This window comes from Eubalaena glacialis, chromosome 13, assembly GCF_028564815.1.
Source record: "Eubalaena glacialis isolate mEubGla1 chromosome 13, mEubGla1.1.hap2.+ XY, whole genome shotgun sequence".
Classification (NCBI taxonomy): domain Eukaryota; kingdom Metazoa; phylum Chordata; class Mammalia; order Artiodactyla; family Balaenidae; genus Eubalaena; species Eubalaena glacialis.
The window spans coordinates 53,144,694-54,151,280 of record NC_083728.1 but is presented as its reverse complement, the minus strand read 5'-3'; the positions used below and the strand labels follow the sequence as shown (position 1 = coordinate 54,151,280).

The window sequence follows — 1,006,587 nt, the reverse complement described above, 5'->3', positions numbered from 1 at the left end:
TCACCGAGGCCCGGAGGAGACGCCTGCCTGTTGAGCATCATACAGTGGCACCTGCACCTTCTCTTTCTCTTACTTCTATTGCTTACAACTCTGGTTCCCTTCTCCTCCACCATCTCATGTAGGTACCATCTTTGTTTTTTTTTTGGTAAGAATGCTTACTTCTATTCTTAGAAAATTTCACATACATGATACAAAATTATTAACTATAGTCACCACCCTGTACATTAGATCCCCAAAACTTATTCATCTCATAACTGAAGGCTTGTACACTTCTTAAAAAATTGTATGTTTCAGGTGTCCAGCATTACAATTCGACATCTGCACACACTGCAAAGTGGTCACCACTGCAAGTCTAGTGACCGCCCATCACCATCCAGTTGCCCCTTCACCCATTTCACCCAACTGCCAACCTTCTTCCCCTCTAGTAACCACTGATCTGATCTCTGTACCTATGAGTTTGTTTTTGTTTTATTTTGATTGTTTTGTTTTTTTAGATTCCACATATTGTGAAATCATGTATCAATAGTATGTGCTTTCTCTGACTTACTTCACTTAGCATATTACCTTCAGGGTCCATCCATGTTGTTGCAAATGGCAGGATTTCATTCTCTTTTATGGCCGAGTAGTGTTCCATTGTGTGTGTGTGTGTGTGTGTGTGTGTGTGTGTGTACCACATTATGTATATATATCACATCTTCTTTTATTTATTTATTTATTTTAACATCTTTGTAAGAGTGTAATTGCTTTACAATGTTGTGTTAGTTTCTGCTCTATAACAAAGTGAATCAGCTATATGTATACATATATCCCCATATCCCCTCCCTCTCGCGTCTCCCTCCCACCCTCCGTATCCCATCCCTCTAGGTCATCACAGAGCACAGAGCTGATCTCCCTGTGCTATGCAGCTGCTTCCCACTAGCTAGCTATTTGACATTTGGTAGTGTATATATGTCATTGCTACTCTCTCACTTCATCCCAGCTTACCATTCCCCCTCCCTGTGTCCTCAAGTCCATTCTGTATATCTGTGTCTTTGTTATTCCTGTCCTGCCCCTAGGTTCATGAGAACCATTTTTTTTAGATTCCATATATATGTGTTAGCATACGGTATTTGTTTTTCTCTTTCTGACTTACTTCACTCTATGACAGACTCTAGGTCCATCTATCTCACTACAAATAACTCAATTTCATTTCTATATATATATATATATATATATATATATATATATATATCTCACATCTTCTTTATTCATTCATCCTTTGGTGGACACTGGTTGTTTCCGTATGTTGGCTATTATATATAATACTGCAGTGAACATAGTGGTGCATGCATCTTTTCTAATTAGAGTTTTTGTGTTCTTTGGGTAAATACTCAGAAATGGAATAGCTGGATCCTATGGTAGTTCTATTCTTAATTTTTTGAGGAATCTCCGTACTGTTTTCCATAGTAGCTGCATCAGTTTACGGTCTCACCAATTATAGAGTTCCCTTTTCTCTACATCTTCTCCAACATTTGTTACTTCTTGTCTTTTCAATGATGACCATTCTAACAGGTGTGAGTTGAAGGCTTGTAACCTTTGACCAGAGTCTTCCCATTTTCCATGCCGCCCAGCCCCTGGTAACCATCGTTCTACTTTGTGTTTCCAGGAGTTTGACTTTTTTTTTGATTCCACATCTAAGATCATACAGTGTTTGTCTTTCTCTGTCTGACTTATTTCACTCAGCATAATGCCCTCAGGTTCATTCCATATTGTTGCAGATGATAGGATTTCCTTCTTTCTCTTCACTGAATAATATTTCATTGTGTATATTGTCCACATCTTCTTTATCCACTCATCCATCTCTAGACACTAATGTTGTTTCCGTATCTTGGCTATTGTGAATAAGGCTGCAATGAATGTGGGAGTGCTAGTATCTCTCTGAGATACTGATTTTGTTTCCTTCAGATATATACCCAGACGTGGGATTGCTGGATCATGTGGTAGCTCTATTTTTAATTTTTTGAGAAACCACCATACTGTTCTCCATAGTGGCTGCACCAATTTACATTCCCATCAACAGTGTACAAGGGTTCCCATTTCTCCATACCTTCCCAAACACTTGATATCTCTTTCTTTTTAAGAATAGTTATCCTAACAGGTATGAGGTGAAATCTCGTGGTTCTAATTTGCATTTCCTTGAAGATTAGTGATGTTGGGCACTTTTTGATGTACCTGTTGGCCATTTGTATATCTTCCTTGGAAAAATGTCTATTTAGGTCGTTTGCCCATTATTTAATCAGGTTACTTATTTATTGTTTGCTATTGAGTTGTATAGGTTCCTTACATATTTTGACTATTAATTTCTTATCAGATATATGGTTTGCAAATATTTCCTTTCATTGCATGGGTTTCCTTTTCATTTTGTTGGTTGTTTCCTTTGCTGTGCAGAAACTTCCTAGTTTTAGTCCCTCTTGTTTATTTGGTTTTTTTGCCTTTGCTTTTGGCGTCATATCCAAGAAATCACGGCAAAGAACAATACCGTGGAGTTTCTTACCTATATTTTCATCTAGGAATTTTATGGTATCAGCTTTTATATTTAAGTCTTTAATCCATTTTGAGTTAATTTTTGTGAGTGGTGTAAAATAAGGGTCCAGTTTCTTTTTTCTACATGTGGTTATCCAGTTTTCCCAGCACCATTTGTTGAAGAGACTATCTTTTCCCCATTAAGTATTCTTGGCTCCCATGTCAAATATTAGTTGAACATATTTTATAAGCATATACATAAATTAGGTTTATTTCGGGTTCTCAATTTGCTTCCATTGGTCTATGTGTCTGTTTTTATGCTAGTATCATACCATTCTGATTACTTTATAATATAGTTTGAAATCGGGAAGTAAGATGCTTCCAGCTTTGTTCTTTCTCAAGATTGCTATGACTGTTTGGGGTCTTTTGTGGTTCCATATGAATTTTAGGATTGTTTTTTTTCTATTTCTGTGAGAAATGCCAATGGAATTTTGCATTGAATGTATAGATGGCTTTGGGTAGTTGGGCATTTTAAGAATATTAATTCTTCCAATCCATTAACATGGGATATTTATACGATTATTTGCATCCCTCTTAATTTCTTCCCTCAGTCTCTTATAGTTTTCAATGTATAGTCCTTTTACCTACCTTGGTTAAATTTATTCCTAAGTATTTTATTGTTTTGATGCCATTATAAATGGGATTGTTTTCTTAATTTTTCTTTCCAATAGTTTGTTGTGTGTAGAAAGACAACTGATTTTTGTATATTGACTTTTTATTCTGCAACTTTACTGAATTTCTTTATTAGTTCTAACAGTTTTTTGGTGGAGTCTTTAGGGTTTTGCTGGTATATAATTGTTGATCATAGTCTCTTATGATCCTTTGTACTTCTGTGGTATACAAAAGTATTAAAGTCTCCTCTTTCATTTCTGGTTTTATTTGAGTCTTCTTTCTTTTTTGTCTAGCTAAAGGTTTGTCAGTTTTATCTTTTCAAAAAACCAGCTCTGAATTTTATTGATATTTTCTGTTGATTTTCTTGTCTTTATTTCATTTATTTCTGCTCTGATCTTTGTTATTTCCTTCCATCTGCTAACTTTGGACTTATTTTTCCCCCTATTTCCTTGAGGTATAAAGTTGCGTTGTTTATTTGAGGTCCTTCTTTTTTCTTAAGTAGGTATTTATCTCTATGAACTTCCCTCTTAGAACTGCTTTTGCTGCATCCCATAAGTTTTGGTATGTTGTGTTTCACTTTCATTTGTTTTGAGATTTAAAAATTTTTCCTTTTGGTTTCTTCTTTGACCCATCAGTTTTTTAGAAGTGTGTTGTTTCATTTCCACATATTTGTGAATTTTCTAGTTTTCCTCCTGTTATTTATTAGTAGTTTCATATCATTATGGTTGGAAAATATCCTTGATATGATTTCAGTCTTCTTAAATTTGTTAAGACTTGTTTTATGACCTAACATATGATCTATCCTGGAGAATGTTTTTGTGTGCTTGGGAAGAATGTGTAGTCTGCTGCTGTTGGATGGAACGTTCTGTGTATGTCTGTTAGGTTCATTACTATTTAAAGTGTAGTTTAAGTCCAGTGTTTCCATATTGATTTTCTGTCTGGATGATCTGTCATTGTTGAAGGTGGGAGTATCGAAGACCCCTATCTTACTGTGTTGTCTATTTCTCCCTTTGATCAATTAGTATTTTCTTAATATATTTAGGTCCTCCAGTGTTGGGTGCATATATATTTACAATTGTTATAGCCTCTTGATAATAAATTGACTGCAAGAAAGTGAGCATCACAAGAAAGCTAGTCACATGAATTTTTGGTTTCCCAGTGCATATGAAAGTTATGTTTACACTATACTGTAGTGTATTAAGTGTGTAATATTGTTATGTCTAAAAAAGTACATTCCTTAACTAAAAAATACTTTATTGCTAAAAAAATGCTAACCGTCATCTGAGTCTTCAGCAAGTTGTAATCTTTTTGCTCATGGAGGGTCCTGCCTTGATGCTGATGGCTGCTGACTGATCAGGGTGGTGGTTGCTGAAGGCTGGGGTGCCGTAGCAATTTTCTTAAAATAAGACAACAATGAAGTTTGCTGCATCAATTGACCCTTTCCTGAACAATTTCTCTATAGCATGCAATGCTATTTGATAGCATTTTAACCACAGTAGAGCTTCTTTCAGAATTGGAGTCAATCCTCTCAAACCCTGCAGCTGCTTTATCAACTAAGTTCATGTCATATTTTAAATCCTTCGTTGTCATTTCAGAAATCTTCACCGCATCTTCACCAGGAGTAGACTTCATCTCAAGAAACTACTTTCTTTGCTCATCCATAAGAAGCAACTCCTCATTTGTGAAAGTTTTATCCTGAGATTGCGAAAATTCAGTCCCATCTTCAGGCTCCACTTTTAATTCTAGTTCTCCTGTTCTCAGATGTTCTATAACATCTGAAGTTATTTCCTCCACTGAAGTCTTGAACCCCTCAGTCATCCATGATGGTTGGAATCAGCTTCTTCCACACTCCTGTTAATGTTGATATTTTGACCTCTTCCCATGAATCATGAATTTCTTAATGGATCTTGAGTGGTGAATCCTTTCCAGAAGGTTTTCAATTTACTTTGGCCAGATCCATCAGAGGAATCACTAGCTATGCCAGCGAAAGCCTTATGGAATGTCTTTCTTTCTTTTTCTTTTTTTTGTGGAATGTATTTCTTAAATAGTAACACTTGAAAGTAGAAATGACTCCTTCATCCATGGGCTACAGATGGTGTTAGCATATATAGTGTTAGCAGGCATGAAAACAACTTGCATCTCATTGTGCATCTCCATTAGAGCTCTTGGGTAACCAGGTGCATTGTCAATGAGCAGTAATATTTTGAAAGGAATCTTTTTTTCTGAGCAGAGGATCGCAACAGTGAGCTTAAAATATTCAATAAACTTCTCCTCTCTAGATACTAAAGTCCTGGAAGGCATCTTCTAATATAAGGCTGTTTCATCTCATTGAAAGTCTGTTTAGTGTAACCACCTTCATTAATGATCTCAGCTAGATCTTCTGGAGAACTTGCTGCAGCTTCTATCTCAGCACTTGCTGCTTCAGCTTGCAATTTTATGTCATGGAGACAGTGTCTTTCCTTAAATCTCATGAACCAACCTCTGCCAGCCTCAAACGTTTCTTCGTTTCTTCATTTCTTCTGCAGCTTCCTCACCTCACCCAGCCGTCATAGAATGAAGAGAGTTAGGGCTTTGCTCTGGATGAGGCTTTGGCTTAAGGGAATGTTGTGGCTGATTTGATCTTCTATCCAGACCACAAAACTTTCTCCTCATCAGCAACAAGGCTGTTTCTTCTTGTTTGTGGGCTCTCTGCTTCCTGGGGCCTTTAGCAGATGCCCAGTTGGCCCTGCAGCTTTGCCTCTGCCCTGTTCGCTGCCCCCTGTCCACCTTCACTGTCACGCTGGTCCATGTTGCTCCCACCTGGACGACCATGACCACTTTTGACAGGCTTCCTGCTTTCCCTGCCCACCCTTCCAGTCTGTTGTCTATGCACTGAATGATGTGAAACAAGCCACTTCCCAACTTAAAACCTTCCTTGGCTTCAGCTCCAGCCTCCTTTTCAAGGTCTGTAAAGTTCCCAGTGCCTTGTGTCCACCTGGCTTTCTGCCCCCCGCCCCCCGCTCCCCCTCCATTCATCCTCTCTGACCTCACCTCCAGCATCACCAGTGTGTTCTAGTTAGTCCAGGTCTTTCCTGGTCTTAGCACTGAAAGTCTGACATCCCAGGAAACAGGGATGGTTGGTCACCCTACGTCAACTCCCTCTGCTCTCAGACCTCGCCTCCCACTCCTCCCCTTTGTTCTTTGTGCTATTTACGTCTTTGACCTTTGTTTTCCGCATTTGAGCCAAGCTCCCTCCTACCTCAGGGCCTTTGCACGTGCTGTTTCCCTGCTGGAATTTTACTCTGTCTCCGGCTGGGTTCTCTAAAGCTTCAGGTCCCTGCTCAGTTGTAATAGTTCCAAGAGGCCTTTGTGAGCACCCAATGTTCAGGAGGATCCCTGTCCCTCCCACGGGTGCTCTAAGAGAACTCTGTTCTTTTCCTTGTGGCGCTTAGCGAAGCTGGACAGTCCACTCCCTGGTGTATGGCCTGGTTGCTGTCAGGCTCTTCCACTGGACTGCAGGCTCCTCAAGGGCGGGTCCATCTGTCTTGTTCACCGGGAAGCCCCAGCCCTGGGCGAGGGCCATGACTCTGTGGAGTAAATGAGTAAATGTACGTGGAGATGGTCACCTGCTCGGGAAGTCAGTTTCCATCTTAACTAGTATTTTTAGTCTTCTCACAGAGAAACAGGTGATTTTCTATTGCTTGAACTATTTTTTTAAAAAGTGAAAGTTTCTTATCATGATCCTCATTCCGTTAGGATTTCCCCAGATCTGCGGATGATTCGTGTAGATGTTTCTATCAATATTTGCTCCATCGACCTTCCAATTAACTCTTAGTTTCCTACTAGGAGGGGAGGAGGATAATAGCGTATCTTAGTGACAAAAGGATCCAACCAGATCTTTGCTCTGTCATGTGGGGGGCACGAAGGTGACCGGTTTCCAAGGCTGCGTGCCAGGGGCCTGGGTCGAGTGCCGTGTTTACCCCCTGCCGTGGGCTCAGACAGCCTCCTGGCAGGTGCCGGCACCCCAGATGCAGGTGGCTCTGGAAGAACACCGGTTTGAACTGCACAGGTCCACTTCCACAGGGATGTCTTTCAATAGTAAATATATATATATATAAAATAGTAAATACGATCTGTGGTTGCAGAATCTGTGAATGCAGAACCACGGATACAGAGGGCTGACTGTAGTTACACACGGATATTTGACTGCACAGTGGTCGACACCCCTAACCCCTGGTTGTTCAAGGGTCACCTGTACATCACTTGGAGTGAACGTACACTCAGTGGTTTTCCATCTGAGGCTTCAGGGCTGCCCTTTTTAAAAATTAAACAGACAAGTCTGTCTTCTCAGCCTCTGCTTTCTGTGGACCAGGGCAATGTTCCCTGCAGCCCCGGAGCAACACAGACTAGAATCAGGCAGTGGAGAGGTTCTCAAATCCACCTGCTGGTCACAGTCACTTGTTGACTTGGTTATAAAAACAGATTCTGGCGAGGGCAGTTCAGCACCTGAGCTGGCACGTGGTGTGTTTCTGATTTGGGAACTGCTTCTCTAACCAAGTGGTTCTCAAAGTGGGGTCACCAGACTAGCAGAATCAGCACCCCCTGGGAACTTGCTGGAAGTGCAGATTCTCAGGCTCCACCCCTGACCTGCTGAATTGGACACCGAGGGTGTGGCCTGGCAGCCTGTGTTGTAACCAGCCTCTAGCTGGTGCTGATACAGCTAAGCGTTGAGCACCACTGCCCTCACCTGTCCAGGTAGGAGGCCCGAGAGGCACGCACCAGGGTAACAAGCATCACATCTCTGGGTCTACCGGAGGCTCTTGGCCTTAGCTTTCTAGAACAGTCACCTGGGGAGTTTTTAACAACCCCAGTGCCCAAACTGTGTCCCAAGCCCATGACGTTCCCCAGGCGACTCCAGTGAGCAGCGAGGCTGAGAACCAGCGGGGTGGTAGACCTTGCGGTGCACTTTCCCCTTACAAAGCTCCTTAACCACACCCTCCTTCCCTTAAACTATAAAGATAATGCATGGGGGATAGTATCTTACATTTAAAAATGCTTTTGCAGACATGACCCCTGAGCTGGAACAACCTTGTGCTGTAGCCAGAGACGGATCAAGAAGGAAACTGACTTGCTCGAGATCAAAGAAATAGAGACTGGGCCATGGCTTGAGCCCAAGGCTTTGTTTATTCATTCGTTCAGCTGTCTATGTCAGCTATTGTACTAGTTTCCAGGCACACAAAGATGATGTAACTGAGCCCTGATCCCAGGATGCCCTGTCTGCTGAGAAGACGGGCAGACAGATAGACAGGTGTGCAGAGCAGAGTGGCGAGTGCTTCAGTCCAGGGTCTGGAGGAGGCTGAGCAAGATTTCCAGAGCTTTCGGGGGAAGTGACCTCTGAGGGGCATTTGCCGGGCAGCTTGCTTGGTGGTCGGGGATGTGCAGGGGTTGCTCAGGTATCAGCGGACAGCTTATACAAAGGTGCATCTGGAGCACGAACCTGGAGAAACACGGAGCACCCTGGGAACCTCAGGGAGATTTACTCTCTGGACAGAAGGCGTCATCCAAGACCTTGCAAGTCTTTCCCATCTGAGTCTTCCTGTGATCCATGAGCAGGTTATTCAATAAAATCGGGGCAGTATCTTGAAGGCAATACCAGTCCAGGTTCTGAACCATTTTTTGGTGGGATTCAGAGGAAATGGGCTTTGGTCTCAGGGTCTTGTCTCTGTCATCTGGGCCAACCACAGAGGAGGCTTTGCCTTCTTTGTGGCATTATGAGGGGGTGCCCTCCTGGGGGGCTCAGGGCAGGAGGTGACAAAAGCCGATGGTGTCCCAGAGCTCAGCATTTGTAGAACGTGGGGCAGAGGAGCTGTAAGCATCTGGGCAGAAGCCCCAGGTCTGGCTTCCGACGTCGTGGAAGTTCTTAGCGGTCGTGCCTTGGTCGGGCCATTGGACCTCGGAGCCTCTTTCTTGTCTGTGTGGTGGCCGTACCTCCCACATGGCATTGCTGTGGGGCTCAGGGTGATGGTGCCCAGGACCCCGTGCAGCAGGACGGCAGCTGCTCGGCCAGGGCTGTGTCTGCAGCGAGGGGAGAAGGGGCTGGGAGTGGGGATGGGAACTGGGCTCCGATCCGGAGCAGGAGGCCACGAGAGGCCTGCCGGGGGCTTCAGCTTCCGGGTTTCCTTCTGGCACACGTGGACGCAACTACTGCTGCTGGAGGAAAACATAAATACCACGTGGACAACTGACAGCAAAGAATGTTCTCCTGGCATTTCTCAGTACTTCCTGCAGATGGGGCGCTTCTAAGTAAGGGCAGGGAAAGAGGAGGCCCTCCCTGCCCGGAGGTGGTGGGTGAGTCCCAGAGATGGACAGACCAAGCTGTGCTTCGGTTGAGAGCAAGGTCTCAGGCATAATTACAATCCTGCCAACCCCAGAAGGCTTTGGCTCTGAACAGAGAGGGATCGTTTCCCCTCACACACGATATTCCGGACGCCCCTCCCCAAGATGATGATAACCCCTTTCAGTAAACTCACCTCTCAGAAAAGCAGTCTATATTAACAAAAAATAAACTGTTTTGGCATTTTGGGGCCAGTGATATGAAGACACTAGAAATATGGAGAAAGATCCCTGGGTTTCCAGGAGTGTGAGATTATGACCTATCATAATAAAGGGTTTAAAGGATTACATTTTAAACCTTTTTTATGGAAATAATTTCAAACTTACAGAAATGTTGTAAGAATAGTGCAAAAAAATACCCTTATATCCTTTATCCAGATTTGCCTATTGCTGACATTTTGCACCATTTGCATTATCATTCCTCCCTGCCCCCTTTGTATATGTGCAAGTCCAGGTGTCACATGTGCTTCTGATGGACGGGCTGTAGAGCAGAGGTCCCAATCACCACCCCCTTGGGTTCGATTAACTTGCTAGAGTGGCTCACAGAACTCAGAGAAATATTTAACTTACTGCATTACCAGTTTATTATGAAAGGATGTAACTCAGGAACAGCCAGATGGAAGGGATGCACAGGGCAAGGGGTGGGGAAAGGCTCAGAGCTTCCGTGCTCTCTCCGAGCTTGCCACTCTCCCCAAACCTCCATGAGGCTCTCCAGACCCTGTCCTTTTGGGGTTTATGAAGGCTTCATTACTTAGGCTCAGTTGATTAAATCACTGGCCACTGGCGATTGGTTCAACCTCCAGCCCCTCTCCCCTCCCCAAGATCCTTAAGTGAGGTCCAAAAGTCACCTCACTAACATAATAAAGAGACCTTTGTTGCTCTTATCACTTAAGAAATTCCAACGGTTTTAGGAGCTCTGTGCTGAAGACCAAATATATACTTCTTATTATAAACCACAGTATGACACCCGGTAATGTCCTTTGTTGCTACACTTTCACTCGGGATTCAGTCTAGGATCAGGCTGCCTTTCTGTAGCTTCTTTTTCCTCCAGACTAGCCCAGGAGAGATCACTTCCCTGCTGTGGGCCGTAGTTTCCTCATCTGTAAGATGTGGGGGCCCGAGTAGCTGACATCCGAGTTCTGTGATATCTGATGGCCTTTAGATATTTAATTGAAGTCCTGCTTTCTAGAGGGTTGGGAGTAGCTTCGTATTTGAGGGAGCTTACGTCTCATCACTTCCCTCTCTAAAACTGGACTGCTGGCATTGGAAGCAAATCTAAAGACTCTGTCCTGGTTTCTAAGAGATCTCAAAGGTTAATGGTTTAAAGTAATAATAGTAACAATGCATTTGGTGATTATAGCATATGGATAAGTGACGTGAATGACACAATGTCACCAGGCATGGGAGGGAAGATTTGGGAATCCTCTGTTATAAGGCACCCGCACTACATGTGAAGTGGTGTAGTGTTAATTGAAGGTGGACCTAGATTAGTTTCAAATGTATATTTTAAACTCTAGAGCAACTACTACATGTTTTCTATAAGAAGCCCATTTTAAATATAAAGACTCTGATAGGTTAAAAGTAGAGGGATGGAATAAGATATACCATGCTAACACTAACCAGAAGAAAGCTGGAGTGGCTGTGTTAATTTCTTCAGAATGAGGAAAGTTATTATGGGTAAAGAAGGGTGCTACTTAGTGGTAAGTGGGTCATTTCCCCAAGAAGACATTACAATGTATGCGCCTGACACCAGATGGTCAAAATACGTGAGGCAGAAATTGATAGACCTAAAATCAGAAATAGACCACCATTAGAGATGGAAACTTCAGCATCCCCCTGTCAGAAACTGACAGGTCAGGCCAGCAGAAAATCAATGAGGATGGAGTTGTCCTGAACAGCACTATCAATCAACTTGATCTAATTGACATGCACAGAATACTCCATCCACCACCAGCAGAATCCACATTCTTCTCAAGCTCGCATAGGACATTCATCAAGACAGACCACATTCTGGGTCATGAAACACATCTTAAATCTAAAAGACCAGCAATTGTACAAAGTTCTCAGACCACAATGAATTAAACTAGGAATCAATAACAAAAAAAAAATGTAGAAACTCCCCCAAATATTTGAAGATTAAACAACATACTTCTAAATAATTCGTGGGTCAAGGAAGAAGTCTTGACAGAAATTTAAAAATATTTTGAACTAAATGAAAATGAATATACAGCTTATTAAAATTTGTGGGAGGAAGCAAAAGCAGTGCTTAGAGGGAAATTTATAGCATAAATTCATATATATTAGAACAGAAGAAGGAGCTAGAATTAATAAGCTAAGCTTTCATCTTAGGAAACTAAAGAAGGAAGAGTAACTTAAATTTAAGGCAAGTAGAAGAAGAGAAATTAAAAATATATTCAGTCCATCCCCCAACCCTGAAAAAAAAGATGTGAGAAAGAAGTAGCTCCACTGCTTGGAGAAACAATTGTGATAGTAATCGTAATAATGACATTAACGATGGTGGTGGTAATGATGATGGTGATGATGGGTGATACTTCCATAGTGCTGTTTAGGTACCAGCACTGCTGTAAGCAGATCTCATGTGCTCACACACTTAAAACTTATAGTAATCCTCTGGGGAAAATACTAGTAGAACCCCCATTTTACAGGTAAGACACTGAGGCACAGAGCCATTATGTCACTTGTCCAAGGACACACGGCTACTCAGGAGAGGAGCTGGTATTTGAATGAGGCCATCTGGCTCCAGAAGAGGCAGAACCATGTTCCGTGGTTCCTATTCCGTGTCCTGTCCAGAAGAACAATGACTGGTCTTCTAGAACAACGTAAGTAGATTAGGAAGATGTAAAGGGTAGAAGGTGGGGCCGAAGATGCCATCACAGGCTGTGCAAGAAAGGCAGTTGCTCTTATGACCCTAGGGAAGTTGTTACTAATGTTTGAGAAATCACATGGGATAGGAGAGCTGCCAGGAGGTTTGTGGCAGGTAAGTTCTCAGCAGAAATTTGCTGGGGGAGTGCTACATGCTGTGCTCCAGACAGGACATTTATCAACAGAGGAGATGAAGTCAAGCTCATCAAGAGGGCAAATTTGTACCTGAAAGGAGAGCCTTGAGTGATGCCAGAACCTAGAGCTCACTTTCAATACAATACAGTTAAACAAGTTTATTTGCGTGAAATAAAACTTGCAAAATACAGGCCAGACAGGATCTAGGTGAAGAGGAGTTTCTGCAACAATGAACTTGGGGTTTAGCAAACCACAAGCTACAGATGAGTTGCAAGTATGATGTAGCTGCCAAACATCTGGTTCTGTCTCCAGCCTCACTGAAAGGGATCTTGTGTTTGTGCTAGCGGTTCTCAAGCTGGACCCCGCATCAGAGTGAAAGGACTGAAACATCTGAGTCCTGCCCCCAGAGATGCTGACTCAGTGAGTCTGGGTTGAGATGAGGGACCGAGAATGCTTAGAAGCTCTTGCAGTGGGATTGAGAACTACCGGTCTCACAGGCAGCTGCCCCAGAAGTGAAGTCAAGGCGGTTCTGAACATCAAAGTGGAGGGAGTGCGAGGAACTGGGCCATCCAGGGTCAGCCTGGTTCACAGTAGGGACCCGAGGCCAATCTCTGTCCAAAGATGCCTCCCAAAGCTGTTACTTCACTTTAGTCTTGGTTCTTCAAAGAACCCTTAACCTTGGTCAACTCCATATGCCAGAGGAGCCTTCCTCAGTTCTGGGCTTTCCCAGCTTTCATTAGAGATGCCGTGGGGATGACAGTGGTGGTTAGAAAAGTGTCTCGGAGGCAGCTGACACACAGCAGGTCCTCCTCCCCAGAGATGCTGTGTCTCTTCCTGCCTCTCCTTTGCTTGCTGCCCAGGTGTGAGGCGTATACTGTAGCCATGCAGCCTTCCCGGGTGGCGTGGTACCTAGCCTCTATGATGGCCCCTGAAGACTGTCACCTCCTGGTATTCAGGCCCTTGTGTAGTCCATCTTTCACTGACCTGTGTGATAAGTAGAACAAAGCAAAACTAATGATGTAGGACTTCAGGGGTAGGTCAGAAAAGCATTGCACTTCAACCTTGTTTTCTTGGGGAAGCCAAGCATCATGGTATGAGGACACTCAAACATGCAGTGCCCATGCTTGATCCCCGCAAGGAAAGGACCCAGCTATAGCACCAACCTGCCACTCGTGAATCAACCACCTTGGAAACGGATCCTCCTGCCCAGTGGAGCCTTCAGATGATGCAGAATCAGCGAACACCTTGCTGAACTGTCTCCACAACCGCACACCTCTGACCTTCTTATCACATGAGAAAAACAAACCACTGATCTAAACTCTAACCCATGGCCTGGCTGCCTGTGTTTTGTAAATAAAGTTTTATTGGAACGCAGCCACATTCATTTGTTTGTGTGTTGTCTGTGGCTGCTTCCACTCCACAGTGGCAGAGATGAGTATTTGTGACGGAGACTGTGTGGCCCGCAGCCTAAAATATTTACTATCTTATCTGGCCCTTGGAGAGAAAGTTTGCCAAGGCTTTATCTGAGCCATTGCTTTTTTGAAAAATCTTTACTGAAGTATAGTTGATTTATAATGTTGTATTAATTTCTACTGTGCAGCAAAGTGATTCAGTTTATATATATATACTTTTTCATACTCTTTTCCATTATGGTTTATCACAGGATATTGAATATAGTTCCCTGTGCTGTACAGTAGGACCTTGTTGTTTATCCATCCATATATAATAGTTTGCATCTGCTAATCCCAAACTCCCACTCCATCCCTCCCCCACCCTCAGCAACCACAAGTCTGTTCTCTATGTAAGTCTGTTTCTGTTTTGTAGATAAGTTCACTTGTATCATTTTTTTTTTTTTTTTTAGATTCCACATATAAGTGACATCATATGGTATTTGTCTTTCTCTTTCTGACTTACTTCGCTTAGTATGATCATCTCTAGGTCCATCCATGTTGCTGCAAATGGCACTATTTCATCCTTTTTTATTAAGCCATTGCTTTCTCCCCCTTACTTGCAGCTGAACACAATACCTAAGTGATGAGTGGTCCAATCCACAGGGCATTTGCTCTTGAAAAACCAGGTGACTCAGTGATGGGGAAGCTCATGGAGAATCTTGTCAGAAAGACCACCTGGCTTTCTAAACTCTGCACTGACCGAAGATTTTGTTCATCTACAGCATTAGTGAGGAAACAGAGTGCATCTTAGCTGCTTCAAGAGACTTTAATGAAAGGACTTCTTACAGAGGTGAGGGAGGGTCAGGAGAGCAAACACAGGACATTGAGGCAGCCAGAGGCGCTTGCCTCCTGCAGGCCTGTGGGGAGAAGGGAGGAAGTGCTGCCGGAGCCCGCTGGTGCCCTGAACCCCACCGATGCATTAGGATCAATGAATAATTATGGTTCGAGCTACCTAAGAATGCAGATCCAGTTTGAACGAGCTGCGTCAGGGCAAAATTGGGTGCTGGAGCAACTACCCAGAGGAGGTAGCCTCTGGAATCTCTCTTGCTGCAAGTCTACCGTCTGAGGAATTGTGCAGAGTAGCTTGTGGCCTCATCTCTCTGTACCATTACTGCCTCTTTACTTGATTTCGCATGAATAAACGGACTTTTTTCCATCTAATCGCAAATGCCCAAACCATGTTTTAGTTGTCATTTTTAACAGACTTTAAAACCACTAGTACTATCTATAATGAAAAGAGAAATGGACTTTTTGTAGCATTTTTCACCCCCAGGGAAGCCCAGAATGTTCAAACTCTCTCCAAAGTACAAAGGAGTCTCTTCTCTAGAGATTTCCCAATTTTATGTTTATTGGGTCAGAGCAAAAGAGCCCTTGAAAAACAGAACCAGACAGGGTCTTCTCCCACTGCCCTCCGCCCCCAATAGTCTTTGGCTCAGAGCCCTGCACTCCAGGTGGTCTCACCTGGTGATTTGCACACACGGCTGTGCTGACTGTTACTTTGGGTGTATTGATGGTCTTACGTGCCAGAGCAGGACTGCCACATTCCTTCTTTTGCTGAGACCCAGGTCCAGCCCCTGCCATGGTTCAGATCTTCCAAAAGAGGGGCCACAGATGCCTTCCCCCGGGCGGCTCCCGAGGACTCTGCCTGCGGTGCAAGCAGCTTCAGCGTAACCGCCCTGCTGTACACGGGCTTGCTTGCCGTTCCAGTTACTATTGCTATTTACAAATTACCCGAGAACTTAGCTGCTTAAGACAACCATCTTATTATGCTTAACAGATTCAGTGGGTCAGGAAGTTGGGCAGGGCATACCCGGGATAACTTGTCTCTGCTCCTTGATTTCTAAGGCCTTCCCTGGGAAGACTCCAGTGCTGGGGCAGGGGTGACTCCACACTTGGGGGCTGGAATCGTCCCAAGGCTCCTTCGCTCTCATGTGTAGTGCCTGAAGCGGGAAGACTTGAAGACTGAGAGAGCTGACACTCACCCTCTGCTTCCCCACGTGTTTGGGCTTCCTCAGAACATGGCGGCTTCCACATGTTGACCTTCCTATGGGCCAGCTCAGGCTCCGAGTTCTGGTGTCCAGTGCACAAGGTGAAGCTGCATGCCTTTTTTGATCCAGCCTTGGAAGTCACACAGCATCATTTCTGACGTTGTCTATTGCTCCAAGCAGTCATAAGCCCACCCAGATTCAAAGGAAGGGAAAACAGTCCCCACTCTCCCCGAAGGGAGCATCAAATAATTTTAGGGTCATGTTTTAAAACTGCCATACTTGCAAATGGGGGAGCAGTTTCCTGCGCCTGGTAGAAAGTGACAGAAACTTAAACGTAGCATTTTCTCATCTGGAGGTTGGAGGAGCCGACCCAAATAGATGCACACAGGGCAGGCTGAGTGGATTCTGTTGTCTGCAACTAACAACCCTGCCCGATATAAACTCTCACTAGCTCCCCTAGTGCTGTAGTGTAAATGTCGAACAGCAGACTCTTTGTCCCCCACTGAAAGCAAAACAAAGCGAAAAGCCCTGTATCATTTTGTGCCTCCATCAGCAGTGTATGAGAATTCCTACTGCTTTGTCTTCTTGCCAACACCTGGTTTTGTCAGCACTTTATTGATGTTGGTAAAAGAAGGAATATAATTTAAAAAAGTGATCCAATATCATAATGTGACTTTGGATGGGGACAAGACATTAACACACAAACACACACACACACATTTTTATAAAGCTTGAAATGCAGTTTAAAAAAAAAAAAAGCATGTTTCTTAGGTCTTTTGTGTCCAGCTCATTTTAAAAAAAATTTTTTATTGGGGTATAGTTGACTTACAATGTTGTGTTAGTTTCAGGTGTACAACAAAGTGAATCATTTATACATATACATACATCCACTCTTTTTAAGATTCTTTTCCCATATAGGCCATTACAGAGTATTGAGTAGAGTTCCCTGTGCTATACAGTAGGTCCTTATTAGTTATCTATTTTATATATAGTGGTGTGTATATGTCACTCCCAACCTCCCAATTCATCCCTCCCCAGCTCCTCATGTTTTTGACCTATATGGTCACAGATGAAGAATTTAGGGAAGTCTTCAAGGTATTGTTTGATTTAAACTAGAAAACCTCTCCAAATCTGTGGACATAGCTTCCCTAATTGTTCCTGTCTTCTCCTTGAAGAAGAAGGGCTGTCTCATCCTGTCCAGGACAGTTTCCTTCACATCCCGGATTGTCCTACGAATGTGGGAGGAGACTATGAGTAAAGCAGCTCAGGTATGAAAGTTCAAGCCCACGACCAGTCTGGAATTTAGTCATTTTCATGTTGAATCAGGAAGCACATTCAGAGAAGAGAGGCATATGGTTAGCAGCTAATTGACGGCCTTGGTGGAATTCTTATCAGTTCAGGAGACGGTGCTAATTTGAAACCATTGCCAGCTCCGTCTGTTAATGAGCTGTGCTCCTTCCCTCCACACTGCCCCCCCAGTGTCCTCCCTGACTCCCAGAGTCTGTTGCAGAACTGGATGAGGATTCCCAGCTGCTGGGGCTGGCGTCTGACCTCAGCTGCCCGGCTTCAGCTTTTCATCCACAGGGAATTTTCTTGTTTCACCATCCAAGGCAACATTCTCAGCACATGATCCCTGATGCCCAGAGAAATCCTTGGTTATCGGTGTCAGGGTCTTTTACAAAGGGACTAGGACCCAGTGTTGTGTTGTGTTTGCTGGTGTGTGTGCGTGTGTGTGGCAGGGACGGGGGAAATAGAAGGCAAGGTGGGTGACGAAGGAGGCAGAGGGGTGGTGAGGTCACTCATTCCAAAGGATCAAATAAATTACTTCCGGGTAGTCCATCATGTCAACATTTCCTGTTGCCTTTTCTTCCCTCCTTGGTGCTGACAACCAGACCCTTTGGGATCCGGTGACTGGAGGACAGGCACGCGCTGAACCGCTCAGGTCCAAGCAGCCCATACTCTGCCTCTTTAAAAGTAGACATAGGAATTGCATTCATTATCTTTGAGGCTTCCAGAAAAAGGAATTTTACTGTCAGGCCTCAGTGGAGGGAGTCCGTTCCCCTAACAGTAAGGAAAAGACTAAAACAGCACACAATGGGGCCTGTAAAGTGTGTCCTTCTTGTAAAATGTCAGACCCAGCCTGTCATCTGGTTTTAACTAACTTGCCCAACTACAGGCACGGCTATACTCACTCCTGAATTCCACGATGGCTGTTTATTCCTGTGTTTTCGCATCATTTGTGTTTGTGATTCTGAGGTGACAGATTTGATTCCCCTTGATTCTCCTCCCCACTCAGTGTTTGACCCAGAGTATCAGTTAGCTTTTGCTGTGTAACAAGCCACCTCAAAACTTAGTGGCTTAGAATAACACATGTTATTTTTAATTGACTTTATTTTTTAGAGCAGTTTTGGGTTCATAGCAAAATTGAGTAGAAAGTGCAGAGAGTTCCCATATACTCCTGCTCCTACACCTGCATAGCCTCCCCCACCATCAATACTCCCCACCAAGATGGTACATTTGTTAAAATCAGTGAACCCGCACTGAGACATCATTGTCACCCAAAGTCTACAGTCTACATTAGGGTTCACTCTTGGTGTTGTACATCCAATGGGTTTTGACAAATTGATGACATGTATCCACTATTATAGTATCATACAGAACAGTTTCACTGCCCTAAAACCCTCTGTGCTCCAGCTGTTCAGTCCCCCCTACGCCCGAACCCTGACAACTACTGATCTTTTTCACTGTCTCCATTGTTTTGCCTTTTCTAGAATGTCATATAGCTGGAATTATAAAGTATGTGGCCTTTTCAGATTGGCTTCTTTCACTTAGTAATATGCATTTAAGATTCCTCCATGTCTTTCCATGGCTTGACAGACCATTTCTTTTTAGTGCTGAGTAATATTCCATTGTCTGGATGTACCACAGTCTATTTTTTAACCTACTGAAGGACATCTTGGTTGCTACAAGTTTTGGCAATCATGAATAAAGCTGCTATAAATATCCAAGTGCAGGTTTTTGTGTGGACGTAGTTTTCAGCTCATTTGAGTAAATACCAACAATAGCTGGATCATACGGTAAGAGTATGTTTAGTTTTGTGAGAAACTGCCAAAGTGTCTTCCAAAGTAGCTGTATCATTTCACGTTCTCACCAGCGATGAATGAGAGTGCCTGCCTGTTGCTCCACATCCTTGCTAGCACTCGGCGTTGTCAGTGTTCTGGATTTTGGCTATTCCAATAGGTGTGGAGTGGTAACACATATTTTTCATTTCTCACGGTTCTGTGGGTTGTCTAGGTGGCTCTTCTCACATGGGCTGCTCAGCTGGGGCTGGGTGGTCTAGGCATCTCACGTGTATTTCTGGGGCCTTGGCCACAATGGCTGGGGCCTCAATCCATGCAGTCTCCTATCCTCGGGCAGGCTAGCCCCAGGCTTCCTCACATGGTGGTGGGACAGTTCTAGTAACAAGAGGGCACGCCCAATCGTGCGGCACTTTTCAAGCTCCTGTTTGTCTTACAGTTGCTACATCCCACTGTCTAAAGCAAGTCACTTGGCCAGACCCAGACTGCAGGGATAGAGAGATGGACTTCACTTCTTGATGGGTGGAGCTGAAAACTACTGTGACCCCATTTCCTCCATCTATGGCAGTTGGTGCCTGGGACATCTAACTCAGCAATGGGATAACCTCTGACACTACATTCGAAACCTCTAAATCTCCAACTCAGGAGTCACCCAGAGAAGCAGTTTCTTGTTAATACAGGGAAATATTACAGGAAGGAGATTAGATAATCTCATTCTTCTTTTCTAATCACCCAGTTGGTTTTGTTCCAAAGGGGTAGGCATCATCTCCTCGGATCCATTAGGAACTCACAGCCTCTGGTCTTAATGCTCCATAAAAGAAGAGCAATACATTAATTCTTGTCTTCATTTCTTAACTACTGAGAAAAATGTTGTTGAGTTTAGGGGGTGATAATAAATCATGCGTCTTCCCCTTCCATCTTTGGAATCAGTTGAGAAATTGATGCAAACAATGGGAATTGGAGGTCAAAGTAGCACCTCTGTTGCTGGCAGCCCTGGACCAGAGAATGTGGTTTGGGCGACAGCCGGACAGGGCTTCCTGCTTCTTCCCCTCCGGACTTGGGTTGCCCATGAGCAGTGGTACCTGGGTCTGCAGAGCAGGTCCACTGGTTTGGCCAGGCAAAAGAATTGTTGCCTCTCACGTTTCAGGTCACGGCAGTCAAGACAGAGGGATCAGAGCGGCGCTTGGGATCCTGGGGAAAATGGGCCACCCAGGATCTGTGTGGCTCTGGCTCCTGCTCCCTCCTCACCACCAGTCAGCCTTGGCCCTGCTGTTCCCACAGGTAGGAGTGGGGAGGGAGAGGGTGGAAGTTTAGGTGGACGCGTTCCTCCAATACTTTCTGTTCTGATTTTCGGGCAGTTTTTCTGTGTGCATAAATATTTAAAACCTCTCATTGAAGCATAATATACCTATAGAGAAGAGCACACATCATAAATGTATGGCTCAGTACATTTTTCCAAATTAAAGACACTCATGTAAACACCCAGATCAAGAATTAGAAAATTACCAGCCCTCTGGAAGCTGTATGAACTCCTTTTTGGTGGGGGGTGGGGGGTGGTGTGGGGAGTCTGGCTTCTTTTGTTCAAAATTATGATTGTGAGTTTCACTATGTTGTGTATAGATGTAGATTGTTAATTCCCATTGCTGTTTAGTATCCTACTTTGTGGATACCCTGTAATTTATTTATCCATTCTTCTGTTGATGGGCATATGGGTGGTTGCCAGATTTGGCAACACATTGTAATATGTGTCTTTTTTGAAAACAAAATGCAGGTATTTCTGGTTGCTATATCCCTAGAAATATCATCTGGGGCCCAGCAATTCCACTTGTACAGATATATCCAACAAAAATACCTAACCATTTTAGATACTGAAACCTCTTTTCCAGAGTGGAACCGTTTGGCGCTCCTGCTGGTGGCATTATGAGAGTTCCAGCTGCCACCTCCTTGCCTCCTAATACTTTGGAAAAGTCCAAAGTTCCTGTTCTATAAATGAGGGTGAAATACCAAGAGAGGGAGAAAATGAATCCCCCTATAATTGAAAAGGGAAAAAAATTTTTTTAAATAATTTTTTAAAAATTAAAAATGCACCAACCCTTCTTATTTTTTGGTGCCTTTCAGAATAAGTTGCAGACAATTAACAGATGGGGTCTTTTTAGGGGCAACACCACCCTGCAAGCAGAAGAGTGATTTATAATCTAACTTTAGAAATGGGAGATGCTCTCAAAGTCTCACCCAGCTCTTTGGAGGAAGGGTTTTGAGGACAAGAAGTTCCCCGCACAGAAATTGTGATAAAGCACCAATTAGTGGCTGCAGCAACGAAGTGGGAGCGTTTAACCTTTCAGGCATGCCAACAACATGCTCCTTAATTTGAAAACAGGGCACAGAGTGTTAGCAAGTGAAGAAGAGTGATTGTTCATCACTCAATTTGATGCATCTCCTTTGCAACAGAGGCGATAGAAGGAAGCCTCTCTGCTCCATTTATTCTGGCTTTCGTCTGACTTCTCAGAGGAAGGACCAGATGCTCTAATGAGGGGTACCAGACACTGAAAATATCTGGAGATCAGGAGAGAACATGCTGACAGCTTTCCCTTCGAGAAGCCTACCTCCCCTCCGAGCTCCTCGGGGCACTTTATATGCATTACCTGGCAGCAAGGTTTATTATCTCTTTTTGCAAACAGTAGAAAAGTGGTGCAGGGAGGCTAAAAAGGCTCACTGGAGGCTACAGGGTAGCCAAATGTTCAGCTCAAAATAGAAACCGAGAGCCCTGGGAAATTCAGACAGCCTGAGAGGGTCCTTTAATCTCTGGACCCTTCTGTGTCTTTTTAGACAATAAGCCTTTCCTTGAAAGAGTTCTTTCTCCCTAACGACAGGACTGCCAGCTCTCCTCCAGGATGTTGTAAAAGGGTGACATTTAACAGTGGAAATTGGAAACTCTAATTGACTTCTCCTACAGCAGAAAAACAAGTGCCCTGTTTTCCTTCTCTTGGCCCAATGTTTGTAATTGTCCCCTTGGGGTTCTACGTTGAGGGAAGCTGAAGAGGCAAAATAGAACAGTTCACTTGAACTGGTGTAGTTAGACACTTGAGATTTGTTTTTCCTGCACAGTGGAAGACGTGGAGAGGCCATTGAAGCAGACAGAGACACTAGACCCTGGCACCGAAGCAGCCCCAGAATCCCTTGCAGTGATAAATAAAGAGCTGGAGGTGAATCCTCCATTTCCAGATCTGGGTGAATGGGGGGGCCTAGGATTATTTGGATTGGTTGTGTTACTTGCTTTGGGTAATGGAATTTTAGCGGAAATGTGAGCAAAGTCTTGGCATGTACTTGTGCAGGAGGTCTTGCCTTCTTGTGTTGTGGTCTTCCTCATGAGAAGAACCTGCCCCCAGGAGCCTGCTGGTCAAGAAGAGTGAGAGACACTCAGGGCCTGGAGCCTAGCCCAATGGAGCACCCCCCCTACATTGGCCAATCCCTAGCCTCTCTGCAACCATGTAAGCAAGAAATAATTGCTTATTGCTGTGAGCCTCTGAGCTTTGTGGTGTTTGTTATGCAGCACATTATGTTATAGCTGACTGATACAGGGCTGATGAATGGAGAATAGGTAGAGAGAGATTCTTCGTGTGCTGTGGACAAAATTTGCCAGTGTTCAGCTTGGACTCATCACATAACAAGCACCTACTAACTGTGAGAGGAACTGAAATCAACAGGGTGATTGCATTTCATATATTTAAAAAAGAGTAGCACGAACCACACTATGTGTTCTGAATGTCTGGCCTGCCTGTGGATATCTTCTTTTTATAGAATTTCTTTTTTGAGCAGTTTTTTAAAGTTTTATTTATTTATTTATTTTTGGTTTTGGCTGTGTTTGGTCTTCGTTTCTGTGCGAGGGCTTTCTCTAGTTGCGGCAAGCGGGGGCCACTCTTCATCGCGGTGCACGGGCCTCTCACTATCGCGGCGGAGCACAGGCTCCAGACGCGCAGGCTCAGTAGTTGTGGCTCATGGGCCTAGTTGCTCCGTGGCATGTGGGATCTTCCCAGACCAGGGCTCGAACCCGTGTCCCCTGCATTGGCAGGCAGATTATCAACCACTGCACCACCAGGGAAGCCCTGGATATCTTCTTTTTAATTGACCGTAACTTTTATGAATCCTTTTCTAACAGTTTTTTTCCCATCTCTTCACTGGTCAGTATGTTAGCATCTATCTACAATTCAATACTGGGCTGAATCATGAACACTCATATACCCACCACCTAGATTCTACAATTAACATTTTGCTGTATTTGTTTTGTTACATGTCTATCTATCCATCCATCAATCCATCTTATTTTTTAATACATTTCAAAACAAGTTGCAGGTATCAGTACACTTTACTCTGTAGAGAATTTTGACAGATGTATATACCTGTCATCCCTGAAAGGCTCTTCAGGCCCCTTCCTAATTAATCTCATCTTCACGCCTCAGAGGAAAGACTATTTTGATTTTTTTCCATTATAGATTAGTTTTGCCAGTTTTAGAACGTCATATAAATGGAATTACATACTATGTAGCCTTTTGGCATAACATTTTTTTTTGAGGATTTTTGCATCTATATTCATCAGTGATATTGGCCTGTAATTTTCTTTTTTTGTAGTATCTTTGTCTGGTTTTGGTATCAGGGTGATGGTGGCCTTGTAGAATGAGTTTTGGAGTGTTTCTTCCTCTGCAATTTTTGGGAAGAGTTTGAGAAGGATGGGTGTTAGCTCTTTTCTAAATGTTTGATAGAATTCACCTGTGAAGCTATCTGGTCCTGGACTTTTGTTTGTTGGAAGATTTTAAATCACAGTTTCAATTTCATTACTTGTGATTGGTTTGTTTATATTTTCTGTTTCTTCCTGGTTCAGTCTTGGAAGGTTATACCTTTCTAAGAATTTGTCCATTTCTTCCAGGTTGTCCATTTCATTGGCATAGAGTTGCTTGTAGTAGTCTCTTAGGATGCTTTGTATTTCTGTGGTGTCCATTGTAACTTCTCCTTTTTCATTTCTAATTTTATTGATTTGAGTCCTCTCCCTCTTTTTCTTGATGAGTCTGGCTAAAGGTTTATCAATTTTGTTTATCTTCTCAAAGAACCAGCTTTTAGTTTTATTGATCTTTGCTATTGTTTTCTTTGTTTCTATTTCATTTATTTCTGCTCTGATCTTTATGATTTCTTTCCTTCTGCTAACTTTGGGTTTTGTTTGTTCTTCTTTCTCTAGTTCCTTTAGGTGTAAGGTTAGATTGTTTATTTGAGATGTTTGTTGTTTCTTGAGGTAGGATTGTATTGCTATAAACTTCCCTCTTAGAACTGCTTTTGCTGCAAGCCATAGATTTTGGGTTGTCGTGTTTTCATTGGCATTTGTTTCTAGGTATTTTTTGATTTCCTCTTTGATTTCTTCAGTGATCTCTTGGTTATTTAGTAACATATTGTTTAGCCTCCATGTGTTTGTGTTTTTTGTGTTTTTTTCCCTGTAATTTATTTCTAATCTCATAGCGTCGTGGTCGGAAAAGAAGCTTGATATGATTTCAGTTTTCTTAAATTTACCGAGGCTTGATTTGTGACCCAAGATGTGATCTATCCTGGAGAACGTTCCATGTGCACTTGAGAAGAAAGTGTAATCTGCTGTTTTGGGATGGAATGTCCTATAAATATCAATTAAATCTATCTGGTCTATTGTGTTATTTAAAGCTTGTGTTTCCTTATTAATTTTCTGTCTGGATGATCTGTCCATTGGTGTAAGTGAGGTGTTAAAGTCCCCCACTATTATTGTGTTACTGTCAATTTCCTCTTTTATAGCTGTTAGCATTTGCCTTAGTATTGAGGTGCTCCTATGTTGGGTGCATATATACATATACATATTTTAATTAATTAATTAGTTAATTAATTTTGGGCTGTGTTGGGTCTTCATTGCTGCGTGCGGGCTTTCTCTAGTTGTGGTGAGCAGGGGCTACTCTTTTTTGCGGTGCACAGGCTTCTCATTGCAGTGGCTTCTCTTGTTGCAGAGCACGGGCTTTAGGCACACGGGCTTCAGTAGTTGTGGCTCGCGGGTTCAGTAGTTGTGGCTCACAGGCTTCAGTAGTTGTGGCACACGGGCTTAGTTGCTCTGCGGCATGTGGGATGTTCCCGGACCAGGGATCGAACCCGTGTCCCCTGCATTGGCAGGCGGATTCTTAACCACTGTACCACCAGGGAAGCCCCATATATATTTATAATTGTTATATCTTCTGGGATTGATCCCTTGATCATTATATAGAGTCCTTCCTTGTCTCTTGTAACATTTTTTATTTTAAAGTCTATTTTATCTGATATGAGTATTGCTACTTTAGCTTTCTTTTGATTTCCATTTGCATGGAATATCTTTTTCCATCGCCTCACGTTCAGTCTGTATGTGTCCCTAGGTCTGAAGTGGGTCTCTTGTAGACAGCATATATATGGGTCTTGTTTTTGTATCCATTCAGCGAGCCTGTGTCTTTTGGTTGGAGCATATGATCCATTCACATTTAAGGCAATTATCAATACGTATGTTCCTATTACCATTTTCTTAATTGTTTTGGGTTTGTTTTTGTAGGTCCTTTTCTTCTCTTGTGTTTCCCACTTAGAGAAGTTCCTTTAGCATTTGTTGTAGAGCTGGTTTGGTGGTGCTGAATTCTCTTAGCTTTTGCTTGTCTGTAAAGCTTTTGATTTCTCCATCGAATCTGAATGAGATCCTTGCCAGGTAGAGTAATCTTGGTTGTAGGTTCTTCCCTTTCATCATTTTAAGTATATTGTGCCACTCCCTTCTGGCTTGTAGAGTTTCTGCTGAGAAATCAGTTGTTAATCTTATGGGAGTTCCCCTGTATGTTATTTGTCATTTTTCCCTTGTTGCTTTTAATAATTTTTCTTTGTCTTTAATTTTTGTCAATTTGATTACTATGTGTCTTGGCGTGTTTCTTCTTGGGTTTATCCTGCCTGAGACTCCCTGCACTTCCTGGACTTGGGTGGCTAGTTCCTTTCCCATGCTAGGGAAGTTTTCGACTATAATCTCTTCAGATATTTTCTCGGGTCCTTTCTCTCTCTCTTCTCCTTCTGGGACCCCTATAGTGCAAATGTTGGTGCATTTAACGTTGTCCCAGAGGTCTCTTAGGCTGTCTTCATTTCTTTTCATTCTTTTTTCTTTATTCTGTTCTGTGGCAGTGAATTCCACCATTCTGTCTTCCAGGTCACTAATCCGTTCTTCTGCCTCAGTTATTCTGCTATTGATTCCTTCTAGTGTATTTTTCATTTCAGTTATTGTATTGTTCATCTATGTTTGTTGGTTCTTTAATTCTCCTAGGTGTTTGTTCTTTAATTCTTCTAGGTCTTTGTTAGACATTTCTTGCATCTTCTCAATCTTTGCCTCAATTCTTTTTCCCGAGGTCCTAGATCATCTTCACTATCATTATTCTGAATTCTTTTTCTGGACGGTTGCCTATCTCCACTTCATTTAGTTGTTTTTCTGGGGGTTTATCTTGTTCCTTCATCTGGTACATAGTCCTCTGCCTTTTTCATTTTGTCTATCTTTCTGTGAATGTGGTTTTTGTTCCATAGGCTGCAGGATTGTAGTTCTTCTTGCTTCTGCTGTCTGTCCTCTGGTGGATGAGGCTATGTAAGGGGTTTGTGCAAGCTTCCTGATGGGAGGGACTGGCATAACATCTTTGATATTCATTCCTGTTGTGTCTATCAGTAAAGGTCCTCATTTAAAATATATATATATATATATATTTATTTATTTATTTATTTAGGCTGCTCTGGGTCTTAGTTGAGCATGCAAGATCTTCGTTGCCACATGTGGGATCTTTAGTTGTGGCCTGAGGGCTCTTAGTTGCGGCATATGGACTTCTTAGCTGCTGCATGTGGACTTCTTAGTTGTGGCATGTGGACTCTTAGTTGCAGCGCGTGAACTCTTAGTTGCGGCATGCATGCAGGATCTAGTTCCCTGACCAGGGATCGAACCTGGACCCTTGCATTGGGAGTGTGGAGTCTTACCCACTGGACCACCAGGGAAGTCCCAGGTCCTCATTTGTTTTTTAAAAATATTTACTTATTTTAGTTTTTGGCTGTGTCATGTCTTAGTTGTGGCACGTGGGATCTTCGTTGCGGTGCATGGGCTTCTCTCTAGTTGTGGTGTGGACTCCAGAGTGTATGTGCTCAGTAGTTGCAGCATGCAGGCTTAGTTGCCCCATGGCATGTGGGATCTTATTTCCCTGACAAGGGATCAAACCCACGTCCCTTGTATTGGAAGGCGGATTCCTAACCATTGGACCACCAGGGATGTCCCAATCAGGTCCTCATTTTTAAGTGAATAATTGCAAGATCTTTGCAGACTCTCTTTACATTTGGGCTTCTGTTACATGTACACAGTTATGGTAACCACTGTTAAATACTTGTACGAAACATCCTTCCAAAACAGGCATCACTCTTGCTTGTCTGTCAGAGATCTTGTTCTTTGGTTTTCATCCCCACCCCCCTCCCAGCTTAGCGTTGATAAATCTTTCAAAACTGCCGAGAGAATTTACGAAGATTTGTCCCACAGGCACAGTGTTTTTGACTTACTGAGTTCAGGAAAACTTAGGTGCTGACCCAGCTCTTACAATTAATTGCATCTGACTTTTTTCCAGGGGGTCGTCAGCAGTTTATCCTTCACAGGTCTCACATCGAGTCCAAACTGTGCATTAGTGGGAGTTGTCTTTTTACTTTGCTCTGCTCTGGTGGGGTGACCACAATCCGTAACAGTGAGTGGGAGGAAAGGAAAGAAAATAAGAATAAAGCGGCATTTCCTCCACAATAACTAAATGCCAGTGCTCAGCTTATTGGACCACTTTACCCCTTAGACTTAGCTTGAGATTTTAACTAGGCTGTTTCTAAAAATCAAAGCACACTGCGTGGTTCCAGCTTCGCTCTTGGACAAATCAGCGCAGCTGGAACTACATTTCCCAGAATTCCCCTCCCCGCAGACTTCTGGGGTTAGCGTGGTTGCTGACCTCGTGGGAGCCTTGGGAGACAAAAGTGATGCACCATGCGTGTCTTTCTACTGGAAAAAGGTGGGCACGGGTGCTCAGGTGCCGTTGAGCTCGAGGGAGCATCCCGGGTCCAGCTGGCTCGCCTGGTGAGCGAGGGCTTCCTCTGCCGCTGACCACTTCCCCAATGTCTGGGACGGGCTGCCGCCACGCTGCCCTCATACTCGGCCCCTGTGTAGCCAGCTCCCTACCCAACGTGGGGAAGGTCACATCCCTCTAACAGGTCCATAATCTGTGCCATTCTTACCCCTGCCCCTCGGTGGTCTCCTGAGTGGAGACACCCTCCTCAGAGGATGCGCAGTGTTCACTCTTGGTTCTTCCTTTTCCTTCCCGACATGCCGATTGGGTTCCACGCTCCTCCACGCAGCCAGGAGGTTAGGGAAAGCTGACTGAGTCCTGCCTCAAAGGTGACTTGGTGAACCTGTCCACTGAAAAAAAATGCACAACCTAAAAGCTGAGGATTATGTTTTATCTGGTGGACAAAACTGACGACTTAAGCCTGGAAGATAGCCTCTCAGATGGCTTTGGGGACTGTTCTGAAGAGGTGAGGGAGCAGCCAGCATATATAGGAGTTTTGCAACCAAAAACCCCCCCAAAAAACCAGGTAGTGGAACATCAAAAGGTTACTGTTCATTAAAGAAAACCTGACACCTCAAGTTAAGGAATTTAGCTGCTTTCCTTTGTATGGGAAGATCCTGAGATCATTCCTTTGATATGCACCTCAGCTCTCTAGGGTGGTTGTCCTGCTTTTCTCCATCCTGAATCCCTTCAGGGTGCACCGTCAGGGGTGGCTGTAATGGCTGAGGGCTTGATGGCCACGACATCCTTGGTTTACTGATCTGGCAGGTGACAATTTCCAGCCACAGACCTAAGCTGATCCTGGTAAGGGTAAGGAACACCGTCCTAGCCAGTGAGATGGGGGCAAAGTCGCCGAAGGACTTGGGGAGAATAGGCCCTTCCGGTAAAGAGAGAGGTGTAGGAGAAAATGGCTCTTTTTGTTGTTCTACTGAATGTTGCCCCAAAGTGTTGCCACCACAAGGGTCACTGGCCTTAGAAGAATGTGCAGCAGGATGATGGAAGGAAGGATCCTGGGTCCTTGAAGACTCATTGAGCTGCTCAAGGAACCAACCCTGGAGTAGCCAACGCCTACCGCTTGCCTGGGACTTGCCGGATTTAGCACTGAAGGTCCTGTGTCCTGGGAAACCCCGGTCCTGAGCCTGCCTGGTGGTCTGTCCCTCTAGCCCCGCCTTAAGACTTCTTTAATGGGAGATAATTCCCTTTACTGTTGAAGCCCGTTGAGTTGTGGCTGGTTTTGGTGCTTGTAGCTGAAAGCATACTAGATGGTGTAGGACAGTAAAAGAACATGCCTTTTGTTTCTGACAGTGGTTATAAAAGAGGTATTCTGAAAAATGTTTTGAATAATGTCAACATCATTGCAAAGCGCACTGCTTTTCGTAGAAACTTTGTGTTTTTGTTTGTTCAAAATCAGTTTTATTAATTTATAGGCAGGCATAACTTATACATTTTATCTAATTAAAAAAAAGTTACCACTTGGGCATACACATGGCATATGGAAAGATAAGTATAACTGTTTTATTTTAAGTATTTGCCTGACTTTGGGCCTTTAGCTGTGTCTTAAAATAAGAAGCCCTTACATTGGCCAGTGATGCCTTTTGGGAGTGTAAGAAAGGGGTGATCTCTGTTCTATATATTTAAAAGTCTAAGTTACTGGGACTTTAAAAATATATTTGTGTGTGAGTTTGGTGTAGTTCAGTGACTTTTTTTCCAGAAAGAAAGGCTTCCAGGGCTTGGCACTGTCTTCCTGTGGGTGTAGTTTATTAATATCATTATCGATCTTTGCCCTTTCCTCTGTCTACACCTGTCTTGGCTTGGGCTGCTATAATAAAAATACCATGGACTGGATAGCTTATAAACAACAGAAATTTACTTCTCACAGTTCTGGAGGCTGGAAGTCCCAGATCAGGGTGCCAGCCTCTTGGGAGAGCCCCATTACATGTTGCAGGCTGTGGACGTCTCATTGTATCCTCATGTTAGAGAGCAGAGAGGGGAAGCAAGGTCTCCTGTGACTTATTAGGGCACTAATCACACTCATGAGGGCCCCACCCTCATGACCTCATCCAATCCTAATTACCTCCCACTTCCTAGGACCATCACATGGTGGGGTTAGGGTTTCAGCATGTGAATTTGGGGGTTGTACAAACATTCAACCCATAACATTCTGCCCCTGATCCCCCGAAATTCATGTTCTTTTTGCATGTAAAATACATTCATTCCGTTCCCTGACCTCGCCAAATCTTAACTTGTTCCAGCATCAACTCTAAAGTCTAAAGTCGAAATTTCATCTGAATATCATCTAAATCAGACATGAGTGATGCTCAAGATATGGTTCATTCTGAGGCAGAATCCCTCACCAGCTGTGAACCTGTCAAGCCAAACAAGTTATGTGTTTCCAAAATACAACAACGAGACCGGCATAGGATAGACACTTTCATTGCAAAAGCGAGAAATAGGGGGAAGAAGGAAGGGGGTATGGGTCCCAAGCAAATCCAAAACCTGGCAAGGCAAGCTATGGGATCTTAAGGCTGGAGTACAATGCTCTCTTTGGCTCCATGCTCTGCCCTTCAGGTTGACTGGGTAATAGTCCCAAATCCGCTAGGGCAGAGGTGCTGTCTCCATAGCTCTCAGAGGCAGGGGTCTCACCCCCAAGGCTGTGCTAGATGATCCCACCCCCAATACTTTGGGCCAATGCCATCTGGCCTGTTGAAAACAAGGCATTCACCCCCTTTTTGAAACCAAGGAGGCAGCCTTGGTCTCTGAATTGCCTTTAGGATCATCCTTCCCTTGCTTTTCTTAGCCAAATCTTTAAGCTCTGCTTCCTTTTTGCTTAACAATTCTGTCTTGAAGTCGTTTCTGCCTTCTCACATTTTGCTACAGCCAGTCAGGAGGAACCAAGCCTCACCTTCCACACTGTGCTTAGAGATTACGTCAGCTAAATATCCAATTTCATTACTGGCAAGTTCTACCTTCCATAGAACACTAGAACATGGCCACAGTTCAGCCAAGTTCTTTGCCATTTTATAACAAGGATGGTCCTTCCTCTGGTTTCCAATACTGTGTTCCTCATTTCTGTCTGAGACCTCGTTAGAATGGCCTTTACCGCCCTAATTTCCACCAATATTCTGTTCACGATTATTTAGGTAGTCTCAAAGAAAGTTGAGGCTTTCTCTACAGCTCTGAACCCATCCTAAATTGCTGGTCCATTAACTCATGAGCTCAATAAATGCTTATTGTTTTAAACCATTGAGTTTGGGGGTGGTTCTGCAGCGTTATCACAGCAATTGATAACTAAGACAACTTTTATCCATCAGGGACAGCTGAATGGGCTGTCGGAAGGAGTTACATATGTTGGCTTTACAGGCAGTCATACCTTATACACTTTCACTCAGAAGTTACCCAATAATCACCCACTTAGGCATGCTTATGTCCTATTTAAAGATAAATGTTACCGGACCATTTTAAGTACATATGTGCGTCTTTAGGCCTTTAGCCTTGTCCAAAAATGGGGTGCCCACCTGAACCAGATCCCACCAATGGGATCTGGTCTCTGTTCCATATGTGTAACAGTCTCAAGTGAGTTATTGGGGGTTTTGGGAAGGGATTTTTGTATGAGTTTGGTGTAATTCAGTGGTTAAAGATGGGGCAGCATCCCCTAGATGACCATGTAACTTCTTTACAGTGGTTAGAATGATGCTGGGGTTGCTTCCCAGGATGCTGATGGGTAATCACATGTGACTACCTAAATTTAAATTAATTAGAGCTAAATAAACTTAACTCAGCTCCTCAGTCGTACTAGCCATATGTGGGTCTCAACAGCTACCACTTTGAACAACCCAGACCCTGAACATTTTCATTATCTCAGAAAATTCTGTTGGGCAGTGCTGGTCTCAATGCTTGTGTTCAACTTTCTTATTTACAGAATCTTTTTGGTCTAAACTTCTAGTTTCTACTGACTATTTGATTCTGACAGCCTCTCACTCTGTACCCTCTGGGAAAAATAAGTTATTATTGTCTAGGTTATCTTATAAAACTCAAGCTAGTCTGTTTTGACACCTGCAATGTTAAATATTCTCTTTGTTACAGATCACAAAGCTAAGCATTAAAGTGGAGTCTTTATTTGTTTACGTATACTGACAGAGGGAGCACCCCTTCTGCCAGGCAGAGTGAGGCTTGCGAGGGAGAGAGGGCAGCGGAGAGAACCAGTTTGAGTTTTTAAAACCCTAACAGCACTTCCCTGGTGGCACAGTGGTTAAGAATCTGCCTGCCAATGCAGGGGACATGGGTTCGATCCCTGGGCCGGGAAGATCCCACATGCCGCGGAGCAACTAAGCCCGTGTGCCACAACTACCGAGCCTGCTGCTCTAGAGCCCGCGAGCCACAACTACTGAGCCCACTTGCCGCAACTACTGACGCCCGCGCGCCTAGAGCCCGTGCTCCATAGCAAGAGAAGTCACCGCAATGAGAAGCCCGCACACTGCAACAAAGAGTAGCCCCTGCTCTCTGCAACTAGAGAAAGCCCGTGTGCAGCCATGAAGACCCAATGCAGCCAAAAAAATCAATTAAAAAAAAATAAAGGGAGTGATGGGCATAGAAAATGACCATTTAGCACACATCACACTGATGGGCCACAGACGGATGCAAACAGAAGTAGGCTGGAGTATGATATGAAACAGGATATGTGCAAAGTCTCAAAGTATCTTCCTGCAAGATACTTATTCATTACAAAGGGAGAAGCAGTAACTGCAGAGAGAGACCCAGTGGACATCACCTTAACCAAGGGATCAAGGTCAGCGTCATCAGCATCACCAGAGGTGGGACACACTGGCATCACGTACCCCCTGATATGATGCACCGAGAAGACACAAGATCACTTCTGTGGTATTCCTGCCCACACTCCTCAACCTAATCATCAGAAAACATCAGGCAGACAAAAAGTGGATTCTGGAGTCATTCTACTTCTGTTTAAACCTGGGTACCCTACGGACTAGTTGTGTGACTTTGGAAAGTCACTCCATTTCTCCTTGCCTCCGTTTCCTCATCTGTAAAAGGAGGATTAAACTTAGTACCCACCTCAGAGGATTATAAGGAGGATTAAGTGTGTTAATACATGTACGGTGCTTAGAACAGTGCCAGCTCAGAGTGAGGGCTGTTAGTGTGTGCAGTCATCATGTGAGACCAGCAGCATCTTCTGCTGATCTCAGGGATATTTGTTTCTTTTTTTTCCTTTTCACTGTGCTTCTGGAAGCTTTCTGATGCAGGCCCTGGTGCTGATTCCTCCTCCAAACAGCTATTTTGTTCTAACAGCATTTCCCACTCCACCCCCGGGCAGGCGAAGCGTGCCTTAAGGATCATATACTTTTGAAGGAATCAGAATATCTGCTCTCTCAGTTGAGAGAAAAGACAGAGGTGAGGACTTCCCTAGTGGTGCAGTGGTTAAGAATCCGCCTGCCAATGAAGGGGACACGGGTTCGAGCCCTGGTCCGGGAAGATTCCACATGCCGCGGAGCGACTAAGCCCTTGCAGCACAACTACTGAGCCTGCGAGCCACAACTACTGAAGCCCGTGCGCTTAGAGCCCGTGCTCCGCAACAAAGAGTAGAAGCCCGCGGGCAGCAACGAAGACCCAATGCAGCCAAAAAATAAAAAATAAAAAATAAAATTAAAAAATAAATAAATAAATAAATTTTATTAAATAAAAAAAAAAAGAGTTGAAAAGACAGAGCTCATGTCACCAAAGAACCTTCTGGGGCCAGTTTCTCTTATTCCCAACATGGGGTCCAGACCTCTCTGGGCTTGGCTTGTGGGACCTTGTGGTTTGGGGGGTGGTGGTGTGGATCTGCCTCACAATGACCTGAGCCCTCACCCCATGCCACATTTTAGCATCTGTTTGGCCAATAAGACTGCGGCACACAAACCAGTCTCATTCCCCACTTGGCCTTGCCTTTGATGTCACAATATGAACTTGTGGATATTAATCTGGCTACAGCTGCTCACAAACCAGTTGGCAAGGTCAAGAGGACCAGCACAGTAAGATGTGGAAGAGAATCGACCATCAACTCAAGATCAAAGCAGGGGATGGGCCTCAGGCAGGCCAGTTCAAGGAACTGGGTCCAGCTCGGGAACTCACCGTGCCACACCCTCTAGCGCTGTCAGAATTCCAGAGCTTCCCCGTGTTTGAGGACATCAGTCATCACATCAAAGAAGTGGGGGCCCAGCTGGTAAAGAAAGTCAATGCCATCTTTCAGTTGGACATCACCAAGGATGGGAAGACCATTCTGCAGTGGACCATTGATCTGAAGAATGGCTCTGGGAACACGTATCCAGGACCCGCCAGGCTCCCAGCGGACACTGTCTTCACAATCCCGGAGCCTGTCTTTATGGAGCTGGTTTTGGGCAAAATGAACCCTCAGAAGGCTTTCCTTGCTGGCAAGTTCAAAGTGAGCGGCAAAGTTCTGCTTGGCCAGAAGCTGGAGAGGGTTTTCAAAGACTGGGCTAAGTACTGAGCCTGCAAAAATACCTAGGAAATGACCAGCACTTCCCTCCGATTATAATGTTGAGCGGAAATCACGCTTAAGCTGAAGATTAAAACAAAAAGTATTCAATATTTTTACTCAAATTCTTCCTATTCAAGTTTAATTAATTTTCCTGCTGATGTGTAAATTTGGAGCGAGGGTTCTAGAGCAGTAAAGAGTATTGGAGTGTATCACCTAAAATCTTTGTCTTTTTCTTATCTTAGGTTCATTTATGTCATAATACGCTAGGGTGAAAGCCCCAGGTAGAGAAATGGGTGGTTTTGACGGTTGGATTTAAATGCTCCAGTGATTGAGTTCCTGGGACTTTTGTTTTGTTTTGAGTCTGGTGCTTTGGGAAAGAAGTGATAACCATCAGTGTGCAGGTCTGCATTCCAGTCGGTAGCTTGGTTCTTCGAGGAGACCTTAACACGGGTGGCAGCGTTCTAAGAGGGTGGGCTCCAGAGCTGTGTGGATGGAGTGAGGCCGTCGAGAGGATGCACTCTTGGCATAGTGTGATTTCTGATGGATTTAATTCCAGGAGGGTCAAAGGGCTTGAACGATGTTCTAGGCTCTTTGTGTTTAAACCAGAACATGCATCAGATTGCCTGGAAGCCCAGATTGCTGGGGCCCTCTCAGAGTTTCAACTCTGTAGGTCTGGACTGGGGAGATGTGCATCCCCAGGTGATGCTGGTGGGACCACCCTTGCAGAACCCCTGCTGCCGTTCATGCATAGCTCTCGGTATTGATCATAACTATTCTACTCTAGACCCACAAGATGCTGCCATCATATAAAGATCTCCTGCAGGCAGATTACACAGCCCGCTTGTGGGCCATCTCTGGAGTGTCAGGAGCTTGTGCGCAGAGCATTTTACAAAATCAGAGGTCATGCTGGGAGACTTTCCCTGCTGGGAACCCTCTCCATACACCGGGAGGGCTGGAATGAAGCGGCTGCAGCCTGATGTGGCCTCCTTGTGAGTGTGTGGGTCATTTGTTCCCATGTGACCAGTGTGTACCTTATCTTGTAGGTTAAATACACACAGTGTGGACCCTCTGAAACCTGCATGGGAGCTCCATGAAAATGGCCATGCTCAAACACATGCCTACCAAACGATCCAGCTATTCCATTCCTAGGCATTTTCCCAAGTACAAAAATTTGTACGTGAATGTTCACAGCAGCTGTATTTGTGATTGTCCCAAACTGTAAATAAACCAAATGTCCATCAATGGATGGACAAATCATGGTCTGTCGTATCCTGGAATAGTACTCAGCAATGAAAAGGGATGAGTTTTTGAAGTGGGCACAAGTACACAATGGATGTCAGAACTGTGCCAAGTGAACGAAGCCAGAGAAAACCAAGGATGTACCATATGATTCTATTTATATAACATAGTAGAAAATGCCAGCTGTAGTGGCAGAAAGAAGATCAGTGGTTGCCAGGAGACAGGGATGGATGGGGAGTGGGTAGGGTTGGGGGGGTATTATAAATGGCTATGAGGAAACTTGGGGGTGATGGATATATGTCCTGATTGTGGTGTTGTTTTCACAGGTGTATATGTAGGTCAAACATCAAATTGTGTGCTTTATATACACACAGGCAGCTTATTATGTATCAGTATAACTCAGTAACACTGTTTTAAAAGCCTCCTGCCTTCCATTCAAAATGAAGTTGTTATAAAGAGAATTCAAGACTTAATGCTTCTCTGGGTATGCGTCCTCTGACCTCATCTTGTGTCTGTCTTCCGCTTTCACTGACCTGATGCCCCCACACAGGCTCCCTAAGTTCTCCACGTCAGAACGAGGCAGAGCGAGTGCTCACTGCTGACAGAATCTCATTCTCTCAGAGGGACGCGAAGAGACCATGTGTTGAGTTGACGCTCAGGTCTGTGGTCAGGAGTCGCTGACGGTTTGGGAGTGGGACGCGGAGCACCCCCTAGTTTCTTGGCTCACCTGGGTCACTCGGCAGGTGAGGAGGTGAACAGTGTGATGCTGCCGCCAGCGCCCCCGCCCAGGGCCATGGTGGGCGTCTCAGAGGCTTCAGGTGACATCAGATACCGTTGATATCCACGCTTACCTTGCCTGGTCCAGGCCCCGCTGTTCAAGCTGTATTACAAGTGTCAGGCATGGCTGGGCAGGCGTTTGGGGGCTGCTTTTAGGGACATGGTTCGCCCGAGCCTGTTCCCTGAGTGGTCCTGCTCATACCTCTGGGGACTGGCCCTAAGACGGGGTTGCTTGGAGATGGGGAGGGGGTGGGGAGGGGAGTTAGGATGGGAGGGGTTACAGAGGGTCATGCCTAGACTGGCATCTGACCACAGCTGGAAGGGGCCTGTGACCCATCATCACTTGGGACAGAAACATGACTCGAACCAGTTAGGTCCCTTCCTCAGGAATTCGGAGCTGGGAAGCTGAGAGATTGAGCTACAAGCGGGCCGTGGGGATGGAACCCGAAAGGCTGGGATGTAGGAGGGGCGGCTGCCGTGGTAGGAGCTGGACAGGAGAGCCAAGGCTTGAATGAGGAGGGGGCTGGTTTCCTAGTGAGGGGAGGAGAGTCCAGGCCTCGGGAAACACACAGCAAACCCCTGTGCAGTCAAAAGAGCAAAATCACGTGATGCCAGGATGCCACATGGAGCAGCTAGACGGACTCAGATTTTGGAATCAGAAGCGTAGTTTCGAGCCAGTCACCACCTCACATCCACGTAATCACAGGGGATTAATGAACCGCTCTGGCCTCAGTGGCCTCATCTGGAAATGGGCCCGTAGCCCTGAAAACGTCAGGTTGTTGGGGGGCTGGGAGTGGGTCCCCCGCACTGTCACTGGGAGAGGTGGGTCTTCCCCGTGTGTGGATTCCCTTTCTCTTCTGGGTGAGGGGAGGGGGGTCCCTATTGCCTCCTGAAAAGGCCCACGCTCGGGGCCCTTCTGCCTTTTCTCTTACACAGGAGGTCACATCTGGTTCAAGACACACGTCTCTGTGTTTCTTGTTATGCACAAGGTTGGCCAGCACAGTGTTTTTAAAGTTTGAATGAGAATATTTTATACAAAAATTGGATTTCTGGATTCTCTTGAGGAGCTGGGTTATTTGGTCACACTGGGCCCTACTCCTGCCAAGCTTGGTGGCCGGGGGCCGGGGTGGGCCCTCCAGCCGGGCCAGGCCCCCCCCTGCGCTCTGCCTCCTTGCCCCCCAGGCTGTGTTGGCGGCCCCCCTGCCATCGAGACTACGCTGTTGTTTTCTCCAGCGGAGCCTGCTTTGCCGGGGTGCCATGGGTACCTGCCTTCGTGACCCCAGCTCCCGCGGTATGGGCCTCACTCTCACCCTGACGGAGCGACCCTGTGTTAGTGCCTAGTGCCGTCCTACAAATCACCACCAGCTCTGCAGCTGTAAACAGCACCGTTGAGGCTCTCGCAGTGTCTGCAGGGGGGCACTGGCTTCTCTGCTTCCGTCTCATCTTGCAGGCCTGAAATCAAGGTGTTGGTGAGGCTGGGCGCTCATCTGGGGCCTGGGGGAAGGATCTGATCCAGCTCCTCTGGGTTGTGGCCTCATTCAGTTCCTCATGGTTGTCAGCCAGGGATGCTCTCTCAGCTCCTGAAAGCCACCCACGTTCCTGGTCACGGGGCCCCTCCATCTGCAAAGCCAGCAGTGGCACGAGGGGTCCGTCTCAGGTCAAATCTCTCTGAACTCTTCTGCCTCTGGGTTAAAGGATGTGGGTGATTTCACTGGGCCACCCAGGTAATCCAGGATAATCTTCTCTCTTAATGTCAACTGATCAGTAACCTTAATTACACCTGCGGAGTTCCTTTTGCCACGTAAGGTAATGCTATGAGGACCGAACAATTATGCCCCCCTTCCACCCAAATTCACATGAGCGCTCCCTTTCTCCACCATGTGAGGACACAGCAGGAAGGCGCCACCTGCAAACCGGGAAGAGAGCCCTCAGCAGAACCTGACCCTGTGCCACCTGACTTCAGACCTTCAGCCTCCAGAACTGGAGAAATAAATGACTGTTGTTTAGGACACCCTGTCTACAGGGTTTTGTTGTAGCAGCCCCCGTGAGACAGGCAGTGTGTTCATGGGTATGATGTATCATCATATCCACAGTTTGGGGGATTGGGGTGTAGCATCTTCCTGGGGGCAGAATTCTGCCTGTCTCCCCCTTGAACCTACCATCTAAGTTCTACCCACCCTTCGGATCCTCCTCCAGGAAGCTGCCCTGATCCAGCTGTCATCTTCCCACCGTTCTTAAGTCCCCCCTTTTTTCCAGCCCTGGGTTCTGGCTATGGGTGGGCATTATCCTGTCTGGGTCAACCAGACATCTTGGTGGCCCAGGGCAGTCTCATTTCACACCGCTGTCCTTATTTGATGTTCAGTTGGTGGCACCCCCTTGGTCAGAGGGTCTCAGCCTGGATGACAGGTTACAGGGCTCGACTGCACACCCCCCAGTGCCGGTATGCCCCTGGGGGCGGGGATCAGTCAGGGCCTCGCCTGCTTTCACTTTATCTCATTCTCTTAATGCCTGATACCCGCTGTACATGCCAAAATTGCTTGTTGAATGAATAAACAAACTCCCTAAAAATTTTTCAAAAAACACACACATGGAAAAAATTCCAAATGGTACAATGGAGCACACAGAAAATTCAATTCTCATACTTCTCCTGACCCCCTTTTCCTGCTTTTGTACTCAAAGGCCCCTGCAGTTACCAGCTTCTTGTGTGTTCTTCCAGATGTGCACACACCCCAGTGGGTATGTTCCACCTCTCACCTTTTTGTTTCTATGGGAATGGCAGCTGGTCTCAGATGTTCCTTTCCACCGTGCATTTTAACTTATTCCAAAAGGTAACACATAGATCTCTTCTTCAAAGAATGACCACCTGAAGGGTCAAAGTTTAGACCTGACTTACCCAACTGAAACTTTTTTCATAGTCGCCTGTGTCCTTTAGGGAGAATCTCACGATGGGCTGCTTTACAAGTGAAGGATGCGAAATGGACTCCTCTACCTTGGAGGGGGATTTACTTCCCTTCGCTGTGTGAGCAGTCCTGCAACCCTCAGGAGCCGTGGGTCAGGCTGGGGGATGCCTGTACCTGTGGCTTCTCCTGATCTTTCTGTCCTTCTGGGCTCCGTCTGCCCGAGGCCTCACAGGAGTGCCTGGTGTGATGGGCTCCAGGGGGAGGATGCGAAGACCCTGCCAGGCACCGGGCCCTCCCTCTGGGTCCACAGTCCTGATCAGTTGACATCAGTAACCAGTCCCTCTGGGACCACACACGGGTTGTCTGAGCTCTCAGAGGGAGCCCTGGCTCTAAAGCAGGAATCACCAGGTAGAGCTACAGAATCAGGTACTTCTGCAGCCAGCAGACGTGGGAGCAGGAGAGAGTGAGGGACTCTGGTGGGTCCCAGGTTCACTAATAGGCATCCCAGTTTTCCCCATAGCCAAGAGTATTGCATTTATTTGCCTGAGCACGAAAGGAGACAGAAAATCTATTCTGATGAAGTATTTTTTAAATCACTTTTTGGTTAGAGGCAAGGAATCTTTCTCCTGGGAGAATGCCCCCACCCCAATTTTATGTGGATGTTAAGGAAACCCACACTTGTGAGATTTTCCGTTTTTCAGTGCCAGGTGATGACTGTGGACGGCTGATATGGAAGTGAGGGGCTCTTTCCAGGAACAGCCCTGAGGTGTGGGGTCGGCTCGGATGCTGAGCATCCTCAGAAGCTGGCTCTTCATCACCTATTCGTAGCCTGCTCTTCAGCTTTCCGGGGACTTGCCGCTCTCTGATTGGGCGGGTAGTGCACGGAAAGGCCTGCAGGCTGTCAGAACTCAGTACAACCTCTTACTGAAATCTTACCATTTCAGGGGTGGAATGGCTCATTCATGGCACCAACATTTATGGTGCATCTTCCCCGAGTGGGCTCTGTGCTCAGAGTTGAGATGCAGTGGAAGAAACACTCTCTCCCAACTCACGGAGACGACACCACCTTGGAAGGGGATCGGAGAGGCGAAAAGCACGCCAAGGCCAGGCTGGTGGAAGGAGTTAGGGCAGGCCCTGGGCTAGAAGAGCTTCCCTGGGATGCCACCTCCTTCAGCACAGAGAAGGCTTGGCCGCGCCTGGGGCCGGGAGGGGACGGAGCAAATGGCTCGTGGCCTGTGGAGGTTTCTCTGGGGTGCCCAGGCCAGGATGGAGACCAGATGGAGATTCCGGAGTAGTGGGGGCCCCACTGCCTCGCAGCTGATTTCTCCACCCGTCAAATGGGAACCGGGCAGCCTCAGCTCCCACAGGTGAAGCCATCCACACGAGATCCAGGACAGCACCAGCAACGAGGCAAGCTTTCCATTCTGGAGAGTCTGAGTTAGGTCAGGTTTGGGGTTTCAGCAGTGAGCCGCCAGGTTGCATTTGTTCACTGACTTATCCGTTCATCTAATGACCTTACAGCTCCTCTGTCATGTGCTGGGCACTCACGATATTAAGCGGGTGTGAACTGTTATTCACGAGGCCGGGGTTGGTCCTGGGTGGTCAGGACCAGTGCATTTCTCCTTCACCACACGCGTCATCCAACCTTCCGGGAGTCGCCACTGGTTCCAGGTGCTGGAGGACAGTGGCCAGCTAGCCCAGGGGCCTCCTCTCCCGGAGATTTTATTCTCGGATGCGGGCTGTGGGGAGACAAACAATAAACAGTAAGTGACCAGACAAGACCTCAGAAAGTGAGTATGATGAAAAGAGAAGCACAGGGGGACTGTGCCGAGGGGACGGGGTGGCCCGGGGCGCCTCTCTGAGCAGGGCTGCCTGAGTCTGCCGCTTAGGGAGCAGACCACGGACAAAGAGTCACGTGGGCGGTGGTCCCGGGAAACACCAGTCGGGGTGTGGGGACGTGAGACCGGGCAGGAGCTGCAGGGTTTGCATCTGAGCAGGTCACCACTGTGGGTGGCTGGGACTCAGTCCCACGGGGCATCCGGGGAGATGCTGGGGACGCAGCTCGAGCCTCTCACCCAGGACAGGGCGCTGTGGGCTTCTCAACCTGCCCCTTCAGTCTCTGGTGGGGGGCTGCTCCTGGGATGGGGGTGCTGACTCCCAGGCAGAGCGGGCTCCAGGGACCCGAGGAAGCCCTCAGGCAGCTGTGGTCAGCTGGAGAAGACAGGGGGCAGTGATAGCGGGACCCAGAGAGGGACCCTGGCGGGTGCTGACTCCCAGGCACCCCAGCACTGGGGGCTCTGATTCGTGCGGGCAGCAGGACATGTGGGTGCGAGCCTGGAATCTGGGGCCAGGGTGCCTGGGGCTGGGTCTCGTTCTGGCCACTTCCTAGTTGTGGGACCTCGGGTACATTGCTGTTATTTATTTATTTTAAAATATACCTGTTACAGGAGAAGTCTGCAAGCCCCAAGTGTGCAGCTCTCACAAACTTTCCCGAATGGAACAAACCCTTGCAACCAGCACCTGGCTTGAGAAACAGGACACCACAGCACCCCGGGAGCCCCCCTCACGCCCCTCCTGCTCCTCCCTCCTCAAGGGTGCCCACTGTTCTGACTTCTGACGTCATGGTGGTGCCTGCTTTTGTATTTTAGGTAAATGGCTTCTTCCTCCCAGCATCTTCCTCTTCCTTCTGTGTCTGAGCCCCGGGCACGTTTGTGGGACGTTATGGTTCATGCACTTTACTGCTGAGCGGTGTCCGTGGTATTCGGATTGTTTCCGGTTGGGGGCAATTTCCACCGGGGCTGCTGTGAACCTCCTTGTGTGTCTGTGTGATCGGAGGTCCCTCTCCATCACACACATTAGCGTGTGTTAGCGTCTCATCCAAGTTTGCAGTGACAGCCACCACGTGGCGTCTTGCACCCAGCAGGCGCTTCATGAGTGTTGGCAGAGCCTGAGTCGGGAGGCAGGGCAAGTCCAGGGTGGAGAAGCAGCCCGTGTTGGGGTCAGGCGTCTGGCTCGCTTGGTCTTTGATCTGCTCCGTATGCTGGGACCCCACCTGCTGGACCCCAGAAGGAAGCTCTGTCGGCAGGAAGGAGTCGAGCCGGTGCTCACCTGCCACACAGAGTCCCCACAGCAGATGCCGGAGATGCTCTTCTCCTTTACTTTGGGGAAAAAATTTCTTCCAGACCTGCGACTTGGATAATCACAAGAAACATCTGTGACCTCCTAAAAATATCTGCTTCGTGCCATTTTGTGGAGCACAATGTTTACATAGCCCCGCAGTGTAATTAAACGGGTGTTCAGTTAACTCTCAAGAACAGCTGGAGGCTCCCCAAGCCCACGATGGGATCTGCAGGCGCCTGTGAAGCGGGCTGCGCAGGGGACCCTGGCTTTCGGTGGGGCTGGGGCCTGGAGGGGCTATAGCGATGCGGGCCGGGGAGGAACCGGGCAAGAGACGGTGATGCAGGGCTGCTGGCCCCCTGGGCCATTGTATGGTGCTTAGTTCCATGTTTCCATCTGGCAACCCCTGGAACGTTTCCTACTGAGGAGAGGTTTTCCCTGAAAGAACGAATCAGAAAGTGCCTCATCCCTAAGTGGCTTTTTTGGCTGTTTTGTAGCCTGAGGAGACTAAGGGCGGTTAATGGTAGATTTTTTCTGGAACTGTTCATGCTTGTTTCCAGGGAACTACATATATTAATCAAGGTTTTAGCCAGGAAGGACTGGAGCTGCATGCTCTCTCTTTCTTTTCACCAATAAAGAGCACGGCTGAAGAAATATTTTGATGAAGGATTCCCCTCGCTTTTCAGCTGAGCAAGTTTATTTGAGTCCCCAGAGGCTTGCAAAGCAGGATCAGAGCCTATTAGGGTAGCGATCTCAGAACTCCTCTGAAGCCTGTGAGTCCGAAACATGAGCTGGTTGGGGGTGCGATTCTAGGGACTTTGGAGGAGAAGTCCGGAGCTAGGAAGAAGTCCAGGGACAGGGCCTCTCCCTTGATTACCCCTTCCTTCGGAATCCTGCTCTTCACGTGAGGAAAGGGACAACCCATTGTAAGCACGTATTCATTCATCAGCAATAATTGCTGAGCACCTACTACGTACTGTACCACTTGGCCCTTCACCGAGTATAAAGGATGCAGTGGTGAGCAGAATGGACATCTCTGGTCCTCAGGGAACTTCTGGTGTGGTGTCTGGCTACATACTCTGGTGAGGGCTCCGAAGGAGAAGCTGGATATGGTGAGGGCGGCTTCACGAGGAATGAGATCAGGGGAGTGAATGGGAGGTAACTTGAGGTGGGGCAGAGAAGAGACTACTCCAGGCAGAAGGAACAGCACATGCAAATGTCCTGTGGCTGGCAGTGCAGGATAAGCTCCAGGAACAGAAGACCAGGCCAGTGGGGCTGGAGCACAGCAGTCAGTGATGGACTGTGGCAGGAAGCTGGATGGCAAAGAAGCAGCCTGGACAGAAGGAGGCAGCTGGAGCCTGGCCCTCAGGCTGGGGCCAGGACTTTGCTGTCATCCTCATATGGTCTGAGGCTGGGACATGCCTGCTAAGATCTGGATGCCATGCTGGCTGGCCTTATCTTTTTCTGGAAGAGAAGATTGGGTTGGGGGATGACCCTTTCCAACTGGGTCCAAAGACTGGAAAGCTGGGATTTCCAGAAAGATTTAATTTTTTCCCCTGTCTTGAGATCTGTGACTCCAGACTCCTCCAAGCTCTGATGGTGACCCTCACGATGGAGGTGGCTCTATGACATCACTGGAGGGACAGTGACGAAAGGACCTAAACCCAAGACTCTGCTCCAGGAAACGGAGGGCTTCGTGTCAGTGTCTGTCTAGGCCGCGGCCTAATGGGTCCCTAATAGACTCAAGAGGAGAAACAGCCGAGGGAAGAAGGAAAGCCACCCCCTTGTGTTCCCAGTGGCGCCATCTTCCGAGTCTGCAGGAATCTCAAGGCCATGAATATGTAGCAAGGCGGTGGTGGGCAGTGGGCAGGCTGGCCCCGTGGGGCAGTGGGAAGTGGGCGGCAGGGTCAGAGGATGCTGGTGGCATCTTGGTTGTACGGCCAACCAGCTCTGTGACGCCATCCTTTCCTCTTCAATGGGCTTCTTTGTCTTCAACCCCACAATGGCGGGCATGACCCCAGCCAACCCCCACTTCCCTTGGATATTTATAATTCTAAAATAAACTCGGTATTTGGAAGGTAACTGGGAAAGGGGAGGTCAGCTCAGTGATAATAGTAAGAGGTGGCATTTAGGGCACATTGGTCTACGTGCCCAACACGTGCCTAACATTGCCTGCCTAACACGTATCACCTCGTTCCTTGTCACCTCTGCTGGGAGAGGTCCTGGAACGATTCCCACTGCTTCGGGAGGGTGAAGACCCGGCAAGGTCCAGGCCTCAGAAAGGTGATGGTGCTCCGCCGCCACTTCCAACGCATGTGACTAAAAACAAACAATGTGCACAACTGTAAATCAAGTGCAAGACAGACCGACCAAGTTCTGGGTCTATCTCCATGAGGACTAGTTGGATGTCTTTGAAATATTATTATGTATACTTTTGGTGACTTTTACGTGAATTTGAATGATGTGATTCTGAAATAGTTTAATATAAAAATAATAACAAAGTCTCACTTTAGGACCCAAATGTAAAATGAATACCAAGAACTTAAAGGTGGTCAGGAATTGCGCAGTTTCAAAGCCCTCAAGATAGAACGGTTTGTAAGCTGTGTTTAAGCTACTCTCCATGCCAGGGGGCTGCTCTCAGCTGGTAAAAGGAAAGCCCACCATCCTTTGTGAACACTGTGGAAAGCTTGGTCTTGACCTACATGAGCTGGGATCTACAGGAGGTCTTCAGGAAAGCGTATTTCGGAAAACAAAAAGCCCGAGTGCCTTTGCATTGCATTGAGTGCCTTTGAACTGCAAGTGGCCATGGGAGGGACCCGCTCTGCCTAGTGGGTCATAGGGGTGGGGGTGGGGTGAGAGACCAGGTGACTTGCACCAGGGCACAAGGTCGGGGTGGAGCTGGGATTTGAAAACAGGGCTGTGTCCTTGACCTCCTCCCATAGAATGGTGTAAAAAAAAAATCTAAGAGCTAAACAGGACTTTGGAATTCACCAGATCCAGGGTTTGCCTTTCAGAGTTGAGTAAAAGGAAATCCAGAGAAGAACTGAAGGACGCAGGGCCGTGGTTACCTTGATTCCCTGGGCTTCACCAGCTTTCCAGGGGAACTCCTGAAGGTGGGCCTGAGCTCTGTTTCAAGCTGGTTTCCAGCCTCGTGTGACCACCAGGAGGTCACTTGCCCTCTCTGGCTCCAGTCTCTCTTCTCCCAGGGAATCAGATGAGTTGGATTAAGTGTCCTTTCACATACCTTCAAGATGGAAAGTTCTCTAACTCTGATTCCACCCTCATCTCATTGAGCTAGTTCCCATGTGTCTTGGGAGGGAATTGGGGTGCTGGAAGGGGGCAGGCCCGGCGGGATGGGGTGGTGTAAGTGAACCAGGAATGCAGAAGCAGTCATTTTTCTAAGGGAAGTTTATTTAATAAAGAACAAATAAAATTTTCTTTCCTTTCTTTTCTCTTTTTAAAAAGAAATAGCCAGTATCAGAGCTCAAGGCAACTGACTAGGCATCCCATTAGTCATAAGGCTTTCTCACATCTCCAAATATTCTTTCTGAAGGTGGTCCAGTGTCTTTTTTTTTTTCAATTTTTTTTTGGCTGTGCTGCACAGCTTACAGGATCTTAGTTCTCTGACCAGGAATCAAACCCATGCCACCCTGCAGTGGAAGCACAGAGTGCTAACCACTGGACTGCCAGGGAAGTCCCTCCGGTGTCTTTTTTGCGTGGCAGCATACCACTTACTTACAGCCACAAAAACTGCATCACACGTGACCTCAGCGCTCTGTGGCTTGACGTGGTGCGGTTCATTCTCACAGACCCGCAGGCTGGCCACGGGGCCGATAGTCCAGGCGGACTTGGTTCTCTTCCTTCTGTCTTTCCTCCCCTCTTCCTCCTCCTCAGACCAGCGGGCTGGTCCAGCTGGGCGTGCTTTCCCCGTGGCAGCGGCACAGAGAGAAGACCTGACCAATCCTGTGTGCACATCCCTGGGCTAACATCCCACTGGCCACAGCGAGTCTCAGGGCCAAACCCAGGCCAGAAGTGGGGAAGTGTGTTTCCTGCAGTCAGAGGTGGGGGGAGAGAGTGGCATGTTGGGACAATAATTATCGTCACTGTCCGTGATTACGATGGACAGGCTGCGGTGGCTTTGAAACATGCCTACAAATTCTTCGATGCTCCTCCCACGGAGGGGTGGAATCTAGGTCCCCCTGCTTTGAACGCGGGCGGCCCCTGTGACCGCCTCAATGAATAGAATGTGGCAGAAGTGACCAGCGTGGCTTCCTAGGCTTCTGCCAGGGCCTCGTACCTGCTCAGCCTCGTGGGAGAAGTTCTGCCACCCTGTGGGAGACCCCACATGGGGAGACCAGGGAGCAATGCTCAGGGGTCCCCAGATTCCCAGGGAGGAGTCCTTGGAGAGGAACGCAAACACTGCATCTCTCTGAGCAAGAACTGCCCGGCCGAACCCAGCTAGCCCCCAGACTCTGGGCACAACAAATGATTGTTTTAAGCCATTTTTGGGGGGGGGGCGCTGCTGATTATGCAGTATTAGATAAGTAGGAAATCAAGGTTGCACTTGCTAACAAGGAATGGAACTCAGGGGTGAACAGCAGCTCCATCACTGTGCCCAACTGTGACCTTGGATAAGCCCTGTGACCCCTCTGTGCCTCAGCTTCTCCATCTGTAAAATGGTCGTGTTCCTGGCCTCAGAAGGTTGCTGTCACATTATATCAAACAGGTAGCACAGACCTGGGTCATAGCAGGTGTTCCGTCAATGTTGATGGAATAAATAACGCCTTGCTGGTAAATCTGGCTCCTAGGGTGTGGAGGAAGGGGGCCAAGACTGGCTGGGAGACACCGGGGCCACGGCGTTGGCAAACGTAGTGACTGCAGCATGGCCGTGGGTTCCCTGAGGCTGTGAAGTGCGGCTGTCAGTGGTTGCTGAGTGCGCTGTGTGTGCCTCCGATCTTCCCCTAAAAAGGAGTTTCTTGTACACATTTTGGCTCCTTCCTCCTCTTAGCTGCACCGTAATTCAGCTTACAAATATTCCGACATTTATTTATCCGTTCTACTGTTGGAGGGTAGTTTCCAGATTTGCTTCCCCTCTACCGATCTCCCCAGCATGCTAGAATTGAGGGCAATAAGGATGTTTCTTTTGTAAATTCAAATCCATCCCCCTCCAGCTGCCCACACTGCCCATGTGTCCTCACTGGCTACTCCAGCCTCTCCTGTACTGGGCCAGGTTTCAAGGGGTGGTGGGTAAGAACCCACTTCCCCTCCTCCCCCAGCCTTCCCTTCCAACTGAAGCCCAGTCTTGGAGGCTCTTTCCTTTCCCACTGTTAACATACAAGTACCCGGGAGGCATGTCTCTTGAGCCTTCTAAGTCGTCTGTGCCCAGAGAGAAGAAAGCCAGAAGACTTTTCCTAAGAACCTGTCTGGACCAGGGATCCAGGGATACTTGGTATCTGAGGGAAGTGGTTTTCTGTTTAAGGAGGAAGGGAGAGGGAAGTGCCAAAAAACGAGGGTGGGGACTTTGACCACAGACTCTCTGCAGCTCAAGGTTCTGCCTGACTTTGGCCCCGTTTGGGGCACTGTGATGGAGTGAGAGCTTGGATCTGGATTTGTTAAAGCCCAGGAAATAGTGCTTTCTTCAACCCAACCTAATCCTAAAGGGCACCTTTTTATGATGTCTCACTAAGGAATGGAAAACATCACAATTAAAACCGTGGCATCCTGCTTTCTTATTATTTAGAATGTATTTATTTATTTTATTTTATTTTATTTTTTTGGCTGCACCGCACGGCTTGTGGGATCTTAGTTACCAACCAGGGATTGAACCCGGGGCCAAGCAGTGAAAGCACTGAGTCCTAACCACTGGACCACCAGGGAATTTCCTTAGAATTTATCTTTAACTTATTGAAAGAACATTTTCAGACTCAATTACATGAAGATTTTATCATATATTACTCTTGGGTGAACATAAACAAATACAAGCAAAACAAATTGGTTAATGTATTGTAAATTTCTTAAAATCCAGAGTCTGATTTTTCTGATTCACTTTTGACTCCAAATTGTTGATTCCTGTGGTCCCCTCTTCCCCCTGACAATAGCATCCCAGTGCCCTCAAGAGCCTTCTTGATGTAGCAATTCTTAGTATCATCCACACAAGAACTGAAAGCCATTGGTTTGGGGCTCTCCAGCTGGCTTTGCAATCAGGGAAAGCTGGCCTGCTTCCAGTCTCCGCTTTGGGAGGGCTGCAGACCACAAATTTCCCCTTCGTCTCGCGCCCACCCCAGCCGGGTGCTCTGCTATTGCCGTGCAAGTTTTGATGCTGGTGCTTTTGACATTCAAACATGTACAGGCCACAGCGACTATATGACTGCTGGTTGTCAGGAAGTAGTTGTCAGGAACCTTTGATAATAAGCCGCATCTCACCCTCAGAGCTGTTAAGATGGGAAAAAAAGTGTGTCTTAGATTCGAGGCAATGCCACAGCCCTCCAGCTGCTTGCAGGTTGGCTTTGCCCTCCGCCAGAACCGTGACTTTCCAGAATGCTACTGCCTGGTCACGGATTGTGACCTCTGTCTGAATGCTTGGTTTTACTTCATCTTTCTGGAAATAACTGCATGTAAACTGGTGACATGGCTCCACTCCCCGCACCCCACCCAAGTAAACCTAGGAACACAGCTCAGTGATCTTTCTGGAGCAGAATGAAAAAGTCATATCAGACTTTAGACCCGGGAGATCTGTGGGTGTGTTCACCATCTAGTCAGCATCAGAGCAGCCCTGGGGGTGTCTGTGCGGCCTTCCCCTTCCAGTCCTAGCCCCCTCACGCGGGGTGACCCCCGGGTCTGGACTGACAGGCGTCCAGCCTGTGACAGAAGATGGAGCAAAGACCTAATTTTCTGCTTGACTGTCCGGGTTTGCCCAGGGCTATGCTTTAGCATTGGTGGATGGATGCTCTGTTCTTCACTGCTGCTCCGTTAAAGCACAGCCTGGAGACCCCTATAAAAAAGTCTGTGTGTGTTTTGGACAGGGTTCATTCAGAAAAAGGCTCAGACGATTCCCCAGGCGAACTTTCCTGTTTATTTTTATTGACTTGGGAGCCTGGAAATTCAGTGCTCATCTCCCTGGCTTCAGAGCTTGCCCAGGAAAGGGTCTAGAGGCTTATTTTCCTTTTTAGAGTTTCGTTGTGGATGACTCAGCCACATCCCAGCCACAGACTGAGGGCTCTGCCTCTTCCCCATATAGGTTTTGGGCAAATTTACTTTCTTAGTAAATTTCCTGGAAACGTGTAGGGAGAGATCCACTTTCATTGAGGAGATGCTCTGAGTTTTGGAGACGAAAACAAATGCTTCAAGTTTGAATGAAAGAGAAATAGTTTACTAGAGATGAAGGGAAGGCTTTTCCCGAAGCTCTGGGGAGAGGGAAGAAGGGGGAGGTGGCAGAGGCCTGGGGGGGTTGGCAGGAGACCCCCCTGTGGGAGTCTGAATCATTGATCTCAATTCTTCCCCCAGCCGTAGGATGATGAGCCCACACCCTTGCCATGGCCTCACGGATGGGGGGCTAACTGCTCCCCCCCGACCGCTGACTTTAGGTCTGCCCACTTAACTTGATCTGGCCAATGTGGTGTTAGCAGATATGCCCTGGATTGAGGCTGGAAATGCTCTAGGACAGCTCCTTAAGTGGCACAGGTCACCCAGCTGACATCCAATCTCAATGAGAAAGGATACAAGCCGGGCACCAAAAATGTGGGTGTATTAGTCAGGGTACTCCATGGATATATATATATATATATATATATATATATATATATATATATATATATGTATTATCTATCTATCTACCTATCTATCTATCTATCTATCTATCTACCTGTCTATCTCTCTATCTGTCATCTATCTATCATCTATCTATCAAGATTTATTTTAAGGAATTGGCTCACACGATTATGGAGGTTGGCAAGTCCTAAATCTGCAGGGTGGGCCATCAGGCTGGAGACTCAGGCAAGAGCAGATGTTCCAGTTCAAGTCCAAGAGCAGCCTGCTGGCAAAATTCCCTCTTGCTCGGTGGGGAGTCAGTCTTTCCTTGTATTCGGGCCTTCACCTGACTGGATGAGGCCCACCCATGTAATGGAGAGCAATCTGCTTTACTCAAAGCCCACCACTTTAAATGTTAATCTCATCCAAAAAACTCTCACAGAAACATCCAGAATAATATCTGACCGTATAGCTGGGCCCAGCCAAGTTGACACACAAAATTAACGGTCACAGTGGGCTTTAATCTTTCTCTGGCCCTGAGAATAAGAAACCCTTTTGCTCCCATCGGCAGGTTGTAAGTTACCAGTAAGAGGGCTAGCATCCAACCAGAGTGCTTTCCTTCACCTCTCATCTTACCCCAGTGGAAGTGATGGGGGCCACTGTGGAGGAAATTTCGGATTGGACCTACTGAATTCACTAAGCTTTGTCAAAATATAGTTGCTAACATTCTTTGAAAAATGTTTTACTGAATTATAGCATACATCCACAAGGTGCACAAGTCAGAACAGCTTGATGAATTTCACAAAGCGGACCAACACAAGATCAAAATCTAGACCGTGATGAGTACCCCAGAAACTGGAAGGTCACTATGCCCTTCCTAAGGGTCACCACAACCTCCCTTTCTAAGATCACAGATTAGTTTTGCCAATTTTGTACTCACGGCAGGTATATTTCCCAAAGATGGCATTACTAATCTACCCCTACTCTTCTGAAAACGTGGTGCTGATGTCCCTCCATTGAGAGGTGGGGTCTCTGTTCCTTCCCTGGGAAAGTGCGTGGGCCTGTGACTGTGGAAGAAGTGACACCATGTGGCTCCTGGGGCTAAGTTACAAAAGGCAACACAACCAGGCTTGGAACAAGTATCAGACCTTCTCAGTGTCTCTGTGTCTGAATCTGTCAAATTGTCAGGATGGTCATTTTCCCGAAAAGTAGCAGGAGGACGCATCCTTTACTCCTTGACACTGCAGGGTCCCAGAGCCTTTGGGGGTGCTCCTAGCGGGAACTGCACCCTTGCCGACGAGGTCTTGGGTATTTGGGCTGGAACAACCCCCTCAGGGCTAACCATGTCCAGGGAAGCTGCTGAGAGGTCGGAGATGAGGACAAAGCAGGCAGCAGAACCAGGAAGGAAGAGGGAGAGAAAGATGGAGAAAACAGAACCAGGGAGGGAGGAAGATGCGAAGGAAGAGAGAGCCACGTGCGACAGAGATTGGCCGGGACCTCAGTGGGCTGCTCCCGTGTGCCCGCATAGCACAGAACAATGAACTTGAAGGGGTCACGTGAGCCTCAGGTTCCTCATCTATAAAGTGGGATCATCTTCATCACCATCTACCTCCTTACGTTATCATGAGGGTCCATTGACATGACGGCTATCAGGTCCTTATCTTAGTGTCAGGGCAGGGCCGGGCAGTGGGGAGGAATCCATGTTTAATTAATGCAGTGAATGTCAAGCTCTACACAGATAGGAATCTGGATAGTAAATCACAAATCTTCCTCTGACAAACAAACAACAAATATTTTTCTCTGGAAAATATTCTGGCCAATGTTTTCATACGGTTACACATAAATGATCATTTTTAAAAATAGGCTATTACCAGGAAAATGTAATTGAAGCAGATGTGCTGACATAGAAGACACTTTGGAATCCTCCATCACCCCCGGGTGCTGCTGGGGCCACCGTTTGCCACGGGCAGTAGAGTCTATTGGTCAGAAGCTTATGCTCTGCCCTGAGTTCCAATCCAGGCTCTGCTGTTTATCAGCCGTACGACCTTGGCCAAGTCCCTGGACCCCTCTGAGCTTCTGCTTCTCATCTGTAAAACGCAAATAACGAGAGTGTCCATGACATAGAGTTAGATTGTAAAAGCTAAATGTGGTTAGTAGGTAAACCCTTAAACAAGTGTGGGTACCAACACTCAGTACTTACCAGCTGTCCTACTTGCAGTGGAGGGTAGGTCAGGTTGGAACCCAAAGGAAGCTTGGTCAGTAAATGCTGAAACCCATTTATTCCAGATCAGACCCAAGGGGATGGAATGCAGACTCTGACTCCTTCCTGCCCACGATGCCAGCCCTCACTGTTGATGCCTTGTGTCAGGATGGGCGGGGGACATGCGCCCACCTTGGGAGGTGGTCATGAGCACCTCGTGTGGGTGGCAGCCCTGGTGCCGGCCTTGGTTGACAGAAGCCAGCACCCCTCCCAGAAGGTCCGCATCAGGCAGGAGAGGAATGTGTGCTGGTTTCCCAAGGGCGGTGTCACCCCAGCCTTATCTCTCCTGCCAAGGGACCACACGTTTCCTCTGAAGGGTGGCCGCTCGCTCCTGGGGTCCCCCCAGCCCACTCCACCCAGCACACCCTGAGTGACCTCCAGGTGGCAAGAAGGTGGGAAAGAGGCTCCTGCCGTGAAAGGACCTGGGTGTCTGCAGATGGCTGTGACTCAGGAGCCACCCTCCCGGGCTCCACGTCCCTGGGCATCTCCAGGCCAAGGTGGCGGGAGCTGGTGTGACTGGCCAGCTGCATACGCTGCCCGAGGGACGTGCAGAGGCCGTGCCCCTCGGCTGTCCACCATGAGCACCATCTCCTGTCTGGGAGAGGCTCCGCCTTGTTTATCTTGCTGGAGCACAGGACCTAACCCCCAAGTTCTGGGCGCTAGTGCTCCCACCCTCCTAAGCAGCCTGGGTGTGGGCCGTGCCTTAGACCCTGCCCGTGCACATCACCCCCTCCATGTTCAGACCTCGGCCTGGGAGCTGGTGCTGGACGGAAGCAGAGCTGGACAAAGTCCACTCCGGAAGGGTGGTGACAGCAGTGGTGGGACCCATCCCATTCCCTGAGGCCACAAGGCCATCATCGGATGGTCCAGCAGCAGTGTCCACCGTGGCGGTGTCACTGTCGGGTGGCAGTCAGCAGCAGTGATGCTGTGCTGTTCATGCCTGCCACCCTCGAACCATCCTCTCTGTCCTGAAAGGTGTCCTGAGAGGTTGACCACTGTGGGCCACACCACTGGACTCTCTTGCCTTCAGGTTTCCAGTTGGGTCTGGTCCCTGGGTGGTACCAGAAGGAACAACAGAGGTTGAGGTGTTTCTTCCCTCCCCACTGCCTGCTGGGGCCCAAGTGTCTGGAAGGGACTGTGTCTTCCGTGGTTACAGCTCCGGACCAGGGTCCCTCCTCCGAGGCTCCTGCACTCACTGGGCTCAGATGGTCAGGACTCCCTGCCATCTCAAGGATCTGGGTGTTTCAACGTGCTTGCCTTTATTCCCTTAATCTTTCCCACTTTGATAAATTCCTATCTTGGACTTAAAAGACAGTCTCTGTTCCCCGTTTTTGCTGAACCCTTAAGACACTTCTCTGCCCAGACTTGGGTCTTGCAAAGTTCTTTTGTCTGCCGTTGACAGTGCTGAGATTGAAATGCTGTCCCATAGGCATCACGATGAAAGGGTGCCTTGAATTTAAGCCCACGTGGAGGGAACAGTCCTGGGGTGTTCTTTGACCAAAACTGTTCTATAAAAGCTATCTTGAGTCCGTGTTCATAGGTCTGGACTGTGTGATGAGTAGGCAAAGGGTCCTGTGGCAACTGTGGGAGGCTGGCAAGACTGCAAAAGGGCCACAGCCCTCCCTCGTAGTGTGACTTCACAGATCCTCCCACCCAGAGGGGGTTAGTCCTGTAGCCTTGAATCTGGACCTCGGACCTGCTTCAGCCAGTGGGATGAAGCGGAGGAGACGGGGGCCTGGGCCTGTGCGAGAGGCTGTGCCCGCTCCTGCTTGCTTTCTGCAGGCCCCGGCCCCCGCCGTGTGCGTCGGCCAGAGCTCACTGCCTAGGGAGGAGAGGCCCACCGCAACCGAGCTGCTGCCTCAGTTGAGGCCTGTGCCTGCGAGGGGCCGGGGTAGACCAGCCAAGCCCTGTGCACCTGGCTGCAGACACGCGAGGGCACCTGGCCCAGATCAGAACCACCCCGCTGAGCCCAACCTAAATTTCTGACCCACAGAATTGGGAGCTAAGTAAGTTGTTACTGTTTCAGAGAAATTTGTTGCAGAGCTGTCGCTGATTGGTTGGTACACTGACCTTGAGTGGCCCGGCAATACCTTCCAAGGGCGTGGCGGATGGGTGTGGACATGGGTCACATCAGGCTGTTCACAAGCCCCCATCACGAGCCTCGGTTCTCATTATGGGGGGTGGGAATCGAAGAGAGACTCCCTTGTTATGGAGCTCAGTGAGAGGACGACAACGGTAGCAGAGCCGTTGCTTCTGCCCTCAGTGTCTGGCTCTGAGCTGAGAGCCAGAACTAGCAGCGTTATCTGCTCTCAGTGTCTCGCAACACTGCTTCCTCTGTCCTAACTCCTCTGTTGCTTTTCCTGTGGAAGCAGCTGCCTCCACGCTTCTGGTGCGTCTGTGTTTCAAAGCTCGTGCCGTTCCCAGAAGACAGCCCGCAGAAGCACGGACTCCCAGGTCTGGACTGTTCAGCCGGCTGCAGAGCCATCCAGGAAGCAGAGGGAACCTGCCTCTGTGTTGCTCTAAATGGGCAACTAGCAAACACAATATGATACAATTGCCCCAAATTGGAAGAATTAACGCAAGGATGTGAGATGGATGGGAACGAAAGCCGTCATCGGGAAGAAAGCTGGCCAAGAATGGAGGGAAATGAGGATCCTGGGCGGCACCGGAGCCCAGGCTCGCTGCTGTGCTCCCCACACACTGCCCTCCCACAGGCCTCCCTGCTGCTGGGCGAGCTCGGAGGGCCATCCGTGCCCCTGTGCTCCGGGGGACCCGGGCCCAGATGTTTCTGGAGGAAAGGACGGTGCAGACCCAGGCTGGCTCCCTGCTGGCCACCCCTCCTCTCCCAGACGACCCGGCTGCTATTGGAATCCACATCCTGTGTCCACAGGGTGTCCTTAGTGTGAATTCAAGGGCACCGGCGTGACTGAGGCTGGTGTGCCCGTGTTGTGTTGAGGACTGGTGAACCAGCAAACTTTGTTGTTTCCTCTAGATTTCATGACAATTATACATTTATTTCAATCTTTCCCGATTGCCTGTAGGTTCCCTGAACCTACAGGGGTCTCTTCTGTTTACAGAGGGATCCCCAGTAACTGGTACAGTGCGGGGCACTTACTGGGTCATATGTATATACAATATGCATTGTAAGTCAACTATATGCGTCAATTTGAAAAAACAAGCAACCTTGTTTTTAACATCAACCCTGAGAGGGAGGGAGAGGGGAGACCGAGGCCGCCAGCAACTGTGGTGACCGCAGAGGGGGAGGGGCTGGAGGCAGGCAGTGAGCAGTTTTCTTTGCTTGGGGGGGTTTCTGTACTTGGGGGGGTCCCGAGCTAAATGACCTTTCAAAGTTAGAACCAGACTCCTCAAGAGACAGGCACTCGTGTGCTAATAGTAATCTGAGGTGAGGCTGGCTCCCCGGAGGTCTGTCTTATCTGCATTGGGGTGACCGTGTGATTATGCTCAAGTGACCCAAATGCGGGATCACAAAGACACGGGGCTCTGCAATGGACTCAAACTGCTCTCCAGAAAGGCTGACTCAGTGTCTGGTCTTCTGAGTATGTGTGAGGGACGTTTACTCTGCTCTTCTCAGCACAAGGAATCCTTAGGAAGTGATGGTTGGAGAAGGATATGTCATGTTGGGTCTCATTCATTGATAACCAGACCAAGACGATATGCTCATTTCGATATTTGTATTTCTTCTTTTGTAAATATTTTAATTTATTTGTCCTTTTTTTCTTTTGGGGTTTTAAAAATTGATTTTTGGGGGAAACCCTAGGTCAATTTTTATTTCAAAATGTCTACAAAGTTTTAATTCTCCATTATACAAATTATTTTTTATAATTCAGACATTATTCAATATGTCCTGTAGAAAAATTTTGATTTTTGAAGGCTCAATATGTTAGCTATTGAATATTAATTTATTTCTAAATTAACTTTATTTATTTATTTATTTATTTTGGCCGTGAGGTATGTGGGATCTTAGTTCCCCAACCAGGGATGGAGCCCGTGCCACCTGCATTGGAAGTTCAGAGTCTTATCCACTGGACCACCAGGGAAGTCCCTTGAATATTATTTTTATACTGCAGGCTGAACCTAAGTGACAGTTCCAGTTAACAGCAAACTCTTATTAGTTGGGTTATCTTTAAGTATTAAAGCCATCAACCAACTGTCTCTCCTCTGTGTTGCACATCTCTTTTTTTCTGGATTGAATTTGACTTTCAGCTTTGTATATGGGTTGCTTTTGTCATTCAGAAAGCTTAAATTTGATGTAATCCGATTTATCTTTTCTTTCATAGTTTCTTCTTTTAGTGCACAGAGAAAACTTCTCTACCCAAGATCATGTGGATCTCTATTAATTCTATCCTAGCTTTCTCTCTTACATCTAACTCTTGAAGGCAGCTGGAGTTTATTTGAGAGTCTGTTGTAAGGCAGGAACATACCTTTGTTTTTAGGAAATGGCATTTAGATACTTCAGTGGGGTCCTAGTTCCATACTTCCTGGGCAGGCATCAGGGAAAAGTTGCCTTCCAGCACTTTGGCATCTTTAGAGGTGAATCAAGTTAAACTCTGTGCTGCCTTGAGCCCTGGCGTCCTCTGGTGGGGTCGGGGTGGGCGGCGGTGGGGGGGCAGGCAGGGAAATAGTCTGCTGTTAATTGACAGCATGTTGCTGTTCCAGACCACCCACCAGACCCAGAGCTCAGAGAACAGCTCTAGGCAGGATGACCACACATTTATCATCCACCCAGGACACTTTTGAGAATGAAAGGGAGCACGTTAATAACTATGCAAGGCCTACAGGCTTAAACTGGGATTTTCCCAGGCAAAACAAAGTGTTTTGTTCCCCTACGTACAGGGGACCGACTCTGTCTCCTCTGAGGACTGAGGACAGGTGTCTCCTCCGTGTAGTGACAGGGGCATCTGGGCAGCTTACATTACTGACACCCAGCTTCTAGGTGAGCACAAGTTGACTGGCCAGACCCTTTGACAAATAAATATGTCTCTTTTCAGGGAGGAAGCAGGAGGAGGAGAGAATTGAAGAAAAATCGACGTATGTCCATTAGGATGCACGTTATTCCTGGGAGAAAGGAGGCTTGGGGTCACGTCCCCTTTGGAAGGGATGCTGGTCAGGGTTAGTTACATAGGAGATCAGTGGGCAATTGATGAACCAGTTTGCACACCCAGGGGTCCTTGCTAGCACTGAGTACAGTAATGAATTTCCCAGGATAAGAATGGCCTCGTTTTTCAGGCAAGAGGTGGTCTGATCGGTTTTCTGAAATAAGTGATAGGCATGAAGATTTCCCTGCCTTCCGTTTCTCTCTTTTCAGCACCAGAGCACCTCGTGCAGAGGCAGGATTGGGCATTGCAGGAAATTCGACCCATACTGTACACAAGCTCCTGCAGGCTCCAGCGGGCGATGCTGCTGCTTGGGTTTTTTTCCTGCAGAATCGTTGCTGCTGATATTGTGTGTGTGTGTGTGTGTGTGTGTGTGTGTGTGTGTGTGTGTATGTGTCATTGTGCCCCTGCTGCTTCATTTGATTGATAGAAGAAGGGGTTGGCAATGGCTTAGAAACATGATAGGGTGTAAATGAAAACAGAAGCTTGCCCTGGGAACAGGCTCCTGTTTGAAAGTCAACTGCTTCATCGAAGGTGGTTAAAAAGCACGCTCTGATGGAATCAGAATAAGTGGGGCAAGGTTTATTGTGTCAGTTGAGTAGGCGGGGGCAGTGGATATAGACGTTAGCTTTGCTTCCCCAAGACACACTATTCAGGGTTTACTTATTTCTCAACAGGGTGTGATTGAAAAGTGAGGCTCACATATATAGATGATGGCTCTGCAAACAGCAAAGGGTCGTATTGGTTTCCTACGGCTGCTAACAAACCACCAGAACATTAACGACTTGAACAAGACGAATTTATTCTCCTGTAGTCCTGGAAGTCAGAGGTCTGAGATCGGCTTCGCTGGGCTAAAGCCAGTTCCCTCTGGAGCCTCTGAGGGAGAGTTGGTCTCCTTGCCCTTTCAGCGTCCAGGGGCCGCCTGTATTCCTGGGCTTGCGGCCCCTCCTCTGTCTTCAGAGGGCATCTCTGCTTCCAATATGACAGCACCTTCTCCGACCCTCCTGCCTCCTTCTGATAAGGACGGTGACGATCACATCCAGATCCACCCACGTAGTCCAATCTCCGCATCTCAAGGCCTCTAGCTTAATCATACCTGCTAAGTCGATTTGCCGTGTAAGGTCACATTCCTGGGTTCCAGGGATTAGGATGTGACATATTGGGGGTCATTATTCATCCCAGCACAGGGTGTCTTGATCAGCCTTTTGGACAATAAATTCTGCATTCGGTCAAGGCCAATGGCTCCAAGCAGGCTGTTTCTCCCAGGACAATGGTGATGCCTTTGAATTTGACAGTGTTTTTCCTAATTTATGAGGGAAAACTGGAGGCAGCAAGGCTCCAAGACAAGGCTGCTTGGCAGCTCCTAAGAGGCTGAGAGCTTTAAATGCCAATGGACATACTGATGGAGGTGGACGCCGTGCACACAAGCGGAGGGAGCCAGGCGGTACGACGTTCAGAAGAACGTTTACCCAAAACAGGCTCCCAGATGTCAGAGAAGTTACAGACCACGGAGAGAGCAGTAGAAAACAGGGCTCAGTGTCCTAGGCGGCATCCCAAGGGAAGCAGCTGACGGCGGCCCTCAGAGCTGCTGGGACTCGCTGGTGCTCCCGGAACACAGCCAGCGGGGTTTTCAAATTCTGACTGGCTGGTTCCCTCTCCCAGCTTTAGAGCACCAGTTTCTCCTTGTATTCTGCCACTTGCTCCACTGCCTGCAAATGTGTGGGAGGTTTTGTGTCAGTCACGTCAGAGGGGACTTCACTGCTGTCTTTGCTTAGTCTCCAGCCAGTGGACTGGGTCCTCCTACCCCACGGATGCTTTTAGGTGCATAGAAACAGGCTTAGGGAACAGCCAAGGAAGACCCGGAGGACCTGCTATTTCAGGGTGGGACAAAGAAAGCCCAGACAGTGCCCAGACAAATGAAAATAGGAAATGTGTAGCCACTGTGAAAAATAGTACAGAGGTTCCTTAAAAAAATTAAAAATAGAACCACCATATGATCCAGCAATGTCACTTCTAGGTGTACATCTGAAAGAAATGAAATCATTACCTCGAAGAGATATCTGCACCCCCCCATGTTCATAGCAACTTTATTTACAATAGCCGAGACATGGAAACAACCTAAGTGTCCCTCAACAGATGAATGGATAAAGAAAACGTGGTATGTACATTCAATGGGATACTATTCAGCCATTAAAAGGAATGAAATTATGACACAACGCATGCTACAACATGGATGAACCTTGAAGACATTATGCTGAGTGAAATAAGTCAGATAGAGAAAGACACATACTGTATGATCTCACTTACGTGTGGAATCTAAAACAAAAACAAAGACAAAATGAACTCACAAATACAGAGAGCAGGTAATCAGTTGCCAGAGGTGGGGGGTGAGAGGTATGGGAAATAGGTGAAAGTGGCCAAAAGGCACACACTTTCAGTTGTAAAATAAATAAGTCCTGGGGATGTAACGTACAGCATGGTGATGATCGTTAATGATACTGTGTTGCATATTTGAAAGCTGCTAAGCAGTAGATCTAAGAAGTTCTCAACACAAGAAAGAACATTCTGTAACTACAGTAATTATAAATAATAAAAACAGAGCTCATTTTCTTCTAGTGAAAAAAATTCTGTAACTATGTAGGATGATGGATGTTAAATGTTCAGCAGACTTAATGTGGTGTTTATTTTGCAATATATACATAGATCAAATAATTATGTTGTACACCTGAAACTAATATAATGTTATATGTCAATTATACCTCAATTTTATTTTTTGGCTACACCATGGGGCTTGCAGGATCTTAGTTCTCCGACCAGGGACTGAACCCAGGCCCAAGGCAGTGAAAACACCGAGTCCTAACCACTGGACCTCCAGGGAATTCCCATACCTCAATTTTTAAAAAAGGAAATGTGGTTTGGGCAGCAAGTAAAACCCCAAGACCTTGAAAATCAAGGCTCCCTTTGGGGCATAAAAGAAGAAAATCCTCAGAAAACTGACAAAGGATGGCTGAGATGTTGTTCTCCTGGTGTTCCATGCCCCCACCAGAATCTCACACCCTGCCCCGCCACGACCCTTTTGACCATACAGGTGGCCATGATTCAACATACAGCATCAGGAAAACATTACTTTCTAAGTAGGCTGTGTGAGAGAATGAAAGGCTAGGCGCGCTTGATTCTGGTCTGAGTCGCCCTTATTAAGACTCCAGACTTTCATGGACTATCTGTAAAATGAAGGCTTTATCTAAACCAGTGGTTTTCAATATTTTGGGGTGTCAGGACCTTTTCCAGGAATCCCACACCAGTAGTTGTACTTTTTAGTTGAAAGACAATACAAAACCGTGGCGTCCTACTTGTGTTCCACCGAAAGTAGACACTCCGAGCAAGGACCTGAGTGCCAGGAGTTGGTCTGCAAGGTGATTCCACAGAAGCCCAGATGAGGGGGTGGGGAAAATGAGACTGGAAAGAGAGAGAGAGAAGCCAGTAAAGCGTGTGAGAATGAGCAGGGTCACTCCATGGGCAGTAGGGGCTCATCCTCTGGGGCCCCCTGAAGTGCTTCTCGAAGGGCAATCCCTGAACCAGCGCGTGGGCATCGGCTGGAAGCCTGTTAGAAATACACATCCTCAAGTACCCACCCCAGACCTACTGACCGGAAGCCCTGGTGGTGGGACTCAGCAATCCACGTTATTCAAGCCTCCCAGGTGATTCTGCTGCAACCTGATGTCTGAGAACCACTGGTAAAGGACACGCCACAGAACCGACCCATTGAGAGGTGGAGGGGTGGGGAAGCTGGGGTGATCACTCAGCAACTCTGTTCCTTATTAGTTGAGGTTGCTTGGTGACCTGGACCCCCTGACATCTACACTGCCCTGAGCACAGTCTGAGCAAGGTCCCCTGGTGCTGGGGAAAGCTCTCAGGAAGGGAAGCTCAAGGACACGGGTGCTTCAGGTGGGATGTTGCCAGGGTACAGGAACTGCCCACTGCAGCTGCAGGAAGACTCAAGAGCTTAGCTGAGGGTCACTGGGCGGGACCGCAAGAGAGTCTGCTACACATACTGAGAATTCCGTGGCGTCTATACATATTTACGCATAAAGATGCATATAGTGTGTGCATACATGTATCACTAGATTTATGGTTAGGGTTTAGTTAGAGGTGGAGGGGATACTTATACTCCTTGCTTATTTAAATCAGTATAGAGCTTGCATGTCCGTGGATTTACTGGTCACATGGTGTGTAATAATGTAATTTTGCCCTGTCACCCCTGTTGTAACTTGCGTGGAGAGACATAAATTTTTTTTCTTTTTTCTGTGTAAAATGGCTCAAGGAAAAGTCATCAGCTAGTGTTGGCCATGTAGGTGGAGAGAAGAAAGTTCTCAGCTGGATAAGAGACATAAGAAAAGTGATAGGCAGTGGTGTCATCTGTGCAGTATTTGGGGTGTTGGGATCACAAAGATGTTGGACGGTACCTCTTCCACATGTCTCCGTCTGCAGGACTCTGCCCTTTGTGGTTTCCAAGTTCTCCCTACATGGCATAGGGAAGGAGGCTGGCATGAATTAGGCAGCGTCCCAGCTCAGAGAGCTGGTGTACAAGGCACGGCTCTCGTCCAAATAGAACTGGGGTACCACACGGGAAACTGAGGCAAAGCCCAGTCGTCTGGTCCAAGCCACGTGGTAAGGATTAGGTGAAGGTTGATGGACATCGAGACATGGAGGGGGGCTCCCCGTTTGACGTTTCCCAGCTTATAATTCCACGACTAATTGCTCCACCCCCCTGGCTGCGGGAGTGGGGTGGTGTCTCACAAGGCTGACCCATTGTGTTCTCCAAGAAGTAGGTGCTGACTCAGAGTCAGCAGTGCAGAAGGCTCCCGGGGCAGTAACGCCGAGGAAAGAAAAGGAGGAAACGGAATTGGGTCAGGGGCATTGTCAGACCCAGATGCAGACCTGGCGACGTCTGGCCCAGCCCAGCTGACCATTCGAGGGGTGTTGGATAGAAATGTCTAGGCCCTTATTTGCATCGCTGCCTTGCTCCATCCTTGGCTGGACGTGAGCTCGGCTTAACCCCGAGGAGGTAAAGCTGGAGGCTGTCAGCAGGACCAGCGACATAATTTGCAGGGCCCAGGGCAAGATGAAAATGGGGGCCCCTGCTCCAAAAATACTAAGAAAGTCAAGATGGTGACAGCAGAACATTTAGCTAAGGATGGACCTGAGCCACTGTGTGGGTCACCTGGCCGAGAAGCCAGCCCTGACTGTAGCCGACCACACTGCTCGCACCTGCATGTGTGTCCTGTCTTGAAGGGGATCTGAGCAGGGCAGCCCCACATCTGCCGCAGGTCAAGACGTTCTGTGAAGTCACAGGAAGTAGCTCACTCTTTCCCCGGCTCTAAAATACATGCCCTTGTTCAGGACTAACTCGGGAATGGGTGCCTCTGACAGAACAAGGCTAGAGAAGAAGCTGATGTTGTTCGCAAAATAAGTGATGTTTTCTCAATTTATGGAGGAAGGAACAGAGAGAAGTAAGTTTTGATTACTTGCCAGGAGAAATGAGGCCATCATTTGGTTTGGCTGCAACATGGATCCGCTCCCTCCCCCCCCGCCCCCAGTCAGAGAATCCTTGTGACTGGTCCTCCGAGACCACAGGACAACTTTGAGTTAAGGCTTTATGGACCACGTGTTGACTCCCCCTCTGTGTGAGGGGAGAATAACATCCTCTCCAGAGAATGGAAATTGACCATTATTGGTCCTTTCCAGCAAAGGCCCTGAGTTGGTGGTATGATACCTACATCTAATTTTTGGAAAGAAGGAGGGAAATTTCCAGAAAGCTGTTAAGATTATGGCTGCCCTGGCTTCACTTTTTCCCTATTTTATTGAGATACAGTTGACATATAACGTGTTAGTTTAAGGTGTTTATGATGATTTGACATATGTATATATTGCAAAACGATTACCACATTAAGTTTAGTTAACATCCATCAACTCACAGAGTTATAATTTTTTTCTTATGATGAGAACTTTTGAGATTTACTTTCCTGGCAAATTTCAAATATGCAATACAGTATTGTTAACTATAGTCACCATGCTGTACATTTCCAGGACTTATTTATCTTATAACTGGAAGTTTGTGTCTTTTGACAATCTTCACCCATTTCACCCACCCTCCCACCCCCACCTTGGGCAACCATCAACCTGTTGTCTGTTTCTATGAGTTCGGTTTTTTTAGATTCCTCATAAAAGTGAAATCATATAGGATTTGTCTTCCTCTTTCTGATTCATTTCACTTAGTGTAATGCCTTCAAAGTCAATCCACGTTGCAAATGTCAGGATTTCCTTCTTTTTGTGGCTGAATAATATTCCTTTTTAAAAATATAAACTACATTTTCTTTATCCATTCATCTGTCAGTGGACACTTAGGTTGCTTCCATGTCTCGGCTATTGTAAATATGGCTGCAATGAACATGTAAGTGCAAATATCTCTTCAAGATGGTAACTTCGTTTTCTTCGGATACACCCAGAAGTGGGATAGCTGGATTATATGATACTTCTATTTTTAATTTTTAAAGGAACCTCCATACTGTTTTCCATAGTGGCTGCACCAATTTACGTTCCCACCAACAGTGCACAAGGGTTCCCTTTTCTCCATATCCTCACCAACTCATGTTATGTCTTGTCTTTTTTTTTTTTTTTAATATTTATTTATTTATTTGGTTACACCAGGTCTTAGTTGCAGCAGGCGGGCTCCTTAGTTGCAGCGTGCGAAATCTCAGTTGCAGCATGCATGTGGGATCTAGTTCCCTGACTAGGGGTCAAACCCAGGCCCCCTGCATTGGGAGCACAGAATCTTATCCACTGCACCGCCAGGGGAGTCCTGTCTTGTCTTTTTGATGATGGCCATTCTCACAGGTGCAAGGTGAGAGTCTCGCTGTGGTTTTGATCTGCATTTCCCTGAGGACTGCCCTGGCTCGATTTTTATTTTCAACTGTGTGTGTATGTTGATCATTCACACAGGTGCATGTCAGGGTGAATACTATTATTCTTGAAAAGGACATAAGTCAGGGAGAGTGGGGTTGGGTCCATGCTAAAGAAACTAGGAAATTTTCTTATAAATTGATGTTGGAGGCTGTAGTGGGTTCTGTGATGCTCTGTTCAGACCCACCTTATGAAGCCTAACCTCCCAGCTCCTAGGAGCGCTGCTGGCAGACAGCCCTCAGCCGTCAGCCCATTGGGGGATTGGCTGGTTCAAGGTCAGACCTTCCAAGGTCAGCCGGCCTCCAGGGATTGGTCAATGTGGGGTGTGAAGGCCCGATCCCCGGCCCCTCAGGAATTAGCTCTGATGGCCACTGGAGCCACAGAGCCCCCCCACCAGGGGGTCGGCTGAGGCCTTTGTTGAGACTGCACTGCAGCTCAGCTCTTCCCTCTTCCCAATCCTGCTTCCTCCCCTCGCCTCCCCTCCCCTCCCACAAACACTGATCCCAGGAGCCCTCCCTAAAGGCCTCCTGCAAGCTAATCTTCATTCCAGAGTCTGCTTTCTAGGAAACCCAACCTGGAATGGTGACATGACCCATGACCCCATGACCCCACGAGCTGGGCGGGTGCTCCGCTGTGTCCCGACACATGGGTTTGTCCTGGACTCAAAGTCTTCTGCTCAGCAGCCCTTTCTTAGTGGAAGTTCCAGGAAGCATCTGAGGTCTGAACGCTGATGTTTTTCTTAAGTCTTCACGGAGGTGCCAGTCACACTTCCCAGGGACGTCTCTGCTCTGCAGCTAGGGTAGGACTTCTGTTTTCTTTTAAATTGAGGTATGACTTGCATGCAGTAAAACGCACAGATTTTAAATGCACAGTTCAATGAATTTTGACTACTGTTTATGTGTGTGTAACAACACCCCCGTCACAATAGAAAACGTCTCCTTCCCCCCCCCCCATTTTCGTGTGCCACACGCCCTCTGCCCCTTCTCACCTCCCTCCTCTGGTGGGACCCCAGCCCCAGCACACACTCCCCCTTTTCCCATCCATGCCTTCACCTCCCCTCCAGGGTCAACCCCTCTCCTGCCTTCTCTCAGCATGGCTTTGCATGGCCCCTTATACAGGCTCACATGGATGGAATCATATGGCATGTACTGTCCTGTATCTGGTTTCTTTCACTTAGCATAATGATTTTCAGATCCATTCAATGTCTCACCAGTTCAGCTGGAGCTGCTGTGTATGTAAAAATACCATAGACTGTGTGCTTAAACAGCAGAAATTTACTTCTCATAGTTCTGGAAGCTGAAAACCTGAGATCAGGGTACAACATGGTCAGGTTCTGGAAAGAGGCCTCTTCCTGACCTGTAGATGGATGTTGTCTTCCTGTGTCCTCACATGGCAGAGAGAGACAGAAAGACAGACAGGCAGACACACACACACACACACACACACACAGAGCAATCTCTTTTACTTCTCTTCTAACAAGGGCACTAATCCCATCATGAGGGCTCCATCCTCATGACTTAATTACCTGCCAAATGTCCTGTCTCCAAATACCATCACATCAGGGATTAGGATTTCAACATGTGAATTTTCAGGGGACACAATTATTCAGCCCCCAGTGTCCAAGTTGTTGCATATGATACTGGTTCCATCTTTTTATTGCTGAGGAGAATTCCATTGTTGGGATGGACTGCAGTTTATTCACTTTCCTGTTGATAGACATTTGGGTTGTTTCTAGCTTTTACCTATTACAAATATTCATGTACAAGTGTTTTCATTTCTTTTGGTTAACGAGGGGTGGGATTGGTTATAGGTAAATATACATTTAACGTTATAAGACGTGGCCGAACAGTTTTCCAAAGTGGTTGCATTTATTTTCCCTTCCCAGGGTGAGAGATTGGTTCTTTGATTGTCTCTTGATTCACAGACTCAGTCAACATTAGAACAGGTGGTGATCTTGGAGTTTCTCATGCTTTTCTACCAAGTACCTCTAATGCTAGAAGAGAAGAAAATTATACTTTGGGAATGGAGAGAATGTGGCTTGAAGCAGCCAGCTGAGCACCAGTGGGTCTTGTGATTTACCCTAAAGGTCCCCTGTTCCCCCCTGACCACACCTTCCCTCTCCCCATGGCTAGATGCTCTGAGGTGAACCTCTGGGGAATTTGAGCCTGTTTCTCCAGAAGCATGCATCTAGTCACCACCTTCGTTTTACAGACTCAGGTGCAGGGAGTCCAGTAGCTTCTCTAAGGTGACACAGCTGCCTAATGAAACAGCCCATTGTTAGAACCCAATTTTCTTAACCAACAGCCAAGAAAGATGAAGTTGTACAGAACTGGGGCCCCTGGTCACTTCTCCTTATTCCTCAAGTCGGGGCAGGGAGAGGTCTGGCTAAACGCCCTCTCCTTTGCAGAGGGGGATTTCGCAATGTTTTAGGCTCCCACCTTGCTCCCCACTGGTGAGACCGTGGCCGCCAGTTCCCCTGAAAGGAGAAAGGGGCTTGAGTTTTCCAGACAAATAAAATCCCACCTTTTGCTTTAAGCAGCCTCAGGATGCACGCACACAGAATATTCACATGGATGAAACTGTTAATATACCAAAGGGGACGCCAGCAAGTGGCAATAGTGATTAGAAACGCAAATTTCAAACTGCGGGAAACTGCCCAGAAATAGCAGCCTCCTCCAACCCCCTGATGGGGAGAGGGACGTGTAAGGAGGGAAGGTAACAATGATGCCGGAGAATCTGGCTCTGTGCTGCTTCTGCAGGCATAGGAGTGCCTCTTCTTCCTGTTTTATGCAAGAGGTGAGCAGGGAGCTAGCCAGACCCAATCTAGGGGCAAATTCACATCATGGCAGCTGCACCCAGAGGGCTCTGCTGTGGAGGAGCTCTGAGCTGGCCTTAGGTATCCACCCCAGACATCAGTCCTCTGCAGACCCACTGTGCAGAGGGGTGAGCACCATGCCAAGGTGGTTTTGTCTCCAAGCATCTCTCAAAGGTGGAAAGAGACAGAAGACGTGAGTTCTATTCGTGAATCTGCCACAAACTGTGTAATTTTGGGCAAGACTTTTTGCATCTCACTGGAAGTGTTTCCTCATCTGTAAGAGAGAGGGTTATTTATTGACTCATTCATTTGTTCTATCCTGAACTCAGAAAAGCTATTAAGCACTTACTATGTATTGATACCTGGTCCAGTGATAGGCTCTGGAGATACGAGATGCATAGGTCAGGGCTGCGAAGCCCAGGAGCTTGTGCAGACGGCATTATTGCCCTGGTTCTTTATCCTGCTCTGTATCTAATCCTCCCTTTTGGAGTTTGATTTGGTAGCCCCTCTCGCTAAAGAGGTGGGGAAAAATTCTATTTCCCCAGTCCTTGACTTGCTTGGGATCACAGAATGTGGTGGAAATCACAGGGTACCACTTCTGAGCAAGCCTTGGCAGGTTTCCTTCCTGCCCTCCATTATTGCCATGAAAAGTGTATGCCCCCTGGTTCCAGGAGGAGGATGGGAGACCCATGGAGCAGAACCAAGCTGGCTGCAGCTCACCCAGATCAGCTGACGCCCAGTTAGCTCAGACACAGAAGCAAGCCAAGCCAAGATCAGCAGAGCCTCCAACCCAGACCAGCTTTTCCTAGCTGACCCATTTGGTACGCAGCATTATTGTGGCCATAGTTGGCAGCACAGAACTCTCAGGCAAGCAGACATTTCAACACAGTGGGACGAATACTTGGGAGACAGGGAATGGTGAGGAGGTGAGGTGGGCTATATAAATACAGAGAAAGGCATTTAGCCCAGCGTGGGACTCAGAGAAGGGTCAAGGAGGAGACGAAGCCTTCGCTAAGCCATGGAGAATGAGTAGAACACAGATGGAGTGGAGGGAAGGGGGGCTGGACTAGACAGAGGATCGAACACTGGTTGCTTGAAGTTTGAATACGAGTCACAGTTAATTTTATTTGACCTGCATAACATTTTGGAATTTTTCAATTAGTTGCCAACATTTAAAAATGGGAAGATTTCTTATTAAACTTCAGATTTTACTTTTTCTAAAAAAAATTGCAAAATCTGACATGGGTTTGCTTCCTTGCTTGGCAGAAACATCTTGGAGGTGAGTAGTGGATGCCTCTTTAGAAAGCATGTGTCCTCTCTGTTCACCGTGGTCCCTGGTCAGCCCACTTCACTGACTCTAAGGCTTCCTACTCCTGCAGACGCCTGAGTCTTCACGTCCTGAACTAGGTAATCTTCCTGGTCACTGAGGGTTCACGTTCACTTATTCCCTTAACTCTGTCCAGTGGAGGTTGTCTCATCTATTGTGCTTTTCCCCACAGCTATATTTTCTCTTTCCAAGATTTTGAATCAGTCTTTTTAATATGCATCTGTTCTTTTTCATATCATTTTTTTAAATTAAAATTTTAATTTTGAGGTAATTGTAGATTCACATGCAGTCGTAAGAAAGTACACACAGAGATCCTATGTGCCCTTTATCCAGTTTCCCTCAATGAGAACACCTTGCAAAACTATGGTCCAATGTTATAATCAGGGTACTGACATCAGTGGAACACACCCACCCATCTGATTTAGATTCCCTCAGTTTTCTTGTCCTCATTTGTATGTGTGTTTAGTTCTGTGCAATTTTATCACACACGTAGGCTTGTGAATCCACCAGCCCACTTATGATACAGAGCATTTCAAGCACCACAAAGATCCCTTGTGTTGCCCTTTTATAGCAATTCCCATTTCCCTCCCATTGCTCCCTGATGCCCCCCTCCCCCAATCACTAACTCCCGGCAAATATTAGTCTGTTTTCCATTTTTATAATGGAATTATACAATATGTAACCTTTGGGACTGACTTTTTTCACTCAGTATAATTTCCTGGAGATTCATCCAAGTTGGTTTATGAATAATTTATTCTTCTTTATTGTAAGCACGATCCATGGTGTGGATGTACCACAGTTTGTGCACCTGTGGAAGGATACCTGGGCTATTTCTAGCTTTTGGCTATTATGAATAAAGCTGCTATGAACATTCATGCATAGCATGAATGTCTCTGGGATAAATGCCCGAGAGTACACTTTCTGGATCATATGGTAATTGTGTGTTTAGTTTTTTGTTTGTTTGCTTGTTTGTTTTAGTTTTTGACATCTTTATTGGAGTATAATTGCTTTACAATGGTGTGTTAGTTTCTGCTGTATAACAAAGTGAATCAGCTATACATATACATATATCCCCATATCTCCTCCCTCTTGCATCTGTCTCCCACTCTCCCTATCCCACTCCTCTAGGTGGACACAAAGCACTGAGCTGATCTCCCTGTGCTATGTGGCTGCTTCCCACTAGCTATCTATTTTATGTTTGGTAGTGTATATATGTCCATGCCACTCTCTCACTTTGTCACAGCTTACCCTTCCCCCTCCCCGTGTCCTCAAGTCCATTCTCTACGTCTGCGTCTTTATTCCTGTCCTGCCCATAGGTTCTTCAGAACCTTTTTTTTTTTTTTTTTTGGATTCCATATATATGTGTTAGCATACGGTATTTGTTTTTCTCTTTCTGACTTACTTTACTCTGTATGACAGTCTCTAGGTCCATCCACGTCTCTACAAATGACACAATTTTGTTTCTTTTTTTTTATGGTTGAGAAATATTCCATGTACATATGTGCCACATCTTCTTTATCCATTCATCTATCAATGGACACTTAGGTTGCTTCCATGTCCTGGCTATTGCAAATAGAGCTGCAATGAACATTGTGGTACATGACTCTTTTTGAATTATGGTTTTCTCAGGGTATATGCCCAGTAGTGGGATTCTTGGGTCATATGGTAGTTCTACTTTTAGTTTTTTAAGGAACCTCCATACTGTTCTCCATAGTGGCTGTATCAAGTTACATTCCTTGGTTTCTGTGCATTACCAACAGTGCAAGGGAGCTCCTTTTCTCCACACCCTCTCCAGCATTTATTGTTTGTAGATTCTTTGATGATGGCCATTCTGACTGGTGTGAGGTGATACCTCATTGTAGTTTTGATTTGCATTTCTCTAATGATTAGTGATGTTGAGCATCCTTTCATATGTTTGTTGGCAATCTGTATATCTTCTTTGGAGAAATGTCTATTTAGGTCTTCTGCCCATTTTTGGATTGGGTTGTTTGTTTTTCTGATATTGAGCTGCATGAGCTGCTTGTATTTTTTGGAGATTAATCCTTTCTCAGTTGCTTCATTTGCAAATATTTTCTCCCATTCTGAGGGTTGTCTTTTGGTCTTGTTTATGGTTTCCTTTGCTGTGCAAATGCTTGTAAGTTTCATTAGGTCCCATTTGTTTATTTTTGTTTTTATTTCCATTTCTCTAGGAGGTGGGTCAAAAAGGATCTTGCTGTGATTTATGTCATAGAATATTCTGCCTATGTTTTCCTCTAAGAGTTTTATAGTGTCTGGCTTTACATTTAGGTCTTTAATCCATTTTGAGTTTATTTTTATGTATGGTGTTAGGGAGTGTTCTAATTTCATACTTTTACATGTAGCTGTCCAGTTTTCCCAGCACCACTTATTGAAGAGGCTTTCTTTTCTCCATTGTATATTCTTGCCTCCTTTATCAAAGATAAGGTGGCCATAGGTGCATGGGTTTATCTCTGGGCTTTCTATCCTGTTCCATTGATCTATATTTGTTTTTGTGCCAGTACCATACTGTCTTGATTAGTGTAGCTTTGTAGTATAGTCTGAAGTCAGGGAGCCTGATTCCTCCAGCTCCATTTTTCTTTCTCAAGATTACTTTGGCTATTCGGGGTCTTTTGTGTTTCCATACAAACTGGGAAATTTTTTCTAGTTCTGTGAAAAATGCCATTGGTAGCTTGATAGGGATTGCATTGAATCTATAGATCGCTTTGGGTAGCATAGTCATTTTCACAATGTTGATTCTTGCAATCCAAGAACATGGTATATCTCTCCATCTGTTTGTTCCAGCTTTAATTTCTTTCATCAGTGTCTTATAGTTTTCTGCGTACAGGTCTTTTGTCTCCTTAGGTAGGTTTATTCCTAGGTATTTTATTCTTTTTGTTGCAATAGTAAATGGGAGTGTTTCCTTAATTTCTCTTTCAGATTTTTCATCATTAGTGTATAGGAATGCAAGAGATTTCTGTGCATTAATTTTGTATCCTGCTACTTTACCAAATTCATTGATTAGCTCTAGTAGTTTTCTGGTAGCATCTTTAGGATTCTCTATGTATAGTATCATGTCATTTGCAAACAGGGACAGCTTTACTTCTTCTTTTCTGATTTGGATTCCTTTTATTTCTTTTTCTTCTCTAATTGCTGTGGCTAAAACTTCCAAAACTATGTTGAATAATAGTGGTGAGAGTGGGCAACCTTGTACTGTTCCCGATCTTAGTGGAAATGGTTTCAGTTTTTCACCATTGAGAACGATGTTGGTTGTGGGTTTGTCATATATGGCCTTTATTATGTTGAGGTAAGTTCCCTCTATGCCTACTTTCTGGAGGGTTTTTATCATAAATGGGTGTTGAATTTTGTCAAAAGCTTTTTCTGTATCTATTGAGATGATCATACTGCCCCAATATGCGTTTTTCTCCAAGCCAGAATGTTAAGGCTGTGGGGACTCAGAGGCAATCCGCCCCACATGGCCTTGGACCTCTTCCAATCTGGCCGTGGTCGGACTATCTGGGTAACCAGGGACCAGCCAGCATGGCGGACAAGTGAGAGAAGCCCTTTAAGGGCTTTGCAAACAGTAACACTTCTCAGCCTTTAGCCAGTTATGACCCTTCATGATTTTGACCTAATGGCTCGACTTTGGAATCTTCTGTCTATAAGAGTGCAGCTCTGCTGCACAAAGTAATTTCACATTTCATCCAATCCCTCCCACAATCTTATGAGGTGGGGACTTAGAAAGTGGAAAACCAGACTCAGGGGATGGTGAATAGCTCAATACCATTCATTGCCGAGCGGGCATCGTGCCCAAATCAAGGTCCTATGACTACAGTTTGTTCCTCAACTCCTTGTGTCTCCTTGTGTTTGCACTGTTTTGAGGAAGTTGCAGTGAGCATTCTGCGCTTACCTTTTGGGGGACGTGTGCTCTCTGGTCTAGCAGTGGAGTGGATTGTCAGGGCTGAGGACAGATGTACAGTCTGCCCTAATTATCTGTAGATTCTGTACTGAGAATTTGCCTATTTGCTAAAATGATTTGTAGCCCTGGAAGTCAATACTCACTCACATTTGCAGTCATTTGCCGGCATGCATGGAGCAGTGGAAAATTTGAGTTGCCCTCCCAGCTGAGGGCAAATGAGGCAATGCCCTGCCTTCTTGTTTCAGCTCTCAGACTGTAAACAACTGGCCTTTTCACTGTATATTTAGTGCCACATTTTGTGCATTTTGTGCTTTTTGTTGGTGATTTCAATATTTAAAATGGCCCCAAGCCTAAGGCTGAAGTGCTGTCTGTCTTCCTAAGCTCAAGAGGCTGTGCTGTGCCTCATGGAGAAATCACGTGTGTTAAATGAGCTTGGTTGGGGCGTGAGTGATCGTGTTGTGGGCTGTGAGTTCAATGCTAAGGAGTCAACTGTATGTACAAAATAGGTGTTTTGAGACAGAAACACACATAAAACAAGGTTATGTGTTGATCGGCTGGCAGCAATATTGTGACCAGAGGCTTGTGGGAACCTAAGCCTGTATTTCCCCACGGGAGCAGTGATGCAGCAGTCACGACGTCAGTGAATTCAACTTCAGTAAATCCTGCCCAACATTTTGCTAAAGTGATTGTACCACCAGGGGAGCTTTGAAAACTCCCCTTGGTCAGGCTACACCCAGATCAACTAAATTAGCACCTCTGGCAGAGGGACCCAGGGTCGATGGGGAGATCAGCTCGGTGCTTTGTGACCAGCTAGAAGGGTGGGATAGGGAGCGTGGGAGGGAGGGAGACGCCAGAGGGAAGAGATATGGGGATATATGTATATGTATAACTGATTCACTTTGTTATAAAGCAGAAACTAACACACCACTGTAAAGCAATTATACTCCAATAAAAATGTTAAGAAAAAAAAAAAAGGGCTTCCCTGGTGGCGCAGTGGTTGAGAATCTGCCTGACATTGCAGGGGACACGGGTTCGAGCCCTGGTCTGGGAAGATCCCACATGCTGCGGAGCAACTGGGCCCGTGAGCCACAATTACTGAGCCTGCGCGTCTGGAGCCTGTGCTCCGCAACAAGAGAGGCCGCGATAGTGAGAGGCCCGCGCACCGCGATGAAGAGTGGGCACTGCTTGCCACAACTAGAGAAAGCCCTCGCACAGAAACGAAGACCCAACACAGCCAAAAATAAATAAATAAATGAATTTAAAAGTGGTCCATATCAAAAAAATCTTTAAAAAAAAAAAAAAAAAAAAAAAAGCCAGTGTCTACCGTCACTGAGAAAAACACAGGAGAGGAGACAGGACAATCACAAGCTCGTGTAATCACAATAAATAGTTGTTGATTTCACGTGAATGTGTTCTTTTGTGTTCTTTTTATTCAGTATTTTACTCTCTTCGTCTTTATGTATGGTCTCCGCATATAAAAACATACAGTCAATGGGAAACAACAGTTGCTCACCTGGAACGTAAATGACAAGAACTACCCCCATAGCAAGCTGCAACTCTCACTCGATCACGGTCCTGAGCGTGAGGATAAAGAGCAAACAACCGCTTGGCCAACAGAAATAAAGAAGGACCTACGGGGCTCCCCTGCATCTCTCTGTACCTGTGGTCTTGAGCCAAGGCAGGGGGAGGCATGTAGCACTCAGAACAGCACTGCTGCAGGAAACCAAGGTAAGGACTGATTTCCAAATACAGAGGAGCAGCGCCTTGTTACCAGGAAATCAGTATCTCCTTCCCTCAAAGCCAGCAGGGCCAATTTCCAAAGAAGTCTGCACAAACTTAGCCAAGAAAAATCAGATTTGCTCTGTCCCTAGAGGATTAGCTGTTGTTGAAATTATTATAATCTTTTAGGTTAAATGGTGAGATCCACCTCTCAGTGACCAAGACAGTCAAGAGCTGCTAAAGGCACTTTAGCTGGCCCTCTGGCACCAGCTTCCCACCCTGGAGGCAAATACCCAGACACCTGAAGGTATCCATGATACCTCTGTATTTGCCTCCAGGGTGGGAAGCTCCAACCAGTAGTGTTCAGAGCTGAACTGGAAATTGCTGAAGGGGGTGTCTGGGTTGTTCAGTGGTTCTCAAAGTGTGGTTCCCAGACCACAGCAACAGCATCACCTGGGAACTTGTAGACATGCAAAAGTACCCCCCCACCCCGCCCTGCCTAACCCACCCCATAGGTTGCCAGACAAAATACAAGATGCCCACTTAAATGAGAACTTCAGATACACAATGATTTTTTTTAGTCTAAGTATGTTTCATGCAACATTTGGGACTAAGAACTAAAAAAAAAATATATTTTTTCGCTAAAATGCAAATCTAAAGTCATTTATTTTTATTAGCAAATCTGGTAACCATACACCCCAGACCTATGGAATCTGAAACTCCAGGGTTGGGGCCCAGAAAAGTGTGTTTCAAGGAGCCTTCCAGGTGGTTCTGATGCAGGCTGAAGCTTCAGAACTGTTGCTCTGGTTTCAGCTTCCTGTCTTATCTAGTTGACCTAGGAAAGGATTACGTCTGCTCTCCTCATATCTCAGTGGTTGGATTTTACTAGCAAGAAATATCTGAGACGTAAGCCCAAAGTTTCTCAAAATGGAACTGACTCATTATCTATTTCCCTGTGCTTCATGTTGGGCAGAGCCCTGATTTTAGAGTCTCAAAAATGGGCCTTCTCTCTAGATACAGGTGGATGCTTCAAGGTGCACACGCCTGGTTTTTGGCAACTGCGCCCTTTGCAGTTTGCTGCTGCATGGGACCTCTGACCAGACAGCTGGCAAGGCTGCCTGTGTCTGTGCCCCGTGGTGAGACTGGGGTAGAGACTTGTCTCCATTGTGGCCACAGCACAGTAGAGGCTGGGCTTTCTCACCTCCGGGAGCCCACCAGAGGCTTCTCTTACCTGGACAAGGGGACAGTTAATAGGAGGATGCCATCCCAGGACTCTTTCCTCAGTAGCAGCCACCACTTCACTAGGAACCCACGATTACAGAGGATCTGAGCAGCTTAGGTCCTGGGCAGAATAACTGGAGTCTGAGTAATGGTGATAACAGTGACAATGACCAGCATTTATTGGCACCTACTCTATGCCGGGCATTGTGCTAAGTGCATAACATATATAACATCTCATTGAACTTTCATAGTAACTTTGTGAATTCAGGACTGTTTCCCTCATTTTAAGGTAAAGAAGCTGAGATTTAGCAAGGGCATATAACTTGCCCACAATCTCGCAACGAAAAAATAGAAGATTTTTATAATCTTTTATAATCTTAATAGAAAATTAAGATTTGAACCCCCACTTATACATCTCCAGAGCTGTTGCTCGAAACCATGACGTCCATTGATTTCCTTTTGGGAAACTGACATTAATTAAATGCCACCGTGCTAACCACCACGTGCATTGGCCCATATTGAGCCCCTACTGTGTGCAGGCACTGTGCCAGGTGCTGTGGGAATCAGAGGTGACTTACAGTCCCTGTACAGGGGGTCATACACAGGTGGTGGAACAATATGTTTGAAATAACCAATATCTCTCACCGGTGCATTTATCCTCCCTTCCTGAGCCAGCCCTCTGCACTCAGGAGAGGACTGGGGCAGCAAAAAATACAAAAGAAAAGAGTCTCTCTTATTGGCTCATGAATTTTGGAGGCTTAGATACTTTGGGGAGTGGATAAAAGATTTAGGAAAACACTTCATGGGAGGAGCAAGTATTTTCCCTTTTCCCTTAGACTAGAAAAGGATTTCTAGAACAGGAGAGAGGGACAGGGATGGATCACAAAGGGAGCGGGTTCTTGGTCCTGTTTCCTGGGTCATGTCCTAGGGAGGTGACAGAGCCTCCAGATGGTTGTGTGGGCTATAAGAATAGGCTGGTCTTGGAGCCTGCTGCCAGGGAAGGGCTCAGAAAGTCCCCAGGATAGAAATGTCCCAACTAGCGTTTGGGCAGACCAGGCTTTGGATGTCCAAATGGAGTTTCCTGCACTTCAGCATGGCACAGTCCCAGAGGATGAACTTATATGTACCTAAAAAGGGCACTTGAAATAGCATCAAGAACTTTTAGACGTAAAGGAGCCACTGATGGGAATAAGGGATGTCTCCATGGCAACGTGCACAGTCCGCCGTTTACCTTAGTGCCCTTCAGGGTGGAGAGATGACACTGAAGACCAGATAACCCCTTCTCCAGTAATGGCACTAACTTTAACCCCCAAAACTTAGATACTATCCATGGGAAAGAGGAAGCGACCCCAAATGGACTGAGGTAAGGTTTTTGCTATCTAGGCTGAATGGGGACTTCAAATAGGAATTAAAGCAAGTTATAGAAAAATAGAAACAGTTACCTGCTCAATTGTTCCAGGAAAAATTGGGAAGACTTTGGAATTGGTGAGAAAGATCACTGAGTATCCTGTCTAGGGTACCCTTCCAGACTATCTTTACCTTTTATTGTCTTTGAGCTAGTTTACAGCTCTATAAGTTAAGCAAAACTATAGTAATTCAAATGACTCTTGTCCTCAGAAATATAAATAAATTGTTTCTGATGGAGATGCAATTAATTATTGCTCAATGAGTATTGGCCAGTTTTGTACCTCTTTGAAAATTCATTTCAGGATTTATATTGTCTATATATGTGCGTGTTTTCTTGAATTCTCTTTGGAGCCAATTATAGTATCTTACTGGTTCCCTCATCATTGATGAGTTAAGTAAATTTTTCATATGTATTCATTTTATAACTGTATGAGAATCATAGTTTTGACTTTGAAAAAAATTAACCTTAACTTTTGGTTTCTGGTCTGGTATGTAAGGAGCTTAGAAGTCATCCATTTTAAAAACTAGTAAAAACCTGAACAAACTGGAAAATCAGCAACTCTTCTTAGATTTGTCAGACAAGTGAGGTCACAGGGCAAACTGTTTCCTTCCAAATTGCAGAGATAGATGGGTGGATACAGAGAATCACAACTTACTGGAGCAGGAACCTCCATGGGAACCAGTTCCAGGGTAGGAAATCCTGAACTGTAATTGATGAATTGCCAGATGCTCGATGTGAACAAATCTGAGAAATAAAAACAACTCCAGGAGGGGGCAGTCATGGGGTGGGGAGGAGGAATCCCACACTTTTGTGAGTTTTACCTTCAGGAGCTCTACCAGGTTCTCACAGTGAAGAAGGGAGGAAAAAATCCCTTCAGCAGGAGGAACTGTTTTGAGATATGCCAGAGCATACTGTTCTTCTCAACAAGGCTTGCACTCAAATGACGCTATTTTTGCCAGAACCCAATCTTTTGGGGTTTTATGAGAGCCTAAATGTACTGGGGGAAGGGAAATACCAAACCCCAGCCCTCTCTAGCCACCCTGTATCACCTAAAGGGTGGGCAAAAAAACTGAGGAGCACTTGTAAAGTTCATAGCCAATGATTGAGTTTATATAAGGTGAAATGAATAACAGCAATGAAACAAGGAATAAAAGGGCAGAATTAAGAATGTTTTGTTATTATAAGGTACTTGTATTACCTATGAAGCAACATAGTGTCATTTGGAAGTGGACATGGATTAGTTGTAAATGTATATTGCAAACTCTATGGCAACAACTAAAAAATAGTAAAAAAGAAGTATAATTAGTTTGCTAAGAAAGGAGAGAAAATGGAATCACACAAAATGCTCAGCTAAAACCACAAACAGCAGAAAAAGAGTGGAAGACAAAAATAGGAATAAAGAAGAAGGGCAATGAATAGAAAACAGTAACAAACATGATAGATCCAACTATATCAATAATCACTTTAAATGTCAATGGTCTAAATACATCAATTGAAAGACAGAGGTTTTTGGTGGATCAAAAAACAAGACCCAACTATATGTTGTCTACAAGAAACCTACTTTAAATATGAAGGTCTATATACAGACTAAACATAAAGGGGTGGAGAAAGGTATACCATGCTAATGCTAATCAAAAGAAAGTGAGAGTAGCTGTGTTAATTTCAAACAGAGTGGACTTCAGAACAAGGAAAATCATCAGGGATAAAGAAAGGCATTACATAATAATTCTCCAAGAAGACACAACAGTATTTAATGTTCATGCACATAACCACAGAGCATCAAACTACATGAGGCAAAAACTGATAGAACTGCAAGGAACTAGATGAATCCACTATTATATTTGGAGAATTTAACACTCCTCTATCAGAAGTGAACAGATCCATAAGGCAGAAAATCAGTAAGGACATAGATGAACTCAATAGCACCATCAATTAACTGGATATAATTGACATCTGTGGACTACTTCATCCAACACCAGCAGAATACACACTCTCCTCAAGTTCATGTGGAACATTCACCAACATAGATCACATTCTGGGCCAAAACCCACCTTAACAAATTTAAAAGAATAGATATCATACAACATATATTCTCAGACCAATAACAGAGAATTGGAAAATTTCAAAATACTTGGAGAGTAAACAATGCATAAATCAAAGAAGAAATCTCAAGAGAAATTTAAAAAAATACTTTAAGTGAAATGAAAATACAATTTTGAAGATTTTGTGGGATGCAGTGAAAGCAGTGGTGAGGGGGACATTTATAACATTAAATGCATATGTTAGAAAAGAAGAAAGATCTAAAATGAATAATCTAAGCTTCCGCCTTAGGAAATTAGAAAAAGAAAAGCAAATTAAATCCAAATTAAGCAGAAGAAAAGAAATAATAAAAATTAGAACAGAAATCAATGAAATTGAAAATAGAAAGGCAATGGGGGAAAATCAATGAAACCAAATGCTGATTATCTGAAAAGATCAATAAAGTCAGTAAGCCTCTAACCAGACTAAGAAAAAAAGAGAGAGAAGACACAATTTACTAATATCATAAATGAAAGAGGGGACATCTTTACAGATCATATGGACTTTATCAGGATAATATAAGAATACTATGAACAACTCTATGCCCACAAATTTAATGACCCAGACGAAATGGACCAACTCCTTGAAAGACGCAATCTGCCAAAACTCACACAGGAAGAAATAGACAATCTGAGTAGGATTTTATCTAGTAAAGAAATGAAATCAATAATTAATAACCTTCCAGAACAACAAGTGCCAGGCCTATATGGGTTCACTGGTGGATTCTATCAAACATTTAAGGAAGAAATTACACCAATTCTCTACTCTCTCTTTCTGAAGATAGAAACAGAGGGAATACTTCCCAACTCATTCTATGAGACCAACATTATCCTGATACCAAAACCAGACAAAGATATTACAAGAAAAGAAAACTATAAACTAATATGAACACACATGCAAAAATCCTCAAAAAGTATTAGCTAATCAAATTCAGCAATGTATGAAAAGAATTATACACCATGATAAAGTGGGATTTTTCCCAGGTTTGCAAAGCTGGTTCAACATTTAAAACTCAATTAATGTAATCCATCACATCAATAAGCTAAAGAAGAAAAATCACATAATCTTATCAATAGATGTAGAAAGATAATTTGACAAAATCCAACAGCCATTCATGATTTTAAAAAGTCAATGAATTAGGAGTAGAGCAGAATTTCCTCAACTTGGAGAAGAATATCTACAAAAACCTACAGCTAACATATTGAATGGTCAGAAACTAGAAGCTTTCCCACTAAGACTGGAATAAGGCAAGGAGGATGTTCCCTCTCACTAATTCATTTCAACAATGTACTAAAGGTCCTAACTAATGCAATAAGACAAGACAAGGAAGTAAAAAATGTACAAATCAGAAGGAAGAAATAAAATTGTCTTTGTTCTCAGATGACATAATTATCTATTTAGAAAATCCACAAGACTTGACAAAAAAACAGACACAAAACCCCCAAAACTCCTGAAGAAAATAAGCAATTATATAGCAAGGTTGCAGGATATAAGGTTAATATACAAAGTCAATTGCTTTCCTCTGTATCAGCAATGAACAAGTGGAATTTGAAATTAAAAAACACATTACCGTTTATATTAGCACCCCACCCCAAAGAAATACTGAGGTAGAAATCTAACAAAACATGTACAATATCTATATGAGGAAAATGACAAAGCTCTGATGAAATAAATCAAAGAAGAATTAAAGAAATGGAGAGATATTCCATATACATGGGTAGGAAGACTCAATACTGTCAGGATGTCAGCTCTAACTTGGTCTATAGATTTAAGACAATATCAATCAAGTTATTTTGTAGATACTCACACACTGATTCTAAAGTTTATATGGAGAGTGGAGAGGTAGAGAACTCAGAATAGCCAACACAATATTTAAAGAGAAGAACAAAGTCGGAGGACTGATACTATCTGACTTCAAGCCTTACTATAAAGCAACAGCTATCAAACTGTGTGGTACTGGTGAAACAATGGACAGTTAGATCAGTGGCACAGACTAGAGATCCCAGAAATAGACTCATATAAATATAGTCTCCTGATCTTTGACAAGGGAATAAAAGCAGTACAATGGACCAAAGATAGTCTCTTCAACAAATGGTGCTGGAACAACTGGACATCAGCATTCAAAAAAATGAATCTAGACACAGACTTTACACCCTTCACAAAAATTAACTCAAAATGGATTATAGACCTTAATGTAAAATGCAAAACTATAAAACTTCTTAAAGATAACATAGAAGAATATCTAAGTGGCTGAAGTTATGGTGATGACTTTTTAGATATAACACCGAAGGCAAGACCTGTTGAAGAAATAATTGATAAGCTGGAATTCATTAAAATAAAAAACTTCTGGTCTGTGAAAGATACAGTTAAAAAAATGAGAAGATAATTCACAGACTGGGAGAACATATTTGCAAGACATATTTGATAAAAGACTTGTCCAGAACTTAGAAAGAACTCTTAAAACTCAAAGAGAAAATGAACAACTAGGTTAAAAATGGGACAAAAAGCAGAACAGATACCGCACTAAAGAAGATGTACAGATGGCAAATAAGCATATGAACAGATGCTCCACATCTTATGTCATCAGGGAAATGCAAATTAAAACAACAATGAGATACCACTATGCACCTATTAGAATGGCCAAAATTCTGAACACCAACAACACCAAATGCTGACAAGGATGCAGAGCAACAGCTTTCATTTCTGGTGGGAATGCAAAATGGTGCAGCCACTTTGGGAAATAGTTTGGTGGTTTCTTACAAAATTAACCACACTCTTACCATAAAATCCAACAATTTCATTCTTGGTATTTACCCAAAGGAGTTGAAAAGTCATGTCCACACAAAAACCTGCACATGGATGTTTATGGCAGATTTATTCATAAATGCCAAAACTTGTAAGCAACCAAGTTTTCCTTGAGTAGGTGAATGGATAAATAAACTGTGGTACATGCAGGCAAAGGAATATTATTTAGCAATAAAAGAAGTGAGCTATCAAACCATGAAAAGACATGGAGGAAACTTAAATGAATATTACTAAGTGAAAGAAGCCAATCTGAAAAGGCTACATACTGTATGATTCCAATTATATGACATTATTGCAAAAGCAAAACTATGGAGACAATAAAAAAAAAAATCAGTTGTTGCTAGGGGTTAGGGAAAACGGAGGAATGGCGAGGCAGAGCACAGAAGATTTTCAGGAAAGTGTAACTATTCTGTTTGATACTATGATGGTGGGTACGTGTCATTACATATTTGTCCAAACCCATAGAATGTACCACCTCAGGAGTGAACCAACCACAATGTAAACTATGGACTTTGAGTAATTATGATGTGTTAATTTGGGTTCATCAATTGTAACAAATGGACCACTCTGGTGGGGGATGATGATAGTGGGGGAGGCTGGGCATGTGGGGGGTGAGGGGGTATTTGGGAACCCTCTGTACCTTCCACTCAATTTTGCTGTGAACCTAAACTCTAAAAATAAAGTATATTAAAAAAAAGTCACCCAAGATGAACTCACACACTATGTTAATAGTTTTTTTTTTTAATCTCAGCCCTTGGAGTGTAGAAGGTGGGTACCTTGTTCTTGATATTTTCAAATTTGAAATACAAAATCTGAAAGATTTTTACACCCACGAATATGAGGACAGTAGCGTGTACTTTCCTTTATGCCTCATTTGTTCCCAAAAGAGCTAGAATAGAAAAGGAAATGAGGAGTCCCCTGGTATTATACCATTAGATTAAAGCATTAGAGGGGAACTTGCCAGGTTGTATGGTCATCAGTTTATGTGGACAGAAGGAGGGGACTAACATCACTGAGACATGTTGTCGGCCTTAGTTTTGTTTCTTCCAGAAGATGAGCCTGAGATAAGGATTGAAGTGCAAGTACTTCATCTGGGCAATGAAGGGCACCCCAGGAGGGGAGTCAGGAGGTTGTGCAAGGGAGGGAGAGCAACCACCAGAGAGCCTGTCATCAACTCGGCCGCCACTGTGGGCAGCTGGGGCTTGAGTCCACTGAGGAAACGGTCAGCCGGTATAGAAAAGGCCAGAAGAGTTATTGTCCTCAAGGGGGAAGGGAGCTGGGATGTTAAAAAAAATCCTCTAACACTTGTCTGAGTTGGGGGTTGAGACTCCTACCTGCTCCAGGTGTGTTTGTGGAGGAAGCCGAGGCATAATGCTCGTGCGGCAGAAGGGATGATTGGCTTTGTCTGGGACGTGGGCCGGTGGGTCAGGGAGACTAGGGTGGTGATGCTGAAGGGGGTCTTGGTGAAAGCTTTGTGGGCAAGAGAGGAAGAGTCTTCCAGAATGAAGGAATAGCACGTCCCAAGGACTGGAGGTGGGAAACAGCCTGGTGAGTCTAGAGGACAGTGAGTCATCTGTTCATCTGGCCATCTGGTCACCTGGTCATCTGGTCATCTCGTGCTGTGGAAGCCTGGACTCAAGGAAGGGCAGGTAGTGGAGGGATGGGCTGCAGCCCGGCTCAGAGGGTCTTATTTGTCTGGAATTTGCCCTATAAGCAAGGAGGAGGCATGCAAAGGTTTAAAATAAAGTCAGATTTGCCTTTTAGAAGAGTCTTTCTGGCCATGGTGGGGATGGAGGGTGGGAGGGACCTAGAGGCAGAAGGCCAGCAGGAGGGGGTGGAGCAGGTCTTAGGAGTGCTGTGGGGGGAGGGGAGTGACAGGGAGAAAGGATGCAGGCGTCTCTGGGTGGGGGGGGGGTGCACTCTGTAGAGGGAGGAGTTGCAATGGCTTCACTTTTTAAAAAACCAACAGCAGTGCCATGAGGTGGTTACTGTTTTTCTTTTAACTTTAAACTTTTGATGCAATCTCACATCTACAGAAGAGGTGTAAAAATATTTTTCCCGACTGTTTGAGAATAAGTTACAGACACAATACCCCTCTACCCCTTTATTCTTTACCCCTTTATTCTTTAGAGTATATTTCTCCAAAACAAAAATCCTCTTATAGAACCACTACCCCATTATAAAAATCAGGAAATTGAACATTTATAGAATACTATTATGTAGGTAGGCATCACTGGATTTCCATCCTTTGTAGCAGAAAAAAAAAAAAATCCTAGCTCAAACACTGTAATCAGTTGTCAGGTCCCTTAAATCTCCCACAGTCGGGAGCAGACTTCAGACGTTTTGTCTTTCATCACCTCGACGTTTTGGAAGAGTGTAGGCCAATTATGTTGTAGAATGTTCGTCATTCCGAGTTCCTCTGATGTCTTCCCATGATGAGACTCAAGTTGTGCATTTTTGGCAAGAATGTACAGAAGTGCTGGTGCGTCTCCTCAGTGCGTGATGCCAGGAAGCGTGGGACGCTGATCTGTCTCATTACGGGGAGGGATAACTTTGATCACTCAGTTACAGTGCTGTCTGCCAGGCTTCTCCGTTGTAAAGTGGCTATTTTCCCCTTGTAATGCATATGTGTCTCGTGGGGAGATGCTTTGAGACCAGGCAAACATCCTGCTATCACTCAGACTTTCCCCCTGAGATGGTTATTTTTAACCCACACTTTTCAGATGCAGAAACTGATGCTTGGAGAAATGAAGTGACTTGTCCAGCTCAGGATGTTTAGCAAGGAAAACTCTAGTTCGAATTTCCTGACTGTAGATCCCACCTATGTCTTCTCATCTCCTGGCTTCACAATGTCAGTTCCTAAACCCATCCCTCAGGTACCAGATGCCGCTGGCGCCCCAGCTGTGTCCCCTCAGCCCATGTGCTGCAGCCCCTCTTCCAGATCCCAGTACTCGAGGGCTTTGCGTGGCCATGGGCACCTGTCTGCCACCTGTGCCCACCGGCACAGCCCCTGGGAACAGCCCTCAACTCACTAGGGACTGCTCTCTGGGATGGGAGTTGCTGTAGAAATTCCTCAGCGACCCCGCCCACTGGGTGGAAAGCTTGGGGTGAATTCTCCCCTGTTCCTCAGATCTCCCTGGCTGGGTGGAGTTGCAGGCAGCCACAGCAGTGACCTGCTGCACAATTTACTCTTCCCAGCTTCCCTATATCATGCACCCCACATTGTTTCCTGGGATCACCTCCTAAATAAAGTGCTTGCACAGGGGTCCTCATCTCAGGGTGTGCTTCTGTGGGGAGCCAAACTGAGGCTCCTTGTGAAGTCTTGGGTTCCCTTCCCAAGACCCTTTCAGGGTCCCTTAAAAAGCAGGGTCCCCAAGAATGGGCACAGCCCTTGAAGGGGGGTTTGAGCAGGCCAGGTTTTTTCTACTGACATCCGAGAGGGGACCAGGAGGGGAACCCGAGCAATTATACCCTTGCTAAGCTTCAAAGAACAGGTCTGAGACGTTTGCTAGTACAGAGACACGGCTGAGAGTGTGAGCAGCCAGAAACCCGGAGTCTGAGCCGGCAGCCGGGCCGCCCTCTTGTCTCGCATCGGGGGTGAGTAGGACATGGAGTGCGGGTGTCGAGGTGGCTTGAATCTAGGACGTTGGGTGGACGCGTCCTGTGAGCCAATGTCTTGGGTGGGGCTCCTGGGAAGCAGCCTCTGAGATGACGAGCTGTGAGCCAGTGTTTTATTCGGGCAGGACTCTGGGGGAGACATTGGTGAGGGGTAAGAGTGCAATTTCAGGTGGAGCCCCAGTCTCAGCCTGAGCCCCTGGGTGGTTTGTCCCACCTCAAGGCCAGGGAGCGGGGCTTGAGCGTCCTGCACTAGGGCGGGCATCTAAACTCCGCGCGCGGATCGTGGTTCCCGAAGCGTAAGGGCGCTGGATGACATAGGTCCCAGGTGTGACCAGTGAAGCATAGGGCCCCGAAGCGGGGGTGGGCGCACAGAAATGGCATCTTAGTTTGCTAGGGCTGCCACAACAAAATGCCACAGACGGGGTGGCTTACGCAACAGAAATCTGTTTGCTTACCGTTCTGGAGGCTGAAAGCCCAAGATGAGGATGCCAGCGGGGTTGGATTTGGTGAGGCCTCTCTCCATGGCCTGCGGACACCCTTCCTCCCGGCAGAGCTGTCACTTGACTTTTCCTCTGCGCCCTGTTGCCCCTGGGGTCTCCTTTCTGATAGCGATGCCTGTCACACTGGACTACAGCCCCACCTTAATGGCCTCATTTTAATCACCTCCTTAAAGGTCCCATCTCCAAATACAGTCACGTTGGGCATTGGGGATTCAACCTCTGGACTTTGGGGGATACAGTTCAGCCCACAGCAAATGGTGAGGGGCTCTGAGGCCATCTGGGTGGAGCCTGACAGCGTCTGTGCAGGCAGACACCTCCGACTTCAGGTTGAAGCCTGGCTGTGCCTTCTTTAGCGACCACTTCACATTGTGGGTGCCTAGAAGGGGTCCTGTCACCAGAATCCCCAAGTCTTCCCAAGAGCTGCGCCCATCTCCCGGCTGCACACCACCAGGCTCTCAGTCTTCACTCATCTTTTTTTCTTGATTTTTTAAAAAAAGTTTTATTTTATATTGGAGTATAGTTGATTAACAATGATGTGTTAGTTTCAGGTGTACAACAAAAGTGATTCAGTTATACATATACATATATCCATTCTTTGTTTTTTTAGATTCTTTTCCCACATAGGTCATTACAGAGTATTGAGTAGAGTTCCCTGTGCTGTACAGCAGGTTCTTATTAGTTATCTATTCTATATATAGTAGTGTGTATATGTCAATCCCAAACCCCCAATATAGCCCTTCCCCCCACCTTCCCCCTGGTAACCATAAGTTTGTTTTCTACATCTGTGACTCTATTTCTGTTTTGTAAATAAGTTCATTTGTATCATTTTTTTTTAGATTCTGCCTATAAGCGATATGATATCATATGATATTTGTCTTTCTCTGTCTGACTTACTTCACTTGGTATGATAATCTCCAGGTCCATCCATGTTGTTGCAAATGGCATGATTTCATTCTTTTTAATGGCTGAGCTTAGGGTTGGGTACTTCTTGCTCTGCGCCCTGCAATAAATGCTGTATTTTTCTTCACCACAGCCCTGGTGTCACTAAACTGACTTTTACCAGGTATGGTTCCGTAACAGAAGGAAGACTCATTTTATCTCTGGGGGCTTCTTGATTACAACTCAGCTGGAGGTCAAGGCATTTGGCTTCCAGGGTGTGACTACCCCTCCGTCTCTGCAGCCATTTCCTCACAGACTGCTTGTAGCCCAGAGGAAACTCCTCCTTTTCCACCATTGCCACCCTACCCCCACCAGATGTCAGCTGGGGCCGCAGACACGTGGGGGCTTACCTGGGCCAAGTCCAAGATGCCTTCTCACATCGCCGCCACCTGGGGGCTGAGCTGGGTTGGCAGCCTCTTCAGCTCAGGGGTCTCAGGGTGGTTGACTTCTTAGATGGCAGCTGTCCTCACCCCCCTACCCCTGCCCCCTTCCCCCAGGGTGAGCATCCCAAGAAGACCCTGAGGAGCTGCAGGACTTTTCCCACCTGGCCTGGAAGTGACTCAGCATCCCTGCTGCCTCTATTAACAAGTGAGTCCCGGGGGTGAGGCCAGGGTCCCAGGCAGGGGACGCAGAGCCCGCCGCCTCTGTGGGAAGAGGGCTGACAGTTGGCAGATGGTTCTCAAGCCGTGACGGTGGTGGCGTGAATTTTCCACATTCTCTGTGTCTTCATAGACATTTTGGTGGAAACTTGGGAGAAGCCAGAGGAGAGTCTGCTTTCGTCATGTTTAGAGGAAGAATCACCTCCCTGCTGTTGTTTGTGGGGTCTGGTTTGTCCCCCTGGTAGTGGGAGGTAAGCCGGGCACAGGCCGAAGCAGAGGGCTTCCCCTTAGCCAGGCTGACACGTGGGGAGCACAGGAGGGGGAAGCTGGGGGCCTGGTCTAAACAAGGACTTACCTCAGTCTGGAGTGGACCTGCCATTCTGCATTTTAACGAGCTGCTGGGCCACTGGACCACACTGGGAAGAACAAGGGGCTAAGCCGGGCTTGTGCGCCGGATCCTGATGGCGTCAGGTTTCGCATGGGCCATAGGCTAGGAGTGGGCTTTATACTTTCAAAGGGTTTTAGAAGGACAAAGAGGAGCAGCTGACAGAGCCCATCGGTAGCCTGCAAACCTCACGCTGTTTACCATCTGGCCCTTTCCGGAAGACGTCTGCTCAGCCCTGATCTGAGCCGTCCAGAGTTCAAGCTGGGCTGGAGCTGTAGCTTCTCTGCTCTTTGGTCTGTCCCAGCTCCTGCGACCCACGTGGGGCCTTTGCCTGGGACCCTTGGGGACCCCACGTTGGGCTGCACACTCGGGGCTGCCTGAGAAAGCTCTTCCCCTTGAACTTTCACCCCTCTGGTCCCTCCCCCGACGGCCCGCCCACTAATGCTCAGCCTTCAGTGGGCCAGTCCAGCCTTCAGCCCTCACTGAGTGTGGAAGGGGCTGGGCTGGGGGTGAGGGTGGGATGGGACTGCTGCGATCCCCAGGGTAGAGGAGGGGGATGGGCTGGGGGTGGGAGTGCGGGAAGAGGCCGATGTGACCTTGGGGAGTAGTGTCTGAAGGGCAGAGCCAAGCTTTCACCCTGCCAGGATTAATCTCCCATACTTACCTCTCCTATATGTAGTAGCCGTGGTCATTTTAAAACAAGGCCTCTAATTCTTTGGTATTCCTCCCACTGAGAGGTAGGGTCTCTGTTCCCTTCCCTTGAATCTGGTTCCGTGACTGCTTGACCAGGAGAATACAGCTGCAGTGCTGCGGTGCCAGTTTTCAGACCCAGGCTGCTCCTTCTCGCCGCCGGCCTCTTGGGGTGTTGCTATGGGAACCCAGCTGCCATGCTGTGAGGAAGCCCAGTAGCCTGGGGGCGCCTGGGGGAGAGGAGGCAAGGCCGCTGGCCTCACCTGGCCACACCTGGCTGAACTCCCAGCGGACAGGAGCCCCGCCTGGGAATAATGGGAGTGAGTCATATTATAGCGGCCCGGTCCGGCCCCCACGTGGAGCAGAGATGAACTGTCCCAGCGCAGCCTGCCCAAACTGCAGATTTGTGAGCAAAACAGTTGACCGGTTGTTTTAAGTCACTGTTTTGCCGAGTAGCATTGGCTAACTGGGAGATTCACAGTGAATCTTTCTGTGCCTGGGCTCACGTGACAAGGCTCCCAATTGCTCTCCTGGGCCTGGGATGTATCACAGCCCAGGAAGCATAGGGTGACAGAGAGAGAATACAAGCCTCTCCTGCAACAGCTGGATAGGGAGGGCTCACTGGGAGATGACTCACCCACCTTTCGTAAATTCCCACCTGCTTTCCCCACTGGCAGCAGCACTCAAAGGCGATGGAAAATACATTTGTCACAAAAACAATATTCGACTGGACAGAGACACCATTAGAAGAAATCCCACCTCCTCCAGTATCCCCGCTAGGAGCAAATCATTTAGATGGGCTGTATTTCTCTTATAAATGGCCTTGGGTCATGAAGCTTTTCTGTTAGCACTTGGGGGTTTGGGGCATGTTTTCCCGTTATCCTAGTGTTCCTGCCCTAACGCTGCTCCTTAGGTATTCCTTTGCAGGAGGTCTGTTGTATTGACAGATGCATGTTGGGGGTATGTTTGCAGCACACAGTGAATTCTTTAAACCACCTCCCTCATCCACAGAGGTGACCTGTGTCAGCCATAGTTGCCCAATATGACCCCACCTCTCAGGGCCCAGTGGATCAAACTGGGGTGTGTGTGAGTAGGGGGCATGGGACACTGAGTCCAAACTGTGCTTGTGTCTGTCTCTGAGGGTGGTGGGGAAGGGGGAGGTCCAATGGCTCAAAGAGAAGGATGCAGCCACACACAGAGGCAAGTGGAGGCTGGGGGTGAAGAGAAATCCAGGGCTCCGTTCCAGCCCTTCCCGGCCTGACCATTCTTGCTCAGGACTCCCTGGAACCTGATGCCGAGCCTCCTGTGTTACTGATGCTAGCTTGAGCCCATTTCTGTTATTTTTCATCACATTGTTGTGCACAGAACTGTTTTCCCAGAGTCACTCTCCTTGACTTGTAGATGTAAAATGGGCCACGAACTGTGATCTGGGACCAACTTGCTCACGTTTGCTGAGCCACCGGCTCAGTTCAGGGCAGACAGAGATGAGCAGCACAGGGTCCTGCTATGTGCTCCATCTGGCCAGTCCCTGTGAGTCTGTAGAGAATTGCATTGTGGGAAGATCCTCCACCCCCTCAAAGGACGAGGTACCATGGCAACCATGAATGCCAGATCCTGAGTGTACCAAATTTTCATGCTTTTAGTTCCAAAGAAGAAAATTAAAAAGCCACCTAAATTTGCTTTCTCCCTTCAAAGGTTATTTTCTATTGAGGGAAAAATAAAAACAAAGTTGCAGAATTCTTTATTGCGAGGTACTTTTGGGGGCCTAGAGTGACCTTTTGAGCAGGTGGAGAGATCTAAATAAAAACACGAAATCTGAATAAAACTCTGAGACGATTGGATGAGGACCAAGTAATGTTTTTATTTAAGATTCCATCAATGCCAAGGGCAGAGGTTAACTGATAAATTAATTAATTCCCCAAGCAAGCAGGTATCGAGTGCTTGCTCCGTCCTGGCACTAACCAGACCAAGGGAGCCCAGGTGTGTGTCAGACACAAGGCTGGTGGGGTCTCATCTCCCACTAGCAGCGTCAATAAAAATGCACGTGTCTGCCGGCTCTTTGCTAGGAGCTTGGAGAAGCCAGAGGAAGTGTGAGACACTGCTCATTCCCTCCACGGCCTCATCATGCCCGTGGACTACGAAAGCTTATGTAAAAGGACAAAAAGCTCCAGCACAAAACGTGTTCCAAGTTCACATGGGTGGTGCAGATGAGACTTGTCTCTGGGACTCAAGAGGGAGGGCCCGGTGGGCTGGAGCGATCTCGGAAGTCTTCCTGGAGGAGGCAAGTTTTGACTTGTCCCTTAAATGAGAGATTTTTGTTGGGCGGAGAGATGGAGGGAGGGTGTTCCAAGGGGAGGGTGTTGAAGGTGACACAGTCTGTCCGTGTCTCAGTGGCTAGATTGACCGGCTCCTGTACTGGGAAGCCAGGCTGGGTGTGGGCTCTGGAGGCTCAGGGGACTGGACCTTACCCTTCAGGGAATGGGAAGCCATGACAAGTTTTGGAATCAAGAATGGCACATATGAAACTGGGCTCCAGAAATCTCATCCCACCAGGAGTTGACAGCCCAGGTGGAGTGCTGGAGGCCAGAGCCGTGTCTGGGGACGGATGCCGCAGCTGGGTGAGAAGTGCTGGTAATTTCATGAGTGATAGGACCATCTGTAAATGATGTAACAACGAAAGCTGTGGTTGAACATCTGGAATCACCTCTTCCCCGGGTCTGCCCGGCAGGGTTTTCTTCTGGGGGACTGACTTTATTATTTGATGTGATGGGGTTCAGGACACGCTACCCAAAAGATGGCACCTTGGCATATGGAACCTCCACAGCTGGAAGAGTTAGAGAAGCGGCAGAAGCAGGAAGGCCACTCTGACGCCCACCCCCACCTGCCCTCCCTTTTTCCCTGAAATAGGTCAGAAAACTCCCGTGTGAGAGATGCCCGCCCTGTGCCAAGAGGAAGGGAGACATTTTTAGCATCAGAGGTAGGGAACTGGGGCCAAGAAATCTGCAAGCAAACTTTGCTGAACTCACTCTCACCTTCCCACTTGTGTCTTCACCACGTGCTCCCCCAAACCCCCTTGTCTGGTCAATTCATCACAAATATATTGATTCTTCATCTACAAGGTATGAAAGCTTCCTGCTCTGGTCACTTCATTAGGTTTTCATTTTCTCGTGAAGGCTCCCGTGCACATGTGAAAATTCAAAAAAATGTGTATGCTTTTCTCCTGTTAATCTGGCTTTGTCAGTTTAATTTTTGGAGGCAGCCAAGGACCCTAAGAGAGCCAAGGAAAACTTCTTTCTCCCTTACAGATGCCAATCCCATTTACAGAAACCCCAATGACTATGGGCTTGACCAGGGAGGCTGCCGAATAGCAGGTGAACTTGGCCTGAGAAAGGCCACTGCAGTGTCCAAGAAATGGTGCTGGGCTGTATCCCAGGAGGAGACCAGGGTAGATGTATCACTCAGAGGGCTCGGAAAACCCAGCTGTCGAAGCTCGCAAATCTCGCAGTGTCGCGGGGGTGGTTAGTGCCCTGCCCATCTGCCCTCCCTGTCACTGTTCGGGCGTGCTGAGCGCAGCCTCCTGCAAGTACCTCCAGCTCTCCACTGGAGGGCGCTCTCTGGCACGCTTGGTTAGGGTGGGCAGGCGGAAGTTAGCGTCCCTGGGAATAGCCCTCAGCTAACGATGATGGTATTTGATGGGTACACACCCTACGTCCTCTCCCCTGTCCCAAAGTTGGGACAGCTCTGTGCCCTGTTGTACGCCGTCTCCCCGACTGCTCGGTGTGATTGACCCTCAGCTGCCCACAGGATGTCCCAATTCATCCCACCTCCTTTATTGGGTGGCTTGACTTCCTCCTCCCTGTAGCGGTACTTCCTGGGACCACCTTCCAAATAAACTACTTACACTCAAATTTGCATTTCAGGGTCGGTTTCTAGGGGATCCCAACCCAAGATGAATCAATCAAAACCAGATCCCCTGAAATCCTGCATCTGGACATTCTCCTTTAGCATCAGGCAAATTGGAATCACTGCTCTTTGGAGCATGAGTCCACTCTGGGTCTACTTGTCCGGATGCAGGTAAGTTACCGGTGGCTTGCTGTGGGATGTCCCGCAAGTTCCGTGCCTGCTCCCTCCCGGCCCCTACCTTCACTCTGAGTGTTGTAGTGTCTTCAGGTTTCTGTCAGTTGGGACTTTGCACTGTTTGGTAGCTCTATGGATCGAAGAGGGCGCATGGTTGCTCTGTGGCATTTGGAGGCAAGGCCAGATCTAGGTATGGAGGGTAGGTGGCAGCAAAGTCTTGGTCATGTCTACTGGAACTTATCCTCTTTTCCTTAATGTGCTGGAGATGAATTTCAGGCTCACTGCTCCAGGGGTTTGAAAGTCTTTTTCTTGTCATGACTCAGTCTTCCAAAAAGCTAGCATCCCCATCCTCAAACCCAGCAGTCTCCATAGCCATGTCATTTCTGAACTGTTTCCACTGTCAAGTTTGAACACTTAAAGCCAACAGTGGGATGATTCCAATCAGAGCAAATTAAGGAGGACTCTTAAATCTTACAAATCCACTTGTTTACACATCTGAGACCAACACTTTTTGGTGCACGTGAGTAAAAGTAATTTGTTAGCTCCCTTGTCTTTTCTTCGTTTCTCTTTCTGAGCCTGACTCTTCCATGACTCCTTAGAGAGAAAAGTCAATGGGACTGAATTGTTTCTGGTAACTGATCTCCAAGTAAGCAAATCAGACCAAGCCAGGGGACCTATAAAACAGCAGATGTGCATCAAAAAAGTCAGGCAATATGTAATTATGATTTTTTAAGATCAGAAGTGATTCTAAATAACCAGAAGTAATAGGACTGTTGTCCTTTGGGTAGCACAGTCGATTGCCAAAAGACTTATGAGGGCATTTTTCTTGGGCAATTTTAATCCCAATGATGTTTAAAACTTCTCTGTGAGGTCCTAGTTGAGCTCAAATCTCAGCTTGTGTGAGCTTCTAAAGTGGACTTTTATGATCTCAGCCATCAGCATGAAATCTTATTCATTTCTTTTTACATTCTCTTTGGACCTATGCTGATTGAGAAGGTAACTTTGAGGACAAAGTTAGAGCAGCACCGAAAGTAACCAGCCCAGCCTTTTTCATTCCAGAGACATCAGAAAATGTGTCTAGTACCAGAAGTTCTCTATAACATGCTGAGAAGTGGTGGGAGCCTTTGATGAAGGGGTGAAAGTGACTTTTGTGAGAGTGTTACCAACCAGGGTCCTTGGCATTCCTTAATCAAGGGAAATTGACAAGAGTCCAGACAAGAAATACAGGCAAGGCTTTATTGGGGCCCCTGCGGCAGCAGGAGGGAGTGAGAACAAGTAACAGGTTCCCCTGCTCACTCTCTGAGGGGGACGAGGGGGTTCCTTACATGGGGTGAGGGTAGGGGCGGGTCCAGGGGTCGGGCCAGAGGAGTGGCTTAGGTGGTCTGCCCACCCATTTGGTGGTGTTGTGTGCAAGGGGCATACACAGTTCCCTGCTTTTGCTCCCAACACCCTGTTTTTGCTCCCAGCTTTCAGAAGTGGCAGCTGGGTTTTTGGTCTTTTTGTATCTTGTTGTCCATAATTTGCCCTAACTGCATATGCACGCAGTTAGTTTTGGTCACTCATAGTTTCTTTGTATTTTGTTGCTGGCGGAGATGTTTGTCCAGGTGCAAGCTCTGCAGCAAAGGGTCCCAGGTCCCAGGTCCCAGCCTGTCTCAGAAGAGGGGAGGAGGGAGATTGGATAAAGTTACTAGAATGAGTACACTTGTGAACCATGCCCCTTTTTGCACTGGATCTCTAGAAATTACAGAAAATACATAAAACACATCTATTACACCTCTATAAAATTGCAAGTATAACCTGTATTAGCGTTCATGGACCTGAAATTATGAGGAATGCATGAAAGCCAGAAGGGAGATGAAATCAGATTGAAAGTGAAGTTCACTAATCAAGCCACGTGCAGGTGAGATTCTTTAAATGGTGGGAGCAGTCCAGGGGTGCTGCATGAGGGCTCCAGCAGAGCTCCAAGCTTGAGGCTGGGAGGCAGAGAGAGAGGGGTTCTTGGGGTCATCCGTCCAGGTGATTGATGGCGTATTGCTGGAGCAGCCAAGTGTAGCAGGCAGGTGGGAGCGGAGAGCATGGGTACTCAGGAAAGAGGGTAGTGTACCAGGTAGCTGCTGATATTATGGGTTGACAAGCTACTGACACATCTGACATAACATCTTGATATTTACCAAACACCTGTAGCATTCCCATGGAAGTTGGGAACAAGACAAAAGTAGCACAATCGGCATTACTATTAAACGTTGTACTGGAGGTCAGTGCAATAGGAGAAGTAAAAATGAGACATTTGGAGATGATACGATTACCTAGAAAATCAAAGAAAATCGAGTGACAAATTACCATAGATTTCTAGAAAGTGGTCTGGTATAAGATCAACATAAAAAAATCAAAAGATTTCTTCAACATTACCAATAATAAATTAGAAAATGTAATACTAAATAAGATTCCATAGCCATAAAACTAAAAAATATCTAGTAATAAATGTAACAACATGCAAGTTCTACATGAAAAAATTATAAATTCTTATTAAATGTCACCAGTTTGAGTAAGTGAAGAGTCATACTATTTCTATACTGTCTATTTTTCAATTCTCACTAAATTAATCCATACAATACAAACAGGATTTTAAGAAAGCGTATGATGAAGTGTATTACAGGGTTCTTGCCTTATCAGCTATAAAATATTGATAAATCATGATATGCATCACATCTATTATATACAATAAATTAGAAGCCAAAAGTACAAATAACTATAAACGTATTAGAAGAAAGTATAGGGACAGTTGTTAATAATCTTGAGATAGGAAAATTTTCTTAAGCAAGACACAAATTGCATAAGGCATAATTGGTAGATTTTGATGGATGACATGAAAATTAAAACTGCAGTAGAAGTGGTAGCACAAAACCATTGAATTACAACAATGTAATGACCAGAAAATATCTGTAACATAGGGCAGTTAAATCATTAATACTGTGAAAGGCTCTCCAAAAAGCAATCATAAAAAAGATAAAACAATGCTATGTAAAAATGAGTGAATCACAAAATTACCATATATTCAGAAGTGGAGATAAACTATCAATATATTCCACTTTATTTCTCCATGCCTGGTCTTCTCTCTCCAATTGGGCCTGTGTGATTTTGCCCACTCTAGGAAGCTTAATATGAACAAGTACATTACGTGGTTTCTTTAGGTTGATGCCAGTCTCATTTGGGTAAAATGCCCAGACTTTCTGTTTTCCATCCCTACCTCCCTCCTCCCTAAGGTGCAGCTGGGTGTGTGAGTGAAAGGGTGGCTTGTGTGGCCTCATGATGATGACAAGCAGAGGGTTTACCTGTTGACTTCTGGGTCCTCCCTCACGGTGCCTCAGTCCTTATATTGATGACTCTCCAGGTGCCACGTGTCCATCGGCCTCTGCAGCTCAGGTCTGCATCGCTGTCTCTCTCAGCCTGGTCAACACCTGGGGCCCCTTCTGGCTGACCAGGCCCCACTGCTGCCCTTGCTATGTCCCCCTTCCCCCGAGGTCTAGCTCTGTTCTCAAGCCACGTGGCCCATCCTGCCACTCCTACCTACGAGGAAGGGTTAGGGTTAGGGTTAGGGTTAGGTGAGCGAGCCACCTGGAGAGGCTGCAGGAAACTCTGGGTTCCAGCCCTGCCACATGTGGGGTTGCCAGATAAAATTCAAGATGCCTGGTTAAATTCAAATTCCAGATAAACAACAAATAATAATTTTTTAGTATAAGTATGTCCCAAATATTGCACATCTCAAAAATTGTAGAGTGCACAGTTATGTTACGGAGTCCAAGATCGCTCTGCTTGCCACACGACAGGCCAATGAATTGGAGACGAGGTGTTGAGGCAAGGAACGTGAACGAGAGGATGGCCGACTAGTGTCTCAAAATAACCATCTTATCGGGGTCTGGATGCTGGTTTCCTTTATGGAATCAGAGAGGGAAGTAAAGTAAAAAGGCGGAATAGAGAGGGAGAGGCAGGGAGGAAGTAAAGTAAAAAGGGCCATCAGTGTTGCAAAACATCTCCTGGAATGGCCAGCCTCCTGGAGGGGGTGTGTTAATTTCCTCTTTCTTGCAGCCATCCGCAGGTGGGCAGGGTTCCCTGAGGCAGGCCATCATGTATGATTATAATAACAAAAGCAACAAGAAGCAAAGGCTAAAATCAAAGAAACAGATCCAACATGGAGTCAAAATTGGCTCTTCCCTGTTACAATTACACAAAAAACGTATTCATTGTTTATCTCCCAAGGAGCTGAGGGCTGCTTGGGAGAGTTTAACTCAAGCCCCGCCCCCTTCCTCTGCCTGGCACTCGGCCACCTTGCACACTGGGTTGACTTGGGTGTGCCACCCCTGCTGGGGCCGCAGGTGAGCGCGGGGCCTGGCTCCTTCCACAGTCTGCAAGGGAAGCGAGGTTGAAGGTTCTGCTGCCTTTGGCTTTTCCCCCCAGTTTATACACATGTCTCAGCTCCTACAACCCAGAGCAATTAAACTAAACACATTCCTTTCTCAGCTGGAACTATCCTCCCTTCTCTTCCCCATCTCCAAGGTCCTCTCTTAGGTCCTCCAGACTCCTGAGGGAGGGAGATGAAGGAATTTAGAAAATCCCCTTTTCTCTGCACAAAGCCTGGATTTGGAGGCCATTACCTCGTCATAAGTCAAACCTCACAGACAGTTCTTCTCTAAAGAAAAAGGAAAAATCCGCTGTAAGATTAGAACGTTGCCCAGAGGGAACGCTGCATGTTTTATCAAAATGCAATGAGCAAGAATGATGATTTAAACCAAACCAAACCAAACCAAACCACACTTTCCCCACCCCCACCCCCAAACTCTGAAGTGGGAGCAGGAAAGACAGAGGAAATGTCCGAATCTAAACATTAATTCTTGGTATCACCGTTGTAGATAATTCTAAAACCCCTCCCTGGTCCCCAACCCCAAGGGTAGCTGAATTCCTCATGCTGACTAGGGAAAGTCGGCTAAGGTATAATTTTTCAAGAAGTTAGAAACGTGGCATACAAATATAAAATGAATACATGTCCGAGATTTTATTTAGCTCATTAATTATTGAAGGAGTCACTCAGTTGTTAAAACAGATTCAAATCAGAATTCGAGTTACAGAGAGTTATATTCTCTCTGGGACAAAATCCATCTGCATTGCTGCAGACAGGAACCATTTACATTGCTACTAGCTGTCTTTAATTTAACTGCTACCCCTACAGGCATGTAATATAGCCTAATCAATGGCAAGTCAATTAAAGGCATACACCTCTGTAGAATTTGATCGTGCCAAGGCAATGCCCAGACAGCCAGTGAAGGGAGACCCAGGGATCTCTTTTGCTCATTCTCAAATCTTGGACAGTTTTTTCCTGAAAAATTATAATATTCTCAAAAAAATGTTTAACCTGTTACAAATACTGAAAGATAATAAGTTCAAAGAGGAAATATAAATGGCTAATAAATACAAGAGTAAATGTTCAATCTCACCAGCGTATGCATGGGAAACCCATATTAAAACAATGTAAGAATTTTTATGAGTTACTCTCCAGGATGAGGAAGCAAAGATACCCATACTTTGATGTTGGAAGTGTAAATTGGTTACATTTTCTTGAGTACAATTTGGTTGTGTCAATTGAAATTTTAAATGTGTCCATCTTTGGCCCAGCCATTTCACTTATCGGTCTATCTCCTAAAGAAATATTCACAAACATGCAAATGAAGGATCATGAAGGCATCATTAATTCATGTATCCAATATTCATAAAGTGCCTACTGTATGCCAAGCTCAGAGATGCTTCTGAGAAATCAGTGAACAAACCAGGCAAAGATCCCTGCCCTCGTGGAACTTGTGTTCTCACGGGAGTAGATAGACAGGAAGCAATTAATATAAGGAAGGTGATAATTTTCTAGTATTTTAACGGTTTAATTTAAAAAAAATTTTTTTTAAATTTTTGGCTGTGTTGGGTCTTCGTTGCTGCGTGTGGGCTTTCTCTAGTTGCAGCGAGTGTGGGCTACTCTGCTTTGTGGTGCATGGGCTTCTCATTGTGGTGGCTTCTCTTGTTGCAGAGCATGGGCTCTAGGCACGCAGGCTTCAGTAGTTGTGGCTCGCGGGCTCTAGAGCGCAGGCTCAGTAGTTGTGGCGCACGGGCTTAGCTGCTCCGCAGCATGTGGGATCTTCCCAGACCAGGGATCAAACCCGTGTCCCCTGCGTTGGCAGGAGGATTCTTAACCCCTGCGCCACCAGGGAAGTCCTTCTCTAGTATTTTAGACCGTGATAAGTATGAGGGAGTGTAGGGCAGGAAAAAGTTTTCCTTGACCCTCTTAGGGTCTCTGGCTGGGTCTGAAAATTCAACAAAGATTAACAGGACAGAGGCATACAGATTTATTTGAAATATGTTTTCTGTGATGCGGGAACCTTCATAAGGAAATGAAGACTCGAGGAAAGCGTTAGACCTGAGTATTTTGATGCTGGGTTTGGTGAAGAGACAGTCTTAGGATGAGGAGTAAGAAAGACCATTGCCCCTCCTCTCCGATCTCTCCGCACCAGCACACCGCCCCATCCCGCTCGTCCCACCCTCCCCGCAGCAGAACTGAGAAGCAGAGACACCGAGAGCAAGGATAACGGAATCGGAATCCGAGTCAGCCTCGGTCTTGGGAAGGTGGAGGAAGCAGACAAACCTGGCTCGCCCTAAGGTGAGGGGGAGGGGGGTCACCGGAAAGGCGTGGGAACCTGGACGGGGATAGCATTTTCTCATAATACCTCTTGATGGAAAGTGAGGTTGTGAAGTCAGACATTGGTGTTAGCATTTAGGGTCCCCAGGGAAGCGCTAATTTTGACAGATCATGGAGGAAGCCGCTCCTGATTAGCACCCAAGGAAGCTAGTCCCGCAAAACACACAATCAACCCGGTGTCCTGAGGAAGGGGCTGGGTGTTTAATTCACTGTTCGGGTACCAGCCCCTCATGTCATCTTGAGCAAGTCACTCCGCTTTCCCAGGCTTCACTTTCCTTCTAGTGGTGAAAGGAGGGAACAGCATGGGTCCATTGTCAGCATCCGTGGGTCTATGCTTCCTCCTGTCTCGGGCAGCCTCACCCATTTCACGTTGGCAAATGTGTGCACCCCCTTCCTTCACCATGGTGGCAGCTCTTTGGCAACTGTCTGTTCCTGTGGTCTCTCTGGAAGAGTTCTTCCTGTTGACTCACGGCGCCAACCTCAGGGCGTGAGACGGAGGAGAGTGATGATCAGGATACTCCCTGGTGGTTGAGAGATGGGTTTGGACCAGGGTGAATCTGAGGGAGAGAACATTATAATGAGTGTGTGGGAGCAGTGAGACCATCCGTGGGATGGGAGGCACAGCTTAACGGAGATGCTTCCTGCTCCCCGTGTTCTCCCTGCCTGCTCCTCCAGGCTGGCTGCCCCCCAGAACTGTGCAACTTAATTATCTTCGCCGATACAGATTCATGGTAGTCCTTCAGCTTCCGAATGAGTGAAAAGAGAAACTGTGTGTGAGTCACCCAGGGTCTTCTTCCAAACCTTGCTGGAAACTAAGCTGTGTTTTTTATGACTTCTGTGCTTTGCAGGGGCTCTAATTTCCCCTGTTGTCAACCATTGCGGCACTTTAAATAGAAGAGTAAAACCACATGCCACATTAACCTTTGCAAATGACACAGCCAGATGACGCCTTCGTAAGCAGCGCGTGCTGATGCAAACATGGGCAAATGAGACACAGCTTTAGCTCTCTTAAAACTCATGCCCTCTGCTTTGCATAGCTTCCCCCCATGGCCCACGCGACACTTCGGAAGGGTCTCAGACAAAGCTGGCTCTGTCCTTCGCCCCTGGAGGTGGGGAGAGGGGCTGTCACAAACGTCCGATGTAGAGCAGGAGGGGGCGTCCGACCAGTTCTCACAGCCCCCTTGCTCTGGGCCACACCGACTCCCTCCTGGATTATTGCAGTAGCTTTGTGCAGGGCGCCTGTGTCGACAGCTGCCCCACAGTATATTTTCCAGCAGCAACCAGAGGGATCCTTTGACAACATAAGTGAGATCATGTCACTGCTCCTCAAAGCCCACCCAGGCCCCCATCTCACTCCGAGTACAAGACGAAGTCTTTGCGATGCCCTCTCCTGGCTCACGCTCCCTGCACGGGCCTTTGCACTGGCTGTTCCCTCTGCCAGGAATCCTCTTCACCAGATTTCCACAGGACCCCTTCCCTCACCTCCTTCAGGCTTTTATTCAAGCGCTAGCTTTCCATTGAGCTCTTTCCTGCTCTAAAGATGCAAATGTATCCCTCACATTCCCTTTCCTCTTTCTTAATACTTACCAACATCTAACATGCCACTTTAAAATTTAAGGCAAACGTCCACTGGTTATTTTCAAAATCACCAGTGTTGCATACAACATTTAAACAAATGAATTACATTTATGTCACATATATCATATATATGTGATCATATACATACATATATAATATACTATATCATATATAATTTATATACAATATATATTTTATCATATAATTTATATATAACTTATATAAATAAATTATATCTATATCATTAAATATATCATATATAATACTTATCACTATTATCATTTACTGTTTATCTCCCCCACGTGAAATAAGCTTCATGAAGATGGGACTTTTTGTCTGTTTTGTTCCCTATTCTTGGGATTATATACTTTGCATCAGTGTTTCTTACACTTTAACATGCCCGAGAATCACCAAGGGATCTCTCTAAAATGGAGATTCTAATTTGGTAGCTTTGGGGTGGGACCTGAGACCGCATCCCTAACAGCCTCAGGTGGCCCACACCTGGAATAGCAGGGCTGGAGTCCGTGTGGATCCCCGCCTAGAGCCAGGGCCAGTAGTTGTGTTCTTTCTAGCCAAGTTCAAAAGCCCAGGGCTGGGCTGATGGCATCAGAATCACGTGGGAGAGCTTTAAGGTACAGGTTCTGGGCTGTGATGTTACAGGTCAGCAGTAGGGCCTGGGAATCTTGTTTCGTGAAGCTCTCCAGGTGACTGCAATGCACATCCAGATGGTTACCCGCTGCTGGAGAGAAATTAAGAATTTCTTGCATGTGTGAATGTGATTCTGATTTTGCCAAATTGTCGTCTAGTGAGTACAGAATGAAAATTGATGTCTCGATTGAAAATCAAAAAATTTTCTTTTTCCTCCTTTGCATCATTTGGTTGGCCTCCAAAAGAATCTAATGATTTCAACAGAGAAAAAAGGAAAACGAGTATAATCAACTCAGAATATCCCCATTTGTCACTTTAAAATTCTATTTAGTGTTATGAAAATAACACAAGTGCGTGAGAAACAATTCAAACCATAAAAAGGTATACAATGAAAATCTAGTTTTTCTTTCACCCTGGATTTCCAGTCTCATTCCTTGGAGGAAATGATTGTCAACTGTTTCTTGTGAACATTTACAGAAAATTTCTAGACACACACACATTTTTTTTTTCTTGTTAAAAAAAAAAGGGAAATGTGACAAAGCTCTTGTCCCAGGCTTTTTCTTGTTTCTGTGTGTCTTGTTAGCCATGCATGGCAGGCTGTATTTCCTAAGATGGCTGCAACCCTGAGATGCCCTGAGACTGAGGTGTGGGACCTATGGTCCCTTCCTTTGAATCTGGGTGGGCTTGTGACTATGTTGGGAGTGACACCGTGTGATTTTTGAGGCTAGAACATAAAAAGTGATACCATCTGGTCCTCTTGGGATGCCCGGTATGGAACTCAATCACCATATTGTGGGGAAGTAGAGGGACCACACGGAGAAGCCGTATTTAGGCTTTTTTGGCCAACAGTCCTAGCTGAAGTCCCAGCCAACAGCTAGCATCAATCTCCAGAAATGTGTGGGCGTGAGAGTCAGATGATTCCAGCTCCCAGCCTCCAGACACTCCAGCATGAAGCGGAGATGGGCTGCCAAGATATTGGAGACAAAATTTCCTAATCCTACTTAAAGGCACCACAGCAGGGGTTACAGGAGGATAGTATTAAACTGAGTGTCACTCGTAGGTGACCTTGAGCCAATCAGTTTGTAGGCGCTACACCAGGCCAGGCAATGCTGCAGTAGAAAACAAGTCTTCACATCGTACAACTTGACATCGTCAATGTTCGTTTTTCACTCCCATTACAGTCCAGTGAATGTCAAGTGGCCCTCCTCCACATCATGACTCAGGGATCCAGTTTCCTTCCATGTGGTGGCTTTTCTATCTTCTAGAGCCTCCTTGGAATCCTGTACTGTGTCCTCTTCATGTAACTAGAGAGCCTGGAGGATGGCCTAGGAGATCTTATAGCTCTATCATTCTGCCCACAATCCACTAGCCAAGACCCAAGCATCTGGCCCTAGCCCTAACTGCGGAGGAGTCTGGGAGAGGTGGTCTGGACTACTCAGGGAGAGCATCCAGCGAGCTTTTGTCACACACTGCCTCTGTGTCCTCTCTGTGCATGAAGGCAGTGTAACAATACTGGCCTCACCAGGCAGCTGTGAGGATCAAAATGTAAGAAGTTGCCTTGTCTCTGAAGGAGTCGACAGGAACGTACACATTTTAGGTATTATGGTGTTTCCCATCAGAGAAGGATACCTGAGTGGATGGACACTTTTTATCATCATTCCGGGGTCCCTGTGGACAATGGGCAGTGATAATCCCTTGTCCCTCCCCGAGGCTATCCTATATCCTAACCACTGGCAACTGTGGCCCTAATACCAACAATCACTTCTCCCCAGTGGGGAGAAGAACATGTTACAAAGAGCAGCCCGCCCTCATGTTATTCAAGCTCAGAGAAAGGAGAGTCAGGAATGCAGCCAGTTCCTCACCAGGCAAAGTTCAAGTGGTGCATTAAGCAGAGATGCACTTGTTCTGTCTTCAGCTTCGTACTACGCTGGGGCCTACCCAGGCTCTGTTTCCATAGCAGCATGTAGACTTCATATAAACAAGAAAAAGATTAAGTTAAAGAAGCTGAAAACAAAGAATGTCAGTTCTTTCAGATCCTGGTTGTCCAACAGGCTTTCTCATCCATTTCCTCAGTAAGATGCTTACATTTGAGGGAGCCCAGTCTTTTCGTCTGTACGATGGTCATGATGATACCTGAGCTGCCTAGATTAAGCAGTAGTGGAGAGGATCCCTTAAGGAAATGCTCTGGAGGGGGCTTTATAAACCACATCAGGTGTACTAGGTCTGGGTGGGCAATGGTGCTTCTCCTACTATGTATTGCTTGAGAAGCAAGGGCAATGGCCTTGTCGTGCAGCTCTAAAAAAATCACAGCCGCTTTTCTGTTTATAAATTTTCTGTAGAAAACTTGGAAAATACAGGAAAGTCTAATTATAGCTTCTGTTTATTGAATAATTTCTGTATTCAATGGATTCACCCCCACAGGATGGGGAGTAGATCCTGCCCTTCTGCTTGCATAACAGACAGTGGAGCCGATCTGTTAGTGTCAATGCAGTTGTGCCTCTTGCTCTGTCCATCTGTTTCCAAAGCAAGCAGCTCAGCAATTTCACAGCATTTGTCCAGAGTCTTTAAAATGTCCATTTCCTTTGACCCTATAAATTTCTTTCTAAGAATATTTCCTGAATATATAATCCCAAACACAGCCCAGATTTATGGCCAAAGATTCAAAGATGGCCGCTGCAGGTTTATTTATAAAAAGTGAGAAGCTGAAAACGTAAATACCTGTCATTAAAGCAGTGGTTAAGTAAATCATGGAACATTCAGGCAGTAGAATATTATGTGATTCCTAAGAATAATATTTATGTTATACTTTTAATGATATCGGAAATTGTTCATTACATAAATATTCACAGGATGGTGAATGCTATATATAGTTTTATCTCAACTGTGATCAAAATGCATAGAAAAACGCCAGCAAAGAAATAGGCCAAGAGGAACTGTATTGCGTCTGGATGGTAGAAATATGAGACAATTTTGTGCCTTCCCCACCTCACCCCAACCCCTACCCCTGCTTTCCTGTAATACTTTTAAAAGTTTCTACATGGAACAAGATTAGAAAAAATAAATTGCTTAACAAAAATTTCAAAACTCTGCAAATCCCCTCTCACACTGATGTTCCCTGTTTCAATTTTGTCTCACTTGTTTACAATTTCATTTGCTTTTTCTTATAAATGCTATGTTGCCGTTGGTGCCATAAGCACTAGGTGAAATTCAATCCAAAAATATGTAAAAACTGGAGCCACCCACGCACTAAGTCTTCACCTGCAGAGCGGAATCTTCAAAGGAACTGAGAGGTAAGTGGTTCTCATGTTCAATTCCCACCTTCAGGCACAGGTCAGAAAGTACAATCAAATGCTTTACATAACATGCATCATATCTTTTGCAAACAAGATTAAGAGGAAAAGGAACTAAAATCATGGATCCAGTTTTAGCAGCAGCCTGAACCTCCATGAAGAATCAGCTCAACTTAGAGGACCAGTTTACTGAGGATGAGAACAGATCGGGTTTCCTTTAGAATCTGACAACCCCTGAGAACGTTCAGGGGAGTTTCATGTGAGTGGAGACTGAAGGTCCCTTCGAGGAATCTGCAGGGAGGAAAGTCAGTGCAACAACCTCCGGGAAGGATGTGCAAACCCCAGCATCAGAAGAGGACAAAACGTCCCAAACAGGACAAAGTGTTCCCAGCAGCCTCCTGTCTACCTCACCTGTTCTTGCTGGCTCCCCACAAAGCCCTCGAGAAGACTAAGTTCCATGTGGAATGACTTCTGAGCAGAAGCCAAAAAAGTCTGGCATGTATTAAATATCATGCAATTATCCATTTGTGCCAGGTGCAAAGGCAAGGATAGTATTTGCTCTAAGGGTCAATGTTTCACGAGGCCTTGCCGAGCCTTGACAACCGGGACCCTACAGATGTTCACCCTGCATCTTTCCTGGTGGGGGAGATGAGTCAAGCATAGATTTCTGTTATTAGAAATTGCCTCAAACCTCAAAATAAAATTGAGGTTTTGCTCAGAGGGTAGACTCTGTGAATGCAGTGGTGTTTGCTAATCCTGGGAATCTCGAGAGACCCACACTCAGAAGGGAGCTTTGTTTCTTCCTCGTCTTTTCTGACTAGTGTCTGACTGCAGATCAAGGAAGCCTGGTGAGAAGTCTACCACGGGCCTTAAACCTTTCTGGGACCAGGAGTATTTGTTAAGGAGGATGTCATACGTGGGATAGTCTAGTTTTGAGACTCAACCACACTTGACTTGCACTGAGAAGACTTTCATTCCCTTGTGTCTCTCATGATGTGGTTCCCGGTTCCCAGCTTTGGTCTCTCCTCCTCTGACCTCACGAGGGGCTCACCAGCTCCCCTTACCTTCCTGGGCGTGTTCTCAAATTTCCCTGGTGGTCTCTCTGACCAGTTCTGCTAAAGGCACTGCCTTTTTTTCTGTGCACATATAAGTACTTGTGGCAGGCCCTGTCATGTCTCCTGTCTTGGAGTCCCTTCTGTGGTGACCTGACTTGTACCCCTGCACCCTCCAAGTCCTGGAAAGCAGCTCTGCCCTTGCAGGATCCGTGGCAGATGTTAGTCCCTCCTTGGAACCCACGTCTAGGTCTTTCTGGTGCCAACCTTGCCTAAGTCTCACCCCCTCCCATTCCCTCCCCGTGGGAGGGTCGCCAGGACTGTTGTCACCTCTGCTATTTCACTTTGGGTCCCCAGCTTTCAGCTGCTTTCCTGAAATTCAACGTGTTATTGACCTACTCTGAGGACAGCTGCAGGGAGATACCTCCTCCTTAAAAAGAAGCTTTTTAGGTAACTCATTTCCACCCCTCAGACCCAGGAGGTGAGGGTGACTAACTCAGCTTGCTGCCGCCCAGGAGCTACTGCAGGTTCAAGAGTGGACTTCCGGGGGGGAGGGTTTTTCCCTTTTTCTTCTTTTATCCCCCCAGCTTGATTGAGGTATAATTGATTGAGGTATAATGGACAAATACAACGTTATATATTTAAAGTGTACAAGGTGGTGATTCGATTCATGTAGACATTATGAAGTGATTACCAAGGTCAAGTTAATTAACACCTCCATCACCTCACATAGGTACCCTTTTTTGTGGTGAGAGCACTTAAGATCCACTTTCTTAGCAAATTTCAAGTACACAGTGCAGTATTATTGCTACAGTCACTGTGCTATACATGGAATCCCCAGAGTTTACTCATCCTGTAACTGAGGTTTTGTACCCTCTCACCAACATCTCCCCATTTCCGCCACCCACCAGCTCCTGGCGGCCACCGCTCCACTCTCTCTTTCAATGAGTTCAACTTTTCCTTGTTTTCAGATTCCACATGTGGTACCATCCAGTATTTGTCTTTGGTTTAACATTAGCTTCTATTCATTCTGTGTGAGCGAGACTGAAACAAGATGCAGAAGCAGAGACAGATCTCCCTGCACGAAAGCCAGGTCATTCAGGAAAGAAAGACCAAACTGCGAGGATGATCTTGCAGCCTCTGATGGCTGGGATTGTACTGTCCAAGTATCCTCACTGACGTCATGAGATTTCACAGTCAACTGTGAAGCACGTGCATCTTCCTAAATAGAAAAACAAACCCCAGGTTATCCAAGGAGCATATTCTCCAGGTGTGGGGTAGCTGGACCACACAGCCCAGATCTTGTCCTCCCAAAAGTAACCTTCTTCTTGGAGATTTCTCACCCACGTTCTGGCCTGAGTAGGGACGCAGCCTTTCCCCTTAATTGTATATTTGAAAAAGTCTGACACTCAACAAAATTTCCTAAAGTCTTCCGGATTGTAAAATGGAAATATACACTGAAAGGAACCTAGATAATCCGGCTATAAGGTATGAGTTTTTTGGTTTTGTTTTGTTTTAGTTTATTCTTGGGATGCTTTGCAGAGGATGCACTCCTCTTAGGCCCCAGATTGCTGCTATATCAGATCCTGGGTGGATGTTGGGAAATCCACTGATGACTTTCAGCAAGGTCCATTGATGCCCTGTAATTGTAATAGAATGTTTGTGTGCCTGTGCATTTTTCTGGGAATGGGGTCCACAGCTTTCATGAGGTTCTCAGAGATGCCTTTGTATCCCCAAATGGCAGGTACCATCTTAGCCCCTATAACTGAGTCCCACATACCTGGATGTCTCAACTCCTCAAAGCCAAGAGATTAAAAGCAAGAGACATATGGGTCCTCTCTCTAGTTTCCTTCCTGGGCAATTGACCCCAAGAACAACCAGCTTTTTCAAGGGGGACCAAGCCACACCAGTAGACAATTCAAAACATAATTGCCCTAGAAAACGTATACCCCAACATTTGGGATCATGTTAGCCAGCCTCTGCCTGGCTCTTGACAAGGTCCCATACAAACCAAAGTTCATTGTTTTACGGTGTAAAAACAGGAGACAATTTTGTTTAAAACCCTCACATCTTTTCTTCCTGGACTTCCAGTGAATTGGGTTTTGAGAATGTTTAGCAAATTTTGTTTTTATAGAACCCAGTGGGGAGAACTTTAACTTTAACCTGCTTTATGTTCTCAGAAGGTTAGAACAATTAATACTGTGGAAACAATACCACGTATAGTCCCAGGGATAGCTGTGAATATAAAATGATACATTGGTTTAATTCCCCCAATGAATGGCTTATCATCTCTGTCAGCAGATGTGGCTTCATGTGTAGCAGACAAAATCACACGGATACTTTTCCAAAGAATCCACGTTGGGCTGGTAGGAGAATAGTGGCAAAATCACCTGTTCTGACTTGATCAAATGTTGTTAGTGATGGATGGGGTCCTTGCAAACTGAAATAACAGTTTTGAGGCCCCATGGAAAGAATGCTCCTCTTGGGATGGAGAGGCCAGACTTATGGTGCTGCATCGGGCACTAACCAGGTGTGTAAACTTTGGTAAGTTACCTGTTCTGTCTGGATGCTCACCTGGGTACTTGTCTGTAGAATGAGGCTCTCTGAGGTCCAGTGCAGCTCTGATTTCTGTGGGTCTATTGACTGTACAAATTTGAGTGATTCTGAAAAAGCCTGGGAGGGAACACATGGCCTTAAATGTGGGCAAAAGGAGCGAGGATTGGGGTTGAACTAAAACAGGTTCAGGCAATGGTTGGATTAAAAAATTATTGGGACAGTGATAATCTTATTTCACCATTTGGGATGTTCAAATGGACAATCCAAAATGTATCCAATGATTGTATAATTCCCCACCTGTCTTTGGCTCCATCAAAGGAAGCAAACTTGAGCTGGTCTCCAGAAACAAGAAGAGGTACAAGCACGTTTGCTAATTAGGGTCACATTTTCACATCTACCATCATCTATTTGCCCCAGTGCACATGCTTCTTTATCATGGCTGTGATCTGAAATGACAGTTATACATTGGACGACTATGGAATACATTTTAGGCTTATATTTCCCAGGAGGATTCAGATTCATGCAATGTCTACCCTCAGAGACACAGTGCAAGGTCCTAAGCCAGGGAAATATTATCTTTCTAAATAGCTCTACGTAGAGAATAATGGACATGCAGAGTGACCTCCACCTGCAGACTTTGGTCAGTGGTTTAAGCAATGTCCATGCAGTCCTGCCAATGATGTGCGTGCTTTTCCCACTTCTCAGTTGATAATTTATTGTTGGTTAAACCTGAAGCAACCTTGGCCCAGTGGTGATACGGTAAAAGTTGAGTGTCTCCACCTACAGTGTCTACCAGCAAACTCAGGTTTGAGTTTCAGAAATGTTTTTGATAGATGAAACTTACAGCGACCCCATTAAAACTTCCATCCAACAGAAGGCACCATGTATAAGTATTTCCCAGTGAGCCCCAGGATAGCCGAGGATACAGTAATATCCAGGTGAAGATAGAACTCAAATCATTTTATCCCTCATGTATTGAACGTTGTGCTTAGGCCCAGCCAGTGACCTAGAAATTCATGGCTAGAAAGGTGATATTTCAAAATGTTTCTGAGTAAAATAATTTCCAGTAAATGTTATCTTCAAACACAAGTATTATGCTACGCTTGACACAAATGCAAGTCAGATACAGAAAGCCTAACCTAAATGAGCTTAAAGGGGAGGTGAATTCATAAATAACCAGGACATATAGTGACATGGGTAGCAGGGGCCTTGAGGCAGTGGTGGAAACTGCCAGAGTTTCCATAGGACATGGTGCAGGAAACTAAGCTCAGCCTGGGTAGAAACCAGGTTGAAAGGATAGATTGGAGTCAAAACCTGTTCATAATGTTTTTGGCATTACAGGCTGGGACAACCTTAACCTGTAAAAAAAAAAAAAAAAAAAAAAAAAAAAAAAAAATATATATATATATATATATATATATATTCCCTCAACATGAACCTTTTTAAAGCTAACGTGTTGTCCCATAGACTCCTGTAGACCTCTTAGGCAGTTGGAGGCCCCTGTTAGTTACGAGGTTCCCGGGAGGCCATATCCCAGCTGGACTGTCTTTTGAAACTTTTGAGATATTTATTGAACACCTCTTATGAGAAGAGCTCTACAAAGCATTGCAAGAAATTCTAGGAAGAATCACCTTTGAGGATCTTGAACTGTAGAAACAATTATCATTATCTTAAGAAAGATGCAAGGAAAGAGAAAATAGATGCTGAAGAGGCATTTGACGACTGTCAATCTCTGTTTCTGATAAAACTCTTTGAACTAGAAAGAGACGGAAGGATCCTTAATTTGATAAAGATAGTAGTAGGGACACTTACGGTTTTGGGGGCCACTCCATGACTATTTTCTAATTGACAAGCAATTAGCATAACCTGTCCACTTCGCCACAGTGGCTGTTTAGGAATGAGTAAGTGACTGTCCACTGGGCCAGTGTGACATAAGGATATTGCTTCTGGCACCTGGGAAAGCAGCTACCTGGAGAGATGTTCTCTTTCTGTTATACGTGAACAAGAAAACATGCAGCCCTGAGAGGCCTCAGGCAGCCGTCCTGGGACCAGGGGAGGAAGAGACCTTGGACCTAAGACTGGAAAGAAGATGATGGGCTAGATCAAGCCTTGTCTGAACTTCGGGGGGGGCTTCTAATTTACTATATAGGCCAGTTTGAGTTTAGTTTTCTGTTACTGAAAACAGCTGAAAAATTTGCTAACTGATTAAAACATTGATCTTAAATTAAGTGGAAACATCACATTAAATGGAGAAACATTGGAGACATTCTCATTAAAGTCAGAAACAAGAAAAGATTACCACAGTTCCTTCTGAAATTCAATATTGCTTTATGTGGCATTAGCCAGTGAAGTAGGACACATAATGAGGAATGAGATTTGGAGGGGAAGACTTACAGAGGATATTATTATTATTTACCAATTGTGTTATTTTCTATTTGGAAAACTTAAAATAATCAACCAGAAAGCTATTGTAAGAGACTTCAGAAATATGGCTGGGAGTCAAATATAGGGGGAAAAAAATCTGTAATTCTCCCGTGTACCAGCAATAGTCAGTTATAAAATATGAAAAATGAGTTCACTCACAATTGTAACAAATAATACGTAGAACCCGGCTTTAAAATAACAACATTTTACAGAGGGCGGGCATTTCAGAAACATACTTGAATAATCTGCCATGTCAGTGTGAATGCAGCCCCCCTCAGACGAAAATGGTATACTCATTTTTGGAGCTCAGTGATGCAATGAATACCAAAAGCTTTAACAGCTTCAAAACACTATTTCCTAACCTTTATTTGTCCAGAAATTTATCCTAAGGAAGTTACTAAAGACCTGTTCAAAGATTTAGTTCCAAGGATGTTCACTGAAATGTCTTTTAAAAATACAGGAAATAATTAAAATGTGGCACAAAATGGATCAGGTAAATTCATTCTGGTATTTTCATACACAATGGGATAGTTTGCAATTATTGAAAACATGTTATAAAAGAGGATTTGTTGGTTTGGAAAGATATATATGTTTTTTTTCTTTTTCATATTCTTTTCCATTAGAGTTTATTAAAAGATATTGGATATAGTTCCCTGTGCTATACAGTAGGTCCTTGTTGTTTATCTATTTTATATATAGCAGTGTGTATCTGTTAATCCCAAACTCCTAATTTATCCCTCCCCCCTCCCACCTTGCCCCTTTGGTAACCATAAATTTGTTTACTGTGTCTGTGAGTCTGCTTCTGTTTTGTAAATAAGTTCATTTGTATCATATTTTAGATCACACATACAAGTGATATCATATGATATTTGTCTTTCTCTGTCTGACTTATTTCACTTAGTATGAGAATCGCTAGGTCCATCCATGTTGCTGCAAATGGCAAGATTTCACTTTTTTATGGCTGAGTAGTATTCCATTGTATAAATATACCACATCTTCTTTATCCATTCATCTGTTGATGGATGTTTAGGTTGCTTCCATGTCTTGGCTATTGTAAACAGCACTGCAATGAACATTGGGGTGCAGGTATCCTTTCGAACCATGGTTTTCTCCCTATATATGCCCAAGAGTGGGATTGCTGGATCATATGGTAGCTCTGCTTTTAGTTTTTTGAGGAACCTCCATACTGTTCTCCATAGTGGCTGCACCCATTTACATTCCCACCAGCAGTGTAGGAGGGTATATATGCTATAGTAAGTGAGAAAGAAGCTTACTAAGCAGTGTGCCCGGTGCAACCTCATTTTAAAGCAGACGTGACATGCCAGTCGGTGGGGATGGGGAGGGGAAGACTGCACTAGATGTCTTAGAGGATGTCACATAGCGTGGAGGCCACATGTGGATCTCGAGAAGGTGGGAGTTCTCAGGGGAAGGAAACAGAGAGCCAACAAGAAAGAAAGCTACTACGTGCTTTGTTTCTAATTCTCTGCCCCTGTGGTTCCACAGATATTCAGTAAAACGCACTTGGTGTCATTGGATTTCCTGTGGAGGGCACATGGGGCTGAGTTTCCTGCTGTGTCACTGTGGGTGGAGGAGTGTATTAGTTATCTACTGCTGCGTAGCAAACGGCTCCGAAACGTAGTAGCTTTTCTCTCGCGCAGCCTTGATGATCTTGCGCAGTTAGAGGGGCTTAGCTGGAAGGTGCTGGTTCAGAGTCGGGTGCTGTCCAGGCTTGACGGGAGCAGGAGGCCTCTGTCCCTCACCACGTGGCCTGTCCATCCGACTGCCCTCAACACGCTCCCGCCACAGCAAGGGGTCAGAGAGAGAGGGCGCACCCAAAGCTCTTCAGGCCAGTCTCGGAGGTCACAGGGCAGGAGCCACACAAAGGTGCAAACACCAGGAGACCACTGGGCCATCTTGGAGGCTGTGGGAAGAGAAGAGAGAGTTGGAGAAGGCGGGATGGGGAGGGAACCACGGTGATGTGAAGTCAGACATTTGGGAGGGACCACAGATAGTAGGCTGGATTCACCAAGCTGTGAAATTTGAGTTTGGAGCTAAGCTTACCTACATCTCGGAGGGTCACGTAGGCTCAACTTGCCAAATGGAATATACACTGGCTTGGCCGCAGTCTCTTGCTCCCTAATGGGGAAAAGTTGGGGGTCAGAGAGAACGCGTTTGAGATGGTGCTGGAGGGGATATGGATGGATGGTGTTAACTAGGGAACTGAGGGGCTGAGAGGCTCTCCCAGACTGGGGACTAGACTTAGTAAAGGTAGGAAGATGGGAGTGTTGGGGGAAAGTTTTATTTGAGCATAAAATATAGAGAAGGGAGTGATGGGAGAGACCCAGAGAAAGAGCTTCCAGGGAAAGTCTTGTCAGTCGTGCTAAGCCTGCAGGGGGTTTTCGGCAAAAAGGGACATAGTGAGACTCATGCTGAGTTCCTACAGCCATTCGGGGCCGTGGCGAGTGGAGGCCCACCGGGCAAGGGGGGAGGGGAGAGAGGAGAGCGTGCGGCAGGAAAAGAGGGTATTTGGAGACAAGCTGTTGGGCTTGGACGTGGAAGGTGAAGGAGCGGGGAGGGTTGAGGGTGACTTTCAGGCTCCAGTCGGGGAACAGTTGGACAGGGCTGCCGGTGGAAGCAGGGCCAGGTGGGTCAGGCCCAGCTTCGCAGGCAAGTGTGGGTTTGGTGTTGGCCACGTGGGCCAAGGAGGTGCGGAGTCAGCAGGGGACCGGGTGCCCAGTCCCGGGGGTCAGGCCGGGGTGGGGGTTATGCGGGGGTTGCAGGCTACTGCTGAGAGTGGAACAAGGAGCACGGGGGTGGGGCGACGGGGAGGGCTGGGGGCAGGAGAGGACCCTGGGGACCCCAGCAGTCTCGGCACCCACTGTGGGACCAATGAGGGGGGAGGGGCGGGGGGAGGGGGTGGGCTTAAGGCCAGAGGGGCCGTTGGCTCTGCCTGTGGAGAAACTTCAGTGCCTGGGGCCAGAGCCTGGGCACATCTGGTCATGGCGGGAGGCACATCTGGTCATGGCAGGAGGATGGCTGGGAGGGAGCGGGGCAGGGCAGGGGCAGCCAAGTGTCTGAACACAGGGACTGGAGAAGAGGGGCCTGAGAGGGACCACTGGAGCCCAGGATGCTAGCGTTGTGCTGCCTGAGTTCAAGCCCCAGCTCTGTGGCTTGCGGGCTGTGTGACCTTGGGCAAATCACTTAACATCTCTGTGCCTGTTTCCTCAGCTGTTGAATTGCAGGAAAAGTAGTATGTACCTCAAGGGTTGTAGTGAGGATAAAATGAGTCAATAAGTGTATGTTATGACATAATACATAGTAAGTGCTATGTCAAAGCTGCTGTTATATTACACATGACGTGTAGAGTATATATGAATGTATATGCAGTATAAAGAATATAAGGTATATATTATACAGTACATATAGTATGTATGTATTTTATGTACTATATAGAACTATTATATATGCTATACATTTAATTATTATAATAAATACTACTATTATAACATACATATAACCTACTATAGTATAATTGTGTTTAATATATTTAATAATATGTATTTTACTATTATATATAGAATACTATATAATTGTACGCGCTGCTATCATAGATATACTGCATATACGATTACTATAAAGGCTATTACTGTCATCATCATTACTTTATTTTCTTTTTTGTTTTTTTAATTGAAGTATGGTTGATTTACAATGTTGTGTATCATCATCTAATCATTATTATTAGGACCCTTTCAATGCCACAGATGCTGAGGGTAATGGAGAAGCAGAGAGAACAACACAGAACTTTTGATCCCAGATAGGTGGGTGAATGTTGACACTGACTAGAAATAAAGAATCTGGTGTGTGTGTGTATGCGCGTGTGTGATGAATGTGGCCTTAAACGCAGAACCGTAGAAAGGGTTGGTAGAGCTCTCACAGCCTTCTGGTTCAACCTGCTCATTTCACCGACGAGAATGACGCCGGTGCTTCCCTGAGCGGCCTCGGGCCCCTAACCCCTCCCTTCTTGCACACCTGGATTTGGTTGGAATCCGATGGATGTGGTCAGCACAGAGGTCAGGGCGGGGTCACAGGGGAGGTCCCCCACTGGAAGCTCTGTTGTCCTTCCTTTACTTGGGGTTCAACCCGACCTTCTCCTTTGGCCCCCTCCCCTCCCCACTTTCACTGACCATTTAGGGACTGCCTTCTGCCATCCAGGGCTGCTAATGTTTGCCTCTGGAGGGACTCCTGGTGGGAGGCTCAGAGAACAGTCAGGAATATTAGCAGATCAATGCTTCAAAACCCCGATTTAATACAAGAAGGAGCTGGAGCTTGTCTTGTCCTCAAGCCTCGGAACAGTGAGTCACTGTGTCCCTACTGGTCAGTTTCCTTAGCGACATCACCTTGTGGGAACGGGCAGATGGATGAGCTTCCGGGGGGGCATGTAGGATTCAGGACTGTTTTCCCGACCCCAAGGAGCCCAGGGATCGCTTGGTATTTCTGTCGAAGACCCTACTGAGGATCAAAACACATTCTCAAGACTTTCCCACGTCATCTTGGCTTGGAAGAAAAGATGGTAATTTCAGGCAGTTTGTGATTCTAGAGTTATTATGAAACATGTGTTTCCAGGTACATTTTGGGATGTTGTCAGAATAATTCTAACCACTGCCTTTTCTTTCCTGGATTGTTATGGGGCAAATCTGTGATCGATGCTAAGTTTGTCTTTACACCATCTCAGCCTCCCCACGCCCTGTTCTTCTCAGAGACCAGGGGCTCTCATGCTGTCCAGAGACCCCCAGGGTGGCCGACCACTGTGCCCTGCCCTCTCTGTGCATGCTCCCACCTCGCCCCTCCTCACCCTGCCCACCCCCGGCCTCCATCTCGCCTGGGTCATCCTTGGCCAGAGGATGTCTGGGCCAGGAGCAGGGCTGACTAGGGGACTTCACATGAGGATGAGGAGCACGAGGGCCACGGGAATCGGGTCCAGCAGCTATTCCCCCCGGATGGGGACAACCCCTGATGGGGACGTCATTTGCAGATATAAGGGGAAGAGTAAGACCTCAGAGACAACCGAAGCGAGGGTATACTGAGTCTGCCCCATCCAGACTGCCCTTTTCTGTAAGAGTGCAAGCAGCAGGATCTTGACTGTAATTTCCAATTGAGTCTTCCCAATTTGGGCACTTTTTCAAACTAAAGAATTTTTAGAGCATTACTTTGGAGTGATGGCGCCTACTCCAAACTGTACTAAACATTAAACTATAGCTACACACAACAATGTAATACTGAGTTTTTAAAAGTCTCAGCAAATAGCATGCACCATGACATACTTTTAATAAAATTAAAAGCAATTAAAGTGAAACAGCGTATTTTTAGAAATATATATGTGTTAAAACTATATGTAAGATGAAGCAGATGTTAAATCGGTGGTTACGTCAATTGTGGAAAGATGGGGGTAGAAGGGGGGAGAAGCACACGGGTAGGTGTAAATTATTGTCAACATTTTGGGTCTTGTGGTCATGCTGTAGTCACACCTGTGAATTATATTCTATTACTAAAATAATATACATTATAATAATTTAAATTAAAATGTACAGACCAATTATTGACCTGGTTAATGCCAATTCATATGCCAGATACTGTTCTAAGCACTTTATAAATGTCATCAACTCATTGAATTCTCGAAACAAACCTGTGTGGGAGGCATTATTATTATTTCCATTTCCTCGAGGAAACTGAGGCACAGAGAGCTAAAGTAAGTAACCCGACATCACAAAGATGAGCTGGAGTTCTAATCCAGGCTGTGGGTCTCCAGACTCCTGCTCTCTCAAGACTAGTATTAGGATTGATTCACTTCTGTGAATTTGAGGTCCATAAAGAAAGGGGAACAAGTTAACTGAAGGAACCAGCCTCTCGATGAGCAGGGGTAAATGTGCAGGAGGAGAGATGGCTGGCTTTTTGCAGGAGCAAAGCAGATGGTTTTGTAGAGGATAGCCTTGCAGTCAGTTACTGTCTCTACCCTCCCAGGCAAAATAATTGCACATCAGCGAGGTCGTTTTGGATTGATTCCAATAGCGGGAATTTTGTGACGTGGCTAATGGGGGGCAATCTGTTGCCTGAGCCTTTGATCTCCCTTCATGTCGAGGGGCTGAGCTGGTCTCCGGCTGGATGGACTTGGTGCCTCTCACTGTTCTGTCTCAAGATCTGTCATCTATTGAGCAAATATTTACTCCTTGAATTCACTTGTAACGTCTCCTGCAACAAAAATCAATATTTGTTGATAACATATCTGAGGACTGAATAGTGAATAGTCTGCCTGTCAATAGGAGGACCCATGAGGGAAGCCTGCTTTCCTTTTCCTTTTTTTCTTAATGTTAATGATATATTTTCATTCATTATGTACAAAATATCATTTCAACAGGAAATCACTATAAAAATTATCGAGATATTTTACATTATTTTTCTTATTCTTTCAAATTCAATGTGTAATATCAATATATACTTATAATACATCACAATTTGTTTTTTTAACTTTATTGAAGAATAATTGACAAATATAATTGTATATATTTAAAGCGTACAACCTGCTGATTTGACATACACAGCCCACTGCAGAATGATGACCATGATCAAGATGGTTAATACATCCATCCTCAGTGAACATGGGGTGCAGATATCTCTTCAAGATACCGATTTCATTTTCCTTTGTGTGTGTGTGTATATATATATATATATGTATATATATATATATACATATATATATATATGCAGGAGTGGGACTGCTGGATTGTATGGTAGTTCTATTTTCAATTTTTTGAGGACCCTCCATACTGTTTTCCATAGTGTCTGCACCAATTTACAATCCCACCAACTGTGTGCCAGGGCTCCCTTTTCTCCACATCCCTGCCAACACTTGTGATTTGTTGTCTTTTTGATGATAGCCATTCTGATAGGTGTGAGGTGATGTCTCATTGTGGCTTTAAGCCTCCTTTACTTTTAAGCCAGATGTTCTCTGTTTTCCGAGAGTGGTCTCCAGAACAGCAGGACTAACATTACTCAGGAACTTTTTAGAAAAGCAAGTTCTTGGGCCTCACCTCAGTCCTGCTGAATCTGGGCCTCCAGTGTTGGGGCCCAGCCGATGGTGTGCTGGTAAAGTTTAACAACTTGCTCTCTGAAAAAAATGCAAATATTTATGTATATAAGTTTATTATAAATTTTACAGGTATATAGGATAGTTAGCACACAATCTACAAATGATAATAATATAATATTCAACACTCCCTATTATAAATTTCATGTAGCAAATTGATTTTCACAGAATACTTTCATTGATTTTTGGGAAACTTTTGTATTAGAGACAACCTATGGTTGCAATTGATGAATAAGTGTAGTTGCAATGTGAATGTTGGTTGGTATTTTTGTTTAGATTGAGGAGTAAGATGAAAGTAAAAGAAATGAAGATATATGTTACGTTAGAATGTCACTTGTTTGTCCATGACATGAGCAACGTCTTTGCCAAATCAATAATGGTTTTTAAATACAAATACTGGAAGACTGTTTCCTCAATTTTTAAAATCTATTTTTGTTTTTTTTGCTATTCACAAGGTAATAGCTACAGGCTGACATGTTTAAGTTTAACCTGCATTATTAAAAATTCTCCATCATTTTCTTAAGTCTAGATGATCAACAAAATAACACGCCAAGTCCAGACCTGTGGCCTTTGCCCATTTCTGTGATGTAAATACTTCTTTGATGGCCAAGTTCATGACACCACTGAACGAGAAATTAGGAAGAGAGGTGCAGCAATGCACCATTTTATGCTGTTTCTACCACATGATCCAATAGATAGATGCCCTCAAGAGCAGTGTAACAGAAACATGAAGTAAAATAATTAGGAAATGCTTTTAATATAGTTAAAAACCATAATTTCTTTATTAAACATTTTTAGGATTTATTTTTTAATGATAACTGTGTTTCACAACTGGCTTGCAAAATTCCTGCAAATGTAACAATTGGCTCTCCGGAGCTGTTCTGAATTGCTCCAGGACACCACTGGGTCCAGTAATGTGTGTTTCAACAAGCCCTCCAGGTGCTTCTGATGACACTCAATTTGGAGAACCACTGCTTGAGCAGATGCCGAAGACAAGAAATGCATTTACCTGTAATTAACCTGGTGCTGCCTGCTTGGACCTGGCCAACCTGATGCTCTGCTTAAATGTTTAAGCAAATCCAGATTTTGGGAGGAAGGGAGGAGTATTGTCTAAAGGGGTAGAGAGGAATGAGAAGATGTTTCAACTTTGAATCTTTGATATTTTTCTTCCAGATTTGGCCCAGATTGGTAAACGATTAATAGACAGCCAAAGAAACCCTAGACCAAAATTGGCCCACTTTCATCCTCTTGAAACAAAATTGCAGCCAATGTAACTGCTCAAATGACATGTCTTCCGGAGTCTAAAAAAAACTGGTTGATTTATTCAATAAGTACTTCTTAAGCACCTACCATGTGCCAAGTGCTGTCTGGATACTGGCGATGCAGAACAAGACAGACCAGGACCTGATCTGAAGGAGTTTGTATTTTAGGAAGAAGAGAGTAAAAAAAAAAAAAAAAAAAAACCAAGTAAAAGCCAGATAAGCAAGATAATTGCTGGAACTATTATGGGCTACCAAGTAAACAGAATAAAATGATGTCATAGAAGGTGATGGATGGGAAGGGGCTAATTTTTGGCCAGGGTGGTCAGGGAGGGCCTCTTTGAGGAGTTGATGGTTCAGTGAAGAACTCAGTGGTGAAAAGAATCCAGCCAGGGAAGTACCTGGGCAAAGAGTGTCCAGGCAGAGGGGACGATAGTGGTAAAGGTCTTGAGGTGGGAGCAGCCTTGATGTGTCCACGGCCTGCCTGGCAAGGAGGCCAGGACGCCTGGGACAGTGTGACTAAGGTGAGTATGTTAGGAGATGTGTCAAAGGGCAGACCAACAGGGTCCAGAGCAGGTAAGGTCTTTGAGGCCACAGCGAAAGTTCTGGATTTCATTCTAAGTGATGGGAAGCCTTTGGAAGGCTTGAAGCAGGGGAGTGATTGGTCTTGTTTGTGCTTTAACAAGATCACTGGCTGCTGAGTGGAGAATGGGCTGCAGAAAGCAAGAGAGGAAGCAGGGGATGCATCGGGAGACTGTTGGAAGAGTCCAGGGACCAGACAATGCGGCTCGGAAAGGGAGCAGCCAGGTTCAGGAGGCATCACAGTCAAGAGCGGATTGGACTGGCTGAGGAATTGTGACAAATTCTTTGTAAGAACATGATGAACCATTAACCCTACCATCTTTAAGCAAAATGAACTAGAATTCTCTGTATTTATGCCTGCTAATGTCTTATCCACATCTGTCAATCTATCACTTTCTACCTTCTTCACAATCATGTTTACAGTGCCTTGGGAAGGTGGTGGCCTCTTAATTGGGTGGGCGGCTAATGAAGCATCACTCAGAAGACCCTCCATGAAGACTCAGTTTAATCCTCCAAGTCCAACCCCGAGCTTAGGTTGATAAGGGCCAAGCAGGAGTTAAGAAGAAAGCTCACCAGCAGCCCCTTGTGCACCTGTGTGCAGGTGGGGACAACTATTACCAGGGTGTGTCTGTTCCCTTCCCACCCTGCTCGAATTGGGCAAGTGGGCCCCGTGCGCAGATCTGGGGACCTGTACCTTTCCCGTGTTACCTGGCCAGGTTGTGGTGGGCACTTGGCCAGGAGTGGGCTCGGTTCCTGAAGGACACTGGCCTGCAGGCTGCTTCCCCAGTGGTTGGTTGACAATGTCCTTTGATGTATATGGAACAGGAGCTATCACTGAGAGATTCCCAGGGGTCCTCAGCCGGCTGCGGAGGTCAGTATGATGGTGCAGATTTTGTAAATTGTTCAAGATATGGTTTGTAGTCACTGATTAAAAAAACAAACAGAAACACCTCCTTTATCCACTATTCTCTGAGAATATGGCATTTCATGTAAATCCATCTTTCATATATGCCTTTAAATGTCCAGGCAACTATTACGCCATGACCATTTTTGAGCATTTTGGAGAGAAGTCTTTCTAAAGCAGGTGACTCTTAAGCAGCGTGTCTATGTGGTTTAACTCCCCTGCTGACTCACATTCACCATTGTGACTGTCAGTTACTGCTTCGCACTGTAATGCAGCGACACAGCGACTCCATGCCCAAGGAAGCTGACCTCTGTGTGAACTTAATTGTTCTGTGTAGAATTGGACCCTCTGTCCAGTGTTTTACATGATTAGCACCCAGGCTGAGAGTACCAGCAAACAGGGGTCACCCTTTGCTGTTCCTTGTTAGAAAATTGGTGCTTTTAAGAAGATGGATTTTACGGGGAGGTTTCGCCTGAGTTAGCTAGCCTGCTGTTACTGAAAGCAGAAGTTTCCAGAAGTGATGGGTATGTGGTTTTTTTAATCCATCTGAGTAGAAGGCACTATATGTGATCCACCTACATTCGTGTATTGTTTATCAATACAAAACCTTTTTAGTATTGGTCCTGGTTCATAGAAACAGGAATACAGATGAGTCATCAGGATGATAAAGAAAAACACCTCCTGGGTCATCCAAGCAGAAGCCGGAGGAAGAAATTTGACTGGGGCAGACCAGGAGCCCCCCAGGATGTAAAATAAGATCAGTGACATCCCTGAGTCACCAGTCCCTGCTACTCAGGCCACGCTGCCCTCTCACAGCCACAAGACGGGCAGCCACGCATGGACGCGCTGATGGGGAGCTTCGGGCAGTCAGTCACAGCTGTAATGCATCGCAGTTTTCTTAGACCTGGTTTGTGCATGAAAAGAACCTGGTTCCTCGGGGAGGTGACATCATGGAATCTTCTAGAAGGCCCATCACCCTGCTAGGATGTGTAGAAGCTGCCTTGCTCCAGAGTTTGTGATGAGAAGAATTTGATGCAGTCACTGACCTGAAAACATAGATGGTGTCTTTCTTCCAGTCCCTGGGTTTTGGCAAACAGAAGGCTCTCCCCAGTGCTCTGGGTCAGACGTCCTTATCTTTGGTAGCAGTTAAGCCTCCAACAGTAAAATCACAGGCAGCACTGGGACGAGATTCTTCCAACAGGCCAGACACCAGAAGGCGGCCTTCTGAACTGAAACAGAAGAGAGATGGACCAGGAAAGTGTCCCTGTTTTGCCTGCTGTCTGTTCCCCTCCTTTGGGGACATAAATGCTTCCTTTGCAGCTATTTATACACAGATGCAGGTAATCTTTTCTTTTCTAAAGGAAAAGATCAAAGATTGTCATTGTCTGGGTCACATCAAACACACAGCTTTGGCCCCTTCCTCTGTTTTCTGTGGTAATTGGCTGCGTGAGCCACCAATGAGGCAGGTGAGGATTGAATAGGATGGGACCATCTGGGCTTGGGCAAAGGCGCTTTCCCCGATGCGGGGCAGGGGGCGGGTAAGGAACAGGGCTGCCCTGGGCTATTGGCTCTTGCTTGAAGAGAAATCCACGGTCTAAAGACTCTCTTTCATTCCTTGTTTTTCCCCTAGACCCGAGGGACGGGCACTCCACCTGTCCTGTAGGGGGCGCTGTTGGCAAAGTCTTCGTGTCCTGTAAACCATTGAATTGAGTCTTCTGGGCCATTACTGACCTTGGTTTAAGGAGTGCTTTTGAGGAGTAAAACCCTGTGTTGGTTACAGAAACATGAGGAATGCCTAAACATTAAACAAGACAAAACCAAAACAGAACAACAAAACAACCAACCAAACAAAATACCCCCCAAAACAGCCTCCATACCACCCTCCTCCCTACCCCCAGCAATGTCAGCACGATCATTTCATTCCTGGTCTCTTTTACTTGGATATGTGCTTGTTTGCTTGTTGTGGGGAGGGGCTTACGGATTTCCTGAGCTGGAGATTATCCGTACTTTATGCCCAAATAATAGGGCCAGAAGATCTCCCTGTTTTCTAGGTGCAGGGAACACTGTCTGTAACCCCCAGCCATCCGATGATGCTTTACAAAGAGCTTTCTGAACACTGCATGTCATTTGTGGAGGGAAAAAAATGCCTGCATTTAACTTCTGTCTTCTAATCTTCAGCTGACAGAAACCGGGAAACTGCTCAATTTCATATGTTTACTTCAAAATACCCCATGTTAGCCAAGTGTCTGACTGCTCTGTTTTGCAAACGCAAGGCACCACCATCACACCTGCCCTTCTTTTCTCTCCCATCAGTGTTGGCTGATGCTTCTGTCCAAAAGGCAGACTTTCAACAAATTGCATCCTGACTGACTGACCTGGATTTCTGCGGGGAGCTGAACACTAAAGCCAAATGGATTTAACCAAAACTTGCTTTGCTGGGGTTTTTAGTCTCTTTCAGAAACAAGCCTGGGACATGTTTTATGAGACAGCTGAAGGATATTATTCAAGAACAATGGTACAAGCCAGAGTCACAGTAAAGAGGGTTTTAGGGTTGGATGAAACCTTGGGTTATCCGTCCCAAGTGTTCAGCTATTGAAGAAGACTCACGGGCTTCTTATGTGAGCATCTGTTGAGACCAAGTTTCTAGGTTCATTACACCGTGGTCTGCTGAAAAACTACAGCTGGTCTTTTGATTGTCTGTTCACCTGTTCATATTTGTTTTGAGCTCAAAACATACAGCTATTTCAATCCATCTAACCAAGGAGCCTGGTACCCAAAGTGAGATGTGGTCCCACGGACTTACTTCATCATGATCCTTGGTGGTGCTGGGGGTAAATCCCGGGATTCATAACCTTTTGACAGCTCTCATGGACCCTGGTCAAAGCCATCATCACCGACCACAGTGGCTTCCAGATGATTCTTTGGACTCCAGTCATTTCCTCTTCCAATCCAAATGCACTGTTTTCCCAGGCCCCGGGATTATCATGGTACTTTCCCCAGTCGAAACACTTGAATAGCTCCCTATTATTTTTCTAAAACAACCTTTTTAATTTTATAGAGGTTTTAAATTTACAGGGAAATTACAAAGGTAGTACAAAATTCCCAAGTACTGCAAACCCAGTTTCCCCTGTTATTATTTACCATTAATGTGGTACATTTGTCACAATAATGAACCAACACATTTACATTATTATTAACTAAAGCCCACACTTTATTTAGATTTCCTTAGTTTTAACCTAATGTCTTCTTTCTATTCCGGGATCCCATCCAAGTACCACATTACGTTCATCATGTCGCCTTAGGCTTCTTGTGACTGTGGTCGTTTCTCAGACTTTCCTTGTCTTTGATGATCTTGACAGTCTGGAGGAGGACTGACAAGGGATTTTGTAGGATGCTGCTCTATTGGGATTTGTCTGATTTTTTTCCCTCATAATTTTGTACTGTAAAGTTTCATGGGTTTTGGCAAATGCATAGTCACATAGTCATCATTACACTGTCGGTCAGCTAAATAATGGCCCACCAAGGATGTCCACATCCTCAGCCATGGAATCTGTGACTATATCCCTTTGTATGGTAAAAGGAACTTTGCACATACGATCAACTTGAGGCTCTTGGAGTGGGGAGATTATTCCGGGTTATCTGGATGAGCCCAATATAATCACAGGATCACAAGGGTCCTGATGCTTGGGAGGCAGAGCTCACGGTTGGAGATATGATGGAAGCAAGAGGCTGGAATGATGTGAGGAAGGGGGTCATGGTCCCAGGAATGCAGGCAGCCTCTAGAAGCTGAGATAGGCAAGAAGTGGATTCTACCCTAAAGCCTCCAGAAGGAATACCACTATGCTGCCCTGTTGGTTGTAGACTTCTCACCACCAGAACTGTAGGAGAGGAAATTTGTTGTTGTTGTTTTAAACCACTAAGTTTATGGTAATTTATTGCAGTAGCAATGGGAAATTAATATAGATTTTGGTACCTGGAGGTGGAGTGCTGCTGTAACAAATACCTAAAAATGTGGAAGTGGCTTTGGAATTGGGTGATGGGTAAAAGCTGAAAGGACCATGATAGAAGAGGTCAGGGTTGCCTTGAAAAGTCTGTTGGTAGGAATATGGATGTGAGGGCTCAGGAGGAAGCAAGAAGCATGAAAGAGAAAGCCCGTGTTGTCTTGTAAAATACCTCTATTGTCATAAACAGAACACTGGTGGAAAAATGAACATTAAAGGTGTTTCTGGTGAGGGCTCAGAAGGAAACGCAGGAGCACGTTATTGGAAACAGGAGGAACGGGGATCTTTGTTACGTAGTGGCAGAAAACCTAGCTGAGTTTTGTCCTACGGTTGTAGAACTTGAAAGGAATCCACAACTTGTAAGGGATGAATTTAGATATTTAGCTGAAGAGATTTCCAAGTAAAGTATTAAAAGCACAACCTAGTTCCTTTTTGCTGAGAAGAAAGAAATCAGTTGAAGAAAAGAATTGTTAAATAAAAGGGAAAAAGGACTTGAAATTTGGGAAATTTTTAACCTACCCAGATTGCAAAAGATTCCAAAATTAGAAGGTCCACTGCTGGGAAAGTGTGCTCTGGAAAGAATGCAAGGTGTAGCTGGACAAACTTTTGCTAGTATTTCAGAGGAAGAAAAGAGCACAGTTTTCAGTGACACACAGGGCTCTCTAAAGAGATTAGGTTTTTGACTCATGAACCCCCTCTGTCCTCTCAACAGAAGCCAAAAATAGGGATGGAATTACCTGGGAAAGATCTGTGGGAGAATCTCTTGTCTAGTGGAGTGAATCCCCACGACCTACGTGGGATTCAACAAAAACCTGCTGGTTTTTGGATGTGATACCAGCAGAAACACCACCAGCCATTATGTCTGTGGTAATTTGTTTTATAGCAATAGAAAACTAATATACCTCCTAATATACACCTACCTAATATCCGTGCTTCCTGTCTTTGTCGAAGTACCAAGTTTTTTTGTTTTTGTTTATTTTTTGCTTTTTTAAAGACTTTATTTGTTTAGAGCAGTTTAATATTCACAGCACATTGAGGGGAGATTGAGGGAAATGTCTCTCATACCTCGTGCATCCACAAGTGCATAGCCTCCTCCATACATCTGTACCAGATGATACATCTGTTACAATTGATGAACCTACACTGACACATCATAATCACTCAAAGTCCATAGTTTGCATTATGCTTCACTCTTGGTGTTGTACATTCTATGGGTTTGGACAAATGTATAATGACATGTATCCATCATTGTGGTATCATACAGAGTATTTTCACTGCCCTAAAAATCCTCTGCGTTCTGCCTGTTCATCCCTTTCCCTACCCACCAACCCCTGGCAACCACTGATTTTTTTTACTGTGTCCCTTGTTTTACTTTTTCCAGAATGTCACATAGATGGAATTAAATAGTATGTAGATTTTTTTTTAGATTGGCTTCTTTCACTTAGTAATATGATTTTAAGTTTCCTCCATGTCTTTTCATGGTTTGAGAGTTCATTTCTTTTCAGTGCTGAATAATATACCATATGTATATTACCACAGTTTATTTATCTATTCACCCACTGAAGGGCATCTTGGTTGCGTCCAACTTTTGGCAATTATGAATAAATCTGCTATAAACATCCATGGCAGGTTTTTGTGTGGAGATAAGCTTTTAATTCCTTTTGGTAAATATCAAGGGGTATAATTTCTGGATTATATGATAAGAGCAGCAGTTGTGCTCAGCTACTTTTCCCAACCTCCTTCCAACTGGAGAGAGTAAGTTCTGCTATTGAAAAATAAGTGGAAAATGGGACTTCTAGAATTGTTTCTTAAAGTAGAGGAAAAATGGCCAGGAAATGCCTCTTTGGTCTTTCTCTCCTTCCTTTTTCTTGTGCCTGGAATCTAAATAGGATGGCTGGAGATTAAGCCACCATCTTGGACCATGAGGATAAGCCATGGATGAAGCTGGAAGTCATGTGATAAGGAAGGTGGAACAGAAGGAGCTAAAGAACCCATGTCCTCAATGATGTTATACCATAACTGCTATACTCACTGTAGACTATCAACCCCTTGGACTGGGGTCTGTAATAGTTTTTCTTTGCTGAGTAACAAATTACCGCAAACTTAACAGCTTAGAACAGCACGAATTTATTATATCACAGTTTCTGTGGGTCCAGAGTCCAGGCTTGAAATGTGCTTGTGCTGTTGGGCTTGCCTTTTGCACTTCTGCCATCTCTGTGAGGAGAATATGCTCAGGATAGCTTCTGGTTAAGATGGATGAAAGGTACATGGAGCAGAATTGAACCCCACTCATTGTCTGGAGCCAAGCCCAGATAATCCCAGCCAAGGTCAGCCGTTCTTAGCCAAAATGCTGCTGTATACAAGAGTGAGAAATAAACGCTTATTGTTGTATGCCACTACAATTTTGGGGTATTTGTTACTCAGCAAGAGCTGACTAATAGCATTCTCATCTATTCTCCTCACTGCCAAAGTCTCTGTTGTGAAATGCAGACCTGGCTTGTTACTGGTTGGTGTACAGTGTCTGATTTTTCCTGCAGGATGAAATTCCAAATGCTTTTCCTGACCTGTGAGCCCTGCCTTGCCCAGTCGCAGCTTCTCAGTCCCATCTTGTTCCACCATGACCCTGACTCATATGCCATACAAAATATTTGAAGGTCAGAGGCATACTTTGGATTTTGACTCCTTCATACTTTTGTCTTCTCCTTCCTTCTGCCTGGACTCTCATCCCATACCTGCTTTGTCAATTCCTACTTATTCTTCAAAGTGAGCTCCACCCTGTGAAGCCTTGCTTTGCTCTCCCAGAAGTGGCCCACTGGTGACCCCATGGCATGTCACAGACAATGCTTTTGGAGGACTCATCCCATGGAGTTGCAGCAGATTGTGTCTGTAACCTGTTCTAGGCTGATCACTTTGGGGAAGTGGCTCTTTTATTTTTGCTCGTGTACCTTATGTCTCTGCCTAACTCTTTTCCTGGCACATGGTAGATGCTCAAAGCAGGTGTAATGAGCAAATTTTAAGGGGCATCATTTGGCAGACTGCCCTTCTAGGCAGTGAGATGAGCTTGTGGAGAGCAGATGAATTCTGAGGTCTCAGGCAAGCAGCATTCCTGTGGTTCTCAGAGTAACTCTGCCAGGGAAGGAGATGAGCATGGCAGAATCTGTGTTCAAGACTCTGCCGGCTCCATTCCAGGACAGATGAGGAAGCAGCAGGAGCACAGGACAGAGAGTCAGGAGCGCCAGCTTGCAACCCTGCCTTGTCACCAGCTTATCCCTTGTTTCTCTGAGCTTCAGGTTCTTAGCACAACAAGGCTCTTGGATTTGAGGGTCTCCCCAGGCCCTCCTGACTCTGCTATACACTTGCTGCATTCCATAAGAGTTTGGAAGCAAGCAGTCCCTCCAGAATTCCCCAGGTCCCCAGGAGGCATGCGGAGCTGTGTAAGATGCGGCAGCTGGATTATGGGAACCAGCCCCTTATTGTGGGCAGGGAACTTGGTTCTTACCAACGTCCCCTGTACGTGGACTCTTCTTATCTGTTTGCTGGTTAAAAATGACACCAAAACTTAGTGGCTTAAAACAATAATTTATGATTATTTCTCATGCTTTTGCAGGTTGGCTGGGATTATCTGGGCAGGCATGTTCTTGTGCAGTTGCAGTCAGATGGGGCTGGGCTGCAGTTATTTGAGGGCTTGACAGGGTTGGACATCCAAGATGCCTCATCCACGTGGCTGACAGTTGAGGCTGGCTGTCAGCTGAGGCTGTCACTAGAGCACCAGTGTGTGGTCTCTCCACGTGGCTTGGGACTTTCACAATATGGTGGCCAGGCTCCAAGTGGGAGCAACCCAAGAATGAGAGTCCCAGGCAGAAGTTGCAGGACTTCTTATTCTGTTTTTTAACTTTTTATTTTATATTGGAGTAGAGTTGATTAACAGTATTGTGATAGTTTCAGGTGTACAGCAAAGTGATTCAGTTATACATATACATGTATCTATTCTTTTTCAAATTCTTTTCCCATTTAGATTGTTACAGAATATTGAGCAGAGTTCCCTGTGCTATACAGTAGGTCCTTGTTGTTTATCCATTTTAAATAGAGCAGTGTGTACATGTCAATCCCAAACTCCCTAACTATCTCTCCCCACCACCCTTCCCCCCTGGTAACCATAAGTTTGTTCTCTAAGTCTGTAAGTCTGTTTCTGTTTTGTAAATAAGTTCATCTGTATTTTTTTTTTTTTTTTTTTTTTTTTTTTACATTTCGCGTATAAGAGATATCTGATATTTGTCCTTCTCTGGAAAGACTTCTTATGACCTTGGCTCCGAAGTCTTAGAAAATCATTTTTGCCCCATTCTTTTGGACAGGCCAGTCGCTAAGGCAGTCCCCCCACCTCTCCATGCAGGAAGGTTGAGGAACTTGCATCATCTTCAGTTCAGCCTGGGAATGTGCTGAGATATGGATCTTGGAGCTGGAAAATCTTTCGAGACTGGAAAAGCCCAGGTGATGTAGCTGAACATCTCAGGGTGCCTTGGAGGAGTGATCCTCAAGGCGGAGAGGGTTAGGAGAGTCTAGATCTCCTCCCATCTTTAATCATGGCACCTTTCTGAGGTTCAGCTTCAGATATTTTTTTTTAAAGCAGTTCCATGGCTTTTAAAGGTAATGTCATGACTGGGGTTCCGTGTGGGTCCCTAATGTCTGCTGAGTGAGTTGTTCCCTGGGGGCTCAAGGCCAGCGCAGGTGCCTGCAGCAGACAGATTCTCCGTCTAGGCTCGACCTTTTAAAAGGAGGTGCGTTCTTAGATTGGGGCTTCCCAGGAGCATGGGCAGAGCTCAGAGAGAACACTTCTCTTCCCATAGGAAAAAACACGCTTTGGACCTTCATTAAATTTCTCACTGGTCTTTAGGTCTTTTAGTGTCTGCTGTCAAAATTAAATACAAATGGAGACCAGAGCTGAGAATTCCCATAAGCCACGTAAGCAGAACTAAATCTAGCTTATACTTGGGCTATTTCTTATAAATGTCTCTGAGAATCATAAAAGAAACCTAGGTCACCTTCCTAAAAATGTATCAGATAATCACTTGAAACCAACCCCCTGCCACCTGGACACCCCCACTGTCATCACGCATCACTGTAAAGATGAAACAATCTCCCCATTTTCGCTTTATAAACAAACCATCCTGTAACGTCACGCCCCTGAGCGTCATATCAGTTTTAAATTTGAAAGCTCCCAGTTTGCAAACTGTTCTTAATATGCACAAGAAACTCTTACTAAGTACTATTTCTTAATCTAGTGATTTTACTTTTGCTACTTCTGGATTTGGGACACTGTTAACTCAGTTTTCCACTTGAAAATTGGGTCCACAGTTACACCCTGTCGCACCTGTCACACTTTTATCCTCTGGTGTATCATGAAATTTGAAGGGAGTTACTAACTGAAAACCCTTTTTTTTTTTTTTTTAAATTAATTAATTTATTTATTTTTGGCTGTGTTGGGTCTTTGCTGCTATGCGTGGGCTTTCTTTAGTTGCGGCGAGCGGGGGCTACTCTTCGTTGCGGTGCGTGGGCTTCTCATCGCGGTGGCTTCTCTTAGTTGCGGAGCGCGGGCTCTAGGCGCGCAGGCCTCAGTAGTTGTGGCTCGCGGGCTCTAGAGCGCAGGCTCAGTAGTTGTGGCACACGGGCCTAGTTGCTCCGCGGCATGTGGGATCTTCCCGGACCAGGGCTCGAACCTGTGTTCCCTGCATTGGCAGGCGGATTCTTAACCACTGCGCCACCAGAGAAGTCCCTGAAAACCCTTTTTGAAAAAGCCCATGGGCATCATCTTCCTGTGCTGTTAGTTGTCATTTTTCCCATTAGACTGAAATCTCTGTGTATCTCACTTGGTGCCTTATTTGCACACAAGCGGCTCTCCGTGGGGTTTAGACTGGAGTTGGAAGAATTGCGAAGCTCTAAACTGTCTTACTGTTTCCTTGGGAAGCCCTCCATGAGTCTCTGAATGGCCCCAAGTCCAGTGCTTTGAGGAAGATGTTTTGCTCCTAAAAGGGAGAGGGCTGTCTTTTCTCTCTTGATGGATTGGTGGCCAGGCTAGGTGACTCACCACAGGGGTGAGGGTGCACAGGGAGTGGGGAGGTCTTGGCTGGCCGAGCTGCCTGGGGAACTGCTCCCAGGCTGGGCTTGTCATACTCCTCGCCTGCTTTTAGTCATGGGGGTCATTGGGTTCTGGGGCACATGGCCCTGACTCTCCACTCTGAGAAGCGTAGAAAGATGGGTTGAGGACAGTCCAGGTCCAAAACCTGCCATAAATTTGTCATGATTCGACATGACAAAAGATTCCCTTGTAGGGCACTGCACTGCGTCTGTGTATTTGTGTGTGTCTGATGGAGGCCTGGGAAGAAGATAACTCGAGGACAGTTGGCTCCTCGACCACATGTTCTCGGCTCCTCTGGGTGTTCATGTCAGTGGAAAGAATGCAGAGCAATAACTGGTCCCTGGGAGGGCGGCACTCACCCTGCCACCTCCCTCTCCCTAGCATTAGCGCTTGGCTTGTTCTTCAGAATGATGAAGTTGAGTGGTTCTTTCTGGCACACGTGGCTGTCCCCTGGTGGGCCTGGTGGCAACAAGAAGGGCTCTTTCTGGGCTGATGCAGCCAGACAACGCTGAGGTCCTGAGTCATCAGTAACGGAATCTATCTTGGTTAGAGTCGAGTCTGAGACCACAGCTTGGGTGCAGGTAGTTTTCTGGGCGGTGATCCCAGGAGGCAGGAGGGTGAGGCAGGGGAGGAGAAAGAATCAAGATGAGAGTGTGCTAATGTAAGAAGCAGAGCTCAATTTTGCTAAGACGTCTGAGAAGCATAGAGCACGTCCCCCTGAAGGATGAGAGGCCAGGGCACTTACCACCAGCCTCTCATGCCCTCATGGTTGTGGGTAGCCCCCAGGGTGTTGACTTCCCTGCCATCCTGGCTGCTCTTGTGCTGGGCTTTGGAGGGTCCTGTGGTGTTGTAGAACAGCAGTCCCCAACTTTTTTGGCCCCAGGGACTGGCTTTGTGGAAGATAATTTTTCCACAGAAGGGAGAATGGGGAGGTTCAGATGGTAATGCAAGCGATGGGGAGCGATGGGGAGCCGTAGATGAAGCTTCGCTCACTCGCCCACCACTCACTTCCTGCTGTGTGGCCCGGTTCCTAACAGGCCGCAGACCGGTACCTAAGCAGTCCATGGCCCGGGGGTTGGGGACCCCTGTTGCAGAAGGTTCTAGGGTGGAAAAGTGGATACACTGGTGGGATGGGCTTGAGGTGAGAAGCTGTCAGTGAGAGGTGAGTCTGTGCTCTCAAGGAAATGCCCGTGAAGCAGGTTAGAATCAGAGGTGGGCTGAGTAGATGTGATGTAGGGCATCCTCTACTTTCAACAGGACTACCTCTGATGATCTCTTGAACCATAAGGAGCGATGGGCCCTTGGGACTTAATGAGAAGGAACAGGAGCAGTGGGTTAGGTGGTGGGCTTGACTATTTCTGCGATGTCTAGAATAGAATAGTTACTACTGATACGTAGAAGACCCACCACTATTGTTTGCTCCTGGCTCTATTGTTACCAACTTAATATGTTTTCTCATCTGAGACCAAAACTATCTATAAAAATATGTGCTTCGAATTTACCTTCAGTTTTACCATTTTTCACTCTTCATTTCTTTAAGCAAATCCCAATACTTGAAATACTTGAAGAGACAATGACCAAGAATTTTCTAAAGAGCACAAGCAAGAGGCTTGGTGTAACCAGATCAGGAAAAAATAAAACACACACACACACTCCGTAGTCAAACTGCTGATAAATCCAAAGATAAAAACTGGAAGGCAGCCAGAGAAAAAGAAATATTACATAAAGGAGGAAAAAAAAGACTATTTCTTCTGTTTGGCTCTCTCTCTCTCTTTTCTTCAATTACATGTCTGTCCTCTTGATAGTGTCCCACAGTTTCTGCAAGTTTGTTCTATTTTTTCACTCTGTTTTTCTTTCTGGGTTTCAGTATGTATAATTTTTATTGAACTATCTTCAAGTTCATTGATTCCTTTCTCAGCTGTATCCAGCCTGCCAATAAAGCCAGAAAAAGAATTAATCTCTGGAATTGTATTTTACATTTCTAGCACTTCCAGTTGACTCTTTTTGCTGCTCTGCTGAAACTCCCTGTTGGTTCATGTCCCCATTTGGTTCATTAGATTCATGTTCAATTTTCCCATTAGATTTTTCAATGTAGTCATCATAGTTATTTTAAAGTCTGTGTCTGACAGTTCCCACGTCTGAGTCATCTGAGTCTGATTCTATTGGTTGTTTTATCTCTCTACAGTGGGTTGTTCTTCCTTGCTTTTTTTGTGTATCCAAAATTTTTGATTGCATGCCAGACACTGGCTGTAGAAAGATAGTCAAGACTGAAATAAATCGTATTTATGCTCAGAAAAGGGCCTGACTCTCCTGTCAGGCAGTCAGCCCGGGTGGTTGAGTCAGTCTACGTAGGTTTTGAGTTTGCTTCCTCCAGGACACCACAGGCTTCAGACTCCTCCACCAGTGGGCTGCTGTTATCTTGGGCTTAGTGTAGGGATCGGAGAGCTTGGGGGGCGGGGTTCCTGTTCCACACTCAGCTTTCAGTGACACCTGTGTGGTCAGTTCTCCATGATCTTGACACCCCCCAGTAATAGATTGGTGCTCATGATGGGGAGGGGGGTGAAGAGTGTCTCATTTTTCCTGGTCTAGTCTCGGGCTTCTGCGGGGGCTGTGTGTCTCAGAGACAGTGATTTATCAGCACACCTCCCGCCCCCAACCCCCATGGAAATCAAACTCTGCAGCATTTATCTGTGTTGAATCTTGGTTGGGAGAGACGTTCCTGCCCCTCCCCCAGCAGCAGCAGACCTCTGCTCTGTATTGGTGCAAAGGTTCTGGTCTCAGGAGCATTTCCTCCCTACTCCAGCGGTTTAAGGTCATTGTTTCACCCGAAGGAGGGCGTGGGAAGTGGGCTGGGTCCAGCCCTCTGGACTGGAGGGGCAGCGGATCACCACCTGCACCCTTGCACCACCTTGGGATGCTTGTTGCACCCATCTTTCCCATGTGCTCCTGGTGAAGGCCCGTGGCAAAGAATTTGTGAGTGACTGTGAACTCTCATCGTGTCTGGGACTCCCAGTAATTCTAAACTGACATGCTGATCCACACTTGACTTCCAGAATTCATTAAAATTTTAGCTGATTTCTGCTCACCTGCTTCTATCAGCAGCTGGGCGCTGACGAAGGTGAGACAGGTTGTGTCCCATCTCTCCTCCATCCTTTGGAATTTCGTTCACTCAGCTACATTCAACTCTCTGATGGACTCAAAAAAATTACACTTTTGTAGGTTTCCTGGCCTTCCCTTGTTGTTAAGGTGGGAAGAAATATCCTCTTGAGACTTTGCACATACTCTGCGGAAGTGGGGCAGCTGTTATTTGAATGTCTATCATACACAGGACACTGGACTGGGTCCTGTTCCTTGACTTTGCACTGTGACTCGTACCATTTGACCAGTGCACCTGAAAGGCAGACAACTCTTTGGCCACCTTCTTGATTTGTGGAAAAGTCACCTCCTGGATTTCTCCACAGTCTTTGGGATAGTGAAGCCCATCTCAGTTCTGCACCCAGCATTCTGGGGTACCACTTGCCTGGGAGGGGACAGTAGGCACATCTATTTTGACTTCTGGGAGCAGAGTGGTGCAGTCGGAGGGGATCAGGCATGTAGTCAGAATTGCTGACTCCGTGACGGGATTGACCAGATGTCCCTTCCCTCAGGCTGATTCACATCGTCCAGCTGTGTGAGTTCAGGCAAATGCCTCCTCAGACCTGAGTCCCAGTTTGCTCGTCTGTAAGATCAGAGGTTGGACTAAATTCTCTTAGAACAGATGCCCTCCAGACCGTGATGGGCCAATGACTCTATCTGCACACAGGTGTTTTCTCATTCAAGACGTAATAAAAGGGCAGCTGTTCTCATGTGCGGTACGAGAGATGCTCTGCGTTGAAAGTGGTGCTCAGATTCAGGAAGTAGGAAACCACGGCTGAGCTCCTGTGGTTTCCAGACAGGGTTGGCACTCCTCCTGTCCACACCCCACCCCATTTCATCCAGCACAGCTCAGACCTCACAGAGTTCGCTTCCCGGGCTTCCCAACAAATGGCTGCTTGAAGGAAGCGTTTTATGAAAAAAAAAATTGAAATCCACTCAGAAATTAGATCCGTGGTTGCCGGGGGTGGGGGAAGGGATCAGCAGAAGGAGGTAAGAGGTTTGGGGGATAGAAATGTTCTGTGTGTTCATTGTGGTGGTTGTTTCATGGGTGTGTTGTGTGTATTTGGCAAAACTCATGGAAATGTATATATATATATATTTTTTTTTTTTGAGATGAAGAGTTTATTCAGTTTATGTTTCAAGGCAATTACATAATGGTTTATTTTGGTTAACATACTATTTGGTTGCACAATTAGTGCTATTAATCTATACCATCTCTTTACAAGTTGTTTTTTTACATTTTTAAAATTCTTATACAATTGTGAAAGGTTACTTTCCATTTACAGTTATTACAAAGTATTGGCTATTTTCCCCATGTTATACAATACATCCTTTAGCCTGTCTTACACCTAATAGTTTGTATTGCCCACTCCTGCACCCCTGTATTACCTGCCTGGCTCCCCCTTCCCATCCCTGTAACCACCAGTTTGTTCTCTATACCTGTGAGTCCGCTTCTTTTTTTGTTATATTCACTAGTTTGTTGTATTCCTTAGATTCCACATGTAAGTGATATCATACAGTATTTGTCTTTCTCTGTCTGACTTATTTCACTTAGCATAATGCCCTCCAAGTCCATCCATGTTGCTGCAAATGGCAAAATTTTGTTCTTTTTATGGCTGAGTAGTATTCCATTGTATATATGTACCACCTCTTCCTTATCCATTCCTCTGTTGGTGGACACTTATGTTGCTTCCATGCCTTGGCTATTGTAAATAGTGCTGCTATGAACATAGGGGTGTGTGTATCTTTTTGAATTAGTGTTTTTGTTCTTGGAACTGTATGTTAAAATGGGTGAAATGTGTTGTATGTAAATTATACTTCAATGAAGTTGGTTTAAAAATTGAAAGCCACTGCTTCAGATTAGTTTTTCTCAAATTTTTAAATATCCACACTCCTTTCGATTAGACTAAAAGCCTCACACTGTTCTTTAGTCACTTAGAATTTCAAAATAAATTGTAGTGGGAAAGAGCAAATCAAAACAATGGTAATTTTAGCATATACTCTGTATTTGGAGATAAGAATAATAAGACAGGTACCTGGCTTCCAACTACTCGGAACTTGTATTTGCATTTTATCCTTTTTACTTCATTTTTTGTGTGTGAGTAAGTGTGGTGTTGTAAAAATGTATATTATTGGTACAGTTGACGCTCCCTTGGTAACCACGGTTTCATCCCACTTCTCACCTCCCTCCCTGCTTTCCCTCCCTTTTTTCCTGGAGGCAAAAATGTGGAAGTTAGGTGTACATTCCTACAGTCCATTTTTGACATCTTTTCACATATATATATATATATATATGTATGTATACACACACATATGTACGTAAGAACAATACATAGTATTATTTTGAACTTTTATTTGTAAATTTATACAATCGGTTTCAAAATATACAGATCATTCTGCAATTACTTTTTTCAACTACCCTTATATTTTTGAAGTCTACTCATAGTGACATGTATCTAGGTCTAGGTTATTTTTCTTACTGTTGTGCAGATTTCCATTATACTAACATACCATAATTTAGTTTTCAATTTCCCTTTTTTCATTAATGTCAGGAGCAATGTGGCTACGATCTTCCTTTTGCATGCAGAGTGTTTCTCCAGGTTATGCCTACAGCTGGAATTCCTTGATCATGGGGCTAGAATATGCTTTTCCGACTACGCAGTGCATCCCAACTCCCACGCAAAGATTTTTTTTGGGGGGGTATATATTTATTTATTTGTTTTTAAAATTTATTTATTTATTTCTGGCTGCGTTGGGTCTTCTTTGCCGTGTGCGGGCTTTCTCTCTGGTTGCTGGGAGTGGAAGCTACTCTTCATTGCGGTGCGCGGACTTCTCATTGCGGTGGCTTCTCTTGTTGTGAGGCACGGGCTCCAGGCGCAAGGGCTTCAGTAGCTGTGGCTCGCCGGCTCTAGAGAACAGGCTCAGTAGTTGTGGTGCACAGGCTTAGTTGCTCCGTGGCATGTGAGATCTTCCCAGACCAGAGTTCAAACCTGTGTCTCCTGCGTTGGCAGGCAGAATCTTAACCACTGCACCGCCAGGAAAACCCCACCCAAAGACTCTGATGTTCACATTCTCCCTGCCTATTACTTTGGCTCCGAGAGTCACTGTTCTAGAACAGGGGTTGGCAAGTGTTTTCGAGAGTAAATATTTCAGGCTTTGCCAGCCAATGGGTAAAATCGAGACTACGATGTAGGTATTCATATAACCCTTTAAAATGTAACCATTAAAAGATGTAAAAACCATTCTTAGCTGGTAGGTATAAAAAAGCAGCGACTGGCTGGATTTGGCTCCTGCACTGGTGTTCACTGTGCCCTGCTCTAGACTCTTTCAGTTCTAGACAGTCTTCTAGTTCTAGTGTGAATTTACTAATAAACAGACAAATTAATACATGTATCCACCCATGCACACGCACACACACACACACACGCACAGTGTGAGAAGTTAGGTGGTCGGCACATGCACACGGGTGATTGAGGGAAGCCCCGGGGGAAATGGTGTCCCATTTCCTACAAAGTTGCTGATGCCATTGGTGTGTAAAAGCAGTGGACCTGAGAGTGGCTACATTTTCCTCCCCAGTTGCCTCTTGCCCCTCCGCTGGCCTGTGCCCCCGTCCTCCATGGGCACAAACACAGCAGTGATGCTCTGTCTTCCCCACACCCTAGGACTCGCTCACAAGGAATGTGACGTGTGCCTCGGGCGGGATCTCGCCTGTGATCTTGAGGATGAGATGCTGTGGGGTGTTTGGAGGGAGAACGTGGAAATGGGCGGCATTTGGAAAACACAGACATCAGGGAGCGTCGAATGCTTGACTTCATCTTTCTAAAGATGGGGTGGGGATGGGATATGGGGGCAACAACACATCCCACATTGTTCCCCAAGACAACTAGGAGGCCAGGGATTAGCCCTGGTCCTAGGCAGAACTTGGCATGGCCATTCCATCCTCCCAGTGGGACTGCATCCAGATGCACCCGGACAAGTGACATCCAATCTGCTCTTTCCCATTTCTGGGCAAGGCATCTCCATAATCTCCTTCTTCAGTGACTTAGAAGGTGCCCTCGGGGAGGTGACTAGCTTGGGGGACTGTGTAAGTGTCCTCGTTGGTATGAGGACAACTATGTTGTGAGGGAGGGTTGTGGGGAGGGGCAAAGAGGGAATGCGTGTGCAGGTGTGTGCACACGTGTGTGTGTCAGGGTGGGGTGGATAGGGACACTTTCCCTTTTCCAAGTGTCAACTCACACACAAAAGCACCCTTCCAGACCTCCGTGCCTCTCGGATTCTGTCAATCCCTCCCAACGTGAATCACTCCGACGCCAGCCTTCCTCTCCTGCCACCCTCCCGCCCCTTCCTGGCCACCTCTCCAGATTCTGAGACCCTTCTTTTATTCCCCTCAGCCAACACCCTCCCAACTCCCACCCCAGCCCCACTGGGTTGACAGGACCCAGAGAAGACATGACGATAAAGAAGGCCAATTCACGCAAGTTCTTCAAGACCCAGTGTCTAGACAGGGGCAAATCCCCCGAGTCTCTTCCCGGCCCCATCCCTGAGGGGTGGGACTTGTGTCCTGGCTGGACAAGGCAACCCCACCAAGAGGTGAGCTGGAGCCCTTCGAGCTGGTGGACTAGGTGAGGCTAGTGAGGCTTCTCTTCTGGAACTTTCAACCTCTGCCTGGGACGGGGAGCTGGCAGAGCTGTCAGGTGCATGTTTCCACCTGCTGGTTTTACCCTCTAGTCACTAAGCCTCATGCCTTTACCCAGAGCAGAAAGCTCAGCCGTGAACCCAGCTCCCCAGAGCTCAGAGTAGCTGCAGCCCGCACAGAGGGCTGAATTAGACTGTTTGCACCTTGGCTGATGTCTTCCAAACTGTCCTGTGGGTAATGGTGTTTATCCCCTGCAGAGATGGAGTGACGACGCAGAAGGAGGAACTCAGAGGTAGGAGTCCCGTGAGAAAACAAAGCTTGCTAGTGAACTGACCACCCACAAGTTTAAATATTTAAATTCTTGTTTTAGCTGAGGGAGGATGTATCATTACGTATTGTCAGGCTCTGCTGCTAAGTCCCAGCTCTGCAGCATGGAGTTCATCGGAGAGTCTTTTCTCCCCTCTATCCTTTACAGATGCTGCTCCTGGCCATTCACACGCGTCTCCCGCCCACTCTTGCCCTGGTGAGCTCTTAGTCACGGCGTTGACGTCACCCTCGGTGCCCTTCGGGGCTCCCGTGGGACTGGACTCCCCGCCTCGGAACTTGTCACAGTGGGTTGTAATTGCTCATGCACTTACCTGAATCCTCCACCAGATCAGAAATAGCTTCTTTGTTGCTGTCCTCACAGCCAGACACTGTGCCTGGGACCAGACTCAAAGAGAAGATGCCCGCAGAGCATCAGGTCAGAAAAACAAGAATAGCCGTCAAGCCGGGTGCACAGCGATGGCCAGTGGGGAGAGGCGGGAGGTCAGGAGCTGAGGACGTGAGGACCAGGCTTAAGGATGAGTTCCCTGGGCTGGAGTTCTAGATGCTGACCTGGAACCACACCGTACGGCCTGGACTTGTTCCCCAGCTGCCAGCTGAGGATGAGGAGGTCAGGCAGGGGTTTCGAGGTGCTGGGACAGCGCGAAGGCTCAGCGCTGGGCAGGCAGTGCCCTGAGCTGATTCTAGAGGCTCAGCCCGGGGGACGCCAGCCTCCAGGGTGGGTCCAGAGGATGGAGCAAACCCAGGGGTGGCTCTGACGTGGAGCTCTCGCAGCTTAGGCAGGTGAGGCAGACTAGGAGATGCTGGTGACCTGGCGGGTTCCCCTCCCACTGAGGTTGATGCAGGGCTGGGGTGCACTGCGGAGGAGCCAGGCCCGCAGGGGGAGGCAGGGAAGGACAGATTCGTGGCCTCCAGGGTCTGCATGGTGCTGGAGAGAAACAACGGCAAGGCTTTGATTAGGCCGAATCCCCCCAGAAGCAGACCCCAGGCAAGAGTCCCAGAGAAAGTGGCTTATTTGGAAGGTGGAGTGAGGCAGTGGCAGGAGGTGGCTGGCGGGGGGGCAGCCCAGCATCCCCAGTGGATGAAACGAGGTGGTGCCCGATGGGCTCCTAGAACTCCACCTCACCTCCGAGCCGCCCTGCACACGTGTCTGCCCGCCACTTCCTGCCCGGTGTTGGCTGAGAGCTGCCGTCTCAGGACAGTGATTTCTTCTCCCTCTCGGGTGGTGCAGTGATTTTAATGCCAGGCAAGGTGCTCGCAGAGTCCCAATGGGGCCCGAGGGCTGGGGGCGCCAGCAGCCTCAGCGTGAAGACTCCGCCCTGGAGCATCAGGCACCAGGGCGCGTTTTGGGCAGCTGCGCGCAGTGTGCCCATGGGTGCACTTCAACCTGGCTGTCGGCACGCCTCTTGCCCCATTGAACTGGGTGTCGGGGCTTCCTGCTGGATTGCGGCACTTGTGCAGAGACCCTGTCTTGATTCTTCTGTGTCCCTTGTAGAAGACCCTTGAGAGATTTTGATTGAACAGGACTAAACTCCCTCTTGGAAGGGTCAGAGAGGAGAGGAGACCCCCGGCTCATCCAAGGGTCCTGAGGCCACTGTCAGGGACCAGTGTTACCAGGTGGGAGCCTGACTCCCCTGATCCCCGTGAGCAGCCGCGGCAGCTGACGCTGTCCGCCAGACCCTGAACTCCCATCCTTACAGCCTTGACCTCAGGGATTCACCACTACCCCCGGAGGCGGGTGCTAGAGGCAGCCCCTTTGTAGAGAGGAGGAAAACTTGAGAGTCTGATGATCTGATTTCTCTTGAGCCTCTGTTCTTTGATGTCAGTGCCACGGAGGACCCTTACCTGCACCTTACCTATTACTGTGAGTGGGCAGCTCATCCCAAACCCGGGGCTGGTCGTGCCAGGTTGAGCTCGCGGCAGGACCCCTGCATAGTAGGAAGCAGAGATGGACCCGACTCCAGGTTTCCTGCAGCCCAGCCCTCATTTTACAACAAGGGGGAGGAGCGCCTGCTCCAAGGTTCCATAGCTGAGTCAGGAGCCCCCACCCAGAGATGCATCCACTCCTCCTCCACACAGCCGCTCCTGCTGATGGAAGGGCATTCTCTAAAATCATTTTGCTCATGTAGCCATTTTCTCAGTTGTATTTTCCCAGATGAATAGTGTGTGTGTGTGTGTGTGGACGTCTTATAGAATTGTCATTGCAATGTTTAGTCTAGGAGAAAAGGCCAATTATTGACAAGAATTCTGTGGCTATTAGGAAGAGCTTCTCGATGGGACCAAGGGCTGGACCTCAGGCAAGAACATGAGGGAGACAGAGGCAGCCCTGCCCTTGGGCGTCTGCAGGTCCCGCGCGGAAGAAGGGGTTGGCCTGAAGGCAGGGCCAGGCGGAGCCCGACTCCCTGGGTTCACAAGTCCTGCACTCTTATTCCAATATTTAGGGCACTGTCCAGGAGAATAACTTTGCTGCCGGAAAGCCATCTTTCTTCCCCAGATTTTTGGACGCATTTCGTTTTCCAGTTGTGAAACGTGGGAGGGATATTTTCCCGGCTGGGCCTGTGGAGAGGAGGGGCCCAAGGGAGGGGCAGGTCACGGTCACTCTCTGGCCGCCCGTCCTCCTCCCACACACTGGTCTCTGCTGTTGGCCGGGGAGAGCCCAGTGCTCCCCTGGCGCCCAGCCATCTCTTGCAGGGATGTTGTATCTCTGTCCTGGCGGATTCGGCCTCCTTCAGGCTCAGGTTTCCAAGAGACAGAAGACCTGAGTGTCCCCTTCTATACCTTCTATGTGTCCACATCTGACACGGAACTATTCTGAGGCTATTCATCCTGATGGTTCCCCTATATCATCTGTGTCTGGAATTAACCTGAAAAATGCCAAGCCTTTCTGTCATAGGTGGGGCCAGACCAACATTCCCAGACCCCACTGTCTCTGAGAACTGAGAGCAAGAGGGTCTCAGTGCAGGGGTCCCAGTGGAGGCCCCTTCACCACGCCTGCTCCCTCAGCAGGGCCCCCGCTGTGCCCACACGATGACATCTGGAGGAAACGCAGGCAGGAGGTGCTGGTGATGAAGGCAAACACGACTGCACCGTCAGCCACGCCTGGAGGGCTTACAAAATTACAGATTCTGGGAGCTTGTATCGGTTAGCTCTTGCTGTGTAACAACCTACTTCAAAACTTAATGGCTTAAAACATCTGCCATGTATTTAGCTCATGATTCCATGGGGCGTCTTCTGCTCTGTGCCTGCTCATCTGATCTTGGTAAGTTCACTTAAGCACCGTGGTCAGCTTGCAGGTGGACTGAGTCCTGGTTTGTCTAGGAAGGCCTCGTGCACGTGGCTGGTGGTTGGCAGTCTATCGGCTGGGCGACCCATGCAGCTGGGCCACATATCTTCAGCAGGTCAGCTGGGGCTTGTTCACACAGAGCCCCAGATCCAGGAGAAGCCAGAGGATGAGTCACAAAGAACAGGCGCCTTTCAAGTCTCTGCTAGTGTCACGTTTGCTGATGTCTTATTGGTAAACCAAGTCACAGGCACAAGCCCAGGGTCTTTGTAGGGTGGGACCTCCACAGGTTGTGGATATGAGAGCTGTGAGCTCACGGCAAGGGGGCATTACTGCAAACATCCACCACAGATTCTCACTCCAGACCCACAGAACCAAACTCTAATGGTGGCTCCAGGAATCCCTAGTTTTAACCAGTCCCCTGGGTGGTTCCCATGTGGCTGCTGCCAGGAAAGTCAGGCGGGACAGCTGGAAGCAATGATGGGTTAGTTGTGAGCTCAGAAGCCTGCAAAGGCAGGCAGGTGACATAATGTGTGACGTTGCAGCTGTAGGGTGACAGGGAATGTTCTGTCTGGGCAGACTGGACAGTCCGGGAAGGGAAGGAATTCTTAATGTACTGACCAGGCCAAACCACTCATGTCCAAGTGGCACACAGCTGTGAGCCAGTGTCCCTCGGTTTTATGATGACGATTTCCCAAATGTTAGAAGGACAGGTTGCCCTGGGGATGCGGGGCTCCGCATCACCCCACAGAGACCATGACTTTTGTCCCAGCGCCCGGCTGTCAGTGTTTACCCTGGGCAGCTGGCACTCAGGACCCTCCCGTCCTTCCCAGCTTGGACTCAAACTCACGTTCCTGCTTCAATCTTCCCTGACTGACCTCTCTTTATTTTTACTCCCCAGCAATTTAGCACCATATGACACATGTTTTCTGTTTACTGCTTTACTGCCTGCCTCTCTCCCACGAGAACACAATCTCCCGGACTCCTGAGCCTATTGTGTCTACTTCTGGACCCTCAGGACCTGGCATTCAGTGGGCACTTAATGACTCTTTCTTCAATGAATGGAGCCCCCTTGCTATTGGTTTTCATTTCGACTATTTCTCTTTGCCTCAGGAATGGCGCCAGCCTGGCCTCGAGCATCATCTCTCCGTGTTCGCTCTGCGGACTGAAGCCATGTGGATGGAATAGTCTCCGCCCATGTAGGCCCCTCTCGCCAAAGTCCATTTGCATCGCAAGAATTTTCTCTCTGGGATTCTCAGAGGTAGATGAAACCTCCTTGTTCCCTCCAAGCCAGGCCTCATGCGGAGGTAGATGGGGTGATGGGGGGCAGATGTAGGACCTGGGAGTAAAAAGGTGTTTGGAGACTTTTGCTTGGGTGTGCCTCTACTCAGCAGTGATTACTAGTAATTAATGTGTGAGGACATTTGAGTTCTACTCTCAGCAAATTTCAGTTATACAACACAGCGTTTTCAACTCTATCGCCATGTGTACATTAGAGCCTCACCCTTATGCATCTTACAGCTGGACGTTTATATCCTTTTACTAATCTCTTCCTACTTCCCCTACCCCACCGCCCCTGGCAACCACTTTTTTACTTCCTGTTTCAATGAATTTGACTCTTTTTTTTTAGATTCCACATATAAGTGGTACCATGCAGTGTCTGTCTTTCTCTGTCTGGCTTGTCTCAGCACAATGCTCTCAAGCTCCAGCCCTGTTGTTGCCAGTAGCAGACTTTCCTTCTTTCTCATGGTTGAATAGTACTTTGTTGTGTATATGTACCACGTCTTCTTTATCCACTCATCCACTGATGGACATTTAGGCCGTCCCCAGGTCTTGGCTGTTGTGAACAGTGCCGCACCATCCAGCATTTGAGACTAGAAGGACTGCGGCTAGGAGAGAGCTGGGTGGAGGGGGGAGAGGTGTGTGCACAGCCGCCACAGGGCACTCAGCTCAGCACATCACAGGGGCCCTTACTTACCTGGGGGAGCACTTCAGTTTGCTCCCCTGGATCTTACAGGTGAGGAAGCAGAGCTTCAGCAATGTTGGAACTCTGCCTGGGGTCCTAGAGCCAGCTCGAGACTTCCTCCCACCTCTCAGCGTGTTGGGTTCCCACCACACCATCATGTCCCCTCTCGTCCTAAAGGGCAGAGCAAGTCTGAATTTCCTCACCATGCCAAATTCTGACTTGACTGCCCTGAAGTAAACAATACACATGGGCCCTAAAACACTTTTAGAAAAAGAGGAAAGGATTAAAGCTTTTTACAAAGATAAACAAAAACTCATGGGAAGCTGGGATTCAAACTGTTCAAGAGGGAACCAGAACCCCCGACATGAACTCTCGAGAAACGAGATAGACACAGGGGAGCAGGAGGGTCCCATGGGGGGACTGGTGTTCTCCATCAGGGGAGAACGGAGGCTGGGGGAGAGCTCACGTGGGGAGTCGGGGACGATGTTCCCAGCACTTCCCTGGCTCTCTGTTCTCGCTCAGACAGAATCGTCCAGCTGCTTGTTTTCCATCTCTCTGGAGGTAGCGGGGAGCAGCCCAGGCAGTTTTAAATCAAGGTTTGCAGGCTGGACTTGGGGCGTGTTTCCAAAGGCCAAAGGTTTGAGGCAGATGCACCGTGTTCCCGCTCAGAAACCTGGGACTTTTTGGACGAGAAAATCTCCCATAAAACATGAGAATTCAGCAGCTCCTAGGACCAGAGAAGGTGCAGATCCAGGTCCTTTCCTGATATGCCCCAAAGCGCATCCAGATGGCTCGTGGGAAAAGGCATGCTCCTTCCGGTGCCGGCAGGGTGGCGCGCAGGGGTTTCCCATCATCTGGTCCAGGTGCGCCAGGTGGTGGCACTGACTGGGGCTCGATCCAAATGACACTTGTTCAGAGGAGATGCTCTCTGCTTCATTTGTGGAACATTGAGTCCCATCCCCACCCCCACCCTGCCTGGGGCCTGGTAGGAGGAGAGGCTGGTCCAGCCCTGCCAGAGCATCCCAGAAAGTAACCCGATCTTTGGTTTGAGCCGAGCTGCACAAGGACAGTGCTTGCTCAACCTTCCCGCCGTCCGCAGGGTCCTTGGCCTCCATATGGAAAGGCTGGTGCCTGAGGCCAATGGGATACTGATTCTGCAGGGGGATGGCAGGCAGGAAACGGCCTTTTGCCGGTGCCTCTCAGAGATGTCAGCCATCCTGGGGGAGCTTCTAAGAGACTAGGCTGGGGACAAGCGACCGATCGGGGTAAACAAAGGAGAAACAGTGGTGAGGGTGAAAGCTCAGCCCTATGCTCGAGAATTTGGGAGCTGAGCAGACGTGGAAGTGTTTCCTACTACAGGAATTCTACAGGGTTGGCCCAAGACCGAGAAAGGAATCCTACGGGGCTGCCGATAGGATTCATTGTCAACTAACCAAGCCCAGTGATGATTACCGAGGGAGGTAGAGGCACCTGCCAGCTTAACGGGGTTATTATGCACTTTTACCCACAAATTTATGTGTCCAGCCCAGACCTCAGCCCTCATCTCCAAGTCTGTCTATGCAGCTGCCTACGTGGCCTCTCCGCTCAGATGTCTAACAGGCGTCTGGTGTCCACACCCCCAAAACCCGTTCCTGACCTGCCAGCCACTCCTGAGCCCCCAGCCTTCCTGTCTCGACGGCAATGGCAAGTTCCCTCGGCCAGGGGCTTGGGCCGAACATTGTCCGGGCACCCTCTACTCAGCAACCGATCCACTCACCCCGTGGCTGGAAAATACATACCGTCGTACCAGGGTTAACGATTTACTTTCCATCATCCGGTGGAAGAGAAAGGGCTCCTCAGTTCTCAGGGATCGTGGAATTTCAGAGCCCAGGCTTTGCAGATTGGCCTGCGAACTATGGCTGCGGAACAAACAGCCTGAAACTCAGTGGCTTAAGACAATGACAATACTTATTTTGCTCACAGATCTGCAAATTGGAGGGCAGGGCTTGGCGGGCAGCCCGTCTCTGCTCCCACGGCGTCAGCCTGAGGACATCAGAGGCCAAGGCTGAAATCCTCACGACTCGTGTCCGGAAGGTGATGGGAAGGCGTGAGGCACCCAGGTGTCTGTCTCTGCTCGCCATCCCCTCCACGGAGCGATTCAGCCTGGCGACTTCAGGAACCAGGCTTCTGCCGTGGGGCTCGGAGCTCCGAAGACGCACGTCCCAAGGGAAACAGAGTTTCCGCCTTGCTGGCAGCTGAGTTACTTTTTGTGTCTTGACTCAGGACATCACACAGTGTCCCTTCGGCCCTGTCCTGTTGGAGGGCGTCATAAAGGTCCACCTCCATTTGGCCGTCTTTGCCACACAGATCTTTGCTTTTAGGTCTGTGGTGTGATGCTCCTCACGGCCCCAAGCTTGCAGTGTGCGGTGAAGATACCTATGCAGACCCAGAGATGCACCGGCTAATGACGGTGTGAGGGGGGCTCCTCCCGGGGCAGAGCTGGGAAGCACTCTCTTCCACCAGGGTGGTCGGGGGACGTCCCAACCCAAATGTTTGCACGAGTCCCTGCGCACGCTGTGTGGGGTCGTTGTTGAAAGAAGAGGAGGGTGCTTGGCCGGAGAAGAGAAGGAGAGACAAGGGGAGGCAGTGGCAGGGAGTCGGTCCCCGCCCGGCCTCTGGGGCTGTGCGGAATCCCCAGGGGGAAAACCAGAGACGAAAGGCAAAAGACGGTTCCCAGGAAGCACTTTTGTGAGCTGCCGAGCACAGGCTGCAGAGTTGCAGAGTCCACGCCATGAGGTGTAGCCCAGCCACGGGAGCACGGCATCCTGTACTGCTCTGGTACCTTGGGAGCTGGGGTCTGCAGAACTGTGGAAGGTGGGGCACCGACAGTGATGGGCAGGGACTCACAGGGGGCTGGAGCCGAAGAACGCAGGGGTGTTCATTCCTTTACATGAGGAAAACACCACTCTGGGCACATCCCACAGGCATGGAGGAGACGGAGGAGCCTCCACCACCAGGTGCCAGCTTGGAGTGATGTGAGTGTGTCCTCGTCATGTTCACGGTCAGGGCATTTGGGGAGGGTCATAGCATGTTCAAGATACAGTCGTATCGTAGCCATATGTGGTGAACTGTGATGGCAGTCATGCGTGTGTGTGCGCGTGTACGTGTGAGAAAGACCAAAGTCGGGTGGGTAGGACTGACATTTTTACCGAGGACCCCAGCCCTTCTGCAGCACGCTTTGGCACAGGAGACCACTCTTTCATGGTGTGTCTGCCACACCGAGAAGCCCATCATTTCTGTGGCTGGTGGGTGAATCTCAGTCAGAGAAGAGGAGATGGGAATTTTTGGCTGAAAAGAGACTGTAGGGTTTCTGTGTTTCTCTAAGGAAGATGTGATGCTCCTGAGACATCTGGGGACACCACAGCAGTCCTGGGCCTACCCAAAGGGTCTCTAACAATAGTCACAGGGGACTTGGTAATTCCTTCAGGGAAAATGATCAGACTTCTAACTGCTACAGTGTCCAATATATTTTACCATTTAAGGAAAGCTTTTTTCCTCCTTGTTTAGCAAAACACATTTACTTTTGAAAATCTAAGAAAAATTTGAATAGGTAAATCAAGAAAATAAAATCACCCTAAATCTTAATGCTCAGATATATCCAATATTAATTATAGATATATGAAAGGCATTAAACTATTAAATCATGAGTACTTGCATTTCTCCCCTCCTTTTCTGAGACAGGAGGTCTTTATTATACTGGGTAGGGAGATGGGTGGGAAAGAAATTTGGACAAGCTGAGAGGCCCAAGCTGATCTCTCTGTATAAAGGCATGGAGATGCTCTAAGGAGAAGAAGATAAGAGATGGGGAGGAATTTGGAGGAGGTGGGGGGCGAGAAGAGAAGAAGAAGGAGGAGGAGGAGGGGGAGGGTATTAGAAGGAGAATATTAGTGAGTAGAAGAGAGAGAGGTGAGTAATGAGGCTGAAAGTCTGGGAGTTTGGCGGGGGCGGTCAACAAGATCAAAAAGAGAAAGAGAACGAATGCAAGTAGCTGTCGTGTGGAGTAAAATTTTGAGGAAAGGAAAGGATGGCAAAAGAAATGTTTAAAAGAAATATTTGTTACAAACACCACTAGAAACCTTCAGTAAAGACATGCATTACTCTTCAATTCTGGCTTGAAAATGCCAGCCATTTTAAAGCCTAAAGATGACCCAGTTTTATTTGGTATATTTATATCCGTCTCTATAATCCCATATTATTTTTAAAAATCAAAGTGAGGTCTTATTCTATACTTCCACTTAACAATATGTATAGAACATAATCTTTAATGATCACACAATACTCCAGTGTGGGAATGTACCATAATTTATTTAGCTCATCTCTCATTGGCAAGGTGGGTTATTTCCAATTTTTAAAATTATTCTAAGCAATATTGCAATGAATAACTTTATTAGCAAATCTTCAAGCACATATATGATGATTTCCATATATGATGATTTCCTGAGGACGCATTTCTTGAAGTAGTTTTGCTGGATCAATGGGAAAATAAAATGTTATAGCCTTTGATACGCATTACCGGACTGCCTTACAGAAAGGTTGACTAATATTCTCCCATTGGGTGGATAACGCCCAATCTATTGATCCTAAACTATCTTCCCTTGTTCTGTAAGTACATCCTAATGGTAATTCAACTAGAATGTAAGCTCCAGGAAGGCAGCAGCCCTTTCTGACTCTACGTAGCATAGATCTAAACACATAATGGGAACAGAATAAATATGTTGGGATGAATGAGTGATTGGTTGGATGGATGGATGGAAGGATCTGGACTCCCCAAGAGCAGGTTTCTACTTCTCTAAAACCCTCTAATGTCTGGTACACTGCCAAGCACAGGGTAGGTGCCTAACACCGAATCCTCTGAGGAAGTTGGTCTCTGTCCAAACATATTGCCATTGGGAGTCAGTCAGACATTCTATCCATTCTAAGAAAGCAGATTGTTCACTTGACCCTGAATCCAGAAGGAGTCTATGGCCCCAAGAAGGAGTTAAACTCCTGGGAGGATTGGGTCCCAATCTTTACTGCATCATCCATCCCAATGACCTCTGTCAGGAAGTTCCTCTTGGGTGACCCAACATGAGTAAATCGTTATCTTCTTCCAATAACAGATCAAACCACCCTTTGGACATTCCTTCAAGATGCTGTGTTGTGGAGACAGAGGGAGGGAGGGATGGGAGGGATGGGAGGGAGGGATCCAGCACAATGCCCGGCACAAGGTTGGCTCCCAAATGGTGGCTGTTACTATGATCAAACCAACACCATCGCTCTTCAGTGTCACCCCCAGTCTTGTCTACTCAAGAAAAAAAGGTAAATAATTAACATTTTGTTAGTTTTGGAGTTGAACCCTCTCCATGCTGCTGTGACTCAGGTACATTTTTTTCCATTTTGCAGCTCAGGAAACTGGACTTTGGAGAGGCAAAGTGACTTTCCTGTTTTCTCACGATTATTAGTGGTCCGTCTGACTTGGGGAGAGATGTGTGCAGCGTCAGTGCCAGTCACTGGCCAGGCTCTCCGAGCACAGCTGCCTCTTTGACCCATCACAGACAGAGGGCAGAGCTGCTGGTCTCAGGTGCACGGCCAATCACCTGGGTGCTTGTAACGTTCCTCCAGAAGATGGGGGCTCTTTTCATCACAGCCTCTCTGACAACGAGGCAGTCAGAGGCCAACCCCGTTTAAGACATTCCTGTGAAGTCAGTCAGATGAGTTGTGATGGCTCAGGCCAGACACCGTCTAGGAGAATGAGGTCGTCTCCTAAAAACACTCTCCCCAGCATCAGGGGCGGTTCCTGGGAGGAAAGGACAGGAGTCAAGCGTTTGTCACGTCAGGTGGAAGTAAAATGATCACAGTCTCCTGTTGAAAATGAAACCCAAAGGCCGGGTTTTTTCTGTTGGTTGATTCCAGGTGTAGATCTGGCACTTTATTTGGTCCAGATTTGTCTGCTTCTTTTTTTTTTTTTGACTACATGAATTTATTTTTTATTAATTCTATACATTTCTTTGTCTATAATATAAATACAGGGATTAAAATTTTTTTTCAACATCTTTATTGGAGTATAATTGCTTTACAATGGTGTGTTAGTTTCTGCTTTATAACAAAGTGAATCAGCTATACATATACATATGTTCCCATATCTCTTCCCTCTTGCATCTCCCTCCCTCCCACCCTCCCTATCCCACCCCTCTAGGTGGTCACAAAGCACCGAGCTGATCTCCCTGTGCTATGCGGCTGCTTCGCACTAGCTATCTATTTTACGTTTGGTAGTGTATATATGTCCATGTCACTCTCTCACTTTGTCCCAGCTTACCCTTCCCCCTCCCCATATCCTCAAGTCCATTCTCTAGTAGGTCTGTGTCTTTATTCCCGTCTTACCACTAGGTTCTTCATGACTTTTTTTTTTTTTTCTAACTCCTGAGCTGAAGGCAGACGGGGAGTTCTGGGCAGCACAGACCATTGTTCTGTCCTCTCAAGCCCCATTACTTTGATCCTCTTTCGTGTTCTCCCAGCGATGCTGGTGGCAATGGAAAAGGGAATTAGCTCAAGTGGAATGGTTTTTCCCTTTGTATGTGTGAGTTTTTGCTTGTTGGGAACTTTGTTGTGAACCAGATCTCAGAGACTAAACAGCAGCTGTAGCAACCCTGGCGTTTAGGGGTGAAGGGTGGTGTCTGGGGAGGGAGAGCCTTCTGTTTTCTTGTGTCAGCTCTCAGAACGTGGTTGCTCCGGGGGAGGTTGTGTCTGGCACCGTAACTTGTCCAGAGGACGCTTCCAGGGACAGTGCAGAGCCGAGCTGGGCTGTGGGTGGAGGTGACTGCAGCCATACATACACAACAGACAGAGGTTTAGGCTTATACGTTGGGGCTTGCTCTCTTGCAATAACCGTGTTCACAACTCTTCCAACCTGATTTTTGTGTGCGTCTAATTAGGTACTTGAAAGATGGCGTCTGTGTGACAGCCAAGGCTGCAGTGCGAGTCTGAGTGAGTCATGCACCACATGGAGCTTCGTCTTCCATAGAAAGTGGGAGCCGATGATGTCCTAGGTTAGGACAATAGAGGTAAAAGTGCCCAGCACTTAGTGGGCATGTACTAAATTCTCAATTCCATCTTTATTTCTTTGGCATTGGTCTCCTTTCCAACTCTCTGGACTACCTGACATGGACGACTTTTAGGTGGCGAATTGTAAGGACAGTCCTGACAATCTGTGCTGCTTGACTTGCTGCCTTTCCTAAGGCATCCAAGGTCATCTTCTTAGGAAGTCTGAGAGACAAACCTCAGACTGTGTTCATTCTTTCCCAAATGGAAAATGGAAAAATGTGGTCAAGCATCCAAATGTTTGGTCTATAAAATGCTCAGAACATTCAGATGTTTGGTGTTGGGAGGGCAAGGTGCCATGCGAGCATGTGAGTGTCATAAAATCACAACTGGCCCAGCCATTGGGATCGTTGGTTTTAATCAGGTAACCCAGGAGAAATAACCCAGGCCTTGTGGTTTAATTCATTTCTTCTCTTCCTTAGAAAACTTTATATTTTATCCTTACTCCAGAAGGTTATAAAGAAGGTTGCTTTGAAGTTAGTTCATTTGTAGTGGCTGGTTGGTCTTCTTAGAAACTGTATAAATATGTGACTTTATAAGGATTCACATTTGGATACTGGCTCCTTGTTTAGACCCAGCTAGGTCCAAAGGAAATTCTGGATTTGCCTTAGAGAAAAACGAAAATACATTATTTGTTTTCAAGATTGTGTAATTTTTTAAAAGCTAGATCCTGTTCAGATCTTTCATCTATACCTTAACCAAGAAATTTTCATTTTTCATCTTCCTTAGAATATAGGCTTATTTTCAATGCTATTCACAGATGAAAGTCATAATGTTAAATATTGCTCTGAAAAAAAAAGAAACAGAATAAAAAATTCCCATCATCAATGTTCCCTTCATCCATGGAGGTGGAAAGGGTGCTGAGGTTGCGAGATCCACTCTGGTGGGTTACTTGCATTGATGATGCACTTTTTCACTCCTCTCACTGTGGGCAGAGCCTTCTGCCCCCCACCTCCACCCCCATGCCTGGCTCAGCTATGTGACTTGATTTGACCAATGGGTTGTTAGCACATGTGATGGGTGACACAGCAGAGGCTGGAAAAGTGCTTATGCGTTGGGCTTGCTCTCTTGAAATAACCATAAGAACATACCTGAGCTGCTTGGTGGAGTATTACACCTGAAACATGGTCCCATCCTCCCTCATGCCAGCTGAGGCCATGATGACAACCATGAGAGTCCAGCTGAGAGTAGCCAGCCGACCCACAGCTGACCAGATGCGTGAGCAGGCCCGACTGAGATTGGCAGAAAGACCCAGATGACCCACAGACCCAGGAGCAATAATGCTTACATAAATAAATATTTATATAATTATTAACAACTGTTACTTCAATCTACTGCATTTGGGGGTGTTTTGTTACAGAGCATTGTTGCAGACTCATACACTGTTGTCCACACTGCCCTGTGCCCTGAAATCTCACGGACTTGCATCATCCACACTCTCTATGTGACAAGGCGTGTGTCACTCCCTCTCCTTGAGCATCACCTGAAATATGGAGGAAACAACTCCCGTCTGGCAGGATGGTGGAGCAGGTTGGTATGGATCACCACCAAACAACCCATAACAGACCCTTAATAAATAGGGACCACTGCTGCCTTCATCTCTGTCGAGAACAAATGGACCAGTCAGGCAGCTGATGTTTGCTTGAACCACCCTGGTTTTTACAGGGACTCTTGGTTAAAGTCCTTGGGGAAAACCCTGCCAGAGAGAAAACCCTGGGATGTCCTTCTTGGAAAACAGAAGAAATTTTACTGCCAGTAAATAACCTTTGAATCTGGACTATCATTTTAGCCTCAGTTTTCATCTGTGGTCTTTGAGAGAGGATAAGGTAGGGACAGAAACAAACAAATAAACACATAACCAGGGAAATTTCTAGACCAAATTAGTGTCTTTAATGCTGAGCTTTTGGATAGCCATGCAGGACCCACTGATTGTCTCTGAAGCAAGGATATTTGAGTTGCAGAGGGAAACGTATATAGTTTAGGAAGATAAATTCCACCACCTCAATAGGTCTGTTAAAGTGGACACAAGGAATTGAGCATCTGGGTCCCAGTTCCTGGTTGATGGAGCTGTGGAACTGTCCTTTGGGGTCCATTCTGTGTTTGTTTCTGGCTAAGATATGAGAGCTGACCAGTGAGAAAAAGGCCATGTTTGCGCTATGTTCTAATATGTTTCCATGCTTTGAGACCTCTGTATTCCCAAAATACCATTCAACAGAAGTCTTAACAGTTCAACTTTCTGCAGAATTCATCCAGCATTAGAGCATGGCTGAACATGAATACTTAAGAAATGATTGTTGGATGGATAAATGAATGGATGAATGGATTTACCCTTGCCCCAAGATGCTAGTCTTCTACAGACACCGATAAGACCGTTGACTAAGCAAGGTTGGAATCTTTGGATGTGCACACAGAAAGGGGGGTTAGGACACTTTGTTCGGTTCTCTCAATTGATGAGGAAATAGTCTCAGAGAGATGAAGTAGTTTGGTCTCGGTCACTCAGGCAGTGATGTGCAGACTTAGAGATGTGCCCGGGGTGAGAATCCAGCTCTCCCATCTGCCATGCCAGCGTTCTTTCCATTCTGGCCTTCTGGTCCTTCACCTGATATTCTCTTTTTATTGCCAAGTTACAACGTATGGCCCAGGTAGTGTGCTGGGCTCTTCCACATTCCTAGCCTTTTACCTTTACTGTGTGTACTCTTTCCTTTGGAAAGTTCCTTGAGTTGTCAGAATTTCCCTAAAGTCCTGGATTTCATAATTGTATATGTGTATATTTATAATTATTTTTATGTAATATACAATATATGAATAATATATATAAAATGATCCAACCACTGCACAAAATGACTTTCTCCATCCGTTAATTAAGCTACGCCCATCCCACTGGGGCCTCATCGTTTCCGTGGTAACTAACGCACTGCAAAGTGGGGAGCTCTGAGAGGAACTTGGTAGAGGATTAAAAACAACACCATATATGAACATAAATAAAATGTGCTTTTGGAGGGGGCGCGGGAGAGGTCCATAATGTTCTTAATGGAATGTCTGCTTAGGAAAATCCCCGTATCTGACTCACAGCTTCGCTACTCGTAGCAATCAAAACTCTAGCATCCGAGGCTTCACATCCTTTCTGCTAATGGTGTGGAGGCGCAGGGGAGATATTTGCAACTTGTTACGGACGGAGGAGTAGAACGGAAATGTTTGGGTTTCCCATTTTTCCATTTGCCTGGAGATTCTAAAGCTTCCCACCCCCGCTGCACTTGCCCTGTAAATCAGCCGTGCGAATTACCTCCCCGTGCCTGGGGCTGCTGCTGAATCACTAAGGACCTTCCGGACCTGGACATCCGGTTGTCTGGACTTCTTTCTTCCTTTTTTCTTTTTTCCTATTCTGTTTTGATTTTTCTCTCCTTCAGCCTCCCTTCTTTTTCTCTTTTGTCTCCCCCTCCCTTCGATTTTTCTTTTCTGTGAAGCTTCTAGCATCCGTCTTCCTGTGGCTCCTTACTTTGGTCTGAGTTGCCCATGTGGCCGTCCTCCCTGGTACTTAGTTGCTGCAATCACTTGCCTTACCCTCCCTCCCACCAGTCCCCGGGCAGCAGCTCTGTCTCCTCCCGGCTCCCAGCACAGTGAGTGATAGCTGACCCATTGACCCACTGGCCTAAGCCAGTGGTCTTCAAATGTGAGCTTGCATCAGAATCTCCTAGATCTCTGGGCTCCAGCCCCGTAATTTCTGACTCGGTAAGTGTAGGGCGGGAAGGCAACTGAGAATTTGCATTTCTACTAAGTCCCCAGGGGGTGCAGCTGCTGCTGGCCCAGGGAGCACACTTGGAGAACCATGGGCCCAAGTCAAGCATGGACCCTCGATCATTTGACGTCTTGTGATTCCCTCTCTCTCTCTCTCTCTCTCTCCATGTTTAGCAGAATTGCTGTCATGCTACACACAGTTTTGCATCCTGCTGGTGCACTCCACCATTACCCAGGGATGGTGTTCTCCGAGCCCCTGTGCAGACCAGCTCTGAAAAGTTAAATCTTGCTTGAGGGCAGTGGTAATGAGAAAAAGGGTTTTCCTTTCTCTGAACCAAGTCGAAGAATTTACGGCAAGTGAGTCGAGAGTTTCAGCTGGAACAGCCGTGCTCGCCGCAGCTTGCTTACACTGACCTGAGCTCAGAAGTGAAGGCAAGACGCAGCCCAGCGTCCCACGGCCAGGATGTGCTCACGTTTCACCACCGATGAGCTGAGCTACACCCCAGAGGACAGGCAGGGCCTGCGACGCGTCCTGCCGATGGCCCAGGAAGGGGGCGCTTCGTGCACAAGGGGCGGCAGGGTCAGCCTGCCTGTTCCAGTCTGCGATGGGTCCTGGAGGCACTGGAGGAGGGGGTCCTCGGTGCTGACGTGTGAATCGGCGCACAGAGTGGCTGCAGTGGGCACGGGGCAGCCTGCGAGGACATCAAAGGCACACCCAGGGGATAAGTGCTTCTGCATGAAGAAAGTGCCCAAAGGGTCTCACCTCCATTTCCCATAGGGTTTTTGATAACAAAATATGTGATTTTAAGGGGAGACATCTTATCCTTGAAAGACAACCCCATGGCATCCCCAAGAACACGAAGTGGTCCATGTCTGATTTCAGCCACCGCTGGGGGGAACGTCTGTGCAAGCTTCAAGGGTGTGAGTGTGTCCCGGCTGCGTGTCTGTGTGTGTGTGTGTGTGTGTGTGCACCAAACTTTGGCCACTGTGGCCAATTCTGGCATCTTGGAGGCTGGGGGAGGAGCAGCCACCTGTGGTGCCTCCTACATGCCCCTGTGCTCGGGAGACCAGCAGCCCTTGTTCTTGCCATTTAGGGAAGAGGCCAGAGTTCTGTGGTAGGAGCTTCCCGTGATGGGGACAGAAGAGCTGGTTAAAGCCCAGACTGGACGGAAATAGCTGCCAGTGACCTTGCCTGCAGCTCTGTTATGTCAATTTGAAATGTCCCAAGTTCTAAGGTTTCTCCGGGGAGTAATCAAGGCAACCTGCTCTCCTTTCTTCTATAAAGCCACGTATCATCCCTCCTCCCTGATGAGACGTTCAAGGACGTGTCTGCACTTGGTCCTATTTCATCCCAGAGAAAATAGAAGCACAGACTGAGGAAGGCTTTGCTCAAAGTGGGGGTGAGGCCCCAGGGTGCGAGGAGCTGGGAAGGGAGAGGGGAGGGAGGAGAAGAAAGAGGGACACAGACAGAATGAAATGGAGAGAGGGGTGGGAAAAGACATGACAGGAAGGGGCATAACGGATGGAAGACTGGGAGGCAAGAGGCACTCATGGCTGCTCCCAGATTCCGTAGGCCCCAGAGCAGAGGGGGCACAGCGCTCCTGTGTCCAGGTGGGTGTGGTTATCTGCCATCTCCTCCAACGCGTGCAGTAGATGGAACTCCAGGGGGGCCACTGATTAGCTGGACCCTAGTGGAAAGTGCCTGGATCCTTGCCTGCCCCATACAATAGCTCCATGCTGGGAGGCAAAATGGAAAGAGGTATGTGGGACCACCCTGAGTTTTAGGGAAAAGGCTGAAATAAAACCAGGGTCCAGTCATCCGTCATTGCTGGTGCCTTTGTGAACACAGAGGATGGCAATTCTCCGTGGACTAAGTGAATGGACAGCTGACTTCTCATCTTCTGGATTCGGCTATTTACGTTTCCTTTTGGGAATCTGCTCCTCTTGGCATTTGATTCATTTCAGGCTGAAAGAGGTTTTGCTTGGGTTAGCCTTGGTAGCCATGTTCATCTCTTTAGCATGAATTGACTTCTGACTCCATAGTTATCCTCTGCTCTGCACCAATATCCGTCTGGTCTGTCGTCAGCTGGGGGATGGGCTGGTTTGGAGGGTCCAGGTGGCTTCTTCTCAAAGCTGATGTCTTGGCAGGAGTGGCTGGAAGGCAAGGCTCGGCTGGACGGTTGACTGGAGCACCTGCATGTGACCTCTCCAACCTGCAGCTCGGGGACACCAGGAAGGATGTTCTAGGGACCAGGAGGAAGCTGCAACTCTTCCGATCTTCCCCTGAATTCCCAGAACATCACACTGCCCTATTCTCTTTGTCAAGCAAGTCGCTAAGGGAAGTACTGATACAGGAGCTGGGGTTAGTGTAGGAAGGGAGATGTGGCCATCTCTCCTCCACCTCGTCTGCTTTACATTCTCTTTTCTGTAGCAGTCATCACCGTCCACCATGCTATATAGTGTACTTATTTATTAGGCTCACTGCTTATCGTTAATCTAGCCACATCTGAATACAAGCTCTGCAAGGGCAAAGATCTTTGTCTATTTTCTTCACTGGTGTTTTTCTTCACTGAGCACCTAGAATGGTGTCCGAAACATAGTAGGTGCTCAATTAATACTTGTTGAATGGGGAATGAATTATACTTCATTTATTCTTCTCACTACCCCTTGAAAAAGCTACTATTATTATCCTCATTTTACAGATGAGAAATCGAGGCACAGAGAGGTGCAGTCACTCATTCACAGTCACACAGCTAGTGAGTGGCAGAGTCAGGGCTTGAACCCAGGTCTCTCTGATGTACTTTTTTTTTTTTTCTGATGTACTTTTGTAGATCAGAAACTAATTCAATTCCAGCACGTAAGAGGGCAAGCAAAGAACAGTAATCATGGCCTTTCCTTGCTTCTCAGGCCAAATAAGTGACTGGCTGGGGCTCCCAGTTTTCCCTTGAAATGGTTCAACTTATGCATTAGCTCTGCCTTCTTTTTTACCAGAAAGACCTACAGGAAGATGGCTGTGGGGGTGAGCTGCGGCCTCTCTCAGCGCCGCTGGCACTGACAGTCAATATAGGGGCCTTGGACATGAGAGACGTTCCTCGTTTGATTATGAAGTCAAGCCCGGCTGAGCTGTGATAAGCTGCAGCTTTCTGCAGTCCTGTTGAATAACTCTGTGTAACATCCTCTTGGCTGTCTGTAGACGTGACACACGGTCTTTGTGTTTGTTAAGACGACGGCACAACCTAGGGGACAATGTCGCTGAAACCACCCCAGCGGGCGGAGCCCGATGTCCACAATCTCACCTCCCTTCCTGTCCTGTCCCCTTCTCCTCCCAAATGTCAAGCTTTCCGGTGTCTCCAGGGAGAAGCCAGTCTCCCTGGACGCTCTTTGATCTCTGCGACGGCTTTGGTGAGATGACATTATATGACCTTGTCAAATCTGGTGAAACCCTCTCCTAAGTATGAGTATTTTGGTGCGTGTGGTTTCCTCCAGGCTGGAGGGTAGGATTCTGGCACTTGGAGACTCTCTGTGGCTTGTGGAGTGTTGCTCTTTTGTCCCAGCTCTGAGAAACCCCTCTTTCCCTGTCCCCTCTGCTGCGATGCAGCCTGTGTAGGGGGCTGGCCTGATTGCTAATTGGTGGCGCTGGGCCCCAGGGGGAAGAGATGTGCAGGGCAGAGTGGTACCAGGTGGATGATGGAAGCCGTGGCCCAGTGGGGTTGTGATGTAGCTGGGGTAACAAATAGGGCCAGTAGAAGGTGGCAGAAAGCTACCACTCAGCGGGATGGGTTCCAGAAAATTAATGATTGGGGGCAAAATTAGATTAAGGACCAGAAAAAGCCAATAAGTGAATCAGAGATTAGAACAGATCTAAGGCTCAAGGCTGGGGCCATTCATTCATCCCTGGACTTATTCTTTCAGCACCGCTTACAGAGGGCAGACTGGGTACCCAGCACTGCGCTAGGGGCTGCGAATGCAAGGCTCAACCAAACAGTCTCGTTCTCACCCGCGTGGAGTGTGCAGTCTACCTGGGGAGGCTGTAGGTGAACAAGCTGATAGATACACGCTTACAAGTGTGGTGTGTGTGTGAGACAGAAGGATGGGAGGGGCCGTACATGGGGGGGGGGGCGTGCTTTCTGAGGAGACCCAGGGGAAAATATGGCTAAGCTGGAAGAAGAGTGGCAGGAACAGCCTTCCAGGCAGAGGGAAGGGCGTTTGAGAAGGTGATGAGAGTTTGCACGTTTCAGGAATTGAGCGAAGTCTTGTGGGGGAGGCAGATGTTATAGAGAAGCTGGGGTGGGAGCTCCGGCACAGCTGCACCTCAGGAGGATTTTATGGGTTCAGCAGCCACTGTTGCAACTTGTACCCCAATAACTTCTTAACTGTGCTGTGCAGTTCCTGATTCTCTGTAGAGAAAACAGTGCAATGCCCACTCTTCTGTACTTCTGGATGCCTCTTCCAGGAAGCCCCTCTGTATTCTCTGCTAGAACCGGCTCCTCTAGGGTTCTAGGCAGGCACTGCACACACAGCACCACTAACTGTCTTGTGTGCCACACGTCTGCTCCCTTACAGGACTTTGTCCTTAAAGTCACCACCATCTAATTCCAGAACACTTCCCTCAGCCCACAAAGCCCCCTGTACCCCCCGTTCTCACTCTCCTCGCCCCAGTCCCCGGCAGCCACTAATCTGCTTCCTGACCTGCCTCTTCTGGGCATGTCATGTAAGCAGAGTCACACAGTATGTGTCTCACACCCTTCGCTCCCACCGCGAGCTCCGGTCGGGGGCGGTCTGGCCACGCCTCCCCTCAGTGGTATCAGGTTCAGCCGCTCAGCTCTCCTGGTGCAAACACGCCTGGGTCCACCCTTGACCGCTGGGGGACAGGGTGGGGGGGTGTGCCCCTCCCCTACGTCTCAGGTGGACGATTCAGAGGTGCGTTCCTCACAGTCCTCAGAGCGTCCCACCGGGGAGGAGCCTGGGTGCTGCCGGCGGTGACCGGCTCAGTAAGGTTTAGTCGGATCAGCGCGTCTCTGATGACGTATCTTAGGTGGTGTGACGTATCTTAGGTGGTGGCCCCGTTTACCCTCAGCCACGTGCTGATCAACGGGAGCCGGGGCTGAGGATGCTTCTCATCCAAGTCCTGACACACGCCTGTTACAAGGAGCCCTGGTAGGGCCCGGTCAGAAGTCCAGAGACCAGCCCTGTGGGGTTACCTTTGGACAGGTCTCTCCCCAACTCTGGCCTCCAGTGTTCTCACAAGTAGAGTAGGTGGTCAGTCTAGTGGCTCCTACGGCCCCCAGTGGCCCTGAGATGTGGTCCTGAATCCACACTCTCTCCCTGGTGGAGGCCACTGTTGGCCCCGAGGGGATGCACTCTGCTTCCTGATGGCCGTGTCCACCAAACTTTCCAACCTCTGACTCTCATTCTCTGCCAACAACGCTGATGTCCAGACTCCCAGAAAGAGGGCTTCAGGACCCACGTTGTCCAGAAGGTGTGGCCGTAGAGTGTGGACTGGGCCGTGCCCGGATATCAGCCTGACCTGGAATCCTGCGACCCTTGCTGGAGGGCAGGGGGAGACCTCGATGGAGCATCGGTGCCATGTTGCAAACTCAGTCAAAGCCAATCCCAAGGGCATCTGCAGGGCAAAGGCAGGATTTCTCCAAAGGCATGGCTGTAGTAGCGCAGAGGCCGGTACCCACGTCTGCTGCACACACAAGAGTGTCAGAACAGTGGCACTGAAGTTTCCACAGACAAACTCTGGGCTTTTCTGCCCCAGGGATCAAACTGACTCACATTTATCCAGAATGATTTGCTGCTGGTTTAGAAATTCAGGTTTGGAGACCAGGACGTTTCTCAAAAGGGCCCAGAAAGAGCTGGAAAAAATAATCTGTTTGGTCACTTGCCCTCGACCACAGTAGAAACTGGTAGAATGAGTCACGGCTCCTGGGGAGGCGGCTCCCTGCAGAAGCCGTGGGGGGAAGCACTTCTCTGGAAGCATCGGCCAGGGTCAGGGTTTCTGGAACAGGCTGGGAACTCGATAGAAGGAGATTTGGAGGCTGCAGGTGCGCTGGTCAGACGGATGGGTGCCAGAGGGGGATAGATCCGGACGTAGACCCCCAAGGAGGAGGGAGGGAGGCGGGCCTGCCCTGATGGGGCGCGCACCAGAACTGGGGCTTTTGCAAGTGACTCAACCTCTAGCCCACGACTCACGCCCTCCTCTCCTGTTTTACTCCACGCGTGGAGCACCTACTGTGTGTCACGCCCTGTGTGAGACTCTAGTACCTTAAGTGAATACGACCCCGAGACCACCAAGGTCATTGTAACTGTTAATTCTATATAACAACTAATGTTAATCTGATAGAGATCTTATAATACGCTGGATGCACGATTTCTCTTTCTCACTGTGACCTTAAAAGACAGGAATAATAATGCCTACATTTTATAGAGAAGGGACTTGAGTGTCTGAGAAGTTAAATAGTTAGCCTTAGGTTACGACTAGTAAAGAGGAGCTGGGGGAGGAAAATCCATTAGACCAGTGCATTCCAGTGGAAATAAAGTGAAGCACAGGAGTAGTTTGAAGTTATCTGCTGTCCACATTAAAAGCAGTGAAAAGAAACAGGTGAGATTAATGTCAATAAAATATTTTATTTAACCCAATAGATCCAAAATATTATCTCCACATGTAACCAACATAAAGATTTTTGATAAGCTATTTTACATTCTTTCTTTGCACAAGTTGTGGTGTACATTTTACCCCTGACAGCACATCTCAGCCGGGACTAGTTGATTTCAAGTGTTCCTCAGTCGCACGTGGCCCGTGGCATCCATATGGGACAGGGTCGTTCTAAGGCGGACACAGGGCTTTGATGGAAGCTGGCCAGGAGGGTAGGGGGCACTCCCGAGATGCCCCTGTGTCAGAGATGCTTCTAGGCAAAGTGCCACCTAAGCTGGACCTAGGGACATAAATGCCACACCACTGTCCCCTGTTGGAACTGAAGCATCTGCCGAGAGTGGAAGTGCCAGGGGCAGGCTGGGCGGCAGGGAGAGCAGGGTGTGGCCGGCCACACGTGCCACCCCAAGGAGGCCAAGTGTCACTCTGCTCCAGTGTGGACTTGTGACACGGTGACATCACCAAGGGCTTGCTTCTCGGGAGACGACTCGGGCCGCTGTGTGTCAGCTGGATTGGGGTGGGGGAAACAGGGAGACCGGGAGGGCATCTCCGTGGGCAGGAGAGCAGTGTGGGAGAGCTGCCCTCGGGCAGGGGCTGGGCGTGCAGCAGAGACACTAGGGCTGGACTCTGGGGTGAGCTGGGTTTGGGGTGAGGGCGAGGGGAGACTCCAGCAGGCTCCCATCCGCAGGGGAGTGTGCTTTTTCTGCAGAAATCCTCAGAAGCAGGACTAGATGCTCAGGAATTTGGAGCCCGCCCGCTCTGCTTTACAAACAGAGACCGAGATGCAGGAGGCAGCTAGAATTCCCTTCAAATGACCTTGTCACCTGTGTCCCCTCCCCAGCGCAAATGGTCTGCCTCCTTCTGCCCACTCCCCTGCCTGTACTTCTAATGAACGTGGCTATTTCTGTTTGTTTCTCCCGACGGCTCTCTGCTGTATTGGGAACACCTTTCCGTGGGGTCACCTGGGGAACTGCCGTCCGGAGCACAAGGTTAGAGAGACCGAGGCTCACACACAGAGCTCCAGCCACGGCTCCCACGTGGCTCCTCCTAGCTGGGTCCCCCATCGTTTAATGACAGTCGTGGTTCCACTTACGTCGAAGTGCCCCCCTTGCTGTGAGGGGCCTGAGGCTCTGCGTTTCCAACAACCCCCAGGGGTACTTTCGCTGCTGGCCTGTGAACCGCACTGGGGGTCCAAGGGGCCAGAGCCTGGCTCTCAGCCTTGGCCACTCGCCAGAGAATCTCCTGGAGAGGCTGAACTTCCCGACGCCGGGGCTGTGCCCCTGGCCAGTTAAAGTGGAACCTCGGAAATGGGCCCCAGGCCTCAGTCACTGTTGAAGCTGTGCTTTTGCTCTCCCTCTGGATCCAGCCTCCTGTGGGGAGGCTGCAGCCGAGAGCTTGGACACCAGCAGGACAAGCTCCGTCCTCAGCCCAGGCCAGCGGCTCAGCCAGAAGCACCCGGAGCAGAGACGAGCTGCCCCACGGACCCTGCCTCAGTTCCTCACCCACAGCATCATGAGCTGGTGTTTTTAAGCCAGATGGCTGTGGTTTGTGAGCCTCTGAGCCTGGGGTGATTCCTTGTGCAGCAGTAGCTGACAGGTACGGCCCCAGGACCATAAATGCCCCCAGAGGGGGACCTGTGTTGGTTCACACTTAGGACCCTATGTGCCTAGCAATTAAGTAGGGATCCGGAGAACACTGGGGAAACACTGGACGCCAGGGGAGGCCAAAGTGAAGGGCACAGTATTGTCCAGGCCAGTGAAAGGCTGGACGTGGAGGCTGGTTGTTTGGACATATGTTCAGGGAAAACCAGGAGAAAATGGGCACGGCTGCCCTGCTCTCTGGAGGAGTGTTGCCTCCTGTTCCTCGGCCGGTTCTGCCTGCCGTCCTCCCTCTCCACGCTCTCTCCACCATCCAGACACGGCCCAGCTGCTAGGAGCGACAGTCAGTGAAGGCCCCGTGGCTTCAGGGAGCTCCCTGCAAGGTACTCAGGGTCACAGCTGGCCTCCCGTGGTGTCTCCATGGTGACTCAGGCTCCTGTGGGTCTCCCGGGGCCATGGCTCACATGTCGTTGCCAAGGACGCCCGGATTGGGCCCTCGGTTCCCTGGGCTGGGGGATTGGTCAGTGTCCGCGGTGGCCCAGGAAGAGGAGCGCTGGGGTCCCAGGCAGAGTTTGCGGTCACAGGGGCCCTTGGGGGCAGCAGCTCCTGGCCAGTAAGGCCTGACCCTTCTCTGGGACACGGGCCCAGCTCGAGGGTGCGGGGCGGGAGCTGGACCGAGAGGATGAGCCACAGTGGCTTTAGCTCCTCTTGGAGGGTCTCGTTAGGGCTCCTCCTCAGCAGCCTCCAGAACCCTCTATCTTAACTGTGGAGGACGAAGCCCCAAGGGCGGGCCTGGGGGATGCAGAGGTGGGGTCTGCCTGCCTCCACTCCCGGCCTTGGTGTGAGTGGACACAATGATGCAGCCTCCCCTGGTCCTTCTCCAGTGGGTCCACACCTCCTCTGAGGGTACTTCCTCCTTCCAGAGGAAACGTCCACTCAGCCGGTGCCAGGGTGGGCACGTGAAGACCTCTTTGGGTTGGCGAGGTTGTTAGGTGGCCCCTCCAACAAGTGGCCCACAGGCCAGTGTCAGGCCATGAACTCACTGGTCCCAGTTGGTGACAAGATGAGCAGTTAGAAATTTTGACGGCATTTCAACATTGCTGCAGCATCCACGCTTGTGATGTTGTATTTTACAAAAGTGTCAGTTCATGATGGACTGGAAATCAAATAACATGGCCCCATCACCATGGAGAAGGAACACTGTGCGGGGAACCCTGGGCTGCGCGTGGAAACACCACGAGAATCACTCCCGGGAATCCCCCACCTGCCGCGTGGCCCTGAGTTTATGCTAATGAAGCAGTGAGGATGGCGGTCCAGTTCCCCAGTGTTCTGGCTAAGTCCAGCTCTTTCCACTCTGAGCTCTGCTCTCCAGTGTTTCTCAAAGTGTGGTCTTCGGGCCGGTGGCATCAGCACCATGTGGGCGTGTGTTAGACTCCGTCTTCCCCAGACCCCCTGCATCAGGAACCCTGGGATCGGCCCAGCAACCTGCTTCCACAAGCCCTCCAGGGGACTCTGATGCTCACTTAAAAACATCATTACAAGACGAATGGATAAAGAAGATGTGGTATGTATATACAATAGAATACTACTCAGCCATAAAAAAGAATGAAATGATACCATTTGCAGCAATATGGATGGACCTAGAGATTATCATACTAAGTGAAGTCAGCCAGACAGAGAAAGACAAATATCATATGATATCAGTTATATGTGGAATCTAAAATATGACACAAATGAACTTATTAACAAAACAGAAACAGACTCAGACATAGAGAACAGACTTGTGGTTGCCAAAGGGGAGAGGAGTGAGGGAAGGATGGAGTGGGAGTTTGGGATTAGCAAATGCAAAGTATTATATATAGGATGGATAAACAACAAGGTCCTACTCTATAGCACAGGGAACTATATTCAATATCCTGTGATAAAGCATAATGGGAAAGAATATGAAAAAGTATGTACGTATGTATGTATAGCTGAATCACTTTGCTGTACAGCAGAAATTAACACGACATTGTAAATCAACTGTACTTCAAAAAAATAAGTTTAAAAGAACATCATTACAGACACTTTAAGTCTCTGCTTCTTTTGAACAGGTACTTCTTGGAACCATATTCCAAACCTCAAGGGCAGAGACCCAGAATTCTACGTCTTCTGTACCTTCTGCCCAGAGCTGAGACGGGGCTGAAGAAACCAGCCACCGACAGACCCTACCTCCAGAAGTTTCCTCACAATGCCTGTACCCATTACATAGCTGGACAAACCGAGGAGTGGAAGAAGCACGATAATACTTATTTTAGGACCAGACAATGGAAGAATTGGGGTGAAAGGTCTCTCCCCCCCACAACCCGGCATCTCTTCCACCAGGAGTGGAGAATAACTCCTCTTCAGAATCTTGTCTTCACTAATTTTACCACCCCGATGGCTTCCCAGACCCTGAGCTTGCTGGTTGTGGCCTTTTGTAGCATCTGTCAGGTCTTTTAAATTTACAAACAACAGGTTGAGAGGTGATTCACTGTGTTTGGCAATTTGGGCAGTGAAATCTGACCTCTGCGATGTCACTGCACTGCAGACAACACAGAGACAGCTTTGGGCATTTCTCACATGAAGAGACACTGTCACCATCTTTCTAGACCATCCCACTGGCCCTCGGTCGTTAAGTGGTGTCGTGGCACAGCCCTCAGAGGACTGAGGGGTGGGACCACCCATCCTGATGGTGCCGGGGATTCGGGTGGAAGGGCTGGGAGGTGGGCCCTCCTGCCCCTAGGCCTCCAGGTCTGGGGGAGTGACGGCCACGTGGCTCTGGGTCTTGGAGCTCCGTCCGGCCCATGGCCTGCTGAGCGAGGGAGAGAGAGGATGGGGAGAACATACGTGAGCTGGCAGGTTTCCTGTTCTCACCACCGACTAATTGGCGTAACTCAAGTCAGGATATGGCGCGGAATAGCCGCGGGGAAGCAGCTGGCTCCCACGCTGAGGACCCCAACACCCCCTGGGGTCTGACCCCCTGTCCTGGCCTCTCCTTCCTCCGAGGGGAAGAGAGGGTGTCAGGTCCTAAAGCAAGGCCACCCCTCACTCCTGAAACCCCCTTGTTCAGCCCGGGAGGGCAGGTGGCCTCCGAGCTGGCAGAACTCGGGGGACGCTCAGGATAATCCAGAAAAAGCCACTCCTCTCAAGATCCTTCATTTAATCCCACCATTTGCCATGTGAGGTCGTATGTGCAGGTTCCAGGGATTAGGAATCGGACGTATCTTTGAAGCCACCATTCAGCTCACAACAGATGGGAATCATAAGATGTGCTTTGCTCACTGCACAAAATTGTTGGCAAGATCCAAGGACATTTGCAGTAAAATCTGTGTTGAAACCGAACAACTCCCTTCAAATCTTTCTCCTTAGTGACTTCTAGAAGAATGCAAGAGGCAACATAAAAGTGAGTTTTTGCACTGACAGCCAGGATGCTTACAGGCATGGCACCACTGAAATAGGGGTTGGCACGAGGGAAATTTGTTCTGGCCTCAGTCCCCTGGATGTCACCGGCCTGGCTGCCTCTGTTGCTATCACAGCCATGCTCTGACAGCAGCTGCTTGAGTGTTTTGCTGAAAAATTAGACAAGGCTAAAACAATGTGAGGGTTGTAGCCCTCTTGCAGTTTTGCAAACTCAGCAAAGATAACTAGATTTGCTTTGTGTGCAGAATACCGTTGCCTCTGGCAGGAAGCCCACAGTATCTTTCCATTAGGAGAATCCAGCGTCCAAATTAATGGCAGAGATGAAGGAGGGTCGGGATGGGGGAGGGGGTAGGTCAGGAGAGAGAATGACGAAGGTGACCGTGGGGCGTCCTGGTTCCAACTGGAATCAGGTGGCAAATTTAAAGTCCCAACACCTGAGCCCCACCCCAGAGCTTCTGATGTAATCCTGGGTGTGGCCTGGGCAGCAGAGAGATTGTAAAGTTACCTGGATGATTCTAGTGTGCACTAGCCATGTTCCAGATCACTGCACGAGGCTCCGGTTAGGAGGCGGTTATAACTCCATCCAGGCATGGGGGACATGGTCTCAGGTTGGCGGGTTCAGCCAGGTCACTGGATGGGGAGAGGGCAAACTGGGGCTTTCCTTGGGAGTTCTAAAGGTACACACACAGCTTCCCGGGTGATGTATATACAAAACAGGAGCACCCCTGCTTACCAGGTTTCTCTGGATTTGGGGAGCTGGTGATGTGGTCCCTGGGGACAAACTCGCAATCAGTGCTTCTCAAACTTCAAAATGCACGTGAATCACCTGGGGATTTTCAAGTACAGATTCGGATTTGATAGCTCTGGGGATGGGGGCAGGGCTGAGAGTCTGCATTTCTGAAAGCTCCCCGTGCAAGGGGCACAGATGTGATCTGCTTTAGCAGCCCATGCCATCGGGCTTTGTCCGGGAACGTTTTGGAATTCAACGGGGCTGCTTCTAGCAGCAGCAGCAGGATCTATTAGGAGCTTGTGAGAAATGTGAATTCTTAGGCCCCAGCCAGGCCCTCTGAGTCAGGATTCAGGGGTGACACCTGGCAGTCTGTGGTCTGACAGCATTCCAGGCGATCCCGATGAACCCTGTGTTTGAGAACTGACTTTTTAGGATGTTGAGGCGGCATAAAGCTTGCTTATAACCTGCCCACGGCTGAGGGCACGTGACAGGCTGGACACGGCTCTGAATTCTCAGGAAGCCCTGAGCAAAACCGGGGGCTCCTGAGGGGCCTCCTAGGACGCTGTGATGCCAAGAGCCCGTGGGTGACTCAGCACCCTTCTCAGCCCCGCTCTTGGGGGCCCGGCACCTCTTTCGCAGGCCCTTCCAACCCCAGATGCAACAGCTATTTAAAGTCTCAGCTGAATAATATTTTCCACCGTGAGGCACAGACTTGACTTAGGGGTCCTTTGGAGTTTCCCAGGGTCCTGCTTCCAGCTTATCTCTGACTTGCCTGGACCCGAATCCCTGAGACACATCACCCGTCTCTGTTTTTCCCTCCTAATTGAGGCCTAATTGAGGGGGAGGGAGGGGAGGAGGGAGGAGAATGACCTAGAAGTCCCCGGTCCTTGCAGAAAGCTGCCCAGAGCACACGTGACCTTCACAAGCCTCATTCATGTGAAAGGGTGGCTGCATTTGCCCAAATTCACACAGCTTGTCTGGGACGTCCCGGGTTTCAGATAGAAATCTCTGGGCTCAGAGGGCTCTTTGTCGCGACCCCACTGTATTTCAGGGGAGCCTCTCGACCCCCCACTCCATACTCCTCCTGCCCAGGCTTTGAGCCCACCACCTTCAGGGATGGATGTCAGATTTGGGTTAGCGAATTAACTGCCGGGGCAACAGGCCTATTCCCTGACATGTGGGCAGTGGAGTTTGCAAAACACCTCCTGAGAGACGGGGCGCCCGTCGGCATCCCTGGGCTGCATGGCAAGGCCCAGGCTGCCCCTTGTCGGGCTCCCAGCAGTGGCTGGCACACGGGCCCCCTCCCCAGAACTGGGACAAAAGCAGCCCCTGCTCTGGTGCCCCCAGGACCAGTCCAGACACCCAGGTCCAGCGGCCTGCTTCCGGGCCCTCCAAGAGGGCTCGTCTGCTTGTGTGGCCACTGTTCTCGGCAGCACCTGGGACACTGGCCCTGAGCTGGAGGTGCACCCCTGGGGGTGGCGGAGGCGGGGGTGGGCAGAGGGCCAGTGGCCTGGGCTGGATGAAAGCCTAGGGGCTGGGCTTTGTCCTCCCCATCTGCCCGCCAACTCTCGGGCTCCTGGGAGATCCGGGCCTTGGCCTGATGGAGGGGCCCATCGCAGTCACACACTGGCCAAGAGGGGGCTTGGGCTGAGGCGCCGTGTCTCGTGAAGCAGCAGAGTTAACGGCACGGCTGTTAACAAGGCCTGAAAGCAGCCGGGCCTGAATCAGCCTCCAGACTCGGCAGCTGTAGGGTCTGTGGAGGCTCCGGCGGCTCCCTGTGACCTGGTCTCCTCAACTGTGACACGGACACCCTGTGAGCACACATTTTGTTGTGAGCGCTAAAGGAACCGTCACGTGGAGAGAACTTAGCTCAGGGGTTGGCAAAGGGCTGCAGAAACAGCGTTTTGTTCCTGACAAGGACTTCATGAGCTGAGGAGCCCCACTGGAGATGGAGAAGGTGTGTCTGAGGACGGATATGGGCTTTGGGGGTCAAGAGGGTGTGCCCCTTCCTGGCACACGCGTGCACACACACACACACACTCACCCCACAGGGAAGGACGGCGGTGGCTGGCGTGCAGAGGACATTAGGCGTCAGTGCTCAGGCTCTGAGCTTCTACATATGCTCGTGAAGCCCCATGAGGAGGTTGGGCTCCAAGGGCAGGGGAGACCTGAACGGGCTGCCCAGGTGGGACAGCCCCTTTGTGCACCGGCCAGGCTCTGCAGGGCCAGGTTGAAACAGGGCAGAGTTCTCAGGTATCCCTCCAAGTCCCCTGGGACCTTTCTGGGCCCCTGAGATGCAGGCAGATTTGACGGTGTCCTCAGTGGTGAGGACACGGGGCATGTGGACCACCAACCCAAGCCTGCTGGGAATGCAGCCGTGGCCGAGAACCAGGCGGGGCCGGGCAGCTCTGTAGACCCCAGGCTGGGCAGATGCCGCTTACGGTCTGGAGAGCTCGTGCCCCCTCCTTGATGCTGGTGTGCCCGCCTCCCCGGTTTTATCTGAGCTCCCCCGGGAAAAGGAAGGCAAGGGAAAAATCCAGACTAAATCTGCAATTACTGAGTTGATTCTGTTATTTGGGATAGATTAGGCTTCCTCACCCCCACCAGGAGGAATGGGGTCCAAGCGCGTGACTAAGTGAAATTTTCGTAGCACCAAGGCTGCATCGGTGCCCCGCGTTCCAGACCCGGAAGTCCATACCTGCCACTTCTGAGCCTCTGTAGTTCTCTGGAGACTAATCCCCTGCTAGGCACGTCCACTTCTGAGGGTTTCTGCGAACTCCACCCAAAGGACAGCGGGCGGAGTGTTGCAAAGGTGAGAGGTCATCTAGGGAAGAGCATCCCATGGGTGTCACCGAGTCCCACAAATGTCAGAGGTGGGGGGCAATGCGGAGGTAAACCGAGGGGGTCATCCTGAGAAGACGGCCCCCATGCTAGTTCTAACTCAGTTACTGTGCCACACAAAGTCCTAGACATCGTCTCCTGTCACTGTTAGAGATGCATTAATACAGGTGAGTAAAAAGCTCTTGAGCAAGTCATCCTGGCTAATTCTTCTAATTGGAGGGCTTTTTTTTTTTTTTTAAGCCTGTAGACACTGCCTTGGGAAGTTACCCAGCACGAGACTGTCAAAATCCCCTGTTTACAATGTTAGAGTGTCACGTTTCCAAATGCAACTTTCCTTTCACAAAGGAGGGGGTCGACTGCTTTTCTGTGCCGGGTTTGGCCACTTGAGGAGCAGCGTTTCCACCTGCAGGTGGGTTCCCCCTCCCCTGACACCCACCCGCCTTCAGTGTGTCTCTCATCCCCGGTGACTGCTTCGCCCCTTGCTGGGCTCTGAGGCCCTTCTGGGGCTCTGGTCCTGCCTCATGATGTGGGGAGAGGTTTAGAAAGTTCAGGCCAGTTTAAAAGCTTTGGTTTTTCTGTCCAAGAAGTCTGGATTCAAATCCTTGTCTACACACCATGCCCATGACTTGGTGATTCAAGTTAGTTGGGTTTTCTGCTGTGTGAGATGGGCGGGGGGTGGGGAATGCTACTGGTTCCTAACTCGAGACTCAGCAGCAGGGCTGCCGGGCTGTACGCTATGGGTCCACTTCAGTTCCCCCCGACCCCGTCTTCTACAGTTGTTTCTCTGGGTGGATGAGACTAAGCCCCCATCAGCAGAGGTTGCGGTTGAGTGAGACATGCACGTGTTAGTTGATTTGCTACCATGTGCGTTTTCAGGGCTTGGGTACAAGATATGATCAAGCACCCATTATGACCACTGAACTCTGATTGTATCCGTGGTGGACACAGGGGCATGTGCCCAGGTCCCCCTCTGGGGAGGACTTGCTTCCCATCCGTGGGGAAGGCGGTCAGCAGGCTGCCCTCAGCTGTCAGCTCCCCCGGGTCACACCCTCAGGGATGACCTATGTCTTGTGTCCAGTGACAGAACGAGATGGGGAGTGGAGGGCTGGCCATTTCAGCCAGACCTGGGGCAGCTCGGAAGGCACCATTCATTCCAGAACTCCCCGCCAGATAGGCCTGCCTCACGGTTTGACTGCTCTTCTGCCCAATCCTACTTCCTCTGCTTTCCTTTACAGTATTGATCCCTCATAAGCACATTGACCCCTCCTAAGCAAATTCCAGCTCTGTGACTGTTTCCTCTGTAAAACTAAACGTGTGAAAATGTCTGCTGGGGAAGCAGGGTGGGGAAAGCTGGTCCCATATACCCATTTGTGACTAAACACCGTCAGGAAAACATGGGGGGGCTGCAAGGCGAGTGAAAGATGCCAGAGTTAGGAGCCGGAGTCCCTTTTGTACCTCCTCCCTTCCCTCTCAGAAGAGAGCAGATGCGCTGGAAGGTGAGTCCATGCCCTCTCCTCTCGGGGGCCCCGACACTTCCCCACATGTATCCATTAGCTGTCGCTGAGTAACAAACCAGCCCAAGACTCAGTCTTTGGGCCAGTTCTCAGGGGGCTGGAAGGGCCCTGGTGGAGGGGCTTCTTGTGGGAGGGGGGTGTCTGGGGTCACAGAGGCTGAGTAGCTCTTGTTTTGGTTCACTTTCTGCTGCCTTTTCACTCTGTGTGTTACACACACGAGGGTTCCTTCTGTTCTCTCCCTGACATGCTGCAGGTGCTGGAGAGAGAACCATGAACAGGGTCCAGACGCCCTCTTACCTGTCAGCTGTAGTGGAACGCTACTGAGAATGCATCTGTAATCATGGCTCCACCTTTCCTTCCAACTTCCGGTCACATGACCTTACTGGATGACGTCCAGCATTTTATCCTGCATCCCTTCCATCACATAGGCTGCCATGTGGCTGCTGGGCAGCACCTTTCACATCTCCTGTTAGGCACACCTGTGTGGTCTGTGTACATCCTACTTAGAAGCTTCCTTTGCTTTCCCAGTGCATTGCTGGCCTTGGAGCTGTTAGGTGAATTCTCATCCCTTCCCTTTCTCTCCTGGGTCCTTTTTTTTTTTTTTTTGTAATTTTATTTTGCTTTTATGTATTGGTTTTTAAATTTGTTTGGGTTTTAATTTTAAATTAACATACAGTAATATGAAGTTTTGGGGGCACGCAATTCTATGAATTTCAACACGTCTATAGATTCTTGTAACTACCGCCACGATCAGGATAAAGAATGGCTCCATCACCCCTTAAAACGCCCTCATGCTACCCTTTTATAGTCTCATTCTTCTTTTCCACCTAACCCCCGGCAACCACTGATTTGTTCTGCATCACTTGTTTTGCATTTTTGAGAACGTCAAATAAATGGCATCTTACGTTAAATAACCCTTTAAGACGGGCTTCTTTCACTCAACATAATGGTCCTGAGGTCTATCCAAGTTAATGCGAGTATCAATAGTTCATTTTTTTTTCTTTTTACTAATGAGTAGTGTTCCATTGTATAAATGTGCCCGTTTGTTTATCTAGTCCCACACTGAATTGAATTGCTTCAAGTTTGGGGGGTTCTGAATAGAACTGCTATAAACATTTGTGTACAGCTTTTTATGTGAACATAAAATGTTTATTTCTCTAAGGTAAATACCAAAAGATGGATTATGTTTAACTGGGTACATGTTTAACTTCGTAAGAAACTGCCAAAGTGTTTTCCAGAGTGGCTGAACCATTCTGTGTTTCTCCTTGTAATGATGTTCCACATCCCTGCCAGCATTTGATATCATCGGCAATTTTAAAAAACAGCTTTATTGAGGTGTAATTCACACGCCATACAATTCACCCATTCAAAGCATACAAATAGGTTTTAGTATATTTGCAGATACTTGCAACCACAATTTTAGAACATTTTATCACCTCAAAAAAAAAATCTTGTATCCATGATCTCTTAATCTATGGCCTCCCATCCCCTCCGTTTCCTCCCTTCTCACCCCCCAGCCTTAGCAACCAACAATCTACTTTGTATTCCATAGATTTGCCTATTCTGGACGTTTCATATATATGGAATCATAGAAAATGTGATATTTTCTTTCACTTAGCGGACAGTTTTCAAGGTTCATCCATGTTGCAGACTGTATTGCTACTTCCTTCTATTTTATGACCAAATTATATTCCATGGTATAGATATACTACATTTTATTTATCTGTTCCTTGATTGATTGACATCTGGGTTGTATCCAGATTTCTGCAATTGTGAATAATGCTGCTGTGAACATTTGTGTACAAGTGTTTGTGTGGATAAATGTTTTCAGTTCTCTTGGATATATACTTAGGAGTGAGATTGTTGGGTCATATGGTAACTCTATTTTTAATCCTTTGAGGAACTGCCAATATGTTTTTCAAAGTGGCTGCACAATTTTACATTCCCATCAGCAGTGAATGAGGGTTACAATTCTCCACCTTCTCATCAATACTTGTCATTATTTGACTCTTCGATTACAGCCATTGTGAGTGTGAAGTGGTAGCTCATTGTGGTTTTGGTGTGCATTTTCCTAATGACTAATGATGTTGAGTATATTTTCATGCGCTTACTGACCATTTGTATGTCTTCCTTGGAGAAATGTCTGTTCAAGTTCTTTGCTTATTTTTAAAATTAGGTTGTTCCTCCTTTTGTTGTTGAGTTGTAAGCATTCTTTATATATTCTGGATACAAGTCCCTCATCAGATATATGAATTGAAACTATTTTCTCCCATTCTGTGGGTTATCTTTTCAGTCTCTTGAAAATGACCTTTGCTGTACAGAAGTTTTAAATTTTGATGAAGTCCAATTTATCAATCTTTTCTTTTGTTGCCTGTGCTTTTGGCATCATATTTAAGAAATCATTGCCACATCTAAGGTCATGCAGATTTGCCCCCATGTTCTGTTCTAAGAATTTTATAGTTTTAACTCTTAAACTTAGGTCTTTAATCTATTTTGAATTAACTTTCATGTGTGATGTGCACATGAAAGAGTGCACACTTTATTGTGTACGTGAAGTGCACATGAAGAGTCCAACTTTATTCTTTTGCATATGGATATCCAGTTGGCCCAGAACCATTTTTTTGGAGACTCTGTTCCCCAATCAGTGGTCATAACACTCTTGTTGAACATCAATTGCCCATAGATATATGAATGTATTTCTGGACTCTTAATTCTGTCCCGTTGATTAATATGTCTACCCTTATGCCACTACCATACACTGCTTTGATTACAGTAAGTTTTTAAATCAGAAAGTGAGAGTGCTCAAAATTTATTTTTCTTTTTGGATTGTTTTGGCTCTTCTGGGTCCCTTGCAATTCCATATGACTTTTAGCATAAGATTTTTCATTTCTGCAAAAACACTCCTTGGAATTTTGTTAGGGATGGCATTGAATGTGTAGATTACTTTGGGAAATATTGCCATCTCAACAATATTGAATCTTTCCATCCATGAACACGAATTTCTTTCCATTTATTTAGGCCTTCTTTAATTTGTTCAGTTATATTATCTTTTACAATTACATATTAATCTGTACTGGTGCTTTTTGTTTGTTTGAATAAAATTTGCTTTGGTCCCTTGTGTTCACCCTGAAGAACCTTTGTTAGTGTTTTTTGTAAGGCAGATCTGCTAACAACACATTTTCTCAGTTTTTGATCTGACAGTACCTTTATTTTTGAAAGAGGACTCTGCTGTCTTAGGATGCTAGTGGACAGTTTTTCTTTGATAACACTTTGAACGTGTTATCCCACTGCCTTTTGACTTCCATTGTTTCTAACAAGAAGTCAACTATTTTTCTTATTGGTGTTCCCTTGTAAGTGATGAGTATTTTTTTCTTGCTGCTTTCAAGATTTCCTCCTTGTCTTTACATTTCAACATTTTTACTGTGATTTGGCTATTTGTGGATCTCTTCATATTTATCATACTTGGAGTTTGTTGAACATCCTCAATGTATAGATTGTTTTTCAATAAATTTGGGAAGTTTTTCAAAATCATTTCTTCGAGTATTTTTTCTACTCCTTTCTCAACCTCCTTTTCTTCTGGTAATTCCATTACGTGTATGCTGGTGCGCTTAATGATGTTCCACACGTCTCTGAGATGTTCATTTCCCTTCATTCTTTTTTCTGTCTGTTCTTCGGATTGCATAATCTCTATCAACCTATCTTCAAGTTTGCTAATTCTTTCTTCTGCCAGTTTAAATGTACCCTCAAACCTCTCTAGTGAGTTTTCAATTATTATACCTTTCAGTTCCAGAATTTCCATTTGTTTCTTTTATATAATTTCTATTGCTATTGATATCTTCTACTTAATGCAACATTGTCATCATATATTCCTTTACTTCTTTAATCATAGCTTCCTTTAGTTCTCAAACATATTTATAATGGCTAATTTGAAGTCATTTTCTGTTAAATCTGACTTCTACTCTCTCTCAGGCAGTTTCTGTTGCCTGTTTTTGTTTTCTGGTGTATGAGTCATACTTTCTTGTTTCTTTGCCTGTCATAATTTTTTTGGGAAACTGGACATTTTAGATAACATATTGTAGCAATTCTGGATATTGGTCTCCTGCCTCTGGGACTCACTATTGTCATTTGCTTGTTTACTTGTTTAATGACTAGCTGGATTATATAGTGAAGTCTATTTCCCTCTTCCCCTCCCTCCTTGCTAGAATGTGAAGCTTCTGGTGGTGCTTCCTGGGAGCATATCCTTTGGGAAGCCCACAATCATCCTGGAATGACAGTAGTTTTATATGATTTCAGCTCTTTTTTACATTTATTAGGTCTGTTTTATAACTCAGGATTTGGTGTACATTTATGAATGTTCCTTGTGCACTGGAAAAAAATGTTGTGTGGGGATGTTTTATAAATATTTATTAGATCCAGTTGTTCAATGGTGTCTTTCATTTCTTCTACATCTTTGGTGATTTTCATTCTACTAGTTTTATCAGTGACTGTGGGAAGAGTCCTGGAGTTTCCAACTGTAATTGTGCATTTGTCTACTGTTCTTTCTGTTCTCAGTTTCTGCTAACGGCTATTTTGATGCTTATTTTTTTGGTGTGTGCACATTTAGGGTTATTATGTCTTCCTCTTGAAATAATATTTTATCACTATATTATGCCCTTCTTTATCCTTAATAATTGCTTTCCTCTATAGTCTACTTTGTTTTTATGTTAATAGAGCCACTGTACCTTTCTTTTGATTAATTTTGCATGCAATATCTTATTCCATCTTTTTATTTATAAGGATATCATTATATTTGAAGAGAGTTTCTTTCAGGCAGCATATAGCTGTGCCATATGTTTGTTTGTTTGTTTTTCCTATTTATTCTGACAATATCTTTCACTTTTACTTGGTGTGTTTATAGCATTTACATTCAATATCATTATTGGAATTTTGGATTTAGGGCTTTCTTTTTACTATTTTTTTCTCTTTGTTCCCTCTGTTTTTTTCATTTCTCTGTTCTTCATTTCTTGCCTTCTTTTGGGTTATTTGAACATTTAAAAATATTCCATTTTAATTTATCTATTTTGACTCTATATCTTTTCTTAGATAATTTAGAGGCAGCTCTAGGGATTACAATATACATACTTAATTTTTCATAGTTCACTAAGAATCAATATTTTACCACTTTGGGTAAAATGTAGAAATCCTTACTGCTATATAGATCTCTCTGACTACTCTTCTTTATCATGTAGTTGTCTTATGTATTACATCTATGTACATTGAATACCCCATGAGAAAGATGTTATAATTTTTGCTTTTCACTTTCAATTGCAAATGTATTTTAAAAACTCAAGAGAAGAGTTGTATATTGAGCTGAAGAAATTTCTTTTGCAATTCTATGAGAGCAGTCCTACTGAAAATGAATTATCTTGGTTTTTCTTCATTTGAGAATGTCTTTATTTTACCTTCATTTCAGAAGGATACTTTCACTGCATATAGAATTCTGGGTTGACAGTTCTTCTCTTGCAACACTTAAAAAATATATCCCTTCCTTTTGGTGTTTATGGGTTTTGATGTGAAACCCATTGTTCCCATATAAGGAATGTGTCACTTTTCTCTGGTTGCTTTTGTGATTTTTTTCTTTGTTTTCAGCAGTTTGATTATGTTGTATCTGTGTGTAGAACTCTTTGGGCTTATAATGTTTAAGGTTTGTCCATCTTCTTAAATCTGTACTTTTATGTCTTACATCAAATTTGGGAAATTTCCAGCCATTATTTCTTCAAACATCTTCTTCTGCATTGCCTTCTTTTTACTCTCCTTTTGAGACCTAGATGACATGAATGTTAGACTTCTTAGTATTCTCTCACAGATCCCTGAGGATCTCTTCTTTTTTTTTTTTCAATCTTTTTCTCTTTGTAGTTCAGTTTTTATAATTTCTATTGATTTACCTTTAAGGTCATTGATTCTTTCTTCTATCACTTCCATTTTGCTATTGAGCCCATCCAGTGACTTTTAAAAAATTGGTTATTGTATTTTTCAGTTATAAATTTTATATTTGGCTCTTCTTTATAGCTTCTGTTTCTTTGCTGAGATTTCTTATCTTTTGATTTATTTCAAAAGTGTTCACACCTACTTGTTGGAGCATTTTTATAATAGCTGTTGAAAGTCTTTATCAGATAATTCCAGCTTCTGTGTCATCTTGGCATTGTCATCTGTTGACTGTCTTTTCCACTAAGACTTGTGATTTTCTTGGTTCTTCCTATGTCACGTAGTTTGGGGTTGTATCCTGGACATTTTGAATATTTATGTTATGAACTATGGATCCTTAAAAATCATATATAGAATGTTGATATTCTTATTTAACCAGGCAATCAACCTTGTCAAGCCACAAGTTCTCACCAGCCTCTTTAGTTATGTTTTCAATGTCAGTCACACTTTCAAATCCCTTCAGTGCTGTCTGCATCTGTCCCGCATATGCTTACCCAGTCCCATCTGGTATCTGGGTGTGGTCTATCCAATGGTTCTGTTCTTGAAGTCTATGGTATGCTTTTCATTTTCAGATCCATGCATGTACAGCTTTATGGCTAAGCTCAAGAATCATAACCAACGTATGTGGTTGCTTTCCTGACGTCTGCCTGGCTGTGGATTCCTTAGTACTTTCCTGGAGTACTAAGTTTTCCTGGAGCTTCCCCTTTGTGGTCCTTCTGCCAGAAACCTGGCTCTTTATTTATCCTGCTCTGCCACACCCTTCCCCCAAGTGCACCATTCTCTGGGGTCAAGCAGCAGGAGGACAGAGAGAAAAGAAGCAATGGAGGTTCACCCTCCCACTTGGGATCACAGCTTCTCCAATTGGTGAGGAAAGTTTTCTTCCTCAAAGCTCTGGGCTCTATAGGCCCTGTGATTTTTCTATTGGCACCAGATCTTTTAGAAGCTGGACTGTGAGAGAATGGAAAAAAGAACAAAGAGGGGAGGGTTTCCATGGTTTCCATGCTCTCTCTGAGAGTTAGGAGACTCCTTTTTCCACTCTACAAGCCGGGACTTGAGGCTTCTTCTGGAGCTGTCTTGTCTATGCCTATGCCCACATCCAGGTTTTAGGTGGCATTGAATCCAGGCCAGAGAACCCTGGAAGAAAAGAAAATGGCAAATCATTGCCAGTCCAATCGCACTTGAAGTCTAGTCTTCCTTAATCTGCTTGCCACTGTTTCCTTTTCAGAGTCCTCAAACAGCTACTCTATGCCTTCTGGTGCTCATTGTAGCTACTTCCAGTGCTAAGAACAACCTGGAATGTACTTACTCCATTTTACCCCAAACTGGAACCTCCCCTGGGTCCTTTTCTTGCCTTTTGGAGGTCACTCTCATACTTCCCTCATTACTGAAAAGTACCCTTGTGATCCCTTCCCCTTGTACTACTCCTTTACTCATAAGGAACACTCCAACAACAAAATCTGTGGTTAAGCTAAACCAGAAGTATTGTCAGCCATAGAAGCCCCTCTACCTAGGATGGAACAAAAGATCCAGACCCCTTCCCCTATGACTATTTGTTAGCCAGGTCCTAACCCAAACATTTGCTGAGCAAGAATTACATAATTGGATCAACAAGGATCAATAATGCTCCTTGCTGACCGCTGGGCATTTACCTTTTCTTTTTAAAGCAAATAGGAACTAGATAAAGAGGATGATAAGATACAGTTGTAATAATCTGCCCAGAGTGGGAGGAGAGAAAGATTCAACCAATATTTGTTAAATTCATAGCAGTACAAATTGGTACAGCCTTCTTATAAAGGAGTTTGGAAAAAAAAAAGAAATGTTTAACTGTTCATATATACATACATACTTGGGAATTTATCCCAAGGAAATAGCTCTAAAAACGAAGCTAAATACTAAAAAGATGGTCTCTGATAGCCAAGCATTGGAAATAGCCCCAATGTACCCAAACTAGGGAACATTTCATTAAATTATAAATAATATATATGTATATAAATATATAATATATATAATATATAATTATTATAATTATAATATAAATATATATTATTTATATAATATATAATATATATAATATAATATAAATATTATATTAATTATAATATAGATAATTAAATATAATTATTATAATTATAATATATAATATATATATAAAGGTATATAAATAGTATCATATGGAATATAGTCATGTAAAATGAATATTTTGAGTATTGTATAGGAGCATACGTAAATGGATCAGTTATCTGTTGCTGTATAATTTTAACACTTAACTAGACTAGATTAATATTTTTGTTGCTGAAAGGGACCAAAAAGCTGTGGGTTCTACCCAAATGAAAGGCAGAGAAAAGGAAGTTTCAACAGAATATTGTTGAAGCCTATAATTAAATAAATATAATTAATTACTATAATAAATTAATTAAATAAAAATCAAAACATTTCATGTTTGTACCCAGCATGTTAAAAAAAAACTCCACCAGTTACTTTTATATCACCACATTATTTAATCCTCAGTAATTTTAGCAGTTTTGTTAGCAGAGTTCTTTTGGGGGGGAGGGGGTGTCTAAGTATGCAAGCATATAATCGTCAAGTGAAATTACTTTTATCTCTTTAATATTAGTCCTGAGTATTTTATCTTAAAGCATTAGGGAAAAACCTTCAAAACAATGTTGAATAACCATAGTGATATAGGAAAATCATTTCCTATTCTAGAATCTTTAACATAATGTATTACATGAATAATGTAAAGGAGAAAAAATATGATTATAGCAAATCACATTTAGCAAATGCTAAAAAGGCATTGTATAAAATTCCACATTCAATCCTTTTAAAAGTTCTAAGAATAGTTTGAATAGGAGGGTACAAAAATGATAAAAGAAAAAGTATTTCCCCAAAGCAACTAACAAGCATTTTATTTTGTATGCCACTATAATAAAATCAAAATAGTCATTTAAAATGACTCTAAGTATATTATGTATCATCATTTAGTGAATAGAGTTCAAGAATTATTATGTTAAATTGAATATCCTTGAGAGTTCTCATTACTTTTTTTTTAAGGTTCATCTTTTGGGGCCATGTCAATGAACTCTTTGATTAACCCCAGGTCATGAAGATTTTCTTCCATAGTTCCTCTAAAAGTTTGATACTTTTACATTTTACACTTAGAATTATGATCCATTTTGAGTTAATTTTTGTATAAGGTGTGGGTTTAGGTTGGGGATTCCTCTTTTTTGCGTGTGGATGTTAGATTGCTGTTTTTTTTGAGAAAACTATCCTTCTGCCATTTAATTGCTTTTGCATTTCAATTTTGCTATTCTTAGTCTCTTAAAAATCAGTTGGCCTTTTTTGTGTGGGTCTACTTTTGGCTCTGGTTTTGTTCTACTGTCTTAATTACCATAGCTTTATTAAAAGTAGGTCTTAAAGTCAGGCAGTGTGATTCCTCTAATTTATTCTTCTTTTTAAAAATGACTTGGCCATTCTAGTTCCTTTGCCTTTCTCTATATATTTTAGAATCACCTCATTTATAGCTACAAAAAATTCTGTTGGGATTGTGACTTATATTGTCCAAATTCCATGTGACATTAACTTATTCACTAAAAAAAAAAAAGTGTTCATCTGGGAATTAAATCATCTTTACATTCCTGGAATAAATCCTCTGTAGTCATGGTTTATCACCCTTTTAATATACCAATGGATTCAACTTTGAATGTTTCATTGATAATTTTTTTGCCTGTATATTTATAAATAAAGTTAACCTAGAGTAGCGTTTTGTTTTGTTTCTGTTTTTGTTTTTGTACATCCTACATAAGTTTTTGCCAGTATGGCTAAGGTAGCTTCATTGAATGGATTTAGTACATTTTCCATCTTTTTCTATGGTCTGGAATAGTTTGATAGAGGAATTACACATTTTTTCCCATAGAAAAAATTTCTGTGTCTCTTCATATATTGGTTTTGTGTCTGGGTGTTGGATTCTTGGAATACTGCCCTCATTCAGTCACCCTTAAACATTTTCCCATAGTCTTACCTCTGGTGTTGTAGGCAAGGTGGCTGATGCCAGCCCATTTTTTTCCATTGGAAGTAATCAGTCATTTCTTTTTATAAGCATGTAATATTTTCTTTTCCATAATTGGAATTCAGGAATTTCATCAGGAAATATATATGGAAGGTTTGGGCTTTTTAAAATATTATGATTAATTTTACTTGGGGCTCCTCTGTCACTCCTTTAACCTGAAGACTCAAAACTCTTTTCTTCTTGGAGAGATTTTTCTTTTATGATTTCCTTATTTATTACTTCCTCATTTGTTCCCCTTTTCCCTTCTAGTAAACTTTTACTATTCACATAACCTGGCCTGTCCTCCAAGTCTCTTTTCTTAATTCCTTATGAATTCCACATTTATAAAATATTTCTTCCACTTGACCTTCCAAAAGAGTAATTTGGTTCTCTACAAAGACTACTTCTTCTCAGTTGGTCTACTGAACTTGTAATGTCAGAAATAAGTCCTAGAAAAATTTTTTGTTCTGTGTTAAATTGAATGTTCTTGGGAGTTCTCACTTGCTTTTTGTTTAAGATCATCTGTCTCTTCCATTAGCTCTATTTTGATAGTAGTCATCTGTTCTCCTTGATAAATTTAGTTTTCTCTCTCAGGTTGCTAAATTTCCTTAATTTGGTGGTTCTCACCCTTGGCCACATATGAGAATTACTCCAGGAGGTTTTAAAAATCCCCAAGCCCGGGACACAGTAAAACCAATTAATGAAGAATTTCTGGGGGTGGAATTCAGGCATCAGTAGCTTTTAAGGCTCCCCAGGTGGTTCCAGTGTATCAGCCAAGGGTAAGCACCTCTCTCTTAAATGGTTCTCATTTATCTATTGATGGGTGGGTATTCCCTTAGAATTTGTAGAGGTTATAGCTTTGGTGTCTCAACTGGCTATTTTTGCTCTAGTGAGGTGATGGTGGAAAACCTGGAAAACTGTTCACTCTGCTGGAAAATGGGAGAAACCTCTCTGTCTCTGGGTCTCTTTGGGGACAACTCACAGTCCCCCCCATCCACAGGGACTGGTGTCATTGCACTTCCATGTGCATCACACCTTCAGGTTCACATTAGTCTGTGGAGTAGTCAGGCTTTCTAAGGACCACATGCAGCAGGGTGAATGGGGGCAGGCAAAGACCTTCTTTTTGAAAGTGATCTTGGGTTGTACTTTGCTAGTTGTGTTATTCCAGATTGGAAGATGGGGAAGGGAAGTGAATATCCATGCATGTAAGCAGCCATCTTTGCAGAATCCCCTCTGAGATTCTCCTTAGTAATTAAAACTTTATTACAATTTAGATTTTTAGGATCAGATGATCAGTGTAAATGTCAAATGTCTATAGTCTTAAACTGAGTTCATAAAAAATCCATGTACATATACACAACAACATGGATGAATCTCAAATGCATTATGCTAAGTGAAAGAAGACAGACGTTAACAAGGCTACACATAGTATGATTCCATTTCTATGACATTCTGGGAAAGACAAAACATTGGGGCAGAAAACCTATCAGTGGTTGTCAGGGGCTGAGAGTCAGGGAGGATGCTGGCTACAGAGGGTCACTGGGGGGGAATTAGAAGTGACTGAGCTCTTCTATATCTTGATTGTGGTGGTTACATCAGCATATGCATCTGTCAAAACTCATAGAACTGTGCACTCAAAATGGTACATTTTTTTTTATTGAAGTATAGTTGATTTACAATGTTGTGCCCATCTGTGCTGCACAGCAAAGTGACTCAGTTATACACATATAGATATTCTTTTTTATATTTTTTTCCATTATGGTTTATCACAGGATATTGAATATAGTTTCCCATGCTATACAGTAGAACCTTGTTGTTTACCATTCTAAATGTAATAGTTTTCATCTACCAACCCCCAATTCCCAGTCCATCCCTCTCCCTCCCCCTCCCCCTTGGCAACCACAAGTCTGTTTTCTCTGTCTGTGAGTCTGTTTCTGTTTCATAGATAAGTTCATCTGTGTCATATTTTAGATTCCACTTATAAATGATATCTTATGGTATTTGTCTTTCTCTTTCTGACTTACTACACTTAGTATGATAATCTCTAGTTGCATCCATGTTGCTGAAAATGTCATTCTTTTTTATGGCTGAGTAGTATTCCAAAATGGTACATTTTATTGCATGTAAATTACACCTCCATAAACCTTCGTGGAAAAAAATCCCATGTACCTCCTCCATTGTACTGAGATTTTTTGCAGATTTCCCCCAAACCTCACAGGCCTCTCAACCTTTGTCCATTCTACTTGCCTGCTAAGGAACTCCCATTTAGCCTCCTCTAGGAAGACATCTTCATGTCTGCAAGATTCCTCCTTGTGTTTCTCTAACACCCAGTTCTTCCTGCTCTCCCAGCTCTCCTTCTGTGGGGTTGCAGGAGCTTGTCTCTGTGTTTGTATTCCCTGATAGACTCTAAGTCAACAGAAGCTTGGATTTCATCTCATTTATTATTGTGTCCCCATCACCTCACTCACTTCCAGTTACTCAGTCACCTATCAACTTGGCAAAGGCAAGGTAGGTACCACCCAGCACATATACCGATTTGCCATGAACTTGTGTTTCCAGGTGTAACAGGGAAGAGCCAATTTTGACTCCATGTTGGATCTGTTTCTTTGACTTTAGCCTTTGCTTTTCGTTGCTTTTGTTATCATAATCATACATAATGGCCTGCCTGAGGGAACGCTACCCACCTGTGAATGGCTTCAAGAAAGAAAAAATTAACACATCCCCTCCTGGAGGCTGGCCATTCCAGGAGATGTTTTGCAAGGCTGATGGCCCTTTTTACTTTACTTCCTCCCTGCCTCTCCCTCTCTAGTCTGCCTTTTTACTATACTTCCCTCTCTGATTCTATAAAAGAAACTGGCATCCAGATCCCGATAAGACGGTTACTTTGAGACACTAGTCTGCCATCTTCTCCGTCTGCCGGCTTTCCGAATAAAGTCGTATTCTTTGCCTCAACACCTCATCTCCGATTTATTGGCCTGTCGTGTGGCAAGCAGAGCAAGCTTGGACTCAGTAACACAGGAAGCCCCTAAAAAAGTCAGGAAATGTCCCAGAAATTACTTGCAAAATCCTTGCACTGGAGCACATGTGCTTTGGCTGTGGAGCTCACAGAGCATCCACCTGAGTTTTCCAACCTGAGCAGGGGTACCTCAAGGAAGATATTTTGAGAAGACAAAAGTGAGTTCCCTGAAAATCCATGGTCCGTAACACCGCATTCATTTTTATAGCTGTAATCCACAAGAAAGCTTGTCCTATTTGCTTTCCTTCCTTGAAAAATATAATTTCAGAGACTGATGAAAAATGCTTTCAGCACTAGAAGCAGTACTTCTGATTATGGCCGCCTTTGTGCTCGTCTCTCCCCAGTGGAAACATTGCCAGGAAAGATGGGAAGATCTATGGAAGCCCCACAGCCCTGATTTTTTATCTCCCCAAAAGCTGTCTGCTCTAATCAAATGCTGCATTTATTGTGAAGAATTTGAAGGCCGTGGTAAGGCTAACAGAAGAGACATGATAACTTTGAAGCATTCGCTATAAAGCTGTGGTACCTAAACAAATATGGACCCACCCACCCGTCTCTGCTTCAGAATCACATTTCTTTTCCTTCGGATTCCAAGCCAAAGGCACCTTGTAAAAGCTCTTAGTGAAGTTGGGAGATGTCCTATTGTCCTCTTAATCTCTGCTCCCAAGGAATTCTTGTTCAAGATGGAAGAGAGAACACTTCCATTGGGAGAAGGGGCCTGTACCTCCCCCAAGGGCTGAAGTCCACGGAAGTGTTGCAATCTCAAGCACACCTCCGGTGAGCAAGAAGTGTGACCTCCTCTAACTTCTCTTTTTTTTTAAAAAATTAATTAATTTATTTTATTTTTGGCTGTGTTGGGTCTTCGTTGCTGCACACGGGCTTTCTCTAGTTGCGGTGAGTGGGGGCTACTCTTCGCTGCGGTACGTGGGCTTCTCATTGTGGTGGCTTCTCTTGTTGTGGAGCACGGGCTCTAGGCGCATGGGCTTCAGTAGTTGTGGCACGCAGGCCCAGTAGTTGTGGCTCATGGGCTCTAGAGCACAGGCTCAGTAGTTGTGGCACACGGGTTTAGTTGCTCCATGGCATGTGGGATCTTCCCTGACCAGGGCTCGAACCCGTGTCCCCCGCATCAGCAGGTGGATTCTTAACCCCTGTGCCACCAGGGAAATCCCTAACCTGTTTTTAACTGAATTAATTTCTCTTTTGCATTTGGCTGGGCAGTGGGAACTTGTGCTTGGTTGTTTCAGGGTTTCTCCTCCTTTTACTTCAAGATTGCGTCTCAGTTCTGGGAAACTGCAGAGGTCCAAAGTGTCCAGACGTTAGGTGTAAAGGGAGGCTGTGATCTTGTGATTTGTAATTATAAATATACATATATCAGTCTCTGGACCTGGTTCCTGACACAGTGCTCCTAAAACCCTTATTCATTCCTAAGGGACAAGAACACTTGGAGTATCTCTTGTTCCAGTGTTTGGTCTTTGACCTTGGTTCCTGACACAGGGCTCCTGAAACCCTTGTAATTTCCTGAGTCATAGGAGTGTCTTTTGTTTTAATGAGGTGACTGGGTGGCTCCTGGATGGGGGCTGGTCACTGGGAAGAACAAGCCACAATTAGAAGCTTGGAATTTTCAGCCCACCCTCCATTCTCTGGAGAAGGGAGAAGGGCTGAAAATGGAGTTAGTGATCCATCACAGCTACATGGTGAAGCCTCCATAAAATCCCCAAAGTATGGGGTTTGGAGAGCTTCCGGGTTGGTGAACAATCCATGTGGTGGGGGGTGATACACCTCAACTCCATGGGGACAGAAGCTCCTGTGCTCAGGACCCTCCCAGACCTCACCCCATGTTTCTCTTCCCCTGGCTCTTCGTCTGTATCTTTTATCATATCTTTTAACAAACTGGTAAACGTAAGGGTTTCCCTGAGTTCTGTGAGCTGCTCTAGCAAATTAATCGCACCTGCGGAGGAGGTCATTGGACCCTCTGATTTGTCACCAAATTGAGTGGAAGTTGTGGGTCACCTGGGGACCTACTGCCTGTGATTGGTCTCTGAGGTGGGCTGGGAGCAGTCTCGTGGGGCTGAGCCTTTAACCTGTGGGATCTGATGCTATCTCCAGGCAGATAGTGTTAGAATTGAGTAAAATTGTAGGACACCCAGCTGATGTCACAGAGAATTGCTCGGGGTGGGGAAAAGCCTCAACACATCTAATGATCAGAAGTGAAGTGCTTTGTGTATAAAATAGACCCACAGGAAAGAAAAACATTATAAGGCAGAACTGGGATTTTCCCTCCACAGGTGGAAAGCTGGGTTTTCCTTTTTAGAGACATATTCCATTCTCTGTTCTTATTCCCTCACCATGTAGTTCATCCCACGTGGCCCTTGGTCATTGACTCATGCAGGTCATTGCCTCCCAGACCTCCAGCTCCATCACTGTGTCCTCCTTCAACCCAGCTGCTGGATGGATCTCTCTCTTCCTATCACTGGGTACAGGGTTTCTGAGGTTATCTTGACCCACTACTTAGATGCTCAAGAGCTGTCTCTTCCTCTTCTTATGAGAGCACTAATCCCATCATAGGGCCCCACTCACACGACCTCATCTAAACCTAATAACCTCCCGAAGGCCCCACCTCCAAACACCATCACAGCCTCTTCTCTGTCTTAGGTCCTGGAGGCATTTAGCAAGTCCTGCAGTTCCCGGGTCCATCAGCAAGTGAGGCACAAGGTCCCTGGCTCTTCGGAGTCCCAGTTATGGTCCCCAGCTCCTAACTTACCTGAGTGGAGATGGATGGGTTGTGGGGCCCAAGTCCCTGTCTCAGGGCAGCCACGGGACTCTGGGCCACTAGATGTCACACAAATATATATATGAAATTGCCAATTTTATTGGTCCAAACTGGTTTAATAGTAGCAATTTCACACTGAGTTTAATTAAATAGACTAAATGCAGTGTGGGCCAAACCTACCAAATCACAACACACAACTTTCAGTCTGTCCACCAACTTTGCAAAGACTTTTGTTGAAATGTTTCTAGCAAATTGGATTCCTCCTTGATGACATTTAGTTGTTCTTGCAAACTCATCAGAAGGTGTCGTGCTTGTCTATTTTGAACAAATTGTTTCTAAGCCAGTGACAGTCTTTGTTTGGAAGATTGTTGAAAAGGTTATAAAATGCTGTTCCAAGTTTTTAGAGTGTGGCGGGTGTAGAGTTTTTACACGTAACACACATGATGAAAGAAAAGTCACATAATGTTGGGAACACATCCCAACACCTTTGATAAAAATGCTGTCTTCATAGCACACCTCTCTTTAAAAAAGCAGTTTCTTTTCACTCTTTGTTTAAATGTCATCTTTACCTTGACTGGACATGTGTGGAACTTCTTTTGAATAGAAATCTTTGTCAGATAGCAGAATAGCGACAGCCACTTGTCATCTCAGGAAAGGTCAGCAAATCTGAAACACTTGTCTTTGTAAAAGTAAAGTATATAACTCATCTTTAAGTCTGTCACATCTTTTAAATACTTTGCTGTGAGATAACATACAAGAAGCGGCATATGACACAAACAAGTTTCAAAGTGGGTGCCTTAGTTTGCTCAGGCTGCTGTAACAAAATACCACAGACGGGGTCGGTTAAGCAACAGAAATTTATTTCTTACTGTGCTGGTGGTTGGAAAGTCCAAGATCAAGGTACAGGCAGACTCAGTGTCTGTTTAGAGCCTGCTTGCTGGCTTCCAGAAGGCCACCACCTGGCTGTGTGCTTCTGCACTTTCTGTGATGGGTGCTCATGGGGACCACGAGCTCTCACATCCCTTGCTCTATTTATAAGGGCACGAATCCCATCAAGGGAGCTTCACCTTCATGACCTCATCTAAACCTAATCACCTCCCAAGTCCTACCTTCAAATATCATCACACTGGGGGTTAGCACTTCAACATACGAATTTTGGGGGACCACAAACTTTCAGTTCATTATAGTCTCCTTCTGTTATGAAGTATGGTAAACATTCTACTTCATCTTAAAGGTCTTAATCTTATAAGTCTGCCCATATTACTGACATCCTATAGCTCTGGCACACTTCTGGCTGCAACAAACTTGTTGTAGGAGTTTGCCTATGAATGAGGCAGCGAATGAGTGTGTCTTACATGTAGCATTATCTTGGCAGCCTTACCCCAGAATTCTTTTTTAACTTCATAAGACCTTGTATTTAATAAAAAACTCAGTTGTCAAGAGTATATCTTTCCTTGCACATCTTTACTGTAGTTACTCTCCAAAAGTACCTCTTGTAGATTTCATTACTGAAACCAATCTGTCAAACCCCAGATGCTAAAGCCTGTTAGAAACATCTGTGTTTGATCTGTTTACAACCTCCCGCACTGCCACGCTTGTTCCAATGCTTGTTTCTTCAGCGGTGTGTTCTCTGAGTGTCTGCTGACAAAGTTATGAATTTTAGTTTGTGACCATATTGTCCTCTGTGCATTATTTTAGTCATTTTTTATTGTTGTGGGAGGACAAGTATTATTCCAAAGCTAAGTGACTTTTTGTCCAACACTAACGAATAAAAAGATTCTTGAAATTTTGTAAAGTCTCTGGACAGAGGCTTTAAATATCAATGAAAAAATATCAATATTTGTCTTCTTATTTCTGATGCTTTAAAAAATGTCTTTCTAAACAGGATGGCTTCATTCAGCCATTCTCAATTTAAGTAAGCCCCACAGATAATGATTTGAGTTATTTTTCTGAGTTTCTCCAAGGAAGATGCAGCACTAGCTAGTAGTTGATGTTTTAGGGCATTAGGACTTAATTTTCTGCAACTCCAGATGAGAAAGACTGAAAAAAGTCTTCAGACAAAATATAATTTAGGGTTACATCTATTATTAGTAATAGTAGATATAAATGTTTATTTTAAATAGGCTTATTTGAGATAAGTAAAAATCACCACTAACCCTTTTGCATTATAAAATTCCCATCCTTCCTTCAGAATCTCCGGGGACATGCCTGGCGTATGGATCTAGTGAAGAACCTATGTCATTCCATGGAGTAACCATTAGAAGGCTGAAATCTTTTCTATGTCTTTGAAAAAAATATATAAATATAGGTTTAAGTACTAAATTAGTTAAATATTTTCTTTCTATACCCCAGAGAAGTGTCTGCCCTATTTGCTGGGGTGTGGGTACCTCATCTTGGAAATCACTGGTTCTTTGTCCTTTTTGAGTCACCATACAAGTTTTCATTGAGAATTGAGAAATTGTGGAGGGGGGATGATTATGAAGTGTTGATTTATATAATAGCAAAAAGCCAGGTGGACATGGATTCCCAGGAAAGTGTGGGAGATGGCTCTCTTTGTTATGCAGCCTCATTGCAACAGCGCCCGACTCATGCAGAAGAGGATGTCCCTGTAAAGGAGCTGCAGTGCCTTGATCCTGGTTTACAGAACGAAAGTCAAGCAGCAGAACCAAACCCAACCTGCCACCTGGAACTAAGCCCTGTTGAACCCAGCAGAGCCACAGCTGGCCTGCAGGTCCGTAAGGAGTATCAGCAAAATGATGGCAGATAAACTTCTGAACGTGAGGTCTGAGCGTGCTCAGCATTGATAGCAGCCTCGAGGACCCATGTGTTCTGCTACCCTAAGTTCTGCAAAGATTTGTCAACACAGAAGCACCCGGATGCATACCACCATTCTCCAAGCACTTCTGCTCAGAATTACTTGGCCGTGACTTGGTTCCAAAGTGTATTGGTTTTGTATCACTGTAACTCATACATGTGGCTGTTGAATACTTGAAATGTGGCTGGTAATGTGTTGTTAGTAAAAGATATGAACTAGATTTAGAAGACCTAGTGCCAAAAAATGTAAAATAGCTCATTAATAATCTTTACATTTACTACATGTCAAAATTATAATCTGTTAGAGATATAGGATTAAATTAAATACATTATTAAAATTTAAAAAATGTATTGGTGTTTGGCAACTATGTCAGACTTTGAGCCACTCCCCAAATACACCTGATTATTTCTCATCATTCATGCCTTTGGGATGGAAAATGCATTGGTCTGGGTTTCGTCAGGGAAACAGACTCACTAGCTATGTTACAAGGAAAAGGGATTGGGGTTTACACAAATGCAGGGGCAGCTGAAGGAGTGACGGTCTGAAGGCTGCAGCGGAAGGTTGGGGGAAACCGTCAATTATAACTCAGAGCTAGAAAGACTGGATTCTCAGATGTCTGAGAAGGGCCGCATGGAGCTGCCAGAGCGTAAGCCTGAGATGAGGTCTGCTACACAGCCATGCTCGACAAACCTGCTGAGTGTGACAAGGTGACTTCCCAAGATTCATGGCCCCTGCTTTACTCTGCCTTCTTCCCATGCACGTTCTTCTCAGTGGTCATGAGTCTTTATCATTCAAACCCGGACCCTCTCAGGGAAGATGGTGTGGCTCCCAGTCTTAGGTGGGACTTCTGGTGGCGCCAGCTGACAACAGACGATTTGACCAGAGGACTGACATTTGTTATGTGTTTACTTTGTCAGCTTCCCACCCAGGGCTTTGGGTACCTGACTCTACTTCTTCTAATAACACGGAGGAGTAGGAGTCCCCCACGTCCTCAGATGCTTAGAGACAAAGCCAGGGTGGGCATTGGGACTTCCCTGGTGGTCCAGCAGTTAAGACTCCAGGCTTCCACTGCAGGGGGCACGGGTTTGATCCCTGGTTGGGGAATTAAGATCCTGCATGCCTCTCAGTGCGGCCAAGATAAAAAAAAAAAAAAAAGGACAGGAAGACAGGATGGGTGCTCCGAAGCCCACGCTCTTGCCATCACATCTCACAACCGCCCATGTAGATCCCTCCTTACTACCTGGTGTTGTCAGGGGTCATACGCCTGTCTCTTCTACTGGACTCCAGTTTTCTTGGAGAGGGGCATCTCTCTTATTCACCTATGATTCTTCCATTAATTGGAAACTTTGTATACTTTAGTATGGCATCTGTATATAGAAGGAGTTCAATAAGTATTTTTTTAAAACTCAATTGTTTAGATCTATAAACAAGAAGCCAAAAATGTACATGAGAAGGTGGATAATCAAACTCACCAATAAATACCGTTCTTCTTCCCTGTCATTTAGGGTCTGTGTATTTTGAAACAGGAATTCTTGCCAAACTCACCAAAGCCATTCTCTTGACACCAGGCTGGACTCCGCTCCAACCAGATGGAAGACCAACTTTTATTTAATTAATTGATTTATTTTAAGATTCTCACTGTCTCTCCTGAATTTGCCCAGGAATACGAAGAAAAGGAATGGATGGGACCAAACATTCTGTTGCAGTCCATCCTCCAACAGCACATAACTTCCCTGTGATTTGATGGACTATTTGCATTTAAGAAAAGCATCTGTGCACTTGGTCTCTGGAATTTGCTTTCATTCTCAACCCCACCCAGTCTGTCTCTCCCAGCTTCTAAAAATACAATCTTATTTTTGCTCTCCTTTCAACTTGAAACAGACATCAGATATACACATCTCATACCATTTACACCCAGAAGGCTGTCGGCAGAGGCGCTTGGGGAGAGAGTGTGTTTAATCTTGAGAAGGAAATAGAATGTGTACACAACCAGCAAACTGAAAGGTTTCACCTTGGCTCTGGCGTCCACAGCCCCCATGCGTGGTAGCAGCTACCGAGGCTTAGCTGTGAATCTCCATCATTGTCAGAGTCTTGTCAACGAGAAGAATTGCTAAGGCTTTCCTGCTCCATAGACTCTGAGCCTAGCCAAGCCACCAAGCCATCACTTGCCGGGGTTGCTGGTTCAATCCAGTTTGCTGACTACACTGGGGTAACCCTAAACCACACATCAGAAGGCATCATCGGTACCCTGAGGGCAGAAGTGCCTGGACCCAGGGGTGGTGTCATTTGGTGGAGTCGAATGTCCCTGGGAGGGTCAGACAATTCAATAATTATCAGATAATTCAATATTTACCCCCCCCCCATCACCATCCCAGAAGCCGGCTCCTGTAGCAAGAAGCTGTGCTTTTTCCTCACAGCTTTTGAGAAAGGGCAAAGCTTGTGTTATATTCCCTGACATACTTAAGTGATTTGAAGAGGGAAGACAGGCCACTTTTACATTTTTTACAGGGTCACTGCTGCTAGTTCCTTTTCCTCCTCCCCCTCCCCCTCCTTCCCTTCCCCTCCTCTCCCCCCTCCTCCCCCTCCCTCTCCTCTTCTCTTTCTCTTCCTTCTACTTCAATGATTTTGGAGTTACAAACTAAAATGACCATAGACTCAGGCACTGCTGGTGAAAGTTACATCTTTATTAGATGTAGTTTTTATATATATAGTGCAACCCAGCAATTCCACTCCTAGGAATAAACCCACCAGGAATGCATACATTTGTGCATCAAAAGACTTGTACTAGAACATTCCCAGCAGTGTTTTACATACAAGCCCCAAACTGGAAATAACACAACTGTTCATCAACAGTAGAATTAAGGACCAATTTGTGCTGTATGTAGCCAGTGCAGTCCCACAGCAATGAGAATGAACACAATGAAACCATATGTCACAACATGAATGGATCTACGAACATAATGTTGAGCTTAAGAAGGCAGGCATGAAAGAATGCATATTCCTGGGCCCGACTCCAAGTACATAAATTCTGAAACCAAGAAACGTTCACTGATGGTGTTAGAAGGCAGGATGGGCCATGGTCTGAGACTGTAAGGGGCCTAAGGAGGCTTCGGGGCAGGGTGGCTGCTGGGATGTTCCAGTTCTTGATCTGATTACACTTGTGTGTTCACTTTGTATAAGTTCTTTGAGCAATACAACAGTCATTTGTGTGCTTTCCTGTCTATCTACATATCTTACTGCAATAATATTAAAAAATATGAAAAATAAAAACACGAAGACCATGAAGACAGAGCTTACTTACATGGGGTTTTTTTCCCACAAATTGGCCATCTGCAGAGACAGGAGTTGCTGATGAGCCCCCCACTGCCCACGTACTTGGCAGGGTCCTCTAGCCTGCGGTCCCTCCTCTTCTCCCCGCCCTCAAGCCCAGACTCACCTTTCCCCTTCCCTCTAATCTCACACTACAGGCCCACAGCTACCTCTCTTTCACTTTCCCACCTGCCGGGGTCCCTAACACTTCGGCTCCGCTGCTGTAACTGTGGGCCTGCAGTCCGGGCATTGACAGGGCTGGCCTTGTGCATTGGTAGCGCCTGGTACATGTTGAGGGCCTCGAAGCAAAACCTCAGCTCTTTAGGTCTCTGCATATCCCTGTGGTGTCTGAAATCCCCATGTTACCCAGCTCTTTTAGACGGTGGCATTGTACGCTCCTACTCAAGTGTTAAAGTGGACGAGGTGCACTGACGCAATTTTGTAATCCATCTATCAGCCAGGCTCTCCTTAAGGCTCCTGTGAGCCAGGGAACCTTCAGCCAACGCTTCTTCTGGAGTGGTCATCAGACAGTTGACCTTGAAGCTTTGAAGAATGGCCCAGACATTTGGGTGTCCTTTTGTGTTTAATAATTGTATTCCGTCTTTCTTGACATAAATTGTGGGTACCAGAGATCTATCTAGTGGAGTGGTTTTTCCAACTGTTTTTTTTTACCTGCCATTTTCCTTCTTCAAATGCTGGGTAAATTAGAAGCACAAATACTTGAGATAGATGAGGGCAGAGTTGTTGGGCGGCGGGAGCAGGGTCTCCCAGAGCCCTCCCAGCTCCTCCCTGTGGCCCCCAAGGCCAGTGTTCAGGTCCGTTTGGGGGCTCTGGGGAGCTGAGATCAGAACACCAAGGATCTTGTCCAAGCTTCTCATTTACGGTCTTGGAGAGTGAAATGACCAGCTCAAGGTCACTCTGGCAAAAATGGCAGAGCCACGTCGAGAACCTCCCTCGCCAAACAGGGCTCTTACCTCTGTCACAGGAGGAAGGTTGGTTTTCCTTCTTGCCTCAACATTTGCAAGTCATCGCTCCTTCTCTGTGTGCACGTTGAGTTCTTGAAGTCCAGCTTCTCCCCAGACACTTGTAATCCCTGTTTTAGGCGTGGAGGTTTGTACCAGAACAAGGTGCTGGAAAATTAGTCCACGTGCTTGAGATCAGTCCAGGAACTTGAGTCTTGGCGTCAAAATTCAGGGAGCCTGGAGAAAAGGCTTCTGCACAGATAAAAGACAGAAGGACTAGCTGGGAGAATAATTCAGGCCTAGACACAGACCTTAAACCTTTCTTAAAAATGAACTCAAAATGGATCATAGACCTACATGTAAAATGCAAAACTATAAAAATTCTCTAAGAAAATGTAAGAGAAAATCTAAGTGACATTGGGTTTGGTGTTGAGTTTTCTGATAAAACATCAAAAGCATGATCCATGAAAAAAAACCAAAATAAGTTAGACTTTATTGAAATCAAAAGCTTCTGCTCTGCAAAAGACATTGTTAAAAACATGAAAAGACAAGTCACAGACTGGAAGAAAATATTTGCACAACAAATATCTGATAATTCGTATCCAAAATATAAAAAGAACTCTTAAAACTCAACAATAAGAAAATAAACAATCTGGTTTTAAAATGAGCAAAAAAAATCTGAACAGACACCTCACCAAAGAAGATATATAGATGGTAAGTAAGTATATGAAAAGATGTTCCACCTCATACATAATTAGAGAATTGCAAATTAAAACAGCAAAGGTATCCCATTATACACCTATTAGAAGGGCTAAAATTCAAAAAACTGGCAACACAAACTGCTGGTGAAGATGTGCAGCAGCAGGAACTCCCATTCGTTGCTTGTAGGAACGCAAGATGGTACAGCCACCTTGGAAGACAGTTTAGCAGTTTGTTACAAAGCTAAACCTAGTCTTAACATATGATCTGACAATTGTGCTGCTAGGTATTTACCCAATGGAGTTGAAAACTGTCCACACACACATATACACTACCAAATGTAAAATAGATAGCTAGTGGGAAGCAGCTGCGTAGCACAGGGAGATCAGCTCAGTGCTTTGTGACCACCTAGAGGGGTGGGATAGGGAGGGTGGGAGGGAGACGCAAGAGGGAGGAGATATGGGGATATATGTATATGTATAGCTGATTCACTTTGTTATAGAGCAGAAACTAACACACCATTGTAAAGCAATTATACTCCAATAAAGATGTTAAAAAAAGAAAAAAACTGTCCATACAAAAACCTGCACACGAAGTTGTATAGCAGTTTTATTCACAATTGCCAAAAATTGGAAGCAACACAGATGTCCTTCAATAGGTGTATTGATAAACTGTGGTACATTCATACAATGGATTGTTATTCAAGATACAAAAAGACATGGAGGGAACTGAAATGCAAATTGTTAAGTGAAAGAAGCCAGTCTGAAAAGGCCACATACTGTATGATTCCAATTATATGATATTCTAAAAAAGGCAAAACTATGGGGACAGTAAAAATATCGGTGGTTGCCAGGGCCTCAGGCAGAGGGAGCACTGCGTATTGGGGGCTGGTTTAAAGCATATCGTACAGAACAGCACCCCAATCTCATACACCGTTGTCTCCTAGCTGTGCTGCACCTGAGCCCTCAGCACAGCTTTTCCAGTGCCTGTCATGCCAGCTGCTTCTGGGTGATGGGCACATGGAAAGACAAGTGAATTCCATGTGGGTATGAGCCCTTTGCCACAATTCCTCTGTAGTAAATCATGTCTTCTGAGCAGAAGCTGTGTTGTCTGTGAAACCATGGCAATGGGTCAGACATTTCCAAAGTTCAAGCACAGTGGGTCTGGCAGAAGTGCTGTTGGCAGGATGGCAGCCCTCCTGTGAGGACAAAGCACTGCTCCCACCAGGATGGGAAAGCCCAGTGTAGTCAACTTTCCACCAGCTAGCTGACTGCTGCAGTGTTTAGTATTGGCTGAAGCCACACGGAAGCCAGTGGGTTCTAGGGAGGTCATCCATGCTGTCCATACCCGCCACCTTTGGGGGAGATCCTGTTGGAGAAGGATAGAGAGTCACACGCTGGACCATGGAATCCCCAAATCAAGGTCTCCTGCTCCGAGACTTTCTCAGTGGTCTCTGATGTTTTCACACTTCCAGGCTCTTGTGGCCGCCTCCTCTCCCGCTGTCACGTGGAGCCCTCCTCATGATCTTCTCCATCGTCGGGGCCATGCGAGGTACCCTGTGCCCTTTCCAGCAGCGTTCGCAGTGTTCGCATTTTAACATCACTGTTTAAAGCGCTACTGAATGGAGGTGGCCCATTCCTCCGTGACCACAAAGTGGGGACCCTGGGAGCAGTTATTTGATTTGACTTCTTGGCTCTTGAGAATCACACCTGGGCAGCTGGCTTGCTGGCCAGGTGGACGTGGAAACCCCCGGGGGATTCACAGAGAAATTTGCAGGAAGCCTGATTTGCAGCAGTTCTTGGCAAATTTTATAGAATGAGCCAAAGAGCAACATGGCTCTAGAGTCAGAAAATCCTGGGTTCGAAGGCAGAATCTGGCAAGTCCTGGAGGGTATGACTTTGGGCAAGTTACAAACCCTCAGGGAGATTCAACTTCCTCTTCTGAAAATTAGGAAAAAGAGTGACCCCCCACTCCCCCGGGGGGTGTTGTTAGGAAGTTGGATATGATAGTGCAGGTCAATCACAGTGAGGGTCCAATGGCTGTCACCTGTGCTCTTTTGTCCCCGCGCTGCCCAGGGGCACATCGGACCCCGCCAGTCATCTGTGCATCATCCCTGCACCTTGCCAAACTGCAGAATCGACAGTTATGGTTTTGTTAAGGGGTCTCAGCACAGTGCGGGTGAGGCTGGGGGCTGCAGGATGAGTGGTGGGAGAGGGGAGATAGCTCTTGTCCCCAGAGGCTGGGCTCAGCCATCTTTGCTGTAGAAGGGGAAAAGTGGGTTAGTTTCAGTGATTTGCTGGTGAAGGCTCTGCCTGTGACTGTTTTATCGCCCAGGTTCTCAGCCCTGGAAAGACCGCCAGACTAGCGTGGTTTGGGAAAATTGTGGACGTCCTGTGTTTGTCCTCATGTCTCCAGCTAGTTTGTAAGTGCCTTGAAGGCAGGAACTGTTAGTTACATTTCTCTGATTACGCTGTGTGGGGCATCATATGCATGATCGTTTAATTTAATTCAGCAAATATTTGTTGAGCCCATACTCTGTCCCAGGCACGGTGCCAGGCACTGGGGATTCAGCAATGAACATTTGCTGCAAGGAGGCTTGAGTGAGTCCCTGCAAACTAAGGGAAACCCCTGGGGGTACACCCAGTGGGGCGTAGGCGCTGATGTCTCTCAGCCACTAGGGGGCGGGAGAAGAAGCCCTTTTGCAGAGCCTGTACCACCCCCGAGGCATTGCCTGGAGTCTCAGAGACCAGGCTCAGCAAACTACCTAAGACCCAAGAAGGCGGCAGGGGTGGGAACAGCACTCTTTGGGATTGTTTCTGAGCAATGAGCTTGGGGGTGGGTTTTGTTTTTTCCTTCTTCCCAAGGTATTCTGCAAATTGGAAAACCACTCAGTCATGCTAATTGTGACAGTGTGAGACCTCCGTCAAATTACTGCAGAGCCTGTGCTCTGGGGAACCCTGCCTTTTAAACTGAAAAACGTCTTCTTATACAATAATGAACATCTTTTACCAGCATAAACATGCACCAGAGGGCTCCCAAGAAAATGGCTTTTTCCCGTGGGTAGTTTTCTTCTTCTCCCCCATTCCCATCCCCCCACCCACTTTGGTCTAGAATAATTATGATACAACTGGATTATCCCTAGCTGATGGAGATGGTGGGGAAATCTGCTCAGTGTATGAGCCTGAGTTTCAGACTGTACCAGTTTCTCAGTCCTTGGGTAATTGTGCTGGAAGAGTTCATCACTCTCTGGGTTTTGAGAAATAGTCACATTCCTTTATTTCATTCTCAATTTTCTCAACTTTTTACGTTTATTAACTTCTAGGCATGGTTGCGTAATGAATAGGAAACTCTTGACTCTCTGTTTTCCCTCTTTTGCTGCTTTAAGTTATTCTCATCAGTGGTGGACTGAACCCTTGTCTGCCACTGGGGACCAGCTGGCGGGACGCAGGGGACTAACTGGCGTTTGGGATGGGGAAGTAGAGCTCTGAGGCCTGTCTGTACGAGCTCCAGAGAGAAAGAGTTAATCCAGTAGGTTTTATTCATGGCAGGCCACACAGTTAGTGTGACTGTTTGAACTTTCGCTGGAATTGCCTGCTCTGAGTGACCTGCTGCATTATTTTGGAATTATATCCTCCATGTTTGAGGGAAATAGCAAAGGGAATACATTTAATTGAAAACCAGCAATCACGAACTGTTCGGTCAACAAGACTTTATTGAGCATTTCCTAAAGTGCCGGTCGATGTCTGGATCCTGGGAAAATGCAGCCTGGCTAAAAGGATGTGGTCATGCGGTTGGGCCACATGGCTGTGAATCTTTGTTCTACTTCTTTCAGCTGGTGACCTTAGGGAGTTTGTGTCATCTCCTCGCCGCCCCCCCTCCTCCTCGGTGACCACTGAGACTTAAGCTTTGTTTGTTATCACTGCAGAACCGCAGCTGAAACTAACACATAGTGACCACCTCCTGTCCCCTGCCTTCCGCCTGTCTGCTGAGCCCTCCTCCGCCAGGTCTCCCTGCTGCCCGGACCCCTGCCCCCCTAGTGCCTTCAGGCCACCTCTGAGGGCAGGAGGGACCTTTGATCCACCCTGGCCTCCATCCTCACTTCTGTGCATAGCCTGGGTCTCTCGCTGACCACAGGAGTCCCCGCAACCCCGGCAGAGACACCCAGATCACAGATGCCAAACTCAGAGGACAGAGGTCAGAGTTAGGTGATGTCACGGAGAACACAGATGGACACACCCACTTTATACCTCACAGCCTCTGAACTGGAAACCAGGCTGTCCCAGTCCTATCGTGTCAGGAAGCATGGTGACCGCCCACGGCAGAGCAAGCCCAAGGTGAGGGGCGTTCGTTTTACAGTAACTGTCTCTCCGGACATTTTCAGACAGAAGAGGTCGCCTCAGGGTGTGTTCTGATAGACCGCTGGTCCCCAAGGTGCTCTGTGAAGGATGCTCTGTGGGCCAGGTTAGCTGGGACCACACCGCGCAAGGCGTTCCCGTCGTGAGACTCGGCGTGAACATCAATGCATCCAGGCTTTGAGATGTCCTGCAATAAAACAGCCCTCTAACTTGGTTTAACCAGACTTATTCAACCCTCGGCACATCTTCTTTTGTTTACTAACACCAGTAGGAACAAATTTAGGGAAATGACCAAATAGAGTGTTTATCCTTATTCGCACAACCTCTGACTTTCATAGCATGAATTGGAGCTAGACCGTAGCAGGAGGTCTACATTGGTTGTTGGGAACAGTAGAGAAAGTATAATTCTTTAAGGTGGGCACCTTAAGTGATTTTCATAGTTTCACACTGTTGTCTCCTAATGATGGTTAATAGGAAATAATGTAGTTAAATTTAGTAAATACTAATAAAGTGAAACTATTTTCCTTTTAATATAAGAGTATCAAGGACTTCACTGGATGGGACAGGATGATTTCGACATTGCACATAGTTATACCCACTTTTCGCAAAAATGTGTTCTGAAAAAATGTATAAATCAACCTATTGCAAATAACATCTCGTTTTCTCATTGGCTTACATTATCAGTAATGCTTTCATCTCAGCTGATACCAGTTTGGTACTTATTTTTTCCATCTTTTATCCTCCTAATGTTTCACTCAGTTAGCTAATAATCAATAAGCTCCTAAATGCACAAAGAAACCTAGTAGTGAATCTTTAAATAAATGTTCACTCTCTATAGATACCTTTTGTAGATTTGGATACAGAGCCTTCTACATTGTAAACATTTCCTAAATATTTTCTAAGTGAATAAGTAAATTTTTTCTTTGGATTTTCTTAGTGCAGCATACACCCAAACATGGGGAATATTTGAGCAAAACCTAAGTTTGTGTCGGCTGTCGGAAATGTATTTCTTGGTTGGAAGTCATTTCTTATTTTTAGAAGAAGTGGGAGCACCTGCAGACAGTGTGGATCTAAAGGTTTACCAGGATTCTTCTAAAGAAGTTCTCCTGGAAAGCAGGTTCCAGTAGAAAGTGGTGTTACGTGGTCAGGTTGGGGCAAGAAAATGAAACATACCAAGATCCTGAAGAGAGCAAAACGGGATAGAAGAGTGTGCTTCTCTCGAGAGACAGGCCGTGCAGTGATGTCCGCTTTGATTGTTCTGTCCTTTGCGCTAGCTCTGCGTCACACTGCACCTCGCGTCCCCTTTTGCGCTTGCCCAGTTCAGAAGCATCTGGGTGGGTCCCGCTGTCCATCAGCAGCTCTGCCTTCAGCGTCTCATGGCCCCTTGTAGACCTGCCCGCCCCTGAGGTGGCCTTCCTGTCGGCTGCGGAGAAACCCGCCCCTTCATTTGGGCAGTGCTCCTTTTCACACGCTGTGGGGACAGAAGCGACGTCACCACTGCATGGCCATGGCCACTGGCCTGGGCAGTGCAGAGGCCATCTCCTGCCCTGCTCTGCCCCCCTCCCAGCCGGGCCGCCTCCTCCATCCTCCATCGCCTGAGAGAAAAGGAAGGCCTGGCTGACTCTGGGCAGTGGGACCCCCTCCTGCTCTGCCGTCCTCCTTAGCCCAGCATCCTTCTGGGAGATTGGAAAGAGGTCCAGGCCAGCCAGGTGCCATGTTCCATGGCAGCGGCTCATGTGGGGCACAATGTCCAGATCCAGGAGAGGCACCAGAAACGTCAGCTGTTTACCTGGCTCAGGTATTTCTCCTTGGTGATGCCTGGAAGGATTCTTTTATTTTATTCTTTACATTTTCCGTTGGGATATAACATACCTAATGTGCCTAAAGTGCATTTAGGAGTGTATCAGTCTATAAAACTCTGCATGTGGTATTCTGTGCTAGTCAGCTCAGGCTGCCATAACAAAATTCCGGAGACTGAGCGGCTTAAACAACACACATACTTTCTGACAGTTCTGGAGACTGGAGGTCCAAGATCATGATGCCAGCAAGGTCCAAGGCTGGTGAGAGCTCCCTCCTTGGGTTGCAGACAGCCACCTTCTTGCTGTGTCTCCACACGGTAGAGAGAAAGAATGAACCTTAGGGGTCTCTTCTTACAGGAGCACTAATCCTATTATGTCAGAGCCCCACTCTTCTGACTTCATGTAACCTTAATTACCTCCATAAAGACCCCCTCTCCAATCCAGTCACGTGGGGGTCAGGGCTTCAGCATGTGAATTTCAGGGGGGTGTGATTCACTCCATAGCACGTGGTGTACACACCCGCATAACCAGAACCCAGAACAAGATTCACGGCCCTCCTGGATCCCTAGTATCCCTGGTTCCCCCTCCAGTCAATCACCCCCACAGGTAAACATTCTGACCTCCATCTCCATCAATTAGTTTTTCCCGTTTTGAATGTCCTGTAAATGGAGTCACACCACACATATACTTTTGTGTCTGGCGTCTTTTCCTCAACACTGTATCTGTGAGATTCGTCCATGTGGCTGTGTGTATTCATAGTGGGTCCATTTTTATTGCTGTGCAGCATTTCATTATATGAAGATGCCCCAGTGTATCCATTCTCCTATTGATAAAGCTGCTGTGGATACCCTTGTGTATGTCTTTGGTTGGGTACATACTAACAGTGGAATCACTGGGCCATATATATATATTTTTTGATTGGCACAGTAAGTGATTTACTATTCACAATAGCCCCTTGAAGTTGGCATGGTTACCCCCATTGTACAGACGAGGAAACTGGGGTTGAGTGGAGACAGAGCCAAAGTCTTAATCCAGAACAGTTTGATTTCAGAGCCCAGACTCTCAGCTCTTACTATCCTCTTAGAGGATTTCCCCCATCGTGGTGTTTCAGGGCTGTGCCGTAACATAGTGCTATAGACAGGCTGGCGTAAACAACAGAAATTTATTTTCTCACCCTTCTGGAGGTTGGATGGCCAAGAGCAAGGTGTGGGTAGGTTTGGTTTCTCCTGAGGCCTCTCTCCTGGCTGGCAGATGGCAGCCTTTTAGCTGTGTCCTCACATGGCTTTTTCTCTGAGGACACGCAATCCTGGGGACTCTCCTGTGTTCTAATCTCCTCTTCTTATAAGGACACAGTCAGGCTGGATGAGGGCCCACTCTAAGGGTCTCATTTTAACTTAATCACCTCTTTAAAGGCCTTATCTCAAATACAGTCACAGTCTTAGGTTAGGGCTTTAGTATATGAATTCTGGGGGGGACAAAATTCAGTCCATAACAGGTGGCTTCTCTTTTCTTTTTTTTTCTTTATAAATTCATTTATTTATTTTTTTGGCTGCATTGGGTCTTCATTGCTGCACTGGGTTTTTTCTAGTTGCGGCGAGCGGGGGCTACTCTTCGTTGCAGTGGGCAGGTTTCTCATTGCAGTGGTCTCTCTTGTTACAGCACGGGTTCTAGGCACACAGGCTCAGTATTTGTGGCTCGCGGGCTCTAGAGCACAGGCTCAGTAGTTGTGGCACACGGGCTTAGCTGCTCCACAACATGTGGGATCTTCCAGGACCAGGGCTCAAACCCATGTCCCCTGCATTGGCAGGCGGATTCTTAACCACTGTGCCACCAGGGAAGTCCCCCTGTTTTCTTTTTTTAAAATATAGTTGATTTACAATATTACATTAGTTTCAGGTGTACAAGAGTGATTCAATATTTTTACAGATTATACTCCATTTAAGGTTATTATAAAATATTGGCTATATTCCCTATGCCGCACAATATATCCTTGTAGCTTATTTATTTTATACATAGTAGTTTGTACCTCTTAATTCCTTACCCCTATTTTGCCCCTCCCCACTTCCCTCTCCCCGCTGGTAACCACTAGTTTGTTATCTATATCTGTGAGTCTGTTTCTGTTTTACTATATACATTCATTTGTTTTATTTTTTAGATTCCCCATATTAGTGACAACATACAGTATTCGTCTTTTTCTGCCTGACTTATTTCACTAAGCATAATACCCTCCAGGTCCATCCATGTTGCTGCAAATGGCAAAATTTCACTCTTTTTATGGCTAAGTAATAGTCCATTTTGTATATATAACCATATCTTTTTTATCCATTCATTTGTTGATGGACACAGGTTGCTATTGTAAACAATGCTTCTATGAACATTGGGGTGCATGTATCTTTTTGAATTAGTGTTTTCGTTTTCTTCAGGTATATACCCAGGAGTGGAATTGCTGGGTCATATGGTAGTTCTAATTTTAGTTTTTTGAGGAACTTCCATACTGTTTTCCACAGTGGCTGCAACAAATTACCTTCCCACCAACAGTGTAGTAGGGTTCCCTTTTCTCCACACCCTCACCAACATTTGTTATTTGTGTCTTTTTGATGATAAACATTCTGATGGGTGTGAGGTGATATCTCATTGTGGTTTTGGTTTGCATTTCCCTGATGATTAGTGATGTTGAGCATTTTTTCATGTGCCTGTTGGCCATCTGTATTTCTTCTCTGGAAAAATGTCTATTCAGGTCTTCTGCCCATTTTTAAATTAGGTTATTTTATTGAGTTGTGTGAGCTGTTTATGTTTTTGGGATATTAACATCTTATCAGTCATATTTCCAAATTATTTTCTCCCATTCAGTAGGTTGTCTTTTCATTTTAGCAATGGTTTCCTTTGCTGTGCAAAAGCCTTTAAGTTTAATTAGGGCACATTTGTTTATTTTTGCTTTTGTTTCCTTTGCCTGAGGTGACAGATCTGAAAAAATATTACTTAACTTATGTCCAAGAGTGTTCTGCCTATGTTTTCTTCTAGGAGTTTGATGGTTTCCAGTCTTACACTTAGGTCTTTAATCCATTTTAAGTTTACTTTTGTATATAGTATGAGAAAATATTCTAATTTAATCCTTTTACATGTAGCTGTCCAGTTTTCCCAGCACTACTTATTGAAGAGATTATCTTTTCTCCATTGTATATTCCTTTCTCCTTTGCTGTAGATTAATTGATCATAAGTGTGTGAGTTTATTTCTGGGCTCTCTTTTCTGTTCCATTGATCTATGTGTCTGTTTTTGTGCCAGTACCACGCTTTTTTTTTCTTTTCCTATTGAAGTATAGTTGATGTAAAATATTATATAAGTACCATGCTGTTTTGATTACTGTAGCTTTGTAGTATAGTCTGAAGTCAGGAAGTGTGATACCTCCAGCTTTGTTCTTTTTTCTCAAGATTTCTTTGGCTATTTAAGGTCTTTTGTTGTTCCATATAAACTGTAGGATTATTTGTTCTCATTCTGTGAAAATTATCATGGGTATTTTGATAGGGATTGCATTAAATCTATAGATTGCTTTGAGTAGTATAGACATTTTAATGATATTAATTCTTCCAATCCATGAACACAGGATATCTTTCCATATCTTTGTATCATCTTCAATTTCCTTCATCAGTGTTTTATAGTTTTCAGAATATAGTTTTTCACCTCCTTGCTAATTTATTCCTAGGCATTTTATTCCTTTTGATATGATTTTAAACAGGATTTTTTTCTTGTTTTCTCTTTCTGATAGTTCATTGTTAGTGTATAGAAAAGCAACAGATTTCTGTATATTAGTATCCTACAACTTTAGTGACTATATTTATTAGTTCTAATAGTTTTTTTTTTAAACATCTTTATTGAAGTATAATTGCTTTACAATGGTGTGTTAGTTTCTGCTTTATAACAAAGTGAATCAGTTATACATATACATATGTTCCCATATCTCTTCCCTCTTGCATCTCCCTCCCTCCCACCCTCCCTATCCCACCCCTCTAGGTGGTCACAAAGCACCGAGCTGATCTCCCTGTGCTATGCGGCTGCTTCCCACTAGCTATCTATTTTACATTTGATAGTGTATATATGTCCATGACACTCTCTCACCCTGTCACATCTCACCCCTCCCCCTCCCCATATTCTCAAGTCCATTCTCTAGTAGGTCTGTGTCTTTATTCCCGTCTTGCCACTAGGTTCTTCATGACCTTTTTTTTTTTTTTTTTTTCCCTTAGATTCCATATATATGTGTTAGCATACTGTATTTCTTTTTCTCTTTCTGACTTACTTCACTCTGTATGACAGACTCTAACTCCATCCACCTCATTACAAATACCTCCATTTCATTTCTTTTTATGGCTGAGTAATATTCCATTGTGTATATGTGCCACATCTTCTTTATCCATTCATCTGATGATGGACACCTAGGTTGCTTCCCTGTCCTGGCTATTGTAAATAGAGCTGCAATGAATATTTTGGTACATGACTCTTTCTGAATTATGGTTTTCTCAGGGTATATGCCCAGTAGTGGGATTGCTGGGTCGTATGGTAGTTCTATTTTTAGTTTTTTAAGGAACCTCCATACTGTTCTCCATAGTGGCTGTATCAATTTACATTCCCACCAACAGTGCAAAAGTGTTCCCTTTTCTCCACACCTTCTCCAGCATTTATTGTTTCTAGATTTTTTGATGATGGCCATTCTGACCGGTGTGAGATGATACCTTATTGTAGTTTTGATTTGCATTTCTCTAATGATTAATGATGTTGAGCATTCTTTCATGTGTCTGTTGGCAATCTGTATATCTTCTTTGCAGAAATGTCTATTTAGGTCTTCTGCCCATTTTTGGATTGGCTAATAGTTTTTTGATGTAAACTTGTGCCATAGATTTAAGAATTTATTTTTATTCAGTTAACTTAAGCATGTGTGAATTGGCACAACAAGTAAGTTTTAGCTGTAAATAAAACCTGAATGTCCCAGGTTTCAATAAATTGCATGTACAAATGGAAGTTTATTAACATCAAGTCTGATCACTATAGACTACCTGGCTTGAACCTGTGCTCTGCCACTGAAGTAGGGGTACTTGAGCCCTCGGTGCCTCAGTTTCCTCCTCTGTAATATGTTGATACTGATCATCATAGCTACTTCCCAGCAGTGGTGTGCTATTTGACATCCCGAGAAGATTGTTTCAACACCCTCTCTTCTATATGACAAAATAATATTTAGTATTAACCATGTAGTAATCATAATAACAATTTATTCCTTAATTTGTTCTTTAGTTTTTAAAACAATTAACATTAAAAAAGAAGGATTAAAATTCAACTGTAAAGATATTCAAATTTGATGAAATATTTCACGTCTGAACTAAAATTGTCATTTATCAAACAAAACTTTGCACTCAGTTTCCCTGTTTTAAATTTTAGTCACAAACAAAAACTCCATGTGGTGACATAGAATTGAAGTGACTTAAGTTCTGTGTCTTGGTTTTCACACTCACTGTGCTTTTCTCATTTCTCTGGAAGCTTTGCGCCACACACAAGCATATGCAGGACCACAGGCATTGGAGACACAAAGGGAAGACCAAGCCCCAAGCGGGAAGGGTTCCCAGTGGTTGTGAACTTACGCTTGAAGTGAACGTATGTTACTGAGTCTGTGTGTCAGAGGCCAAATCTAATATTGGGAATTCTCCTCTTTACCTTCCATGTGGAATACAATGTTTATTAAAGGGAAGTAATGAAAATGCGGTCATTGAAGCTTGCACCCTATTATTAAAACTTAGTGGTAACTACAGCAATTATTTCTAACCTAGACCAGCGTTTGGGGAGGAATATTTTATCACTAAAGCTATTCAGAATGACTGGCTCAGGGAAATAAGAAAAAAAGGAGATGGACTCTGGTTGGTATTATTTCTGCTCTGACTTTCTCTCCCGACAATGCATCTGCTTATTTTCTGCACCCGGGACAGAACCCTCCCCACGCCCTGCTCCTGGGACTCTGCTTCCTCCTGGGAGTCCTTTCTGCTTCCACTTTCTTCATCCAACTAGTATGTACTGAGCACAGCGACATGTGAATCACCCACCTCTGACACTGAGGCCGGAGAAGGAACAAATCAGGGCCCTGGGCCCTGTCTTGGGGAGGGAGCAAGGATAGATAATAAAAAGGAAACAAAGACTTATATCCTATGTCAGGAGTGAGAAATGCTGTGAACACTAATAACACAATTTAAGGAGGACAGAGAGATGGGGGATCCAATAGTTGATGGATGATCAGGAAGGCCTCTCTGAAGAAGGGACACGTGAGCCACACGTACGTCCAGGTAAACAGAGGCCCAGGCCGAGGAACCAGGCAGTACGAAGCCATTGGGAGGACGGGGGAGAGGGGAGCATCTCGGGAACAGGAAAGAGGCCCTGGGACCAGGGTCAGACAGGAGAGAAGTAGGGGATGAGGTCAGAAGCAGGGCTGGGTTGGGGGGCGAGGTCCTGTCAGCACAGCGGGGACACCGAATACTACTCTGGGGGAGATGGGAATTCCCTGGGGGCTCAGATTTGAGTGGGGGTCATGTCCTGAAATGTTTTATAGGAATCTCTGAGGAAGGCAAAGGCAGAAACAGGAGAGATCTCTTGGCAACAGCCCAAGAATGACCGAGGATCCAAGTGAGACATGAAGGTGGCTGAGCCAGGTTGTAACAGCGGAGGTGGGAGAAGTGGGAAAAGTTAGGTAGAGCTGCTGGATTTGCTGCTGGAATGTGTATGTGTGTGTGCGTGGGTGGGTGAGACAGAGACACAGAGAGATGGATGGTCAAGGATGACCACCTACAGGAGCTTTGGCCTGGCACCGGAAGGATGGGGTGCCTGCCAGTGCCTGGGCTGAGGAATACTGGAACACTAGGAAGAGCAGGTTGAGAAAGAAATCACCAGTTCAGCTGGTCATGCTTGGTTTGAAGTGCCTTTTAGACATCCAAGTGGGTGGAGGTAAAAATTCAGCAGTCATCTGTTTACATGCTGTGTAAGTGGGACTAGCTGAAATCACCTCAGAAGTGATGAGAAGGAGGGGCCCCGATGTTTAGAGAGTTAGGTAGGGGAGAAGCAGGTCAAGGCAACTTAGAGCAGCCAAGAGAGAGCCCTTCCAGAGGGTGGGGGAAGAAAGCGCTTTGTGGAGGAGGAAGGACAGATCTTGTATCACGTGTGCTGATGGGGCAGGAGGGATGGAGGTGAGACTGACCACAGGGTTCCCGAGGATGAAACCAACTGATGACCCTAGAGCAGGGCCAGGCCCATGAAGCACTCAATCAGCAACACCGTCACCAGTACTGAATAGTAATTGTATGGTTCTTAATATTTTAATAATCGTTAGTATAATAGTTTTACTTATTATTTATAAACCTTGTCGTTTACATCTGGGGTTGCTGTCTGTTAGGCAGCCAGTTAAACCCTTTCTACCATTTGAATAGGAGAGAAGAATGTTGATTCTTTCTCTGTTATGATTATCTCCAGTGTCTTGTCACACACTCCTGTGGGCCCACTCTACTCCAAGGGCAGCTCTGGCCTTGAAAGGACTTGTGTTCAGTCTTGCTGGCATATTGTTGTTTACCTCTTCTATGTTCTCTTACGTAAGCGTGTTGTGTGAGCACATTTCCCTGCTCTTTTACAGTTTTGTAATGAACACGGTGATGATGCATCCACCTTGATAAACGGCGAAGTGCATCCATCTCTTCCCTCTTTTCCTCGGCCACCTGTTCTTGGCTCCAATTTTTCCTGCCAGATGAGTAAGGATGTGTATGTAGCCCTGGCAAAAAATACTCAGGTGTCAATGACATGTATCACACAACCATCCAAGGGCAATGTCCCTCGGAGGGTCTAGGGCCCTTGTTTGAGGTGGTGAGAAGTTGCTCCGACACCTCACACCTACACCCCACAGCTCTCACGGGTGGAGAATGGACAGCCAGTGGTGGTTTATCTCCCCCAGTCTGGGGCAGTAGGCAGGATCCCGGTGTGAGGGTGCAATCAAACACAGCTGCTCTTCTGCTGCTGTGAACACCACCTGCCACCTGCCCGGCCCTGTCTGTCCTCCTCAGCCAGCCCTCTGGCCATTGCCCTGCTCAACGGCATCTCCACCAGGACAAAGATGACAGATGAGCCCATATCCACCTGGAGTCCTGGGGACAACCCGGACGAGGGCTGTTGGCCAGGACTCTTGAGTTTATCCACAGGCTTCATGGCGAATTGTAAGTCGGCTGCAATAAAACTTTGTTATCTGAGAGTGGGGGACAGAAACATGAACCGACTGGAGCCCAGGGTTGCAATGGGGAGAAGCTTGGGCCATTGATGTGCTCCTGCACGTGAATGGACCCCCAGGTGCCTCCCTGACGGGACTATCCCTCCACATCCCCACTTGGAGGCTGAATAACTGTCTCAGAGTGAACACATCCAGAGCTAACCCCCTGATCATGCCGCCTCCAAGGCTCTCCTCCTGCAGCCTTTCCTGCCTCAGTAATGGTGACCTCATCCTTCCACTGGCTCAGGCCCAAACTTTGCAGTCACTTTTGACTCCTTTTTCACGTTTCTCATTTACCACAAAATAAATCCCGAATCCAATCACTTCTCAAGACCTCTGCTTACCGATGGGTCTGAACTACCTTTATGTCTCACCTGGAATCTTCAGTGGCTTCATGACCCATCTCCCAGCTTCTACCCCTGCCCCTCCCCCTCCCTGCCCACTGTCTAGTCTCACCCAGCAGCCAAAGCGGTCTGTTTTAAATATGGCTGATCATGTCCACTCCCTGCTCAGAACCCTCAGACTGCTCCCATCTCACCCAGAGAACACCCAGAGTCCTCGCCACAGCCTCAAGGCCCCGCACCATCTGGTTCCTTTACTCCCCACCTCCGTCTTCTACTCCCCTCCCCTCGCCAGCTCCACCCTGGCCGCCCTGGCCTCCCGTTTGTTCCTGGAGCATGGCAGGCACAGCGGGCCACAGGACCTTTGCTCCTGCTGTTCCTCCTTTCTGGAGCCGTCGTCCCCAGTATTCACATGGCTCACACCCTCTTGCAATGCCGCCTTCTCAGTAGGGACTTTCCTCACTACCCAGTGTCAAATTACTACCCATATACATTCCTCCCACCTCCTCAGCTTTATTTTTCTCTATCACATACTCACCTGACAAACCCCAGCACAGAGCAAAAGGCTTAACAGCATGGACCCCAGGGACAGACCAAGGGGTTGCACGGCTTGATTTCATCATGTGGTAGCTCAGCAACCTTGGGAAAATTGCTTAACCTTCTGTGCCCCGATTTCCTCATCTGTAAAATGGAGATACTAGTACTGCCCACTTGATAGTGAGTTATTATTATTATTATTAATTTGTATTGTCTATCTCTACTCATTAGAACGTAAAATACCATGAGGGCAGGGGATTTTGTCTATTTTGTTCACAGCTGTATTCTTAGTGCCTAAAATAATGCCTGGAGCATAGTAGGTGCCCAGTTAATATGTGTGGAATAAATGAATGAATGATGAAAATATAAAGTAAGCAGTTCATTATCTGTTACTTTGCAAAGAAAAGCCTATTTTTATGATTTTTTTATATTTTAAAAAACTCCAAGTAATAGAGCAGTTTTTTTCGATGGAAATTCAAAACGATTCAGATGAATACACAATAAAAATAGTGAAAATTCTTTTCACATCCTCCTCCTCCTTCCTCCAGAGGTACACCCAGTTAAGTTTGCTTAGTAGCCTTTTCAAGACTTTTTATTTAGTTATGTATATGTGTCTCAAATAAATATATAGTTTTGCTTTATTTTAGATTTCAATAAATAGCAAAAGGCAGGAATTTGTAGTCTTTATGTAGTCAAATATATCAATCATTTTCTTCATGGCATTAGAAATTGTGTCTGGCATATGATCTTTATGACCCTTATATTCTTGTTTTTTAATAGCTATTTTTGCTTTGGGAGCTTTTAGAATTTTCCTCTTCATCCTTATAGGCCAGAAATTTACCAGTATAGGTCTAGATGTGATTTTAAAGTTATCATGCTTATAAAGTTACCATGCTTAGCATTTATTTTCAGTCTCAAGATGCATGCTTTTTTTTCAGTGCAAATAAATACTCTATTCACATTTCTTTGATTATTTATTCCTTTCCATCTTCTCTGATCCTTCCTTCTGGAATTCCTACCAGAATTCCTCCTACATTTTTCCTACAGGTCTCTCGATCCAAGTTCTTATATTTTCCATCTCTTTGTCATTCACCCATCTGTTTTGGCTACAGAGAATTTGATAAAGAGGAAAGATAGTAAATAAAAACACTTACTGGTCTGCTGCACGGCTTATCTGCTTACATAGAATATCTTTTGCAGGGTGCATGTTATTCAAGAGAGCAGTCATCTCTTTATCTGATAAAGACTTTGTGTCAGCTGGGGCCTCCTGGACCTTGAAACATTTAAAATTGCCTTGGACCCCAAACCCATGGCTCGTCGATGACCCAAGACCACCCCAAGATGTCTGTGGGTTCCCCGTAGGCTCAAGTTCTGGCGGCCTCATTGGACTGGGGTCACTGCTTTGTTGCATCAAGTATTTTCCTCCATGTGCTTGTCCAGGGGAGAAACTCAATCCCTGCTTCAGTTTAAAAGTTACCTTCACACGAAACACTGGAGGATGTTATGAAAGAGCTGGGGAGACGTTGCCTAATGGGTCACACCACAAACAATCTAATCGTGTCTTCATTCCTTTTCTTCAAAGTCCTTTCCAAATGCTCAGCTGCCTGGGGCTCCTCCGTGACTTGCCCGTCCTACAGCTTCACCGGATCCTCTCCCCGTCCTCCCTTCTCTCCACAGTCTTCCCCCCTGTTAAGCAGGTCACTCAGCTGCCTGCAGCTTCTGCTGCTACGAGATCATCACAAAGCATTTCTACATCCAGGGCAGACAAAGAGCTTCCCCGGACAGCATCCATTCTCTTTAAAAGGCAGTTTGGGTCATAAGTAACAATATTTTGTTTTGTTTTACATGGCTAGAGATGCTGCCTGGTGATTTTAATTGAATGATTTTAGCATTTCAAAGATGGAAAGGACCTTAACATTTTCTAGCAACACTAATGTAACAAATTACCCTTCTACGACTTGAGTCTGTTGTTTTAGAACCTCCCACTAAGTCCGTGTTTGATCTATCATAGAGCACCACCATGCAAAGCTGACACACCTGGACAGTTCCACTGTTTGTATTCCACCTAAAATCTGGTTTCTTGTGGCTTCTAGTTTTTTCCCCAGAGAGGTAAAGTCAACAGTGATGAGGAGTAACTCTGGGAAGTGATGAAGAAACTCTGAGCTTTTCTAGTTGACTAGGAAGAGGGTGTATCTCTTAGGAACTACATTTCGCTGCAAGTAATTGTGACTTTAAAAAGTAGACACCTATTTGTCTCATGTGAGAGGAAGCCTAGAGGTTGGGCAGCCCAGATTAGTTCAGCATATTGAGACATCATCTGTGACCCAGGGTCCTTCTTCCTTTATGCTTTTCCTTCCTTAGTGTATGGCACTGGTCCTTATAATGACAAGATGGCTGCCGCAGCTCCGGCCACCACTTGCTTATATCTTATTAGCCAGTAGTGTTTGCATGACCACACGAAGCAGTGAGAGTTGCTAGGAGATTAAGTTTTTAGCTTTCTCAGATTCTAATGTAGAGGCAAGCAAAGGAGAGGGGGATAAATGGAATCCAGGTGAGCTAAGGCACAGGGTCTCCCACACATGGTAATGGCTTCCAGGAACAAGGGGACACAGGAGAAAGCACATGCTTTGGCGGGGAAGGCAGATTTGTTTGGGGGCAGATTGAATTTGAGCTGCTGGTAAGGTTATCCCAAAAGACTGGTGGTTAGGTCTGCTCCAGCCTGGCCCATTTTACTGTTCCTTAACATAAAAGTGGCATAGCTAGAAACTCTTGGGTCAAGCCTACCTATTTGTAAATGGTGCACAGGACACGGCCAGGAAGTCAAGAAAGAAATCAAGGCACAGGTCTTGCCAGCCAGAATTTTCATCTCCTTGACCTTCATGATTGTCAAACAATACACACTTGACACATGACTGAAAATGGACCAACACGACTCATTTCTAGAGGTTTGGGGGACTACTGGCAAAAGGAAATGCATTTTTCACTTGGATTGTTGATATTTGGGATATAAGTGGAGCTACTGGTGGCCACTTGGCTACTATATGGCAAGATGGTCTTAGGAGGATGGCCCTGCATCTACCTCATGGCCAATGGACCCAACAAAATGGCATGTGGGGTGAGAAGGCAGATTCTTCTGGGTGCAGGTGGTGGCTGTGAGACTGGGCTGCCCATCCATAGACTAGAACACTTGGTTTTCCTAAAGCAGCAGTGCCAAAATAACAAGAACGAATAAGGTTTCATTAGAAATATTGTAATTTCTTACAACTGTTTAACCATTTTTACAGAAGGCAGATTCCATGCAAGATCTGAGGAAAAAAACAAAGCATGTAACAATAGATATTGCAGCATTGTTTTTAATAGCAAAACCCAGCAAAATGTAAATAGCCAACAACAGTGAAACAGACAGGTGAATTATGGCATGTCCATGCATGAGCATGTTATGTAGCCTTTAAAAATTATGTGTTGGGCTTGCCTGATGGCGCAGTGGTTAAGAATCTGCCTGCCAGTGCAGGGGACATGGGTTCGAGCCCTGGTCCAGGAAGATCCCACATGCCGCGGAGCAACTAAGCCTGTGCGCCACAACTACTGAGCCTGAGCTCTAGAGCCCGCGAGCCACACCTACTGAAGCCTGCACGCCTAGTGCCCGTGCTCCGCAACAAGAGAAGCCACCACAATGAGAAGCCCGTGCACGGCAACGAGGAGTAGCCCCTGCTCACCGCAACTAGAGAAAGCCCGCCCGCAGCAACGAAGACCCAATGCACCCAAAAATAAATAAAATTAAAAAAATAAAAATTATGTGTCAGACAATTTTTAGTGACAATGGAAAGTGCTCATGATGTAATGTTGATACAAAATTACATAAACAGTATAATTCTATTGCTATTTTTTTCTAAAAAGACAATTTGTAGATGTGAGAGACTAGCATGAAATACATGAACATATAATGTTTTGCTCTGGATGGTGAGATTATGAATAATTTTAATTTTCTTCTTTATCCTCCCTATATTTTCCAGTGAGTTCCTACTATCATGATTATGGGAAAAAAACATTATTATTTGTTTAAAAATAGGGAAAAAGAAGCACCATCTCTGGTCATCATTTCAAATCCATCCTTACCATTAAACTGTCTTTCCCTTTTCCCAGCACAGGGGGAATTCCACTGTGAATTCGATTTGAGCCTATATCCAAGTTCATCTTCATTGCTGGACCATAGACTCTTTGAGGGTGGGGCCCCCGCCTTTGTCTTTTCTGACCCTGTGCTGTCCTGTCTTGTACACCCTTAAAATCTGATACATATTTGTTGAGGTGAATTGCTGTGTGGAGCTCAGGCTGATATAATTAAGTGCCGTAGCAGGAAGAAAAATAAAGAGACAAAAAGATCCAAGAAGTCATCCTAGAGAAGGTTATCCCTGGCAGGACAGGAGGGTGTTCTGCTTTACCTCTGCACCTCGCTTTGTTCATCTGTGAAATGGGCATAACGGTGGCACCCTCTTCATGGCGTGCACGTGAAGATTTCACGAGTTAGCAGAGGTAAGGTCCTCGTGGAGGTGCTGGGCACACAGGAAGTGTGCATTGTTCTTACTGTCAGAAGTGCTTGGTCAGAGGCTGCCAGTCAGCCCTGCGTGGGGACTGCCTCTTCTGTTCCGTGATGGTGAACCTGAGGCTGTGTTTGGGCGCCGTCCCCCTCCCCATGTTCTGCCTTTCACTGGCTCACTCACAAACTACTTTACCCTCCGGGATCATAAACCCCCTGAAATTGGAGATTTATTTAACTTTATATTCCCTTCGATACGTGGCACCTGGCAGGTACTAAATAAAGCCTATTTAATTAACTTTAAAATAATGTATTTACTTCTCCTCCCAGGTGCCTTAATTTTTCTTTTTAAATCACAGCATCCCTTAAACCTTAGTGTAAACATTCTCTGCTCTCTGCAAGCCAGTTCCTAGAGAAAGGCACACTCGGCTTCATGGCTAAGGGCAGGACTTGGGCAACTGAACGGGAGGTCATTTGTCCAGGCACACAGCCGGGCAACAGGAAAGACACACTTGAACCCAGGTCCCCAGCTGGGATCCCCTCACTGCTTCCTGCCAGGAGCTAACCTTCAATGTAGAGAGGAAGGGACACACTTCTTGTTTCCTGTTTTCAGCCACCTGTGTGTGCACAGATCCCAGACACCCCATACACGCTCTCTCGAGTGAATATTTATTTATCATAAAATCCATTCATAGCCCCGGGCTGCTCAGTCACCCTTGCCCTACTTCTCTGGCAGGTTTGCAGGGAATGGAAGCCCATTTTTGAATTATTCACAGTTCTGGGTTCTGTTAGAGGTGACCTTCAGAGCATCAGTTGGGGAGGAGCCCTTGCTGCCTTCCAGAGCCAGAACCAGGAGTTTTTTTGGTACCCAACTCCACCCTACTTAATATAGATCTCAGTATAGATCACCACCACAAGGTATTCATGAAGTACAGGGTCAGCCCCGAACCGGAATTCTGTCTGTCCCACTCGGTGGCCTTTTTACATTAGGCAACCTCATTCATTTGCTCCGTTGGAATGTTTTCCTCCAGCGGGTGGCGGGGGGGGGGGTGGGGGGGGGGTGGGGGGGGGGTGGGGGGGGGGGGAGAAGACAGCCTGCTGTGACTTGCTTTCTCCCTTCCAGGAGCAAGGTGAGAATTCACATGTAGATGATCCCTAGCATTTTTCGAGCATAGAGGTGAATGGGCAATCACCATTGGCTCTGTTGATTTAGAAGCCTCTGGAGAACGCTTCCTGTTTGATCTGCTAATAAAAGTTCCACGTTTGATTGTTCGACTGTGGGTTGCTCATCATTTCATGACGGTATTGGAGCATATGCCTTGCTGGCTCATGACTAGCAGGCTGAATTGCCTGCCACCGGATGTCACAAATAATGCTGCTATTCAGAAGATGAGGGATGCTACCAGCAGGGCTCAGAAGTGATTTTTTTTAAATTAAAAACCTTATTTATATTTCCTCCAGAATATTACAAACCCCTCCAGGAGGAGATACAATGCTCTCTGTTTAGCTGGGGAGGCAGAGGAAACAAAAACCACATTATGTGTAACATCCCTGGAGCCAAACTACAATATTTCCCCCCGCATCGTAACTTGACGTGCATAATTATCTGTGCTTAGGAAAGAAAATGTAAGAAAAGGTTCAATGAACACCCACCTGGCTGTGGTGAATAATGTTCCAACAGAAGCAAAAGTTGAGGAGGAGGATTTAAGGGGAAGGAAGGAAGCGTGGTCTTGAACACCTTCAGGCGAGGAATGAGGAGAGTTGCCTGGAGCTGAAGAATCTCTTTCCGTCCCACCAGGGATGGGACATCCTCGAGCAGTCGCGTCATTGTTTCCACCCCGCCGCCCCCCCCGCCGCCCCCCCCCCCCCCCCCCCCGTGAACCACCATCAGTATCCTGCGTGTTGCTCTACCAAAGATCGGGATGTGACAGCTCCAAGGCAGCAAGACAAGCTCTGGGAGCACCTAGAGTCCCCCAGTAAAGGAAGAAGGAAGACCCCATTGTGGCCTTTAAGAGCGGCTCCAGTTCAGTTGGACCCACTGCACACATGATGTGGTGGTCTGCTCACATCCCTTGGCATCCGGCCCCGATGCCTCTCTCGTGGTAGACCGACTGCCCTACCCTCACATCAAGGGCACACGGAGACCCAGAAGTCGTTGACCAATGACTGATGGGTGTGGAAGTCTAGACACTCTAGCTATCCTGTCTTGCCCTCTCCGCCTCCACCCCCATAACTCGGGCAACTCTGATGCTTCCCCTGAGCCCCCCATGGAGTGAGTCAGAGCCCTTTCATGGGACTCGGCTGATACTGCACACTGGTCCCACCTTTCCATTCCCCTACTGGGTTTTCCCGGAACGTTTCCTAGGAAACGGCTTACATGAACCCCTGGGCCATGGATGATGGGCTTGGGGAGCATTCCCATGCGCCACAGAACAGGAGCCTCGGCTGATTGGAGCAGGGATGAGGGTCTGACCCAGAGCAGCCTGTCAGTAGAATGGCTGACCCAGGGAGCCTGCCTAACAGGACTGGTCCTGGATGTCAGCTGGTCACCCCCCGCATTGTTACCTGCCCTTGCTCAGTTCACACTGGAGACAACACAACTGGCTGTTAACCCCAGAAAGAGCGGAAGCAGCAACGGAGAGCAGTTGTCTCACCAAAATGGCGAAACCTTACACTAGTGGCTACTGGTCAGTGGGGCCACGGGACCACCTCCCAGCGTTTGAGCTCGTTTTACCCTGAATGGCCTCGTTCCTGCGTGTCCTCCAGTCTGCTGAGGCCTGGCTCTGGGGAGTCTGAAATTACTGTGTGCTTTTTTCTTCCTTGTATATAATCCTCCTCTCCACCCCCTCCCCCTGACTAACACGACCATGTCCCTTGCAAACTGAAAAAGCTTAACAAGTACAAAGAAGAATAGGGAAAAATAACCCCACTCATCATTCTAGGAATCAGAAATAGTACTACAGTCCCTATTAAACTTTTTTAAAACTTATATACCTAAGTGTATATAGTTTACAAAGTTAGGGTTGTATATTACATAACATGAGCATTTTCTCATGACCTAAAATATTCTTTATGTACATCCCTGACATACTACATAATATTTCATCACAGGATGAACCATAATTTATTAAATCAATCCTCTGATGGACACTTACGTAGCTTCCAAATGTTTACTAATATAAGTATTGCGGTGATGTCCATCCTTATACATAAATCTTAATGTCCAACTCTGAATGGTAAAATTACCTGCTCAGGAGGCACACACGTCCTGCAAGACTTCGTATGGCTGAGTCCATGGTTCCTACATTGGGCTGCTTGCTGGGGTCCCCTGGGGACCTTCAGAAAGTGCCAAGACCAGGCCTCCTTCAGAGATGGCGATTTGAGTGGTCTGGGGGGTGGTCAGGGCTTGGCATTTTATGATTTTTAAGGAGATTCTCAGCTGGTACTATTATAGGTGGGACTCACTGTGCTACATAGTTTTGAAGGCTGTTTAGCTTTGGTGAGGAGAGACTTTGATCATAGGAGACCTGTTGTGTGGGGGGAAGGAGGCACCAAGGCTTGGAGCATCTCCTTTGTTTCAGACCCAGCGCTCTTGGCCGAGGCTGGTGGCTGACTCTATGGCACCAGAGGCCAGGGAGCATCAGATGTTGCCTTCTTCTGCCCCTCACAGCATCCCCTTGCCTGATCTCATCCCTCTGTTATGCCAGCCTCCCTGCAAGTCAAGGGCTACCGGTGGTCCTGCCATGCCAATGGCCGTGCAGCAGAAGTTGACCTTGCCTCACAGAGACTGTACGAGAGACAGCAGGAGGCTGCTTGAGCACTTGCCTTTTGGAACTGGCTGTGGCCCCCTTGGCTGATACCCAGTCCCCCCAGCTGCCCAGGAGGAAAGGGAATGACATTATGTCCCAGATGTTCTGTTACACTCTCCCCATGTCCTGAGCTTTCCCATCGATTTTAAACCTTGTGTCCGACTCTGATGCTGAGGTAGCTAAGGGGGAGTGTTTCTGAACACCCGCAGTCAATCTGCCTCTTCACTCTCAGGTCTGGTGCCTCAGGTGGATGCCTGGAGCAGCTGGGGACAGGCTAGCCATGTGTGTCTCTCTCTCTCTCTCCCCACAGCTAGCTTGGGCTTCCTCACAGCATGGTGGTCTCAGGGTACTTAGAATTTACCATCTTGGCTGGCTTCCCCCAGAGCATGTTTTCTAAGAAACCTGGGTAGAATCTGTGAGGCTTTTTATGACCAAGCTGTGGAATTCACAGAGTCTCACTCCCACCACATTCTATTGGTCAAAAAGTGAGTCGCAGGGTCATCCCAGATTTAAGGGTGGGGACACACAAGCGTATGAATGCCACAGAATGAGGGTCACTGGGGAGCCATCTTTGGAGAGGACTCACCACAGCAACTCCGTGGGGTTGGGTGGGGCTGTTAGAGGTATCAGGAGAAGGTGATAGCATTCATGTCTTTCTCCTTTCCTCTCTCTTTTCCTACTCATCTAGCCTTCATTTTTCCAGCAAATTCTATCACATACACATTCACTCAGAGAGTGGTTGTAGGAAAGCAGAAAGCAAGAGTGACCTTACCCAAAAATCAAGTGAGGGACCTCCTCTGGGCTGAAATCCAGTGCTTTGCTGTACCGTTTTCCGCCAAACTTGATCCACTAGCTCCCTGATGTCTTACGTCAGGAGTTAAGGCTGAAGTTTCTGAGACCTGACATAACTAAGAGCACAGAATTGCATCCTTCTGAAATGCATCCTTCTACCAGGCTCCCCTACGAGCCCACAAGGCTACTGAGAAAACTACAGCTGTCCCTTCGGACCCAAGGGAGATTGGCTCTAGGACTGCTGTGGACACCAAAATCCACAGGTGCTCAAGTCCCTTATATAAAATGGCATGGTATTTGCATATAACCAATGCCCACGCTCCTGTACACTTTAAATCATCTCTAGATTACTTGTAATACCTAATACAGTGGAAATACTATGTAAATAGTTGCTGGAATCTGACAAATTCAAGTTTTGCTTTTTGGAAATTTCCGGATTTTTTTTCCAAATATTTTTCATCTGCAGTTTGTTGAATCACAAATGCAGAGCCCATGGATAGGGAGGGTTGACTGTATATCCAAGGGAAGTAGACATGGTGGAATCCAGTGACCACTTTATTAATGGTAGTTTGAGGCAAAACTACGATTTCTGAATTACCCCAGTGGGCAGATGGGAGGTGCCTTGTTCACTAGGAGCACATTTTTTTCAGGAGCACAAAAATCACTTAGAGCTCAACCACCCCTCCCAACTCGATCCATTCCCAATAAGAGGTATTTCAGTCTCTTCAGTGAAACCAGAAGAAAGACCTGGATATGTTTCAAACCTCTCTGAGGAAAATTCTGTGTGTGATGCTTCCTGTCACAGAGGTCACTGTTGACCTTGAGTGTGGGGACTGGTCGGGACCACTCCACTGGACAGCTCTAGGGGACACCTTGGATCTTGAGGAGTTCAAACCTCAGGTCACCATCTGCAAACTTAGCCCCTAAATCTGAGGCTTGGTTAACTTGCCAGGCAACTCTAATTCAAATCTGAATCACAAATCCAGATTTTAAAAATCACGGTGCCGGGACCTCCCTGGTGGTCCAGTGGTAAAGAATCTGCCTTATAGTGCAGGGGACACAGTTTGATCCCTGGTCAGGGAACTAAGTTCTCACTTGCTGTGGGGCAGCTAAGCCCGCGTGCCACAACTACTGAGCTTGCGTGCCTCAACTAGAGAGCCTGAGTACCGCAAGCTACAGAGCCCACGCACCCTGGAACCCGCAGGCCACAACTAGAAAGAAGACTGTGTGCCACAACAAAAGATCTGGCATGCCGCAACTAAGACCCAACGCAGCCAAAAATAAATAAATAAAATAAATAAATAAATAAATAATAAAAGAAATCTTTAAAAAAAAAAAATCACAGTGCCAAGCACATAGCCTGGGTGACAGACAGCAGGGGCTCAAAAAATACTTGTTGAATGAACGAATGATCAAAGAGATACAAAGCAATTTGCCCAGGGTCACACAGTGAATTAGCCAAGTGGTCCCCTTCCTCCTCTCTCTGTCCCCTGGAGGTACTTATTTTGAGGATATCATTCTTGTGGTGCTGACCTCTCTCTTCCCTGCATAGTAAGTGTCTGTGCAGGCGCCTTGTCTTTCTGGTTGGACAAAAGCTCCTCCAGGGCAGGCATTTGCCATATCCCCCTCTTCCCCACTTGGGAAGCCCAGCTGAGGGACCTGCACATGGTAAGAAATCCACAGTGTGTGTTCCCTCCAACGCTGTAGGCTCTGGGTCTTTGAGTCGGTGTATAAGGTTTTGGGTGGCTTCCCCTATTGTGTGGCTGTAAGTGTTTTGGTCACTTTTTGCTCTTGGTGCCTTCTAATTTGTGGCTTCAAAATTGCCAAAGGCAAGAAATCAAACACCAAAACTGAATGAGTGCGCACACACATGCACTCACACACACAGAGTCAATTCTTGTTATCTGTGGTTGTTGTGTTCTACAAAGTTGCCGTGAACACTGAATTAGCCAATGCTAAGCCATTGCTCCTGGAGGAAGTATAGGACTGGGTTCCCACAGAATAATCCAGAACCCGGGGCGGGCAGTCTGGGTCCTGACAAGGTGGTCCAAACTTGGTCTATCACTAAGACTTTGTGAGCCAGCAGATAAGTTGGTTTGGCTCAATGTTTAGTCACTTCCATGTGAACAAGTCCTGATTAATTTATCCACTTGATAAAAAGTGCCTCTTACTGTACTCTAAAAATGAAATACAAGCAATATTGCTTTTCTGTAATGACAGGAAACTCTCTGCCTGATGAGGCATCTTACAAAGGTCGCTTTTATGCAAACAGGCATACAGAAACACATACTGAGCTCCAGCTGTGTATCAGGCAGTGGAGTAGGCTTTGGAGATGACAAAATGAATACGTCAGCTTCAGCCTTCAAAGATTTCATGATTTCAACTTCTTTCAACTTCTAAGACATTGTTTCTGATAATTTACAAGGGAAAAATAATTTTCTTCTCGCTGCTTGTTTTACTTAGCTATTATTATAATAGCTCTGCATAAAAAACTATAGAGAGGTTACCAAAGGGGGAAGAGGTGGATAAATTAGGAGTTTGGGATTAACATATATACACTACTATATATAAAATAGATAGCCAACGAGGACCTACTGTATAGCACAGGAAGCTATACTCAATATTTTGTGATAACCTAGAAGGGAAAAGAATCTGAAAAAAATAGATACATATGCATGTATAACTGAATCACTTTGCTGTACACCTGAAACTAACACAACATTGAAGACCAACTATACTTCAATAAAAAAATAAAACAAACAAAGAAACAGCCACAGAGTCTTGGAGACATATAACAGCGACGTGCACATGAGCTGGGGTGGCTCTGAGGATCCCAGCTGGGCTCACTTTCAAGTCTGGTGTCGACTGAGGTTTGGCTGATCTAGACTGGACTTGGCTGGGCAGCTCTGCTTCTTGGAGGTGGGCTGGGATGGCTCAGCATCAAGCTACAATGGCTGGGGTCTCTGTTCTACATCTTTTTCATACTCCCTAGACCAGTGGGCTAGCCAGGCATGTTCTTCTCATGGTGATAGCTGAAGCCTCCGAAGGCACAGGCTCACTTCTGCCTTGTTCTGGTGGTCACAGCAAGTCACACGGACAAGCCCAAAGTCAAGATGGCAGGGAAATAATCTTCCTCTTTAGTGGGAGAGATTGCCAAGGCATACAGCAAAGGACATGAACATAGAGGGGGGTAGAATTGGAGCCAATAATGCAATCTAGTACACCCATTCACTGGTCTTAGATCTGCCTTCTAGAAATCCACTCGAACTTATGAGAGAGAATTGTTTAAAGGTGGCTTCTTCTTCTGCTTTGGGGTTGTTCCTCAGATGAACTTGGAGATCTTGTATGGCTCTCTCCTTTCCGGGTCTCACTTTCTTCAAATGGGGAGCCTGGCAGGAGCTATCTGGCTGTGAAAGGGCCCAGAAAACTGTCACTGGTACCTTCATGATGTGCTCCCATCATGACCTCTCTTGAGGCAGTGCTCTCCAAGTTGCACTCTGCAAATCGTTAATTCCAGAGAAGCCGACATTAATGGCAATGCGTTAGGTAGGAGGTTATCTTGAATTTGTGTACTTGCTTCCAAAACCACCCTGAGAAATGTTTGCATCAGGCTAATTTTGCCCATTCCTTTCGTAGGACTGTGTTCTGGTAATAGGATTGGACAGGCTACATTATTTCCTTTTCTGCTTTGCTAGAGAGAGATTGATTCTCTCAAAGTGAAGTATGCGGCAGCCCTTCCATTAAACAAACGAAACTGCTTAGGTTAGGTAGGCTACAAGAAGGAGCAGTGGTGTGTCCATCAACGTTTAACAGCCAGCTCTCTGGAAGAAAATGCCCCGACTTGTAGTGTTTGCAATTTCCGGGGTATAAACATTCCCACCATGGCTGATTTCAAGCTGCCAACGTGGTGATGTCTCTGAACACAGCCTTGGGAGGAGCTACGCCTGAATGGGTCCACTCTGCCACCCGCTGTGCTGTTGAGGTGGAAAAATGGGTTCATTTCCTGGGTGTTCTTAGGGAAAGAGGAGGTGGCTTTGTGTTCTCTCTAGATGGTCTTCGAAGTGAAAGTCAGGACTAAATGGATCAGGGTGAATCTAGAATGCTGACAAAAAGGGCTTTCTCTGGGATGGGGCTGTATAAAAGTGATAATAACATTGGCTACTTCTTTTCTGGTGCCTACATGCCCGGCACTTTTTTCAAGACTTAACGTGCATTGACACAATAACTCCTAACCACAACTCTGTGAGACAGGTTCTACTGGAGAATCTGAGACACGAAGAGTGAAATGGTGCGCCTCAGGGCACACTCATTAAGTCGAGACTGAGATTAGAGCCCAGAGTGCCTGTCTGAGTCATGAAGTTTTCTCAGAAGCTGGGGAAGTGAGCGCTGGGACCAATAGCTCTGCTTGCATGGCTCCCTCCAGCCAGTTGCCCTGGTCCACTTTCTTCATTAGGCAAGTGAACGCTTCCCCTGCAAGATGCAGGAATAAGAACTGCCTTCTCCAAGGATGACTGTGTGTCTGCCTGCCTGGGCTATGACTCATGTCTGTGGCCCAATCATAGGCTACATCCAGTGATGGGCAAACAGCTCACATGGGCTCACATGGGCCATTTGGTGGCTCTTCAGGAATTTTGCAAGCCATTATTAAAAATTAAATTGTGTAAACTTACAATTAAATGTACTATGTTTCTACTCATTACTTCCCAATAATTTTGCTATTATCAATACTCTTGAGGTTATTTGCATCTGTTGACCCATATGGTGGAAATACCCATTTCGTGTGGCTACTGTCACCTTTTCTCAACACCACATTCGGTGACGTGACACTGGTATCTTGAAGTCATTCATGGTGGGAATATTTACACCATGGAAATAAGCAAAACAAGGTTTGTTTTGCTGTTTTGTTGATTGGCTAGACTTAAGAAAGTGATGGAGAAAATATTAATAAGGCAGATTACACTTAAAGGTGTGCCATGTCTGTAATTGCTACACTGTGAAGAGCACAAAACTTCAAAAGCCATTTTTTCCAATATTTGAAAACTATTATTCATTCCAGCAAAGAAGTTGCTCACATCACTGATGAGCAAGTGACATTCCAACATGTAGTTCTGTCTTATTATTAATGTGAACAAAAATATCCACCAGCATTCGTAATAGAACCATACTCACTTGTCAATTGCAACCACAAGTTGACCACAGATACAAGAATTAGACAAAAATCAATGAAAGAAACTTTCATTTTTTGCCAAGATGGAGGAACAGGGAGCAGATTTACCCTCCCACCTGAAACATTTTTTTTAAATGGCCAGAATATATGAAAAGTGGTGTCAAGACATCTGTCACCAAGAAATGAAGGATAGTGAGAGACAGGAAACCAGGTGAGATCCATGGTTACCCCAGCTTACAGTCTGGAGAGAATATCACAGCAGCTAAACAGAGGAGGGGTCCATTGGAGGGGTAGGGGGCAGACAGAACCTAGTGGGCTCCCTGAGTTGGGGAGATGGAGCCGGAAGTCTGGAGATGCCATGATGGCCAAGAGAAGAGAGAGTGGCTCAGCGGGAACACTCCAGGGATCTTCAGAGCGTATCCTTCCAGTATTCAGGGGACTAGTGATCAGCACGATAGCTGTGCATTACCTGGTTTTACCTGGCTCAGGTTAAAGCCTACAGGGTTATGCATAAATAATTGTTACAGACTCTCTCTACAATGGAATAATGGGCAAAAATAGACAAGTGTAGTTTGAGATTGGATGCCTCCTTACACACTGCAAAAAAAATGGTAGATTAGATTTATGTATCAGTAGACACCCTTTAGAGTAATTCAGCTGGGCAATGAAAAAGCCAGGCTTGATTTATTTACAGCACACCTGGGATGCAGCATCATTAAAGGAGAGAGGTAGAAGGGCATGCAGTACTTCACAATGTGTCATCAGCTAACAGAAATCTTTCACCTAAACATCCAAGATGCAGATGTGGGTGTCACAAACAGACGTGGATGTCAGCCTGGGTCAGGGAGCTGGAGCCGAGGTTGTTATGCCTCTGGATTCAGAGTCGTGGACAAGCTGTCAACATCATTATGTCTCCATGGTACTTACTTAAAAGCATTTGTTGAGACTTTCAGTGTTGAAGTTAGTGCTCTAACCATCATGCTAGACGGCAGGGTGGTATGACAGGTATGGACATGTCCACTCAGGTTGGGAGCTCAGAGCCCCAGTGCTGAAGCCTCTGAGCATGGGAGGGGGAAAGCTGGCTTTTGTTGTTTCCCTGGAGTGTCACCCTGAGTTCCTGGCTGCTAGAAATTATGGTTATATCATGCCTTTAAATTCCAACCATCAAATCTGTGTGTAAAGCCACAGAGACTGTAAATCCTACTGCTACTGAAACCATATTTTTTCTGGGCTGTTGGTCAACCTGCCTTTCCAGACATATCTCCCTTAATAGGGGCTGAGGGTTACTTCAGATGAAAATGCAGGCTCAGAGGTAAAGGTATTTCCCAAGATCTCCCCAAATCTCTCAGTGATGCCTTACTCCAAAACTTGCATTTTAAACTTTCATGTTACATGATGGTTCTTAAGGAACGATAGCATAAAACATTATTATTTGTATAGTGTTTTACTGTTTTAACATTTACATCATTTGATTTAATCATGTGCACACTCAAAACCATCCCGTCGCATGGGTATTTTTAACCGGATTGTAGAGGTGAGGAAGCTGAGCTTCAGGCAGGTTGAGTGTTTTGTCCATTTGGGGGCTTGCAGGATGTGGCAGAGCGGGAATCAAAACTCTGGCGTTTCTGCACCAAATCCTAGTCTCTTCCCACTCTGCCACAAGAAGACGAGAGTGTTCTTATATGAAAGAGCACACTGAGTTTGGTGTGGTTTATTCAGAATATTAGAATACAAAGTTGTTCTTGGAAGCAAATGGGAAGACGTTATTTCAAACTTTTTGCAACATGTGCAGTGTTGTTGCCACTTCAATGAGTCATTTAAAAAGGACCCTGATCTTACACCATCCACAAAAATCAACTCAAAATGGATTTAAAAACTTAAATGTAAGACCTAAAACTGTAATACTCCTAGAAGAAACCATAGGGGAAAAACTTCATGACACTGGTCTTGGCAATGATTTCATGAATATGACACCAAAAGCACTGACAACAAAAACAAAAATAAACAAGTGGGACTACATCAAACTAAAAAGCTTCTGTACAGCAAAGGAAATAATCAAGGGTGAAAAGGCAGCCTACAAAATGGGAGAAAATATTTGCAAACTATATATCTCATAATGGGTTATATCCAAAATATATTTTAAAACTTATACAACTCAATAACAACAAAACCTAATAACCTGATTAAAATCTGGGTAAGGACTTTAATAGACGTTTCTCCGAAGAGGACATACAAATGGCCAACAAGTATAGGCAAAGATGCTCAACACCACGAATCCTCAGAGAAATGAAAGTGAAAACCACCAATGACAGATCATCTCACACCTGTCAAGATGGCTACTATCAAAAAACCAGAAGACAGCAAATGCTGGTGAAGATGTGGAGAACCTGGAACTCTTGAACACCATTGGTAAGGATGGAAAATGGTGCAAGTACTATGGAAACAGTATGGATGTTCCTCAGACAATCAAAACTAGAACTCCATATGATTCAGTAATCGCAGTTCTGAGTACTTACCCATAAGAATTGAAATGAGGATCTTAAAGAGATTCAGGCGTTCCTTACTTTATTGAGCTTTGGAGATACTGCACTTTTTTACAAATTGATGGTTTGTGGCAACCTTGCTTCAAGCAAGTCTATCTGCATAATTTTCCCAATCGCATTATTTTTTAATTAAGGTATATACGTTGTGTCTTTACACATAATGCTATTGCACTTGATAGACTACAGTGTAGTGTAAGCATAATTTTTATATGCACTGGGAAACCAAAAAATTCATGTGACTGCCTGTGTTGTGATATCCCCTGTACTGTGATATCCCCTGTACTGTGATATCCCTTTACTGTGATATCCCCTTTCTTGCAGTGGTCTGAAACTGAACCTGCAGTATCTCTGAGGTCTGCCCATACTAGCACTGCCATGTTCATTGCAGCACTTTTCACAATAGGAGAGATGTGGAAACAACCTAAATGTCCGTAGAAAGATAAATGGATAAAGAAAATGAGTCCTATAAATACAATGGAATATTATTCAACCTTAAAAAAGAAGGAAATCCTTCAATATGCAACAGGTCATTGTACTCAGTGAAAAAAGCCAGTCACAGAAGGACAAATATATGATTCTATGTATATGAGATAGAGAAAATAGTCAAATTCATAAAACTGAAGACTGGAGTGGTGGTTCCCAGGAGCTGGGGGAGGGGAAAGTGGAGAGTTATTGATATTAATCAGCAGGTCTGAAGTTTCAGGTAAGGAAGATGCATAAACTCTAGAGAGTTTATGCATCTACAACCTTGTACTACAGTCAACAATAATGTACTGTGCACAAAACATAAGAGGACAGATCTCATCTAAGTGTTCTTACTACAATAAAATTTTTTAATAAAAAAGAAACATAAATTAGGAGTTTGGCATTAAAATATACACACTGCAATAAATAAAATAGATAACTATCAATAACAAGGACCTACTGTATAACACAGAGAACTATACTCAATATCTTATAATAACCTATAATGGAAGAGAATGTAAAAAAAGAATATCTATATTTATATATATGTATATAACTGAATCACTTGGCTGTACACCTGAAACTAACACAACATTGCAAATCAACTACATTTCAACAAAAAATTTTTAAAAATCATGTAAGTGGAAAAAAAAAAGAAACACAGAACCACTTGACTTTTTAGAACAATATCAGAATGAAAAAAACAAACCAAACAAAAACAAAAAGAGAGGGAAAAAAAGGACACACATACTCAGGTCTGGAAGGTTTTCTTTGGCCTCCTGGGTTACACTTCCGGCACATCCCTATGGGCTGGCTGACTTGAAGCAATTTACTTAACCTCTCTGAGCCTCAGTTTTCCTGTCTGCCAATTGGGAATAACCTTGCCTCCCAGGGTTATTGTGAGGTTTAAGTGAGCTGATCCCTGAGATAAAACATTCAGGCTGATCAGGCTCAGGGGGCCAGAGAGCACCTGCAGGCAGAGTCACCTGCTGTCTGGTGCATGGCAGAGGCAGAGGGGTGTGGCCGGGCATCAGCGGTGAGCAGCATCCTCTACGGCCTCATGTACCCTTCCTGGCTGATGTGGATGGTGGGGGCCTGTGCTCAGGGGTGTGGAGTCCTGGGAAGAGACTAGACTTCTGCAAAGCTGGCAGGTGTGGGCGTGGGGGCATCCGGGGGGGTGGTGGTCAACGTCAATGTGTTCCTCCTGGAGGGCTGAGCCTGCAGGACCACACTCCAGTGGCGTTGTTATGCTGTGCTTGGAGCTCGCTCCTTTCTCAGTCAATGTAATGCGACGAACTTTCCCACCAAACACCGTTAAACATCTAGACTCCACTTTACCCTCTGCTTTCTCAACGTCACACAAGGCCCTTCATTATTTTAAGGAGTGAAATAACTCAGTTAAAATGTATTTGGAGAATTTTGCATCTCTGAGATGTTGAAAAATCTGAATAGGGAATCCCAACTATTTTGACTCAAAAGTAATAAAACTTTAGGTTTAAAGAATACAGTTGAAACACTTCCCACTTTAATTGGTCCATGCCCCTGTGCAAACACATCACAGACACTTAGGACCTGTCGGGGAGGCTGAGGCATCACCACGTCATTAGGGTACCTGGGAATTAGGGTACCTGGGTTCTGGTTGTAGTGATGATTCACACACTGGTGTCCTTGGGAAAGACAAGTTAACCCTCTGAATTTAGTTAAAAGTGGGTTTAGGATCATCTGTTGTTCAATCTCCATTTCTTTCTTCACTTTTAAATTTTAAAATTAAATACATGCAAAATAAGTTTTGTAATAAGAAGAGTCACAAATGTGTGAGATCCTATACTCACCACCCAGCTTAAGTGTTGAAATATTAACAATTTCTTTGAAGCTCTTATGCAGCCCTCCCATACCCTCCCGGCCTCTGGCCCCTCCTAGGGGTCATCACCACCTTGGGTTTTCTGTTTATCCCAACCTTGCTTTTATTTATAGTTTTATTACACATGTGAGTATCCGTAATCAACATGTTTAATTCTGCATGCTTTTTCACTTTAAAATTTGACGCGTACCTACCTATTCTTCTGGGACTTGTTTTTTCCCTTAACATTATGTTTTTGAGGTTCTTGCATTTTGTTTATGAGTTCATTCGTTTGCATTATTCTGTGGTTGTCTATTAAAAGACTAGACCGTATACCATCTAATTTCATGGTTTCTATTTGTCCAGTTTTTCTTTTTTCTCTATGCCTCCATTTTTCTGGATTGTTTTCTTTTCCTTTTTTTTTTTTTTTTAAGCTCCTTCAATTGGTTTGGAAGTTTTGCACTCCATGTTTAATCTCTCTGACTTCTTCTTTTTCCATCAGCCAAAGCAGTCTCTGCTTTTAAGGGCCCCTGTGATTGGATTGGGCCCACCTGCATAATTCCCTATCTCAAGGTCACCTGTTCTGTCTAATATGACCTAACCATGGGAGTGATACCTGCCATCCTCATAGGTTCCATGGATCAGGGCCGAACATCTTTGTGGCATCACGTTAGAAATTGTTCCGCAGCTGTGACCGTGTCTGACTAACAGGGTTGGCAGAAATGCCTCGACGTGACTCGTGAAGCTGGGTCGTGAGAGGTGACCCAGGCTTCCTCTTTGTGCACTGGCACACCAGGAAGTCAACTTCCCGGAGGCCACCATGCTGTGAGGAAGCCACACCACACACAGGGGTCACGGGGGGCCCTCCAGCAGGCAGCCCCCAGTCCTGAGGCATCCCAGGTGCGGCCCCAGAACTGTGAGGGGCCACCCCCCGCTGTGGAGTCACTCCCAGTCTTCAAGTCCCCCCAGCCGAGGTCCAGACGTAGCAGAGCAGAAACGAGCCAGCCCCCTGGGCTCTGTTCAAATTCCTGACCCGCGAATTCAAGAGCCTAACGAAATGATTGTCTTAGTCTCTCCTTTGGGTGTAATCTCTTATGCAGCGATGGTAACTGGGACAAATCTGAAGGTAGAAAAAAAAATCAGATTTTCTCACTGACTTTTATTGAAGGGCTGGGGTGGGAGGGGGTGGCACTGCTGAGCATATACCCTTTCCCCGGGGGCTTCTCATATGTGATGAAAAACACAAATTTAAGTATTATTTAAATATTTGTTGAGAATCCCCTGGTGGTCCAGTGGTTACGACTCTGCATTTCCACTGCAGGGGGGCATGGGTTCGATCCCTGGCTGGGGAACTAAGATCCTGCAAGCCGAGAGGCGTGGCCAAATAAATAAATAATAAATAAGTAAATATTTGTTATTTACATTTACCCTGTGCAGGGACACAGGTGCTGGATGGGGTTGGGGGAGCATCCCTCCCGCTGTGGAGCTTAGAGGCTAGTGAGGAAGAACCAAAAACGAAAATCCAAGCAGGTAAATATTCAAGATGCTTTCAGAATGTGACTGCGTCCAGTGGGATTGCTATATTAGGAAACACGTTTTGCATTTGCTGATGTGTGATTTCATTGGCAAAAACACTGGGGAAACACAGAAAACTGCACCCAGCTGAACTGAGCTGCGAAGGAATACAGTCAAGGCACACGCGTGGGCCTCCAACACCTGCCAGCTCCCTGGGCTCAGGGCGTTGGTGACCAGCCATGCCCGTGCATGGCTCCTGCTGTCCGATTCCAGAAAACCTCCCTCCACCCCATTCACAGTAATCACAAGCTACCACCCTGCCGACGTCCACTTCCACAAGCAAACTTCAGGCCTTTTTCTGGGTTAAGGGACACAGTTATGGTCATATTTATGTATTTCTCAACCACTCACATGTGTAAACCTGGGCCACCATTCTTATTAGGTTCCAGTCTTTTTTAATGTGTCACTGACATTTTTGAATGCTGTGCCCCAGGCCCATGGCCCTGTAAACCCTGTGGTTTGGATGGCATGATTCTGCACAGCTCGGCGATTTTCAGGAAGACGTAGGCCGTGTTGTAGCAAGACTGGCTGTACAAGAAGGATGCTGGAGATCCTGGGAGTCTTGGAGCGACAAGGCCACTGTCCCAGAGGCAGGAGCGGGCTTCATGTGCCTGAGGAGCAGGATGACTGCCTGACAGGGCAGAGGGCGACAAGAAAAGATAAAGAGGGGACAACCGGGGTGCGGGGGGGTGCTGGGTCATTTGGGACCTTCTAGTCCATAGTGAGGAGTTTGGATGGGGCACAGTGGAGGGATCAAATATACCATCAGCCTCATCACTGGTGGAGCTGGACCAAGGGGCACAGAGGAGGGGGAGGGGAGGAGAGGGGTCAGCTGTGTGCTGCCCCCTGTGGGCAGTTGAGTGCAAGGTCTCTCAAGGAAGCACCAGCGGGGGGGAAATGGGTTTCCCCCAACAACTTCAATTCACTTTTTTTTTGGCTTTGCACCAGCACACAGCCCAGTGCTCAGGGGTGACTAGGAGAAGTGGGGCATTCGCCCTGGGTGGCATCTTCACCATTACCTGGTCCCACCTCCACTCCAAGAGGGGAATGATTTACTTACGTTCATGATGGCAAACCTGGGTCTGGAAACCAGGTCTAAGTCTTGATTGATTCACTGATGACTGATTGATTGATTGGCAGTGGATGAAGGCACATATTTTCACTTTTCCGGGGGAGCAGTGCCTTACATTCCTAAGTTGTTAATAATACCCACATTGAAGGGATTTGAAGAAATTGTGTTTCTTGCCACCAATATCTGCCCATAAGCGTTATGAACTTCCTTGGCTACCTTAGAAATTTTCCATTATGACATTATTCCCATTCAGAAATGTTGGCGTCCTTGACTTTCTAATGTTCTCAAGGACAAAGCTGTGCTACTCTCTTTGATCTCCCTGTGATTGGGGTGCCTTAATTCTGGGAAGTCTTTTTCCGACACCAGGATGGGGTTTTAGTAGGGTTGATATGTAATTAGTGGAGGAATTCCAGGTGAGCTGTGAGTGGCAGAAGATAAGTACAGTGGCTCTATCCTATGGGTGGGAAAACCGAGGCAGTGGGGGAGGGTAACCTACAGCACAGCAGGTCTCAGGAGTCCAGGATGCATGACTCTACTCCTCTCTCCCACCACCTCGCTTCCTAAGCTACTCCTCACCCAGACAGAGGGACCAGCGCCCTCCAGGTTTTAGCCATCAGGTGATGCTGGTGGGCTCTTCCCTGGGCATTTAGTTTCTTCACACTGTTTAGGGATTCTGCCATGAACCGGAGGTCTCTCTTGGTCTTCAGTGAGGCTCTTCCTCCCCAACTGCCCATACCCCTCTTTCTTCCAAAAGGACCTGGTGTGGGAACTCGCGAGGACCTTCCCTGAGACTTGCCGAGCTTGCCCCATCATCCCTGCCCGTCTTCTGGCTCATCGCCACCATCCAAACCCCTCACATTTCCTAAGGCCTGGGTACATCTTGCTTCCGCCATGAATATCCCCAGTGATTCCAACACTTGCTGACTCCCCCGTCTACATAGGTCTGTAGTCTTTACATCCAAGTCAGAAATCTTTCATTGATGAAGAATAGATTCACACTCAGACGAGCTCAAGTTAAGAAATAACAAAATAAAGGTAGCCTATGGGAAATTTATTCAAGAATACAGCAAGGAATAGGCATGGCTGAATGACTAGGCTTCAGGATGGGTGTGAATGGGTCAATTCTGAGAAGGGAGCTGGCCTTTCCTGCATCTCCAGCTCCACCCCACTGCTCCCTCCTTATTTGTTTCTCTCTGTTATTTTTTTTTTTTTTAATTTATTTATTTATTTATTTTGGCTGTGTTGGGTCTTCGTTTCTGTGCGAGGGCTTTCTCTAGTTGCAGCAAGCGGGGGCCACTCTTCATTGTGGTGCACGGGCCTCTCACTATCGCTGCCTCTCTTGCTGCGGAGCACAGGCTCCAGACGCGCAGGCTCAGTAATTGTGGCTCACGGGTCTAGTTGCTCCACGGCATGTGGGATCTTCCCAGACCAGGGCTCGAACCCGTGTCCCCTGCATTGGCAGGCAGATTCTCAACCACTGCGCCACCAGGGAAGCCTGCTCTCTGTTATTTTTACCCAATCTTTACTTACCCATGGCTCCCCTGTCCTCAACTCGTGTTGCACACTGGCACCCACAACTGACCAGAAATCTTCCTCTCAATCTCTTGGTTCCAATTGTTGGGACAAGAAGACTTTGGTTGACCCAGTTTACCCTTTTGAACCAGGGCACACAAGCCGTAAGTCTGGCCAGCCAATGGATCACCCCACCTTGGGTCAGGTGTCCATCCTCACTCAATCAATGGTGACCCAAAAGATTAGGGTGACATGGCATGATGCCCATTGATCTGGGGGTGCATGAATGGAGGCCTCATTAAAGGGGTGTGTGCAGGGTAGGGGGTAAATTGGCATCTTCAGTTCCACAGAGTTTAGTACTTAATGGTCCTTGTAATGCTTCATACGTCTTACTCTTGCCTCCTTTATGAGATGAGCCTCGGCTGGCTCATCTGTCAAACAGTCCCTGTTCTGCTTGACCCGAATTTTCCACAGTGTTGTGGAGAGGATCAACAGAACTGATGTCTGTTTTAAACATGAAATGTCAGCCTGAGTGTCCAATGAAGGGCAATTGATTAAATGAATTAAGGCAGTCCTGTACAATGGAAAACTATTCTACTATTAAAATGAAGTAGCTGCAAAATATTTATGTGGAAGATGCTTAAAACATTGTTGTTGTTTTTTTTAAATGCTTGTGAGGTGCTGCATTTTAATTTATTTATTATTTATTTATTTTTGGCTGTGTTGGGTCTTCGTTTCTGTGTGAGGGCTTTCCCCAGCCATGGCAAGCGGGGGCCACTCTTCATCGCGGTGAGCAGGCCTCTCACCATCGCGGCCTCTCTCGTTGCGGAGCACAGGCTCCAGATGCACAGGCTCAGCAGTTGTGGCTCACGGGCCCAGTTGCTCCGCGGCATGTGGGATCCTCCCAGACCAGGGCTCGAACCCGTGTCCCCTGCATTAGCAGGCAGACTCCCAACCCTTGCGCCACCAGGGAAGCCCAAGACATTGTTAAATGGAAGAAAATGAATTCTAAACAGTGTAAACATGATGATTTTGTTTGTGAGCATGTGTACACACACACACACACACACACACACACACATTCATCCTTGTATATGGAAAGATGCTCACCAAAATATCAACAGTGATCCAACCTGGGTGGTAAGATTACTGATGATCCTAATTTTATCCTATTGCTTAGCTATATTTTAATTTAAACATTTATCGCTTTTGCAATAAGAAAAAGAAATGAAAGGAACTACAGTGTAATGCAAGGATGTAATTTCCTTAAGGATAAGCTATTTTTTTTTTTTTAGATCTCACTGTAATCAATAATTTGGGGCTCCCTTAAATCTTATCTGGAAAAGTTGTATATATATACATGTCTATGCCTGAATGTGTATGCATGTAAGAATGTGATTACCTTTCAAACTACACTGAATGGCTTTCTTAGGTTGGGCTTCCAAGGAGTCAGTAGTTTACTTGAGAGGTGATCCCGGGAAGTACTGATAGGAGAGCAGGGAAGTGAGACAGAGAATGGAAAAAAACCACAGCCTGTGTGTCATTGAGCACCTGGGGGGCCATCCTACTGGAGAACTCCGAGACAGCGAGAAACTTGCCTCAGAGTTGACTTCCCCAAGGCGCGGGGGAGCTGGGGCATTTGTCCACTACTCCTATCTGCTAACGGTTTAAGACTGCTTCCAGAGAGTGTTTCCTCTGGCACTTCCAGCCTCCAGTGCCCAGGCAGACAGGGCTCCAGGGACCAGCAAAGGCTCTTGGTCTGGCAAAGCCTCTTACAGTTGGAAGGTGTTGAGTTGACATATGCGAGAATGGTAAGTCTCGAGGGAATGTGAGCTGGGTACTAACAGCATCCTCTGTAATGGTGTTCTGCTTTTCTTACCAGCACTACCCCGCCGGGTTTTTCTTGAATTTCTGGCCTGGTGGGCCTGGCACTGTGGCAGGAGGAAGCAAGAAGGTCGAGGTGTAGAAGGCCTACAAGGGAAATGCTATGACTGTGCTTGTTGCTACCCTGTCACCCACCAAACGCCTGAGTGTTCATTTTGAAAGCTAACCCTCCCTGGTGATGCCGGGAGCATTTGAAACAAAAGTTGTGAAATCCAGGTTTCAACACGAACCCACTTTGGCCAGTGAAATTGAAGAATGCACCAGGAAAACAAGATGCACTTAGAGATGTTTATTTATGAGTTTGGCAGGGTCTTTTTTATTTTTTATGATGTGTTTGGACTCTTCTGCATATAAGGCAGATTCCATCAACCCGAGTCTATAAAATCTCTCGCCATTCATTTTATGATGTGTTTGAAACACCGAAGGCTGAATTATTAGTTGATGATTTGTCCTTTTGTTTTGACACCCCAGCTGGGGATTATCCTTCCAAAAATAGGGTTGCTAACTTCTTGGAGACCCGTGACCATGTTTGCTGGCTACACCTGTGCACCAGAACAAATAAATATTTATTTATTGGGCCAAGTGGGTAGCAACAGAGTTCTGGAACTTAGAAGATCTAGGAAGAACATAGACTTGTAGAACTAGACTAGAATCACACATTTTTCATTTTATGGTCGAGGAAACTGAGGCCCAAAGTAACCCCAGCAGGTGTGAGGGAGCATTGGAGTGAAACTCCACTGTCTCTTCCTGGGAAGTAGCCCATGCATGAGGGTTTGATTGGTTGGCTAGTAAACGATGCTGATTCTATAATTCCATGATTCATGTAAATTGTCCATCAGGCCCTGGTGTGGACTTTGATGGAGTCTCCCTCTCCTTGGCCACTGAGTGCCCTGGCAGTGATGTCACCCTCTGCAGCTTTCCTGAGTCTTTTCCTTTCTTAGATTCTCCTTCTTTCTCTCCTTCAGGAAAAACAGGCTGATTACATAAGGGCATTGCTAATCAGCTAGAACAAGTCATCCTGTGTTCCTTCTATAATATTTTGGAGTGTTAGGGATGATTTAAAGAGAAGAGATGGCTGGGAGCCTGTACACTTGCATTCAGGCTGGTCTACTTCCCATCCCTGTAGAGGCAATTTTGAGGATAAATTAGTTAATGTGTGCAAGGAAACCACTCTATAGTGAGATTGAGTTCATCAGAGGTTAAATGTTCAGAGGGAGAAAAGGAAGTGGGCCTCCTCCAGGATTCAAGCAGAACATCAGCTAAGGTCGAGGTACCATGTGTCAGAGCTACATGCCGGCTGGTGTAGGAAGGCAGGGGTTAGCACCAGGCAAGGATAAGGTGGGTGGATTCTGGAGCCCAAGCTTTGGCAGTGCATGTACAAATGGGGCTGAGAACTTTAGGTTACTAAGCTAAGAAAATAACCTTTTCAGCCTCCAGGCATTCATTGGTAAAACTGGGATAATTTTCTTTTATTTCTTGGATAGATTAAATAGGATAAAATAGACCAAGCACATAGAACAGTGCAAAGAATGTAGTAGCATTCAATAGATGTTATCTATTACCTATCTATCTATCTATCATCAGCATCATTAACACCATCAACAATAATGACAAAGTCATGACCAACAGACACAGCTTCCTCTTTCATCTCCTCCCAGAGGCTTTGTGTTTTCATGCTCATGCCTAGCTCTGTGCTCTTGCTTCCAAGGGAATTTTGAGCGGAGCTGTAGCTCACTTCCCTTGGCTGCTCCCTTCACCTGCTCTGCACCTGTACAGACAAGGGGCTCAATCCCTCTGTCCTCACCACCCAACCACCCATGCAAGGTCTCTGCAGGCACTTACTGCAGGCCCTCGGGGGCTTAGGGGGCCCATGGGGCAGCAGCACTGCAGCAGACCTGCTTTGTTCCTAACTAATAGCCATTCCTCCTTCTTTGTTAATTACAGAACCCCAGTTTTGTTTGTGGTGGTGACATCTCAACTGAAAATAGTCACTTCCTCAGACTCCCTTGTAGCTAGGAGTGTGACACACTCTGTCTAACAGGGTGAGCCTTTGCTTTCCTAATAGAGACACCGTATCCTGACTCCTTTGTTCTTTTATCTTCTTTCTGCCTGGGAGGTGATTGGGATGCCTGGAGGTACAGCAGCCTCTTTGTGACCATAATGGGGAAAAAAGCACATGCTAAGGAAGACAGAAAGAATTTTTGCTCTTGAGGACATTACAGAGCAGCTAGACCATCCCTGAATGTCAAATTTGGACTTACTGTCATGTAAAAAAAAAAAACAAAAAAACTTCCATTTGTTTAGGCCTGAGTCAAACGCTACCTTAACATGAAGACAAACGCCAGCCTAAATTGAAGACTGCATTTCCTGTTTTATTACACAGGTCTCCAGCTTTTTCTCCCAGTGTGGGGTCCAGCTTCCAGCTATGGTCCCACCTTCTATTCCCAGCCCCATCCTGATCAGCAACTCCAAAATTTCCTCACACTTTGTTATCCAGAGAAATCCAGTGCTTTTTACATCTTTATTTCCCAGTTCCTTCACTTCCTTAATGATTCATAAGACTTTCAAGGAAAGGAGCCCTATTGACATGAATTAGGATGCTTATTTACCTTGGGAGAGAGAATTGATTAAAGCTAGTATTATTCTATATTATATACATTTATAAGCATTTTGTAGAGTAAGATCATTCATTGCATGCTCATTTTAAATTTTTAAATAAACTTGCTTCATGATGGATAATCAGTGTGCATAGCGGGAAAGAGGATTCAGATTCAAAGAAAAGGACTAAGGAAGCTTTTTATTTCTGGCTCTGATAAACAGCCCAGGGAATTAAAGGGGTTTTCTTAAAAGGAAAAGAAAAGCCACTCTTTCCTTCAACAGAGCCGGACAATAGCTGTGTTGGAAAACAGAGACACATATTAAGGGTCTGGCCTTCTCTAGACAGTGCTGGGCTTGGCTTCACTTTGCATACAGTTAGGAAGTATAGTTATTCATATACGGAATTCTTTTAGAACAAAGATTTGCAGTTTCCCAAGCTCATGGTAGATTATATGTCTGCTTCTCTTGGTTTCACACGTCACACACACACACAAAATCATCTGATTTCTGGGCACAGGTGCGGGTCCTAGAGGCCTCACCCCCTGACCCCCATTAGAGGGGTTCATGGGTGGGGTCCCAGCTCTCTCCAAGGGACCAGCTTCAGCCACATCTTCGGATGAGTCCTCATCATGGGGCTGGCAGAGCAGGCTCTGTGCAACTCCCAAGCCGGCGGCCTCATAGCGCCTGTTCATTAGTATTCGGAAAGGTAAGTGCGGGCTTTTCCTGAGCACCTCCTCTGGGCCAGGCACTGCAATCTCAGTAACTCTGCCCTAAGCCCCCCGCAGAGAGCACTGCTGGCTCTGGGCGGACTGGATCCCAGAGGAGCCAGCTGACCTGTCCAGGTCACGTGCCAAGAGACCCAAACCCACCTGTATTAGACTCCAGAGCCTCTTAATCGCCATGGTGTGATGATCTGTTTCTCCTGTAGTTTATTTTTGGGCAACCTTCTCACATGAGAATAATTTTAATTTTTAATATTTTAATTAATTAATTAATTTATTTAAAAACTTTATTGGAGTATAGTTGATTTACAATGTTGTGTTAGCCTAGCTTCATTCTAAAAAAAAAGGTTTCACCATTAAGGAAAAGCTGGGGTTTTTTTTGTCCACACCATGTGGCTTGTGGGATCTTAGTTCCCTGACCAGGGATCGAACCCAGGCCCTCGGCAGTGAAAGCGCAGAGTCTTAACCACTGGACCACCAGGGAAGTCCCTGAGAATAATTTGAAACGTGCAGGAAAGTGTGGGAGACAAGTTCCCATGTGCCTCTCCATTGTGAACAACTGACATTGCCTTTGTTTCTGTTTTATTTTCTTTCTTTCCCTCTTGAATTCTAAGATTCACCTTTGGACTATGAAAAATTGTTTCTTTCCCTGCTTTTTTTTTCTTTGTCTTTAACCTTGGCCTGCCTGATACCTTCTTTTGAAGGGGAAGCCGACCTAGAACTGTGGAGAACTGACCTCTCAGAGAGGTGAACACTCCAGCCTGGGAGAGAGAAGGAAACCTTCTTGATTTGCAATATGTAAAAGCCTTCAACTGGCTCCTTCCGCCTCCTTCCGAAAATAGAACTTGTCCACTTAAAATGTAATGCTACCCACCCCAGGGAGTCCTCCTTCCGCCCGATCCCACTGTGCTGTGTGTGCGCAAAGAGCCAGCCAGGTGTCACCTGGAGATGAGCTTACGAGACAGTCACCGGGGAAGACTCAGCCAGGCTGCTGAATGAGAGAGTGTGCGTGTGTGCATGCACACGTGTGCACATGCATGTGGCGCTTGTCTCCAAAGGGTGTTTGTGTTTCAGTGGAGGCTTGTGCAGAGGCAACGAGAATCCCGGCCCGGGACTGTCTACGCTCGGCATTGGCGTCTGGTTGCTGTTGCTTTGTCTTTCAGGTTTGGGGACCTCTTGTTTGGTTTCCCTTGTCTTGTTCCAGATCTTAGAGGAAATGCTTTCAGTTTTCACCGTTGAGAATGATGTTTGCTGTAGGTTTGTCATATATGGCCTTTATTATGTTGAGGTAGGTTCCCTCTGTGCGCACTTTCTGAAGAGTTATTATCATAAATGGGTGTTGAATTTTGTCAAAAGCTTTTTCTGCATCTATTGAGATGATCATATGGTTTTTATTCTTCAATTTGTTAATATGGTGTATCACATTGATTGATATGCATATACTGAAGAATCCTTGCATCCCCGGGATAAATCCCACTTGATCATGGTGTATGATCCTTTTAATGTGTTGTTGGATTCTGTTTGCTAGTATTTTGTTGAGGAGTTTTGCATCTATGTTCATCAGTGATCTTGGTCTGTAATTTTCTTTTTTTGTAGTATCTTTGTCTGGTTTTGGTATCAGGGTGATGGTGGCCTCATAGAATGAGTTTGGGAGTGTTCCTTCCTCTGAAATTTTTTGGAAGAGTTTGAGAAAGATGGGTGTTAGCTCTTCTCTAAATGTTTGATAGAATTCACCTGTGAAGCCATCTGGTCCTGGACTTTTGTTTGTTGGAAGATTTTTAATCACAGTTTCAATTTCATTACTTGTGATTGGTCTGTTCATATTTTCTATTTCTTCCTGGTTCAGTCTTGGAAGGTTATACCTTTCTAAGAATTTGTCCATTTCTTCCAGGTTGTCCATTTTATTGGCATACAGTTGCTTGTAGTAGTCTCTTAGGATGCTTTGTATTTCTGTGGTGTCTGTTGTAACTTCTCCTTTTTCATTTCTAATTTTATTGATTTGAGTCCTCTCCCTCTTTTTCTTGATGAGTCTGGCTCGTGGTTTATCAATTTTGTTTATCTTCTCAAAGAACCAGCTTTAGGTCTATTGATCTTTACTACTGTTTTCTTTGTTTCTATTTCATTTATTTCTGCTCTGATCTTTATGATTTCTTTCCTTCTACTAACTTTGGGTTTTGTTTGTTCTTCTTTCTCTAGTTCCTTTAGGTGTAAGGTTAGATTGTTTATTTGAGATTTTTCTTGTTTCTTGGGGTAGGCTTGTATTGCTATAAACTTCCCTCTTAGAACTGCTTTTGCTGAATCCCATAGGTTTTGGATCATCGTGTTTTTGTTGTCATTTGTCTCTAGGTATTTTTTGATTTCCTCTTTGATATTTTCAGTGATCTCTGGTTATTTAGTAACATATCATTTAGCCTCCATGTGTTGTGTTTTTTACATTTTTTTCCCTGTAATCAATTTGTAATCTCATAGCGTTGTGGTCAGAAAAGATGCTTGATATGATTTCAATTTTCTTAAATTTACCAAGGCTTGATTTGTGACCCAAGATGTGATCTATCCTGGAGAATGTTCTATGTGCACTTGGGAAGAAAGTGTAATCTGCTGTTTTGGGATGGAATGTCTTATAAATATCAATTAAATCTACCTGGTCTATTGTGTCATTTAAAGCTTGTGTTTCCTTATTAATTTTCTGTCTGGATGATCTGTCCATTGGTGTAAGTGAGGTGTTAAAATCCCTCACTATTACTGTGTTACTGTCAATTTCCTTTTTTATAGCTGTTAGCAGTTGCCTTATGTATTGAGATGCTCCTATGCTGGGTGCATATATATTTATAATTGTTATATCTTCTTCTTGGATGGATCCCTTGATCATTATGTAGTGTCCTTCTTTGTCTCTTGTTGTCTTTATTTTAAAGTCTATTTTATCTGATATGAGTATTGCTACTCCAGCTTTCTTTTGATTTCCATTTGCGTGGAATATCTTTTTCCATCCCCTCACTTTCAGTCTGTATGTGTCTCTAGGTCAGAAGTGGGTCTCTTGTAGACAGCATATATATGGGTCTTGTTTTTGTATCCATTCAGCGAGCCTGTGTCTTTTGGTTGGAGCATTTAATCCATTCACGTTTAAGGTAATTATCGATATGTATGTTCCTATTACCATTTTCTTAATTGTTATGAGTTTGTTTTTGTAGGTCCTTTTCTTCTCTTGTGTTTCCCACTTAGAGAAGTTCCTTTAGCATTTGTTGTAGAGCTGGTTTGGTGGTGCTGAATTCTCTTAGCTTTTGCTTGTCTGTAAAGCTTTTGATTTCTCCATCGAATCTGAATGAGATCCTTGCCAGGTAGAGTAATCTTGGTTGTAGGTTCTTCCCTTTCATCATTTTAAGTATATTGTGCCACTCCCTTCCGGATTGTAGAGTTTCTGCTGAGAAATCAGCTGTTAACCTTATGGGAGTTCCCTTGTATGTTGTCATTTTTCCCTTGTTGCTTTAAAAAATTTTTTCTTTGCCTTTAATTTTTGTTAATTTGATTACTATGTGTCTCGGCCTGTTTCTTCTTGGGTTTATCCTTTCTGAGACTCCCTGTATTTCCTGGTCTTGGGTGGCTATTTCCTTTCCCATGTTAGGGAAGTTTTTGACTATAATCTCTTCAAATATTTTCTCTCTCTCTCTCTCTTCTCCTTCTGGGACCCCTATAATGCGAATGTTGGTGTGTTTAATGTTGTTCCAGAGGTCTCTTAGGCTGTCTTCATTTCTTTTCCTTCTTTTTTCTTTCTTCTGTTCCACGGCAGTGAATTCCACCATTCTGTCTTCCAGGTCACTTATCCATTTTTCTGCCTCAGTTATTCTGCTATTAATTCCTTCTAGTGTATTTTTCATTTCAGTTATTGTATTGTTCACCTCTATTTGTTTGTTCTTTAATTCTTCTAGGTGTTTGTTCTTTAATTCTTCTAGGTCTTTTTAAAACATTTCTTGCATCTTCTTGATCTTTGCCTCCATTCTTTTTCCAAGGTCCTGGATCATCTTCACTATCATTATTCTGAATTCTTTTTCTGGAAGGTTGCCTATTTCCACTTCATTTAGCTGTTTTTCTGGGGTTTTGTCTTGTTCCTTCATCTGGTACATTGTCCTCTGCCTTTTCATTTTGTATATCTTACTGTGAATGTGGTTTTCCTTTCACAGGCTGCAGAATTGTAGTTCTTCTTGCTTCTGCTGTCTGCCCTCATGTGGATGAGGCTATCTAAGAGGCTTGTGCAAGCTTCCTGATGGGAGGGACTGGTGGTGGGTAGAGCTGGCTGTTGCTCTGGTGGGCAGAGCTCTGTAAAACTTTAATCTACTTGTCTGCTGATGGGTGGGGTTGGGTTCCCTCCCTGTTGGCTGTTTGGCCTGAGGCGACCCAGTACTGGAGCCTACCCAGCTCTTTGGTGGGGCTAATGGCAGACTCTGGGAGGGTTCACACCAAGGAATACTTCCCAGAACTTCTGCTGCCAGTGTCCTTGTCCCCATGGTGAGCCACAGCCACCCCCTGCCTCTACAGGAGACCCTCCAACACTAGCAGGTAGGTCTGGTTCTGTCTCCTATGGGGGTCACTGCTCCTTCCCCTGGGTCCCAATGCACACACTACTTTGTATGTGCCCTCCAAGAGTGGAGTCTCTGTTTCCCCCAGTCCTGTTGAAGTTCTGCAATCAAATCCTGCTAGCCTTCAAACTCTGATTCTCTAGGAATTCCTCCTCCCGTTGCCGGACCTCCAGGTTGGGAAGCCTGACATGGGGCTCAGAACCTTCACTCCTGTGGGTGGACTTCTGTGGTATAAGTGTTCTCCAGTTTGTGAGTCACCCACCCAGCAGTTATGGGATTTGATTTTATTGTGATTGCGCCCTTCCTACCATCTAATTGTGGCTTCTCCTGGGTATCTTTTTTGGTGAGTTCCAGTGTCTTCCTGTCGATGATTGTTCAGCGGTTAGTTGTCATTATGTACTCTTTTGTCTGTCTTCTTTCCTTCAACATTATGTTTATAAGATCCATCCATCTCATTGTGTGTAGCAATAATTCTATCATTCTAGTTGCTGTGTGGTATTCCATAGTATGAATAGACTACAGTTTGTTTATCTATTCTTTTGTTAATGGAAATTTGAGTTGTTTCCAGTATTGGGCTATTGGGCTAAAGCTACTATGAACATTCACACACAGGTCTTTCTATAGACCAATTATTTTCTTCCAGGTAGTTTTTCCTCTGCCCTGCTTCCCCTCATTGAAGCATCTACTCCATTATGTGCTTGGGGGTGTATTTCAATAATTCTAAAGCAGAGAAAGGGAGTTTTCTTGCCTTAATTTTAAAAGTGTGTGCCCTTACAAAGTAGCATGGTGAAACATCTGAGGTCTGGAGGAGACAGGACTTCGTCTGCACAGACCCTGGAAGATTTGCTCGGATAGGAGTGGTCAGGAGAGATGCAGGGAGAAGGAGACACGCAGGGGTCAGTGGACCCCAGAGGAGGCAGACAGGATTCGATGGGGCCATGGGGCCAGAAATGAGAAAAATGTGAGCAAAGGGCTATGGAACTGGTCGAGTCTTGGTTACAAACAGAAAGCTCAGTTAAATTAAGGAGTAGAGGAATTTATTGACTGATCAAATCAAGAGAAAAGCATGGAACCATGATCAGAAAATGGGAAGAAGCTAAAGGAATTTAGGAGGCTGGACTGCTAGCCAAGGTCATGTCAAAGGAGTGGCCTGGTTGGGATGAGATGTGGATCCCGAATGCATGAGCTGACACGTTAGAGCTTGAGTGCATGAGCTGACACCCTAGACCTTGAGTGCATGAGCTGACACCCTAGACCTTGAGTGCATGAGCTGACTCCACCACTGCTGCCACCCTGGAGACTGGAAGGCACAAGCTGACGCCTTTGTCATCTGTGTGGCCCCTGGATGCAGATGCTGAGGCCACGGCCATCTCCAGGCCCTGAATACTGAGGCTGGACCACCACTGCCAGGTTGCATCTTACAGCCACCCTGGGACCTGGGTGCTGGGCCTGGCCCCCACCACTGCCACCCTGGAGGCTAGAGCTTTCTCATCTGGAATTGCCACTGGCACTGCAATAACACTGAACACCCCCACCCTGGCTGCCGGAATGGCATCTAAATAATTCCTGCCTCCTTGAGTCACTGGCTCCAGACTCAAGGACTGGTTTTTCTGAGGTCATGCCCACACACCCCTCACTGGGGAGGGGGAGAGTATCTGGTCTTTTATCATCTCTCTAGTGGGAGACAAGTGCTGTCACAATGGGGATTTCCAGACAGAACAAGGGGCGCAGATACTGGTCAGAGCAAAGCACCCCAACATTCAGCACAGTCTCCCCAAGGGCCTCCTTCAAGCGCCGGGAGCCACGTGTTGCGACCACACACACCCTACTCCATCCAACAGGCACCGTCTGTGACCTGCAGCAGGGCTTTTGTCAGCTGTCCTTGGACGTCCAGTGAGGACTCTTCCTCAACAGCAGCCAGCTGGTCACCAAGTCCTGGCTAATTGGGACCAATGTCTGCTTGTGCTGGAGCCTTAGCTTGGTGCCCACCCACTGAGGCCACCCCCATGGACCCCTTTCCACCTGGGAGTCAAGAGAAGGCAGTGAGGCCCGGAGTCCTAATGGGGCGCTGGTTATGGGAGGAAAGAGCTCTATCACATGAACTGCGGAGGTTTCCCCAAACAGACTAGCTAGCTGTTTATTGTAGGAACTACAGAACATACAATGGGCCGCAATCCATGGATAGTTCTCCTCCTTCTGCACTCTGCTCCATATACCTCAGCCATCATATTATTACTCTTCACTTCAAGATAGTGCAGTCTGTATCTGCATCATTTGAGGGCAGGCAATATACACGGGACCACTCTGACCTCCCCTGCAGAACTAGAGAGGGATGTTCCCCAAATGATCCTCGGGTGTGATCATTCACTAGAAGGACTCACAGAACTCACAGAAAGCTGTTATACTCATGGTTATGGTCTATTTCAGGCAAAGGGTTAAATTCAGCCAAGGGAAGAAGAAGGTCCAGGGTCCAGGAAAGTTCTGAACATGGAGCTGCCAGTTGCCCCCTCCCTATGGAGTCATGGACAGCCTCCCTTTCCTGGTACTGACATGTGACAGCATGCACGGAGTGCTACCACCCTGGGAAGCTTGCCTGGGCCGTGGAGTCCAGGGTCTTTACTGGGGTCCACAGTCTGCTCCCCATGTGGCTGAGCTCACTCTCAAGCACCTCGCCTCAGGAGGCTGAATTGCTACCACATGACCCAAAGCCCCTCACAATCACATTATTAGACTTTCTGGTGTGGCCAGTCCCGCCCTAAATGAAGACCCTCCTTTCAGGCATGACATTCCAAGTGTTGAGAGGTTACCTCCTAGAAGCAGAGGACAAAAGCCAGATCTCTCTTAGGGCAGGGTTAAATTCTTTACTACACAGTATCTCTAAATAAATGCAAGTTTAAAAAAATAACCACTACACAATTATCACACCTCAAAAATGTACAATAATTCCTTAATGTTATCACATAGCTAGTCATTGATCAAATTTCCACTTATTTTATGTATGATAAATTTTTAACAGTTTTTTGTTTGTTTGTTTGTTTGAATTAGGATCCAAGTAAGGGCTACATGCTGGTTGACAAGTATTTAAAGTCTCTTATTTTATAGGTACCCAATCCATACTTTTTCCTTGCAATTTATTTGTTGAAGAAACTAATCGTTTATTCTGTAGAACTGACCACAGTCTGGATTTCACTAACTGTGTGTGTTAACATGTTCCTCTGTCCCCTGTATTTCTTGTAAATTGGCTTCTGGCTCCAGAGGCTCAACAGATTCCTGTACTTCATACATGGTGGTGTGCTCTCCCTTGGGGGCCCCTGTTATCTGGCACCTCTGTTTTTGTGATGCTGGTAGCCATCAATGGTCATTGCTTACATCCAAGCAAGCACACTCACCAAGATGGGCACTCTTTCACACCCAGAGACAACAAGATCTAGTCTCATACAAAGAAAGGACCACCTCCCTCCTTACCAATATTCCCAGAGTCACTGGGCTAAGGATCGTTTGGCCCCCCTGGCTTATATTGTACACAAGTCCGATGGACAGCCACAGTGGTCCTCTCTTATCCACGTCGGATCTGCAGTCCCAACCTCGGTGAGCTTCTTTTCACCTGGCAGAAAGAGAAACGTTCTGCCTATAGCATCATACTGCTGTTTTACACCTGCAAAATCTAAGACCGAGAGAGGTTTAATGACATGTCCAAGGTCACACAGCTGATAAATAGCAAAGCCAGAATTTAAACTCAGGTCTGTCTCTTCCCAAAGTCCACACTCTTCCCCTGTCCCCTTGCATCTTAGGTAATAAGCTATGGGCACCTGTAATTAAGAAGGAAAAAGGGATGCAAGTCCAGTCTTTGACTTAGTTTTTTTTTTTTTATTATAATTAAAATAAAAGGTAGGCTCAGGGCACAAGTGGCCTTTGTGAAATAAAATACAGATGAATGAACCTGGAGCTGCAGGGGGATGTTTCTCAAGGTGAATGAGCAACGTGAGGGCACCCATGCAGAGCAGTGACTCATGAGTGCCTACAGGCACAGGAAGTGGTTAGGAGAAAAAGGCAGGGAAATTATTCAGCTCTACTCTTGTGAAAAATATCTTCCTAAAATGTGTAGCCTGGGAAAATGGAACATGGATCAAACAGAGAAAGCTGGAAGTTCAGAATCACTGCGGGGTGGCAATCCTTTTCTGTGCCACCAAGTACAAAACAGAACAAAACAAAAAGGTGCAGGTGATCATCCGACTGATTTAACTGCATTCACAGAATGCTAATTTTTCAAAACTTTGGAAGCTCTGGGCTTTAGAAACACCTGGAAATTGTACTTAAACTTTGAAATATACTTTTCTGCAGGCTCTTGGTTACTGGTCCCCCAATATGGGGATTATTCATCATGCTGGGAACACTGACGCCCTGCCTACCACCAGGCTTTGTGCCAATGTGCTGAGGGTGGGCAAAGCAGGAGGTCCCTGAGGAGGTGTGAGCAGGTGAAGACAGCCCAGCAGGTGGATGGCAGACGACCTGGATCAGCTGCACACTCACAGCTCCCTGCACGGGTGAGGGGTCGCTGAATATGTTGGAGGTAAGTGTGAGTTTGTGGGGCATGCTAAGAAATGTTATATTTATCAGAACAGAAACATTGAGGGAAATAAATCATTCTTTCCATAGTAAAATAATCAGGATCTTTGGTTCAAGCTTCAGTGTCATTGATATGCTTGTGGGAGAGTAATGTTTTGAAAGTAAGAAAAACCAGTAAGATTTTTATTTCTATTCCTTGTATATTACACAGCAACAATTTTGTAAAAATAGCCAAGTGAGGAGGAGGTGGAGACCCCCCTTGGGAAGGAGGCTTTGACATCCCAGCTGATGGGAAGTAGAAATGAGAGCCCCCAGGGAATTGTGGGAAGGAGAAGGGATGGTGATGGGGAAGATGGTGAGATGCATGTCCTGACTCCTCCCCCTTAGATTGGGGGAGACTTAGAAGCAGAGAACATTGGCCATGTTTCCCACGTGGAGTGAGAGCTCCTCTGATCAGGCCAAGAGGGAGAAGAGAATTCGAGTTAGCGCTTCCCTGAGCCCTTGATACCCCGGCGCCACGTAAGGATCCAGGCAGACCCCTGGGCTCCGAGGGTGGGGAATAGCGGTAAAGCCTTGGGAAATTGACAGAGGGGTTGCTGTGTTGGGGCAAAGTGACTCGTAGCCAAGAGCTGCAGGGAAAGTCACCCAGGCTGGGGACTGAATGTGAGTCCCAAACAGATTTTAGCACCAGAGAGGGCTGGGTTGGGAGGCTAAGTCAAGAGAGGAGATCCCAGGCTCTGACGGGGCCCAGAGCTGGACCACGCACCCACCAGCCACAATTCCAGCCTCCACTGCAAACAGTGGACTAGGGGCCTCTCCAAGGAGGCAGAGGAGCCACAGCTGGACCTGGACCTGTGCATGTGGGCCTGAGCTCCCTCCCCCCATCAGCAAGAAGCCCCCTCCTCAAACACCACATAACACCTGAGAAGGAACAGAGATTTAGAAGGCTAGCCATTAATTCAAAACACGCCGAGTTAAGGGGATTCTTCAGTATTTTGGTTCAAGTTAGAATTGACCAGCTTAGACCTGGTAGGATGAGTGTCCGGATCCTGTGGACGAGCTGCCTTCTTTGAATGTGAATTTGTAGTCTTGTTACATGGGAAAGCAGGGGTGAGATACAAGTGTCCTGACCTCGGCTCTCTAGGTTGAATTCTTGGATAGGTTGAGGGCAAAACTGAAAGCTGAGGGCATTTGACTCATGTCCCTTTAGAAACGTGGAAGGAGGTTGCTTCACAGGGCCCTCTGGACCCACACAGCGAAAATTCAGAGGCTTTGATTAGACAGCGAGCTTGAGTTTAGCTTCCAGGCTCTCCTTGTCTTCCCTGCAGCAAGGAAGTGATGCGTTAAGTTCTACACTGCATGGAGGGGTGTGGAAAGGAGTCAATGGTGCTGCAGCCAGCTTACCATGGGGGACATGGTGACTGGAGTAAAATAACTGATTGGTCTCCTTAGCTGAGGACCAGTCTCACGAGGGGCATCTGTCACTCCGTCCACATCCCATTGGCCAGAACTAGTCATACGACCAGACCCAGATGCAAGGGAGGCTGGGACATGCAGTCTTCTGTGTGCCCTGGAGGTAAAAGAAATGTTTAGTGAACACAGCACTGTTTTGGCTGCAGGACAGACCACAGGTGCACACGCCGTGCCAGCAAGAGCTGAGACGGCCAAGGTTAAGTATGGAAGTTTGCTGAACCCTGACAGATTCACAACTGGAGACCTCAGAAGGGATACTACCAGGGACACTGTCACCCCCTCAGCATGGGGACTCCATGAACAACTGCACAAGGACTCCCCCCACCGCAGTGTTCCCAAGAGAAGATATGCACTTCCTCATTCCCAGGTGCCATCTCAGGGAATAGAAGGAGGAGAGGCAGAATTTGAAAGACCCGAGCATTTACCTGAAAGAGACTATTATAAACTGAAGGAGACGGCTAAAGGCCAAAGAGAGAATTATTGTTCATTGTCAAGGTTGGTTCCCGGTTACCCTGAGGGGTGCGGGCAGGGAGGCTCCCTAGGGAGATTCATTCTCTTATTGTTAATAAGGAAGCCACACTTTCTTTCCCCACCTGAGTATGGAGCGTGTTCATGTGTGGCCTTGCACAATGTTTTATTTAGCTGAGCTCAAAATCCACACCAAGGAATGAGTTTCGCGTGTCCTCTTTTTTTTTTTTAAAGATTTTTTTTGATGTGGACCATTTTTAAAGTCTTTATTGAATTTGTTACAATATTGCTTCTGTTTTATGTTTTGGCTCTTTGGCCGCGAGGCATGGGGGATCTTAGCTCCGCGACCAGGGATCGAACCCGCACCGCCCTCATTGAAAGGCGAAGTCCCAACCACTGGACCGCCAGGGAAGTCCCCTTGCCTGGCCTAAGGTATGTGCCCACTGGGTTGCTCTCCTTTAAGACTCTTCCTGGAACTCTGATGTGGGACTTCTGGGGACAGGACCCCCCCTTGACCTGAGCTTTACCAAGAATCACAGCTTGAGGTCTGGAAGCAGGAGGGTGGGCAAGATGTCTTCTAGTTTAATTGGTCTATGGTAGGTAGCACAGTGTGCCTATCAAAAAATGTGACCGTCAATATTAGTTTAGCTACTGCAAGCTGAAAAGTCAGCTTCCCAGTAACAAAGAGGTAGTGTTTATGGCCAGAGTGAGGCATTAGGGACTTGTGGTGACTGTGGCAAAAAGACCCCATGTCCTGTCCAGCAATATTCAGATTCATTTAAAAAAAAGCGCAAACCACTAAGGGGTAACTAATGGATGTTCCCCCCACCTTACTCTCATCAGCTGCCAGCCCTAAGGGGCCCGTTCACCTTCCCTTGATGGGGACGCCCTCTTACCTGCTCAGCACATGGGCACCAGCAACCACATGGCCCAGAGGGGGATGACGTTTGTCTTCTCATCCCAGCGTAAGTCCTGTCTTCCCAGGTGATGTGCTCCATCCAGTATAGACCTCTTTCCAGTGGTTTAGAGTGTGAACAACCTGCAGAGAAACATTTGCAGGAGTGTGAGTTTGCTGCGTGCCTCTCATGACATCATTGTTACAGAACACGGCAGGCCAGCATCCAGACACACTGTTATCCAGGCTTTGGGATACCAGGGGATGGATGGACCCCCTGAAACATGTTGGGTTCTCCTAGCCCAGTTCAGTTAGTCGTCAGTGTTCATCTAGTATGAAGTAAAAACAGTTTTCCTTGCTCACATTAACTCCTCCTGGCCTATTCATAGAAAATGACACCTATCTTCAGAAGCACAGCAATGATATGGGCAGTTAAGATCCATACTGGGAACATGTTCGTTTCTCCCAATTAAGTAACAAATCCTACAAGCACAGCTCTGCTAGAACACAACAACTTCACGTTCCCCCAAAGAATACTTAACCTCTCACTCCCAACAGCAGCATCAGGTTAACAGTGAACCGCACCCCCCCCCCCAGAACACTGCATGGGCACTTGATTTATTCAAGCCCAATTTAAAGGGCCACGTGTTGAGTTCCTCTTGAGAGTTCCTCCTGAGTATCACATTCTAATACTTCTAGGTCAGAGAGTGACAGAGACTTTTAAATCAGTTTTTTTTAGGATTATGGGGAGAATAAAAGTGTTTTTTTCAAGGCTGGCTACAGTTTGAGCCACTTAGCTTAGGATAAAGGCAGAATTTCTTGTAAGGGAGAACCATTCTGTAATTTAGTTAAATAATTATAATGGGTATATATATGGGGTTAAATAAGGCCCCCCCAATTCATGTCTACCTGGAACCTCAGAATGTGACCTTAATTGGAAATAGGGTTTTACAGATGTAACTAGCTAAGATGAGGTCCTACTGGATTAGGGTGCGTCCTAATCCAATGACTGGAGTCTTTATAAGAAAAGAAAACAGAGACACACAGGGAAAATGCCATGTGACAATGGGGCAGGGATGTGTCTACAAACTAAAGAATGCCAAGAATTGCTGGTAACCCAGAAGCTGGAACGGGCAAGGAGGGGTCCTCCCCTAGAACTGGGAGGGAGTATAGCCCTGCCCACACCTGAGTTCAGACTTCTACCCTCCAGAGCTGTGAGAGAACATATTTTTGTTGTTTTAAGCCACCCAGTTCATGATAATTATTTTCAGCAACCCTAGGAAACTAATACTGTGTATTTGATTTTGAAAGGTGATGTCCCTTTGAGAATAGTTGAAAGTTTAAAAGAAGTTTGAAAGGTTTTTTTTTTAAGTTTTTTTTTAAGTTTAAAGTTAAAAAAAAATTAGAGCTCTGTATAATAAAGAATAGAAATTTTGAAGCTTTCGTTGGCAGGTGCTTCGATGAGGAAGGTGGGACAGAATTCAGGCATAGAATGTGGCAGGAAAGGTGACCACAGGAAGATCAATACCAGGAGAAAATCTTAAGGTTCACTTTGTCCTGGAACACCCCATGACATTAGGACACCATTACAAGAGTTTTGAAAATTATGGTATCTTTTACCAATGATCAGAAACAAGTATATGCTATAGAAAAGACACCAGCAAACCGGAGCTGGTAACTCTCAGTATTTGGGGAACATGCACTATAATGATGTCTGTGGGGAAAACGTCTGGCCAGACCACTTCCTGTTTGGCTGAGTATGTTCTCTGTGGGAGAGAAGCAGCTATACAGGTGCCCTGGAAATACAAGGCATGACTTTCTCATCCCTCTTTCTGTGCACTTCTCAGATGTTCTTCCAGAATCTGTGCCCCAACTCCAAACAGATCCCCTTGGACCCTGTGGTAGGCAGAGCAATGGCTCCCCAAAGACGTCCTAGTGCCTGGAAACTGTGGATATTGCCTTCAAAGGCAGAAGGAGTTTTGTAGATGTGATTAGGGTTGAGGACCTTGACATGGGGGGGGTAGTTTCCTGGATCACCCAGGTGGGTCCAATCTAGTCACATGAGCCCTTCAAAGCAGGGCACCTTTCCAGCTGTGGTCAGAGAGATGTGACATTGCTGGCTTTGAGGCTGGGGGAGGAGAGCCATGAGCCAAGGAATGGAAGAGCCTCCAGAATCCAGAAAAAGAAAAAAAAAGCATTCTCCTTATATTAGCCTGCTCAGGCTGCCCTAACAAAATAGCCTGGTGGCTTAAACAACAGAAATTTATTTCTCACAGTTGTGGAAGCTGGAAGTCAAGACCAAGTCCTCTTCCCGGCTTGTAGGGGGTGCCTTTTCTTGGTACATGCACACAGTGTGAGAGATCTCTCTCTCTCCCTCTTCTTATAAGGCCACTAATCCTATTGGATTAGGACCCCACCCCTATGACCTCATTTAACCTTAATTACCTCCTAGAAGCTCTAGCTCCAAGTATAGTCACATCGGAGGTTAGGGCTTCAACATATAAATTTGGGGTGAACATAATTCAGCTCTCCCCTTACCCTCCCCTTAGAGTCTCCAGAAAGGAATGCAGTGCTACTGACGCCTAGATTTTAGCCCAGTGAGATCCATGTTAGGTTTCTGACCCACAGAACTGTAAGATAGTAAAACTGTGTTGTTTAGCCATTAAGTTTGTGGTCATTTGTTATAGCAACAGAGAACCAGTACAGACCCCCTATCCCTCTCTTTGGCATCCTTCCATCTTTCATGGACTAGGTTTGCGATGCAGACTAAATGGCTACGTGCCCAGCAGTATGCTACACACAGCATCTCTTGTCCTTCAGCACCTACAGGGCCCTATGAGCGTACCTACAGACAAGTACTGTGGGCCCCTAGAGGGTAGAGATTGTGTTGGTCATGCCTCTGGTGGCCTAGTCCAGTGCATAAAACATAGTAGATGTTCAATAGGGATTTGTCAAATTAAAAAAAAAAAAAAAGGAAGGACATTGATGTTTAGAAAGGTTACATAACTTTCTCAGGATCATGGGATCTGATCTGTCCTTCCAAATGAAAGTCATACATTTCCCATCACAAGGTGTAAACCCCCAAATTATAGTCCTTGAATACAAAAGCCAGAGAACATATATTTATTCAATTCCCCCTGTCACAGGTTCTTTTTATGCATTTTTTTCATTTGGGTCTTAGGAGGCAGACATTAATTGTATTCATTGGATGGGTGAGAAAATCAAAACTCAGAGAGGTTAAGAAATGTTCTCCAAGTTTTAAGAGTCGTAGTTGTGGCAGAAACGATTTCAAAACCCAAGTCTGTTAGGTTTTTGCCCAGTCAATGTTTTTCCCACTGCCTCGCACTGTGCATGTAGTATTTATTTTCATTTGCACATGTTCATGAGTTGCCCTATGAAAGCAGAATCTTTGAATGTTCTCTTTGAATGTTCTAACTGTTCACCGTGACCGTGATCTTTCGAAGGCAGGAAGCATGTCTACTCCTTTCCTTTTATTCCGAGTGGCAGCTCATTTCAAGTGGCACATCACATACACACCCGGCAGCAGACTTCCTGAGTTTAACACAGATCTCAGAGGTATGCTTATACTAATTAGAGCTGCTTCAAAACTTTAGAACAGCTGGAAGTATTTTGTTCTAAAGAGCCACTCAGTCAAGACATCTTTTGGATGCTTGTCATACAAGACACACCATATGGAGGATAGAACCAAATCCACCTGGAGGCAGTACGCCCTGGTTGTTGATGCGTGGGTTCTAAAGTCGGACACGTCTGGCTTTCGATCCCTGGACCACATCACTCACTAGCTGTGGGACTTTGGCAAGTTATCCCACCCCTCTGAACCTCGGTTCCCCATCTCTAACACTAGTTCTTATTTCCCAGGTTTTGTTTGGTTTCACTTTATTTTGATTGGTTTTTGTTTTTTTGGGGGGTAAAGATTAAGAGAAATAAATGAGATGCTATTAGCATGGATCCTGGGACATAGAAAACACTTATTAAATGTTAGCTATTAGTAGTAGTAGTACAAAATGTAATATATGTAAAGTACTTATTAATATGATGTCTGGCATATACTGAGCACTGAAAACTATTATATGATATTATTAATAAGATGTGGTCACTGCCATTATGAAACATCAATCCAGATAAGATATAAGACTGACATGCAGAGATTTTAAAAGCCTCAGAGTGAGACTTCCACTTTCTGGTCTAGCATGTAAGGAGCTTGGCAGTCATCACTCCTGTCTTCACATCAAGGAAAAAGCTGAACTAGCTGAAAATCAACAACTCTTCTTAGATCCAGGTCACAGGGCAAACCACTCTCCCCAAAAACTGAAGGGACTGCCAGACACAGAGAATCACAACTTACTGGGCAGAATCCCAGGAGCAGAAAACTCCACAGGAACCAGTACTGAAGTAGGAAAACCGGAACTGTAATTGACAAATTTCTGTGGGGCTCAGTGTGGGCAGGTCTGAGAGTTAAAAACTCTGGGTCTTTGGCAGGGGTCCTCAGACTTGAGTGAGTTTTGCTTCCAGGAGCCCTACCAGATTCTCACTATGAAGATCAGAGAAAAATACCCTCATGCTTTTGGTGTGGGCGAAGAACAAAATACACATTCTTCTCAAGCTCACATGGAACATTCACCAAAGTAGACCACATTCTGGGACATAAACACACCTCAACAAATCTAAAAGAATAAAAATCATACAAAGTATGCTTTCAGACCATAATGAAATTAAACTGGAATTCAGTAACAGACATAGCTGGAACAGAATACTTGGAAAACCCAAAGAACTTGGAGGTTAAACACCATACTTCTAAATAACTCATTAGTCAAAGAAGAAATCTCAAGAGAAATTTTAAAATATTTTGAAATAAATGAAAAAGAGATTGTAACTTATCAAAACTTATGGGGTGTAGTGAAAGCAGTGCTTACAGGGAAATTTAAAGCATTGAATTCTTGTATTAGAAAAGAAGAATCCAAAATCTCTAATTTAATCTTTTACCTTAGGAAACTAGAAAAGAAGACCAAATTAAATCCAAAATAAACAAAAGAAAAGAAATAATAAAAATTAGAAGAGAAATCAATGAAGTTGAAAATAGGAATTCAACAGAGGAAGTCAACAAAACCCAACATTGGTTCTTTGCAAAGATCCATGAAACTGATAAACCTTTAGCTGGGTTTACTAAGAAAAAAAAATTAAAATTACTAATATCAGAAATGAAAGAGGAGCTATCACTAATCCTATGGAAATTAAAAAGATAATAAAGGAATATTATGAATAACTCTATACTGGCACATTTGATAACCTAGATGAAATAGACCAATTTCTTGAGTTTATTTCATGAGTCTAAAAATAAATCAACCACATCTATCATATCTACCAATCTACCACAACTCACACAAAGAACAAGAGATAATCTGAAAAGGCCTGCTAAAGAAATTGAATCAATAGTTAATAATATTCCAAAACAGAAAATACCAGGCCCATATGGGTTTGCTGGTGAATTCTACCAAATAATTAAGGAAAAAATTGCACCAATTTCCTACAATTTCTTAAAGGAAATAGAAGCAGAGTGCATACTTTCTAACTGACTCTATGAGGCTAGCATTACCCTAATACCAAAATCATACAAGACGTTACAAGAATGAAAAACTATAGACCAATATCTCTTGTGAACATAGATGGAAAAATCCTCAATAAAATATTAGCAAATTGAATCCAATACATAAGAAAGAATTGTACACCATGACCAGTGAGATTTATTCCAAATATGCAAGGCTGGTTCAGCATCTGAAAATTGATTAAATTAATTCACCACATTGACAAGCTAAAGAAAAAAATCTGATCATATTAAATGTAGAAAAAGCATTTGACATGGGTATATCCAGTACCCATGATAAAAATGCCTAGAAAACTAGGAATAGAGGAAAATTTCCTCAATTTGAAAAAGAATATCTATTTAAAAAAACAGCTAGGGAATTTCCTGGTGGTCCAGTGGTTAGGACTCCGAGCTTTCACTACTGAGCGCCCAGGTTCTATCCGTGGTTGGGGAACTAAGATCCCACAAGCCCCACAGTGTGCCTCCCACCAAAAAAAAAAAACAAAAACAAAAACCAACCAACCAACCAACCAACCAACAAACAAAAACAGCTAAAATCATACTTAATAGTGAAAAACTGGATATTTTCCTGCTAAGATCAGGAGCAAGTCAAGAATATCTACTCTTACCACTCCTATTCAAGATTGGACTGGAACTCCTAGCTCATTCAAGAAGACTAGAAAAGAAAATAAAAGTTATACAGATTGGGAAAGAAGAAATAAAACCATCTTTTTTTGCAGACAACATGATTGTCTATGTAGACAATTCCAATAATTCACTCCTGGACCTATAGGTAATTACAGCAATGTAGGAGGATACAAGGTTAATATACAAAATTTAATTGCCTTTCTATATACCAGCAATGAACAATTGGAATTTGAAATTAAAAGCACAGTACCATTTATATTAGCACCAAAAGAGGAAATATATAGTTGTAAATCTAACAAAATATGCATAAGATCTATGTGAGGAAACTCTGATGAAAGAAATCAAAGAGCTAAAAAAAATGGAGATATATTCCATGACAGATAAACATATGAAAAGATGTGTAACATCACCTATCACCAGGGAATTGCAAATTAAAACAACAGTGAGATACCACTGCACACCTATTAGAACAGCTAATTCATTCTGGTTCCTCCTGATCATTATTTTACTACATATCCTTTTGATTTGATAGACAAATCTATATTGGTGTTAATTATAAGTTAATTATAAGAAATAGAGTCTACATGGTTAATGAGTACCTTGCATATTTTTATAGGATCAATCGTAACCCCCTCCACCCCAATTCATATGTTGAAGTCCTAAGTCTCAGTACCTTAGGATGTGACCTTATTTGGAAGTAGGGTAGTTGCAGATGTAATTAGTTAAAGTAATATGAGGTCATTAGGTGTGCCCTAATCCAATATGACTAGTGTCCTTATAAGAAAGGGAAATCTGGACACAGAGACACACGCAGAATGCCACTTAAAGATGGAGGCTGAGATTGGGGTTATCCATCCACAAGGCCAGGAACACCAAAGATTGCCAGCAAACTACCCGAAGCCAGGCAAGAGGCACAGGACAGAGTCTTCCTCACAGTCATAAGAAGGAAGCAACCCTGCCAATACCTCGATTTCGAACTTCTAGCCTCCAGAACTGTGACACAATGCATCTCCGTTGTTTAAGCCACCCAGCATGTGGTGCTTAGGTACTGCAGCCCCAGCAAACTAATCCTGTGAGTCCATCAACATTGGCTCTTCCACAGGGATGGCTAACGGCGGTCCCCAGGATAGACTAGCACATGAATGCAGCTGGCTCTCAGTAGCCGCAGATGTGGAACCTGCAGAAACAGAGCGCTGACAGACAGTACGATGTCATTTTATGGAAGGGACTTGAGCATCTGTGGATTTTGGTATCCATGGGGCTGGGTGGGTCCTTTGGGTTACTTTTCAGGGGGTGGGCCTTTATCCAATATGACTGGAGTCCTTATAAGAAGAGGAAATTAGGACAAGGACATGCACAGAGGGAAGACCACGTAAAGACACAGGAAGGAGAAGATGGCCATCTGTAGGCCAAGGTAAAAAGATTAACTTCTGTTGTTTAAGTCACCCAGTCTGTGGTACTTTGTTCCAGTAGCCCTAGCAAATAAATACAGTGCAAATCAATCAGCAGCTCCGAGGCCTGGGTTTTGACTGGTCCTTGTCAATCGAGGCATTGGAATTCCTGTGAAAACAGTGGCTGGTTTACTTGTGAGAGCAATAGATTGTGTATTTAACCTTAATCTTCACCTATATTTACACCCTCATCATGGCTTCATCCTGAGCAGTGTGTACTTTCCTGCCCCTTGATTTTGGCCTTGGCCATGGGACTTGCTTTGACCGGCAGCATGTGGGCAGAATGGACACGGTGCCAGTTTCACACATAGACCATAAGAAGCTTTCTATGTTTCCATTTCTCCTCTTGCACCCCTGCCATTTCTATGACAATAACATGACTCAGCCTCAGGGCCTACGAGAGTGAGCGAGGTGGAGCAGAGCCTTCCTGGCTTAAAGTAGAGCCATTTGGTCAACCCAGCCTACATCAGCACACCCTCACCAACCTGCAGACGCAGGAGTGAGCCCAGATGACATTAGCAGATCTTCTTTCAGATGACTGCCAGCCACATGAGTAACACTCATTGTTAAATGGCACCAAGACGGGGTGGTTATTACACAGCATTTCATGGCAATAGCTAACGTATACAATGAACACGTGACCTGGGATTGTTCAATCAAGATGGAAACCGAAGATATGTTTTTCAGCATTGGGAAGAGTTGTTTTTTCTCAGAGGGAGCACATAGCGTGGAAATTTTTGACAGCCACCTTGTACCCAGCTTGCAGATGATACTGAGGAGCTAAACAGAAAAATGAAAGGAATCTGTGTTCTTATCAGCGTTGTTGAGCCACGAGATCAAATCAAACATAAGTCTTGAACTACCTCTAAAATACCCAGTTACACGAGCAAAGAAATTCCCTTGTTGTTTAAGCCCAAGTGGTTTAGATTTTCCATTACTTCAAAAATATAGACTCAGAACTTCTGGTTTCAGCTCCAACGTGTAAAGAGCTTGGAAGTGATCACTCCTGTTCTTACAACAGAAACATTCTTAGTAAACTGGAAATAAGCAGATTTTCTCAGACCCATCAAGGATTTGAAATCAGAGGGTAAACTACCACCCCCAAATTTGGAGAGATGGTGAGTGAACACAGAGACTCTGCTTACCTGGAGCAGAAGGTGCTGGAGACATAAATGGGTAGAAACACTTACAGGATGATTTTGATGAATTGCTGGAGGTGAGCATGGACTAGCTTGAGAGTGAGAAACTTCTGGAGTCTGAAGTCTTGGTGGGGGGCCCATGCTTTTGAGGACCTACTTTCGGAAACCCTACCAGGTTCTTATCATGAAGCCAAGAAAGATCCCCTCATGGCTATGACAGGAGGAAGGGAAAGCATTTTGAAATACGCCCAGAGAGTTCTCCAAAGCAAATGCTTACTCTTGAGGGGGAAAGATTTTACCAGAACCTAAGGGAAGGGAAAAAAAGCTAAGGAACCCTTGTGAAGGTCACAGCCCAGGGACATAGGCCTCTGAAAAGACTGAGATTTAATCAAATGATTACAGAATGCTTCCTCTCCCCAGCACCTTAGCACCACATCAATAGGGCTCCAGTATAACACTGGATTACAGCTGAAAGAGCTGCAAGGCACAGACTCTATTCAAGGAGCCGAAAGGCAACAGGAGAGATAAAAACAAAGATGCCAGACAAATTTGAAGCCTCTGACATCTACAGTTACAGCAAACATTAAACACAGCCCAACTCTTAGACAGATTAACACAGAACCTTACACTAAAGGCTTTTACCTCAGTTCTTATTACCCAATACATCATGTTCAACATTTAATAAAATATTACAAGGTATGCTAAAAGGCAAGAAAAAACACAGCCTGTAGGGAAAAAGGAAGCATTAGAACCAGATGCTTTTTAATTCCCTGGAATTAAAAATAACTATGATTAATATGTTACAGGCTGTAATGGAAAAACTAGACAACACTCAAGAACAGATGGATAATGTAAGCAGAGAGATGGAAACTATAACAAATAATCAAAAGGAAATCCTACAAATCAAAAGCACTGTAATAGAAATGAAGAAAGCATTTAATGGGCTCATCGGTATACTCAACACAGCCAAGGAAAGAATCAGAGAGGTTAAAAATGTGCCAGTAGAAAGTTCCCAAACTAAAATGAGAAAAAAGAACAATAACAACAAAAAAAAGGCAGAACAAAATATTCTAGAACTGTGGGGAAGTTCCAAAAGTTATAGCATATACACACTTGGAGTACCAAAAGGAGAAGAAAGACAAAGAATAAGATGAAGATGAAATATTTGAAGTAATAATGACAGACAGTTTTCCAAAATTAATGAGAGACACAAAACCACAGACCTAGGAAGCTCAGAGAACACCAAGATAAATACCCAAAAAATCTACACTTAGATAGACCATATTTAAATTACAGGAAACCAGTGATAAAGTCTTGAAAGAAGACACGGTGGGGGTGGAAGGGTCTTATCTATAGAGAAACAAGGATAGGAATTACAGAGGACTTCTCATCAGAAACCATGCAAGCAAGCAGACAGTGGCATGAAATATTTAAAGTGTTGAAAGAAAAAAATATAGAATTCTATATCAAGCAAAATTATCCTTCAAAAGTGAAGGAGAAATAAAGATTTTCTCAGTAAAGCAAAAACTGAGGGAATTCATTGCCAGTGAACCTGTCCAGACAGAAATGTTTAGAAAGTTCTTCATGAAGAAGAAAATTATACAAGTCAGAAACTTGGATCTACATTAAAAAAGGAAAAGCATCCGAGAAGGAATTTTTAAGAAGGTAAAATAAGAACTTTCATTTTTCTTGCTATTTTTTTCCACCTTCATCCATTCTGCAGACCCCCAACCCCCAGCCTCTAGTGATCACCAATCTGTTTTCTGTGTCTGTAAGTTGGATTTGTTTTAGAGTCCACATATAAGTGAAATAAAACAGTATTTGTCTTTCTTTATCTGACTTATTTCACTTCACATAATGTCCTCAAGGTCCACCTATGTTTTCTCAAATGGCAGGATTTCTTTCTCTTTTTATGGCTGCCTTTTCCTTCTTTTTTATCCACTCATCACTTAGTTTATTTCCATGTCTTGACTATTGTAAATAATACTGCATGAACATGGGAGTCCAAATATCTTTTCAAGAGACTGATTTTGTTTCCTTCAGATAAATACCCAGGAGTGCCAATACTAGATTATATGGTAGTTCTATTTTTATTTTTTTGAGGAACTGTCAGACAGTTTTCCATAGTGGCTGCATCAATTTACATTCTCACCAACAGTGCACAAGGGTACCCTTTCCTCCACACCCTTGCCAACACTTGTTGTTTCTTGTGGTTCCCCACCCCTCCACCTGCAACCCGTGGCTTGTAGGATCTTAGTTCCCGGACCAGGGATTGAACCTGGGCCCCAGCAGTGGAAGTTCCAAGTCTTAACCACTGGACCGCCAGGGAATTCCCACGTTTCTTGTGTTTTTGATGATAGCCATTCCATTGTGATTTTGATTTGCATTTCCCTGATGATTAGCAATGTTGAGCACCTTTTCAAATACTTGTTGGCATTTGTATGACTTCTTTGGGAAAATGTTTATTCAGTTCCTCTTCCCATTTTTAAATCAGATTATTAGGGTTTTTTTTTCCTATTGAGTTGTATGAGTTCTTTATATATTTTGTATATTAATGCCTTATCAGATATATGATTTGCAAACATTTTCTCCCACTCTGTAAGTTGCTTTTTCATTTTGTTGATGTTTTCTTTTGCCATGCAGAGGCTTTTTAGTTTTATGTAGTACCTATTTGTCTTATTCTTAATTGATCTTAAAGTATAACTGTTTAAATAATAGTAACAATGTATTGGGTGATTATAGTATATGGATACATGAAATGAAGGACAGCAATGCTATAAGGATGAGAGGGAGGAATTGGGAATATTCTGTTATAAAGTAGCAGCACTACATGTGAAGTGATGGTAGTGTTATTTGAAAGTGAACTTAGATTAATTGCAAATGTTTATTGCAAACTCTAGGGCAACCACTAAAATCTATTAAATAACATAATCTGTATGCTAAGAGAGGAGAGAAAATGGAATAGTATAAAATGCTTAATTAAAACCAGAGAAGGCAAGAAAGAGGGGAAGAAAGAAAAGAAACAAAAACAAATGTGATGAATAGAAAACAGTTATAAGCGTGGTAGATATTAATCTAACTATATCAGTATCAGTAAATGTGAATGTTCTAAATACCAAATCTAAAAGACAAAGATTGTCAGAGCAGATGAATAAAAAAGATTCAAATATACCTTGTCCACCAGAAATTCTCTTTAAATACAAAGGCTTATAAAAGTCGAAAATAAAGGGATAGAGAAAGATATATCACGTTAACATGAATCAAAAGAAAACTGGAGTTAACTACATTAATTTCAGATAAAACTGACTTCAGTTCAAGAAAAAAATGTCAGCTATAAATAAGGGCATTACAAAACAATAAAGGGGTAAATTTCCCAAGAAAGCATAACAATCCTGAGTGTGTATGCATCTAACATCAAAATATGTGAGGCAAAAATTAATAGAATTTCAAGGAGAAATAGAAAAATCCACTATTACAGTTGGTGACTTCAACACCACTCTTTCTGTAATTGATAGACAAAGCAAGTAGAAAATCAGTAAGGATGTAGTTGATCTGAACACCACCATCAGTCACCTTGACATTTATAGAATACTCTTTCCAATAACAGCAGAATACACAAACTTCTCAAGCCTACATGGCCCTTACACTAAGATTGACCATGTCCTATGTCATAAATCACACCTTAACACGTTTAAAAGAATATAAATCATACAAAGTATGTTCAGACCACAATGGAATTAAACTGGAAGTCAATAACAGAAAGATAGCCCCCAAATCCTAAACAGTTGGAAATTAAAAAAAAAAACAAAAACACTTCTGAATAACACACAGGTCAAAGAAGAAATCTCAAGAGAAATTTACAACTATTTTGAACTAAATGAAAAAGAAAATACAACTTGTCAAAAATACACATACCTCACTGTCACAGCCATCATGCTAGACTCCCAGAGAGCAGCCTGTGCTCTTCCAAAAATAAGGGTACTTCTTCACTAAAGCTGTCATCTAATCCCCATGTAAGGATCTGACTCAGTCACAGAAATGATACATTCCCTTCTGAGGTGGCTAGGGCACACAGACGGTCTTTGGTAGATCTGAGGGTCAGGCACACTGTGGTTGAAAACTTCAGAGAATAAGCTTTTGGAGAGCTTGTTCCATACAGAATGTTCAAATGCTGTCCTTTTTTTTTTTTTTTTTTTTTTAATAGACACCCTAACAAAGCTATAAATCTTTTCAGATCGTAAATTTAAAATATTCTAAAAGTGACTTTGCATCCCCCAAAGATCTGAGCCTCTAGTCTGCTAGTGCTTACTTAGGCATTTTGAGTTCATTTGGGTTTCACAGGAAATGCGGGCACAAAGTGTAAGGATGCATCAAAGTTTAGCTTTGACCTCAATACTAGGCTCTGATTTGCTTTTTGGCTTTTCCAGGTCTTAATCTTCGGAAGTCTAAATAGCCTAATTCATCTATTTCACCACTCTGTTTTGTAACCCTATCTTGTGTTTGATTGATGATCATGTGATTGTATAGAGACCACATATCTAATCAGAAACGACGCCACTTTTCCAATGCTGATTGGAATAAGACATGTCTTTTAGATTTATCTTTCATATTTGAATATTTATTTCCAGATATAGACAAGCATTTCAGATGTAGCTGTAGCTTAGAGCGAAAAGTCTCCAAATTTTGAAATTCTGTTAAAGTATAAATACTTTACTTATAAGAAGGAATAAATAAGAGAAATAAAATACTGCCTGCCTTATCAGTAAACTAAAGATGTCATCACTAGCCATTGCAGCCACCCTCCCACCACACCCCAGGGTGAGCCCTGAGGGAACTCAGGAAGGAAACAAAGAATAGCTGCCATCTAGCAGCCATCAGACTGCAGCCACTCTCCAAGGGTGCAGCTTGAGGAAACTCAGGATGTAAAAACATAGATAGCTGAGATGCATATTAAAGGAAAGATTTCGGTGAACCCAGACTCTTGCATCTTCCCGTATATAGAAAAGCGCTAAATTCCTTAACTTGAGATGTCTTGTTTTCTTTAATTAACAATCATCTTTTGATGTTCAGACTACCTGCCCTTTGTTGCAAAACTCCCATGTATCCTGGCTCCCCCACTCTCCTCCTCAAAGCAGTTTTCTCAGGGTTACTTGAGAAGTTGCCTCCTGGGCTTGAAGTCCTAAGAATGTCCGCTGAATAAAACATAACTCTCAAATTTTAGGTTGTAAATTTTTTTAGTCCACAAATGTATATTTATTGTTATAAGAGTAAAGTGTTGTAGTGATTAACGATCACTGAGAGTCATTAAACTTATGTATAAAAGTAATTAGTATTTTCAGATATTTTAACAAGAAAAGAGATTGGTAATTATTTGAATTTTTAAAAGAGAGGGTTTTAGCTAAATAACTGTAATATGGCCAACCTTTTTATCCTTTCTGAGCAAATGTTTATAAAAATTTGAATAATCATTGTATTAGTATGTTTGAGCTGCCATAACAGGATACTAAAGACTGGGTGACTTAAACAACAGGAATTTATTTTCTCATAGTTCTGGAGGCTGGAAGTCCAAGATCAAGGTGCCAGAGGGTTGGTTTCTGGTGAGAGCTCTCTTCCTGGCTTGTAGATGGCCGCTTCCTTGCTGTGTCCTCACATGGCCTTTCCTCTATACATGTGCTCCTGGTGTCTCTTCCTCTTTTTTTTTTTTTTTTTTTTGGGCGGCGCCATGTGGCATGTGGGATCTTAATTCTCCGACCCCGTGCCCCCTGCAGTGGAAACTCGGAGTTTTAACCACTGGACCACCAGGAAAGTACCTCTTCCTCTTCTTAATAAGGACCCTATTGGATTAGGGTCCCACTCTTATGACTTCATTTAACCTCAATTATTCCTTAAAGATCCTATCTCCATATGCAGCCATATTGGGGTTTAGAGCTTCAACATGTGTATTTGGAGGGACACAATTCAGCCAATAGTAATAATATAATGTAAGGGAAATAATAATAATAAAATGTTTGTTGTACCAGCATCCATAGCATTAAATAAAATTAACTTTATGAACTGTATTCATTTTTAATTACTTAATGCCATATAAGCTACAAGAAAAATTCTTATATGGGACTTCTTTATTTCTTATGATGACAGATTAAAAGCGGAACTTCAACTTTGCCACCTCAAGATTCACAGGGAAGAAAAAGATTCAAAAACTGTGATAAAACATCTTCAATCCAAATGTAATAAAAAAGAAAAGAAGAAATACTTTGAAGATTGTGAGACACATTGTTGTTACTTATAAAAATTCAAATCAACAGAATTCCAAGTGCCTTAAGAAGAAAATTCTTTAAATTGTTGAGTTAATAGGAGTTTAAGTTGTAAACAAAATATGTTAAGATAACTGTTTTAGATTGCAATCATTCTCAGTAGCTGTAGATGAAGCCATGGATCCGATGTGCAAAGTTCTTTCAAGAATATTATAAAAACCTTTTACTGAATTAAAAAATGCTATACTCAAAAAGATCAATAATTATTTAATGTGCCACTTCTATATCTTGCATCAGGCATTTGAAGTTGGGTGGGATCAGTCCTCTGAGTTTATTCTTCTCTTTTAATATTGTATTGGTTATTCTGGGTCTTTTGCCTCTCCATATAAATTTTGAAATCAGTTTTTCAATATCCAAAAAATAACCTGCTGAGATTTTTGATTGGAATTGTATTGAATCTATAGATGAAGTTGGGAAGAACTGACATTTTGACAATATTGAGCTTCCTATCCAAGAATACTGGAATATCTCTTTATTTATATAATTCTTTACTTTCACCAGAGTTGTGTGGTTTTCTCACATAGTTCTTATACATTTCTGTTAGATTCATATGTAAGTATTTAATTTTTTGAGTGCTATAAATGCTATTGTATTTTGAATTTCATATTCCACTTGTTCATTGCCGGTATATAGGAAAGTGATTGACTTTTGTATATTAACCTTGTATCCTGCAACCTTACTATAATCATTTTTTCCAGGAGATTTTTGTTGTCTATCCCTTCAGATTTTCTACAGAGACCATCATAACATCTGCCAAAAAAGACAGTTTTATTTCTTCCTTCCCAATATGTTTACCTTTTATTTCCTTTTCTCTTTTTTATTGCATTTGCTAGGATTTCTACTATGCTGAAAAGTGGTGAGAGTGGTGAAAGTGGACATCCTTGCCCTTTTCGTGATCATTGTGGGAAAGCTTATAGTTTCTCACCATGAAGTATGATGTCAGCTTCGGGGTTTTTTGCAGATATTCTTTATCAAGTTGAGGAAGTTCCATCTATTCCTAGATGGCTGATTTTTTAAATCATGATTCGGTGTTAGATTTTGTTCAGTGTTTTTCTGCATCTATTGATATGATCATGTGATTTTTCTTCTTTAGCTTGTTGATGTGAAAGATTATATTTATTTATTTTTGAATGATGAACCAGCCTTGGATACCTGGAATAAATCCCACTTGGTGATGGTGTATAATTCTTTTTATACATTCTTGGATTTGATTTGCTAATATTTTTTGAGGATTTTTGTATCTGTTTTCATGAGAGATATCAGCTTGTAGTTTTCCTTTCTTGTAAAGTCGTTGTCTGGTTTTGGTATCATGGTAATGCTGGCCTTGTGGAATGAGTTAGAAAGTCGTCCCTCTGTTTCTATCTTCTAGAAGAGATTGTAGAGAATTGGTATAATTTCTTCCTTAAATGTTTTATAGAATTCACCAGTGAATCCATCCAGGTCTGGTATTTTCTGTTTTGGAAGGTTATTATTATTATTTAAACATTTTAAAAATAAATTTATTTTATTTATTTATTTTATTTTTGGCTGCGTTGGGTCTTCGTTGCTGCATGCAGGCTTTCTCTAGTTATGGCAAGTGGGGGCTACTCTTCATTGCACTGCGTGGGCTTCTCACTGTGGTGGCTTCTCTTGTTGTGGAGCACGGGGTCTAGGCATGCGGGCTTAGTAGTTGCAGCATGCAGGCTCAGTAGCTGTGGCTTGTGGGCTCTAGAGCGCAGGCTCGGTAGTTGTGGCTCATGGGCTTAGTTGCTCCGCGGCATGTGGGATCTTCCCGGACCAGGGATCAAACCCATATCCCCTTCGTTGGCAGGCGGATTCTTGACAACTGAGCCACCAGGGAAATCCTAGGTTATTAATTATTAATTCAATTTCTTTAATAGCTATAATCATATTCAGATGGTCTATTTCTTCTTGTGTGAACTTTGGCACATTTCAAGGAATTGGTCCATTTCATCTAGGTTATCAGATTTGTGGGAATAGAGCTGTTCTTGATGTTCCTTTATTACCCTTTAATATCCTGGGATCAGTAGTGATGACCCCTCTTTCATTTCTGATATTAATCATTTTTCTTCTTCCATTTTTTCCTAATCAACCTGGCTAGAGGCTTACTGATTTTATTGATCTTTTTGAAGAACTCATTTGATTTTGTTGATTTTCTCTATTGATTTCATGCTTTCTATTTCACTGATTTCTGCTGTCATTTTTTTTCTTTCTTTCCTTCTGCTTACTTTGGATTAAGTTCATTTTCTTTTCCTAACTTCCTAACGTGGAAGGCTTTTAGATTATTGATTTTAGATTTTTCTTATTTTTTAAATATAAGCATTCAATGCTATAAATTTCCCTGTAAACACTGCTTTCACTGTATCCCACAGATTTTAATAAGTTGCATTTTAATATTCATTTTGCTCAAAGCATTTAAAAAATTTTTTTTCTTGAGATTTCTTCTTGACTCATGTATTATTTGGAAATGTGTTGCTTAATCTCCAGATATTTGGGGGACTTTCCAGCTATCTTTCTGTTACCGATTTCAATTTTAATCCAGCTGTGGTCTGAGAGCTTACTTTGTGTGATTTCTGTTCTTTTAAATTCATTAAGGTGTTTTTTATGGCCCAGAATGTGATCTATCTTGGTGAATGTCCATGTGAGCTTGAGAAGAATGTATATTCTGCTCTTGTTGGATGAAGTAATCAATAGATGTCAATTATACCCAGTTGACTGATGGTGCTGTTGAGCTCAACTACCTCCTTACTGATTTTCTGTCTGCTGATCTGTCCATTTCTGCGAGAAGGGTGTTGATGTCTCCAACCCTAATAATGGATTCATCTCTTTCTCCTTACACCTCCATCAGTTTTTGACTTGTCTATTTTGACACTCTGTTGTCAGGCAAAAACACATTAAGGCTTGTTATATATTCTTGGAGAACTGACCCCTTAATCATTATGTAATATCTCTCCTTATCCCTGATAATCTGAAGTGTGACCTGTCTGAAATTAATACAGCTACTCCACTTTCTCCTTATTAGTGTAATCATGGTATATCTTTCTCCATCTCTTTATTGTTAATCTATGCGTATCTTCAAATTTTAAGTGTGTTTCTTAGAGACAACATATAGTTGAGCCTTGCTCTTTGATCCACCCTGACAATCTCTTTTATTTGTTATATTTAAACCATTGGCTTTTAAAGTGATTATTGATACAGTTGGGTTAAGAGCTACCATATTCGTTATAGTTTTCTATTCATTGCTCTGTTTTTTGTTCCTATTTTTGTTCTCCTCTCTGTTTCTGATTGTGGGTTTTAGTTAGCATTTTATATGACAATTTTTTTTCCTTTCTTGGCATATCAGTTATACTTCTTTTGGTGGTTGCTCTAGAGTTTGTAATATACATGTACAACTAATCCAAATTCACTTTCAAATAATGCTACCCTCCTTCACAGTTAGTGAAAATAGCTTATGGTAACAAGATAATCCTAATCTTCCTGTTCATCCCTGTATCATTGCTCATTACGACAGTAATTCACATATATATTAATATATCTCACAATCAAGTACATTGTCACTGTTATTATTTTAATGAACTGTTGTCTGTTAGCTCAATTAAGGATAAGAAAAATAAAAGTTTTTAGTTTACCTTCACTTATCCCTTCTCTGGTGCTCTTCCTTTCTTTATGTAAACCCAAGTTTCTGAACTATATCATTTTCCTTCTCCCTGAAGAACTTCTTTTAACATTTCTTGCAGGGCTCATCTACTGGGAACAAATCCCCTCAATTTCTATTTGTCTGAAAAAGTCTTTCTCCTACACTGCTGAATGATAATTCTCTAGTGTTTAAAATGCCAGGTTGGAGTATTTCTCTTTCAACAATTTAAATATATCACACCACTCTTGTCTTGCTCGCATGGTTTCTGAAGAGAAATCAAATGTAATTCTTATCTGTGCTCTTCTATAGGTAAGGTGTCTTTTTGTCTGACTTCTCTCAAATTTTTTCTTTCTTTTGATTTTCTAACGTTTAAATATGATATGTCCTAGATGGCTTTTTGGCATTTATCCTGCATGGTGTTCTCTGAGCTTCCTGGATCTGTGATTTGGTGTCCAACATTAATTTGGAGGAAATTATCAGTCACCATTGTTTCAAATATTTCTTTTCCTTTCTCTCTCTCTTCTCTTTCTGGTATTCCCATTATGTGTATGTTACACCTTTTGTAGTAATCCCATAATTCTTGGATATTTGGTTCTGTGACTTTTTCCAGTCTTTTTTCTATTTGCTTTTCCATTTTGGAAGCTTCTACTGACACATCCTCAAATTCAGAGATTCTTTCCTCAGCTGTGTCCGGTGTACTAGTGAGCTCATCAAAAGCATTCTTCATTTCTTTTATCGTGTTTTCAATCCCTTGCATTTCTTTTAGATCCTTCCTTAGAATTTCCATCTCTCTGCTCCATCGCCCATCTGTTCTGACATGGTTTCTACTTTATACATTAGAGCTCTTTCTGTATTAATCATGATTATTTTAACTTGGTCTGAAAATTCCAACATCTCTTGTCATACCTCAGTTTGATTTTGATGCTCATTCTGTCTCTTCAAACTGCATTTTTTGTGTTTTAGTATGTCTTGTAATTTTTTCTTGATAGGCAAGATATCCTGGGTAAATAAAACTGCCATAAATAGGTCTTTAGTAAAGTGGTGGTGAGGTGTAAGGGGAGGGGAAGCATTCTACAGTCCTGTGATTAGGCTTTGGCCTTGCAGTATCCTGTGTCTCTGACCTGTGACCTTTGTAAATGCTCCTCAGTTCCCTCCCCCCACTCTCTTAGGTGGGACAGATGGCTAGAGTGGGGTGGAGTTGGGTATTCCCTGAGTCGTCTAGGCTCTGATAAAATCGTTTCTCTTGAGGACAAGCCTGATTAAGAAGAACAGAATGCTCTGTCATATTTCAAAGGGTTCCTTTTCCCCTCCCCATGCTAGAAGCATGAGGAGATTTTCCTTCAATTTCGCTGTGAAGATCTGGTCAAGCCCCAGGAGGAAAAAATCACAAAAGTGTAAGATCCCTCCTGTGACTACTCCACCCCCTGGACTTTTTAACTCTCAGACTTGCCCACCCTGAGCCTCCAGTGGTTCATCAATTACAGTTTGTATTTTCTACCTTGGTACTGGGTCCCTTCGAGGTTTGTGCTCAGGGGTTTCTGCTCTGGTAAGTTGTGATTTTCCGTATTTGCTTGTCTGTTTCTTTAATTTTGAGGGCAACAGTTTGCCCTGTGATCTCACTTCTCTTAATGGTTCTTAAAAGAGTTGTTGATTTTCCAGTTATGTTATGTTAAAAGACATAAGTCAAATTGTTAGGAAAGAGTGACAACTTCCAATCTCCTTATATGCTGAACTGGAAACTGGAAGTCCATATCCATGTAGATTTCAGGATCAACTTGTTTTTTCTTTTTTTTTTAAAATAGATTTATTTATTTATTTTCCATCTTTGTCTGTGCTGGGTCTTCGTTGCTGCACGCGGGCTTTCTCTACTTGCGGCGAGAGGGGGTTACTCTTCATTGCGGTGTGCGGCCTTCTCATTGTGGTGGGCGGCCTTCTCATTGTGGTGGCTTCTCTTGTTGCGGAGCACAGGCTCTAGGCGCGTGAGCTTCAGTAGTTGTGGTTTGCGGGCTCTAGAGCACAGGCTCAGTAGTTGTGGCGCATGGGCTTAGTTGCTCCATGGCATGTGGGATCTTCCCAGACCAGGGATTGAACACGTGTCCCCTGCATTAGCAGGTGGATTCTTAACCACTGCACCACGAGGGAAGTCCAGAATCAACTTAATTTCTGCAAAACGGCAGCTGATATTTTAACAAGTATGGCATTAAATCTGTAGATCAGTTTAAAGAATACTGCCATCTTAACAATACTAAGTTTTCCAATCCATGAACACAGGCTGTCTTTCCATTTCTTTAGGTCTCTCTAGTTTCTTTCAGTGATGATTTGTGGGTTTCCAAGGACTTGTTTTGCTAAATCTATTCCTAGTGTTTTATTTTTTTTGCAACTATTAGAAATGGAATTGTTTTAAATTTTTATTCTCAAATTGTTTATTATGATGGTGGAAATTCAACTGATTTTTGTATGTTGATTTTGTATCCTGCATCCTTGCTAAACCCATTCATTAGCTTTAATACTTTTTGTGCAGATTCCTGCCAATAGAAATACTTTGCCCTTTTCAATCTGGTGCCTTTCATTACTTTTTCTTGCCTGAATGCCCTGGCTAGGACCTCCAGTACCATGCTGAATAGAAGTTTTGAGAGCAGACATCCTTTTCTTTTCTCCCAGTCTTAAAGGGAAAGCTTCTGTATTTTACTATTATGATGTTTCATAGGGTTCTTCATAGATGCCCTTTGTTGTTTTGAGGAAGTTCTCTTCTATTTGTAGTCTGTTGAGTATTTTTATCATGAAGGGATGTTGGATTTTGTCAAATGGATTTTTGAATGTCAAACCAATCTTGTATTCCTGGGATTATTTACACTTGCTCATGGTGTATAATCCTTTTTGTATGTCTATAGATTCAGGTAGTTAGTATTTTGTTGAGGATTTTTTCATCTATACTCATAGGTGTTTTTTTTTTTTTCCCTGTGATGTCATTGTCTGGTTTTGGTATCAGAAAAATACTGGCCTCACAGAATGAGTTGTAAAATTTTCCCTCCTCTTCTATTTCTGTAAGAGTTTGTAAAGCATTCATTAAAATTCTTCCTTAAACATTTGGTAAAACTCATCTGTGAAGCCATCTGGTCTGAGTTTTCTTTGTGAGAAGTTTCTTGATTACTAATTTTATCTCTTGTTATAGGTCTATTCAGATATTTTATTGATTCTTGAGTCAGTTTTGGTAGTCTGTGCCTTTCTAAGAATTTGTGTATTTCATATGGATTATCTGATTTCTTGGTATACAATTGTTCACAGTATTTCCTTATGATTTGTATTTCTGTGGGGCTTGTAGCAGTATCACCTCTTTCGTTCCTTATATTAGTAATTTGAGTCCTCCCTTTTTGTGTTTTCTGGTCAGTTTAGCTAAAGGTTCGTCAATTTTGTTGATCTTCTCAAAGAACCATCTTTTAGTTTTATTAATTTTTCTCTATTTTCATAAATTTACTTATTCCCACTCCAATCTTTATTATTTCCTTCCTTCTTCTGGCTTTGAGTTTAGTTTGCTCTTCTTGTTTTTTGTAGTTTCTTAAGGTAAGAGATTAGATTATTTATCTGATTTATTTGTTTTTTTAAAATATAGGCATTTACAGCTGTAAATTTCCTTCTAAGGCTGCTTTAGTAGAATCTCATAAGTTTAGGTATGCTTTTGTGTGTGTGTGTATGTGTGTGTGTGTGTGTGTGTATGTGTGTTTTCTATTTTGTGTGTGTGTGTGATTTCTTCTTTGACCAGTTGGTTATTTAGCAGTGCCTTGTTTAATTTTCATCTATTTGTGAATTGCCCAATTTTCCTTCTGTTATTGATTTCTAATCTCATTCTATTCTGGTTAGAGAACATACTTTTCATGATTTTAATTCTTTTTAATTTGTTTAAACTTGGTTTTTATCCTAACATATGGTCTATTCTGGAGACTGTTCCACGCATAATTGTGAAAAATATATTTCCTGCTGTTGTTGGGTGGAGTGTTCTATAAATGTCTGTTAGGTGTAGTTAGCTTATAGTGTTGTTCAAATCTTTTATTTCCTTGTTTACCTCCACTATAGTTGTGCTATCCATTATTGAAAGTGGGCTACACAAGTCTTCAACTATTATTTTTGATTTGTCTATTTCTCTATTCTCTTATGCCATATTTTGCTTCATGTATTTTGGGTACTGTTGTTAAGTGCGTATACATTTACAGTCATTATATCTTCTTGAAGGATTGACACTTTTTATTATTATAATATGTCCTTTGTCTCTAGTAATAATTTTTTTGTCTTAAAGTCTATTTTATTTGATATTAATACAGCCACTGAGCTCTCTTTTTGTTACTTTTGCATGGTAATCTTTTTCCCACCCTTTCAGTCTCAACCTATTTGTGCCTCTGAATCTAAGGTGTGTCCCTTACAGAGAACATATAATTGAAAGATACTTTTTATTTCATCCATTCTGCCCATCTCTGCCTTTGAACTGGAGAGTTTAATCCATTTCCATTTAAGGTAATTAGGCAGGATTTATATCTGCCATTTTGCAATTTTTTCTCCCATTTTTCTATTTTTTATACTTTTTGTTTTCTATGTCTGATGTTTTTGTTTCTCTATTTTTCCATTATTGGCGTATTTTGTGTTAAATAGATATTTTCTAGGGTATTATTTTCATTTTCTTGTCATTTATTCTACTTTTAGAAAAAGTTATTTTCTCAGTGATTGTTTTGGGGACTATAATTAACATCTTAACAATATCTCAGATTCATACCACCTTAAATTCAGTTGTATATAAAAATTTTGCTCTTATATAACTCTATTCCTTCCCCCAGTGCTGTTATTGTCATCCAAATTACATCTTTATACATTGTGTTACCTTCAACACAGATAATTATAGCTTTATACAGCTGTCTCTTAAAACATTTAGTATAAAAAGGTTACAAACATACACTTATAGTGTCTTATATATATATACCTATGTAGTTATCTTTATCATGCTTGTTATTTTTTCACGTGGATTTGAGTTACTCTCTTGTGTCCTTTTATTTTAGCCTTAAGGAATCCCGTCAGTATTTCCTGTAGAGCAAGTCTACTAATGAAGAGTTTCCTGTTTTGTAAAAATCTGGCAATGCCTTAATTTCTTCTTTATATTTGAAGGATAGTTTTGCTGGATATAGAATTCTTGGTGGACAATGCTTTTCTTTTAGCACTTTGAGTTTGTCATCCCACTGCCTGCTGACTTCCATGATTTATGATGAGAAATCAGTTGTTAATCTTATTGAGTTGTCCTTGCATGTAATGAGTCACTGCTCTCTTACTGCTTTCAGTATTCTCTTTGTCTTTCAACACTAGGAAGTTTACAGCTTTGACTTATCCTTCTCTTCCTACTTGCTCAGAGCCTCAAGTCAGCCAGAAGTGAGAACTCAGGGCCTTCTTGGGTCATTCCACAGCACGGGTACAGCCCTGGGCATGCACACTGTCCTACACATGTGTGTGGCTTTCCATAGTCCCAGGAATACTGGGAGTTTTCAAAGCCCTGTATGAACATCTCATTCTGTATTTTTTGTTTCTAAGCTTTTGGTTAACCTAATGTTTGTCCCTGCTGTTATTCACTGCCATAGGCAGCTATGATGTTAAACAATTGTCACTGATTGTTTTCAACAAATTTCCACAGGTAGGAAGCTGTTTGTCTTTAATGAACTCTAAGTCAGGTCAAATAAAGAGAGGTCTTCTAGAGAACCACCAGGCATGTCAAATAATGACAACTGCTCCTTCCACTGGCTGCTAGGCTGCTTGTTCTCACTGTGACTGTGGGTTATTTGTTTTAAGGCTACAGTGGAGCTGAGACATGGGGGTGGGAACAGGGCAAGTTAGAATGCTATGAAACTTGCTCTTCTTATTTAGCTTCAGTCATTTTTTCTTGACTAAATGCCCTTCCCCCAAGATTGCTGGTTAATTTTCAGAGCCCTTAAAAAGTTGATTTTAATTACTTTCCCAGTGTTGGCATTGCTGTTATGGAGGGAAAGATTTTTGGACATATTCCCTTTACAATTCTTCTGCTCATGGAACTTTAAAGAGCCAGTGAAACACTGCCCAGGTGAGATTTTGCAGCACAGTAGAACATCTCAGTAATCGTATTACATATGATGATTACTATAATGAGGAACTCACAAAGATCAAAAGCCTTTATGCTTGTGACCACCATGGGAGGGGTTAGCAGTTCCTCCTACCAGAAAGTTGAATTTCCTGATAACTGTATACCACTATGAGTGATGACATAATAGCTCTCTATCTTAGAGAGAAGAAAGAAACTGAAATTTTTATGATTGAGAAAAAATGCACCTGCGGTTCTGACATTCTCCTAATCCTACATGTCATTGGAAAACCCAGAAATATCTCCTGGTTCCTTTCAGCCCTGTTTCTGGCAAAATATTCACTCATAGTTTTGGAACCAGAGATTGTTGCTTAGGAAGGAATAAGCATGATTGACATGTGGAGCAAGGAGCCCTTGTTGTTACTTCAGTGCCTCTGAGGTTTCTCTTAAATACAAAGAGAGAAGAATGCATGTTTTAAGAACAAAACCAAACACCTTTGAAGCATGAGGTTTTTAAATTGGTCACCAATAGCATAATACCCAGTAAGTCTGACCAAAGACTTCTCCAGGAAAACTATTTCAAGTGATCAAAGAAAAAAAGGTGGCTATCAAAAGAGTTTGTTAATACTAAAAAAAAATGGATGACTTAAAAATAAAAAATGCCATCTATTTCATTGTAAATAACTACCTCAGCTTGACTTATACACTTAACTAACACTAGGTTTGGGATCATGTAGGCAGTTAGTTATTAGATTTTCCAACTCTGAACAGCATTCTTGTCCTTTAAAGGCACAATTCTAAGTCTTATAATCCTTGATTCCTTAACTGGTAGATTCATATCTATGGAGAGGTTGTGAAATCTTATCTAGGAGATCTTGAAGTTGAGTGTTGCACTTGCAGCTCCCTGGGATTCCAAGATAGGACAGAACTACAACATGTAGAGGGGCCCTTTTGTTTTTCTGTCCCCGCCCCTCATTTATTATTTGAACATAGCTCCCCTCCCTTCTCAAATTCCCAGCCTGCTCACACACACTTAAGAAGTCTCCTCCAGTATTTATTAAATATCTCAGGGAAATGGTAAGTAACTTTTTATAAAATGGTTGAATACCACAATAATCATTGTTGGGGACAAGATCCACCAATGGATGCTAAAATTAATGCGTGAAATTTTGAGGAGAAGCAAGTTCACATAGTTTCAAAGTCTTACCTCCCTTGATATGATGCACTGAGTATTCAGCATCATTTCATTGCCAAAAAACGTTCGACCTCATGCAAATCATGAGAAGACATTAGACAAACCTAAATTGGGGAACATTCTACAAAATAAACCATCAGTACTCCTCAAAAGTGTCAAGATCATGAAAGATAAGGAAAAACTGAAGAATTGTCAGAGATTGGAGGAGACTAAGGAGAAAAAAAATAACTGAATGCAATTTGGGAGACTGGATAATTCTATCTGGAACAGAAAAAGGATATTAGAAAAAAAAAGTGATAACATTTGAATAAGGTCTGTATTTTAGTTAGTAGTGTTGTATCTGTGTTAATTTTATAGATTTGATTATCGTACTATAGATACCCAATGTAATAACCTTAGGGGAAGTTCAGAGGGGTCTACAAGAACACCGTACTATTTTTGCAACTTTCTGTAAGTTTAAAATTTGTTCAAAATAAAAAGTCAAAAAAAATTGCACACAATTTTTAGCATGTCAAAGGACTATTTTTTTCATTCCTTTGATCATTTTTTGTCATTCTACTCAAAAACTTGATATTTTTGGATATAATATTCTAATGAGAATATAGCTAATGCAGACTATGGGTGGAAACATTTTGAAAGAAAATAAAAAGTATTATACCAACGTAAGGTTGTATTCTCAAATTCTCATGCTGCTTTTTCAAAGTTTAATTTATACCCTGTTTTGTGTTTAAAATGCATTGTACACTGGTGGTGTTGTGAACTCACATAGTTTATGACAGGCGTGGGATTTAACTTAGATATTCTTCTTTTGAATACTTTCCAGATTGGAGGGACTCGCTATTCACAGCTGAACGTTTAATGGTGTAGCTGGAATTTTTATTCCTTAGGGACTTCAGAATCTATTGCTTGTAGACTAATTTAAATGCTCAAACATTAGGAATTTGGTTTTGTTGGTTTTCTATATTTAAGAAGTGTTTAAAAGCAAATGAGACACGGAAAGTTGAACAAAATAAAATGGTACATGCAATCTTGAGAGTTATAATTTGTAGTTAGCCATAACTAGGGGAAGTTATGAAGTCCCAGTCATCTCATCTAAGAGGAAGTACCAACCGAGTCCATGCTTCTCCATCTTAACGTGTACAGAAATCTTCTGTGGACTTGGTTAAAATGCAGATTCTGACGCAGCAGGCGCGCGGTGGGCTCCGGGATTCTGCATTTCCAACCAGTTCCCAGGAGATGATCCTGGTCCATGGACGACATTGTGAGTGGCAAGAACCTAAATGGCTGGAAAGGACACGCTATGTATGAGTTCTGTCTACTGCAGGTATACATTTTCAAAGTGGATTTAGTTTTAAACAAGTGAAATGTTTAAGTACCTTCAGGCAGTGCAACCGATAGCAAAATTTTGAGGAACTCTCTCCAATGAAACAAAGTCTGGAGGAAGGGAGTGCTGCGTGTGACGCCCCAGTCACCCCAATGTCAGGCGTTGCCTGAGCAGAAACTCGGAAGGAAAGAGACTGGATTCAGTCTGAGGTGAAGCTGAACCAGTCCACGCCCTGCCCGTAGGGTGGAAGCAAACACATCCCCAGGAGCATGTCTACCACCGCCACCAGGGGGCGCGCCGCCACAGCTTTTCCAGGCCGTCGGTGTGGACCGTCAACCTCACCTTGGGCGGCGCGGGGATGAACCGAGATAAGGAAACGGATACAGCACCTTACGGTGGTGGTGGGGCCATCCCACTGTTTCAGAACCTGACTCCGGATTTCTCCGGTGACAGGGACTTGGTGATGGGTAATGTGTAAACAACTCTTAGGATGTTACACTGGCGTTTGAGCTGGGCATGAATTGAATCCAATTCCAATCTGCGGTTAGATTCCAGGTGTAGGGGAGGCGGGGTTTGCGGTGGGGACCCTCACGCGGATAACACAGGGCTGTTAAAGTGAGAAGAGCGACTGACTTCGGCATCTCTTTCTTTTGAACGTTGTGTGTCTTCAGAAGGCCTCCTGGCTGCAAACATCCTGCCGAGGAAGGGCTGCCATCATCTTTCTAGTTATCAACGAGGGAAGAAACGGCCTGCACATAGATCTGTGGCCCAATTCGATGCACAAGTCCAGCTTCCTGCAAAGGCCGACCCTCCAGGGTGGGCTGCCCTCCTCGGCCATCTTCCGGCCCCTCAGAAACCAGCAGGGGCGTAGGGCAGCCAGAGAAGCGCTGGGTGCATGGCTCACGCAGGCAGGCGGGGCCAGCATCAGACCGTGTCAGTTCCCTTAATTTAAGTCAACTTGTCTTAACTACTTACACATGAACAGATGCTTTTAATTGTTCCTTATTTTTTAAATTAGAAAAATAGGACCTGCTGATGCCAGAAAAATAATTCTAAAAATAAAAAACACTATAAAAGTGAAAGTCCCTCCTCATTCACTAACCTCCACCCCAAATCCTGAAAGCCCACCTCCAGAAGTAACCATTGCTGACCACATGTATATATAAATATATTTATATGAAAGTATATATACATAGAGACATACACTCAAGTGATTTTGCTTAACTTTGCAAAAATGACATTATACAATTCATAATGCAGCTTGCTTTTGCCACGTAAGATGCATATTGTAGTCTATCAGGATGAGTTTTGAAACTTAAAAATGATCAAACATTTTACAGAACTGTCTTCTTCATTGAAAACAGGATTCCTAAGCCTAATATTTATATGTTAACAAAAATATGCCCCCAGGGCGCTTCTTAGCTCCCCCTGCCACACTCAGCATCCTGTCTGCCCTAGTCTACAGTGACAAAATAAAATGAGTGGGGTTTACATGTTTTCTTTCCGAATGATTCTGATAGAATGAGCAAATTGCTCAAATTGTGAATGCTTAATTTTTGTCCTCTGAGGATTTAAAATTTTAACCTCTTTATTATTTTCCCTGGCTCTGGATTATTATTTTTTTTATAGGACTTTTTTTTTAAATAGCACTTGTGTGAAACAGGAGACAGATGTAGCCATAGCTATAGGATATGCTTGTGTACTCTCTATTTCTTCCAAATAACCAAAATAAGTCAATTAAAAATATTGACAAAAAGGGGGTAGGTAATATATTTTTCCTTTTTAGATTTTCTCTCCAGGATCCACCAAAAAAAGATGCCAAGCTGTCCTTTTCTTTAGAACAACAGAGCTCAAACTTTAACACAGAAGAATCCCTGGAAGCTTCTGAATGATGGAGATTTCCAGGCCTCCTGAATCCCATTTCCTCAGGATGGGCTGGGAATGGATGTTATTAACAAGATCCCTTGTACTTTTTACGTCCACTGACATTGGACTGAAAGGATCCTCCATGGCTCTGCCCCAGCTGTGGGGGGTGGGGGAAGGAATCTTTCCTGACAGTACCTTAACTCTACTTTCCTCTCATTTAGAAGAAACAGGGGATGGAAAGAATGTACATGAACTGGGTTGTGCTTTTTCCATTAAAAGCTGCCTCCAAATTTTATGCTCATCTTAGGAATTCTTCTAGGCTTGTCTTGAAAAGCCTAACCCCCTAAGTTTGCCAGGTGACCGGCTGTCCTGCAGTTACCCCTGGGTGGTGTAACCGGTTTGAGAAGCAGCCCATGACTGTTTCAGTTTCAGCTGAAGTTCCTTCTAAAACGAGCCAATCTGGGAGGTCACTTGTCTCTGATCCAGAGGCAATGGTTTGGTTATTCTTGGCTTACACTAAACTTGGAAAGGAGCTGAAGCATCAGGTAAAAAACAACCTACACCTACGCAGCACGAGAAAGAAACAATCACAGCTCTACACACCCGTGTGGAAAGATCCCACAGAAACAAGGTTGAGAAAAAGCAGCCTCCATTCACCTGAAGTTCAACGATAGGCACCCATGACCCAGGGTGAGAGAGAGGTGGGAAGAGGGGTTACCTTCAGAGGGTTATCGCCTAGTGGGGGGTTGGCACGAGGGGGACTTCAGGGGGGCAGAGAACGTTCTAAGTCATGATCTGGAACCTAAGTACATTGTCCATGCACAGATAAAGTCATTGAGCTAAATGCTAAAGCTGTGTGCAGGTTATTATACATAAATATACTTCAATAAATTAAAAAAAAGATGATGGGCAGCTCTATGACAGTGGTCCACTAGGAAAAAATATCTACAGTCACATCCATGTAGTGAGTCCAGATCACTCAACAAATGCCAACCATTGGGCAAAAAGAAAATCAAAATTGGAAACAATTATAAAGTAACTGATTCACTTTACTGTACACCTGAAACTAACACAACATTGTAAATCAACTATACTCCAATAAAAATTGAAAAAAATAAAAAAATAAAACAAGCAGTTTCTTTTAAGTCCGTGTCTAACTGAACTATTAAAATCCTGTGAGCGGGGCTTCCCTGGTGGTTGCAGTGGTTGGGAGTCCGCCTGCCAATGCAGGGGACACGGGTTCGAGCCCTGGTCTGGGAGGATCCCACATGCCACGGAGCAACTGGGCCCGTGGGCCACGGCTGCTGAGCCTGCGCGTCTGGAGCCTGTGCTCCGCAGCAAGAGAGGCCGCGATGGTGGGAGGCCCGCGCACCGTGACGAGGAGTGGCCGCTGCTTGCCGTAACTGGGGAGGGCCCTCGCATGGAAACGGAGACCCAACACAGCCAAGAATAAAAAAAAAAAAAAAAAAAATCCTGTGAGCCCCACCTTGCTGAGAGGGTGCTCTCACACACCTCCCGACCTGGAGTGTGGACACATGCACCCACATCTAGGAGTGAACGTTTTGTGCTCTTTGAAATGCCGACAGCTCAGGAAGCATCTAAAGGACCAGTTTTACCAGCTTTTTGATGAGGGCATCAAACAAGGATGGGGAAGGGATAAGTGGTCAGGCGCCCCTCGGTGAAGCTGGGGTTTTGTTGGCATCTGAGTGACTGATGTGCAGGTGACACGTCTGGAGGTGAAGAGCAGCCAGACGGTTCTCCCAGGGCCGCAGTTGACCAGACCTGGCCTGAGATGGGAGGCCTGGGAGTTTGTGTCTAGGCAGACGTGAAGGGGGTGCCACATCCGAGGGCTGTCCCAGGGTCACCCATGCAAGAGTCTCTCCCTGTTCTCCCAACCACCGACACTCGGCCTTGTTGTGTTTGGAGGTGTTCTATGAACATTTAGCGTCTGTCCTTTCTTTACTTGGGTTTTGTCTCCCTGTGTGAGAGGTGGCCACAGCCAGGAGGCTGACTTGTCGCCTCACCAAGCAAGTGGCTCCCCTGATTTTCTCCTCTCCTCCGTCCCTTCCTCCCTCTCCATTGGTGGCTTGTCTAACAACTGGCATTGTCTGGCGTTATAGAGGCACAACCCTGCCTTGTTGTGGAAACTGCTCTGTCAGGTCTGGGCGCTTTTGGCTGGGAATGAGGCCGGAGGGCACAGAAGACCCTGGTGGTCTGGGCCTCACTCACTGGGCTGACATCAGCACGTGCATGTGGTCCTTGGTGATGGAGGCAGAGCGATGAGAAAGACGAACCACTTCTGTGCCCTCATAACCAGTCCAAAGTCTCTGCAGGGAACTAAAATTGGAATGATTTTAGGAGGTAAAAACAGGGGGCATGGATGGTGACCCCAGCATCCAACCCAGGGTGCCAGGCTGAGGAGGTACCGTGTCTGGCTCTTGGAAGGGTGCAGGCCCTGGCACATCTTGGGGTGTTGCTTCTCTTTCCAAGCAAGCGAATTCTCAGACTAATGTATCAGGGCCTGGAATTTTCTCCCCGAGGCTCTTTGCACAAAATGTGAGATCAAATGCAAACAGATTAAGAAATAAAAGGCAAAAGCTGCCTCGGGATTGATGAGGCTCCTGATGGTGAAAGATAAATAGCACATGAGTTATTTCAGCTCCTGCTCCTTCCAAAATTCAGTTTCCTGGGGGAGCTTCCAGAGACTGGGAGAGGGCAGGTAGGACAAAAATAACTGTTTTCCTGGGAAGAGGAGCTCACGGGGGGGCTCTGTCTCCCTCCTCCAGTGCTGCCAGAGGACTTGAGAGCCTGCTCCCCCCAACCCTACCCCCGCCCCCCAAGCATGCCTGCTGGAGGGAGGGGGTGCTTCCCTCCTGCGGGGGGAGCCAACCCTGTGCCGGGCGAGGGACCGACCGGCCGAAGGTGCTGTCAGGCTGGGGACCGGAAGTGCCTATTTTTCTTCTCTGGGTGGTTGGCTTCTCAGGGGTCTTTGTCTCTGCTACACCCCACTTTGCTCTGAAACCTGTCAAAATGAATATGAACTAAAAATCATTTCTAGGCACCCCGGGAGTGATCTCTCATCTCTCTGTCTCCCTCCCCTCCCCCAACCTTCCTCCCTTTCTTCCGGTCAGTGCAGGTGCGGAGAGCATTTCCAGGGAATTGCCAACTCCTGGTTTCTCCCCTCCTCCCTCCTGCTCCCTCCCCCGACACCTCTCCCACCCCCAGATTACACAATTCCTTGTGCCTGTGGCTCATTCCCTAACCCAATTAGTTCCAGATTCCCTCTCTCACTTTTAGTTTTCCTATTTACACGAGAAAAAGCGATTTGGGTGTCTTTCCCGGTTAGTTGAATAAAGGACAGTATTCCAAGCTCCTAAACTTTCCTGTCTGTGTCTCTGAATGTTGATGGAGAACCACCCTCCCCCGCCTTCAGCCTGGACAAACTTCCACGTTTAAATCCTCCTCGGTACCTGGTAACCAACCGGAGTGGGAGTGAAGGGTCAAGCACAAGGGCGTCGTAGGAGAGGTACATCCCGGAAGACACCAGGCTGAGAAAGGAGTAAAGGAATGATATGCCCAGGCAGCGAGATCTTCCAGGCTTGTTGGGTGAAATGACCCCTCTGTGGTAAGGAAGCCACCCAGGAAGGACTGTTTTGTCCTTTGCCATCACCTGCTGTCCCCAGATGCTGTTGGGTGTCATCTGGGAGGCGTGGGCTAGGAGGTCACCCACAGGTGGGAACACACTTGGACTCCGTGGGTCCTCCCAGACCTAGGAGTGGAGAAACCTGTACAGACCTTCCCTCCTTCCTCCTCATCTCCCTGGCCATCTGCAACTAGATTCCCTAATATGACCGGACTCCACGGAGAAAGTCACCTGGATTTCAGTGATCCTCTTTTGAACAAGCCCTTCTGTTTTCAGCCCTACCTCCTCCTTGGGGCTAGATCCACCATCCCAGCCAGGAGCCCAAGCCAGGTACCAGGGAGGAAGCCGGAAACCCCGGGAAGGAGGGTGGGTGTGCCTGAGACCACTAGGTGTCCTCTCTGCACAGGCACCTTCTGCAGGGCTGCAGGTGAGGGCTGGAGCAGAACTGGGGGCAGAGGAGTAGGGGGATTAGGGCTCTGACCTCAGGGGTGGGGGCAGGCAGGGGCCTCCTCCTGAGGTTGGCTGGGGACCCTCGGGACGCCTTGACCCGGGACAGGGCCAGCTGCCCCCCTTCCCTCAGCCACAGCCCTGGGCTTGGTCCAAGACGATCGCGAGTGAAGTGTGAGCCCGGGCCAGAGGGGGGAGCCAGGACATCCTCAGTGAGCCAAGAGCCTCCGGGGAGTCCTGTTCCAGATCCCGAGCCGGGCGCGCAGGGGGATCCCCGCAAGGGGGCGGAGGGAAATCCAGGAGGCCCGCGGGAGGAAGCGAGCCCGGCGGCCGGGCGCGCGCACCCAAGAGCACTCGCGGCGCCCTTCTCCGGGCACAGGGTGGGGAGGGGGCGGGAGAGACCCTCGGCTCCTCCGAAAGTTTCGGGCGAACCCTTTTTCCCAGAGAGCTGCCTCTCGGCTGCCCGTGTGTCCCGAGAGTGGGCCTCCCGCGCCGGCACGAGCGCAGGACCGCGCGCGGGGCTCCCTCCCCGGCTCAGTCTCCTCCCCACGCGCCCCCTCTCCGCCGGGCTGGCCAGCGCCGCCGCGTCCCCGCCGCTGCCCCCCGCCCGCGCCCGCGCCCGCGCCCGCCCCCGAGCCCGAGCCGCCGCGTCGCCGCAGGCTGCCGCCTTGCCCCGAGCTCCCGGCGCGCTCGGCCCCGCTCGGCCCCGGCCCCGCGCGCGGACCATGGAGTAGGCGGACGGCCCCGCGACGCGCTCCCGCAGCCCGCGAGGCCGGAGCAGCCCCGGTGGCCTCGCCCGCCGGCCGCGTTGGCCCGCGGCGGGTCCTCCTCCCGGCGGTCCTCCCCGCTCCTCCTCCTCGGCTGCCGCCGCCCCCGCCTCCCGGCCGCCCCCGCCGCCCCCGCCGCCCCCGCCGCGCCGCCGCCCGAGGCCGAGCGCGGACGCCGAGCGTGGGAGCCATGGAGCGCGAGGAGGACGGGGACCCCGAGCGCCGGGAGGCTGCGGCGCGGGCCGGCGGCGACGAGGAGGAGGAGGAGGAAGAGGAGGGACTGAGCGACAGCGACGACGAGGACGAAGACCGGGAGACCCGCGGCGGCTGTGAGGAGGAAGAAGAGGAGGCGGCGGCCGCCGGGCGGGAGCGCAGCGAGGACGCGCCGCCGCCGCCGAGCGCGGAGCTGCCTCCAGACGCCGTGCCCGCCGCGGCCGCCCGCGACCGGAGCGGCCGCCGCCCGCCGGGGCCCCAGCCGGGGCCGCTGCCCTGCCGCCCGAAGAGGATGCCGTCGCCCGACGAGGAGGAGCGCGAGCGTCGCCGGAGCCGCCGGAGGGACCTTTTGCTGAGCCAGATAGGCTTCCTGGCCCTGGTGGCGCTGCTGCTCTGGTCGCTGTCGAGCATGCAGGACCACGACGGTGAGTGCTCGCCGCCCGCCCCGAGTGGGCGCTGCGGCTCCGGCGGTGCCGGGCTCCCCGGCCGGGCCGGCGGGCGGGGGTGCCGGGCCGAGGACGCCCCCTGCCCCTCGAAGGGGGCCCCGGAGGCGAGGACCACGCGGTGAGGCCGCGGCAGGCACTCTGGGCGCCTGGCTGCCCTGGGAACCCTCACCTGTGCCTCCCGGCTCTGCCCTTCCTGCCACGAGCTGGAGGGACTGGGGGCGGCGGCGGGGACGGTTCGCTTACACGAGTGCCCCGTGGCCAGTAATAAAGTTGTCCTGGTGAGCTTCGGGCTCCTGTGCGCGTGACCACCTGTGCACTCCTTGGCTTGTGGAGGGAGGGCTGGTTGACTGGTGAGCATACAGTTCTCGAAAACCTCTCAGGCGGGATGGACTGGGTAGGAAGCTCCATCCCCGCCTTTCCAGAACAGGTGCAGGGAACTCCTGATAGGAAAAAAGTGCTGGCCCCCGGCTAGGGTTTGGGACTGGTTCTCTTCCATTGACCACTCGCTGGGAAGACGGATCCCTTTTGTGGACTTGCAGCTGGGGAAGAAGCCATTAGGCTGGACTGTCCTTCATTCTGTTCACTACTCTAAGGGTGCCCTGCGGTGGGAGCCCCCTTTACCCACTACTTCTGTCTTATTTTTGTCCTTGGCCTTTCTTGAGCTGAAATAGACCTGGTGGAGGAATGTGCTCAGAACAGTTGTCCACGGTAAAGAGTTTGGACCCTGGGTGTGCAGCTGTCAAAGAAACGGAGGAAAGTCTTGGAAGAATAACTGTTGTAAAACGGTTTTATGTCCCGGCCATTCAAGTGGCACGGTTCCTGGGAAAACAGCCATGGAAATGGTCGTGAGGAAAAGCAGTTCCAGATACAGGCTTTGGTGTTAAGATAGTTGGAGCTCCAATACAAGGTGTTATGAAGTGCAGAATGAAGGCATTTGGATAGTGATGGTCAAATATTTTTAAGGGTGCTATCAATTAAAAAAGGGACCTCCCCCAGTTGACTGTCTCGTGCCTGGTGGGGAAAGCAGATGGTCGGTCTTGGTCCAGGTCGTAGCAGACTTCAGCATATATGGTAAAAGGAGAGAGCCCGTCCTGGTCTTCAGTGGAGCCCTTGAGACTCCCGGGTTCTCTCCACTTCTCCTGGATCCCAGACTCTCTGGCCATGAGGACTGACATCAGGAAGGGGACCGTGCTGGGTGAGGGAGGCTCGACCTCTCCAAGGGCAGAGTCTGACCTGCCAAAAGCAGTTCCTGGCCGATTCTCACAAAGAGGGTTTTCATTAACCCCCTTTTCATCTTCTCAGTTTTGATGAGTGCAAAGCCAGTCCGTACTTCATGCCACCTTTGGAAAGGGGAGTTCCAAGTCACTTACATGCCGGCCATTTTCCTGCAGGTTGGGGTTCTCCGAGCCATCGAGTTCCACCACTTTCAAGGCTACAAAAGACATTTTTCTGGATAGAGGATGTGACCCAGATGGTTAAGTCCGTCAGTGGCAGGGGGCTGCCTGGGCCCTGGGAAAGCTGGGATGTTCGGAGGGAGGGGGGTGTCAGACACTCTGCAAGCTTGAAACTTGGTGACTAGATGTCATTTGGAGATGGACAGAAATGTTCCTGTTAGGGACTCATGCACAGCCCTTTCCTCCATACCTTCCCTTGATCTGTCTTCTCCTTCCTTCCATCCACATTCTTCTTTTTTTTTTTTTTAATTTAATTTTATTTTTCTTGGCCTGCACCATGTGCTCAGCATGCGGGATCTTAGTTCCCCGACCAGGGATCGAACCCGTGCCCCCTGCAGTAGAAGCACGGAGTCCTAACCGCTGGACTGCCAGGAAGTCCCCATCCACATTCTCCTTCTGCCTCTCCACCCCTCTCCACCCCCTCCCATAAATGTGGCGCTTGAGAAGACCCCCAGCCCAGTAACTGAAGATAACAATGAACATCAGTGGGGGGAGCGTGTGCCATCGAGCCGGCGGATGGCATGCTAGTTGTAATTCTGTCTCAGATCACCTTTTCTTCCACTAGATATTGATAATTTCATTACACGATGCACAGCAAGATTTCGCAAGGCCCAGGTTTTTCGAGACAATTTTTTAAGATACTAATTAATGTGTGTGAATCTGCAAGTGATTATTTTGCTTGAGGGGTTGCCATTCAGCATACTTAACCATCTGAATAATGACTTTTACCCCGGAAGCTTGGGGATGCTGTACTTGAGGGTCCTTCAGTATGGTTAAAATATTTGGAATTTAGCCTTGTTTTAAAGACACCGCGACTTGGAGAGGCCAAGTGATTCGCTTAAGGTCACACAGCAGTTGGGGAGCAGAGGAAGAAACCAACCCGAGGTGACCTGGCTCTTTGATCCCACCTGTGTCCCCTGGTATTCATGCCACCATCTGGGTGCAGCTTTGTAATATTTATATAACCACATAGGGGGGTACCTTCATAATGATCAAAGGTGATATTTTTATTTATTCACCTTGAAAACCACGAATGATTAAGTGTAACTTCTCAGAAGACTCTTTTCTAACACATATTGATTTTTCTTTTTTTCAAATAAAAAGGACAGTTCTTTTACCAAACCAGAATAGAGATGTGTGGAAGTTATGTTATATAATCTTGTATAACATTTCTAATTGTATGGAATCGGAGATCCCTTTCAGGACATCTAACCAAACTCAGTATAGATTCTTTCCTGCTCAGATGGGACAGGAGCATTGTTAACCTTAAGTCAGGAAGAATTAGCGCTGGAATCAAGAAAAATGTTAATTCTCACAACAACAAAAGCAATAATAATATTAACCGGAATTTGGCAGGCTCTTAAGTGCCAGGCCCTGGGCTAAGTCCCCTTTCTATGTGTTGCCTCCTTGAAGCTGCAGACACTTGAGCCTCCAGTGGTGGAGAAGGAAAGAAGAGCCCTCGGTGCCCTATTTAGTTGTTGTTGATGAAGACCTTGGTTTTGATCTGTTTTCAGAGCCAGTTGAAATAAGGTGTCAGATTTGCTAACGCGATTTTCTTTTATATTTTTGCAGTGTGAATGGATCACTTTGTATGTTTTGAGTGGTTTAAAAGTGTTTAATTTTTCTTTGCAGTAAGAAACCTGGTCCTCTTTTTCCATAAGTGGTGTGGACAAAGCCCAGAGGTCCTAACTTGGGAGTAATAAGAGACATCCCCTCCCAAAGGTCCCTAGGGTGGTGAATAGTGAAGAAGGACAGTCATACACAGGTATATACGTATAAACTTTGAGATACTCTTTGGCCCAGTTGCTGTTGCTACATAACAGATCACCCCCAAATAGTGGTGTAAAATGACTCTGTCATGTTTTTACTCAAGGATACTTTGTGTCAGGGACTTGGTCAGGGCCTAGTGGGGATGCCTCTGTTCCATGATGTCTGGGGCCTCAGCTGGAGACACTGAAGGCCTGGGGGACTTGACAGCTGGGTCTGCAGTCGTTTGGAGGCAACATCACTCCCGTGTCTGGGGTTGATGAGGGTTGTTGGCTGGACCCTCAGCTGGGCTGTCAACCAGAACACCTACGTGTGGCCTCTCCACGTGCCTTGGTTTGAACTTCCCCAGAGCATGGCAGCTGGGGTCCAGGAGAACAAGGTGGACGTGCCTGGCATTTTTATGTGTCAGCCTCAGGTGTTGCGTAGTACCACTGCCACTGTTTTCTGTTGGTTAGGGCAGTGACAGATGTCAACCTGAGTTCAAGGAGAGGGGGCATTGATGCCACCACTTACTCCATGGAGGATTGTCAGGTTACATGGTAAGGTGAGCACATGTGATGGGAGATACTGTTGTGGCCATCTTTGGAAAACCAGGATCTAAAGGGATGATAACTTAGGAGTGATTGTAGACATTCCCCAAGATGGTAAGAGGCAAATAATACATACATATATACACACACACACATATATGTGTGTGTATGTATATGCGTGTTTGTGGTGTGCATGTATGTGTACGTATATGTGTACGTATGCTTATATGTGCGTATGTATATGCACGTGTGTGTATATGCACGTGTATATGTATATATGTGTATTTATGCGTGTGTGTGTATATGTGTATATGCATATATGCATGTATATATGTGTGTATGTACACGTGTGTATGTATGTGTGTATGTATGTGTGTTTATGCGTATGTATGTGTGTGTGTGTGTGTGTGTGTGTGTGTATGTATATGTGTGTATACAATTTCTATTGAAATACCATCCAATCATGCTGCTCGCCTTACCTGGTTGGGTCCAGAGATGATATTTGAAGAGCGACTGCAGTGGGGATTTGAACTGCACATTTCAGTTGCAGAGCTGAGAGCTCACGTTTAGCTTTGTGGCTTCCCGCCCCTCAGAGCACCCTGACCATGACCTTTCGGTTCCTCCTGTGGCTTCCTGGGAGGCCTGGCTGGACTCTCCAGCTGTTTCTTCCCTCCCTGCCCTCCCCTGTCCGTGCATCACCACTCAGGCCTTTCTTCTGCTCCTCAGAAAGGGGACACTTCTGGTCCTAGACCTCTAGCGCCTGCTGGTCCCACTGTTACCACCCTAGCTAGTTCAGCCTGCATCCTTCACTTCCAGGCCCAAGAGCTTCCCGGCTAGACCAGGTCCCCCACTGGTCTGTTTGCTCGCTGAACACACTCTGTTTTACCTTTGTAGCATTTTGTTGGCAATTATGTGTTTCTTTGGTTATGATTTGAGTACCATCTCCTCTTCACCAGAGTCTAAGCTCCAGGAGGTCAGGGATCCTGTGACCTTTCCTCACCTTTGTCACCCCATCACCCCACCCAGAGTAGATGCTCAAAAGGCATTTGTTAAGTACAGAAGCTGTTTTGATGTCTGAGCGACAGTGCCTGTGATAAAACCTAGCGACTGTGTGTCAGAGGCCCACTTACAGGCACACTGTATTTTCATGATTTCTAATTCTGCCTCCAATCCAGCAAATTCAGTGTTGTTACCCATTTTTCATGGACTGACCCTGAGCTGAGAAAGGTGAGAACCTCCATCAGAGACACTTCATTAAGAGGCAGGGTTTGAATTCAAGCCTGCCTGCATCAGAGCTGCGTGCCTCTGCATCCCTAGCCCCAGCCTAGGAGGACTCGAATAGAAAATGGGAATCACACTGCCTTTTTCAGTCGACTCGGGAGTAAAGGAGTAACAGAAGGTTGCTTTCATAGAAGCAGTATTTTAGAAAAACATTCCTTTTCAACCTTTTCTATTTTCTGCCTAAACATATATAGATGTGTCTCCTTCCTCCTGGCTTTTCTTAGCTGCTCATCAACCCAGATTTTTCTCAAAGATTTCCTCCCCTTGTGAGTCTTAAATCCTTGTGGGAAGATTTTTTTTTACCCTGGAGGGTTGGCAAAGCCAAAAGAATTGCAAAACCAGCCATTTGCTAAGGATTCCAAGGCCTGGTGGAAGTTGGCTGATAGGATAGGATTTTGGCAACGCTCTTTTTCCTTAAGGAGATTTCTCTTCCTTGAGCAAAATAATTTCAGAGGGAGAAATAACAGTATGCAGACTTTTATAATGAGGGAACTAAGGTCCGGGGAGTTCAGAAAATGTCCCTGAAGTCTCAGAGCAAATGGGTAGTCCTGCCAAGAAGGGAATTCGAGTTTTTCTCGCCTTTTCCTGCCTTCAGTTTCTGTAGAGCTTATTTGGCAGTGGTTTTTGTTTCTCGTTTGCAGTGGTCTCAAACATGGTGTCATCGTGTGGGATTTGAGAATTTCAAGTATTGAGGATTCAGTGGAAGAAGGTTTTCTATGAGTGAAGCGGTGATGGGTACCTTTGGGCAGTTTAAATCATGGAGTCATGATTTCCCAGACTTGGATGCCATCTTCCAGGCTTCCTCTTCCTGTTAGGTCTCAGTCTACCTGCTGTTCTCTCTTCATTCTCATCCCTGGGCTGGTGATGCTCTTCATTGTTGTGAGTCCTGGGGGCTTCACCCTCCCTCAGTGGTCTTCCCAACCCTGCCCCCACTTTTGTAAACGGTCCCTTATGAAACTCCCTTAACAGCAGCAGTTTCTTCCCAGACCTGACCGGTGTAAGATACAGGGACCTTCTCGCCTTCATTCAGTAAACATGTGGCTGGGGTGACAGCTGTGTCTGAGACAGTTACCCAGAGTATCCTCGTGATGCTCAGACTTTAGTGGGAAGAGAGGCATTGAACAACTAATTTTCAAGAATTATGAGAAATACAAATGAGAAATACAACATGGCATGGAGGAGATGTTGGTGATCAGGAGAAGCTGGAACCTGGAAAATAAAGGAATTAGGTTGGTGAAGAATGGAAGACAAAAACAAACTTATAGAAAAATAGGTAAAAGAAATGGGAAGGGAATTCGCAAAACCAACCAACCAAACAAATTGCAAATGTCCAATAGACACAAGTAAAAATCCTCAGCCTTGATAGAAACCAGGGATATCTAAATTTTCAAATTATGGGTTATCATTTTTCAATATCGGACCTGCAAAAGTGAAAATGAAGTGTTGGCAAAGGTGCAATGGAGACCACGTCTCTCATTTACTGCCGGTGAAGATGTAAATACATTGGTACCCAGCGTGGTGGGAGGCTGCAGCAGGTTGATCAGGTGTTAGGCACAGACACTCCATGAAGCCTCAGCCTTTTAACGAGATCCATGTGTAGAAAGGGGAGAGGTGGGATGAGAATGCCAGTGCAGGGGTATTTGAGACTTGGATAGAAAGGCAGCTTGCCTGGACCCGTCCGTGACCGTGGAGCAGGTTGGTCCTCACCCTGTGAATCTAGAGCGTAGAGATTAGCTGAGTGTTCCAGGGAACAGGGGAAAGGCCCTTGTCATTTCTGGAGCTGTCCAGACCCATACAAGTTGCTTATTCAAATGGTGAGATCCAGCCATTATTCTTGCTTGTCAGTCAGTCTTCACTGCTGGGAGAGGGGGAACAAATAAAGTCAGCTCATCAGTGACCTAGTTCAGGGGAATTTCACATTGCAACTTTGTATTTTTCTTTTCATTTTTCTCTTTGTGCTTCTGCATTGTTTGGCCTGAGCAGAAGTCATTTTCACTTTGGTGACCTGAGACTGAACTTGTGAAGGACAGGAAGTAACGAATGGGTTTCTTGAGCAGAATTTTGACCTAAGAACAAAGGGCGTGGGCGACCAGAAGAAAGGGGGTGTCACAGTGGACATCAAGAAGTCACAGCGCCATTTTTTTATATATTCTTTTTCAGATTCTTTTCCATTATAGTTTATTCCAAGATATTGAATATAGTTCCCTGTGCATTACAGTAGGACCTTGTTGTTTATTTCATAAATAGTAGTCTGTATCTGTTAATCCCATACTCCTAATTTATCCCTCCCCCAGCCCGTTGTGCCTTTGATAACCATAAGTTTGTTTTCTGTGTTTGTGAGCCTGTTTCTGTTTTGTAAATAAGTTCATTTGTATCATTTTTTTAGATTCCACACATAAGTGATATTAAATGATATTTGTCTTTCTCTGTTTGGCTTACTTCACTTAGTATGATAATCTCTAGGGCCATCCATGGTGCTGCAAATGGCATTATTTCATTCTTTCTTATGGCTGAGTAATATTCCACAGTAGATATATACCACCTTCTTTATCTATTCATCTGTTGATGGACATTTAGGTTGCTTCCATGTCTTGGCTATTGTGAGTAGTGGTGCAGTGAACATTGGGGTGCATGTATCTTTTCGAATTAGAGTTTTCTCCAGATATATGCCCAGGAGTGGGATTGCTGGATCATAGGGTAACTCTGTTTTTAGTTTTTTTTATTAGTGCCATTTTTAAGAAAGAACATGAAATACGCATTTTTGGACATTTTGACTTCGATTACTGGTAGGACATCTAGGTGGAATATAGCTGATGATTGAAAGTCAAGATTATAAGTAGTTGCTACAGATAAAGGTCTGTGAGGTTATGCATGAGGGTGAAAATTGTAGCTTTGGTTAGTTCTGTGGGTCTCAATCTTCTGTGCCTGTTGTAATCACCGGGGAACTGTAAACCTCACGCCTGGGTCCTACCCCCCCCCCCCAGGGATTGTGATGTTATGCTCCAGGGTGTAGCCTGGGCATTGGGATTTTCCTGGAACTCACATATGTGTCTTTCTTGGTTTATTCCTTCATTTTTGGTATGCAGTTTTGGGATCACACACTCATGGTGCCTCCTAAGACGGGGGTGTGGAAATAACAAAACAAAGGTTTGAGACATTGTGGGCTTGAAAATATATTAATTCTACCCCCACACTTAGAAGGTCTTTAGGGTGCATCAAGGGTTTGGGTTGGAGCACATTTTCTTTAGAATTTTGAAGGCATGGCTCTTCCAGCCTCTGGTGTTGCCTCTGAGAAGTCTGACGCTGTCCTAGTTTTTAATTGTTTTGTATGAAACCTGTTTTTTCCTCTCTAAAAGCATGTGTGCTCTTTGCTTTGTTCCTGATGTTCAGTCCTATCACAATTAGATGACTGTTGAGGTTCTGTTTTCATGCATTTTCCTGGGTACACTTGCCTGGTTCTTTTAATCTGGAAACTTATGTCTGGGAACTTGTCTTTTGTTATTTCCTCCATCCTAAATTCTCTCTTTACTCTTTCTGGATTACTTATTATTTGGGTGTTTGACTTCCTGCATTGATCTTCTGATTTTCTTATCTCTTCTCTCCTGTTTTTTTCTCATCCTTTTACTCAAATTTCTTTAGGTTTTCTTAGCCGTATCTTCTAATTCTTATGCTGAGCTTTTGATTTCTGCTGTCATATTTTTAACTTCCAAGAGCTCTTTTTTCCTCTGAAAATTATTTTTGATACCATCCTGTTCTGCCTCATCAATACAGTATAATTTCTTATATCCCAAAGTATATTAATAGTAGTCTTCGAGGTTTTCTTTTCTTTGTATGGACTCTCTTTCTCCAAGTTGCTGTTGTCTGTTTGTTGTTATTTTTCATATTATGTGCTTTCTTCTTATGTCAAGGGATCTTTGGCCTCTACTCATATTTAAGTGAGGCCATTAACAAGAGGATTGGGAATTATGCACATAGGAGGGTCTGCTGATGGTGCCTCTGTAAGGTGATCTGACTGGGCCATGTCACTGGGCAATGCTCCTTTCTCTAGTTTTAGATCTTTATCATGGGGTGGTGAGATTTCCCAGAGGAAGGTCACCCAGTGCCCTGTCCTGTGGGCAAAGACCTGGTTACTTCCGGGAATCCAGTGGAGATGAAGTGGGGGTTGTGTGTATGTAGGGGTTGTTCAGCAGAAACACTCCTATACTCAAGGGCAATTGTGAGTATGAAAGAACTGACAATTTATTTTGATACATTGCAGGACCATCCCAAGCTGCTTGAAGTCTCCCTCCCTCCCTCCCCTCCTCCCTTCCTGCCCTCCTCCTTTTCTTTCTTTTAACTCCTATGCACATGAAACTGGAAAGAATTGTTGCCTCCTGGCATGGCTAATGGTCAGGGTAGGGGGAAGGCATAGTTTTTTACCATATCCTTTTTTATTACTTGAATTTTTTGTATTGGGATAATTGTAGACTCACTGCAGTTGTAAGAGAGAATATGGAGAGATCCCTTGTATGTTTCCTTCGATGGTAACATTCTTGCAAAACTTGAGTATAATGTCATAACCAGAGTAGCAACAGTGATGCAACCCACGAACCTTATTCAGATTTCCCGTTTCTTTTTCCAGCGCATGTGTGCGTGCACGCACGCACGTGTGTGTGTGTGTGTGTGTATTACATTCTATCCAGTTTTATCACCTGTGTAGGTTCCTGTAACCAACCCAGTCAAAATATTGGACTGATTCAACATCACAAGGATAACTTGTGTTGCCCTTTTATAACCACACACACTCTATGTACCTTTTTGTACAAAAGGAACAGTCATGTTAAGTAACTCCTATCACCTACTCCAAAAATAAAGCTAATTAGAAAATTATAACTTTAAGAATTAAGGGAGAGCTTGAAGATGGCAGAGGAGTAAGATGTGAAGATCACCTTTCTCCCCACAAATACATCAGAAATACATCTACATGTGGAATAGTTCCTACAGAATACCTACTGAACGCTGGCAGAAGACCTCAGACTTCCCAAAAGGCAAGAAACTCCCCACGTACCTGGCCGTGTGGCTGACAGAGTCTTGGAGCTCCAGCCTGGTGTCAGGCCTGAGCCGCTGAGGTGGGAGAGCCGAATTCAGGACATTGGTTCACCAGAGACCTCCTGGCCCCACGTAATATCAAAGGGTGAAAGCTCTCTCAGAGATCTCCATCTCAACACTTAAGACCCAGCTCCACTCAACGACCAGCAAGCTACAGTGCTGGACATCCTATGCCAAACAACTAACAAGACAGGAACACAACCCCACCCATTAGCAGAGAGGCTGCCTAAAATAATAATAAGTTCACAGACACCCCAAAACACACCACCGGACGTGGTCCTGCCCACCAGAAAGACAAGATCCAGCCTCATCCACCAGAACACAGGCACCAGTCTCCTCCACCAGGAAGCCTACACAACCCACTGAACCAACCTCACCCATTGGGGTCAGACACCAAAAACAACGGGAACTATGAACCTGCAGCCTGCAGAAAGGAAACCCCAAACACAGTAGGTTAAGCAAAATGAGAAGCCAGAAAAATACACAGCAGATAAAGGAGCAAGGTAAAAACCCAGCAGACCAAACAAATGAAGAGGAAATAGGCAGTCTACCTGAAAAAGAATTCAGAGTAATGATAGTAAAGATGATCCAAAATCTTGGAAATAGAATGGAGAAAATACAAGAAGAGTTTAACAAGGACCTAGAAGAACTAAAGAGCAAACAATGATGAACAACACAATAAATGAAATAAAAAATTCTCTAGAAGGAATCAATAGCAGAATAACTGAGGCAGAAGAACGGATAAGTGACCTGGAAGATAAAATAGTAGAAATAACAACCACAGAGCAGAATAAAGAAAATAGAATGAAAAGAATTGAGGACAGTCTCAGAGACCTCTGGGACAACATTAAACGCACCAACATTCGAATTCTAGGGGTCCCAGAAGAAGAAGAGAAAAAGAAAGGGACTGAGAAAATATTTGAAGAGATTATAGTTGAAAACTTCCCTAACATGGGAAAGGAAATAGTCAATCAAGTCCAGGAGGCACAGAGTCCCATACAGGATAAATATAAGGAGAAACACACCAAAACACATATTAATCAAACTATCAAAAGTTAAATACAAAGAAAAAATATTAAAAGCAGCAAGGGAAAAGCAACAAATAACATACAAGGGAATCCCCATAAGGTTAACAGCTGATCTTTCAGCAGAAACTCTGCCAGCCAGAAGGGTGTGGCAGGACATATTTAAAGTGATGAAAGGGAAAAACCTACAACCAAGATTACTCTACCCAGCAAGGATCTCACTCAGATTCGACGGAGGAATTAAAACCTTTATAGACAAGCAAAAGCTAAGAGAATTCACCACCACCAAACCAGCTTTACAACAAATGCTAAAGGAACTACTCTAGGCAGGAAACACAAGACAAGGAAGAGACCTACAATAATAAACCCAAAACAATAAAGAAAATGGTAATAGGAACATACATATCAATAATTACCTTAAATGTAAATGGATTAAATGCTCCAACCAAAAGACATAGACTGGCTGAATGGATACAAAAACAAGACCCATATATATGCTGTCTACAAGAGACCCACTTCAGACCTAGGGACACATACAGACTGAAAGTGAGGGGAAGGAAAAACATATTCCATGCAAATAGAAATCAAAAGAAAGCTGGAGTAGTAATTCTCATATCAGACAAATTAGACTTTAAAATAAAGACTATAACAAGAGACAAAGAAGGACACTACATAATGATCAAGGGATCCATCCAAGAAAAAGATATAACAATTGTAAATATTTATGCACCCAACATAGGAGCACCTCAATACATAAGGCAAATGCTAAGAGCCATAAAGGGGGAAATCGACAGTAACACAATCATAGTAGGGGACTTTAGCACCCCACTTTCACCAATGGACAGATCATCCAAAATGAAAATAAATAAGGAAACAGAAGCTTTAAATGATACAATAAACAAGATGGACTTAATTGATATTTATAGGACATTCCATCCAGAAACAGCAGATTACACTTTCTTCTCAAGTGCACATGGAACATTCTTCAGGATAGATCACATCTTGGGTCACAAATCAAGCCTTCGTAAATTTAAGAAAATTGAAATCGTATCAAGTATCTTTTCCGACCACAATGCTATGAGACTGGATATCAATTACAGGAAAAAATCTGTAAAAAATACGAACACATGGAGGCTAAATAATACACTACTAAATAACCAAGAGATCACTGAAGAAATCAAAGAGGAAATCGGAAAATACCTAGAAACAAATGACAATGAAAACACGACAACCCAGAATCTATGGGTTGCAGCAAAAGCAGTTCTATGAGGGAAGTTTATAGCAATACAATCCTACCTCAAGAAACAAGAAACATCTAAAATAAACAACCTAACTTACACCTAAAGCAATTAGAGAAAGAAGAACAAAAAACCACCAAAGTTAGCAGAAGGAAAGAAATCATAAAGATCAGATCAGAAATAAATGAAAAAGAAATGAAACAATAGCTAAGATCAATAAAACTAAAAGCTGGTTCTTTGAGAAGATAAACAAAATTGATAAACCATTAGTGAGACTCATCAAGAAAAAAAGGGAGAAAAATCAATAGAATTAGAAATGAAAAAGTAACAACTGACAGTGCAGAAATACAAAGGATCAGAGAGATTACTACAATCAACTCTATGCCAATGAAATGGACAACCTGGAAGAAATGGACAAATTCTTAGAAAAGCACAACCTCCTGAGGCTCAACCAGGAAGAAATAGAAAATATAAACAGACCAATCACAAGCACTGAAATTGAAAATGTGATTAAAAATCTTCCAACAAACAAAAGTCCAGGACCAGATGGATTCACAGGCGAATTCTGTCAAACATTTAGAGAAGAGCTAACACCTATCCTTCTCAAACTCTTCCAAAATATAGCAGAGGGAGGAACACTCCCAAACTCATTCTACGAGGCCACCATCACCCTGAGACCAAAACCAGACAAAGATGTCACAAAAAAAGAAAAATACAGACCAATATCACTGATGAACATAGATGCAAAAATCCTCAACAAAATACTAGCAGACAGAATCCAACAGCACATTAAAAGGATCATACACCATGATCAAGTGGGCTTTATCCCAGGAATGCGAGGATTCTTCAATATATGCAAATCAATCAGTGTGATAAACCATCTTAACAAAATGAAGGATAAAAACTATATGATCATCTCAATAGATGCAGAAAAAGCTTTCGGCAAAATTCAACACCCATTTATGATAAAAACTCTCCAGAAAGTAGGTATACAGGGAACTTTCCTCAACATAATAAAGGCCATATATGACAAACCCACAGCCAACATCATTCTCAGTGGTGAAAAACTGAAACCATTTCCACTAATATCAGGAAGAAGACAAGGTTGCCCACTATCACCACTATTATTCGACATAGTTTTGGAAGTTTTAGCCACAGCAATCAGAGAAGAAAAAGCAATAAAAGGAATTCAAATCGGAAAAGAAGAAGTCAAACTGTCACTGTTTGCAGATGACATGATCCTATACATAGAGAATCCCAAATATGCTACCAGAAAACTACTAGAGCAAATCAATGAATTTGGTAAAGTAGCAAGATATAAAATTAATGCACAGAAATCTCTTGCATTCCTATACACTAATGATGAAAATTCTGAAAGAGAAATTAAGGAAACACTCCCATTTATCATTGCAACAAAAAGAATAAAATACCTAGGAATAAACCTACCTATGGAGACAAAAGACCTGTATGCAGAAAACTGTAAGACACTGATGAAAGAAAATAAAGATGATACAAACAGACGGAGAGATATACTATGTTCTTGGATTGGAAGAATGAACATTGTGAAAATGACTATACTACTCAAAGCAATCTACAGATTCAATGCAATCCCTATGAAACTACTAATGGCATTTTTAAAAAAAATTATTTATCTATTTATTCATGGCTGTGCTGGGCCCTCGTTCCCGCACGAGGGCTCTTTCCAGCTGTGGCAAGCGGGGGCCACTCCCCATCGCGGTGCGTGGGCCTCTCACCATCGCGGCCTCTCCTGTTGCGGAGCACAGGCTCCAGACGCGCAGGCTCAGCAATTGTGGCTCACGGGCCCAGCCACTCCACGGCACGTGGGATCCTCCCAGACCAGGGCTCGAACCCGTGTCCCCCGCATTAGCAGGCAGACCCTCAACCACTGCGCCACCAGGGAAACCCACTAATGGCATTTTTCACAGAACTAGAACAAAAAATTTCCCAGTTTGTATGGAAACACAAAAGACTCGGAATAGCCAAAGCAATCTTGAGAAAGAAAAACAGAGCTGGAGGAATCAGACTCCCTGACTTCAGACTATACTACAAAGCTACAGTAATCTAGACAATATGGTACTGGCACAAAAACAGAAATATAGATCAATGGAATAGGATAGAAAGCCCAGAGATAAACCCACACGCATATGGTCACCTTATGTTTGATAGTGGAGGCAAGAATACACAATGGAGAAAAGACAGCCTCTTCAATAAGTGGTGCTGGGATAACTAGACAGCTACATGTAAAAGAATGAAATTAGAACACTCCCTAACACCATACACAAAAATAAGCTCAAAATGGATTAAAGACCTAAATGTAAGGTCAGACACTATAAAACTCTTAGAGGAAAACATAGGCAGAACAGTCTATGGCATACATCACAGCAAGATCCTTTTTGACCCACCTCCTAGAGAAATGGAAATAAAAACAAAAATAAAAAATGGGGCCTAGTGAAACTTAAAAGCTTTTGCACAGCAAAGGAAACCATAAACATGCCAAAAAGACAAGCCTCAGAATGGGAGAAAATATTTGCAAATGAAGCAACTGACAAAGGATTAATCTCCAAAATATACAGGCAGCTCATACAGCTCAATATCAAAAAACCAAACAACCGAATCCAAAACTGGGCAGAAGATCTAAATAGACATTTCTCCAAAGAAGATATACAGATTGCCAACAAACACATGAAAGGATGCTCAACATCACTAATCATTAGAGAAATGCAAATCAAAACTACAGTGAGGTATCATCTCACACCAGTCAGAATGGCCATCATTAAAAAATCTACAAACAAGAAGTGCTGGAGAGGGTGTGGAGAAAAGGGAACCCTCTTGCACTGTTAGTGGGAATGTAAATTGATACAGCCACTATGGAGAACAGTATGGAGGTTCCTTAAAAAACTAAAAATAGAACTACCATATGACCCAGCAATCCCACTACTGGGCATATACCCTGAGGAAACCATAATTCAAAAAGAGTCGTGTACCACAATGTTCACTGCATCTCTATTTACAATAGCCAGGACGTGGAAGCAACCTAAGTGTCCATCAACAGATGAATGGATAAAGAAGATGTGGCACATATATACAATGGAATATTACTCAGCCATAAAAAGAAACGAAATTGAGTTATTTGTAGTGCGGTGGATGGACCTAGAGTCTGTCATACAGAGTGAAGTAAGTCAGAAAGAGAAAAACAAATACCGTATGCTAACACATGTATATGGAATCTAAAAAAAAAAATGGTTCTGAAGAACCTAGGGTTAGGACAGGAATAAAGATGCAGACGTAGAGAATGGGCTTGAGGACACAGGGAGGGGGAGGGGTAAGCTGGGACGAAGTGAGAGAGTGTCATGGACAAATATACACTACCAAATGTAAAAATGGGTAGCTAGTGGGAAGCAGCTGCACAGCACAGGGAGATCAGCTCTGTGTTTTGTGACCACCTAGAGGGGTGGCATAGGGAGGGTGGGAGGGAGATGCAAGAGGGAGGAGATATGGGGCTATATATTTATGTATAGCTGATTCACTTTGTTATACAGCAGAACCTAACACACCATTGTAAAGCAATTATACTCCAATAAAGATGTTAAAAAAAAAAAAGAATTAAGGGAAATTCCACCACCAGTAATGTTATTCTACTCCAAAGACTGCTTGTAAGTTTTGGGAGGGGAGACAAGTGTAAGGAAGGTCAGTTTGCATTAGTGAAGTTAGGAGGGACGTTGGGGGGTGGTTCTCAATCCCTGCAGTTTGATTACTTTCAGGTACAGTAACCTGAGCTAACTGCCAGATAAAGGCCATGCACGGCTAGCTAACAGTTTCATTGATGAATAATTTTTTTCTGTCATTTGCACAATATTTCCGAATGAATGCTCTGTGAAAATAGTTCACTCAAGTACTTTGTTCCTCCAAGTAGTTTAGATGCTCTTTGAAACACTGCTTTCACCATTATTTGTTGGCTGTTATAGAATATTGGAGATGGAGATCTTGGGGACCTTGTATTTTAACATCTGATTTTATGTTTGAGGAAACTCATGTGAAAGAGAATTTAAATTGGTGCCAGAACCCTGGTTTTCTGACTTGTTGCTTAGTAAATACTTAAGAAAAAAATAGCAGAAAGGTCAGCTCAGAAGTATATTTAATGCAGATGGCCTGGGTGAAATTATTTCAAATTCAGAAATGTTTTTGAAGTGCTGGCATTTTGCTGGGAATTGTATGGCATGCAGTGTGATCACTAAATGGGGAAAATTAGGGAATTTTTGAGTGAGCTACTTCCTGTAGCAAATAAGAGACTTGTTTATTCAGAAATATTGGTTCTCGGGACACTCTTAGCTTGCTTTAGGAGGAAGTTAACATTTTGGCTTACCTTCTACCTGGGTAGTCACCTCATATAGCCGTGGGAATGATTGGTCGTTTTGGAAATTAGTGTCCATTGATTTTTCTTGTTAGGGGTCTTTGAGTTTACAAGATTTCAACTATTTTCATCCCTGATGTTGTAATTCTAGTCTGTGATCTGAACATGAGTTCCAAAGAAAGCAAAGTTTCCTAGGACCTTAACAACCCTGGCTTTGAAAATCTGATAGTGAAGACCTGCTGTGTGGGATTTTATGGTTTGGTCATTTGACATCACGAATGTTTGTTGGGGTATGTGCAGAAAGAAAACTCATTGAACCTACTTTTGATAAATCTGGGCATGAGGACAGGTCAGTTTCAGTGTTTTCCAACATTGTGGTATACTTCCTCCCTTACATTTTAAAATTGATGTAATACTGTATATAGTGTCTTGAATCGTGCTTTTAAAATTAAAAGCAACTAACATATAGTGGAACTGACTGACAGTCAGGATGCAGAACAGAAATATCACCCCTCAAAACTCCCTCAAACTATCCCTTTGTAATCACACCCTCCCCCATCCCTAAACCCCTTGTTTTCTGTTCACTATAGTTTTTAGAATGTCATACAAATGGAATTCTACAGTATGTAATGTTTTGACACTGGAGTCCTAGTTTGTTGAGAATTTTTATCAGAGGTGGATATTGAAGTTCATCACATGCTTTTTCTGCATTAAATGGTTGGATCCATGGTTTTTCTTCTTCAGACGGTTAATATGGTGACAAGGGTGTGTTTTTCATGGTATATCTTCCTGGATTTGAATTGATCATATTTTCTTGAGGACTTTTGCATCTATGATCACCCAGGATATTAGTCCTAGTTTTCTTTCCTTGTACTATCTTTATCTGGTTTTGCTGGGCTCATACAATGAAATAGGAGGTATTTCCTTCTCTTTTATTTTCTGGGAGAGGTTGTGCGGTGTTGATGGAGTCTGCGTTTTAACTTATCATAAACATTTGTCTATGGCATCAAACTTTAAACTTAATTTTTAATGTCTGCATAATGTTAAAAATCACAATATTTCTTAGTATTATGTGACATTTATTATACATTATATATTTATTACATATAAATATATGTATATATATATAATACTTATTACATATTAAGTGACATTTATTGAACACTGTTCAATGTTTGGGGCACTGTTCTAAGTGCTTTACCTGTACCAGTGGAGTAGGTACAATTATTATCTCCATTTTACATGCAAAGAAAAGTAAGGCACAAAGAGTTTAAGTCAGTTGCTCAAGCTCACAAAGTTTCTATGTGGCCAAGTAGGATTTGAACTCAGGCTGTTTGATTCCCCATCTCATGGTTTTAACTATGACATTGTACCCTCTGATTATATCAGAATTTGTTTTTTAGGCCTCACTTTGAGATATTTAGGTATTTTCCATGTCCTCACTGTGATGCATATTCTTGTCCTGAAGTCTTTGATCATCTCTGACAGATTCTTTAGGTGGGATTCCTAGAAGTGCTGTTTCAGTGTCAAAGTGCGTGCCCGTTGTAAAGGCTAACACACACCACTGTATAACTTTCCAGGAATTTGAACGAATTAGAAATTCCAACAGCACTATTTGAGAGTGCTCAATTGAGTGTTCTCTGCCAGAATTATTATAGTTATTTTATGTATTTTAAATTCAGTTTGATTGCAGAGAGACAGTATCTCATTGCTTTAGTTTGCCTTCCTTCTTTACTAGTAAAACTGAATATTTTTAAAGATCATTATTGGTCATTTATATTTTTTTCCTTGTGAGAAAAATTTGTTCCTGTCAGTTCTCCATTTTTTTTTCCTAGTGGGATAACTGTGTTTTTCTTAGTGATTTGTTTGAGTTCTTTATATATTCTGTATATAAATCTTTTATCCTATCTCATAAGTTTTGCCTGGATTTTTGGTATACAGAAGAAATTATTTTTATCTAGTCAAAATACTCTCTCTTTTCCCTTGTGTTTTTTTCATTGTTTTATTCTCAGATCCAGGATCTCAATTATATATATATGTATTTTTAAAATAAATTTATTTATTTTATTTATTTTTATTTTTGGCTGTGTTGGGTCTTCGTTGCTGCACGCGGGCTTTCTCTAGTTGTGGCGAGAGGGGGCTACTCTTCGTTGTGGTGCGCGGGCTTCTCACCGCGATGGCTCCTCTTGTTGCGGAGCACGGGCTCTAGGCATGCAGGCTTCAGTAGTTGTGGCACGTGGGCTTCAGTAGTTGTGGCACGGGGGCTCAGTAGTTGTGGCTCACAGGTTGTAGAGCGCAGGCTCGGTAGTTGTGGTGCACGGGCTTAGTTGCTCCGTGACATGTGGGATCTTCCTGGACCAGGGCTCGAACCCGTGTCCCCTGCATTAGCAGGCAGACTCTCAACCACTGCGCCACCAGGGAAGCCCCCTAGATGGATCTTTATTTCATATAATTTTGATCAGTTGATAGTTCTTCCCAGGGGCAGTAAAACCTACAACCCCAGTTTGTATCCTTCCCATGATTCTTCCTGTCTCTCTTCTTTTCTCTTGTTCTCCAGGAGGCAGTATACCCTCATCCCTCCCCTCTTCCCTGGTTGAGTTGCATTTCCAGGAATTGGGGGTCTGTGAGTAGATATAGAAACATGTATTCTTGGGGTGTGGGTGCCCTTGAAAGCAGTTTCTTTCAGCAGCTTGTTTCTGAGAGAGAGGCTCACACCTGGCGGTCCCTGTGTGCTTTTCCAGGTCCACCTGTCACATCCCATTCTTGTGTTTCAGGGACTCATCCACACTCAGTGTGTTTTATGTATCACTGTATTTTTTTCCAGTGGGAACTCAGGAAAGGGTGAATCACATGACATTGACTAATTATCATAATATCCCACAATGCCTTTCAGATGTTAGCTTAAAATTTCTAGTTTATTACAAGAAGAAGTTTAATTCATGGATAGAGGGATGCAGCAACAGGTAGGCTGATATATTAACCAACTGGTCATTGTGTTTTCCAGGTTCACACCTCTTTCACATATTTTACCTCACTTAATTATTTCCACAGAACCCTGGGTTAGGTACTAGTACCCTCGTTTGAGTCAAAGTGACACGCCCGAAGTCTAACACATAGGCAGAGGTAGTTTCCACTGTGCTAAACATCTCTGAAGAAAGAGGTTATTGAAGATTTCATGTTGGGGAGTTCAACCAGAAGCTGTCCCAGTGTGGTGGTCAGAATAATTCCCCCTCCCTCTCAGAGATGTCCATGACCCAATCCCCAGAGCCTGCGAATGTGTTCTGTCCTGTGGCAAGGGGGAATTAAGGTTGCAGGTGGGGTTAGGGTTGCTAATCAGCTGACTTTGAGCTGGGAGATGATCCTGGGTTATCCAGGTGGGCCCACTGTCATCACAGGGGTCCTAATCCATGAAAAGAGGAGGCAGGAGGAGTCAGGGAACGTGCTAGGATGGCGATACCATTACCGACTTGGAGGTGGAAGGGTGCCAGGAGCCAAGGAATATGGGCAGCCTAGGATCTGGAAAAGGCAAGGAAAGGGCTTCTCCCCTGGAGCCTCCAGAAGGAGCACGGCCCTGCCGACACTTTGAATTTAGCCCAGTGAGACTCCTGTTGGACTTCCTACCTCCAGAAATGCAAGATTTGGGTCTGTTTCAAGCCACTAAGTTTGTGGGAATTTATTACTGCAGCGACAGGAAACTAATATACTCAGCATATCAAGTAATGGCCATGATCTGACTTTCTGAAAAGCGAACAGGAAGTCCCGGAGTGGTCGACTCTGTATGCACCTCACATAGGCATTTACCTGAGCAGGTGCTGTGTCCTCATTTGATGTTCTGTGTAGGTGTTTTCTCATTATGTTGCTGCCACCTCTCCCCCTACAATGGGAACATCAGCTTTCTGGGAGCAGGAAGAGCCTGGTATGGAGGAGAAGCTCAATAAATATTTGTTGGATTATTTCTTTTTGCCCAAATGATATTGTACCAACTAAATGAGACCTGATTTGCATCCCGGATGGAATATGGCCAACTATATAAGTAACAAATAAAAAGAAAAAAGAAATTGAGTTAAAATTATCTAGGATCAAATATTAATTTCCAGTGCTCTTTCTAGTATTCAGTCATATGCATAAATATTTTTATATATTCCTCACACTCTGAATGATCCTCCCATAAAATAAGATAGGTGGTCATCATAAAATAAATACAATGCTGTACTTTACATTTTTGACTTATAAATATGATGTTTCATGTTGCATTTTTGGGACTTAACATACTTTAAATAAAGAGAACTGTCAATTTTTTGTAATTACCGTTTCACAGACTGGTTGACATTCCACTGAGTGTGTAGGACAGTCCACTGAATATATTGAATATATACATATATAATTAATTTATTGTTGATTATTGAAAATATTATAGTTTATTGAAAATATTTGATAACTATTAATTAAACACCGTTGTGCCTGAGTCTGTGTCACGTCACTGTGACTGTCTAGTTATTACTGTGGTTGTAGTCAGCCGGTAGGCCTGGGCTAACTGGTAGACCTGCAGACAATGCCTGTAGAGTTATAGGCCTTCCACATGTTTCTGTATAGAGCTCTGTCCACAAGGGTCCCTGTCTTAGGATGCTTTGAATGGCTCTTAAATTTTTGTTTAATTTATTCATAAGGCATTCTCTGCCTGGCATCAAGCATCCCCACCTGTCTCAACCTCAGATTGACCTTCTACCGAAAATTTTTCCTCATCAGAAATCCCCAGAACCTCTACAGGAACTGGAGGCAAAAGCAGAGTGTTAATGGGACAGTGATGACAAAGAAGAAATACCCACTTGGAACGCACATCAAGAGGGTTATGAGTATCAGACGAAGGCATCGCCTTAAAATATGTCACATGATGACCTTCACTTTTTTAAACAGACGTTTTGTTTTCCTTATCTTCTCTTCTTGACAGTTGCTTCGGTTTTCCTACATGCTGACTGCTCCTCTGATAGCAAAATAAGAAGGAAAAACAAAATTTTAACTGTTGACTCAATTTCGCAAGAGCAGTGACCAGTCTGGGAGTGGGGGAGGGGATCTCCCCAGGCTCCCTCTGGTTGTACAAGCCAGCAGTGTGCACTGAATTACAAACAACAGCTCTAAGCCTGTGAGGAGAAGGATGTCCCCTCCGAGGCAGATCTGGGCCGTTGTTTCGCCTAAGATGGCAAGAACATCATTTTTCAATCTTGAGCCAAGAAAGCCGTAAATGGACACATCTTGTCCTGCCTGGGAGGGGATGCTCCTAAAGGCTTCTGGGGTCCCACAGTGTCTCTTGATGGCTCTTTCACTTTGGTGTTTGGTTTATAAATGTTTTTGAGTCCATCGGGAGGTAAGGTGGGAAGGAAAGGAGGAAAGGGAGGTGAGAGGTGTGCTTGCCTGGGAGCATTCTTCTGATGAACCTTCCGAGTGTCAGCACAGAATGAAGGTTTATTTTAGGAGACAGCAGGAATGAAATCTTTTATGTTAATATTGTGCAGGACTGATCCATCTTGTTCCAGCCTGAAAGACAGTAATAGTTCACGATCCTCCTGCATCTTTGTAGTTTCTGCTGTGAAAACATCCATGGATAGGAAACTTGGCTCTTACTATTCATAACAGGAGTGCTGGACAGCGAGTCTGGAGACACGGGTTCTGGTCCCACTCCTGTAACTAACCAGCAGGTTCACCTTTGTTCTCAGTTTCCTCATCTGTAAAATGTGAGCATTTATGCTGAGTTGTGAATTTGTCCATGTAAATTGTCTTTACATTGGTAACACTAAAACGCTAAAATTCTATCGTTAATTTTAAATCACTAGCCTCCCGGAAAATGTTGGAAATACGCTTCCTTTGAAGGCTAATTTACAGCTGGACCTACATAGTTTTGCTGCTGAGCCGGCCCTGAATCATTATTCATTTTTATTTCATGAGAATTACTCTTACAAAGGTTGGTTTCACAGAGCCATTGAGATTGCATGGCTCTATGGATTTCTGCTGCATGTCATAAATTTTTGCTCCTAGAAGCCGGTAAGGTTCAGAGCCAGATCCTTGGATCAGTAACATCAGTATTGCCTGCACCCCCTGTGAGCTTGCTGGACGTGCAGAATCAGGGGCTCAATGCCAGCCTGCTGAATTGGAATCTTTGGGGACGGGAGCCAGGACACTGGGTTCTAACAAAGTCTCCTACTGCATGTGACGGAAGTTTGAGAAGCGCTGCTACAAGTCACGGAGCAGACAGGTGCTGGGATCTTCCCTCCGCACGTGTACAAACCCCAAGCGTACGGTTTGCTCCTTAGTGACTGTGCTTCAAACAGGCCTCGAGATGCCAGGATAGAGACCTTCCTCATTCTTGAAGCTCCTGCTGCCCCATTGAGGGCCTGAATGTGTTGAGAGGGAAATGCAGACCTCCTTGGGGTGGAAGGGAAGATGGGCTTCCTTTCCTTACAGGATGGCCTCCAGTCCATCCTCCTTGCCACCCCAGGGAAACATTTATTTTCACTAAGATGCCTACCTTCATCTTCAAGTGTGAATGTTACTAAAAGAAAACTCATGGACTTACCTCCTAAACCAGGGTCCCTTCACATTTGGGTACCCAGGTGTGATACCTGAGCATCCTGGGTTCCTGTGTCTTCACTACACCAGCATCCGGGAGGCTGGAGTTCTACATCTTCTTCCTTCAGTTTCTCCCTCATCTTTAAGCTTGTCTCCCCTCAGGTCCAGGTTCTTGTCATCTCGTACCTGCACCTTCTGGCCCCTTGTCTCTCTGGCCTTCAGCCCTCAGTCCCCTCGCTGCTGACCCTTCCAGCACGGGGCACTGAACCGAGCTTCCAGAAGTGGCGCTGGGATGGTGGCAGGTGCATCCCCACTGAACACCTGTTCGTATTTCCTGATTCTTCACTCCTTCTGGAGTGTCTTAGCTTGGGCTGCTACAACACAAATGCTCTAGACGGGGTGGCTAAAACAACAGACATTTATTTCTCATGGTTCTGGAGGCTGGTAAGTCCAGGATCAAGGTGGTGGCAGATTCCCTGTCTGGTGTGGGCCCTGTTCCTGGTACATGGACAGCCGTCTTCTTGCTGTGTCCCCATACGGTGGAAGGGGTGAGGGAGTTCTGTGAGGTCCCTTTTGTAAGGGCACTAATCCCACTCATGAGGGCTCAACCCTCATGCCCTAATCACTTGCCAAAGGCCCACCTCCTATTACTGTCACGTTGGGGATTAGGATTTCAACATGTGAATTTGGGGGGGGGGGGACACAAATATTCAGTCCATAACATAAAGTAAGGCGGATCCCTGAAGTCTGCAGTTGAAGCTTCCGGAATGTGACTCCAGCTTCACTTGGAGATGGAGCGCCAATTCCATAGCCTGTAGGGTCAAGGCGGCCTATGGCTTGTGAGTGAATTTGACAGGATGGAACCCTGGGTGGCAAACCAAAGGAAGCGACAGCTTTGCTCCTTCTTCCCGCATGGGTTGAGTGCTTATACTATGGCAGACTCTCCAGTATTTAATCCGACCCCTCTTTCAAGGCCTAACTCAACTCCTGTGTCCTCGATGCTTTATCTAATGGTGAACTTTTCTTTTTTTGAACTTGTTCATAATTAATTTGAAGTAATTAAACCAACTTTTATTGGGGCACCACTCTCTGTTGGTACCATAGGGAGCTAAGTAAGACACAGCCCCCCTAGTCCATTAGGGAAGTAGGATGTGTAAACAACAGATCCTAATGCCACATGTGAAGTGCCCTTAAGGAGAGTCATAGGAGTTTCAGGAAGGGGCACCAGCTCTGGCTGGCAGGGTTGGGATGCAACACACATTAGAGGTGGCTTGTGCATTCACCTTTTTAAATGAATTGTTATTACCGAAGAAATTCATGGGTTACTTCCTGCTTGTGAAAATTTAAGACATCACGGGTAATGCTGATGTTGTCTTGAGCCCCCTGGGTCTGTCCCCAATATCTGCAGCTGTGTCCAAAAGCCACACCGTAATTGGTTGGGCATGTCTCCATTTATGTACCTCTTTCTTTCTCTGTAGTAAATGGGTGGTATTTCGTTGTAGTTCAGTGGTCTCAGTCTGTGTATTTCATTGTGTCTGGCTTATTCTCATTCAACAATGTTAGAGATTGGTCTACCTCCTTTTCCATGTCAGAATAGCATGGCAGGGTATCCTGTGCAGGCTGGGACACCTTCCTCACCCCTCCCTGCTCTGCTCTCATCTCAGGGAGCTGCACTCCCTAGCTCCCTGGCCCTCTGACTTCCAGGCAGGTTCGGCAGGAGAAAGTGCAGGAGCGGGCGAAAAAAAAAGAGCATCTCCCTCCCCTCCCTGCTTGCCTCCCCTTTCCCTCCCCCGCTCAGGCAGCCTCCCTGGCTGTGACTTTCTTCCTGCTGGAAGCCCCTCCCTTCCTGGCTTGGCTCCTGAGCTCTGATAACACCTGCTTCTCCCTATGCCCCTCCCACCCTAGGGATGCTATCAGCTCCCTGCTGTTGCTAATCTCTGGGTGCCCCACCAGCCCCTTCAGCCTCTAAGCTACTCTGTCACCTGTACAGCCAATTCCCTGTATTAAATTCCCTCCCCTTGAAATATCTGGTGTGGCTTGTTTTCCTGTCTGTTCTGACTCATTCATCCGGATATCGCGGAGATGATTTTGCTTTTTAGCTCTTCCCATCGTGTTGGACATTTGAGTTGTTTTCATTGTTGTTTCCCCATCACAGTGCTGGAGGTGAACTAGGTGACACCAAGCAGTGGGGTTATTCACCTTTTCACAGGGACATCTATTCAGGTGGGTTCTGGATCTCAAATGCCTCCACGTCCCTGCAGTACATAGTGAGTTACTCTGCAGAGAGAAGAGTTGATGAAGTAGCTGTTGAACGAATGAACGAATGAATGAATTTCCATTTGCAGATGGAACAAGCATTGCCTAATTGACCTCAGGTGAAACACCCCCAGGCCTTTGGCTCTGTTCCATGGCCTGGTCACCTTGAACGGAGTCCAAGGGCCCCTTGCCCTAGAGAAGCTGATCCAGGAACCAGGGTCTGTTGCTTTGTTCAGGATCCAACACTGTGTCTAGGGGCAATGGTGTGGCTGGTGTAAAAAGAGAGCTACAGAGAAAACGCCTCCATTTCTCTACGACAGGGCTTAGGAAACCAGGTGTCTACCGTGATTTGGGAGAATGTTGTGACTTTGAGGGTGGGTGTGGGTGTTAATAGTGAGCGATGTGGGTTAAGACCAAAAAATAACTCAGGGGGGCGGCAAGCAGCTCATGCCTCTAGAAGCTTTGGGTCTCCATCCCTCCCTAGAGAGGCAGTAGGCTGGCCCATATTTCATGGTAAGCTTCTCTACTCTACCGCCATGATATTTTTATTGATAGATAAGAAACAAACTTACAATGAGCGTCTAGGGCATATTGAAAGGCTGACCGATGTAACAGAAGACCCATCGCCAGGAAAGCAGGTGAGGAGAAGGAGGGAGGGAGAGTCCCTTGGGGATGGTAGACGTTGTAGCTCAGTGTCTGCAGGTTAGTAAATCTTAACTTTTTAAACATAGTTGAGCCGGTGGAGTTTCCCCTGTTCGTCCTTAGGCTGTTATTCCCCAGACAGCTGCCCAGACAGTTCCAAGTCCTGCGATTAACTTTAAAAAGGAATATTATGTGATGCTTGGCCTGAAACGATGATAGTAAGAAATTATGGCAACACAACAAACACTGGATGAGCTCAGCCCTCATACCCACCCAGGGCAGTGATCACACGGGGTCCGCTTTTGGGGAGGATTCTTTAAACTTTGAGTTTAGAGCCCTCCAGGTTTCCAGAGCTGCAGACATTCATTCCTTTTTCTTGTAAAGCAAAGTTCTTTCTGTGGTGGAAGGGGAGGGTGTGGGGTTAGGAATCATGGTGTCCAGTGTTGCTGGCCAGGCAGTGGTGAGTTCTGGCTTGGTGGCGGATGGGGTATCGGTTTGGTCAGCCAGTGGTACTGTCTGCTCCTCTCCCAGCTCGGCCACTTGCCTTCGCCCGCCTGGCCATCTGTAAGTCATCCTGCAAAGGGATTTCATGAGAATTACCTTAGGACGAGGCCTAAGGTAAGTGGGAGTCTGTGTTTTCCGGGTCCAGCATCTGCTCAGGTCACATGCGAGCTCAGCTTTTCCAGTCTCTCTGAGGCATCCGGAAATTGGCGGGGCCAGGCTGGAATTTGGGGTGCACCTTTGACCCCTCACACATTCTCCTCGTGTGGTACCTCCACCTCTGGTTCTGTGTCACCTCAATACACACGCAGGGTAATTTGCATGAGAAATTGATAGCGGAGCCTCAGTGTGTGGCCGAATTCGGTTGGGTTGAGGTCTGCCCCCATGAGAGGAAGACTGGGCAGGGTGGAGAGATGTGAGTCACCCAGTTCTCACGTGGGGCTCTGATTTCGGCTCCTTCTCACCAGTTTCCCACCCCCACCCCTGCTTTCCCTCCCAGCCTCACTGTGCCTGAATTAAGCCCAGACCTGAGTCTTGCTTTCCTTGATTTCACTTCCAGGGTCTAAGCCCCTTCCACATTTTCTTCGCTGCCTTCTATGTTCAACCCGAGTCAGAAATGACAAGGATGGTTTCAGTGCAGAGAGAGTGTGATTCATTTTGTTACTATTAAAAACTTTAAAAAGTATATATATATTAAACTTCAAAATACATACACACAGAGAAAAGTGTATCTACGTAAGTGTATAGCTTGATGAATTTTCACAAACTAAACAGCAGCTGGCAGATAAAGAAACAGAGCAGGACCTGCACCCCTGAGGCCCTCCTTGTGGACCTTTCTGGTTACCCCAAGAGTCACGGCTGAGCCAACTTCTAACAGCATAGTTTTGCGTGTTTCTGTGTTATTTCACTGTAGCCTGTGTATATATTCTTTTGCTGAACATTATGCTTGTGAGATCCATCTACATCACTGTGACTGGTTGTAGATTATCCATTATCATGGCCACTTAGTATTCGATGGTGAGAATTGATGGGCATTTGAGTCATTTCCAGCGTTTGTCTCTTGTAAGTCGTGCTGTTCAGAACATTCTCGTACGTGCCTTTCTGTGGTCACCGTGTGCGTTTCGTTGAGGTCTGTGCCCCCCCAGCATGGAATCATGGGGTCTTGGGACGTGCCTGTGTTTGGCTTTTGTAGATCCTAATAAGCAGTTTTCCACCGTGGATGTGCCTTTGTCACGTGTACCTTGGATTTTAAAGCAAAGTGGACAATTGAGCTTGAACTCTGTGGTCCTGTCTGTTGGATTGAAAGGCTTTGTGGGCAAAGCAGAGCCAGGAGGGGTTGGAACTTTGGGATGGAGGAGTCGCTGGCACCATGGTGTCCCCACTGTTGTTTGGTGTGGAGGCAGGGGGTGGCCTTCTCTAGGCTGAAACAATAACCGCACAGTTATTATTACTGTTACCCATCCTTCTCTGCTTCTCCCTCCCTCCTCCTCCTCCTTCCTCTCCCTCCTCCTCCTCTTCTCCATAGACTTTGCTTTCTCTCTTCTCAGAACTTCTCCAGAAAGGAGTTGTGTTCCTATCCCTCCCCCGCCCCCCCCCCCCCACACACACTCCACACACCCGTGTGGGAGGACAGCTCCTGAGGTCGGGATGCAGCCTGGCAGTCGCAGTGTGGAGCAGTGTTAATTACACGGGAGACGGTGTGATTGAAATCACCGGAGCTCTTCAGGGAAAAGCTTATTTAAGGAGAGAAATGGTAGAGTCTTCCCAAGGTCACGGCGTCTGGGACGGGAACTGCCTGGGCACCCTCAGGGGAGTTGACGGGGGCGCCTCCTCCCCTGTCCCCTCCACCCCATGTTCCTGCTCAGGGTCCCAGGGTGCGCCCCCGGGACACTTGTTTGGGGGCGTTTCTCTGGGACTGGAGGCTGCGCCTCAGGCGGGTGACTGTCCCCACGCATGGGCTGCTTCCCCGGGGACGTCTGCAGAGGCCAGCTCAGACCCTAGGGGTCTCGGTCACGGTGCCGTGTGTCCTGGGGGCCCGCAGGCCACGTGGCCCTGGCCCAGGGCTGGACACGGGGCTGTTCTGGGGGGCGGCCCGGCTGGGTAAGCAGGCCCACAGCCCTCTGCCCTTGACCTCTGCAGAACCCAGGACTGGGAGCTGCCCCTTGGACGCTGGGAGGCACCTCGGTCCCTGGGGGGGGGGGGTCCTCATCCACCTCCTCCATCTCCTTTCTGCCCCTCCCAGGACCTGAGAGACAGTTTAATGAGGCGTGAAGATGGTGGTTTTAAGTGCCCGTTTTATGTTCTTCCACCCATCCGATGTCTGAGAAGATTCTGTTGACTCATAAGTCCATGTTAATAAAGCATGAATCTGTTCATTTTCCCTGGAAAATCGTCAAAGACCCACATGGCTGCTTTTCGGGGCTTTGGGTCGCCCCATGATGACTGGTGCTGCCAGTTGAGTTGTTTTTTTTTTTTTTTAAAGGAATTCCTTTATTTTTATTTTATTTTTTTATTTATTTATTTTTGGCTGTGTTGGCTCTTCGTTTCTGTGCAAGGGCTTTCTCTAGTTGTGGCAAGCGGGGGCCACTCCTCATCGCGGTGCGCGGGCCTCTCACTATCGCGGCCTCTCTTGTTGCGGAGCACAGGCTCCAGACGCGCAGGATCAGTAGCTGTGGCTCACGGGCCTAGTTGCTCCGCGGCATGTGGGATCTTCCCAGACCAGGGCTCGAACCCGTGTCCCCTGCATTGGCAGGCAGATTCTCAACCACTGCGCCACCAGGGAAGCCCCACTTGAGTTTTATATAACTGCAGCTGAACGCAGAGGCTGGTGGCATTTCCATCGGTCACTGCGGCCCTAACTGGAGTGGATCTGAGGCTTCTGAAACTTGGAAGCAGTGTGTAGATCCTCAGTACTGCGTCGACCAACCCCTCGGTGAGCAGACGTTTCCAGGGCTCTCCTGGTTCTTGGGTGCTGGGAGCTCCAGGGACTATGGTGGCCTGAACACGTGTGTGAAGACCTGCAGCCAGGCTCCAGGAGACCAGGGAAGCCCGCCCGGGTGCCGCCTGCAGTAACTCATCCTCCTCGGCAAGGAGTGGAGGAGTTACAGGGTGTCCGCCCGCTCTGGTCGGTAGGGCCTGATTCCCGGGCAAATGAGTTATGAGGGCGGGAAGCAGGTAAAGTGGAGTGAGGGCGGAGGCAGGCTGAGCTGGGGTCAGCTGATCCCACAGGGAGCTCCAGAGCAGCTACATCCAGAGTCGATCCTGTCTGGGGGCACAGGGGCTGCCTTTACCCCCCCCCCCATCAGCCACTCACTGGCCCCTGGTGGCCCCTGGCATGGGGCGCGGGCTTACCTGCCAGGTGAGGCGGCTGCTCTGGAGAAGGGGCAGGTGAGAGCCATTCACAGCCAATGCTCACCGCAGCTGGGGTGGTGTCCTCGAGGTGCAGGGGGGCTGGGCAGGTACCAGCAGTGAGCCTGCACCCCCCCATGACCTGGCCGGCGATGGGCCACCACCTCTCCCAGCCCCGTCCCTGGGAACCAGGCCTTCTGGACCCACCAGCTTGGGTCATGCCACTTGAACATGTCTCTGTGAGCCTGCTAGGACCTCGCAGTAGCTTTCCAGAAAGCAAACCACGTGGATCCAAGAAGCCCATGCATGGGGGCAAAGCTGGGCTTCAGACATAGGGCTGTGAGGAGCGGACAAGGTACGCAGGCCTGTCACAGCTGACAGCCCTGCATTCTGCTTAGTCCGTGGGCTCTGAGGGACCGGGATCTGTGCAGACACCCAGCGGGCCTTGGAGACTCCATCAGGTACCACCAGGACCACAGCTCTGCTGCCGGCCCCCACCGCCCCCGTGTCACCCCCTCTCAGGCTGGGGACCCTCTCTCAGGAGCGCCTGGCTCCCCTTCAGGCCGTTCCTCCGTTGTTGCGATCTTGAGGGTGGGGCTGGTGGTGAGGAAAATCTCTCCCAGGTCTCACTCAGGTCCGGGCAGGTCCGAATTCCGAAAGCTGAGAAAGTGTTCGCAGGTGGGTTTGCTGAGCCTGCCTGGGGTTCCCAGGGCCGCACTGATGAGCGGGTAACAGCTGCATCCCTTCTTGGTGAAGATGCTCCTTCCAGACTCATCTGGTGGCTCTGAATTCAGGGCTTTGGCGCACTTAGCTCTCATTGAGTGCCATCGGGATGAATAGTGAATCAGCATCCTGGACAGTAAGGGTCATCTTACTGCAGAATGGCTGCCCTTTGTCTCTCTGGCAAAAGGGTGCTGAGAAATGAATGTTAAGGGCTGTAGAAATGCTGAATAATAAGTGAACTTGATCCCCCCAGGCAGCAAGGTCTGAAAGGCTCCCTTTGATTGACCCAGTTATACCGTCAAGGTCCCGAGACTGGTGCTTTGGGAAAAGTGATTGGCTCCAGCATCTCCCTGCGTGCTGTGATGCTATCAGATCTCCACTGCAGACTTTCATCTTACCTGGGAGTTTTAGGTTTTGAGAATTAAAACTCAAAGGATTTCCTGGAAAAGGAGGAGGAAGGGAGGTGACCTGTGGGATGGGGAGTGGGTGTCCTGGAGTCCCAGATCTGAGAGGAAGGTTAGTTTACATCTCAGAGGGAGGGGGATAGCTTAGTCTAGGAGCAAGTCTGCATGGGCCCTGATGGAGTAAATAAAAACCCCAGTTTTTGTAGGTGTTCAGCTTCATTCATCCATGTACTTACCTGTTGAGTCAACAGACAGGTGTGGGATGAGGTCAGTTTTGCTAGCGTTGTGTTCAGGGTGTCCCAGTAGATGGGGGTTTGGACAACAGAGGCCTGGGCTGTGGGGAGGAGCCATTCTTTCCCCAGACTTTGTTGCCAGCAGCTGGGATTGCAGCTGACATTTTCTGCACAGTCCAGTGTTCAGAAAGGACGGGTCGGTTTTTAATTTTCTTTCTAAACTCATGGGGTAAGTTCCATCACTCCTTGTTAAATAATAATTTGCAGAGATGGTGGACCTCTCATACAGGTATAAAATGAACACATGTTAAAGATTTTATTCCACTCCTTGCGGATGAGGAATCTGGTAAGATGTTACAGACATTTCAAAGGAGAATCCACAAAGCAGACGCAGGGATAGATCAGGAAGATTGGAATGAATGTGCAAAACTGGACTCTTCCTCAGTTGGGGAGAGAAGTCAGGTGAACCTACTGAACAAATTTGCATGTGTAGACAGTAATTATTTCGCATCAATTTACAGAGCTGTAAAATAGCTCAAGGGCAAAGAAAAGGTAGGATCAAACATCCAGGAAAGGTGTGTACTAGACAATGCTTAGTTTTCTGTTGAAGTGCAAATTTTCCCCTGTACTCTTCTTAGTAAAGTCCAATTTTTAAGCATTAAACTTATTCAAAAAGTGCCTTTATTGTTCCTTTTTAATGTATAAGCAGCAATAACAAAATTTTTTGTTTTTCATTTGGGGATGCTTAATGTCTGTTTTTATGATACTAAAGCAAGGTTATTACTCTCCAAATAACTTGAAGAGCTATTTTGGAAGAGAATTACTGAACTTACCCTGTGGTTTCCTAGGATCTAAATTAATGAGTAGAAAGTATGATTTATAATTTTACATATATGATCTATAAGGTATTGGGTATATTGATAACATTGGAATGGTGAATCTGTGAACCAGAAATGAATTGGCTCAAATAACATAGAAGGTTCCGAATCGTAGCTGTTGGGGGGGGTCGGAGGTGGGAAGTGGGAAACATCTATATCATTCCAGAACACAGTTCTCCCCAAAGTAATTGCGAATTTCTTCATCCATTAATTTTTCGTCTCTGATAACTGTAAACGTAATGTAATTGAAACCAACATTTTTCACAGTTCAAAAGGACCCGGGATCCTACATGCTTCTATCTTGTCTGCCTTTCTGGAGTTTATCCTGAAAAGCTGTGTATTGTTACGAAAAATGGGAGTACTGGGGCATTTCAGGCAGGATTTAGCTTGCACGGCCTCTTTTGGCTTATTGTGAAAGCATTTCTTCTTGACCCTCTACTGCAGCCCTTGACATCGCTGATCCAGCTCTCCTGTCAGAAACCCAGCCCTTCTTTTCTTGACCCTTCACGGTCCCTGTTTTTCATCTTGGGGGCTATTCTCTGTGTCTTTCATTGGCCCCCCCTTCCACCCTCTTTCCATTTGCTCCTAGGATGCCACCCCTGGTGCTGTGTGCATCTCTCCCAGCCACCTCCCCCTGACGCTGCATCCTCCTCCAGAGAACACCTCCCCACCCCAGTTCACATGATCACCATCTTCAATCTGCTCAGGAACCCCACGCCAACATTTCCAGCTGCCGCTGGACATTTGCACCTGAATATTCTTACACTTCATACTCAGTATATCTAAAATGCAGATAATCCAATTTGTTCTAATGAAATGTTGCTCTTCTTTGAAAGTATTCTTCCACCCACTTACCAAACACTGTCAATTCTTTCTTCCCAGTGTCTCTCCTACCTGACTTTTCCTTTCATTGCATTGTTGAGCCATAATCCAGGCCCTCCCTTCCCCAGTGAGTCATTGCCATGACTTCTGCATTGATCGTCATTCAGTCAGTCTTCCTTTAGTGCCGTGAGTGGACACCATGAGCCAGACCCTGACCCAGCTGTGAGGGCTCCAGTGCTCAGGGTCCACTGAGGAGACAGACACCAGAGAGATACACTGTTAAGTGTGTCATCATAAGCCGAGATAAGAGCTAGGAGGTGTCAACGAAAAATGAATCAGTCCATCTAAGAAAGAAATGGAAAAATTTTTTTGAGCCAAATTTGAGGATTATAGCCTGGGAACAGCATCTTAGAAAGCTCTGAGAACTGTTCAGCCTGTTAGAAGTCAAGGCACAGTTATGTAAGTTTTTTTGAGACAGAGGGCTGTACATCAATGACGTATTATTGACAGGTTACATAATCCAGGTCTAAGCATCATCGTGGTGGGTCATGTGACCCTGTACAAGATCAAGGAGGAACGTAATCTTTTAAGGAGGGAGCTGTCTTGTGGATGCTGGGAGAATGTTGCTCTTTATGGTTGAGCAGGTATGTCTGCTGATTGTGGAAGCCTGGTCGATGCATAAGGCAGATCCACAGTGCACAGTGGGGGAGAGAAGAGGCCAAAGGGCAGAGAAGAATTTTTTATGTTTAGATTTTTCTTGTCTTACCATAAAATATGAACTTTATTTCACAAAGGAAATTGCTGCAAGAGCATGTAGTGGGAAACCCTGCATTAGCCTGGAGGGCCAGATAAGGCTTCTCTGAGGAAGTGATCACCGAGAGCATCTAAGAAACGAGTTGGCACTGAGTTCATGAAGGCAAGGAGCCCAGTGTTTCCCACGTCCTTGAGGTGGTTGGAGACTGAGCATGAAAGACCCACGTGCTGTGGTGAAGCGAGTGGGGCAGAGGAATGTGGGGGAGGGCAGGGCGGGCTGGTGCTACGATGCAGTAAGAATTCAGGTGTCTACATGGATGGACCTTGAGGGCATTATGCTAAGTGAAATGAGACAGAGAAAGACGAATACTCTATGATCTCACTTACATGTGGAATCTATAAAAGCCAAACTCATAGAAATAGAGAATAGAATGATGGTCGCCAGGGGCCAGGGGGAGGAGGATATGGAGGGATGTTGATCAGAGGGTACAAACTTCCAGTTGTACGATGGGTAAGTTCCAGAGATCTAATGTACAGCATGGTGACTATAGTTAACAATACCATATTACATGCTTGAAAGTTGCTGTGAGAGTTCTCACCATACACATTCCATACACACACACCTGTGTTAGGTAATGAAGGTGTTAACTAGCCTTATTGTGATAATCATTTTGCAGCATATATGTGTATCAAACCATCCTCTTGTGCACCTTAAACGTACAGTGTTATATGTCAATTATATCTCAATAGAGCGGGAAAACAAAAAACGAATTCAGGTGTCTCTTGTCAGAGCAAAAGGGAGTCTTTGAAGGGTTTAAAGCAGGAGGGAAATGACATGCCCAGAGAAGCCCTTCATTGTGACTGCTGTGTGGTGTCCAGAAGACACGATAACCTGAAAATCCTCCTGATCCAAAACAATAGGAAATGCTGGATAATATTATAGCCGAGCTAAACTTATTAGGAAGTAAGAGATGTCATTGGAACTGTCCATAGAGAGACGGCTGAATACTCAGGGAGCATCCTGGCCCTGACAGCTTCATCTTCTCTGCTGGCGTTGACCTATTCCAGTAAACAAGGGAGAAGGCAAGGCTGGGGGTGTAACTGGATTGGGGAAGTTTTCTGAGACCCTGACATGAAAGAGGAACCCTGTGATTAGTACAAGAGGGACCATGATATGTCTCCCCATGAAAGAAAATGCTAGAAAGTTTGTCTCTTCTGACCTGGGCTTTGGATGGGGCTGGGACAAGTCTTCTCCAAGAACATCTTACCACGGAAATGCCCCAAACTGGTTTGGGACTCTTTACATGACCTGGAACCCCATGCCAAGAAATTAGCAAAATAATGAGTCTCACACTGGTAATCACCCTGGGATTTCTAGAAGAAGCATCACAGTTTTCTCTGAAATTCGAAGTAGAATTAAACCCTAAAGAATGTCATATGACAGAATGTGTGTGTGTGTGTGTGTGTGTGTATAAAGAATTTGAAAATGTTTTAGATTGTATAAAGCAATATTGACCCTGTAAGTAGATCAATTTGGGCAGGTAATCAGAAAAACATTTTAAGTCTTTGTACTTTTGCCAGAAAGAGTGACTATATTGATTGATTACAATGTTATTAGTTTATTAAGTTAAATGTGCATGTTAAAAGTTATGGGGATTACTAAAATGATAAGAGTAGGATATATAATTTCCAAACCAATAGATGTAGGCACACACTACCCGAAAGACACCATTGGGTTAGATAAGATTGGGTATTATTATTCATTAAAATAGATTTTAAGGCAAAAATTATTCTTTGGGATAAAGAGTCAGTGTTTAGTGGTGATATGGTTAACTGAGAAGATGTAATAATTCTAAACTTCTAAGAACTTAATAATAGTCTCAAAGTAACAAAGCAAAAACTGATGGTTTTCAAGAAGAAACTGAAAAAAAAAAAAAAGAAGAAGAAACTGAAGAATCTGATGAATTTAGAATCATATTGAGAGATATTAATACAATTTTCTAAGTACAGTAAGTCCCCTGCATACAAACGAGTTCCATTCCGAGAGCGCGTTCTTAAGTCCAGTTTGTTCCTAAGTCCAGCAAAGTTAGCCTAGATACCCAACTAACACGATGGGCTATATAGTACTGTACTGTGATATGTTTATAATACTTTTCACACAAATAATACATTAAAAAACCACAGAAAATAAAACATTTTTAATCTTACAGTACAGCACCTTGAAAAGTACAAGAGTACTGAGCTTCTTAGCAGGACCAACTACATCACCACTGCTTTTATGCTTGCGTCTGGACATCCTGGGCTTGAAATAAAGATACTGTACTACTGTACTCTCTACAGTACTGCACAGTAAAGTACACAAAAGCACAACCACTTGTAGAGGATGCATGCGTGTGACAGTGTACGCCAGACATGTGAACTAACTTATGTGATGGGACATGTGAACGCACGTTCGCATCTTTGAAAGTTCGCAACTTGAAGGTTCGTATGTAGGGGACTTAAGGTGACTCATTGATCAAATAATAAAAAAGTCATTAAGGATAGGGAGGGTTTGAACAAAGGTTTTATCTGATGGACATATAGAGAGCACTATTCTCAAAATAGATAATACACATTATTTTCAACGTATATAAAATAGAACATATATAAGAATTTACCTTGTATCAGGCCATAATAAAGGTCTCAAAAAATGTCGCAGAATTGACATCATGTAGATTAAATTCTTTGATCAGAGAGACATGTATAACCTTGTTACATATAGTATGTTACACTATATTGTATTACATTGTATTTTATTATATCAGAAAAAAGGGAGAGTAAAAATAAATGAGTTAATTTTCAGTTTAGGAAGTTAGAGGAAAGAACAATAAATAAACCCAAAGCAATTAGAAGGAAGGAAATAATAAAAATAAGAGTAGGATTAATGAAATAGAAAACCAAGCTATAATCAATAGAATTACCAAAGCCAAAATTTGGTTCTTCATAAAGAACAATAAAATACACAGACTTATTGACAAGCCTGGCCAGCACAAATTAATAATATTAAGCATGAAAAGGGGTGCATAGATACAGCTATAGCAGAGATTAAAAAGAGTGACTCTCAAGATATTAGGAAACTCAGATGAAATTAGCATTTTTCAAGAAAGATGTAGCTTAACAACTTGACTGAAGAAGAAACTGAAAACCTCAAGAGCTGTGTAATATTAAAAATGTAATCAGTAGTTTAAAATATATTTATTCATCTGTTTAAATGCATTAATGTGATTTTCCTCACGAACAGATAAAAGAAGAGAAACGCGATCATCTCCACAGATGCAGGAAAATATTAAAAACTTCAAACCTATTACCTCTTTCTATCTTGATTTCTGTTTCTAGCTCTGCACACCAGGATTAACAGGCAGGTAAAGAGTATCAAAACCTTAAAATAAGTATGTAATCATTAAGAAACATTAAAAGCTCTTCCTTTAAAATTAGGAATAAGCAAGAGTTTTCTTTATCTCTTGTGATCAACTTTTTATCTGAGGTTATAGCCAGTGTGATAAGTCAGGAAAACAGTCAAAGGTGAAGGCATTCCAATGCAACAAATAAACTTAGTTACAAAACTTATGGTTACCAAAGGGGAAAGGGTCGGGGAGATAAATTGGGAATTTGGTATTAACAGATACACACTAGTATATATAAAATAGAACACCAACAAGGACCTACTATATAGCACAGGGAACTATATTCAATATCTTGTAATAACCTGTAAGGGAAAAGAATCTGAAAAAGACTATATATGTGTATGTGTGTATATACACACACATACATATATATATGTATCTATGTATGTATAACTGAATCACTATGCTGTACACCTGAAACATTGTAAATCAACTCAACTCCAATAAAAAAAGAAGATTGAGATCAACTTGGAAATCACTTCAAAAAAAGAAAGAAACTTAGTTACAAATATTGTGATTTTCTAATTTAAAAAATACAGATTATTAGAATTAATGAGAAAGTTCTTCCAGATTGTTGGATAGAAGCTCAATATACAAAAATCAATTTCCTGTCTATTCATCATCCACATATAAATAGAGCAACATATACCACTTAGAAAGCAAAGCCGATGCCCACACTCAGGTACTGTCTCCCTCTGTGAGGTTTCCCTGACCAGGCCACCTTCCTGCTTAGGTGCAGAAACTGTTCCTTGTACATCTCGACGCCCATCCTCACCAGAGTTCCTTCCTCAGTTACTTGGCTTCATAGTTTTCTGACTAAAAGAAAATTAAAAAGAAAAAAATTTAAATCCAATTTCTGCAATGTCTTCAGCTCTTTCTAGAGATCTCTGACTTTCCCAGTATACTCTTTAGGAGGCAAGGGTATAATTGCCAAGGCAGTAATTTTGTGGATGAAAATATGAGGCCCATAGCCACAGAAATGTTCGTTCCTGGAGACAGAAGATGATTCCCTGTCCTGTCCAGCACGGTAGCCAAGGGCCACAGGCAGCCAGTCAAGCACTTGAATGTGGGTTGAGGGATCTGTAAGTGGAAAATGGCCACCAGATTTTTAAGACTTGGTTCAAAAGAATGAGAATATCTCCTTAATAGTTTTGTATTGATTAATGTGTTGTAATGATAATACTTTTGATATACTGGGTTAGTTAAAATGAATTAGTAAAACTCCGTTTTCTTTTTTACTTTCGTAATGTGAATACTAGAAAATTTGTTACATGTGTGGCTTGCATTTGTTTTTTGTTGTTGTTGTTCTAGGTTTCTGATTCCTGCTTGTGTGGTTTGGGGTTAGTGCTTCATTTTCTCTCAGGCTTTTTTTCTCTTTTATAAATAGGGGTGATGAGTGTCTCATGCACCATAGATAGTTGAGAATATTCAGTGGGAGAAACCCATTCCCCAAATGAGTACTTGATAAATGGTAAAGGTTTATACCTGCACCAAATGGTTTTGTTTCTTGTTTGTTCGTTTTTGTTCCAGAGCACAGCATAGTCCCAGAATGAGGGGGCAAAAAAGGTCCTGGAGAAAATTGACCACATTGCTGGCATCTTGCTTATTTATCAGAGGCAGAGATCAGGACCAACCTCTAGGCAAAGTTTTGCTATTTGTCTTCTTTATGAGCTACTTTTAGAGATAATTCTGTGTGCCTGACATCCTTTTAATCCTGCCAGGGTTGTACAGAATGGTAAAAATGACCATGCAAGCTGGAACTATCCAAAGCAATCTTAAAACTCAGTGAGAAAAATGATGGCGGTTTTGTGAACTTGGAAGTTTTTTGTCCCATCATGAAAAACTGTCTCACTGTTGGTTATAGATGTATAGTGAAATGAATAGTAAAACTAGTATTTAGTACACTGAACTAAAAATATTAGAAATATCAAGAATTAAAGTGTTTCATTTCTTTGTAAAGAAACTTAGAAGAGTAGTTGAAATAGCGCTGACAGTATGGGCTGAGCATCTTTTCTATGCCTTGGTGAGCTCTTCCACCACTTTCTGAGTTTGGATTGGTCCCCAGTATTTTATCTTCTGCACGTTCCGTGTCATGAAGCATCTCCAAGAGTTCATTTAACGTGAAGCTCTTCACTGGCCTCACTGCCTCCAGGACATCTTCATCCTTTTGGTCCCAGCCACTCTCTTCATTTGTGCTGCTGAGTTTGTCTTCCCTACGTTCCTCTGGCTGCACCTCTCAAGTTTCTCCAGCCTCGTGAGTGTCAGCATCTCCTCGCTCAGCGTGTCTCCTTGGGGTCTTTCTTTTGATTACGCATCTTGTAAAACATCACATGGGTTTATCACTGTGAGACGGGGCAACACCACCGCACGATTTGCGGTCTGTTGGTGGCCCGAGTCACTGATGCAGTGACTGATCGTGGTGGGCTCTGAAAACAGTGATGTGCTGGCCGCTGATCATGGCATGCCTGTTATTTACATACTGACTGTGGACTCAAGAGCTAGCAGTGAGTTTGCGCTTTTAGCAGTTCCTCATGGCTAATACATCGTGGTAACGGAAACTCGAACTGTGTTGTTGGGTCACAGGTGTTATTCAGCTAAACTGTGGTGCCTGAAATTAGTGCCTCTGAGAACCATGCAGAATGAGGACTACCTGTTCCTGGAATGCTCAGAAGGTTATTCCTGGGGGGAGAGACACACCGTGCCCTTGATCTTTGCCTCTTGTCTCGTCTCATCTGGAAGGCCATCTTTCCTATTTATAGTTCTCAGACCTTCTCTTGTGGACATGCCATGTGTGCCGGGGGGATGTGTAGGGGTTGGTGATCATTAAGTCTTGACAACTGTGTGCTCCGTGTCCGTCTGTGCTGGGTGCTGTTAGGTGCTGGCGTGTTTTCTGGCAACTGAAAGTACCTAAAATTGTTCTCATTTTTGGTTTTTGGCAACTATCCAGCATATTTTCCAAACCACCACTTACACCATTTGCACTAGGTTTTAAAGTGACTTCTCACTGGCACAGTTTCCCACCGTCTTGATGCTGGGATGCACACGCTGTAGGAGCATCGCGTTCCTGAGATGGGGGTATGGTCTTGGCATGCCAGATGGGACGGTCCCCTTTCTAAAGCCAACAGTCAACTACTGGCCACAGTCTCAACTTGCATAGTTGATGGTTAATTATTCAAAGTATGTGTCATCCAAGCCAATCACATTTCTCAGCATCTTCTTTCTTGTGTTTTTAATTGAGCTGGGAATTATGGCTACCACACTCTAAAGGGTGTGTTATGGTTTATTCAGAATCAAGTGTCTTTGTCTGGAGGGTTAAATTCCATGGAAAAACTACTTCAACCAGAGGAAAGGTGTGGCCAGAGGGAGAGGTTTATGATCTTAGAGCTTTAAAAAAAATGTTTTAATCCTTTTGAGAGTCTTTGCCATTAAATACATTAAGTAGTTTTGACAAATAATGTATTTGCTTAAGAAATCGAAAACACGTTTTATTAAACATAAAATAATTTGGTTCCCTGCACCACTGGCTCCCAGTGGTGCAGGGAACCAAATGCTTATTGAGTTAGAAGTGTGCCAGGAGCTTTTATGTATCATCACGTGCAATCCCCGTAAGAGTTTTGTAAAATAGGAACCACGATCTGCATTTATACAGTTGGGGAATCTGGGACCTAGACAGGTGGATTAAGATGCCCAAGATCTTCAGTGTTAGAGCTGTATTTTCAGTTTTGAGTTTGTCTGATTCCAGAGTCTTTATTTATACTTTTCCGTATAGAAAGAATTGTAAATGCCTAGCATACTGGCCACCATTCTCTTATCCTGGTCACATTACAGACATCACTAATTGAGAACCGATTTATTCTCCCTGCCTTATGCCATGCTGCTGCCCATGAAGATGCTGAATGGTTCTTAGAATGGAAAATCCATCTCAGCCCCTAACTGAAGGGTCATGTGAGCAGAGAGATTTTAGGGATGTCCAGACTAGGGAGGCACTAGCATAGCTGCTGGTGGGCAGCTTTCAGGCCAATTTGGTCTCTCACTACTGTTGAGACAAAGGTGTCCCTCCCTCCTTCTAGTATTTTCCCTTTGCCCACTATTTCTATATTTGGGAAGCTAAGGGAGAGCTAAAGTGCTCCCGGTAGAATAAGCCACAGACAGGAAGGAAAATAATTATGAATTTAAATCCTGTCTGTTGAGCCTGTGTCTTGGTTTGGGTTTCCCTAAAAGCAGACCCTCAGACAAGGACTTGGGCACAGGAGGCGAGCCAGGACTTCCTCCAAGAGAGGGAAGGAGGAAAGTGAGACAGAGTGGGAGGACACACTGATAAGAGGTGCTGTCTTAAGCAGAATGCTGCCGTGGACAACTGGTCAACCCTGGACTTCTGGTAGGCTGTGTGAAATATGCCTTAGGGGCAGGAAGCAGGGGTGTTTAGCCACCATATCCAGTCTCCTACTGGGGGAGGGTTGCTCACATTCCTCCCCTCCCCCAGAATTAAATCTTCTAACACTTGTCCCTCAGCATCTGCGGGGGAGTCATTCCAGGACACCCCTGATACCAAAATCCACGGACTCTCAAGTTCCTTATATAAAACGGTGGAGCACAGTCAGTCCTCTGTATCCACGGATGCAGAACCCGCAGATTCAGCCAACTTTGGAATCCACAGTTGGTGAATCCGCGGATGTGGGGAGCTGTGGGTAGGGAGGGCTGACTGTACTTCTCAGCTGCTTCTGTGTTGATTAACCTCCCCTGGTGCTGGAGAGGGCCCTCAGGCAGAGAAGCGGCAGCTGCAGGCAGTGGGTGGGGAAGCCGGGGGCCACTGCATCAGGGATACTCACCCGGGGGCCTGGAGGGGTGGGCTTTCCCAGTCTGCCCTAGCTGGCTTCTGTTGGACGATTTTCCCAGAGAGTGGGCAGAAAGTTAAGCTGATCCCATTTCCCTCACTTTAGAAAGTCACCCAGATTCTTTATATTTTGAACCCCTAATGCCATGGGATGTACAGACCCCAAATGGCCTTTCTGTGTGGCCAGGCTACATTCTTAATGGTTGCAGCCCAGCAGAGTGGATTTGAAATTTATGGTGGTGGTTGATTCCATCAAAGACAACACAGAGCGCTCCTAATAAATTCCTTGTTATCTTTTACAACCATCTCGGGCAAGCATTGTTCCTCTCAACACCATGTCAGCCAGAGTGAATGTTACCCCAGACAACCATGAATTGAAGGCTAAAGAGTTTTGGGGCCGACATAACTAGCTTTGAAATGGAGCCAAAGAATCTTTCACCAGTGGAAGGGGCAGATCTGAGGCAGGGTGAACTCAGATGACCTTTGCCTTGAAGAGACCCTTAGCTTCGGGAAGTCCCTGAAATTGTGGGTAACACAGTCTTTGCCACCAAAGCTTGGAGGAAGAAGAAAAAGCAGTGGTGGTGACAGGGTAACGATGTATTTGTGGTAATAGGCGCTAATTAACCCAGACGGCTGATTTTAATCATTGCTGTCATTTGTTGAAATCAGCTAGCTGACAGAGTGGTACAGATTGATCTTTTCCAACAGGCAGATACTCAAAAACTCTATTTTTCCTTTCTACCTCTCCTCTTAGCTTAAAAAAAGCCTAAAATTAGAATAGGGACGCATTTTTTCCCAGAATCCCCTTAGTTTCCCTTGAGTTGTCTTGGTACATTCTTCTGTATGTGGCTTTGCTCACTGCATTGGGTGAACTAGACAGAGAGCAAGTCCAAATTTCTTAGTCGACAGTTTTTTTCATGGCTGCCATGATAAGCTTCTCCGGATCTTCTAGTAGAGCTTCAAGTATGGGGGCAGGGTCAACATACACTCAGCATTGCTGTGTTGATAGCTCTGTGTTACATGCTAAAGAGATGCATGAAGAGGTGGTACTTGATTTCACAGCCTCATGGGAGCTGTGTGTGCATTTAGATTTATAGAATTATACAATGGGTCCTTTGCCTCTCGGAGTGAAGCAAGGTCATGTGGAAACATCTGGGGCAATGCCTGGATGCTTGGTCTCCCCACGGGATTAGGCAATGGTGCTGGTCCAGTAGGCACCCCGGAAGTGGACAGAATGGTATCATTTATGGACGGCATCCCAGCATTTGCCCCTGCGGTCCACGGGCTCATCCGCCCTTTCCTATAGGAGTGGGTGGAGGAGGGGGACAGACCTGAAGCTTCCCCTCCCCTGGGTGTCCATCCAGGTGTCCCAGGGTCCAGCTCATGTCCTGGGAAGTTCAATCAGCGACCCCACATGTTGAGCGTAAGTGATCTGCCTCCGTTGGTTTGAGGAGTTGGTCGTTTTTAAGGCATTCTCACTGCAGGAGAGGCATGAAATTGTTTCAGACTGCAGGGTCTGATGAAGGCGTGCACGGCACATACTGGTGAGTCCCGTGTCAAGTGTCTGCCTGGCACAGCCCCAGCGCTACCCCCGGGGCCTGAGCTCTCTGAGCAGCGGGGTCGGAATCCTCTGCACTTCTCAGACCCTTGAGCCGCACCACCTGGCATTCACTTCCTCCATTGTCTCATGGTTGTTAATTTTGAGTCATCGGCATCTTTGCTGATAGGAACCGTGTCTATTCATGCTCCGTGGCCTTCCGAGGTCTTGGTAGAGGTTCCACCAGCAAGAAGCTGCGTGACGTGCTGCGTCTCTGCCCCGGTCCTCCTCAGATTCCCCATCAGACTCTTCTCCTCATGCACATCACCTTGTCAAGTGCGTACCGTGGGCCCAACCCAGTTTGGCAGGAAAAGGAGCTGAGAGAAGTATATGAAATGTTCCTTTCCTCAAAGAGCTTCTGGAATGGATGGAGAAATGAGGTATTCACATGTGAGAGAAACACAAGCTCTGACTTTCCAGAATTAAATAGGAGCAAGAGCAGCCCGGAAGTGGGAGGGCCAAGAAGGAAAGGCCTCGAGTGCAGAGAGGGCAGGTGTCATCACAAAGCAGGAGGGATGCAGGCTGCCCCGGCTCCAGGTGTGCTGTGGGCTTGGCTTAAGGGGAAAGATAAGCCGGGGCTGCTCGTAAGCCGAGCTTCACCATCATCCTCCTGGCAGGTCCAGTGCACGTGTTCTGAGTCTGTGCCCAAGGGCCTGGTGAGGGACAGTATGGAGCGGTGGGGACTGGGGTGAGGGCAAGAGGGCTTTCCTCTTCCAGAGGGGTGGAGGTGCCCCGCTAAATGCCTATGTGGCAGGTACTCAGGCCTGCCTTGCCAGGTCTTCTGGTTTTTCCAAAGAAGCTGGAAATCTGGCTTTTTGTATGAAATCGGGGAACTCTTGCAACGCTGTATGAACCAAACTAAACATATCAGCTAATCTTCAGCAGGATTGTGACCTTTGGCCTTTGCCATCCCAGTGTGTCCTCCTACAGGGTGACATCTCCGGGGCAGCCTGATATCCATCTCTCTTTTTTTTTAACATCTTTATTGGAGTATAATTGCTTTACAATGGTGTGTTAGTTTCTGCTGTACAACAAAGTGAATCAGCTATATGCATACATATATCCCCATATCCTCTTCCTCTTGCGTCTCCCTCCCACCCTCCCTATCCCACCCCTCTAGGAGGTCACAAAGCACCGAGCTGATCTCCCTGTGCTATGCAGCTGCTTCTCCCTAGCTATCTGTTTTACATTTGGTAGTGTATATATGTCCATGCCATTCTCTCACTTCGTCCCAGCTTACCCTTCCCCCTCCCCGTGTCCTCAAGCCCATTCTCTACATCTGCGTCTTTAACTGGACACCAACCAGCCTGACTGCCTTTGTATGGTCACCCCAGATGCCCCGGGGGGTCCCAGGGGGAGGTTAGGTCATGGGGACCCCACTCCATCCTCAGTGAGTAAAGGCTGGGGAGAGATGGCTCACCTGTGGGGAAACTGCCTTTCCCGCCCGCACTGGGCTGCTTGCTGTCTTGGGCTAGGATTTCAGGCAGTTGGGTGGGGGGTGGGGAGCATGGTTTTGGGGACAAAAGCAGTGAATCCAAGGGTTGTGGAGTCTGTCATTCCTCAACAACAAACTCAGCAGCTCTCCTTCCAATTTAATAAATCCAGACCCTTGTGGCTCATACAACAAGCATGATGACAAGTAATAATAACTCATAAGGAACATTTTTTTTGTCTTCCTGACTCATGCCTTTAGTATGGGAAATCTAGGCAGGAGTGGTCACAAGCAAATGTTCCCTGGAGCTGGAAGGTGTGATTCCAGAGACCGAGCTGTGTGGGCGGGGAGGTCCTCAGGGGTCCAATAAAGAGGAGGAGAAGTCGTGGGGAGAGACCTGGGCTCCCTGGATGTGCCAGGTTTCTCCAGGGAAGTGTGGTGTCAGGAGGCTGGATTCTGGAGCCCACTGCCTGGGTTCAGATGCCTGCCATGCTGCTTACTAGCTCTGTGACCTTGAGCAACTTACTTAACCTCTCTGTGCCATACTCTTTTCATCTTCAAATGCAGATAATAATAATTTTAAAAATCTCTCTTCTTTTTTTAAGTTTTTTGAGGAACCTCCATATTGTTTTCCATAGTGGCTGCATCAATTTACATTACCACCAACAGTGTACGATGGTTCCCTGTTCTCCACACCCTCGCCAACAATTTTTATTTGTGGTCTTTTTGATGATGGCCATCCTGACAGGTGTGAGGTGATATCTCATTGTGGTTTTGATTCGCATTTCTCCGATTATTAGCGATGTTACGCATCTTTTCATGTGCCTGTTGGCCATCTGTGTGTCTTCTGTGGAAACAAATTATTCAGGTCTTCTGCCCATTTTTAAAATCAGATTTTTTTTTGATACTGAGTTGTATGGGCTGTTCATATATTTTGGATATTAACCCTTTATCAGTCATATCATTTGTAAATATTTTCTCTCATTCAGTATGTTGTCTTTTTGATTTGTGGGTGGTTTCCTTTGCTGTGCAAAAGCTTTAAAGTTTAATTAGGGCCCATTTGTTTATTTTTGCTTTTGTTCCTTTTGCCTTAGAAGACAGATCCAAAAAATATTGCTACAGTTTATGTCAAAGAGTGTTCTGCCTATGTTTTCTTTTAGGAGTTTATAGTTTCTGGTCTTATATTTAGGTGTTTAATCCATTTTGAGTTTGTTTTTGTGTATGGTGTTAGAGAATGTTCTAATTTCATTCTTTTACATGTAGCTGTCCAGTTTTCCCAGCACCACTGAATGAAGAGACTGTCTTTTCTCCATTGTATATTCTTGCTTCCTTTACTGTAGATTAATTGACCATAGGTGCATGGGTTTATTTCTGGGTTCTCTGTTCTGTTCCATTGATCTATGTGTCTCTTTTTGTGCCAGGACCATATTGTTTTGATGACTGTAGCTTTGTAGTATAGTCTGAAGTCAAGGAGTGTGATACCAACAATTCCACTCCTGGGTATTTATCCAAAGAAAATGAAAACACTAATTCAAAAAGATACACACACCCCAATGTTCATAGCAGCACTATTTACAGTAGCCAAAATATGGAAGCAACCTAAGTGTCCATCAACAGATGAATGGACAAAATGATGTGGTGTATGTATACAATGGAATATTATTCAGCCATAGAAAAGAATGAAATTCTGCCATTTGTAGCAACGTGGATGGACTAGGAGGGTATTATGCTCAGTGAAATGAGTCATACAGAGAAAGACAAATACTATATGTTATCAATTATATGTGGAATCTAAAAACTAACACAAATGCATGACTATAACAAAACAGAAATAGATTCACAGATATAGAGAACAAACTAGTGGTTACCAGTGAGGAGAGGGAAGTGGGGAGGGGCAATATAGGGGTAGGGGATTAAGAGGTACAGGCTACTATGTCTAAAATAAATAAGCTACAAGGTTATATTGTACAGCACAGGGAACACAGCTAATATTTTGTAGTAACTTTAAATGGAGTATAATCTATAAAAATATTGAATCACTGTGTTGTACACCTGACACTAATGTAATATTGTAAATCAACTATACTTAAAAAAAAAAAAACCTCCCACAAAGGGTTGTGAGAATGAAAGCTGCTGTATATAAACTGCTTAGAAGACTATCTCATGCATAATAACTGCCATAGAAGTATTTGCTATTAATTATTATTACTGTGCATCTACAGAAGAAAGAATGCATCTGCTCTTTCCCATCAGTAGTGAATGCCTTTGATTCACTGGGTGGGGATCCACGGGCAACATTATTTCTAAGGGGTGGAAGTTCACCCACTCTCCTTAACCCAACAGACTCTCCTCCTGGTGTGTATGTATCTCCTCTCATGAGCACCCCATAAAGTAGGGGATGTGTGTATCATCCCTCTGTCATAGGGTCTCAGGGAAGGTGAGTGGTTTATTCATGGTGACCCATCACTTTAACCTTTGTTGCCTTTCAGCAGCTACTTCTGCTGGGAGTCAGCTGGTCCAGATGGTGGAGAGGTGCTTTCTTTAGGGTGACTGTGGGTGGTACCCCACCCTTGCCCCACTGGGCCTGTGCCCTGGTTGAAACAGAATGATGGCCAACCAGGTTGGGAGTGTTGTTGAGGAGGGAGAGTGGACCTCCGTGGATGTCTGTCTAGCCTGTTCCTTTTCATCTTTATCCTCTCTACGTGGCCCAGTGCGTAGGTGAGGAGAAAAAGCATGGTGCCGTCAGATGGGCCCAGCACTGGGGTTCACACTGAGATGTAGCCACTGACCAGCATGTGGCCTTGGACAAGTAATTGTCCTTCCAGGGTTTTATTTAATTTTCTAAAGAAAGATGACAGGATCTGCAATAATATTGGAGCCGTGAGCCACATGTGGCCACTGAGCAGTTCAGCTGTGTGCCACGTGTACAAGACACAGTGGCTTTTGAAGGTTTGGTACAAAAAGAGAGTGTAAAACGATTCATTGATAATTTTTATCCACACAATGGGACATTATTCAGTCATTAAAAGGAATGAAGCACTGATACTGCTTCAACATGGATGAACCTTGAAAACATTAAATCAAAAAAGCCAGTCCCTGGACTTCCCTGGTGGCGCACTGGTTAGGAATCTGCCTGCCAATGCAGGGGTCACGGGTTCGAGCCCTGGTCCGGGAGGATCCCACATGCCACTGAGCAACTAAGCCCATGCACCTCAACTACTGAGGCTGCACTCTAGAGCCCGTGAGCCACAGCTACCGAGCCCACGCGCCTAGAGCCCGTGCTCCGCAACAAGAGAAGCCACTGCAATGAGAAGCCCGTGCACCGCAACGAAGAGTAGCCTCCACTCGCCGCAGCTAGAGAAAGCCCACGCGCAGCAGCAAAGACCCAACACAGCCAAAAATAAATTAAAAAAAAAAAAAGCCAGTCCCCAAAGACCGCATAGTGTGTTATCCCAATGATATGAAATGTCCAGAAGAGGCAAATCCATAGAGACAGATTATAGATTAGTGGTTGCCTAGTGGGCAAGGGGGCAATGGAGAGTGACTGCTAATGTGTGTCTTCGGGGTGATGAAAATATTCAAAAATTAGATTATGTTGATGGTTGCACAGCTCTGTAAACATATGGAAAACCATTTCACTGTACACTTTAAGTGGGTGAATTTTATGGTATGTAAGTTATATCTCAATAAAGGTGATGAAATAGTTTTTATACTTATTGCATGGCGAAATGATAATATTTTGGATATATCAGGTTAAGTGAAACATATGATCAAAATTAATTTCACCTGTTGCGCTTTACTTTTTTAATGTGTCTGTGAGAAAATGTTAAATTGCATACGTGGCCTGCAGTGTATTTCTGTTGGACTGCACTGCACTCACATTCTCAAAGGACCTTCCTAGTTCCAAAATTATATTCTTCCACGAAACCCTCCCAGGTTTGGACTTCTGATGACTCATCTAGTACCATGGCTAAAACCCAACTTGAAAAAAAAGTTCATTTGGGTCTTTTTTTAAAACCATTTGCAAAAATAGGTTTTTAGAGAGAAATCCTGGAAGGAGACGCAGAGTCACGTAAGGTGAGCCAGAGAGCCGGGCTATCACTTTCTCCTGCCCCCATTAGCTTTCCAGAGCCATCTGTGACTGTGGACAGGGCTGTTTAAAAAAATTTACTGTCTGAGCCTCAACAATGGTTTCCTCAATCGATCCTCCTCTTGGAAAATTGACTCTGGGACCGCCACTGCCCAGAGGAACAGGCAGTAAATCTCTGGTTGGCGAAAGGGCTTAACAGTTGCCTGGCTGAGCCCGTGTGCCTGGCTTCCTCACGTCCTTACGGCCCAGCCGGAGACCACTAGAGTGTTCTCTATCCCCTAAAAGGCTCATTGTCAAAGCCCGAAACTTGACCTCCAATCTCACCTCCAAGGAGGGCTGAAGATGATCTTGGGAAGTGTCTTTTTCCTCTAGGAATGATTTACTGAAGGCCCATTCTCTCTCCTGCCTTTTGCTGGGTGCTGGGAAATTCAGAAGTCAGAGTTATAGCGCTTCGTGGAAAGACCTGGCTCCTGCGAGAACTGGGAAGTATCAGTGCAAAAAAGCCCCTGTACACGGCCTGTATTTCCCCTGTCCCCTGTGAGCTGGGCCTTGCCCCTTTGCTCATTCAATGACCTCTTTAAGACTGGAAGAGTCTCTGAGCCCTGCGGCCACAGGCCCTGTCCGCCCTGCATTCTGCAGCCTCTGCACCAGGGTAGGTCCCTGTTGGGAGTGCTGAAACTCCTTTACCTCTTTTTGTACCTGTTTTCATTTCAACAAGGGATGCCAGTGTTCACAGTTTTGAGGTCCTGGAGACTGGCACCCCTGTGCCACCTGCTCCCACCAGCCGTCACCCCGTGTCCTTTGATGGGCTGCTTCCTGCACCGTGATCTCTTCTCGCCCCTTTCAAAGTTTGGGCAGGGGCGTGGGGAAGTGAAGTCCTTCTGTAAAAACCACTTTTAACATTTCTTTAGGGAACAAGGCAAGAGGAAACTTCTTTAGTTCCTGGGCTTCTTTTGAATTAATTGAATTCACAGAGAAAGAGTAATTGAAACAGTCATGATGAGGAAGATAGGAGGGTGAACGGTTTCCTGTAGCTTTTCCACTAAGTCTGAGCTTTCCAGAGACCTCCAGAAAAGAATAAGCAGGCCTGGAGCTTGCACAGGGGGATAAAGCACAGGAGCAGAAAATTCTCTAAAGGCTTGGGTGGTCTGTGGGATGCTGAGTGACTAACGTTGAGGTCCTATCTCGTCCTGGCAGTAATTCACCAAAGGAACATGCCGTTCCTCTAGATTTCCATTTTAGCATCCGCACAGGGATAGGGCCTGTTTCACAATTGAATTAGAGTCAGGTACGTTCTCCTGTCAGGGTGATATCCAGAGGAGGGCTTGGAAATAGAGCTGTTCAAAGACAGTTGGCCTCTGAGCCGAGTCATTTCCTGGCTCTCCCAAGAGAGGACACTTTGCTGATACAGCTTTGCTACTGAAGGGAAGCCCTCCAGACTCCTCTGATGAGAAGATAAGTCCGGCCGAGGTTCTGGAAGAGGAAGTGAAACAAGTGTGGGGCTTGGGAGATGACGAGGAGCTGGGATGTCTTGCCTCATGTGGCAGGGGCGGAGGCTCTGGCATCCACGTGTACTGGTTCCGGAAGGGACGCTGCCTTGAGACTCTCTTCTCAACGATGGGTGTTTGTGATGCACTCGGCCACGGTGTGGGTACCACGGCACCCAGGGCCTTTTAGGCGTAGTGGATACGGTCTTGGAAGTAGAGCATGGCTGAGCCGCAGTACCCCAGCCGAGGTGTTGGACCACGCAGTGGCCCCTGGCCGGCCCCCTCTGGAGGGGTTCCCTGTACACATGGATCTTGGCCACGTTGCAATAATCTTTCTTCTTATCACGCTCAGATACTATATAGGGGATGCCATGAATATTCACGTACCTCTGGGACCTTCTGCAACATTACTTTCCCCTCAGCGTTTTATATGAAAATATCCGTCCATACAGAAACATGGAAGGAACTGGGCAGTGAACACTCGCATACCCACCACCTAGATTTCCCCATTAACGTTCTGCTATACAGCGTTTGCTACTTATTTTTGCCACAGTAAAATCATGATTCTCCTATCATATTTTACTTTTATAAAACCAGCCGTGTCCCTCCCATGTCTCAGATGGAAACATCAAGGGGAAGATTATACAAAACAGCATCTTAGTGAAGCTGAGGCAGGAATCCAGGCATCCTGAGCTTAGGGAGGTAAAGGGAAAGGAAGGATTCCCAGCGTGGGAGCTACCAGGCGAGGTGCCAGGCCAGGCTTTGCTGCTAAAAAACCAGAGGGCATCTAAGATCTGTGTCCTGCCTGGAATGTCCCCAGGCTGACCTTGGACTGGGTGCTGCCTGCGATCTACTTCAGGACTGGGACCTTGGGCAAGTCGCTGGCCTAGGGTCCAAGGGATTGGTTTCTCACAGGGGAAGTGGGAATAAGAACACCCACCTCCCAAGACTGTTGTAAGATGTGTGAAGCGTTGAGAAGCAAGACAAGGGCCCCAGTGGCACCTGGCAGGAGGTGGGCCCACGCAGGAAGTCAGACATCCTGAGTCCGGGTTCATGCACACCTCTGTATGGCACCCCGCGTGCCTTGCTCACGGGGGGGGGGTCCATTCATTATGCTGCGGAAGTTACAGCTGTATTGTGTTTAGAGATAGTGATAGCAAGAGCAATAGTGATTGTAAGGTTAAGGAAACCTGAAGCAAAGACAAAAACAACCAGAGATTTTAAATGTCCCAGTTTACAGCTCGGGCATTCTCTGTAGACATTTGTGGAAAGAGCTGTTACATCTGACTCCGGAGAAGAGAATTTTCTGGTTTATTGCTTCCCATAAAAGATGGAAGCGTGGAAGCTACGAGAGCGCTGCCCTCTGCAGCCCTTTGGAGACTCTGTGGGCCCCAAGGCCCTGGGCTTCCTGACTGTGGAGGACACGGGGCCAGGAGCTCTGCCCTCCTGAGTTAGGTGACCTCCCCGGCCCGGACCGACACCTCTTACTCGGTGACTTCCTGCTGATCATCTGGCAGTGGTGACAGCTCACGCCTGTCATCAGAAAGGATGGGATGAACTCAAGTCACAGATGCAGTGTTTCTAATTGAAAACCCCAGCAGGGTGGCCCCGCAAGAATAGGCTTCCCAAGCACCTGGGAGGCTCCATCCCCTCCCGGGGCTCATCACAGGCTTCAGGCTCCTTGTAAATCAAGTGACAGCGTTCAAGGTGCCTTTTGTGGCTTCGAGGAACTCTTCTGAGGAGGAGAATCCTCTTGGAGAGATGGGGATTTATTTTGGGATCCTCATCCTTTTCCATCCTTCTTTATTGCAGTTTTGAGCTGAGGGCTACTCGGGCGGGCTGTCAGCCTGCCGTGACGGTGGGTGGGGGAGACAAGGGGATGTGTGAGAACATGCCAGGTGCTGTCACTCACGCCGCAGGGTGATGCTGATGTGACCTGACGAGTAGTGGATCCCTGAAGGGGGAGACAGTGAAGAGCTTTCACTGCCTTTATTATTTTTAAAAATTTTGGTTTTCTACTATTATTAAAGGTACTCTCCATTTATAGTTATTATAAAATATTGGTTCTCTTCCCCATGTTGTACAGTACATCATTGAGCCTGTCTTATACCCAGTGGTTTGTACTTTTGGAGGTACAAACTATTGGGTGTAAGATAGGCTCACCACCTTTACTAAAAAGCTTTGGTCCAGGTAGGCTGGTATTTGGGACAGGTCACATGTGTGTAAGGCCAGCTTCTAGGAAGAGGTTCATGCAGTATAAGGTTGGAAAGCTGCAGAGCCAGAATTTGAACCGAAGTCTGATGTTTCTCAGGACAATACTTAGATCTTAACACAAGGTTTCATCTGATACATCAGTCATGACACTTCTTGCTGTCAAAAGCAGAAGACAATTCAAAATGCCTAAGGCATTGGGGGATTTATTAGAGGCTGTTTCTGCAGATAGGTTGGTGTCATCAACGGACCAGCGATGTCACCAGGGGTCCAGTTTCCTTCCCTCCCCTTTCTCCCTTCGTGTGAGTACACGATTCCGGAAGAGATGGATATGGCCCTTGGTTCCCAGAATCCCTTGTTGCATCACCCCTTCTCAGCCGGTGTGTGTGTGTGTGTGTGTGTGTGTGTGTTTGTGTGTGTGTCTTTTTATTGACCGCCTCTCCCTTGTTCCCTGCTTCCTTCACTTTTAGAAACAATGGAAGAGGCCTTTCACTTTCCCGTTTTCTCTCTGGCTCCCGGACAGAGGACTTACTGGCCTTGGCTGGTGGTGGCTGAGATGGATGGGATCTCTCAGGCTTTGGGAGAGAGAGTGGGCCGGAGGGGGAGACAGGCGTGCGCGGTGCAAACCGCACAGAGTGGGATGAGGAGCCCTTGGCTGGAGGCATGTAGCGGGTGGGCCCCAAATACTGAATTTTGATGATCATTTTCTGCTCTTCCTGGGGCTCTAGAAAATAAACAAAGCCTGATTCCTTAGGCAAATCCTGAATCAATAGAAATTCACTGGGAGGGATTCACGGGATGAGAGCAGGGGAGGTACTGCCATCGGGCTGAAATGACAGAAGCAAACCTGCCCTTGCTTAGGTGGCAGGTGGTGGCCTGGAAGGTGGTATGCGTCAGCCCATCCCCGTCTGGCCATTCGTGGGGTCGTTCCCTGTCTTCCCCTTCCTGTTGGTGGATCTCTGACTCGTGATGGAAACCCGGGGCAGGGGGGCATGGATGCTCCTTTCTCTCTGCTCAGCCTTGTTGCTCTCCTGTGGTGGGCGTCAGTTTCCAACTTGGAAAGCTGCAAGCAGCGTGCTGAAGAGTAGGAAAATGTGAGAACCAAGTGACTCTCCACCTAAAAGATACCCACACTTCCCGTCCCCTCTTTAGTCCTGTGCTCTCACTGGGAAGCGTCCAGAGGATATTTTAGTTCTGGCGTCAAGTTCCATGGTGAGAGAAGAGGGAGAAAAGGAAAACATCATTAGAAAATTTACGTGTGGCCCTGGACCAACCACATCTTCCCACTTGCTTCAAGAGAGACTGTTTCCAAGATGAGGCCAAGGTTACCTTCGGTAGCTGGCATCACTGGGCGTCCTTCGAGACACCCCTTCCACCCTCCTTCGGGTTCAAGCTGCAGCTGCAGCAGGCAGGGCAGTGTGGGTTCAGACTCTGCTGCAGTGACGGTGCTACCTCAAGCGTGGGCCACGTGTCTCTCTGGCTCGGGGTGTTCCCGGTAGGTGGGAGCTGACGTGGCCCACCCAAAAGTGCAGCCTGGAATTTGGGGGAGTTCATGCTCCTGGGGCTACCCTCAGTCAGGGGGTGATGAGAGCCACAGCCCTCATCCTGCTGGAGGACAATTTTGGGAGGAATCTTGGGTACATCTCCGAGCTTCCAGTGGGATGGTGTCCTAGTTGCCATGGCAGCAGCCATCATATACATCCTCCATTTATAACTTCCCTTATAGCTCCTGTTTCCCTTTCCCCATCTTGCTTTCCACGTGCCCTCACTCCTTCATCCTGGGATCCCCTTCAGAATAAACTACTTGCGCTCAAGTCTTTGTTTTGGACTTGGCTTTCAGGAAACGCAAACCAGGACGCCTCCCAACGTGGCAAATGCTGCATTGCAATCTAAATCATTACTACAATTTCACAGTGACATTTGAGGGTTTCCCTTGTTTGCCTGGGCCAGCCTCTGGGTATTTGGGGGGGTTGCACAGACTCTGTATCTCCACCATCAGGGGCCAGCCTTCACTCCTGGCAGCCTGTACTTGAACCCCTTGCAGAGAAAAGAAAGCTCTGGGTTTGGCTCTGCTCACCTTTGCATGCTGGCCGCATTCCTGGACTCCCAGCATCCATGCCCTCCTTCCAGTTTCAAGCTCACTGGGAGAGAGTGGGCTAGGCTCTCTCCTGGGAGCTCTGCTTTGATTGGCTTGTCTCAGTTACAGGCACACCTGGGAACCAATCATCATGACCTGCAGGATGTGGGGCTTTGATTGGCCAGGCCCTTAGTGAATGAGTGAGTGATGCACCACTCAGACCAGGTAGACAGGGTATGGGGGAGGGGTCGTTCCCCAAGGAAATTCCAAGGTTGATTCAAATTAGGGGAGAACGGATGTCGGCAGGGAGGGGTGCAGGCACCACACTCCAGTTTAGTTTAAAAAATTAATTTCTTGATGGAGATTTATTGAATCCCTCCTCTATGCAAGTACTGGGGGCCAATAAGAAAAAATTGGTGTCATCAGGCAGCTTACAGTCTAATGGAAGAAATAAGAAACGTATACAGGTGTTGGAACACCATGTGTCATCTGAAGCTGCTATCTCCGAACTATTGGAGAATGGATATTTTTTTAGAAATTGTGCATAATTAATATTGTAATATATATTATGTATACACATATTTAAACCTTGTATCTAACTTTGTATTTGTAAATTTTTCTGTTTAAAAGAGGGAATTCCCTGGTGGTCCAGTGGTTAGGGCTCCATGCTCTCACTGACGAGGGCCCAGGTTCAATTCCTGGTCGGGGAACTAAGATCCCACAAGGTGTGTGGCCAGACAAAAAATTTAAAAAAAATTAAAAAATAATAAAAGAAAAGAGGGACCTCAACATTACATAAGCTTCAGGCCCTACAAAACCTGGATCTACCCCTGACTTTTATATATCAAGAAACATAAAGTTAAGAGGAAGAAAGTAAAGATTTTATTAATAGAGCAAAACATTTCAATTTTACTGGAATATTATAATTATTAATATTGTTATGGTCCGTGAGTACTGTTTTATTGAGGACAACATGATTGAATATATTTAAATCATTTTTGAAAATATTAGTTCCATACTTTGAGGAACAGCCAGTTGGAAGTCTGTTTATTTTCATTTAAGGTTCAGTTTAATATTGACATTTAATGGCTGTCCTAACTGAAATAGATAATTCACCAAGATACACAGATCCAAATGGAAGAAAAGCATCATAGACCATACCTACTAAATCAAGACATTAATTTTTCAATTTCACCCACCAGTTATGCAAAAACTTTTGTTCACATCTTCCCATTTTTCCTGGTTTCAATCAATTAATCATGCTACTTTTCAGAAGGTGTTGAATTTATGTATATTTAACAAATGGATTCAAAACTCATTGAAACTCTTTGTGTGTGGAATGTTTTTAATCAGGTGACATAATTCTGCTTCCACGTTTTAAGGTGGAAAATATGATTGTTTTAGGTGCTAATTTCTGTCAATTTTGGAGGGTAACACAATTTCTTGATATTTGTTTTCAAAATGTTCTCTCCATAAAACAAATTTCTTTAGGAAAGTAGGTGCCTTTTCACCTGGTTGTTAAAATGTCACCTTGAAGGGTGTGTGTGTGTGTTCTGAAAATACCTGCTAGGTGCATCCTTAGCTGGTGGCCACAATGTCTTCTCAGAAAAGGTGGGCATATTTGTAGCAGTTGTCTTTTTGTAAGAGAGAAATGTGTAATTCATCTTTAAGTTCAACAGTTTAAAAGAATTCTTTGCCAAAAGATAGTCGGTGAACATCCGTATGGTAGAAAAAGATGGCATGATCATGCCCCCATCTCATTTCAAAATAGTGTTGTAAAGATTTTACTGTCTCAAATAATATCTGCAAATCTGCTCCACTGAGTACACGTAAAGGGCCCTATGCCGGACACTCTGAGAGCAAGTGAGCCCGGAGGGCCCCACATCCACCCTGTGCTCTGCCTTCAGGCCCCTCACCTACCTTGGGTGACAGTGCCCTTCTATTACATTAATTTTGGGGCATGCTGGCACGTGGGCTCAGTGGTGGTGCTACTGTCAGCCTGCATTATAAATATTAAATATGTAATAAGATTGGCACGTGTTACAGACGTGGGGGTTCTCATATTTTCTTCCCACTCTTCAATAAGTCATATAGCCCAGCCTCCTGGGGTACACAACGCTACCCAAGATTTTTTAAAAAATCCAAGCTCAAGGACTTTAGTAGTCAGATTATTCAGGCCTTTCAGTTTTCAGATGCAGCAACTGAGTTAAAGTGATTCAACTTCCCAATAGCCCACAGCTAGGGACAGATCTGGCCCTAGAATCCCAAGTCACCAGATGCCCAAGATGGCGAAGTCCTGAGACCAGAAGCCCAGTCCCCAGGGTCCTTGGAACACACCCATTTGCTTTAGTTAGTAGGGCAGTGAAGAAAGATGGAGCTGTTTGGAAAAGAGGAAGCTCTGAAACCTGGCTGCTGGGACCTGGTCTTCTCAAGCCTTTCGAGGCAGATGCAGGAGGAAGCGTCTCAGGGCGGCCAGCCAGCTCCGTGGATGCCGGAGCACGCCTCCTGCAGGGACTTGTGCTCAGCAAGGGGCCTTCCCGTTCCCTGCGGACGGGACCTAGAGGTGGAGAGCTCAAGCAGAGCGCTGTCCTGGGAACTTGAAGGTGCTCAGCGACTGATGTCTGTGAACAAATGGGAAAAGAAACACCCAGCCCAGCACTGGGCTGCAGAGCTGCCCGGACCCTACTGTGCACACACGTCATCTGTTTAAATGCAGAGTCTCACGCGGGGGGTCTGATGCCACATTTCTAACAAGCTCCCAGGGGAGGCTGATGTGGCTGGTCCAGGGACCACACTTTGAGTAGCAAGACTATCTAATGCATACAGTTTTGTCCGGGAACCCCGAGCACTTGGATTCTGTTTTAGGTTTGCCACTAAAATTCCCAGGCCTGGCATTTAAACTTAGCCTCAAATCAAGGGGCATGACCCCTGAGGGAAGATGTAGGGGTCTTTCCTGGGAATTGGGCAATGACTCCCCAGCCCCACCTTGAGGCAAGCGCTGTGACATTGTGGCTGTTGGACACCCACCGGGTTTCAGGCAGGGGTCGGGGGGAGGGGTGCAGGGAGGAGAATAACCCAGACAGCCTGGGTCTCCTGGAGCCTGGGACAGGTCGGGGTCTCAGGGCGGGGGGAGCAGCGGAGACCGTCAGTGATGAGTCCATCTGTGATGTGAGCTCTGAAGGAGAAGTAGCTCCAGGGCCTTGTGCTGAGGGGACGTCCTGGAAGGTCAGGAAGGCTGAGTGGAGGAAGGGGTTCTCCCTGGGAGCGGCCGGGGTCTCTCTGGGCTCCCCCACCTTGGCCTCCAAGTCTCACAACCAGACCTGCCTTGTTTTGCCCGACAGCCATGGCAGAACCTGCATCCGGGGCCAGTTCGGACTCTCGCCTTTGGGCTGGGTGCTTTGGGCTGCCCTTGTTCCCAAGGCTACTCTGTCATGGGCTCTGCCGGCCTCTGTGTCCTGGGGAGGGTGTGTGGCCTGGGCTGTGAGGGTTGGTGTCAGGAGGGAAGGGGAGGCACAGCAGCAGTCAGGACTTCTTGGGCTGCCCATTCCCTCCCGTGGGAGGGTTTGCACGGGGACAGGTCATGGGACCGGCCTCCTCGGATGCAGGACACGACTGGACAGCACTTGGTCCACAGCATGACCCAGAGCCCCGGCAGCCTGCTCCCGTTCTCCATCGGGACCCCAGCAGTGCTGGGCAGGGACCCTCTGCCCACGCCCTGCAGCCTCTCTCTGCCTCTTGTGCTTAGAAACATTGTCTTTTGGCAAATAACACTTGAAGCTGTTTCCCGGGGCCTGGGAGCAGCAGCTCAGACTCCACTGTGCTCCTTGCAGAGCCCCGCTCCGCGGCTGGGTGCTGCATTTCTCTCCTGCCCCCAGGAGATGCTCTTGCTGCGGCTGACCTTGCGCTCTGTGCAGGAGCCCTGCAGAGGGCGGGCATCGGCGGAAGGGCCCGTATCTGTGTGCAGGTGGCCAGGGGTTACTGTTCCCTCTTCCCATTAGAGGGACCGAGAAACCTCAACCTTCCATAGGGTTTTCCTCTTGAGTGGAGGTACGGCGCCTCGATACTGGGATGCGGTTTAAGTGCAGCCTGAGAGCTGCGGCTTGTGATCGCCATGGCGCAGCCGGAGGGCAGGAGATGGGGGACCCGCTGGGCAGGGCATGTAGATGCAGAGAGAGGAGAGGTTTACATGGAGTCTGTGGCCTCCCCGCAGCTCCGAGTTCTCTGGGTCTGCCCTTCTCTGTCTTTCTGGAAGCTTTGAGGCCGTGGAGGGACCCAGTGCCCAGGCCGTTCAGCCTCCGGCTTCTTCCTCTCCTGGCGGGTTTGGAGAGCTCGCAGCCTCTCCACAGTCTGTGCTCCTTTCCAAGGACCCAGAACCACTCAGAGCCACACTTTTCCTCCAGCTGGAGAATCCGTGTGAAGATCCACAAGCAAGGGCCAGCCCTGCCCTCCTCCCCCGTTCACCCACAGAGGGTGAGAACCTCGGCGGGTGGGGGGGTCAGGATGGTGGCCGTAGGGAGAGGGCGCTGGAGGGGCAGCTGCGCCCCACTCGTTTGCTGGAGAGTCTGCAGAAGGCGGTCTCAGGGCTGCAGGCTGATGCAAACCCGCCCTCTGACCCCGGGGTGAAGACCCGGGGCGCCCAGAGTGGGGACAGCTGTGTAAACTGCAGGGTGGGGTATTTATAGCCCTGCTGAGCACTCTGAGCCTGAGCCGGCCTGAGGGCCGCAGCCAGTCCTGCCGCCATGGGCTCTGTCACTTGTTCTGTTCACTGAGTTTTCTGGACCTTCTGTCCTCAGGGTTGCATTAGGCTCTGCAAGACTCAGTTTCCTTACCTGCTGCCCTGATCCTCTGGGTGGTTCTCTCCATCCCAGTTTTCAAGAAGAAATGCTGTGTTCCAGATCTGGGGGAGGGGAGAGTTAACATGACCCTTCAAGGGGGCCTGCTGACCCCAGGAGGCCACTTCCCCTGGGCTCCTGAGCTCTGGGACGAGGTGGGACACCCACAGCTGGGCTTTGGAGTCAGATCTGGGCTTGAGTCCCAGCTCGCTGCTTTACCCCATCAGTGAAATGGACGAAACTGCGGGGGTAGTGCGGTTTGAGAAGGTGCAGGACGGCTGTGGGCACATGGGCAGGGGCACAATTCTGATGCTGCTGCAGCAGACCTGCCTGTCTGCAGACCCTCATCTGAAAGGGGTCCTCCCCTCCTCAGAGGGTGGCAGCTCCACCTCTCCGCTGGGCCTGGGACCCCATGTGGGATGAGGGTGCACATGGGAGAAAGCGTGTTAGTCTTAGGGTGAAGCTGGGACGTGGGGCACCGAAGGAAATCCATTCTTGGGGTCAGAAAGCCTTGGGCTTTCCAAGCCCTGGTCATGGGGAGGCGGAGGGGGACAGGGAGACAGAGAGAGAGAGAGAGAGAGGGAGGGAGAGAGCGTGCACTAGCGAGCAGGACAGGACGAGGGCACAGCTCTGTAATGGAAACTTGGCTCCCAGCCTCACACTCTCTCCCTCCTTAGTGCATGTGCTTGAGTCTCAAGTTGAGGACCTCTTCCCCTCCAGCAGGCACCCCGCGCTATCTCCACGGCCCACCCCTGCCGCCCTGCTCGGAGCTGGTGACATGTGACATGTGAGCCCGCTGCCTCCCTCTTCACCGCCCCCACCCCCTCCCTGACTAATTAGGCCAGCTCGCCACTTCCAGGGTCTGGCAGGCGGAGCCAGGCACGCGGTGGATGGGGGCCAAGGGCTTTTGTTGACGTTGCTCAAGTGTAGCTTCGAGGAGCAGCCCCTGCCGAGCCAGGAAGTCCAGGGAAGCGGGGGGTGATGAGGGGAGAGCAGCGGGCGCCTCCCCCAATCCCCTCTGCCTTCCCCACTGCCCACCCACTCCTCCTCCCTAAATCCAAGACTGTAACCCTCCATGTTGTGACCAAGAGGCCAGCTGAGTCCCTGAGAAATCCACGCTCAGCCAAGCGTCCTGCATCCAGTGAGGTTTCAGGACCGTTTTCTTTTGTGTGTGTGATGCTTTCACGGGGTGATGCTCCTGACTTGCCACTGTTCCTAATAGTTTCTGGGGGAAGTAGGTCCAGTGAGACTGTCTCCGCCCCTCACCTATTATAAGGTGCAGGCTGCATTGTGGATCTGTCTTGCTATAGCTGAGTAATATGGCCAGATGGATTTCATCCTCTGCAGGGATCTACCAAGAATGTGGCTTTTGGGGTCACCAGACCTGGGTTCACATCCCCATTCTGCTCTTTGCTTGCTGGGTGACCTTGGGCAAGTCTTTTAACCTCTTTGTGCTTCGGTTTCCTTATTTGCAAGTGGAGTTAATAGTTCAAAATAAGATGTTAAGATGAAACATGGCGAAGAGTGGCAAGTTCTTTGCACATAATAGACACTCAATAAATGGCTATCATGATGATTATTAACTGGCAGTGGATGTGGCCATGGGTGGGTTCTGAGTTTAGGCAGATCACTTCTATTCTGACTTATTTACTCCAAAGGTAAGTTGACCCGAGAACCAACTGCCCTTTCCTACCTTACCAGCAGTTTTGGGGGGTTTTTTGACTTTTTTTTTTTTTTTGGCTGCGTTGGGTCTTCATTGCTTTGCGCGGGCTTTCTCTAGTTGCGGCAAGCGGGGGCTACTCTTCGTTGCGGTGCTCGGGCTTCTCATTGTGGTGGCCTCTGTTGTGGAGCACCGGCTTTAGGCGCATGGGCCTCAGTAGTTGTGACATGCAGGCTCAGTAGTTGTGGCTCATGGTCTTTAGAGCACAGGCTCAGTAGTTGTGGCGCACGGGCCTAGTTGCTCCGCAGCATGTGGGATCTTCCTGGACCAGGGCTCGAACCTGTGTCCCCTGCATTGGCAGGTGGATTCTTAACCACTGCTCCACCAGGGAAGTCCCTCACCAGCAGTTTTGTGAGGACAAAGAGAATGGGGTGTAATATCGTCACACGTGGTCCTCAGTGAGAAGTGAGTAAACGCAATGCTTTGCTTTCATCATTCTCATTTTCTCAGATTCTGGTCTCCACATCTGTATATCAGTGGTCAGTGGTCATATATATTTTTTTGAGATAAAAGTTTGTAGGTTTTGGAATCCAGAGGCGCTGCCTTAATGGTCTCTAATTCCTGAAGCTATTGAATCATCATGTAAAAAAGTCCTCTAATTTTCTGCTACAATAGCTGGCTTTATTTTTATATCTCTTTATTGGTATCAGCTTTTCTCTCAGAATTACAGAACCATGGAAATTTGGCCTAAGCAGGAACTTTGCAAGTCACTGGAAGGGATGCTTTTGCTTCTTTGCAGATTTTTAGAATCTTCCTGGAAGGCAGCTATGCTCACCACTATACAAACAACGCACATTGGGATCTTCCTGAATGTTAGGATTGCAGCACCACAGAGCACTTTTCTTTAACCCAGATTACAAGAAGAGCAGAACGGCCAATCTGTTTGTCTCGTGTAGGCTGGAAGATGCCATCGGCATCCGGCCCGCATCACTTTGTCCTCATGTCTTCAGTGCACATGGGCACCGTCCAACTTTCAGCACCTGCGTCTCATTATCTAAGGCCTTTTACTGGGTACCAGAGCCCACTTTGGTTGGAAGTGCCAGGGAATTAATGTCCCCTGGGAACAGCCTACATTCAACCCATGGCAGACCAAGAACAGGTAGATAAATACCCCAGCTCCCTCACCCCTTAGGTGTCTGAGTTGCATGTCTACACTGGCCCCCAGAGATTTCCAGAGGGGTCAAGTGCTAGTTCACCCATTTTAGCAATGGACTTGAAACACACCTCCAATGGCTGGCTCCCCGGCCCTGTCCCACCATGGCTGCTTCCTGAGATCACCCCCCCATGTAAACCACCTGTGCTCAAATCCTTGTCCTCAGGGGCTGCTTCTGCGGAATCCCAACCTGAGACAAACGGGGTGTCCTTCTCCACACTCTTAGATCCTTTATGATAATATGGTATAATATTCACATTTTAGGTCTGCCTGTTGAATTTTAAGGCAACTGACCTTATTCCTTCTTTATGAGTTTTTTGCAGTTTTTTTTCTCTGCTTGTCACTGTTCTTAATCCTAAGAATTAACCATTCAGGTGAACAAGACTACACAAATGCCTTGCTTTGACCTTGAAATATCTTTGGGATTGTCCTCACAGTTATGGCTATATATATATCTGGCCATCATGTAGGTTTCTGTATTTCAGAGTCTTAAGTTATTGTTTATTCTAGTTGGGCCCCACGGTCTACATTTTTTGGAGAATAAACCTAGGGGCTGTCCTAGCTAATGTGTAAAAGTTGTAATTAGCTACTTGATAATTTTACATGTGGAACAGGTTCCATTTGACTGAGGAAGACCTCAGTTTGTGAGCTGCGGATGTTACTGTGTGTCCTGTTGGCTTTAGGTGAGATGCCTACAAGCATTGTGATTTCCAGAAACTTCCATGAGTTTTACTTTACCCATCCACAAAGTGGGAATGGTTACTCTGACACATACTTACTGAGTACCTACTCTGAGCCAGCTGTGATTAGGTGTCAGACAGACAGCAGTGGACAAAGAGACAGTGCCCAGGCTCCCTCTTTCTTTCCTGAGCATTGTCATTGAGGTTCCAATTATATAATGAAAGTGACATTATTTAGGAAACTAAAATCCCCATGGAAATAGAGGAAAGGGTATGATGACCTTCAGCTCTTCATTGACCATTTCAGAACACTGTGCTGGTGTGGCTCGGTGGGGCGCACCCTCTGGCCTTTTGTGAAGGCCGCTGGGCCCATGAATTAGAACCTTGTCTCGTTCTTAGATCCATTTTCTGACCACAGCAACTCTGGACACTCGAGAGGTAGCCAAAGCCTCATGTCACATCTTTCTTGAGTTCCAAGCCACTAGAAAGAGCCATCTGTGCTTGCTGTTTCCACATCCCAGTGACCCTCTGAGGTCTCGCTCTGTTGTTTCTTTGCATTTGTCTTACATGATTTGTCCATGGCGGTCAAGGCCATCGGCCACGCTTTCCTTTTTGAAGTTCTCTTTCTGCTTACCTTCTGTGACACCACTTCCCTTGCTCTTTTCCTTCCTTTCATGATCTTTTGCTGAATGCTTTGACTCTACCTGCTCTCTGAAGGAATGTTGAGTTTCCCATGGTTTCTTCTTCCATTCCCTTCTCTTGAGGAAACTGCATCCATACACATGCCATACTCTTCCCTATTTGCTTATGATTCTCCTGATGTTCTGTGTAGCTTAGCTGTCTGCCCTGCAGTGTCTGCACCCACATTACCCGGGCAGCACACTGCCCTGTGGATGGTCCACAGACACTTCAGATCCAACACGTCCTAAGCAGAAGCCACCATATTCTCCCCCAACGGGCCCTTCCGTCTCTGTTCTTTATCCCGGCACTTCCATCCCCATGGTCATCTCAGCCGGAGACCTCAGCCCTAGTCACGCATTCAGTGATCGACTTTCCCCTTGTTCATGCTCTCATCTCGTGTTTACTGAAATCTTGTTATGTGGGATTCACTGGCCCAGGCTCTGGGCGTGTTGTTGTGGTGTCTTAGCCTGGGTGACCCCGAGAAGCAGATCCTGAGCAGGTGTTCAGTGGCAGGTGGTGTATTTGGGAGGCGGTTCAGGGAAGTACTGGTCACAGTAAAGGAGTAGATGCTGGTGGGTAGGTGCCAGTCACCCTGACTTAGTGCACCCAACCATGCCCTTTTTTCCCAAGTCCACGTTCAGTGAGGTCACGTTGGTAGCTCGAAATTGGACATGATGGGAATATTTACACCATGGAAATTGTCCAGTGGATACAAAACCAGGACTTTTTCACCTGGAGAGTTGGTTGTTCAACATTTCTCAGCATGTTATTGGGTGCAGGGAATTAAGACAGGGAAGGACAGCGGCCAATAAAGTGTGTTTTATCAAGAAAGTCACCTTTTAGACACCTGGAGAGTCATCCCAGTGGAGAAAACTGGATTCCAGTGTAGAACACACATTTCAGAGTCATCCCACTGGAGCGTGAGGTGTTTATACACCGCCCCCTCCCAGCCGTTGGCTGAGGGCTGCCGCTGTGGGACCCAGTAGGATCCAGGAGCCGAGGAAGCCCTTGGGAGCTAGGGGCAGGATGGTGAGCGACGGTGGTGAGAGGTCTAAGGGGTGTCGGCAAGACTGAGTGCTGATGGCTGAAGGCGCTGGGCACCCAGCCTGGGGAAAGGTGACACCCAGCTCTTAGTGATGCGTGGCTATGATCTCTTTCTCCCCAGACCTTGACTTCATGGACCTCATCGGGCAAGACAGACAGTGGACCGTGGGGAGGAAGTTAATGCAGGTGAATGACTCGCTGACTTCAGAAGATGCAGGGCCGCGGAGCAGCAAGAACTGCACTGAACCAGGTAAGACGGCGGCTGCACTGGGGGCTTCGCGCTGCGGGCTGGGCTGCCGTTCTCTCTGGTGGAAGCCCAGGAAGGGCCGGATGCTGTGTTTTTCCTTTGAGTTCTAATCCAGAGAGACTCTGAGGATATTTAGGGACAGGTGTCTAAGAAACTCAAAGGCAAGATCCCAGGGGACAATTCAAGTGTGTTTCTGCCTCTGTTTTCTTTCCCTCGGACAGTGGGGGAGAAGGTGAGTCAAAATACCGGTATCAAATGTGGATGCTGGTGCTACCCAGAGGGACACTGAGTCAGGAGCAGGATGGGTGAGGACGTGCTGTGGCGTCTTCGCTTTGATCCCTGGAATCCTCTCTGGCTGGTTGTTAATCGGGAGCCTTGTTTCTGTCACAGTAAAGGCACAGGTGTTGAACCAGATGCTCACCTGTGATGTTGAGCTCCTTGGAAGAAGTGAATGTTTGTTTATCAGCTATTATGTTTGATAGCTATTGTGCCTTTCCTCAGAACATTTTATGTCTGATGTTTCTGAACTTAAAGGGAAAACTAACATAGGGGGATGAAGAGGACTTGGAATGGTAAGGACTCAGCTCAGCCACATCTCAGGAAACGGCAGGTACCCTCTGGACGGCTGAGGTCCTGCTCCTTTAGACCCGAGGTCAGCAACCTTGTCCCGGAAAGGGCTAGACAGCAATATTTTAGGCTTTGCAGACTCGTTACTGTGTCTATAGTATATTTTAAAAGATTTTTATAATCCTTTAAAAATTTAAAAACCATTCTTAGCTCACGAGCTGTGGGATACACCAGGCCTGTGGCCACTTTGTCAACCCTGACATGGAGTTCTCAGATCTTGGGGGGGTCTTCCTTCCCTGCCTGGCGGGGTATTGGGTCTCAAGTGTGTGGTGAGCTCGACCACACAGTGATCCCACATGCAAAGGCCGGCCTCGTTTTGAGTGTCATCTTAGAAGGACATACGCCATCTTCATTGCAGCCCAAAGAGCCTTAGTCCTCGGAGTACAGAAGGTGAAATTGTGTGTCTGCGCTTTTTTGGGAAGGTAGATAGAGGTTCCCTTTCCCACAGCTGGAAGAACTAAAAATAGATTACCCCCTCCCGGCCAAAAAACAACCTACAACCTTACATGATCTATATCCCTTAAGCTAGAGAATTTAAGGGTTCCTGTGGCTGTTATTAATGCTTAGAAGGAATACTCTCGGAAGTGAGTGAAGCATGTGGCAGCTGCGTGAGCTAGAAATGAAAACTGGGGACAGAGGTTTCAAGTGCCCCACTGTGCAGACAGAGCCACGTGTCTTCTGAGAGCTGGGCATGCAGGGGCCTGGCCTGAAGGGCAGGTCATTGCTGTGCTGGGAACCCTGTTTGCTGATCTGGTCTTACAGCCGAAGATTTGTCAACATCTCTGCAACTAGTAGGCAGGCGGTGACTGGGATGTCAGAGACAGGAGATTCAGTACTAGGGGCCCCAGCCATTGCCTTGGGTGTACCTTCGTATGGGAAAGAATGGAGTCAGACAGATACAGTGCCCCGCTCTCGGGATTGGGGTCCAGCACTGCGCAGGGCCAGTGGTGATGGAGGGCTTCTGTTTCCTGTAGCTGGGATTGTGTGTTGGGGAGGTGGAGCTGTCTCTCTGTGAGTGGTGCTGCTTACTGTTTCAAGACATGCCATTCTCAGAGTGACAGGTGTAAAAGAATAAAGCACGTGAAAGCCATCGCAAGAGAGGAATGACTCAGCTCACAAGTAGAACAGAAGATGTCCAGGTTTCTAAAGAGAGCTCGAGCCCAGCACCTGCTGGTGTTGGCAGGGAGGGCACAGGGCAAGGAGGAGAGGAAAGCCTCTAGAAGGACAATGGCGGGGGGCGAACAAGAGCTCGTCGTGCTGCCGCGTAAGGCAGGTCCAAGAAGAACAAGGACGCAGGAGGAGCATCCTTGCTTTCCTCACCTGTGGACCACGACCACGGGCACTGGGCTTGATTTCTGGGGTCCTTGACTCCAAACCAGATTCTACAGGGAAGACGATCATGCCTGAAACAAGGGTCCTGTTCAAATCCTAGCACATCAGGGGCCTGCCTGGAGCCTCTGTCCTGCATGAAGCCTGCTATGACCGTTCTGTTTTCTGAATGTTTTTGGTATAAAATATCTCTAACTACACTGTCCGATATGGACATTCAGCGGCCCCTTAAGTTCAAATTAATTTAAATGAAATACAATTAAAAATTCAGATTCTCCGTTGCCCTAGCCACACATCAAATAGCCAGTGGCTGTGTGTGGTTCCTGGACAGCACAGAACATAGAACATTTCCGCCATCGCAGAAAGGTCCATTGGACAGGCTGGTCTTCAATGTCCATTTGTCTTTGGACGTATCTCCTGTCTTTCCAGCTCAGTTGCAAACATCTTGAGGGCAGAGAGTGGATATGTAAATCCGAGAGCCCGTCTCTTACCTGGGTCTTGGGGTCACACTCACCTGGGTTTGAATCTTGGCTGAGAAGCTGAGGGCAAGATAGTCAGACTCTCTGAGCCTCTGTGTGCTTCTCTGTGAGATGGAGGTGATCATTCCGACCTTCCGCGGCTACTGTGAGGGTTGGGAGTGACGTCATCAGGCGTGTGTACCCAGCTTGGTGCTGCGGATGGAGGGTCCACAGTGGGACCTCACTCCCAAATTTCCCACTGTCTGCTGGGGGCACCCATCCCTCCATCACAGGAGCATCAAGGAACTAAATACATTTTCCAGCCCCTTGTCTCGGGGATGGGCAGATGTGGCCTGTCTGGGTCAGTCCTCAGGCGGCCCAGGCCCGAGCAGTGGCCCGCTGGGTGGAGAGGCTCAAGCACCATCTTGTAACAGAAGATCTCCCCGTGTTGTTGAGCTCAGTGCCTCTGAGGAGCCCTCTGTTTCTATAAGAATGTCATCAGGTCATCGGGACTTCCCCGGTGGTCCAGTGGTTAAGACTCCGCCTTCCGGTGCAGGGGGTGCGGGTTCGATCCCTGGTGGGGGAGCTAAGATCCCACATGCCGCGCGATGAGGCCAAAAAAAAAAAAAAGAACGTCATCAAACCATTGTCACCCAGTTGCCTCGGTGCTCTTTCCAGAAAGCTGTCAGAAGTCTGCTCCTTACCCTTGACTGAACAGATCTTTTATGAAGAAAGTTGAGAGCACTCAGAAGATCCTGATTTTGAATTGAAACACAAGGGTATTCATCTTCTCTACCCCCAACCCACTGGAGGATGAGGGGACCAAGCTGGCGTGAGCCAAGGCCCGGCCAGAAAACGATGCCCAGCTGCCCTGAAGGGGCTGGAGCGCCCTGTCCGTGGTGGGTGTTACCCGTACTGGGGCGGCGTGGGGTTCTGCTCCCAGGGTCTCCTGTGTGGGGCTGGGAGGCGAACCATCTGGACCAGCCTCCTTCCTGTTTGTGACGGTGTCGCCGAGCGGGGCGCGCTCACAGGGGTGGTGTCAGGGCTCTGTCTGTGCCGAGGGCTGGGCGCTTACACGGGGGACCTGAGCGTTTGGGGGCCAGGCTGGCCGTGGGAGCAACCGTGTCAGGGTCACAGATGGGAGATAATTTGGCTCTTGTTGTAAAGTGTGCCTAGTGCTGCTCTGACGTCACAGGGCTTCTCGGGCTGTGTTCTCGGAACCCCTGGCTGGAGATGCCGTGGGTGTGAGTGAGGTTGATTCGGAGGCTGGCGATAGGGTGACCTGTGTTCTGGTCCTGAGAACGGTTGGGGGATGGGGCTGGCTTGCTTCGCAGACGTTCATTTCCTCACCTGGGAAACAGACCTGGGACTGCTTTATCCCATCTGTCCCTTCCGTTGCACAACTGCAATTGTTTCAAGCGATTTCAAGAATAGGAATTCACAAAATCTTCCACCCCCCAAGACGCCCAGCTCCACTTCCCTTAGTAAATTACTTCCTTGCGTTCCCAGAATCCCATGTCCTACTGTCCACCCTCCTTTTATCCTTCTCCCCCATCCATTTTCCTCTCCCTCCCCCTCCCCCTCCATCTCCTTCTCCCCGCTCTTCTCCCTCTCCCTCCCCATCTCCATCTCCCTCTCCCTCTCTCTGATAACCAGGAGCCCTGCGGGGCAGGGGCATTATTCAGTGGCAGTTCTGTCTTTGGTGGGTGTGGCAACCTTGAGATGGCTCACTCTTCACATGACAGCTGCCACTTTAAAGACATGTTGGCTGAGAAATATTCCATGGTATATATGTGCCACATCTTCTTTATCCATTCATCTGTCGATGGACACTTAGGTTGCTTCCATGTCCTGGCTATTGTAAATAGAGCTGCAGTGAACATTGTGGTACATGACTTTTTTTGAATTATGGTTTTCTCAGGGTATATGTCCAGTAGTGGGATTGCTGGGTCATAGGGTAGTTCTATTTTTAGTTTTTGAAGGAACCTCCACACTGTTCTCCATAGTGGCTGTATCAATTTACATTCCTACCAACAGTGCAAGAGGGTTCCATTACTCAGCCATAAAAAGAAACGAAACTGAGTTATTTGTAGTGAGGTGGATGGACCTAGAGTCTGTCATACAGAGTGAAATAAGTCAGAAAGAGAAAAACAAATACCGTATGCTAACACATATGTATGGAATCTAAAAAAATAAATAAATGGCTCTGAAGAACCTAGGGGCAGTACAGGAATAAAGACACAGATGTAGAGAATGGACTTGAGGACACAGGGAGGGGGAAGGGTAAGCTGGGACAAAGTGAGAGAGTGGCATGGACATACATACACTATCAAATGTAAAATAGATAGCTAGTCGGAAACAGCCCCATAGCACAGGGAGATCAGCTCAGTGCTTTGTGACCACCTAGAGGGGTGGCATAGGGACGGTGGGAGGGAGATGCAAGAGGGAGGAGATATGGGGACATATGTATATGCATAACTGATTCACTTTTTTTATAAAGCAGAAGCTAACACACCATTGTAAAGCAATTATACTCCAATAAAGATGTTTAAAAAAAAAAAAAAAAGACGTGTTTTTTTGGATTTTTTTTTTTTTAATGGCATTCTTCCCTTGCTCCTCCAAGACATGGTTTTGGTGAAAATTTGTAAGTTTTTCCTCTAGATCCGTATGAAAAAGACTGAGTTCCAGGCTCTAATTTTTCTGCCATCGTTCCAGCCCTCTGTGAATTTTTAAGGTTGTTTTCTTAGCCTGACACTGCGATTTCATCTCAAGCCTGGAAACATTGTCTTTTGGCAAATAACACTTGAAACTGTTTACTCAGATGACCTATTATGAGAAATTCAACTTTGAATAAATTCGATCCATGGAAAATTAAGTTAGCTAAATGTAATATTGAGGGTGGTACACAATTGTAGCAGAGATGGATTCTTGGGAATATTTATTGGTACACTTTGCAGAATTTTCTTTCTATGCTTTGCAGTCTGTTTCCAGAAAAAAAATCTATCATCTTTTGGTTTTTAGTTCTTTGATATTTTAAGGAAATGAGCTTTTCCTCAGAGTGCCTTTTTCAAAGAAACTTGGGAAGAAGGAAGCTATTTAAAATGATAGCCTTTGGCATGGGCTTCGCTCTGAGATCACTGTATTTTCTTTCTTTCTTTTTTTAAAAATTTTATTGGAGTATAGTTGATTTACAACATTGTGTTAGTTTCAGGTGTACAGCAAAGTGATTCACTTATACATATATTCATTCTTTTTCAGATTCTTATATAGGTTATCACAGAATATTGAGTATAGTTCCCTGTGCTATAGAGTAGATCCTTTTTGGTTATCTATTTTATATTTAGTAGTGTGTGTATGTTAACCCCAAACTCCTGATTTATCCCTCCCCCCATGTTTCCCCTTTGGTAACCATAAGTTTGTTTTCGAGATCGGTAAGTGTTTCTGTTTTCATTTTCTTCTGATAAAGTGCTCGGCTCCCTCCCTCTGCCTGGCTTGTAGGGTTTGAGGTCTCTGGGGATGGGGAAGCCACCCTGAGCCTTTGCTGCAGGACAGAGAGGCTGGTGGGCACTCGCCCCACGGGGCTGTGCAGGAATGTTTACTGGATCAGGTGGTTGTTTACTGGAGTGGCCAGAAACCACACAATCTAAGAGTCACATGTGAGCTGTCCTAGAGGAGAAAAGTCAGAGGTAGGGATGAGAGAAGCAATACGGGGTGAGTCCAAGGGTAGGTGCGGGCCATGAACAGAACCTGGAGGCCAGGCTTGGAGTGGCAAGCACGCGCAGGCTGGTCCAGGTACAGGCTGTGACCAAAAGGAGGGTTTGGATCCTGCTGTTCTTGAGTTTAAACCGTAACATCAGGGTCAGCTGGTTTAATACCACGGGGCTGGGCATGACCAATCTACAGAGCACTAAAGGTCCAAACCTCTCCCCTTTTGCATGAAAAAAATGAGACCCAGAGGGCATAAATGACCCCCATCTGTCCCCCATGGATAATCAATGCATGTCAAAATAATTATCTAGAATATCTGACCTTTGCATGATCTAGAGGAACACAGTCCTATAGAAATATAATGCAAGCTACAGATGTAATTTTAAAATTCCTAGTAGCTACATTCAATACTTGAAAAGAAACAGGTGAAGTTAATTTTAATACTATATTTGATTTAACCAGATATTTCCAGAATATTAGGAATGACAATTTTCAATCACCTCCGTGTTTTATCCCTGGGTTCAAACCCAGGAAACAACTAAGATTTTTTTTTAAGTTTTAAAATGTTTACTTTATTGTACTAGCTCACATAACTTTCACTAACTTCTCTCTGCAGTTGGAATTTTCATAATGATTCAAATAATTGCTGTTGACATTCTTAAGTGGAACACCTTACAAACTCATTGAGATCTGCTGTTTAATCTGTGTCAGATTCTTTACTGGATTAGGGTTATTGTAGTTGCTGTAACAAATAAGTCCTTTAGATCTTGGGGTAATATAAAAGAAGTTTCTTTCTTTCTCATGTGAAGTTCTGGTCTGTGGGTGGCCCTGTTGCTAGAGGTGGTCCATGGACTCTGGAACCTTCCATTTTGAGGCTCCCTGTCCTCACACTTGGTTTCCAAGATTACTGTGCTTCTCTGCTTTAAGGGGAAAGAACCAGGAGGGCTGTGCATAGCTGAGTTTTATGGACCAGACCCTCCCTCCCACTCACATTCCATTGGTCAGGACTCAGTCCATGACCACTTCTAACTGTAAGGGAGCCTGGGACATGGATTTTAGCCCAGTGCCCTGGAAGAAGAGAATGCAGTTTTTCCCCCCAGACTTGTTTCTTATTGAAAAAACAAACGTCTCAGTTTTCCTTTATGCCTATCTTATTTCAAAAGCAGTATACCCCCTGTATAGAGAAATCGTAACCCAAACTTACATCTTCTGAGGCTGGCCTAGCTCTTGGTTTAAGCTTCATGATTCTCACCTGGTCAGGTGACACAATTCGATTCTCTTTTCACCTTGAGAGGATCACAAGTCAGGTAGAAATTGTCCCAGTTGTGTCTGTTTGCAAATTGCATCTTTTCTTTGTAAATGCAAGGAGCCTAGGAAAAGCAGTGAGTGTTTGAGAATGTGTGAAGTCATTGGCTGTAATGTGGAAAGAGCTTGGGTTCCAGAGTAAATCCTAAATCTCAGTTTTGTCACTCTCGACCTATGTGATGCCAGGTGAGTTTCTTAAATTCTTTGAACCTCATTTCCGCCATCTGTAAAATGCAGGTTGAGATGCCCGTGCATGAAGTGACGTAAGCTTCGTAAAACAGCAAAACCTCAATCATAGTAGGTGCTTAATAAATCGTGGCTACGTTATCTCTGTTACCAGAAGGATCCTTGGGGGTCTTGTTTAAGAGAAGAATAAATGTTCATCCTCTAAAAATGCTTGAAAACCCCTGGTCTGGACTAACCCCTTGTTCCAGAGTGTCTGGGTGTCCAGACCACCTGTCCAATCTTCCTTGCACCTTGGAATTGCTTCCCTTTGGGTCAGAGGGTGACGCATTCATGCGGGGTCGGCCGCAGGTGAGCGCGTGGTGACAGTGAGCGTACCTGTGTGTGGAGGCCACAGGCAATGGAATGGGGGGGCTGGGGACACCCACCATGGGGTCAGCTCAAGCATCAGCCAGCTCCTGGCCCCACAGCTCTCCTTGGCTGCACCCTTGTGGTCTGTGACAGCAATGGCCATTTCTTCCTTGTGGCCAAGGAGCAAATGCGGCCCTGGGTGCGTCTCCAGCCCTCTGGGGTTCATTCTTGCCTGGTCCCCACTCCTGAACTACTTCTGCAGCAGCACCATGCCTGGGGTGACTGGGGGCTCTTTCCTTGAATCATGCATTCGGAACTTATCTTGTTCCACAGGTAATCTCGTTTCACTGATGATGCCAGGACCGAGGTCTAGAGGCGTGAAGGGGCGTCTCTAGGGTCCCCCTCTGGCTGGCAGCAGAGCGCGGACCAGCACTTGCATTTCCTGCCTTTTCTGGCCTCTGGCCCCAAGGCTGGGCTGTGTCCCCTCGCCTTTTTGTGAGCGGAGTCAGCCTGAAGTCACATCTGCGTATGGGGTTCCCCAGGAGGGCACCACTCTGTCCTCATCCGAGTGCTCTCAACTGCCTGAGGGCAGCGGTTCTCAAAGTGGGGCAGACCAGTGCCAGCAGCAGCCCTGGGAGCTTGTCAGAAATGCCCCTTCCTGGGCGCCACCTGAGCCCTGCAGGTCAGAATCTCTGGGGAGGGGGCCCAGCCATCTGGATTTCCTAGGCTCCTGTGGCGTGGCGTGTGCACTGCGTTGTGAGGAACCCCGGGGAGACTTCCAGTCCAGGCCCCGCCCCAGGCCAAGGAAACCCGAGTCTCTGGGACTGGGAGCCAGGCACCAGTGGTTGGAAAGCTGCCAGTGATGCCAGGGTGCAGCTGAGGCTGAGAGCACGGCCTGAGACCCCCTGCACGCCCTGGACAGCTCTGGTCAGCCGGCCCTGGGAGTCTGGCCAAGGGGAGGGTAGCTGGGCCTCATCTCCTTCTGCCCCTCAACAAACAAACTAACAAACAAACAAACAAACAGAGGGAGGGTGTCTGCCACATTTAAGGCACCAGGCCTGTCTTGCTGGGGGCTCCTCATCCATTCAGCATTTCTTGTGAGTCACACGGATAGTCATTCATTTGGAGACTCCATCTCGGGGGTCCCTGGGTTTTCTAAGATTTCTTCCCCTGAGAAACACCAGGGTGGAGTTTTACTTGGCAGTGTTTTAAAATGTGTGTTCTAAGAGGAAAGTTTGTAACAATAAAATCCTACCTCAAGAAACAAGAAAAATCTCAAATAAACAATCTAACCTTACAACTGGAACTAGAGAAAGAAGAACAAACACAACCCAAAGTTAGTAGAAGGAAAGTAATCATAAAGATCAGAGCAGAAATAAATGAAATAGAAACAAAGAAAACAATAGCAAAGATCAATAAAACTAAAAGCTGGTTCTTTGAGAAGATAAACAAAATTGATAAACCTTCAGCCAGGCTCATCAAGAAAAAGAGGGAGAAGACTCAAATCAATAAGATTAGAAATGAAAAAGGAGAAGTTACAATGGACACTGCAGAAATACAAAGCATCCTAAGAGACTACTACAAGCAACTCTATGCCAATAAAATGGACAACCTGAAAGAAATGGACAAATTCCTAGAAAGATATAACCTTCCAAGACTGAACCAGGAAGAAATAGAAAATATGAACAGACCAATCACAAGTAATGAAATTGAAACTGTGATTAAAAATCTTCCAACAAACAGAAGTCCAGGACCAGATGGCTTCACAGGTGAATTCTATCAAACATTTAGAGAAGACCTAACACCCATCCTTCTCAAACTCTTCCAAAAAATTTCAGAGGAAGGAACACTCCCAAACTCATTCTATGAGGCCACCATCACCCTGATACCAAAACCAGACAGAGATACTACAAAAAAAGAAAATTACAGACCTATATCACTGATGAATATAGATTCAAAAATCCTCAACAAAATACTAGCAAACAGAATCCAACAACACATTAAAAGGATCATATGCCATGATCAAGTGGGATTTATCCCAGGGATGCAAGGATTCTTCAACGTACGCAAATCAATCAATGTGATACACCATATTAACAAATTGAAGAATAAAAACCATATGATCATCTCAATAGCTGCAGAAAAAGCTTTTGACAAAATTCAACACCCATTTATGATAAAAACTCTCCAGAAAGTGGGCACAGGGGGAACCTACCTCAACAGAATAAAGGCCATATACGACAAACCCACAGCAAACATCATTCTCAATGGTGAAAACTGGAAGCATTTCCTCTAAGATCCGGAGCAAGACAAGGATGTCCACTCTCACCATTATTATTCAACATAGTTTTGGAAGTCCCAGCCATGGCAATCAGAGAAGAAAAAGAAATAAAAGGAATCCAAATTGGAAAAGAAGAAGTAAAACTGTCACTGTTTGCAGATGACATGATACTATACATAGAGAATCCTAAAGATGCCACCAGAAAACTACTAGAGCTAATCAATGAATTTGGTAAAGCTTCAGGATACAAAATTAATGCACAGAAATCTCTTGCATTCCTATACACTAATGATGAAAGATCAGAAAGAGAAATTAAGGAAACAATCCCATTCACCATTGCAATAAAAAGAATAAAATACCTAGGAATAAACCTACCTAAGGAGGTAAAAGACCTGTACCCAGAAAACTTTAAGACACTGATGAAAGAAATCAAAGATGACAGAAACAGATGGAGAGATATACCATGTTCTTGGATTGGAAGAATCAATGTTGTGAAAATGACTATACAACCCAAAGCAATCTACAGATTCAATGCAATCCCTTTCAAATTACCAATGACATTTTGTACAGAACTAGAAGAAAAAATCTTAAAATTTGTATGGAGACACAAAAGAATAGCCAAAGCAATCTTGAGGGAAAAAAATGGAGCTGGAGGAATCACACCCTGACTTCAGACTATACTATAAAGCTACAGTAATCAAGACAATATGGTACTGGCACAAAAACAGAAATATAGATCAATGGAACAGGATAGAAAGCCCAGAGATAAACCCAAGCACCTATGGTCAACTAATCTATGACAAAGGAGGCAAGGATATACAATGGAGAAAAGACAGCCTCTTCAATAAGTGGTGCTGGGAAAACTGGACAGCTACATGTAAAAGAATGAAATTAGAGAACTCCCTAACACCATACATAAAGATAAACTCCAAATGGATTAAAGACCTAAATGTAAGACCAGACACTGTAAAACTCTTAGAGGAAAACATAGGAAGAATGCTCTTTGACATAAATCACTCTTTGACCCACCTCCTAGAGTAATGGAAATAAAAACAAAAATAAATAAATGGGACCTAATGAAACTTAAAAGTGTTGGAAAGCAAAGGAACTATAAACAAGATGAAAGACAACCCTCAGAATGGGAGAAAATATTTGCAGATGAATCAACGGACAAAGGATTAATCTCCAAAATATAAACAGCTCATGCAGCTCAATATTAAAAAAGCAAACAACCCAATCCAAAAATGGGCAGAAGACCTAAATAGGCATTTCTCCAAAGAAGACATACAGATGGCCAAGAGGCACATGAAAAGCTGCTCAGCATCACTAACTACTAGAGAAATGCAAATCAAAACTACAGTGAGGTATCACCTCACACCAGTTAGAATGGGCATCATCAGAAAATCTACAAACAGCAAATGCTGGAGAGAATGTGGAGAAAAGGGAACCCTCTTGCCCTGTTGGTGGGAATGTAAATTGATACAACTGCTATGGAAAACGGTATGGAGGTTCCTTAAAAAACTAAAAATAGAATTACCATATGACCCAGCAATCCCACCACTGGGCATATACCCAGAGAAAACCATAATTCAAAAAGACACATGCACCCCAGTGTTTATTGCAGCACTATTTACAATAGCCAGGTCATGGAAGCAACCTAAATGCCCATCAACAGATGAATGGATAAAGAAGATGTGGTACATATGTACAATGAAATATTACTCTGCCATAAAAAGGAATGAAATTGGGTCCTTTGTAGAGATGTGGATGGACCTAGAGACTGTCATACAGAGTGAAGTAAGTCAGAAAGAGAAAAACAAATATCGTATATTAACGCATATATGTGGAATCTAGAAAAATGGTACAGATGAACCGGTTTGCAAGGCAGAAATAGAGACACAGATGTAGAGAACAAATGTATGGACACCAAGGGGGGAAAGTGGGGGGGCGGTGGTGGTGGGATGAATTGGGAGATTGGGACTGACGTATATACACTAATATGTATAAAATAGATAACTAATAAGAACCTGCTGTATAAAAAAAATAAATAAAATAAAATTCAAAAGAAATAAAATAAAATGTGTGTCTATGAGGGTCAGGAGGGAATGTCTCTGCCTGGACCTTAAGTGGCTCTGACCTTGCCTTCCTCACCTGGAGCCTCCCCAGCTCCCTCCCTCCTTAGCGGGGGCTGACCCAGGGGTAGGGCTGACCCACAGGCAACCATGGGCCTGAGGGCAGGGCCTCGGGGCACAGACTGCCTCTCCCTGCTGCCCTCCCATCCTGATCTGGACACCCTCAGGCCTGGGATGGCCTCTGGGAGCTTTGGGGTAGGAGGTGGCCCGGGGAGGGCCCAGCCTCTGTCCCCAGAGGCTCCCAGCAGCCTCCCAGGCCTCAGACTTTTTAAACAGGCTCCCAGGAACAACCGGCAGTGTGGCCAAGGGATGGGGGAGCGTGTGTCCGATTTAACCCCATGAGTGTGGTTCCCACTGACTGCACACTTGGGCATCAGGCAGTAGCCTGTTTCTCCCTCCACCTGGGGGCTCCCCATGGCCACCCACCAGTTTGCATCCCCTGGGACTGGCCTGGGATGATAAGGTTCCCTTCCCACCTTGGAGAGGAAGGTTAAATGAGTCCACGTCTGGGTTATCATACTGGCGCTTCTGAGGTTCCTGATATAGTGTGAAACCATTAGTGTGGCTGAAATTTCTATCATAGAACAATAAAATCCCTGAATTAAAGATTAGCAGCCTGTTTTAGAAGCTTACTCAGAACGAAGTGGATGTGAGCCCAGCCCAGTGGCTTATCCATCCCGGCCAAGACCTTGCACCCCAGTCCTGAGCCTGCAGCGGGATCTCAGGGCTCATGCCACTGGGGTCGGGGACGCTGGGCTGAGGAAAGGAGGAGATCAGGCTGCAGACCAGCGGGTCAGGCCACGCTGGCAGGAGCATGGGAAGGGGGTCTAAGGTCACTAAGTAGGCACTCAGAGTACCCACCCTGCCTCAGCATCATTTTGAGAACCAGGAGATAAGGGATATCCACGTTCTGTAATCATAAAGTACCTCTGGGTGGAGTTAGGGATGTGGTCCAGGGTCCTACAGACCCGGAGAGGAGTCCTGCTTTGACATCCATGGTCTGTGGGGCCCTGGACCAGTCACTTAACTTCTCCAAACCTGGGTTTCCTCCCCTGCGAAGTGGGGATAATTCATGGCACAAACAGAAAGGGTTGCCATGGAGAGTCAATGGAATAAAGTGTGTGAAGAACTTAGCACAAAGCAAATACCCAACTGTGAACTGATGCCCATTTCTGGAGCACCCACCATGTGCTCAGGGGTCCCACACACAGAGACTCAGTTAGTCATGCATAGGAGGATGTGGTTATTACTCAAGCTCTGATTAGGGCAGGGAGACTTCTCCTCTAGGAGGAGAGTAAAGTCAATCTGGCCTGTACTAATACTGTAATAGCTAGGTGGAAAGTAAAAATATTCTTAATTTTTAAAGCATACATGTTGGGCACATGAACAGCCTGTTAGCATCAGCCTCTGCCTCCCAGGGGACCTTTCTTGGGGAATGGGAATTCCACTTATGCTGTAATCTTGTTGACTGCCCTGGGAAAATCCATAGAAAAGTCACCAATGATGGGAATTTGGGTCTTAAGACTGAGTATGCAAGGTTGGGTGGGCAGAGTGGATATCAGCGGAAAGAGGAAGAAGAAGTGAAGGGCGGTGAGAAGGTGGGGAAGCAGCTGGGCTTGTTCTGTGCTCAGTTCTCTCCCCTTTCACCATGGTGGGTTTGCCCTTTGGACAAGCCTTAAGTCAACTCATCCAAAACAACATGGGCAACTGTCCTTCCATAGTCCAGAAACATAAATTTTCCCTACTGCCTGCACCATTTAACCACAAATACTAGACCAGTTCATTAAGTTAAATTATAATTTAATACTGAATTTAAAGGAAGGAAAGATGTAACACAGCTGTATCCATCCTTCTGCCAGGTGTTTTTTATCATTGACACTAGTTTCACACAGAACCTTGGCCTCTTTGCAGGAATCATTGTGTGTTTGTGGCTCACAGAAGGATGTTTCCTTTTATGGGGCCCAGGACAAATAATGTGGTGCCTGGTGGATCTGCTTAGCGGTTCCCAAGTGTACACAGTCTCTCAGTAGTAGCTGTTATGAATCTAGAATTATTGTCTTTTCAACGCCACAGTGTCATCTGTTGTTAAAATTTTGCATCCTCTCTCTCCCCATCCAGTCTCAAGAATCTTGCCTTTAGGTAGTTTTTTCCCTCACTCCAGCATTTTATTATGAAAATTTGCAAACATACACAGAGAAATTGAAAGAATTTTACAGTGAACACCCACAGACTCAGCACCTAAGTTCTATAATTTGCATTTCACTCTACTGGCTTTATCATGTTTATTCATCTCTCCACCCCTGTATCCATCCATGAAGCCATCCTATTTTCTTTTAGTGAATTTTGAAGTAATTTGCAGAAATAAGATACACGCCATCTCACATAGGTTTAGCATGTGTGTCATTAACGAGAGTTTATGATTTATTTACCCCTCTTTTTGGGTAACATTTATACACAGTGAAGTTTACAAGTCTTAAGTGTACCATCAATGAGTGATGACATATGCAAACTCCCGTGCCCAGCTTCCACCAAGATATAAGACATACCATCATGCCAGGAAGTTTCCTCATGTCCCTTTTCAGGAAATCCCCAGCCCAGCCCACCCCAGCACAACCACTCTTCTGATTTCTATTACCATAGATTAGTTTGTGCCTGTTCTACAACTTTCTATACACGAATCATACACTATGTGCTCTTTGGTGTAAGGCTTCTTAAGCAGCACGCTGTTTCTGAGATTCATCCGTGTTTCTGTGTGTACCTACGTCCTTGACTATACACGCACACACACGTACACACCATGCAGATAGACATGTATGCGTATAGATTACACATACACATGTGACACACTTTCCACACAAATGTTAATATGTTGGGTACATTTCTCTCCAGGAAGTGCCTTGTAGGATTTTGGTCACTTTTCTTAGATACTTATTTTAGGTCCACTTTCAAAGAGACTTTTGTGATGTCTGGCAAATTAGTAAGAGCTTTGGTTGGCCAGGGGAGGTTAGTTATTGACAGGGCCAGTCGTCCCTAATGTCCCCTCTCACTTCCCTCTGGAGCAGAACTGTGAACTGGACTCTGCAGCCTTGTGGTTGTGAGAAGGGAAGTGGAGGAGGGGGAGGGGAGGGGCCATCTCCCTCATCCTTAAGGCCTTATAACCTCTCCACATGCAACACTGCACATTCAGTGATTCAGTGATAACAGGAGGTGGGCGAAGAAGGGCCGAGAAGGTCCACAAAACGGTCTGATTCATTGAGTCAACAGCCATGCGTGTTCTGCTGTGGAAGCTGCTTCCTGGGGGTCGGCGTGGCATCCTTCCCCGCTGGAGCTGGGCATGCTCCTCATCACAAACAGCATCAGAGAGAGAAAGGGTTCCCTCTCTAAGCATCTGCACAGGGAACTAGATGCCTGGTTAGGGAAGGGGACCAGCCCCACACTCAAGTGGGAACTGTGTGGGTGTTAGGGTCTTTGGAAAGGCCGAGAGCCTTGTTTTCCCAGACAAGCTCTGTTCCAGCAGAACCCTTTGTTGGCCCAGATCTTCATTTATCTCTTGGTATTCCTTGTTTACTTGTCATTTCCTGACACACAAGTTGACTTGGAGTAGGTCCTCTGAGATGCACACACGACTATCCAGTGATGGCATACTCTGGGCAATCATTCATTTCTTGCTGTAACCATCAAGTACCTTGACTCAGTTCTGGTTCTGGTTCTCTTAGAAGCAGATGCTGAGGCAAGGGTTTTGGTTGCATGTAGTTTATTTGGGAGACGAGCCCAGGAAACACCTGGGAGCAGGGAGTGGGGAAGTGAGACAGGGGAGGGAGGGCAGGGTGGCCAGTGCCTGGCATGTCATCAGCCAGTTACCACTGTGGCCAGCGGGGTTAATGACCTGGGATAGAGTGTAGAAGACACCTCGATGTTCTCCCGCCCAGGGGTGAGGGAGCTGGGGTATTGATACACCGGCTCCTTTCAGTCACTGGTTGAGGGCTGTTCCCAGGTGCAGTGATGCCCTGGTACACCCAACCTGCCCCTTGCACAGGTGGAGCAGCGCCCAGGAGCAGAGACAGCCCCAGGGGAAGGAGGGCAGGTGCTGGCAGTTAGAAGTTGGGCCAGTGAGCACCCAAGAGCTAAGGAGATGGAAGGTGAGCAGGGCAGCAACAGCGATTGCTAAACACCTACTTCCCTGTTTCCAAGGGCATGGTTTCATGTTGTTGAATAGGTTGGAAAGCTCGTCCTAACCCAGCAACGGCAAGTAGCGGCACTTTGCACTTCCTCTGTGTGTGCATGGGTTTGTCTTGCTAGAAGAAGCCGTTGGATTCATCCCATTCGTTTTTACTGTATCATACTGTGTTTGTACAAGTGCTGACTGCTTGCCAGGCCCTACTGCCACAAGCAGCAGCTTAGGTGGACCCAACAGGGAGCCTTTCAGGCCCGGCCGAGAGCAGAGGGCTTTCGAGAAAACCAGGAGACATCCTTCCCTTCATCATTCATCTGACTGCCTCCGTGCCTGCGCTGGCCTTCGGGGGACCTCAGGGAAGCTCAGGACATGTCAAAATTGAGAAAAGGGGAAACCAAGAAATCCTACTTAAGCTCTTTCTGCAAGAAAACAGAGCCTTTGCCCACCAGGCAGATCTCTTCCTTTTGCAATCAACTAAAATAAAAGAATTCTTTCTAGAAATGTTGCTGGGGCCTGAGTGCTGGAACTTATGTAAACTCAGGGTCGAGACTGAATGTGAACCCTGAATGGAAATTGGGAAATGTGGTGTCACTGTGCACATGTGGCCCGTCCTTCGATCTCTGGCATATGTGTTATTTTAGGGGCATTCACTGGCTTTTCTGGCTTCAGAGTCAGAAGCCAATGTATCCATATCCCCAGGTAGCCGTTTAATCCCTCACTGGGCTCTATCTTGTGTGAAATGGAATCCATACTTTGCACAAAATCATCTTTCAACGTGACTTGATATGTTTAAAGTGGGGAACCCTGTAGCCCTGGTATTTGGGTCCTACGTGCTTTCATATTCCTAGAGCCCCCCAAAGGTGGGACTTCCAAAGGCTTCCAAAGGCTTCCCAAAAATACATCCAACTGAGTGATGTTCTTCAGCCCAAAGCCTGGCACAATGAGAGGTAATTCCCACCTGGAATTTGAGGTGTCTAGGTTCCTTGAAGGCTGAGAAATGTTGCTTGTAGCCCCCGAGGAGGACACCCCCGTATGGTGTTTCGAAACGTGCCCACAGGTGCTCTGATGTGTCTTTCGACATGAAATGGGCCTTGTTCTCCTCCTCTTGAATACGACTGGCCTCCGTGATTCACTTCTAACAGATGGACTGTGGCAGAAGCTCTGTGATCTCCAAAGCTGGGTCATCAAAGGCAATAGAGTTTCCACCCAGCTCTTTGTCTTGGGACGGTGGCTCTTGGTACCTGGCCGCCATGCTGGGAGGAGCGCAGGCATCACCGAGGCCACGGGCAGGTGCTCCAGATGACGGCCCCGTCGAGGGCCTTGCCGATATTGGACAGCCAGCATCGACACCAAGACGTGAATGGAGACACCCTCTAGACGACCCCAGCCTCCATCAGATGCAGACACACGAGACCCCCCTGAGGGAGAACTGCCTAACTGAGCCCAGTCACCCCAGAACCAGGAAACATAATAATAAATGGTTGTTGCTGTTTTGAACTGCCAATTTGGGCTGGTTTATTATGTAGTCGTAGTGACTGGTACCCGTGTCACTCTTGGTCATTATGCTAAAGAACTCCTGCTAAAGAACTTCTCCGCTGTTGATCACCTACTTCTTTTGTCTGGAGCAGTGACTCACTTCTTGCTCCCTAGGATCGTGTCTTGGTGTCTGGGGGGAAAGAGACAAGGACGGGCGTGTTTCTCGGATTTCCCGAGTCACCAGCTGGCCACCAGCTTGGCGACCTCGAGGCGGCATGAGGTTTCTAGCTGTTCCGACCTCAGCAGGTTGGGGGTAAAGGGCCTGGTTTGAGTCTGGCTGCAGGGGGGCGCAGCAGCTGCTGTCTCTCTCCATCACTCGAGATCACAGCAGTGGCGGCTGCCTTGGGGAAGCACCCTTCCGCGTCGTCCCGGAGCTCTGGGCTCCTGGGCTGGCTCTGCACACCTAACTGGCTTTTGTGTGGTGACCTCCATGATCTGGCCTCTGCCTGGGGAGCAGCCGGCTGGAGGGTGTGCAGCAGTGTGGCTCCACGGCCCCATCCAGTGCTTCAGGCCTGTGCAGTGCGGGTCCCCATGCACCCAGCCAGGGGGCTTCTCTCTCATGTCCCCCCCGTGCACCTCTCCTGGTTCAGCCCAGGAATGGCTCCCCCATTTCTTCACTGTGTTGGGGAGAAATGTGAAAATGCATGGGAGAGAACGTTGACAGTCTTGCAAAGGTGTTGCCACAATTGCCACAAACAGAAGGTACTACTGAGGGATTAATAAGCAGGTCCTGGGTCGGGCAGGAGCGGCACACCTACGCGGCTGCTTTATCTGCTCTGAAAACCGTAAGTTAGAGTCACAAACTCTCAACGCTCAGAGACTCTGAAAAATCATGTGGCCCAGCAGCCCATATAAGGCCTGAGTTCCCTTTGCAGCATCACTGGAAAGTGGTCCTCTGTCGTATCCTCGGATGTCCCCAGTAACAGGGAGCTCACTCCCCTCCTCCTGTGAGACGCCTTTTATTCCCTGGGCAACAGTGATTATTACAGTTGTCTTCCTTGTGCTGAACCAGAGCCATCTTCCTTTTAGTCATTCTGAGTTCTAAAAAATAAATCGTATTCCTGTTCCACATGGCATACCTGTAAGGTCAGCTTCAGGTCTTCCTTGTTTGGGTCTCCCTCCCTTCAGTTTTTCAGCTGCCCCCATCCTGCCCCCAGCCCCTGTGTGACAGGAGACCCCCCCCCCCACTATCCTGGTTACCTTCCGGGCCAAACATTAATCTCCTCTTCAACTCTTAAAAGTTATGTTTGAACAACACGTGAAGAAGTTGAACCTGATTCAATCACGCTCAGGTGTTGGATATAATTATTTCAGATGCAAACCCAGCATTCCTGAGCTAGGGTTTAAAGCCATAGGTTCTTTCCAGGGACAAGGGAAAGGGACCGGGCATTTGTCAGGCGCCTCCTTGGAGTCAGGGCTGGGCTAAATGTTCTACCTGCAGTGTCTCTGTAATGTTCCTACCATGCCCGTGAGTCAGGCATCCCTTGGGCAGCGGGGGGAGGGTGGCAGAGCTGGAGTGAAACCCACCACGCCCAGGTGCCCCTTCCAAGCACCTCGGCTCTTCCCTGTGCTGAACTCCAGGTGGGAATGTCGTGTTGATGCATCATTTCCACACGTGCTGGTCCTCGTCTGAGAGAGGTAAACACTGTGTGGGCAGGCAGCCGGGCTGTCTTGTTCACTGTTATATCCGCAGCGTCTAGAGTATTCCCTGAATGTCTCAAATATTTGCTGATGTTAATTCTTAGTTGAACAAATGATTGAATGAATGAACGGATCCTTGGAACTTCTTTGTGATGGTTGTTGTTTTTTTTACATTTTATTTTATTTTATTTTATTTTAATTAATTAATTAACTTTTTAAAAATATTTATTTATGGCTGTGTTGGGTCTTCGTTTCTGTGCGAGGGTTTTCTCTAGTTGTGGCAAGCGGGGGCCACTCTTCATCGCGGTGCGCGGGCCTCTCACTATCGCGGCCTCTCTTGTTGCGGAGCACAGGCTCCAGACGCGCAGGCTCAGTAATTGTGGCTCACGGGCCCAGTTGCTCCGCGGCATGTGGGATCTTCCCAGACCAGGGCTCGAACCCGTGTCCCCTGCATTGGCAGGCGGATTCTCAACCACTGCGCCACCAGGGAAGCCCCTTACATTTTATTTTAAAAGAACAAAAATTTTAAAACTATAAGGGAAAATATAACAAATTCCAACGTATCTGCTCTGGGAATGAATAAATGTTAACATTATTTGCTTTTAGTCTTTTTCCATTTATAAGAAATACAACATTGCAGACCAGGTGGACATTCTCTTTATTCACTTCCTCCAGACTTCCACCTTCAGAAACAACCATCAACCTTCTTTTGGTTGACCCATGTTTAATTTTTTGCCTCGTGTATTAGTACATATGAGCAATAAATAATATTGTTTGGTGTGCTTTCAAATTTACATAAATGTTATTTTACTAGACTAATAGTCTGCAATGTTTTTTCCATAAATATATTTTTGGGATCTATGTGTACGCACTAGTTCATTCATTTGAACTGCTGTCTTGTTTTCCATCATATGACTCTGTTGCCATTTATTTGTCCATTCCCCGGTATTACAGATGTGCGTTGTTTTCAGGTCCCTGCTGGCGGTAATTCATATTCTCCTCACCCTAAGTTTCAGAAAAGGGACCTTAGAGCCAGCAGTTAAGTGACCCGTCTAAGGCGTCACGGTTTTAACAGACACTAGAGGCAGAGAATGAACGAGACCTGTCTTCCGTCTCAGGCAGTGGTCTCTCTCACGATTCCACAGCTGTGTCCCTTCAGGAAAGGAGATGATAAAGTTGAAGGAAGTGAAAGAAAAGCTCCAGAGAGGAAATGACCATTTTTAGAGAATAGTGTAAATGTTTGATGCCAAATGAGGTCACCCCACGTATTTCAAGGCAGAGAACTGACCTTTGTGTGGTAGGAGGGTTGCCCCGGACTCGGGATCTTGTCTGTACCCTCCAGGGTGGCTCCCTGGGCAAACAAGACAGGATGAGTGTTACCACCACCTTGAAGCCAGCCTGCATTTCACAAAAACAGCAAGAGGCCCCGGTGACTTTTAATCTCCCAGCTCAGGGGGTCCCTGAGGGACCCCTTCTGTCTTGGGGGGCCCCATCCTTTTTTCCATTTCAACTGACTGTAGTGTCACCACAGAGCAGGTTTTGAAACCAGTTAACTTAAAAAGAGACTAATCATGTCTCGCCTCATTGCCCGTTAAAAACGAGGGCTTTGAAAACACTCCTCAAGCTTTACAGATTTACCAAAAGACGGTAGAGTTTCTGAGACAGTAATGACCTTCTTTTCCCTCCTCGAGGTTGGCATCACGGGCTTGAAGCCACCTGGCTCGGTTACTCGCTTTGGAGAGGTCCCGGGGCCATTCTCGTAACTTCCTGGAATTTCAGTCTCCTTGTCTTTCAGTGCAGATGCCGTTGATAACCACCTCCCTGCCAGACCAAATGGACCAGGAATGTGAGCCTCAGGGTTCCTCACTCACTGGGGCCCTGCCAAGATCTTCTATCTTAAATTTATTCATGATTTGATACGCTTTTTTATAAAGAGGGTCCCCCAAATTGTGTAAGCTTCGGCCCCAGAAGCCCTGGACCCGCCTCCTTGCATATAGGTTGCTGTCAAGACGCCTGTTGCATAATTAGTGCACAGTAATTGTGAGCCGTTGTTGGGATAATTATTTAATGAATAGTGTGTGCCGTTGAGTGTAACCCCATTCCTGGAACTGGGTCGGGGCTCAGTGAGTGGCAGCTTTGGTTCGTCTGTTCTCAGGTTCTGCAGAGTTCAGCTTTCCTAGGGTCTCCATCTTTGAGGACTCTGTGAGAAGGACCAGAGTTACTTTCTCAGGCCTCTGCCACAGATTCTCTGCGATAGAATAGATGAAAATCCTTTCATTCCTCAAGAGTTTTCCGCCTGTTTTCTCTCTTCTTTTCTCCATCCTCTGGCTCACCTGCGGGGTCCAGTTGACCCCGCGCCCCACGGGGAGGCAAGCAGACAGCTAGGCAGGAACACCAAGAGGCTGAGTGTCATCTTCTTCTGTGCTTTTTTCTCTTCTTAAAAGAACATGAGTATGGCAATGCCTCATCTAAAAGCTAATGGCAAAACATTTTACAGGAAACAAAAAATTTATGAGAGAATGCCAATTACCCAACAAAACAGTGTTTTTGGAGAGGATGGGATTGTCAAGGAGGGTGCAGTAGTGATGAAAAGTTTATTCTTGGGCATCCTCGGCGCCTTGGCTTCTTAACTAATCCACACCCTGCAAACTTGGACCAGGATCGTTGGGCCCCGACTGAATTTTTTTTTTTTTTTTTTTTAAGGAAAGAAAGGGAAGTCTATTTTTTTTTTTAAATTAATTTATTTTATGGCTGTGTTAGGTCTTCGTTTCTGTGTGAAGGCTTTCTCTAGTTGTGGCAAGCGGGGGCCACTCTTCATCGCAGTGCGCGGGCTTCTCGCTATCGCGGCCTCTCTTGTTGCGGAGCACAGGCTCCAGACGCGCAGGCTCAGTAATTGTGGCTCACGGGCCCAGTCGCTCTGCGGCATGTGGGATCTTCCCAGACCAGGGCTCGAACCCGTGTCCCCTGCATTGGCAGGCAGATTCTCAACCACTGCGCCACCAGGGAAGCCCCCGACTGAGTTTTAAGACCTGATGAGTTATTTTTCTCTTTCCTTCTTGAATGCAATGTGACAGTTGTGTTTCTAAATTTAACTCTTCCTGTTTTGGTTGCTTGCAATATTTGTTCACGGAAGACCTGTGTGGGATGAGAGCAGCTCTCCATGCAGGATCAACACCGCCAGCAGCTGTCACATCCCTGGGGAAGGAAGCCTGGGGAGGGATGGTCCCAAGGGCCTGGGGATTAGTACCTCTTGGATGTCACCTTTCTTTCTTTACAATGATATATATATTCCCCCCGGCCCGGGGTTAGTTCCTCAGGCTCCCCAGTGCACCCTTTTTTCTTAGGGTGTCCTGGACACTGCCTCTTTCATGAGGAAATGTGAAGGATGGTTGTTCTTTCTGTGTAATTCGGCAATGATGAGAAAAGATAGAACCTCAGTGAACAAGGTGTCTTGTTTGTCAAGCACTTTGCAGAGGAATATTCACCCCAGGAAACCTCCTGAGGGCAGGTCTTGGTCTGGCAGTTCCTGCTCTTCTCCCAGAGCCCGCACCAGGCCTTGGACAGAGTGGGCTCGTCTTGGATGTGTGGGAGATGAATGAATGGGCAGCATGCCTGTCTTTGGAGACCATGAGAGCCCAGCGTCAGCTGTGGTCCCCAGATGGGATGGGTCAGAGGAGGGCAGCTCCGTGGATGAGGAATTGGCTTCAGCTGTCCATCTTCCTGCTCAAAGACTCATAGAGCTAATTTAAATAAAACAAATAGTAACACTTGCCTGAGAAGTAGGTGCAGCCTGGTACATACTGAAAACGTGTTCCATTTTCCAGCAATCTGGCCTGACTTGGAAAACAAACCTAGGGGGAGGGGCTTCCACGAGCCGCCAAGCTGAGGAAATGGGCCGCCTGTTCTTGGAGACTTTCATGTGGAAGCCTCTGAGAACTTCAGGAAGAAACCTGTTTGAGTTTAAGCCCTCATTTTCCAAAACAATTGGGTAACAGAACCCCTTTCTGGTAATTCTTGTTAGCTTCCTTGGAGTCCAGGATTGCATAAAAAACACTCGGGGAAATGCCCATCCAGGTGAATGTGAATTATGTTGCCAACTGTGCTTTTCTATCCAAGACATACAGTTCCAACTGTTTTCAAAATCAGGTTGTGTTCCTCTGGGATGTCTCATTCTGGGCAACTGATTAAAATTATAGAGGTGCATGTCTTTGGTGCCCGGGAACCCTCTGAACTAATCATATATCTGTGGTGACCAAGCAGATGCTGGTTTACTTACCCTAACGCAGCACAGGAATATTTGCATTTTTCTTGTGCCTGATTTTAATGGAAACCAAGAAGTTTTGAAAGTGAAATGTCGTCATCTTTGTTTGTCATTATAGCTGTGTGACACAGAGTTCCCTCCAAAGGGGTATAAAGAGGGACCTTGGGAAGCGGACGGGGGTTTCCCAGGTGGATGAGGGCCTGGTTAGTTCTCTTCCCTTCAGACGGGCGGGCCATGGTTTAAACTGCGGATGGATCATGTTAAGCAGATTTTACTTCCACGCTATGAGGTTTTCTGATGGACAGATAAATGCTCTGAAAGGGGAAGGTCTTTTCGAGGCGTGTTGACCAACCCGATGTTACCAACTCCTTGACTTTTCGTTTCTTCAGCTCCACGGCTGTAAGCATTGCCACAATCGCCCTTGCAAAAAGAAAGCTCCTATTTAGACCGGGCGTGGTTTCATTTTGAAATTGCAGAAGACTAAAGACACTTTTATTTCCATATGCATTTTGAGAGTCCGGAAATCAAACTTGGAGTTCAGCTTTGCATTCTCCAGACCACTAGCTGGGAGGGGTGGCGTCTGGTTTCTTCCAAAAGCAGATGTTGGAGCCCCCATTGGCTGAGGGCTTGTTGGGATAGATTTTTTTACTTGATGCACCCTGCAGACCTTTGTTGAGCTCTTTTTTCATTAAAATGTCTGAAATCAGCTGTGTCATTTGGAACGTGGGGTGGAAAAATATGAAACTGGGCTGCAGTAGGGGCTTGATTTCATTGTCAAAGAGCCTGTATCATGACCTAACTACCTCGTTTATCTGGTATCATCAAGACATCTTTTCGAGCCTTGCACATCTAGAACTCAGCAGGTGTTTGTCGAATACGGTTGAATGAACTAAATGAAACATCCCATCAAATGTCAGACCATTTAAAAACGTGATAAGCATTTGATTGGTCTCTTTCTAAAGTAGATTCCATACATTCTTGCCTTCTGAGACCCAAGGCACTGAACGTAGATTGGACTTTAGATTGGACTTTCTCGTGATAAACTGGGGCCCTCATTTTGTTGAGAAAAGAACATAAGCATTGGTGACTAGACTTGAAATCCAGACACCCCCATTTTCTAGCTGCAAAACTCAATCAGATTTCCTAATCTCAATGACTGTTGACTTCTTCATCTGTCAGGGGAGTGTTGGTGCCTGACCCCATGGTGTTGCTAGTAGATTAAATTAACTAATGTAAATGAAGGGCCTCACCAGGTGGCTGGCACACTTTCTAGTCTTTTAATTCTCAAAGTGAAGCCCAGGGACCAATGCAACAGCTTCATCTTTTGGGAGCTGGTTAGAAATGTGGAATCTCACACCCACCCAGACCCGCTGACTCAGGGTCCAATATTAACATTTCCCCAGGTGATTCTGTGCACATCAAAGTTTGAGAAGCACAGGCCTAGAGCTGCCCTTTCCTCTCCTATTTGGGAGAGAAAGCACTGAGCCAGCTTCAGGGAGTCAAGGGGCTTTCTGGAAGGGGGCAGGGTCCTGAGCCTCCTGAGAAGTGGCCTACGAAAGGAGAGTGGAAACTGGGTTCTGGATTCTTCTCCGTGTAGGTGGGCTAATTTGAGATGGCCCCTTCTTGTTCATTTCTCAGCTGTCCACAAGCAGATGTAGGGTCATCGTTTGGGGGGTGTAGGGACAGGGACGCCCCTCCCCCCAGGAGAGCTGAGCTTCTCGCCTGTGCCCCGTGCACCCTGTGCTCTGGGAAGATCCCGGGTCATCCGCCAGGTCAGGGGGGTGGGGCAGAGCATCACCCTCTCTCCACTACAGCATCCAACCTGCCCAAGTCCTGACCCTGCACGGCGGGAGAGCCCAGCAGGTCCTGAGGGCCTGAAGCAGAGCCAGGTTCAATGCCAGAGGCAGCCCCGGGGGATGGGTCTGGCCTGCTTGGTCCTGGGGGAGCTGGTTCCACCTCCCAGCCACCTTACCCAGGAGCCTTGGCATCTAATCGCTGATTTTCTGTTTCCTGAGCAGATGGGCCCTCGCTTTCATGCTGCCCCTTCTAACATCGTTCTACCTTGTTCTAAACTCATGCTACTCAGTGTGGTCTGAGGACGGAGGCGTCGGCATGGCTGGGGGCTTGTCGGCCACCAGAAACTCAGGTCCACCTGGACCCACTGAATCTGAACGTGAATCTCACTCGTTCCTAACGATTTACGTGCACAGGAGAGTTTAAGCACCGGGCTAGTGTGTGCTCAGCAGTTATTAATTCTCTCTCCCTTTGTTAAACATTGTGTTTCAACAGGAATAAAGACACAGACGTAGAGAATGGACTTGAGGACACGGGGAGGGGGAAGGGTAAGCTGGGACGAAGTGAGAGAGTGGCATGGACATATATACACTACCAAATGTAAAATAGATAGCTATTGGGAAGCAGCCACATAGCACAGGGAGATCAGCTCAGTGCTTTGTGACCACCTAGAGGGGTGGGATAGGGAGGGTGGGAGGGAGACGCAACAGGGAGGAGATACGGGGATATATGTATATGTATAGCTGATGCATTTTGTTATAAAGCAGAAACTAACACACCACTGTAAAGCAATTATACTCCAATAAAGATGTTAAAAATATATATATTAAAAAAAAAACAACCCAAAACATTGTGTTTCAAATAAAAATGAATGAGGAGGCTCTGCTTAAGAGCTTGAGGAACGAAGTGCAAGATTTCGGGGAAGGGATTTCGTGGGTGCCGTCTCCTCTGTGTCTGGTCCAGGCCAGGCTGCTCCAGGACCGACCCGTGGTTACCTGGGAAGGAACCATGCTGCTCTGGCCACTTGTTCCTCATGCATGGCTGCCGCCCTCGGAACCCTGGCTGGAGACAGCCATCGCCTGTGTCACAATCTTGGGGCTGCAGGAGTGTAAACAGAGCGTGATGCCGCCGTCCGCTCTTACACAACCGCCCTGCAGTCCTGCTCTCCAGATGTTGTAGATGGACCCACTCTCTGCCACTTACACTTACCTGTTTCTTTAGCCGTGTTCAGCTTCTCCGGGGAAAGGTCAAAGGCAAGCTCCAAGGACAGCCGGGGGCTTTAAATCTTCTGGGAAAATGCCTTTTTTGAGGTCATTCTAAGCTGTGTTTATTTGCCTTCCTGGAGTCTCTCTGAATTTTTTTTTTCTCTCTCTGTAATCTTTCTTCCCTTCCTCCCTCCCTCCCTCCCTCCCTTCCTGCCTTCCTTCCTCAAGACCACAGTTTGGGGCCATTTGAGCCTCGGTTTTGGTTGCTCACATGCTCCTGTGAACTTGAGTTCAGATCTCGGAGGACTTTGGACGTGAACCTGACACATGTTCAAGGGCTCAGGGCCGGAGGAGAACCGGCTTCACAGTGGGCAGCTTTGGGCTACCGGGTCCACCAGTGGTTTCTCCCCATGCGATGAATCACTCCAGGGCCACACACAGGTAGTCAGGACGAGGTGCTGACTTACAGACAGACCCACCCCCGCCTGACTTTGGGGCTGGCGGGCCGTCTCCTGAGGGTGGGGGGCTTGGTCTGAAGGATGGGGCACATCTGGCTGCTTCCCTGCAGGGTGATGATCACTCTGCTGAAGCTGTGTGTGTGCACCTGGCGGGCTCAGAAGAGGGTGAGCACGATGGCAGGGGCAGGGGAAAAAGGCTTCCAGGAGGAGGCGTCTTTGAGTTGACAAGCATCTCCAGAGGAGAACAGCGGTTACATTCTGTCACCCCTGGGAAGACAATGGCGCGTGCAAGGAAGTGGGCGGTGGGATGAGCGCGGCCTGTTTCACATTAGCCACAGCACGCAGTTCCCTTCTCGCTGCCCTGGTCAGCACAGAGCGCATTCTGCAGCATCGGCTTTCAAAAGGATGACACCGAAGAAAGGCAGTTATAGTCGCCTGGGGTAACCTTGGCCCATCTGAGAACGTGGCTGCCCAGGCTCCGTTTGTGGCATGAGGACTTTTTTCCCTGATTCTCTCTCTTTCCTCTCTCTTGAGTAATGAGTAATTTTGCACCCATTTCCTGCTCGTGTTCTAATTCACATTCCAAACACTGGAATAGCAAATGGACGTGAGCGTATAATCTAAGAACAGTAAATTCAAGGTAGCCTACTGTCAGGATGGAAAACTACCCTGCCAACCAGGGCACTCGATTACTTTATGAAGGTGATGAGGTTATTTTTAAGTGGCAATGGATGTCCTTCAATTAAGTCACAGTATTGGAAGAGTGCTCTGGAGGCTAAGACCCAGGGCTCCGTTTTCCCTTTAGCAAAGGGCTCCTTTCTTACTCCTGATGTGCGTGCGGGACGCCGGCCAGCTGCCCGGCATGTGGGCAGGTGGAGGGGAAGGCGTTCCAGGAATCCATCCAAAGGTCCAGTAATATGGAAGCTTAGAACAGCTTAAGTATATATAGCTTTTATATCTTTGGCTCTTTTATTTATTTATTTATTTTTCTTTGGCTTTTTTAAATTGTAGGAGTCATTTAAGAACACACACTTAGCCTAGAAAATCCACACAGTATTGAACCCTGTAGAGTAAAAGTTAAATTCTTCTTCAGGCACGTGTCACCTCCTCCACCTGAGCTCCAGGGAGACAGTCGTTGCGAACGGGGCGGCCGGGAGGGCAGGATCCATTCAGGACCTCTTTTTGTTAATTCACAAGTGCAGAGAGAGAGATTATTAAAACATAGGCGGGACACGTTTTACACTTTATTTTGCTGTTTGCTGAACTGCTACCCCTGATGGGTTTGTTTTCTTTTGTCTCCTGCTCGCCTTTTTGTCCAGACCGCATGTGACACATGTGATGGGGAAGGGCCTGGGGTGCTGGTGAGCTTTATTTCAGCCCTTGCGTGAACTAGGAGATGCCACGTGCTTATACCATCGCTCAGCATCTCAGAGCCCCGCGGACCACCCTCCGAGGTGGAAAGCAGTCAGAGCCTCCCCAGGAAGATCTGGGGGGAGGCTGGTTTCTCCCATCCCAGGCACTGCACCTGCCTGGCACTGAATAGGCCCCAGGAGCCTGGGTGAGTCTGGAACCCAGTTCTGGACCAGGGCCCATCTCAACTCTGAGGTGAGGCCTCGACTTGCCTCTTGGAGGCCTTTCTTTTCTTAGTTGACTTGACAAGTCCGATTTTGAGATTGAACTGAGAATCTGGGGCGTGAAGTCTCCTGTGGCTGTGGTGTTCTGGCTGCTGGGTCCCAGTGGACACGTGGCAGCTTCTAGAGTCGGTCCTGGGGTTACGAGACGTGGGGCGAGTCGCTTTTGTGCTTGAACCTTTTCTTCTGCCCTTTTCCAGCCGGCGACAGGGAGGTGCCTCGCTGACAAGTTTAATCCCTCTGGGGCTTTAGAAACTTGTTGGGTGACCTCCCTGCCCCTCACTGGGAGATTCTATGATGCAGAGGGTGGGTGGAGGGTGGGCGATGCTGCACAGGTGGGCCGAACGATACGAGTTCAGGTATCGGGGCACAGGGAGGAAACCTCTTTCTGTGAGCATTTCCTGATGCTGTGCATGGACCAATCACCTGTGCAGGTATCCAGCTCCCCTTTATAAAACCAGGCGCTGTTGAAGGACGACAGAAGCTTTTGACCTGAAAACTCTTTGCCCCGAGTTTTTCTCTGGTTTTGTTGCAGGGTCAAGGGTCACAGGGCTGCAGACAGGCAGGTGTCCTTCCAGGGCCAGTATTTTCCGAGGAAGGCTGGAGTAAGGGAGCAGCTGTTGCCTGATCCTGTTCTAAGCATCTTCACTGGTGTTCTGGACACTTGAGTTTCCTCGCTTGAGTGAGGGTTTTCCCTGTCTGCTGGTTGAAGGGTGTTGCTGTGGAAGGTTCTTGGCTGAGCAGGCAGCCTTGTCCTCCCACTGCCAGGCACGCTGCCCATCCCACGGTCTCCCAGGAGGAGTGCCAGCGAAGGCTTGTCCTGACACAGTTTGGCGTTTGCCAGGCTGTGGCCTGTCAGTGTGTCTGGACACGGGCAGGAGGCTGCATCAGATGTGTGATCTACACGTGGTGTCTGCCCTGTGCAGAAGTGCAGAATCACGCGTCATCTGAAAACACTAACTACATGTTTCGGCCTTTTGTCAAAGGCCACGCAGGAAAAAATGCTGAAGGAGAAATTTGCTTTGATTTTATGGGTTATGGGGCCAAGCAGGCTGGCAGTCAAGTCACCTGCTTTTGGGGCACCTACATTGTGTCCCAGCTGGCGGAGATCATCTGTTTTGTTTTTGCCTTTTTGCAAAGAAAAGGGCCTTTGTGTCACTGTACTCAGACCCGCTCACCTCACACCTGTATCTGTTTCCTGCACTTTTACACATGATAGGTCGGTTCCCTCTGCACCCAGTAGACCTGTTTTTCCCTCTTTTCCACCAGAGTAGGAATGTTTTAAATGAGAAATGGAAAGTAGGCCCTGGGCAGCAGCCTGGCAGTGGCCCCAGGGCTGGTTTTCCAGAGCGTGTTGCTCTTAGGACCAGTTTTCAGGGCGGAGGGTGTGGTGAGCCTCAGAGACTCCCACTCAGGTACAAAGTAGGAGGCATGCATGGGAGGGATTTTCCATGTAGCACCAAATAGGAATAAGTGGAATGCTCTGGAGAGAGGTGGGGTCACGGTCCCACCCCAAGTAGGTTCAATGGCTGGGGGCAGCTTCTTGACCTTGCAGGGCTGAGGCCTCCCCTCTCTCCTGCTGTAGTCATGGTGATCTCACGGGAGGGGCTCTGTGCTCATAGTTTTACCATGATCACGCATGCTGGTGATTTTTTTGTCTGTGTGGATCCAGTGGCTCTGCTGGTAGGAGGGTTGCTACTCTGCTGGGTAGCACCGCAGCCAGAATCCCCAGTCCTCTTGTTCACGTGTGCACACAGATATTTGGAAGTGTGGGTGTAAGGGGTCCTACCCCTGCACGCTACCTAGGTAGCTGGGGAGAGATGTGAGATGGAGGCTCAGAAGCAGCCAGAGGAGGTAAGCAGGTCCCCAGGGTTTATGTGAATCAAGAAAGGGAGCCTGCCTGCAGCCACCTTGGGGGTGGGGGTGTGGAGCGCAGAGGACATCAGAGTCTGGCCTCCCGCGAGCGAGGACGTAGTCCGTTTGCAGGACAGGGCTTCCCTGTGTAATCTGAGCTACGGTTCATATATCAGTCAAATAAAAAAAATCCAATCTTGAAAATGTCCAGTAGTTCAGAAACTCTGGAATTAAGTCACCCCGACGGGAGCCGTAAATCGGCGGGAAGCTGAGTCACCCCGACTGCCAGGAGGCGGGTATGACCCCACCTGAGGTCAGAGGAGGTTGCAGAGGAGAAGGTGAGGAGGACTGAAGCCTTTTAGGGCACCCGGCTCTCTTAGCGACATTCTGAAATGCGGACTTCCCTGGATCTTCTGGGGAGCGAGTGAGGCTGGGCGGACGCCTCCTTCACGGGATCAGAGTCACCTTGTTTCTGTCTCAGCGATGCTTGCATTTCTCCTCTGCTCCCACGGTGACTCCTCCCTGACCTGCTGTGTTTACAGAAAAGAAGCAAAAGGGAAAAGGGCTCTTCGGGGCCAATCAGCCCGGCAAGGCCACCACCCTCACTGCTGTGAGCTGAGTGGTAGGAGAGACCTGGGTCCCCAGTCTCACCTGCGACCTGCCCGGAGCACCTGTCCATAGAAAGCAGACAAGGAAGAGCCACCGGGGCTGCCTCTCCTCCCTGAGTCGCTGTGATGGGCTCACACCCCTTTCGGGGTCCTTCTTGCCCTTCCCTTCTTGTCGGGGAAATAGGATTGCTTTTCTGGGTGTGTGGTCCCGGCTGGTGTTTCCAGGACACCTTTCTTCCTTTACGTTCCCGTGACCTCAGGCAGCCTGGCAGGGTGGTCAGAGCTGCTCTGGGTCTCAGGGAGCAGAGGCTGCCCGGCCCCGCTCTTGGTTCCTTCCCCCCGTCCACTCCATCTACTCCAAGCACTGGGCCCCACCCCTCCCGCTCACTCCTGCCCGCTTTCCCTGGAGTCAGAGCCCACTTCGCTCCCCTGGTGACAGGCCAGAAGGTCAGGGGCCTTAGTGGGACAGGACGGCGGTGAGGACCAGGGGTGAGGGGCGGTCATGCCACGGCCACTCACAGAGTTACAAGCCACCTCGAGGGGAGAGAGATACCCCATCTCCAAGGTGGTTTCTTTTCTCCTTTTGGGGCAGCCCCTGTGCTTACATGTTGACCTTCCCTTTGTTTCCAGCCTTGTCTGGACCTCAGGGCGCAGCTGTAAAGGGTCCTGGTCTGGGGACATGAGTGTCCTCACAGCTGTTCCAGGGGCCCCCCTAGTTTGCTGTCGATGAGTTCACCCCAGGGCTCTTCTTGGCCTCTTCCTGCCCTAGACTTTCCAGGCGGTTTCAGCTTCCTTTCGGGGAGTGGGACTAGACCACAGTGAAGCTAAAGGAACCCTGGGTTCCACTGTCCTGCAAGTGGGAGGTGGGAGATACTGGGAGGGACCGAAGAGGCTTAGTTCCTCATTCTGTGTGTGTGTGCGCGTGTGTGTGGTATTGTTAACATTTCTCTCAAGTCAGCACTTTCCAGCAGAACCGCCTGAGAGAACAATCAGGGCTTCAGGCGCAGCGCCTCCTGGGACCCGCTCCTGAAATGCGGGTGTGGCCCTAAGGCAGGTTCGGCCTCAGCAGGTGCGCTCCCCCCAGCCCCACCCCCGCCCCCTCCCGCAAACCTGCCCCGTCACAGGCGCTCCTCTGTATCTGCGGATGCGCTGCACTCACTGTTGGAAGTGCTGGGATGCTTTGCGGAAACGAACAAAGTAGACCCCTCACCCTGGAAGCACTGGCATCTGCAAGGCGAGAGTGGGGTTTAAAATACTCAGCAGTGACGAAGCGCGGCCCTGACAGATCAGAACCGGCTGCTGTGTCGGATGGAGCGAGAGCCCTGTTCTTGTCATTTGGATCATGGGGACGCGGTGCTGGGGGTGCTGGCGGGGTTTGGGGGAGCAGTTATGCACCACGTGGTACAGAGTGTTTTGATATTTTCACAACAGGTACATCGATCCATACCGTGTGCACAGGCACCTGTGCCCGTTTGACAGTGGGGCACGGGTCCCTGACACCTAAGGAATTGGTGCATGGGGCTCGCCAAGGGCAGCAGCAGCTGGTGGGTGGGGGGTTGCATCGGTGGGGACTCCCAGAGCTTCAGCCCACAAACTCCAGGGGGTGCTGGTTCTCCTGGGCCTGCCTGGCTCCAGGGCAGCAGCAGGGACGGACTGGAAAAGCAGGGTCCACCCAGCTTGCTCACCTGTAATTACGTTCACTTGAATCTGCCGGCGTGTCAAGGCTGCACCTGGAACCCAACGTGTCTAAAGGAAAGCTGGCCCGGGAAGTGCCGACACGCTGTCCTGTGCTGCAGCCGGTTCGTGGCTTTGTTGAGTCTTGTCGGGTGCAGAGAAGTCAGGCTGTCGTTTGGAGAGGTGGTGCACGCGTGTGTTTTGTGTTCCAGTCAAAATATGGTGATTTACTAACATCATAGAGGCCGAGTTACGAAATTAACATGAGGGGGTGCCCACGTGGCGCTTCAAAGATTATTTCCACCTCATTTGGGAGATGGTTGCAGAATCGCTATTGTGGAGCTCCTGGGTTTGGACATCTGCTTGTCTTTCTGGGAGGCATATTGCCCCTCATTTGGTTCATGCTGTGGTCCTTCCACCTCGAGTGTGCTGCTCTTACGGACGCTGAGCATTTCTGGCTCTGTGTCCACATCCTGTGTCGGGGGTGTCACATGTGCTTGATCTCTCTCTATGTCTATACGTAAGTGTGTGTATTTCCTCTGTGTGTTTTCCAGCACCATGAAGCAGTTCTCTAATTCCAAGTGGACACTGGGTGTCCTGCAGATTTGATCCAAATCCTGACACTATCCACCTGGAGAGCGTCAGATCCCACAGGTTAAGGGCTCAGTCCACAAGACTGCCCCGCTTCAGACACAGGTCACAAGTCTGGGGTGTCACCTGTGCTTCTGACCCACTGGCTATAAATTGGAGGTTCCTACCACCCCCTTCTTGGAGAAACATTTACTTACGTTTACCAGTTTATTTTAAAGGATATTGTATGCATCAATTATATCTCAACAAAAAAGTGGGAAAAGGCTTTTATAAAAGGATACAGATACAGCCAGATGAAGAGGTACACGGGTGAGGTCCTGCACAGAAGCTCCGTCCCCATGGGACTAGGGTGGTACCACCTTGCCGTACACGAATGTTTTCACCAACCTGGAAGCTCATCAACTCTTGCTGGAGTTTTGATAGAGCTTAATCTGCAGACCCTGCCTTCCCCTTCCCAGAGGTTGGTGGGTGGGGTTAAAAGTTCCAACCCTCTAATCACTTGGTCTTTCTAGTGAGCAGCTCCATCCTGAGGTTCTCCAAGGGCCCCACCTGACTCACCTCATTAGCCCCAAAGGGGCTCCTTAAGAGTAAGAAAACCACCCCCATCACTCAGGAAATTCCAAGAGTTCAGGAGCTTTTTGCCAGGACAGGGACCAAGACCAAATATATTACATTGAACATGTATTATTATTATTATCTACACGTATATATGTGTGTGTGTGTGTGTGTGTGTCTATATATATACATATAAAACTTATTTATTTGGCAAAATCATTTGAAAGTAAATTGCAGACAAACATCACAACTCTTTGTCTCTAAATACTGGGGGCTGATCTTCTAAGAATGTACATCCCCATCCACGAACACAATGCCACTCAAGAAATGGAAGAGCCACCTCAGAACCTTTTAAAACAATACAAATGAAGTTTTGATCAAATTAAGACCTGAGTCTCAGAAGCATGCAACATTATTAGTAATTTATTGAGCAGACATTTACCAAGTCATTGGTATGCACAGGTCACTACACTAGGCTTGGAACTAACGAAACAGAGGGCAGAGGAAAGACTGAATTGATAGATACTGAAAATACGTGAGGGGGAAAAAAATTTTGAGGCTCATGCTAAGTGACTTCAGTCTTGGAAAATTGAAAGCCATGTCTATTTCCAGGCTGTCAGATCATCCAGGAATCAATACATATCATCTTGAGGAGTAAGATTATCTTATTCCTTGGGTCTCTGAGACATTTGTTACATTTAAATGTGTTTAAAATAACTAAAATAACTAAAAGTGTGTCAGAGGACCGCCGAGAAAAGATGCTGTAGAGTTTCGTATAGCTCCCTTCCAATATGTTAAATAAACACAGCTCCATTTTCTGGTCAAAGAAATCATGTCAATAATATCTAATATGTACCCATATTGATATTTCTCACAGTTGTCCCCAAAAGCCTTTTATTGTTTTATTTTTAAAATCAGGGATCTAGTCAAGCTTCACATATTATGTGTGGTTGAGTCTCTTTAATCTACCTTATTTTGGAACAGTTTCTTGTCTTTTTCTTTTTCTTTCCTGCTGTTGACATTTTGACAAGTCCGGGCCTGTTACCTCATAGGGTGCCCCATGCTCTGGATTTGCCTGATGGGCCCTGATATGACACAGGGTGGACGTTTTTGACAAGAATTCTGCATAAGTGCCCTTCCCAGTGCATCTCATTGGAGGCATGATGCCAAGGTGTCCCGTAATTAATTCTGATCGGTTGGTGATGGTGCATGCCCTGGACTGACATGTGGCATTTGTGTCACTGCCCTGCTTCCCAGTAGCCTTTATCCCTGTGGCTTTAGCATCCGTGGATCGTCCTCACCTGGATCAGTTATTATATCAGGGTCTGCAAAACGGTAATTTTCCTATTCAGTCACTTCTTCTACATGAGCTGGCCTTCTGCCCAAAAAATGAGCCCTTCCCCCTTTAGCATCACCATGGAGTCTTTTTTACCCCCTTTTTTAAAACGTTCATTATCATAATTATTTTTTAAATATTTTTATTGGAGTATAGTTGATTTACAATGTTGTGTTAGTTTCTGCTGTATAGCAAAGTGAATGAGTTATACATATACCTATATCTATTCTTTTTAAGATTCTTTTCCCATATAGGTCATTACGGAGTATTGAGTATTGACCTGTGCTATACAGTAGGTCCTTATTAGTTACCTGTTTTATATAGAGTAGTGTGTATATGTCAATCCCAATCTACCAATTTATCCCTCCCCCTCTTTCCCCCCTGGTAACCATAAGATTGTTTTCTACACCTGTGACTCTTTTTTCTGTTTTGTAAATAAGTTCATTTGTACCATTTTTTTTTTTAGATTCCACATATCACATAGGCAGAACACTCTCTGACATAAACCACAGCAAGATCTTTTTTGACCCATCTCCTAGAGTAATGAAAATAAAAACAAAAATAAACAAATGGGACGTAATTAAACACAAAAGCTTTTGCACAGGAAGGGAAACCATAAACAAAACGAAAAGACAACCCCCAGAATGGGAGAAAATATTTGCAAACAAAATATTCGACAAGGGATTAATCTCCAAAATATACAAATAGCTCATGCAGCTCAATAACAACAAAACAAACAACTCAATCAAAAAATGAGTGGAAGACCTAAATTGACATTTCTCCAAAGAAGACATACAGATGGCCGAAAAGCACATGAGAAGATGCTCAACATCACTGATTATTAGAGAAATGCAAATCAAAACTACAATGAAGTATCTATCACCTCACACCGGTGAGAATGGCCATCATCAAAAAATCTACAAACAATAAATGCTGGAGAGGGTGTGGAGAAAAGGGAACCCTCCTACACTGCTGGGAATGTAAATTTGTGCAGCCACTATGGAAAACAGTATGGAGGTTCCTTAAAAAACTAAACATAGAGCTACCATATGATCCATCTTTTTTTTTTTTTTTTGATGAGCAAACTGCCCCAGTTTTGGCCACAGAGCCCATTCAAGCTGACAAGTCTGCTGATAACTTTCCAGAGTCCCTTCACCCTGCTCTTTCCTGCAGAGGTTTTTAGACTTTCAAAGACCTGGGATTTCTCTCTACCTGCACCTACCTGTTCTATGAAATCCACCTAGACTATAACAATTTTTCTTGTGATAACTGAACGTTGGTCTTAAAAATCTGACACCATCCCCAGGCCAGACCTGAGCCAGCAGCCATGAGCTCGTGGAAGTCACAAAGGCAAGCAAAGCCCTTCTCTGAGCTTGTTGGGATGAATCCTCCTTGTCAGCTAGAGCTGATGAAATGACAGTGAGACACAAAACACGGGGGCACAGAGACACCTCTTTGGATGAGTGGCATGTTCCTTGGAGGAGAAGGATCATCTTTATTCTTCCAGCCTATGAAGCATTGAGAAGACTGTTGTAAAAAGAATGACCTGGAGCGAAGTTTGACTGTAAATTGCTAACTGGTGGGTAGAGGGTGAGTGGGTCGACGACACAGAAGCCTTTGGATGGTCCAGCCTGGAGATGTTTTAGGATCTGGAGGTTTCACCCAGGTTGGGGGTTTTTGCCAGGGTTGTTCATTTCTTTTATATCGAAGACTTTCTCTGGTCAGGGCACCTCAAGAAGCAACGGGATCAGGTCCTGTAAAGCCAACAGGACTAGACGTGCATATTCACGTGACAACATGCCACGATGCCAGCAGCATCTTTAGGCCTCTGTCGGTGCTCTCACTCTGCATCCCACACCCCGCAGCTTCACCAGGAGGGTACCATGAAGGCTGAGGCCTAAGGGGGGACTTTTGCAACCACTTACACGTGTTATGGAACCTTCCATCAGAGGGGTCCTGGAAACCACACTTACCCCGGGAGAAGCTAAAACCAGGACCTCATTTGCCAAGAGGGCCGAAGAGTTGGCTTTAGCTGGAAAATTACTCCTTTCTCCTGCTCTGGTCTAAGAATTATTTTTTACAGCTCGGCCAACCATTTAATTGATGTTATTATCATCAACACCATCATTAGCATTCAAACAAGTCTACTAAATGAGGACCGTTTGCTTTCTAGTATGTCGGAGGCAAGACTACCTTGCTCCCAAGATCTCTCAGCGCCAGATGAGACCAGGCACGGCGGGTTCCCCACATGATGCCTGGTGCAGGATCGGAGCTCAGAAAACATCGGTTATGTTTATTGAACATATTTGGTTGCTGTGACAGTCTGGCTTTGGAACACTTCAGAATAATAAAAAATGCTCTTCCCAGGTCACTCAGTGGTTCCTCTTTTTTCAGTCATTTGAAATCTGGCTGTCTGCCCTGGTGGCTGATAACTTACAAATTGATGTCAGAGGGCTAATTTGACTGCCCCTCCTCCTCGTTAGAGGAGGGAAATCAGCCGGAATGCTGCTTTTCTTGGTGTTAAAACTCCACTCAGATCCATTTGAAACCATTTTTAGTTTTAATGTTTTCCTTGAGGACTGATAAGATCCACAGTGAGACTGGGCAGCAAACATATCATCAAATCCAAGTTATAAACCTTTTGACGTTTACCATGGGGCACTTTAAAAATATTTTTTAATTAATTTTTTAATAAATTTATTTTATTTATTTATTTTTGACTGCACTGTGTCTTCGTTACTGTGCATGGGCTTCTTCCAGTTGCAGCGAGCGGGGACTACTCTTCCTTGCGGTGCACGGGCTTCTCATTGCATGGCTTCTCTCGTTGAGGAGCATGGGCTCCAAGTGCGCGGGCTTCAGTAGTTGTGGCTCACGGGCTTCAGTATTTGTGGTATGTGGGCTCAGTAGCTGTGGTGCGTGGGCTCTAGAGCGCAGGCTCAGTAGTTGTGGCGCATGGGCTTAGTTGCTCTGGGGCATGTGGGATCTTCCCGGACCAGGACTCGAACCCGTGTCCCCTGCATTGGCAGGCGGACTCTTAACCACTGTGCCACCAGGGAAGCTACCATGAGGCACTTTTAAAAAAAATTTATTTTATTCAAGTATAGTTGATTTACAATGTTGTGTTAGTTTCTGCTGTACAGCAGAGTGATTCAGTTAAACATATATATACATTCTTTTTCATATTCTTTTCCATTATGGTTTATTACAGGATATTGAATACAGTTCCCTGTGCTCTACAGTAGGACGTTGTTGTTTATCCATCCTATATATAATAGTTTGCATCTGCTAATCCCAAACTCCCAATTCATCCCTCTCCCATTCCCTGCCCCCTTGGCAGCCACAAGTCTGTTCTATATGTCTGTGAGTCTGTTTCTGTTTTGTAGATAAGTTCATTTGTGTCAATATTTTAGATTCCACGTATAAGTGATATCATATGGTATTTGTCTTTCTCTTTCTGACTTACTTCACTCAGAGTATTAGAGTATGATAATCTCTAGGTCCATCCATGTTGCTACAAAACCATGGGGCACGTTCATTGCTCCAGTTGGTGGATGGGAAACTCTGCTTTTGAGAAAAGGTCTTTCTCTGATTCACACCAAGAGGTGTTACAGTCCCACAAACCAAGTTCACGGTCGCAGAGCTCTGTGGTCCCGGCTGCCCTGGTCATCTTCCTTTCTAGACTCCACACCGTGATAATTTGACATCGCCACTCATCCATTTAATCAGAGAAAACCAAGTTGTGGATTCATTAAAGAGATGCCCTTAGTCTATGTCTATGGAAGGCCAGTTATGCAGCTGGACATGGGGGAAAGTCAATGATCTTATTCTCCCAAGGATTTGAACAGTCAGATATTTGCATTAATATTGTGGCACATGCTGTCCCGGGGAACGTCTCAGACTTTGGTTCAGTGAGCTCATCCTCCCTGTATGTTCACGTTTCAGTCTTCGCCCTGGCAGTTGACAGCCCAGGAGCACACTTTTTGGTTTTGACAGCTCGTGGAGGTGAATGGAAGGTGGGGCTTTTTTTTTTTGAGGTGACACCGTCTCATTCTTAGCCCTGGGCGTCATCCTCTTGCATTCCTAAAATAACTTAGGTGGCCTTGAGGTCAAAGTGGGGTCCACCCCATCAAGAGAGGCGCCCAGACAGCAGCCTCAGCCCGTTTTCAGAGTCCACAGCCAGTCTCTAAGCCCTGCTCCCCCCTGACCGCCTCCGTGGCTTAGGATGCATGGCTGCCAGGACTGCAGGGGGTGGGGGTGGGGGGCTGTCTTTCCCTCTGAATGTGGTGCCCCCCCCCCCCACCCCGGAACATGAGCTCTTCCTTCAGCCAGGGTCTGGGAAGCAACAGATGGGATGCTCCAAAGAGGCGACGGGGATAGTTTCAGGAAAGATCCACTTACCAAGAAATGGGCAGGACGAGAGGACCAAGAGATGGTGCAGCCCCTAGAGTTGCCATAGTGAGGGGCCATCACTGCCTGGGCCTGAGGAGCAGAGGAGGGCAGGGCCCCCCAGCACCGGGAGCTGTGGAGGGGCTTCCTGACAGGAGCTCTGGGCTGGGAGGGCAACAGGGAGTAAGTGCCCTGGATGCTCTCCTCCCACTCTTTAAGCTCCTGCCAGTGGCCAAATCCGCCTAGGAACCAGAGGCCCTGGGAGCGGGGTCTGACCTCCTGGGGCTCAGAGCAGGGACGGGGGCCTAGGGACAGTGGGTCGGGAGGGGCAGAGGGAGAATCTCCAGCACATTCAGTTTTCCTTTTTTTAAAAAAAAAAAAAAAAAAGAAACACAGAACAAAGCTTGTTTCCTCTGTTTTATAGAAATGGATTCTGTGGAAAGCCAGGAAAAATAAATCAGGCCAATAATTAGGTTTCTGTTTAGAGATTCACTAGAACTGGACTTTGCACCAGGAGAGAGCGGTGGCCTGACCGTTTCGTGAAAGTTTACTGTTCCCTCCATTTATTTTGATTAACATTTCTTTATTTCTTTAATTTTATTTTTAAAATATCCTATTAATATTTCAGTATAGTATTAGATCATTTTGTTCTGTTCTGATTCACACAATGGGAAGAGAACTTCTGAAGCCCTGCCCGCTCGTGATGGCTGGAGTCTGGGATCCTGGGAGATACCTTGAGCGGATACCGTGAGCTTCTCCAGCTTCTGAGAGGGTCCGGTTGCCTCCCCACGTCCTCCCGCTCTGTGGCTGGGCTGGAGAGGGCTGCAGAGGCAGGTGGCGACAATGGCTTTGTCCCCAAAGTCAGGGCACACGGGTCACCAAGAGAAAGACCTGCTTTCATTTCCCTGTGCAAGAGTCCCCCCAGGTAGAGATGCCAGGGGTGGAATGCATGGGATGGCGTGGATGTCACAAGATTTGTTACCTGCACAGAACGTGTTGCTCTGTCTCCATGACTGTTTATTCCATTTATATGTGGGTTTTTAAAAAAACTGAAGTATAGTTGATTTACAGTGTTGTATTAGTTTCAGGAGTACAGCAAAGTGATTCAGTTATACATATACATAAATATGTACTCTTTTTCAGATTATTTTCCAGGTTATTATAAGATATTGACTGTAGTTCCCTGTGCTATACAGTAGGTCCTTGTTGTTATGTGGGCTTCGTCATTATCCTGTCATGAGGATGGTACTGATTTGCACTTGTCTGCATCCAGCCTCGAGACCCTCTGCGCATTCTTGGCTCACCATACTTTAATGGTCTGCTTGTGTATCCTTATTCTGTCCGCTTTTCTACAAGGTTGTGTAGAGACACGTTCATTCATTCCATCTGTATCTATTGGGCGTCCACCATGTGTCGCCGTTATGTGTTCTGAGACCTACGGACAAGGAAGAAAAAGCTGAAGTTCCTACTTTCCTGGAGTGTCCATCTGGGGTGGGGGAGGAGCCGTGAGGACAAACAAAAAACAGATACAAGTAAATGTAAAGGATGCTAGAAAATGGTAGTTGCTGTGAAAAAAACTGAACCAGGTAAGAGGTTTCTGTGCGTCTTCGAGAAGGTGACTTTCGATCAGTCTCTGAAGAAGGGGCAGGAGGGAGCCTTGGAGACATGATGTGTCTGAGGATGAGCATTCCAGGCAGAGGGGAGAGCCCAGCATGCTTGATGCGTCCAGGAGACAGGCGGGGACGGGGCAGAGTCAGTGTGGCAGGAGCGGGACGAGGTGGGAGGGAGGCGGGAGGTCAGAGGGCCTGGCAGAACTTCATCGCTTAGTGCCTTGGAGGCCAGTGAGGTCTTTGGCTTTTCCTATGGATGGAAAGCTGCCTCTTACTCCAAGAAGTGACGGGACCAGGCTTATGTTTTGAAAGGATCGACCAGAATGTGGGTTGATCATATAGTGTAGGGGGCAAGGGTGGAGAGCGGCAGACCTGGGAGATGATTAAAATGGTTTTGGCTCCGAGCAAGGTGGTGACCAGGGAGGGTGTCAGGAGACATTGGGCTTTGGCTCCAGCTTGAAGGCAACAGGATGTCCTGAAGGGAGAGATGCGTGTGGGGGAGAAATAGAGAATCTGGGGATTCTTGACCTAAGCTGTTGCAGGAGTCGGGGAGCAGGCTCTGTGGGGAGGTGTTAATTTTGAGGCGTGCACTAGGTGTTCAGGTGACAGTAGTAATGAGTAGGAGGCTGAAGTGTGCACCTGGACAGGGCCAGGCTGGAGGTAAGAACTAGGAACCCTGCAGCGTATCCAAGCCATGGGATGGAGGAGGTTCCCCCCGCGGAGCAACCATGGAGAGGGGGGGCCCATCGGGGAGCCTGAAAAGGAGACTGGGAGCCAGCAACAGGGCAGGAGGCACAGCGGATGTGGTCAGTCCTGGCAGCCCAGCACCTGGGAGGTGCGCGTGAGCAGGGGAGTTGAACATGGCTGATCCATCGGGTGACACCAAGGCCATCGGTGACATGCACGAGAGCAGTCTCGCTACTGGTGGGTCCGAGTTCCTGACTGAATGTGTTCAGAAGTGGACGGGACGGAGGAGAATTGGAGGCAGATCACATAGGTCACTCTTTTGAGAAGTTTTACTACAAAAGGATGAAGAGAAATAGTCTAGTATCTCATAGGAAAAACGGGAATGAGAAGAATTCTTACTTGTTAGAAAAAACCCAATATCCTTGTCTGCTGGTCGAATAGTCTCTGCTCACCTGGATGTAAATGTGTTGACTTTACAGAATCTTTTTCTTTTTCACTTAATACATTTATTCCTCTCTGCGTCCTTCCACAAGTGTGCCTTCCCTCTCCTCAGCAGATCCAAACCGTCATCATTCCTCTAGGAAATGCACAGTAAGACATCCTTGAGTTCCAGTTTTAGTACATCTGTTCATTGGGTGCATATAAACCATCTGACAGTGCTCAGCAGATAAGCCTGTTCTATTACTTTGATCATTGTAATATTTGATGGTTGTATTCTATTATATAGCCACGAAGCTATTTTTTTTTTAATTAATTAATTAATTTATTTTTGGCTACGTTGGGTCTTCGTTGCTGCACGCGGGCTTTCTCTAGTTGTGGCGAGCAGGGGCTACTCTTTGTTGCGGTGCACGGGCTTCTCATTGCGGTGGCTTCTCTTGTTGCAGAGCTCGGGCTCTAGGCGCGCAGGCTTCAGTAGTTGTGGCACATGAGCTTAGTTGCTCTGCGGCATGTGGGATCTTCCCAGACCAGGGCTCGAACCCGTGTCCCCTGCATTGGCTGGCGGATTCTTAACCACTGCGCCACCAGGGAAGTCCCTCACGAAGCTCTTTTGTATGTACTGTTATTAAATTTGTTATTTAGTATACAAGGGAATGGGAGCTATAGAGTCATTGTTTGAGGATGGTTCTTCTCCTTCACAGCTGCTTTACCCAGGTCTGTTAGTTTGTGGTTGAAACCATGTTCATGAGTCCTGAGTCTGTTGTTTGGCCCATCCTGTCCACTCCATACACAGTACGTCCTGTCCTTTTACCTGTGCCATTTCAAGGTCAAGATTTTCACCTTGGCAGCTTGCAGGGACTTCTGTGATCTGACACATGTGAAATCTTGCTTGCTCTAGCTTGGAGGCCTGTTACGTGGCTGGACATCCCTTGAGCTGGTTGAGATCTGTGCTTTAATAATCTGGAGTCTCTCAACATGATTTTAATTGAAAAGGGCTCCTTAACACACATCAGAAACCATTTTATCCTGCGTTTGTTGTAGCATGATTCTTGGGCTAACCAGATCACACGCTCATATTTTGAAACATAATTATGCCTTCATGCGGAACCGTCTTAGCTATTTGCAGGCACAAAGTGCTGGTGTCTCTCAGCCAAAGATTCCCGTGGGCAGGGCTGGCTGAGGAGGGTCTGTTGGGCCCTGGGTTTGGACATGCTAAGACTTTGCAGGGCTGGTTTCTCTTCACCCCGGAGGAGTGAAGGAACTTCGCAGAGCTGTGGCTTGGCCAGTTAGATGGCCCCCTAGGGTCCAGAGCCTCAGAGTGGAGTGCTATAGACTGCAGTGCTGTGTCCCCAACATTTATATGTTGAAACCCTAATTAGATTTAGATGAGATCATGAGGTTGAAGCCCCCATGATAGGATTAGTGCCCTTATAATAAGAGGAAGAGATCAGAGCCCTCCCTCACACTGAGAGGGTGACTGTCTACAAACCAGGAAGAGGTTCAGAGGTTGCAGATTCTGAAGCGCATGGCACCTTGACCTTGGACCTCCAGCCTCCAGAACTGTGAGAAATAAATATCTGTTGTGTAAGCCACCCAGGCTATGGTATTTTGTTACAGCAGTTTGCTATACCAAACCGACTATGACATGGGGGAATGCTCATTTTCCCCAAAGTCACACTTTAGGGAAAAAGGGCAACCAGGATCTTATGAATGTACTTAAAAGTTAGCTCTCTTTAAAAACAAACAACCCAACCGAAAAATGGGCAGAAGAACTAAATAGACATTTCTCCAAAGAAGACACACAGATGGCCAACAGGCACATGAAAATATGCTCAACATTGCTAATTATTAGAGAAATGCGAATCAAAACTCACACAGGTAACATCTCACACTGGTCAGAATGGCCATCATTAAAAAATCTACAAACAGTAAATACTGGAGAGGGTGTGGAGAAAAGGGAACTCTCCTACCGTGTTGGTGGGAATGTAAATTGGTAAAGCCACTATGGAGAACAGTATGGAGGTTCCTCAAAAAACTAAAAATAAAGTTGCCATATGATCCAGCAATCCCACTCCTGGGCATGTATCCAGATAAAACTATAATTCAATGAGATACATGCACCCCTGTGTTCATAGCAGCGTTAATCACAGCATTAATTAGTCAAGACATGGAAACAACCTAAATGTCCATCGACAGATGAATGGATAAAGAAGATGTGGTACATATATACAATGGAATATCACTCAGCCATAAAAAAGCATGAAATAATGCCATTTGCGGCAACATGGATGGACCTAGAGATTATCATACTAAGTGAAATAAGTCAGACAGAGAAAGACAAATACCGTATGATATCACTTATATGTGGAATCTAAAATACGGCACGAATTAATTTATCTATGAAACAGAAACAGACTCACAGACATAGAGAACAGACTTGTGGTTGCTAAGGGGTGGGGGTGGAGGGATGGAGTGGGAGTTTGGGGTTAGTAGATGCAAACTGTTACATATAGAATGGTTAAACAGCAAGGTCCTGCCGTATAGCACAGGGAGCTATATTCAAGATCCTGTGATAAACCTGAAGGGAAAAGAATATGAAATAGAATGTGTATATGTATGTATAACTGAATCACTTTGCTGTACACCAGAAATGAACACAACATTGTAAATCAACTATACTTAAAGTAAAAAAAAAAAAAAAATTAGCTCCCTTTACATAGGACTCAGCTTGAAGGGGCTCCAGTGGGACAAATCTGGGACAGTTTGAACACCAAAATATATAAGGACAGGAATGAAGTATAAACAATAAGAATCCATGATTCCATACTTACAATAAATAGATAAGCAAATAGAGAAACAAATGGGGAGGTAGATGCTAAACACTGACTGGTAAATGTAGAGAAGGTGCTGGGCTGGGAAAATCATAATTTTGCTATCATCACAGTAAGGATTGGATCAGGTAACATCATCAAATCTGGGGTGCAAAAGCTGGGGAAAAGTTTTGATGAGGAAGAGGCTATTTACATGGTCTTAAAATGTACCCCCCCCCCCCCGCCAGATTGCTTATAAATAGCAAGAGAAAATATAGTAACTTTGCAGTGAATAAATTCGATAGAGTGTTGACTGGATTACTGGAATTGACTGGATCAAAGTCAGTGTCACCAATGAGACCAGGTGGTCCAGAGGTGATGCTCCAGAAGGAAAGGTGACTTTTGCCTCCATCGTATTCTGGCCAGGAGTACACAACCTGAATCTAAGTATGAGGAAACGCCAGAAAACCCTGAACAAGAAACATCCCCTTTAAATGAGGAATTGTGTCCTTCACAAATGCCAGTGTCATGGAAGACAGAAAGGCTGTCCCCCATGAGAGGAGACAGGGCAGATTGGGCAGCTACGTACAGATCTTGACCAGATCCTGTACTGGAGGAAAAACTGACAAAGTTTGAATATGGACAGTAGATTGGATAAAATAATCATATCAGTGGTAAACTTACCAAAATTAAGTGTACCTTGGTCCTGTAAAAGAACGTCCTTATTGTTGGGAAAGAAGCATTGAAGTATTTAAGGGTACAGGGCCATGATGTGTGCAACTTACTCTGGAACAGTTCAGAAATACTGATGGCTGGCTGGCTGGCTGGCTGGATGGATGGATGGAAATAGATGGATATAGATAGAAATTATATAGAAAGATAAAGTGATAAAGCAAATAGGGAGCATATTAATAGGTGAATCTGGATAAAGGGTTTATGGGCGTTCAAGGTACTATTCTTGCAATTTTTCTATAAGTTTGAAATTGCTTCTGGAAAAAAAAAATGTTTAAAAAAGTGCCCCTTTGTTGATGGGTTGATTGATTCACCCATTAACACAGGATTTATGGAGCATCAGTCAGGTCCCATTTTCCGGGCAGTGAGCCACACACGCAGACAAGCCCCTGGTTCTCATGAAGCTTCTGTTCTAGGGGGAGGTGACAGAGTAAAGGAATATACAAAGAACACCAGAAAGTGTCAGGTGGTAATTGGTGCTACGGGGAAGGGAAACAGGGTCATGAGGTGGCGATGGGGTTGATGGGAGGGGTCTCGTTTAGGTCGGGGCCGCAAAGGGAATGTAAACCTGGTATGGGAAGGAGTTGATGCTGTATCCACCCAGGGAAGAACTTTCCAGGTGGAGGGACCGGGCACTGCAGAGACCCACCTGTAGGACAGAGATGCTTGTGGGACAGAGAAGGACATTGGGACTGGGGATTAGGGACAGGGACGAGTCAAAGCCTTGGGGGGCCGACCGTCTGAGGCCTCACCAGCCACAGTAAGGAGTTGGGACTTTATGCTAAATAGGAACGGAAGCTGATGGAAGGTTGGAAGAATGGAGGTGATGTTAATGAATTCATGTTTGCAAACATCGCTCTGGTTACCTCCTGGAGTATGAATTGTAGGGAAACATTGAGCAGGAGAGGAAGCCCGGGGGCCACGTCTGCAGCCCCCACCAGGACCAGGAGAGGCAGCCCAGGCGTCCCTCCCCTTGTCCGTCCTCCCCACCCCGACTGGTGTGACTCTGTCTTGGAATACAGGGTGACTGTGTATGCACATTGTGTCTTTTATACCAAAACACGTCTTTAGTGCAGTCACTCAGTGCCTCTCATCAACTCTAAAAATTGACCAGACTTCTTTTTCCAGCATGACTTTGGCAATGCCAAGAATGACAAGAATGCATCTCTCTCCAATTTTTTTTTTCTTTTGAGCTACTTTCAGGCCGGAGTGTTGGGGAAGAATAAATAGAAACCCAGAACATGACCAAAGAGGCCCCGTTCCACAGGGAGAAAACCACCCAAGATTCCAGAAAGTACTTGAGGGATCATGGGAGCCCCTAAAATAGGAGGGGTGACAAGGTGACATAAGTCCCGTGGGCACTCGGAGGCCTCTTGGAATATTTTAAAAGAAATAAAGGCTTTTAACCTGCTTCTGCTTTGTGCCATCAGCAACACTTTTCTAGAATCTGGAATCCTGAAGTCTGGGAGCTGGGACAGTTTAGGGAGGACACTGTAAATAGCCCTTGTTTTTGCTCCCGGTGTCAGATATACCGGGTTTTGTCTTTAGCAGCTGCAGGTGCCCGGGGACTGGGTTCTTTTGGCTGCTGGATGGCTGTTCTGTTGAGACGCGATCCTGTCAGCAGGTAGAAATGGGAGGCCTGGAGAAGGGGTCCTCCAGGGCAAGGGTGATTCTTCAGCGCACGCAGCTCTTGACCTTTAAATGTCAGGCCGTGTGTGTGTGGTGAGCGTGTGTGTGTGCGTGTGCATGTCTGGGGGGCAGGCAGATACACACCGGGACGGTGAATGTCTCTGGGAAGACATTTTCCTGGGACGTCAACTGTCCTAGTCAGATACTTTGATGGTCATGAAGAGTGGTACCCTTTTATCTTCCCTCTGCATTGGTTTTCTTGTTCTACAGCACTCACTCGCCCACTACAACCAGGGTGCCCAAATCAGGGTGTGTGAAGCAGGTTCTGGTGGGGGCTTAAAGGGCCCCAAACGGATGCTGTATGTGTGTCTGGGGGGAGGTGGGAGACTTGGCCTATAGTAGAGCAGTGTGGGAAGAGGAGAGAATCATACATTTCACCAAAGCGGTTTGTGGCATCAGTAAGAATCAGAGAACTCGGAAGGAATGGAATTTTTAAAAAAGAATAAATTTGTGTGTGTGTGAATTTGCATTTTGTTGAGCAAACAAAATGTAACTGAGTCCGGTCTTGCTAATTTTTATTTTTGGCAGTATGAATAGGTGAATTGATAACTGAACGTGGTAATTTCAGAAGGATTGGGGGGAAGAAGGCAACGTTAGCATGACTACTGCTTACTCTTTTGTAACCCTTCAGTGGTAGTAAATGATCCTCCAGTGAACATGATTTTGAGTTTTGAATGTAGTCACAAGGCCGTAGAGAAGGAATAATGTGAGATCTCACTGCCTGTTACCATCTATGGTGAAAGAAGACAACAAAAGAGATGGTTGCGCAACCCTGTGAATGTACTGGTGGCCGAAGGGGATCGGTTCCAGGACCTGCCTTGGGTACCAAAATCTGCAGATGCTCAAGTCCCTCGTATAAAACAGTGTAGTGTTTGCATGTAACCTATGCTCATCCTCCCTATACTTTATTTTTTTATTTTAAAATTTTTATTTATTTTAATTTTTTTGGCTGCACCGCACAGCTTGTGAGATCTTAGTTCGCCGACCAGGGATTGAACCCGGGTCCTCGGCGGTGAGAGTGCCGAGTTCTAACCACTGGACCGCCAGGGAATTCCCCATCCTCCCTATACTTTAAATCATCTCTAGATTACTTATAATACCTAATGCAATGTAAATGCTATGTAAATAGTTGCCAGAGCGAGGCAAATTCAAGTTTTGCTTTTTGGAACTTTCTGGAGTTTTAAAAAAATATTTTCGATCTATGGTTGGTTGAATCTTCGGGTGCAGAACTATATTAAAAAGGTTGACTTGCACATTTTAAATGGGTGGATTGTGTGATATGTGAACTGTGTTTGAATAAAGCTGTTAGGAAAAAAAGGCAGCAAAGGAGAAGTAGGTTTGACATGAAGAAATCAAATTTTTAAAAGTCACACTGGGGACAACACACACACACATGGGTGCTCGTAGTCTTCCATGTGATACAGTTTGCTTATTGTAAAGATGTGATATTGGCTGAAAGGTCCTTAAGCTGGACTCTGGGAATAGCTTTCAGAATCAGGGACTTACTGTCTTCGGTTTTCTCAATGGGGTCAAATGTCTTTTGAGGGTGGTTTGATTTTTGGAAACAGCTAAAATGATTCAAAGGTAGGTTTGGCAATTAAGCAAATAATCAAGCTGAGAAATTTCAACACAGTAAAATTAAAAAATTTAAAAATGCTATAGAGTAGAAGCAGGTATTTTCTTTTGGGAGATCACATATACTGACTCCATAAATGAGCATCTTTTTCTCCAGTGAAATTAACTGGTTTCCGAACACCGAGACCGGATGTCAAGATAAATAGGACCATCTTACGATTTGTGAACGACGCAGGCAGTTGTCTTAGTTGGGTTCCTCTGGAAGCCCACCCAGTCGAGCCAGTGCAGGGGGTGTTCCCAGCAAGGGAGCAACAGCAGGTGGGCAGCTGGGGCTCACTGTCACCGGGCATGTCTGGAAGCCCCTGGGGAACGCCCCCAAGTCACCCGAGCCAGGGAGCGAGGAATCCACTGATTTCCATGTGTCGTTTGTTGAGCGCTGCCAGACTGCCCTGCACGTGAGCCGAGGTGCTCTCCCAGCCAGAAACAGAGCCTTCAGGCAGAGTGAGAAGTGCTAGTAGCAGTTACTACTTTACTTTAGTCTAAATCAGCGCTGTCCAATAGAACTTTCTTTGATGGGTGACATGTTCTATAACCTGCATTGTATGGTAAGATAGCCACTAAACACTTTGAAATAAGACTAATGTGACTAAAGAACTGAACTTTTAATTTTATTTAATTTTAATTAAAAACACATTTAAATTGCTGCATGTGGCTAGCGGCTACCATCGTGGACAGTGCAGGTCTAAATAGAATTGTAGGAAACAAATCCATCATGGCCTCAAAGTCTCAAAATCAGGCATTAGGATGACTAGAATATAATGAGTGGTACCTAAAGATGTATTTTCAATGCGTCTTAAATCTTCGGTCTTTTGCACTTTAGCTGGATAGGTTTTCAGCATCTGTTAGCTGACACAGGTGGTACTTTGTGTGCTCAGCTAAAGAGAATTGCTAATTAATGCAATTCAGGTCTTTCAATGACTGCTGTAGGAAGGTTCTGTATCTCTGCATCCCAGCTCCGAACACAGAGAAGGGTCACATGTGAGAGCCTCCACTGATGCCTGTAGGACTGCCTGGTGCTTGACTCCGCCCAGGTCAAGGCTGCCCAGGTAAATATTGTTGCGAGGGGGTTACTGGAATTATTCATTTGGCTTGATGCCTATAATTGAAAACAGTAGTGGTTAGGCAATTTTGTTCAGTCCTTTTTAGCTTCATTATATTGAGCAGCTCTTGACTTTGGGGATGGTGTGATTGAATATGTTAATCAGATCCCTGGGTTAAGGGCATTCAGAAGACTATTCACACCTGTCTGAAAAGCAGACTGAATGGTCAACAATTAATTTTTATTGGAAACAGGCAGCAACAATATAGACCACAAATGACAAAGGTGAGGGAAACCTAACTTCATGCCATCTTTCTCCCCTCCCTTGCCCAAGGCAGAGATTGCTAATCAGTGCTCTTTCTTGTGGATCCAAGATAGAACCTCTGGGTCTTTCTTAACACAACACTCCTGGCAGACACTGCAAGTCAATCAAGGTTAGTATCTTCAGTAAGAATCAATGAGTCTCATACCTGACGGAAAAGAGTGGGTGATTCAGAGGTCACTTATATGTAAGAGACTTTTAATACACTTTTACTCGTTTTTTTTCTTGACTCGGGGGATGGAGGGCAGTAACTAGCCTATTTCCCCTGCCCTGTCCCTACCCACTAGGCTAGAGCTCAGCAAACTACCCCTGTTTCTCTAAGTAAAATTTTACTGGACATAGCCACGCCCAATTGTGTATGTGTTGTCCATGGCTGCTCTTTTGGTACAAGGACACATTCAAGACCACATGGCCTGCAAAGCTTAAAATATTTACTGCCCATCCCTTTATAGAAAAGTTTTCTGGACCCTGACTTAGATTCTTCTTTTGACTTTTTTACGGGGAGAAAAAATCTCTGCTTCCTTTCGGCACGGGGAGCAATTCGAGGAGTCTGTGCTTATTCCCTCCTGGACTGGGTGAAGCTGGTGAAACTTCCAATCTGCAGAATATATATGAACTTGATACATGGCCCCAGTGCAAACTTTTTAACCCCAACACATTGCTGTTAATGAATTACAGAGACAGAACTTCTGAGGCACACTCTGGAAGCTTGTGAGCTTGGGAGAAGTTGGCCTTGGGGTCACATGTTGGATCTGCCACTCAGTGTGTAGCCTTGGGCCAGTTGGCCCCTCTGAGTCTCTGTTTTTCATGAATAGGAGAATGTTACATCACAATCCTTATGAGTGGCTGTCGAGAGAACTTTGCAGGGATGATTAAATAAGAAAATGGACTACAAGTGCTATCCAAGGGCCTCACACATAGTAAAAGTCCATAAATGGGAGTTCTTCTCAAAGCAGCATGTTTTAGTAAATAAGATGATGGCCTAGGAGAAATGGCTTGCTCAGAACAAGCTCATATCTGCCATGTGAGTGTCTTGGGGAAATAGTCTCCCTTCATACTTTGGGAACCCTATTGTGTCTGTTAGCTATAGCTGTGTAACAAGCCACCCTAAAGCTCAAGTGTTTAAAATAATAAGCATTTACTGTGGCTTCTGAGTCCGCGGATCAGCTGGGTGGTGACACTGATCTGGGTCAGGGTCGACTGATGTCAGCTGAGTTGGTTCCTGGGCCTGTGGTCAGCTGGTGGTCAGCTAGGGGCTGGATGGATAGGGTGGTCTCATGTGTCTTGAAGCATCATTCCCACCACATTCTCTTGGCCAAATCAAGTCCCAAGGACAGCCCAAAGTCAAAGAATAGCTACCCCCAAAGATGGAATGAGCTGAAGAATCCGATTGGAAGGGGCGTGGACAGGGATGAATGAGGAACTGGGAACATTTTTTGTAATGGATCACATTGGCTCCTTCACCAAGATGATAAAATGTCAAGAAATTGCAGACATCATGCCTCTCATCCAAATGAATCGTTTTGTCAAGCATCCAGATATTTCAGCTACTACTGTTTAGCTTTATCTTAATGAGTATACAATCTCTACCTTTAATAGAAAGAAGCTATGAAGTGAAACTTTTGATGAGGAAGTTCTGCATGGCAAACCCCAGTTCTCACTTGCCCTGTCCTCCCTCAGACTTGGGCCAGCAGAGCCTTTGATGGGACCTTAATTTGGGGTCTGCCTCCCACGGTCTGTCATGTCATAGGGCCGCCAAACCTCAGGGCCCATTGGCTGGTTGCATAGCGGGTTTCCCTGACATTTTTACAAGCACCCCAGCCCTTGGATTCGTCTGCAGAGGAGCCCTCAAGCCCCCACGTCTAAGCCTTGTACAGCTCCCTGAGGCTGTGTCTGCTCACTGCCGCCGAGGCCACTTGAGAAGTGAAAATCGTGGCTGGATGGGGCACCGTCTTGGCCTCCGGGATCAGGCAGTCCTGGATGACGTGCTGGTTTGATCTTATTGACTCTTCAGTTTCAGCCAGTTGTTCGGAGTTGGACTAACTGTTGAAAGCATGAGGGGCTCAAGAGCTTGGACTCTGGAGTCAACAGAAGAAGGAAACCTGGCTCCACCACCTGCAGGTGTGACCTTGGGGAAGATGTTGACCTTGAGAGGCTGGGGGTCAAGACCTTGGGCTCTGGAGCCAGTAGAACAAGGTAACCCGGCTCCACCACCTGCAGGTGTGACCTTGGGGTAGATGCTGACCTCGAGGGCTTCGGGTTTTACATTAGTAAGCTGGGAGCAAGAACAGGGCTTATGATCTGGGGCTGCAGAGATGCCACGAGTTAGCACTTGGGATGCATCTGACTTCAGTGTGTGGGGTAAGCACTCACTTGATGACAGCTCTTATTATCGAGATTATTTTTATGGGTCTGACTCCAGTGTAGTGAGCCCCTAGGCGATTTTTAAGTCTGTGTTATATGCCCAGTTTTGCCTCTTTGAAGGGGTCTCCACCTCCTTTCTTAAGCCGGGTCTGGGAGGCCCTGTTTGAGTGGAAACATCCGTGGATTGCCATGAATATGTCATTTTTGATTCGCACAGGGACTTTTGGGAAGGGGGTGGCTTCTCTTCAGCAAAGGGACGGCTGCCAAGCTTGCTGAATCGTGGAAAGGCATCCTTGGACCTGACGCTCCCAACAAACCAGACCCTGTTTGTCATTAATTTGAATGCTTCCAGAGCGTCGTATCAAATCCGCCCTGGTGTATTCCCGTGGGGCGCTCATTGGGCAGTGGCTACGGTTTGGAAAACCCTCTGCAGTCCTCATTCTTATCGTGTGGGCCACGTTGCGGGGAGGGCAGTTATTTTTTGTCTCCAGGTAGCTGTTTCATTAATTTTTCTCCCTGCTCAGCATCTGTGTGGGTGTTTGCATTGTAGAAGGGAGCTCGTAACTCAATATACTTGGTGAAAATCCATGGGGATATTTATTCCTACGCTGTCTCTGAAACCGTGTAACAATTTATAGGAGAACACAATGTCAGTTCACTTATTTAGCTGTTCAGAAATTCTGATATTTCCTGTTTTCTAAGGAAAAGTAAAAGGAGCAGACTAGGAACACAGAAGCTAAGGGAAAGGGTGGCCATGTTAGAAGAAAGAGAAATGGCTTAATAAACATTGGTGTTCACATTGCACTTGGCTTCCACGTGGTGTTTCAGAGAGACCCCGCCCTGACCTACCTGCTGGGTAGAGCTGTGTTCTTAACCCAGGGCTGTGAGGTTTGCCAAGCCCTGCGGGCTGAGGACCAGAAACCGTCATGGGTGGGGACAGGGCTGGGCTGGAGACAGACTTTGTCGGGTCCTGACCTCGAGCTGAGTCGCTTGGACGAAGCTCTGAGTTAGTAACACCTTAAGTGTTCCATCCATCATGTGTAACCCGTGGTAGGTTGGATAGAGGGAGACAGAGGGATTCCAGACAGAAATAAAGTGAGTTGTGAATAATCCCCAAATGAAGTATTTGTGATGGTGCATGAAGCAACGGATGTTTGATGAAGCGACCTTTTAACCAGGACCCTCACCCCTGCACATACTCTGCAGCCATCTCTTGTCACTGGGACATGGGGCACGGGCAGGACCCAGGGGGTGGTCTCAGATCTTTAGTGTTAGGATTGTGTCTGTTATGGATTGAATTGTGTCCCCCAAAAAGCTATGTTGGTGTCCTAACCCTCAGCACCTCAGAATGTGACCTTATTAGGAGATGGGGTCTTTGCAGAGGTAATCAGGTTAAGATGAGGTCATGGGGGTGCACCCTAATCCAGTGTAGCATGTGCCCTTGAAGAAGGGGCCATTTGGAGACGATTCGCTTTCCCACACAGCAGAAACTAACACAACATTGTAAATCAATTAGACTCCAATACAAATTAAAGAAAAAATTCTGTACAACCAACAAGGACCTACAGTGTAGCACCGGGAACTATAGGCAATATTTTGTCATAACCTATAAGGGAAAAGAATCTGAAAAAGAATATATGTATATATGTATATGTAACTGAATCACTGCTATACACCTGAAACTAACACAATATTGGAAATCAACTATACTTCAATAAAAATAAACAGGTAAATTAAAAAAATAAATACAAATTAAAAAATTTAAAAAAAGAAGGAGGCATTTGGACACAGACCCAAGGAGACGCCATGTGAAGGTGAAGGCAGGGATGGGGTGATGCTTCTACAAGCCAAGGATGCCGAAGATGGGCAGCAAACGACCAGAAGCCGGCAGAGAGATCTGGGACAGCGTCTCCCCGTAGCCTCACATGGAGTCAATCCCCCTGATGCCTTGATCTTTGACTTCTAGCCTCTAGAACTGTGACACCTGTATTTCTGTTGTCTTAGTCACACAATTTGTGGTACGTTGTTGATGCAGCCCTAGCAAACATATACAGCTCGCATCGAGATAAAGGGCATGGATGTCGCACCCATCACCCCACTGTGCCGTGCAGAGGAAAGAGCGGGGGCTTGGGGACCAGGGATTTCCAGGTTCCCCCAAATGAGGCTGGGAACCATTTGGCAACTCAGATTCATATTTCTAATAAACACCCAGAAATAACATGACAAGATGTGGACTTCTGCCTCTTGTCATCTGGATTTTCTGTGTATAACAATAATGATAATATTAAAAGTACAGTTGTACGGCGTGCTTCGTTGAGGGAGTGACGTACCTGCACGGGAGAATTTACATTCAGGCCATGCTTTGTCTCCGCCACCAGTGAACGAAAGTCTTGTTGGGCCCATTTGTGAGGAAACTGAGGCTCCAGAGAGGAAGTGACTTGTGCGAGGTGAGTGAGAACCAGAGTTCAAGTCCAGGACTCTTGCTTTGCAGGATCTGTGATCTCCCCACTGTTCTGGGGGACAAGTGCCCAGCTGGGGCCACCTGGAGAATTCTGAAGGTACTGATGCCTAGGTTGTCCCCAGAGGGGCTGATTTAATTGGTCTGGGAAGTGACCTGGGCATGGAGAGTCTTCCAGTCTCCCAGGTTGAGACCCAGCACAATAGGAAGACCAACAAAGTATTTTAGGTTGAAATTTTTAAGTTAGCTTATGGAGAAGTTCTGACAGAGATTGGTGAGAATCACCTGGGGAATTTTTCCTTGAGTACAGATTTTTGCTCCTGCCCCGCCCCCCTGCCAGGCATACTGGATCAGAATTTCTATGCGTGGAGTCCAGGTGTCTGTATTTGACAAAAGGTCTGATGGTCATTTGAGGATCATACAGGTTTGGGTTCTGGGGTGTGTTCTAGAGGGATTCCAGACCATGAAGAACTTTATGTCTTCCTGTAAAGCCTGGGCTGTAACACCCTACCTACTGACCTAGGGAGTATGGCCGTCTGTTCACTTCAAAGATTCTAAAGGTAAATATTATAGTGTCACACAGAAAAGACCCGGGACTTAAAGATGGAGTAAATACTTTTGCATTGTAACTGGGTATAACTCCCTGCTACACAGGAAGCCTGTTTTGGAATTTTACAGAGTTTTGAGGAGGTCCACCAAATGGAAGAAGTTTCCCATTCCATAAACCCATAGAATGCAGCCTTTTGGACATCACTGGGCTGATTTCTCTGTTCTACACATGAAGAAACTGAAGCCCATAGAGAGCGTGGCCACCCATCTAATCCCTACAAAAGGTGGGTCTAGGATTGGAGGCTCCAGATACCAACTTTGATGTTCTTCTCGTTGTCTCTGTTTCTGACCCTGCACCCATCTGGCTGCAGCTCACTGACACAGCTCATTGACCACTGTGAGATCTGTGCTCTGGATGGGGCCCTTCCTGCAAGAGTCACTACGATGTGGTGACCAGCAAGGCTCTTCTTGGCTAGGACCTCGGCTAGAAGCCAGGGAGTCTGCCCAACGAGAGCAAGAAGAGCACGCTCCACGCTGCATGGCTCAGAGCAAAGGGGGTCAGGGCTTCTGCTCAGGATGTTCTGTGGAATGAATGACACGGCCTTCTCTGGAAGGTTGTCCACACCACCCTAATTCCGCACCCTGTAGACCTGTGCATGTCATCTTGCACACATCAGGGACCCTCTGTTCTGGGGGGTGTTCATCATGCTGTTTGGAAAAGAGACCTTGGAGAAGGAGTGTGATGTAGTGGAAATGAGCACAACATCTGGGCTTGGACTCCTGAGGTCTAAGTCTCAGCTCCACCCTTAATTGCATTAGATAAATTCATCTAATTTATGGGCTCTCCGGACTCTCATTTTCTCATCTCTAATAATATCTACCTTTGGGGTGTTTGTGAAGAGTATACAAGATAGTAAGTGTCGAAAAGCACTTTAAAGCTTTATAAGATATTAGTTATTACTGTTGTTATTATTATTGGATTGTTGGTCTGCATCAGGTCGATATGGAAACTCAAGATGGGGCACCAACTTTACTTTGTACCTTCAAGAAGAGTTAAGTACCAATTTCTATTTGTGGGTTTGGTTTTCTTTTGCTGGCTTTCAGAAAATTTAGAAATATAATGCCCTATACAGTAAGTTAAGCTGATTAGCTCTCTGTTCTCCTGAAGCTTAAAATCTAAGGCAGAAAATATTGGCAGTGACAAAGGTGATTGGGCCGTTGGCCAGAGCTGGTTCATTAATTAATCTGCCTTTATATCTTGCTCAAGCACTGTGGGAAGCTGGGACAGAGCCATGGCACCTATACCCTGCTCTAGGTGTACCCATCAAGATAAATTTCTGCTGAGTTGGCAGTGTTAATCTTTGGACATATCAGATGATCAGATAAGATCATATTCAACTGTAGAACAAACATACATTGGAATATCAGTCAGTTATTAAAAATCAGGTTGTTGAGTGTTGAGTGACATGGGAACATATTTACGATAAATGTTTTAGGTGCAAAAAAGCAAGTTACAATATGGAACTATAGGTACCAAATATTAAGAATGGGTTTCTGGTGGTAGAAAGAAGGTATTTCTGTTTTCATCTTTGTATCTGTTGGCATTTTTCAGGGAAATACTAATTCTGCCTGATGGTGGTGGCTTCTCTTGAATTGGGTCTTTTTTTTTTCCTTTGGTTTTGTTTGTTTGGTTTTGTTTGTTTATTTTTGTTGTTGTTATTGAATTGCATCTTGATGGATGCGTAGGAGTTGAAAAGGCAGGAGGGCCATCCTGAGGAATGGGAGTAGCATTTGTGGAGGCATAGAGGAATGAAAACCTATGGCCTGTTCTGGAAATGGCTGGGCCACATGCAGATGGTCAACCAGTTAGGGTTTGCAGCAAGGTCTGGCTGGAACAGAGAAGGACTCAGGTGCATTGGGAAGCAGTGTTGGATAAGTCCAGTGAAGCCGGATGATGGAGGGCCTTCCAGGCCTTCCAGGCCTGGATTTATTGCCTGTAAAGGGACAGGGGATTAGTATGTGTTGTATGCTTGTTACATATGTTGGAGCATAAGGGGCCTTGCCCCTGCCATGTTTCCTAAATCACTGGGTCATGGACCTCACCTGGGCCAATACTGATCTTGAAGTATTTTGGACCTCAGTCCACAGTCATGGAAATAAGCCCTGGTTTCTGAGCCTGGAAGGAATCATGGTGGACTTCTCTTCTGAGCATTGGTTTCTGGGTTGGGGAAATCAGCTGAATATCTGTGGGCACTGCCTCCTCCGGTGAATAAACAGGACATTGATCGATGGTAGGGAGAGAAGTAAACATGTTCAGGCCACAATAAAGGGTATTGCTACATTACTGAAAAAGTTTTTGTGTGCCGTTTTATTGTTTTAAATTTAATTTTTTGCTCCCTCATTATTTTTGAAATTTAGTAATAAGGTTGAGTTATATATCTGGCTGAGTTTCTAGCAGAACTGCCATTCCATCTCTGAACACTATGTGCAAGCATTCTGAATCCTAATTTCTACACCTGTGGATAGAGTGAAACCAGTGTTACCAGTTATAGCTTTGCGTATGCACAAGGTTTGGGCTTTGGTTGGGTTTTCCAAGAATCAGACTCTAATAGTAGGATTTGAATTTAACTAGTTTATTTGGGAGGTGATCCCAAGAAGCACTGGTAGGGGAGTGGGAAGTGAAACAGACAAGGCAAGGAAGCCAGCAAGCAATGTAATAATGTGTAGGTCACTTCTTTGGGCAACAGGGTTCAACTCCCCTGGGGGCCACTGGGAGCCTGCAGAGATACATGCAAGGTTGTCCCCCTCGAGGCGTGAGGACACTGGGGAACATTTATCAGCTAACCCATGTCCACCATTGGTTGAGGGTTACTTCTGGGGAATTAACTCCCCAGCACTCCTGGCCTTCTGCATGTAATGGGCTGAGCCTGCTCTGTGGCCAGAGAAAGCCCTCAGACAAGGATAAGTGGGTGCCAAGGGAATACGGGTGGAGTATCTACTACTCCATGTCACATGGAAGGCTTAACAATAAAAGTAATGGCCAGAAACTAGGTGCTTTTCCCCTAAGATCGGGTACAAGGTAAGGATTTCTGCTCTCACCACTCTTATTCAATATTATACTGGAAGTCTTAGCCAATGCAATAAGACAAGAAAAAGAAGTAAAATGCATACACATTGAGAAGGAAGAAATAAAACTGCCTTTGTTCACAGAAGTCATGATTGCCTATGAGAAAATCCCAAAGAATCAACAAAAAACCTCATAGAACTAATAAGTGATTATGGTTATGTTTCAGGATACAGGGATTCAAAAGCCAATTGCTTTTCTATATACAAATAACAAATAATTGAGATTTGAAATTAAAAACACAACACTACATTAACAGCAAAATAATGAAATACTTAGGTATAAATCTAACAAAACATGTGCAAGATCTATATGAGGAAAACTAGAAGACTGTGATGAAAGAAATCAAAGAACTAACTAAATGGAGAGATATTCCATGTTTATGGATAGGATGATGCAATAGTGTTAAGATGTCAGTTCTTCCGAACTTGATCTTTACTAGATTCAAAGCAATTCCAATCAAAATCCCAGCAAGTTATTTTGTGGATATCAACAAAGTGATTCTAAAGTTTATTCAGAGAGGCAGAAGACCCAGAATAGCCAACTCAATATTGAAGGAGAACAACAGAGTCAGACTGACACCGACTTCAGCCCTTACTATACAGCTACCGTAATCAAGGCAGTGTGATATTCACCTGAAACTAATTTAATGTTGTACATAAATTATACTTCAATAGAGAAGATTTAAGTAAATTTCTGTTGTTTATTAAAAAATACACTGTGATATTGGTGAAAGAATAGGCAAATAGATTAATGGAACAGAATAGAGAGCCCCCAGATTGGAAGCAACCAAGATGTCCTTCAATATGTGTATTGGTAAGCAAACTGTGGTCCATTCACATGATGGAATATTATTCATCAATAAGAAGAAATGAGCTGTCAAGCCACAAAAGAACATGGAGGAATTAAAAAACCTATTGCTAAGTGAAAGAAGCCAATCTGAAAGGGTTACATACTGTAAGACTCCAAGTATATGATATTCTGAAAAAGGCAAAATTATAGAGAGAGTAAAAGATCAGTGATTGCCTGGGGTTCCAGGGGATGGAGGAAGGGAGGAATAAATAGGTGGACCATTTAACCACATATATAAGATATTTAGAGTGGTGAAACTCTTTTGTATGATACTATAATGGTGGATACATGACATCATTTGTTAAAGCCCATAGAACTGTACAATACAAACAATGACCCCTGGTGTAGATTCTGGGCTTTAGATAATAATAATATATCAATATTTGTTCATCAGTTGTTATAAACGCATCGTACTAATGCAGGATATTCATAATAGGGGAAACTGGGCTGAGGAGGGACTGGGGGTGGCACATAGGAACTCTCAATTGTACATTCCACTCATCTTTTCTATAAACCTAAAATTTCTCTTAAAAAAGTCTATTAATAAATGAAAAAATAAAGCAAACATTTTATAGTCTGGAGTTTTAAAAGTATTAATATTTGTGAGTGATTAACTTATAAAATAAGTTAGAACAGTCCTGATCTTGCCCATAAAAAGTGATTCCAGGGTGAAGATGAAAGGGTGACGTTATCAAAATAAAAAATATTGTGGGCACGTATATGGTGCAGGAGAAGACCCTGGACTCAGGAGTGACTTATGCTGAGCCCCATCCCAGCCTGTGCCTTAGAAGCAGACTTTAGATGAGTTAGAAATTGGCTTCATATGGTAGTGCTATTTTTAGTTTTTTAAGGAACCTCCATACTGTTTTCCATAGTGGTTGTATCAATTTACATTCCCACCAACAGTGTAGGAGGGTTCCCTTTTCATCACACCCTTTCCAGCATTTATTGTTTCTAGCTTTTTTGATAATGGCCGTTCTGACCAGTGTGAGGTGATACCTCATTGTAGTTTTTGCATTTCTCTAATAATTAGTGATGTTGAACATCTTTTCATGTGTCTCTTGGCCATCTGTATGTCTTCCTTGGTGAAATGTCTATTTAGGTCTTCCGCCCATTTTTTAACTGGATTGTTTATTTTTTTGATATTGAGCTTCATGAACTGTTTGTATATTTTGGAGATTAATCCTTTGTCTGTTGTTTCATTTGCAAATATTTTCTCCCGTTCTGAGGGTTGTCTTTTTGTCTTGTTTATGGTTTCCTTTGCTGTGCAAAAGCTTTTAAGTTTAATTAAGTCCCATTTGTTTATTTTTGTTTTTATTTCTGTTACTCTAGGAGGTGGGTCAAAAAAGATCTTACTGTGGTTTATGTCAAAGAGTGTTTTTCCTATATTTTCCTCTGAAAGTTTTATAGTGTCTGGTCTTACATTTAAGTCTTTAATCCATTTGGAGTTTATTTTTGTGTATGGTGTTAGGTAGTGTTCTAATTTCATTCTTTTACATGTAGCTGTCCAGTTTTCCCAGCACCACTTATTGAAGAGGCTGTCTTTTCTCCATTGTATGTTCTTGCCTCCTTCATCGTAAATTAGGTGCCCATATGTGCGTGGGTTTATCTCTGGGCATTCTATCCTGTACCATTGATCTATATTTCTGTTTTTGTGCCAGTACCATACTGTCTTGATTACTGTAGCTTTGTAGTATAGTCTGAAGTCCAGGTGCCTGTTTCCTCCAGCTCTGTTTTTCTTTCTCAAGAGGGAGGGGATATGGGGACATGTGTATGCATATGGCTGATTCGCTTTGTTGTGCAACAGAAACTAACATGTTATTGTGAAGCAATTATACTCCAATAAAGATCTATTAAGAAAAAAGTCAGCTTCAGACTTCTCATATGCCAAGTGAGGGTGGGGCTGTGAAGGGAAGGGAGATGCTGTCTGTAAAGAGGTTAGATGACAGCCATTGGAACTCGGCTCCCTCACCCCTTGCCTTGCCTCCAGACCTCTCAGGGTGCCGTACACATGCTTCTCTTTGATCCAGTCAAGGGCTGTCCATCTTTGGCAGCTGGGCTGCCAACTGATGACAGACAGCGACTCTGACAGGTCACGACAAAGTGGAAATGGACCTGGCTCCTCAAGGACATCTTTTCAGGCTCTGCTAGAAGCCAAGGTCTCCCCATGTGGGGTTTCAGTTTCACACTAGCACTCCAGACTTTCTTTATGGGTGGCAAAGGCGTTTCACACTTCAGACGGACCTCTTGAGGATGATTTGCTTTCTACAAGGAGAATTGGGAATTCCCAGTTGATTGGAAGGTTCTGTTCACTCTCATTTTAGCACTTGAGGTAGAGTCTCCCATATGTGCAAACGCATCCATATGTGGACGAGCAATCAGTCTGGGGTAGGAGCTGAGCTGTCACTGGGTTGGATGGTGTAGATATGGATGATTTCCATCATCTCAGAAAGTTCTGTCGGACAGTACAGATAAGGAATATTCCGTCTCACTCACTAACTGCCTTTTTATCTCCTGCTTGCATCTGCTCCTTGCTGTGTGTGTGGTCACCACCCCAGTTCTGGCCCTCAGTGCCCATTAACATGCTGATTGATTGATTGATTGATAGAGCTGTCCCTTAACAAGGCTGGCAAAATGCTATACCTCTGGCTTCTCAGATGGCACAGCTGTGCCTCTGCTGGGCACTTGAGCTCTTACCAGGACCCCAAATCATTTGTACCACCCTGTCTCCTCCCATTCCCCAGCACGTGCCTGAGTGCATGGCACATGCACGCCAGGCTTCCTGCTGTCCTGTGAGCTCATCATTCCCCTCCATGCCCCTGTGCAAGGTCGCATGTCACCCTCCACTCTTGGAGTGGTCTCCCTTCTCTCCACCTGTCCTGTGAAAGTCTCCTCCATTCTGTGGCACACTTCTTAAATATCACCTCCTCAAAGAAGGCCTTCATGGCCACCCAACAAGATAGTTTCTTTCTCCAGGAAATTCTCTGACAATTTATTTTCCCTCCCTTGAGATACTGAGCACATCTTGCTTCAGGAAATTTATCTGTTTCATTACCCATCCTCACTTCCTCCTGGAATATACATCCCTTTGAGGACAAGTGCTCTGTCTCCTTCATCTGTGCAGACTAGCCCTATGCTTTGCCGAGCAATACATATTTTGCGAATTAAAAGACCCTCTGGCCAAGAAACAATCTCCAGAGTTACTTCTCCAAGAAGCTCTTTCCTAAACCACCTTAGGAACAAGCCAGCACACTTCCCCGGACCCCACGTAGGGAGACCCTGCAGGACTCCTATCTCACCCTGTCTCTCTGCCCCTAGACCAACATTTAGCCACACTGGTCATGTGTCCCCTTCTGCACACTAAGAGGATTGGCTTGTGTACCAGACACTGTTGATGCCCAGATTATGTCTCTCAGGCCTTATTCCTTACATGTGTACTGCCCATGCTTCTCATTGCCTGAACCTGAATCTCTTTGCCTGAGGGTTTTTGGATGTTCTCCAAAGCCCGAGAAGACCACTCTACCTGACCCACAAAGCAGACCAGAAGCTCCAGGGAATGAACATCCTTGGGAACAGTGCTCAACCAAGAACTGATGAGAGGTGGTGTATAGATACCCCAGCTCCATCTTCTGTTGTGTGGACGGCTCTGAGCTAGTGCTGTATGTGGTTTCCAGGAGGATTGAGCTTCCATCCCCACAGCCCAGCTGGCTTGATAACTTGACCCTTTGTTGGCTGCCTTGCTCCCCCATCCTGCTTCCCCACTATCAGGGTTCCCTTTCCCTCCCAGTAAACTAGCTGCCTTGAATCTTTGTCTCAGATTCTGCTTCTGGGGAACCCAATATCAGATTAAATGACTGCAAAGTCACCTTCATTTCTGACATTCTGGCTTCTTTGGTTTTGTCATCCTTCAACGGGCTCTGGTTGGTATTTTGTCTACACTGTTTGCTCCCTGTGAGGCATACATCCCTAAGCTCTTAGCTGGAATGATTGCTTCATTCATGTCATAGGGCTAATCCTTGGGAGTGACATGTTCAAGTGGGGACCCAGCCGGATGAGGAACATGCCTTGAGGCAGTGAGCACAATTGGAGGTCTCCAGGAATTCCAGAGAAAAGGGTGCGGTGACGTTCTTGGTGGCCCTAGCTCTACCTTAAGCCAGGGATTATTGAGAGTTACCAGATTTGCTGTTTCTAGGGAATGAATTTATATATGAAAAATGTGAAATACTCTTTTAATGTTAAATATCTTTTTTTCTGTAGTTCACAAAAAGAACATTTAATTAAAATAGAACTTGGTGGAAGAGATCAAAGTTACTTTGCAGAATTTCTTTGACAGACTTATTTTTATCTGAATTTACTCTTTCCTGAATTCATGCCCTTCTGTCCTCTCTTTTCATTCTTTTCCTTCTTTTCCTTCCTTTCTCTCTGCCTCTCCTTTTACCACTATTATTTGTGCTACTGTATTTAGATGATGTTAAAATGTTTTCTTTTTAAAATACATATACAAGTAATTTGATCTAACCGTTAAGCATTTGAACTCATTAGAACTTTCTAAACAAGACAAGGCCCTATCTGTGGCACACGTGCTGCTCTCTGACCTCCACGGCTATTGCCAGACATCAATAATCAATCACCATACCCTTCTCAACCCAGAGCTTAAAGAAGCCATTGCCGATTGATTGGCATTTGCATAGGAGATGAAATTTTCATGATTTAGTATAAATGATTAGAATAGGGAGACCAATTCAGACAGATACTTGATATGCCTGTTCCTTTCATGTATCCTTTGTTAGGAAATTGTTAGAAAAAAGGAGGGTTCCAGGACAGCTTCTCCTTGAGTTCTGTGGGTTGTGAGTCAGTCTTGGGTGCCGCACTGCACTAACCTGTTCATCACCTTGAGAGAAATCCAAGAAAGAGGAGAACCATGAGCTGAGTTTTCCCCTCTCCTCTGTCCCAGCCCCAGTGGCAGCTTACTGAAGATGTTTAACAATAAGTACAGATGGGATTCTTGCCCTTTCTCTCCTCCCATGGGTTTTATACATACTAATGCCGCCGGCTTTCCCCGTAAACTAGCTCCCAGGTCCCTTGATCACTGTCATCACCTCCCTCGGATGCTTTCACGCTGGGCTCTCTGCGATGGTCCCCAAGGGCTCAGGCCGGGGCTGGCCTCTATAGCGTGTTTCGAGACATTTTCCCTGCATCCGTGCCTCATCGGTCTTCCCCAGAAACCAGGCCTTGGCGTCAGGGGCACCTCCCACTGCTGCTCTGCCAACCCCGCTGCAGGTGCAGGCTGACTCCTGTAGATTTGGGGGGATCATGGCCTGCTTTTCAGAAGTCGCAGCTCACTCCTGCTCTTCCCTGTCTATCTCATCCCTGCATCGCGGGTTAAGCAGCATCTGGGCTGACCCACGGGGCTCAGCTGCTTGTTCTCTATCTGAGTCCAGACGTGACTCAACGGGATCCTGGGCCTCTGACTTTCTGGCCACCCCCATCGCTTATGGCTTCTTCTCCCAACTTGTCCTTGTGTCTCAGCCTGGGAATCAGCTTGGAGAACTTCTCCAGTGTTTGCTGCATCCCTGAGTTAACTCATTAAGCTTCTCACCAGCCCTTGTCTGGGCATCAGCGCTGGTCACTCGCAGCCTCCCCCAGATTCCTCTCCTGGGGTATTTGTCAGGGTCTTTTATGCCGCTGACACTGACCAGAGGTTTGTCTTTGTGCAGCCATCTTCTGTACCTCTCACGAGGCTCCAGGAAGTGCCTCTTGTTCAATTGCTCCGTGGCCTTGATTTCCCCCAGGTGATTGGTTTGGGTGATCAGTTGAACACTGTAATACCCAGAGATTCTGTGGGTTTTAACAGGCACAGTGTGTATGGAAGACTTCTTCAGACCCTTCACACTCCGCTGGCCGGAGAGTGTGGCTTCAGAAAGTCGTACCCTTGGCATCAGTGCATCAGGAGGAAATGGTGCCCCGCAAGTTCCTGGATGTCTCGGGTTCCTGGAGGGCAGGAAGATGGGGATTGACGAGCGCACGTTTTATTGAGGGAGAGCTCTCAACAGGACAAGGCAGGGGAAGAGGCCAAGAGGGATGCTTTCTCAGGCCAGGCTCAGCCTTGACCTGATGCGGGGGCGGGGGGGGGGGAATCCTGTAGCTCAAATCACACCCAGGATCGTCCCCGCTTGAGTTAGGGGTCTGAGGGTACTTGTATCAGTCAGTCCTTGGACATCCCCAGGGCTGGGGAACCCAGCCTTCCAGGGGGCAGTTCTGAGGACAGAGTCCCAGCTTTAGCCCCGGGAGCTGGGGGCTGTGGTACTAGCCACCACGGCCACGGCAGCTCAGGAGGAAGGAAGCTAGCAATTATTGCAAGGCTGCTGTGAGCGGGTGTGTGGGGAAATTCCACATCCATCCTCTCATTTAATTCTTAAAATGCCCCACAAACACAGCATTGTTTTCCCCTCGGTGGGATTCAGGAGCTTTCTGAGGTCTGAGAAATCAGGAGTGGAGGAGTCGGGATTTGAACCCAGATCCCTCTTTCTTGGTTTCTTTCCCCAAAGCCCCCAGTTGTCTACGCTGGACCTCACTGCTGAATTAATGCTGCACCAGGGACCCCAGTTTCAACATGTGGATTCTCAGCCCTTGATGGGGAAAATCATTACATAGGAATCTCCCGGACACTTTTCCCAAAAGTCATCTTTTAAAAGTCTGTAAGGCTCTCCTTCAAACCTATTTGCTTTTATTTATATGGTCACCCATGTAGAAGTCAAAACAAACTTCTTTGTCTGCTTCCCAAACAAGCCCACAATATATTCAAATCACCAGTTTGGGAGGTGGGTTAGCTGCAGGTGGGGAGAGACGGTTTAATCACAGCAATCAAAAAAAAAGATTAAGTCTTGGGCCATTCAGTGTAGAAAAACCTACAGTTTAACACTCTATTAGGCCCTGACAATGTCATTATATTACATCCCAGAATTAACTGGAATTCATTTGCTCAGTTTTTCAACAGACTTAATTTATTGACTACCTACCAGGTATCAGGTACTGTGCTAGAGAGACACAAGGATTACTGAGACATAGTCCTTGTCTATAAAGAACTTACATTGTAAAAACTGCTTAAAGAGGAAGCAAGTGTCTTCCCCTGAGCAGGGTCCTTTATTACATTAACCTGACTAATAAACATATATAAGCTGATAAGCTCATGAAAGGATGCACAGCATCATTAGTCGTCAGGGAAATGAAAATTAAATCTACAATGAGATACCACTGCACACTCACTAGAATGGCTCAAATTTAAAAGCTGATAATGCCAAGTGTTGACAAGGATGTGGAGTAACTGGAACTCTAATCTATGGTTGATGGAAATGTAAAATGGTGCAGCCACACTGGAAAACAGTTTGGAGTTTCTTATAAGTTAAACATACACTTACCATATGACCCAGCCATTGTACTCTTAGGTAGTTTCCCCAAAGAAATGAAAACATATGGTCATGAAAAGATATGCACATGAATGTTCATAGCAGTTTTATTCATAATAGCCCCAAACTGGAAAAACCCAGATATACATCAACTGGTAAATGGATAAACAAATAGGGGTACATGCATGTAATAGACTACTACTCAGCTCTTAAAGGAATGAACCACCAAAACATACAACAACGTGAATGGATCTCAAAAACATCATGCTAAATGAAAGAAGCCAGACACCAAGGGGTACATACCGTGTGATTCCATTTGTATAAAATTCTAGAAAATGCAAACTCAGAGGCAGGAAGGAGATCAGTGATTACATAGGTGCCAAGTGGGCCCATGAGGGATGCACCAAAAGGGACACAAGGGAACTTTGGGGCTGATGGAATCGTCCACTTTAAATGGCTGCAGTTTATTGCACGTAAATTATACTTCAGTAAAGTTGATTTTTCAAAAGCACCTAGCAACATACCTAGCTCATAGCAAATGCTCAATAAATGGTAGATTTAAGGGAAAAATACATATATGTGGCCCACCACCTGCCAGGTTCTCGCCAGCCTCACTCCTAAGATACATCACTTCTCCTTCTGTGGGCAGCAGTGGGATACAGAAACCCCCCACCGTCTTCCCTGTGGGGCAGAAACACTAACCCAACTCCCCTTTTCGGCGGCTCTGAGTGGCAGACAAGGCTGCTTCCTCCCAGAAGCAAGAGTGTTCTCTTCCATTTTGGCATCCTGTGACTTGGAGTCAGACTTCCCAAGGCCTGGCCACACCCCCAGCCAGGCTGAGTAGGGAAACCAGCCAGCTCCCCGAGCCTCTGCCCCACCCGGGCATCCTTCTGGCCTGAAGGGAGGAAGCTGCAGGTGGTTCTAATCACCAGATTACAGACTCAGCCTTCACTTGGGTTGCAGTTCATTTTGGAGGCTCCCTCACAGACTCGATCCACTGGTTGCATTTCAATCTGAGCTCAGAACAATTCACAAGCTAGGCCCTGGGTAAAAATCCAATAAAAGGAGACTGAGAGGAGACGGAATAAGGGTGATGGCACATTTGAAAATAGCTCATCTGGGCTCTGCTTTCTTTACCTGCTGAGATAAACAAGTGCAACTTTCCTTTCGTCCTTATAATGGGATCTGATTTTTATATCTGACCTCTCTGTCCTGAAGCTGTGGGGACCCCCAGGGACTGTCTGTAGCCACTGACCCAACTCTTCGGGGACCCCCAGCCCCTCTCCTCCTCCAGGGGTGCTTAACCCCATTGCCAGTCTGGTGAAGGATCTTGTTTTGAATACACAGGATAAAATACATAGGGCAACAGAAAGTATCAATATTTTACCTATGTTGAAATACAGTTATGGGCATAGTGAATAAACAACCTGGTGATGGAGTAATAATCTATGTGCTTCTTTATTCCCACGTTCAATAGCAAGATCTGGTGGAGGGTCTGATAACTACTGTCATTTTGAATTGCTGATGAGCATAAATGCTATCTTGAGATATCTGCACACTGTCATGGGCTGTAAAATACCTGACAGCTATTGGTGATAAAGGCAAAGAAATTGCTAATATACCATGTGGTTTGCTGCCCACATTCATAAGTAGAAGGAAATGCTGCATTTCAGGCAGAAGTTAGTTTAAAAGATGTATTCCTCATTCCTGTTCAGGGTCCCCTACATTCTCTCCATAGACCCCTTGGTTAAGAACCCCTGGGACTAGGACCAAACTCTCCTACCTGCCAGGCCTTCCCACTGGTCTGCCACCACTCTTGCCAGCCATACATCACCTCCTAAGTTAAAAAAAAACACATTGTGACAAAATATTTCAGACATAAAGATGTATAGGGAATAATAAAATGAATATCCACGTAGTCATCACTCACCTAAGAAGTAAACTATTGCAAATACATTTTGAAATCCCCTTTGGATTTCTCACTGCTCACATTTGCATTCTGTTCCCTGCCTCCCAGGGGCCACATTGTGTCTAGAACTGGGTGTTTGTGAACCTCCATATGTACCTCCAGGCTTTTATCACAAGCGTACATGTCCAGAAGCAGCATCAAGTATCAGCTGCATGTGTTTGAACTTGGTATATAAATTATTTCACACCCTGTGTGGCCTTCTGCAACATGCATTTCTCCCTCGATGTTATGTGCATGAGATTTGACCATGTCAGTGTCTGAGGCTCTAAGTCACCGACTTTCAAAGCTGCATGGTACCCATGGGGACGACTACATCATGGTTTAGTTAGCTGTTCTCCTGTGGATGGACATTTGGATTGTGTCCAGCTTTTCGACATGACAGGGCCACACCAAACACTCTTGCGGGTGTCTCCTGGTAAGATCAGTTTCTCGAGCAGTGGAATGGCTGGATGGTAGGGTATGTGCCTCCTTAGTTTTTATAGATTCCACCAAACTGCTCTCTGGCATGGTTGTATTGATAGATTTACACTGTCACCAGCAAGAGATGTGGGTTCCCATTGTTCTCCACTGTCATAAATGCTTGGTATTGTCAGACTTTTTAGTATCTGCCAGTCTGATGAAGTGTCTAAGTGTGGCTTTAATTTGCATTGCCCGGGTTACTGGCTGGAGTGACATGAATGGTGTCCCCCAAAGACATGAGGTTCCAACTCCTGGAACCTGTGACTATTACCCTTTAGGGTAAAGTTTTTACAGACGTGATTAAATTAAAGATCTCAAGATGAGGAGATTACCTTGGATTATCCACGTGGACCCTAAATGCAATCACAAGTGTCCTTATCAGAGAGAGGCAGAGGGAGATTAGACACCCACAGGGTAGAAGGTGATGCAAAGATGGAGAGAGTTTGGAGTGATGTGGCCACAAGCCAAGGAGCACCAGCAGTCTCCAGAAGCTGGGAAAAGCAAGAAACAGATTTTCTGGAGAGCCTCCAGAGGGAGTGAGGCCCTGCTGACTCCTTGACTTTGGACTTCTGATCCCCAGAACTGTGAGAGGACAAATTTCTGCTGCTTTAAGGCACCTGATTTGTGGTAATTTGTTACAGCAGCTGATCAAGTTCAGCTTCTGCTTACAAGTTTATTCCACATTTGCATGGTCTCTTCTGTGAATTGCTTACTCATAAATTTTGCCTGTTTGTTTCTTATGAACTGTAAGAGAAATTTACATAGTCTGGATATAAATTCTTTGTTAGTGTTATATTTTGTCCACGGCTTGTCTTTTCTCTGTTTGATGGTGGTTTTGATACACAGAAGTTTTAAACCTTAATGTAGTCAAATGCATCATTTTTTTTTCCTTTGTGGTTTGTGTTGTCTTTCTAAAAATGTTTTTCTTTTCTAAATGTTTTTCTTCCAGTTTTATTGAGCTATAATTGACATGCAGCACAATGTAGGTTTAAAGTATACAACATAATGATTTGACTTATATACATCATGAAATGATTATCACAATAAGTTTAGTGAATATTCATCATCTCATATAGATACAAAATTAAACAAATAGAAAAAAATGTTTTTCCTTATGATGAGAGCTCTTAGGATTTCCTCTCTTAACAGCTTTCATATATAACATACAGCAGTGTTCATTATATTTATCATGTTGTACATTACGTCCCTAGTACTTATTTATCTTATAAATGACTCTGTTTCTGTTTGGTTATATTTGTTCATTTGTTTTGTTTTTTAGATTACACATATAAGTGAAATCATACAGTATTTGTCTTTCTCTGATTTATTTCACTTAGCATAATACACTCTAGGTGCAACCATGTTGTTGCAAATGGCAAGATTTCATTCTTTTTTACGGCTGAGTAGTATTCGTGTGTGTGTGTGTGTGTGTGCGTGTATCACATCCTCTTTATCCACTTATCTATTTGTGGGCACTTAGGTTGTGTCCATATCTTGGCTGTTGTAGATAATGCTGCAGTGAGTATAGGGGTATATATATCTTTTCAAATTAGTATTTTCATTTTCTTTGGATAAATATCCAGGAGTGAAATTGCTGGATCACATGGTAGTTCTATTTTTCAATTTTTTGAGGAATCTCCATACTATTTTCTGTAGTGTCTGCATCAATTTACATTCCCACCAACAGTGCACAAGGGTTCCCTTTTCTCCACATCCCTACCAATACTTGTTATTTGTTGTCTTTTTGATAATAGCCATTCTGGCAGGTGTGAGGTGATAGCTCACTGTGGTTTTGATTTGCATTTCTCTGATTATTAGTGATGTTGAGCATCTTTTCATGTGCCTGTTGGCCATCTGTATGTCTTCTTTGGAAAGATGTCTATTTAGGTCCTCTGCCCACTTTTTAATACAGTTGTTTGTTTGTTTTTTGATGTTGAGTTGTTTGAGTTCTTTGCATATTTTGGATAATAACCCCTTATTGGATGTATCATTTGCAAATAGCTTCTCCCATTCAGTATGTGACCTTTTCATTTTGTTGACAGTTTCCTTTACTGTGTGAAAGCTTTTTAGTTTGATGTAGTCTCATTTGTTTGTTTTTGCTTTTGTTTCCCTTGCCTGAGGAGACATATCCAGAAAAATATTGCTAAGAGAAATGTCAAAGAATGTATTGCCTATGTTTTCTACTAGAATTTTTATAGTTTCAGGCATTATATTTAAGTCTTTAATCCATTTCGAGTTTTTTTTATATCTGGTGTGAGAAAGTAGTCCACTTTGATTCTCTTGCATGTAACTGTCCAGTTAGCCCAACACCATTTATTGAAGAGGCTGTCTTTTCCCTACTGTATGTTATTGCCTCCTTTATCTTAGATTAATTGCCCATATAAATGTGGGTTTATTTCTGGGCTCTGTAGTCTCTTCCATTGACTTATGGTCTATTTGTTGCCAGTACCATACTGTTTTGATGACTGTAGCTTTGTAGTATAGTTTGAAATCAGGGCGTGTGATACCTCCAGCTTTGTTCTTCTCTCTCAAGACTGTTTTGGTTATTCAGGGTCTTTTGTGTTTCCATACAAATTTTAGAATTATTTGCTTTTAGTTCTGTGAAAAATGCCATTGGTATTTTGATAGGTATTGCGTTGAATCTGTAGATGGCCTTGGGTAATACGGTCATTTTAACAATATTAATTCTTCCAATCCATGAGCATGGTATGTATTTCTATTTGTTTGTGTCATCTTCAGTTTCTTTAAAAAATTTTTTCTTATCGTTTTCTGATACAGGTCTTTTACCTCTTTAGTTAGATTTATTCCTAAGTATTTTATTGTTTTTGAATTGATTGTAAGTGGGATTATTTTCTTAATTTCTCTTTCTAATAGTTCATGGTTACTATATAGCCATCCAACAGATTTCTGCATATTAATTTTGTATCCTGAAACTTCACTGAATTCATTGATGAGTTCTAGTAGTTTTTTTGGTGGCGTGTTTAGGATTTTCTATGGATAGTATCCTGTCATCTGCAAACAGTGACAGTTTTACTTCTTCCTTTCCAATTTGGATTCTTTTTATTTCTTTTTCTTGTCTGATATGTTGCCTCTTGTTTAGGAAGTCCTTTACTACCCTGAGATCAGAGATACAAATATCCTGCTATTATCTTCTCAATGTCTCCTGCTATTTAGGAACCTGGCCGGCCCCTGCCTTTTGGGTGAGAGACCCCAGCAGGGGAAGCAAAGCCGCCCGACATTCCATCAGCCCATGGAGCACTGGCCTGGAAACTGGTGTAGCTTGCCTTTTTCACACCTTGATTTTGCCAAATGCCCATGCAAATTAGTTTGATGTTTAGCTTTCAAAGCTATATCTACTTTTGTACTTTTTAACCGTCACTTGTCATTTGCCACTTTTCAGTTACCACCACTGGTAGGTCCAACTAAGGCAGATTTGCCCCTTCTTCTCAGCTGTGAGTCGCCAGTATTGTTCTCCCCCTCGCTCCAACTGTATCATCATTTTTGTTTATTATTTGTCATTTCTAAAATTCCAGTAATGACAGTTTTATTTAGTCTTTTCCTGTTGATAATCCAGACCAAGTGCCATGACCTCAAATGCCTTCCGGGTGAGGCATGTGGTGTAAGAGGAAGGAGGTGGGTGTGTGAGCTCAGGGGTGGTTGCCTGGGGGTGAGTCCCATCTGAAATCTGATACTGGCCACACACATTCCACCTACCCACCTCACCTGGGCACATCCCACCCACCCACCACACCTGGGCACATGCCACCTGCCCATCACACCTGAGCTCTGGCTCCATGCTTGATGACCTGTTATAGATCGCCACCATGTACACTGTGACCTCATTTTGGAAAAAAAGAAGTAGAACCTCTAGCAAATAAGGTGACTCCTCTTGATTCCCTTTGTAGCCTTAACCAAGTCATTAACTACTCTGCATCCTTTGTGAGCTTTAAATGGGATTAGAGACTAGCTTACTTCTGAGGCCCCTTTCAGCTCATAAAAGTGTCTGATGACCCTTAAGAAATCCAAAGGTGTTCACTTTCACAGACTTCTCTATCTTACTTTTTTTAAAAGTGTGGTAAAATATGTATAACATAAAATTTACCACTTTAACCATTTAATGTATACAATTTAGTGGCATTTATTCCATTTACAATGTTGTGCAACCATGACCTCTTTCCAGTTCTGAAACATTTCCATCAACCTAAAGGATGACCTGTACCCATTAGCAATCACTCCCCACCCTTCTCTGCCCCCAGCCTCTGCAAAACACCAATCTGTCTCTATGGATGTGCCGATTCTGGATATTTTATATAAATGGGATCATTTATATATATATGTGGCCTTTTGTGTCTGTCTTATTTCACTTAGCATAATGTTTACAAGATATAATCTATCTATAATCATGCATCAATATATGTATATATAATCATGTATCAATATAGGTATATATATTATCATGTATCAATATATTATCACATATAAATATCAGTATTGGCATGTACCAATACTTCATCTGTTTTTATGGCTGAACTGGACAATATTCCGCTGTGAGCCTCTACCACATTTTGTGTATCTGCTCATCTGTTGGTAGACATTTGGGTGTTTCCACCTTAAGCCTACTGTCCGTGGTGCTGCACTGAACATAAGTGTACAAGTTTTTGTTTGAACGTCCCTATGGTCCACTTATTGAAGAGCCGCCAAACTATTTTCCACAGAAGTTTCACCATTTGTATCTTTTTTTGATCCTTTCTCCCCCAATAAGAGATTCTTATTCAGTCAAGTTGCCCCTGTTCTAAGATTCCTCTGTCTCTGTAAGCATCCTTCATGCCTGCTCACCCAGAGACTCTAGGAGACATTTGCTGCCAACAGTCTACATGGAGCTCCAGCACCTCCTCTCCCCATGGAGGGACCCATCGTGAGAGCCCCCCTCCCCACCCCCTACCCCAAAGAAAGCTGTCAACTCCTGTTGCCACTGCCTCACATGGGCATCTGGAGGGTGGGGGAGAGAACCTGCCCTTCCCTGTGATGTGGTGGGAGGTGAGCTTGTCCTCCACCCGGGAGGGATGTCATGGATGTGAGGCACCTCCATGGATTTCCATCATTGGTGCCCCTCCTTGTCCTCAAGGAGCAGGTCCCATGCACAGGCTTCAGCAAACGTGCAGTGAGGAGATGGTGACCTGGTCACCTGCGGATGAGGATGTGTCCCCTCTGATGAGGTCCTGATTCTGCTCTCTGACTGTCTGCTTGGAGACAGGACTGGTGCTTTGGAGATGGCTTAGTTAGGGTTCCCACCAAAATCAACGATTTGGGTACAAATAGATTGTTTAGGAGGTGATCTCAAGAAACACCAGTCGGGGATGTTACCATTGAGGAAGCTGGGCTTAGTTCCAGTGAGGACCCTCTGGGAGACGGTGTCGAGCCACTGACAGGTGAGGAAACTGGGGTGTTTATCCCTCAAATCTTGTCCACATAGGTTGAGGGTCACCCCAGCATTTCTTGTCTGCCCGTGTAGAGGATGCGCACCCACCTGGGCCCAGATAACATCCTCCGGCAGGGAGACGCGGGACGCCATGGGCATGGATGGAAACTGTCCGTGGAGACCTCCCGGGTGGTGCTGGCACTGCTGCAGGGAAGGGATGTTGAAGATAGTTCCGAGATGGAGTCCATACCTGCGTGTTGGGACTGCCTCAGGTCATCATGTTTGAAGTCAGATGAATGAGAAGGTCTTTACATCTCAACCTGTGGCTGTTTCAACATCTCAACATGGGACTGTCTCGCCAGGTCCTGTAAATGTCTGTACGTATCAACATGTGAGAATCTCAACATCTGGATCTGGGAACGTGTCAGCGTGTCAACCTGAGAATGTCTCAACGTTGAATATCTTGACATGTCAGTGTGCAAATGTCTCAACATTTCAACATGTGAACGTCTCAACGTCTTGACGTGTGGATGGCAACCTGTGAACGTTTCAACAGTCTTAATGCACCCATGTCTCAACATCTTAACATGCAAATGTCACAGTAGATCAATGTGTGATGTTGACATGTGAACCTGTGTATGTCTCAACATCTCAACATGCAAATGTCTTGCCATCTCAACGAATGATTGTCAACATAACAACACATGAATGTCACGGCACCTCGGCTCCAAAGAGTTGAGTGAGCCATTGTCTTCCTTCAAAACCCAGTCCCTCAGAACCCTGGTGAATACTAGCACACGGAAATCTTAACCCTTATGGAAGTTCTCTTCTTGTACAAACCAGCACTAGATTTTACAGGTGGAAAGATACTTGGTCAAGCTTTGTAACAGTCCGGTAGCTCTCCATTTATACAGAAATCAGGCTGCTGGCAAAATCAGGTACTCTCAAATCCTTATTGGGGGAAATGCGTTTCAGCCTCGTGGAAGAGACAACCCAAAGGCCCACGCACTTTCCTGAAAGTGGCTGTGAATTACTCTCACGATCCCACCCAGATAAGTGCAGATAAAATGAGGTCACAGATTAGAAGCAGAATCTCTGACACTTGTAAAGCTGACCTCAGGGGGAGGAGAAGGAAGTCCTGTAGAAAGTAGACTCCCTTGGGAGGGAGAGTGGAATTGACTAGGATGGGGGCCAGGGAACCTTCTGGGGCAGTCATAGTGGTCGTCATCTTGATAGAGCTTTGGGCTACAAAGGTGTATTCATTTGTCAGAACTCAGCGAATGTTCACTTAAGATTTGTGCATTTCATTGTATGTGAATTGCATCTTGATAGAAAAGTACCATAAACAAATATTGATTTGATAGGCATGCTGAAGAATTCAGGGAGAAGTGTGCTAATCTCTGCAATGTAATTTTAAATGCATTTTTTAAAAGACAGATTGGTAGATGGATAGAGGAATGGATAGATGGGTACCTGTGTGATAAAACAAGCCTTTTACAATGTTATGTTACAGGCTAGGTGGTGGGTTACGTTTTTTTCAAGTTTTTGGAATATTTGAAAATTTTCATAGTAAAATATTCTGGCAGAAAGTAGGCTTGTTAAATGAAAAAGTCCAGCCATTTGGGGCTGCCTTACTCACATCATAGACTTTGAGAACATTGCTCGATTGTATCTCATTTTTATGCCTCATACTCATTAATGTCCTGAATTATTTTTAGAAATCTTAAAATTCGGATCCCTGTGTATTTAAGATAGCAAAAGAGAATGTAATTACTATTGGAAATTTTCCATTAAAAATCTCTGCAAGGTCGATTCTTCATTAGGGGTAACCTTTAGATACCTGGAACGTCCCACTTAAGTGAAATTGCTCATTCCCTGACAGTACAGGACACATGAGATGCCATTTTAATTAGCATTTCTGGTTCATGGATGATCACATCATCTTACCTTTGACTTGGCTTCAGCGTTTTCAGGGCATTTTTACACGTACAGTTTCAGGGTTTTAGGGAAAGGGCTTTGGGGCTAGAGTCACCCAAGTTTGGATTCTATCTAGGTTGTCCACTTGCTGTGTGTGTGGCCATGGAGGCATTTCTTGATCTGTTTGATCGTGATGCTTTTATGTGACAAGCACACGATGAGGCCTAACATACAGGTTTCTCCTAAGACATAAGTCACATAATGCAGGCAAAGCCCATTAAGGAGCCTGACACGTAGTAGGCTCTTCATCGGGTGGAGCTGTCTGCCTCAGTTCCGTTCCCAAAGTCCCCATGACGTTTCTGTGAAGCAGAACGAACACTGTCTTACGCGTTTCCCAGAGACGACGGCTAGCATTTGGAGACATTCAATTACCTGCAGACCGCCAGCCATATGGGATCCCAGAGTAGAGGGAGGACTCGAACCTGTGTCTCTTAGTGCACTGCCGTTTCTACTTCAGCCAGTCTTCCCCCAAATCTAGTGAGATGATAAAGGAAGCAGAAGGAGGGTGTGAGGATGAACTGAACTGGAATCTCCTGTGGTCTCAGGAGAAAAAGGATGTTGCTCATGCTGCTGAAGGTCGAAAAGAATTTTGTTGAAAGTTATTAACATCCATGGGGGAACGGTAAAAAGGCAGGCTGAAATTACACAGCAGACCTGCGCAGACCTTGCCAAAATCTTTAAACATTTGAGCCTCACACGTGCCACCCAGGTAGCTTGGTCTGGGGCGACTGCCGATCATTTGAAGTCACACTGTTCGCACCAGCCACTGTCTTCCCATCGTCGGGAGTGTCCTGGATGTGAGGACAGCTCCCACATTGTCACATCCAGCTGCTCTTCACTCCATCCCCCGGGACCTTCACTGTCCTGCACGCCCTGCACTTCCCATCTGGGACCAGGCAGTGGTGAGGAAGCCGAGGGCACAGCTGAGGGCACTGGTGTTTGGAGACGTTCAGTGACCTGCAGACACCGACCCTGTGGACTTAGACCCTTCCAAAGTAGACGGAGGATTTGAACTCTCACCTCTGAGTCCACCGCTGTTTCTGCTTTAGCCAGTGGCAGCAGGTCAATGGTGCCATGATGGCCTTCCAAAGGGCCCTGGGTCCTTTACAGACATCTTCTTCTTTTCTTCCTTTCCCTTGGCCAAAGCTGTTGAGTTTCCGCACACAACGACTGAAGAACAGTTGTGTTACATACCAGACCATTCCCCTGGGACATCGCATCTGCCTTAGACCTGGTCGTCTTAGATAGCTTTATGCCAGACATTTCAGTTGGTTTTTTTTTAGAATGTAAATTTTTTTTATTGAAGTATAGTTGATTTATGATGTTGTGTTAATTTCTGCTGTACAGCAAAGTGACTTTGTTATACATATATATATATATATATATATATTCCTTTTCATATTCTTTTCCATTATGGTTTATCACAGGATATTGAATACCGTTCCCTGTGCTCTACAGTAGGACCTTGTTGTTTATCCATCCTATACATAATAGTTTGCATCTGCTAATCCCAACCTCCCAGACATCTCAGACATCTCAGTTTCAATGGAGGTTTGCCTATCTTCTTAAGTTCATCACCCAGAATTGGCTACTGGCTTTGTTTGCCGCGTAAAGGAAGAAAAAAGTGTCTACTTGAGAACGACGTCAACTGTTTGAGTGCCCCACCAGTGCTGAAAGGAGAGCCTGGAGCCCAGCGTGTGTGTCTGGTGGGGATGCCCATTCAGGGTGCTCTGTGGCATCACAGAGACCATGGAAGGAACAAAGTGAAACCAACCCCGGGAGAGGAGCGATGGCCAAAGAACACACACCCTCAAGGGGCTTATTGTTCTTAGAGCATGCTGGGGAGTTATGACAGACTGTTTGGAGCCTTAACAATCGCTTATTTTGTATTGGATGTTTTAAAAAAGCAAAGGGTTTTTTGTCCTTGTATGGTACACGTATGCCAGGAAAAATAGTTCCTGGAGAATGAAAACACCTCGAGGGTCAGTTTGCAACTTGAGAGGGGCCGTTGGGCCCTGTGGCCAAGATGCCATTTTCTCCTGAGTGATGCATATCCCGGGGGGTGGGGGGACACAGATGCGGCCAGGAGGATGGGCTGATGTGGGAAGGTCTCCCCTCTTCAGAGTGGGTACTGCGGGTGCCGTAATAACCTCACCCCTGGCCCGGAGGGACGTGGGCTGCAGAGTAGCCGGTGTCCAAAACCTAATGGGGAACAGGACTAGGCAGAGCCACGCTGGGCTGACGTTGCCCAGGCAGGCCTGATGTCCGCGTCTCAGGAGCAGTTAACGTGTAAAGCACACGTTGCCTCAGCGACCCACCCAGACTCCGGACCCCAGGTGTTCTCTGGGCAGTGCTGTCGTCTGTGGGGCTGAGAACGGGCCAAGTTGAGAGCTGTTGGGGGGATGGCACGGGGAACAGCAACAGCAATGGCAGGAGAACGGAGGAGCAGCCCAGCTTGCCGTCTGCCCGGGGCTCCCCAGAGACCACGGAGGGGCCCTCGGGCAGCTGCTCATGGTCTCCTGAGAATGACACGCCCACACGGCATGCGGCAGGGCTGCTGCTGACACATGCTCTCCTGGGAGGTCTTGCACTTGACGGCAAACGAGAAGGATGCTCCCCCACTGGCCTCTTCAGCCTGACTCTCCTTGCAGCAGACTTGTGGGCACCACAGGAATCACTCAAGCAGCGAGTGTTTCTCAAAATGCAGTTTTAGGACCAACAGTTCCCTGGGAGTGTGGGAGAAATGCATGTTCTCAGGCCCCGCCCCACCCCTCCTGAGTCAGGAGCTCTGGGGCGGGGTGGGCCCAGGAATCTGAGTTTTCCCACGCTCTCCGGGTGAGCCCGGTTGCACTCCTAGTTCAGGATCCAGGGATGGAGAGGAACAGGATGGCTCCTGCAGAGAATGGGGATTCCACTTCGGGTGTTTTCAAGTCTCTTTCACATTGTAGGTTCTCTCCGTGGGCTTTAGTGGGGTTTCTGTACAGGAGGGCCTTTAGGAAAAGTTGGGGCAGGATCTGGCTGGAATGGGGGCACTGGGGGATTTCTTTTGAGCTGATATACAGAAAAGCACAAGGTTGCTTCCTAAATGATAGGTTATAGGTCAATACAAGCAGTAATGTCTTTCTAATGATGTTTTTGTTCACACTTTACATAAGAATGAGAAGAACTCAGTGGTTCGTTTCCAAGGCTAGTCTTAGTAACCCTGGTCTGTGAGGGGTGGTGCTAGGGCCCCCGCCCCCAGCCCCTCCTTGAGGCTCCATCACGGACACGTCCATCCAATAGCAAAGGTTACCTGTTTCCTGATTCAGGACCTACCTTGTGAAAATGAAGATCCTTTTTTTTTTCTTTATGATTTTTCCCTGACACATGGGTCCAGGTATTATTTATTATCTGGTTTTGCTCCCTGCCTCTAGGCAAGGACTACATTTAAGCCAATTCAAACTTTGCAAGTCTTAAAAATCACTCTCTCTTTGCTCACCCCTTCCAGGTTTGCCCATGATCTGTTCTTATTTTTTCAAACTACAAATTGACAGGGTCATTGTGTGTGTGTGTGTGTGTGTACAGCGGAGCGGGGCTGGGGGGCAAGGGTGGGGAAGGGTGTCCACTTTTCCCCTTCCATTGCCAAGGGTCCTGATGTTCAGTGTGGAAGGTTAGCTTCTTTAAAGGCAAAGCAGTCATGGCAGCCCCTTGTGAATAGTTGTGCCTTCTGTTCATCTTCATCTAATTGTTCCTAAAAGTTATCCCAACCTTCCAGAAGTGAAAGTTACTGTGACTATTTTAAAGAACAGCTTTTAAATACTGCAGGCCCATGGCATACATTTAAGCCAATAATTATCTCCACCGTGAATTACTTTCATACAGAAAGAAGACCTCTGGAGATTTTTCTTTTCCTGTAGTTCCTTCATTTTAATGGGCTGTTGAGTGTGATTGTGGATCGTGGATTCAGATTCTCTTCCCCTACTGCCTCCCCACCCATCCCTAATGACTAGACTTTTTCTGTCCTCCAAAAACCATGGTATTCATCAACTCTCCAGTCCTGGAGGGGACCCCAAATTACGTATGCCCCTCTCTTCATGAAACCCTGAGTAATAATGACGGAATCATTGGTCACAGAGAGACCTTTGGTAACATCAGACTTACTTTATCAAAAGTTAAGGAAAACAACAGGAACCAACGATCAGGTTCCGTATTGAGGCAAATGTTTCAACTTGGTGAGAAATGAAGTGGGAAGAATTTGGAAGGTGAAAGGTCAGTAGAAGAAAGATAAAGGTCAAATGCCTCCCCTTCTTACCTGCCCACCCCCAGGTGTACACCCTGCACCCACCACCGTCCATGGGTGTGAATGGAGAGGATGCTCTGTGAGGTCCCAGCGTGGCTCTGACCCAGCTCCCTCTTCTTTGACATGGGGGGTGGGCATCGGCCAGCCCCCATCCAGGAGAACTCCCTGCGGAACAGAATGTTCTCTGCACTGTTCATCGCACAGAAGGCACTTGCCGTACGCGTCCCATGAGCACTTGACCTGTGGCTAGTGCAACTGATGAGCTAAATTTTGACTTTTATTTAATTCTATTTAATTTACATTGAAGTGGCCCCAGGTGGCTAGTGGCTGCCACTCTGAGCGGCGCAGAGCCTGAGGGAAGGAAGCAGAGTGGCCGGAGCGGGGCCAGCTCTTCCTCAGCCCCTGGATAACTCCTTGGGACGGTGGTACCAAAGCAGGCTCCCCACAGAGGAGGCTCTCCTCCATTTATGAAACCTGGAAGCTGAGAAAGGAAAATACCATGGTTTTGCAAAGAAATTGAGATAATTGAGGCTTGAAATTTTCACTGAGGTGAAACAGAGCTTTCCTTCATTATTAACAAATAGGCTTGGAATGAAAGCAGAGGACTCAACAGAAAGGCCTGCCTTTTTTTTCTTTTTTTCTTTTTTTAACCCTTCTTCATCCACTAGGGACAAATTGGAGAAAACTCTGGGAGTGTCCGGGGGCTTTTTCTTTTTTTTTTTGGACTAGGAAAAGGGTGGGGCAAACAGTCGTCTGATTAGACACCCAGCTTCTCGGAGTGTCTGTGGTCTACCTACCTTCCGTTTTCCCATCTGCTGAGCTGCACCTTACCTGGGAAGGGAGGGAATGAGCACCAGTTGGTTTTGCCCTTGTTGGCCATGTTCGGGAGAGGGTCTGGTGGGGAGAGGTGTGAAACATCCCCAAATCTGGAAGATCCTAGGTAGCCCTGTGCCCATACCACTTGGCATTGGTGAGTTCAGCATGTTTGTCTAAGAAAACTGCTCTGTTTTGGAATGTTCTTGATAATGATTAACCAGCATCCATCACTGGACATCTGCTGAGTAACAAGCTCTGTGTTTCATGCTATGAGATTCAGAAGAAGCATTAGTTACTACCACGGCACATGGCACCATAGAGTAGGAAAGGTAAAATACGTGCTCTTGGAATAAATGGTGGAAGAGGTAGCTATCCAAGTGTTAATTTTTCAGTAAAGAATAGGAATGTGAGTGTGTGTGTGTGTGTGTGTACACGCACACATTTAGCTAACACGTTGGTGGCAGTCAGTGGGACAAAAATGTTATTGGAGGGCAGTTAGATTCCTTTTAAACTGAGAACCATCTTGGCTGGTATCTCTACTGAGAACAGTCTTCTAAGTGGTGATCATGAATGCTGATAGGCAAGGTCCAGCCAGAGAGAAAACGGCGTAGACAGAGTTAAAAGTAGCCAGCTGGGGTCCAGAGACTGTGCTGGGAACCTGGCACCCTGCTTGTCTTTCCCTCCCTCTGACGTTGGCTCGCGTCACCAGCCTTCCTGGCACACCCCTGTGGCCAGTGTCTGCACTGGTAGCCTCTCCAGCTTGGCTCTGGCTGCGGGGCTGGTGTGTGCCCTGCGTACACACCGCGGGCCACTGCGTTCAGCCGAAGCCGGGCCTCGGCCCTCCTCCTGGGTGCTAAGTGGGTTCCACCCACCCCCTCTGCAGTCCCAGGCCCCCCGCTATACCTCTTTCCCCGGACAAGCAGCCATGACAACCGTTGGCCCCAGGACCCAACAGTGTAGCCAAAGGATGCTTTATTGAAAGAAGAGCACTTAGTAAAAGTTAAATCTCTTCCGAAACAAAAATGGGGCCTGTGGTCTGTCAGTGTCCAGAAATTTCTCAGTCCTGACATGGCAAAAGGACACAGCAGCCAGCTTTGGAAGGAGCGCTCACTGGCCAAAGCTGGGACAATTTGAAATCAAAATAAATAATGACAGTAACAGGTTACAACCCATAGAATAAGATAGGAATCTGTGAGTTCACATTTGAATCAGTGAATGGATGAATGAATGAATGAGATGGAAATAACTCTTCCTTTGTGTAGGAGAGATGGTGGAATTAGAAAAATCACCATATGGCAAGCATCATAATTGTTTCAAGCAAGAACCATAAATAGTACTACAACTAGTGACTAAATGCTTGATAAACAGGATATTTACATAGTCTTAAAGTATATTCCCACGGGATACTTACTAATTACAGAGGAGAAAATGGGAACTTGATAGTGAGGAAGCTGGCTGACCCTATCCTAACCGAGTGTAGGGACAGGTTGGCATCGTGCCTCCTGATGGGATGCCCTGGAAAGGGTGCACATCACTTCCGGGGTTGTCTTATCACAAGAAATCATCAGGCAAACCCAAACTGAGGGGTAGTCTACAAAATCTGGCCTGCAAGGGCATGAAAGCCCAGCAAGACAGAGCAGCCGTCCCAGTTTGGAAGAGGCTAAGGGGACAGTCCAGGTAAGTGCTGCGTGTGATTCTTGATTGAATCCCGTGCAGAAATGTTTCCTTTTCCTCTAAGACATGAGTGAGATAAGGAGCAAGATGAATCAGGTGTGTAGCTTCGATCATAGCATTGGTATCATTGTTTATGTCCATATTTTGACAGTTTTGCGGTGCTTGTGTAAGAGAATGTCTGTGTTCTTGGGAAGTACACTGAGCGGTGTAGGCGTAAAGGGCATGAGACCTGCATTTGACTGGAAGGGGCACAGGGGATCTGCTGGGGGTGATGGGATGCTCTGTCCCTTCGTTGGATTGTGGGTCACCAGGGAGTCTGCATTTGTCGAAACGTACTAACTCTACACTGAACTTCTGTGCATTTTCCCGTGTGCAAGTTATGCTTCACTGAAAAATTAAATCAGAAAAAATTGAACACTTTTTAAAAAAGACAATTCCAAAATTTTTTAGTGTGTAAAGCCATTGAGGTGGGTGAAAATCCTTCCGAAATGGCTACGTTAAAATTCTAGAGTTGTCCCTGATCCAAGCATGTTGATTTTTAAAAGTAATTCACTACTTCATGGTCGTATATGATTTCGCCTCCTAGCATTTTGCACAGTGAATATTAGCCAATTGTGATGATTGCCATCTTGACACTTCATCCTATTTGAGACCTGGCAGACAGGAAAGACATCTGTGCTACTAGGGGAGGGACAGAAAGCCATCCCAGTTCAGAACTTTCCAGGTGCTGACAACCTTGATGGAAACACTTTCCACCCTAGGAAACGCTCCTCCATCTACCAGGCCGGCTGCGGGGCTTGTGGTTTGGAGCCTGACAGTCTGCTTATTGGACTTTCCTTTTAAGGGACCCCAGCCAGCTCCCCGCTTTGATTGCAAAGGTTGGAGAATGTATTTGTTGCTTTTCAAATCACCCTCCTGTGCCAGGAAGCTTCAGGATGGTGTCATCTCTCCACCTCCGAGTCAGATGGTATAAAAATTTCATGCCAACCTCGCCCAACGAGAGGACGGGGAGGGCGGACGTGAAGTCAGGACTCTGAATCAGGAACAGAGGAAGCAGAGTCAGGGTCTCACCTGGACAGCACCTTACCTCCCTGTGCTCTGGCTGCTCAGAAAAGGAACCCGACTCCCACGTCCAGCCAGCACGCGGCTATCGGGAGCCTGGCAGGTCACTGTGGTGGTCCCTGTCCTTTATTACACGCTTGGGTTCCCGGCAGCATTTTGACCCTCGTTGCAGATGGTGACACTTGTTTCAGAGGCTCAGAGAGACCTAATCACTAGAGTCTGGGCTTTCTTCCCTCTTTTCCGAGGTTCTTCCCGGTACGTCACACAGCTTGTCTTTGCTTGGGTTCCCAGGAGCAGCCCTGAGCAAGGACTTAAATGTGGTCCTCAGTTTGGGAGGTGAGCCAGGGAAGGCAGGGAGGCCCTGGAGGGGGAGGGAGCAGAGGTATATATACACCCACTCCCTTAGTCATTGGTTGAGGGCTGTGGGGAGGGGAGTGTGCATCATTCCATCCATCACACAGTTGGGCAAAGAGATGTTGATGTTGATAGTGAAGTCGAGGGGGCAGGGACTGAGGAGGTGGGGGGGCACCCCAGGCTGTCTGTCAAGGGCCAGACCACATGGAATAGAGGCTCTGAGGGCTTTGAGGGGGAAAGAGCATCATGGCCTGGAGTCTGAGCCAGATCTTGGCATCGGATCCCTCTGCCCGGCAGCCAGTGACTGAGCCGTGGCTCAGAAAGGCAGTGGGAGGGGAGAGGGACGGAATTCTCTGATTAATTCCTTAAAAGGGGCCTAGGCTTCCCAGGTGCCTGCGGTGGGTAATAACCACCCCCCACCCCCCAATGTGGGGCAGGCTCCCTGACAACACTCCCTCCCCTGGGGGGAAAGCCTCAGGCTGCCCCTGCTTTTGAAGGTCCTGGATTTCCTTACCCTTGAGGGTGGGACCTGGGACCCAGTTCTAAGCCCATGTCTGGAAGCCTAGGCGCATGACACTGAGTGAAGTCTGTGACTCTGCATCTAAAATCCCTCCTGTGCTGCGGTTGTATTTGCTCGGCACCTTCTACTTCCGTGAAGAGGCAGAGACTGAGGGCAGGCAGGAGAGAGAACAGAAGAGGCCCCGGAGGAGGCGGGCGCATGACCTCCTGGCATTCTTAGTCGTTGCCACATTGCACCCAGCCAAGGCGGCCCTCTGAGGGTGAGGGATGCTTTTGGAGGAAGAAGAGCAGATTGAAAACAAAAAACAAAAAAAGGCTCATGTGGGAATAAAGGTCGTGACCTTGGCCTCATTGCAGTCCTCACCCAATTATGTCATTCGTATGTTTATTAAGAAAATGGTGAAACAAAACAAGGAACAAAACAACAGGCAGACATACCCAACCTCCCACCTCAGAGAAGCTTCCTGTCTGTTTCCCAGCAGTGGAATCTCCTGGAGAAAATGGGCATTCCCTCCTCTGAGTCCCACTGGCCCCTGTGACACTTAGACCAGGAAGGACAGGTCCCCAGGGAGAATCAGCGAATGTGGGGCTTTCACTCCACGCGCTCACCACCACCGAGCAGGGGACTTGGGAACAACCAGCAAATTTCCACCTTTCTCCTTGGCAGCCAGAATCACAGATTTAATCAGGTGGCATCAGAAGGCAAATATTTGGACCTGTCTATGGAAAGTTCTTGTGCTGCACCATTTCCTGTGGTGGCCCGGGGCTGGTTGGGACCACAAGGGAAATGAATTACATAGAGAGGGCACATGCCTGACTTAGTTCCCAAGAAAGAAAGAGAGAGAGAGAGAGAGAGAGAGGGAATGAGAATGAGAGAGACAAATCCTTTAGCTTTGTGACTTTTTGTCCCTTTTCATTAAAGGGAGATCCTGGCACTCGGCTCTGGTCGGGGGCCTGCAGATTGGCTCCCTGCCCTTGTCCCACTTTGTCTTTTCAAATGGATGCTGTTCGGTCTGGTTTTTGTTTGCTGCTGGTGTTTAGTTCCTGAGAGAGGATCTGACTTATACAAGCTAATTTTTCCCTCTGCAAAGGCCAAAGGGAAGCCAGCCAGAAGGAGAGGCCTCTTGCGGGGGCCCCTCTGGGTCTCGCCGGCATCAGCCCCACCGTCACCTCCCCTGCAAAGGCAGGGCCTGAGCCGGGCAGTTGGATGGGGAGCTGGGGGTCTGGATGAAGCAGTGCACCATATTGGTTTATGGCATCAGAAGTTCTGGAAACCAGAAAGGACTGGGACTCAGAGAGAGAGAGACAGAGAAGATGGACTTTGGCTTCTCAGAGAAGGGGGCTGGCCCTGGAGGGGACTCATGACTCTCTGACCCTCATCTCCAGCTCACCACATGCCTTTGGAAAATCTGGACCTTGTTTCCTCATTGGAAGAAGAAGAGCATGGTGCATTGTGACCTCTAAACCCCAAAAGGAGAACCAGGGGGAAGAGAGACAAAGCCAGGGGCCCCGGGCAGAGGGCCTGGGCTGGATGTGCTGCCAGCCTAGGGCAAGTCACTTAACTGCACAGAACCCCGTTGGTCCCCCTTGCATCTTCCCTGAGTGGCGGACGCATCTTGGGGGACCCTCGGAAAACCACCACTGAGGCCATGAGGATGTCTCAACCCCCTTGCCTCCAGGGTTCTCTGCCTGTCCCTCATTGGGTACGTGTAGCCAATAAACTCAGACAGCCTTCTGAGCGATCTGATTTATTGGAAGGTTTGAGGGAGGAGAATCACTTCTGAGGCTAAAACAAACAGGAGTAGATTATGCTGTTCATCTAAAATGTGCTTGAATTTTAAAGATGATACTTTGAGAATAATGCCTGTAAATGGATTCCATGCCTGCCTTAAACCACTTGTGACAGGAACCTGGCCACTGGTGTACCTGTTCTTCATCCCTCTGGTTGGGGCACCTGGGTGAACATTAGCTGGTGTATAAATACCCCAGCTCCCTCACCCCTGGGGCGAGAATAACACTGAGGTGTGTGGTCTATGCATTTTCCCGAGAATTCCCTGGGAACTGGGGTTAGGCCCCACTTACCCACAGTGATAACTGGCTTCCCGGCACATGCTTTACTGGCCACCTTCCCTTCCTGGAGTCACGTCCCCAACTCCTGCTGGCCCTCCTCCCCAAGTTAGTAACTTGCATCGGCATCCTTGTCTCAGAGTCTGCCTCTGTGAGAACCTGAACTAAGACCCAGATTCTTGGGCACCAAATCCTGGCTTCTCCCATCTGGGCAGCAATGTTTCCCCCACTACCTTCTGGGTGCAAATTCTCACCGAGCTCCTTAGAGAGAAGCCAAGCTGTCTTCCAAGGCTAAAGCCAAACAGTCTTAATAATACTGTGGTGCAGAGCATGTAGCTAAGGTCGGGGGATTTTCTTTCTTTCTTTTATTCTGAACAGAAAAGAAAGTGACTATACTCCCTGGCACACGCCCCATCCACCTCCCAGATCAGCACTGCTTCTTATCCCTAAAGGGAAGCTGGGGAGGGCAGAGACCTAGGAGGAAACCCCACTGTCAGAGCTTCTGACCTCGGAAGACTGGGCCCAGAGAGGTGACAGAGTTCACCAGGTTACTGCAGTTACTCTGCATGTGGCGTCACATTCTGTCAGGAGAGGAAGGGCTGTATCAAACTCAGCTGCAGATGTCGTAAAGCATGGAAAGTGTGCTGAGGCCACCTCTGTGCTGTGGCTTGGAAATGAAGCCATCTGTCAAGCCAGGAGGCCAGGCTGCAAGCCTTACTCCCCTGGGCTGGGCCTTGGCTAGGAGAGGGGGCGCTACTGAGACGGGGGGTGGTGGCGGGTTCTGCACCGCCTTGAAACACTCCTGAGAATCAGAGAAGTTGAGAAAAACACGTCGAAGTCTGCTGAGAAATGTTTTCCACGTTTGGCAAAGATGAACTAGGATTTGCCATGCAAGGGGAGAGGACCTTTTTAAGTAAAACAAGGTCTCCAAAATTCTTAGGCCTGTTTAGAAGCTTCTCTTGTGTGTCTTGAAAGAGGTTGAAACAAAGAGAAGGTGTTGAGGACAGCCTGGCTTTCTTAGTTAAAACTGATTATTGAAGTTGGATCTTTCTAACCCAATACAAGAAGCGTGTATGTGTGCACATGTGTGAAGGCAAACGTTGGAAGAAAATATATGAGGGTGAGGGAAAGTGGGCAGATAAAGAGGTCTCATGGAATACATTGTGGAACCCAATTTATATTTCCTGTAATGTTGTTTGTAATCTTATTTGTTGTTCATGAACTACCAGCGTAGGAACAATGTTTTGGGTGCTAAGCGCAGTTTCCAACAAGAAACCAAAAAGGGAAAGGAGAAATGGAGGCCTCTCTGCGTTCGAGATTGCTGCTTGCTGGTTTTCTGGTGAATGATAGTCATAGAAAAATGAGGAAGGAGAATAAATTGGAACCATCATACACAACAAGGGGCCAACATCCTCCCCGGCTTGCTTGTGACCCTGTTCTATCTGTGGGTCCTTAGCGTGGATAATTGTGAGCAGGCTGTCATTCTGGCCTTGCTGGGAGCCTGTTCCCAATTCATTATTTCACTCTCCTCCCGGAACAAGCCAAGGGAAAGACTGTGCCCAGAACCAGAGTGTTCCAGGTTTTCTGAAAGGTCACGGCTGCTTTTTTTCCCGGTCGCACCCAGTTCAGCAGACATGCCTGGACGTCCACGCTGTCCCTGTCACCGGGGCTTCTGGCTGACTCCGTTTCTTTGAGATAAAACTTCCCTCCTGGTCCAGTAGCATTCACGGCTGACTTGGCCACGAGACAGAGGACCCTGTGTTCCTCATTATTTCTGGATGAGAAGTCCCGCAGGCGAGTGGAGATTCAGGGCCAGGCTGGCTAGGTGGGGCAGGCCTCAGTGTGCAGTGGATTGTAGAAGCAGAGAGATAATTAAATTAAGAGCGCCAGGTGCAGGCATTGAAAGATAACTATGGGTGTTAATTATGCAGCCCGGCTTCATAGGCCAGTGTCTAGCGGAGGAAATGCCATGGGCCTGTCTGTCACGTGGCAGCTTGAAAGGCTTGGGGGAGAAACATTCATGGTTTCTAGAGAATTTGCCAGGGCTGCCTACTTGGGATTCTGGTGAAGCAGGGATTATGTATGAGTGGGAATGTGTGTGTTTTTTTCTATTTCACACTGAGCCAAGGTGGTCCTTTGGTGTGGGAGGTGGGAAGGGGGGCTTTGATCCACATAGAAATTTGAGTGTAGCAGGGAGAATGGTGGAGTAGGTTGTTTCTGATTTAGGCACTTCTGGAAGTATTTATTCTCTCTGATTTGAAATGAGTTTGATCCTAGGGATCTGGGGCAGTGTGTCCCCATCATAGACGAAGCGATGCATCTCACGGTGGCCTGCAACACACCCGTCAAGGGGTGTGGACACTAAAGCTGCAGCAGAAGCACGGCCACATCAGACACTGAATTTTTTTTTTTTTTAAACAAACACAACTTTACATGTTCTTTTTTTTTTTTTTTTTTTTTTTATTTATTTATTTATGGCTGTGTTGGGTCTTCGTTTCTGTGCGAGGGCTTTCTCCAGCTGTGGCAAGTGGGGGCCACTCCTCATCGCGGTGCGCGGGCCTATCACTATTGTGGCTTCTCTTGTTGCGGAGCACAGGCCCCAGACGCGCAGGCTCAGTAATTGTGGCTCACGGGCCCAGTTGCTCCGCGGCATGTGGGATCCTCCCAGACCAGGGCTCGAACCCATGTCCCCCGCACTGGCAGGCAGATTCTCAACCACTGTGCCACCAGGGAAGCCCCCATGTTCTTTTAATTAATTAATTAATTAATTTTTGGCTGTGTGGGTCTTCGTTTCTGTGGGAGCGCTTTCTCCAGTTGCGGCGAGCGGGGGCCACTCTTCATCACGGTGCGCGGGCCTCTCACTGTCATGGCCTCTCCCGTTGTGGAGCACAGGCTCCAGACGCGCAGGCTCAGTAGTTGTGGTACACGGGCTTAGTTGCTCTGCGGCACATGGGATCCTCCCAGACCAGGGCTCGAACCCGTGTCCCCTGCATTGGCAGGCAGATTCTTAACCACTGCACCACCAGGGAAGCCCCAGATACCGAATATTGAGCAAAAGAAGCCAGACCTTACGGTCCATTCTGCCTGATTCCATTTTGGTGCAGTTCTAGATCGGGTTAAACTGAGCTCTGGTGATGAACGTCAGGTCTGTGGCTGCACCAGGGAACTTTACAGGGTGACTGTATTGCTCTGTTTCTTTCTTGGACTGAGGGTTAGTTACGTGGATGTAAACATGTTTCAGAATACATTGGATGTGCACTTAAAATCTGTGCATTTCATTGCATGTAAGCTATTCGTCACTGACAGAAATGTGAAAAGACCTTCCAGTGCTGTGCCCTGACGTGGGTTTTGAACCCTGATCGGTCTCTCTGAGATTTCATGTTTGTGCTCCGTCCTCACCAGGCAGCCTTTCCCTGTTCACTGAGTTGTTCAGAAAAGCCTTTCATTAGATGGAAGCAGAGTCTAATGCCTGATGCCAAACTGCAGCCTTTGGGCCAAATCCATTCACCTCCCATTTGTGTAAATACAGTTGTATGGGAACACGCCCATTAGTGTATGCTGCAGAGATCCCTGGTCCACAAGCCTGAAATATTGACTGTCTGTCCCTTTCCAGAAAAGGTTTGCAGCAGCTTGGTCTAAAAGGATGGTTTCTTTTTGGAACTTCTCACTTCAGCCCTGTGTGGGCAGAGGTTTGGGACCGAGAACACTGGGGAAGAGTCAGGTAGAGATGTCACAGTTTAGATCAGTGGCTTCTCACCCCTTGGAGTTTGCTGGGCATGCTTGGTGCCGGGGACCGGTAGTAGAGTACAGCTTGGCCTATATAAAGTTTAAAAAAAAAGTTGTCTGTGTTGCTTTTGTTGAGGAGTGGGAGATAAATAAGGCCTGGAAGCTGTCCATGGCCAGAGCAAGACTTCCATTTTAAACGCTCAGCCTTTGCCTGTAAATTATCCCTGCTGGGAAAATAGAACTCAGCCAATTGCTTTTGAGAAAAGTACCTGTGGTCTGGGTGAGACCTGATCAATGTGGTTGGCAAGGTTTATTCAGTAAATGAAGTAGCACGTTGCACAGATGACCTGATGCCAAGGTTTAGGTTTGAATTTGGGGCTTCATGAGCCATTTTGTCGAAGATGCTGTTTATTGTTGTTGATTGTTTACAAAGGTTTAAACTTCCTTTTCTGCTTTACGTTCTCCCCCAGATGAATGCTCGTGACCAGGCGGGAACTCTCTGGACGGCTTGGTCATGTGGCACACGGGCCCCCAAGCTGAGTCTTTCTTCATTTTGCAGTTATTCTGTATTTCCTTCATCTGCCTGTTTCCTTATTCTGTAGTTAGCAGAAATAAAGTGTTAGGTCTTGGGGAAGAGGCATCAGTAGTTTTTTTAATGAAAAGAACTAAATGTGATCAGTATCACCTAAGCTTGAGATTCAGATCTCTGTTCTCCTTAAGAAAGGAAGAAAGAAAGAAAGAAAATATATATATGTATATATATATATGTATGTATGCCCGGAGCTAATTATAGACCCCAAGAGTCCACCTAATTGGGGACTTAAAAAATCAAGGCAGTGCTTTAGTGGTACATTAGCCTGTTCCTTAATGGCTCCGGGTTACAATGGCTACGAGCAGGTGAGGCATAATTGTTGGAACTGGAAAATTACTGTCTAACCGAGAGACTTTCAGAAACAAGCAGATGAGTCATGCGTGGTGGAGATGTGCTCCAGAGAGTGGAGTGGTACTGATTTGACCATGTGTCCTGTGCCTCTTAAGTGGGACCCATTCTTTCCGTCAATCGCGTATACATAGCGCCTCCTATGTGTCGGGCGCTGTGCGGTGCCATTTTTTACTTCTTTAGAAATGAGGGGTCCCAGGGCATGTGCTCATACTCACACACCTCTCACTTACCTTTATTAACTGGAGCATAATCAAGGATTATCAGGTGCTCAACAGAACTCAGCCAGCACTGCTTCTACTGCATGGTAGTGTCTAAAATAATTTTTAAGTCTCTACAAAAGCCTCCCTTCTCCCTCGGGGCCACTGCACCTGACAACAACAATAGCATCAATGGCCACTACACACACACACACACACACACACACACTCAGACAGACACACACACATCATAATCTGATGGTTTTTTCCTTATGGCTTCAGGTATGGATTTGGGATTGGGGGAGAATACGATATTTCAGATTTTTATAAAGTATTTCTTTTGTTAGTATTTGTTAGTGTTATTATAGAATTGCTAACAGTAACCCTGTGATCCAGATGCTGGCTGGGTAGTATTGAATATGCATTCATTCATCCATCCATTCATTAACTCATCTTGGTGGGACAGGTTGCCCTTTGCCAGGTGCCATCCTTGGGGCCAGGGAGTAGTTAATGAGCAAAACCAAACCCGGTTCTTGCCCACAGGGAGCTCACAGCATTGTCATAGGGGAGATTGGTGGTCATCAAATAATATTCAAATGTCTCTTTACCTGTTTAGTATTGTATAGTAGTGTGACACAGTACCGTGAGATCACGCAATGGTTTGGGGTCAGGAGGGGTTCATAGAAAAGAAAGTGACCCTGGGGCTGGAACCTACAGGAAGAAAATTGACCAGGTGAAGGTTGAGGGAGGTTGTGCAAAGGCCCTGTGGTCAGGAATGTGGCACATTGGAGGAACTGAAAGAGGGCTGCAGGGTGGGGAGGAAGGGGACGGGTTCCAGGTGAAGCTGGAGGCTCAGCGGTGATGCGACAGTGCAGGTCTCTGTGGGTCGTGTTCGGGAAGCAAACTGGATTCTGAGAACAGCGGGAGCCGCAGCAGTGCTTTCCCAGGGTGGATTCACGTCTGGAGAAGGTGCATCTGGAGCCACATTTGGAAGGATTGCTCTAGCCACCATCTGGTGTGGACTAGAAAGGAAGGCTTAGCCTGCAGTGACAGTGATGACTTTCCTGCCCGTCTGTTTTTCTTCTCTCGCTTTTCCTCTGGATGGTGGGCTTTGGGCTGACTTAGTCTCTGGTGGTCTCTGAGGAGAAGGACAGGTCATGGGTATTTATTAAAGGAAGGGTGGATGGAATATTCTGGAATAGTATTCCTTGGGATCTGGAATGAGTAGGAATATCATATACAGCATTAATGGGTGAAGCAGAGTAATTATGGTGCTGACAGGTAAACTGATGTCTGAAATGATTCCATTCACCAAACCTTGGCTGTGAAGGTTAAGTTCCTATTTTAAACCGGTTTTTCCTTTGACGTCCAGAATAAAGTGTAAGAGGTTTTACTTGGCAGCAAATCTTAAATGACAGAGCGCTGGGGAAGGATTTCCAACTCTTTGTAATTATGAGCCAGGCTAAGATCAAAATAGGTTAAGACACCCAGGTGATGAAGAGACGAAGGCGGAGGGGGGGATTGGGGGAGGGGAGGATAGAAGTACTTAACTCATCAGTGTCCTGCATAGATGTTGGCTGTTATTAACATTAGTACCACTATTACCAATAGGAGTGTGCTGCATCGCTCTCTCACCTATTGTATTTACTTATTCATTCATTCAGTTCATCCTTTCAGCAAATGTTTATTGAGCACCTACCATACCAGGTGTTAGAGAAGTAACACGGAGCAAAACTACCTTCTAGGTGCCATAAAGCTTATGTTCTGGTTGGAGGAGGTGAATAAGTAAATAAACACCAAATAAATAAATGCATTATCTGGCCAATGGGAATAAGAGCTGATTAGAAAAATAAAGCAAGAAAAGGGAATGGAGAGTGATGGATAAGATGGTCCAGGAAGGCCTCTCTGAGGAGACACTGTTGAGCAAAGATGGGAGTAGAGGGCATGGACTATGCAGATAACCAGGAAGCTGGAGCAGCAGGTGCAAAGGCCCTGTGGCAGGAGGTGCTTTCAGGACTTGAGAAGGAGGGAGGAAGCTAGCACGGCTTGGGGAGTGCTCTGTCCTGTGAGTGCTGAGCTTCTGTTATTGTATAAGCACAAATCCTTAATAACAGGCGTGGGCCCCTCTTCTGGGTGGAGGAGGTGGGCAACTCTGCTAGGAGTGATTGGCATCCACTTTCAGTTTTCTTTCTTTGTTCCCTGGGGCTCTGATGCCACCTCCCTCCCACTGGTTTCACGCGGCTTAGGTCAGCAGCCATTCCTATACGAGGTGAAGGTTCCCGGAAGAAATGTCTTGAGAGTTCTAGCAAGTCAAAGCGTTATTGTGTCTCCTTTTTGACAATTTTCAAGATTGACGAAAGTCCCCATTTGTCTAGCGACATGGTGACAGGAGGGGCAGGCGTCCTGTTGAACACGGAACGCAGAAAGAAGCAATGGGATTTGACGTGCTGAAGTAGAAATGCAAGGAAAGACATCTTTGGAGGAAATGGAACCACCCCAGTGACATTTGAGTTGTCTGCTCTGCCTTCAGTAGATGATGTTCCTTCCACGAGCTGAGTCTCTCCTGGGGGCCGGGAAGCATTCTTCAGTGTGTCAGCATCTCTGTAAACATGTCAACGATTTGTGTGATTCACTCCGCGTGCATAAAGGCTGTGATTTTGGCTGATCGATCGGGATGCCAGGGCCCGCAAATGTGGGAGAAAATGCCACTTCTTATCTGTGGGCGGAAATGTGAAAACCAGAAGCTCTCCCCAGGATGGTTGTTACACAGTGAACGATCGGAGTCCGTGAAAAGTTCCAGAAACTCGATTACTGTTGATGATGATAATATGATTAATTAAAGCCACGTAGAGATTAGTCTAATTTACCACAGTGGGAGGAAGAAAAAAAATTGGTTTAAAAGGAAAAGAAAGTGAGTTTTTTTGTTTTGTTTTGTTTTGTTTTGCTTTTGTTTTTTACCCCTGAGAGTCATAGTGATTAAAATTAAGCAGCTTCCTCATCTGTTTAGCGGAGGACCTGGAGAGGCTGTTACCTGTGCCCTGGGAGCCTGGGGGCTGGTGGACACGTGACGTGGACTCACGTGTCTTTCCTGATGGGGGCTCCCCAGGGCCTTGGTGTGACCAGAGTCTCTCTGTGCAGTGCCTTTCCCTCTGACCTTTCCAGGCAACGTAGAAATCTCTGGAACATACCAAGACAAGATAACTAAAGTGCACAAATGCGGAGGGGAAAAGAGGGTTTAATTACAGCCCCCCTCCATCGCCTGTTCTGTCTTTTCCCACCCAGAAATCAAGTGGTGAACAAACACAGCATATTGGGCCGAAGAGGACCAAGCCGGAGCCTCTTTGGCTGCAGCCGGTCCAGGCGATGGAGCTGCCGTTTGCTCGGGGCTCCAATGCAGTCAGTCGAGCAGCTGCCCCACGTCTCTATGGCAAAGCCTGCAAAATTGTGAGCATTCAGCTCTTACAATTACCACTGACTCGGCTGCCAAAACATATTTTCCATCCATTTCTGACAGAGGCTTCTGTTTAAATAGAGAGGGGAAGAGAGATGATGTCTTTTAAAAGTGATTCCAGCCCGATTCTCTGAGTGCAAGTGGTAAAGTCACCAAGTCCAGTTGGAATGAATTGATTTATCTTCTTTGGCAGCCCTGATCTGCACCCTCCCAAGAGGCTGGGCTATAAATGGGAGGTAATCATAATGATATACATATTTCTCTGGATGCTGCTTGGCTAATCCGGTTCATTTTCCGTAGATATTATCACTTCAGGCAGCTGCTATTCCATTGCTGGTCTTGAGTTCTTTGTTTAACCCTGTCCTTCAGGAAAAGAAATCTGGTGGTATTTTGAAGGCAGTTGAATTCAGAAAAGATACAGGAGGAGCCCACTCTCCTGTAACATTTTTCTATGGAAGTTGAGCGTTTTTGTTTTTTTTTTTTTTACTTCCACCTGGACAAAAATAGAATGATCGTTTATCCTGTGAAATGACATAAGCATGTACATAGCATACACATAATAATCAATTCACATGCGGGCCTAACATGCCCATAATAATCAGTTCCCATGCATGTACCGACGTTCTGTGTTTATATGTTGGATCTACGGGGCTTCCAGTTGCATTTTATCTGTTTTGTTTGATCCACTGGGTTAGGGGCTTCATTCGGGTGAAACTTGGTGTATTTGCATGACCTCCTCATTACCCCTGCTGACTCCTGCGTAGAAACCTTGAGAACCATTTCCCTCTTGACCTGTTTTACCCACCAACTGCTTCCACCCCAAAGCTGACAGCTTTCTGCAGGTGTTGCTTATTAATTTCTTATGACCTCAGCACTTTCAACTGTTCAGTGCTTTGTCTACTCTTTCCTTCGCAATTGGTCGGACCTCAAGGTTTCACTTGGTTTGGGATGGTGTCCTCATCCGTCTCTGTACTTTGCCCCCTCCCCACAGCATGCTTAATACACAGTCATTGAGTCAAACCTTTGTCCTTCCCCCAAATGGCCCGGTGGTTCTGTTGACCTTATCGGGGGGCTGTCCTGATCCAAGATTGCAGCCTTCACCATCACAGGCACCTTCTGCTTTGTATTGCCTCATGAGATGTGTTGCAACCTCTGATATCAGATATTTATTTGTTAATTTTTCCCCGTCCCCAGTATAAGCTTGATAAGAGGAGGGATTTGATTTGTTTATTGCTGATTTTCCAGCTTAGGACAGTGACTAACATAGCAGATACCCAATACATTTTTATTCAATGAAAATATAATAGCTTAACTACTCACAGACATAGATAACAAACTTATGGTTTCCAAAGGGGATAGCGGGGTGGGGGGATAAATTAGGAATTTGGGATTAACAGATATACACTACTATATATAAAATAAACAACAAGGATCTACTGTATAGCATAGCGAACTATACTCAATATCTTGTAATAACCTACAATGGAAAAGAATCTGAAAAAGAGTGTGTGTATATACATATATATATATTCAGTTATATATAACTGAATCACTCTGCTGTACACTTGAAACTAACACAACATTGTAAAGTAACTATACTCCAATAAAAAAAAAGTGAAGGACAGTACCAGACACTACTAGAATAAAAAAATATGTATATAATAGCTTAACTAATAGAAAAGAAAACATAAAACTTACCCGTACTCACAGCTAACATCATACTCAGTGGTGAAAGATTGAAAGCTTTTCCTCTAAGATCAGGAAAAAGACAAGGATGCCGTCTTTCACTACTTCTACTGAACATGACACTGGAAGTCCTAGCCAGAGCAGTTAAGCAAGAAAAAGAAAGAAAAGCCATCCAAAGTGGAAAGGAGGAAGTAAAATTTTCTCTTTGCAAATGATGTAATCTTCATCTAGAAAATCCTAGAGATTTTACCAGAAAAAACGAATTCAGCAAAATTGCAGGATGTCAATACTCCTCTAAGTAATCTACAGGCTTAATGCAACCTCTTTCAAAATCCCCACAGTGTTTTTTGCAGAAATAGAAAAATACATCCTAAAATTCATATGGAATCTCAAGGGACCCTGAATAGCCAAAATATCTTGAAAAATAAGAACAAAGTTGGAGATCTCACACTTCCTGATTTCAGAACTTATTACAAAGCTACATTAATTGAAACAGTGTGGTACTGGCATAAAGACAGGCATATAGAGCACTGGAATAGAATAGAGAGCCCAGAAATCAACCTTTGTACATATAGTTAAATGATTTTGACAAGGGTGCCAAGATCATACAATGGGGAAAGGAAAATCTTTTCAAAAATGGTGATGGGAAAAGTGAATATTCACATGCAAAGGAATGAAGTTGGGCCTGTACCTTATACCATATACAAAAATGAACTCAAAATGGATCAAAAACCTAAATGTAAGACCTAAAACTATAAAACCCTTAGAAGAAAACAGGGAGGGCAAAAGCTTCACAGCACTGGATTTGGCAATGGTTTCTTGGATATGACACCAAAAGCAGAGGCAACAAGAGTAAAAGTAGATACACTGGACCTGTGCAGCTAAGGACACAATCAATTAAGTGAAAAGGCAACCTACAGAATGGAATAAAATATTTGCAAATCATATATCTGATAGAGGGTTACTATCCAGAATATATGAAAAACCCCTGCAAGTCAACAACAACAAAAACCCCAAACAACCCAATTAAAAAATGAGCAAAGGACTTGAATAGACCTTCCTCCAGAGATGATATACAAATGGCCAACAAGCATATGAAAAGATGCTCAATATCACAAATCATTAGGGAAATACAAGTCAAAACCACAATGAGATACCACCTCATACCCGTTAGGATGACCGCAGTTAAAAAAAAGCAGAACATAACAAGCGTTGGTGAGGATGTGGAAAAATTAAAGCCCTTGTGCACTGTTGGTGGGAATGTAAATTGGTGCAGCCAGTATGGAAAGCAGTATGGAGGTTCCTCACAGATTAAAAATAGAACTACCATATGATCCAGCAATCCCACTTCTGGGCACATATTCGAAAGAATTGAAAGTAGGCTCTCAGAGAGATATTTGTGCACTCATGTTCATAGCAACGTCATTCACAGTAGCCAAAAGGTAGAAGCAAACGAAATGGCCAACCGTGAATGAATGGATAAACAAAATGTGTGTATGCATACAGTGGAATATTTTTCAGCCTTAAAAAGGAAGGAAGTTCTGACACCTTTGAGGACATAATGCTAAGAGAAGTAAGCCAGTCATAAAGAGACAAAGACTGTATGAAGGTATTCTAGAATAGTCACACTCATAGAAACAAAGTAGAATGGTGGTTGCCAGGGGCTGGGGAAAGGGGTGTTTAGTAGAGACAGGGTTTCAGTTTTGCAAGTTAAAAAACTCCTGGAGATCTGTTGTGTAACAATGGGAATAAACTTCATGCTTCTGAACTGTACACTTAAAAATGGTTAAGATGATACATTTTATGTTATGTGCATTTTACCGCAATTAAAAAAAAAACACCCATAATTCCACCACCAGAGTTGACCACTCAACGTTTTGCTGAGTAGCTACATTAGGTTTATAGATTTTTCTTTCCTATGCAAGTGTGTTTGAAAATATGTGTGTACATGCGCACATGCGCACATGCACACACACACACACCATTCACTGTGTTGGCCCGACAAGGTTGTAGGCACTTGGAAAGGGACAGATGGAAGGAGAGCGGACAGAGAAGTAATTGAATCATTACAGGGAAACCCGGCTGTGCTCTAGTAACTAAATGCTGAGAATGTTCTGCGGGGGCAGAGCAGGAAGGGTTTGCAAAGGAGGAGACATCTGAGTTGGGTTTTAAAGTATGAGTAGGAGTTTTACAGGCAGAGAAGGAGGATCAGAGCATTCCAGAAAGAGGGAAAGGCTGCGAGGCGTTTGGGAAACAGTGAAAAGGTCTGTGGATGTGCTGAAGTATTGGGATGAGATGGGCAGCAGTGGGGCTGGGCCTGGTTTGGGGGCTCCCATCTTCTAGCTGTCAGCCAGGGAGGTATCCCCCCGTCCCTGCCCCAGAGGTGGTTTTTTGGTTTTGTTTTTTTTTTAATAATGAGAATGACGTTTTGGCTGCGACATGACATTAAAAGGATCCCCAGGAACCAGTTGTCACTGCATAAGCTGCACAATAGCCTGTGATGGTGACCATTTACTGCTCTGAAAGAGGAAATTACCCATCACCTGGTGCTCCCAGAGGATTAAACTTTAATGTGTGTGGTATTCGCCGAAAGGATAGTCTCCCCTTTTTTGGTTGCTTTTCAAATCTACATACTTTAAAGTAGAACAAGCAGTGAGTCTATAGGATATATTAACCTTTATTGTCTAGAATGGTGCTACCTAATAGAGACATAACGCAAGACACAGGTGTAATTTTAAATTTCTAATAGTTACATTAAATAAAGTAAAAGAAACAGCTGAAATCAACTTTAATATTTAACCCATTTTATTACTTGTTGAAATAGTATTATTTCAACATGTAATCAATGTAAAGTCACTAATGAGGGATTTACAATCTCTTTTTTATTCAAAATCTCCTACACTTAACAGCACTTCCCAGCCACAGTGCTGGCACTCAGGAGCCACATGCCATTGGACAGAGTAGGTCTAGAACACGCAATGGTTTAAGAGAAAGAAGTAAGTGCCATGCATTCTCTAATCCTTTGATTGGAATAAAACATGATCAGTAGCAGCATCCATTTTAGAGACTTTGCTCACAGCGCAGATCAAATTACTTCCCTGGCATTTAGGAAGGTTTAAGCTGATGGAGTATAATTTTCACTGACACTTCCATTTGCCAGGATCATATGGTGTCTAAAAAATATGCAGTCATGTCAAATCATGGTAATTAGTGCCAGAAAAAACTTGCCAGGGGTAGGCATGTAGACTCCATCACTTCCCCTTGGCAACCCTGCATACGGATGTTCTTTTGCATTTTCATCCCAGTCAACAGAACTGAATTCTGCTTCAGGATACATCCACGTGGCCTGTGTTAGTAAGGGTGGGATTGAATTTAGCAGGGAACTTGGCCTGAAGGGTAAATGAGAAAGTGATCATTAATGTCACTGTTGGAGGTAACAAACACGAGACACTTTGATATGTACTGTATGTCATGTGTGCATTTCAACCCAACTCAATAGAATCAGTGCTTTCAGTCGCAATGTAAGCACATTCTCCCCGCTCTTCAAAACTTCCCTTGTTCCCTTTCTTGCATATTTTTAACATACAGATTTGGAACTCTTAAATCATACATTATCTTTTTCTCATTAGCAAAGTTTCTTCTGTAAGCCGTATGTTTTTCTCCCCTCAAAATACAAATGATTTGTTTTTCATCATAACCAGTTAGGTTCTTGCCAAAGGTATGAAATAATCATTTGAGATGCAAATCTTGACACTCAGCCTTCCAATCAAGATAACAAACTAGTTGGAAACCACAGCATTTGGAAAGAAAATGAGACCTAAGCCCAGGAGTTTAGCAGTGTTTTCAAACTTTGAACAAAAACAAAATCCTAAAAACAGCTTATTAGACAACAAACATTTATTGTCTTCCAAAGAAGGACTGGCTTTGTCTTTATCTCTTATTTCATTTTACCTTGAAAATATGTGCCTTTTTCAAAATGTTGGTGGTTATAAAGGGAAAGATTGTGCTTTTTAAAAAAGGGGTAGTTAAATAGATAAGGGAAACAAGGTGAAGACTTTCAAGTTTGAGGCTGGAGAAAACAGTGAGGCTGTTGCATCTATTATGTAAGTTGGAAGCTTCAGGTAAAGAGCATAATTTGGAACTATCTTTGTGATGCTGAAAGGGCTGTTAGTTCTTGATGCAATCTTATGAGAGCTTGAAGAAGGAGTATTGCAGCAAAAGCTTTGCTGTCTGAGGACCTCGGTCCACAGGAGGTGAGATTCCAGTAGGAAGTGAGACGCTAGTAGGAAATGAGAAATGTGGCTCATTTTCCCTCACCTACAGAGGAAATCAACACCATTTTCTTAAAATATTGCTTTAGAAGAATGTAACCTCCCTTACAGGCATTTTATACTTCTTTATTCTTTCTCTTAAATCTTTCCTTTCTGCTTATTTCAAGAATTGGAGCCTTTTCTCTTCTCCCATTGGTAATCATTTCCTTTGGGCTTATGATTTAACTTATAAGACTCCTAACTGACATGGCTTCATTACTTAATTTAACTTTAAAGTGCCATAATTTTTTTCTTCTTCTTCAAAGAGCCTGTTGGGATTTTGTTGAATCTGTAGGTCAAGTTGAAGAGAATTGACATCTTAACAATAATGAGTCCTGCAACACATGAACGTGGTGTATCTCTCCATTTATTTAGTAGTTTAATTTCTTTCAGCAATATTTTGTAATTTTCAGTGTACAGATATTTGCATTGATCTTGTATTCTGTAGCCTGCTAAATTAAATATTAATTTTAGTAGCTGTTTATGTATTACAGCTGTTTGTGTTAGTTCTTCTATATAGCGGATTGTGGTGTCTGCCAGTAAATACAGATTTACTTCTATCTTTACAATCTGAGTGCCTTTTATTTCTTTTTCTTGCCTTATTGCACTGGCTAGAGCTTCTGTAACATTGAACAGAAGTGGGGAGAGTGGACATCCTTGTCTTGTTCTGTATTGGGGGAAAGCATTCTAATCTTTCACCATTTACTAAATGTGAGCTCTAGGATTTTTCTAGATGCTGCTTATCAATTGAAGAAGTTCCCCTGTATTCCTAGTTTGCTGACAGTTTTTTTTTAAATCAAGAAAGATATTGGATTTTGTCAAGTGCTTTTTATGCATCTATTGAGATGATCATAAGATTTCTTGTTTTAATTTGTTAATATGGTGAATTGCGTCAATTGATTTTTGAATGTCAAACCAATCTTGACTCCTAAGATACATCTCACTTGGTCATGGTATTTTATCCTTTTTAAATATTGTTTGGTTCAATGTGCTAAAATTTTATTTATAATTTTGCATTTATGTTTACGAGGGATATTAATCTATAGTTATCTTTTCTTATAATGTCTGTGTCTGGTTTTAGTAGGTAGCAGATTAATACTGGCCTCATAAATTAAGTTGTATGGGAGCTGGAGGAGTTTATGTAGGATTGGTATTATTTCTTTCCTAAGTGTTTGGTAGAACTTACCAGTGAAACCATCTGGGTTGAGTTTTATTTATATTAAGGTTTTTAACTGTAAATTCAATTCATTTATTAGAGAGCTATTCAAATTATCTATTTCTTCTTGAATGAGCTTTAGTACCTTGTTTGTCAAAGAATTTTTCATTTCATCTAAGTTGTCAAATATATTGGCATAAAGTAGTTCAGAATATTTACTTAGTATCCTATTAATATGTATATAGAATCTGTACTGATGACACTTATCTCATTCCTGATTTGTAAATTTTACTGATAATCTCTAGAACCAACTTTGGGTTTCACCGATTTTCTCTATTGCTCTTTTGTGTGTTTCTTTTATATTTCGTTAATTACCACTCTGATATTTATTATTGTCTAACTTCTACTTACTTTGAATTTAATTGTTCTTTTTTAACCACTTTATTGAGGAATGATTGACATACAGAAATATCAAATGTACACAACTTGATGAGTTTGGAGATAGTTAACATCTGTGAAACCGTCACTACAGTCTATGTCATCAGCACATCCATCACCTCCAAAAGTTTCCTCCTGCCGTCTTTATTTATTTGTTATTGTTTTTTGTGTGATAAGAATACTTAACATAAGATTTATCCTCTTAGAAAAAATTTTAGTGTACAGTACAGTATTGTTAACTATAAACTCTATGCTGTACAGTAGATCTCTAAGACATATTCGTCTTACATAGCTGAAACTTTGTACCCTTTGACTCATACCTCGCTGTTTCCTTCTCCCCCCAGCCACAGGCAACCACTCTTCTACTCTCTGCTTCTGTGAGTTTGTTATAAGTGGTATTACATAGTACTGTCCTGTAGTTGGCTTATTCCACTTAGCATCTTCTCCTCCATGTTCATTCAGTTTCCACAAATGGTGGGACTTCCTTGTTTTTTAAGGCTGAATAATATTCCATTGTATGCACATACCACATTTTGTTTATCCATTCATCTTTCAATGGATGTTTAGGTTGCTTCCTTGTCCTAACTATTGTGAATAATGTTGCAGTAGACATGGGAGTGCAGCTATCTCTTCAAGATACTGATTTGAGTTCCTTTGAATATATACTTAGAAGTGGGATTGCTGGATCATATGGTCATTATTTTGGGGGACCACAACAAACTAAAAAGCTGCTGCAAAGCAAAGGAAACAATCAACAAAATGAAAAGGCAGTCTATGGAATGGGAGAAAATATTTGCTAACCATTTATCTGAGAAAAGATTAATATCCAAATTTTATCCCAATATAAAAGGAACTCCTACAACTCAACAGCAAACAAAGAACAAAACAAAACAAAAAACAAACTACACAAATAACATGATTAAGAAAATAGGTGAGGGAACTGAATACACATTTCTCCTAAGAAGACATGCAGATGTCCAACAGGCACATGAAAAGCATCACTAATCATCAGGGAAATGCACATCAAAACCACAATGAGATATCAGCTCACACTTGCTAGGATGGCTATGATAAAAAATAAACAAACAAACAAAGTGTTGGCGAGGATGTCAAGAAAAGGGAACCTTTGTGCACTGTTGGTGGGAATGCTTCATGATGTAACCACTGTGGAAAATAGTATGCAGGTTGTTCTTTGCCTAATTTTTTAAAGGTGGACGCCAAGGTGGTTGATTTGAAACTTTTTTCTTTTTCGGTATAGATATATAGTGCTATGATCTCCTCTTTGTGACATTCCACAAAGTTTGATATGTTTTTATTTTCATGAAGTTCAAAATGCCTCCTATTTCTCTGTATTCTTCTTTAACATGTGGCTTATTTAGAAATGTATTATTTTGCTTCCACATATTTGGGACATTTTTCAGATATCTTTCTGTGATTGATTTCTAATTTAATTCCATTGTGGATGGACAACAAACTTTGTATAACTTGATTCCTTTTACATTAATTGAGACTAGTTTTATGGCCCAGAATATGGTTTATTTTGATAAACGTTCTGTGTGCTCTTGCAAAGAACATGCTTTCTGCTGTTGTTGTGTGGCATGTTCTGTAAATGCCAATTAGGCCAAGTTGGTGGGTAAGGTTAAGTCTCCTATCTCCTGACTTACTTTCTGTCTGTTTATTATATTAATTATTGAGAGAGGGGTGTTGAAATATCTTTGTTCTCTGTTTTATTTTAGATCGTTTCTATTACTGTATCTTTAAGGTCACTAATCTTTACTTCTGAAATGTCCAGTCTGCCATTAATCCTGCCCAGTACCTTTTCACCTCAGACATGGTAGTTTTCATCTAGAGAAGCTCAGTTTGACTCTTGTTAATATCTTCCATGTCTCTGCATAACTTTCTGAACTATGGAATGCGGTTTTAATGTCCTTGCCTTCCAGTTCTAACATCTGTGTCAGTTTGGGGTTGGTTTTGACTGATCGCTTTATCTCTTCAATACGGGTCCTATCTTCCTGCTCTTTTGCATGACTGGTAATCTTTCACTGTTATTCAGACATTGTGAATTTTACCTTGCTTGGTGCTGGGTATTTTCGTATTCCTATAAATATTCTTGAGTTTTGTTCTGGGATCCAGTGGTGTTACTTGGAAACTTGAATCTTTGTCTCAGTATTGGCTTCTGGAGGAACCCAGATGAAGGCCAGCAACTGCATGAGATCATTTATAAGCATCAGGAAGGGCAGAATCAACTAAGACAGAAATCCCCCCCTTTTTTTTAAATTTATTTATTTTATTTTTATTTATTTTTGGCTGCGTTGGGTCTTTGTTGCTGTGTGCAGGCTTTGTCTAGTTGCTGCGAGCAGGGGCTACTCTTCGTTGTGGTGCACGGGCTTCTCATTGTGGTGGCTTCTCTTGTTGCAGAGCACAGGCTCTAGAGTGGAGGCTCAGTAGTTGTGGCTCGCGGGCTCTAGAGCGCAGGCTCAGTAGTTGTGGCTCGCGGGTTTAGTTGCTCCGCGGCATGTGGGATTTTCCCGGACCAGGGCTCAAACCCGTGTCCCCTGCATTGGCAGGCGGATTCTTAACTACTACGCCACCAGGGATGCCCCTAGAAATCCATTTTTAATGTGATGTTATGAAAGAGGAAAGAAAGAATTACTGCTCTAAATCTCTAATCTAAAGATTAGACAGAAGCCTTGAAGGAAATGATCACGAAATAATCAAATCCGTGATGAACTCAGTAGGAATAAAGCCCAAAATGAAGAGTCCATTTCAGGAAAGCAGATTTGCTTAGGTTTTCTCTCCAGCTACTTTTTCCCGAGCATTATATGAAAAGTGAGAGATGAATGCAGATATTGGAGCTGTTATTCAACAACCTTAACTTTTCTTTAGAAACAAATGAGCCAGAGTACCAGAAGGACAGAAATGATGCGAGACCAGACTCCAGAGTTAGGACTCATAGGGAATGAGGCCAGATCCTCCAGGAGTGGCCCAGCGACACCAGGGGCAGCCCTGAGAGGGCCAACATCCAAAGGAAGTTGTTAGCAAAGGGTGTGAAAATAAGGGAAAAAAAAAAAAACAAAAGAAAAAACCTAGAACATTTAAAATCTATGGGGTAGAAGGAAAGGATCAGAGAAGCTAGTTTCTTTGACAGATGAAAGCTTTTAAAATCTCACTGTGTCCTTTCGGAGAAGACCAGCAGTGAACTAGTTCCAGTTCCAGTGTTAGGAAGGAAGGTAAAGCCCAGATAGGGGACCATGTGGTCCAGGATGACCCAGAAATATGGCGTGTGTCAGGCTAAGCAGAAGCTAAAACAGTGCTGGCCAAAAAATGTTCCACAACTTCTTTATCTATTCATCTGTCAATGGACATTTAGGGTGCTTCCATGTCCTGGCTATTGTAAACAGTGCTGCAGTGAACATTGGGGTGCATGTGTCTTCTCGAATTATGGTTTTCTCTGGATATATGCCCAGGAGTGGGATTGCAGGATCATATGGTAATTCTATTTTTAGTTTTTTAAGGAACCTCCATACTGTTCTCTATAGTGGCTGTACCAATGGGATTGACATGTACACACTACTATATATAAAATAGATAACTAATAAGGACCTACTGTGTAGCACAGGGAACTCAACTCAATACTCTGTAATGACCTATATGGGAAAAGAATGTAAAAAGGAATGGATGTGTGTGTGTATGCGTGTGTGTGTGTGTGTATATATAAAACTGATTCACTTTGCTGTACAGCAGAAGCTAACACAACATTCTAAATCAACTATACCCCAATAAAGATTAAAAGAAAAACAAACCCCCCCAAAAAAGTTCTGCAATGGTGTTAAACGGTCTGTATCTGCACTCTCCAGGACAGTAGCCATTGGCCACATATGGCTACTGAGCCCTTGAAAGGTGACCAATGTGACTGAGGAACTGAATTTCTCATCTCATTTCATCACTGCGCTCTTAAGAACATGTGGCTAGTGGCTTCCGTATTAGACAGTCCAGATGTGGAAGGCACACCCCAGGGTAATTTGAGCTTTGAGACATCACACAAGACAGAGGATGAACCAGAGGACTGGGGAAGGCCTGGTGTGGTTTCTCTACTTTTACATGAGAAGTATGACCTTGGCCCTGGCTTGTCCAGTGTTTTTCAAGTACTTGCGATGGTACCCCCACAGTAATGAACTTACTCAGCATCTTATGCAACATCTTAATGCCTGTTAAATTTGTCATTCATTGCTTCAAGAAGCAGCTATTGGGTAGGACATGAATTCAGCTCTGTATGAGGACAAAGTTGTGAACAAAATAGACCCAGTATCTGTCCTCATGGAAATGATAATTTAGCAAGAGGAACAGACATAAGACCAAGGATGGCACCGATTTAGTTCACTTTAACTGTGAGAAGTACTCTTAGTAAACAGGACAGATGCTGTGAGAACAAAGAATAGGGTCTCAGACTCATCTGAGAACAGCAGGGGGCTTTGTTGAGGAAGTGACCTTTAAGTAGGAATTAGTCCAGCAAAGATGACGCCATGGGAGGCTAGGGAAGGGCATTCCAGGTGGAGGGAACAGCATGCAGATGGGTCCTGGGGAGTGAAGAACTTTGGGGTGTTCTAGGAACCATGAGATGCCAGTGTAGCCAGATTTAAGGAATTATAAATATTGTCAGGTGGTAGTGTCTCACCGACAAAAAGGTCAAGTGGTTTTTACTGCCTTTTATCATTAGCAGTGGAATTCTTTAGTCAAACGAAAAATTGTGGGAAGTCTACTAATCAAACAGATGAAGATGAAGGCAGGGTTCCTGTGCATCTCCTACACAGAAGCATCTCTGCAGAGCTTTGGGGCTCGACGTAACAGACTTGGAAACACTGCAGAGTCAGCTCCTGTCTTTTCACAGGTGAGGAGACCGAGGCTCAAGGCAAGTGTGTAACTTGATTAAGGCCCGGCAGCTTGAGGAGGGCAGAGGAAACCAGCACTGTGGTCGTCTGCCTCCCGCGCCAGCCCTCCCCCGCCCCCCCCGCTGCTGTGTGTTCTTTTTGCTTTACTGCAAAGGAAAACATTCTGAGCCTGTCACTGGGGATTCCTTGGAACCCCTTTCAGAATTCAGTTCTATTCAGCAACTAGTTTTGAGGACCTGTTAGATGTGCCTGTATCAGTTAGCAAAACAGGCCACGGTCCTTTGTGGAGCTAAATTTCCTGAGCTTGTGTTCAGACAGTGAAATCCTGGGCTGGATGAGCCCACAGCCATTCTAGCGGTAGAAATCCTTAGGTTCTTGTGACACAGCACTGTGGGCAGAGAAAGATGCCCTTATCCACTTGCCCTGGTGAGGGTAAAAGTGGAGAAGTCAGTGGTCACCGAGTGGTATTGAGTAAGTAGACTTTGGATGGGCGTTACCAGGAAACAGGAGACTATGGGGTCTCAGGCTTTCCCTGCCCTTCCACTGGCCCCTTCCCATGCATTTGTTCATTTGCGTCAGCCCAGGGTGAAGACTCGGGCATGAGTTTTAATCCAGTTCCAGGCAGACTTTGATGCGTTGCCGCGTGGTATGATGGAGCCCAGGGGTCGGGTTAGACAACCCATGGACAGTCAGGGGTGACTTGTTCCAGGTATGAGGCAGTCATCATGCAGTGTCTGCCACTCCTCATGGGAGTGCTGACCGATGACCAGTTGAAGATGTGAAGGGCTGTCCCCCTTCATGGAGCTGTGGTTCTTTCCCCTGGCATCCAAGCCAGGTGGCCTCCCACTCCTGGTTTCTTCAAAGCCTATCAGGGTTGACATAGTCTTATTTATTTATTTTTTTAAACATCTTTATTGGAGTATAATTGCTTTACAATGGTGTGTTAGTTTCTGCTTTATAACAAAGTGAATCAACTATACATATATCCCCATATCTCCTCCCTCTTGCGTCTCCCTCCCACCCTCCCTATCCCACCCCTCTAGATGGTCACAAAGAACTGAGCTGATCTCCCTGTGCTATGCAGCTGTTTCCCACTAGCTATCTATTTTACATTTGGTAGTGTATATATGTCCATGCCACTCTCTCACTTTGTCCCAGCTGACATGGTCTTATTTTTAAAAGCCCACTCATTTTCTTCCACTTTCTCTCTCAGGGTCCTTAGGACAGAGATAACAGAGGGTACAACACACCCCAAAGTGGTCCCCCCCCACCCCAGTGATTACTAGCCAGTGTCCCAGGCCATCCTCTGCCTGTGGGGTGCACTCTTGCTCTACGTGACTCCCTCTAGGAGTCAGGAATCGCCTCTGCCCCCAGCGTGTCTGGAGTCTTAATTCCAAGGTCTGGTGTTTTTCTCCATCACCTTGGTCACTGTGTCACCCAGAGGCCCACTCCTGGCATCCTCTCCAGCATGGGGGCAGGAATAGGGAGCTAGTGTGGATATAACTTAAACCAGGCTCCCAGTTCAGTGCTTCTTCCATCAGGCTCTTCAGGAAACCAGGACCCACCAGTACTACCAAAACATCAATCTCTAATCCATCTTTCCATTTCTTCTGTAAAGTTTACAGCTAGGAAAATCAGTTCATGTTTGAGAACACAAAATTTTGGTGAGCCTTCTATCAGCCTTCTGTCCTAGCTACCTCAAATTCCTTTTCAATTTGAGGTAGGACAGACACATGTAACCAAAATGCCATTGGTACCCTGGCCACATCGATGGAAAACATAATTGAAACATAAAAGGCAGAGTGGCACCTTGGGTTTGATCATAATGGTGGAAGCAGAATTTCAGCGGCATATCACTTCACAATTGTTGTTTTCTCTACATTTTCATCAAAAAATCATCCTGACATCAATAACCTAATTTCTAGTAGTACATTTGGCATCAGCACTGTTTCCAACTGGTTTAAAACAAAATCCCAAACCTTGAAGTATTTGAAGAATTTAAATTTTATTTCTACTAAGGAAAATTAGGAGTGTACACACCAGACAGTACATAAAATGTAGGTGTTTTTTCTTTATGTAGAGAGAACTTCGGGTGAAATAATGAAATCGTTTTAACACATGGATTTGCAAATATATTCATGTTTGTTCAGCGAATGATTTCCTGTGCTGAAGGTGTGTATTAATAAATATTCCGACAGCAAATGCAATTTCAAAAAAGAACCTCTGAAAACCTGATTTTGAATTGCCTCATGGAACTTGCTGAAATCTTGTACCTGCCCTTTCTTCTTTGTTTGATTGCTTTGGAGAACTTACAGTTCAGACTGAGAGGCTTACTGGCCTTCCACGATATTGGGGTGACATCACCCAAAGCACTCAGTATTTTAGCAGAATGTCAGTGTTCTTAAATATATATGATTCGTGTGTGTGTGTGTGTGTGTGTGTGTGTATGAGAGAGAGAGTACTTGAATGTTGGTACCAAATCAAACCCCATCCGGAAGATTCCATTCTCTTTGAAATTCCACCTGAGTATTCTTGTATTTGCTTACATGTGAGAACATTGGTGAAATGATAGAGGACTGGCAAGGTTGATTTAGAAACTGAAGAACTTAGAGTTCAATTTTAGAGCTTTTCTGCCTCTTCCTTTCATGAATTGACTTTTTTAATTAATTTTTATTGGAGTATAGTTGATTTACAATGTGTTAGTTTCAGGTGTACAGCAAAGTGAATCAGTTATACATATACATGTATCCATTCTTTTTCAGATTCTTTTCCCATATAAGTCATTACAGAGTACTGAGTAGAGTTCCCTGTGCTATACAGTAGGTCCTTATTAGTTATCTGTTTTATATATAGTAGTGTGTATATGTCGATCCACTTTTAGATCTTCATCCGGAGACCCAGTTGAATTCCATTCAAAAATGTTTACTGAGAAGCCATTCTCTGCCTGTCCACTCTGCAAAGGCAGGATGTGATGTGATTCCTACCTTAAAGGAATCTTCCGTCTCGCAGGGGAGAAAGACATGTGACAGATTTACTAGAATGGAGTGATGGCTGCAGTGAGCAGGGGAGGGTCGAGGTCCAGGAGTGTGGCAGAAAGAGCGAAAGGCAGCACGAAAGGGACATGATTAAATTTGAGGGCCTAGGGCTACAGCAGGGTGCGTGGCATTCCCCATGTTCTCCATGGCCAGTGCAGTCCCCCTGGCTGGAGTGAGGCAGTGCCATGGCCTCCCAGTGCGTGGGTGAGGTTATTTAGTTGCTTTATCTATTGTATATGAGAGGAACCTCCCACCCCACTTCTAAGGTATGAAGTTGCAAAGATACAAGCACAAGCCTTGGGGAAGGCGGGGGATGGATCTAGTAGGAGATGGCAGCTGGCGATGTGAAATAGTCCCAGATCCCCTCCACGGCTGTCACAGACAGACACCACTAATCAATCATGGCACTCTTTCCTGCTGATCTCTGACAAGATGATGGACCAGGCAGTTTCTACCAACCAGTAAGGTTGGTACCAGGAAGATACCTGTTGACTCTTACAGAGGGTCTGTTTCTGAAAACTGAGTAGAAAAGTGGGCGTTTATTTGGCTTGTTGATCCAGGGACAGTGGAGACTCCCAGGGACCAGAGCTGGTTCCTGTCAGTGAGTCCCTGGGCAGAGCAGCTTGGCCGTCCCGGAAGAGCCTTGGGCAATGGTGCCGAGAAGCTGCTAAAGAAGGTCCAAGGGCAAGAAGTAGTGACGGGTCCTTGGGGTCATCCCGTGAAATGATGGAGGTGGGAGATTCGGGGAGAGTGGGACGTGCCCTTCAGACGGCAAGCATTTGTCATTCTTTAGTTTCTCTGTGTCCCACTTTCCATCTTCCTCCTGGGAGTGAAGAAGGGGCGGGCTGTGCTCTGATGGTACTCACTCCAGCTGCTTCAGGCATCCAGGGAGGCCACTTGGCAAAGGGGGGCTGCCTTTCATGTCAGAAACAAAGAAGGGAAAACACAACAAAGTTGTCCTGGCTTCAGAAGAGAACTGCAGGAAAGATGCAGCAGAAAAAGGTCTTCAAGGAGAATAAATGTATCGCAAAAGTGTCTATTTTAGGAGTCTAGTTACTGGTAATTATCTCAGGCATGGGAAGGAAAAAAAAGGAGAAATCTAACCTACAACAGCACCAGTAATAATGAGAGTAATTATTTAGATATGTCAGTTCCCCCTGTGGTTCCCTTTCTCCACCATGTTGAACCATATATATATGTGCATATACTGAACCTTCTATAGTTTAGCAAGGAAATGTTGACAATGCTGTGTTTCTGTTGTGGTGTCTACACCCTAACTAACTCGGCAGAGGGTGTCAGTGAGATAGAGTAAGTCCTGGTGCCTCTTTCCACTTTCGTGGGGTTAGGGTACAGCAAGGCTAAGGACTGCTGATGCTTCCAAGGGAACCTTGCAGGTTTTATAGGATTAAACCTGTAAATCCAGGTGCCAGGCCCGGCCCAGGCCCTCCGTGTGTGCAGAACGAGGAGATCGGGGCAGGCCTGCAGGGGCAGCTGGGCCAGGCTCAGTGGGCTGAAGGGAGCAAAAACGTGGGCGTACATGTTGACATTGAGGGATCTGGGGGCAGGGTGGACCCATCAGGTGCAGACTGGGCTGTGCAGCTCTTGGACAGGACAGATGCCCTAAGGAAGAGAACGTCCTGTACCTGTTCTGACCAGTAAACTGGAGAAAGTTCAGGGCATGTTTGTGGCTGAGCCACCGAGTCAGAAGGATGCAGCCCAATTAAATCCAAATGTCTGCTTGGAGAAGAGGTTGAGGGAGAGAAATTCCTTACACAACTACAACCCCAGAGGGAAAACAACCCAAGTGTCAAGTTAGGAAATGATGCAATAAATTAGATCCATAGTATAAAATATTAGGCCACTAAATCATGACTATGAAGAATTTTAATAACATAGGAAAATGTTAATGATACTATATTAAGTTTTTTTAAAAAGAGCTAACTTTTTTTTAATAGTAGTACAATTATGTTAAAAATATATATACATGCACAAAACATATACAGAATAGAGTGGTCTCGAATGTTGATGGGGGATGTCTCTGGAAAGTAAGATTATGGTTATCTTTCATTTTTATACTTTTCTGCATCGTCCAGTTTTTGCATGTACATGCATTACATCTCCAATCTGAAAAATAAAATATATGGACCCTTTTTTGAACGCTGGAATTAAGATGAAATTCATTGCACAGATACTCAATTATAGAACAAGACAGAGTGGTGAGAAGAGGGACATTCCTTAGAAGAATGTTGAAAGGGGCCAGGGAACAAAGCAAGTGCCTTACAAGGAGCCGGGAGACTTTGTCAGAAAGCTTCTTAAGGCCTAGAAAAAATACTTACAAAGAAGCAAAGCAATGTGGTCCCCAGAGGGGGAAAAATTAAACCACCCATTTGCCAAAAAGCATTAGACAATGTCCTTGAGGAAACTGATCTGCTGTGCAGTTGTGACCCCAAAAGATAAAAAAGGATGGAAGGAAAAAAGGAAGGCATTGCTTTGCTGTGCGTCTCAGAACAGAAACTGCTGTGCTCTGTCCTGAGATGCTGCGTGAGACTCAGGCCATTTCACTGCAAGGACGGTCCGCGGAGGAGAAAATGCAGGCAGGGGAGTGGGAAGGAGACAGCTGGGGGGGGGTACTTTAATATTTAGCCCCCCCTCCCTGCCAGGTGCACGCGCTCTCCATCTTTAACAGGTGAGTGGTCAGATTTCAAGCCTGAGTCAGTCCCCCTCCCGCCTGGAGCCCCCCGTGGATCAGGGATGCAGAGATTGTGTTGTAGGAAGAGTGATGGTCATTTGAAGACAGACTTAAAAGAGGAACAACGCTGGATGTGGAAAGACTAGAAGAATGTATCAGATCGTGAAATGATGAAAAGGTGGGACAGCGGGACTATGCCACTTCCTCCCCTACGAGGCAGAAGATTATACGTCAGCGTTGCCATCAGGTCTGTGGCTTCCACGAAGGCAGAACCACATCCCGCCTTGCTCTCCATTGGAGCCCCAGCACCAAGGATCTTGTCTGTCACATAATAGGTGCTCAGGAAACACTGAAAATAAAGGGATGAAAGCATCCAGTGAACCATGAGTTGAAGGTACCTTAAGAGGTGACGCTATGAACAAATTCACTTATTCTTTCTACAGATATGTATTGAGCGTTTTCCTGTGCAAGACACCATCTTCAAAACCGATACGAGTTCATAACAAATTTGACATTGGAATGTGAAAGGGAGCGGAGGTGGGTGGTGTTTCTGGAAACACCTCTGCCCTTTTGAGGTGGAGTCTGGGAGAAGCCACGTGGTTCCTTCCTGGTTCCTTGGTCCCTCACGGTGGCCATGCATTGACTGACTTGCTTCTGAATCCCTTCCAGTCGGGTCGACTCTCGGGGGGGCGTGTCCTGGACCGAGCAAAGGTGGCTTCTCTGCTGGCTGGTGTGGGGAAGCCTGTTTTGCCCCGGGGTCATCACGATGTGAGTGACGTGACCCTCAAGCACATTCTTGCATCGGGGTACTCCCAAATCCCTCTTCTCCCAGACGTCGTGAACCACCCCTGTGTCCCCAACCAGGGCCCACCCCCTGTGTGTCTGGAAATGGTCCTTCTTCAAATTCCTCTTCAGCAGAGAGTGTGGTGTTTTTAGGGGCACAGACACCACTTGGTAGCACGAGTCTTCAGCATCCTCTGGTGCCATGTTCGTTGGCAAGAAAATGAAGTCGGTGTTTGGGAAACGTCAAGATATCATTGGACCTAGCGGCCTTGGCCATCACCAAGCAGCTTGATGATGGCTTCGGCCCTATTTTTGGGTCTGGATCTTTCAAGGGCGTCAGTGGCGAGACGTGAGTTGGATTTCTCAGGGAGGGGAAGGCTCTGGCCATTGGAACGGCCTCATTTCAAGGCAGGAGTGAGTCAGGCGAGCTGGAAGTAGAAGGGAGTTAAGGAAAATAAATAGGGAGCAATGGAGGAGTCACTGGGGAACATCGTATTTGCTTCACCCTCAAAGCTTTGGCCATCTTTCCATCAGCTTGGATAATTGTGGGTTATGGCTTTGAGAAGTGAAAACCCAAATGTTCTGCTTTAGTGGCCTCCGATACGGTCTCTCTCTGGCAGCTGCGCACCGTGGCTTTGGGCCTGGGGGTGTTGACTTTCCCTTGACACTTCCAAAATACTCACATTTTGTTTCTAATGTATTTGGTGAACTTCCTTTGTGTTCATCTCAGGATCTCACAGGGTGTAAGAAATGCACAATGTGAGCTACAGCAGGGTTGCCTATGGCCCCTCACTCCCCATACCTGTTCTTGTCGTGTTTTTAGCTGTGGGTGTGCATAGGGTCATAACCTCTCCTTATTCTGCAACAATGGGGGACACTTTTGAAGGTATTAAATGACAGTAGTGTTTAGTATAGCACTAGGCAGACTTCATACCCCAGAAAGTAGGAATTTAAAGTATTTGGCCTGTGAATTTATCTCATGCTATTTTTGTTCAGACTCATCCAAGGCATCTTTGTTTCATGCCTAATGAAATTATTCAGGCAGAGGGAGTGACCCAGACAAAGAAAAATGCGCTGGTTGGGATGGCAAGACAGAGCCGAAAGCTCACAGAGAAGACCTTCCTATAGGACAGAGATGGGAAAATAATGGAGAAGATTGTGACGATTACATTTCCCTCGTGGGTGAAATGCCAAGTTGGAAAATAAAAGGGGGTGGGGGGAGAAAGAGGCAGGGAGAACCACCATTTTAAAATTTCTCTTCGTAACGCTATTAACAAAATTAACCAGCAGATATCAAGCAGATATCAAGCTGGGAAATATTTGAAACAAATAGGACAGAACAAGAAGATTAATATTCCTAATATATAAGGAATTCATACAAATCAATAAGAAAAACATTAAGACCCAGAACAGATACCCGAGTAAAGGACAAACAAATACCCAAAGAGGAAATGCAAATGGAAAATCAACATACAACAAAACGTCCAGGCTCACTGGTTTTCAACAAAATGCAAATTGAAATAGCCAGGGCACATCATCTCCCCCACCAAATTAACAAAGATGCTAAGATGATGGTCCAGAAAAAGGTGCAGTCAGATAGAATGTTTTGTGCCACTCAGGCAAAGAACAGACTTTCTGGAAAACAGTTGGCCCGTACACACTGGCCCGTACACATCAAGAGCCTTAAAATATGTGGATGCCATTTGACCCTAAAAGTCAGCTTCTAGAAATGTATCTTGAAGAGGTCCTCGGAAATGTGAGCCCTCGTTGGTGTGCAAAGACATTTGTAACAGACATGTGGTTTATTAAAACACTAATTACAAAAGAGCTGAAATGCACCAAATTATGAGAACAGCTCAATAAGTATGGCTTTTCTGTTCCATGAAATATAGAGCCTTAAAAACGATGTGTGTGAAAAGTTTTTCATGGCATGGAAAAACTCAGGATAGAACATGAATAGAAAAAAATAGGAAACTATCACCACATATGATTTCACCTATATTTTAAAAATGTTCCACGTAGAACAGAAACCTCAGGCCTCATCCTTTCCTGCCGTGATGTGCTTCTTCAGAACCGTCGAGACTCTGAGCCTGGGTCATGCAGCCAGTTCCTGGGCACTGTGAATGACGCCCCCCCCGGACCCCCCAGGGAGGCTGCTGTCAGCCCTTTTCTTTCTTCTCAGAGGAATTCCAGCTCTGTTCACATAGTGTGGGCAAAATCTTATGACAGACCCCAGGGCCCAGTCCTGTGGATCCCTACATCAAAGTGGAGGTGGAAACAAATATTTCAGCCATATCATCCGTTTTCCCTTATAAAAAAAAAACGTAAATAGGTATTTGAAATTCCACTTAAAAAAAACAAAAACAAAAACACTTAGGATCGAAACAACCTTTCAAAACTAACTCTGGGGCCCCGTCCAGGGTCTTCTGCTTTCTTCTGGCATGAGGTGTTGTAACCCTGCACACGTTTCAGAGAATGTGCTCTGATTTGTCATCAGATTCTGTTTCCAGGAGGGGAAACCTAGGATATATAATTTCAGCCTCCAGTTAATGTATTAAATTAAAAGAAATGGCATCTTTCCTTCTGGATGTGAAAGGTGGTATACCAGGGTTTGTGGGGTCAGACAGACCTGGCTTTTTTTTTTTTTAATAAAAAATTGTATATATTTAGGGTCTACAGCATGACGTTTTGACACATATACACAGTGAAATGGTTACTGCAGTCGAGTGAATTAACACATTCATTCTCCTCCCAGAGTGACCTTTTGCGGGGGGTCAGAGCACCTGAGATCTACTCTCCTAACAGATTTCCAGGGTGCACTACAGCGTTCTTAACCACAGTCACTGCGCTGGACTTGACATCTCCAGAGCTTATTCATCCTGCCTGACTGAACTCTGGACCCTTGGAATTACGGCTCTCTCTCTCACGGCTCTGAGCTTGGAGGTGATGCTTAATTCTTCTGAGCCTCAGTTTTCCCATTCGTAAAGACAGACAAAAACAATAGCTAACGTTCTGTGTATTAGCCCTGGGCTGAATGTCTCACATGTATTCACTCACCTCACCTCTCACCACCGCCCCGAGGTGGGCTGTGCGTGAAGTCCGGTGACAAATGAGGAAACAGGCACAGATAAGCACAATAGTCTGCTGTGATTCACACAGCTTGTTAAGTGGCAGAGCCTGGATTCTCGTTTAGGAAATGAGGCCCCAGAGCCTGTGTTCTTTTTTTTTTTTTAAAGATTTTTTGATATGGACCATTTTTAAAGTCTTTATTGAGTTTGTTACAATATTGCTTCTGTTTTATGTTTTGGGTTTTTGGCCCCAAGGCATGCGGGATCTTAGCTCCCATACCAGGGATCGAACCCTCACCCCCTGCATTGGAAGGCGATGTCTTAACCACTGGACCGCCAGGGAAGTCCCAGAGAGCCTGTGTTCTTAACAGCCGTGCCCTGGCTGGTAGCATCTACCTCAAAGGATCCCCTGAGGATTAGGTGGAAGGTCATGTGACCCATTCCCCACTCACCCCCAATTCCAGACAATGATATCAGGGGAAGTCACACCTTGGGAGGAAAATTAACACTCCCTCCCTTTGACTGAAAAGACTTTTGCTGATAAAAGCCCCCCCTCCCCGTTTCACAGGTGAGGAAACAGAGGTCAGGGGAGTGGACTTGGCCATGGACACCTGCAAGTTGGCATCCTGTCCCAGTGATTCCTAATCATGGCTCTTTGCTTGGTGCCGTGATGCCTCCTTGATTAGAGTAAATTGATAGTGCAAGAGAGACTTAAGGAAAAGGTGGGATTTGAACAGTTCACTGATGAGAGCCTAGACTTAAATAGGAGGAGAGGAGAATAGGAATTATAGGTTTGGAAATACGAACATTCACTCATTCCCCTGCTTGGTGATTCTATTAATATTGAGCATTTACTGGTTCCTGGGCTCTGCGCTAAGTTTTTGAGAAACAGACACAAGGAGTCTTGCAAGGAGCTTCCAGACTAATGGGAGGGACATACAGATACCACACAATGTAACGAGTGATGTAGCAAAGCTTTGCATAGGTGCCATCAACCCAGAATCCACAGGAGTAATCTTGGAGGACTTCTTGGAGTAGGTGACATTGAAGCTTAATTTTTTAGGATGAATAGGAATTAGACAAGTGAGGGGAGATGGGAAAGACAGCACAGTCTGGAGGGCAGCATGCACAAAGGCCTAAGGCCGGAGAGAATATTAGGTGTCCAGGGAACTACGAGGAAATTCATGTGTATTAGACTGGAGAGGTAGATGGGGAAAAAAACGTGAAGGACCTTAAATATTAACAAATCAGATTTTATCCTGAAGACAGTAAGGAATGTCCAAAAGGAAGTAAGATGGTCAGATTTGCATTCTATAAAGAATTCCTCTGGCAGAAGTATAGAAAGTAGATCAGAGATGACATTTGACTAAATATGGCGCATTATATATTCCTTCACAAAACCCGTGGACGTGATAATAACATAAATTAAAAAGGCATCAATGGAAACTAATATAATGTTATATGTCAAACATACCTCAATAAAAAAAGAAAGGCCTCAATCCACAAGTTCTAAGAGAGCGGAAGCAGATAAGACGGGTCAACATGGTTCTACCACCTGTCAAGTGGAGGGACGGGCAATACCTGACTTAGCAGACAAAGCTGGACCCCCACCCCTGCAGGATGGGAACCAGGGGGAGCCAACCAGAAAGCAGCTGGTTCACTTTGAAGAACCTTTGAAAGGCTCAGGCGTCAACGTGCCGGGTACCTATGAAGGCGCAGACTTGAGGAAGGGCTGGAAACAGAAGACTCGGCTGGTTCTTTGTCAGAACAATGATGTAACCTTGTAAATATCCTCACCTCCCACACCACACAGTCAGGAAACCAGCCCCACCCCAGCCCCAGCAGAGAACCAAGGGCACCTTCTCTGAGATGACCCTGAGACGTTCTGACTCAGGTATCAGCTGAGCTGAGGGTGCTGGATGTGGCCCCATATTGCAGCAACGGGGGGTAAGTGAAAATCTGCATACTGAATGGCCAGATTCCTGCTTGCAGTCAGCAATGGGAGCCAGACCTGTACGCTCCAGACAGGAAGTTGGAGTGGGGGAGCATTTGGGGAAACTCATCAGCTAAAAGACCTACAGTATAATGTGGACATTTGAAGTCCCCTGAGAATTTGCTAGATCCCTGCCTGGTCAGTCTGCACTGAAGCCCAGAAGGAGACAGCCTCTTCCTCCCCAGAAACATGGCTTTCCATCAGCACTTCAGTGCCTTACTCAGATATGAATGAACAACAAGGGGTCATCAGACATTCAAAGGAGAAAGTCAGCAACCAAAGTGAGAAAGTAGGACAGAAAGGAATTTGATGGACAGAGAGAGTGTGGAACACATACGAAATATCCAGAAAATGGTGAGTTATAGCCTTGAATGTAAGAGAACTTATTGCACCCATGGAACAAGAACAGCAGGCTATAAAAAGGGACCTTCAGAGAACATAAAAGAAATCCTGGAAATAAAACATCTAATAGCAAAAGCAAAAAGTTCAACAAAAGAGTAGTAACATACAGTTGAGGAAATCTCCCAGAAAGTAGAATAAAACAAAAGTGGAATGGAATAAAGTAGAGGGAGAATTTTTTTTAAATCAGGGAATGGGTCTATGAAATCTAAAACCCAGATCAACATGAGTTATAGAAACAAAACAAACAAAAAACAGAGAATATGGGGCTTCCCTGGTGGCGCAGTGGTTGAGAGTCTGCCTGCTAATGTAGGGGACACGGGTTCAAGCCCTGGTCTGGGAAGATCCCGCATGCCGCAGAGCAACTAGGCCCGTGAGCCACAACTACTGAGCCTGCGCATCTGGAGCCTGTGCTCCGCAACAAGAGAGGCCGCTACAGTGAGAGGCCCGCGCACCGCGATGAAGAGTGGCCCCCACTCGCCGCAACTAGAGAAAGCCCTCGCACAGAAACGAAGACCCAACACAGCCAAAAATAATAAATAAATAAATAAATTTAAACAAAACAAAACAAACAAACAAACAAAACAGAGAATATGGAAAAGGAGAAGAAATTATCAAATAAAAAATACAAGAAAATGTCCAACTCACAGGTGGGAGTTGCCCACTTTGAAAGGACCCACTGAGTGCCCATAACAGTGGATTTAAAAAGACCCTCATCTCTAAATACCATTCCCCTTTAAAAGAACCAGAGATCCTTGAGGAAGTGGTTGATTGTAGATCTGGGGTAGGAAATATACAAGATGGAACTTGGGTCAAACCAGACAGCAAAGCAGTCATCGAAATCTGGGTCACGTCGGTAGGACTCAGGAGCCACTTTGGAGAGGTTTCCACTGGCCAAGGATGTGATGACTTGAGCCTCACTTAGAATAAGGACTGCACACATCAAACCACAAGTCCATCATGACACTTAAAAGGAGAACTCATTGGGTCACTTTTGGAAGATGCTAGGGAGCCAACTCCTTATCTTGAAAGCTGGTAAATAACAAGAAAGAATCAAGCATTTATTTTGTCTTCCTTGTAAAACTGTACCTCGGGTAACCAAACAGTTGATGAGAAGAGGGTTCTCTATCAAACTATTTCAACTAATAAACAAAAAAAGGAAGGGAAAGAATGAGAACTTCACCATTGCATTTCCTAGTGAAATTCAGGATCCAGGTAAGGTCAGTGGTTGTCACTGACAACACAAAAAGAGTGACACAAAGAGTGATGTGTGCCTCCCAATAGAAGTACACACCACTGCCTGTTGGCACCAACCAGACAGTGAAAGGCCAGTCTCTCCTTTTCCCGGCTCCCTAAGACAGAAGAGAAAACTTCAGGCTGAGGCTGAGTTTATTACCCAGTTTGCACAGGGACTGGGGATCTGGCATAAAGGCTTTTGCAGGTGATTGATTTAATCATTTAAATGAGTATGCTGGTGCCTCCAAGCAAAAGTCCCTGAACCTCTGCCTAGAAGGGATATTGGAGGTTTAACCCAGCTGTCCATCCATCAGGTGGGACAGCGCTGCAGCCCCTCAGGACCCCATGGGGAGGGGTGTGAAGGAGCCTCGCTCAGGGTGGCATAGTCAAAGCTGCTCACCTTTCCTACCTGTCCACGCCCCCCACACCCCAGGAAGCAGTGAGCCAAGCTCCTTATGCAGTGCCTCTGTCCACTTCTGCGGCTTTTAGAGAAGCCTGGGCTCAGAGAAGTGACCTCAAGTTCTCCTGTTGTCTTAGCTTGGGTTCCTCCAATGGCTGAGTGTAAACCAGGGCTTGGGTGTAGGAGCTGAGCCCAGGAAGCAGGGTGACGGAGGGAGGAAGGGAAACAGGAGCATCAGTGCAGGATGCATCAGGGGTCCAGTCACTGTGGGCAGCGGGGGCTTAGCCCCACTGGGGACCTCCGGGGTGACCCTCCAAGGGAGGAGGGTCATCCACCCATCACTTCCTCCATCGGCTGAGAGTCTTTGGGATGCTCACTCTCTGACCCTCTGGTTGGTCCCACTGAGCCCACTCTCTGGCCAGAGACCTCTTGCAGATGGGGGGACATGGGACACTGCCTATCTGGAGGGAACTGCCTGCAGGTGACCTCCGTGGTGAGTCAAGGTCAGCAGAGCCAGACTTCCTGGCTCCCGTGCTGTGCTTGTAAGCACTACACTGAATTGGTCTTGGGGTCTTTTATAAGGTGCAGACCTGGAGCTCGGGGAGAGAGGACAGGCTGACACGGCTGAACTTGCTTAAGTCCAGTAGGTGATGACTTGCAGGTGTCACATGTCAGGGGAGCAGGCACTTAGGTAGCTAGGGCTGTGCGTGGGTGCCTCTGGCATGATGCACCCCAGAAAGAATCAGGGATACTCTTCTGCTCCATGTGCTGGCTCCAGGACCTGGCTTCTGACCTGGGTAGTCCTCCCGAGTTTGGCATCTTTGGCAGCCATCTCTTAGATGGGGAAATTCTGCCCCTTGCCTGGCAGCTTTGGTGAAATGCTTCTGGCAGTTCTCAGCCTTGGCAACACATTACGGTCACCTGGGGGCCTTTCAAAAGATGGATGCTGCTGTCCCGTCCCCAGAGTGACAGAAGGAGGTAATTGGTCTGTGGTGAGTGCTGGCGTGGGGAGCTTTTAATGCCCCCCCGCCCCAGGTGTTTCTAATGAACAGCCACAGCTTATAAGAAAGTTCTAAAAGCTTAAGCAGGAAGTCCCTTTTGTAAGCAAGTATTATTTTAGCAATCAGGAAGGAATTTCTCACTTCTTTATGAAACCCCACCCACTAAGTGGGGTGGTGGGGCCGGTGGGGCGGGGGAGAAGGAGACTCAGCAGAGGCGTGTGTGAGCAAGTCCCTTTTTCCTGCAGGTCACTGGTAGAATCTGGGAGTTCCTACATGGAATTGATTAGTGATTGATAAGTGATTTGGAGAGGTTCACCATTCAGAAGCCCCTGTCTCTGTCACCTCCTGGCCGTAAAAGCCTGTTTACTTTCTGCTGTGCCTCTTCAACTCCCAAGCTTGGTTTACACATCTCTAAAATGAGGACGGGCAGGCTGCCCGAGAAAACGCACATAAACTGTGTGCCGAGCACGCGCAGGGCAGACGCGGGCAGCCCCCGCCCCACATGCAGCTGGGTGGACCGAGGGTGGTGCTGTGTTCTGGGCCACAGTGAAAAGGCGTGAGTGGCGCAGGGGATGTTCATTCCTCTGTGCGGGGCCGGGCAGCCGGATGCCATGCCAAGGAGACATTTGAGGAACCAAACTCGGGAGGGAAGATCGCCCTTCCTCCAGCTTTTCCTGCTCCACCCACTCAGCCCCAACTGCAGAAGCTGGAAGCCAACAGCAGTTCGAGTGCGACGTGATAAAAGACCTCCAGTCAGCCTGAAGGAGGTGGCTGGCTGTGGTCAGTAGGACAGAGGCATTTACACACTTTTAGGGTGCTTTCCCTCCCCAAGAGCAGTGAAGCAGGAGCCCCCAGAGGTGGGAGGGATTTCCTGGGCATCAGCAGCAGGAGGGTTTGCAGAATTGCTACCTCTGCTCCCAGGGTTCGCTTTCTGACTTGTTACGGGCACTGAACGGTCTTGGCCTTCCAGAACCCCGTGTGCTGTTATTCACAGCCCAGGATCATCCAGAGCTTGAGCAGAGCCGGACAGTTAGGGAAGCAGGCATCCTGCTATGTACAGAGGGCAGTGTATTCAGAGACATCCTTGTTGGCTCCCATGGTCGGTCAGTTCTGTAGACGTTGGGGGTGCCAGGTCCTGATGGTGCCATCAGGATTTGAAGCCACTTCTCTCTGGGGAGCCTACTGTTTAGTGCAGGACACTTGTCCAAGGGTTCATTTCTATGCACCATGATGCAGGATGTGTTAGAGGTAACACCAGCGCCTGGAGCGGGGTGGGAGGATGTGCAGAAAAGATGTTTGTCCAACAAGGAGTCTTCTCTGAGATGAGTTTAAAGGAGCAGAAGTTATAGTATGAAAAGGCAGGAAGAAATCCTTAATGGTGGAGGGGACCACATCAACCCTGGCAGAGTGGGGAGGAAAAGTGTGATGTGACAGAAGAAGTGCACACAGATGGGTGTGGATGGGGTGACAGGTGCAAGGGTTTGGGAGGTGGCGGGGTGACAAGAGATAAAGCGGGAGAGCGGGCGGAGACCAGACACCCAAGACCTTTTACTGGGTCAGAGTCTAGACTTCACTCTGTGAGCGATGGAGGTGAGGAAAGACTTTCTTGCTCTCCAACTTTTTATTGTGAAACTTCCAAACCTGCAGAAGCGTTGAAAGACTAGTACAATAAATAACTGGACACCCTACACAGGGATTCCCAAATTATTAACATCTGCCCATTGGCCTTCTCTCCTTCACTCTGTATTATTTTTCTCAGATTCTTTGAAAGCAGATTACAGACATCATGACTAAATACTTGAGCGTGGGTCTCTAGGAGGAATGCACGTTTGTTTTCCTACACGACCCCGATGCCATTACACACCCAAGGACTGAACTTTGATGGTACCTTGGATGTGTTATCTGACATCCGGTCCATAGTTAACTTTCCTCCATTTCCCCCAAAATGAACCTGACAGCTCTTCTGTTCTTTAAGTAGAGTCTGATCAGGGAGCCATGGTGCATCTGGGGATGTGGCTCTCAAGTCTCCTTCAACGTGGAACGGCCCCCAACTTCTTCTTGTGTTTGGTTTTTCCTGGTTAACGTTTGTTGAGAGGAGAGTGCAGGCCACTTGTGTATAGACTGTCCCCCAGTCTGGACCTGTGCGATCGTTCACTCACAATTAGACAAGGGTTAGACATTTTTGGCCAAAGCACCGCGTGGAGAGGCTTGGCCTTCCCGTTGCCTCACTGCAGGAGGCTCGTGGTGCCAGCGTGTCCCCACATTGCCTGGCTGAGTCCTTCCCTTGGTGTCACCAGGCCCCTCCATTGTGCAGACACGTCGTACCCTTCACATCTACGCGTGGGTCTGCAGCTCTGTCCTTCCTTCTCCATTTGCAGATTGGCATCCTCTCAGGAAAACCCCACACACCCCACTTTTTAAAAATCATCACTTTAGACAGGGGATTCATTTTATATTCAATGTGTCAGTGCCATTGTTAATTCATTAACACTCTTATGCTTGTGGATGCCCAGATTGTCGCAAACTGGGCCCCTGGGAGACCCCTCAAGCCAGCTCCTGGGTCCTCATGGGTCCCCGTTTGATTGAGCTCTTCCGGGATTTCTGCCTAAGTTGGTACTTTCGTGGCCCAGACTTGGAATTAACCTCTTCTCTGAGGAGCCCTGGTTCCTTTTCGTGAGGAATCATCATCAGAAACCATGGTTTGGGCACCGACTGTGCTCCATGACTACAGAAATGTCATTGCTTCCAGGTCTTCGGGTAGAGAGTGTGAGGAAATGTGTATGTTCTAAAACTTACAAGTTTATGCCAGTAATACCAATTCATCACAAGTTTCTTCCCCCTACTTCCGTTTCCCCACTTTGGTTCCCAAATATATTAACACATTCATTTATTTGCTGCATCCTACAATATCCACAAAGTCATTCACAGATTACTATACCAATAACACCACCACCACCAGATTTACTCAGTGAGAGGTAAGATTTCTTTGCAGGTATTTTCCTCTTTAGAATATATTCCACCAAGGGTATACAGTCCAAGTACCTGAATTTATTATTTGTGTGTGCAATTTATAAATGTGTACAAATAGATTCATCTGTATATAATTAGAGTTCACTTTTTCATCTGCAGTTTTACTTTTTGGAAATGTTAAGAAACTTACATTTCAAAAGTCAGTACTTAGGAAATTGTTTATGTAGCCAGTCTCTCCGAGGGATGGGCATTTGGTTGGTTCCAACATTTCGCTCTTGCAAATATTGCCACGGAGAATTACTTCAATTCATGAACATGCGTCATCCAGGTAAACTCCTAAAAATGGGGTTGCGTACTGATGGACAGAGGCACATGTGATTTTGTGAGATGTTGACACGTTCCCTTCCGTCCGGCTGCACCATTTGAGTTTTCAGGAGGTTCTGTTGGACAGTGGGTTTGAGAGGAAATGAGGTCAGACATAGGAGGTCCCCATGGCCGTCCAGGCAAGTGATGGTTCAGGGTCTGAACTGTGACAGTGGGACTGGGGTGGGGATGAGGGCCGACTGAGGGCTTTAGCTCTTGATTGGTTGCGGGTGGCAAGGGAATAAAAAAAACAGGAGGACAAGGGAATGAAGACCCCCAGGTGTTTGGGCTGAGGTCCACACTGAGACAGGAAACAGGAGGAGAAAGAAGATGTGTGCGTCTGTGTGGACCTGTATGTGTGTCTGTACGTGTATGCGTGTGTGTGTGCATCTGTGCATGTGTGTGTGTGTGAGCCTGTCTGTGTGTGTGCATGCACACATGTGCACGTGAGTTTGGGGTAGAGACGTGCAGAGCCTGGAGCATGCGTGGTACAGCCGGCAGCAATAAGCCCCTGACACGAAGAGGGCCCTGAAAACCACGATTATGGTTGAGACCAGTCCATGCACCACCTGGTGTCCCCAACCTCTGGACGCACAGGGAAAATGGTACATTTATTTTACTTTCCTCAGATGCACACATGGACCCACTGCTTGAAATTTACAGGTCCTTCACCCAAAAGGGCGTCTGAAGGTTGAGGAAAAATATAGTGAGCACATTATGTAAAATATGTAACTAACTGCTGTTAAAAAGTAAAGGGACTTGATGTTTCCCAGACCACACGTGGTTTCATAGCCCCCTTGCGGGCAGGAGGATGCCCACTGGTCCCAGTATGAGGCATGATGACTCTGGTTATGAAACAAGCTGCTGGCAGAAGGCCTCGTGGGCAGTTCCTGTGGTGCTTCTGTCCGGCAGAGACCTGTCCTTGTCCTCGTCCCCTGACTGGCCTGTCCTCGGCTGACCCAAGGGTGGTAAAGTGTCCGCCGGAGGCTGGGAGCACTCAGAGGCGGTGGGGGTCATTTCAGGGATGTGCTCCTCGGGGACCTACACAGGCTCCCTGGAAAGGAGCCCTTACCTTCCACCAGGAAGTGTGTCTTCACGTCCAGGGTAGTTTATGTTTGGCTAAAGGTGGGGCCCCCTGTGTTCATGCGCAACTTCACGGTGGACGAATCCCACTTTTAGAAGCTTGTCAACAATTCTGCTTTCCGCGCACACGTCAGCTAGCGTATTTGCAGGGACACATCAGGGATCCGCATTGCCGTCCTCCTCATATTTGAATTACTCAAATAATTGAGAAATTCCTTCAAGCACCAATTCAACAACGATAACTTGGTTTATCGTTTACTTTGGTTTTCATTGATTCGAGTGCAATCTTTCTAAAATCTTTCTCACCTCCTCACCCTGCCTAGCGCACGTGACGTAGTCATTTCTTAATAACTCAGTAGAATTAAGAGAGAATTCGCCTGGCCTGCTTGTGATGATTGCAGGTTCTGTCTGCTCTCTTCAGGGTTGGCTGCCAGCTGCTACCTCTGCTGCTGACAGCTCTTTTCACACCCGTATAACCTAGTCACCCTCCTTTCTGTTTGCTGACTTGAACATGCAGTGGACTTGGACACAGTGACCCATTCTCTGTAGTGTTAATACTCTGCATTGAAGAGGAGTCCTGAGGCCCTGAGAGACTTCTCCGAAATGAGTGCCTGACCAGGCTTCCTGGCACCACTCCAAGGGCTGAGGACTTCTCCCTGAGAGTGAGGAGGGGCAGGAAGTTCTGCGTCTGGATGGTGGAGTCCTACCTCTGCACTGGCCTACAGGTGTTCCTTTTCCTCGAAGTGATAAAACCTCCAATACAACTGACCCAAAAGAAGCTTCCAGTTTAATCAAGGCTGTGAATTCTCTCCTTTGAGGGGATGCGGGCAGTATGGGCAGTCCTCAGTCTGTCTCTGGGAGGCAGAAGAGAAGAGAATGGCTTCTGAGTTCGCACCTACGAATGGAGCTGTTACCTGCCTCGCCCAGATGGTGAGCGTGGAAGGGTTTTACCCGAGCCACGCGGCTACTAACACAAAATACCCTTATCTACACTTTGGGGCTACTTTAAATATATGATAGATGAGGTATGGTTTTCCAATTGTGATTTTCTCAGCTACAGCAAGTGTGGGACGTTTTCTTTCCATCTTCAAGTTCCCCCTCCCCTCTCCAGGGCTTCTTTTACCCACCTCTACCCCTAAACAATTTTAGAAGGAAATATAATGCTGTTTGAAAAAATCTGAAATAGGGTCCCCCCGGAGGGCTGTAATTACCAACAGCCAGAGTTTCACTTCTCTGAATGTCACCCAATGTAGGAAGAGGTGTGAACCATGTGGACAAAAGCAAACAAGTCTGCCGTCCCCCGCTAATCTCACCTTTACCTCTATAATCACCGAGAAAGGAATCCAGGGGCTGGGGTGTGAGGCTGACCCATAGGGAGCTGCCGACATTTGACCACTTTTAACACACACAAAAAATGCCAGTTTCCAGTGGTTTCACCTAGTGATTTCTAGGAGAAGAGAATCATCCTTGTTGTTCAGGGTTATTCAAGCAGTATTGCAAGATAATGCTGCACCTCTCATTTTTATGGTGACAAAATCTAGGAAATAAACGTAGGGAGTGCCGTGTAAATGAATGCAAAGGTAGTAAGTACACACAGCATCTCCACTGCTCTGTTTCCCCCCGTATCCAGGAGATACCGTTCTTTCTTGAGTCTGGTTCAGTCCGGGATGGAGACACACGTCCATGTGGAAGTTGGGAATTGAACTTGGATTTATTTTGTCATTTTAATATGCTGTCCCCTTTACTTGACAGTGAGTTTCGATGAGCACCGTCTTTGATGTACCGCTGATCTGCTAAATAAATACTGCCCTGGGCTGGCGGAACCTATAGACAGTGCCTCGCGGAGGCTCATAAATGTGCCCTCCCAGGAGCACTGCCCGGCAGTCACTCCGTCTTTATTTCCCACTGACCCATAAAAGGCATCGCCTGTGTGGCTGGTGACCACCTTGTCATCTGATTTGAAGTTAGGTCCCCCTAAAGCAGGGAGAATCTCCTCACAGCCCATCTCTCATGTTTAATCCAGAGCTGCAGTGGGGAAGCCTGTCTGCACAGCTTAGAGAAAGAAACCTGGTCCTGTGATTAAACAGATGCGGGATGAAAGCATTGCCGCGCTGCTGGCTGTGGGAAGGCATTCCCTGGGGGCCCTGGGGTCCGAGACCCAGGAAGAGGGGCTGTGCTTGGTCTCTTCCTCCCCACCCCACCCACCCTGCCGTGTCCTTTGCTCTAAGCTTCAGTTAAGCTCTTGCTGGGGTAAAGCCTGTCCTTGGTCGGGGTCCTGGGGCTCTCAGCTCTGGGGCATGGGTTTTCTCCAGAAGTGGCAAAGACATCGTGGGCTTTCCGGGCTCATCGAAGAAAAGAGGACAGAGGCTGAAAGCAGAGGGGACAGAATGTCTAAAGACAGTCCTCCCTTGGCTCCCTGCTCAGGAGGTCCTGTCTCCAACCAGACAAGGGGGCCCGATGCCCAAAGAAAGAAACCAGAGGAGTGAGGGGAATGGGGAGAGAAGGAGGAAAAGGAGTGGGGGCAGGAAGGAGGGGGGTGAGGGGAGAGGGACGTGGAGGCTGGAGGGGAAGGAGAGGTGAAGGCCGCTCTCCCAGGTGATTTGTGTGGAAATTAAAAACAGACCCTGGCCTGTAGGGTTTCCGCAGCCTTCATGGAGAGCGTTAATGGGGAAAATAGGGCAGAAAAACGCAGCTGATCCATGGTAGGCAGCCCTGCTCCCTTGAGAGCCCCCTACCCCAGCCTGTGACCGTACACACATATGCCTGCATACGTGCACAGGCGTGGATGCGCACTTGCACGGGGACACGCGTGCACAGGCACACACATGCACACACGCAGGCGGGATCACGCCCTGCCCCTTCCCTCCTGTTTTGAGTCTTGGCCTCTGCCCTTGACTCTGACCCTGGTCCAGAGGTGGGGTCTCCACAAGGTCCTGTCCCTTACCTGCTGCCTGCCCTCAGGACCCCGCTGGTCAGCTACCTCTGCCAGGATACGGGGCACACCACGGGCTTTAGGGTCAGGGCAGAGCAGCCTTTATACACCCGTGAAGGTTTTAACTGGCTGGTCAGCCGACAAAAAGGGAGTGTTGACACGAGTCTGGTGAGGCCTTGGGTTTTGCCCTTGGCTCAGCTCCCATGGGGCATCCCAAGGTCATCGTGGGAACCTCCGAGGAGGGACAGAACGTGCAGGGACTTTGTTAGGGCAAAGCCTGTAAGGAGGGGATCTGGGGAGGCAGGGGGGCAGCGTGGAGCAGGTGGGGGAGGAAGGCTTGCCGGAACCTGCTGCAGGAGGGCTGCGGCCTAGGAAAGGTTCCTCGGGGCCATCAGGGAATTACCGAGCCAAAGCCGGCCCTCAGGGGCACCCCATGTCTCCCAGGGACAGGCCTGCCTTAGTGACCCTGCTGATGTGGCCGTGCATCCCGCCCCCCGCCCCGTAGTCAGCAGGCGAGGTAGGTCGGGAGCTACCGGCCAGGTGCGCGGCCCCAAAGCAAACAGAAGTCGACTGAAACTGAGCCCCAAGGAAGAAGCTCTCTTTCATACTGACTTGAAACAGAAAATCAACAATTCAAGAAAGATGTTCACGTAAAAAAATAATTTTAGTCAAATAATCATTTGCTAACAAGGTGTTTTCTCCATCTGAATTCGGGGCGGGGGGCGGTCTCTGCACGGCCAGCTGGGCAACATGCAGGCCCCCTGTTCCCAGAACCGAGAAACGCCAGGATGGTAAGCTGAGTCAGGGGGCAGTTGGCCTGGAGGTACGGAGGACTTGCTGGGTGGCGAGGGGGGCTTTAAACATTGCACAGCGTTGTAGAATCATTTTGTTTTAGGGTCTTTAAAAATCAGGTTCGAATCCTATTGGTTTCAGATCAGTTGAATGACCCTGTCTCAGGGGAGAGGCTTTGTCATCCTAACTTCCCTGACGACCTAAATGCCCCTCTCCCCCGGCATTGGGCTGGGGTCAGCAAAAGGCATTGATGGGATGATGGGAGGTCAAGGTCTTCCCATTGAAGCCAAGGAAACATCCACAGAAACACAGCACTTAGCAAACGCCAACCCCCAAAGCAGGTAGTCTGAGAAGAGTCGTGGTCACCTGACATCATTCTCACGAAATCAAACAGGTGTATATGTAATCTTAAGGATCATCCTGATAAACAATGGAAAATTTCAGAGTTAAAAAAAGCACCCCGTCAATCACAGAAGGCAAGATGGTGCCTGACTATTTTTAGTCTGTGGTTGCTCTTTTCCCAAGATCATCTTTAATTTTGCCCATCTAGCTTTCTCTGCTGCCCACAATAATTCAGGTAGAGGCAGATGACCCCATGGAGAATTCCAGGCTGAAATCTGATTCCACCACTGCATGCATATCTCAGGCCCCAAGACATTCATAAGTGAAGGAAAAATGTCAGCAACAAAAGTGAAAGGAAGTCTTCGGTCAGGAACGGGGTCTCTCGTCTGACTGGGTAAATGTTACTGCAAAGACCCGTTCAGCTCTGCTGACCCCCCTAATAGGGGGAATGATTTGCCAGTTCTTAGTAGCCAGATGCATTATTGAGCCTGTGTTCACCAAAGCATCGTAAAACACTGATTTCGTGCTGTAAATTGCAAGAAGTATAAATCCCTGTGAATGTTTCAAGCTTTCAGTGAATTTTCTTTAAATGGTGGTGGTTGTAATTCTCTGTATCTTAACTAACCTTAAGACTATAGTTCCATTCTTCAGGTAGCTCCAGTTAAGATGTAGATATTTTATCCAGTGCAAGAATCTCAGGATTCTAATTGGAAGTCCTCCCACTCAGGATTTAATGGCATATGGGCTTTCTCCATGGTGTATCATCTGGAGGTATTTTAAGTTATGTGTGGGGCAGTATGGCCCCCCAATTTTATTAGTAGATTAATGACACATGACCAAATCCTTATACAGAAAACATTTATATTTTATTTTTAGACTTTGGGAGTTGAAAGTGGGTCAAATCCCAGAGAGCTCTTACACAAACTAATGAGGTTACAAAATCCAGATCCTCAGAAATCATGCTTTTGCAGTGATTTTAATGAATTTTCCAGAGGGAATGCACCAAGAGTTTTCCTTTGAATCAGGCAGTGACAAAGTTAGGTCACTTTAGGTAACTTTTCTCCAATATGCAGAGTATTAAACTTGCATCTGCATATCTTTGATTCTTTTTTCAATCACAACTGTTGGTTTTCTTCTTTGAAAAGCACAATAAAGATGAAGCACTCAAATTTTTCTGCCATCTTGTGGGAGGTGGATGTGGAGTTTGGTGAGAGTGACTTAGTAGAGACTTCTATCTTGCTTTAAACTAAAAGGTATATTTATAGAAAATTTGAAGTATGATAAAACCAACAGGTCAGGAGATGACTGCTATTGAAAGCACAGTTTGGTCCTCACAGCTCCCCAGAGAAGGGGGTGTGCCAGGCTCGCAGGGCCACATGGGGAAGCACCAGGGTGGGTCAGGAGTCAGAGGGTGAGGGGGTCTGTGGACAAAGCCTTTATTGTAGTCTCCACAGGAAGGAACAGAAGAGGAAGAGTGGGCAGCCTCAGGCTTGGCCTGTTTGGTTAGTCTCAGCAGGCTCTGGGGTATAGTGACTATCCTGGTTGTCCGGTACCTGGCCCTGGGTTCCAGATTAGGGCAGGTGGATAGTGGCCTGGAGGGTAAGAGCTCCACAAAGGAGGTGGTTGGCATGTGGGCTCTGGATCAATTGGCTCGCATTTGAATAGTGTGTTCATTTTTACTATTACCCACACATTTGCTCTAGGAGTTGGCTGACCCTGCGAGAGACCCTACCTCCTGGGCCAGCAAGGCCCTAGATGGCAGCCCATTAGCATTCAGAAAGTAAAAGACAGGACTCATGCACCTCTCCAAGCTGAAATTCCAGTGGTTTATCAAACAAGAGGAGTGAGGATTTAGAGCTACATTTGTGTTCACAGAAACCCCCATATAAGGGAAGTTTTCATGGGCATTAAAACAAAGAAATCACAGAACTTTATTCTCCCATGGAAGCCGGCAAACCTGGTGTTCATCAGCCTCTGCTGGTCACTCAGTCGAGAGGCCTGGGTGGCTCCGCCGGCTTTGAGAGAAGGGGGTACAGGGATGAGCTCCAGTGCGCAGGCTGGAGGGGGCAAAACAAATGAGTAAACATTTTCCAGGTGGCCTCAGCCCAAGAAGGTTTACACTGCAGGAATAACATTTCTATTGCTGGATGAGATGGAGAGTATTGTAGAGCTGCAGCCTGTACTGTTGGCTTTGGGGATGAATGACCTTTTTTGGGAGAACTTGCCATTTACTTAGGAAGAGGGAAGGTGGCTGTCCATGGTTCCTACCACGTGGCTCCCTGCCCACCCTTCTCTCTCTCCCTCTGCACACCTTGCGCGAGCTGCACAGCTGCCTCTTGGTGGTTATTTGTTCTCGGCTAATTACAGAATGAAGGGATTTTACAGTCTTTACAGCTAAGAACCCACCTTTTCCCTCTTTTCTTAGAAAAAATGGAGCTCATGCCTAATTAGAGAGTCCTGTAGGCAGGGAATCGAAAACACTGGTGCCCACGTGGAGGGAAGGAACCCCTTCCCTTTGGGCCGACAACATGCAGTGATTTCATTTTTTGTTTTAGAAGCTACATAACAACCCAGAGTTCCCTTGGCCACAGCCAAGAGTCCCCTTTCCTTTGCGTTGCCACTCACTCTGGGGTACTCAGCGCATCTTTCAACAGGTACTCTTTGATCAACTGATCCAATTACTCTGGCATTGGATTCTGCCAAAATGACTACAAAATGACCGTCCCTCTGTATTTGGGGACAGTCTGTAATGGAGAGAGAACAGAATTCCACGCCATGCAAGTCCAGGTGCAGATCCTGGCTGAGCCCCATACGAGCTGGACACATTTGGGCCACTTCCTCACCTTCCCAGAACCAGAATTTCCTCCTCTGTAACATGGGCCCGCCAGCACCACCTGCCTGCAACAGGAGGGTCAGATGTTACTGTTTGTGAAAGCCCTCGAGGGGGCAGACTTGTTTTTCTTTCTTTCTTTTCTTTTACCATTCACTTTATTTATTTTATTTTTTAATTAATTTTTATTGGAGTATAGTTGATTTACAATGTTGTGTTAGTTTCAGGTGTACAGCAAAGTGAATCAGTTATACATATACAAATATATCCCCTCTTTTTTAGATTCTTTTCCCATATAGGTCATTACAGAGTATTGAGTAGAGTTCCCTGTGCTATATACAGTAGGTCCTTATTAGTTATATCTATTTTATATATAGTAGTGTGTATATATCAATCCCAATCTCCCAATTTATCCCTCCCCCCACCTTCCCCCTTGGTAACCATAAGTTTGTTTTCTCCATCTATGACTCTATTTCTGTTTTGTAAGTAAGTTCATTTTGTTTTTCATGTCTTTTTAATATTTCTACATCAAACAACACAAAAGTATTTTGATTAAGAAAGGCACTTACTGTCACCATTTATTTTCTATACTCTAACAGTGAGGACAGTTTCAAGGAGAAATATTTTAGAAGGAGCTCCACCTGCCCACTAAAAATGTTAGGAATCCAGAAGGATCTATTTGCCTAGAGGTTGTGTTCACAGCTGGGTGCTGGGCCTTTTGGGGGGTGTTTCAGGGCAGTTGTTATGTGAGGAAAGGGCTCATGGTCAGCTTTAGAGAGCTGTTTCCCCAGGCACAGGGTTACCCAGTAGGATCCCCCTCCTGCCAGGCGCCAATGTGTGGACTCAGAATCTGAAGGTGATTGTAGTTTTCTCGTGTGTCCAATGAGAGTCGGTGACACCTTTCTTCATCGTAGGGTCCCCTCCAGCTGGGACAGTCAGTGGTTATAGGAGAAGCAGAACAAAGAGAGGTTTATCCTCGTACATCGTAGTGGTCACCCATACTGGTTCCGAGAACGAGGGCAGTGGTGACCCAGACGCTCGTTGCCCTGTGTCTCCGGTCTGCGGCTTGACCACCTGAAGCTCCTTGTCCTGAGTGACCTGCTGCCATCTCCTTGCTACCAGTGCTGACCCGGGCTCGGTGAGGAGACTGGCTTGAGGTCTTCCTCCCAATACTCATAAAGTGATAACAAGAGCTGACATTTATGGAGTATTTACCGTGTGCCAGATATTGTCCTGAGAACATGACACAGTCAGCTGAGTCCTATCCCCTATGTGAGGTGAGGACCAGTATTGTGGGGGCGTGTACAGACACACCACATTTGTATTCGCCCGGGGGAGGAAGCTGAGGCCCGAGCGGTCCGCTGCCTTTGCACGTGGTGGCTCCTCTTTCGTGATGCTCACGCTTTCACACTGAGTGGAGCTGCCTCTTTTTCATCCTTCAGATCCCAGGGGAAAAACACCTCTTCAGAGAAGCCGTTCCCAAGCTCCTGATCTAAGTCAGGTCCCGCTTTATTTTTCTCCTTTAGAGACCCCTTTTTCCTTCAGAGCACTCACAATAAATCTTCGTCATTCATTGAAATGTTTGTTTATTTGTTCCTTGCCTCTGGGCTCTGGCTGTTGGCTCCCCTGTATATTGTCAGTGCCTCTGCAATGCTTGTCAATCAGTAGGCGCTCAGTAAATACTGGAGGAATAATGTCCCTGTATGAGTGATGGTTTTATGGGGAGATCAAAAACAGATGGGCTGTGCCAGTGCGGGGAGGAGAGGGCAGAGGGAAGAGAGGGAAGAGGAAGGACCCCGGAGTCAGAGGGAAGAGCGAAAAGTGATCAGGGCAACAGGGTGCCCCCGAGACTCCCAGGAGGTGGTGGGAAGGGCCCCCGGCCCCCGTTTCGTGTGGGGTGAGAGTTTACGTCGGCAAGGCGAACATCCAAGACGGTGATGGGCGGTGGGAATCTGGGTTGTCACGGCTCGACCTACTCTGTGTGCTCTGTAGCACATGCATGTGTCCGAGGGGAGGTGGGTTTCAAACACAGGCGCTGGGGGAGCCCTCGTGCTCTGTGTGCTCTGGGTTCTGTTCCCCATCTCCATCCTCCTGCCCCTGCCCGCCGCCCTCCCCGCACCCCCGCTGCTGTTGGGGCCCAGCTGCAGACCATGCCTGCCTCTCACACCACGGTTCCAGAAAATTCCCCACTGCCGCTTCCCCCCCACGACGGTGAAGCCACCTTATGGAGGTCAGTGCTGTATTTTCAGAACAATATTCTGTGCGCAAGCCTCACTCCCCGGCAAACCCGAACCCGTGGAGAGCACAGTGGTATCCCTGACCAGCTCTGGCGTTCGTGCCCCGAGCCCTCTCCTCGCTTCCAGGTTGAACCCAGTGGCCCTGTGTTTTCAAAACGTGAACTGATCATTGAGAAAAGGAAGTCAATTGAGCTTGGCGGGTCCCCAGCGTCTGGGCACCGTGCTCTCAGCTGTGAAAGGACAGCGCTGGCCTTTGAGCGTACAAAAAGCGTCTGACAGAATGAAGTGGCTTTTCATCACTTTCAGGAGGATAAATTAAACCTTTAAAAGGAGGCCTTCATTTCAGGGAGGCCTGGTTTATACAGTGACTGTTTCTGAGTGATATAGCAAGATGATCTTGGAGACCCTTAAAGTTGGTTCCCCCGACCCATTGCCTGTTTGGGGGGCAGTAGGCAGTGAGACAGCAAGCCCTTCCTTGGCCTCTGTGCCCCACGGAGTGATTTTCAGACCTCACCCGTGGCTGACCAAAGTCCTTTGATCACGCCCAGAGCACAGCCAGGGCGAAGACGCCCTTTGGTCCTGGCTTTCTGGAATTAGAAGTAGCTTCCTTGAAAATAAGGCTTCTTGCCCCCTCGTTGGCCCTCTCTCCCCTGTACAGACGGTCCCTCTGCTGCTGTTTCCATCTCCTCCCTGGTGTCCACGGTCGCCGGCGGACCTGAGGCCCCCGAGCGCACGGAGGCTCCTGTCTGGACCGTGACCCCGTCGTTGCATTGATGTCACAGGGCAGCCATCCCTGCCTTGAGGGCCAAGCCTCCCTCATCCACAGCAATGTTCTTGTAAGTTTAAGGCCTTGTAAGGACATGGCAGCACATTTTTATCTTTGTATTTTTCCTTGGTTTTTTTAAAATTAATTTTATTTATTTATTTATTTATTTATTTATTTTTTGGCTGTGTTGGGTCTTCGTTTCTGTGCGAGGGCCTTCTCTAGTTGCGGCAAGCGGGGGCCACTCTTCATCGCGGTGCGCGGGCCTCTCACTATCGCGGCCTCTCTTGTTGCGGAGCACAGGCTCCAGATGCGCAGGCTCAGTAGTTATGGCTCACGGGCCTAGTTGCTCCGCGGCATGTGGGATCTTCCCAGACCAGGGCTCGAACCCGTGTCCCCTGCATTAGCAGGCAGATTCTCAACCACTGCGCCACCAGGGAAGCCCCTCCTTGGTTTTATATCATCTTTTTCTCCCGTAGAAAACAAACACACAAACAAAATCATATACTGGGAGAATAGGGTGGCCTCTCCATGTCGATTTGACTGGATTTCTCTAACTCAGAGATGTACTCGTGGAACATTTGTGAATGACATATATCTCATGTCATTTATGTAATTTTGTACAAATTTTGTGGGCACATGTAAGTGACTCCTCAGGACCTCACAAAAATAGAGTTATTAGTAATAGCCTGAATTCACCAAAAGCAAACCAAACTGATTTCCTTCCAAATGTCTTGCATTTTCCTTTTCTTTTGTTCATAAATTATGTCTTCGTAGAGTCAGAACATCTGGTGGATTTGATCTTTGTGGTGGGCAGTTCAGAGGTCTCTGAATGAATACGAACTTCCTAAATGGAATGCCTCATGGATCAGAGTGTCTGACTGGGCAAAGGACTCAGTCTTTCCATCCTCCTGGGCATCAGAAAAAGGGAGAGAAAGGTTGAACCATCATTGGTTCCACATTTAGCCAGCTTTGGGTGGGTGGTGGAGGGGTGAGGGTGATGTCAGTGGCTGGATTTCTGATTGGATACTGGCATTTTACAACTACATAAGAGGAAGTACATGTTCCTTTAGCTTTATTATATTTCACTGTTTCAAATATGGGGAAAAGAATCAGACCTAACCTTGACAGTTTTCTTTGCTGAAATACAGTGTTCTGAGAATCCTTGGGCATTGAAATCAGACATGACTCTAGCATTCATATTTTCTTCCTATGTGGGTAAATTTAACTTATTTCAGAGCTCAGAGATACCAAATGTGAATTGAAGAGCAAAACCATACTCCATGCTATACTTTTATCATCCTAGAGCCATCTGACCATCCACCGTACCTGCCAAACACCTATTCGTCAGTTTGGTGCCGTGTGGCCTTCAGAGGTGAAGGCTTTTGTCTGTAGTCTAGGGAGGAGCTGGTAAGGAAGGGGGCAGGGACAGAGAAAAGGGGATACCCACGTGTCCACAGAGCTGTTACGTCCGATTGTGGCAAATTCCTTCAAAGTCATGTGCTGCGGAGCCGTGAGGAAAATAATGACCCAGCCCCTGTGGTCCCCCCAACGAAGGGCAAGCTGTGTTCGGCACCACTCACTTGGCTCCCAAACCGTGAAGTTGGAGAGAGATGCTGACCACACCGCCATCCCCATACTGCTTTAACCAGGAGAGGTTGATTTACTTGGAAACATCCAGAAACAGATCCCGGAGGAGAGGCTGGCTGACTTACTCTTTGCAGAATGAGTACAATTCCGTAAGGGGGCAAGTCCAGGTTCGAGAAACCGGGTCAGAAGGGAGGAAGGAGGCAATGGTGATGGTGACCAGGGCTTTGGCGGGTGTCAGAGGAGGATGCGTGGAAGGTGAGGCCAGGCGGGGGGCTGCCGGGGCAGGCACAGCACTGGGGAGGTGGCAGCCGGGCTGCGTTTGGACTTAGACAGGACTTTCCTCAGACGTGGCCCACGGGCCGTGTGACTTGGATGCGTCAGAAGCCAAGCTCTCGGAGTTCGGCTGGATTCTGAGACTGTCATCTTAGGAATTTCATACTGCACCCCTGCAGTGTTCCAGACAGGACTGGGGAATGAGGCCTGGTCAGGCCACTTTTGAAATCGCCTCTGGAAACTTTAGCCTTTCTGCGGCCCCAGCGGGCCGGGGACTGGCTGCCCTCCTCCTGGGCTGTCCCTTTCTAATCCCACTTCTGATGCTGACAAACTCTGTGACTTTGGTGAAGTTATCTATCTTCCTGGGCCCCTGGCATCCCCACCTGGGTGCCGGAAGTAATGACAGCCGGCATCTCAGTGCCAAGTGCAGGACCCGTGCGGCCTGCTCTGGACACACCGCTCTTGTCTCCAGGAGAGGGACCCTGCACATCGAGAGCGAAGGAGCAAAGGTCGGGGGGCAGAGCGTCGAGGGAGTGTTGACTCACTGTTCACAGCCCCTCCCCTGCCAACCGGATCATTCTGCTTAGAGCCCCAGGAAAGAGAAATGCATTTACAAACTAAAAATAATATGTATGGATATGTACATATGTATGTTTGGTGTTTGTTTAAGCTATCTTACATTTTAGAGCAGCTTTAGGTTTACAGGAAATGAGTGGAAAGTGCCCATATACCCCGTCACCTCCACCTCCCAGTTTCCGCCATTATTAACATCTTGCATTGGTGTGGAGCATTTGTTACCACTGATGACCGAATAATGATACATTATTATTAACTAAACTCCATAGTTTACATTAGGGGTCACTCTTTGTGTTGTACAGTTCTATGGGTTTCACCAAATGTGCAGCGCCATGTATTCACCACTACGGAGACTACAGAAAATCCTCTGTTTTCTCCCTGTGCATCCCTCCCTCCTCCACAGCACCTGGAAACCACTGATCTTTTTACTGTCTCTATAGTTTTACCTCTTCCAGAATGTCATACAGTTGGAATCATACAGTCTTTTTAGACTGGCTTCTTTCACTTAGTAATATGCATTTAAGGTTCCTCTGTGTCTTTTCATAGCTTGATAGCTTATTTCTTTTTATCACTAAATAATATTTCACTGTCCGGATATTTGTTTATCCACTCACCTACTGAAAGACATCTTAGTTGCCTCCAAGTTTTGGCAATTAGGAATAAAGCTGCTGTAAACATTCACGTACAGGTATTTGTGTGGAGGTAAGTTTTCAACTCATTTAGGTAAATAGCAAGGAGTGCAACTGCTGGATCATATGGTAAAAATATGCTCAGTTTTGTAAGAAACTGCCAAACTGTCTTCCAAACTGGCTGTACCATTTTGTGTTTCCACCAGCAGTGAATGAGAGTTCCTGTTGCTCCACATCCTCACCAGCATTTGGTGTTGTCAGTGTTTTGGATTTTGGCCATTCTAATAGGTGTGGAGTGATATCTCACTGTTGTTTTAATTTTCAATTCCCTAATGACATATGATGTTGTGCATCTTTTCATATGCTTATATGCCATTTGTATATCTTCTTTCGGGAGTTCTGCCCATTTTTAAATTGGGTTGTTCATTTTCTTATTGTTATGTTTTAAGAGTTCTTTATATATTTTGCATTAACGGTCCTTTATCAGACATGTCTTTTGCAAATATTTTCTCCCAGTCTGTGGCTCTCTTCTCATTCTCTTGATGGTATCTTTTGCTGGGCAGAAGTTCTTAATTTTAATGAAATCTAGCTTATCAATTAATTATTTCTTTCATGGATCATGCCTTTGGTGTTATATCTAAAAAGTTATCACCAAACCCAGGGTCACCTAGGCTTTCTCATATGTGATGTTATCTTCTAGAAGTTTTATAGTTTTGCATTTTACATTTAGGTCTTTTATCCATTTGGAGTTAATTTTTGTGAAAGTTGTAATGTCAGTGCCTATTTTTACTTTTTGTGTGTGGATGTCTAGTCCCAGCAGCATTTGTGGAAAAGACTCTCTTTTCTCCATGAATTGCCTTTGTTTATCTTGTCAAATATCAGTCAGCTATATTTGTGTGCATCTATTTATGCATTGTCTATTCTGTTCCATTAACCCATGTGTCTATTCTTCCACCAAAATCACACTTTCTTAATAACTGTAGCTTTATAGTAAGTGTTAAAGTCAGGTGGTATATCAATCCCCTCTCTTTGTTCTTCTTCTCCAATATTATGTTGGCTATTCTGCATCTTTTGCTTCTCCATATGAACTTTGGAATCAGTTTGTTGATATGCACAAAATTATTTTCTGGGACTTTGATTGGGGTTGTATTGAATCTATAGATCAAGTTGGAATGAACTGATATCTTAACAATATTGAGTCTGTCTGCCTATCCATGAACATGGAATATCTTTCTACTTATTTAGCTCTTTGATTACTTTCATCAGAGTTTTCTAGTTTTCCTCGTGTAGACCTTGCACATATTTTATTAGATTTATACTTATGTATTTCTTCTTTTTGATGCTAATATAAATGTGTTGTGTTTTTCATTTGAAATTCCAATTGTTCATTGCTGGTATGTGGGAGAACAATTGACTTTCGTATATTAATCTTGTATCCTGCAACCTTGCTGTACAGGCATCCCTCAGAGATATTGTGGGTTCAGTTCCAGACCACCACAGTAAAGCGAATTTTGCAAAAAAAGCAAGTCACATGAACTTTTTGGTTTCTCAGTATATAAAAACGTTATGTTTATACTATACTGTAGTCTTTTAAGTGTACAATAGCATCATGTCTAAAAAAACAATGTACATACCTTAATTAAGAAATAATGCTGTTGGAAAAATGGTGTTGATAGACTTGCTTGATGCAGGGTTGCCACAGATCTTCAATTTGTAAAAAACGCAAGCTCTGCAAAGCACAATGAAGCAAAGTACAATTAAATGAGGTATGCCTGTAATCACTTATTAGTTCCTGGAGTTTTTTGTTGGTTCTTTGGAATTTTCTACATTGACAATCATCTAATCTGTGGGGGGAAAAAGACAGTTTTATTTCTTCCTTCCCAATTTGTATGCCTTTTATTTATTTTTCTTGTCTTACTGCATTGGCTTGGACTTCCAGCATGATGTTGAACAGGAATGGTGAGAGGGGATACCTTGCCTTGTTCCTGATCTTAGGGGAAAGGTATCTAGCTTCTCATCATTACTTTTACTAAGTCCTTCATATGACATGGAGTTGTGGGTGCTCTATTCATAGTCCCTTGGCACTCACTCCTCCTTGTCTGAGGGCTTTCTCTGGCTACAGATCCCAGGGTCAAGGACACAAGGGCAAGTTGTTTGTTTGGCAGTGCATTTCAGGGAATGGGAAAGTGAGACAAGGAAGGGAAGAGCACCGAGATAGGTGCATCACCAGGGAAGTTATGACCCACAGTTGTAACCACAGTTATAACTTCCAGACGATGCAATCTCTCTTGGTACTCTTCCTTTCCTTGTCTCACTTTCCCACTTCCTGGACTTCACTGCCAAACAAGTGACTTGCCCTTGAATCCTGTGGGTGACTGCAGCTTGGTCCCTGTGGGGACATGGGAGGTGGGGTGTAGAGCACACACAAGAAATGAGGACGTGGATGTTTATCCACAACTCCTGTCAGCTATTGGCTGAGAGGGGCCCTGGGGGACATTGAGCCCCTGGAGTTTCTGGCCGAGGACAAAGATGGCTTTGACAGTCAGAAGGATCCCTCGGGCAGAGAGGTGCAGGTGTCAGCAGGTGGAAGTCAGGCAGGTGTGTGCTGCATTGGTCAAGGTGAGGGGATGTGAGCAGCCCACCAAGAGCATCTGCTAAAACCTCTTACAAAAATGCCTTTTCTGAGGCTTAACTTATTTAGTAAGTATGTAAAAAGGAAAAAAAAAAGAGCACCTGCTGTGTGCCAGGTCCTGGAATCTCGTTCTGTCCATGTAACAACCCTGTGAGGAGCTGTTGTGACCTTTATCCCCACTCTCCAGATGTGGAAAGTGAGGCTGGTGGGGCTTCAGCACTAGAACTGACTCACCAGTCCAGGGCCCCAAGCTGCCTCTCAGAGAGTGTGGCTCAGTGACCCTGGAGAACATTCCGGAAGGAAAAGGCTGTGGGGGCAAAGAAAGCTTATTCTGAGCCAACTTTTGGAGGCAGCTACAGAGAGTGCTGGGAGCCTTTTAATTAAACATTGGAAAGCACAGGAGATTGAAAGTAAGCTGCTTCAATGGGAAAGCTAATATTTACAGATAAAAAAAGTATAGAAGTCTGGAGATCCAGGTCTCTCATTAGGTGCAGTATAATTACCGAGTTTCTGTTTCCTAGCAATAAGGACAAAGATGTTAATTCTGGGCCCACAGTTTACCCTGGATTTGGTCACTGGCTGAAGACTGTTGCCAAGGGACGTGTCTTCCGGTGTTTGATTGGAGGCTCATGTCCCAGGGAATTGCTGTGGGAAGGACGGAGTTACTTTTATCCTCTGCCTTCAGGTGACTTGGACGAGCCCTTTGAGCAGTGAATGTCAGAAAGGGAGAGTGCCCTTCATGTGACCTTGACTCATTCTATCAGCATGTCTGCCTACGGTGGGGATCTTTGGGCAACAAACAAAGAGACTTCAGCTTTGCCACCAACAGGCTGTTGGGCTTTGGACAAATCCATAGAACTCTCTGGATTTAGTGATTTTCTGTCAGGTCCTGTTGAGCTCTCTTAAGTGCATACGGCAGACAGGCAAACACACGGACAACAGAGCCTGTGCCCAGAGGCCCACACTGCACTCACAGGGCTCAGGGTCTGCTGCCAGCATCTGCCACCAGCTCATGTCACTTGTTGTTAAGTGGCATCCCCCAGGCCAAGCCTGGCGGTTTACTGCAGGGCCCCATTGTTCAACATCTCCCCCGTGACTTGGATGAGGGCCCTGAAAGCATCCACACCCACCTTATGGATCCCATAATGCTGGAAAGATGAGCCGAAAGCACATTGTTGAATTACTTAAGGTGGCTCTAGCTGCTGACATAGATAAGACCCCAAATTCCAGCGGCTTAACACCATAGAAGGTTACTTCTCACTCTTGCAAGGTCTGATGCAGTACTCAGCAGGCACCTTCCATACAGTGACTCAGGACCCAGGAGCCCTTGCGTCCAGTTCCTCCCGACCTAGCTCCTTCTGAGTCCTAGGGGAGGCCCACGGTAGCATCCACTCCCTCCTTTCAAAAGGCAGGATCCAGGGTCACCGCCAGTCCTGCCCAGGCCAGGAGGGCCAGACCTGGTCTCCAAACACCCAGCCCCAGCTCAGCTGCAGGCACGACACCAGATGCAGTGCTCTGAGCTTATCTTAGCATCACTAATCACCACATTGGTCCTGATGGCTGCCATAAATGGGTGCTTGTTATGCACAAGTCACTGATGCTTACTTTGCATAATCTTTTAATCTCAGGAATAAGTGTAAAATTGTCTTTATAATCCACATTTTCCAAAGTGAAAACAAAATCTTGGGTTTCAGAGAAGGTACGTGGCTGTTGCTCAATGCAAGCCTACTCCGGCCTTACAGCAGTGTCATGTGGATGGCGCACGACTTCTCTGAACCCTGAAATCACGGCACCAGACAGGTGGTTATTCGTCCTTTCTCCCCAGAAGAAGCCTTGAATGGTGCCCCACGTCCATGTTGTATCCCCTTGTTTGTGCCAGTGGTTAATCGGATGAGGCCCCCACGGTCACGGTCAGGGATGTGAGGCTGGACTTCACACCACCTTCAGGTCAAATCTGGGCCCCATCATTTGGTAGCAGATCATCCTGAAGCCTTAGTACAGTGTAGGTGACACTTGAGCCAGTCTCACAGGATGTTGTCCATCATTCAGTGAGATAAACCTGCAAAGCAAATTAGCACGGTCCTGGCACCTAGTACATGCTCCGTGAAGTATTAGTATTAGAGGGAGAGCAGAGGCCTGCAGGGCATTTCTCCTCTTCCTTTTAAATGGGGGTCCGGGGGAACCTCACATCCTGGGCAGGGAGAGAGAAGCTGGAGGCAGTCCCTCGGCAGCCCCTGTGTGCACAGCCCTGGGGTGGGTACCTTCAGGGACCCTGCCTGTGTGGTTCAGGACCCCCTGAAGCAGCAGAGTCGAGACAAGGGGTGGAGTAGTTCACTGGGGGAGCGATGGCAGGAAATAGAATTGGGGGCCGGGAGTGGGAGGTGGGAAGGAGGGAGCAGAGGAGGCTCTGTGGCATTAGAGCTGCATACACCACTCCTGGAAGCTGTCTTGCAGAGATGACGGCAGGGAGAGTCCTCCACCAGTCCTGCCCTCTGTGCAGCATCACTGGCCATGGCCTGCATCCCACGGTTGTCATCTTGGTACCTGCCTGTCCCCTTCAGCATGTGGTATGGTCTTGAGGGTAGTGGCCACTTTTCTCGGGACACCACTGGCCTATAGAAGACTTTTGTGCACACTTGGGAAAGGTATCCCTTGCCTGGTCACAGCGTTGGGAGCACTGGCTTAGTGAACAGGGGGCACCTTGGTTCACATTTTTTAAAGGTGCCCTTTGGTGGAGTACTTCTGGGGTCCTTCTAGTGTTCTATTTCTGGACCTGGATGCTGATGACCTGGGTGAAAATTTGTGAAAATCAATCAAACCTGGAACATTCAATTTATGCACTATTCTTATATATATATAATACTTCATTGACATTTACCAAAAAATATTAAAGGAATTAGAAAATATATTTAAAAAAATACCACTTCCTCCAGCTTAGCTTGGCCAAGGCACCCAGTGGCCTCTTCAGCCAGGGGCCCTTGTGCACTGCACATCCTACACAACTGTGCATGACCACCCTGACCTTACTCAAGGTCGTGTCTCTGGGGGGCTTCCTGTAACTGTGCCTGGCCCCTGACAGGTCATCTTGTCAATGGGCGTCCACTTGGTCTATTCAGCAATCGTGTTGGGTCTCTCCAGCCCTATGAGCAGAGCCAGCTCTTTGTCCCCTGCATTGCTGATGACAACTCAGCTGTGTGGCAGGCTCAGTGGAGAGGTCTCTTGTGCAAACTTGAGAGTTTTGTCACTCGAGCTAATCCCCTGCCTTTGTAAGAGCAGATGAAAGGCTGGCCAGCAGCCCCTGCGGGGAAGACGTTGTGAGTGATGGCTGCAAGTGCACGTGGGACCGGGAGGTTCTCAAGGTCATCAGGAGCTTACATGTTCAGCTGTTGCTAAATAACTTTCCACTGCTTTCTTAATGACTCCATCCTTTTCTGGTGCTGTTTCCCTCTTCCCTGCCTCTGGAGGGGACCACAAGCCACTGGATCGTCAGATCTCAGGCTGTCAGAGGAAAATCAAACTTTGCCTCTATTTCTTTTTTCTTCCTAGCATTGCTAGAATGGGCTTTCAGCCCCAATAAAGGGAGAGAAGGAAAAATTTACCAAGAGCTTACTTCCCCAGCCTTTTCTGCTTTTCCTGACACGCCTCTGTCTGTCCCCACGTTATAAGACAGGATTGTCTCGGTGGCTATTTTCAGGAGCCCACGCCACATCTCTTCCCAACACAAGGACATAATTCAGAGGAGCCCAGCTCCGCTCCAGGGAAGCATTGTGGGTGAGAGATAAGGCGCTTGGGGCTTATCCCACATGTGCAGTAGTTCTATTTCAGCCACAGACCGACGTTTGAGATGCCAAGGGGAAGAGATGGAGTACTTTTTAAAGAACAGGGTTAGAATTCTCCAAGGGTGGGGTTACAATTTATCAAAGACCTACTATCGGGCCATCAGGCTCCCAGCAGAATTTCTGTTCTAATTGTCAGAACTCATCAGTGGCAAAGCTTAAAAAAATGGAAAGCAGGTGGCTAATGGGGCCTGAGGGGTGTGTGGGTGGGGGAGGGGAGGCAGTGGGGAGAAGGATTATTAGGGAGGAAGGGAGGGTGTGGAGAGTGATGGCACAGTCTGGGATGCTCACTGGGGATGACTGAGGTGCTTGGCTGGGAAACGCCCAGAGGACAGCAGCCAACCCTCCTGCTGGGAGTGTTAGGCTCCGCCCTTCCGCAGGGCATCCTTGAGGGGCTGTGGGGCATCTGTTTGATCCCAACCCTGATCCCACCCTTTGGAGAGGAGAGTGTATTGATGGACACAGGAGCGCACTGTCAACCACCGGCGTCCTTAAGGAGCCTGAACAAGTTCTGGAGGGCCTTGGCTTCTAGTCTCAAACGAAAAGCTGCCAAGATTCCAAGGAGATGTGAGGAGTGGTTGGGGGTGGTTAACGCTGGAGGGGAGGAGCCTGGGGACGGAGGTGGTGGGTGTTGTGGTTCTTTTCTTAATTGAAATATAGCTGATTTACAATGTTGTGTTAATTACTGCTGTACAGAAAGTGATTTAGTTATACACATATATACATCTGTTTTAATATTCTTTTCCATTATGGTTTATCCCAGGATATTAAATATAATTCCCTGTGCTATACAGTATGAGCTTCTTGTTTATCCATTCTATATATAATAGTTTACATCTACTAATCCCAAATTCCAATCCTTCCCTCCCCCACCCCCCTCCCCCTTGGCAACCACAAGTCTGCTCTCTATGTCTGTGAGTCTGTTTCTGTTTCATAGACAAGTTAATTTGTGCCGTATTTTAGATTCCACATATAAGTGATATCATATGGTATTCGTCTTTCTCTGTCTGACTTACTTCACTTAGCGTGATAATCTCTAGGTCCATCCATGTTGCTGAAAATGGCATTATTTCATTCTTTTTTATGGCTGAGTAGTATTCCATTGTATGTATGTACCACGTCTTCTTTATCCACTCATCTGTCGATGGACATTTACAGGTTGTTTCCATGTCTTAGCTAATCTGAATAGTGCTGCAATGAACATTGGGGTGCATGTGTCTTTCTGAATTATAGTTTTGAATGGATATATGCCCAGGAGTGGAATTTCTGGATCATATGGTAATTCTATTTTTAGTTTTCTGAGTAACCTCCATACTGTTTTCTATAGTGGCTGTACCAACTTACATTCCCACCAACAGTGTAAGAGGGTTCCCTTTTCTCCACACCCTCTCCAGCATATGTTATTTGTAGATTTTTTTTTAATATCTTTATTGGGGTATAATTGCTTTACAATGGTGTGTTAGTTTCTGCTTTATAACAAAGTGAATCAGCTATACACATACATATATCCCCATATCTCCTCCCTCTTGCGTCTCCCTCCCATCCTCCCCATCCCACCCCTCTAGGTGGTCACAAAGCACTGAGCTGATCTCCTTGTGCTATGCGGCTGCTTCCCACTAGCAATCTGTTTTACATTTGGTAGTGTATATGTGTCCATGCCACTCTCTCACTTCATCCCAGCTTACCCTTCCCCCTCCCCATGTCCTCAAGTCCATTCTCTACGTCTGCGTCTTTATTCCTGTCCTGCCCTTAGGTTCTTCAGGACCATTTTTTTTTTCTAGATTCCATATATATGTGTTAGCATACGGTATTTGTTTTTCTCTTTCTGACTTAACTTCACTCTCTATGACAGACTCTAGGTCCATCCACCTCACTACAAATAACTCAATTTCATTTCTTTTTATGGCTGAGTAATATTCCATTGTATATATGTGCCACATCTTCTTTATCCATTCATCTGTCGATGGACACTTAGGTTGCTTCCATGTCCTGGCTATTGTAAATAGAGCTGCAATGAACATTGTGGTACATGACTCTTTTTGAATTATGGTTTTCGCAGGGTATATGCCCAGTAGTGGGATTGCTGGGTCATATGGTAGTTCTATTTTTAGTTTTTTAAGGAACCTCCATACTGTTCTCCATAGTGGCTGTATCAATTTACATTCCCACCAACAGTGCAAGAGCATTCCCTTATTTGTAGATTTTTTAATGATGGCCATTCTGACAGGTGTGAGGTGATACTTCATTGTAGTTTTGATTTGCCTTTCTCTAATAATTAGTGATGTTGAGCATCTTTTCATGTGCGTGTTGGCCATCTGTATTTCTTCGTTGGAGAAATATCCCTTTAGGTCTTCTGCTCATTTTTCAATTGGGTTGTTTGTTTTTTTTGCTGTCAAGCTGTATGAGCTGTTCGTATATTTTGGAAACTAAGCCCTTGTCAGTTGCATCGTTGGCAAAATTTTCTCCCATTCTGTAGGTTGTCTTTTCGTTTTGTTTACTGTTTCCTTTGCTGTGCAAAAGCTTGTAAGTTTGATTAGGTCCCATTTGTTTATTTTTGTTTTTATTTCTCTTACCTTGGGAGAGTATCCAGGTTCTGACTGAAGCATCTTCATGATGTCTGCCTCACATGCTCCCCGTCTCCTTGTGCTGTCTTTGCCATGTGCTCGGCGCCCCCGCGCTGTGCCCAGCGCCTCCTTTCCTTTATGCAGGACCCTGGCCCGCACTCACCCCCACCTGAGCCTGCTTCCCCTCCCTCGATGACTTGCAGGCCCTGCCCACTGATAGAACAATGAGGGCATCCAAAAACAAATGCCCAGGAGAGGGCTTTTGGGGATGGAGAGTGTTCTCAGGCTGCCCTTAAAAAAAGACTAAAAATATACCCGAAGACTTCATTTATTGCGATCATTTGGGCAAAAGATCGCCAACACCACGGACAGAGCCATTTTCCATGTTACAAACTGCTGTCTCCAAATTTTATGTGAATTACTCCTTGCAGAAATCTGGCTAGCTTGGTGACATGACCTTTTCATAGTTCAGGAGGTGGAGATGCTGGGGGTTAAGAAGTGTGCTCAAAGCCAGGGATTTAGAGACAGGTCTGATGTCATTGAATATTTACAGACCCAAGGTTGGGGGAGAGGCCGGCAGCTGGTCCTGCTCACTTCCCGACCATCTAAGGAGTCAACCGTTATCAGGCCAGCGAGGGGAGGACATATAGATGTTGTGTGGTCCCCAACCTGTGACCCCCCTGACCCATGATGGATTTTAGGTTCGTGGAGGGCATCTTTTGCCCTGGTCCTTCATTTCCTGGTTTGTGATAGGATTTCCAGGGCAGTGATTAAGGACTATGAGGTAGACAGAAGGGGTCTTGGATAGAATACAGCTGGTGTGTTAGCAGCTGGTTGACAGATTGCTTCAAAACTGTGATTAATGGCCTTGGGCAGGGGAGGAGTCCTCTCTCATGGCCCTTTTGACTCCAGCAAGTTCATCATTTTTACAAATGACAGTGAATGAGAAAAGTCAAGCCATAAAGAATTTCGCTGAAGACATAAAAGGCATAATTATCACATTTGCAAGAGACCCAAGGGTTGTAGTCGTAACCACAAAGCGTAAGGGAGAACCAAGGTTTGAGACTGTCTCCCCAGCCTGCAGATGAAGAAGATGAAATTTAATCAGGATAAGTGCAAAGTCCCACACCAACTATGTTCCCAAAACCAACTACACAAGTGCAGGGTGGGGAACTCTGGCTGAAAAGCAGTCTCTGTAGAGGGCTTGTACCTTCCGGTTTTCATCGTGTTCCTGTGATCAGATGGGGCTGAGGCTGTGCATTATTAGGAATGGAGTGTATGTGGTAGCATCGCTCTCAGAACTCCTGTTCTTCTTCCTTCCCTCCCCACCTCCTGCTCTGTCTCTTTTTCTCAGCGAGGCGGACTCTCAATGCCCCCTTGAAGACTTCCCCCTCACATCTCATGCCCATCCATGTGGATGGAACCACCACATGGTCCAGTGCAATGGAACCACCGTTATTGGTTCCTGAATTCCTGCTCGTGAGGAGAACTCATCATGCAAAGCAGAATCGGGATCTGGGGAGGAGGAGGGAGGGGAGAGCTGGGTGTTGGGGAAGCAGCCAGAAATGTCAGCTACTCTTTGATTCTCTGGTTCTCTTTTATCTTCCATAGAGCCTGGTCCAGAGTTGGGTCATCGGTGGGTTGGTTAACTATCAGATTTTTCCCCGGCCTTGGCCATGTGCTCAGCCTGAACATAGAGCAAGCCGAAAATGCCTGGAAGTTAATACCCCGGCAGCAATCTTCAACCCGTGATGTATAGGAGTTAGGAGGTAAACACCGGCTCCCCTGTCCCTTTGTGGAACTGTTCCAGGGTGATTCAGCCTCGTCTCTCAGAGCCTTCCCGGTGGGATTGAGCTCCAGCTGCCCATTGAGGTCACAAGCTCATGACCACACCTTGGACTGGCTTCCTTCCCTCCCAGGTCTCATGCCCCCACTCCCTTACTGCTTCCTGGGACCACTCCCCAGATAAACTACTTATCTTGGGGTCAGCTTCTGGAGGAATCCAAATGAAGATAGAGGCTGAATAATTCAAACTGCTTGGTTGGGAGACTGAAATGACGAGTGTCACCATAATATATAATCAGTTCCTTAAGTGACATTTATTAGGCTCCTATTATACATACTCCATATTAGACATTTTTACACAAACGAGTGAGCTGTCAGTTTCTAGTGTCCTGGGGAAGGTCAAGTAGGTGTATCCCACCTCACAAGTTCTCTCTGCGCTAGGCAGTGCAGCGTCCCCCATGAATCCTGTGCTCTGGTCTTTTTCCCCATCTGTATCCGTAGAACTTCTTCTTAACCTTGAAAGACCCTTTAGAAAATGAGATTTGATGGAATGCTGCTGTTTGGGGCCCCATGATTGGGTAGCCTTGGGAGGAGGGCTATGGCCAGAGAAAGGCATGTGTTCATTTCTTCTTGGAGCAAGCATCCATCCCCTTTTTCAAATCCTGCCATCTTGTCTTGAGATGGCCAGCATTTCAGTGGCAGACTCTCTCCCAAACTGCCGCTCTGCAACGCGCAGTGGCTTAGAAATCCTGTCACCCCACAAATCCCAAACCCCAGTCGTTGGGCCAGGCAGGCTGGCAGGACCAAGAGAGGGGCTGTGGGCGGCACCTTCAGCCTTGGGGGGGCCTTTGACCTGGGCATAAAGCGCTCCCCAGTGTTCACTCTGGCAGGCCCGCTGTGTTTGCAGTGACAAAAGATGATACTGCGAATTTGGGCAGAGCCCCCGTTAATGTCTTGGAAGCTTAAATATTAGATCCCGAGCTTTCTCTGGGGATTAATATAAGGGGAGGCGTGTGCCAGATATGGCTTCTCCGTGAGCTCTCTGATGCTATAAAAAGAAACACTGCAAAGGGCATCCAGAAAAACGTCTGAACTCAAGAAAAAAATGAATAATGTAGTACTTACCGACATGTGGTTTGGGATGTAAAGGGAAACCGTAGTGGCAGGATCCCAGATCTTCCTGGAGCCTCACGTTTTACGAGCAGAGTCTCCAGTCGTGGTGGTGGAATGTCCAGAGGAGGACAGGCCTCTGGGGCTTAATTTGCTGGGTGACCTGGGGCAGATCAGTTTACCACCTTGGGCTTGAACTTTCAGATGACGGAATTGGACTGGGTCATTTTCAAGCAGCATATCTTTTTTCATGATACAAATTCAGACTAAACTAAAAATTATTTATGGCCTACCTTTTTTTAAACTCAAATGAAAATGCTTGATTCGATTCTATTTGAGAAAATGTGTATTTAATTAGATGATTTCCTCGACTGAATCGAAGAACTCCAGGGAAAAAGTCAGCACTGCTTTTTAGCCTCTGAAACGTTCACGGCTGGGCGCTTTGAGAAGTGGTGTAAAGGGGGAAGCTTTCCAGTGTTCTGCCCTGACCTGGCTCTCTGGGCTGTCTGGGGAGGCCAGGCAGATGCATGCATCCTGACAGCTGCACATCACTCATCACAGGACCAAGGCTTCAACGCAGGCTCCCTCTGAGGACAGACACTCTCTGGGCCTGTGACTCGGGCCCGCCATGTGTCCCATCTGGAGGAAGGCGAGGGAGTCAGCTGGGTGAGCACGCAGAATGGTCCCCGGAGAGGCCCACGTGGCTTCTCCAGGAATTAATTACCTCCAGGCCATGGTAATTGAAAGTGGCAGCTCCAACTATAAGGCTTGGAGGTGGCAGAGTCTTGGGATTAGGTGCCCCCAGGCGAGTCACAGAGCATCTGGGGGGCGGCGATGGATCTGTTCCCCAGATTTGTCCTTCAGAAAGTCCAGATTGTACACACTTTGCAGTTACATAAGTATCTTTTTCTACGTGACTTCTGCACACCTGGGTTGGCAGGACTGGGTGGGAGCTGCAATAGGTCGTAGGTCTGGACGAGTTCTGGATTCATGCGTCCTACATCTTGCACAGAGGGTGGCTTCCAGCCCATCTCACGCATGTGCACACACACGTACACACATCACATGTATGCACATACACATGCATACAAACACGTATATACGCATATGCATGTCTCTCTGTGTGTCTGTCTGTATCTCAGCGATAGTGGAAAAAATTGCTGAGTTTTTAGCTGTATGAATTTTGTCAAGTCACTTGATGGACTTAAGAATTGTTATCTGTAGGTGCTTGAGAACTTAGGACTAGTTAACACACTTGCCTTGGCTCATTAGAGTGGTTAAAATATTAGTGTTATCATTGGACTCACTCAGAACTCACTTCTCCCCTCCAGCGTGGGCCTGGGGGTCCTTGGACTGTCCTGAGATTTTGGAGGACTGGTCCCAACACCGGCCTGTGGGAGGCTGTGAGCATGGTGGGTGATGGATCAGTCTTGCTCGACTTGAATTGGGTGATTGACATGGCTTACTGAGTTGGGTTGCTTTTAATGGAAAGTATATACAGTCAGATATATTTTAAGAGATATTGAAGGTAACCCTGAGCATCCCAGCCAGTCTTGCTATAGTCACCAGCATCTTCTTCCCGGTCACCAGCATCCCCTAAAATCACCGCATCCAAGGCTCATCAGATAAACCGGTTGAGTCACCGTGGATTTCTTGCAAGACCTCCTCATATTAGTAACCTATTCATTGCCGTTCTTCACATCTTTCAGTTGTGCCAGGAATGGGAACTTGGGCATGCGCCTGACACATTATTCTTTAATTTCTGGGTACATTTGAGACACCATGTAAATATGGATTGATTTTTATTGCACAGACTGTATTGACATCATGCAAAATTAAACAAACTCTTAGTACTGTGTAGAACCTTATAGGGCAGTGGTTCTTCCATCCAAATGCAACGTGTGAGCTTTGTTACATATTTAATAAATGGTCAGTAACTATTTTAATCTAATCAGTGTGCTGTCTCTCTGGGAGACGGCAAATACCAGGCAAGCCGCAATTTCTGCCGTTCCTCAGCCCTGCCAGCTCTCAAACTTTACTTTTGCCCATATGAATCCCCCGGCATCGTGTTAATATGCAGGTGATGACTCGGTAGGTCTGGAGTGGGACTGAGGTTCTGCATTTCTAACACGTTCCTAGGTGATGCTGATGCTCTGGTCTGTGGATCACTCTGCAGAGCAAGGCTCCCAGGAACAGGGGTGTGGAAGGAGCGGGGCCAGGGCTGGGGTCAGTGAGGAGCATCCGGGGCACAAAGACTAAGGAGGCGCTTGCCCTCAGAGTTATCCAGGCGCACCCGGGGCTGCTCGCCCTCTCTGCGTGTGCAAGTGCAGGCTGCCTTCGCCCCGAGGGCCGGCGCCGCCTTGCATGCTGTGCCTTGCTCTCCCTCGTTCAACGGGCCTGGCGGAGGGGGAGGCGTTCCAGCCGGGTTCTCACGGCTCTAGCTCCCACCCTGACATCCGGCCATGTGCCTCACACTCCCTGAGGCCGGCTCTCGCTTTGACCCCTCCCCCACCGAGGATGTACTTGACGCTGACGCTTTTCTCCGTTGTAGCCCGTGACCCTGGTTGCACACTCGGGGGCCTGCGTCTTTGGCAGGTGGCCACACGGCCCGTCCTACCGCCCACGCCTCTGCCGTCGTATAGTGACTGCTCTTCATTAGAGTCCCGGCCCTCCTACCTGTCACATCCCACGCCCTTGAAGCCAGGGGTCGGCACGTGACAAGTTTTCCGCCAACGAAATGTGGCAGAAGTGACGTGTGCTGTCCCCTGCGGGAGCTGTAAGAGCTGAAGGGGATTCCTCACGTCCTCCTCCCCACGAGGGGGTGACCGTGGGGGCGGAGTTGAGATGGAGCCTCCCTGAGTGATTCCCAGGGAGCTCAGGCTCCTGCCACCCCACGCCAGGCACGTGTGAATGAGAACCACCCGAGGTGTGTATTACCGCAGCGTGGCCTCGCCCACCCCAGTGATGCTGCCTGCTTAGGTGCAGGGTTACCTGTCCTCACGTAGGCCCATCACGCTCCGTTATGCAGGTTCAAGTTGCTGATTGCTCCTCCCAAGGTTTTCACAGAGGAACCCGCCTCCTGACTGCTTTGAGCTTGGGTTTGCTCCCGCGGTGTCCGGACTCCTCCTGGGCACTCTACACATTCCCTAAGGTGTGTTTGGAAAAGTTTTTCAGGCTAAGTCTGTTCTCAACATCCATCTTCCTGAAAAGGTCCCCTCTTGTTGATTTTCAAGCAACTGCCTCTTGCCATTGCCTTGAAAAAAAGAAAATATCAGTGAATGGAGTTGGGATTCTGGTTAAAGAATTCCATTGTTAATCAGAGGGAACCACTGACAAATCCCCTACACCCTCATTGATGAGTTCCAAGTAAGTGATGAGACCCGTGGGACCATCCTCCTCAGTGGACCACCCTCGACCTCTCCAAGGGTGGCCACTAAGGGTCTTTGTTCAATTAGCCCACGTGTTATGGACGCCTTTCCTTGTCAACATAAAGAGAAGTATTCCATGGCAGTTAATAACTGCGTGCCGTTGCCCTACCTGGATGCTCCATGTTTATTCCCCTAGGCTTCTCTGGTGAGGCACTTAGTTGACTCCCAGTTTCTCTGCATCGTAAACAGCACTGCATCCTTGTGCATCCACCTTTCCTGACACCAGATTCCTGGAGTGTATTTGCTGGGTCCAGTCATGACGGTGTTTCCTGAGTGAGCTCATGTGCATCGGGCTGGCTCCCCTCTTTGCCAGGGCGAGGGTGTCCTGCACAATCCCTCCACCAATTAACACTTCAGCCGTGATGAAATAACGTCGCAGGTGTCTGTTCACATATTTGTGTGGAGAAACACCCCCAGAACCCCTCCACTGAAGCATTTATCCCTCATCATCCTCTTTTTCTATCAACAAATATCAAGATACAGGAGAGCTTTTTACCATCTTTTCCGTGATCTGTTCTGAGACAGCTCCCCGGGCAAATGCAGAGCATGAATTAGAGGTGGTGACAGGAGAGGGATAGACAAGGGGTCGTGGACCATCACAGATGGTGGGCACCGTGGTGGGCTCAGCCAAGACAACGAGGGCGGGAGTGCCCTGCTGAGAAGCTGGACCGAGCAGACGGGCGGCCTCTCCTCTGCTACGTGTGCAGACTGAGAAATTCGGGAGAAGGTCCGTCTGGCAGGGGTGGCCTGGAGATGGAATTAGGGCTGAGAAGGGCATGGGGAAGGGAGGTAAGGGGCTCCTCCTGGCTGGGTGGGGGGTTCTGTGGGGAGGGGTCGCAGCCCAGGCTGCACTTGTCACCCACCAGGCTCTCCCAGGATTGCTGGGGGCAGCCCAGGTGGAGGTGGGCCGTCCTATCTGCTCAGAGCTGCTCTGTGAAATGCCTATGACTTACCCACCCTCCTCTGTGACCGCTGGCTCCTGAGGCCCTGAGTTCACATACATGTGCATGCACGTGTACGTACACATGCATACACACGGACACACATGCATGCACATACACGCACTGCCAGTCGGGGTGTGGCCCATCCGAGCGTGTGCTCACAAAGAGAGGGGCAAAGAGAGGGATGAAGTCAGCTGGGAAAGGACAGACCCTGCAGATTCCTGTCTGGTCTCAAACCAGATGAAGACCTCTCCTCGCTCATTTGCTCCCTGTCATTTTTCCTCCTGGGCCTGGTTTCTGGGGGCTGTTTGTTAGTGCTTAAAGTTGTTAAAATGAACAATAATAATAGCATATTCTATGTTCAGAGTACATTTCTCAGGAATTTGTCTCCCTTTTGGACAAGCCTTCATGTACATTGAAGCGTAGAGAAAAAAGGAGAGAGTGTGCCCATTATACAGGTTAAGAAACTAAGGCCCCCAAACACACCATGAGTTCTTCTTTTCCCAGGAAATCGTGGATGCTACTTAGACATTTGATCTTCTTTCACTTCTTCATTCCCTACTCAGTGTTTCTGCAGGGACTTTGGCCGGGATGCTGTAGGTCCAGAGCAGTGCTGCCCAAGAGAACCTTCTGCAGTGACGGACATACTGTGCACCAGTCCTGTCCAATACAGCGACACCCACCACACCGGCTGTTGAGTGCTTGAAACATGGCTAGTGCAACGGAGGACCTGAAGTTTTAATTTTACTGAAATTTAACTAGTTTAAATTTAGCTAGCTGCATGTGGCCTGTGGCTGCCGTATTGGACAGGCCTGGAGCATGTACAGGAAAGCGCACTTAGGAAGGCAGAGTTCATGGAGTAGATGGTAGGCGTTCCTGGGCGGCCTTCCATCTGGGATTCCTTCCTGGGAGCAGGTCAGGAGGGCGGAGCGGTGGAGAGCTGTGAGCACCCAGGGCTCATTAACAGCGTGAAAGCATCGGCAGTGTCCAGTCCTCCAAGAGAAACTTCCCACTTGGAACAGGTTCTCCCGTAAGGGACTTGGCCATATTTCTTTTTCCAGAAATATAAGATGTTTACTCACATTGTTTGCTAGAATGCATATTGTTTGCTGTGACCCGGCAAATGAGCAATGACATTTAGTTAAGACACGTCCCGCCAAAGCCAGAGTGGATGGTGTGCCTGTGATATTACTGATTCTATCCATATGGTCAATTCATGCTCGATTCTGGGGTCTTCCAGGAAAACAGGAAATCTTATCTCTGCAGAACAACTTGCAGTCTCCCCCAGCAGAAAATGAATTGGTGTGGCACAGCATGTTTCCGTTTTGTTGTCTTAAAACAGCCAAGCAAAGTCACTGCCCTGTCGTGCTCAGTGGTTTATCTCTGAGATGTCGTAGAATCTAACTGTGTTTCTTCTGGACGGCCCTTCTACCACTGGAAGCATATTAGAATCACCAGAGAACTTTAAAAATAACCCACTGAGGCCCAGACTCCACACTGGGCCAATTAAACCAGACTCTCTAGATGCAGCCTAGGAGCTCACATCTTTTGAAGCTACCGGGGAGCGTATATTGTGCCCCCGGGTGGTGCACCTGGCTTTCGGTGGTCTTTTCTGTGTTCCCCTAGCTGCCTAATATTGTATTTCATTTCCTTGTAAGCTGCCCCAGGTCCATTAAGAAGTAGACTGGTAAACCTTAAATAAAATTCTCCATCCTACCGGTTAGAGAAAGTATACCATATTTTCACCATATATAGAAGTTTAGCTTTTCTTGAATATAGGATCCCAAATGATAAATCTAAGCAGAATTGCTGTAAATGTCAAGTGATTGCATTATTTCAGACCGATTGTCTGCTACTACTCCCTACGATAGTTCTTTTGACCAGAAAATCTCATTGCCTCAGGAAAGATGCTTCAGACTTTCCCTATGTGGGGATTAAGTCAAATGCACCTAAGAAAAGAGGGCAGTGAGCAGCTACGATGCCTGCGGCGACATGGGGAAGGGAGTCCAGCTAGAGCCACCTCTTTTATCGGCCGATATGCAGTGGAAGTGGCCCGTGGGTGTGGTGTGTTTGCATCAGAGGGCAAAGCATAATCTCTGCTCCAGAGGGAAGCCTCTTGTGCTTCTGGAATATCGCCCTGGTCCTCCTTCCCTCAAAAGGTAATAAAGTATGTGCCTTTGCTGATTAGGAACAAATGTCAAGTGTCCACCATGATGGAAATCTCCGATTTCCATGGCTCTGATCCATTGCAGCGAGAGCTCATGAATCTTTAATGGCTGGCCTATATTTAGGGGCTTTCAGTGTCTGAGGGCGATAAAACGTCCCGCAGAGATAGACTTCTCCAAGTGCTCTGTCTTCTGCCAAGACTGGGGCCTATTTGAAGCACATCTTGTCTTTCTAATGCACAGAGATTCTGCTGACCACAAGAAGCTGTTCTGGACTTGAGATTAGATGATAAGACCTACCCCCCCAAGTGTTTATTAATTTTTCCAAAAAACATGATAGTGACTGTATACTACGTGTCTGGCCTCGTGCTGGACACAGTGGTGAATAAGACAGGGCCCCTGACCCCTGAGCTTATATTCTAGTTGGAGGAGGTAGACAACAGACAAGAAAACAAATAATTGAGGTAATTACAGGCTGGGATAATTGCCGTGAAAGCAATAAGCAGGGTGGTGTGACACGTTTTAAGCACAGAAGTGACATGAACTGATTTGCATTTTGAAAGACCACTCTGGTCACCAGGGGTGGGGGGCGAGGGAGAGATGGATCGCAAGGGGGACAAAAGTGAAAACCAAGACACCAATAAAGATGCCATTTCAGCGGTCCAGGAAAGAGATGGTAATGGCGGTAGGGGTGGAGGGAGAGGGCAGACTTGTAACCTACGTGAGAGGACAGTGACGAGGGCTTGCCAGTGATTTGGATGGGAGAGCAGAAGGAAAAGGAGCAAGAAAAACTCCTGAACATGTGGGTCAACAACTGGGTGGATTTTTGTAACTTTTCCCAAGACAGGGAAGATGGAGGTGTGGGTAGAAGGGACAGGTCTGGGGGGAAATATTGAATGTGCTGTCATCTAAGTGATCTAAGTATGGATGTCATCTAAGTGTAGATGTCCCTAGGCTTCTGGCATATCTAGAGGTGCATTTTGGAAACGTAGCTTATAGGTGGCATTTAGAGCTATGAGCTGACCTGGACAGACGTTAGAGATTGAGCCCTCTGGTCCTTCACCATGCGGATCCAGTAGAAGAAGTACCAGTGAAGGAAGCCAAGATGGAGTGGCCAGCGGGGAAGAAGGAAAAAAGAGCACGGCATCCTCAAAACCAAGAGAGGTCAGGAGGGTGGTCACCAGGGAAACAAGGTCAAAGAAGCATTCATTGAGATGCCTGGCACCGTTCAATCTATAGCAACATGGCAAGAGCAATTTTTGAGGGAGGTTAGAGGGTGGGGAGTGGATTAAATGATCAAAGAGTAGCCGAGTCCAAAAGTAAGATGAGGAAGTTGAGTTTACCCTTCTGCAAGTTTTTCTTTGAAAATGGAGGACAGAAATGGGGCAGCAGCTTGTAGGATGTTGAACTGGGGAAGGCTTTGTTTTTAAGATGAGACACTTTTGGATGGAGATTCTGGAACCTTTTTGTTTGCTGATTGAAATGATGGAGGAGAAAGGGAGATTCAGTGTTTCAGGAGCAGAGGGGAGACTAGGAGGGTAAAGTTGTCGACAGTCTGGGAGGGGATGAGACCCAGAACACGCGTTCCCTGACCTCCTTCTAAAGCAGCGGGGACACTCCACTTTAACAGCAGGAGGAGAGAGAGGATATGGGTGCCTCTGGGATCCGGTGGAGGAAGATGAGAGCCTGATTGCTCCTAATTTTTCTGAACATATGGCAGAGTGATGAGCTGATGGAGAGGATGCATTTGAGGAGAGAGAAGAAAGTATGAAGCCATCACCCCAAAGAGTGGGGAGCAAATTACATAGCAAACGTAGTCAGATTGCCTGCTCCCTGGGTGCCCCTTTGGGTTTTGGTGACCCCGTTTGAGGGGAGCCCTTCTAGCCCAGGTATGTCGTTTTTCTCTGGCCATGTCAGTTGCTCAGGGGTGGCCCATAGGAGGTAGAGGGTTGGCTTTAACCACAGTCTGAAGTTTTGTCACTTGAGTACCACACAGGACGAGAGGGGCCAGGAGGCTAGGAGATTTGAAAAAGAGTGATTAGAAGGACAGACAGTGGGACCTGGTGGGCCACAAGGGCAGTGAAGAAAGGAAGATGATGGATAGTGAAAAGGGGGTTTTGGCCCTGGGGGAGTGGTTCTAGAGTAGGTGGCCTGGACTGCTGGGAGGTGGTGGTCAGAAAGGATGCTTGTAACAAGGATGTTGGATGTTAGTGATGTCAATCACGATTACAAGAGTCAAGTCTTAGGAGGGACAGAGAACCTGGACATTGGAAGTGATAGGATCAGGAAAGTGAGAGGTCAGGGCCCTGAACCGCTGTCCCAGGGATGCTGACGTCACCATGATGATGCCAGGAGCAGAGATGGAGAAGCAGGGACCGAGCTGGGAGCCGAGGAGAAGGGAAGAGCAGCAGAGGGGAGCTTTGGTGGAGATTAAGACTCTCTGGGACACTTGAGTTTCCTCACTGTCTGGGCTGGGAGCTGGGGTTGTACTTAGTGCTGTAGAAGCTTTTTGGAGAACACGTCCCCAACCTTGAGGACTCCCAGCTGCTCCTGACCGACCTGCTGTGTGGACGAAAGTACAGCTCAGGGCCGAGCAGGGGGCACGCCCCGTGGCTGCCTTCCCTCCTGAGCGGTCAAGTCCACATAGTAGATGCGTTCACCTGGGGACGTCAGGGAACCTGAGGACCAGCTGGCTCTGCCAGGCCATCCCTGTGTGACTTTGGACATGTGATGCCACTTCAGTTTACTCATGTGTAACCTGAGAGGGTAAACGTACTTCTTGATCTAGATTTGTTCTTGCTCTGGCCTTCTATGTCTCTTCATGTCCACACCTGGCCTGAGGTCTCTCTCCATTAAGTCTTGAGAAAAACCAGCAAGCCTCAATTTGTTGAGTTTGATAAAGAATGCCATTAGTTTATGAGTATTGATGAATCAAAGGGCTATTGTCACAAGCCCATGCATGCATGTCACCTTGCCAACTTCAACTCCTTGAGCCTAAAAAGATTCCCATGCAAATGGGACACCCATCTCAGTGCCAAGGGGGTATCTGTCCACATAGACCTCCTCTCTGCAACCTTACAGGTGCTCTCAGCCCACCACGGACCTTCGGGTTGCCTGTGTGTGCACGGAGGTGCCCCATCCCGACCCTGCCCCTTCAGCGCCTTGGAGAGTCCAGCGCGACCTGCCTTGTCTGGTAGTTGGGGATTCAAACTGGGGCTCTAAGCCCTGCCTGCAGAGGTTCACCCAAACATCCTTCCTTTCCTTTCTGCTGTAGGACTAGTGATATATCTGGCTTCCCAAAGCGGAGTGGCTTGGCATGTGGCTCCGAGTTTGAGACAGGTGTCCTGGCGGGTCCCTGAGCAGGGCTCTTATCTCAGCGACTCTAGTGTGGGATTTTAAGGCTGGCCTTCCTTCTCTGAGAAGGGAGTGGATTGAAACAGGAGACCAGGCTGCACCATCCAAGTGTGAAGAGAGGGCTCTTCTCTCTCCAAAGCAGCTTTTGCTCAGACGCTAAAATACGGATGATATCATGGGCTGGGAGATGACTGCATGAAGTTTGCACACAAAACTCTTCCCCCTCCTTTGTACATACATGCACGTGTACGCACACACATGAACACACGCAGACAAGACCACTCATGGCTGATACTGGCACTGACAGCGCCAAATCCCAGAAATTAGACACAAGGGAAGACTGACCCACTCCCGTGTGTCCCCTGTGCCTACAGGTAGATCGCAAATGCAAGCGTCAGTTCATTCGTTTGTTTATCCCTCATCCACGTTAGTGATGGGAAACCCACATCATCCCCCCACACTTTGGAAGGCGCAGTCTGGTAGAGGTGAACACACACACACACACACACACACACACACACACACAGAGGCTGTATTGCCAGTGTAGTAAGTGACATAAGATACCTATCAGCCAAACACCATGGAAGTTCAAAGTAGGGTACATTTCTCTAGAAGGGGGATTCAGGAAGGCATCAGTGGGAGGTGGCATGGGGATACCTGTGAAGGAGCAAGCCCCCAGCAGAGCAGGTGTCAGGGGCTCGGAGGGCACGTCAGGGATTCTGCGCCTGTTGTGATGTTTTGGGGTCAAGATGTCTTTGAAGAAGCAGAGGGAGAAGCAGAGTGGGGGGGGGGGCCTCTGTGCCGACACTGCGCGTGGCAATCTGGCGGACAGTGCTGGGTGTGGCCGTGACTGTTACCCCCCCCCGCTGATGGCAGATCCCCAATTTTGCCCGATCTTCACTCTAAACTCTAAACAAACGAATGAACTATTTCAGTCACTCCATGAATGTGGTCCCAAAACATTCACAGAAATTGCTTCAGACTTCATCCTTAATTAATATGCCATTAAAATCAAGTTTGGCACCAGTTTCTTCCCTAGGGTTCATTGCTAATGCATTTCTGGTTTTGGTCTGGAAGCCAAAAAGCCAGGCGCTACCTCTGTGAACATTCCAGGTTGACTGAACATATCTAACTATGTATCTACTATCTAACTGAGATGGGGATGCCTGGTAAACTGGCTCTGGGAAGAAAAAAAGCCCCCGTTTGTGATTGGTAGCCTTTGCCGATTTCTTGGTGTAGATACTCCCACAATGGTCAATGTCAAGGTCATAACAATTTAACAAATGGCTTGTAGAATTTCTGAATGTTTAACATGTGGCTTCAGAGCTGGTCCAGGATGGACCGAGCCCATCACTGGGCGGAAGAAAGGGTGGGGATGCAGAAGTAAAAGCAGGAAAGTTCTAAAAGTTTCCTTCCCTGTGGCCTGCTGTCTCTGATAGCACTCCCCATCACCAGCTGCTATGTTTCAAATTAAAAAAAAAAATTTAACTGAATGGATGCAACCAGTTTATGTACCTATACCAAAAATTTCAAACTGTTCCTTTAAAATAGAGCAACATTTGAAAATTTGAAATATAAAGATAGGGACTTCCCTGGCGGTCCAGTGGTTAAGACAATGCACTTCCAGTGCAGGGGGGAAGTTTGATCCCTGGTCGGGGAACTAAGATCCTGCATGCCTCGCAGCGCGGCCAAAAAAGAAAAAAAAAAAAAAAATATATATATATATATATATATATATATATTAGTATATAAAATACCTATATAATAGTCTGCAAATCTCTGCATAACAGAGAGATTGTTGCTTTACAAAGGAATTTGCCATGTAGTTCTTTAAATACCAAGTAATCTCATGGTTTACATACGATTCAATTTTGCAAATATTTAGCTTACTGTTTCTTAAAATATTTGTCTTATATAAAGCAATGGTTCTTCATTTGGGGTCCATGAATCCCTAGAGGGATGCACTGGGGTGAGAGTTTAGGGAGTTCGTGGATGCTTTGCATTCATGCACATATGCTTTTTCTGTGGAGATGGTGGAGCTTTCAGCAAATTCTTCAATATGTTTATTACTTAAAAGGTAATGGACTCTGTCACCTGCCACGGGGCCCCATGTCATGAACATCATAAATGCATGGGTGGTCATGTCTGTGGATCCAACAAGGCATTTCAAAGTTGAAGGCGCATTTAACGTTGGTGCAGACTTAGTCTGTGTCACGGTCACCTTTACCTGCTGGAGAAGTTGTCTTGCCCTGAAGTAAGAGGCGGGACATGGACTTTTCAAGGTAGGGTCAGTCTGATGGTGACAGTGACAATAATGATGCCACCTCAGCTTTACAAATGTGGGAAAGAAACCAAGCCAGAAGCCAAAGCTCTTGACCTCCCTTCTCCGTTTGTTGAGGCCACTCTGCCTGTTTATGAGTCTCTAGGGTTAAAACACATGTGCTTTTCACCAGGGCTATGAGAAACAATCTTCCAGGACAATATTAATCACCAGGGGGTCTTACAAAAAGTTGATCTCAGGCTCCTGGCTCATTAGGGGAACCAAGTCCTCCCATCTGGCCTTCCCAAGGACTGGGGGATTTTCTGCTGGAGGAAGGGGATTGTGGCTGGCTGCCCCCCGCAACTCCGCACTTCCCAAGATGTCAGAGCCAGTTAAGCTGGGGCACTGCACCCCTTTCAGTCATGCGCGTTCCTGCCTGGGAGACCCCAGACTCCCAGACCGTGGTGGGGTCTCCCTGTCAGCTTCACGCTCACACATCTGTATAGGCCCCAGGTGTCAGCAGTGGTGGGAGATGCTCCTAAGGACCCCAGGAAGGCTGAGGAGGGAACATGGAGCCTTCAGGCCATAGTCTGGAACACTCAGCCTGTGTAGACGCTCTGTAGGTGTTGGGAGCCATGGGTTAAAACGGCTTGACCGCCATGTGGCGCCCCTACAGCATCTGGTCCCAGACTTAGCAACCGGCCTCTCCCCACCTCTCTGACCCCCAGAAGCCTAGCTTTGCCACAGATATTTTCTGAACCACAGATATTGCTGCTGAGACGTGGTGGGTCAGGGTTTTCCTTAGCCGGGGGCTCTAGTTACACATTCAGCAGCACGGAAAGCCTCACAACCACCAGACTCTTCAGGATGTTATTTAATATTTTTATGTTCAGGTGGTCATCGTTTAGTGAGCAGGATTAAATTCAGTTTGTAAATCACTGCTCGTCACCGGGAAACTCACTGAGAGAACGCAACACTTTGCTCTGTGATGACCACGTTGGCTGGACCTGGTGGGGGTGGAATTCTCTCGGGCTCCCCCATAGTGGGGTCAGTACGAGTTCTCGTCTCAAACTCAGTAAACACCCCGTGTGGTCAGACAGCCCATCTCCACTTGCCCAGCTCCAGGTGTGTCCCTGAACCACCTGCAGGTGATACTTCTGCACATCTCTGGGCAGGCATCTCATCGTCTGCAGAAACAGTGCTTTGTTTAAAAAATCATGAACAAATGATACATCTTCACAGGGTTGATATATAAATGAACACTATTCCGAGGCATGTGAGTATTTCAGTCTCAATATAGTTGCTGTATAGGGAATGTTTTTTCTCCATGAAATTTGTTTGAGAATCTATGGGATAATTTCTTTCTTTTCTTTTCTTAGCCTTCAGGATTTTAAAACACATGTTCCTTAGAACTCTGTAGAGCAAGCTAGACAAATACTACTTATTTACATTATAAAAGTAAGAGAACTGAGGCTGGGAGTTTATGGAATTGGCTAAGGTCAGAGGTCTAGATTCCTAGGGCACAGTCCACCGCCTGTCTGCCAGGGAGAAATAATAATAATAATTAAGCAGTGGTGGCACTGGTCATCACACCAATGACAGCTGACCTCCCGTGGGCATTTCCTGGAACTGTGCTCAGTCCTTTAGTTGGCTTTTCTTCTTTCATCCCACACCAACCCGTGACATCCGTAGGCACTAGCATTATTCCCATCTCCAGGGTCACCTGGCAAGTCACTCACCCTCGTCCAGGTAGCTGGGGCGCTGGGGTGCCGGGGTGCCAGGATCTGAACCAGCTCTCCCTGACCTCACTAACCCCTTCTAGTAGCATCTGTGCAGCCCACACAAGACCCTCCCCCCAGGAGCCGTCCTCGCTTCCACGGAGGGCCTGGGAGCTCCTTTGCAGATGCAGATGCGCTGAAGAGCTCCGGGCAGGGCCCCCGGGTGGTACAGGAGGGATGGGCACTTGGGCTGGCGCAGGCCTTGGCACCAAGAACCTCTCCCTGTTCTTTCCAGGCAGATCAGTCCTTAATTTGGCAGTTGGGTCTGCAGAGACTTCTAATTAAAAGATGGATTTTTTAAATGAACTTTTATTAATTCAGCAATCTGCCTGGTTGCTGAATTGTCATTTTTGCTAATAGAGAAAAAGGTTGGGTTTATTTTGCAGAACAGTGAAAGTCACTCAACTTAATTAAACTGTCTGAGGAGATTTTCTCCTTGTCTCACTGAGCTCGGGCCTGTCAGCCACAGTCGAAACTCGAGTCCAGCTTTTCTCCCGAAGTTGGGGTGATTTTGGTGGCAGCTGCTTCTGAAGTTCCCAGCGTGTTCTCCACGGCACCGACCTGAAGCAAAGCACATAGGGTGATGCATTTGCTACGCGGGGTTACCGAGAAGGCCCCCAAGTCCTCAGGGGACTCTCCCACTGCCCCTGGGCAGGGTAGCCTGGCAGCGGTGGAGGGACGTGTTTTATTTCCAACGGCTTAGAACTTTATCATAACCCAGAGTTTAGACTCTAACTGAGAGTGCCTGGAGGAAAATTAAGAATCCAGAACTGCTAAAGGAAACACTAACTAGATTTGGCAGGACATTAAAAGAAGTTTCTCTTATGAGCAGGTAGGAGTTGATCTCAGTGATGCAAAGATTGATTAATAGTGGAATATCTATCAGTGTCCTATTTTGTAGAGACGGGTCCCCATGGGGGGGAGAAAACATTATATGAAAAAATGTGATGTTAAAGGGAAGGGTATCCCCCCATTTTGAAAAGACTCTCCCTGATCCAACAATCATCAGTGGAGGTGACCAGAAAACACACATGGCCCATAAAAATCACAGCCATGATAAAGAATGGCCACCGTGATCATGTTTATTTAACATGCTCACTTCAAAGGTGCTGGTGAGTAGCTATTGTCAATAGAAGAATGAATATTATTTGAGGATAATGTAATTATATACCTAGAAAATCATAAGAATCTATTGGTTATCTTTTTTTTTTTTTTTTTGGCCGTGCCGCGAGGCATGTGGGACCTTAATTCTCTGACCAGGGATCGAACCCGCGCCCCCTGCAGTGGAAGCATGGAGTCTTAACCACTGGACCACCAGGGAAGTCCCTACTGGTAATCTCTTAAAATTAGTAAGAAAGCTTTAAATGGTCAGATACAAGATAAATATGCAGACATCAATAGCTTCCCCAAATATTGATAGTGACCAGTTAGAAGATACACCAAATCTTTTATTCAGATAATATCAACATAAAAAGTAGTAATATAATAACTAAGATTGACTTTAACAGTGCACAACCTCTATAAAGAAAATGTCAACATGTATCTAAATATATATTAAGATATTTTAATAAATAGGTTTCTTGGGGAGAAGATGGAAACTTATTTTTAAATCGTCTTTCCAATTCAGTTTAAAAATCTGTAAGATTTATTTTTGGTTTTACCCGAAGCCCTGAAAATATTTTGAAGAAGAGCAATGAAGGAACATTTTTTTCCCTACTCTATATGGAAATGTGTTTAACATTTTATTAAAGCCACAGCACTGAACCAGACAGGTAAATGGTACCCAGGAGATAGCCTGAAACTGACATTAGGACGTGAGCCTAATCTCTAACAAAGAAACAGCCTTGACCAAGGCAGAGAGGGGAAGGCTTTTTAACAGTGTGTGGGAAGGTCGGCAAATTACTCGGGAAGACTCCAGTTAGCTTTATGCCCGAGCACACGTGTAAGGTCCTCCTACCTCTCCCACTCCTCTGTCAGACCCCACACTCTACTCGCAGACGGCGGGGTGCGAGCTGGCTGCCCTCCCAGCCTCTTTCTCGCGGGCCTTGCCACTGGTTGCATGAATGGCTCTTGGAGGTCCATTTTGATGAGCAATTGCTATAACCCCAAGATGTTGGTGGTTAAGTCATGGTAAGTCTGAGCTCGCCTCGGGTGCAAATCCTGGACCTGATAGAAGACAGAGCTGAAGGCAGTCCTGGTGTTCAGACTACTTAGCAAATGACTTTAGTTATAAAATAGAGGCCTGAACGTAAAATGAGGAACTCTTAGAATGTAACATGGGAGAAAATCTACATGGCCTTGGGTTTAGCAATAACTTTTTAGATGCAACTCCAAAGACACAAGCCATGAGGGGAAAAAATGGTAAGTTTGGCTTTATGGGAAAAGAGTCTAAAAAAGAATAGATACATGTATATGTATAACTGATTCACTGTGCTGTACACCTGAAACTAACACAACATCGTAAATCAACTATAAATTTTTTAAAAATGGAAAACTTTGGCTTGGCGAAAGCCACTGTTAAGAGAATAAAAAGATAAGCCACAGACTGGGAGAAAATCTTTGCAAAACACAGATATGATAAAGGCCTAGTATCCAGAATATGTAAAATTGTACAACGTGTTGTTGGAGAGAATTAGGTGAGTGCTTGGCGGTGGTTGCTTCAAAGAAGGAGGGAATTGCGGTTGTGAACTTGTGGCTTTTGTCGGGGAGTGTTTGGGATGTCATCATCCATAATTACGGAAGCCTCAAGGGGTCTCTCCCAAAACACAAAGAATTCCATAGGCGGTCCCTGGAGGAGAGATGCCAGCAGTGCACGCTTGTTAATCCTCCTTTTCTCTATTTGTATCACCGTCCTGACTCTTCTGGGCACCGTATGGGATTTCTAGGAGCTGTGAGTTAGGCACAAATAACACTGCAAGGTAAGGACTCATCTTCCTTGTAGTGGTTGAGCGCACAGGACATCTGCTGAGGTGTGGACTGCAGCGTGTAGGACATCACAGTAAGGACTGTGGTCCCCCCTAGGTAGGCGGTTGAGCGGGGACAGGGTCACCACGTGAGCAGAAGTGAGCAGGAGAGATTGGAAAAGGAAGGATTAGAGCTGGAGAAACATGCTTGTCACCAACGCCCAATCACATGGACCGTGAAGGGCCTGCCCCCGATGGTCATGCGGTGGAGAAGAGCTGATGGGTGGAGGACATAGGCCTCCTGATTTGGAAGCCCCTGGACATGAGCTGGGTACAGCATAGGGAGACCAAATGATTCCAGATCTTCTGTTCGGAGCCTGTGTAGGGGCTGCCGCTATTTATAGAAATAACGAAAGCAGGAGAAAGAGGCAGGTGTTTGCAGCTGGAGAGACCTGCAGGGAATAAATAGATTGCCAATTTTAACTGAAGGCAAGCTAGGTCCACCAAAAGAAGGGATTTTAACTGCAGATTAATTTGCTACCTGGACGTATTTTTGAGTTACAGAGTTTCTCTTTTATTGTATACGTGTGTGTTGAACTCTTCAGAGAAAGAACTGTGCTTAACCCAGAGTTAAGAATCACAAGTATCCTAGTTCTTGGATGGCGGAGAGTTCTCAGCCAAGGGGTCACCAGCTCTCCCTGGCCTCACCTGTCAGGGGGACCCGGTGTCAGTGACACCACAGTAAAGGCAAGTGGCTTGATTAGCGTCTCTGATGATTTCTCCCATTTGCCAGCCTGGCACGTGAATACAGTAGAAACTCTGTATATACTCTATATCAAACCATTTAGACTTGATGCCAAAAGGAATTAAATGACTAATATTAGGCTTGGAAGGTATTGGAAGTGAATGAAGTAATGTGGTTGTCATTTTCACAAAGGAAATAGCCTCTAGAGGGAGATAGAAAACCCTACAGAGAAATAGAAGTCCCAGGTCCCTGGACATTCACTCCTTCCCTCGGACGGCCTTCAGAAGTCCCATCCATGGTGTCAGCAAGAAGGCCTCATTCATGCTCATTTATTGCCATTTGTCATCTTGATTATTTGTAGGCATTTCGTTTAGTGGTCTGAATCCAGAAATTATCTGTCCGGAGTCAGGAGCCAGAGGGTGACCTTGTATGGCAGCTCTGGTCTGTCCCAGCCTTCCTGCAAATGATAAATGACACAGCCCTCCCCAGACCCCCCAGGGAGAAATGAAGTGCAGGCTCAGGGCCTTATTGACTTTCCATAACAACAGATGCATCTTTAGGATTCTATTTTGATTTCAGAATTGACCTTCTGACCTGATTCAGGTCCGTAAATCAACTGACAGAATGTATTGCTGCTGCCCTTCCTGGCATGATCCTTCGTGCCATGGTTTTTTCTTTTTCTTTTTCTTTTTTTTAATTTTTTTTAAAGTTAATTTATTTATTTATTATATTTATTTTTGGTTGTGTTGGGTCTTCGTTTCTGTGCGAGGGCTTCCTCTAGTTGTGGCAAGCGGGGGCCACTCCTCATCGCGGTGCGCGGGCCTCTCACTATCGCGGCCTCTCTTGTTGCAGAGCACAGGCTCCAGACGCGCAGGCTCAGTAGTTGTGGCGCACGGGCCTAGTTGCTCGGCGGCATGTGGGATCTTCCCAGACCAGGGCTCGAACCCGTGTCTCCTGCATTGGCAGGCAGATTCTCAACCACTGTGCCACCAGGGAAGCCCCGTGGTTTTTTCTTATATTTGACATGGAGACTATCCATGGGGTTCAGGTACACCCCCTTCTCCACTGGGGGGCTTTCCTGATTTGTTTTTAAAAGGGGAGTGTCAGGGCCACAACCCTTGATCCGTTTGGTTTGACAAGTCAAGCTCAGAAAGCTATGGTGCGCCCCAAGTGTGACTGCGCTCCCGGGGACCAGCAGTGTTTCTCAGCCCCCCCTGGTGGGAGGGGGACCATTTCCACCAGCAGGAGTCTGGGCCCGCAGCTACTGTGGCCATGGGTCACTGCAGAGCTTTTATGCTCATGTAAGGTAAAGGTCAGGCCCGTCGGGCCACTCATATTACATGACAAGGAACCATAAACAGTAAGCACTTTGAGGGCAAGAACTGTCTCAAGTTCATCTCTGTCCCAAAACACAGCCCAGGGCCTGGCACAGTCAGCTCCCGTGGCTGAATAGGGACTCGGTGGCCTTGGTTACCAGTGTCGTCTCCTTAGAAGGTAGGCATTGCCCAGGCACTGTCTGAAGAACTTTTTGTTTCCTCCTCTAGAAAATCACACTGTTGTCTCCGCGTGCAGGTTCCTGGGATGCTGCAGAATTCTCCCAGGCCTCTGACAAGCCCAAGCCAGGTTCGCTCACCGGCTACCCCTGAGTGGAAAGATCAGGGTCCAGCAGTCACCGCCCCAGTCCTCTGAGTCTTCTGGAGCTGACATAGGCACCTGTGACTTCCTTTCCGCCAACCCCTGATTGGTTTCAGCCCCCTTGTCAGGAATGGCTGACCACGGGCAGGTCCACAGGTTAATTACTTGTTGCCAAAGTCTTTCACTTTATCCGTGTCGCACGTGGCTCTTCTTGGCTTTGTAATTGCTCCTCGTCTGCGTTTGTGGGGGAAGCCACCACCTCCCGACTGGCTTTCCTGGCATCTCTCTTATGCTTCCTGTTCTCACAGACATGGAGAGAGGACAGCCCTGCCCTTCTCTCCTGCTGTCTTAGCCTGGGCTCCCCAAGGACAAAGATGCAAGTAAGAGGTTTACCTGGGAGGTGATGCCAAGAGGCATGGGCGGGCCAGTGGGGAAGGGAGGTGGGCAAAGGAAATCAGTACAAGGTGCATTAAGGAGCAGGTAGCTTTTGTGGGCAGGTGGGGCTCAGCCCCACTGGGGAGCTCTGGGACACATGACGGAGGAGGAGGCCGGGGTTTGTTACCTCCCACTCCCACCCCTCAGTGGCCGGGGCTGCTCCGGGGGGCATCCACCCCCGGCTCTTCCGGTCTGCTCCACAGTCCCACCTGCAGGATGGGGGAAAGCCCTTGGGTGGAGGGTTTCTGCCCCTCACATGAGGACCACGAGTGTGCAGGGGACACGGCTGGGACACTAACAGCGTCTTAGGTTTTGAAGGAAAATTCAGCCTGGGGCTTTGGCTCCATACGTGCTGGCTAAGCGGACTGGGGCAGGTGCCCAAACTCTATGAGATGCAGTTCTTCCCTCGGTAAAACAGGGATGGTGGTTGTACATACCTGATACAGTGGTTGCAAAAACTGGGAAATGCATATAAAGCACTTCTCATGGGGCCTGGCTGAGAAGGTACAAAGACATCTTAGCCACTGATGGTGGTGTTATCATACTTGTCTTTTGCCGCTTGTTTTAGACTGAAATTTGTTGAACAGTGTGATCTGCAAAATTTGGAATTACTAGGAGATGTGAGGGTTTGGGTGTCCGGCCTTAAGATGAGTGAACTAAGAAGTCGTTTCACGTCTCTGGGCCCGTTTTCTCATTTGGAAAGTTTGAACTAGAGTGGAGACACGGGGGGCTCTAATCCTTAATGATTATCATGGGAAGCCATACTTTACTCCCCACTGTTCATTTTGCCTCTCAAACCCATTTTTGCACACCTTAGCGACCTTGGACTTAGGAACCACACTTACACCGTTGGACACACAGCTGCCTGAGTTTGGGGTTTTCAGAAAAATGGTACCAAATTTGAGGTGCACTTGCAGTAACTAATTAGGGACTTGCCCCGCTGGTGGTCCAGCTGATAGGAGGTGGGGTCCTCCACTCTAGACTTGGTTCTGTGTCTTTGTCAAAAAGCTAGCCCATTTAGCTCCTGAGACCCCACTCACAGAAGAATCCAGAATGTTCTGTAGACCCCGTATCCTTATCCTCACACTCAGCTGGGGGAAGACTCTGTGTGATGATTTTGGAGAACAGAAAAGTCCCAAGGGGACAGTTGACTTTGCTGAATTCCCTGGGGTAAAGGGCTGAGTCTGAGAGCTGAGTTTACTGCTCAGGAACATTTGGGTCCTGGGAGACCTGTCTTTCCTGGCACCAGGGCCTTAGTGTCCTCCTGGAAGGCTTCAAAACAGCAAAACTGAGTTATGTAAGAAAAATCCAGTAGGATTCAAAAAATGCATATTGACTCCATTTAATAACAAGGCTCTGAGAGTCCTCCGCGTTCTTGGCGGGAACGTTATAAATGCTTGTCCTTCCCGCTGCCAACAAGCTGCCTGGACTTGTCAGATGCCTTATGACTGCACTTGCGCAGGAGGAACGGCCACTTATGGAGCATGTTCAGGGCGTTGAGCACGTTCAGGGGGAGCTTGGGAGGCAAATATGAATGAGAGACAGTCCCTGCCTATGAGGGGTTGGAGTCCAGAGGAAAAAATGGGTATTTGAGGCGCCGCTCTCAAGAGAAGGCACTGCACTGCTACGTCTTGGCTGTCAGTGTGCGCAAAGTGGGTTGAAAGAAAAAGTAAAATAATGATGACGAACATGTATTGAGCAATTACTGTGTGTCCGACAGTAGATTTAGGACTTTACATGCCTCCATGCTTAACTAGGAGGCAGTGGCCACGATTTCAGGTGAGGACTTCGAGGCCTAGAAATGCCCAGCCGGAGGCAGAGTGAGAATCTGGGAGGCCTGGCTTCAGACCTTATTAGAAATCCACGCACCAGGGTGAGAAGAGTCTGATGGGGTGAAGGGAGCAGGGGCCTCGGAGATCTGGGTGTAGGGCCATCAAGCGTCTGGAGAATTCAGGCAGACTCAGATGTTTCAGCTGGGTGCCTGGGGAAGGAGCGGTCCTACCCGTCCATAAAGAGAATGCGGGATGAGAGCCCAGCGTGGCTCTGAGACAGGAGGACAGAGTGAGCCTGGTTGGGGATGGGTGGAGTTAGGTGTTGGTGGGATGGCAGGGATGGGGGTGTGCAGAGGGCTCCCTGGGGAGTCAGAAAAGTAAGGCCAGTTCACTGGGTGACCTTCCCACATGACCTCTTCTCTGCAGTGGCTTTGAGGACCTCCCCTATTTGACCTCTGCCCCGGGGTTCTCCTTTGAGCTCTAGACCCAGCTGACACCTCCTCCGGGAGAGCCATGGGGTCCTTACACTCCACGTGTCCAAACTGACCCCTTGACCACCCCCGGACCGGGCGCCCCTCCTACCTTCCGGTTCTCTGTGCCCCACTCAACCAGCCACGCACTGCTGAAGCCAGAGACCCGGACGTCCTCCTAGACCCGCCTCTCCCTCACACCCCACACCAGCTTCCTGCCCAGCGCTGCTGGCCATCCCTCCTTGCAAGCTCTCGAATCTTCTGGCCACACCTCCTCGCGGGATGCCTGCCCTTCTTCCTCTCTCCTGGGCTGTGCTGTGGTCCACGTGGCTTCCACCCTCCCACGCTTGCCCCATGTGACGGCCAGCGTGATCATCCCACAGATGGAACCTGATCAAGCTCCCCCTTTTAAAGAATGCACCAAAGGCGGCACTTCCCACCTGGCCCACCTGGGTGTGTGGTCTAGCATCGCCCCCTCCGCCTCACATGCCCTCACGCTCCCCTACTTCTCTCCTTCAGTCGCGTAAATACCAGGTCCATCTCCCTGCCTCCCGGCTGCACTAGGCTCTTTATCTTCCTGGACAGGTTTCCGTCTGCTTACCTGCCTCACCCCTGCTCTTCTTCCTCCCTACGTAGTAAGGGGGGGTCACAGCCCCCATCGTACGAGCTCCTAGAGCCCCAGGGAGCGTTCTCCTTGTGCTCATCCTAGTGGAAACCTTACCCTCATTAGTGAAATTAAATGATCAATCACTAGGCAGGAATCTCTCCGGATTTAGCAAACAGCAGACAGGTAACAGGTGCTCAACTGATGTTACCTGAGTGAACGAATGAATGAATGAATGAATGAAGCAAGCCCAGGATAGTCTCCCTTCTTTCCCATTTGGAGAGTGTTCTTGCCTCTGTGAGGACAGAACCCATCCCTTGCTGAAATGTTCCAGACAATGAGAAGCCTTTGCTGAGGTATTTCCTCCAGCCGCTGACTTGGAGGGACCTCAGAGATTTCAGGAAGGAGCCTGGGCAGAGTTTGAGGACACCCTGAGCATGGGCTCATTCGGTACCAGCCTCTGCCGCCGTGTGCACTGAATTGAATCACAGGGCTCCTGATCCAGCACGAAGACCAGCCCAGCAGGGGGGAAGTGTGCCGGCTTATGGGAATGGGCCATGGGGTGGCCCCGGCCTTTCCCTCTCTGAGGCGTGGCCTTCTGGCTGAGCTCACATGTCAGCACACCTCCTGTGTCCACTGCCGCCATCAAGGCTCTGCAGCAATAAATTACCTACTTATGATTAGCTTGTTTGCTTGTGATCAATGAGTGCTGAGCCAGGCAGATCAGAGCCAGTGAGCAGATCAGATCTGACTCATTGATCCAGCTTCCCCACTGACCAAGGCCTCCAGAAACACCTGCCCTCAGTCACCGATAATCCTCCTCCTACCCGGGCAGTGGAGGTTGACGTTTCACAAGCAATAGCTCCTTGGCAGATTTCTGGCTGAGCTTGGCTTCCCAAAGCAGTGGGAAGGGGAACCAAAAAAGAAAAAGAGTTCTTTGCCGTTGAAACAAATGGAAAAGAAGTTCTAGAGGCAGCCAGCCTGGGATGCTGGACACAGGATTTCGCTATCACATTTCAGTGGCTTGTGGGGTTGTGGAGTAGTTGTGTGTGTGTTTGAACCAAACCTAAATTTAGGGTTTGGGATATTTGGATCTGAAGGATAGATGGCATTTGTATCAGCTGTACCAGCTGTTTTTCTTGCCTCTGAGGTTAAACGATGTTCCAAATGCCCAAAGGCCCCGCCTCCTTGGTGCAGGCACTGGAGTCGCTGCAGCTGTGAGCAGGAGAGAAGCCGGCAGGTCTACGCAGCCAAGGAGGCTGGGGTCCACGCAGCCTAGTGCCCCAAGGCCTGAGCAGATGCGGCCGCTGTGTCACTGTGTCGGGGGCTTCGGGAAGGGCCGCTCTGCTCATGGCCAAGCTTTTTGCAACTGCAGGGCCAGCTGCTAGGAGTTTACCCTACAAATATACCCGTCCAGGTACACAAAGAAGTGTGTGTAAGAATACAGCAGCCCGACTTGTACAGCTAACAACTGGGGGCGGTGTAGGTGCCATCACCAGGGCCCTGGGTAGATGGGTCATGCCTGCGCCCCAGGCAGTGATGAGGCAGCTGACTTGATATGCCCACATGCAGAGCTTTCCAAGATATGTTAAAGGAAAATAGCAGCACACAGACCATGCTGCCATTTGTGTAAAATTAGCTACCATTTATGGAAAAGGAAAGGAGGCCCTACGTGTTTGTAGATGTCTAAGAATATCCCTGCCAGGGCCCCAGTTGGGCACCTGGTTGTCGCTGGGCCTGGCGTTGGGTGATTGGAGGACATCATTCCTTCTAGCAAGATTACTTTTCACAAGCTTATATTACCTATTCCAAAGAAGTGCATGCACGCCTAATGTAGGCATCCAAACAAACGTACACTTTTTCAGAGTTGGCTGTGATAAGGAAGGCCCAAGGCCAAGCAGCTTCTCTGAAGCCTCTTTGGTCCACGGCTCTGCGAACCAAACCACTGAGACTCACCCACTTGTAGAGACCCCCGCCCGCCCCAAAGGTCTTCCTCACACGGCCAGAAACACTCAGCCGGGGATGGTAACAATTTGAGACGCCTGTGGTCGCTGAGGGTTAGGATTTTTATGATTTTTAAAGAATATCCTTATCTTGGCCTTCCCTGGTGGCACAGTGGCTAAGAATCTGCCTGCCAATGCAGGGAACATGGGTTCAAGCCCTGGTCCGGAAAGATCCTAAAAAAAAATAAATAAATAATGTCCTTATCTGTCATTTATAACTTCATCTGTGTTTATCGAATCAGCTTGCTTTCCTCTTAAGACTTTTTTGAGGGTTTTCCTACTGCAGGAAGATGAGTTTCAATTGTGAGAGAAAAAGAAAAAAGAGGAGAAGCAATTTTGGGGCACAGGTGCTTGGGGGCGCAGAGCAGGGCTCATGCTGAGGGAATCTGGGGGCTTCAGAGGAAGCTGCACCCCAGCTCCCACCCAGAGGGGAGAGAGGAGGCCCCAGAAAGTGGGAAGCAGGTCAGGCTGGGGAGGGGGCCCCATGGCCACAGATCTGCTTTTTCCCCCAAAACCCCGCCTCCCTAAACCCACTTCGAGAGAGAGAACCCCCCTTCCAGGACAGACAGTGCCCCCTCCCTCATTCTGTTCGTTTGGGACCAACAGTGCTATTTCTTTTCAATTCTCCTATGTTTTGTCAATCCAGTGGCTTAATCATGGGGACATAAATATCTAAGAAAAGAGAGACTTGGGTGTGGTTTATGTTGTGGTTGAATTGGAAGAGAAAACCTGGGTTCCAGTGTCCCCCCTCCAGACCCCCTAGGCCTTGTAGCATCAATAAAGAATGTGATTCTGGGGACTTCCCTCATGGCACAGTAGTTGAGAATCACCTGCCAATGCAGAGGACATGGGTTCAAGCCCTGGTCCGGGAAGATCCCACATGCCGTGGAGCAACAAAGCCCGTGCGCCACAACTACTGAGCCTGTGCTCTAGAGCCCGCAAGCCATAACTACTGAAGCCCGAGCGCCTAGAGCCTGTGCTCTGCAACAAGAGAAGCCACAGCAATGAGAAGCCGGTGCACCGCAATGAAGAGTAGCCCCCGCTCGCCGCAACTAGAGAAAACCTGCATGCAGCAGTGAAGACCCAACGCAGCCAAAAATAAATAAATTAAAAAAAAAAAAAAAAAAAAAAAAAGAATGTGATTCTGCACTGGGAGCCTGGGAATTGAAGAGACTCCTGCCTCTTTGGGTGGTGGTTAGAGTTATAGACGCTGGGATCAGTCAAACAGGGGATTGAGTTCTGGCTCCAAATCCTTGAACGCAGTTGTTTAAATGCCTAAACCTCAGTTTTATTCATCTATAAAATGGGGACAATAATAAGAATACCTTCAAAGAAGAATTTGGAAGATCCATTCAGTAAATGCAGAGCATTAACTGTTTTTTACAGCTTTTCTTTGGCATCAGAACCAAGGGCTCCAGTGCTAAATAGAGTCCCTCTTGGACTGAATTAAATGCCCTGTGATGTGCTAAGAGGTTCTCAGAGTCTGGAGTCCTCCGGGCCACTGGGGATCCTCCTGCGTTTCTCCCGGGAGTACAGGAGGGCTCTCTATTTTCTCACCACCTTCACTCTCCCTCTCTTCTTTTCATAGTCCATTGTTTTCATTTCCGTCATTCCTTTTTTTTCACTGCACTCTGACTAAATCCGATTGGTTTTTTTTGCAGCAGAATCAATGCTTCTGAGTAATGATAACAGCACCTTATAATTTCCAAAGCAAAAATATCTTTTGCATGATTTGGTAGATGAGGAGACTGCAGCTCAGAGGAGATGCACGACTCGTGTGGTGGACACAGCTCTATAGAGAACTGCATCCCGGCTTGTGCACAGCTTAGCATCAGTATTAGAAGACTTCAAGAAATTCCATCTTGAGTCAATCCCACCCCCTAAACCTAGTGAGTCCCTGGGTAGAGAAGATGAAGGCAAAGGTCTGTATACTACACCCGCTGCCCAGCGACTTTACCCAGCTAGCCGTTAGCTACTGACCTTTAGAAATGCTCTCTGACCACCAAGATGCCGGTGCCTCTCGGAGGTCAGGAAGCTCTGTTCCAAGCCTTCTTAGAATGATGTCTCTTTGTGGTTAGCTGCTGCTTCAGTTTTATCATCAAATTCCCCACTGAGTTTTGTTTAGCTTGCTTTTTTCCAGTAAGGCTATATAGGTGGGATGTTTCCTTCTTCAAATTCGGGCTAAATTGGGAAAGGTATCGCTAATCCTCTCTGTATGTTTATGTCACTACATCCCAAACAAACCCGTCCATCATCATACCTCCTTCTCCAAAGACTGATGGGGAGGGGACAGTGTCACCAAGGAGACTTTCTTACACTAAGGAAGAGGAGGTAATGTGACTGTGCGTGTTGACTCTGGCTTTCCTCCCATGGTCACAGCTGCAATCACAGGACCTTGGGCAGTGCTCCGTTCCCTCATCCGGGCCAGGCAGAGGCTGGAGGGCAGGGGCTTTGGAGCAGAGCTGGACCCCTAACCTCAGCTCTGCTCCCTGCCCACCTTTGAGGGTTGATCGCACCTCCTTCTTCCTGCCTTGAACGCTTCATGGATTGGGCTGAGAAGTTAGGGAGTGACCCTTTACTTGGAAGGTAAATCAAAAACAGGGCAACGCTTTGTGGAGAACTTAACAGGTTGGGTTCTGTTCTCCTTCAGATCGAGAGAAAGATCTAAGAAAGTACCTCCCGTAAATGAGTGAGAAGGGCAGCCCAGCCCCACCCACCTCATCCTCCCAGAGGAGAAAACACCTGGGACTCTTGGCGCTCCATTCCAGGTGCCACCAGGTGATGCTTGTTTTCCTAGACTTCTCATTTCCGAAGTCTCTGTGGGCGAGCTCATTGGGAAATTGGCCAAACTACATTTCAGCCTAGTTACCAATGGGCAGAGTAGTTTAACTAAACTGCAGTCACCGAGATCGGTCACAGAGCAGAAACCTGGACACTTCCTAGCTGTTTTCCCTTTTTCTGCACTCAGAAAAATGGAATATTTCAGCTGCTCTTAGAATTTCTGGGGCAGATGCATGGCCTTACACAACCCATACATCCAAAACTCCTGCTTCCGAAATCTGAAAAAGAATGGATATATGTATACATGTGGCTGATTCACTTTGCTGTACAGCAGAAACTAACACAACATTGTACAGCAGCTATACTTCCATAAAAATTAATTTTAAAAAACCTCCTGCTTCCTATAACTTCTTGAGACAAAAGGGCATTGTGCCATGTTGTGATGGAGAATTACTAGACTCTCAGCCCCATTCACAGGGACTAATCAGTAAAGACACGGGCCCCCTTCTCCATATGATTGACCACTGGCTCCATGAGGTTTTTATTTTTTTTTCCTCAGTGTATATGGGCTTTCATATTTCAGAATCCTGACTTAAGATCATAGCTTTTAATGGCAAGTATTTCATTTTATTTTATATTATTTCATTTTAATTATGACGGCAGGATAAGGCAGCCCATGACTCCAGAAAATTAAGCAAACACCAGAGTAATATTTTCAACAAGGGTCATATCCTTTGTTCTCAATTCATAATTTACATTTACTAAATGCCTGAAGTTCAGTAGATACTATTATAAACATTTACATATTTTGCTCTTTTATGGATTTTTTCCCAATTAATTTTTTCAGATGAGCTCAAGGGCCTTTGGAAGAAAAGTTAAAAGTAGGGTGTTCCAGGATTCCGTCAGCCAAAAACCACTATTCAGAGACACCAGCATGCTTATCAGTGACGTTTTTAACTGCTGTTGAGTTTAATAGTGGCCCTGAGGGTCTGTGGGTCCTGAACTGTCTTTTGAACTTGGAAGAAAAATCAAATTATGTTCAAAAATGTTGGTGCTGGGTGTATTTTATGGCGTGTGGTCTTTTTAATCAACAGGCGGTGTGTCAGCATCCTGACGGTGGCTCCCTCTGCAATGCTCCATTCCCTTGACCCTACTGAATAACAGAGTCAGGTGTTGCCCCATTCTCTTTCTGAATCCAGCGCTAAATCTTGGAGGCTTTGGGTAGAAGGAAGTAGAAACTATCTTTGGGAATAGAGAGAGTTCGTATCATTTGTGTGCGTGTGACCTTGAATTGCTTACCTATCTCTAAATCTGTAAACTTCCAAAGATCCCTCCCAAAGAGATCCCAGAAACCATGCCTCCTGCTCACCGTTGGCCGTGTGAACTGTCCTCTTGAGCACAAGGGGCACCTTTCTCCCATCTGTCCCTGCGGACAGTAATGAGGTGACCATCAGTCTTGAGCCCAGGGTAACACCTCTTTAACGCACAGCCCGTGGCCCTTCGGGAATTGAGAGAGTGGCACCTAGTCGAGTCCCCACGGAAGAAACTCTTCTCAGACTCACAAGAAAGCTGGCAGTGGAAGCTGTCTCCTGACCCTCACTGCATCCTCCTCCAGCCACTAAGCCCAAGCGAGAGGCAGGTCAGAGCCCAGGGGTCCTCCTGGCTTTCTTTGTTGCTAAACCACCTAGTTTTCCGGGGAAAGAGATGTCTGGGTGCCCCCATGTTATCCTTCACAGAATTAACTACCTTAAAAAAGCTCCAAAGACAGCTATTTGAACCACTGAAAAAGCCTGACCGGGACATTTGCCAAAAGACAATAGTGACTCAGTGATTGATACAATTAGAGCTGATATTAAGATCGGCAGGTTAGGTACCCGTGAGCAAAGGGCTTGGGGCAGGTCCCCACCGTTGTCCACTGTGCACCACATCTGAAAGTGTCAACTGAGATGAGAGGAAACTCTGAAACCTTCTGACCTTGACAGAGTCATATGCGTCTTCCTTAACCTCTGGACCAAATACTTGCTTCCTGGTGATCAGGACAACATCATGGTTAAAGCGTGGGCTCTGGAGTCAAAGGAAACTGCGTTTTAGGTCTGACTCTAACTCTGAGGCCTTGGGCAAGTTGTTTGCCTTCCTGAGTCCAATCTTTTCATCTGTGCGATGGTGACAATTCCATTCATCTGCCAGGCTGCATGCATGGCCTGGCACCAGGGTCCAGCCCACCATACCCGATCGATACGTGGGAGGGCTTATGGTCATTCATCTGTCTCATCTGGGAGCCTGGGAATCCGAGAGGTCAATGCTGCCATAGAACCCCACTCACTGTGGACCTTTGACCCTTTAATCCCCAGACCAAGGTGCCTGTACTTAGTTGCCTGCATTCCATAGTTATATGTTTGCCACGTCCACATACTTCATGGATAATTATTTCCTTTACACTTTTCTTAAAGTAAACTCACTTTCAAAAAAATCTATTTCTTTTTAAAGGTGATTTTTAAATCCCTCTCTTCCGTAAATGAACGTGGATATTTTATAATAACAGGAAAATAACTATTAACGTGAAAAAAAGTTTGTCCTTGAATGGCCCAGCATCACCTCACACGTCCCTGGAAACACACCGGCGTTCCCGCGGTGCACACTCCCTGCTCTTTAAGTGTCATCCAACCCCAGCAATGGACTTCAACAGCCCTGTAGCTTGGGGGGCATTTACGAGTAAGGTATTCCTGATCTTTCCAATAATGTTTATTTATTTATTTATTTTTAAATAAATTTATTTATTTATTTTTGGCTGTGTTGGGTCTTCGTTTCTGTGCGAAGGCTTTCTCTAGTTGCGGCGAGCGGGGGCCACTCATCATCGCGGTGCGCGGGCCTCTCACTGTCGCGGCCTCTCTTGCTGCGGAGCACAGGCTCCAGACGCGCAGGCTCAGTAGTTGTGGCTCATGGGCCCAGTTGCTCCGCGGCATGTGGGCTCTTCCCAGACCAGGGCTCGAACCCGTGTCCCCTGCATTGGCAGGCAGACTCTCAACCACTGCGCCACCAGGGAAGCCCCAATGTTTATATTTTTGATGGCCAATGTCTGACTCTAGGCAGAGAATTCTTTCTAGACCCTGTGGTTGCTGGTGGAGCTGGCAGGTAGGTCTCTGAATTAAATGGTGGGTTCCGACCTCATCGCCATGGTGACAGGAATCCGTACCAGCTGACCAGGTGACCAAGTGTGTGGGGCTGAGTTACAGGTGTGAGCCATTTCTTTGTCTGTGGTCTCAGTGACTCTCATTCCCATCCCCTTGGGCGGGTCACACCAGCAGTACCATCCCAAATTACATCTCTGGCATCTCGGTTGGGAGGACCTGAAAACCAGGGAATGCCACCTACTGTGCATACCTTGGAAGAGGCACATGATGCAGTGAGGTGTATATATGTTAAAAAAAAAAAAAAAAGTGAGAAAGCTAAGCAAACAGGGTAAGCATTGCCTATTTCCTTACAGATACAGTGCCTGGTGCAGAGTATTTACTCCAGAATTTGTATCGAATAAATAAACCAGGTACTAAAACCATACTGTATAATAGCCATGCATCTACTGCAACCACCATTTACTGACTATTTTCTGCACTTTAGGACCAGGTTCAGGATAAAAGAGCAGAATAGTTGAAATGCAAAGTGCTCGTGGAATGTGAGGGGGTGGGTGGAGGGGTGGGGAATGTGGGAGTTTCTTAGGGAAAGAGGACCAAGCAGAAAATGGGAACACTGAAGGGGTCAGCAGTCGGTGTCAGGGGTCCAGCGTCAGGAGCGCACCTGTACCGCCCACAGCCTGCTCATCCACTGTCTTGACAGATGGTCCAGCCCGCCCCACCCCCACCCCCCCACCCCCCCACGCAGAAATGCGGCTGATTCTCCTGGGGCGAGCTGCGGGCAGACCACGGTGCTTCCTGCCTCTTTGGGTCCTCGGAAGAGACCTGATTTGTTGGGAAAATGCTCTCTTGGGCGTGCTTGCTGTACACTGTATCTCTTGGCTGTGGCTCCGTTGGCCTCGCTTGCCACATTCCAAGTTAAAATAGCTCACGCTCCTTCCGGGCGGGACCTAGCGGAGTCCCCAGGGCCTGGGGTGTAGATCTGTGTGGAGGGAGGGAGGGAGGGTCTGCGGTTGCCACTCTTCCTTTGGACGGGCATCTGTCCGCACCTCTCAGCCTCAGCCGCCAGGCCTTCGTGGGACCGGCAGAGATGCCACCTGTGTTATCTGAACATTTAGAGCCTGGGGTTATCCATCTGCAGTCCCTCCTGCCCAAATCAGTCATGTGATTGGAACTTTCTAGACATTTTTAATCCTTGCCGTGGAGGAGAGCAGTGTCTCCCTCCAATAGCGAAGTACTCCTGCAGTGACGAGGCTCAGACTCCAAGAGGACAAGAGGTTCAAAATTAACCAAGGAAAGTGATGCGAGCACTAACCTTTGGGGCATCTCAGCAGGGATGCCCGGTTCGTCCACATTCATTACCTTCCAAGTGATGGAATCATCTGGGAAATAAATTTCTTATTAAAATATAAAATCTCCCCAGAATCCCTCTTCAAACTTCAAAGGGAGATTTGGGGGAAGGAAATCCTACCCAATTTTAATTATTCCAGGGATGTTTGTGGTAGGGGGGCGGCAGGAAGCAGAATTGTTTCTTGGTGCCAAATCCAAATCTGCTTCTGTGCTATCAGTCGGTTTCCAGGGCACACAGCTTGGACTGCAGCTTTGCTCAAGCCTGGGGCTTCGCTCGGAAGAGAAGGAGTTAGAACCACTGGTCCAGCTCTGGCCTGCAGTGATTCGGAGGGAGAGAAAGAGGTGAAGCTTGCTCTGGTCATCCCTGAGGGCACGGGCACTCACCTCTCCCCTGGATGTGCATTTTACGTTTCAGTGAGAGACCTCATTCCCTTGGAGACTTGAGAGCAAAAGCCAACTCAAGAGGCTCTCTTGGGTTGGGTCCCTGAAATAGTGATTTATTGATGGACAGTTCTTATGCAAAGGGGAGTGAGACAGGCTCAGAAGGAAGAGTCAGCAAAGGCGTATTCTCAGCTGCATGCTGGCCTCAGCCTGATCCTGCTGGGACCAGAGGGCATGGATGGCACCATGGAGATATCCCACCTTGAGGCAGGGGTTGGCTGCACACTGCTCTTGAATCTTCCAGGCATTTAGGGTGAGGTGTCTTGCATCAGCAGAGGGCAGTTCTCAGGAGAAGGATGCACTCAACCTTCATGGCAGCGGGTGGTGGGTGCCCCAGCCCAGTGGAGGGGATCTAGGTAGCCACCGAAAGCATCCCCCACAGGGATGCTCCCTGCTGTCCTGCTTGACTTCACCCGGACTGGTTATAGTAAAACTACAAGTTCTTTTCACCTGGACAAGGAAGCACCACTCATCTGTCTGTGAGAGGTTCACTTTCCTTTCCAGACCATCATACCTTAGCAGGTTTCAGATGTGTTCTATAGAGGGATGGGGAGGAAGGTGGATACATAAGCTAATGTAGCTGGTCAAACATTATAGCTTTTCCCTCGGACCCAGCACCGCCAGACACGGACGTAAGCAGTCAGCTATTCATCCAGGCTTGTTAAAAATCAGGGCATAAAAAGAGCTGATTTCATTCATTTTATAACAATGCAGTTTCCCCCAGGAAAGGCAAGACTGGCCAAGATGTGTGTGGTCCATACCTTTGGTGTGAAAGATGTTTTCGAGACTTTTCTCCCTTGTATATGCCTGGCCCTCCCCCTGACTGTTACCGTGGTTCTCGCGTAATACCCACTTACTTATACTCTGCAGCGTAAGCATACTTAGGCTGTTTCCAGCACTTGCCTTTCTGTTATTTGGAAATGGTCACCAAAATTTACAACTTTTTCCGTTCCCAAACCCAAGTTGCCATTTCCTTTCACACCATGAGGTTCTGATCTCCAGATCCTCCACACAGCCCAGATTTGGGGCTGGGTGTTCTGTTGTCACCTGAGTCTGTTCCTGCTTCTAACAGACCAAGACAGAACCAGAAATCCTATTCTGTTTGGCTATTTGGATCTGAGCTTCCGGGTAAGAAGACTTTTTTTTTTTTTAAATGATGTGACAGGAGAACGCAGAAGTGTCTGGAAAGTGTTCAAGACCAGGGAAAACACTGTGAGAAGACGATCCCACTGCGTCCTCATGGCTCAGACAATTCAGATGTGCCCCTGGCTCCGTCAGTGGCACTAGCCGTGGAAACTTTGGCCACGGGTAGCTATTTCCGAGGCTTCTCCACTCGCCGCCTCACCCCATCTCGCTCTGCTTCTCCCCGCCCATGTCTCAGAGCAGGTCCAGTCCAGCGTTGTCCCGTCCTAAACCCCAGCCAGGGCATCTTCAGGCGGCAAGGACCCACAGGCAGGCTGGAGTCTCGATGAAGAAACGCCTGTCACTGAACACGAACAGGCCACTTCGGAGCTGATGGGCAGACAGGCGAGGTGTGTGGCTCATTTGGGATCCCGTCATTTGTAGGGAAGGGAGGACGGACTGCCATGCGCACACCCAGGGACGTGGGAACAAGTTGCCCCCCCCTCCCCTGCAGCTTGCACTCATGTGGCCTGGATCCCATTCCTGCGGTGACTGAGCGCAGGATTCCTTCGGGATGATCAAGGGGATGTTTGTGGGAGAAGCAGCATTCGTGTGGTTCCCGGGTTAGCCTGGCTTCCCAGAAACGGAGCCTGGCATGAGCGCTCATGTGAGAGTGATTTGGAAAGGGCTCCCTGGAAAACTGGTGGGAGAGCGAATAGTGGGACCAGGGAGGGTGGGGACGCCATGCCAAGCAGAGACTTTGGCTCAGAGGAGCCCTGGATGCTGGCTCTTGGGGGTGGAAACACCCTGGCGGGCCGGCGTGAGGAAATGGTGACGGGTCCGCGGGGAGGCGGGTGCAGCACAGGCAGGGCTGGCTCGGGTCCCTCCCAGCGACTTTCCGTGGAGTTCACGGGAGCGGTAACTGCGCCAGGACAGTACTTCCTCCGTGTCAAACCTCGCTCTGTTGTAAGCTGGCATCTTCCGGGAGCCCTGATACCAACTCTTTGCATCTTACACTGTGGGTCCCAACACACCAAAGCAGATATGGGGGTACCAGCATCCCATGGCCAGAAATGTGCAAAGCATAAGATGGCGCCCTGGGATGGAGCTCCTGCAAAAGGTGCCAACATGCCTTCCATCAGGATGTAGCTCAGGTCCCAGGAGAATCTAGGTCGACTCCTAGCTCATTCTCGGCCGATGACAAATGTCAAGATGCAGGTAGACTTTCCCAGCACTTACATGAGGCAAGAACGCTGGACCAGTCCCTTTTGGGGTGGAAGGGGCCAGAAAATTGTTCTGTCTGAATAGGAAGCCCTGGATGCAGAAAACTATTCACTGCAAAGCGCGTGGTGGAGCAGAATCCCAGACTCGACACAGTCCAGGGTTCTGTTTCTCTAGCCCGAGGCTTAGTAAACAGCTAATCAGGAAAGCTGACCAATTTTCGTCTTGGGTCCCATTCTGGGTTCTAATGTACCATGAAATTCAGTGCAATTCCACAGGCTCTTTCAGATTCTGGGTGAAGTCTTTTCTTTTGGAAAAAACAAAGCTAGGGTTTGCATAAGCATGTGCTTGATCTCTGTGAGCCTGGGGAAATGTGAGCTGAGCCCTGACTCGTGGATTCTGAAGAGGCTACTGTGGTGGAGAAGAAAGGGCGCCTGCCCTAGAGGGCCTGCCCCAGGGGCACGCTTGCTTTATGAACCTGGCCTCGGTTTCCCTCTCTGTAAAGCACAGAGCTGTGCGGGTAGCCATGAGAATTAGGAAAGGTCACATTAGGGAAGCAATGACCTCGTCATGCATGAATAGCTCCTCCTGTTTCCACTGGAGAACTTGGCTTTCATTCAGGGAGAAACACATGGAAGAGTCCCCACCTCATTAAAACCCAGACAGCTGTGCTCCTTCCACCTCCACACCTTGGTCTCTGAGTCCTCCCCACCTGGAGGGGCATCCTTAACGACCTCCCCTTCTTCAAGGCTCCACTCAGGACTAACTCACCCCGTGCAGCCCTTACGCACTGCTCTGGTTCATGCGGGCGCTTTAGTTCCTGACCCCAAATACCGCCTACTCACTAACCCATGTTCATGTAGCTACAGATCAATTATTAATGTAGTTATAGATAAAGTTATCATTTCAGACAGAGGGAAATAGTGGCAGAGTTCATCTTCCCAAATGGCTGCAACAATAACTCCAGGACCACTTGTGCTTCCAGAATCCTGTCCATCCCCCAACCCCCCACCAAAAATCTAGACAAAGAGTCTACTGCCCCATCCCCATCAGGGCAGTCAGGCCTTTGTAAGCATCTTACCTACAGAAGGTGGTAGAAATGCTCTGTGTGACTTCCCAGGATCCGTCATAAAGGGCTGTACAACTTCCTCCTGGGTCTCTGTCTTGAAACACGTTCCTTGTAGCTCTGAGCCCGTGTAAGAAGCCCTCACACTGAAGAGACCCTGAGGAAGAGAGAGGGGAGCCCAGGAGCCCTAGCAGTTCCAGCCCCTGGTGTCTGAGTCTCCCCAGCACAGGTGCCAGAAAGGCAGTGAGGGAGGGAGTCGTGTTTCCAGTCCCAGCCTCTAGGTCATTGCAGTTGTGTGAGTGGGGAGCTAAGGACCACTTACCTGGGGCCAATCAACCCCCAGAGTCCTGAGCCATAATGATAAAATGTTATGGTTGTCTTAGACGGCTACCTTTTGGATAGTTATTATTCAGCAATTGATATGTATCATATACACATACACATATGTGTGTGCACATATATACCTACATATATGTTTGGGGATATAGCCTGCTTTCTATTGTCCTCCAGTTTGTGTGTTTGCACACTTAAATCTGGCTTCCTCAACTGGGCTGCAAACTCCAGGAGGGCAAGGCTGTGTGGTCTGCGCCCTAGTTATCCTCTGCCGGAGTTAGACCAGCACGGTGGGTGTAACAACTACGCCGTGCATTGTTGAGTTAAATGGATGGAGAAACGTCTGTGTGCACATCTGTGTCCCTGGAAAGCCTGCTAGCATTACAGGATGCCTCTGTGATCATAAAGAAATCAGAGTCTTTTTGGTCTTTGAATCATTCTCAAAGGAACCTTGTACCCTTGGAGAGAACCATTTGCTTGAAATCACTGAGAGTAAGCCACTTGATTTGCTCTGCTTCTGGGTCATAGATAACACAGCTCTCGCCAGCCCTCCCACCTGTAGGCACCTGACCACCGGCCTCTTAGATTAGCCGGTGATTATGACGGACCTTGTTTCCTTGGTCCAGGACTGCCAAGGAGTTTGCCATTTCCATCTTCAGATGAAAAAGCAGCCCCTTTGCCCATCTCCTCATCTTCATGTTACCTAGGATATCAGAGATCTTTACGCAGTTAAGTTTGACAGTCTGGTCATATTTATTTGAGCGATGCAAGAAAACATAAACGTCGGAGTCGATCCTAGAATAATAATATTATTTGTTCCCTCCCACCCCCCAAAAATACATATCTCAAACATCAAAAGGGTCTTTCCTTTAAAAAATTATTTCAGTAGATTTTCTCCATCGATCTATATGAAATGCTCCCAAATTCGGTGTTTACATGAGAAAAGGTCAAAGAAGTAATGATATGAACTTCTTTTTCATCCTTTGAAAGTCTGCTAAGTCGTCCCACCCTACCCACCCGTCCAGTGTGCCAGGTGAGCTGCAGGCCCACATCCTTAAGTACGTGTTAAAACAGTCCTGGGGTGGTGGGGGTGGAGAGAGGATGCTCATTGCCTTTGACTAGCCTTTGCCTCAAATGGGCCCAAGATTTTTCCTGATTTATGACAGTAAATGCGTACGTTTGCCTCTGGCCTCTGTGACATCATGATGAAGTTTATTACATCACAAAGTTTATTACATCACAAAATTTATGCCACCGCCTCTGCATCTTCCTATCCCAAAATAATCATGTGGATTTCTTTAAGGAGTTCTTTGACTGTTTTCAACTCCAGCCAACCCTGTAATGAAATATAAGCACATAGAAAGACACAAGCTAGCCAGAAATGACAAAAAGTCCTAGACTCTGAAGGGGGCAAGCAGTCATTGACTTGTCACGGGGAATGTGAGGGAGTTCTGACACCAGAACAAAGTGAAACCTTTCCTTCTGCCTTGTTTTTAACACAGGTTCTGCTATTTATGAGTTTGGTCTCAACCAACTCAGGAACTGAGCAGAATTTTCCTTTTCTTCCTTTAAAAAAAAATTAAACATTACTACTTTTATGTGCTTTATGTAATGGCCTGATTTAGTCAAAAGTTTGTTTGCTGCCTACCTTTCTTTTCTGTTTCTGAAGCTTCATAAATTAGTCTGGACTTGGAAAGCCTTTATTAAACACCTGCCTTCTATTGCTGTGAATTCCAGTTTGCCAGCTTCATGTGTGACATCAAAATCTGACACTTTGGGGAACATGTATTCCTCCAGACTCCAAAAGGAAAGTGGGATGTGATTTCCCTGCTTTGGCTGTAACTGGTTTCTGATATCACTTTGCCTCCTAACACACTTTCTTGCTTCTGAGCCTTCGGGCATCACCTCCAGAGACATCAGAACTGCCACAGATGCGCCTTGACCTTGAAATATTTATAGCTGAGGGCTTTGGAAGCCTGCAGGATCTCTTCCTGAATCTTTCACTGTGCTGAGTGCACTATGTCCAATCCTTGGTTTAACCATATGAGTTGGTATGAAATTAGGTCACCTCCCAGCCCTTTCATCATAACTTGCCAGCCCATCCAGTGACATTCACTTTCCCCAGCATGCTATTTACCAGTGGGTCACACAGTTATTTCGGGCTGCATTAGTTCCATGGAGGACTTAATGCGGCTAGTAGCAAGTTTGGGGAACATGTCACGTGCATTTAGTTTACTGGAAATTTTCTGCAGCAGGTTATGATCTAGGATATATTCTGGACTTGACTTCCCATCATTGGATGCATTGGATTAATGCTCCTGTAGGAACAGTTATCAACTCTGAACAGAATAAAGAAAAACAATTGTTTAAAAGCTCTGGAAAGTGAATAGATAAAGCAAGCCAGAGACTGGAGGGTTTATGATGCTTCAGAGAAGGGAACCACACTGTGCGAGGGCCACACCCATTGGCTTTTCCCAGTGCAAATTCCCAGGATGTGCACTGCGTGAGGATAGAGCTCTAGCAGAGCTACACCCGTGATCTTATTGGGCTGAGACATCAGAGATTAGAGTGAGGAGCTCCCGAGCAGCTGGAATTTGGGGGACATCCCAGAAAGGAAGAATTCACAGAGGGAGAGCCCAAAACATGCATATAAATTCCCCTGAAATTCTTGACTGACCCCAAAATTGTGCATGCCTTCGGGGCAACTCCAGGCAGTTCCTGGGGACCAGCAGCTGAAAGGCTGGAACTGCTGAGTAGAGATTTCAGTAGCTACCAGCGCTGGGGAGACAGAGTTTGCAGTTCAAGTCGCCAAAGTTAAAGAGGGTTGCTTAAACAGCTCAGACTTTCCATTGAAAACCTACGGACCGTATATCAGGACTAAGAGTATAATAAAAATAGCCTTAATTAGAAAAAAGCCTAAGACCAGCACAAGAGATGACCCACCACTAATTTAACTTTCTGCTCCAACAAAACTCAACACTCTTCAGAGGAAAACAGCAGAATCCAGAGTCTCCTCAGTGCATCATCTTTACAGTCAAATATACAGTCAAAAATTACTAGACACACCTTAAGTAGATTCTAGATCCTCTTGCTTTGATCTGCCTGCTCCATACTGTGGCCAGTTTTGCTCTGCTAAATACCAGACAGGACAAGGCTTTCTTAAGATACCTTTTTTGTCATCAGTTCATATATACCCTTGGTCTATACCCTGAGAGCCTAGTTGGAGAACAAAGTCCATTGTGGAATCAAAAGGCATTTAGTCTCTTTCACTCAAAGCTGTAATGTGCCATTACTTGAGCCCAGTGATGGGCTAAGAAAATGGAGAGAAATGGCTATAAGAATTACTTTTTGTTTAGGATTAATTATAGTCCTCTTAATTTTCATTCATATTCAGTGACAGATATTTTCCAAAAGATGGATCCATGATAGTTGGAATCTAGACTTTGGATGCACAAACTTAATGATCCAACAAAAAAAGCCTTGAGTCCTAGTCTACCCTTCAAAGAGTTTCTGGTGTAACTAGAAGGTCCTTGAGTGTTTTGACCCCAAACCATAGGTAAATTGTCAAAGGTATCTAATGTATGGTAACATAAAGGGAAAATGGTTTCCTCCAGGTAACATCTTCATTTTTCCCTCAAGGAGAGTCCAGGGGTTGCCAAATACTAAATTAAGAGTAAATACAGCTTGTATTTTGCCAACTGAATTAGCCAATAGTTTGTCTGTTTATTTACATCTCTTCCTACAACTAGCTGTGAGTTTTCTTAGATATTTATTTTGTTATTATAGACTAGATTTCAAGATAATATTTTATAAATGGGTAACCACCTAATACATCTGCTTGAATATATTTGGCATATTTGGGCGATCATATTGAAACTTTTTTTTTTCAGTATGAGTTCTGAATATGTTGTTTTTAATTGAGATATAGTTGATTATTGAATCACTTTTAATCTCCCTCCAGCTTTTCAATGGATTATACTGGAAATCAGGTGCAGATCAAAGGAAATGACTGTTATCACTATTACCAGGAGTAACAAGGGCCAGTTATTCTTTCTTTTTAGGATTTTGTCAGCAAAGCTTCAGTGCAGGGAAATAAGAAGCACACATGCCCCCATTTCCTTTCCCATAACCATGGCAGACATTGTTAGCAGATCACGATGCTCTACCACAATGAACCCCATCCAAGATGCAGCCTAACAGTCAGTCATTACCAATCAACTGATGAACATATGAGATGAGATCTACTTTCTGTCCCTGAAATTGATGATCATGGAATAACATCATGGAGAAAAAGAAAGCAGGTTTTAAAAGGGGAAGTAGAGGAGAACTTTTAACAGTGCTTCTCACCAAATCCTTCTGCTAACTACCTTTCCATCTATAGACCAATAGAACACTAAAGGTTGCTTCTAGCTCTGAAATGTGATGAGTTAACATTTTAAAAAATCACTGATTTTGAAACTCCCAGTCATTTGGCATGCACACTTCATCTTCAGTAGAATAAATGCTTAAAGAGTGAACGTTTTCAACATAGATTCCTGTAGGGAATTGTTACATTCAAAAATAACTATTTTAATGACATTTCTTCTAAGAAAGTTTTTCACATAGCCTCATCCTCTCCAAGGGTGCTGAGAAGGAATGGACATTCTTTCCAACCCTCGTGTGTTGGAGCCATGTAGTGGGTTTCTGCATACATCAGAAACCCACTTGTTGGTCTGTATTTCTCTGGATCGAGAAGCAGACATGGGAACACGAGAGATGCAACACCTGGGTCAGACCCCAGTTCATCCATCCAAATGTTCTGTCTCTGCCATTGGCACCAAGGGGCATTTTGAGGAACAGAGCAGCCCAAGGAGAGCATAAAGTTCTGAACACCACAGTGTTATTTACCATAAATATTTCATTTCCTTTAATAAGAATTCATTACTGACACAGCTGTGATGATCCCACAGGAGCAACAACTGTGAGTGGTAGGCTCTTGCCTCTGCAAAGAGGCCTCCTTCCCTCTGTGGCCATGCCTGTGGCCTGAGAACACAGCATTATTCATGGGATCACTGTATTTTCTACAGTAGCTGCTGGCTCAGGCACTTGAGCAGCATGGATGCCTTGGTGTTTTATTATTGATAAAGAAATATGTTTCTAGTTCATCAAATTACATTTCAGGGCCCTGCCAGGCCAAAATTCTATGTAACTAATGACTGGGGTTCTTCAGTTGCAAAGAATGTCTGTTCCCTTCCAGGAGAAAAGCTTGTGGGATGATTGTTTAAAATCATTTGCCAATATGGACATGAGAAAAAGAGCTCTGGAGTGGAAATCAAGGAGCTTGTCATGGGTGTTGGATCAACTTCTGCACCATGAAAAAGGGGCAAAGACTGTCTCCCAACCTGCGTTCAGGAGGGAGGGGGTTCTGTGCTGCTGTTGATAATGCAGGATGCATCACTTCTCTATAAATGCATGGAAATGAGGCCATTATTGGAGGGAAAATTCACCTGAATATGGATGAATTCTCTGCTGGAAAGACTAACCTTTGTTGAAATGGAAGGGTACAAGAGTGCAAAAGTCCTAGCTCCCTCTGTCTAAATATGGATTTGCCAGAAGTAGGCCCTCAGGCAAACTCAAGTACAGGTTTATTTTGGAGATGGTTTAGATAGGGGAGTCGGGAAAGGAGACAGGGAGGGGAAGGCAGCCAATCAAAGGAGTGTTACAAAGCCAGTTGTCACTCTGGGCAGCTGGAGCTTAATCCCACTGAGAACTGTAGCAAACAGCACAGAATACGCCTCAGTTCTCTCAGCCAAGCGGTGAGGGAGCTGGGGTACTTATACACCCACCTCCCATCAGACTTTGGTGGAGGGCTTCTCCTGGGGCAAAGAGACATAGGGATTCTCCAGCTCATCCAGCCTGCAGGATCTGGGCAGAGCTCCCATCCTCAGCTTTGGAGAAAGCCCTCAGGCAAAGAGATGCAAGTGCTGGGGGTTACCCAGACTGAAAATGGTAGGACCCCAGGAAGGTGGGCAGGGCGTTGATGCCTTGGGAAACACCCCCTGTCCCTATTTCTCCTTCTCCATTATTTAATAGAGTAAAAGGACCTACCATTTAATCATTACTTACCTGATTCTAGGTACTACATATTTCATAAGTTTCATCACAATTAATCCTCATAATAACTGTATAAACTGCTATTGTTTTCATTCTCTCATTTGCACATTAAGAAATTAAGACTGGAAAAGGTTCAGGAATTTTTTCCAAGGCGACAGAGCTCATGAGTGGTGAAGGAGGGCTTCAAATCCAGGTGTTCAGGCTCTTATAAAACCCTGGCTTCCTGTGGTAAGCAAATGTCACCACATAAGCATTTGGCTGAGACGACCTTTGTCAGCGAATTTGACTCTGCTACCTTTTTGAGTAATAGTTTGAGGGGCCCTGGATTGAGGCTTCTGGTTACCATGACCCGTGTTACATCCTCCTTCACAGAGACGTTATCCACCATCTTGCTTCCACACACACATCAACCCATTTGAGTCCAGGACTTCATTTCTGGCTTTTGAAAGGGAAGACTTGCACACTTAAAAGTCAAGGAAAACAAATGGTCCATTTGCCTTTTCTAATACAGAGGGACCAACATGCTAGAAAGTCAGACCTCAACTATGACGTCTCCTCCATGAACATGGTGTGAACATGGGCTGGTTACTTGCCTTCTTTGGGCCTTGGTTTGCTCATCTATAAGTTGAGGATAATGATTCCTATCCCATAGAAGCAATGAAAAAGTGGTAAATACATATTTACAGTACTCCATAAAGATGAGTTCTGCGCTTCAATTCAGGACGCTTAAATTATTGGTGTGATTTCAGAGTTGAGGCGTCCCTTGCTTCCAGCCTAACCTTTTGTTCACTCATCTGTTAAATCCTCAATGATCAGGACTGTGCATCCTTTATCTTTCTGGGACTGGGCTTAAGTACAGTACCCAGAGTATGCATGGTAAAGGCTAAATAAGTACTTTTTTTTTTGCACAATTTTGATTTGTTAATAAATTTTCCATTGTTATTGACAGTCCTTAGAATGAGATGCAAATTCCACTGATGACCTCACAGCAGCCTGCACCCTCCTGTTGCCATCAGGCTCCCCCTTGTACCCCTGTGTTCTGCTCGACCTCACTGAGCCTGAAATGCCTGAAACTGTTCTTCTTTTTTTTTGTTTTTTAATTTTTATTGGAATATAGTCGATTTACAATGTTGTGTTAGTTTCAGGTGTACAGCAAAGTGAATCAGTTATACATATACATGTATCCACTCTTTCTGTTTTTTAGATTCTTTTCCCATATAGGCCATTACAGAGTATTGAGTAATTCCCTGTGCTGTACAGTAGGTTCTCATTAGTTATCTATTTTATATATGGTAGTGTGTAAATGTCAATCCCAATCTTCCAATTTATCCCTCCCCCGCTTTTCCCCTGGTAACCATAAGTTTGTTTTCTACATCTGTGACTCTATTTCTGTTTTGTAAATAAGTTCATTTGTACCCCTTTTTTTAGATTCCACATATAAGCAATATCATGATATTTGTCTTTCTGTGTCTGACGTACCTTACTCAGTATGACAATCTCTAAGTCCATCCATGTTGCTGCAAATGGCATTTTGTTATTTTTTTATTGCTGAGTAATACTCCATTGTATATATGTACCACATCTTCTTTATCCGTTCCTCAGTTGATGGACATTTAGGTTGCTTCCATGTCCTGGTTATTGTAAACAGTGCTGCAATGAACATTGGTGTGCATGCGTCTTTTCAAATTATGGTTTTCTCTGGGTATATGCTCAGGAGTGGGATTGCTGGGTCATATGGTAGTTCTGTTTTTAATTTTTTAAGGAACCTCCATACTGTTCTCCATACTGGCTGTACCAATTTACGTTCCCACCAACAGTGTAGGAGGGTTCCCTTTTCTCCACACCCCTCCAGCATTTATTGTTTGTAAATTTTTTGATGATGGCCATTCTGACCGGTGTCAGGTGAGCCTGAAACTTTTCAAGGTGTGGATACATCCACTTTCACAGATTCTTTTGCAGGTAATTTTGTTCAGGGGCCTTCAATCATGACAAATGTGTTCATTTGATCAACGAACACTCATTAAGCAACTGTTCTATTACAGGTGCTTAGGTAGGCACAGGAGATACAAAGAAGAATACATTTCCTCCAACCTTACCCACCCTTCCCCAGTCTAGTGGAGAAGACAGGAGAAACCAAAGGTTGCCTCGAGGCCTCACGTGCAAAATGCTCTAGGGATGCTGAGGACATGTTTGCTATTGCATTGCTTGGATATGCTGGGTAACAAACAGCCCCAAATCTCAGTGGCTAAGAAGCATACAAATGCTGTTTATTACTCATGCTACCAAATGTGCACATCAGGGGGATGGGATTCTGATATCAGTTACTCAGGGACCAGGCTGATGGAAGATTCATCCTGACAGATGTTTCCATGAAGGCTTAGCCAAGAACGCGCAAGGTAGTGAGTCAGACACTGGCTGTGAAAGTCTGCCTAGAAAGGGCCTGTCGTTATGTTCACATTTCATTAACCAAAGCATACGGCATGGCCCCATCTAACCATGCAGCGGGCCTACACGTGTGCTCCTTCCAGGTCTTGGAACAGGAAGAAATGGGATATTTGTCCACAGGCTGAAAGGCCACCCAAGTTGGAATCCGGTTGTTGGGTGTTTTATTGAACTGTCCCTCCCAGTGTCCTTTCTCAGCTAATAATTCTGTCCTGGGTGTACACAAAAGCTGTGTCCTGGGAGAAGGGCTCTCTGAGTCCATTCACTTGGTATTTGTCATTCTCTTTCGTGGACCCGGACCTGGTGGGTGCTACCCAGAGAGAGGTCCTGCCTTCCGGGAGCTCACAGGATGGTTGAGTCCAAGGTACGACTGCAGTTTGTTGGAAAGTCACGTGTTGGTACCCACACAGTATGACAGGGCCACCAAAAGAGGGTCGGGAAGGCTCTGTGGGAGGCTGAGTGTTGCCACACCTGGCAGACTGGGTTTCCCAGTGTTCGTGCCAGGGGACCAGGGAGCTGCAGGCGTCACGGGGGCGAGGGGTGGGGGAGCACCAGGACAGATCAAAGCGTCTAAAAGAGAAGCATGAGGTCACCCATTGCTGCCGGGGAGGAGTTGGGCAGTGTCAAGACCCCAGTCCTTGGTGCGATCCCCAAGGGGCCAATCAAGATGCTCTAGGTATTTTGTGATTAAAAAAATAAACAAACCCTGGATGAGAGAAAGGCGTTGTGTTGGTTGCAGCCGCACAGATTCCTTTCACTCCGGTGTTTTAAGGGAGCCGGGCCTTTTCAGGTGTGTTGATCTTCACTTTGGGCCGCTCCATTGGATCAATACGTAATTAGTACGTCTAAAGATGCCGTGAAAGCCCCTGCTGCGTTACAAAAAAACCCAAAAAACTCTCCATCCCCTTCAAACCTCCATTTAGACTCATCAAACTCAGGCCTCAGGAAAGCGGCCAGGAGAGAGAAGCAGGCCGCTGATTGCCGTTGCCTTGGTAAGGGGAATCCGCTCCCTCCAGGCTCTGTGGTTTCCATGGGAACAGCACTGCTTGCCTCTGCCGCCCCCGGGGCTGGCAAGATGTACTGGAAAGAAAATTGGGGGAGAGAGAGAGAGGAGCAGAAAGAGACTTTGAGGATTTTGAAGGTGTTTGGGGGAACCCTCAGCTGGATGTGTTGCTGTTCCTAGCATGACACGGGAACCTCGGGCTCCCGACAGCCCGAACAGGGAAGCACTTACCAGAGGCTCATGCACTCACGCAACTCCTTCGGGCTGAACGCCGCCCTGGAGAAACAGACGCAGAGGCCAGGCAGGCAGGAGTTGGTGACTGGTGGATTTTAACACCAACACTGTGAGGAATGTGTCCTCGGCCCCCTGCCGGGCAGCATCCCACCATCATTATAATTAGGAAGAAATGCAATAGGTACCCGGGAAGCATGGCGGGAGGTGTTTCACACACGCTGTCTGTGCTCTCCCCAGCAACATTGCACGGATGGCATCCACACATCATCTCACAGATGAAGGAGGTGGGCTCAGAGAGGAGAAAAGATAACCTGTGTGTGGTATAGGTGGGATCTGAACCCAGCCCTGATTCCCCATGGTGGGTTCTTACATGAAATCTAACCAACAGTCCCAGGGTAACGTTAAGTTCCCAACGATGGTGAGCATCCTAGCTCAGGCCTTAAGAAATGCCCTTGGTTCTTTTGGATTTGGATGCAAGGAGCACCGCCAAGCAGAGGGCAGCTGGGATGGCATCAGTACCGCCATCAGCTCTGCGGGAGGCACTGCAGGCCCCGCCTGGTTTTACAGATGAGGAAACTGAGGCCAAGAAGTGCTGGGCAGAGTCTTCCAGTCTAGCGGGCCACCCTGTCTCCGTTCACTCTTCTTGGTCAACTGCAGCTCTTCTGAAAGCGCCGTTTCTGGGGCGTGTCTGAATCTGTGCCAACCTCAGGTGGGGCTTGCTCGGCCTCAGAGAAGCAAGCTCAGCCACTGCCGGCAGCTCTTTTCTTGAACCATAGGGCCAGCTGGGGAAGGCTGACTCACTCCATCCCCGGTCAGTGTCCCAGTCCCCTCCCTTCAGAGCTCTTCATTCTGCGGACACTTATTAGGCACCTGCTGTATGCACTGACCGTACTGTGCGCGTGGACCGGAGGGAGCGGAGATGAGGAACCGCAGCCATTTTTCAGATGGGCCAACAGGCGGATTGAGGCCCGCAGAGGTGAAGTGACACGTCGACAAAGGCCACACCGTGGGAGGCCTGGGTGTGAACCTCACAGCTCCAGATGCCCAACTGAGGACGCTTTCCTGGGCCCAGGCTGACCCCTTCTTAGGGAGATTAAACACCATCACACCAAACTGCTTTAGAACCTGGACAGAGCAACGCTGTGTGAAATAACAGTGTGTGTACTGGTAGGCGCTGTGTGGGGTGCATAGGAGGGGCTGATGAGATAAGTCATGAGCACTGGGGGCCTCCCCCCAACAAAGCTGCTGCTCCAGTGGGTCTCTGGTGACAGGGCTGCTCCTGAGTCACATCCTCTGTCGCCAGGGTCGTCTGCTACTGCCCTTTGCAGATGAGCCAGCTAAGATTCTAACGTGGTGGATTCGATGCTTAACGTAAGAACGCGTTACAATGCAGCTCACTGCGATGCACTCTGAACGCTCAGGCCCTGCCATGCTGGACTCGGAAGGCACAGCACAACGGCAGTTTACCCAGACTTTTAGGCCCGGGCCCAGGGTCTTCCTTCTGCCACCTCCACCCCACGCCCCGCCGCTCTGTGCTGACGCCAGGTATGCATGAGCAAGTTAGGGGCTCTTGCTCCTATTCATAAAGACACCCTGTCCCTCTTCCCTTCCATTCCCTCACAAGGGCGCTTGGAGGATCATGGGTGTCCCCTGCAGACCCCATGCAGGCCATGCAGGCATCACCACGCCACGTGCGAGGATGGTTTCTTGATGCACCTGTGACTCTGTCTAGGGCCTTCTCTGCTCCCAGGAACACACCTGACTTGGCCAGTGCAGAGCTGAGCAGAAGTGTTAAGGGTCTGCCCTAAAGTGTTGAAGACAGCCTTAAACATGACGGATGGGTGTCCATGTATAGCCCCGGGACATGTTCTGTAGTGTCTCCCGGAGGGGCCCTGGCAAGTCTGAGCCTATGTATCAGCTCCTTCCCTTTCTTATCTTACCTCTCCACTCCCCTCCTGGGATCACCTGCTGGCCTTCAAACCGTTGTCTGGGGGCCTGCTCTGGAGGGACCCGCCTATGAAGGAAGCTCATCTCTTGGAGGGCAAGAGGAGACAGCCTCAGCTCAGTTGTTAAAAGAAGCCTCTTTTCGTGACCTTTTTCCAAAAGATGATGTATCTCTAAGAGGGAGCATAAAATATCTGCAGTATTGTCTGCAAGGTGTGCATCATTGTAATAATTTCATCGGCAGCCCGATGCATGTTTTCAGAGGGGCTGCCATGAAGGGGCGGTCAGAGTGGGAACCGCGTCAGGTGAGGCTTCCCAGGCATACTTCTCCTGGCCGCTCTTGCCACACGCCTGGGAGCCACCAAAGAAGAATTCTGTTGCTGTTCGGAAGCAAACCAATTTGAAAGCGTTTAACTAACTCTCCACTGCCTTGCATTCCCCCCAGCTGACCCCCGACACACCCACGCTTTGTCTCAGCCACTGCCCAGCCACCTTCAGCTCAGTGAGGAGGTCCGGCAGGGCCAGCTGCTCTGCTCACAGCCCCCAGCCCCCCTGCTGCTACACTGGGATCATCTCACGGAGAATTTCACCGATTTTCTCGTGGCCAGTCATGGGTTCCGACAGGAGGAGACACCCCTGACCGAGGACTAGGAGTTTCCGGCTGGTGATGAATCAGGCACTAGGCCAGGAAGAGGAGATCAAGATGGAGACACTGCCAAGCCTCCCACTCCCCAGAGAGAGAGAGAGGAGGGTCCCTGAGCCGTAAGGAAGGAGGAGCCTGAAGGAGAGTGCTGTGGTCCCCACGCCCACTCCCCCCTCTCGTCCCCCCCCACTCCCCCCCACAACACGTGCTTGGCCAGGACTTTGGACAGCATTCAGCCCCTCCGGCGTCAGCACTGGGCTCCGTGGGTCCTTCCCCATCCAAGGGCACAGCCCTCAGCCTGGTCCTGTCCGAGAGCCCCAGCCAGGTCCCAGGGTTGGCTGGGCATCCAGACCTCCGCCGAGACCCTCCCCTACCAAAACTCAAAGCCCAGAGGACCCACCTGGTCATGGTCATTCCACTCACTGTTGAGTGCCAAGGGGATTTAAAACCAAAACGCCTGGATTCAAAACATAAATGTATCACATACTGACATAGTACCCTTGATCGAACCATTCCTGCGGGTCCTGGCAGAGAGGCAGGGATGACGGAGCTGGCACGGTGTGGGCGCCTTGCAGACACAAGGCTGCCCGCACCATGGCCTTCACTCCCTTCATCTGCTGCCCTCAGCCAGGGTGGAGTAGGAGGGATGAAAGTAGCTGGCTTCCGTGTATCAGCGCCAGAGGTACCTCGATGCCCCCTCACTTTTCCCACCTCCTCCTCGCTGATGGTAAGCGGTCCCCACGCATGAATATTGTGCGTGGCACCCATCACAGGGCAGACCCTGGTTTCAGTTTCCCCAGGATGACGGCTGTCCTGATCGATACACTGACCAGGCCGACCAGCCAGTCTCCACTTCTGGGGGTAGGTGGGCAATGGGATGGTCACATTTACCCGGGAGCTGCCCGGCGCTGAAAAGCCCCATGGCAGCTGCACAGAGAAATGCAAAGGAACAAACAGCCCACCTGCTTCCCTCTGGGGTGTGGAGGCAGAATTTAGATCAGATCAGGTCCCCTGCTTGGAGGGGGCCCCCAGGAGGAAGAGGTCACCGGGTGGAGTAAGATGGCAAATAGATGCCGGGAGCCGGGATCACAGCAGTGAGGGTGGCCCCGGCCCATCTGCTGGGTGCGTGGTCCTCGTTGTGGACCCTCTAGGATGGTGTCCAGTCCAGCTGCCCCTCGGGTTCCTCGTCTACAGCGCGGGAGCAGCAGCTTTCCGTCCCGGGTCAGAGGCACAGTGGGTGCGAAGTGCAGGGCCCATGCCTGCCAGGAGCAGAGCTCACTGCGTGCGCCGTTGTCAACTCTGCACAAGTCTGTGTGGCCATCCTGCCCTCAGAGCCTCTGTCTCTGCCCAGCCCGGCCTGTCAGCAGCCAGCCCATCCCACGGGCGCTGAGAGTTCATACAGACGAAGGGCACATCAGGAAGGAGCAGCGCGGCTGTGGGCGGGGCTTGTCATCTTCAGGACCACGGAGTGGGGCGCAGGGTCAGCCAGGTCCAGGCGCACGGTGGGCCAGATGGTGACAGGAAATCTGGGCTCTGGGTGCCCGAGGGTGAGAGACAGACCTGCCCTGCAGGGTTCCCTCTCCTTCGCTTTGCCCTACAGCGGCCATCAGCGTCCTGGGCTTGGAAAGTGGGCAGAAAGGAAGATTTCTCGTGGTTTCTGCCCTGTACTGGACTCCCTGGGGAGGGGAGGGCAATGTGTTATAGAAGTGAGAGCTGGGAGGGAGTCATAAGAGGCCCAGGCCCCAGGCCAGGGCAGGAGTGGGACAAGGAAAGGAGGGACAGAGGGACGGTTTAGAGCTGGGACTTAATCCTGTGTGTGCCACGGACCCCTGGGTAATCCCTGAAGTCTGCAGACCTCTGCTCAGGAAAACATTTCAGTGTTTACAAGATGTGTGAGGTGACAGAGGGAGACTGATCCGCTGAAATGAAGTTGTCACTGTGTTAGAAGGTAGACCTGCATGATCGTGGTTCCCGTGTTTTCTCACGAACCCTTGGTCACAGGTGGCGGTCTGCAAGCCACCCTCACGCTAAAGTGATGAGTGAGCCATGCGGATGGCAGGACAGAGGATCATGAACGTGTCTCCTGGGGGCAGAGCCCGGGTGCTTCTAGCACAGCTGCAGTTTGTTGCCTCCATTCTTATCTGGAGGAAACACCAAATTCCAGTTAGAGATTTGTGAACATAAAGATACAATCTTTCCTCATCCAGGTTCGTGGACCCCATATCAGAATGAGGATGGCAGCGCTGTCCCAGACCTCCCGCCCTGAAAGTGTTGTCACCTGTACTGAGCTGGTTTTCTCTCTCCCTTCTGTAGCCCTGCACGAGTTCCCCAATGACATCTTCACCAACGAGGACAGAAGACAGGGGGCGGTGGTCCTCCACGTGCTCTGTGTAAGTACCCCTCTGGTGGCCCTGCCTTCAGGGCCGGAGGGAAGGCCTGGCGGGGGTCGGGGTGGGGCAGAGAGGTGCCCTCAGAGGAGTCTCCCCTCTTGTTCACATACCTGGTGGGGGGGCCTGTGAGCCCCAAGGAGGGCGATCTCCAAATGTACTTTTAAAAAAATGTTTTTATTGAAGTATAGTTGATTTACAATGTTTCAGGTGTGCAGCAAGGTGATTCACGTAATATACGTAATATACGTATATATATATGTGTGTATATATATACACGTACCTATTCTTTTTCAGATTCTTTTCCATTATAAGTTATTACAAGATATTGAGTATAATTCTCTGTGCTTTACAGTTAGTCCTTGTTGTTTATCTATTTTATATATGGAAGTGTGTATCCAAATGTACTGTTTCTAAGCGGCCACAGGTGTGTACGCTGGAAGATACCTGGATTTTTCTTTCCTTTATACCCATGCCCAGGGCGTGGGTTCTGAGGTCAGACAGAGCATGGGCTCTCTCTGCTGAAACGCCACCTTCTTGGGGAGGCCTTCCTTTCCCAACCAGCCTTTGTAAACTGCCTGTCTTTCCCCTTACCCGGCTTTGCTTTTCTCCACGGCACCGAGCACTCTGTGACATAATATTATAGAGTTATTTGCTTATTGCCCGTCACCCTCACTCACACATCAGCCCCATGAGAACAGGGATTTAGTTTTGTGCGTGGCTTCCTTCCCAGGCCTGTTCCTGGCACATGGTGGGGTCAAAGCATTTGTTAAATTCGTGGATTAAATGTAATGGCACGTAGTAGGTGGTCCATAAAAGTGTGTTCTGGCTCTTAATATCCACCACTGCCCTAGCACTTCGTCCACAGGCCCAGTGGCTTGAAGGCCTTTGATTTTCCTTGTCCCCATTCGGAGAGTTTGGGGAGGGTGCAGGGGTGAAGCTGTCTCGAAGGAGTGGCTGCAGAACGAGAAAGACCCAGGGCAGATGCTCCACTAGGTTCGTCACTGTGCTTTCCCATCTCGGTGGCATTCACTCTCCCCCAGAATGCTCTTAATTCCATTCTGGTTACTTATTGCTGGGAAACAGTCTCCAAATTTAGTGGCACACCCAATAACCACTTTCTGTTTCTCATCGGTTCCAGGGGTCAGTAGTTCAGAAAGGGCACAGAGGGGATGCTGTACCCCAGGATCCGGGGCCCGGGGTGGGACGATTCGGATGGCTGGTGGTGACGCCGATGGCTGGGGCTGGAGCCATTGCTGCTGGAGGAGCCCTCGGAGAAGGCTCGTCCACTCCCTTGTCTGCTGTCTGTGTCTGCGGTGCCCAGAGGACTAGCCCGGCTGCGACTGCTGACCAGAGCACCTCGGTGTGGCCCCTCCAGCGTGGCTCCACGTGGCAGCTGAGGGCTTGCAGAGGGAGGGTCACGGTGACAAGGAAGAAGCCCGTGGCCTGAATGGCCTGGCCTCGGAAGTCACACACGTCGTTTCTAGCGGCCTCTATTACAGTCACATATACACCATGACTCAGGGGAGGGGACAGAGACCTTACTTTTCCATCCACGCCTGACCTGAGTAGGTCAGTGGGCACACCCTGGGCTCTGGAGTCAGACCAGACGTGAGTTGGGGCCCAGTTCTGTGCTCCTTGCTTTGTGCGTGGCTTCTGGTAAGATATTTACCCTCTGGACCCATAAGTTGCCCTCAGCGTGACTCCCTTCCTGGTGAACGTCTTTCCCCACTCACCCCAACCGGCCAATACTCTGCCTGAAAAAAAGGCACGAGGGATCTTCTGTCAGCAAAGACATTCTCTAAAAATACCAAACGATAAAGCAGACTCTGCAGCCTCCTGCCCTTCAGGACAACTGCAGGCACAGAGCAGTTACTGTGGATGCCAGCTGCCACCCCTGGCACCAGGGAGCCTTCCCGGTCACCAGGCTGAGAAGGCCCAGGCACTGCGTCGGGTCCAGAATGCCCCAGCAGCCTTAGCGCCCTGATGCCTCGGCATCTGAGAGATGGGGCTTCCACTCTCGGCCTGGGCCCGAACAGCGCGAGCTTCCGTCTCCCAAGGCAGTGTTGTTGTCTGCCAATGGCGGGGCTCCAACTCCCACCGGGGTTCTGTGAATCCAGCTGAAGGCAGAGGAGGGTGTGTGTGCCTCATCCTTCGTGAGCCGAGGGTCCCCGTAAGGCCTCTGCCGTCTGTGGCAGTGCATCCCAGGCAGGCATGAAGGCCAAGTAGACAAACAAGGGTAATTTCCCCCTTTGCTTAAAGGTGCTTTTCCCCCCTTTGCTTAAAGGTGCTTTTTTTCCCCACGTGCCTAAAAGAGTGGACATAAGCCTGCAGCTTCACACTTTGTCATCACTGGTTCTGATTCCCATCCTTGGCCCTGGGCCCTGCATCATAGAAACCACAGGGCAGGGAGTCCAGGGGCCAAGGTCAGTGTCCATCCCTTCAAGACCACGCTCCAGGCACCCGGAATTTCAGAATTCTCCACCCAGGCAGCCTGTACCTGTGGCCAAGGCCTGCGCAGACCTCCTCCCCGGACCCACCTCTCAGAGGGAGGAGACCCCAGTGGAGAAGCCTGACCTGCTGCCTAGGGGGGTGTCCACGTGCAGGCAGGTGCAGGACGGGGCCAGGCTCGGGCCAGGAGGGGCCCCCTCTTCTCCACCTGTCAGGGTGGGCCTGCTGGTGGCCTCCCCAGGGCCAAGGAGCAAGTCTATGTTATCCTACCCTTGAGAGTATAAGCCCCCTGGGGGGACCTGAGCATCACGAGAAACCCTTGTGCAGCGTCTGACGAGTCGCAAAACAAAAGCTGCTCAGTCCCTGATTGTTCAGCACTGAGACAAACCATTCTTTTTACCCCTCCACCCACTATGGCACCCAACACATTTAAGGCGCTCAGAAATTGTCAGATGAACGTTGTTGGATGTAAGAAAGGCTGCCAGGGCTAACCTGAGCCGTTTCGGTGGCCAGTGGACAGATAAATGCATGAGTCAGAGCTGCAGGAGCTACATACAGATTCCTGCACTCAGCCTTCTGGAAAGCATCTCCAAGCCCCTGCAACATGGTGGCACCGGGCTGGACCCTTCTAAAAGCCTGGACACAGCTCACCCTGCAGGAGCCCGCTGTCTTGTAGGCAGGCCCACCTCTGGACCGCTCCCACGGTGTGTGAGCGTGGCCGTGGCCCCCCCAGTGCCGTGGGAACGCAGTGAAGCCTCCATCCAGTACTGGGGAGCAGCTGAGTGGGTTTGAAAAGTGGGCAGGCATTTTCTAAAGGAGAAGGGGGAAGGGATTCCAGGCAGGAACCAGAAACCCCTGATCGAAGATGTAGACCCTTGAGTCCAGGGGGTCTGGAGTGAGCGGAAACTAAGGTGGGAGGGTGGGAGGTACCAAGAGGTGACTCAGCTGCTGGCTTGGAAGTGCGGGGAAGCAGCCCCCAGTCGCCATCCCTCCTCGCCTGGGGAATTGGATCAGGCATGGCCAGAGGTGACCCAGAGAAGTCTGCTCCCCAGCCAGGCGACAAAGGTCCAGGAAGTCCAGCGAGGAAAGCTCAGGGCCACTTGGGTAGGGGTCCCAGAATCCAGGTACCTGAGGAACACTTCTCAGGGCATCATAAATGGGATGTGGGGACTCATCATCTGGCCTCCTCCAGTGAGGGGAGGGAAGCCCTCTGCGGGAGGGTCCCAGAGCTGTGTCCTGTCACCCCGGGCCACCCCAGGGAGAGGGCCCCAGGAACCGACTGGCAGTGATTTGGGGTCTCCACCAGAGCGCCTGAGCCTTTCAGAGTATATCCCAAAACCTCATTAAACTTCACATTTGCACCTAAACTCACATACCCCTTTCCACACAGACCCCGTGAGTTTGCTTTTCACGGGAGGCTTTTCACGTAGCTGCTGACCTCAGCCGGGTGCTGGCCTGTGGTCACAGGTGGTTCCGAGGACTCCCCGAAACAATCCTTCAATCTTACTTGTCAAAAAAGCTTACCTCTCTTTTTCTTTTCTTTCACGCAAATACTTCCCTCTTTTGTGTGAGCTTTGTGGAAATCACGTAGCCATTTCTGGTTAAAATTTCCCCACACTGTGACTTTAACTTTCCCTTGGCTCTTTTCTGGTTTTGTGGCTGTCAGAAATGCTCAGGCCTGAGATTGCACTAGAAAAAGAGCCCTTCCGACTCTTCTTTCCATATGGGTTCCTTCCTAGAGTGGAAATCCGTTGTCTGCGTAACTTTATCAACAATGATTATCCCCAAGGAAACACACTTGTCTGAGAACTTGCTTTACAGTCAGCCTGTTCTAATGTTGAGTTCCTGAAAGCAGTGTTCCTGGTCTGTGAGGAAATGTGCACCCTAGAAACTCATGGGCCCTCCCCCAAATGGACGAACAAGCCTGGAAATAACTTTCTAGAATCATGCTTTGTTGGTGATTTATAAATACCTTGTGAAATTTTGCTGCTTATCCTGCATGTAGACAGCTGAATCTTTGCGATTGTGAGCCGGGCTCCACATTTTCTCTTCCAGTGAAGAAGCTTTAAGTAATCAATATTTGAGATTCTTTCTCAAGACTGGTCTGTCTTTAATAAATCAGCCTCCACAGCAGAAGTAAATGCCCCCTGTGTACCTTGTCAGCTTTCGAAGGGATTCTGCCTAAGTTTTGAGCCTTCTTTTTGCATTTTTAGTGTGATTCCTCTCTTTCGGCGGGCAGAGATTTCTACATGCTTGGGTGTGAGGTGGTAAAGTATCGCACTCCTGGAAATGAACACGGAGGCCTTACAAATGCGAATTCTGCTAAGCGAGTCTGGAAGATAGGCTGCTAGCTGGTCCAGTGACTCAGACCCACCCATGGACCAGCCCAGGAAAGAAACATCAACGAGAATGTTTCTGACATCCATCCTTATATTCTAAAACCTAGACACTCTGTGCCCACGGAAGAGACTTCTTCCTCCGAGGAGCTGTTATGGTCACATCAGGCTTCCCAGGGTGGCCAAAGGGATGCTCAGGCCACCAGGAGGTCCCTGACCATCTGCCTTCAGCCAGCTCTGTCCAGTGGGGGGACTCCCTTGTCCATATCTCCATCCTCACTGCATCCCAGTGTCCAGTGTCCATTTTTCGTGGCTCCCACGTGAGGAGAGGAGGTGGGCTCCCAACAGCGTGGGTGTTTGAGAAGCACGGGCAGGAGCTGTGTGCTGGGCCATCATGCGAGTGTGCTGGGCCATCATCCGTGAGCTGGGCCATCATGCGAGTGTGCTGGGCCATCAGCCGTGTGCTGGGCCATCATGCGAGTGTGCTGGGCCATCAGCCGTGTGCTGGGCCATCATGCGAGTGTGCTGGGCCATCAGCCGTGTGCTGGGCCATCATGCGAGTGTGCTGGGCCATCAGCCGTGTGCTGGGCCATCTCTGCCCAGGGAGGTGCTCCAGGAGCAGCAACGGGGACCGTTCATGTCAGTCCCTGCAGCATCCCCATAGGATGGTGTCCAGGGCTGGATCCCCAAGGCTGGTGGTCTCCCCAAGCCCCCAGCACCTGTCCACATTTCTCTCCTCCTTCTCTGCCCCGGAAGTTTTTAATCTGGTCTAGGAATTGGGGAAACTCACTCTGTGAGCCTGCATCCAGATTCTCCCTTACTCCCAGATCAGCTTTCTGAACTCAGGAACTTGCTCACTTCTGTCTCGTGATTCCATGAAGACCTCCTGTCTCCCCAGAGCTGCAGAGGAAACCAATTGGCACTGGAGGAAGGCCCCTGGGACAGAGGTGGTGAAATGTGGTTGGGATTCGAGGGTGAGGCTGTTCAGATATCGTCCTCCCTCTGCAGTTGTGGTTTCTCTAGGTCCAGTCTGTATTTCCTTGATATCGCGGCATTGCCCGCCTAGCCCAAGCAGAGTGCCTGCGTGCCCTGGCTCTCTCTGTCCCGCCCCCTCCAGGCCGTCTCTGCCCCCGAGCTGGCCTTGCCTCCCCCTGGTGTCCTCTGCCCCTGCTCTGCTTGCTCACTCCCCGCCCCACCCGCACTCTTCACTGTCCCTTAATTCACAACCCCCAGAAGCCTCGTGTTTTTCCTGCCAGACCATGGGTCACCAGCCGACCTGACCCTTGGTCAGGTCTTCATCAGTCAGGGTGACTGAAGCACAGGAGGGTGGGCGGATCCTGAAGGGGGACTCTGGGCTTTGCAGCCTGCACCCTAACGGCAACCTAACCCCCCACCCAGAGCGAGGTGAAGGCTACTTTGGATGTGCTCCTTGGGAACCTGGGGGAGAGCCCATCTCAGGTGGGAAGGACTCCCTTCCTCTCCCTGACTCCTCCGAGCTCCAATCCCCTTTCAGTCCTGGGGGAGGGGGCTCTCTGGAAGGGGCCTCACTCGGTGGATGTCATTTCCTTGTGGGCTGGGCTGCTTCCAGTTATCTGTTTAATTATAATATCTAGAAAATGGTTTCCCTGGATCCAGTCCCTTCCCTGGGGCCTAGATTGCTTTTGTTAAGAGCCAAAGAATAGTTTATTTGAGATGTTTCCTGTTTCTTAAGGTAGGATTGTATTGCTATAAACTTCCCTCTCAGAACTGCTTTTGCTGCATCCCATAGGTTTTGGGTCGTCATGTTTTCATTGTCATTTGTTTCTAGGTATTTTTTGATTTCCTCTTTGATTTCTTCAGTGATCTCTTGGTTATTAAGTAGTGTATTGTTTAGCCTCCATGTGTTGGTATTTTTTACAGATCTTTTCCGGTAATTGATATCTAGTCTCATAGCGTTGTGGTCGGAAAAGATACTTGATACGATTTCAATTTTCTTACATTTACCAAGGCTTGATTTGTGACCCAAGATATGATCTATCCTGGAGAATGTTCCATGAGCACTTGAGAAAAATGTGTATTCTGTTGTTTTTGGATGGAATGTCCTATAAATATCAATTAAGGGAAGAGATATGGGAACATATGTATATGTATAACTGATTCACTATCTTATAAAGCAGAAACTAACACACCATTGTAAAGCAATTATACTCCAATAAAGATGTTAAAAAAAAAAAAAAAAAAAAGGCCCTAGCCTTTTGATGCCCCAGCCGGTTCTCAGGGGATGGAGGGGCTGGGGTACCAGCAGGAGGTGGAGGGGGCCCTTCCTGCCCCCCCCACTTGGAGAGGCAGCTTTGCATGTCAAAGCTCCACCTCAGCCCCAGGGGTTATTTTTAGCTCTCCAAGGCCATCCTTTTGCTTTTTTGGCCCTGAGACTCAACTTTACTTGTATAGACCAGCGCTACCTAGTAGAACTTTTTGTGCTGATGGAGGTGTTCTCTCTCTGCTCCTTCCAATATGGCGGCTGCTGGCCACCTGTGGCTACTGAGCATTTGAAGTGCGGTTAGTCTGACTGAGAGGTTAGTCTGATTTTAAATTTTATTATAATTAATATAAATTTAAATAGCCACAAGTGGAAGGGGTTCCCCTAGAAAACCTAGAGATGAATTCTAATTCAGCATCATCCCTCCCTTTGCTTATGTTGTCAACTCAAAATCACGAAGCAGAGGTGGCCGGGAATAAAAGGTCACCAGGAAAGAGGCGCTGCTCCTTTACCTCAGCCTCTGATGGATTTAGCAGCTCCAACAAACGGGATGCAGAGAAGGCACTGCCAGGCCACCAGGATGGGATGTTTGATGAGAGAGTAGGACACCGAGATTAGGAGTGAGAAAGTTTGTATATCACCAACATGCTGGGGGCTTTGGAACAAGTTACAGAACTTCTCCTGGCCTCAATTTCCACATCTGTAAAGTGGGAGCACATAGTAGATACTCAGGAAATGTTAGGTTCTTTAGTCTTCACCTTCTCCCCACCCCACATCCCTCTAAGGGCAGCTCACCTGTGCTTAACCCATCACAAAGGACCAGAGACAGACCCACTGGGAGACAGCCCCGTCCTTGAGAGCACCAGGACAGGGCGTGTCCCAGAGACCTCTGTGCAACTGGCATTTCCACCAAGCCCAGGGCTCTGCGAGAGGGGCTGCCGCAGGGGTTTTAACATTTAAGGGGACCCACAGGATCTGGTCAGCAAGGCCCTGGCAAAAACTCGCTGGCGAGGCAGACGTGTTTAGTTAAGGGATTTCACCCTGGAAGAGAAAAATGATTAGAGGAGCTTGTGGAATTTCCTGTTTACTCTTGTAAAAGTGCTGAGCATGTCCTTAATTTGTCAGTGTCAACTCAAAGCTAAAACTGGTGTCCAGAGAGGATTAGTACAAAGAGGGTAAATTATGTTCCGATAGATCTTAAGTTACTCACTCCTCTCCTTGCATGAGACCTAGTTCAGACGACCCAGGGCTGACCATTAGGCCCCATGGGCTGCACACAGGTTGGCTGGTGGTTGATTCTCCAGGACCCCGAGCTGGATATAAAGCCTGGCGGTTTAGAGCATGCATTTTGAGTGAAACCCACCTGAGTGTCAGTCCTGGCTTTTCTACCGATAAGCCGCGTAGCCATGGCAAGCTGCTTTACCTTGCCAAGCCTCAGTTTCCCCATCGGTCACTGGAGGTAAATGCAGCACCCACCTCATCTGGCTGCTTTCAGGAATGCATGAAGATAGGCGTGCAAAGCTCTTGGCAGAGCATCTGGCGCTGCCTGGATAATGCCCCACCTGTACCCACTTAGTATTTACAGCTTGTGCGTGCCTGCCTGACCCCCATCATCCAGCCCCCATGACTCTGGGCTTTTTCTGGTCCCCAGAGCCCATTCTACCAGAATGCAGGGCAGCGCAGATGTGCCAGGAAATCACCAGCCCCCAGAAGTAGCCCTCAGACAGAGAGGGGTTGGTGAATAAATACCTCGGATCCCTTGTGCCTCGGATGTGCTCACGGAAACGCCACCCTGTCTCCCGCAGTTGTCCAAGCAGGGATAAGCTCTAGGTGCCCATCCAGCATCTTGCTGGATAACACGCCCTGATGAGCTGCCCGTTCTTCCCCAACTCATTTTCTTGCTCTTCTCTGGGGGGCGCTTCCTGAGATTCCCCCCTCCCAGTTAAAAGACTTGCAATGGAATCCTGGAATCCGGTTCTGCTTCTGAGGCAAAGGCTGAATAGATATCACCTACCATTATTACTATGCACATCCGTTCCCTCTCTAATATTGAGCTGCATGAGCTGCATGAGGCTACAGGAGATGCAGAATTCTGAGACTCCAACCCGTTCTGGACAGGCACACACTAAGGTGCGACATGGGTTGATCTACTGTCTCTTTGGTTCACGTCCTGAACCCAGCACAAGAGAGAAAGAAGCTTGGGGGGGAATGAGCTTTGGAGCAGACAGTGTCACATTGGATCTTATGAGGAGCCCCAAATGGTGATGGGAGAGAGCATGCACATTGCTTAGACACCAAATATTTACCCATGGGGACTGGACACCCGCAGCCTGCTGTATGCTCCTCTTCATCTTATATATCTAACTTATCACTTGGTCCACCCTTCCCCACTCTAATTATTTTATTTTCCTTTATTTTCTTACATACAAAACAAACTTAATTTTTGTGTTCCTCTGAGATGACATTGCCAACAGTCCCAATTTGTGAATAATAGTTCTATACTGACTACAATTTTGTAGTATTTTTCCCTCTGTAAAGTATAAGTTCAAAAGCTAAACACACAATGAGATACTGATACTTAGCCTAAAGAACTAGTCTTTAGCAAACGTTGAACAAATCAATCTGGATAAAATAGCCCATTACATGCTCTAATTTATCAGAAAACACTCCATGTATTTTTTTTTGAATTTTATTTATTTTTTTATACAGCAGGTTTTTATTAGTCATCCATTTTATACATATTAGTGTATATATATCAATCCCAATCTCCCAATTCATCACACCACCACCCCCTGCCACCACTTTCCCCCCTTGGTGTCCATACGTTTGTCCTCTACATCTGTGTCTCTAATTCTGCCCTGCGAACTGGTTCATCTGTACCATTTTTCTAGGTTCCACGTATATGCGTTAATATACGATATTTGTTTTTCTCTTTCTGACTTACTTCACTCTGTATGATAGTCTCTAGATCCATCCACGTCTCTACAAATGACCCAATTTCGTTCCTTTTTTATGGCTGAGTGATATTCCATTGTATATATGTACCACATCTTCTTTATCCATTCATCTGTCGATGGACATTTAGGTTGCTTCCATGACCTGGCTATTGTAAATAGTGCTGCAATGAACATTAGGGTGCATGTGTCTTTTTGAATTACGGTTTTCTCTGGGTATATGCCCAGTAGTGAGATTGCTGGGTCATATGGTAATTCTATTTTTAGTTTTTTAAGGAACCTCCATACTGTTCTCCATAGTGGCTGTATCAATTTACATTCCCACCAACAGTGCAAGAGGGTTCCCTTTTCTCCACACCCTCTCCAGCATTTGTTGTTTGTAGATTTTCTGATGATGCCCATTCTAACTGGTGTGAGGTGATACCTCGTTGTAGTTTTGATTTGCATTTCTCTAATAATTAGTGATGTTGAGCATATTTTCTTGTGCTTCTTGGCCATATGTATGTCTTCTTTGGAGAAATGTCTATTTAGGTCTTCTGCCCATTTTTGGATTGGGTTGTTTGTTTTTTTAATATTGAGCTGCATGAGCTATTTATATATTTTGGAGGTTAATCCTTTGTCCGTTGATTCATTTGCAAATATCTTCTCCCATTCTGAGGGTTGTCTTTTCGTCTTGTTTGTAGTTTCCTTTGCTGTGCAAAAGCTTTTAAGTTTCATTAGGTCCCATTCGTTTATTTTTGTTTTTATTTCCATTACTCTAGGAGGTGGATCAAAAAAGATCTTGCTGTGATTTATGTCTAAGAGTGTTCTTCCTATGTTTTCCTCTAAGAGTTTTAGGTCTTATATTTAGGTCTCTAATCCATTTTGAGTTTATTTTTATGTAAATAAAATGGTGTTAGGGAGTGTTCTAATTTCATTCTTTTACATGTAGCTGTCCAGTTTTCCCAGCACCACTTATTGAAGAGACTGTCTTTTCTCCATTGTATATCCTTGCCTCCTTTGTCATAGATTAGTTGACCATTGGTGCATGGGTTTATCTCTGGGCTTTCTATCCAGTTCCATTGATCTATATTTCTGTTTTTGTGCCAGTACCATATTGTCTTGATTACTGTAGTTTTGTAGTATAGTCTGAAGTCAGGGAGTCTGATTCCTCCAACTCCGTTTTTTTCCCTCAAGACTGCTTTGGCTATTTGGGGTCTTTTGTGTCTCCATACAAGCTTTAAGAATTTTTGTTCTAGTTCTGTAAAAAATGCCATTGGTAATTTGATAGCGATTGCATTGAATCTGTAGATTGCTTTGGGTAGTATAGTCATTTTCAAAATATTGATTCTTCCAATGCAAGAACATGGTATATCTCTCCATCTGTTTATGTCATCTTTAATTTCTTTCATCAGTGTCTTATAGTTTTCTGCATACAGGTCTTTTGTCTCCCTAAGTAGGTTTATTCCTAAGTATTTTATTCTTTTTGTTGCAGTGGTAAATAGGAGTGTTTCCTTAATTTCTCTTTCAGATTTTTCATCATTAGTGTATAGGAATGCAAGAGATTTCTGTGCATTAATTTTGTATCCTGCAACTTTACCAAATTCATTGATTAGCTCTAGTAGTTTTCTGGTGGCATCTTTAGGATTCTCTATGTATAGTATCATGTCATCGGCAAACAGTGACAGTTTTACTTCTTCTTTTCCAATTTGTATTCCTTTTAGTTCTTTTTCTTCTCTGATTGCCGTGGCTAGGACTTCCAGAACTATGTTGAATAATAGTGGTGAGAGTAGACATCCTTGTCTCATTCCTGATCTTAGAGGAAATGCTTTCAGTTTTTCACCATTGAGAATGATGTTTGCTGTGGGTTTGTCATATATGGCCTTTATTATGTTGAGGTAGGTTCCCTCTGTGCCCACTTTCTGGAGAGTTTTTATCATAAATGGGTGTTGAATTTTGTCAAAAGCTTTTTCTGCATCTATTGAGATGATCATATGGTTTTTCTTCTTCAATTTGTTAATATGGTGTATCACATTGATTGATTTGCGTATATTGAAGAATCCTTGCATCCCTGGAATAGATCCCACTTGACCATGGTGTATGATCCTTTTAATGTGTTGATGGATTCTGTTTGCTAGTATTTTGTTGAGGATTTTTGCATCTATATTCATGAGTGATATTGGTCTGTAATTTTCTTTTTTTGTAGTATCTCTGTATGGTTTTGGTATCAGGGTGATGGTGGCCTCATAGAATGAGTTTGGGAGTGTTCCTTCCTCTGAAATTTTTTGGAAGAGTTTGAGAAGGATGGGTGTTAGCTCTTCTCTAAATGTATGATAAAATTTACCTGTGAAGCCATCTGGTCCTGGACTTTTGTTTGTTGGAAGATTTTTAATCACAGTTTCAATTTCATTACTTGTGATTGGTCTGTTCATATTTTCTATTTCTTCCTGGTTCAGTCTTGGAAGGTTATACCTTTCTAAGAATTTGTCTATTTCTTCCAGGTTGTCCATTTTATTGGCATAGAGTTGCTTGTAGTAGTCTCTTAGGATGCTTTGTATTTCTGCGGTGTCTGTTGTAACTTCTCCTTTTTCATTTCTAACTTTATTGATTTGAGTCCTCTCCCTCTTTTTCTTGATAAGCCTGGCTAATGGTTTATCAATTTTGTTTATCTTCTCAAAGAACCAGCTTTTAGTTTTATTGATCTTTGCTATTGTTTTCTTTATTTCTATTTCATTTATTTCTGCTCTGATCTTTATGATTACTTTCCTTCTGCTAACTTTGGGTTTTGTTTGTTCTTCTTTCTCTAGTTCCTTTAGGTTTAAGGTTAGATTGTTTAGAGATTTTTCTTGTTTCTTGAGGTAGGCTTGTATAGCTATAAACTTCCCTCTTAGAACTGCTTTTGCTGCATCCCATAGGTTTTGGATCATCATGTTTTCATTGTCATTTGTCTCTAGGTATTTTTTGGTTTCCTCTTTGATTTCTTCAGTGATCTCTTGGTTACTTAGTAACACATTGTTTAGCCTCCATGTGTTTGTGTTTTTATGGTTTTTTTTCCCTGTAATTGATTTCTAATCTCATAGCATTGTGGTCAGAAAAGATGCTTGATATGATTTCAGTTTTCTTAAATTTACAGAGGCTTGCTTTGTGCCCCAAGATGTAATCTATCCTGGAGAACGTTCCATGAGCACTTGAGAAGAATGTGTAATCTGCTGTTTTTGGATGGAATGTCCTATAAATATCAGTTAAATCTATCTGGTCTATTGTGTCATTTAAAGCTTGTGTTTCCGTATTAATTTTCTGTTTTGATGATCTGTCCATTGGTGTAAGTGAGGTGTTAAAGTCCCCCACTATTATTGTGTTACTGTCAATTTCCTGTTTTATAGCTGTTCGTAGTTGCCTTATATATTGAGATGCTCCTATGTTGGGTGCATATATATTTATAATTGTTATATCTTCTTCTTGGATTGATCCCTTGATCATTATGTAGTGTCCGTCCTTGTCTCTTGTAACATTCTTTATTTTAAAGTCTATTTTATCTGATAGGAGTATTGCTACTCCAGCTTTCTTTTGATTTCCATTTGCATGGAATATCTTTTTCCATCCCCTCACTTTCAGTCTATATGTGTCCCTAGGTCTGAAGTGGGTCTCTTGTAGACAGCATATATATGGGTCTTGTTTTTGTATCCATTCAGCAAGCCTGTGTCTTTTGGTTGGAGCATTTAATCCATTCACGTGTAAGGTAATTATCAATATGTATGTTCCTATTACCATTTTCTTAATTGTTATGGGTTTGTTTTTATAGGTCCTTTTCTTCTCTTGTGTTTCCCACTTAGAGACGTTCCTTTAGCATTTGTTGTAGAGCTGGTTTGGTGGTGCTGAATTCTCTTAGCTTTGGCTTGTCTGTAAAGCTTTTGATTTCTCCGTCGAATCTGAATGAGATCCTTGCTGGGTAGAGTAATCTTGGTTGTAGTTTCTTCCCTTTCATCACTTTAAATATATCATGCCACTGCCTTCTGGCTTGTAGAGTGTCTGCTGAGAAATCAGCTGTCAACCTTATGGGAGTTCCCTTGTATGTTATTTGTCGTTTTTCCGTTGTTGCTTTCAATAAGTTTTCTTTGTCTTTAATTTTTGTCAATTTGATTACTATGTGTCTCAGTGTGTTTCTCCTTGGGTTTATCCTGCCTGGGACTCTCTGTGCTTCCTGGACTTCGGTGGCTATTTCCTTTCCCATGTTAGGGAAGTTTTCAACTATAATCTCTTCAAATATTTTCTCAGGTCCTTTCTGTCTCTCTTCTCCTTCTGGGACCCCTATAGTGGAAATGTTGGTGCGTTTAATGTTGTCCCAGAGGTCTCTTAAGCTGTGTTCATTTCTTTTCATTCTTTTTTCTTTATTCTGTTCTGCAGCAGTGCATTCCACCATTCTGTCTTCCAGGTCACTTATTCGTTCTTCTGCCTCAGTTATTCTGCTATTGATTCCTTCTAGTTTATTTTTCATTTCAGTTATTGTATTGTTCATGTCTGTTTGTTCTTTAATTCTTCTAGGTGTTTGTTCTTTAATTCTTCCACGTCTTTGTTAAACATTTCTTGCATCTTCTCGATCTTTGCCTCCATTCTTTTTCCAAGATTCTGGATCATCTTCACTATTATTATTCTGAATTCTTTTTCTTGAAGGTTTCCTATCTCCACTTCATTTAGTTGTTTTTCTGGGGTTTTATCTTGTTCCTTCATCTGGTACATAGACCTCTGCCTTTTCATCTTGTCTATCTTTCTGTGATTGTGGTTTTTGTTCCACAGGCTGCAGGATTGTATTTCTTCTTGCTTCAGAAAACACTCCCTGTGTTTTAAATATTGGTTCTCGGTGGTTTTGCTCTTTGTCAAGTTTCATGATGATTTCCCTCTATCATCCTGCCCCTGGTGTAACATGGAGATTCCAGATAGGGGGTTCAAGTTTAATCAAAAACCTGACCTTAAAGTCCAGAAGCTTCCACACCCCAGGGACCCAGATCTGCAGCCGGTTCTGAGGACCGTTCCCTCCTTGCAGATCTGCAGCAGAAGAGCTCCCATGGCCCAGACATGTGTCTCAGGCGGGGGCCCCCCAGAAGCCAACCCTGAGACAAGGTCCAGGGAGGCACTTCATTGGGGGATGACCCCACCCTGGGGCATGAGGCAGAGAAGGAAAGTGGCCAGTGGAGGGTATGTGCTGCAGCCAGTTACCCTGCAGCAGGCGCTGGAGCTTATCCCTCAGGGACTGGTAGCTGGTGGAGAGCACGGGCCTCTGATGATGACCCGAACCGAGGAGAGAGGGAGCTGCGGTATTTATCCCCTGCCTCCTGTCGGGCACGGGCTGAGGGCTGCACTTAAGCAGGAGACGACTGCTCTGAAACCCTCAGCCAGTAGATGGATGTTGTTGGGATGGAGGGATGGAGTTCCAGGAGCGTAGGTGCCAACAACGAGGGCGGACACTCCCTGTCTGCCGAGACCAGTGCCAGCCACGCCACCCCAGATGGGAGCCAACTGGCACCTGTGCCCACACCTTGAGCTCACCCTCAAGATCTTCTCCCCAGCCCCACCTGGCTGGGAACTCCCGAGGCTGGAGACTGTCCTGCAGCTTTGCACAGTCTGTCTGAACCAACGGAGGTGGGCGGGTGGAGTGGAAAAATGATGTTATCAGTCGTCCAGTGAACGGGGAGGAATCTGCATGCAGCTCCCCAGTCCCAGCAACCCCCGTGTCCCCTCAGGTGTGCTGTGTCATCCCTCCTCCCCCACCCCAACCGCTTTTCTTTCTGTTCAGCCCACACATTTCCTTTCCTGCCAGCATAGCAAGGCTCTTGTCTTGTCTTGTCTGGGCTTTTGTTTCCTTTGGTGCGTCTCCTCGAGCACTGCATCTGACTTTGGACTTGACAAATTCTATTAGTCCTACCATTTCTCAGGATTAGTGAGAAGGGCAAGAGTGTAAACCACATGCTGCCTGTGTGGTCTTTAATGCTCTGGGCCTCAGTGTCCCCATCTGCGTATGAGGATAAGGCTAGCCGCGCCCTCATGGGAGTTCCGCTGTGGGTTAAGATAAGACGTGTGATGTGCTTGGTCCAGGGCCAAGCACAGAACATTAACCATCATTTTCATTGTTCTTCCCTGGATCCATCTATGGTCACCTCTTGCCTGGATAGTGACCATCACAGTGATCTTCCAGCTTCCTTCTGGCCCCTTCCAGTTAGAGTTCAGCACCACAGGCATCAGATTAACATCTCGAATGCGATGTCCAGGTCCTGCTTTGCTCAGGACTCTCCCCCCAGCAACGTCCCCACGGCCAGAGAGCCAGCTTGGCTGGGGCAGGGTTGGGTCACAGTCCGAGGGCCTGAGTTCGATGCCAGCTTCATGGCTCTTTAGGTACGTTGCCTCGGGCAAGTTACTTCGCTCCCCTTAGTTTTCAGTAACACGAGGATAATGACAGTGTCTGCATCAGAGAGCTCTCTGTGTGGGGGGGGAGGTGAAAGAAATCCATCCTCCCAAGCGCTTACATCACAGCCTGGTGCTAGAAAGGGCTGGGTAATTGTTGGTCATTGTTCTTATTCTTATTTCAAAGTGTCCCCACCATCCATGTGCCAGCCATTTGTCTTTTTTTCCCTTCTTCTCTGCACTCATATATCATAGTCTCACAAAATCAGATTCTTCCTCAACCCCCAAGGAATGCCAGGGCCTTCCTGCCCCCAGTTCCTGGCCAGGCCACTATCACCTTTGGTCTCCTTGGAATCCTCCTCTGAGCTCCAGCTGGATGCCATCTCCTCCTTGAAGCTTTCTCTTACTTCCCATAAGGAAAAGTGGGACTTTTCACTGGCTCAGATCTGCCCCTGCTCTGAATCCCCACTTTCTTTGTTTGTCTCCCAAGGACTGTCATGCAGGCCGCCCTCTGTTACAGTGCGTCTTACCTCTCCCCCTCCCCAGATTAGTGTGAGCGAGCATGGGCCACGCTGCCTTGGTGGCACCTTGCACGTAGGGACAGCTTATCCAAGGTGTGGGGTGTGCACGAGTGAATGAGTGACGTGTGCTTAATATCTTGGCTGCTGAGTGTAGGGTCTGCCCACTAGGCTGGTGGGTAAGAGTAAAGCAATGAAACTAATATGATGCTTCTTAAGGCTGGGCGATCCATCAATCCTGAGTATAATGAGATGGCCTTTTGGGAATGGACTTTATTGAGAGATGTGTCCTGAATTAAATGCTCAAGATACCCCAGAGTACAAGGCAGGAGAGAGTAGATTAAAGCAAAAACACCGATGCCACCTACTCCAGTTACCATGCCTTGCCTCTCTCCACGATGTCAGTGGCGCCAGGTAGCTTGGACTTTGCAGAGATCCAGGGACAGCAGAGACCCTCCCCTGCAGAGCTGTGTCTGTTTCCCAACTTCACAATGACTCAGCGTCCTTTCTGAACATTTGTACCAAGATGTAGCATCCAAACAAACATGTCATCGATGACAATCACAGTGTTCTCTTACGCTATTAAGTTAAATTCTTTCCCTGAAGTGTTGGCCTCTATTTACTGAGCTATTTAAATAGCTATCCTCTATTTACAGCAGCCAAAGCCAGTGCCTGCGTATGAAAACCACCCAAATGTGTTATCAGTTAAGGAATGGGCAGAGGTGGGGTTTGGGATGTCGTGGAAGGAGCCAGGCCTGTGTGTCTCAGACAGCAGGACTCCACTCCCCTCCCTTTCCCTGAGATCCAGAGAGTGTCTCACCCTCTTCAGAGGCTCCTGAAGATTTTCCAGAACTGTTCCCATTGCTAGTGCTCTCTTGTCCTTACACTTTAAGGAACCTCAAGGACCCCCAGAGATAACTTGCCCTTTCAATAGGCACCCCCTCTTTCATTGGGGAATTTGGGACCCGTTCCCAAGGAGCTGGCTTAGAGGATATTTGGAATAAACTGTCAATCATCGACCTTCCCACTCACTGTCAGCCAGGGACCAAGATGGCGCCCACCTACCCAACTCCTAAACCAACGTGTGTGTCCTTGGCTCCTGGGACACCTATGATGCTTTCTCTGAGAGTCTTGTTTCCTAAGGCGCGCTTCACCTTTCTCCCAAGGATACTAGGAGCTGTTTAAAGATAGATTTCTTGATGAAATGCTCTTTCACCTGGAAATCACAAAGCAAGAATGCAAGTTAGGTCCAACTGTGGCCTCATCCTTGGGCCTGTGGCTGGGATGCTCTTCGTGGATCCTTGTGATGTACTCTCAGAATACTGAGGACTTCCTGCTCCTTGCCCGGGAGTGGACTCCAAAGGTAATCATGGAATCTGTCTTGTCAGCTGTTTCATTAGCGCTCCGTACAAGGGTAGAAACCTGAGGATCTATTTTTTTCCCCTCTTGAACTTGTGAAAACTGTCTTTTCCTCAGCGCTGTGGACTACAGGGCTGAAGGCAGACGTGTGTGTTGGGCAGTTAGCAGAATGCTTTTCAGCATCTGAAGCTGTGATGGGCCCAGCAGTCTTGGCTTGTGCTGGGTCCTCTCATCCTCTCCTGAACACAGGCCCAGCTTCATTTGACTTCATTGCTTTCCTGTTTTACAGAGTTGGCTGGAGGCAAAACCCATTACTCTCCTCTGCAGAGGGCGGGTCCCGGAGGGTAATTTTATCCCCAGGCTCATGTGCACATACAGCACATCTGAATGCACACGTGACACACACAGATGCTTATCTATGGATACCATAACCCTCTTTTAAAAGACAATAGGAAAGAAATTTTAACATCTTAGGCATGATTACTTAAAATGGGATTCTGGATAAATAAAGGTGTGTGTGTGTGTGTCTGTTTTTAATCTCTCCCTTGGCAACTCAGAACTCCATTGAAGAGGGAGCGTAGGTTGACATGGAGTCGGAATACAGTTTGAAATGGAGCTGTGAGTTTTTAAAAGACAGCAACCTTTCATTCTCCCCTGAAAACCCACTTGCCCCTTGGCTTGGCCATCTCAGAAATCATTGCCGACGTCCATTGAGTGGCTCAGGTTGGAATCTTAGGAATCAGCTTTGGTTTCTTTCCTTCCCACCCCGCCCATCAGCAAGTCCCGGCCATTCCATCTCTAACCTGTGGCTCTATCCCAGTCTCCTGTCTATCTTTGCTGGCACGGCCATTATCCAGGCCACCATCATCCCTCCCCTGGACCAGCATGCCCTGCTCATGTCCACGTTCCACGTTATGGTCCAGGCAGTCCTTTAAAGACATACGTGGGGGTCGGGCTGCATGTTCTGGGTCTGCTCACCTCTCCAAATTCATGTCCCCCAACCCGCCCACCACACTTCCTCCCCACACACCTTCCTCGTGTTCCTTAAACATGTCAAGCTTGTTCCACCTTGGGTACCTGGGTGCACCCCTTCCTTCGATTCCACGTTGACCATCTCTTCTGCCATCTTGTGCGTTTTTTACACACGCCTCGTTTCTCACGTGCGAACACTCCCTAACCACCTGCCGCCTGAAAGTTTTGCTCCACTCTTTGCTGGCAAAGGAACCAGATTTTTCTATACCAAAAACGGCAAAAAGTGGATCCTCTTGTCTCCCTTCCTATAGTAAATAGACAAGTCAGTTCAGAGAGGAATCTGTCCAAACTAGAAAGAACTCAGTATGACTAACGAGATGATTTACTGTGTCATCCCTTATAAAATTAGCTGGCCCTCGTTTAAAAAAAAAAACAAAAACTGTTAGGAAGGAGAAAGCTCTTCTGTGAGTGTTTCTGTCTCTACGTGATTTAGTGATGGTGTTGGCATGGAGACGCAGCATGGGAAGGGAAGGAGGTGTCCTGCACTGTCAGATGCGGCAGAAGCTAGAGTGTTTCCCGTTGTGATATTTCTCATAACAAGGTGCAAAGAAGTAGCAGTTGCTGGGCATCAACAGGAGAGCGATGCTGCTTTGAATGCCTTCAAACCAGTTGAGTACCGAGGGGTCTCTCTCTGTTTGTCTTTGGGGTAAATGGGCGATGGCACCGTTCACCAAAGGAGAGAGAGTGTGGCTGGGAGAGGATGTCAGTATCTTAAGCTTGCTGATTTCCATGACGGCCCAGTGGTAGTGGGTCATTCTGTCCCAGAGCTACCGCTGTCCATCTCTATGACCTTGAGTAGGTCACTTGCCCTTCTCAGATCTTGGCCTCTTCACCTTGAAATGAGAAAAATGTTCTCAAGGCTCAGTCCAACTCCAAAATCCACAATTGGTGCGGGAAAAGGTGAAAGGGCTCCCGAGTGACTTCAAGCGTCCATCCCTGGTCAGCCGCAACACTGTCTGATTCCCTGGGACTCAGCCCCTTCCGAGGAGCCTGGGCTGCCTGGAAACACACAGGGGCATTGATATTATTGCCCAAGTGAAACTCACCAGGCGGTGGCTGGGAGCTGGAGCACTGGGGGGCAGCCAGGCACTCTTGGAGGCTCTGTACACAGGCTCACCTCCATGGCCCTGGCGTTATATCAAGTCATGTGACCGGTGTGGGCAGAACAAAGGCCCGCAGCTGCTTCATATAAGGAGCAGGACTTCTGTAGAGAAACAAGAGCCACTGCCCCCAAAATAACATTCATGGCTAGAGGCAAGGTGCTAGACAACTCCAGAATCAGTTTGCCGGTGGTCCGTATACTGCAGTCCGTTACCTGTGCACGAGCCCAAGGCATCAGGGTGGGAGCTGGACAGAAAGGTCCCCCGATAATGCTCAGCTGAAGCTCAGCCACCAGGGTAACAGGCCACTATTGCCCCCGCGCCATTTTTCAGCCGTCAGTGGACCTGGCAGTGGTCCAGGTGCATCAGAGAATTTCCCAGAAGCTCAGAAAAACAATCAACCAAGTAGTTACGAACTTCTCTCCCTTTAAGACGCTGACAAGGGAGAGCGGGAGAGAGCACCGTGGTACTTGTGAATATACAATGCACAAACACGGCGTCCAGCTGGTCCGCTCCAGGCTGTGAAGGGAAAGGGGAGGGGGAATGGCATTGGCGGGTGTCCTACCCCATGGAGAGGAGCATGCGGAGTCTTCCTCAAACCTCCTCCCTTAATCCTCCCATTTTATAAATGAGTCAACTGAGGTTTGGCAGAGTAAACGGTCCAAGGGAGCAAATTGCTGACATCGTGTTTAGACGAATGTTGCGTAAATATCTCGGGTTGAATCAAAGAAATAGTTATGGAGACGTTTGTAAGTGAGCGATGCGGGACGGGGACGTGGTCCTCACCTCCCAGGGGTCGGACATCTCGTAAGACGTGAACTGAGAAACATCACACAATAACGGAAGGTGAGATGCTCTGAGAGCACTGTGTGTGCATCAGCTTCTCCTGCTGTGAGCTGTTCTCGTTTCCGTTTTGCAGATGGATCGAGGCTCTGAGAGGGTCAGTGACATAATACCTAGGATGCAGGGATTATTTCCCCATTTCACAGGTGAGGAAACTGAGGCACTGAGAAGTTAGGCAACTTGCCCAGGGTATAGAGCTCAGGAGTGACAGCTGGGGTTGGACCCAGGTGCACGGCTCTGGAGCGGGGGCGGTGGGGAGAGAGGCCCCCTTCCATGGCAGTGACCTAAATGATGATTTTGGAAGGGCCTCCAGGCATGGTCAGTGAGCATGTTGTTTGCTCAGTTTTCAAAGCCTTTATTCTGGTCACAGCTCTAGGAACCTCCCAGTTCCTATAAGCTGCCAGCGGACCCGGGGGTTCTGGGGTAGCCCCGGGGACTGTGGCCGTGCTGCCAGGGCAGTGTCGCCAGCCTCGAGTCCAGCACCAGGGCAGGCTGGGCATTCTTGGATGGGCTTCACATCCCTCTGTGTCCAGACCCCTGAGTGCCTGCAGTCTGCCCACGTTACTCCCCCATCCACACGCCAAGGAGAGGGGCCATCAGGCCAGCCCTGGTTACGGCTCCAGCCAGGGCCCTGCCCTGCCCTTTGCTTTTACCCGAGCAGCCAGGCCGTGTGAAAGAGCAGGAGCCCAGGGCACGGGGTTTGCAGGGCTCAGCCGACTCTATCTGTGACCCTCGTTTGTCTGAGATTCCGGAAGCCTTTGAAGAGCACTCATGATAATTACAGAATTCCCACATATATTGATGAGAAACAGCTACATAAATAGCACAGCTTGGTATTTACAAAGTGCCAGTTTTCTGTAAATAGAGGATTTTGGCAACCTCTGCCAGGCAGCTCGTCCACCTCCTGGAGGCAGCACTTGTCTTGTTTCAGCTCTTTCCAGAGGCTGCTTCACATCACCTCGTGGTGGCCAGTCCCGTGATTTCAGCAGGTACATGGAAGCCTCCACGTGGGTGGGAGCCAAGAGCTGAGGCCCGCCCCCCATCTATTCTGTAGTGTGGGGATACCTGGTTGCCATCCGAGGGGTGTTGCGACCACCCTGCCACCATCTCTGCATAGACGCCTGACCCCCTTACAAGTGCTTGGGCTTCTCAGTGGATCTGTGGTCTACAGGCTGGAAATAAAGACTCCTTTATTGATCTGGAACAGCATTTTCCAAACTGTTTTCTCAGGACACTGCAGAAAGAAAGATTGCCATAGGTGTTGTGTGGACAATAGGATTCTTTAATCAAGTGTTCAGGAAATGCTAAGTTATTGTCTGATTATTTCTAAATGCAGGGTTTCTCACAAACTTTTAATGTGCTAATTTGGACCATGAATCTCCATATGGAAAGTATGATAACAGGGTTTACAGAACTGACCACAGAACTCTCCTTTTCACAGAGTATTTTACAGGAGTTTGCTAACATCCTACTTTGAGTAACAATGACTAACCACCCTCAGGGCTCATTAATGATCTCAGCACTAAAGGAATGATGTTGTATCAGTCAGCTTCAGCTGTGTAACAAAGGACCCTCCATTTTAGTAGCTTAAACCAAGAACACCTTATTTAGCTATGGTTCTGTGGGTCAACAGTTTGGGCAGGGCTCAACCAGGTGGTTCTTCTGGTCTGGGCTGGACTTCCTCATGTGTCTGTCATCAGTTGTCAGCAGCCAGGCAGCTTGGCTTTGGGCAGATGACGGGCTGTCAGCTGGGGCCACCTGTTGTGTCATCCTCCATCGAGCTAGCCTGGGTTTAGTCACATGGCAGCTGGACAGGGTCCCAAGAGATCAGTCAGAAGCTGCCCTAGGCTCCCTACTGGCATGGTGTCACCTCTGTTGCATCCTGTTGGTAAAGGCAATTCACAAAGCAGCTCCCATGGATCCAAAGCCAAGGAGAAATGAGCACGAGAAAATGAAGGCTTCCAAATTTCTGGGCAGGAGGGTCTTTGGGGGAGGTGATTTGGTTGGGAGAACAGGGCTGGGGTTCCTGTTGAAGCTGTGTGTGCGGAACAAAGAAACAGAGTTTTGGAACTAGATGGCATGTTTGTTTGGGGTGTCGGGAGCGGGAGGGCCTGCTGATGGAGATTACACAAGACTAAAACCACCCTAGAATCCACTTTTCCATGCCCCCACTGGAGGTGAGTCTACACTTCTCCCTCCCAATAAAATGGGATTCTCAGGCATCAAAGCCCAGCAATCAGAGACGACCAGGAATGCTCCTTCAGTCACTCCAGCACAAGGTTCAGTTCTTTTCATTGTTGCAGCAAGAGGATTGGGGGGGACAGGCCCAGAGGAGCTTCCAGAGCATCTCTGGAAGGGGGAGGTTAACCTGGGCCACACGACTCTGAGGAGAGATAGTAGAAGGAGGCGGAGGGTGCCTGGGTTGGATGCGTCAGAAAATGTGTACTGCTGGCGATTGGATTTCTCCGTGGTGTCTGTCCAGGAAGCAGGAGAGTGTGAGCAGGGATGCTGGTGTCACAGGATGGAGGCACCAGCAGTTGCCCCACAGGCAGGATGGGGGTCATTTGGGGCTTGAGATTTGGCTTTGTCTGCATCCTGTTAGACACGTTGCTCAGGATCTGTAGGCCGGTGTGGAAATGATAGAAGTCTGTCGGGAACACTGGGCTTTGGTCACCTGTGGGCAGATCTTTACATCGTCATAGGCCAGGATGGAAATCGGTCTGTTAGAGACTTGACCATGTGCCAGCCTCAGCCAGCTGCCATCCACGGCCCTGGGCTTCTTCAGTCATGTTGGAGGCATGGCAGCATCAAGAATGAACCCCCAAATGGGGAAAATAGTTGAGCCGGCAGGTGACAGCCTTGGCCCTCTGCTGGTCCATCCCATTGCCTACAGGAAACACTACACAGATGGACACTGCCCAGAGGACCCCTTGGTTGGTCAGCCTTGAAAGGAGCACATGCATTGGAAGAGTGACTCTTGGAATATCCCAGGACAAACCACTTGACTGCCAACAGGAATACCAGCATGCGGCTACCTGGCCCTGCTCACCTCATAGGCCTCCAGGGGAGTTTGTAGAAAATCATTCAGGGAGCACTTCGAGAGGCCACCACTAGCATGCGTAGTGTCTCCGGATGCATGACAAAATGGCGCCCCTTCCTGGGCAGAGCAGCCCAAACAGGGTGTAGAACTAAGCCACTGGGTAGAGGCTGGGAGCTCCCTCCCCTCAGCTGAAAGGCTTGTGCAGTGCACACACTGCACGGCTGTTCCCAGCAGTCTCTGCAGTCTTTGGAAGAAAGTTTTCTCTTCGTGATCTGTAGCAGCGTGAAAGCATGGTCATTGCTCTGCTTAGTTCAGTATTTTACTTGAGATCACTGTTTGCTCAAGCGCATAGCACTTAATAAAGAAGATTCTTTACCTTGGATCAATCAACCAACAAATACACAGTTAATCTCATTATTCACAGATTCTGCATTTGCAGATTGGCCTACTTGCTAAAATTTATCTGTAGCCCCCAAATCAATATTTGTGCGCACACTTTCTCAGCTTAGGTCGAGCGAGGCAACACTCGGCCTCCTGCCTGGGCTCTGATACTGTCAACGAGCATCCTACTCACAGCCCACTTGGTGCCACACTTTCCTCATCTCTGTGCTTTTAGGGGGTGATTTTGCTGTTCCCAGTTGCCTCCGAGCACAGTGCTGAAGAGCGGTCTAGGCTTCCTGCGCGTGAAGGCTGGGATGTGCCTGACGGAGAAAATACACATGTTAGAGGAGCTCCATTCTGGCATGAGTGACAGTGCTGTCGGCCATGAGTTCAGTGCTAATGACTCAACAGTGTGTGTTAAATAAGGTGTTTTTAAGGAGAAACACGGATAAAACAAGGTTCTGGGTTGATCCTTTGATGAAAACGTTGTGACTCGAGGCCCGCAGGGACCTGGCCCTGTATTTGCTCTTGGAGGAAGGGGTTGGTCCTCGCTCTTCGGTGTTTGTGGCAACTTGATGGACCGTGGCTACTGTGCACAGGAGGCTGGGTGGTGTCAGCATGGTCGCCTTGTACCTGCAGCGGGGCAGCGTGGTGGACCGCCCATCTCACCGCAGCGGGATCCCTGATTTCAGGACGCGCCTCATGTCAGCGGCGGGGTGGGGGCAGGACCGCACGGTAGTAGGCGGGTGGGCAACAGGAGACCTGTGTTGGGATTCCACCTCCCCCGAGGGCCGGGGCGAGACCGTGTACCTGTTACGTGGCCTTCCTGAGCTGAGTCTTCCCTCCTCGAAGACAAGAAGATAATATAACCTACAGCGAGAGGTTGCTGTGCGGATTAGATGGAAGATGTATATAAAACACTGGCCGGTGCTGGACTTCACCAGGTCCTCAATGAGTGTTGGCTCTTAAGAGAGAGATGACCCTGGCTTTTCTCAGGAGGAGCCAGAGAGCAGGGGCGGATCAGAAGAGGACCAGCTGAGACCATCCTTTTCTTTCCAGCACTTTGGATTTCCTGAAAGGTGGAGATGCCTTTGTTCATGTGCTAATACCAGTACCCCTTCAAGAGCCAAATATTAATGCATTTGGGACTATTTGTGTTCATGTCCCTCTACGTCAATGCAACGTTGAGAGTTAACGGTCTTTTCATTTGCATTGCTGTTACTGAGTCCAGCTCGTATGCACGACAGGCCAATAAGTTTGAGATAAGAGTTTTTGGGGCAAGGAATAGCGACTTTATTCGGAAAGCCAGCAGACCGAGAAGGTGGCTCCCCAAGAAACTTCTTGCCTGCGTTAGAATTCAGGCTTCTTTTATGCTAAAAGGGAAGGGAGTAAAGTCAAACATTTCCTGGTTCCTGTAAGCCTCCGGATGGGATTGTGAATTTCTCCCCCCCGCCACCGCAAGTCATTCACAGGTGGGCCTGGTCAGGATGTTTCCTGTGAGCTAAACAAAGGTATTTTAGCTTAATGCTCATTACCTGGGAGGCAGGGTTCCCAGAGATGGGCCATTACGTGTAATTTAAGCTCATAGGCAACATCTTTTTAGTGATGAACTCGTAATAGAATACAAAAGGTTCTTCCCTATTACATTGTAAGTTTTGAAACTGGGTCTCTCTTTCGTTAGTACAGCCTCATCCCCTGCAGAAGCCCCATAATGATGAGGGATTCTTATAAAAATCAGACCTTCTATACAAGGAGGACATTTCTCCTTTGTTCCTCATCCTGAATCGTATTTCCAGGCACCTGAGAGACAGGGCCCCTCGGGAAATGTGACACGTGCTCTGCACAGTTGTTTGCCCTCCTCTGGCTATGTTTGGGGCACCTGTATTTTACAGATTATATGAAATTTTCTGAGGTTCTAATTTCTCATGACTCTGGGTCTCTTCACTCTCCTTTCTAGTTCCTTTTATATCCTTTCTCTTCTTGACTGGCATTTTCAAGGAAGATTTTTTTCCCTTGTTTTTTGCCTACTTTAATAGCAAGAATTCCATTAGCCACAGACGAAGACCAAATTCCCTAACTGTGTCTGTCCCAGAGACTTCCAGAACTGTCACTTCTCCTCTTACTCTTCTCCATGCTCTTGTCCTCCTCCAGGCTAAGGGCTTTATCCTAACCAGAGAATCGAGTTCTAGCCTCATTCCCCATCCCTTCCAGGCTTATCCCTTTATTTCCTTTTTACACTTCATTACCCAGTGGCACATTCCCAAGGCTAGTGGTATTTTCAAAATACACACACACACACACACACACAGCAAAGGATGCTTATTCAGAATCTATTAAAAATCTGTTACAAATCAATAAGAAAAAAGACAGACAACCCCATAGAAGAAAAAGAGCAAAAGAAGTGAACAAACACTTCATTGAAGAGGACATTCAGATGGCCAGTAAATGTATGAAGAGTTGCTCAACTCCATTAGTCATCAGGGAAATGCAAATTTAAAAAGTAGTGCAGTACCAACTCCACATCCACGGGCACGGCTGAAATGAACAACTGGCAATCGCAAGCATTGACAAGGATGTGGAGCAACTGGAACTCCCATCTGCTGCTGGTGGAATTATGCATTAATGCAATCACTTAGTAAAACTATTAATATTTGGCAGTAAGGACTGAAGCTGAACAGCAATGTGGGGTTGCTCTGTGACCCAGCAATCCCATTCCTGTGCATCAATAGAAATGCATATTGTGTGTGCACCAAATGTACTAGAACGCCCATGGAAGCACCGTTTGTAATAGCCGAACACTGGAAACTATGCAAATGCCCATCAGTATTGGAAGGGATAAATAAATGGTGCTAATGTCACACAATGGAAGACTACACAGCCATGGTAGTGATCTACAACTACTTGCAACAGTGTGGCTGAATCTCACACCAGGGTACTGAGCCTGACACAAAAGAATGTGAACTGTATGATTCCACTTATATTAAGGTACAAAAACAGATATAAGTCAGGATAATGGTTAGTCTTAGGTGTTAGTGACTATGACGGGCTTGTGGGGTACTGGTCATGTTCTGTTGTTTCTTCATCTGGTTACTGATGCCATAGGTGGATTCAAGTGTCAAAATTTATCAAACTGTTCGATTATAATATTTCCATTATAATAACAAAGGAAACATAAATCAGAACCCTTGAGTCACTGGTGAAATGCAGCCTAAGCACAGAGACCGCTTCCTGCCTTCTGCAGCCCTGGGCGGCAACCTGGAGTGCACACCCACGCTGGATCTCAGCTGGCTGAGGGTGCTGTTCACACCAATGGCCCAAGAGCTCGCTGGGTCTGCTACTCACACTTCTCCTCCAGGAGTTCAAGTTGCCAGGGGCACAGCTGTTAGCCTCACAGTGTGGGTAGGCAGTTAGCGCAGACCCTGGGGGCGGGGACCAATCTTCTTTCGATACCGGTGGTTGATGGACGTCAGTACTCATAACACAGGCACAGTAAAAAAGCGTATACCTATTTGCTATAATCTGCTCCATTTTACAAATGAAGAAACTAAGGCTCAGAGAGGACAGGTAGCCCATCCAAGGTCACTCAGGAAACAAGTTCAGAATCAGAACTAGGGTCTCCCACACTCCAGAATCTGCCTTCTAAATGGTGGTCCCTTCTGCCAGGAGGAGGAGTGTGGGAGACTCAGTCGGTCCTGCTCTGGCACAACCTGCACAACCCAGAATGCTCATTTAAAATGCAAACTAGTTCTCTAATCTGCCTTGAAAATGCAAAAGCTGTTCCTTTACAGAAATGTGAAACCAGAAGGTTCTCAGAGGCCGGTAACACCAACTCCTCCACATTGTACATTCCAAACAGTATGGAAGGGATGAAGCCAGTGCCAAAATGAGGAATAAACATCCCATGTGTTACGTGTGGGTGGTTAATAGTGCATGAAGACTGGCGAAACGGATTTCCTGACATTCTGTGCTGCAGGAATGGGGAAGAGTTTGCATTTGATTTGCTTTTCCAAAATTATTTTCAGAAATGGTAAAGGAAGCTGAGAGGAAAAAGCAAAACATCTCCGACCTCCCTTTCCTTTATAGTGTAGTCCTAACTCATCTGTTACAATCACCAAAGATCAGTGACAAGTGTTAATAAAAAGAAAATCTCTTTAAATAGCAATGTCACTTTAAATGTATTTGAAATGTATAAACATTGAAGTAATTTAAAAATTACAAATAAATTAGTACTCTCCCATGCCCCTCCCCTGCTTCTTGTGGAATAACCCTGAAAAACCATGCTTGGTAAGAACATGAAATGGTGAAGACCTGAAAGCTGGCTGGTATAAGAAACCCCATACATTTAGCTCACGCATTCTGATTTAAAAGCAGGTTTTTACTCTCTTCTCCCTTTTGAGTGAACATATTTTGCTTAAACCTTCCTTTTAGACCAAACTCATGATGACTTGTGTGAAAGAGTTAATAATAGTAATAACGCTGACAATGGCAGTGCACTGGGAGACGTCTCTAGATGTTCAGGCTGCCCTAATCCTTCTCCATCCCAACACATGTTTTATGCTCTGGGGGATAGGTCTCCTGCTCCACCCAACCATCTCCTTTCTTTCTTTCCTGCTTCCTTCCCCGCTTCCTTCCCAAGTCAACGTAAAGCTTTCATTCACAAGTATTATTGTTTACCTTGTGCTGTCCCTGGTTATGACAAATCCTGAAGGAAGACGGTTTGGAGGTATAATCCAAGGATGCGGAAACCTCCCCCTCTCCCTTCCCCATTTGCCTGGAATCCCAGCATCCTCGCATCTCAGAACCAGTCTTAGGATGCGTGGTCTCATTCCTCATCAAAGTCATTTCTTGGGAACTTGGTCATTATTTCCAGAATGTCCCCGTTAAAATATAAAATGCTCACCTGAAATATAAGAAACGTTAGCATCATTAAAATAAAAGGGGTGGGGGGGGGGACGTGCTTACCAGTTGGGACTTTAGCAAGCAGGCCTGTGGGATGGGAGCTGTGTCCAGCTGGTCTATCCAAGTTCCTCTTCTCCCACATCCTCCTGGTTTGCAAGTCATCAGCTGTAAGGGATGAGTCAACACGCATTGTGACACTCTTACTAAGTGCAGGCAACCAGGCCTGCCAGGGGGTGGGGGCGGGGGCAAGAGAGTAGGGAGAGGATGAGGATAAAGCCTCCACTCCTGCCTCCAAGCGTTTACAGTTTGGCAGGGATCCAAACCAATGGCAACTCCAAATGAGACTCCAAGGGATCCCACCTGGCAAAACATTATCAAATCAACCAATCGGTTTGGGGGACCTGTAGCTGGGCTGGAAGGTGGAGTCAGAAGGGGAGAGATGGGGGCAATGTTGAGAGGCAACGCCCAGAGCAGGCACACCTGAGCTGGCTATTGAATGCTGAGGCCCAGGTGAAATTGCGCTCCTATCTATACAGAAACCCTGGAGCATGTGAAGTTGCCAGATGGTGCATGTGTCACTACCCCTGGAGGGGGCCCTGACAAGGAAAGGGAAAACTGGACACTGGTGGATTTTTGCAGAGAAACGGAGTTTTTTTTTTGAAGTGCTGGGTCATAGAAAATATTGAGACAGCTAGTGATGCCGGGCTGTCATTGGGAGCCTCCGAAGGACCTGGCCCACAAAGTATTCATTCAGCAAGTCTTTATTGAGGTCCTGTTATGTGCCAAGCAGGTGCTGGTGCTGGGGACACAAAGGCGAGGAACAGAGAGGTGACCCGGAGGCTCCTGCAGGAGCCCTGGGGAGGGAGCCCTGGGTGGGATGGGAAGTCTTCAGAGGCCATAGAGGAAGCACTGAATCGTGTGTTCTGGGAAGAACCAGGCACCACGCTTTGTAGGTAGCCGACAGCCAGTAAGTGTTGGTTAATTTGAAAAATAAACTAGGTTTCCAGGGACAGCTGGTTACCTAAGGGTAGTATCTGTGCAAAGAGGACGGCAAAGCTCTGAGCTTTAGAATCCAGTGTTGCCTCAGGTGCAATTCCTGGTGTAAACAGCAAGGTTTGCCTTTACATAGATTCCAGAATGTACTGACTGAAGTGAGCCATGCCCTCTGCAAAACAGTGTCCTGGAGGCCACACATTCATTCCAGTGACCTGCCCTTATCCCAAGAGTTGCAGAGCCCTTCCTTATCAGGGAAGAGTTTGGGATATATGAGTCCCTCTAGAAAATCAGGGTCCTTGTGTTACCTTCATTCTTTGTTTCCATCGCGAATATGATTATGTAGGCTGGCCATCCACTGGGTTCACATATTTTACCTCCAGAGAGTTTGGACCACTTTCCAAAATCAAAACTACCTACTAAGGACCTCATCTACCACATCTGAAGTTGTCAGAAAGGACCAGCCACAGGCTGGGAAGGCGATTCCAAATGACTGGTGACATCTCAGGCTCCTCCCCCAAGGGGTGCTGAGAGCTGCCCGGTGTGCACCTGGCGCCGTAGAAACCCAGCCAGGTGAGACCACACCCTGTCTTCCTGCGGAGCGGGGAAACTAGAACAGCCTGGAAGGTGGACGGTTCTCATTCCTTCTCTTCGTTCTGAGATTCTAGCCATCCAGGCAGGGCGCACAAATAGCGTCACCAGAGACCTCGAAAGAAAAAAAAAAGCATAAAAAGAGCACCTGAAATTCTAGCGCTTGTGCATAGATATGCAACCGAAAGTCTGCCCGAGTGGTGTCATTCTTGCCCCCAGAATGAAATTCTCCAAGGAGGAGGTGATGGGGGGGTGGTTGGTAATCACCACGCCTACTCCGCCTGTCTGGGGGCATCTCGTAGCAAAGGACAATAGCAAAATGAAGAACTAGGTGAGCATCTGACAATCACAGTGCCAAACTCTGATAGTTTGGTGGAAATATATGCACAAGGCCGAGGTGGCACAGTCGACACTATGGACCTGATACGCATGTGGGACAGAAAGAAAGGGAGCAGGCACACGCGCAGGTCATTTTGAGTGAAGCAACCTGCGCACTAGTAACTTGAACTCTGACCTCAGATCAGCTTCCCTGCAGGACACCAAGGGCAACAGGCAGGGGGATAGGAGCGGCAAGGAGGGATGCCGCTTCCTCCTAGCACCGGGTCTGAGGATAAAGGAGGAATAAGGCTGTGTATGTTCATCATGAACACAAGACCTAGCGGGAGTGAGCTCACATGGTGTTCAAGAACCACACAGCTCCCTTGTTAGGCTCAGAGTGGTGACGGAGGTGTGGGGAATACGTATGGGGAATAGGAGAAGGGGCTCGTTCACCCGAGATGCTTACAATGCAGGTGGGAAGACCACACATTGCTGCACACAGTTAGTCAACCCTCGGGAGCAGGTCTGAGTTGGTGAGTAGCTCAGACAGGAAGGGGGACAAATGCAACCCTGGAAGGAAGGACTCCCAGCTTCCATACAGGTACCATACAGGTACGCCTGAGCTCCGCATCAGAGCTGCTACCCTGGGGTCAGCTGGCCTCGCTCCCACCCTTGTTCAGAGCAGCTCCCTCTATGCACACTGTGTTTAATTAAGACCAGATAAAAGGGCTTCTGTTTTCCGACTCTTGCTCCCATGTGGAGTTGAAAGGAAGCAAACATCTAGGTCAGCCATACTCCCTGGCCCTTCCTGGGAAAGGAGGGATGTTATTACCGAGTCCCTCAGAGACAGGATTGGAGATGCAGAGTCTGGGTCCTGCTGCTTTGCCACCTCCCTCCCCCATCCCCCCGTGTATCCCGAGGCCACCTGCCCCCCACTGAGGGACAACCTGCAGCATGTCCACGGAGCAGGGATGAAGTGCAGTTTGGAGGCATGTACTTTTTCAGTTTCCTGGAAGAGACAGAGAACTGTTTAAGTTCCATTTTCCCTTTTACTGATACAAACTGATTTGTAGGATGCTTCCATTTCCTTAGAAGTAAACACCATTCCTTAAAATCCTCCAAGCAGGTAGCTGGCCTGAGCCTTTCTGCCCTGGCCCTTCCCCAGGATGTAGCCGGTGAGGAGCATTTTGTGGCTGGTGTGGAATCAGCCACACCCTCCCCACACCCCTGAGCATGTGGAGGAACCTGGGGCCAAGATGATCAGAGCTAAGAGGACTTTTCTGTGACGGCCAAAAATCAGGCCACAGTCTCTTGATGCCACATGATACCAAATCCTTTCATTCCTCCCCCTATTTTTGTTTTTTGGTTGTTTTAGAAATAGATTGTAAACCAAATCTCATCAATATATAAAACAGAGCTGCTTTCCAGAAGTTGCTGGAAGAACCAAAGCCATGCTCCCCTACCCCATCACTCTTTATCCTCCATCCCATTCCCACCCCTGCCCCCCACAAGGCAGGAAACACCAAGAACTGGGAAGCATGGTCTCCCTTCATTTTCAGGAATGGCAGATGAATCATTTTGAAGGTCTCTTCCAGTCAGAGATTCTCTTCTCTGTGGCGTAGTCACAAGCACTCACGCTCAAGCTCTCTGCGCAGAGGAGTAAATCCAGGCCTTGCCTCCGAAACCTGGCCCCTTTATGGACTCTCCTTGCTCTGAAATTGGAGCTGCCCTTCATGTAGTTGCAGAGCCTGGAAACCTGGTACCATCTGCCTTGCTGAATCCACTACCTGGCCTTCTCGGTCTTGGCTACTCAAAGTGCGGTCCATGGGCCACCAGTATGGGTGTCACCTGGGTGGCGGATAGGATGCAGAATCTCTGCCCCCCACCCCCCGCCCAGATCTACTGAATCGGAATCTACATTTTAGCAAGATCTTCTGGAAACTCGTATGCACATTACAGGGTGAGAAGCAAGTGGTACCCAGCTCTATTTACTTTCCATTTCTATTGCCCATTAACCCATGGGCTCTTGCCTCTGGATGGGACAGCTTTCTGGGGCCATTCACACTCCAGAGTCCTCCTCCGGATCAGGCTGAGGCTAGCATCCCCCCAGGTCCTTCCTTAACCACCCACGCTTTGCACCCCCGCCGTGTGCTCCCACAACTGTGACCTCCTTCCATTCCTTCAGTTGTCTATTCTCCCTTTTTGTAAGGTTAATTACTGTGTATCCCTAAGATCTCAGCTAAGGCATCACCTCCTCTTTGTAGCCTCCTGTGACCCAGATCGGATCACATCTCCTGTCTGTGTGAGCTAAGAGCACTCTGGACCTTTCCTCTGATAGCAGTTATCAGAATGTGTAATTATACATCTATTTATGGGATGGTTTGATTAACATCTGTCTCCCTGCTGTTCTCAGTTCTCCATGAAGGTAGGGACTGTGTCAGTTTCACTCGTCACTCTATCCCACAGCCTGACTTCAGGCCTGACACATCATGGATGCCCGCCAGGCATTAAGCTGAGCCAAAGAAGCCTGGTACAAAGGACTAGATGCTGTGTGATCTGTTATGTGAAGTTTCCAGAAAAGTCAAACTGAAGATATAGAAAGCAGATCATTGGTTGCTCGCATATGGGGGTAGAAGTAAGGAGTGGCTCCAAATGGACTTGGAGGAACTTTGGTGGGGGGGGTGGAAGTGTTCTAAAACTGGACTGTGGTGATTTTTGCACAGTTGTATAAAATTTGACAAAAATCATCAAACTGTACAGTTACATGGGTGAATTTTATGGTATGTAAATTACACCTCAGTAAAGCTGTTCGAAAATGAGTGAAATGAAATGAACCAGAATCTCACAGGTGACTACATCGACATGGCTGCTGTCATGTTCCCTCCCCACCCCCTTCCAGTGCAGAGATGTGCTTGTTCGGCACGGCTGGGTGAATGACCAGGTCCAAATCAACTCCCTCCCACACCCTCCCTTCACCCTGAGCCGAGCTCAGATGCAGGTGCTAAAACTGCAGTTCCTTTGATGGTGCCCCAGAGCCAGGGCAAGAGGAGATTCATGATTTCTAATAAACCTCAGCCCTCGTGGTAGCTCCACCCTCTCTCTAATTGGACAAATCTGCTTTGGGCACAGCCCAGAAATCAGGACATCTTTGTAGCGATCGCTGCAGAGTTTAGCAAAATAACCAAGTATTGGGAGCTGTGGTACAGTCAAGGATTCCCCCTTCCCTCCCAGATCATCAAAAATGCCCAGCCACTTTTAGTCATACTAGAATTCTTCTGACTGCATTCTTTTTTTTTTTTTTCAATTTTTGAAGTATGGTTGTGTTTTTGTTTTTGTTTTTAACATCTTTATTGGAGTATAATTGCTTTACAGTGGTGTGTTAGTTTCTGCTTTATAACAAAGTGTATCAGTTATACATATACATATGTTCCCATATCTCTTCCCTCTTGCATCTCCCTCCCTCCCACCCTCCCTATCCCACCCCTCTAGGTGGTCACAAAGCACCGAGCTGATCTCCCTGTGCTATACGGCTGCTTCCCACTAGCTATCTGTTTTACGTTTGGTAGTGTATATATGTCCATGCCACTCTCTCACTTGGTCCCAGCTTACCCTTCCCCCTTCCCATATCCTCAAGTCCATTCTCTAGTAGGTCTGTGTCTTTATTCCCGTCTTACCCCTAGGATCTTCATGACCTTTTTTTTTTTTTTTCTTAGATTCCATATATATGTGTTAGCATACGGTATTTGTTTTTCTTTTTCTGACTTACTTCACTCTGTATGACAGACTCTAGGTCCATCCACCTCACTACAAATATCTCAATTTCGTTTCTCTTTATGGCTGAGTAATATTCCATTGTATATACGTGCCACATCTTCTTTATCTATTCATCTGATGATGAACACTTAGGTTGCTTCCATGTCCTGGCTATTGTAAATAGAGCTGCAATGAACATTTTGGTACATGACTCTTTTTGAATTATGGTTTTCTCAGGGTATATGCCCAGTAGTGGGATTGCTGGGTCGTATGGTAGTTCTATTTTTAGTTTTTTAAGGAACCTCCATACTGTTCTCCATAGTGGCTGTATCAGTTTACATTCCCACCAACAGTGCAAGAGGGTTCCCTTTTCTCCACACCCTCTCCAGCATTTATTGTTTCTAAATTTTTTGATGATGGCCATTCTGACCGGTGTGAGATGATATCTCATTGTAGTTTTGATTTGCACTTGTCTAATGATTAATGATGTTGAGCATTCTTTCATGTGTTTGTTGGCAATCTGTATATCTTCTTTGCAGAAATGTCTATTTAGGTCTTCTGCCCATTTTTGGATTGGGTTATTTGTTTTTTTGTTATTGAGTTGCATGAGCTGCTTGTAAATCTTGGAGATTACTGCATTCTTTTCTCCTCTGAATTTGCATGGCTTTCTCAGTCATCCTGCAGATTAGTTCAAGCCCAGTACGTGGAAGAATGTGGCTCTAGCATGAAAGGTGTTGGCTTACAAGCCAGGCTGACATTCAGCCCTTCTCAGCATCGCTGATTGGGCCATATCTATTCTGATCTGCTGGTGTTTGTCCTTCCCTGGTGCTGCATAGTTAGAATGGCCTCTCTGCTTTCAAGGAACACGCTTGTCACAAATTAGAAGGCTTGGCCTGCAATGTAAGATATTTGTTTTCACATACACTGACACTATAAATAACGGCCTTGGAAGATCTGTGTCATTAATTAGAAGCTTTCTTTATCACTAATTTTCTAAAAATTTGACAGTGAGATGTTACATGGAGTCCACCTCTAAAGTAAATAGGCCAATGTGCCAGTTAGGGGAGGTTAATTACAGTGACAAATAGATCCTGTGTTAGTTTCCCATTGCTGTGTAATAAGTGGCCACAAACTTAGAAGCTTAAAACAGCACCTATTTATTTTCTCACCATTTGTAGGTCAGATGTCCAGGCACACTGTGACTGGGTTCTCTCCTCAGTGTCTCACAAGGCTAAAATCAAGCATCAGCCATCAACGGGGAATATCCTTAAGGCAGGTACCTATCACTCTTTGAATCTCTTTCACCAGGAAGAGCTCACCTGTGTAGGTTAGCCCCACCAAGAATTATCTCCCTGTCTGAAAGTCACCTGCTTAGAGATCTTAATTATACTGGCAAATTCTGTCTTTAGCAGCAACTATATTAGTGTTTGAATAACTGCGAGAAAGTGTATGTATATCACCAGGGCCGTCAGAATTCTGCCTACCACAGACCCCTAAATGCATCATGGCACAAACCGAACAAAAGACACCTCCTCCTCACACAACATTTCGAGGAGTGGAGTTAGCCCATTTCCAGGTCAGCCAAGGGCATGGACCCATGGGGCCTCTGCCATCTTCTACGTGTGGCTTCCAAGATCTTCCTGACCATGACAGCAGCCAGCAGAAGGGGTCGGACATGGAGGAGCATGATATGAAAGGTCTTTATGGACCAGGCGTGAGAGTGGCAGCCCATCACTTCTGCCTGCTTAAATTTGATCGGCTGGAACTCAGTCACATGATGGCACCTCACTGCAAGGGATGCTGGGATGTGCTGTCTTTAGCTGGGTACCACTTCCCAGTGGCATCTATACAGCCTGGTTAGGAGAGCACCCGTTTTTGGTGGATAGCTAGACATTCCTCTGCTACAATTGCTCTTTGGGGAAACAGTACGGAATGAATCCATCCAAATGAAGGATATTGTCCTCCAAGGTTTAAAGTTGACATGAAAGAACCAATATCTCACTTTTGACCAAAAGACAGACACCATTTTTAAAGATATCGACATACATATTACTCCTAACTTAATTTCATTGTATTTACTAGATTTCATCTCAAAAGCCTTTGATAGTTTGAAAAATCATATCCACTCCCAAATGATGAAGAGTTGAATGACTGGACTTTTTCTGAAGGATATGATACTCAAAATCTGAATTCCAAATATGTTTTGAAAGATAGAAAACTTGAGAAAAACGGTATCACCTCCCAAGGTGACTACTTTTAATTATGACATTAATTAGAAAATAAAAGTTCTCGATATTTTCTTTAAAAAAATCTTGTGTTTGACTCATACCTAATCATTGTCAGTCCTTCATATTAGGAAAAATTTTGTTTGGGTGAAATAAATATAAAGGTTCTGAATTGCCAAGACAGCATTTACTAAATTTGGTCTACTCAAATTTCTGAAAGTTACTTTCGCCATGCTATTCTAGATACAACTCAAGAATTACAGCAATTTCCTTTTTTTTCCCACTCCGCTTTTCTACTTTACATACTTCCTTTTGGTTCTTCAAAAGGCAACAGATAAAATAAATTTTAGAGGAAAAACAATTTTTCTAAGAATGTGCCATTTGAGAACCCCCAGACAATGCCCGTGGTATCAGTGACCTAATTTCTATTGTGTCCTGTAAGATTCAACACTTCTCACAAAGGAGTGAGGAAAAGGGAGACCCAGTGGGAGGATGGGGCTGGCAGTCGTTTTCAAAGACTTACCTTAGTTCATGCAATGAGGCAAATGAACAACTGGAAATTGAAAGAAGAATTCTACCTTCTTGACTTATGTGTAGCCACAAAATCACAATTAGAGAAGCTTGAGGTTTGGTGTGTTGTGTGTGTGTGTGTGCCCATGTGCACATGTCCGTGTGGACAAGAAAAGTGGAAATTCATTTCAACCTTTTATTTTGAACTTGAAGCCTAGCGGCATGTTGTCAAAATGAAATTAGGTCTTTGCACAAGGAGATGTCACTCCGAGCCTTCTCTCTGTGTCTGCTAGACCCGTACCTTGTACCTGTGTAGAATGGTAATCGCTAAGTCTGGTTAGCGAGACTTAGCGAGAGAGGAAGTGCCTTGAAAGTCATGAGCAGTTAAGGAACTAGACTGAAAAACTTAAAAAGAGGCAGTAATTCAGAGCAAATGAGGGTAAAGGTGAGCGTGGTAGGTACATTTGAACCAAGTTGTCAGTGAGGTCTGAGAGCAAATGAGAGTGGGGAGGGGACAGGAGAAGTGGAGCCACGGCTCAGGTGGGCTGTGCATCACTGGAGTTGTGTTCAGTTACAGGGGATAGAAAACTCAATGAAGAGTGGCTTAAACTCATAGGTGCCTATTTATCTCCAGGGAGGGATTTCCCAGGAGTCAGTTCAAGCGCTAGCGCCGTGCCTTTGCTGTGTCATTGATGTGCCATCTTTCTGGCTGGCAAACCTTCTCTTTGGTCCTCGTGGTTTCAAGATGGAGGCTCTATTTAGGGAAAGGACTGTTGGAGTCGTGATGTTAGAGGAATACACTGGGAAGGCGGAGGAAGTGATCAGGGTGGAAGGGATGGATTTGAGGTATTAATAATGACAAAGTCTACCATGGTGTGATTCCACAGGTGAGTATCTGAGGTAGGGTGGAGGATAAGACCCTTGGACGGGAAGAATTCCAGAAACGGGGAGTCAGGATGTTGAGAAGATCATCCACATCTATCGTATAATGAAATCTCCAAAAATTAAGACAGAAATGGTATTATTTTTTAATTAACGATCACTCCCTCTTCCCCATCACACATCCATATGACCTTCCACTGCCCTCGGGATGGGCGTAGGAGAACAAATTCCTTGGTGCAGTTGCTATAACACACCATGAGTCTCTTGTTTTTCTTCGTACTCTGCGTCCTCCTGGTCTCCTTTAGAGACCTCTAGAGACACACCGCCCTGTGTTGGTGGGACAGGCGACCTTTAGCCTGGGAACACTCTGTTCCTTTGGCTCCTGGGGACTAAAGGACTCCAACAGAAGGCCATTCTCCTGCCGATCACCCACCCTGTGGGGCACACTCTCAACTTTCCTCTTAACGAATCCTAGGATCGCTTTCGAGAGACTACGTTATTACCTTCTTTCCTCCTTCCCTTCACTCCCTAGAGGACCAAACAGCCTGACCTCAGCTGCATGATCCACTCTTGGGGCTCAAACTATATCAAAATCTCAAAAGCCAAAACATAAAAAATAAAACAAAAACTAGAAAGATGATTTTGCTGACTGTGTAAGAAGCTACTCACTTCCTTGCTGCTGGCTGTTTTATTGGCTTGGAAACAATTTTCAATTTAGTTACCTCTCACCTAAAAGATTTCCATTGCCTTAGAGATTTATCTTGAGAAAAACTTCTTTCTTTCTTTGAATGTCTCATTGTTAGTACATTCTGGAAATAATCCTCTCCCCGTAGGATACAAAATTGGGGCTCAGGCTTCAGCCAGGAATAGAAAAATTCCGCTAAGCCTCTCCCTTTAGCAGAGGAAAAAGCAGATAGGAGCAGCTCTCCTCCCACATCCCCAGATCTCTGCAGACAGCTTTGGTGTCTGCAAAGTAAAACTCAGCCCTGTCGTGTTGCTGTCTCCACAGCTGCCTCCCAGCTGAGGGAAAGACCACCCAATACATCCTGCTGATGTGGACATTATTCCAACACCAAATTGTTGAGGTCTTTAGAGCATAGCTGCTCCTCCCGCGGCCATCTCCTTAGAAGTTTAGGAATATAGAACAGGTCTCCCTACTTTCCCCCAGTTGTGGCGTTTCTTTCCATTATTTTGTGCCCCAATAGGATCCATTCCTTCACTGTTGACCAGCTGGATCTCTGGGCTCCAGCAAAGGGGCCTGATATAATTTCATTACAAAACAGCATCTGATTTCAGCTGATTCCATTCACTTCTGACCTGGAGGTTAAGCATTTCAAAAGATCTGGTTTTCTTCCTTCTGCCCCCTCTTGAAATTCCCTGTTTGGATTTGCTCGGCCACCTCCACTCTCCTGGGCTCATAACTCTCACTGTTGGGGAGGTTCCCTCCCGACTACCTTGGGTGTCAGTTTCTATGAACAAGAAGGGACAAGATTGGGTGACAGCCTACACCTGTGTCATCTTGCATCATCAGAGGAAAGAAGGGGGACATACTTACCAGAGTCCATAAATGCATACTCAGTAGGACTTTGTCATGTCCATGTGGTGGGCAAGAGCCAAAGGGTACAGTTCTCAGAGCTCGCAGAGACCCCAGACCGGCTTGCCTCTCCCTCTCTCCCTTCCTTTTCTTTTAATGTCTAGAGAGTTGTTCTGCCACATCATATGCGATTTACAGCAGACGGGCAGCCTGTCCACCTGTGTGTGCGTAATTGTGCGTACCTGTGTGTGTACACCTGTGTGTGGTGGATGGCAGTGGTAGTGGGTATTGATAGAACGCTTAAAAGCTGTGGGGAGAGGGTATGCAGATTACAGATACTATAAGGTGACTGCATCGCAAGAAACTGAGGTGACTTTCACAGTGAGAGGGATACCCTCGGCTCAGAAGCTGTGAGCTCTCACTCATCAAAGGCTAGAACGGCCTCTCTGAAACACAGCTGTGTAAACTTCAACAGGCTGGAGTCCAGATGGGAATAATCCTTACCTCTTCCTCAGCCCCTCAGGATGTGTCTCTGACATTGTGGGCACTCGGTAAATATTTAATAACAGAATGCCTGACGAGGTGTGTAAAAGGACCACGGATGAAACCATTTACGTGCAGTGATGCCATACATGAGCTGACTGTGGGATGGCCACCCCAAGCCTCTTAAATGATCTTATGCAAGTGAAGACGACACCCAGGACCAGGGGGGTGGGGCAGAGAGAGGGTGTGTGTTGAATGGGCAGGTCTGCCTTGGGATGTTTCCAGGAACGTACACCATGGAAATATAAAATGTTGGGGTATAAAAGAGAGGGCGCATTCAGAGAGCCAGACAAGCCGGTGCCCCTTTGGGTGATGTCGTAGGGAACTTATGCAGGTGGGCGGACCACCTGAGAACAGCCGGCAGTGTGGGAAAGCAAGGAAGATGATTCAGAAAAGGCAGACAGTGAATCCGAGGTGTTGATCACAAAGGCAGAGGAATGGGTCCAACGGCAACAATACGATTTGAGAAGAAATAACCCAAAGATGGAAAACGGGGCATTCTTTGTGCATACCCAGCGTAGCTGCCACCAGCCACAGGTGTCTCTGGAGCCCTTGAAGGGTGGCGTGTCCCAACTGAGGTGTGTGGTAAGTGTGGAACACACCAGATCACAAACCCCTAGTGTGGAAAAGGAGAATGTAAGATAACACATTAATATGTTGATATCAATTGCATGTGATATAATTATGTGATTATCATGTGGATATATTCAGTTTTTAAAAACATTAAATTAATTGCACTTGCTTATTTTTACTTGTTTTTTTTTAATTGGAGTATAGATGACTTACAATGTTGTGTTAGTTTCTGCTGTACAGCAAAATGAATCAGTTATACATATACATATATCCACTCTTTTTTAGATTCTTTCCCCATAAAGGTCATTACAGAGTATTGAGTAGAGTTTCCTGTGCTATACAGTAGGTCCTTGTTAGTTATCTATTTTATATATAGTAGTGTGTTTATGTCAATCCCAGCCTCCTCATTTATCCCACCCCTTCTTTCCCGCTTGGTAACCATAAGTTTGCTTTCTACATCTGTGACTCTACTTCTGTTTTGTAAATAAGTTCATTTGTACCATTTTTTTTAGATTCCACATATAAGCAATATCATATTTTACTTTTTTTGAACTAAAAATATTACTTCAAAAGTAGAAATTTGTAAATTGTATGTGTAGCTCACGTTATATTTCTCTTTGCTAGCCCTACTCTAAATGCACTTGCAGCAAAGTTTAGGGCAAGGGGAAGAGGAAGGGTGGGGAGAGAGTGTCATGGGAGTAGCAGTCATGCTGGGCTTGGGGTGAGCTTCCTGCTGTGGGCCGTTGGGCAAGCTACCTCATCTCGGTGAGCCTCAGTTTCTGCACCTGTAACACGGTGCCTGCTGACGATGTCAGTTTCATGGCGATGCTGTTACACCTGAGTAGGAAATCACGCAGAGCCTCTCACAGGACACCGTGCATAAAGCATGGGGTCCTCAAATAGCAGTTCCTATCCTCCCAGAGTAACACATCAGAGCATCCAGAGGCAGCGAGGCGGAGCTGAGATAAAGGTTAACAAACTCTGAACGTGTCTCGACTTTCTCCATGTCCTGGTTTTGCAGTGGACTGGGCAAGTGAAGAGAGGAAAGTCCATTGGAGAAGTCAAACGGAGGCGAGAAAGGACTTCCACCAGCCCACGATGACAAAGCCAGTCTACCTGGTTTGGAAGGAGCTGGGGATGGCAACACAGAAAGGGTCCTGAGAGTTAGCAGGAGAGCTCAGAAGGGCCCTGTCCAGTATTGCTAAAGGCTGCTCTCTCATGTACTTGGATTAAGCGGATACTTTTGCTTCTGTTAGGTAAAGCAGTGTGGTTTTCTAGTTCTGTGCAATTTTGGGAAACTGCTTTGAGTTAGACACAGCCTTGGCAGACTCCGGCATTAATAAACGCCCCAAACAGCTGTTAGCATCCCCGAAAAAGACAGCAAAACCTGTGCTTATTGTTCAGCTCAAAGACTCACAAGGAGGAGAGGAAGCCATGTACTTGCTGCTAATAAATAAGAGACATCACCTCTCAGAGAATGTCCCGCGATCCTGGTGGGGCTCGGCAGCAACAAAGGTGAATTCTTTCGGAGGCCCCTGGTGGTGATTGGACACTTCCTAACTAAAGGAAACTGAAGCCAAAGAACACTGATGGATGAGAAATCCATCATCCAATTCCGACCTGTCAGATTCACAGTTCAAGAATGGTCAATATGTCTTCTTTCATTAGTCTCAAGGAGGGGAAAGGAAAATAGATGCCTGGCTAGCTTAGGACAGCAGATAATCACCAGATTACTCCAGGCGGTGTCCCGAAAACCACCGGTCTGGAAAGAGTTCACGAGACCTGCTTCTCTTTGTAAATCGTATGTGTAGCTTACGTTATATTTCTTTTTGCTAGCGCTACACTAGATGCACTTGCAGCAAAGTTTAGGGAGAGGGGAAGAGGAAGGGTGGGGAGAGAGTGTCATGGGAGTAACAGTCGTGCTGGGCTTGGGGTGAGCTTCCTACTGTGGGCCGTTGGGCAAGCTACCTCCTCTCGGTGAGCCTCGATTTCTCATGCAGTGGCGCCCATGACTTGGTCCATCCCCCCAGGCGCATCCAGGCCCTGTTCAGTGGAACTCAGTTTCTTATTTATAAAATGAAGATCATCAGCACATCAAAGGACCTCCTCAAACCAGTTCTCTTATCTTATGGGGAAAAGGTGGCCCCAAACGTCATTCTGTAAATGACTGGAGGGCATTGTGAATTGCCCTGAGCTTTCAGGGACCCCTCTCCTCTGGATGGCAAATACACCACACCGATGGTTTCATCAACCCAAGCCGAGGAGATGCCGACCACCTGAAAGATGCACAAAAAGACATACTACGAGCATTGAAAATGGCCCACTACTCACATTCTTCACTGTGCGCCTTAGGCATAAAGGAAATTCCAAAATACAACTCCTTTCTCACTGGCAGTATGTTCTCGTGGGGAAATTGGTCTCGGTGTTAATAATCAGTTTGTCTTATTAAATTGTCCTCTTCCCTGCCCCATCACCCAAATGGGCAGAGAATTCCAAGTCAGCTGAATAATGTCACCATTGAGTGAAGCCACTTAATAAGTGTGGGCTTTCTTCTGGCAAACCCTAAATAATCTTGTCACATTGAGAAGGAGGCAATGTTTTTAGCCAGAGTGTAAAAATGTTGCTTTAGTAGCCAATGTGTTGAAAGGAAGGAAGAAAGGGAGGCAGGGAGGAAAGAAGGGAGGGAGGAAAGACAGTTTCAGCTTGGCAGCTCAGACAACTCAGATGTAACTCGCTTCTCCCACAGGTCCGTGACACCTGGTTGGGACACTTTTCCCCAAGACTCCCAAGTGGTTAGGTTCATGCCATTCTTCCTCTGTGTTGCATTTTCTCTCTTAAGGCACAGACAGGCCTGTGCTACATCCTTACTGACCTCAAAACCCAGAATTATAGAAAAGGAGTCTAATTAGAAAACACTACATGTGAATATTCCCCACACTTCTCCAAACCCAGTTTTTAAAAGTCTTCCCTTCACTCCCAGTGGCCTGAGATGTAGGGCCTTCTCCACCATCTGATTGGTTTTTCGGCCTCTGCCACGTGCTGCCAACGAGATACTCAGGCCTCTGGGCTTGTCCAGAGCCCCGGCCCTTTGGGGTCTGCAGGCAGCACGCTCTTCTTTGGCACAGCATCCTCGTGGGGCTCGGGTCCCTGGATGATTCCTAACTCTGCAGCTCACACACTCGTGAGGGCAAACTGTGGTTCTTTTCTCCCTACGTCTTCTTTGCTCTCCTGGGATGGTGACAACGTGACTTTTCTATGGCTTTTATCAGCCAGATAAAGAGGACTCTTCCACCTCCAAACACTCGTGAGATCCTCTTTCCCAGTCACCAATATACTGAGTCCTGCCCCCTTCGCCAGCCACATCTGTCCCATGGTGTGCTGGCAATGGCTCCACCTGGCTCACAAGAGCCAATCATGCACGTCTCTTTTTTTTTTTTTGCCACGTGGGATCTTAGTTCCCTGACCAGGGATCGAACCTGTGCCCCCTGCAGTAGAAGCACAGAGTCCTAACCACCGGACCGCCAGGGAATTCCCCCATGCACATCTTTTCCCGACTTCGCCATCACGGAGGTGGCCTAACATTGGCCATGGGGGTGGTATTTATACCATGGAAATCGGCAAATGCTGCGTATCAGGACTTCCCCTGCACCCAGAGTGTCGCTTACTAAACATCTACCAGATCATCACTGTGTCCATGTACTGGCATCACCACCTCAAACTCAACAGCCATCCCCAAAACCACCTGCCCACTTCCATTTTTCTTAAAGATGGGTTTCTTCCCCAAAAAAGTTAGACCTAAATTGAATGTTTAAAAACATAATCCTATTGTTGAAAAAGTTTAACAGTTCTTAGCAGTAACATCCCCGCTTTTTGAACGAAGACATAAGCAGAATAAATGTGTCTGTATATATATGTATGCATGTACATATGTATTTAGATGTGTATATAAAACAGGGAAAAACAGGTCGTGCTTGACTGAAGCATAACATAAGGTAGCAGATGGGTCGGGGGAGACATGAGGAGGGAGCTTCCCGTGCTTACCATGTCCTCATTTCAGTTTCCTCAAAGAAACAACAGACTCTCTGGGTCACATTTTGAGAAATGTGGAACTGCTTATTTTTTTGATCACCTTTATTGAGGTATAATTTGCATACTAAAAATCACCATTTTTAAAACTTTTTATTTAAAAATAACTTTAGACTTACAGAAAAAGCTGCAAACATAGCACAGAGAATTCCCACATACGTTTCACCTAGCTTTCCCTAATGGTAACATCTCCTACAACCAGAATACAGTTATCAAAACCAGGAAACTAACACTGGTATGGTACTATTAACTAACTACAGAACTTATTCAAATTTTACCAGCTTTTCGTTTTCTAGTCCAACCCAAGACCCCACATGGCATTTAGTTGTATGTCTCTTTAGTTGCTTTCAATCCATGACACATCCTTAGTCTTTCTTCATGACCTAATTTTGAAGAGTCCTAATTTTGAAGAGTCCAGGCCAGTTTGAGTTTGTGTCCTGTTTTCTCATGATTTGGTTGAGGTTATACCTGTTCAGATGAAATACCTCTGTGACCTGGTGCTCTTTTCAGCATGTCCCATGGTGGGGGAGTGGGGGTGACGTTGGTATGTTTTATTACTGGTGATGTAACCTTCATCACTTAATGCTTTTGAGATCCATGCATGTAGTCGTGTGTATGGGTTGTATACAGAGGGAGTTTATCCCATGTTATTGCCAGGTAGAATCCCATTGTACAGATGTACCACCATTTTTATCCAACCACATCTGGGTTGTTTCCAGATTAGTGTTCTTATGAAGAAAGCTGCTATGAACATCCATGTACAAGAGTTAGTGTCTACAGATGGTCTCATTTCTCTTGGGTAAATACCTGGGTGTGGTATGTAAGTGTATGTTCATCTTTTAACCTTTTTCCGACATGCATGTACCTTTTTGTATTCGCACCAGCGATGTATGAGAGTTCCTGTAGCTCCACCTTCCCACCAACACTCGATACTGTTGGTCTTTTTAATTTCAACCATTCTAGTGAGTGTGTAGAGGTATCTCATTGTGGTATTTACTTGCATTTCCCTAATGACTATTAATGTTGAGCATCTTTTTTTTTTTAACTTTATGAAATTAAAGAGTTATTATTTTTTTATAAATTTATTTAATTTATTTTTTGGCTGCATTGGGTCTTTGTTGCTCTGCACGGGCTTTCTCTAGTTGCGGCGAGCAGGGGCTACTCTTCGTTGCAGTGCACGGGCTTCTCATTGCGGTAGCTTCTCTTGTCGTGGAGCATGGGCTTTAGGCGCATGGGCTTCAGTAGTTGTGGCACGGGGGGTCAGTAGTTGTAGCTCACGGACTCTAGAGCACAGGCTCAGTAGTTGTGGCGCACAGGCTTAGTTGCTCTGCGGCATGTGGGATCTTCCTGGACCAGGGCTCGAACTCATGTACCCTGCATTGGCAGGCAGATTCTTAACCACTGCGCCACCAGGGAAGTCCTGTTGAGCATCTTTTAATGAGCTTATTTCTCATTCATTTATGTTCTTTAAGTGTCTGCTCGAATATTTTGCATGTTTTTAATTGTGTTGTTTGTCTCCTTATTTTTGAGTTCTAAGTGTTCTTTATATATGTTGAATACAAGTACTTTATAAATATATATTTTGCAACTTTTTTCCATGTCTGTGGCCTTCCTTTTCATTTTCTTAACAGTGTCTTTGAAGAGCAAGTTTTGTTGTTTTTTTTTAAATTTTATTTTGATGTGGTCCATTTTATCGATATTTTTCTTTCCTGGTTTTCCTTAAAAGTTTAGTGTTCTATCTAATAAATTTTTGTGTAACCTGGGGTCCCAAAGTTTTCTTCTATATTTTCGTCTTGAATGAGTTTCAAGTGGCAGTAGCTTCTGGTGGTTTTTTTTTCAGTTTCTCTGCCTACTTCCTTAACGCTTAATATAGAAGCCAATCCTCTTCCAATAGTTGAGTGCATGAAGAATCATGAATTTGGCCAGTGAAGGAGTGCTTGTAATAATCGTGGCAAATTTGATTCTTTTGTTCCATAAGTGCTCATGGGGTGGTTCAGTGGGGCACCTACTACTCACACTCTTAGTCTGGATGCTCCCAAAACAAACCCGGAAGCAAGGACTAGGCTGAAGACTGTGGTGTACTGGTAGACATTTAACAATTGGCTCTCCTGGGGGAAGAAAGCTGTGATTTGTAGCATTTGCTCATTTCCATGGTGTAAATACCTACACCATGACCAATTTTAAGCTACCAATACATCAACGAACTTAACAACACTGCTGAAAGTTTAATAACTGGCCCTTGTGAGCTGACACGAGCCTGCTCCAGCACACCGCCGGCTGCAGGAAGTTTATTTGAGGTGAAGCCCTGGAAGCAGAAGCGAGGGAGTGGAGGGGGGAGACAAGACAGGGAAAGGAGGGGAGCCAACCAAGGGGGTATGAAAGAGCTGGTTAACACTGTGAGCAGCTGGGCTCAATCCCACTGTGGCTCTTGGGGGAGCGGTGTAGACCCGACTCAGAATTGTCCAGCTGGGGCTGAGCAGGCTGTGAGTGTGTGCGGTGACCCCTACTCCTGTCTCTCTCTTGTTGATGGTTGTGCCCTTGTTATCCTGGGCACCTTCAGGCAGCTCTGCCCGTGGGCTGAGGAGAGCTCTCTAGCCCTGGAGGTGGCCTCAGGCAGAAACGCACGGAGCCACTGGCCCCAGGTGAGGTAAGAAGCCATCCTGGGTAGGAAGCTGCCAGGGTGTCTTAAGTTTTCCAAGGGGCGTCAACAGCAACTGCTCCACGTACCACACGCTTCTTTACACACTGGATTACCACTAGTAAACAACCCCCTGGGTCCCTCTAGGTCCATGGTCAAAGGCACCTTGTTTGGTGCAAACTGGCTGATAAAATGCAATGGAGAAGAGGTGCTTTCCGCGTCCATTAGGTAGTGCTTTCTCTATCAGCTCCTATCAGTGGATTCAAAGTCCCCACCTGACCAGACCCAGGGACACTGGCATTCCCTACAGGAGCCATGACGTTTATTTTTTCTTCCTTTCAATTAGTAGATTTTGTTTTCTTCAAAGAAAGGGCAAGGGAAAATTACTTCTTTGTCAGTTCTTAAAAAGACAGGTAATGGAAGTATGAAGAATAGAATACAATCAAATAATTCCCCCATCCAGGGCACTTAATAACTGGAATTATATATGGGGTGGGTGTGGGGATGTTTTACCAACCAGAACACAAGTCATATTCAAATATTTTCTTATGTCCAAAATGCTTCACTTGTGGTAAGATCTTGAGCTTGGGAAAGCCGTCTGCATTCCTGAGGCTGTCCCACTGACCTTGCGTTGTTGGCTGTCTGACCTAACGTTTCTGTGGTTTTCTCTGTAGATCAGAGACAATCTTATCATGACAAATAATAAGATATTTTCTTAAATGCAAAAGTCCCGTGTTTCTTGGGGCAAGAGGAAGTTGTTTGTGGTTCTGTCTTCTCTGCTGGGGAAACTTCCCACAGACGGGGAACAGATGGGCCTAGATTTCGACACCATCTGCTTTTCAGTTGTAATTAACATCGGATCCAGGGGTGGGTTGGATTTTACCATTGCGTTGGCCATCCCCATTGACCGCTGGGGAATCCTAAATCACGTGTTTGTTGGAATATGAAACTTGGGTTGGGTTTCCGTGGATAGGCAGCAGCTCTTATGAGAGGAGGAAGGAAAAGGAAACCCTTCCTGAGTGCCTGCTTCCATTTAAGTGGCCCCCAGATACAGTTGAAGAGAGGAAGATGCCTGCTCATCTTGCCTTGTGTCTGTGTAAAGAACAAAGCGTGAATGATTTCCTGAGTCCATTTCAGTTCAGTTGGTTCCACTTTTCTTACAAGTTAATTGAAATAATCATGACCCTGGCAACAGTAATATTATCCAGCATTTATTGAAGGCTTGCAACATTCCAGCTACGATGCTATGAATTTTGCATGCATTATCTAGTTTCAAAACAACCAGATGAGGGTAGGTATTGTTATCTTTCCCATTAAAGACAAGGAAAACTGAAACCTTAATGAAATTGAGATACTCACCTTGGGTCACACAGCTGAGATATGGACCAGGCTATCTGATTCCTGCTTCATAACCACGGTTCATCACAGCCTCCACCAACTTCTTTACACCGAGGGAGAGTAGGAGCAACCGGCCGGCAGCTTTCTTCCATTCCTGCTTTGTAGGTTCCAGGAGAGAATGCAAAAACTCAAAGCTGCCACTGTTCTCCAGTCCCTTTATAACCTCAGGGGAATTTCTCTCTCTTGTACTTCAGCGTGCTTTACCCCCATGCCTTGGGTTTTTAGTTGCAACTCTGCATCTTGCTTTTTCTGAGCCCTGGGGGAGGTGAGTGAAAACATGATTAAATTTTACCTCTCTGCCTTGAAGCCCCAGCTCCTAACGTTGGTGTCAGCATCTACAAACTGCAGCAAAAGTCAGTCCCCTTCTCATCATCAGTGGTATTGTTCCTCCAGCAATGGGGAGGATTTTTAGTAGAACATCTGAGAACATCTCTGTTTTGAGCCCTGATGCTTTCTAAGGGCACACCACATGAATAGAACACAAGAAGCACACCCAAGACCAGCAGTCATTCGTGCTGTGGTCCAGGTACAAAGGATTCCTTGGAATACCCTGAACATCAGCCCAGGGGAAGGACCCTCTGTGCCCAGCTAAGCTAATTGTCTGGCAAGAGAGGTTTTGAACCTCCTAGATAAAAGTCCATAGTAATCACCTGGGAGTGATTTTAGTGGATTGTCATTGAAGTGTGAAACTGAAGTACTGTAATATGAAGCTTTGGTCTGGCTTCGTTAACTGCACTAGATCTTAAGCAATAAAACGAAGGTCAGAGTTTAAGCCCCACTTAGACACACAGCCCCAGACTGGACCCCTACCCACAGCCATCCAGCCAGTTGGCGCTTTATACCAATCACAAGCGGGACGACCCAGGGTCACCCTCCACCACTAATGGGAAATCTCCTTCCACTCCCGGAGCACATGATCCTGGGTCAGTTCTGATAAGAGGACACAGTAAAGACACGCAGTTAAGGAAGTGGTTCCAACCTGGCACATCACCATGGCTTTCAACTGGGTGCCCAAAGCTAGATTGTGGGGTGGCCATCTGAGCACCTTCTCAAGTCACTGACCTACCAAGAGCACTAAAACAAGAAATATGGTGCTGCTTAACTCAGGTTCCCGCACAACGCAATTGAAGACAAATAAATTGATTCCCTCCACCTGAAGCAGACAGCCACCTATAATAGAAATGAAACAGATCTTCCTGCTTTTTGCTACTGCCAGCCTATTTCTATCACATGTACTTTGTAAGCACTCACATCATCCCACCAACTGAAATTTTATTTTTTTTTAAATTTTAGTGAAGTATAGTTGATTTACAATGTTGTGTTAATTTGCTGTACGGCAAAGTGATTCAGTTATACATATATATTGATATATATTTTTTTAATATTCTTTTCTATTATGGTTTATCCCAGCATATTGAATATAGTTCCCTGTGCTATGCAGTAGGACCTTGTTGTTTATCCATCCTATATAGAATAGTTTGTATCTGCTAATCCCAAACTCCCAATCCATCCCTGCCCCACCACAGTTCTTCCTTGGCAACCACAAGTTTTTTCTCTACATCTGTGAGTCTGTTTCTGTTTCATAGATAAGTTCATTTGTATCATATTTTAGATTCCACATATAAATGGTATCATATGGTATTTGTCTTTCTCTTTCTGACTTATCTTCTCTTAGTATGATCATCTCTAGGTCCAACCATGTTTGCTGCAAATGGCATTATTTCGTTCTCTTTTATGGCTGAGTAGTATTCCATTGTATATATGTACCATATCTTCTTTATCCATTCATCTGTCAATGGACATTTAGGTTGTTTCCATGTCTTGGCTATTGTTAATAGTGTCACCAGCTGAAATTTTAAAGTAGAACAATGCATAATGTGTTTTACTACCTAAATATTAGATATTAAAACTTTGAATTTACCAACAAGAAGTTGCCTACTTAAGAGTAATCCTTTTGCAAAAGAAACTTGAAAGAGGATAGCAATTACAGAAAAAATGGGGGGAAGATTTTGCAGAATATTTTTCAGAATATTGACTATGCCTGAATCAGCGGAAATGCATTAGTAAGAGGCTTGATTTCTATACACATTTTTTTATTAATGGAAGATGAGTTTCTCCTCCCCCCTCCACTAAATAAATGTTGAGTAAATATTTAAAGAGCATGGGTTTGAAGAGGCGCCAGATGATGAGCCCGCCTGAAGCACCCGTGTCTCGGGCCAACTCTGTTTTTGGAAGTCCTGGTTGCCTGCCCAGGATTCGCCTGCCATCCACTGTTTGATGTTATCTGGCAGCTGTGGTGCCCACAAGTTCCCAAGACTGTGTTTGGACAGAGAATAACAAAAAAATGACAGAAAGGCAAGAATGCAAATATCTTGATAACTTTAACCAGCCTGGTATCTTTCAAAGGCTCCGCATTGCACAATAAGCTTAGCTCTGACTTTGGCATGGAAATTCCTGCTGTATTGTGGTTTGCCTCGGAAAGGCTCGGCTCGGGTTACTAATAAAAGCTTTAAGGCAAGAAACAGGTTTCTCACCAACTTTGAAGTGAAGAGTTCCAGCATCTTGCAGTTAGTTGAGTAAATGTTGGAATTTCAAAGTCCTCCAGAAAAGTTAAATTCTCTATTTTTTACACTATATCCTCAAGGTAGAGGTCATTATCATTTTCTCAACGAGCCTGAAGAAGAAGAGGCCAGTGCTGGCAAACAAACCTACTGTTAGCCCATGTCACATGGGGTTTTCAGAACTCCCAGAGTATGTCACAAGGGTTTAGGGGCGATGGAAGAGGGGGGAGTTGCATGGAGAAGTAGGAGAGGCAGAAAGGGAAGAAATAACTCAAGGAAGCATGAGAGGTCTTGAGAAATCTTCAATCCAGTGAGCATCCTGAGGATTCAGACCACATCTCTTCTCTTGCTGCTGAAAGCAATTTGGGTTCAAACCATGACTGGCTTGGGTTGGAGTCATACAAATGGGGTTGAAGTCCAATTTCTGTTTTGTACTGGTGCTGTGACCTTGGGCATATATTCTCTCTGCCTCAATTTCCTGTCTGAAGGGTAGGGATAACAACAGTACCTACCTCATGGGCTAGTTGAGAGGATTAAGTTTTCAAGCAGTTCTGTGCTTAGTCATATGGTCAGTATGCTCAGTGGTCATGTGCTCAATGGTCAATATTCAAAAACTGTTAGCCGTCATCATCATCAGCATCATTATCTTTCTCATCATCACCACCATCATTATCATTGTCCTCATCATCATTACATCACAATCACTATCATCATCATCATCATCCTCCCCATCACCATCACCATCATCATCATCACCATTCTCACCACCACCACCATCATCATCATCACTGTCATCATCATCATCACCATCCCCACCACCACCACCACCACCACCACCACCACCATCACCACCATCATCATCGCCATCCTCCCCATCACCATCATCATCATCATCATCATCATCCTCCTCACCATCACCGTCATCATTACCATCCTCACCACCACCACCACACCACCATCATCATCATCACTGTCATCATCATCATCACCATCCACCCCGTCACCATCACCATCATCATCATCATCACCATCCTCACCACCAGCACCACCACCACCACTATCATCACCATCCTCCCCATCACCATCATCATCATCATCACCATCCTCACCATCACCATCATCATCCCCATCCTCACCACCACCACCACACCACCATCATCATCATCACTGTCATCATCATCATCACCATCCACCCTGTCACCATCACCATCATCATCGTCGCCATCCTCACCACCAGCACCACCACCACCACCACCACCATCACCACCATCATCATCGCCATCCTCCCCATCACCATCATCATCATCATCATCATCATCATCATCATCCTCACCATCACCGTCATCATCCCCATCCTCACCACCACCACCACACCACCATCATCATCATCACTGTCATCATCATCATCACCATCCACCCCGTCACCATCACCATCATCATCATCATCACCATCCTCACCACCAGCACCACCACCACCACTATCATCACCATCCTCCCCATCACCCTCACCATCACCATCATCATCATCATCATCCACCCCATCACCACCACCACCATCATCACCATCACCATATCATCATCCTCACCATCACCATCATCATCATCACCAGCATAATCACCACCATCACCATCTTCATCATTGTCCCCATCGTCATCCCATCACCATCGCTGTCATCACCATCAACATCATCACCATAACAACCACCATCACACCTTCAAAACCACTTTCATCATCACCATCATCATAAGGTTTTTCCAGTAGAGTCAACAGTGATTCCTGATCATCACAGATAGTCTGCACCTGTGCATCCAAATATCTCAGCCTAGAGTACAGGAGCCTCTCCAAACTGACCTTTGCCTATTTCTGCAGCCTCATCTGTCTCTGCTTCCTCACTCACAATCTGCACTCCAGCCATAGTAAATAATCTGTAGTTTTCAGCACAAACCATGATAATTTATGACACCATGTTTTATTCATCCTGTTCCCTTGCCTAGTCAATTCTGTCCTGGTTTCTTTGCTTGTCTAACTCATGCTCATCTTCTCAGACATGATAGAAGCACCATTTCCTCCAGATAGTCTTACCACACCCTTTCCCTCACTCTCTGAAACCTAGGTTCCGTATCCTTCCTTTAAGCTCACAGAGAATCCAGTGAAGAGCTCTGTGTTTAGCTTTAATACCAAATACTGTGCTTAGGGACTTCCCTGGTGGCTCAGTGGTTAAGAATACGCTTGCCAACGCAGGGGACATGGGTTCGATGCCTGGTCCCGGAAGATCCCACATGCCGTGGAGCAACTAAGCCCGTGCGCCACGGCTACTGATCTTGTGCTCTAGAGCTCGAGAACCACAGCTACTGAGCCTACGTGCCAGAACTACTGAAGCCCACGTGCCTAGATCCCGTGCTCCACAACAAGAGAAGCCATCGCAATGAAAAGCCCATGCACTGCAACGAAGAGTACCCCCTGCTCGCTGCAACTAGAGAAAGCCTGTGCACAACAACAAAGACCAAACGCAGCCAAAAATAAAAATAAAAAAATAATAATAAAATAAATTTATTTAAAAAATGCTGTGCTTACATATTTAGCAGACATGTTGGTGTTCCATTTTCCTGATCAAAGAATTGGGCAGTTGGACCCGACCTGACGTCACAGTGCTGACAGTTGACAGGTTTCGTGTGGTTGGCTGAGTGCTTTACAATTGTTGAATTCAACCATTCATTCAGGAAGTATTTATTGAGCACATACTGTGTGCTAGCCCTGTTCTGGGCACTAGGGATACATCAGAGGACAAGACAGACAAAGACCCCTGTCCTTGTGGAGCTCACATTCCAAGGAAGGAGACATACAATAAAATAAGCATCATAATAAGAATTGTCTGGTGTGCTGGAAGATAATCTGGGTAATGGAATAAAAGAGGAGGTGGAGCAGGGTCAGAAGTAGGAGTGGGGGGGGGGGTGCAGGAGAGGCACATTGAAGGGTCAGTGGGCTCCACAAGGGTGAGGTTTGAACAAAGCCTGAAGGAAACGAGAGACGGAGCCGTGTGGACGGCTGCGGAGAGAGTGGGGCAGGCAGAGAGAACAGCCAGTGCAAGGGCCCGGAGGCAGAGCCAGCCGAGCTCATTCAGGGAACAGTCAGGAGACCTGTGTGCCTGGAGCAGAATCCGCAAAGGGAGAGTAGGGGCAGCAGAGCGTCTGTACTCATTACTCAACATCAAGAGATGTTACCTGAGTCCGGATGTGCAGCTTCTCTCTTGGAAGATCAGAAGTTCTGGCCATACTAAGCACATATTCTCATGCAACGTTGGTCAGGGCAGAGCACAGCCTGCCCACCTGAGATGGGCGTCCACTGTCCAGTGAGCCACAGACCCTGCCCCATCCACGTGTCTCATCTCCACACCCTGCGGGCCCCTGTGGGCAGCTGAGGCCATGGCGCTGGGCAGCAGCCTCTGGCAAGGATGCCCAAACCCGCCACCACCTCCCTGCCCTCAGCCCTGCCTTGACTGTCCTCCTTTCCCTATGCCCTGATCTGTGCCTGTTCCGTGTAAGCCCAGTGAAGACTTCTGCTAGGCAATACTCTGAAAAGGAAGGAAGCCCACATAGATGAAAGGGAGTTTTCATTCCTGATTCTGCAAAGGAGACTCTTCCTTTGGAAAGAATGAATGGACTTCTCGAAATGTGTGCACATGCTTGTGGAGAGGGTTGCCGGGGGACCCGGGAAGCATTGCTCTCGCTCTGTCATACTTGTCTCCTGTCCTGACAGCAGGGCTTCAGGGGGATTTTATTTACTTTTTCAAAAATGAACTTATTAACCAAACCCAAAACTGTGTCTTGATCACACCACCTCACACCCAGTAGGATGGCTACTATGAAAAAAAAAAAACCCAAAAAACAGAAAATAACAAGTGTTGGTGAAGATGTGGAGAAATTGGAACCCTGTACACAGTTGGTGGGGATGTAAAATGGTGCAGCCACTATGGAACATAGTATGGCAGTTCCTCAAAAAATAGAACATAGAATCACCACATGATCCAGCAATTCCACTTCTGGGTATCTACCCCCAAAGCACTGCAAGCAGGGACTCAAACAGATATTTGTACACCATGTTCTTAGCATCATTATTCACAACAGCCACGAAGGCGGAAGCCACCCAAATGTCCAGTGACAGATGAATAGATAAACAGAATGTGTGTATCCGTACAAGGGGATGTTACTCAGCCTTGAAAAGGTAGGCCATTCTGACACCTGCTACAACATGTATGAATCTTGAAGACATTATGCTGAGTGAAATAAGCCAGTCACAAAGGGACAAATACTGTAAGATTCCCCTTATATGAGGTCCCTAGAGTATTCACATTCGTGGAAACACTAGGGATACTTTCTACAAAAGTAGAAAGGTGGTTGCCAGGGGCTGGGTTGAGGGGGAATGGGGAGTTAGTGTTTAATGGAGACAGTTTCAGTTTGGGAGGATGAAAAAGATCTGGAGAGGGTGGTGGTGATGGTGGGACAGCAATGTGCACACAATTAATGCCATTGAACTATACACTTAAAAATGGTTAAAATGGTAAAGATTGTGTTGTGCATGCTTACCCCAATAAAAAAATTAAATTTTTAAAAATCAAAAAATATTGAGAGATATAGGTATCTCTTTATAATATATATCTATACATATCTATATCTTTGTATCTGAATCTATATCTATCTATCTATATGTATATAGACAGAGAGAGAGAGAAGCATGTACTGGAGAAGTGGGTCATTGGGTTCACATCTTGCCTCTGCCACCTAGTAGCTGTGTGACCTGAGCCAAGTTAATGAACTTGGTCCCCTCTGCGAGGAGGCGGGATTAACCCAGTGCCCCGTCCTGCAGCCATTGTTGTCAGGGTCACTGGAGCATGTGTGTGCCCGGCCCCCAGGGAGCCCCTGTAAGGCCCATGTGGACATCAGCCCAGCTACAGAAACCTGTCCCCAGACCCTGCCTTTAGTGGATATTGAGGGGAAATGGCAGTTATCACCCCCACTCCCTTGACAAACTGACAACCAAGTGAAATAAATGAGGTCCACAGGGACTCTGGAGCCACTCTCAGAGTGGACCCTGTGCGAGAGGCATCTGGGGTGGGAGGAAGAGAGAGGAGAGAGAAAAAAGGAAAAGGACATTTCTCCAGAGTAGGCAGATCTCATTCCCAAGGCTCCAAAACAGTGACCCCAGTTGTGCTGACCTCCGAGAACACCGTCAGCCATGGGCTTCATCTGGGCATCGTGAGAGGCTTCAAGTAACATAGTTACAGGGTTTATGCCAATGAGCAGGTATATTAACATATACTCACTTCCTTTAGCATTTGAGTCCCTGTGAGAGAATCCTCTTCAGGTGGAAATGGTTCCAAAGACCTTCGGATGCCAACTACAGAAGGACTAGGGGTGGGACTAAGGGGGAGCGTTCCCATGTTCTGTTGGTCTCAGCTTTGAGAGTGATGCCCTGGCTGGGTATACACTCACCTGGCTCCCGTGGATGTTTCCCCAGCAGGAGCCAGTGTTGAGGCTGGGCTTGCCCTCCTGGTTCTATCACAATTGCAGGACACACCTCAACAACAATCCTCAGGGAAATTTGGAAAGACAAGGTTTATAACTCACAGATCCTGGGGGGTACATGGCATGTCCGGGGCCACACAGTGAGGTCACGGGGAGGGGGTGGGGGAAGAGAGAGAGAACAGTCTTGAGGTTCTGCCTTTATTGAGGTCAAGGATGGGGTGTCTAGGGTTGCTCTGGGTCGCTCTTTATTGGCGAATTTAAAACATAAGAGCAGGAATTATGGTGCAGGTAGGGAAAATCAAGGTCACTCAAGTGGTCGCTTATCTGGGTCACCCAGGATTTCTGAAAAGGGAACTTCCAGGGTGGGGTCACCTGTCTCCTCATCTAGTTGTATAGCTGGCGATGTGTTTACTGAGGTGGATGCCTTTGGAATGGATGCCGAATGGGGGCATCCATTAGGGGATCAAAGCCTAATGTCAGGCACTTATATTACAACCAGAAAAGCTCATGGCCAGGCACTTACACTACTGTCCCCACTAGACTTTGGGAAGACAGTTGTGTCTGAGAGTGGTCCAGCTTGATTTCATACTGCGTTTTGTTCCTTCCACAGTCTTCCTTAACCCACTTCCCTCTTGTTTTAATTCGGGCTGTCCTAGAAGCAGACCCTGAGACAAGCATTAGAATTCAGTAGTTAGGGACTTCCCTGGTGGTCCAGTGGCTAAGACTCCGTGCTCCCAATGCAGGGGACCCAGGTTCAGTCTCTGGTCAGGGAACTAGATCCCACATGCTGCAACTAAGAGTTTGCATGCTGCAGCTAACACCTGGTGCAGCCAAATAAATATTAAAAAAAAAAAGAAAGAATTCAGCAGTCACTTGGAGTGCAGGAAGTAAGACAGAGAAGGGACAATTGCTAATAAAAGGTGAGCGATGGAGCTTACAACACTATGGGTACCTGAAGCTTAATTCACCTGTGGGAACCCAGGCAGACAGCGTGGAGGGACCCCACCCAGGGGGTGAGGGAGCTGGGACTGATGCACCAACTCCCATCGGTCAAGTCTCAGGAAATTGAGGCAGATTCTGACCCTTGAAAGGCAGTAGAGTTCTCTAAATTAGTAACACCTGAATAATATGGCAGGCCCAGGGGGCACCCCTAGCCATCTGTTACCTTCCTCTTCCCTGCAGCCCTCATCCCCAGATCCTCCTGGTCAGAACCCAAGTCTGGCTTGAGGCTGTATTTCTCTGTCTAGTCACCAGGGCAGTGAGCACTTTCAGAACGATGGCCGTGGTGGTAGCAGAGACAGAGAATGGGCATGTGAGTCAGTCCTGCCATAACATCATGGGGCCACTGGACACCAAGCTTGTCAGGGGGGAGAATGATTTTTAAAGAAATAACTTTTATACCAAGTTTAATCATATATGATCACCTGAAGCTATGAAAAAGACAGAGAAGGAAAAAAGGTAGATTTTTTTGGTTATTATTCTAACCGTATTCCCTGGGAGATTAGAACAATTTCCACCAAGGCCAGAGTTCTATAGATCTTCCCTGGAAATTGCTTCTCCAGCACCACCTTCACTGAAATTAAAGACAGAGCAACACGAGTGCAGATGATGTAGTACAAGGAAATTGTCTGTGAAAATCTCTGACTGTAGATGCCACATAAAACGGCAGGGTTAATGTCATGCTGTTGGGATACATTTGCCCTCACAGTATGGAAGTCCTTATGTGTATCGACATTTCAGCTAGAGCCTGTTCACCTCCATTAAGCCACAGGCCATGACGATTTCCTGTTACCTTAGGTATTTTTCGGTTTAACCATTGTCACCAAAGTTCTCTAGTTTTATTAGTCCCAATCAACCTTTAAAATTGCCTGATGAGATAGAATTTATCTTTCAAAATCCCAGTTCAGTAACCACTTTCTCTGTGAAGCCTTCTTTGACCTCCTTCTCCCATGCCCAGCAGAATGAATCTTCTCTGCCCTGTATTGGTTAGGGAGGCACATGGCTGCAAGTACAGAAACCCCAACTAATGGTGACTGAGGCAAATAGGGGATTCATTTTCTCACAGAGTAAGAAGTACGGAGGGAAGTGGTTTCTGGCATTAGATCAGCTGGTGAATGGTGTTCTCAGGGCTCTGCTCCCCTTAACATGTTGGTATGTATTGTCATGCTTATTGCCGCGTGGTCACATAATGGCTGCTGGCATTCCAGACATCACATCCGAGTTCAAGGCAGGAAGAAAGGGTGACTTTAGTTGAATCTGTCCCTTATTCTCATTGCCCAAAATTGTGTCACATGACCATGGCTAGTACCAGGGAGGCTAGAAAAGCTGAGTATATTGTCATTCAAAGCAACAAGAAAGTTTGATTTCTTGGAAGTTACTTCTCATTATTATTGTTTTCACTCTGGCTCTTTTTATCACCTTGGCTGTAGCTGTTACCTGTTGCCACAATAATGCTGTGTAACAAATGGCCTCAAAACCTCAGTGACATACAACAATAAACATTTATTTAGCTCATGGGTGTTTGGGGTTCAGCAGAACTGGGTTGAGCTTGGCCAGGCTCAGCGGGGCTCGCCCGTGTCTGAGGCCGAGCTGCTCGCCAGCTGACCTTTGACAGCCTCAGCTGGGAGGGTGCGGATGACTGGCAGCAGCTGCTGTGCCAGTCATGCTATTCGGCCACTTCCCTTGACAGCTTCCGAAGGTGACACCAGCTACTCTGTGAGCACCCCCCACCTTGGAACCCATTCACTCCAGGTGAGTGGGACCCTCATTCTGTGCAAGCTTGGAACGGGGTAGAGAGGAACGTGTGAAGGACACTGATGCTGCCCTTCAAGAGAAGGGAGACAGATACATAAACCTGAAACATGGCCCGTGGTCGTGGCAGCACATGGTCGATGTCAAAGTACAGATGCCCTGTTAGGTTCCTGGGGAAGAGAAGCCCCTGTGGTCTGAGACTTGAGCTGAAGCTCACACAGGTGCCCCTCTCCTCTCCAGACACTGTCACTCATCTTTAGAACATGGCCCGCATTGGCCTTCCCTGGTTGCTGTAGCCGGGCTGCAGTTTCCACGTGGACCAATTTCCATGTGTGCGGTCCCAGGGTATTGGGCCAGCTCAACCGTTTTTGAGACGTCCAATCTGTCTTGTGTTTTGTAGCACACCTTGTAAAAATAATAACATTAAAGAACATCGTCTAACAACTCCCCATCTGGAAGTTTATCCTACAAATGCAAAAGGATATATGTTTAAAGATTTTTATTGCAACACTGGTTGTGGTCCATTCATTTATAAAGGAAAATAGGGATTCACTCAAAATACAGAGGTAGCGAGGGTTTACCCGTGTTCATGCTGATCACATTTATACTTGTATGTAAATGGTATATTTATGGACGTAGAGAATGGGCTTGAGGACACAGGGAGGGGGAAGGGTAAGCTGGGACGAAGTGAGAGAGTGGCATGGACATATATACACTACCAAATGTAAAATAGATAGCTAGTGGGAAGCAGCCGCATAGCACAGGGAGATCAGCTCCGTGCTTTGTGACCACCTAGAGGGGTGGAATAAGGAGGGTGGGAGGGAGACGCAAGAGGGAGGGGATATGGGGATATGTGTATACGTATAGCTGATTCACTTTGTTATAAAGTAGAAACTAACACACCGTTGTAAAGCAATTATACTCCAATAAAGATGTTAAAAATAAATATATAAATAAATAAATAAATAAATGACATTGGTGGCTGTGAAACGGCAGCCCCCAAAAGTGGATGGCTAGGATTCTGAAACCGTCCCTCCCTCTGCGTGGTTGGAGAAGACAGCTTATTAGTGGGCGAGCTGAAAATAGAAAGTGGAGATGGGGTAGCAGATCAGAAACGACCTCTGCACGGGGCGGCAGCCGGGCCCCATGGGAAGGCCTGGAGAGGGTGCTTGGCTGAGTTACGATGCTCTCTGAGGTGCCTGGGAGACGGGTCCGTCACGCCCTGCCTCCCGTGGGAATTAGAAGAACTGAGTGAGAGAGTCCTTGTGAAGGACCGGAGCAGGCCTAAGTTTCTGGCCCCACGAAGAGTGGCAAATATTATTAATAGTGATGGTATTATTATCCTTGTCAATGATGCTATTATTATATCCTTTGGAAATATAGGAATGGTCAAATTAATCCCCAAATGCCTCATTCTCTAAAATACGTGGACCAAGTGGTATTGATAGGACCATCGATATCACACTTCCAGGAGGCCCTCTGCCTCTTCAAGTTTGACTTTGTACCTTTGTTTTGTTCCTTGATACTGTTTTGCTTTTGTGTTTTTATTAGTAGTAGACCTTTTTTAGAGCAGTTTTAGGTTCACAGCATAACTGAACAGAGGATGCAGAGTTCCCACGTCCCTCCGCCCCCGTCACACACGCAGCACCGCCATCAATATCTTGTTCTGCTTTGTTTGTTTTTCCGGTGGGAACCCGATTTCCAGTGGGTAACATGGTTAGAAGAGAGTTTCTTGTAAGCAAAGTGGCATGCCACCCTCAGATGCCAGGAGGTGCTCTGCAGCTGGAAAGGAGCCCCATGGCCTGGCAGGCCCCTGGGTGTCAGAGGAGCTTTGTCACAGGGTATCTGAGGGTTGGCGTCCCCACCTCACGCTGTCTTGTGCACGGCACTAACTTGGCTTTCAACAGCCATCACCCTTGAAAGCACAGAGAGCCTGGCGGATCTATTCATTTCTGGTCCTAATCCAAGAGTTGACATTGCCATGCGTTAGATGGAGCTTCTTGCCTCAAAACAGGATCAATACATAATATTGGAACATGGTCTTGGAGAGAGAGTTTATGGACTTGTAAGCAGCATTGGGGGTTTTAGCCTGTTGAGTATGTCAGCTACGGACAGCTTATTTAGTTCTTGGTTAATCCACAGATGTGTAACTCTGTATTCCAATTACTGCATTTGGCTGTCCCTTCAAAGATAATGATAAAGCCTGCATAATATGGGATCAGCCAAATCATACGGCAAAAGAGAGTTTGAGTCCATTGCAACTTGGGAATGTATATTCTGACTCACCCACAAAGGTATAAAATACAGCACTAATTTTTTTTTTAATTGACATTTCCACTCTCCCCCCGAAAAAACACCCCATAGGCAAAAAACTTTGTACAGCTTATGAATAGACCAATCAGTAGAAAGTTATTTTTAAGGCTTCTCGGCATGGCTGGCTTCCCAGGCTCACCAGAGATTAGAAAAGTGTAAGAAAGAGTCCTGACCTCTCAAATCTCCCACCACCTACAAAAATCACATAAGAAACACAAATTCAAGGTGGACAAATCAGAAAATATGGATAGGAATTATAAAGTGCAGATAGAGTTATACCAACCAAGGGAAAAACTATTTTGATTTATGGTCTTACAAACTCTTATATGCAAATATCAATATATAAGTGTGTGTATATGTATGCACTCATATACATAGATAATTTAACAAAAAAGAGATTGTACACAATATTTTATAGCATTTTTTTATTTAATAAGGGATCGTAAATGCCTTTCCTTGTCACTAAATATGAATTTACATAATCCCTGTTAACAGTATTTCCTTGAATGATGAATCATTACTTATATAACCCACCCCCTATTGTATATTTTGTTAGGCTTTGGTAATTTATTATAATCATCGTTTTGGAATGAATATCCCTGTTGCATATGTTCCTGTGCCCTTGTCTGATACTTCCACAGAATCAAGTGTTAAGATGCACTTTAGAATCTTACAATCTGGTTGAAAAGACCAAACACATAGATGTGAAAAAGAGAACCAGTTCATAAAGGGGGAGGAGTGTCTAAATGAGTGCAACAGCCAGGAGTCAAAGGCCAGAGAGATCGTCTCATGCTTGAGTTGCTCCAGAAGGCTTCTAGAAGGACAGCTGCAAGTGACAGAAACGCAAATCAGCTTAAGTATCAAAGGCACATTATCAGCTCATGAAATTGGAGAGTCCACGTTGGTTTCAGGCTGAGCTGGGCCCAGAGTTCACGTGGCGTCACTGGGCACGTGTGTGTGTGTGTGTACACACGTGTGTATCCACCTGTCCCACCTCTTGGTTCGGCTCCTTGCTGGGTGAGCTCACTCTCAGGCAGGCTCTCTAAGACAGCTGCAGACTCAGGGAGTGCTTTTATCTCCAAGGAGAGAGGCCCCCTTTCCCAGCTTCTCTGTTGACCCCTGCCCGGCCCCTTGCAGACCTCTTGCCCACCCACCACTGCCTGATGGAGAATGGCGTGTTCCGGTGCCCAGCCTGGGCCCTGTGCCCGTGCCCTGTGGTGAGGCGGGTGGGGTATGTGATAGAGGCCCTTCCTGCAGAGCAATTAGCCAAAGGAAAAGATGCTGGGAGGTCAAAATACGAGAGAGCAGTGACTCCTGAGGATGCTGGAACTTGAAGGATGAGCAGCCACGCCCATTAAAAGTTTGGGGCTGCAAGTAACAGGGAAACTCCAAATCAAATGAGCCTGTTTGCCGGTATGTTATGCTATGAAGTCCAGAGGCAGGGGGTGGCTCAGGGACCATGTGATCAATGGCTCAGTGACGTCATTACATTGACTCAGGGTCAACTTCATCTCAAGTCAGAGTTCTCTCAATTTGTTGGCCAATGGCAGGCAGGACTCCCAGCTTCCGGGTCCACGGCTGCAGGGTGAGGACCCCCTCTCTGTGGCAACGACTGTAAAGCCTTTCCTGCCATCTGATTGGGCCAGCGAAGGTCACGTGCCCACCCCTGAACCAATAGCCATCCCTGAGGAATACTGCACCCTGATTGGCCTGGAGGAAAGGGTGGAGCCACCTTCCACATGGGAACAAAACTGGGGTCCTATTAGGAAGGAGTGGAGGATGGATGCTGAGTGGTCAACCAACAGTGGACTGCGAATAAGATCTCATGAATTAGAGAGGAGACATAGAGTTGGTTACGGTAGAGAAGTGATTTGTGGCCCAAAGGTAGAATTCCAAGGAATGCCTTGGTTATGGTTGACCAAGGATATGGAAGCAAGATTGCAGGGGCTGTCCTGCAGGGAACAGGAGCGTGAACAAACTCAGTAGGAAGTATTCATCTATTTGTTCCTTCATTGCACATAAATTTATTGAGCACCTACTATGCACCAGGCCCTGTGCTGAGTGCTGGGGATCAATGAGATAAAGTTCATACCCTCATGGACTTTTAGAGGGGGAAAGAGACAACAAACAAATTAATCAAACATAAAATAGGTCAAGAAAAACAAAGCAGAATAAGGGGGGTGAAGAGAAAGGGAAGGGAGGGGAGTCCAAGGCCCCTTGCTTTGATTGACATTAACCCAGGGACCTGAAGGACATGGAGAACGGAGCCAAGTTGATCTGGGGGGAACGTGTTCTGGGCAGAGGGAACAGCACGTGTAAAGGCCCTGGGGCAGGCATCCGTGGTGTGTTTGGGGACCTAGGAGGTGGACAAGGTGGGAGGGTGGGAGGTGGCAGGCATTGCAACGACTTTGTACATGGTGTAATGACTCTGACTTTAACCCCTTCTCTCCTCTCTTCCAGGCCATGTACATGTTCTATGCACTGGCGATTGTGTGTGATGACTTCTTCGTCCCCTCCTTGGAAAAGATCTGTGAGGTATGTGTCTGAGCCCCGGTACTGCTCCAGCCTCCCCCACTGAGGCCCTGGGGAGCCCTCCATGCAGCTGGGGTGGGATGGCCAGGCACCAGCATGCTTCAGAGCCGTGGGCAGCATTAGTGCAAAAAACATCTCCAATCTGCTTAGAATTTCAGTGTGCAGATCTGCAGTTGGGCTTTAACCCTCATGGCCAGTGGTCCCTGCCACATTGGGCATAACTCAAGGTACCGCCTGTGCCCTGCTCCTGCTTTCTTTGTCTTTAAGCCTGGTTCTTCCTTTCTCCCCTCACTTCCTCCATCTTCCTTGCTGCCCTTTCCTTCTGCCACTGCCGTAACCCTCCCTCGTGATTCGATTCGTGGGGTCCTCACAGAGTGAGAAGGCTTCAGCCATACCTCCACTGCCCTTCCTCTCCACGTATGTGCAGAGACGCTCCAGGCAGAGGCCTGAGAGGCAAGACGATGAAAGAACTGGCCACAGAGACCAGGAAATCAGCCGGGTGAACGCCAGGCTGAACACCCAGTTACACCCCTTTCATCTGAAAACACTTAGCATATCTAGAACTCGTTCATTCTCTTGCTTCTTTCATCTCTTTTTCTGGTTTGAAATGTAGTTTGCTTTATCTGGAAGCTTTCTGTTTCATTTTATTTTTAATTCAGAATCCCATTTGCAGAAGGGGTCTCTTCCCCAGATGCACTTCCGGTCCATCCAGAACACCTGCTCCTTCACGTAGCCTTCAGCCTGGGCTGACCCTCCCTTTCTTCCCTCCCTTCCCCCCCAGTGTCTGATTCGCTGGGTCTTGGGGGGGACAGTGGGGAACAGAAGTAGCATTTCTAATAAGTTCCCAGGTGATGTGGAGACTGCTGGTCTGGAAGACACACTTCGAGAACTGCTAACTGAAGCAGTTTCTTCCACATTCTGAAGTCTGTTAGTTTTGTGTACTTAAAGAAATAAAAGAGAATCATGCCACAGCAACCGTGGAGAGGCCCCGGGAGTGGAGGTGGGAAGTGGGAAAGGAAAATCAGTGAGCTGGTCTCTGAGATGGACGCCGGCCAGCGTGGAAGCCTTTTGCCCAAAGTGATTTAACGTGAGAACAGGGTCGCCTGATGGAGAAGAGGAGAAAGCACGGAAGCACCTGTAATCGGGGTCATCTGTGATGTCTGAAATCCACCATTTGGCAGTTTATTCCTCATGGGAAGCGAACTACTCTCTGTCCCACACGTTTTTTTAATAGCAACGTTAAGACCTTGTGCTGGAAATGTACATACAATTGTCAGAACGTGTTCTCCATTGAGGAGACCCATAGCACCTGTGAGCACAGCCCTTGGGGAGGAATCAAGGTGAAACACAGCGTGGGCCTTGCCATCACGGGGCCGTGGGATGTGGGGCAGCTCCAGAGTGAGACACAGGGGCAGGTGAAGCGCTGGAGCTGGAGATGCAGAGGGAAGAGGAGGTGAGAGAGTGACTCGGCCTTGGGATCGGGGAAGGGCTTGTGCAGGGGCAGGATGGGAGCAGCGGTCTCAGTGGCAACGTCTTACAAGGACGGATATTTAAGCCAAGAAGAGTCTGAGCAGGAGAACCAAGCTGGGAGAACCCGGGGCGGGACTCAGCGTGCGTGCATGTGGGGAGCCCTGAGGACGCCAGGCTGTGGCATCCGGAGGGAGCTGGGAAAGCTTCTGAGGACTGTTCCGATAGATGGAAAGGGTCCTGAGGCAGGAAGACCCCCCAGCTGGTGACTCTAAGCACCCAGTGCCAGGTGGCCAGGGCCAAAGTGAATGAGGGGTGAAAGGGGAGGGGAGGTGAAGGAGGAAGAAGCAAAGTGAGTGAACGACGGAGCCAGAGGAACAGGAGATCAGCCCGACTGTGGAGTCCACAGCTAATGCCCGAGCTGGAGCGGACACAGCAGGGAGAGGACAAACCAGCCACGGAGCGTGAGCGCTGTTAGGGTACCTGCCCGGTGAGACGAGCTGCCCGGCACCGCTCACAGCCACACCTTTCACCTTGAGGTATCAGCACCTCCATCTTAGGGTCTCTTCAGAACCACATGCAACGTTTAGCTTTTCAGTCAAGATCGAGGGAACCCAGGTTTCCAGGTCAAAATGCTCAGTAGGGCTCTGGCGGCAGCCTCTTGATGGTCATTCGAGCTGGTGGCCTTCGCCGAGGCCGTGCTGCCCCTCCATGGCTGAGCAAGGAAGTGCAGCTGTGGTGCCGCTGGGAAAAGGGACCAGGGACTCTTAGCTGGGATGCCCGGAGGGAGCTGGCTATTTCCTGACAGCCAGCAGCTTCCTTTCTATCAGGACTGGATGCAGAAAAGCTCCCCACACTACCCAGCCTCAGTGTCACGTGTCTTCTTGCAAATCACCTTTCGGATCAACAAACGGGGTAACCTGGACAGTTCATTGTGTAGCTTATCTTGGCGGGGCTCATCATCTCTTTCTGCTCATTCTCACCATCCCCCATACTCCCCCTACCCCGGGATTCAAGACTGCATTGAGAATGGGGGTGGGTTTCAGGAGGGTGACCCTCCCCACTCCCAGAAGCTTCCATAGCCTCCTAGACTCAAGGCTCTAAAACTGGTTACCAGGAGCCTGATGTAGCCCGAGATCATCAGCATAGTAATGAAAAAAATCAGAATGTTTTACATAAAAATGTGGATTTGGGGGTCTCTTTAAATAGGGATACTTGGCAACACAGAGGGCACTGAGCTTTTAAAAAGGAGGTGAAGTCCCACTTGCCTCACATGGCCCGTGCCCATCCCCCCATTATGTGTGCAGCCCCGGGGGCATTTGGCTTGGGATCCCTGGATCTTGTCAGAGCCTTTAATTGGAGGGAACATGTAGCCCCCTCCCTGATATTGCCCCAGAGAGGAGGTGTGGCCCAGCGGGGGGTGGGGGGGGGAGGGCCAGAGAGGCCCAGCTGGGGAAGAAGGGGAGGCTGAGGATGGACTGAGCTTGGGACCTGGGGAGTCCCAGTCACCTCCATTCCAGGAGAATCCCGACTCACCTGTGCTTTTGCTCCTCTGCAGCGCCTGCACCTCAGTGAGGATGTGGCTGGGGCCACGTTCATGGCAGCAGGCAGTTCAGCTCCAGAGCTGTTCACATCGGTCATAGGTAGGTGCCCACCTGGGGAACGTCTCACCCCTGACCTCCCTGAAGGACAGGGCCTCTGGAAACGAGAACCCTGAGACCCCCAAGGGGCAGAACACCAGCCTCCCACCCGCTGGGGTGGCTGTTATTATTTTATTAAAGTGATGCTTTTGCTTTGCATCAATGGGTCCCAGACCCAGTACCAATGGTCCTGTGGGACAGAGGGCCCAGCAGACATTAGCAAGCTCTCTCCAACCCCCTGCTGTTTCCTGTAGATCCTGAGAACAGTCTAATGTTTACAAAAGCTTCCCTGCACCCACCTTGGGTGCAGCCCACTCCAGCAGCCAGCTGATGTTGGTCTGTGTTTCAGGCGTCTTCATCACCAAGGGTGACGTGGGAGTGGGGACCATCGTGGGCTCCGCGGTGTTCAACATCCTGTGCATCATCGGCGTCTGCGGGCTCTTCGCGGGGCAGGTAAGACTGGCGGCAGAACGTGGCATGGGGAGGGGGAGGGGCGGCGTGGAGGTGAGGCCGGGGCCTGTCTCCCTGGAGCGCACCCACGTGGGGGCCAGAGGCCTCGGGCGGGGTGACGTGGGGTCTCACGCCCCAGGAGGCTGGCCCAGCCGGGACTGGAAACCCAGGCACCATGATTTGGTCTCCGTGACGATGGATCGTGGAGTGCGCAGATCCACGTGAATAAGTAACCAGCCCGCGAATCTGAACGTGTCACGCTCATTTTGATATGTTACTGAACTGAACTAGAATGATGTAAAAACAGTCTTAGGAATGGAAATAGAGTAAATGAGAGAGAGAGAGAGAGAGAGAGAGAAAATGACAGATTTTTTTTCTGCTAAAAACAATTTGCACTTGTCACACTTTGGGGCGAGTTCTCTCTTTTTCGACAACGATCAAGCATTTGACTTCTGTGTCCACTTTAGCTTACTTTGGGGGCCATGAGGGGCTTTGCATGCCTGCCTTTTATCTACAGAGACTATTCCACTGCCAGGAGGTGTCGTGGGGCCCGTGTCCATCTGGTGTCTGTCTTGGAAAGTCTTGGGAAGACACCCGAAGTCACCAAAGTAATGAGGCTGCTGGGCATCCGCAGCATTGCAGTGGGTGGCTGGGGGTTTGCAGTCACCCTGGCCAGCTCTGATGCCCTAGTTTCTTCGTAGGGAGATTATTCAGAAACACAGTCCAGAGCTCTCTGCCCAAACAGCCAGGACTCTGTATCTTCTAGGAAAAGCGACTTCTAGTCACTAGCCCATGAGGGTCCCCAACGTGCAGTATTGAGACACCGGGTGACCCCACCAGCCTCCTGGCTGTGGAGGGAGGATGCAGGGTCCTGCTAGAAGCGGCTGGTTGGTTTGCAGGGCTAAGGAAGCTCCTGCAAACCTTCTCCCACATCCTTTTCCAGACCCCTCGTCGTGTGGTCAGCTGGCCAGGGGCGCCCAGCTCGACCCAACTCTCAGGCAGACTCCAGAGTCTATAATGCCGGCTGCGCCCTGGCACCACTGCCCTCCGCATCGCTTGCTTTTCACTCCTGTCTGTCTTCTTTATGCCAACTGATTTGTCTGGGTTGCCTGGTGGGTTTGATGCTTCTGGGCAACAGGCAGAGGGACACCTTGATCTCGTCAGAGGTCGGCTCCAGAGCCCACAGGTGGATGCTTACTTCTGAGAGGAAGCTGCTGGGCAGCTGGGTCCATACGCGGTGATTGAGTTCCACCCAACTTGCAAGACTGAACATTTTCTTTCTTCATTCTTTCAGTCAGTTATCTCTTGTCTTAGATTTTGTGGACCCACGATGTGGCGTTTTTTTAGATCTCCTACAAATGTGGTTAGTATCGCAAAAAATGAGTGTCCGTCTTTGCCGTCGGGGCCGTCTGTACTTTCTGGTTCTCACCTGTGCCGGCCACCCTCTCATTGCCTCCCAGAGATGAAGTCACATTCTGCAGAGCCTGTGGCTGTCAGCACTGTCTTAATTAGCATCGTCACCATTAGCAGTATGAGTATTAGTGCTGTTGCTAGTTCATTAGTCATTCGTACCTGAAGCCTGATGCAAAGTCAGGCCCAAAGGGCGAGAAATAACGTAAAGAAATGAAACAACTGGCTGGAAAGTGCTGAGTAAATACCACGCAGCTAATTACGTAGGAGGTGGGTTGAATGCATTTGTGTTTCATAAGTTATTAGCAATGAGGGTGATCACTGGCTTGGTTAGAACAGAAAAGACACATTGCTTCTTGAACTTTAGCAAGTGCTGGTATCAGTCAGTTCACCCACCACCCCGGGAAGGTCTTTGCCAAGCTCATCTCACATGATTGTGGAGAGAAACACCAACTACCACGATGGTGTTAGGCGCAGCCCATGGGATGATTCTGGGGGCCGACCCTCCCTGCTGACTTTCCTTGTCCTGTGTCCACTCAGAGAGCTCCAAGGCCACCCAGCTCTCTTTTTCAGACCTTTGTAGAATCCCAGAAGTCTTCGCAGAGGGAGAAAAATGATGTTTTGGAAAGAACATGAGCCTGGGGATCAGACTGGCCTGGGTTTGAATCCTGACTCTGCCATTTGCTGACTGTGGAGCCTTGGAGAAGTTACTTTACCTCTCTAAGCCTCAGTTTTCTTGTCTATAGGATGGGTACAAGGGCATCTACCTCCTAGCATCTCTGTAAGGATGAAACATAACATGTTCAGCATCAAGCAACACCTGACCCACATGGTAAATGCTCAATAAAAGTTAGACGCATGATCAGCTCTCGGAAGAATAAGGTTCCCTGGGGTCCCTGCCACTAGATTCCACCCTAGGTCACTGCAGTAATTTGACCTACCCGTTGACAGAACTTTTTAATGAAATAGTGGAACAGGCACAGGATGCCTGGTGAGGAGGGACAGGAAAGTCAGGGAGAAGGTCTTCTAAATGAGAATCAAGAGGAGGAGGAGTTGGTAGAAGAATGATCTCAGAGGACTGGTCCTTGCCTCTGTGCTTTCTGATCAGTGGGAGGAAAACAAAAATCTGTGAGACACAGGCACTGCCTTACCTATTGAGAAGCCTTCCCGGGCAGTGGCGTTGGTACAGAGGAACGTTACAGCGAATGATGGATATGGGGAATTGAGCTGATTAATAAATCTAGTCGTGGGTCTCACTTAGCAGTGTTATTTACATTGCTCCACACTTTCATTTGCTGGGAGAATTACCAGTGAGTGCCCGTGGGCCTCTCTCTAATGTATCCCGGCATGAAGGGCTGCTTGTGACCAAGTCTGCTACCCATCTGAAATTAAAGTAATAAAGCCATAAGGTTTGAGTTCCTGTCTCAATTAGGGTTTAGATGAATTCGATGTAATTAAATGTCTGCTATATTTTCAGTTTGCAAACATAGCCAGTGCTTTGGTGTTCGCCTAAGGTACTTTGGGGAGTTTTATGGGACAAGAAGGAAATTGCTTCTTAGAAAGTGGCTTCTAGAGAAATTCTTGGCATCCCACCAAGACGTTTACAAGGCTGTGGTCCTGCAAAGTTTCTTTATGTAAGAGCAAAAAATAATAACAAAGAGAGAACCCCAAGCTCTGGAGGCAACTTGCTAATGTATCTCAGGGATTGTATTGAAAGAACTTCATGCCAGTTTTGCAAAACAACGTACTTATGAATTTAAATCTACCATTCAGAGTGTATTAAGCTTTAAAAGCATAACCACAGACAGACAGTAAACCGTTTAACTGAATCCCAGATACCGGACTTTCATATTCCGGTTATTACAGGCTGTCATGAGCCCCCTTGTCAGCTCTCCTGGATCCTAGAAACGTGCCTGATGTTCTTTGGTGAGGTCCACCTAATTTTGGCTGGGTTTGCCTTTCTTCAACTAACACCCTGTCCATGCCGGCCCCTTTACACAAACCCAGGCAGCACCCAGAGGTGGTGCCTCTGAATGGAAACCTGCCTTGGATTGGGTTCCCCCAGAAGAGAATCTAAGACACAAGTTCAAGTTCAAGTAGTTTAGCTAAAAGGTGATCCCAGGACAGCCCAGCCAGGAAGTTGGGGAGTGAGATAAGGAAGAAAAAGCAGCCGAGGAAGGTGTGTTCCCAGCAAGTCCCTAGTGTGGGCAACTGGTTTGACTGCTTCTGGGGGGACTGGGAGACGGTGTAGAACATGGCCTCCAAGTTATCTCACCCAAGGGGGAGGGAGCAGGGATGTTTATCCACCAGCCTCCCCCATCGTTGCCTAAGGACTGCCTTTGAGGGATGTGAATTCCCCAACATTCCAATTTTCTGGGCATAGGCAGGATGGACTTTGGGGTCCAGAGAAAACCCCTAAGCAAAGAGACATGTGAGGCCGGCTGTTGGAAGGACCTGAAATGGTAAAGGTGGGGAGATATGAGTGAGGTCCATAAAGCATGGCTACAAACTCAAAACTCAGCCTTCAAACATAAGCCGTCCAGTGGGTCTCATCTCCAGCTCCCTGGGAGAAGACAAGCCTCAGTGCCAGGCTGCCTCCCAAGAGCTCAGGGCCAGGATAGCTTGCACATAGGGAAAGCCCTTCCTGTTCAAAATAACAGCTGCCATTCTAGGTACTTTTGCTTCCACTTGGGATGCAGTAGACCTGAGCTCCCATGGGAGCACAAAGAGAAATCTGGATAAGGTAAAAATCATCCTTCTATATGGATATCAAGGAACAGTGGAGACAAGAAAGGCTTGATGAACTGATTTCTAGAGAGAGCAGCCCATCGTACGTGAGCTGTGAGCCCTGGTGGGTCTGGATGCAGGGGAGCAGCAGGTCCCAGAACTTCACGGGGTGGAGACAGGTCAGCTGAGCATCAGCAAGGGTGGAGAGGGGTGGGATGCACTGGAGTCTGAAAGACGATCCAGGACAACAATGCTTTGATCCACCCACCCCAGATCTGTTGAGAAAAAAAAACGGAAGTGAAGGCAGGGCCGACGAACAGAAAGAAATCGTTCCATCTGCCCCATCTCCCACCTTCTCCTGAGACCTGAAATGGAGGCACCCAAAGGGAATTGGGAATTTGCAATGCCAGACCAAACCCTGATAAGAACTGTGAGACTGGCCCTTCCTTAGGAAGCTGGATGCGGTTGGGCTGAGCCGAGGTGAGCTGACATTTGAACCCAGGCTGACATCTGAATAATCACCTCCTCCCTTTAGTCAACAGAGGAGAGAAGAGCTGGAAATTTCCAGAGGGAAAAGAACCAGTATTATTCTTCAGTTCTCACTCTTCCATATATAATTTCCAGGATGCAACAATAAATTACAGGACCTGTGAAGAGGCAGGAACAAACTTATAACCAAGGAAAAACAGCGGCAGAAGTAAACCACAGATGATCCAGATACAAGAATTGGCAGAAAAGAATTTAAACTGTCTACCATCTGTCTTAAATAGGGAAAGGTGGGAAGAATAAGTAAGGATGGGTAATTTCAGCAGAGAAATGGAAAAAATAAGAAAAACCAGATAGATGCTATATATGTTAAAAAATAATAAGTTACTATTTATTGAGTTTCACCAAACTGCAGGCACCACACTAGATGCTTTATAAATATTTGTAGAAATACACCCCCTGACTTTTAAGATAGTATTGTCCTCATTTACAGACAGGGAATTGAGTATCTGTGGGCAGAGGGCTACCATGAAGTAGTTCAGCCTGGATTTGAGCCCACATCTGCTGACTATAAAATCCATTCTCTTTCCACATGGGAAACTTATGAATTAAAAACCTCCAGATGTTATTATTGGGTTCTTATAATTATCCCTTAGCCCGTGTGTGTTCCTTAGAAATGTTGAGTGTAGGAGCTCGCGACAAAGCGAAGAATAGACATGCCAGCATGATGGTGGTGACCCAAGCTGGGTGATGGAAGCTCTCAGCCCAACAAGTGCTCATGTAGAAGCTCCTCTTGTAATCAGATGGCATCATCCTCTGCTGGGCTTACACTTCCACCAAACAGATGAGGGATTCAGGCTAAGAAACACAGTGAGAGGTCCACAGACCACCCCAGTTACCTGTACACCTTGGTTCCTGGCTTATTGTTCCCCAAACAAAACCCAACAACAAACACATCACCTATCAAGTTCCAGTTCTGAGAAGCATCCAGTTTCCCCAAGAGACCAGGGACTGAGGACAGGTGAGGCTGAAGACCTCACCCCGCTAGTTGCCAAAGCTAAAAATAGGAGCTGGAGGCCTGCCACCACCACTAGAGTGGGGGGAAAAAGGCACAAGGAAGAGAACGAGTGATCTGCGGAGAAAGGAAGGGGGCAGGTGCAGGTGGAGGCCTCATCTGGGAGGCAGGATGCTATAATATTTGATCCGGTGAGGAGCTGGAGAGGAGAATTTGTGGTGCAGGAGTAGACCAAGGCCAAGGTCAGGTCCAGCTGGTGCAGTCGCTGGATTCTCCCACATTCCAGGAAAAGAGAGTTTCTCCCAGTGTCATCTGCAGGCCGCCTGCCTCAGGAGGACCTTGTTGAAAGCAGATCCCCTGCCCTAGTCCAGACCAACTGAATCAGAAGAGCAGCTGTACCTGCTTGAACCCCATCTGCAGGCTTAGCTCTGCTCAATTCTCAGACCAAGCTTGACCTTGGGCAAGAGGCAGCCCTCCTTGGGCAGTTGGCCCAGGCAGCATAAATGGTCCCCTCTTGATGCCCCCATCCTGTGACTGGCTGTCTGCCTGAGGCCGTCTCCCTCACTGTTCCCTGGTGTCTTTTCCCTGGCCGGTCTCCCACAAGGCCCGGTCCTGATAGAGCCCCACACCTGACCTTTCCCTGATATATGCTGTTGTTCCTGGCCCAGGGTTCCTTTAAGGTCACCCACAGCTCTGTGCTGCTCCATCTCGATGGCCTCTGCATCCTCATCCCAGATCTCTGTGCTCGCTTTGACTTTGGCTCGCAGTACTTGTTCCTGGTTTGTTCTACTTCCTTGAAATGATCTCTGGAGATAAGATCCCACATGTAGATTAGGTAAGAGGTTTTTGGTTTCAGGTAACAAAAAATCCCCAACTCTAACTTGGCCTCTTAAATGATGGAAATTTATTAGTGTCTGAAAAATACAGAAGAAAATGGACATCAGGCATGGTTTGATCAAGACTCCAGCACCATTTTCTGTGATTCTCTTGTCACTAACCTCCTCTGTTCCCTTCCTCATACATGTTTTCCTTCATGGCACAAAAGGAGGGGGGGGCTGTAGCAGTTTCAGGCCTCATATTTCACACTGACCAGGAAGGAGGAGAATATCTCCCCACCCTTCATCCCTCACCTGGCATCATCAAACAAAAATCTGATTGGGCTGAATCAGGCCACCTGACCATCTCTGAACCAGTCACTGTGGCACAGGAACTAGAGTTACCCAGTTGGCTTAGATCACTCAAGAACCACCCACCCATTTCCTCCTTCTCCCCAGAGGTAAGGATATGATTGGTTCCACCTCAGATATATAGCTTTTGGTCCCTGGTTATCATAGAAAGCAGATAAATGACTACAGAACAAAGCCTGTGTAGTATCATGTACTGCCTCACTGGCTGTGTTCCCTGGGCTGGTGTAACATAAATGATCAAATGCATACAGATCCGTCACAGGTCTTTGTGTGGACATATGCTTTAATTTCTTTGGGGTAGATAACGCAGGAGTGGGATTGCTGGGTCATATGGTGAGTATGTTTATAAGAAACCACCAACAGTTTTTCAAAGTGGCTGAAGCCCTTTTGTATTCCCACCAACAATATGTGTATTCCAGCCACTCTGCATCATGACCAGCACTTGGTATTATCAAGTTGTTTTGTTTTAATTTTAGCCATTCTAGTGAGCATGCGTGGCACCTCGTTGCGGTTTTAACTTGCATTTCCCTGATGAGTCATGATGTTGAACATCTTTTCATGCGCTTACTTGCCATGCATATATCTTGTTTGGCAAGAGTCTGTTCAAATCTTTGCCCATTTTTAAGGGGGGTTTTCACCCTCTCATTCTGTGGTCCAGCAGTGTCTGTACCATGACACTCAACTACCCTTCTGAGACATTCTGTCCAATTCATTTGCACCTCCAAATCAGCAAAGACTAGGGCTGTTACAAATGCTTTAAAGTGATCGTGGCAATGTTTTGTTAGCTTTGTTGGATGCATTTGGGTTTGCAAGAGAGGTCCTCTGAAATGGCGCTCTTCAATCATGTGGGAGAAAATGGAGAGGTCACTTCCCTTTCGTCCCGCAAAGGGTGTAGCAGTAACGAGACCTGAGATGCATCCTTCCAGAACGTGAGGAGGACAGCAGGAGTCTCTGTGGCTGGGGATGAACCTTCCTTCCGTGTAATTAAGTCTCACGTTGCTCCTTAAAATGGGCGAAGGGGATAGAGTTTCAGGTCACCATCTAGGTCCTTGGAAATGCTGCCCTCGGTGCTGGTGAGGGCTTTCAATGTACAAGGAGCCCAGAACCTTACAGCTGTCCCAGCTGAGCGCCACCCCAAGAGGAAGGTCCGTCTTTAGGGCACAAATGTCATTTTCTTGTCATGATCATGCCCAGACAGACGCCACACCCCCCATGCTGCCTCTGGTTACAGCCAGACCCCCGCCCCACGAGCAGCTGAACCGGGGGCTGAAGGGTGAGTGGAGTGGGGACAGAAGCCTATCTGGCTGGTGGATGCTTGTTTAATTGTTTCTCTTGAACAAGCATCCCTAGTCGTCAGCCTGGCACTATTCTCACGGCATTATACGTATCAACCCCTTTGGTCCTCACAAGAACCCTCTGAGAAGGACAGTGTTTTTACAAAAGAGGAAACTGAGGCTCTGAGAGGCCAAGTAAACTGCCAGTCATAGAACCATTAAGTTGGGAGGCTTTTAGGGCTGTAGGGGTCCTAAAAGCACAGCAATGGGAAGATCCCCCTCCAGACCAGCTCTGCCAGTAGATCTGGACCAGAGGCCTCATACATTAAGCTCCCTCCATACCACAGCCATCCTCCCCATTCACAGCTCAGCACCTTCCCATCCCAGTAAAACCCGCCTCACCAAGGAAGCAGAAGGGCGTGACCCAGTGAAAAGGGAAAGGTGGGCCATCAAATGCCTCCTTCACCCCAAGGTAGCATGTGTGGCATCTGCTGAACTTCCGTTCTGGTGGGTCTGGCATCTTGGGCCCCGCAATCCACTCCTGAGCTCCCTGAAACTGCCAGGTGACCCCAGGCACCCCCAGCCTGGCCACAGAGACCAACTGCCCCAGCACACATGCCCTTAATTCACAGGCAGAGCCTGCAGAACTAGGGAAGGTGAAGAATTCCAATCAGGGCGTTCTAACTCCATCCCAGGTGGAAAGTCACTGGGAAACTTCCAAAGTAGAAGGGACCAGAATGTTAGCAAGTGGTGACTGTGCATGTGCAGAGGATGAGGAAGGCTGCTGCGTCTCTTCCCGTAGCCCGGTGTCCCCCGGAGTCCGCATCTCCCCTCCTGTCACCCCGCCCTCACAGGGCACTGCAGGGGCCATGACAGAACAGACCACATTTCACGCTTTGGGTACTACCGGCCCCCGAGGCCTGTGGCTATCCAGTACCTAGAATCACAAGCCTGTTTTTGCATAATAATATTAACTCAAGGTGGTTTGTTTCTTATATCGTCATCTGTGAATTTAAACCCATGGTAGTAATCCATGGATTGTGTTCTGGGGGAAATGTTTATTATATTTCTTCTTTGGGCAGTAAGTCCATTTATTGATTCAACAAATGTTTTCTGAAAGCCTGCTGTGTACCAGGCACTGTTCTAGGCCCTGGTGAGACACCAGTGAAGAAAGGACAGAGTTGGAGCAGGCTGTGGGGTGTTGAATATCCAACAGGAATGATGGATGGGTGGATGTGTGGGTGGATGGGTGGATGGGTGGGTAGATGGGTGGGTGGGTGGGTAGATGGGTGGGTGGGTGGATGGGTGGATGGGTGGGTGAATGGTTGGATGGATGGATGGATGGATGGATGGATAGATGGATGGATGGGTGGATGGATGGATGGGTGGATGGATGGAGAGAGGGATAGAGTCTGAGATAGTGGGATAGTGAATAGGGAGAGGGTATATGTGTCCAGGGGTGGTCAGTGCTGTGAAGAAAAATAAAGCAAAGTAAGGATTACAGAGAGTGGGTGGGAAAAGAGATATTGATTTATAAAGGATTTCCAGGGAAGATCCCTCTGCGAGCGTTGATAGTGTAATGGAGTGAGAAAATACCACTAAATTCCACTCCATAAAGAAAATGGCACCAAATAAAATTAAATGATTTTTGAAAGACTCTGGTTCCAGCCACTGTTTCAAACATTTGAGCTCCTCTTTGAGCAGAGGGAACATGCCGGCCAAGCAGATAGACCGCCATTGCCCCTGGGATGCTGTGAAAGGCTGGTGGGCTAACCTCGCAGGCTAGAGTGAGGAAAGAGCAATGCGAAGGGCAGCAGGAACCGCCATTGCCCCTGGGATGCTGTGAAAGGCTGGTGGGCTAACCTCGCAGGCTAGAGTGAGGAAAGAGCAATGCCAAGGGCAGCAGGAAGAGGTGTGTGCACTGACCACCCCCAGCCTGGCGATGATGGGATGCATGAGGAGGCTGCAGAAGTGAGGGAGATGATCGCGGTGCCAGGCTGTGAACTCCCTGAGAGCTCAGCCTCCCTCCACTGTTTCCCACTCTGTCCGCAGTGCCGAGAGTATTGCCCGCATATGGGAAGCACACGGTCAACTTTGATGCATTTACTAAGTGATGGCGATACCCTTGATACCAGAGAAGGGGAGGGTTGTTGTATGGATCAGAGAGAGAGTTCACGGTGCCCCACAGCTGGACACAAACGCGCCCAGGAGCTATTTGACCAGTGTCTGGGGCATTAGAAGATGTGTGGATGCATGTCACAACTTGCCATCAGGTGCCCCAAAGACCAGGTGAATTGAAACAACTTGAGACACAGTCTTGAAACAAATTGATTGGTGTTCTTAGGATCTCCACTCACTGCCTATTATGTGCAGAAACAGGGCATACAGAGTTGAGGAGGATGGGAAAGGTCCCGGCCCTCCTAGAGCTCCTAGACCAGTGGGGGGACACAGACAAAGAGTGTGGAAACCAATAAATGATCACATAATAGTATGAAGAAGAGACCTTGAAGGAAATGCATTGGGCAATGGGATGGGAGAACTGCAGGGGAAGGGGAGGGGCAGCTTTAGGGAGGTGGTCAGGGAAAGTGTCGCAAAGGAACCCCGAATCACGAAGGCAGCACCGTATGGAGACCTGGGAAAGAGAGTTACAGGTCGAAAGACTAGTTGGGTGTTCAGACAGGAACAAGCACGGTGTGTTTGAGGGTCAGAGAAAAGGCCAGCTTGGAGCCTAGTGAAGGAGGGGTAGGGGTGTGGCTGGGAGAGAGCTCTGGCAGGGACAGATCATGGTGGGGATTCGGGTGCTGTGGGAAGCTGTCAGAGGACTCTAAGCTGTAGAGCAACATTATCTGATTTTTCCTCTGGGAAAGTTCACTCCAACTACTCCGTGGAGAAAGGAACCCGATGGTGACAAGATGGTAGCGGGGAAACCAGTGGTGAGGCGTCAGTTGAAATCTGGGCAGTAAATATAAGAAGTGGTTGCTGGATTTAGAATATTTTTGGAGGTGACACCAAGAGGATTTGCTGGTGGATTGGAAATGGGGGTGATCGAATGAAATAAATCAGGGAAGATTCTGGGATTTTTGTCCTGAGCGATATACATGGGTCCTGACTCTACAAATGAGAACAAACTGGTCATGAGAAATTTGGAGAGTTTGTTTACAGAGAATAGACAGCCCTTTATCTAACATATTCTGAAGTCTCCCATGGTGTGTCAGATCCAGAAACATGGTAGGGTCACTGACACACACTGTGAGATTGTTTTTAATTGAAAGTTTGGTTGGCCATCGGTTACTCACTGGCCACTTGGCTGGGTGGCTTCTGTCACCAAGAGCCTGGCTCAGCCTTACCGAGCAGCCCCCCAGCTCTCTCCTGTTGGTGTCACTTGTGGGGAAGGACCTCATTAGCTCCTTCCAGGATCCCAGACACAGGGATACCTGAGTTCTGGACAGCACTGCCCGTCTCGTGCCAACCAGCCTTTGTGAATTTACAGTTGGCACCTAGGAGCTCATAGTCGTGATTTTGCATATGGTGAAGCCGGATCAGAACAGTTGAAATCCACGGCAGGTAACCTGGTGTGTCTTGACCCATCATAATCTCCATTGTCCCCTTCCCCCGCCCCTCCCCCTGCCCAACCTCGGTCCAGATAAAGCAGGGATATTTCATCAGATCATACTAGGCTGCAGTACCATGGGGTTGTCCAGACTCTCTGAGTTCCTGATGAGCCATATCACTACCCGCGAATTCATCAGGCAATAGGGACTCGGAGAAGCAGGGGAGGTGACCAAGGAAAATTTTGTTCTTTTGGTTTGGGGGGCTTTTTTTAATATAACAAAATACTTTTCTGGTCCTTTCTTTTTTATTCTGGCCAATCTCAATTTATTTATGTGAGGTAAGAATTTATTCCCTCCTCAACCTGAATCTCCAAGAGAAAGAAACAATAGTCATTAACCTTTCCAGATAGTGTGCGGACCATCTGGGGCAACAGGTGAGCTCATGTACCAAACGTCTGGCTTTTACAGGCAAAGGGAGATGGAGCAGTGGTGGGCCTGGGGCTCTCGCTCCCCTGACTCAACCACAGGGGATGCTCTTTCCATGGCAACGAGGGGAATTCTTCCTTTCTTGTAGTGGTCATACATGAGTGCCACTCCCCGGGAGATGGGAAAGAAAACAGCCTCGTGGGCTTTATTTGTTTGTGATTATTTTTCCAAGATCAAGCTATGGTTACAGTTGTTAGAATTAGGGTACTCAATATGGTAGCCAGCAGCTGGGAGATTCAAGGGCTAGGTCAGCTGTCAGATAACATTAGATCCTTGGCTTTAATCGTTTTAAGATCTTGGTCATCATACTGTAAACCTTATTTCTTACCCCTCTTGGTCTACCTTTGGTCACTGCAACATGCAGCTTCTAAAAACGGGTGTCCAGCATCCCCATGGCATCTTTGCTTCCTCCCCCCACTTTTTTTTTTAACAAAATACAACTTTCTTCTGCTCCCCATCTATTTTTCTATTTACTTTTATTTTAAAGTAAAGACAGTTTTCAGATTAATAGCTAATCTTTATTGGGATCTCAGCTGAGTTGATACAAGATTATATGTATTAACTTGTTTTAATCCTTATATCTACCATGGTGTAGATATTGGTTTTCTTCCTTTTATAGACGAGAAAACAGAGCCCAGAGAGGGAGGTGGGGAAACTTGCCCCAGACCACACATCCAGGAATAGCAGAGTTGGAACTCAGAACCAGGCAGGCTTGTTCTAGAATTTGTGTCCTTAATCTCTATGGGACTCTGTAAACCAGCAGAGCAAAACAATGCAGAGCACCGCCCCCACCCCAGCCCCCGTGGAAGGTCGTAGAACTTGTCTCTTGATTGGAGGAAGAGGCTGTCCTAGATTGTCAGACAGCTCTTCTGTATGGTCTAGATGTACAGGGCATGTCCAGGGCATCCTTGAAACTTTTTGTTTTAGAACCTGTTATAGAAAGTGCTGAGACGGGTGACCCGGGGGAGGGTGGGTGTTTCCAAGTGAGAAACAAGAGGATGTCTCCCTTTGGAAACTGAGACTCTTTTCTGAACGACGTTTACACGTGCCCTGACTATGGAGCGTCCTGGATGTGGTGGAGGACTAGATGGATTTTAAGGCTCTTTCTATCATCAGCTTCTAAAACCAACCCAGCCCCGTGAGCTTCCCTAGCACGCAGTGGCGGAGGACGAGCCCTTCATTGTCCCTGACGTTGGCTGGCATTGCCCTGAGTGATGTGTCCAGCCCACTCTGCCCTTGTTCTCCATTCTCTCTTTTGTAAGGGAATCAACTCTGTTTCAGGGACGAGGAGGAAAGATTGAGGGGACAGCTAGATGGGTTTTCACTCATGTTAGGGAGGCAAAGGTCAGGCGTGTCCCCGGTGAAGTGTTTGCTTTCCTTTCTGGCATCTCTTGCACTGCCTCTGAGGCCCCCGTGAGCCTTCCTGAGAGAAAGCCTCAGTGCCTTCCCCACAAAGCTGTGAACAGAGCGGAGACAGGACCTCTGTCGCTCTTACCCCAGCGGTGGGTCACCTTCCGCCCTCTCTGCCTCTCCTTGCCCCCGGCTCCAGCCCCCAGCCCCCGCCAGCTCCACCTCGACAGACACGAAGTGTGATTTAGAAGGAAAAGAGGCCTTACGAATCATCAGGTCTCTGGCCCCGGTTTGGCCAGGGCTGGGGCTAAGTTCACTTCATCCCAGTCCTGGGCTGAAATTCTGTGGGGTTTTGGTCTGCGTGTTCCTGGCCACCACGCATCATCTGCCCACGGACTGGCCAGGCTGCTCAGCGGGGGATGATGGTGTGTGCAGACTTTTTACTTCTCCGACTTCAGGGTCCCTGATGTCTCTCTGTTTCCAAAGAAAAGAACAGTGTGGAAGCGGGGTCCATAGTGGATATTTCTGAGGTCGTTTGCAGGCTTTTGGTGCTCATGTATCAAGCAAGCTCCATCAGAGATGGAATCAATAGACTCCATAAATAGTTCAAAATGACTTCGTATCTGCGACCAAATCCTTTGGGGGTCTGAACACCTGTTTGCCCAGTAGGCTGGCTGTTGTCAAACCACTTAGCTGTTGTTTGAGAGCAGGAATTCCTTGAGCCATCAGAAGAAAGAAGTTTCCTGGAGCTTGCAGAGGTCCACGTTTTCCCTTCCGTTCTTTTTTTAGTTTTTTATTCATTAAATTGCTTGTTTGTTTTGGAGCCAAGGGTTCTGGCACGGCCTTGGAGCCATGCGTGCATACGATCTGAAAAAACTGCTGTGACTTCCTGGGGTGCCGGCTCCAGCTTCCTCGGTGCCCCGTCCACAGAGCCTGGTGCAGAGGGAAACGTCCAGCCTTCGCCTCTGTCATTTCTGGGTCTGCACTGAGCCCCATCGCTCCAGGTCGTGTAAGGATTTCCAAGGAAGGCCTGGGACTCCAGTAGCTGTTATTCTTTGAAAGGCAGCAGAGGTCTTTACAAGCCCCGACAGCACCAACGTGGTCTAGTGATTTATTCCATCAGTGCGTATTTCCTGAGTGGTAGTTCCAGCGTTTGGGGAGGTGATGGTGGCAGCACAGACCCCTGAGTTCTCCTAGTGACTATAGTCTAGCGGAGGGAAGACCGATGGTAAACAAGGACCCAATACATCAGCAAGGTAATTTCAGACAGAAGTAGTCTGACGTTAGTAAAATAGGGTAACGTTAGTGACCAGCAGGGAGCGAGGAGGCTGCAGTGGAGCCACGGCAGATGGTACAAGGCCACGCTGGGGCTGAGACCTGACTGGTATGAGGGAGGAGCCACGTGGCGATCTAGAACGTTCCAGGCAGGTGAGGGAAGCAGAGAGAAAGCCAGTGCTGCTGGAGAGCAGGGGCCCGGGGGAAGGAAGACCTGGGGGCCAGGCGGGCCTGGCCTGGGCTCCTGAGACCTGGTGAAGGGTTTGCTTGCGATCAGGACCATGTTCTAGGAAAATAATTAGGGGCATTTTCCCTGGGGAGACGTCACAGAGGGCGGAAAGGAATCGGAAATTCGGGTGTTACCCGAGATCTCTCCAGGTGTTAGATGGCATGTGCGGACCTTGCTAATGTCACCCAGGTGTGAGTCTCCACCACAGCCGTGGATGCCAGGGGCAGTGGAGGAGGGTTGGCTCAAAATCCCCGGTTGCTGGCTCTGAGGAATTGCTCCCCCCGACGTTCCTCTCCCCGCCATCCCTCGCGAGCTCCGTGACCTCCATTCAGTGCCCCTCCCACCCCCTCAGCCTCTGTTCCATTCCTGAAAGATGATGAATACATTAACCTTGGCCGTCTTCTCCTCACTCTCTTATTCCCAGTCTTATCCGTTTTTCCTTCAAATTCTCAGCATTACCATCTTCCTGGTGAGCATCTTGATCAGCTGGTCCCCGGCTCTAGTGATTGCCTCCCCCCACTCGGGGGCCCGTTCTCCTCCACTCCCTCGCCCGCATCAGAACACTTGGTCTGAACAAAGTTTATGGTATTTCCAGGTCCAAGAGTTAAATCGGGAAGTCCCGTTTGGGTGCGGAAATATTGGAATTTGGTTGGGCTGTCAGGAGGTTTATTATGAACAGCAGGTTGGAATATTCGTCCATGGGGGGGCCACTTTGTTGGTCCACCTTCCACGGTTAAGTAGCCGTCTCTTCTGAGTTGTAATTTGTCAGATTTCTGTTAAAGCTGTGCTTCCTCTACTTCCCAGACTCTGTCCATGGTGCCTAAGCTGAGTGTCCTCCCAGACTAGAGTTGCCCCAAATCCTAGCGCAAGGGGGCAGGCTTTATTGAGAGCAAGGCGCTGCTCATGCATTTCCTTATTTATTCCTTGTAATAACATCAGGGTAAGTTTAGTCCAGTTTGGAAAATGAAGACATTTGACAAAGGTGGTAGGCAGGCCCCAAGATGGTGTTCCATTGACCCCAGGCTCCTGGTGTTCAGGCCTTTTGGTTCCCTTCCCACACTGAACAAGGATCATCCACGTAGCCAGTAGTATATTGTGGAAAAGGCAGTGTGTGTCATCTGAGCTTGGCCGTAAAACCATAGCACTAGAGCTTCTGCATCCCTTTCTCTCTTGGGTCACTTGCCATGTTGTGAGGACACTCAGGCAGGCCTGTGGAGAGGTCTACCTGGAGAGAAACTGAGCCTCCTGCCAACAGCACAAACTTACCTGCCGTGAGACTGAGCCACCATAGAAGCAGCTCTTCCAGCTCCTGTACGTCATCGGATGACTGTGGCCCCAACCTAGTGAGACCGTGAGCCAGAACAACCCCACTTCCAAATTCCAAACCCTCAGAAACTCTGTGAGATAATGTTTATTGTGTTACGTTGCTAAATTGGGGGGTAATTTGTTACACAGCAGTGGGTAACTAATACAGTCAAAGTTACCCCCATTTGACAAATGACAAAGCAGACATCAGGGATTTCCAGCAAATGACAGAGCAGGAAATCATGACCACATCCGTTTCACGGACAAATCCATGCTCTTACCTCCCTGCATAGCTGCCTGTGGCATCATACTTTTGACAGGCAAGCAGTATCAGGAAAATGCAACAGACCACATTGACTTCATCTCAGTCCTGAAGTGGTCCTAGATTTTGGGAACCCTGAGATAGCATAGAATGAGCAAGGGGATGATGTCACAATTTGTATGAAGTGTTTGATTGATCAGATTTAATTAAAGCTCCGTACTCACCCAGTTCAGCCACAGCTGGCTGATGTTTAAAGACTTTTTCACCATGTTTATTTCTATTTCTTTCTCTTATAATTTTTTAAAATCACTTTAGTCCACAGCTTAAATAGTCTGTTTCCAATTAGGACTTCTACTAAGCTTTCTCCACAAAAGAGGTCTTTTCTTTGCTTTCTTTTCTTTTCTCTTCCCCTTCCTTCCTTCCTTCCTTCTTTTCTGCCTTCCCTCCCCCCACCCATTCTCCCTTCCTTCCTTCCTTCCTTCCTTCCTCCCTCCCTCCCTCCCTCCCTTCCTTCCTTTCTTTCTCTCTTTCTCCCTCCCTCCCTCCCTCCCTTTCTTCCTTCCTTCCTTCCTTCCTTCCTTTCTTTCTATAAAATGTAGCCTTGCTGCTAGAATTTCATAGCAATGTATGAGTTTCGGAAGCTGTCGTCATCTGATTCTTAGGATTTGCAGCAATTTATATTCACTGCCATTAAGAGATGAAGGTTCAACCCCACAGCCTGCCGTTCTCATTATTGTCAGATTTGCTCATCCAGAGCCGTCATACGTGCCGTCTTCTTTGGGGGAGACATTCTTTACAGCATGGGCTTTCTGATACCTACCTGCAGAGTCTCTGTTTAGTGATCTGATTTTTCCACATCTTCCCGGCAAGTTACAACCACCAAATTGTTAAAGCTTCCGTTTTCCCCACAAATCAGTCTGTTGAACTTGCCAAACCAAAATAAAACAGTACAACTTAAGAGCTTTGAAAGGAAAACAGAAATTCCACCTATTGGGCTGCTTTTGTTCCAGCTCCTCCATCCGATGACGGCTGGAAGCAGCAGCTAGAGATTCCATAGAACTCAGAGGAAGAGACTGCCCCTCCCTGGTCCTCCGGGTTCTGACCAGCTGTGCCCACTTTCTGAAGCCAGTTCTGACACCCAGCTCGCACCCCTAGGCTGGGAGTAGTCGTTTCCAAAGCCTGGAATCACCTTTGGGTGAGGCCTCGTGACGCCCCTCACCCAGACTTGCTATTTGGCCCTGGTCAGCAACTCAGCAAAGGAAAGTCGTCCGAACTAGGCAGCCTCACACTTCGATGTCCTGAGATAAAGCAGGCCTGTGGCATCGTGCCCGGAGCCCCGTGCTAACAGACTCCTTAACTGAACGTGGTCCTGGGGTGCAGGGGAGAGTGACTGCCCACTTGGGTTCCCCGTGAATGCGCTGCTCACCAGTGTGTGTGTGTGTGTGTGTGTGTGTGTGTGTGTGTGTGTGTGTGTGTGGACTTGTCTTGTTTTAGGTACTGCTTGCTGAGGCCTTAGAGCTCCCAACACGGGGTAGGGCGACTTATATCATTTAACTGAGCTGCTTACAGCAGGGATGATTCTGGCAGAGACTGGTTCAGTGTCCGTAGAATTAATGGCAATTGGTATTGATTTTATTTTTTATTCTATAGCTCAGAGTACTTAAAAAGTATTTGGTGCTGAAATGCAGAAACACCCATTTAACTGTAGGGGATTTCAAGCTCCAATTAAGCTCCAAGACCTCTCACTAAATTTGAATGTGAACGACTGCTTGGCAAATGGTATTCATCAGATTCTGATGGGTGAATTTTTAGAGCCCAAGGAAGGGTGCTAACTACCCTCCTCTCTGTCCATAAACATAAATAGAAGGCATGTGTGCACCCCTCACGGGTGGGAGGGAGATCAAAGGGGCACCGAGCATGTAGGACTGAGGGTGTAGAGAGAAGAAAGCCCGGGAGGGTCATGAGCCACAGAAGAACGACCAGGGGGACGGGTGGACCGATGCTCAGTGGGGCAGGCGGTGGTTGTGTGGCTTGCCCACACACATGGCTAGTTACTGCCCCACTATGCATGGAACCGCGCGGCCGTGCTTCGAGCCCAACCCCCTTTGGCCATTCCGTTGTGTGTGGCCAAGCTGGGCTTTATACATGGTCCACCTGTTGGTCCTGCCCCGGTGCTGCCCCTCCGGGCCCTTCCTGAATTAACAAAGAGATGCGTATGCACGAAGCAGAGAGGGACATGCTGCCTGGGTCCAGACAGTTATCTTCAAGGAAGCCACCAGAAATATGAGTCAACTCGGAGATATTCTTGCAGAACCTATGTCCTGTGACATGCCTGTTCTCCTGCCCCCACTCCCTTCAGGCTCCTCAAACGTCTCCTCCTGGACACAAATCCAGTGAGCTCTTCCCACCGGGCATCCTCTTCACCTGCTCTGCTCTGCAAAATGCTTTCTTCCCCCTGAATCCTCACTTCTCTCACCCCAGTGGGCACATCCCTCCCCGACAGAGCCGCCCTTAGTCCCATCCCCCTCATATGGGACAGACTGATGTGGTCTCGGGACCTCAGCTTCCTCTGCTGGGCACCGCACTCTCCATCCCTGGCCTTGACTTTTCTCGCATCCTCAGGACTTAGTTTGCAAATGGGCTGCCAGACCTTTCCAACCTGGGTCCTCTGGGACAGCCTCCAAATCAAGGTCTAAACCTTGAACTAGACTCTACCCATTGACTATTAGTATTAGTCTGGGTTCTCCAGAGAACAGATGTGTATATATAAACAGATAAATCATATACACTATATATGCAAAAATATATGTGTATATGACTTACCATAAGGAATCAGCTCACACTATTACGGAGGCTGAGAAGTCCAAGAGCTGCAGGGTGAGTCAGCAAGCTGGAGGCCCCAGGAGAGCTGATGGTGTAGGACACTCAGGTCCAAAGGCCTGAGAACCCCGAGAGCTATTGATGTAAGTTCCAATCCGAGTCCAAGTCTGAAGGCAGGAGACCAACGTCCTAGCCCAAAGACAGGCAGAGAGAAAGAATTCTTTCTTCCTCAGCCTTTATTCTCCTCAGGCCCAGGCACCCACCCACAGTGGGGAGTCTCATCCGGAAACACCCTCACGTTCATGCCCCGAAATAATGTTTAACCAACTATCTGGGTACTCGTGACCCAGTCAAGCTACATGTAAAGTCAACCATCACACCCTCCCCCCCGAGTTCTTCAGGTGCATTGAGTGCATCCCTTGCTTTCTGTCGCTCACAATTTAAGCCTCAACCTCATGGCAGACTCTCCATGTCCAGCCCATTGTCAAATCTGATCGATTCTTCCATCACAGCATTTCTTGTATCTGTCCTTTCCTTTCCAAGTCCACTGACACCGTCCGACGCAGACCTTCACTCTTGGGCACCTGAACTACCAGAGGCCCCTCACCCCGTCTTTCTGCTCTTTTTCCTCTCTTCCTCAAATCCATTTTCACATTGATTAAACTTCGTGAACCTCCCCTTGACCTCGTCTCTTGCCTGCAAGGCCCATCTTGCATGGTCATTTCCCGTTTCTGGCTGGCTTTAACCCATCCACACTTAGAACAGAACTGAACCACTGCTTATTGTGCCTCAGAGTCTTACCTCATTCAAGTGCTTCCTCGTGTGCTTTTCCTCCTGACTGGAATGCCCTTCCTCATCTCTGTTCATGCCACACCATCCCCCAGTTTTGAAACTGCATGTCACTTTTGTTCTACAAGTATATATTCGATGTCACCTCCTGCAAGAAGCCTTCCCTGATTTCACCAGGTGGACATAATCTTCTCTTCTTCAAACTCCCATAGCAGTCTTTTCAGTTTTATTTTGTTATTCATGTCTGTCAATGATCATCTCTAACAGACTCCTAAACCTGTCTGTCCAAACTGATTCTTCTGGTATATACTTCTTTGGTGATGGTGATACAGGGGTGAGGGTGTCGAGAAAATACATCAACATGTGAATATTAATTAGCACTATGAGATGTAAATATGTGTCAAGACAGCAAACAATGTGAAGTTATAGGTTGGTAAATGATTACCAAATGAATGGTACAGTTTTCAAGATCCCAGCACATTTTTCTATAGCAGGAGTTAAAGACTGTCCTTCGGTGTCTGTGTCCCATCAGCACATGCCGTTCTATGAAGAGGCATAACTCAGTAACTTTTTTTGCAAATTAGCAACACTTGCTGCATGTTTCAGGTGTGCTTTTGTTGTCTCTGTAAAATCACCATGTCACAATAAGGCTTCAAGAAAGAAGAATGATGACGTGCTTCTTTTAAGTGCCAGAAAGAGGGTATCATGTATGATGGAGCCAGGGGCCCTCGTTGATCTGCATCCAGTATTCATTATCCAAGCCCCTGCTGTTAGCAGTTTGCACAGGGAGGCAAAGTTCCCAAAGCACCAATATTCACTAATGAGCAGAGCGCTTGAAAAAACTGGCCTCCCTGCCATACAACTTTCCCTACTTAACAATAGCATCTTTTCCCACCCATTACCTCAGCCCCTGTGTCCAGTTTATGGGTATTTGTTGGACGTTCTAACATCCCATAAAAATGCAGATTTCATGAAGCTGATGTGTTGGAGAATTGTTCTCACCCCAGTCACAAAGACGTTAATACATGAGGATCTCACAGTTGAGGAAGAAAATGAGACAAGGACGATGACACAGGCCCCATAATCCTTCCAAAAAGAATCGTTCAAATGTTAAAGGATTAGGACAGAGACTTGGAAAGCTTGATGAAACTCTTGAATATTTTCCCCCAGACTCTCTCTATGACTAAGGGAAAATAAAGCATGGGGGGGTGGCGTTGTAATCCCATGTCCTTCCGCCATTTTATGGGGAAATTACACCAAGGGACAAGCAATGCTTGATTCCAATCCTGTTCATTATAGCAAGCAGGGCGTGACTGCTCTTAGAACATACATTTTTAGGGAAACATTAGGTCCATAGGTTTTATTTCTCAAGATAAAAAAAAAGAACTTTTTTTACTTATGCAACTTCCTCTCATTTCAAGTAGTTTACGTGTAGGCGTCTTTTTCCTCTGCTAGCTTTCCGCATGTTTATTATCTTTAAATAATGGGAGAGATTTCTTGCTCTGAAAAAGAACTTTGAGATCCAGAAGTGTTCAGTGTGGGTGTCTCTGTATTCTCGGGAGTTGGTGGAAGTGATAACAGTAATGAACTTTGCAGTGTTTGCCATCAGTTGAGGGAGCATTTGTTCGTCTTGGTCATAACCACGAATCCTCGCTTTATACTCACCACATCAATATGCCAGTGTTGGACTGCATACCGGGAACCTGGGTAGAAAACTGCTTATTTGTTCTCCTTGTGAGCTCGCTACCGTCCGTCGCTCCCATTCCAATGAAATAAAGCTCTTCCCGAAAGTTGGTGCTTTTTTCTTATTCTGTCTTTGCTTTTTCTTCTCTCCTCCTCCTCTTCTCACCCTTGTCCTCCTCCACTTCCTTCTTCTCCCTTTGTTTTTGTTCTTTTTGGTTTTTGTTTTGTTTTTCTACCAAATATTATTTCACTTACACAGGGGTACATTGGGACCTTTCAGCTACACTTTCTGTTCTTCAAGATGTAGAACATTAATGCTGATAGACCTTACCTCTAGCCCACTTCACTCAGTTGACAGATGAGGAAACTTGGGCTGGAGTCAGGAGGGTAGAGCTGGATGGGGCCCCGCCCACTTGTTCACACATGCACCTCCCCACCCCACTCATCCACAGCTCAAAGCCACGTACATCCCCCAGGCAGCTGCCTATCCTCCTCCTGGTAAGGATGGCCAAGAAGAGGAATCACACAGACCTAGGGGACGCCGGATATTGAAGACTTCCCCCCAAATCCACTTTTATATTCCCCAGAAGTAGATCCTCAGACAAAGATTCTAGAGCAAGTAATTCGTTTGGGACCAGATCCCAGGACACTCTGGTAGGACGGTGGGAAAGAGAGACCACAGAGAGAAAGAAGGCACCCAGGCACTTCCCTAGTGGCGCAGTGGTTAAGAATCCGCCTGCCAATGCAGGGGACACTGGTTCGAGCCCTGGTCCAGTAAGATCCCACATGCCGCGGAGCAACGAAGCACGTGCGCCACAACTACTGAGCCTGTGCTCTAGAGCCTGTGAGCCACAACTACTGAAGCCCGTGCGCCTAGAGCCCGTGCTCCACAACAAGAGAAGCTACTGCAATGAGAAGCCCGCGCACTGCAACGAAGAGTAGCCCCTGCTGGCCGCAACTAGAGAAAGCCTGCGCACAGCAATGAAGACCCAACGCAGCCAAAAATAAATAAATTAACTAATTAATTTTTTTAAATAACATTAAAAAAAAAAAGAAGGCACCCAAGGTTGTGCTGTCAAGCAGGTGACTGCTCTGGACACTGGAGACTCAGTCCCACAAGGGACCCCTGGGAGGGCATGGGGGTATGTGCACATCAATTCCCGTTAGTCCTGGTGGAGGGCTGCCCTCCCGGGGCGGGGGACTCCCCAGCACTTCAGCCTGCTCTAGGTGAGGGCAGAGCAGGCTCTGGCAGCTGGCGAACCTTCAGGCAAAGTCACAGGTGCTGGAAGTTGGGAGACCAGCCTATGTGTGTGGAAGTGATTGGCGCAGGAAACCAGCCGTGATCTCCACGCACCACATCCCAGAAACTCACCGCAGAGGGGCAGAGTCCACTCCTACTGTCATGGAAAGATACTGGTTTTACAGGTGCTCAGTTCCTTTTTCAAGACGGGTGGGAGGAAGGGGAACCAGAATGCAAAGTGACTCCCGCCCGGAAGGAATCCTTTGGGGAAAATCTCCTCAACACACAAAATGCTGCTAATTCAATAAGTTTGTGGACTAAGTTTAGGATAAAAGATGCATCTCATCCAGCCTGTCTCCACTGCAAGATTCTACACTTCTCTGCCTGTTTGTCAGTCTTGAAAGTGAAGGTTAAATCCATCACTGATGTGGTTCCTGGGACAGAGAGAGGAGAGGCAGTGGCTATAACTGTTCGAGAGATTCTTTGCAAACAGTCATCCATCTGATACCTTAACTAGGATTCCTGATTCCTCAATCAGGACTCTCTGAGCAGAAGAGCCTCCATAAGTGATTGACGCCCTTTTCATCCATAAAGCCACTGGAGGAATGGATAGACTTGGGGAAATACATCTGACTGCTGCTGAGCCTTTGGTCAAGGCCAGACCCTCTTCGAAGTCTTTTTGATCTTCAGGAATTGGGGTCGTTTTTTCCTCTTCAACAGCCCTCCACAAATCAGAACTTCTTCCAAAATGAAAACATAAGAGTCTAGAATCTTCGGGTTCAAAGGACATTAGGGAGTTTTCAGGCCACATTTTCTCCCAGTAGAGTAGCCCTCGAGTGGGCTCCTGATTGCACCCGAATCAGGCCTGTGCCCCTCGCTTCCCCGTACCTGCTCTCACCAGAGTCACAGTGACCTCCAAGTACCTGAATCTAAGCTGGCTCTCAGCCCTCTTCTTACCTGATGTAACCGCGGTACTTAGCACAGTGCTTCGCTCCTGGAAGCGCTTTCTTCCCTTGGCTTCTGGGCTGCACACGTCCTGGCTCTCCCCCCTCTCCCCGCTGCCCCTTCTCGGCCTCCTTGCTTGGTTTGTCCTCACCCTCACCCCCCAACCCTCACTGGACTGAACACCAGAGTCTCTGCCCTCTGACCATTTCTCTTTTCTCTCCACAGTCGTGTCCAGGCTGTGGCTTTAAATACCACCCCATGCTGATGACTCCAGACCCCTGTCCTCAGTCAGCTACGGGACATCTCAGACATGTCCAAGCCTGGGCTCTGGACTCTTTCTGCAAATCTGCTCCCCTGACAGGCTCGTCAGTAAAGGGTGTCTCCATCTTTTTAGGGGCTGAGTCATCCTTAGTTGACTCCATACCCCATATCCTGTGTCCAGGTGATCAAGAAACCCTATTGGATCTACCTTTAAAATACAGCCAGGATCCAACCACTTCTCACCACCTCCACAGCAGCCACCCTGGCCGAGTCACCATCGTCCCTCCTCAGGATGGCTGTGGCGGGCCCCACAGTGGTCCCCCTGCAGCCAGAATGACGTTTGCAGGTCTAAGGTGGAGCTGTCACCGCTCTGCTTCAGCCCCACCTTCGGGCCCATCACACTCAGAGGAAAAGCTGGACACTGGCCTCCGGGGCCTCTGCCCTCGTCTCCTACATCCCTCCCTTCACTCCCTTCTGTCCAGCCTCACTGGGCTCCTCACTGATTCACAGACACACCCCAGCTCCTGCCTTTGCACCTGCTCTTCCTTCTTTCAGGACCACTCCTGGCCCAGACAGCCATGCTCATGCTCCCACATCCCTCATTCGTTATTCAAATGTCACCTCTCATGAGATCTTCCTGTCATCCCGCTGAAAAGGTCACACACATCCCCACCCAGAGCTCTCAATCCCCTTTCTCTTGTTTTTCTCCACAGTAGGTATCATCACAGGACAGGCTATATCATCTACTCTATATTCATATGTTAGAGACCTTCCTCCCATGGGATGTGAGTGTGAAGGGGCCGGTGAGTTCATCAGTGTTGCTTCCTGCTGTGTCCCCAGCGCCTTAACAGTGTTTGGTATCCATTTGGCAACTGACTGATGGAAGGACAAATCTCACAATCAAGTGTCCATCCATCCTCCGTGACTTGTCATTCAGTGATGCCAAGCTCACCGTTTTGCAAGGTGCTTCTGTGAATTTTTGGAAGACTTCTTCTTTATGCTGCTGGGCTCAAATCTGCCTCCTTCCTTGGTCCCATGTCTGCCTTCACTACCAAAGTGAAATACATCTCTTCCCTGCTTAATCAATAATGAAACCCCGATCTCAGATCAACCTCAGATCCCTCCACCCGGGATGGGAACTGCGCCCCGGCTCTCTCAATTCTCCCTACTACTCTTCCGGAACTTGGCCTCAAGACACCTGTTCCTCCTCGGAATGTTCATGCATGGTCAGCATCTCCATCCCAGCGCGCGGTCCATACCTGGAGGATATTGTGCACTAGGTGTGTCATGACCGATGCTGGGCACGGGGAGATGTTGACCTCTTACCCATCCCATGAAATGCCCTTTCATGCACCTGGAGGCTGCATCGGTCTGTGTACCAGTTGGGTCTCATTCTTGGCTCATGGGAACTTTGGAGCAGCTCCAATCTGGTGCATGGGTAATTTTCCCATGCACCACCCTGTTCTATATTTAGGTGCGAGAATTTTTTGCATTCATCCCTCTCACACTGCCCTTGTTTGTCTTAGTACAGGCTGTTGACATCTTTTTAAATCTTGATTCTCTCACACGGTGCTCTCTGTCTCCCAGTGGTACGTGTCCACGGATCTGATAAGCAGTTTCAATAGTGTGATGAGGGTGGAGGCAGTTTACATCTGGTGTTTCCAGTGAAGACTGGTCTTTCTCCAAATGGTAGATATGAGTGCTGATGAGAATAGGGCCAGAGCAGGTGGCCTCCCCCCCGCCATGAATGTCGATCATCTTTGGATAAGTGGCAACCTTGAGAACGTGTGTCTCAGATTTCTGACTGCAGTAGGAGTACAGGCGTACCCCATTTTATTTCTCTCTGCTTTAACGTACTTTATTGCATCTTTTGCAGATTGAAGGTTTGTGGCAACCCTGCAGCGAGCAGGTCTGTCAGGGCCATATCAGACATGCTCACTTCATGTCTCTGTGTCACATTTTGCTAATTCTTGAAATATTTCAAACTCTCCACTAGCAAAAAGATTACAACTCTCTGAAGGCTTAGATTATGGTTAGCATTTTTAGCAATAAAGTGTTTTTTGTTTTTGTTTTTGTTTTTGTTTTTTTTAACATCTTTATTGAAGTATAATTGCTTTACAATGGTGTGTTAGTTTCTGCTTTATAACAAAGTGAATCAGTTATACATATACATATGTTCCCATACTCTTCCCTCTTGCATCTCCCTCCCTCCCACCCTCCCTATCCCACCCCTCTAGGTGGTCACAAAGCACTGAGCTGATATCCCTGTGCAATGCGGCTGCTTCCCACTAGCTATCTATTTTACATTTGGTAGTGTATAAATGTCCATGACACTCTCTCACCCTGTCACATCTCACCCCTCCCCCTCCCCATATCCTCAAGTCCATTCTCTAGCAGGTCTGTGTCTTTATTCCCGTCTTGCCACTAGGTTCTTCATGACCTTTTTTTTTTTTTCCTTAGATTCCATATATATGTGTTAGCATACTGTATTTCTTTTTCTCTTTCTGACTTACTTCACTCTGTATGACAGACTCTAACTCCATCCACCTCATTACAAATACCTCCATTTCATTTCTTTTTATGGCTGAGTAATATTCTATTGTATGTATGTGCCACATCTTCTTTATCCATTCATCCGATGATGGACACTTAGGTTGCTTCCATGTCCTGGCTATTGTAAATAGAGCTGCAATGAACATTTTGGTACATGACTCTTTTTGAATTATGGTTTTCTCAGGGTATATGCCCAGTAGTGGGATTGCTGGGTCGTATGGTAGTTCTATTTTTAGTTTTTTAAGGAACCTCCATACTGTTCTCCATAGTGGCTGTATCAATTTACATTCCCACCAACAGGGCAAGAGGGTTCCCTTTTCTCCACACCCTCTCCAGCATTTATTGTTTCTAGATTTTTTGATGATGGCCATTCTGACCGGTGTGAGATGATACCTCATTGTAGTTTTGATTTGCATTTCTCTAATGATTAATGATGTTGAGCATTCTTTCATGTGTCTGTTGGCAATCTGTATATCTTCTTTGGAGAAATGTCTATTTAGGTCTTCTGCCCATTTTTGGATTGGGTTTTTTGTTTTTTTGTTATTGAGCTGCATGAGCTGCTTGTAAATCTTGGAGATTAATCCTTTGTCAGTTGCTTCATTTGCAAATATTTTCTCCCATTCTGAGGGTTGTCTTTTGGTCTTGTTTATGGTTTCCTTTGCTGTGCAAAAGCTTTTAAGTTTCATTAGGTCCCATTTGTTTATTTTTGTTTTTATTTCCATTTCTCTAGGAGCTGGGTCAAAAAGGATCTTGCTGTGATTTATGTCATAGAGTGTTCTGCCTATGTTTTCCTCTAAGAGTTTGATAGTGTCTGGCCTTACACTTAGGTCTTTAATCCATTTTGAGTTTATTTTTGTGTATGGTGTCAGGGAGTGTTCTAATTTCATACTTTTACATGTACCTGTCCAATTTTCCCAGCACCACTTATTGAAGAGGCTGTCTTTTCTCCACTGTATATGCTTGCCTCCTTTATCAAAGATAAGGTGACCATATGTGCGTGGGTTTATCTCTGGGCTTTCTATCCTGTTCCATTGATCTATATTTCTGTTTTTGTGCCAGTACCAAACTGTCTTGATTACTGTAGCTTTGTAATATAGTCTGAAGTCAGGGAGCCTGATTCCTCCAGCTCCATTTTTCGTTCTCAAAATTGCTTTGGCTATTCGGGGTCTTTTGTGTTTCCATACAAATTGTGACATTTTTTGTTCTAGTTCTGTGAAAAATGCCATTGGTAGTTTGATAGGGATTGCATTGAATCTGTAGATTGCTTTGGGTAGTATAGTCATTTTCACAATGTTGATTCTTCCAATCCAAGAACATGGTATATCTCTCCATCTGTTTGTATCATCTTTAATTTCTTTCATCAGTGTCTTATAGTTTTCTGCATACAGGTCTTTTGTCTCCTTAGGTAGGTTTATTCCTAGATATTCTTTTTGTTGCAATGGTAAATGGGAGTGTTTTCTTAATTTCACTTTCATATTTTTCATCATTAGTATATAGGAATGCAAGAGATTTCTGTGCATTAATTTTGTATCCTGCTACTTTACCAAATTCATTGATTAGCTCTAGTAGTTTTCTGGTAGCATCTTTAGGATTCTTTATGTATAGTATCATGTCATCTGCAAACAGTGACAGCTTTACTTCTTCTTTTCCGATTTGGATTCCTTTTATTTCTTTTTCTTTGATTGCTGTGGCTAAAACTTTCAAAACTATGTTGAATAATAGTGGTGAGAGTGGGCAACCTTGTCTTGTTCCTGATCTTAGTGGAAATGGTTTCACTTTTTCACGATTGAGGACGATGTTGGCTGTGGGTTTGTCATATATGGCCTTTATTATGTTGAGGAAAGTTCCCTCTATGCCTACTTTCTGGAGGGTTTTTATCATAAATGGGTGTTGAATTTTGTTGAAAGCTTTCTCTGCATCTATTGAGATGATCATATGGTTTTTCTCCTTCAATTTGTTAATATGGTGTATTGCATTGATTGATTTGCGTATATTGAAGAATGCTTGCATTCCTGGGATAAACCCCACTTGATCATGGTGTATGATCCTTTTAATGTGCTGTTGGATTCTGTTTGCTAGTATTTTGTTGAGGATTTTTGCATCTATGTTCATCAGTGATATTGGCCTGTAGTTTTCTTTCTTTGTGATATCTTTGTCTGGTTTTGGTATCAGGGTGATGGTGGCCTCGTAGAATGAGTTTGGGAGTGTTCCTCCCTCTGCTATATTTTGGAAGAGTTTGAGAAGGATAGGTGTTTAAAGTGTTTTTAATTAAGAATTTTTAGACATAACACCATTGCACACTTAATAGACTACAGTATAGTGTAAATATAACTTTTACATTTGCGATATCTCCGAGGTGGGCCTGTAATTGACTGACCGCCCTGGCAATTGTGTTCTGAAATCCATCACAGCATCTGGGCCAGGACAATGCTTGCCCCAGGCTCTCCCAGGGATGCTAAGTAGTCCTGGGAGACCTGGGACTCCTCTAACCAGTGACTTTGATTTGAGGTCTCCCTGACAGCCAAACTCTTAGAACTTAGACTTAAACTTAGAACATAGACTGCCACCTAAGACACTTTTACATCCCGAGCTGTCTACAATATTCCCCTGAGTCTGGTAACCCCCATCTGGCTCTGCGGTCAAGCAGAAAATCGCCCTTTGTAGTCTTTGCTGATTCTGCAGAACTGTAGGGGTTGGTCGGCGTGGCATCTTGAAAAGCTTGCGATTAAGAGTGTGATTAAGAGTTTGAAATTTGGAGTCACACTGTTGGGACTGAATCCCACCTCTGCCACTTGCTACCTGTATGACATTGAACACATTACTTAAATTTTGTGTGCCTCGGTTTCCTTGTCTGTCAAGTGGGTTAATAGTTTTTACCTTGTGGGGTCATTGTGACAGTTACATGAATGAATACATGTAAAGCACTTAGAACGGCACCAGGTGTATCATAAATATTCAGTTAAGGTGACCTCTGACTATGCTCTTGCCCAGGCAGTATCTTTCTCCTAAATGCATTTCCTGCAGGGCCCAGCCCAAGCCCTTCCTCTCCAGGCTGTTGTCCCTTCGTGCCGCCGGCCCATCAACTCCCCTTTACCCAGACATTGGTCTTCATCTCAGAACCTTGCTCTGGATCCCATTCTGCTTTTCTTCCCCACTTTGCACATGTTCTTCTGGGTCGCCCAGCTCGCCTGTGGGCACTGGGCGCACACGTGCACTCCTATATTTCTGTCTTCCACACAGTGGCTGATGCACGGCAGGCTCATATTAACCAAGGACCAGCTCACACTGTCAAATCAGGAAAGCGCAGTCTGTGGCTCTGAGGCCCCTTGGGATGCCTTGTGGATTCTGATTAAACTTCCTCCAACTCTGCAGCTGTCTGTGACCTGGCTTCTGTTGACCCACATGGATCCTTGACTTGGATCTCTCTGCTAAGAACACCGAGACCGATAATGAAGGCTGAGGCTGAATCCCTAGGAGTGTTCAAGGAAGATCAAATGATCCCCTGGGTTAGCATCCAACAACCCAAATTGAAATTTGCTGGGGGCATGTGCGTGTGCACGAGTGTGTGTGTGTGTGTGTGTGTGTGTGTGTGTTTTGATTAGTGAATCCTCTCATTTGCTCATCATCCAAGCCATAATCCCTTTTTTAAGCCATAATCTTTTAAGCTTTAATCTCACAGATTATGTGGTCTTTAGCTTCATCTTTGAACAGACCTCTGTGAGATAGAGGATCTTTCCCACCAGGGGGTTTAATTCCTTTTCCAGTTGGTTTTATTATTGTTTGGTGTAGTTTGGTTTATGTTTGGGTTTTGTCTCATTTTTTTAAAAAATCTATCAGGGAGAGATGAAATCAGGGAGAGTCTAGACATTTTAAATGAATTAACGACATGCTATCACCAGTCGGGTTTTCTCAAGCAGACACCCACCAAGACGGAGTTCTGGGAACAAGGTGTTTTTAGGGATCAGTACCTATGAAGGGAAGGGGGAGGGAGATGAAGTCTGGCTGCAGTGCAGGTTCTCCGAAGCCTCGGCCAACCTGGCAAAGAGCTCTGGAACCAACACGGCCCACTTTGTACACCGCGTGTCTCTCAGTCAGTGGACGAGTACCACCCAGGAAGGCCGTGACCTCGGGCAAGGCTGCTGTCTGCAGCTGAGGCAGATCCAGCCCAGGGGAGCTGCCAGCTGGAGGCCACCGGATAACCTCACCCTGGAGCTGGGCAGCAGGTCCTTCCGACCCTCTGGACAGAGCCACCCAGGACCTCTGAGCATCCACACGCACCTGGTCAGGGGAGAGCATGGTAGGGAAGGTGGGGTGAGTTCTCGGCAACATTTTAGCAAGTGCCGTGACCCCCCAGTTCTCAGGCCCACTGTCCATTCTGCGACGGCTGGCCTAGATCTGCCCACTGTGCCACCCAAACAGCAGGCACTTGAGCTAGGAATGGAGTTGCTCTGTTCAAATCACCCTAAGAAAACGGGTTCCAGGAAGTGTGTGATTATTCAGAGGGTACTGGAAGGCCTAGGAGCTGTTGAGGAGTTTTCATCAATCAGTGCTGAGCCCCATCCATAAGGATGCCAGCACCCCTCCGGCATGGCAGTCCTCCTGAAGACTGCTTCAGCCAAGTTGCCCAAACCTGGTTCTGTCCCAGGTGCTGCTTATGTAGCTTAGAACTCTCTCCCGGGCCTCTTCAAGGAATGAGAGAAAGGAGAAAGCAAACCACCTCTGCAGGTGCCTCAAGCTCCCCATTGGGTGGGAGATCTATGGATCTGTCACCTGCTGTTTCATTCATCCGACATTTACTGAGTGCCTGCTTGTGGCGGACCGTGCAGGGGAAGCCCATGTCCTCGCGGGCCTGGCAGCGGGGGAAACGTCTGGGCCGCCCATCACCACTCTGGATTGCATGCGGGTCAGGTGGATGTGGCCCCAGCCCGCAGAGCTTAGAGTCTTAACGGGACAAAGCTCCAAATGAAGCTGATGTCGGGCTCCTCTAGAGCAGATCCTTTGGGCCGCTTCGTCTGGACTCCGTCCTCTGATGCGTTGTGGGCATCTAGACTGTGCCAGTGCATCTGGGCCCACACACCCATGGGCACTTCTGAGTTTCCAGAGATGCTGGGACAGAAGCCCCCGGGACTGTGGCAACCAAACGTCCAGGTCCTTCTTCCCGCTGCGCTCACCACCAGCCAGCAAGGAACATAAGCGGCCCCCGGTCTCAAAGCTGCGGGACTCTTGAGATGTCCAGTGGGGCCCGATTCGTGCCTGAGGTCTTTTCTTCTCACCATGGATGCCATCCACGACATTTGTTTCTGGCAGATCTGGGAGGACAAATGGGGGTGGAAACCTGCTGTTCTAACCAAGCCTTACTGTGGGGGGCAGTTCAGGGTCCCCTCCGAGGTCAGAGCCAGGGGTTGTCCAGGGCGGGGGGTAGGGTGCGGGGGTCTGCCAGCCAAGGTCTGAATCACAAACCACCCGCATGCCCACATACTCTCAGCACCACCGCCGGGCCGGGACACTTTCTGCCTGTGTCACAGCAACAGCTGTAAAAAGAGAGATTTAATCAAAAGAGCGGTGGTGCCCCAGGGGACTGTTCGGTCCTCAGTTCAGCTGAGGCTTCAGGTTACATAACCGCCGGGGTAATGAAGGCGGGGAAGTTCCGAGGGGCCATGGGATTTTTCTTTTTGATCTCGGACTTCCAAGCCAGATCCCAGGGAGCTTTAAGTCTCCCGTCGTCCTATTTTAAATAATCTCCTTTCAGGTGTTCTTTTTTTCTGCCTCACTTGGATTGGCTTCTTCTAGCATTTGCACTGAGCATCCTCCTTGAAATGTGCAGGGGAGGAGGGCCAGCCTGTCTTAAAATGCATTGGTTGCTGCAGGGGGCAGGGGGAGGCAACTGGGAAGAGGGTCGCTGATGGAGACCCCCAAGGAAACTCTCCCAGTTTCCAGCCCCGCGAGTGGGCTGGGTAAGAATGCCCACCAGAGGCAGGCTGCCTGGGTCCAGATTCCAGTGTCACCACTGCATTCGTTTGCTGGGGCCACCATAACAAAGCACTGCAGGCTGGGGGCCTTAAACAGCTGAAATTGATTTTCTCACAGTTCTGCAGACTGAAAGTCCAAGATCAAGGTGTCTCAGAGCTGGATTCTTCAAGGCCTCTATGGCTTGGAGATGGCCGTCTGTCTTCTGCATCTTCACATGGTCTTCCCTCTGTGCGTGTCTGTGTCCTAATTTCTTCTTAGACGGACACCAGTCATATTGGATTAGGGCCCATTCATATGACCTCATTTTACTTTCATCACCTCTTTAAAGGCCCTAACTCCAAATTCAGTCACATTCTGAGGTCCTGGGGGTTAGAGCTAAAACACGTGAATTTGGGGGACACAATTCAGCTCATAACAACCACGTACTAACGTGGTGATCTTAAGCAAGTAATTTTTATGCTTCTGTGCCTCTGTTTCTTCATCTGAAAAATGGGCACAGTGATCACGCCAGCCTCATGGGGTTTTTGTGAGGATTAACTGAGTTAATAACTCATGACTTATGTATGAATTAGAACAGTGTGAGGAATTGTTATTTCGGGGGGAAGCAGAGCGAATTCTAAAGGCACAGCCTTTTCACTCTAGAGATCCATTGGGAAGAGACATGCCCAGCTCCATCCTCAGATAATGGAAAGGGTCCGTGGTCAGTTATTTTTACTGTTTGAGAGTACTGAGTGGTTCCAGTTCTTCCAAACCAAAGTGTAAAGCCATGGTAGGTGGACCCCCGGGGCAGCACTCCTGTCCACCTGCAGTGGCTCAACATGTGGCAGCAAATCCCTTTACTTTTCTCCCATCAAAAAATAGAGTCTGCAAATAGCATTATTTCATTCTTTTTCATGACTGATTAATATTCCACTGTATATATATACCACATCTTCTTTAATGCCATTTGCAGCAGCATGGATGGACCTAGAGATTGTCATACTGAGTGAAGTAAGTCAGATAAAGACAAATATCGTATGATATCGCTTATATGCAGAATCTAAAAAAAAAATGATACAAATGAACTTATTTACAAAACAGAAACAGACTCACAGACTTAGAGAACTGAACTTATGTTTACCGGGGGGAAGTGTGGGGGGAAAGGATAGTTAGGGAGTTTGGGATTGACATGTACACACTGCTATATTTAAAATAGATAACCAACAAGGACCTACTGTATAGCACAGGGAACTCTGCTCAATATTCTGTAACAACCTAAAAGGGAAAAGAACTTGAAAAAGAATAGATACATGTATATGTATAACTGAATCGCTTTGCTGTACACCTGAAACTATCACAACGTTGTTAATCAACTCTATTCCAAAATTAAAAGCTAAAAAAAAAAAAAAGAGTCTGGTTACCTTCTCCTTGACTGTGGGCTTGCTGGTGCTTCCCTTCCAGCAAACACAGTGAGGCAGAGGTGACGTTGCGTGGCTTCCCAGATGGGTCCAAAAAGGCAGTAGGGCTTTCCCCCGGCTCTCTCTCGGTTTCTCGGGACATGGACCTTTGGAGTCCTGAGCCACCGTGAAAGAAACCAGCTACCCTGAAGCTGCCATGCTGGAGAGATGATCCAAGGTTAGAGAGAGATGCCCAAGGAGCCCCAGATTTCCTGCCCCAGCTGTTTGAATGTGTCCATCCCAGAAGCCAGACATGAGAATAAGCAATCCTGTTTCATATGATTCCAGCCCCCTCCCCGATCCTTAAGCCACCACAACCGATGCCCACTAGAGCAGAGACAAGTGGTCACCGTGGACCCACGGGGTCTGTGAACATGGGTGTGGTTGGTTTATGCCACCACATTATGGAGTAACCTGTTACACAACTGACAAATCTGGAGCCCCAACTTAGCTGAAATCCAGCCACTTCTGGCAGGCTTTGTGGGGGGCTTCTCCCGGCTGCAGCCCCTCCCTTGGAGCACTGGGGTGTAGATCTATGATAAAGAGCTCTACAACCTGGTAATGTTTGTGTTGGGTTGAGTTTATTGAAAACTGGCAGAAGGAACTTTTGTTTACTGGCCATGACAGTTGGTCTTAAAAAACCAGTTCTCATTATAGCTTGTCTTGAGAGTAATAAATTATGGGTGCAAATTAAATGATAGCAAGGGAAAATCTTAACTGATCGGAAGGTTGATCAAGAAGGAAAACACAGAGGGTGGGGAATATCTATGGTTTTAGGACACTTTATTCTGAAGGAAAAAAATCACTTAGGACCCACCAAAAGGTCACAAAGCCCCACCCCCTCTCCCCCCAAAAGGCCCTCCTTTGCATTTTCAGAGGAACTAGACCACTTTTTCCCCCTGGTTGACCCACTCCGTAATCCCCAACCTTAACTCAGTAACTGGGAGTTTCACCAAAATCTGCCTCACCTGAGGGTCTCCCAGCCCATCCCAGCTATAATCCTGCAAAGCTTCCCCACGTCACCTCAACGCCTTAGCAGATCATTTTATCATCAGGGCAGCTTTCAGCATGTTAGAAATAAGAATAAATGGTGATTCCTTTCCCTTTGGGATAGAAGAAGGGATGAATTGAGGATGTTTAAGAGTCTGTGTGCTGGCAGTCCTCTTTGGGGGAGAAGCTTGATGAGATAATGATCGCACTTCAGTATCTCAAGTTCAAAGCTCTTTCAATCCAGTACGTTCTGCAGTGCTCTATAATGGGAAACCTTATAGATGGTGAGAGATGAGGCATTCTTGAGGGAAAGAGATGGGAAGAATAAGAACTGACATCGCCAGAACGTTAGCTGTTTGACGTTACAGCTTGACCATGGGCTGAGGTTCACCGGGGTGGGGTGGGGGCAGGCAGCTGCAGGGCCACCCCAGCTGTCATCGGATGTCACTGGGATGGCCAGCACATTGATGGGGGAAAGCAGATGAGACCCCGCCTGCTGGCACATTACTGGGTCTTCTGTCTTGTGTTGGCAGAGCAGCTGGATGGGTAATTCATTCACTCCTTACCTGAGAAATGAGGCTTGAGCTTCTGTCCTGGGTGAGAGATGAGAAAGGAGAGTGAGAAAGGAAGGTGAAGGAAGCTGCAGCTCTGGCCTCATTCTGAGCCCGCGTTGTGAAGACAGACAGAGAGAGGTAGAGAAGGCTGGGCTTCTAGCTCTCGTCGCACCTGCCAGAGTAAATGCTGCCAAAGCCCAAAGACATTTTTCAAGGGCCCTACCTTAGTGTCCTGCAGAATAAAATATCACTGGCCCTGAAAAGGTCTCTTACTTGAAAAATAAAACTTTCTGTGCTGCCAGTCTCTTTCTGGTTTGGGTTTGATTTGAAATGTGTCTTTCAGATTTTCTGTTCTCTTTCTTCAGGGGCCATTTGAGAGTTCGTTTTCCAGAGTCTTCACCCTCAGGAATTCCCTGAAGGTCCAGTGGTTAGGACTTGGTGCTTTCAGTGCCGGGACTGGGCTTTGATCCCTGGTTGAGGAACTAAGATCCCTCAGTGCGGCCAAATTAAAAAAAAAGAAGTCTTCACCCTCACAGTCTGGAGGTAACAAAAGAAGCCAAATAACACATTTTCTAACAACCCCCCCAAAATTCCACCAAACTTCCTGTCCTTAAGGGTCCCTCTTGATTGACATCTGTCCAGTTGTGGCTTTCTCTGTTCTGACAGCAGTCCCGCAAGGATGCTTAACTGGATTTCCAGAGGTTGACATTATCAACCCAATAGATTCAAAATAGGTGCATTTCCCCTATATCTCTTAGCTTCTTAAATAGTTAGCCCCACTCACCCCCTCAACAGTACCCCTTAGCTCTTAAACCTCACTTCCTCAGGCTGTGTTTATGGACAGAGGGGTTTGTTTTGTTTTGTTTAACTAAGGCTACTTCATATTGTTCACCCCATAAGGAACTGGATCTTGACATTGTTTTTCAGAAAGTTGTTGTCCTGGACCAGTTGCCCAGTGTTGGTCCTGGTCCCTCCAGGAGTAATACCTAATTCCCAAACGTGAAGTGAAGTGTTCCTTTTTGTAGGACTCCTATCCCTTAGGTATGTCCCAAGTGTCTGTTTACTTCTAAACCAGTGTTTCTCAAATTTTAATATGCATGTGGATCCCTGGGGGTGTAGTTAACATGCAGCTTCTGACTCAGGAGGTCTGGGGTGGGGCCTGAGGTTCAGCATTTCTAGTCGGCTCTTGGTTGGTGCTGCTGCTGCTACTGTTTCCCAAACCACACTCAAGAACAAGGCTGTAACTTCATTCTTTTACATGTAGCTATCCAGTTTTCCCAGCACCACTTATTGAAGAGACTGTCTTTTCTCCATTGTGTATGCTTGCCTCCTTTATCAATGATAAGGTGACCATATGTGTGTGGGTTTATCTCTGGGCTTTCTATCCTGTTCCATTGATCTGTATTTCTGTTTTTGTGCCAGTACCATACTGTCTTGATTACTGTAGCTTTGTAATATAGTGTGAAGTCAGGGAGCCTGATTCCTCCAGCTCCGTTTTTCTTTCTCAAGATTGCTTTGGGTATTCGGGGTCTTTTGTGTTTCCATACAAATTGTGAAATTTTTTGTTCTAGTTCTGTGAAAAATGCCATTGGTAGTTTGATAGGGATTGCATTGAATCTGTAGATTGCTTTGGGTAGTGGAGTCATTTTCACAATGTTGATTCTTCCAATCCAAGAACATGGTATATCTCTCCATCTGTTTGCATCGTCTTTAATTTCTTGCATCCGTGTCTTATAGTTTCCTAACACCATACACAAAAATAAACTCAAAATGTATGAAAGACCTAAATGTAAGGCCAGACACTATAAAACTCTTAGAGGAAAACATAGGCAGAACACTTTATGACCTAAATCACAGCAAGATCCTTTTGAACCCACCTCCTAAAGAAATGGAAATAAAAACAAAAATAAACAAATGGGACCTAATGAAACTTAAAAGCTTTTTCACAGCAAAGGAAACCATAAACAAGACGAAAAGACAACCCTTAGAATGGGAGAAAATATTGCAAACGAAGCAACTGACAGAGGATTAATCTCCAAAATATACAAGCAGCTCATGCAGCTCAATATCAAAAAAACAAACAACCCAATCCAAAGATGGGCAGAAAACCTAAATAGACATTTCTCCAGAGAAGATATACAGATTGCCAAAAAACACATGGAAGGATGCTCAACATCACTAATCATTAGAGAAATGCAAATCAAAACTACAATGAGGTATCACCTCACACCGGTCAGAATGGCCATTATCAAAAAAATCTACAAACAATAAATGCTGGAGTGGGTGTGGAGAAAAGGGAACCCTCTTGCCCTGTTGGTGGGAATGTAAACTGATACAGCCACTATGGAGAACAGTATGGAGGTTCCTTAAAAAACTAAAAATAGAACTACCATATGACCCAGCAATCCCACTACTGGGCATATACCCTGAGAAAACCATAATTCAAAAAGAGACATGTACCCCAATGTTCATTGCAGCACTATTTACAATAGCCAGGTCATGGAAGCAACCTAAGTGTCCATCGACAGATGAATGGATAAAGAAGGTGTGGCACATACATACAATTGAATGTTACTCAGCCGTAAAAAGAAATGAAATTGAGCTATTTGTAATGAGGTGGATGGACCTAGAGTCTGTCACAGAGAGTGAAGTAAGTCAGAAAGAGAAAAACAAATACCACATACTAACACATATATATGGAATCTTAAAAAAAAAAAAAAAATGATTCTGATGAACCTCGGGGCAGGACAGGAATAAAGATACAGACGTAGAGAATGGACTTGAGGACATGGGGAGGGGGAAGGGTAAGCTGGGACTAAGTGAGAAAGTGGCATGGACGTATATACACTACCAAATGTAAAACAGATAGCTAGTGGGAAGCAGCCGCATAGCACAGGGAGATCAGCTCGGTGCTTTGTGTCCACCTAGAGGGGTGGGATAGGGAAGGTGGGAGGGAGACACCAAAGGGAGGGGATATGGGGATAGATGTATACGTATAGCTGATTCACTTTGTTATACAGCAGAAACTAACACAATTGTAAAGCAATTATACTCCAATAAAGATGTTAAAAAAAAAAAAGAGCAAGGCTGTAGGGCATTTCCCATCTTCTGCTCTGTCTATCTTGCCCAGCACCACCCACTCCACCCCCTTTCCTTCAGAAATCCTCCTCTCTGCTCGGCTGCTCCTGCCGGATCATTACCATGAGGCGCTGAAGCCCAGAAATGCCACATCTCCTTGTTGCAAATGCAGACCTGTCACTTTCATCAGACGTCAAGCATCCATGCAGCCCCTTTCTTGCGTCAACATCAGGGAAGATGCACTAAGGTGCTGGGTCCCAGGCACCTCTCCTTAGGGAGCTCCTGCAGAGTTTCTGCTGTGCACTTGCAAGGTCAAGGGCACAGAGAGAGAACCAGATGAGAAAGCAGGAAGGGTTCGGGGCTGCACTGGGCCAGTGCCACAGCCTTCAGGAACTTGAGAAGAGCAGTTGGACTGGATGCGGGCTGGGGCGCTGGGGCTGGATGCTGAGAAGATGCCTCAAGCGGCAGGTGAGATGGAAAGTGAACACAGACCCACTGGAGGGATGAGATGGGCCGAGAGGAGGCTGGCCTGCTGACGGCTGAATGTCGACCAGGCTTCAGAGGATGCCAAATGGGAACCTGAGACAGTGTGTCTGGGTAACATCCAGGGTCTGTGAGTGAGCTGGTACCAGTGCCTGGAGAGAGCTCTCTGCTTGTCCTGAAACACAGCCACAATGCACACCCTCGAGGAAGGGTTTCCGATCTGAAAGAGCTGAGAAATGAAAACCCGTTTGAGGGAGCAGGGTCCAGAACGTTCTCACTCTCATTCTTGACGTCTGTGTAGACACCACGCTTTTGGCTCAACTGGGGAATAGAGTCTCTGAAAGCCGACATCACATTCCCAACATGCTGTGCTATTTTCCAACCCAGGAGCATAAAGATGAGCTCACTGTAAGTTTTCTGTGGGGCTTGGGGGTTAGGTTTGCTTTCTTTTTTAAACAAGAGAATCTACCAGATGCACTGAGTTGAGTTCCGAGTCTTCGTCCACCAAGAGAAAGGGGCTCCCATCAGCAGCATGGGCTGTGCGCTCTGTGCTCTGGGGAACTTGCCCTGGAGGCTTGAAAACCACAGGCCCATTTCGCTCTCGTCCATTTGATTTTGATGGCGGCAACTCTCATGCCCTAAAACCTTTCTCAAAAAGCGTGGGTCTTGGCACTAGAAATTTAACTTTTAACTTTCTGTGCTGACTGCCAGGCTCGGTGTGCTCAGCTCTGAAGCAGGAGCTGCAGGAGAGGCAGCAAGCCCATGGCCCCCTTTGCCGAGGCTGAGCCTATCAGTAGGCTCCCTTTTCTTTCCCATTAATTAATTAATTAATTTTTGGCTGCGTTGGGTCTTTGTTGCTGCACGCGGGCTTTCTCTAGTTGCGGCGCGGGGGCTACTCTTCTTTGCGATGTGCAGGCTTCTCATTGTGGTGGCTTCTCTTGTTGTGGAGCACAGGCTCTAGGCGCACGGGCTTCAGTAGTTGTGGCACGTGGGCTCAGTAGCTGTGGCTCACGGGCTCTAGAGTGCAGGCTCAGTAGTTGTGGCGCACGAGCTTAGTTGCTTTGCGGCATGTGGGATCTTCCTGGACCAGGGCTCGACCCCATGTACCCTGCATTGGCAGGTGGATTCTTAACCACTGCACCACCAGGGAAGTCCTAGGTTCCCATTTTTAACGAGTAATATTCATTAAAGGTTCACGATGTCCTGGGGTTGGTCAGCACACTGCCCTCTAGAATTGTGCTGTCCAGGATAACAGCCACTAGCCACATTTAAAATTTAACTTAATTTAAATTTAAAATTCAGTTCCTTAGCCATACCAGTTCCATTTCCGGTGCTCACAAACCGCTCGTGGATAGCAGTGACCATAATGGACAGTGAAGATTCTAGACTGTTTCCGTCATCACAGAATGTTCTGTGGGACAGCTGCTTTAGGACTTCTGCACACACATTGCCTCGATACCCTGTGCTGGATGGAAAATGGGCCTATCCAAACGTGAGCCAAATATCTGGGGAAGAAGAGCGAGTATGTGCCTAAGAAGAGAGGCCACACCTGGATCAACCCAGGTGGGCTGAGCTACCTACCAGGTGCAGACCCCTGCTGGCCAGTCACATTCCTGTGTTTTGGGAGAAAGAGACAGCGCTGAAGAGTTTACTTAATTCTCCACAAAAGCCCCCCCTTTTAATTTTTATTTATTTTATTGAAGTATTGTTGATTTACAGTGTTATGTTAATTTCTACTGTACAGCAAAGTGATTCAGTTATACATATAGATACATTCTTTTCAAAATATTCTTTTCCATTATGGTTTATCACAGGATACTGAATATAGTTCCCTGTGCTATACAGTAGGACCTTGTTGTTTATCCATTCTATAGATTACAGTTTGCATCTGCTAACCCCAAACTCCCCAAAACCCCTTTTTCTGAACTAACTTAACAGCTCTTTCTCTTGTCAGGAGGCAGGACATAGACCTCCCTAAAAAGAGCCAATGCCTCAGGAAGTCTTTTCGGGCTTCACCTGCTATTATTTTTCTTCAAGAACTTACTTGCTTTGACTAGGTGCCTCCAGCTCTTGTTTTGAGGCCTCTTTACCTGGCATGTGCCTTTCCACCCGTCCCTACTCTCTGATGCATTGATAGGACTCTGCTCGGTTGATCTTGCCTTAACCTCTGAAGAGCTTTTTCTAAACTTGCTCAGTGACTGCTATGCAGTCCGTGGGCCCAGAATCCTGGAACCCAGGCCTAGAATGGTGCCTCACTTATCTGGGAAGGAGGTTGACACAGACATATTGGCTGTGTCAAAGTAAAGCTGTGTGTTTGAGTCAGCTATTGCTGTGTAACAAGCAGCCCCTAAATCTCAGTTGTATGCAACAGCAAGCATTTATTCTCACATATCTGTTCATTCTGGGGCCACGATTGAGACAGCAGCAGCTACTCAAAAGAAGGTCTTCTCATGGTGATGGCAGAAGTATAATAGGGCAAGAAAAATATGCCAGACCTCTGAATTCTAGGCTCAGAACTGGTGAACCGTCACTTCTGATCTCATTCCAATGTCCAAAGGACTTGGAAAGTACATTCCACCTTTTATAGGAAGAATTGCAAAGTTATTTGAAATGGGGTGTTGCTCCAGAGTGAAGAATCGGGGTCAATAATTCAGTCTGAGACACTATGCTAGACCATTTATCCAGATCTTAGAAAGAGAAAGTGAGCTCATACTCACTCTATCCTGATTCAGTGTATGAATTCTGGATAATGTCCGTTCTCTATTGCTGTGTAACAAACTATACGAAAAGTTACAACCATTGTATATAGTTCATAATTCTGTGGGTCAGCCATCAGAGTTCAGGTCAGTGAGATGCTCCTTCTGGTCTGGGCTGCTCTCAGCTGCGTTTGTTTAATGTCGCAGGCTGGGAAGGCTGCACCTCACATTCTCCAGCAGGCTAGCCCCAGCTTGCTGGTGGAAGCGTTCCCACTGAGAGCCAAGCTCAAGGCCTCTAAGGACCTAGGCTTGGAACTGGCACCCCAGCACGTCTGCTGCATCCAGTGGCACAACAAATCAGACCAGATTCTGGGGATGGAGGAGGGAATAGAGTCCACCTCTTGATGGGAAGAGCTTCAAATAATCTAGGGTCATATTTGCAGTTTACTAGATAGATCCAGGATACATATTCCACAATTGGAAATAAAAATATAAGGCTTGGTCCCCATCCAAAGTTTACCACATAAAGTCAACCTGAGGAGCGAAAAGTATAAGTGCAGGTAGAATTCAGAGAAAGATGTGTCTCTTTCCTCAATTTCTCCCTATGCAGTAGGGGCGTCACTGCATGCCCTGTCTTACTTGGTGAGTCAACATTTAAAAGCATTTGACATTATATAATATACTATGATGGCAGCCAGTCATTATTAATCCAGCATCACTCCCGGAACAATTCACTAGGTCTCATCCAAGACGATTTCCATGAAAGTCCAGCCCCAGCGAGTACCACCTGTCAGGTCTTTTCTAAGGGTTGGAGTTGCAGCTGCTCATAACAGCTGTCAACAACAGCTGCAGCAGTAACACTAAACTACAAGTTACTACACTTTCATTTTTCCTAGGAGGCCAAGTGACTACAAACATATATTGTGTCCTTTATCCCAACAGGAGTATATTTATTCAGGAACAGTTGGCATGCAAGTAGTAACTCCTTAAATTATATATCTTTACCATGGAATCCCAGTTTTCCTTTTCATTCCACCAAGAGTTTTAATGCAATACTCTCTTACTTCAGATATTTTTAATCTCTTCATCTGGTTCAGATTTCTTTTGGATTGCCCTTTCTCCATATTTGCTGGATTCTATTTTTCTTCCCATTTATCTGTGGGACTAGTTTGTTCACTTTTCATACTTTAGCCCACCATAGCTTTGTAGAGTGTTGATGAATTTGTTTTAGTAACAGTTATTATTTTTGATATTACTTGGATTTATAAAATAGTTCAACTTAGTAATAGTCACTTAGTCCAATAAAAATCCATCGGAATTCAGAATGAAAGGTAAATTAATGTTTCTTGAGTGCCAACTACATCCAAACTCCACAGTAAGCCTTGACAGTAAGCCTGTTCATCCTCATGTCAGTCTTAAAAGAGGAGGGTTGTTATTTTCACGTTTCAGCTGAGAGAACTGAGGCTCAGAACAGTGAGCCTTTCCTAAATTCTCGGAAGAGAGTAAAGAAGAGCAAGAATATTATTTATGTCACTTTTCATGATGACAAAGTTGTGACATAAGTGAGACATAGAGTAAGTCAGAAATTCCAATTTTTTCTCAAAACCATCCACTTTTGTATTTTGTTCATCATAGGTGATGAAAGATGGGTGTTTAATTGAACAGAACCAAATCCATCTTTAGGGTACCAGTGTAATTTATGTCAAGAGGAAGTGATTAGTTTTTGGTCTTATCCTCCTGGGTTCTGATTATGTCTTCCCAGGGAAACGTAAGAGACATGAAGCTGAAGTAATTAGTGCGTCCTTGTGAACTGTCAATGCCAGCGCTTTATATACTCTACATAAAACCTGAAAACTTTACATAAAATTACTCTGGGAGTCTTACTCCACCCACAAGTATTCTAACCACCAGGCATCAGGAGGAAGAATAAACAATATTGATGTAGAGGGAAAAAATTGGCTTCCAAGGCCTGTCTTCCAATTCTGACAAGGCTTTGCTTATTTCAGTTACTAACAACATGCCTATTTGATCCTTCTCCCTCCCACCCACCTTTCAAAATGAATACGAGCTGTCACGAAGAGCCAGTTGAATACAGAGAAAAGATCATATAGCAGGTCTTAGGGGAGATCATAGAGAAGAACTTGGATCCCAAACTCCTAACTGGGGACTCTTCCTACAAGGTTATACAACCAGGAAATGCCTGACCCACTGGAGACCTTCAGGTCGACCAGGAGTGAAGCCCATTAGAGCCATTCAAACTCCCTTGTTACCTGCAAGGCAAGGGTAAGCTGGGACAGTGTCAGTGTTGGAGTCTGAGTGCAACAGGCATTTAGGGAAGGTCCGAGGAAATGAAGGCACTCACATGGGGTCCCTTCTACTGAAGGATGAAGCTACCTGTTCCTGTTCTTTCTAAGAAGCGGTACTGTTGCACACAATCCATTCTTCCCAGTCACCATCTCCCCATTTTTCCATGTAAAAATATTGTTATTGTTATTCTGTTACATCTGGATTTTCTGCTTTGTTAGACTACCTCTCCCACTATCACCATAGCATCTCCACCTTGCAAGATTTGGGCTTTTTGGAAGAGGAGAGAATTCCTTTACAGGCAGACCTCAGAGATTTTTAGGGTTCAGTTCCAGACCACTGCAATAAGGGGAATATCACAATAAAGTAAGTCAGGAATTTTTTGGTTTCCCAGTGCATATATAAAAGTTATGTTTACTATACTGTAGTCGATAGGTATGCAATAGCATCATGTCTAAAAAACGGTGTACCTACGTTAATTTGAAAATAATGCTGTTGGGGAAATGGCACCAATAGCCTTGCTCAACGCAGGGTTGCCACAAACCTTCAATTTGTAAAAATCACAATATCTGCAAAGCACAATAGAAAAGTTCAATAAAACGAGGTATGCCTGTACTTAGTTTCAGCACTCATAGGCTTAACATGATTTTTGACCGTTCTGCTTTTAGAAACCTCAAGGCCACTTATACCTTTTATGGACATAAAGGAATACTGACTCTTGTGTTTACAAGGCAGATGGGCTGAGGATGGATGAAAAGACACAGAATGAAAACTATTCAATATTCTTGGGGGAGGAGGATTATGATGAAATAGATAAAGGAACCACACACTGTAAGGTACAAGGAAGAGAAGACTAAGCCATTCCTGACCAATATTATTTTAATCGTTCCACTACGTTAGTCAGCAGTGGAAGGAACCCCACAGTGCCTTCCCTTGAGAAGAATGTTCAGTTGAGTGATTAGTGAGATATTTATCTGCCACAGTCATTGAACAAGTATAAACACTGGGTAATGATAAGAGACAGGATTTCGTAAGCAGACATGGATTAGAACAGGTAGCAGCAAATTTGAAGTAACTTTAAAGGAAATTTTAATTAGCTGCCAAGTTGAACAGATACCTTAAGGAAATACCTGCAAAAGTGGAAATGCTCTTATCATTGATGAGTAGAGAAAGCATCAGAGTGACAGTAGCAAGACGGTGGAATAGGAAGCCCAAGGCACTCCTTCCCCCATGGAGACACCAACTTAACAACAATAACGTGGACCAGGCACCCCTTCCTCTATGGAGACACCAACTTAACAACTATATATGGTGTACGAACCATATATTGCCTTTGTGAGAACTTCAAAAGCCAGTTGAAAGGTCACAGCACCCCAGGTGAGTGCAATGCCAAAAAGAGGTGCATTGGGGCAGGTAGGAAAGTCCATTGCACTTACCTGCCATACTCCATCCCCTCCAGTGCGGTGCAGCATGATCAGGAGAAAACTCCCAACTCACTGCCCCTCCCTCTGGAGGGAAGAGAAAGGTGGAACGCGTGTCCAGTGTTCTGGCTTTTTAGGGTGCTGCCCAAGGGACCAATTTCTGTCTTACCTGACTCAGATCACCAACAGGGAAAGCAGTAGCGACCTTGGATGTCTGGGGGGGCCACTGAGAAGGAAGGTGAACCCCTTGACTTACCACAGCACCAGAGAGATTGCAGCATCACACATAGACACCAAGGGGAGCTCATGAGTAGAAACAGGCACATTTCTCCAGCTTGGAAAGTACACATACAAGCCTAGAGAAGACGCGACCCCAGAAAAGGTTTGAGAAACCTATAGAATCTCTTGCTGGGCTGCTTGGTGACGATTTTTCCCTGTGTCGAAACAATCTGTAAAGACTGGGAGAAGTGGCTATTTTTTTCAGATGCCCAAATCTCAACAGAAGATCAAAAGGCACACAAAGAAACAGGGAAACATGGTCAAATCAAAGGACTGAAAAATAAACTCCAGAGCCTGACCCTAAAGAAATGGAGACCTATGAATTGTCTGACAAAAAATTCAAGGTGACTATCACAAAGATACTCAATGAGCTAAAAGAGAAAACAGATAACTAAATGAAATCAGGTAAATAATAGATGAACAAAAGGAGAATATCAACAAAGAGAGAGAAACTATTAAAAAAGAACCAAACAGAAATTCTGTAGCTGAAGAATAAAGTAACCGAATGGAAGAATTCATTCAATTCACAGGAATGTTTAGAATAAGCCAAAATACAGCAACTCTCCTCTTTTTTAAAATTACATTTTAAATTTTATAGCGTCCTAAGGCCTCTTGCCTCTCTTTCTGTCCCATTTTGACAATCAGGAAGAGCAGAGGAAATAAATGTGGTAGAAACATCATTCTGTGTACTTTCGCATCCGTGGGATTTGTGGAGAGGGAGGGTAGGTTGAAATTATGGGCTTAAAGAAGGATTTTGCAATTATCTTTCATTCCGTTATAATTAGTAAGCCTCTCTGTGGGCAACGCAGGGACTGTTTGACCACACTTTAGTCTCAGAATTCAGTGTTACAGCATTCTTGAGGACCAAGAATGGGTCCCGAGTTTCTGTAAATTTGGACTCTACGTACTGCCCAGTCCACACAGCCCAACCCTCAGCCGTGCTAAGGCTTCTCTGTGCGTCAGCAGGAAATCATGCAGGAGTTAAAAGCGTGAGCACGGGTGAGCCTGGAGAACATTATGCTGAGTGACATAAGCCAGACACAAAAGGACAGATGTCGTATGATCCCACTTACATGAAGTACCCAGAGGAGTCAAATTCACAGGGAACAAGTAGAAGGGCGGTTGCCAAGAGCTGGGGGAGGGAATGAGGAGTGAATATTTAATGGGTACCGGAGTGTTGGTTTGCGAAGATGAAAAAGTTCTGAAGGTGGATGGTGGTGATGGTCTCACAACATTGTTTTTTTTACTCTTTCAGTGACTTTAAATTGATAGCCTATTCATTTACAAAATTCACTTATCCCGTTCATTTGCTTAATAGCTAGGATTCAAAGTGTTAAAGATTCGATTTACCTAAGTGGAAAAAAAGACTAAGTAATCATTTTTAAGCGCCGTTTCCGAAGACTATACCCCATGTTTCAAAATTATTGTTTGTGCCTTTAAATGACAATACTAACATCCTACTAACGACCACATTATTCACTAATGCCACTGAACTATACACTGAAAAGTGGTGACGATGATAATTCTTATGTCATGTATATTTAACTGCAAAAAAAAGAGTTTAAAAAAAATACAAGCAACATGGGCTTCAGACTCTGGCAAATGTGGACCTAAGTCTGCCACTTTCAACCATGGACCTCGGGCGAGTCCCTCTGCTGTTCTAACCTCTGTTTGCCTCTCTGTAAAATGGGAGTGACCACAGTCAACCACACAGGATTGTTGGGAGAGATGGAGTGTGAGGCAGGTTCATTAAAGACACCCACTCCCCAGGCACTGCCTCGGGTACAGGGCTTTGGGACCCCAGCTGGCCTAAGGAAAGCAGGACATTTTTATGTCAGGAAAAGAATTTGAAGCACACTCTGATTTGAACCCTTGCTGGGCATGGAATCGGTCGAGGTCAGGGCCGCCTGGCACCTGGCACGTCGAGGTTCATGCTAGGACAAGTGTATTAGTTTCCTACCACCACTATCACAAAGTACCACAAACTTAGGGACTTAAAACAATACAAATTGACCTTCTGACAGGTCTGGAGGTCAGAAGTCTAAAGTTAGAGCGTCGGTAGGTCTGTGTTTCTTCTGGAAGCTACAGGGGAGAATCCAATGCCTTGTCTTTCTCAGCTTCTAGAGGCATCTGCATTCCTTGGCTCTGCCCCTTCCTTGTATCACTCCAGCCTCTTGCTCTGTCATCATGTCTCTCACTACTCCCTCTGACCCTTCTCCTTCCCTCTTCTTGGGGCCCTCGTCATTACTTTGGACCCAACCAGGTAATCCAGGAAAATCTCCCTGTCTCAAGATCCATGATTTGACACCTGCAAAGTCCCTTTTAGCATGGAAGCTAATACATCCTCAGGTTCTGGGATGCTGACGTGGACGTCTCTGTGGGCCATTGTTCAGCCGCCACCCCAGGCAGTCTGTTTTTTCAGGAAACCATCAAACTGCCCCTTACTTTGCCCCTGAGCCCAGCACAAAGGGTGAAGAGCAGGACGGCTCTGGGCACGCTGTCCTAGACAGTCTTTTAAAAACGCTCAGCCTGGTCCTGGAACTTCTTGCGTTGTTTGGATTTGACAGCCGGGCCGGGTAGACTCTACCTGCCACGTGGGAGTTTGTCTTCCCTGGGCGTTGTAAGCTCCTGCAAGATAGGGGCCCGCCTTCCATTTTATTTTTATTACTTGAGGCAAAAAGAGTCTTATATAATGCTTACAAGCCTGGGCTTTGGAGTCTGTCTGCTGGCTCCACGACTGGTTACACAAGCTTAGCAGGTGACCGTGATCCTCGGTTTTCCACATCTGTAAAATGCAGACAACATCATGTAGCACTGCATGCGTCAGCTGGGGCTGCCTTAGCAAAGTACCACAGACCGGGGGGATCAGACAACAGAAATGTATTTTCTTACACGTCTGGAAGCTAAAAGTCTGAGATGCAGGTGTTGGCAGGGTTGATTTATTCTGAGGTCTTTCCTGCTGTGTCTTCATGTGGTCCTCCCTCTGGATTTCTTTTTTCTTTTTTTCTTCTTTTTTTGGCCACGCTGCGAGGCATGCAGGATCTTAGTTTCCCAACCAGGGATGGAACCTGTGCCCCCTGCGAATTCTTAACCCCTGGACCGCCAGGGAATTCCCCAGATTCCTTCTTCTTATAGACACCAGTCACATGGAATTAGCGCCCACCCTAGGAACCTCATTTTAACTGAATTACCTCTTTAAAAGCCCTATCCCCAAATACTGTCCCATTCTGAGGTCCTGGGAATTAGGGCTACAAAATGTGAATTTGTGGGGCGAGACACGACTCAGCCCATGACAACCACCCGCCTTCAAGAGCTGCGTGGGAACGAAATGCACTAAAGCCTGTAGAGAAGAGTCATTAGGATGGTGCCTGGCACTTGTAAATATTCAATGAACGGCTACTGCTGCTGCTATTCTTTCTCAAGGAAGTTAGCCAGCACTCCCTCCCACCCCTTTCTATATCTGCTATAAAATAGTTCACACGTTTATAAGAGGAAAAAAAGCCTCCTGTGCCTTCCGTTTCCTTTGGAGTTCCCTACTCAGCGTTTATTTTTATGCTCATGGCCGGACCTAAGTACTGAGTTGCTGCCAGTCAAAAGGGATGTGTGTTGTTTGCTCCACGGTAATGGAATTTATATGCTGTAAAAGGAAGCTGCTTATCTCTTTGAAATGCTCATTATCAAGGCATGCCTGAGTCACCTTCTTCAGTGCAGCAATGCTGGCTTTGATTTTCACAGACCACTTTTGGTTGGCTCATGCCCTTTCACTGCTGGGATCTAGAGTTTTGTCCTTCATAGAAGAATTGAGAAAATGAGTCTCGCATTGACAGATCCCTGTCGCCCAGCTGGCACCAGGAATTCTGCCGGGGAGACTCTTGGCCCTCTAAGGAGGAAATGAAGGGCTTTGCACTAGGTGGATACAGATACTCACCTGTATCAAAAGACTTGTGCCAGAATAGTCAGAGCAGCTTTAATTATCATACCTCAAAACATCTCAAATATCCATCGACAAGTCAGTCGATAAACAAATGGAATAATGATCAACGATAAAAAGGAACAAATTATTGATACACACAGCATAGACGAAGCTCAGAAATATGCTGAGTGAAAAGAAGCAGATGCAAAAATGCACACAGTGTGTGATTTCACTTATACGAACTTCTAGAACTGTGAAAACTAAACTATGGTGATCGAAACCAGATCAGCGATCGACTAGGTGGTGATTGGCTGGAAGGGGGATAGGAGACGCTTCTGTGGGTGACAGAAATGTTCTGTGTCCTGACCGGGGCGGGGGGCGGGGTTACATGGACATACATATTTGTTTATAACTCATTCAGCTGTACATTTTAAATGGATGCATTTTATTGCTTGTAAATGAAACTTCAATTTTTTTCTTTAAAAAGCAATCAACAAATAAAACAACATCCAACCAAATAGAAGAAAAGTAATCTCATCAATTTCACAGCCCATGAAATTAGAAAAAGAGACATTTGACTACATTTTTCGTATTTGTGCATATGTTTATCTCACAGGCACAGGCTATTTCTAATTCACTGATGGCTGTGGAATGTGCCCATTTTTGAGCAGAGGATCTATCTCTTTATCTGGTTGGTTCTCAGGAGGGATGCTTACCTCCCCTGTCTACATGCTTGTGGAAGTAAAGGCGTGATGCACAGAGGGAGTGAATCCATCATTTCCCGGACACCAAGAATAGTCTAGAAACTTTCATGAGTTTCTACAGGACAGAAATCAGATGTGATTGTTTTGATCCAGAGCAGGGAAAACTTCCATCCAGAGCACCTGTAGGAAGGGATGAAGGTGGAGATGGGTGCACTTGAGGGATGTCCTGGGTCCTGGAGGAGATCTCAGAGCTTCCAGCACAGAATCAGAGGGTGTGGCGTGTGAGTCGGGTGGTGGGGAAGGAGTTATCAGGGTCATTCATCAAAGGACCCTGTTTGCACCTCGGACATCTATTGCTCTGTAACTAGCCACCCAAATTAGTAGTGTGAAATAACAACCATTTAATTCTCAGTAAGTCTGTGCTCTGGGAACTTGGACAGATCCCAGGAGGGATGGCTTGTCTCCGTTCCACAGTGTCTAGGGGAACACTGGAAATACTAGGGATATGCAGTGTCACTGGAAATGCTGTACTGGCTGGAGGTGACCTGATTGGCTGGGATCATCTGGAAGATTCCTGGACGGGGTGACTTGAGGCTGGGCTCAGCTGGAACCGTCACCTGGAGCACCTGCCTGTGGCCCCCCTCCCCACGTGACTGGGGCCTCCTCACACCATGGCAGCTCCAGGGCCTCAGATGAGTTTCCCAGCAGCTCAGGGCTCTGAAAATAAAGCAGACACTCTATGGCCTCTTGTGACCTATCCAATTCCGTTGTACTCTGTTGGTCAGAAAGCCACAAGCCCACCTGGATTCACAAGGAGGGGTCATAGAGCTCCAACTCCTGATGAGAGGCGTGTCCAAGAACTTGCGACCATGTTTGAAAACCACCCTAACTCTAAAACAAGTGAATCAGTTGACCCTTTCCCATCTCCATCAACTGACTACTGGCTTTCCCAAGGCAGAACCAGAAAAATGGTCTTTAAAGCAGGGGAAGATCTGTCTAGGGAGACTTGTGACTTCTGCTACAGGAGTTTGTGGCTGAGAACGCCAAGTCTGAGCTAACACAGGACGTGTACCATGTCCAGAATTATAGAAGACTCATCAAGTAAGTAGTCAGGTAAACGCACTCAGGTATTACATCCCCTCTTTGGGGCCCTACAACACTGACCACCACCCTAAAGGGAAGCTTGCCTACCTGCATACCCTATGTACCTTCACAGAGCTAGCAATCAGCTCTCCCATTTAGAGGAACTGGGGGAGGTAGGCCCATTCACCTGCAAAGAAAACTCAGGCTAGTTGTCATATGACTCGGCTGTTAGTTCATATGTATGATCAAGCTTCCAAAGACCATCAGGCATTTGAGTATCTTTCCCAAAGGAAGGATCAAAATGGACAAACAGAACAGCTGTCCACCAAGAAACTAAAGATAATTCAGGTGACAGAAATGAACTTTAAAAAATGTAATTCGTATCCTCATGAGTTTCACAAGGATATTGAAGCCATAAAACCAGAACAGGCTGGTATTTAAAAGGTGTGGGGTTAGGCAATCAATAAAAAGGTAAAAAGAAATTGTTTTTAAAAACTTTTTTTAAGATTTTGCACTTTTTTTCTTTTACATTATGGTTTATTACAAGACATTGAATATAATTCCCTGTGCTATACAGAAGGACCTTGTTGTTTATCTATTTCATATATAATAGTTTGTATCTACTAATCCCAAACTCCTAATTTATTCCTCCCCCCTTGTTTTTAAAAATTTCAATGTGATTCCCAAATGTTAAGAATATGAAAAGGACTAAAATAATAAAATTGATATACTGCTGACCAGAACAGACTTGAGAGACACAGGAATCATTCAGAGTAGGAAGAAAAAGTGGCGGGAAATATGATAGAAAAATTAAGAAACATGGAAGATCAATCTGGGGGCTCCAGTATGAAATCTAACTGGAGTTCCAGAAGAAGAGAGAGCAGAAATTGGAGGAGAGGAAGTCAACAAATATACAATAGTAGGAAATTTCCTCTCAACAGAAGGAAAACATACATCCACATATTGAAAGAGCTGACACAGTGGCAGACACAAAGAATGAAAGTAAACTTGTACTTAGCAACATCTGCATGAAATGTTTAAACATCCAGCCAAAGATCCTAAAATTTTCAGAAAGGAAATAGGTCATGTACAAAGGAATGGAATTGGACTAACTTCAGACTTCAATTGGCAACACTGAATGCCAGAAGACAACAGAACTATACTTTGAATGTTAGGAAAGATAATGAGTTTGGACTGAAAATTCTATAGTTAGCTAAACAAACAATCAAATGGGAGATAAAATAAAAATATTTTCTAGCAAAAGCTTCAGAATTTTACCTCTCACTTAACCTTTTTTAGGAAGCTGCTTAAGAATGTGCTCCAGCAAAATAAGGGTAAAATCTAAAAAAGAAGTTGGCAAAATTAACACAGAAGTCCAATGAAAAGAAATCCTAAAAAGCCAGCTGAGCAAGCAAGTCTAAAAAGGAAATGCTCCAAATTTTCAAAGAAAGAGGGTTCTAAGGTCTCCAAGAAGATGAATGGAATTAATTGCAAGTCATATAAAAAAAAATGTAAGTGTCTTCACATGCTGGTAATATGGGGAAGAAGGCACATGTTGAGTCTCCCAGCAAGGAAAGAAATATAGTTTCCAACTCCAAGACAAAAAATCTATGCAAGAAATGTACTGTGAATATATAGTGCAAACTAAAATATGGAATAGTTGTTTTTTAAGAATGATGTTTAAGGTAATAGATTCTCCTTTATCTTGACTAAAGAACATTATCTTTGGAATGGCAAGTGGGTCGTGGCATTGACCCACAAGAAAAGATTACGTTCTGAGCACACTATTTGAGTGGGAATATTCACTTACTAGTAGTAATAATGTGACTGCTATTTATTGTTTTTCTACATTTAGACTCAACCTTTAGATAAAACATAGACAACTAAAAGATGGTGATAGACTAGAATGTAAATGTTTTTAACGTTGACAACGTCAAAATCGAGTTATACCTGAGAGAAGTTTAGAACGTAGAAGGTGGGATGAGGAGGTGGCTGAAGGGGGAGATGTGAACGCTCTTGCTCTACCTAATATGGAATGAAGAAATACTTCCAAAAGCTAATGGAATGTGAAATAGAGGAAAAAACCTTCAGAGATATATTAGCGCACATAATAATAATATGCCTTTCAAATATTAAGAGAATAAGGGGATGTAAGGAAAGATATAAATAAGTTAATCTTTACTTTTCATAGTGGGATTCAATAGATGATATCTAAAATGGATAAATCTAGAAAGAGCTATTATGATCCTTTTATTTGTCATTAGGAAATAAGAACAAAACAACTAAAAATGAAAATAATTAAAAGTGTACACTGCTGGCAAGAAGGAGGGGTGAGGAAGCTGTTTTTCCTTGTAGACCCTTAAGTACTTATCTAATTTTTTTGTGCAATTTAATTTTCTTAATATGGAGATAAAGTCATTAAGATAAGCCCGAGAAGAACTAACTCAAGTATACAGGAGAGGAGGAGGAGGAACAAGGGAGAAGAGAAACACCAAGAGTAGCTGTCTCTTATTACATAGGCTTTAATCAGAGTTCTAAACCTGTTACATAGATCAATGCATTTGATCCTCATAATAACCCTGGAGGGCGATGCTGTTATTAGCCCCATTTTGAAGATGGTAAAGCTGAGGCACAGACATAATAGCTTGCCCACAGTCGTATGCCTGGGAGTGTGGGGGCTGGGATTTGAGCTCAGAGACTCTGGCCAGGGGTCCTGTTCTTCACCATCTGCCCTACTGCTTTTCTCGTGTTTCATAGTGAGAGGTCAATAGAAACCAATATATAGAGGTAGAAGCAAATTAGTTGGTATTAGTTTTGTGACACCTAAAATAACCCAAAGCAGAAATTTTAGAATGGTTACCTCTGGGGAGTGAGATGGGGGTGAAGGGCAAGGACAGGCAGAAGATTTTTATTTTCACGCACAGTCAGTTGTACTGCTTGATTTTTTAAAACCATAATCATCACTTTTATATTTGAAAGTTTATCTTACACAAGACCTACAAATTTCAGTGGATTATTAATTGCAAATCAGATAGAAATAGGAAGAAGTTTATGAAAACAGTGTATGACCCTTCTGTCTCCCAAGATTGGAAGTAATTTGTATAAATGTGCATGACTTAGGCAACCAAATGCACCCTTAGGAAATTTGATTTAAACATTTTGGGACTTCCCTGGCGGTCCAGTGGTTAAGACTTTGCCTTCCACTGCAGGGGGTGTGGGTTTGATCCCTGCTCAGGGAGCTAAGATCCCACATGCCTCGGGACCAAAAAACCAAAATGAAACGTGAAACAGAAGCAATATTGTAACAAATTCAATAAAGACTTTAAAAATGGTCCACATCAAAAAAAATTTGTTTAAATAAACATTTTATTAAGTATTTGATTCATTTGAAGGGAACTATATTAAAACTTTCTTGCTAATACTTCTATCCAACTTTAAGGCTCCAGACAATGATTAGACTTTATCAGTCTTGTGACTTAGTAAAAGTGAAGCTATATGACCTTTGAGACCAGCTCATAAAAGGCTATGCAGCTTCTGCCTGTTCTCTTGGGACACTTACATTTGGAGCCAATAGCCCTCATTTAAGCGGTCTAACTGCCCCGAGGCTGCCACACTGTGAGGAAGCCCCAGCCACAGGGAGAGACCATTGGTAGGTTAGGCCAGTAGCCCTAGCTGGGAACCCAGTTGACAGCCAACACCAGCCACCAGCCCCGCCAGTGACAAAACTTCCGATGATTCCAGCCCGCCACCTTTGAGTCTTTCCAGCTAAAAGTGACACCCAGCAATTCCACACTTCTTGTTTTATCCTGATGTGACTCTCAAAGTAAATTTTTATTCTAAATCTAACAGAGATATTAAAACAGATCTACTTTATAAGCAGACTGATGGATGGCAACACTACTAGTGTGTGGGCTCTGAAATATTCATAAGGAATAGGTAAAATCTATGGTTATTTCTCAAAATCTCATACACATAGGTGGGGTTTCCTTCTGCGTTGTGTGGGACAGGGGATGCCTGGTAGTTTCTCATTTCTGATTATCTGGACATCCTGCAGCCTAACAGGTGGTAGTAGCAGGATGGGGCAGTGGTCTCAGCCCCTGCTGGATTTAGTAATCACCTGGGAAGATTTGAAAAATCCCAGTGGCCCAGCGAGAGCCTGGCTCAGCTAACTCAGCATCTCCGGGGGTGGGACCCAGGCATGAGTGTTTCCTAAAGCTTCCAGGTGATTCCAGTGTGCAGCCACAGTTGAGAGTCTGATTCAAAAGGCCTGGGGTGGGCCCAGGAATCTATTATCAAACAGACCCAGGTCATTCTTATGATCAGCTAAGTTGAATAATCCCTGGCAAAGGGGTAACTGTGTGGGCTCCACAGGTATTCAGACCTGGTTCAAGGTGTGGCTCAGTCACTTTCAAACTCTGACCCTTGGGCAGATTATGTAACCTTGCTTAGCCTTGGTTGACTCATCTGTAAAATGTCAAGAGTAAAAGATTGGAAGGAGCAAGGCAGGTAAAGTGCTTGGTGCAGCGTTTGGCACATAAGAACCAACTTTTAAATGTTGGCTGTTAAGGAAGGGGCTCCATCGCGGGCCATGACCTCCTGGGAAACAGCCCAATACCGGGTCCCTGAAGGCCCCAAATCGTTCAGAGAGGCTTTTTCTTTCCTGGGAACGAGACAGGGCGCTCCAGGTAAAGCCACTCTTTTTTCCTAATGCCTCCATGGACGACCTTCCTCTCACCCCGGAATCTTAGGGTCTTCTCAGACATTTTTGCGTGGATCCTTGCACACTGCTGAGGGGCTGGTGTGGGTAACAAGGGTCATTCCAGGTGGAGGGTGAAGTGAGGATGTGAGCACAGGCCGTGCGCTGGGAAGAGTCAGGGGACGGAGAGGAGGCACAGATGGAGGGGCGAGGTCCCACGCCCACCCCAGCCCACCCCACGTCTCCGCTTCCTCCAAACAGGACAAGCACCGTATCCTTACTGCTTTACTTTCCACACCGCATTTGATTACACTTCTGATCCTGGGAACAGCTAAGGCACTCACTGCTCTCCATTTACACGGTCATTTGCAAAGTGAAATTAACATAAATACTTAGATAACCCCTCTCCCCGTGATATTGGCTAAAAACTAGTTCGCTCTGTTGGGAAGGGGTTTTTGTCAGCTGTCAGGTTTTACTGGCTGCCTGAGCCTCTGCTTCACTGCTTAAGGCAGATCAAGTCTAGATGTGTTTTGGTGTTACCGTATTTTAATCCTCGAGATCTTTAATGCAGGGGGAAGTTATCTTCCAAGCATTCATTAAAGAAACCTCCTTGTGTTCAGTTTGCCGTGGCTGCGGAATTGATTCATGGGCGTCCTGTTCTCCCTACCCTGAGTCCCAGAAAGTACCTAAAATAAATCGCCTGACGGATCGACTGGGGCCGGATGAGCCACACAGACGCAGCAACCAGTATTTCTTGGTGTGAAAATATCACTGCACACCCCCGAGATCAGAGTGTGACCCTGCGTCCACACCTGAGAGGGGACAAGTGTTTCCTTTCCAACCTGGCGCTCCCACGTTTCCTTTGGACACAGAATAGGTCAGATGAGCTCCCGATATGACGCAAGCTCCAACCCTTGTCAAACAGTAGGTAGAAAGCTTCGTTTTAAAGTACACGATCGGGCTTCCCTGGTGGCACAGTGGTTGAGAATCTGCCTGCCAATGCAGGGGACACGGGTTCGAGCCCTGGTCTGGGAAGATCCCACATGCCGCGGAGCAGCTAGGCCCGTGAGCCACAACTACTGAGCCTGCGCGTCTGGAGCCTGTGCTCCGCAACAAGAGAGGCCGCGACAGTGAGAGGCCCGCGCACGGCAATGAAGAGTGGCCCCCGCTTGCCGCAACTAGAGAAAGCCCTTGCACAGAAATGAAGACCCAACACAGCCATAAATAAATAAATTTAAAGTACACGATCCACATTTCCTCTCCTCTGTAACTTGATGAAGCCAGAGAAATGTGGATCCTTCCAGGTATGAAACGGACCCTTCCAGATCCATATCCAAGCCTGTGGGCTGGAAAGTAGCTGTCTCTCCTGCCTTTCCATCCTCTTTGCCTCCAGCATTTTAATTTCCAGAGAGAGTAGAAGGAAATGGAGCATCTTCCCCTTATGCTTACATTACCGGTTTTCTGACAGCATGGAAAACATCATGTGGTAATGTAAACACCAAATGCTAGTGTAATAATGTACTTTTAGCCAGGTTCTTCCTTCCAGAAGCTTCAACTCAAATACACGGTCTTAGCTGTCTGATTTCTGAACTCACATGATAATGTACTAACTAACTTCCTTTTCTATCAGCACTTCAAAGGCAGAGAAGCCCCACCCCATTTTGGAGACCCTAGTCCCACAAGACTGTGTTACAGATCGGGACAGTGAAATGATCCCTCAAGCTTGACATTGTCCTTTTAGGCTTCATAATTGATAAAATGAGGAAATATTTGCCTCCTATGTGTATCTGGCTGCTAACCCAAATGGTATAAATTTAAAAATAAATTCAGCACCACTGATTTGGATTTCTTTATATCGTCTTTTCAGTAGGTCGAGTACGAGAGCTTGGGAGGGAGCAGGAATGTTCTGGCCTGGTTTGTACCAAGGGGTGGTTTCCCCCAGCATCTTAAGTGGGGTTGGTGCTAGAAATTGATGAAGTAGGAAACCCCATACAAGCGGTGTTTCTAGTTTGCACCTGCAGCTCAGACACACCCAGTGGTTCTCTGGTGCAAAGACCCTAAGTGGCGACCCATGCCCACTGCGTCCTGTCCAGACCCCCCACCCCAGGGTGAGGGCCGCGGGCCCCAGTCTCTTGCTGTTTATACTTCAAGGTCACAGGTGTGACTCAGACTCCAAAATTCTCCATCCCCTAAGCCAGCGCTTCTCACACCGTAACACACATGTGGGTGCCCTGGCGGTCTTGTTAAGAGGCAGATTCGGATGCAGCGGGTCTAGAGTGGGGCCTGAGAGCTGCAGTCCTAACAGGCTGTCCCGACCACACTTTGGTAACTAGCGGAGACGGCACTAAGCCATGGAGGGAGCATCTTCTCAGTCCTCAGCGGAACGACTTCCACTCGGCACTTACTGGGCTGAGATAAGAGATTGCATGTTGTAGGAGCCACGTTAATTCTTCCAGGAAAACTGTAAATGTAGCCAAGTTCCTCTCTGTGATAACAGATGAAACAGAAAGCACACATAATGGAAATCCACAGACAGCCCCAAACAGTGTTTTTGCTGTTAGCTTCAACCCCCTCTCCCTAAGTTCTCATCGGCACAGCCAGGATGGACAGAGAACCACCTTGCCTCCCGTCCCCCTTCTAGTGGAGGGACAAGTAATTAAATGTCAAAAAGCCAGGGACTGAGAGAGAGCAGAACCTCAGGGCTTCTGTTGCCAAAAACTAGATTAAGGGGCCTGTGAACTTGGATGAGAAAAAATACATCTTTCTTTTTGCTAACCACTTCTATTTAACATTTCACTTCATTATTCATGAGGAACAGACCATGGTAACATGAGCTGGGATTTTGTCTCCAATAGACACATAAGCTGTTTTCATGCTATGTTACAGTTACTGCAGGTACTCCAGACCCTTCCCACTGATCACTACACTTAAACAACTGATTTCTTACAATAAGGAAGTTTACTGGCTCTTGTTAATAGAGAGACATGTATTACGATATCTTCAGTTCTCAATGTTTTGAGAACTGGATTTCAGTGAATCGGTTTCTTTATAGTTCTTTGTTATTTATTTTTTGCCTTTTAATACACAGTTCTGAAAAGGGGTCCAGCGAGTGCAAAGGAACACGTAGCACAGAATGTTTAGAACCCTGAGCACAGCGTTGGTTGTAAAGAAATGGCCGCTGGTGTGTTCAGCATTGTCAAGGCTAATTAAAATAATTCTTCTAGATTAGGGATCACAAATGCCTGTCCTGGCAGGGCCCAGGTATACAGAATAAATGAGTGAAGGGGTCAGGTCTGAGGACATGAGTAGCAGAAAGGAAGGAGTACATGGCGGCTGACTCCTGCCTTTGCAGCTGAGGGACATAGAGGGAAGGGGAGGGGACAGTGAGGGCTGGAGGATGCACATCCACCTAAAGAGGGCTCCGCTGACAGCTCCACGGTGGCATGAGAATAACCCCCATTGCCAGGTCTTCAGGCTTTTTTCAAGAGAAGGCAAAAGTCTTGGTGTGGTAGAAATCTCCCCCAAAACTGTAATGTACATGTGGGCAATTATTGCAATTAACAAGAAACAAAGGGGAGAAAAAAACCTCTGAGCAAGCCAAATGGCCGGAATAAAACAGCAGTCAATATCCAGCATAAGTAGACAATGTAGAAAAGGTTCAGCTTTCCCTTCATCTTAAGAATATTTATTCCAAAATCACTAAACTTCCAATTTTGTGCTTATCCAAAGAAAGTCAAAATAGTTATCTTAACCAATGCCCAAAATCTAATACGTAGGGTTACCAGATTTCACATAATATAGGGCATCCAGTTAAATTTCAATTTTCAGATAAGCAACAAATATATTTTCAGTATATTCTTCCAGGTGATATTTGAGATCATACTTTTAAGTTAGTTATTGTTTACTTGAAATTCAAATTCAACTGGGTGTCCTGTATTTTTTCTGGCAACTTTACTAATAAGCCAACTCCAAGTGTGATGGAGTAGTTACTGTTAAAATAAATACGTAAAATTCACGTTAACAGCTAACCTTGTAATTGCATTTTTGTTTTGTTTGAATAAGATTTTTATTGAAGTACCAGGTAGATTCATAAAAGTGCACAGAAGTACACAGAAGTACATCATAAGTAAAGCTCAATGACTTTTCACAACTGAGCACACCCCAGTCACCAGGACCTGATCAAGAAAGAGAACAGTCCTGGCCTCCAGGAGCCCCTCGTGCCCTTTCAGACTCTACCCACGGCCACAGGGGAACACTATTCCAGACTTAAAACAGCATAGTTAATATGTTCTGCTTTAGAACCTTATGTAAATGGGATTGGGTTTCTTTTTTTCACTGAAGTGTAGTTGATTTACAATGTTGTGTTAGTTTCAGGTGTACAGCAAAGTGATTCAGTTGTACGTATGTATATATTTATTCTTTTCCAGATTCTTTTCCTTTGTAGGGTATTACAAAATATTGAGTATAGTTCCCTGTGCTATACAGTAGGTTGGTTGGTTAACTATTTTATATATAGTAGTGTGTGTATGTTAATCCCAAACTCCTAATTTATCCCTCCCCCCCTTTCCCCTTTGGTAACCATAAGTTTGTTTTCTATGTCTGTGGGTCTGTTTCTGTTTTATAAGTAAGTTCATTTGTATCATCTTTTTAGATTCCACATATGAGCAATATCATATGATGTTTGTCTTTCTCTGTCTAACTTACTTCACTTTGTATGATAATCTCTAGGTCCATCCATGTTGCTGCAAATGGCATTATTTCATTCTTTTTTTATGGCTGAGTAATACCACTCCTGGGCATATATCTGGAGAAAACTATAATTTGAAAAGATACATGCACCCCAGTGTTCACTGCAGCACTGTTTACAATAGCCAAGACATGGAAGCAACCTAAGTGTCCACTGGCAGATGAATGGATAAAGATGTGGTATATATACGAGTTGTATTTTTAGGCTTACAAAACTGTGTGTGTGTGTGTGTGTGTGTGTGTGTGTGTGTGGGTGTGTAGGAATGCTTACTCTGATTATTGGATTATTATGTAAATCCACGTTTAGGGTTAAAGCAGACACTGCTGGTGCCCCACCCATGACCCTCGCCCTTACTGTTTCAGTTCCCACTGGCCTGACTTCCCCTTGCCAGAACCTGCGTTTCTCTGTCTGAGGGCCCTCCTTGGCCAGGGAATCAACACTCCAGGTGCAGCCCTGAAGCAATGACTGGTGGGAGTAGGTTGGTAAATACCCCAACTCCCTCTCCCCTTGGATGAGACAGGAGAGAGGCATGTTCTCCAGGGTCCCCCAGGGCGCCCCACCAGGATCGTGCCCCAGTCTCCTGCTGCCGTGACTTGCTTATTACCTTCTTTTCATTACCTGCCTCACTTCCCCCAACAGCGTTTCCTAGAATCACCTCCCAAATAAACCATATGCACTCGAATCCTTGCCTCAGGCTCTGCTTCTGGGTAAATCCAAGCTAACACGTCCGCTTACATGAAATTACCCTAAATGCCCTACTTTTATTCAGCAAACTTGTACCTAGTGCTGGTCCCTAGGGTTGGCACAGCAATGCCTGGCAGTGAGTGCAGACCCTGCACCTGGTCCTAGGTGACTAGGCAAAGGGCTCCAGGAGCACAGCCGGTGCAGTCCTCCCCTAAGACGGAACCGACCCCCCTTAATTCTGATGTGTGCGAGAACAGTCCGAACTACCAAGTTTTGAAGGCCTAGCAGGCAACACTTACATCCAACGTGAAAACTCCTGCACCTAATGTTTTGAATGATTGAGAAGGCACTTCTGCATCCCAGGCACTTCAGGTCATTAGAGCATCTGTGGTTATTGTTCAGCTTGATCAATGAAGAGCATTCGGGAGACTACTATATGCCTGCACGGTCCTGATGTGGCCTTGTTTTTATTTAAATGTATCTCCAGTAGCAGCTTGTTTACTTGTCATTTGTCTTCCTTAAGTAAAACTAGAGCTCAGAATGGGTTTTCTTAGAAAAAATAAAATTTAAAATATGAATTCATTTTCTGTTCCTGTTTGCAAAGATTAATAAGAGGACATTCACTGTATTTTGCAAAAGCTTATTATTGTCTTTTTACACAACCTATTTTTTTTAATTTTATTTTATTTATTTTTTTTATACAGCAGGTTCTTATTAGTTATCAGTTTTATACATATTAGTGTATATATGTCAATCCCAATTATCACGACCTATTACTGTCCATTCTCGGCAGTAAATTTCCAGAAAGCAGGAGCCATTTGTATTTCGGAGACTTTTCCCAGGATCGAAGTGTTTTGAAAGTGTACTTGAATAAAGAACAGACAGTAGCGCCAAGACCTCTCCCTCACCTGCTCTGACCCCTAGCACCACTGGTCACCCTCATACCATGTGGGGGACACCCCAGAGCCCCCATCCCTGCTCCACATTGCATGGCTGTCTTTCCTGAGATAAGAATTGGCTGTAGGAACTGTGTCAGCTCAAAAGCTTGGAACAAAACTCATGTTATGATTTTCAAATCCCTTTTCCATGAAATTTGTGTGAAATAACATTTCTCTGAAACGATGGCAGTTTTATGTTTTATGTCATGTAACTATTATGGTGTTCTGACTGCTTCAATGGCTTTTTAAAATGGCAAAGTGCTCACAAGTTGAGGGTATTTGTTCCTTTTAAAATGTGTCCGCAATGTCAAATTCCATTCTCCATCAAGGAAAATCATAAATATTAAATCATATTATATATGCTATCTATCCATATGTATGTGTATATTACCATATGTATCAATAGCTGTATATAGATTTGCAATACAAATCCATATACAGAAAATATATAGTTTTATCATGAACAATTAATTTTAACCTCCTGGAAGGGGTCAGAATTCCAGATTATCACTCAACATTTGAATAAAGGAGAAGGTATTTTCCTCTGTTTTGGAAGTGTGGATTGTTTTTTTTTTTTTTCTTTTTGCCTCATGCCACTCTGAAGCTAAATGAAATTATAAGAAGGAAACTGAAGCTGCATATTCAATAGAAAAAGAGTGAAATGCACTCCAGAAATAGAAAAGAAATATCAAGATGAAATTCCAGCTGGGAGGGATTCCTAGAGCTATAGGGGAAAACAGAGCCTCTGGCTTTAATTTATGGAGGAGTCTGCCGGCGGATGGCCTCTTATAATCTGTGCCATCTGTGTTATTGATTAATGAGGTCAAGGGCAGCATTACTCACCGTTGGTTCTCTCCCAGGACCCCTGTTCACTTTGCAAAGTGCTCAGGAAGCACTGTCTTCTCATCACCATCTCCCCGGCTCTGGGTTGGGTGACGCCTGCCAACAGATGCCAAAGAGCCTCCCTCCCATGTTGATGCAGGGGTGCTGACAGATCCCTCCCTGCCAACGAATGAGTCAGATGGTTGCTGGCCTCTTTCTCGAGATAAAAGCCCCTTCACCACGAAGCAAAGAGAGTGGCTTAGACCCAAGCATCAGTGTATCCACATCTGTGGAAAAGTAAAATATTCCATCAGCAAACAATGAACTGTATTGGTGTTTTTTTAAAAAAAAAGACTAGCTAAATGGAGTAGTTTCCCAGTTTTCTAACTGACTCTCTCCCTCCTGGAATATGTCCATACCCTATCTGTATGCCTGTCTATAGTCACTGTGGTCACTCCTTCTGCCTTGATTACTTGCCCTGAGTCTCTTTAGAGCAGTATATTTTTATATTGAGCTGTGGTCGCTGCTTTTTGGTCTCTCACCTCCAACTCTTCCCTCCTTTGGCTACCATCTCTAACGCACCTGCCTAATGGCTTAATGTCATGGAGAAAAAACTATCTCCATGGGAAGTGTCACAAATGGGTATCTGCTTTTACCCTGCCTCTGTTTACGCATTGTAGCATAGAGTGTCGGGTCAGGGCCGTGAGACCCAGGCTTCTGGGTTCAGATCCAAGCCCCCACCCCACTGGTAGTTGTACGACCACGGTCAAGGCTTCACCTTGGTCAGGTCCAGATTGCTGGCCAATGAGGGTGACACTGCCCACCTTTTTGGGTTGCTGTAGGATTGAATGAAATAACCCTTCCAGTCCTCTTGTTTGCAGGAAGTGTCAGGTAAATCTTCACTACTGTGGTGAGTAGTGGTCACAGAAAGGGAAGGTAAAGGTGGACATGAGGTCATGGTCACAGCTCTCACTATAGATACTGCAGAATCAACAATGCTTTAATCCTTCTAGAGTGTGGAGAAAAATTATTCCCTAATTTGCCTCCTTATTTGTCCTCCACTTCATTGCTTCTGTAGAAAAAATTGGTTTTGCATAAATAGACTCACAGACATAGAAAACAAACTTATGGTTACCAAAGGGGAAAGTGAGGGGAGGGATGAGTTAGGAATTTGGGATTAACAGATACACACTACTATATATAAAATAAACAACAAGGACCTGCTTATAACACAGGGAACTATATTCAATACCTTGCAATAACCTGTAATGAAAAAGAATCTGAAAAAGAATATATACGTGTGTGTGTGTGTGTGTGTGTATATATATATGTATGTGTATATATATATATAACTGAATCACTTTGCTGTACACCTGAAACATTGTAAATCAACTATACTTCAATTTAAATTTTTTTTAATAAATAAATAAATTTTAAAAAAATTGGTTTTAGTAAATGTAGGCTCTGAATCTGGAGCTGAAATTTGGAGATAGTCTATACATTGAAAACTATTCTATTTATAAAGAGATAAAATAGATCACTATCCATGCAGATTTGACATCTAGGCTCAGCGTGAGGTGCATTTCTTGCAGGAGTAAATCTAAGTGGATAACTTGTATTATACTTTCTTATTTTGGTTTTTATTTTCATTAAAGTTATACGCACAGAGCTTAAAGAGGCAACCACTTCCAGAAGGCTTATTATGAAAGACAGCCACCTTCCCGTCCCACCCTTCAGAAGCAGCTACTTTCCACTAGTTTGGTTGTTCCTGACACTTGCTCAGTGTCTCCAAATAATGTGCTTCTATGGCAGTTACTTGACTTTTCAGTTTCCAGAATGCTCCATGGCTTCACAGTAGTGTGGAAGAGGAAGGTTAAGGTCTCTTTCAGCCCTGCCCACCCCGACTGCCCAGCCCTCTGTCCTCCCCAAACAATTACACCATAAATTTGCTTAGACAGTAGTTTATGCTGTGCTTATTATGACTATGTGACCACTGTTTATAGCTGAGCCAGTAACGGGTAATGATTCATCTTCCTTTCCTGCACAACTCTGTGTTTTCCCCATGGTTTAGAACTGTCTTTTTTGTTGTTGTTTGTTTGCTGAGGTATCTATGCTCTGTTCCCAGACATCTCCAGTCTCCTTTCCGTGGGTTCAAAATCATAAGATTTTCCATCAGTTTTGTCCTTCTGGCATCATTTCGTCTGAGTCTTCTGACCTGCTGCAAAAGTTTCATCTTGGAATCTCCTTTTACCATCATTTTGGAATCTTCCTTCACCACCATTCTGGAAATCTTCTTCACTTATTACGATAGATTTTTATTGTTTGGTTGAATGGTTTATTGTAACATAATTCTCTGTAACAATTGTTTTACTCCCTGATTTTAGTGGAGCACATCCTCCAGTAGCTTTCTGGGAAAAGATACGTAGGAATTAACATTTTTTCCAAGATAATTAAACTTTTATTTTTAGTCTTCTGTCACTCTTAATGAACAATTTGGTTGAGTGTAGAATTCCAGGTTGAAATCATTTTCCTTTCTAATCTTGAAGGCGTTCCTCCGTTGTCTTCTAGCTTCCAGTGCTTTGGTTGAGAAATAAAATGTCATTCTGGATTTTGATCCTTTGTATATATTCCTGTTTTTCTCTCTTTGGTAGTTTCTAGGACCATTTTTTGGTCCTGGTATCTTGAGAATTCACAGTGACATGCATTGGTGTGCATCATTTTGTCCTTTGTGCTGGAAAATGCACATCCTTAACTTCTGGGAATTTTTAATTATTTATTTGATTATTTCCTCTCCTCCTTTTTCTGGAACTTCTCTTCTTTAAATGCCAGGTCTCCTGTTTCTGATAAGGTGAGGGATGTGCAGTCACTGGTCTGCTTGAAGAGAGGGAGGAGGTTTGGGATTGAATTAAACAGTCTCACAGTCATCCCGTTTTCAGGCCACCTTTACCGTCACTTCTAGAGCTTGGCCCACTGCCAGCTGAATGACCAATTGTTCTTCTGCTTTCAGCCTCCAACATTTCGTTGCTCTGATCAGCTCTTCTAGTCTCCTTTCCTCCCAGGTTTATGTCTTGTTAAAAACAAAAAACGAAAAACAGTCCTTTTGCTGTTACCCTGTTATAGTGCAACAAGAAAGAGCAAAGGTACTGTGGTATGTGTTCAATCTGCCATCTTTAATGAAAAGCCCAAGTGATTTTTTAAGAAAATTCAGAATTGATATTTGCCACATGTTTTAAGCCCATTAGCCTAACTATAATAAATTTTAAAATATTCACCACGTTTTATGACCTGATGGAAAATGAACAGTCTAGTCCAATTTGTTCTGTTCCGTAGACGGTAAGTGATGGTCACAGGTTCTAAGAGTATACGGTCCAAGGAGAGATGATAAAAGGGTAAAGTTTGTTCTAAAGTGATTCTCGTGGCACAAGTTCTTTTCTTGACAACCCTGTCATCTGTAACTTAGATCTGCAAATACACATCCAAATAAGGCAAAATGAGCAACAGAAAATACCTCAGTGTCCCTACAGCAGTGGAAGAATGCATTAATGAAAAGAAGCTGGCCTCATTATTCATTTATGGTTCTATTTAAGTCATATCTTTCATGTTATTTGAATCCAGAAAGGCCTCTCTGGTTTGACTTTGCCTGATCTTTTCTTCATAGCCGCACACAGCAGTAGGGGAGGGAAGAGGCGCCAAAGGTGGCCTTGTCCCTGGAATCCCTTTTCCTGTTGTCTTTGGTGCACCGTGTGCCTGTCATCGTCCCAGCTGAGAGGTGGCATTTGCTGTGTCCTTTTCCGCTTATGAGGCCAAGGGCAAAGGCAGCTAGAAGTGTCCTGTGGCCCTGGGGTGGCTGACACTTTTCTAGGGAGGTGGGAGGGCCTGTGAGTGACAGCCCAGGAAGCAACTCCGACAGGGCACTGGGACTCTCCCAGGCTCCTTTGGGAGAGTTTGCAAAAATGGACCTACTCTGCAGAGCAGAGGAAAAATACCAGCTTTCGCTCCAAAAGAGACTTTGAAGGACTTGCAGAGGAGAAATGACTCTTCCTCCAGAGCCCCTCCCCCCTCTCTCCTCCCCCCTCTCTCCTCCCCCACCCCTCCCCGCAGCCCCTCCTCCCACAATGCCCAGCGGGGCCCCACCCTTCCTTCTGCACCAGGGGCCTCCTTCTCCTGCAGGAAGTCTGCACTCAGGATGCCAAGCCTGCTTATCCTCCAGCAAGGTGTCCACTGGTCTCAGCAGAGTCACCACATCTTTAAAGGGACATCTCCCCACTGCTAAGATAATGTTTTCTCCAGATCAATACGCAAATCAATCTTTTAAAAATTCTGATTAAGCCAGGGGTCAAGTGCCCACAAGGCCAGGCATATAATAGAGATGAGAGAAGAGGGCGCGGGGAGTGGGGGGGAGACTGCAAATCAGCTGTCCGCGCCTCTTCTGAAGGGTGGCAGCTGCCCAGCCCTGGGTAGAGTGTTGACAAGGACACAGGGTCAGGTAGCTCCTCCCGTCCGCGTGGCGTTAGGGATGCTGAGGCTGGCGGGCTCCTGGGAGACATGGGACTTTGGCTCGGCTGTGCAGACCCTTCCTCAGATTGTCCGTCTACCCAGCTTTCCCTCTCCTCTGGGGGTCAGACCCCAGTCACGGCTGGGCGGCCCTCCTGGTTCCCCGGCCTACTCCTGGTCTTCTCTCCTGGGCATCTCCCCCTAATGAAGTCCTTGCAGGTTCAACCCCATCTTGGCATCCGATTTTCAGGAGACCCAGACTATTATGCCTAAAGACTTCAGTAAATTCCTATCAACTGGCAGACGGCCTAGGTCTCCAGGACAGAGACAGAAATGCTAGGTTGTGTGTCTGGGTCATCACTGGCCACAGCGCCAGGAGCCAGGCTGTCTCCCTCGCACAGTCGACATCGTGTTTCTCACCTCCTTTCCCCTTTTCCTCCAGGTTGTGGCTCTGTCCTCCTGGTGCCTGCTGAGGGACTCCATTTACTACACGCTGTCCGTGGTCGCGCTCATCGTGGTAAGTGTGTCATGGGCACCTCGCCTGGATCCCTGGCCTCTTATCTCCCAATCCTCCTTCTCAGCTCGGGGTGACGCGTGGCTCCTCCAAGTGGAGCAGGTGCGTGGAGGTGGCTCCTTTGATCACTCAGAACCCCAGCCTGATGGTCCGGTGCTCAGAACGGGAGCTGGCCCTGGTCCCCCAGCTCCATGAGCATCCCCTGCTGTTTTCCTACGATTCCCCCGAAGCTTTGCACTCACTTTCCTCATGGGCTCCTCTGTAACTCCCTTCAGCATCCCTGGGTGTGGACCTTCCTTCTCCCCCTCCCTCTGTGCACTCTCCCAGGACACGCCCTGCCCGTCCCACAGTACCCGTTGCCATTACCGCCTTCACGCGGACACGCCCACACTGTGTCCCTAGCAGTGAGTAAGCAACTCTCTACTAGACACCTTCATGCCCCAGACCCAATGTGTCTCTACACTTAGGATGATTTCCCCAAGACTGGACCCTCCTCCTTTATTTCAGCCCCCGTTCCTACCCTAGCTACCCAGCCTGGGAATGATATTAAACCGACCTTCCCCCCAACTCCCAACATACGCATTTGGCTTCATTGTCCTGTAGATTTTCACTCTGTAAAAGTCTCCCTGGTGTGTCCCCCGTAGCCCGTTTTCCTTGAGGCTTTTTGCATCTCTGGCCTGAACTGATGAAGCTCATTGCAGATTAATGTAACGAGTAGCATCACAGCTGCCCACCCCCTCCCCCTCTACTCCCCCCTCTCTGGTCAGTCCTCAGAGCTGTCCAAACAGTGTCTCGACAAAGAACACCTGCAAATGCCAGTCCTGTGTTTATATGATCAGTGGTTCCATGTCCTGTGGGGACAAACCCAAATCCCTTAGCTTGGCAAGACGAGCTGTCCAGGAGAAGGGCAGCAAATCAGAACAACACATGGGAATCCGGCAACCTGGCTCCTAATTCGGGTCCCCTTCTCACTAGCTCTAATGACCTTGGAGAAATCGGTGTCTCCAGGTCTTAGTTTTCTTATGCACAGAACGGAAGTAGATCTTCTGAAGGATTTACTTACCTGTTTACAAAGCACTTACCTGTATATTATTTAATTATAAATAATTAATTTAATTATAAATTAGATTTAAGGGCTTCGCTGGTGGCGCAGTGGTTAAGAATCCGCCTGCCAGTGCAGGGGACACGGGTTTGAGCCCTGGTCCGGGAAGATCCCACATGCCGTGGAGCAACTGAGCCCAAGAGCCACAACTACTGAAGCCCGCGAGCCACAACTACTGAAGTCCATGCGCCTAGAGCCCGTGCTCCGCAACAAGAGAAGCCACTGCAATGAGAAGCCCGCGCACCGCAAAGAAGGGCAGCCCCTGCTCCCCGCAACTAGAGAGAAAGCCCGCAAGCAGCAACAAAGACCCGACACAGGCAAAAATAAATAAATAAATAAATTTATACCAAAGGAAAAAAAAACAAGACCCCCTGGGAGCACGGACTCAGCAACGTCCACGCCCGTTGGCAGATTTGCCGGCATCGGCTTCACTCTGTTTTCACATAGACACCTCCTGGACCGTGTGTGAAATAACCTGTCTTCTGTCACATTTATCTGGACGTGTTCAAGATAGAACAAATGTAATTGTCGCTAATGACGTGTGAGGAAACAAAGCGGTTTCGCATCCTCAGGCTGTGGGCGACACTCACCCGAGCGGGGTCTTTGGGCAAAGCAATCACCTGCTGAGGATGAATCAGAGCTGACTCAGCTGCTCGCAGGATGCCAGCAGCTCTATGTTCCCTCCGATGGCAACAGAGTCAAAAGCAAGTGATTCTTTGCTGTGACCTAGAGATTGGACTGTGTATTTACCGACCTGACGTCAAGGCTAGATTTTTATGATCTTGAGAAAAATTACCTTTCTCCACTGTTAGGAAGTAATGGAAAAGAGAACGTCTGGGTCCTCAGGGTTTGGTCTTGGTTCTTTCTACTTTAAGTGGTGTTCCGCCAAATTCAGCAGCACAGAAAACGCTCAGCATGCCTCCTGGAAACATGCAAACCAGAGGTTTTAATTCAGTAGGTCCTGGGGTTGGACCCAGGAAGCTTCACTTCAACCAGGATCTTCCCCCGTGATTCTGATGCCAGTGGCACCCACTGCGCTTGGAGAAACTCAACCTCCAGTACGGTTGGACACCATTTCCTCAGATGTTCATCTGCTGCAGGCAAGGATCGTCTTGAAACGGGAAGCATCGTGGCAGCTTGGTTGTCTGGATTTCTGAGGGCCGTTCGTTCTTGGGGTCATTTTCACATGAGACTTAAAACCAGCCTGGGGGCTTCCATGATGGCGCGGTGGTTAAGAATCCGCCTGCCAATGCAGGGGACACGGGTTTGAGCCCTGGTCTGGGAAGATCCCACATGCCGCGGAGCAACTAAGCCCGTGCGCCACAACTACCGAGCCTGCGCTCTAGAGCCCGCGAGCCACAACTGCTGAAGCCCGCATGCCTAGAGTCCGTGCTCCGCAACAAGAGAAGCCACCGCAATGAGAAGCCCGTGCACCGCAATGAAGAGAAGCCCCCGCTCGCCGCAACTAGAGAAAGCCTGCATGCAGCAACGAAGACCCAACGCAGCCAAAAATAAATAAATTTAATAAATAAATTAAAAAAAAAAAAAAAAAAACAGCCTGAGGAGCAAAACAGCCTAATACCCGAAGAGCAGAACTTAGCAAAGGAGGTTCCTCCGTGTCCACAGATCTCTTCAGTGCGCCAGCCCCAGGCTGCTGTTCCACACGCCATATCTTTTTGTCAAAGTTTCCTAGTCTCCTCTTTCTGTGTTTTCCCTAATGTCATGCTAACAGCATCACTTTGGGTTTTCCTTGTATAACACAAAGCTTCTCCATCGGACTCTGCAATGGGCACTGAAAAGTCCTGTATTTAGAACCCTCCTCCTACCCACAAATAATTACCAATAATTATCTGAATAATTTATTTTAACTATTAGGTTTTTTTTTTACCCTCTCCCCCTTTTTATGGCTCTGAAATGTTCAGAAGGCAGTCCCCTGAGGTGCTGCAATGAAGAGCTCATTCACCTGGAAGGCAAGTCCCGACTAAATGGGACCAGAGGCCACTTCTAAATACATCTGCCCACAGGGAGGAGCCCTGAGCAGGAAAGACCACGTCTCCAGGGAGGCTTAGGGCCCCTGGTCCAGGGAGTGCTGATGGGGTTGTTACTACCTGGATTCTGAAACAGCTGACATGGAAGCTGATGCAGAGGGCCAGACCAAAAAGCAGAAACACAGCACGGGTGTTCTGAAACCAACAGAGCTTCACACGGTTAACTTAGAGACGAGGGACTCAGTTCACGTCGATATCTGGGATTTACCTGACCTTTGCTCTCTGCTATTTTCTAGTTCGTTTGTTGTTGCTGTTTTTTTAAGAGAGAGCAAAAAAGTAAATAGATAAATAAAGAGAGAGCGGAAGAAATTAAGAACATGCTCTCATCTAAAGCAGTTCTAATTGCAAAAGCATACAGCTCCTGTCTCTCAGCGCCCTTCCCCCGCCCCGTCAGGCATCCCCCTGTAGCCCAGGTGACATTCTCTACAGTGAAGCATCAGGCCCTGGAGAAGCTTGACGTGGCCCAGGAAGCTCACCCCATGACTTGGGTCTCTCTCTGCAAGAGAAGTGTCGCTGTTCAGGTTCTGAGAGCATCCTGGGTCCTTCGGAGCATGTCCTGCATGCATCTACACGATGGGTAGTCTGCAGACCCTCATGGACGTCTTGCTGCTCTCTCTCTCACACCAAGGACCCACCCCCATCTGACTATGGCAGCTCCGGCCTCCCCATCTTCTTTCTCCAAATTCCAGCAGACCCGACAGACAGTCTCTTTTATTGAAATGTTACTGTAATTTACATAATCATGTAATTTACATAAATGCAAATGATTCATTACATCGTCAATCTAACAGCTGCCCTAAAAGGAATACTTTATTTTTACCCTTCATCTCTGCTTCAAGATGGGGGATTATGAGCACCAAGAGAAGGGAAACTTCCAGGGGGTGTGGAGAAGCCTCTGAGACAGGTTCCAGATAACAGACAGGCTCACAAATGCAGCTTGGGGGAGGAGGGGCTGCCGACCTGGAGAAGGGCCAGGTGGGCCATTGGCAGTTGGGGGGCCCCTCAGGGCAACCTGAGCACCGGCACAGCAGCAAGTTTCATCCGAGGTGACACTGCCCTCTCACTCAGTGCAGCCCCCCACTCTGATAAAGAGAGACAACTCAGCTCACCCATCTGCCAGAGACAGCCTAGGCAGCACTGTCCAATATGATAGCCACCAAGCACATGAGCCTTTGAGCTCTTTTTTTTAAATTTTTATTTTATATTGGAGTAGAGTTGATTTACAATGTTGTGTTAGTTTCAGGTGTACAGCAAAGTGATTCAGTTATACATATACATGTATCTATTCTTTTTCAAATTCTTTTCCCATTTAGCCATTGTACTCTTGAAATGCAACCACTGCAACCAAAGAACTGAACCTTATTTCATTAATTTCAATGTATGAGGCCACATGTGGCTAGTGCCTATCATCTTGGATAGCACAGTTGTAGAGAGCAAATCCTTCCATAGAAAGTATACCTACATTCTCACGGGCACTTTTAACAGGCATAGACTCCATACTTCCTACGGGACTGAGTACAGTGTTGGGTCTGTCGATGGAGATTTCCTAGTTCAGTACTCACCACTGTGCAAGCAGCTGTGACAGGAGTCCCATTTTACAGATGGCAACCCAAGGCTCCAGAAATCCAGGGATTTGCTCAAGGTGAGCGAGCTGCAACCCCTCAGGCCAACCAGAGCAGGAGGATAAGATGTACAGCTGCATCAGCCCAGCAAAGAATTCAGGTTTTCCCTCCAACAAAACCTGCCTCGTACAGTCTGGCTTTACCCCACCTACCACGAAGTCCACCTTCACAGGGGCGCCCGAAGGAAGCACTTACTTTACATTTGGAGACTGAACATCTGCCTCCCTCTCCTGGAAGTCTTTCATTAAGACGACTCATCTTAAATCTCCTTATCTCGCCCTTTCTGTAAGAGGAAAGTGCCTGACATGTACACTGCTGACTGTCCTCTGGTGCCCGCTGGCCTCCACGACCCGTCCCCCTCGGGCCCTTCCTCCCTCTCCAGTTTGGAGACCCTGAGGCCCTTCTGCTCACGATTACATCTCAGGGCCCCAGCAAAGCGGGAATGACTCTGGCAGCCAGAAGATTCTCACAGAGAAGGATGTGAGAGAACATTCAAGTTCCTCAAACAAACCAGGGGGTCCCCTGTTCCCTAATCCCTGCCACAGTGAGGAGGCAGGGCTGCTGTAAGTGGTGCCGGGGTCAGGGAGGGAGCCGGGGCATCTGAGCATTTGCTCCTGGAGCCGGGAATCGGGTTGGCTGGATGGGATTCCAGGAGACTTTTTCCCTGCTCTTTCCCGAGGACAGCAACTTGGACATTTTAGTTCCTCGCCTGTGTTTTTGCGCTGCTGAGCGAACGTAGCCTTTTGCTTTAACAACCATCATCTCCTGTATCCTAAATTGGTCCTCTCATCACTGTTTCTTCTGCTGTGGCCTGCCCTGCAGGTTGATATGGGATGTCCAGCTCTGTTCAAGCCCTGCCTTTAGTTCCTACCCTCCTGCATCCCCAGCACCATCAGGTCGGCCAGCTGGAGATGCTCACGTCAGAATTACTATTTACCCTTCAATTGGAAACCATATCTGTGCCTCACAGCTGTTTTCCAATGTATTACACCTGATTCCTCCCCTCAGAGGGAATCGCCATGGGCTCCGCTAAGCCACCCGCACCCCTGTCCCTGAAGCCGGAGGAAGGCAGGACTCCGAGTAGGCACATCTCCTGAGGGCATCTACGCCGTGGGGGGGAGCAGTTTCCCTTCCCAGCAACGCGGGGAAGATGTTCAAGGTTTCAGTCTCTTGAAAGAGAATGATGGTGTTGATTTTCTCCTTTTACCTTCACTGCTTAAAATTCTGATGGTGCCAGAGATTACTGTACAAGCTACGAGATCCCAGCTCCAGCACAGCAGCCGCCCAGCGCCATGGTTACCGCTTACAACCAGCCAGCCCAGGGCCGCTGTGCGCTGCGGGGCCAGCCTGGCCTCTCCTCTCCTGCCCACTCGCCTGCGACTACCGGCTGTCTGTTCCTTGCTGTTCCGTCTTGAGTTCCCTGGGTTGCTCGGTCATCCAGGGATTCACCTGCCTGATGGAAGCCTGTCTCTCTCGGAAGAATTCTAGAGCAGACACCAGCACTGAAAAGCTGGTTTCCATGGTACCCAAACGTTTCGCGGAGGCCTGGAGGAAAAGAGGGTTTTTTTCAGATTCACTCCTGTGAGTTCCCATTTAGCTCGTCTGCGGAACACGTGGAAAGCTTAGCGTGAAGCCGGGGGTTGCTCTGGATGAACCAGATATGGCTCAGAGAGCAGGTCCCTGACCAGCCATGCAGCAAATCTGGGGCCCAGAGATCAGCGCACCCACGCGGGCCCTGGCAGGGGGTGGGGCAATAGCGGCCTCGCCCCAAACACAACCAGCAGAGCACAGAGAGCTGCGTTCCCAAGGCTCCTCTGCAAAATCCCACCTGGGAAAAGGGTGGGGCAGCTCCGACCGCTGCGCTCAGGTCTGGGGACTGCGTGTGGGTGTAAATGAGGGACCCACCCGGCCCCATCTCAGAGCACCGGGCAGGAGCTGCCTCCAGAACGTCACCCCGCCCCGTGATGGCAGTGGGCTGGCCTCAGGCTGCTGCAGGAGGCTGTCTGTCCGGGGGACCCTTGCCCACCTCTCAGGAGATTTCATGGAGCCACCGAGGGGACTTGGTCCAACTTGATCTCAACATTTCTGCCGGGGCCGGGCCGCTGGGATGCGGGGGCCGGGACGTGAGCGCCACCTAGTGGGGACCGGCTGGAACTGGGGGCGCAGTTTCTTGTTTCAGGTGGGGCAAGGCGTGTGATTTCAGGTTCTCTTCTACCCTAGTCACCCCGCCAGCAGGGGTGGGGAAGTTGTTTTGTCTTCTTTTACTCACCGAGTGAGCATGAAAATACAGAGGGATGTGCAACACTTGTCTTAGGAGAATTAAATGAAATAAAATCTGTAAGGAATAAGAAATCCGCTCTAACCATCAGCAACACCAAGTGAGAGTCACCATCTTTGTCGTCGTACGTTCTCAGACAGGCCGGTTCCATGCTCTGTCGGCATGGTCCGGAGATGTGCTCTCCCAGGGGAACAGTCTGTGAACAGTGCAGATTTCCTTCTGGGTGGGTGACAGTCAGCCGGCCGGCCCCCTCCAGGCACCGCCAGACTCTGCAGGCAGGTCTCTTTCCTCACCACACACAAGCCTCTTTCCATTCAGGTTTTCTCAAAGGCCTGATTTATAGTCCCTTTTATCAATGTTACTGGTCTTTTTTGGAGGCTCTCGTGTTTCCACCCAATCCTCTTGAAGCAGCGGGGTCAAACCCAGACCGTGTTCACTCGTGGGCCACAGGGTAGCTGAGGCCTCAGGGCTCCAGGTGGTCAGGGACCAGCATCGCTGCCTCTGTCATTTGGAAGTTTCTGGTTCCCTCCCCCCACCACGTTTGCATCCAGGCATGCCTCACTATTTCTCTGATATTGTGTTCCCTGTAAATTCTGCTCTCACTTTGGAATCCTTTGTACAATTAAGCCCATTCTGATTTTTTTTCACCTGTCAGTTAGCTGGCACAAAATACGGCTTCCTTAGAGCTGCTTTCATAGTACGGAGTGTTGGCTGCCCTCCCCAGAGAGGAACATTAAATTGGTGATCTAATCAACTCTTTACTAGTATCTTGTGCTCTCTTAAGTGGCTCTGAATTGATTGTTCCAGCCTGCTGCCCAAGACTGATATTGAATTAACTTCAATTAATAGAAAACATTTTCCAACTTAAATCACTGCTTCTGTTCCATGATTTCTTGGATTTTTTGAAAGCTAGCAATTATATAACAGCGGCTGTGAACGCCTTCCTGGGAATGAGTTCCATACCATCCAGCCTGGATTGTGGGGTGGTTTCCTTTACTTCTTTATTTGTCTTCCCATTCTGGTTTGACATTTTCATCCAAATGCCAACCTGTTGGATCCAATAATGACAGATGACAAAACGGCAAAAACTGATGAAGCCAATATCTTTTTCAGCGTCTTGTTGGGAAGAGTGAGTTACAAAGAAAAGGGTGGCCCCTTTCTCCTCATCCTTCTCTACGCTCCTTTGGGGTGATCGGAGGGAGGTCCTCTTGTGTGCCTTTTGAGTTGCACCTGCTGGTCTTTGAGGTTTTCTCTGTGTCTCTCACAACTGGTGGTAGTTGTCATCGCCGGGGACTGAAGCGATGTCCCGTTGTTAGCCAAGTTTACCACCTGGGTGCAGTAATCACCCTCTACACCCAGATGCTTCTGCCTGAGAGTCTCCAGAGGGCCCCTGAATGAAAGTTGCTCAGAGATGCTCGCGCTCAAATCAGTCATGTCCTGTGAGTGTGGGAAGAAACAGCTTCCTACTTGAATGAAATAGAAGGGCATTCATTTGGTTTCAACACCATACCATCTGGGCAAATAAGGGTGTCATGGAAAGAACACGAAGTTAAGAGCCAGGGCTGGGTTCTAGGACCAACTCTGCAGCTAATTGGGCAACCCCAGGGAAATTACTCATGTTCTCTGAAGCTCCGTTTCCTGTATAAATCAAAGGGCCAGGATTATACCACTTTTTCCCCCCAAATGAGAAGTGATCTTAGATGCTATGTGGAGTAGGACTTAAATAAACTCAGTCCTGTCGTGTGTTTTCTTCGGCTCCTAACTGATCAGGGAGGGTCTCTGTTTGGCCCTTTGCACTGCTTCTGACCCTCACTAATCTCCCTTCACACAAGTGCAGGCCTGTGGCCCAGGACATGGGCAGCCGACAGTGTCCAGCCAGGATTTTCACTGTTGTCACTGCGTTTATTTTTTCTCTCTCTACACATGGTGCCCAAGTGGTGCCGATTCTCCACTTCTGGTTGTGATGCAGAATTTTCTTTGAAAATAAACTCTTTTAAGGAAACGAAAGAATAGGTTGACTGAAAGAAAAATAATCGAGTCCATAGAAGCTCATGTGCTTTCATAAAAGCTCAAAGGTGCTGTACGATGCGCAGAGATGTACAGACAGCTTCCAGGGGACCCGTAAGTGACTAATGTTTGCAAGCACCCACCAAGCTCTGCATCCCCTTCCAGATCTGAAATTCTACAAATAACAAGGTTGGGCATGCTTCCCTCTCACTCCGTCCTCTGACAGAACTTGCAGGAAGGCTGGGATGGCCTGATGCCCACCCCAGTCTGCCAACAAGACCTCCTTCCACTAACACTGACCAGAGACTAAACCAGCACAGAGGGGAGTTTGCCCACAGATGCTTCACACCCCAAACCGGCCCCAGCCGCGATTCCCACCAGCCAGCCACAAGGGCGGATAACATGCAGTTATAAAGCATGTGTGTGCATGTGTATGTGTGTGTCTGTCTGTCTAATCTTCTCTCCTTTTTATTTTTTTTCACAGTTCATTTATGATGAACAAGTTTCCTGGTAAGTACCTCTTTTCCCCTTCCAATTTCTCCTTGCTATGTGGCAGAGACAGTATAGTAAAGACCAAAGTCAGGGTCTAGGAAAGAAAGGGAAATGTCGGGGCAGCTTGGAACAACTGGCGTTTCTCAGGAACCCTCTGTCCATCTCAACAAAGAAATTAAATCAGCTTTCATGGAGCAGAGACCATTTCCCTTGGGCTGGCCTGGTGGGCTTCCTTTGGGGACCCTGTTATCTTGCTGTCTTTATCATCCAAATTAGACAGTGTAAGGCAACTGTGCCTTTCCGCAATCAGTCATGGGCAAGGCCATGGTTAAGATTTGATGAACATTTTCCAGTTGTCCAGACCGCGTCGGCATATTCCGAATGCCATGTATTCCATATATCCCAGGAACCAGAGGTGAAGGCATGTCAGTGACCTTTAACCCATTAAAGTTCTGCCTAACATTCAAGAAGATCTTAGAGCTCTGAAAAATCAGTGATTTTTTTTGATAGATTAAAAAAATTGCCCAAATTAAGTATACGGGAACATTTGCATTTGGGTCAATGTCCAAATCGCCTTTTTTGAGATGGGTTCTGAGCATTTCAACTGTGTTCGAAATGGAAATAGAAATTGGGTGTGTCATGCATTCTTGTTACATTTTTCAAATATTTGATCTGCGGAAGTAGAGTGATGTGAAAATACACCTACTTCTTCTGAAAGAACATCTCAGAAACAGGTAGTTGTGAGGCTGTAGGTAGACAACTTTCGTAGTATTATTTAGAGCTAAGAATGAGCTAGAAAAAGAAGCACAAACAACAGGGTCCTACTGTAGAGCACAGGGAACTATATTCGATATCCTTAAGTAAACCATAATGGAAAAGAATATGCAAATAATAATAATAATAAATTATACCTTTAATTAAAAAAAGAATTACAGAGCCCAGCAGTCTTCGTTTTCAGCAAAATGAGTGCTAGCCCTTTGCTGGAGCGACATTTCTGTGTCCTAGGATGTCTCTGTGATTTTCAGAATTTGGGGTGGTGGGGAGCATATCACATGGACCATAAACGTTACACACTATCCAGGGTATTAAGATACTTTTGTCAGCTCTCTCTCCTCTGTCCAAGAGGGCAAGGGGGAGACAGCTGGGAGAACTTGCTCTAAGACACATAGTCCCTATACTGACCCATAAAAATAAGAAGGAAGTCTTCTTTGAATAACAGTGATCAACAGGCTGAAAGGGATCAAGACGCCTGGGAGCACCGCAGGTCAGAGGTCAGAGGCCAGAGGTCAGGAAGAACCTCCTCGTGGGATCCACCTGGACCTGGTCGCCACGTGGAGTGGTGACATTTTCCCCTCATGTCCTTGGGGATTAAGGGCAGCACAAGAAAACTTGCAGAAGCGTTCCCATTCAAACTCATGGCATGGTTAGCACAACCGACACTCTGCCTCAGCAAACAGTAGGTGCCTAAATGTTGCTCAGTGTTGCTGCTCTTTGCTAACAATGCTGCCATAAGGAAAAGCAAGTTATGATCACAGTTGATCTCAGAAATTTTTCTGCTGCTTTTGTGCAGAAAACCTGAAAAAAGGTGACCCGCGGGTGGTTTACCGTCTGTCAGTCTTAGAAGGAGCCCTCTCTCCACATCTCCTTGGCTTTGCTCATGAAAACCACGGCAGGAGGAAATGAAAGCAGGTTCATGACAAGTCTGTGTCAGTCCTTACCCTCAAGGTGTCCTTTAGGATATTTCAGATGGGAAGGAGCAAGAACACGAGAGTCTGTTTCCTCTCCTTTCCAAAGGCTGACCCTCCTACGATGTCAGAGGAGAGAACCTGGTTTCCTAGGCTACTCCCCGAGCCTGTGCTGAAGGCCGGATTCTGAGGTCATCAGCCCCTCAGCCTGGGCACCCAGGCTCCCACAGGAGGGAGGAGGTGGGAGGGCCACGGATACAAGAGTCACAAATTCCCAAGCGGGTTTTGGTCCAGCCTAGGGTGGGTTGGAATCATAACTCATGCACAGGCGAAACTGCAGGAAGAACTAGGGGAAGCTTTCACGGCACCGAATATTCTCAGACGGCCGACCTGTTACGTAATCATGGTTATTACGTGGATGGGATGACGGAGACCGTTTTTCACGAGTGAGGCTGAGAAATTAAAATCTGCACCACTGACCCATCACTGCTTTGGGACTTCCAGGGATTTCAGCTCCTCATTTGACTGCAAAATATACTGAACTTCAAGATATTTTTTATCTGTCCACATCCCTTACTTTTTTATCTGTCCACATCCCTTACTTTCTTACCCAGCTACCCATGAGTATTTATTCTGCTGAAAGAGTGAGTCTAGGAGCTGATTCCTCTGATTTCTGTCCTAAGAGACAGACTCTTCAATCTGTGCAATTAAAGCACAGTAGTATTTCAATAATTCCCTAAACAGTGAATTCCTTTCCTTGTTGTAGGACATTCCAGCATGTTCTAGCAATGTCAAGGCAGGTAACCAATTCACCCCAAATCCTTGAAAGGAAACTAATGTCAGTTGTGCTTATTTTGAAACTAAAGTACTCTTTAGGAGGAAAGGAGCCTTGTCAAATACAAGTACACAAGGGGAAGGTATCCCCACCATGCATGGTTTAGATTCCTTTACCATTCCTCAAACAGCATTCCACAGCAAGTCACATTCAGCCAAGAAGTGGCCATCAGAAGGCTTTTAGTAGCAGGTAGTAGAAAAACCAGCCACAGTGGATTACAGAAATAGTGGTTTATTTTTCTTACATATCAAGTACCCCAGATATAGGTAGTACAATGGCTCTGCATTTCTCTTGACCTTTCCCTAATGACCCCAAGATGGCTGCTGTGGTTCCAGCCATCAAGTTTGGATTGAAGGCAAGAAGGAAGAAGAAGGGGCTATGTCGTTTCATTGAACACCTTTCCACCTTATATCTCTTTGGTCACAACTGGGTCTGCTTTGACCAATAAGTGTCCAGGGGGGAATAGAATTACAGCTTTAGACCAATCATTTATCCCACCCTCCTTGAGATCAAGGGTCCCCATTTACTGCCTCAACATAGTGGGGTTCCATTAGCAGGAAGAGGCAGGGGAATATCCGTCGGGTGCTTTTCCATCAGATACCTGCCCCAAAAGACATCTGACATAGATAGCATCAGAGATCCACCTAGTAGGGTATGTGTTCACCCTGCCCAGCAAGACCCCCACTGTTACCAGAAGGAATTCAGAATGTGTCTTCAGTGAGTCTGAAGGCCTGATAAGAAAACGAAAGGATGCAGGGTGCTGTTTTTGTTTCTTCTTTGAGCAAGTCGTGACTCTGGGGGAGAAAGGAGAGCCTGGGACGCAACCTGGACAGTGTCCATCTGCATGGTGTTGGAGACCGGCTTTCGTGGTTCTGGACCCTGGTTAGGAAGTGGAGACGTGCCCTCTGGGCGAGGGGTGGGGGTGGGGGGTAACAGGGCGTAGCCCTCCAACACGGAAAAGAACAATCTCTGGCAGGAGAATCCAGGGCCAGTTGTAGGTGGTTCAGAATGGAAGTTTGTGGGAAGGGAAGAGCGCACCCAGATCACACCAGCCCAGGTCCTTGGCGGACAGCGGCGGGCTGTGGCCAGGAGGGGCAGATGGGAAGAGCGTGTGACATCAGGGTCTGCAGTTGGAGTCACTTCAAGTCCCAAACTGTTCATTCCTGAGCACCTCCTGGCTGCCAGCCTCCGTTCCAGAACTGGACACAGAATGCAAAACCCAGTTCGGCCGTGGCCTTGGGGATGTCTGAGACTAGGCGGGGAGCAGACACGTCATCACGGTGTCATTTGGAGATACGGCCCCGGGGGCAAGAGGTTGGGGGGCGACGCCAAAGACCAGGAAGCCAAGACTTGATGCTCAAACACGGAATCAGGCCAAAAAGCAGAGGGGCCTCAGAGAGCCTCACTTGATGAGGAGGAAGCGCTGGGTGGGCCCTGAGTCTGGGTGCCAACAAGGCAAACCTGAAAGGCCAGCAGGAGCGGGAACCCCGCCGCCACAGGCATCCCTGAAATGTGACGGCAGAGACGCTTACTCAGGTATTGCAATGGAAGGGCTTGCTTTGAGTAAGAAATCTAAAAGATCCAAAGGAGTGAGAGAGTATTAATATACCTGTTCACCAAGTGCTGGACGTAATTCAGCCTCATGGGGATGTCTCTTTGACGTTGGCTTGTTTTCCAGTGACCCCTCACCAAGTCTGTAAAAATGCATCTAAGCAATCACATGACTTCCCTCCAGTTCTTGGGTATCTCTTCCTTCAGAATAAAGCTGGAATATAAATTCGCTTTTCCCAGTTATGTTTATGCCACGTGTACATTGGTTTCAATGAGATAAGGACCACGCTCAGGCCCCTTGGAGGTGTCTTGCAACTGAAGATTGACATTTCGAGAAGTCTCACCTGTGCAGATGAGCCGAGTGCTGCTCTGTGCTGGGGAGGGAGGGGTGCCTGCTTGGGGGGCACTCCGTCAGGGAGGCCGATCTAAGGAGAAACCAGATCGCTGAGGCGGGAATCAGATGTGAGGAGTGGTGCCGAGTGACTGCTGGAAACAGGCATTTAGATGTGAATAAGTAAATAAAGAAGATAATCCCAGACTGGTCAGAGGTTTAAAGAACACAAACAGAAAGTGAAGGAGGAGTAGGCAGGGAAGACTCCTTGGAGGAGGTGACGTTTAAGCTGATATTTGCAGGATGAAAGGGACCAGCGAAGGAGTGAAGGGAAAAGCATTCCTGGCAGAGGGGACGTTAAGTGCAAAGGCTTTGGGGAGAAGGAAGGAGCTTGCCGTGTGCAAATGAAAGGAGGCCAGGGTGGGACACAAGAGGATTGGGGGAAGAAGGAAAAAGAACCGGGTTTTGCAGGGAGGGGCACCTTTGATTTTTTTCTCAAGTCTCTTGGGAAGCAATTGAAGAGTCTTAAGCAGAAGAATGACAGGATCCAGAAGCATTGAGGAAGGCAGTTCAGAGGCTGAAATTAAGGTGGGGGAGGGAGGTAGCAGTGGAGCGGGCAGACACCCACAATTCCAGATATTTTGGACACAGAGTCCTGATGGGCATGGGGGAGGGTAGAGAAGGGCTCCACTTTTATTTCCAGATATGGGGCTTGACTGCGCAGTTCACTGACAAGGCAAAGCCCTGGAGAACACGAAGCTGGGGCATAGGAATTAGGAATTCTGTTCCGACCTGCATCTAGACGCCACATGGAGAGGCTGTATTGACAAGTGGATCCTGAACCTGGAGCAGGGAGAAGTGTAGGGTGGACGTGTCTGTTGGTTTTCCAGAAATAGGACAAGAGGACATCACCTAGAGAGAACGTTAGAGGTCACACTGAAGAAGTAGAGGGGACACAAAGGGAGAAGTTAGGGGACAGGAGGAAAACCAGGAGTGTGGCCCTCAGAAGTCAGGAGAAGAGAGTGTCTTATGAAGAGGGTGGGCAATCAACTTCAGATGCTGCAGAAACACTGAACAGGATGACAGAGAACCATCTCTGTGGTTGTGTAGATGGGGGTCGATGGTGCCCTTGACAGGTGTTTTAGGGGATCGATGGATGTGAAAGTTGGACAAGAGAAATTTGCCAAGTGAACGGAGTGCACGCACCCCTCTGAGAAGGTTTGCTAAGAGAGAAGCCGAGAAACGCGGCAGAAGTTGGAGGGGCTTGGACCCCCTGACTTCTTTCAATAGCCTCACCAGCACTTTCTATAATAGATGCATATCTGCAGAATCATTCTCAGCCAATGCATGGTAGCTCATTGTCCTGTGGACATACCATAACTCACGTACCCAGTCCTTCATCTGATAACCGCCTTGCTTCTTTCCAACACTTCATTTTTATAAAACAGCACTGCAACGAAAACCCTGTGTGTGCCTCCTTTTTACGTTTGATCACATATTTCCCCAGGATCAGTTTCCAGACATGGAACTTGAAAAAGCAAAGGAAAGCCATAACCTAGAATTTCTTCATAGACCATCCTCCAGAAACCTTTTCTTGAAGCCAAAATTACTCCCTCAATTAACTAATTAAATTCTACAGCTAAAGAGGAACCTAGAAATCAAGTTCCCTTGCTTTTTAACTGAAAGTTACTAAAATAAAGAAAACAGAGGAAGTATTCAAAGTATCACAAGTTCAGGGTACATTCCAGAAGGTTTCATTATTTTTCTTTCTTTCGCTTGACCATTTTCCCACTCATTCATGCTAATCCTTCCTGCTAGCACCTTCCCTGCCCAAGGTGTCTGTCTCTCTCCCCCTCTGTCCCTCCCTCCTCCTCTCCCCTCCCCCACAACTCCTCTTCCTTTCCCTCTCCGTCTCCCTCTCTCTACACATGCCTTGCTCTGATGTACCTAACAATCCCTTGGTTGCCCTTATCAGTTCCTCTAGTTTGCCCTTTGTAACTGTATCTGAATAGTTTTAGTGAATGATTAAGCTGTGGTCAGATTTATACACATACCCCTATATACAGCAACATTATAGAAGGCTTGCTGGGTTCAAAATATTCTTCGGGGTGGGCGAATAACAGAGAAGAGGGAGCATTTTCCTTTGAAGTAGGGGAGGAAGAGAAAGATCCTGAAAACCTGGATACAGCCTAGGAAATGTCTGCAGACCAGGAAATATGTGGAACTTGTTTGCACGTCTGCCTCATGCTTGCCGTGCTTGGCAGGTTGAGCTGCCGTTCACATCACACATGTGTCTGAGAGGACCTGGAGTATGGCACATCTGTCTAGGGCGGCTTCTGTTAACTGACCATTCTTGGTTTGTCCACAGGTGGGAGTCTTTAGTCCTCGTGCTGATGTATCTCATCTACATTGTCATAATGAAGTAAGTAAAATACTTTCTTAGTTTCTCTCCCAAAACTCTTTCCTACACTCAGCGTTATGTGATAATGTGGGCAGAGGAACAGGGAACAGGGCGGGTACCTGTCATCAGAGGCTCACTTGGCTCCCTGGGCAGCCTGCTAGGAATCAATGCAATCTCGACTTGTAGCAGAAGCATAGACCCTTCCATCCCAAATGTATGATAGAATCAAAGCTTCGTGGTTTCATTTGAGAAATCTCTCAAACCCTTGCCCCTCTTCAGGACCTGGCAGCCTACCTTTTGGCTGTTTTTTCGCTCACTTTCATAACAAGAAAGGTAAAGCTCAATGTGTTATGTTTCCATATAGGTGGAGGGAAGATGGGACCAGAACTAGATAAGAGATAACTAAAACCATGGATCAAATATCTACAGACTTCCATTATTCGTATTGTATTAGTCAGCTATTGCCGCTTAACAAATGACCACAAAACTTAATGGCTTAAAACCATAAATGTGTATTATCTTGTACAGTTTCTGAGAGTTAAGCATCCAGGAGCAGTTGAACTGGAGGGTGCTAGCTCAGGGGCTCTCATGGGATTATAGGTAAGAGGTTGTCCAGGGCGGCTGTCATCCATTTGGGGCTCCAAGATGGCCCACTCACGCTGCTGGTGAGTAGGTGCTGGTCGTTGGCTGGAGGCCCCAGTTCCTCACCACGTGGGCTTCTCTTCAGGGCCACTCTACTGTCCCCACACCCGGGAGTTGGCTTCCAACAGAGCAGGTGATTCAAGAGAGAGCAGGAAGGACCCAGCAACACCTCTTATGATCTGGTCTCACACGTCACACACCATCACTACTGCCGTGTTCTGTTTATTAGAAACGAGTCACTCAGTCCAGTCCTCACTCAACGGGTCTACTTTGCCTTTGGAAGAGAGGAGTGTCACAGAATGTGTGGATGTAATTTAAAACCACCACATCATGCATTCTTGTTCCCCTTGGAGTCTGGACAGCTTACCACCTGTATCAGGAGTTACGTTGCTGACGTTTCCCATACTCTAGTGCAAAATGTAAGCACCGTGGTTGGAAGCTGCCAGTTCATCTTTTTGCTGAGTGCCATGGAGATGAGGAGCTTGTCAGTGGTGCAGAGATATTCTGTGCTGCAGATTCCTGCCCCACGGGAGCTGCTCCTTTTGCTCTAAGTTCGTCCATGCTCTCCCCAGCCTATGTGACTGCAGGAGTGACCACCTTCTCTAGGACGCAGGGCAGTAGACCGCTCTCAGAAACTGCCCATTTGGACCCGTCGGGTGGCAGTCTGCAATTGACATGTCAAGTTTTCCTTGCTATTGAGGCCTGACAGAGATTAATTCTGGTGGCCGAGAGCCCGTTGGGAGAAATCAGTGTGGCCATTGATAAACGTCACAGGAACAGTGAAGGTAGGAGCTGGCTTGCCCGACAGCCAGGGTGGGCTGTAAGCCATCTGCTGCCATTCCGCTCAATATAGCACCCAGTTTCCACCTCAGGAGCTGTCCCACAGTCAGTGTGGACCCAGTCACTGGGTCGTGTGACTGGAAGAGGACATTTCTACTGATAGAATAGAACCTTACCCAAACTTACCCTGGTGTGGAGTTACCATGAGGTAGCAAACAAAGAAACCAGAGACTTTCACCGCAAATCACCTTCCATTTAAGCATCCCAATACATCAGCTCCCATGAAAACCAGAGTTGGCCCAAAAGTTTTCCACAGTTTCTAGATTCCAAGGAAAAGCCTTTAAAGACGGAAGGAGCCAACTTACTCCTCTTTCTCTCAAAGAGCAAAACTACTAGGGAATCGGTGCCACAGTCAGGAATCCTCAACAATAGACATCTTCTTTCAGCATTTTTTATTTCACCTTTTTTTTTTTTTTTTACAATTTGATGCTTTGAGACCCCAAAGAGTCAAGAGCTCTCATATTCCCTTTTGAAAAGGTGGATCCTTCAATTATTCCAGAGAATTGACTGAGTGTCTGCTATAAGCCCAACATGGATCTAGGGTTTTAAATCTGAATTTAGATGAAAGCATGTCCCATACTGAATTCACCAGGGGCTACACGGAATAAGGAGGTCTTCAAAAAGTGGTTTTCATCTAAAAAGAAGGAAGATGGAGGAATTTTGCTAGCGTGCATTCTGTGACCACAGTACCCCTCTACTGAGCCATCATAATGCCCGTGAGTCGCCGGCGGGGCACGTGGACATAAAGATAACACAGTGAACAATCTCCCTACCCCAAACCATGCCCAGTGTGAAAGCTAATGAGGTGTGTTTCTGCTGATGCTTCAGCTTTACCAACCTCCCAGCTGTTCAGACCAGCAGGATACAAATAGACCGGGGAAAGGCAGCTACTGTGCTCGTGGAATTTTCTGCATAAATTCTAGTCCTAAGTTCTAAATTGAAATCTCTGCTCTTTAGCCATCCCGCTCCATAATCAGAGGCTTTAATCACTGGGTTTTATAAAATCTGATTTATAAAATTGCATGCTTCATAATAAAATAGCTTCAGGGTGCAAGCACAAAATTTAAAACATTCAATTAAAAATATAAAACAGAGCAGCAGCCGTTAAAAACAGCATGTATTAGAATCATCAGCTGCCTCCTGGGTAGATGGCTTTAAAATGACGTTAAACATTCTGTCTGAAGGTCAAAAAGCAATTCCAGTTTGGCCCAACAGGTAGAAACCTTACGGGAGCCTGAGGCATACCCGGCCTCAGCGAGGGTTGATTTCTGTACTGCTGGGTCACTTCTCTGGGGTTTGGTCCCCAGATGAGGCAGTGTGGTCTGGTGGTTAAGATCAAGTGCTTCCTGTGCAGCCCCGGCCATGGGACCTGGGCCAGGTGATTCAGTCATTTTGAATCTCAGTTTCTGCTTCTAAAAACAGAATGAACAATGCTTCCTACCTGAAAGGGTGTTTGTAGGATGGAACATGATGGAAGAGTTAAGTAATTAACCAATATCTGCTTCCAAGAAAGCGCTTATAATAATACGATACCTAGTATTATTATCCTATTATCCAAATCCAAATAAATGTATAACACACAGTTGCTAACTTTTAAAGCAAACACCCAGGCGAGTCAGTATTTCTGTGGGGAAAGTGGATTCTGAGTCAAGATGCCAGAAACACCACGTCTCCCCTAGAGCCCCATCAGGAGGGGAGAGAAAGAAAGTGGGGAGGCCTTTCCATTAAGAGGAATGTTGACCGTGCAAAGCAGTCAGCAGACTAGCATGACACACCCCGCGTGCTTGCCAGGAGCCCTACAACCATCAACTAGCTTCCTCCACGCACACCCCCAGCCGTTTCCCTCTCCCCACGTGACCTGAAGCCCCAGACATCATGTCAGTTCACCTACCCAAATGTCAGTGCATGTCTCTTAAAGGACTCATTTTTCACCTAACCACCATGATCACAACTAAAAGAACGCTAATGCTTTGATATGAGTAAGTATCCAGTCAGTGTTCAAATTGTCAATGGTCTCAGAAATATCATTTTTATAGTTTTATTTTCATCTCATAAATGTCATAAATATTTCAAAAACCAGTGAGTTTCCTAGGATTCCTCTATGGGAGTCTTCTAATACCAACGATAAAGGGACCAGGATATTTACCTGCCAAAACATCCTAGGAACTTGACTAAGCTTCCTCCCTTCCAACACACATGGAAGAAGCACTGCACAATGTTTTGATTCTTTTTCACTCAGTCGTTCTGGAGAATCATAGCCCAGAATTTTTTCATAGAGCCAAGGGCGCAGCAGTCCTGGAATTATGGCACAACAGTGACAGACATTCCCAGGCTCCCAGCCTATGACCTCAGGAAACTAAAGGCAGACAGAGACCTCGACAGCCAGCCCGCCTGTACACGTGGACCGTGATACACAGCCTGGGGTAGCAGCAGAGACGGACGTGACGCCTTGACCTTCCTCCACCAAGCATGCCCCTGACAGCAAAGGCCCTGCGGACGTGGCCCAGAGGAGGGAGACCTTGCCCATCCCTCTGAGTCTCACAACAGCCCTTCCACGCACAGACCCCGAGTAAGGGAACTCAATCCCAGAAGTCCCCCCGCTGACGTGGAAGACTCTGCAGAGAAAGCAGTGTGTCCCTATGTATCTATGTGATGTTGGCTTTATTTTCACTTACCGTATATTCTCAAGTTGGGAAATGGGCAGGTTGTATATTCTGGGGGAAACAGGATGATCACATAATAACGTAACAACTTAAGGCACAGGGTCCCCCACAGGCATCCAGGCTCGGGGAGCTGCGGGGAGCTGGGAGCCGGGGAGGCAGGTACGGCCGTGCTGATGGGCTCTTTCCGCACATGGCCGTGTCCAGATACAACGCCTGCATTCACCAGTGCTTCGAGAGGAGGACCAAGGGTGCGGGAAACATGGTCAACGGCTTGGCCAACAACGCTGAAATAGACGACAGCAGCAACTGCGACGCCACCGTGGTGCTACTCAAGAGAGGTAACCCCGGGGGGCTGCGTACCCCGCCAGGCCCCAGAGGGTGTGCCTGCCCCCGGGGAGGCCTCCCTCCCTCCCTCGCTGCATCGGGTGGGGAGCAGGTTCATCCTGCTGATGGGCAACCTCCGAAAGCCAGTGGAAGTTCTTGGACCAAACATGCTGGGGGTGATATAGGGAAAGTGGGGCGATGGTAAAGGAGAGGAGGCCATGGGTGTCAGGGTGCTGACTCTGTCACATTCCGACTGAGTGACCATGAAGCAAGTTACTCAACCTCTCTGACCCTCAGTTTTCTCTTCTGCAAAATGAGGATAACTTTTGTAACAAGTTAAGGAGATAAAGTCTGCAGAATACTCCATTAATTATAGTTGTTATTAGCGTATTATTATATCCAAATTCACTTTCAGGCTACATTACCTCAGTTTCTGAGCTGCAAAATGACAGAGAAAATTACCCTTTTTTTCCCGCAAAGTAATGCTTACATTCAATAGATGCTTATTAAGCAGCTGATATACAAAGAGATAATACAGTGCTCTCTAATAATTTTCTTTCTTCGAGGAACATGGAAAATTATCATTTATGTTTGCCTAGAATGCGTTTCATTTTTCATTTAATTTCTTTTTAACTTTCCCCTTGAAATGTGTGGGTTTATTTCTTCTCAGTCACATTTTGTTTGCTTTTCAGGCAAAACAAAAGAAATTAGAAAATCTATAGGTTATTTTCAAATACATATCTAAGTTTGAAATCTGTGGGTAATTATTAGAATTTGAAAAATCAATTATTTGATATACTTTTCTCACTAATTATATGCATGGTGAACAAAAGACTTATGAGTATTCAGTGCTATCCCATATAAGGATTTCATTTAGTTTCTTCTCTTCAGGGTAGTTCATAACCATGAAAGGAATACTCTTAGGGAACCAAAGAGAGCTACCTATTATTAGTCAGTGTTTCCAGAGATCATTTCATGGTTTAGTGGCCTGGAGAACAGGAGTGAGGCCTTGGCCAGGTACCCGTGAGCTGTGTGCTCGTATTGCAGCACCCATAGAGAGGGGCTTGGGCCATGGCGGAAGTTATTTTCAGGCCTGCCAGCAGATCCTGACGCAAGATTTGCCCTAAGCCCCCTCTGGACTCGAGCCCAGCTCCCCACCCCTAGCCCCGGTCAGCCCTGCTCACAGGCTGGGCTGCAGCAACGTGGGCTTCCACCCACCATGTCCTCCACCTGGACTAATATCAATTCTGCAGCTTTTAACAGCTCAGGATGAGCACTGCTGACATTTGAAGGGCATAAAGTGTTACTAAAGACTATTGGGGTCTTTCCTATGCCCCAGATATGAGTGGCAGGAAAAGAATCCTTTGAGGACAAAGGGAGATTCTCTTATGTTATCACTCACTCTCACCATGTTAGTGAAGGACTCTTAAATTGTTTCAGGTCATTTCAAAGAGGTATCAATGAGCCCCGCAGAAAGCAGATTTTAACTCTTCTTCAAATTTTGATCATGACAAACTTTCCAGGATGGATGAATAGTTGGATGGATAGTTGGAAGGAAGGAGGAGGGAAGGGAGGAAGGAAGCGGGGGAGGGAGGGAGGGAGGTAGGGAGGGAGGGAGGAAGGATAGATGGGTAGGTGGGAGGATAGATGAATGGATGGATGGGTGGATGGATGGATGGACGGATGGATGGATGGTTGATTGGATGGTGGATGGATGATTGGATGGATGGATGGGTAGATGAATGGTCAGATGGGTGGATGAATGGATGGATGGATGATTGGATGGATGGATGGGTGATTGGATGGATGGATGGGTGATTGGATGGATGAAAAGGAAGAAGAAGGAAAGAAGGGAGGGAAGGAAGATAGGAGAAAAGAAGAGAGATAGCAGGAAAGAAAGGAATGGAAGGAAGGTGAATGAATATCTCTTTCCTGCTCCTAGCCTCAGTGTTATTTTTATTTTATGTTTTTAATTTTCCCAGCCAATTTCCACCGCAAAGCATCAGTGATCATGGTAGATGAGCTGCTGTCGGCCTACCCACACCAGCTTTCTTTCTCTGAGGCTGGTCTTCGAATCATGATCACCAGCCACTTTCCCCCCAAGACTCGACTCTCCATGGCCAGTCGCATGTTGATCAATGAGGTATCTGGGAAAGCACAGTCCATCTGCCATGGACGGGGTGGGAAACTGGGAAGGGGAGAAAGTTTCCTGGTCTGAATGTAGAAGCACCTACCTCAGTGTTTCGCACAATAATATCCCGCAGCCATTTCCCAACATCTTTGCTCTCTGGACCAGCTGTGCATCTTGGTCCTTGCTCTTCCCTCCACATGTCCAGAGACGTAGTCCAGCTCCCAGTTATACAGAAAAACTCTTCTATCCCTTCTACCTACCTTCTTCTTTTTATCTTCTATCTGAATAAAGCTCTCCGATGTGAATGCACAGAAGTAGTTGCTAAATCAAGGTTACCCTAGTTTAAAGTAATGCAGAGTCTCTGACCTGAATTTTCCTGGGTGTTCCTTTCTCCAGAATGGCAGCCTTATTGATACAGTGATCCAAACACATGTGTATGGCTTTCTCACATATGGACCGAGGAATTCCTACAATCTGGAGGAGAACGTTAATACCCCAGCACACAGGGAATCAAGAACCCTGATAGGAAATCAGTGCCCATCTGAGACATGGGGATTCTCCTCTGAAGGGATTTGCAAGTTCCAGTGGGTCATAAAGATTAATCCTTCCTCCCAGAGTTGGTTATTACTTTGAGGAGTCCCTTAGAACTTCTCTGCAGAGTCTTCTGGAAGCACCTCCTTGCCAGCTGACTGGGAAACATCCCAATAGCTGGTGTTCTGGGTGTGAGGATTTGCAGGCCCTCTGGCCGTATTAGAACGTGCCTTTCTTTTTCCAGAGACAAAGACTGATAAACAGCAGGGCTTATGCCAATGGGGAATCCGAGGTGGCCATCAAAATCCCGATCAAGCACACGGTGGAGAACGGGATGGGGCCCAGCAGCGCCCTGGACAGAGGTGTGAACGGGACTCGGGGGGACGACGTTGTTGCTGAGGCCGGCAACGAGACGGAGAATGAGAACGAGGACAACGAGAACGACGAGAACGAGGAGGAGGAGGACGAGGAGGACGAGGAAGGGCCGTACACGCCGTTCGACCCCCCCTGTAAGAGGTCCCGCGTCTGGGCTGGGCTGGGGTCTGGAGCTATTTTGAGGCCACTGAGTTGATGCCCTTGACTTGGGTGACCTTTCTGATATTAAATTCAAGGAAGTATCTCTGTATGACGTAGAAATATTTATATTAATTTTTACAGCGGATAAGATTCTACTGTAGGGGGTCCAAAGATGACCAAGATGGTGACACTCGGTCATGGGTTGAAATGTGGGCATTTCAAGGAGGCTCTCTCTCAGCTGTTCCTCGAGGCCCCCTGGAGCTAAGGAGGAAAGCCCGTGACCCTGTTGGCCAGGCACGTGGTGCTGGGGGGAGAAGGGCTTCACCCACCCCGTTGCGGTTGGTGGGAGGCTGTCCTGGCAAAGCCAGCCCTGGGGGCCCAGCAGCCCTCCCAGGTGGCCTTTGCTCTTCCCTCATCCCCGTTCAGGCCCCACCTGCCCCAGGACCTGCTATTTCCAGGGTGGGCACCACAGGGGATGCACACCTGGGTAGAAAGTGCCTAAATCACACCGCGGGGCTGGCCCAGGGAATCTCCCGGCTCCTTGGCAGGTGGAGGCACAGGCGGAGGCTGGTAAAGCTTTCAGGACCCCGGCCACCAGGGCAGTGTCCTTCCCCCCCGACTGCTGCCTCCAGCAAAGACTTGGCTGTTCCCGCAGCCTTGTCCCCCAGCCCTACCCATTAGGGGAACGGGTGGACCAAACCCAAAGAATTCTGCTAGACCTTCCAGAAGTTTCTGGCTGTTTCAAGAAAGAGTGCAATGGTCCAATTCACATTCATTGCCAAGTGTGTGAAGCTTAATTAGCCTGTGTGTCTTCTCTGAGGTGCTGGGATGGATGGGGGCTGTAGGTTTTCAGGTGGGAGTGCTGGTTCCACGTGAAAGGCCGTTTAATGGTGAGACATGGGCACAGGGTATCAGAGTCGCGTGTTACTTTTGGATGCAGGGTCCTTCTGTGCCCCTCTTTGTGTCCAGGGACAGCAGGCAAAGCTCAGGGGGGCGCCGGGACCCCCTCAGGGCTCCTGAGATCTCAACCTGGTCAAGGGCTGACCAAATCTAACTAGAAAATACCCACCCAAACTCCGGAATCGCCCACCCAGAGTTAAATCATTACTTGTTAGTAGGTTATCTTGCTAGAAAAAACTATCCTGGCTCTTTATCCATTTTGCCACCTATGGCAACATTTCTTGGCAACCTTCCTACTGCCCAGGACAAACACATGTTAAGGATGAAATGACCAGACCCCCCACTCCTGCTCCTCCTTCGTAAGGCCTTGTGTTCATTTTCTATTGCTTTGTAACAAATAAGAACAAGCCTCGCGGCTTAAACCGGTTGGTTTGCTTGGGTTCTGGGGGTCAGAAGTCCGGCGTGGCCTGGCTGGGTGTTCCGAGGCTCACAGGGCCGTGATGGAGGGGGGTGGGCAGGGCTGTGGTCCTTCCTAGAGGCCCCGGCACACTTGGGTTCCTGGCAGGAGTGGGTTCCTGGTGGTTGCGGGGCTGAGTCTGTCTCCTCCTCGTGGCTGTCACCGGGGCTGCTCCCTGCCCCAAGGCCACCACCTTCTGCTCCCGTGGCCCCTCGTCTAGCAAACCAGCACCGTGTGTTGTGTCTGGTCCTCCCCACACTCCCCTCTAGCCTCCCCTTCTGCTTCCGAGGGCTCCCGTGATGGATCATGACCTGCCCGTCTGGAGGTCAGCTCTGCCCCAGAGCCTAGCACAGTTAGGGCTGGTGGTTCATCCTTCCCGCAGGCTGTGAAAATTGGGGCACAGACCTTGGGGGCCACACCTGGAATTCCACCTCCCCCAGCCCTTGTTTTTAGAGTTCACCATCAGCAGCCCGCAACCAAGCTCCAGGAATGCTTACCTGGCTAAAGTCTTACCCTGACGAAGGAAGCCGTGAGGCCAGTTGATGAGTTTTTAAGTGGCTGGCGCTGTGTTGGCCCCGGAGCCCAGGAGCCCACGTGCACCCCTCCAGGAAAACATCAGAGCCACGTGTGTGAGAGCAGACAACCCTCATCACTCAGTGGGACAGAAGGGCCCCCTTTGGGTCACGTGTTCCCTATTTCTCACCTGGACGAGGTACATCCCAGACCTAACTGTGAGGTTTCGGGGTATCTTGAACTCCTGCTCCCCACCCTTGCCCCTGGGATTAGGATGCAGATGTGGAGGCCCCAGGGCCTTCTCACGTGTTGGGAGACATGGCTGCAGGTGTGGGCTCAGGCACCCACCTCAGGCACCCTCTGTCCTTTGGAAGCACAGGCCTTCAAGGAGAAGGGATGCTCTGCGTGGTCCTGCCACCCCAGGGGTCTCGGCTTCACCCCAGGGCCCCGAGGTGCTGAGACCGGAAGTGGGGTCCTGAGTCCCCCTACACCAGCCCTTCTCACCTGGGCATCCTTGACAAAAGGTGGGCTCTGATTCGGGAGGCCCGGGTGCGGCCCGAGATTCTGCGTGTCTAACAGGCCTTCAGGTGATACCGGTGGTCCATGGGCCACCGCAGGTGGCGGGGGCTAGAGGCCCGGGGTCCCACCAGCCATCTTCACGGTTCCTCTGTGTCGCCGGGGAGCCTAGGTCAGGGCCTGGTTCTGCCTCTGAAGTGGAGGATGGGCTTGTCCGAGTGTGGCCCCCTGTCCTCCACCAGCTGCTGAGAAATGCCGTTCCCGGGCCCGGAACCTCCATTCGAGGCTGGGGGCTGAGTGTCTGGCCAGGCCTTCCCCTGGGCAGGGCCGCTTCATCCCAGTGGTGAGTGGGTGGAGGCCCTCAGGCCAGCAGAGAGCCCTTGAGGGTCCTCTCAGGCCAAGTTCCTTTGGCCTGAAAAAGGCCCCTCCACTGGGTGAGGATGTGTTTCCCTCCCACAGGAATCCTGCAGGGGCCTGGGTTCCCTGTGTTTCTGCCACCAGGGCTTGACTAGAGTGTGTATAATTAACAAGTAAGTAACTGTGTGGGAGTATGTAAACAGACGCATATATAGGACATGTGTGTATATGTGTGTATGCGTATATATGTACTCTTTGCACATGTGTGATTGATTTAATGTGTGCATGTAACATGGTTTCTATATACTTTATACATTTAATATAGTGTATATTAATACACGAATATTTACACATATTTAACATATTGTATATTATATAATATATACACCTATATTAACACATGTTTATGTGCATGTAACATACATATAGGTTGCATACATGTATTATCTATACCTATGCATAGTATATGTATCTATATGTCTACACACATATAAATTGTACTTATATTCTTACCTCTTATGAGAAGAAAGCCTTCTTACTACTGACTGACTGACAGAGAAACAGTTACATGTATATGGAGGTAAATACACTTCCCTGGAGCACAGGCTGAAACAAAATACACCAAAATGTTAGTATGTTTATCCTAGGTGAAATTATTTTTTGTTTTCTCTATATATTTTCCATTTTAACACAATGTGCATTTTTATTGCCTATATCGTTAGAACAAATGTATATACTTAGTTCTAGGTCTGCAATACTGAGCGATGACTTTTCCTCCATCTAACAGTATTAAGCTTCCTAAAAAGCTTGATGAGGCCTGTAACTCAGTATGGTCTCAACTGGTCTCAAAGCAGTGACCACTTCATAATACATAAAAATACTGAATCACTATGTTGTGCACCTGCAACTAATGTCATACTGTATGTTAATTATAACTCAATAAAAATAAAAATTAATAAAAGTTTTAAATTACATTTTTAAAGGACTGTAACTTGGGAACAAGTTCTCTGCTTTTTAGGAAGCGTGATGCTCAGAGGGGTGCTGTGTGCTCAGAGGCCTAAGCTCACGCCCTTGCTTCGTCCCCTGACTTTCTGGCTGATTTTGAAAACGTCACATAATCGCTGCGACATCAGGTTCAGGTGCAGGGAGTGTTGTTTTGTTAATTCGCTGCTGTGTCCTCAGCACCTGGAGCGGTGCCAGCACAGAGCGGTGTAGTGGGCGTTCAATAAGTATTTGTTAAATTAATGAATAGACCTACCCACCAGGAGCCGGGGGAGGCTGTATTTAGACCACATGACAGTGGAACAAAAGATGGGAAAATATCCAGAAATACTGGCTGAAAGAAGAAGGGGTACAATTTTGACCCCTTTGTTCAGAAGTGGAAATTCAGACTGGCTAAAATATGGATGATCCTTATCTGGACGATCCTTATCTGAACGCTCCTGCTGCTTAAAATCACTTAAAAGGCACATTTCCGCATCACTTGGTTTGTTTGAGGAGTTACATTTGTTATATTACATTTAAAGGTTCGTTGCAGATGGTACTCTGAATTTCTGCTTTGTTGTTGTCAGAGTGGAGCTGTAAGGTAAAGAAAGCATATCATTTTTAATGATAGTGAAAACCGTTTTCTAGATATAATGCCCTTCCAGTGTCCAGTCAGAATTTTTAAAGCAGCTGAGAGAAAAAAACTCAGAAGTCACGGGTGTGAACTTACATTGCTTGCAACTTTCCCTCACCAGTATCATTTGCTAAGCTCTCGCTGTCATAGTTCTGACCTCATTTTCTTCTCTTTTTTATTTTCTGAAGAATGACAGAGCCAGATTGAAGTCATTTCTCTCCCCATTCTTGTGTTTCTTTGTTACTTTGATTGGGTGTGTATTTTAAATGAACCAAGTCTCTCTCTCTCTCTCTCTCTGTCTCTGTCTGTCTGTCTGTCTCTCCCTCCCCCTGGGAGGGCATCAGGAGGACTGGGAGGTCAGTGAGGGGATGCCGAGGGCCCCAGGTGGATCCATCCCTTATCACCACAGTGCAGGGTTTAGGAATGTGTGGAATTCCAGGAGGCATTTGGGATCCAAGGATCTGGCCGTGTTCTGGATGGTGCAGCATTTGAAAGCCCCTCACAGAAAACTCCCAACAGCCTCGTTGCTTTGTAATCCAGCCAGACACAGCCAGTGTTCTCATTGTTCACTCAACACCTCCAAACCTTAATCTAACCAGATGCATAGCAGCTAATGGAGAGAGACTCCTCCTTTCTTACAAATGTGTTCTCTTTGCTTTATTGTGCACCTGTAAGTGGGATGCCCTTAGATTCTCAAAAACAAATAGTTTCCTTTGGTCCATCTGATTAGATTGTTCATAGTTATGTCATTACTGTTGATACTAATATGTATGGAGCATGGGATGTGTGCCCTGCACTGTTCGTGGCATCAAAACAGAGTGGTGAGCAAGCTAGAGAAAACACTCGTTCTTAAAGAGCTTATATTCTAGTTTGGGGGCAACTGCAAATAGTGAGGAAACAAATAAACCTGTTAATTTCAAATAGAAGTTTGCTATGAAGCAAATAAATGCAGGTGATGGGAAAGCAAGGAGTAGGGTGGGAGGGGATCTCAGACTGGGTGATCTGAGGGGTCTGGTGACATTTGTGTTGGGAGGTCACCTGCTCAACAGGACAGACACAGCCACAAGCTCTATCCAGAGGGAACCACAAATGCAAAGTCCCTGAGGCAGAAGGAGGCTTGGAGCCAGGGGAGTGTGTAAGTAGGGGGAGTGGCAGACAGGAGCCAAACCAGTCAATGATTTGCCTTGTGGGAAAATGTGGTTTTACTCTGAGGGCACTGGAAGCCAGTGGAAGGTTCTAGAACAGTTTGCTTTCTGAGGCTCTGGCTGTCAGTGGCACGCAGATGGAGGTGGGGCAGGTGAGGGAGCTGGGAGTCCCCTTAGGAAGCCAGGTCATAGATGGAGGACCTGGTCCAGGGAGAGGCCATGGGGATAGGGAGATGCAGACAGATCGAGTTCCCTGGGCAGGTGGCCAGGGTTGAGGTGGGGAACGAAAGAATGGGGAGTCAGGAAAGATTCTGAGGGTTTTGAGTCCAGTAACGTGCAAACTTATGTTGCCCCAACCCCAATCCTAATAGTTCATTTAATTCTGCCAGCAACCCTCAAGCTCAGTGTTTCTGTGTTCACATTTTACAGATGAGGAAACTGAGGCTTAGGGAATTTAAGTAACTGAGGCACTCGACTCTGGCAGAACGGGGACTGGACCCAGCACTGTCTGATGAGAAAGCCCCCATCTCCCCCTAGAGACCACCCTGCCGTCTAGGGAGACCAGGGGCCAAAAGTGGCATTGTGTAACTTTATTCTGCAGTTTTCCTCTTAAATAGTTTTAAGAAACTGAAGACTGGTAAGAGATGTATGAATAAGTGCTGGATGCTAGCATAAAATTATAAAATAAATTGTGTTAAACATTTTATTCATACTATTCAAAATGTAATTTTAAAAATACCTCCTTAACTCTGGAGGGAATATAAAATGGAATAATCATTTTAGAAAACAGTTTAGCATTTTCTTACAAAGTTAAATAAACACCCACCCTATGACTCAGCAATTCTACTCCTGGCTCTTTGCCCAAGAGAAATGGAAACACGCCCACAAAAAGACTCCTACAAGAAAGCTCCTGGCTTCTTTCGTTGTAATACCTGAAAACTATCAACAACCCAAATCCCATCCACAGAAGAATGGATAAACAAATCGTGGTGTATTCACAGGATGGGACACTACAGAACAATTAGGAATGAATTACTGACACATGAATGAAACTCAGAAAACATTATGTTGAATAAAAGAAGGTAGAGACACAAAAAAATACTATATGATTTCATTTATTTGAAGCTGGAGAACAGGAAAAACTAATCTATGGTGGTGGGGGGGTGGGATGTTGACCAGAAGGATGCACACAGAGAACTTTCTGGAAGATGGAGATCTTGATATTTCTTTTTAGAGGTGAGTTAGCACTTAAGCAGGATGGTAATAATGGCCAAAGGAAAACTACTGTGTTTTTCAAATCTGAGGCTACAAGAACTCGTGGTAATGTTGTCACCAAAATAAGCATTTATGGGTGTCTCTGATACTCAGCACTCAGGCAGCACTCAGAGATGGTAGGATCAGGTCATCACTGACAGATCCATCATCTTGTCCATGGCAGTAAGTAGTTAGAGCCAGGAAGCAATTATGGATTTGCAAATCCATAGCAGCTTGCGATGCAGACACTCAAGCGGTGTTTTGACAACCTTGAGAGCTTTCAGATGGTCTTTCAAGATTTCGGCAAGTTGACAGAGGATGTCGATCAATTCCACTAGGTGGCGCTGTGCCCACTGACGCCTTAGAATCTGGGAAGGTGTAGCTGCCTATCCACCGGGAGAAGGACCCAGAGGCAGCTGGCGGTCTCTACCTCCCCTCCCCCACCTCCACCCCGACCCCTCACGCTCCCCCCACCCCGTTTGTATCCTGAGAATCCTCCTCATCCTTTCCCACCTGGCTCCAGTTGCCTGACTAGCAGGTGGCAGTGGATAACTTTTTATTCCGTTTGGTTTTGTTGCTGGTGGAAAGCCATCTGAGTCTACCGGGAAAAGAGCAACATGGTCAGGCTTATTTCATAGGCCTTCCGTTAGGATGTAAATGTCCGGGGACAGCCGTGCAGAGGGCGGAGCAGAGAAATGGAGCTCGCTGACTTGTTTGTTTGTTTTTGCCTTTGTTGTTTTCCCAGCTGGCAAACTGGAAACAGTGAAATGGGCGTTTACCTGGCCCCTGAGCTTTGTCTTGTACTTCACTGTCCCCAACTGCAACAAGCCCCGCTGGGAGAAGTGGTTTATGGTGACCTTCGCTTCCTCCACGCTGTGGATCGCAGCCTTCTCCTACATGATGGTGTGGATGGTGAGTCCAGGACCCCGTGCAGTGCCGGATCTCTTCAGAGAGAAATACTTTCAACCAGAGGGGAGTAGGGGCAGGGGTTTCAGCCCAATAACTGTATCAGTCAGCTATCCCTGCAACACACTGTGTAACAACCAGCCCTAAATTCCGTGGTTTAGAATCACGAGACTTTATGCTCCTGCTCACATGTCGACAGGTAGACCATAGAGTAACTGATCTTAGCGGGCACTGGCTAAGCAGTCTGCTTCCAGCTCCAGCATGGTTGCCTTTGATTCAGGCAGCAGGTGAGGTTCATGTCTACTCCATGTGTGTGCTCATTTTCTTTGGACCAGTGGCTACCTGGGGAATGTCTTCTCACGGTGGATCATTGGAATGCAGGAGGGCAAGGGCAAATACAGGTGCCTCCTAGGCCCTTGGCTTGAGACTTCCACCCACACTCCATCAGCCAAGCCCAATATCCATGGAGTGGGGGAAATATACTCCACCCACTCTAGTGGGAAGACCAGCAGGGTCACAGGCAGCCAGCGTGGAGGAAGGGTGGGAGGCATGGGGGGGCTGTCAATCCCATCCATCATAGTCACTCCTCATCTCAGCTCAGTTTCTTCAACCAGAAAATGAAGTCATTGGACCAGGTGAATTCTCAAGTGTCCCTTCTGAAGCTGAAACAATGATTCAAGGATTGGCATGGATTGAGGGACCATTGCTCAAAAGAGCCTCTGCCCCAAAACCATTCCAGGAAACCCAGCCACCCAGAGTGCACTTCCCATCTATGACTCTGGTTTCTGAGGAGTGAACCTAATTCATTAGAATTGGAGTTGGGCAGAAATTAAAAGCCATGACAAAATTATGTGCATATAATCATCCTTGAGCATCAGGTAGAGATGCAGTATAAATTCTGGAGAATTAAACTCAAGAGCTAAAAAAAGGTTCTGAAAAGATTATTTTGGAGGTGATAACAAATGTGTAAACCTGACACAATTAACTCGTAATTATCCCGTGCCTTCAACATCACAGACAAACAGATAATTTTTTTTCAACCCAAGTCTTATAGCCAGGGGTTTCTCCTTCATCCTGTGTTCATTGACGTTTTTATTTGACACATTCATTGGGTGCCAGGTTTGGGGAATAGCATTGGTGTCCCTGAACTCCAGGTGGCCCAGTGGTTTTCTCTGAAGTCCACTAACACGCAAAGTAGCCGACGGATCCTAGGTTCACCCTCCTTCTGTTTGCCTCCTTCCGCTTTGGGGGAGGTTCTGAGAAGCCCTGAGAAATGGCCAGGAGTAAGCGGGAAACCAGGAGAAGGCCCTGAGACCTGGTCCAGCCACCCGGAGAATCACTTCCCCCAAACGCCAGCCTCAGCCGTAACCATGGTAACCACAGTAACAGCGGGGGCGGGGGCAGCGGCCCCTTCCCAGGCCAAGCGCCATGGAGCCAAACCAATTCCTGCAGAGACCCCACTGAGGGTGAGAAAGGAAAAACAAGGGTTAGCCAGGACGCTTGCAGCTCCATTTCACAAAAGGCTCCAGAACAGCCAGAAGAAACACTGTGTTTCTGCTCTCACTTTCCTCCCTGGAGAGGGGAAAGCAGAGAACCCGAGGCCACTCCAAATTCAGTTCAGCACTGTTTGAAAGGGACCAAGCCAGGCATCCCTACGGATTTAACTAACATCCCCCAAACCTTTGGATGGGGAGGGAGTGAGGCCAGGCTCCAGCGCAGGGGTCCCAGAGGAGCTGGGAGGAGTGGGCTACATACCACAGCCCGTTTGCATTTCTTGTAATTTTACAGAAAGTGAGGGAGGGCACGTGGCATCCCACAGTGACCTAGTCGGTTCACCTCCTGCAAGTTATCCTCTCCTGAAGCCAGCGGACCCGGGATGGGTCTCTTTCCACTTACTCACTTTTGCCACTTGCCCCTCCTCACGCCTTCTCACCCACTGCTTTCCTCCCAGTTTGCCCATCTGGAAACTGGGGGCCAGAATGGGCTCATTTAATGGGATGCAAGCACCGCCTCCCCGTCAGCTGTTCTTCCTCCAGCTAAACCCCTCCTGTGTAAATAGAGGTGCTGCCAGTGCCCACGGGCACAGCCTGAATGCCCGGGTGGGAATGTCCCCCCACCCCGGGCCACTCCCCAGTGCGTGGGCCTTGGGCAATGCCTCCGTGTCCTCGTGTGAAGAATGGAGATAAGCACCTACTCCCTGGGGTTGTGGTGACAATTAAATAAGTTAAAGCCCACGAACATCACTCAGCACTAACAAAAGTGCCTGAGTACTAGATAAACGTAAGCCACTGTGAAGCAGAGGATGACGTGGGCAGAGATGATGTCCCCAGGCTTCCAGCAAGAGAGGAAAGGAATCAGCCGCTTAGGGCTTTTCCTACAAGGCTGGATGGTGTAAGTCAGCCCCTTCCCAGCTCCTGTAAAGTCTCATTATGCAGCCAGCATGGGACGTGGACGCTTGCGTTCCCAGCACAGCATGGCAGCCATCCGTTCTGGGTTTCCCAGGAACGTCCTGAGTTCAGATACTGTCCCTATGTTGCCTTTTCCCAGAAACCCTGTTTCTCCTCTCTCAGGCCGCCTGCCTCACCCAAAGGAACAAGTAAGAGAGGCCAGTCTTTGGTTGGAGAGCATGGGCTCCGTAACTGCACCCCGGTCCCCTGCCAGCAGCCCCGTCTGCGCCCTGAGATGTTCCTCGCCCTCTGTCTTGATACAGAGAGCAGACGTGGCCCCCAGAGAGACCGCCCAGATTGCAGACTTTTCAGCTTTTTGCTGGGAGGGTCTGCGGGCAGGTGGGGCTGGTGCCAGCCCTCAGCTCTCCTCTTCCCGCCTCTCCCAGGTCACGATCATCGGGTACACGCTGGGGATTCCTGACGTCATCATGGGGATCACCTTCCTGGCAGCCGGAACCAGCGTGCCCGACTGCATGGCCAGCCTCATTGTGGCCAGACAAGGTGGGACCCGGAATGGGGTGGGGCTGGGAAAGGAAGGCAGGACTTCCTACTTGGTGGGCGGGGGGAGGTCACAGGGCAATTACCGGGGCACCAAATCCCAGCTGGGAAGGAGCACTGGGCCACTTCAGTGCCATGCTGGTCAAAAGGCTTCCTGGCATCAGAATAACCAGGAAACAAGCCAGCAGATCCACCCTTGAGGAAGGCAGAGACGCTTCCTAGGTCGCACCCACATCCTCTCTGGAGGTTGTATTACTTCTATTATTAAAAATAGTAATAAAGACAATGGTGGCTAACCTTTGCTGAGTGCCACAACTGAACAGAGCAATTTAAGCACATGATCTTACTTAACAACTCTCTGAGTTAGGGACAATCATATATGCATTTTATGGATGAGGAAACTGAGGCTTCAAGAGGACAGACCCCATAGCCTAAGGTTTACCCACTGCAGAACCCCTCAAAGTGCCACCTGCCAGAGGTCACTCTTCAGTGTATGACAGACCCTTCCTCCCTCAAAACCAAGATCACAGCTTACCTGCCCCGCCCTAGGTGGATGCCCCCTAGATGGCCGTGCACCTCCCAGCCCCCACTCTAATTTATGTGCCTGATTTGTGTGGGAGGAGATTGGTTTTCAGCAAACACAACCTGTGGCTTCCAGCCTTAGCACAGTGCCCTCCACTGGTCCTTGTGAAATTCTACTGGTTACATTATTTTCCTTAATGTTGCTCAGTTATTTAGAAGAAGAATTGGATACAGCATAGAGCAGATGGGTGATGACACTGAACCATGGGTTCAGTGAACCTTGGGTCGGTGAACTCAGGAGCCCTTTATAGACTGCTGAGTTTATTCCTTTCTATAGGATGCTTCAGAATTTTTGGAACCATAGTTGGTTTTCAAATTACATTTAACCGATGATCATATCTGAAGTAAAGCTCAGCAGTTCAATAGAATGTATATTTCATTCTGTTCTATTGAAAAAATGCACCAAAAAAAAAAAAAGAAAATGCATATTCAATGGACTATTTTGCAATCTGTATCATCCTACAGTGATGGATGGCCTGGGAGAGACCCGGGCACATGGGTCTCTGGCTGTCAGACCAGGGGCTCGAGAGAGTCCTTGGGGGCCGGGGCACCCCCCCAGGGACCACCTCCCTCACTCAGGTAATCTCTTGTCCTCGCAGGCATGGGGGACATGGCCGTGTCCAACTCCATCGGGAGCAATGTTTTTGACATCCTCATTGGCCTCGGGCTCCCCTGGGCCCTGCAGACCCTGGCTGTGGATTACGGATCCTATGTAAGTGGTTTTTCCGCTTTTCGTGGCCTCGGCCACTGTGACTGTGTCTCAGGGCAAAGGATGTGTGGAAACACTCACGTGGAGGGGAAAACAAATTCTCCTGGCCAGGTCCTCGCGAGGTCAGGCTTATGTGGGAACTTTGACTTGAGAGCAGAGCTGGTAGGCGGTTTCTGGGGAGGGCCAGATAGTAGATATTTTAGGCTTTGCCGCCCGGATGGTCTCTGTCACAGTTGTCATCAGCTCTGTTGTGGTGGCCTGAGGCAGCCACAGATGATGGCAAGTGGATGAGCGTGGCTGTTTCAGTCCAACTTTATGTATAGAAACTGAAATGTGAATTTCAGATAATTTTCACACATCATGATACATTATGATTCTTTCGAATCTTTTCAACCAATGGAAAACGTAAAAACCCTTCTTAACTCATGGGCTGTGCAAAAACAGCCGGGGGGGCCAGGTTTGGCCCATGGGATTTGTTTGGCATGCAAAATATTTTTATTCATGAAGGAAGGGCACAAAATACCCGATGCTGTCTCTGCCAGGGACCTGGCAACAGTCAGACCCCACAGTGATGGCCCCCGCGCTCCTTCTCAAGGCTAAGCCGACTGTGGCTCCAGGTGGATTTGCAGGTGGGTGACACGGGCGGTCCAGGTAGATTTCAGGGCTCTTTCCCAGCTTCCCAAAGTGTCCCTCCTCTGCTCATGGGCACTTCTCTCCCAGACACTGTCCAAAGATGGAGGGAGAAACTGCAGTTAGAGATTTCTCTCTGTATCTGGAAGAAAACAGTATTATTTATGCCTCTGAAGTTTTCACACCCAACCCAGTGTCGGGTGCTTCGCTAAATGTGTTACTGAGCGTTGCTTCAGTCTATCTGTGTAATGTGTTGTCAGTAAGTATATTTTCTGAAGAAAATATGGTGGCTCATTTTATCAGATGATGGTTGTCTCCGAGTTACTTCACTCATGGGTGTTTCAGGTAGGGAAGGTGTGTCCGGTGATGAAATTGAAATCCATGCAGAAAGGCCACACGTTTTTGGTTCATTTGAAGCTACCTGTTGGCAGAGAGGTTTCACCAGAGGGTAAAGATAAGCACAAGAAGTTGGAAGGAAGCAGAACATGTCCTAAGGAGCCGAGATCTCTTCTCTGCTGTCTATGAAATTGCGGGATGACGTGGTGAGAGAGGACGCGTTACATTACCTCGGGGGGTCTGGGAAGGCTCCTTGCAAGAGGTGACTGTGAGTTGAAGTCTGAATAACTAGAGAGAGACAGCCATGGGAAAATTGGGGCAGGGCAGAGCAAAAAGCATTGCAGGCAGAAGGAACAACCCGTTCAAAGGCCCTGAGGCAACAGTGCACTTGGCCTGTTGGAGAGAAGGAAGGGGTTCAGGGTAAGTGGAGCAGAGTGAGCCTGGGGGCTCATGGCCTGAGATGCACTTGTGGGACAGGCAGGCCCAGATCATGTGGGTGCTCGTTTGACAGTTAATAAAAAATGACAACATTCAAACTGACGAAGTATATGGATTTACAAAATGATGTTTTTGATGAATTTTATGAGAGATTCAGCAGCATGAGTTTTTTTTTAACTGTTTTTTTTGTTTTTTAATTATTTATTTATTTATTTACTTATTTTTGGGTGTGTTGGGTCTTCGTTTCTGTGCGAGGGCTTTCTGCAGTTGCGGCGAGCGGGGGCCACTCCTCATCGCGGTGCGCGGGCCTCTCACTGTCGTGGCCTCTCTTGTTGCGGAGCACAGGCTCCAGACACGCAGGCTCAGTAGTTGTGGCTCACGGGCCTAGCCGCTCCGCGGCATGTGGGATCTTCCCAGACCAGGGCTCAAACCCGTGTCCTCTGCATTGGCAGGCAGATTCTCAACCACTGCGCCACCAGGGAAGCCCTTAACTGTGTTTTTTTTTTTTTTTTTTTTTAACTTTGGGTTTATTTGTTTGTTTGTTTGTTTGTTTGTTTATTTATGGCTGTGTTGGGTCTTCGTTTCTGTGCGAGGGCTTTCTCCAGTTGCGGCGAGCGGGGGCCACTCCTCATCGTGGTGCGCGGGCCTCTCACTGTCGCGGCCTCTCTTGTTGCGGAGCACAGGCTCCAGACGCGCAGGCTCAGTAGTTGTGGCTCACGGGCCTAGTTGCTCCGCGGCATGTGGGATCCTCCCAGACCAGGGCTCGAACCCGTGTCCCCTGCATTGGCAGGCAGACTCTCAACCACTGCGCCACCAGGGAAGCCCCTTAACTGTGTTTTAATTGATCTTTCTTTAATTACCAGAGAGACTGAGTATTCTTTTTTACATGTATTGGCCTTTCGGGTTCTTCTTTAGGATAATTATCTCTTTATGCCCTTTACCCAATTTTCCATTAGAGGTTAATGGTTTTTTTGTGGGTGAGTTGATTTTTTTTTTCATTTTTTTCCCTTAATAATTTTTTAAAAATTTATTTTATTGAAGTATAGTTGATTTACAATGTTCTATTAGTTTCTAGTGTACAGCAAAGTGATTTGGTTGTACATATATATACATTCTTTTTCATGTTCTTTTCCATCATGGTTTATCACAGGATATTGAATATAGTTAGCTGTGCTATACATTAGGACCTTGTTGTTTATCATTCTATATATAATAGTTTGTATCTGCTAATCCCAAACTCCCACTCCATCCCAACCCCGTTCTCCCTCCCCCTTGGCAACCACAAGTCTGTCCTCTATGTCCGTGAGTCTGTTTCTGTTTCATAGATATGTTCATTTGTGTTATATTTTAGATTCCACATATAAATGATATCGTATGGTATTTGTCTTTCTCTGTCTGACTTACTTCGCTTAGTATGATGGTCTCTAGGTCCATCCATGTTGCTGCAAATGGCATCATTTCATTCTTTTTAATGGCTGAGTAATATTTCATTGTATATATGTACCACATCTTCTTATCCATTCATCTGTCGATGGACAGATGTCCATTGGGTTACTTTCATGTCTTGTCTATTGTAAATAGTGCTGCATGAACATAGGGGTGCATGTATCTTTTTGAATTAGAGTTTTGTCTGGGTATATGCCCAGGAGTGAGTTTTAATCCTGGTCCCTAAGCCCAGGAAGAAGGACCACTTAGCCTAGGCTGACTATAAGGTAAACAGATGCCCACCAGAGGCCAGCCCTTCAATGGTCCCCCATCAGTACTCCCGAAACACCATGCCCCCCTGACCACCTGCTGTCTCAGATATTGCACAGAGCTGAGCTAGCACCCTGCAGACTCACAGCCCCTGAAGGTGCCCTGCGCTTCTCCTGCTGGAGTCTTTCCTCCTGCAGACCCTGACTCAGATGCACACACTCCCCATCACTCTTCCCATTTGAAATGATGTTCCTCCCTCCAGGTCTGTCACAAATGCCACTTCATTCAGGACTCCTTCTTGGACCCCACCACCCCCCACTGCCACCAAATGGGATCTCTCTCCACAGCCTTTATTTCTACCTCAGTCACGGCTCGTCCTAAATCTGTGAACTTGCTTCATCTTATCACGTGTTAAGTGGCATGTAAGAGAGACACTGAAGAAATGTCATCCAGGTTGGCCCCTGAAGGAGCATCATCCATTGGGTGGTCACAGGATTCCAGATAATCTTCCCAAGATTCCTAAGAGTGCCATTGTTGTCAGTCAGAATCTGATGAATGGACTCACATCAACCAAATTCACAAGAGTTTGATGTATATGCTAGAATGCCAGCAGACAGTACTAACATACCCAAGTGCCAGATAGAAAGCATACTTATTCCCGATGACTTGCATTCTGTTTTCCTGGAGAAAGATCTTATGGGGGAGGTATCTGGGGAGCCCCATGACCACCTTCAAGTTCACTGACTCACCAGGAGTACTCGTGGGACTCCACAGCAGGTCATAGTCACAGCTAAGGTTTATTAGAGCAAAGGGTTTAGAGTAAAAGCCACAGGCAAATAAGATGCATCAGGAGAAGTCCAGAGAGGTCAGGTGCAGGCTTCAGAGTCCTGCCTCACTACAGGGCCACGTGCAGGAGATGGAGTCTGAGGCTCTCTGGAGGGCTGGTCAGGTAGACAGACACACTCCTGCAACATGCACAGCCGTGATCACAGAACTCAGAATCCCAGCACAGACACGAGGTACACATCATAAAGCTTGCCGAACATCCTGCCAAGCTGGTCCAGTATGCCCCATCGCTTCCAGTGTACACACCAACATCGTCAGTCAGTGACATAAAGAACATTCCAAGGGCCACATTCTCATCAGCCTGAGAGTTCTAGGCTCCGCTGGAGGCAAGCAGGATTGAATAACCAGACCTGCTGCATTGATACCTTCCCCACGGAAGGTCAAGTTAGAATTTTATTTCTCAGAATAAGCATTGCTACTACTCTATTACAAATAACCACAAAATCTCTCTGGGGTAGCCCGACGAAGGTTTATTTCTTGCTCAAAATCCGCTGCAGATGTTTCTATCCTGGTAGCTCCCGTGGATGCTTCAAGCAGAAGCTCAGGGATTGAGGCTTATTCCATCAGATGGTTCTACCATCTTGGAGTCCTTCTCCAGCGGCCACTCAGAAAGCCGAGAGGGCAAGGGCACGAAGGATGGCGCAGATCGGTTTTGGATGAGGCCTGGAAGTGGTCCATGTCCTGGCTGCCCCGACCCACTGTCCAGATAAGTCATACATTCCCGTCTAGCTATAAAGGAGCTCCAGGGCATTAGTTAGGCTGTGTACCCAGGAAGGAGTGGAGACGCGGATGAGTCCTGCGGTCCAGGGTGTCCGGTTGAGAGTGGAGTCCAAACAGGAGGGATTTGCTGGATAACCTTCTGCTGGGGCTGCTGAGTTGCTGCCGTCCGAGCGTCCACCCATATCGTAGGGCCTGTCTCTCTGCCGCCCCGAGCTGCCCCCTCCACTCCAGCCGTGCTGAGCGCACTGACTAACCCTGCCTCTGAGCTTCTTTTCCTGGGTCCCGTGTGGACCACCTCCCTTCTGGTTAACACATCTTTTCTGTACTTAATCTGAGAACAGTATTTTCCACTGTGTTTACACTCTCATTAAAGCCTCGCTGCTTCCTTTCAATACAAGTCACCTTGATTCTGTTTCGCCATTCCTAAAATAATCTCTCGGGTTTTTCCTACAGTCCACGAATCTGAACTTTACTTTTTTCTTCGTTTTCTCTGATTATAAAAATAGCTCATGGTCTTCATAGAAAATTAGAGGAACTTTAATTAGAGAAATTCTAATTAGAGAAAACTCTAGAGCAGTACCTGCCCAATAGAACTTTCTGCAGTGATGAAAATGTTCTAGCCGTACTGTGGGATATAGTAGCCACTAGCCCCAGGAGACATTTAAGCACTTGAAATGTGGCTGGAACAAGTGAAGGCCTGAATTTTTTAATTTTTATTTTATTTTAATGAATTTAAATTTGTATAGCTACATGACTTGTGGCTGCCCATGAGACGCTGCAGCTTTAGAGGATGAAATAAAAATCATATAGTGCAATCCAGAGATATCAACTGTTAACATTTCTGCATAGTTTTCTCTTCCTAGGCTGGTTGACATAGCTGATGTCACGCTACACAATTTTGCACATTGCTTTTTAAAATACTTCTTCTTACACACAGCAAACATATTTTCCTTAAAAATCTCATTAAAGACATCATTATTAGGCAGATTAATATCCTCATTATGCCAAAATTTACTTAATCATCCTGCTGCAGTTGGACACAGATGCTGCTTCAAGGTTTTCATTGTTATAACTAATGATGCCACAGACATCTTAATACATCAATCTTACAGAGTTTAAAGAGCTACAGAAATTAACCACAAAACTGTATTTACATTTGAGGCTATTTCTTTTGATTATTTTCCCAGAGTTGGAATTGCTATAGAGAAGACGAACGTTTTGGAGCTCTTTACACGTGCCTCATTATTTTTCAAAACTACAATGTTCATTTCATTTTATTTTATCCTAATCTCATTCCTGCAGTTTAGGGGCAGCTTCATGGCACCCGCATATTCTTTTCTTTTTTTTTTAACACAGCCTTCCCCTTCATGTTCTCACCACGGGAAGCTCGGTGAGGATGAGTATCCTCAGAGCACACAGGATGGGGCTCGTACATACTTGAGCCACGAAAAAGGTGTTGAATGTCATGGAAGCCTTGAGTGAATCGTCCGCTGCACTTGCACTAGCCTCACCAACATCTGCCTTTCATGACTTAGAGGGAAGCTTCAGGTCCAAGCTGAGACCTGGGGGCAGGGGAAGGTGCCCCTCCAAACCAATATTTTTTTTAAAAAATTGGTTCAGGGACTTCCCTGGTGGTGCAGTGGTTAAGAATCCTCCTGCCAATGCAGGGAACATGGGTTGGAACCCTGGTCCGGGAAGATCCCACGTGCCACGGAGCAACTAAGCCCGTGCGCCACAACTACTGAGCCTGTGCTCTGGAGCCTGCGAGACACAACTACTGAGCCCTTGCACCACAACTACTGAAGCCCGTGTGCCTAGAGCCCGTGCTCTGGAACAAGAGAAGCCACTGCAATGAGAAGCCCGCACACCGCAACGAAGAGTAGCCCCCGCTCGCCACAACTGGAGAAAGCCTGCGCGCAGCAATGAAGACCCAATGCAGCCAAAAATAAATAAATAAATAAAATAAAAATTTTAAAAATAAATAAATAAATGCCATTTAAAAAGAAAAAGTTGGTTCAACATTTATTTTTGAGGTGAGACGATGCTGCCTGAGTAAAGGATAGAGAAAGGTTCTGTCATTCAGCCTTCCCCGTTATCACCCAGTTCAGCTCAGGGCTCAAGCCTGTGTATCCCGCTCCAAGCAAGAGCCCTGCTGTGAGCACACCCTGACTTCCCTAGGACGTACTACAGGTGACCCTCTGTCGTTACATGGTCATGCTCGGTCTTGGATGTCTCCTTCCTCTCTCCAAGGGCTCTGCCTCTTCTAAATGCAGTGTACTGTCTGTCATTTCATTTCCTGATCCATCTTTACATCCCATCTTTATCGGCACCCCAGACTCCGCCTGGCTTCTGTGTCCCTGAACCCAGCTCGGAGTGCTGGGTATGGATCCACTGAGTTCAGCAACAATCCACCTGGTTGATTCCTGTTTGTTTCACCTTCCCACTTTCCTCTTGTCAAAGTTGTGAAGAAGTAAACTTCAGCCCTACATGAATTTCAACTACTTTTTGTTTTCTCTAGTGGCTAAAAAGCATGCAGCAAAACGATGAGAAGAAACTATGCTCTAAATAACCTGGAAAATCAGTCCATGAATAATAGATTTTTACCACCTTGAGTTTCTCCAGGGAGGGATGAACAGGCAGGAGCAGGGGACGCAAATCCTTCCAATGTCCCTAAGATCCATTATGTTTATTTTTTCTTTACTGGGATTACAGGGTCCAGTCACGGAAGGTGAAATCAAAAACATTGAAAAACAAACCTCAGAGCTCATCCTGGAGGTAAACCAACCCCTCTTACCAGCTGTGAAATCTTCCTGATTGAACATGAATTCCCAACTCCACGAGGCACTTTGTCTGCCATAAATCATGCCCTCTTTTCCTCTCCTGACATTCTCCCAACACTCTTTAGGGAACAGAAAATTAAACATAATTCTCATATCAGTAACACCCACAGCCATGAAAACACACCCTTTTCAGGTTCCAAACTCTAGTGATAGGGTGATATCATGAACACAAAAATTCAGGCCCTATTAGATGTCTGGCCCAAATTCATGTTTTCCATCTGTGGATGACGTAACTGGGTCATCAGTCAGTCTGGTCATTCTTCTGGAATTGTACAAGGAGCACATCAAATTCTGTGGTTGAAGATTGCCTTTATTTTTGAAGTTGAGGGGGAAATGCAGAAGAAGCAGGCCGCTTCTGGTTTATGAGTGGCCGTGGCACACAGGAGAGTGCTCTTGGGGGAAAACGTTTGGTTGAAAAGACCAGAGAAAGAAGCATTTATCCAAATGCTTCTGTTTCTGTAACCAGTGCCAGAGAGATCTTCATTTTATTCCAGGGATACCAGCGTCCAATGTAGGCCTCTCTTTTGAAAGTAGAAATTCAATAATCTGTAAACAGTTCATGAGCCCCAGGGAAACCAAGGGAGATTTCATTTTGCATATGGTGTGAGGTAGGGATCCAACTTCACTCTTTTGCATGTGGATATATAGTTGTTTCAGCATCATTTGTTGAAAAGGAGATTATATTTTGAACTTTTAAAATTCTCTGGGGAAAAAAACCTAGTTAATTTATTTTTCAGTACTATTCAAAACTTAGTAACTGTTAGGAAGCCCATGATTATATTGCAGTTACAGCAGTGTATTCTAGAATCCATGTTTAATAAATAGTGATAATCTTCACTGCCAGGAAAAGTTTTCATCCTGAAGCAGAACTAAAATGTAAATGGGCAAGAAGCAGGTAGAGGCAGCCAGGTGAGCTGAATCAGGGGAGGGGCAGAGTAATCAAACCACCCTCAGATCCAAGTGGCATTCTTTAAAATGCTACTTTTTACTTATTTTTCTGAGATAGTTTCATCTCTTTGATTGAGAGGGCATTCAAGGAGGGAGGAAATCTCTATGAGCAGACCCCCCGAGTCCTGCCCACATGCCTGACTCCTCTCATCCCTCCAGGCACTGCCCCCAAGCACAGCCCATGCTGAGCATCACATAAGCTCTTCCCCGCGTCCCTGTTGGCCTCCTCTCTTCCCTACTTTGTCTGACAGTTATTTACCCGGATCGGTTCCCTGTGGCTGGAGCCTGAGTGTAAAACCTTGTCCACTTCGCGTTTGCCATCCACACGGCAGGACATTTTACTTGTTTAAATAGAGAATACATTTTATTTCCTCAATTGCAGAGGCGAGCAATCCTCATACGTCAGTAGCTCCTGAGAGTATTGCAATATTTCAGTCCAGTTAAATAATGTATATTCATGGTGGTCATTCTCAGTCATCCAGACAAAATTAAGGATGAAATATTTTCATCAAAAGCAGTCAGGGTGCCGGCATGTAGAAGGGTAGACTTTAATTTTCTGGGAAACTTTACTTGTGAAGGCTACCTCTTTGTCTAATAATGGTAGACCAAAACAGTGGCCCAATTTGGCCCAACCAAGCTGTGTCTTTTGGTTTTCCTGGGAGCCAGGGATTGAAGAAAATTGTCCTCTGGAACCAGACCACCTCACAGAGCGGGGAAGGGCCACCAGCAAGGACTCCCCTGGTCTCTCTCTCCAGTTCATCCTTCAGGTATCAGCTTGGATGTCCACTGTGATCTCCCAAACCTGAGTCAGATGTCGCTGCTGTGTTTTTCATCAGCAGGTACCATCAAGGCTGACTTTGCCTCTTTGTCTGAGCCTCCCGCAGAGGAGTGATCTCCCCGAGGGCAGGAACTGTGCCCGTCTTACTCATTTATTGTTTCCTCTCTGCCTGGCACAGTGCCTGGTACTTAGAATATGCTCAAGAAATAGTTGTTGGATGGATGGATGGATGGATCCTAACTTTCCCATCCGCACCACCTCACTTGGGGAGGAAGACACTTGAGCAGAGCAGAAGGGAGGAACAGGCTGACCTGAGAAAAGTGCAGGGGATAAACAGAGCAGCACTGAGAATAGCTTAACATTCATCGAGTCCTTACTATGCGCCAGCAACTCCAGGGAGGCCATGCACACGTGGGCTCATCTAATTCTGACAACAGCTAAGTAAGACAAGCATCATTTCCACAACCGGTGCATATCGTGCATGTACTATGTGCCGGGAACTTGGTGACAAGCTGGGAATACAGAGTGAACAAGGCAGGCCAGCCCCTCCCCCTTAGACCGTGTGTCGGGCCGAGGGAGACAGACTCATGAGGGACAAACACGGGGGCACTGACTTCAGAGGAGAAGCCCGTGTAGATAGTGAGGTGGGCGTGTGACCGTGCGGGGCTCCCGTCACTCTGGACCCGCCGCCCAGGGCGGTGGGCTCTGTGCTGAGCAGCGAGTGGCCAAAAAGAGTGGGGGGTTTGAGGGGCAGGGGGCGCCTTGTAGAAAGAGAGTACCCCGGGCAGCTGTGTCTGAAAACAGAAGGAAGGCCAGGGCGCGGGGCGAGGCGGGCCGGGGTCAGGGATTCACTGTAAGTGCGGTGCTGTTCTAGGCCCGCTTCTGCAGGTCAGGCACCCAGGGCCTCAGAGCTTAAATCCCGCAGCCAGAAAGAGGCAGAGAGAGGACAGTAAGGTTTCTTCTCTTCGCACTGGGCCAGGGAGAACCGTGGCCAGAGCAAATCGTGGCACAGAAGCCGCCGTTCCCGGCTGGCGCCCAGGAGCGTGAGGGGTCATCGCTGGGGCCCCTGAGTTGGAGTCTTTGCTGGGAGAGACGACAGGGTCTGCTTATTAAGGCTTCGGTGAGCACTTCAACTTCATGTAAAGAGAGAAGGAGCCGGGAGGGAAGAGAACTCCTGACGCCCAGATTTCACAGGCGTTGGTGCAGCTCAAATCGCCACTGCCTAAGGCTGCAGTAAGTGGTGAGTCTACAGCAGTTTCTCTCTGGGTGTTGGAGGAACTGCTCTGGATCCTTCCATGAAGATGATCCATTTGTCCAGGCCCTGGGTCCCTCCGCCGCTTTCATCAGGCCCTTGGGGGCCAGCCCCCGTGCCCAGGCACACTGTAGGGGCACCAATGTGTAACTTCATGCCGAGATGCAGAAGTTGCTTGGAAAGATAGTTCCAGGTTCATGCAAAAGCGCATTTAGAGGCTTATGGGCCATGAGCAATTTGGTCTCCCCTCAGATCCGCCTCCAGCTCTTCCCGGGAGAGGGTGTCATTTCCGAAAGGACACTCAGGGGCCTCCATCTATTAGCATTTCAGTAACCACGTGACATCTTTCTGTAGCTCTGACATCGGCACCCAGCAGCCTGTGTGGGTTTAATGGCCTCCTCGCCCTAGCAAGCGACCTGCTACAATTCTGAAGCAATTTTCCCATCTTGCCTAGATGGATTTCCAGGTCACAATTTTTGGATAATTACCACTGAGACAGCTGTTTTGTGCAAGGATTAGGTTCAGGCATCTGACAGCGAGGAACCAAGGCAGTTTTACAGATTTTGGCATTTCTTAGTACTTGTGTCTTGCTCAGAAGCCAGCTAGCTACCTAAGTGCCCCCAGTAAAAACTATTTCTAAAAGTCAGTTTGGAAAATGAGTACTTCTTGTCCCATTTTGGTGACAAATGTCTGTTCCGCCTGCTCCAACCGAACGAAGAAAGTCACCAGGCAGGCTCCGGGCAGCCAGGGCAAATCTGATTTCTGAGCTGGGGCTTAGAAATGTAAATTAAATCTAAGAAGCAATGAACGGAGGCAGCAGAGGGTGTCTGTCTTTTTCTGTTTCCAAGCAAGAGCCCACCTGATTCCAGAATCCACAGAGGTAAAAAGAAGTGATCAGAAATGTTCTCATCCTTCTTCTGGTCAGACATGAACTGACTGCTTTCTGTGTGCTAAGCTGGTCGCCATTGCTGGGGACACCTCAGTGAGCTGGACAGACACCATCCCGTGCTCCTGGAGCCCCAGCCTCTGGGAGGAGATGACCACACAGGCAATTCCGAACCCAAGTGTGATGTGTGCTCTCCTGAGAGCTGGTCATGCGGGAGTCGTGGCAGCATGTGGTTGTGTGTGGCAGAGATCAGGGCACCTGGAATGCATGTGAGGAAGTGACACTTATTCTGAGAATCTGAGATTATCAGAAACCAAGCAGGTAAAGGTGAGAGGCTTTTTCTAAACAGAAGGAACAGCTAGTAAAAGACCAAGATACTAGAAAGTTCTGTGCACGGAAGGACCCGAGGACAGCTCCTCTGCCTGGGTGCAGAGGGTGGGGGTGGGAGGCGGGGAGGTAGAGGGATGAGTGGCAGGAATGAACTAGAGCCCAGAGAGGCCACGTGGGCAAGAACACTGAGAGCCGTGGTCATGGAGACAAGGAAGGGGGTGGTGTGATTGTCCTATTAGGAAGAAGATTCCAGCTACTGCGTGGGGAAAGGGTTGGAGCCAGACAAGACAGAGGCCGAAGACCAATTATGAAGCATTTGTAGGAAAGAGAAAATATGTGACCTGGGGAAGACAAGCCTGGGTAGGGGTGGAGGGGAGCATATCTAAGAGGCAGTGCCCAGGGTTCCATTTAGGACAGATTAGGTTTGATGTGTCTGAGGGTCGTCCTGGTGGAGATGTCAGGTAGGCAGTGGGATAAAGGCGTCTGAAGTTAAGAGGCAAGGTCTCCGTTTGGCAGTCGAGAGCATTAATGTGGGTTTTCAAGCATAAAGCTCATACAGGAAATAAGTGTAAATAGAGAAGAGAGCCCGGAACCATATCCTGATGTCAGGTAGGAAAAAACCATCCAGTGAAGGAGGCTGAGGAGTGGTCAGCCAGAAAGGGGGAGGACTGGGAGAAAGTGGGGCCCGAGAATGTTTCCAGAAGGAGGGAGTGGCCACGTGGAGGAAGGCTTTTCCCAAGGTCCTTCTTCCAAGGCCGGCTGTCTGCCAGCCATCACCTCCTCCAGGAAGCTGCCCCAGCCACGTCCACTGCCTCTGCAGTCACGTGGGCGGTCATCTCCCCTCCGCCTCTGAGAGCAGAACTGTGTCCGACTCAGCCAGCGCGCCCATAACCCACCAGTCGGTTCTCGATGTTTCTGCATCTTCCTTCTCGCCTTTTCAGCGAGCATTCCTAAATCAGGCTTCTGGTACCTGGATGCTGCTCCAGTTGCCGGACCAGTGTTTCCTTTTACTGAAAACGCTGCCCCAACCCCCAGGGGAAGAAGAGACTTACAGAGCTCTTCCCCACCCCACCCTTGGTTGGCACCTTGCACTTGACCTTGGCAGGAGTATCGACACCATGGACACCAGCAAAATGCAGAAAGCGCTGCCAGGGCCCGTCTAAATACAAGCTGTTCCCACAGACCTGGAGGGGTAACTGGGGATCGTTGGGCGACATGGCAATGAACGGTTCTTCTTGAGGCTGTTCTAACAAGACCCTGGGGGCTACCATGACACCACCCAATCCCCTGAAGGTGAATCTTGCCCTTTAGATTTCAGGTGCTGGTTCAGGAAAATGAGATGTGATACCTGGGGGAAGACAGGGTCTTTACCGGCCCCCCAGGAAAGGGCTGACCTGGGTCACCAAGGCCTGAAGCAGATTCAGTCCCACTGTCTATCAAAGTTTAGATCCCCCAGAGACCACTACATCCTGAGACAAGGATGGGGTGAGGCATTTATTCGGGGGAGAGGGAGGAGGAAAGCCCAGTAGGGAGCGGGGAGGTGTGACGGGAAGGCAGGCAGCAGCAGCAGCCGGAGGGACACTGGTGGGGCGGGTGGCACTTCCGCATTTCTGGGAGGAGCCCTCAGGCACAGATGCCAGTACTGGCTCTGGAGAGTCAGCTGGCTCCACCGAAGTGGCAAGAGGGTGGGAGCAGCACGGGACCTGGATGGGGCCCCAGGCCTCTGCTGCACGGGCATCTGTGGTTCTTGCTGTGCATTCAGGACTCTTCCAGAAAGGGTGGGCGGGAAAGGCCCAGATGCCACTTTGGAGAGTTCTTAGCAGGTGAAGAGAACTCTGGCTTTTTCCTTGTGCCCTGCAAGGTGCAGGGAAGAGTCTAGAATTTACAGGCTGAAGCCCGACTCTGAGTGCAGGCTTGACCCCTTACCAGCTTCGTGGCCGTGTGTGATATTGTGATTTATGATAAGGAATATACATTTTACTCTTCGTTTCTAGCACGGGGCTCCTAAAACCCTCAGAATTTCCTGAGGAGAGCTACAAAGATGTCTTTTTTTCTGTTAATGAGGTGACTTTAGGTCAGCACCTAAGGATGGGGACTGCTTGGCAGGAGAACCAACCCTGTGATTTGAGGGTTGGAACCGCCTGAACTCTGGGGTGAAGAGAGGGGCTGGAGGTGCAATCAGTCACCAGTGGCCGTTGATTTAATCAGTTGTGCCTCTATAATGAGGCCTCCGTGAATACCCAAAAAGGACGGGGTTCAGGGAGCTTCTGGGTTGGTGAACACATGGAGATTCAGGGAGAGCGGCCGCCCCCCGAGAGGACATGAAAGCCCCCAGCCCTTTCCCCACACCTTGCCCTGTGCCTCTCTTCCATCTGAGTTATATCCTTTTATAATAAACCGGTTATCTAGTAAGGTAAAGGTTTTCTCCGAGTTCTGTGAGCCCTCTAGCAAACTAGTAGAACCCAAGAAGAAGGTTCCTTCTTGGAACCTCCATGGGAACCTCTAATCTATAACCCAGTCGTCAAAAGCACAGGTGACAACCTGGACTTACAGCTGGCATCTCAAGGCGGGAGGCGGGTACAGCCTTGCAGGGCTGAGCCCTAACCTGTGGGAGCTGCTGCGGCTTCCAGGTAGGTAGTGGCAGGTTAAAGTGCAGGCCACTCAGCTGGTGTCGCAGAATTGCTTGGATGTGTCGGGGGAACCCACACCCGCGCGCTGGTGAGCAGAATCTTACCTTGGTTAAGAGCTTCACTGCCCTGAGCCTCAGCTGTCTCACCTTTACAGGGAGAACAAGCCACCTCGAAGAGTAGCCACTAGAATTCAGTGCAACCCTGTGTTTGTGTGCGTGCTCTGGAACGGAAGGGACTTGGGCACCAGCTGCCTTTAACGTGCTGCTTTTCTGTCGGCTTGTTCACTTTCTGACGTCATTTAATTGTTCAAGGAGAGAGATCCCCGCCCTGTGATGTTATACAACGTAAAGTCACGGCTGGACGCATCCATTTGGAACCAAAGCCCAAGCAAGTGTTCAAACTACCCAAGTCAGAAAATGCAAAGGACACACCACATGTGTTCCAAGTTATAAACCAAATTAGAGAAAATCCAGGGGCTTCTTGTTTTTCTGAAAAGAATTTGCTGGTTGGGTGGAGCTGACCTCAAAACATACAGAGATTTTAAACTGTAATGTGGAGAGAGTCGGAGTCTTTGAGGCTGGGGGTTTAGGTCCTCAAACAAACGGTGTAGGATTCAGGGAGTTGTTTTATGAGCCACGTGCACACGGGAAACTAGGGGTGTCATGGTCTCTGTGTGCGTCCCTACTAAAAACCACACATCCACGGAGCCTAAATTCCTGTTGACTTGGGAACAAGCCAGCCTCCTGTTTCCTCTCCAACAACTGCCAAGAGGGAATTGGGGAATGAAAACTCGTAGTTTCGAAGGCAAGAAATAAAAACAACGTTAAATGTCAGAGCTGAGCAATCCGAGTGTGTTGCCTGCTCTCAGAAGGGCATTGCCATGGGGACTCCCTGCCTTTGCACTTCCTGGGCCTCGCATCTCTGAGGCAGGAGTGGGGAGACGCCAGTTTAGGTCCACACTGTGCAGCTGGAGCTCCAAGTCTTTTCCAGAGGTTAGCATCTTAGCTAACCCTAAGATTGTCTGGCTTAGCAAGCCCCCAAGAAACTAGTTGTTCAGGAGGGTTAAGATTTGCTGCCCTCAGGGAAACTTACTGGGGTAACGAAAATGTTTTATATTCTCATTGGGGTGTGGGTTACCTGGGTACACGCATTTGTCAAAACTCATCCAGCAGTCCACTTGAGATCTGTGCGTTTTACCATATGCAAGTTTGCCTCCACTGGGGGGGAAAAAGGTAATTTTGGTGCCCTCTGACTTTCTTGCTTAAAAAGATCAGGCTTAAAGCCAACCTTCACCGTGGTCAGTCTCCCCACCCACCTCTCCAGTCGTGCCCCTTGCCATCCAGCCTCACTGCCTTACACATAACACACACACACACACACACACACACACACACACACTCTCTCTCTCTCTCTCTCTCTCTCTCTCTCTCTCTCTCTCTCTCTCTCTCGCAGCATCACCAGCAGATGCTCACTTAAACATACAGTGTGTGGAGTTAGGGGGGCAGTTAGGTGCTGTGTGGAATGACAAAAAGCTCAAGACCCAGGCATCTGCCCTTAGAGCACTGAGACTAGCTGGGGAGGTAAGAAGCCGGCCCCCCCGGGGAAAGTTAGGATGAGATCAGCGTCAGCTGGGGGATAAAGCCAGCAGGGGCCCAGTGAACTTGGAAGAGGCAAAGGACCTAGGGAGGGATGGGCAGAGTAGAAGTGGGAAGGAGGTGAGGGCCCCATCTGACTCAACTGCATGTTCCCAAAGAGGATGGGCGTGGGGGGAGGCAGTGAATTGCTCCAGTTTGGTAAGGGCTACCAGTGCCTGATGGCAGAGAGGGGCTGCCAGCATGTGAGCTGGTGCCTTTGAGGTCCCGGAGGAGTCCCGAGCTGTCTTCATTCTCTTCATTCTCGTGTCTCCACTGTCAGCCTCTTTTCATTTTGCTTGTGTTATAAAATCAATACACACCAATAGCCCCAAACTAGAAGCAGCCCACCAAGAGGAGAATAATTAAACAATCCATCATATATGTACGCTGTTAAAAAAGAACTGAGCATATTTGAAAGTTGCTGAGAGAGTAGATCTTAAAAGTCCTCATCACAGGAAAGAAAAATGTTTGTAATTATGTATGGGGACTGATTGTGGGGATCATTTCCCAGTATATACAAATATCAAGTCATGATCTTGTATACCTGAAACTAATATAATGTTAGATGTCCATGATACCTCAATAAAAAAAATGAAATGAGCTATCGATGCAATGAAAAACATCAAGGCATACATTTAAAAAAATCGTATGCTGAGTAAAAGGATCCCGGCAGAAAAGAGTGCACACTGTGAGATGCCATTTATACGACAGGCTAAACCAACGTATGATGGAGAAGCTTAGAGCAGTGACTACCCCTGGGTGAGACTGGCTGGGAGAGCAAAGGAGAGCTTTCTGGGGTGATGGAAGTGCTGTACGTCACGGCTGGAGTTTGGGGGACATGGGTGTATGCATTTCTCAAAACACATTGAATGGTGCAATTATGATTTGTGAATCTCACCATATGGAAATAGCATCTAAAAGTGAAAGAGCTGTGAACTACTAGTGAACCCTGTGTAGTGAGATGCAGGCTGAAGTGATGGGGGTGACATGTCCTAGGTTACTTTGAAGTTCATTAAAAAAATAAGATGCTCTGATTCTTTCAACTTTTCTGAATGCTTAAAAGCATTCATAATAAAGTGTTAGGTGAAAAAAAAAAGCTATACACACATAAAAAAAAGTGGGGCAGGGAGACAGGGAATTTGGGGCAGGGATTGCATTGCTTCTGGAACATCATCCAGGGTCTCTCTGGCCAGTCCCCCCTGCCCCACAGAAGCACTGCCCTTTTTGTAAACCACACGCAAAACGCCACCTCAAGGGCATTCCTGATCGTTCACCGATTATATATCAAGCACGTGGTCTGTGCCCAACCCCGTGCCAGGCGGAGGATGAAATGCCATGGTCCCTGCTCTCATGGGGTTTGTCACCTACTGAGGCATTGACCAGGGAGCTGCCAGGTGACGACTGTATCAAAGTAGCAGCTGGAGGGCCAGGGAAGTGGGCCCAGGCAGATCACGAGTGGATGGAGAACAATGGCCCAGATTTATTGAGGACTTTATACACCAGCTCCTATTCACTGAGGTTTGGGGAAGTTAAGTCACTTGTCCATGATTATATAGCGAGTGGGTGACTGAGCGGGAAGCTGGGTCTGGAGCCCATACCCTAAACCAGGGGTCGGCACACTTTTTCCAGAAAGGGCCAGAGAGGAAATACATTAAGCGCTGTGGGCCATACCGTCTCTGTCAGAACTACTCGGCTCTGCCATTGTAGCATGAAAGCAGCCACAGGCAATGTGTCAATGAATAAGCTGAGTTACAATAAAGTTTTATTTATAAATGCAGGCCATGGGCCAGTTGTGGCCCATGGGGTCACATGGGCCACAACTGGCCCATCGCCTGCATTTGCCAACCCCTGACTCCAACCACCGATAGTCTCCAGTGGCTGGAGGTGTTCATGTTGGAGCAGAGGCAAGTGAAGGAGCCCTCATTCCTGACTGTCACGTCCATGGGGAAGTGGAGGTTCAGTAAGGTAGCAAGGAACCGATGCAGGCGTCGAGAGCCCAGGTCTCTAATTAACAATGAAAAAACAAAAATACACCCCTGGGTGCGTGTGGCAGTCCATTAGCCAAGGAAGCTGCAGAGAAAAAGGTGAAAAAGTGAAAAATACTCAGAAACCCCACAAAAGTTGGTTGTCTTTAGAGACGACTTACAATTTCAGCAGCACTGTCCTTTGAGACTTTATGTGAATGTAGACAAGGTGAAGTTCCAAAGCTTTGGTTGAACATGATTCCTTTTGAAAAGCCTTGGCCAAAGAGAACTGTCCTGCTTTGTCTTGCTCTCACTGGCTCTTGGTTTCTTAAGGGCAGGAAATCACTTTACTCAATCCTTGTTGCTGACAAGGATTGGAGCCTGGAGCTCACAGGGCAAGCTGGGCTGGGAATGCAATGGCCCCCTTCTTGGAAGAATCCACTCAGTGTTGAGAATTAGGAGCTCAGAAGAGACTCTCTTTCAGTACAAGTCATTTGTGATGTACTCCTGGGTGTTGGCCTCTTTATACTAACACAGCTGATGAGAGGGGGAAACTCTAGCCACAGCCTGGCTGAGGGTCTGCAGGAAGTTAAGCTACCAGCTGGTCTGAGATGGGGCTGATCTCCCATTTGTCTGCGATGGATTCACCAGGTCAACCCATTGCTTTAGTGTCACGGAGATATGATTTGTGTCCCTTAGTCTTCGGGAGGCATATGGTATGGGAATAATTTCCCAGCTGGGGTTCAGCAGATGGTTGGCTCACAGGGATTGTGTGGGCAGGGGAGAGTCCGGCCCGTTCCCTCCGACAGAACATCGCTTAGTGTTAGGCTTCTGGGTCCCCACAGAAAGGGTTGGCTATTTAGGGCATGCACTGTCCTGTCACCAAAAGATGAACTAACACACCTACCTACAGAGACACCCACAGGTTACCATACCCACACCTGGGGGTGAACTGGGGCAAGGGCGGCAAGAGGCACCTTGAACCTTGTCCAAACCACTCCTACCAATAATCACCACTTAGTTCTCTAATGAAATCAATCAACCTGCCTCATTTTCCTTTCTGTGAGCACAGGTGAGCCTTTGACTCCCAGCAGGACAGTGTACATTGCTGGGGGTCGGCAGTAGTCCCCCAACCTGCTTGCACATAAGAGTTTCCACGAGAACCGGGGAAAAATGAATGTCAAAGTCCCATCCTCAGGACGCTTGGAGGTCAGAAGTGGATTGACCTTTAGGACTTTCTCTTAAACTTTCTCGTGCATCCGAACTGTCTGGAGGGTCTATTAAAATACAGGTTGATGAGCCCTGTTCCTAGAGTTTGCTGATTTGGGAGGTCTGGGTGGGGTCTGAGATTCTGCGTTTCTAACAAGCCTCCAGGTGACGCTGCTGCTTCTGGTCAGGGGGGCACCCTGTGAGCACGGCTGCCCTGAGGCACCCCTCCTATTTCCAGGCAGCCGGCCTCAGGACCCAGGACAAAGCAGAAGGGGCATCTTCACGACACCATGGAAGAAACTTTACCATCTTTGTCGGCCTGGTTGGCCCCTTAATACTCTCTATCTGCTCTGTCTAGTACTGCAGCCACTACTCATATGTGGTTCTTCTAATGTAAATTTGAATTAATTAAAGGTAAGATTAAAATTTTTGTTCCTCTATTGCTTGAGCCACCTTTCAAGTGCTCAAGAGCCCCATGTCCCTAACGGCTACCATACTGGACAGCACAGATGTAGGACATTTCCACCACTGTGGGAAGTTGTACTGGACAACACTGTTCCCTAAGAATTCCGGAAATTGTTTTTTTTCTTCAAAGTTTGCCAGTTAACCCCACTGTATTACTGTGAAAAACAAACAAAACAAAATATCAGAAATGGAATGTTAACTCTTTCCTCTTCTTTGCTTGCTCAAGATAGCAACCCTCACTCACCACTTCCCATCAAGTTTGGGTGAAGGTCACAGACATTTGAATGCAACAGAGATAAAAAGTTTAGTAATATTTTTCAAAATGTTGCTCCCGTGACCCATGTTATTAAATTTACCCTAAAAGTTGTGTGTCGAGCAAGCTGAAGCTCCCTGGAGGTCAGGTCCCCAGGAAATAAGAATTAGGCCACACAGGATGGAGAATTCAAGTGGCCGAGGGGCAGTCAGTGGACACCTGCTGGAGGCTGAGAGGGCTCAGGCTGAGGCTGGACCAGACAAGGGTGCACCCTGGGCGTCCAGGAAATCGCCCGTCCCTACTGCGGAGCTGCCGTTTGCTCTCCATCCCTGGACTCACTGGTACTCACTGCCCCGCACTCCGCAGACATGCTTTCAGGAGCCTGACTCCCTGTCATCCTTTCTTACAGATTCGGCTAAACAGCAGGGGACTGATCTACTCCGTGGGCTTGCTCCTGGCCTCCGTCTTTGTCACGGTGGGTCTGCAGCTCTCTCCACTCTCCAGTTCCCATGTTCTTCCCCCACCCCGTGGGTTCTGTGGCTACAGTTTGTTTGGACACCAGACGGGCATGGCCTTCTGGTGGATGGAGACAGTCAGCCACCAGATGCCCCATCTCATGGCTGTTTCTTCCAGAAGTGGATCCTGGCAACCCATGAGAAAGCCTTCTCCCTCTCTGAAAGGAGCCAGCCTCCTCTCAGAAGCTGGGTCCATCTCATGTCAGACACAAATTTTTATCAAAAGTCAAAGGGAGATCCCACTTTTTCTGCAAGATTAGTCGACAGAAGGTTATATCCCAATTACCTGACTATTCCAGGTTACTAAACATCTTCATAAATCCATGGATTTGACCAATACTCAAAGACCGAGAACAGACTTGATTGACAGTGCACTTTTATGCCACTGCACTACCTTGGCCATCACATCCATTTGTACGATTTAATATTCCAACTCAACTGACACATTTGGTGGGAACAAGTTCACACCACCACATAGACTGATCCACTTGACTGTTAACATACACATATGTTACTGAATTTAACATACACATATGTTAACATACACATATGTTACTGAATTTTCACAATAAGAGACGCAGTGTGTTTTCTCCTGAATTTTTCAAGGAAATACTCATTGAATCACACCTGGTAGGTGAACATACATATACTAGAGAATGGGAAATCAGAAGGACAGGAGAAGTAATTTACAGGATCAGGATGCAAGTCCAGTGTCAAGGTTTTACCAAAGTAAATACTGCCTTACACAAAAGTGAAAACCCATATAAATCCATTCTTTTGCCGTTTAGGAGATTCTTCAGGTGGGTATGACTTAGGGTTATACTTGTAATGGTCATGCACTGTGCTTAATGCGCATATTCCCCCATCTGGAGCTCACCAACCCCCCACCCCACCCCGTGAGGTAGTCACTGATATCAGCCCCATTACCCAGGCCTGTAGGGAAGTTGTGTGTGACACCGGAGTGCTCGCTTCTAGCTTCGGGGCATCCCTGTGCTTCTCTGAAGCCCTACAATGCTGGGAGACGGGGTTCACCACTGACCAGCTGTCCAAGCTGGGCTGTTGAAGGGCCGAGAAGAAGTAGGTTTGGGGAGGAAGAGTTCAAACATCTTAAGTCTGCAGCGCCTATCTGACATCCAAGGGGACAGTTCTGGACAGCCTTTAGAAAGACGAGTCCCAGTTCAGGAGCAATCCCACGCTGGGCACGCCAGAACATAGGAGGGGTTTAGAGCCTAGGAGTTGGAGGAGACCCGCAACGGAGTGAGCATAGACAGGAAAGTGAGGCCTAGGTGTGAGTCCCGGCGCCCTCGGACAGTGAGAGGTCAGGATGAGGGGACAGGGTCGCAAAAGGAACAAAGAGGGAGCCATCGGGGAGGCAGGAGGGAAACCTGGCGCGCGGCTTCAGGGAGCCGGGGGCGGGGAGCCGGGGGGGTGGGCGGGGGGCCGGGGGGGTGGGCGGGGAGTCCAGGGAGAAGGACTGGGCGGGCCCCGCCCCGCGCCCTCTGACCCCGCTCTGTGCCTTGCAGGTGTTTGGCGTCCATCTGAACAAGTGGCAGCTGGACAGGAAGCTCGGGTGCGGGTGCCTTTTCCTATACGGCGTGTTCCTGTGCTTCTCCATCATGACTGAGTTCAACGTGTTCACCTTCGTGAACCTGCCCATGTGCGGGGACCACTGACCCGCGGCCGCCGCCAGCCGCGGCCCCTCCTTCTGTGCAATACGAGCCCGGCGCCCCGAGTCCGGCCCCGCGGCGTGGTCTCTGCGCTGCCCACCGGCCTCCGTTCCCGCCACCGGGTCGCCCCGCCCCCGGCCCCCTCCCCGCTCCCCGCCCCCCCCCGCCCGGCTCCGCCTTCCCGCCTTCTCCGCGTGAAGACTTACGACACCCGCGTGAATTTTCAAGCTCCATTTTCGAACAGTGACTGAGATTCTAGAAAAACTGGCTGCTAACTGGCCCAAGCCAGGTAAAACTTAGTACATCCCTCGTCCTTTTTTAAGTTATTGGTTGGAAGACTAGCCTAATTTATGACCCTAGACTGTGGAAGGAGAGAGAGGAGAGGGTCCATTGATGGTAGGGAGTGTTTGGGATTTCCTTATATTTGGCGCTGATTCCTAGGTTACTGGGTCTCGGGGGCTGTTTGGCTTTGGGGGATCCCCCTTTTTCTTCCTTTGCTTCCAGAGATTGAGAGTTTTTCTTGCATCTTCTTTCACTGGGCTCTGGGTCCGCCGATGACCCACGGGTGTCCCAGCTGTGTCCTCTGGGGTCGAGTCCCAGGTGCTGTGGAGCTTGTATGGATTTAGTGCTGATCCGAGGAGCGGCTGGCGAGGCCCTGGGACAAAGGCGTGACACGTCACACCCGGGGGTCTCCGCCGAGCCCTGCAGGCCTTCCCTGGGGCGCAGGGTTTTACGGGAAGAAGAGAGCTGCCCACCTGTCCATTTTGACCATCACTCTCTCCCCAGGTTCCTTCTAGCCTCTCAAGCAATAGTGGTTGCCCGCCTGCCAGAGGCCTTTGACTCAGGGCCCCGGTTAACCTCTCCATCCGAGAGCGCTAGGCAGCGAGCTGCAGGAGCTTCCCCGCCTGTGAGTCCCCGAGATGTGCTCTCTTTGCTTGGTGTTTGGGGTGACAGGGAGTGACCCAGAGGCCAACACCGCTTTACGCGCAGAAGGTACAGACACTGGTTTCTTGGGAAATGGAGAGACGCGCACTTTGCACAGACGTGGCCCGTCGGTACTGAGTACACTGGACCCTGACCGTTGGCTCGAGGGCCACCGTTCTAACTTCGGGACGCCGCCGCCCAGCTGTCCCAGCTCCACCGCTCCCTTCGGGGGCGGGGAAGGGGGGGGGCGGGCGGGAGGTACAGGAAGGAGAAAAGAGAACTGACACCTTGGAAACCGCAGAATGTGTTCAGTGCAGACTCGCTCAAGGGCATAAGTTATTGTGGACGTTGTTGCCAATCACTGCTCAGCAGCCCTGCTAGGTTTTGTCTGATGCTGGATTATTACGCAGATAATTCCACCGAGTTGAGACCCACCCATGCTTGTTATACTTGTATTTATTGAAACTGTGGATTCTTGCCCGTGCCGCCCCATGTATTTACTTTAAGCACTGATCACTTATTCATTCGGTATGGTTTTTCCCGTCCCTTGTACACATTCTGGTATGAATTGTAAAAATAACCTGCTACAGATGGGTTGAATGTTTGTCGATGGTGCAGACTGAGGCCGGCGTTCGCCGAGGGGCACCTGCCGGCCGGAGGAGCGGGAGAGGAAATCACCACTTCGGGCTCTCAAAGCCAAGACACACATGGATTCTGTTACACATTTTGCACTGGTTTATGGCGATTGTTTTCTCGGACGGTTAGTGTAAAATAAACTTCTCTGTTCTGTATCTTTCCTTGAGCTGCGCTCTTTGCTTTCTCCCCTGGAGTGAGGAGGATGCAGGGAAGGTAAAAAGATGGTGTCACCACGTGTTTACTGTTTCTGGGTTGACGCACGTGGAAAGCTGGTCCGTGTCTGGCAGATTGCAGGTACGACGAGGTGACAAATCATGGGTCCCCTCTGAATCTTGAAGGGACTCTGGGCCTGTTGTCCTGTAGAATACATGCGACATTATATTAGGAATTCTTTCAACTGGATGTGAGAGGAAGAGCATTCCAGATCTGACAGTGATGTCCAGCAGGGCTCAAGTCACCATCCTGTCTGATTTTACTAGTTTTCAACTGTGAAAGTTAAGACTTCCCCAAAGTGGATACCTTAAGAAAGACAGTAACGCATAATCGTAATAAGCCATATTCTAGATGACTCTCAAGAAATCATTACAGGGGACTTCCCTGGTGGCCCAGTGGTTAGGACTCCATGCTTCTACTGCAGGGGGCACGTGTTGGATCCCTGGTTGGGGAACTAAGATCCCGCATGCTGTGAGGTGCAGCCAAAAAACAAACAAACAAAGAAATCATTACCGGGATCTAAAAGTAGACCAAGATTAGTAAACAAGCCAAGTTTCCACCTGAAACTCAATATAACTGATTTATAGGAATCAGAAGAAACATAGCTGGTAATTCACAGCACCACTTTTTATTTAATTATTTTAAAAAATCTCTTCCCAGGTGGTGGAAAAATACTAGACACTTAGCTTTGTTTTGAGTGTTTACATCTAAAGGTGTTTTACTCCTATATGTGTGCTTTTTATAAATACACTCTAGACATGGAGTGGGTATTATCATTATGCAGATTGGTGCTTACAAAGCATAAGATGCTTTTACGTTAAATATTCTGTCATACTGGTCTTAATTAGTTTTAGTCTTAGTCTTTAGCAAAGACATTTGATCCAAAGCCTGAGTTTTTTTTGTATTTTTTTTTAACTCGTTTGCTGTGAAATCTTGAGAAACCATAGTTCCATGCTAAGTTTCTCAGAGAGAAAATTCTGGGGCGAGGTTGTTTCCGTGTTTCATGCATCATGATTGCTGACGTAGGAACTGGGGAGGTTTCCTTTCTGAAACAAGCCTCGGGCGTCTTTCTGCCCACATCTCAGCCATGCACTTTGGGTGTTGACCTGTCGATGGAGAGCGTGCTTCTAACTGGGCCGGCTGTCCAGCAATGCAGAACGGCTGATGTTGCTATTTTCACTGTGCTGGGATTTACTGGGGAGAGGTTGGGATGGTTTTGAGGGACGAACATTTTTTCAGTGTCTCAAACCTGATGGTATCACCAGAGGAACTCTATCAGCGGTTTTCTGGGATTTGCTCGTTTTGGTAAACTCCCAGGCTGTGATCTCATGCACGAGGGGACATCTCTGTGGCCCTGAATGGGGCGGGGGGCGTGCACCCCGAAGCTTGCACTTCCTCCTAAATAGCTTGGTTGACCCCACAGGGAGTACTGCCAGAATGCCCTCTTTCTGGAAAGTGTGTTCCCAACGTGGCCCGGGCCTGCCAAAGGTCACTGTCCCCACACATGCCCTTAGGTGGCCTGGGATACACTGAGAGGCCATGATGGGGGAAGTTTCCAGATGGCTTTGCCCCTTTCCAAAGGAAAGTTGTGGTCCCATCTTTCTAGAGAGAGTGCACTTTTATACGTACATGGTTTGTACAATATTTACCTCCAGAAAGACCTGGAGGGCTGCTTATTATGTTTTCCTAAATCTGTTGCTTCTGACATTTGTAGCTTAGTCCTAAATTTACAAGCTAGGGTTTGAGACTCTATATAGCTCAAACAGCAAATCTGAACTCATTTTAAGCACCCAGGCTTCAAAGAAAAGCCTAAATATTTTTTTTAAAAGAGAGGTTAGGGGTGATGATATTACAAAGTCCAGACAGTTTTCAGTTGTGGTATATAAAATAGGAATAACAGTCAACCTGCAATAAATATAATTAAGTGTAGCCTTATAACTTTACCTAATTGTTCATGAAGATAGTCAGATTTGAGGGAAAAATAGAAGTAGGAAATTAGAGACGGTGATGTTTGCTCTTTCCAAGATTTATTTTAATCTTTTCAAAATAGGATGATTATCCCATTAATAGATAATTATCCAATTATTCTGACCCATTTTGATCAACTATTTTGAAGTATTTAGATGGGACATCTCCATGTTGGATTTTGTGTAATCTCGTACTAATTAATAAGTCTCATTTATTTTGATATTTTCTGCAGTGGCTGCTCAATACACACACACACACACACACACACACACACACCATCTCTCTGACACCAGAACTTTGTATGAAAACAATTCAGTGAATCTTTGAAAGTTTTCCAGTTATCCAGCTGTCTATTGCAATCCAACTGCAGGAATGGGGTGGATTCAGCCAACTTTCCTCTGATAAATAAAAAGCCATGTGTCCATTGCATCATCATCTAGAGATTCAGGGCACTACAGAGATGCTGGAAAAGTCAGGGACTGAGGCCATGGACGAGCAGAGAAGATAGCAATGTACACAAGATAAATTATGCCTCAGGATTGATTTCACATTGAATTTTGTGGTTCATTTCAAAACACAGGGCAGGGTAATAAAGCTCCACCAAAATCTTTCAGATGGCTTACTGCTGCACTCAGGACATTTATTTCCTTAATAAAATATACCCAGGAGTCCCATTAACTTTTTTACTGAACCTCAGTTAACACTCTTGCCAAGTTGTAGAGATTTTAAATATAGTGAATAATCATACTCATTCTGGTTTTGGTCTTTCTTTTTGCAACAGGTGGGAGGAGGGGGAAGATGTAAGATGACAGTTTCAGCATATATGCTATTCAAGGCATAAACTGAAGTCATTTCATAAGCGAACGAAAATATATATGAATCGCATTTCTTCTTTACATAACGTCCATCTTATCCTGTTTATCAAAAGCTGAATTTGGCGATATATCTTCCCGTTTGCTGGGACAATTAATCCAGTAGCTGATTCCAGAGAACTGCATACAAAACTGGCAATGAAATTTGACAAGGAATTTCTGGATGCCTACAGTTGTTTTTTGGATACTTCTGAGCCATGCCTACAGGTTATTGCTAAAAAGAGATGCACATATGTGCAACATGCTTTCAGCATAAAACTAATCTCTTAAAATTTTTGCAGAAAAAAAAATGTACCCACTCAGTTTCATATCTTTCTTTCTCATACACAAGTCAGACGTTTCCCCCCTGTCCCATGACTGGTGAAGATGATTCATTTTTCAAATGCTAGATACAGTACTAACCCTATGCTCTGGTCAGACACTTTTACCCTAACCACCAACGGGTTTGAACCCAGATGCCTGCTGCTTTATCGTTAGGAGAATTTATTTTTTCCACTGGTTACAGGTTTGTGAAATACTAGTTCTGTAATATCTAAACATTCATTGTCATATCAGGTTGAATTGTTCCCTCCAGTTGCTTAAAAGTTAAATATTATTCAACTTCATATATGAAAAAATGCATTTACCCGCATTTACTCACCTTATTGTCTAAATCAGTGTTTCCTAAATTCAAGCATGCATCAGAATTACCTGGAGACTTATTAAAATACAGATTTTGGGGCCCTGCCCCTGAGTTTTTGGTTCAGTAGGTCTAAGGACAGGCCCAAGAATGTGCATTTCTCACCAACTCCCAGATGCTACCACTGCTAGGTCTGGGTCCCACTTCCAGAACCACTGGTGTAAATAATGTCTTTTGCCCATTAAGCCACATTTTTCCTACACCAGCATCTACCAGTATCATTGGTTTACAGCTTATGGAAAACACACACATACAGACGTGTACTATTTCTTTCATTCTTTCAAAATTCTTTTTTCTTTCTACTTCCACGAAGATTTATGAATGGCTGAAGGTAGGAATAGAAATATGGTCAGTTCTTCAAAACCCACATTCTCTATCATCTGGCAGCGTGCATCTGCTCCCGGCCAAAGACAATCTTTAAATTAAAACTAAAGCAGATCAAAGCAAATGGTTTAAGACGAAGATGCAGGAGAGCCAAGATTCTGGGGAAGTATTAGATTGAGAGAAATGTGAGCAGGCAACCACCAATTTCATTCCAGGTGAAAAAGATTTTGTTCTAAACTCCAACAAGACAAAGTATTGGTGAATATAGGAGAAGTTTTCTACGCAAAAACTTCTGCTTGCACATTACAACCATGTCTAAATAAGTTCCTAATCTAAAAATGTTGTTTTGATGCAAATCCACCCAACAAAGATGTCATGACTCAAAAAAGAAATAAGAGGCTTGCACCAGCGTCGGCCGTCATGGCCCAAGTGCTTCAGACTGTCACACGTGTCTGCATCGTGGTCTTGCCTATAAAACAGGAGCAGAACACCCCCAGCTCGAGATCCTGCCTGGGGCTCAGAAACCGGCATCCACAGTCGGCCTGGATCAGCTCCCACCTGGAAATGATTGCCTCTCCCAGGTGAGACCGTCACGGGCATGGCTGTGCCTGCAGCCAGACCTTAACTTGGACTTCCTGGCTTATCCACAGGAACCTCAGGGGACACACTGGGCTCTGGAATGACATGGTAAAAGCCACATTTTTTATATCCACTAAAAGCTTTGCTCAGAGTCAGGAAGTGGGTTTAGATAGTGCTATGCCCAATCGGGGAGGGGTAGGACAAGGAGGAAAGGCAAAGTCTTCCCTTCCAGAAATAAAACATTTTATACTTGGCTATGCCGGAACAGGGGTGGTCCCTGGAAGGCAAGGAAATCTCTCCCTGCGCTAAGAAGCGGTAGCATCACCCATCAAGTAAACTGCTAGCTTCCCAGGTAGCTTTGCTACTGGAAGGCTCACGTGTGTCACGTTACAGTTAATTGAATGTGAAGTACTTCTTCTTTTTCCAAGCCCCCTTGGTAATGGAGGCAGCTCTTTCACTCCCAGGCAGAATTTAACCTGCCGACTGGATGTTAACCAAGCACATTCCTTAGGAGGAAGAACAAGAAGTCTGAAGATATAAAAGAGATCTTCACGTGCCTTGGATGACCAGGTAACAGCGTTGTTCGTATGACTCTCAAAAGGAATCTAATCCAATTCCAAATTGTAAACTCCATTTTGGTATCTGTTTCAGGAAGGAATTCTGGCCCGGTGGTATTTTAACCCGGGTGGGCTGGCTACACAGAAAGTTTCACAGTTTCTACGTGTGAATTCTGGGACAAGACAGCCTTTTGGGGTGAGTGGTGAGTCTCCCTGCACGCCCTGCAGGGAGGTGACGTCATGTGTCACTGTTTCTTCTGAGAGTTCCTGGTTGTGGGTCAGTGGTCTGGAAAGCAGACCGGGTCCCTCTGTTTCCTCCCCCCACTTCTCATCCGTCACTGGTCCTGATCATTCTCACTTGGCACTTTGTCACGTGTCACAGCCTGACCTGACTTCTCCCTTCCGCTTGCCTGGAGGTGGGCAGAGCTGGGTTCCTCAAGGGCTCTCATTATCAGCTGAGCAGTGATGCTGACACACACCAAGTCCCCAGAGAGGGAGGGCTGGGGTACCAGCAGACCCAGGTTCTGTGATACATGAACTAAAGACAGGGAACATTTCTAACCCAACTTTCAAGCTCTTGGATAATGACATGGTGGCCATAATAGCATCCTTCTTCTTGTGAAAGGCATAATTCAGAGGAGCCAGCAAGGTCTGGACACAAGGGCAATTGGAGACACAAATCCCATAGAGATGAACTAGGTCAATTGTAACCGTTTGCGTGGTTTTCACGGGCCTGCTTGGCCCTGGCAGTGTCTGTTTCCCAGTGACAGGGGCGTTCCGGGGGCAACGGATACACTGAGAGTAGTTTCAGAGGGATACTGATGGGTGTCAGAAATGTGTTACCATAAAAATGTTTTACTTTCTCCACTATACTTGTGTAAACGAGGCAGGTTTCAGTTTTACCCTCAATGTGTGCAAAACACCTCTTCTTGTGTGAGAACTTCGCAGCTCAGGGGCCTCAGTTTCTTAGTCCCAATTAGAATTTTAAAGTAATAATAGTTGTTAAAGCTGCAATCTTGTGCCTCAGACTTGACCTGAAAGTGCAGGCACTAAAAATCTGCAAGTAGACCAAACCGAGAAGTCTTCTGCTCACTATTCAGAGACCCACCCCCCTCCCTGGAGAGTGGTCTATTTTGACAACAAGCCCAGAAGACAAATCCTAGGCCTCCCCACTGTGTGTCAGTGCTGGTCACGGGACTGAGTTCAGTCCTAAAGCAGTGGTCGTTGGTCCCACATTAGAATCACCTGGGGTGTATTTACCATTACCCATCCCCACCCCTGCCATAATTCGGAGCTGGGTGATGTGGTCACCTGTGTCGGGCTACCTGGTGTTTCTACCTGTGTCCCTGGTTCAGAATCACAGCTCGTGGAAGTATAATCAGACCATTTGGGATATTTTATTGTGCAGATCCAAAAAGGAATGCTGTGTGTCCTGTAGGTCTTTGCTGCTCAAAGTGTGGTTAGGCCTGCACCTGGCGGCTTTGGCTAGAACGAGAGATTTGGGGAATTCCTGTAGAATGGCACCGTCAGCTGGAACTTTCGGAGATGATATGAATGTCCTACATCTGTGCTGTCTGATATGGTAGCTGTGAGGCGCGAGTGGCTGTTGAGCACTTGAAAGGTGGCTCCAGGCAACTAAGAATAACATTTTAAATCTTGTTTAATTAATTTAAATTTGCTTTAAAAGAGCCACATGTGATTAGTGGCTGCAGTACTGAGCAGAGCAGATAGAGAGTATTAAGGGACCGACTTGGCGGACAAAGATGGTACATTTTCTTCCATGGTGTCCAGAAGACGCCCCTTCTGCCCCAGCATCTCCTGGGTCCTGAGGGCCGCCCGGAAATAGGAGGGGTGCCTCAGGGCCGCCGTGCTCACAGGTGCTCCCCAGACCAGCAGCAGCAGCGTCTCCTGAGGGCTCTCGAATCAGGCCTCCCGAATCAGAATCTGCATTTTAACAAGGTCCCCAGGTCATGTGTACGAACATCTGAGTTTGAGAAGCTCTGCCAGTAAATGCTGCTCTGCTCTCCAGGGGACACGTGGCCATTTACACACACTCTTTTCTAGGAGGTCACTGTGTGTTGTTGCTGGCATCTGCGGATGCTACAGGAAGTACCAAATGGGGACAGGCACAGATGATGGGGAACAACACACTTGAAATTGGGGGTGGACTGGTGAATTTGGAAGGCAAGAGAGTCATCTTTTTGTTCTAATAAGCCCTCATTTTCATTGGATAAAGGAATAATTGCAGAGAACTTAATTGAAGGGCCGAGATCTAACTCAGGGTGACTCTCACCCAATCTTCAGATTCACCCCACTCTTTAGACGCGTACCCCTTGGATATGCTGCCAGGTGTATTGCTAATATTGGAAATTCCTGTGTGGTACTGATGAACTAAACAGGCCTGTCTCCTTTCTGTAATGAAGCCGGGACTGATTCTACGTTTTTCCTTTTAAGCCCCATAAGATTTCGCTTCACTTGCAAGATGAGAGATTTCCTATGGAGGAAAAAAATAGCTCAGCAAAGAAAGTCATTGCATGTAGCAAAAGGGGGCAGAAAATAGAACAAGGAGTGGAGTGGCTTATATAACAGCAATTTTTTGTAGTGAATGTGGGGACAGGTCCCACCGGGAGGACATTTAGGCTGTCATTTTTGAAATGATAATGGGGACCCAGGTTTGAAGCCAGAAGCAAACACAGCCAGGAAGTGGAGAAACAGATGACTCAGCCCCCAGAGCATGGGAGGCCTGGGATAATTTCTTCACCCAGGGGAGCACCAACAGTCATCCATGGTGTTGGTGGTATCCTGCAGTCATCTTGGTGTGAGTGAGAAGGAAAACATTCCTCAGGCAGCTCATGAGAGTAATTTAATCACAGCTCTCTGCATGCCAAATTCTGGCTATTTAGCCCAGACAGCCTCTGAATTTTCCTTCCCTAGGGACCTCCTGTCCCCCTACTCCTTTCCCTAGGTGGCACCCCCAACCCAAATATAAAACAAAACAACGGGGAATGGGTTTTAATGCCTCTTTCACAGCTGTCCAGGCCATTCGAAATCCTACCCCCTAGAAAGCGGATTCAATGATTTCTTATCAGTATTCATCTCCCCTCTTCCCCTTACACAGTAGCTATTTTTTAAAGCAATCATAGACTTTCATTTGCAAAAAAGCACAAGATGAAAACAAAGGAGGTGTTTAATTCTGGCATTTTGTGTGATTCTAGCCACACATAAGTGCAAAGCAGTGAGGGGATTTGGTCAGTCACCTCCTCCGGGGGACCTACAAGGGCCTGGCACAAGAAAGCACATCATCGGAGCTTTGACACATAACTTCTTATATCCCACCACCAAAACAAGGATACAGAGAAAAAGTCATAAGTATGTCAAAGCACAGATTCAAAAAGTTTTTCGAGATAACTCTCATGCAAAAATAAAAGAAGGGGACAAGTATAGGTCTAAGAATTGTTAACTCATTATCGCAGGAAGCAGTGAGTTGGTAGAGCTGGTTCCAGGAGCATTTTGAGGATCTGGGGGTTTGTAAGTACATACAAGGGCTGGGAAAAGAAAAGTGCTGGATATGGAATTAAAAGTTCTATGATGCTTCTCACTCTAAGTGTAATACATGCACAAAACAGTGAAAAATTGAAACGTAATATAGTGTTAATTTCTATTTGGAGGGATTCTACAGAAAGAAAGAAATTAAAGCATTATGAAAGAAGCTCATTCTTAAATATTATTGTCACCTTAAAAATAAGATGAAGCAAGAGACAAACTTTGGTTACCTTTTTAAAAGAGATACACTGACTTTATCATAAGTAGATGCTGAATTTTGTCAAAAGGTTTTTCTGCATCTATTGAGATGATCACACGGTTTTATTCTTTGATTTGTTGACGTGGTGTATCACACTGATTGATTTGCAGATATTGAAAAATCCTCGCGTCCCTGGGGTAAAGCCCACTTGATCATGGTGCATGATCCTTTGAATGTATTGTTGGATTTGGTTTGCTAATATTTTGTTGAGGAATCTATGTTCATCAGTGATATCGGTCTGGTTTTGGTATCAGGGTGATGCTGGCCTTGTAGAATGAGTTTGGAAGCATTCCTTCCTCTGTGATACACTGATTGTTTTCATGCTTGTATGAACACACTTTTCTCTATATTTGTTTTGCCATTCATGGTAGAGGACTACTTGTGTTTATCATTCTTTTTTCCGATTGCATGCATTAATTAGGAGCTTAACAGAGGTGAGAGCATGTAGTTTTCAATTTTTCAGTAATCTAGGTATTTATAAACCAGTCTTTCTGTATTTGAAAAAGTTGGGGCTATTGGTAAAGCTAGGAATACTATTGTTCAAAGAATAACAAGATTTGTCACATTTTACTATTTTGATTATCTTTTAATTTACTTTGATAATTGTTACAGATTGAATTGTATCTCCCCTGTCCACACACACACACACACACACACAAAATATGTTCAAGTCCTACGCCCTGCAACCTGTAAATGTGGCACTATTTGGAAATAGCCTTTGCAGATATAATCAAGTAAAGATGAGACCATACTGGAGTCAGGTGGGCCCTAACCCAATGACTAGTGTCCTTATAAAAGGGAAATTTGGACACAGACACACAGGGAGAATGCCACATGGCCACGGAGGCAGAGGCTGGACTTATTCTGCCACAGGCCAAGGACTGCCAACAACCACCAAGCAACTCAGGGAGAGGCATGGGACAGACTCTCCAAGTCATTTCTCCGAGATGAAAGTCAAGGATCTCCACGTCTTTCTGTCTTCGGGGGTCCCCCTTTCCTTTAATATCCAAATACTACGTTTCTAGAAATCGTGTTACAAATGGCAGACTAATCATACACATTTATCTTCCTCCCCTCCCCAAGTCCTCTTAAAATGAAAGTAAAGGTGGACAAGAGGAATTAAATCCATAAAAACAATGAAATCTACATGAAATTCATCAGGAAATTTGAACCTATGATAAATTTATTGAAGATAAAAGCAGATAAGAGGATACTGATGGATACAACAAAGCAATGTAGGAATGCTCCAGTCCCAGACATATCCCTGTGAATTTTACAACTTGGAAGATTAAGAAAACTTTCCAGAGGAAAAGAAAATCAGATCAATTATGAGGAGAAGGAGATTCAGACCAGCATGGATTGGATCTTTTTTCAACAACATCATATAGTGAAGCACAATGGAGAAATGTCTTCAAATTAAGAGGGAATGTATTTTGAACCTAAAATGTCACTGTTAGTCTAAATATCAATCAAGCATGAGGGCAAAATAAATATGTTTTCAGACATATACAGACTCTGAAAGTTAGCCTTTTGGCGCCCTTCTTGAGATAAAATGAGGAAGAAAAAAAGATTTGAGATCTATTGATAGAAAACGATGGTTCTACCCTGGAAATACAGGGAAAAAAAAAAAACAGCCTTGGGACTATAATTCCCTGCAGATCTAGAAAATACGCAATTCAGATTGGAGCAGAAATGCAGAAGTCTCTGGAAGCATGTTTTCAGAGAGAAAGCGGATTTTCTGCAACAGTTTGTAGAATTGAAAGTCTGGATATTTCTGAAGGTCTGTGGTAGTAAATGTCCTCTGTTGACAGCAGAAACAATAAAAAATTGTAAAAGGAAGGACAGATGGAAGAGAGGGAGGGAGGGAGGGAGGGAGAAGGAAGAAAAAGGAAGGCAATTAGAAACCTCCTGAGGAAGGGACCATTTAAGAAAATAAGGATTCAAACATGAAGTGAGCTGAAATACAGCACAATCATAATTTTGAGGAATTGAAGGGGGACGAGAAGAGAATTCATCTGACCTTGATGCTAGAAACATTTCCCTTTAAATGTCATGGGAATAGTGATGCTGGATTCACAGAGAAGGAAAATTCATCTTAGCTCATGATGAGGCTGCAGAGTTAGCACCGGTTATATCAGTGTTAACGTGGTTTATTGGTGTTCAGTCTGTAGAATCAACCTCTAAACAAAGTCTAGAAAACTGACTTATGATTACAGAGCAGGACGCGCCTGTAAAAGTAAACCTGTAGCTGACAATGACGGTGTCACCGAGGCCGTCAGATGACGTTTGTCCTCTACACGACGTCTCCTCTCCCAGATCTGTTGGGTTTGTTGTTCAACACGCCTTGCAGGGCCCAGCTCTGCACCTCGGGCCTGGCTGCTCCGTCTCTCTCCTTCCAGCCGAGCGGATCTACCCTTCAGGCTCCGGCCGGGTCCCTCGGCAACCCCAGTGGACGGTGACCTCACTGCACGTTTGGGGACGGCTTCTCAAGCTCAAGGTGACTACCCGATGTAGGAGATAGGGGATGTTCTCTTAACACTACTTATAAAATCAAAACACGAGCTGAATATGATAGCAAAGGGAAATTCCAATGGCTCCTTTAGAAAACTAGCCTACAGCAGGGAACCTGATCTATCCTTGAGCTGATATTCTTGATCGTTTCAACTTTCAGGACAAAAGCAACACACCCTTGTGTTCTCGCCACGCTCATTATCAATCACACTTAAACTGGGCACGTGCCCCTTACTGAGAAAAGCAGAGGACCAAGCCCGTTCCCTGAGAGCACCTTGCTATCTAGATGCAGGACCAGTGGTTCTCGCCGTTGGCTGCATGCTGCCATCACCTGGGGAGCTTTGGGAAATCCTGACCACACTCCAGACCAGTTCCCTCAGAACCTCTGGTGCTGGGGCCCGGGCATCAGTGTTTTTTAAAAGCTTTCCAGGTGATCCCCAAGTATAGCAAGTCTAAGAACTGATTTACAGGCTGCAGCTTCTAGACTCTTCTAGGACTTTGGCTACATATTAGAATCACCTGATAGCTATAAAGCTGCTGTTGCCAGCACCTCACCCTAGAGACTAATAGGTCAGGGCTGTGACCTGGGCCTCAGGGTTTTATCAGACCCTCCAGGTGCATGTAATGTATGGCCAAGGTTGAGCCCCGCTGCCCTGTGTATAACAGAGCACTGATGGTGGAGAGGAATGGGCGAGGAACCCCGTAGCAGGAGCCAGAGGATCCTGCATGTGAAGGAAGCCACGGAAGACACAAGTAAAGCTACGGACGCATGTGATGGTATTTGAGGGAATAGAGTTTTTCACTTACATCATTAGAGAGACAGAGAACTGGGTAGCGGATTAGGTGATCAATTCCCACTTTTAATTAGAAGAAAGCTTCTAATTTCTGCTCTTGCCTCTCCCCCCCGGCCCCCACTACCCTGCAACAGTGGCCATGGGCCCTTTCCGCAAAGGAATCAGCCAGCATCCTGGATGCAGCACCAAAGCCGGCTGTGGTGACTGTCCCTGGAAGGAGGCTCCCAGGACCAGCAGCCCCTGGGCATTCCTTCCTCGAGACCCCAGGGTGGGGCTGGCAGAGTCTGGGGGAAATGGTTTTCTCCCAGTGTTGCTTCTTCTACAAGTTTAAAGATGAAACCTGGACCAGGGATGTTTTCGGTGGAAACCAGTAATGGGCGTGACCAACAAATGTTCTCCAGGGCCTGAGGCGCTGCTCAAGGGCCCCTCCCCTCCCCCACTGCAGTAGGCAGAGTGTGACGTGGGGTCAGAGGCCCTCATGCTCCCCACCGCTGGAGTTCCATCCTGTAATCCCCTCCTCCCATTTGTGCAGGTCTGTGACTCGCTTCTAGCCTATAGAACATGGCAAAGGTATGGCTGTCGCTCCTTTGAATACATAACGACATATATAAAAAACCCCGTCTTACTAGTGATTAAATAAAATTTATATTTTAAGGCAGGACAAGAAAAAGTAAACATAAAATTCTCTCTCTGCATTTGTTTGGGCCTCCTCCCTCCTTCCCCGCTGTGCAGCGTGCATCTGAATTACACGTGAACCAGAGCTCCTCAAAGATGGGAATGCCTGCCCAACGTAAAGATCAAGTTTTTTCTTTCTTCTGATGCTAGCAATGCAACTTCTTAAAAGAACAGTGTTCTTTCTCAGCTCCGTAGGGAGTCATGGTGACTTGCTGCTCGCTTTGTAGGTGCTTACCGGGACTATGTGTCCTTAGTGAGCTTTATGTAAAATATCCGGATGTCACTTTGATGTATAATCCTTTGTCTCGAAAATGCGTATGACTATGCCTTCCACTTCTAACAGGCGGAACAGTTCTCAGAGCTTTCTGAGAATCTGCTTCCCAGGTTATAACCTTCAGTTTGGATTGAATAAAATTCCTTTTTATTTCTTCTTAACTTGATAGTGAGTTGAATTTTCGGTGACATTAGAATGCATTAGAGTGACAGATGCTCTCTGCTGGTCCCAAAGAAGCAATTGCCATGTTGTGAACGTCCTAAGGAGAGGGCCATGTGCCAGGGGCTGCCTCTAGGAGCTGAGGACCGGCTGTACCAACAGACAGTGGCCAGGCCATAGGTAGAAAGAGAACTCTGACCCACAACCTGCAGCAACCAGCCCAAAACACCAAGCCGTTATCTATAGTAACCAGGATTGTAGGACATCGGACCACTGTCTCTAGCCACTGGTCCAGGAAGCCAAACAATGCCCTCTGTAGCCATTGGTCCAAAGTGCCCAGAACTTGTGTCGTATGAAAGGAGAGAAGGTTAATGCTCCCCTTGACAAAACAACCAGAACTTGATTAATAACTGACAGCCTCCTGATTTTGTCCCGATTTCCAACGTGGGACCAAGCAGAGAAGCCAAACATGCTCCCAAACCAGTCACATAGGATGCTCACAGCAAGTCAGCCCGCCTCCTGCTTCCCCAGCCCAGCAGCCCTGGTCTGGGCACACCTGAACTGAAGCTGCCTCTTTTCTCCACTGTAAAGCTTTCCCAACCCCCTACCTGCCTTCGAGTCTCTGCCAAACTCAAATAATGGTGGCCGACTCCCTTGCTATTGAAAGCTCTGAAAAAATGGCCTTTCCTTGTTCTCATTTGGTTGGTCTTAATTTACTGCCACTGAGCCAAGAGCCTCAGTCACACAGCTGCAAGGGAGTGAATTCTGCCAACAAACACATGAGCTTAGAGAATCCAGAGGAGGGTGCAGGGGTCTCAGCTGAGGTCGCAGCTCCTGCCAACACCTGGACTGAAGCCTCGTGAGGACGGGAAACCCAGCTAAGCTGCACCCAGACTCTTGACCCGCGGAAACTGTGAGATGATACAGGTGTGCTATGTCAGGCTGCTACGTGTGTGGCGATGTGGCATGCAGCCACAGAAAACGAGTACACAGATCCTTATGCCTGGAGCCAAGCTTGGACCCTCCCCCAGTACATATACCAGTTAGAATAGCCAGTACCTTCAGAATGTCATGCCTGAGGGGTACCACTGCCAGAAAGGGGCAGCAAATGTAACAACATACACCACCTGAAGCAGAATTACTGGAATGGCCACACCAAAAGTTTCAAATAAGCCTGATAAAAATGTTAAGAAGAAGAAATCAGCCATATGAAACAAGAATCAGACATCACACAAAAGGGAAACAAGTGGAAATATTATATGAGAAAGAATAATTCAGAAAATGATAGGTGGAATAAGGAGTAGATGGATACCTGGAATTCCCTGGCAGTCCAGTGGTTATTACGCCATGCTTTCACTGCTGAGGGCCTGGGTTCGATCCCTGGTCTGGGAGCTAAGATCCCACAAGCCGTGCGGCGTGGCCGAGAAAAAAAAAAAAATAAATGGATGCAAAGAACCGATGAGCGGGAAGCCATGATCCAGGACCTCTCCAAGGAGGCCTCGGGGGAGACTGGAGATGGGAGGTGGAGAAGTTAAAAGGCTCGGAGGACAGAAGTCAACGCGCAGATCCAGAAGGAGAGGAGGAGAAATTCGAAGGCGTGTCTTTAACTTCCCCCGAAATTAAAAAAGATGAAAGTCTACCGATGGAAAGGTACATAGGACACCTCACTGTGGATGGGGAAAACGCTCAGACCCCATCATAGTGGAATTCAAACACATTGAAGACAAAGCTATTATTTTTCAGCTTCCAGATGACAGAAGCAGACCACCTACAATGGAGCAAGAATGAAACTGACCTCAGGCTTCTCAACAGCCGTGTTCTGTTTAAGAAGACCAGGGAGTTAGATTTTTGAATAAATATGACTCTGGACCTAGAACTTTATAACTAGCCAAACTGTCATTGAACTGTGAGGATGTAATAAAAACATTCTCAGGTCTATAAAGTCTTCAAAAGTGCGCTCTGTGCCAGCGGTGCAAACATGCAAAGGACCACAGAGAAAACAGCTCGTGCAAAGCCTCTGAGGCCGGAATAAGCCCCGTGTGTTCAAAAGAACAAAGGAAAGACCAGAGTTGGGTGGCTGGGGGGTGATGGGGTTAAAGGCAGGGCACAGGCCAGAGTGTGAGGACTCTGTGAGCCTTGAGAAAGACTTTGGATTTCCTGAAGAATGATGAGAAGCCGGACGGGTGAGCAGGAAAGGAATGGGATCCGATTTCCCCTCTAACTGCAGTACATCATTCTGCCGGCTGTGTGTAGAAAAACCCCATAGCGGGCAGGAGTAGATGCAGTTTTCCAGGGAGAAGGCTCCTGGGCTTGTGACGTGGTGGTGGCTCAGCCTAGCCTGGTGGCAACGGAGGTGGAGAGAAGGGGACAGGTTCAGGTTAGTTTTGTGGGGAGAGCAGGAAGGTGTCATCGATGTGTCTGTAGTTGGAACTAAAGAAAAAGCAAAAGTTATGTCTTTGTAGGTTAACAGATTTGTAAACAGACTTATCGTGGGGATCGTTTTGAAATGTATGGAAATACCGAATCACTTTGTTGTGCAACAGGAACTAACGTAGTGCTGTAGGTCAATTATACTTCAAACAAACTCATAAAAAAGGAGATCAGATTTCTGGTTATCAGAGGCAGGGGTGGGGGGAGGGGGGAATTGGCTAAAAGTAGTCAAAAGGTACAACCTCCAGTTACAAGATAAATAAACACTAGGGATGTAATGTACAACAATGATAAATATAATTAACACTGCTGCATGTTATATATGAAAGTTGTTAAGAGAGTTCCCATCACAAGGAAAACACTTTTTATTTCTCCAACTTTGCATCTATAAGAGATGATGGATATTCACTAAACTGATTGTTTTATCAGTTGTATCAGATTGATGTATGTAAGTCAAATCAGTATACTGTACAATATACAGTGCTGTATGTCAATTATATCTCAATAAAACTGGAAGAAAAAAGGTAAGAGAAAAAGAAAAAGCAAGAAATTAAGGAAAATGCAGAGATAGGGAAGTTTGGGGAGAGTTTTAGGGGAGCAAATTAGGAGTTCTAACTTTGGTATGAAAACACTGAGTAGCTGTTACCTCCCAAGCGTAGAAGATGTAAGAGGATTGTCGAGTACAGAAGTTTGTCGAACACGTGAGAGGTCAGGGCTGGGGTTACAGATTCATGATCATTGGTATAGATAAAGTGTTTTAATTAATTCCCCAGAGAGAGTGAATGTGTACAGAGATGGGGCACGGGAAGGGGAGGGGGGACTCGCTGGAGGCTGGTGTCACAGGAAGAGGCAGCAAAGGAGAAGAAAGAGGAGCAGATCCAGAGAACATGCTGTTGGATAGAAGCCAAGAGAAAATGGGGTTTAATTATATGAGGGAAATCAATTTGTGTGGGGTAAAATGAAGAGAGGGAAGTGCCCACGGAATTGGCAACATCCTGGCAATGGCGACTGACAAAAGCCATTTCAGCCTAACGTCAGAGCAAATGGTGGGTGAGGAAGACGCGTACTTGGGACAAGAGTGATGTGATTTCAGAGTTACAGGTGGCCCAGTCCAGGGGACAGCAGACTTTTCAATAAAGGGCCAGGCGGTGAATATTTCAGGCTTCATGAGAAAGATGATGTTTTAAAATGTAGGTTTGATTATTATTCAGGTTTGTCGAGGCAACAGCTCAGGAGAGGACTGCCACTGAAAAGACAGTTTGTCACTCACAGTTTCCAAGAGGAGGGGGCACAGCACACCACAGGGGGCCTCGTGGGGAAGCACCGGGGTGGGTCAGGAGGCAGAGGGTCCACGGGAAAACATGCGCGGGAGACTTCATCGTGGTTTCTGCGGGAAGGAATGGGTGAGGAAGGGTAAGCAGATTTAGGATTGGTGAGTTGAATTAACTTCAGTGGGCTCTGGGGTAGAGTGACTGTCCCTACTTCTTGCCTGGTACCTGGCCTTGGGTGCCAAATTAGGGCAGGTGGACAGGGGCCCAAGTGGGAGAGCCTGATGAGGGAAGTGGCTGGGGTGTGGGTTTTGATTGGCGGGTTTTCGTATGAAAGGCAGGCTCAGAGGGTGAGATGTTTGCTTTCTCTAGGGATTTGCTAACCCAGGGAAGGGAAGCCCCCGTTCATTGTCAGCAAGGCCCCAAGATGTCAAAGCATCAGAATAAAAAGACAAGCTTAATACATAAGGTCTCTGTTGCAGCTTCTTAACTTTGCTGTTGAAGCATAAAAGCAGCCAGACAATATGCAAATAAATGTGGCTGGGTTTCAATAAAACTTTATTTACAAAGCAGGTGGTGGGCCAGATTTGGGGCACAAGCTGTGGTTTGCTGACTCGTGTTTATCAAAGAAATCAGAACAATTAGAACAGAAGCAATAGGCAGAGATATCACTAAAGAAAAGTTTTTAAAAGCTGCAAAAGAAATAATTACAGACAAAAATCAAAGTGTTTAACTGTGTTGCATACCAAATCAGTGAGATGGTACTCATACTCTAACACATCCTGGAAAAATGCTTAAATTAGAAAGATGAAGAAAAAGTCTAAAAGCAGGCAAAAGCAGTGCTTATGATAATGAAGAAAAACAAATCAGGCTGAACTTAAGACTTCTCACTAAGATTAAATGTTAGAAAGTAATGAAGCAAAGTTATAGAGTTTTCAAAAGACAAGAGATCAGTTATTTATTTGCTGTTCCAACACTTAGAGACTTGAAACAAAAACAGTTACTTATGTCATTGTGTGGGTTGGCTAGGCTCCCCGCTGGTGGTCCTTCCGCTCTGAGTGGTGTCAGCTGGGGTCGCTCCCATGGCTGATTTAGTGGGAGCTCAGGGCTGGACAGTCCAGGATGGCTCAACTCACATGTCTGCAGGAGCAGCTGCCAGTCTCAGACTCTCTCCACGTGGTGTCCCATCATTCAGTGGCCTATCACGAGGTTACATGGCGTTGGATCTCATGAAGGCAAAATGGGGGCTGCCAGGGCTTTGAAGTCCTAAGGCAAAGCCACCCAGCATCACTTTTTCCATGGTTAAAGCAAGTCAGAGGGTGAGGCTAGATTTAAGGAGGGGGAGATGGACCGACCTCTTGATGGAAGAGTGGTATGCACACGGTGGAATGAGAGAGATTGCCAGCGCCAGCTCTGCAGACAATCCATCACAGAAAGCAAGAATTCCACACACATTCGTGTGTAAAGAGATAAGGTTTCTCAGACACAAGTGTGCTCAGCAAACTTATGTCCCTTATGTCCCTGAAAAAAAAGTTTTCATGTTATAGTCTAGCTGGGCTATAATCTATTAAGCTATATTTCTAGTGGATGAAAAGGGAAATCGTTAACATTCGCAAAGACATGATACAAAAGACAGGTGATCCATATTGAAACGAGTTTAAACATTGAATGAAATCTAAATAATTGTTATACATAGAATTGAAATCTCAATTCAGATACAATTAATTCTTAGCAGATGAGTCAGGTAGAATAAAAATAATTATTCAATGATGTAAGTTTCTATCCTAAAGCCCAGTATATATAAGCAAAGACTAGAAAGAACGGGGGGCCTGGGCCTGGGACGTAAGCAGGGAACTGGACAGCAGGGTAAATCCCACAGTGTACCTGGGCGGTGTACCTGGGCAGAGTCAGGGCAGGCAGTTTTCAAATAAACCAGAGATAGCCAGGAGTCTTTATTTCTCATTCCCTCAAAACTGCTCCTGTCTCAGGAAAGGGCACCACTATTCATCCAAGTGCTCCCCCCGAAAACCTAAGCAGAATGGGGCAGGGGGTTCCTCTTCCCCCTCCTCCACAGGACTTCTTCAGCATGCCCTGAAGACTTATCCTCCCACTGGGGAAGGTTTGGGGTATAAACACACACACAAACACAGGCAAGCACGTGCACACACAATTTCGAAAATGTCATCATAGGTGTTTCATTGTAACTCAACTTTCTCAAAGGAGACAATATTTTTTCAGTTAATGTCAACAAATATTTACTCTTTTTAAGTCACCCGCCAAATTTAGTCAATGTACTGACGGCTAAACTCAACTAAAGTGTAATCTAAATTGCATCCAAACGTAACACAGGAGAGATATAAAGGAGCGTGCCCTGGTGGTTCTATCTGCATAGTGTAGGGGAGGCAAACTTTCCCTCTGTCTTCTTGGAGTCTCTGGCTGGGCCCAAGGCTTAAGTTGCCGTAAAACAGATCAACAGAAGTAAAGCACACAAATTCTATTTTTACATGTGCATAGGAGCCTTCACAGGAAAACCCCCAAAGTGATTAAGCCTAAGTGCTTATAAACTAGGTTGAACAAAGAGTGATTGTGAAAAAGTAACTGAAATATATGAGGAAGCAAAGAGGAGATAAGGGTTCTTTTCATGTGTTTGTTCAGATTCTTCTTAGGCTCATATATTTATCATATAGCCACAGTGCCTGGAACTGTGCCTGCCACCCAGAACAGAATCATAATTGAATACAGGACTGAATGAACCACTCTGGGTAAAACAAGAACTACACTTTTCAAATGACTGGAGAACCTACGAAGAGATAAAGTACAGTCAGTTTAACCCAAAAGCATAGAACTCAGGAAATGGCAGGGGTTTAGAAAACCCCCAAACCATAAAACAAGATGGCAAAAATGGAAACAAATTCACCAGTTGGGTTTAAAAAGAAAATTCAGTTATATAACCGAAAATTCAGTTGCTTCAAAAAGACTCATATAAATAAAAAGATGCAGAAAGATTTAAAATAGAGGATAGACAAAAGAATTTATTAAATGAATACAAACACAAAGAAAGCAGGGGTCATGATATGAATTTCAGAATAAATCAGGACAAACACACTTAATGGGGCAAAGGAGATTTATTATACTGATAACTATGCCATCCACAGTAAAATCATAGTACACGTAAATATTTATGTACTGTGTAACAGCATGAAAATGCTAGAATATGAATGGTAGAAAATTCAAAGAAAAATGTCAAAACTCCAAGTGAAATGGAAGATGTTAACACATCTGCCCTAAGTCTATTTTATTCAAGAAGGTGGGTAGGGGAGAAGGCAGGATATCAATTAGGAGATTGGCAAAGAGAATAGTAAAAATAAACGACATGGAGAATTAGAATAAGTATAAAAGATGAATTCACATTTAATTAATTGGTGTTCAAGTTCAGTAATAAACAGTTCTGAACAACTACTATATGCTAAGTATGAACTAGATTATGGGGGGTGTTTAATAAACCTTCTTTTCTGATAAATATGGAATTTTTTTTTTTCAAAATAGATCATATACTAGGTCACAAAGAAAGCCCCAGTTAATTTCAGGGTGGCTATGGGGATTGAGCAACGTAATGTTACCCATTACCACTGCAGATGAAAAAATAAAGAATGGCCATCATAATTATTGTGATTACAGTACAGCTCAGACCCTGGAGTACAAAACCACTCTTTTGAGGTCATTCTGTGTGCACAGAACACTCACCTCTACTTGCCCTGCTCGACAGAGGAGAGAAACAAATTGCTGAGTTGCCAGCTCTGGGCAATGCTTCCAGACCAGTGCTGCTTGGTTTACTCTGGAAGGGAAATAACTTCATTAGAAATGACATTTTCTTGGCTGGCTGGTCCTCAGCTGACAGAAGTGCCCCTGGAGCACTTGCGATCTCTGCAGCTGATTGGAGTGAATGTTGCCATCTCCAGGGACCCAGAGCAGGAGGCCAAACCTGCCAAGTGTAAGTCCCTGAGAGGGTCCAAGGCTTGTTATTTTAGAGTTGTTTGGTTTTTTTCCTGGAGTTTTCTCTGACCACCTATTTTAAATTGCAGCCTCCCCAGCACTCTCTCTTCCCCACCCCACCCCCCAGGTTAATTTTTTTCCATGGTACGTTTCATCAACCATGTCACATATTTTCCTTGCTTGTCTGGTTTCTGGCCTCCCTCCCCATGAGACTGTGGGTTCCAGGAGAACACAATGTTTTATCTTTTGGTTCCCTGCTATAGCCCCAGAGCCTACAACAGTGCTTGCACATACACAGTTGCTACTCAATAAATAGTTCTGATGAATAACCCCAAATCCATCTCTACAGTAAGATGTTTTCCGGTGGGGGGGTGGGGTAGGGGACAGGGCCAAATGGGCCCCGAGTTCTGGAATAGATTGAGCCTGTGTCCACAAGACGAAGTTAAGTTTTCAGGAGGATGCCTGGAAAGGGAGACAGGGAAAAGAACAGGAAGAAAGGAGCAGAGGCCATACCTGTTCAGCATTTACCTGGGGCACTTTGTCTACAAAACACAATCAATCCGGCGGAAGAAGGGAGAGAAGGAGGAGAGATGTGGGACCAGGTCTGTCTCTGTCTACTTCTCCCTTCTGCCAACGTATCCAACCTTCAGGAATTCCTGAAGGTTCTACCTGCAAAATAAATAAGAATCCATACTTCCCTCCAGCTCCAGTGCCACTACCCTGCTCTGTGCCACCTTCATCTCCAGCCAGGATTATCTCAACAGTCTCCTAACTTGTTTCCATCTTTGCCCCTTACAGTCAACGCTCCTATACAGCATCAGGCCCATCTTTCAGCAATATAGCCAGACCACATCACTCTCCACTCAGACCCTCACGATTTCCAGCCAGCAGCTCAGAGCCTTTGCCCCTAGCTCTCTCCCCAGGTATTCCCTCCCTCACCTGCCCAAATCCCACCTTCTCAAGCAAGCCTCCTTTGACCACCCCACCTGTTGGATCCCACACACTGCACCACACACTAGCACTCCCCAACCTCCTTATTTGGCCTCCTTATTCTACTTTTTCTTTGGTTCCCTATCACTGACCTCTTCTACCATCCCAGATAATTACCTTATTGATGTTCATGGTTCACCCTCTGCCCCTGCCCCCCCGGAAGGCCAGCTCCACCAAGGCAGGGAGATCTTTGTTTCTAATCAATAACAAAGATCTTTTCATCTTTTGTTCCCCAGCTCATCCCAAACATTAGAGCAGTGCCAGGCACATAGCAGGTGCTCAATTCTTTATTGAATGGTTGACTTGGAACAGAAGAGAAGCACAGTGGGCTATGTTTTCCTGGGAGCTGAGCTGATTACAAATGAAAACTAAATTTGGGGATTTTAGAAGGCAGGATTCACAAGAGCCGACACCAGTGAAATCCAAGTCGCCTCTTTGGCTACTGGTCTGAAGCAGAACAGGAGCAAAAATAAGGTCTTTGTCCGTTTGTTTCCTTTTTCTGCTCTGTCCGAAACAGGTGTCTTTGCGGGTTTTTTTTGCGACACCAGCTACTTCGGTAACTCTAACGCTGTTGGGTATTTCTCTGCAAAGGTGCTCTCCCCAGCGGGGAAGTGGGAAAACTCAGCAGCTCACCAGGGACCCGCCCGACTCGGAAGAAAGACGACTGCTGGTTCCTGGCCGGCAACCGGCCAGCAGCTCCCCGCCTGTCCGCGTCGCCTTCCCAGGGGTGATAAAGGTCTCCCAGCGCGGAGCCAAACCACATCCCTCCTCCCCGCCGCTCTCGCTCCCGCGGGGCCGGGGCTGGGTGGCCCTGAACACACAGAAACCAACCCAGGCGGCCCCCTACTCAGCGAGGACGAGCAAAACACCTCGCGGCGGGGACACGGCGCGGCCAAACCGGGGACAAAGGGCCGCGCCCACGCGGGCCTCCCCAGCTGGGGCTCCCAGCCCGCGCGGCGGATCTGGGTCCGCTGGGGGGCGGCGGGGCTCGTCACGGGAAGGGGGTGCAAGCGTGTGTGCTGCTCTGTGATGGGCGGACAGAAAGGAGACTGGGCCGAGTCTCGAGAACAAAAGTCCGGTCCTCCCCGGGGAGTGAGAAGAGCCGGGCGGCGGCGCCGAGGCGGGGCGGGAGCCGGGCCAGCCAAGTTCGCTCCGGGTTAGATCAACTTTCTGGTCCAGCTCTCTCCTCCCTGCAGCCTGGGTCCCTGGTCCCCGGGTGAGCGCAGAGGCTGCGCGTCCCCGCAGCGGAGGGTGGGCGGTACCGGGGGCGCTGGGGGCCCCGGTCGCGCAGGCGCCTTCCTCGCCCCCTCGGATTCCCCCGCCCCATCCCTCCCGAGCGGTTGGGGGAGGGGGATGGCTAGAGCTGGAGCCGAGGGAGGGCGGGAGGCAGACACAAAGCCCTTCCCTCGCCTCCCCCTCCACCTCCCCTCCTTCTCTTCCTCCTCCTCCTCCTCCTACTCCTCCCGGGCGGGGAGAGTCAGCCCCGCGCTAGTCCGCGGGGCCACCGGTCGCCCCCGCCTCCGGGACCTGCGGGGAGGGCCTGCGCGAGGTAAGGGGCGGCGGCAGCGGAGACCCCACCCCCTGTGCCCGCACCCGGCGCGCCGGGAGACTCCTAGACCGGGGTGGGGGCGTTGCGGGGTTCGAGGCACGGGTGCTGCTCCTCGCACGCTCCTCCCCTGAGGCCTGGGGGCAGAGCGAGCGAGCGGCCTCGGGGGTCTTGGGGACGGGCGGGGGAGGGGGGAACAGGGAATGGGGGCGCCGGGACGGGGGCACGGTGGGCTTCCGGGCAAGGATCTTAAGCAGACCTCTGCCGGGGGGAGGGGGGGTGAGGGGCCGCCGAGGCTGCGGGCGCGCGCGGCGGAGGAGGTAGGGACTTTGGTTGAGTTCTACCTGCGGGGACGCCTAGGGGGTGTCAAGTGCGCCCCGCGCCGGCGCGCGCGGCCCGGAGCGGGGTCGCACGCCCGGGTGCCCGGCGCAGACCGGGTACGTGCGCTCAGCCCGTAGCGGGGCGGACGCTCGGGCTAGGGATTTCCTCCCCCGGGGGGGAGAAGCCGGACGGGGGGCAATGGGGTTGTTGCGGTGATTGATGGCAGGCGGAGGAGGAGCCCGGGAAGCAAGGGGGCCACTTTCCCACTTTGAGGCCTCCTCGCCCCCCACCCCCCCGGCTCGGCCCCCACCCCCCCGGCTCGGCCTCCACCCTTGGCCTCGGCTCCCACCAGCGCAGCGTCCACCCACCCGCGCCCCTCGACGGCCGCGGGACGGCGGGGAGTTTGCAGAATTCAGCTTTAAAGCCTGTGATGTGTTGCCAAGAAATACAGGGCGCGACCGACCCCCTGGGCCCTAACCGGCGCCTCGCTTCTCGTCAGAGCTCTCAGATCCTGGGGGCGGGGGGGGGGGGTTCCTAAGTCAGCAGAGGAAGCCGCGCACGAACCCGAGCGCTGTGGAGGGTAGTTTCTTGCAGGCCTGAGGGTTTCAGGCATAGTGGGATTTCTTAGAAACATGCTGTCATCAACAAGGAAACCCCAGAGCACTCTTCGGACCAATAGGACTTTGTAAATATTGCAGCAAAAGCAAACATCTGGCGGAACTCGGTCATTAAGAAAAATAGTGTTTTAATGCAATATTGAAAAACATCAAATTTCATGTAAAAAATCCACAGTGAACAAAATATCAACATTTTACATCAGGTCCGGGTTGTGGTTATGACCTTGCATCATTGTTCAATGGAAGCAGTGTTTCCAGTTGCCCTCAGTTTATCTGGACCCCACTTGGGGGTTTATGAGGCTTGACAGTGGCATGCAGCAGATTATGCAATGCCGACTTTGTATATAGTCGTGGTTTTTTTTGGTTTTACTATGAAATTTTTTAAAATTGAAGTATAGTTGATTTACACTGTTGTGTTATTTTCAGGTTACAGCAAAGTGATCAATTATACACACACACACACACGCACATATATATGTATTCTTTTTCAGATTCTTATACTTTATAGGTTATGTTTTTGACTGTGGAACTCTTACTAACTTTTTACCCAGTTCAAATATGCGAGAGTATTTTGATGAGTGGACATAAAGGTGGGCATTTTCTCTTTTCCAACGTGTCTCTAGAACAATTGTGCAGTCCCTGCTCTGGCACCTCCACAGAGGGCATCGAGGGCCGTGGGTTGGGAGGGGCCTGGGGGGAGACTCACATTTGGGACTCTAGAAAGAAGGCTGGTGGTTGACAGGAGCTTTGGGGTTTGGGGACTCTGCTTTCAGCATTTGGAGTCTGGGGACGTGAGAAGACCAACCTGCTACCGTGACCTCTTTGTCTGGAGACACTGTCCCACAGACAGGTTATCTGAGTAGAGAAGGAGCCCTAAAATAGTCCACCCTTGACTCCCCCTTCCCATGCAGGGGCATATGGGAGCAGCTTGACCCCCAGGTCTGTGGTATGCACTTGTTTAGAGATAACTTCCCAGCAGCCCCCTTTTCCCGGCCTGAGGTCCTCCTCCCCTTCGCCAAATTCAAGGGCCACTACCCACAACAAAGAGGAGTTCCTTCTCCAGAAATGCCTCTTTTCAGAGGTAAATCCTCCCCCTCTGCTTGGAGGAGACAGATAAGTCATTTCTCCTCTGTCCAAGGGCAGTCAACACTGGGAGGTCAACCTCAACTGGGCCCAATCAGCACACACTGCCTGCATTGCATCATTTTGCTCTTCGTCCCATTCCCCTTGTATATCCAAGCCTCCTGACGATCCTTCCAGATTCCTCGTGGTTTCAGCTGGGAAGGATTCCCTGAACTCCCTCCTCCTCTCCCTGGTACGGCACCAGAATTCCTTGGGTGTGTATGACTTATGAGCAATATGCAATGGCCGCCATTTGCCCACGGTGAACTTCCTAAGGATGAAAGCCAGCTCCTAGTTCTTTTATTTTTTACATTTATTTATTTATTTATTTATTTTTTGGCTGTGTTGGGTCTTCGTTTCTGTGCGAGGGCTTTCTCTAGTTGCAGCAAGCGGGGGCCGCTCCATCGCGGTGCGTGGGCCTCTCACTATCGCGACCTCTCTTGTTGCGGAGCCTAGGCTCCAGACGCGCAAGCTCAGTAGTTGTGGCTCACGGGCCCAGTTGCTCCGCGGCATGTGGGATCTTCCCAGACCCTTCCCAGGGCTCGAACCCGTGTCCCCTGCATTGGCAGGCAGACTCTCAACCACTGCACCACCAGGGAAGCCCCAGCTCCTAGTTCTAACACTTAAGGAATGGGTGTTGAACAAGTGAACAGAAGTATCCCCCTGTAAAAAGCATTTTGAGGAGTTACAGGGCAATAAGTATATCCTTAGCAGATAATATTTTTTTTAATGTCACTATTATTGCTCTTGACATTTATTTTTTTAATATTTATTTATTTATTTGTCTGCACCAGGTCTTAGTTGTGGCATGCGGGATCTTCGTTGCCACGTGAGGGATCTTTAGTTGCAGCATGCGGAATCTTTTAGTTGTGGCATGCAGGATCTAGTTCCCCAACCAGGGATCGAACCCGGGCCCCCTGCATTGGGAGTGTGGAGTCTTAACCGCTGGACCACCAGGGAAGTCCCAGCAGATAATATTTTTATAGTGCTTTATAAAATGCTTGTCCAGATAATATCTCAGTTGTTTCTCATAGCAATACTAACAATTCCATTTGGTAGGTGGGAAAACAGAGGCCTGGAGAGGTCAAAGCACCAAAGTTGGAACTAGGGCTCCAGGCCCAGTAATCATTTTGCTGAACCACTGCTGACTTGCTAGAGGTGGCCCTGCTCAGATGCACATCCCACGCAGTGTATGTCCAGAGCAGAATTTACACAGTGGTGTTTTAGGAGGCAGTTCTACTAAGGAATTACTAGAGTTACTTGGGTAAAATGCTTTAGAGAAATAAATGCTAGTGTTAAGCAGGTTTTCCACTGCAGGACTTTTCAGTGCCTTTATTATCATTATGTGCATTGGGACTCTTTAGGATGCCTCCATAACATGTAATGTTTGCCAGCTTCTTTTGGCCACAGAACCATGGAACATCTTCCGGATCCAGTGTTCTAAGGGGTCCACTTGGGGAAATGTTGCTTAGTTCACTCAAAACCTTCTGACATCTAGGCAGTGTTCAAGGACCACTAGTGTGCAGAATAGTAAACAAATGTATGTTCTGGACATTTAAAAAGCACAGTGATGCCCCCTTGTAAATTTAGAGTAAATTGTTGGTTCCCCAGCTTCTGTGCATCTGATTAACACGAGTCAGTTCTCCCGGGTTTGGCCAGATCTGAGGGAACTGGAAGAGTTGGGTAGACAATGCAGACAGGCCCTAGAGAGCATGGGCCATTCATGCTGCTGGAAGCAGCAGGCAGAGCTCACCCAGCCTCCCCGGAGAACCCCTCAGATGCAGCTGTTTCTATGGAGTGGCTGCTTAGGGCCTCTTGTCCTGATGGTGGCTCGTCCTGGTTGACCGCACCCATTGAGTGGGAAATACAGTTGCCTACCTTCTCTCCCTGGGAGCTGTGGATCCTGTAGGGCATCCATGTCTACATTTACTCGTGAAGAGGAAGTGACAGTCACTGTCTGAGTGCCTGGGATCAGAAGCAAAGGGCTGCTGATGGTCATCCCTCATCCAGGTCCCCCACTGCAGGAGGTGCAGCCCCCAGTTCAGACACACCCATTGTTTGAAATTGTTTTGAATTAGAGCATGCCTGCAATCTACTGTTACGTACTTTTCACAGATCAGTGACCCTGGCTGTTCAGGCTTTATTGCGTTTAAGAGAGGAGATGAACCGTGGATTCCAGAGTTCGTATTTCAGGGATTCAGAGGAGAGTGGTGGGTTAGGAGGAGCCTTGGGAAAGGTGAGGCCATGATCAGAGAGAGGCTGGGTGAATTTAACATCCGTCTGCTTTTGGATGGAGGCATTTCTAGCTTTCCAGTGCTGAGCAAATTATCTTACAATTTGTTTCATAGATTTTTCCAAAGCACAGAATCTAAGTAGCTCATTTAGAGATCTGTAATTGAATAGGGTGGTGTCACAGAGGTCAAGGAAAGGAATGTTTTGAGAAAAATGGGCCTATCAGATGGGGTGGGTGTTCGTGAGAGGGCGTGTGCGTGTGTGTGTGTGTGTGTGTGTGTGTGTGTCCTGCATGTGTGGCCAAGGAAGAGGGTGGGGAGGAAATACTGAGTGTGATTTCCAACCCTGGTTCCAACGAACATGTAGACATCATGTAGTTGCCGTCCTCCACCTGGGTGGGGGTCTTAGTTTTCACAAAACAACTCAAAGATATGCATCAGATGTTAGCTATATCCCTTGAGGAGGAACCAGGAGTTCTGTGGCTGTTTTATGGCTGAATTGTTGTTTAAGCTATTATTACTTTTCTTGTTGGACTGCTTTTCCTTTGTTTCTGCATTTTCTCACTTCTCTAATTATTCACTACATGACTATGCTCTTTGGAACTCGTGGAAGGCCTAGAAGACTAAAATTTTTTTACAGACAAGAAGTGCGGGACTCTGAGGTCTCATACCTCTGAAGGCCCTGCAGGGCCCTGCTTGGTTTCAGGTGTTCTAATTACTGTGAGCTTCTGTCTCATTTGTATTTGATCATGACTTGTGGTCAAGTAACAGTCAACGGAGTTATTATGTAATTCCCCCACTTGCTTGAAATTCTCGAAAGTTGAGCATTTTAAAGATAAGGCTTGGTGGAATCATTTGTATTTTACCATTTTTAATGAGTTAAGTCTATTTTAATTGAGTAGGTTAAAATTGAGTCAAGTCTATTTTAATTGAGTAGTAAATGAGATAAACAACAGATATTTTAGATTTCATGTATATGATTTCATGTGTTAGGTCAGACATGCAAAATACAGAAATCCAAACATTCAGCTAGTTGAAATATTAGCTCGATGAACTCTATTTGCTTTAAAAAGCTTTTCTTTTTTCCTTTATTGAAGATATCACCACAGGTTTTATTACAAATATCTAACTCCCCATTGCATTTAAACTCAGATTTGAGTACAAGAACATTTTTGAAAAATGAATTGAGGCAGATGTCTCTCCTGGATGGTTAGGGAGGGGCGCCTTCACAGGTCAAATTGCTCCTGGACCCTGTGTCCCCAGAAATCAGCCAAGACCCCCCATGACCCCGCAGGGCGAAAACCAGAGACCGTATCTCTGTAACCAGCCTGGGGTTTGTCTGCCTTCAACATGTGTTGACCGAAGGTGAGATGTCATCTAAACAACCATCCTCGTCTCACGATCCAGACTTTGTTCAACTAAGTGCTGTGCGTTCGTGACTTTTTATCACACAAATACTTTAACTTTCCATGTAGTCAAATGCCTGTACTTTTCCTATGGATTTCTTTAATTGGCTCCTGTGCGTAGAAATCCTTTCTGCATCCTCAGTCAGCGAGCCAGTTACAGTTTCTTCTTATTTTGATGCTTTCAGTTTTACAGATGACTGTTGAAATCACTTGGCAGATGGTTTGTGAAGTAAGAATGCAACTTAATTCTTTTTGTTCCCCACTAGTTTACCCAAAGGCCCAGCGTCATTTGGTGAATAAACCCAGCTCTCCCCAACTCTGTAAAACATGCTGTATTTGGCTGAGCAAGTCCCACTCCACTTTTTGCCTCTTTATCTTTCTTTCCTTTCTTCTCCCAGATTTTCTTGGCAATGTTCGCCTTAATTCTTCCCATTAGTTTTATTCCATGGCATTAGTTTGGAATTGTACTAGGCCTAGCCACTGATTTGGGAAGACCTGAGACATCATTTTTGATCCTCTTCCCCCAGTAGTTGAATTAGAGCCTGTAGGGATTTCTTGTGCAGATTCAGGCCTCACTGATTTCCTAGGCAGCAGGGTGCCTGGGGAAGAAGATACAAACCTGGGCTGGTCCTGCAGGGATGTGTTTGCTTTTGGTTTCAGTGATGCTGGGAGGTGTGGGTCCTGGCTGACTTCCGGGATGGGGGCCAAGGTTCCTTTGGGATCTGACCTCTGCAGATATCCCTCTGTAACTCCCGGCCTGAAGGGCCCCTGGCCTTGAAGGGGATACTTACAAACACTGGTGAGGACGGGGCAGGGTGGTCAGTGCTCCACTCACGTTACTGAGTCCAAGCTCATACCGTTCGCCACATGACAGGCCAGTAAATCGAGAGACGAGTTGTTGGGGGAAGGAATGGTGACTTTATTTGGAAAGCCAGCAGACTGAGAAGATGGTGGACTTGCGTCCCAAAGGGCCATCCCCCTCTCTTAAACTCTGTTTCCCTGGGACTGTGGTACCTCCTGTGGGTGAAGTCATGTCGAAGAGCAGGGGCTGGCAGAGGGCAGCGACCTCTTTCTTCCATTCTAGGGTGGCGTGGCTGCACATAGAAGGGGCACTTCCTCCTGTCCCAGGTGTCACAGAGGAGCCCAGTGGAAGGGATTAGCTGGACGGACGGGATGGTGGCTGTGAGCTGGTATCCACTGGGTTTGGGGTAGAGGAGGGTCCAGTGCAAAGAACGAGAGCCAGGAGGAGTGTGGACGTTTGGGGGAAGACCGCGTCGTTCACTGTGGCTCCACTCAGGACCCGAGCTTCCCCGCCTCGGTTCTGTGAAGTGTGGAGAGAGGGAGGCCGTGGTCCAGGCCCTCTGAGGGCTCCTAGACCAGGGAGGCAGGTACTGCACATGCGGGACCAGCAGAGGCCGGCTTAGGGCAGCATCAGGTCCTGAAGACCCAGACCTGTGGACAGATGGAGAGGGTCTAGGAGGGAAAGCTGTCATCAGCTGCCTGAGCTGGAACAGATCAGGCCCTGCGGGGAATTGTGCTCTATTTTTGATCTACGTAGAATCTCAGCTTCCTTTGTCTATAAAAGGAGATAAGGGGACATCTTCACAGGAAAGTTCTGGAGACAGTGTGGGACCCAGGAGAGTGGCCGGATCCGAGGCCAGCTTAGTGGACGCAGGCATCGTTGTGCCCCCTGGCGGGTCAGTCTTTGGCTGAGGGCTGCCCCAAGCGCTTCTGGCTTCTGCACGCAGTCCGAGCAGGGCCCGTCAGCCTGAAGGCTGTCCTCCCGCAGAGACAGGGGCGCCGGCGGTGGGAGGGAAGATGTGTTTGAAAGTGGTACAGGGACCCGCGCAGACCTCGGCCTGGGACGCTTGTTCTCAGCCCCACAGAAGCAGGCAGGGTGGGTGGTTGGAAGATGGTCCCTCCTCCATTTCTTGGGACGGTGCGAGGCACAGGAGTTTCTTACTAACCCTCTGCTGTGAGGGATAACGTGTGCGGCTTACTGGCCCATGGTGGTCACACTGGCCCACCAGAAACCATCTCTGAAGCTTCCCCACCATGTTGATTTCCCTCAGTTCTGCTGCAGGTATTTATGCCCTCAGATCTTATTGGAAATAGTCAACGTAATCACAGGATGCCTGTAACTATGCAAAGAGCCTTCTTGGACATAGTTAGCCCTTGGTTTCTACCACTGTTGGCTCCCAGTTCCTTGAAGACTGATGAGGTATAGGACAGGGGACATTGAGAACCTCAGGGAACTTTAAGATCTGAAGAGCTTCTTAATCATGTCAGGAGATGACAACATAAATCCCCACTGTCCCGGGCAGTCATTAAATACACGTGAGCATCTGAGTGCATTCGTACCTGCACCTTCCATCCTTTCTGTGCTGTACTCATCCTCCCCCGCCCACCCCCCCAGTTCTGGTAGTTTGCACCAGCCCCGCCGTGGAAGCGTAAGACCATGCACTTGTGGATTGCTTCAAACTAGCCAATCACAGGAGGCTTCAGAGATGAATGAAACCCATTGCTACCAGGGGCTGCAGTTCAACCTGCAGATCCTCCCGTGATAAGGGGTCCACTCATCTGCTCTTCTGAGAACCCAGCAGCTGGAATAAGGATTGAGACAGAGAAGCCAGAATTACATGACAGTACCACGTGGTCTGAGATGAGATTTTTTTTTTTTTAATTGAGTACAGTTGATTTACAATGTTGTGTTAATTACTGCTGTACAGCAAAGTGATTCAGTTATACACACATATGCACTTTGTAAAATATTCTTTTCCATTATGGTTTATCATAGGGTATTGAATATAGTTCCCTGTGCTATACAGTAGGACCTTGTTGTTTATCCATCCTATATATGCTAGCTTACATCTGCTGACCCCAACCTCCCACTCCATCCCTCCCCTAACCCCCTCCCCCTTGGCAACCACAAGTCTATTCTCTATGTCCGTGATTCTGTTTCTGTTTCATAGACATTTGTGTCATATTTTAGATTCCACATATAAATGATATCATATGGTATTTGTCTTTCTCTTTCTGATTTACTTCACGTAGTATGATAATCTCTAGGTCCATCTATGTTGCTGCAAATGGCATTATTTCGTTGCTTTTTATGGCTGAGTAGTATTCCATTGTGTGTGTGTGTGTATGTATATATATATATATATATATATACCACATTTTCTTTATCCATTCATCTGTCAATGGACATTTAGGTTGTTGCCATGTCTTGGCTATTGTGAATAGTGCTGCTATGAACGTAGGGGTGCGTGTATCTTTTTGGATTATAGTTTTGTCTAGAAATATGCCCAGGAGTGGAATTGCTGGATCATATGGTAACTCTGGTTTTAGTTTTCTGAGGAACATCCATACTGTTTTCCACAGTGGGTGCACCAACTTACATTCCCACCAACAGTGTTGGAGGGTTCCCTTTTCTCCACACCCTCTCCAGCATTTGTTATTTGTACACTTTTTAATGATGGCCATTCTGACCGGTGTGAGGTGATACCTCATTGTAGTTTTGATTTGCATTTCTCTAATAATTAGTGATGTTGAGCATCTTTTCATGTGCCTATTGGCCATCTGTATTCTTTGGAGAAATGTCTATTTAGGTCTTCTGCCCATTTTTGGATTGGGTTGTTTGTTTTTTTGTTGTTGAGTCGTATGAGCTATTTGTATTTTGGAAATTAAGCCCTTGTAGGTCGCATCATTTTCAAGTATTTCTGAGATGAGATTTTAAACATTATGATTCAAGCTCTCAAGAGATCTATCATCAGATCTAATTTTAACTATTGATATAAGGTAGAAATATCTCTTTCTTAGTTTTTTCCTAAGGTATTTTTCATTTAGTGTAAGTATCAAGAAACCATTAAAATAAGAATTGCAAGAGAAAAAAAATGATCAACTGTAAGGGTAAAAGAAAATGAATAGTGTGAAAATGTAGCATTTTCACTTCTGTTTTTCCATAAGTCCATTTAAAGTTCTGGGTCTTAGTTGTTGTTTACCGTTCTGTGGGATTCTCTATACATCCCGTGAAAGATGATACAGGAAAGTATGGAAGGCTTCAGGGTAAGCTGTACTCAGTTCTTCCAGAGAGAGAAAAAGAGCCTGGCATAAGAACCAAGTCTTCGTAGTTCTCAAAGATTTTGATGCTTTTATAAATTAAACATCATTCTGGAAACAGAGATAAATATCAATAAATTATGGCAAAGTAATTGTTGAAGGTTGACTGAACTGAAGGTACTTATACAGCTGCATGATTAAGTATTATTTAATTTAGCAAAACTGCCTTTGAGAAAACATTTTTTGGTGAGTGCTGGGAAAATGGACCAAGCTATTAAGCCATTTGACTTCAAGCACGTTTACACACCATATGAAAACCCAGCACAGAAGCAAGGAGAAAACCCTCTGACTGATAAAGCATTTTCCAATAAACTTAACATTTAACAGAAAAGGTCTTCGAATGGACGGTGAGGGGATGCAATCCACCTTGCCCTCTGTCTCGAGGAGGAGATGTGGAATCTTGTTTTTCCTGTAGTGTTGCTTTGGCTTGGCCACAACCATGCTCTACAATCCATTGACCCTGCCACCTGGTCACTGCCCCTCGTCCACGTCACATCCTCACCTGCGTCCCTCTCAGCTTGGATCTCAGGGTGTGGGGTCATAGCTCTTCCTTTGCATAAACCTTAATTTTCTTGTCTCTCTCAGGGGACTCCCCTGACTGAATCCAAACCCTGGTCTGTGTCTGCACCAGGCAGTCGGACAGGCTGGAAAACCACGGGCGCGTTGAGGGTGCGTGGCCGTTGATCTCAAGGGCTCCTGTTCCATTTATCAGTGCATCCACTCTCCTCTTCAGATCAGATTTGACAGACTTAAAAAAAAAAAATCACATTCACTTATATATGGGAGGGAGATAAAGTTTCAGAAACTAACACTACTCTGATGTTTCCTTTTCCCTTCTCTCTGATCCTGTCCTATTTCATTTACTTAAAGTGCGCTGATGGCGACCTTCTAAATCGATTTCACAGCCCACTCATGGGCTTGGAAAAAAAGAAGCCCTGGACTATTTCATGCTGATTCCTCCCTTCTAGAACCTCCCACGCACTCCTCGACCTCCTCACTTTCAGTTGATGACCTTACTTCTTATTTCACTGAGATGCTAGAATTAGAAGAACTTCCATTACTCCTGCCCTGAAACTACCAACAGACCTGCATCTGGATGCACCTGCTGTGTCCCCCTCCTGCCACGATGGATAGAACATCTGTCCTCCTCTCTGGGGTCCACCCCTGAGCTGGTGCAGTGTACCCCAACTTTTCCCCATACTCGAGGATATCCCTCCCACAGTGGCTCCCTCTCTGTCCTGGATCACCAGTTTCCTGGCGTCTCTACCGACTTGCTTCCGTCCAGGTACAGTCATACCGTAATATCACCCATCTTTAGAGAAGCTTCCCCTGACCCCACACCTGCCTCCCACTCCTCCCTCTTCACAGGGGTGTGCTCTCTGTCTCCACTCCCCCGTCCATTCTTTCCTAGACCCACTCCCATCAAGGTCTTGTAACCCCATCTGACCTTGTCAGGGGCACGCGTGACCTCCATGTTGCCAAATCCTGTGGCCAGTTTTTGGTCCCCATCTCCCTCCATCTTCCAGTAGCATCAGACACAGGTACCTGCCCTTCCTTCTTACAAATACTTGGCTTTCAGCACCACACTTTCTCTTGCTTTTCCTGCTTCGCTGGGGGCTCCTTCTCAGCCTCCTTTGCAAGCCCCCCCGCCATTTCCTTAATCCCTGACCATCGAGTGCCTTGGGGCTTAGTCCTTGGTCTCGTCTAGTTGATTCTTCCGCTAGGCGATCTCAGCCAGCCTTGCTGCTCTCAATCCCACCTGCATGCGATGGTTTCCAAGTCAAGCCTCTGTGAAACTGCAGCCGCTATTGGGTGCCCAGTGGCCTCTGGGGTATCTCCGCTCGGTGGGCTCGTAGGAATCTCAGACTGGTTGTGCCCCAAGCGGACTCCTTGTCCTGCCTGCCTGGTCCTGCCCCCTCCTCTCATTTCCCCGGTTCATCCAGTAGCTCCATTCTCCCAGGTTTTCAGGCTCAACACCATGGACTGCCCCCCTACCCCAATATCTTGCATCCAGTCCATCAGCAGGTTTGATCAGCTCTGCCTTCAAGCAGTATCCCTGAGCTGTCCACATGTCACCCGCCCACTGCCACCACCTCTAAGCCCCCATCGTCTCTTACCTGGAGTCCTGCAGTGTCTGCCTGACGCATGGCTTTGCTCTGTTCTTGCCTCCCTGCTGTGTTTCTCTCCACGGGGTACTCACAGCCGACTTAAAAACATGTCAGTGCCTTTCCTTCCAGTTTTCATCTCACTCAGAGTAAAACCCACAGCTTTCTCCACAACCCGCAAGTCCCTTTGTGGCCAGGGCTCAGCACCCGTCTCCCCTCCCCTCCCGCCCTCCCATGAGGTGGTAAGCCTGCCCCCGTCCCAGCCCTGTCCGGCTCCTCCTTAGCCAGGGATGGGCTCCCTCCAGATCCCCATGTGACCCGCCCTCACTGCCTCTGGTCTCTCCAGAGCATCACTGCAGAGACGGTGTCCCTGACCGCCCCGTGAAAAACAGCAAATCTACCCACGCCCTCCTCAGTGTTCTTCCGGCATCTGTTTGCACCTGACGCGCACTGGGCAAGTCGGGGGTTTGTCTGGTTTGTCCCCAGAGTAGTGCTGGCATATCTATAGCAGGTACTTAATAAAAACTTGTTGAATTAAATAGTTAAGGCACAAAGAATCTTGAAGCTTGGGCGGGGTGACTAAAGAGCCAAAATATCCCTTTGGGCTAAAAATAAAAGTACGCCTGTTGTGAGACAGCTTCCCAGTTTCCTGCAGGAGATGCTGCCCGCTTGGCTGCACCAGCCCAGGGCACTGGGGCCGTGCTGTGGAATCAGGAAGAACACGAGCCTTGGAAGCTCTTTCTCTTGATTCTTTTCCCCAAACCCTGGAAAATGTTTCTGCAAGAGAGATTTTTTTAAGTGTAAGTACATGCAGTGCTCAACTTTAAGACAGAGATAAAGACATTTGGAAATTTGAATGCAGCCTCCAGAAGGATCGGAGGGATGGGCCGAAGGACTGTGATGCTTACAGCTAATAAAGGCTCCAGACCCGGGAGAGTTGCTTCCGTCCTCCTGAAGAGGACGCCGCCCTGCAAACCCCGGTGACAGACGAGTTTCAACCCACGTGCGTGACCGGAGGGGCCAGGCGGGACCGCTACATAATTTGCGGGGCTCAATGCAAAATGCAAATGGGGGCGCCCTGGTCAAAAATTATTAATAATTTCAAGGAGGTGTCAGAGCGTTAAACCAAGAGTGGGGCCTTCCTGAATGCAGGGCCCGTGCGACCACACGGGTCACATACCACGGAGCTCGCCACGGGCCACGTGAGACGTGAGCTTCTGCTGACCAGGGCTTCAGGGTCCAGCTGACAAGCATGCCAGCCAGGAGCACCAAGCGCCTTTGAGGTGGTTACCCCCTGTGTTGTCCCCTGGGACACAGGAAGTGGTTTTATTTTCCCTCTTTTTTTCAGATCGTAGACCCGAGGCACAGAGAGGTTAAGTAACTTGTCTGTGGTCACAAAGCGTGAAAATGGAAGAGCCGAAATTCAAACCTGCTCTGTCAAATGCCAGGACCTACACTCTTAGCCACACCCATCACATCTCCAGAGCATCTCTTTGTGGAAATACGAAGGTGTATTAGAGCTGCCGTAACTCCCTCTGGAGGTGCCGAGGACAGAACCGGTCTGGGCCCCTCTCCTACCTTCTGGTGGCCCTGAGCAATCCTCAGCCAGCGGACGCAGGGCTCCAGTCTCCACCTGCGTCCTCCGGTGACGTCCTCCCTCTGTGTCCGCACATGGCCTTCCCTCTGCACGTGTCTGTGTCCAAATTTCCCCTTTTTATAAGGACCCAGGTCACACTGGATTAGGGACTTAAAGACCTCATCTTGACGAAATCAGCATAGACCCTATTTCCAAATAAGGGCCCATACTGTGTGGTGCTGGGGATCAAAACCCCACTGATCTTTTGCAGGACACATAATTCAACCCATAACAGGATGTAAAGTTGGAAACTGATCAAATATGCAGGAAGTGTGACCAGTGCACATGGTCAGAAGTAGAGTCAGGCATTCTCGGTGGTGAGTAGTTACTCTGTGGTCAAAGCGCCCGATAGGAATCACCTCACTCCTGCCCTCCTGCCTTGTTCTCAGGGCAGGGAGTCCTCGGCACCCTCCCAGAAGTGGAGGAAGCCGAGAATGGGAGCCCAAGGCTTAAAGAAATGACAGGTGAAGTGGGTGGATCTTGACTGCTGGTTCGGAGGTGTGCTGTCCGTTAAACCACCGCTCTGCTTTCAGTGATGTCCAACAGCGCTGGGTGCCAGGGTCCCTGGAGAGTCAGCCCTTAACAAACCACAGCTTCTTCTTCTGCTGCCTCAGGGCGTGCTAGAGACCAAATGACTGGATTGGGGAGATGAGTAATAGAACTTCCGAATTCCTAATAATGCAGATTCTGATCACAGCCTATTAAAAATAACATCATGGAGTGTGACACTAAAAATAAAATAATAAAAAAGATTCTATGATATTACGTAAATACCATAAAATAATATATGCACGTAATAAAAAGAATAGATTTAGCTTTGTAGAAAACTCATGGTCTTGCCCTTGCTTTCCCCCTGACCAACACCATGACCTTGGAGTTTCCTCCGTTCAAACCCTGAGGTTCTGTCCCGTGGAACCACTGCTGTCACGCAGGGGCAGGATTCAGAGGTCTCTGCAGGCTCCCCTCTTTTTTCTCACAGAAAACTGGTGAGGGCAGAGCTCAGGTTCCTGAACTCAGCTTACGTAATGCATCTGAACTGGCTCCAGCATCGCCTGCCCCTTCCCACCCCCTGAAGCCCGGCACTGAAGCAGGAGAGAACCTTGGGATTGTTCAAGAGGACGGGTGACAACACCTGCGCTCAGTGGAACCAGCCCTGACTTATGTTTCCAGCGGAAGTCAGACAGGAATGTGGAGTGGGCACATTGTATTTTGCTTGGAGCAGCATGTGATAAAAGGGATATTTTTGCAAGTAGAGAAAGAAGTGGGGAAAGAGCCAGAGATCACAGAAAATGGAGAGGAATATTTAGTCGGGAAAAGCCACGATTCCCCCTGTCTGCTGCCACTGTGACGCGTGAAGGAATTGAAAGTGCCAGTAGAAAAGTATTCCTGTTCTAGAGAAAGGGTCGAAGGGAATGAAACCCTAGCATTCATTCAAAGTGCTATTGAGGACCATACGTCAGGTGCTGAAGTGAACGGGTGGGGTACCCACTTTTGTGCTTCCTTAAGTCTTCCAGGCCGTCGCCACAGTCCAAGCCATCCTCTTGTCTTGTGAGGAGGAGGATGAATGTCGCCCCATATCCGCTGGTTCCGCATCTGTGGAGTCAACCAACTGCAGATCAAAAATATTTTTTAAAAATTCCAGAGAGTCCCAAAAAGCAAAACTTGAATTTGCTGTGTGCCAGCAACTACTTACGTAGCATTTACATTGTATTTACAACTGTTTCCATTGTATTAGGTATTATAAGTAATCTGGAGATGACAAAGTATATGGGAGGATGTGCCTAGGTTATATGCAAATACTACACCATTTTATATAAGGGACTTGAGCACCCGTGGATTTTGGTATCTGAGTGATTGTAATAGGATTTTACCTTAAAAAGATCACCCTGACTGCTGGTTACAGAAAGGGTTTCAGTGGAGCAAAAGTGGCCTCGAGGGGACCAGACGGGAGAGTCTTGTAATCCTTCAGAGGGCGGCTCTGGGTTCTCGGGAAGAATCAGAGGCACTGTTTAGAGAAGACCCAGCAGAGCTCAATGATGGATTTGCTGTGAGGCGTGCAAAGAGGAAATCATCCGGGATGGCCCCGGGCTTCCTGCATTGACCGCTCGGGTTGGCGGAGGTGCCCTTGCAGGAGATGGTAAACCTGGGAGGAAAAGGCGTGACACTGAAGAATCCCCTGTTGTATGTGTGAAGTTTGCAGTGACAGTGGGAACTCAGGCGGAGGCGTCAAGGAGACTGACTCCAGGGCCTGGAGCTTAAGGGAGCTTTGGGCTGCAAACCCACAGTTAGCCGTGTCAGTATATCTAAATCCAGGGGAGGGTGACATTGTCTATAGAAGAGGTATGGAGGTGTTGTCCTAGGGTTAGCTCATGGAGCAGGATGGTCATAAGTGCAGAATTTTATGTTTCTTGATCTGGTGACCGGAGTCTGAAAATGTTGCAGCTCAAGGGTTGTTGCTGGTTCATTTCTCTTAACTGCTTATCTTCCCCGCAGACAGAGCCTCTCTGATAGTTGGGACTCATCTGGCGCCCTCTAACACACGGTTTCTGAGTCTGATGGAGAAGGGCGTTGGGGCTGAAGAGACCACTTGATTTTGTCGATAGGGTCCTGAGGGCTGACTGAACTAGGCATCATGGTGAGAGCTGACCTTTACTGAGTCTGTGCACGTCTCGTACCCCGCACAGTCCATGCACTGTCTTTTCAAGTGCTTGCACCAGTCCTGAAGATGGGTACTCTTCTTATGCCCATTTGACACTGGGAAGACGGAGGCTTGGACAGCATGAGTGACCTGCTCAAGGTCAAGCTAATCAGGGCTGGAACAGTTTGGCCCCAGGTGTATCCATGGACAGAGCCCGATTCTCCGAGTCATCAGAGTGAGGAACTTTCCATCACGTGACCCACCGTCGTGCAGGTGGCTGTGGGACTCAGTGCATCCGGGGACCTGTGTTCCCCCCACCCTCCCTTGTCCGAGCCTCCAGCTCGGCTCCCGCCACAGCTGTAGAGAAATGCTCAGGAAATCTGGTTTCACAATTTCCCTCTGAAATAGAAATACTTAACACAAATATTTTTGTGACGTTTATAGTTCGTTAAACACTTTCTTAGGCATTCTCAAACTTCCATCCTTTCTGTGCCCTCAAGTCTACCAATAATTTCTTTGCAGTGAGTTGATGAAATAGGAAAAGGGGTGAAGGGCGGCAGTGGAGGTGTGAAGGCGCACGGGTACCGCCCCACCCCGCCTTTAACTATCTTCTCTCTTATTTGTAAGGCTGTATTGCTGGTGGACCATCAAATTCTTTAACAAAGAAAGAATTTCAACTAATAGATTGGTTATAGGTTTTTTCCCTTCTTTTTTAATTGTAAAATATAACAAAATTTACCATCTTCACCATTTTAAGTGTACAGTTCAGCGACATGAAGTATATTCAGATTGCTGTACATCCATCCCCACCTTCCATCCACAGAATTCTTTTCATCTTTCCGAACGGAAATACCCACTAAACAATAACTCTCCATCCCTCTCTCTCCAGATCCTGGCAACCACCACTCCACTCTCTGTCTCTGATTTCCACAACTCTAGATGCTTCATTATAAGTAGAATCATACAGTATTTGTCTTGTTTATTGGCTTATTTCATACAGCATAAATGCTATGTATTTACTACATGAAATACTGGCTTATTTCACTTAGCATAATGTCCTCAAGGTTCAACCATATTGTAGCACATGGCAGAATTTCCTTCCTTTTTAAGGCCGAATAATATTCCATTGCATGTAATACCACATTTTGTTTATCTGTTAATCTGTCAGTGGGCACTTGGGTTGCTTCCGCCTTTTGACTGTTGTAACTAATGCTTCTCTGAACATGCAAGTTCAAATATCTCTTTGAAAGAGATATTTGTTTTCAGTTTTTAGGGGTGTATACCCAGAAGTGGAATTGCTAGATCATATGGTAATTCTATTTTTAATTTCTTGAGGAACTGCCATACTGTTTTCCATAGCAGCTGCACCATTTTGCATTCCCACCAAGAGTTCACAAGGGTTCCGATTTCTCCACATCTTTGCTAACACTTGTTATTTTGTTTTTGTGTGTGTGTGTGTGGCTTTTTTGGGTAATAGTCATCCTAATGGGTACGACATAGTATCTCATTGTGGTTTTGATTTGCCTTTCTCTAATGGTTACTTACATGGAGCATCTTTTTATTTGCTTGTTGGTCACTTGTATATCTTCTCTGGAGAAATTTTTACTCAAGTCTTTTGACCATTTTTAAATCTAGCTGTTTGTTTTTGTTGTCAAGTTGTAGAAGTTCAGTCTATATTCTGGATATTAATCCTTTATCAGATACATGCTTTGTAAATATTTTCTCCCATTCTGTGGGCTGCCTTTTCACTCAGTTGCTTGTGTCCTTTCAGGCACACATGTTTTTTAATTGTGATGTAGTCCAATTTATCTTTTTTTTTTCTGTTGTCTGCTTCTGGAGTCGTACCAAGAAATCATTGCCAGATACAATGTCTTAAAGTTTTTCTCCTATATTTTCTTGCAAGAGTTTTATAGTTTTAGCTTTTACACTTCGGTCTTTGATCTGTTTTAATTTTTGTATATGGTATGAGTTAAGGGACCAGCTGCGTTCTTTTGCATGTGGATATCCATTTTTCCTAGCACCATTTGTTGGAAAGACTGTCATTTCCTCATTGAATGGTCTTGGCACTCTTATTGAAAATTATTTCACCATATATGCATGGGTTTATTTTTGGGCTTTCTGTTCTAATCTGTGGGTCTTTTTGTCTGTCTTTATGCCAATACCACATTGTTTTGATTACTGTAGCTTTACAGTAAGTTTTGAAATTAGGAAGTGTGAGTCTTCCAACTTTGTTCTTCTTTTTCAAGATTGTTTTGGCTATTCAGGGTTTCTGGAGAGTCTATATGAATTTTAGGATGAATTTTTCAATTTTTGCAAAAGAAAATATGGTGTTGGTATTTTGCTAGGGATTGCATTACATCTGGTTAGTATTGACATCTTAACAATATAAATCTTCCAATCCAAAATGCTGAATGTCTTCCCATTTATTTGTGTCTTCTTTAATTTCTGTCAACAACATTTTGTAGTGTTCAGTGTATATCTTTTGCCTCCTTGGCAAAATTTAAATTTATTCCTAAGTATTCTTTTTAATGTGATTGTAAATGGAATTGTTTTCTTAATTTCCTTTTTGTACTGTTCATTTTAAATGTGTAGAAATGCAACTGATTTTGTGTGTTGATTTTGTATCCTGCAACTTTGCTGAATTCTTTTATTAGTTATAATTGTTTGCAGAATCTTTAGGATTTTCTAACATACAAGATCATGTCATCTGCAAACAGAGGTAACGCTTCTTTTCTTTCCAATTTGGATACCTTTTATTTCTCTTTCTTGCCTAATGCTATGGCTAGGGCTTCCAGTACTGTGTTGAATAGAAGTGGTGAAAGTGGGCGTCCTTGTCTTATTTCTGCTCTTAAAAACAGGAGGGAGTGTTTTTTAATCCTCCTCCATCCTTTAATCCTTCTCCATCATTAACAGCAAAGTGTTTTGGATTTTTGTTTGTTTTTTCATCCTGTTTGAATGTGAAGCCTTTAAAGGGGCTGAGGATGCAGGCAGAGGCTGTGGAAATCCTGGTGAGGTGGGCAAAGGAAGGATGCTGATGGGCATTGCTGGGGGAAACACAAGGAAATGGGGAATAAGTGTGTGACTGAGCCGTGCCCCCAGGAGTGGGGTTACACCAACTACTGGTGGCCTGGTCCATACAAGCTCCTTCCCCTCTAAGCCCAGGGGACCCCTTCCCCATCCCCACTCCACCGGGGCCCCTTCTGCCTATGGCTCCCTGCTCACCTGTCTGCTGGGGTCTTTGCCCCAGTGGAGAGCCAGGGTGGGGTAGCCCCAGTCTCACTGAGGAAAAGGTCGTTTGGAACCTGAGCTCTGCTTTCTTCACATTTTTTCCTCCACACAGGAAGTTTTAAATCCCACACTCCAGTTACCATAAAATGACACCACAGGGATTAAACAGGCTTTTATAAATTGTTGATTAGATTTGACACCGCCCCCCAACATAGCCCAGAGCTTCCAGAAAATGACGATTTTCAACTAAACCCTCAAGTAAACTGGAGCCATCTTGACTCACGGCAGAAACATTCACCAATATTTTTCTCTAACTTTATATTTGTTTCCAGCTGAGAATCAACCTTCTTTGTGATGAGGGGGATTTCCTGTTCACATGAACTCTTTCATGGCTCTGGTGCAGTTTTTTTTTTTTTTATTTTTTTAATTTTTTTGGCTGCGTTAGGTCTTCGTTGCTGAGCATGGGCTTCCATTATGGTGGCTTCTCTTGTTGTGGAGCACGGGCTCTAGGCGTGCGGGCTTCAGTAGTTGTGGCTTGCGGGCTCTAGAGCGCAGGCTCAGTAGTTGTGGCGCACGGGCTTAGCTGCTCCGCGGCATGTGGGATCTTCCCGGACCAGGGCCCGAACCCATGTCCCCTGCATTGGCAGGTGGACTCCCAACCACTGTGCCACCAGGGAAGCCCTCTGGTGCAGTTTTCATTCCACAAGAATTCAAAAATACTGTGAAAAAACAAACAAAATGGTCAGGGGGAGCAAAACCTTGCTTTGTGGCATCCCTGGGCTTTTACTTTGCTGGTTTTTTTAAAGTCAGATTTCACTCTTAGAAACAAAAACATAATTGAATATTGGGAGACTTGGGACCTCTGATTAGAATTGACACATGCTACAGTCCAGTCTTACGGGGTATGATTTTCCTCCAAATCTAATGAAATTCCCAGAAAGGCAAATAATGCTATAGAAGCTATATTTTCAATGGAAAAGAAAAAAATCATGTCTCTGTTTGAGGTCTAGCTGAATAGATTTTTATTTGTTTGGAAAGGAAAATAAAGTCTCCTGATACAGAAGTGATAACTTTAGAAATGCAAGGGGTATTATTGCCCCTGGGCATTTACAAATTTATCAATTATCTACATGAACATGCTTCCTTGACAGGTGTTATAAAACAGGTGCAGTACAGGGGTTCAGACAAGATGGTGCATTAAATTTGCATAAGCATTTACGTAGACAAAGAACTTTAGACAACAAAAGACCCTAAAAATTGTTGAATCCTAGCACCTAACTTTACAGAAGGGGAAACCAAGTCCTAGAAAAGTTAAATTATGTGTCCAGGTTCTTACAGCTCCCACACTTCACGCTTGAGGCCCTGTGGGCCATTTATTTAGGTGTTGCTGGGGTGAATAACAGTTATGTTTGATTTTAATCTCACATCACTAGTTGCTTTTTGTCCCCTTTCTGGAGAGAAAGCAGTCTAATCTAGCAGGAAAGACATTTCGTGTTTTTGTTTGCTTTTATGAGATATGAGAGATTGTAAATTGTACTTTTATGACTGAGTTGTTTTTACCTATTTGGATTTTTCTTCTTAGTTTGTTGCTTCCCGTGTGTTACCTGCTCTAATTTCAAACTTATCTTTTTCTAATTTTTTCAAATTAAATAAGTAAAAAAAAAAAACCAAAAAAACCCCAGAAACCAGAAAACAAAACAGCATCATATTTGCTCTTTTTGTTCTTGACATCACAGAGGACAATGTCACCTGAAAAAAGCCTGAGTAAAACAGTGACCCAGAGGAGCTGGACTCTGAGACCTGAAAGAACTGATTTTGCTCCTAGTTATCTTTTTATGGGTTTGTCCAAGAGTGGTTATGATTTATAAAAAACATGTCTTAAGTTGAATAGAGCTCTTTTGATGAGAATTTTTTAAAAGTCTGTGATTAAAAGAAAAATAGTTCCCACTGTGCTGGGAACCTTCTCTACTTCATACCCTTCAGGGTCCCCACATAGTTTGTGAAGTCACCTCCTTGATCCCATTTTACAGATGGGTAAACACAGGCTCTGAGAAGTTAAGTAAGCTTGTCCCAAGTCACAGAGTTCGTAAGTGGGGCCAGAGCCAAGATTTGAAACCAGGAGCGGACTTCCCATGCCACATCCCAAACACAGAGCAGATGCTGGGAGAGCCCCGAGCCCCTTGGGGTGCAAGGAAGGAAACTGAGGCCCAGAGAAGCCACAGAGCTGCCTCGTTAGTGTCTGGGATGGTGGCCCAAGCTTCCCGACTTTCCCACGACTCCAGGGTTCCTCAAAGACCAGCAGTGGAGAGGCTGGATCTTGAATTGGGGAACACTACAAAGAGTAGAATTTGGATTGGGGAACATATTAAGTCAAAAGGTACGAATACCCATGAGAAAATTAAAAGTAACTTAAAAGAGAAGACAGGGGACTTCCCTGGTGGTGCAGTGGTTAAGAATCTGCCTGCCGGTGCAGGGGACACGGGTTCGAGCCCTGGTCCGGGAAGATCCCACATGCCATGGAGCAGCTAAGCCCGTGCGCCACAACTACTGAGCCCGCGAGCCACAACTACTGAGCCCGCGCGCTGCAACTACTGAAGCCCGCACACCTAGAGCCCGTGCTCCGCAGCAAGATAAGCCACTGCAATGAGAAGCCCGCGCACTGCAAAGAAGAGTAACCCCCGCTCGTTGCAACTAGAGAAAGCCCGTGTGCAGCAACGAAGACCCAACTCAGCTAAAAATTTTTTTTTTAATTAAAAAAAAAAAAAAAAAGAAAGGGCCATGCAGCTGACCCTGTGAGAATGCTAATGGCAGTGTTTCGGAGGATCTATCCACTTGGGTCACTGCAAAGCGATACGAGGAGACCTGACTGGTGATGTTCTTTGAATTCTGTGTCCAAAGAAGCGGTGTCGGGCCTGGGAGGGGATTACGGTGCGGACGGGGAGGGTGTCTGATTTCTGGCTCAATTCTCAACTACATCAGCCAGTTCTCCAAGACAAATGCTGCATCTTGTGTGTCAAAGCGAGACCAGGCATTCAAAGCCCAGATAAAAATGATCTTCACAATAATAATAACAACAGTAGTTACTCTCCACCGTGTGCTGCCCCGCAGCTAAGGGCACTTCTGGTTATGTTATTGAGTCTTCCAGTCATTAAGCTGAAGGGTTGTGATAGATATCAAAAAAGCACACAGTCAGCAAAACCAGATGCTGAGGAACAGTGTTGAAGGGAACTTCTGGCTTGTTTCTTCAGAGGCTGACTTCTGAGCACGGCTGGCCCCCGGCCAGTGTGGAAGAGGGGAGGGACGGAGTGAGCAGCTCATGGGGCAGCTTCTCTGGGCCAGGCCCTGGGCTGGACGTGCCACCGATGTCAGCTCCTCCCATTCTTACTGCATCCCGGGGTTAGCTGTTAACTTCCCACTGTTCATGGGTCAGCAGAGCTGAACTTCAGGCGGGTGTAATTTACTGGCTTGGGATCCCAAGGTGAGAAGATATGGAGGCCGGGATTTGAGTGAGGAACGTGATTCCAAATCCCAGGACCCGTGATGCCTCCCAGGAAGAAAAACAGATTCATTTTGGCCGCGCTTGTCAAACTGTAGCCAAGCCGAGAGCCTCAGATAAGTAAGCGTCCCCAGATCCAAAAGTTAGAAATTGGAGTCTATTTACAAACCTGAACACTTAGAGATTTTCTAAAATAAAACCTTTGCTGCTGAGACCACGCAGCCACACCACACTTCTAAAAGCATCACAGCTATTGCTTACAGAGCTCACGGCAGTGCGATGGATTTGGTTTCGATCGGAACCAGCATATTTTGTGCCTCGAGGGAAAGAAGACACCAAATCTCAAGTCAGCCCAAGCCTAGCAAAACCCACCCCACGCGGGGAGTCTGAATGTTTGCCCTAAAGAAACGCTGTTACGGCTGGTGTAATAGTTGAGTCTTCTCCTCCCTGTGAGAGCCTCTTTAATAGATAATAAGCTTTCATTTCTGATTATAAAGGTACTATCTACGTATACACAATTAGAACAATTCCGAAAGATTCAGAGACGAAAATATAAAACACCAAAGCTCATTGATGGAATTCTTGGGCCAGAGTGGAATGTGATTCAGAGCATGAGTTGCTAACGGAGAAGATATTTCTTGAGAAGCTTCATCCATCGTGGAGGCAGCTATATAATTGGGGCTCTGTTCAAAAGAAGGCATTCAAATAACCTGGAAGCAGTCGTGACCCAGGGCTATTTGCAGAGATAGCTTCCCATCACGGTCATGAATTTCTGGGTTTTGAAGAAGCACTGTCTCCCAAAAAGTCCAATCACAAGGGGCCATGGTGTTTCATTCTTTGCTGAGACATCCCGTGCCCTGCCCTCCTCTGAACCTAGGGTGTCATAAATCTCAGGTCAAACCCAGTGTGGACAGGGGTATCACCGTGGGACCCCCGTGGAGCAATGCAGTTAGGTGAAGCACGCAGCCTCCAGGAGATGGCTGGGACTGAAGCAAGAGGCTGGCGGAGAGGCAGTGCTGTGTGGTGAACAAGAGCGTGTGCTGTAAAGCCACGGGACCTCACTCGCTAGCTGTGTGTATCGAGGCAAATGAATGAACGTCTCTGAGCCCCAGTTTCTTCATATGTGAAATAGGGCTAAGAACAGCCCCTGTCACAAAAGAGAGAATTAGAAAGAGTTATGCGTGCGTAACGGTTCAGTCTGATGGGCAGTGAGGACGATAATGGAGGTCCTGAATGGGGGGCAGGGCCTCCGTGCATTTTACGCCAGGTTTCCCAGTAACAGAGACGCAGGGCAGCCACAGCCTGACCGGATGGTTGTGTTTGCTTGGAGAGGTTAGTAAATAAACCCCAAACTTTCAGGGCTTAACACAGAAAGGTGTATGTCTGGCAGTGTGTGTTGGACGGCTCTTCTGCAGGTCGGGGCTCAGTGCCCCGGGCTGTCCTTTACTGCAGCAAGTCATCAGGAACACACAGTTACAAGGTCACTGCAGGAGGGGCGAAGGGGCTGCAGACTGGGATGGTTAAATCCCACGTCTAAGAAGGACACACGTAACTACCACCCCTATTTAGCTGGACAGAACCCAATCCCATAGACTCCCCAGATGCAAGAAGGTCTGAGAAATAGACGGGGCACGTGGGTGCTTGGGGAGCAGCCGTGGCCTCTGCCACAGGGGCTGCCGTGCTGGACGCAGTGCTGTTGGATCACCTACTTATTACGCTGCTAGATATAATCATGGAGCGCAAGAGAGAGAGCCACTGACTGTGACTTTGAACAGGTGAGGTTGGGGAAACTCGTGTCCTGGCTTCAGGGATCTGTTTAGAAAAGCAGCAGTGTTGCATCACCTGGAAATCCTGCATCCACATCCCCTTCACCGTGCTTTGACAAGAGGCAGATGCCAACAGCGGAGGATGGTGTGCTACTTGGTTTGGTTTTTTCCAGGAAAGGTGTATCCAGGTGGAAATCTGTGGCCAGTCTCCCTAACCTGTGCTTGCACTTATAACGCTCCTTACGGTGAAGGGTGCAAAGCCTTCATGCAGACGTATGCACTGAAGGTTGTTGACCATCAAAGGCCCCATGATCAAAGTCCCAGATCATCACAGAAATGTTAACGTTTCTCCTGACAGGCTGCTTACTTAAGGGAGAGTGATTTAGAACACATTTTAAATAAAGTCCTGTTTAATTCTTTGAGGTTTTAATGCCTAAATGGTTAGGCATTCCTTATCTGGGCTCTGTGACCAGATCCCACAGACCCACATTAGACAAAGTAGATATTTACAGGAGAATTAGTCATAAAATATGCAGTGGATTGATTGCACTAGATTGGCCTTTCTCACAAAGCTCCTTGAGGGAAGGGTCCAGCTGGAGCCTGCCTGTTCCTGGCCGTGTGCCCAGCATCTAACCCCATGCCAGGCATGAAATGTGTATTAAAAAGTGTTGATTATTGTAAAATAATGAAATTTAAAAATAACTGTTGATTTGATGAACTGATCTCTCCAAGAATTCAAAACAGCGGTGATCTTGTGTGTAAATGTTCATCTTTCTTTCCTGCGTTCAAAATGCTTCCCTTGCTGCTGAGTAGGACATGAGCTTTGCGTGGCCTCTTCTGAAACAGGACCCAGGTGGATTGTCCTTGTCTGAATCACTAAGGTGGGCCCTACCTGGCGAACAGGTGCATTGATCTCAGCCACTCAATGAGTATTTCGTGGGCTCCACTGCACACCTGGATGCTGGGACGCCAGCTCCTGCCTGTAATGGGTGGGGTGGGGACGTGGAGTGCCCGCCAGCCTTGTGGCAGAGTGAGGGGCTGGGGAGGCGACCGTGAGCCGTGTCCACGTCTCCGCAAATGACAGCTCCTTCCACACGCGACCTCAGCCAAGAATTCGCCGCAGAGACGATGCTGGGGGTTGGTGTCAGGTTTTCAGAGCCCCACAGGATGGGGTCTGCGGGAGGGATTCTGTCGAATTCAACTCCAGCTCAGCCTGCTGCCCTGATTTCTCTGTTGCATCAGGAAACAACAAATGTTCCCCTGTTGTTTGAGTGCTGACTGGAAGAGGCTTCCGTGGTGAACAGGGTTTACGTTAGTGTGGTTCCCTCACGCTGAACTCCTCCCTCCCACAAATATTTACAGAGACGTTGCTGTGTCCGCAGGCCCGGGTCAGAGAAAGCCGAGGGTCCTCCTCACCACCCGCCCTTTAAATACTCAGCCGCAGCCCCACCAGTGGTCCAGAGTCTGCTCGGCACTCCCATTGGGACCTGCTCGGGAGCTTCCCAGACCCGGGGGGCATTGCATCCACAACCCCTGTCCTTCTCGCCCTGTTTGGGGCCACCTTCCTTCCTCTGACCTGGGTGATGACTGTCCCACTGGAGGCTCTGGGAGGCTGGAGGAGAGGCCCCCCCAGGAGGCTGCCTCACTCCGGGTGCCTCTAGAAGCAGGCCCTGAGCAGAGATCCGATTGTAAGTGATTCATCGGGGGGAGGGGGATGTTGGGGCCGGGGAACCCTAGGAAACACCAGGAGGGGAGCGGGGGAGCTGGGAGGCAGCTGATCCAGGGTGTGTGATCTGTCAAATGAGCCTGCGGACAAGGTCGGTGTCAACCTGACTCAGTCACCCTGCTGAGGGTGAGCGCTGGGGGGGCCCAGGATTCCGACGCCTGCTCCCAGCAGGCCTGAATGGGGGCTGTTTGGCGGGAGGGGGGGCAATTCCCAGCCCTCAGGCCTGCCGTGCCCCCGGGAAGGGCCTGTCCTCCTCTCCCCCAGCCACAGACATCCTCCGGTGTTGGGGGGGACAGCGTCTCCTGCAGGGTGTGTCTGAGCCGGGCTGGCACCGAGGCCGGGAGCGCCCTCCTCCAACCCCGAGGATTATCTGAATTTAGGCAGAAACTTGAATATCCCAGGGCAGCTTGAAACCCAGATGTGGCTTTCCCAACGACTTCTGCTACCTGAGGTTTCATTCAGGGTGGCAGATGGCGTCAGGGGCTCTGCCCTCTTCTGATCTGGTCGGGGCAAGTTGGGATGTTTTGGTGACAGCTGATGATATTTAAGAATTTTTGCTCCGGTCTGCTTTAGTTGTCAGAAAATCTTTTAAACAATTGGTTTTGTGGGTGCGTGTGTGAAGGCATGCTAGTGATGACAAAGCGTTCCTTGTTTAAAAAGTTACCTATACTGCTGCGCTGACACATTCTTGTATTGTGAAGAGTATGTAGGTTTGGCTAGAACAGACATATTTAATGCAGTAAATGGCATTTCGACATATAGAGCTCTGAGTTACAATGGAATGCTGGTTGCTTAGGTCCAAATATCTTTGCGTAACTTCCCAAAAAATAACCCAAATCAACAAATAGAGCAAAGAAAACCATTGTTTACAGATGCCGTCCATATTTCAAGGAGACAGAATTCTACAAACTTCCAAGTTACCTGTGATTAATGAGATAAACACCCAAGTCCAGCCAGGCAGCTCTGGAGCCCAGCCCTGTCCGGAGCAGTGGGCAGAGATAGCAGAGAAAATGTTGAGAAAAGGACAGGAGTCTGGGGAGCCTGTGGTGACCTAGCCCAGAAAACATCACCCCTACAAAGACAAGCCCCATCCTGGGTGGAAATACTGGAATGCGTGTGGGACCCGAGGCTTCGAGACAGAAGGGGAACCTTGGAAGGTTGCCCCTTGGAGAAGATGTGGAGAAAGAACAGTGAAGGAGACCTGTAGAGATGAAAGAGATCAGAATCCCCCTCGCCAAGAAATGCACTAGGCAATAAAGAAGCTGCACTTCACCAAACCAATAGCAGGGGGCGCCCTTGAATCAAGAAACCTCGTTAGCCACCCCAGGCCCCGTCCCTAGTCTGTGTCAGCTCACTGCTGATCCAGGAAAGAAAATCTATTATAAAAGGAGCAGAATGCCGCAGGCAACATGCACGCAGAGCTGCAATCAGAAGAAAACAAGAGTTTGAGAATCAAAACGTTTCAGGGGATAAATGTTCACCCCTCTCTAAACACACATATATACCCCAAAGCAGAAGAAAATGGCAGTGTTCCAATATTAGTTAATTAAATATCCTGAGATAAGCATTTTATTTTGTAAGTTTTTGATTCGAGGTTGTCGTACATATATTTGTCGTATATATATTTGTGTATGTGTATATATATGTTTATATATGGCAACCTTGAATCAAAGATTTAAAAAATCAGAACTAAAATGGACAAAACCCAGGAAGATGTGAAATGAGAGTTGGCTGAACCCAGGAGAAGTGAGCTTCAGTTTGCAGATGGTAATGTTGTCCTTGGGACCGTCCCTTCCGAGGATAGCAGACTGACCAATCACCTGGCACCTGCTGTGTTGCACTTTCTTTCCTAAACTGCAGCCCAAGGCAAGCATTCCTTGCCCACAACTGTACTTACTGTCTCTTCCAATGAGAAACAGTTTATAAGGCCAGTCTTGGTGATGGTTTTTACTTTCCAAGTTCTCTATTAAATGAGACTCTAGGAAATACCCAAATACTTTCTAAGGGCAAGTCAAGTGCTATTTGTTAAGAAGATAAAGCTTGCCAAGGAGAGCGTCATCTCCCTTGATAATATGTCAGAATTTCAGAGATAACAAACTTTTCAGAGATGTTTCCAAATTGCATTGAATGACCACGACAACTTCAAGTTCACAAAGTACTTTCCACATGTTGTATTATCTTTAAAGTTGCATAGGGGCTAAAATACAAGGATACGATGGTTTCTTCCCCTCCTCTGTGTGACAAGCAGCTTAGAAATGCTTTGCCTGGTTTACATACCTCGGAAATGAGAATGGCGATGGCTTCCTTGTATGTGACATCTGCCATACACAGCTAACCTTAGACTGGGGGAGGCTCATTTCTCTAAAGATGGACACACCATCGTCACATGTTCTCTTTGCCCACCCACCATCAAGAGATGAAGTCTCATCTCTTCCCTTTGAATCTGGCTAGGTTTGAGTCTCACTTGTAACCAGTAGAATGTGGCAAAAATAACACTGCCTTACTTCTGAGGATGAGTTGGAAAAGGTGATGCATTCTCCACCTTGCTCTCTGGACCATGCTGAGGCCGCCATGCTGTGAGGAAGCCCAGACTAGTCCATGGGAAGAGACTGCATGGTCTGAACCTACAAGAAGTAAGAGAAAGATGCCCTGCCACGCTCCACCTGTGCCGGCTGTCTCTCCGCCCCCCACCCCCGCTCCCGCCCTTTATTCCAGCTCCAGCTCCTTTCTCTGTGGCTGCAGTCACATTCAGGACTCTCATCCGGAACCACACAGCCAAGCCCTGCCTGAATTCCAGACCCTCAGAAACCAGAGAGAGAATGAAATGATGGCTGTTTCAAGCCACTGACTCTTGTGGTGATTTGTTATGCAGTGTTGGGTATCTAGAATGAATGGAGCCTCAGTGACTAAACAAATAAGGACTGTTTTGAAGAAGGAGTAACTATGCCTAATACCTTTTGTAGTGGTTTTGTTTTGGATAATTTTTAACTGGAACGTCTCTAGATGTAGCTTACAAACTGACCTTTCCACTGGAAAAGAATTGAGTTATTTTCAGGAGGTTTTCTTTTTTGTAGTTTTAGAGCTTTAAATATCTACTGCTTTTGGCAAAAGTAAATGATAGGAGAGAATGCTGGAGAGATCCATTTACCTTGTCCTCGAATGGGGTAACCCTCCAAAAACGCAGCAACTGAGAACATAGGTGCCATCCTCGAGCTTTCCGATGAAGCCCAAGGTGGCTCCCACGTTGGCTGCATGGTGAGCAACTTGCCTAATGTCCTAGGTCACAATGGAGAGAAGTGACCTCAGACAGAAGGCTGGAATGAGATTTCATTCCTAATGGCGCAGTGGCCATGCTCTGGATTCCCCCCCGCCTGCCCCTGGAACCTCAGACTCAACTCATCCACAAGTGAAATAATCACACACCCACTCAATTCCTCTAGTTTTAATAAGGCCAGCGGTCAGGATGCCTGCTTCCCACACAGGAAACTTGACCCCTGGCCTTGTCGATCACAAGGGCAGCTGTTATCCACTTGTCCTTCATTGTCTATCTGTGTATGTGGGTTTGGGGGGAGGGGACTTCTATCCTGAAACAGAAATACACATTTATTCCTGTTAATTTTTCAACTAGTGTTGGACTTTTCCACTTAGACTCAACTTATCTAACAATATAATAATCGTAACCTGCCTGCACCAGCTCCTTCTCACGGCATCCTTGTCCTCTCGGGGGCCCTTTTGGAGCTTCCTCATGTACAGCAGTCGCCTTCTGTAACAGCTCTCGTGTCTGGTACTGTCTTTCCTAGTTCAAAGTCATAGTTCATGGTTCAGGTCTTCATTATCTGCCCTAAGTGGCCCCACCCCGACACAGACTTCAGTGGCTCCCCTAGGTTTACATTGTACAGTGGAAGCCCCACCCTTGGTCCTGGCCCTTTCCTGGACTGCCTGCCCACTCCCATCCCCAGTCCTCCCAAGGCCAACTGGTGTTCTAATGCTTTGACCTTGGCACATCTGCTTTTGGCCAAGTGGTTTTCTCTAAAATGCCTTTCCTCTTGCTCCCCCGTTGAAACTCCACTCATCTTCTGCATCTCTTTCAGATGCTCACATTTAAAAACAGGGCCCTGTTTTGTCCCTGCAGTGTCCAGCTGAGACCTTGAGCAAAATCCAGCAAATATTTATTAAAGTGAATAAACAAATGAACTACTGGCCCTTTCCTTAACTGGCAGAATAGAAACAGAAATGGTTGCAGAGTTACCACGGATGTATCTGCATTCCTAGAAATGCTGGTCATTTCTGAAGTTAAGAAGACGTTTCCATAATAGTGAACCTATTTATTCGAGAAAATTATTTAAAACAATCTTGTAGATCTTATTTAATTTAATCTTACATGTTTAAGTAAAGGTCAAAGAATCTAATTTAGTGAGTTAGTACAGTGCTAAGGTTTGGATTGTCAAAGGGCAACAAAATTCTTGATTTGTCCTTTGGAAGAAAACATATCAGAGTAAAAGATGATCCACCAGGAGAGGAGGTATGCCCCTCCCCTGGAAGTGAGAAAAATTTCATAAAGTCATGGCAACCTGGCTTCTGAGGGAAAAACCGAGATCATTGCATAAGGAAAGTTAACTAATAGGTCTATTTTAAAGTAATCGGAAGTAATCTAAAATTTCTCAATTACACAAAAGTCCTTGGAAAGGGAATAGAAAATATATAGCAAATTTTCATAGGTATATATAGCTTATTTTTCATAGGTATTGTAACTTCTATTAATATTACCAAAAAGTAAATTATTCCTTGGGATAAATGTTCCTAGAACTGTTAACAGGAGATGTTTTTTGGGAAATGTTACTATTCTCATGCAAAGCCAGCATTTGGAATGATTTATGACTATGGGTCTTCATTCTGACTTTTTTTTGTGCCCACTCAGACAATAAAATAGCTAAAGGATAGAGTCTTCTAGACTTACCAGAAATGTTCGTGTGTTGGAAATACCCGTAATTACTCTCCTAATTCCTTACATATTTCCTTCCTTCCCTCCCCCATCAGTTTCTTCTCAGGCAGTTTTCTGTGGTTGGGTAGGTGGGGGGTCAGGATGCCCTCTAGGGACAAGGTCAAGGACAGGGTCAACCTGACAGCATGAGCTGAATGAGAGAAACTAAGAAGGTCCTCACAGGTGGCCCTGCCGGAGGGGACCTTAGACGCCCAGCCGCTCTCCTTTGCCGCCCCTTTTAGGTTCCGCCTGTCAGCAGCGGGCGTCCACACCAATTTCCCCAATTCCGTTTTCAACAGCGAAAGTTTATTATTTGTAAAAGGTGGTGAGAGGAGGACATTCAAATATATAATATGCTGTGTATTAGTCAAACACTGACTGAGGTCCCAAAGTGCCGTGTTCCATGAAGACTTAAGCAAGAGCAGAGTTCATCCTGGTCTTCAGAGGAAATTGTGTGGATCAGACAAAATCAAGATCATGATAGTACAACATAGTAATCCATGCTGTGGAAAGGCATGTAAACGAAGATGTATTAACCAAGTGCAGTGAGGCTTCAAAGGAGTGAGGGACACATGATACACGGGACCCAGAGCAGACTTGGGGAGGGGGCAAGGGCCACCAAGGGGGTTAAAGGTGGGGACAGTGGTGACAGATCTGGGTTTTGCCATGACCAGCTCATGGTGCTAAGCAGCTCACTTCACTTTGTCGTGCTTTAAATTGAGACTATAATGCTACTTGCCTCATGAGGCTGCTGTGATGGTGTAAGGGAGTCGGGGGAAAGCAATTGGCGTAGTGCCTGGCGTGCCATCAGTCCTTCATACGAGCCTGCGGTGACCTGCTGTATTTTGAGATAGATCTTAAAGGAAAGCCTGGATTGGAGCAGGAGGTGGCAGCAGAGGGTAAGGAGTTTTAGGCTGAGCATCCTCCGTGTGTGTGTGTGTGTGTGTGTGTGTGTGTGTGTGTGTGTGTCTCTGTGTGTCTGTGTCTCTGTGTCTTTGTGTGTCTCTGTGTGTGTGTCTGTGTCTTTGTGTGTGTATGTGTCTTTGTGTACGTCTGTGTGTATTTATATGTACGTGTATTTATATGTACGTGTCTTTGTGTGTGTGTCTTTTTGTGTGTGTGTCTTTGTGTGTGTCTTTGTGTACATCTGTGCGTCTTTGTGTGTATGTGTCTGTGTCTTTGTGTGTGTGTGTCTGTGTCTTTGTGTGTGTGTGTCTTTGTGTGTGTCTGTGTCTTTGTGTGTGTGTGTCTTTGTGTGTGTGTGTCTTTGTATATGTGTGTCTGTGTGTCTGTGTCTTTGTGTGTCTGTGTGTGTATGTGTCTTTGTATGTGTCTTTGTGTCTGTATCTGTGTCTTTGTGTGTGTATGTGTCTTTGTGTACGTCTGTGTGTATTTATATGTATGTGTCTTTGTGTGTGTGTCTTTTTGTGTGTGTGTCTTTGTGTGTGTGTGTCTTTGTGTACATCTGTGCATCTTTGTGTGTATGTGTTTGTGTCTTTGTGTGTGTGTGTGTGTTTTTGTGTGTGTTTGTGTGTTTTTGTGTGCGTGTGTTTAGAATACAGCAAGTACACCAACCAAGGCGTAGGAGACAGTAGTACTAGGAGCCCATAAGACTTTGAGGGCTGTTCCACAGAGAAATGCTGTCCAGTAGAAATATAATGTGAGCCACATGTCATTCTAAATTTTCTAGGAGTTACATTAAAAAATGTTAAAAGAAATAGGTAAAATGAATTTTAATAATATATTTTATTTAATTCAATGTATTAAAATATTTCAACATGCAGCGACATTAGTGAAAAATGGGTGCTGGAAGCAACATTGAATTCTAATTTGCTTGTGTGGCAAGAGCACCGGATACCTACAACTATAGCCTGATGTTAGGAGCACAGTAACTCTTGAGATATGGCTGGGGATAGCAAACTCCCTTTTCTGTAAGGCCAGATAGGTTTATCAGCCTCCCTAGTATACTATTTTGTTAAATCCAAGTTGGAAATCTATGCCAGAATGCTAAAACTCAGTCAACAGGTATTAATGCAAATGCCTACTTCATGCTCCATACTGTGCGATGCACCAGGATATATGGACAAAGGAAAAATTAAGACCAGCACCTCTGCACACATTGAAACAGTGTAATTAAGCTCTAAAAGCTCTAAGTTTGGGGGTCCACAATGTAATAATTTCAGGATATTTCAAGTAGACAAAATGCTGCCTGATAATATAGATGTGAAATCATGGTTAGCAGGCAAAGCAGAACATACACAGACATATGTGCACATTGAGTGGACGGACATATGAGTTTGGCCTTTCCTGTTTTGTCAAATGAGAGATTGGAGTATAATAAAGATTTTCAAAATGGGCATCTGTAAGTATGGACTTATGCTCAGGGGTTCATGTATCCTCTTTGGGAATGTTTGAAGTGTGTTTTTATTTTAAGGATAATAGTTCATAATTCATCTAACTATATTCTGGGTCATCTAAGGCAATGTTTATCAAACTGTGGGTCATGACTTCTACTGGACTAGTGGCTTATGACTCGTTAATGGGCACGTCCAGCATTGCTGTCAATGAAAGTGAATGCACTGGAAAACGTCAGGTTGTAAGAGTTAGGTACTGTTTTATAAAATGTTTGTTTCTGTGTTGTACGTGTGCGTGTAGGTCTGGGTCATGATGTGAACTGTATTCCTGTGGGCAGACGTCCAAAGAGATTGAAAGCCATTAATCGCTAGATCACTGGTTCTCAACCTTCACTCAACATTGGAGTCACCCAATGGGCTTTGAAAATTAAGACTGTGTGGGTCCACCCCCAGAAATTCTGCTGTAATTGATTTCCAGGTGTGACCTGGCCATGGGGCTTGCTTTGTTGCTTAAACCTTCTTAGCTGTGCAGCCAGGGGTGCGACCCTGGCAGGGGTTGAGCCTTGTAGCCAAGTCTTGCCAGGTAATTTCAGCCCTGCCTCTGGTTTGTGTTTCTTTAATTTGCCTTGGGGCCAAGTCTTCCCACAGATTGGAATTGTTGGAGGGGAGGAGGAGGGAACAGGGGGGCTGAGGGCATAGATGCTTTGCCCCAGGTGAAGGCAAGCGCAGTCTAGTGGGGCAAGTGGATGAAGTTCACAGAGGTTCAGGCAGAGACACGTGGGTTGGGGTGAGGAGAACGCAGAGAGTGGAAGAGAGGTTGGTATCATTTGAATCGTGCGAGCAGCTTCACCTGCTCTTCCCCTTGGAGTCTGCGATTTCCCCAGGTGGTCTCTGTGTGGGTGCCTCTCCATACAGCAGCTTACCTTGAAGGGTGACCCTTGACTGATTCTCTTCCGTTAGCCCTTCCCTCACAGAAAATGCAACTCCACTATACTCACGTCACAAGGGACGAGTTTCAGCAAAACAATATCATCCCTTACATTAAATTAATCTTGTTACTTCTAATCGTATTGGTTTACATTCTTGTTCTTATATAATTTGTCATTGTGCTTGGTTTTATAATTGTACAAGCTCATGAGAATAAGGTATTGATACCTAGTTATTTTATTTGTCCATACTTAATTAATATTATAATAGAAACAATATAATGGAGGAAGCACTGGATTTTTTATGCCTTGAAAGGATAAGCTTCCTTTCCTCACTGGGCCCCTTTGCTCTGTGTGACTGTGCAACCCACCTGGATACAGTGGCCAGTAAATTAACCCGACCTCTTATTGATCTATTAGCAAAGATCAGAAGACATTGTGTAGTGTAATGGAAATAAAAACAAAAATAAACAAATGGGACTTAGTTAAACTCAAAAGCTTCTGCACAGCAAAGGAAACCATAAACAAAATGAAAAGACAACCCACAGAATGGGAGAAAATATCAATATTTGCAAACGATGCAACTGACAAGGGATTAGTCTCCAAAATTTACAAACAGCTCATGCAGCTCACTATCAAAAAAACCAAACAACCCAATCAGAAAATGGGCAGAAGACCTACAGAGACATTTCTCCAGAGAAGACATACAGATAGCCAAGAGGTACTTGAAAAGATGCTCAACATCGCTAATTATTAGAGAAATGCAAGTCAAAACTACAGTGAGGTATCACCTCACACCGGTCAGAATGGCCATGATCAAAAAATCTACAAACAATAAGTGCTGGAGAGGGTGTGGAGAAAAGGGAACCCTCCTATGTGGTTGACGGGAATGTAAATTGGTGCAGCCACTATGGAGAATAATATGGAGGTTCCTCAGAAAACTAAAAATAGAACTACTATATAATCCAGCAATCCCACTCCTGGGCATATATCTGGACAAGATGAAAACTCTTAATTCGAAAAGATACCTGCACCCCAGTGTGCATTGCAGCACTATTTACAATAGCCAAGACGTGGAAGCAACCTAAATGCCCATCAGCAGATGAATGGATAAAGATGTGGTACATATATACAATGAAATATGACTCAGCATAAAAAAGAATGAAATAATGTCATTTGCAGGAACGTGGATGGACCTGGAGATTATAATACTAAGTGAAATAAGTCATACAGAGAAAGACAATATCATATAATATCACTTATATGTGAAATCTAAAAAAATAATAATAATAATACAAATGAACTTATTTACAAAACAGAAACAGACTCACAGACAGAGAGAACAAACTTATGGTTGCCGGGGGGAGGGGTGGGGGAAGGATGGATTGGGAGTTTGGGATTGACATGTACACACTGCTACATTTAAAATAAAATGCCTTTCCATGAAAAAAGAAAAAAATTTTTAAAAAGAGAAGACTTTATAAGTGATGCAAATGGAGCTTGAAGCTTATTGGGATTATTTTTCAGTAGCCCTATCTACACGTGAAATAGGGGTTCAGAGGAAAATCTGAATTAAGAAGAAAAGTGGGATTTAAATTATTATCAAAAAAAAAAAAAAAAGGTGAGGATGATGATGACATTGACTGATGTTGGTGACGGCGGGTGGCGGTGAACATTTATTGAGCATTTGCTAAGTAACCTGAAACGGGCCTGTGCTTTCCATGGTTATTTTACTTGATCCTTAGAACAACCCTTTGAGGCAGGTGCTATTACAATCACCCCACTTGACACAGAAGGAACCCAAGTAAGTAACAATTAAGTAACTTGTCTGAGAGATTCAACTGGGATTCAAGACCAAATATGTTGCCTCCAGGCCTTAGAGCTGAGTCTTCTCAAGTACATGGAGAGGGCGGGGAGGCTATTCCAGGCCAGAAAATGTGAACCCAGGGAATGAAGGAGGGGGTGTGTGTGCCATGTGCTGGGGAGGGTACCAGGGGAGGTGCTGGCAAGGAGGTCAGCGACCAGTTACACAGCCTGGCGGAGCAGTGAGACGATGAAATACTGATGAAAGAGTTTTTAAAAAAAAAGGATGAGTTCATCCTTTTATACTGATGTAGGAACCCTGATAAGACATCCTGAGAATGGAATAAGCAATGTGCAGGACGACACATAAACATTTATTTAGAAAAGAAACACGTGTGTGTGTGTGTGTGTGTGTGAGAGAGAGAGAGAGAGAGAGAGAGATTGAATGTTTGCACAGAATTGATCTGGAAAGATATCCTTCCAAGTTCTGACAGTGTCCACGTGTGCCAAGGATGCAGGCTGCAGGTATTAGTGGTGACGATCAAAGGAAACTTGAGCTTTTTTTAATTTAATTTTTATTTTATATTGGAGTATAGTTGATTTACAATGTTGTGTTAGTTTTAGGTGCACAGCAAAGTCAATCAATTATACATATACATGTATCTATTCTTTTTCAGATTCTTTTGCCTTATAGGTTATTACAGAATATTGAGTAGAGTTCCCTGTGCTATACAGTAGGTCCTTGTTGATTATCTGTTTTGTATGTGGTAGTGTGTGTATGTTAATCCCAAACTCCTAATTTATCCCTCCCCCACTTTGGTAACAACAAGTTTGTTTTCAAAGTCTGTGAGTCTGTTTTGTAAATAAGTTCATTTGTATCATATTTTAGATTCCACAAATAAGTGAAGTCATATCATATTTGTCTTCTCTGTTTGACTTACTTAGTATGATAATCTCTAGGTCCTTCCATGTTGCTGCAAATGGCATTATTTCATTCTTTTTTATGACTGAGTGATGTTCCATTGTAGTTATGTACCACATCTTCTTTATCCATTCCTCTGTCAGTGGACATTTAGGTTGCTAAAGGAAACTTGAGCGTTGATCTAGCATTTATGTTTTGTTTTCTGTTTGTTTGTAAGCAAGATGACTGCATTCATGCACTTAGGTAATTCTGAAAAGGTGAGGGTGTTGTTAGGAAAAAAGAAAAAGAAATGGAATCATTTGGGAATTTCACATTCTGTCCCATCTCCAAATCCTAGACTTGAAGATTTCAGGACTGTTTACATTGTTGGAGCTGAGGTAATGCAAGGGCTAAAGGAACAAATTGTCACTGAATTCATGGGGAAGACAGCATCCTTGCTGATTAGTTCCTTTTTTAACGTGGAAGACTATTTGGAGTTTTAGATATCTGAGTGTTGGCATAGGGGTGTAGAGAACATTCTGGTAAAGCAAGTCCCCTCTTGCGTTACCTGGCCCAGAGGTGGGAATAGGGATCAAAATAGGAAGAAAAGACCCTTCGAGGTACAGTCTGCCCTCCACATCCGTGGGTTCAATTTCTCGAAATTTCGATCCAAGGGGGTTGAATCTGCAGATGCGGAACTTCCAATACGGAGGCCGATTGTATTCATGTACTACGTACACCTCCGTTTTTATTTTTTTATTGGAGTATAGTTGCTTTACAATGTTGTGTTAGTTTCCTCTGTACAGCAAAGTGAATCAGCTATACGTATACATATATCCACTGTTTTTTAGATTTCCTTCCCATTTAGGTCACCACAGAGCACTGAGTAGCATCATTCTGTGTGCTATACAGCAGGTTCTCATTAGTTATCCACTTTACATACAGTAGTGTATATACGTCAGTCCCAATCTCCCAATTCATCACTCCGCCCCAGGCATGCTATTCTTGATGAAGAAAAGGCTGGCTTCTAACTTTCCCAGATACTGAGAACCAGGAGAAAAGACATGGAACCTTGGAAAGTGAAGATAAAAAATTCTTTTAATTAAAAAAATTTTTTTAATTGGGAGAAGAAACTTCACAGCCACTGACGTGTTAACAAAGGGGAGAACGATTGTTAGCATTTGACTAAAGGCCTCCAAGTACCGTCAAATATAAATATTTATTGAGTAACCCAGCCCAAGGCATGGAGCTTAATGATAAGGAACTTGGACGTCGTGGGTTTTGGTATCCACACGTCCTGGAACCGACCCCACGCAGACACCAAGGATGACTGTGCCCTCACCTCTCAGCACCCCCTCCCAGCACCCCCACCCCTCTCAGCACCCATGCGTACAAATGCTAAGTGGCCAATTCTGTGTGTTGTAGATGGATAAAGGACATGTGGACTTTTGAGCTTCCGCCGGAGAAGATAACAGTTCAAGCCCTCCAGGATGCTGGGCAGGTGGGGGCTGGAGTGAGAGATGCTGGCGTGAAGGGTAAGTGACGACTGAAGCCCAGTGCGCCGCGGCCTGGACTCTTTGGTTTCCAAGTTCCTCAGTGTGCGGGGATATGGTGTGGTCTGGCTTGGTGCGCTGCTGTGGATGTGACCTCTCTCTGACAGAGGATCAGGGAGGATGCTTACCTGTTTCCTGGTACCTAAGGGATTCTGTTGTCATGCAGTGGCTGCAGGGCCCAACCAAGATGAGGACAGCTCAGGAGCCCCAGAGAGTAAACTGTAACCGCGCACCTTTATGGAGCGCGAACTGCGTGGCAGGCCCCAGTGCTTTAATGCATTAATTCATTTCGTTCTCATCTTAGAGCTGGGCCACCAGGGAGCGCAAAGAACCTGGTTGATTACTGAGAGCGGATGGTCCTGGTGGTGGCCCCATCCCAAGGGAAAAGCCTCTTCCTCTTTCTCATACATCCCCCGCTTGCCTTTCTCCCCATGCCCGCGTTTCATCTATTTTTTTTTTTTTCATGGAATCATAGATCTCTGTATGAAAGGGACTTAGCATCAGAGGGACGTCAGCATAGGTCACCGTGGTGGATCATAGTTTCCCTAAATGGCCACCGTGGTATCGCTGCTCTTCCAGAACCTTGCCGGGTCCCCTCAAGCTGGGAGGTCTGCTTTCCCTCCTCTTGAGTCTGAGTGGGACTCGGTGACCACCTTCACAGGGAAGGCGGCAGAGGTCACACTGAGTGACCTCAAAGCCGAGATCAGCAAAGTGCACGTGGCTCCCAGCCGGCGCTCACGCTCCGGGCAGGCCTGCCTGTGAGAACAGCTGGGCCCCGTGGAAAGGCCCCGAGTAGGGGTTCCAGCCGACAGCCCCTCCAGGGCCCCATTGACACGTGAGGGAGACTTCCAATGGCGCCAGCCCCCAGCCTTGGAGCTGCCCCACTGCTGCCGAGTGGAGTGCGGACAAAGTGAACTGTCCCCGCGGAGCCCTGTCCCCGCAGCAGGTTCAGGAGAGGATAAACATTGTCACTGCTTGGTGCTCTCTCATGTAAACCCACCGCGACACCGTTGAAGGTAGATGTCATTCATTGCACAGATTTACAAGTAAGAGGAAGGAGGCCGAGTCAGATGAAGTGACTCACCCAAGGCCACACGAGGAGCTGGGATTGGAACCCAGCGCTCCCTGATGCCCAGCTTGTGAGATCCCCCCCTGCCCCAGGGCCCATTCCTTCTGCACTGGGAGCTGGGGCCTTTGCTGCCCCTCAAATACAGCCGTCTCAGAGAAGGCAAACCATTTGGAATAGGAGGACCAGAGAATACAACTTTGGAGAACTAGCTTTACATAGTTTGCTCTGACTCTCTTTCCTTAATTTGAATCCTAGTTAAACCCTGGGATCCTGCCTTAAACATACAGTCCTCTCGGGAAGCTGCCTGCTTTCCCTCCGAGAGCTTAGAGTCACGGTATCTGCTCCTGTTACACGACATTCGTATCATGTGAAGTAATAGTCATGTTTCTGTGTCATCCCTGTTTGACTTCAGGCTCCGTGAGGCCAGAGCCTGGTCTGTCTCTCCTATTTCTCACTTCTTAGCACAGACTCTAACCTGTAGTAGACAGTGAATAAATGCAAGTTAAATAAATACCAAAGAGCCGTTAAGTGTGAATTTTCTCGAGAAGGATGATGGTAGCATATAAGGAAGTGCAAAATTCCAGGTATAAATACTGAAGTCTTATCTTGGTGCTAAAAGTTTGTCTTTTGAGGTCAAGGTTTCTTTGTCACTTCCTTTGTTTCTCCTGTTAGATAAAACATCTTTGGGTTTCACTTTTATAAACAAAGAACTTCCACAAGATGCAACAGTAAACTAAACAATAACGGGAACTGACAGAGCTCTGAGACAATATTTCTCAGTGGGTTGTTATTCAAGTGGAAGATATTTTCAGATGTGCAGCATTGGAGAATTGACTTTGGTATGAATGTTGAAATGTGACATGTAACGTCCACACTCATCGCGGTCGGCCTTTGCTCATGGTATCGGTGGCCTTGTGTCTTTCAACTTGAATTTAGTTCCATGTCTGCGTGGCATTGCAGCTGCTCCAGAACTGGGGACAGCTCTTCTCTCTACGTTGTCCAGAGTGTCCAGCACTGGATCCTATGCTCAGTAGGTAGACTATCAGCAGGACCAGAATATGAGGATATTTGTTTCTTTTATTTTGGCCTCTGGGATCCTAGTTCCCCAGCCAGGGATCAAACCCTGGCCATGACAGTGAAAGCGCCGAGTCCCAACCACTGGACCACCAGGGAAGTCCCAAGGATTTTGTTTTTTAAGAAGGATAAATGAATGCATGCAAAATGTTAGGCAAGTTTAAATGCTTAATCATCTTTTTTTAGCGCCTAATCTATCAGTCAGCTTTTGCTGTCTAACAAACCCCCCAAAACTTAGTAGCTTCAAACAATAGCCATGGATTTAGTTCACGATTCTGCAGGTTGGAAGTTCAGGCCACCTGGGTCAGCTGGTCTAGCTGGGTTTTCTGGGCTGACTGGTTTTCTGGGAGCTGACAGGTGGAGGAAGCCTCGGCCCAGGTGACCCACCTCTGCTCTGCTCCCCTCCCCCCAGCAGGTTAGGCAGGACTCCAAGAGGACGCACGTGCACGGCTTCTTGAGGCTAGGGCTTGAGAAGGACACAGGGCCACTTCTGCCGCTTTCTGTTGGCCAGAGCAAGTCACAGGACAGTTCAGATCCGAGAGATGATGAGTAGGCTCCAGCCCTTGGTGGCAGGGTTCGCAAAGCCTGCAAAGGGGCAGGCTCGCAGGGAGCGTGGAGAACCGTGGCCACTGCGGAAATGCACACACCCAGTAAGATGCAGTATTGTGCGGGGGACATTGGCAGCGCTACCTTGCAGGTGGTGGAAATGAAACTCCTTATACGCTTTATAACTTATGAGAAAATGGAACTGGATTGAGAGGAGAGGCTAGCAGGAGAGGCTGAGATGGACACAGAAGAGAAGAGCCCTGGGTGCCACACCTCCCCCCAGTTCTCCAGCTCCCAAGTCTGGAAAAGGGGGGATTGAGACAGGTCGGGGGGAGGGGAGATAGAGGCAGAGCGCAGGGTGGATAGTTGTAGCAAAGAGGGTTTCTTTTCCTTTGCTGCAGTTTTCTCTCCCTCTGTCTGCTGGTGGTGGCAGGCAGATCAGAGGTGAAGAGTAAGGAGCCGCCTTCACGTCTGGGTCGGCAGAAGGTGCCCTGCACAGAACCCGACAATCGGGGACAGCCTCAGTGCCGGCTGCTTCCTGCCCCGAGGCTTCAAGTGCCTGTGGTTTGTCTGCTTCCTGCCCCTGAGGTTTCAAGTGCGTGTGGTTTGTCTGATGGGTTTGTTTGCTGGAGGGGAGGGGAAGGGTCGGATGGTCTGTCTGCTGCCTCCCTTCTACCATGGCATTTCAGGGAGGCTTCACCTTGCACCCCCGGGCCGCAGCCTCCTGACATTTGTTTTGCATCTCTTTGTCACAGTGGCCCTAGAAGGCTGAGACTGAGTTATCCTCGCTTTACAGATGGGGAAACCGAGTGCTGGGACGTTCAGGAACTTGCCTGGATCACACAGGTGGGCGGTGGCCAGAGCAGGGTTCGAAGCTGGGCTATGCTTTGGGTTCCACAGTGCATGGCCCTGAACACCGCCATGCTGTGTGGCCTGCAGGTCAGACGGAAACGGCTGCCCAGTCAGGTGTAATCAGGACAGCGGAGTGTCATCCCTCCCCCTCCCCGGCCGCTGCTTGGAAGGAGGTCTGAGGTCTGAGGACTGTGCTTAGGAAGGTGTCACCCTAGAGAATTCAGCAGCAGCAAGAAGCAGCTACCTGGGGGAAACCCCGCCCTCCCCCAGGTAATCAGGAGCCCTGGGTAATCAGGGTGGGGAATTTCCAGCAGAGTCCTGAGCCCCCCACCCCACCCAGCAGGGTCTGAGCACCCTGCTTCACAGCAGCCCCGGGAATGCTCTGGTGGGGGCTGGGCAAGCCTGGTCCTCTGCCCAAGTCCTCAGGCCCCTGCTGAGTCCCTTTGAAATATTCCTCACTCAGTTCCTCTCAGTTCCTCTGGGAAGGGCTCGTGTGCCCCAGCCATGTGCTCCGAGGAGCGGGACCCTACCGGCATCTCCCCCCGGACGCCCCTCTTGTACCATCTCTGGTTCTCAGGCTTCCCCTGCTCTCCATGCACAAGAACGTCCTGAACCAAATATAGTTGATGGAGGATGCTCGTTTATGACCCTGCTCATGGTTTAGTTAAAGGCAGTGCTGCCATCAGCTGGCCGAGACTTTTAAAGTGGTTTCATGAAGATGGAATGTGTTCCTTTTTCTTCATTCTCTTTTTTTCCTTTTTCTTTTCCTCAGTCCTACCCATTCTTTCCAATAGGCGGGTGCAGCTTGGAAGCCTGATGGTAATAAGGAGAAGCAAGAATTGCTTGAAAACAGTAGCATTTATTAAAGGCTTTGCCACAAGCCAGGTCCTGTTCTAGGCACGTTACACTTTCTTTTCTCACAACAGTCCTGAGGGGCAGTGGTTTTGTCCCCATTCTACAGATGAGGAAACTGAGGTACAGAGAGGTGAAGTCACCTGTGTGTCATGATGCCTGGCACATTCAAGTGCTTGATGTTATTTGTAAAATGAACCATGTCTTAGTATGAGTCGAAAATTCAGGTGCAAGGGTTTCTATGGGCAGTTTCTATGGGTAGTACAGAAGGGCATGAGGGGGTGCAGCTGGGGCAGGGAAGGGGGAGAGGCCATTCAGGGTGGGGCCTGAGCAGGTGACTGCTGTGGGTAACCGGGGCTCAGTCCCACTGGGGACCTCTGACAGACCATGTACGGGGTATCCGGGAATTGTCCCACCAAGGGACACGGAAGCTGGGGTGTTCCTAGCGAAATCGTGGGGACCTTTTGAAGCAATTGTGAATTTCATAATTATATCCTATAAGTTGCCCCCATTTGTCCAGGGAAGGAAGGAAGGAGAGCCTATTGTGCAGGATTCCCCTGGCTTGCTGTACTTTCCCTTCGTTCTCTGCATCTCAACACTTCCTGTGCAACAAACTGCCCCCAGATGCAGTGGAAAAATTAATAATAAGTGTGTATGTAGCTCCTGCAGTAAAGGTTGGCTGGGGCTTGGCTGATCTGGGTTGGGCTCAGCTGGGCAGCTCTGCTGACCTTGGTTGGACCAACACACATTGGAGGGCAAGAGGAGTGGCTGATCCAGGCTGGGCTCAGCTGGGTGACTGTTTCCGGCCTCGGTCCAGCTAGGCTTGGCCTCGCGCCGAGGTCTGGCCTCAAGCCTGCTCCACCCGAGTGCATTCTAAGTCCGACCTTACAGACAGCGGCAGCCCAGGGCAGCTCTTCTCATGACCAGGGGAGAGGCAGGGGGCGCAGGTGGAGACCCAAAGGCCTCTGCACTGCTGCTTCTACGTTATCGTATTGATAACGCAAGTCACACGGTCAAGCCCAAGTTAAGAGGCCGAGCGGTGAACTCTGCCTGTCCTGGGGTGTGTCTACTGTTGGCCTTGGTCAGGACCCAGAAGGCCCACTGCTTCTGCCTAACTGGGCAAATACAAGGTGAAATTTAAAGGCCTTTACCAATGGCAGTTTTGGTTATAACTCTGGGCAAAGCCTCAAATCTTTAATGACAGTCTAAGTTGTTATTAATGGGAGATGACCTGGTTATTGAAAGCTACACGGCCTCAGGTTGCAGGAACTTCTGGTAGCTCGGACCTTCGCCGGGGATTGCTGCCCCACCTGGTCCCACGGCTTTGCTCCTCGTGGACTTGGGAGGTGTCTGGGGTTGTCCGGCTCCCTCAGTGACAACCCACTGCCTCCCCACAGCTGCCTAAAATGGTTTGACTTGGCATCAGCGCGTCCTGGTTGCTCAAGTGTGTCGGACTGAAATAAGAGCAGCCAGTGGGATGAATAAATTGTCAATTACATAGACGTGTATGTTTTCCTCCATTATGGGAGAATGCTCTGAGTTCTGTGAAAATGTCATTTCTTTGCCTCTATCAGTACCTTGGCTCTCCCGCCTGGCACAAATACAGTTGAGCTGGAGAGGCGGCAATGCTTCTATGTTGGTTGGAATTAGCAGCAATAGATTTACAGGACTTTTTCCCAGTGAGCATGGAAAAAACTTGCCACTTTATGCTTTTTGTGAGTTCTAAGTCATAAAGCATTCTGCTGAGGGTGGCTTGACTGTTGTGTTCTTGGCCCTGTACGTCTTTCCAAACACTTGTAAGTTACTTATACTGTGTTCGCATGTTGACCAAGCAAGTAAGACCTTGCTGAATGATGGCGCCGTATCTGGCCCGACAGAGCTTTCTAATTAACCCATCAATGCAAAGCATGCGCCTTATGAATGCTGCTAAAATGCCTGTGGACTCAGTGGCTTGTTTCTATCTTCGTGAATGTATAGGGATAAGGCAGAAAGTATCAGCTGTGTGAGCCAATTCGTGTGTCACTTCTGGGTGGGAAGGATGGTGGGGGAGTGGAGAGGTGAGATGAGAAACGGAAGCAGGTGTGTTCACAAGCACATGACCACTGTGGGCAGCTGGGGTCAGGCCCGCCGGGGAGCTCTGGGAGATGGCACTGACCTCACCTCAGAGTTACTTCACCCAGGGAGTGAGGACCCTGGGGCATTATCCACCAACCCCCATCCATCATTGGTGAGGACCATTCCAAGGGGCAATAGCTCTTTGGTCTTCCGGCCCACCTAGGCATACCCCTGCCATCAGTCTTCAGATCAAAGAGAGCTGTGGGTACCAGAGGATGGATATTTTGGAGGAGCTAGGTAGTTTGTGATTTTTTTTAAAGAAAAGTAACATTGACCTTTCTTAAAGTCGAAAAAATGGCATATATGGGAGGGCGGGTGCTGAGGGGACATGGGTGAGGCGCCCTTAGCATCTGCTATGGGGTGTGCCAGAGAGTTTGAGGAATGGAAGGAGGGAATTCGTAGCTTTTAAATCTGAGCACAGCGGAAACTAAATCCCTCTGAGGCCTTTGGAAGGAATGGGGAAAGGAGAACATTCTTTTTTTGCGTGGCTATTTAATTTATTTACATTTTGTCACAGCCATACAATGAAACATTATACAACCACTAAAAAAGGTAGAAGAACTACTGTGGTCTTCAAGTTACAGTTTTGAGTAGAGAAAAAGCACAATACAGAACGATCTTTAGAATATGTTCCTATTGATAGAAATAGCTTTATTGGGATCTAATTTACATATCATAAAATTCACCCCTTTTAAGTGTACAGGTATGAGTGCTTTAGTAAACCTTTACCGTTTTCTAGAAATTTCATGCAAATGGAATCATACACTGTGTGGTCTTTTGTGTCTGGCTGCTTTCACTCGGTCATCCGAGTTGGTAGCATGTCAATAGTTTGTTTCCTTTTTACTGTGGAAAAGTATTTCATTGATTGGATATATCGCTTTTTGTTTATCCATTCCACAGTTGATAGACATTTGGATTGATTTTAGTTTTATTATTATGAATAATGCTACTATGAACATCCACATACAAGTCTTTATGTGGACACATGGATTTTTATTTCTCTTGGGTAGGTACTTAGGAGTGAAGTTTCTGGGTCATATGGTGAGTACTTGTTTAGTTCTTTAAGAAACTGCCAAACTGTTTTCCAAAGAGGCTGCTCCATTTTACTGCATTCCCACCAACAATGGGAGCCTGATTTCTTCCTGTCCTCACAAACAGCTGGTGTGGTCATTTTTTTTGATGTTCGCTGCTCTGATAGAAGTATAGTCGCATCTTATCGTGAGTTTAGCATTTCCCGGTGATTAAAGATGTTGAGTATCTTTTCATGTGCTTATTTGCTAGTGGGTTATCTTCCTTGGTGAAGTGTCTGTTCAAATCTTTTCTTATGTTTGTGTTGGGTTCTTTATCTTCTTATTCACTAGTAAGGGTTCTAGACTATTGCCATTTTTTCTATAAGTCTGAAATTATTTCCAAATAAAAAGTTAAAAAAAAAGTCTAACCCCCATCACCCTCCCCATGCCCCTTCAGGATGGTACACCCAGGAATTGTTTCAGTGTGGACATGCTCGCTAAAATAATTCAAGGGAAGGGAGAGATCAGACTTTGAATCTTTGGCCAGAAGGAGTCATTGTCTGGTAACGACACAATGACTCTTTACTAAATCAAGACATACTTCCTTGACCACTTTTTCACTATGAATGGGAAATTAGTGATTAAAGCGTGTCCAGATGTTGGATAAAGGAACGCATGATAGAGCTTATTAATATCTCCCTTCCTCTCCTTACTGTGGAAGTTACTCAGCCACTTCAGCCTTCCCCTTCAGGTGTGGTCAGGAGGCGCCTGGTGGGCAGGTCACACGGTGGGTCTGGAGGGGTGGGCAGGGCTGGGCGGTCCCCATTCTGGCAACGAGAGCACAGACACACCTGTGTCCAGTGGGCCCCCCACCAAATCCCCTCCTTCTTCTGTAACTTCTCACATCATGAACTTGAACCAAATCCACGCCTGTAGCTAAATGTACTGAATTCAAACAGGACTTAATGGGCTGATTTAGTAAGCAGCAGAGGAAATAAGGATGATGAGGTGGAGAAGGAAGACCTTCCAACCCACTTGCCATCTCCCTGACGCCGGCCACGTTGGCCTGTACTTACCGGCTTTCAATTTTCCAAATATTTAGTGAATATCAACTGTTCATTGTTTCATTCATTCACTAAGTCTTTATGAACTCCTAACATGCCACTCCAAACTCAGCCACTGTTTGAGGCTGGGGGTAGGGATGGGAGGGGGGATTAGTGGTGAAGAAAAAGGGCAAAGTGCTTTCCCCCAAGAGGCTTCCATTCTCTTGGAAGGAAGAAATAGATGGATGGAAGTGGGAGAAACAGACAATAAATAATTAAGCAAATAAATACACAATAGATATCAGGTTATAATAAGCATTACAAAATGAAATACAACACAATAAGGAGGTTGAGACAGATGTGTTCATAAAAATTCTGGAAGGATGTACTCCAGAGGATTATTAACAAATAGACCTGTAGTTTTAAAAAATTTACGTTAGTAATTTGTTTTCTAATTTTTCTATAACAAACTTGTATTGCTCTTTTTGGTAAAAAAAGTTATTCCAAATTTGCCGAAAACATTAGATTTTAAGTCCATATGATTCATTGTGTCACTGGTATCATAATTTTATAACCAAAAATATTGAAAAAAAATCAACTGGAAAATAATACATAGTCTTTATTGTCTACAATGTGGTTTCTGCATGTTTTAGGAATTTTGATATGTGGAAATATAAGATCAATAAATTATGGAAAACCAGGCATGTTTATGAAATGCCTTTCTGATGGGTAACTTGGAATGATGAACGGTCTCTTCAAGTCTTGGTCAATTACAAATGTTGCTAAGTTGGCCAGAATAGAAAATAGTAGCATTAAATGCAAGATGCAGAGACCAACCATTTGAGCCCCAAATGCTGCTTCTAATATTGTTTTGTTTTCACTGGCAAAGGGAACTGCAAATGTGTGTCCAGGAGTTCACACAGCAGAACATACAGTCATTGGGTTAGCCTGGCCCAGGAAGACTCCCAGACTTGGAAAGTCAGACAAAAATGAAACATTTTAAGGCCCCACCCAGACTCTTTGCCTGGGGCTCAGCTCCCAGGAACACGCATACATATGTATGATTACGTTGCCCCTCCCTCCTTCCCTCCTTCTCTTTCCCCTCCTCCGTGCTTCCGTATGACTGAGTCTGCCTTTTCATTGATTGGTGCCGCTTTCCAAAAAAGGTGACACTTTGTCTCCTAACGTCACCACTGCTTATAACAACCGCTCACGACAACTCGTGTGGTCACACAACACTCCCACCCAAGACATCCGCCCAAAACCTTCCCACCCTACACGGTCAAGTCATTCCGTTTCTGGTATAGGCTGACGTTAAAATCCACTTGGGAATACATCAGATCCCATCCAAATAATAACTTCATTGGATGGTTTGCAAGCTTGGTCATGTTTTCTTGTAACTGATTCAAATTCATAGTTATCCATGTACGCACTGATAAAGAAACTCAAAATCTGCGTCCACGCAAATTCTTTTGTTTTTGTTTTTGTTTTTGGTTGTGTTGGGTCTTCGTTGCTGTGCACGGGCTTTCTCTAGTTGCGGCGAGCAGGGGCTACTCTTCATTGCGATGCGTGGGCTTCTCATTGCCGTGGCTTCTCTTGTTGTGGAGCATGGGCTCTAGGCACGCAGGCTTCAGTAGTTGTGGCACGTGGGCTCAGTAGTTGTGGCTCGCGGGCTCTAGAGCGCAGGTTCAGTAGTTGTGGCGCATGGGCTTAGTTACTCCGCGGCCTGTGGGATCTTCCCAGACCAGGGCTCGAACCCGTGTCCCCTGAACTGGCAGGCGGATTCTTAACCACTGCACCACCAGGGAAGTCCCCATATGGATTCTTAATTGGCTCTTGCTTTAAGTCGGAGTTCCATGGCTCTACTCACTGTTTCCAGTGGTTTCTGTTGTTCCAGAGCGATTGATCCCAGTAGCTTTGAGGTTTCTTTTTTGTTTATTTTTTACTTCCTTGTTGATTGGATTCTAAGGAGCCCAACTGTCACTCCTTTGTTTTACGTTCCTAGATCACTCATTATTGAGAAATTAAATGATGCTAATTGAGAGAAGGCTTATAATGAGGCAGGAATTCTAGCTACAAAGATAAAGTACACTTTTAGCAAAAGTTAACATTTTAAAGTTTGATAGTATTCAACAAAAGTTAACGAAGGTATATAAAGGACTATTTGACATTGAGTGAAAAATAATGTATTGGTTCCTTTTTTCTTATAACAAATTCTAGCTTCACTAAAAAGAATTCATTTGTTTTTATATAACTGCATTTTGCACTATACTAGTTCAGTGTTGCCATAACTAAGTTTTATTAGGCTTTGTTTTGAAAATTTGCCTTTTTTTTTCTTCCTTGGACTTTAAAAAGCATAAGTCACAGTGACATGCTCAGTGTGGCATTTGCTGATGCGTAAGAGTGCGTGTGGTTTTAATTTTTGGTTGTTTTTTTCTCCCTCGACCTTTTCTTTTAGTTAATGTGAATCACATTGCGTTTTCCACTCCTGAGCGCTGATTATTGCCATCCACTTCCTCTGGAGCTCACCACACCACGAGGTCCTCTGGGAAATGGATTAGTCACAGCCGAGCCAGGCACCTCGCGTGCCACGGTCGGTATCAGCTCCAACAACCGTGCCTTTAGGAGGAAGATGAAAACTGCTGTAGCGTCTTCCTTCGGGGAAGGAATAAGGCCTCAGTTTGGGGGTGTGTATGGCTTGTCACACTCCCTGGATTCATCTTTATAATATAACACACAGGCAGATTGGATATTAAGAAAGACAGAGATCTCATTTGGTTATGAAGCTTCTCAGGCACACTTCTGCCCTCAGGAAACAGACATCAGAGTTGATCAGAGCCTCTTGCCTGTGGCACGTGCATAATATTTGGAGATGGGCTGAATCTTAATATACTGATGTGATTTTGAAAAACTTGGAACAGGTTTATTTATCTCCAACATGTTTTTATCTAATCCACTTGAGTCTAATTTCAGAAATTTTCAAGCCAAAGGATTTTTCTTTATAGGCCAGACTTATAAAGACATTCCCAAGGTCACGCCTTAATCATATCGATAATTGTTGCTAGGTTTCAACTTCCATTTAGCATCATTGATTGACAGCTTGTGACCCCCTGTCCCCAGGTGTAGTTGCCATCTTCCCTCCATTTGGTATCACCTGACCTAAGGGTGCTGTGGCTGTGGTCTCTATGATCGGGAGAACTCTTTAATTTTCCTATTCAGAGTGAAGCCCGTTCAAGTTTGAGGAACTAGAGCAGCTGAAGAGCAGGGACCAGTGGTTAACCAGTTAGATAAACTGAGCAAGGTGTCAGGAGATCACGTTCTGGTCTGAGCCGGGGGTGGCTTTGGGGAACTGTGTGTGCCGCCCTCGGCCTCAGTTTCTTTGAGTCTGTTAGCTTGTAGGGGGCAGAAAGGCCAACCCCAAACAGCGTAGCCTGGTGAGGACTGGGCACGGTGGCCCTGCAGACAGAATGGGGTCACACAAACAAAAAGCCTGACCAAGTATTAGATGAACATACAGGGAGTATAAGCCCTTAACCTTCACGGTAAAAAGGATCGCCAGCTCTGTTTCCCTGAGACAGCGGAACATTCGTCTGGAGATTCTGCTCTTGCCTGTCCTGTCGATCATCTGGGGCTCAGGGGCGTACAGAGCACAGCAAGCCTCCTGCTCAGTTAGAAGTGAAGGGCTGGCGTGCGGGTGAGGTGACCCCGAGAGCCACGCTCTACCCCGGCGCCGACGCTGGCCAGCTGTGAGGCCTCGGGTAGGTAACTCAGCCTTCGGGCCTCATCTTCCTCACTGATGGAATCAGAGTAGGGCCTCTCTACCTGAAGGCCAGGAGTGCTGATGGAAGAGGACGCTGGGGACCCCACTGGCAAGTAGCACCACGGCTGTTACCAGTGTCTGCAGCGTCCAGGAGAGAGGCAGCACCCCATACCTGTCATCCACACGCTCAGTGAGCTCTCAGCTCCCTGGGGCTGGCAGCTCTCTCAGCTGTGACTTGCGGCAGGTCCAGGAGCCCCGCTTGTTGCTCACATCATGGATCACTAGCTAGCCTGAGCACTGGCCAGAAAGCGATGCAGGCGTAGACACTAAGTCTTTCTCTGTCTGTCTTACTTCCCTCAGGATGATAATCTCTAGGTCCATGCGTGTCGCTGCAATGGCGTTATTTCATTCTTTTTAATGGCTGAGTAATATTCCATTGTATATTTGTAGCGCATCTTCTTTATCCATTCATCTGTCGATGGACATTTAGGTTGCTTCCATGTCCTGGCTGTTGTAAATAGTACTGCTATGAACATTGAGGTGCAGGTATCTTTTCGAATTAGAGTTTTCTCCAGATATATGCCCAGGAGTGGGATTGCTGGGTCCTATGGTAGCTGTATTTTTACTTTTTTAAGGAACCTCCATACCATTCTCCATAGTGGCTGCACCAACTTATTGTACCTTCCCACCAACAGTGTAGGCGGGAGCGTTCACCTGTAATTATCTTGTCACTCCTGGCTGGTACGGTGAGGAAGAGCAGTTGGTGTCAATGTGATTCCAATAATGTTTGTTCTCTTTAGCCTTTTATTTATTTCATATTTTAGTCGTTTCACAGGACTTAATTTAGGGAACTTAACTGGATGTGGTGTGAGCTGGTCCCAGAACATCGCAGCAGGTGATGCTGCCCTCTGATCTAGAGGAGCCCTCTGGCTTTACCTCAGATTTCATTCGTGGCATCCATTAGCCATCCCGCCTATGCTAACGCTGTCTCTCCAACCCCTGGCCACGTGCCCAAGCTCCAAACTCATATCCAGCTCTGTCGGTCATCTCCACTTTGGTGACCCATGGTCTCTTCACATTCCACTGGTCTAAAGTTCATCTGTTTTGTTTCTCCCACTACACCTGCCATTTTTCTGGATGCCGTAATTTGGTGAATTCTACCACCTTCTACCCAGGTTTCCTACAGCTGAAACCTGAAACTTCTCTGGGACTCCCTTTCCTCTACCCATCTCCCACATGTATCAAGTCCTGGCCCCCTTAAATATTTCTCACCTATATGCCCCACGCTTAATATGCATGGATCATCCTCCCACCCCCCAACTTGGTTGGCCCCCCAAAATGTCCATCTGCTGCTCAGAGGTATCCACTGGTGTCTTGTCATCACCCATAGGGTCAAATCTACATTTGTTTGCTTGGCCTACAAGGTGGTCTGTTCTGTGCAACCCCAGTTCCCCTTCCACAGAACCCTTGGGGCTCTAGCAATACTGAGAAAGATTGGATTTATGGTCTCCCCAAAGCACTTGCTCACCCCTCGCTTCTGAATGGCATTTCTCACCCTCTTCTCTCTGCCTGGAATTCCTTCCACTGCCTACTCATCCTTCCAGGCTCAACTCCGACGCTGCCTTCTTTGTAAAGCAATCCTGGTCTTTCTCAGAAGAACTTACACTTTCTATCTTCTGTTGCCATTGTGCTGGTCACAAATCTCAGTTGTTGTTTTTTTTAACATTTTTATTGGAGTATAGTTGCTGTACAATGGTGTGTTAGTTTGTGCTTTATAACAAAGTGAATCAGTTATACATATACATATGTTCCCATATCTCTTCCCTCTTGCATCTCCCTCCCTCCCACCCTCCCTATCCCACCCCTCTAGGTGGACACAAAGCACCGAGCTGATCTCCCTGTGCTGTGCGGCTGCTTCCCAGTAGCTATCTATGTTACATTTGGTAGTGTATATATGTCCATGCCACTCTCTCACTTCGTCCCAGACAAATCTCAGTTTTAACAGTGATCTTGTTGTACATGTCTGGGTGCAGAGGGTAGCATTTTTTTTTTTTTGGCCGCTGTATGTGTGGCTTGCAGGATCTTAGTTCCCTGACCAGGGATTGAACCCGGACCCATGGCAGTAAAAGCGCAAAGTCCTAACCATTGGACCGCCAGGGAATTTCCAAGGGTAGCTTTTTAATATGTCTGTTATCTCACGCTGACAGCCTGGTGCATTGTAGATGCTCCACCATGTTTGTTAAATAGAAGAGTGGTTGAATGAATTATCGGCCAAGATACACCCATCCTCGGTGCATAGGTTGGGAAAGAGAGAACTGGCAAGGTGGATGCAGGGTTAGAGCAGGCTCCTTCCTCTTCTGCAAGTTTATGGAGGATGTTTTCAGACTACTCATGAATATGGTCTCCAGAACCTTTAGGCCCATGGAGTTTATTCTAGTCTGTGTTCCATCCTTTAAGATGGACCCACGTGTATTTTATTTCAAGGTGGCTCAGAGGTCTGAGCTTCCTGGGAGATTTGCAGACTAGAAATAGTGCAGCACAGGTCCGGAGCCGGTCGACCAGTTCTCCAAGACTGAGGTGGTGGTGTGGGAACTGCCTAGATTTGACTAGTGGCAGCTCTGGTGGGGTAGCAGCACTATTTTTTTTCCTCTTGGGCTTCCTGTGTTCTCTCAGAGCTTACAGATGAGTTTCTTATCATGAATCCAAAGAATGGCAAGAATTTTCAGGGGCTAGGTCAATGGAATAGCTGGAAGAGCCCATATTAGTATGAAGAGACACGGGGAATAAGGAACTTTAAAAGCCAAGAATAGGTTCTAAACTAACGTTCTGATTTGATCTATGAAGCTCTCTTGCTCGGGGCCATCCTTCCATGACCCTCTCTAAGTACCTTTATTGTAGCAGAAACTGTGCCCACTGATCAACACTAATGAGAGAGACACATACACACAATTATAAATCCTGGATGCTAAAATACCACGTACATCTATTTGCATGAGAAGAATGAAGTTTTAATTATTGATGATCACTATTGCTCATGTAATATATGCATTCTTATGGCTACATAATTTTGACATAATTTAACTTGAAAGTACTTTGTGTGCATTTAGTGTATTCTTTCTTCACAATGTACTTTGTAAAAGGAAGTGGCTGTTTGCCCAAATACTTCTTAGCTTGGCCTAGGAACTTAGTAAACCGTGCTTTAAAATTAAAAAAAAAATTTCTAGTGATTGATAATAATCATTAGAATAGCTAACATATATTAAAGATGTACTATATTCCAGGCATTGTACTAAGAAGTGCTTTTCCATAGGTTATTTCATTGAATACCCGCTTTACTGATGAGGAAACTAAGGCATAAGGAGACTAAGTCACTGCTCAAAGCCTCCCACTTAGTGACTCCCTGGGAGGGGGGAACCCTTCCCTGTTTTAATAGTCACAGACCCATAGCAAGGAGATGTTGCTGATTGTTGGGGTTTCTTATCTTAAAATCAAAGCTGACTGATAGTGAACATGGTAAGGAAGCAAAAGGTAGTGAAAATGTTCATGCTCTGAAATCTGGACACTGAGTTAAGTTGGATTTCCCCCCTGCATAGCTGTTTGACCTCTGAGCAAAAGTGAGTGGATGGTAAGCGGATGAACCTGCTTTGTTCCCTTCCCTCCCAGCAGCTGGGTGAGCACTGACTGAGTTAGTAATTGTATAAACATGCTTTGAAAGCTGGACCCGAGCAGGGTCCTGCTTTAGGGGCCTGAACTAGGCTCCTTCCAGGTGACTCTTTACTTTCGGGAAGAAGCCTAGGGTAGAGAACGAAGCTTCTAAGACTGTTTCCTATCACCACTTATCCAAAGGGATTATGTCTCCCTTTGGTTGAACATGAGATGATTTTAGATGGACCAAAGATAAATCTTCTTTGAGCTTAGGGATTTGTTTTAAGATTATTTAAAATACATGTAACTAGTGCATCAAATTGTGATACCATCATGATTATTATTTAGGATGAGTTTAGATATATTTGGTTTTAAGTGAATTAATTTTAAAAGGTAAATAAGTAATAGGTAAATAAAAAAAAAATTACTGCAGGCAGACATAGATTTTTGGGGTATCGAGTAACACTCAGGGGTCCTCAAGGCCCTTGCCTTACCCCCAGCCCTTCCAGTGGCCTGTGGGCATCTTGCATTAGTAATTTTGTATTCTTTCCCATTAAGGGGGCTTCCAAAATAGAATAAGCCGTGGGCCCCCTAAAACCTGGGTCTGCCCCTGCCTGACTTGGACTTGGTAACAATTACAGGAGCCTCTTAGAGAAGAGAGATTTTTGCAAGTTCTGGCTGTCAGGGACGCAGTAGGAGCCAAGAAGAAGAAAAATGGTCTCTAACAGTTTTTTAAAACTGAACTCAGACATTAGTTACAAAAACTCAGGGGCCACCAATCTTTTCCAGGTGGAGAGGACCACGCAAAAGCCACCCTCCTAAAGCACCGAGGTCTCCTCACAGGCAGGGGTGGGTGTTGGGTTCTGATGGCATCTCAGGGGCCCCCTTCTCCGGAGACCTGCTCTCAGTGACACTTAGGAGGACACACCTCACAGGGCAGGTCAAGCCACCTGCCTGACAGTAAAAGGCAGGCCCCTGCCTCCTGTGGGATAAGCGCGGTTCCGTTCATGCTACAGAGCTGCCCGTGGGGTCAGGCCAAGGCTAGACTTAGCTGCGAACACAGGCTTGCTGGGCTCTTTATCCTTCCCCTCTGCTTCTCTCGCTCCCAAAGACACTCCCAATAAGCCGTGTGCATCTGAATCCCCATCTCGACCTCTGCTTCTGGCGAACCTGGTCCAGGGCTAAGCCTTTCTCAGCTCCAAATGCTTGAGCAGCCTATGCTTGACCTTCCCAGCAATCAGGGACTCCCTGCCTTCCAGAGCAGCCAATCCCGTTTGTAGGCAGCTCAGATCATCCGATGGGTCCTTCCTAGGCTGAGCCCAGCAGGCTGAACCTATTTGTAAGAAGACAGCCCGCCTGTCCCATCCTACCCTGCTTCCCAGTCTTCCCTGGGAAAACCTTCCCAGGCTGTCAGCTCATCTTTTTGTGGCCAGGATTCTGTTCACCTCACCTCAGTCCAGTGTGGCAGAATCCCACCGTTGGTGCCCACCAAAGCTGAGCCCCGCAGTCTCAGTGAGAGCTGGGGACTCACGGAGCAGGACTTGCCCCAGCGTAGAAACTGCCTCCCATGAGCCCAAATGCACGTCAGGGACTCGGGCATCTCCATCATTTTGCAGGAAGAGTCAGTTCAATCCAGAGTCCCTTTCACGTGTGCTCCTGGTCCACGGCGCCTTCTCCAGCATGTACTCCATTAATGCTTTCTGTACCCCTGCTCACAGGAGTTCACATTTATTTCTACCAAATTCCATTTTGTGAGCCTGTTGTCTCAGCCAGTTGAGTGGTATTTTGTATCCCAGTGATGTCACCTGGTCCCATTTTTCCAAAGCATGTTACAGACACCGCTAGAGATAGCCCAGAAGATTTTTAGGTGGTACTCAGATGAGCATTTTTTACACTTTTATTTCATTGTTCATTTTAATTCTTATGAACTTAATTTATAGTATAAAAATGTAATTAACACATCAAATACATAGATTCTTTTTTTTTAAATTTCAGTTTAAAATGAGTCAACTTAAAGAAAATCCTTAAGCCCATGTGGTGAGAATTATGAAGGCAGTTCACACAGGACTGATGTTTAGAAAACACTGGCTTAGAAGATCTACCATCTCTCTCTACTTTAAGCCATTTGTCAGCTTAACCTTGATGTACTCCTTATCCTAGTTTAAATTTTTTTTTGAAGCCTTTTATTTTATTTTATTTTATTTTATTTATTTATTTTAACATCTTTATTGGAGTATAGTTGCTGTACAATGGTGTGTTAGTTTGTGCTTTATAACAAAGTGAATCAGTTATACATATACATATGTTCCCATATCTCTTCCCTCTTGCATCTCCCTCCCTCCCACCCTCCCTATCCCACCCTTCTAGGTGGTCACAAAGCACCGAGCTGATCTCCCTGTGCTATGCGGCTGCTTCCCACTAGCTGGTTTAACTTTTTAAAAAACATCCTGAACAGAATGGTCATGGAAAGAAACTTGGGGCCTGCTCCCGTGTGATAGTGATTTATCAACTAGGGGCTCTGGGTGTGTGGACGTTTAACTGCTGTTTTGTCATCCTGTTACACACAATTTTCCATCTTGCTAAAAAGGTATCATTACTCATCAGCTCCTTTTTTGAAATTCAGATCCATGTCTAACAGGTTTTGACTATTCCTAGTCTAACAGCCCTGCCAAAAACGTAGCAAGTGTGAGCAGCTACGAGCTGCTCTGAGCACCCCTGAGCTGACATAGCTTGTCTTTGGAAACCCAAGCTGAGCCCCCCTGGGGATGAGCACTTTTGGCCAAAGATAGACCGTTTTACCAGTAATCCCAGTTAGAGTCATGCGTAAGATGGCCCTCAAGCCCACATCTTCATAAGGAAGAGTCCACTGCCTTCTCTGATTTTGAAACCAGGGGTCAACATTATGTACCAACCTTGTCTCAGCACCTCTTCAATTCCCTGTGAACGCTGGATGGTGACCACAAATTATGTCACGTGCGTTTTAGTTTTAATCAGAGCCTGGCATGTGATCCCTCCAGGCTGGGAAATGGAGATGCCCATGGAACACCCAGATGCCCTCTTACAGTGGTGCCGTGGCCTTGAGGATCCAGTCCTGCTTGTTAATGCTGGCCTCCTCTTCCCAGCCCAGAAGTCTTACTTCTTTCTTTATTTGCTCCTGTCACGGATATTAAACACTCCAATGGACAGGAGTTGAGTAGGTTTGTTTTCTTTTATTCTGCTGCCAGTCAACCTTATTTTGTTCCAAAAACACCTTTAAAAAGTTCTTCGATGGTTTTCTTTAGCTTTATTTGCAAGACTCCCTTCCCTGGGTCTTAGGCTTGTAGGCATTATTCATTTAGACCCGTCTCTGCCTCTGGAACCGTTCCTCGTAGTTTTGTCCTTTCTAGCCATGAGTTCACTGCAAAGTTGTTGGTGCAGACACATCAGCTTGTTGTGGTTCTTCTACCTCTTCACTAATTATTTGTGTTTGTGGTGTCAGAACCCCATTTTCAAGAACGTCTCACCTTAATTGAGAAGGAGGACATTTTTTTTAGATTCCAACTCACCTTTCAACTTTTTGGAATCTCTGCTCAGAAATTACAGGATTCGGGTGGCGCAGGGGTTAAGAATCCGCCTGCCAATGCAGGGGACACGCGTTGGAGCCCTGGTCCGGGAAGATCCCACATGCCTCAGAGCAACTAAGCCCGTGCACCACAACTGCTGAAGCCCGCGCGCTCTAGGGCCCACGTGCTGCAACTGCTGAAGCCAGCACACCTAGAACCTGTGCTCTGCAACAAGAGAAGTCACAGCAATGAGAAGCCCGTGCACCGCAACAAAGAGTGACCCCTGCTCGCTGCAGCTAGAGAAAGCCCACGCTCAGCAAAGAGGACCCAGTGCAGCCAAAAACTAACTAAATTAATTAATTAATTTTTTAAAAAAAGAAAGAAAAAGAAATTGCAGGATTCTCAGCCAGACTAGGATTCTCATTCCTGGCTGTCGTGAACATAAATGTGACGTGAGTGTCTTCCCTCGTGATGCCGGTCACTTCCATTTCTCTCATCGCTTCCACTTCTCCCATCACTTCCTCCTTGTTAATTGGAAGTAAGTCAAGACCGGTGGCCCCTCCCACTACTTTCTCAACCTTCTGAGGCCTGGATCTGTCAGTGAGTTGGGTCAAGGTTGTGTCATGCGCAGTTTTGATCACAATGACACTATGAGAATATGTGTGCACAATTGAATCCCCACCAGTTCTGTCTTTGATGTTTCCTCCTGATTTCTGTAGCAGGAACAATCACTCATTTCCTGCGTTTGGCAGTGGCTGTAATATCCTGCTGTTACAGTAGCACTTTTCTCGATTCATCCCCATTTTTATCCAGCGTGAGAACTGGTGCATAGATTTATTTGTTCTTTTTTTTTTTCTTATTAGTTAACTATTTTATACATATTAGTGTATATATGTCAATCCCAATCTACCAATTCATCCCACCCCTTCCTTTCCCCCCTTGGTGTCCATACGTTTGTTCTCTACGTCTGTGTGTCTATTTCTGCCTTGCAGACTGGTTCATCTGTACCATTTTTCTAGGTTCCACATATATGCGTTAATATATGATATTTGTTTTTCCCTTTCTGACTTACTTCACTTTGTATGACAGTCTCTAGGTCCATCCACGTGTCTACAAATGACCCAGTTTCGTTCCTTTTTACGGCTGAGTAATATTCCATTGTATATATGTACCACATGATTTATTTGTTCTTGACTTCCAGAGACAGCTTACTGACTCTTCAAACCAAACAAACAAAAATCTATTCCTTATCAACAGAACATGACAGAGCACACCCTCCTTTTGTTGTATTCTAATTAGAGTCTTGTTCCTTGTGGTCCTCCTGCCTCGTGTGAGCTTTTGCTGAGCTGTCATTTCCTCCACTGCCCCAGATCCAAATTTGCTTTTCCCTGACCCTGCTCTGTGTGGCAACTGGACTGATCCAACCAGCTACATTTCCTCGGGCTCCCTTTGCTAACTGGCTCCCCGCCGGGTTTGGCCGATGTGAGCACTGATGGGTATTGGGGTGGAAGGAGGAGAAAAACCAAGGCAATTCACCAACCTTGGTGTATTAGTGATTCAGATTTGTGCCTCTGCAAACTTACAGATTACCTGCGGTTATCACTGCAGAATAGTCATGTCTGCAAATGGCAGGCCCACAAATGCTAAGGGCTGTTGAAATGACCTGTGAGAGGATGAGGAGCAGCCACTGGAAAGAGCTTTGGGAAGAGCGCACAGGCAGATAACATCATGCCAGACACGCTAGGAAGAGGGAAGAGTAGATGAACAGGTCTGGAGACCCAGAGTTGTAGGGCAGGCAGTGCGGATTAGCTGGGAAGGACTTAGAACAGGAGGCATGATGGATAAAGTAGAACAAAACAGGTTGGGTCCAAAAGAGGTTGTAATTCCCTTTCCACTGTTGTAGGTGACAGGAAATATGTCGGTCAGAGTTTTTAGATGCATACCACTGAATCGCCCCTAGCTGGTTGATACAGGAAACAATGTTGAGGAACAGTTCTCAGGCTCCTGCGATCCATCAAGAAGTGGGCTGGGCTTCCCAGGTGACTCCCAGAAAGATACAGCAGAATCAGCCTGCCAAGGGTCAGGAAGCCGGTGAGTCAGGGGACCCCTTCCCAGCTGCCACTCAGGCCACACCAGCTCTGCCTGGCCCCTGGCCCTGCCTCTACTCCCGCCCCCTGCCGTTCCCAGCAAAGCCTCCCCGGAGCCCTTCTGCTTGGCAGAACCTAAGTCACACGACTGCATCCCAGCAGCACGGAGGCCAGGAAATGAGGGTTTGGTTGTTTGATTTTCTGCATTCTCCATTGGAAAGACAGGAATTATCTCGTAAGGTGTTATCGATGTGGGGAGTATGGTCAGAGGGGCATCCACAAAGGACAGGTGTCCACTTCAGGAAGGGACTTATGTTTTAAAGGAAGGAGTAGAGCGTAATGTCCAGCTGCTGCAGCAAAACACTAGGGACTGGGTGACTTATAAACAACAGAAATTTACTGCCCACAGTTCTGGAGGCTGGAAGTCTGAGGTCAGCGGCAGCATGGTCAGGTGAGGGTCTTCCTGGTTGCAGATTTCTTTCATGTCCTCACGTGGTGGGAGGGACTAGGGAGCTCGCTGAGGCCTCTTTGAAAAGGGCACTAATCCCACTCATGTGGGCTCTGCTCTCATGACCTGAGCACCTCCCAAGGGTCCCACCTTCTAATTCCACCACCTGGGGTGTTAGGTTTTTAGCATGAATTTGGGGGAGGGGCACAGACATTCAGATACTGGAGATAGATTTTTCATCGTAAAATATCATTTTGGTGAGACTATTTGGCTTTCCAGCCAAGGCTAATCCTAACGATTGTGTATAAAGTCTGTGACTCCTGGCTTCTTTAGCTAGCTTGACGTTTTATTTTGACTAGTTCTCTGAACCTAGGTTAGCAGTCCATTAGCTTTTACACCAGGTCTCAAATCATTTTTTACCTACATGGCACAAGCCTGAAATCCTTTCCTGGTCCTTCTCTGCTACATCATTGGTGCACAGTTTGGTGAGTACCACCTGCTGCCTGAGGTGCAGTGCCCTCCCATGGCACATGGGGAACACCCTAGTGATGGAAGAGTCAGCCATAAACTCCAGCCCTTTGCAGAGTCATTTCCCATCGGCTGTTAAATACAAGCAAATGTTTATCACAACCTACTCCAAGCCGCTAATTCAGACTCCAGGACCCTAAACATGGTTTGGCTGGAATTTCCTGTTGCTGTGGAATAAAGCTTGTGCAATTGCCCCATGATGGGTCTCTAAAATGAGTGAGGCGTCGGGACTTCCCTGTGGTCCAGTGGTTAAGAATCTGCCTTCCAGCAGACGTAGAGAATGGACTTGAGGACACGGGGAGGGGGAGGGGTAAACTGGGACAAAGTGAGAGAGTACCATTGGCATATATACACTACCAAATGTAAAATAGATAGCTAGTAGGAAGCAGCCACATAGCACAGGGAGATCAGCTCGGTGCTCTGTGACCACCTAGAGGGGTGGGATAGGGAGGGTGGGAGGGAGACGCAAGAGGGAGGAGATATGGGGATATATGTATATGTATAGCTGATTCACTTTGTTATAAAGCAGAAACTAACACACCATTGTAAAGCAATTATACTCCAATAAAGATGTTTAAAAAAAAAAAAAGAATCTGCCTTCCAATGCAGGAGGGGATGTGGGTTCGATTCCTGGTCGGGGAACTAAGATCCCACATGCTGTGGGGCAACTAAGCCCGCGTGCTCTAAGCCTGCGCTCCGCAACAAAGATCCCGCGTGCAGCAACTAAGACCTGATGCAGCCAAATAAATAAAGTGAAATGAGTGAGGCGTCAACAGTGTGGTGGACTCTGTGGTGTGCCACCAGACCCCCTTCCAGGAGGGACTTGTCCCCCAGCTGTTGGGCGTGCCCACCACCGGCAGCCCTCAATGTCAGCCCCTGCAGGGGTGCTTCAGCTGCAGAGAGCACCATGGTCAGGGGAATGACCATGACCAGGGACTGATGGCCTCAGAGACACAAAAGCCCAGCCATCTCAGCCCAACTCAGAACAGCTCTGCACACCATTCTCGCTCCCTGTGGGGCTGGCTGGACCTGCACCTCAGCTCCACTTCTCCCTCTGTGACTCCTGCTTTCTTCCCCTGGAGGCCACAGGCATTCGTCCCATGGATGCTCCTTCCTAAACTTCTTGCTTCCCGGAGACCCCATCCTTCTTGCAATGATTAGCATCTGTAAGAAGCAGGTAAACAGAGGCCGGAGCGCCACATACCAAGCAAATGCTCTGCCCACCCAGGGCATTAAATGCTCCTTAGAAATGAAGAGCTGCCAGCTACTCTCAACCAGGTAACGTCCTGGTGCTTGGAAGTGGTTTTCATTCATTTAAAATCTCATTGTAAACTTTACGTTGAAAGAATAAAAACTGAAAAAGGACTGGACTCTAGTTAATTGTGTGCATGGTGAAGTATACATTTAGGGGAGAGTACAGATGTCTGCAGTTTCCTTTGAAATACACCAAAAATAAGATGGATTGATGGATGAGAAAGGGATGGATAGATGGATAAATACGTGATAAAATAAGTATTGTATTGTAAAATGTTAATGGTAGAATCTAGGCGGTGTGTATATGGGTGTTCACTGAAAAATTCTTTCGACTTTGTTTGATATTTTTATTATAAAATATTGGAAAAATAACTATGTATAACCTTCCTAGGAAGGGCAGACTGGGAACCTTTTATGAATTTATTTCAAAGATAAGGTTAAGCCCATCTAGTGCTGAAGATCATATCAGTATACATTCCCTGATATTTTGAATTCATTATTTATTCAGCAAACATTTATTGAACGTGTACTATGAACTTGTATATACAGGAGATGTTCCAGGGACGTTAAAGAAATATAAGAGCTTTTTTCTGCAACTGTTATTACAGTAGATAAAACAAATACATAAGGAAAGTTAAATAATAATATTTCATGTCATATCATCCTTGATATAGATTTTTTAATGTGTTTATGAGTTCTACTGTCAGATACCATGTCTGGCAATTGGTAATAATTAATCATGACAATAACAGCCACTTACACAGAGCTCACCATGTGCCCGGCCCCATTCCAAGGGCTTCACGTGTGCAGATTTCCTACTAAAGGGGACATGACTGACTGAGGGCCCAGCCACTGTGCTCTGTAATCTGTCACCGAATTTCCCAGCCAGTGACTGACCCCAGCAGGGATACTGAATCAGGCCCATTGCTGAGAGACGGGGTCGGGGGGGGCTCCTTTGACGGCCATCACTGCCTCCATGACCCCTGGGGCCTCCCCAGCCTTCCTCAAGCTGCACAGTGTTCTAGGGTGTGCCTCTCCCCTCCCCCTTCCTCCCCTCCCTCCTTCACAGGGAGGAGACTTGCATCTCAGCCGGATGACTCTCCCAGCCTCCCACTCCCTCCCCCCATAGGCATCCCTCTAAGACAGTCTTTGCACAGTTGATCCTGTCTGGGTATCTTCCTCTCAGAGGACCTGGACTAACACTTCTGTCCTATGAGCAATACTATTTTTATCTTCATTTTACAGATGAGGAACCTGAGGGAAGTAACTTGCGAAGGTCATACAGCTGAGCTGGCATTCTGACCTGTGTCTCTGGCAACATCTTATTTCTAAGAAGATGATGCTCTAGGGTGGGTCTTGAATGTTATACGTTGGGAAGGCAGCGTCTAGGGGTTATAATTGAGGATGATGATGATGGTGATGGTGATGGTGATGGTGATGATGACAACTCGTGGATGAATGGTGTAGGCACTCTTCATCCAGTTTAATCCACAGCAACCTTGCGCGTAGTATTGTTATCTCCACCCACATGATGCACCTGCTAAAAGGCAGAGCTGGCTCCTCCCCTGTGACTCTCCTTTAGGGTCTTACTCTTTTTTTTTTTTTTAACATCTTTATTGGAGTATAATTGCTTTACAATGGTGTGTTAGTTTCTGCTTTATAACAAAGTGAATCAGCTATACATATACATATATCCCCATATCTCCTCCCTCTTGCATCTCCCTCCCACCTTCCCTATCCCACCCCTCTAGGTGGTCACAGAGCACTGAGCTGATCTCCCTGTGCTATGCAGCTGCTTCCCACTAGCTATCGATTTTACATTTGGTAGTGTATATATGTCCATGCCTCTCTCTCACTTCATCCCAGCTTACCCTTCCCCCTCCCCGTGTCCTCAAGTCCATCCTCTACGTCTGGGGTCTTATTCTTGACTTGACGTGCTGCCACACTGCTATGGAGAGATCTGGTATTTAGGACCTGCCCCTTTAAGACAGAAAGCGTGGAGGAGAGCAGTGCTGGAGGGGATGTGCAGCTCTCACCCTGTGCGCTTGGTTTGGGGGTGGGGGTGGGGGCCTGATCTTACGGAAAGATACAGGTACAGTGTATAATGTTTGAGGGCAAGGCCGGGCTTTCATGGGGAGTTCTGCTTCACCGAGGTAAGAAACCTGGTGCCTGGGGCCCCGGGGATGCGGAAAAAGACAGGTGGACAGCAGAGGCAGGACTGGGGTTTGACCAGGCCCCTCCTGATAATGAGCTGCCTGGGCCTCTCAGGTGCCCTGGACCATTAGGCTTGGTTGTACAGCAGCTCTCTTCAGGTTTGGGGCCAGTGCATCAACCATGTCCTGTATTTTCTGCGTTCTGACGTATTAACATCTGGGGCCTTGCTGACCCTCGATTTAGTAACATCCTAGAAATAGTCAGCCACACCCCAGTGAGAGCACCTTTCAAATGCAAGCCCACCCATCCAGAACCCACCCCGCCACCACCTCCTTTATGGACCTCTCCCACCCTGGACCACTATCCCCCTGCCCTGATCACCCCAGGACCAGGCAGCAGACCACCTGGGACAGGCCTGTATCCCGGAGCCCACTGAAATTATTCAAGCTAGCCAAACCTAAGCCTGCCTGCCCTCCTCACCCGTGTCTTCCCTGTGGAAACCACAGTGAAGGCTCTTGTCACAATACCAAGGGGGAAAACGGGGGGGTGGGATGAACTGGGAGCTTGGGATTAATATATACACACTACTATATATAAAATAGATAACTAATGAGAACCAACTTTACAGCACAGAGAACTCTACTCAGTGCTCTGTGGTGACCTAAATGGGAAGGAAATCCAAAAAAGAGGAGATACATGTTTACGTGTAGCTGATTCACTTTGCTGTACAGTGAAACTAACACAGCATTGTAAAGCAACTATACTCCAGTAAAATTAATTTTTAAAAAAAGGCTCCTGCCACAGTATCCCCCTTCCCTCTGCCTCCTCACCAACCATGGTGCTTCCCCGTGTGGCCCCCATGGTGACGGAAGCCAAGGGCGGCCCTTGCCAATCACTGATCTGTGTGTGAGCACCGTGCTGGGAACAGGCAGGTTGGGTCGGGCTGTCTGGCTGTCCAGGGCGACAGACAGGTCCCCTCATCCTGCACACCCAGAGGGAGATCTGAGCTCTGCCCCAAGCATGTTCAGGACAGACCATGGGTTGAAACGTGACCACTTCCTGTTCCTGTGATGTCATTCTGTGATGTCATCCCATGATGTCATCATCCTGCACAATCTGTCCTGTGCTCTGCTGGGCAAAGTGGATTAAAGAATGAATGCATTCCCAACCACATGGATGGAACTTGAGGGCATTATGCTTAGTGAAATAAGTCAGGCAGAGAAAGACAAGTGCAGTCTGATCTCATATGTGGAATCTAAAACAGAAACAAATACCAAGGTCATAGAGAACAGATCAAGGCTGGAGGTGGGGTGTGGGGTGTGGGGAGTGGGTGAAGGGAGCCAAAAGGCACATACCTCCAGTTATAAGTCATGGGATATAATATACTGCATGGCGACTGTAGTTAACAGTACTGTACTGCACATTTGAAAGATGATAAGAGGGTAGATCTTAAAAGTTCTCATCACAAGAAAAACATTCTGTAACTATGTATGGTGAGGCATGTGAACTAGACTTACTGTGATCATTCTGCAGTATAAGCAAATACTGAATCCTTATGTTGTACAACTGAAACTATTGTCATATGTCAATTAGACCTTAATTTTAAAAAACCACAATAAATTTGACCATAAGCACCAAAAAAGAAAATGGTGAATGCATTTAAATGCCTCACCATGATAACGCTGAGCATAATAGATTTCCTACCCTCCCTCCCCATTTCTTCCAGGTAAATTCTAGTTTCAGTTAAATAAAAGCAGAGTGAACTCTTAAGTGACTATTTCCTCAGAGCATCACACCAAAGCTAACAGGATTTATCCTCAACACTCAAATCAACAAGTTAAAAATTACACTATGAAGAGATTTATAATTCTCGTTTTGTATTACCAGCTTGTCCTTCGGAAAAACTGAGCTGATTGAATTCAACTTCATTCCTCACGGTTACGTCAGTGTTTTACTTGGAGTTACGTTAAATCTCTATTAAATTAAGGAGTACTGTCATCTGTAGTATTTCTAGACTGCCAACAAGGAGACCATGATTTCTCTCCCCGTTATTTAAATCTTTCTTCATCTTTCCCATTAGGCTTACATAATTTTAAATGGTTCTTATTTATTGAATTACATAATTCTTTTCTATTTAATTTCTGTAGCTATTATGATGGGGGAAGATAGTGAGTTTCTACTCTGTAACTAAGATTAAATAATGCAATTGATTTTTCATTTATAGGTAACATCCTATAATTTTCCTGAACCTATTTCCTCAAAGAAATTTTTTGTTGATTTTTGTGCAACCCTAAGGTATGTAAATCATATCATTATGAAAACAACAGCAACATATTAGACTCATAACTGTGCAAGTAATAGATATTCATTTTAGAGGAATTAGAAGATATCAAAAGAGGATCATTATGGCCATCCCACCATTGTTATTACTGTCACTTATCACTTGTCATTTGCAGGTACTTCCCTTAAAGCTCTACTTGTCCCATTTTATGGATGTGGAAACTGAGCCTCAGAGAGGTGGAGTAACACAGAACATAGAACACACGCACACACACACACACACACACACACACACACACAGACACGTTCACACCATAACTTAGAGTGCTGGGTTTTAACCCAGCTCTGACTGAGTCAAAAGCCTTTACATTTAATAGCAGCAAAAAAGGAAACACTTGGGAATGAATTTAACTCAATAAACATGGGGAAATGTTCAAAGAAAATTAAAATACCTCAGGGGAAAATAAAGGCTCTGAGAAATCAACAAATTTGAGCCTTGTCTCTTTCCTAATTTTGGCTAATTTCATAAGTGAGAAACAGCCTTACATTGTCAGTTTCATTTGCATTTTTATTCCTAGGAAGTTTCAACATTTTCCAACTAACCACATATCTTTTCTAAACTGTGTTTTTTCATGCCTTTTTTTTTCTGTTCATAACTTCTGCTAATTTCACCATTGGGAAATTTGACATTTTTACTGACTTATTTGAATTAATTATATATTATTTTTTGTCAAATTCCTAGCAAATGTTAAATCATCCTTTTACTTTGCCATTTAATTGTGTTTATGATGTGTGTTAATGTACAGATACTTTAATTATTTTTCAATATAATTAAGTTTATCAGTCTTTTCCTTTTTGATTCCTTTGTTTGTTTGTTTGTTTTTCTTGGATTGGGGTGTATGCTGAGAATGGCCTTCCCCATCTAGAGATGAGATGGATGAAAGCCTGTAATTTCATCTAGTTTTATTACTCGTTTATTTAATTCTGTAATACATCTGAAATGCATTTTGAGTTGGGGGGGGCAAGAAAAAGAAAGCACTTTATTTAGCTGCTAACGCAGTCACTTCATAAAAATCAGGTCTTTTTTTTTTTTTTCTTTTTTACTCAAAAAATTTTCAGAGATTTTAGCTTGAAAATAAAATCACATCTTCTCTCATTTGGGAGGCTGTTCTCTTCTTCCTTTAGCGTAAAGATACTTTTGTTAGTTACCTTCTAACTTATTTTTAAACAGATTCTGCATTGTCAGTCTAAGACTGGTCTTATCATACGACACAGGGTAAGAGGTTGTGAGATGAGCTGGCATTTGCCCCGTGTCTTGAGGAGCAGAGGTCTGCCCTGGACGAATAGACTAGATGCTATGGTTAATTAACTAGCTTATTCAACCAAGTTTAACAGTGGCCCTAACTTTAATAAGACCATTACTTTTTTTTTTTACTCTTAAAAAATTGAGGTATGATTCATATGTCATAAAATTCACCCTTTCAGAGCCTATGATTCCATGGTCTTCAGTATATTCAGAGTTTTGCAACCATGACCACTATCTAATTCCACAATATTTCCATCACCCTAAAAAGAAACCCCATAACCATTAGCAGTCACCCCCACTGCTCCTTCCTCCCAGCCACTAGCAACCATTAATTTACTGTCTTTCTCTACTGATTTGCCTATTCTGGACATTTTGTATAAATAGAATCATACAATATGTGACCTTTGTGTCTGTCTTCTTTTACTTAGCATAATATTTTCAAGGTTCATCAATGTTGTAGCATATATCAATACTTCATTCTTTTTTAGAGCTAAATAATATTGCAGTGTATGGATATACCACACTGTTTATCCATTCATCAACTGATGAACATTTGGGTTATTTCCACTATTTGGCTACTATGAATAATACTGGTATATAGATTCATGTACAAGGTTTTGTGCGGATATGCACACAGGGTTTTCGGTTCTCTGGGGTATACCCAGGAGTGAAATTGATGGGTCAGAGGATAACTCTGTTTAGCTTTCTGAGGAATTGCTAAACTGTTTAGTATCGGCATCATTTTACAACCCCACCAGCAATGTGAGGGTTCCAATTTCTCCATATCCTCACCAACAATTGTTATTACCCCTCTTTTTGATTATAGCCATCCCAGTGTGTGTGAAGTGGTATCTCATTGTGATATTGATTTGCATTTCCCTAATGACTAATGATACTGAACATCTTTTCATGTGCTTATTGGCTATTTATATATCTTCTTTGGAGAGATGTCTATTCAGATCCTTTCCCCATTATTTCATTGGGTGAGTTCTCTCTTTATTGTTGTAAGAATAAAACAAGTTTTTTATAAATTCTGGGTACAAGTCCATTATCAGATATATAATTTATATTGTAGCTTTGTAGTAAGTTTTGAAACCGGGAAGTTTCAAATTCAAAGTTGAATCCACCAACAGTGTTCTCTTCGAGATGATTTTGGCCGTTCTGCAGTCTCTTTCACTTTAGGATCAGCTTGTCAATTTCTGGAAAAAAAAAGGTTTTGAAAGCGATCGTGTTGAATACGTAGAACAATTTGGGGAGCACAGCCATCCTAATATCTTCCAATCCATGAACATGGAATGTCTTTCCATTTATTTATATCTTCCTTGTGTCTCTCAATGATATTTTGTGGTTTTCACTGTTCAAGTCTTATACTTCTTTTGTTCAGTTTATTCCTAAGTATTTTATTCTTTCTGATGCTATTGCAACTTGAGTTGTTTTCTTAATTTCATTTTAATTGCTAGTGTATAGAAATACAATTGATTTCTGTTCACTGATCATCTGTCCTGCTAAACTTGTTTATTGGTTCTGATTTTTTGTGTGTGGATTCCTTAGGATATCCTGCATACAAGGTCATGTCATCTGTGAATAAAGATAATTTTACTTCTTCCTTCCTGATATGTATGCTTTTTATTTCTTTTTCTTGCCTAATTGCCCTGGCTACAACCTCCAGTACAATGTTGAATAAAAGTGGCAAAAGCCACTTTCGGTCTTTCACCATTAAGTATGATAGCTGTGGATTTCTCATAGCTGCTCTTTATCAGGTTGAGGAAGTTCCCTTATAGTCCTAGTTTTTTAAGTGTTTTTTATCATGGATTAGATTTTATCAATTTCTTTTTTCTGCATCTATTGAGATGATCATGTGGTTTTGTCCTTTATTTTATTTATATGGTATATGACTGATTTTTTTCAACTTTATTGAGGTATAACTGACAAATAAAATTGTAAGATATTTAAAGTGTACATCATGATGATTTGATGTATGTATACATTGTGAAAAGATTCCTTCCATGTAGTTAATTAACACATCCATCACCTCACGTTTCTTTTTTCCCCTTCCTTTGCGTGAGAACATTTAAGTTCTACTCTCTTAGCAGATTTCAATCCTAGAATACAGTGATATTAACTATAGTCACCATGTTATACATTAGTTCCTCAGACCTGATTCATCTTTTTTTTAAAATAAATTTATTTATTTATTTATTTTTATTTTTGGCCGTGTTGGGTCTTCATTGCTGCGCACGGGCTTTCTCTAGTTGCGGCGAGTGGGGGCTACTCTTTGTTGCGGTGCGTGGGCTTCTCATTGCCGTGGCTTCTCTTGTTGTGGGCTCTAGGTGCGTGGGCTTCAGTAGTTGTGGCACGCGGGCTCAGTAGTTGTGGCTCTCGGGCTCTAGAGTGCAAGCTCAGTAGTTGTGGCGCATGGGCTTAGTTGTTCCGTGGCATGTGGGGTCTTCCCGGACCAGGGCTCGAACCCGTGCCCCCTGCATTGGCAGGTGTATTCTTAACCACTGTGCCACCAGGGAAGTCCCCCTGATTCATCTTGTAGCTGAAAATTTGTACCCTTTTACCAACCGCTCCCTATTTCCTCCACCCCCCAGCCTCTGGAAACTAATTTTCTACTCTCTGTTTCTATGAGTTTGATTTTTTTTAAGATTCCACATATAAGTGATACCATGCGGTATTTGTCATTCTCTGTCTGGCTTATTTCACATACCATAGTGCCCTTAAGGTGTTGTTGCAAACAGCAGGATTCCTTTCCTTCTTGTGACTGAATAATATCTCTTTTATTGATTCATCCATCAGTGGACACCTAGGTTGTGGTCATGTCCTGGCTATTGTGAATAATGCTGCAATGAACATGGGAGTGCAGATATTTCTTCAATATCCTGTTTTCATTTCCTTCAGATACATGCCCAAAAATGGGATTGCTGGATCATACAGTAGTTCTATTTTTTTTTTAAAGAAACTTTATACTGTTTTCCATAGTGGCTACACCAATTACATTCCCATCAGCAATGTATAAGGGTTACCATTTCTCCACATCCTTGCCAATACTTGTACACTGACTGATTTTATATGTTGAATTAACCTTGCATTCTGGAGATAAATCCCAGTTGGTCTTGATGTTTAAACCTTTGTATGTGTTGCTGGATTTGGTTTGCTTGTATTTTGCTGAGAATTTTGCACCTATATTCACAATGCATATTGGATTGTAGTTTTCTTTTCTTGTGATGACTTTGTCTGGTTTGGGTATCATGTAATATGACCTTATGGAATGAGTTAGGTAGTGTTTCCTCCTCTTCTGTATTTTGGAAGAGTTTGTGAAGTATTGGTATTAATTTTTTAACAATTGGTGGGATTCATGAGTGAAGTCATCTAGTCCTGGGCTTTTCATTGTGGGAATTTTTTTTGTCTTTTTAAAACTAATTCTACCTCTTCATTATAGGTCTATTCAGATTTTCTATCTCTTTTGAGTCAGTTTCAGTAGTTTGTGTCTTTCTAGGAATTTGTCCTTTCATCTAGGTTATTTAATTTGTTGACATATAGTTGTTCATAGTATTCTCTTATAATTCTTTTTATTCTTTTTAATAACGTAAAGTAGATAGTAATTTCTTCTCTTTCATTCCTGATGTTAGTAATTTGAGGCTTCTTTCCTTTTTCTAATTCAGTCTACCTAAAGGTTTATCAATTTTGTTTATGTTTTAAAGAAACAACTTTCTCAACTTTTCTATTCTTTAATTTATTTATTTCCACTCTGATCTTTATTATTTCCTTCCTTCTGTCTGCTTTGGGTTTAATTTGCTATTTTAAAAAATGTCCTAAGGTGAAAGGTTATGTTATTGATTTTAAGTCTTAATGTCTTTTAAATATAACCATTTTACAACTGTAAATTTCCCTCTAAGCACTACCTTAGCTGCATCCCACAAATTTTGGTATGTTGTGTTTTTGTTTTCATTCATCTCAAAGTATTTTCTAATTTCCTTTTTAATTTTTTCTTTGATCCATTGGTTATTTGAGTGCATAGTTTAATTTCCACATACATGGAAATTTCCTAATTCTCCTTCAGTTGATTTCTAATTTCATCTATTGTTGTCAGAGAACATGCTGTGTGTAATTTTAATCCTTTTGAATTTGTTGAGACTTGTTTTATGACCTAAGATATGATCTGTCTCAGAAAATATTCACGTGTACTTAAGAAGCATGTGTATTCTGCTGCTGTTGGGTGGGACGTTCTATGGATATCTGTTAGGTCTTGTTGGTTCCTAGTGCCACTCAGTCTTCTATTTCCTTGTTCATCTTCTAATTCTTCTGTTCATTATTAAAAGTGGGCACTGAAATCTGCAGCTATTTTTGTTGAATTTCTATTTCTCCCTTCAATTCTGTAAGTTTTTGCTACATGTATTCGGAGGCTCTGTTGTTAGATGGATTGATCCTGTTATCCTTATAAAAGTTCTTTGTCTAGTAACAATTTGTGTCTTAAAGTCCATTTTGTCTGATATTAGAATAGCCCCTCCAGCTCTCTTATGGGTACTGTTTGCATGGTATAACTTTTTCCATTCTTTTACTTTCAAGCTGTTTGTGTCTTTGAAGAGAAAGTGAATCTCTTACAGATAGGGTATCAGTCAGGGTTCTCCAGAGAAACAGAACCAATAAGATACAGGGACAGAGATATAAATATATGAAAAGATTTATTATAGGAAATTGACTCACATTATTTTAGAGACCAAGAAGTCTCACAATCTGCAGTCTGTAAGCTGGGGAACCAGGAAGGCAAGTGGTTCAGTTCAGTCCAAGCTCAAAAGTCTGAGAATCAGGGGAGCCAGTGACATAGGCCCAAGTCCAAAGGCCCTATAATCAGGAGATTGGGGGGTGTAAGTACCAGTGTGAATCTAAAGTCCCAAGAACTAGAAGCAACAATCTCTGAGGGCAGGAGAAGATGAATGCCTTGACTCAAACAGAGAGAGCAAATTTGCCTTTCCTCCACCTTTTTGTTCTGTTCAAGCCTTTAGCAGATTGGATGGTGTTTACCCCCACTGGTGAAGGCGATCTTCTTTACTCAGTCTGCATATTCAAATGCTAATCTCTTCTGGAGACATCTGTACAGACAGACCCAGAAATGATATTTTACCAGCTCTCTGGGCATGCCTTAACCCAGTCAAGTTACATACAAAATTAACCATCACAGAGAGCATATAGTTGGATCATTGAAAATTTTTTTCTTCTGCCCATCTCTGCTTTATTGGCGTGTTTAGTCCATTTACATTTAATATAATTACTGGTAAGGTAGGGTTTACATCTGCCATTTTGCTATGTGTTTTCTATATGTCTTATGCCTTTTTGTTTCTCTGTTCCTGCACTGTTGACTTCTTTTATATTAAAAAGAGACTTTTTAGTGTACCACTTTAATTCCCTTGTTATGTTTCTTTTTTAGTTATTTTCTTAGTGTTTGCCCTGGGGATTACAATTAACATATTAATTTGTAACAATTAAATTTGGACTAATACCAACTTAATTTAAATAATGTATAACAACTTTGGGACTTCCCTGGCGGTCCAGTGATTAGAATGCTGTGCTTCCACTGCAGAGGGTGTGGGTTTGATCCCTGACTGGGGAACTAAGATTCCCACATGCCATGTGGCACAGCCAAAAATAAATTATTTATATATATATATACATATTTACATATATGTATATATGTATATATATGTATATATGTATATACATATATATATATATATATAACAGATTTGCTTCTGTATGGTTGTTTCCTCTCCTTTGTGCTAATATTGTCATACAAATTACATCTTTATATACTGTAAGCCCACCAACACAGTTTTATAATTACAGTTTTATGCAATTGCCTTTTAAATCAGCTAGGAGAAAAAAGATGTTTTGAGCAAAAATTGAGTAAATAAGCAGTGCGGGGGGGAATGCATCTATGGGCAATTTAGCACTGGAAGGAGATGAAGATGGAGTGGGGGCCTTTGGGACCGTGGGTGGTTGCAGAGGGCAGGGAGTTTCACAGCACTTGGGTCAGATCATCATTGAGGCCACTCCCTTCCCCATGGGCATCACCCTGGGGTCTGCTGCTGGCTGTTCCCTTCACGTCCCTGTCTTGTCTGGGGAAATCGCAGTCCCAAATGTGGTAAGATCTAAACCAAAGGCCTGGGTAGGTCTCTTGAGGAAGTCTGGCACTGTTTGTGGCCACAGTGGACTGGATGACCTGGCAGATCTGGGCACACCCACCTGCCAGCGCCTGTTTCTCCAATGTGGGCTGTGGCTCTGGGTGTAGCGCGGATGCCAGGGATGCCACCCAACCCCATACACTGGATCCCTGGAGACCTCACCCAATCCTCCGCTAGCCCCTGTAACTCCTCCCAGTGGCCTGACAGCACAAGCTGCTCAGCTTGGCATGCCTCTGCGATCCTTTTTCATCTGTACGTAGGTGGACCAACCCGTTTAGTAAGAGCAGGAGTCCAGCAGGAACTGTGGGCTGAGGTGGTTTTCTCGGTGGGAAGGGCCCAAGTCCCATCCTGTGCTGGCCTGTGCTTGCCACCTCGTTGATGTGCCCTGCTGCTCGTTCTCACCCCAGGTCTGCTTTCACCCTCTGCTTCATCACCACGCAGTCTCCCCGGGAGGAACACAATAACCAGTGAGAAAAGCTCTGTGCACACAGGCCCTTTTGTGGGTCTGTAGCTGCCCAAATACTTAGGAAGGAAATAAAACAAAGGCCAAAGTGGGGGAAGGCCTCCTTTCCATCGTGGTGAGAATGACTTGCCGTGTAGACCCTCAGAGCTTGCCGGCAGCTTTCATGAGCTAATCCATTTTACCCTCCCAGCCACACTTTGCAGTAGGAACCATTGCCTACATTTTACAGATGAGGAAATGGAAACTCAGGGGAGGTTCAGTCACCCACCCAAAGTCACAAAACCAGTTCCACAATGGAGCCAGACATGTCTCCTGGCTCCTGGCCTAATGCTTTTCCTCTACCAGCGGCTGCTCAGCTACTCAGAGTCTGCTGTGTCATGAGCAGTGTTTGAGGAGAGAAAGCCCTGGTCCCTTTTCTCCTTCCAGCCTTCTCCTGGAGGCTCTAGTTCAGTCCTCGGCCCTGGCTGCTCCCCTAGGCTTTCTTCTCTTATCTCTGTTTCCCCATCCTCCTGCCCCTCCCCACCTCGGGCGTGATGTAGTCCGCAGGGTTTTCCCCTTTCCACCCATCCTCTGAATGAATCATGGATTATTACAGTGAGCATGTATTCTTTCTATAATCAAGGGAATAAAAACACTATAAGCTAGTTTTTCAGTACTAGCAGTTTCAACCTCAAATTTCTTGAACAAAGGGACCAAAACTCATAGAGAACATGCCTGGTCCAAGGTCGCAACAGTGGAACTGGCCAAATCCGGGTCTCATGGCTCCCATCTCCGTGGCTTTCCCCTGGCGCCACCCCTCGGAAGAGAGTGGTCAGGCTTCTCAGCACTTACTTGGGCAGGAGTTTGGGGTTTGGTGTTTGTCTGTTCCTCAGCAGGTGCCTGAGTTTCCCTTATGTGACTCGGAGCAGGCAATGTCTAGAGAGACACAAACTGAAATGAAGAGACACCCCTGTTTTGTTTTTTAACATACAAACAGACATCATCATTCCCTTTCCACAGAGAGCCCTCCCCACAGTTTACAGGAATGTTTTATTTATTTATTTATTTCATTTTTGACCACGCTGCGAGGCATGTGGGGTCTTAGTTCCCCAACCAGGGATGCAACGCATGCCCCCTGCAATGGAAGCGCGGAGTTTTAACCACTGGACCGCCAGGAAGTCCCCAGGAATGTTTTGTAATTGCTGACACAGCGTATTCATAGGCCTCTCTCAAGGCTAAGTCTCCATGCCTCTGAGTCCAACCCAAAAATCCTTCTGATAATTAAGGAGGTGTCTTTACACGTCCAGTCACGCCCTGAATTGCTCGGAGAGCATCTCTGTCCACGATGGGTAGCGAGTGACCAGCCTCGAATCCACACAGTCCTGGGGCCTGACCGAGCCTTTTCTGTGCACATTTTCCAAGGTCCTGTCCTGGGCATCTTCTCGTGCCTGGACTTGTCCAAAGCAATCGAGCAACAGGTGACTTTTCTTTCTAGGAACTCACAGGTTAAAAATCTTAAAATTTGGTCAAGGTATTTTGTTGAAAGGTAAGTCAGATTCAGGAGTGTTCCCATCATCTCCGATGTGGAGACTGTGCACTACTTTCTCCTTTCTTCTTTGGCTCCTCTCATTCCCTAAAAGATGTCTGTTCTTTTGGGGGCATTTGATCGAATGGGGTATATCCAGTCCCTCATACATAACACGTAAGGACTTTTTCAAAAGGACTTTATTATGATCGTTTGGCATCACTGCCTTGAACATGAGTTGGCCTTTGTTCTTTCAGCTCCACGGAAGCGAAGTGAATCTATAACTTAACCTAGAGGTGGGAGTAACCAGTGCAGCCTCATAGGGTGTGCCAGCTTACGGAACAAAAAGTCCACTGTTGAAATGATGATTTGACCCGTAGAGGCAGAGCTTCCTCTTTCTCTTCTCTGAGTATTCATATTCATTTTGGAAGATGATCCGATGGTACAATGATGTTTCCTCATTGTAAAGGGGCTTATAGTGTGATGAAAGTGACCTTTTCAAAGGTCAAAACCTTTGAGAGCCTCCCACAGTCGAAAATCAAGGGGAGGCTCTGGGCCCACCATGGAGGTGCTCGGCTGGTCCCCTGTCCCTCCTCTGTGTAGGGTTCTGTCAGGGGCGTTTGTCGATTCTGCACTAAGGTCCCTGTAACGTCAGTGCTCCGTGGAGAAGGGACCTGGAGAGAAGTAAGATGGGGGTAGGATAGCCCCAGGTGTTTGAGGAAGCTTTCTGGAGGGAGGTGGGGCTTGAGAAGCTCTTGACGGGTGAAGTTGAGACAGCAGAAAGGCGTGGGGGAGAGTGGATCACCAGACGGTCCAGGGCTGTTCAGGCACCTGACAGAGGTGATGGGAAATCTTTGTGAGGCTGCTGTGCTGCCCTAGGCCATTTTGATGATTGGTTCAGAAACTCTGCTGCCTGGAAGAGGAATGAGCGAGTCACTCGGCCACTTGTGTTCAGACCAGCCACGGCTGCCTGTGAGGAGGGTTGGTGGGGGGATCCCAGCCAACAACCTCACACCCACCCCCATCAGCAAGGCAGCTCTGCCCTTTTCTGGTGAATTGAAGAAAGGAATTCTGGTAAATAAGTAAGGTAGGAATTGGCCACTCCAGGCCTTACCCCATGCTAAATACAGGGAAACTGAGGCTCAGAGGGGTGAGGCTGCTCCTTTGTAGACTGTCCAGCTAGTCAAAGACAGATCCAGTCAGCCTTATGCTACCACACCCCACCAGCATGTCCAAAGCAAAATGGCAAGCCATGTTGAAGAATAGTCACTTCCTTTGAGTTTCTTTTGAGAGGAACTTCTGGTTAGAAGTAGAAAATTATTCTGACAAAGTAACTTTCAGCCCTCAAAATGTTTTCACGTAAAAGATGTTGACTTCATAAAGAACACATTTCATAGTTCTGTAAAACCTGCAGTGCCGTGGCTCATAAACTATAACTTAATACAACATGACAAAGGTAAATGAACAAGATTCAGGGAACAAATAGCTGAAATGGGGATGCCAAAAGACAAAACTGTTCGTTTCCTGATTGTCAGTCATATTTAAATCCTCAAGTGTGTCCAACTCCAAGGCCATAATAATTTAAGAGAGAATAACTCTAAAAATGATGTCGGTGGAGTGTTTTTCCAGTTTGGCCAGTGAGATTGGAAAGAGTTTGTGATCGCAATCGTGTGCCCTTGGGAGCTGCCTGTAGACACTATATCATCTCGGATAATTAAAGGATAAAAAAAAAAAATCACTTGCCTCTGAATCTGGGACCAACTATTCTACCAATATATAAGCTAAAGGATCAAAGCCCCTCAAGACTGAAGCCACTAGACTATAAACCTGATAAATAATAGTTTTTACTCCTGCTAAAATTTTCCCCATTGCCAATAGGATGTAACTGCATTGCTTTCCATGTTAGCCTGTCATACTTCCAAAAAGTTATCTTGGTGTCTCAAAGTTATGTCTACTGCAGAGGTACAAACTCAAAAACAGGGAGTCATGTAAACAGGTCCATGGCTGGTGTGTGATGACCCGGAAGGATGGGGACTGTGGCCCGCTGGAGAGCACACACGCCGTCTGTGGGCGAGAGGCACCTGCCGTTCCATCCACCCAACCTGTGTTCTCAGCCCTTGTCATTTTCGAAAGATGCCAGAGATTCATTGGGAAGTGGTATGTCTTAATTTTTAAATAGTGGCAGCTCTTTAGTTTTGTTTGTTTGTTTCTGTAACACTAGGCAAACCAAAATTAAATTCGTGCTTTGCCCTGCAGTCAACATCCTTTTATTGCTAAATAGAATAATCACACGGCTGAATTGCCAAAGATACTCAGAAGGGATGCTCATCGAGTCCTCTTTTCCTTCTGTCCTTCTTCTGACGCCTTTAGCGTTTGTTTATTTTAGCTTGTTTATTAGCATCGTTTCCCCCTGACAAAGTTTAAAGGGTTCTGATGCTGCCCATCAACTCATTCTGCCTTTTCTTGTAAAGCTGTGAGTATAAGCAGTTCTTTCACTTTTTTTGTCCCAGGGATGTGTTACAAATAAAAGTTGTAAGATTTCTGAATGTGATTCTTCTATTCACATTTTTAAAGAATCAGGGAAGCTTATGCCGAATGGCACATGCAGTTGAAGGGGAGGAGCCCAGGCTGGCAGGGTGGGTGAGCCAGGGGGTGGAGGTGCTGGAGCTCCGGGTTCTGAGAGCCAGAGGGTGTTCCAGAACTGTGCTGTCCAACATAGTGGACCCTGGCCACATAGGACTGTCCAGCACTTGAGTGTGGCTACAGTGAATTGAGATGTGAAACACACAGGCTTTGGAAACAGGATAGAAGAGAGAGAGAAAATATCTCATTTTTTATATTGATTACATGCTGAAATGATAATATTTTAGATGTGTTGGGTAAATAGAGATTGATTTTACCTATTTATTTTTTACTTTTTTTCTTTTTTTGTTTATTAAAGTATAGTTGATTTACAATATTGTGTTAGTTTCAAGTGTACAGCAAAGTACACTTATTCAGTATGTATATTCTGTATGTATATTCAGTTATACATATATTTTTTCCAGATTCTTTTCCATTATAGGTTATTACAAGATACTGAATATAGTTCCTTGTGCTAGATAGTAAATCCTGTTTTTTATCTATTTTATATGTAGTCGTGTATATATGTTAATCCCAAACTCCTAATTTATCCCTCCCTCACCCCTTCTCCTTTGGTAACCGTAAGTTTGTTTTCTATGTCTGTGAGTCTATTTCTATTTTGTAAAATAAGTTAGTGTGCTAATTTTTGAAAATACATCAGGCTCTTTATGTATAATTGGCATATTTGTGCATATGTACACTAAAGAGCTGTCTTAAAAAGAGCCAAAGGGCTTCCCTGGTGGCGCAGTGGTTAAGAATCCGCCTGCCAATGCAGGGGACACGGGTTCGAGCCCTGGTCCGGGAGGATCCCACATGCCACGGAGCGGCTGGGCCCGTGCGCCACGGCTGCTGAGCCGGTGCTCTGGAGCCCGTGAGCCACAACTAGAGAAAGCCCGTGCGCAGCAACGAAGACCCAACACAGCCATAAATAAATAAATAAATAAATAAATTTATTTAAAAAAAAAAAAAAAAAAGCCAAAGATGTGCGTCTGCTCCTGTCAATCAGTGACAATCCTCTTCCCACTTTAAGGGTATTAAAAACAAGACAACAGGCCCCCAAATGAAGCCCAGCATCACCAAATCGAGTTAATGACAGTTTCAGCTCTCCCAGAAATGGAATCTTAAACCAGTCAAGGAATCGCGTGATCAGCGCTAGTGAGGTCACCTACCTGATAGACCCCTGCCATCCCCTAAAGGCAAGTGACCTTACAATAAACAACCCACTTTTTCACCTGGTTTAACTTCCTTGTTCCTGCTCCCTCTGCCTGGGGAAGTCTTTCATTTTGTACAGCTCCTCGGAGCCCCCTTGTACCTGCTAGATCGGGTGCTGCCCGACTTGAATCGATTTTTGCTCCAATAAACTCGTAAACGATTTGATATGCTTCAGTTTATCTTTTAACAAGAGTGAAACCAGTTTTTTAGTTCTCCACCAGTGGTCAACCATTTAAATCATCCAAATCATTTGGCTTTTGCCCCAAGCATCTGTAACTCCTATCTTACTGTCCATTTGTTCTGTACAATGGTCACTACCTTTGGGAGTATCGTGCAGGGAGAAAAGTCAAGCTCCTGGCCATGTGGGGGAGTTTTAAGGGGACAGAATTCAGTGGATGTTAAAATCTTAAGCTGTATTAAAGCTGCATGTCCTTAAAGCACCAAATTTTGCCAATTAAAAAAAAAAAATTCTGATTCCCTATGAGCTCATCTTGTCTGTAGAATGAATAAATGGTTTTAAGATTTTGTCACTGAAATATAAACAGTCAGAAAGGTATGACTTTTCCTTCTGGACCTCGATGCTCACCGACTCTCAGGGCACTTGTGGGTGCCTGCCCGCTGGGATCTATGGAGAGAGCCTGGAAAACGGGCGAGGTCTGGGCAAAGGAACTCCGTCCACAGGCGTCCTGGGACACAGGGAGCATCCTTCTACCCCAGATCTTTGCTTCTGCTTGGCATCGAAGTTTCAGGGAGAGGGGCCTCAAGAAGTGGAAACATTTTTAAATCAGTCTTTTAACTTTTCGCCTGTGGATCCAGCTGCGTTGACACAAAGCCACGTTTGAGCCTGATGTCTCGGAAGCCTGGCACCACGGAGTGTTTTTCTACTGGGACCCATAATGGCTGCTTTTAAGAGTTCAGTTCTATCAATGTGGTGCTTGAACCGGCCTTTCAGCTGACCTCTAAAAGGAAATCGTTTTAAAAGGAAGAAGTTTAAGTCTGCCAAGAGTCAGATAATGGCACAGCACAGAAAAAGCAATGGTTGTGTGGTTTTTATATTAAAATACAAGTCCCTTAATGCCTCAAAACAGCAGCCTCCAGAAAATGTGAAGTTTCTTCGATGAGGCTAGAAAAAACAGTTTTTTAAAGATCCAAGTTTTCCCTCTTTGTTCCTTGTGATTTATCAGAAAGGAACAAGTTCCTTCTTCCTGAATCTCCTCCTGCCTCTATTTTGAGTTTTATACAAGCGACTGTTGTCATTAAAGTAAATTTCAAAGTTCTCTGAAAGTGGCCATGCTGTGGGCACAGCCTCCCCTGCGGAGCTTTGAGCCTGGCCCTGCGGAATTATGTGCCCAAGGACAAAGGCGACTGACATTTGCTTAATCCCACATCATCGATTACTTTCCCCATAAACTAACATTAAGAGAACCCTCACCCGGTTTCGTTTTCTGAGCAGGTCTTGTGTAGCTAACCCCACCCCCCAGCTCTCTTTTTGCCAGATGCAGAATCGAGTGAGGCCCCCGAGGACGAGGGGACTGTCCCCGCACATCCGTCTGGCTCGGGGAGGCTGTCATTTCTCCTAAGAGAGATGGTTTGTAAGGAGAAATGCTGTGCAGCCCGTCATTGGTGTGGACTCTGGCTGGATTCCAGATGGGACATAGCACATGGATCAGTCAGTTCGCGAGTGATGTAGTCTATGGTTCTCACAGACCTTTTGGCCACCGTGGTCATCTTACCTTCTGTTTGCAGCCGTCACAGTCATAGGTGCGGCTGAAAGCACAGCACAGGCTACTAGGAGGCTGGGTGGGGGTTACCCTGAATTCAGCAAAAATTCCACCTGCACTTTTCTCACCCGATGCTCGCTGCTGGTGCTGTATATCCAGTTATGAGACCAAGTTCTAAGGGAGTGTGTGTAGGGGTTAGAAATGGCCCCCAGAAGGGAAGCTGCCTAATGACCCTGCACTCTGACAGTGACCTCCAAGCCTGCTGGGAACCGGGGCAGGGAGAGAGGACAGTGCAGCAAGGCAGCAGAGAGAAAGCCTTGAGGAGGATCAGATGGAGGTGGAGGAAGGAGTCCAGGTGGTGCAGAGGTGACACTGGAGGATCCAGTCCAAGGGGGAAGAAGGATTTACGGTTTCTGGAGTCCCAGACAAGGTGAAGCTTGGAGACAGGGACAGTCAAAGGGGATTGGGAAAAGTTTCCAGCTCCGAGGAGGCCTACCCAGCTGCCCGAGACCCAGAGGGACAGGGAGCCCTGGGCTCCCGAGAGCTCCAGGTGGGGTGACTACGTGTTGGTGGTGGCACTGTGGCAGCCAAAGTGAGACTGGCTGGGAAGGTGTATCAGTCAGCTGTCGTCTCAATGGTGCTGCTTAACAAAGCGCCCCCAAACTCAGAGGCGTATAACCACAAGCGTTTCCTTCTCGCGCTCACGTCTGCAGGTTGGCTGGAGTTCATCTGGGCGTGGCTCCCAGGCCTGGGCTGGTTCAGGTGTGCACGTGCCTCTCAGCCTTCTGGGCTCTCTGGGATGTGTCCTTCTTGTGCGGTGACAGAGGTGCGTTAGGACACAAATCCCACTGCACAAGCACTTTTAAGGCCAGTGCCCGCATCACTGATTCTGTTGGCCAAAGCAGGTCATACAACCAAGCCCAGTGTTGAGGGTGCAGGGAGATATGCTCTGCTTCTCTTGAGGAGAACTGCAAGGTCACGTGGCAAAGGGCATGGACCAAGGGAGGTGTGAAGACTTGGAGGTGGGTAGCATGATCAAGTTGATTTCTGCCAGCATGTCCAGGTGGTGATCACGGCTCAGATGGACTCCCACTAGGTAAACTCATGCAGCTGTCCCGTAAGCCAGCATGCCAGTGGATTGATTTGCAATGAGAAACCAGAATATGCTGTGGATAGGTAATTCTTACCATCCACTCTGTGTATTCTTTTCTCCTAGGAAACCTACTGAGAGCACCTAATCATAATTCAAATTTTGCTTATGAACATGGAGACAGAGCAAGGGGCATGGTTGGATGATCTGAATGGCTTGAAGGATCCAGGTCTGGTTGCTGAAGGCTCCTACCTCCTCTACAGGAAAATATGCACCACAGGGGGACTGGGCAGGCCATCCCCATTTAGGTGGGGACCATGTCAACTTGTTGAGCTACTCTTTTCTAACCTCTTCTCAGATCATTCTGAATCTCCATTCTTTCTGTAGGTACAACTCAAGTATAGCTTTAGAGATACAAATGAAATTATTCTTCTCTGACCTCAGGCTGATCATCCTGTTGAGAATTAAGACATTTGCAAAATTCCCCAGCCACTCAAGTTATTGACTGTGACTTAGGACAAGGTACTTTGTATTCATGTCTCTGAAATTGTGGGTATCACATCTGGTGGCCTGGTGCAGTCCCTGCTAGCCACATGGTCATGTGGTGGTTGTTCTTTCCTGTGTGTGTGCAAACTTGCTTGTTATTCTTGGGGGCCTGACTGGACATCTGTAACCTCAACGTTTCAGTCCACAAAGCATTTCAGGACCATTTGAGGAAGGAATAAGAATCTAGGTTGTCATCTGAAAACCTTCCATTGACCCCTTCTGTGAGATCAAGAAAATACCAGCATCATGGGACTTTTCTGGTGGCGCAGTGGTTAAGAATCTGCCTGCCAATGCAGGGGGCACGGGTTCGAGCCCTGGTCTGGGAAGATCCCACGTGCCGCGGAGCAACTAAGCCCGTGTGCCACAACTACTGAGCCTGTGCTCTGGAGCCCACGAGCCACAACTACCGAGCCCACGTGCCACAACTACTGAGCCCGTGCTCCACAACAAGAGAAGCCACCACAATGAGAAGCCTGCACACGCAACGAAGAGTAGCCCCCACTCGTCGCAACTAGAGAAAGCCCGCGCGCAGCAACAAAGACCCAACACAGCCAAAAATAAATAAATAAAAATAAATTAATTAATAAAAATTAAAAAAAAGAAAGAAAATACCAGCATCAGATTGCACCATTGTCAGAGGCTGGGGAGACATTCCCAGAGACAAGAGTGGGGAGCACTCTTCTAAAAGGTCCTGCACAATGATGCTCTTGAAAGACCAGACTGTCTATGAAGGAGTTTCAAGACTATATTAATCAATTTATTTTGCTTATATTTTCCTTTCAATGTGTGCAGAAAAATTATATATGATAGCACTGTATGTCTAGATAAACCTTCTGGCTTTTGAGACCTCTTTCAGTAAGATTGAAGTAAATTCTAAGGGATTAGAAAGCATCATGTCATGGTTTAATTGGCAATGTTTAGCCTACTGGGTGGTGTGTAGAATATGGGCCTTTTGCTGTCACCAGTGACTTAGCAGCTTTCAAATTTAGTATTTCTCCACTGAAGCATTCCAGTGATTGGTCACCAGAAATAGGGAACTCTACTCAATATTCTGTAATAACCTATATGGGAAAAGAATCTGAAAAAGAGTGAATATATGTATATGTATAACTGAACCACTTTGCTGTACACCTGAAGCTAACACAACATTGTAAATCAATTATACTCCGATATAAAGTGAAAAATTAAATTAAAAAAAAAAGAGATAGGCAATCTCAGTAAGAAAAAAAAGGTGGACACATGGTATTTTCACATTTTGTATAGTGATAAGAAATTTGATAGAGCTAGAATAAAAGATTCATAGTTGGGAGTGATATTTAAAAAAAGAAATGGACCTAGAACCCTGAGTGGAGTGATTCTAGACTCTGCAGCGTGGCTAGTAAGGAAGAAACAGGAAGGGAGACCGCTTTTTGTATTGATTTTTAAGGCCTTGTCGGGAGTATCTTAGCCTCTATCTGCCCTCATTATTTTAAAAATTATTTTTATTGAGACATGATTTTCGTATAGTAAAAGTAAAATCTTACATGTACAGGTCAGTGAACGTTTTACATCACACCCCTGTAGCCACCACTCAGATCAAGGTATAGAACCTCTCCATCACCCCAGCTGGTTTTTGTCAACATTATTTCTGAATAAGAGTGGCCACTATTCTGATAGCTGTCACATAAAGTGACATAAAGTATATATACTTCTGTGATTGCCTCCTTTAGCTCAATGTAATGTTTTTAAATTCATTCGTGTTGTGATATATATCAACAATTTGTTCCTTTTAATTCCTGGGTACTTATTCTTAGTATGAATATAGCATCATTTTTGTATGCATTTTCCTGTTCATGGATATTTAAGTTGTTTTTAGTTTGACCTATTATGAATTAGGTTGCTATGGATATTCTTGTCTTTTTGTAGACACATACACTCATTTATCCTAGATGTATACCTAGATGTGGAACTCCTTGTTACAGAGTAAGCATAGATATTAGTAGATATTCTAGTTTTCCAGCGTGGTTGGATCAAATTTTACTCCCACCAGCAGTGAAAGAGAGTTCCAGTTGCTCTACGTCATTGCCGACACTTGATGTGATCGGTATTTTAAATTTTATCAGCTGCTTACATGGATATATCTCACTGTGGTTTTAATTCTGATTTTCCTGATGAGTAATAGCATTGAACACCTTTTCATGTGCTTTAGATTTGCATATTCTCTTTAGTGTAGGGTACATTCAAGTCTTTTGCTCCTTTAAAAAATTTGTTTTGTCTTTTTTCTTACTGGTTTTCAGGGTTTTTAAATATATATATTCTGGGTATAAGTTCTTTGTATATTCACTTTTTAATGATGTGTTTTGTTGAACAAAGTTTTTAATTTTAATGAAATCTGTCCCTTTTTAATGGTTTGCCCCTTTAAAATGTTTTACTGATATGGTTCTTGCTTTTTACGTCCTATTAAAAAATCTTCGCCCACCTGTCATTGAGGTGGTCAATTAGAGATAATTTCTCTTGACAATTCAGTTGCATGCCAAAGTCAACATATTTTCTTGATTAGGGAGGACGGAAGTCAGGTCAGGCTACAACTGGGTGAGGTGGGAAGTATGCCAGAGGTTGTTAGGAAGATGAATTCAGCTGATTTGTAGAATTGAAGCAGAAAGAGGCCCAGTGCTGTTAGGTTTTGGTCCAAGGACTGAAAGGAAAAATGTATTCTAGAGGCTTTGTGGTTGGGTTACCAGACAACTGTCTGTATTGCTGTCTGGTCCATGTTGTATCTCTTAGAGTATTTTGAAAGGCTTGTCAAACTCCTTCATAAAGTCAAACACTTAGATGTTCACAGCCCCTGACCTATTGCTCAGAAACATTAAAAAGTCAAGAAATTCATGTTTTAGAGACATCATGCTCATGTCTACCAGCCATCATTTTTTTCCTACATGCTCAGAACCCACCCTCTTAACAATTCTTTCATAACCATATTCAGGAAATAAAATCTCCCCTTGAAATAACATCTACCCAGCCCTCGCTCACTCCTCTCCTGTTCTCCATAAGTTTTCCTAAAAAAAAATCAATGATGTCAATAGTTCCGTGATCTCATCTGTTTTCCTGCAGTCCAGGGTAAATGTTTGGGTCTGCTTTTCATAATGAGACCCTGGTAGGGCTAGGATGGAACTGCCCAGGCTTGGGGACAGAGCCAAGTGGAAGTTGGCGGGAGGCACAGGACATGTGGGGAGAAGGCAGGACCACTGTCAACTCCGTGTCCCAAAGTGGATTGAGCTCAGGTCCAAGCAGCTGAGCTGAGACCCCAGAGCTGGGAGGGGGACTCCAGAGGCCATGGGGGCGGCAAGGCTTTCCTGGGAAGATAGTGGGAGGTCCCTCCATGCCAGGTGTTGGGAGGTGGAGCTATTGAATAATATCCTCCGAACTGAGAAGGAACTTTGAGAATGAAAAGTGGAGCAGACAACTCCATAAGGTGCAATTGTGAAGTTTGTTGTGGGGAACTTACATAGAGGCAGGAAGGATCGGGCAGACAGATGATCCAGAGGCCTTCGAAGATGCCCTCTGTGCGGCCGAAAGGGGGACAGCGGGATTAAAGGGGCCAAAGGTAAAAACAGAATCTGACTACCAAGTGAGAAGCACGTCCACACTGACTGCAACCGGGGGTTTTCCTCCACCCGGGGGTCTCATGACCTTTAACCATCTGTGTCAGCAAAAGACGCGCTTCCAGTTTTCATATCAGATGAAGGCAGGGGTGCACGTTGATAGGGAGCTCATCTGGCTTGGGTGCATTCCTTGTGAGGAGGCTGAAGCTCAGCCACGAGGAGAGGGGAGTGGGGGGACTGTGGGCCTAGGGGGGAGCTGGCGAACGGAGTCAGTGTGGTTCAGCTGCCCACCAGGCCATCCCAGGAGTTTCATCCTTAGAATGTTGGGACAACAGGAATGGAGCTGAGTGTCCTAGGGGACAGTAAGTTGGCAGGAACAAGATGGGGAGTAACCACTCACCTTCCAGAAGGGTGAGCTGGCTGAGGCTACAGAGATGCCCTTGGGCCTTCACCCTCAGGAACAGGATGGATGGATATGGTGCCATAGAAGGGGAGGGCTCTTGGTCCCAGCTCTACCACTCATTAATTGTAGGACACTGGGCAAGATGGTACCTCCATCCCAAGACTGACAAGGAGATCAAATAGAATAGTAAGTGTAAAACGCTGACTTTCCTATTTTCCTCCCATTTTTTTTAGCCCTTCCTTCCTGTTGCTACACCCAACAGGAAGCTTCCAGGCCTTGTCTTTTCTGCCCACTTTCCACACTGGCTCCGTTGAACAGTCACAATGTCTTGAAATAAAACCTGCCCTTGGCTCGCACATAGAGAACAGGCTCCCTCTGTTCCATGACAATGGCTACCATGTTGTATTAGTTGGCGAGGGCTGCCATAGTTGGAGTGGGTGGTTTAAACAACATGAATTAATTTCCTCACAGTTCTGGGGGCTGGATGTTCAAGGTCAAGGTGCTGGTGGATCAGATTCCTCTGAGGCCTCTCTCCCTGGTGTGCAGACGGCCACCCTCTTGCTGCCTCTTCACATGGTCTTTCCTCTCTGTGTGTGCATCCCTGGTGTCTCTCCCTGTGTATCCTAATCTCCTCTTCTTACAAGGACACCAGTCATATTGCCGTGGGGCGGCCACCCTAACAGCCTCATTTTAACCCAGTTACCTCTGTAAAGGTCCTGTCCATAAATACAGTCACGTTCTGAGGTACTTGGGGTTAGGCCTTCAACATTTGAATTTTGGGGGTGAACGTCAGTCCATCACACATGTACATGCTGACAACTCCCATGCTTCTATCTCCAGCACGTGTCCCCCCATCAAGAGCCAGATCCGTGGATGGACCTACCTCCTGAACTTCCCTACTGACAGCTCAAACTCAGCAGTTTTCAAATTTATGAAGCCAAGACTGGGTTTTGAGGTGGGGGGTTCAAAAAATCCTACTGTTTTTGTGTATAAATCAGAGATAGGGCTTCCCTGGTGGCGCAGTGGTTGAGAATCTGCCTGCCAACGCAGGGGACATGGGTTCGAGCCCTGGTCCGGGAAGATCCCACATGCCGCGGAGCAACTGGGCCCGTGAGCCACAATTACTGAGCCTGCGCGTCTGGAGCCTGTGCTCCGCAACTAGAGAGGCCGCGATAGTGAGAGGCCTGCGCACCGCGATGAAGAGTGGCCCCCACTTGCCGCAACTAGAGAAAGCCCTCGCACAGAGATGAAGACCTAACACAGCCATAAATAAATAAATAAATAAATTAAATTAAAAAAAAAAAAAAAGAATCCGCCTGCCAATGCAGGGGACACGGGTTCAAGCCCTGGTCCGGGAAGATCCCACATGCCTCGGAGCAACTAAGCCCGTGAGCCACAACTACTGAGCCTGCACTCTAGAGCCTGCGAGCCACAACTACTGAAGCCTGCGTGCCTAGATCCCATGCTCTGCAATGAGAAGCCACCGCAATGAGAAGCCCACACACCGCAACGAAGAGTAGCCCCCGCCCCCCGCAACTAGAGAAAGCCCGCGCGAGCAACGAAGACCCAACGCAGCCAAAAATAAATAAATTAATTAATTAATTAAAAAATTAATTTAAAAAATCACAGAGATACATCTGACAACGTATAAACAAATATACAGTATGTCTGTGGTATTCAAATTTAATGAGGGGGACTTCTCTGGTGGTCCAGTGGTTGGGACTTCGCCTTCCAGTGCAGTGGGTGCGGGTTCGATCCCTGGTCGGGGAACTAGAGCCCACATGCCTGGGGGCCAAAAAACCAAAACATAAAACAGAAGCAGTATTGTAACAAATTCAATAAAGACTTTAGAAAAATGGTCCACATCAAAAAAAAAAAAAAATCTTTGAAAAAATATTTAATGAGGGTCCCTGACAGTCCAGTTGTTAGGACTCCGTGCTTCCACTGCAGGGAGCATGGGGTCGATCCCTGGTTGGGAACTAAGATCCCGCATGCTGTGTGGCATGGCCAAAAAAAAAAAGAAAAAAGAAAAAAAATTTTAATGAAAGGAATCAATTGGAAAACATTGTCTAAAAGACTCCTGGAAGAGGGGGTCAGGCAATAACAATAAAAACAAAACCCCAACGGCTTATAACAGGCAGGAAAAGTTACTATTGACATTACCCTGGCTTTGGACCATCTTGGTGGCACTGTTTAGTTTGCCGGGTTCGTGTCCTCTTTTCTTGAGTTGGGAATTAACAGCTGAACTTTTATAAAGTTGTTTGGTTAAGTTTGCTCTGAGAGGCACCAGACTTTTTGGCAAAACATCTGTCTGTTTGTGGTTAAGATTTTCCTGGTTCTTATTACAACAAGACTTGGTACATTTCAAGAACCATGAAGCTTGGCTCTGATAAACAAGGGGCCGGTTCATCCAAGACGGTGTCTTTTGAATCTTTCCTTCCTCACTTCTCTAAAGGTTCTCCTCCTCTTGGCTGACGGAACTGAATTTGACAAGAAGAAAAAAAGACCAGATTCTTTAGTTTTAGCCCGTATTTCCTTTGTCAAAGTATGATTGTTAAAGAGTTTTTAAAATATAGCTGTCCTGCAGACATTGAAGGTACATGACCTAAAGATTTACTTCACCCCTTAAGAAAGCATCAGCAGAATGACCAAGCTAATTCCAAATAGGTTACAGGAGACTGATGCATATATCGTCAACTCAAAGCAAGGCTGCTGAAGTAGGCTCGCATCTTAGAGACCGAACCAGTTACTGTCTTACAGGGCAGTCAAACCATAATCTTTGGAGTTCTTCTCTACTGGACAAATTTAATTTGTAAATTATATTTGGATGATTATATCTGGATATTTTGGACAGTTTTTCTTCAACTGTCATTTGGATTCACCTTAACATTTTCTATACCAGTCTGTCTGGGCTATGAAATCTTAACAAGCTTTAGTTCTTCATTTTCCCTTTTGAGTATCTGAAAGGCTATCTGAAAAACTTTTACATCGAAGGCACCTAGGAGCTAGGTGCCTCCACTGGTTTGCTGTAAATGTTTATAGCACCCCAGTATGTAGTACTTGCCTATTTTCGTGGTGTAAATACTCCAGTCAGGGTGAATTTCAGCTGACTAAGGCATTGAAGACAGAGTGGGGAAGAGATTTATACAGTCACTACTACGTGCCAGTATTTTCTGGTCCCAGCACATCAGTGGGTGTGTGCTGTGACGTCCATTTTATGGATTATTGTCATGGTGTTCAAGTTACTTTCCAAGGGTGTGGAATCAAGGTCACTGGGTAACTGTCTTTGAAGAGTCTTAGAGATTAGCTCATCCAGTTGTTCTAAGACTATAATCCTTGCAACTATAATATTCCTTGAGGGTACCTCAGGAGTTACACAAACTTAATTCAAATTTCTTTTTAAAAGTTTGGGCTGGGGCTTCCCTGGTGGCGCAGTGGTTGAGAATCTGCCTGCTAATGCAGGGGACACGGGTTCGAGCCCTGGTCTGGGAAGATCCCACATGCCGCGGAGCAACTGGGCCCGTGAGCCACAATTACTGAGCCTGCGCGTCTGGAGCCTGTGCTCCGCAACAAGAGAGGCTGCGATAGTGAGAGGCCCGTGCACCGCGATGAAGAGTGGCCCCCATTTGCCACAACTAGAGAAAGCCCTCACACAGAAATGAAGACCCAACACAGCCATAAATAAATAAATAAATTAATTAATTAAAAAAAAAAAAAAGTTTGGGCTTCCCTGCTGGCTCAGTGGATAAGAATCCGCCTGCGAATGCAGGGGACACGGGTTTGATCCCTGGTCCAGGAAGATCCCACATGCCGCGGAGCAACTAAGCCCACGAGCCACAGCTACTGAAGCCTGCCTGCCTAGAGCCCATGCTCCGCAGCAAGAGAAGCCACTGCAGTGAGAAGCCCGCACACCGCAACAAAGAGTAGACCCTGCTCACCGCAATGAGAGAAAGCCTGCGTGCAGCAACGAAGACTCAACACAGCCAAAAAGCCACAACAACAACAAAAAACCATGTAGCACTGTGACATGTACATAATGTGATAGGAAAGTGGTACAGCTACACTGGGATGTTCTAGTGGTTTCCAAAAAAAAAGTTTTATTTTTTAAAATATGACGAAAATATACACATATACATGTATGTAACAAACATAAAAAGAAATATAGGGGACTGATGAACACTAAGTTTAGAATTCTTGTAACTTCTTTTTTATTTAATTTGTTTTTACTTTTCAACTGAAGTATAGTTGAGGTACAATATTATATAGGTCACAGGTGTACAATATGATGATTCACAATTTTTAAAGATTATACTCCATTTATAGTTATTATAAAATATTGGCTATATTCCCTGTGTTGTACAATATATCTTTGTAGCTTATTTTATACCTAATAGTTTGTACCTCTTAATCCCCTCCCCTATGTTACCCCTCCCCCCTCCCCTCTCCCCATTGGTAACCGCTAGTTTGTTCTCTGTATCTGTGAGTCTGCTTCTTTTTTGTTATATTCACTAGTTTGTTGTATTTTTTAGATTCCATGTATAAGTAATATCATACAGTATATGTCTTTCTCTGTCTGGCTTATTTCATTTAGCATAATACCCTCCTAGTCCATCCATGTTGCTGCAGATGGCAAAATTTCATTCTTTTTTTTTTTTTGACATCTTTATTGGAGTATAATTTCTTTACAATGTTGTGTTAGTGTCTGCTGTATAACAAAGTGAATCAGCTATATGTATACAGATATCCCCATATCCCCTCCCTCTTGTGTCTCCCTCCCACCCTCCCGATCCCACCCCTCTAGGTGGTCACAAAGCACCAAGCTGATCTCCCTGTGCTATGTGGCTGCTTCCCACTAGCTATCTATTTTAAATATGGTAGTGTGTATATGTCAGTGCTACTCTCTCACTCTGTCCCAGCTTACCCTTCCCCCTCCCTGTGTCCTCAAGTCCATTCTCTACGTCTGCGTCTTTATTCCTGTCCTGCCCCTAGGTTCATGAGAACCTTTTTTTTTTTTTTAAGATTCCGTGTATACGTGTTAGTGTAAGGTATTTGTTTTTCTCTTTCTGACTTACTTCACTCTGTATGACAGACCCTAGGTCCATCCACCTCACTACAAATAACTCAATTTCGTTTCTTTTTATGGCTGAGTAATATTCCATTGTGTATATGTGCCACATCCTCTTTATCCATTCATCTGTCGATGGACACTTAGGTTGCTTTCATGTCCTGGCTATTATAAATAGTGCTGCAATGAACATTGTGGTACATGACTCTTTTTGAATTATGGTTTTCTCAGAGTATATGCCCAGTAGTGGGATTGCTGGGTCATAGAGTAGTTCTATTTTTAGTTTTTCAAGGAACCTCCATACTGTTCTCCATAGTGGCTGTATCAATTTACATTCCCACCAACAGTGCAAGAGGGTTCCCTTTTCTCCACACCCTCTCCAGCATTTATTGTTTGTAGATTTTTGATGATGGCCATTCTGACTGGTGTGAGGTGATACCTCATTGTAGTTTTGATTTGCATTTCTCCAATGATTAGTAATGTTGAGCATCCTTTCATGTGTTTGTTGGCAATCTGTATATCTTCTTTGGAGAAATGTCTATTTAGGTCTTCTGCCCGTTTTTGGATTGGGTTGTTTGTTTTTTTGATATTGAGCTGCATGAGCTGCTTGTATATTTTGGAGATTAATCCTTTGTCAGTTGCTTCGTTTGCAAATATTTTCTCCCATTCTGAGGGTTGTCTTTTCATCTTGTTTATGGTTTCCTTTGCTGTGCAAAAGCTTTTAAGTTTCATTAGGTCCCATTTGTTTATTTTTGTTTTTAGTTCCATTTCTCTAGGAGGTGGGTCAAAAAGGATCTTGCTGTGATTTATGTCAAAGAGTGTTCTTCCTATGTTTTCCTCTAAGAGTTTTATAGTGTCTGGCCTTACATTTAGGTCTTTAATCCATTTTGAGTTTATTTATTTATTTATTAATTTATTTATTTTTTTAAACATCTTTATTGAAGTATAATTGCTTTACAATGGTGTGTTAGTTTCTGCTTTATAACAAAGTGATGAGTTTATTTTTGTGTATGGTGTTAGGAAGTGTTCTAATTTCATTCTTTTACATGTAGCTGTCCAGTTTTCCCAGCACCAGTTATTGAATAGGCTGTCTTTTCTCCATTGTATATTCTTGCCTCCTTTATCAAAGATAAGGTGACCATATGTGTGTGGGTTTATCTCTGAGCTTTCTATCCTATTCCATTGATCTATATTTGTGTTTTCGTTTCAGTATCATACTGTCTTGATTACTGTAGCTTTGTAGTATAGTCTGAAGTCAGGGAGCCTGATTTCTCCAGCTCCATTTTTCTTTCTCAAGATTGCTTTGGCTATTCAGGGTCTTTGTGTTTCCATACAAATTGTAACATTTTTTTCTTCTAGTTCTGTGAAAAATGCCCTTGGTAGTTTGATAGGGATTGCGTTGAATCTGTAGATTGCTTTGGGTAGTATAGTCATTTTCACAATGTTGATTTTTCCAATGCAAGAACATGGTATATCTCTCCATCTGTTTTTATCATCTTTAATTTCTTTCATCAGTGTCTTATGGTTTTCTGCGTACAGGTCTTTTGTCTCCTTAGGTAGGTTTATCCCTAGGTATTTTATTCTTTTTGTTGCAGTGGTAAATAGGAGTGTTTTCTTAATTTCTCTTTCAGATTTTTCATCATTAGTGTATAGGAATGCAAGAGATTTCTGTGCATTAATTTTGTATCCTGCTACTTAACAAATTCATTGATTAGCTCTAGTAATATTCTGGTAGCATCTTTAGGATTCTCTATGTATACTATCATGTAATCTGCAAACAATGACAGCTTTACTTCTTCTTTTCCAATTTGGATTCCTTTTATTTCTTTTTCTTCTCTGATTGCTGGGGCTAAAACTTCCAAAACTATGTTGAATAATAGTGTGAGAGTGGGCAACCTTGTCTTGTTCCTGATCTTGGTGGAAATGATTTCAGTTTTTCACCATTGAGAACGATGTTGGCTGTGGGTTTGTCATATATGACCTTTATTATGCTGAGGTAAGTTCCCTCTATGCCTACTTTCTGGAGAGTTTTTAATCATAAATGAGTGTTGAATTTTGTCAAAAGATTTTTCTGCATCTATTGAGATGATCATATGGTTTTTCTCCTTCAATTTGTTAATATGGTGTATCACATTGATTGATTTGCGTATGTTGAAGAATCCTTGCATTCCTGGGATAAACCCCACTTGATCATGGTGTATAATCTTTTTAATGTGCTGTTGGATTCTGTTTGCTAGTATTTTATTGAGGACTTTTGCATCTGTATTCATCAGTGATATTGGTCTGTAGTTTTTTTGTGACATCTTTTTGTGGTTTTGGTATCAGGGTGATGGTGGCCTCGTAGAATGAGTTTGGGAGTGTTCCTCCCTCTGCTATATTTTGGAAGAGTTTGAGAAGGGTAGGTGTTAGCTCTTCTCTAAATGTTTGATAGAATTCACCTGTGAAGCCATCTGGTCCTGGGCTTTTGTTTGTTGGAAGATTTTTAATCACAGTTTCTATTTCAGTGCTTGTGATTGGTCTGTTTATATTTCTATTTCTTCCTGGTTCAGTCTTGGAAGGTTGTACTTTTCTAAGAATTTGTCCATTTCTTCTGGGTTGTCCATTTTATTGGCATATAGTTGCTTGTAGTAATCTCTCATGATTCTTTGTATTTCTGCAGTGTCAGTTGTTACTTCTTTTTCATTTCAAATTCTGTTGATTTGAGTCTTCTCCCTTTTTTTCTTGATGAGTCTGTCTAGTGGTTTATCAATTTTGTTTGTCTTCTCAAAGAACCAGCTTTTAGTTTTATTGATATTTGCTATTGTTTTCTTCATTTCTTTTTCATTTATTTCTGATCTGATCGTTATGATTTCTTTCCTTCTGCTAACTCTGGGGTTTTTTTGTTCTTCTTTCTCTAATTGCTTTAGGTGTAAGGTCAGGTTGTTTTTTTGAAATTTTTCTTGTTTCTTGAGGTAGGATTGTATCGCTATAAACTTCCCTCTTAGAACTGCTTTTGCTGCATCCCATAGGTTTTGGGTCTTCATGTTTTCATTGTCATTTGTTTCTAGGTATTTTTTGATTTCCTCTTTGATTTCTTCAGTGATCTCTTGGTCATTTAGTAGTGTATTGTTTAGCCCCCGTGTGTTTGTATTTTTTACAGTTTTTTTCTGGTAATTGATATCTAGTCTCATAGCATTGTGGTCAGAAAAGATACTTGATATGATTTCAGTTTTCTTAAATTTACCGAGGCTTGATTTGTGACCCAAGATATGATCAATCCTGGAGAATGTTCCATGAGCACTTGAGAAGAAAGTGTATTCTGCTGTTTTTCGATGGAATGTCGTATAAATATCAATTAAGTCCATCTTGTTTAATGTGTCATTTAAAGCTTGTGTTTCCTTATTTATTTTCATTTTGGATTATCTGTCCATTGATGAAAGTGGGGTGTTAAAGTCCCCCACTATTATTGAGTTACTGTCAATTTCCCCTTTTTTGGCTGTTAGCATTTGCCTTATGTATTGAGGTGCTCCTATGTTGCGTGCATAAATATTTACAATTGTTAGATCTTCTTCTTGTTTTGATCCCTTGATCATTATGTAGTGTCCTTCTTTGTCTCTTGTAATAGTCTTTATTTTAGAGTCTATTTTGTCTGATATGAGAATTGCTACTCCAGCTTTCTTTTGATTTCCATTTGCATGGAATATCTTTTTCCATCCCCTCACTTTCAGTCTGTATGTGTCCCTAGGACTAAAGTGGGTCTCTTGTAGACAGCATATATATGGGTCTTCTTTTTATATCCATTCAGGCAGTCTGTGTCTTTTGGTTGGAGCATTTAATCCATTTACATTTAAGGTAATTATCAATATGTATGTTCCTATTACCATTTTCTTTATTGTTTTGGGTTTGTTTTTGTAGGTCTTTTCTTTCTTTTTTGTTCCCTGCCTAGAGAAGTTCCTTTAGCATTTGTTGTAAAGCTGGTTTGGTGGTGCTGAATTCTCTTAACTTTTGCTTGTCTGTAAAGGTTTTAATTTCTCCGTCGAATCTGAATGAGATCCTTGCTGGGTAGAGTAATCTTGTTTGTAGGTTTTTCTCTTTCATCACTTTAAATATGTCCTGCCACTCGCTTCTGGCTTGCAGAGTTTCTGCTGAAAGATCAGCTGTTAACATTATGGGGATTCCCTTGTATGTTATTTGTTGCTTTTCCCTTGCTGCTTTTGATATTTTTTCTTTGTATTTAATTTTTGATAGTTTGATTAATATGTTTTGGCATGTTTCTCCTTGGATTTATCCTGTATGGGACTCTCTGCGCTTCCTGGAGTTGATTGACTATTTCCTTTCCCATATTAGGGAAGTTTTCAACTATAATCTCTTCAAATATTTTCTCAGACCCTTTCTTTTTCTCTTCTTCTTCTGGGACCCCTATAATTTGAATGTTGGTGCGTTTAATGTTGTCCCAGAGGTCTCTGAGACTGTCCTCAATTCTTTTCATTCTTTTTTCTTTATTCTGCTCTGTGCTAGTAATTTCCACTGTTTTATCTTCCAGGTCACTTATCCGTTCTTCTGCCTCAGTTATTCTGCTATTGATTCCTTCTAGAGAATTTTTAATTTCATTTATTGTGTTGTTCATCATTGTTTGTTTGCTCTTTAGTTCTTCTAGGTCCTTGTGAAACGTTTCTTGTATTTTCTCCATTCTATTTCCAAGATTTTGGATCATCTTTACTATCATTACTCTGAATTCTTTTTCAAGTAGACTGCCTATTTCCTCTTCATTTGTTTGGTCTGCTGGGTTTTTACCTTGCTTCTTCATCTGCTGCATATTTCTCTGTCTTCTCATTTTGCTTAACTTACTGTGTTTGGGGTCTCCTTTTCTCAGGCTGCAGGTTCATAGTTCCCATTGTTTTTGGTGTCTGCCCCCAGTGGGTGAGGTTGGTTCAGTGAGTTGTGTAGGCTTCCTGGTGGAGGGGACTGGTGCCTGTGTTCTGGTGGATGAGGCTGGATCTCTTCTTTCCGGTGGGCAGGGCCACGTCCAGTGGTGTGTTTTGGGTGTCTGTGAACTTATTATGATTTTAGGCAGCCTCTCTGCTAATGGGTGGGGTGTGTTCCTGTTTTGCTAGTTGTTTGGCATGGGGCTTCCAGCACTGGAGCTTGCTGGCCGTTGGGTGGAGCTGGGTCTTAGCATTGAGACGGAGATCTCTGAGAGAGCTCTCGCCAGCTGATATTATGTGGGGCCAGGAGTTCTCTGGTGGTCCAATGTCGTGAACTTGGCTCTCCCACCTCAGAGGTTCAGGCCTGACACCAGGCTGGAGCACCAAGACCCTGTCAGCAACATGGCTCAGAAGAAAAGGGAAAAAAAGAAAGAAAAAATAAAATAATTAAAATAAAATAATTATTAAAATAAAAAAGTAATAAAAAGAAGAAGAGAGCAACCAAACCAATAAACAAATCCACCAATGATAACAAGCATTAAAAACTATACTAAGATAAATATAAAATTGAGAAACAACTCAGTCACAGACAGCAAACCCCAAGTCTACAGTTGCTCCCAAAGTCCACCACCTCAGTTTTGGGTTGATTCATTGTCTATTCAGGTATTCCACAGATGCAGCATACCTCAAGTTGACTGTGGGGATTTAATCCGCTGCTCCTGAGGCTGCATGGAGAAATTTCCCTTTTTCTTCTTTGATTGCACAGCTCCTGGGGTTCAGCTTTGGGTTTGGCGCCACCTCTGCGTGTAGGTTGCCCTCAGGCTTCTGTTCCCACCCAGACAGGACGGGGTTAAAGCAGCAGCTGATTAGGGGGCTCTTGCTCATTTAGGCCAGGCGGAGGGAGGGGTACGGTAGTTATAACTGGAGTGCGGGGTGAGCCTGTGGTGACAGAGGCTGGCGTGATGTTGCAACAGCCTGAGGTGCGCGTGTGTTCTCCCGGGGAAGTTGTCCCTGGATCACGGGACCCTGGCAGTGGTGGGCTGCACAGGCTCCCGGGAGGGGAGGTGTGGATAGTGACCTGTGCTTTCACATAGGTTTCTTGGTGGCTGCAGCAGCAGCGTTAGCGTTTCATGCCCGTCTCTGGGGTCCGCACTGATAGCCGCGGCTCACGCCCGTCTATGGAGCTCATTTAGGCGGTGCTCTGAATCCCCTCTCCTTGCACACCCCTAAACAATGGTCTCTTGCCTCTTAGGCAGTTCCAGACTTTTTCCCGGACTCCCTCCCGGTTAGCTCTGGCACACTAGCCCCCTTCAGGCTGTGTTCACGCAGCCAACCCCAGTCCTATCCCTGGGATCTGACCTCCGAAGCCCGAGCCTCAGCTCCCAGCCCCCACCCGCCCCGGGGGTGAGCAGACAAGCCTCTCAGGCTGGTGAGTGCTGGTTGGCACCGATCCTCTGTGCAGGAATCCACTGTGCCCTCTGCACCCCTGTTGCTGCGCTCTCCTCCGTGGCTCCGAAGCTTCCCCCTCGCCACCCCATGTCTCTGCCAGTAAAGGGGCTTCCTAGTGTGTGGAAACTTTTCCTCCTTCACAGCTCCCTCCCAGAGGTGCAGTTCCCAACCCTATTCTTTTGTCTCTGTTTTTTCTTTTTTCTTTTGCCCTAATCAGGTATGTGGTGATTCTCTTGCCTTTTGGGAAGTCTGAGGTCTTCTGCCAGTGTTCAGTAGGTGTTCTGTAGGAGTTGTTCCACATGTAGATGTATTTTTGATGTATTTGTCCGGAGGAAGGTAATCTCCACGTCCTACTCCCTCACCATCTTGAAGGTCTCCCCCCTCTTTTTTTTTTTAATTGAGGTGCAATATACATAAGTTAAAGTGCACCTCAGAGATGTAAATACCATTTACATGTGTATATACCCATTTTATCATCACCAGGTTAAGATATATTTTGTTTCTTTTTAAAGTAAATTAAATTTATTTATTTATTTTTGGCTGTGTTGTGTCTCCGTTGCTGTGCGCAGGCTTTCTCTAGTTGCGGAGAGTGTGGGCTGTTCTTCCTTGTGGTGCACGGGCTTCTCATTGGGGTGGCTTCTTTTGTTGCGGAGCACGGGCTCAGTAGTTATGGCACACGGGCTTCAGTAGTTGTGGCACACGGCCTTCAGTAATTGTGGCTCGCAGGCTGTAAAGCGCAGGCTCAGTAGTTGTGGTGCACGGGCTTAGTTGCTCTGCAGCATGTGGGATCTTCCCGGACTAGGGCTCGAACCCATGTCCCCTGCATTGGCAGGCAGATTCTTAACCACTGGACCACCAGGGAAGTCCCTCATTCTTTTCTTTTTTTTTTTTTTTAATGGCTGTGTAGGATTCCAGTGTGTGTGTGTGTGTGTGTGTGTGTGTATGTATATATATATCTCATCTTCTTTATCCATTCATCTGTTGATGGACACTCAGGTTGCTTCCATATCTTGGCAATTGTAAATAATGCACTATGAACATTGGGGCTCATGTATCTTTTTGAATTAGTGGGGATTTTTTTTGGATATACATCCAAGAGTGGAATTGCTGGGTCATATGGTAGTTCTATTTTTAGCTTTTTGAGAAACCTCCATTCTTGTACACTGTTGGTGGGAATGTAAACTGGTGCAGCCACAGGAGAATTCTGGTAACTTCTGAAAGGGAGAAGAGGATATAATGAAGGGAGTGCTCAGGGGTGGTGAGGTGTGTGATACTATCTTAAAGCTTTTTTGCATCTCTGAAATACTGCATAAGAAATAACAAAACACACCCACAAATGCATTTTATATCAAATTTCAAACCTTTAAAAACCACTCACCCATCAAATTGTGCTTCCAGACTAACTTATTTTGTGTAAGTGATGGAATAAAGCTTTCCCCCACCCTCTCTGTTTAATTGAATATTTTCCAGTGTTGTATGGTGAGCTGTTCAAAAATATTAAACTGTCACTAAAAATCTTGTTTTATATTATTTTATAAAACGAGGCAGTGGAACGTACTTTCGGATTTTAAAGCAATTTCAAACTTAATACATGTTGCAAGTGTAGTACAAAGAATACTGGTATGCCATTTATTTACCCAGATTAATAAATTTTTTTAAAATTTAGTTTATTTATTTGGGCTGTGTTGGGTCTTTTTTGCTGCGCACGGGCTTTCTCTAGTTGCGGCGAGCGGGGGCTACTTTTCATTGCGGTGCGTGGGCTTCTCATTGCGGTGGCCTCTCTCGTTGCGGAGCTCAGGCTCTAGGCACGTGGGCTTCAGTAGTTGTGTCATGCGGGCTCAGTAGTTGTGGCTCGCGGGCTCTAGAGCACAGGCTCAGTAGCTGTGGCACATGGGCTTAGTTGCTCCGCGGCATGTGGGATCTTCCCGAACCAGGGCTCGAACCCGTGTCCCCTGCACTGGCAGGTGGATTCCCAGCCACTGCACCACCAGGGAAGCCCTGGATTAATAAATTTTTAACGTATTCCCACATCTGTTTTATCATTCTCTCTCCTACACACACACACACACACACACACACACACACACCCCTTTTCCTAGAGGTTTTGAGAGTCAATTGCATGCATCACGTCTCTGTACTACTTAACACTTCAGTGTTTATTTCTTGAGAACAAGGACGTTCTTATGTCACCACAATACAGTTATCAAATTCAGGAAATTTAACGTTGATGCAATACAGTCCATATTCCAGTTTCAGCAGTTATCCCAGTAATGCCACTTAGAGCAATTTTCTTTCTTATTCTTTAGATTCAGATCCAGTCCAGGATCATGTGTTGCATTTATTTGTCATTTCTCTTTAGATCTGTCCTTTCTCCCTCAATCTGAAATGCGTCTTCAGCCTTTCTCTTTCAAGACCCTGACATTTCTGAAGACCTCAGGCCAGTTGTTTTTGCAGACTGACCCTCAGTTTGATTTGTCCATTGCTTCTGACAAGTGGATTCGGGTCACTTGCTCTTGGGCCTAGAAGAGATGCTGCATCCTCCTCCGTGCCCAGTTTCAGGAGGCACAGGGGGCTGCAGCTGTGTCCTCCAGTGAGAGGTTTTTGAGAGCCATGATCTGACTAAAAATGAGGGATGAATCAAACGGAGATTATTTAGATCTTTCAGGGTGATGGCTCCCAAGTTGCTCTGAAAAAGTCATCTAGCTGGGTGAGCGGGCCTGTTCTTTCAGCTGTGAGGCACTTTTGTGCCCCAGAAAGAGACTCTGCTTGGTGGCAGGAGCTGCAAAAGCCATCATGTCCACGTGTCTGGCATGGGGCCCCCTGGGGCGTGAAGAGCCGACACCCACCAGGCCACCGGGATGATTGCTGAGCGTGGCTGCCCGCCCCCGGTTCTCGTTTGATGATGTGATATTTGTGATTTGTGGTTTTTCTGAGATTTCCCTTTTTCCCGTATGAAGTGAAGACAGCCTTTCTCCTGAGGCAGGGCCAGGCTGCCCATCATGCATTGCCCGACCCAGACTGGGACAGTGGCCTCTCGGAGAAAAACAGGAAATTAGAACATATGCAGTGGCCACGTCTTGGCTAAATCTTGCGTTTCTCAGTGGTTCCATGTGGCTTGAATAACAGTAATTTTCCTTCCCAGAGTAAAATAGCCAACCTAATTAAGATGTGTTTTATTGGGTAATGGTTTATTTTAGTGAGTTATTTAGTGTCTAGCACTATTGTAAGCCCTTCCACAGATTCACTTATGCAAATCATTCCACAGATTCTTACTGGGCAGGGAGCACGTGGTGTCGGCAGGGCAGACGTGATGCTCGGGTCCATAGTTTGTGGGCATGTGGGCACTTTCTGAACCTTAGACCATAGCCGGGCTTTGCCCTCCAGAAGCATAAGGCCTGTGGGCAACAAATAGAAACATGGACTCATACATCATGGGAGGCTGTCGGAGGGGCCGAGGACACCAGGAAAGGGAAGGTCTTGTTGGGGGGCAGGGGAAGGTCACATAGAGGAGGTGCTCCCTGAGCCGAGTCTTGAGGGACAGAAAGTGTTTACCAAGTGGTGGGGGGCAGGGACATTTGAAACAGAGGGACTGTTGCAGAGAGTCGGGGGGTGGCAGATGAGGGTGGGCTCATGGGGGTGTTGGAAATGGGAATGAAGGTTCGAGTGAAATTGGAGAAGACCTGGGGTATCTGCTGCATCAAAGGGTTTAGGGAATTTATGCCCGAAGTGCCAGGGGCGTCCTGATTAGATTCTGTGTGTTGGAGGAGGGTTTCTCAAATGTGAGGGAAGAACAAGGCCCTCACTTGCCCTTCTGAGGGGGTGGGAAGCCTGGGCCCCCCCCCCAGCCAGTTCACCCCTGGCCACTCTGAGGACAGTCAGCGCTGACCCCAGGAGGGCAGAACCAGGAGACAGAAGAAAGCCAGGGAAGTAGGGCCTTGCTGAATTTACGGAGCCACTGGCTTGGCCCCCTGGGTCCCCTAATCGCTTTCACTGCTCAGTGATTGTTAAGTTTTGATTTTGAAATACTTTCAAACTTCAAGAAATTTGCAAGAATGGTTCAGAGAACCCCCATTTACCACTTATGCAGATTCACCAATTTGTACCATTTTATCCCCAGGCTGAATCCTCTCTGAACCCGTTGAGAGCAGATAGCGGACATCACGCCCCTTGAGCACGTGCTACTTCCGTATGCTGTTCTTCAGAACAGGGACCTTCTCTCACATCCCTGCAGTCCTATCATCCAGGACTGGAGCTTAATCATTGATACGATAGTTTAATCTAAACCACAGATACCAATTTTAATCAGTTTTCCCAACTGCGTCCTCTATAGCAGGGGTCCGCAACCCCCGGGCCATGGACCAGTAGCGTTCCACAGCCTGTTAGGAACTGGGCCACACAGCAGGAGGTGAGCGATGGGTGGGCGAGCTTCATGAAGTGAAGCTTCATCTGTATTTACAGCCGCTCCCCATAGCTCGCATTACCGCCTGAGCTCTGCCTCTTGTCAGCATTATGGTGAGTTGTATAATTATTTCATTATATATTACAATGTAATATTATTACATATTACAATGTAATAATAATAGAAGTAAAGTGCACAATAAATGTAATGTGCTTGAATCATCCCGAAACCATCCCCCAGACCCCCGGTCCATGGAAAAATTGTCGTCCACGAAACCAGTCCCTGGTGCCAAAAAGGTTTGGGACCGCTGCTCTATAGCATGTTTCTTTCTCTAAGTCCAGCATCATGTGTTTTTGGAGGTTCGGGTCTCTTTAATCTCTTTTAATCTGGGAATGATTCCCCAGCCTTTCCTTGTCCTTCATGACATTGATATTTTTGCAAACTCCAGGCCAGTCCTTTATCGAGTGCATGTGATGTTTCCTTATGACTCGTTTCAGGTTCCCTGCCTCCTGTTGGGATACCCTGTAATTGATGTTGTATTCATCTCGAGTCTGGAGGAACACAGCATCTCTCTGCCCTCAGTGGGGTATTCATCTTGCTCACCTGGTCCTGGTGTGGTCTAGTTTCTCCACTGTTTGATTACTATCATTCCTCTTGCAATTAATGTGCCATCTATAAGGAGACGTGACTGTTTATTCTTAAGCCAATTTGAATTGGGTTTTCTGTTACTTACGACATAAAAGCTCCTCACTGATTCAAGGGCCTATTTATATTGTGGGATTAATTGCTCATTACCCTGGGGAAACAAGCAAGGGATTATGATGAGAAAAATCAGAGGAGTTTCTTAAAAGCTCTAATTGTGGTCAGATGGGAGCAGAACTGGACCAAAGTGCATGGGTATCCTGAGAGGACTTGTCCTCCGGTGACACTTCTTAATCTTTGAATTTATTTTGCAAGGGCTAGACAAAAAAAAAAAAAAAAAAAAGATTCTCTAGTAATACAAATTACATCCTCAGTTCAAAATAGATTTATCATTAGCTGCACTGAGTAATATAACATTTTAACTTATTTGCAAATAAGTCTTTCAAATTTTTTGCGAATTTGCAACAGTTTGCAAAGTAAGTCTTTTGTTTCCATTTTCGCCTGGAAATTGTGACTTATGCTCACAAAGAATAGTGGTTATTTACAGGGACATAGAAATTTTATTCAAAATATGTTTGTGTATTTTTTCTGGATTTTATATTGGCAAATATGTTTCCTTCAATTGTGAATTCCGTACCAAATGAGCAGGATTCCTAAGAGAAGTAGTGAACGAGGCTCTGAGACAAGGATTTGTGTAGACGTCATTAACTGGGAGGTGATCTCAGGAAAGTGGGGACAGGACACAGGGAAGGGGGAGCAGCCGTTAAAGTGTGTTGTGCATGTGTGTGTGTGTGAGTCTGTGATTGTGATTGTCTTGGTTTGGGTGCCCCCAGAAGCAGACTCTAAGATAAGGATTCAAGTGCAGAGAGTTTGGGGGGAGGGTTTTTTTTAAGGACCAAACTTTAATATTTCAAGGACATACCAAATACATTAGTGGTGGGCGTCACAGAAGCTTCCATTCACACCAGCACGACGAGAATCAAGAACTCTGAAAGTTAGAGCAGTTACCTCTTTGGATACATAAAAACAGCATATTAAAGCGTGTCACAGAGTACAAATAAGGAGGCATTCAGCAGAGCAGAAACAAGCAGTGGACCAATTGTCCTGACAAGAGGGCAGGGAAGGTTCTGGAGCTCACAGGCCCAGAAGGAGTCAAAAAGAAGTGCAGGCATGGCTTTGGACTGATTCTTATTACAACTAGTCAGAGAAAACCGAGGTTCAGATCTCCTGTGGCTGCAGTTGGATCTCACAGCAAAGAGAACCTTTGGTTACCTGTCACAAGGAGGCCGAGCAAGGAGAGAGGGCTGAGGTTTAGGCAGCTATGCTCACCCCGGCCGACATCTCTGCGTGAGCTCTGAGCCCGTCCTCTGGCCAGAGGATGTGAAGTGAGAAAGGAAAGAGGAAAGGGTGTGTCGTCAAGCCAGGTCCCACCCTAGGGCGACTGGAGCCTGATCTCACGGGGACCCTGGGAGACAGTGCAGAATAGCGCCTGGGAGCTGCCCCACCTGGGCGGTCCCGGAGCCGGGTCCGGGGAGGCATCGCTGTTGCACCAGGCGTCACGTGCCTTCAGAATCTCACCTGCCCACGGCTGCCCGCTTTGGCCGCGTCAACTCGCTGGTCCAGGTTTGCGGTGTGGCCAGAAGTGACAACGTGCAAATGTCAGGTGTGAAACACCACGAGGATGGGGGTGCCAGTCAGGAATGTTCTCCTTCTCCACTCTTGTGGGAGCTCTATTCTGGAGAGGGTAGGGCCGGTCTGCACACACATCACTGCTGAGGTTGGAACATCAGGCTGGAAACAGATTGAAAAGGGGCAGTGAATACTCACCCAGGGAACATGGACATTAGGTTCCTAAAAACGGGCTGCAGCACAGCAACGGGAAGTGGGATGCTGGAAAGGGCCGTTCCCTTGAGGTGGACCCGCGGGATGAAGGGTAGCAGACACACAGTGGGGACCACAGATAGCAACAAGATGCCCAAAACATTGAGGATGCCTCGGTCCAGGGCCTGAGTGGATGTGGGGAGTGGGGAGGAAGATGACCGAGGTTTGGACAAGAGACCCCGCAGGACTGGGGGTGATTGATGGGAACAGTGAAGTGGGAATTCAAGCCTGGTGTTGTCGTTAAGAGAGGGGAGCGCGGACTTCAGGGGAAAGGAATGCTGAGTGGAAAGTCAGCGTTTCAGAGACAGAAACCAAAAAGGAGTGCTTCTTTTTGTCATTTTTTGTAGGCAGATCTTTCTGAGTTCAGAAAAGGAGGTGGGGGAGGAGTAAGAGGACCCGACAAACACTTTTTGGTTTGGTTTTGCTTTGTTTTTTTTTTTTTTTTTCCTAAATTGGAAGCAGACAAAACAAAGAGCTGTGATCCAGAAATCACGCGTGAGCCTGCCAGCTGAATGATTGACTTCTGTCCACTCTCTTTGTACACCTCAGTGAAATCATAGAGGGATAGAAAATAATCAAAAATAGGGAGCAGGAAGGAAAAGGAAGCACTCCAGCGCTGAGAACAGGGTCCCTGGAGAAGCCTCGGTTAAAATAGAAGCTTCCGGCTGTAGGGGAGCCTCGTGTTTGTAGATGAAGGAGCCTGTGATGCCATAGCAGGCAGGTGAGATGAGGCTGTATGGGTAAAAGCCCCTGTAGATCAAAATACCACACACCACCTGGGTCACTGTCCTGACAGCGTTGGGACGATAGCTCTGTTATAGCCAGACACCTCCCCCTACCGATTTGGGTTAAGCCAAAGGCGACTGAGAAGGATGGTTTGGCCCTGCGTTGAAGCAGACGTAAACTATCTTCCCGGCTTTGACGAAAACACTTTCGGCCTTTTGGAGAAAAGCAAGAGGATAAGGCCTTCAGGAAGATAAAAGCATTCACCTCTAATCTTCCCCTGTGTTGGGGACCTGTTACTGCCACCCAAAGAGAGGGAGGCCTTGTTTTACCAAGATAAGCAGCTCGGGGTGGGTTCTCAGGCATGTTATCCAGTGTTCTGTTATCTACAGTAACTCGAGGTCAATAGAAGCTGATTATAGAGGGTCATAGAATATCCCCAACCCCTAAGCAAGTGTGCGTATAGGGCCTTGATCTCAGACACAGGGCAGAGGTATTTGTCAGTGCGTACTGGGAGTGTTTGGACCTCGACAGTGAGGATGCTGGGAGGGGAAGGGCAGCTGGTTTAGGATGAAGACAGGATTGGGGGAGGAGCCCAGGGTGGTAGACCCATAGTGAGGGGGCTACAGTGTTTCAGAATAGCTGGGGAAGGAGAGAAGGCAGAGGAGGAGCACGATAGCTGGACTGCTTTGAAGGAGAGAACATGTAAAATGGAATTAGATTGGAATTGGAATTGGAATTGTGAACTGGAATTAGAAGCTAGAGAGAGATTAGGAGGCCTTAGGGCTGTTGAATCCAAGCTTGTCTGTTTTCTCCAAGTGCCACAAGGGTGTAACTCAGGTCACTTGGGACTGAGCCTTACACACCTGGAAATGAAGGTCAGGTGAGGGTGGGAGAAGCCCCGAAGCAGTGGTGGAACCCGTGTCCGTCCTTTCGTGGGCCGTAGGATGACCCAGTCTGCCCTCTGGTAGTGTCCTTAGCCCCACTCTAGCCTCATCCCTCCCCATGGAAGGAGAAGTCTACAGGGTCAAAGGCTGTGCTGACCCAGAGCCCGCATCCCCCGATGCCTCTTGCTTCAGACACACGTTCCTTGGGATCCCTGTCCTCACGCCCCACACCTGCTTGCACTGCCTGTGCAGACTTCCCCCACATCCCTCCGCCCGAGGGCTGGCTCTGCTTCTGGAGACGTCGTTAGTACATTTCCATAGGCTGCGGGTTTGGGAGGGAATGCGAGATGGACAGGGCTTGGATAGGAAGGCCGGGGTGTTCACCAAGCTGTTCCAGGGAAAAGAAGGGTGACAAGCCAGGGAGTAGGTTCAGGATGGCCCGTGTCCCCACAATCAACACAGAATACTGAAGAGTCTGAACATTTTAAATTGCAACCAGGCTTTCCAAGTCCTTATAATTTCAATTTGTCGTGGTAGAAGAATAGAACACGTTTTAGTTAACGTCTTGTCATCTTGATGTATAACTTTAAAAAATTCAGACATAAAGTATCTGAGTCTCCATTTGTCCTCTTGCCCTGAAAATACTGGTGTCTTCCCAGCATGCCCTTGAAGGCATGAGAGCCCGGACAAGGTCAATGGCACATTGACTGCCCTGTCCACTCAGACCATCCGTCCGTGAGTCCGTTTGACCCCATTGCCTTTGATTTCTTTTTCCAGGACTCTGACCCCAACGCTGTCATTATGACCCAAAGCTCTCTCCTCAGATGTGAGTGTGTCCTCACCCGCCAGTACTCCCGATGGAAAAGGGTGATCCAGCTGCCTCCCTGCCCCCTTGGCCTCCACGCTAACTGTGCCTGCCTGTCTGGCCTCCGTGCCCTAAGCATGGGTCAGACACCTGACCAAGAGGATAGGAGGGGTAGACCATTGAGAGGAAAGCCCTGAGCTTTAAAGACAGCCTGCAGAGCCTGCAGAAACTGTTTGGTACTTGTAGCTTGTGCCAAACCGAGTAACATGAAACTGGATTTGTGAAACGCCCCAGTCGTCTGTGCTTGTCTCTCCCAGCAAAAGCTGCAAGTGCCCTTGGCCAGCTGAGAGACAGACTTTTTAAACACGCCTGAATTTCGGAGGCACAATTTCAGACAAAAACCACCTTTTTGGTGATGGCAGCAGACATCACTGAGAACCTTACTGACCTCTGTGGGTTTCCATGACTCTTTTGCAGACACATAAAATAATAAATTATTTTGGAGAGCAACTGTTTATACCTATATGCACCTCCCTTGATAACACGGATTCTGGCTGTGAGATAGTATTAATATATGTGAATAGGGCACTTACTCTGTACAGAAGGTATCGTGGTATTTCGTTACTTTGGTGCTGGACGGTGAGCTTCTGCTTAGCATCCCACGTGGAATCTGCGGGCTTAGAAGGAGGGTATCTCCAGAGGAGGCTCAGCTGTTCTCCAGCCCGCTTCCTAAGAGCAAGGATGGGAATTTTAAGGGTCTAATCCCCATAACACATGATGCAAGTCCATGCACAAACACACAGAGAAGCCCACTTGCTCGGCTAGTTATGTTTCATTGGGAGTTTGGCGTCTTTTCTGCGGATTTCTTTTGTTTTGTGGTCTCAAGTGAAGCTGTGCTAGCTTGGACACACACCTGGAGACCTCTTGAGGATTCTGTTGGTGCAGAAATGAAAGAGCTGAGGATGCAGAGAGAACAGTGGGTCTGTATGTTATAGAGAGAGGAGAGGCTTCCAGATCGCAGACTCCACAGGAAAAATCCAGTCACAGGGAGAACACATGGGCTCCATAAGCCAATGTTCTTGTGTTTCAAGGTGGTATAAAGAACGTGTCTTCCAGCATGTTGTGTGGGTCGACAGCATGGAATGCATGTTCCTGGCATTTGAGCTTGCCTTGTCGTTCCTGAAGCTGTGTTCTTCCTATCGTCTTCGGCTTGGATGAAACCATTCCTTTAAAACCTTCCCTTCCAGCCTCAATGACGTGTGTGTAAAATCTCATGCACTTACTTTTCCAACATTTATTGAGCACATACGTGCCAGGCACTGTGTAAGGTACTGGAGAGACTACTCTGAATAAGGCATGTGAATCCCCAGTGTCTGTGGGCTAAACGAAGCTCTTCTCTTCTTCAACCTTTAAAACATGGAACCTTCTAAATCTAAAATAACAGACTGAGCATACGGCTTCCTTCAGTGTTCCTGATGGTACCATTTAACGTGGTGAAGGTGATAGCCAGAAATATTTCATGTCTTACTAGGGACAAATAATGTGGTTTCATGGAGAAAGCACTGGTTTCAGTCTGGAGATCCCGTTTCTTACTTTTGCTCTCTTGTATGACTTCCGTGTATGAAGAGTCAAATAAAAGCAACCTCTTCAGAGACCTTGCGGTGGAGAATGGGTGAAGTGGGTGCAGTGGGAGCTGGAGCCAGTTCTCTCTGCTCACTAGAGCTGATTGTTAAATTTTCGTGAATTCTACAAGCCCACTGCTGTCACGTTGGTAGCTTGAAATTGGCCCCGATGGGAGGATTTACCCGACAAAGTAGGCAAATGCTAAAACTTGGAGCTTTTATTCTCCAGGAAGCCAGTTGTTAAACATTTTCCAGCATATCACTGATTAATGGGGAGGATAAATATTCTAATGATGAAGTGGAAAGTTTGGAAAGATGTCAGCGTGTGCAGGATCAAAATGAAGGAGAAAGAAGCAAATTAGTCCATGAAATTCCAGGCACTCTCCACCCTAGTTTATTACATAGTGATGACGTCGGTTTTTTTTTTCCTTCATAGAGGTGGTTGTCATGACCTTTTAACCTGGGACTGTTTTATTTCATTTTATTTCATTTCAGTAAGAACGCTGAACATGAGATATGCTCTGTTAAAGAGGACATTTTTCTGTAGCCGTTTGGACTTGGTGTATGTTCTTTACTCTTTTGTCAGCTAATGACATAGGTTGTTACTAAACAAACCAAAAAATATTAAAAGAATAAAGGGTATGAAGTTTGGAATTATAATAACCCATTGCTGGGGTATTCCTTTTTTAAATTAATTTTTATTGGAGTCTGGTTGCTTTACAATGTTGTATTAGCCTCCACGGCACAACAAAATGAATCAGCCATACACATACAGATATCCCCTCCCTTTTGGACTTCCCTCCCATTTAGGTTACCACAGTGCATTAGGTAGAGTTCCCTGTGCTATACAGTATGTTCCCATCAGTTGTCTGTTTTATACATAGTATCAATAATGTATATGTGTCAATCTCAGTCCCCCAATTCCTCCCTCCCACCCCTTCCCCCCTTGGTATCCATACATTTGTTCTCTAAGTCTGTGTCTCTGTTTCTGCTTTGCAAATAAGATCATCTATACCATTTTTCTAGATTCCACATATATGCATTATTATATATTTGCTTTCTCTTTCAGACTTACTTCACTCTGTATGACACTCTCTAGGTCCATCCACGTCTCTGCAAATGACCCAATTTCCTTCGCTGGGGTATAGCTTGAGTACTCTCAGAGACCCTGAGGAGAATCACTTTCACTCTTCTCACGGATTTTCTAAGAAATACAAAATATCCAGTAATGTAGCCAATTCATAATGAAATAGATAAAGCTGCACTGAACATAGTTTGTGATAGATCCAAACCTGATGTTACATTTGTTTGTAATTTTTGAAAGTGAAAAATACTTGGTCTGAGAAATATTTTATGCTGGTAGAAAAAACCTGACAACAGCTAAAACTGCACAGTCATGTTTGTTATTGACTAAGATTTTACAGAAGCATCAAATAATCTTGCAAAATATATATTCAAAATTTAACACAGGAAAATTGGGACAACTTCATAGAAATAATGAGAATAACCACAGCCACCTTACAGGGCAGGAACTTTAATCAGTAGCATTTCATGAAGACAAAATTCTGTTCCATCAATCACAGCTCTGATATAAAGTTTACAAGGAACAGAATTCCCTAAAAACTAGTTTCCATAAATTTAAAATTAAATGAGTATCCATATGGAAAAATAAGGACTTTAAAACCCTTGCTTTACACCATACACAAAAATTAATTTGAGATGGATCATAGATCTATGCATTAAAGCTAAAACTATAGGGGCTTCCCTGGTGGCACAGTGGTTAAGAATCCACCTGCCAATGCAGGGGACGTGGGTTCAAGCCCTGGTCTGGGAAGATCCCACATGCCGCGGAGCAACTAAGCCCATGCACCACAACTACTGAGCCTGCACTCTAGAGCCCACGAGCCACAACTACTGAGCCCGTGTGCCACAACTACTGAAGCCCGCGAACCTAGAGCCCGTGCTCCCAACAAGAGAAGCCACCGCAATGAGAAGGCAGTGCACCACAATGAAGAGTAGCCCCCGCTCACCGCAACTAGAGACAGCCTGCGTACAGCAGCAAAGACCGAACACAGCCAAAAATAAAATAAAATAAAATATAATTTTTTTTTAAAAAAAGCTAAAACTATAAAGCTTTCAGAATAAAACGCAGAGTATTCAATAGCTTTCATTTCTTATGTTAGAAAAGAAGGTACAAAATTAAAATAGGACAGAAGAAAGTTTTAAACAGTTGTCTGCACTGTATAAGAAATTGACTAAGCAATTAAGATGGCTTAATGGAGTTTGCTCCAGAAAATATTTTCTCCATGAAAATGATCGATATTGGTATAATTCCAATGAAAATATTTGTGCTTATTAAGCACTGAGTTAAAACTTCCTTGAAGACACAGAGACCAGATTAAAATAAGGTAAAAACATCTTTACAACCGTCCACAACTCTTATCAGAAAAGCCGACTCAATTCCATTTCTTTTAAGTCAGAAACTTAAATTTTTTTTTCTTTGACCTCACCGCGCAGCTTGCTGGATCTTAGTTCCCCAACCAGAGATGGAGCCCGTGCCCCCTGCGATGGAAGCGTGGAGTCCTAACCACTGAACTGCCGGGGAAGTCCCAGAAACTTAATTTTTTTAAAAGAGAAGAGGTACACCCAGGCAGCAAAGCCCACACACACCTTTGGGATCGTGATAGAAGAGGGGGAAATGTGCCTTTTGCTCATCCTCCTCATCCCCCAACTGAAGCATCTTCCCTCGGATGGTCCAAAGGCCTCCCTCTCTCCTATTCACCTAGGAAACCCCCACCAGCGGCGACATCTGCAAGTTCTGTTCTGGTTTAATGGAGCTTTTTCTTTATCAGTGTGTGCTTTATTCCAAGATCTTTGCTTTTTTACTTGAAGTATAGTTGATTTACAATGTTGTGTTAGTTTTAGGTGTACAGCAAGGTGATTCAGTTATGTTCTTCTTCAGATTCTTTTCCATTTTAGGTTATTACAAGATGTTGAATATAGTTCCCTGTGCTGTACAGCCGGTCCTTGTTGGTTATCTGTTTTATATATAGTAGCGTGTATCTGTTAATCCACAGATCATCTGTGGATTAATTTATCCCTCCCCCCCTCCTTTGGTAACCATAAGTTTGTTTTCTATGTCTGTGAGTCTATTTATTTTGTAAATAAGTTCATTGTGTCATATTTTAGATTCCACATATAAGTGATATCATATGATATCTTGTCTTTATCTGGCTTACTTCACTTAGTATGATAATCTCTAGGTCCATCCATGTTGCTGCCAATGGCATCATTTTATTCTTTTTTACGGCCGAGTAGTATTCCATTGTGTGTGTGTGTGTGTGTGTGTACACACACACACCCCACATCTTCTTTATCCATTCATCTGTCAATGGAAATTTAGGTTGCTTCCATGTCTTGGCTATTGTAAATAGTGCTTATGAACATAGGGGTGCATGTGTCTTTTTGAATTGGAATTTTCATCTTTTCTGGATATGTGCCCAGGCCTGGGATTGCTGGATCGTATGGTAACTGTATTTTTAGTTTTTTAAGGAACTTCCCTACTGTTCTCCACAGTGGCTGCACCAATTTACATTCCTACCAACAGTGTAGGAGGGTTCCCCCAAGATCTTTGAATTAAACATTTGATAAGATGATGATAGACAGCTTGAAGTTCTACTTGCTTTGGAGAACTCATGGTCATCTTTCTGAAGCTCTTCTGGTCAAAGCATATTTGACAGAAGGGAATATACATCTATCCACCTGCTCAAGAAGAGGGGACCCTTATTGTCAGGATACAAGATGCCCTGGACCCTGGCACTGCCAGGCCTGGTGGGAAGTACAAAGCCATCAGCCTGAGGCTGAGATTCAAGGCTCTCCCCTCCCCCATCCCCCCCACCCCCGTGGTCCAAAGGCTTCTCATATCTGCTCACTCAGGGTACCTGCTCCTCATCAATTAAGCTGGCATGCGGCTCACAATCCAGCTTTCATGGGTAAGCACGTACCCTGTGACTCTCAGCTCAGAAGGTTCTCCCTCATCTGAGAACAGCCAGTGAATTACTAGCCTGGGTCATATGACATTGCTGGGTCATCCAGTCAGCTGAGAGAACCGAATGGGCAGAATCACCGCCCTCTGCACATCAGGCAGGAGCTGGGCACAGCAGGTGCTTTACGAGGGGTGTGGTAGGTCAGGCAGGGTGTCTGGGTACAGAGAGCAAACCTGTGGGCACTGCTGAACTGGAGGAGCTCACATCCCAGCCAGAGAGAACCCTCCAAGCCAGCCAGCCATGGCCATGCTGGGATGACAGCTCACTGTGACAGAGAAGCTAGACACCCACATTTTAGGCAAAATGTCCGATTTTTTTTGAGCCACCAGGTGTAGCAGACACTGTCAAGACCTTCCCGTATCCCTTGGGTGTTTGGCATTTCCACGCATGGTGGCCTGATTTCCAACTGCCAGCTTTGCCCAAGGGCTCTCTTCGGCCCCAAGAGCCCCCTTTGCCGGCACCAGGGGTATGTTGGAGGTGCTGGTGACCCAAGGCCCCCTGGGGGGAGTCAGAAAAATACCCCTCAGTTGGGACTACCTGAGCCATGGCCTACACTGGCTCTCAGAGTTCCCAACCCAGTCACCCACGCTGATTGCTTGCTTGGTGATGCCCTTTGTACTGTTGCCCTTCCTCCCCTGTGTCACATCCCCTCTGCCCGACCAGTGTGTCCTGAAGTCACCTCTCATAAACGACTGGGACATGAATTTTTGACTCGGGGTCTCTGGAGACTGTTTATTCAAATTGTGAAAAAGTGTGTTACTTCGTCTATTGTATCTGCAGTGTAGACTCCATCCAAGAGCCGCCAGGTTATAAACCTCCAGTTAAAATTAACCACCAATGTCGACCCTTTTACCATCGTGGCCAGAGAGCTTTGGGAAGGAAAGCTCTAAACTCAGGTGCTCACACGTTGACAGTAAACCTGGGGGAGCCCTGGAGGGTGTGGCTTCCCTCCGTGGTGTCCTGCGGGTTCAGGGCCGATGCGGCTTGTGGGGCTTCTTCATTGTACGTGTGGTCTCTGCGCAGGAGTGCCGGGTGTGACCACTGACTATGTGGTGCTTTTCAAGTGAGGAAGTTAAAAGACACGTACTTCTGAGAATGACCTTGGGGGTCACCCCCCTCCCTTCTCAGCCCTGTTTCAGGCAGGCAGAGTGCAGCAGCCCTGAGGCCTGAGAAGCTGTCACCCTGCAGGGACAAGGAGAAGGAGGCGGGAGGCTAACTCTTGGATGGCCGGAGGGGTAAAATGAGGGCATCGGGTGGGAGGTAAGAGAGGCGGTTTCCCATCGGAGGGAAGGGGGAACTTCCAACAGCAGAGATGCCCACCTGTGTCCAGGGCACGTTCGTTGCCTTTGGTGGAGACATCCACACCTGGGCTTCGTGGGCAGCGGCAGAGCTTCTTCAGCGTCTCTGTGAGACATCCGTTTTCCAAGGACGAAAGGGATGGACCTCCCCTGGAATTTGTTCCAGGCCAATCCTGTGAGTGGCAGAAATGCACAGTCTCACCTGTGAGCACCTTCCTAAAAAAAGAAGAAAAATTATTTTATTATCCTTGGTTACTCTTGTGAAAGTCAAGACGAAGAGAGAGCATTGTTCCTAATTCTATTTAAAAGCAGTTATCGAGGAAGGGGCCTGGGAATACAGTTCTTTGCTTCTGATTTCTTACTTCCCACAAATTAGTTCTCTTTTCAATGAAAAATGTTTATGATCTTAAAAATACTTTAAAAAGTTTAACGATTGAGAGATAATCGGTGCTGGGCAGTGATACAAGATGCTCAAAGAACAAATTTTAAATTTACATAACTTGAATTGTCAAGGCAGAGGCTGGAATAGAGATTTTCTATTCAACTTGTAAAATCCGTGGTCATACAAAGATAATTATGAAAATATTCAGAGATCTTGCCTGGATCCAGACACAGAACCAACCGCCCCACTGGCTTTTACCTCTTAGTAAAGATGAAAAGCATTCAAAAGAGGGAGGACCTGCCATCCTCAGAGCCACTCAGGGAACCAGGCAAAAAGGTGACATGCCTGTCTCAGCACTGGCCTCGACCTGACAGGTCCCCAGGGGTGAGTCACTTCCTTTTGCTTCAGTCAGTTTGGCTGTAAAATGATTATGAGCTCTTGTTTACCAAGAAGTGAAGTCCACTTTGCCTCGCTTTATTCAACTGCTAGAAAGAAGAAGGAAGAACGGAGTGATTAGAAAGCTTCTGTGGCCGACTTTCACAGCAGCAGGTGATGAGAACCCCTGTGACTTGAACAAGCCGAGTCTCTTTTAAATCAGACTTGGGAGTCTTGGTTGCCCATGTCAGTGTTACTGCTGTTGCTTCGTGGGTTTGCACTTGTGACCTGAAGCGAATGGAATAGGAAGGGTATAGGCTGACTAAATAAATCCGGGTGGACAGGGGAGGAGGAGGAGATCCATCTCAGATGTAGCCTATCTTGCCCAGATTTGGCAAGCTGGAATTTCGAGCAACAGCTGGGATTTTGCCAGTGACTTAGCTCCGTGGCTCAGTGAACTGAAAACCAGGCTCTGGGTGTTCCAGCCCCGTCGGCCAGCCCACAGCCCAGGGCCAGGTGGCGGTGCCCCAGCGCTCCCAGCGGAATGGACTGGAAGGCCGGCCGGGAGCCATCCTGCTCAGCGGCAGTCCATGCAGCCTGGCGCCCAGCCGGACGACTCAGTGAGTCCTGGATGCTGAAATCTCAGGACAGACTTCACCTCAGCACTCGCTCTTGGGGCCACATGGAAGCCACTGCGAGCCTCCCTCCAAAGTGGCTGAGCCCGGTGTTGGGGGAAGAGTCAGGAATATTCGCTTCCTGCCTTTGTCCTTTAGCCGGACCGCAGCGACCAGCTTCGTTTACATTCCTTCAGTGCTGTTATTGAAAAGGCTTGGCAGCTCCAAAGTGCTTGCAGTGTCCTTTAGTCCCATTAGGGCTTTTTTCTCTCTCTCTCTCTCTTTTTTTTTTTTGCTAGCTTTCAGCTAGCATCTGGAAAGATCCACTGGATGTGCTAGGCTCCTTTTTCGAGAATCCGCTCCACCGTTCAGGGAAACCAGGCAAGAAGCAAGCTTCCACCGTGTAAGTCTGGAGGAATTTTACAGCCTCTCCAACTACGGTACCTTTTCTGTTTCTTGGTCCAGCCTGTTACTGGGGTGGTTTTAGGATGAAACTACTGGTGTAACCTAACCCTTTGGGGGGAAGGGTAGGAACCACAAGTGGAAAGAAAGTCTCCTTATAAATTGTATTAAATGTCTGTCTGTGTTGAGCTGGGGTGTCAGAGGCTATGCTTTGGGAAGGACTATTGCTACGACAGGAAAGACCTGAAACCCAAACTTCTTTGGGGCCCTTTAGAACTTTATTTTTAAAATTAGAACAATGTGTGATGTTCTGTCCACTTGGATTTCATTCTGTGGGAAGGACCTGCCGTGGCCCTTGGCCGCCTGTCTTTGTCACCTGCTCTCATCTCTATCCTGGAGCAGCCTTCTGAAGAAGCGGGGATGCAACCTGCATCCTCTGGAAGAAATGTGATGGATCTGCCGGTCTCGCACAGAATCCAAACTGGATGTTTCCTTGAGGACCACTTGAGGTGGAAGTGTTCGTGTGCAGTTTTCAGGCAGCTAATTAACGTCGTAAATGCGCGGAATCCAGACTGCTCCATTGTTATAGGCAAAATTCCCTCCCTGTCCTGGCTCATCAGAAAGGGTTTGTACTCGGAAAATTTCTGAACAAAACAAAGGGACTTAGGTCTGGATGAGGAATGAACGGCTTGGCTCTCCCCAAGCCGTTCCTTCACTGCTATGCCATGTCCAATTCCTTGCCGAGAAAGCGTCTGGAAGAAAAAGAATTACAGGCATTAGGCTTGGTTTCAAGAAGTGTACTTTTTTATTTGTGTGCTTCTGGGTTGAAACAGTTAATCATTTGTTCCCCAAGGTTACAGTGTGGTTGTGGCTCTGCTCCTTGTTCTGAAGACAGCACCGTATTTTCCTTCTGGAGTCGCTCCAATCCGTGGACTTCGCTGATAAATGATGAACTTCAAAGGGCTTGGAGCTGGGGCTGCATTCAGCAGCTGAGCCCGAGAATGTGAATCTTAGAGTCAGCAGAATCGCAATAGAAAGCTCACCAGTCATCTCAGGAGGCTTTTGGAAGGTTAACCTTCATCCCAATGGGATTCCAAGTGAGAAGAATCACAGGGAAGATACCTCTGAACCTTTAAAGGGACTGAGCCACGGAGAAATGACTAACATAGGTGACGGCCCCAGAGGAAGGGGTGGGTGTGCGCTGCGTTCTCATTTTCCGAGATGGAATTCCACGGGTCATCACAGTCCACTGCGGATGTGAAGGGAGGGGCCGATCTTGGGGCAGAAATGTGCCTGTCTCCAAAGATCCTTGCTTCCTAACGTATGCAGTTCTCTGCAAAGTCATTATGCTTTTCCACTTGTTGAAATGCCCTTGAGTGCTGCTGCCTCTCTGTTCCGCAGCTAATAATGAAAGAGCCTCAGCAAACTGGCAGCGGCTACTGTGGCTTTGGTGCCTTCCTGCTCTACCCCTGCAGCTGAACCCCTTTTAAGATCCCCAGACATGTTTTCATTTAATGTTTCCTTTATCGTCCTCCCACCAGGCTGGTTGTGGTTAGGACCAGCCACATCTTGTGCAAGTTATGTGAGCGGGAGGGTGGTTTCATAATTGCTCCTGGTCCAGGAGGATGGTTCGGGGATGCTCCCCCAGGTATCCTCTCCATGCATGCTGGCCGGGGCGGGGCCAGCTGCGTGGGTGTGTGTGTGTGTTTTATTTACAAGTGGACATGGAAGGCGTTGCAGCCAGGAGGGAAGATTATTGGGTTTTGATGCTCCAGTGAGGGAAATTCCAAGCTCAAATAGCCACAGTTATGATTCAGAATCATATCATGCCCTTAAATTCCTCTCCACGTTCCAAAGTCCACTCCCCTCTTCCCCGGTTATCCTGGAGCTGTTTCTTACACAAACTGATCTCTGAAAACAGGGACACCGGATTTCATCCCAGTCTTTGATTTCTTTGGAGAAAATAGAGGGATTTATTCCCAGTGCCCTTGTGTTGACCTTGCCGGAGGGAGAGGGCCAGCCAAGCTCATAATGACCTCATCCCATTTCTGCAGGATTTCCTGGGACATGCAGGCCCTCACTCTTCCGCTGGCCTTCTGTGATCAACCACATTAAGTCCATGAGCTTTGGAGCAGATTACAGTGACATCTAACATTGTCCCTTTAGGACTTGAGCGTGAGGTCAAGCAAACACACAGAGCAATCATTATGCTTTCCGCAGTCCCAGGGGGCTTCGGCGTCAGCTGGAGGAGCAGGAGGGGGGTAGCGGGCAGCGAGGTGGGGCTGAGTCTAGGAACTGTGCTGTCTGTAGCAGGAAATCAGCCTGAAAGGAGATGGAAGGGCTTTGGTGGGAAATAAAATGGCACTCTGTTGTTGATGGAAAAAGATCTTGGCAGGACTGTTGTTGTGAGTGTTCTGTGGCTTAGAAAGGAATTTCCTACAGGCTGGACTAACCATTACAAATGTCTCTACCTTCAGGAGTCCCAGGCGTGCAGTAGAGTCTCGCCGCGGGAAATGTCAGCTTGGACCATGGGCTCCCGCGGGCCGGAGAAGCGAGGAAGTTTCTTTAAGGTAAAAGGAGGCCTTGATCGGGGTTGCTAACGGGCATCTCACTTCCCGTGCTGGCTGCACAGAGAGCTGCAGGGCTGCAGAGAACGGTGGGGGACGCCTGCTCTCTGAGCCAGCTCTGGCTGGGGACCCTGCCTGAGCCCAGCTGTGAGCTATTTCCAGATTTTACAGGAGGTCGGGGCTTTTGTGAGTCAGTGTGCTTCCAGACAGGCCCAGGACCCAGGCATGGGGAGATGCCACCTGAGTGAGACAGTTGAGGCATCCTTTCTTTGTCAACTGCCAACCTGGTCCTTTTTCATCTGGACGGTTTTTGATGGAAGCTGGACTTGGCATTCTAGTGAGTCGGTTGTAGGCTCCTGTGCTTTTACACTTGGCTTGATTCTGTGAATCACTTAAGTGCTCATTAAAAAAAGAGAACTACACACAGATCCCTGGGCCTTACCCTAAACTGACTGAATGTTTTTGCTGGTGTATTTTATCAACACCCCAGAGGCCTGAGAGAACCAAGGCAGCCTGATTAAAACTGGACCACTTTTCTACATGCCTTTTGATGTCAATGGGAGACCTTGCTAGCTTAATGAGATGAACTGCTCAATGGGTATTTTATATACTCTGTGTGTGTGTGTGTGTGTGTGTTTTAAATTAAGACCTGACAATCATTTCTAATGTACACTTGGGAATTGATTTTCTTCTTATGGCGTTTGCTTTGCATCCTCTTACTCACCCTCAAAATAATGCAAACTCATTGTAGAAAATTTGGAAAATACAGAATCATGTAAAAGAGGAGGGAAGTGGAGGTGAAATGTGCATTTGAAATCTGTCATAGGCTAGTCATAGCATTTATATGCTTCCTGTTTCCAAGAGGCCAAACCTGATTTATTCTGTCAGTTGTGGGCTCCAAAAAATCCATCAGAAGAGCCTGTTGGTAAAGCAAAGCCAAGTTCATTCAAGCAACTGCTGTCAAGGAGGGCATCGCCAGGGCACAGGCCTATTGGTGTCTAAGGTCAGGAGGCATCTTTATAGGGTTTAGAGGTCCAGGCCCAAACCCTTTTAGCTGTGCTTCTCAAGGCAGAGAATCGACTGGGTTTCAGCAAAGTTTGTGATGTAATATAGTTCAGGATGGGTGGATACAGCAAGACGAGGGCCTTAAAGGGAATCTTGGTGAGTAAACCATTGATCAGCAGGCTGTTTTCCCAGGTGAGCAAACTGTGCCAGGACAGATTGTTTTGTAGGAATTTCCTGCCGTGAACAGCAGAGTTATTTATTGGTTTACAATAACTTCCTGGAAGAAATACGTAAGTTGTGTTGATACAGATGGTCTCGATTCTCAGTCCTAAGAGTTAAGCTTTGTGGACGCAGCCATCTTAGTTCGCAGCCCGTTTACTTGATTTGAATCAAACCTGTGTAAAATCCACCACTGGAGGCACAAGAGGGGCCCCTCAAGCCTCCCGTGGACCAGGCTCCTGACTCCTCTTTGGTTCCTGGATTCTGTCTTACGCTGAGATATTCATTTCATCCTGGTGGACCCAAACCCCCCTTCTCCCAAGGCACCGCCTACATCAGCCTAAATATTGGATCGTCCATAATCACCACTTTATGCTCAGGAAGTGCAGTGGAGCTGAATCTCACCTAGTAGTTAGATTTTAAAGTCCCAGCAAAAGGAGAAAATGGAATAGAGTCCAAATTGCCTTTGAAAATTCCTGAGGAATTTGTTGGACCCAATACTACCTACTGTTAAGTCCAATGTAGCCAGTTTTTCCTGCAGTCCTGGGAAAAATCTTTTTTTTTTTTTTTTCAGTTGAATAACAGGTAAAGTAGTTAACTTGTATTTCTGGGCCATGCCCTATGAAAGAATCCATCAGACAAGAGGTGAGAGGCTGCCTGAACCCACTGAGGGCAAGTCTGCTTCTTCTCTCCTGAGTCAAATGCCCTTGAGGAAAATGTGTGAAAGTGGCTGGAACTATATAACTTGCTGTTGTCCTTTTTTTTTTTTTTTTTTTTCTGCAGAGCTTAAATTGTTACATTTATTCATTAGATGCTCCAAGTGGATGATATAGTTACCTTATACTTCTTTCTCTCTTCTTCTTTATAGGCATTGCTACTCTTTACTATGGCTATTTCGTAATTAGTTATTATGGAATAATAATATCATTCATTATTATAATATTAGATAAATAATATTGTTAGTTATTATTAATTATTCCACAATTTAGGCATGCAGTTATCCATAAGGATGAAGGCAACTGCCCCTTGGACATTTAATACTGACTCCTTGGAGGTTCGTTGTAAAAATGGTTGCCAGGTAGCACTCAGGGTTGCCAGGGTAGCACTCAGGGTTGCCAGGGTAGCACTCGGTTGCTGAGATGGGCTGTCCCTCCGCACAGCCCTGGACCCACTGGCTCTTCGTTTACTCGTCATGCTTTTTTTTGACTCACATTGATTGAGCACCTGTGATCAGCCAGGCTCTGTCCTAGGCACCAGGGAGAGAAAAGCCAGAAGCCATCCCACTTCATGGGGCTTTCAGTCTGGTACCAAAGAAGGATATTGATCAAATATAATATTAAACCCATAATAACGAATTATAAGAGAAAACAATGCTTCGTGAAAGAAGTACAAGGGACTCTGAGGACAGATGACCTGAGTGGGGCCCCAGCGCAGTCTTTCCTAGGAAGTGGCCTCTGCTGTAGAGCCCGGGTTGAATCTAGGGACTCAGTGAACCTCTTGTGTCCCTGCAGGGCTGCCCTCCACACACACCAGCGATGCCCTACATCCAGGTAGGACCACTTCATAAGGTGTGGGAATTCGTGGTTACATTCTTGGCTCACAGCTGAATTCTACATGTTCATTATCCCTTTCTTGGTTATTAGGGCTCACATGATTTTGTGCAAAGCGTGGGTCATTGAAGGACAATCAGCTGACCTCTTTTTCAGCGTCATCTTCCCCTAGCCAGTGTGTGCTTTTAAGCCAGAGTTGCTAACCATGAGCAGCGAGCCTTGATTTGTGGTTTCACATCTGTCCTGGCTCCTGGAAATGACCCAGATGAGTTGCAGGACTCAGGGGTTCTGGGTAAGGTGGATGGTCTGAGCATTCTGGGGTAATTGGAAAAGCCCCAGGGTTATGGTGCTCGTGGAGTCTCTTCCTGGAAGCCTGGCCACAGAAATCCTGTGCTGGACAAACACATGGTCCACAGCCCTTCCCAGCATCATTGCTAATGTTCCTCAACCACCCGTGAGAAAAGTATCTTCCTGCCCTGCAAGGTCTCTGTGAAAACATGTGGGGGCAGACAGGTGATGCCCTAGACAAGGCAGCAAAGTTATCTGCACCTAATCATAGAAGTGGACATGGAGAGCTGTCAGATTGCAAGGCTGTGTTGTGTGAAAGAGACAGTAAGAAAGGCGTCATCTGGGCTGGAAGAGTTCTAGGTGGTCCTGGCTGAGGGCCGAGAAGCTCAGCATCATCTTGGAGCCCTCCTTTTCCTGGATTTCCTAGCTTCCACAAGCCACCCTTCCCCAACCCCATCCAGGTGTCCAGTGCTGGCAGATTCCCCTCAAGTCTTCAGGATCCACCCCTCCTTCCCTTCCCTACATCCAGCTTCCTACTTAGGGTCTCGTTCTTCCCTTTGTGGGCACTGCAGATGATGCCCAGAATCTATCTGCACCACGTCTGAATGTGGTTGGTTGGTCGGTTGGTTGGTTGTTTCTTGTCAATCATTCCATCCATCTGAGTTGCCTGCTTGCAGACCCTGGCTCCGTGCTGCACTCCGGACCAGGTCTGTACTCTTCACCTTGACATTCGAGGACTTTCAGACGGTGCTTCCACCTTCTCCCAGCTCTTTCTCCACCGGTCTTGTCCCTGTGCCCTCACGGGTCTGCCCCTGTAGCCCAAACCTGCTGTGTCCCTCCTCCTCCCCACCTTCCACCCCTCCCCATCAGGCTCCCAGCTGCCCTTCCAAGCTGGTGTCGACCCCCTTTATCCATTGACAACGGAACTCATGTGGGCTGAGCGGGTGTCTGCCTGGTGGTAGAAATGTCACGTAGGCCTAGCCGTGGCCCCGGCAGAGTGCCAGGAAGTCATCCTCAATTCACAGCTCGAGCACTGCCACGAGGGATTTGTTCTGTCTTTCGTTGCCATGTCCGTGACCCCGAGGGGGATCCTCTTGGAGCAGAGAATGGTGCGGGAAGAGGACCGGTGTGATTGCCCCCCTGAGCAGTTCTACGTATATCTATACCATTCTTTTTTAGATTCTATTCCCATATAGGTCATCACAGAGTATTGAGTAGAGTTCCCTGTGCTATACAATAGGTTCTTATTAGTTATCTATTCTATATATAGTAGTGTGTATATGTCAATCCCAATTTCCCAATTTATCCCTTCTCCTCCCTTTCCCCCCGGTAACCACAAGTTTGTTTTCTACATCTGTGACTCAACTTCTGTTTTGTAAATAGGTTTGTTTGTACCATTTCTTTAGATTCCACATATAAGCAATATCATATGGTATTTGTCTTTCTCTGTCTGACTTACTTCACTCCGTATGACAATCTCTAGGTCCATCCACCTTGCTGCAAATGGCATTATTTTGTTCTTTTTTTATGGCTGAGTAATATTCCATTGTATATATATATATACCACATCTTCTTTATCCGTTCCTCTGTCAATAGACATTTAGGTTGCTTCCATGTCCTGGCTATTGTAAATAGTGCTGCAATGAACATTGGGGTGCATGTGTCTTTTTGAATTATAGTTTTCTCTGGGTATATGCCCAGTAGTGGGATTGCTGGGTCATATGGTAGTTCTATTTTTATTTTTTTAAGGAATCTCCATACTGTTCTCCATAGTGGCTGCACCAGTTTACATTCCCACCAATAGTGTAGGAGGGTTCCCTTTTCTCCACACCCTCTCTAGCATTTATTGTTTATAGATTTTTTGATGATCATCATTCTAACCGGTGTGAGGTGATACCTCATTGTAGTTTTGATTTGCATTTCACTAATAATTAGTGATGCTGAGCATCTTTTCATGTGCCTCTTGGCCATCTGTAGGTCTTCTTTGGAGAAATGTCTATTTAGATCTGCCCATTTTTTGATTGGGTTGTTTGTTTTTTTGTTATAGAGCTTCATGAGATGTTTCTATATTTTGGAGATTAATCCCTTGTTGGTCGCTTCGTTTGCAAATATTTTCTCCCATTCTGTGGTTTGTCTTTTCATTTTGTTGATGGTTTCCTTTGCTGTGCAAAAACTTTTAATTAGGTCCCATTTTATTTTTGTTTTTGTTTCCATTACTCTAGGAGGTGGATCAAAAAGATCTTGCTGTGATCTATGTCAGAGAGTGTTTTGCTAATTCTTCATAATAATATTGCAAAGCATACCTGACATCAGTATTTGGTGTGTCTTTTCTTTCTTCCTAGATGCTTACACCTGGAGAGGACTTAGAGCAGTGCTGCCCCATAGAAATACAAAGTGAACTGCAGATGTCATTTTAAATGTTCTAGTAGCCACATTTAAGAAAACAAATGAGTGAAATTGATTTTTAATAATATATTTTATTTAACTTAGTATATCTAAAATATTGTCAGGTCAACATGTAATCAATATAAAAATATTAATTGGATATTTTACATTTTTTTTTTTTTTTTAGTACCACGCCTTTGAAATCCAGTGTGTATTTTACACCGAGTGCATCTTGATTCAGGCTAGCGGCATTTCAAAGGTTCCACAGCCACATGTGGCAGGTGGCTCCTGTATTGGAGAGTGAAGGCTTATGTTTTGTCTAGTCTATACCTCCTCCTTTCACAGATGGTGAAACTGAGGCCCAGGGAGGTTGAAGTGCCAGGGGCTGGTTATTAGTCCCCGGCAGGGGTGGGAATTGCACCTGGCCTGACTTTCTCATATGGCGCCCCACCCCCATCCCATGTAGCCTTCCTGAGGGTTCCACTCTGATCGCTTCACCCTTCTCCAGAGAGATCCCCCAGGAAACTGCATCTGAAGAGGTCGTGGGGACAGTGGCCTCTTTCTGGAGCATTGGTTGGCTTTTTTTGGATACACATGCGTATCTTTCACCATCTGCTCCAGATGCTTCCAGGACACAGATCGCACACCCTGCACCCCTACCCCTGCCCCGGGCCTGACTTTCTAGGAATGCCCTGAACGTTTTGGACAGCAATTCCCATTCATGTTTCCAAAAAGCAATGGATTTCATGGTTTTATAAGGTAGTTTCCCAGCACATTTGGGCCATCCATTTCTGATATTAAATGTTGCGTGTTAGGCCACAACACAGTCTCACTTGCTTCAAGGAACTTTGCCTTTTAAACATCAGGAGTGAAATAGATTCCCCCAGGTCCCCTCAACCACGTTATTTCTACAGGCTTACTTGTAACTCTGAGTTTTTATAATTAGGAGGATACCAAGGGGGAAGATGTAGGTTTGAAGGACTCTTGTTTCAATGTATGATTTTCAAAAAATTAAATCATGCAATATAAAATGAACATCTCATACAATATAAAAGGAACATCTGTCAAAGCTTTATTCAAACCATGCATGAATCCAGGAGGCCAGTGTAAAGCTGGTTCAAAGAACACTTGGACAGATGATGTGTTTGTAGTTGACTTAAAAAGTCATTCTGTAATAAGTTTGCTAAGTTCAAGTCAAAACTGGTGGTAGTACTACAGGGCAATAAAACTGTGTCCTTTGGGGTTATCTTTTTTTTTTCTGAACAGAAATCTCCAGGCTGACTTGTAACTTCAGAGTGCCTGAGTCCTTCATTAACAGCACAGAGCAAAGTCAAACACAGGTGCACCCCTTAGATAATTAAATAATCTTTAGGTGACCTAGTTAAACAGTGCCAGAGCATGACAATGAAAGGATGCACTCACAGCAAAAGAGTCTTCCACCTGGAAATTTCAACACTTTCTAATAAACAACCCTTGGGTGAAAGGGGAAATACATACTAGAATTATAGAATTTCTATTAAAAAAAAAGAGATAATCAAAACACTACCTGTCATAATCAATGGCATAGATTTAAGACAGCAATCAGAGGAAAATTCATAGCACTAAACACTTTATCAGAAAAGACATGCCCCACCCAACTGTTTGCCTTATCTCTAAATTTTAAACAGCACTGTTAACAATTAACACTGAAATGACTTATTCCCTACTGCTCCTACAACCCTCTCCTTCCCTTGTCCCCAGATTTCTCCAACCAGGGATTGTGTCTTAAAAGAGTGAATTTTATCAATGAGGTTGTAGAACTGAGGGATAGCTTGTTCTAAGTTGATTGATTTAAATACCATCAGAAGGCAAACTTCCTGTTCACAACGAATCATGGATGTATTAATAACGTTGACTTCTGGCCTCTGTTCAATAATGTGGAGTCCTCATGTTGCTGTTTTGGCTATTGGTCTGATACCTAAAGTCAGCAGACGGAAACCTTTTATGTGTGGCTGTCACCATCAGGATCGCCAGACTAAGGTGAAAGGATGGAGGCCCATTTCCCAGGATAATAGTCTTTCAAATGTCTGTAGGTGGTAAACAGAAAACCACCTTCACAGCAAAATCTAAAGCTATATTATCTATTGCTGTGTAACTCATTGCCCCAAACCTTAGTGACTTAAAGCAACAAGCATTTGTAAGAGTCTCTGCAGGTCAGAATCTGGGTGTAGTTTAACTGAGTGCCTCCAACTCAGGGTCCCTGCGAGATTGCAGTCAAGTTGGGGGCCAGGCTGCAGTCTCATCAGAAGGCTTTATTGGTGGGGAACCTACTTCAAAAGTCACTCGGTGGGTCTCAGTCCCTCGCCACATGGGCCTGTCCATAGGGCTGGCCTCAGGAAGTGGTGGCTGGCTTCCTCCAGGGTGAGTGATCCAGGAGAGACCAAGAGAGATGAAAGCCACAGTCTGTTAAGAACCTAATCTTGAAGGTGATACCCCATCACTTCTGCCACATTCCGTTCACTAGAAGCCAGTCAAGTCATCCAGCCCTCACTTAAGGGGATGTCATTCGAGCGTGTGAATGACCAGGACTTGGGGCACCGGGGGCCTTCATAGTGACCAAAACATAGGAAAACAATCTAGTCACAAATTCAGAAACCTACAGGGCCAGACAGAATGATGGGCAGTGCGTGAGTGGGCCTGGAGTTGGCAGGTACTTTGGGTGGGTTCCCCTCCAAGAGGGGGAGGCTACTAACGCAGTCCCAAGCAGATGCCATCACAAAAGAATGAATGTGGATCCTCTGATTCCTCTGATATTCCAAGAGAGGCCAGAAATCCAGATTTTTATGTAAGAGGATCCCAACTTTAAAAGTACTGGAGGATGGGACTTCCCTGGGGGTCCAGTGGTTAAGACTCCGAGCTTCCACTGCAGGGGGCATGGGTTCGATCCCTGGTTGGGGAACTAAGATCCCGCATGCCACGATGTGGCAAAAAAAAGAGAAATTAAATTAGAAAGTATTAAAATAATAATAATAAAAGTACTGGAGGATGAAAGAAAGTGCATCAGAGGGCTGGCTCTGGCCTCTGGGCTCAGTGTGAATTCTTAATTAGTTCTCTTAATTACCTGTGTTAGTAGGCGGGGAGATGGGGCCATCGGTGTGGAAAGCTCAGCCTCCTAACACCACCGGCCCCCCAGGAGCTCCGGGGCTGTGCAAGGGAGCCAGACGCCCAGCTTCTGTTTCTCGTGGGGGTCTCGTGCTCGGCAGTGACGGAGCCTGTGAGTGCCAGCCGAGCCCTGGGAGGCAGGCTCATCCACGGATGTGCTGAGGGAAAACAAGGAAACGGGCAGCAAGTTCCTTCAGGGCTTAAGACGGTGCCTGGGGTTGGCCCACGGTCGCCACAGTGCGCAGGGACCTTAAGTTGTAGAGATTCCTCCTCCCACTTTTAGGAACAGCTTTGGCTAATGGGGTACTGAGAGCCCACTGTCCCAGGTAGAAAGGTGTCAAGGGAGGAACTAATGTGGGATAGCATCTTCTCTCTCCTTTGCCTTACCTTCTAAAAAGTAGAATGGCCTGTCCAAAAATACCTCTCCCACCTTCCTGTAACGCCAACTGGAGATTCCTTTGAGTCAGCATGTCCTGGCAGAGTGTCAAATGATGTCATCAGTCATTCACAACTTAGTATAAACTAGGGCTTTCTGAACCACTAGCTGAGATCAGCCCAGAGACGAAATTTGAATTCATGTGCATTGAGGAGGAGGGGATGGAAAAAGGTAAACTGGGATCTCTGAGGGAAGGACAGGACTCAGGGACCCACTGTAGGTGGGCCGAGCAGGACAGGCACCAGTCACCCAGAGTGGGGAGGGTGTCAGGAAGTAGTCAGTGAAGATACAGACAAGCACGCCTCCTGGATGGTCTCCAAACACCATTGCCCTGAACCTGGAGGCCGGGTGGTTCCAAGGGGCCCTTTATTAGGACACATCTCCCTTCACCACTCAAAGAAAACTGGTTCTCTCCTCACAACACTTCTCACACCTAAGGTGTGGGCTTTGTCCACACCAACCACTTCTCCAACTCTCTGTGGACACCAGTGGGATGTCCTACAGTTTAATTCCATTCTAACTCTACCTGGAGTCAGCACAGACCCCCAGGTTAAGGGCTCAGTCCCTCAGGACTGCCCCCCACTTCAGGTGCCAATCGCTAATAGTGGGTTCCCAGGTCACCCACACTTCTGTCTGGCTTGTCCTTAAGTTCAGTACAGGCAGACCACGGAGATATTGCGGGTTTGGTTCCAGACGACTGCAATAAAGCAAGTATCACAGTAAAGCGAGTCACACCAATTTTTTGGTTTCCCAGTGTATATAAAAGTTATGTTTACGCTATCCCATAGTCTGTTAAGTATGCAATAGCATTATGACTAAGAAAAAAACAATGTACACGCCTTAATTTAAAAATATTGCTAAATTTTGCTAACCATCATCTGAGCCTTCAGCGAGCTGTAATCCTTTTGCAATAGTAACATCAAAGATTGATCATAGATCACTGTAACCAATATAACAATGACGAAAAGGTTTGAAGTCTTGCGAGAATTACCGAAATGTGACACAGAGACACGAAGTGAGCAAATGCTGTTAGAAAAATGGCGCCCATAGCCTCGCTTGATGCAGGGTTGCCACAACCTTTCAATTTGTAAAAAAAATGCAATATCTGGGAAGCACAATGAAGCAAAGTGCAATAAAACGAGGATAATTGCTACAGTGGCCACAGAACTCAGGGAAACACTTTATTTACTGTTACCAGTGTATCATAGAGGACATTATAAGGGATACAGATGAACAGGTAGGGCAAGATCTAGAAGGGTCCCGAGCAAAGGAGCGTCTCTCCCTGTGGAGTTTGAGTGTGTTACCCTCTCAGCTTCACCAACCGGAAGCTCTCCAAACCCCTCCATTTAGAGTTGTTATGGAGGTCGTTGTGTTGGCATGTTGAGTAAATCATTGGCCATTGGTGACTAGGTCAATCCCCAGCCCCTCTCCCTTCCTGGTGGCGGGGTAGGGGTGGGGCTGAAAGTGCCAACCCACTAATCACGTGGTTGGCTCCCCTGGCAACCAGCCCACATCCTGAAGCCTTCTAGGGGCTTCCAGCCACCAGTTCACTGACTTAAACTCAGGCATTATGGAAACTGGTTTGCAATGAATAACGAAAGGTGCTCCCATCACTTCTACCACTCAGGAGATTCTGAGAGTTTTAGGATCCCGGACAAAGACCAAAAATATATATATTCCTTATGATGTCATAACAGCACAGGTAGGACAGACAGGTGTGGTCGAGAGTCTGTCTCTGCAGGGAGACAAAGCTGGTCTCATCTCAGTTCCAGTACCTACTTCCCATGTGACTTTGAGCGACTTAACTCTCTGGGCCTATTTCCTCATCTGGAAATTGAGGATAAAGCCACCTGCCTCCCTCATAAGGCTGCTGTTACACGAATTCAATGATATCACCCCTAAGCGCCTGGTACACATTAGAGGTTCAGAGGTCGCAGGGCCCCTGAGCGCCAGGCTCTACACTTGGCCGGGCTGCGTCCCACTGTGAACTTGCACTGGTTCGTTTGGGGTGTGGGTTTCTTTGCAGGGACTGGACTCTCCTTCAGACAGGTGAAGTCGAGCGGGTCTGGGGAAGGCGTTGCCCTCACGTTTCCGTTTGCTCAGCTGTTAAGTAAGGGTCTTCCACGGGAAGGACTTCCTTCCCCGAAATTTCATGGATAAGAATCCCTGTGGGTTCTTGTTAACATAGAAATTCCCAGGCCCGTCTCATATCCATAAATCAGAACCTCCAAGGGAGGGAACAGAAACCTCTGGCATTAACAAGGGCCCTGGTGATTCCTGTTTTTGGAGCCGCCAGAAGACACCGATTTACCAGGTAAACCTGTCAAGGTGAGGTGCCCGAGTCTGTGTCTCTGCATTTGCCTGCATTTTAGGAAGTAATTGACACGTGAAATGTGGTCCCCAAACAGACGGGCAGTGTCGGTATCGCCCGGAGTTTGTTACCGAGGCAGCCTCGACTAGTGGTTCTCAAAGTGTGGTGCCAGCTCCCAGCGTCAGCTTACCTGGAGACGTCTTAGAAATGCAGGTTCTTGGATTGTGGAATGTGGGAATCAGATGATGGGGTTGGGGCCCGTGGTCTGTGTTTTAACAGGCTTGCCAGGGGGAGTCAGGTTGGAGAATCACCGCTCTAGGTCTTAGATTTGAATGACTGAACAGACTGATACAAAAAAACATAGAAATGGCTGAATTCTGGGCTTTTCTCCATGTCCCCGTCTGGAAAATGCAGTGACATCACCTTCCCAGTGGAGTTGTGAGTTCAGACATGGTACTTTGATGATTGTGCTCACTCACTCTCTGCAAGCCTTGGAATAACTGCCACCGTCTGATAAGATGTTCTGGATTTTTCTGTCTGTGCCCTCACCCCACACCCACGTTTCATTCGCTCTCTCAAGAGCGGCTGCACACAGACACTGAGGCACCTGCCCCAGCCCCTGTAAACCAGAAGCCAAATCGCCCACCAAGCCTCCGACACCTGCCCACCGGTGCTCAGATATTCTCTGAGCTGAGGTTCAGAGATGTGGGCTCCTCCCCTCTCCCGGGAAGGCTTGGGGGAGGTGAATTTTTTAACTCTGTTGTTGGTCTACACGGCCGTTTGCCAAAGGAACTGAAGAACAAACAGAAGCAGCATGTCCTTTGCTGAATGCCTGGCATTTTGGCAAAAACTACCATCTTGGTGCCACTTCACATGCACAGCCCGCCTTCCTCCTTATTCAACTACTTTTAAAAATTTATGTTTAGTTTCACAAACACTCTTCCAGGCCTGTTCCAAGCACTTTCAACCCATTGAGTTATTTAATCCTCACACTATCGTTATGCCCATTTCACAGGTGGGGAAACTGAGACCGGGAGAGGTTACAAAACTTGCCCAGGGTCACACCACTTGTCAGTTCTGTGGTGGTTCCCTGGTGACTGTACTTCAACTTGGAAGGAATTTTGTAGAGATGGGACCTAGCACCCTCGGGGCCTTAAATTGTCGACCTTGTGCCTCGTCCAGTGCTGAAATGAGATACTCCCCCCACACCTCTATCCAGGTTGCAGTCCCTGTATTGGACGCTGGTTAACTAAGATGTGAGCCTGACTCCACTTTCCCTGCTTGTCACCCCCAGCCTGTCCTCCACTGGCCACTCAACAGATATCCCTTTCGGACGACCGCCTCTCAGAGTTTCCTGCCTCAAAAAGTGGGGATTGTTCTTTCTAAAGACCCCCAGGAACACAACCTGCATCAGAGTCAGGGTTTACTAGCCTCTGCAGCTGCTGAGAACATACTAGAAGAACCCTTAGGCAGAGGACTCTCAGCAAGAGGGCATCCGGAGGCGCGTAGTATAGGATTTGGGCTAATTCTAAGGAATTAGATTGCAGATTGGCCAATAAAAATACCGGACACCAGCTGGATTTGAATTTCAGATATAGCATAAGTACATCCTATGCAATATTGGGGACATACTTATATTAAAAAAATTATTCATTGTTTATCTAAAATTCAGATTTACCTGGGCACCCTGTCTTTTATCTGGCAACCCGGAAGGAGGATTGCAGTGTCATCAGGAAGTGAGGGCAATCCCGTAATTGGGCAGCGCAGTGAGTTTTATCCAGAAGGCAGGAGGGATGGAGGGAGTCAAGGCGCCAATGCTACAGAAGCAGCCGACGCGGTGTGTCAGAAGAGGGGGCCGTTTAGTCATATTTGTCGTCTGAGTGTCTGTGCTCTGTCTTGTTTCAGACCTGGCCCCTGGCAGCCTTGTCGAATTGGTGTGTTGACATTCTGTGTATGTTACTTAAGTTCGGGTAGAAACATGCCACTTCTCGTTGAACTTCCCAGTTCGGGGCTTGTTTCAGTCTCCCGAGAAGCTGATGGCTGAAGATGCAGATCTTCCGGGTTCTGGTCCGGGACAGCCAGTCCATTCTGGGCCGCTGGTTCTCTGGACATACTTTTGGTTGTTACACCTTGGGTGGAGGTGCAACTGGCGGGCTTCCTATCACACACAGGCAGCCCCCAGAACAAAGGATGGTCTGACCCTAAATTTCCATTGTGCTGAAGTTGAAGACTCCTGGTCTGCAATGTCAATTAAGAAATAACCCATTCCTGGGGTTTCTCTGTCTCTGGGGCAGGTCTTCCAGAAGTAAAGAAAGCAAGAAAAGTGTGAGTGTAGTTAGCACCCACTGTCCTGAAGTAGTACCATCTGGGTCTAGGTCAGCACCTGGCCATTAATAGTAGGTGTTCAATAAATATGCTGAATGAATGAAAAAGCGTGTAATGCATGTATGTGTGTATTACCCATATATCGTTCATTTCTTCAACCTGTATTGATTCAGCATCTATGGTGGCAGGGCCAGTCATGGGCACTGAGTGTGCGGTGATGGGGAAGCAGATAACGATCAGAGAAACTTGAGCTTGAAGGACAGACAGGTAGGAAGGGCTGAGGGGGGAGGGCTTCTTGAAGAGGTGGTGTTTAAGCTGAACCCTGCAGGAGAGAAAGAGGCAGGGAGAAAATTATTCCCAGACAAGGGGGAAGCACACAAGCCTGGGAGCAGGGCCTGAGCCTCTGAAAGAAGAACAGGGTGGCCAGTGTCTGAGCGGTGGGAGACGGGGATGGGCATGAGGTAAGGGCCCGGGGGCGGGGTGGGTGAGTAGCCAGGGCCATCGTGCTGACTGGGTGAGGACCTGGGAATCATTCTTAGTGCAGTGAAGCCATGAGCATTTGGGGGAGAGGGAGTGACATCATCTAACACGTGTGCAGCCCTCGGAAAGCTTGGCGACAGCACCCTGTCTTTAATCCACCAACCAAGAAAACCAGAGTGCAATTCACATCTTCCCTGGCGCCCGCCCCTCATAGGGTGCAGAGCTGGCTTCCCACCCAGCACAGCTCAGCTTGCTGGTCAACCCACCCATGTCCCCGTGCCCGGCTGCTCCCTCCAGAAACATCCCTTCTCCCCTCTCCCAAAACGCCTCCCGAGTCTCCCCATCACCTCCGGTTCACTCTGCCTCACCCTCCACCTTCTCATCTTTATTGTGCACGTCATCTTGGCCCGTCTGGAGCCGTGGACTTTGTGTTTTCCTTCCCTGAACCTTCTCAGAATCGGCCCTGCAAATGCTGGACCAGAGCCAGCTGCCACTTGAAGGCAAGGCGTTTAGGAATGTTGTGAGTTCTCGGTGTGTATTTGTTGCTCAGGCCCACCCCAGAGTTTTTGAAATAACTCCTCTACCTGAAATATGCGGAGTAGACTAGAGGGCGGACACCCAGGCAACCGGATAGTCACTTAGGGCAGAGTCAGCCAACTGCCACCCTCAGGCCAGACCCAGCCAGCACCTGTCTTCATGGTGGGGACACAGACACACCTGGTCATTGAGGTACTGTGCACGGCTGCTTCCATCCCACGGTGGTGGAGCCCAGTTGCTCCAGAGACCGTACGGCCTGTGGAGCCTAATATATTGACCCTCTGGCCCTCTGTAGGAAGAGTTTGCTGAGCCCTGACTTGGGAGATAATTGCATTTTGCAACTGAATTCTCAAAGGCAATCTTGAGTGTGGGTAGCAGCATCTCCAGTTTACAGGTGAACACATGGCAGGGCCACTAAGAGCCTGGTCTCCAAGGGCGTGGCCCATGCGCTTTCCCGAACCACATTCCCTGCCTCCTATAGGTCATCAGAAGTAGCCAGAGTGAATATACCAGAGCTCTCGACCTCTGGTGCCTGCAGGGGCCAGGTGCATAACCTAACCCAGTCGAGCCCTCCCAGGTGCAAGTTGGTAATTGAGCACTGACCTTTGGCCTCAGTATTGGCGAACAGTAGAGATTGGTGGGGACTGAGGCAAATCGGAAGCAGATATCCCATACAAAGAGGTCAAGCATCACCACGGCCCAGAGTTTTTCAGTTTCAAGAAGCTAGAAACCTAGATTTTTATGGAAACCTCCTGATTTTTTTGTATGAAACATCATTATGTTTAAATGCTGAAACCATTTTAGTTATAAAAGACAGGACAAGCCCACGTGAGGCGAGTCAGACAAAACATAGCCGACTGTGTCCACAGGACTCCAAGGACCTCTGATATATGACATCCACGTTGGAGGGACTGTCAAAGCCGTCCTCGGGAAGGGCGGGTCCCTAACGAGATGCCGGGCAGCTGGGAGTTGCCCTGCGCTCTAACCAGGGGAGCCTCCGTACCAGCCTTTAGCCCTGGCTTCTGGGCAAGCCTTCAGCTGGGCGTGAGAGCAGCTTCAGACTCCACTTATCCGCAGAGGGAAGGAAATGCCCAGGAGCCAAAAGGAGACAAACGCAGGAAGGCTGAGCTCGGAATGTCCTGGGGAGCCCCAGGGTCTGAGATGAAGCTGGCAAGTTCATCCTGGGGACAGCCAACAGGAGCTTCCCAGGGGTGCACACGTCAGCCTTCTCACATGTAGCAAAGCCCAGTATTACCTCCAGTGCCTCAAAGATGTGCCCCCTTACCTGGGAAAAGACTCACGGGAAGGTCATGGCTCTGCAGGTCTAAGAACCCTGTCTGCCAAGCCCTGTTGCTCCGTTACCACCTGCTTGATGTGGGACAAACTCTCCAAACCTCAGTTTCCTCATCTGTGAAATAGGGTTACGAAAAGCCCCAGACCTATCACACCGGGATGATGTGAGGATTAAATAAATGACATGATGGGTGGTACCCATTAAGTGGTAGCTGCCGTTGGCTGAAGCTGGCTGACAAAGCATATTTCTTTACTTGTCCTGTGACGTGACGTGGATGTCCTGAGACTTCCCCAGTTAGGACAGCTTCTGTCTGTCCTTCACCCGTCACATCCATAGAGCTACCGCCTCAAGGCCCGACAAGACTCATCTAAGAAGCATCACGCTATGTTCTGTACATAAGAACTTCAGAAGGACTTTGGACATCAGAGAGAGGAGGAGACTAACCCACTGGTAACTAGAATCATAGTGCGGAAGGAATCGCTCATTGCGGGGCATGCAAGTGAATGAGAGTTGGGGATAATTCAAGGAGCCCAAAGACGTCATCATTTATAACTAAGGCTTCAAGTTCAAAAGTTCAGAGTTTTTCAGAATCAAACTGGAGAGAGAGAAATGACTGCCAGGCCGAAGAAGGTAATGCTTCCTTTCCATTCGGAGAGATTCGTGGTCATTTGATGAGCATCTCCTATTTGAAGGAGCTGGATTTCGGGCTTGAGTGGCGGAAAAAAATCCCCACAGGGAACACTATGCCTGCTCTCAAGTTTTTGCTAGTAATCTACTAAAGGACATAAAACACCTGTCCCTAGTGCGGCCCATTTCAGAATCTCCTGCCTGAGCCCCCCTCCCTGTCTCCTTCACCCCTGCCACTCACCCTATGGTGCTTTCCTGCCCTACCCCAGGGCCACACTAAATGCCTTTAGAGTTTCCCAAAGCCTGAAAAATTCTGACCCACCACCACCATTTGTATATAATTTAAAATATTTTTTTTATTTTTCCCACATGACACGCAAGTTAACTATATGATGAAATTAAAATGCTTCCTTCCTGGAAACCTTTGACAGCCGAGTGCTGGGCTCAGCAGCCTCTACCGGCTGGGGCTCTTATGGCCACGGATGTGCGGGCACCTTCCCTATGCTGGTTCCCATTCATTCCCCCACCAAGTGATCATTGCCCCTTTTACAGATGAGAAGACTGAGGCTCAGGGAGGTTACGGTCTCCCCCACGGGTCCCCCAGGTGGCAGGAGCCCAAGCTGGCCTTCCAACCAGGGCTGTGTGGTTCTGGGGCTCATCAGGAAGCTCGGCAGGTCTGCCTGGGGACCCCTGAACCTTGGCTCGCCAGGGGGCTAAGCAGGAGCCCCAGTGAAGGGGCTCAGCTCGGTGTGGTCAGGGTGCCCGGGGGCCGTGGCACAACCAGGCCTTGGAGCCCAGTGGCCTGTGCAGGAAGAGGTGTGTCGGCCACACTTCCTCTGACTAGGGGTCCAAGCGTACTTAGACGCAGATTTTGAGGATGAGGAACAGAGCTGCTTGAACTTTCCAAAGCAGAGATTTCCCAGCAAGGAGAGTGTGCAAAGTGAGCTTTGGAGATGAGCTGGGAAAAATTAGGGAAGTGATTCCTGGCAACCTGCTTTGTTTTTTGGGTTTTTTTCCGTCTTTATTGGCGTATGACTGCTTTACAATGTTGTGTTAGTTTCTGCTTCATAACAAAGTGAATCAGCTATAAGTATACATATATCCCCATATCCCCTCCCTCTTGAGCCTCCTTCCCATCCTCCCTATTCCACCCCTCTAGGTCGTCACAAAGCATCGAGCTGACCTCCCTGTTCTATGCAGCAGCTTCCCACTAGCCATCCATCTTACATTTGGTAGTGTATGTATGTCAATGCTACTTTCTCACTTTGTCCCAGCTTCCCCTTACCCCCTGTGTCCTCAAGTCCGTTCTCTACGTCTGGCAGCCTGGTTTTCATTCTTAAGTACGTTGTTTTAACAACAACAGGGGTGAGGGTTTTGAGTGATATCATTTCAAATTTACAGCAGACTTGTGACAATGGCACAAAGGATTCTTTGTATTATATACTATTATGTATGTTATATAGTATCACATATACATGCTATACAATTTCAAATTTCCATAAAAAGTTGCAAGAAGAGTTCAAGGGCCTTCTATATGCTCACAGAAGTCATCTAGCCATAGACAAGTTTCTTGTCTGAACCAAAATGCTCAGATCCAAAACCAGGCGAGAGCTTTCGGGCATTGCTTGTAGGCACCAAAGGAAGGCATGTGGGCTTGGACCCAGCTCTCTAGCTCCGGCCCCGACCTCAGGCCTGCAGGTCTATGCTCCTGTTGTAAGGCCAGCTCTTTCCTCCTGGAGGGTCTCAGCCCAGCCGCCTGGTTCCAGGAGGCTTGTCCAGCATTGGGAAGATTCCCAGTATCCTGGGCTGGAATGGTCACTCCTAACCATCCTGGTGTGTGAACATCAGGCTGTTCTCCATCTTGAGTGTTTGGTGTCATCAGGAGACAGAAGACGCCGAGGTGTAGGGACACATGACTGCGGGGGCTGCATTTTATCCCGGCATCAAGAGGCCCTGGGTCCGTAGGTGTGGAATCGGTGGACATGCTCTCCAGAGGTCACACCTCTTCACATCTCGGACCCTCTGGGGCTTCGCTTCAGACGACCGTTACCTTCTTAGGGGACCCCAGGGTTTAGAAGCTGGAGCTGGGCTATTGTAGCTTATTTCCTCCAAAGACGGTCCCTGTAGCATAGATCTGTAAAAAAGACAAAACAAAAAACTCTGAAACCCTGTTTTCTGACTTTTATGGATTCTGGTTTTTAACTGTGGTAAAACATACATAAAATTTACCATTTTAACCATATTTAAGTGTGCATTTCTGTTGCATTAAGTATATTCACATTATTGTGCCACCATCCCAACCATCCATCTTCAGAACCTTTACATCTTCCCAAACTGAAACTCCGTACCCATTAAACACTCACTTCCCCTTCCTTCCTCCCCCTCCCCAGCCCCTGGCAACCACCATTCTACTGTCTGTCTCTATGAACTTGATTATACTCTAGGAACCTCATATCCGTGGAATCGTACAATGTTTGTCCTTTTGTGACTGGCTTATTTCACTCAGCATAATGTCCTCCAGGTTCACCCATGATGGAGCATGTATCAGAATTTCCTTCCTTTTTAAGGCAGAACAGTATTTGATTATGTGTATAAACCGCATCTTGTTTATCCATTCATCCGTTGATGACCATGCGGGCTGCTTCCCCCTTTCACCTATTGTGAGTAATGCCGCTAGGAACGTGGGATGGATTCTGCTTCTAAAAGTCTTTAGTTCTCTTGCCCTGAGAACGAACATTAAAACGTCTCTGATAGAGGAACGTCACCCACAAGGTACATGAGCACGTGTGTTGTGGGGAGCGTGTGCTGGGACTGAAGTTAAGCCTGAGTCTCTTGCAAAATGCAGCTCCTGGTGTCTGCCAGCTGGGGCGGGGGCCGTGCTCGGTGAGTAGAGGGGCAGCACTGTGGCTTAGGGCCAGTTAAAGTTGTCCAAGTCACTCCCGGCTGTGGCCACTCACCAGGCATGTGTTTCCTGTTACTTTTCTCTGTCTTACCTTCCCGGTCACATTGTAAGCCTTTTTAGGGACAGGGACAATGTCTTACACGTCTTTCAGGGTCCGTTTAGCCCGGTTCCCCAAAGGTGGCCGATCTTCAATAAATGTGTGTTGACAGTGGCTCTCATTCCAAATCTGCTATCTACCCGCGCTGTGCGTGGACATCTTTGGTGTCCAGATATGCCAAATGTGTACTTTCCCACTATCAGAAGGACTTTTCAACAGCTGTTCTCTTGTTTGCAGCTGAGCAGCTGAATTAAGTTAGTGAATGGAAGTCTTAAAACAATTCGAGTTGATTAACCTATACATATACATATATATTGGTTTTGTCCTCAGGGCTCTTGGACCCCTAGAACCTTGCTCCGCGTCAGCCGAGGAGTTTGTTGAAATGCAGAATCTCAGGCCCTACCCCAAACCCAGGAAACCAAGAACCTGCGTTTTTGACAGGATCCCCAAGTGATGCACATGTGCATCCCAGTTTGGGAAATACTAGTCTGGGGAATATTATTCTGCTAGTTTCATTCTGAATGATAAAGAGGGTTGCAAACCTCTTTATCAAACTTGTCCTGTTGTGTAGAGGAGAGACAAGGCCAAGCTAGCGCTGGAACGCTGTGCCCCATTCTGGTCACTTAACCTAAGCAGAGTTGCAAGAATAGCGTATACCTGTTACCTGGGAACATTAGGGAGGGACCAAGGCACCCAGCTGCCTCAGATGGAGGAGGTAACCTGAGAGGCCTTGCTCTGAATTTAGAGCGAAAAGAACCACCCTGGTTGGGGTCCCCAGAGGCAGGTTCAGAGACAGGTTATGAACGCCAGCGGTCTGTTTGGGAGGTGATCACCAGAAGCTCAGGTCGGGGCGTAGGGAGGTGAGACAGAGACGGGAGGACAGCCACTAGAGCTCAGTCCCGCTGGGGGCCTTGGGGAGACTGTATAGTGAGCATCAGAGCTGTCCCTCCTGGGTGAGGGGAAGCTGGGGTATCTGTGCATGGAGCCCCTCCTGCTCTGACCTCATCCGCCCACAGAGCATCCGCAGCCTTGGGCAGAGGCGTCCACGTGCTTGCAGTGGAGCCTGAGGGAGCAGCGACCCCGGGAGGTACGGGAGGGGCGCTACCTCTACCTGCTGCCTGTATCCCATCTGAAGTTCTGGGGTGCCTCGGCCGACATCTACATCAGAGCTCCAGGTCCCGATGAGGAACAAAGCCTTTGCATTTTAGTAAGTTTCAAAGCCTCAATGATTCATCGCCTCCGAGTTACTAATCATCTTCACAAGACTGAAAATGACCAGACTTTACATTGTCTTACAATCCTTTTCATAATCCCTCTGCCTTCTTCCTTCCCTAAATTAAATATATGTGCTCAGAGGATGTTGTCATACTCAATTTACAGTAAAAACATTTTTAATGATCGATTTCAAATTTTTCATCTTCGTGTCACAAGTTGGAGATTCATGTCTCCTCTCCTGTTACTTTCCCTTTGAATCCTTACTCCATTTCTCTTTTTTAAAAAAAATTAAAATTGAAATTCCAAATATGGCAGTTACTATTCCTAGGGGCCATGTCAGCATCTCCTGAAGTCAGCATTTCCTTAAGAGTTTCTGTAGAACACGGCTTCTCAGAAAGTGTCCTCAACAGAGTCTTAAAGATCAGAAGGGCTTATAAGCGGAATCTAAAAAACTAATAAGACACATGAACTTATTTATGAAACAGAAACAGACTCACAGACTTAGAGAATGAACTTATGGTTACCAGTGGGGGAAGAGTGGGGGGGAGGGATAGATTGGGAGTTTGAGATTGACATATACACACCACTATATATATAATAGATAACTAATAAGGACCTACTGTATAGCACAGGGAACTCTACTCAATACTCTGTAATGGCCTATATGGGAAAAATATCTAAAAAAAAGAGGGGATGTATGTATATGTATAACTGACTCACTTTGCTGTACACCTGAAACTAACAAAACATTGTTAATCAACTCTACTCCAATATAAAATAAAAATTAAAAACAAAAAAGATCAAGAGGGCTGTGGAATCCTACACACTCTGTTCTCTTCCTGGAGACCCTCACTTACACCGGCTTCTTAAAAGGTTCTGAGGAGTCCACGTGAACTTGTTTAATCGAATGTTTAACCCAGTTTCATTGGCTATTTCCAATGTTACTGGAGCAGTAACTCTTTTTTTGAAATCATGCCTGTTCACATCCCACACTGCTAGTGTTGGGTGAAAACCATTTGAAGAAATGCCACTTGAAACACTCTCAGCGCATTTGAAATTAGTAGCGCTGGGGTGGGCTGAGCAGAGGCAGTGGGCACAGGAAAATTGCAGCTCAGAGTTTGCACTGGTTTTTGTAGCTGGGAAAAAAAAAAGAGAGAGAAAACTTCCTTACGTGTAACTGATGTTTTGGAATGAGGAGTGACTCTGATTCCATACTGAAGTTAACCCCTGGCCTGTAATTGAGTAGACTTGTCAAAAAAAAGGTGGGCTGTGTGGGTGAGGTACAGCTCTGAGTGTCAACCTGGCCTCGAGGGGAGAGGAACATAATGCATTAGCTCAGGCCATGACAACTGGCAGAGCATCCCATTTCCTTAGTTTTATCAAGGCCTGCACCAACCAAGTGGTATATTGCTGGCACTTCCATTTGGCAACTTTTAGCACCTACTGGCAGACTATCATATTGCCAAACCCAGGAGCTCTGAAGACTTGTCTAACTGCTAGGCTGTTAACTCCAGGCTCTGTATGAATTCCACCCATCGAACTATTCTTTTACTTCTGTTTTTCCCAAAGAAGATAGTTATTTTTCCTATGGAAAAAAAAAAAAAAAAGCTATTGCAGAAAAAATTCTTAATGTAAAGAAGAACGAGAATATCACCTATATTGTACCCTCTTTAATTGCTCCACGTGGAAATGAGCTGTGTGAGAATCTTGATGCTGATGAGTCCAGAATTTTGCTTTCTCTGTTTGTAATTCTATTGTATTACATTAATCCATAGATAAATATATTACATAAATGGGCTCAGAGAATACATACAACTTTTCTTCCCACTGAATAACAGGTCTCTGTACTCATATACTGACATATCAATAAACATATATATGTGTGTGTATATATATGACAGAATCACCATTTTAAGGGCTGTGTAATATTCCAGTATCTTGCTGTACCACACTTTTAAGGAGGCCACTGTTATTAGACACTTAGTCCTTTTTCCATTGTTCATGATTATAAATGATGCTCCCAAGAACCTTCTTTAACATATACCTGATTGCTTCTTTGGATCAATTCCTAGAATTGGAAATGCTGAATTCGATAGTTTGCATACTGAGTTGCAGATATATACATTCAGATTGACTTCCAGAAAGGGTGAGTCATTATTTCTCCTCCAGGGCTTATAGAAAGCCCTGCGCAGGCAGCTGCTCGGTAGGAAGCTGGAGATGGTAAAAGGGAAGTGAATGTGACTTAGATATTTATGCCACCGCATTCCGGAAAGGCTAAGGGGGGCAGCTGGCCGTCACCAGGAGTTTGAGCCAGAAGAGGCGTTAGAAATCCATTGATGTACTGAATGCTTGAGGAAACTGAAGTCCAGAGAGGTTAAGCGACCTACACCCCTCACCCTATACACACACAGGGCCAAGGACCCACAGTCGTCAAGTCTCTTAGAATGGATAGACGTGAAAAACATAATTCTCATACAAATACGTAGTGAGCGTGTGTCAGAGATTGATTTAACTCATTAAGGAGAAAATCAACAAGTTATTAAAGCCAATCACAGATGGCAGAGACTAGTAAATAAAGAGTGGGCCAGTTGGTCCAAGTGTCCAGACCTGAGGTATCCTCCGGATCCCTCCCCCTGCCGGTGCCTCAAACGGCAGACCATTCACCAAGAATTTTGTATCCAAGGCCCAAAAGTTTGTTACTGAAGGTGATGAATGCTGACATGGATGTATTTGGTGCTGAAAATCAGGTGGAACTGGAGGAAAAAACATGACTTATTAATCAAGTGTTGGAACTCCAACACATTCTTAAAGATCTCTCTGCAAGAGTAGATGCAGTTAAGGAAGAAAATCTGAAGATAAAATCAGAAAACCAAGTTCTTGGACAATAGATAGAAAACCTCATGTCAGCTTCTAGTGTTTTTCAAACAACTAACACAAAAAGCAAAAGAAAATAAGGGATTGATATCCCTTATGTCTTATGGAATTGCTGCTGATCTTTTTTTCTTTAAAACTTGGATAGATTCCAAGAGTTATAGTACTTTTGTTTGTGGCTCCACTGAGTATTTACGAAGATAATGTCGGATCTAAGCAAAATTAAGAGCATAACAGAAGACTTCCATGAGTTTGTGTATTATGTTAGTCTACGAAAATGTGCATACGTATTATAGAGACTTTATAATTAGAAATGCATATATTTATGAAACTTGAAAATGAATGTTATATCAAATTTGCTTTGATTTATAGGTTTAGCATTGTATTTTATTATAGGCATAGTTAGAGATACAAGAAAATAACCACCGTGTTGTGAAAAAGTGACCAAAATCATGTACTGAATGCACAGCTTTATATACCCTGTCCACCATCGTGTGCCTCTTCTCCATTTGCTTTCTTCCCATTTTCCTTCCCCTAAGGAAAAAATTGGTTTCACATTTGTAAAAAGTAATTTTAGTTAATCATCTAAGAGAGTAGCCCGAACTCTGTTGAAACTTAACCAAAATAAGATACTTTCTCAGTTTAGGGCTTATTTGTTATATTTAGTAATAAGATAGGATAGTTGGTTTCTGTTTAATCAATTGAAAACGGGGGCTATAAAGATGAAGATTTTTCTTTGAAACTGAATTATCGTATTGGGAAGATTTGTCGTTAAAAACTTCCTTTGCACAAAATAATCCACTTGATATCTGAAAAGATGAGCTCTGGTTGTGTGTGTGTTTGAAATAGAAAATTTTGAGGAAAAATAGAAATAGGGTAGGAAAAGTATTCAATACTTGGTAAGTACTTGTAACCATCTCCAAATGTTTTTAGTCCAGATTTGTGTTATCTCTGGCACAGATTAGATTTGGGGGGGGAATATATAAGAAAATGGATTAAGTTTGGCTAACCTTATGTAAACCACACCTAGAAGGGAATAAAGTTTGGTCTCAGGTTTATTTGCAGTGCCCAGATGATCAACTTTGCAAAGTCCCTTAAAAGTGTATTAGTATCAGAATCATGAATAAAATGGGAGAGTTTTACATGTATACTAATTGATGCTTTCTCTGTATTTTATCTACTTCTCCCAGAATTTTCTGTAAACCCAACTACTGGTTTGCAGAGTTTTAGTCATTTAACAGTTTTTTAAAATTTAGTTTGTAGATTCCACTTGGTAAAGAAATCAGGATCAGAAGTAATGTTAAAATATTAAATAGGAAGAGAGATCCACTAATATAGTTTATGATTATTAAATTTAGGCTAATCATGGAATAATCTTAATGGTTGTATTGGTGTAAGATTTGATGACTTTAGCTGTATGAATATATAATAGTCATACTGCAAACATTTTGCATCCCTTTGTGACCTAATTTTCAAACATTTAAAGTTGTGTTGCCATTATGCTTTGCTGTTTAATAAAAAGCTGTTTCAAAAAAAGAAAGAAAGAACGAAAGAGTGGACAAAAGTATTTTATCTTGAACCAGCTTTAACATCTACCACTAGCCAGCTTTGTGTATCTAACTTTGCAAGGTTAGATATGGGCTTGATATTGGCGATATGCAACCATTTTTTGACCTTCCAACACTGCAATTTTATATAATTCAGCCTAACACAAAACTGGCTCAACGTGGACAGGGCAATAAAACCAAAACCTTTGGGGTTATCTTTTCTGCCAAACAAATATCATTTGCACCGTATCAATCTTCCACAAGTTCTGCATCTGACTTTACAGAGTCTGAGCCTTCATCAAAAGAAAAGAGTTGAGGGAATTCCCTGGCTCTTCAGTGGTTAGGACTCGGCGCTTTCACTGCCGGGGTCCCGGGTTCAATCCCTGGTTGGGGAACTAAGATCCCACAAGCCGTGCGATTCAGACAAAAAAATAAAAAAAAGAAGAGTTGAACAAAATGAGATCCCAGGCGACCCTTAGGCAGGCTTGTTAGATGGTGCCCAACTAGGACTTTGAAGGGAACTTATTTTGCTTCAAGTTTTGCATAGTTTTCTTAACTGTAGGAACAACTTTTGTGGCTGAACCGATGCGTGGGTGGGCAAGGCAAGTTGTAGTGGTGAACCTACCCACACTGGGATTCCTCTGAACGCTCGAAGGCGGAAAGGGCAGCATATTCGGGCTTTAGCTCTAGTTTCCCATGCGATCGGCCTCCCAGTTTCCTTTTTCCCAGGACCTGAGCAGATGCCTGCTCGCTGTGTGGGAATCTGCTCTGGCCAGTCTTCCAGCCTCTGACTTTGTGGAACACCTCTTGGGAGACTGTCACACCTGGAGGGGGTGCCAGGTGGAGCCCAGGAAGCTGGAAGGCTGGCTGGTCATCTGACCGCACCTGTTTTGTAAGTTCCAGGATGTTAGTCCCATGCAGCATGTTTGTTACTAAGAAGACAGCAAAACAAGGCACTAACAATCGACCAGCACAACTTCAGGCCCTTCAGCTTGAGCTCCATGAAGACAGTTGACAGCGCATTTCGATTCTAAGATGTACTGATTTTCAAAATTTACCATCTCTGAAGTTATTTGTATCCTATAGTCAAGGGTGTGTTATAATTGGCGGATCTTTTTTTTTTCTTGATGGTGTCTTATAATGATACTATCTTAAATTTGATGAAGCACATTGTATGTCTTTCTTCTCTGTTGTTGACCTAGAGTTGACCTCTATATATGTTTCTTTTTTTCCTTATTTTCCCCCAGCTTTATTGAGATATAATTGACATCCAGCACTGTTCAGCATAATGATCTGACTTACATACATCATGAAATGATGACCACACTAAGTTTAATGAATAGCCATCATCTCATATAGGTACAAAACAAAAGAAAAAGAAAAAAGATTTTTCTTCCTTGTAATGAGAACTCTTCGGATTTACTCTCTTACATTACATCCCAGTGCTTATTTATCTTATAACTGGAAGTTTGTAGCTTTTGACCACCTTCATCCAACTTCCCCTCCCCCACCCTCAACTCCCACCTCTGGTAACCACAAATCTGATCTCTGTTTCTATCCGTTTGTTTGTTTTTGAAGTATAATTGAGCTACAAGACTTAAGTTAATTTCTGGTGCACAACATAGTGATTCAGTATTTCTGCACATTACAAAATGATCACCACTGTAAATATTTCTTTAAAATCTTTTTAAAATATGCAAAATCAAGACTTCAGACACAAATGCTGAAGCCAGGGCTGTAGAAACATTAGTGCCAACTCTTAGAAAGAGCTTTGTGCTTCTTTCGGTTAGCTTGTTATTTCACCTTAAAACACAAAGCCACGGGCAGTGATATGGTGATATCTGCGGCATCTGAGGTCCTTGAAGAATCTAACGCAACACTGGCCTCGGACAACTGACAAAGTAAATCAGGACCTCAGCCGAATGACTGTTTCAAGGTACACCACACTGGCTGCTTCCGTGTTTCATATGTGGACCTACAGACACTCTGTGTATCTTTATTTTTTAATAAATTTATTTATTTTATTTATTTATTTTTGGCTGCGTTGGGTCTTCGTTGCTGCGCGCAGGCTTTCTCTAGTTGCGGCGAGCGGGGGCTACTCTTCGTTGCGGCGCGCGGGCTTCTCATTGCGGTGGCTTCTCTTGTTTCAGGGCACGGGTCTAGGTGCGCGGGCTTCAGTAGCTGTGGCACGCTGGCTTAGTTGCTCCGTGGCATGTGGGATCTTCCCGGACCAGGGCTCGAACCCGTGTCCCCTGCATTGGCAGGCATATTCTTAACCACTTTGCCACCAGGGAAGGCCCACTCCGTGTATCTTAAAAAAAATGTTTTTTTCCAATGTAACTAAATTTAAAGTTATATCAGTGTTTGCTGTGGAGGATCATTTCAAATATAGTTAAACTAATAGACAGCTCTGGGCTGGGCCTCTAGAAGTGGCACCGATTTACTCCCCATATTTGGGCCTCCCCATGTTTGGTGGCAAGTGTCTGGCAGGGTAGAGCCAGTGTGGGTCTCTCTTACGAGTCGACAGGAGCAGTTTACAGTTGAGTCATTAGGCCATGTTTTAAAGCCAACGGCTTCCGCCCGGTGAGAACTTAATCACGGCTCAGAAGAGAGCTCTGCGCTCTGCATGTGGAACCACGTTGGTGTGTTTGCTGGTGAATAATTGAAAACTCTTAGGCGGCACCTTTGCAGTGGCTGCCACAGTGTCAGCTACTTCCCCATGGTGTCCAGCTGAGGCTCTAATGGTCGGGCTGGAGCCCCACCCACTCTGTGTCCTGATTTACCCCTGGTCTAGAAGGAAATGAACAGGGAAGTTACCGAGAGGAAGGCGGAAGAGGGAAGAGCACCCATTCATCCAACAAGTCCTGGGCCCCGGACTGTCCTGAGTTCGGAGGTCTCCACAGAGCAGGAGGACACCGTGCCTGCTCTGCAGAACTTACATCCAGGTGGGGGCCACTCGAGAGCGCCTCTGGCTCCCTGAGGGTCCCAGATGCAGGGCCGTCAACCTCAAGTGGGGAAAGAGGGCGGCCAAGTGGGAAGGTTGGGGGCATCTTGGGTCAGTGTCTCCAGGAACAAACCCAGAGCTAAAGATTTTCGTGAAAGTGGCTTATCAAGAAGTCCTCCCAAGAGAGACTCATAGCGGAGTCGGACAGAGAAGGTCAGCAAGGGTCCAAGTTCAAGCACAGTCCCCTGAGGGTAACTTTGGCTCCATCTTAAGGGAATAGAGGTGAGGGATCTGGAGTATTTACACCCCAGCGCCCATCAGTCAGTGGTCCAGAACTGACTCTGAGGGCCCTTCTGGGTCTCTGTGCACCAGACAAAGCAGGTTCCGTCCTCCGACAAGGGACTTGGGGCTGGCCGTGGAGGGCCAGTTCCCTTCCCCTGAAGGCGTTGGGGAAGCACCTAACATGTCTGGCGGAAGCACTGGTCTCGGGGGAGGCCACTGTGCAGCCTGATGTTTGCAGGGCTTTTCAGATGTGGGGAAAGCCCAAGAGGCTAAACGCTACCGAAGCCTGGTCCCTCGATGAGGTCCTGCAAGGAGTACCAATGCACGTAAGGGGCACTGGTACTGATTGGGTCTCCCCGAATTTCAAATATTTCTACCCATTCAAAGTACATCCATGCTGGACTTCCCTGGTGGCTCAGTGGTTAAGAATCCGCCTGCCAATGCAGGGGACATGGGTTTGAGACCTGGTCCGGGGAAGATCCCACGTGCTGCGGAGCAACTAAGCCTGTGCGCCACAACTACTGAGCCCATGTGCCACAACTACTGAAGCCCCCGCACCTAGAGCCCATGCTCTGCAACAAGAGAAGCCACCACGATGAGAAGCCCGCGCACCACAACAAAGAGTAGACCCTGCTCGCTGCAACTAGAGAAAGCCCACGTGCAACAACAGAGACCCAACACAGCCAAAAATAAATAAATTTATTTTAAAAAAACAAAGTACATCCATACTTATCAGGCCCTAACAAGCCCCGTGGAATTCAGGTGCCCAGGAGGACATAGCACGTGGAGGTCTCCCTCATGGGCGTTGCCGCAGGACCTGCGTCCCCAGCAGATACAATCAGCCAGCACATCCTGCATCCTTAACCCCAGCCCGTACTTCTGGCACGCCTTAAACCAGACCTCTCACTTTTCTGTCCTCCGAGGGTGGTGGTGTACATCGCTAAGCCCTCTCCCCACGGGCAAACACTAAAGGTGCCCGTCTGCTGCGGACTTGGCCTGCAGCACCTCCTTGGACTCTTAAACAGCCCTGAGAAGCAGGCCTCAGAGTGTCCTCAGTTCATGCATGAGAAAATTTAAGGGGTCAAATTATTTCCTCAAGGATGCCTTGCTTGAATTAGCAGAGCCAAAGGAATTTGAAGCCGGGCCTTTAGCCAAAATTCTGCTTTTAAATATTCAGTTATTCGCTTGTGTTTGTTTCTTCTAAATACTGCTATTTACTACTTTGTGCTAAAAACAGAAAGTTACTCGTGTCTAACCATTCACTTAACTCAGAAGATGGGGAGGGGGTGGATTGCTTATTAGCTTTTCCTCTACATGAGTGTGTTGGAGATGGGCTGTATTTTTTTTTAACTCCAAAGGAGAAAGTGGAATAAAAAGGTAGTGTGTGTTGTTTTTTGGTAAACGGGAAGGTTCTGATTGTGGTTAAGGGGCCGTTTGGATCAGCAGGGCTAGTAGGGACTGTGGCATAAATACTGTGGCACCCTTTGGCTCTCTATTTGGAACGAAAAACCCAGGGCAGAGCTCATGCCTTCGGGGCCACCCCCAGCCTTTGGGCAAATTAAGGAAAAGCAGCCTTCTGGGCACATTCTTTGGTCTGCAGAAGGCAACTTGGGGCAGATGTAGGCGTCCCAGGGCCAGGGTTTAGGGGCGGGGGACGGGGGGCATGGGTAACCAGCCCTGGCCTTACCATAGTCATCTCCTCACCTCCTCGTCCTGACTTCGCATCACACTCAGAATTAAATCCAGATGGATGAAAGGCCTACAAATAAACAAATACATCATATGTAAATAGGAAAACTATGTGTGTCTTAGCATAAAACAGAGGAGACTTTATTACTTCAAGATAAGGTATGTCTTCCTAGCAAAGTTTAGTCAGCAAGAACCATAAGGAACTTTTGATTCTATCAACATTGAAAGTTTAACGAAACGTAAAAGACAGAGACGCAGGATGAGAGAAAATCTTTTAAATATTTGAGACAATGGATTCATATCCACAACTTAAGAAAAATCAAGAAACCCCAAAACGGCAACAAATAAATGAACAGGCAATCCTTCCGAGGAAGAAATACAAATAGACAACAAAAATAGGTAGGGGAGAAAAAGTTGCCACCCCAAAATATCTCTTTGGCATGCAGATTATTTGGAGCTGAAAACAATCACCCAAAAGACTCAGGAAGGGGACTTCCCTGGTGGTCCAGTGGGTAAGATTCCGCACTTCCAATGCAGGGGGCCCGGGTTTGATCCCTGGTTGGGGAACTAGATACCGCATGCATGCCGCCACTAAGGAGTCTCCATGCCGCAACTAAGGAGTCTCCATTGCCGCAACTAAGACCCGGCATAGCCAAAGTAAATGAATAAAATAAATATTAAAAAAAAAGACTCAGGAAGAACCTTTGACCTTCCCCCTAAACTGCCTAAAAGAATGCAGATAGAGGACCTGTTCCAGGAAGGGAGCCGTCACCATAAATACCTCTAATATGAACGAGGTGGTGGAAGGAAGTCTGTTCATACACCTCTCTGGGTCCCATTGTCTCTTCAGGGCCCAGCAAACCTTTGTTTCCCAAACATCTGCTGTTGCATCTCATGTGAACTGCCTTCCTCCCCTTTGAAGCCCCAAACCACTATCCCAACATCCTCTTTTGTCTTGAGCTGAAGGTGGTATGTAAAGGTTTTGGCCATTTTGGCGAGTTACTCAGTTCTCCTGGGTCTCTGCCATGTGTACATGTTGTTAAACTTTTGTTTGATTTTCTGCTGTTAATCTGCCTCATTTTAATTTATTTAATTTATTTTAGTTCTTAACTCTTAGACCAGCCAGAAGAACCTAGAAGGGTAGAGGAAAGTTTATTCCTCCCTGACGCATAAAATCTGGGCAAAGCACATTAAGACAATAAAAAGCCACTTGGACTCATCAGATTAGCCAAAGCTTAGAAGCCTGATACCAGCAAACACTAAGTGAGGTGGATGTTCTCAAAGAAGGTGGAGGCGCTGTAGCTGGACACGGACCCCTGGGGAGCCACGTGGTACCACCTCAACCTATTATGTGCCTAGAACCTGGCATTTTCTCTGAGGTTGCACACAATACACAGGGCAGTTCATTATGGTAAGGACAGTGACAGCAACATATTGGAGACAACCTAAGCGTCTATCAAGATAGAATGGATAGGACTTCCCTGGTGGCGCAATGGTTAAGAATCCGCCCGTCAATGCAGAGGACACGGGTTCAATCCCTGGTCCGGGAAGATCCCACATGCCACAGAGCAACTAAGCCCGTACGCCACAACTACTGAGCCTGCACTCTAGAGCCCGTGAGCCACAACTACTGAGCCCACACGCCACAACTACTGAAGCCCGTGCACCTAGAGCCCGTGCTCCACAACAGGAGAAGCCACCGCAACGAGAAGGCCGTGCGGAGCAACAAAGACCAATGCAGCAAAAAAAAAAAAAAAAAGATAGAATGGATACATGGTATATTCCTCCTGCATGGTTTATCCCTCTGGTGGAAAACCATTCCCACTTAAAATGAATGAACCAAGGTTTCATGTGCCAACATGGATAAATCCTACAATATTTCCTTGGGTGAAATGAGTGTGAACAAGCTATAGGACAATACATCAGTACGATTCCATCTGGTGGAAAAAGCACACAGTGATAACATTCAAGAGTGATACACACAAAAGTGATCGTTGTGGTTCCCTCTGAGTAGGTCGGATTATAGGTGTTAGTCAAGGGAGATTAGTTTTGTTTGTTTTTGGCCACGCCATGCGACATGCAGGATCTTAGCTCCCCGGCCAGGGATCGAACCCATGCCCCCTGCATTGGGAGCGTGGAGTCTTAACCACTGGACTGCCAGGGAAGTCCTGAGGGAGATTAGTTTTAACTATGTGGACTGAAAAAAATGCCCAACCTAAAAGTTGAGAATTATGTTTTATTCGGTGGACATACTGAGGTGATAACTCTGAGGGACTGTTCCGGAGAGGTCAGGGAGGAGGCAGATATATAGGAGTTTTTGCAAAAAAGAGCAAGTAGTCTGAACATCGAAAGATTACTGTTCATTAAAGAAAAAACAGACAGCTCAAATTTATGAATTTAGCACTTTCCTATGGGAAAGATGCAAGAGTCTGGGCTCATTGACATCATTCCTTGGTATGCACCGTAGCTATGTAGGGACACTATCCTGTTTTGAGTCCCCTCAGGGTGCACAGTCAGGGAACTGCAGTGGCTGCTGGCTTGATGGCCCTGACATCCTTTGTTTACTGATATGACAGGCAACATTCCTCATCCACAACTACAATAATCTGTGTTTTTCATGGGAATGTATTATGTTCGTAATTATAATTAAATTTCAAAAATGTAAATGCAAACACTCTTGGGAGACGTGACATACCCAGAGTAAAAGCAAAACAAAGAAAAGGGCAAGGTTCCGAGATGCTCCAACGTTATTCCCCAGACACTCCACTGCAGGTGAAGGGAAGCAGCTTTCATTACTTCTTTGTTTCCATGGTGACGGTTCCTGGGGGCAAAGATCATTTGAAAGTTTGTAGGAAGTCCATTATTTTCCAGACTGTTTCAGAAAAACTCCAGCATGGGGTGTGCCCGCAAGACCAGGAGGCTCCTCCAGCTCAGCAGAAGCAGACAGGAAAGGCAGTTGTCAGGGTCAGTGGTTGTTCATGACCTGGAGCTGGGTCTAATCCCACTAAGCTGATAGGATTGTAAAGGCCAATCACACCCCAAGGCCAAGTTGATGCACTTGGGGAATAGAAATTCCGTGGCTAAGGGCTAAGCACTTGACTTTTCCCACACCCTAAGTTTCAAGTCTTCATCTATCAGCGACACATCCTTTTCAGAACCGCGGATAACATTCCTGAGTTGGTCCTGGAATTCCAAGAGCGCTGTATCAGAACTTGCTCTATAAGTACTTTCTCGTTTTATTTTTACTTAACCTTCAAGAGAATTTTTCTCCTTTTATCTAACCCTAAAAGAAAGAAAACAAGATTTGGAGTCCCTCCTTTTTCCCTCCCTCCAGCCTGCCCTGCAAGCAGGGTTGACAGACAACAGCTTCTCTCCTGGTGGGTGGGGGAAATTGACATCTAGCAGGCAGATCTCGAGATTAGAGACTTCTGGGCAGACAGGCAGAAGGAGGGTTGGAGTCTGCGAACACTGGTCTGTTGTAGATCCAGTCGGCTGCTGGGGATGAAATGGCCTCTTTGCAGGCTGGGAGGTGTGTGAGTCCGTTTTAAGTGTCAGCTTTGTCAGCTCTCTGCTTCCTAGCTGGTCACCATTGATATAAAGAGAGAATTTAACTAGGAAGAGAATGCGAGAGCATTTAGGGGCATGCTGCAGAATGTATTAATCTCATCATCCTATTTAATCATCCAACTCTCTCCCCCAAAGCATCCAGGGTCCAGGGATGAGGGGGCCCAGATGGGTTCAGGACTCAGCTGGCAGGAGGCCGAGGCGGGATTTGAAGGCAGGTCTTTCCGAGCCCCAGCTGGGGCGCTCACCACCCCTCCTTGCTGCCAGACCCCCCGGGAGTGGCTGCAAGCTGGCTGCCTCCACACTGTGCCCGCCTACTGCTGGAAGTGTGGCCCCGAAGGTGAGGTTCCCGCCGACTGGGACGTTACCCAGAATGATTACAGAGTGGTCCACATCAGTGTAGACTCCTGTGCCAGGCTAGAGCCCGGCAGGTCCCGCCTTGTCCAGGCCGAGTCCTGGGTGTGATGTCGGGAAAGAACCTGGGACTTCCCGAATTCTTCTCCTGCCCTTGGCCTGGCTGCCGGAGAGTGTGAAAATCGCCTAGGTGAGCACTTCCTGTGCTTTGTTTTGGAGCCCCGGGGTGCTGGCTTTCTGAGCAGAATGAGGGAGGGACCCAGAGACCCAACCCCTGGCTTGGTCCCCCTGTGGCGGCTGCAGAAGGGCCCGTCCTGCTGGTAAACCCCTCTCCTTGCTTTGGGAGGCAACACACCAGCCCCGTCTCCCCAAGGGGCATGGCGGACACTGGCAGTGCCCTGGTTCTATCAGGGCGGGCTCTGCCGTGCCCTGACCGTGTCACTGCCTGTGGAGCTTTCTGGAGAGATCGATCACACCTGATGTGTTTTGGTACAAGAACTACTGTCTCACCAGCTCAGTGCCCTGAAACCTGATGGCCCGTCTCTGGAGATGATTCACTGAAGAACAGCCGCTTGGCTCTGTTGCCTCTTTCCCAGGTGTCCACGGCATGTCCTGGGCGGCCAATCAGGGTTGTGGACAGAAGCGCTGGCTTCCCAGCTTGGCACATGCTTGGGCAGCCCCTTCCCCCTTGTAGGAATTCTCGACAGGGACCAGGATGTGTTGGGGTTTCGGGTTGTGTAAGTGGATTTGGAGAAATTTCGATGAGGCAGCACTGACTTGGATACAGCGCTTACATTGAAACCACTGTTGGCTTTAACATGGGAAAAGGCTAAGACTTAGGTTCAAACTGGTCCCCTTTGGTGGGTGGTAAGTTATCTCTGTTTGCCCTCAAGGCATGAAATCTGGAAGAACATGAGAGCATAGGGATGAGGTCAAACATCTGCAGGAATTAAAACCAATCACACACGCACACACACACACACACACACGTGTATCTGGGGACAATGTGGGGAACGGCTCAAATCCCATGAGTGACACCTGGGCTGACCTCAGAGAGCGGCAGAGGTTTCAGGATGACTCTTGCTGTTGGAGGGGCCTGGTGGGCGTATAAACAGGTCACTCAGAGGCAGGCCTGGCTCTGGACCCCTAGCCTCTGGTCCATTTGTCGGGTAAATCTGTGCCGTCAGGTGGATGAGTTGGGGTCGAAAGGGATGGAGGGGCTGAAAAAGCCCTCATCCGGCCTGAAGAGTCCCATAGCCATCCAGCCAGGGGCAACCTCTGTCATCATCCACCTTTGTGTCTTGGGATCACCACGCCTCCCTTCTGCTTTACAGATAAGCAGTGTTACCTGTGATTTGCCATCCGAGTGCTGCTGAGTGACAACCACAGTTTGTAGTGTGTGTTTGGGACAAAACAGCCTGGCCGGAGCGGGTCAGCTGCTCTTCCTGGGGAAAGCCATTTGGGATTTTGACATTCAGATCACAGTTGTGGCCGTGAAGGGGACTGAGGGTGGAGAGGCTGAATGCGCTGCAGTGGGAATCTTTCCTCCGAGGTTTGCCCGAGGCCAAGGCTGGGCCTCCCCAGGGCAGGTCTGTCTGTCCTGTGTGTCCCTCATGGGCTGTGTGTGGCGCTCCTGTCCCGGACCCCAGCCACGGCCTAGAATGGGAGGGGGGACCCACCAAGCTCACCCCACTCCTCCCACCGTTTTAGTTCCTCCTTTTTCCATTTTCATACGCATCCACCCTTTTTCTTATTTTCCTAATAATTTTGATGATGAAGTCGTTTTAACATACAGAAGATCACACAGGATACTAAAACACACATCACTAGCTCCGTCAAATCTCATCATTTTGTCATTTTGCTTTAAGAAATGAAAAGTTGCCAGAGGTTGAGCCCCTCTACCTGTGCTCACCTGCATCCACTTCTCTTCCTGAGGTTTAGGATGGTAACCCTGTACTACATCTTGGAGTTGTCTTTATTTATGTGTATATCTACAAACCCTCAATAGTACAATTTTGCCTGGTTTTAAACCTCATATACTGAATGTAATCCTTTTCAACCTTTTTTGTTTTTGCTTTTATGAAAACTTGTTTGAGCTTTTATGTCTATATATGTGTTGATGCATATCATCTGGTTCATTAATTTTAACCGCCACATAGTATTCTATCCCTCCATTTATCCATTCTCCAATTGATGGACATTTAGGTGCTTATAATTTGGTTTTCTTACAAATGGCAGTACAGCCAATATTCTTCTCAAGGTCTCCCTGCACCTGCACATGCACGAGTTTCTCTCGTATGTAGTACGTATACAGGAGGTCTGTGTATCTCCAGCTCTACAAGATACTGCACATCACTCTCCAAAGTGCTCTCCAAACGCTCCTCCAGCAACACGTGAGGGTTTCTGTTTTCCCACGTCCTCGAGTATTTGGCATTGTCAGACTTTTTAATTTGTGCCACTGGACTGTGTGTAAAAGATCTCCTGGTCTTCTCTCCCAAGGCCCCAGTGCTTCCAGAAGCTCCACCTACAGCCTGCACCCCAGTCACACACGAAGGGGATGGACTTGGCTGGTCTCCTGTCTCCTGACCTCTAAGTATTGGGAGTGCACAGAGCTGTTTGCTGGGGCCCCTTCTCTAACTTCCCCGCCCCCTTAGGTAATCTCTCCTTGTCACAGGACTTTGAAACACTAACACCTATTCCAGTGACTTCCAAATGTACAAGTTGTTCCACCCTTAATATCAAAAGCCACTTAATACATTTAATTGATGGCCAATAAGCAACTCAGTTAAAACTTAACCTGCGCAGTGTCCAGCTTGATTTCTTCCTCAAATCTAATCCTTCCCCGTTTTTTCCCATCTCAGTCAAGGGCACTGTCATCTTTCTGATTGCTCAAGCCAACAACTTAGGAGTTGTCCTTGATTCTTCTCTTTCCCCACCGCCACGTTCAGCCCATCAACTTCTATTAATTTCCGTGTCCAGTTGTTCCTGGATTTCCCCCCTTCTTTCTAATTCCACTGCTACCACTTTGACCAAAGCCACCATCACCTCTTGGCTGGACCATTGCAGTTGCCTCCTAACTAGTTTTGCTTCTTCTCCTTACAAACCATCTCTAAGTCACAGCCAAGGGGATCTTTTTAGAACATAAAACAGGTAAAATGCCATTCCCCCACTAAAGCCCTCCAATGGTTCTCAGTTGAAAACTCAAATCCAAGGGTACCGTGATCTAGAAGGCGGACAAGGTCTGGTCACAGGCAGACTGCACCCTTCCACATGCCTCCCTAACCTCTGGGACTCTGTGTGGATGGCTCTTCCCTTGATCTTTTCATGGCTCCCTTGTCATTCAGGGCTCCATCACTTCCTGGAAGACCTGTCCTGACCACCCCGCCATAGCTAGGGTGGCCCTTTAGCTGCTTCCTACAGCATCACTTGATTCTCTTTTCATTCTGGAACGTCTCAGTGCTCAGTGCTCTGGTCTGTGTCCCACCAGAATATCATCTCTGTGAGGACTGTCAACCCTACTCTACAGTTGCAGTGCATGGCAAGAAGTGGGTAGCCATAAAGTTATGAATGAATGAATGAATGAATAGATGGACGTCAACATTTTGGAACAGTCTCTAGGCTCAAAATGAAATTTCTCCCAGAGTCTGGGTGGTATGAAAGCTGCTTGAGGCAAGGCGACACCTGTCTTTAGCCAAAACAGTGATCCTCAAGCGTTTTATAAATCCCAGGACCCCTTCACACTGTTAAAAATTATGAAGGGCCCTACAAACAGCTTGTGTTCATGTGTATTATATCTACAGATACCCGCTGTACCGTAAGTCCCCTACATACGAACCTTCAAGTTGCGAACTTTCAAAGATGCAAACGTGCGTTCGTACGTCCAATCACATAAGTTAGTTCATGTGTCTGGTGTACATTGTCACGTGCGTGCATCCTCTACAAGTGGTTGTGCTTTTGTGTACTTTACTGTACAGTACTGTATAGAGTACAGTAGTACAGTATCTTTATTTCAAGCCCAGGATGTCCGGAAGCAAGCGTAAAAGCAGCGGTATATAGCCAATTGTGTTAGTTGTGTACCTAGGCTAACTTTGTTGGACTTAGCGAACAAATTGGACTTACGAACACGCTCTCGGAACGGAACTCGTTCGTATGTAGTGGACTTGCTGTATTACGAAATAAATGAAAAAATTTTAAATATTTATTTTAAAACAGTAATCGATTCCATGTTGACATAAGTAACATTTATATGAAACAATTAACTACATTTAAAAAAAATGGATGAGCAGTGACACTTTGAGAGCCTCTGTTCCACACGCGCAGAGCCTGGTTAGCACCAGTGAAGATGCTTTTGAATGAGCAGATGGGGGTGCTCAAGAATTCACACCAAACTTCAGGGTCAGATGTAGCCTCTTCCAGGCATGTGGGCGGGGAATGCGAGCCCACACAAGTCTTTTCCAAGAAGAGGACACATTTCCCCATCTCTTCCCCCTGTGGCTCCCTGACTGCCCACTCACCTGCTCCCAGGCTCACACAACCCTCTCTCTTCCCTTTCCCCTAACGATCTTCTCATCAAAAAGAAAAAAGAAAAAAGAAAAAGAAAGAAAGAAAGCAAAGAATAAGACGAGAAATAAATTTAAAGTCATTGGAAATTGATTTGCCAAGTGTATATATCTTTGAAATAGGCTTCTTTCTGTAACCAGTATAAGGATGGTATACATTTTAACCGAGGGCATCCTTTAGGAGTTTTCACTTTGGCAATACGTATTCTGAGGCCTGGTTTTGCCAAGATTTATTTATTCCTCTTTGTAGTCATGTTGAGAAGCCAAACTGGGTGTCAATATTTTTTTCTTAGGGCAATACCGAAACCTAAGTTCTTCCTCTTTCTAAGAAGCTGCTCCCTCCCTCTCTATTTTTTGCCCCCCCCCTCCCCCGGCTGAGTAAAGGAAATTCACAAAGCCAGGATTTAAAAAAAAAAAAAAAGGTGGTCATCTCTGTGCTCCTATTGCTGCGGCTGAAGCTGCCCAGCTCTGCACACGCCTCTTCCACTTCCTGACGTCACACTATTTTTGTCTTTGAATAGCTCATTGACACAATCGCCTCGGAGATTGGAGAACTGAAACAGGAGATGGTGCAGACAGATGTCAGCCTGGAAAATGGCCTGGGACCCACAGAAGCCCACAGGTGACCGAGGCGATTAGGCGTCGGGCGCGTGATGGGGGCGACGTGAGCCTGTTTAGCCACGAGGACTGCCGTTCCGGTCACCCCTCAGGTTTGGGAGCTGGGGGTGTGGTAGCCGCTCCAGAAGAAGCTCTCTGTAGGAGGTGGGAGTGGCCTAGGAACCAGTTGTCCGGGTTCCCGTTAATCCCTGTGAAGGCACTTGAATTTTACACCTTCTCCATTCCGCCTGGCATCAGAACCTGGAAAGCTAAAGTTCTGTCTGTCACATCCACCTACTCACAATGATGGAAACCGTAACGCAGTGGGATCCTCCGTGTGCAAAATAGAATTCAGTGTAGCCCGTGTCAGTCTCCAGAAGGTTTAAAGGGAGCACAAAAGAGGATGGACTCGTTTTGCATTCTCAGGTCAGAAAAAACCCCAGCCCCTTCCATGGCCCTTAGCCTGACATGCGATCCAGCCCAGCGTATTGGAAATCGGATGTGGTTGTGAGTGATTAAGGAAGGCACTGGTTAGATGTGTTACAATGTGTTCACATTGCACGTGGTCTAGGTAGGTAGCTAGGGACTGGCTTTTTCTGCAGAATGGGGGTGCAGAGGTCGGAGTGGGGGGGCAGGCTGGAGGAGATCCCCCAAACCTCTTCCAGCTCTTGGAGGCTCTAGCTCATTTCTAGCAAGGACAACAGAGCATAAGCAATACAAAAATGGCACGGACACTTGGTGCCCCGGAGGCCAGATTCATTATCAGCTTCCCCCTTTTCTCGGGAAATGGAGTCGAGGTTGCCTGGTGCAGGGCAAGGGTGAGATCTGCAGAGTTGGTTTTGCATGCAAGTCATGAGACGGGCAGGAGGAGTCCTGCAGAGGCAGGGGAACCAGGTTCTGATTATCCAGGCAAGTCTCAAACCAGCCGGACTTGTTCCTGCCGTGGAGGAGGGGAGAGCTGGCAGTCCCCACAAGGCACCCTGCAGCTGGGAGATGGTACTTACACACCCTGCGTCTCTGGAGAATTTCCCCCTTAGCTGTGGAAAATTCTCGAGCCTTCCATTTCCTCTCCTTCCTACAAAAACGACGGAGGTAGACCAGGTGGTCCTCCCTGTGGCATTCTGTGATTCCCCTTGATCTTGGTGTGAACAGCTATGGTGGTTTCATTTTTTTCCCCATAAACTAGACAAATGCACAATGATCTTTGATTAGAGATTTTCTGCTTCATGGTCAGAGTAGTTCCAAACTCCCTGGAACTTTTAGCCAGAGGATCTCTCGTTACCCTTAACATCTCCTTTAAGCTTTTCAAATTTAAGAATGACTGTAAGCATTCCACCATACCTTTTCTTTTTCCAGGTTCATGTCAGTTATTCTTGAATGCTATGTTGGTTAACACTGAATTTATGAATTTTAAAAGGCGTTTTACTTGGTTTTTTTAAAATGGGAATCAGAAAAGTCAAGATGGTCTTTATTTAACGATGTACATGGTGTTTACCACGTGCCAGCCACTGTTCTAAGTGCATTACAGCTGCCAACTCATTGAATCTCCTAATTACCCTATAAAGGAAAGCTCCATCATGACCCTCGTTCTGCTGATGTGGGACCCCTGTGACATGGAAAAAAAGCCAGCCTGAAGAGGCTGTGGCTTCTGTGCTGGGGTCTCTCATTGATTGTTTGGAAGCGTGGAACAGTGACTTTGTTTTAATCCCTCCATTTTGCCCAGCAGAGAAGTCAGGAGAGCCAGATGACGGGGGCGGGGTATGATGAGGAGCGCTCTGAGTTGTTTCCAAAGTGAAGGCAGAGCAGAGCAGAGCTGCGGTCACAGGGAAACAGCAGCTCAGCCTGGCACAGAGCAGCCCAAAGGGCAGACGAGAGGGAAGGAGCAGGAGTGGGGGTAGCAGAGTCGTCTCAAGTGAGACCCCTGTAGAGAGAAGAAGCAATTGCCCACCCATCCCCCATACCTGGGCTGGGCACATTCCGGTGGCTGCAGGGATGCATCACAGTCATCTTCCTTTGTGGCATCATCCTCGGTGAGGGTGCATGTGAGCTGTGATCTAACCTCACCTGCCCCAGACACAGTCATCAGGAAGTGTCTGGGCTTCCTTAGCTTGTGGGATGCGAGGTTAAGGGCCAAGCTGGCGCCCTAGGTTAGGATGCTGTTCCCCACCTGCGGTGGCTTTTGGTTGTTCGTCTGTGGTCAATATTGAGATGAGCTGGAGATCTTTAAACCTTTCCTGGTGTCATGAACCCCTTCTCAGGATATTTTAAATGCATGATATAAAATATGTAGGCTGACAGGGGAAACAGTTGTATTGGGATACAAGGATCAGATTTTTAACATGTGTGATTTCATAGCATAGGTACTTCTTTACTGACACGTTAAAAAGCCAAGTGAGGCTGTGGGTCTAGGAACTGCTGTCGTCTGGAAGCAGAGATGAGCACACATGGTACTTCTGCACCGACAGTGAAAACACCTAGGGCTGCTGCTGGTGACAGAGTCTCAGGGGCTGAGAGAACTACTGGGATTTGTTGCCTGCATTCGAAATGGGAGGAAAGTAATTTCAGAACCAGGTTAGTGAAAGTAAAGATGTCCCTTTTTTCCATCCAGTGGTCAGCTCCCACCTCCTGTCCCCTGCAGGGACACTTGTGGGCTTTGGGGACACCACGCTCCCTGGTTTCTTCTCACCTCACCTGCCACCGCTTCTAGTGTCCTGGCTGGTTCCTCCTTGGTATCCCTGCCCTCCTGACCCTGGAGTACCCAGAGGCCTCTGCACTGTCCCCTTGTCTCTCTGAGTAAGTGCCTTAGTGTCCACATCAGTAAAATGGGGATAATGGCGGAGCTTTACCTCCGAATTGTTAGGACGATTGAGTCAATAGCTGTAAAGGACTTATTATTAGCACAGTGTTGGCACGTGGTAAGTACAATATATTGTCTACAGAGAGATCTCTAGAGTAACTTCGTGTGCAATCTCATCCAGGCTTGTGGCTTTGATCCTATCTATATGTTGGTGATTCCCAACTTGTATCCATCCCTACGCTGGTCCTCTCTTGGAATCCAGATGTTTGCATCCAGCTGCCCACTCAGCCTGACCTTTGGCATCTCAAACTTACAAAGACCGAGACTGAGCCCTCGGTTTCCCTTCACAAACCTGCTTCTTCCCTGGTCTTCCCCATCCCGGTAACCTGCCTCCAGGTGTTTGGGCCTTGCATCAACCCTGATGCCTCTTCTCTCATAACCGCCTTCCCCTCCCCCTCCAGATCCTTGCAGCTCTACCCGTAAGATAGACCCAGGGTCGGACCACCCCTCACCACCACTGCAGTAGACCCCTGCCTGGCACCTCTGCGTCATCATCACCGACCCACCTTCTCTGGGCTGTTATCTAAGCAGCAGAGAGGATGCTCTGACTTTAGTTCCTCTGAATCCAAGTCACGGCCCTCCCGTTCAAAGCCCTTTAGTAGTTTTCCATTTAAAACCAAAATCCTTCAGCCCTGTGGGATCTGACCCCTCCCTGCCCTCACCGGCTCTTCTTACAGTGTCTTCCCCTCCATCTGTCTGTTCCAGCACCCCGGCTCCTGGCCAAGCAGGCTCCTGCCCTCCGACCTTTGTACCTACTGTTCCCTCTGCCTGGAATGCCTTTCCTCCAGGAAGCAATTACCCATGGAGCTTCCCTTCCTCTGTCCCCTTAGCTGGCTTTATCTTTTTTCTTTAAATAAATTTATTTATTTTATTTATTTATTTTTGGCTGTGTTGGGTCTTCGTTGCTGTGCGTGGGCTTTCTCTAGCTGCGGCGAGCGGGGGCTACTCTTCATTGCAGTGCGCGGGCTTTTCATTGCAGTGGCTTCTCTCGTTGCAGAGCACAGGCTCTAGGCGCGTGGGCTTCCGTAGTTGCGGCACGCGGGCTCAGTGGTTGTGACTCACGGGCTCTAGAGCACAGGCTCAGTAGTTGTGGCGCATGGGCTTAGTTGCTCCGCGGCATGTGGGATCTTCCCGGACCAGGGCTCGAACCCGTGTCCCCTGCATTAGCAGGCGGATTCTCAACCAGTGCGGCACCAGGGAAACCCCTGGCTTTATCTTAATTTGTAGAACTTGTACAGACCTGACATAGATTCACTTGCCTAATCATGTGTCTTCTGACTCCCAGCACTAGAAAGTAAGCTCTGTGAGAGCAGGGATTTGGTCTGTGTTCAGTGCTGTGTTTTCAGTGCCCAGAATGGTGTCTGGCATGTGGCATACACTCAGTAAATGTTTGGTGAATGGACAAATGACAGATGCCAGCCCCTTGGAGATTCTAAAAGTATTCAAGCATCAGAAGCCTCTTGCAGAAACAAGACGTCACGCTCGTAAAGCAATTAGGGGATCCCAGCTAGTGTGTAAAAAAATAAAAAGTTGAAGATGTGTGATAGGCCTTAAGCTTCCTCCCTAGCAAAGCAGAGGGAGGGCCCAGAACCCCTTCTCCCTATGTTCCAGCCATGCTTCCTCCATCAGTTCTGAGTTACGGGCTGTTGTAATGTTTACCAATAAGGGAGCAGCTGATTAGCTCTGCCCCAGGCCCTCTGCTGGTGTTTTACTGAAGAGAATCCGGGAAGCCGGGAGGAGGATGACGGGTTTCTTGTCGATGCTCTCTCCAAATGCTGCAGCTTATTTCCTCTTTCTCCCCACCCCTTTCCCCCAAAGACTAGAGTATGGGAAAATAAAGGCTTTTTACTTTCCCCTCCTTCCCCCGTGATTTCCCAGTCCCTTTTCAGTTGGGGGAAGAGTGTCTCTGGGCAGGCACGTCACCAGAGCTCCACCCGCATCCCCACCTGGACTCATCACCTCTGGACTGGGCCCATCTCTAAAGATCCCTTTGTCCTCAGGTAGAAAGAGGGATCCAGCAAAACAGCTTCACAAAAAGAGGCTCCGGCTGGGTGTGCAGGCCCCCTGGGGATCCCAGCTGGACCAGGTCATGATGGCTGTCGCTGCCCCTGTGTACCGTCTTATCCTCCTTTACCCCCCCCCTTCCATTCCTGCTGTCGCCTCACTGGGACACTCCAGCCCAAGTGGATGGCTGGGGGTGCCCAGGCTCCTGAAACTCCACCCCCATCACTCCACACCCCCAGTTCAGACACACAGAATTCAAAACTCCCTTGGCCAGCCCTGCCCAATGCCACGGGGTAGCAGTCGTTCCCCACCACTGGCCACTTCTGGAAGGGTCTGTGTCCCTGGGGGAGTTGCAAGCTTCTTAGCAGCTGTGCAACAGCATTGATAGCAAAACCACAAGACACTCAGACTGCCCGCCCCTGGTACAGCCCTTCACTTCTTCACTTGGCTAGAGGTTGGAACACAAGATTGGAAGAGGAGAGTGGTGGCTTACAGTCTGGGGAAGAGGCACAACCAGGGCCTGTTAGCTGCTCTGTGGCTTCTGAATGAAACCCTCTCGCATTTAGTGCTGCATTTCAGAAAGTCCCACCAGAGTAAAACAAGATGAAGAAAAAGCACACACATCAGTTCGCAGTTAGATGAGTTGTCACAAAGTAAACACAGCACAGCACCCAGACCAAGACACAGAACGTTCTCAGTGCCCCCCAGGGGCTCCCTTCTAAACACTGCACGGCAAGGTAACCACTTTCTATTGCCATCGATTAGTTTTGCCTGTTTTTGAACTTTATATGACTGGAATCATACAGCATGTATTCCATTCTGTGATTACAACACAAGTTGTGTATCCATTCTACTGTTGATGGGTATTTGTGTTGTTTCCAGTGTGGGACTATTTTGAATAATGCTGCGGTGAACATTCTTGTGCATGTCTTTTGGGGAACACGTGTGACATGCTTCAATTAGGGATATGGGAGTGAATTGTTGGGTTGTAGGATGCTTATATATTCAACGTTAGTAAACGGTGCCCAAGAGTTTTCCAAAGTCATTTTGTCAATTTGCACTTCCACCAACAGTGTGTGGGAGTTCTGAATGCTCTGTTCTCATCTATACTTGCTATCGGCTACTTTTTCAGTCTAGCCATTTGGATGGATGTGTGGGTGTAGAGCTTCTGAAACCATGACGGATGAAGGCAGGTGTGATTACCTGTATGTTGTGACTCAGTGCTTATCTCAATGCTCTGGGAGTCAGGAATTGGGGACTCTCCAGTTTTTCTGTTTTGTTTTGTTTTTTATTTTATTTCTGGCTGCGTTGGGTCTTCGTTGCTGCGTGTGGGCTTTCTCTAGTTGCACCGAGCAGGGGCTACTCTGTTGTGGTGCATGGGCTTCTCATTGCGTTGGCCTCTCTTGTTGAGGAGCACGGGCTCTAGGCACGCGGGCTCAGTAGTTATGACACATGGGCTCAGTAGTTGTGGCTCGCGGGCTCTAGAGTGCAGGCTCAGTAGTTGTGGCGCATGGGCTTAGTTGCTCCGCAGCATGTGGGATCTTCCCGGACCAGGGCTCGAACCCGTGTCCCCTGCATTGGCAGGCGGATTCTTAACCACTGCACCACCAGGAAAGCCCTGACTCTCCAGTTTTAACAGAGCATCCTTTTACCATTTTCGTGTGTCTAGATTCAAGGCTAAAGTCCTGGGGAATTCTGAGCTGACAGCCAATTCGTTGGGTGATATTTATGAAACCTGTGAAGTTATGGAAAGGATTATTTGGGGGAGGGGATGAAAAGAGAAAATAATCCAGAAATAATGAGAAAAAATATGTACCTTTTATTATTTCTATTTCTGCTTATGAATCTTAGATCATAAACTTGCAGCAGAAAAAAACTGCCAACAAATTCTCTCCATCTCTTAACTTCTTTTCCTTTACTTTACTCAGTACTTACATGCAGAAATATTTAGCATCTCATGAATTGATTTGACCAAGGCCATTGGTTGCATCATAACTAAGAACTGAATGTGCCCAAATCTGATACAGCTACTTTGGGCGTTTAAATTCTTCTTTTAAATTCAGAATACATCTGCCTCCAATACAGTTTCCCATATTTAATAAATACATGTCCTCAACATCGGTAACTTCAAACACAGAATTTAATGTGACTTCATGTTATTCCTTTCCATTTTTTTTCTCTTGAAACATCACATACAGAGTGACTATTCTTCTCTGATTTATAGCTATTTCTCCTCTTCTGAAGATCTTGGAGAATGTATTCATGAGGTCATTTGGAAGCAAGTTCAAGTCATTGGATGCAAAACTCGCTTTGCATTTTGTCTCCTTGCATAGTGTCTGTGTCGTGTGCAGTGTTAGCCAGCAGAACAAATATTTTCCTCTTTTGCCATATCTGGAAACCTGCCTGTACCTCAGGCCATTCGTTCAGATGCTGTGGCATCTGAGGGCAGGCCACGCCTAGAACCAGCCACACCTGTCAAAAAGGTTGGTTTGCTTCCTGCAGCAGACACAGGAAGCTCACAATAATTATTTGCTACAGAATATTAGGTATGTCTTTCAGTATCTTCGGGCCCTTCTAAAAAATGTTTGCTGTCATCAAAGTTTATGGCTTTGTCTTACACATGATCTATTTCTAAGAATTGTTAATGCACATTTCCACTAATTCTAATTTATCAGTGCTTGCCTGTTCACATTCTTTCTCAAAGAATATCTGATGGCAAACAGGATAGAGAAGCTCTTTGACTTGGGTTGAAAACAGTTGAAACTCCATTTGTCTGAAACACCCCAAGGGACACCATAGACACAGCCCCTGTTTCCTTCAGTGGAAGCAGGACAGGTGGGGTGCTTTGGAAGGACATAGCTCTGTTCATAATTAGCAGTAACCGTTTTGCCATAAGACATTTACCTATCATGCTCATCGAGGATATTCTTTTTTTTTTAATATTTTATTTATTTATTTATTTGGCTGTGTCGGGTCTTAGTTGCGGCACGCAGGTTTTTCGATGACGCACGTGGGATCTTTTGTTGTGGTGCGTGGGCTTTTCTCTAGTTGTGGCGCGTGGGTTCCAGAGCACGTGGGCTCTGTAGTTGTGGCACTTGGGCTCTCTAGTTGAGGCGGCGAGCTCAGTAGTTGTGGTGCACGGGCTTAATTGCCCTGCGGCATGTGGGATCTTAGTTCCCTGACCAGGGATCGAACCTGCATACCCTGCATTGGAAGGAGGATTCTTTACCACTGGGCCACCAGGGAAGTCCCGAGGATATTCTGCTATGACTAGCTTAATCAATTTGCCCCCAGTTCCTTAAGGTGTTTCCTGATTTCAAGGCACCACTAGTGTTTGGAACAGTGTGTCAAGGAATTCTATGAGGATTGACCAACTCTTTGCTCACACTGTTACCAATGTAGCAACAATTAAGTTCAATTTACAGAAAATATTTCTTGAGTGGGTGCTATTTGCTAAAATACCTATAACTCTTCAGGGAAGCCTGAAGAGTTACCCAACTTAAGGGAGAAAGAACTGTAAACAAGTATCATATAATGGAATGAGGACGTAATAGGGGACTATGCCAGATGTCCTGGGGACCTTGGGGGCGATGCAGATAATTCCAGGTAGGAGGTGGTTTTAGGAAAGATGAAACTCAGCCTTAAAGAATGAGGTGAGCAAGTGTAAGTACAAGTTCCCCAAACAGCTGTTTTGCCCATCTTGATTGGAGATATTGGGGAAGGTTTTTAAAAAGAACATGTAAGATTTTTTTTTTTTTAATTTTTATTGGAGTATAGTTTATTTTAAATGTTATGTTAGTTTCTGCTGTATAGCAAAGTGAATCAGTTATACATATATCCACTCTTTTTTAAATTCTTTTCCCATATAGGTCATTACAGAGTGTTGAGAAGAGTTCCCTGTGCTATACAGTAGGTCCTTATTAGTTATCTATTTTACATATAGTAGTGTGTATAAGGATTTCTTTTTTGATTAGCTAAGTAGAACATGTACATTGTGGAGACAGCACAGTGCAAAAAATAAAAATAAGTATTACCATGAACCACCTCCTGAGATAGAGCCACTTCTTTTTTTTTTTTTAATTAATTAATTTATTTATTTATTTATTTTTGTCTGCATTGGGTCTTCGTTGCTGCACGCTAGCTTTTCCTAGTTGCGGCGAGCGGGGGCTACTCTTCGTTGCGGTGCACGGGCTTCTCATTGCAGTGGCTTCTCTCATTGTGGAGCACGGGCTCTAGGCGCGTGGGCTTCAGTAGTTGCGGCATGCGGGCTCAGTAGTTGTGGCTCACGGGCTCTAGAGCACAGGCTCAGTAGTTGTGGCACACGAGCTTAGTTGCTCTGCGGCATGTGGGATCTTCCCGGACCAGGGATCGAACCCGTGTCCCCTGCATTGGCAGGTGGATTCTCAACCAGTGCGCCACCGGGGAAGCCCTAGAGCCACTTCTGATTGCTTGTTGGCTATTTTATTTCTTTGCCTGGGTGCGTATCCTGCCAGTGTTTTCTGTGCATGCAAGTGGTAGATCGTGCATGACTTTCGCTGACTTACGAGGGCGTTTTGGATCATCCTGGAAATGCACAGTGTGTCCTAGAAGTTGATTCCATCTTTGTCGGGGGCTGGCGTCCCTGCCCACGCTGCACTTGGGCACACAATTTTGACAGTGGCATCCTTTGGAGTTGGATCTATCTCGGCCTTTACAGACCCTGGCTGGCTGCTACATTGGTAGTTGACTCTGCCGCAAAACATCTGCTCGGTTAGATGCAGTGGTGATTTAGTCCAGCTCGGAGACAACAGCGGTGTGACCCAAAGGAGAGCTGCCTTTCCGTGAAACCCTGCACTGGCCGCTGCCCGGGCTCCAGGGTCAGCGGGCGAGACCCAGCCGGCCTGGCTCCTGCTCCTGTTTTCAGCTCCAAGGGTGCCCAGGACAACAGGTTCTTTGTTCCTTTCTTAGTTTTACAGGAACGAGTGGAGGCCCTTGCCAGCTCTGGCCCATATCTGCCCTTTTCATCTCTCACTGGAGAGATGACGGCAGGAAGTTCATAAGCAAAAAAAGTCACCAAATCCTTCTCCTCTCGTGAAAATGGCAGGGCCTCCTCCCCGAAGGGGAAATGTTCCCTCTTCTATGCTGTTCTCTCCAACTGGTCCTCAGTAGATGGGGCCTTTTCACAAAAATCCTCCTACCACGTGCTTTTAGAAATCTTTTTGAGGAAGTTGAGGCCTCCTCCCCCAGAAAGCAGCAGCCCTTGAGGAATAAAGCCCGTGACCCAAAATCTGTTCATCTTTTTCCTTGCAGAGTTTAAGGGGACAAAAATGCCTTGAGGAATGAAAATATCCATTTTCGTGGTATAGGGAAACTGCACAAGTCAGGACTGGGCCCAGTTCTATCAATTTCTAGCGTTTTGACCTCAAAGAAGGAAATAAACTATTGAATAGATGGCCTCTAATTTCCCTTAAACTATTCAATAGATGGCCTCTAATTTCCCTGGCAACACAGGCAGTGGTCCTTACAAGAATATCCCATCCCCCAGGCCTCTGCCCATCACTTTTCCCATCTCGGGTCGGAGGGAGTCAGAGTTTCCTCCACTCACCTGGCTGTTTCTCTGCTATAAACCAAGAAAGGAGCCGTGTGTAGCCAGGATGAAGTAGGGCCCCCTTCTCCTCCAGACTGCAACACTACAGAGGAGGGGTTTTATTCAGCTTTGCAAATTCTAAAGAAATGTTTACACAATTGATAGTGTTAGGAAGTCATTGGACATCAATGGTGTTTCTGAAATTACATTGGACTACACCTAGTAGTTATTGGACTACTAGGTGTTTCTGAAGTTAAAGATTTTCTGGGAAATTTTTGTTTGCTGTATATACACATATGTGTGTATGTTTAGCAAAATTTGGAATTGGTCCTTTTGCCAGAAATTTTTATTAGATGGCTCTCTTTGGGATGAGTTGTTGTTTTCTCTGTCTCTCTACAGAAGAGTCTTTTTCTGCTAACATTTTTCTAGAACCTATTGATGTCCTGATTCATCTCCCACCAAGCCCGGCATCTTGGCCACTTCTTGGTATTTGGGGTGTGTTTGGATTCCTTCTGATACATCGGCAAGGATCTACTGCTCCAAGAGCAAGGCCAGGGTGGACACAGGGCTCCGACTTCTGTCTGGTCCTTAATTCTGAAGACAACCCTGCCCTGGCCTCTTGTAGCTGGAAGCCTGAGCCCTCTGGAGGGCCGTGTCCGGGTGCATCTTTCTTGCCATTGCAGCTGGTTGAGGTGACATCGTGTGAAGAGGTTCTGTTAGGCTGGGGGGCAACTGAAGGCTCAACACGGGCAGAACGAGGAAGGGAGGCTCCCCAAGAGGGAGGATATGCCTGGAAATTTCGACACAAGAACATCAGGAGAAGTAGCTTTCCATCCTTACTTTTTTCCATCTGGAGGTTGAGGATGGCAAGCACCAGAGTCCAGGCTGAGACTTGACCCTGATGATAGACGGAGAACACCCCAGCTAGAGGCACCTGCCGGGAGCCATCCTCAAGAAGGCTCACATTTTTTTTTTTTGACCGTGCCACGTGGCTTGCGGGATCTTAGTTCCCCGACCAGGGATGGAACCCGGACCCCCTGCAGTAGAAACGCAGAGTCCCAACCACTGGGCCGCCACAGAATTCCCTGTAGAATAGTCTTTGAATAGTCTAGAGTGAAAAGACATTGCCTTGTTTCTTTTTTTGAATTTCTAAAAATTAGGAGAGAATAAGAGACATCCTGGAAACTACTGAACAGAATCTACTCATAGTTCTCAAGATGTTCCAGGCTCTTCTACTCAGCTCTTTTCAGATTTTGTTTGTTTTAGTAACAGATTCCTTTTTTCAACAAGAATCCGTCTTTAGAGACAGGGAAACTGAGGCTGGAGGACATGCAGCAATGGGCCCAAGCCTCACGGTTAAAAAGAGTCAACTGAGGCTTTGATCCAGGTCTGACTACAAATGCTCTTCCCCCGAAACCACTGAAGATCATGAGGCTCGGCGGACCCTAGGATCGGGGTCCACATGCCTTCCAAAACATTGCCTCTTGATATTGCCTCCTTCACATGTGCGGGAAGTGGGTGGGTTTGATTCTGGGTAAATGAGAATCCATTGATAAATGAATGGTACATCCCCAGGAGATGTGTGCATGAGGTTCCCACTTTGGGTTTTTCCTTTCCTTTACCAAAGGTAGCTTTCCTGCCAGGAGGATCTCCCGATGCCTCCCGTGCTCAGCCAGCTGGGGCACATCCGGCCACTTTGGTTGGAATTCTAAGTCTCATCCCCAGTGGTGGGGAAGGCATTCTGTATTTGGGGGCCTTGATTGGAGAGCTTAGCACCAATGCCCTTTGTCTGGCGGGCGTGGAAGTACAATTCTAGACCAAAACTCAGCAATGACTTTTACACCCAAAGCCTACCCCTTGCTGCTCAATGGGAGGCTGGAGGGGGTGTCCATGAGGGAAACACACGAGCAGTGAGGACAGAGCTGCTAAAAGTTTGGATTTGTCGCCCTGGAAGGATTTGGGCTGCTTCTTTTCTCGCCCCAGGCCCTGAGATGGCCAGAGGCCAGGGGGCTCTTGCTGGCTGTGGTGATTTTTGCAGCTGTAGGGGAGGAAAACGTTCCTTTCTACCCTCTAGCTTCTATAGCTGATCTAGTAATTAAATTGACATAAGACCTTAACAGGAGAAAAACAAATTTTGTACGTAAAGGGGCCCCAAAGGCGTGAAACCCAAAGACGGTCAGGAAAACAAGGCTTCTGTGCCATCCTGAGCTAGGAAAGGGCTCGGGATGTCCTTCAAAGAGGAGAAGACAGTTCACAGGAAGGTGAGAGGAGCAGGTGATGGTAAACAGGTGTCTGCGATGCAGAGAAGTCTTTCTGTTATGGAAGATCGCTTTGCCAGTAGCTCTCTTCCTGGCCAGGCCTCTATCCAAGTTCTTTCAAGCAGTTAAGGGGAAGGTAGCTCTCTCTGAGTCAGTTGGGCTGAGTCTTCAACTTGAAACAATCCACTTGCTAAAGTGGCGTATTTTGGGGTGGCATATTCTGCTTCCCCTCCCCACCCATTTCCTGGTAAACACAGAGACAAGAACCCTTTGTCTCCTGAGACAGGAACCAGTGGCCAGATTCTATTGTCGGGGCCTGGCTGAGGACAGGCCTGAGTCAGAGGATGTGCAGTGGGGACCCAGGCGGAAGCTATGGAGACCCAGGGTCCCCCACTTCTCTTTGCCCACTGAGCTTCTCCCCTTTCTCCCTCACAAGGAATCAGCCTCCTACCCCATCCCCGTCATGCCCAGAGCAAGCATTTATTCCACGCCTGCCCAGGGTTAGGCCTGAGTATGGCCAAGGGATGAAGTCAGGCTAGAAAGACATACGTGTGATACAGAGTAAAATGGGGTGAGCGCCCCAGAGGCATATAAACAGTGGGTGAAGGAATTCAGTGCAGCCGCAGGAGCCCGGGTCGGGGAGGGCTCTGGGGACAGGATTTGAGCCTGGTTTTGACAGTCGGGTCGGAGTCAGTTATGGACACTCAAGGACAGCTTGAACATGGGCAAGGAGGGGGCTGAACAGGGGCAAATAGATGCTTTTCTCAGCATGACCTTCCCCCTTGAAACTAAGAGAAGGGTTTGTGAAGATTAATACGGAAAAAATATTCTCTTCCCATTTGAACTGTCTCAGCCCAAGCTTCATTGATTGTGCCACGATTTTTCACTTATTCATGTACCATCTTTACTCTTCATCTACCTCATATTTTTCTTTAAATTGACTCACTTGTTACATTTATTTTAAAATAAATTTAATAAGCCAGTCATGAAAAGACAAGTGCCACGTGATTCTATTTATATGAGGTATTATTTATTTATTTATCTATTTATTTATTTATTTTATTTTTTGGGCTGCGTTGGGTCTTCATCACTCCCCACGGGCCTTCTCTAGTTGCGGTGAGCGGGGGCTACTCTTCGTTGCAGTGTGTGGGCTTCTCATTGCGGTGGCTTCTCTTATTGTGGAGCACAGCCCCTAGGCGCATGGGCTTCAGTAGCTGCGGCACGCGGGCTCAGTAGTTGTGGTTCGCGGTCTCTAGAGCGCAGGCTCAGTAGTTGTGGCGCACGAGCTCCGCTGCTCTGTGGCACGTGGGATCCTCCCGGACCAGGGCTTGAACCCGTGTCCCCTGCATTGGCAGGCGGATTCTTAACCACTGCGCCACCAGGGAAGTCCCTATATGAGGTATTTAGAGTCGTGAAATTCATAGGGACAGAAAGTAGAGGGTGGTTTCCAGGGACTAGGGGGAAGGGAGGAATGTGAGTTACTGTTTAACAGGTATAGAGCTTCAGATTTGCAAGAGGAAAACAGTTCTGAACATGAATGGCTTTATTGGACGATTCTCAAATCAGGAAGCATCCCATCTAGCCAGGAGAAAGGAGCTCCCTCGAGCTGCAGAAAAGGAAAGGTTTTTTAAGGTAGAGAGGAAATGGAAACATGAAATTATTAGCAAAGAATTCGTTGTTTTTGGCAAGGTCACCCTCCTAAGGGAAAGGAAGGGGTCTCTCAGGCTGAATACATTATTAGTGCTTACAAGGAAATTTCAAGCTGGCTGGTTAAAGGTCACATTCCTGGGGAAGGTTGAAACCATACTTAGGTTAGGTAGTAAGTTTTGATGAGCTCAGCACAAGTGACTCCATTTGGGACCTGTTGTTTCTTTTTTAACAGTACTGATGGTTCTACAACAATACAAATGTATTTAATACCACTTAAAAATGGTTAGGATAGTAAGTTTTATGTCATGTGTATTTTTCCACAATAAAAAATGGGGAAAAAGGTAAATATCCCCACCATAATTGGGAATTACACAAAATACATGTAACTATTATATTAAATACTGGACATTAAAATAAAAACTGTGCTTCCATGTACACTTCCATACCTTAGTGTATCCAGCACTCTTTTGGAATTACTGTCAACTTTTAATAAACCATTGAAAAGTTATAAAACATCAAAATTAATCTATTCTATCCTACCAGGTAGGGTTTTGTTTTGTTTTTGAGTTCTTCGCTTTGTAGCAGGACTGCAGCTCTTTATGTGAGGCAAATAGGCAATGAGATGAATCTTAAGCCATAATTAAGTCCTAGGCAAAAGCAACTTGGAACCTTGGGCTCTGCTCTTGTTTTTTGTTTGTTTTTGTTTTGTTTTATTGACGACGTTAGCATCTTATTGATAATAATCAGCCCCATCTGTTTCTCTTGATTCATCCTCTGACTGTTTATTAGGCCTTTACAGTGTAAGCAAGGAAAAGCTATTAGTTTTCTTAAAGGTCTGGAAGGTCCACTGGTGACCTTCAGGGAACCAGCCCTCGGGCTGCAGGAAGAGCTCTGAGTCTTCCCTGAGAGTTATCTTTGCTGGAAATCCAGGTAGGGCCTGGGAGGTAAGACCCAGGTAGAGCCTGTCTCTCACCCCTTCAGATCCCACGAGGCGGCCCTTGTGAATTACTCAGCCCCACATCCAACGCCAGGATTGGCCTGAAAAGAGCAGGCACAGCGGGCAGGGTACTGCTTCCACGAAGAGAACTGCCTTTTGTAAAGCCTGATAGAGGAGATCAAGGGTGGTGCGTGGGGCAAGGAATTGAGGAGTAGGGAAGAAGGGGACAAAGACCGAAAGCCAAGGTGTACTTGGCTTTAGGGGGTTGTGATAATCCTTCCTCCAAATAATCCTGCAGACTTAGTCATCCACATGTCTCCACATGACTCAACTTACAGAGCCCACTAGTTCTGTTAGTAGAGGCAAAGCAGAAAACCTGGTTAAAATATAAGGACGGCTCTTCCATGAAGGAGATTGCAAAGGTAGCGAATTCCAAGGTAGATGGGATAGGGTTTGTGCAAAAGTGCATTGCTCTCTTCCATGCAAACACACAGAGCGAGCCAGGGAGCCATGGAATCTGGTTTGGGAGCCCACCTTATATATATATCATATAATTATATAGATATAATTCTTCAGGGCACTTGCCATTCATTCTACGAGAGGTTTTCTGAAGTTGTTAATCGACTAAACCTGTCTCTTTTCTCATTGAACTGTGATATGACACTCTGCTCTAGAAAGGAAAAGTCTTAGCACATTTAAAATATTTAATTGAAATAGCTTTTGTCCTTAAAAAATAATCAAGTACATCTTATCGTAGGTGTTGATATAAATTATCCATTTAAAAAATGTAATTGTTCAGCTTCATGATGTGTTTCTAATGCACACAGGAAAGGTTTGGAGGGCTTTCTGTTTTTTCTGTATACTTGTTTTGTCCCCATGTCCTGACTGAGGACAGAGCCCTCCAGAGCACTGCACTCGTGCTGAGACCCATTCGCCAGATGGACGTGTGCCACCCTTGTTGAGAGTAACAGTTGGGCATTTTGCCTTGTATCTAGTTCCCTTAAAGTTCATTTCTGCTATTCGACAGCTGAGCTAGGATTCTTGTATACAGAAGGTTGTCGAGTGTATCGACTGCACTGAAACAACTTCACGTCAAAGTTTCCTGTATTTTATGTATTGCTTTCTTAATTGCCTGTCTTTATTTGAAAAAAAAGACTTAACTGTAAAGTAATGTGTTGTTTGGGCTGGAGCTGGGGAGAGGGAGTGGTGTATTGGGAGGGACAAGGGAGCCTTTCTGAATATACTTTGGTTTAGACCCTGGACCTTAGAAGCTGCCTTAATGAACTGGGCCATCCTCTGGGGTTCTGGATTAGGAGGACAAGACAGCATCCCTTGGGGACACTGCTGCAAGTTTGTGGTTTCTTTGAACTGAATCTGATTCTGTGATCAGGTTTCTCTGGCCGTCCTGCATTAGGATGCGCGGGCTGCCATCACTTTTTCTTGCACCTGCCTAGGCTACCAACGCCTGGTCCCGGGAATGACGGGAATACAGCCAAGTGGAAAGGCCACTCACATCCCACACTCTGAAGAGTCTTAAACTGAGTGTGACCAGAATGTTAGAGAGCCCTGCCCCCGCCAGAGCGGGTGTAGTTGCCACCCATCTGCTGTAGAGCCCTGAGGCCCGGGTTGGTTGGAATGGGAGCACATACTGTCTGAGTTTTCCAGTGTTTGTTCTTTGCCCCTGGAGGCACCTTAGGTTTGTGGGGCATTCTGTGCTTTGCCCAGTATTTTCACATGTGGGTGCAGGTCTCACTGAATCCATAATTGAGCTTCATCTCTCCATGAAAGTGGGCCTAGACACTTGGAAATAGTAGTAATAGTTGAATAAATAAATGAATCCTATGCTCATAAAAGCCCAGTGAGATGCTATATATTTTCCCATCCCATTTTCCCCAACCTATTATTTTGAGAAATTTCAAATTGCAGAAAAGCTGCAAGAAGAGTACTATTCACCCATACTCACCAGTTGTTGAAATTTTACCACATTTTCCTTACCTCTATGTTTTTCCCTTTTTTTGAGGGGGTGGAAGGGCATGAGGGGCTGATCATTTGGTACTTAATTTCTAACATTTTCACACTTTGTCTCTAAATTTTTCAGTATGCATCTCATGCATCTCTTAAGAACAAGAACATTTTCCTACATAACCATAATAAAGCTATCACGGTCAGGAGATTAAATATCAATACAGTGTTATCTAATATATACCCTTTTCAGATATTCCCAATTGTTCTTTACAGCTGCTTTTTATTCTGAGGCCGTATGTGATCAATTCCGTGCACTCAACATGGTTATCACATCTGTTTAGTCTCCTTTTATCTACAATAAACCACAGTTTCTTTTTTTTAAATAATCTTTCACCACACTGACATTTTGAAGAGTTCAGGCCAGTGGTTTTGCAGAAGTCCCTGAATTTGGATTTGTCTGTTTCCTCCCATGTGGATTCAGGTTAAATACATTTGGGGGCCGGAGGACTAGGTGGTGTTATAACCTTCTCAGAGCATCAGAGGTCAGAGGTACCATGTCAGGTGCTGGAGATGTTGACCCTGATCGCTTGGTCAGGGAGATGTCTCCTAGGTTCCTCCATTGTCAGGGCGTCTTCTCCTCTTCAGGATAAGGAATCCATGCGATGATATTTTAAGGCTGTGAACGTTCTGTTTCCTAAGTCTTTCATTAGCATCCATTCATGAGATGTTATTTGCCACTTTCAGACAAAGCTTAAAAAGGGATCTGGCCAGGTCTCAGGTGCCAGCCTTCCCACTGTGACCATCTCCTGAGTCTTCTACTCCGTGGTTTATCTTTTATAAGCCACTCTTCCTTTGCCCACCTTCACATTTGCATGCAGACATCTGTCTTAGAAATCATGGTTCTATTCATCTCATCAGGTTCTTTCTTGGGTTGGATTCTCTAGAAACAGAGCCAGAGACAGGGCTTATAGGATGGGATGGGGAGGAAGCCAGGCAAAGATGTGGGGTCAGCAGGGGTGTCGCCTCTGCCTGACCCCTCAGGGAGCTCTGAAGTGGGACTAGCACCCCAGACGCGTCCCACCTTGAGGCAAGAAGCCCTGTCCTACACTCTGTATCAGTGTGTCCATGAGCAGTGCGTCTGCTCCCAGGGGAGGGCATAGCTTCCTGGGTTGTCCAGAGAAGGGGGCAGATGTGAGCTTTTGGCAGCCAGCACTCATAGCAGCAGGGGCATGGATGCCTGGTTGGTAAAGGGGGTCTAGGCGGGCAGGGCGCCAACAGCATCCACTACAGTTTCAGTATTTCCCTCATTAGTTCTTTCCCAAGGCTTGTCCCCAATAAGCGGGACAAACATGAGCTTAGTCATTTGCAAAGACAAGGTCTAATTTATGGTTGCTCCTTATGAGGCCCCATGAATCTTATTCACCGCCTTCCTGTCTGGGCCGTGGTTTTTAAAGGTAAGGTCGGTTGTCAGAACAAAGGCTTTATAACTTCTTTTTTTGGGGGGGTGGGGGTGGGGATCTCTCTCACTCTTATATTTCTTTTCTTTTTTTTTTTTTAACATCTTTATTGGAGTATAATTGCTTTACAGTGTTGTGTTAGTTTCTGCTGTATAGCTTCTTAACAACTTGAGCAGGATGGGCCCTTCTAAGGAAGGAAGAAGTGTCAACTCTCAGCACATGAGTGTCAGGATTGCCGTGTCACAGGTGGTAGAATTTGGTCTTGGTAAAATATCACCAACTTGAGACGGCAGGGCTGAAATATGTCTTTATTAGAGTTCCCAGAACTCTTTCAATGGCTTGTTACCAGTCTCCCCTCCCCTCCAAAAAAAAAAAAAAAAAAACCTAATTGGGTCTGAGTTCAAGTGCATATTTTGCTCTTAGGTCTCAAGCACGTGCTACTCAAGTTCTGGGATTGGCAGCATCAGAGTTATCCCAAAACCTGCTACAAATGCAGAATCCTAGGCCTACCCCCGACCTGCAGAATCAGAATATCTGAGGCTGAAACCAGGAAGTGTGGCTTCACACCCCCCAGGAGATTTCTCACCCAGGCTCAAGCGCTGATGCAAAGCAATGGTCGTAAACTTGGCTGTGCCCTGGGGTCTCCTGGGGAACCTAAACCATTCTGATATCTGCAGTTCTGCCCCAAAGTGTCTGATTTATTTGATCTGGGGGTGCAGTCTAGCCATCAAAAAAATTGAAACTCCCCAGGCGATTTTCATGGGCAGCCAGGGGTGAAAAATCACTGCTGTAAAGTTGCCTGCATTACCTCATGGGAAAGGAATTTTAACACCAGCTTCATTTTGAAGAGTTTGTTCCTAGAGCTGCAAAGATTCACTTCAAAATACCTGAAGGCCCTGGAATGGCATTTCCAGAATGAGGAACTGCCCTTTCTGGGCACAGATGGTCCCATCTGGAAAACTGCAGCAGCGGTAAAGAAAAACACTCACATGTTTGAGAGCAGAGGAAATGTAAATCTTGAATGGGAACACGAGATTCTTTAGATCTGGAGCAAGTCAAGAGGTGACGGAGAGGGTGGTTGGGGGGGGTCTCTGGCGGCCCTCATGCTGTCATCGTGGGGGGCTGTTTCTGAGCCTGCACGCCCCAAAATGTTCACTTAGGTGGGCTTCCTCTTAGGGGTGGAGTGGTCCACGTGGGGGTGACACACCTCCTTTCCCCCCCTCCCCTTCATTCAAACTCACCACCTGTCTTCCTCACTGTTAAAGCCTTCCTCCAGGCCATACATTTGGGTCTCTCTGAGTGTAGACATTTGAAGATGGTGTGTACCCCACCTGAACTCGGCCGTGCAGACATGGATGGTCAGGGTCTGAGTTCAAGTTAAAGCCTTCCTCACTGTTAAAGCCTTCCTCCAGGCCACACATTTGGCTCTCTGTGGGTGCAGACATTTGAAGATGGTGTGTACCCACCTGAACTCGGCCGTGCAGACATGGATGGTCAGGCCTGGTTGTCCCACTGGCTGTTCCAGGACCATGTTGATGACCAGCTCATGGAGAGCTCTGAGCGTGGTAGAGGGGAAGACACCCAAGAGCTTAAGCAGCCTCGGGCAGGGGTCTCCACCCTCTCTCGACAGAGGCCTGCCCTTGGGCAGGTTCCTCAAGCAACCTGAGCCTCCTGGTCCTTTTTTTGAAAACTGGGATCCTGGCACCTCCTTTCTGGGCTACCATGAGGAATAGATGAGAAAATATTTATAAAGGTTTGGCCAACAGTAGACACCACATGGATACAAGCCATCCCGTGTTCACGATCTCACCTGTTACTTGCAAAGTTGGAGGAACACCAGACCTCTTGAATTTCTACCTCTGCCATTTCATGGCTGTTTATTACTCTGGACAGCTCAGGAGCTTCTTGGGGCTCAGTTTCCTCATTTGTAGAATGGGGATTAAATACTCAATAACAGGGTTAGGGTTGGGTGCCAAGGGAGATGACGGACATCAATATGGTATCTTTTTTTATAAATTTATTTATTTTTGGCTGCGTTGGGTCTACACGTGGGCTTTCTCTAGTTGTGGTGAGCGAGGGCTACTCTTCGCTGCGGTGCGCGGGCTTCTTATTGCGGTGGCTTCTCTAGTTGTGGAGCACGGGCTCTAGGCACGCGGGCTGCAGTAGTTGTGGCTCGTGGGTTCTAGAGCGCAGGCTCAGTAGTTGTGGCGCACGGGCTTAGTTGCTCCGTGGCACGAGGGATCTTCCCGGACCAGGGCTCGAACCCGTGTCCCCTGCATTGGCAGGCAGATTCTTAACCACTGCGCCACCAGGGAAGTCCAATTTTTTTTTTTTGAGATCTCATCACATGCCATGCAATTCTGTGGTTTTCAGTATTTCACAAAGTTGTACAGCCATGAGCTCACCTCATTCCAGAACATTTTCGTTACCTCGAAAGAACCTCCATTCCCATTAGCAGTCATGATATACCCCACACCACTCCCCATCCCCGGCAACCACTAATCTTTCTGTCCCTATGTTTTTACCTAATCTAGATATTTCATATAAGTAGAATCAGTACACTATTGTGTCCGGCTTCTTTCACTTAGCGTGGGGTCTTCAAGGTTTATTCATTTCGTAGCATGGATCAGTGCCTCATTCATAAAAAGAATGAATGACTATAATGGCTGAATAAAATTCCATTGTATGGATATACCACATTTTATTTATCCATTCTTTAGTTGATGGAGATTTGGGATGTTTCCACTTTATGTATAGCAATTATGAATAATGTTCATATGATTTTATGAATAGCACAACACACCATTCAACTGTGGGTTTCTATTGGAAATAATATAGTAATGAAAATGAAAGTGCCTGGAAAGAAATGAAATCCAGTTCTTTGGGTACAAAATGAGTGTGCGTGAGTGTGAGTGTTTGCTTTTAGCGCTTGCCTGGTCGTGCTTTTGACTTCACGGTTACCATATGGAATTTAGCATTTAGGGTGTTTGGCTCAAAGTAAGAAATGTTCTATGGCAGAAGACAGAGTAAACAGCATTTAGGATGTTTAGAACCTTGTGAAAACTGGGTTAGAAGTAGAAGGTTGGGTGTGTTGAGTGTTGTTGAGGACTGTCTGTAACATTAGAGATGAAGAGTGAAATAGAACTTGGTGTCTGCCCCCGGAAAGCTTTCAGCCTGGAGGGGAAGGCAAAGGAGGTGGTGATGACAGGACGGCCCCGCCTAGGAGACCGAGAGATGCTGTCCTTGTGCGGGGGATCGTGCCACAGCCGTTTGACCCCTGCCAATTCTCTCTCCTAGCATGGTGAGACACAAGGACGATGGCTACTCCGAGGAAAAGGATGTGAAGACCTGTCCCCGGGACTCTGGCTACGACAGCCTGTCCAACAGGCTCAGCGTCTTGGACCGGCTCCTGCACACCCACCCCATATGGCTGCAGCTGGGTCTGAGCGAAGACGAGGCGGCAGGAGTCCTACGGGCACAGCCTCCGGGGGTAAGACTCAGAAGCGGGAAAGCATGTGGAGGCGGGCAGGGCTGCCGCTTCCTTAAAGAGAAAGACATGGAGTTCCAGAGAGCTCTTCCCAGCCTGCAGGGAGCACGGTTCCCGGTGTGTACCTCGTTACAGTGCAGAGAAATTCTGGAAATTATGGAGGCAGCTCCCAGGAACAGAGCCCTTCATGATTTGTCTTTCTGCCTTCCTCTGCCCGGTGACCATGTGTACCCAGGTCTGCAGGATAACCAGGCACCTGGGTCCTGAGGAGGGGCCGCTGGCTGGAGGCCCTGGGCCTGCCTTCTGGAGATCTGACGTTGGGGATGAGTCTGGTTGTGGGGTCCTCAGTTACCCTGTGGTTTTCCTTTCAGTATGAGCCTGGGAACCCTGCCAGGGCCCAACCATCCAACGTGCGACCCAGTCTTCAAAAGTTCCATGTCCATAGTCTTGTCTGCTCTGGCTGTCAATGTGATCCTCCTTTCCTTGGATTGTCTCAGGGACAAATCAAAGTCCAGTTGGGTTTTTTCAGCTCCCCCCTACCCAAGACCAGTCTCATCTTACTCAAGCCCACTCCATGACGCTATAGAAGTTTCTCAGAAAATGTTGTTCAGTGATGGGTAGGTATTTCCTGTGCTGTCTGACATGGTAGCCACTTGCCTCATGTAGCTATTTAAATTACATTAATAAAATAAAATAGAATAAAAAATTTGGTTCCTCAGTGGCATTAGCCACATTTTAAGGGCTCACTCGTCCCAGGGGTTGGTGGCTACCATATTGGATGGATAGCACCAAGTAGTGAACATTTCCACCATCATAGAAAGTTCTACTGGACAGCGCTTGTATACAATGTCTACTTCCAAAACAAGGATAAATACAGTAAATCACAGATAAAATAATACTGGAAACAACACACAACAAGAGATAGAAACTAAGAAACAGATGGAGAGGCAAGGAGAAAATTCCTTCAGTAGCTGGCTGAAGAATGTTGTAACAGTTGGGCACAAAAATAAATTTTTAAGTTTCCTATCAGCCAGAGCTTGTCAGTTATCACTTTTTGACTTGTGAGTCTTTGTTTCTCATCTGACAGAAGCAGACAGGACTAAGTCCTCTGTTGGAACACACTCAGGGTGACAAGCGCAGTATTCGATCATCTCTGCAGAGAATTCCTTGGCCAGCATGCCGGGTTGTTGCCCTTGGTTTTGGTCGATATGATCAGGACCCCCTTCTGTGAGGCCCCCACTTTTTTCAGGTTGAGTTGTCTGCTCCTGTATTTCTGCAAAAAATTCTAAAGAGGGAGGTTGCCATGTTGCTAGGCAACAATTCCCCTCCCTGCCCGTCCCCGCTCCTGGAGTCAGGCACGTCCATTCCTGCTGAGACCTGATGGGGAGCAAGTCAGGCAGAAGGTTCTCCACCTACCTGAGCCCTGGGCAGGACCTGCCTGACGGGGTGGGGCAGGCCGAGGGCGGGGTGAGGATGGGAGAGGCCACGGTTCACCAGGAGAAGTGAGGATGCTGAAGAGAAGGAAGGGCAGGTGTGTGAAGGAGAGAGATTTGAAAGACCAGCTCTGGTGGCATCTGGTCCTTGGGACGCCACCATCCCTGATTCATCTACAACCTAAGACAGTGGCCGGCAAACTGTTTCTATAAACAGTCGGAGTGTCACTATTTGGGGCTTTGTAGCCCATACAGTCTCTGTCACAGCCACTCAACTCTGCCATCGTAGGGCAGCCATAGCCATAGACAGTACGTAAACCAAGAAGCAAGGCTGTATGTCAATAACACTGTGTTTGTGAAAGTAAGCAGCAGGATGGATTTGGTCTGTAGGCCATGCTTTGCCAACTGTTGACCTAAGGTTTCAGATGTTCAGGAGATACAGCTTAGAGGTTGTGCCCTCCCTGACCCCAAGGCTCAAGGAGATCCCACCTCCCGAAGGGAGCGATACTTCTTTCCACCAACCAGCAGCTACCTCCCACCAGCACTTTGGGGCTTTTACTCAACCCGATAGCATTGAGGAAACCCCTGCTTAAGCTTCAGGGTGACCCAGAGCCATTGACTCCCAGAGCTGGCAAATTTTTTGGCTGCCTCCCTATGGGTGCTGGGAAAAAAGAGGGAACTTAAGGTCTTCCTGTCTCCTTACCAGATACCCAATTCCCATTACCCCTCCTCCCCAAAAAATCATCTTAGGAGCTATTGACTGGACATCGAGAAAGAAATGAAGATTAGGTGGAAAAAATAAAAGGCTGTAGAAAAGCAGGAGAGAGTAGGTATCCAAATGCAGAGGAAAGAGAAGTAGGTAAAGAAACAGGACAGGATGGGATCCTTGGAGAAGGCTCACGTACCCCAGGAGGGAACAGGGACGCAGCGGATCACCACACTGCAACTCCAGGAAGTGCCATTTGATTTGTTGTCTAAGTAGATGGCGCCCCCTGGAGTTGTGCAGTGCATGGCCTGCACAGCAGTATGCGGCATACTCACCTCTGCAGTGACAGAGGCTAGGATGGTCTCCTGAGATCAGCACCGGGAGTTGGGTGGGTTTAAACATACATCTAAAGACATTATTTGGAACTGGAGGGAGCTGTCACAAAGTGAAGCAACTCAGGAGTAAAGTTAGGACCGCCAACCTCAGTGTTGGCTGTGGTGAACCTCAGAGCCCAAGCTACCTGTCTCCCAAGGGAAGTTGCCATTTTCAGCTCCAGTAGATGTGGCCATGCCTGGTCTTGCCTTACCATCTCATTTTCCAAGAGAAGCTAGACATTCGGATTTTAATGTGAAAAACAAAAAACCTTGTGCTTTTTCACTGTTGGCAACAAATTCAGATTTCTATCTTAAATACACCCATAAGCCAAATTAGCCAAAGAACTTCTAATTCACCACCTATGGCTTAGCCATGTTACCTGTGTCTAGAAATTTAGGGTTCGTCAACCAGGATGCCTTTATCAGACACAGGCTAGAGAATATGTACCGTGAGCTGTAAAGCAGTCACCAGACTGAAAAATGCTTTTGCACACTTAGCCTCATGGAGAAGGTTCTGTCAAAGGGAAAGTGGGATTCTCCTGAGGCCGGTTACCAAAGAAGGGCATCTGTGGCCTGCTTGCTCATCACCCCTTTCCATGGCAGCAGTGTTCTGCCTTAAGCCGTGTAGTTCGGCTACGAGAGGGGTTCCTCTCATGGATGCTGGGTGTGCAGGTAATCACATGCCCAGGTCCCAGCCTTTGAGATGTTTCCTAAGCTTGAATTTCTTTTTCCCTCCCCTAGATCTTCCTGGTTCGTAAATCCACCAAAATGCAGAAGAAAGTCCTCTCCCTTCGCCTGCCCTGTGAATTTGGAGCCCCACTCAAGGAATTTGCCATAAAGGAAAGCACATACAGTAAGTGGTCAACGGATGGTTAGGTCCCGGTGACACGAGGGCCTGGGGTCTTTGAGCAAGTAGAAGAGGAGAGAGCCTGCACTTTGAGACGGACAGACGTGGGTCTGTGTCCCTGCGCTATCGCCTGTCCCCAGGATGACTGGGCAGGTAACCTACCCTAGGAGCCTCGGTTTTCTTATCTGTGTAGTGTTAACAGTTCAGTTAAACACTTGTGTGCAAGGTTCGCATTCTACTGCCTGGCATATGGCAGGGGCCTAACAGAGGCTGGTTTCCTCACCCTCTTCCCAGTTATGCAGGGCGTGGTCCCCAGGTTTGCTGATGACTAAGCTGCAGGGTGGGCTGCACCACTGAGCCTTTTTATGGGCTCTCACGCCAAAGAGTATGTCTGCACAGCTCTGTGAATAGTCCCTGAGGGAACATGTTCCCTCTAGGCCATCACTGTTCAGTGTGCTATGAAAGGCAGCTGATCGTAGGCAGAATCTAGCCCTTTGGAAAAATGGACTGGCTGAAATTTTGGAGGGATAGTGGTCAGGGGTGTTGGTTTCTTTCTGCCGAACCATGGTCATTGGAAATCTGAAATCTTGGAAGGCCAAGTTTTCAATGGAAAAGGGAACAAACAGTCCTGATGTCCTGCCAGGCTCCCAGCGGCAATCAGAAGATGGACCTACACCCCCAAGGGGAAGGCTTCACTGAGCCACAGGTGAGCAAGCTGAGGTGTGAAGGCGAGTTTGGATGCTGGTCAACTGTCCAATAAGATGATGGAGACCAGGTTCTCGTTATAACCTGAGCAAGCCTCAGTCCCTGCCTTTGAAGGAGCCGAAGGTCCTGAGACCAATTTCAGGGCAGATACTGGCTTCCACTCAGCCCAGAGTTCATAGTCTTGCTGAGCCCAGGAGTCATTAACTGGGTCTGGAGGAGGTGTTTCTGGAGCAGCCTCTCTGTGATGTATGACTGGCCTCAGGTCCCGTGATGTTTTCCCTCCAGGCCTCTCCCAAGGTCCCTGGCTTCAGGGAAAAGCTTCCACGTGCAAAGTCATCTGAGCAGTCACTGAACCTGGCTAATGATCCGCCGGTTTATTTACATTAGGAGGGAATCAGAAGGTAGATTTCAAACCCACCATCTGAAAGGCAATGAATTAAATATTAAATGAAGAAAGGTGATTCTGAGTTGGCTTTTGAAGCTCAGCTAGCCAAGAAGTAATATATCTAAGTGGTTTTTTGTTTGTTTTTTTAATTATATATTTACTTTTGGCTGCATTGGGTCTTCGTTGCTGCACACGGGCTTTTCTCTAGTTGTGGCGAGCGGGGGCTGCTCTTCGTTGCGGTGCGTGGGCTTCTCATTGCGGTGGCTTCTCTTGTTGTGGAGCACGGGCTCTAGGCGCGCAGGCTTCAGTTAGTTGTGGCTCACGGGCTCAGTAGTTGTGGCTCACGGGCTCTAGGGCGCAGGTTCAGTAGTTGTGGCACACGGGCTTAGTTGCTCCGCGGCATGTGGGATCTTCCCGGACCAGGGCTTGAACCCGTGTTCCCTGCATTGGCAGGAGGATTCTTAACCACTGCACCACCAGGGAAGTCCCCTAAGTGGTTTTTAAATCCCTTCTAACAGCCAAAGTTAACCATGATAAGTTAGCCTGCAAATCCCTCCTTCCCCTCCCGCAATAAGTACAGTTAGTGTTTGTACTTTAAACTTTTCTTGTTCACCTGAGGTCCCTCCCTGGCTGAACGATTTTCCTCCCTATTTTGTAAAGACTTTTATCACTTCCCTAGTCCTCTCCAGGTGACTTAAAGTGGCTGAAAGAGCTAGTCTGAGCAAAGCATTAACCTGCCTATGACTGATTACCACCAGGCCTCAGTCCCACCAGTCCCCCTTCCCGGCCAGGGTCTACCTTCTCTGCAAATTGAGGTGCACTGAGAGAGGAAGAACTGGCTTTAAAAACATAAGATATTTTGTAATAACATCTGGACAGTGTGTTTCATAATAAGTACCACCTCATATCTGTGTAGACTTCTTTCACATGTTACTCCATTTTTTTTAATGTTTATTTATTTACTTATTTGGTTGCGCCAGCTCCTTAGTTGCGGCATGCGGACTCTTAGTTGCAGCATGTGTGTGGGATCTAATTCCCTGACCAGGGATTGAACCTGGGCCCCCTGCATTGGGAACGTGGAGTCTTACCCACGGGACCACCAGGGAAGACCCTAAGTTACTATATTTTTTTTAAAAATTGCACTTCCCACTACTAATCCTTCTGGGAGACAGGGGAAGTACAGTTATGGTCCATTTTACAGATGAGAAAACCGAGGCTCAGAGAGGTTAACCTACCCCAAGTCCATTCCCTTTTACTTAACTCATGAAATTGTGGTGCACATGTGTGTGTGTTTCTGTTTCTGTGTCGTCTGTCTGTCGCTCATGGTATATGTGTGGAGGTATAGATGTGTTTTGGGTGCTACAGAAATAGTAAGCGAAATAATACAACATAAGCAAGTAATAAGCAAAATAAATGAGGCTATGGAAGGGAGAGAAACTCGTCTGATTGAGGAAATCTTCACACAGCTGAGGCTCTTTGGAATGTTGCTGGAAGAATGGCTGCAGGGGTGGCATTTCGGCAAAGAGGGAGTGAGGAGTGGTTGGCAAATACATGAGTTTTTGAAGTCAAGCCGCTCTCTGTTCCATCATCTAGAAGATGTAGGAAATGGCACACCGTCTTGCCAGAATATTTCTTGCACGCTTGCACGCTTGGTGGTGGCGGTGGGAGTGGGTAGGGGCTAAGTAAATGAATTTTAGAATCTTCCCTACAGAGTTGAACTCAAAGCTGATTTATGAGAACCCCGTGTTATCCTCCAAGCCTCGAGCTCCTTCTCTGCCTTGTGTCTGTACCAGAAGTGGCCCGTTTTGGCAAAGAGGGTTGTGACCCAGGAGGTCCGGCCCGGGAGGGTCAAGGGCCGGTGGGGCCTTGGTGTCCCCCAAGCCCTGTCTCCTGATGGCTTCTCACTCCAGCCAGTCTGGCCCCTTCACCCTGCCCAGCTTTGCGTCCCAAACTTTAAAAAAAGATAGCTGTGTCATTTGAGTCTGCGCTGGTCTGTTTACCAGGCACTGGAGCACGTGCTCCAATGAGTCAGGGGCCAGACTTCTAGGCCCCCAACCCCTCCCCTGGCCTGTGTCTGGCGACCGCACAGCTGTTTCCCATCAGCCGTGCGGGAGTCGGTCAGGGAGCACAGAGATGCTTCTGCCCTCGCAGCAGGCAACATCCAACATTGAGGGCCTTTCCTTTCCCAGGATGCGCTCAGGGACACTCAGCTGGTTTCCAAACTCTCTCTTTTCCAGCCTTTTCCCTGGAAGGCTCAGGAATCAGTTTTGCGGATTTATTCCGGCTCATTGCTTTCTACTGCATCAGCAGGTAAGGCCTCTTCGTCTCCCGATTTCAAGCCCCTGCTCGGCGTGTGCACCATCACTGGCCCCCGGGTTTCTTGATTCGTCCCGGGCGCAGGGCTCTGGAAGGCTTGTCACCTATTGAATGTCCCTGGAAGGATTGGCCCCTGAGGTGAAAGGGTCACCAGGCCCCCTGTGCCAGGCTTAAGATCAGAATAACTAGCCCAGCCCCTCTAAGTGTAAAATAACACGCACACGCAGAAAGGGACCCGTGATGGAAACGTGTAACGTTTAAAGGTCCCTGATAATGTTTCTGAAAAACCCCCAGTGGATGCAGTTCATCTAGAAATGTGGTTCCTTCAACCAGCCCATAAATCTTGCATCGCTCTCCTTCAGGCCCGCTGGGTACCCCTGTCTTTTTTGTAACTAAAGGGACTGTTTCAGTCTACATGAAGCCAAGCCCCAAGTCCCGATGTTAACAAGTGTCAGGAGAGTGCAAGTTGGGGAAGGCTTTCTTCTTTCTTTCTTTTCTGTGAGCCATCCCAGTTTCTCAAGTCAAGGGTTCTTTCCATGAATGAGGCTCAAAACTCATTGTCTGCAGGGGTCGATGTTGCCTCCCCTCACGTAGCCTGGCTCAGTTGGCCTCCTTGGCTTTTCTTGTGCATCTGTCGCAGCCGATAGAGCAGAGACGGGCTAGATCCTTGGGGGTTGGGGGGAGGGTAGGCACCAAGCTGTCCACTCCTGGAGGTCCCCAGGCCAGGCCAGCCGAAGCTGCAGTCAGTGGCCTGACGGGGGAGGGCACTTCCAGAGGGGGAGCCCAGTGGGAAGAAGGGGGGTGGCTTCCTCCAGAATGGGACCAGAGCCCTGTGAGTGCCCTGCAGGGGCCGCCACCTGCCAGGGTGTGGGCAGGAGCCCTCACCTGTGCGAGGAAGTCCGCTCAAATCTAGGAGGCCAGTGCAGAAGCCCTCACATCCCCAGGGATGCACACCTGCCCTGGCGTGAGCCCGGCAGCCCCTGGGAGTGACTGTCAACCCTGGCATGACGGTCAGAGGTGAGGCTGGCCGACATTTACACGTTACAGTTTGCTTCTTGACGAGCCTGCCATTGTTGTGAAAGATCATCCCACCTATAAAACAGGATTTGGCAGCCATGCACGAAAGATACCATCTCTCCCCTCGGTGGTCACTGTAAACTAAGTGCCGCTGTCTGGAGTCGCTTGGTGACTGAAGGGGACAGAGTACCTAGAAGCCTTGGTGACCCACAAAGCATGATGCCAACACAAGATGCTCACAGGCAAATCCCTACATTGACATTTTGTGATTAATAGTCAGTCTCCTCCTCTTTAGAGATATGACATATAGAGTAAAAAATATTAAAAAAATAAATCTAGCTTATGCATGCATTAAAACTCTTGAGTGAAACGTTTATAGAGAAGATGGCTTTATTTTGTCTGTTATGCAAGTTTTAGAACCAGGGTTAGGTGAGAAGGAGGCACCCCCTCTTTTGTGTGTGTGTGTGTGTGTGTGTGTGAGTGAGAGAGAGAGAGGAGAGGCTGTGTCATGCCCTTGGCTGGCACGGCGGGAGAGTACTCACGCACATCTAATTTTCTAGTAGATCAAAGCCTAAAACCACCCATTAGTGAATGACAGGTGTGGTTTCCTGTCATCTCTGTCATTAAGGAAAACCCAAACCAATTATGCAATATTTAGGCTCTAGGTACTGCATTGGGCAAAGTAAAACCTTAAAATAAACGTAGGTTGGTTTTGTTATGTGTGGCTTTCCTCCCAATTGCCTAAAGAAAGTAGGTTTTCATTAAGTGGGTACAGCCATGGAAATACATATTTGCATGATGCTTTGGCGTTACAAAATTCTGGTCTCAATAGTCTTCATTTAACATTATAATCAGGGCCATGGCCTCTCCTGGGTCCGGCAGCAGCTCTTATACAAACGCTGCATCCCCTGACGCTGCACCTGCTTCATCCAGAACAGATGCAAGTGGACGAGGTGCTCACAATGTTTGGGGAGAGATGAAAGGGTCTCCTGGAAGCAGGAGGTGACCCGGGCTTAATACCCCAGGAAAGAGGAGCCTCCCGACTGCCAACTCCTAGCATTTATGTGAGCCCTCGTGTAACAAACCTTAGTAACAAACCTTACTAATTTGTTATTCATTGTCAACAGCCTCAAGGGTTCCAAAAGTCTCCAGTCATCCAGATTTAATCTGATTCAGCCTACAGTGTTGCCCAATCTTACTGTAAACGACTAGTTGTTTTGTATAGTTATTTTCTTCAGTGGAAATCTTCAGCTCATCTTGTGTTGACAAAACACAGGCAGGAGCTCCGAGTTTGGTCCTCACGTTCTCCACCCCAGCCACGGGGGTTGGGGGGGGGGTTGGGGGTGGGGGTCTCCTTGCTGTTCTTCATACATGCCAGACCCTCTCCCACCCCAGGGCCTTTGCACCTGCTGCTCCTTCTGCCTGGAATGTTCTTTCCCTCATAGTTTACTTCCTGGCCACCTTTAGATCTTCAGTCAAATGCTACCTGCTCACGGGGCCTTCCCTGGCCAACTCTCACACTTGAACCCTCTTTATTTTTCCCCTTTTGTGCTTTACTTTTATCCATGGGGCACATCCCCTTCTCGTGTATTCTATGAATTGCTTTATTGTTCTCTGTCTGCTGGCGTCTGCTGGAGTGAAGCTCTGTGCAGGTGGGGGCTTTGTCTGTTTTGTTCCCAGCACCTGGCACATCACAGATGACCATAGACTTTGCTGGATGGATGAATGAATTCTTTCTTTGTAACACCAGTACCACCACTGAAAAAAATAAGTCCTTTTCTGATAAGTCACCCTTGTCATTGCATATTCATTCATCCATTTATTCAAAACACATTCTCTCCCTGTGTGTGTCAGGCAAGGCCCTGTGCTGAGCCCCGTGAGGATTTCATCAGTGCTGAGAGCATGATCCTAACCCTTGTGCATGAAGATGAACAAGTGCTTTTTAAGTCTGCCTCTGCCCTTTCGGAGAAAGCAGGAGGTCATGATGGCGACGCTATGCCCTGGCCGCAGCAGGACCCTGGTGCCAGCCCAGCTCCTTCCTCTTGGGCCTGCTGGTCTGTGATGCTGCAGTGCATGTGTTTCCTGGTCTACACGTGGCGCGATGCTGCTTGGGGGCAGGATTGTCACATGAGCTCCTTTAGATTTGCCTTTCTGCTCAAAGCATGGCAGGGAGCTTGACAGAAATGCCCAACCTCCGGCCTCCCCCAGACCTGCTGAGTCAGAGTGCAGCCTCACAAGACCCCCAGGGATTCAGGTGCACATTACAGTTAGAGAATCACTACCTTAAGACTCAAAAGGGAGTTTTGTCCCCAGCACACAAAGGACAATGCATGGGCTGTAGCTGGAACACGTCACAAATAAAACCAACAGACATTCATTGAGAATCTGCCGTGCGTAAGGCAGTGGGGGTAATACATTTTGGTTTAGGATCACACATTCCTGCCCAGGGAGTCGGGGCCCAACATTCAGAGCATCTAGCAAATCAATACCGAATGTGTTATTTGTATGATGGATCCACCAACATAGTTAGCGATTCTGCTATTAACTCTAGATACGGCTTAGCTACCCAGGAAGGCAATTTGGTCCTCGCTGCAAATACTGAAACCATGCGGGCTTGTCTCTCAGCCTGTCCTGCGTGTGTTAACACAGGCAGGAGTAGTGATCCCACAGTCCTATCAGTAAAGACAAGTCTGGTTGGGTATGCTGTGATGTCTGTGTAGGACATCTGAAATAGTTTAAGCTATAGACAAACAATGGGGACCTACTGTATAGCACAAGGAACTATATTCAGTATCTTGTAATAACCTATAATGGAAAAGAATCTGGAAAAGAATATATATGTATAAAACTGAATCACTTTGCTGTATACCTGAAACACGTTAAGTCAACTATACTTCAATTAAAAAATAAAACAAAAATAAATAGTTTAAGCTAAAACATCTCTAGGATGGAAATGAAAGCAAGAGACAGAACAAGACATGTAATTACATGTATTCTCTCTTTTGAAAAATCAGGGACGTCCTGCCGTTTACCTTGAAGTTGCCTTATGCCATTTCAACAGCCAAGACTGAGGCTCAGCTTGAAGAACTAGCCCAACTGGGACTAAGTAAGTGGGTGCCCCTGCCCAGTTTCTCTTGATGTGAATGCATGGAGCAGAGCCAATGGCAGATGATACATCGTTGCATCAAAAAGCAACCCTCATCTCCATGGTAGAACTCCATGAGGCCCTGAGTCACACCTTCTGAGAGTCTTTTTCTAAGTCAAATCTCCAACCAGCTCTCAGAGGCAGGTGCCGAGTTTGCCCAAGTAGCCCACGAATTCTCCCCAGCATCTCCCATCGATGAGTTTGAGCTCCCCAAAATTCCAAGTCTTAAGGTAAGGTGAACCTCTGTCATGGGTCCTGCCCTTCTGTGGCATCTTGCTGGGGAAAGGCCGTGCCTGATGGATGGGGAAAGCCAGTGCAGGCACCTCCCGTGCATGAGTTTTATTCTAGAGGAACACACGGTGTTGATGGCACTTCTGTGCTTTGAGGAATTTGACAGCGCAGGCTTCCAGAGTAACATCTGTCTCAGTTCCTCTCTTGCTCAGTTCCGGCCCTGGTGTTCTGGGCCACGTCCCTTACGCCGCTGTGCATCCTCACTCTGGCCAGCTGGGCACTCGCTTCCCCTCCTGCCCTTTGCCAATGCCCCTCAACCCAGCCCCGTGGCGGGCGGTGGATGGCAGGGGCTCAGGACACACCACTCCCCCAGTGTCACTTCTTGGTTCTGTTGCCCTGGGGAACCCGTGTGGGTTTAACTTTCACAAAAAATGTTTTCCTCCTCGATGGGAAGGGGGAATTCTCTTAAGATTTGGGGGCTTCAGTCTTCAGATAGACGAACAACCAGGCCATAGTATTTGAGTTTATATACCAGTATATAGTATTTGAGTTTGGGATTCTGAAGTGCAAGTACCAGGATTCCTAGGACCTAAGAAACTGTGATACTTGACCCAGCAAATAAGAAATATATGTGTCCCTCCTTTGGCCAGTTTGCCCCTAAATCTAAAGAACTTGTTCTGAAGCAGGTACCATTGCCAAGAGAGCCTACAAAATGCATAGAGAAGCCTGGAGGTAGATTCACATTCCCCTCTGAAACTTGGATTGTTTCAGAAGAATTGCCACATGCATCTGAGGCCTGTCTGACGGGCAGCTGGGTTTCAGGATTGGGAAATAGAATCCAGGTAAAAATATCAGGGCTGCATAAATGGCCCTGCTGAAAAGTCACACCATCTCTGCCACCGAGTTTTACACACCTTTGGAGAGAGTTTAAAACATTTCCTGAGTTTAAGATCAGATCATCAACTAGGTTACAGGCCTCTCGAGGACATGCACCAGGTCTCCGTTTCCTCTGGTGACCTCCATCCCCAGGACTCCTGGCTCGGTGGTCAGCCTGCTGTGTGTGCTTCGTGCCAGGGCTCCAGGACCGAAGTATCAGGGACAGCACTTGTGCCCTGCAAAGATTGAAGCAGAAAGATCTTGCTCTGGTGGCCACTCACCGGAAGCAAATAAGGTCTCATTAATAGATACTCAATGTGTAACTGTCAATGTGCACCTTACTCGTTTCGTGAAGAGACAGTGCTTTAAAAAATTCTGTACCTCATTTATTTGTTTGTCCAACAAGTCTTTCTGGAGGGTCCGCTATGTGGCAGGCCTTATGTCCCACAACAAGGGTTCAAAGATGCATAGGGTCCCTCCCTCTCCCCCACTCCCCAGGTTTAGTCTGTATGGGAGGAACACATAACACGGGAACTAAGTGTTCTAAGTTTGTAAAGTCTTACAACGGTGGCAGCGGGACTCTAAGGAGGACGCAAAGGAGGCGAGAGCTGCTCTACACTGGCCAGTAGAAATAGATGTAAGGCAAGCCAGTGTGTACCTTTAAATTTTCTAGTAGCCACATGAAAGAAAATTAAAGGTGCAATTAATTTTTACAATTTATTTAATGTGATATCTGCAATGTTATTTCAATATATCATCCCTATTTTTTAAAGTATTGATCAAATATTTTACCTTCTTTTTTTCATGCTAAGTGTTTGAAATCCAGTATGTATTTTATCCTTATAGCACATCTCTATTCAGGCACTAAATTTTTGTCAGAAATACATGGATCTGTATTTAGATTTCGTTACCTTTACAATTGAAAAAGTAGTTTCACATAAAGTTTCACATACTTAAGAGTTTCCCAGTAACTGAATTGAGTGTCAGTTTTTACATTTAAATTGATTTACCTGAAATAAATGGAAAATGGAGCCCCTCCGTTCATGAGCTGGATTTCAAGCGCTCACTGGCCACAGGTGGCTGCTGGCTCCCCTATTGGACAGCACAGACCTAGAGGGAAGGAAGGATGAGAGAAAGCGGGCGACACAAGTCAAGGTCAGGCATGTTCCCAGCACAGACAGGGCAGGACCAGGGCTCCCAGCCTCAGCCTCTCCCCAGGCCCCTGTGACCAGCCATTCTGGGCCCTCGGGAAAGAAACACAGTTTCAGCAAACACAACAAGGCAGAACTGTAGAGACAATAACCTCTTCCAGATGGAAATTACAACAGGTGTTCATCACCACCACCGCGTCCCTCGATTTGTGTGGAAAACAGACCCGTCTGTCAAAAGGCGCCCAGGCAGTACGGCTGCAGTCAGCGATGTGCACCACTCCAAAGAGTGCTGAGCATCAATAGCCAAGGCCAGGAGGTTGTAGGATTTGGGAAGGATGGGCAGCAAACCACAAAGATGGATGGGCGAACTTGCACTTAACCTTTGCATGAGCTGGCTGTCCTGTTTTTTGCTGATGGGACCCATGAGTGTATTTTTCCTCCTTTTGGGTTTTAATGCTGAATGTGTCAAACCCCAGGCAGATTGTGTAACGTCCGCCAGCGCCCAGCTGCTGGTCCTGCCCATTAAAGGGGAACTGCGGGCCCCCTGCGGAGGGCACCCCGGGAGAAGGAATCAGAAAGGATGCTGCTGCTTGGTAGGAGGACTTGGTCTTTGTGGAGCAAGTAGGGAGTCCCATGGCCTTTTCCGGGCTCGCACTGTAACCACCCCAGTTCCTTTTTCCTCACCTGGGGAAAGGCCTGGCCGGCTCAGTGCCACAGCCAAGCCATCTTGCAAGGGCTTTGAAGGTGAAAAGCCTCCGGAGCCTTCCCACGAGCCGGCAGCTGGGCCTGGCAGCATTTCCACCCTTTCCAGTAAAGGAATGCAGTTAAAAAAAAAAGAGAGAGAGACAGAGAAAGAAAGAAAGAAAGAAAGAAAGAAAAAAACACCACACTCCAGTGTAGCAGCGCCTCCCCTTCCAAAGCTGTGCATTGCCAGGCAAGTGTGATTTTTTGTGAAGGACTGGCCGAGTGCACTGTATTTACATTCTTGTGTTCACTGATAATGACTTTCAGATTTTTGGAGCTCTCCAGCTGACAACAAACCCCCAAACCCTCCACCTCCCCATAGGCCTCTCTCCTCCGACGGTGTGGGTCCTGCCTCGCGTCAGCTCTGCCTTATAAATGGAGTGCATTCTATAAAAACCAGGACGCCCTCGGAGCTGGAGTGCAGCCAGACCAACGGAGCCCTGTGCTTTATTAATCCTCTGTTCTTCAAAGTGCACAGCCAGGAGATCGGCGGAGGCCCGAAGCGGCCCTGCACCCGGACTCCCCCCGACGCGAATGGCACGGAGAGGCCTCGGTCCCCCCCACCCCGGCCCCCGCCCCCCGCTATTAATAGTGTGCACGGCAGCCCCCAGCTGTCCGGGCCCGCGGCCCCCGCGAGCATGCCGGAAACCGTGGCCCATCACCAACACGGCGACGGAGCTCGGATTGGAGCGAAACCAACCCCCGTCCCTCCGCCCCGGCTCAAGAAGCAGGCGTCTTTTCTCGAGGCAGAGGGCGGCGCCAAGACCTTGATCGGCGGCCGGCCTCGCCCGGAGCCCGCGGCGGGCCCGGCCGGCGGCGCAGGTGGAGCCCCGGCGGCGGCGGTGGAGGCGGTGGAGGAGGAGGAGGCCCCGCGGGATTGCACAAGGGCCCGGCCCGCCGCCGCCCCTGCATCCCCATCCCGGCCCCCGTGGCGCGGAGGCCGACAGAGGCTGAGTGACATGAGCATTTCCACTTCCTCCTCCGACTCGCTGGACCTGGACCGCAGCATGCCCCTGTTTGGTTACGAGGCGGACACCAACAGCAGCCTGGAGGACTACGACGTGGAGAGCGACCAGGAGACCATGGCCCCCCCCATCAAGTCCAAGAAGAAGAGGAACAGCTCCTTCGTGCTGCCCAAGCTCGTCAAGTCCCAGCTCCGCAAGATGAGCGGGGTGTTCAGCTCCTTCCTGACCCCCGAGAAGCGCATGGTGCGCAGGATCGCCGAGCTGGCCCGCGACAAGCGCACCTACTTCGGCTGCCTGGTGCAGGACTATGTGAGCTTCCTGCAGGAGAACAAGGAGTGCCACGTGTCCAGCACGGACCTGCTGCAGACCGTCCGGCAGTTCATGACCCAGGTGAAGAACTACTTGTCCCAAAGCTCGGAGCTGGACCCCCCCATCGAGTCGCTGATCCCCGAAGACCAAATAGGTGAGTACCCACCTTGCCTTTAAATATATATATATATAATCGCTTATATGTGGAATCAAAACAAAACAAAAAGACCCAGATGAACTTATTTACAAAACAGAAAGAGACTCACAGACATAGAAAACACACTTACGGTTACCAAAGGGAAAGGGGGGTAGGGATAGATTAGGAGGTTGGGATTAACAGATGCACAGTGCTCTATATAAAATAGATAACCAACAAGAACTTACTGTGTAGCACAGGAAACTATACTTAATATTTCGTAATAACCTATATGGGAAAAGAGGCTGAAAAAAATATATATATATCTATATATCTGAATCACTTTGCTAGACACCTGAAACTAACATGACATTGTAAATCAACTATACTTCAATAAAACTACAGCAAATATATATATATATATGTAGCCTGGCAGGACAGCGCATCCTGTGTTAGTTCTCTTGGAGGGAGTTTTCTCTGGAGTTCGAAACGGCAACACACTGCAGCCCCTGGGCTGATTTGAACTGGAAACACAGCTTCTTGAAGGAGATTTCACGTTATACCTGACTTGGCTGCTATGCGCCAGGCTTGGACATGTTTGGGGTGGGGGGTGACCGATGGGAGCGGCAGATGGGTCTGTTCAGGGATGGAGCTTGCCTTCTGAGGGTCCGGTTGCCCACCTGATTTTGTGCTGTGTGTGTGACACGACTGTTGAGGGTCTCCTGAAGGTGCGTCTCTGCAGGTTGTGTGCAAGGAAAAGGCGTTTTTGCTGTCTTCTGAAAGGCGGGGGGTTTGCGCTGCTTTGGTTGGGAAGTGCCCTTTTTACCCTCAGAAGAGGGCAGAGCCCACGGTGTGCAGCTGGGTGAGTTTCCACAGGGAACAAGCCCCAGCTCAGCAGAACATGACAGCATCCAGAGCCCCCTGGGACCCCCGCCTTGTCCCCCTTCTCCCCAGAGAGTAACCGCCTTGCTGGCTTCTCATCACAGAATTCAGTAAGTAGCACTGTTAGGGAGTAGGCAAAAAAAAAAAAAAAAAATCAAAGGGACAAGTTGGTTTGTGTACCTTTAAACTAAGTAACATATTTGGAGGTCACATGAAAGGTGTTTTCTCCAAAGTCAAGGGGAAATACTTTCTTTATAACCTCATTGGAGGGCTGAATTGCTAGTGGTTACTTTGGCCAAGGGGAAATTGAATTTGGCAAGCCATCTTTTTTTTCCAGGGCGAGAGTGTTAAGGGATTTTTTTTTTTTTTTTTTAACTTCAGAAGATTGACTCTGAAAGGCTAATTTCAGAGACCTCATTCACTGGGCAGCAGCAGCCAAAAGATCTACCAAACATTTCCAGGCAGTTCATAAAGCAAAACCCCAATTTCTCTTTCTGATTGGGTCCGTTTGACGAAAGTAGTAAACAGTGTGTGGTAGCAAGTGGTGTCTCTCTGTCTCTCTCTCCTTCCTTCTCCCTGTCTCTCCCTCTCTCTCCTGTGGGTTTCAGCAGCTTTTTGATTTTCTCACAAAGGAATCAAAGCCTTGTTTGTTTTCCTATGGCTTGTGCCTGGGTTGATGGGGCGTGGTTAGAGCTGGGCTGCTGGAGAGAGCGCTGGAAGGAATGTGCCCCAGGATGTGCCTTAGAGATGGAAACGCCTTCGGGACAACAGAATAGCCACCCAGGCCCCCTCTGTCCCCGCCCCCCCAGAGCCTGCCTCTCCGAGGAGACCAGCTCAGACCCCGAACCGGCAGGAGCAGCTTCCTCTGCGGGCGCTGATGTCAGCCCTGGGCTATGTGACCGGCAGCGCCAACCAGCCCACGGAGAGGAGGCTCCTCCCTGGGGAACCAGGCCTTCCCTTCCTTCCCCGCCGATGCTGTGAGCACCAACCAAAGCGCCCATCCCGGGACGCTCTCCTGCCGGCTTCTTTGAGGGTGAAGTTCAGAGAGGGTACTTGCTCTTGGAGCACCAAATCTCCTTTTCTCCAAAAACAAATTTGAATTTGGCCAGCAGTCTTTGCTGCAAACACTTTGCTGCTCCGGAAGGATGCAGCTTTCCATTTAAAATCTAAGGTCATAAGGAGAAGGGAAGCTGACGTCTAGGGCGCCCCTGATTTGAGCTAGGCCGCCTGTCCAAGCGATGGCAGTGGGTCCTGGCCTCAGCCCAGTGAAGCAGGCATCCGTGTGCCATGTAGCAAGGCAGGGCTCTGCCAGGTGGAGCGGGGTGTCCCAGGGCCACGCCGGCCAGGAATTAGCCCGTGCAGCTTCTGAACTTCCTTCTGTTGGATTCAAAGGCTTACCCTCGGTGGAGGCAGCTCAGACCGAAGCTGTCTATGGAGGTGTAGGTGTGCCCAGCCCAAGCACTACCTCACTTTTTTATTGGTTCGTTTTGGTTTTTTAGGCTTTGCATTAAAGCAGACACTTCATCATATCTGTTGCTTCCCCAATGAAACCATTATTCTGTTTTGAAAAGTGCAGTGAATGTGCTGGGCCTTTAAAATTAAGAGGAAGGCGAGCCAGAGCAGAAGGTGACCCGAGGAACTCATCATGCGCCCAGCTGGAGGGAAAGATGTGACCCTAATTATTAGAAAACCAATCCCCTTAAATGTGCACATTTAGATTAGGACCCTGGCAAGAAAATGGACTTAGTCTAATTGTCTGCTTTACATATTCCTAAATGAAGGGCTCACTAGTTTACTAAAAACTTGTTAATACAGTGATTCCTTTAAGCCTCGTAACCAACTCAAGGTTGGTACATTTGTGTAGATTTTGTTCACGTTTTGCAAATTCAGGAATGGATGCTGAGATGTATATAGTGACTTGCAGAAGGTTATGCTGCTGGTAGGTAGGGGAGCTTGGATGCAACCCCCATCTCCTCTCGGTTGTCTGCTCATTCACACCAGTCTCACTTCCTGGGAGGTTGTAATTCACTTTGAATGGATTCACTTGAATGCCACCCCCAGAATTCTAAGCCTCAAATTTGTTCAGAACAGGTGTCTACTGATGCTCAGAAGTCTTTTCAAGAATGCCAGTTGGGTTTCTCTGCTTCAGAAAAAATCTAGTCCTGCCCTCCTTTCCCACAGCTTCTGAGGGAGAGAGCTCTGAACTAGGAGGTGGGAATTTAAAGCCTAGATTTACAGAATTCCATCCTGAAAACAAGGAAGTTGGAGGAGGTATTTCACTGCTTTAACCCACGTATTATTAGCGCCATCATTCATATGCGAAAAATAACCATGTGAATGCATGGATGTATGCGTTTAGTGTTTGGATACAGTGCTAATCTTCTTCAGAGAGCGGTTCTTCAGTTGCATAGAGAAAAGCCAATGAAAAACCCAAATCGCTCTCCCCCACTGCCACTTTGTCCATGTGCTCCTGTCACAGCCCTGTAGGTCAGCACTTTCTAGGTGAGAATAAAATGATAAACAATCTCAAAGATGAAAAACTACCAGTCTAAATGGTTGTGCCCTATCTTGGAGAATTTGAATTCTGTTTAGACCACTCTTTAAAGCACTGCCACTCAAAGCCCTGACATTTAGAGGTTCTTCAATAAGAACCTCTTGGTTGATTGACATCAGCTTTGCTCTTCTGATTGGAGGATGAGATGAGTTCCCATGAGAGCCAGCTCTTTCTTGATTCCAGGGCCACATACTGTGTTTCCCTTGTGGGGACCTCTCCACCCCCGACTCTGCAAAAGTGGTACATGGAGGGACAAACGACTGCTTTAACAAAGTGTGTAAAAGACCGCTTGGCATTTTCCTCAAAAGCCCAGGATCGCTGACTTCATGGACAGAGTGAGGTGTACTCACCACCAGTGTGTCCAGCCCTGTAAGGTACTGACAAGTGCGACATCACTTGTTATCCCAACACGTGCTCCTCATTGGTGGGTTTTCACATCACACCACTCTTGCTTCAGTCTCTTTCAAACAATGCGAGAACTTAGTCCAAACTTGCTGGTCGTGAAATCTACACTTTGCAGAACTTGTTGCATTTTTGTGGTTAGTGTTTTGATTTTATTCAAGCAAAAGAAGTTTTACTTCTGATTTGATGTTAATCTTGGGAAATCCCTCTGTTTTCAAGTCTTGTTTCAAGAAAAACAAAAATTTTCCAACTCCAAAAATGTTAGTAATCCCAAATTTTCTATTTCATTCAAATTGCCCACAGACGATCAACAAAGATACAAATAAGCCAACTGTATTCCTAAAAGTCAATAATGAAAAACAAGACGATATATTGTTTTGCTTTCTTTAATGGCTGTCAAAATGTGTATTTTCTCTGAAGAGCATTTCAATTATTTGAAGAAAAAGTATCCTTAAACTCGATTCCCACATATTTCAAAGAGAACATCAATTTACTTATGTGTGTGTGTGTGTGTGTGTGTGTTTTTAATAGAGAAATGATACTGAAATGTGGTTAATCACCAGAGAGCATAGCATGAATAAGAAAGGAGATCTGAAATCATTCCTGGGGTGTTAAACAATTAAAACTACTTTGCTTCAGATCTTTTTTTTTTTTTTAATGAAAGTTGTGGCCAGAGAGGCATATTGGCGCCAAGTTGAGATTAAAACCTTGACTCTGACTTCTGATCTAGTCCTTGTGTCCATATCACCTGCAAGGAGTCAGTCTCTTTGTACGTTAACAAAGGGTAGAGAGAAGGAGACAGACTGACCTCTTGCAGCATAGAAAAAGAATGCCTATAGTATTTTTGAAAATTAGTTTAAATAGATAGAAGACCGCAGCAAGAAGCCCCTCTTATTCTCCATGGGGCATCATTTGTTGTCTAATTTTTACTTCAGGGCGTCAGCATTGGGTTCATTATGTCATATCAAGTAAAAGAAGGTTCACAGCCCTGGAGTTAAGAATCTCTGCCCAGGGGTCGCTGCCTCTGTGATGCTCTGAGCAAGGGCACCGTCAGAGAGCTCTGCTCTCGAGGTGGGGAAGGGGGACGGCGTCACAGAGAATGAGGCACACGGAGGTGTCTGTGCTGGCGTGTTTCCTGACTCTATCCCTGGAATCTGCCGTCTCGAGAGAGAGAGAAGCACCTCCCTGGCAGGGAACGCCCCCAGGCAAGAGAGGACTCCACATGGGAGCTGAGAGCAGGAGGCAAGGCACACTTGAAGGACCAGGTGGACTGAAAGGGAAGCAGCAGAATCTTTGACACGGTTTCCATTACTCTGCTCCACAGAAAGGATGGCTCTGATTGGCTGTCTTGGTGAGGCCAGACCCCACAGAGGAGCCCTCATCCTCCTGGCCTCATGCCAGCCTTGCCTGGTTGGCCCAGCCTCCCGACAGGGACTACATCCTGCGGGGCCAGCCCTGCTCCCGCCACGGACATGGCGTCCGTGCGGGAGGTTCTCACTTATCATCCAGGCCCAGGGGGCTTCTTTGAGAAACTGGAAGTCACAGCCCACCGCCTCTGTTGAGTAGAGAGTATGTATCAAATGCATCCTGTGTTTTTAGTAGAACCAAGTGACAGCCTCCACAATAGTTTAAGAACACTTTTATGCAGAGGATCCCTTAAACCCCCTTACTGCCTCGGGAGGCCCCGTTTAGTATCCTCAGGTTTATAGATAAGGAAACAGAGCCTAGTGCCCTCAAGCCAGGATGCATGTAGGGCCGAAGCCAACTCCTGTGGAGGCCTTCCTGCCCCTCCTGTGGCGGCCACCACACCAGAGGGTCCTCCCGTCCACGTGACTCCTCAGTGACGGTGTCAGCCTGGATCACCAGCCCAAGGCCGAGCTTGCCAGATCTCTGCCGTATAAAAATGTCCCCCCCCCCCAGGACTTCCCTGGTGGCGCAGTGGTTAAGAATCCGCCTGCCAATACAGGGGACACGGGTTCGAGCCTTGGTCCGGGAGGATCCCACATGCCGCGGAGCAACTAAGCCCACGAACCACAGCTACTAAGCCCGCGTACCTAGAACCCGTGCTCCACAACAAGAGGAGCCACCACGAGAAGCCCGTGCACCGCAACAAAGAGTAGCCCCTGCTCGCCGCAACTAGAGAAAGCCCGCGCGCAGCAACGAAGACCCAACGCAGCCAAAATAAATAAATAAATGAAAAAAAAAAAAAGTACTCCCCTTTCCATACTCTGTTCTTCGGAAGGAGGCCCCTAGCACTGTCCACACTCAAGGGACGAGGGTAGAATTAAGTCCCACCTCCCTGAGGCCGGAGGGGCTGCATAAATTATTTAGAATTGTTCTGTAAGGAAGATGGGTCTCTTCTCCACTGCCTTCATTTTTAACAACCTTTTACTAGAAGGCACTGAAATAACTCTGGTGAATTTCGTCCATAAAACATTGCATGAATGTAGCCTCTATGTTTACAGAATGCCCTTCCTAGAAGCCCACCAAAACGAACAAAAATATACGTGAATGATCAACCACCACCCCAGTGCTTGTCATTTTTATTTTGGTCGTCTCTGCTGGGCTGGTGGGATCTTCCTTTAAGTGATAAAGCATCCTTTATCATTTATTATTTAAGGGCCATAGGATACCTTGCTGACAATCCTTAAAGCAAACCCAGGTTACAGGACATCCCTGTGGGGGCCTCTGGTGGCTGCCCCACACCCGAGCAAGGGACTCATCACTAGAGTCACACTTTCTGGATTCTGCAGGGCTAAGGAGAAGAAACATAGTTTTCATGTAGCCACCCTAAGGAGGATTTTCAGTTCCATTCAGAGGTCACTTGTGGAACACACGCTACATGTGGGCCTTGGGCTCAGGGCTGCAGACGGCTCACCCCACCCAGGTCTGGTGTGCAGAGAGCTTCTCCAGGAGGGAGGTCAAGTTTGCTCTGCGCCATGCGTTGCAGACTCAGCAAAGAGCTCCGAGGATGCAGCAAGGGGGAGCCGTGTGGGGAGGCAGGCAGGCGAGGCTTCCTGGGGATCCCTGTCATCGGGGAATGTGAGGAGCCTGCCAGGCACAGGGGACAGTGTGAGGAAAGGCGCAGCGGGCCGTTGGCTTCAGCGAGAGCGTGGGCTGCTCATTCGTGGGGATGTGGCGGGAAGAAGGGATGGAGGGCAAGTCAGGGCCCATCCCTAGAGCTGCCTGAGCCTTGAAGGTGCTGGAGAGCATTTTAGAGAGATCGCCCCGGGCAGGGTAAGAGTCACACTCTTCAACCGTCGCTCCAGCCCAGGTACCCGCCAGTCAAATCAGACACTGGCCAGAAACACCTGAGGATCCGTGTGACAGGCCGGGTGCCAGGGGCCTGGAGTGGGCAGACACAGGGCAGGGGCAGCAGCGTGACCCAGGCCCTCTGCAGCGAGTTGACCAAAAAGTGTTGGTGATGAGTTAAACCCACCCTTCATCCCACATGCTTGCTCATCTGCAATGGGGCTGGGGGCTGTCTGTTCCCATCGCTCTGAGACACACAGCTGCCCAAGACACCCGGCTCATCTGTGGTTTTGAGCTGTGAGATGGGGTCAGAATGAGGTAGTTACAAAGCACTGGGAGTTTCGGGGCAGGAAAACCCCGAGGGCCAGACTTCAGATCTTCTGTCCTTGTACCTGTGGATGGGAGGGGCTGCGGAAGAGTCGGAAGACAGGAGAGAGAAAGGTGTACCCTTGTCCTTTGGTATCTGAGGGGGGTTGGTTCTAGGACCCCCGTGAATACCAAAGTTCGAGGATGCTCAAGTCCCTTATATGAAATGGTGTAGTATTTGCATAGAACCCACGCACATGCTTCCTGTACTTTAAATCATCTCCAGATTGCTTATAATACCCAAAACAGTGTAAATGCTATGTAAATAGTTGACCATGTACAGCAAATTCAAGCCTTGTCTTTTGGAACTTTCCGAATTATTTTTTCCAGAATATTTCCATCCACGGTTGGTTGAATCCACTGATGTGGAACCCGCAAATACCGGGGGACTGACTGTACAGGAAGCCAGGCAACTTTTCTATTCATCAAACCAAGTAAACCACAGTTAATACAGAAAAAAACCAAACCAAACCAAACAGGCCTGAATCAGTAATCCTGGTGTCCTTTATCAAAGACATACACTTCACCGTGGAAAGGAACAGAGGGAACCGGTGATTTTTGCCCACTTACTAGGTGTCAGGTGCGTACGAGGTGCTCATTATGTAGGTCTCCCCCAGTCCTCCCGACAGTCCTATCAGGAAGCTGTGAGTGGTCCCATTTTACAGATGAGGAAGCTGAGGCCTGGAAAGCTCATCTTCTTCCCTCCAGGCCGCAAAGTAGAAAACCGCTCGTTTGGAGTTCACATCTGACCCGAGGGCCACTGGGACACAAGGTGGTCTGTCTGCTGTTCATAAGTAGTTTGTGCAGAGGGTTAGACAGGTGCTCCTGTGGCTGCCTGGGTGTCCCATCTCAGCTCGTTGAGAAGGGTGAATACATTTCCCAGCTGAAAGGTAGGGGTGGAGGGGGCAGGGGGTGGTTTAGAGTAAGTGCTCAGGCTGGACTGTGGTTTTAAGTCCCAGCTCGGCTGTTGCTGAGCTGTGTGTGCTTGGTCACGTGTCTTAACCTCTCTGTGCCTCCGCTTCTTCACCTGCAGTCGGGTTACCAGACACCGTTGTGCCCGCCCCAGTGACACTCACTCCCCTGCTGGATTTCCAGCTGCCAGCACCTGCAGCATTTTCCCGACACTTTCTGGTGCCACCAGAGCCCTAGTCCAGGGCGGATGGAAAGGCTGGGGGATTAACGCCCACCCCACCCTGGGGAAGCCACCCTCAGACAGGGACTGAAGGGAGCAGGTGTGTGAGTCCCTCAGCCGCCTCCCCTGGGGGGCCAGCTCTGAGGCACCCCTACGCTACATCTCCTCCCAGTGGTAACTCGGCATTGGCCGCCTCCCCCCATCTGGTACCAATGCTTCCTGGACTCCCAGGGGAACCACTCAAATCCTTTTGTGTCTGGGTGGGCTTCTGGGAGACCTCAAATGAAGACAAATAGGGGTTATGTACTCATGTCAGTGGAAGGGTAGTTTAAAAATGTGTAAAGTACATAAAAGTGCTTGGAATGCACTGAGTCGACATCAGCCCTGATCTTTAATCCAGTTGTGTAGCCAAAGGAAACTATGTTAGCACAGAAAGAAAGAACCAGCTCGTTTTGCCCTTCCTGTGCAGAGCAAGGCCCGTTGTGCCACCTCCTGGCTTCTTTGCGGTAGGAATGACCAGGTTCTCCACCGTCCAGGGAAAGTCATTTGACTGCTAAGCCTCGTGTCCATCTGCAAAATGAGGATGACGCTTGTTCCTCGTCATAGGGCTGGAGCAAGGGCTAAGATATAGCTCGGGCATCCGTACAGCCCCTTGTAACAGGAACTGTGCAAACAGACACCCATCAGTATTAGGGATGGTAAACGTTTGCATTTCACAGTTTGAGTTCCCTACAAAAAAGGCCCACCTCTTGCCAAAATACATTAGCTTCTATTTCTTCTACTTTACTTTCTTGAAAGGATAATCAGAATGCTAGAACTTGAATACACCAAGAGGCGGTATGACCTAACTTCATCTTGATCTTTGTCAAGCAGGTTGCGACCTGCTTCCTTTTGGACATCATGTCGTTTAGACTCTGGGTTCTGTTAGAGTCCCCGGAGAATGTTGAATATTATTTTATTTTGACAGTCGGTCAGGTTCAGAGTGCTACTTCTGTCTTGCCTGCCATGGGCGAGGAGTCGATGACGGTTCAGAAGTTCCAGGCGGTGATGGTGAGAGAGGTGAGGTGAGGTCACATGGCCAGAGTCACTGAGAAAGATGGAGACGGGCGGGCTGCCAGGCCGCCTCCTCGCACCCTTTCTAAGACACGCGCCTTCTCTGGACTTCATCTTCTGGGCTCTCGCTTCCCCTACGGCAGCAGTGGGTGAGCAGGAAGTGTTCAAATGAGCAGCTGAGTGATCCTGTCCTGTGATGGTTCCCTGTCTCAAGTCTGACTTTCTCTGGAATCTGTGCCGCTGATCAGAGTGAAGTAACAGACGTTAGGCTTCTGTCCTCATTCCTAAGAGGGGGGCGATCACTTCACAGCACCAGAGGCCGACACATTTAACTCTTCCTATAAATCACTGTGTTGGGTCACACTAGGACAGGGACCTCCAAGCCGATGCTCCTTAGTATTCCCCTCTATGGATGAGCTTTGGGGCCAGTTGATAGGATCTCTATAAATATTTTCAGAAAATGTATTTCCAGTTGGTGATTCAGTTAGCAGTTGGTTTCTAATATTCAAACTGTTGTAGCTCAAACAATTCTCCAGTATCTTCTTGTTTCTATGTTTGTAAATAAACACAGTTGACATAACCAGAGTTCTTGGGTTTGAATCCTGGCTACCCCTCTTGCTACCTGTGTGGCATCAATCTCCCTGGGTATCAGTTTCCTCATCTATAAAATGAATCATAGTCCTCCCGCCATGGGTTTGTTGGAGGATCTGAAAAGTCAGTGCGTGTGAAGTGCCTACAACAGCATTATTCTTGGGTTTAAAGCAACCGGAGATGGTAGAAAGAAACAGACAGTAGTAATTTATAAGCCACGTTGACCGATGTGTTCTTACCTTTTGTTCCGAGCTAGCCCACATTCTGAAAGATTTTTCTGTTCCTTTTGTTTCCTAAAATCATTTTTGCCCCTTGCTTCATGAGCAGAACCTTTTTTTCCTATTGGAGAGAACCAGCTGGGTACTGGGTCCCTGTCATTTGGCCTTTTTTTCTATTCATCACGTTTATTAAGGATTTGTGGGGGTAAAGAGAGGTAGTTAGGAATAAAGTCCTGAAAAAGAATGCAAAGAGACCAGTCTTCCTTATTTCTAAATTACGGCCTTTAAAAAATGTACTAAATTTGTTTTTGTTTTTTTCATTTGGGATTTTAAGGGAATGGGCACATGGCAATGGGCTGTAGGTTTCAACCCTCCTAGCAGATTTCCACAGCCCCATTTGCTCCTAAGAGTGGAGTTTATGGCACAAAGGCCAACGTCCCTTCCCTGGGGACAAGGATGAGTTGCTTAGGGGACCCACTCAACCTGCTGATGACGAGCTTTCTGCTGTCGTCCCCGGAACAGCGCACGACCTTTCGGAGATGATTTGTGCGCATGCTCTGGCCCAGAGGTGACCAGCCTTGCTCGGAAGTTAAAAGTTACCCTTGGGGTTCAAGGTCTCCAGGTGTTTTCTGTTGGTTTGATTTATCCACATGGTTCTTGAGGTTTAACTTATATCCACAAAGTGTGCGAATCTCGAGTGCTCAGCTTGACAATTTTCACACCTGTAGCCACCACCCGGATCCAGACATCAACCGTCTCCATCCCCCCAGAAGTGCCCCCCACCCCCAGCCCTGGTTATTCCTAAGGTTGACTGCCATCCTGACCTGTCATCGTAGATTGGTTCTGCCTGCTCTTGAACTTTATGTATAAATGATGTGCTAAAGGAGACGCTCTTCTGTGTCTGGCTTCTTTCACACAGATTGTATCTTGCAGACTCAGCCAGTTGTGTCTGGAGCGGCAGTGTGCTCTTCCTCATGGAATGAATCTTCTGTTGTCTGAATTCCATTTTCTGAATTCCATTGTGCGAATATATCCTTGCATCCATGCCACTGGGATGGGCCTTGGGTGGTTTCCAGTTTTGGACTGTTATGAGTAACACTGCTGCCAACATTCATGTGCATCCTGGTTAATGATTGACATGACTTTCAACCCCCTTGGTGACCTCGTTCCTGCAGAGAGGTCACCAGGAATGTAGCTTCAGACCCTTTGGATAGAGGAATAAACTGGTGAATGTTTATGAAACACCATGAACTTCAGAACTAAGAAATCATTGACTTTGAAAAGCAGGATGATTGGTTGTATGGCCTCGAGCAAGCCATTAGGCATCTCCAAGCCTCAGTTTCCTCATCTGTAAAAAGGGCATAATTGTCGTATTATGCAAAAATAATAGAGGTATTGTAAAAATTAGATGAGATAATGATATAAAGTACTTAGATAGAGCCTAGCCCAACTGAGCCTAGCCTAACATTAAGCCTAGCACTCAGTGTTAATTGCTGTGATTGACTTTTCATCATAGTGACCATTTGGGGTGAAGTCAAAGATGCTGTATGACTTTATATAAGTTTATTAACACAACGTAACCAATGCAAACCAAGTAATTTGTTTTTCTTTTTAAATTAATTATTTATTTATTTACTTATGGCTATGTTGGGTCTTCGTTTCTGTGCGAGGGCTTTCTATAGTTGCGGCGGCTTTCTATAGTTGCGGCAAGCGGGGACCACTCTTCGTCGCGGTGCGCGGGCCTCTCACTGTCGCGGCCTCTCTTGTTGCGGAGCACAGGCTCCAGACGCGCAGGCTCAGTAGTTGTGGCTCACGGGCCCAGTTGCTCCGCGGCATGTGGGATCTTCCCAGACCAGGGCTCGAACCCGCGTCTCCTGCTTTGGCAGGCAGATTCTCAACCACTGTGCCACCAGGGAAGCCCAGTAATTTGTTTTAATGCCAGATGTGAAGTGAAAATGCTGTTCTGTTTTTCTTCTTACTTCATAACCTCTTTTACTTCAACCTTGATTTCTGTGGGTATGTCAGGTTTAGATTTCTCTCTGTCCCTGATCTTCTAATAATAGGTGATAATTTGGATTCAGTGTGATCTGAACTATGTCAGGAATTCCAAAGGCCAGAGAGGTAACTCGGCTATTTCCATGGATCTGTGGGCTTCCAAGATGAAATCACATCCAAGTGTCATATATTAGGTGTGGTTGCTACCCGTGGAGCTTTGATGAGAATGTGAAACATTTGAGATGGAAAAGCGGGTGTGGGAGAAGCAGAGAGCTTCTCACGGTACAGACCATCTTCAGACCAGACCTCCAGATTCATGGTTCTGGTCATTGTACTGTCAGCCAAGAAAGCTACTCCACTGGCCAAAACCATTCCAAGAAAGAGGAAAAACTAACGCCTCCCACACCTAAAGGTGTTTCCTAACTCTGAACAGAAACACACTTCAAGACTTTAAAAATTTTTATTTTGAAGTCATTTCAGACGTACAGAAAAGTTGCAAAAAAGGTATGAAGAAATCATGTCTGCCCTTCACCCGAATTCCCCAGTGTTAATGCTTTGCCACACTTGCTTCATTCCCTGCCTTTCTCTCTGTTTACACACACGCACGCGTACACACACACGAACACGCACACACATACACACATTCCCTTTTATCTAAACCACGAGAGCGGGCTGTAGGCATTGTGTCCCTTTATCCCAAAATACTCAGTGGGTATTTTCGAAAAACAAGGACATCGTGTTACAAAACTGCAGTGAAATTAACTTTCAGGGAAGATGCATTCTGTGAAAAAGAGCACACAGCTGCTCCAGACACAGCTGGCTGAGTCTCCAAGATTCAGTCTGTGTGAAAGAAGCCAGATTCACTGTTAACAATATTATCTAATCTGCAGACTTTATTCAAATCTCATCTAATGCCCCACTCATGTCCCTTATATATAGCAAATGACATAAAAACTTTTTATGGTCCAGAATCCAATCCGAGATACCATGTGTATTTAACTGAATTTGTTTTCGTCAGGAAATATTTTAAGGGAGCTGGAACCCTTGCTATTAGCAAATCCTTCCTTTAACATAACACATTTGCTTAACTGTCCACTGGACCCTCAGTCGAAGGACTGGGTCGAAAGAATGTCTTCTAGAATATTCACCTGTGCTTATGGGTGATGAGGTGTAAAAGCAGTTAAAGCCAAGTGTATTCAATTGTATGGACTGCATGCAAGAGAGACTGTAAGACTGTTAGGGAAGATTCATTCTTCCTGGCTCTACTGAAGAGAAAAGGTTGGCGCGTGAGTGACGTGGCGCTAAATTTTGCGGGGTTGGGTGTGTAGTTCGGACGCGTCTGCCCGATAACCAATGCACTAAGTTGCAGGTGTCCATTCCCAGAAAGCAGACCTTGCATTTCTTCATTTTTCAGACGATGGTCACAGTAGCTGTGCTTTCTTTGGCAGATGTGGTATTGGAAAAAGCCATGCACAAGTGCATCTTGAAGCCCCTGAAGGGCCACGTCGAGGCCATGCTGAAGCACTTCCACGTGGCCGACGGCTCATGGAAACAACTCAAGGAGAACTTGCAGCTCGTGCGGCAGAGGAATCCACAGGAGCTGGGCGTCTTCGCCCCCACCCCTGACTTTGTGGACGTGGAGAAAATCAAAGTCAAGTTCATGACCATGCAGAAGATGTATTCACCAGAAAAGAAAGTCATGCTGCTGCTGAGGGTCTGCAAGCTCATCTACACCGTCATGGAGAACAACTCAGGTGAGGCCACACCGTCTGGGCTCTTGGCCTCTCGATGGGGCTGGGACATGTCAGGCTTTCTGATTCCCAACTGCTCTTCCTTTCAGTTTCTTGACTTCACCAAGTGGCTCACAAAAATACAAGTGTTACTCTGGTGTCTGGCAAATTAGTCCACGTGCAGCAAACAGCACCAAAAAAGTAAGCGGAGGAGGGCAACAAGATTTTTGTACGGTGCCGGATTATAAAAGATTTAGTTCAGGGTAGTGGATACAGAGTCAGTCTTGGGAGTCTGAGTTCAGATCCTAGCTCTGCGAATGGGTTCATTAACTGTGGGGCTTTGGCCACCGTAATCAACCTTCCAAGCTGCGGTTCTGCACCTGTCGTGGGTATGACCCCATCCTTCCTCCTAAGGTGCAGATTAGATGGGACAACGCATGCATAGCCCCAAGCATGGTGGAAATATTTATGATTATTCCTGTTGTTACTACATTTTGGCCAGTGAGGGTTTGTGTCGGTGATTTACAGCATCTGTCAGAAACTTGGAGCATTCAGCTATAATGTGGCTTCATCATAGCCATTTCATTGGCTCTCCCTTCTTTGCTCCAAACTGATGCAGTGCAGTAGGAATTCACATAAGTCAGCCCTCGGGTTTCCCCTGCGCTGCTTCTTGTAGGTGCAGGAGTGACCCCGATTCATGGGTAGCGATGAGCCCTGCAGTGCTCCAGGTCTTGGGTGAGCCTTTTTAATTCCGTGGATGGTCACAACTTTTCCTCTGAGTGTAATCGCTTGATGCAGAAGCAGCGGAGAGAAAACACAGGCTCTGTTACCCATGGCTGGAGGAGGTTGCCGTGTGCAAGCACTTTGCACATTGTTAGGCAGAGACGTTAACACACGCGCTCCAGAGCTGGTGATGCTGATGAACGGCACCTCTGCAGTTTGAAGCATATTTCACACGCAAGAAATGTACTTTCTGGAGTCCGTGAAATCGTTTGTAAAACGTCCCCCAAATTATATCTGCACAGGATTCTGTTCTTCTCAGGCACAGTTTCTCAATCCCAGCACTAATGACATTACACCCAGAGAATTCTTCATTGTGAGGCCATCTCTCTTCCTGTAGGAAGTTTATCGGCATCCAGATGCCATGAAAAATGTCTCCAGACAAAGCCAGACTCCCCTGGTGGGGGTGGGGGGGGGCAAAATCACCCCTAGTTGAGAATCTGCATTGTCATAAAAAGTAGCAGTAAAGACTAAACATTTTTTGCCAGATATTAATCGTATATATCTATTCAATGTACACTGAATGAGTACATTTAGCTCACATTGAAGACAGAGGAGGAACAAGTTATTCCTTGCTCGAGTTTGGTTCTGTCACTAAGTTTTGATTACTTTGCACAGAAAGCAACAGGAAACAAGACACAAAGGAGTAACAGCATTAAGTAGACACTTCCGCAAATGGTTTATCGTGTCACTTGCTAAAAAGTTTAAACTCTTTCAAAGTACTCTTTAAACTCTTTCAACATTCTATTGCGTAGGTTGATGCAAATCATGGAAATGGGGAGATTTCTATGATCCTGTGTTCATTGACTCAGACATTCATTCTGAAATTGTGAGTTAGGGTTGGTCTCTGACTGGGCAGTGGGCAGAGGCCCAGGCCCTGTAGGATTCCAGAAACACCCATCTCTCTTTATGAATAGCTCACTTCCCCAGCATGACTCCTCGCTGTCTAATAAAAGCAGCAAGTAGGATATGAAAGGAAGAAATGTTGATAAAAATATCCCCGTCTGTCTCCCCCTTTCTTCCTACTCCAGGGAGGATGTATGGAGCCGATGACTTTTTACCGGTCCTGACCTATGTCATAGCCCAGTGTGACATGTTGGAACTGGACACAGAGATTGAGTACATGATGGAACTCCTGGACCCATCCTTGTTACACGGAGAAGGTAACAGGCTTTTGAAGAAGTGGGAGGATCTGGGTGCTTTTCTTCGGTTTCATTTTCTTTTTTTTTTAAATTGAAGTTCACGTGACATAAAATTACCATTTTAAAGTGAACAATTCAGTAGCATTTAATACATTCACAATTGGGGGCAATCCTCCACCTCTTTCCAGCTCCAAAACATTTTCATCCCCCAAAATAAAACCCCAGGCCCATTTGGCACTTCTGTGGGTGCTTTTTTGACATCTTCAGGGTTAACGGCCATTTTAATTTTGTTCATTTATAAGAATGTGCTGACTTTTTTTCAGATTACAAAAGTAATACATGTTCATCGCAGAAAATTTGGAAAAGTCAGAAAAACACACAAAAAATGCAACCCTGCCATAGTTATACTTCACCCAGATTGGTTAAGTGCAATAAAAAATACCGTTCAGTAGAATAAATGCAATTTTTTAGAAGAAATGGTTTCTTTGATTCCAAGGGGAAGCTATAAACTTTCTTTGGAGAATAATTCCACTGCCGGCACAACCGCCCGCTGTCAGCGAATCGGACAAAGCCCTGTCTTTTGTTTTCATCTTTATTTTTTAAATTTGGTTTTCAAGACAAAAACAGCATTAATTTCCTTTTCTATTTAAAAAAAAGAATCTGCTCATCATTAACATAAAACTACAGAGGAGTAAAATCTGGGCGGTTTGCTTTCGATTTACTTTGTCCGTTCAGTCTCCTTCTTGTATCCACATGTCTTCGCGGGAATTCCTCTCCTTACACATTTATCACAGAAATAATTGGGGTGTTTGTCACTGTGACACACAGGCTTGGAATAACTAGGACTCTTGTGTGACCTTGTCTTCTTAAAGGGGAGCAGATCGGAGCCTATTCATCCTGGTGCATCCTGACGGTCCATTTCCATGTGTCCCTGTTGGAGCCCAGATAGACCCTGAGTGATGAATTATTGCATAATATTTTTTCTCTCCAGTGAGTTTTAGTCTGGGCTTGAGTAAAAAGGTCCATCCACGTGCTGATGGGATTCCCCAGGGAATGCATCATCCCAGGATTTTCCCTGGAGGAAACTGCAGTGCAGTGTCACCCCCGAGTGTGTACATTCGTTCACTAAGTCCCCAGTGCCTGGCTTTCGTTCAGAGTGTCTGACCTCCAGGGAGCCCTGAGGGTCCCCCTTCCGTCCGTGTAGGGACAACGCTGACTCCGGACCAGTGATGAATGTCTTCATCCTGTGAACGAGCCTCTCCATCCCTTTACCTCTCCCCCATTTATCTCCCCTCATTAATATTCACGACGCTGAGGCCAGACCCTCTGGCCAGACCCTGCCTGGAACATTCCTCCCCTGCTCTGCCCTGGGATTTCCAGGAGGGGAGAAGCATGTGGCTCTGTCCAGGGACCAAGAGGAAACATACATCTGTCTCTGTCCCATGCTTTCCTTTCTTCCACTGCATTATTATTATAATTTTATATGCATCTGGGATTTTTTTGAGCTTCAATCATGTTTAATTCTAGTAAAAAGTGTGCTGAACTCTTGGGGCTTTGGGGGAAGGGCATGCCAGTCTCCCTCAGAAAATTACCATTCTGCTGCTGACAGAGTGCGCTTAGGACAAACATGCGCTTACATCATGTGGCCTGAGGGTCGAGACAGCCACTTCCTGCCACCTTTCCCATCGTTTCCCCAGAGCGAGGCACTGCCCTGGCCACTGTGTCGGTGACAGATGGGCGGGTGGCAGTCCTCAACTCCAGGAATCACAGAGAGAGACAAGGACCCAGCTAGCAAAACTACAGCGCAGCCAGCAAGCTCGGGTTTTCAGTAGAGCCTGCCTCCACTCAGCCGTGTCCTGGTTTCTCTGCCTTCTTCCTGGGAGAGCAGGGCGGCCCCGTCGGGCGGCCGTGGTTGCAGACCAGGCCCGCCCCTCAGACCGGAGCTCTGCAGTCTGGGAGGCAGAGGCAGCCAAGCAGAGATGCACTGCCGGTCCAGCCCTGCATCCTGCCCTACTGCCCAAAGCCCTCTTTGGTTTGCGGGACAGCAGCCCACATCTGTTTTCTGCTGTTTAAGCAGGTAGTTTCATTTGCAGAAAAGGCGTCATAGAATCCCTTTTACGTGCACAGCCCTGCTGGCAGGGTTAGAGTTTTGCAGAAATTTAAACCTTCCTCTAATTGCATCCACATGTTTCAAAGTGTGGTCAGTTTTGTGCTTCCAGCATTTGGAGTTTTCTCCATAGCGGCCTGAACTTGGAGCCATGGAGTCTAAAATTTGACGTTCAGAGGAAACAGTCCCCTCCCAAACTCAACTGTCATGGTCCCTCCAAGTCCGAGCTCCAATCCTGACACCTCCACAAGCCTCTCTTAAGTATTAAGTCCATATTGGTTTCTCCTGAAATCCTCTGTGTGGCATTTAAATTCCACACTACTGAGTTTCCCACTCAATCATGTGATTTGTTCATGGGGAAAATATTTAGTAAAAATCAGCCACTCAAAGCGCTGTACTCCAAATCTCTGCCAGTGACCTGAAAGCCACAAAAGTGTGTTTCTTTCTCAGTATGAGTCACAGGGGGGCGTTCAGCTCGTTTCCTAGATGGTGGACCAGTTGCCATCTTGAATGTTGTCACCTGTTGACCAGAGAGAAAGTTCTCCAGGGTCTTGTGTTCGCAGCTAAATACTTTGGCCGTGAAAGAGATACTTGCAGACAAAACTCATTAAACCACGACTAACTTCTGGTCCCTGCATGAATAAATCGCCAATGTCCGTTTTCTTTAATACATTTATAGAGCAGGGACTCTGATTCTATTTTTACAAACCCACCCCTGCTCTGCACCTGGCTCACGGTGGAGATTCGATAGGTATTTGGACAAAGAATGTCTCTCAATTGATGATGTGCTGTGCCCAATTAGGGAATTTGTAATAAATGTTTGGGGCGCCCCCTAGTGTTTCTCTAGCATACAGCCTACAAGTTTCAGGAAGGCACCTAATTATAGTTTAGGACCAAACTGTGAACACATTTATGTTTCTCAGAGTGTTGTAAATCTTTTTAACACTCCCCCAAACATAGACATCGTTCCCAAATGCACCGTCAAAGGGGCATCACTTGCTTTTCCTTGTAAATTACTCTTTCCTGCATGTCGTGTTATGAGAGTCCCCAGGTAAGGGTAAGAAAGGGAATCAGGAGGGAGAAGTTATTTCGAAGAATCCACATTATCATGAGCACACATGTATATTGTGTATTCCTTTCAAAGTGTATAGTTTACTCAAAATTTAGAAAAGAGTAATTCCTAAAGGAAAAGCCCCAAAGCAGGTGCTGCCAGAAGTAGGTGGATTCCTATTCCTGTAGTAAAGGGTTCTGGCATCAGAAAGGTGGACCCTGCCGTCCTCACCCGCCTCCCCACCTGCATCAGGCCCCAGCACCCCGACCTTTTCTGGCAAAGCATTTTCACAATTGTGCTTAAATAATAGAGATTCTGTGTGTCTCACCCGTTGGAATGGAAATTCCATCAGGGAAAGCAGGGCGTGGTCCACAGTTCCGCGGGCGGTGGCCCAGGCCTGGGTCAGCCGTACATCCATGGAGACGGATGCAGGAATGGATGGGTTAGGATGTGCTCTCATGTGGTCCCTCAAGGAAATGCATGTGGAAGAGAAGGAAAAAATGGCGAACCGGACCTCCAACTCTGTGGTCCCCCAACTGTTGTCCAACTGGTAAATCCCTGGAGAACTCATTCTTTCCACCCTTTCCAGGAGGCTACTACCTGACCAGCGCCTACGGAGCACTTTCCCTGATAAAGAATTTCCAGGAAGAGCAGGCAGCGAGACTGCTCAGCTCTGAGGCCAGGGACACCCTGAGGCAGTGGCACAAGCGGAGGACCACCAACCGGACCATCCCCTCAGTGGATGACTTTCAGGTACGTGGCCGGCAGTAGGGACAGACTCCTGCTGCTTCCTTTGTCCTTGGGAAGCAGAGCTGGCTCATGGCGCACGCAGCTCAGGGCACCCGAGGGCCTCCCTTCGTCGGACCATCTGGTGGAAGAGGGGTATTTTAAACCACCCTCTGACCATGTTATTTCACTTCTCTGTTTTCCTTAAATTAAAAGAATATATATATGTGTGTGTGTGTGTGGATTTGGCCCAAGTTTTGCTGCCCTTAAGAAAACAGAGTCAAATTAGGGCAGGATTTCCTCCAGAACGTCCAGCGTGGATACTGACCACCTGAGCTCACAGGAAGCCAGAAGGAAGGATGCTCTCAGCACAGGTGGCAGATGGGAGACTGGGAGGTGGAAGCAGCCGTGTGAGGCCCTGCACTTGACCTGGTCCCTCTGAGAAGAGGGACGCCTCTCCTTTTTCATCTCGCCACCCCCCAAAACAGAAGACCCCAGCATCTCATCAGCAGCGTCAGCTCTGGCAGCCGGTCAGGGCCAGAGTTGAAGAGTGAGCATCTGGGCCAAGTCCTGCCTGGATCCCCTTCCAGAATTTTCTGTGCCCCTGAGCTGGTCTCTGGGAAGGGGGGGTTCCCACAGAGCTTGCTTCCTAGAGAGGAGAGGCAGGTTGAGGCTATAGAAATCTTGACCCAACACAGGAACTCTTGATTTGCTCACAGTCTATGAAATGACGAGTAAGTCTGCAAATGTCTTCAGATAATATTTCAAAAGTTTCACACAGGATTGTAAACCCCGACCGTGCTTTGTGTCCACGTGCCACGTGGTGAATTTCCAAGCAGGACAGATTTGCTCCATGTCCAGATTCACCTTCCTTGCCCTTTTTACCTTTTTAATGCTCTGAAAACACTCAAAAGGTACATTTGGTTTAAAGCCGCCCATCGTGGAAAGGCAAGGTCAGCAAGGTTTTCTCCAAGATAGGAGCGTTCCCAGAAATTCCTTCCCAGGCGCATAAATCTAAGGAGCAAGAAGGCATCCTGTGCGCCCCCCACCCCTTGGATTGTTGAAGAACCGTCCACGTGTCAAGCGATTTAGCATCCGCAGGCCCTTGGAATGTGGCGACTGTTGGCCATCTGGGGAGGGGGTTCCTAAGGCCACACAGCCTCTGGGGAGAAGAACGGAGGAAGAGAAAGAAGAAGGGATAAAAACGCATCCTTCCACCTCCCCACCTGCCATTAGCCCCTTCCCCTGGTCCCCTCTCTCCATCTGGAGCTTCTAACCTAGAACCCCCAGAGTCCCCGCCTTGTGCACACCCCTCCCCACTGGCCTCACTCACCTCAGAGATGCACATCTTCTAAGAACAGACCCAAGATGGGAATTGTCAGCACTCAGTTTGGGTGTAGAAGCCAAAGCCAGGAAGCAAAGCTGCACTTGGAACTCCTAAGTCAGGGTCACAGACACACACATCTGCTCACGCTGGAGAGGCAGCACACCTCACCTCAGTGGTCGAGACACCAGAACGCTGGCCCTGCCACTCACTCGCTGTGTGGCCTTGGGCAAGTTCCTTAACCTCTCTGTGCCTCAGTTTCTTCACTGGTCAAACAGGGATAGTGTAGGCCTCCTTCACAAGGTTTTTTTTTAGGAGTCAGTGAGTAAATGCATACCATGTGCAGGCCATGTGCTGAGGGGGCAGTATGGGAGAGGAGGGGTTGGTGAAACCGGGCATGTGTGTACCCAAAGGTGCCCTGAAATGTTCCAGTTCAAGAGCGTCGGTGTTATCATCCGTGTGCAGGGTGCACTGGCCTTCCCAAGAGCTCTCTTTTCTATCATCTGAGGAAACCCTCAGGGTAACCGTGTAGGACCCCCGGCAGAGAGCCCCACTCCCCGTTACTCCTGAGTAGGGCGGCCAGATTTTGAAAAGGAAGATGTATTTGTTTTCTGTCTGAAAATCAGATTTAACTGGGCATTCCCTATTTTATCTGGTAACCCCACTCCTGAGGAAGTAGAACTGCAGAATGACCCAGGGCCACAGACTCTCAGAGGGCCGGGCAGGAGCCTGGGACGCCCTGCACCTCGTCCGGGCCCCGGGTCTGTTCTGCTCCGTGAAGCCGCTCACCTGGTGCTGCTTGCGATCCGGGACCTGCAAACACCCCCCAGCCTGCAGCCCCCATCTCCACGGCACCACCCTGCACCCAGATGCGCCCTGCATCTCCCAGGCCTTTTCACAGAATCCACAACCCCTGCCGACTTTCCCACACAGCACTCAGAGCCACCTTGTGTTGGGTTGAACCATGTGAAATTGCCAGTGGGGGAGGGGAAGGATGGTCCACCATCCGCAGTATCTCGTGGTCCAGCCTAACGCCATCGCCCCTGCTTAGGCTTCGTAAAAAGGAGTCCAAAGCGAATAGAGCGTGTGCTCTTGTGTCTACGTATGTTAACGTGTCTCCTGCTCCTGACTCCTGGCTCTTCTGACGTTTGGTTTGTTTTTCAAGCTGGGAACGAACCCAGCGTCAGATCTGGTTGACACTCTTAACCAGGGATTTGTCAGCCCAGCTTTATGAGAGGGACTGAAAGGTGAGAGCAGGGCTGAATGGACTTCCTCCTGCTGCTTCTGTTGGGGACGAATTAAAGTCCATGCAGTTGTCCCACTATCCTGTTTCACATCAGCCTATTTCCCTGTACTTGGGAGCCTCGTGTCCTGACCCTGGACGTCCCGGCGAGGCTCACCCATGAGGCCTTTCCCTGGCGTCCCCCGGCTCACCTGCGCCATCTCGCTTCCTCCTCTGACGCCACCCCTGCACCTCTCTTTCCACCTGCAGAATTACCTCCGGGTTGCATTCCAGGACGTCAACAGTGGCTGCACGGGAAAGACCCTCCTCGTGAGGCCTTACGTCACCACGGAGGACGTGTGTCAGCTCTGTGCCGAGAAGTTCAAGGTGGCCGACCCCGAGGAGTACAGCCTCTTCCTCTTCGTGGACGAAACGTGGCAGCAGCTGGCAGAGGACACGTACCCTCAGAAAATCAAGGCTGAGCTGCACAGCCGGCCACAGTCCCACGTCTTCCACTTTGTCTACAAGCGCATCAAGAAGGATCCTTACGGCGTCATCTTCCAGAACGGGGAAGAAGAGCTCACCGCCTCCTAGGAGACACGCGAGGCTTCCCGGTGGTGCATCCAAAGAGGGGAGTTAGGAACCTGGCCTCTGGCTTCCACGTGCTTGTGCTTGAAAAGCAGTCACCTCCTTGGGGACCGCTCGGTTCAGTGACGGAGCCCTCCACAGGCCGACTTGGCCAAGGGCACCTTTAGCCACGACGCCCAAGCACAGTAGCTGAGGTTCATGAAACAGTAGGATCCGTCCTTCAGAGATGGAGAACTGCATCTGATGGTTCAGGTGTCCCGAGATCGTTTGCTGCCTACCCCCAGCCAGGTACTGGGTTGGCTCACGTGTATGTATGCGTACTGAATAAACATTTAAGGTACAAGCTCTTCTCTTGAGTTCAACAGCAGGCGTTTGACAAGACTGTCCGATGCGGTGCATCAAGGACCTCTCAGTTCAGTGGGTGCCTCCATCCTTTCCTTCCTTCCTTCCTTTCTTCTTTTTTTTTTTTTTTTTTACAAAGAGCCTTTGCGTTTTTATATATTTCATAGAAATTTTTATAGCAGTTGCAGGTAAACTGTCAGGATTGGTTTTTAAAATATTTTTGTAACTTTAAGATATTCTATAATTATGCATGTGATTTTAACATTTAATATGCAAAAAGAAATCTCTTGCTGGATTTGAGAGTATTGCATTTTAAAAGTCTCTCTTCTGTAACTGGATGTTTGGGCAACTTTGTGGGGAGAGACTGCTGGGTTTCTTACAGCGATGTATTACTGACACTGGCCACAGAATGCCTTTGGAAATCCGATGTACTGTTATTACCTTGTTCACGCTCAGTGGTATCGCGTTGTTTTGTGTTTTCACCAAGTGATGCTGGGGATCAGGAAAGAAATGAATGTAGAGAGAGGTCGAGAGGGAAATACAGACTCTAACAGAGGACTAAGGGGTGGAGTCTGCTGGTTCAGGCTCCTTGAAGGAAGTGGGAAAAGGAGATAAAAGGAACCACCTATGCTGAAAATACTGTAAATATGCAGTGAGATTTGCAAAATCCGTCCCATGTTATTTGCTTTCGGAAGCAATTTTGAAAACCCCACGAGGAAAAAAAAAAATAAGAACACCACTTTTTTATTTTCCTTTTCCACATAAATCAAAACTAACAGCATCAAATTATTTTGGGCAGAAACCACGTAATGTGAGTTTCACTGAGTTAAATAAATGCCATTTGGAAAGGAATTTGCAAATGCACCAAAAAGCCAATCTGTGTTGTAGAACGTGTGGCGAAGTTAAATTTCTATTTTACGAAACCTGTTTGGGCGGGGGCTGGGGGGGGGGGCGGTTTGCACGGAGGATGAGGATCTCGTATCAACGTAACAAAGGTAGTTACAAAAACATGTTATTGTACTGTGTAAGGATGCGTAGTCATCTAATTTTGTTGGCTTTGTACCTTGTACCTTTTTAAGCTTTTGCTGTACATGTGGAACCCTCAACACATACTGTGTTGTACTTCCTTTTGTAAATGATTTTTTTAATGGAATTTTGCACATAATACATTGTAATACTGTACGATAATCATGTGTGAAAATAATTCTTGAAATATTCTTCAGTTGTCTTTTTCCTTTGAGAAGCAGAATGTGATTATGCACCAGAGAATGTTATGTAAATCTGGAACCCACGCCAGTGTTTGTGGTTAGATAATCCATAGAGAGGAAACAGAAAAGTTGAAATTTTTTCAGCAAGCTCATGTTCTGACAGGAGCAGAAAGAAAAGGTCGTGTTCTAACCTGAAAGGATTTGGTGTGATCTGGGACAGTCCTTGGCTTAGTTGGACCCAGAGAACATCACAGCTAATCAGAAAAGCCCTGCAGACACCCCGCCCTGGTCTTTTTTTTTTTTTTTTATGTAACCTCTGAAGTGCCCCGGCTGAGAGTTCAGGGCTGTGTCAAAATCAACACGGCAGAGGCTGGCCTCTTCCTGGTGCTTGGCAATGGCTTGATAGGTCCTTGTTGACTGAACGAACTTTCTAACCCGTCAGTAGGATGGATGCTTAAAGATCAGAACTGTGGCTGAGCCGACTGCCTGCTTTGCATATTTACAATGAATTCAGAGTGACAATTCAGCCCCTGTAGTTTAAGGTCATCACGCTCTCCTTGTCCTCCGAAATCAGTACACTGCTGACTTAAAGCGGGTCACTGTGCCTGAATGGGAGACAGCCGGAGTAAACTTCAGTGAGATCAAAAAAGGATGCTAGTGTGAGCAGAAGAAAACATCACAAGACAGCCCCTGGTTTTGTCGTTGGGCAATGTTTCCATGCTAAAAGTACAGCTTCACATGCATCTTCACTTTTTTCCCCACGCCGACATTTCTCACTTCTCAAATTGCCAGGAAACAGATTTTGGGGCAGTTTGGAAGGAATAAGAGGAGAGTAAAAATATACATGCTGGGTGGAGGGAGAGGAAAATGTATTTCCAAATCTAAAAATATAAAAGTTGAATGCCAGCCAGAGGAAAAGATTTCTTTTTTTTTTTTTTTTTTTAATGTTATAGGCAGTGCCAAATATTCTCTCCTCGGGGACGCAGAATAGAAATAGAAACTGTTCGAGTAGATCAGTATCGTGTGGAAGTTACAACTTTAGATCTGTAAGGAAACACAGAAGGCAGGAAACCCAACCATGAATGCTTTCATTCATAAATGCGGCTTCACGTCTGCCAGGCATCTCTTACCTCCATCTTTAAGAGACTGGAAATGAGACAGCACTCTGATGATTATCAACAGCACTGCCTGCTTACTCCCTAAAGTCTGAGAGGAAGGGCTACGTACATGGGACACGGGTATTCTAATCGCCTGGCAGTATCTGATGATAAAATCCTAAAAATCATCATTTTTCAAACCATGTTCGTGATGGTGAATTTGGGACCAAATGTGTTGTTGGTCAATTAGGGAACCCTGATCAAGTTGGAAATAGGAGAAAATTCACATAACATGGCAGAATCCTAAAGGGATCATAAAAAAAAATAGAAGAGATGGAGGGAGGAAGATCTGGTGCTTGTCTCAGAGAACACGCTCTTATTTGAAAAAGATGTTTCCCTCCAACATGGAAGGATGGGTGGCATTTGGCACAAACATTTCCCCCATGGACTGACTTTGTCATGAAGGTATGCAGGGGAAGTTTATAAAAAATTATTCAGAAAGGTCTGGGCCAATACATTTAATAAAGTAGTAACAAGGGTCTGCCCTCAGACCCCCACCCAGCAGGCACGTGTGCAGGGGCGCAGCTTCGATTGAACTGGAGGGTGGGGGGACGGGGACCGGACAGCTTCTTGTCTCTCGATGCTAATAAGCTAAACTTCCAGAGTAGAAGTTGCCTGAATTCTGAAGTTCTGTACGTAATAGACATTTAGAATATCATCATAAGAATGAATCTGAGTATTTCCTTCTACCAAACGCAGATCTGCTGTGGCGGATCCTGGACTCTGTCAGCCTGGAGGGGGAGGCGCTCAGGGCCCGTGGCGGGGAGAGGAACAGTGGCTGGGGTGGGCGGGTAGCGGGGAAGAGGCCAGGCTCAGCTCGGGGCTACGGTTTCCTCCCTGGCCCGCATCTCTCAGCCCCCGTGGCCCCAGAGGTGACAGCACCTCTGCAACCAGCCCGCTCTTGGGCCCCTGGGGAATACATCACCTTACACAGCTGAAGGCAGTTCCCCCCCACCCACCATTTAGCTCCATTCCTTCCCTTCCCTCCCCCAGGACCCTGGGGGGCAGGTTTTAGGTTTTAATGAGCTGGGCGGGCTCTGGCCTTTCCCTGGGACCTGTCCACGACGCGCTTCTCCAGTTCTACCGGAGATGCAGGGTGAGCCAGGCGCCCCCACCTACACCCCGCCCATCCGCTCTGTCCCCAGGGCTCAGTGTCCGCTGGTCCTATTCCCATCAGGTTCTCAGCTTCGGCCGCTTCTTCAGCTCACCTGCAGGCCTTTAAAACCCCGAAGGCCAGGCTGCCCAGACCATCAGAATCTCTGCACGTGGGACCCAGGCAGCGACTTGTACTGAAACTTCCAAGGTGATTCTACTGTGAAATCGGGGCTGAGAAATACCAGGATAGATCAAGACACAGGTCTTAGGAGAGAAACACACCTGGGAGAGGTAAGACTTTGTCTACAGCCCCTAACGCCTAATCAATTACAGGTTCTTGGCCTTAGTCGGCTGATTTCAGCAAAAGACCATGGAAAATGTACTTGTAGCATGGCACTGTTCCATGGAAATAGGAAGCAAGCCACATAGATGATTTTAAATTTTCTAGTAGCCACGTTAAAAAAAAGAAGAAAAACAAATGGGTGAAATCAATAGCACTATATTACAGTATTACTAATAATTTATTTTATTTTAGTAATCCATTAGTAATCTATTTGATTATTTAACCCATGCTATCCCAAATATAATAGTTCAACAATTAATCAATCTAAAACATTAGAGGTATTTTACATTAATTTTTTTTCATCGTCTCCAAAATCTTGTGTGTGTTGGGCACTTATGTCACGTCTCAGTAGCCAGATGTCAAATGCTCAGCAGCCACGGGTGACCAGTGGCTGCTATATGGGAGAGTGCAGTTCTAGCAAATTAACTAGCAATGATTTAAGAAGCTGAAAAATACAGTTATCGGTGCATATAAAATAAAACCACATCACACATAAAACCACTCCTCTAGCCACAAAACGCACACATGCACACTCTCAAACAGGCGCCCCTTACCGGCCGAGGTGCTCACGGCACCTCCCTCTGGGCTTCTCTGAGAGCCGCAAGGCACTGAATTAATCCATGTGACGTCTTAGAACCCAGTACTCCACAAGCACATTGAATATTTGTCACTATTATCATGAGACAATCAACTTCTTCGAAAGAAAATTTTCCACCGCCGTTGTTTGTTTCTACTGACCCATTCACGTTTTTATCTGCTGGCAAGTTTCTTGTGAAAAAAAGAAAGACAATAACAGGTACTAAGGTTTAATGTATATAAACTATATATATCAATATACATATTATATATATTAACTATATATATCAATATATATTATATATATTAACTATATAAATCAATATATATTATATATATTAACTATATTATATATATTAACTATATATCAATATACTATATATATTAACTATATATCAATATATATTATATATATTAACTATATATCTATATATTATATATATTAACTATATATCAATGTATATATTATATATAAACTATATAATGTATATATTATATATATTAACTATATGTGTTAATGTATATATTATATATATTAACTATATGTGTTTATATATGTGTGTATATATATGTATATATATATTTTATATATATACACACACACACACATATATATATATACACACACACACACATATATATATATATTGGGGTGGGATGCCCAGTGTGGGAGGATTAAAAATAAAGTGAATGCCATCCGTTAACTTTGTTGTTGATGATGGTGGTGATGGAGGAGTACAGGTGTGAACTGGGAGGATATTCCCAGCGTTCCCTACTGGCCAATAGCCTCAGCAGGGCCGTGGCCAGTGGTGACTAATGCCAAGAGGAGGAAAAGGGAGGAGGGAGGGAGATTGCAGGGATTGCCAGAGTGACATCCTGGGAGGAACCGGCTCTGCCCTGAGGGTGGCTACAGTAGCACTTCCCAGAAAGGAATGATTACTTAAGTAAAAGTGTAACTACAGTCAGTGATTATTGCCACAGCTTTTCCTCTTTTAATTTTATTTTTTACATTCATTTATTCATTTAGATATTTATATATACATGTCTATTATTTAACTGGATTACTCTTAAATACAATAGGCTTTACCAAAAAGAATAAGGTGTGATTTGATGTGATTTTCCTTATCTCTGATGTCTGTGCTTCCTCTTTCCTGCCGGTTCTACAAATTTTGAGAGAATGGACTCAGATTGCAGTTTTAGTCAATTTTATCTTTTTCACTCTGTTTCTTCAGTCTACTGATACACAATCACGCACAGAACAGAAATGCATCGACAATGAACTGAAAGAATGAAAAATTGCAAAGAAAAATAAACTGCCCAAGACTCTTTAACCAATCAAAATTAAATACACGTGAACTAGCTAAGACACTGGAAAGCTTCTGCTTTTCACAGGCATGTGGAAATACAATACTTGGCAAATTGCAAAATCTCATTTCACAGCTAGTTGAAGATTTTGCTGCTGAAAATGCAATCCATGGACCAAGCATAGCATCTCCCAGGAGCTCATCAGAGTCTCAGGACCCTCCCAGACCTACTGAATCAGAAGCTGCATTTTAACAAAATTCCCAGATGATCCACGTGCACGTTACAGTTTGAGCAGTATTAGTTCAAGGCCTATTTGGGTTGAGGGCATTTGTGCAGCTGATACAATTAAACTTAAGCTGCTGCTGTTAGATCTCTGGAGGAATGGAGCTTGTGACGCTAACTGAAAAAAAGGCATAACCTCACTTCAAACCACCTACATGATCACAAAAGGCTTAAAATGCAGATGTCAGGAAACAAGTGTTTATCTGATGATGATTTATTCTTCTTGCTTTTATAGGGAAAAGAGACCTGAAAGGTAGGGCGAAAGACTCTGAAAATGAGGTGGGGTTGAAGACAAATACAGTGATTTTGCCAGGCATCTTCTTCTACCTCCAGCTATGTGAGGCAAACAGAAGCTGAGTCAGAAGGTTCTTTCTGTCTGGGCCAGCTGCTCTCACATGTGTACACGTGTGTGTGTGTGTGTGTGCGTGTGTGTGCGGGGACATCATCATGTAGTCTGGATAATTAACTAGTCACACTGTCTGCACGTGATATTGGAAGTTTATGGGCTTTTTTATTTTCTGAAAGGACAGCCAACTTTCTTTTAAAGTCATTTCATTCCCTGAGAATCTATTATCTACAGGGCCATTTTGCTCATCGACTTTGAAAAGCAGGGAAGAGAGATGTAATTAAAATATACTTGGTGACTAAGGAGTGAATTGTTTAAAACATCTTTGGACTTGCAGGCAGCGGCTGCAAAGGGAAAGTGCTGTGGACCCTGCAGAACCCTTGCATTCCTCCGGACAGTGATTCCAAACAATCCTGAACCCTCCTATGCTTGCAGTGTTGTTTCATGCACGTGGTTTTGCTCTATCTTTTTCGGGGGGGAAGGGAGGATTTGTTTTTACAAAATAAACACCACATCAAATATTCCCAGGTGTATAATGAAGCAGCAGTTCCTGTCCCCTCCCCCAATCCCATTTCTATTTTTAAAAATATTTTTCACTTAATGTACAATCCTTTTTTAAAATTATTTATTTATTTATTTATTTGGCTGTGTCAGGTCTTAGTTGCGGCATGCGGGATCTTCGTTGCGGCATGCGGGATCTTGCTGTTGCAGTGTGCGGGCTCTCTAGTTGTGGCGCATGGGCTCTAAGCTCACAGACTCAGTAGTTGCGGTGCGGGGGCTTAGTTGCCCCGTGGCACGTGGGATCTTAGTTCCCCGACCAGGTATTGAACTCCCATCCCCTACACTGGAAGGCGGATTCTTAACCACTGGACCACCAGGGAAGTCCCCCAGTCCCATTTCTGATGCCTCACCCTCTAAACAACTCCTCCAGCTCCATCTGCCATTATTTATCTGCATATTTCTTTTAAAAATGCTTATACTGTTGCTTATTGATTTCTTTTCCAGTATTAGACATTATTTACTGAGTCCATACTATGGAAGGTGAGGATTTAATCTTCTTATACCATATACATAGACATGCAATTCTTCTCCACCAATCTCCCCAAATAATTATATACCATTTTGGATAAATTCATGTTTTTCATTATGATGGCAGCGTAAATATTGTTCAGAGCTAAACTATAATGCACTTGTATTTCCTTTTTGTACAACTTTTTGTTTTTCTTGGAGTTAAGTATTGCTTCCATTTTTATGGTTTGTTTACTTTTAATGTACCTATTACTAATTCATTCTCAACCTCTATTCCACAGCTGAGAAATTCCTTTCAACATGATCTAATAATTCAGAATAATCTATCATTTCCTTTTATTTTTTTCATTGAGGTATCCTTCCTAGAGCTGTCCTCCTGTTGTAATGTGGGTGGGCCAGTTGGTTTCTAGGACTGTGATCGAACTGTCTTCCTGGGAATTCTCCTTACCATTATACAGAGTCAAATGGCTTATATCCTATTTCCTGGATCCTTTTTTTCTCTTTCTTCACTCACTTCTTTGTTTTACTGGAGCACATTATTTAGAAGAATTGAAGGTGAAATGTTTGAGGCTTTTACGTATTCTTCTGATTCTTCTATCATTCCTAGTGCTTGATAGTTTGACTAGGTCGAGAACTCTGTTAGAAATTTCCTCTCAGAATCGTTTTTTTTTTTTTTCCCTAATTTATTTATTTATTTATTTATTTTTGGCTGTGTTGGGTCTTCATTGCTGTGTGCAGGCTTTCTCTAGTTGCAGTGAGCGGGGGCTATTCTTCGTTGTGGTTCGCGGGCTTCTCATTGTGGTGGCTTCACGCAGGCTTCAGTAGTTGTGGCACATGGGCTCAGTATTTGTGGCTTGCGGGCTCTAGAGCTCAGGCACAGTAGTTGTGGCGCACGGGCTTAGCTGCTCCGTGGCATGTGGGATCTTCCCGGGCCAGGGCTCGAACCCGTGTCCCCTGCATTGGCAGGCAGATTCTTAACCGCTGCGCCACCAGGGAAGCCCTCCTCTCAGAATCTTGAAGGTTAGAAATAATTTTTTTTTCTCTTGTCATCTAGCTTTCAAAGACGCTGGTGTCTGACATCACTTGATTTCTAATCCATGCATATATGAATCTCATCTCACTTTATACCATTGGATTGTCTCCTTCCACCTTGACTGTGGGCCCAGCCAGAGGACTCACCTTGGTCAAAAGGACACTAGTAAACAGGGCGCAAGTGGAGGTTTGAAAAGTGCTTGTGCATTGGGCTGGCCCCTTCTTGCTGCTGAGAACCCTTCCATCACCCTTAGTGAACAGAACAAACTAGTTTCCTAGAAGATAAGAGATTGTGTGGAGAGAAGTCCCAGCCATCCCAGGACATCCCAGACACGTGAGCGAGGCCGTCTGGGATGATACAACTAACAAGCATCCAGCTCGGACCAGAAGAACCACCCAACCAACCCACAACTTAAGTTGCTAGGTTTGGGTGATTCGTTACACAGCAAAAGCTAACTGATACACTTCCCTTCCATTTTCCAGAAGCTGTTAGAAGAGTCTCCTTATCCCTACTGTTCTCAAATTTCAAAGATGTGCCTCGATGTGGATTTTTTTTTTTCATCAGTTGTGTTGGAGACTCAGATCTCTTTCACTCTCTGGAAACTCATATTCTTTAATTCTGAGAACATTTCTCATATTTTCAAAGTTATTATTTCTTCCCATCTATTTTCTCTTTCTGGAGTTCCTGTTATTTAAATATTGGACCTGAAAACATGCCCCATTGGGTTAACAGAAACTGGTGACTAACAGAAATTCTTGAGCTTGTCTTACAGAACAACAGATAAGGGAACAGCTTGTTAAAAACCCCTCCACTTGTGACCTGCCTTCACTGACCAAGCTCACCTTAGTTATTTTTTGGCTCCCTAACTGCCCCCTATAGATAACACCTTTGAAGTAGGGGTTGCTATAGTAATGGGGGTTTAAGTTGTTTTCCAGGAAATTGGAGTCAGCTCCAGTGCAGTTGAAGCTGGGTAAGACTGGTTAGGAATGCCCACCCTAAAATTTGGCCTGCGCAGGTGTCCAGTGAAATACATCTTGACATCAGAGGGCTGAAAAACTCCACCCTCAGATCATGCTAAATACCTCCGTTTTTTTTTAACAGGCATCCCGTGGAAAAGCATGTAACCCAGATACACCTGTGCACAACACCGGTTACCTCACTTTTTCCCTACCTCCAGTCACCTTTTCCCACACCTAAAACCACCCTGCTCCTTTATCCCATAAATATCTCAAGCCCTTGCCTTCGGGGAGGCAGATTTGAAATTTGTTCTCCATTCTCCTTCCTTGGCTGCCTTGCAAAGAAACCTTTTCTGTGTGACAAACCTCCATGTCTTAACGTTTGGCTTGCTTCAGGTCAGGCAAATAAACCTGGCTTGGTAACAGACCTACTAGATTGCGCTCCAATTTTTTTTTTTTCAAGCTTTAATTCCTACTTCCTGTCTCTATGTCTTTTTCTTATACTTTCTGGGGTATTGCTTCAATTATTGAATTTTTAATTTATAATAATAACATACTTTGTTTCTGAATGTAATTTTTATAATATTTAGTTCTTTTTTTCCCTGGATGAAATATCTTATCTGTCTGTGGATCTTAGTTATAGCATTATCTTTTTAAAAAAATCTCTGTTCATCCCACTTTTTTTTTTCTGTTTGTTTTATTCTGTCTTTTGGGTTAGAGGCTGTACTCAGATGGGGTTTTTGTGGGGTTTTTTGGTTAATATTTATTTATTTTTTTTTAATTTATTTTGGTTGTACCGGGTCTTAGTTGTGGCAGGCAGGCTCCTTTGTTGTGGCTTGCCGGCCCCTTAGCTGCAGCAGGCAGGTTCTGTAGTTGCGGCAGGCAGGCTCCTTAGTTGTGGTACACATGTGGGATCTAGTTCCCTGACCAGGGATCAAACCTGGGCCCCCTGCATTGGGAGCACGGGGTCTTATGCACTGTACCACCAGGGAAGTCCCGATTATTCATAATTAAATGTAAAGCACCACAAAGCTTCTTGGAAGCTGTGTATATTGGCAGAGTTTGTGAACTGGTGG

The 1,006,587-nt window shown here is 46.3% G+C and overlaps 3 protein-coding genes, 4 long non-coding RNA genes and 2 pseudogenes across 17 annotated transcripts; 7 read left to right on the top strand and 2 right to left on the bottom strand.

The window, feature by feature from the left end:
* The first annotated feature begins 34,233 nt into the window (after positions 1 to 34,233).
* Positions 34,234 to 34,704, top strand: SCP2D1 (SCP2 sterol binding domain containing 1). The gene has a single exon (XM_061210017.1). It carries the CDS (start codon positions 34,234 to 34,236, stop codon positions 34,702 to 34,704), a length of 471 nt encoding a protein of 156 aa, XP_061066000.1.
* Positions 34,705 to 248,335: 213,631 nt separating this feature from the next.
* LOC133104014 (uncharacterized) lies at positions 248,336 to 250,628 on the top strand. Its single transcript, XR_009703454.1, has 3 exons — positions 248,336 to 248,365; positions 248,492 to 248,720; positions 250,336 to 250,628. It is a non-coding gene; the product is annotated as an uncharacterized LOC133104014 (long non-coding RNA).
* A 299-nt stretch (positions 250,629 to 250,927) lies between these two features.
* Positions 250,928 to 266,618, top strand: LOC133104013 (uncharacterized). Its single transcript, XR_009703452.1, has 3 exons — positions 250,928 to 251,089; positions 251,501 to 251,622; positions 266,531 to 266,618. It is a non-coding gene; the product is annotated as an uncharacterized LOC133104013 (long non-coding RNA).
* Positions 266,619 to 285,824: 19,206 nt separating this feature from the next.
* SLC24A3 (solute carrier family 24 member 3) lies at positions 285,825 to 752,595 on the top strand. 4 transcript variants are annotated; one of them, XR_009703089.1, is made up of 18 exons: positions 285,825 to 286,308; positions 351,608 to 351,736; positions 555,436 to 555,512; positions 620,689 to 620,763; positions 623,786 to 623,870; positions 624,217 to 624,320; positions 692,900 to 692,974; positions 702,513 to 702,538; positions 709,291 to 709,344; positions 713,673 to 713,806; positions 715,775 to 715,935; positions 716,699 to 716,963; positions 724,476 to 724,642; positions 727,470 to 727,584; positions 728,763 to 728,875; positions 749,136 to 749,201; positions 750,765 to 751,197; positions 751,695 to 752,595. XR_009703089.1 is itself a non-coding variant. In XM_061207777.1 (17 exons), the coding sequence occupies exons 1-17, from the start codon at positions 285,861 to 285,863 to the stop codon at positions 750,912 to 750,914; spliced, it is 2,244 nt and encodes a 747-aa protein (XP_061063760.1). In that variant the 5' UTR covers positions 285,825 to 285,860; the 3' UTR covers positions 750,915 to 752,595. The 4 variants fall into 4 exon arrangements, 3 of the variants coding, with proteins under 3 accessions (XP_061063760.1, XP_061063761.1, XP_061063762.1); XM_061207777.1 differs by having other exon boundaries at positions 750,765 to 752,595; XM_061207778.1 differs by lacking the exon at positions 749,136 to 749,201 and having other exon boundaries at positions 750,765 to 752,595.
* A 13,625-nt stretch (positions 752,596 to 766,220) lies between these two features.
* On the top strand, positions 766,221 to 766,263 carry LOC133104570 (U6atac minor spliceosomal RNA; annotated as a pseudogene).
* Positions 766,264 to 770,985: 4,722 nt separating this feature from the next.
* LOC133103903 (uncharacterized) lies at positions 770,986 to 775,401 on the bottom strand. Its single transcript, XR_009703414.1, has 4 exons — positions 775,190 to 775,401; positions 774,095 to 774,235; positions 773,318 to 773,408; positions 770,986 to 771,094 (listed from the first exon to the last, which is right to left on the bottom strand). It is a non-coding gene; the product is annotated as an uncharacterized LOC133103903 (long non-coding RNA).
* A 512-nt stretch (positions 775,402 to 775,913) lies between these two features.
* On the top strand, positions 775,914 to 1,002,907 carry RIN2 (Ras and Rab interactor 2). 8 transcript variants are annotated; one of them, XR_009703116.1, is made up of 14 exons: positions 775,914 to 776,105; positions 814,907 to 815,016; positions 895,895 to 895,987; positions 935,128 to 935,228; positions 957,195 to 957,387; positions 960,639 to 960,750; positions 964,072 to 964,144; positions 968,182 to 968,273; positions 971,582 to 972,742; positions 986,618 to 986,923; positions 988,711 to 988,842; positions 992,569 to 992,732; positions 999,724 to 999,932; positions 1,002,831 to 1,002,907. XR_009703116.1 is itself a non-coding variant. In XM_061207950.1 (13 exons), the coding sequence occupies exons 3-13, from the start codon at positions 895,931 to 895,933 to the stop codon at positions 999,766 to 999,768; spliced, it is 2,436 nt and encodes an 811-aa protein (XP_061063933.1). In that variant the 5' UTR covers positions 775,914 to 776,105; positions 814,907 to 815,016; positions 895,895 to 895,930; the 3' UTR covers positions 999,769 to 1,000,169. The 8 variants fall into 8 exon arrangements, 5 of the variants coding, with proteins under 5 accessions (XP_061063933.1, XP_061063928.1, XP_061063931.1 ...); XR_009703114.1 differs by lacking the exon at positions 1,002,831 to 1,002,907 and adding an exon at positions 1,002,383 to 1,002,602; XR_009703113.1 differs by lacking the exon at positions 1,002,831 to 1,002,907 and adding an exon at positions 1,001,793 to 1,001,858.
* Positions 919,505 to 919,750, top strand: LOC133103912 (short coiled-coil protein B-like; annotated as a pseudogene).
* On the bottom strand, positions 968,035 to 973,461 carry LOC133102860 (uncharacterized). Its single transcript, XR_009703117.1, has 3 exons — positions 973,405 to 973,461; positions 970,430 to 970,529; positions 968,035 to 969,655 (listed from the first exon to the last, which is right to left on the bottom strand). It is a non-coding gene; the product is annotated as an uncharacterized LOC133102860 (long non-coding RNA).
* Positions 1,002,908 to 1,006,587: the final 3,680 nt, after the last annotated feature.

Coding starts and splice junctions, on each gene's coding strand:
- SCP2D1 (XM_061210017.1), top strand. CDS start 34,234: ATGTGGAAGAGAATCGACCATCAACTCAAGATCAAAGCAGGGGATGGG.
- SLC24A3 (XM_061207777.1), top strand. CDS start 285,861: ATGGAGCGCGAGGAGGACGGGGACCCCGAGCGCCGGGAGGCTGCGGCG. Junction 351,737..555,435: donor CAAGAACTGCACTGAACCAG/GTAAGACGGCGG, acceptor TCCCTTCTGTAG/CCCTGCACGAGTTCCCCAAT. Junction 749,202..750,764: donor TGGCCTCCGTCTTTGTCACG/GTGGGTCTGCAG, acceptor TGTGCCTTGCAG/GTGTTTGGCGTCCATCTGAA.
- RIN2 (XM_061207945.1), top strand. CDS start 895,931: ATGTCAGCTTGGACCATGGGCTCCCGCGGGCCGGAGAAGCGAGGAAGT. Junction 986,924..988,710: donor CGTCATGGAGAACAACTCAG/GTGAGGCCACAC, acceptor TTCCTACTCCAG/GGAGGATGTATGGAGCCGAT. Junction 988,843..992,568: donor ATCCTTGTTACACGGAGAAG/GTAACAGGCTTT, acceptor CACCCTTTCCAG/GAGGCTACTACCTGACCAGC.